The sequence below is a fragment of the Macrosteles quadrilineatus genome, unplaced genomic scaffold, assembly GCF_028750875.1.
Source record: "Macrosteles quadrilineatus isolate MER2022 unplaced genomic scaffold, UCM_ALF_1.0 Scaffold_9__3_contigs__length_116548681, whole genome shotgun sequence".
NCBI lineage: Eukaryota > Metazoa > Arthropoda > Insecta > Hemiptera > Cicadellidae > Macrosteles > Macrosteles quadrilineatus.
The window spans coordinates 63,292,741-64,446,173 of record NW_026542602.1 but is presented as its reverse complement, the minus strand read 5'-3'; the positions used below and the strand labels follow the sequence as shown (position 1 = coordinate 64,446,173).

General features: G+C 35.2%; 28 protein-coding genes and 1 long non-coding RNA gene across 54 annotated transcripts; 14 read left to right on the top strand and 15 right to left on the bottom strand.

Annotated features, from left to right (window-relative positions):
• Nucleotides 1-66,152: 66,152 nt before the first annotated feature.
• Nucleotides 66,153-80,421, bottom strand: LOC129002661 (uncharacterized). Its single transcript, XM_054430637.1, has 8 exons — nt 80,163-80,421; nt 77,828-78,960; nt 71,748-71,880; nt 71,337-71,410; nt 70,087-70,215; nt 69,355-69,516; nt 68,324-68,394; nt 66,153-66,536 (listed from the first exon to the last, which is right to left on the bottom strand). Exons 2-8 carry the CDS (start codon nt 78,943-78,945, stop codon nt 66,313-66,315), a joined length of 1,911 nt encoding a protein of 636 aa, XP_054286612.1. The 5' UTR covers nt 78,946-78,960; nt 80,163-80,421; the 3' UTR covers nt 66,153-66,312.
• Nucleotides 80,422-82,820: 2,399 nt separating this feature from the next.
• Nucleotides 82,821-188,350, top strand: LOC129002611 (partitioning defective 3 homolog B). Of its 7 annotated transcripts, XM_054430547.1 has the most exons (31): nt 131,425-131,527; nt 138,475-138,712; nt 149,762-149,965; nt 155,004-155,121; nt 155,815-155,912; nt 156,984-157,111; nt 157,721-157,849; nt 158,720-158,923; nt 159,466-159,623; nt 160,585-160,808; nt 161,750-161,932; nt 162,364-162,450; nt 162,669-162,780; nt 163,254-163,374; nt 164,249-164,481; nt 167,681-167,806; nt 169,427-169,512; nt 170,509-170,627; nt 171,100-171,192; nt 171,813-171,985; nt 172,761-172,829; nt 174,244-174,338; nt 174,834-174,975; nt 175,448-175,571; nt 176,089-176,272; nt 177,044-177,241; nt 178,103-178,153; nt 179,496-179,617; nt 183,451-183,531; nt 184,655-184,815; nt 186,039-188,350. In XM_054430547.1, exons 2-31 carry the CDS (start codon nt 138,554-138,556, stop codon nt 186,254-186,256), a joined length of 4,200 nt encoding a protein of 1,399 aa, XP_054286522.1. In that variant the 5' UTR covers nt 131,425-131,527; nt 138,475-138,553; the 3' UTR covers nt 186,257-188,350. The 7 variants fall into 7 exon arrangements, with proteins under 7 accessions (XP_054286523.1, XP_054286528.1, XP_054286522.1 ...); XM_054430548.1 differs by lacking the exons at nt 131,425-131,527; nt 138,475-138,712 and adding an exon at nt 82,821-83,371; XM_054430550.1 differs by lacking the exon at nt 172,761-172,829.
• Nucleotides 188,351-191,067: 2,717 nt separating this feature from the next.
• LOC129002108 (uncharacterized) lies at nt 191,068-195,474 on the top strand. Its single transcript, XR_008491536.1, has 3 exons — nt 191,068-191,124; nt 194,053-194,155; nt 195,301-195,474. It is a non-coding gene; the product is annotated as an uncharacterized LOC129002108 (long non-coding RNA).
• Nucleotides 195,475-204,305: 8,831 nt separating this feature from the next.
• Nucleotides 204,306-229,606, top strand: LOC129004072 (lysosomal alpha-glucosidase-like). Its single transcript, XM_054432461.1, has 18 exons — nt 204,306-205,290; nt 205,783-205,934; nt 206,120-206,294; nt 207,524-207,614; nt 209,087-209,255; nt 210,265-210,334; nt 211,177-211,281; nt 212,748-212,888; nt 220,392-220,508; nt 222,125-222,333; nt 222,937-223,070; nt 223,716-223,867; nt 224,370-224,518; nt 225,410-225,494; nt 226,041-226,225; nt 227,196-227,284; nt 227,752-227,948; nt 228,553-229,606. Exons 1-18 carry the CDS (start codon nt 204,598-204,600, stop codon nt 228,613-228,615), a joined length of 2,976 nt encoding a protein of 991 aa, XP_054288436.1. The 5' UTR covers nt 204,306-204,597; the 3' UTR covers nt 228,616-229,606.
• A 4,210-nt stretch (nt 229,607-233,816) lies between these two features.
• LOC129003770 (phosphotriesterase-related protein) lies at nt 233,817-241,100 on the top strand. Its single transcript, XM_054432065.1, has 7 exons — nt 233,817-234,003; nt 235,133-235,292; nt 236,330-236,520; nt 237,685-237,843; nt 239,197-239,361; nt 239,959-240,176; nt 240,908-241,100. Exons 1-7 carry the CDS (start codon nt 233,988-233,990, stop codon nt 241,043-241,045), a joined length of 1,047 nt encoding a protein of 348 aa, XP_054288040.1. The 5' UTR covers nt 233,817-233,987; the 3' UTR covers nt 241,046-241,100.
• Nucleotides 241,101-241,818: 718 nt separating this feature from the next.
• On the bottom strand, nt 241,819-251,140 carry LOC129003509 (uncharacterized). Its single transcript, XM_054431804.1, has 4 exons — nt 249,442-251,140; nt 246,803-248,832; nt 242,624-242,920; nt 241,819-241,953 (listed from the first exon to the last, which is right to left on the bottom strand). The coding sequence occupies exons 1-4, from the start codon at nt 251,138-251,140 to the stop codon at nt 241,819-241,821; spliced, it is 4,161 nt and encodes a 1,386-aa protein (XP_054287779.1).
• Nucleotides 251,141-256,083: 4,943 nt separating this feature from the next.
• On the bottom strand, nt 256,084-268,932 carry LOC129003508 (uncharacterized). The gene is made up of 4 exons (XM_054431803.1): nt 268,922-268,932; nt 261,013-261,209; nt 259,764-259,889; nt 256,084-258,773 (listed from the first exon to the last, which is right to left on the bottom strand). Exons 1-4 carry the CDS (start codon nt 268,930-268,932, stop codon nt 257,425-257,427), a joined length of 1,683 nt encoding a protein of 560 aa, XP_054287778.1. The 3' UTR covers nt 256,084-257,424.
• Nucleotides 268,933-275,370: 6,438 nt separating this feature from the next.
• On the top strand, nt 275,371-306,637 carry LOC129002837 (zinc finger CW-type PWWP domain protein 1-like). 2 transcript variants are annotated; one of them, XM_054430929.1, is made up of 17 exons: nt 275,371-275,491; nt 282,379-282,444; nt 286,612-286,701; nt 288,491-288,559; nt 289,436-289,501; nt 289,648-289,713; nt 290,433-290,501; nt 291,559-291,630; nt 292,543-292,606; nt 293,148-293,275; nt 294,172-294,441; nt 294,709-294,808; nt 295,626-295,822; nt 300,373-300,477; nt 302,150-302,297; nt 302,752-302,820; nt 305,190-306,637. In XM_054430929.1, exons 1-17 carry the CDS (start codon nt 275,468-275,470, stop codon nt 305,924-305,926), a joined length of 2,340 nt encoding a protein of 779 aa, XP_054286904.1. In that variant the 5' UTR covers nt 275,371-275,467; the 3' UTR covers nt 305,927-306,637. The 2 variants fall into 2 exon arrangements, with proteins under 2 accessions (XP_054286904.1, XP_054286905.1); XM_054430930.1 differs by lacking the exon at nt 275,371-275,491 and adding an exon at nt 280,267-280,409.
• A 92,093-nt stretch (nt 306,638-398,730) lies between these two features.
• On the top strand, nt 398,731-411,922 carry LOC129002432 (ejaculatory bulb-specific protein 3-like). The gene is made up of 3 exons (XM_054430227.1): nt 398,731-398,816; nt 405,454-405,619; nt 411,735-411,922. Exons 1-3 carry the CDS (start codon nt 398,799-398,801, stop codon nt 411,875-411,877), a joined length of 327 nt encoding a protein of 108 aa, XP_054286202.1. The 5' UTR covers nt 398,731-398,798; the 3' UTR covers nt 411,878-411,922.
• An 8,274-nt stretch (nt 411,923-420,196) lies between these two features.
• LOC129004154 (ras GTPase-activating protein 1) lies at nt 420,197-445,977 on the bottom strand. 2 transcript variants are annotated; one of them, XM_054432596.1, is made up of 20 exons: nt 445,711-445,977; nt 444,299-444,448; nt 438,785-438,991; nt 437,687-437,771; nt 436,532-436,649; nt 433,970-434,190; nt 433,377-433,488; nt 432,677-432,798; nt 431,933-432,094; nt 430,927-431,039; nt 430,134-430,253; nt 429,269-429,389; nt 428,893-428,963; nt 428,184-428,333; nt 427,452-427,656; nt 426,096-426,211; nt 424,933-425,087; nt 423,293-423,459; nt 422,178-422,303; nt 420,197-421,137 (listed from the first exon to the last, which is right to left on the bottom strand). In XM_054432596.1, exons 1-20 carry the CDS (start codon nt 445,896-445,898, stop codon nt 421,060-421,062), a joined length of 2,787 nt encoding a protein of 928 aa, XP_054288571.1. In that variant the 5' UTR covers nt 445,899-445,977; the 3' UTR covers nt 420,197-421,059. The 2 variants fall into 2 exon arrangements, with proteins under 2 accessions (XP_054288571.1, XP_054288572.1); XM_054432597.1 differs by lacking the exon at nt 420,197-421,137 and having other exon boundaries at nt 422,194-422,305; nt 423,295-423,459.
• A 2,789-nt stretch (nt 445,978-448,766) lies between these two features.
• LOC129003506 (uncharacterized) lies at nt 448,767-453,771 on the bottom strand. Its single transcript, XM_054431802.1, has 5 exons — nt 453,701-453,771; nt 452,813-452,915; nt 451,950-452,179; nt 449,593-449,700; nt 448,767-448,910 (listed from the first exon to the last, which is right to left on the bottom strand). The coding sequence occupies exons 1-5, from the start codon at nt 453,769-453,771 to the stop codon at nt 448,772-448,774; spliced, it is 651 nt and encodes a 216-aa protein (XP_054287777.1). The 3' UTR covers nt 448,767-448,771.
• Nucleotides 453,772-454,287: 516 nt separating this feature from the next.
• Nucleotides 454,288-473,630, top strand: LOC129003505 (uncharacterized). The gene is made up of 10 exons (XM_054431801.1): nt 454,288-454,358; nt 455,010-455,109; nt 456,034-456,227; nt 456,998-457,105; nt 466,907-467,006; nt 467,476-467,669; nt 468,838-468,945; nt 469,582-469,644; nt 472,747-473,086; nt 473,622-473,630. Exons 1-10 carry the CDS (start codon nt 454,288-454,290, stop codon nt 473,628-473,630), a joined length of 1,287 nt encoding a protein of 428 aa, XP_054287776.1.
• Nucleotides 473,631-476,380: 2,750 nt separating this feature from the next.
• LOC129002207 (mucin-2-like) lies at nt 476,381-494,124 on the bottom strand. Of its 3 annotated transcripts, none has more exons than XM_054429849.1 (4): nt 494,013-494,124; nt 485,799-485,989; nt 484,000-484,076; nt 476,381-483,157 (listed from the first exon to the last, which is right to left on the bottom strand). In XM_054429849.1, the coding sequence occupies exons 2-4, from the start codon at nt 485,969-485,971 to the stop codon at nt 477,732-477,734; spliced, it is 5,676 nt and encodes a 1,891-aa protein (XP_054285824.1). In that variant the 5' UTR covers nt 485,972-485,989; nt 494,013-494,124; the 3' UTR covers nt 476,381-477,731. The 3 variants fall into 3 exon arrangements, with proteins under 3 accessions (XP_054285824.1, XP_054285827.1, XP_054285825.1); XM_054429852.1 differs by lacking the exon at nt 494,013-494,124 and adding an exon at nt 493,886-493,904; XM_054429850.1 differs by lacking the exon at nt 494,013-494,124 and adding an exon at nt 493,753-493,772.
• Nucleotides 494,125-496,422: 2,298 nt separating this feature from the next.
• Nucleotides 496,423-504,315, top strand: LOC129002782 (protein prenyltransferase alpha subunit repeat-containing protein 1). The gene is made up of 4 exons (XM_054430833.1): nt 496,423-496,589; nt 500,408-500,568; nt 501,680-501,880; nt 503,052-504,315. Exons 1-4 carry the CDS (start codon nt 496,513-496,515, stop codon nt 503,834-503,836), a joined length of 1,224 nt encoding a protein of 407 aa, XP_054286808.1. The 5' UTR covers nt 496,423-496,512; the 3' UTR covers nt 503,837-504,315.
• Nucleotides 504,316-507,503: 3,188 nt separating this feature from the next.
• Nucleotides 507,504-545,095, bottom strand: LOC129002070 (heterogeneous nuclear ribonucleoprotein 27C). 7 transcript variants are annotated; one of them, XM_054429587.1, is made up of 14 exons: nt 544,949-545,095; nt 536,854-536,894; nt 535,612-535,778; nt 534,914-535,100; nt 532,850-532,932; nt 528,341-528,448; nt 526,082-526,211; nt 522,520-522,555; nt 521,897-522,028; nt 514,858-514,977; nt 513,679-513,797; nt 512,564-512,627; nt 510,791-510,826; nt 507,504-507,689 (listed from the first exon to the last, which is right to left on the bottom strand). In XM_054429587.1, exons 1-14 carry the CDS (start codon nt 544,984-544,986, stop codon nt 507,604-507,606), a joined length of 1,347 nt encoding a protein of 448 aa, XP_054285562.1. In that variant the 5' UTR covers nt 544,987-545,095; the 3' UTR covers nt 507,504-507,603. The 7 variants fall into 7 exon arrangements, with proteins under 7 accessions (XP_054285562.1, XP_054285560.1, XP_054285564.1 ...); XM_054429585.1 differs by lacking the exon at nt 510,791-510,826 and having other exon boundaries at nt 507,504-507,755; XM_054429589.1 differs by lacking the exon at nt 510,791-510,826.
• A 4,181-nt stretch (nt 545,096-549,276) lies between these two features.
• Nucleotides 549,277-558,589, bottom strand: LOC129003213 (polyubiquitin-C). Its single transcript, XM_054431500.1, has 4 exons — nt 558,493-558,589; nt 552,538-553,415; nt 551,519-551,746; nt 549,277-550,832 (listed from the first exon to the last, which is right to left on the bottom strand). The coding sequence occupies exons 2-4, from the start codon at nt 553,409-553,411 to the stop codon at nt 549,421-549,423; spliced, it is 2,514 nt and encodes an 837-aa protein (XP_054287475.1). The 5' UTR covers nt 553,412-553,415; nt 558,493-558,589; the 3' UTR covers nt 549,277-549,420.
• Nucleotides 558,590-562,693: 4,104 nt separating this feature from the next.
• LOC129003880 (ubiquitin carboxyl-terminal hydrolase 2) lies at nt 562,694-564,004 on the top strand. Its single transcript, XM_054432210.1, has one exon. The coding sequence runs from the start codon at nt 562,711-562,713 to the stop codon at nt 563,809-563,811; it is 1,101 nt and encodes a 366-aa protein (XP_054288185.1). The 5' UTR covers nt 562,694-562,710; the 3' UTR covers nt 563,812-564,004.
• Nucleotides 564,005-568,314: 4,310 nt separating this feature from the next.
• LOC129004069 (protein fem-1 homolog CG6966) lies at nt 568,315-629,472 on the bottom strand. 4 transcript variants are annotated; one of them, XM_054432455.1, is made up of 10 exons: nt 629,252-629,472; nt 577,582-577,741; nt 576,488-576,688; nt 575,562-575,780; nt 574,881-575,070; nt 573,102-573,265; nt 572,279-572,491; nt 570,474-570,709; nt 569,733-569,972; nt 568,315-568,815 (listed from the first exon to the last, which is right to left on the bottom strand). In XM_054432455.1, the coding sequence occupies exons 1-10, from the start codon at nt 629,309-629,311 to the stop codon at nt 568,597-568,599; spliced, it is 1,902 nt and encodes a 633-aa protein (XP_054288430.1). In that variant the 5' UTR covers nt 629,312-629,472; the 3' UTR covers nt 568,315-568,596. The 4 variants fall into 4 exon arrangements, with proteins under 4 accessions (XP_054288430.1, XP_054288431.1, XP_054288427.1 ...); XM_054432456.1 differs by having other exon boundaries at nt 572,291-572,491; XM_054432452.1 differs by lacking the exon at nt 629,252-629,472 and adding an exon at nt 613,622-613,738.
• A 7,699-nt stretch (nt 629,473-637,171) lies between these two features.
• Nucleotides 637,172-701,492, top strand: LOC129002962 (protein groucho). Of its 4 annotated transcripts, none has more exons than XM_054431109.1 (18): nt 637,172-637,416; nt 661,612-661,709; nt 665,021-665,084; nt 665,863-665,907; nt 671,811-671,873; nt 672,637-672,711; nt 673,769-673,795; nt 676,137-676,310; nt 676,946-677,038; nt 690,276-690,329; nt 693,001-693,162; nt 695,442-695,615; nt 696,079-696,155; nt 698,277-698,526; nt 698,905-699,084; nt 699,614-699,842; nt 700,286-700,500; nt 701,089-701,492. In XM_054431109.1, exons 1-18 carry the CDS (start codon nt 637,381-637,383, stop codon nt 701,194-701,196), a joined length of 2,124 nt encoding a protein of 707 aa, XP_054287084.1. In that variant the 5' UTR covers nt 637,172-637,380; the 3' UTR covers nt 701,197-701,492. The 4 variants fall into 4 exon arrangements, with proteins under 4 accessions (XP_054287084.1, XP_054287083.1, XP_054287082.1 ...); XM_054431108.1 differs by having other exon boundaries at nt 673,763-673,795; XM_054431107.1 differs by having other exon boundaries at nt 637,173-637,416; nt 676,131-676,310.
• A 1,655-nt stretch (nt 701,493-703,147) lies between these two features.
• On the bottom strand, nt 703,148-713,148 carry LOC129003198 (metaxin-1). 2 transcript variants are annotated; one of them, XM_054431480.1, is made up of 8 exons: nt 712,987-713,148; nt 711,754-711,900; nt 711,286-711,389; nt 710,106-710,271; nt 709,322-709,556; nt 708,593-708,738; nt 707,510-707,586; nt 703,148-703,320 (listed from the first exon to the last, which is right to left on the bottom strand). In XM_054431480.1, the coding sequence occupies exons 1-7, from the start codon at nt 713,065-713,067 to the stop codon at nt 707,512-707,514; spliced, it is 954 nt and encodes a 317-aa protein (XP_054287455.1). In that variant the 5' UTR covers nt 713,068-713,148; the 3' UTR covers nt 703,148-703,320; nt 707,510-707,511. The 2 variants fall into 2 exon arrangements, with proteins under 2 accessions (XP_054287455.1, XP_054287456.1); XM_054431481.1 differs by lacking the exon at nt 707,510-707,586.
• Nucleotides 713,149-725,339: 12,191 nt separating this feature from the next.
• LOC129003135 (uncharacterized) lies at nt 725,340-729,117 on the bottom strand. Its single transcript, XM_054431378.1, has 2 exons — nt 728,848-729,117; nt 725,340-726,332 (listed from the first exon to the last, which is right to left on the bottom strand). Exons 1-2 carry the CDS (start codon nt 729,050-729,052, stop codon nt 725,863-725,865), a joined length of 675 nt encoding a protein of 224 aa, XP_054287353.1. The 5' UTR covers nt 729,053-729,117; the 3' UTR covers nt 725,340-725,862.
• Nucleotides 729,118-731,865: 2,748 nt separating this feature from the next.
• On the bottom strand, nt 731,866-764,046 carry LOC129003769 (AP-3 complex subunit beta-2). Its single transcript, XM_054432063.1, has 22 exons — nt 763,986-764,046; nt 763,055-763,186; nt 761,601-761,676; nt 761,075-761,245; nt 759,971-760,131; nt 758,349-758,451; nt 757,662-757,808; nt 757,240-757,386; nt 756,327-756,479; nt 748,282-748,475; nt 747,579-747,652; nt 746,227-746,447; nt 744,006-744,249; nt 742,651-742,878; nt 741,744-741,871; nt 740,616-740,850; nt 740,050-740,153; nt 736,684-736,766; nt 735,664-735,769; nt 734,442-734,670; nt 732,956-733,085; nt 731,866-732,225 (listed from the first exon to the last, which is right to left on the bottom strand). Exons 2-22 carry the CDS (start codon nt 763,159-763,161, stop codon nt 732,063-732,065), a joined length of 3,204 nt encoding a protein of 1,067 aa, XP_054288038.1. The 5' UTR covers nt 763,162-763,186; nt 763,986-764,046; the 3' UTR covers nt 731,866-732,062.
• Nucleotides 764,047-769,044: 4,998 nt separating this feature from the next.
• Nucleotides 769,045-770,478, bottom strand: LOC129004213 (myosin-10-like). Its single transcript, XM_054432696.1, has 2 exons — nt 770,267-770,478; nt 769,045-769,869 (listed from the first exon to the last, which is right to left on the bottom strand). The coding sequence occupies exons 1-2, from the start codon at nt 770,399-770,401 to the stop codon at nt 769,240-769,242; spliced, it is 765 nt and encodes a 254-aa protein (XP_054288671.1). The 5' UTR covers nt 770,402-770,478; the 3' UTR covers nt 769,045-769,239.
• Nucleotides 770,479-775,852: 5,374 nt separating this feature from the next.
• On the top strand, nt 775,853-1,048,401 carry LOC129002451 (microtubule-associated protein futsch). Its single transcript, XM_054430265.1, has 10 exons — nt 775,853-775,888; nt 798,392-798,571; nt 1,024,586-1,024,684; nt 1,026,770-1,026,942; nt 1,028,746-1,029,033; nt 1,029,287-1,029,406; nt 1,030,246-1,030,404; nt 1,030,786-1,041,502; nt 1,042,674-1,042,934; nt 1,044,171-1,048,401. Exons 2-10 carry the CDS (start codon nt 798,418-798,420, stop codon nt 1,044,338-1,044,340), a joined length of 12,141 nt encoding a protein of 4,046 aa, XP_054286240.1. The 5' UTR covers nt 775,853-775,888; nt 798,392-798,417; the 3' UTR covers nt 1,044,341-1,048,401.
• A 5,652-nt stretch (nt 1,048,402-1,054,053) lies between these two features.
• LOC129002774 (tRNA pseudouridine synthase Pus10) lies at nt 1,054,054-1,063,000 on the top strand. Its single transcript, XM_054430820.1, has 9 exons — nt 1,054,054-1,054,542; nt 1,056,931-1,057,035; nt 1,057,581-1,057,882; nt 1,058,401-1,058,627; nt 1,059,458-1,059,583; nt 1,060,358-1,060,550; nt 1,061,076-1,061,302; nt 1,062,013-1,062,158; nt 1,062,882-1,063,000. The coding sequence occupies exons 1-9, from the start codon at nt 1,054,330-1,054,332 to the stop codon at nt 1,062,906-1,062,908; spliced, it is 1,566 nt and encodes a 521-aa protein (XP_054286795.1). The 5' UTR covers nt 1,054,054-1,054,329; the 3' UTR covers nt 1,062,909-1,063,000.
• Nucleotides 1,063,001-1,063,612: 612 nt separating this feature from the next.
• Nucleotides 1,063,613-1,074,123, bottom strand: LOC129002676 (actin-related protein 2/3 complex subunit 1A-B). Its single transcript, XM_054430664.1, has 9 exons — nt 1,073,956-1,074,123; nt 1,072,979-1,073,130; nt 1,071,030-1,071,138; nt 1,070,393-1,070,565; nt 1,068,432-1,068,549; nt 1,067,142-1,067,320; nt 1,066,649-1,066,752; nt 1,065,990-1,066,170; nt 1,063,613-1,064,274 (listed from the first exon to the last, which is right to left on the bottom strand). The coding sequence occupies exons 1-9, from the start codon at nt 1,074,020-1,074,022 to the stop codon at nt 1,064,236-1,064,238; spliced, it is 1,122 nt and encodes a 373-aa protein (XP_054286639.1). The 5' UTR covers nt 1,074,023-1,074,123; the 3' UTR covers nt 1,063,613-1,064,235.
• Nucleotides 1,074,124-1,106,338: 32,215 nt separating this feature from the next.
• LOC129002819 (uncharacterized) lies at nt 1,106,339-1,121,073 on the top strand. The gene is made up of 11 exons (XM_054430896.1): nt 1,106,339-1,106,375; nt 1,109,725-1,109,845; nt 1,110,826-1,110,929; nt 1,111,179-1,111,250; nt 1,115,368-1,115,484; nt 1,116,381-1,116,477; nt 1,116,661-1,116,869; nt 1,116,981-1,117,189; nt 1,118,983-1,119,142; nt 1,119,885-1,120,054; nt 1,120,686-1,121,073. The coding sequence occupies exons 1-11, from the start codon at nt 1,106,340-1,106,342 to the stop codon at nt 1,121,071-1,121,073; spliced, it is 1,683 nt and encodes a 560-aa protein (XP_054286871.1). The 5' UTR covers nt 1,106,339.
• Nucleotides 1,121,074-1,122,175: 1,102 nt separating this feature from the next.
• On the bottom strand, nt 1,122,176-1,125,701 carry LOC129004082 (uncharacterized). The gene is made up of 3 exons (XM_054432473.1): nt 1,125,551-1,125,701; nt 1,124,092-1,124,247; nt 1,122,176-1,122,310 (listed from the first exon to the last, which is right to left on the bottom strand). Exons 1-3 carry the CDS (start codon nt 1,125,576-1,125,578, stop codon nt 1,122,234-1,122,236), a joined length of 261 nt encoding a protein of 86 aa, XP_054288448.1. The 5' UTR covers nt 1,125,579-1,125,701; the 3' UTR covers nt 1,122,176-1,122,233.
• Nucleotides 1,125,702-1,128,481: 2,780 nt separating this feature from the next.
• On the top strand, nt 1,128,482-1,152,745 carry LOC129002504 (E3 ubiquitin-protein ligase MARCHF6). Of its 3 annotated transcripts, none has more exons than XM_054430361.1 (12): nt 1,128,482-1,128,724; nt 1,133,126-1,133,245; nt 1,134,642-1,134,905; nt 1,136,028-1,136,294; nt 1,138,650-1,138,823; nt 1,142,443-1,142,584; nt 1,142,995-1,143,122; nt 1,144,190-1,144,354; nt 1,145,310-1,145,420; nt 1,146,237-1,146,401; nt 1,149,470-1,149,646; nt 1,149,985-1,152,745. In XM_054430361.1, exons 1-12 carry the CDS (start codon nt 1,128,722-1,128,724, stop codon nt 1,150,930-1,150,932), a joined length of 2,664 nt encoding a protein of 887 aa, XP_054286336.1. In that variant the 5' UTR covers nt 1,128,482-1,128,721; the 3' UTR covers nt 1,150,933-1,152,745. The 3 variants fall into 3 exon arrangements, with proteins under 3 accessions (XP_054286336.1, XP_054286338.1, XP_054286337.1); XM_054430363.1 differs by lacking the exon at nt 1,128,482-1,128,724 and adding an exon at nt 1,129,026-1,129,044; XM_054430362.1 differs by lacking the exon at nt 1,128,482-1,128,724 and adding an exon at nt 1,131,167-1,131,276.
• Nucleotides 1,152,746-1,153,433: the final 688 nt, after the last annotated feature.

The following is a 1,153,433-nucleotide window of genomic DNA, read 5'->3' as shown; positions in this document are numbered from 1 at the left end:
GCAATTAGCTACTTGGCGTGCAAATCAGTGCGAGAAAGCCCACTTTGTCATTTAACTGTAGGAAAAATAATTTTAATACTGTTAGCTCATAGATATCGACCTTTTCCTAAACATTCAATACATAGATATTTTTCAACATATCTCTCCAATTCCTATTCCATTGAAATATTCTTTCTGCAATATTAGTCGACAGCCCAAGGGTTCTTCTGCAAGCTCAACAACTTTCCACTTGACCAGAGCAAGAGACCCTTCACTGTTTACATTGGGGTGACAATAGACAATAGACCACGGACAATAGCACTACACCCCGCGGCAAAACTGACGTATATGTGTTGTTCGAACACGCTATAGGTATGTAAACACGTATCGTATCCAGCTTGTATATTTAATAAGATAGCTTTTACTAGGAACTCTGTGTTATGTTTTAAAATTTTAACGTGTTATGAAGACAATGGTCGAAAACTCCAAAAGTATGTATTGTGCAAACTTGTCTATTTTCACTCCAAGCTGTACATAAAACATGTGATTGTAATTTCTTCCATTTGTTTGGATTTTCTGTTTATTTTTTGTTGTTATTTCGTCACCAACATGGCAACCCATAAGGACCATGTTAACTTTTAATTATTTTTTTATTATTATTAGTGCTTATTTTTTAGCCTATTTTAATTTATAAAGGGATAGCATAAAAGGCATATAAAAGGCATATCGACAGGTAACTATCTTTCATTTGGTACCAACCGCGTGTAATTTGGTCCAGTGTTATGGTCAGACTAGCTGTCATAAGTTTTGCTAGTGTTGTAGTATATAAGATTGGACATTTTCTCACTGGTAAATGTGGTTAATTGTACACAAAACTAAAATTAGCACAGTTGACTTCGTCTGTTCAAATCACGTCAATCACTAGGCATTTGGTTGATAATGTTATTATAATGCGGGGACCTGCTGGCTTGATTGGAAAGAAACCCAACAAACAAATAAAAGGAATGAGTATCTAAGTGGAGGAAGACTCTCTATAAGCGGAGAAATTTCTCTATATTGGAGAGCTCATTCAACCAAAAGTCATATAACAGTCAGATAATTATACAATAGTTGAAAATGCTACAATTTGGATAAAAATATATTACATTTGGAAATTAAAATAACAATGAATAAATATTCAACTTCAAAACTCACTCTACTTGTACCACACACACAATTTGTATCACGAAAAATCGTTCATTTAATATTATGAATAAATATTGAACTACTTTGAAGTGTGTTAAATATTTGACATTGCTCATTTTAACACCGTACTTGTGTCTCGCTTTAATATACAGTATAGCTACAGTATTAGATTTAATGTATTTTTGTTAACTGAAACTGAAAATTAATGTATCACTTCGACATTTCCTTTAAAAATTATCTTTCCTGCAAAATCAAAATCAAATCAAATAGTTCTAAATATATGGATCTGTATGGATTCAATTATTGTTTAAATGTTTTCTAACTATTTATAAACCACAGGAGCGAATAATAACAGGTTTTGTTGGAATAAAACACTCCCATCAGAGGTCATATTGCTATTTGACGCACTGATGATCCCAGTTCACTCACTGATGAGTCTCTCTGTGTGAAACCTGCCAGATTACTGACAGGTTAATCAAAGATTAAACTGTATTCTAAATGTGGCATTGAGTTGTTGAAACCTTTTGGTTGAAGAATTATTTTAAGCACAAATTTGAATTAATTACTTCCTTCGGAGAAATTGTCTCTGGATCGTTATTAAACATTTTTATACCTGATCCATTTGATTTATTGTGGAGACCTAGGTTTCTACGCCGGAGCGTTATCGTTAGTCATAGGCTAAGCTAAACTTTTTGTTTTTCATCTCTTGCCGGTTGTATAGCTTTTTTACAAATACAAACACTGAATAAGTATTTACAAATACATAGTGGAGATCTTAGATGCATGGACATGATATTTTTCAATCCTAACCTCCAAAGTTAGGACATGGATAAGCCGATAAGGATAAGGACTTTGGATAAAGTAAGCCTTAGATTATAAAAATAATTAATTCAACATTGAACAAAATATACTAAGTATAATTTGTCATTTAGACAAAACCATGTGAATGTTTTACCATTAGATAAAAACAAAATATTTGATCGTGTATTTCTTGAAAACAATGAAGGGGTTTCATGACCATTGTATTTTTACGGACGTATGTAGCTTACCACTTTATTAGGCCTATATAAGTTTTCCAGGTTTTGTTTGTTTATTCCAGTTTCTTGCTTAGGTTAATTTTAAATCATCTATTGCAATTAATAATTGTAAGAAAAATAATAACAAGAGATACATTAACGCTACATACTTTCTTCGTTCTACGGAATCATAATGCTTAAAATATGCTGAGTATACTAATGAGTTCCTCTATTTTCTCAAAATGCATTTATATCAATCAAATATAATTAATTTACGAAATAAATAATTGTCTTAATATAAACCAGAAAACTACCGACAAGTAGTATAAACTTCCGTGCCGTTTTCACTATCACCTGCATAATCGTTTGTGAAATCTTTGTTCATAAATGTAAAGCAATACAAAGATTTTTTATTCCACCGCATACAACAATACATATATTATCTTTCATTTCGCCCCGAGGTAATTCACAATGTTTCGCTTGGATTCACCCATCTTCATTTCGTCGGGTGTACATGTCAGTTGTCTCGTTTCCGATTTCGCTGTCTTTTCCTGAGGTTCACTAAAACATTACTTTCAATGTTTGTTTTTTTAGCTTTTAGAACAGTAAAAAATTTCTTTTATAAAATTTTAAATAGGTTTAATTGCTGCGTTGATTCTATCGAAGTTGTAAGTATTCTGTAACAATACCAACGGATTTCGAGGAACTTTCTAAAAGTGACATTAAGGTAATAATGTACTTGTTTTTCTTTCATCCCAGTTTTCTCAATGAGTAGCAGTAGTAGCCTATTCTGTATCCTCCCTTACCTATAAATATTGGTTTTTGCCATTTTGCAACAAATGTTTGACATTGTTGATCTTTCAGATGGGTTGCCGAACTGCAGACTGATAGTCAAAATAGTAGACAAAATAGTTTTACAAAACCATTAGTTTACAATACATATTACGAAATTTTATTGGTAACGTTGTGTTAGAAATTTTAGAAAAATACAATTTTTTATAGAAATAATTATTTTTTTCATAACTATTACAGTTTTGAAATTCGATAAGTTTTTACCATTCAAACGCGTATAAACAAGATGGAACAATTTGTTTATGTTCTTCCATATATTTCATAATGAGCTTCTATGCTTCGTCCCTAATATAATAATCGTAAGGTAAAAATTAATAGGTAATATTACTACTTTAAAACAACCAAACTGGTGGCAAGTATATGTTAAAAATGTAATTCATTAGTTCATTAAAAACCCTTATATTAGTAATGAAAATACATTCATGCCAATGCTCGGGATACAGGAATAAGGTATTTCTGACCTATACATTGGACAACAGAACTCTTTAATGCTTTAAGCCCAAATATTTTAATTCATCATAAAATTTGGCAGATACAGTATTTCCAAGTATATTTTTGCTTGTTGAACTTTTTACCATTACCTCGTAGAATTAATGACAGTAATTTTTTTTACATTTTAACTATACAAATCTGGTCTTAAATATTGTGATAAGTTCGGACTCTGTTTAACGAAGATATTGAGAACGATTGTTGAAGCGTTATACATAAAAAATTATAAAATTGTAAATATATTCACAAGTTTGCACCCTCTATGTAACACGTAGTCAGGAAAAAAAACTCAATAGGTAATGTAATAAGTAATGTAATGTAAAACTCAAAATAGCTTATGTAGTGAGTGAGTGATAAAAGACCAATGTTCAAGTGAAGTTTTATTTCTAAACCAAGTAACCAATTCTGTCGAAGTTAAGCCCCTCTGAGTGCTTTCTAACAAAACCAATTAAACTACTGGCCAAGAGGTCAAGTAGAGTACGTTAAATGAAAGAATCAATCAATATTTAAACAAATGGAAATATGGGAATGAATCATCATTTCAATAACACACACCGCCTACGTTTTATAATTTCTGCTCTTTTGTTCGTTAGCTAAGCTATCACAGCAGCAATCATTGTTAGGAAACTGATATTAAATTATTTTACCTTACTTTTCATGCCAATGTTTACTCAAAACGTAAAATGTAAAATAGTTTTACTGTATTTTCCAAACCCATACTTTTAATATTGTTTGTAACCATTTTCTTACCTTGCCTCTAATTACATTATTCTAAAATATAGCTTAGATAAATCATGAAGACTACACTACATACATAACACATACACGTCAACACGTAGATCTCAATTCTCGATTTCAAGCCCTTTGTGAAAAGAAGGAGAACTTGCGGAGAAATCCTAAATTGCCAATTGCAATAAATAAATTCTTCAAATTTCAAAACCCCTTAGCAAAATCTGAATTACTAGCAGATTCAATTAGTATTTCATTTGCTAGACTGATATTTCAGAAGTGAGCAATTCAAAACCACATATAATAAAGAATGTATTACATTACAAAATACGTTTAAATAATAAAGTGTGTCCCACGAAGGGGTTTAAACGTTTGATTTAATATTACTTGCCCATTTATGCTCCAAACATTTTGAAACAACACAATTTATAAAGTAGTTTTACAAAATGTCCTGGGAAAATTTCATCTCCCTAACCCTCGTAAAAACAAAATGGTGGTATATTGAAAAATGATACTTTAAACACATTAAAAATAGTGTTTTTGGTATTCTTAAATATTTCTATCATCACATCCTAGGGAAATAATGTTTTTTAATCATGACATTAGAACATAGCCTAAAGAAAAACCTTTAAGTAGAGTGCAAAATTATTCAAACTGTGAGTCATCACTAGTTAAAAAATAATAATACATTAATTAATTTAATATGATTAGTTAATAAAAACATTCAATACGCCACCATTTTGTTTCTAAGATGGTTAGGGAGCTGAAATTTTCCCAGAATATTTTTAAAACATGCTTAATAAATTATGTAAAGTTTCAAAAACATCGGTCTATAAATGGGCAAGAAATATAAAGTCAAACGTTTAAACCTCTTCGTGGGACACTCTGTACATTGACATGGAAAGTACGAACTATTGTATAAAGATTACAGCCTAGGTTACGACGAAGGGTTTGCCAACACAAGTACGATGCCACCATACAAAGGAAGTAATCCGACTAAATCAAAGGTCGAAGTGGTAGCTTTGGGATGTAATGGTAATGGTAGTGTACCTTGGATGGACTCTGTTACTCAAGGAAAGCAATCCATTTACCTTTACGGTAATTGAGGTAATGTTTATTTTTTAACGAACGTAATTAAATGTTTACAGTCTAAGATGTTAAATAAACTTGATACCAGATTGTTTTTACTTTTATGTTACTTTTTCACATTCAAAATATAAAACGGAGAATCAATTGATGAGAAACTTCAACTGCTTTGATTGGGAATTATTTGGAAAGCAGTAGCTTTCATTTGGTGCCAAATATGTGTGAGTTGTTTGTTAGTATAAAAAAGGTCTAACCACAAGAATCGGTTGATTCCAAAAGTGATATGAACAGAATTTTGCACACAGCATAAACTATGCTACAAAATTCTCAAAAAAGTGTTCAGTGAAATATCCAGTTTTATAATTGGAAATATGTCTACGGATTGTTACACAAATCTTACTAATATTATAAATGTGAAAGTTTGTGAGTTTGTGTGTATGTTTGTGTGTATGTGTGTTGCTCAATCACGCATAAACTACTGGACGCATTGGGCTGAAATTTGGCATGATGATAGCTCACATTCCCTATTAACATTTAGGCATATTCTTATCTCAAAAATCCGTTCGGGCTCTGCCCCAGTGGGTCTTTAGTTCCCCATGTTAACCTTATGAGTATTCATATTTAAAGGGAATTAAAGAATTTAGTCAGCTGTTTCAACTTTACAAGTTGGTTCTATAATATGCAACAGCATTAAAAAGTTATAAGGTTTCCCTACAGGGTGCAGCACTATTATTATTTTGTTTTGTGCATATATGACAACAGCTAATTTCAACTAAGCAGCAACAAAAAGCTGTGATACACAATGAGAATTGTCAATGTAGGATTGTTTACGGTTAGGTTTGAGTTTTTAATTTAATGAATAATTTGTGATATTGTGCGAATTTTTGATAATTTATTTCTTTTCTATTGTTTAGGTGCAATAGTAGAACATTATGGCAATGGTAGATGTGTTATACTATATCATACCGTAAATTTATGAACCAAATTTTATCAAACTGTGTCCTCCCCCCATTGCAAACGCAAAGCTTGAGTATAACTGCAATAAGCATTTTATTCTTATATGCCAACCCCGTACGAAGGACGGGTGCTCTGCTAGTGGTTTATAAAATCATAAATGCACCAAAAAAATATGTATTACAAAAATACCGACATATATTCAGCCTCTTTCACATCACACACAATATGCCTCAATACAGTAGGTGTCACGATCTATACATTATACGCTAAGCTATCCCAACAGTAATTAGGAAACTTTAAGTGTTTGAAGCTAGTCCTTGATTGCAAGTGTGTGACTTACACTACAGTATATCATAGACTTGGATGACTTATATGTGATAATATTATCTAAAGTTCTATCTATTATTATCTAAAGTTTAATTGACTTTAGATTTAATTATTGTGTGATTGCAAAAACTAATTATGTTTAAGTTTGCTTTGTGCAGGCATATAAAATGTCAATTACACTTTACTCCGTATATTTTAATGCTTCGTTTTTGGGATCTGAGCATGTCATGTAATTTTTCCAAACAACTTTAAAAAAAATATTAGTTTACTATTGATCAAAATTTATACACATTCTCAAATTAATCCCAGTGTATTGATTTAGTTTATTTTTCAATCCTTATGTGTATTGTAAATTTATTTTGTAATGCAACAAGTAGTTTTTGTTTGCTACCTAAACTAAAGATAGGTTAGTTTATTGTTTAAAATTGTATCATCCATAGTATACATTACATTACCTGTGGTTTTACCAGTTTATTCTTGTTTGGAATTAACCATAGACAAAAATAATTAAAAATAAAAAGTCAGCCGTGCAGTGGTTACCATGGTTACCATAAGTTCTGGCGCACACCGCTTGGAGCACCGTGTAGTTCCGTAGCGCGTAAACCGTAACTACATGGCACTCCCAGCGGCGTGCGCCAGAACCTATGGTAACCGCAGCACAGCCGACATTCTATATTTAATTATCAGCGATTATAATTATTATTGCATTAATAATTATTATATTATTATATTAAAGTGATACCAGCGCATTCTGTCGCTAATTATTATAATTAGCGACAGAATGCGCTGGTATCACTTTATGATTTTGGTAGAATCAGATTTCAAACCAATCCAAGCTGGAAGGAAAGTTTGCGTCATATTATTTGAAGTATGCATTCTTGTTTCGCGCAGATTATCACAAAACCAAAACCTGAAAAGAAATCCATTTTGAGAGAAAGTTACAATAGTATACGAGACTCTTTTAAATAATTTCTATTACAATAAATAGGATTTGCTACAGATGGTTTACAAAAATGGAATGTATTTAAAAGTTAATCATTTACTTAGCAAGATGAATCTTTTATTTCTATTTGACGAAAGTTGAACATTTAAGCATATAACTTTTTTATACGATTTACAATGAAAGCCAAACTCCAAATTGAGACGGCCAACGGGAAGCCTATATCATTAACAGAATTGATTGGTCCAATCCGTGTGTATTGTGACAGTTGTCTAGCCTACACAATCATTTCACCCATTGGGAAATTATAATTTTATTATTTATTATATTTTTGAGTGAATTTTTTTAAATAAAGTTAAGATACAAGAAAGTCAAAAACAATGTTTGTTTGATTCTTAATAGTTTGGAATAAGATCTCCCTATATCTCAGACTTTGTAAAAATTTGGCAAAATTAGTTGTATTAGAACACAGTATATTGTCTGATGATACTGTTATTAACGTTATAAGGGTGACAACCAGATACAACTCGCAGTGTTTAATTTGTGTTCAAATCTTTAAATCTCCAATATTATAATCGAAAACTAAACTGAAAAATCCTCATACCAGAAAGTAATTTCCCAATAACAATTTTGAACTATTACGAAAAATATTGTTTTAAAATCACAGCTTGGAAATATAAATAATATATATTGATGATATAATATGGTTGCTTCAAGTTGTGGCAATTATAAATATAGTTTTTGAATGTTATTGCACAAGAGAATATTTACTAAAATCTCAAGTTTAACATTTTTCATACAATCGCCCAATTATATCCCTGGAATATCATTATAGTATTTACACAATTAGACATAAAATAGATCCAATGCAATATTATGGTAAATTCTAAAGATTTCTGTAGAACTGTAATTTAATTATATTTAAGTAAAATTACGCCTTTGGAGATTTTACACTCTTTCACCTGTTTTAAATTGTGTCTGTTTTTAATCCACCACCTGAAAACGAGCCGCAACGTGTGAAACAAGGCGTATGAATTAGATCTAACGTCGCCCTTGACGACAAAAAATCTCTGAATTTTGGCCATGAAAGCATACGAAAGAATAGTATGTTTATGTTTCTGCTTGGATAAAATTTGTCCTTTTAAAAGTCTAAATGTAAATACCCATTAAAACTGAATATTGAAAAAGTAATTGGCTTGAACAAACAGCTTGTTTTCAAGTTTATAGGTTTTAATAAAAGGTTACCATGACAATACAGTAATGAATGCATATACTTTAGAAGAAGTATATTACTCAAATATTTCTCAAACATTCGTTGATCTTTTGCTTAACTAACGCAATGTCATAAGGATATGTTATTATATTCATGACACTTGGCTATTAGGCTTACCAAGTTTCCTAATTACTATGATCCTGTATGGTTAATAGCAGGTGTGTGACGCATCAGAAGCTATAATGTTACAGTGTAAGTTCTCAAAAAATAGGCTACGGCAACTTGTTTAAGATAACTGTGATTTCTGAAATAAAAAAGATTTTTGACTTTTTCATGAATGATATCTGGATAATTTAAGTTGTTATTGTAGGAATGATCATTTTCACAGATCAAAATAAAATACACTTAATTAAACTGTTTTCTGTGATAGTAGGCTATTGTTTATTTCTATTCCTTCCTATTTCTATTCCCAGTTTTCTGGGACATGTTTCTACCTTCCCTTAGAAACATGTCCCACCTCATAAACACTTAAACTGCAATCAAATACTATTGAATCAATCAATTTTTTGTCGATAGGAATATCTATTTAATACAGCAGTTATTCCTGCTCTAAGAGAACTTTAATTTTCTAATTTCCATGAATTAGTTTGAAATTGTCATCAATGGTTCACGAACCATCATTCGAAAAATCAATCGGCGACCCTCAGGGTTTAAACTTAGGGTTTAGGGTTTAAACTCGCGCCTCAAAACTATTTGCCCTCACTCCAACCAATAAACCACCAGTGTTAATCATTCTTAGAGCGAAAACAAATTAATAGGATACACAGCAAGAACGTACAATCGAATAACATTACAAACATGTATTGTTTACATGAACCAATAGATCAATCACTGTATCGTTTACAGAACATTTACTTGATAATCTCTATCCAATAAAACATTACTCCATCCTACCTTCAGAGGATGAACATGAAGGTAAATTAATTCTCATTTCTTCTCACATTAAAAATTGTATTAAAAGAATTATCAAACAAAAATAATTATTTAGCGATATATTGTTTCGCAAATAAGGAAAATTATAATTAATTTTATTTGTATAAACTGTTTACTTTCATGTCTACAAAAAAAAAATTACAATTCACATTTAAAACATTATAAAGAAATTTGGTCAGCATAACTGGATCCTGGTAGTGGACTCTAGAAATATACTAAGCGTAAAAGGAGCAAAGCCCTTAAGGAAATTATTTGTAAATTACCATTCATAGATGCGCTAGATCATAAGCTCCAAAATGACACCTCAATCGTAAAAATCGGTTAAGCAGCACAGCTGTAAACGGGAGGTTACAGGAAAACCCCTTATTGTATGAGTATACAGTGTTTGTAAAAAGTGTGGAGACCCCCTGTTATTTTTTTAACGGCCCATACTAGAAAAACTAAACTCGGCACACCTTTATGACATGTTATGAAGTACTTTTTGGGCATAACCGTCACTTGGTGTACATCCCCAAAATGGGGGATTTCGGAGGAAACTCAAAAATTTCAAATACAAAGACCCATTGAGTGAAAACCAACAACGCAAACTAGAGGTCTTTATCTTAATCCAGTAAAAAATGGCAGCCAATTGAAATTCTCAGAAGTTCAATTTAACTTACAACTTTCAAAGTCTGGAGACCTGCTGTAAATTTTGTAGCGGCTCACACTAGGAAAACTTAACTCTTCACACCTTTTTGGCATGTTATGAAGTACTTTTTAAGCCTAATAGCCACTTGCTTACCAAACCCAAAATGGGGGATTTTGGGGGAAACTCAAAAGTTTTAAATGATAAACCCCATCAAGTGACCCCTCATTTTGAAGGTCCTGTTAAACTAAAACTAACAACGCAAACTAGAGGTTTCTATCTCAATCCAGTAAAAAATGGAAGCTGATTGAAATGTTTAGAAATCTCAAATAACTTGCAATTTTATATTCAATTAGCTGCAATATTAACTGCAATAATTACTGTGTTAAGATAAAGACCTATAGTTTGCGTTGTTACTTTTCTTTTATTATGACCTTCAAAATGAGGGGTCACTCGATGGGGCTTATCATTTAATATTTTTAAGTTTCTCCCAAAATCCCCCATTTTGGGTCTGGGAACTTATGAGAATTTCAATTGTCTGCCATTTTTTAATGAACTGAGATAGAGACCTCTAGTTTAAGTTGTTGGTTTTTTTTTTACCAGGACCTTCAAAATGAGGGGTCACTCGATGGGTCTTTGTATTTGAAATTTTTTAGTTTCCCCAAAATCCTCCATTTTGGGGATGAACGCCAAGTGGCGGTTATGCCCAAAAAGTACTTCATAACATGCCATAATGGTGTGCCGAGTTTAGTATTTCTAGTATGTGCCATTAAAAAAATAACAGGGGGTCTCCACACTTTTTACTAACCCTGTATAGATATTGTTTTTATTTGAATTCAAACAACTGATTAAGTAAAGTAATCTGTCACATATATGACACAACATTGTGATACATCTGTAACAGAAACAATCAGCTGATCTCAGTCACAGCTGATTGTTACTATCCGTTACTCTTGCATCAATGTGTTGTTGACATACTTGTTGGGAAAGTGATTAAATTACTGTATCACTGGTCACGGCATGAAGTCCTACAGTTGTGCATTAAGTCAAGTGACGTAACATTAAGGAGATTTGATCTTTCCTCTCGGGGTTGAATTGTAATGATGTAATACTTTATACTTATACTTTAATACTTTTCGATGAAATGGCGACAAAGTAGGTATTTTAAGCCAAGTATGAATGGAGATGAGTGAAGGATGAGTGGTGCGATCTTGTAGTCTTGTTAGTGACTAAGGTCGATTCCTTAGACACAGCTGTTAATTAATAGCCCATACATGGCAACTAAGGGACCTACAGTTTATAGTGGAATCCGAACCACATTTTTGCCTTTGTATATACGAATTGGTCTAACTATCAGGATAGTACTGCGGACAGTCGTAGTACTCACTCGTGCGGACGTTAATCCACACCAGAGTGTATCGCATCCACAGTGCATGTCTATAAATATCCACAATTCGTAACCTCCTAGTAGCTGGATTACAGGACGACGCCACCCGTACTGAATAGGTTAGAAACTAAGAATGTTTTCTTACAAACAAGTATTATAAGTGTAAATGTTAAGTTTTATTAGAAATTGGTATCTAAGAATTATTTAATAGTTAAACCCTACTAATACTTAAATCAAATGTTTTCAATTCCTCCCAACACATCGGAACGTCATCCTTCGTTTCGGTTAACAAGTTAATCCTAGATAATCTCTTCTCGAATGGGTTTAAACTTAAGTGGATCACAGCCTCTGAAAACAAACGTTGCTTCTGTTCTTCGTAATACACTTTACACTCGTATAATGATATTTCAACAATGTTACTCAAAAAGTAAAGTAATTTCAAAATACACTGCAAACTGTTCGTCCTAAAAATATTGTTTGTCGGATTGTTATTATTATTTTTTATCTAGAAAACCAAACCACAAGTATTATCAGACATTTGTATGAAGCTGCGAATTTTCAATTCTAGTCAAGTAACGAAAGAGATTGATCTATACAGTTCTGCCATTGACTCTTGGATACTGAAGTAGACGTCCCATCTATATGGACTAGCTGTAGCCAATTTAAAAAAAAAATTTAGTTGTGTGTGCCAGTCACAGAATGCGCTAATGACTAAAACTCTGTTTCCTACCTTATTTTTCGTTGGCCAAGTTGAAGGGTTATAACAGTTGCTGTTCAATATAAGTCATTCTATTACTTTGAATTGGTAAAAAATATTGTATATTCGACAGAAATCAGTAATTTAGACCAGCACAATCTGTCGGTGGCTCACATCAACTACGACGATTTCGGTTAAAAAACTGGCTACAAAATTTGTAGCCAAATTTCATGTTACATTTGTATGTTACAAATTGTATGTTACAAAATTTGAATGTAACATTTAATGTAACATGGAGATGGAATGTCTAGTTGCAGTTCTGCTAAATCTGACGTCACCACCCTCAATATTCAAACATATTCTAAAATCATTGGTAATACAAATTGAATTTGTTCTATTACCTCTTAAGTGAGAAACAATGTATGTAGAATCTATCCCACTCTCGCTTCAATATCAGCAACCCCTTTGACCACCCGATTGAGGCGAAGCATTCTCACTTCACTGACCAAAGCTTCTCGTCCTGTAACAATAGAACTTGTAAAATACATGATGTAAATAACTTCTTGCATCTTCTTCAGCATCGTGCGTGTTATAAAATTACAGAAAGCACAAAAGTACGTCAAGTAACACTTATAATAATATACAGGGTGTCCCGGAACTCTCTACCAAAATTTTAGAGCATTGTTCCTGAGTTAGAAACATATGTAAATCCATATCTAAATTGTCTGGAAGTCCTTATTTACTTACACAGCCGTCGTTTTGTTTTTTCACTTATTATTTTTTTTGTAAAGAACGGTTTAACATACGAAATTGAAACTTTGCAAAAACATTTGTGACAACTAAGCAAAGCTAGAAAAAATATGAAAATTTTCCAAATTCATTAAACAAAATGGTGGCCATTTAAAATTTTTGTAAAATCAACGGTTTTTGAGTTATTTAAGAAACTAAATTTTAAATGGCCGCCATTTTGTTTTATGAATTTGGAAAATCTTCATAATTTTTTTCTAGCTTTGTTTGGTTGTCATAAATGTTTGTGCAAAGTTTCAATTTCGTATGTTAAACCATTCTTTGGAAAACAATTAAAACAAAATGGTGGCTGTATAAGTAAATAAGGACTTCCGGACAATTTAAATATGGTATTTACATATGTTTCTAACTCAGGAACAATACTCTAAAATTTTGGTAGAGAGTTCCGGGACACCCTGTATTTACACTTATACTGTTTACTCACAAAACGGTAAATACCGTAAAATGGGACAAACCTGGCTAGCTTAGCCTTTTTCTACCCCACTTTACAACAAAAAATAGTAATATTTCAGCTATTTCTTATTCTATATTTTTGAACTTGGTATCGTTTGATAGGGAATTAAAAATGCCAAATAAAAGAGTTCTTGAACTTTTTTCATAAAATCTGCAATTTCTTTGAAATTTAAGTTTACAAAATTAAAATGGACGCCATTTTGAAATTTTATGATGAATCAAGCAAGACGAATTTGTTTTCTAACATGGGTCTCTAATACCCTAACATACATACCAAGTTTCATAATGATCAGTTAAAAAAAATGCTATTGTGAAAAAACATAATGGGGAATATCTGGTTAACAAAGCGATTTTGGGGAAAAATTTATTCTTGATTTGCTCTTTATTTCCCATTTCCCGGAGTTTCCCGGAGTTTGGCTGTTTACTTACGGGACACCCTGTATAACAAACGGAACCAGAACTTTTGTTTTAGAACTTTTTACAAAAATTGTAAAAATTGAATGTGAAGTGAATCATATAATTTCTACAATATTTTTTTTTAAATAACGCTAGAGAATACTTTTTAAGAGGTTTAAAATGTTTCATATTCAAGCTCTTATCTTAGTTTTAGCGAATTTCCCATATTAGGAATAAGTTATCAACGTATGTTTGAAGCAAGACCTGGACCCGGGACCGATTTACTTGTTCGTTTTGAGGTCCCCAGAAGCCAAAAACACCATCCGTTCAAATTCATATATATTTTTCCCATTTTTGAACATAAAATCATAAAATTCTGCAATTTGTTTTTCATAACCTATTTGTAGAGCTTAAAAGACAAATGATTTAGTATATGAAAGCGTTGTTATGCAATTTTTTTCCGTAGGAAATATTTTTAATTTTAATTCCCATATTATTTTTACGAAGGGTAAGAAAACTATAGAAATTTGATTGTTTATTGATATATGTTGATGAAATGTGGGAAATTTATTTTTCTATCCTATCCTATTAACACCGATCGAAAACACCTTTTCCTTTCCTGTAGCAGCAAACTCGTTTGAACTAATGTTATTTAGATATAGAGAATGAATATGTCTTTTTAAGGAGATATTTTAGTGAAAATTCAACCTGGCAAATGGAAATTCGCTTAGTCTGCAGGTTGGATGCATCAGGGGTATTTTATATATTGGATACATAACCTAAGTTGATGAATACTATAAATGAGAAAAAATATTTTTATTCCGACCAGACTGCTAGCAACTAGGAGACGACGCCTTTGACTTATGATTTACTATCAAAGCATGTTCCAGGGTGATAAAAGTTATAAATTCTTCTCGCAACATCATTCTTATAGAAAATGTAGATATTTTGTAATTTCATAAAATATGAGTATAATGCTACCATTTATTGAATGTGGTTAAGCGCAGATAATTTAATATTTTACCCTTCCCTAATCAGGTATAACAAGTAAATTGATTGCTCAACCAATGTGTTTTTATTCATCATACGCACCATCATTATCTGATCATAATGATGTTTGTGTAATATGATTTGTATTTTAAATAGGATAAAATATAACTCATTTGTTTAGTTTCTTAACCAGTGCATAGTATTATAGAAAAAAATAAATAAATGTAGACTGTCAGCCGTGTTGCGGTTACCATGGTTACCACAGGTTCTGGCGCACACCGCTGGGGGCGCTGTGTAGTTACGTAGCACGTACGCGGTAAACACATGGCGCTCCCAGCGGTGTACGTCAGAACATATGGTAACCGCAGCACAGCTGACAGTCTATTACCTATATAATTTAAGTTGTCATACGTTTGAAGGTATCGTGCCGCTCCATTGGCACAGAAACAACTGTGAATTGACAGAAAAAGCAGGCAACGACAGGATAGTTTTAGAATAACGTAGAAGACAGCTATTGAGGTTCTATCTGTCAAAAATAATTCCCATTTCCCATAACGGCTATTTGGTCGGACGCTCGTGGCGATTTCAGCTTCTCTGGTCTTACAGTTATGAGGCGAATCCTTAAAATCCTCTTTCATAACTGGACTGTTTCGTTTTAATAAAAGTATTCAATATATCGTATTGTTTATGGAAACTAAATTTCAGAATATACACCGCAAAAAGTTGTTCACATTAATATATATCTTATCTTTACCTGTAAAATTATTGCTTCAAATATGTTACCTGAGGTACAATGAAGTGTCTATGTAACCAACAGAGGAATTAATCTTACTAAATCAAATAATTTCAAAGCTTTAGGATGTAATGATAATGGTACGGTAATGAACTTTGACCAAACTCTGTTACTTCTGATGGAAATAATTTATGTTATTGGAAAAGTGAGATAAATATTTTCTTTTTCTTTTTATTTTAATATAATTATTATCTATAGGTAATATAAAAATAGTATATTGTTTGTATTTTATTGTATTGTTTCCTTAAAAATACACTTTACATTAAAATAGTTCATAGCTATTGTAAACATTCAAGGTAAATTGATTTGGCAAAGTTTGTATCTAAAACTACTAAATTATCACGAAAATTACAGAGTGAGAATAAAAATGAAACAACGTTATAGATGTAAATCAAATAGTGTCTCAAGGTCAATTAGAATTTATATATATATTGTTATAATACACAAAATTTACTTGTTGTAAATAAAGGACTATTAAATTAAGGACTATTTATAAAGGACTATAATATTCTTGTAATATTATAGGAATAATATTTATGTATATTTTAAACACTAACCATATTAAAATACGATTCTTAGTTCAAAGACACTTAAGACTAAATGAGTTACGTAATATTTAAGGATTGATTGTTTAGTGATCAACAACTGTAGGACTTCATGTCGTGACCTGTGATTCTGTAATCTTATCACTTTCAATACAAGTCTGTCCACAGAACAGCTGAGCGGTACACTGAGAGTTGACAATCAGCTGTTATGTTCAGCAATTTCTACTGCTACAATAATTCAAATTGGATCTTTACTATTCAAAGCTTAAATACGTTACGAACATAGTCCCAAGTAGCATCTGCTAATTTTGTAACTGTCAGCTGTGTTTTATTTTTGACAGACTGTCTCTGTAAAGTTAAATTCAAGGGATTGTGAAGGTAGATTTGTGTTAAAATTATAAAATTACAGAATTACTTGTCACAATGAGAAGTTCTTTAGTAGTTGATCTCTCAATAATCAATCCATGTTTATTACGAAACTTATTTGGTCCCATGTGTTTGCAAAATGACAATAATATCGAAAAATAAATAGGTCTATTTTTAACTAAAGTGTATTAATTATTACGCAAGGATTGACTAAATTATAGTAATAGAAAATTGTATGTAGCCTACACTGACAATAACTATTCTTTTAAAAGCAAAAAGTTTTAAGCTTGATGTTAAAGAAGACTCACCATCTACAAAGGTAAAAAACTCAACCCATTTAACATTTTAAATATCAGACTTCTTTCCAGTCAAATATTATATTTGATACATATATTAACAAGCTACAAATCAAAGAAGTATCAAATAAGAAGAACATAACAAACTGAAATACAGGTGGCACTGGAGAGATGAAGATGAAGACACCTCATGATTCAGTCAGTTTTATTTAGTCAGTGACAGTGATATAAGACAGTGCTGGCCAGCCTTTACAGTTTTAACCAGTTTTATCACTTTTTATTCCGTTTTAATAATTTGATCAACATGACTAGTTTTTATTATTGTGATTTTGACAGTGTTTTAAAGAATCTTTTGACATACCACAATGTGAATACATTGATGATGTGGTCGCATACCTGACGAATTTCTAAGGAACGAAACTAGTTTTCATACCAGCAACTGTGGTTGGATAAGGTAATCCTTTTATTTTATAAATTCTTTTTTAACTAGATATGCCATTGTAGTTTTCAGTTACACATATAGATCATCTCTTGTTGCAATAAATGGTAATTATGAACTTGTGTCCAGTTAACAGAGTTCGACCAAAGTCTACTCCATTATCACTCCTCCTAAAGCTTAGACCTGCTTTGATTTAGTTAGATTACTTCCTTTGTTTGTTGCATCGTTGTCAAACACTTCATTGTACCTCATCTTTGGTGACGCAATTGGTTCTAGTTAATAGTGTAAAATAGATTAATGTGAAAAACTACGTAGTGTTTATTCTTTTACAATCCATTAAATACACAGAATATTGTTGTATTAGTAACAAATTTTATGAAAGTGTAGTTACTGGTTTTCACACGAATTTATTGATACAAATAAATCCACTACATATCATATGAGACATAATTAGATAGTTTGAATATTAAAATGGCTATAAACTTTGACTAGTCAATGCTATAAATTAGTTATATCTCAGTTATAATTTTAGCTGTGTGCGTTTGATTGCGTTGATTCGTTCACCATACATATTTGAACCTCCTAAACAATATTTATTGGATTTTAAATAACTCTTAGTTTATGAGTTTAAATTAGTATTAATTGTTGGCTTGTTGCCTTTTTGATATTTCCCTTACTCATACCAAGTTGGTTATTTGCATTATAAAATATTACTATTAAAAGCAAGTGAATACAAAATTTAGGTTTTTAAAGTTAAAATTTTATGACATAATAATGTGTGTCCATGTATTTTTTATTTATTTATTGCTTAAGTGAAAAAAGCGTAACACCAATTAACTATTTCAAATTAAAATACTGCAATATCAAAAATATAATGAGTAGAAAAACATATACTGAATATTCTAAGATGCCAAGAAACTATTGAGGGAAAGCAATAAATCATATTAGTGATATATTGCACAGCTCAGGGGCTATAATAGATTTTGTTAGATTTTTGATTGAATTTAACGGTTTAAAATACAACAATATTCCATCATCAATGTTTTTTGGTTGAACCAATCAAGGGGATTAAATTTCATTACACAAACAAAGTCCGTTTATTTACCTTGTTTGCAGTTCAATTGTTCGTAATTTCGATGGAGAATACGGTATTTGTTTGTAATGACTTTTATACTGTGTTATTCAAGCTTTTAACTTTGCAATTACCGAGTTATTGTGGAATTTTATAGTCGAGAAAAAATATTCTAAGATCATAATTAAAGTACGACGAAAAATAGCCCTGCCAAAAACAAATTTTTATATCAGCTATTAATTTTATACTAGAGATCGACCAGAGGTCAAAATATCGACCGAAAATATGTATGTAATAATTTAAGTTTTCTTTTTTCAACCCACGCTGTAAATAAAACATGTGATTGGAATTTCTTCCATTTATTTTGCTTTTCTGTTTATATTTCGTTGTAAAGCCGTCACCGGCATGGAAATCCATAAGGCCCATATTGATTTTCTTACACTTTAAATTAATTTTCTGTGCTTATTTTTTAGTCTATTTTAATTTATAAAGGAATTATGCACATCTACAGGAAAATATCTGTTAACAGTATGCGTAGATTTTCACTGCGATGCACACCAGTTGATGAAAAAGGTTTTCAAGAAACATGCTTGCCTACTAATATATAGAATTTCGTCATATTCACCCTTTGCTTATCAGTTCAAGAGGTATAGACAGACAAAGATGCGAATACATCAAATAACATTTTAAATAACAATTTTTCGAAATATTCATAATTTACGCTCAAGAATGTTGATACATTTCTAACTTTTGTGGAACTTATAAATTACATTATGAAAATGATAATGCGTTGCAAGCGTAATTCTTTATCAATACATGTTTCACAATAACGTATAACTTTACCTAATACGTTAAATGTATTACAATGTAAGCGAGTTACTATATTGTAATGAGTTGGTTTTTAGTTACGATGTGCGAATAGGTTGGAAGTGTTGGATTCAACAGCTATCCCGAAAGATTTTTAATTGCTATATACTAACAAATTTCAAATATAGAGAAATACTACATCAATGACAAAATTTTGATTTAATACGAATTATACTCCTATGCACCTCTTTAGGTAATTTTATATTGTTAAAGAATTTCAAACATGTACAAAATTTGTATGACTCATGGTTTAAATAAAATGTAATGATTATACAATTTCATAATTTAAACACAGAATATTTTGTTACTTATTTAGTTATATTAATGTGATATAACTTCCAAAGACAACTTGTATCCATAATATTTCATTAACGATAAACCAGGAAAAAATTCAAACTAATTGTTCTACAAAAGGGAAAATGATTGTGTAGGATTTTGTAGGACGTTGGGCCCAAATAACGAGCTCAGTAAACTCAGTTTGTGACCAACTCTGATAATGATTTCGACTAACAATCTTCCGGTTGACTTCTGCTACCCGTATATTGCGTTGTATCATTGTGACCAACGTTCAACTCTCATTCATACTTTATCTATGCCTAGTAATTGGTAGTAATCGTTCAAAATAAATCTAACAATATCTTCATAATTATAAAAACAATCGTAGGTTCTTTGTAATGATTTTTAAACTAAGGTTGGGTTTTCAAGTTAAAAGCATTCAAGTTAATAGTTCGGCCGTACTACTGAATGGTATATGAACCCAGATTTTTTAAAGACTTCAAATACCACTGCGGAAATATGTAACCTCTTTTAAGTACGACGAATTTAATGCATCAACATGGATATTAATGTATTTTTTTCTGAAATCAAAGGATTCCATTAGATTTTTGCAATAGGCTGCGTTACAATTTGAAAAAAAAATTATGTTTGGAAACCTAAAGATATTTTTTTTTTTATATTTGAGTTGCCACGGAAACTAATCAATATTTACTTGAAAACGCAAACAACATAGGGTAACCTATGACAACCAGGAGAAAAGTCATAATCTACCCAAAACGGAAATTCAATTATGAATTTGTACATTAGATTTATTTCTGATTAAATGGCACGTTGGTGATTTCGTGATACTAAACCACATACGAAAAGGTGTGTGGGACAAAATACAGTCATCCCATCCCCATAGTACTGTAGTAGGCTATAGTGTTTTGTATAGATATAAATTAACTAAGTCAACATACATCATTGTGTGCATAGTTTACAATTCAAGCTGGATGTGTTTCAAATAATGGGGTACATTCATTTCAAAAGTTCCCAGCGTCCATTTCAAAGAGCGTCGAACACTTGCAATCAGTAACCAGATAGATTCTAACACTGAAAGTTTTTTTAATTACTCCTGAGATAGGTTAGCCTTTAGAATGTGTAACCTGCTGAGCCTTGTGAACAGTATGAATACACATAGATTTTGGACTAAGCATACTACATCTTACGAAATATTATTTCCGAAATGAAAAATGAAAACTTTTTATTTTATTTTTTATACTTTTTTTTGTTAATAATTGTTTGTGCTTATATTCCAGCAAAAAGCTTTAATGTGTTGAATTTCCCAATTATAAATTCATCAACATTTATTAATATTACTATTCATTAATAGTTACATTACACGCAGTACATTATCATATTTTCATACCTGTATTGCTTTAGACGGGTTAATGCCTAATTATCATTTAATACATTACAATATTTTACTTTAATACTCGTTTACCAAATGTTTAAAAATGTTGTTTTGAGCTCAAAGACATCCTGTTTACTCTAATTTTAAATTTTAAATTGTATAATAGTAGGCCTATTCAATTTTAGGGGTATACAATACATTTATCCAACAGTCCGTCCTCAGTTTATTTATAACACAATTAATTAACCAGCCTACATAATATAATTTTCATAACCTTAACCATAACGGCCTTCTAGAGCCAACTCTAGAATCAGATGGCTCTACTATCAGAATCGGCTCATTGCAATGATGTGCAAGTTTAGAGAAACTATAATTAACAAACAAGCATGTAATATACAATTATTAACATATTATGGCATGATAAACTTGGTAAATTTGACATTGTTTTGGTTTAATAATAACCAACCATACACAAATAACCTACAATGGTGCTTATATTATCCAGATTAATTAATTATTTATCATTCAATTAATTAAACACAAAAGTGTACTTAATTGAGCATTACATTTTGCCTCCCTTCAATTGTAGTATTATATTTTAATCCTCCCCTTGTGTACTTTGAAACGTCATCCCCTGTTTCGGCTAACAATGTAAGCCAAGGTAATCCCTTCGTGTATGGGTTTGAATGCAAGAGGAGTATAATGGGTACAATAACTGTGTTGCGCAATAGATAAAACATAATCTGTTGTATACTCATCATCCTTATGCATGAAATAGAACATTCAGAACAAGTTGTATACAGCTTTTATACTTCGATATTTAAATTACCTATTAAAAATATTATGATAAAAATAACGATATGACTAATCAGATAATTTTAATTTTGGAATTAAAATGTGATGCAACAGTTCATAAATGAAAACACACTTAATTTAATCCACAATGTCGTCTTAAAAACCAATGTTTAAATAAAATCATTGATATTTATCTAAAAATAAGATTACAGAGCGTTTCATTTCAAGAACAACAACTTCAATACCGAGACTCATCAATAATGTAATGTAAAAATTATGTAAGTTCAAATTAAATCAAATAAATTGAAATCTTCCTTAAACGTAAACCGGTCGAAATCTATGCAAAGCGATATTCTTTAAATAATTTAAGTTTAATCATCCCCTAAAAACAGTTTAGTATACAAACCTTCGACAGGCCCTAGTAATGTTTTACATTGAATGATTAGATTAAATAAAGTGCTTAGGTTCTTTACTATATTTGATCCTGATAATGATAAAGCGGTGGTCTAGTTGAACGAACACTTTGATTTCCATTCTTCCACCCGATGAGTTTCTCCCACAAAAAATCTTCTGGTATGAGCTATCTTGTGTTATTACTTGTGTAAAGTATCAGAACAGCTAACAATTTGTTCAAAAAAACATGATTAGTTGAAAAGACAAAAATATATTTTGAAATTTTAGGGTTGGAGAAAATGGTGTTCAAATGTTGAAGCACGAATCGTAAGTCCCTTTTTTACGCTGTTTAAATACATACTATGAGAAATAAATTCAATTAATCCAACTAAACAGTTAACTAAATATCCCAAAATAGCCTAAATAATAGTTGTTTACCAAAGAACCAATTATTGTTTGTGTCTAATTACATATTTGTATAACCAAATTGTTTCCATTCAGTACAAACCATAGTCTACGAAATTAAAAATTAACGTTCATTAATTGATACACTTGAGCCTAAAAGCAATTTTGTATAGATAATCACAGATTCACTATATATAATGCAAACAGTGTAGCTGATATTTATCACAAACTAAGGTTGTTTTGTGGGTGAGCGGGAGTTGTGATTGTTTATTCATGCAATTACGTTTTAGGAATTGTAATTATCTCCCTAATTTATCTATTTCTCAGGTCTTGTACAAAGAAATATTCAGACAAAACTTTGTAGGGGCATTTTCTAAGTGTAGGAGGAAATAAAAACACATTAAAACTCTCAAAAAATATTTATAGCGCGGCACTTCTCGACTGGAGGCACGGGTTCAAATCATGCCAAACACCAATCACTTTTAGTTACTTGATATTTCATGATTCGGTGGTTCAAAACTTTGACTAAAGTTCTGCCTGTCTAGTAAAATACCAGTGTTCAAGGCTATGGCAACATTTTTGTATTGGAGATGTTTCTTTTCCAAAATACAGGGATCCAAGTTATTTTTAACTTGCTACTATACGCTACAAAATTTAAAATTTGGTCCATGGAGTTTCTATAAACGTTAATAGAACTCACAGCACATTCCTATGTCTGCTAATTTTTCAACGTTCCAAATAGTTATTGATACTAGTTGTAGATTAGCAGAGAGTCAAATTGATATTTAACAGTGTAAAAAAGGTTTGAACTAATTGAGTAACTTTGGGCGTATGTAGTTTATATATAAAATAAATTTACAACCAAAATATATTTCAATGGTTTATTATTTGCTAGAACGGTATATTATTGGCCCAAAAATATTTAATAGTGATCAGAAATTTAATTTATACCTCGTAATATTTATAAAGTAAGTCCTGCAAATAAAGTTGCGAGTTGTAAGCTAACAAAATTAATATTTTAGAACTGTTTTAGACCAAACAATCTATATCTAATGCAAGCATGTTCTTAAAAACTTCTCAGCTCTTGTGCGTTGCAGAGAAAATCTACGCAAATTGTTAAAAAGATATTTTCCTAAAGATTTGATGAATTCCTTTATAAATTAAAAAAGGCCCTAAAATAAGCACAAAAATAATTTTTAAATTTTAAAAATAATAACATGGGCCTTATGATTTGTCATGTGACGTTATAACAACAAAAGTAGTGGAGAACTGCCGGTTTTACCTCACTTTAGACACGTTTTTCCCATGTTATTCTTATGGGGATCATTTTTTGGCCACCAATTCCAAAAATCCTGATCTTTGCCTAAATATCCCTATAAAATTGTCAAACCTTATTTCTTAGTTATTCCCTATAAATATATTCGATATTAAGCAAAAAATAAAAAAAAACTACCTAATTATTTTATTTATTGACCCATGCATGTGTATATGTATAGTAGTATAGTTTGTCGCCGCCGTTTTTTGGGGTGCGGGGTTTTTGGGCCAACTCCCCCCCCCTCACCCCCTCACCACTCCCCTCTGCCCCATGCACAATTGCTAGTACATCTACCATTCCCCTTTCCAGTTGATATATTATATTTCTATTTCAAAATCATGTATGTGCGAACTCGGCTCATGGCGTGGGCGCGCTCCTGACTCATGGTTGTTTCTTGCCTCTAGTGGTGACGTGGTGAAAACGTCACTCACTTGGGCTTGCTCCTTGCTAGTCTTGGATCTGTTGAAGTAATTTTTACAAATTTTTAATTTCTAGCTGAAAATTTTTAAAATTTCCAAAATTTTGAAATTTCCGAAAAGTCTATAAATAGAAGTGACACAAATTTTTTTTGTTATATATAAAAATGAGGCCCACCTGTCAACACTGCTCCGTGTCGCTCTCCACCAAAAGTAATATGATTCGTCACTACAAGGTAATTCATCAAATGAAGGTGAAACTGTGCAAAGTTTGTAATTTAATCTGTGATAGTAACATTGCTCTAAAATCGCATATATTACAAAGTCACAAGAGTTGTAATTTCTGTAAAACGAATATTGTTGGACATTTTAAAAGACATGTTAATTCTTGCATGAAATGTCCATACACAATGATTAAATTTGTTGGTGAATCGATTAGAACTGACCTTGAAAATACTCTGAAGTCTTGTCCTCTACCGATAAAATGGACTTTAGTTAGGAGAATCAAATTTATAAAATATTCAATGGATCAAAATGGTAAATTAGTTAATGAAAAAGAATGTATAGCAGATTTTCGAAGTCTTACTACCTTAACTATTGAGAAGAGAGATTTAAAGCCTCAAATTGAAAATGCACTTTCAAAGATTGATGCTTCCATACACAAATATCAAGCCCAAGGCAGTGGATGGATATATGACCATACTAAATATTGGCAGTTGCATGTTTACAAGTATAAACCCCTAACTCCAAAGTCATATATCCCCACACCAAAAAGTATTCAATCAAAACATGCTGTTTTAAATATAAAGAATTCTGACAATAGATGCTTTCTTTGGTCGATTTTAGCAGCTTTACATCCAAGGTATGCAAACAATGCTGAAAGGGTTTCTAATTATGTACCCTATGAAAGTCAGTTGAATATGACAAACATAAAGTACCCTGTGAAAATATCTGATATAGATAAATTTGAAACACAGAATGATATAAGTATTAATGTATTTGGGGTTGAATATGATAAATTTATATATCCATTAAGAACGACTAAACTAAATAGTAATATTTACATAGATTTATTATTATTACAAGAAGGTCGTAAATCACATTATTGTTTAATTCGTGATTTTGATAGGTTAATGTTCCACTCTACAAAACATGGCCATAAGCAGCATTTTTGCAAGTTGTGTTTACAACATTTTTACACTAATGATATATTAGAACGTCATGTAACATATTGTAAAAACTTTGATGCTCAACGAGTGGAAATGTCTAAACAAGATACATTACAATTTAAAAACTATAAATATCAACTTAAAGCCCCATATGTAATTTATGCAGATTTTGAATGCTCTATAAACTCTAATATACATATTCCATCGGGATTTGCATTTGTCGTAGTAAAAGATTCAAAAATTATTTCTGAAGAGTTGTACAGTGGCACAAATGTTATGGATGTGTTTTTTGAAAGATTATTTCAGGCTTATGATTATATTAAAAATCAAATGGCAATATATATTCCTCTTCAAATGACCCCTGAGCAAGAGGTATCTTTCCAAAACTCAACACATTGTCACATTTGTGAAAAGCCCCTATATTTTGATAGGGTGAGAGATCATTGCCATTCCTCTGGACAATACCGTGGAGCTGCCCACAATGATTGTAATTTAAACTATAAAGTAACAAAGAAAATACCAGTATTCTTCCATAACTTGAAAAATTATGATGGTCACATAATAATGCAACATTTGGGAAAGTTTAATAAACGTAAATTAAATTGTATAGCTAAAGATATGGAAAAATATATATCATTCTCTGTTGATGATTTAGTATTTTTAGATTCATACAACTTTCTGTCCCTTCCATTATATAAATTGGCTTCCAATTTGAACACATTTAGATTCATACAAAATCCACTACTACAACGTAAAGGTGTATATCCCTATGAATATATGACGGGACCAGATAAGTTCGCAGAGTCTCTACCCCCAATTGAAACATTTTACAGTTCTATAACTAAAGAACATATCTCTCCCAATGAATATGAACATGCTAAAAATGTATGGACCCATTTTAATATACATAATTAACAAGAATATCATGATTTATATCTTAAAACAGATGCATTGCTACTGGCTGATGTGTTTGAGACATTTAGAGACCTGTGTTTAAAAGATTACAAACTTGACCCTGTACATATGTATTCACTTCCTGGACTTACATGGGAGGCCTGTCTTAGAATGACAGGAATAAAATTACAAATATTCAAAGATGTTGACATGCATTTGTTCATAGAAAGTGCGATCAGAGGAGGAGTCAGTATGATTTCTACACGTTACGCTAAAGCAAATAATAGATATATGGGTGAACACTATGATCCCAATCAAGAGAGTGTCTATTTAATATATTTAGATTGTAACTAACTATACTCTACAGCAATGTGCGAGCCACTGCCTGTGGATGGATTCAGTTGGACTAATGAGATAGACTACAAATATAATCAAAATGATGAGTTTGGATACATTTTAGAAGTTGATTTAAAATATGATAAAAGCTTACATGATTTACATAATGACTATCCATTAGCACCAGAGAAAATGAATGGCAAATTAATACCTAATTTAAATGACAAAACTAAATATATTTTACATTATAAAGCATTACAAAAATATGAGGAATTGGGTTTGATTGTAACAAAATACCATAGAATTTTAAAATTTAGACAGTCTAAATGGCTTGCGCCCTATATTAATTTTAATATTGAAAAACGCAAATGTGCTAAAACTGATTTCGAAAAAGACTTTTATAAATTGTTAAATAATAGTCTCTTTGGTCGAACAATCATGAATCAACGCAAGTTTCGTGATATATATCTCAAGGATGAGTCACTATTAACAAAATATGTCACTAATCCAAGGTTTGACTGTAGCAAAAAGTTTGATAACAATTTACATGCTATACATTTAAATAAATTAGTTGTAAAGTTTAATAAACCAATATATTTAGGAATGACCATTTTGGATATCAGTAAAGTAATAATGTATGATTTCCACTATAATTATATGTCAAAATTTAAGAACAAAAGATTTCTAATGACAGACACTGATTCTTTAATGTATTCTATAGTTACAGAGGACTTTTACAAGGAAATAGAATGTGACTTGCACTATTTTGATACCTCTGGATATAGTAAAGACCATTTCTTATACTCTGATAAAAATAAAAAAGTCACAGGCAAGTTTAAAGACGAATTAGATGGTCATATTATGTATGAATATTGTGGTTTAAGACCAAAGTTATATTCTTACATTCCTCTAAAATGGTTATATGAAGAAGACAAGCAAGCTTTAGAGGTGAAGAAAGCTAAAGGAGCTGATGGTGCCACAGTTAAACATCTCCTAAGACATCATCATTATTTGAACTGTCTTGCAACTGGGCAAGATTACTATGAGAATGTGACAAGAATTAAATCTACAAATCATCATCTTCAAACCTTGACCATGAATAAGAAAGTACTATCGTTTGACGATGACAAGAGGTTTATTCTTGAAGATGGCATCAATACTCTTGCGTTTGGTCATTATAAAATTGATGTTTAAAATGTGTAGATATATAATAAATGCAAATGTTAAAAAAAATCTTTCATTTATTTACCCTTACCATCCTCTTGATAGAATTGGTCAAACATAAATCTATATTTGCCATTATTCTTTGGCCTTTCTTTGTCTATTACGAAAAAGCCATATTTAGTTTTATCCCAACATTGATGACAGAGATTTTTAAATTGGTCAAATGAAAAGTCATTACCAACATGATTGTGATATACATGTTTTAAATTTAAATCATCTTGTTTGAATAATATTAGGAAATTTACATTATCACGTAAATGTTTGTGTACTTTGCTGTAAGATTGACACAAGTAAAAACAGTTAATATTTTTATGTCGACCCATTGAGAAAAATTGTGTAATATTTGGACTATTTATGTCATCAAATACAACAACTGACTGTGATTTTACATCATTTGGTGTGATTTCACAGTCAGTAAACGTGTGTAATTTCACTTCATCACACAAACTAAATATTTCAATTATTTTTTTATATTTTTCTTGTTCTAACGATTTGGATATTAAATATAAGTTTGTAAATTTTAATCCTTCCTTTCTTACAATTAAGTTATAAATTACAACCGTCTTCCCACTTCCACTTGGACCGCAAATAACACATCGAATATTGGTAGGAAATAGACCCAACTTCTTTGGTATATTTTCCTTAGTATTTACTATTTTAAATTTGTGTTTTTGTTGAATAAAAGACATTTTTTATATAATAAAAATGGTAAAAAATGTTAATAAGAAAACATGTAAAAAGGGCAAAGGTTTATTCCTAAAGCCTTACAGGGGTCGAGGGTTATTGAATACTCTTATAAATAACCTTCCATTCCCACTTCACATACCATCATATCGGTACTGTGGACCTGGAACGAATATACGTGAGAATCTAGCTAAAAATGTACCTCCAAAAAATAAACTAGACTCTTATTGTAAAGAGCATGACATATTCTACATGAATAATCCCGATACCGCTGCTCGGAACAAAGCAGACATGAGATTAGCAGACTTAGCTTGGACTAGAGTTACAGCCAATGATGCAAGTCTTGCTGAAAAAGCTGCTGCTTATGCAGTGACAAATTTGATGAGGGCAAAAGCAAAAATGGGAATGGGATTAAAATTTAATAAAAAAGATGGACAACTACCAGCTGTTAGAGGCCGCAAAAGACGTGCCTCACTTCAGAGGGGTGTACCTAAAAAGCGAGCTAAAAAATCTAACACCAAGAGTAAAAGAGTGCGGAATAGTTAATTTAGACAGTTCATCTGGCACACATTGGACAGCATATCGTAAAAATAAAGATATTGTAATTTATTTTGACCCAATTGGAATCCAACCTCCAAAAGAAGTAATTAAATATTTTGAGGGATATAAAATATTCTATACAACTGATCAAATACAAGATTTAAATAGTTCTATTTGTGGAATTTTATGTTTATCATTCATAAAAAATATTTCTTTATAAAAATGGATTCATTTACTATAACATTTTCGGGTACAGAGCCAGAGCTAAAGTCAGTGTTCTTTCCTCCCATAGAATTAAATGATGATTATGTAATTGGATTAGTAGATTTTCAAAGTTATAATTCTATATTTAATGTGAAAAAACCTCTAAATACTTTAACATATTACAAAGTAGAGAAAATAACATTACCAAAAGGAGATATCTCAGTTGATGATTTAAATCAGTTATTAAATGGCAAACTTAAAGTTATAGTAGATAAAAATGGAGAAGCATTAATTAATACTAAATCCAAACTTTTATTCAAAGGGCTTATTCCAAAATTAAATCAACTTCAAGGCAAAAAATTAACCATTAGTGAAGGTGATGATGTTTTCTATTATGACCACAATGCTCCAGTTACAATAGAAATTTCTGAAGGAACATATGAGGTGGTTGAGCTTGCAAAGGAAATTCAAAAGCAAGTCCCAGACTTTTTCCTTACAGCTAATAATAAAACTATGAAAGCTACACTACTTTCTAGCCACGTGTTTGATTTTACAAAACCATGTTTAGGGTCTGTTTTATTGGGAATTAAAGGTGTTTCTACTCCTGGTGTTCAGTTTGAATCTACAAATAAAATAAACATTAATAATGTAAATGTGATTAGAGTAAAATGTAATATTGCAAACGGGTCCTATTTAAATGGCAACAAATCACACACCATACATAGCTTTTATCCAGAAGCTCCTCCTGGCTACAAAATTATTGAAGTTCCAAGAAATATTATATATTTTCCTGTAAATAAGAGAAGTTTAGATGTTGTCAGTATTACATTTGCCGATCAGCATGACAAGGCAATTGACTTTAACGGAGAAGAAACTACAATTACTTGTCATATAAAAAAGATATGAGAATTTATAAGAATTTATCTATAAGTGTACAAAATGCTAGGTTCCTAAAGTCAATAGGACTAAAGTTAAAATTTTCTATTAATAAAAATGGAAGATTTTCTAGACGTTACAGGGAAATCCCAATTCGACGATAGTGTGGTTAAAATTACAAATCACTCCTATGTTCCCCACAATACTTTAGCAATAAATAATTCTGATGAAATTCGAATATGTATTAATAATCAAGATTTGCTAACTCTCCCGTGTAGGAGTTATCTGTATATTAAGGGAGAAATTGAGAATCATGATAAAGGTCATTTTATAAATAATGCATTTGCGTTCTTATTTGATGAAATTAGATACGAAGTCGCAGGTAAAGAAATAGATATTGTAAGAAACCCAGGAATTTCTAGTCTTATGAAAATATTGAGCTCTTACAATAAAACAACTAAATTGTCAAATGTAGCATTTGATTCTGACACGAATTTAAAGAGTTCCATAAAGGTGGCAAGTTTAGTACATGTTTGCCATTAGAGCTGTTAATGGGTGTATTCGAGGATTTTAATAAGGTATTAGTAAATGTCAAACAAGAATTGGTGTTGAAACGATCCAAAAATGATTTGAATTGTATATTAACAACCGCTAGTGCTCCAGCCAGTGGCACTGCTGATTTGATTCCTAAAATTACACTTAACTCAATTCAATGGGTGATGCCACATGTGATACCATCAGACGGAGAGAAGTTACAATTACAAAAGATGTTATTGCAAAATAAAAATTTGCAAATTGCATTTAGAAGCTTAGAGCTGCATGAACTTCCATCATATCCCAATACCACAAGACATACATGGTCAGTAAAGACGTCTTCAAGTTTAGAGAAGCCTAGGTATATTATATTTGGTTTCCAAACAGCTAGGGATAATAGTGCACGAAAAAGAACTGATGAATTTGATCACTGTAAATTAAAAAATCTCAAAGTATTTTTAAACTCTGAATATTATCCTTATAGCGATTTAAATCTCGACTTTGAAAATGGAGATGTCTCTAAAGCTTATGAGATGTTTATGAGGTTTAGAGAGACTTACTATAATACTATCCCAGATCCAATGATTAGTAGGGCTGAGTTTATGAAGAAATATCCACTAATTGTAATAGACTGTTCTAGACAGAACGAAACTGTGAAGGAAGGAATTGTTGATATTAAATTAGAGATTGAAACTGCAGAAAATGTACCAGCAAATACATCTGCATATTGTTTGATAATACATGATAAAGTGTTTGAGTACAATCCTTTGTCAAATGAGATAAATAAAATGTAAATAAAAGATGAAAAACATTCAACAAGAATTGGTTGACTCTGCAAATCAAATACGAGAGAAATATAGAGCTTTAAAACGTGGCAAGTTTCTAGAGGCTGAAGAGAGGTTCCAAACATTCCAACCTTTAATAGAGCCATTACAAGAATTAAAGAAAATCACATCAGAGAGGCCTCGAATGGAGATACTCCCAATGACTCCATCTAGAATATCAATGATACCAAGATTACAACCATTACAACCATTACAACCATCCACCCCACAGAAATTAGATTTTGGTCTTTTAGCATCAGATTATTTAGGAAATTACCTCAGTAAAAGTAGTATGACAGACACTACATATGGTATTAGACGAGAAGCAAATAAATTTTTTATTGGAAATAAGGAAGTTGATATTGGCAATGATGATGTTACAGTTGCAAATAAAACCTACAAGGGGACAAAAGGTTTATGGGAATTGTTAACGTTAAAAGAACCTGAGAACTATACTCAGGCTGATTTGCAAAATTATAAAGAGATTTTGGAAGCTACAAATGGACATTTAAAGAGTTACAAAGATGGTGCACCAATTTCAAGTAATAGACATACTAAATATCTTAATATAATTAAACCTCTATTTAAATCTGTTGGTGAAGGTTTGAGACAAGTGACTGGTAATAAAATAGACTATATTTATTGGGATGATCCTAATGAGCTTGTAGATAGGTTAAGACTTCTTTGGCTAAGTCGCCAAGCCGGTAACTCAGGAGTGGATAATGAAATAGATTCCATTATTGAGGAATTGAGAGAAAGTGGAATTATTTATTAAATAAAAATATGTTTATAGATAAATTTTATCGTTTATATAATCCATATAATAAGCCTGCAGAACCCAGGACGGCAACCATGAGTAGTGAACCTACTTTAAATTTACAGGATGATAGTTGGAATTGTTTAAACCGTAAAATTGGTAATGTTAAAGATGGGGAGTTTGTAGATGATGTATCAACTTTAGGACAGACATTAACTAGAAAAGGTGATGTCTTTTTACAAGGTAAAACTAAATATGAGTTTTTAGAATCTAAGAATAAAAAGTGGAATGCTAAAAAACAGAAAATTACTAATGTGGAAAAGGGTGAAAGTTTAGATGATGTGCCCACTTTACAACAGACTTTAATACGAACAGATGGTGGTACATTTGTACAAGACAATAAAAATTATGAATTTTTAGAATCAGAGAATGGTGTTTGGAATGCTAAGAAACGGAAAATTACTAATGTAGAAAAGGGTGAAAGTTTAGATGATGTGCCCACTTTACAACAGACTTTAATACGAAAAGAAGATGGTAAATTTATACAAGATGATAATAATTATGAATTTTTAGAATCAGAGAATGGTGTTTGGAATGCTAAGAAACAGAAACTTAGCAATTTGATAGAAGGTACAGATAGTAAAGATGCTGTGAATGTTTCACAAGTTCCAAAAATGGAAGCAGGCTATTGGAGTTTTTATAATAAAAGGTTAGTACGTGTTAAACCTGCCATTGATGAAACTGACTGTGTTATAAAAGAACAGACTATAACTTTTGATAAAAAAGAAAAATGTTGGGATGCCAAAAAACAATTTATAAGGAATCTACCAGAGGGGGAACATTTGGATGATATTTGTCTAATGTCACAAGCTATGCATTACGATGGATCAAAATTTGTATATGGAGAAAAAAATTTTAATTTGATGGAATACAATCCTGATTTATTAGTTGCTGACCCCACATCTTTGAGTGGATTTAAGTATATAGATAATAGACCATATATACCAGAAAACTATGTATTTAAAAGAATGGAAGATAATCTATTGATTGGGGCTAATGGTGATGTATTTAGAGTTACAGGAAAGGATGATGTTATAAAAAATGAATGAAATTGCATACGAACTTCATAAGCCTGCAAGAAAGAATTTCATTAGAAGGTCTTTTAAAGTATTGGGTATAAACGAAACTGTACAAATAGATTTAATTGATATGCAAAACTATGCTAGAGAGAATTCTGGCAATAAATATATTTTAACTTTAATAGATACATTTTCTAAAAAAGCTTATGCTGCTCCACTAAAGAATAAGACAGGGTTGGTGGTTACAGAAGCCATTAAAACCATTCTACCAAAGGGGGTTAAAAACATTCAATCCGACAATGGAAAAGAATTTTTTAATCAATATTTTAGCAAACTAATGAAAAAATTAAATATTAATCACTATCACACATTTTCTACAACTAAGGCTGCAATTGTGGAGAGGTTTCAGAGAACTTTAAAGAATTGGTTATATAGAGAATTTAGTGCTCAGGGGAGTTATAAATGGTTGGATTTACTTCCAAAGTTAATTCGAAAATATAATAATAAAGTGCATAGATCTATAGGAATGAAGCCTAACCAAGTGAATATTAAGAACAGTAAATATGTGCATGAGAGGTTGCATGAAAGGACTTCTAAAGTAGTGCAAGTTAAAAAGCCAAGATATAAGGTAGGTGATAGCGTGAGAATTTCCAAGTATAAACATGTTTTTAGTAAAGGATATACCCCAAATTGGACAGGGGAACTATTTACAATATCAGAAGTTAAGAATACAAAGCCTGTGACTTATATCTTGAAAGATGAAAATGGTAATATAATCAGAGGAGGCTTCTATACAGAGGAGTTGTTAAAGACCAAATATAAAGACATGTATTTAGTAGAAAAGGTAATTAGGAGAAAAGGTGATTTATTGTATGTCAAATGGCTTGGGTTCCCAAGTAGCCAGAATTCATGGATTTCCACTAAGGATGTCCAAGGGAGCATGCCCGCGACCAGGAGCGCGCCCACGCCATGAGCCGAGTTCGCACATACATGATTTTGAAATAGAAATATAATATATCAACTGGAAAGGGGAATGGTAGATGTACTAGCAATTGTGCATGGGGCAGAGGGGAGTGGTGAGGGGGTGAGGGGGGGGGAGTTGGCCCAAAAACCCCGCACCCCAAAAAACGGCGGCGACAAACTATACTACTATACATATACACATGCATGGGTCAATAAATAAAATAATTAGGTAGTTTTTTTTATTTTTTGCTTAATATCGAATATATTTATAGGGAATAACTAAGAAATAAGGTTTGACAATTTTATAGGGATATTTAGGCAAAGATCAGGATTTTTGGAATTGGTGGCCAAAAAATGATCCCCATAAGAATAACATGGGAAAAACGTGTCTAAAGTGAGGTAAAACCGGCAGTTCTCCACTACTAACAAAATATAAACAGAAAATCCAAACAACTGGAAGAAACTCCAATCACATGTTTTATTTACAGTGTGGGGTCAAATAGAGAAGCATAACATATTTTGGTCGAGTTTCCGACCACTGGACGACCACTAGTATTTATAAATAACAAGTGGGTGTCCGAGTAAGGTCAACGATAACATTTTACGCAGGATTCGCTTGCTCGAGTCACCTTTCAGAAGGATGATCAAAGGGCAACTATAGACTGTAAACCAAAATACAATTTTGTTCATTGAGTTAGTAGTTGCATTGTTTTTTATATGTTTAATGCAATTGTGTTACGAAAAAATAAATCAGTTTGACACAAAACCTTAAACTGCATCTAATTAAGTAGAATTTGGGACCTATTTGTATGTTTTTACTGTACATCAATGAATAAATAGGATAGAGATTTCTCATTTCTCAGAACCTTAAGGAGTTTCTGTTGACAGCTGGACACACGTGTCAAAATGAGTTGTGCAACTATGTTTGCTGTGGAAATTTGATTGTCTTAAGCAATCATGAAAATTAAAATACGATTTCTCCAAAAGTATTGAATCTCTGACAAATTTAAAATATTTAAGTCATGTCATTTTTTACCAGGCCTATTTTTAAATCTTACAACGTTGATACGTAGAACAGGGAACGTAAGAATAGCGACATTATAAAAATATGTGTTATGTGCTATATGTGCTATATATGTGCTAAATATGTGCTATATGTGTAGCAAATTAAAATTAATTTTATAATTTGGTTAGAACAGAACATAAAAAATTTAGTTAACACGTTTTGATTGTCGTATCGATTCCAAAATCTTTTATTTAAACCAGGTTTTTCAAATGTGACTAGTGATAAATGGGTCTACAAGAATGGAAAGTCTTGAGAAGAGATCTTTCTTTATTCCATCCAGAAAATTAACTATAATTTGTTTGTTAAAACACTCACTGAACTGCTAACACATAGCCTGTTTAATAGTGCCCCAGCCTCAGAACAATGGAATTAGACAACCTCTTACGATATTTTTTAGTTACGAGAAAATTGAGATGAGTAATAATTCCCCTTTGTTACATAGAAAGTTCTGTTAAGGCTGAATAAATTTATTTCTTAAAACCATTCACTTAGTTTTCACATAACCTTATCCAGCAAGTCCCGATAGAATAGTGGTAAACAACGTAACCACATTCAATAGGTTTCAACCACACATCATCAATAACCACATTACTTGCATCGTTGTAGTTGCTTGGCCACGTAACTACCGCTGACCTCAACACATTGTAATGTTGATGAATTGATGATTACGTATCAGAGTGGTTGAAAGCTACTACGGAGGTTGTTGGCTCGGTCCTGAAGCATATTGGCATTTTTTTTTATTTGCTTATGTTTTGCTTTAAAATAAAATGCTCGTAATTAAATTTAATGGAAATAAAATTATTTATAGTAGATGGAACGACCGTGATTCACTTAGAAACACAAAAGATTTTGATTTCAAATATTAATCAAAAATATAACTGCCCTATAGTAATTAAAAATCATACAACAGCCAACCAGTAAATATTACATTCACCACCAATTAGGCTGGGGTCTTATTATTTTTCCCTCATAATTTGAGTTAGTCCTCTCTCATCAATAGTAAGTTACGTTCATGATTATTGATGACACATCTGAATAAAATATAATTATTTTCTTTGCAAATATTGACGACCATATAGAAATTTTAGGCCATAATATTCACATTAGCCTTTCAGAAAACCCTCCATTTAACAAAAGTACACTCTGTTGGAGTGGTTTGATGAAACTATAACAACTAAATTTTTGCCTCTCTAAAATTTTCTAAGACATGGGGACCTACTGTCTGCTTTAATACAAAACAATATGGTGTATAGGTAATGGTGTTAACTAGTGTCAATTTGTTATTTTTAATAACGTTAAATTAGGATACCAAAACCGTATCGTAACTGACATTCGATTACCTAAATAAACCGTCTTAAGTTTTAAGTTACTCGTCAAGTCTGGATGTACCTACTCTATGCATTCACAGCTAGTATGTTTTGTATGCTATGTTGCTGCTACACAAACTAAAACGCCGAACAAAATCTTAGTGTTTTCGCTGTAAAGGATAACGGTGGCCGTGTTTTCTAATATGATTGTAACTTCCATGCTTTATTACTAATTTTCTTTTACGAGCTATAAACTTCACCACAATAACAGTACTCGCTCGCCTTGACATGAGTCAAAAGCTAGATTGTTAAATTTGTAGCATATATTGAAGAGGGGAATGAGCTATTCACTTTGAAGAATTTAAGTGGTTGAGTAAAATTCAACGATAAAAAAATTTCAGAACATTTGTCTGAGACAAACATTTTTCACGATGTAAAACTAAAGGAAATCGTCATTAGGTTTGACTCGAAGACTTATTTAAGAAACTGGACAATAGAATATCAAAAACTTTTTTTTTTAATTTGGCAGGAAAATATAGTCTAAACTTAGCAGCAATTGAGATTATGGTCCTAAAATTTAGTTTTTACTACAAGAAAAGTCTGGTCTGTCTTAACTGTAATTTTAATAAAATTGTAAAACATAAATTAATTAACTGGATGTGTAATATTTTAGATAGTTTTCAACGAGACTTTAATCAGCTACTTGATAAAATTATGATTAATTCTTTATTATGTTAAACCTTAAGATCTTACACGGCTCGATTTCACAAATGTTTTTAAAGCAACTTAAATTTGTTTACGGTCATCTAGCAATGATTATAGTTCAACAGATCAATAAGGACACTAACAGTATAATCATTCCACACGGAAAGCTATTTATAGTAAGGTCAAGTAAACATTTTGCGAAGGAATCTCTTGACCAGCGGATTGGGTCCTAATCAACTAACAGACGAATGGTCAAAGTGACTGTTATAACTCACACAATCATCTGTGTAAATTCTACAACACGACATTGCTGGTTTAATTACATCGCTACCGTTGGTTGTTTACTTACAGTGCAATGAAATTCATCTTGCTTGTAGTTAGAAAGGGGTTTTGAACACTTAGGTTCTAAGGAAGATATCTTTTGGATTTAGCTTTGAACCTCTGGATCTTTAGACAGCACTGAATAGCCGGAGTGATAAGATAAACTGTAATAAAGTAAGTAAAATTTATTGAATTGTAACTTAAATATTAATAACAATTAAACTATCCAGCTAACCATTATGTAAACATGAGAACTTTAAAAGCCACTGGGACAGAGCCCAAGGGTTTTTTTTATTTAAGGCCAGTTTGCATATCTACGAGACACGCTCTTTCCAATGGTTAAAATCGTTAATGGTTGAAATCGGTTAAGAAATAGTGGAGGAGTTCAAAGGAAAGATTTTGTGTTGGCGTATTAATTATACGTAATTCGTAAATAAACACGTTCGTACTTAGTTTAATATTTACGTAATTCACGTAATTTCTACTTTATTTAATATTTAATATTATTGTACTTGTAAAATTATGGGAGCAAGCTGGCGTAGTGGTTAGAGCACCTTAGAACCTCAGGGACTGAAGTCCCGGGTCCGATCCCCGCCAAGTTCAATGGATTTTATCTAAGTGATAATGCCGCAACCCCTAGGTCTAGCCTGAAGTAATGTGAAAAACAATCCCAGGCTCGTGCCTAGCGTCCTAGGACAAAAAAAACTTGTAATTATTATTATCTGCACTAACACCAGGAAGGGAACTAACACCAGACAAACTATGACCATAATGTATTAACAGCTATTATTGCTCATACTAAAAAATTATATGAATTGCTGCATACTAGTTTATGTTCAAACGATATCCATCAACATGGTAATTGAGTAATAATGAAGATAATGACAAAATATCGAAGAGTGAAATGTATTTTTTATTTACCAAGGCACAACTGAATGTGGGAATAAATAATCTACCTCCAGCATAAACTATTAACACAACAATCTAGTGATTACATGAAAAAGGGTGTTATCAACAATGTATTCGTTCTTTCCAACAGCACCGTGTGGTTTAATACTTCAATACAGTTCACCACAAAACTGTAGTTTCACCCTGTCTATCTGAATCTCCTGAACATTTATTTATTTAGTCAATTACATCGTCTAATATTGGGTTTCAGATGGCATAAAATGATAAACTGTAGTTTAAAGTATTACGGTATACAACACACAAAATAATAACAGGGTGAACTAACTGTGCAATCATTGGTATATCCAAAAATGTTAGTTTTAGATAAAACTTAAAATGGAGTATTTCAAACATTTTTTTATGTCATAAATATGAATTCCGCATTTTCCAATGACTTTAATGGTTTTAATCTAATAAATTATCTTACTAAAATAGTTTAAAGGTTAAACCACTCCATAGTTCAATATGTCTTTACTGAAGTGATCAACCAATAATTAACTTTCACGAAGTTTTATTAAATAAACTGTTTTATTTACCAACAAGATTTTTACAGATACAAGGAGCAGTAAAGTCTGAATTCCCCTACTTTTCCTATTTTAATACTTAGTCTTATTAATTATAAAGAGATTTCCAAAACAAGATTCCACCGAAGGAACTTTAATGACTGTAAAATATCCGCTTTAAAGTTAACTAAGTTTCTCAATAAATTAATCAAATTGTTTCAGAAATTAGCTTAACTCTTAACTTTCTGTTTATTACAGTCGTCAGTTTATTACATTATTAAAACAAAATTCACTTAATACACTAGTTTAAGAGGGTCCCACCCGCCGGCTGTTAAAACGTAAACATGGTCCTACAAAAAAGAACCTGGCATTATTTAGTGTTTTTTGAGTTGATATTTTTGTTGGCAATCTATCTATACTATTATAAAGAAGAGGTGGTGTCTGTGTGTGTGTGTGTGTGTGTGTGTTTGTATGAGGTAATCTCAAAAACTACTGAACCGACTGGGCTCAAATTGCACACAAATGAAGCTACAGCTCCGAGGATACATATAGAACTATTCCCGCTTCGATATTGTCCTAGGGCTCTGCCCCGTGGGCTTTCAAAAATTTGAGGTGAGAGATTTAAAAGTAAATATTGATTGATGGTATCCATGGTAACAAAGAACAAACCTACAAAGTTTAAAAATTTAAACAAGCAGAACTAACTGTCAAATGAATGTTGATTTCATATTTCCACACAGCTGGTTCAAACATATTAAATACTGCACGAATATTAGAACAGAGAGGGTAAGGATTATAAATTTAAAATAATGATGTCACTAGCCCGAATGTAAACATTATTTGACATTACTTAAATGGAGCTGTCAAACCATATGTTAATATAATTTGAATTTCATTAGTATATGAATCTTTCAGTTACTTCATTTGTTTATGTTTATGATCTATTATACTGAGTCTGTTCTAATATTTGTGAAATGCTGTAATAATATTTTAGAGGGAATAATTCGTTGTAAAAAAATTGTTCATGGATATAGGAAATAATTAAGATTCTATAATCATTGCCCTATCAATCTAGGCTCTTATTCTGAGTTTTATGAGGTTTATTGTGATAGTTTTTCGTTTACAGTGCAAACCATGAAATACATTCTTTTATTATACCTTAAAATCTATCTTTGGTTTTGTATGGTAGGTAGCATAAATAAGTAATCACAGTAAGATTTAACAAAAACGTACTATTATCAAGTTAAGTAGTACAGTTAAATTTTGTTTCTAAATTTGGCATTTGGAAAACCATTTGGCATGTTTCTAAGAACCAACATTGTCTCTTTTGCATACTGACCCCGATGCAAGGCCCGGGTATAGCTGCTAGCAAATAGAATAGTAGCGCTGATTTGCAGTAGCTGTTCAAATGGCGCTACTAATTGCACCAACGATAACATTAGGTTTAACGAGTACCTAGGTTTTTGCTGCCTACAGGGAGGGCAACGAAGTGTGATTTTAAGGAACATATCATTAGCTTACTATGAAATAAATACATTTGCCAAGTTTGATAAAAATTGATCCATAAACAAGCAATATTACAACAGTTTACTTATCCTACTAATATTATAAGTAAGAAAGTTTGGATGTATGGATGGATGGATGGATGTTTGTGACAAGTAAACGCGAAAAATACTAACGCTAATTTTAACCAACTAGCAACAAAAAGTTGTGGTACACAATGAGAACTTAACTTTTTTTCATGGTTTAGGTGCAGTGGTAGAAAATTAGGGCTATGGTAGATACTGTAGGACACTATAGGATACCGTATAAATTAAAAGACGAAATTTTCTTAAACCGTGTCCTCTCCCATAACTACAATAAGCATTTATACTTATATGCCAACCCCGTACGAAGGACGGGTACTCTGCTAGTATAGTAGAATAAACTATGTAGGTAGGGATGGTAGGGTACATAAACTAAATTCAAACCTTCTTGGCACATGTATATATACTGGAGTATTTAACGGAATTCCAAAATATGTTTTAATTAATTATATTCACTTGAAATATGTGTAGGCTATAATTCCTTCTGTAAAAATATTTCTTATTTATTATATTTTGAATCCATATCTTTTAAGCCATAAAATAATTTTTTTACATGATACATTATGAGAAGTTTTAAATTTTAAAATGGCGGAACTATAAAGAAAGCCCGAGTATTAACCGAATCTAAATTATAAAATCCTGAGAAGCTCGTTTTTAATCTATCATCCAGCAATTGTTAGGGTTCTGGGACGCTGGCTCGATTGGGCTTTTTGAGAAACCTTTCAACTGTTGTCATTTGATCGGAAACTGTATCAACGGATATCATTTTGATTTTCGTAATAGTAACTGTTTGAAAAAGTATTAAAATCATGAAATTAAACCTCAGTTATGGAAATAATGGATGTAGAGCCTTGAATAATAGAATGTTTAACAATAGGTACTGCGAAAGTTTCCGTATTGGGCATTGTCCTATTGTCAACAGTCGTCTGTATCGCACACTGTATGCGTAATAAAATAGTTCTCATTTTTAATTAACTCCCAATTTAATTAACTTTAATTTAACTCATTGTGTCTTTAAGGTGGTACGAATACAAGCATTTGTTTGTATAGGCTTCAGTTTTATTTATATTCAACTTGCAAATATATGTACTTATAAAAAATGTATGTTTGCTCTAATGAAATTACAAAACCACCTATATCCGTGAAACCAAAGACAAATGGTTTGTATTTATTAAAGATGGTGAAACTTTGAGAAACTGCTTCATATGCCCGGGATGGGGATTTTAATCCAACCCCAGTCTTGGAAACCCCTTAGGATATTTCAATATTACCATGAGGCATAAGAGAATATCTTTTTTTTAATTACTTCCCAGGAAATATGATACATTTACACCATTTAATCATTTTTCAATTTAAATAGTGGCATGAAATTTGTATACTGACACCTCACAGTAGTTTACCCACAGTACAGTCATAGTTCATCATAGTCATATAGCTGAAATAGTTTTTCAAAAGTATTCTGCACGTTTGAGTACCTATCCTATACTATTGTGAAAACTAGACTAAAGGAACTGTGTTGTGTTTTGTACCCAGAAATCTCAATTCTTTGCGTATGAAAGGTAATCTTAATAATAAAGTATGATAAACAAAACAGTAAAAATTCCAACTCACAAATATTGCTTGAGCTCCAATATCTGTTTGTGTGAGATAAGTTGACAATGTTGATCCATAAAACCCAATTAGTGTGATACTAAGCTCGCTTTAATTAAGTACATCATCTCAACATTCGTTCATTTGTTTACTGGTATCGTTATGACAATTTTTCTTCTTGATAAATAGGCTATTATGACTTAATAATGTCATTTAAATAGACTGAAGATAATTGAATGATGCTTTAGTTTGGATACCATATAACAAACATTCTATACATCTCCAACATTCTCAATGACTACAATGATACATAGGTATGTGGTTACCGATAATTTGTTAATTTTGAACTAAGAATTTTATATTTTGATAAAATGTAATTTTGGTTTTGTTAGTGTTTTTAAGGTTATGTTATTTGCTTACCGGTTGTTGACTAACGTGCCAGATCCGCAGCTGTGATTGGTGTAGAAACGACAACTGTGAAATCAGGTGATTATTAGCATTACTTCATCTATGTTATTAGTTTAATTACTTCAAATATTTGTGTGGTAATTAATAAAGAATTTTAATATATCTATATACAGGGTGTCCCGGAACTCTCTACCAATATTTTAGGGCATTGCTCCTGGGTAAGAAACATACCTAAATATCATATTTAAATTGTCCGGAAGTCCTTAGTTACTCACACAGCCGCCATTTTGTTTTTTTCAGTTATTAATTTTTTTTCGAAAAAATGGTTAAACGTACGAAATGGAAACTTTGCACAAACATTTATGACAACTAGACAAAGCTACCAAAAAATTATGAAGATTTTTCAAACTCATAAAACAAAATGGCGGCCGTTTTAAATTTTTGAAAAATCAATGGTTTTCGAGTTATTTAAGAAACAAAATTTTAAACGGCCGCCATTTTGTTTTATGAATTTGAAAAATCTTCAAAATTTTTCGGTAGCTTTGTCTAGTTGTCATAAATGTTTGTGCAAATTTTCAATTTCGTATGTTTAACCATTCTTTCGAAAAAAATAAATAACTGAAAAAAAAAAACAAAATGGCGGCTGTGTGAGTAACTAAGGACTTCCGGACAATTTAAATATGATATTTAGGTATGTTTCCTACCCGGGAGCAATGCCCTAAAATATTGGTAGAGAGTTCCGGGACACCCTGTATATATATTTATTTATAAAATTGAAACTGTATTTTAAGCTCAACTGAAAAAAAATATTTAAAACCATGAAATATATGAATATTTCTGTTAGTCTTATTCCCGATTTCATATTAACCTTAAGAATCTGCCATAGGAATTCCTAAGTGGCCGTGTTAATTTTAGATCTGTGTAAACATTGTAATCTTCTACAGTAAGTGTTTCCATGGAAACGAATTAGTAAAGTAATTTTCATGAGTTTCACACGCCCACTTAGGAATTCCAAAGGCAGATTCTAAGGTTGATATAACATCAGCAATAAGCATGCTGTAAAGGGACATAAATTGTGTATAATAATAATAAAGAGAAAAATGCATTGAGTACAAGCATAGATTAAACATGTTTAATCTATGGTACAAGTTTTACTTATTACAATAATTTATTTTTGAAAAAAATACAACCGACTTCAAAACGCTCTAAAAATAATGAAATAATTTTAATAAAGTAAACTTTTGTATTAGGCAAGCTCGCGTATTTTAAGTCGGCGCGGCTCTATGATGATTTTTGATACAAAATTGAAAGAGGGTGTCCATATTGCAGGTGACTATCTATAACTAAAGGTGTTAATCTGCATGTCTTTTTCATAGTTATGCGTTAAGTGTTATTTTATTACCGCAATTAGAGATCGGCATTACAGTGGTATTAACGAGTATCTTTAAAAAGATTATAACGCATTTAAATGTTTCTAACTTGGAAAAGTAACGTTTTAATACTAAACTAGTTTCTTTTCCCTATCATAATATCAAACTAAATTATTTTCCTATTCATATAGAACATTCGTGTGTGTTATTTTCATAATGCATTTATTCTGAAGTAAACATAAATACAAGAAAATATTTCCTTTAATATATAAACAAAACAGTTCAGTATGTTTTTTATATATTTATGTTATCCAGCTACAATTTATTGATTTTCAAAATACACACACAATATTTAATTTCAATCATATTTGCAGTTTGAGCCGCGCCGACTTGAAATACGTGAGCTTGCCTAATACAAAAGATTACTTTATTAAAATTATTTCATTATTTTTAGAGCGTTTTGAAGTCGGTTGTATTTTTTACAAAAATAAATTATTTCATGATTTTTAGTGACTGTATAATTTTTTATATATTAATTACTTAAGGTTTTTTGATAAGCAAAACTGTTTGAAACAATCAAAAGTTCCACAGAACAATCATTATTTTAAAACTGCTTGAGTCACCTGTTCAGGTTACATAATCAATGGGTATGAAAATAAAATTTTTTAGATATTCCTTAAGAAAGAAAGAGTTGTCCATTACATTAGGCCTGATGAAAAACTAATTGTCTTTTCTAGATACATTGAAATGTCAGACATCATCGTTTCCTGCAATCGGTGTACTTCTACATTATAAAAAGAAATACAGTAACGTCTCAAGCCTTTTGGAACAATATATGAAAGTTATTCCTCAGCCACCAGCACTAAAAAATCTCTCAAAAGTGGAAAATTGGTCGTTAACACGTATACTTAGTACCTTTGGAAAATATTATATGAAAGATTGGTTCAGCTAAAAGTGGTGTAAGTCATGTAGGGGGTTTTGTTTGCTCAAGATATAGCCTAGTCGAAATTGCAAATCATCTTCCTCTAGGACTTTCCGAAGCAGGCATAATAGTATGGATATGTTATAGTAACTGGGTAGAGAATATTAATAAACATTCCACATCTGCAAATGAAATATGTATATGAAAGATTGGTTCAGCTAAAAGTGGTGCAAGCCATGTAGGTGGTTTTGTTTGGTCAAGATATAGCCTAGTCGAAATTGCAAATCATCTTCCTCTAGGACTTTCCGAAGCAGGCATAATAGTATTGATATGATATAGTAACTGGGTAGAGAATATCAATAAACATTCCACATCTGCAAATGCATTTTTAGTAATTAAAATATTTAATACTTTTAAGACAATTGACGATTATGCACTGTCACACTTCTTAGGTCGTGTAAGGAATAATTGCATTTAATTTATATTTAGACCTGTTTTACGAATGCTTTGGTTTTCACAATACACCTTTATTTGTCAATATCATACAGCTATTCACTGAAACATATATGTTTTTGTAAGTCAGAATATTCAATACTAAAAACAGAATTACTGTATACACAAATCAGGTCAAACGTTAAAATACATTTTTTATAGTAACCAAAACAAAATGAATTTTTCTCAATGTAATTCATTTAGGCTTCATGGCAAGAAATAGTTTATTGATCAATATGAAGCAACTGTTTCATGAATAATTGTCTGTAGCTTCATTTAAATGGTTTCAACTAACAGCTGTAGGAATATTATTATTTATTTCCTTCTCTGCACAAATGTAAACAAAATAAATGTTGAATATTTAAGGTTTTCAGAATTTTTCACCGAAACAAATATTATACTTAAACATAACATATAAGGTACCAAATAGAAACTCTCCTGGTTATTTTGGTGGTGGAACCACACTGATCGGTAAAAGAATCACAGAGAAATTGATGAACATACATAGAAAAAAAAACATCGCCAATAACAAATTGAGAACCTCCTCCTTTTGTTGGTAGCGGGGAAGTCGGTTAAAAACAAAACATAACTTTCAACAAAAAGCATCTGGTATCAAAGACAACTAACTTATTCAGAACACATGTGATACCAAAATTAGGTATTCTCACAAATCATATTTCAACAAAGACAGAAATATTCATAGGCATATAAAACTAGGTATTAATTTGTTAACTACTTTATGTTTTTAGCCCCAAAATTGCCTTATATGTACTGGAGATTCCCATTATATGTATAATACAACATCTAACTTGTTAAGTTTACAGGATAGACGGTTTGGAAAGGAATAAAGAACCAACACCCGTTAGAATGATATATATCTATTTTTGAAATTTCCCAAAATTCAATTCAATTCTATATAATTAATTAACGAAATTGTTTTGTGGATGTCACCTCAACAATTCAAATATTTGGCAGTTACTCTACAGGTATGAATGCACGGCGAAATACAATTTTAATATTACTTTAACAGTTTGACAGTTTAATTTTCGAGTTTACGTAATCAGAGATACATCCTCTTGTTTTTCAATTAGAATATTTAATTTTGTTGATGGGTATAAAAGTTCCGTTGAGATTTTGTTGTTTTGGCGACAGGTTTTCCTGTTATGTGTTACAGTTATTAGGTTTTGTTATTGACTTTATCTAATCAATAAATAGTCAGTGGCTATATAGTGTGGAGAGTTCAAAAGCATTTCATATTATTTGAATATATACTGTATTTTTATTAATAACGTATCACTTGTGTATAATATAATCTAGAGCAGATATTTATTTCGTATTCCGTTTCCATAGCCCAATCATGCTGGTTCGCGAACTCGTTCGAATAAATGTAGGTTTACACGTTTATGCCAAATTTCATCAAAATCGGATCATTTTTGCTCGAGCTATCGTGATAACAGATATACACATGTGCTAACGGACCTCGAAACGAACAAGTAAATGGGTCCCGGGTCCAGGTATTACCATGAGTATACTACGGTAATAGCTTATTCCCTATATGGGAAGTTCGCTAAAACTGTAAACTGCTGATTTCTCTTTGGCAATACTGTTTATAGCAAAAAAGTAAAGCACACAATATAAAATTAGAAAAACAAGAAAAAAATTCATCAGCACAATAAACAGTTATTGAATGTGCAGATGAACAAAAAAATTAATGTCAATTAAATTATTACGTTTCCCAATAGTATCATATAAACTATGAAGTAATTTGCATCAAATATTAGTAGCATTGAAAGGTAATTTTACTCTCGATTTTGCCGAATACTGAGATTAGGTGACAGCAGTTTATGTTAAACGGGTCGCTGACTTCTCATCAAACTTTGAGGAGTTGAATCCCCACAATCCCACATGCTTCCTTTGAACTGTTTCATGTTTTAAATAAAAACACAATTGACGTTTCAATACTATTTATTATAAATTGTAATTAACATCGACAGAAATACATTTAGGCTGCAGTTAATGAGCCGACATATTTTATTCTGAATCGGAAATCAAATACACTTAAAAGAGAATACACAAAGACCAAAGAGTGATACCTCTAAACATGGACTTAACTATATACATATATCAACATCCCCTCTCTTTTACAAAATTGAAAATTTTAACTTTCCAAAATACAACTTTAACATTTTCCTTTCAAGTCTAACAAAATATACACCAAAACCTAATCATAAGACAACCGCTTTGGATTTCTTATCAATCTACCCTTTCGGCTTACACAACCATCGAAACTTTTAACAATTTGTTCTTCTGATGAAATTCTAGGAGTTAGGCCTACTGGTCTTTGAAACAACACTGGACTACTTTGCGGAGAAATAAGGCTATTACCATTAGTACCTGACAAACTGATTTGTGAATCTGACTTAGGACTTGTTTCAGGCATTATGGTTTCATTACCTGTATCATTAGACAAATCTGGCCTAATCATCTTCCTATTTCTTACAAACATTTTATCTTTCTCATCAGACAAAACATAGGATCTGGGGATTCTATTTTTTTCTACAACTTTTCCTGCTGTCCAAGGTGAATCAACAGTTTTCTTAAAATACACTTTGTCTCCTACATTTAAAGAGGGTAACTCTTTGCTATTTCTATCATAGTACTTTTTAATACAATCTTTTCTCTTGTCTGACAAAATTTTGTTAGGTTTTGTTACTTTAGGCTGCAAACTACTTTTAGACAGTGGCAATAGGCCATTGAGTTTTCTACTAAACATTAACTCTGCTGGTGAAGGTTGATATTGTTTACTAGTGTTACGATAACTTAACAATGCAAGATACACATCAGACTTAGATTCTTTTGTTTTCTTCAGTAAATTTTTCACTATTTTAACACCTGACTCAGCTTGACCATTAGATTGAGAGTGTTTTGGACTTACTATCACTAGCTTAAAATCGTACAACACAGAAAACTCGTGAAAAGCGTTAGAAGTGAATTGACTTCCTGAATCAACTACTAAAGTAACAGGAATTCCATGGCGAGCAAATATTGATTTGCATTTCTCGATTACAGTTTTTGAAGTTATGTCTGACAAAGATACTAACTCAATATATTTAGAATAATAGTCCATTAGTACAAGAAAATATTGGTTATCAAACTCAAAAATGTCACCTGACACTTTATGCCAAGGCAAATCTGGTACATCATGAAACAACAACGGTTCTTTTGCATTCATAGGCTTAAACTTAGCACAAACACTACATTTATTTACAAAACTTTCAATGTCTTTATGTAAGGTGGGCCAATACAATAAATTGCGTGCCCTAATCTCACATGTTTGTTTTCCTACATGGCCACAATGCAAACTTTCAAGCATCATTTTATGAAGTGAACTAGGTACAACAATAGATTGATTTTTGAAAACAAGATCATCTACAACATGAAGATCATGTTTAATACTCCAAAATGGTAAAACCATATTACTGACTTCAGGCTTTTGAGGCCAACCTTTAGATATATACATCTTTAAAATACCTAGACATTCATCTGAACTGGTTTTTTCTCTTAGCAGGTTTAGTTTACTTTCAGACACGGGAAGATAAGATTTTAACATATTTACCTCACAAATGATGTCCTCATCTAAAACATCAATATCTTCTTTACCTTCTACTGGAAGTGCTGCACGTGACAGTGTATCAGCTATATACATCAATTTACCTGGCTTGTATACAACAAATAAGTCATAGCGTTGAACTTTTAGCATCATTCGCTGTAATCTTAAAGGAGCAGCAGTAATGGGCTTCCTAAACAAACATTCTAAGGGTTTGTGATCAGTTTCAACAGTTACTTTCCTAGAGAAAATAAATTGGTGAAATCTAGTACAACCAAAAACTATGGCTAGCATTTCTCGTTCTATCTGACAATAATTTGACTGAGTCTTAGTGAGCGCTCTAGACGCATACGCAATTGGATTATCACCACATAACAATACAGCACCTAAACCAGTTGAGGAACAATCTACAGACAATGTTATTGGCTTACTTGGGTCATAATATGATAAAACAGGAGGAGATACTAACAAAGACTTTAAAGTCAAAAATGCATTTTGTTGTTCGGCATTCCATTGAAATAAAACATCTTTATGTGAAAGAACTCGCAAAGGAGATGTTACAGTCGAATAATTTGGAATAAACTTTGATAAGTAATTGGTAACTCCTAAAAATCTTTCCAAGTCTTTACGATCTTTAGGTATTGGCATCTCCTGTACAGCTTTAAGCTTAGAAGGATCCGGAGTTAAACCATACTCAGTAAACCGATGACCCAAAAACAAAACTTCACTCTCAGCAAATTTACATTTCCTAGAGTTAAACTTAATATTAAAATCCTTAGCTCTTTTTAATACTTCCTTTAATCTTAAATCATGTGTTTGTTTATCAGGAGCACCTATGCAAATGTCATCTATGTAGGTGACTACACCATCAATACCTTCAAATATTTGAGATACAGTAGAATGAAATATATCCGGTGCACTTGAGATACCATATGGCAAACGAAGGTATCTATATCTACCAAAAGGTGTATTAAACGTACACAACTTGCTACTAATATTATCCAACTTAAGCATCCAAAATGCACTGCTTGCATCAAGAGTTGAAAATATCTTACAATTATTAAACTTTGATGACACTTCATCTATAGTTGGCATTTGACAGTGTGTTCTTTGTATATACTTATTCAGGTTTCTTGGATCTAATACTACCTTTAGTCCAGAATTTTTTTTGTTTATTAAAACTAAACTGTGAACCCATTCTGTAGGTTCATTTTCTTTTACAATAATTCCATTAGCTTCCATTAATTCAAGTTCATTTTTCAAAGGATTTAACAAAGCGAATGGTACTCTACGACATGGTTCAATAATAGGCTTAGCATCTTCACTTAATGACAAATGAACTGTTGTAGGAATGTTACCAATACTACCATCAAAAAGTGAGCTATATTCATTCAAAATGCTACTAACAGAATGTACACTTTCATTAGGCCTGTGCATATTTTGACCTAGAGCAATATTATTTACACTTTGGTTCTTAACATCAGACAATACCTGACCGTTGTAGGCTGCTATAAGACCTAACACGCGACAAGAATTTAAGCCTAAAATTGGCGAACATTTCACATCAACTATTACAAAAGTAATACAGAACATTTTCCTGTTGAAAGAGCAATCTAAATCTACAATACCTAGTACCGGTATTTTTTCACCAGTTAGTGTACTAAGATTTATATTTGAGGTGCGTATTAATGCCTTTGATAGGCCTAGCCTATTAAACAAATCAATTGGGATGATATTTGTCTGAGCACCTGTATCTATTTTAAAAGATATTGTGTGTTCCCTAATGTTCAAATTCTCTAGCCATTCATTAGCCCTGGATTTACACATGTAATTTTTAGGAACAGAATCATTAACTGAACATATATTACTGAATAAAAAGTTTTTGTCAATCACGTAATTAGATATAGATTCAGACGTGAGCGATACCGTATCAATTGAAAAATATTCTTGTGCACAAGTACTTTTAGAAGAACTGTCTTGCCTACCTTGCCTTATAGCTACATCTCTCGAATTAGAATCTAAACTTAGGCCTACTTCACAAACCTTTTTGGCTGATTTGCATACACTGGCAAAGTGGTTGTTTTTACCGCACTTATAGCACACTAAGCCATACGCAGAGCACTTGTTAATACCGTGATTTTTCCCACAATTACGGCAGTTTGAAATAAACTTCTTAGCACTTGTACTCTTGTTAGGCCTACCTGTCCCAGTTGATTTCTGCTGTGATGGTGGATGAAATTTGTTCCGTTGGTCCTGATGAACCTGTTTCTGTCTGAACGTTTGTGGTTGTTGGTAACCCCTCTCTCGTTGCTTATGGACGTTTACTGTATGGACATTATGTTCTGCTTCAAGTTCTCTGATGTGTTGTTTAGACAGTTCAGCAGCTTTACAGATTGCTAAAGTCTTCTCCAAGTTAATCTCCGGCTCTCTCAATAATCGTTCCCTGACATTCTGGTTTTGAGAGTTAAGCCCTGATATTAAGACATCGCAAACAAGACTTTCGCGGACAGAGTCAAATTCACAAGCGAGGCTCAAGTTAACTAAGTCTGTATAGAAACTATCGATGGATTCAGATGGCAGCTGTTTCCTATTTAGAAATTTATGTCTCTGAACCGTGAGGTTTTTCTTAGGCGAGAAATGGTTTTCAAATTTACTTACCACCACGTCGTACTTTTTTGCATCTTCGGATGAGAGGTTGAACGAATTGAAAATGTCTATGCATTTGTCACCCAAATTATGTAGTAGTAGAGCAACCTTCCTAGCGTCATTTTCAGAATTTAGGTTAGAAGCCAAGAGATAAATCTCAAATTTCTGATACCAGTGCTTCCAATTTTCGGCTAAATTGCCCTCGAAATTAAAATTCTGAAGATTGCATGGAACCATTGTGAAATTTTCAGTTTTTCTAGACACAGTCCTTTGTTCAGTTTGTTGAAGCACGTTTTCATCTTCCGACTCACTCATTGTTATAACACATTTTTATGTTAATTTATTACTCACGCACTTGAATTTATTTGTATCCCACTTATAAGACACCATGTTTCATGTTTTAAATAAAAACACAATTGAAGTTTCAATACTATTTATTATAAATTGTAATTAACATCGACAGAATTACATTTAGGCTGCAGTTAATGAGCCGACATATTTTATTCTGAATCGGAAATCAAATACACTTAAAAGAGAATACACAAAGACCAAAGAGTGATACCTCTAAACATGGACTTAACTATATACATATATCAACAGAACTGAGCTATTACACTTTCTCTAAATCATGATACACTTGTAAGATAATACTTGATATTATATTTACAATTGCGTCCATACATTTTCTATAGGCCTATAATAGCTTTTCATTGATTCTTAAGCCTTATTGCAAGTACATCTCTAAGTTTTAAAATCGTTGTTGTAACACTTATACTTTAAACAATGAATAGAAATAGATATCTCAGACTTATGTTAAGCTTAAGAATTTAATTTAACGAATTTTTATTCAGACACATAATTTAGCCCCTGGTTTAATTTACCGAATTCCGTTGGATGAGGCAACTTCTTAACCAAGCCAAACTGTAAAGGACATGTTTTGCTATCCATAGCACCTTTTATTTCTCCTATCTCTATAATTATCACCGTTAGAACGACTTCTTAGTCTACAGGTTTAGAAAATAGAATTTTAGACTCTAGCTCGCTCCAAGAGTAGGTAGGCCTACGGTTCAGTATTAAACTAAACTAGTGAACCTGTGCGGTTCAATGCCCCGCAAAATGACATATGAATTTAGAAAACAAATTCATCGTATTATATATTCACTCGACGTCGAAAATTAAATGCAGTAATAATGAAGCCTTGGAAGGGAAGCAGTTCAGCCATTTTCTAGCTGTATGTGTATTATACCTATTTAGTAAATTAATAAGTGTTCAGGTTCAAGTATGTTATAGGGTAGTTATTTTTTAAAGATGGAAAAAAACATTTAACAAAACATTTTATCATATCAAACCAATAGGCCTATGTAGCAGTTTTGAGGGACATAAAAATGCTGCTTGAAGAAAACACACTTTTCAAAATAAACACTAAAAAAACAATATTTTTACCACAAAATCACTTCCATGAATACTACGATTTTAGCCTTGATACCTTCAGGAAGATTACCCTGGTCAGAGTTTTCCGTAACGAATATGCGTATCCTATTAAAAGATGTAGGTAGCCTTACTTAAAACAACATATAATATAGTTGCTCATGACTCAATTGGTCTGGGTAAGAACTGGGTAAGAAACTGCCAAAAGTAACAGAAATTAGCATCTTTTCATTTTTAAAGGTAAGTTTGTTTCAGACGGGTAAATTTTTATCCTCGAAATCAAAATATGTCCCCACTCACTTGTTCCAGATAAGACTTTACATTCTATTAAGTTGTTAACCATTGATTCTGATCACATGAAGCCTTGTGCCATTAATAAGGCCCTTTTTGATATATTAATATTCCTCATCAATAAAACTACTGCCCCATTTTATTAGTCTAATCTGTTTCTTGGCAATCCACTGACCTCTATATTTAAAAACTCAGTTGGATTTTCTAGATGGGTGTCTCCACCTTCGTCTGTTTTTAAGGACCCACTCTTCTTCCCCTTGGTATACTGACAATTAATTACCTGACTTGTCAAGTTCATGTAGTAATTCAATAATACTGTTAGTTTATAAAGAAAATTAGATAAAAGTTACTTGGCTTGGTGCTTTCATAACTGCAAACTCAAAATACACCCACAAGTAAAAAAGAATGGTTAAAAAAACTATATGTAATAACATTATTCACATGAAGTAGATGATTTGTTTGATTTGTCGATCAGCTGTTTAGTTTCAAATTAATTAATAATGTCAAAGATTTGTGATTTAAATACATTAATTATTATAGTAAAGTTTTCTAAATCATGGTAACTTGTTCTCCACTAAATTTTACTATTCCCAGCATTAAAATAAAGTATTAAGATCCATTATGGGTAAACTTTAAGGTACACAATCCTTGATTGAAATGTAGTAGGTATACATTAAGAGTCATAATACACAGCAATTATTATGTAGTAGACTTTGACTATTTTCAAGTAGCAAACATATGTTTCTGTAAATAAAAATTATCTCCCATGTTATCCTTATGGAGAAATACGAAACTTTAAAGGGCTCCAGGGCCTCAATATCTCATTATTTCCCTAAAAAGAAAGTTTCCTGCACAACTTCACGTTACCCTCTTTCCAATGACACCAAAAACATGTCAATCGGTTCAGTAGTTTCGGAGGAGTAATTGTCACAAAAAACCTGCTTGCGTATTAAATAAGTACTAGAGGTCGTCCAGTGGTCGAAAATTCGACCAAAAACATGTAACATACACGTATTGACTATTGGATACTGAAGTAGACTTTCCATCTATATGGACCAACTGTCGCTATTTTTTTACACATGTAGTTGTGTGAGCCATTCACCGAAAGCGTTTCTTTAATTCTATTTTCTACCTTTTTTTGTTGCTGACAAAGTTGATGGGTCATAACAGTTGCTATAGCTAATTCAAACAGTTTGACTTGGTAAAAAACATCATGTATTCGATAGAAATTTAAGTCACTTAGATTAGCGCAATCTGTTGGTGGCTCACATGAACTATGGGAATGTAATGTAAGCTTCTCTTCTTCAGGCTTCTCTATTTTCACCCCCCCCCCTGTAAATAAAACATGTGATTGAAATTTCTCCCATTTGTTTTGATTTTCTGTTTATATTTCGTTGTTATTTCGTCACCATCATGGCAACCCATAAAGCCCGTGTTAAATAATAAAAAAAATTCAAATTCATTTTTTGTGCTTATATTTGAGCCTATTTTAATTTTTAAAGGTATTCTGCACTTCTACAGGAAGATATCTTTCTAACGGTATGCGTAGATTTTCCCTGCGATGCACACGAGCTGAGAAAAAAGGTTTTAAAGAAGCATGCTTGCCTATTAATATATAGACGAGAGGTCGTCCAGTGGTCGAAACTCGACCAAAAATATGTAATGTACTCACTTATCTATTTTCACCCCACACTGTAAATAAAACATGTGATTGGAGTTTCCTCCATTTGTTTTGATTTTCTGTTTATATTTCGTTGTTATTTCGTAACCAGCATAGCAACGCATAAGATCCATGTTAATTTTTTCAAATTTTTAAACTCATTTTTTGTGCTTATCTTTGAGCCTATTTAAATTTATAAAGGGATTCTGCACACCTACAGGAAAATAGCTTTCCAACGGTATGCGTAGATTTTCCCTACGATTCACACGAGCTGAGAAAAAAGGTTTTAAAGAAACATGCTTGCCTTTTAATATATAGATAGATAGATCCTACTATAATATTATAAATGAGAAAGTTTGGATGTATAGATGTATGGATGTATGTTTGTGACAAGTGAACGCGAAAAATACTGGTCGGATTGGGCTGAAATTTGGCATGATGATAGCTCACATTCCCGATTAACATATAGGCATATTCTTATTTCAAAAATCCTTTCGGGCTCCGCCCCAGTGGCTCTGGAGTTTCCCATGTTAACCTTATGAGAAATGGAATTATTGAATCTTAACAGCTGTTTCAACTAAACAAGTTGGTTCTGTTCTATGATGTTCAATAGCATTAAAGTTACAAGGATTACCAACAGGGTGCAGCACTATTATTTCTTTTACATTTATGACAACAGCTAATTTGCAACCAAAAGGTGAGTGAGCGTAGCGAACGAACTTCAACCTGGAGGCGAGTTAGCGTAGCGAACGAGCTCCAACCTAAAGGTGAGTGAGCGTAGCGAACGAGCTCCAAACTAAAGGTGAGTGAGCGTAGCGAACGAGGTCCAACCTAAAGGTGAGTGAGCGTAGCGAACAAACTTCAACCAGGACGTAATTGAGCCATGCGAACGAGATAATCTTGAAAATTAAGAAGTTAAACGGGGCAAAGCCCGCGGGTTACAGCTAGTAGATAGATATTTTTAAACAGCTACAGCTGGTCCATAGGCTACAGATGTCTACTTCAGTACCCAAACATAATATTGTTTCTACTTCTTGACTCATTCCAAATCAGAAATTTAGTTATTGTGTTCAGTCAGGCAAATTTGGAGCAAATATAATATTTGTAGTCAACATTTTTTTAGTCTAAAAGTCCTTAAACGAAAAATTAAATACAATGTTTTGTTTTATTTTTAGGGTGAGGGGACAATTTGTGAACTAAATATTGCATCAAATGAATGGCTTCTAATGAAGTTTAGTGGTTTGAGTTGGGGCGGAAGGACTTGTAACAATTTATCATTCGTCCAAAACACTGCTAGCCTTGACTTTGGCCAAAGGTTCATTGACCTACGTATAAAAATGCTCATTTTCACTGAAATGTAAAATGCCAAAAATCAAAAATATTTGAAGGTTAAATTTTAAAATATATATTGTTCTAGCGGGTTTTAGTTGAACTATTTTCTTCTTTGTAAATCTTGATCTGTCTTAAAGTTAGATATTTAGATTTAGGGAGGAAAACTTTGTTCAATACTTTGATAGAAAAATCACTAAAAAATCAAGAACAAAAATAATTGAGTACACCAGTTTTATATGTCTTCAACGTCAACACAGAACATTAAAATCACAAAAGCACATGTTAATATTCTAAAATCCCAAAACATATGTTGGAGCCAGACTAATGGCACAAATATTTAAATGTCAAGACTTTTATGTCATGGAGACAGACTATTATAAATCAATAGAATACTTAACTATAAGTTTTTACCATTAAAATGTTATAAATGATTATTTATAAATTCATTCAATATTGAAGGAAGTTTGGACTGATTCCAGCTGTTATTAAAAATTGGAAGCTACTTTTAATATACATGGCATTTTCAGAAATCTTACTTAATATTATAAATGTGAAAGTTTGTGTGTTTGTTTGTTTGTTTGTTTGTTTGTTTGTTTGTTTGTTTGTTTGTTTGTTTGAAGTTCAATCACGCATAAACCACTGGACGGATTGGGCTGAAATTTGGCATGATGATAGCTTACATTCCCGATTAACATATAGGCATATTCTTATCTCAAAAATCCTTTCGGGCTCCGCCTCAGTGGCTCTGTAATTCCCCATGTTAACCTTATGAGTATTCATATTTAAAGTGAATTAAAGAATTAAGTCAGCTGTTTCAAATAAAAAAGTTGGTTCTATGATATGGAAAAGCATTAAAAAGTTATAAAATTTACCAACAGGGTGCAGCACTATATATTTTTTTGCATTTATGAAAACAGCTAATTTGAACTAAGCAGCAAAAAAAACTGATTCAGAAAAGGGAACTGTCAAAGTAGGATTGTTTACAGTTATTTTTATGTTTTTCATTTCATGAATAATTTGTGATATTTTGCGAATTGTTGATAATTTATTTTTCTCTATTGTTTAGGTGAAGTGGTAGAACATTATGGCTATGGTAGATGTGTAAATACCATAGAATACTGTAAATTTAAAAAAGCAAATTTTATCAAACTGTGTCCTCCCTTATTGCAAACGCAAAGCTTGAGTATAACTGCAATAAGCATTTTATACTTATATTCCAACCCCGTACGAAGGACGGGTACTCTGCTAGTATTATTTAATTTGGAGTAGGAACTGAACTGTTATTACTTTTGCAATAAGCTCTACCTACTTGAATAAATGCATGATTAAATTTTATTCTATACTAATTGCTACAATGATTTAATGATTGTAAAAGTAAGATGGGGACACGATTATTAATTTAAAAGAAAGATATAACGGCTTAAAATTACTTTACAATGAAATCTCTTTCTAATTAATTAGCAAACTCAAGGATAATAACAAAGTAGTGACTTCGTGGCGTCCTTCACTTTAGTATTAGGTTCGGTTTTGTTGGCGGCGAAACTGTTCTTAAAAGTGTTTTCAAAAAATATTGATATTTTGTATTGGATTTCTCTTCATAAGGTTGGATATTTAATTATTAAATGTATAATGGTTATTATCAAATACAATTATTTTAAAATATTCTTAAACACTTTGATGTGCATAATAATAAAAAAGGGGTTCATTCAAATACACTGCGTTTAGTTGTTACACTTACAACTTTTCATTTCAACTCAAATAAGTAAATGTCTACTACAACTTCTCTGTCTAGTCAATAAATGTAAAGGGTTTTCAGTAAGAACATGGTCAAGGAATTATGATTAAGAAACGTGGGAATCTTGGGTGGTGTATTAACCGAACTTTGGCTAAAAAACAAATCACAACAAGCAATTCACATAAAAATTGTTTAAATATTTTTTTTATAATTGTTTTGGAACAAATCAATGTATGAAACGCTATCAAAACCGTTTATATTGTAGATCTGTTGAAGCTTTGTCAGTTTAATGGTGTTTAAACTGTTATGATTGATAGATGATTCTGGGATAATCCTTGGCAATCATCTACGGTCACACTACCCACTCTGTCAAAGGTAATTATGTGACAATGTTGGATATATGCCTTCCTGTAAAGCCATGAGATTATTTCGTATCATGACTCTAGAGGGGTTTTGTCCCCTCAACTAATACTGGCGAGATGTGGTATAGCGGTAAATTAAAAATACTATGATAATAAGAACTTACCACAGAATGTCTTCTGATATTAAGGTTATGCAGCAGAATTGTAACTTTCTATATTAGCTTGATTCCCATTCATATTTTCTATGCTGTGGTTCTTAAAAAAAAAAAAATTAGAAACCCACATAGTCCTGAAAACAGGGAATTTTAAGTTGCGCTCCATGTTAAATTCAGGCCCACGGGTGGCGTCGTCCTGTAATCCAGCTACTAGGAGGTCACGAATTGTGGATATTTATAGGGATGCACTGTGGATGCGATGCTCCCTGGTGTGGATTAACGTCCGCACTAGTGAGTACTACGACTATCCGCAGTACTATCCTGATAATTAGACCAATTCGTAAATTACAAGGAAAAATGTGGTTCGGATTCCACTATAAACTGTAGGTCCCTTAGTTACCATTAGCTGTATGGGCTATTAATTAACAGCTGTGTCTAAGGAACATGTCGGCCTTAGTCACTGACAAGGCTACAAGATCGCGCCACTCATCCTACACTCATCCTTCACTCATATTTGGGTTAAAATACGCACATAGTGGCGTCCCCATCTTAACTAATTGATAAATTGATATAGGAGGCCCAAGCTTGATCCTGGGAATCACCATTGTAAAAATTACTACGCCATGTTACAAATTGAGATCGGGAAGCTACTTGGTGCATTTAAAGAACTATTAAGAATCAAGAATGGAACACACACCAAAAAATGAACAAAATACCCCTGCCGCAGCAAACCTGCCGTCTATGTGAATTTCCATTTGCCTCAATTGATTTTCAATCAAATCTATTTAAATGACATTAGGTTTAACAAGTAAATAGGTTTGCTGCTACAAGGAAACTAACAAAGTGTGTTTTTTTAGTAAAATATTGATAGCTTAGTATAAAATAAATAAATTTGACAAGTTTGATCAAAATATATACCAATTAACAAGTAAACTACAACATTTTACAATATTCTCCATAAGAATAAGATAGGAATTTCAAATTTACGATTTTTGGAATTTTCTCCGTTACCAAAATCCGTACAAAAACACTTTGGTATACAAAATTATTTGTTTTTTAAGCTCTTTAAAAAGGTCTAGAGAGAATCTTGTAATTTCTAATTCAAAATTAAGATTTCAAACAAGATCTTTATTTTTTTATAAAGCCGGTAAAAATTTACTTGTAAAATGTACATAAAATACAAGATGAAATTAAAAGATAAAAGTAGTGTTAAAAATTAAAGCAATTAGACTGATACAGTACCTATATGAAAAAATAAACGTCTAAGTGCTAAGTTTTTTTTTAAATCAAAAGTTGTGTAATTATTTTAACTAAGGACTGTTGACATAAATATAAAGATTACAATTTCCTTTGTAAAAGCTTGTATAGAAACGGATGTCCAAAATCTATGGATATATGTCCATGTCCAGGCATTACAACAGTTTAACAGTTATAAGCTCTTGCTTGGTTTAATCCTACATTGACTCACAAATAATTGAGCTGTTGTTGTTATTGTTGTTTAAAAACATTCTTGCTGGATTGTAAATGTACAATCATGTACGCATCACCAGTATCATAAACATAGACAATTACGTTACAGTTCAGTTAAAAAAATAATACAAACCTGTTTAACTTTGGGCCAGTAAATATTCACCTCATTTATTAAAAAAAATAAATTGAAACCATGCTTGATGACAAATAAATTGTAATCACTACACACAGAACCATTCTTTTATGGAGCTATTTTTGATAGCAGGTCAGCTGGAGCTAATAACAAGGAAAGTATTGTTCCCTAGGCTCCAATTTAGGGAAAGGGGAAACCGATCACCTGATTTTACCTTGCAGTTCTCAATTTGCCCACTATCATAATGTTTGATTACAATTTATTTACATTATTGAAATCAGCTGTTTCATTGTTGGACCATTCAAATGTGAACAGAAATGCATAAGCTAGAGTTACTGTGTTTTAGCTTGTAGTGCATATTTATTGCACAATGAACATAGCCTTGAACTTGAAATTTTAATTTACACTGGTCATATAGTTTTGCTATAATTTTTTATAGTTAAAATTTTACATCTGGATAATGTTAATTAAGCAAAATAGCAGTTTTGAATTCATTGAGCTCTGTCATTCTAAAATATGAACATTTTTGTATCACAATGAAAATTATTGTTCATAGCTTGTACCAAAAGTGATTTTCTGGATCAAAATATTCCTGCTTAGCCTCGTACGTGAAATGTGATACAAACTTGATTAAACTTGTGTGGGCACCGGAAAATGCCATTTTCAATACGAATAATGAAAGATACTAAATAATCTATTACCATTTTCTTGACTTACATATTGGATTTAAATTAATCATACTAATAAAACTGTTTCCATATTTTTATCTCAACGGTGTCGGATACAAAATGTACTCAGACCTACATAAAGACTTGTTCAGATCAGCTTATCGGATATTCAGATATTGTTTTGCTGTTCAGTGTTCAACTCTCACATCAAAACTGGCTTAAATGATTGAACTGTTACAAAAACTTTGTAAATTGACAACGTCATTGACTACTGACAATGCATTACATACCTGCATTTATGTAATATGCATTGTTTCTTGAGACCAGCTAGTTTGACTGGCAGAGTAGACATCTTCAGGCTCGAAGTAACTTACTAAGTGTTATATGGCTTAATTTGAAAGGTAGTCAAATGATAAATTATCAACAAGTTTTGCACAAAACAAAAGAAGTTGCACTATAATACCAAAAATATTCAAATACAATCCTTATGCTGAAACACTAGAAAATTGAGTTAAATATCCAAGTGGCAATTAATTATAAAACATTATCTTTAGAAAATAGTAATAATAATGATTTTTAACTGACACGGAATAAAACAACATTTAGGTTAAGGTGAACGCCAGTATTCAAACAGCAGTTAGCAATATAATTAAGCCAGCAATGTCATGCTGTTGAGTTTACACAGCCACTCTTTAGTCGAGTTATAACTGCTTTGATCGCTCGGCTGTGATTATTGTGACCTAAGCGAAATCCTCCACAAAATGTTAACGTTAACTTTATTATTAATAAAATTATTTCCATTCCTTTACGACAAAAAGGTGCACTAATGTGTATTAAAAGCTGGTATGAGTGCAGTGTGAGTATAGATTGACATCTGTGTGGAGTGAGTGTAGCTTATTGAGGGGTAAAGGTTTGTTGTTGAAGTTAAACAAATATTCCACAAATAGAAATTTTTTATGTGATTGCTCAAAAGACAAAAAAAAATCAAGGGAACTGTACATTATTTAGACTTTCAGAAAACTATTCTTGAAACATAGAGGTGTAAACATATTTTCCTACAGTTACCTAACAATGTACATGTTCCCTCACTGATTTGAGAAAGCAAAGTGGCCAATTCGCTTATCAGTGAGACAATGTTAACATTGTCTCACTCTAATTACTTTGTCTCACTCCAGATTTGCAACGTGAAGGCACGAAATAGTGAGCGCGTATCATGCAGGCAACGTATAGAAATCACTACTAAAAAACTGATAAATTTGACCATTTTTCGAAATCAACGATAAAATCGCAGTCGTATGCGCGCGAAATACGTTGGCACCACTGGCTGTAAATCAGCTGGTCAGCTGTTGTACTGTTGTATTTGTCACTTCACATTAAATGTTATATTAAAAGTTCACTTCTGTGTAAAAATAGGTTATGTTTCTTCACCAATTTATTTGTTTTATGGTAACTGTAGGAAAAGTATAATGTGCAACTCGAGTTCAAAGAACAATTGCCTCACTCGAGAAAACATTCCTCACTCGCCTACGGCTCGTGAGTAAGGATTTCTCTCGAGTGAGTCAATTGCTCACTTTTCTCACTAGTTGCACAAATAACTATTTACTAATATAATTCCTAGTATTAAAATATAAGTTAAAAGTAAACAGCTAAACCTATGGGAGACATAGGAATAAACCCCTTGAAGGTAGAGATGTCTGAAATACATAAATGCATGCACTGTGAAAGCGACACTCCCTGGTGTGGATTAACGTCCGCACTAGCACTAGTGAGTACCACCATAGACTAAGCAACTAAAGGAGTATGTTTTATCTATGGTACTACTACTATCCGCAGTAATATTCTGATAATTAGACCAATTCGTTAATTACAAGGCAAAAATTTTGTTCGGATTCCACAATAAACTGTAAGGTTCCTTAGTTGCCATTGGCTTTATGGGCTATTAATTAACAGCTGTGTAGTGTGTCTAAGGAATATGTCGGCATTTTATTCACAAACAAGACTACAAGATCGCACCACTCATCTCCATTCACTTGGCATAAATACCTAAATTTGTATTGTCGCCATTTCAAAGTAAATTATTAAAGTGATACTAGTCCAGTACCCACCCTTATCCTTGATTCCTTTTGCTCAATTTTAACCACATCAGATAATTCTATCTTATGATCCTCAATTGCATTACAACTACAGCCATTATCAAAGTCGGGAATTAGTTTAAACCTAGTTCAATGAAACTTTTACGGCAATACCTCAAAAGCTTGGACTTGTAAACCACTTATCTTTATAATCTGCCACCAAACTAATTTAGCTTCAAATATCCTGACCACGGACTACCTTTTGAAAACCTTTTAACTTTGACTCTCTGACTTGAATAGGATTGGCATCAAAAGTAATTCCCAATCTCCGAATGTTTGGACAAGTTTGCAAATGTATTATTTAAATTAACTTGGGTAATTTAATTTTTCTCAATTTGCTTAGAGCAGTTTAAGTAATCAGACACTTTTAAGAAAGATATATTGTCCGTTTATATAATATGGATTACTAACTAACAGTTGCTAATGTAAAAAAAACATGTCAGAAATTGCCTTTTGTAATGTATACTTATTCTTCGTACTTAGTCTTAAAACAATCCCTTACTTTAAGCAACAAATTGTTACTTTCCCACATTTAACGGTAATTTAAATGTAGATTTCTTTTAAAAACAAAAACACTAAGTAAAATCAAAACTAAATGCACTCAACAAACTAAGAAAGATTATACATTACTATACTTCGTTCACAATATTTAGGCGGTTTGAGGAGAAATTCCCCGACCATTTTTTTTGTATTTAATGTATATTGCTTAATCAGCTGTTAAGCTATTATTTTAAAGGTAAGGGTCAAGCGGAAGGGATAGATTTCTTCCCCTAAAACCGCCTAAATATTGTGAACAAAGTATAATGAAATAACACAATAAAGAAACTAAACATTTGAGTGCATGATTTTTACAGGATAGGTATATGTTGCAGTTGAGTACGCATTGTCGATCGAGCACTCGTGAAATTACAGCTGCCATGTATAGTTGGGATTGAATGGGAGATTTTCCAGTAATCTAAAGAATACAGCAGGTGGGTTTTACTTTGACCTTTGACTCTATACTTACTTTTAATATTTTTCAAATCAAAATATACTTTATTTCCAAAAATATTCAACAGAATAAAATCTAAATATATAAAAGGCAAAGCCCTCACTGACTGACTCACTCACTCACTCACTCACTCATCACTAATTCTCCCACTTCCCATTTACCTAAGAGGCTGAAATTCGGTACACCGATTCTTTGGGCATTAAATAGGAAAACTAAGTAGTTTTTATTCTGATCGGGCTTTCGGGCTCCGCCCCAGTGGCTCTGGAGTTTCCCATGTTAACCTTATGATTTTTCATATTTAAAAGGAATCTTAACAGCTGTTTCAATTAAACAAGTTGGTTCTGTTCTATGATGTTCAATAGCATTAAAATTACAAGGATTACCAACAGGGCGCAGCACTATTTTTTTTTAAATTTACGACTACAGCCAATTTGCAACCAAAAGGTGAGTGAGCGTAGCGAACGAACTTCAACCTGGAAGTGAGTTAGCGTAGCGAACGAGCTAACCTGAAGGCAAGTGAGCGGAGCGAACGAGCTCCAACCTAAAGGTGAGTGAGCGTAGCGAACGAACTTCAACCAGGACGTGATTGAGCCATGCGAACGAGCTCACTTGTGAAGTTAAACGGGGCAAAGCCCGCGGGTACAGCTAGTATAAACATAAACTTCCAGTGAAACAGACACCTTACTTACTATTGCATGGATAAAATAAATAATTATAAAAATACATGTAAACTTAATAATAATAATAATAATAACAAAAGATGGAGGTCTCAGAGAAAGCTATGTTAATATAGTCATTTAGGAAATAAGCCTACATGGGCTGGAAGCCTGTGCGTAGGCTCAGTCGCTATCAGTGAATTACGTATTTGTTGGAAAACAATAATACTTATAAATATTTAGAAAATCTCAACGAAATGGCGACCATACAAAGTAGGTATTTTGAGCCAATTATGAATGGAGATGAGTGTAGGATGAGTGGCGCGATCTTGTAGTCTTGTTAGTGACTAAGGCACACATTCCTTAGACGACATTCCTAAGGCATGTCTGTGTGTCTAAGGCGACATTCCTTAGACACACAGCTGTTAATTAATAGCCCATGACTTGTGACAGGAAAGTTTCACTAACTCCTTCACATTTCAGTTTATAAATTATAAAGCCTGGAGAGTACATGTTTAACTCTAAATCAATAGAAGTGTCCAACTACTCATATCATTCGACAATACCTTCATCAGTTTGGATGAAATGCAATCAAGTGGAAAACAAACATGTTGCAAAGTGTAATGTTGTCTCATTAGATAGAAACTGTCATGTTGCGGTCAGTAACGAACCGATCGCTGTCAACTTGGATTTCACAAAGTTAAAATATTATCTACATTACACTCATTTTCTTTAGAACTAAAATAGATTCATATAACATGCACATTTCTAAATTTGGTATTTACCATGCTTAATTACTACATGCTTACTACCACACTTACTATACAGGTGATCAACTCAAAGAGTACACCATTGAGATAACAGAAACGGAAAGAATTAGAGAAAACTTTAAACGAGGGACATTCCTTAATTTTTTGTAGCAGTTAAAAATATGAGTTTAGTTTTTGAAATTCCGTATACTTACTATCTAGAACTACTATACAGTTAAGAGGCGAAAACCCAGCACAGAGCCCTTCAAGTCGAGGAAGGTTTATGGTATCTCCTAGAGTATAAATTCTAAAAATAAGGAATAAAGGAAATCAAATAAACAGCTGAACAAACTCATAATATATTACGATTAATAATACTAGTAAGAAATCATTGACCAAACAATTAGAATAGTACTTTCTATCTTGATGGTGAGTATTTACTTCAAATACATCAAATAAGAATCACACTTGGATAACAAAAGTAAGTTAAAATCTTGACTGTTTCAGTTACCAAACCTCTTCTTCAATTTCTGTTTCTGTTTTTTACTCAAGAATTTGAATCCTTTCGTGTTACTGATAGCGACTCCTGTTCTCAACTGCTTAGCTATTAGCTTCTCCTTCTTTCGGAAGTTTTTTCCAGGACCAAATCTTCTTTCCCACGGGGCAACCGCCTTGCTAATGTTTGGGCCAAATCCATCAGGCCCATACCTGTTTTGTAGAGCACCTCCTGAAAGAATTTATATAAGAACAATACTTGCATATTCAGCTACAGTATAATGATGTTATTTGGTCTAAGATCACTTCTTGAAAATTAAAATGGTATAAGATTACCTGTTTCCGTCTGTGATCCTAAATTGTAGTAATGAGCTACCGGTTTCGAGGTTATAACCTCATCATCAGGCTCTTGTCACTCTTGCGAGGTCGTTGAGTTTTACAAACTAACAAAACACTGACATTTAGATAAATAAAATACAGCCTACTCCCAGTCATGACAAAACGTTTGCCCGTGCTACGTCGTGTGTGGAACTAGTTCCCGAATTTTATGTTAAATCATATTCGTCCGTCAATGTCTTGTATTTTATTTATTTAAATGTCAGTGTTTTGTGTGTTTGTAAAACTCGACGACCTCGCAAGAGTGACAAGAGCCTGAAGATGAGGTTATAACCTCGAAATCGGTAGCTCATTACTACAAATTAGGATCACAGACGGAAACAGGTAATCTTACCATTTAAATTTTCGGCTACAGTACCTGATGTTACAGGTGGGATGCAGTTCAATTATTGCCTAACCTCTCTATGTTGGTCTAATCTCTTGTTTATAGTATGGAGAAGACTGGCAACCATGAACTAAGCTAGTGCTTGTTTTGTAAACAAGATAGGAGCCAGAACTGCAACCTAATTAATGTGACTGATTAGTACCTATTACCTATTAATGAGAATATTTTTATCTTTCCAAAAAAAAGGTACCAGAACTCCGTTCCGCTGTGATCCCCCGCAAATCGAGAACTGATCTTACCAAAATAAATATTTTTGTCTGCCAAGTTATAAAATCTCAAAAATCCTACTCACCTTAAAATATTGAGGGTATTTAATGATCTTTACACAAGTTTTACTGTCAAACACGTATTTAACCAAGGTTATACATATAGTAAAACCCCAATTATCCAGATCAATTTGGACTGGACCCCACAGATTCGGATAATCAGAAATTTGGATAAGTGGATTTTTACCTAAATCTCTACAAGACCGTGTTAAATGTTCAATATTGCCACGATGGCGGAAAACGATACCGATGTTTACGTGACCGCGGCATCTATGATGATGTCAACACGAACGTAGGTTATATTAATCACTTTCCCGCGATCGCGAACATAAACTATGAGGATGATTCAGTGACCGCGGGAGACGATGAAGATGTTAAAACGATCAGGAGAGAGGTTTTGGAATATGCCGCAATCACAACTACTACCTTCTTAATAACAATACTTATTATTGCGGTTCAAAGTTTTTTTTAATATTATTTCTGAGCGATTCAGATAGTTAAGAGTGTGGATAATTGGAGTTCTACTCTAACTTAAAAATATTGTTTTCATATTATGTAAAGAACAGAAAATATCCTACTCCAAGATGAGGGGTTTTTATGTGTGCGGGCGCAACAACAACACAACAATAATTGATTTTCATTAAAAATATATATGTCACTTTAGAAAGAAGAAACATGTTGGCTACATATAATTACACTTTAAACTTAAACATGTATTTACACTTATTCTGTTGACTCACAAGACAGTAAATACAGTACATTAAAATAGTAAGTGGCGATTTATTTTGATTGGAGTGTCCAACACCAACAGTATTCCAGAACATATGGCTTTGTTTTTCATTTAAATACAGAAACCTTTATATCCTAACATTGGATTAGCGGAATGCTTCAGTAGGTAAGGTTTGTAAGACTCTGGAATAATTCGAATTGATCATTGTGACACTAATGACAATTTTCTAGTATACTACTTACTTGAAGGATTAGGTAGAGTTCTAAGATTATGAATATAATCTGTGATGTTCAAGTTCTCTATCAGTAGGTTCCTAAAACACATAATTAAGGTTGTAGTGTTATGAAGGCATCTTATGCAATAACTGCTTGGATTTCAATAACTAACTATTTGGTCTTAGCTTTAACACAAGTTAGGTTAAAAAATCAAAAACTTTAAGTTGTAATTTGATATGGAAAAAAATATTTATTCAATTAAAAAAATCATTGATGTTTTAGAAAAGGGATGACCTCTATGCAATGTAAAAGGTAAATGCACTGTCCCATTTTAAACAAATTTTGGATCTGAGCATAATCATATCAAAACTGTTTTTCCATTGTTGCTTACAACTCACATAAACATAATAATCGAAACAAGTTTTTTTTTATTACATTATTACTGTCAACCTGAGTTATAAATTTGAATCATTAAAACCTGGTTTACACGGGTCAAGTATGACAGACGAGTTATTCGGCCCAGTTACTAGGCCCAGTTGTTGATTTGTTCAACTCGCCCAGTACTTGACTAGACTGTCCACACACATCCCTATTTCGAACAGGGACATTGTAGGCACAGAGAAGTAATTTTTTATTGTTTCTCTGTGGTGTAGGGTGTTCCGCATACCCTAGCTTTAGTGATAAATGTTGTTGTGAGTTTAAAATGGCACTTCAAGAGTTTAATCATAGACTAACCAACACAAGTAGACTTCTCATCCCATTGTAAATTTTAAAGGACGTTTTACGTGTTTAGTTCATGTACGGTGGCACTGGGGGCTAGTGTCGACAAAATTTTGTTTCTATTGTTATAGGGTTAATTTCTTGATTTGTGCCTTACTGTTTGGTTATATAACTAGGGAACAAGTTATTGATTATGATTAGATCGTATTATTTTGTTAAACGGGGTTTCAAATGACTGTAATTACAGGAAACAAATTTTATAAACTTGCTGCTAGTAATAAATTAATAAGTAATTTTAAAAAGAAAATAGTTTGCAATAGAAAATCATTTAAATTTACCCAATTCCTTGGGGAGGTTTCAAAATAAACCTTTCATTCTCCATGGTACCGCTGGCCAACATCTTGTCTCTCCAATATTGTGGGGTTCGGTGACGACAGACGCCCACCCATTGGTCACCCTTGATCATACGAGCGTCAAACTTTCCAGTTCTAGTTGCCAAACTGCAAATAAATTTACAGTTACAATACACACATTAACATTATGTTAATAATGCAGAACAACATGCAAAAAATGCTATAGAAAATCATAGCAATGGCATCTGATCGTCTTGCACTTTTAATAATCCGAAAACTGTGTTTTCAGGTATGCAAACATTTTTTTGAATGCTGTTTTAAGCCATATTAGTGCATTCCACGAGGTCAATCAGCAAATGATGACGGGAGGGATGGGCGTACATTGGGAGCGATAAGCAGACTTTGGGATCTATCGGGAGAGTTGCTAGCAGTCAGGAGCAATCGACAAACATTAGGACTGATGGCCATAAATCAGGAGCAATCGGAAGAGTCAGCAGACGTAATTTGAAACGTTGTTCGTTTACGCTAGGAAAATTTCTAGAATTGGCCCTGAAATACACCTTAAATGATTACATCGTGGGGAAGTTTTTACCAGAGGGGTGGGGGTTGCTTGGGTTGATAATAATTATTTTATCAACCAAGTAGATGTTGTTAAATCTTATTTCCTGAGACTCTAGTGACTGAAACCATAAAGAAATACTTAGTGATTACTCCTACCTTTTTAACCGTTGGGCGTCCTTCATTTGAAATAAGTACTCAACGTCTGACTCCTCCCAGGAGGATTGAATATCTTCAAAATACTTGCAAGCTGCTTCAAAATTATGAATTTGCCTCGTTGGAACTATGCTGAAATCAAGGTTAAAAATTAATTGAGAATGTGTTCACTGACAAAATAATTATAACAGTAAACATTAAAAGTATAGTTTCTAAGTGGCTACTGTCAGAATTAGTCATCTAAGTAGTTGAGTTTTGAAGGATCCAACAGTTAGCTCATTCTAACTCTTGCCTCATCCACTACGGCAGATTTGTATCAAGAAAAAATTTTGCTGATATTTTCCCAAGTGTGATCTTATTTACAGTAGACTCCCTCTTATCCGGACACCTTTTAACCGGACATCGCTTTTAACTGGACTACACTCGGCGGAAATGACATCTCTTTAACAGGACAATTTTTATCAGCACATCGGTTTTTACCGGACTAGATTTGCGGGAAGTGGGCAGTACCGAAACAAATGTTCTCGCGAGAAAAATTTGAGACCAGTGATCACGTGTCTAAATACAATGCTCTCCTAAATTTAAGTCAAATATTGTATACATTATGCATTTAAATGGTCCGTTTAACGAGTTTTTAGGGATGTCGGTTTAACCGAAAAAACCGTTATCCGGAGTGGCCTCGATCCCAAGGATAATAGGAAGTCTACTGTATTGTGGAATGTTTGCACTTTGAAAACAAATCTTGTGTTTCTGGAGACGAGTACAATGTTTGTAATAATGTCCATGGGCTGAACTCTTTGGATGGTTCGGACAGCCATTGTTGGCTCAAATACTTCCACACACACACACACACACCACACTACTTTATCATAGTCGTGTAAAGGAACAAGTTTCAACTTTTTTTATCACTCTATAGTAGCAGTAAATTTAATTTATTCCTTTATCATTTGGCTTTAGTAAACCTTAAAAATTTAACCTTCTGGTAAACAGTAGAGAGTCTACTTCAGTACAAAAATAGGTTTTAAAAAATTAAAACATAAAATAACAACAAACATTCATACTTTTTAGCCACATAGACAAATTTATACAACCTGTTTGTTTACAGTAGGGCAAGTACAAATAAATTTTACTGTATTCCTTACTAACTTAGTTGGTATAATAAACAGGACTTTTTGGAAAATGGAACAGCCCTGAGTGTCAGAGATGGATTTATACTGTAGTAAAAAAGTCTAAAAGAAAAAAAATAAACTCACGTGTATAGTCCAATAACACTTCCAACTTTAATCATTCTCTCAAGAGCTTGATCACTGAAGTATGAAGGTTTGGACTGAAATGGGAACAAACCAAAAATATTAAAAAGTTGATTTAGGCCTAGGCCTATGCCTAATACTACAGAAGGAGAGGGGAAAAACTGTTAGTATTAAATAATATTTTACCATTTAGGCTGAATTCTGCATCCTTGAACTGAATTTTCTACTTTAATTTTTCTTAACCAATTGTAATGGAAGTTTTTTAGACTTAACTTATTTAGTTTGAAAATTTCTAAGGTCTAAATGTAGTTTATATGCATTTACTAATGATAATAAAATATGGTAAGAAAATGTTCAAAGATCTCAGCAAACTCGATCACTGACTCACAATAGCAGAAGATCAAATAACCTTACCTCGAGAGTATAGCAGGACATGGCAAGTTGGTTGATCAGTTCTACAGCCCCTGCTATTCGAGGCTCTTTGAGATTATTGTTCTCGCCAACACCCCGCACCAGCATCATCCTATGATACCTCATTGTGCAGAACCTACAAACAACAAGACCTCTTGAGGGGTGACTATATAGAATTTGAGAAAAAAACCTGACAGAGTAGAATTACTATTCTGCATAAGTCAACTAGTTTTTGCAATAACTGTTTTCATCATGTGAGTGAATGGACTAGATTAACGATATTGAAACTGGTGTGAATATCTACTTATGGTAGTACAAAGATTGTACTAAGCAACTAGTTACAGCGACAAAATTGTGGTATGATGCTCATAACGTGATATGAACATATCTCACAGGGTTGTTCAAACAGAATTGTGCAGAACGGTCGTTGAGCCTGTTTCTTTTCATTTCAAACAGCTGATTGTTACAGCAATGGAAAGGGTGTGTTATAAGTTTGTTTAGAAAAGGTTATGTTTTTGTCTCAGTTGCTTAGTTAAGTACTGGTTTATTTTTTCCATCCAACGTTTTTTTTTTTTAAGTATGTAGGACTATTATTTATATGAATTGCCAAACCCAGACTTGTGCATTGAACATACTTTTTTATCAAAGTTTGAAGGTAGGCTGGTTTTTTTTTAACAACTAGGCCTACTTCTAACCAACTGAAATTGGGCTCTAAGTTCATTGCAGTTATAGGTGATTTTAATCTTTTCAACTAACTTAATAAAAAATACTGTGAATCCATACTACTTTGAATAGTTGGAAACAGTGCCGGATTTAGGGTACTTGCGGCCCTAGGCCAAATTAATTAAGCGGCCCTCCCCCTGTGGAGGAAATTTCTTGCGATCAAAGATGTAATCGTGAATATCTCCTATGCATCAAGGGGACATCATCATCGACACCCATGATTGTGGATTAAATCGTGAGCACCCCTCCTAAATCATGTCAAAGCCATCATAGGTAACTGTGACCGCGGCCAAATCATGAACGTTCCCCGCGGGCTGCAACAAAGGTGCGTCATCCTTGACACTCGTGGCCGCGGTGAAATCGTCATCATATCCCGTGAGCTGTAACCTTCAGGACATCATCACCGTCACCCACGACAGCAGTAAAACCGTGAACACCTCCCGCGGGCCGCATTCACGAGGACATCATCATTGACACTAACGGCCGTGGCGAAATCGTGTTAAATAATCTCCATTGGACTGCGATGATGAATAGAATAGAATAGAATAGAATAGAATAGACTTTATTTCCAAAAATGCTACAGATAATTACAGTTTTGATTTACAACAGTTAAAAATGTACAACTAATACAAAGAGTATAATTAACATTATATTATAATACTAGCATCCTGGAAATATAGGACCTCTGAAGGAAAGCCTGTATAGAGGTTCCATCATTTAAAATTAACATCGTAATAGTGAGTCAGAGCGAAAGTACTAACATAATAATAAACATGAAACACAGTACCAATAATATTTCTAAATAGAACGCCACAACACAATAACACTTTTTAAATTTTTAATTAAATAACAACATTTCTGTCCATATTATAATTATATAAAAAATAAAATGTTATGCTTGGATTTTTAGAAGAAAATCAATATTTTCATTGAATAAAAGCCATATTTTCAATCGTTTAGAAAACAAACTTAAACTTTTACATTGTGTTAATACTTCAGGAATAACATTAAACATTTTTGGACCTAAGAATTTGTAACAATTTGTAAAAAATACTGAATTAGGTTTGGGTACTACTACTTTTTGCTTACCTCTTAATTTGTTCTTGAACAAGTTATGTATTATAGGTTCAGTACCACTTATAACATAGAACATTCTTAACACCTTAAAAACAAACATATATTTAAGAGGAAGGATTTTTTAATTAACAAATAATGGACAAGATGGTTCCATCTTGCCCTTACTTTTAATCATTCTGACAAAATGTTTTTGCAGTTTGAACACAGATTTCAAGTTGGTTTCATACGCCCCTCCCCAGCAGAATAAACCATAGTCAATTCTGCTATGTACCAGAGAGAAATATAGCATTCTTAAAACATTTTCTGGACATAAATTTCTTAGGAAATAAAAATATCTTAAATAGCTATTTAATTTATTCTTTGACTGCTCTATGTGACATTTCCAATTTAATTCTTGATCCAAGATTAAACCCAAATATTTGATCTTTTTTGTTTGTTCTACCGTGGCACACACAGAACACTGTGAATTATTACAAAGACAATCAACACATTTGTAATAAATAGAACTTAAAAATCTCTTTTCAAATTTTAAACTAAAATTTATAAATTTTGTTTTTCAGGGCTTAACAGCATTTGGTTTTTAGTAAACCACCATTTTAGGGCATTCAAATCCGAATGTATTGCTTCTTCTACATCGCTCCAATTGTCTTTTAAGTAGCACAATGCAGTGTCGTCAGCGAAGGATGTTAGTTTACCTTTTAAATTAGCATTACAAAGATCATTGATATAAATTAAAAATAATATTGGACCCAATACAGAGCCCTGGGGTACACCATATTCAATATAACCTTTTTCACTTAAAGTATTATTAATTTTAACAAACTGTGTTCGCTGTGTTAAATAACTTTCGAACCACGAATAGGCTACCCCTCTTATACCACAATTAAACAGTTTTTCCAAAAGAATTTTATGATTAACTGTGTCAAAAGCCTTTTTGATGTCAAGAAACATCCCAGTGACCTTTTGACCTGCATTTATCCCATTGTAAACACAATCCATAAAGCTCTTTAACGCTGATTCTGTATTCAAACCTTCCCTGAAACCAAATTGATTCTTGCTAAAAAATTTTGTCATATCAAAAAATTTTATGATTTTTTTCTTCATTACCTTTTCAAAAATCTTGGAGAAGGTCAAAAGAAGAGATATTGGCCGATAATTATTGCAATCAAACGTTGAGCCGGTTTTATGCAAGGGAATCACCACAGCCGTTTTCAAACATTCTGGGAAGATTCCTTCTTCAAAGCTCAAATTAACTAAGTGTAACAAAACGTGTAATATCTTAGGAAATATTGATTTAATTAAAGAAGAACTAATACCATCTAATCCTGGAGAAGTTCCGTTTTTTAAAGACATTATTACACTAATTAAATCTTCTGAATTTACATAATCTAAAAATATTGACTTAGGTGATATTTCTGTCTTAAAACATCTACTTTCATTACATAGATCAAAAGTAGTTGGTCTCGATTCATTTATATTTAATTTATGAACAATTGATAAGAAATAGTTATTAAACTCATTACAGATTATTTTCTCGTCATCTACTAGATTACCATTAATATTTAAACTCTTAATTGCTGTCTTATTGCGAGATTGTCCAGTAACACTATTTACAGTTCTCCAAATTTTTTTAGAATCACCATTACAATTTTTAAAAACACTATCATAATATGAGTACATCATCATTGTCATTCGCAGCCGTGGCGAAATCGTAAACATCCCCCTCGGGAAGCCATCACGGGAATATTATCATTGACACTCCCAGCCCTACGAAATCGCGAAAATCTCCCGCGGGCCGCAATCATGGACATCATAATCGACACTCGCGACCGCAGCAAAATCATGAACATCTTCCATGGGCTGCAATCACAGGGACATCATCATCGACACCCACGGCCGCGGCAAAGACAGGAACATCATCTTCAACACTCGTGACCGTGGCGAAATTCATGAACATCTATGGCCGGGGCCACACTCATCCTATCTCGCTGAATTTTTTCCACGGGCGTTACCCGTGGGTTTGAGAGATACATTACGGTATATGGGGCAGGCCACACTAGAGTAAAAACGTCCGTGAACGCGTTTGACAAACGGAATTGCACGTGTATTCTCTACTTACACTCCACGGGCGTTGCACGTAAAACTAGTCGCGGGGCATTGCGGCTTATGGGAGTGAACACACTCATCCTATCTCGCTGAACTTTTTCCACGGACGTTTTAGTTTTAACCTATGGTGTAGAGTGGTTGTTAATATTATTGCGCTAAACTATATACAGAAAGTGCTATTATTGTTTTATCAATGTGATATTGTTTGATTTGACAGCATTTTAAAGAAGTCAAACTTATATTATTTTGTTTATAATGTATTAAATTGTTTGTGAGATAACACATTTTTAGTGTTTTGCTACATGGAAAGTAATTATCAGTCTGTTCATTTTATCACACATTTGTTATTGTGAGTATAAAACCTAATATAATTATATTACATTATTTTTAATCAATTATTATTACTATTGTCTTCAAAACGTAGTTAAAAACCATTTTTATTAGACGTAGGAACTAAAAATGATGAGTTTTGTCAGGGATTTAGAATTCCCCATTGAGGAAATTAAAGTTGGTAGTGTTGGTAACATTTTTTCTAATTGGCATCACAACCCTAGTGTCCGTCCCCCATTCATCAGTTTCGTTATGAGTTTACGACCGATCGTCGAGATATGTTGTACTCGTCTCCAGTTATTTAGTTTTCAAGTTTGTTTAAGTGTTTTTGTTTTCTTATTGAAGGTGTATAATTTGTATAATTAATTACTATGTCTACTCCTGCCGATGTGGACACAGATTTATTAATATCCTTTACAGAATAGCAATACAATTTGCTCTATAAAGTAAATGTCTAAAACAACGTTTACATCAATGTAGTTTTAAGTATCGCTGATGTTATGAGAACGGAAACCGGAAGTACATGGCCGACATTCTGGGCGATAACGTTCGTAGGAATTTTGTTATTTCTGCAAATTACTGTATTCACATTGAAATACATAAACCTTAGAAAATATCAAATCAGGCACTCTTCATAATTCATACCCTAAAATTAAAATAAAGTCTTAGGGGCTAATATCAAGGGTTTGGTTGGTCAAATTTTAAAAGATAAATGCGTAATAATAAGCTATGCTATCATAGCTTCTTGTCACTCATCTTATCGTCACTGCCAACATTTCTTGTGGACTGATGCAGTTTCTTAGTCTTGTATCATTGCCTTGGATGTTGCTCTTGATCTTCGCTAGCAATTCATCAAACGACGCTATTGACATGCGAAAATAACTAAAAAAACTTGTCATTGTCCTGAAATCAATAAACAACGTATATAACGCACCATGAATTGGTCTCTTTTCAACTATGGGGTGTAACCAATGTCTTCGTTTAACCTTCTCGTCTTGGTTTTTTTTATACAAATAATATAACACCGCCAACTTTTTCCTTCGTCTAACATCCATCTCCGCACACCAACAAAAATGATTCACTGTGCAGTGAGCGTGGAGGGGGGGAGTGCGTATCACGGACACGGACGATTTTTATTGCCACATTGCCAGTGTGGCATGCTCTATCAGTCTCGCTGGTTTGCCCGAAAAACCTATCTCGTAAGACGAGTGTGGCCACGGGCAAACTGTTTCACGTGCGTCGCACGTGAAAACGGAAAAAACAGTCTCGCTGGTTGAAAATTACAAGTGTGGCCCCGGCCTATCATGGGCCGCAATCACGGTAACATTATCATCGACACCCACAGCCGTGGTGAAATCTTGAACATCTTCCACGGGACTCAAACACGGTAACATTATCATCGACATATGCAACCGTGGTGAAATATTGAACATCTTCCGCAGGCCGCAATCACGGGGATATCATCAACGACACTCACGACAGCGGTTAAATCTTAAACGTCTCTCGCAGGCTGCGATCATGAGGACACATCACCGTCACCAGCGGCCGCGGCGAAATCGTTAGCATCTCCCTCAGTCCACAATCACAGAGACATCATTATCGTCACCTGAAATTGCGTCAAACTGATGGCTAAAAAAAAATGATTTCTTATCTAAAAAATGTTGTTTTTTTTTCAATCCTCTGCGGCCCCCTTTTGCTTGCGGCCTTATCGGCCTGGTGGTAAATCCAGCACTGGTTGGAAAGCTCGGTAACCCAAAAAAAATTTTGTTGTAAGCTTTATATAGCCTAGCCTAAATTAACATTAAAATTTAGTTGTGTTACTATTAAATTAAGCAAATTGTACTTACTTTCTATTCTTATATTGCATATCATATCCATCTTCAATATCTATGTTAGCATAGCTTGTTGATCTTCTAAATGCTTCACAAATTACAACAAACGGATTTTCTTTCTTGTTCTTGTTCTTAGAAGCTTTGAAAAAAAAGTGTATAACCAGGTCTTTGAACATCTCACCCATTTCTTCAGGACTGGGGGGATAGTACTCAAATTTTGAGACCAGAGATGGATCGGGGAGAAACAAATTGACTTTATTAGGAAGTTTTAAATCTCCAAAACTGCCATGAGTGTTATCATTTCCTTCATTGTCACTCCCTTGGAATGGGTTGTTATAGTTTACATATTCGCTGTTATCATTGTCGCTGTCTTCATGCCTTGAAGATGATGTTAATTGATTTGTTTTTTCGAAATGGCTTTCACCACACTCATCCATTTGCCAAGCTGTTGGTTTTCCTTCCCAGTTGTTGAAATCACCCTGATTTTGCTTTGATCTTTCTCTTTGAAACGAATTTTCATGTCTACTGGACTCACCACTTTCTTGTTTCCAATTTGGATTTGATTGGTTGAAACCTCTTTGATTTCTTGTTGAAGAATTGTAGGTTGATCCTCCTCTCTCACCAGAAGAAAATGCCAGTGAGGGTTGCTGAGAGAAGTCAGTGCTCGGGTTCATTCTCTCTTGATGACCTTGCTGATAGCTGTTTGAGAAGTTAGTGTCACCTCTCGGCCATTCTGGAGGTCGTCCAAACTCCTTTGCCTGATCAGGGATATCAAACAAACTTGTAATTCTATTCGAACTTGACTGTGCAGCCAAATTCATTTCATAAGGATTGCTGGCATTTGATCTTCTAAGTAACTTATCTCTTTGCGACTCTTCATAAGAAGGTGGTGGCTTTTCATCATTATATTGTTTTGGGTAGTCAAAAGTTTGGGCTTGTTGCCTGCTTGAATAATTTGTTGGATTGGAAGGAGCCTGATTGTATGAAGGCCTGAAAGTATTAGCAGAAAATCCTCCACCTTGTGGCTGTCTCGTGTTGGGTTTGGAAGGCATTTGATATTGATGATTTTGACGGTACCTGTAGTTTTGGGCCATGGAGGAATTGTTTTGATTAGAATTATAGTAACCCTCCATATTGTTTTTGCTGTTCTGAAACAGAGACATAACATATTGTAAAATAGGTACCTGTAGTTTTGGGCCATGGAGGAATTGTTTTGATTAGAATTATAGTAACCCTCCATATTGTTTTTTGCTGTTCTGAAACAGAGACGTAACATATTGTAAAATATGGAAAGGAACAAAACCTAGGTATTCAGTATGTTTCCAACATTCCTTAAGATCTTGGTACTTTTCTCATTTGGCCAAATACAAATTGTAATTCAAAGCTCAAATTGATCCGTTGTTACAAAACAAACATCATACAAATTGTGTAATAGATTGTGTTAAGTAGGCCTACGATGAATAAAGCCAAAGTTATAGGTTGTCCCTGTATTAAATAGGCTAGTAAATTGTCATAGGCCTAGATTATATATTTACGATTTTCCAGTAAAATATTCATTTAACAATATAACATTGTTAAATACCGTACCAATAATTTTTTTTAACTTTTTCTCTAGCTCAGCGCCCCTGGCCACGGCATCTAATTATTATGTACCGTATTTTAAGAAAAATTGTTCACTAGGTATTCACCTTGAACAGGCTGGGTAGCCGAGTGGTTATAGTGTTTGCCTAACAAAGCTTTTGAAGAAAGAAGCTTTGATCTTGTAGCTAAAACACTCAATTTTACTAGGAAAATTAAATTTTCATGGCATAGGTACAGGTTTAAAGTTTTTTTAATCTTACTTGTCTGGAAGATCACAAAGAGACTTGAATCTTGGGGTACACTCCCATTATTATCTGTTGGCACAAACAACGGAATGAAAATATTGATTGATATATCGATTAAGTTTTTTCAATTTATTGTTTGGTAAGTTAGTTAGGTAAGGTTAAACTAACCTAACTAACCAAACGATATAGGAACCAAATTAAACAATCGAATAATCAATACTAGGCCTACTCATTTGGTTGTTTGTGCCAACAGATTTGGAAGTGTACCCGAATCTTGTAATAATGGGCAAATTAGTTGAAATGTTGTTAAACATACAGTAGGTTATCAGCTTAAACATGGTTTAATGTTACCTTTACTTGGTAGGTAGCCTTCCATTACAAAATTAAAGTACCGTAGGCTAGTGGCTAGGCCTATATCAAACTGAGAAATACAACTAGGCCTAGGCCTAAGTTAACTACTGTGAGAACTTACGCATTGGGGATCCATATAGCCTATAATATTTATAACAGGAACAAATATTTACCTCTATAAACAATTCTGAAATAGTCTCTTTAATCTTCTATGAGCACTAGACCACTTCTACTAAAGTAAAATGTTGCAAATAAATAGATAGCACTAGTTACAGGCTAGCACTGATACAGTTAGTTACTAGCCTACATTGATATATTTACTTATTTACACAAAATAACACTTTTAAAAATTGTGTTCTTTGTTGTTGTGCACTACTAAAAATTCAACTCTTCTTACTTAATTCTTTAAATCTTTCTTTACTTAGCTTAAAATTAAACTCAAAGTATTTTTTTTGTTACTATTCATTATTAGGAGGTTAAGTCACTTCACTTGTTGTTGGGTTAGTTGGTTGTTATTTTTGTTTAGTTTTAGCGAATTTCCCTATAGGGAAGTAGCTATTACCGTAGGTGGCACGGTAAGACCTAGACCCGGGACCGATTTACTTTTTCATTTTGATGTCCCCAGGGGCCAAAAACACCATTCGTTCAAATTTTTATATATGTATATATATATATATATATATACTTATATATATATACGTCCGTGAACGCGATAACTTGAGTAATTTTTGTCCGATTTTGATGAAATTTGGTGTAAAGGTGTAAAGCGGGATAAACTTGAATGAGTTCGCGAACCAGCACGATCGGACCATGGGAACGGGGCTTTACGGGGGGTTTTATGGGGTAAAAATTGGTTTTTCTCACTTTTGACCCTCAAAACACAAAATTTCCCGATTTCTCTTTAAACCTTTTTAAAGAGCTTAAAAAAACAAATAATTTAGTATATAAAAGTATTTTTGTTCGATTATTAGTAACGGAGAAAATTAAAAAAATTGTAAATTTAAAATTCCCATGTTATTCTTATGGAGAATATTGTCAAATGTTGTAGTTTGCTTGTTTATGGATATATTTTGATCAAACTTGGCAAATTTATTTATTTTATACTAAGCTATCAATATTTTACTCAAAAACACACTTTATTAGTTTCCTTGTAGCAGCAAACCTAGGTACTCGTTAAATCTAATGTTATTAAAATATATTTAACTGAAAATCAATTCAGACAAATGGAAATTCGCTTGGTCGGCAGGTTTGCTGCGGCGGGGGTATTTTAGCTTTACTTTTACTTACTAGTTAATCTTCTTTTACTTTTCTCCGTATTGATCTGCAGTGTTTGCAGCGTAGCTAATGGATTGTGCGATTAAGCTTCACAATTCTTTTGTCATACTTGATACTTACTTATTTGATACTTGTGTCCTTAATCCTTGACCGTCAATGTCGGATGGACTGCGTCAGAGGCATATTAACATACGATGAGTGCTGTTTTCAGCTAACTTTCAGTGGCACTTCCTTTTATTCCTCTAATGAGCTTAATCCTTAATTTCCTCATAACTTTGGACGATTCAGATTCTTTTTTATCAACATTCAATGCGATTGATCGTATCATGCAAATGCAATACAATAATATGCAATAGATACAAAATACGAACAAAATGTGAATGGTGCGTAGATAAACGCAAATAGATTAATATAATTAGCGAATAGAAGAAAAGAGAGTCACTAGTAATTAGTAAAAGACTTGGAAGTGGTTTTCTCATCAGACTTCTCCTTCGACGAGGTAGTTTTTTTTTAACCCAGCTACTAGGCTTCATATTTCATGCCATCCGTGGACTAACCAATGTCATTGCTCTCAACACTCTGTATTACCATAGAAGGTATTACTCCCTACCCTTCCTCTTCCACGTAATATTTAGATTTCTTGTTGTCCGGCGTCAAGGCATACAGTACTGTTGTACTGTGAAGACACAGTGGCCGTCCTGCAAAATGATATACACATGCAATATCTTCACTACTTGAAGCACTGTGATGCCGACATTGTTTTCCTCAGCAAAATACTCAATGGTCAAATTGATTGTCCTGCTTTAGTTTTCCAAGTGGACCTCCGTGTGCCTTCTAGAACCCGATCACGTGATCTGTTCGGCAGGTTACTCTTTATAGTAGCCACTGTGATTATCATGCTTTTCTGGCAAGATATCTTGACCTTGGCCTTGGAAACACACTGGGGGCAGTATCCACATTTTCGGAGATACACAGTACCACAAAGTCATTTCGTAGTATGGCTACGGTCCGTCTGAGTTACTCTCGTTACCTCTGCATCAACCGCATATCAAACCAAAAGATTGTTATTTTCTATGTAGCCTCATTAGTTTATTAAATACAGTATTGTATTACACTATATATTATATCAATCAATGTACATGTTCTTTGATTTCAACAGTAAGATAATGAACGTATCAAAACGAAAACAGGCTCCAATTAATTTTACAACAGGATGAAAAGTCAAAATGTAGTATCATTGACTATATAACACTACTCATGTGTAGTGTTATATGGTGTTATATAGTCAATGGTATGTTTAATGTTTAATCTGTTTAATCTATGATGGTAGTATCCATCCAAAGTCAATGGCATATTCGAAACTAAACAAATTCCCCACGTGTAGCGCCACTGCAGCTAACTGTGCAAGCTCTTGTACAGTGCTGCCGAGACACAGTTGCGGATATTTTCTTAACTACATCAAACAGGTGTGTTTTCGCGTCCGTTGACTTGAGGGCAAGTTTCCTATTGGCCAGTTTGTTCAAAAAATTTGACAAGGTGAGGACGGTGAGGTTCAGTCTGTGGAGTCTCCTGGCAACTAACTAAACAAACAATGTTGCGAAGTTGTGACAGCTGCTAGATTAGATTGTGTATGTTTTGTGTGAAATGTTTTAACCATAACTTATGTGTAATAATTGTGATGTGATGAATTATTTTATGTTTCAAACAGTGCAAAATCTAGTACGTTTTAAAGGAACATTCACATGGGTATTGCATTATTAAAGTCAATAGTAATACCTTGCAGGGAAATGATTTTAAATTAGTAATGGCGGCAATATGCTGCTAACCTATAATGTTATAGTGAAGTGAAGTATCTCGTTTTTTAACTTAAAATATATATTTTAACTAAATGCCAGGATAATGACCTACTTTTTAATAGTACTGCATTTTAAAAGTGTCAAGTTTTTTGTGTTTAATAAGTGAATAATCGTGGAAGGCTTCGCATAACATGAAAGTCACTGTGTGTTTTGGTTCTGTGCGTGTCGTGGTGCCCTGTGGTGATGGAGAAATATTAGTGAAGGATCTCATACGCCAGGCGATTACACGATATAAAAAGGCAACTGGAAAGGTAAGATATTCAAATAAATCCGTCGATACATTTAATAGCCTAAATTATTAGTTTCCTTAGGCCTAAGTTGATTGAAAAACACAACTTGTGAAGAAATTGGGACGAACCTACTTTGGTTAATTTGGGTGTCAGTTACTAAGTTAGCCTAAATAGACCTGTATCTAACTTCAGGATAACATATAATCCACACTAGGCCTAGCCTATTCAGTAGAGAGAGCCTTGTATGTTGGTCTATTTAGGTAGACCAATTTACAACCTAACTCACCCTAAACGCACTTCCTAAATCTAGGGCCAAGGTGGATTCAGGGTCGTAAATTACTTTATCTTATTTGGTAACTTCATGGTTTAAAAATAGAATCACTATTATTGACTGAACGATATTGACAAACACAGAGGATATGCGTCCGGTAACCAGACGTGGATTAGGCGTCCGGTAGTGACGTCACTGGGTTGTGGGGTCCCGGAACGCCATTACCACAACGATACAATATTCGGCCAGCGGATATCAGCCGAGCACTCTATCCACTACACCACGAACAACGCTGGCCGAACATCGTATCGTTGTGGTAATGGCGTTACGGGACCCCACAACCCGGTGACGTCACTGCCGGACGCGTATCCTCTATGTTTTATTTAATTAAACCATACAAAATTTAACTTAGGCGTAACCAAAAACAATTTATCTTAATTAAAAGTAACAAGTAAACTTAGGCAGGTACCGTACCTACCTACCAAAAAAAGAAACTCTCTAAAATCAGAGGCCTCCGTATAATACAAAAGTACCCAAATGACTTTTAATAAAAACTGAGGAAAAAAAAGGCAAAAGCTTTTCTGATGTTTTTGTTAAGGCTATCGTTTTTACATGTATCATGTGGTAACTTAATGATTCTAAGGCCTTAATTCAACAGACCTCTTGCAATATTAATATTGAACCGATATTTATTGTTACTCATGTCTAAAAGCCTAATTTTTAGCAAATTTCCCTATAGGCGTAGGTACGTCTCAGCTAACCATTACCGTAGGCCTTTTCCTAGTATACGAGACCTTTTTTTAGCCAATTTCCCTATTGGGAAGTAGCTATAAGGTACCGTAGGTGGCACGGTAAGACCTAGGCTCGGAACCGATTTACTTTCTAATTTTGATGTCCTCAGGGACTAAAAACGCTAGACCTAAAGCCCTGTACACACCGGAGCGATACTTTATCGCTAGAGTGGCGCGATACTATTCTTAGAATTTTATCTGCGATATTTGGGCGATAATATCGCAGCGAAAACAGGTGCTTCCACACCAGAGCGGGAAATGGACGCGCGGGAAAGCCAGTAGGTACACCTCAGAGGGTGCGGTGGTTGTGAGACTCTCTAGTTGCAAAAGTGTTGTGTTATACTTAGTGTTTGTATACTGTACTGTGTGTAAACTTAAAACTATGACATGGTCTGATGAAGAAGAAGCTTTTCTGTTAACTAGCCGTGCTATTATAGAAGATGAGAGAGCAAGGAAAATGTGGGTATACGACATAAATAAAGAACGGCTGCGATTTGGCGAGTACCATATATGCTCATGACCCAGTTAAGAAAAGATTAAACAAGATTCTACATATTCTGGAATTAATCAGGAATGTTTTGACGAGTTGCTGAGTTTGATTTCTGGCATTATCGAAAAGGAAAGTACCCACTACCGTGAAGCGAGTGCCGAAGAACGGCTAGCAATCACTTTAAGGTTTTTTTCCTCGCACGCTGGGATTGTTTTTCACATTACTTCAGGCTAGACCTAGGGGTTGCGGCATTACCAGTTAGATAAAATCCATTGGTGACTTGGCGGGGATCGAACCCGGGACCTCAGGGACTGAAGTCCCGTGCTCTAACCACTACGCCAGCTCGCTCCCAAATCACTTTAAGGTAAGACTGGTATGTAGATATATTTTTCAATGAGTTGACGGATCAATTAGCATTCCACCCACCTCCATTACCATTACCATTACCTACCATCTCTCTAGTTCGTCTAGTCTGACTAGCAAAACCTCTACAATATGCTGTGCTATAGCTAATACAATATTGTATGAACTATTAAATAGTAATTTGAATCATCATCAAACCAGTATTAAATACGTTATTCTGTCAGCAATCACCCAACATTGGATTGACAGCGGCACTGGAAAAACTATTGATAATTCAAATCAAATGTTTAAGTGTTAAAATAATTAATAAATTTAAGATGTCTGAATGTTTGGGAATTCTATTGTAAATTCTTCAGAAAAACGTAGTTTAATAACAAATAATGAAGACGAACCCTATTTTAAATTTCTAGTTGTTAAAACGTGATATAAATCATAGTGCATCGGGTATGTATAAACAACTTCAAGTAAATGTTCGGTGATACACGACATGTTGTTGTCGTTTTTACACGTACAGAAAAAAGTCAAAACTGAGTAGTTCATCGTTTGGCCACATTGGTATCGCCGTGATACAGCGCTGCAAACAGTGCATGCAGCGTTACCGTGATACTATCACTACGGTATCGCATTCGCCTCGGTATCGCATATCGCGGTTCGCTCTGGTGTGTGCGGCTCCATAAGGCTCCATGGTATTGCACGGACCACTGGTATCGCAAGAGAATTTCCAAGAAAAAGTATCGCGCCCGCTCCAGTATCGCACGGAGTATCGCTCTGGTGTGTGCAGGGCTTAACTGTACATCGTGCTTGTACAGCACACTCGTCTGTCGAACTGCTCTGTACTTCAATAAACTAGCAGTACCGTACAGGCTTTGGGCTTTCTCATAATTTATTAATGACCTTATTAATCCAGCACCAAAATCGTAGTTTGAGGATCCAGTTTGCTGTAAGTTATGCTTGATGTTCAGGGCCACTTGTGAGAGTCAGTATACATGTCGCAATGTTCAACATTCTTCTGCATTTTTAGCTTTGGAGACTGTGTTAAAACAACATTTTATGGGGGTCTTGTTGTCAAATTCGCCTAGTATGCTGTGGAGTTGTGGAAACTGCTTTAATATTATTAAAGTGAGTAGGCCTACCGCTTGAACATCGTTAAAGTTTAAAGTTTATTCGAGCAGTTTAAATTGACAAACCAGTTCTAATAATAATCAAAGCCCTGACCTTTTTTTTAATGGAAGCCGAGGTATATTTAAATTTTGTTTCAAGTTTTTAATATATACTTTAGGCTACAATTACAAAAATAAAAACCATACAATAACATTGAGTTATATATTAACAGAAAATCGACAGTCATAAATAGGCTAACACTGTTTCCTACTACTTTACAGTACTACGTAACAAGAGGTGACACCACACTGGGTGAAACTTCAACACAACTAAACGACGAACGGTTGTACTGGCTATCCCTAACTTGGACTTTGAACATTGTAAAGAAGTTCTAATTCCAAATGACTGTGTAGATATTTGCACTGTCCCCTTTGCCACCCTCCTGCTGGTAATTAGGGTAGGGAAAGGGATATTCGGACTTACTACTGTAATCTGTAAGACATCAACAATTCCAAATTGCCGCAGGTCACCCGAGTAACTAGGGGTTGCATTTAGACGGGTGAGTGCTAGGTCCTTCCTGGAATTAGGGACCCCTAGAGAGCTGTGCACAAGCACTGCACTGTATGAGCACACCCTGGTAAAGCACGACACCTCATCGAACCACATTCTCCCTTCAACTCCCACACCCAGCTCTAGACGAGATCCATCGGTGATTAGTGTTAAATAAAATTTTGAATGTCAACTCATAATGATAACCTTGGAAGCTATGTTCTTGTTTTTATTGTCCAGCACGGAAATAGAAATTGGTTCAGGTCTTCCGATGATAATGTAGATTTAACAGAAATATAACGGCATACAATAAACCAGAGTAGTCCAAAAGACGAGGTCCTAGAAGTCTACCAGCGGTGAGCCAAAAACTCCTCCACCGAATGAAATGCTTGTGAAGTTAACATGCGCTTTAGTTTAGTTTTAATTTTTCATACATCTTGTTCTGCTCTGAACCAGTTGGGCAAACTTGATGAGAGGAATGCCAGCTGAGCTCAGAAGGTTTTAAGCCTTCAAATACTGCCATTCTAAGCTGGGCTGGCCCAGGCAGAAGTTCTCTCTTCCTCTCGTATTGTGTCGGTGTATGTCTAAACCCTATGTTAAGCTACTTTTCAAATGACAACGAACCACTGTCTCAAAAACTTAGGCACTGGGCAGACTAAACCCAGGCCCAAGGATGCAAATGCCACCCTGCAGGATTTTCTTCTTTTTAGATTAGCAATTCTTCTTACTGCCCTTATTTGGAGTTTGAAAAGCCTGGAAAAAAGGTAATCCATACCCCAACACAATCCCGTAAGTGAGGTGAGGATAAATAAGGCCAAATAGGCCATGAGAAGGGTTTTGCAACAACAGTATTTTGCGAGTCTCTTTAAGGCAAATGTGCCCTTGAGACCTTTGAGCATACACTGTCAACATGATTGTTCCAAGTCAATCCATCGTCAAGGAGTATTCTGAGGAACTTAGTGCAGCTCATGTGCCAATAGTTTTTCGATCATGACCGTAGGAGAAACGTCAGAGCTTCTTGAGCCGAGACGGAAATTGATAAAGTGGGATTTTGTTGGATTTGTTTTCAAATTCATTTCCTCAAAATTTTTAATGCACAAATTTAAATCAACAAATGTTTTAATTTCCAAAGTAGAATTTGAATTTCCACGAAAGAAAAGATTTTTGTTGTTGGCGTACTGAACCATCTGTCCATGGTGTAGAGAGATGTTCCGATGTTATTGACATAAATAAGGAACAGGCCAGAACTGAGTATAGATCCCTGAGGGACGGCATAGCTAAATTTGATGGGTTTTGAAATTTGAACGGATTGACTCCTGTCACTATGGAGGGTTCTAGCCTCAAAAGAGGCACGATGCGAACACCACAGAACTCAATTTTCAGTAACAAAGTTTGGTGATCCACACAATCAAACGTCTTTGACAGGTCAAGGAACACACCCTGTAGTGTTTTTACTCTCAAAGTAGACGCTGGCCGCGGCGTCCGAAGTGGCAACACTGTCAGTAGTGCTGTTTAACAATAACACGCGATTAAGTGAGAGGGCGCCACCTGTCTGTTATGTTAGCTTATGGGACGTCTGGCGCTAAACAGCACTACTTGCGACGTTGCTAATTCTACCAGGCCGCGGCGTGGAGTTAAAAGTTGATCGTGAGTCAATGCTATCAAGTTGAAGTGATGTAGAACATTTGACATTACGTCGGCTCTGTAGTGAGTGTGTGTGTGTCAGGTCACAGAAAACGTACTACTATAACCCAGAATGCCAACCGCATGGTAAAAAGCATTAAGCGGTTTGAGAGAGCTTTGCCTGTCAATCGGTAGGCAATTGCAAATGTCAATACAATGCTATTGCATGGCAACGCTGGTGGCGCTGCCTACCGATTGACAGGCAAAGCTCTCTCAAACCGCTTAATGCTTTTTACCATGCGGTTGGCATTCTGGGTTATAGTAGTACGTTTTCTGTGGTCAGGTGGACACGACAGATGCCGCCGTGCTGCTCCAGTGACGCTGACGCCGCCACACGTTCTCACGCTACACATAACACACACACTCCCACGATGATACCGATAATGATAAGCGTTTCGCGTTTCCCCACCTTTAATTAACTCTTTGTCTACCAACTGCGCTACAAGCTTAGCTCGAACCTTCCAAGCAGGCAAGGTTGTAGATCAGAACTCCTCAAGCATGAAAGGATTCATAACGTGCGACCGTGTAGACAAACTCGAGCAGTTTCCTATTTTACAACTGATTTTAAATCCTCTAAAACCAAGAAACGAACCAAATAAAAAGATAAAGATATCGCAAGGTAAACTGGTTAACTTTTTTGGCAATGGACCTTTTCCTAGTCCACGAGACAGTTTTATAACTTGCGTGCATGCTTACCACGGATATTAGAATAATATGGATCATGGATCATATGCATGGATAATATACATAGATCATAAACATACACAAATGTCTTCACGGGCCCAAAAACCCAAGATGTTACTGTAGTATATTTAGGCCTAAAATATAATTTAACCGTCGACATATTATAACCCCGTTCCAGAAATGACTATTAGCCACGGTCAAGGGCCAGGGACGTAATTTGTAAATGTTGTTGATCCACATACCATTATTTGTTTTGATTGAATCTGAATTCTGCAAGAAGATATATCTATTGTAAAATCGTTCATGTTTCATGTCCGATTTCGTTTTATGTGGGGTCTCTCATTAGCCATTGTGGGGTCATTAGGAGCCAAGCCTATAGGTTAAACCTACTCCAAATTAGGTGATCCTTTTTTATCAACTGAAGACAAATTCAAGGTAGGCTTAAACAAATTTATTCTCCAATTGTATGAGAAACTTTGTCGTGTGCTTAAGGTTCACTCAAGTTATAAAATACTACAGGGCGAACATTAATTCATTAACAGACCGTTAGTTAATGTTATAACGATTAAAAATTTGTTCAAGCCTACCTTGAATTTGTCTTCAGTTGATAAAAAAGGATCACCTAATTTGGAGTAGGTTTAACCTATAGGCTTGGCTCCTGATGAAATACTGTCTTGCTATTTTGTAGTCAAATTGCGTATTTTGTACCGAATCCCACAGTGTCATGGTTTTAGTGCCATAGCTCCGAACGTTTTTCACCCGCCACATTGGTTGTATCGCCAAGTAGACGAGCTCGCCTAGCAATGTTTTACGGGAGAAAAGAGAAAACGAGGTCTGTGGGATACGGAGCGGCTTTGTGAAGTGATGAACCATTGTGCGGCTTCCGGCGATGTACACTGTACATTGATAGCGGCGTGACATTGTCAAACTGACACAACATCGTCATTGTCAACCGAGCGACTTCTTTAGGTCTACGTGCCAAGCGATGGGCCTCAACTCATCGAGAAGGCCGTGGACCTCAAATATCCATCGGAGGATGTGGCGTGCCTCGAAAATCCACCGATGAAGGGGATGGAGCACAGATTATTGGAGACAACGGAGAGCCTCATATATCCATTGGAGGAGACGGTAGGATTAGGATTCAATACTCTTGATAAGGAGGTAGTACTCGACTCTTCATAGGAGGCTAGGCTTCAACCGTCCACCGAAGAAGAATGCTTACGTGAAATAGCCTTTGAATAGCTTATTAATTGTAAGACTTTTAGGCTCCTTTAAAAACCTTGAGGCCTAGGCATTAGGAAAGATTATGTTAGTGACGGAGGGAAGTAGGATATTCTTTTGAGAAGAACTATATTTTGTACTATTTTTCCTGTCAGCCTCAATACCCAGCTGAAGAATTATTGTCCAGTACGTGATCTGTTATTGGTTTTCGGCCCATCCTAAAATGCGTGAATTTTCAGACCATTTCAGTCCTTCAACTGTAAAGGTGTCCTTCAACCCAAATTACCAGGCAATAAACTCACGTAAGATAAGCTGTATTAAGATAAGACAGTCTGTTTGGATTATGGAGGATTAATATCAGAGAAGAGAAACTGTAATGATTCCAGTAAAGCTTTCAACGCGAAGTTACATGTGTTGCGATTCTATAATCGTTTTCTGGTTGTTGATCGCTTTTCCATCAAGGAATGCTAAGCTCACAGTCTGTTTAGATTATGGAGGATTAACATCAGAGAAGAAAACAGTATATTGTAGTCCAGTGAAGTGTCCGGCGCAAAGCTGTATCTGTTGTGATTTTATAAGCGTTTTCCTGTTGATCGCCTTCCATCACGGAATGTAGTGAGAATGCAGTTTACTCACATGTTTGTACATCGTAACAAAAATTACTACTAAGTTATGTTACGTAGTAAAGTAATGGTGTATGTATTGCAATACACATATAATACAAAGACTTAGCCCCAGGTAGCGTTCTGCAGCCACCGTCTACAGTTCGTCGCCTTATAAGGCAAATGCAATCTGTGGAACTGCTTGTTGGTCGTAATACAACCTCAACCTGAGCTGAGGTAAATGGCAGTGCAGTTAGCAGCAGCGACCACCCTTGTGGGTGATTGGTTCTCTATAAACTCGATGAAGAAATATTTTGAAGCAACCGTGCACATTGTTTGCGTACACAGCGTCGGATCAGGTTTCTTTTTATTCTTGGACTTAACTTTCTATGGATTTAAATATCCCTTTTCACGATTGGATTGGTATCATTCTGATTACCGAGTGAACATCCAGAAAGATGCCTACTTGTTATATCTCTCCTTTATATGCTCCATATCCTTTTATGAGTGGTTGATGGTGAATTTATATACATGGACATGCGTTTAACCGTTTAAATGGTTGTTAAAGTTGACTTGTAAAAGGATTTTCCTAGTCCCGATCGATGTCTACGTGGGTAGAACATGTTTAGTCACACATTTTCCTTGATTCACACAGTTTTTGTCTACAAATGTGTCAACTTTTTGCTGTTGATCACAATTGATAGTGACCAACAACAACATCGTACCCACAACAATAGGTTGATCTGTTGATTTGGCCATACCCTCAACTTAAAAGTTCGTTTATATGGCATTGTATACAAATAAATATGATTGATTGCATCCCCAATGGTCTTTTACAACCCTCCTATGATGTCTAATGAAAATAATGAAAATACCTTGAAGTTTTAACAGCTTTTTGCATGTTTTGATGATGTGTCAATTATGAACTTTGGTAACCTCCGATACGCGTTAATCGACGACGTGGTTTTAAAATACCACATAGCAGTTAATGCATTTTTACTTCCTCATACATGTGGAATGTCCAGTCTTAATCTTTCTGTGTCAGTTAAATGAATTAGTACAGCCCTTCTGTCTACCCATTTTGTAACAAGTTCCAACTCCTCCTGTCTCTTGTTATCGGTTGCTGAATCGTGTAGACTTTAAATGTACGGTGGACGGGCAGTCGGACTGTGAGGTATCCACGGAAGGCACCAAGGACGAGTCGAAACCTTGGCAGTCGACGTCGAGGTCCCTAGGCCTTTCACACGCAGGCTCGACCACAACCGCGGTTGTTAGCTTCCCGTCCCCGTCTGATCATCTTCACCTCTGGGAACCAACTGGCATGATGGATACCACCCGCCTAGGCATGACAATAGCCTAGTTTCACTACTCCAGGAGAGAAATTGGATAGCTCAAAGTGTGTTGAGGTGTCGTCATGTCTTGATCGAAAAATAGGTAGGGTTGTGTAAATACGTTATGTGGAATTCGAGAAAATCAAACCATGAATCGAATTGATTAGTATACGGACGCAGTTATGTTTATACGAATACTAGCTGGCCCGACAGACGTCGTCCTGTCCTAATGTGGTTTTATGTCAAATGCTCGTTCATTTTCAAGATGAGCTCGTTCGCATGGCTCAATCACGTCCTGGTTGAAGTTCTTTCGCTACGCTAACTCGCCTCCTGGTTGAAGTTCGTTCGCTACGCTCACTCACCTCCAGGTTGAAGTTACATTTGTTTATAAGGTGATCTTCCCCATTAAAACTGCCAGAATATGTGTCTATGCGTGTAAACTAGATGTTCTGAATTATTCCGTTTTAGTTGACAACTCGATTCCCGTACGTAGGACGAGCTCGTTTAATTTAATCAAGAAATGACAAACATGGCATGGTAAACAAAATAAAACATTCTTCCATAAGATTAACATGTAAACTGCAAAGGGCCACAGGACGATCCCCTCAAGGGTTTTTCAAACGGAACCAGGCTATTATGTTATTCTAGTACCTAAGGAATATCCCTGTAAATTTTCATGCCAATTGGTTTAGTAGTTTTCTAGTTATTAACGCTGTAACTAACACAACTTTCTTTTATATATTAAAGCCGGGTTTTCCTAGCCGCGGAGTCGGCGAGCGGATAGAGGAACGCGGAGAGCGGACTCCACTTGTCTTAGGTAATTTAATGTTACTGTTTTCCTAGAAGCGGAGCGGAATGCCATGTTAATTTCAGTTCCGCGCCCCGCGTTCCTCTCTCCGCTCTCCGCTTCCGCGCCTAGGAAAACCCAGCTTAAGATGGAGACCTCTAAAAGCTTCTGCCTGAAACGTAAGTACAGTTTTAACAAGGTAGAGTAGGACTACTAGCCTTTGGTCAAGGTCTGGGGGACGGACAATCCTAGCAATAGACCCCTGGACAGTATGTTATGCGGTTTATTGTCATACAACCAATACATAGAGTGCTAGAAATAAAGTAAAAATAACGAGAAAGATATATAAGACTTAAGACTTTATAAGATATAAAGATATATAAAGAGTAGACTATGGTAGTTTTGAGGCTGAATTCGATCCTTAGATAACAAAATCATTCTACAAACCATTGCAGAATAAACTGTTTTGTCTTTAATGCAACTATTTAATACTGGGCACAATTAGGATTAGAGTAAAATTCATCGCATTTGACAGAAAATCTTTTGAGTATTTTTTCAGCGCCAAGAAGTTTTGCCTACCTAGGTAAACCTATAGATTGTACAACTTGTGTTCAGTCAGTGTCAGTGTGTACCGTAGCGAGTAAACTGTAGGAGTGTAGGTTCCGGCCGGGTAGGTGACAGTTGATACAGTATATGACAAGGGACAGTTTGCTGGGCGAGATTAGCATAACGGCTACCGTCAAGGTTATATTGTACCCACGTGCCACACGTTGTCCCAGCCTCCTCAAGGTTTGCGAATCGTTACGGCAGTGTTGAGGTGTCTTAGTTTAGATTTGTCAGATAATTAACTGTAATTAATAGTGTAGATCATGAGCGTTTTCCATGTTGCCAAAGTGTCTTCATCTGAACTTTAAACTATCTCAACAGTGTTCAGTCGACCTATTATACAGATGAATCTATAGTAAAAGTTATTAATCCATAGTGCTGTTTTGCATATTACCATCATTGATTGCAAGTACAATCGGTTATAAACTACTTCTGCTTTCTATACGGAAGTGGGTCCTAAAGCCAATTGTAGTGCGAAAGTAATTTATGTATGAACTCTCTAACTGTCTCGTAGAATGCGCTACCAGTACTTCCGCAGCTCTATTTTTGATTGAGTAATAATTTGTAGATGAACCCGTAACATAACTGTGTGGTTTACACCTCAGTGTGGAGGGTAGAGGCGCGGCCTGTGGAGGCTCAGACACCCACACATGACGTCACACAAGGCCAGTCGGGGGCATTGTCTGAATCTGCATACACACTCTGAATACTGATCACTGATCAGCAACACACAGGACTCCGGCGACTCAGCTGCAATGTGCAGGGTTGGAACTTTCAGTCCGCACCACAGTTGTGTGGAGGCTCAGACACCCACACATGACGTCACACAAGTCCAGTCGGGGGCATTGTCTGAATCTGCATACACACTGAATACTGATCACTGATCAGCAACACACAGGACTCCGGCGACTCAGCTGCAATGTGCAGGGTTGGAACTTTCAGTCCGCACCACAGTTGTGTGGAGGCTCAGACACCCACACATGACGTCACACAAGTCCAGTCGGGGGCATTGTCTGCATCTGCATACACACTCTGAATACTGATCACTGATCAGCAACACACAGACTTCTGCGTCTCAGCTGCAGTGTGCAGGGATGGGACTGTCAGTCCGCACCACAGTTGTGTGGAGGCTCAGACACCCACACATGATGTCACACAAGGCCAGTCGGGGGCATTGTCTGCATCTGCATACACACTCTGAATACTGATCACTGATCAGCAACACACAGACTTCTGCGTCTCAGCTGCAGTGTGCAGGGATGGGACTGTCAGTCCGCACCACAGTTGTGTGGAGGCTCAGACACCCACACATGATGTCACACAAGTCCAGTCGGGGGCATTGTCTGAATCTGCATACACACTGAATACTGATCACTGATCAGCAACACACAGGACTCCGGCGACTCAGCTGCAATGTGCAGGGTTGGAACTTTCAGTCCGCACCACAGTTGTGTGGAGGCTCAGACACCCACACATGATGTCACACAAGGCCAGTCGGGGGCATTGTCTGCATCTGCATACACACTCTGAATACTGATCACTGATCAGCAACACACAGACTTCTGCGTCTCAGCTGCAGTGTGCAGGGATGGGACTGTCAGTCCGCACCACAGCTGTGTGGAGGTTAGGGGCGCCAAGTTTAACTAAATTAAAGCCAAGTGTAACTTTTAACTACTGTACGTAACTTACATCATATATCGCTAAATTGAGCAGTGGTGTTTGAAATGGACTAAAAACGTTGCTCAGTTACTTACTTTCCGTGTCCGGAAATCAGACTTCGCTTTTCCAAAAATTAGCTAACGTAGCTAAAGAGCAATGTGCAAGACTGGTCTAGGCGTGGACAGATCAGCAGATGGCCAGGATCCTGAACAGCACCAGACGCACACAAGATGTTTTCTTCATCTGGTAAGAGAACCCATTTCTGCATGTTTGTCTTGCATTTTGGTACCTCGACCCTGATTCGATTTAGGGTCTTCCAAACCTGTAATGCAGGCCTCCACCAGGAGCCAGTTCCTCTCTGGCTGGTATGGGAGGGTTAGTCAACGTGGCCGGCCACCTTGCTACCCGATTGCTTGAGATTGATCCATCCAGGACTCGTGTCCGTGATAAAAAGCTCTTTCCGGACCGAAGCCGTCGCTCTGCAGGTTGGTGGCTGTGTAATGAGTGACGAGGGTCTGTCTCTTGCTCCACCACCAGGGAATTGATACATAGATTGTCAATTTGACACCTGAAACCGAAAAGAATTTCTCGGGAAGAAACCGAAAAGAGTTTCTCAGTTAGTGCTCGGATATTAGCAAGGGTGGGTTAATATTGTTGAGTTCGTGTCTGCCAACATCGTAGATGAAGATGAAATTAGCATGTGCGATGGAACTTTCAGTTTGCTAGGGAAAGTCTTGAATGAATACTTAAAAGCTAAAAAAGTACAAATTGTAACTACGTAAATTACCTTACATATCGTTAAATTGAGCATTGATGTTTTCACAGGACCGAAACCTTTCTCAGTTTGTGCTTGGAGATTAGCAAGCCCCCATCTTTGCTTAATATTTTATGTATAAACCTAGAACGTAGAGAGGTTCCTCGGTTAACAGTTAAGGCGTTGAGTTTGTTTTATGTCACGCTAATAGCTTCAGCGTACGGAGAAGTGGCATTTCATTTCATTTCCGTATTTAGCTGATCTTTTTGTCTTTGGGGCGCAGCTGCTAGTGGTTAGGAACTTCCCGGAGGCCCTAGTTTACATGCCAGCATCCAAGGTAACAAAAAATTACAACTTTTTATTTTGATTTATTGGGTTTCAAGTTTCCACCATAGACAGTTATGTGGTACTCAATATCGAGTCGTTTGATTGAATATCTGCGAGAGGAAACGTTAGTTGATTGTCTGAAGTTGGTACAAGCCTGTGAATAACACCAAACTGCTGGAATAATTTATTAGTAAGACGTTATCACGCTCAAAGTTTGTTGTGCGTTGGTGTAAAGCAATTTGCCCAACCAATCAAGCTCGTAAGCCAATTTTAGTTTTTAACATTTTCATGACGATCGTTTAGAGAAACTCATTTGACATTCCCATTTCATCCAAGGTGAAGTTTCATTAGAATATTTCGATAACCCAGGTGTAATGTTTAGTTTAATGCTCCAATACTCGTGTATTTCATCCGTGGTGTCAATCTTCTGCTGTGTACTCTGATGTCAACATGTCGGATGCTATCTAGAGTATTTTCCTAGGACAGCTGCACAATCAAGGAAACATCCTGTATGCTTGCAAAGTCTCCTTGCTGATGCCAAGTCTGGCAAAAGTCAACGAGACTAGTGCTGCTTTTGACCTCGTTACAACCATATATCTGGAGTATAGTCGGTGTTACAATCATCATTCAAGGTAATTGCCTTATTCTCAAGAGGATTGCAGTTTGGAAGCGAACGTTTTGTCAAGTTGATTCTCTTTCGGTTTCTGGTGTAACTGTGACAATATTCTGTATATACATTTTTCTGATGTCGGAGCTCAACTATTTGATAATAAACTTGTACTAAATGTTGTCAAATGTAACTATTTGTAAGTTTGTCACACATTTTATTCTTCTCGCAGTTGTAAAATGTTTCGTCTCGTGTTAAATTTGTGCAATATTAACGCAAAATGTGTAGCCTACTGGGAACATAATTTACTATAATGTGCGTGTTATTAAACATTTGTTATATACAATGTTATGATATACTGCACTATCTAGTTTAACTTACTATGTGTAGACACATGTTTTTTTTTTACCTTACCTTACCCTCTGGTGCTACAGCCACGGTGAGCCTTGGCCTCCATCACAAATTGTCTCCAATCTTCTCTATTTCTTGCTCTCTGTCTCAAATTCTCAGAATTCTCTAATTCTCTTGAACGTCCTGCAACCATCTTCTCATTAGACGACCTCTATTTCTTGTTTTGAACATTTGACAAACTAGTAATTTTAGAGGTATTCTTTCATTCCCCATTCTCAATACGTGACCGAATCACTCAAACTATATCCTCTCCATGGATTAGATCATCCAGCTCTTTATTATTCTTAGTCTATATTGCTCCCTTTTTTACCGCAGCAAAGATTTGTCTTAATATTCTTTCGAAAACTCTTACGGCATTAGCGTCGGAGCATAGCAGTGGCTATAAACATGTTTTTAGAATTATTGAAAGAAAATGGAGCCAAGAAAGAGGAGTTGCAATTGGAGTGGGGTAGGTAGGATAGGCGGACGTCCATATGGACGACTCAGGGGTTGTCAAACAATTTATTGATTACTATCTAAACCCACAAGATAGATACACACATTTTTGTCAGCCCCTCCCCCCCCCCCCCAAAGTGACCACAACTCTAGTGTATCCTATGTGTCCACTGTCCAGTATCAAGGCGCACCGCGCTGCAAGTGAAAGCTAGTTACATCACCATCACCAGTCGTATAATCGCCTCTAATCGAGCGACTGATACAACTCGCTCCAGTCGCTTGCCGTCGCTTCCTACCGCTCGCTTACAGGCCATAGTAGCGTGTGAACACCGCTGTATGATCCATTCACAAGAAAGACGAAGTATCTAGGTAGAATAGACGCTGAAACATGTCTTTTCATTTTTTACGGTGTCATTGAGTACGAGGAATGAACGAAGGACTCATAGTAGTGACTAAGATATAGTAGATAAATGTTCTTGGAAATTTGTTCATCTGTGCGGGAATTTCGTAAGACTATACAGTGGGGCATACAGTGCTTAAAATTCTTGGTTGTTATGTTTAGTGTGTTTTTTTATTCAAATTTTGATCGAACCTTATAATTTGTTGATAAATTGGTACTTGTGACTGAATATGAATGACATTCTGTTGTTATTTATGTGGGAGACACAGTTCTCACATTGATTTTATTTGTCTTAACTTTTTAGAACAATTTAGTATATTTACACTAGGGTATATTTATAACACTAGGGTGTTAAGTGACTTTTTTTGACAGTTTTTTTGTCTATTTTATGTTTTGTAAAGACACTTTTTGCCCTTGTGATGAACTGCATTTTTCGTCATACGTATTGCATTATCATTTAGCCTAAGCAAACTAACAAAACGAGAACACATTTCATGTAAAGATTTAACCCTTTAAAACGACTGTTTTCAGTTCTACTAATATTAATTAAGCAGCTGTTTTGTTAGTGATTCAATCATTTCGTCTTACATCACATAATTGTTACTGTACATTATACCATCGATTTTTCGAACCATTGACGAGAATGAAACAATAAAGCTAAACCCTAAATAGATCAAACGATAATTAATTTCGATCCATGCGATTGCTTACAATCAAAAACTACAACTGTTAACAACAGCTGACTTTTCTTTTACTCCCTAGGAACCGAAAAGGGCTTTCTACTACTTTAGACCCGCAACGCATGTATTAAAAATGGTTGTTTATGCTGCAGTATGACGAAAAACTTAATTACTAGAGGAAGGGTATTTATACAGTGATAGCTCTGTCTTAAATTTAAATAGTGGTTTTGAACTACGCCCGGCTGTCATTAATCATCGTGGTTCAATACGTGTGTTGGGCCAAATAAACAGCTGATCGTCCACAACAAAGCTACATTTAATGGTTCGCCACCACTTTTTGTGGTTCTGTAACACTCTGTGTTCATACCTTGGTGGTTCGTATGGTGCGTCGTTGTATCAATTCAGTTACTTTATTACAACGATAATTTTTTTAAACACTGTCATGACTTTTAATTTGTCCTCCATACTAGGTGAGGATTAATAACAGATGAAAGTGTAACTTGCAAGAAGAGTTTAAAGTGAATCCAGTGCAAACTTCCTAGAATGGTATATTTCATCACTAGATAGAAACGCTTTTTACTCCATAGAGAGTAAAAACACTAATACACCTGACAACGCTCGCATTAAAACGGCTCTTGTAGTATAACGAAGAAGTTAAAAATATTACACTTCATTGTCTACTTTGGTTTACACCGTTATGTTCCTCAAACATGGATGCTTATCACGCGGTTCGTAGTGCAGCCTCACTCTGTTGGTTGTGATAGTTTCTCCCACCTCAGATCATTAAGGACCGTTTACTCCCTCCGCGTTGACATTAGCCGCCAGATTTGAAGCTAATTTCATCTCAGCTGTAATCTCGCGCCATTACTGGTTGCGTTACCTCATTATAGCGAGGCCGGTCAAACAATGTTGCTGTGGTCAGTAATGTATTAATGTATTCACAAGCCCGATCATTGACTCGGTAGTGCAAGTAAACTTCTCATCCTTTGTAAAATGGCATGTTTTTGTGTTTGTTCCCTATGGTTACGTTTACGAGTGCGTAGATTTCAGTGAAATATGTTTTAGGGTGGAATTAAAATTTATCTTACGCCTCGGTGGTAATATTGTAAATGGCAAGACACTCCTACTCACTATTCTGTGGAAACAACTAAATCAATTATATTTAGTTATACAATTTCAAAGGTAGAAAATGACAAGAGACCCACAGTTAAGATAAAAAACACTTTACGTAGACCAGAGAGACATTTATGTTAGAACTGAATTCTGCCTATCAGTGAAAATGATCATAAAACTACAAGGAGGGGTAATGGTCCTACCCAACAGGTTTTTACATCTAACGTCAATTTCTTAGTTTGCATTATAGAGGTGGTTTCTATTAGTGTTTTCTGTATTTATTTGTTTCGGGTGAACACTTAAATTGCAAAACTGATTTGAATTAAATTTAGCACCATGGTAGATAGTGAATCCGGTCAACCAACACCAACACATAGGCTATGCTGATTCATAAAAAAAGTACCTTAAAATACCTTACGACTACTTTCTGTTGACGTAGGAAGTCTCGTTGTGACGTTTTTGAACGTAAATCTGGTAGGTCTTTATGTCAACAAACGTCAACTTTATGTTCAAGTTTTCTCTTTTTAATTTCTACAAAACATTATTATTAGACTATATTCTAGCCACAAAAGTAGTTGGGTACACAGAAAGGGATTTCATATGCATCAGCTGTACAGTCGAGCTTTTTTTTCTTTCAGTTAAATAGTGAATGTATAATATTGTTTACTTTTGAAACTGAAGCCCACTCTTATTTTCGTCATCACCCCCTTGCAAAGTGGCGTAACATGGGATGATGAGGAGGATAGAACCTGAAATCCTGCAAAGCAATGGTATAGCAACTATTTTTAAATACTACTGAAAATAACGTGAAACACTTTACAAGTTGTACGCGATTCGTGTTTAAATAACGTTTCGTTATTGCGTTTGCTCGTGTATCCTACACAAACATTGGTATCTTTGTGATCCTCTGTCAGACAACACGTGGTGATAATAGGAGGCGGGGCTGATAACACCAACACTGCACTTGTCGGAGTTTTGACCTCCTATCATTGATAAATTATATAATCCCGCGACCATAGGTGGTGTTGCAATGTTCCCAATTTGAAATGTGTACATATGATATTAGGGGTAAGGTTGTTTGATTTGTTGCTAGTATAGGGTTCAAGTGATTTTATGGAATCGATTGGCGGCAGTTTATCAGTACACTTAAAGGTTTGACCATATTTCCTTGTTTTTTCCCTAGATGAGTGAACCAAAAACTTAAATTGAGCGCTGAACCACCACATTAATGCATCATCAAATAGCCAAAGCCATTAATGATAGGGGGAGATTTTTACCCTAGTTTCCAGGTACAAGTGAGGAATGTTTTGTCCCACATCAATCAATCTGAACGAGATAATTCCTGTCCAAGGATTCAAGTAAAAAATGGAAAAAAAATTGTAAAAATGGAAGTGACACAATTTAAACTTGTTGTGTCAATATACTAACGCATTTTTAACAGTCGTGATACAGTAAAGAACAAATTAACGGAAGAAATATTTTTAAAAGTAATTTCAAGCTATTATCGACACCTCAAAAAATGCTGTACAAAATATCCCCTTTGATTCCTTTAACGGACGGAACATTTTATTCCCCTAGCAAGTCAATATGTGTGGTTATGTTATGTTGTGCTGTACTGAAAATTATGTGAAATTACACATGCAAAAAACATGTTGAGTTAATTTATTTAAGAGTTCCTAGTCTAAACATATAAATCGCTGATCCAAAATAACCAGTCGAAGAAGTTTCACAGCAATTATTGTAGTCAACTTTTTTTCCTACGACGCTAGGCAAGACCCCTGGATTTTTTCACATTACTTCAGGGGTTGTGACATTATCACTTGGATAAAATTCATTGGTGATTTTGCGGGATTAGAACCCGGGATCTCAGGGTCCGAAGTCCCGCTCTCCTAGACCAGCTCGCTTCTAAATCCCCATTGTAGTTAACATAAGTTGTAAGCTTTTTTGAGTTGATGTTTCAGTATAGGCTATTTCGACTTTTTGGCGTATGAATTATTTTTACCAGGGCAAGATGTTATCTCTTTCCTGATTGGGGTTTCGAAAAATAACCACCACCTCTCTAAGCCTTTGTCTTCGCCTCATGTTCGGAGAACCCCAATGAGTCACGTTTCGGTTTTACAACTCACATTTGCTCTACTCCAGCTCCCTCATTCAGCCTCGTTTCTTTAAGTGCTTTGTTTTCTTCTAAGACACGTTTTTGTGCTCGAGTAAGCTTCGGATATTTTGACTACAGCCTGAAAAGCCTCAAGTCGCTACGACGACGATATTATTTCTAGTTCCAGTATGTTATGTTTGACACTTCGTCTCGCCTGTGTCTGTCATATCTCCAATAGTGTTTCAATAGTTTTTACAGCTTGTAGATAATCCCCCGCCGCAGCAAACCTGCAGACTAAGTGAATTACCGTTTGCCTGATTTGATCTCACTTCAATCAGGTTTAACGAGTACCTACCTAGATTTGCTGCTACTCTGGTCGAGGGGGGAAAATCAAGTGTGTGTGTGTGTGTTTTTTTTAGTAAAGTAATCATGGATTAGTAAAAAATAAAGAAATTGGCCAGGTTTGATCAATATATATCCATAAATAAGAAAACTACAACAGTTTGCTTATTCTCCGTAAGAATAATATAATATAGGAATTTTAAATTAGATTTTTTAAATTTTATACGTAACTAATAACCGCTCAAAAACTCTTCGATATATGAATTTTTTAGCTCTTTAAAATAGTTTGAAGTAAATATGGAAAATTTTGTGTTTTGAGGGCCGAAAAATGATAAAACCCAATGTTTACCCATTAAGTCCCCCCCCCCCCCTATCTTGCAAAATTGCATAAAAATCGGACAAAAATTACTCGTCATCAGCGTCTTATATTTAACTTTATGTCAATGGCTCAATTCATGCTGTGATCGTAATTTTTATTCTAAACACTGTGAAAACTTAAACAACGTAATGGAATATAAAGTTCTATTCGTTGTCAAAGATAAAAAAATGCTACATTTAAGTCCCACATACATTTAAGTCCTACATTAAGATGCTTACTTAAGTATAAAAAAAAAAAACAAAACAGTAGAGGGTACGGCAACACTTAGTTCATGATTGTGCGACTTCCAAGCCTTGAATCCCTACGCAGAGAAGCTTAATGCAATCGGAAGAGCTTTTTCACCCTTCTCAGATGCCTTGAGAGTCACAATATAAAGGCATTTCTACCAGCAGTTATAAAGTGAGGTCTCTAGTTAATTCCTCAACGTACATTTTGATCAGCCCGCCACACAATAGGGCAGCTGTGAGGGCGGCACGCGTCCTCCCCATAGTCGCGTGGACCCTCCGTTCTTTATCTGGAGTAGGCCCAGGGTCTATTTACCATGTAAATACCCTTGGTCCTATACAACACCAGCCGCCTAGACGGGATCAGTGCTTGACAACCTGGGGAATGGTTCGTTCATGGCTTAAAGCGTTGTATTAGAAGTGTTTTATTGTTCAAGTAGATAGTGAGTATTAACATACTAACCAACACAAGTAGACTTATCGTACTATTGTAAATTTTGAAGCTCGGGTTTCGTTTATAGTTCATGTACGTCGACACTGATCGCTAGTGACGACGAAATTTTGTTTCTATTGTTTTAAACGAGGTTTTAAATGGCTGAAATAACTGGGACGGGTGGCGTCGTCCTACAATCCAGCTACTAGGAGGTTAGGAATTGTGGATATTTATAGGCATGCACTGTGGATGCGACACTCCCTGGTGTGGATTAACGTCCGCACGAGCGTGTACTATGTCTATCCGCAGTACTATCCTGAAAATTTGACCAATTCGTATATACCATGGCAAAAATGTGGTTCGGATTCCATTAACTGTAGGTCTCTTACTTGCCATTAGCTGTATGGGCTATTAATTAACAGCTGTGTCTAAGGAATAAGTCGGCCTTAGTTACTAACAAGACTACAAGATCGCGCCACTCATCCTGCACTCATCTCCATTCATACTTGGCTTAACAGACCTACTTTGTATGGTCGCCATTTCATTGAAAAAGTAAAGTATAAAGACAAAAATTGTAAACAAAACACGACTTTTACAGTGCTCCGTACAGAACTAACAATACAATTGATTTCAGCCTTTCCATTGTTCTAGTATTGGCACAGTATCGCCCTTGTTCGTAAAACAGCTGCGTAATAAGCTAATTAATTAATTACCTGAGTTAATGGAGCAATGATTAAGATGAGTGCTGCGTTCTTTGTCATAATAATGAACTGATATGCTGTTATCTTACAATTTAAATTGGTTTGTATTGTATGGATAGATGCAAGCGGAAAAAGTCGTGTTGAGAAGCAGTGTACACATATTGTATTTTATAATCATTGACGAATATTGTTCCAGTTGTAATATCAACACTACTTAAAAACACTGAATAAAACTGTTGGTAACTATAATGACGATTCGTGTATTATATTATAAAACTTTGTTTTATAATCGACAGTAAAAGCCAGTGCTACATTTAATATTATGCCTACAAATATAGTCAAACTTTTAATATTTGTAAAAAAAACACGACGCCACTAGTTAAGTTCTGAGTCCCTGTTTAACTAGTGTTGAGTTTTTCCAGCGGTCATATAGTCGTCGACTGATTATATTTACATTAGATTGGGGATTTTGTTGATGGTTAAATTTTTCTTTATTTTGAAGTTATTTCAGACATTCAGGGAGTTTGTTAAGGATTCTCATAGGCCTATTAATTTGCGACGGAAAATAAACAAACGCCAGACTTCTCTGTTGTTCTCGGTCATTCTTCCTGCCTCTAATTTCATGTCATAAATTTGAGTTTCTTGTACATATTTTAAAGTACATTGTGTTTCCATTTTACAGGGCAATGTAAGTAGTCCCAAGTCCCTTTAAAGGGCCCTACAGACTACAAAGATTCTTTGCCGCAATTTGCAGATTATTCTCACAGATTTTTTTTTGTGTCTGATCCTGGTAATTAGACCAATTCGTAAATTAGAAGATACTATAAACTGTAGGTCCCTTAGTTGCCATTAGCTGTATGGGCTATTAATTAACAGCTGTGTCTAAGGAATATGCCGGCCTTAGTCACTGTAGTTCAACAAGATCGGGCCACTCATCATGCACTCATCTCCATTCTTACTTGGCTTTAAATACCTACCTTCGTATGATCGCAATTTCAATTAAAAGTATTTAACTGTATTGCCTTGATATCGACACATTAACTCTACCACATTCCACATTCGTTGCGTAACTGAGGGACAGCCCCAGTACCAGCAGCTCTCACCCTCACAAGAATAATCCTCTTACACGAAGCCCTGCAATGCTTACTACTACAAGCGTCCACTAATCATCTCAATATTCATATCGATCAGTACAGCCACTGGCCTAATGGGTGGTAGATGCAATAAGCATTGTTGAGCAAATTAGAAAACATCTATAAAGAGGAGATCACGAATGCGGACATTGAGAACTGGAAGAGAACATGATATTGAAGAACACAATTAAGTACATAGGCTACATTGAATAGGATAAGCAGGGGATCAGTGAAGTGAATTTCACTGCACATTTTGTTTCACATGTTTACACGATGTACATGGAAGAGAAGAAGAAAACACGAAAAAGAACGTTGAGGATAACATGAAGGAGGGCATTGAAGAACAGAGGAAACGCAAATAAGTGCATTGAATAGGAAGAGCAGGGGAGCAGTGAAGAAAGTTGCATTGCACACTTGTTTCGCATGTATCCACGATGTAGTCTTTGTAGTCGGAGGAGAACTTGAAGATGAGAATAAAACACGAAAAAGAACGTTGAGGATAACATGAAGGAGGACATTGAAGAACAGAGGAAACGCGAAGAAGTACATTGAATATGACAAGCAGGGGAGCGGTGAATAGAGTTTCACTGCTGTTTCACATGTATACACGATTTACATGGAAGAGAACTTGAAGAGAAGAAGAAAAAACGAAAAAGAACGTTGAGGATAACATGAAGGAGGGCATTGAAGAACAGAGGAAACTTGAAGAAGTACATTGAATATGACATTGAAGCAGGGGAGCAGTGAAGATAATTTCACTGTACATTTTGTTTCACATGTATACACGATGTAAATGGAAGAGAAGAAGAAAACACGAAAAAGAACGTTGAGGAGAACATGAAGGAGGGCATTAAAGAACAGAGGAAACGCGAAGAAGTCATTGAATAGGACAATCAAGGGAGCAGTAAATAGAATTTCACTGAACATTTTGTTTCACATGTATACACGATGTATACGGAGGAAAACTCGAAGAGAAGAAGAAAATGGAGGAGGACATCGAAGAGAACATGAAGGAGAACACGAATAAGGAATTTGCAGTGAAAATTGTGAGAACATACAAGTGGGTATTTGAGAGAACGCTGAAGAGAGTGCTGAAAAGAACACCGAGGAGAATACTTCATCCATCCTCGCCCTTGCAATGAGATTGATGCGTGCAGGGCTGAAGAATGCAGCATGCTTTTATGTCGTAAAAACAGGATAGTCAATTTGCCAGAGTAATTATAGTGTGCGAGTTACCTAATGCATCCACTATTGTACAGAGGTTTACGATCCATTACGATCAAATCAGGATTTATTGCGTTATTTATGTTCTTCACAACACAGTCAAACTTTTGAAGCAAGGCTCGTTTGATCATTTGGTATTTTCTTTGGCAAAATTTCAAAGGTTTTTTTCATGACTACGTCACAATTTACAGTTTAAACGTGCTACATCGAACTTCAAGCGCTTGACACAAATGTTTTTGTAGTTTTTGCCACCAAGTTAGCTGTGTGGACTTAGTACATTTTTTTTATGAGATTGTACCCCGTACATCAATCACACTTTTAACTTGAGTTACTGTTTTGCCCTTCGCTTACACACAAACTGATTAGGTTTCGTTCTTCCTTCGCGGTTTAGAAATTACATCCCATAAAAAATGTTGTCATTGATGGCGGTGTTTCAAATCAATGCGAATATGAATGAGTGTTCGACGGATGGGGAATGCATACTAGAGTGGAATAGTGGAATGAAGTGATTGTGAGGAACGTTGAGAGAGAGACTAGAGTGGCAGACAGCCGGGCGGCCTTGGTAGCTGGAGGGAGGTGGGAGTGAGTCAGGCTCCAGAGAAAACGTAATCAGAGAATAGTTCAGACGTCTCTGCACTACAGGTAAAAGATTCCATCTTGGAGCTCCAGTCCTTGATATTCCTTTCTGGTCTTCCCTGATCTTTCTTACAGTTTTTGTCCTCTCCTCATCTCCCGAGCACTAGCCTGGGACAGTTTTTTGATCCACTTTGGGATTGGATAAGCCTACCAGATCAGGTACGGCTCTATCAGGTAGTTGAAATTCCTCAATGGATGGATTCTACAAGGGACTTCCGAGATAGGGCAATAGGCCTGTTTGGAACCTATTCGAAAATGAGGTCTCATTTTGCTTTTCCGACGTTTAATGAGACTCCTTGCAATAAAGCATAGTATTTCATGTTATACGTTACATGGAAAATAAATTGACAGTGGGGAGGGATGTTTTACTTGTAGTATAATGAGATGCAGGAAACTATTTCATCGCTGAACAAACTTAAAATTTGAAGAAACTCTTCCGTAATAGTCATAGTCATGGACACGGATTGGACGGATGTATCACAATTCTCACATCAGTATAAATTATATTCTCAGCCATTACTATACTCGTTAGTTTGTTGAGTAGATGTAGTTAATATTAGTTGTCTCACGCTTGACCTAGAGTCTATTATTGCACGTTTGGTCAAGTCAGTGAGCAGTACTTTGACCCGGAAGACCTAGGTCTAAATCCCTCCAAAAACCAATTTATTTTGGATTTGAATTAATGTCGTCCATGGCACGGAGCTCGCATAAAGCTGTTGTTTTTCTTATGAGAAACGATAAAGAATAGAGCTCTCTGGCAAGGACAGAATCAAACACTATTGACTTATTAGGATAATTATATCAAAAGACTCCCCGTATTTTCCCCAGTAAACTACTAAATGCGTATAATCAACCCTATAAGCGTATACAGATTGAGGGACGCATTTAAGAGATCCTTTTTGAGTTATTTTTATAGATGGTAGACATCACTCCACAAGACGATATGTGATCAATAATGAATGTAGTCAATTTTGATAGCAAGCCTTGATATACATAGCAAAACAAGATTTGTAACATCATTGGTAACCCTGTACAGATTTACAGTAGTTAACATTTTCCAGAGGCTTTCGCAGCATATAAACTTAACATATGAACCTAACTTAATCCTATACCCACCTAACCTAACCTAACTCAGTTCAACCAACGCCGAAATCATCTCCGCATTAAAATCACTGCATCTCCCTGGTCCCTGGTGTGTCGACGTCTTTACTAAACTGAAGTTTGGACCACCCCATCTTACTTTTTTTCGTCCTAGGACGCTAGGCACGAGCCTGGGATTTTTTCACATTACTTCAGGCTAGACCTAGGGGTTGCGGCATTATCACTTAGATAAAATCCATTAGTGATTTGGCGGGATTTGAACCCGAGACCTCTTGGACGGAAGTCCCGCGCTCTAACCACTTGACCAGCTCGCTACCCACCCCATCTTACTGTTCCACAAGAAAATTTCTATTCAGGTATATCAGGCCCGTGGCGTCGTCTTGTAATCCAGCTCCTTTTAGATCACGAATTGTGGATATTAATAAGCAAGATCTGTGGATGCTATGCTCCCAGGTGTGGATATATGTCCGCACTAGTGAGTATTAATTAATTCTATCCACAGTACTATCCTGAAAATTAGACCAATTCGTTAATTACAAGGCAAAATGTGGTTCGGATTCCACTTTAAACTGTAGGTCCCTTAGTTGCCATTAGCTGTATGGGATATTAAGAGCTGTGTCTAAGGAACATGTTACGAACAAGACTACAAGATCGCACCACTCCTACACTCATCTCCATTCATACTTAGCTTAAAATACATTTGTATGGTCGCTATTTCAAAGTAAAGTATTGTATTCAACCAAACTTTTAGACCACCCTGTGTGGAACATTCATGGTACCGAGCACTGACTGAGCATTGAGCATCGGCGTGACGTAACAGGTGACTCATCGTGTCTTGGAAGCAGCCTACGTAGCATCTCATGACGGTATGTCTCATGAACCAGCAATCAATGTAATAACAGCAATCATTGGAGAATTTGGACCTCTCAGACAATTACACCGGCTATTTGACCTTAATTAGTTCACGACCTGCAGAGATTACGTATTGGACCTTTGTTCGACAGTATCTTCATTTAGTCGTCTAACTGTCTGGGTCTTTTAAAAATGGAGTTTTTCATGTTTTGCCTTATACAGACCGTGTGTAGTACCGTTCTTGTTTAAGGATAATGATTTTGTTTGATTGTATAAATGTCGAAGGAATGTTAAACATTTTTTGTGAGTCAAAGTAAATGATTTGTCCATGTTTAGAAATGTTTAAAAGACAGATTCAAAACATTTTAGTCTGATAGTGAGTGATTACCGCAGTATACGACCTTTACCATGTTTTAAATCCACTGAGTTTCCTAAAACAGTTTAATCTACAATCTAGTTTTTTTATTTTACACATTCAGGATGGTAGTAACATGATCTTCGTTTATAGTTGTCCTTATAGATGTTGTTCATGGATGTTTAGTTGATGTCATTAAAAGTATTTTAATGACCGTCCTATTGTAATCGGTTCTAACCGATTACAATAAATTTAATATTTAAATTAGTCAACTATGAATTATGCGATCTAAAAGAAAATGTGAAAAAAGATCAATCAATACTACCTGAGGAGTACGCGAGCATATTAGTGATGATAAACCGATGCAGTACTGTTTTGGTTTATTGTATAATTAACACAGTAAAAGAGGTAAAACAGAAAAAAATAACGTATAACCCTATCTTTTCAATAAAAGATCACTCTTTCACTCCGATGACTCGATCTGTTTCGACTCAGCTCGAGATGAGCGTTGTAACAACAAATAGAATAATTAATCAACGAAATTTTAAAATTGGTGGTATAGGCTATTTTTTGTAAAAAAAAAGTACAAACAACAAACTGCAGTTCAAAATCCGTCTGCATCCTCATACTAGTGAGTTGCCATTAATTCAAGACGTGGCTCTACCTACAGTATAAAATTATCTTTTTTTGGAGAAAAATCTCCCCACACTAGAGTTCTGAGAGCCGGCTACTCAGAGGCGCCTAGTTGCCGCTTTTGATGAAGCTATTCCGCAACTACTACGCGCTAGGTGACTCATAGACGGTGTTTGTGACGCACCTACTCACACATATTACTACTCGTGTATCGCTTACTCACGTTTCATTCAGCTGATATTACACCGCGTTTCATCTTTAGTTGGCAAGTACTTGTAGCATTCCTCTATGAGACGTGTCGACAGCATAGTAATGAAGTAGTGTTATAATTTTCTACATAACGAAGTACACTGTGTGTGTGATCAGTGTTATTAGCGTGCAATTATGGTTGTGTCACCTGTAACAGTTGTTTTAACTTCCACATCAACATTTCATAAATGTTACCGAATTAAGTTGTTTAGTAGGTTAAGTTCCGAAATAGTGAGGCTTAAAGTATATGAGAAGGAGACTGTTTATTAAATGACGAGATAAGACAAAATCCATTTCATAATTCGAAACTGGACCAGATGTCCTATAAGTGGACTTTAAATAAATGGTCATGGCTTACGGACAGCTGGTGGTAGTCAGTAACCAAATAAAATTAATCGGAATATTCGTCCTACGCCAAAAATACTAAATACCCCCGCCGCAGCAAACCTGCAGACTAAGCGAATTTCCATATGTTTGATTGGATTTACACTAAAATGTCTACTTAAAAATTTAACATTTATTTCCTATTTAAATAGAATTATTTTAACAGGTACTTAGGTTTGCTGCATCAGGGAGGGTAAAACTTTTTTTTGTAAAATGTTAATAGTTAGTAAGAAATAAAAACATTTTCCAAATTTGATCAAAATATGTTCATAAACAAGCAAACTACAACAGTTTACTCATTCTCCATAAGAATAACATGGGAATTTAAAATTTACATTTTTTTGGAATTTTCTCCGTAACCATTAGGCGCATAGTAACACTTCAATATACTAAATTATTTGTTTTTTTAAGCTCTACAAAATGGTTTGAAAAGATTTGGCAAAATTTTATTTTTTTTTGGGTCAAAAATGGGAAAAACCTATTTTTACCCCATAAAACCCCCCGTAAACCCCCGTTCCCATAGTCCGATCATGCTGGTTCGCGAACTCGTTCGAGTTTATCCCGCCTTACACCTTCAAACCAAAATTTATCAAAATCGGACAAAAATTACTCAAGTTATCGTGCGGATGGACACATATATATATATATATATATATACTAGGAGTACGCTCCGAAGTCGCGTATGAGAATGAACGAAGACAATTCCATGTACATATTTAATCTGTCTTTGGCCCCTCACCCTGCCCCGGCAGCGCGGCGCGCCGCAAGTTTGTGCGGCGGCAGTGGCCAGACAAACTGCGATTTTTTTGTACTACGGGCGTAATGCGCTTTTATTTTAGAAATAATTCTAATGCCGCATATATCTATCCAAAAATAAAATATAAATAGCATAATCTCTACTTTTGTATATCATAAATTATAACGTCAGTGGTATTTGTTATGTTTTTGACTGGGGATGTTAATCTAAACCTTGGACCTGTTAATTCACAAGGTAATAATTTTTATAGCCCCAAGGCAAAAAGTAACTGGGGTCAGTTTGACACTAAAAATTGTCCAACCTAGGGCCCGTGCCCCTGGGCATTTGCCCCCTTAGCCCCCCTCACGGTGGTCCTGTAATCATGTGACAGAGTGATTAAAAATCATGGGCTGAGTATCACTTCTTTAAATTAATAATGAATTATGAACATATTTTTTTAAACTAACGTATTCTATGATGCACTACTAAATTGTGTGTGACACATGGCCAAATAAGTTGAATGTATTTCAATGTATTACTGTACAGTACCAAAAACAGTAATTGCCCTACTCTGCTTAGTAACGGAGTTGTTACTAAGCTACAACTACTTACTATAGCTAGCGAAATGAAGGGTTCTTGAGGTTTTGTATACAAATTACAACGACACACTCAGACAATAACACATAAGTTACTGACCCGTCCATACCACGCCATATTATCATCCGAACCGCTAAATGAACCTCAGATTCGTAATTTTAACCTTCTTTTTACAGCCACTTAGGAATCTCACCGACAAAAACCAATTGCATTTTTGGATTCAGCGTGAAAGAAACTGTAATTAAACATCTAAAAAGTACATCATATCCCAATGATGATATACTAAATAATTGCCGTGAAGTATTTTTTTCGGATAAATACTTAACATTACATATCGGTATTTGTCCTATTTAACTTTTGTATTTAAAATATTCTTTATTTTTCCCCGATGTAGCCTAAACATAAAATTGAATAATGGTTTGTTCGGTTTTTGTTTGTATTTCATAAATTAAACTACTGTCTAGGACTATAATTTACCAAAGGAAACAAAACAAATAGGCCTAGGTCACCTAATAACAAAACAACTAAGGATAATAAAATCAAATGCTTCGTTAATATTTTTGTTATTTTTTTTATTTATATCATGTGGTATCTTAAGATTTACTCAAATTTGATACGATAGTTAAGTTATTATTGAACCGATTTATAGTTATATTAGGTACCTTTTTATAAACTCGTGAAAAAGATCAAAGTTAACTTACCGTAGCCAATGTCTTTTTTAATCTATCTCTTAAACAAATTATACACCAAAGATTGATGTTGTTTTTTAGAAATGCTACCTTTTCTTACCTTTGTTGTTAGGCCTATTATAAACGAAAAAGTAAGCTACACAGTGTAAAGAGTATCCTTAAAAAACATGTTAGGCATAAATTGTTCAATATTGAAAGAGACCTAGACCTACATGATAAATGGATTAAGGTAAGTTGCATCACCTAGAAATGAACTGATCACGATATTTTATAGCCTAAAATTATAGGCTAGGTATTTTATCATAGGCTAGGTGATCCCTGCGAAACTGTCCCCCTGAAAATGGGTAACTTAACCTAAGTAGGCCTACTAAGGACACAGGTCAGGTCTAGTAGCTAGAAGAAAGTTATACATTACCTTTTTAGGTCTAGGTAGGCTTATTAAGGCCTATTTGCTTGATTGGATTTACACTAAAATGTCTCCTTAAAAATATCAAATTTAGGCTAATACCTATTTAAATTCAATTAGTTAAACGAGAACTAAGGTTTGCTGCAACAAGGAGAGTAAAAAAGTGTTTTTTGTTGTAGGTTACCTAAAATGTTAGTAGTTTAGTAAGAAATGAATGTATTTTCAGATATTCAACCATATACAAAGCACTTTGATCAAAATATGTTCAAAAACAAGCAAACTACCGCGGTACAACAGTTGAATTATTCTCCATAAGAATAATATAGCTATTTAAAATTTACAATTTTTTGGAATTTCCTCCATACAGTAACTATTAGATGCATGATAACGCTTCATTATAGGCCTACTAAATTATTTGTTTTTTAAGCTCTACAAAATGGTTTGGAAAGAAATTGTAAAATTTTGTGTTTGGTCAAAAATGAGAAAACCCTATTTTTACCTCATAAAACCCCGTTACTATAGTTAGATCATGCTGGTTTGCGAAAACAAATGTAGGCCCAGCCTAGGTTTACACGTTTATACCAAATTTCATTAAATTTGGTTTTTTTTTGCTTGTTATTGCTTACCGGTAGGGCCTATAGGTTAGACCTAAGTTATTAAAATTCATCCAACCGAATCATAATTGATCTTAGCCTATTATAATTTGATAAAATATCGCAGGTTTTAGCGGAACTCCACCCATGCCTAGGCCTACTAACTTAAATGAGAAATTCTGAGGTTAATTGACTTTTAGAACACTCGTTACATAAGTTTAAACTATTTATAGATTCAGATGAGCTACGAATGCTTTAAACCTAACTTAGGCCTGCATGTAGTAGGCTTTTTACAGAAACTTGACTGCAGACAGATAAGTTAGGTCTACCTAACTTAACTCACCCTAGGCCTACTTAACCTGGAGTTTCCTAAGTTAAGTTAGGCACAGAAACGGATTGCAAAACACAGACTCTTCTTGGCTGCACTTAAGTTTAAACATCCTACACTAATTCAAATGAAAAATATTGATAGGCCTAAGATACAAATTATTTGATTATATCGATTGCTGTATTTCATTCTGTTAACATAGTTAACTTACCAAACTTGATATAAGTTATCGAATGGAATAATCAATAACTCATATCGATCGATATTCATTCGAATGAGTGTAGGACGTAAACGAAAGTGTAGCCCTCCTCATATCTTAGGTAGGCATCTTACAGGCATTTAAATTAATGTTAAGTTAACTGTTTTCCTAGAAGCGCGTCGGAAGACGTTGTTAAATCGCCTTTTTGCACTCCGCGCCTAGGAAAACCCGGCTTAAGGCCACAGATAGGCTAACTTATCCAAGTTAAAGGTTGGAATAAATTTTTCTATTAACTTAGGCCTAGGTCCTTTAACTTATATTAATTAAGTTAGGCTGTAGAAAAGGCTAAGGTAGGCTAGGCCTATTACCTTTGATTGCAGGCTACCCTAACTTCATAGGGAACACTCTGTCAGTTACACTTGATAAGTTAGTGTATGGTGTAACTAAGTTAAGTTAAATAGCTAACTTACCGGGGGTGCTAATATTGATTGAAACTATCGAATTGAAAATATTGATAAATAATCGATATTTAAAAAAAATTTTTATCATAAAATAAAACTATTATAACCTAACCTAACAAACCAAACTTGCTGATGGTGAAAAAATCGCATTAAGGTTTACTAATCGAATCGATAGTTTCAATCAGTATTAGCATAGCCCAGTTAAGAAACTGTACCAAGGGAGTATGTTTTATCTATGACTGTACCCCTTACCGGATAACATTAAGTTATAGGCCTAATATTAAATTCAAAATAACACTTGTAAGATTATATCTCAATAATTACAGTAATTTAAGTTCCTTCTTCCTTGCTTAGTCTCTAACCAATGACCATGGCTCCCTCAGTTCCTAACCTAGATCTTGTGTTTGCCAATGACAACTTTACTAACAGTCACAAAGATAGGAATAAAGTGAATTAACTCTTACACCCTAACTACGAGGAGTAAGTGAAATGATTGTATAAAAATGTTTACTATTTTATTTTACAGCCCAACATTAACAACAATAACAAATACGCACCCAACACCCAATAGAAAACACAAACAACAGACGACATGTAACTTAACCATGACTTAACCTATGTTTGAAAAAAAACTCTTAAAAAAATCTGATTGGCATAGGCAGAGTATGCTATAACAATAATGTTGAAAATTAATAATATAAAAGGCTCAAGACAATGTTAAAACCACTTAAGTTAAGTATTTTTAGAAACCCATCATGACCAAGTGATATTATTTTAACAAGCAGCCCAAGGACTGTGGTCTTAATTAATTCAAGCCTATGCCTACTAAACTAACAACCATAAAAACATGTAAAAAGTTCAAACATGTGACTACCTAAACATTTTTATCGATTGTAATAACTTACATTTCGGTGGATATTTTACATCCCATATTTATTTCCTCCGATAAATAATTTTTTAGAATAATTATAATTAAAAGATTTATTATGCATAAAACCATCGACTAATATAATATACCTACAGATGTTAAAACTGTTTACTCCATGGATGAAAGAAATAATAGAATTCACTCCGGTCTCTAGAATTCACAACAAAATTGTTGCTCGTAAAATGTAAACAAAAAAAAAGAAGAAGAAGGTAGCTCCTAATGTTATTCTTATGGGGGAAAATTAAAATGGTTTTTTTAGGATTTTATAATTATTACTGAACAAATAATCTCCAATAACGAACTTAACCGAGATAATATGATAAAGAACCTTTGTGCAAAACATCAACTTCATATACGAAGTTATATTCGAGTTATTGGAGATTGATGAGATGCATTTTACACCAGTATGAGAATTCACTTCGTTCATTCAATTAATATATCTCTATATATAGATATATAAAAATTTGAACGAATGGTGTTTTTGGCCTCTGGGGACATCAAAATGAAAAAGTAAATCGGTCCCGGGCCTAGGTCTTACCATGAGACCTACGGTAATAGCTACTTCCCTATAGGGAAATTCGCTAAAAACATCACTCAAACGCCTTATATGCATCCCCATCTTACTATAATCAGTTGGGTATTCAGTTTTATTGGCCTGTTTTTACTGAAGAGACTATCCAGGGTTTTTCATCGGGGATGAAAAGTAAGGGTGTTTTACAACTCTTATTCTGAATGTCTATTTACTATGAGCATCCTGTAGTTAGTTGAGCAGGATGTTCCCACAGCTGCCGTTACCACTATGGGTAATTAGTTATATGTCGGCGTACCTTGACTTGCTTGGTGGACCGTGGTCTTGTATACAACCACCGGCTACTTGACTGACCACAACGTTGTTACCATTGTAACACAGCTGACGTTATTACACTTTTGGTACCTATTATAACTGGGGGGCGAGCTGGTCTAGTGGTAGAGGTCGGGGCTTCGGAGCCCGAGGTCCAGGGTTCAAATCCTGCCAATCACCAGTGGATTTTTATCTAAGTGATAATGCCGTGACCCTCTAGGACTAGCATGAAGTAGTGTGTACGGTTCTGGACTGTGAAGATGGGATATAAAAAACCCTACAGTGTATTATTACCTTCCCAATTTCTGTTTCTATGAGTAAGGACACCCAAAGTTACACATTTGTTGGCCTTGTTGTTATCCTAAATCTTTGTTTTTGTAGAGTAGCAAAAAAGTAATAACGCGCCAATTATTGTACTATATACTAATCAAAGCACCTTAATAATCAACAGTAACAGAATATCAGTTATGTCTAGTTATTACCTTTGACTATTGATACAATACTTCTGTATCCAATAGTCAATGTTACATAACCAAACATGTTAGGATGGTGTTTTTTGTTTTCAATGATATTTTTCTTACTAAATTAAGTCAAACATTTAATTGATGGTGATTTTATGACGAGGTGTATTACAAATGGCAGTGCTGAAAACGACGACCGATGAAGAAAGCATTGCCTTGTCCTCGATTAGAACCAACTGTGACGTTCGGCCGGATGCAGATAAACGTGTTTTGCGACACAGAACTGCAGTATCAATGTATAGTCATCAAAATTGATTATCTAGACAGTTTACTATGTTAAAAATAAAATTCAGGTTCTACGATATATTTTTTTCACGTATACAGTAGTATTTAATTGGAAATAATAGTATAATACAGGTAGGCTACTATCTGCAGAGTTTAAGTTTATGGGTATCTGTATCTATGGTTACAGAGACTATCTAGCCAAGGCTGGTAGGTGTGCCGTGGAATAGTGTCACGAACTTGTCCGTTCACCTGTTGAATATCAAAGATCTGGCATAGCGCCGCCAGCCCGCCACCGAATGGTTACATTGTATTAAACATTACATGGAAAATAATTAGAGACTTTTTATACGAAAAGACTGCTCGTTAAGCTCTAATTGCTTGTTGTAAGTTTGGAATTTTATCCAGGGGTTTTTTGATTGAGGCTATCTATAATGATTGTGGCTAAAGAGCCAAATAGGTGATCTAAGAGTAAGATTATTTAAATCTCATTCATTCAACGAACTCCTAAATATCCGACATTTTGTCACCGTTGTTTGAATAAATTTGTATCTGTAATCGTGTAGTTAGAAGAATTTAGGCCTACAGGCGATTTACTAAAAGTAATCGTCTTATGAGATTCCGCTATGTACAGTATTACTGTACAACGAAAAGAAATCAAGAATTTTCAAACACGAATAGGGTGAAGTTTTATCATCGTTTTTCGTAGATATTTACTTGACCAGTTAAAGAGTGTTTTTTGTCCGGTTTTTGGCGAATTTCCAATGTAGGGTATAACCTATCCTATTTGTTACTTTACTATTAATTAATTGCAATATAACCCTCTATAACGCTATATCAACGTTATATAATCTTTTGATAAACCATTAATTTTTTATCGTAAACAAAAATGTAAAATCAATCTTCGACAGTCGACGTTAGAACTTTGATGTCTATTTTAACGTACCGTACTGTAATCAACATCAAATGTAGGCTTCCGATCTTAAAATCGTCTTCTTACGATAAGTCAATGTTACCACCTATTGTCAATCTTTCCCTATCAGTTTTTTTTTACCTTTGTAAGCCCTGTTCATTTTTTCATCGAGTAATACTTGACAGACCACGACGGTGGATGACTTTTACCTCGTCACGGTCGACAGAACAAAGGGGATGTAATACTTGGGACCGTAGAACCTGTTCCGCTACTAATGTGAGGGTGGCAGCGACAAATTGGTCCCGGGGTGCGTGAAACATGCATCTGGAGTCCACGTGAGGTGGCATAGGGATGCCATCCGGTGTTGTCAAGGGAACAAGTGGGATATGGGTCGACGGTCGACGGGAGCTGATGTTAAGATAACAGTGCGGAAACGCTTCTTTGAACTAGGGCAGTTGGGAAAATAGTTGAATGGAGAAAAAATTGTGAGGGTTTTAATTGTTGGCTGGTCTAGGTTAAGATAACAACCCTTAGGTTTTGTGATGCAGAAGGAATTCAATCCAGTACCCGGGGATGGTGCCAGGATAACATACGTTTTTGTGCTAGTTTGATTGGGCGGGCATCAATTGCGCCAACTGACCTGAGTCAGGTAATCGGGTATTCCTGAGTTGCGCCAACTACTCCAAGGAGCCACCCGATACGTTCCTTGACTAAGCCAAGTGGCGGCCATCTTTCACTGTATAATTGAGTAGGTTGGATAGGATAGGATATGTTAGGTTAGGTTAGGTTAGGATAGGATAGGTTAGGTTAGGTTAGGTTAGGTTAGGTTCTTGCACGACCGTTTGTTTTGGGTAGACTCCATTTTCTGGTAAGATAATACTATATTGTTGTCAGGGTTGCAACATTTAGTTAAGGAAAATTTTAGACCCCCCCCCTTCTCCTACCACCAGATTAACATAGGCATAAAACGGGTACAAGGGACCGAAATCGGTTGCAACCCAAGGGTTGTCTGTAGGTGAAAGTTGTAGCCAAAGGGGATGATGGCCTAGCTCTAAAGGCAGGATCCCTCGAGAGCAACCCTGATTGTTGTGTGGAATCGATTATTTAGGATAGTTCAAAAATATGTCAAATGGGGAAAAATGGTGGTGATGTTTAGTTTGGATGGTATGTTCCTTTTTTTGTGGTAAGATTACCGCCCCAAATAGGATCCTGTGTTTGAGTAGGCGGGTTGGTGTAAAAGATCGTTTTGTTTCCCTTTGTTATGTGATTGAAAATTATCATTGTATTCGTCTCTACAATGGTATTTATAAGGAGTCCATGTTATTTTATGGGTTTTATTTTTGCCTCGTGTACTTATACGTGTAAGATACATTATACGTCTACCACCAATGAATGCTGTGTGTTTCGGCTCCATAAAACTCTAATTTGTTGAAAACCTCAGTCTAAACAAACTCCCCCCTTTCTCATAAAGCCTCTTCGAGAAGTACTCGACACGGCAAAATACTACATTTTCAAGGTTGTTCATGAGTTTAGAGAAGGACTCATACATTTGGGACTTAATAGAATAATCCATTTACGATCCTATAACTATTTCAATAAATTGTTAATGTTTTTTATGTGGGCACGTTAACAGTGTTTGTAAGTAAAAAAATATTAAGCCCATCCTCAATGTGTATAAAATATCTTTATAACATGCGCAGTATTTTGATCGATAAGGCAGAGGCGATGAACCCTCGCATGTCCATAAATGTCAAGTTTGACAGCAGCTTCATGTCAAAATTTCACAAACTTATACCAGAAGTTAATCAGTTGACCCAAAAGTGCATGATGGTGGCCGACGTGGTAAGGGAAAGAATCGAAATTGCACAGCGTGAGAGTGGACCTCCTTAGTAGGAATGTTACTGTTTTCTGTACAAACAGACATTGTTGTCATATACAAGAAAAGATTTAATCTGCCTCCCGCTGATAAATTGTATGTACCACTAAACCACTAAAGATAGTGATTCACTTACGATCCAAATACGATCTGAAAGTTTTTTCCAAAAAGATATGGAACTAGTTAGTAATTTTAATCTCCTCGATCAAATGACTGGCATGATCTAAGCTCTTGAAAAGGAAACAAACTTAAATTTACGCAAACACTTTTGATCGACCTGTTGACGATGAAACAACTCTACATTGTTTCGACAAATTCATCAACCACATTTGTTTCTCACTACGTCTAATTTATGTTAAAACTTCCTTTATTTTAATTAAGTCAAATGTTCAAGAGTTTAACAACTTCACTCTATTGTAAAATTTGTGTGAAACCTCAAGATAACGCGTTGACTTCGATAGGTCAACGCCCTAGTTTATTACTAAATTTGAACGTTTGATATAAAACAGGGTGTCCACACTCTAGAAAGTCAGGGATAGTCATGGAAAAAATGCTGGTCATTGAAACTCATTGAAATAGGCAAAAAGTCATGGAAAGTCATAGAAATCCCCAATAATGGATGGATTTTAGGGGACCTTTCAATGCTAGCTCTGGTCGGCCGTAACCCCGACTATTGTAGCATTTTCAGGATTTTTCACAAATGTACAGTTTATTATATTACAGTTGTATTAATTTATGAATTTTCAGTTTGTATTAGTTCATTGTTGTTCCTATTGTATTCAATTGTCGTCTGTTAATACATATTTCAGTATTTTCTGTTGAATAACTTGTCTAGGCAGGATTATTCGTGTGCGTATGTTATATTATAATGTTTGAGTAAAGTTCGTGAGTCATGCAAATCAATGGTAAATGGTTTTGGATAGTCATGGAAATTAATCACAAATTTTCTGTGGACACCCTGTAAAATTTTAGTCCTCATTCAAGTTCTTAACTTGTAAATTAGTGTCCAAAAATAAAATTATTTATTACTTATTGCTCCTTTATTTACAAAAAATTGCTACAGTAATATAATTCAAAAACTGACACAGAAAATCCCGAACGCTTTCTCATACGGAAATCACATTTGCAAAACCAATACTTTTAACGTTTTATCGTAGGATTACTTTTGCTGTTCATTAAAACTCTGTACATTTAATTTTAAGGGAATTACTCGATTGATAATGACGACAGTGCAAACATGGCTACTGCATTTGCTATTAACTCACGTATGCACTAGTCTAATGTAGATTTTTCATATAAATGAAAATAACTTAAACATTTATGTTGCAGGTACGTTGTTCAATTCTAAACAGAGGAAAACTGTGAGTATTAATACATTTACTTAGTAATCAGTAACAATTCTGACAGCTAGGAAATATATTTGTGATTTATGAAACGCCTGCACAACGCAGAAAGCAAACGCTAAACAAATCTGTGGTGAGATTGCAGACTTCAGTTGCAGGCGGCTGTGAAAAGTCTACAAACGTTTGCTGAATGTTTTCTAATACAATCTCCAATATATGTAATGTCTAATGTTTTATCATAATATTCCATGTATATGGCATGGAAATTAATTATCGATTCTTGTGGTGAATTTTCGTTCCTTTTAATTTTAGTTATACACATTTACTGTAAAATTAAATATCTTATCGTAAGTGCCTTTTCTTGGTCAAAATTTGTTGGGGTAAGGGGTTAAAAGTGGAATTGAATTAGACTAATTTATAGACGAATATAGACAAAATTGTCTGAGACAAATTAAAAAATTGAAGTTTAGAGCAATTCTCCAGAACATAATTCTGTATGTTTAATTGTGAAGCCACAAACATTTGTATTCCCTGTTAAAGGCTTTCTACTCGTATTTTCTATAACTCGACCTCAAAACTACTAGACTTGATATTGTGCCCAAAATGTTAACTATTAACATCTTCTGAACTTGTTTTCGAGATCATAGAACACATTTATACATTCACTTTAATTCACGTAAGCTAATGTTCTTCACAGAGATACAGCGCTGTGTTCTTCAATGTTCTTCAACGCGTTCTTGTCAAATTACGATTTAATTTTTTTTAGAAAGAATCGTGAAAATGCGATTATTTATGTACTAAGGAGTGTGATTTATGTCTTGGTGAGGCTGTCACCAATCTCGTTTTTAGGTTTAAAAGTTCCTAATTCCAAAATGTAGTCCAAAATCCCTCCGCTGGATTTCGAGATATTTTACAGACAGACACACATACATCTCGTATTGGCCTATAAAAATATACAGTATATTGATGTTGTGTTCGAAATTTAGGTTAGTTGTATGGTTTCATTACATAGCCGACTTCTATGTTAACATAAAACATGTAGTTATGTCTTGAAGAAACCCTTAAAAGCGGTGCAGTTTCAGACGGAAAACCATAATTACAAATGTTAATGGGAGGAAAACGCCATCTCGTGTGACCGGACGTCTACAAGGCCGTTCTGGCATGCAGAGTCTGGCGTCTAGTGTATTCGACAGAGTGATGTCATTCCTTGGTTTCACCTTATTTCGGTAAAACAATGACTGAGCTCTAATTACTGTATTGTCATCGAGCTTGAGTTGGTGAATAGGCCCCCGTCAATTCGGGTCCGGGGCGTGAATTTTAAATTTTGTTGTCTTGCTTATCAACTATGTAATGTACTGGACAACATTACAACTGTTGATGATAATTGAAGAATTAATTGTGAGGAAATGAGCTATGAACGAAGTCTGAAACGCGTGTAAGTTAGCTGTTCTTGTTTAATGGGAGTTTTACGTGGGATTGGGAGTGTTGCACGACGTCCAAATGTTCAAATTCTTCTGGACAACACGAACATGTTTTATAAATATCAGATTGGTTAGTTTTATTATTGAACACAATATGTATTCTTGAAGGAACCAATCCTTGGAAATGTCTTACATTTTTGTTAACTTTGCATTTTTCATTTCACTCGTATTTGAGATATAATCCTTGTAGTTCAGCACTAATACAGTATAGTGTTGTCAGATTGTGACGTAATTGTACATAAATTGTCTCTCCTTTCATAAACTGACTGACGACACTTTCTGTTTTGTTATCGACAACCCAATATTTTTGTTCTTTTACAGCATTAATATTTTTTTTCTACTGAAGTAGTGTGTTGAGGAATGAAAAATGCATTCGGAAGAACCTGGTGTAGTTAGCTAGTTGGACTAATTAAGTTTTGTTTCGACTTATGTTCGATTTTTCGTAGCTAATGATGCAAGTATCTCATTACTTAATAAGAATACTTGATTTCCGTTACACTGGTTTACATGCATGGCACAGTCAAGGAAATGTCTTAGAACAAAGGTTTTATTTAACATAATTTTCTTAATAATAATAATAATAATTTACTTCGAAATAGATACGATTCATTAGTCATTATCAAACTCTTTAATACTTTACTAATAACAGGAATCATACTGATGGGTCTATAATTACTTAAATCTAATCCATCACCGGTTTTATATACAGGAATTACTTTAACTGAGTAGACCAAGTAAGTAAAAAAAGTATATTCTAATCATATAGTAATAGTTTAATTTTGTTCTCATTGATGTCACAGGGAGTGTAATTTTGATAGATTCGTCGGAAAGTCTTTTCACGCTAATTCAACAGAAATAATTCCTATAATCCCCGTTAATTTCCTAGGCTGAGTAGTCAAACCTGTGTATAACTTGATTTAATATACTACCACGTCAAGCCAATGGTTGCTTTAACTGATGTTAAGCAGTAAAGATGCACTATATAAAACATATTTGTGATGGATAACGTGTTTTTTGTCACTTTGTGTGTGTGATTTTGTTTGTCCAATTGTGAGATGTGTGCACAAAACAACGGATAAGGTCGTACTCGTATTGAATGAGAAGGTGGTTGAAAAGAGGAAATTCCAGAACTCTTCGAGGGTCCGTGGGAAATAAGACGCTGGTGTGCATGATGGCTGCACAGTGCACAGGTGTTCACAGCGCACAGGTGTTGAGACGTGCACAAGAAAAGAATATGCAAACGATGGGCGTTTTAGCGGGAGTTTGTAATTGTAAGTTACTTAATATCGCCATTGGTTACAAAGAAGTGTAGTTTATAGTGAATAGTCAAAGATTATACCAACATTAACATTTGTTAGCAAACGTGTAAACAATCATGCTCTCCAGTCTCGCCACCTCGATTGAATGGCTGTTGGGCTTTACTACACACAATGAAAATTGCGACTACCAAACTTTTCAAATCAAAAACTGTCTTCTCCTAGCCCAGGATCCCCGCTGGTACTTTCACCCATCGACGGCGAAAGCTATGTTTTCGATAACGCGCTATCTGACTGTGTGTAGCAAATTAATTACAGTACTATGGAGATAGAGAATAAGCACGCATTTTGTTAAATAATTGCGTTCACTTACTACTTTACTTCCATTTACTACAATCACTTTGGTATTCCTGTAAAACGACCACACCTAATAATTATAACATAAACTAACCTAACCTAAGGGGGGTTAGGTTAGGTTAGGAAGATTTTGTTATTTCAACTAATTAAAATCTTATTTGGAAGTTGATTTATGGGTGTGGTTGGTATAATACCCAAGTACCAATAACTTAAGTAATCTATGGTTTATTATGTTTCGTTTTTTCATAGACCTATCGATGAATACTTTACCAAAAACAAACTGCTTAAATCATCAGGGAATGTCCATACTGTTGGATCAAATAACTGTAATCTAAATGACGTATCAGTCTTCAGAAAAATCGGATTAAACATTTTAAACTCATTACGGTATCTTTTGAGAACAGATATTCACAACACCTAGGGTAATTGAAAGTTTATTTCCAAGTTTTTATTTTTAATTATTTAAAGAAAACAGTATATAATTTTGTTAATGATAAGACTGTATCATTAAAATTCTGCAGCAATTGTCTCCATCTTTCATAAATACTTAGACGATGGAAAAAATCCTCTACTTCATTATTTGTATTAATTATTGTTTACTCTATGACTGGCCCAAGTAAATTCATGGGATTGCCGTGTATTATGCTGTTTGGCAGAGACAGGTTGGGAGGAGCGAGTATGTCGGCAACAGGTGATACCGGAAGTGGACAGGTGGCGCTTCAACGGTCGGAACCACTTCCGGTCTCTCCTCACCGCCCCCACAACATCCCCTTCCACCCCCTGAAAGTGTCCCGTACCATACGGGGAAAACCACAGGGTTCGTTCCACTCCTCACACTTCTCATGTTGCAGCGTAGTGTTTGTCTTGAGATTTTAAATTTCCAACGGCTGTTGCGAGACGTAAATCTTTCTCAATGACACGACACGAGGTAAAGCTTAACGGGATGAAAACTATTGTAAAACCTACCTCATAAAAAAGATAACCTGCTAATGAATTGAATTACAAATATCAATACTGTGTAACGTGTAGTCTATGTCAGATAGCCAATTAAAATATTGTGATTTTGAAAACACTAGAAAAGTAACTTGTTAAAATCCTTACCGCCGTCTACACGGTTGGGTTAACCTAAGATAAGTAATGTAATATAGATAAGTAATATATACTTACTTAAGTAATATTACTTATTTGCTGCACATGATTCACAATCAAAACAACTGAAAACAATTTTATACGTTATTTTACTCCTACGTTTATTCAATAACTATTTTGATTTAGCCTATTTTCTATAATATTTTGTGGCGTAATTTATTGTCTTCAGATTTTACGATATAGAAAAAAATATATTCTGTGTTAGAACAAAAGCAAAACATGTGTACCAATAGATGCAATGATGCAGCAACAGGTGACTTTCAAGTACATCGCTATCAGTGGCATTCCTGACAGAGATAACGTTCCCAGAATTGCTCAACAATTCGCTCACTGTCTGAACAGACAATTGTTAGGTGATAATGATTTGCCGTGTGTTAACAACTCGTAGGCTGTAGTAGGCACTAAACGACTTGAAGAAAAGGGAGTTATTTAACTTAAATTTTAAATAATGCAACTTAGACACATCTGTATTTTTTAATTTTAACGACCAAATTGCATAACAATGTTACAAGTTACAATGCAGATTCACATGGTTTGTTTCCTTTTTCTTATATGTTTAGTACTAAGGCTTGGCTCGCCAATTATTTTCTTGGTTACTTATTGACCTTACAAATATTTTGATTCAACAAGAATTTTTAATTTAGCTCTGGAAGATTACTATAATTATATGGAACAACCTAATTTATATTTTGAATATTTGCCGCACTGGCCATAGTCCATTTACACCCTCTAAATTACTGCAATTAATTTTAATTTTCTTGGAACAATCATACTAAACCAAATGAATTGTTGAATTTGTCGAATCATAAATGACGCTGTTGGCAATAGCCTTTTATTTTGGATTGTATTTGAAAAAAATAACGTGTTAACCTGTTAAATTTCGATGCGAGTACCGGTATTATCCGTGGCCGTTTTTTTTACTTGGTCATACATTTTATTTGACATAACCAGACGATTTCTCTTGCTGTATAATTTGTTTGATCTGTCAAACTCTGGAGTTATTGCTGTTTATTGCTTTAACAGCTGTCAGCTGTATCGGTGATGTGATGGAACCTACAATAACGGTTATTCAACGTCATTTTAAATGAGTTTTGTTTTTTTTCTCTCCCTATTCATACTTTATGAAAAAATAATTGTTTTGTAGACATTTTCGAGTTTTGAGTGGATATATCCGTTTTGTACAAAAAGCGATTTTCAAAGTGATGTCTGTCCGTGTGTGTGTCGGTGTGGATGCTACAGACCACACCTGTCAGATTTTGATGAATTTGGTATATACGTACTAATCTATGGTATCACCAGGAGTTATTTTATATATATTTTTTAAATGTAAACTATTAATTATGATTTCCCCATAAAATAACGTAAAACTATAATTTTCTGAAAAAAGGCCCGACAGATTTTTACATAAATTTAGTATGTTGTAACCCTTTAAATTCTGAACAATATTGTAGAACTCCAATTCCTGTTAAAACTACGGTTTAAAAATTATTGTAACTTATGTTATTTTCCCATAAAAACACAGAAAATGGATTTTTCTGAAAAAAAACCTGGTTCTGATTAAAATTTGTCTCTTATGTGTGTGTTAGGATCATACTATGATCCTTATAATTGTAAATAAAATCGTGCAACCCCCCATTCTTGTAAAAATTACGGTTAAAATGTTAATGCAACTTTTGTGATTTTACCTTAAATATCATAGTTACTCTCATCGCTTACCCATGATAAAGGTTGCTGACTTGCTAATGGGAAAAAGTATGTGTCAGAATGCCGATACAGTTTATTTTTATTTTCAAGTCAGTTTAACTTGATTAATAAAAATTACGTGTTACTCTTTCAAATTCTACTCATACATACATTCTTGTACTTCAATAACTTTTTGGTTTCACTTTGAGGCTTGCTAACCAATTTATTTTTGCTCAAATTTCTAATTTTCCACCAGCTGTGCCTGTGATGTACCCACAGTACGGTAGTTGAGGTACACTGTACCCTGTAGCCAAGAACTGGTTTATTACTCCACTCCGCTACAACGGGACAGAGATGCATCCAGACTGCACCCAACATGTATGGAGTGTAGCAATGACTGTACACTGCAAGTGTATGGTCATATGTGTTGTTGGACTATACACAATCGCAGGCATAAGGTGCTGGAACTTTCCATGGTACTGAAAAGACTCATTACTGTGAACGACTACTTAGATAATCAAGTCAATGGAGGGTCCATAAAATTTTAGATGGCATTGCATCAGGATTCCATAAAATACTAAATGAAAATAAAAGGTGGAAAATGTAGTAATCACGTAGTTCTATAAAATAACCCAGGCGCAGAAAACCTGCAGATTTTGCGAATGGATTTTCAGTCCTACGTAAGGGAATTGAGTAGTCAACTAAAACTGAAGCTATGTAAATATTTCCATTTCTAATCCAAGGAAAATTTAAGCGGTTAAACATTTATTTTAAACTAAAACCTTTATTGTAAAGAATCTTACTTATTTCTATATCAATGGCAAAATCACAGAATAATAACTAACCTGATAGTTCTATAGAATATTTTTTATATTCAATCAGCTGTTAGTTAAAACAAATTATATTGTTCTAAAACATACTAAAAAATTTAAAGGCTGAGTAAAAAAATAAATCAGAACACCTAGCATTTTACTGTGTATATTTAAATAGTCTGTCATCCTCTTACGAAATAAATGAACGTATCAATGAGTGTAGCATTATACATAGTATAAATAAGTCAACACTATGCATGTCATTATTATCCAAATACTGAATTTGTGTCACACACGCTTAATGTTTACAGCTGTTACGTTGAGCAAATGGTATTATACCAAAAGCTAGTGTAGAATGTTATCGTCGGCTGCTAGACTTTTTAAAATTTTAAACTTTATTCTAAAAACTTAAACCCTAAACTAAAATTATGGCTTCGACATTGCCTAGTTCTCAAAATTATCTTTCTTTCAACACAAAAATCATGAAAATCCGTCAAGTGGTTGATTCAGAATCGTGAAATAAAAAAAAAACTGTCACGTTTTAATTTATAAGATGTTTAACAAGTACCTATAGGTTTGCTGGTACAGGGGGGTATATTTGCATCAAAATAAGACAAAAACTACTCAAGTTATCGCGTTCACGGACGTAATATAATCATGAAGATTGAACGGAAAGTGTTTTTGGCCTCTGGGGACATCAAAATGAAAAGTATAAAGGTCCCTGCTCCAGGTCTTACCGTACCACCTGCGGTAATAACTACTTTCCCGTAGGGAATTTCGCTGAAAAGAATACTACAGTATTAGCCTAAAAATGCAAAATTGAATCCGTGTTAGTTGCATGTTGTATATAGAAATGCTTCCTTAAAATCAACTTGTATATTACCTCCAGTACCATTCTATCACTTACGTGGTTTAACCATTTAAAACGGTGAACCGTTAATGGATTATTAATTTAATTAATTCTATCGTGTAGCAGCTCAAATCTGTGGGGTTGCTCAAGAATGTTGATTAGCCATTAACAATACTTTCCCACCAGCAACCTTGGCGCGTTTCAATGGCAGAGCACTACTGTAACTGGAGGCCTGCGGTGGCTACTTATATGTAATGTGCTCATTAAATGTACTGGAAACTACTTATGATGATTAAACTCCCATTATCATTATATTTGAGACGGGTAATTATTTAACATGTCTAGTTAAATGTTTTCTGAGAAGTTGCTTTCTACTAGTTACATTTTAAGTGTATGTGATAAAATTGTCTTTTAAATTCTTTCAAATGTTGTACATACTGTTTTTAAAAAACCGTTGGTCCTTTATAAACGCCAATCAGTGGTTTTATCTGTATTATTGATTGCACCTTTCGTTAATATGAACGGATGGTGTTTTGTCTGGGGACATCAACCCGTAAAAATTAAATCGTTCCTGTCTTACCATGAGACTTACGTTAATACTGTAGCGCATCCTTATAGGAAATTCACTTAACAGTTGGCTACACAGCTGGCCCATAACATAGACAAAAATAATTAAATATAGAGCGACAGCAGTGCTGAGTTTAGTATAAGTTCTGGTGTCCACCGCTGTGAGCGCCGTGTAGTTTCTGCGCATGAGATACGTAACTACACGGCACTCCCAGCGGTGGACACCAGAACTTATGCTAACTGCAGCATTGTTGCTGTTCTATATTTAATTCTATTTGTCTATGCCCATAGAGATGAAATGTCTAATTCTGGATTCAAAGCTACGTCTACGTCGTGTTTACATACAGTGTTGTGCATTTTTGTCGTCAAGTAAACCATACACAGAGCTTCCTAAATACACTTTTTAATACTTTTCATTGAAATGGCGACTATACAAAGTCTGTATTTTAAGCCAAGTATGAATGGAGATGAGTGCTGAATCGATGCAATCATGCCATTTATTAAAGTACATGAACGCGGGTGAATTGGAAGTGGAAGGAAAAGAAAACATTCTAGTTTACTTACTTTTGGGTAAATGGAAGGACTTGATATTCTATCATGAAAATCCTACTGCTCACGGCTCGTACTGAAAATTCAAAACTCGTTGAAAAAATGCAATGTATCATAATCATAATGCTTATGATACATTGCATTTTTTCAGCTAAAAAACTACTGTATTTTGCTGATCTAATGATGGCGCACATAAATGTATCTGTTTTTGATATTAAAAGCTATATAAAATCGGTTGAAAATTTTTAAACGAGAAAATGCATAAAATATGACAAAATCTCAATATTTTCAATACAAATCTACAGGGTCTGTGTTTTGAGTGTCTAAAGTTACAATATCGTCGAGTATCTAAAGCAACATTACATCCGTAATGCAAAAAAACAACAACATAAACAATATTGGTTCAATTAATTATGTGGTACCTAACGCCCAAGAGGTACGAAAAAACATTAATATTTAGTCAGATGTGTGTTACACGAATTAGGCTATTGGACTAAAGTTAAAATACTGCAGCTTAATTGTTGTTGTTGTTTTAGATACATGTTCTACAATTTGGCTTATGAATTTCTCTATGCGTAGTTGTAAAGGTATACTATAACAAATCAACTTAGTTTTTGTTCGGCTGTTTAATTTACACTTGGTTGCTAGATTTATCCTGGCCGCTGGACGGTAGAGAGAGGGAATTTCACGCCGAGGTGTTGGTACCTCTGTAGTCATGTGTTCAGTACACTGAGCTATAATTCTAACTGGAGGTAGCACTGAATGTCAAAGATGCGTGTCGCCAGCCGCCATGTTTGCGTGAGGTGCGAGTTATAAGAAGCCATATTATTGCTATGGCTATTATTATACTTGGCTTAAAATACCTACTTTGTATGGTCGCCATTTCAAAGAAAATTATTAAAGTATTAAAAGTATTCAAGTATGACAAAAATACTCACTGCTATACCAACCTAGTTATAAGAAGCCATGTTTTTGCTATGGTAAGAAAACTTACTGCTATACCAACCTAACAAAATCAGCGACTCGCTTTTGACAGACTTCTGCCATGGCAGTGCTACCTCCAGTTATAATTTTAGCTCAGTGGTTCAGTAGTGTACGGACAGCCGCGCAGCGCGTAGATCAGATGTTTTGTGTTGTGCGGATTTTAATACTTGTGTTCATCTCAGTGTATTTGATCTGTTACGAATTTCGGGTGTGTGCTTCTGTATAACTTGGTATTTTATTATTTAATGTTTTATTTACAATTAAATTAAACAGAACAATTAAATGGACAACTGGCCGTGTGTAGAGTTGTCAGTTTATAATCAATTTAGATAATTATTAACATCCATTATTACATACCATTATTACATACATACATTACATTACATTATTACATAGTGTTGTAAATTTGCTTTAAAAATCATTTATTAGAATGATTAAAATTATTGATTAAGTTGACATTTGATGTGAAAAGATTAACTATTTCGCGAAGCCAAAAAAACTACAGAGAAAATCCCTGACAAAGTCTACTAAAAAGCAAAAACCTAAGCCAACCATTACATTTGAGAATTATGTTTATCATTCCGTGTTAAGTTAACAGAAATAAGAAAATGTTTAGGCGTACTCTTCTTTGTGTACTGTATTTTTTATGTTTATTTGTAAAACAAAACGGTACTTACGTGTTATACGGAGGCCACCTAACCTACAGATTCGATTCGATTAGTAAACCTTCACCATCAGCAAGTTTGGTTGGTTAGGTTAGGTTAAGATAGTTTAATTTGATAGTTTGGGTTATATGATAACCCAACCTAACATAACCGCTGCAGCGCGCTGTAAAATATGTGGCCTCCGTATAATACGTAAGTACCAAAAAAACTTATGTTAAAACTTAAAATGTGTAGAGAAAATCCAACTTGTCCAAAGTAACCAAACATTCTAGCAACATTCTATACTTTCTTTATGTCACGTATTAAACGAATTCCCAAAAAATTTTTCCTAGTTATGGATATGAAAATGAATGCATGTTTTTGTTCGGTAGGCAACTTGATCGCTAACGAAATAAACTCTTATCAAACCGGATTTCGATTTTAAAAAGGACTAGAATATTATTTGCTGAGTGAAATGGTTTTGATCTCCAAATAGTTTGCCATTCATCTGTAGGCTTGTTGAAGTGTAAGATTCCCATGTATCCTTCCTCAATAGTTAGAGAAATTGATTTAAATGTTTCAGCGAGTGATTGCTTAATTCACGATTGCATGACGTTGTAACTGATATTCATATTATGCTAATGATAGTTCATCTCCTCCATGATTGAATGTTGATGCTGCGGGTCGTCAATTGAGTAATGAAAATGATAATGTTGAGAAATGAAACGTGACGGCTTTTTGTTTTGAAGCGTCTTCATTAAAATCTAGTATATAGTTATTTTCTGCAGTATTTAGAGCAATAAACATATAATTCATATGAATATTTTATTTGCCTTAATTGATATTTTTTATTGCCTAAATTTGAACGTGTTTTAAGCCCACGTATTAAGTCAGTTTTTACCGTGTGATTCTGTTGTACGATGCAGTACACACATTGTAAGCTATTTAAACCCAGTGGTCGTCTTGAGTAACAGTGATGACCAATTGTGGAACTATTCAGGATATGAATTTCCGGTCGACCTGTACGTTGGTAACTGTAAATAGTTTGTGTTCATCATTTTGGACACTAGAAACTATGTTCTCGTAAAAAATAGCTTAAGCAATCTAGAAATAACTGAACTTTTATGTTGGCATTTTATACCACAGATACTTATTGCCTCGCTGCCATTCCGTAGATCAGTTATAGGGAGATTTGGCAAATTTGGGGCTCTACCTTTCTAACTAACATGGACAGTAATAGAATAGATTCAAGGAGTAAGCCTAGGCGTTAAGTTAATGGAACGAATCTACTCCTTTAATCTACGGACATTCCATCCCCATGTTACATTTATAGCAAGATTTTAAAAAAATCATCGTAGTTGATGTGAGCCACCGACGGATTGGACTAGTCTAAATTATTGATTTCTGTCGAATACACAATCTTTTCTATCAATTCAAACTAATGGAATGACTAAAGAGCTATAGCAACTGTTATGACCCATAAAATTGGCCAGCAACAAAAAATAAGATAGAAAATACAGTTTGTCACTAGCGCATTCTGTGACTGGCTCACACAACTACGATCTTACAAAAAATTGGCTACTGCTGGCCCATATAGATGGGATGTCTACTAGTCAATCCTGTCCAAACTATTACTAAACAGATAACAAAAATGCAGTACTTTGTAGTGGGTAATATTGTCGTACTCAATCTCATATAAGTGAAAACAGGCTTCAGGTGTTACAATATGATAAGTACTGTGTAGTGTGGACGTGAGAAGCAACTCTAGACAATTGTATGCAATAGAGCCCAAGTCAATTACATAGCCACATTACGTCGATTTTCACTTATCCGCGCGTCTCCGGATGGGTTGCCGCTTGATTGGCGGTTCAGCCGGTGATTAGCGATTACTGATTGCTGATTACCGACATAACCGAATGCCTTGTGTCCAACGTCCAGCCCCAGAGTGGCGAAAGCCGCATCCATGATCCAGTAATTAATCGCCGTCTCACTTTCTGAGCGCCTATGCGCGATTGCCCGGCCATTGCGGTCCTGCGCCGTCCCTAATCGATGCGCTCTCTCGGAATTGAAATCGCATCGGGAACTGCGGATTGAACGACGTAGTTCGACTACGATCACTCGGTCTTGTCGAGTACTCAAAATACTGTACGATAGTTTCGAAGAAATTGGTTCTTCATACCACAATCTTACAGAAATATACAGAATATTGACAGAGTCAGAGATAGGTTGTTTCAAATACTGTACATGTTTGAAGTTGGTTAGTTTCCTCGCATCCAATTTCCCTCATTGAAGTCTTTTATTTTACTATTCGAATGGAATATGGACAGTTGGTGTTTGCTATTGATATTACAAAATAGTCAGATACATTCGTCTCCAAGATTGAATAGAGTTCGCTAAATGTTGGGTGATATTCGTTCCTAAAAAAGTTTTTTCTTTGGGAAACACTATACAACATAGCCCTAACCATTAATGGTTGTAACCCAACATAATCGCTACACTGCAAGTTTTCGTCAGATACAGCTGCTCTTGTGAAAATTTTGTGGTATTGTGTTTTCACTAAAAAAAACTGTTTAACTTATTTTCTGTATATACTTTATCAGTGCATCAGTACGGGTGCAATACTATGTTTAATTGATTCACAAGTACTTTGGAAAACGTACCCCGTATTAAATTTTCATAACAGGTAACACATCTATTACTTTGCTTTTGAAATCCGCATTGTTTATTGTTTTGTTGTATACAATTTTGACAATTATAGACGGCGATTGTTTCGTGAACATTGTACTTCAGTTTAGAAAATCAAAACATCAATAAATTATCTTGAAGGAAAGATATTAACAGAAAAGTATCGTGAGTAACTCAGTGATTGAGAGCACATTACCTACACCTGTAGATGACCCCAGACGAGGTTACCGACCTTAGAACAATATCAGGCCCCAGACAGTGTATCACCCTGGGCTCACCATAGTCCGCATTCTTGGCTAGCTTCTAGGGAAATGCCCCCCTCTAATAACGGACATATGTTCTGGCTATGAGGAAATTCCAACTTGCCTTGATAAAGGGTGGACAGTGGAATAAAAGTGTTTGTGGGGTTTTAAGATAATATTGTTGTTAGTTTTAAAGTTCCTTTAAATTGTAGGTTTCTTAACGACACAGTGAGAGATTTGCCACTTGTGTTATGTTATTTTTGTCCATCGCTTACAAAGTGTTATCTTATTCATAAATCTAACACATTTCTTGTCTACAAACAATTAAGTTAATTTTGTCGCGTGCCATGTGTTTTTATCGGTGAGTCATGATCCAAATCGTATGGTCATAAAGATAAGCCTTTATTGGGCTTATTGTTACACAATGAGGTGTAATTGCTGGGTGGAAATGTCTTTAATTTAGCCTATAATGTAGCAAAGAATTTGTAGATGCAGAAAGATAATTTTCCATAAATTATGCATAGAAAATGTTGTGCATAGGAAATCCAATATTGATATAGAGTTTTGTAACAGAAATCAAACGTTTTGCTACTTTTTATGTAATTTATTCAAATGAAAACAGTCAAAGGATGGTTCTTAGCAAGGGAAGGCATTTTAAAATTGTCCTGTATGGTTTTAGCTAGGTGTTGCTGTCAATGAGCTTTCTTGTGGCAAAAGTATGAAATTGTATATGAAATCGGTAGTAGGGGCGAACAGTTTAAGAAACTGTTGTCATGCGCAAAGCTAACGCTAGACATGCGCACTGCATTGAGACGTGCGTATTGCTCAGAGTGTGCGATGCGCCTGTGCACTACGGAACTAGCAAGGCCCTGCTTCATCTCCATCGCTGTAGTGGGGAGATTGGAGATGAGTGTTTGTCCTGTAGACAGACGTGTAATCGGTTTTCACGGTTGTCCGATCGCGCATCGGTTTCAATTTGCGATGCCAACCTTGCTCACTTCCTGTTCGTCTGATTTGGCTATCGTAAGCCTCTAACACAGTTTAACATTGAAATGTAGTTATCCTTAGCTTCGTATTCAAACGTGTAACTTGGACCTCTGGAGGTGAACTAAGGATGATTTTTTTTCTTACTTTACACTAATTTCAAGGTAATATTTACGTAGTGACTTGTCCATATTTCCTGCTGTCCAAGTCAAGATACCAGCTTAGGTAATTGAGAAATAGAAACAGAAAGACTATTAAATGTACTGTTAAAATAAAATGACAATTGTTATTTCGTCCTAAGCCGATCAGGCGATGAAAAACTGCTAAAATGTTAGTTAAACAACTTTTACAAATCCAGCTTATTAATCTGACTCATTATTGCTTTTTATGTTTCATTCAGAACGTAATTAAATCATTTATAGGCTACACACTTTCAAGAGGTACCTTTCATCAGAGCATTCTGGTAATTAAGAAAGTACTAATACTACTTTAACTGCTGTAACCCTTAAATCTAAAATGTAGATATTTTAATTCCGCTCCGCTCTACTTCCACGATGGCTGTGGTATTAAATTAAAGAGTAATAGCTGAATCCACTTCTCACTGCGGTTTAATATCTGTTACAATGAGGTCCAGTGTGATGTCAAACTACGGTTTAACGGTTTCGAGTAACTGTTTGCTTACGAGTGTAAACTGGTCTGGGGATCACTGTGTACAGTCACTAGTCGGTGTCAATTGTTTGTACATCTGAAAGAATCAGGTAATCTCAAGCCTAACCAGAATTAAAATATATTTTCTATGTAATGTAAGCAGTTTTGTCAATTTTTTACTGTTTCGAATTATTTTGTAGACGCCAGTTGCCTTGACTACACAAACACAATGGGTATTTACTTGACCGTATTTTCTATTTCACTTTTCATAACTATTTCAAATTACTGACACTTTTGCGTTAAATATTTAAATTTACATTGTACAAGTTACAACCACTAAGTTAAGAATTTTACCATTGAATTAAATATTGCCATAACTACGGGCTTCAACCCGTTTGACTTCATAAGTATTAATACAATTATTGATTGGATAAGTTAAGCTGAAATAAACTAAGGCAATTTATGAAATAATGGATAGTTTAACGCTAGGTTTCTCGTCATGACGAACATTTTAAGTATATGGTTTATGGGGGTGTGACTTGTAGATTGTCTCAAAAGTTCATGGGTACTTTAGGATTTATGTATGGATTCGTAGCCTGAGCATTATGTTAATGTAGCTTACTGAGACAAAGTAGACAATTTGATCAATTGACCACCCTTATCCCTGATCTGTTATGCACTGTATACTCACCGTATAAATCATTTTCAATCTAATTTTTAAATTTCTAAATAACTAGCAATGGCTATCTGACCAATAGATATCTTAATTCAGAAAACAATTTTGCCTGTATATACCATGCAATTTTAATATAACGACCAACTTATAGGGAGTTTTACCTATTACAACAGAAACACCAATACTCTTGTATTCTTACATAAAAAAGTAAATATACCGGTTTGAATAGTAAAAACCTTTAGTCATTGGTAACTTAACTAACAGCATAAGAGAATTTCCTATCATAAATTGAGTTATAATTTGGTTGTACTAAAGACTGAGAGTAGACAGTGTGTCTACTATTTAATCTATGGTTGTACGCAGACATCTTATCTCCATGTATCATGGAGATGAGTTAATTAACCTCAATGTTATAAGTATTGCACTACAATACCTCCACACTACGTAGTCAGTTGTCTAGGTCACGTCTGTTATCATTGAGTCACCTTCAGCCATTAGTTATCAGACGACTTCGTCCTGTCTACAACATTAACTCCTTTGTCCAACGAAGGAAGGCAACCTGACAAAGAAACTTTGTGACTAAAACCCAGTTGTGTTTTTATTTCGCCTTGTACGACCAAGGTGCGTTTACCTATCGAAATTCATCGGCGATCGTATTACAGAAAGGAGATACGGTGTGCAAAATTTACACGACGCATTAGTCATTCTGTTCTATATTGTTTCATGGGTTTTTGCAAATAATCTTATACAGGAATTTCAATTTTGTATTAGCCTGGTAATGTGTAGTCTGATCCCGATCCCGCCGTTGGGGAAGGAACCTAAAGGAGATTAGTATACAATATATACCTTAGGAAATCGAAATAGAATCAAATAAACTACGAGAAAATTGAACTAATAAATTATTTATAACACACTTAAAACCATGCAGTCCAAGAACTTGAGTCTTACTTTCGTAATCAAAGATGGGAAATGTTTACAAAAAAATAATTTAAACATAGGCTTATTGTTACTTTGTAGTTTAATTGTCATGTTCTCGTAATACGCGATTCGAGCGTATTCTAATGACGATCTCAAACCACGGCCACGTTGTCCATGAGTTTATCATTGCAATAGTTTAGAATAAAGATAAATTACACCGCCTGAATTGCATTTTTAGGCATTAGAGTATGCAACTCTTTATTCTATGGTAATTCGTAATCAGTATGAAATATTAATAGCTCAATATGCCTTACTTTGAAGGTGTATGTCCATAAATGGAAACTGGAGGCTAAACTTGCATTCGTAACAGGTAATCTTAGTGCAGCTACCCAGTGGTTCAGTGATAGTAGTGGTGGGATGTTGTGTAGCGCTATGTGAGTGTGAGTGACAGTGTGCGCAATGCTCGACCACTGCCAGGAGCAGTGCGCAGACGTGGCGGGCAAGCTTGCGCAGATCTTCGGCTGGAGACACAAGTACGACGTGCAGCGGCTGCAGCGGGCCAATGATGTGCCCAACTCCAAGTGTGTGGTCATCACTCAGGTCGTCTCTAGGAAACAAGTGAGTAGTCTTCACCATCCCTGAAAAACCGCTAGAAACATGTCTTGGAAATCCCTTGTTTCGGAAGCTATTTTCAAAGACATAACAAAAATAAAATTATTTTGAATCAATTAAATGCTAGTTCTACAGCCCTGGTGCCTTATATATTGGTGAAACGTAATTTTAGTATTATAAAAATTTTAAAAGTATAAGAAATTCAATTACTTTGCAACGTCGGCGAGAATTTTCTGTGGACAATTTTAAAATTTTGAGGTATGTTGTCTCTGATGTACTTATCAAACTAAAAGAAAAGGTTCCCAAGTTCCAAGACAATCGGTTGAAAAATAGCGACAGAAACAGATGAATACAAAACCATGTTTTGCCCGAAAACACCCCATCCCAGAAATCAAAGTTTTAAATTGATAGAGTACTTAATGTTAAACATAATACGATCGTGTATTGTTATACTTTTTCCCAAGTGATTCTTACTAGTTTGAAGGTAGGTTTCCAAGTCAAAGTAGAATTCAGAATCTTTGTATTCGGTAAATTACAGTCGTTAAACGCGAAAATACTAACTGAGTTGCAGCAAGTCGTCTGGAGAGCAAAATATTTTACAATTCGAAGTGTAGCTTGCACTGAAGAAGGGTTGCTGCAACGCATCCATTTTTGACGTGGTTACAACATGAAGACCAAGATTAGGTACTATAAGTTGTTACTTCCTGGTACTTCACTCGACAATGTGGGTGGAACCATGGAACGAATATTCCACACACGCAATGATAACCTGTTCAATCTCTTTTCGCATTTAGGTATTGGAGTAATGAGAGATCATGTACTTGTAGACTCACGTAGCAGTGTTATAGCACTAGCATAGTCGTAGCACTAGTTATAGTCCTTTGATAGCTCTTTCTGGCGGACCATCCAGTACGACATTTGAGTCAGCTCAGTGTAGAAGATATATTTTTTGTCAAGTTTGGGTTTTATTTTAAGAACATATATCACAATAACATCATAGGTCTATTTTTCTCACAAATTATCTTTGGTGGCCAACTAAAGAAATCATGTGAAAAATAGATAATGAATTGTATAATTGAACTTGTGGACGATCTTTTATTTTTTCAATTGCCAAAAGGTAGTCAGTTAGGCTAAACATTATAATTACTTACTTCAACTAATTAAGTCTTATTCTGTAAAACATAATTTATTTTATTTTAATGAGACGGTTAACTATTCCCATTTCAGTTGGTCGAAACACCTGAATCTTATTTTACAATCTATCATCAGATCCAGCCTCCTCATCGTTGTGTATAACTTACCGAGGTTTCTCCAATTGTGCTTCCTGGTAATGGTTATAACGATTGTAGAGATACAGCTCTGAATGGCCGCATGACTGTGATTTCTTACACTACACTTTCATGCTTATAGTTGGTTTATGTTCTAGATTGTATTGTGATAAGTTTTAACACAACTAAACACACTCATTGGTGTTTTATCTTTATTTGTAGGTTATTTTGCTATTTAAAATTATTACGACCAAAAAGAACTATATACAGTATTTGTAAACCTACTGCTGGCAAGAGCTTTGAAATTTACACTGTAAAAGTTTCTCCTAAAATGAAATAGTAACGATTTTTAGTGAACATCATGTTCTTTAAATTGTTTGGTCACTTGCTACCATTCATATAGTGAAAGTTCAATCTATGGTGCTACATAAAGTCGTGAAACAAATGTTTCCTTCTAAATTATTGACCTAACTATTATTTCGCACAAAATATACTAACTTTATTCTAACATATGCTAGCAACATGCCTCTTACTATTAAATATTATTCATACTATTACATAGGTAGTTTTGTTTTGACCATGAAAAGATTATTATTTCTACTAGGCTAGGCTTTGATGATTCATGTGTTGAAGTAGACCTCGTAGGTCGAGGTCGAGACTTGCATGTTAAGTTTTATGTTGTCTGTGAAAGGAAGCTGCGGCTCTGAGCGACATTCGCCCAAAATGGAAAGTGATCAGAAAGTGCGAGAGCGCCCTATATACAAACTCGATCGCTTTCGGCTAACTAGCTAAGAAACTTGGCTCGATGATTCGGTTTCGATAAATCAATCAATGAAGTATTTTAAAAGCCTAAGCATCCGTGTCTCGTAACTGTATGCAATTGTTCAATACAATTTCCTTGTGTTTTCTAATAATATTTTCCTGTTCGTCATTTCACTTTCTTTTACTTAGTTACTAAAATTTTCGTCTTCTACCCAACCTTAAGGATTTATGGTTTTGTATTTTACCAAAATAGACGTAACAATTTAGCACTTCCTAAGCATGTGTTCGTAGTTAAAAAAAGCAAAGCTATTTTGATTTCGTTGTATTGTAGTTAATTTAGGGATTTTGATTTGGTAGTGTTGAGTGCAAGGGCTGAAGAGTAATATTCTTAATACTGTACATTATGAAAAATGGAAATTTGATTGTCTTATACACTTACTACTAGATTGAATTTATTTGTAGCTCATTACAGCATATTCTAATCAAATATATTATTTTACCGTCGTAATTACCTCCATTTGTAGTCGTGCTGGGTAATGTTTTTTTTTAGTTTACGCGAGTTGTCTTGTAAAATAGTATATTGTGAAGAATCCTTAAATGAAGACATCGAATGCATTATCTATTACATACTTATTTAAAATCAGTACTGCATTAATAATTTTGCTGTTACAACACGAATTTGTGAATTTTAATTTTAAATTAATGCTTACTCTAGTATTGGGTAAATAGGCAACGCCCAACGTGATTATAGACAGAATAAACGGTTTAATCAATTTAAACTTTACATAAACACCCCGAGGATGCAGTTTAAGTGCAGTTTCTAATTATGCGCCGCGGATGACGGGCGTTAACGTTAACGAGAGGCGGGATGTGATGTGAAAGCCGGATGAGATATGGTTAACGCACTCTCTACTCCACAATGTGCTGCAGATGTGACGTAGGAAGTCATAATGTTCTTGAGCTTGATAATGATCTGTGCGATGCTGCTGTGCAGGGACGAATGTCGTTTGCCTAAACACTTTGACGAGGGCCATTTTACATGAGGTTTGGAGGTGCGAGGGCCGTGCCTGACAGTGAACGGTTCCACGGTGCGGCTGGTATCATATTTTTAATAATTGGTTGATTTTAAAGGTGTTGTAGTATGCATGTCTTTTGGATACACATTGCTTTGTTCGGGAGCAACTTAAGATGATAAAATATTTTATTTAAAAAAATACAAAATTATGTTAGTTTTATAAAACGCCTTCACTGTAAAAATAATGTTCGACATAGTGAAGAATTATTTATAGACATCTGCTTCATTTGCTGTTTACAAAGACCATGCGTTGCAGACTCCGCATTTATATTAAGCTTTGTACTAACATAAAGGTGCGTCACTATCTCTTAAAGCGCTGAATTGAATACTGTAGTAAGTTATGCTGCCGAATGACGAATGTAAAATCAGCTGGTTCAGTGACATGACGTCATCCGACCAAGCGTCCATAGAGACGCAGACGTTCAGTTTGTGCAGTTGGTACATTAGGTTATTTGATCAGCTGTTACTGCGCAAACCCCAAACAATATTGGTAAAATAATTGAATGTGTTCACGTAATTCCATTTCACGCAAACAAAGTTAGGTGCACTTCTGTTTACCTGTGGGTGTTGATTGTTGACATAATTCACAAAAATATAATAACATGGAATACGTAAAAGCATGTAATAATATGTTTCTAGACTTTTTGAGTTTTATATTTCAGAGTATAGGTTGGTGTTGTTTTTAGTCTCAGTTTTAGTATTTTTCACAGTGTCTAATAGTTCTTGAGCTGATTGCTGATTTACTTTTCTTCTTCTTATCTTCTATCAACCACTTGTTCACTACCTGAGGTGGCTAGGGGTTTTCCTTGTGTGTGCATGTGGTCGTGTAGTTGTGGTAGTGCAGTGAATGGCTAGACGTGCACTAGTGACTGCGACATAGTTACCTAACTACTGTACCTACAGGCACATACCTCGTCACGCGCTAACTACCACGACGTCTAACTACTGTCATTACCCCAGTACCAGCCTGAGGTGACTAGGGTTGTGTGTACATGTGGTAGTGTAGTGGTGGTAGTGCAGTGGATGGCTAGACGTGCACTAGTGACTGCGACATAGTTACCTAACTACTGTACCTACAGGCACATACCTCGTCACGCGCTAACTACCACGACGTCTACTGTCATTACCCCAGTGCCAGCCTGAGGTGACTAGGGTTGTTCCTTGTGTGTACATGTGGTCGTATATTGGTTATAGTGCAGTATCCAGCTATACGCATGTTATACATAGTGACTTAGTACTGTTACCATTTTACCTCAAGACTCTGCTACACAAAGGGAAACTGATAAATAAAAAATAATTAGCCTTGTATTTTTAATTCAATGAAGTCGGAGCGTTTAACCTTGGCAAGTGCAGGATTCGATGCTATGATCGACCGCGTAGTCCGCCGCTAATGGTTCGTTAGCCGAGGTAAAAACAGCGTGAATAGAAGCGGCGTAAACAATGAAGACGCAAAACCACAGCGAGGCTAATTTGGTATGACGCGCTAGACCTCTGTAAACACTTCAGTGAAGTGCAGTAGTTTATTATTCTTACTTTTCTGTATAAAATCTGTTAGGCTGTCTTGTGGTGATCAATAGCCAACGTAATGTGTCACACTTTCCACTGGAGTACCATATTCAATGTGGCTTCCAATTTATCTAACCCATTTCATAACCGTTGCCCTTTCCTTATTACTTATTTTTGGCATGGATTGTACTCTTGTTCGAACCAAATCAATTTCTTGAACCCCTTCCACCGTGGAGTTTGATATTCAAATACAGTGATTTACTAGGCCACGGCCCCTGGCTGTACAATTGCACATTACCTGGGACTGTCGCCACCTCGCCACTGTTCAGGGTCGTCATGGCCACTGTGACTGGCTGCGTCTCGAAAGCCACGAATGTTTATGGCTATAAGCTGGGGAACGAAAGCCACGACAATTAGTGAAGGGTCAAAAAAGTTTTAATCCTGGGGCCGTAAGCCACGACTGCTGTCAGGCCAGGGTGGCAGCTCACAGGGAGAACGGGAAATTTAAGCTCCCTCATATTTGTGCGTCGCAAGCAAATTCGTGGGTTCGATCTGAATCCACCGTGCTATAAAGGTTAGAAATAGACCTTTGAACTCTACTGCTGTTTTTTTATTCTACTGTCTGGTTATCGTTAGTGTACTGTAGTTGTTTACTCATACAAATGCAATAATTAATTTCAATCAAATAATAACTCGGGATAAGCTATTATCGTAGGTAGCACGGTCAAACCTTAAACAGTTTAACTTTTTCGATTTTAGGTTCTCAGAGGCCAAATTCATATTACATCTACTCATTTATTCAAGAAAATTGGTTATTAATGTGTGACGGACGATTACTGAAGGGAACTAAGGAAGAATTAACCACCACGATCATCGGACTGATCACTTTGAAAATATCTAAAAATCATGTTTGTTGCTAGAAAACTATTCCAGATGCATAACTTAGGAAACGTGTAAAACGTTTAAACATAATTTTTAAATAGTATGCTACAGTTAGTTCCACCAAAACTGTATTGAAAAGCTATATACAAATATAAGTTACAAAAACACCGTGCATGATGTTTTATTATGGTACTTATAACCCCCAGAGCCCTAAACAGTTGCAGGCTCTCCTCTAATTCCAGTAAAAGGTGTTATTAAAACTTGATGTCATGCATATAAATTTCTCTACAAAAAGATAAACAATTTTATAATTCACTTTAACAGCGTATACTTGACGTAATACGCCAAAAACATGAATTCCCATTATACAGCAATTGCATGATTTTTACATTTTTAGTAGGCTATAAGTAGGAATGAATGGGATTGCACTTATCAACAACTTCTAATCTTTTTTCTTGAGCACCCAGTCTAAACAATCTTAAAGTAATTGGAGAAGGCAGGTGCCTCATCATATAATATAACAGTTATGTCAAATAAAAGTAGTTTACCACCAGGGCACTAAATCATAACCACGCATTAAAACAGTTCTCTTTCAGAATATTACCTTACACTTTGATCGGTTTCCGCACCAATTAAAAGTTTTCTTCAAAAAGGTTAAGCAACCTTCGAATTTATAGTGGTGACACTGACAAAATACTTAGTTAAAGATATTTTTTAAACGTTGTAAAACTAAACCAATACTACTTTCTACTCAACCGAGTTTTAATTAATGGGTCATTGAAAAGCCTAATTCGTTTAGATTTGCAAATAATTATAAAAGTGTGATTTTATCACATAATTGTGGTGAAAAAGTAAAAATAACAAAAATACATTAAAACTGTTTTGAAGGTTTCTATTATAATATCAAATATTGATCAGAATTTATTTATCTCAGGATTTATAATTTAATAAACTTAAAATATCGTGTGATTAGTAGCCTTTTCATAATGTACTAATACAATTTATTATGCACCATACACATTTTGATGTTAGCAAACTGGAAAGTTTATCATAGTTTTTTTCTGTTCCCTATTTTTGAAGTTATCCGAAAACGATGGTTTCGCGGACGATTTAGAACACTAAAAATGGCAATTTTCTGGACAGTATGATGAAAATCAGTTTTAAACAGTATTAATTTGTCCGAGCCGTTGACTAGCCGATTTTTACTATCTTACTAGGATGAATAATGTATTATTTATCACACAACAAACAACATTTTACTTTTCAGATGGTATTGTCTCTTATTAAGGATTACGGTTTTTTGCTCATATGACAAATGTCAGTTCTAAAACATACTGATACAGTTGAAAACAAAATAATAATTTAAATTAAGTCTTCAATGAATATAAATTAATTTGCTAACTAACGTTTCACACATATCTTGATCAATTAGGTTAATAGATAAAGATAAATAATTATAAGATTTTACTCTGGGTGAAGAATTTCGCTTTACAGCCGCCTCGCCTTTTTCTCTCGCAAAACCACTTCTTTCTTCCACACTCTAATACCGATTGCAAATTGAATTTAAAGTTATTAAACATCAAGGACTCTTTGCCCTTATTCCTAAAAACCAACTCCGCACAATCTTCCATGTCCTTCACGCTTTGAATGTTTAGGCAAAACTGATGCGAAATCCTAAATATGCTGAAATGTAAGGGTGACGCAGCATTCTGATGACTAATTCCAAGATACTTCCCTCCATGCCGGAAATCGGGTGTCAACAACCCTACGCTATTATATTACCTACCCTCGTAAAAATATTACACGCACTGGTATATAGTAACTTACTGGTTCTTTAACGTAAAAGTAATGCATACATTTATAGTTCAACCTAAACTATGTTAACCACATTCACCACATCGTGTATGCAGATGCATAAGAACGGCTGCTACTGAATTTGCCTTCTTCACTAACAATGTAATTTTCCAAAACTTTACTTTATTTCTGATCAGAATTTTAACAAATATGCTTTTATATTTAGAAATGATTAGTGTGGTGCACATTTGTATAATACTCTGCTATAGAGATACATAGTAAGCAATATAGCAACATAATTGTTGTGTAGGATGTGACAATCAACCACGCAAAAATATTGACGAAGTTTTTTAGTTACCTAATACTTATGAATAAATGTAATTGTTTTGATTTTTAAAATTAAATATCAATAATATTCACAGCTATTGTTTAACAAAAAAAAGTGATAGAAAATATACCACATCACTTATTGCATTCAACATTACAACATTACAACATGCAAAACTAAACATGTATTGGACTTCCGTGCCGACGTAAAACCTTGTATAGCCATAATAATACAGTAAGGGGTTTTCGTCATAATAAAGCAAAACATTCATATTTATACCTCATGCGTTGCGGGTCAAAAGTATCATTTTTATTCTATTGGGAGTAAAAATAAGTTGTTGCAAACAGTTGTAAATTAATCAGGCAAAGGTTTAGCCTAATGTTGCATTGTTGACAGTAGCTGGACATATCGATGGTATAATGTATTGTAAACACAATCTTAATAGAAGAAATTATTTACTCACTTTCTAAATAGCAACTTATTTACATTAGGTTATTAGAATGTATATGGAATATATTATTAGGGTTTAATTTGTCTGCTCCTTCAATATTTTTAGCTCTTACAACTGTAATTGAAAATTCATTGAGACATCATCAAACAGCTTTAGCAAAATATTTGCGTCCATCACTGCATTATTATAATTGCCATGTTCATGTGAGAGATTCCCGTTTCTCCCTCGCCCATCCCAACTACCTGGCCCGCCGTCGTGGCTTTCGTCCCCAGGATTAAAACTTATCAACCCCTCGCTAATTGCCGTGGCTTACGTCCCCCCAGCTTATAGAGATAAACATTCGTGGCTTTCGGCCTGCGCCCCTGTGACTAGCCTAGCGGCAAACTGAGGCCAGGGAAACTATCGACAGCTCTCCAGATATGGTAGTTGGTCTACAGTATGTAAATGTTCTTGATTTGCAACACTTAAGAAATTGCTGGTTAAGCACTGCGTTCAAAAATTATTTTTGGAAAGAACTTGATATACATATGAAATTAAAGACGTGCCCCAACACTGCTGGATTTTACACTTGTACTATAATAAATTTTTAAAATCGCACTAAATTATAATTTTAGTTTAATCTTTGCAGAATAATGTCTTTGATTGGGTCTGATTATGACTTGTTTTACTGTTGGGGACTCTTTTTCACGAAAAACTCTCGTATCCCATAGTTTAAGGGTGGACATTAATTGCGCCAAATGACCTGAGTCAGGTAGTCGGGTATTCCTGAATTGCGCCAACTCCAGGGAGACACCCGATACGTTTATTGATTTTACCAAGTGGCAGCCGTCTTTGACTGTATGATTGAGTTGGTTAGGTTAGGTTATGTTAGACTAAGTTAGGTTAGGCTAGGTTAGGATGACACGTAAAAAAGGCCATTCCTTCTCTAGCAACTCACCCTACCTGGCTTGGGCTTGGCGCAACTAAGAAACATTTTTAGGACTCTCTGAGGACTTGTCGTAATTAAGAAACTCTTTTGCGCAATTAATGCACGACCTAAATATACGCTGAGTAAAACAATTGTTTATCTTCCATTCTTAGTAAGAGTTTTTCTTGTCTTAAATCAGTGTCATCCTCGACTTAGTAGACTCTTCAACAGTTTGCGAACATCATTCATTGTCAGGCTTTTCTCTAAACACCTTGTTTTTCCCCTGAGCGTATTTTCCACATGTCTCCATAACTAGTCTACTAATCTCCTACTTACTACTCTACTCTGCAATTATACCGTCACATCTGGCAGATACACAGTATTTACCCTGAGAAATTTCATCCTTCCCGTCCCATTATGTGCGAGTGTTGTGTTATTTATGAAATGTGCGCTATTAAATCATCCACGCGTTTCTATAGGAAATCGCAGTGGAAGTTCTCGCAGTACAAGTGACTTGACTGTTTCAAGGTCAGACTGTGTAGACTTTCTGTTACCATTCAGGAACTAGAAGTAGTATGCCTGTGTGGTTTCTAATCATAGTTAACAACAATGCTGAGCATTGATTTTTGACAACTGACTTTATATTGCGTTCTGTCTAGAAATTAAATGTTTCCACAGTGGAAGTTCTCGCAGAACAAGTGGCTTGACTGTTTCAAGGTCAGACTGTGCAGACTTTCTGTTACCATGCCAGGAACAAGAAGTAGTATGCCTGTGTGGTTTCTAATAATAGTTGACAACAATGCTGAGCATACATTTTTTGACAACTGATTTTATATTGCCTTCTGTCTTAGAAACTAAAATTTTCCACAGATTTTGTTTTTTTCTATAATATGACCTACTCAGAGAGGAGGTTAAGGAAAAGCAGCACTTATTGTTGTGTGAATAGTCAGATCGACAATTTTTTTTTGGGAATATTTGGGAAGCGGGGGTCACAGAAAATCCTACGTTGCTAAAATTGAACAAACTCGGAGACATGTTAAGTGCTGTATACTACTGAAAGTTTTTTTTTTTAACATTAGCTTGCGTTATCTAACTAAAAACCTTATGATGCAGTATTATGATGCTACTTACCATAATGGTAAATACTTACCATAAAGTACGTTTTTCAATTGTAGATAAAAAAGTGTAGTCAATTAAATGGAAGAAACATTTTAAAATGGGATAACTTACCTGACTAACATCCCAAAAATGTCTTGCGTAATATAATACAGTATCCTCAAAATCAATCTTCACACACCGAAAGTCATGGGGTAGCCTGATAAATTTAGTAAATTTCCAACTGTTCCTGGATTCTTCCAGCTTGTCTATTTTTAGTCGGTTTACTATTGATTCAGATTTACTGAATGGAATTTATGTTTATCAACATGTTTGTCATCGGCTAATGGGAATGTTTGTTATTTCCTTTGTCATTGTAATGATCTCTGAGGGTACCTAGTCAAGATGGCTCTAAAATAATACAATGTACTTATGACATAAATAATTAAAAATACAGTAAATAACAATACGGTTATTCCAGGTTCATTCTTCAGTATTCAAGAGTTACAATATTAAAAAGATATGTATCTTTTTTTGTTTGAACGCTGGTTGATTAAAAACAACATTCTAAACTATCAACTGTAATGTCGTCAATCTTGAGTAACTACCTATTGTTGAGTACACATACTCCATGACTTTGACACAGCACACCCCTGAAGTTGTACAACACCACCAACACTACCACAAAATAAACTAGCATAGGAAAACCGCAAAAATTGCCAAAAATGCAAATATGTTAGCTGCTCACGCCCATTAAACCTATTAAATTGGAATGGATAATAACCACCCTGAGTGACTTCACTGGAAATCACTCCACGTCGTTCCCACAGAGCAGAATTTTCACGATTTGAGACTCACTCTGATGCCTCACGGCCTGTGGGAACGGTGCTTAAGAGCTAACAGCTCCAACTTTAAACAATCTCCTCTTTAATAACCTAACCTAACCCAAAAAGAACCGAGTCTCTATTTTTCCCTGTGTTGTTGCAGAGTGCCGACTCGTGGGTGGCTGTACACAGTCTTCAGTCCCAGAGCGATGGAGGAATCCTGGACCCTGACGACAGACTCAACGACGTGGCTGATGACAGGGAACAGATCATCGCTACATTCGAGGACGGTGAGCCTCCGCTGCACCATGGAGGAGACGGCGCCTCGGGCAGCAGTGTCGGCTCTCCGAGTCCTGACATGTTCCAGGTGTGTTTTTGTTGTAACAATTAAATTTCTGTCTAATATTGTTGAACTTTGTATCGCCATTAAAATCAATGCTTCTCTACAAGCCGCATGCTCATATAACTCGACAAGTTGTATCATGGCTCGTAACATGACCAAAGTAGGTGTGAGTGTTATGGGCAATATTCTCTTCACACAATGTTACTTAGAAAGCATCACAGTCCTAAATGTCCTTACCACTGAGGAACTGACAAACTGTTCCTTAAAGTGAATCTTGACGTTACGAGATATATTTATTGTATTTAATGACCTAAACAATATTGATATTTTTTTTTGTAGGTTGTTAGAGAATGGCCCAAATCCTGGGTGTGTTACTAACTAATAACCGCCTTTTGTTAAACAGCATCATTAATTGAATGCCCAATGACAAATTCCATCTAGGTCTAGAAATTATCTTGTAACCAAGAAACCTTTAGGTTTAAATGGTAGCACTATAACCGCCCATTAAAAAAATTGTGATAATAACTTTAAATCAAGTTATATTTTGTATTTGTTTATAGGGAGAGTATTGTTGATATGTTTCCTATTTCAACTTTGTAGCGTACAAAATGTTCGTTTTGGCACCATTAAGAGTAAAAAAAGTATTTAAAAAAATATTTCTTTTTGTAAACATATAATGAGCTAAGACTTCACCATTGGTCTGATTTTCATGACAGGGACAAATTAAGCTCCTTAGTAAAAATTACAATTTAAAATGTAAAGTTTATTAAGAAAGGAATGTAGTGTTTCATTTGTACTTCATAAGTAAAACAGATGCAATCTAGGATTGTGTAATACAAGGCCTCCAAGGGAATTTCCCACATGTATTATGCAATATGCAGTATTCCACTGTGTTCTCTTGATTTTTTTTCTCTCTGACTTCCTGATACATGGTTATTCTGCGCCACAATATCTCATGGCTTTAATATCATTCTCTCGATTACCTACCTTATCTTTCTACAAGGCCAAATGTATTATTTTCCCAGCATAATGTAATGATAACACATTTTTTAGCCAAAATAACTCAATATTTGTTTTTTTTTTTATGTTGCCCAAAATTGTCTGATAAATCAAAGCCATCACTCTTCTTGAAAATTAATAAGAATGACAAATTTCAAAACTTAACCCTTGCCAAAATTGTTAACTGAACTAGTAGTTATTCTAAATCAACCATCAATGAATAGAATAGTCAATGAATAGTCATTTATTCCATCTTTAAACAATACAATATTGTAATTGATTTCGTCAAAAAAATCCTTAAACTAATACACAAAATTATCACAGTAGCTATAAATTATATCACAGATTGAGATTGGCTGCATTTAATTAATTGTAAACATGAAAACGACCAATATTCGACATGGCTACACAGTGTAAATTATTGATTCTAAGATAGAGTTTTTAACAACTAAAAGATGACAATAAAAATAATTCTAAATGGAATTCTAATAATAATCAACAAAGATCAATCTCCTGATTAATACAATGGGATTCATTCAGCAGAATATTCCCTTCTGATGGCTGTTGAAGGTCATTTATTATATTCATTTCTTATGTGAGGACCTCAGAGATTACTCTTTTAATTTGTGAATGTCAAACTTTTACCTAAAATAATTACCAAAAACTGTACAAACAATACCCTTTGTTCGCTTTTAGTTTGTAAAAGCAATTATTTGGACTAACAGCAAATTGGTTGATTTAATTCATGTGTCTAGCTGCATTTAGGTAATTGTGTTGTAGTAAATTGTTCAACCTTAAGGGGTCTTTTTCAGAAGAGGGCTGCCACTATTTCAACTGTGGAAAACCTATAGTTTAGGGTAGGTTAATTTATAGCTTTACTCACACGTTTTTTTTATTTACTGAATAGAAATAATCACAAAAAAAATTCATAAATCACAAAACCATCAAGCCGACCCACCTTAGTGCTGGAGTAACCAACCCAGCTGTCTGGAGTAGGATAATCAAGGAAATCTACTAAATGTGACCTAAGAACACTATCGTTACTGGCTTGATTCTAATCAAGAAATGGTTTGCTATAGCGGAACCGAATCTAAGATACAATTCTACACAACAACGAAAGGTTGTATGAAAGGATTGCACGAGTGTCACAGTGGATGGCACTCGACAATCACCTGTCGCAACTCTATCAGTCGAGTGTAATCACAAGACAATAGACTGTCCACCATCTGTGTGCCAATCTCTTATATAACTCTTGTACAATAAATGTCTACCTTTCAATAGAGGGTATTGTTTATACAGTTTTGGGCAATCGTTCATTTTAAGTATAAATGTGACATTCACAAATTTAAAAGATCTCTAAGGTTCTCATGTAAGAAATGAAAATTGTATAATAAGTAATCTCCTTCAACTTCTATTAGACATGACATCTGAACCACAGTAATTCTTCTCTAATTGGTATAGATATACATAGAAGAATTTCCCTTCAATTTTACTTTGGTGATACTTAAATAACCAACATACATTAAAATGATCTAAAAATATTTTTTTTCACAAAGGCATTAAATTTATGACGTTCAAGATTCGATAGTAATTTACAACATTATTTTTGATTGGTTATTTGCCAACACAGCCAGTACAGTCCTGTGGTGCCAAGGAGTGCCACATTCCATGTAAGGTTACTAACCAAACAGCTGTTAGCTCCCCCCCCCCCTCTACTGTCTATGGTAATCACCTGTGTAGTAAACACCTGATAACTCTCATGCATTCAGTGTCACCAACTTGAGTGTAATTAACTACACTTCATGAGCGCTATCATGCTTATGGATCATGTTTAGTTGCTTAGTCGGTTGGGAGAAACTTGGCTTATTTAGAGTGTGTAATGAAAAATATAGTTTTTTGTACACTTATTATCTACTTACTTGTACAAAATAAATTATTGGACTGAAATATATAATTGTATGGAAAAAAGGTGTTTTTTTCTGTCTGCGTTCTTGTTTCTGTTTGTTCACGGTGGTCAATGAAACTACGTAATATCAACTAAGCCGTAATTTTTACAAAAATCATTAATTATCCCAACATGTATGAAAGTACGTAAATTTGTTCTCTTCTACAAAGACCATTGATTATAGAAACTACCTCATGTTGTACAATCGGTGGCTATATAGTACTACATATTTTTCTCTTTATTAGTTCCAAATAAAATAAATTGATATTCTATGGACATACTACATTGCTAAACACAGCCATACCTACTCAATAAATACATAAAAGCTAGTGCCCTTGAAGATTACACTCAGGTATTCAATGTTTACCGCATGACGTGGTCAGTTGTGTTCCTGACCAGCAAAACAATGCGGCAGCTCTGTGTAGCATTGTAGTGTTGCTCACAGTTGTGGCTCGTGCTGGTGCTGGTGTTGTCTGGTGAAAGTACAGCTGGTATCTGTAGTGTCCAGTCGTGAACCAACGAGAGTGAAAGTCGTGGGATTGTTGACCATTGTGGCCGATGACCTTTCCTCCCCAGACTCCAGTAATGTTTACTTTGAGTCAAGTACCAGAAACTTGTTCTTTGTGATGACGCTCCTCGCGGTTTACTCTTGTAAGACTAGTTAATTTATTTTTAAATTATGGGTGAATTTATTATACTGTTTTACTCTGGAGTTTTGAATTAATCAGCATTAAAACTGTATGAATTAAAATAATTATTCATGCTTGTCATTGTATGTGTTTAGTTTACTGTTTGTATGAAAAAAAACAATAAATAATTTGTATGTAAATAGACAACAAATCGTTAACATTGTAAGAAAAAGCTGTTAACCATTCGTAAACTATCTTCCGTGGCAAAAGATTACAAAAATATTAAAAAACTTAAAGAAGTTAAAAACTAAAAATCTCTTACAATCAAACTAATATAATTTGTTTGGCCTTCCAAGTCATAGTTGTTGGCAAGAGCTTGCAAAGGATCAATCTTGAACCTAGTTGCAATTTGTCACTGGACTATAATTAATTATGCTTTCTAATAACAGTTTGATATTTAATATTAGATAGCCTGTTTATTTATAATATATAGATTGGTTGAGCTATCCCATAACAAAACGTTTACCTTTAATACAAAAAAATTTTGCAACAGAATATACAAAAATGGGCTCAATTATGTTAAAGTAATTTGTCTGAAAAAAGACCTTGAACTACTTCCTAAGTTGGCATCAATAAAGTAACATTTTCATCTCTGTATTCAATTTAAATTCATTTTCAGTAATTAGTATGTTATATTTCTTCTTAAGGTGGTGGTTCCTAAATTATTATACAAAAGACAAACAGCTGTTGTTACGCTTAGAATTTTCATTGTTGTAATAAACAAGAACAAATGTCATGCCATTTGAGTAATCATGGATCGTTGGACAGTACAACACCGTGCCTTTGGCATTGAAGCCTATTTAAAAAATAACAAGTCTGTAATTGTAATTGAGCGGTTATTTCAAAATCATTTCAACGTCTGTCACCATGGTAAGATTCCTTCTAGGAATACTGTTAAGAACTAAGTAATCTGTTCTCAATAATAAACCTCGGGGGAAGTCAAAGGCTGCACGTTCAGATGAGAACATCGTAAGAGTTCGGGAATCTGTTCTCTGAAGTCCAAGAAGATCAGCAAGAAAACATTCTGTTGCCTTAGGTGTTCCTAGGTCTAGTTTATATGATATCTTACATGACCATAAATCCTTACAAACTGGTTGTTGTACAGAAGCTCAATCAAGGTGACCCGAGATTACGTCTGATGTTTTGTCAAATATTCTTTCATCTGATTGAAGGCGAAAACATTCTGGGCGCCTCAATGTCACTTATAATTCAAATAGGCTTCAATATGAAAAGTACGGTGTTGTACTGTCCAACGAACCATGATTACTCAAATGGCATCACATATTTTGTTGTTTATTACAACAATGAAAATTCTACGAGTAACAGCTGTTTGAAATTTGTGTAAAAATTATCCGTTATTTATGGACCACTCTTTACTTGTAATTATATAACGAAGTACTGGTACATGACACATGTATGTTGGTTGCAGGGCTCCGACAAGTATAGGACAGACATTGAGGTGACTGATGAACAGATAGCCTCAGGAACATCACTACAGGTGCGGCGAGGCAGTGAGCCTGCTCTGAACCAGCTGCTGCCCTCTACAGGTAGAGATACTAACATACTACGCTATACATGCATTAGTCTGTGGACAGTGTTAACTATTTTTGTCTAGACGCTACATCCATCCAGTTGTTACACATCATCTCTAAGTTACCATTTTATTTGTCTTCCACTTGTTGTAAATGTACCTTTTTCTCTTAACTTTGTGTTAGTGTGTAATGTACAATATGTACGTATCAAAGACCTTCTGATGAAGTGATTTTGACATACCCTGGACACCTGATGATGACTTTATGAAGTCGAAACTAGTTTTGTGCATTTGCAACAATGTGGATTACTTAGAAGCAGGTATTTACACCACAATTTTTGGTTGAAAACTCCCCTTCGTTAGTATTGAGAGGACTTCAACATTTGAAGTTTAAAAAAATGTTGACCTTAGATTCAATTCATGCATAAACGTTTTTGATTTCCAAAATATGTTTATTTGAAGAGTAGAAGGTAGCCACATCCTTGAGGACTAGTGCTGTAATCTAACCAAAGGATGTGGCCCTAACTTTGCCTGAATAAATAAAGGATTTTTCATTTTGTTAAGTACATTTTCATCATTTGTTTTTCTGTTGCTTGCATTTATTGTATTGGCTTCATTTTGGACTACTGATGGATGTAAGCCTATAAAGTCATGTATACATAGTCCAGGGCCTATCAGAATGAATACTATTCATTTTCTATCCGTACAGGGACCACCAACGGACATCTGCCTGTGGTGGCTGAGAAGACATCCAAGAGGTGGTCAGCAGCCCCCATCATAGTGGAGCCTAGAGCTCCGGTCAGAAAGGTGTGTAACAGCTATAAAAATGTGATTTTAAACATTTATATTGACATTTTAAGAAACATTTATTTGTGTCATTGTTATGCTATGCAGATATGTTTTTTGAGAGGGAGGAGTTTTTGATCTCTTTAGAATCTTGTAGGATATTACTGACTACATTGCATTTACATTCAAAGTGACATTATGTAATCTATAGCCTCATGAACCATCTTGAAGTGTTACAAAGCTACACAGATCATCTCACTCTATTCTGCACTCATCCTTCTCACGTGGGTTAAAATACGCAGGTGGGTGGCGTCCCCATCTCAATAATTAATTGATTGATTGATAAAACTCAATGTTGATAACCCTAATGAGTTTTTGAGGTATTCATTCAATTGTTACTTTTCTCCTAACACATTTAGGTAGATGTAGATGTTTTATTGAAAACTAGAAATAAATTAAATACATTTATATTATTTACTGTAATCTTACATGTTAACTTAAATTTTATTCCCATGTTAATTCTCTTTTGACAATTCTTGCTCCTTTAGAACCAAAGTACAGTTTTTTTTAGATTAAGTCCATGACAGCTTCTTTTGACCTTGAATTTACCTGTCCACCTCAGGCATTTGCTTGGGTCAATTTTAAGCAAATCATTCAACAAATTATTGAGTGAACCTGCACAGTACAAGAATGAACAGTGATAGGCCTAATAAATGTTTTAAATTACGGTACTGGGACGCAAACCTACATCGCTGCCTTGTTTAAATATAGTCTATCATGTTATCAACTAACTGAGCCACTGGCACTCACTTTATAGTTAATTAATATTGAGTGCCTGTACAAATTAAATATATATATTTATAACCTAAGTAGAACTCTAACACGGTGCTTCAATGAAACTTCAACACACATTACGGCACCTCTCTGTAGACAAATCTTGTAGCTAATAAAACTCAAATACAGTGTTTAGTATCTTTTTACTTAGTCTTCAATACACCCAAAATCGTTGTACGCTCTTCTTGGGTGGTGGATTGAGTCACTTCTATGGTAAATGTATGTTGTATGTTGTAAGTGAGTGAATGTATGTTGTAGGAGGAGAGAGGAATGAATGGTCACACAACGGAGAGGTGGAGTCACAATGAGAGGGAGGTGTCGCCTCAGAGGAACTTCACCAGGGACGGCTGTAGACTGTCCATGCAGTACCTGGGGGACGGGCCTGGGTAAGTCTACCAACATGTTCACATTGATGTAAGGGTTGGTGAATAATACACAGTGCTTGTGTAGTTATGTCAATAACGACAAAAACATCCTCATAAGTCGAGGCACATTTTGGCCACAGCTTGAACATTAAAATATGCCAGAAAGGCACAAGAAGTAGTAACACAACAAAGAATCTAAAAACCAAGTTAGGAAAGCACATTTGTTAATCTTGTCTTAACTTTTTGTCCATTGAAACTTGTGGTCCATTTTCTTCATGGTTTTTAAAATAAGTTGTACATTTTATCTACTAGACCAGCGTTTGGGCGAGTGATAGTTGAAATGTTATTTTTCTTTAGGGCTTTTCCCCCCTTAGCCTTTCATTTATTTCTTGAGTGAAGGGCGCTTTCAAATGTCCAGTGAAGGACTGATACACTCAGGCAAGTCAGTGGTGATCTAGAGCAGACAGCCAATCCCCAAAAGGACCCTGGTTTGGTGGTTGATTACGGTTGTGTTGTGTACACTTCTACCAAAGCAAAACAGAATTTTCAACATTGTAGATCTACTTTTAGTTAGGGTGGTTTGTGATAGTTTTAGTTTGCTTATTATGGATGTGTTTATTTTTGTCACAGAGGGATGAAATGGATGGACGCAGCAGACAGAGCTCTCAACACCAGGGTTCAGTCGTTGTCTCTTCCCCGTGAGACTAGACGCAAGGAGCCACTCGGCCAGGCTACCACCAGTCCTGCTGAACATGACAGGTGAATGTCAAACAACTCTACCATAATCTTGCTTAGAATATGTTTAATTTACATTTATAACAATCTTGTCCAAGTTTCATATTGAAGTTATTGTGCAGTTTTAGTTCTCTGATTCCTCTCAACTGATTGCAATAAGAATCAAGTATGGGAAATTTAGAAATTAGATTAATGTATTCGAAAAATATAAAAGGAGCTCATTTTTGTGGAAGTATCCACAGGCAATGAATATAAATAAAGAGGCCTACTGGATTACTCCTTATTTCCAAGATTAAAAACTTTTTTTCCTACACGAGATGATACCCATGAACTGAGTTTGTAATTAATAATTTTCTAGAACTTCATTGCAATGGATAGGATACACTGTGAATCAAATTTGTTATTTTTCCCTACTTTAAGAGTAAATATGGGTGAAATGATCATGTTAGATACCATTTTTGATAGGCTTTTCCAATTTAAATGTGAGACTAATTTTCATTCCTAAATAAAAATTTGTAAATACCAAGTCAAAAATATGGTTTGGATTCCACTATAAACTGTAGTTCCCTTAAAGCCAGTAGCTGTATGGGCTTTTAATTAACAGCTGTGTCTAAGGAATATGTCGGCCTTAGTCACTAACAAGACTACAAGATCAGGCCACTCATCCTTCACTCATATTTGAGTTAAAATACGCACATAGTGGCGTCCCCATCTTAAATAATTGATATAAATAACAGAATTTAATAAATTGAAAACAGATTAAATTGAAGGTGATTGGTAACCTACAAGTGTCTATTTTAGTTTTAAATGTACTTTAATGTTTACTAAAACACTTTTGCACAGTTTTGCTTTTTCCTAATGTGTACTTTATTGACAACTGTCTGTATGTGGCAGCACACAATATATCGTGCTGGACACGGAGAGTGGAGCACTGGGTATCCACGTGGTGCCAGACTACGACAGCCAAGGCAAGGACCAGGGGCTGCTGGTGCAAGGGATAGAGCCAGGGGGTCGGGTAGACAGGGACGGCAGACTGGCTGTGTACGACCGCATCGTGGAGATCAACGGACACAACCTGCTGGACCAGCCGTTCAATGTGTGAGTAGCTGAGTGGATGTAGTAATTTTGTGGTTACCAGAAAGTTACTTGTTGAAAGATTGTTTCTAGAGATTATATCTTTTGATACTGAACCCACCTGTTGTAGACCACAAGGAACAATAAATGGCCCTGGCTGATTCTAGATCTATGTCAATCATACCGTATTTTGCATCCAGCTGGTCTTAGTCAGTAACAATGCTATTACCTCATTTGGTAAACACTCATCCTTTATTTAACTTAGCCTTAAAAGAAACTTAGCCTTAAAAGACACAACATAGTTAGCGTGTTGCTTTGTAAAAATGCAATCTAATCTTACATAAATATGACTGAAGGGTAAGTATAATGGAGTAATATACCTATTGTCGGTTTGTTGTCTATTTTTCTTTTGATAAATATTTCTTGTTATTTTGAAATGTATTAGCATTTTATAAAACGCTGCAATCCAATTGACCTATGCCGTTTTGTAGCAATCATAAATGAAGATTTTGATTTTTGTTTACTTAATACGTAATTTTGTTGCTAACACTGAGTTGTTGTTACAGAGTTCAAGACATTTTCCGAGATTCGCTGCGTTCGCCAGAGCTGAGGTTGAGAGTGGTGAAACACAAGCCTGGTGTCAAGAAGCCCCCTCCCCCCGTGTATCCCAAACCACCCCCTCCTCTACAAGACCGGGACGCCATGGTGGAGGGGGAGGAGAGAAGTGAGTTTGACGTACAGTTTTATCTTTAGAAGTAAGGCTTCTAGAGTTACTATCACTGCAAACCAAGTGTTTTGGATACAATCATAGAACTGCAATGGCGGGCTTCCGTGACATACCACATGGGGATTGTAAATATGTATACTTTTTCGTTCGTTGATCATTTTAACATCTTAGCATTTAAAAACATACATAAAACAGCGAACAGCAACAGTACACAGGCCAGCACTAGCCACGGTCTACTGCAATTGTAACCCCGGAAATGATGTTATGAATTCCATCTTTATTATGCCTTGTCATCTAAAATTATGATTTTGGACACCTAGCATAATTTTCTGTTAATTAGTTTTAAAAAAATTCTATTAAAAACCTAATCGCAAACCTATTTTTACATGCTTGGTTAAGGTTACAAAATAGAAGTAATAGTAAAATGTTTATTATGCAATCAAAACCAAAAGAGGACTCCTGAGATAATGACATGATAACATGGCTAGTATACTTTTTTTTGTCCTAGGACGCTAGGCACGAGCCTGGAATTATTTTTCACATTACTTTAGGCTAGACCTAGGGGTTATGGCATTATCACTTCGATAAAATCCATTGGTGATATGGCGGAATTTAAACCCGAGACCCCAGGAACGGAGTCTCGCGCTCTAACCACTAGACCAGCTCTCTCACCTATAGTATGATTAAGACCTAAAGAAAATGACGAAGCTATGTAACTCGTTGGCTCAGTCGGTAGCGTCACAGACTTCGCGCCCAAGGCAGCGATGTCGTGGGTTCGGATCCTGGTCACTGCCAAAAACATTTTATCAGTACAGACCCACCTTTGTACTGTACCGGCTCACTCCTTACTTTGCTGTATACGATCCACGCACGGGCAGTTAGTCTATGAGGACGGGCAAATGCAAGGTTCTTGCTATGGATTACGACTCCCCATGTATAATCAACTAAATGTTTGTAGGTGTGAGTACAACGACCAAAGTAGCGACAGTGTCGCCAACCAAGAAGCTGCCAGCCACACAACACGGGACTAACACTCTACAGTTGGCCAATACCAGGAAGATCGGACGCAAGATGGAGTTGGAGCTGGTGAAGGGGCCTCACGGTCTCGGCTTTAGCATCACTACCAGGGATAACCCTGCCGGGGGCAACTGTCCTATCTATATCAAGAACATTCTGCCCAAGGTGAGTCAACTATAGTTCGGCCGCTTAGAAAACGACCTGCGCGCTAATGCTAAACTAATGCTGGAGGAGGTTGCTTTCTAAGCAGCCGAACTATAATACCTAAGACACTGCACTATGTACTGTTGAACTTCTGCAAATTGTACCATAATCGTTAGAAAACCTATTCATCATTGTTTCCTGGATTAATTTATGATATGCAATATGTTATATCCTTTAACATCGTAATACATTTAGACCTATAATTTGATACCAAACTCGACCTATGTTGCTATTTAAGAATGTCTGACTCCTCGTGGGCCGTCCCGCTTAAGGGATAAAAAAGCAATAATAGCTTTAAAAAGTAGACATTTATGAATGTTATTGATCTATATTGTATGACTGGATTGTTAAAAATCCCTTTTACAAAATTGATGATTTTTTAAGTTGTGAAATAAATATTAGATTTTGAAGAGTAAGTTGAAATAAAAAAGCTTTTATTTTCATGTAAGTGTCTATTTAAATTTAGATATTTTGTACTGTAAACACTGAATCACCTTGTAACTATGTATAACAATGACGTGTCCTATTTCTTTTATAAAGATCAATGGAAATAAACATTTCTTATTCTTATTCTTATTCTTATTCTTATTCTTATTCTTACCAAATCTCACTACTTTATCTATAGTGGTAAAAAATATAGTACACCGTTCCGGGACTTTTCAATCACACTAGTATTTTGATGTGGTTTATGTTTTCCTACTAATACGTATGTCATTATTTAAATATTACTTCGTACAGGATATACATAGTTTATTAAAAACACATACCTGCACAGTCGGTCTTAGAAGGCATCTTCAATAACCTTTCCATTATGTTGAGTCGTTGTACTGTAGTCAGATTGTTCACTGTCCCTTTTCTATTCAAGTTGAGCCGTTTCAGTGAAGTTCCACTGTTGTGTACAGGGAGCTGCGGTAGAGGACGGCCGATTGAGGCCGGGGGATCGTCTGCTAGCCGTGGATGGTGTGGAGTTGACGGGCAAGAGCCAATCAGAGGCCGTAGCATTGCTGCGTAATGTTCCACCCGGGGGCAGAGTCAAGATCGTGGTCTCCCGCCAAGAAGAAACTTCCCACTCACCTAAATCTGTGGTGAGATTTCATTTTTTTAAATCTCAGAGCTTAGTCTAATAAGGGGCTTTGACAAACTCATTTTTGTCAAGTATTTGAGCAAATTTCCCCATAGGGAAGTGGCTATTACTGTAGGTGGCACAGTAAGACCGTGACCGAAGACCAATTTACTTTATCCTTTCAATGTTCCTAGAGACCAAAAACATGATTCGTTACAAATTTGTATTTATGAATATTAGTTATGCTTGTCCATAAATGTGAAGATTATTATGATTTTTTTTACTGAATTGAAAAAAAAAAAATAGTAAATTGATGAATTAGTGGTCTTAGGTAACACCATATCCAACCACCAAGGATAAATCTTGTGGAATATTAAAATTAAAATACTTTTTGTTCCGACCAGGACGTATTGCTTGAGACTATATTTAATATTTTTGTCTTTTTATCTTTAGGATTCCGGCCCAGAGTCCTTAAACTCCTCTGTGTCTTCTGGCATCAAACCTCTTGAAAAGGAGATCAAGATGTCTCCACAGAATAAGGTAGTAAAAGAAATCATAAAACCATGTTTAGTTAATTTTTTTCTGACTGTTCATAACATTCCCTAACACCAGTGTGGTAAACTTTCCATTACACATAAACTGAGGCTAGAATAAAGTTTTTACATGATACTCATAGTTATTACTCATGCATGTTAAATTATATTGTAAATCTGTATAAGTTAACTTAGATTTAATCACAGATTGTTGTTGTTTGACAGTCCCGAAGTTCAGAGCCCAGTCAGCTGGATGAGAGCGGACTGTACCCTTGGAGACAGCGAGAGATTCTCACTTTCGACATCCCCGTTCACGACTCTGAGAAGGCAGGTCTTGGTAAGTTGTGGGGAAACAAAACTTGAATGGTTAATGTTCAAAACTTTTCTTGAATTAGAGTTAACCGGTCTTTATTTGTAAATGTATATAATGCTTTACACTCTTTTGTGTTTTGTGTTGTACATGACTGTATATTTGCGATCTCATATCAGTTTGCTCACTAACCACACGTTTTAATTTTTTTCACAATTTTTATGTTTTTCAACAAAGAACATATTCTACCATTTATGTAATGTTGTCCGTTCAGAGTTATTGTTTTGTTTGGAATAAAGTGTTTTTGATTCAATTTGATTTTGACGTATCAATGATGAATACACTTGAAATGTGAATTACATCATAATTCAACTTGTTCTTCATGTCCAAAGTTTTTTGTAGTTAACCTCAAAGTAATGGACCGAGTGGTCAGTTATTTATTCATTTAAGAAGAATATTTTTGCAAATGATCTTGGTTCATCCATCCCTTCTCATTTTAGGTGTCAGTGTCAAAGGCAAGACGTCAGCCAATCAAAATGCCAACCCTAACTCAAGCAATGGGTCTGCAATAGACCTTGGCATCTTTGTGAAAAACGTCATCCATGGAGGTGCAGCTTCTAGGTAAGATAATATTCACATGTGCAAATACATTTAAATATCCCTTTCATGGATACAAATATACAAAAAATTAGCATTTTTTAAGGAAGTGATAAGTGTGTATTTCTTATCGCAACCCAAATTACAATTACCCAGTGCCCCCAAGAGCACAGAAAACTTTAAATGTTATGCAACAATCATGGAAAAAAATATGATGTTTCTGTGACTGTGTGGGATAAACGTTTTCCATGATTGCTAGAGATGTGGATGATGGCCTTACGACCATGGGAAATGGTCACATTATTACCGCGGTAATATTGTTACTGATAAGATATGCGATGGCAAGGTCAAATCAAGCAAGGACTAGCCTTAGCAGGGTTCTATTGTATACTTCAGTGATACTAAAAGAAGATGTTGCTAGGGTCTTTGTACAAAGGATCTGGTTTTTTAATTACCCAAACTAAAAAAAATAATGACTAGTTCAGTTAAGGAATACAAACAATTTGTATGATTTAAATATTTCAAACTTCGTCTATTGGTTTCTGGGTTGTTAAAAATGTTAAAGTCATTGTTATAACATTGTGTTAAGTCATTTTACAATGACTAGTATAGAGTAATTGTATTAGAGTTGTTAAAAAAAAATACAATTTTTGTATTAATCATGATATTTTTTGTTTTTGCCCTCCACTTGTGAAAATGTTTTTGGGTAAGTTAGTTTTATATTATTTACTTTAACATAGTGTAAGTGTTTTGCATCATTCCCATCCTGTTTCATAAAATAATTTATTGTTTTGCCCAGTTTGTGTATGGTTTTAATCTTAGAGATTTGCTAGTTGAATAGTTAAATCACAAATACCTGAATTATATATTTTATCTGTATATTGAAATATGTTATCAGGGACGGCAGGCTGCGTACAAACGATCAGTTGTTGAACGTCAACGGTGTCTCATTGTTGGGGTTGAGCAACGCAGCCGCCATGGAGACCTTGCGCAAGGCCATGATGCGCATCGATGGCCCTGCGCCAGGCTGTATCACTCTGACAGTGGCGCGCCGGGTGCCAGAACTGCGCCATAGTAACGGAGACAGTACCCGGCGTGACTCTTTGTCCAGCCTGCTCACCGACTCTTCGGGTAACGCAAGCTTGATCACGCTTTTGAACCTTCTGCAATGTATGTAAATATACTAACTCAACTAACTTTAACTTCCCTCTGCTTTTGAAAGAGATTCGCATGCCAAGTTTGCAAGGGCAGCAGTTTATTATATAGCACCTTGACGCCGCTTGTTGTCCTAAGTTTTGTTAACAAAGTGATGCTTGACAAAGTTGTGGTGGTTATTTTGGGTAATTTTTTGTCGAATGGAAATCTTTTTAATTTTTTGTTACATTTTACATTAGCGTCTCTTTCCCTGAACACCGATTGTAGTTTTAAAAATGTGTATCTTTCTTAACCATTTAATACAAACCTCAGTCACTAACTACTAACACGTTTTGTGTGTATATATATATGTGAAATTAACTCTATCAATTACATGTTAGCGTAATTATATTGGTTCTTTAAATATGTTATTATTTCAACTAGGGATGGACGAGATTGGATTTTTAGTTCGAGACGAGACGAGACGAGATTTTTTATTTCTCATAAAATTTTGAGACGAGATCGAGACGGGATTTCCCTTCTCATACACAACGGGAAATGCACGTTCACTGATTTTGTAACATTGTTAGATGACTGTTTAAATAAAAAAATAATGATAATAGGCAAGAATATTTACAATATTTTATTAAAAAACATCAGCATAACATTTTTTTATTAATCACACCTAACTTATTAAAAATGCCTACGATTAGGAAACAGTGATATCAGTTAGGATGGAGTTAAACTTATCCTAAAATAAAATAAATCATAAAATAAAAGCAATATTAATTTTTATAAAATAGTTACTTGTTTTGACTTTTTATAGTAATAAAACATTCCTCACACTGCTTACACTTAACAAAACTTCTCAAATGTCATTAAAGTAATATTATTAAAATAATTAAAGTAATATTTACATTTAAAGAATTAATTAAATAAGAACGCCTTCGCAAAGGAAACGCAACTACAACACGCTCCTGTATTGCGGGTATTGCATTGACTTTCTGCAGGCGTCGAGACTTGACCATCCCTAATTTCAACTTAAAATGTTAGTACATATTAAATCTATTGCTAAGTTGTTTAACTCACTGTTGTCCATTTTTACTCTTAATGATACCCTAAGTAGTCAACCTCTTATTCTAATTAGTTGTAGCTATTTTTGGGTCTTTTGTTAGAGCATAAAGAGTCGACAAAAGTAAAAATCATGGATACCCGTTTTCTAAAGACCTAAGTTCTCAATGTTCACCATGGCTTTTCAAGATAAGTGGGGTATTTTACATTTTTGAATTGGTAACATACAGTTTTTGAATTTTCAAATAAGCTTGTCAAATAACTTTTTGTTTGTAAATAAGCTTCCATTCCAGGTGAATGTAAAAATACTGAGCTTTATTTTTACAAAGATTATGAATACCACCATTGCATAGGTACATTCACGTCCTTAAAATCTCTTAGTAGGTCTACTATGCACCATCTTTGCACTATTGGACACTGTAGATATCAACAGTTCTGGTGCAGCTTTCATTATACCTTTGACTATTGTTAGAAAAAATTAGCATCCTATTCCCTCTTTTTTTTTCTAATGACATTAGGCACGAGCCCGAGATGGTTTTTCACATTTACTTCAAGCTAGACCTAGTGGTTGTAGCATATTATGAGATTAAATCCACCACTTAGATTAAACTCATTGTTGATTTGGCGGGATTTGAACCCGGAACCTCAGGGACGGAAGTCCCGCGCTCTAACCACTAGACCAGCTCGCTCTCCCCCCATTTTTGTGTTAAAGCTTTATCAAGTTTTACAATCAAAATGGACGTAGCTGAATTTAATCACTAACTGTAAGGGACGGTTTGGGAGCTCGGTATTAGCGCTAGTCCGCGACTAAATCCGGATATTTCCGGTATTTTAGGCTGCCGCCTCGAAAACGGGTTTGTGAGCTCAGGATCAGTAAGGCGCGCGCCTAACTTGTGCAGGGATAATCTCGCGCCTAAATATTGTTGGTTTGGGAGTCAAGTAGACTTAGACGCCAGCCTAAGAGATAGTCTCGGTGGGTTTGGGAGACCAATTTCGGGACTAAGAGATATGTTTTCGTCATAAAAATCAGTGAGTTTAGTCCCCAACTTTAGTCCTGCCAGGGGGCAGGTCTAAGTCGACATCATGCCGGTATTAGCTCATTAGCAAGTTAATTGTTTACATATTAAGTAAAAGAATGTTATATTGGAATTCGTTATTAAATTCCGAACAATTTCATTACCCTCAAAGTATATTTGATAAAAGTTTTTTTTAGGTTTCTGTTGTTCAAAATAAAGAAAAAAAATCATGCGGGAAGTAATTTAACTTTAAGTAATTTATCCCGGAACTAAGTGCTATAGCTATAGCTAAGTGATATAGCTACTTCACTATAGGAAAGTTAGATAAAAGAGTGTCATGTTTAAAATTTTTTTAATTTACAACAATTTTTTTGTAAGTATTAACGGATATACATTTGCTTTACACTATCATAACCTCCGCAATTACTTAAAATACTTTTTATGTTATTTCCGTCAATATCCATATATTATACAGGGCAATTACTGTTTAGTTTTTAAGCTTTTTATTGCATGAAACCGAGTTTCAGATGTTACCGTTCCACACACAGGGTAATCATTGTTGAATGATTGGGCTACCTAATGTTTTTGATCTCTGAAAGAAATAATATTAATTTTCAGAAGCCTATGCTGCTCTGTACGTATTTATAAGGTGTAGTACCAGAGATAAAACATAGCCGTCATTGAGATGTAAATCAACGATCTTACAAAACTAACTTTTTGCAATGGTACAATGCAGAAACTTAAACCATAGTCTACTAATTAGCCACCGTTGATATACCAAGATAAAATTGTATCCATCTTAATTGTTCATCGTTTGTTGTTGTCAACGGTAACGTGCTCTGCAGTGGCCGTTGCCAACGTCAAAACCTGAATTCCCCGCGATTCCCTGTACATCTAGCTGCGCTGCAACTTAGGCGCGACTATACTTGATCTACGACCATTTCAACTTAGGCGCGAGCTCCCAAGCCTGGTTTCTTGTCCGGGGACTAAAGTTAGGCGCGTCTAACACTAGGCGCGTACTAGCTGGGCTCGAGCTCCCAAACCGTCCCTTAGTCATCACCATAGTACCAACAACTAGGGAGAAAGTCAAACGTTGTGTTCTGTATCAGGTCAGACAGAGACATTCGGAGGTCTCAGTCTAGACTCTAACCTCACTCCTGACAACTCGGGAGCTTCTGAAAACTCCGATAACACTGTGATATTCCAACCACCCTACAAGCAGCACAACCACCTCGGTAAGTCAATGGCAAATATTGTTTTACATCACCAATGGTATTTTTCAAGTTTTCTGAAAGGAAAAATTTCAAAACCCTTGTGTTGAGGCCCAAATATAGTTTCATTTAAAAACTGGTAACTTCACATAAATGACAAATCAACACCCTACTTGACTTAATGCACCACTTGAGTCAGGGAGCAAGTGTAAATTTTAGTAAGAAAAAAAAACTTCTTTAGCCAACGAGTAGCAAGCTTCCTTCTTTTACAATTTCAAATAAATTTAAGAGCAAGTGCTCTTCAGCGCCTAACTTTTAACAATTTACATATTTTATTCAAAAACACTCTTTTTTGGTTACAATTTATCATCAACCCTCTGTTGGATAGCATCATCTATATATATAATACGCTAAGCCGATTTTTGTAAACAGAACTCCTCCCTCATTTTTGGACCGATTTTGATGATTAAAATGTCAAAACAATGGCCCTGATCTGTAGTTTTGCAAAGTGTTTTTAGTTTTTGGATATCTTTATTAGTTTGGGCAGGATCTTCCATCAAAGATGGGTTTCATCCCATAAGATTAACATGGGAGAATCTAAATATTTAATTGGAAACTTTGTCTCCACTAATTTGAGAGAACGGCTTGGCGTAGAAACTTGATAGAGGTGTCCAAGGAAAGGTCTTGGTCTGTAGATGAGTTGTCAAAAGAAAAACGAAGTAAATTCGCTTAGGGCTCCACCCCAGAAGCCTTTAAAGATCCCTCCACAGATTTGTTTACATTTTTGCCATGTGGACAATACTTTTTAATGAAACAGCTGTTAATTTTAAAATTGTGTTTTAAACAACACACATTTATTGGGAGTTACTGAATTGTCCAAAAGAAGTATTTGCAATGTTATTTTCTGATTTTAAAAGTGATTTTCTTCTGTATTATGTTGTGTTTTGCAATATAACATTCCATTACGAAATCAGTGGAAAATCCTTTTGTCACAGTAACTCTTACAATTATTTCTTATAGAACTATCTTATATCTATTATACGGATTGGTGTCTGCCTTTTTCACACCTTTCCCTATATTTTATCATATTATTCTAGACAGATCATCATAGGTTCATGAGATTATTGTCATACATGTTTTCAATCAATGGAAAAATCTTTGATTGTGTAATACAATACAAAATAATACAAGTGCAGAAGGGCACGGTGCCCATTTGAGCCGTGTCCATATTTTGTTAAATTAATAGTAGTTTACAGCAAACTGGATAAAACATTTTACAATATTTATGTAATATGCGTAGGATTTAGAAATTCATTAAGCTGGAATACTGCAATATACTGCACACTTAACAGAGAGGTTACTTCGATGTATTCATTCAGCTTAGTGAAAACATAATATAGATATGTATAGAAATAAGAACTTGAACTCTTAGATAGCTTTTGAATGTTATTAGACTAACCGTCGATTTCGACGGGTTTCACCTAGTTATCATTAAATGACAAATCTTGTATGGATCCTAAATAAATCCCTCCCAAAACCACCTCCAGATTTGAAGGGAAGGACTTTAAGAACTGAGTTCTGGCTTTATTCCTATTACTATTATTATTATGGGGAACCATGAACAATAATTGTTATATATTTTAGACGGAGTTGCCATGAGGAACCCTGTTCTGGAGAGGTTGACGGGTCAAACACATCCTCAGGGGCTACGGAATGAGAGCTACTATCGGGTATGTGCATAGTAGAAATTATGTTTTTATATACAATATTAATTTGATCACAGTGTGTCTTGCCACAGATTCTTGCAGGATTAAAATAAGGTTAAAACCTGTTAACTTTTAATTGTCATACAACGTAATATCATTCATCAGTGAAAAAGTGATTTATTTTATAGTGATTTTTATTTTATAGATTCTGATAATCTACCTTGTAATTATGTTGTTTCTAAGATGCAACGAATTTCACCAAACTAGGTTACAGAGATTTATTTACAGGAAATTTTCACTGGAAATACTTAAAATGTTATCCAAGGGAACTGGTAAAATACCTGTACATTTTGAATAAAATTTGTTGTAATATTTTTAGTGAAAATTTAGTTAACTTTAAGCCACACTAGATTCAATTATATTGTAAATCGTAAAGCAGATAATCCGTTGCTACAGTAGACTCCCTCTTATCCGGACTCCTAGTCCGTATAAAGGGGTTTCCGGTAAAACCAACATCCCCAAAAACTCGTTAAAACAACTTTGATATTCAACTTAAATTTAGGAGAGCATTGTATTTATACACGTGATCACTGGTCTCAAATCTTTCCCACGAGAACAGTCGTTTCAGTGCCACCCACTTCCTGCCGATCTAGTCCGGTTGTGCTGATAAAAATTGTCTGGTTAAAGAGATATCATCTCCGCCGAGTGTAGTCCGGTTAAAAGGTGTCCGGTTAAGAGTGAGTCTATTGTACATTTGTAGTTTTTGGAAATAATGAAATTAGTGGCCTAAATTGATTAATTAGACTACTATTTATAAAACCCATCAATTAATTTTTAAATCATCTAATAAAATATTTTAAGACATTTACAAACTGTTCAGCTTTATAATTATTTTAAATACGCAAACCAAAACGCCTTGATTTCCACGTACCTATTGCTGGATGTGGTCGAATAATCTTGTGTAAGAATCAGAAGTCGTTGTAGTCTTGTGTGTATTTTGATAGCACATATGTTTTGTAGGCGACACATCACACGACCATGCTGCTGAACAACACCAGCCAGCTGGGCAGTCCCACAGTCAACCAAACACCGCCTGAGACTGTTATCATAGAGGACGACTCTCCTTACATCCCAGCCACGTGAGTACCAAACATCAACCAGACTTCTAATCTTGTGCTTGAATGTGACACATAATCGTTTGCTTATGTGTTTGATTTATAATTCTTGTCCGGTTTGGTGACTGTGACTGATGTATAGACAACCAAGTGTTTTAGGTATATTTCTAGTGAAGACAAACCTTTTGCCCCATGAAAGGAAATCCAATTATATTTCCATCACAGTTTTTCTTCTCTTAGAAAAACGTGCTATTTCGTTACGACTGATTTTTTTCAATACAAACCCCCATTCAATGACATTACATTTTAAATGGCTTTAGGAAAACAAACAGTGACAACTGGAGATCTCCATTCTAACCCAATCAGTAGCTCGGGTGGTTTTACTTTTATTTGTCAACTCTCTTGAAACTTTTACACAGCTGTAGTTCAGTACTTGATTAACCCTAGGGTCCAATCCTTTATACTAGTAACATTTAGCACATTGTATGTGTTTCAGTGTGCGGAGGGTAGAAGTGGACAGTTCAGTGACATCTCCACAGAGAGGCAGCACCAGCAGTACTCAGACGGTGGACGCTACCTACGCCAGCCAGTCAGTATACACCTTACCAGTCGATAATATAAGAATGAGCAGTTTTCAATTGTCAGAAAAAAAGTCAAATTTGTTTGTTGCCGAGATAGATACATATGAATGGTAGAAGGAAGTTTTTCTTAGTCAATATTGACATCTTAGGAGTTAAACCATGTTTTAGGTCACCCTTGAGCTGACGTTTCGGTCTTGTACTCTTTTACTACCCCAAAGATAGCCATTTGCAATAATTCTGTTACGTCAGCTCAAGTAACCTGTAATATGACACTGTTTTACCCTGAATATCACAATATTGTACATTTCAATAGGAAATTCGTAGGAATGTAGTCTAGGTAAGAGTCCTGTGCAAGAATGTGAATTAAGATATATATAAATTATTTTTTAAACTATTTTCTGTGTTTATAAGAATAAACGTTAATTGTTTGACAAAACCAGTTACTAATTCAGCCACCACTAAAAACTATTGTTTTTTTTTTTTATTATTTTTTATCATCAATGTTACTGAGTTATGATTGGAATAAAATAATTCCTTACTGGAGTAAAGCATTAGCCTGGTTATTACTGTAGTCAACTGTTAAGTGTTTAGTAACAAACTTGTTTCTGAGTTTGGTGACTTCCTGTAGGCTTTCACTGGAAGAGGCCGCTGGGTTCTCTCGAGATGCGTTTGGTCGTCAAAGCATGTCAGAGAAGCGACACGCAACCCTCGATGCCAAGAACACGGACACGTACCAGCGCAACAAGAAACTGAGAGAAGAGCGAGAGAAGCAGCGGCGAGACGAACTGATGAAACATGGCAGTGAGTATCTTGTGTGAAGGTTCAAGCTTGCCTAACCTGAGCTCACTTGTTTGAATGTCACTTGCGGAATGGATGCTAAGCTTTGTAAATACTGGAAAGAAATCAGTCGGTTGACTCATCATTGTATATATTTGTATTCACTTTCAGAGTCGTGGAAAAAATTGAGGTATGTGAAATATTTGATTTAAAAAAAACTTAGACAAAATGTCTCTATATCAAAATTGTTTTGAGAAATTTGCACCTCAATGAGTTTTTTTACAGCTAAGTAAAGCATAATTCACATTAAAATCAAAAGTTCTGATATTCAAAGAAGGGTTGAAGTTAAAATGTTGATGTTGATTAATTATGTTGTTTTTTTAGAGCATTTACTCTGGAATCTGTTCTACATGACATACTAATTTATGGAGGCTGGTGGGAAATTAACATAAAATTTGCTACACTAAACAGCCTTCAAGAAACTTCAAGAAATAAATGCTTACTTGATTACCTATCCAACTCGCTGCTCATGTTTGCAGTGTTAATTCGTCCATTGTCAGCTTTGCTTTTCAAATTGATTCTGATATTTGTTTGACATTGCATTATGTATCTTGTGGTGCTTACAATGTGCAAGACTAACAGCATCTTGTCAATAACCTTGTACAGGTAGTCCTCGCTGTACGCTGTGCGTTCCATATCAACGCAGTTTGCTTTGCATTGTGTATTGCGTACAGCGAGGACTACCTTGTATGTGTTTGTGTCTGTGTCGTGTGCTAACGTGTTGTGGTGTCGGGAACAGAGATGTCCAGAGATGGAGCTACAGGAATGATACGAGTCAACTCTGCAGAGTCCATAGCCCGATCTGACCGTACGTATCCCTTAATTAAGTAGTGTAGTAACACAAAATTATAGGTATACCGTTTGAGGTTAAGAGTGTTAACACAAGGCTTTTAAGGAGTGAGGAGCTGGCTTACCTGAATGGGAAAGGAATCACTCTTGCACAAAGAAACCTAAACTTTTCATTTTACAAAAATTAGAATATTTCACTTTCACTTAATGCATAGTTAACTGATTTTTTAATGCATTAGTATTGCATATAACCCTAGCACATGTATAAATGTTATGTGTTAAACCGTCGCGAAGGGAATTAATTATTATATTATTGTTGCATAACTGCTCAATAAAAGAATTTTGAGTTGTAACTACTTGACTCGTACTTAAATATTTAAAAAAGTTATGCTATTTGATTCTGAGTACTTGCATACTCCCATTAAATGTGTGTGTTTATAATCAATAACAAAGGAATTTGATACAAAATTTTAATCCTTGAACCAACTAGGAATCACATGACATATTGTAGAGTGCACCAAATTTTGCCGATCTTCAACATGTTTGAAATAAATCGCCTCACAAATTGATTGAATGTTTGTTTGATGTTATTGCAATGCTTCTAACAAGATTGAAATTATAATTCACAGCTTGTTGAACACTTGGATTGTGTATATTTCAATAATATACTAACATAAACTCTTACTGTACCATTAATTAAACAAAATGTTTTATTAGTGAAAAAAATGTATTAAGTTAACCTATTTAAAAAATTGAAAAGAATGTATATACCATTTTGATGTCTAATGTAGTTTGTATTGTATCAAGTTTTTATTAAGAATCATCCAAACCATAGTTTTTCCCATTTAAGAAAACTTTGGTAAGGACCTGTATTTTCAAATCAATTACAAAAGTAGTCTGCCATTCTGTATATAGTTGTTTGTTATGCTATTAGATGTGGAACTAATACGTAGAATCCATTAATTTGACCTATTAATAATTATTGGTTATTTTGTAAGAGTAAAAAATAACAATTTTTAGGATTATTATGTTCCAGGATAGGGATCAGCTAGCTTACCTGGTAGATAGAGTCCAGATTAGCTGTGGCAACACAAATAACACAACACAAAACAGTATGATTTTGTGTGTGTTACCAAAGCGAATCTGGGCTACTAGGTAAGCTAGCTGATCCATATCCTTGTACATAATAATCCTATAGTCCTCGCCACCCTAACTTGAGGCAGCTCAAGGCCGCATGCCGTATATCTAGTGCGGCCTTGAGCTGCCTCAAGTTAGGGTGGCGAGGACTATAATCAGCCAATTGAATTTTCTTTAACTTCTAACCTATTAAATAACATTTTGTGTGACCTGAAGCTGCATAGGACCCAATAATCTGTATAAACCGTACTATTAATTTTGTTTTTACTAGTGTCTAATATTGTGGAATGTTCCAGACAACAATGAGGCAGTGTCCAAAGCTCAACTCGGACCTTCTCTTGGTATGAAGAAGTCTTCTAGTCTGGAGTCCCTGCAGACCATGGTGCAAGAAGTGAGTAGTCTAATTAGCTGGAGATGTTAGGCCGGCCGAACACTGATCCAGCATTTCACCTGAAGCAAGTGTTGCGAGGCAAAATGTTTTGCTGGGTACGAGCGCCCCATGGATTTCAATGGGACGCTGCACACTGATCAAGCAAACGTTGCAAGGTGCCTCGCAGCGACTTGAAACATTTGAGCAGTTGTTCGACAAATGAATCCAATACAGCATGATGTTTGATGTATGAAGGAGCAAAAGGTTATGTGCATGCACCAAATCCTTTCTGACTAGTAAAGGCTTAGTGGCTCAGGAAATTCACTTGACCTTTGGTTGTTTAAAAAAGAACTCTTCTTTGAATAATCATATTTTGAATTTCCATTAAACAATATTTTTGTTTAATTTTTCTGCTACCATACAGAACTAACAATCAAAATGGCTTCAGCTGTTCCATAAGGATGAGAAATCTACTGAGGGAGTATGTTTTATCTATGATAATATCCAATGTTTCAGATACAGATGCAGGAAGATGTAGGGACGTATCGTAACGCTCAAGGTGCCATCAGAGTAGTGCGTGGTCGAGGGTGCAATGAAAGTTTCAGAGCCGCAGTCGACCGCAGCTACGACGCACCACTCAGTCTGCGGATGGAGCCTTGTGAGTCCAGCATTTTAAATGGTTAATTAGTATATAGGCTAGTTCCGATCTACTATGTCTAGCGTAACACAGTTTTTTAAAAGTTTCTATGAGTATGATCCAATGTTAATGGTACAGACTAATTTTTGTTCTAACTTCTTATCCATAATATAGTCAGTTTCGATATTTCAAGTGTCAAGAATATTGTCCTAATGTTTTGTTTGTACATGTTGTGGACATTCTCTAATTGTATTCTGATGATAGTGAACCGTCCTCAAAAAGTTTGGACTAGAGCTACAATCCTAGCCTAACTATGTCGTTTTAATCGCTGCGCTATACATTGTTCTGTTTTTCTACCGTCACTTTAAGCTGGCGGTCTAGTAAATGTATTGTAATTTACTTTATGCTCTGTCATTATTTCATCATATTTATGATAGCGGATGAAATAAATCAAGGTTTTGGTCCTGGAATTGATGTAAATTTATGTTACCAGTGGCGGAGGACGAGACGGAAGGTGTGTTGGGTCCTCGACAGTCTTCCCTCAACACGGCCATGGACTGCAAGATGATCAAGGCAAACAAGAAAAAGACTGGACTCAGCCTCAAAAACTTGTTCAAGTCAGTAGTGGATGTTGTGATATTGTTGGAAATGTGATAGTGAAAACCTAAAATTAATAGTAATAAATAAACTGTATCAGCAATCTGACACATACTTTTCTCATTAGCTTGTCAAGAACCCTTATCATGGGTTAGCGGAGGTCGTAACTATGGTATTTTACGGGGGAAAACATAGAAAACGTAATAGTTTTAAAGATACTATTTTTAGCTATAAGGGTTGTACTATTTAATGTTTGGTTTAAAAAATTGAAACACTTTACGTAATGTATTAATTGCAATTAAATAAATTTTTAAATTTCAATCACAAACTGTCCAATTTTTTTTACATCACATCTGGTGTAGAACTAAAAATTTGTCTAAGAAATAGATAATGTCGTAAGGTATATGCCTAATTTGAAAACTAGTTTTAAAACCAAGCCTTCTCGTTATGTGTTAAAAATAATATAAATTGTTTCTATATCTTGCCTGTTTCAACATGTGGCACCTACAGTGTTACAACTATTATTTTTGTTTGTAGGTTCGGCAAACACCGGAAGGAAGGAGGGAGTGGGTCGGACATTGGAATAACAGGGGAGGAGGAAAGGGAGGCTGCACGGAGGATTGAACAGCAGAGGATGAGAGAGGAACAGGAGAGGATACAAGAGCAATACAGGAGACTGATGCAGAGACAGCAGGAGATGAAGCAGGAGCAGGCCATGCATGTGAGTCAATGACTAGCCTTTGGTATTTCATCCCAGTCTTTGTAGTATGTATGATTCTTTCTGAATGTCATTAAACTTTCTAGATTGGGCAATTTATCAATAGTTTTGCTGTTGGACTTATATACATTTATCCTGGTTTTTGTATAGTTTGAATTGATAAACATCTAAATTGATGCACCAAACAATATCAACGATCATTAGTCACTTGTGAAGTAGTAATTCTTTTTAAGGAGAAGGGAAGGATACACAACTAACTCACCTGAATAAAGAGTCCCAGGAGGTTAATAGAACACATTAAAGTAACACGTGTTCTTTTAACCTCCTGGGACTCTTAATTCAGGCGAGTTAGTTGGGTATCCTTCCCTTCTCCTATACAATAATTCTAAAGCCAGGTTGTTTTTTTTTTCTTTAAAAACTACCCTTGTGAAGTAGTAATAACTTATAATAATTTTTAGCAGCATCAATTCTAGCTACTGTATATAATAAGAAAAACAGGATACAAAATGTATGGGTTTGATGAAAGCCAAATATTTATAATATGGGGAATATGGATTTCAATGTACTAGTCTTAGATTTTATTTTGTGGAAAGTGTTTTTTTTTATACCTTTGGATGAATAAACGCAAGCATATTTCACTAAAGTTTTTCTGCAACTCTGCCTGAACAGCTTATACAAAATATGTTGCTCATGAAAGACAAGTGTTTCTCAAGGTTAGGTACAGTATACAGAGTTCATTCATTGGCTGGTATTGACTTGCTCTTGTACTTGCAGCAGAGAGAGCTATCTGGCGGCAGTGATGGTCCCCAGTCTATGGGAGGTGGTAGCACGGGCAGTGGTGGTGGGGGAGAGGTGACGCGGACAGAGAGGATACAACAGCTGCGCGCGCAGCACCAGCGGCGACACGCAGAGCGACACAGACAATACCCTCTGGACGAGAAGGAGGAGAGATACGAGGCTGCACTTCGACAGGTAAATACTATGGTTAAAATAGGGCACAAGGGCTTACACAAGGGCTTAGCTTGGGATAACAAGCTTAGAATAGGAAGGGGTTCTGCAAGAGACATACTAAAACTTTGCACTATTAAGTTTTGGGCTGGGGAATCCCTATAAAGTTAGCAATATATTTAACATTAAGGAACTCTAATTAAAACCAGCTATTTTGTGTATCTTTAATTTGGGATTGTTCTAGGATACCTGGTTACCAAAAAATCAAGATTCATTTAATTTTATTTTATTCATTGTTATGTGCATGCGATTTTAAGTTCTGGTTAGTCCATTTATTTAATTTATTTCTTTAGGAGATTGTACTTATAATTGTGTCTAAACACTCAAACAGTTAATAAAAATTTTTTAAACATGCATTATGATTCAATTTAATTAAAATTTAAAATGTATTGAGATTGTATTTCAGACAAGGGATTATTTTAGAAAATGAAAAGATGAAACGACAAAACGGTCCGTACCTTTTATGGATTAAACGTCCTGAGCTATGAATTGGTTTGGGGTGATTTGCTATACTCTTGTGACTCTGTTGTTAAGTTTTCACATTTTTCCTCAGTAATTTCTGCGTTCGTACAAGACTAGCTCTAATGCTTTGATTTAAACTTCATGAAAAGTACAGAAAAACAGACATTAGGTAATTTAGTTTTATTTTCTAACCAATTACATTAAAATTCACTTTTCCCCCATGGAGGATCCCGTTTTTACCGTCATGAATTATGTAAAAAAGGAATCATTTCCCATGTCTTGAATAAATATTTCTGTTAGTGAGTAGAAGTACAGCATCTGAAACTGAATTTTAAAGGCCTACATAAATAATTTTGTTTGCAGAGTATCACACCACCCACGTACTACAGAACTGTTCAGGAACATTACCTAAAGGTACACATGACTGTAGAAGCATGTATTGATGGAAAGAAACCTACTCAAGTGTCAAGTGGAGGGCTATTAAGTTTAAATAGCGGTATTTAAAGTGTTGTCTAATATTTATAGTGGTCATCTGATGTAACATTTAAAGAAAAACTTTAAAAAGGTTTTGTGAAATTTTGTTTGGCATAGTGACACAAAAAGTTCCAATTGGAAAAAACAAAAACTACATAAAATATGATCATAATAAATACATCAACGATCAATATTTTGTAAACAACTTAAAATGTGAAGATTTCAGTGACAGAAAAACCAGCCCTTTGTCAGAATAACTTATATTGCTAGAAACAAACTCAAAATGTTAGTGTCAACTGCTAGACTATTTCAAAACTTTAAATTCAATTCCTTAAAAAAAGAAACCCAAACTTAAAATTTCGGCTTTAACCTTCAACATTCCCTTCTTCTCAAAATTATCTTTCTTTTGACCGAAGGTCGAAGAATCATGAAAATCTGTCAAGTGGTTGTATAAGAATCTTTGGATTAAAAACCGCACCAATAAGTTATATTGTCAACCAAAATTCCCAACTGTAGTTTTTTTTATTTAAATTTAATCTTTTAATGTGATTGAATTACTTAAAATTTTGGACTGTCAATTGGGCTACTGTCAACTTGAGTAAGTTTCTTTCCCAGCCCTAGAAGCATGATGTATCAGTGCATGCTTGTGTTTGAATCAGTCTTAGCTACCCCAAAATTGTGGGGATGCTTATGTGTGCCAAATGTAGATTGTAACTATACAAAAGTATTGTGAAAATAATGTGTACATTATGTAAATAGAGTAGGAGATAGTAGTATTTTATTTTAGTTTTGCAATAATTATCATATTCTTCGAATGGTAGAGTTGTTGATCATAGTTCTAGCTTTATTTATGTTTTGGTATTTAATTTTAGTAGATAAATGCTCCTTTCCTTTAACGAAGTAATTTGAACATTAACATTTTTGAGACAATTCCAAGTAGAACATGTTGGAGGATGCAATTCGGCTGTGTGAAAAGATGTCGTTACATGTACTTAAAGTAAATTAAAGTATACAGTACGTAAAAGTAACTGTAACTCTTCAATATTTTATCTTCAATTTTCTTTATATTTTTAAACAGCCTCTTCCGCCTGTCACCAAAACAGCTGATCTGTTTATGATCTACCATGTCAGTGGTGTCTGTAGTTATGATATAGTGCTGCTGGTATCAAAACAATTATGATTGGTAAACCAACATCAGACGCCATGACTGAGCGACCGTGTTCGGTAAGGTATCTAGTTTGTGTTCGCTTGTTTAGTTTCTCAGTTGCAATATTTGTTGCAGAGGCTGGAAGGACCAGAGTTCGATCCCAGTGCCATGACCAGACCCGGCAGTCGAGTTGGTATCACTGATCCTGCTCGGTTCAGCCACTATGTCAACTACCAGGAGATCCAACAGCATCTCAAGTGAGTACGAGGTTCTTTAAATGTTTGCTTTCTTGACCAATTTCAGAATCCATAGATTTTTTGGGCCAACTGTGTTGTCTGTCAGATACTCACAGACTTAGTTTCAGCTTAGCCACTGAGGGTGCGAGTTCAAAGCAAGGTTGGAATGTTGCAGTGGATCTAGACTGATTACGAGGGTGGCTGAAAATCTATGGATTCTGAATACAATTTGTCTGAAAGTTACCTCTGTTCGCAACAAACTGTCAAAAACTTTAATAGATGAGCTTTGTCACCGTGATACCAGTCTCGTGAAACCTGATGAACCTGAAATGATTTCCTTACATCTCTTAAATTACTTCATCTTAGCTTGTTAAAATTAAAAGAATCCAAATCAGTCATACAGTTCAGGAAATACTTCCAGAAAACTCCATTATCAATTGTGTGCAATAAGCGGTTGTTACAGTCAATATTTACAAGTTACCGGTATCTGTTTTATGTAAATGGATCTGTTTTGTTTTTGCCTGCCAGGGAGTACATCTTAAGAATAAATAGGTGAGTGGATCATAAATTCAGGATACAATGAATTCTCAGTAGGGTGTCTGATTCAATGAAAATGTCCACAATGGGAGAAAATGTTAGGCTATTAGTTTAGTTATGTTTTAAGGTTACGAAGCTGATAAAGGGTTTTTTTCTAAAGGGGTAGAGTTTTGCTAACGTACTGGAGAAAATTAAATTACAGTGGCTAAACAAAACAAGGTCACTAAACTAAACATTGTGCTCATTGTACATTGCACTTCATCCTGATGAAGCCCCCTTGTGGGGGTGCAATGTCAAATTAATTGGATTGTGATAATTGGGATGAGTTGGTTATGTAACTCCATTAAGGGTGCGCTCTACCTCAACTCGGAAATCTCAGCTTGGGCTTCAGTAACTATGTTGCGCCATTGAACAGCGCCGCGAGAAGCGCTTGCACACGTTCACGGCAACTGCCTTTGTAAACTAAAACTACCCATACATGCTAGTAAAAAATAATGAGTGGGGTTTTATAGAACAAAGAACAATCTATGCGACCCTGGTTTTAGAACTTTAAAGTAATAATTCTATAATGAGTTGAAGCAGTTTGAAATTGCCGTTTTCCGTCTACATTCAAAGAAGATTTTTAGGCTTTATGGTACGATATAAAACATATTGAAACCACAACAATCTAGATAATTTAATCCTCTTTAAAATGCCACCCTAACTTTGATTCTACGTTAAGTGTAGCCTTTGGAAACACTGTTGCCCCAGACCCTTGCGTTTACACAAAACGGCAGGGGTAGAGCGCACCCTTAAGTCAAACAAAACACTGGTATTTTGTCAGTGTATTCAAATGTATGAGATACCTCATTAAAATTCTAAAATGTATTCCACTGTGTTGCAAACCCCCCCCCCCCCCCTATGGTGACCACAGTTTCTGATGGTTGCATGAATATATGTTAATATATAAATATCATTATTATGGATGATGATATATCAGTGTTTAGTTTTGTACCTTGTAAATCCCTGGACACTCGATCTTATGTATGTTAACTGTCCGATTCCTAAAAAGCCCCTAGCAATACAAGAAACAATTATAAATATTTCAACAGTGGAAATGATTGTATCTGTTTATAATGGTGTGTGCTCTTTATGTTTATTAATTATTTGTCTTAGTATAAGGATTTTGCACCTACTTTTTTCTACTTGCACTGGAATGGTGTCTATGTGGGTGTTTTGTAACCAGGCTCAAACACTTCTTTCATCTCTCGTTTGTTCTGCACTCTGTTAATGTTTCTATCTCACTCACCACAGCATGTAAATGTCAAGGTCGCCGTGTCTACTCTTGTTAGCATGTTTCTTTTCTGTTTCTTCATGAAAACTGACATTTTCCATTTTCTTGTAATGATTTCACATGTCAAAATAGTTTTATAAAGTTATTTTGAGTTAATTGAAGAAAAAAATCAAGAACTTTGGAGAATATAAAATACTTCTTTAGTTGTCTTAATTACTTTTAATTTCATTCAACATCCTATTTTTTTTTTTTTTTTTTTTTTTTTTTGCGGCAGAAGTTTAGTATAAATGGGTACGGTGTTTTTTTTTTATGCAATATTGTATGTCATGGTATGGTTGTTAGCTGGTATACAACTAGGATGTGGGATGGTTGAGGTATAGGTTTGGGACTAATTTTTTATATATATTTTTTTCTTTTAAGTTAACTGATAGTAAACGGTCTAAATTCTAGTCTAGGAATTGTTTGATGAAATTGTGATTCAAAGTGTAATAATAATTATCCCAGTGATAAATGTAACTGTTTTTTTTTGTTTTTTTTAAGTATGATCCTAAACTTTACATTTAGACCATAACTTTTTTATTAGTAATATTGTTTTTAGAATACTTCATCGTGGAAACCCTTTCAGATGTAATAAGATTGAATTTATAATTCATGAGCAGTTGCAAATCCATAATTTGTTCCTGGGGGTAGAAGCACTGGGTCAGGGGGTGTTTTTTTTTTTTTTAATTCAGTTTGTTCTGTGTTGCTTTGCTTCATATTTGTCAATCATGTAACGTCAAATAAACACTAAATTTTCAATGAACATTTACTGTCGGTTCTAGAAAAATGTGTAGGTAAGAAGAACCAAAGATAATATGCTGGCACCAGTTGGTACCTTGGTACAAAAAAAGACCCTGAGTCTACTGTTGGCATGATCTGACAATGATAGTTAAGCGACGCAGCATTGGGGGGATCAACAAGGTACCAGTCACAGAAGTCAAGGAAAGTCACTGGTTTTTTTAGGTCTCAAAAGTCACCGAAAATATCGGGCCTCTTTAAAATAAAGTTTCCCAGACCTGGCTTTTGTTTCACAGTTTGCTGCAGACAATGATTCATAATGCAGAATCGGTGAGAGTGAATATATTTTGGAAGTAGGCAACCAGCTTAAATTGTTTCGGCACAAAATATTGTATGTATCTCGAGTTCAAGTCACTGAAATTAAGTGTGATCAACTGGATTCTTGATCAGGGTGTTGATCAAAAATGGTGATCAAAACTAGTGTATAGAGGAGGATGTGTACTTATCTTCTACGTAGTACTAGAGGTAGCATACCTGGGTGCCAAGTTACTTGAATTGGATGCATCCCAACCGCCAAAAAATTGGATGACTGATTGCGGCAACATCTGCGAGCACTCGTTGTGAACACAGCAAAATCATCTCTTGCAATCTCGTCAAAATCAGTGATAATCCCTCGCAATCATTTTCTTAGTGATTGTGATTATACTTTATTACATTAGGTAGCAACGTGAAAATACAAATACCGGAACACTGTCAATGAGTGGACGCTCGGTCATAGGCTATTGGAGATGCTAAGATCAGTTTCATAGGACAGTAACAATACCAGCTTTCAACGTAGTATATAGTTAACGTTTGGTTCCGTTGCCTCATGTTAGTATTTTCCTTCCTCCGTACAGTAGTCTCATGTGCCATGTGTTATTGCTAGTTGAACACGTCATATCTCACTGTGATTTTGTTTATATTGTAGTGTGTGTCAATGTTTCCATGTAATTGTACAAAACATAAATAACATAAATATACGGTCTGGTGTTTCTTTTTGAAAATGGCATCATATACATAAATTTAACTGCTAAAAGATCTATCCGGTTATTTGGTTTCAATTTGTCAGTTTTTACATTTTTCTTCAATCAGCATTCTAAAGCAGTCATAAATACTTCCAATCCCAATACTTCGACAGCTTTGACGAGCTTGGTGATGCAAAGTGGTGGTTTGAGCCTGGTGGGTGTGAGGTGTGACGGTGTATTGCATGTTTCTTTGTTGGTGGTAGTTCGGAGAGAGAGCAAGTGAGACTGAGAAGGCCTGCACCCCCTCCCCCCTCCCCTGGTGACCTTGTGGGGGCGGACGACAGGTAAACCTCAACTGGTAGTGGAATAGTTACGTACTTGTTTGTATACAATATTGTTTTAAAATTTTGAATTGTTGGAGTAAATTGTTAGGCTAAAGTTAGTTTCAAGTATTAATATAATCTTCGGTTTGACAATTTTTCAGGTGTATGTGTAGTTTTTTATATTTTTTATAATTTAGTCTAAAAGTTAAAGTTTTTGCTAAAATTGCGTTTAAAGTTGCAATAGTGAAATTACTGTACTCTCAGATCTTACCCTCTTGTAAAGTATTTTTTAATTAAATCTTTTACATGTTTAATTTTTTGTTTATGTGGGAATTAAATTTTGTATCATTCGTAGCAAAAATTGTCAATGTAAAGCATATTTTGTTTCTTTATTTATCTGTTAGTAATTGTTCATAGTAAATAGTGATTGGAATTGTTTGTGATACCATTAATTGTTCAAATTCTAAATAAGTAGAATTTTTGATCTCATAACAGTGAATCAGTATTCAGTAGGCATGTAGTTTAAATTTAATGTTTTCGATTATTTTGTGTACCTATTCATGCATGTTGTATTTATTGCATGTCAGTTCCAAGGCGTTCTTTTAACAGTCTCGTTATGCTTTGCTCTTCTATCTCTTCTACATTTACTTGTATTTTTTATGACTCTTGTGACAGTAATCTTCAAGGCTATAATTTTGTATTTATTTGTTACTTGTAGGGTAGGTTGTTTCTATCTATTTATTTTTGGTCAGGGTCATAGCTTATAATGCTTGTGTATTTAGTTGGACCATTGAAATAGACCAATTAAAGAAACATACATTTAAAGTGAAGAGTTTAATAAAAGAAGTTATGTTAACTAAAAATGCATTGTCAAATATGCAATTGTTATCAAAATATGTGCCTGAATCTTAACAATAATTCCTAAACCACAATCATTCTTTCTTTAAAAGTTGTAGAACTTTTATTTGTCGATAAATTTATGTGCCATATATTTTTGAAAATTTTTAACTGACATAGGTAATTAAACCCTTGTCTTTAGAAAATTTTGGGGAAAAAACAAATGAAAGATCAGTGACTCATTGATGACCAATTTATTACTCGTTTAAGTAAGTAAGTTGTAGTAACAAAGCATTGTTGTTAACAGTCGAAGGCAGCAACATTACCACTCTCAGCGAAGAGATCCTCGAGAAGTGTCTCATCGACCTGTCAGCAACTTTTACGAGTACGAGAGTGTGCAGGCCGTGCTGCGAGGCGACGGACATAGTAACTCACTGCCTCGTCGTCAAGACATCGCCCCCACCCATGGTAAGATAGAACCAAAGTGCTTGAATTTGTCTTTTTAACACGTTCGCTGCTGACAGCTAGATGCCGGGATGGTGCCAGGAGCTGAACTAACGCTCGCCGCTGTGTAACATTGCCGCCGATACACTGAATTACAGTAAAAACAACAGTAGTTATACTGGATGGCAATGTTCTGCAATAAAACTGGCTTTGGACATAGTACTAAGTGATTCTGATAGATAGCAGCACTACCCAGGTTGCAGTTGGTAAAGTAGTGTCGCTATCTAGCAGGAAAGAGGTGGGACAAAGCCCTGTTCTAAACGACCCGGGGGGTGATTTTGGGAAACTATATTTTTTATTGTCAGAAAAGTACGTCCCCACAAGCTGCAAAGAAATATAGGACGTTCGTGACGAGCTGGCTGATCCATGGAAACGTTAAACAACAATGAACGGTGACGTTCCGGAACGTCCGTAGCAGCGAATGTGTTAAGCTATTACAGAGTACTTCCTCTTGTTTGGACTGGAAACCTTGTCCAAAATAAAAAATTCCAAATCAAGTAAATACCAAAAAGCTGGATATAATCAATCCACACATTTTGTAAAAAAGTCAGTAAATAACAGGATCATGTAAAACATGAGGGAATACAGCAATAACACCTGTTCCAACAATCCCTATAGCACATGACATCAATTTTACATTTTACGTAAGAATTAAGTAAGAAACGTCAAATTTACGTCCTGATCAATTTGTAGACGTCATATTTACGTCCTGATCAATTTGTAGACGTCATATTGGCGTTAAATGACGTCAATTTTTTCATCATATTTACGTAAAATTGAGAGAACTTTTTACTTCATATTGACGTCATTTTGAGATAATTGATTTTTATTGATGTCAAAATTACATAAAAAATATCATTGGTGTTGACGTTTTTGACATCAATTTCACGTCAAATTGATGTACTTGTGCTATGTGGGATGCTAGACAAACAAGTTTCTGACTATTTACATGGATAGGACAAGTTTGTACACATATTTGTGCGAGTTATACATATTTTGACTAATTATAGACCTAATCCAAATTTATCCTAACTAATTGGTTACTAAACAACACATTTTTACTCATCTTGATTCTTTTACAACACCCAATATTAGTTACTATTTTTGAACTTATAAAAGTCTGGTAGCAACCTAGCATCACATTGTTTTCAAAAACAAAACCTAATTTATAAATTTTTTATTACTAGGAATTAACAACAACCATAGAGGTAGCGGGAACTATGGGCAGCCGCCAAGATTGTACCAGCCCTTCCTCAACCAGCCGCAGGTCTACCACACAAACAACAACATTCAGCAGGGCTACCACCACAACAACAATAACAACAACAAGCAGCGGAAGCCTCACGGGCCGTTCGTAACTCATGTTACAATAAGAGAATCACAGTCTACGAGTCCAAATGTCTGATGATTGCTCAATGTTTAGAATCGCCATAAGTTGTCACAAACTGTGCAAGCAGCTTAGTGATCTATGTAAATTCTTTCATCTTCCTTTCAGTATTTAAAATTTGAGCTTAACACGTGATTAATAATTTGATTCTAGCTACACGTCAGTTGAGTATCATTTAGACATTGCTCATGGACTGGGCGCAAATACACAAAATATTGGCTTTTTACAAGTAAGATAATAATGGCTTTTTCTAAGATTATGTTTGTTCACCTGGTTTTAATTAAAGGAGCACCAAACGCTACACGCCAATAATCACTTAGATTTAAATTTGATCTGAGAATAGATAAAAAATGTGTGAGTTCCTTCTCTTTCAAAATAATGGTTTTTTTATTGCATGTATTGTGTGACACAACAACAAAACACCATTACCATTCATTGTACTTTTATATTTAAGTTAACATTCCATTTTACATTTTATTTTTTATACTTATTTTAATATTCCAAGCATTGTGATGAAATGAGTATTTTGTGTATTATTTGAGACCTTATTAATCTGTGATTGAAAGAAAAAATTATATTTTTGATTTAGCTGATTTTAATAAGTTCATTGTGCCGGTTTTATTCTAAGAATATATGTTAAGTGTCAATCATATGTGGTGCATGCATTGATCATTTCAATTGTATTATTTTTTAGAGTTATAGAATTTTTAGAAAGTTAAAACTTACATTAGAAATTTTTATAAGCAGTTCTCTTAACATTCATACAGCCTATATTTTTTTCTTGGCTAGAAATTGTATTTAGGATTAAATCCGTTTGTTTCCAGTAATATTATAAGTTTTTTAAGTAAATGTTTAACAGATCATAATTTCATTGTTTCCAGCAGAGCAATGTGATTTGAATATTATTTTAAAATATTTCCATACAATGGTTAAAGACAAAAAACTAACTTGATCCTAGGTTTTCCAGTAGTTATAATTTTAATTTTTGACTACCCTTTTGTTAGTTTTATTGAATAAGTGAGATAAAAAGCAATACAAATGTGATATTTTACTAACAGTAATGTTTTGATTAAAAATATTTGAAAATGAAAGACAATCAAAGGCATTGTTACATTTTAAGAAGCCTCTTAAAGATTTTTAATATGTTATACTAGTCTTGTTGTATTTAGGCATTGTAAAATGTAATGTTCCGTCCAATTTTAAAGAATTGTACTTAATAATATTTTTTATATAATATTTGCGCTGACATATCATTTATTTTATACAATATGTGAAAACTTGTTCAGGTAATAGGGGTACAATTTTTAACTGTAAACCTTGCATGTAAATATGTTTGGACAAAAAATCCCTCGAAAAAGTATTATTATTAATATAAGTATATCTATACACAGTTTATTTTATATGGCTTTTATACTTAAAACTAAAACGTCCTTATGGCTTATAGTTTGTGTTCAATATTTTTTTTTTATGCCTTGGGCAACATTAGATATGTCACCAACTTAATTTAGAAGTTGGCCTAAGCTCTGTCTAAACTTAAAAAAAAGAACGACAATATGTCTTGACTAAACCAGTGTAGGATTGTTATCACACGTATTACAAAAAAATACTTCGGATTAAATTTTAGGAAAAGTGTAATCACGCTGAAAATTGTCTATGTAATTTTGGCTGTGTTTTAAAAAGTTTGACAACCATAGGTATTAAGAAAGTAATTACTTTAATTTTTTTTCTCTTTCATTTGTCATTTAAAATCTGTTACAGTTAACGTTATCAATTTACACTACAATTTTGAACTAAAATGTCTGAAATTTTTCAACATGTAAATATAATGTAGGCCTACTGTACTTACAAAGCACTGAAAGTAATTTTAACGCTATGTCTTACTTAACAGGTTTTGCCTGAATTTTAGTTTAACTACGATTAGTTTGTTGTAAATTATTGTATTTGTATCATTGTTTAATTAATTGTATAAATTGTGTAAATTATTTAATGTAATATTCTTCAATAACTATTGTTAATTATTTTAATTTTAAATAGACATAAGTTGTACATTGTATGAAAAGCTCATGTAAATACTAAATATCTAAGACAATACAAGATCATTATTTCTATAAATGCTGCAAAATTATTTTCCTATCTATATTACTCCCTTACCGTTTCTATGAAATATTAATCAAGTCTAGAAATAGTTCAATAGTTTGCATCCTTCATATTTTTAAATAGTGTTTTAAGACACATAACTTGCAAACAACTAAGGAAATTATGTAAATTAGAGGAAATAATCTCATCCATAAAACAGTTTTTTTAAGTAGTACTCTAGTAGAACATTGCTTAGAAATTTGGATACAAAAATACTCTTCATTACCATCATAGAAACTAATAAATAGGTTAAACACCTTTTCACCACATCATCAATCCTAGTCGTTTTGTAGTATAGTTTGTGTAGTACACCGTGCTGCTGAATTGAATCGGTTCCAACTCTGTGGTCGCTCCTTATCTATGGTGGCCTATGCGGACGATCTGGATCTGATTGTGTCAGGCAAGGAGAAGATGCGGAAACTCGACAACTGAGGATGTCGCTGCCTGGGTGGGCCTCAGGTTCAACCCCAGGAAGTGTACAAGCCTTGACATGGATTGCCGCAACCATGGTGTCCTGGCTAACTGTTCGATATTGCTGGAACCCCTGTGGTGTGCCTGAAAGAGGACGAGGAGTACTGTCCTCTCGGGGTGCCACCGGGGCTTAAAGCACAAAGTCAATTAAACTACTGAACAGGACATTGCCAAAATGGCTGCGTACATTGGCATGATTGACGAGAGTCTTCCCCAGGCTCAACTCCACTATGAGAAGTGCTAAAAGGGTGATCAAGACAACGTAAAAGAAACTCAAAAATAATTTATTTGATTGTATTCTTTTAGCTCTCATTTTAGTGATGAATTTTAAAATGAATATCACGTTAATATAAATCACGCGGTAATTGGACGGGTAGGACATGTTTTGAGGTAAACAAAGTTGTCGGTTTTGATAGTAATCAAACATAGAATTCCTTAGATAACGTTATCTTAGTTTTTTTTTTTTTTATGCGAATTAGAGATGAGTTTAGTTTGAATGTCCCTTGTTGGAGCCACGTTCGATTGATATAAGATGGGCTCAGCACAGGATTTCTAAAGGACTGGCATATTAAAAAAAGCTGGTCTGGACACCACTAGTAAAGTTAATCAAGATAAGATTTTACTCATTAAAAAGATAAAGTGCAATTATTGATAGTTTATTTTAACATGACTAAGAAAGAAATAACAAAAAGAAGGTAAACAAAGAAATGTAAACCGATTATAGCAATTAATTAATGAAACGTGTGATGTATGTACAGACACAATACTTCAAGTTCAAGTTCAAACATACTCCCCCCCCCACAAAAAAAATGCAACAGATAACTGGGCAATTTTATGCTGTAATTGCTGTGACAGGAAGAATAATTTCGATACTGGTCTCTGATTGTTAACGGAAAATATAATATTTTTAAACCGGCCCGAACGACTTTGATTAAAATTTAGAATCGTGTTATAGCATAGATAAAACATACTTGTTCCTCAAGGACTAGAGGAGTATGTTTTATCCATGGTTATAGTCCTTTTAATGGGAGAAAGTATGTGTCAGATTGCTTGTCAGATATTTATATTTTACTCCAACCGACGCTTGCAGCATCCTTCAATTTTGTCAATGCAATTTCCACTAGTATTCTTTGTATTCTGCAATATGCAGGCTTTGTTATTTGAATGAATATGCTTGAATCTTCCGCTCTCTAGTCTATTTGGCTATCTTTTTGCCAGTCAGATGGGAATATTTCAGCTTTGGCTATGTGATTCTGAAAATATTACCATACATACTTGTTCGGCCGCTTCTGTTAAGCTTTTAGGTATATATATTGACAATAGGCTGTCTTGGCAGCATCATATTGATTTTATCTGTACAAGGTTATCCAGAGTCAAATGTTTATTAAGCAGTTTAAGGAATCATGTCACTAATAGCTATTTGAAATTAGCCTATTTTGCATTTTTTGAGAGCATCATAAGATTTGGTATTGTGATTTGGGGTAATGGAGTTGGTATTGGTAAGGTGTTATTGATACAGAAAAAAGTCATTAGAATTGTTACTGATGCCAAAAGATTAGACCATTGTAAATCTCTGTTCATAGAATCTAGTATATTTAACTGTTGTAAATCTGTATATTTATGAAGTCTCCATTTTTGTGAAAAAGAACTCAAACAAACATGTTTTAAGAGGAAATGTCCACCCAGATAGCACGTTAGCTTGATTCAAGCCTTGAATTACGCTTGCTTTTACTTGAAATGACAGCTTTGAATTGTCACTTTAGATTCAAACTCGAGTCAAGTGTCAACTTCGTGTAACACACTTGAATTACGCTTACAGTGGATTGAATTAACAGCTTTGAAATGTCACATTAGATTCAAACTGGATTCGAGCATACACAACACACTACCAATACGCTTGCACTTGCTTGTATTAACAGCTTTGAAATATCACATTAGATTCGAACCCGAGTCGAGTGTAATATTACCCACAATGCACTTCCATTACGCTTACATTGGCTTGAAATTACAGCTTTTAAGTATCACGTTGGATTCGAATTGGAGTCGAGTGTAAGTTACCCACAATTCCGAGCGGGAACGACGCTAACGGTGGGACCAACACTTGAAGACGACATCGGCCATATTGCTGCTTTGTCTTTGTGTATTTTTGTGAGTGATTCATTCTCAATCTCTCTCATTGAGAATATCGATATTGTGGTGCTGAGTTGTTCAAGTTATTTATTGTTGAAGCTGATTTTTTATTAAGTGTCATCTAGGCATATTTCTTCTTATCCATCAAGGTAAGTTCTTATTAGGCCTAGCGGCCTAGCACAAACTAAGTAAACTCAAGGATTGTGACTAACAAAATCAAATCGTCTTAATTACGAGAATAGCCTAGGAAGAAATTAAGTAAACTCAAAATCAGTGAAAATTTTGAAAGAACTAAGTATATAGCCTAAAGCCCAAAGCAAGCCACTTTTGAGTTGGTCAACCTAGCCTAGCCTAAAAAATAAAAAGGTTAGAGGTGAAGTGTATTTAAATATGACCGATAATTTGTTGTCAATTAACTTATCGGCCTAACTTAGTTTGTTTGAGTTGTTTGTATGTCTAAAAACATTTTTTTAACCAGCTTGGATATCAAGTTCTCCATGTAAGATAGGTATAATGGGCCTAAGTTACGTTGTAGACTAAGTTATTCTATAAAGCTTGGTTTTTCTAGGCGGGGAGAGAGTAGCGTGGAGAGTGAACTCCTCTTGTCTTAAATAAGTTAGTTTAATGTTACTTTTTTCCTAGAAGCGGAGCGGAATGCCATGTTAATCGATTTTCCGCTCTCCGCACTCCTCTTCCGCGTCCAGGAAAACCCGGCTTTAGACTTAACTTAATGCCATATTTTATACCATGATATTTTAATGTGTAGGTAACTTATAACTTAGGGCTAGGAACTTAAAGCTAAGTTACTTCAGTAGCCTACTCGATATTTAAGCCTACTTTGTTAGTGACACTGTCGGATAAAATGCAGTAACCTACGTTTAATCGCAGTAAGAGTCTGGTCAGCTATCAGACGATGAGTATCTGATATAGGCTACGTTTCTTCTCCATTAAACTAAAATTGGCATTAAGTTAACTTAACTTTGATTTAGCCTACTTAACTTAAGGCCTATTTTGCTTGGAGCGACTGTAGCGATAGTCGCACAGCGATTATCGCTCAGTTACTATCGCTGTTACAGCGGCCGTTTTGCTTAGAACGATTGATTTTCGGTCTTTGCACGATTTTTCATAGTTATTTGAATACCGGCACTCACAATGGTGAGGTCATGAGTGCGTGTTGTAACTTTTTAAAGTATCTACTCAGGGAGGAGTTAAAAAACAAGGCTCTACTTGACCCTAGTTGAAGTATCAATAGACGATCGATAGGAAATACATAGTGATACATAGGATTTTGGAAGGATACGTATCACTAGATGTCACTAGGTAGGATATAAATAGAAAACTGTAGTGATATCAATAAAAAAAATATATTTATATCAATAAAAACAAATTAGTGATACCGGTATCAATAAGAGTAGCCTATATAAATGTCGGAAAATAAAACTTGGAGTCTAAATAAAAAATATTTATTCATACAAAAAACTGATAGGTACACTAGGTACAGTATTAAAACCTACAACTAAATAACACACAGTCAAGCATTTTATATTTAAATTCGAATAGACGAGGATTACCTAAAAAAAAGTAAACACAACCATTTGAGCAAAAACAATGCAAAGTTTGCTGGTAATGAAGAGTCACCTGTTTCTTCTTCAATTAAATATAGAAAATGAAATTAATGTGTAAGGAAAAATAACCAAAATAGTACAACCTTAACAGCACATGAATGGAAAAAGTAATGTGAACAAAAAAGTAAATTATCGCTATTTTAACCCGTAGGCTATTATTAATGTGCCTACTGAGTGAACTGGACTGTTTTGAGGTTCAGTCGCGGCACGATTATCGCTCAGACTGGTACCCAGGGCAGTGGTCCGCGTCTGTAGCTAGCGGCTCTTGCAATAGTCGCTCCAAGCAAAATAGGACAACGCAAACTCTGTCAGAGCAGTGCCCAGCTAGTATTGCGGAGCGATTATCGCCACATGACTATCGCTGCAATCGCTCCAAGCAAAATAGGCCTTTAAGCAACTTATTAAAATCAAAATTAAGAAAAATGCAAACGAACTTAAACCTAAATAAATAAGTAAGTTACTTATTTAGGTTTAAGTTTGTTTGCATTTTTCTTAATTTTAATCCTTTAGCATATAGCAAAATAGGCTAGTACAATATAATTTACAATACATATAAAAATAAATTTGGTTTAAATGTTTTTCGTGGACCCAACAAAAAAATGCTTGCGGACCTCACTTTAAGAGAAACTCTGGCCTAAGTTAAACCATAGATAAAACAAACTTAATATTTTACATCGAATGAAATATTGTGATCTGAGTCAAACATTTAAAGTTATAACTTTACTTAAGTATTTTATGGAAAAATAACGTACTCCTAACTTAACTTAATATTTTATTAAGTTACCTAATCGAATAAAAGTTGCATTTGATGATATAAAATAGGCCTTTTGTAGGTTTATTGCAGAACTGTACCTGGGTGTTTGAACATAAATATTTTATTACTACAATAACTTAGGTCTAGGCTTAAGTTTAGACACAGGTTATGTAATAAAGATCTTCTAAATAAAGTTATACACATCGGCCTACAGCTGGATTATTTTTAACCAGAAGCGGTTAAGATATGCACTGTAGGGAGGGCACAATTTTTATTTCACCTACAGAATTTTAATATGGGCAAAATGAGAGTAAAAAAATTATAATTTGTATAATATAAAAATTAAACTGTCGTAACTTAACCTATCTAACCAAACTTGCTGATAATGGAAAAATCAAATGAAGGTTTACTAATCGCTACTGACTAATTTACTACCTTTAGTCCATCAGTGACGTTGAATATTAGGATCGGTCTATTTTGATCGCCCTACCGGCAAAAGTACAACCGATCAGTAGCGAACTTGTCAAACAGTTGATTTATTAAAATATTAAGGATGATATGAAAGTAAAATCTTGAAACTTCAGAAATTAAACCTAACCCCAGGTTTGAAATGGGAAGACAAACTTTAGGTCTTAGGGGTTAAATGTAGGCTACTATTCTGTAGGCCTATTAAGTTCATTTTAAGTATTTTTTTTTAGCTGCTGCACAGAAAATGTTCGGCACAAGTGAAGCCACGGAAGCCAAAGTTACAAGCGTTGTTGCTAAGTGGCTTCAACAAGCCAAAACCAGATGTGAAAGAAGGTAAGGATAAAAAAACTAACTATTCAACTCATCATTAGAATTCCATTGGTAGCCTAATAATACTGTACCGGTACAGTGGACTCTATTATACAGGGGAGGAGATAGTTGAAACTGACATGCCTCATACTTGTTACATGATAAAAGTGTAATGCAAAACATATAAGCCAATAATGATAATTCTGTAAAAATAGCCAAACTATAGACACTTTGGGATAATTACTGTAAACAAAACACAAGATGCCAAGACTTAATACCTTTTAAAACTTTTGATCTTTAGACATGTGATGAATGGTCTTAAATCAATCCTACAACCCATTTTTACCCCATAAAACCCCCCGTAAAACCCCGTTCCCATGGTCCAATCATGCTGGTTTGCGAACTTATTCAAGTTTATCCCGCCTTACACCTTCAAACCAAATTTCATCAAAATCTGACAAAAATTAACTTACTCAAGTTATCGTGTTCACGGTCATATAAATATATAAATCTATATACACATTATATAAAAATGTGAACGAATGGTGTTTTTGGGCTCTGGGGACATCAAAATGAAAAAGTAAATTTGTCCCGGGCCTAGGTCTTACCATGCCACCTACGGTAATAGCTACTTTCCCATAGGGAAATTCGCCAAAAGAAAAATGCTAGTATTTTTATTCTTGTAGAGGGGTTTTCATGTTTCATAGTAATGCTGGGCTTACCTGGGTTAATTTATATAGTAAATGAAAGCTTATATATATTTGTAAAGTATGAGCAAGATTTGTAACAAATGTCTTGACTATATTTAGGATAACCAACCAAGAACTATCACTAGTTTTATACTTAAACGATAAAATATAAAATCCCCCTGAAGTAATGTGAAAACAATCCTGGGCTTGTGTCTAGCATTTTTTGACAATAAAAATGTAATTGTGTTTTATACATATTAATAATTAATATTAATATTATTGGGAAGATCACATATTGTATTTGTATATCATTGTAGGAATAAATTAATTTTCATTAAACAGGCCTACACTGGTTGTGAGTTAAACTGTGTTAGTTTAAAATGTTGCTTACTTGCCAATTTTTTATACCAGATACAAAATTAATCATTTTGGTTAATTATCCTTAAATTTAATGATTCTATTTGTTTTGACTTTTTTCAGAGGGAAAAAACCTGCCTTTGTGGACAGTGGGGAGGAAGTTCCACTCAATGGGGATGAAGATCTTGTTGAATAGATAACTTACTCTGTATTATTAAAGTAATCGTAAAATGAGGAATTTTTGAGGGAATTGTTTGTTGAAAGTTAAAGATACGAGGCATTTTCAAATGTAAATGAGTTATGTAAATCTTCAATATAAATCTATTTAGACAAATTACCTCTTGTGTTTTATTTTTAATTTCAAAGAATTCTGAATTCTACGTACTGAATAGTAATAATATGTAAAATTGTAGGGTTGAAAACTAAAATAACTCATGTTTTCCTGCTCTTTTATAAAAATAAGTTTTTAGATGGTATCTCGCTTTTTTATTTGGAGAAGTGTCTTGGCATTTAACAACTAGAGGCATTGAAGTTATTAGATTATGTTGTGATTGTGAAAAATTATCTGAAATATTGGAAGATTATATTGTGCTATGCATCTCAACCTAAAAAATATGAAATTTGTATTACATGTGTCAAGACTGTGTGAATCCTGGTAAAAGCATATGAATTAAATTTTCAGAAATAAAAAGAGCTTGTGAGTGGCTAAAAAAGAATTATTTCTTGTACTCTTCAATTTATATTCAAATTAGATGTTTCAATTTTTCAATCGACATGGTTTAGCCCCTGAGCTGAATTGGTGACTAATATAATATAAATACCTCGTCACAGCTCTGTAGTTTCTGTAGATTACGTAGCTATTTTGGCATCAAAATGCCATCCTTAGATATACATACATCCACCTGAATTGGTGTCGTTAAACTGTACACATACACGAACACGATAAAAACACGTAAAACAAGAGACATGCCTGTCGCGTACATGATTGCTACAAGTACGGTCAGCTTCCGTACTCGTAGCAATCATGTATGCGACAGTCCTGTCTCTTGTTTTACGTGTTTTTATCGTGTTCGTGTATGTGTACAGTTTAACGACACCAATTCAGGTGGATGTATGTATATCTGAGGATGGCATTTTGATGCCGAAACAGCTGTAATCTACAGAAACATCAGAGCTGTGACGAGGTATTTATATTATATTAGTTTCAATTTTTATTCAAATTAGAAATTTCAAGTTTTATTAAAATTGGATATTTCAAGTTTTATTCAAACTGGAAGAGCGGGAACTTCGACGCATGATTTTAACATGAATCAAGTTTACAAACCCGATCCTTCAAGTTTGCAGATTTGACAAACCAAACTTATTTCAAGCTTGAATCAAGTATTTTTTCAATTTATATTTAGATTAGATAGTTCAAGTGTTATTCAAATAAGATGTTTCAATTTTTATTCAAATTAGAAATTTCAAGTTTTATTCAAATTAGATGTTTCAAGTTTTATTCAAACTGGAAGAGCGGGAACTTCGACGCATGATATTAACTTGAATCAAGTTTACGGACCCATCCGAGCAAACTTGATTCAAGTTTGCAGATTTGACAAATCAAACTTGTTTCAAGCTTTAATCAAGTATTTTTTGCTATCTGGGCATAGCCACTTAACTAGAAATAGAAATTTTATTGATGTAAGTAGAGTAAGACTGTCTAGATCTCAAAACTATCATACCCACTTGGGGATCAAAATATTTAACATGTTTCCAGTTGATTTTCGTGCATTGCCCTTAAATGAATTTTCAAAAAAACTGCTCTCTTGGTGTAAAGCTAATCCTATGTACAAGTTAAGTGATTTCTTCAATTTACAATTTGTAAACAAAGACTTAAATTTTATAGTTGTTTATAGGCTAAATAATGTTTCTATTGTTTAAATTGACGATGTCTATTGTAATTCTTGTGAATTAATTAATGACTAATAAACTTGTCTATTGTCTATTGTCTATTAGAAAGCGACCTCCTCCAGCATTGGTTTAGCATTAGCGCGCAGGTCGTTTTCTAAGCGGCCGAACTTATAGTTAGTCTTTGGTTAGGCCTCTATGCAATATCAGTCAAATGCAAATGAAAATATTTCAGTTTCGGCCATTTGTGATGCCGGTCATGTGGGAGCCCCCGCATCTGACTCGTCTGCAGGTCTGCTGGTCATCTGTTTTCTGAGTTGAGTTTTTTTTTTCATTTATAGCAGCTGATGCTGAAAGAAAACAAGAAAACTAACCTAACCTAGACCAAAGAAAGTCTCGTCTGCTGGTCTAATCTGTCAAAAAAAGACAATGGGCAGAACATTGTATTTTTGACTTGCCTGAAGATAGCTGACGATCCTATCTGACGAGTTTAGATCGTAAAACTGTCTATTGCAAACAATAGGTACACTCTCTCCAAACGACAACAGACCTGTATTGTGTCACGGACTTTCCAGTTCGAAAATGTCTAATAGAACGATAATATTTAAGTGTAGGGGTATTTTATAACTTCCTAATAAACCTAAAATAAGACAGATTTTCACGGCCATCTTATTAAATTTCCGATGTATTAATCTGTGGTATAGCTGAAGATATTACGAACAAGAACCTTAAAAAATCAGTTCCAAACACCGGGTGTAACGGATTAGTTTAGAGTGACTAATAGAATAAATGGTGATATTCAACGACTTGCACCGCAAAAACTTAGGTGGTACTGATAATTAGCATACACCCAGGTGATAAATAATAGCAAATTCTTGGATAGTAATGCACTATAACATAAATATCACCAACGCGAACCCTAAAAAATCAGCTCTGAACATTGCATATTAGGGGATGGCTCGCATATAGTTTTGGAATAAATTGCGTTTTTCAAAGACTTACATTAAACACGCTTAATGGGTATTGATAGTCGGCTTTTACAAATGCTATGAACAATAATACGTTCTAGTATAGCTAACTATTAGAGTATAGATAACACGAACAAGTACTTTAAAAAAAATATAGCTCCAAATATCGGATACTACGGAATATTTCAGGGTTAGCTAAAGAATAAAGTGTGATATTCAACGACTTGCACCGCAAAAACTTAGGTGGTACTGATAATTAGCATATTTACATGATGTAAACAATAGTAAATTCTAGGATATTAAATCACTAGAGCATGAATATCACCAACGCGGACCTTAAAAAATCAGCCGTGAACATTGCGTATTAGGGGATGGCTCCGGAATATTTCAGGGTTAGCTATAGAATAAAGTGTGATATTCAACGACTTGCACCGCAAAAACTTAGGTGGTACTGATAATTAGCATATTTACATGATGTAAACAATAGTAAATTCTAGGATATTAAATCACTAGAGCATGAATATCACCAACGCGGACCTTAAAAAATCAGCCGTGAACATTGCGTATTAGGGGATGGCTCCGGAATATTTCAGGGTTAGCTATAGAATAAAGTGTGATATTCAACGACTTGCACCGCAAAAACTTAGGTGGTACTGATAATTAGCATATTTACATGATGTAAACAATAGTAAATTCTAGGATATTAAATCACTAGAGCATGAATATCACCAACGCGGACCTTAAAAAATCAGCCGTGAACATTGCGTATTAGGGGATGGCTCCGGAATATTTCAGGGTTAGCTATAGAATAAAGTGTGATATTCAACGACTTGCACCGCAAAAACTTAGGTGGTACTGATAATTAGCATACGCACAGGTGATAAACAATAGCAAATTCTAGGATAGTAATGCACTAGAACATGAATATCACCAACGCGAACCTTAAAAAATCAGCTCTGAACATTGCATATTAGGGGATGGCTCGCATATAGTTTTGGAATAAATTGCGTTTTGTTTACTAAAAAGATGGCGATTATTCGTCACGATTAGAATATTAACCAAATGGGTTTTCAAAAGGAGATGGAGCCTGTTATTTAAGCAATATTAATTCGTACCAAGCACAGAAAATATTGTATGCAGTAAGGTAATCTACCATATTTTGTAAAGTACGCAATAGTCATATTAATATTTTATCTTCATTTTTTACCCATTTAATAGTTAAAATTCTAGTATTTTGATGGCACCACCACACTAACGAACAGGCCAACAGATCGTATATATGAAAACGTGACAGGGTTTTTTATTTCACGGTTCTGAATCAACCGCTTGACGGATTTTCATGATTTTTGTGTTGAAAGAAAAATAATTTTTAGTTTAAGCCATACTCTTAGTTTAGGGTTTCAGTTTAGCAGCCGACGCTAACATTTTACACTAGCTTTTGGTACAATAACATTTGCTTAATGTAACAGCTGTAAACATTAAGCGTGTGTTACACAAATCCATCATTATTGGATAATAATGGCATGCATTGGGTTGACTTATTTATACTACTAGATAACCCGTTGCTCGAAATCGAGCAAAACTGAAACTTGTATTTAAAAAATAAACAAAAAAAATATAAACAGCAAGACCTTAATCAAAGAGTCACTCTAAAATAATTTATATGACTGATTATAGAAATACAAAAATATTATGATGCAAAAAATATGAAAGTAATCTACAATATCTATAATACAATATCTATAATCGTATAGGCCTATGATGGAATAAAAACATATTTGGTCACACAACATTTGTTTACAAGATGATTCTTCACATTAAAACTGCCAGAAACTTTGTCTTTATGTGTAAACTAGCTGATCTGAATTGTACACGGTTTTAACTGACCACTGAATTCCCGTACGTAGGACGGGCTAACACTCGTTTGAATTTACATTCACTCTCATACTGTTTTGGTTATCTCTTATGTATAGTATCTCTTATGTACATTTAATTTGACACCTCAAACTTTAAAATCCATCAAGCCGTTATTGAGTTATGACTGTGAAAAGAAAACTGCTTGCGTATTAATGTATTAATGCGTATTAATTAATTAAGATGAGTAATGCTATACTCATTGATACGTTCATTTATTTGGTAAGAGGAGGACAGACTGAGGCAGGTATACAGCGGTAGCAAATATCATTGGAGGAAAAATACATATTCCTAATCCTGACCCACCAAAAGGATTAGTAAGGGTCACTTCTTAGAATACCTGTTAATCTCCACCACATACCATTGATCCCAACTCAAATATTGTGACAATCGCTCCCAGTTTCTACCTGCGGTGAGTCTCTACCCTCACCACTACGTGACGTCACGTTAGCTTACAAGCAAATTCATATTCTACAAAGATTGAACTTTTAAACAGACTGTTGTTGAACTATAGGATATGGATGTTTGGAATAGGCCATAGCGACTTCGATATAGGGACATTCCGTAAAATACCTCTTGTAAATAGCTTCATAATCATGGCATACGTAACCAGCATAGCAAACCAAAATGCAAATACAAAAATGACACTCATTTCAATTACTAACGTTCGTGATACATAGCTAACAGTACAAGCATGGCGTGATAGGTGAAAAACGCTGCCAAGCATTCCTGGTAATTAGATGGCAGGTAATGACTAATGTTTGCTAATGACTAATGTAGGGAGGGGAATGCGGACTTTGAACGTTCTGAAATCCAATGTGTGTTTTCTTGCTATCTTTCACGGTTGGTGACAATAATTCATTTCAAGAATATAAATAAAACTGTTTGTTGCAACTAGTACCGGGGGACTGAGCCATGGCTTGGTATAGGTTTACGGTTTGAAATGCATTCTAAAGGAATTCATTTTACCCCATAAAACCCCCGTAAAACCCCGTTTCCATGGTCCGATTATGCTGGTTCGCGAACTCATTCAAGTTAAAGTTTAAGCCTTACCCCTTTAAACCAAGTATCATCAGAATCGGACAAAAATAACTCAACTTATCGCGTTCACGGAAGTATTTATATATTCATATAAATATATACATATATAACAATTTGAACGAATTGTGTTTTTGGACCCTGGGAACATCAAAATGACAAAGCAAATCGGTCTCGAGCCTAGTCCTACCGAGTCCTACCGTGCCACCTACGGTAATTGCTACTTCACCCAAAAGGGAAATTCGCTAAACAGCAAATGTTGAGTTTTATTAACTAGTGTAACTGTTGCTTGAATTCGAGCAATTGCTAAGTATTACCGGCGTTATTTTAAAATGAATAACACTCATAATTTCTGATGACTTTAAAAGGTTCAACTCAAAGATTATGGAAATACTCAAGATGTACATAAGAGATCGATATAATCAACATTTCTTGTAAATATCTTATAATATTTCAAAATCTGGTCTTGTTTTTTAGTGTTTCTACAAATAGCCTAACTCATAGCCGCATTAGGTTGTCCATAATAACGATTATACAAAAAAAAACATTTTTTCTATTTCCTTTCGTTGGTGGGTTTCTATGACTTTCCTATGTTTCCATAGTTTGCAAATCGGCCCTTTCAATGATTACTAAGAAATGTAGCACAGTCAGTGTTAATTCAGTTTTCTTTTTAGTATACCAATTTATCCTGGCTTCCCAGAAAATCCCGTTTTATCCCGCATCCCGTTTTAATCCCGCTCAAGGTCTAAAAATCCCGTTTTCGGGATAATAATCCCGCGAATGGAAACACTGCTCTGATAAAAATTCAGAGTCTAAAATCTCCAGACTAGAGAACTACCCCCTCCTTACGCGCACGAGTTTGCTATTGGACAATATGTGAAGATGCTCCGCCCCCTCCCCAGCGGTGCTTGAATTGGAGGAATTACGTTATCAGGTGGGTTTCTTAATTTTGGATCATCAAAAGATTATTTTTTACTCAATTTAGATATTTAACAAACATTATTTATTTAAATAAAATGTTGGTGTACTAACAAAAAATTTTTTAAACTTACGTGTACTTACGAACAATATCTTTAAACAAAATCTTCATTACCTTAAAACCGCACACGTTAATCTTGGATTTTCATGATTAACATAAGCAATATCACAATTAATTCGTGCAAGACCTAGATGGATACCAAGATTTTACAGTGATAGTCGTTGAAAATCGCAATTATTTATTTTCATTCTCTACTACGAGTGTCATCCCTTAATTATTAGCCATGTTAAAAGTTATTTCTTTAAGGTCCGCGTTCGTGATAATCATGTTTTAGTAGTTTACAATCCTAGAATTTACTATTATTTATAACATGTTTATAAGCTAATTATCAGTACCACCTACGATTTTGAAGTGAAAGTCGTCGAAAACCACGTTTTATTCTCAAACCCTAACCCAGCCATGCCCTAATACACAATGTTCATAGCAATTTTTTTAAGGGTCGCGTTCGTGATATTCATGTTCTAGTAGTTTACTATCGTAGGATGTATTATTAATTATAACATGTGCATACGCGAATCATCAGTACCACCTACGATTTTGCAGTGATGATCGTCGAAAATCACAATTTATTCTCACATTCTACTACGCGAGCCATCGCTTTGGCTAATTATTAGCAATTTTTAAAGCTATTTCTTTAAGGTTCGCGTTCGTGATAATCATGATCTAGTTGTTTACAATTCTAGAATTTACTATTTTTTATAACATGTGCATAAGCTTATTATCAGTACCACCTACGATTTTGAAGTGAAAGTCGTCGAAAACCACGTTTTATTCTCAGACCCTAACCCAGCCATGCCCTAATACACAATGTTCAGAGCAATTTTTTAAGGTTCGCGTTCGTGATATTCATATTCTAGTAGTTTACTCTCGTAGAATGTATTATTAATTATAACATGTGCATACGCGAATCATCAGTACCACCTACGATTTTGCAGTGATGATCGTCGAAAATCAAAATTTATTCTCACACTCTACACGCGAGCCATCTTTGGCTAATTATTAGCAATTTTTAAAGCTATTTCTTTAAGGTTCGCGTTCGTGTTATTGATGTTCTAGTAGGTTATTATCCTAGAATTTACTAATACTTATAACATGTACATATGCTGATTAGCAGTACCACCTAAGTTTTAGTTGTTATAGTAGTCGAAAATCACAATTTATTCTCACACTCTACTACGCGAGCCATCCCTTAATTATTTGACATGTTGAAAGCTATGTCTTCAAGGTCCGCGTTCATGATAATCATGATCTAGTAGTTTACAATTCTAGAATTTACTATTATTTATCACATGTGCATACGCGAATCATCAGTACCACCTACGATTTTGCAGTGATGATCGTCGAAAATCACAATTTATTCTCACACTCTACTACACGAGCCATCGCTTAGGCTAATTATTAGCAATTTTTAAAGCTATTTCATTAAGGTTTGCGCTCATGATATTCATGTTCTAGTAGATTATCCTAGAATTTACTATTACTTATAACATGTGCATATGCTAATTAGCAGTACCACCTAAGTTTTAATTGTTATAGTAGTCGAAAATCACAATTTATTCTCAAATTCTACGTGAATTATCCGCTACTTAGTCATGTTCAGTGCTATTTCTTTAGGGTTCGCGTTCGTGATATTCATGTTCTAGTAGTTTATTCTAGATTTAACTATTATTTATAACATGTACATATGTTGGTACCACCTAAGTTTTAGTTGTTATTGTCGTCGAAAATCATAATTTATTCTCAAACTCTACGTTTACAACTATGTTGTTAACACCCGCGTTATCCTACGTGCTAAATAGGTTGAGTAATACAGTTGGCTTGTAATTTGTTGAAATATGTTTGGTTTGGAAAGATTTGACTTCCATTCGTGGAATTATAAGCTCTCGATGCAAGCGTTGCATTTTTAGAACGTTACAAAATTCCAAAACTCCCCAAACACTCACGAAGGGACCAGGCGCATTCTTTAGGATATTTCAGTAGGAAATATTTTCTAATGAGTTGTTCTCCGTATGGCTGTGAGTCAACGCCAATACTGTATTAAACTACAACAACATTGATTAAAAATCACCGAAATAAAAGAAAACACATCGTTAAGTTTCACAATATTAATTATACTCCCAGCTCCCATACCACTAATAGCACTTTCAAAGATTAACTTTGAGGTCTACTTTTATTTGCACCCTGCTTACTTTCCACTGGCAAGTCGTAAATCAAAAGGGCAAAAAATCTAGGTCGTCAGATAGGATCGTCAGCTATCTTCAGGCTAGTGTAATTTTGTTAATTGTATTAAGCTCAAGTGTCCATATTTTTGTTGAAAAGTGCTGATATAACTTATTATTGTAGTTCTGGTGACTCCTTTTTAGCATTTATTTAGGGTTAATAATTTCCTAATATTTAGGCAAGTGGAATATGACAACCTAATTAAACTCTAACCTCTTTTCCTGTATGGATAAACCAAGCTTGTACTGTACTTAAGTTTGGTTTGAGCAAGATAATGTTTGCTTGTGAAAGTTCGGAGAAGGTTTCTACTGTAGCCTAAATAAGCTTAGTAACTTACATTTTGTGGATTTAAAAATGGTTAAGATTGATACAATTTTGATAGCCCCAGCACACAAAAACAAGTTGGGAAACCGATCTTTCGAGCAAGACAAGTCTACAGCTAAATTGACTCATAAGAAGGAAACTGATAAAAGATATAAGATAGTAGATTCTCCTAATTTGACAAGATGTGACAGGTGCTTGTTATCCATCATCAAGGTTGCAGTAAAGTATCCTGTAATCAGCACTATAACACTAATTATCGTTACCTTTATCTTCATTCTCGCTTTATTCCAAAATGCCAAATGTGTACTTTCATCGAATGATGATACTAACTGTTTCATTGGCAACAACATGGATATCTTTAATTTAAATATCAAGGCAACACAATATCAAAAGAACAAAATGTTTATTTCACACAATCAATGTAAAAATATCTCTGATTCTGATAAGTTTGATTGCTTGCCCATAAGTAAACATTCTTGGACTGATGAATTTCAGTGTTACAAAAAGGGTTGCTGCTGGTCTGTTCCTAAGAATCGATCATCCATCATACCTCATTGTTATTACCCATCAGCCTTTCAAAGTTACAAGTTTATCAATGATTCAACCTCAGACATGGGAGCAAGTGCCTATTTTGGACTTGTTTTTAATTCATCATACCCCAACAATGTTCCTGTGATAAGGATCGACTTTAACTACAGAACAGAAGATATTTTGGAGGTCAAGGTATGTTTTAGGCCTAGCAGAGTTTTTTGCATGCCAATCATATAGGCTACAGTAGACGGAGACTTCCTTTTAAGTTATCCAGAGACTTTTTAACCGGACTACACTCGGAAGAAGTGACATCTTTTTAACTGGAAATTTATTATCAGTACGGTGTATAAACATAGGCCTAAACATAAGTACCGGTAGGCCTACTGTAACTTATTGTTTATGCAGAGGATAAGTTACGCGTCCGGTAACCGGACGTGGATTAGGCGTCCGGCAGTTACTGTCATAACCTAATTAGTTTTTCAGATCTAACATTAACTTATATCATGGGGTTAGCAAGTTCTCTGTAAGCTAATAACGTTGTCTTCATTTGACATTTAGGCCTAACCAATTTCCCCCCTATATTAAGTTGCTAGATAGTTTATGATAATGATTGAGATAAGTTATTTTCAATTTAAATATGTTTTTCTCAGTTGATTTCAAAAACACTTCTTTGCATTTTTACAGATCTACGATCCAACATTTTCTCGTTACGAAACTCCATTCCCTGAATTGCCACCGATGAGGAAAAAACCTCCTAAAAATACAAAATACAGTGTGGAAATAGACAACAATAAATTTGGATTTAGAGTCGTGAGAAAAAGTAACAACGTAACAATGTAAGTATGATGAAACAGTTAGGCTGTTTTTTTGCTTAATTTGAATCTCGTATGACTATTCTTCTCAGTAGTTCTATTTAATCTCGCATATTAACCTTCAGAAAATAAATTTAATTTCTTCTAAAAATTTGTTTTTGTGTGTCAGTAGGCCTACAGTAAGTATTTACAATGTAACTGTATTACAGATTCAATACTCAAGATGTTGGTGGATTCATTTTTGCCGATCAGCTGTTGCAAATATCAGCAAAATTGCCATCAAAATATTTATATGGACTGGGACAGCAACGAAACAACTTTTTACTGGATATGAATTGGACTAAAATTACGCTTTTCAACCATGATCAACCACCTGTAGATGGAGTAAGTACTTTTTGATAACCTATATTTTAAATCTAGAACAGCGGTTCTCAACCTCTTTTGCTCTATGCCCCCTTTTGTTTTGAAATTTTCTCACACCCTTCCATCCCCCCATATTAAGCTTATAAAACATATTTAGTTGCGGTATTCTAATCCCCCTGTTTTTAACTTTCAATAAGGCTTCTCTTTTTTTCAATAAGGTATTGTAAGCAGCCTACTAGTGACCGTGTGTGTGTTTAAATATAGACTTTTTAGTGTTAGTGATTTAAAAAGATGAATTAAGAAGACACCTGAAGATGCCACACAAGATGGAAAATTGTATAGGGCAAGGCAAACATTTGCTTACTCAAGAACTAGGCTGCAACAACAAAGGCAATCTAATTTAAGTTAAAACAAGGTTCGTTATATGGAGGTTAGATTTGCAAGAATTACGCCAAGTCAAGGTTCAGAAACAAGATCTCGGTCATCAGTCCTCGGTGAATGAAATCAGTTGTAACGCGCACAGCAGAAAGATGTGGAGATGTAAAAAACTGTGCAGATGAATGTTGCTGCATCTTAGCATTTTATATTCATCAAGAAACTGTGGTTTTTCAAAAACAATAATGGGCAGGAAGTTAAATCGAGGGAAAGACGCAGACAATTCATTACGTAGATGTTAAATTCGCTATGTAGAGGTTCTGACAATAATAAATTCGTTACATTGAGTCTTATTTTAGCCGTAATTGTCAAAAATTTGTTAAATCATGGTTGTTGATATGCTTTGTTTGTTATGTAGTAGAGGTAAAATATACATTGAGTCTTATGGAGAGTTCTAGCGGATTTAAAAAGAATTGTTATATCAAGGTTAGCCTGTATATAATACTATTTTTGTCTAAAAACCTTCAGTGAAATACCGGCTTTAAGCTAATAGTTATTCAAATCGGATGAGTTTCAAGCAAACGCAAGGTGGACAACCAACATAAAAATTATTTATGTACGGTTTTTCTATGATTAAAAATCAATAGCTCCAGTATTATGTTTTTTATATGTTTTAGACTCAAATAAAAGAATCAGTAAATTGTAGGCTTTAATTTGAGCTGTTGATCGTTTGAATCAGTTAAGTTCAAGATACTGTACAGTATTACTCAATAAAAAATCATAAATTTAATTATTTCTCCAATATGATATTTATTTCAACGCTGCGGAGCAGCTTGGGTCCTCTGGTCTAATTTAAATTAAATTATTCTTTTCAGAGCAACCTTTATGGAAGTCACCCATTTTACCTCACCATGGAAGGAGAGGGAATGAGCAGTGGTGTTTTACTTTTGAACAGCAATGCTATGGGTCTGTATTATTTTATCTGTTTTAATCTATTAGTTGTTAGTTGTATCAGTCTATTACTTGTAGTAAGAAAAGTCTCAAACATGAAACTATTCAATCATGATTTGTTGTAAACGTAAACACTAATAAACTAAACTCTCCTTTTATGAATCTCATTTATATTTCCATTGATGCTAAGAATATTTTAAGATTTCTTACCAAATCTCTACATAACTAGGCTACATGATAATTTATTAGCCTTTCTTGAAGTTTTAATAATGTTTTTTGTTTCCAAATAAAAACTTGACTTCTGCTGACACACCGTAAAAGTAAATAAAAAAACTAATTGATTCATACAGTGAACATTGATGTAGTACATGTATAAACGACAATGCAGTTAGTTAATTAGTAGAAGAAATGCAAAAATATATTGACCTAAGTTTGCCTTTAATCTTCTTATTTGACCTTTCCAATCAATATGGTGATCTAAAAACAGTCTTAAAAATGCTTGAGAGATGACTTAATCTATAGCTATAACTATAACTATTGTATAACTATTCATATAATTAAATCACCAACTAAACCTAATTTATAAAAATCTTTGGAAATAAATAAAATAAATAATAAATAAATGTTGAAAAAAAATATTAGGCCTTCTTTTGTTCCCTGTAATAATGTTAGGGTCCAATATTGACTCTTTGGGAACACAATAATTTGTTTTACTCCTTGTTTAAAGTCCATTGTTGTTGGTACCGTGATGAGGTTTTGTTGTTTGTGGAAATTTTCCAGACATTCTCTATGAAATGAAAATGGCAATTTTTATAACAATATTCTTATTACCTAAAATATGAGTTCTTCTTCCTTCCAGTCTTTTAGGTTTTAGGTCAAATAAAGTCTTAAATAAAATAAAATCTTATTTCAGATCCGGTGTTATACAAATTGAGAAAAAAGAGTTCAAAAGAATTATTTTACAAAAGTGGTAGATATTGTTTTACAAATTAAAACGTTCAATAGCTTGAACAAAAATCATACAGAACCAGTCTATTTATTTATTTTTGTAAGGTTGCCATTTTTTGCTGAGCGAAACAAAGGCTCACACCATCTTGAGGGAATTGGTGGGAGAAGTCAATGGAGGGCCTAAAGAAAGATAACTAATAATTTAATCAACACCATGAATTGAATATAAAATCAAATATTATGAGGTGAATGTAGTCTGACAATTAACTGTCCCGTGAGTCAACCACATTATGTAGCTATATAGTTTTGATGCTGTGTATTGATGGATGGCAGGATAAAAAACATATTTTGAGAATTACTCATAGTAGCATATGACTCGTAGTAAACATTATATGTTTTTGTCTGCTTTGTTTAGAAACTATGCAACTATTTCTCCAATTGTTAACATATTTATTCGTTAGGCTATATTACTTGCAACAATTATAGAACATACACTAGGCTTAAAAGCAAAATATTTCTGAAGATTGCTTTGATTCCAGACATTGTGCTATCGCCAGCTCCAGCTATCACTTATAGGACTATTGGTGGTGTGCTGGATTTCTTCTTCTTCCTCGGTTCATCCCCAGCGGAGGTCATACAGCAGTATACCGAGCTGGTTGGCCGTCCTGCCCTCCCGCCATATTGGAGTTTGGGCTTCCATCTTTGCCGGTTTGTCAGTCATTTATTTGTTACAGTTGAACCTCGTTTGTACCTACCTCGATAAAACAAATTCCTCGATAAGACGATTTTTTTTAATCCCCTTGACACTTTTATATAGGTCAAACCTAAAAACACCTCTATACAACGTAGTAATTAAGTTAAAAACCTCCATAAGACGAATTTGTTTGAGACATGGGCTAGGACTGATTAACCTCTATACAACAAATATTCTTAGCACAAAACCTCTACAAGACGAAAGTGACCTCTATAAGACGAATTTATCATAATCTTAACCTCCAAAGTACGCAGTTTTCAAAACAAACAGAAGCTTGTCTCAACATGAAACCCCCACACATCCCTCCTCCTTCCTCAGTCATTGTTTGAAGAAACCTTGGAGCGAGGAGAAACCTCTATAAGAAGAATAACAGCAGCATTAAACCTCAATAAAACGACCCTTTTTATTAAGAATACCTCTATAGTACAAATTTTTCCCATACCCCTTGAAATTCGTCTTATAGAGGTTCAACTGTATATGTTTGCTTAACCAATATACATAATGGTTAGTTCCTGATTTGGAAAATAAAGTCACAATATGGGGAACTTATTTGAAAATAAAATTTGGAAACAATAATAATAGTAAACAACAACAAAAAAGGGATAAGGGAGTAGATAGTTTTTATATTATGCATTTCAATGTAGGCCTATGATTTTGATAACATATACAGGGACCCACCCGTGGTAAATTGCACATTTTAAAAGAGCTCAAAACTTTTTGGTAGCAAAACGAATAATGTAATACCTGTTTACCTTTCAGATACCCTCCCTGGCATAATTTTGCTGCCCTTGTGCAAAGTAAACACCTTTGAAATAAACATTATGACCAACTGTATTTAGTTAGAGGACAGAATTTGGATAATAATTACAAATATGGTTAGACTTTTCAAATTACCTCTGTTTTATTTCGTGAATATTTCCTAGGCCTTTACTTTTGATAAATCAACATGATTATGCTTTTTAGGTTTGGTTATAAAACATTGGATGAAACCATCGAAGTGTGGAACCGTACTCGTAAAGCTAGGATCCCTTTTGTAAGTATAACCTTTGCTTTTTTTCTAATGTTTTTCTTTTGTTAATTAATTGACTTTTCAAAAAGTAAACCTTTTTTGCAGAGTTTAAAGAACTAGGATGTTTTGGGGTCGCACAATTGTGCGAGTAAAGAACAGTTTCCAAATGTAGTTATTTCAACATAATGAAGGACGGCATTGCCTATGACCAATATGTCTAATCACTTAATTAGTCTCCATTTCTCCTCAATTTCCTCCAATTCTCAGTGAACATCAAAGCTTTTTATTTTACAACGAACCTGGAATTAACTTATGCGCTCACTAGTGTAATAAATACACATTTTATATTCTTTAAAAGTAAATTTTTTATTTTAAATCAGTTGACGAGACACAATGTTTTTAGTTTAAACACGATGATCAGTTGCAACCCTGCTTGTCTTCTACGAAGAACCGTAGTCTAGCGAAAGACCTTGCTCTTCTGGCGGCAACGTAGAGCTTACACTCCAACTTTGCCAATTGACTGTCCTTTCGCCTTGTTGATGGCCATGGCAAATGCCGGGATATTAGGGAACTGTGTCCGTTCCAACGTGAAATGTTCAAAGTGTCATAAGGTCGCAAGTTAATTCCTGGAATCAGTACAGAGTCCAGAGGAATCTCCAGCTAAGTACCGCTAAGATTACTGGTAGTTGTCTGGCGACACTGTGGCATGTGTGCTAACTGAACAGTAAAAGAAGGTTTGAAGTAATAATATGATTACATCCGTAAATCTAAAAACAAATTAAGATTTGTCTGTGAATACACAACCTTAAAAAGTCTATGTCATGAATTAATTTATTTTATTTACTTATCCCACCTCATTCTTACAGGACACCCAGTGGAATGATTTGGATTATATGGAAAATGGGAATGACTTTACATACGATAAAACTACTTTCAAAGGTCTGCCTGAGTTTGTAGACACTTTACATAAGGTAAGTATTTTAATTGAGTTTTGCTATGCATTCAATTAGTGTTAGTTATTTTTCTTTTGGAAGGAAAAAACACGGAAACGTTAGTATGATCACTCAATTAACTGATATACTAGGAATTAAAAACTTAATTTTCAGACTCATCTAACATTTGGGAATTCCCAGCATCATACTTTTTTTGTCCTAGGACACTAGGCATGAGCTTGGAATTGTTTTTCACATTACTTCAGGCTAGACCTAGGGGTTACGGCATTATCACTTAGATAAAATCCATTGGTTATTTGGCAGGATTTGAACCCGGGACCCCAGAACCGGAGTCTCACGTTCTAACCACTAGACCAGCTTGCGCCCCCCATACTAGAGACACCAGTTATAAATTATTATAAACAACCAGCTAATCTTAGCCAGATACAAAGCTGACATCTGGATATTTCATTCATTCAAGACTTGTCTTCGCTTTAAAATACTTACCATGGTGTTTGGTAAAATGTTATTACAGTACAGTCCCGATTTACCGAGGTTGTTGGGACCGAGTCTACCTTGGTTACCGAGAATCTCCGATAACTGGAGGTCGCTGGGTTGTAGGTCGGGGTTAACAGTAAACTACATTAGGAAGTAAAATATTCTATGTACTGTAATTTCATGCAACCTTTTTAAATAAAATAAGGTAGTGTTATTAATGAAAAATATTACGCATAATTGTTCAACAATTCAGTTGTCTCAAAAAATGTAAACACAGCATTATTATAAACTAGCTGTTACCCACGGGCTCCACCCCGTTTTACTATAGAAGTATTAATAAAACTATTGATTGGTTAAGTTTTAAGCTGAAATAAACATAACAGAATACAGTAATGTTAATACAAACAAATAATAACAGCTGAGGTATTTTTAACATTAGGTAAATGGAAAGTTCCCTTTGGAAAGCAATTACGACCTTATAGGGCAATTTATGAAATAATGGATAATTTTGCGCAAGGTTTCTCGTCATGACGAACATTTTAAGTATATGGTTTATGGGGGTGTGACTTGTAGTTTTCTCAAAAGTTCATGGGTACTTTTGGCTTTATATATAGATATAGGGCAATTTATGAAATAATGGATAATTTTGCGCAAGGTTTCTCGTCATGACGAACATTTTAAGTATATGGTTTATGGGGGTGTGACTTGTAGTTTTCTCAAAAGTTCATGGGTACTTTTGGCTTTATATATAGATTTATCAAACAAATCAATCAATCAATTATTCAATCAATTACTGACTAAGATCTTCTTCTTTTAGGCATTTCTTTTTTAGTTTATTAAAGCATATAATTACATTTTGTTTAGGTTTGACTTGAGCTACAACTTGACACAATCATGTCTACAATATATAACATTGTACATTGTAACATTGTAAAGACGGTTCGTCTGGGGGCAAACATAGTAGCATAGATGAACTAATTAGTACTGAACACTTGTGTTGATCGCAGGAAGGCATGCACTACGTAGTACTGGTAGACCCAGGAGTCAGCGCAGGAGAACTGCCCGGAGAGTATCCTCCCTATGATGATGGGATCGCTCAAGCGGCCTTTGTCACTGATTCTTCTGGTTACAGACCTTTAGTGGGGAAGGTAAGTTTTATAAATGTCAATTTTATAGCGTGTTTGATTATATCTTTTAATAAAATGTAATAGACGTCATGAAGTTTAGTAGGAGTTATTTTATAAAGTATAGTTTAGACAAGAAGATTTTAAAATAGAACATTGAAGTTGTAAAACTAGTCGCCTTTAATAAAATGTGATGACAAAGTAGTTATTTACCAATTTTATCGTGATCCTGCAGTGCAAAATTTAATTCCATTTCTTTTATAAAAAAACGGGTATTATACTCTGGTGTAGCTAGAAAATCACAGTGAATAAAGTGCAAGTTACTATAATTGGAGAGATAATTCCACAGTATTCAATAGACCTACCTATTATCAGTAGGAATTGTCTGGGAGTGCCAATTGTTGTAATGCTCATCTTAAAGTTTTGAAAATTGCTGGGTCAATCATGTGGTTGATTCTGGATCCAAATGTCATTTGTCTTTGGACCGTCTATTAACGATATCATCTAACAGTTGGTTGACATAAAAATTTTAAAGAGCATTGTTTGGATCATTATTCATTTCCCTATAAAAATCACAAAAAATGCAGAGATGGAAAAACTACAAATAAAGCTACTATAAACTAAGGCTATAAGCACACACAACATTTATATGTAGTAAATGCTTGCCAACCTGGTATGATCAGGAATTAGGCAGTGCCGGATTACTTAAACAGCTGTTATTGCAAGACTGATGAAAATACCATTAATTTTAAAGTGTCAAAAGAAAACATCGGCCGGATGGGTCATTTTTCTGTGTTGTATTGTGCTTTCTTTGGACGCGTTGCAGAAAGTCAACAGTCCCGGAAGGTCAAATAATTTATACCTGTGCCGCTAGGTCAAAAACAACAATGTTTGCAGTGTCTGTAGATCAAAAATCCCAGAAAGTCAAATAGTACAGTCCGGGCTAAAAGCTTAGTCTATGTTAAAGCAATTGACTTATTGGGAATTTGACCTAATGCAACAGCAGTTTTAATATAACGAAATAAGATAAAATATAAGTTCAGTTTCGCTGAGTCAACAGTGCCGGAAGGTCAAAAGTATAATCTGTTAAAAACAACGATAGTCCTCTCGACGCATGACTTCAATAATTTCATGTTTTGGTGTACTTAAAGTTGTGCTAAAATTTTGAAATTTGGCACAGAGCTTCTTGGTTAGTCCTACTCGATGACTATTTTGTTGGAACTTTAAACTATTTACCGATCTAATTAATAAAAAATGATTTGTATGGTGAAATAGTTTTAAATCGTGATTTCTAACATGAAAAAGTTAGCATGCGAGATTTTTTTTGTTTTTGGGTTAGAGAGGTTTTGTCTGTGGCAAAGTTGTAGCCAAAAGTGTGATGCGTAAAATATATTTTTTTGAATTTTTTACAATCAGTGGTTCAGTAGATAACTTGGGTTGAAGAAGACGGCAAATTTAGCATTTCGCAACGCATGGAAAGAACTACATCGGACGATGCGACTGCTGAGTGGACTTTTAATTTACAGATCTAAGGACAAGAAAAAGATGAATATACAGATTACCAGTACATTCATATTATTTATAAAACATCTTTCTGTATTACCAGCTTACATTTTTCACTTATATTAATAAGAATACATCATAAACAGGGTGTTAAAAATAAGCGGAGAGATACTTACCTAACCTAGTAATTCCTTGGGTCAAAATAAACAGAAAATGAAGGATATCATTTTCCAAAATCGTTTCGTTAACCAGATATCCGCCATTTTGTATTTTTTACATACAAATATTTAGCCTATCTTTACACTTTTCCAACCGATGTTTATGAAACTTGGTATGTATTTTAAGGTGAGAGACCCATGTTATAAAAAAAGATTCATCTCAAACGATTCACCCTAAAATTTCAAAATTTAACACTTAACTACAATATAATATAGTTTACTACACCACAATATTTACGTATCACCATAAATCTTTAATAAAATAAGACGTTCACATTTTTAAAATCCAAAGTAAATCAATATAATCTTTCTTTTTAGAAAAATATAGTACAAAAAATAAGGCGATGTTAAAATAACGACAGGCGAGTTTCGATCTAGGTGTTTCAAGTTTGAACCTAGGAGGATTTAACACTAATTAACATTAATGTTTAATCCTCCTAAGTTTGAACTGATTGAGTGGAATATATGAAACCGAAGGGGGGAGATAGCAACAAGTGCACTAGTAATTACTAGTGTCAAATTAAAATTTGATGGATTTAACCAAAACCTTTTCTATTTCACTTATTTTCAGCTGTTAAATTTCAAACGATACGTTTTAGCTAGATCATTAACATTATTATCATCATCATCGTTTGAGTTTGGGTTTGCGGCAATCCTTATATATTAAAACGAAACAGGGTTTTTTTATTTCACGATTCTGAATCAACCACTTGACGGATTTTTATGATTTTTGTGTTGAAAGAAAGATCATTTTGAGAACTAGGGAATGTCGAAGCCATAATTTTAGTTTAGGGTTTCAGTTTTTTAGAAATTAAGTTTTAATTTTCAAAAAGTCTAGCAGCCGACGGACGAGTTAAAGTCGTTTAATTTAGTGGTGGTTTAACTAACAGCTGGTTTCTAACTGTCATTGAAATGCTTATGTTACAAGTTGTTTGTATACAAAAATATTGATCGTCAGAGTTTGCCTACACACTATTTTACTTTAAAATGCAGTTTATTTTCTACCGTAAAAGATCTATGTTATCAGGAGATTGTGTAATTTTGAACTAAACATTTTAAACGTATAATCAAGTTTTGTCATAAATAATGCAATCCGTCTAAGTATAAGTGCTTAATCCTTTAGGATATAAGTGGTTTACGTGTTGATACATTTTTTTCTAGATGTTTGTATATAAGTATGACTGCATACAGTACACATTTTATTCGTAATGAAAATATCAACCGTTGTAGTAGGTCTCCAGAAAACCGACCAGTAAGCTGCAGGGTGTCAGTAGAAACCAAAATCGATTCATACCATATCATAACTAACTATCCCAGTAGTACTGTATGATTCTGAAACTTGATAAAGGGGTACATTCCAAAAGTAGACCAAAAGGCTCGGTCTCGGATGGGCTGGGCAGGCTTTGCGTGGCGGAGAGAAGATACTTCAACTTTTAAAAGTGCATTCCAAGGAGTACTACAAGGTAGACGACCACTTGGAAGACCAAGTAATGAAAGATATCTTCAGACTGGTATCTTCCTGTCATCCAGAAATGGCAGGGGATTAAAGAGAACTGGAGGCCAGGATCATTTTAGAGGTTTCAGTGGCCAAGGTGGTAAAATAAGGTACGGTAAGTGATAGTAGGCCTATGCAGTGGAAGGTGGTATGTAGCTACTATACTCAAAGCCAGTGTGTGTGAATCGGCCACCAAGTTGTAAACTAGCTGTTCTGAATCATATTCAGTTTTAATTTACTACTCGTTTTCCGTACGTAGGACGGGCCAACAGCTCGTGTATTTTTATAAATAAAACCTTTAATTTGATACCTACCAAACTTGACCTCTGCTGCTATTAATTGACTGTATGGACTATTAATTAAAAGCTGTGTCTAAGGATTACGTCGGCCTTAGTCACTAACAGGACAACAAGATCGCTCCATTCATCACACACTCAACTCCATTCATACTTGGCTTAAAATGCATACATTTGTATGGTCGCCATTTCAAAAACAGGTAAAATAGTATTAAAATTATATAAGAATTTTGTCTTAGCCTTTGTGGTCCATCCCCCTTAAGGGATAAAAAAGTGATAATAGCTCAAGACAGTAGATGTTTATGGCTATTATTGATATACCAAGTCTCACTACTTTATCTATATTGTTAAAAAAATATAGCAAATCCAGGACTTTTCAACTATACTGTATAACGCCAACACGAAATGTTTCCGTTGAACTCCTCCGCATTTCTTAGGCGATTTTGACCATTCATGTCTCAAAGAAAGAGCGTGTCACGTACATTAGCAAACCAACCTTACATTTTTAAATCCCTTGGGCTCAGCCCCAGCGGCTCATGTTATGAACCCATGTTATGCCTATGAAGAACATATTGATTTTTTTATATTATGATCAGCCCAATTAATTGCTGTTATGCAGTTCAAGGAAATAATGTAGGTTACATTATTAACATGTTACTGATTTGTTTGAAATACTATATTTACTATTTCAATTTGGGTTTGCTGGATAATTTAATCCATTTTACCAAACAATGAGACGAACATGTAATGCACGAAATCAGGTGGTTCTTAAGTATGTGAAAAAATGTATCGCTATTCAAAAACAGACGAAAAACTTGTAAACATATTCTTGACAACGGGTGTAACCATGTAACATGGCTACATTATCAATGACAAACGTGGACAACCTTATACGAGTGTGAGTAAGTCCGAAAACAACTCTAAAAAACAATAAGCAATAAATTGCAAGAACCGTTGCTTATATCATTGGGTATACACGTATCCACTGACGTGTATACTCAATGCTTATATCGAACTGTTATATGTACATCGTGAGTTGTTCCATTAGTTGTTCCATTTAGTTGTGTCCATTAGTATAATATTTTAGTTGACTCTTTAAGTCGGCGGAAATTGTGACTGTTATTACCCTTGAAATAATGTTTGTGTAGTACTTTGCAATCCTACCAATGCTTATATAATCATACAATTACAATTTTCTGGTTAGAATATGTCGCATAGAGTGGTGACTACTGTATCTTTTTGGTTTGCTTGTAAAACAGAATCAACAGAGATTTTCCATCGACTTAAACAATACGATACTCCCAAATTGTTCATTGCAATAACAAAATATCACACAGTTTGATGAATATTTGTGTGTAAACCACATACAGTACACCTTTATTCTATGTATTTTACCTTTTATTTTTCCAAGACTTTATAGAAAATCACGCATTACGTGATCAGTGAAGAAAGGCTGTTTTATAGGTAAAGAAGACAAGGGCGGTCCTAGACATATATTTTGGGGGGGTCACCGGGGGCCTGGGGGGTATGGAATACCCCCCAAAAAGGAGCGGGGTCCTGGGGTTCCCCCCGGGAAAAATATATAAATAAATAAATATAGGCTATACAGGGTGATCAACTCAAGGAGGCCACCATTGGGATATCGGAAACGGTAAGAATTAGAGAAAACTTAAAATGGAAGACATACCTTTACTTTTTGTGGCAGTTAAAAAAAGGCTTTTAGTTTTTTGAAATTCAGCCGCCATTTTCCAAAATGGTGGCCAAATTTGAAATTTCTTATCGAACACCCTATATTTTATCATATTTTCGGACATAATAGGCAATTTTAAAACTTTTTAATCCTTGACACTTTTTCGATAAACCCACTCGTTTAGGAGTTACAGCCTATGGAAAAATGACTTCCGGTGTACATATTACATCATGTAGCTCCTAAACAAGTAAGTTTATAGCAAAATGTGAAGAGTAAAAAAGTCTTACAATTGCATCCACATTCCAAAAAGACCATAAAATTCATTAAAAATATGAATTATATTATTAAAAAAATGGCGGCAAACTTGAAAAGTGGAAAACTGTTTATTTTATAGTCTTTATGGAATGTAGATGCAATTCTATGACTAATTTACTTTTTGCAATTTTGCTCTAAACTTACTCGTTTAGGAGCTACATGATGTAAAATGTACACCGGAAGTAATTTTTCCATAGGCTGTACTCCTAAACGAGTGGGTTTATCGAAAAAGTGTCAAGGCTAAAAAAGTTGTTAAATTGCATATTCTATCCGATAACATGATAAAAAAAACTAAAATCATATTTTTAACTGCCATAAAAAATAAAGGAATGTCCCCCATTTAATGGTTTCTCTAATTCTTACCGTTTCCAATTTCCCAATGGTGGGCCTCCTTGAGTTGATCACCTTGTATATATGAATTAGAACGGATGGTGTTTTTGGCCTCTTGGGACCTCAAAACGAAAAATTAAATCTGTCCCGGGTCCAGGTGTTACCATAAGTACTACGGTAATAGCTTATTCCCTATATGGGAAATTCGCCAAAAACCTAATAGTTATATGGAACAATATTACATTCAACCAGCTGTTAGTTAAAACAAATTATATGGGACTAAAACAAATCGATGATTACAAAGATTACTTTAAAAAATAATTTGAACATCCTACTATTTTACTATGCAAATTTAATTAATCTGCCATCCTCATACCTAAGAATTGAATGCATCAATGGTCAGCATTACACATAGTATAAATAAGTCAACTCTAAATATGTCTTTAAATTTGTTTCCAAATGCTGAATTTGTGTCACAAATGCTGAATGTTTACAGCTGTTATTTTAAGCAAATTATATTGTACTAAAAGCTGGCTTAGAAGGTTAGCGTCGGCTGCTAGACTTTTTAAAAATTAAAACTTAATTCCTAAAAAACTGGGACCCTTAATTATAATTATGGCTTTGACATTCCCTAGTTCTCAAAATTATCTTTCTTTCAACACAAAAATAATGAAAGTCCGTCGACTGGTTTGATTCAGAATGTGAAAAAACCCCATTTAGTTTTAATAATATATATGATAGTTTGGACAGGTTTCAAACCTTCCGAGGCGTAATACATTTACACAGTTTATGTTTAGACTACATAATAACTCATAAAATATTTCTAAAATTAAATGGATCTTCTTTTACAAACGTATATAATAACCAGAAATTTTCAGATCGTCCTTGCGTGTATTTCATGCCACAAATTTTGACGAAAGGCTTTTTACATAAACTATCCCTATTTACAGTGTTGACCAAACAGTTGGAAAGAAGCATTAATAGATAAGCTATGTACCAAATATGATAATTTTAGCTCTATTCTAATTATGACAAAACACGAAGTAACTAAAAGCGAGTTTTGTTGGTGTAGTAAGCGTTGCAGGAGGTCTACTTTACACTGAATCGACGTTCACTTTTATTGCTTTTGATCTTCCGGCACTGTTGACTCAGCGAAACTGAACTTGTATTTTACCGTATTTCGTTATATTAAAACTGCTGTTGCATTAGGTCAAATTCCCAATAAGTCAATTGCTTTAACATAGACCACGTTTTTAGCTCGGACTGTACTATTTGACTTACTGGGACTTTTGATCTACAGACACTGCAAACACTGTAGTTTTTGACCTAGCGGCACAGGTATAAATTATTTGATCTTCCGGGACTGTTGACTTTCAGCAACATTCCCCTTTCTTTTATCTTGGTACTGATATGAAATCCCAGAAATTAAAATGAAATTAAAACACCCCAGAATCAATTGAGTGCAACTGACGTCTTCTATTCGCTCCTGACTCTGTCAAACACGCTAGGCTTGAAACATAATTCAAAAAAATGTTGTGGACCTTAAGACTGATGTCGAATTATTGAATGTCCTCGGCCGAGGGATATCGGCTTTTCAGGCTTTTACTGAATCGCTTTTTAGGCAAATATCTTAACTATCTTTTTTTGTTTTTTTTTTTATTCATCACGTTTGTTTTCTAGGTGTGGAACAAGAAATCAACTGTATTTGTAGATTTCTTTAAGCCTGAGGTCGTCAACTACTGGATGCAACAGTTACGAAGCCTTCATGATCTGGTCCCTTTTGATGGAGCATGGATTGTAAGTACATTAAAAATCTTTCCAACCACACCCGGTTTTTTACTGAAACCATCTAGTAAAAATGATACAACATCCATCATAACATCCATCGTTATTTTTTGGGGTTGTGATGATGATGTGGTTTTTTTTGGTGAGTCGGTGGCTCAGTCGGTAGCGTCACGGACTTCGGGCCCAAGGCAGTAGTGTCGTGGGTTCGGATCCTGGTCACTGCCACTAACTTTTATCAGTACAGTTCACCTTTGTACTGTACCGGCTCACCCCTTGCTTTGCTGTATACGTTCCACGCACAGATCTGTAGTCTATGTGGACGGGCAAATGCAAGGTTAAAAGAGGCCGCCAACCTCTTTTTTATATAAAAAAAGTAAAAAATTAAATGAATTTGAGAATTAGCTTTACAGTAGGTATTGTCCATAGCTTGTTTAGTTGGCTTGTCCTATTTTTTTGCACAGAAACTCATATAGGATTAGGAATCAATTCGGAGGAATTGGGGGTGTTCAGATAACTGATTTTTCAGATAGTCAGTCATTGAAAGCGAAAATAAGATAGGCCTACATTATTTTAACTTTAGTTGATAACATTTAAACCTAAATGTTTATATGCACTTTTTACTGGTTTTGATTACTTTCTGAAATTGTAGCAACATCTACGAGTACATCTTGTGGTCTTGGAAGACAACGGTGATTGTCTTCCACCATGGTGGCAACACTTGTGATTATATGTTCCTGTGCGGTTATAAGTATCGGTGTCATCGCTAACTCCATGTAACATCTCCTTCACATCTTTCTTTCTTTCTTTTTTTTTGTAATATATTTCATGATCACAGGAACACCGGTGCTTGGCCTTTTGGTTAACTAACAAAGCGTAAACGTAACAAAGTTTACAAAGCGTATTCTGATGACCAGGCTTGGGATAGTGCTTTAGTACATTTTCTGATGATGTTTCTAACTTCACTAACTTGCACAGACAAGAAATATTCTTAGTTATTTCTGACAACTCTTCTGGTGTTATTGTAATCATTTTTAGTATTCTCATAATTTTCACAAATAAAAAAAAAAAATAGCCAATGTGTGTTCTGAGCTCACTTGTTTGTATTTTCTAAACAAAAATCTGGATGGAAATAGTACTGGGATGAGCTGTTTTGCATGTTAAGTCATAATCGGTGTAAAAACAGCTGTTTTGTTCAGTTACTGAAGGGAAAAATACTACAGTAGACTCCCTCTTATCCGAACAACTTTTAACCAGACTACACTCGACGGAAATGACATCTCTTTAACTGGACAATTTTTATCAGCGCATTGGTTGAACTGGACTAGATCGGCAGGAAGTGGGCAGTACTGAAACGACTGTTCTCGTGGGAAAGATTTGAGACCAGTGATCACGTGTCTAAATTCAATGGTCTTCTAAATTTAAGTCGTATATCACATTAAACAGTCCGTTTTAACGAGTTTTTGGGGACGTCGGTTTAACCGGAAAACCCGTTATCCGGACTGGCCTCGGTCCCGAGGAGTCCAGATAAGAGGAAGTCTACTGTATTACTTTTTACCTCAATCAACTAAGTAGTCACTGTTTGTAAAAAAAGTTTTATAATTCCTTTCATTTTGTACATGATTTCGCAGGATATGAATGACCCGTCCAACTTTGTGAACGGAGCATTCACGGGTTGTGGCAACTCTACGCTGGACACTCCCCCCTACGTGCCAGGAGTCGTGGGAGGTCAGCTTTGTTACAGAACCCTGTGTATGTCTGCGACACACAGAGGCGGCTCCTTGTCTCACTACGACGTACACAACGTCTACGGACTGGCAGAGGCTATTGTGACCAGCTTGTGAGTCTTGAGTTTGGGATAAGTTCTATCCGTTAGTGACGCAGTTGACTCAAGTAGTTGATTAGTTGACTACTAATCACTAAACTAACTTAATCACTAAACTAGGGGTGTGCTAGTTCTTGAGAGGGGGGAGTATTTTCAAACAAGTATTTTAGCAATCGGCTCCAGTCGAGCTTTTGAAGAAAAGTCGAGGAGTCAAGGTTTTTAATGAGTTTGGAAGCATGAATATTTATACAGCACGGCGAAATAAATGCACAGCTAACTTATAACTACTGTCAACAGACCTTAAAAATATCGGATTTTGTTTTGTTGAGGAGAGAAGTATAAATTGCTTGGTTGACACAATGACAAGATTTAAATATGTCAATTTCCAAAAATAACAAACGAAAAATGGTAAAAATATGAACAGTTCTTATGTCTAGAGGCAATCCTCGGTGAGTTTGGAAACAGTACACTAGTTGTCAACTCTTCCAGTCAGGATTTAGCATTATATTCTACTACCAATTTTGACACTACATTGTAAATCATTCTTTGTCGTTATAGAAATTTGGATAGAACGATACTAGCTTTTATAAAAGTAGCTACCGGTACTTTGTTGTTTAGTTCGATGCAGCAGATCAGGGGCAAGAGACCATTTGTGATTTCCCGATCGTCATTCCCTGGCCAGGGGAGGTATTCTGGGGTCTGGACCGGAGACGTTCACTCTACTTGGGACGACATGGCTCATTCTGTCAGTGGTAAGCAGTTAGTTTTAATGTTCATGGAACTAAGTTATTAAATTAAAATTGACCAAAATGTAACACTAAATAAATAGATTGATTCAAATAAATTGAGTGTTTTGGAATTTTAAATGCGTTTAGTGATGCGGTGTGATTACGACATTAGGGCTTGTGATCTTTTCTTCATCTCACACTTTTGTGATTCCAAAAAGAACGCTATCATAAGTCTATGAGCCCCTTGTGTCCTCAGCTACTAACCCTCACTCAACAGACTGAATACCCAGTCATCCACTTTGCTCATCTTTATACTTTGCTATTTGCCCCCCACTTCCCATTGTGGATCGCAAATCATTATTCCTTCTTGTTTATTAGCTAGTCTCTTAGCCTCCTATGTCCATTCGCCGATCAGATTGTCAACAGCTAAATCTCGAGTTGAAGGCTGAAGCAACACATGCACTTATAAACCCCTAAGCTTCATCATAGATTAAACTTAACTTAGTCTATAGCTCCATCCACCGAAGAATCACAATATAGGGACCTCTGGTGTGAGCCACCAAGGGCCTCATAGATTCTAAATATGGCCTTAATCATATCATGACCTATATGCCAGCTCACTTGAACTTTTCCTCTGAACTGTTACTAACACTTTCGTTCATGATGCAGATGTGTTGAGCTTCAGCCTGTTTGGTGTGCCGATGTCCGGAGCAGATATTTGTGGGTTCAACGGCAACGCAACAGTTGCTTTGTGTCAGCGGTGGAGTCAGCTCGGAGCCTTCTACACATTCTCTCGAAATCACAACTCAGATCTTAGCTCTGTGAGTGCTGTAATCAACTTATGAAGCTTGCATTTAAACAGTAGTTTGTTTTGTAATAAAATAATACAAAAGTTTTGTTGGCTACTTAATGGTAGGCCTGTTGTATCTTTTGGGTTCAAAATTCTTGACATTTATATGCATAATACAAGAAAATGTTCAGTAAATGTTATTTAAAAAAATAATGCAGACTTTTTCCTTTGAAATTTGTAAAAACTAATGTTTCTATGATGCTTTGGGAACTGGAATCTGATCCTGTCCTAAGGTGAAAAGTGCCTAAAAAAAACAATAAATTTTACCGTTATTCTGCACCACATAACATTGTTATGGTTAAGCTTTTATCTCACCTGAGATTCCTGATCTTGAAACGTTGTAAAAACGTAGGTTTTTGCTAAATCTGATAGAAAATGTCACAATGATTCCTGAAATAGCATAAAACTTACCATCAACAAAATGAACTTGAAAAGGATTCAGTTAAAGTGTTGATGAGTGTTAATGTCCACAGGACCAAGACCCAGTAGCTTTGGGTCCCGTAGTGGTAGAGTCAGCTCGTAAGTCTCTCCTAGTCCGCTACACTCTGCTGCCTTATCTCTACACTCTGTTCTGGCACGCCCACACCTGCGGTCACACTGTTGCTAGACCTATGTTTGTTGAGTGAGTGCTAATACTTAGTATATAAATTATGAATTCAAATTATTTTTACAATACCGTAAAGAATTTTACCTAACCCGCCATGTTAAACTTCCCTATCCCGAGCGTGATGTATACAACTTCTTTACTTCTCGAGTGAAGTAAAGTATCAAAAAACTCACTCGGTGATGTAATGAAACCCATTTAAATAACATTGAGTGCTCAACTAAAAAAATATACCTCCATGGAGCCTACGACGTTCAACGCTAGAAATCAGCTGTGCGCTTGAATTTATTGTTATGCTTTAATGAATTTTCCTAACCTAGCTCTTGTTTGTAAAAGAACGTTACTGTTGGAAGATGAGTGAAATGGATAATGAAAAATATTGTACGTAACCTCCTGTATATTGTCAGGTCAGGTAAAATCTTGTACGTTACACGTTACGCAAGAGCGTGTTTACATCACTTAGGTAAATTATGCAACTCGCTTCCGCTTGTTGCACAACATTCACCTGCGTGATGTAAAAACGCTCTTACTACACTTGTAAGGTAAATAGCTATAAATGTCAAGTTCCTAATTAAGTGTAGAATCCTGTGTATGAACTCTGTCTGTTCCTCTTTATGGTTCCAAAGTCGCTTTTCCTTACCTTAGCTATGAGCAGTTGAACGGCAATGGTTACAATACTGCCTTACAAACAATACTACAATAACCATTCCCATGGTTCAGTTTTTAATTTTTAGTATTTCCAATGCAGTAATGAAATCAGTTGTAATTCATTTTCCAAGTGATGAGATATGATTGCATATGGAACCCTTGAGAAGTTGACTGAAGAACGTGAAAACATAATATTTTAGGTAATTGAATTTGTACAATTATTTCCAACAACTATATTTTAAGGATTGATTCTATTTCCAGATTTCCAGAAGACAATAAAACCTATGCCCTGAATGCACAGTTCCTGTGGGGTCCAGCTCTCCTGATTGTCCCAGTACTGAAAGAGGTAAGGCTGTTATTAATACTTGTGCAAGCTATTCTATCATTACTTTGCTTGTAATCTCAAATTCTTCCTTCCTGACAACCACCATAAAAATGCTGTAATAATTTTACAATCTTTTAGCTTTCCTTTGGCCCTTAGCCCACGTATCATGTATGCATATCCCCTATTTCCTTTTAGAGTATCCAAATTTCAACGAAATTAAGTCTGACTATACATAATCTATCTTTAGAGATGGAATAATATCTGAACTCAATTATTGACAAATTTTGAAAAGGGTTTGACCAAGATAAAGGCTCTGTTATATTTTTAGAAATTAAAACCTTGTTGTAAAATCCTGACAATTTTGGTGATTGACCAGTTTTTATTGTAAAAGGTTTGTGAGGTAGGTTTTGAGAAGTTATTTCAGTGGATATGAATATATTTAATCAATTTAACAGTTTTCCCTGTAAAAACTCAGTTGGAAATTGTTAATTTATACAAATGTGTATACTTGTTGGTTGATGTCTCTAAAGACTGTTGAAATGATGTTAACATACTCCATGTTTTCAGAACGCCACAGAAGTGGAAGCTTACTTACCAGCTGGGCGGTGGTATGATGCCTACACCTGCAAGAGTATGAGCGTTGGGTCAGGGATGACTGTCACATTGCCAGCTCCTCTGGACACTATACCACTCCTGTTGAGAGGTGGATATGTGATCCCCACCCAACTACCTGATCTCACCACCACTACCAGGTAGGGAACATTCTTGTGACTATTCACCATTCGTTGAAACCTTTTAGTATGGCTCAGAGAAATGATTTGGCTGGAGCCCTAATCCACAACTAGAATTATTTAGCAGTAGAGAGCCAAGCCTAACCTACAGCTCGAGTGATTGGGCACAGTCAGAAAATTGAGCTTGAGCTGAGCTTTTACGATCACAATGTTACCGCGACGGAGAACTTGTCTGTGAAGATTGGGATTCCGTGATCACAGGACACAATTATGTTGTGACAACTGAGCTGATTTATATCTTGTAGCCATAGTTTGAGGTAAAAAGGGGTGTTGTAATTTAAAATTTATATTTAAATAAAATTATTTCTCCTAAAATAAATATAAAGTTGTAACTCTCCAGTTTTTGGAATGTTTTATTGATTATAAAGTATTTATCCTTCGATACATGCAATTAATTACTAAAACCAAAGTTTACAAGTGAGGAAAATCTACAGTACTTTTACTCCTTAGGTGAAAAAAAAACTACTTAAGAAGACCCACAACACATGTATAGAAAATTGTTGTTTTTGCTGTAGTATTATCTGCACTCCATTTTAAAACTGGCTCAGGTTTTAAAGCCATATTTTCATCGCACTCGCAATATTTTTCAGTTCAATGTTCGGTAACTATACTGGCCACTATAGCCTTGTGGTAACTGACTACTTATATGACTATACAACTATACTGGGGATGCACTCCCCACGCAGCCAGTTTTGGTCGCCAGTTTTGGTCGCCACTATGTCACATGACCAGCTTAGTGGACGCAAAGAGGCTGCAATTGGCTGCTGCAATTTTCTTAAATTTAGTGGCCCTCTCAGTGGGTAAATGCCCATCAGACAAAGCCTCTCTTGTAGCTCCTATACTAGTGGCAGGGGTCTTTAGTTACCTTCACAACTAAAAAGGTTCTCTACGCCTCACAACTCGACCTTCTAATATATTGTGGTTGTTTCAGCCGCTCCAATCCTGTAGACCTGTTGATAGCCTTGAATGAAAAGGACGAGGCGCAAGGGGATTTGTACTGGGACGATGGAGATTCATTGGGTAAATATAAGTAGGATGTGTTAAACTGAATTTAAGTGTTTTTTCAATTGTGGTCAGTTAGTTGTGTAGTATGAAAAGGTAGAGAAATACGTCACCTAATGAGTATTACCGTTATTGTGATTTTATCTCTATACAATATTATAAGAAATAAAATTATATGAAAAATTAGAATAATATAAAAAATATATACAAAATGGAAATTAAAAGAAATATTTCTAAAAAATCTGTAAAATAAAATATTTATAAAAATAATATAAAATTTAATACTTATAAAATAAAATATTTATTAGCTGTGTTCCAAGCATTTTTAAAGTCAAAACATTATCTTTAGCTTTATTTTTTGTAGGTTATTGTACATTTTCCTACTCATATACCATGGCAAACTTCTGCAAAAAACTGTTCTATCCAACAAACATTGAAGACCACTTCAAATTAATAATTAGGATTGATTTTGTTTGCCATTGCAGACTACAACGATGGAATGTACAACTATCTCAAGTTCAGAACAGGGGTTGGCAGGTTGCATGTGGAGGTGGTCCAGTGGCGTTACACCAACACTACCCTGATACTGGGCAAGGTGCAGGTGTTGGGGGTGAGGGGACCGGTAACTCAGGTCTACGCCGATAACATCACTGTTCCCTTCGTCTATCATGACGATGTCAAGGTACAGACTTTTTAAATGTTTATTCCATTGATTCTTTCTTTCTAATACAAGATTTTTGCTGAATACAAGAAAACAGCTGTTTTCAATCATTCTGGTTCTGGGCTAAATTAGTTTTTTTTAAGCCTAGGGTCCCAGGGTAAAAAAGGGTCAGCTGGAGTCAAGAGCGTCAGCTGTTAAACAGACCAAATTGTTTGATGCACAACTGTGATAATAATAAGACAAGATGGAAAATATGTTGATATTTAACTTATAGAGGTACCACAATTTTGTGAATTAGTTTGCCTAGAGAATGGTGCAGTAAATCTGAAAATGTTTTTCAATATATGGGCCATCAGCAACTTATTGATCTTTACCACGGGGGAGTGAGCTGGTCTAGTGGTTAGAGCGTGGGATTCAGTCCCTGAGGTCCCAGGTTCAAATCCCGCCAAATCATTAATGGATTTTATTTAAGTGATAATGCCACAACCCCTAGGTCTAGGCTGAAGTCAAGTAATGTGAAAAACAATCCCAGACTCGTGCCTAGCGTCTAGGACAAAAAATTACAAAAAACATTATTTGTTATGTAGAGTAAATGATTCCTGCTTGTTGCTTCTTTATGTTTCAGCTACTTCAAATCTCACATTTATATTTGGACTTGAGCAAAAACATCGAGATGGCTTGGAAATAAAAGGACTGATGATGATTAAGTTAAACTAATTAAAACTTAATTAAATTAACTAATGAACTTAATTAAATTAAGTTCATAAACTAGTCAAATACGCAGGTGCTTTAGTGCTACTCTATTACACAATCTGATCGGTTTGTTTTTAAATGAAGTGTGACAAAGGTAGGAATCGCCTCATTGTGTATATTGTATTTAGTTTCTATCCTCTTGTATGAGGTCAGGCATTAATAATTGAAAAGTTTGTGTGCTTTATGGCTTAGGTCTTTACTGACCTTTGTAAAGCACTCTTAATACTGATGTGATGTATAGTAGAGATATTAGAGTAGGTTTAGGTAATTAGTTTGTGCAAAACATTTTTATTTTATGTATAAGTTTTAACTGACTGATAGTATCAAGACTGAACTAAGGGTGAGGTTGATTGAGACTGATGATAAACTTAGGTATCATTTTACAGGTTAGGCTCAATGGGCTTGAGTTTGGTTTACTCTTGTACCACGAGTAAGAGGTTATATCTAAATTCCCGAATTTGAATTGTGCTTCCTAATAGGTCACATGTCCCTTAAGTGGCTTTGTCTCAGCTTCCAGCCCTGGCTTTACCTAGCCTGATAAATTTTAACTTGTGTCGAAAGTCGAAAGAGACACTTTTGGTCCTGGTGATAAAATGTACAAACTGCTTGTACAGACTAAGCAAATTTATATTTTCCAGAACTGATTTTCACAGAAATATTCCCTTAAGTTGTTAGATATACTTCCCATTTAAACGATGTTAGGTTTGGTGAGTCCAGATTACTGCTATAAGGAATGTCATAAAGTTTTTTTTATAGTTTTAAAAGTTAAACTCAATATAATCTATTTACCAAATTTGATCAAAATATATCCATAAACAAGCAAAGTACAACAGCTTACTTATTCTACATAAGATTAACATGGGCATTGAAATTTGTTTGTCTTTTGGAATTTTTTCTGTAACCATTAGATGTACAAAAACGCGTAAATGTACCAAATCAATAGTAAAATTAAAATTATTTAAAAAAATCATAATTTATTGGAAAAATCATAATTTTTTAAATTTATATACCTAAATATTTATAACTTGATTCATGACATCTGTTTTACTTTTGCAAAACTGATATAAAACATCTTTATGTTTGAAATGTAACTTGGCTAAATTATTGTTTACTTAACTTTGTAGTTTTGTTTGCTTTGAATTTAAAAGGCACTAACATTGATTTCAAAGGGTGTCTAAATAATAGTGTGTAATATTTTGTTATTATTATTGGGTGCCCAAATTATAATCTTTTTTTGGTTATAGACATTTAATGTATATATTCAAAGTACGTATAAAGTGATATTCATAGTAAATAGTAATTATTTTAGATATTTTTGTTGCTAAATACAGGGTGTTTATAAAAGAATGCCGGAATTTTAAACAGTCGTTGCTCGGGGACGATTCAAGATAATTAAATGATTTGAACGTCAAATTGAAGGGAAAAGAACAAAAGTTTTTTCTCATATTTTGATACAATTTGGAATAATCTAATCAAATTCAGATTTTCATCAATCTTAAATGTGTGTAAAACTGGCTAAGTCAGTACGCTTTAGGCAATCGGCGGGTTTATCTGATGTCTTAACTGAATTGTTTTAGGCACAAAAACTCTATCTTTTACAGATAACATCATGAAGTGTTGATTAAGGTATATTCAACCACAGAACTGAGTGCATAGCAACGCTGGTGGCGTTGCCTACGAATTGACAGGCAAAGCTCTCTCAAAGTACTTAACGTTTTTTACCATGCGGTTGGCATTCTGGGTTATAGTAGTGTTTTCTATGATTCAACTGAAAACTTCGTAGGGCAATCAATATTTTGGGGCTTCTGATGCAAAATTCTCATATTTTTCTTTGACTATGTTATCGCATGTTTTTAGTCGGCCAGGACCAGAATGTTTTTTCAAAACACAACGATGGCACAAAACTCATAAAATCAGCGTCAAATTTCTTTATCATCAGGTAGATTTAAATTTAGTTTAATTTAGCAATCGATTTAAACTCTGTGAACCACAGATTACACTCTGTGCCTTCTGTTGCGCCGTAAACATTGCACTGGCGATCGGCGTCAGGCGTGTGAGACGCAATAGTGGCCTACCACCCCGCACCTGTTTTGCACATTCCAAAGTCAAAGATTCCTCCCTTGCTACACGGGAAACCTTAGTTGTCTTAGCTTCAATTTTACGCATAAAATGTTTAGTTACCTTGAATAGTATCCAAGCAAATACAAAATTTTGGCATTCTTTTATAAACACCCTGTATGTTAGGTCATAAGGGAGATGAATAATTTATCTAGTTACCATTGTTATGTCTGTTAAATTCTTTGCATCCTCTTTCAGAAAATTTGTAAATATTTTTGTAATTATGATCATGGAAGTATCACCTACAAAAGTACTATGAAAAGATATTTTGTAGAAGTTTATTTGTTGGAGTTGGAATGTAACTTTGTATTTTATTTGTTGTATGTAAAATCACCTGTAGACTTTTAATAATCTGACAAACTCAAATCACGAGCTAAGATCTTGTGTTCACTATTGCTTGGAATTGTTGTAATGAGATCTGAATTGCACTAAGCCTTTGTGTTCATGTAGTTTTTTTATTGACTTAACCATGCCTATTTTCTTTGAATTTTCCTCATTTTATGAGCACGAAAATACTATTTCTTATCAAACTTTTGACTCAAACTGAAAAAAGTTTTCTAAAACGACTCCTCAGAGCCTTAAGCAAAAAAATCCACACATCCTGTAAACTTCTACCCAAGCCATCCACCGTTTATTTTAAGTAGATCTTTCCCACTAAGTTTTACTATTTAAGTGATCCTCAAACTTGGCAGAGACAGGATTCCAACCCTCTCTCCCCCATTGAACAGATCTAATGGTTTACCACAATGGCAATACTGGAAAATCCACTTCCCTAGTTTAGTTTGTCTTCCAGGTTGCATCATATGTTTAGCTCTGCTGGCTTGATAGCTGTAGGGGAGAGTGGGGATCCTTGAGACAAGGGGCACGTTGAGACAAAGATAAATTTAGGGTAATTTAATGTTGCCGGTTGGAAACACTAAGCTCAAACTGTTGTTTTCTTTCTCCTATAACCCCAGTCTGAATATTGTATCCCTCTGAATGGTTGTGTCTGAGTTAGTGAGTTAAACGTATTTGTGAACATCAAAAGTAAATACTTGAGTCGTTGGGTAAGTTAATACTGTTAGTTTACTTATAGTTCAAATTTTTTAAGATTTGTATTGTTGAACAGGCCATGTAACAGTGTATAATTGGCTGTGTTTTTATTCACCAATTTCTATTCGTTTTAGTAGTAATGGCGGCTTTGTTTACAAATGCAGAGTGGGGAAGGTTGAGACAAAAGTAGGTGGGGAAGGTTGAGACAAACAAACTTCGATGTAGAGCAGGTTGACCTAGAAGATTTTGTGCTTGTTAAGTTTGTTCTGGACAGAAAAGATGTTTTCTATGCAGGAACAGTTCTTACAAAAACTGAAAATGGAGACTTCGTTGTTAAATTTTTAAGAAAATCTTCTAAAATGAAAAACTCATTCTTTTTCCTAAATGTTGACGACATTGGCAGTGTAGCAATCAAAAGATATAGTTATGATCTTACTGTCTCCTTCAAATGACAAAGGAAAAACAAAACGAACCATCCCCACCATCCCCAACCATCCCCACCACCTGTCTCAACGTACCCCATAGGTGGGACACATTGAGACATTTACAAAAATTACAAATTATTATTTTTTTTGTTATGACTTAGTATAGATCTTTGAAATTCAATGGAAGAGAAAGGTATATACTTAAGCTTAATAATAATACATAATCTAGCCCTTCAAGTCATATAGGAAAAAAAATAAAATTTATATAAAAAGCTTGTCTCAAGGATCCCCACTCTCCCCTAAGTGAAGTTTTTGTCACTTTTCTCATAACGGGCCTTCATGGCTCAGAGAGTTAAATCTTTTGTTGTGTACAACAATTTTGTCATCACATAAGGTAATTGCAGTGCCACTGAGATGGAAAGACAGACTCGTAAATTGTGAGGGGTAAGGGTTTGTGCATTTGAAGAATCTTAAAGTTATCACTTAAGTTTCTATAAAAATGATGCTTTCTGTTCTTTGTGTCTTACTCATTCTTTCATGCCCTTTTGCCCTTTCCATGGCCAAGAAGCCAACCTGCATCCACCTCCCCCAATCTGTATATTCTTTATTGGTTCTTAACAATATTTTTTTACTCACTTAAAATTATTAAATTGCTTTTCTGTGGTAATACTCAATCTTCCATAACTTGATAGGTTTTTTTTGTCCCATGTGTGTTGGATTATTATGAGTCTTTGATATGTTTATGATATTGTTATGTTTTATGTGTATTTTATACCTTGGGGAAAATATATATTTTAAATGTATATATCCTTTTTTTGATATTTTATGCTATATTAGATTTATTTTTCTGAAATAAATTATATGCTGAACATAAAAATTGATAATTTCCTAAAATTCTATGTTTAATATTTTTATTTTACACAGGATAATTTGGTAACTTACCTTTTCTGTCACCAATATGATATAAATATTCTCAAAAGGCCATATAGCCTATCATCTAAGCAAAGTTTTTTTTGTCTGGAAATGGCAGGCCGAGGACCCAAAGCGCTTATATTAATGTGCCTAATATTAAATTAGCAAACAAAATTCTGTTAAAATGGACAAAACATAAGTAAATATTGTTATTAAAAGTGCAGGGGTCATCAGTACAATTAATGATAATATTCGATGAAAATTCTTTAAGGTTGGTTTTCAACCAACATTATAACTGTGGTAAAAAAAATTTTGCTAAAAATGTTATTTTTAACATAGGCCTTCTTAATTTGTTTCCAAAATAAGTTTGGAATTAAAACATTAACAAACACAGCCAATTTACAGTATAAACAGTAATTAATTGGCCTTGAAACAGACAACTATATTCATAAGTAAAAGAAAACAGATTTACCAGATAATACAAAGTAAATCAATGTGACCTTGTTTTAATTCCCAAACAAATGATATCTGGTAACTTGTTGCCAGCCTGAAAAGCAAAAATTAGTGTTGAAAATCATGGTATCATTTTGTACTGACTCTGTGGTATGGATTGATAATTACATATTGACCAAGAAAAAATCATGTATTATCTCTTCAAATCTTGGGTTTAAAATTAATTTTTTGCTGTTGGTAAACATGGTCGGCAAACAACTGTTCAAGTTTTACCTCAGTTGATAATTGAGTTTAGATCCCTTGCTTACTCCTTCCTGGATTTTGTTTGAGTCTTCATTTTATTTTATATGAAATAAAACTGGTTGCAATGACTGCACAAACAGGTAAGTTGAAAATTTTATTTAAATAATTAATTATATCACAAAATGTTATGTGAAAGTAAAGTTTTTTTACTAAAAATAAAAATTGTCCTATGATAGTATGATGCTAGATTAGTCCATTAAAATGTCTAGCAATTAATTTTAAGTTCTACTTCAAAAGTTTAACTTGCATAAAAGTCAAGTAATACGGCCAAAATCCAAAATATTAAACATTAGTTTAGAAAAAATATGTAATGCTAACCTCAGCAGTGTAAACATTATTTTTGACACTATAAAGAGTATTCTTTTGTAGTTTTTTTACAAAAAATATTTTTAATTTGTGTTTGACATTAATATTAAGGCTTGAATTTCAGTATGTCCATATACAGTATTCAGTAAAAAATAAAAATATAACCTTAAATCTTTGAGTGTAGAAAAATAGCAGCAGCCGGTCACGTAGTTACATGTATAAGTAAATATTGATCTAAAATAGAACTTATAATGATAGTTATAGAAAACAAATTTAGCTCATGTGTTTTACTCTTGAATGGAATGTCAGGCTGCATCAAGAGCAACAAGTTGACCTTGAATGTAACTGAGGTTAATGACACTTGATTTGAAAACTGAGATGTAGAGAGCAAAATTAAAATAAAATCTGAAAATCCCCCACAATGATGTTAGTATGTTATCCAACCATTACCATTGAACTGTTAAAATCATAGACATTTTTTGGTAAGAACCAGTCATAATTCAGGTAATTTCAAATATACATGGGGTAGAAGAAGCATGAATAAAATTAAAAATAAAACTGGTACATACATATCGAAGAATAAAAAAATTCTGATATAAATCCAGACACACCTCAGGAAAAAATATATACATATAAATAATAATTGAGCCTTGGACTTTAATAAATGGAAACTTATCCAAACAGAACCTTACTCTTAGCCATTACCCGCCTATTATATTAATACATTTTTGTCCTCTAAAGAATGCGATTTGGGTGACTGGTGACCAAAACAAATAAGAACATTATTTAACAGTCCTGAACTACCATTAAGAGTTTAGTTGTTTCTTTTATTTTCGGACTTCTAGTAAGAGTCTTTGTTAACATTTCTCTATCAACTGCTATTTTATTTGTTATTTTGTTTAGTAACTGGACCTGTCCCTGTGTCTCAGCTTGGAAGGACATTGACTCATGAACATTTCAACATAGACTTCCATCAGTTCTATTCAAGCCCTCCAGCTCAGCTCAGTGGCTTCTTTGAGGGAGGAATTACCTTGGAAAATGTTGGCTATGTCAAGCAATGGCCGTAAGTAAAATAATCAATATCGAATATCAGTTGGAATGTTCCCAACAAATTACAAAGACTGCTGACTGCTAAATTACTTTTTTTTTAGTTGGAAATAGTTAAGAAAAGTTTGGACAAGTATGGCGGCAGAGAAGCTGTTTCATAATTCATCTAAATAAATAATAAATTATTAAAAAAAATAAATAAATAAATAATTCATCTAAAATATGATTTTCTAAGTAATATAACTTAATCCCCTTTTACAGACTTTCTAAAAAAATGATCCCACATGTAGCCTAACCACGTAAAATATTCGGAAATACCTAAATATTTATCAATCCTAATACTGTACACCTTTACTTTTATAAAACTTTAAGAAACATTAATTGCATAAATTTTCCCCGATTCAGCTTGAGACTAAAACACATGTTTTTAGTTCTCTGAACATTTTCAGGATTATACTCCGTTCACTAAATTTAGGATGTTGTAGGGGAACAAATCTATCCCCTCCACGTCTTGATCCTACCATTAAAACATAGCTCAACAGCTGAGATTTGTCAAAACATCAATCAGCTGCTACATTAAGCAAAAAAACATCCAAAATGTTTTGAACCATAGTACTAAAAGTATATCAGCTGTTTTACTTATCAACAATACTTGCTGATATGAACAAGTTTGAGATCACAAGCTGTAGTTCTCATTTCACTTTTTGTGATGGGAAAAAATGGGTTTAATTAGCTGTGGCATAACTAAACTAAAATGTATTACAGATTTGGTCTATAGTGTGTTGTTTTCTGTGTTTCTTGTGCCAGAGACTCTTTCTCATTCTGTATCTTTGCTATCTTAACGCATAATAAAAATCTAGGTCCGTACTCTATTTTATACCCCAAAATGTTCAATAAGTACCTTTACTATGGCTCAACTACAGTTTTAATCAGCCTTACTGTGCTTGTGAAAGAAAACTCACCTCAAAATAGGCCAAATTTGAGTCTAGTTTTAGTATACTATTTGACCCACAACTTTCCAAGACTCTACCAACAGTATACATTACTGACCAGGTACAGTAGTAAGTACAACCTGGACTTCAGTGGTAAAGAGGTGGAGAATGCAGTAGTTGAGGAGATGAAGTTGTACCACAAGTTTGGAGGAGGAACCGTTGTCGAGAACTCCAACATTGGGCTGAATCGAAACACATCTTTGTTGGTCCGAGCCAGCAAGGAGTCTGGAGTGAATGTCATTGCTGGAACTGGTGAGTTTCTTGAGGTTCATATAAACCACTTTTTACAACATTTGACATTTATTGTACATTTGGTAACTTATTTCCATCTTCTGATGATGGTCCCTAAGATTTACAGCCATATCACAGGTAATGAATTTATTTTACAGCTTAAAAGTTCGCCTGAGCGAAGAGCGGGCAAACAGCTAGTCCAAGTACAGTAGAACTCCAATTATCCGAACTCCAATTAACCGAATCTCCAATTATCCGAATCGCTTATTTCAACAATTTTAAAAACATAAAGCTACAGTAATAAGTTTTGCAAAATATCAAAGAATTGTTATTAAACACATTTAGCCAATTTTGGACTTTGATGGAACACTATTGACTTAATAACATGTATAGAATAGTATTATGAACATTGTAAACTGTAAAAATGTTCTGATTTAAATTATTATTAATTAAAAGTTCACTTAGTACCGAAAATGAGGATTTTTCTTTACAATTCCTGGAATTCCGGTTAAACTCTGATTATCCGAATTTTTGATTATCCGAATGGGGTCTGGTCCCTATTGATTCGGATAATCGGAGTTCTACTGTATATTTATGAGTGAGTAAAATTCTGGAAAGGAATATATTTTGAAAATGCCTTTAACTGATCCACCTGGATGATTCTGCAATGCAAAAATATTCAATATGTTAAACTCTGACTTTTTGATACTCAATTAGACAATAGCCATCCCATCGTTTTGGACAAGCTGTACCTAGCATAATTACTCATTTCAAAATAACATAGTTCAATGAACAACTTACAGATTGTGCTACAGTGTAAAACTCTATTTCCTCCCTTACTGTGTGTTATTATGATAGTTGATGTGGCATAAAATATGCTATGGGTTATGGGAAATAATAAGTTTTCCTTTTTTATTGGGTTTAAAAGTTAGTGTATTTGGCAGAAATCATGAAATTACATCAGCCCTCACTGCATGTGGTTCAATTTAACTACACTCATTAATTCTAAAACTGACTACAGTTTTATTATGGCAAAGGAATATCTCCTTAAAGACAAACACTACATATTTCCTGGACAGCATATCTCAAAATTGTCTTCAATCGATCCACATTCCTCATGGACGACGAGTCCGCAACAGAGAATATTCAATTTGTAATACTTTCGGTGTGTCTTTTAATTTCCAGGCTACTATGTAGAAGTTTGCCAGCCAGCTGGTAACCTGAAGCTGTCAGTGGAGGCCATGAGTGAGGTCATGCTACAAGAGTTGACAGAGGGGTGTGTGGAGGATACGACTGTCAAGTGTGGATTCATAGGGGAAGTGGGCAGTTCTTGGCCCATCACTGGTAATTATTTTATTTAATCTCTTCAAAATTGATCATATGTTTTATTTTAATGAAAATTTATTACTTAATTACTAGCCGATCTTGAAAATTAAATGCTGTATGCTGGGTTGTAACATAGACAAAAAGAATTACATATAGACCATCAGCTGTGCTGCGGTTACCATAGGTTCTGGCGCACACCACCGGGAGTGCCATGTAGTCACGGCTACACGGCGCTCCAAGCGGTGTGCGCCAGAACCTATGGTAACCATGGTAACCGCAGCACGGCTGACAGTCTATGTTTTTGTCTATGGTTGTAATGAGATTTTAATCAATAAATAATAATTTAAATACTTTATACTGTCAAAGTGATCCCTAGCTATAGGCTACTGCAGTTTAATTCCCAAGGGGAACTTCTTCAGGCTGTGAAGGACATCAAATATTCCAAAAGAAGTCGTCAAAGGTAAAATCCATCGAAGTCACATTTACTCAAATCACAGACCAACTCACTAACAAAATAAATAAACATTACAGAAACCCCGTACCAGGAAACACAATACGCAGGGATGGCAGGTCTAGACTGATGCGTTATCTCAGTGTGTATTGATGGATTTTATGTTTGACGACTTCCTCTGGAATGAAATTTTATGCCCTTCACAGCCTGAAGGAGTTCCCATTGAAACTGCAGTAGCCTGTATACTATTAGGGATTACTTTGACAGTAGAAGGTATTTAAACCATTAATTATTACTATACCAGTGATCCGGAGGCTAACAACATGAATATTGTAATTCCTATAATTACTTTCTTAACAAAAGAAGAACCAATATTTCTTAAGTCATGTGAAATACCACACTCAACTAATATCACTAAGACTGTGACAATGAGTCGTTTAGTGAACCATTGTACTTTACGTAGATTACCTTGTGAATTAGATTGACTTACGAACTATACTGGATGAAACAGGGCTAACTAAACATACGTCTGGAATCCCCAGGACTCCTCATGTACGCTAGCTAAACTCATCTGTTTCCAAAGAAACTCACGAAACAACCATATTACATATTGCTTTCCCATTCCATTTTACAATGTCCTGGACATCTTTCATGTCTTAATGACTTTTTTAACCTTGAATTTCATGTCCTTTGAAAAGAGATGCAAGTTAACGGTTTTCTAAGATAAAAGGTTGGAAACTACAGATCTTCTTGGACAACATAAATTGATAATTCTTGTAAATTAAAATTACTGTACAGTAATTGGTAATTATTGTGCCATGTATCAGTAGACAAGTGCTAGACAAACTAGTACAGTATTATTGTTAAAACACGAATCAATAAGTTTGACTTTTAATTCTATTTTCCTTCTTATTTTGTAGAATTTGAAAAGAGAGCTATTGTTGCTACTGCAGAAGTTCAGCAGATGCAGAACTGTGCTGTCAGTTTCCATCCTGGACGAGACTCTCGCGCTCCGTTTGAGATTATGAGGATCTACTTGGAGGCGGGGGGAGACAAGAACAGAGCGATTATGTCACATCTTGATCGTAAGGAAAATTTGAGTTGTTAACAAACGGCATATAGATAGTAGTGCTTTTGCTAACTGTTGACTTGTGTTACCAAATATTATTTTTCCTACAGTCGTGACAAAGTGGGCTTCCTTGCACAATTTATAGTACAGAAAGCCTTACTTTGGCGCACACCAGTATTCCAAACAAACAACTTAAAACAGAGTGCTTTAATTATGCATGGAATCCATGTACGCTTGAAAATAAGTTGGCAATACTTAAAGATATTAAGACTACAATCAGCTGGTGCAGCGTTTCCCGTTTCGTTCAATGTTTGGATTTACTGTCCTTGGGTAGAAACCAGCCATCGCATATGTGCGTCGTTGGTTCGTATGAATGAAAAATATTGTACTATTGAGGTAGCGATCGTGTTAAAGATGCATATTTATTTCAGCAAGTGTTGAAGCAGATTTTTTTGGCTGCTCATAGTGTTTCTACCTATTTCTACTGTCTAATGAAGTAAATAAATAAATTTTTAACCATCATGTATTACCAGTGTAAGGGTGATTAAAATTAATTGTAATGGAGATAACTATATTTTCACTGAATATGGCTTGATCTTTTATTTCATTTCAGGGACTCTCACAGAAGACAAAGACTTGCTGGAGTTTGCCAAGCTCGGATGCTTCTGTCAGTTTGATCTGTTTGGAACTGAATGCTCATTTTACCAGCTGAACCCTTCTCTGGATATGCTCAGTGATGCTCAGAGAGTAGATAAAATTGTTCGGTTGATTACTGAAGGAAGAACAGCCCAAATACTCATGTCCCACGATATTCACACCAAACATCGCCTGGTTTGTACAATTTCACAGTTTTGATAAATTAAGTTTCAACTTGTACCTTGTTAATCTATAAGTATAAAAGAGGATGTTTGTATATATATATTTGTTTGGCAGTGATAAACTCAGACACCGCTGAACCGATTGCCACAAAACTTGGTACATACGTGTAGAATTTCATGGAATAGGTTTATACACCATCAATTTCGTGATCCGTCCAATCGGCTCTGCCCCAGTGGCTCTGGAGTTTCCCATGTTAACCTTATGAGAAATGGAATTAATGAATCTTAACAGCTGTTTCAATTATTCTTTTACATTTATGACAACAGCTAATTTGCAACCAAAAGGTGAGTGAGCGTAGCAAACGAACTTCAACCTGGAGGCGAGTTAGCGTAGCGAACGAGCTAACCTGTAGGCAAGTGAGCGTAGCGAACGAGCTAACCTGAAGGCAAGTCAGCGCAGCGAACGAGCTCCAACCTAAAGGTGAGTGAGCGTAGCGAACGAATTTCAACCAGGACGTGATTGAGCCATGCGAACGAGATCATCTTGAAAATTAAGAAGTTAAACGGGGCAAAGCCCGCGGGTTACAGCTAGTTGAATATAAAATGTTTGTACCTAATGGTGTGCGTCAAAACCACATCTCAAAACCAAAGTAGTTTCTTATATTGTAAAGGGTTAAAATACAGTGATTGGTACTGTATGAACTGTGTATAAAAATATATCCAAGCTTACTTAATTTGTTACAGGTTCATTTTGGTGGACATGGTTTCTCACATATTCTTAACAACATCACTCCGAAAATGTTGATAAAGAAGATCAGTCAGAAGACGATCGATGACATATTTATTAAAAACCCAGCTGCCTGGTTATGTGGCCCCAGCTAGACAAGTACTGTAAAAGCTATTAGCTGCTCTATTGAGCAAACTGAACAAAAGTATTACAATCTACAAATCTACTGTGACAAAACAAAGTACAGTGTTGTAAATTACCAATGTTTTATTTCAATAATTAAATTACCTTAAAAGTTATAATTAATCAATTAGTGTATCTTCTGTAATTAATTAATTCCTAAATTATGACAATAGACAATGGCGGACGTCAATCTAAGTGATTAAAACTAGCGAAATATTTTCATTGTTGCAACGAGTAAATATACGAGTAAATTTTTGATGTAGCATTGTTGTGGCTAGGAAGGTAGCTTTGTTTGGAGCCTATTGCAAAACAGACAAATTTACCATACTGCAGCTGACTTAGGTCTTTTTCTGTAAGTAACGATTTTCTGGTCTAAAAGAGTTCAGACTGCTTACCGTGTGGTATGTGAACAACAACAAAAACTGTTCCCGGATTTTTTATTTTGGACCCTATATTTTGCTGCAGAAAATTTTTTAAAAATCTGAAGAATTCATCTACCACTACAAATTATTAGTTTGGAATCCACAATTAGGTTGAAAACTTAAGGGTTTGTTTTTAATTGAAGTACTTAATTAAGATGACATACTCTTGAGTAGATGCTAAAGCTGTCTATGGATGCACAATGAGTGTGAAATGAAGGAGGATACTTTGTAGCTTTGTTACTGATACATAATAGCTATTTTAGGCCAGAAAATTTTATTAAAAACAATGATAAAAGACAGCTGGAACCATTCAGGTCAAGGTATTATTTGGCCACAATTCTTATGGCCCCACTGCACTCTCGCTGAGACGAGGTGAGCAGTGCGAGTGCGAAGGTGTACTCCGTGCGCTCGGCTTCTCTCGCCCTGACTCGGGTCGCCTCGCCTAGTCTCAGGCTCGCCTGCGCTCCGTTTTTCGACACGAGTCAAAGATCTCAAGACTGCACGAGTGCCAGCTCATAAAGCACTTCGATTTTGTCTGCGAGACAAAGTAAGAGTGTTCATAGTTACCTCTATGCTGGTTCTCTTCTGAATTACTCGGCGAGCACTTAGGCGAGAGTGTACTGGTAGTACACAGAAATCTAGGTATTTTTTATATTGCCGAAGAAAAAAGCAATTCCTTTCCTCAATGTGTTAGTAATAAGTTGTCAGAATAATAAAACATTAAACATTAGGAGCTAATTTTTTGGTTGGTGAACATATTAATAAAAAAGAGATCAGCTTACTTGATTACTTTATTGCTATTTGAGTTGAGTAGATACAAGCCATTTTCTCTTTTAAACTCCTTTTCATAACTAACGAAAGCAGTCATCAATTAATTGGTCATCAATTTTTCGCAGTTAATCAAATCAAGGTTACGACTTTTAAAACTTTTTAAACTTAAATGTGCTACTCAGGAAAGTAATTCTTAATGGAAATCATGAAAAACTTCAGATCTGCTGTTGGATGTTGTAGTAGTATAAAGGTATGCATGTGTATAAAAGCCATAACCATTTGGTTCATAAATTGTTGGAAAGACATGTACTCTTCCGTTTGGAAGTGTGACACATTACGTAATTAAGTTACACTCACAAACAACCAAAGGTATTCCTCGATTTCTGATATCACCTCTCCAAGAAAATCAGTGGTCTCGTTCATATACACTGTTAAAGTGTTATTTCCGATCTTCACACTAAACCCATCAATAAAGTTTTCCTGTACCGTTTTGAAGAATATACCAATAATATGCTCCCAATATCTATTGTCTTTAGCACTTTCCTCATACAAGTCTGTTATTCTAAGGAATGCTAAGAATTGGTACCAATCAAACTTGTTTGAGTCCCAAGCGTACATCGTGTAGATTTTATTTTGTAGTCTATGCTCCACTATCTGTTTACCAAAATTATTAAAAGATTGACTCTGGCTGTCACCAATCAGTGTTATTTTGATTTCCGAAACTGACGTGTCAAGTTTACTATTTGCAAGCTCAATTTGTTTGTATAGTTCATGTGCACTTATAATTCTATCTTCGCATGCTATTGTAAAATTTCTGTACACAACAAATTCTGGATATTCCACAAGTGCTCCGGTTATAAATTTGTAGAGAAACATAATTTCGTAGTCTATTTTTTCTGAATTAAAAATTACTTCGTGGAGTAGCCACTCCCAATGGTACTGTCTTGCCTTACTCCAAGTAATTTCTCCGATTAGTCTCATTTTTGACCGGTCAAAAATAGTTAGCATTACACATATTATAACATCCGTAGGCAGTATGTCCCATTTTGCATAGTGATATTTGAATTTAGTTATGAACAAGTAAATGTAGTCTGCTGTAAGTTTTTGAGATATAAACAAAATGTGCTGTGCGATAATTTCCAAAGGCATTGTTATTCCAGGAAAGATCAAGTCGTTAGATCCACTGGAAATCTTAGTGTTGATCAGCTCTTGAATCAAACTTGTATTTAGATGAGGATCATCAGTAAAACTTTGATTCATGTGATGAATTATATCTGTCATGTCCAAATCTTGTTTTTTGTTTACATTCCAACCGTAGAAGTTCCAGACGTTGGTGCCATCTGTCAAATACCATGTAGAATTAATGAAAAATTGAACAAAACCAGAACCTATAGATATTGGATAATTCACTTCCGATGATTCTCTTAGGTACAATTGTGCCCAATTGTAGTAATGCTGTCGCTCAATTTCACCCTTTTGAGTATTTTCTTTAGGGATATCTTTAATGTTAGCTAAGCTTTCCCAATCTTCTTTAAAAACAGGCCCTACAATATTTCTCGATTGTTCAAGTAATTTAATTGTCTCTGACAGGCCTAGTTGTAACCCATAATACCTAGTGGTTCCGTCATTAAAAACAGTTAGTAGCTCATTTTTGGAACCTTCGGTGATATTGAACACAACTTTATTCATTGTGTAATTTTTTCTAGATTTTAACAAAGGTACAGTTATACCTGTAAATGACAACTTAGATTCCTTTTTGTAAGTCTTGGAAGCAGTTAAGAAATACTGCTGCATTATCATCCTGTGAATGGCTAACATTTCATACCTTGTAAAAGTAAGATTATTCCAAATATATTTGCTGTGAATTTTCTTTTTTTCCTCCAACTTAGCTGCGTCAGAGATGAACATTTCGAACGATTTATCACCAGTATTTTGTAAAAATCCAAATTCGTTGTTTAAATACTCAACTTCAGACACTACTTTGTTAATATCAAAGGATCTGTTCTTCCATAATGAAGTTCCATTGTGAAATACTGTAAGTTTGTGTTTTGATCCATCCAAATCATTTACAACATATTCTTGTTTATCCCGTGATTCTGACTTAGCCGCGGTTTTTAATCTTTGATATATGTACTGCCAGTTTGGTTGGTAACCCATATGATGTGTGTGACTTGTACTAGTTTCACATAATCGTATCATGGCTACTATATCTTCATAACTGAGGACATTGTTCTTCCACCTATACACAACATTTTGGCCTCTACTTACTGAAAGCAAACTTTTGGCAAATATTTCAAATGGCATGTCTTGTAGAATCTGAGGGCTTTGAACTATTTTTGTATTCATGAGATTATCTAAGGATATTTTATTAACAGATTTATTTTCTTTTATGTCAAAAAAGGTTTTGTTCATTGATTTGCTAGTGTCGTCGTCAAATGGCCAGACGTGTTTTTCATCTGTAATGAACCATTTCCCCTTCCAATAGAATTGATACTTGCCAGCCTCAAGAAGAATTGTGTGTTTGACTTCAGTTGAATCATTTACTGCTAGATCGGAGCTCGGGTGCTCCTTCAAAATTCTCTTAAATCCCTCAACCGTGACTTTGTGACCATTGTACTCTGTTGTACCATTTGTAAAAACTGTTATCATTTTGAGCTTTGCACCATCTGTTATATTAAAAACAGTTCGATCAGAAAAATATTGTCTTTTTGAATTACGAAGTAGAGAAAAAAAATTATCTAGGTCTTGTAATGATGTTTCCAATGAATTAAATTTATCATTTAGTAATGCTAACAGAGCAAGCAGTTCATTATACTTCATTGGTTTGTTTTTAAACTTGTAATCAGTGTATCTTGTTTTTGAGTCATCGTGATTTTTAAACACATTATTTACAAACGATGAAAAAGAATCATCTTGTGAAACATACGTTGAGTCCGAAAAAGTGGTTTTACTGTTAACATTTATAAGACTGTTTAAAGATTGTTGAGCATCAAATATTTTATTTTTCCATATGGAAGTACCATTAGAGTAAACTACCATAGGTAAAGTTTTATTTCCTTCATCAGCAATGTTATATTCATATCGATCAGAAAACGTTTTTATCTGGCTTTGTCTCAATCGTTCATACAAATTTTCCCATCCCACTTCATAACCAAGCTTAGAGTTGTTAAATGTGTCAATTTCTGCCAACCGTAACATTCCTATAATATCACTGTATGTTAGGACAATATTTTCCCAAGTCAGAGACTTATTCAAATTATTGGAAATATTCGCATTTAAAATACTTTGTGCGAAGAGTTCAAATGGAACTTGATCTGAAACACCATAAGAGCTGTTTGTTAAAAGCGTATCAAATTCTTCCGTAATTTGTTTATTATTTTCTACGACACTATTTTGTGAGCCTTTCTTAAATAATTCGTTCAAAGCTGGATCTGTAGAATTGTCAAGTAACCAAATATGTTTCTTATCAGTTAAATACCATCTGTTTCTGTAATAAAACCGATACTTTTTCCCTCCTATGTGTGTTATGTATTTCACGTTGAACGTTTTACGATCTTCTTCTTTATTGTGTGAAATATTGTCTCTTTGTGTATTACCATTTAGAAATTGTAATATTTTCAAAGACTCGCCCAATGTTAGTTTTTTGCCATCCATTATAGATTTACCGTCTGAAAATGAAATTATCTTCGTTCCAGTTCTATTTCCTGAAGGTATAATGTACTCATGTCCTTTCTCAAACTCAGTTTTGCGTGATTGTTTGATCATATTGTAGATATCGCTCCAATTAACTTCATTCCATTCGGAAAAGCGTTGGGATGAAGCTAGCCTATCAAAGTCTGAGTATCGTAACATTCCGAGTATATCATCATAAGTTATATTCCTACCTTGCCACTGTAGAGTGATGTTTATCGGGCTGTACTCACTAGTTAGTAAGATGCTTTGGGCAAAAATATTAAAAGGCATTTGTGTAGAATCACGTATAGAACCATTTTCCAGCAAAAGATTTTCTAAAAGTTTTTCAGTTTCTGCTAAATTTGAAAAGTGCTCTTTCGATGTTCTATAAAAAGACTCATTCAAAACTGTACTAACAAAATCGTCATACAACCAAATATTGACTTTATCCGTAATGTGCCATCTATTTTTGTAATAAAACTGGTATTTATTAGCTCCTAAATTTGTTAGTCCAGTTATATTCAAGGATTCTTTATAATTTTCTTTCCGATTTTCGGAGGGAACTTTAGTGACAATTTCGGTTGATGTCGTTTCAAAACTCTGTGATCTGAATTGAGATGTAGATCTAATTTCTACATTTGAATGTGACTTTTTAACCGTGTTCACTTGCGTTTCAGAAGTCAAGTGCATGGACTGTACTGATATGGATTTCCCTTCTTTATACTGTGTATGAGTACTATGTACTCTTTCATTATATGTTGGCTTAGTTGCGCTGCCCCAAAGATTTGTTTTGTCTATTAAAATTGACATTGGTGGCGAAACTGAGTAAGGCAATGTTACTTCCATAGTTTCAGTTCTCTTTACGCCAGCTCCTTTCTCCGTTGTTGGTTCATGAGTCTCCATGAAATTTCTTCCCAAGTTTGGTTTTGTTATAGCTGTCGTCGTACTTGTACTACCCTCCACTACGTTATCTCTGATGCTTGTGTCTGTATGTTTTTTGTACGTAGCAGATTCAGTCTTGTATGTAATCCTTGAAGGTCTGGTATACTCAGATATAAGTTTTGATGTTAATAACAAATCTGTCATGGAATTAGCTTCTTTTGAAGTTGTTTCCAAAGATATATCAGTTGTCTCTTTTGTTAAATTTAATGATAAGCTGGGGTTGGTAACAGAATCTGCCTTTGTAGTACTAGCAGGTCTGGTATAGTCAGATATAAATGTTGATGTTAATAACAATTCTGTCATGGAATTAGCTTCTTTTGAAGTTGTTTCCAAAGACATATCAGGTGTCTCTTTTGTTAAATTTAATGATAAGCTGGGGTTGGTAACAGAATCTGTCTGTGATATAGTACTAGCAGGTCTGGTATAGTCAGATATAGATTTTGATGTTAATAACAAATCTGTCATGGAATTAGCTTCTTTTGAAGTTGTTTCCAAAGATATATCAGGTGTCTCTTTTGTTAGAGTTAATGATAAGCTGGGGTTGGTAACAGAATCTGCCTTTGTAGTACTAGCAGGTCTGGTATAGTCAGATATAAGTTTTGATGTTAATAACAAATCTGTCATGGAGTTAGCTACTTTTGAAGTTGTTTTCAAAGACATATCAGGTGTCTCTTTTGTTAAATTTAATGATAAGCTGGGGTTGGTAACAAAATCTGCCTTTGTAGTACTAGCAGGTCTGGTATAGTCAGATATAAGTTTTGATGTTAATAACAAATCTGTCATTGAATAAGCTTCTTTTGAAGTTGTTTCCAAAGATATATCAGGTGTCTCTTTTGTTAGAGTTAATGATAAGCTGGGGTTGGTAACAGAATCTGCCTTTGTAGTACTAGCAGGTCTGGTATAGTCAGATATAAGTTTTGATGTTAATAAAAATTCTGTCATGGAATTAGCTTCTTTTGAAGTTGTTTCCAAAGACATATCAGGTGTCTCTTTTGTTAAATTTAATGATAAGCTGGGGTTGGTAACAGAATCTGTCTGTGATATAGTACTAGCAGGTCTGGTATAGTCAGATATAGATTTTGATGTTAATAACAAATCTGTCATGGAATTAGCTTCTTTTGAAGTTGTTTCCAAAGATATATCAGGTGTCTCTTTTGTTAGAGTTAATGATAAGCTGGGGTTGGTAACAGAATCTGCCTTTGTAGTACTAGCAGGTCTGGTATAGTCAGATATAAGTTTTGATGTTAATAACAAATCTGTCATGGAATTAGCTTCTTTTGAAGTTGTTTCCAAAGACATATCAGGTGTCTCTTTTGTTAAATTTAATGATAAGCTGGGGTTGGTAACAGAATCTGTCTGTGATATAGTACTAGCAGGTCTGGTATAGTCAGATATAGATTTTGATGTTAATAACAAATCTGTCATGGAATTAGCTTCTTTTGAAGTTGTTTCCAAAGATATATCAGGTGTCTCTTTTGTTAGAGTTAATGATAAGCTGGGGTTGGTAACAGAATCTGCCTTTGTAGTACTAGCAGGTCTGGTATAGTCAGATATAAGTTTTGATGTTAATAACAATTCTGTCATGGAATTAGCTTCTTTTGAAGTTGTTTCCAAAGATATATCAGGTGTCTCTTTTGTTAAATTTAATGATAAGCTGGGGTTGGTAACAGAATCTGGCATTGATGTAGTACTAGCAGGTCTGGTATAGTCAGATATAAATGTTGATGTTAATAACAAATCTGTCATGGAATTAGCTTCTTTTGAAGTTGTTTCCAAAGACATATCATGTGTCTCTTTTGTTAAATTTAATGATAAGCTGGGGTTGGTAACAGAATCTGCCTTTGTAGTACTAGCAGGTCTGGTATTGTCAGATATAAATGTTGATGTTAATAACAAATCTGTCATGGAATTAGCCTCTTTTGAAGTTGTTTCCAAAGACATATCAGGTGTCTCTTTTGTTAGAGTTAATGATAAACTAGGTGTATCTAAATAATTTTTCTCAGATGGCTCTTTTTGGTATGTAACAGTAGGAATTGATGTTTCAGTTGTTGTTAGTGTTTCAGGTTGTTTCAAATTTTCTGTAGTTGCAGCTGAGCTTTTAATTTCTAATGATTCGCTTATGAATAAACTTGTGGTTACTATTTCTTGTGCACTCTCATTTGGATGTCTTGCAACTTCCGTGACAGTTACTGATCCAGTTTTCTCTGAGAAAGATAAAGTTCTACTTTCGTTCAAAACAGGAACAGGAGACAGCCTACTAATTTCTACAGAAAAAGGAAATGTTGGTATCCTACTACTTCCTTCTAAAAGATTATAAGTTGGCTTACTAGAAAAACTTACATCAGTTGTCTTTGGAATATTTCCTCCTAAAGAGCTATTAGTACTACTTTCTCTTAAAAAAGTTGTGGGAGTATGGCTTTCCAAAAAAGGAGAACTTTTTCCACCATCTAAAATTTCTGTGGTGGCTGATAGTGAAACATTATTTTTAGTTTCATAAGATTTCGTCAAAGATACCTCACCTAAAAAAACTGTTTCAGTCAAGGGTTCACTTTCTTGTTTACTTCCTTCTATACTTGGAGAGGGCACATGAGAAACTTCTGTTAGAGTATTAGTTTCAGTTAAACTAGAAGACAAAGTGTCTAGTTTAATTCCTTCAATACTTGAAGTGGACATGTCAGACCCTTTAGTTGGAGTGGTAGTTTCAGGGGAAGATAAAGTTTCTTTTGCATTTCCTCCTGTGGATGTGGACAAATCAAAAACTTTACCTTGAGTAGTAGTATTATTTAGAGTAGAAGAGAATGTTTCTTGTTTCATTTCTTCTATACTTGTAGAGGACACATGAGAAACTTCTGTTAGAGTATTAGTTTCAGTTAAACTAGACAAAGTGTCTAGTTTAATTCCTTCAATACTTGGAGTGAACGTGTCAGACCCTTTAGTTGGAGTAGTAGTTACAGGGTAAGATGAAGTTTCTTGTGCATTTCCTGTATTTGAAGTGGACAAATCAAAAGTTTTACTTCCAGTAGTAGATGTGGATAAATCAAAAACTTTACCTTGAGTAGTAGTATTATTTAGAGTAGAAGAGAGTGTTTCTTGTTTCATTTCTTCTATACTTGGAGAGGACACATGAGAAATTCCTGTTAGAGTATTAGTTTCAGTTAAACTAGAAGACAAAGTGTCTAGTTTATTTCCTTCAATACTTGAAGTGAACATGTCAGCCCCTTTAGTTTGAGTAGTAGTTTCAGGGGAAGATAAAGTTTCTCGTGTATTTTCCCCTGTGGATGTGGACCAATCAAAAATTTTACTTCCAGTATTATTTAGAGTAGAAGAGAGTGTTTCTTGTTTAATTTCTCCTGTGATTGAAGTGAGCATGTCAGAAACTTCAGACGGATTAGTAGTTTCTGGGAAAGAAGAAGACACGGTATATTCTTTTTTTCCTTCTGTGCTCGAGGTAAGCATGTCCATAACTTCAGTCTGAGTGTCCTGTTTATTTTCTCTTGTACTCAAAGATAACTTATCAGTTGTCATTGTACCCATACCTTCTTTGGGAGATTTTTTAATGCTGATTGCAAAAGTCGCAACATTTCCTTTTGTTTTATCCCAAGGTTCATTTTCTTTCACTATTGTTCTGCTTTCACTAGTTAGTGTATTTTCTGTTAATTCACTGGTACATGGAATTGTGACAGCTTCACAATCTTTTCCTTCCACTTCCTCGAATTCCTTTTCGTCATCATCGTTGTCGTCTGTACTTTCTGAATTTTCTCTATTTTCTTCTGTGTAATTTGGAGTTTTTGTTTCTGTGAATTCTGTTTCTATTGAATGCAACCCAACTTTTGTTACAGGAATTGTACTCCCAATAGCTTCTTGAGCAGATTCGATATTTTCTTCATTATTGCATATTTTTTGTAATGGTGATTCGGTTTTTGCTTTGCCCTGGTCTAATGGTATTTTTTCACCGCTAGGTATTTTTGTGGTTTTTCTTAACTTGAGACGAGGAAGTGTTAGGTTTTTCCATAAATGATGTTTTTTGGGCGTAGTTTCTTTGTACTTCTTAGTAGTTCTTTGTACTTTTACAGCCTGAGATTGTTGAGTTTTGTTCAGCCTTTGGGTGACTTGACACAGAAACAGAGGGAAATCTCGTACATTTTTTGTAGATTGTGTGTGATTACGTTTTACAAATGATGGAGGTATTTTAGTTTTCAATTTAATATCCAGTGGTAACAGAGGTTGTGGGACTTTATGTTTACCTGTGTGTTTTTCCATTTCTGAAAGTGGTAGGTTTTCATCACACGGGACAGACCCAAGTTTAATTTTAGATATCAGTCCATCGTCAAATTCAGTACTCTGTTGGTCCAAAACTGCTTTATTTTTTTGAATTACCCATGAATTTGGGTCCTTTGATTGAAATGCTACTTGGGTTTGTGGTATAAAGTATTTATTTGTGCTAAAACTTGGATAGAAAACTTGATTATCAACCGTTTTTGTATAACTTCGATAAGTAATGTAAGGCGACTGAGTTATAACATTTGGAGTTAAATATACATTTTGGTAGGCCATTGGAATCGTATGCAACGGTATCTGCGGAATAATATGAGTTGCTTCTTTATGGTCACAATGGACGTGAACTACCAAGTTTACCATTGATTCTTTGGTTACCTGCTGGATCATGCTGTTGATGATGGTTGGTGTAGTTAATTCGTCATTCTTTTTGCTTTTTCTAAACTTTTTGTTTTTACTTGTATTGCAAGAAGTGAACTTGTAAAACAATGGGGTCACAATTGGTTTAATTGTTGAACAAGTTGTAGGAAGTGAAGTTGTAGTTGTATCTTTTGTTGATGTTTCCTCCAAAGTCTGCTTCTCTAATAGCGTAGCTCTTTCACCTGCCTCTAGTATAAAACTCTTAGAAGTAAAAGTACTAACAAATGTTTCTTTAGATTGGGTTTCTGTATACTCAGTTTCCAACGAAATGTTTGCCACACCTTTATCAAACAAGGCTGCAATGTCGCTCTTCAACTGTGGGCATGCCTCGTCCTTTTGTTTGGCGCCTAATGAAAATCGTTTACTTTTGATTGTGTCATAGATTTGGACTTTGTCTTCAAAATTTGACTGTATAGGAACTTCGAGTCCTTTACGTTCACATTGACTAAGTACATAGTCTTCATTTATTTTTTCATCAATTGGATTTTGATAGTCTAAAATGTCAGATTTTCCATCACCACTGATCTTTGCTTCTTTTATTGAAGTGTATAATTTGTTTAAAAACTCATTTTGATCTTGATTTGCAAACGAATAACTTCCTCCAGTCTAAAAAAAAATATTACTGTACTGTGAGTTAGTCAGAGTTTTAAGCTAATAATAAATGTTAATAATGATTTAAATAGAATTAACAAATTCCAAATACAATAATTGAACTACAAGGGCAGGCTGAAAAGTAAGACTGATTTTTGCAAGCCATACAATACAAGCTTCAAAGTCAAATGCATCATGGCCGAGTAGCCTGCCATTTTGCCTCACCCCTCCTCATTCTCACTGCAGTAACAACTTTGATCCTCCAGTTAACAGTTTGATCCTCGCAGATCTAACCTTCAACACCATTCGGTTGTATGTCGCTACACTAATTATAGTAATATCCAATACATCCAAAGCTACAAAAAGATAGCTTTTGTTAAACAAGAATTATTATTACCCTACGTTAATTATTACTTACTTGATCTGATAAACAAAGACAATATCCGAAAATGCAAGTTAGTAAGTAAAATAATAATTTGTAGGTTAGTAAAGCCATAATATACAAATGTTTTTTATTTTCAGATACTGAAATCATATGATTGAATGTGTACCACTTTTCTAAGTATAGATAATTCTGACTAGGTAACAGAACTAATATATAGTTTTCTGTACTAACTAAAATAAATTCTTAGCATATATTTTTAGTTTACATAGTTGGTCATATGAATAGGTACATGTAAACTATATAATTCAGTAAATAAAATAACTTATTTTCTAGCTAATAAAAGCTATTGAAAAATATACTGGAAATTAAAAAATTGTTGAAGGTAACCATGGGTTGTTACTGTACCCTTTTGGAAAAACAAAACAACATTTCTGATTTTAATAGTGAACTTTTAAATTTCTATTTTCTTCTCAGATGCAAATTTAGCTTTGTTGCTGGTTAGATCTTGAGAAAATGTTGTAACTTTTTGATGTTTTGAAACTGGACCCAACTGTCCCTCAATCATTGGGCTTTAAGGGTGCACTCTACCTCAGCTCGGGCTTCAGTAGCTATGTTGCGCCATTGAACAGCGCCGCGAGAAGCGCTTGCAGACGTTTACGTCCTCTAAATTTACTTTTTAAGTTTTTTTTTTCATCTGAAGGGTGTTTCTTACTCCTTAGATTAAAACTTATGACTCTATAGTTTTAATTTTCTTCTAAAAATTCATTTATATGTGTAAAATGCTATAAAAAAGCTTATATATGTATATGTATTTACTATTCATTTCCCACTTAAAATTTTACTAATACAAAAAAATAAACGATGCAAGCCTACAAAAATAATAATTGAATAAACTATTAACATATTTTCAATCGGTTAAGAACTGAGCCGCCAATGACGGAGATCCTAAACCCTTGCATGAGCGTGTGGCGGACAGGTAGAGCGCACCATTAAATTAATAATCCTGACTAATGAAACAGCTGATCTTAGTCTGTAACAAAACTACACAGATCTCACATTCTACACTCATCCTTCTCGCATATGTGGGTTTAAATACACACCTAGGTGGCGTCACCATCTCACAATGATGATAATAAACCAACCCGCTGAATGTGTTTCAATATATTTTATTGGCACAACAGTAAAATGTACATATACAAAACATATAAACATCAACAGTTATATCACAGTTAAACACTTATTGGTTGTGTAACAGTGTGAGCGTGATTGTGAGGCGAGGCCACGTGGTTCAAGTCAATCTACGTTTTGTTGGCAATTATGAATTCAAAAATAAACACAGGATTTTGGAACTATAAACGCCAGAGTGTTTAACATCATTGTAAAACTTTGAAATATGTTTACAATCGTTTAGAAAAACTGTTAACATATTTTAAGGATTTAACGTTGAGAACAAGGGCAATTCACCAAGAGTATATTTAACCAAGTAAGGTTTGAGTTCGGATAGTAGCCTCTTCATAACTCAAACATTCCTTCGTTTAAAATGCTCTTATGTGGTCTTTGTTAGTATGGTGTTAAGTTGTTAGTTTTTATTGTTTCAGTGTGAACTGTTTTTAATTCAGGTAAGCCTTATTTCCAAAAACATTCTATTTAAACTTTTTAATTGCCAACAAAACTGGACTTGGACCAAATGCAACCTTGAAGAAGGCCTTGCCTAGTGGAACTATGCTGTACACTCTACAACTCTACAGTAAAAGATTACTTCAGTATACTATTCAATTCTGGATGTTATGTATGAGTTTATTTTAAATTATTAATAAATTAATCACTCCTGAAGTTAATAGAAAATGTTTAATGATTATTTATTACTAAATGAATTAGTCCCCGTTTTAGTTATGAAGTTAATCATTATTAGTAGGCCTACTGTAAAACTAAGTTCGCGGATCTAAAATTCTGGAAGACTGTATTTATTTTTCTGTGGTAGAAATATCCATTATCCATTTTTAATAAAAAGACAACTATGCATGAAAGAAAAAATATTTTTTTATACGTTTATTGTTTTAAAATATAACTTAATTCATAGGATTGAGATTTGTTTTTTACAAATTGTTTACATTTATGCAGGTCCAAACAGGTATAGTCAATATGTACAGACGACTTTATAACTTAAAAACAAAAAGAGATATCACAACCAAATTTGGCATATAATTACTGGTAATATTAAGCTACTTTTTTTGTGTATATGGTGATCGGATGTCACCTATGGGGGACGGCCCTTAGGGAGTAGGTTTAAAATTTTAATGGTAAGCACAGGTTTATATGTACATCAAATTAAAGTTCTTGTTAAACTAAAAGCAATGCTGCAAACCTAAAATGGAACTGTGTCAAAAATGGCAGCCGTTCAAAGATTTCTTGAATCTGCCAATTTAATCTTCAAAGGGCTGTCATTTTTTGACTCAGTAGTTGAGCTCAAATGTGCGGCATTGTATTCTACTGATAAAGACCTTTAGTTTGATGTGCATATCGACCTATGCTAAAGTTTATAATTTTCTTCCGTCTGCGGACCCCCCCCCCCCCGAGTAGGTAGCGTATAATAGCATTGCAAATTTAACGAATTTTTAAACAACTGTCATTTTTGAATCAATTGTCATTTGAGGTCCAGTTTGTGGGATTGTTTTTAGTTAAACAAGATCTTTAATTTGATGTACAAATCAACCTATGCTTACCTGTTAAGATTTTAAACTTAATCCCTAAGGGCCGTCTCCCATAAACATAGTGTGATGACATCCGATCACCATGTACACAAAAAAGTAGCTTACTATTACCAGTAATGATATGCCAAATTTGGTAGTGATATCTCTTTTTATTTAAAAGCTATAAAGTCGCCTTAAGACTTAATTGTCACCCTGTATAATGCTGACCTAGATGAAATTGTTTATCAATTGGTAGCTCAATGAAAAATTGAAAAAATCTGAAAATTTTTTACTATAATACAGCTTATAGATATTATACATTTTTATATCGGGTTTCAGTCTATTAAATTTCTTATGGTAAGACAAGCTTCTTGAAAACCTACTTGTCAAGTCAAAGTTAACAAAATAAGTAACTTATTTGAACAATTATGAAGATAATTTAAAATAGCTATTTGTGTATTAAGAGCGCAAATATAGTCTTGGCCGTTCTCGAAATGTAAGGCAGCTGGCATCGGCTAAAGCTTCTAGCGGCCATTTACAATTTTGGAGCGGCAATGACGTACTTTGCGCTCTTAAAACACAAATAGATATTTCATGTGTTGGTTATTATTGTTTGAGTTATTTATTGTTTGTGATTTGTATTATTTAAATGTTTTTTTTTAATACACTAAGGAAATACACATGTTAATATTTTTAGTTACTTTACTTTTGTTTTATTAGATTTTTAAAGGAATATATTTCACCTATCTACTGTTCCGCTTTGAGTGATACATTATTTTTATTTCACAAGATAATTATCCAATAGTCAATGCTTTTACTCATTTAAAATGTGTTGTGTATTTTAGTTATAGTCTTAGTAAAAAATTAATATCATAGATAAATAGAGAATTCACTTTACAGTTAGGTACATATTTAATCATGGACATATAGTATCTATGTAATATTTAGAACTTTTAAAATAATACCCTGATCAGTAGTGGGTACCGGTAACTTGTTGTGCGACGACATATAACTTATGCGATTATGAGTTCTAACAGTTACTGAAGTGACAAAATATGTAACAATGATCGTAAATCGACAATTACAGTCGATCGGTAAGCTGATGGTCTAACCTCCTAGTACGAAGACAAACCTACTTCTACTCTACTCCTATCTCGAGCTAGTACAGTTTGGTGCAGTTAATCTTTCCTGATTTGTACGCGGATAACACTCTACAACTCCTAATACGTTTTGTGATGTTGTAAAATAAAAAATGTCTTAAATTCAGCAAGTTTTATAATGTTAAACGAAGATCTTAAGATACTGTTTTTACTTGTCAAGGTCAACAAGAATTATTATTTGAATTATTTATTGTCTGACTTTAAATGGTCACAAAAAAATTATAACTGTGACTTGGACGTCATTCACAGTTTCTTCCAGTTTAACTATAGCTATACCAGTAAAACTAGTTTCACATTGACTTTGGCTACAGTTAATAGTTAACTAATCAATTCAGACAACATCTTTAGTTTTTCCTCGTCAATTAATCTAAACGTAGATTTTAAAAAGCTACTGCACTGTCAAATTAAAACTTTGAGCACTTGAATGTTTTTATTGTTTAACACATTAACTACCAACTATAATCATCCCTCTGTTAAAGAGGAGTGTGACAGTTGGTAGGGAACGTGTTAAAAACATGTGAACAGTATACTTTCCTTCTGTAAAAATAGTTTTAATAAATGCAGATACAGTATAACTCATTTAGTCCTTACAAACCAGAAACTAAATGTGTATAATAATTTGTAGATCAATAACACTGTTTTGAAAATTCTAAATCTTTTATACAATGTTTCAATAATTGTAAGTTTAACTTGGAATTAGTATTTAATATTCAAGCCGTTACCTATATTTTTTTCAAAATTGAACTATATATTCAGCAGAATCATTATCAAAAAGTTAATAATTGTGATATAAGAGATTTAGGACGGAATTCTAAATTTAAAGACATTTGAAAATGTAAAATAAAACCTACCAGATACTAGATACTCACTCATACTCCATATTCTAAATTCTATTTGACCATTTTCCAACTCTTGACAGTACTACCAACTTCTTCAAGAACATGTCATCCTCATGGAGGCAAAGCCCTAATATTTCTCCCTTGTCAAAGGAGTTTGAAAAACCAACAAATCTCTCTACTCGTGTCAAGTTGTTTCATCTGACTTCTCAATTCCGCCAGGTTTGTTTTCTATCTCATCTTCCCCTGAACATGACACTATGGGGAGTTGAACATCAACTTCTTCTATAACTATGTATGTGTCAGACTTTCTATCAAACTCCTCAGCGTTTGTCTCACTTCCAGACTCATAAGGAGCATCCGATTTCACAGAGCAAAACGAAGATTGGCCTTCCAAGGGTCTCTGTTTCTCATAAGAGCTGGAGCGAGAGACGTTGAGAGATCTTTTGTCAGATGTGGTGGAGCCTCTTCTTCTTCTCTCCTCTGTGTTTGCTCTAGAGTATCGTTTCTTTGAGATAGAGCTTCTGCGAGACTCGTTTTTAGATATAGAGCTTCTCCGTGAGTCTCCTGTGTTGGATCTCGATCGAGGATAGTCTTCTACATTTGGTCGCATACCAGGAGGTTTTGTTAGGGATTCTCTTCTACTGTGAGGTGTTGATCTGGAGTAAGGAGTTATTTCATCGTAAGCTCTCGAATGATGACCAGGAAGTCTTGGACTACACGAGTGAGTTTCTCTTCTTTCCAAATCATCGTCATCTATGATTATTTGTGATTGTCTGACAAATGCGTGTCTAGTAGCTGTATCAGATCTTTTTGTTCTGTCCCTAACTCTCAGTGTGACAGGGCAATCATTCGGGAGATGAAGGTCCATAGCCATTGAGGCCTGTGACCCGTGCGCTTGACACATTGCAGTCATCTCCACCTCTATGGACTCTTTACTGCCTCTACCACTGTGCTGCCTACTGAGCTGTTGTGAGCGAGGGGGTGAGAAATAAGGGTTGTAGTCAGGGTTATCCATGGACAGAGCTTGTCGTTGCAGCAGAGCATGGGGGTTCAAAAGTGTGCATCCGCTGCCTGAGGGGCGTAATGAATTTCTACTTCTTTTCTGTCTTTGACGAGGAGAAACATGAGACTTCATGAAGGGCGAGATGCTGGGTGTAGGGAGTTTTGTGTCAGCAAGATTCGGCGCTGAGGGACTTTTGCTGATTGTGGCTTGTAAAGGTCCGCTCTGCTGAGCCTGCAGGTTCTTGGAGAACTGGATGAAGGCGGCCGTGAGTGCTCGTCTGTTGAGAGCCTCGTTGGCGCCTGGGGAGGTGGCTGCTGCTCTGAACACTTGCGACTGCTCCCACTTGGTGGTGCTGCGCCGGCTGTCAGTGCGCACCGAGGAGTGGAACTTGCTGGACATGGCGGGACTCAGCTTGCTGTGCCTATGAGGATGTCCTGCTGTCGTTGAGTACTTCAGTCTTGTAGGAACAACCTTGGCTGCACTGTCTCTTGCCTCGAATGTCATCACACAAGCTGCCACCACTATGAACCCTGTGAACAAGTTTGTTATTTAATCATTTTAATATTTAATTTGTAGCCATTTAAACGTAAATGTAGTTAGTTGGCTCCACTGACAGTGTGAATCAAAATTTGGCTATAGCTTGTTTATACAGATGGCATTTCTACCCTTGTTTCCTAAAGTCAACTGTAATACACAATATCGTTCATGTACATAGTTAAAAAATTATATTTCTTATTAAATGGGCCCATATTCTATATTAGCCCTAGATAAAACCAATCCTGAACGTACGGTTTGAATCTCGGTTTGTTGAATATAGCCCCAACATTAATGGCCTATACTCTCCACTGTAACTTAATACTTAATACTGTTTAATACTTTAATCTGAAATGGCAACCATACAACCTTTCCCCGATACAAAAAATATACTGTAACTCCTGTTATAGATGACCAAGGGGGAATGTTCCCACAAATATTTTTATGTTGTAATAGTATATTACGTTACTAGTCCTGAAAATAAGTGTTTACCGGACGAGAGTGGTTGTGCCCGAGCGAGACGAAGTCGAGTACGGGATTACCATACGAGTCCGGTAAACACATTTTGGACGAGTTACGTACGATAGTTTACGCCATACTACTAAATCTGTACAAATCATTACATATCACCACCAACTAAAGGACTAACAATCACTAGTCGATAACCACTAAGAGAGGTTATGTTTTTGTTTATAACCACTCATTGCCACCCAAATACAGTATAATCAGCTGATTGGTGTCCGGTAAAACTCATTACAGTACCAGTACGCAATGAAACCCCATTTGATTAAGCTGGCGGCAAACAGCTGTTTTCTGGACTAAATCCTTGCGTGGGAAGTTCGTCAAAATAGTGTAGTGTGGTGTAATAACCTTTTACGTAATAGTACTCATTTGAAGCAAAGTCCTCTGATAGACCTATAGCCACATTCTGTGTGGTTTACTGTACATGTGTGTCGTCTGCGGTCTGCACGTGACACGTCACTCACCTCCGACACCCATGACAATGGGTCCAGCGTATGACAGGTTGTGTAGATGAAACCCTCGGCTCTTGAGAGCGACAGTGGTGTTGGACCGAACATCCGGCACTGCTGACAGCTGATCTGCGTAGTAACCTGCGCAACCACAGAACAGTTGTATCACACTCTTAAACAAGCTCTTTAAAAATATAATTTTTAAAGTGTGGTAGTGTTTATAGGAGTAAAATTAAAATGATTCTGTTTACCGCTACAAAAATACTACTCGTAGAAAACCTTGTATATTGAAAGACTTGGCCTGAAATTCACTGTGGATTGTAAAGGCTGTAAAAAAAATGTTCAAATTTCAATTGTTTAATTTTTTAGTTTTTAGCAACCATTTTAATAGAAACAAGAATGCAGTAGGGTTTATATAAATCATACTAGTACACCAGTGTGATTTTGCAAAGAAATAAGATTGAACTGTCTTATATAATGTAAGCAAAAAAAAATGTATATAATAAAACTGAAATTCATTGCCATCGACTTCTGTACATACCAAATGTCATCAAAATCGGACTACAGGTGTAGTCTGTTACTCTGTACACATCCACACACACACAGATATGACTTCAAAAACCACTTTTTTTGTTCAGGGGGCCCCCAATATGGATATTTCCACCTAAACCTCAAACTCTAATATTTTGGAAAAAAAATTCTCTCCATATAGAAACATATTGATATAGAGTGAGAAATTACAAAATTTCCGATTAAACTTGTCATTTAGGGTCATATTGGGCGATCTAGTTATATAATTGACTATTGGATATAGTCAAAGGTTATTTATAATTTAAATATTTGGGTATAACATTTAACTAGTTTTAATATTATTAATGAACCAACTACATTACATTATTAGCTTTCCTAAAGAGTGTATCATAATCAAACCACAATATTTTTAAATCACAAAGATACAGCTAGTTTCAAATGCTTAAAGTTCCACCCTTGCGTTGCAGATATATCGTTACTAATCCATGGCTTAAAAGATTTAGAGCCACACTAATATCCCTACGTTCTCTCATTGCATTATGATTTACTTTGATTTCACAATAAAAGCAAATTATATTTCATTCTTTTAAATTTAGTATCCGTATTTCTTTCTCATAGCTTCATATTAAAAGCTGTTTGCGAGCAATTGTGGTAATCAGGTGATGTGATAAAGCACAAGATATGTATTGGCTGAAAGATGTAAGTTTACATCTTGATCATTTTTGTGACTGACCTATGGTTGCCATGGCTGCTCCAATCATCATGAGCAGGAGACCGAAGGATAGAGCTTTGCAGGCGTTCCAGAAACAGCGGGTGGAAACCTTGTTGCGAGCTATCGGGTCATCTAGAGGGACTGGCGGGGGGAGGGGGGGCCGGCGAGGTGCTACACTGCTCTGGCGCCAGGTGGGGGGGCCTGCCTGCATCCCGCACCTGTAATGTTCATAATAAAGTTAATTACAGTAGTAAATCATCTGCTTGTAAGATCATCTAGAGGTGCGGGGGGACGGGGAGTGCCAGCAGGATGCTATTCTGTTTTAAAAAAATATACGTTATTTGTGTCCATTGTCTCATAAAAATAATTATTGAAGTGAATTCATGAGGAGTCTTCGGCATAGGTGATGGAAGATTTGGGCAGAGGTGGACTATTGTAGGTGGGTAGCTGGTTACTGCTTGCCTTCTAATCACAATGTATATAGGAGGTTCAAGGTTCAATCCTGAGAAGATTGATGGTTTCTGATGGTTCTAAATTTGACCCAGCTGTTATTTATCAGTGTGCTTTCAATAAATAGTTCTGGTGAAACAAACAGCTGATCTAAGCCAAGCCAGTAACAAAGCTTCACAATGCATCTCACTACATTTTACCATTGACTATTGGATACTAAAGTATACATCCCATTTATATAGAACAGCTGTCACCTACTTTTTATTAAAAAAGAACATATAGTTGTGTGAGGCAGTCACAAAATTAGCTAGTGTCTATTCTATTTTCTATTTAATTTTTTGTTGCTAACCAAGTTGATGATGACAGTTGCTATAGCTCACAATAAGTCATCCCATTACTTTGACTTGGTAAACAAGTTTGTGTATTCGACAGGAATAAGTAATATCATAGAGTATACACGTATACTCAATGGTAATATATAGATCATCACATCTGTTTTTAATTTAGTTTTTAACCTGTTTTTAACCTACTCAATGTTTTTTAAAAAACGACGTGTTCGCAAGAACGAAAAGACGATGACGACGTCCGCCTGAAGATGATCCCGTGAGGATCGAAACCGGTCGCCTTTCAAGGTCAAAAGGATCACTTGACAGCAGGTAATTTCACCATACACGTTTTAATTTAGATCAGCACGATGATTTTGAAAAAAAAACTGGCAACAACTTTTATATCGGAGATAGAATGTATCAATAGTAAAAAATAATCACTCTAGTTGCACCTCCGATCAGATATGTTGCTTAACTTTAAACCTACCCTTAAAATATATTTACCCGAACGTCGTTTGGTTAAAATCTAATTTGTGTTGTTGAGGTTAAAAAATACAAGAGTAAGTTATGCATAGTTAAATTAATCTAAAAATTACGTTACTTAATAAAGAATCGAAATAAGAGGGTTAATCATATAAACCTATGGGTATCATTTAAGCTATGGATGTACATCCTATATAATTTAATAATATAATAGGAAATGGACTGGCAGCAGATAGTAGTGGTACCACAGTTTGAATAAAACAGTTGAAGACAATTTTTTAACTTGAAAAAAATCCTCCTCTTTCCTCTAATTCAATTTAAAAACACATTAAATATCAAAACATTTAAATGAATTGTTGTATAACTATTCCTCCAGTAAAATTCTCCGTCAAACAGTTTCACTGTATCACAAAAGAATGTGTAATGAGAAATGCTATTCTCTTGGAAACCGGGATTTTAATAAGGAAACTTTTTAATGATCTAATCAATAGAACTTCAGTTCAACAAGTGGCAAGCCTTAATTGACTCCAGGTCAAACACTGAACTTGGATTCAGTATAACGAGAATTAAATAGGATTAAGTAGATAGAAATGTTCAAGTGTTGAATTAATTACCACCACTACAATTACTGTTCTGTTTCCCATTTCTACGACATTATACTTTGCCTGGTAGTTTTGAACAAAGATATACCTACATTTGTATGGTCGCCATTTCATAAGAAAGAAAATTTAGTGCTTTTGAAGCCGCTTTTGGTACTAATTTGTTTTGTCAATATCTTTTAGAGCTTGGTGATAGGTACTCCAGGTTCAAGAACTTATCTATCTTCTATCTATATATTTAATCCTGTAAGCGAATTAGTCCCCAAAAAATATCTCAAGCGAAGAAAAAGGTATATGGCTGTTGAGGATTCATATTAAAGCTTAAGGTCCAAGGACGGTGGGAAAAATATCAGAAGTGTCAAAAATTAACCCTGCTCTATTACGCCTTGGCTATGCCCCACGGGCCATCAGAAATCCAGGAATTTTTCTAATGGAAGTACTGCTACAGTGTTTCTATAAGCTGTTTTAAATATACCAGCTGATGTAAACATTTCTCATTTGTTTGTTTATTGATTTTAGAGTTTTGATTTAGGTTAGAATGGTAATGTAGTGTTGAAATGTGCATAATTAATTGTGTTAGGAGAAGACCAAGACTAAATTTGTAAAAAAGTGTGTATTTCATTTCAATTTGTAAACATAACCAGCAATAATTGCTGTTATGGTCCCCTAGTTATAATTAATTTACCTTTTTTATAATTTTTGAGTTGCCAAATATGAGGCAACTAAATTTGAACCTCGATAACAAGACTCTCATGGGGATTACTAAACAAGACTTGTTATCAAGGTTGACTTAGGTACTATTGAGGTTTGAAATAACATGGGATTAGGGGTGAAATCAATTCAAGAGGGTTTGAAAATTACGCTTGTTATGTTATTGAGGTTCCTCTACTGTACCTTTATTTTTTGTTGGATTGTTACTCTAAAGTTGCACCATTTTCTTAGATAAAATTAATATTACATATAGTGAGCTTATATTTTTATAAATCTATTGTGATAACCAAATTAAAAAATAAATAAATTCAAAAATAATACACACTCTACTTTCTCTTTTACAGAAAAAAAAACAGCTTACATAAAACTGTGAATAAACATTTTATTTAGTTTTGTACTGTTTCCTTGATAAATATGAAAGAATATTTTAGTAAATAAACTAACATTTAGGTTGAACGCAAGTCAACAATCAATATAAAGTTGAATCACATTACGAGGTTCATTGCAATTATTCAGCTGAGCAGATGGTGAACTTTGACCCATCCCTTTCCTCTCTTGTGGATATTTTACCCCTTACCCATCATCTAGCCTCCTAACAAAACATTTAGATGAAAAAGCCAACATATCCTTATCCAAATCCTGTTGTTTTTGATTATTTTAAGAGTATTATTAATAAATTGTTTTTGTAACCCTGACGATGCCGTATTTACGGCGAAACATGTAGGTTGCTAACCTCAATCAACATTTGGACTACTTGACGAGGTATTGTACCATTATTATAGTTATTTTAAGAGTATTAATTTTTTTTTTCATGAGAAGTAAACGACTTTTAAAAGTCATAGATTCTTATGGAGTTCAATTTAAAGTATACTAGGCTATTCCATTTTTTTTTAAGTCTCATCATACATAAGGGATACTTTTAAACACTTCCAGAATAACACTGCACTCCTTCACAATATTAAGATTTTTTATTAGATTTTTAGTGTTTTAACAAAATAGTTTACGCTATTTGTAAGAGGACAGTCCAAACACTTGTGTTGTTCCTATATTATTTATAGAATTAACATATTATCGAATCCAGACATTGGTTAAACTGTTTTAAAATTCTGAATGAAGTTTTATAGTGTCACCCACTCACCCATTACTGGTACAATAAAATGTTCTTTAACTATTAAAAAACCTAACAATTATTCTAAAAAAAAGGAATTGGGTTGTGTGAATTTATCTTGAAAATCTACACTGGAATGAGACAGAGAATGTAATATTGCTTCACACATTGAAGGGTTTTGTGTTGGTGGTGGGGGGGGGGGTAGTTAAAAGGGGGGGGGGGGGGGGTAAAGGGAGAGAGTCTATTGACTGACATGTACACTGTAAAGCCTATCTAGTTCTGTTACTTTAATTGTTTCGTCATTGGCATTTGATTTGATTTTTAACGAATAGCTCTTATTAGTACATAAGAAACTATTGTATTTCGTCAAGCTAACAACAATGTGATAACTACAAAAGATAATGTTTTTTTTTTACTTTATAGGATAAAAAATTTGATGTTTAGTCTTTTAGTGAATATTTTGATGCCCCAGAGAAAAAAAATACTTGGTCAATGATATACCCTAATGTGATACCACAGACAATTTATTACATACTATTAAATATTTCAATGACATATTCACCCAATATTAGTAAGACAACGTCAACCTTTTTCCGTTCTTTCTATCAAAACAACAACACTACATAATTACTACTGTAAAAAAAGAACATTTGAAACATGTATTATTTAAATGCATAAGAATTAAAGTGGTCTTTTAGCAAAGTAAAAGTCAAAGCCATGTTAAGGAGTTAATAAACTGTTATTCACAGTTTTTCAGACTGAAAATTGGTACAAATGTGTTAACCTTTCTTTATTTGAAAGACTTATTGCACAGTAGCAAAATAAACGTATGATAACCGGGAGTTATAGGGGGTTTATGGGGTGACATTTTGTTCTCAATTTTGGCCATCAAAAAATAAATTTTCTCAATTTCTTACTAAACCATTCAGTAGAGATTCCAAAAAACTCTCAATTTGCAATATCTACGTTATTCTTATGTAGAATTTAAGTAAACTGTTGTAGTTTGCTTGTTTATGGATATATTTTGATCAGATCTAACAAATTCATTTATTTTCTAATAAAATCTCAATATTTCAATAAAAAACTCATACCTTCCCTGTAGCAGTAAACTAAAGTACTTGTTAAACCTAAATGTCATTCAAATAGTGAATACATCTGACATTTCTATGGTCTGTTAGCAAAATGTAGGCAGTTCGAGGGGAATCCCCCACAACATTTTTGCTTTAATGTAAATTGCAGCTGATTGACATTTAGGAGATCCTCCAGCTGTTTAGTTATTGTTTTAAAGGTAGGTAAGTGGAGGAGATCGATTTTCTTCCCCTAAAACTGCCTAAATTTTGTGAACGGAGTGTAATAAAATATGTCAGTAAAAACTAATGAAGTAAATAGAAATTCGCTTAGCCTGCAGGTTGGCCGCAGCGGGGGATATTTATTGATTTCCATATGATTTAAACTTGTTATTTACTTGTCCATATGGACTTTGTTTGTACCATACCACAGACATAAAAGTACCGGTACTCTTTTGTCTTTGGCTAGTTCAGATGCAGTACATAAAATGAACATCGAGAACTACTGCACTAATGACATGTACCGACTGTACCTAAGTACGAACCCATGAATGAGTGCTGATCTTGTAGTTTGTCATAGTAACAACTGAACCACAAACTTTGCTGAATATAATGATTAGTATGTGTAGAGATATTTATTGAAAATTTCACTTTCAATAGGTTGGAGACGCTACATCCAAGAGGTATTTCTCTAATAAATTATTGCTTTTGTATTTGATGAAACAAAATTTGATAAATCAATATCTTAAATCCAAACAGTAGCTAACAACTGGTCAGATTCCATGATTCAAACTTCAGCAGCAGTTGGTCTGTGGTTTGGCATATTGGATGAACCAATAATGTGCTGGTACTTTGTGGTTACTCCCGCAAAACTCTGCAATTTCCTTTAAAATTATGATTGATACAATAAACTATTAATAGATATCTATTTTTCATAGATAATTCTTGTATTTTATTAACTGAATAATTTTATTGAATAAAAAAAGTTTCAAGTTTAGTTGCTTCAAACACTACTTTAGTGAGATTTTGTTTTTAAAGCACAAGTTAAATATTTACGAGATGTCTAAATATTATGGTATATCAATATACTTAATACAATAAGCATTTTCTCTGTTACATCCTTTCTTCAGTAGTCTTACTTAACCGATTTTTAGGATTGAGGTTTCATTGTAAAGCTTATGATCTGGCGGAGTGACAAATGTTCGTTATTCACAATCATTTGTCAAATTATTAGTTTTATTCACCTAATAACTCATAACTATCTCAAACAAACATAATCTGTGAAAATTAAAAGGGTATTCTATTATTCCTTTTGCCTCAGAATTGAACCATATTAAAATGTACAATTTGTGCACTGGTGACTTTATAAATTATATCTACTCTGGCAAAGTAAATGAATTAATTTCTTCTGATTATACTTTTAGTTTATTGGAATATAATCCTAATAAAACTAGTAGTACGCTTATTCTGCGCGTAACGGGATGAGTGAACATGAGCGCAATAATGAAAGAGTCCACCCAACCTGTTTTTTTGGTGTCTCCTTACTGAGTTCTTCTTGCTAAATCAAAAAATGTAATTGTTTTTGGTCGGAAAGAGTCCTGAAAAATAAAATTGTAATTTATTACATTTTAAAAATGAAGTGTAAATTAAAGGTTCTGGTTGTAGTTTCGGAGCAAGCCCAAGTTCTTGCAGTGACTAATACTTAAAAAGGAAGGAAGGTGAGAAGATTTGTTTACTGCTGATAGCATTTTTGAACTCAGCGTGAAAAATACTGGTTATTTTCTGTAGTTTGGGCCGTTTAGGGGAACCAAACAAATAACCTCTTCTTTCTAATAATTTCAGTAAACTATATTATTAAGTATTTCAATAGAAGTTAAATAGATGTCAAGAAAAGATCGCAAAATGATATGTTTGGAACCAATTTACATTGACCAAAGAATACTCTCAGAGTATAGGGATAAAGTTCCCCGAGCAAAGCTCGGTCCCCAGGAACAACCAATTTTTTGCATTCCTGTTTCAACTACAATAAACCCAAAGAAAAAGATAAGACAAATCAATAGGTATACAATCATTAAAAAGGCATAATTTAAAAGTATTTATAGTTAATTATTCCTTTAAAACAGTTTATTCCTTTAAAGGTACTTTTATTACACAGTCCTATCCATCAGACACTTACAATGTTAGCATTTAGCAGTTGGATCAAAGTACATCTTAACACTTCCACTGTCTAACTAAACTTTGAAATTACAAGCTGGAAGAGAACCTCGAATGGAGTTTACTTGAATTATAAAACAACATTTTCAGTTGATTCCCATTTCCGTTCAGCTTTATTTATAATTCCCACAGACCTTCCTTAGCGTATTGGTGCAAACTCAGTTTAATTCTGGCTTACAAAAACAACCATAGTACAGTATGCGTTAACATGTATTAACATGTGTTCCCACATTTGCTTTATGTATTTTAAAACTTTTATGTGTTATTTACACTGTTCAAATGTTTAAAGGTTTTTTTTTTAAAGGGGAACAGTCTAAATCTTGGTCTTATTACTATTTATTACTTTACATTTTTAGAGGGGTTTTTTTTGTGAGTAGTCTGGTAGTCTCACACTACAGTCTGGCTACCTGTGCAAAAGCATTTTTTACCTCCTCTCCCAAAAAAAAAAAAAAAAAAAAAAAAACTTACGTTACCAATTTTTAGCAAATACAATATTTGTTACAAATACAACCATTTTTATTTCTCTAGCTACAAATATTTCCTTAATCATTTTTATAAAGTAAAAATATAAGACTTATTTTAAAAAGTCTGATAGTTTCCTATAAAAGTTTAACAAAATAAATCTTCTACCTATGCAGTGGTTTAATCTTCCTTTTTTTATTCGCTTAAAAAAATTGTTCCTACATAAAATAGTATTTGAATAAGGAGTATTAATAATCATAAATATACACTTATTCTAACAATTTATCCATCCAGTGAATCTAAAACCAGTATATTAATAATTAATTCTGATGACAGTTGTTTTATTTCACTGATGAATAATTTCATTACTTTACTCACTGCATTAAAGAGAACTTAGAGAGTTTAAGTTGCTAAAGTTGCATTCAAAATGCTTGGAAGGCTGCAAGGAAGCAGTTTTGTCACAATTGAGTTAGTGGCACAACAATTATTTCATATCTGTGGGCAACTCACCCAGTGTTCATTATAGAGGAGGTAGCTTTCTTTAATACAACTTTTATTACTGCCAATAAAACACATTTGAAATTTACAAGATACTATAATAAATGTCATGTCTAAATGTCTAAAAATATCATGTAACTGTAGTGTCAAGAGTGATGAGATTTATTGGTAAAAGGACACTAAATGTGTAATACAGTATTGCATAAGACCTTGTCAAGATGTATTGAAATAAAAAATACAAATATTACAAGCTATCAAAATATCAATTATAATGACAAAACTATAATACCCCTGACACAGCTATCTTACAGACTAAACAAATTTCCTCATAGCTATTTAGAGTTTTACTAAAATACTTCCTTGAAAACATTTCATTAGATTTATTCTATATTTGAAGAACACAAATTTTTATTTTAGAACTACTAAAGTTGGCTGCAGAAGAGAAAGAAATGTAGGTATATACAAAATGTTCATAATACTTTAACAAAACAGACTTTTTTGACGAAATAAAATTTTTTATATTGAATTTCTAGAACGGACATAGAGACAGATACAAGTTTATTACACCAATACTTTCATGTCAATGGCAATTTTTATTCCAAGGGGAAAAACTGATGAAAAATTTAAATTGCCTCATAGTTTGAACTGTCTTTGGAATGTGCTGAACTACAGAATAATATTCACTGTTGTTAAAGGCAACGAGACGAGTTTGAGTTTCTATGATGAGAATTCAGTCATTACATTCAGTGCTACACACTGGACTACCATAGGATATGAGTTAGAGTGAGAGAAAGAGAGAGAGGGGGGTGAAGGGAGGGGGGGGTAATATTGGCTTGTCACACTTTGAAGGAGAGGGTTAAGGGATGATGTGGGAGGGGTGAAAAGGGCTATTGACTGACGTAACAGCCAACTCTCTCAGAACTGTTACTTTGGTACTTCGGGCTTAAACTTGTTGATCACCATACACAGTAGTAAGTACAGTAGGTTTACTTCGGAACTGTTACTTTGGTACGTTTAGGCTTACAGAGTGACGGACAGGTATTAAAATTAACCATCCATATGTAACCCACTTATAACGTAAGAAATTTTGAGATAGTTATTGGAAAAAAATATTATTCTCACAGCTGATTTATATTTACAACAAAGCTTGATTACAAAACTAATTTTTGGGAGTTTCAAATTATTTCCTGAAAACGCAAATCCTTTATGGTAGGAAAAACTACACTTAATGTGATTGTAAAATAAGTAAAACCAACAATCAATAATTTGAAAACAGTTTGTCACAAAAAACATTGCAGAGACAGTTTGCAGAAATATTTTTTCTCTAAACATCTGATTCATCAAATCATCAAAAACACAAGAGAAAAGATCATTTATACAGTAGGACATTCTATGAGTGACCCAATCAATCATGTTATTTTTTAATAATGTAAAAAAATAATGCTTCTAGTAATACAAAATTGAATGAACAGAAATAAACTTTGAATTTAGGGTCGGCTACTAGACTTTAAAAAATCTAAATTAAATTTCTAAAAGCTGAATTCCCAAAGCAAAATAAGGCGACATTCCCTTCCTCTCAAAACTATGTTTCCTTCAACAGAAGAATCGTGAATATCCGTTATGCGACTGATTCAGAATCTTTGGGCAAAAAACCCTTTGCCTTTTAAGATCCAGGATAAGTGAGGGGAGATTATTGAATGAATGGAATACAGGATTACCCAGCTGAGCTTAATCAATTACACAGCTGTATAATACAGCTGTGTAATTGATTAAGATCAGCAGGGTAATCCAGGACCATGTATTGATCAAGTACACCTGGGTCTGGTTTGAACTTACAGAAAGCTTCAGACTCTCAGGACTAAACCAGGAAACTTCTGATTACCAGGCGAGTACTTTTTCCATTCAGCTGTCATGGGTCTACTTCAGATCTGTTACTTTTGGTGCTTTAGGCTTAATTAACCATCTTGCTATACACCTAGGTTGCTCATACCTATATTCTGCAATGTCTAAATGGCTTTCTTTCTAACAGTTGTATGTGGAAAAATGTTACATGTATTTTCAGGTATGCAGACACAGCAAACCTTTTGCAAATTTATATTTAAATAAATCTCTAAATAGATCCCAACATAGTTCATTGTTTCAATCGAATCAACAATAACCTAAACGAGCAAACTAGGTTGCAAAGTAATCAACAGCAAGTTTTCCCACAAACCCTAATAACCATAATAGTGCTAATTTACACTATCGAATCTCATAACTAAAAAGGGAGTATTTATATATGTATAACCTAGATATGTGTAAGGATGTAACAGGGAACACAATATTTTACTAGACCACATCCAATATCTCAACGTCTACAAGAAAGGGTCTGTCTCAATCTGCTCTATCTCAAGCTTTGTCCCACATTTGTCAACTCGGAAAATAAATTGGTTCTGGGATTGAGAGGTCTTGTGCCCTTCACATTTCTTTACCCTATCCGTATTGAACATAGTTTACCCTATTGAAACCCTTGCTTTTGGTTTATTCCTCAAAAGACATTTTTATTTATAGTGTATAAGACAGAAACTGTAATATTTATTGATGTTCAAAGCCATCGTAAAGTTTTGGTTTATCTCTTTTATTCCTACTTATGAGGGGACCCTTGCAAATATCCCATTTAGGGTTTGATTCTGAGGGGGGAAAGAATAGTGCAGTATCATTTTCCTTTTCAAAGATCACATGGGTTTAAGACAGTTATTAGGTAAATAAAACTAATATTTGATAATAAATTCAATTTGTTGCTTTTAGATCTAAAACCTGAAGAGTGATTTACCTACCTTAAACAGGTAACAGGTCAACTGCTTTGTTTCTTGTTTACAATCTGACTATGGTTAAACATTTAACTGAAAAATCAGCTGTTCATATTGACCGTTGTAAAGTAGGTTAGCATGCCTTGGGTTAGCATCACTTGAATCTTTGAAAGCAACCAAAAAATTCAAACACTATTGGGGGGGGGGGGGGCAGGCACTTAAGGGAATGACCTTTTTAGTAACCATTCTTCACTCTACTAGATTATGAGCTTTACAATGACACCTCAATTGTAAAAACCGATTGAATAGGACAGTTGAAAAATTGATTTAACAGGGAAAACATAAATTTTGTTGAAAAAAATACTTTCTCCATAAACTTTGTATAGGGGGAGAAAGTAAAAACAATACTTTCTCCATATACTATAGAGGGAGAAAGTTAAAACAACAACCATACTCTAAAATCCTGGCTCTTTTTGGTTTGTAATCTTGGTTCGCGAATTAGTAAATGTTTGTTTTGCAATTCGAGGCTTTCACAGCGGAAACGTTTGACGAGAGATGCTCGATGCGAGAGTAAATAAATACGATTCGCTCTGGAGCTCTTTCCGACCTCGCTGAAACTCTATTTCCGGTCGGTTGGAGGTGAAGATTCTGTAAACCCGGTAATGTAGAGTGACGAGATTTTGGCAGTACGGCAATATGAAAAAAGAACCAAAGCCACCCAAGCTGGCTGGATTAATAAACGATATGTTTACTTCATCTTTTAAATGATATTTGATACAAAAATAGCATCAATTACCAGAGTAGAGTAGAGAATAATATTGATAATGATAATTGAGCACAATAAACTTCAATCAAATAATATTTATTATGACATCAAATAGAAAATTGTGTTAGCCCAAAACCTTTGTTTTACTACCATTTCTGGGTTTGTACATTAATTTGCACAAAAAATTTTTGCTTTCCAAATTGGCAAAATAACATGTTTTATTGTATAACTATAAATTTTTTTAGAACAGAATAATTTTATCTTACTGTGTAAATACTGCAGAGCTACAAAATGGATGGTAAAAAAGATATTGTTTACAAATAAAAGGCCATTCAAACCGAAAATAATAATACCCCTGACTAGCAAACTTACAGGCTAAGCAAATTTATATTTACTTGGTAGGATTTTCAATCATTTTTTTTACTTATCAGATTTGTATCCTATTTGAATAACACTAATTTTAATGCCTTTGGTTTGCTGCTACAGGGAAGGTAATAAAGTGTGTTTTCATTGAAAAGTAATAGCTTAAATTGAACAAATAAATCTAATCAAAATATATTCCTAAATAAGCCTACTGCAACGGACGATTAATTTATTCTCATACTAATGCTAAATAATATACTAAATTATTGGTTTTTTAAGCTCAACAAAATATTAAGGCATGGAATTGCAAAACTTGATGTTTTAAGGGGTCAACAATTAGAAAACTAAATTTTTACTATAAAACTCTGTTCATTCTAGTTTACAAACAAATGTAGGCTTGCACATTTGCACTGTAACTTATTTAATCAAATTTAGATGATTTTTACCCGAGTTATCATCTAACGGACACATAAAATGTACGTTTTTGTCCTCTGAATAGGTATAGGTTGGTGAGGTAATAGCTTATTCCCTTTGTGGCATATTTGTTGAAACTACAGTATTTTATTTTATCATGATTTAACTCAAATTTTATATTCCTATTTGTAAATAAACATTTTCCCTAATTAAAATGGATTTATATACAGCAAGATTATGTAGCTTTTTGATTGTGAATATGAAAGTTTTGTTTTAAAATCTTTCAAAATTAAACTTTTCTTTATAGTGGACACGTTTTGCCCACTTATATATTTAATACTAAGCTTGTTGGTAATATACACTGTATTATGGAACCTGTCTTCTGTCCAGGTAGACGGAGACTACTCTTTATTTTGTCCTGAAATAACTTCAGAAGAACTTCTATTGAAGTTTTATTTATTTTGAAATACGTATAATATTTCTACAAATGTTGATTATTTTCAAAAGAAGCAGGCCTACTATTTGACAAGAGAAATAAATATTCCTAAAGTTTGAACTTTTGTTATCCCTCATAATTGATATTAATCCCAGCTGCAGAACAAAACCATCTGATTGATTGGTACGGATTAATCTTCTGCCTGAGCTCGATTCTGATACCTAATTAATAAGTTTTCATCCAAACCGGTCTCAGTAGGATTGTAATTGAGATATTTTATTCATCTCATATTTATCGAGCATCAATATCTTATGCATGGTAAAACTTTTTCATACAATAAAATAGAAATTGGTTTCAAAGAATATTCTGTAGTAGCGATATAGGAGTTTTAGAAGGGGAATAGCAGTCATAGGCTATAGGGATTGTTAAATTTATAACTAGGTATTTGTGTTTGTGATACAAAATTTAAAATCAATCTTTTAGCAATACCCATTTTGTAAGTAATACTGTTACAGTTAAAATAATAAAACGTCTTACAGAGTATAAAATATACTTATAAAACTAATTTATAAAAAAATGAATTTTTGGAACTAAAAGTTATCAGAGACTATGCTTCAAATAAGAAAGAAAATCGATTGAACTTAAACTTGTACATTTTGTCATCAAAAAACAGTAAAAAATGCAATTTTTTTTTTTTTAATGGATCAATGTTTGTTTGAGATATTACAGTTTTAGAATAAAAGTGTTCTATTTTGAATTAAAGTTTCCCATCACTGTTTAACCTGAGATTTGAGTCCTGCTTGTAACAATTAAAGTGGGTTACTTCTCTTTATGTATTAACAATAATTTAAATAGTGAGCACAGTTTAGGTATTTGATATTCCTTTACAAAAAGTGCTTTCTGGACTAAGGATTTGTGTGTACTACCTTCCGTATCCAATAGTTAGGTACTCTACGTAGTAATCAGAGTTGACCAGTAGACAAATCAAATAAAAGTGATATTAAGGCATATCTGTTCCCTGTTGTTGATCAGCTGACCTTAAGGTAACCTATAAACCATGTAGATACTGTACACACAGCTAGTCAGCTGACCAACATAAGCAATTTATAGCCTTTGTTGATGCCAAACCTCCTATCTGCCTACAGCTATTGCCACCCATTGAAGCGTCTCAGATTGCATATCCATAATGTTCATAGTTTGATGGTTACCTTCTAAAATAAATATTAATAAATCATACCAAAAAAGTATCTATTGAGTTGTATGTGGTTTTTCTGTTTTTTGTATACCCCCCAAATTTGTTAAAAAAGAGGAAGAGAGTATTAAAGTGAATTACAGCCAGAATAAACCACTATTTTATCGTTTATTATTATTTACATGACACGATCAATGAGTTAGTTATAGTCCGCTCACAAAATTTAGGCTCGAGGTTCCCCGGCTACTTTTTTTGGTTTTTACGGTTGTTACAACTGTCTGATATTTTGGCAAACCTCAGCTGTTGAGCTATTTTGTTAAACGGGTCAAATGAAGAGATAATATATTTATTCCTCTAAAACCACCAACATTTTTTGAACAGATTATAATAAGGGTTTTACTGTCCAAACAGAAAAAAACTTAATTGGTAAATGTTTACTTAGAATTTCCACAGTGTAGCTTTTAAAAACATATGACGGTTTTAGGAGCGGAACAGAAAAATGATATATGAAGTGAAGAAGATGGAGAAGTAGCGCCAAATAACTCGGAGAAGTTGATAAACGTCTTCTCAGTTGAAATGAGTTGGACTTCCGCCGCACATGGGGCTTACATTTCCAGGCTCGGTAATAAATGTCTCACTCTCACTTAAATACTATGGGTTAAATTTAAAGAATTATATATACATTTATATATCTATTAATTCATCACACAACTATATACACACTGTAGATTTAATCATACTTCCTGATTGATCATAATTATTTAAATATACTCCTTAATTCCTTAATAGATAGATGTTTATCTTTTGATAACAGCTAGAAAAACTTTAAGGTATCTTTCTGAGCGGTTTAAAGTGTTTTGTTGTTTACCATTTATTTAGTTCATTTCAAACCAACTTTAAAGAATTTTAATTAAATAAAATAATCTTTTTTTAAAATTTCCCGAATAGGGAATAGGCTATTGGATGTTCTTTTAGACCTGTCCTTTCAAACGTTATAAAACAGTTTTAATTCAAACTGTAACAACAAAAGTTATAAATGGCATAGACTTTTAGAATGGTTATCAGTAATAACTTGCAGAGGATTGTTTGAGACATAGACTTATTGCTCCAAGGCAAGTCATTAATCAAACTAATAATCTGTTTCAGAGAGAGGAACAGTTAGTTAAACAGGGGACCAATTTGACTTATAACTATTTAACATGATAATAATGATTTTAATATTGAGATAAACCGTCATAAAAAACCTGTTTATACTGTAGTAATAGAGTTAATGATATTTTTAGAGTTGGAATGAAGTAGAGGTCGTGCGGAACGAGGTGAAGCCTGAGATTTTCGGCGGGAACGGTCTAAAGCGGGGAAATCCATGGTGGGGGTAGGAGACGAGCCGATCCTCGCCTCGCATAGCGACACTTCCCCCGCCATACCACTATTCCCCTCCAAGCTTCACCTCGTTCCGTACGACCTCTACTAATATCACTCCTGGTTACTGAAATTCTTAAGAATGGTTCATTTTAGTAGGCCTACAGTCATTGACTACACAGAATAGATTTCCGGTGTAATGTAAAAATTTGAAGCTAAGAAAATATATAATATAAATACACCAGAGAGTGAAGTATTGGGTTGAATCTATATATTAATAATATTCTAGGCAAGCATGTTTCTTTAAAACCTTTTTTTCCTCAGCTCCTGTGCATTGTTGGGAAAATCTATGAATACTGTTGAAAAGATATTTTTCTGTGGATGTGCAGAATCCTTTTATAAATTAAAATAGGCAAAAAAATTAATTTGGGGAAAAAATAACATGGTCCTTTCTGGTGACGAAATAACAACAAAATATAAACAGAAAATCAAAGCAAATGGAAGAAATTACAATCACATGTTTTATTTACAGCGTTCAGTGAAAATAGAGAAGTCTGTACATTACAGATTTGTTGTTTTTGAAGTTTTTGACCACTGGACAACCTCTAGTATTAATTAATTCTAGAGGTCGACTAGGGCTAGAGGTTGACCAGTGGTCAAAAACTTCAAAAACAACAAATCTGTAATGTACAGACTTCTCTATTTTCACTGAACGCTGTAAATAAAACATGTGATTGTAATTTCTTCCATTTGCTTTGATTTTCTCTTTATATTTTGTTGTTATTTCCTCACCAGCATGGCAACCCATAAGGACCATGTTATTTTTTTTATTTCAAATTAATTTGTGTGTTTATTTTTGAGCTTATTTTAATTTATAAAGGAATTCTGCACATCTACAGGAAATTATCTTTCTAACAGTATGCTACATGCGTATAGTTTTTCTTTGCAATGCACACAAGCTGAGAAAAAAGGTTTTAAAGGAAACATGCTTGCCTACTAATAGGATCAATGCAGAACCATCAATGCTTCATATGAAAATTAAAACAGACATCCATATTTGTAAGTAAAATACACTGTGTGCTGCTTTACATTTACTTCCCATTTAAATGCAAGTCCTTTCTGAATAATCTCGCAGGCTTGAGATCTTTTCAACTCTTAAATATTGATTTCGGCTCGTATAATGGAACTCTAAGATCAAAGACATGCTTTTTGCAAGAATGGGGTCAACAAAGATTTATATATAAAAAAAAACAATTAACACATGTATTTTATAACTGTAAAAAAATTTATAACTGGTCCCAAACTACTTGTATGTAATAAATTATCAATGCTATTATAGATTGTTTGAATTGACCATCTTGGAACATTAACAGACAAGGTGTTTGGACTATTGACTTTGGACTTTGTATATTATTGTAAAACAATCATTAATGCATTTATTTATTTGTATTCCTAAGGATATGTACCGTGAATATTCTCTATGGTCTGTAAAAAATCTATGTATTGAATTTCATTTATATTAAGTAGTTCCTTAGAAATTTTCATAATGTAACAAACTTCACAACAACCCACATTTTGCAAAGTACAAAGTACCTGCTGGACAATAGTCAGTGTGTAAATGGATTAAAACATGTTGTTCTTGTGTTGGACCTGAAGAACAGATTTGTTTAAATATTTAATTTAATAAAATTTTAGCAAGACTTGTTGATGGACAGTTGGTTGCCCCGAAATTTTTGTATGCCTATTTTACTTATTGTTCTAAAAAATACAAACAGATAGTAAAGTAAGTTCTGATAAAAAAATATTTTCAACTGTAAATATTATAACAAATTAGTGTATGATTACATTCTAAATTATTGCATTGTAGTGACAGTGACAACTTGATTGGTGTGAATAATTGTTATTTAGTAATTGCCTTGGATTTAGATGCTGAAAGAACAATCAAGGTAATAATTAATTCACCATAATCACTTTTTATGTAGCTATCATAAATCACAACATACTACAAATTTAATTTATATAAACTTAAATTAGCCTAAAGCAAAGTAATTTGTAAACATTCTTTGTCATATTTCTTTCTATGTATGTTTTGTAATTAAAATGGTTAACACCAAGAAAAAAAATCAATTGCCAAACTGACTAAGAGAAGTACCTATTATTTCATAATTAATTTGGGTTTGTGTCCCATTTTATCTTTATGAGGCAGGTTATTTTATTTTTTATGCAATCACCATAAAAAATAATGCCACAGTAAAGCATATAACACAAAGCTTTGCCCCCTTGTCTGGGAAGATAAGTGGAAGATAAGTGTTTGGAAATCACAACTTGTTGGCTTCCAAGGGCGAAGCAACAGTTTGTTGCTTACAACTCAGTTATGGCTTTATATGGTTCATTGACTCTGGTAGTCACAGTCAATACCTCAAAAATTGTATAACAAACACAATTTTGGGCATACATTAATCTTATGGATGGTTTAGTTTACATTTAGCTTATTTCAATTTTCCCATTAGTGTTACATTAACATTCTGTGCACTTAATTGTAAGCTACCATTGAAAAAAAATAATCATTTCATATGATTACTGTTTACAATTATACACACTTGAGTGCAAGTAAAGATATGTAGAATATATTGTTGATTTCGTTTTGCTACATTATTAGGATCAGTCTAGAAATGTAGGCACTGTAATTGATTATATTTTTTTGTTAGGAAAGTAAGTAGTATGTTATGTGTGAGACATAGTTCCTGAAAATTACTGAAGTATGTCGCTTTACATAATTTCCAATAGTAACATTTCGTCTCTATACGCAATTATCTCATTACTGACACATTGGATTGTAAAACTACACTAACCTGTTGTGTTATTATAAGTGACGAGAGACTACATGATGAAGTTCCACGACAGATCACTTTGCTATGCCTCCCGTTACTACACAGCTAGAGATGGTGGGTGGGGGTGTGATGTGGGGTGGTGAGGGTGACAGAGAGAGGGTTGCCATGGTAACCGGAGAGAAAGGAAGAGAGGAGACTGCGCGTCGCGCCGTCGCCGCAACAGGTGGCAACTGGCAACTATCAATACCATTGCCACACGTGCGTGGGTGAAGGGGCGAACGGTCTGGGCTTAGAGGTAAAAAAAACTACAAATTAATTTGTTTCTTACACGATCTGTTACTTCATTTTGCAATTGAGTAAAGATTAAAGAACCACTACCACAGTATGTGTGCAGCGCGGTACTCAAGAGCTTAGTCATCAACATTATAAATTTAGGTAAAGACACAAATAAAATGTATCTATGTATACAAAATCAACATATAAGCTCTTAAAGGCTAGCTAATTTCTTAAAGACACGTGGAGTGGAAGAGCGTTGAAGCACAGACAGTGTATAGAGTAACTCATATTGTCTTAACCCGGGGCTCAAGAAACAGGGAAATACCGCTAGGCCTACTTAAGGTACAAAGTGGTACAAGACCACGTTCAACGTTGACTTACATTTACATGTACAATACCGGATACCTGATTTTAGCGAATAAATTCAATTCCGGTAATTTTCAATTTTAGTAAATACATCAATATGTTTATAGTTAGTAGAGGTCTATTGTGCTGCTATATTTATTATTGGCTTCCGGTGTATATTGTACATGTATTTTAAGTTTGAAAACGTTGGTCATGAATTCATAAAGGTTATTTTTCAGAATGCATATATAATATAATCAATGGTTATATTACATGTATATGTCGTATGTTCTTAGCCAATATTTTACTTTGTGAAATGAGTAGTTGAAACACTTTGTATTTCCGGATTTGTTTGGGAGATTTACGATTTACACTACAGCTGGCGCAAAACCCCATAGCCACAATCATCATCCAAAAACATAGCTTGTAACTACTAACAATCGAAATAGTGAAAATATTTCGAAAAAAAGTAAAATAAGCCTAGTCCAATAAGATTACTACTTATTGTAGGATCGACATTTTGATTCATGGGTAATTTACCGACAGATCGGCCAATTAAGTGACATTATATCAAACAAGAAGACGACAACCGCACAAAAATAGTTTGTTTATTGTTAGCTTCGTTCGTATTTCGTGTATGTCCTGTTGAAGAAAGAAGATAAAAGTATTATCAATTCCAACTGACAGTTTTGAGAATATCTAGGCCACTTTTCATTTGACAAAGCAAAGGTAAGTTGGTTAGAATTTCTTGCAGCGCAACAACTCGGTTTTTAGAATCAAATTTTTATCCTCTGGTTGAAAACCAGACAACTTTTTGGACACACTAAGTAGCTTTAGCGTATACCCCTACAATCTGATCTTACTTTATGCAATGTAGGCCCAAGTCATTTTTTCTCTTATCAGTCAAATAATTAGGTAGGCCTAGGCCTAGGTCCTCTGCTATCGTAAACTAGGCCTAGCGTTAGCGTACCTAGGCCTAGCCTAGGCCTATGTTAACTTTGTTAATGTTAAGTTACAGGTTCAGTTCCACGTCAGAAAGTGACTGTCATGATAATTCCCATCAACTTGCCTTTTAGCCTACATGTGTTCGAACTGTTTATGTTAAGGCTTCATTCAGAGTCAGTTGCCCATTAAAAGTAGGCTATGCTTGGCCTATAAAACCACTTTATAGCCTTATCAACTTCGGCTACTATAGCCTATTTTAAGCTTTAGCCTAAAAATGCTAAGTTAAGTTAATGCCTAACTTATTTTCCTACGCATCCTATAACTTAAGGCTAGGCATGTAAGTTACAGTTTCAACCTAACCAACCAAACTTGCTGATTATGAAAATATCGAAGGTTAAGGTTTTAAGTTACTAATCGAATCGATAGTTTCAATCAATATTAGCATAGCCCAGTTAAGAAACTGTAGCCTATGCCTACCCGGCTAGGTACCAAAAAGGGTTCTATCAACCTAACTTTACTATTGTTTAGTAGGCTATGTTGAGCCTTTGTCAAAGGGGACCTAAGTCAGTAGGCCTACTGTCCCGATAGAATCAGAGTTCACTTTTAAGTTTTTATGAATTGATTAAGTTAAGTTAGGCTACCTGCGTTTAGCGCCTTGGCCTAACAGCTATGTTAACTTAGCCTAAGTTTACTTTAAGTTAGCTACGTATGTCGGTTGAGATGGCAGCATACGTTTAGGTATCCTATGACCCTTTAACTTACTTACCGTTGGTAGAGAGACCTTCTCTTCTCCCCACAAAAAATTGTAGCCAAGACTAACTTAGGCTAACTGTATTTAAATTATAGATGCGCTCTACCTCAGTTCGGGCTTCAGTTTTTAGCTATGTTGCGCCATTGAAAAGAGTGCCGCGAAAAGTGCTTCCAGACGTTTGTCCTCTCAATTTACTCAGTTAACTTTTAAAATTTGTTTCATCTGAAGGACGTTCCTTACTCCTTAGATTCAAATTTATGACTATTGTTTTAATTTTCTTCTAAAAATGCATTTATAAGTGTAAAATGCTATAGAAACGAGCTTTATTTAGAATACCAGTATTTACTAGTCATTTCCCACCTAAAATTCTACTATTACCAAAAAATTTAAACGATACTCTAAGCCTACAAAAATAAGATGAACAAATTAACATTAACATTTTTCCAATCGGTTAAGAACTAAGCTGACAATTAACGGAGATCCTAAACACTTGCATAAGTGCGCGGCGAAAAGTAGAGCGCACCCTTAATTAGGTGTCCTCTGTGACTAGGCCTACGTCTATTTTCATACAATCTAGGCTAATTGTTGAACTTGGCCAGTAGTTTACAGTTAGTTGTAAATTATTTGGCTAAGTTTTTAAGTTATTGTGTCATTGTTTATAATTTTCTATTTCACATGTTGATTTCCTAAAGCCAAAGTTAGGCTATGTTTACAATTCCAAGTCTGGTCTTTTAGGCTTCTGTTTGTAAAAACACTGTCTTCATTTTTACTACCTATACCGTATTGGCTTAGTTAGCAATGCCTAACTTATTTAGTTTCTTAATTAACTGACAAAATTTTTTGTTACTCACCCTAACTTAAATGTTCTTAAAAATTGTTGCTTTTGGGGTCAATGAATTTTACTTAAGTTAATTCAACAATGACTAAGTTAACTCAACTCAGGCTAGTTTTGAGATTTGTTATCCCATAGTAAAATACTTTAATAATATGTAAACTTTACAGATGTCTGAAACTTCAGCCAAGACTTCAACGAAAAAAGGATTCAAAGCTCCAGTTTTGAATGCATCGGTAAGTTCATAAGTTACCGTACAATTTATTTTAAGAACAAACTTCAAAAAGATATTTTTTTAACATTTGAAATTTATATTTCATTCTAAGTAGGAGAAAGGTAAACATAACTGTTGTAAGTTAGTTCGCTTGATTACATGGATAATATATTTTTTGGCAAATTTATTGATTTTATGTAAGTTTTATAGGCCTCTAAGGTCTATTATTGACCACAAGTCTTAATTAAAAAAAAAACCCTTTCCTTCCAGTACCGTAGCAGCATACCTGTCAGGGCCGGATTTAGCATTTTGGCGCCCCTAGGCCCAAATAATGTTTCCGCCCCCTGTTCTGGTCACAGTTTCTTTCCTACAAACCTTTATTAAAAACTATATCATGCCTAAAGGCCTATGTTAATTGCTTACACCACTCCTCGTCGGAATTTTATCATTGCAAGGTTTTTAAAGAATTATCTTGTTTAGCCTCAACAAAATGCCGTCTTAAACACTTTTGGCAATTTTCCGGAAAATCTTTGTAAAATTATACTTGTAAAGTCGTCATTTTAAGCACTTTGACGAAAAAAAAAAGAATATTTTACACTCTGAAAATAGGCGTGAATATTATTGCTAATTACACATATTATTGTTCCAATTCCAAAGTGGATATCATAAATATTGCACACGAAATTCTTTACAATCATTAATAAAAAAAAATTAACACTTCTCCTTTACTGTGGATTGTGAATTGAATTAACACTTTGTAAATTAAACAAAGTGGGGGGACGACAATTAATAGTAAAAGCTTATAGGCTATCTTGTTTATTTATTTTTTGTCAAGTTAGGTTTATTGTGTTTTCGGCAGTTGGTCTGTGGAGGGTGTTTTAAAGGTAAAATACCCCCGCCGCAGCAAACCTGCCGTCTAAGCGAATTTCCATTTGGCCGAATTGATTTTCAATTGATCTATTTAAATAACATTAGGTTTAACGAGTACCTACCTAGGTTTGCTGCTACAAGGAAACTAATTAAGTAGTGTTTTTAGTAATATATTGATAGCTTACTATAAAATAAATAAATTTTCCAAGTTTGATCAAAATATATCCATAAACAAGCAAACTACAACATTTTACAATATTCTCCATAAGAATAACATGGGAATTTAAAATTTACCATTTTTTTAGTTTTCTCCGTAACCAATAGCAGTACAAAAACACTTTGATATACTGAATTGTTTGTTTTTTTAAGCTCTTTAAGAGGGTTTAGAGAAAAATTGGGAAATTTTGTGTTTTGAGGGTAAGAAGTGAGAAAAACCAATTTTAACCCCATAAAACCCCCCATAAAACCCTGTTCCCATGGTCCGATCATGCTGGATCGCGAACTCATTCAAGTTTATCCCGCCTTACACCTTCAAACCAAATTTCATCAAAATCGGATAAAAATTACTCAAGTTATCATGTTCACGGACACATATATATATATATATAAATCTATATATATATATATATATATGGTATACATATATAAAAATTTGAACGAATGGTGTTTTTGGCCTCTGGGGACATTAAAATGAAAAAGTAAATCGGTCCCGGGCCTAAGTCTTACCATGAGACCTACGGTAATAGCTACTTCCCTATAGGGAAATTCGCTAAAATATTACATAAATAATTGTCGATGAGATACTTGCAAATTCGTCATTTTAAGCATTTTGATGAAACAAATGAATCTTTTACACTCTGTAAATGGCCGTTAATATTATAGCTAATTGCATACGGTATATTATTGTTCCAATTCCAAAGTGGATATCATAAATATTGTCCACGAAGTTCTTTACAATAATTAATAAAAAAATTAACACTTCTCTTCACTGTGGATTGTCGTCCCGTCACTTTGTAAATAGTAAATGCTCATAGGCTAACTTGTTTATGTACTTTTTGTCAAGATAGGTTTATTGTGTTTTCGGCAGTTGGTCTGTAATTGTGGTTTTAAAGGTAAAAAAATATTACCTATAATTGTCAATGAGTTTTTAATAATAAATTAAAAGAGGTAGTATCATTACAGTGTAATTGATTCACAGTATTACTTTTTACTTTAATGAAAAATATTGTCATAGGTTTATGTTTATTGCAAAATGCGAGTAGTTTACAGTCAGTCTTATCCACGCTGATTATCCATTAAATCCAGTAAACATTTACATCTGTAAATAAATTGAACTTAATTAATAATACAATAGAAGTTTAATGGCACCAGTACCAGTAAGAGTAAGCGTATGACTCACTCACATTCACCGGGGTAGCTCGGTGGCTGCCGCGAGGCTCGGTTCCCTCATCGCCGCCGAGCTGTCAAACGTTGTTTGATATCCTTTTGTGTTTTAAATGTCGTTCGTAGGTTTTTAATCGATACAACAATTGATATAGGCGAATTCATAATAAATAAGACATATTTTAGGCACATGTCAACTATCATAGGACATGTCTGTCCTTTATTTTTTTATTTTCATTCCATGAAAACATTAACTTATTTCTAGCGATAGTAAGGCATCGGCGGGCAGGCCTCGCCGGGCAGGCCTCGCTGTGCGAGGCCTCGAGCGGCCGCTCCACTCGCTCCACCCTAAGGACGGCGCTGGTGATACCATAGATTAAACATAGGCCTTTTGTAGATTTGTCATCCTTAGGGATTAGCTGAAAACAATTCTTTTTATTTAAGTTATATGTTATTTAAACCTAGTTTGTCCAAAATAAGACGATCTAATCATAAACAATAGGTCGTCCCATGGTTATATTACAAGAAACTAAAACACTCACAACGACAACATAGAATAATAGACAATAATAGAAACAAAATTACGTCAAAACTAACCTCCAGTGTGACCAACATATATGAACTAGACATGAAAAACTATATTTAGGATTACAATATGATAACAAGTCGACTTGAGTTTATGGTTAATCTATGGTGGTCCTGCATTCAGATTATATTTGCAAAGCAATAGTCCGGCCAACCATAATTATCCTCAGGTCTGAGCTGAGGAGGAAATGACATCAAATGGTGCTTTGGAGGGGGATTTAATTTTTCTAAAACCTGTTGCAAACTAAGATATTTTTTTCGTTATTGAATTTTAAAGATAAACTTATCGTATTTTTAATATTCAAAACGTATTATATATTTTAACTTGACCCTGCAGTGCAGGTTGCTGTAAACTGATAAAAAGATTAGTTAATACATTTTCTTTTTGTGAAGTAAGGGTGGTAACGGTGTCTAACACGCAAACGCCCCTAATCACTCCGATCAGTGGCGCCGAGCCAGCATAGTGGCAGTGCAATGAGTAAACTGGCAACTGGCAATACGATGCGGGATGCGTACCGCTCGGGCGCTCGACAACATCCCTACAGCCTACTCCCGTATAACCAATATTCGTTATCAATGTTGTAACGAAATTGATGCGTAATGTTGAAAAACTGTTTAACTTATATTTTCTAACGGTTATTTATTTTAATGAATTTAAAAATTATAATGCTTTATTGGCAAGAGTTTTTATTTATAAAATATGTTAAGCTATAGCTATTTATTTTATTTTTAGATAGTAAAAAAATATTTTTCCTCTCGACCGTGCGCCCTCTGGGAGCTTGCCCGGGCCTATTTGGAAATCCGGCCCTGATACCTGTAGGTACAAATATTTGAGTGTGTTGCTGGCTTAGTAGTTTGCGTCTGGGACGTTGGTGCAGGAGAGACGGGTTCGATCCCCGGCACACCCACAATACCGGTAGCCTACATACGGGTTAGGACCAGGGTTGCCACCCTAATGTAGGGAAAATCGGGACATGGCCCCCGTCCCCCCGGATTAACATAGGCTTAAATACGGGCATATAGGAACCAGAATTGGGACTGTCCCGACAGAATCAGGGCGGGGGGCAACCCTGGTGAGGACCGCTTTCCCTAAAAGCGTTTGAATACTTCCTCCTTTGAATTCTCTTGTAAAAATGCCACTCTCACTGACCCAAGCTTAGATTATAAGAAATAATAACCTAGAGGCTACTTATTAAATCTAATGTTATTTAAATATGGAATAAATTCTACAAGTTTAAGGAAATAATTTATATTAATTAAAATCCTTTCAGACAAATAGTAATTCTTTAGTCTGCAGGTTTGCTGTAGCAAAGATCCTATTTTATACCATAGTAACATATGACTTTTACAGGGTGATGTGTCAACAATGCCTCCAGATAAAACTAATTCAGTAGAGGCCAAAGTGGCAAAGACACAGAATAAGAAGGATAAAGTTATAAAGGTAAATATTTCTGGGCTGCTAGTGCTAAACTAAGTTAAGACCATTTATATGAACTATTTATCTATTTATGTTTCCATAGAACCATTCCTTGGTTGATTCTAAAATAGTCTTATCTACAAAAAGATTAAGCTAAATAAACCTACTTTATAAATCTCCCTTTTAGTGATGTGGGCCGGGTAAATACCCAGTGGGTAGGTAAATATAAATTGGGTATTTACCTGGGTATTTACCCCAGGTCAGGGTAAATACCCAAAAACTGGGTATTTATAATTTGTATTAAAGTTAGAGAAGATTGAGATGTTTTTTTGCAATTATTACCTTGTAAAGATAGCAAAATGATAATAAAATGTGTTAAACAAAATTTCATATGGTCACTACTAGCATTTTACTTCTCGGTATGATCACCATAAATACCCAGGTCTGAGCATAAAGCATAATCGGCATAAATACCCTGGTCGCATGGTTGCACTGGTCCTGACTACTTATGATTTTTTAATTTCTATGATAGATAGATGAATTTATTTTATTAAAAGTGAAAAAAAATAATTTGTAAAATAATAATAATTATTTAGAAAGACAGGAAAATTTAACCTAGTAGTGGTATATGTGTAAACAACTTAAGAAAATAATTAAAATTCAAACTGTAGGATGGCAGGATTTAATAATATTTTTGTTCTAGATCTTTTGTTGGTATCAAAATAAAAATAAAACTAATTTCATAAACTTGTGATACAAAAAATTTGAATCTATAGCACAATAAATCTTTCAAAAATATATCAAAGTTAGACCAAAAAACAGGAGATACATTTTTTAGTAGGTTTATCCAAATATATTATTGTTCCCAACTAAGCGGTAACACAGAAAAGTTTAATGTAGACTCCCTCTTATCCGAACACCTTTTAAGCGGACAATTTTTTTCAGCCCATTGGTTTAACCTGACTAGATTGGCAAGAAGTGAGCGGTACTGAAACGACTGTTGTCGTGGGAAAGATTTGAGACCAGCGATCACGTATCTAAATACAATGCTCTCCTAAATTAAAGTTGAATATGACAGTACCGGTACACGGTTTCCGTTTTAACAAGTTTTTAGGGACGTCGGTTTAACCAGAAAAAACGTTATCTGGACTAGCCTCGGTCCCCAGGAGTCTGGATAAGAGGGAGTCTACTGTACTTTCAGTATTCTGCCATTCTGCCTATATCAATCAGGCCTTGGGTCCGTCTAGCCTTCCAAGCCATTTTACAAAATACAAATTTTTTTAACTATCAATTTTAATAACAGAAGAAGTAGGTTTAGGTTCACTATTTCTCTGATGAGGTGTTGTCTTGATTTCATAAAAAAAGTGCTAAATCTTTAAATAAAAGGTACTAGCAAAGCTTCAAGTTACTGTAAAAGGTGTTATAGACTATCCTAATTTATCATGTAATGATAACAATAACATATTTAGGGGTGGATAAAAATGAATTTCAATCGATTTCATAAATACCCAAAATACCCGGGTATTTATGGATTTTGGGTATTTACCCGGGTAAATACCCAGGGTATTTACCCTGAGTTTTAAATACCTGGGTATTTTACATCACTACTCCCTTTAGCTTATTAGATACCATTGTTGACAATGTCATTATGGTCTTCAATCGGTACATGATCTGACCATTGATAGTTTGATGTTGGTCATTCAACAACACTGCTCTTAATTAGCCATGCGGGATGGATGGTATTTTTTATCGCTGTTTTGTAAAATTACTACTTCTCTTGCAATGCACTTCCTTTAATATTGTGACTTTTTAGGGACAGGACAAGAAAATGGAATCAACTGAGGAAAGAGAACTTTCTAAAAAAGGAACTAAACCTAAGAAGGTAGGCCTGATAAAAATAATGTAAAAGAAGATACTTAGGTAGATTTAATTAAATATAAGAATAATAATTAATTGTTTATGTGTAACAGTTTAGAAAAATATTTCATGTAAATGGAAAATTATAAGTTTTAGGTAGGTACTTTAATGTAGTGATACGCTTGAATGAGTTTGGGACCAGCAAGATTAAGTCATAGGAACAAGGTTCGTTATGGGGTATTGATATTGTTAAAAAATTGATTTTGCACGTTTTTAATAAATATAAATATATCCTAATCGCATTACTGCAAATGTGTAGAGCTTAAAAAACAAATGATTTTGTATATTGTTGTGGTAAATTTTCCAATGCAGGAACGCTTACAATTGTCACGGAAAAATACAGGTCGCTTTACAAATATGTAGGTTCTTTCTTTAAAAGAATCAGTGTGTGCCACACTACACCACTAATATTGAAGTTTTGTCGTAGGGTTAAAGGCTGTGAGGAAGTTCCTGAAAAATTGTACCTATACATACAAACTTCTTTCAAATTCCTGTGTAATTGTAATTAGAGAAAAAGAGACCTGTTTTTGGATGTATTTTGATCAAATTAATTAATTTCATGCTAAACTACTAACTTAAAAAATAAAAACACTTCCTTTACCTGAATCAGCAAACCTAGGTACTTGTTAAACCTAATATTATTTAAATAAGAAATAAATCTGACATATTTCAGGAAATTTTAGAGATGCCCATCCCTCTTGACTCGGTCAATCCATAACTTAGCCATGGTTCCCATTTCCACACCGAAACCAAAATTTAAAGAATCTACAGATCTGAAGACGAGAATAAAGATTGCATATAGTTGTATGTGTCTTTGTCTAACAATATGATTTTATTCTAGGATGTCATCAAGGCTAAAGATGTCACCGAAGGCGAAAAACCTCAAAATAAAAAGAAGATTAAAAAGGTAAAAATTACTTTAAATTTAGTTAAACTTATTTGCACTCATTTAACTAATGTTTTTTTTTTTTCAAATCATGGGTTGTATAAAATACAAAAATATATTTGTATTATTTTTTATTTATAATTTATATTTTATGGTTTTATTTAAAGGTCAAAGGAACTACTGGTACTGGAGAAAATAATACGATTCCAATAAAAGAAAAAAAGATCAAAAAGGTAAGTCCTGTTTGTTTTCCTTTGTAACTATACAATAATGGGTTTCTGGTTTCTTTTTTTACTTTTTGTAATATTTAAAATTTATTTCCTAATTTTCGTTTTGTGAGGTGGATATTTTATTTGGAATTTTCCTTAAATGCAAACATTTTCATGTTTTTTTATTCTTAGTGTTACAAACAAATTAAAGTTCCGATAAGACATTTCAAATGGTTGCTTGTATTGAAATTGCCTCTTTACCTCACATAAGGTTACCTCTGCTTGGAAGCTATATCCTAAATGTATTTTGTTACCTACCGAAATGAACTATGTTTTCCCTGCAAACAGCACAGTTTTGTCCTATTTGTCTCTAGAGACATAACACGAGTGAAGACCAAGAATGCCCACAAGCTAAAATACAACTATAATATGTGTGTCTATAAGAGTTGTGATCAAGAAACAAATTTTTTCTCCCAACCCAGCTTCATTTTGAGGCATGCAAAAGCTCTCCTTGATCCTGGCCAATTAAAACTTGGGATTGTGTTGAAAACGTTACAGGGCATAGTAATCAAAATGGGATATGGGATCTGAAACGGGGGTACCATTAATAGCCTAGTTCTTCATGATCAAAGTGCATATATTTCCCTGTATAAAATCAGTATAATTACTGTAGGTGATAGAATGTGAACTAACTGTATTGAAAGTTGCCACTGATTAATTTTTTATTGTAACAATATTTTTAGAAGCCAGCAGAAACTCAAGGTGGAGATGTAACTGAGACATCTCATCAAAAGGAAAAGAAGTTTAAAAAGGTATTGATTATATTTACTTATTTCTTATAATTTTCTTATAGTTGCTCATTTGCGCTTGCGCAACTATTGCGCATATATTGAGGTGAGCTTGTGGTGTGCTTTGCCATCTTGTTTCTGGATCAAACTAAAAAATCCAGGTTTCTTCATCATTATAACTTGATTTAGAAAGTCAGGGCCGTCATCGCACATTTGAAGGATTTCTTAACATCTGAGCACTCGCATTTCTTTCCGCCTGTCAGTCAAGAGCGTGGGGACAAGTTTGGCGCACATCTTCCACGTTTAGATCCTCCTTAACAATGTGTTGCACTGTTGTTTCTGACAAATTAAAGCTTCTGCCACTTAACCGACTGTCTGCGTTAAATTAGTCGCACACACGCTGCACATTTTCATTTGTTTGGGCTGTTGACAGGCGTCCAGACCGAGGCTCATGGCCGACATTTAGAACATGCTAAGAATGAGAAATACAGTTGAAAGATTTGGTCGGGACTCATACAAGTAGCCTAACTTGAGTGTTAGTACTTTAACAAAATGTCTTGTGTGTTTTGTACCTTAAAAGAACAACGTTGCATCTACTGATAGACAAGTCCAAAGCTGTTATGGTGTCTTCATTTGGCATGCTACCAACAAATTGAATCCTTTAGTCGCATAGGCCTATCGACTGCTGAATGAGGGATATAGATCTGTACTGCAGAGCGGCAAGTGTGGACCTAACGGTCGTTCTACAAACAATAACAACCAACAAGTACTGTATGAAATGTATATTACACTGATACAGATGATTACCGCCTCAGTGACATGATGCTGAAGTTTGCAAGCCAGTAACAATAATGTCATTTGGCATAGACAACCGACATACCGCCGCCATCGGCATGGTTTGGCTTTAGTTTCAAACCTTTTACAGTCTTGCTCTAAATAATTAAGGCTGATATCATTTCTAGTACAGCATCTGCTGTCAATTTTTATTATTTGACTGATTAAAATAAGTACTCAAGATACTCATGTGTATTCCTAAAGATGTTTTATTATTTGAATATAAATGTTTTGGGTTCTTTTTCAGCCTGAAGTGTCACTCTCAGATTCACAGTATGAAGATATATTTCAAACGGTTTTACGGAATGCCAACGAACCTGTAAGTAACATCAGCTATAAGCTTGTAACATCAGTAAAATCTCAGCTTGGTTAAACATCAGCTTGTTTACTATCTTGTAGTGTTTTAAAACAGTTGTGTAGGAATGTGATAAAAATGCAGATTCTTCATTAAAAAAAATTGTTATCGTCCGGAAAAAAAAAATGGATTCATGTGAAACCACACATAGCCTACATACATGTATAATTAATTGTTGAATATATTAACACTATCTGTACGAATCATACAGCACTAGACTAGACAAAGTTGTGACTTGTTTCTTTACGTCACTGTGTAGTATACGTAGTGAGTGACTCAAGGTTCGAATATTATTCATATTCAAATTGCCGTCTTAACCAAAGGCATCTCAATCAACTTGTGTCTGATGCAAAACGAATAATACAATACCTACTCTTTTACGTTTGAATGACTATGTTTGTTTGAGACGGTTATTTGGTGAATAGAACTACTGATTTACAATAAATTAAATTTGTGAATTATAAATTGAAACTAGAAAGAGTGGAGGGAGTTGAATACCTTGTCCTGTAATCAGGTAAAAATTACCACTAAAATTAGTTTAGGCTTTTTAAAATCCATTTTCATGGACAACTCTTTAGTCTCCTGTTTACTACCTGACTATAGTTAAATATTCAACTGATTGATTGATTGATTGATAATTGATCAGCTAATATAAAATTACAATAGCCCTACACATTTTAAACCGTTAAAACATAGGCCTATTTTACCAGGAGGTTTTTACTTGTTATCATTGAATTTGAAATCATCTGTTCATGTACAAAGCCTTATATACTTACATACATTTCATACTCATATTAAATTATGTAATTATGTTTTGTATTGCAACAATGAATTTTTGGTACCATTCCATTTCTAAAACTAAGAAAGTTCTTTCAGAATACACCAATTGAAGAACTTATAGAAGCTGTGGCGAGTTTGTCAGAAAAGACATCAGTCAAGAGTAAGTACCTACTTCTTAAATTTTGTATAATATTACTTAGTTCCTAGCGGCTACACTTTTTATGCTTGTGTAATCTTCATACAGGGCGTTTCGAAACTCTTTCACTAAACTCTGTGGGCATGTTCTTTAGGTCAAAACAAACAAAAAATATCATATACATAAAATAAACATATGCCCTATCTTGCTTCAATTTCCGTCTGTCGGTGTGTATGTATTTTTTACATATAACTTCCCAAAACGTTGGAACCAGTTGAGGTACCAACTTCAAACTTGGTACGTGTATGATGACTAATAGGAACTATTTTTTCCCAAAGCATCAAGTTTCTTCTTTGTATGATTTCAAAATGGTGGCTGTTTTAATTTTTCAAAGCTTAATAACTCAAAAACCATAGGATTTGTAAATAAGAAGATTACCCCTCACCTACCAAGGATGCCTTACATGAAGGCAAAATATGCTTAGGGTGGGTTATAAAGTACAATATCAAGAACTGTAGTTTATATTAAGAAGTTGTAAAATCTAAGAAAATAAACTGTGTTGCAGGCTTCCAACAATTATCAGATGGGTCAGTGAAGGCTGCTGGACCTTTGAGTGAACGCAACCTGTCCATACCTAGTCCTTGGGGCTCTCACATCAGCAAGCAAAACAGCCAGGCATCCAGCATTCTCAAGGTAGGTTTTGTAACCCATCTCTTGACTATTTCTTCATATTTTAAGGCTATGGCTGGTTATGGTGCTCATCATTTTATAAGTACCTTAGTCATTTGGTCTAATCCTGGAAAAAATTGAATAGCTTTTTGATTGTTTTGACCAGGGTGGCCGGGTGGTCACATTTCAGTGCCATTTTTGTTTTACGTATATAAGATGAATAAAAAAGGGTCCTAACGACGTATTGTATTTGCTTGTGTAAACACCCATGAGACTTTTACCATATGAAAAACCTGACAGTTAAAAAATTGTGAACATACACTGCAGTCTCGGCAAAATCATAAACATTATCTGTTGTCAGGGCAAAATCTTAAACGTCTACTTTGGTCATGGCAATATTGAGAACGTCTTTTGTGAAGACAGCAAAATCGAGGGTATCCTCTATGCCGTGTTTACATTGAAACTGTGAATATTGTACGAGATTTTGGCAAAATATTTAACATCTTTCTCAGTCACGACATCTTCATTGTCTCCAACGATCGCAGCAATACCGGGAACATTACTTGTAATTGTGACTAAATCAATTTTCAATCGCACATATTCACAAACGCTTTTCTAATAACCGCTTGGCTCTACTCGACCCGATCGTCATTTTCGGACCAAACTGATTCCTCAGACCAACTGTTGCCTCCACCCAACTACAAAACATCAGGAATCTGACAATCTGTAGACCCCTTTTAAAAAGGTACACATGGCAATCAGGAATCATAACCGGGAAAACTAGGTTTTGATGCCGGGGAGTCCAGCGGTAACACTGTTACTTTCAAAGACTATTTGAGACACTTTGATGTGGTTTTTACTATCATAGAAAGTAATTGCCTGGTTTCATAGTTTGTGCCAACACTCCTGTTGTGTTTCAGGAGCTGCAAGCGTCCCAGGCCAGCAGTCTACTGAGCCCTGAGCCGACCAGCAGCAGCAGTGACGAGGCAGACAATGCTGAGGTGGTGTTGTCTCAGAGGTCTGTGCACAATGCTGAGGTGGTGTTGTCTCAGAGGTCTGTGCACAATGCTGAGGTGGTTTTGTCTCAGAGGTCTGTGCAGACACCGAGCAGACATCAGCCTCGTAGACGCAGAGTAGACAAGCGCCCTGTGCTGGAGGATCTGCAGGAGAAACGCATCACAGGGCTGTGGGTAAGACAAGCATGCCATTCATTCCCTCGATATCAGTGCTTTGCAACAGGGAGGACACCTTTCAACCTGATTGTTCATCATACAGTCCTTCTGTTATACAATTCTAATGGATTATGTAACTGAAATACCTACTGCACCAGAAGGAAGAGTATGATTTTATTCTCAAATATACTCTGCTTGAGATTTAAAGTAAAAGAAAAAAATTGATTTACTTAAATCAACTTAGTCCCTATCATTAGATACCAATTGATAGTTTGTATTGCTCAGGTGTTCTGTGATCGCCTCACTTGTCAGAAGCAGCGCTACCTCCCAGACGTGACCGACCCTCAGGATCTGCCTGACGTCTGGTATTGTCACATGAATCCAGGTACAGGCTCGTCTAAACTTTGTTTAAACATCTGTAGTAGAAATAACTTCGTCACACTAGGGGCCACAAGAGTCTGCAGTTGGCGGCAGCCAATAGCAAAACTGGACTAGCATGACATTCTTTAATTTGACTGGTCTCTAATTATGATGTACATATCAACCTATGCTTACCTTTAACATTTTCTTCTGGCTCATAGTGGGTCGCCCCCTCAAGAAGGTAGAATTTAATGAAAAAATTATTTTTGTATCCAGTGACTTTGTTCCAAGTTTTGTAGCTATATCTTTATTATTTTTTAAAATATTTAGCTACCTCCAGGTCTTTTAAAGCGTTAAAGATGCTCGATAACTGGTAACTCTGTAAACCATTCACTTTACAAAAATGAAGAGGACCATTTAGTGTAGATTATTTTTGTAATTGACATATTTTATGTAACAATGCATAATTTCTGAGATATTCAATAAAACTAAAAAAATGCCATTTTTCCAAATTTACCCGCCCTTCCCCCCAACACGACACTCAAATAAGTGTAACATTATTACCAAGCATTATGTGCACTGTACTGAACAACTTGGTGTCAAATGTGCGCTTTCATTTTGGATATCTGGCTTTAGGTCTGATTGCACCGTACTAATATTAACAATAAAATTAACTATACATACTCTTTCAACTCCAACGTCCAATATGTCAGACAACAAACTTTTACTTTACGATATAACTGTGTGATTATAAATCAACATAAACAGCTGAAAGCTACACTGGCATGGTTTAAAGGGTTATTATTGTATTGGAGGTTCAGTGATTGCTGTTGATTGTGTAGATCCGAGATACAACAGCTGTTCATGTGAAGAGGAACAGCCCAGTCCAGAGGAAGAGGAGGACATGATAGACAATGAGTTCACGTGTGGCTCCGTGGTGTGGGCTCAGGTCACTGGCTACCCCTGGTGGCCTGCCATGGTGGACGATGACCCGGACCTCGAGTGTTACTACTGGCTCTTAGAGGACATGCGCACTGTTGTGAGTATTATCAAGTATATTCTTGTGATTTCAGCAAACGCTATCTAGTTAGTCTTTAGAATTTTTGTTTGAGTTAAAGTTTGAATTTGAAAGTCTAACTCTTGTCTAACTTTGACTAGAATTGCCACAGCCAGTTCCAGGAGTGATAACTCCACCAACAAGATCGCAGGCGTGTCGTAAACAAATGAGCATAACCAATGTTTTCCTATCTATATTTAATGTGTTTTACATTGATGGTAAGTGACCGATTGTTATTGCTTCATTAATGTTTGAGACAGTTACCGATTTCTTTTGCCGAAACTTAATTTTTTTCCCACGCAAAGCCGCTAGGAAGCAGTTCCGCATTGTCGCTAGCAGGGTAGTTTTAAGTGGGGTTCCCAGATTGATGAAAACTAAAAACTGCTACCATTCTGTAATGGGTTAAGATGGACACCTCTAGTTTTTGTCAATATTCTTTTTAACTGAAAGCTGTTAAAATGAGGTGTCACTTAATAGGGTTTTATGAGCCGCATTTGATTTTTTTTTATTTAAACATTTAGGACTGCTCCTAAAATATGCTACCCTATTTTCAGTCCCGCTCTAAAGTGTCATACCAACCAAAAAGTACTTTTTAGTTTCTTGTTACGGTAATACTGAGGTTAGTTTTCCCGCTACAATAAATTAAAATTTAATAAGGTATATTGATTTATGTTTTTAAGTGGGGTCTCTCAGGCTGATGAGAAATAAAAATTACCACCATTCTGTTTTGGGTTGAGGTAGAAACCTCTAGTTTTCTAGTTTTTCGATATCTTTGACTATTAATACAACAACTTCTGTATCCAATAGTCAATGCCGATATTCTTTCATGCTGATGGGGATGGCCTTAAAAATTAGGTGTCACTTGATGGGGCTTTATATTTAAAATTTTTGAGCTGCCCCCAAAATACCCCATTTTGGAGTCCCGGACAAAATCATGTCACCAAGAAAAAAGTGTATTATTCCATATACATGTGTGCAGAGTATGGAAACTGTTGTTGTTTGCTTGATTATGGACATATTTGCATCAAATTTGGCAGATTTATTTATTTCATACTGAGCCATTAACATTTTACTAAAACATATTTAATTACCTCCCCTGTAGCCACAAGCTTAAGAACTTGTTCAATCTTATGTTATTTGAATAGGCAATAAAGGTATCTGACAAAAGGTAATATTTTAGTGAAAATCCAATCAGCCAAATGGAAATCCGCTTAGTCTGCGGGTTTGCTGATGCGGACATATTTGTATTCCCTAATTTTTATCAAGTAGTACTTGAACCTGTTTAAACTGACAGAACTGTCATAGTTTGTTTACTGGGGACATGTATTGACAATCAATATCCCATCACATCAAGTTAAGTCTTCTTCTGTTATTATTTCTAGAGCACCATTATCTGCTGGGGAAGACATGGCATTTCGGTTTCTAAATGTGTATTTTAAAATTCTTGGTATCGCACCTTCAAAAGTCAGATCATACAGCAAAATCTTTTCAATTGTAAGTTTGGTGATAATTTGTTGGGATCTAGGGATCACTTTGATGAACACGACACTCGATGATAAAACTACATTGGTTCTGTTTTACCTGAGCACAGTTCCCAATCAAATCGGCATGATCGTTTTTCTACTTATAAATATCTTTGGAAAAGAAAACTACAAACTGATTTTAAAAGACCTGCATCATACGAAGAAGGAACTGCGGAAAATCGGGATGGAAGTGGATGTTTCCAAAGTGATGAGAGTGGTATACTGCTCCATGGTGGTGCAGTGGGTGAACGTCGTCTGCTGTGTGTTGTATGACACTTGGTGGCTACAGCTGGTAGTGAGTGGGTACAACAACGTGTTGAGTAACACAGTGCTGACTCAGCACACGCTGCTGGCTATGCTGCTCCACACCTGCTTCACACAACTCAATCACCATCTGCGAGACATCGCTGCCTCCCTGGATACTACACTTGTAGAGTCCAGCAGTAGCAAGCTGGATACAGTGTTCCGCCTACACTCCACTCTCCATGTCATAGTCACTGATGTCAACACTCACTACTGGTTCTACAACCTCACCTCGGTCGTGTACAGGCTGTTTGCTGTCGTCTGCCACATGTACCACTACCTCAAGTCGATCGGCACGGCAAGCGCAACGTTCGACCCTGTGTACTTCCAGTGGTCGGTGTTTGACTTGTGTTTCCTCATCTGGCAGTTGACGACTTGCCACGCATGTACCAAGGAGGCTCGCCGTACTCCGCAGATTGCCCATCGCATGTTGCAACCTCACACTCCACCTAGGCTGTGGTTGGAGGTCGGCCAGTTTTCTCAGTTCAACTTGGATTACAAGGTTGAGTTCACTGTCGGAGGAATCTTCGCCCTCAATCGACACTTGATCACTGACATATGTGTGATGGCTTTTTCCTACTTGGTTATTGTTGTTCAGCTGAAAGATGTGAGAATGTTAGGCTTCAGCGCATCCGACAACCAAACAGACATTGTTAATGCCACTTTCCCACTTGTTAGTACCAGTAACAACACTTGGGTTTCAGAGTAGCTCTTTCAAGTACTGGGATAGTTTTGTAGGTTCTGATTTAAAAATAAATCTTACACATGACTTCACTAAGTACAATTTCTCACCAATATTAGCAACATGACAAAACCACAAGCGTCTCCTATGTCAAACTATTGAACATCTTGATCTCTACTAATTTGTTCCGTATAATTTGACTGTTTGTTATTATAGTTATTAAATTTTCTGCACATGTGCTATGTGTTCTGTTTCTTTATTTTCTCCTCTTTAACTCATCAAATAATATAGTAATGGTTTAGAAAAAATAATACGTAGTTTAGAAATAAATTGGAAAACATTTTTTCAGGGTCAAAATGGGAACCCATAAAACCCTGTTCCCTGATCATGCTGATTTGCGAACTCGTTCGAATACATTTATTTTACTTATTTGTACCAAATATCATCAAAATCCATTCATTTTTATTTTTACTTTGATCAAGACATGCTGAAATGCATTCAGAATGACCCAAACATTCTCAAAACAGTTATAACTTGTAAGTCATGGGTGAACGGGTATGATCCCGAAACCAAGGCGCTGTCTTCTCAGTGGAAACATTCAACATTGCCGCGGCCAAAAAAGCATGCCAAGTTCGAAGCAAAAGTAAAGTCATGCTGACTGGTTTTTTTTCAACTGCTATGGAGTAGTTTATCATGAGTACGCACCTGAGGGACAAAACATTACTGAAAAGAGTGAAAAATACTAGCTACTAAACGTTCTTTGCCGCTTGTGTGATGCAGTGCATCGCAAGCGTACCAATTTGTGGGACACGAACTTTGGTGGCTTCATCAGGACAATATTCCTCCATGTTCTTCCAATCATTCTTGTTCAAGGCTTCTTGGCACAATATGGCATTCCTGTGCTGTGCCAGGCGCCCTACTCACCAGATATGACACTGCGTTACTTCTGGCTGTTCCCTACCTTGAAGAGCCATATGAGATAATGATAATGCAAAATGGCAGCACGTCCGAAGTCCATTAGGAAGGAAGAGTTCCAGGCCTGTTTCCCAAAGTAGTAAAGAGTTAAGAAAGTCGCAAGGGGACTATTTTGAAGGAGATCACATGTTGAAACAAATTGATCAATAAATTATGCTTTTCCTGTACAAGGTCAGATACTTTTTGAACAGATCTTTCATTTTTGTATACGTATATGTTTCAACGAATGGTGGTACATGTATATGTTTCAACAAATGGTGATTTTAGTTCCTGGGGACCTCAAAGCATAAAAGTGGTTTGTTCTCTCCCCGGTCTAGATCTTACTATGTGTCCCATGGTAGTAGCTTATTCCCTATGGAAAATTCGCTAAACACAAATCTTTGGCTAGTAGGCCATTGCTGTGTTTTATCGAGCTTTCTTTTATTTTGGTACTGATTTTATATAATAATGTTAGACATAAAATAAAGAATGTCTCCAAATTTTATGGATTGCAGCCGTCTGCCTTTGCTCCCAAAATCGCCGATCGCTCCTGACTAAAATGGCTTGAGACAGAGTTCAAAGAAATTTGCTTAGACCTTTAGACTGATGCCGGATTAAAGTGCTGGACCCTTGGATGTCAGATTAGCGGGCTTTTACTGTACGCAGTTCTTTCAATAGAGAAGCAAGTCTAATATAAGTTACTTCAATGTACAAAAAATAAATTTGCTTGTTTCTACCTGGCATATTTGGCTCGGGATTTCCCAATTTATTAGTGAACTTTCTGGAAAGTATGAAATTTAGCATTTCAGGCTTAAAACATTATTGAATTTCAGTACTGATCCAGCCATAACATAGACCAATTATCTGTTTATTATTTTGTACAACGCAGACATCTTCATACTAAAGATTCATTTTATTAGAATGTGAATCATTTATACTGTGCACCCCTACATAGAAATGCTCAGTTGTTATAGTTATCTTAAACACAAAAATAATGGAATAATTGTCCTTAAATCTACTGTAAATTGTGTTTATGAAACTTGTACCCAAGTGTGTATGTACTGTTCTAGACATGGTACCATGTGGTGTTTTTCGACCCAAAAGAAGTGACTAGGGCTTGGATTCCTATCAGCAAAATTGTTCCATTCAAGAAGAATTTGCATTTATTCAAAAAGGTAATAATACAAAATAAATGTAATTTTTAGTTAAAATTAAAATTTGATTAGGTATTAAATAATTTTGTTAATAAATTCAATTAAGTTAATTTTATTCTTTGTTAGCCATTTGTTTTTATTTAACTTAAAGTTGAGTTTATGCAATCCAGAATGTTTAGTGCAACTAGTTTGGATTACTAAGCTCTCATCCTCAGGCTCCTCAGGTACTGGATGTCTTGTCACTCATTTGGAGGTTGTCAAAAGAAAATACTAAAGTAATTACATTATCTCTAGAATTAGAACTTCCACCTGATCATATTGTGTTTCTTGCATACCTTAAGATACGTCCAGAGTGCACGCCGATTCAGATTCAGAATCATATTCAGATTTTCGGCGCTTGGTTAATCTGAGATCTGGTGGCCACAGTGGAAGCAGGAAATATGCTGCCGGTACTGACTCGGTTAGCAAAGAAACAAGTCATTCGTTGTTATGGAATTGTCGGATGAGGAATTAACGTGTAAAATTATAGCGTCTGAAAATGTTGTGAAGTTACAGCCAGTGAAAAATGGTGTTCATGAATAAAGTGGTAATCCTAAAAGTAAGAACGAAAAAAAAATATTTTACTATAAAAACATAATTTGTTTAACTAAATAGTAGTAAATAGTAACGAGCAAAACCTGAATCGGAATCTGAAACCAGAATGAAGAATTCATTCCGGTAAGCAGGTGTCTGCACGCGGGCTCGGAAACCGGCAGCCACTACGGCCACTTCCATTTGAATGCAAGTGCCATTCCTGCCGCCGAAAATCTGAATCGGCGTGCACTCAGGACGTACCGTTAGGTATTAGATTTTGTCAAATGTTTGTGTTTTTAGTTAATTTATGAAGAAAACAATTATTACAATGTTATTGTTGTTAAGTCAAACCAGGATTCAAATTTTGGTAAAAAAAAAGCCTTGAGCTTATTAATTTTTATCTATGACCGTTTTTTTTTAACTGGCCAGTTCAGTTCAGTTTTTAGAATTGAAAAGATTTACTTAACAGCATTGTTTACTTACTTAACAGCATTGTTTACTTACTTAATAGCATTGTTTTATTTACTTAGCAACATGGGTAACGGACCAATGAGGTTCAAGGATTGAGAAAAAATAAGTAAAACTGTAATGTTTCGAACTTCAACTAATCAGCTGTTCAGGCCAATTTAATTGTTAATGAGTGGAGCAATTAGTGTTTGGTACAATGATTCGTTGCATCACTGTCAGTGGCAATGAAAGGTTAAAAATGAAAACATAACATCTCTTAGAAGTCATGAGTTTTGACTGTTGGTAATTAAATGACTGTCGAAGGTAAAGTAGTGTACGCAACTTGTCTTGACAATACTCGCATATGTTTTTAAGGCACTCGCCTAGGCTCGTACCTTAAATTTCTATTCGTGATGACTATGTTTACGCTATCATAAACTATTAATTACCTTTTTCTCTAAAATGTCATAATGTAATTATTGATGTATCACTTGCAGTATTCATTAAAAATTAACTAAACTGTACAATTGAGTAATCCTGTTACTTTTCTCCGTTAGACGCACCGTTTCAAACCTAACTGTTCATTATATAGCTGAATGCCTAGTTTATTTGAAACAATCCTCTTCATAACTTGAATCGGTGAGTATTCATTTTACTTGTGTTGTGTTTTCAGCGTGTGTTGAGAGGTGTAGACTTCACATCTCGTATACAGGTTGCCAAAGACCAGGCTCTGGAAGCTTCGGCTATGACAGTGATACAGAGGCTCAGGAAGTTCAGCTTCATTGCTCGCTACAAGGGACCCATCTATGACGATCAACAACGTAAGTTGTAAATCAATCAGTTACGAAATACTTGCAAATTTCCTTAAACTGTTGCGATCAAGAGGTGATTTTTAATTTTTGTGGCAAATAGCTGAAATATATTTGTCAGTATTAATTAATACTGACCTATTAATTAAAATATTGACCTACCAACAAGGTAGGTTGTTTAGTACCAACCATCTGAGGGAATAGGTGAATTAAAGGACTCAGTTTTTTTTTTAATATACTGACTAAAAGACTTAGCTGATCATACTTTAACACCTTTCACTATCATATTCAACATACGTTTTGCCTTCAACTACTTTTACTACCTATGCAAATCAATCTACTTAACAAGTTCATAGATCCTTACAATTTTATTATTATACTCTTTAACTCTATTACTCAGATTTTAAAAGAAATTTCTTATCAGATGTATAAACACAACCCTTTAATAGTCTTCATATTATTCCAGAAGTTGAAATTACTAAGAAGAAGTACAAGTTGAAGTGCTCCATTGGAAAGTCGGAGACAGAAAAAAGAGGTAAAATGTTTCACAAACCTAATAGCCTAGTTATAAAATCTGTTAACGTTTATTGTGTTCTTATGATATGAGAGTCACTTTTGAAGTAAGCCTTTTGTATTACCAACAAGAGGTACAGTAAAACCTCACTAACTCAACACTCGGTAACTCGATAGTCAGCAGCTGATAGGGTGCATGCAAAAAAAGTAATTTTTCTAAATATTTAGTTTTAATTGTTGAACATTCGACATATTTTTTTTAAGATTGTTTACTCAATATGTAAAAATACTGATTTAAGTAATAAGTTTCTATGTAAAAATTAGTCTGTTAATTTATTAAAACCCGTTAAAATTTCAATTTTCTGGATAACTCAACAACCCCCAAAATCGACAACCTCTGGGTCCACGAATTGTCGAGTTTGTAAGTTTTTACTGTAAAGACTTTCATTTTTTGTATAAACAACCATAATTAAAAAACTATCAATGCATGATAATTTTCTATTAGCAGAGCTAATGACAGGCAATGGTACAAAATTTCAAAACCCCATTCTATAAAGATGATTTCAGCTAGTAGGCTAAACTACAGGATTTGTTTTTTTTTTTTTTTTTTTTTTTTACCAAGGACAAGAAACCTAATTTAATTAATAGGTCATCTTCAAAGAAAATTATTGGGAATAATTTTTACCTCTATCTTTATTTAACCTCAGTCCATCTTATTTGCATGTGAATTACTTAAACGCTTTTTCCAAAAACCCAAATCTTCCACTGGTTTTACAAGCGTGTAGAGCCAGCCTATTTTAAAATCCCAAAAAAAGACTTCAACACTATTCCTGGCAAAATTGATTGATAACACATTATTATTAGGTACAAACGGTCATATTTACAGAAGGTTGGATTACCTGGCTAAATGATTATCTGTCTTGAGGTCGGATATAAGGGGTTCTACAACTGTAAATCATTTCAGCTGTGGTATATTTGTAACATTCCTTTTCTGTTGCCATTTAGATGAACTACAGTTTAAGATGGACAATTTTTTGTGGACACAAAGACAGTTATTTTGCATTTCATATTTCTACAAATACTTTATTTATTTTTATATTGTACTAATAAATAATAAATTGGTATAGTCCTGAGTCACAAACTGACTTGTGCATATAATATATAGCTGGGTCCTCTACTTTTTAAGGCCTAAACCATTTGAAAAACGCTTAACCAAGAATATTAATTTAGTTTAAAACTATAGACCATAGGTAACTCTGCCAGGGGAATCTCCTACTGAAATGTGTTATCTCGAAGGTTCATTAGATTGATTGCAACCATTTTCTCATTGAATGCCTGATGGTACTAAACACTGGCTGTAGCCCAGTAAAAGTCTCTTGGGCTGATAAGCGAGACATTGCTCATTCAAGATTCCGCCTTCATTATCTTATCACTTAAGTTACCAATGGTTTGATGTGACTTAAACCTTTGACTATTGATACAACTAGACATTCCATCTCCATGCGTTGTTGCCAGTTTTTAAGTCAAAATGGGCAAAGTGAGCCATCAACAGATTGCGCTGATGTAAATTACTGGTTTCTGTTTAATTTTCAGACGTAACCTAGTCAAACTAAAAAAATGAGCTATATAACTATCTCAGTACCAAAAAAAAGGTTGAAACATAGACAAAAGAATTTAATTTAGACCAACAGCAATGCTGCAGTTAGCATATATTATGGTGTCTACCACTAGGAGTGCCGTGTAGAGTCGGCGCACACCGCTGTAGCGTTAAGCACTAGCGAGCGTTGCCATAACAAGTTGCTAGTTGGAGCCAGGGTTGCCAACATCTGGAAAATTCCCCAGAATCCAAGGAGTAGGAGTTTGTTCCATTATTTTTCCAAGAATTCTAGAAAAATGGGCTTTTCTGTTAAAATTACCGGATTTCAGAATCCTGTACTTTACCTTTATTGAAAAGTGGGTCTGAGAATTTTGTTTGCAAGGGTGGTAGTGCTAGTAGCAGATGGTGAGTCGACGACGGCAGCGAATTGACGGAACACTGAGCATGCTCTAGCGGCACATCGCAGAACCTTTCTTTGACAGTCTATATTCTATTTTTCTATGATAAAAAAAGAATTTTAGACATGAGCTCAAGTAACTAGCTTGTACAAAACTATTTTCTTTTTTAACAAAAATTTGGCAACAGCTGGTCCATACAAGTGGGATGTGTGCTTCAGTATCCAAAAGTCAATACTTAATGGTTATTTTAGAGTCTTAGGAGGTCACCATACAGACGAGAATACTGTTAGTCTATGGCTAAGGCAGTTGGATAAAAAAATTAAATCCATAAGATAAATTAAGATGAATGTTCTTTTTCTCTTTAAGTTTTTGTTTAAATTTTTCGTTATTTTCCAGGGCGCAAGAGGCGGGCAAACACTGAAAGATCACTTACACTTTTTGAAAAAGCTGCAAGTACCAGCCAAGGCAAAACACATCTTGGCCAGAAAAATCTATCTGAGAAAAGCAACAAGAAGAAATCAATGTTTGACTCAGACACAGATGACTCGGACACATACAGCGGAGTTGCTAAAGTAGCGAAAATGTTACTCGATGACAAATCCGAAACTAGATCAGTGGCCTCTGGCTGTTCTTCAAAAAATGACCCGGCAAAAACAAATAAGATAAGGCAAGAGGGAAGTGTGAAACCTTTGAGCAAAGAGGAGGGACTGAGCAAACAGGAGGGACTGAGCAAAGATGAGGGGCTGAGCAAAGACAAAGAGGAGGGACTGAGCAAAGGCGGCAAGTCTGATGCCTCAGAAACACCATCTGGAATTGTCTACAATTCCAAAATAAACACCACAAAGGAAACTGGCAACTCCGGTGAGCAAGGTAGCAAGCCTCCATCAATGGCGGGAAGTAATATGTCTCGTAAATCAAAACTTCACAACTCTGAACCTGCAATGTTGCCTGAAGATTCGTTTGGCAATGAGGTAGAGGCTAGCCAAGCTGTAGATAGGCGCATGGCAGATGATGAACTCTCACATCATAAACTGTCACAGAGTACAATCACAGACTTCCTAGCAGCTGAGTCTGAGGACGCTGTGGTTCCTGACGCAAGCTTGACTCAACTGTCCGAACCTTTTGAAGAATGAAGACAATATGTTTTGAGGATATAACTTTAACAATGTTTTCATACAAAGTTTTACTAGACAATGATAATCCAGTGACTAAAGTTTTAAATAAGTATAGTTTACTTACTAGCGTTAAGTGCGTGTTAACACAACAGGATATGATGAAAGGTTTTTTCATGAAACACATCGTTCATTGTTAGGTATAACAAGTGTGTGTTTTAAAACATCATATTGACTTACATTGTTAGTAAGTTACATACTTAGGTTACATTGTTCAATAATATAATTCAAGGGATACTTTCAGTATCATATAAGTTTTGTATAACATTAGGTAACATCAAATGTTAGGTTTAAGCATACGAGAAGTTAAGTTCTAAAAATATCATAGTAATTTACATTAGGTAAATTCAATAGGTAATGTAACTTCTAGGAATATTTTTCAATCACATTTCGTTTAGGGTTAAAATGTTACCTTATTTAATAAGGATGCGTTTCTTTATCATCTTAGTTTAGTAAAACGTTAGGTAGGTGATCCTAAGTGTTTTTTGGACTGTAGTTCATGGAATGAAAGCTTTCTTTGTTGTTAAGAAAACAACTGAATAAAATAAGCATGAAGTTTTAATTTAATGTACGGGTACAGATATTTATTTTTAAGAGTTCAACGCATTTCCATTTTTAAGTTTTGTTTTTTGTTTGGTTGTTCAATAAATTTTAAGAGTTGTTTGAGTATAATTCATTAATTATATCCTTTCCTGGTTAAAATTTTCATATTAAATAGGCCTATGCAATATTAAAATGTTATATAAATAATAAATATTTAAATTTTAAATTTTAATAGGTTATTGTATTTTTTAAACAGATAATAACATAAAAGAGGACTACATTTAATTCCAAACCTAATTTGGGTAGTGTTTCCCAACCTGTGGTAGCCGTGCGGACTAATGCTAATGCCTGGATTGAGTTGGTATTATAGTTTCGGTTTATTTGGGATGGTGCATTGGTTCACAGTAACTGAGTAATATCAGCAAGATAATATTGACAACGAGATTCTTTTTGTTGAGCGGAGCGAGCGAAGCTCTTGTACATCGACTCTTGTGCATTTCGTAATACCCAAACTCCTCCTAGACGGCTGAAGCAATTGTTTTCAAATTTTTCATAGTGATAAAGGCCATATCAGTGAGTGCTAACATCTATAGAGCGTTAAAAAATTCTCTCAGGAATCCGCCCCACGGGATCTCAAAGTTTCAATATAATCCTTATGGAAGCAGTATTTGACACATAAACAAATGCATAAGATCAGCTGGTAACTTTTGAATTCAGTAGATCAAGAAACAGCTCATAGCATTATTCCATGGATATTAGAACAGAAACGGTATAGATCATAAATATAACCAAATGACGACACTAGCCTTGACAAAAAAAAACTTAAATTGTTTTACTGATACTGAGTTTATTTAGTTAGCTAGTTAGTAATGTTTAAGTAGTTGGTCTCAGATTTAAGAGAAGCCATATTTTGTGTTTTCCCTTATATACTCACCATCACATAAAGTCCTCTTACGGAGTTATCAGTAGCCAAAATGGTAGAGTCCAAAACTGGAAGGGCTGATTTCTAGCCTATCACTAGCTGGAACTGTACCGACCTGTTTGAGAAAATGTTGATGACCAACCCAGTGGGCTTAAACTTAAAATGTAAAAGTAGGTCTTCGAAAAAGCCTAAAATTACATCTCTGTGTTTTTTACTCCCCTCTACCACGAAACAACGTGTAGCCAATCTAATTACCCCAATATTTTTCTCTACACAAATGTTGTCTCACTTAAAATTATTGTAGGTAAAATAACTATGAAGCTCGGTGGTTAAGGTATAATAACACATAAGGTAAAATAACAATATCATATGAACCCTGATGACCCTGCTCAATTTTGTGGATGCCTCTGCGAACGCCACCTAGTATAGCACCGAAAGTCTTAATTAATTAGAGTGAAACTTAACTTTTGCGCTCGGTCCTCAGGAAGCTTAAGTAAGGCTCATAAATTTAAAATAAAATTATATTCAAATAGTTCTTAGAGAAAAGCCCTTTGGTCCGATTTGTACCATTTCAGATCCATACCTTCCCATCGTTGGTTACTTACAATGTCTGTGCTAAATTTCACGTGGATTGCTTTAGCCGCTCATGAGGAGTATGTGGAAAAAAAAGCAGAAGGGTGGTGTAAGAGCTTCACTTGCTCCGCTTAATCAGTAAATTTATTGATAAATGGCGGATTTTCTTGACGATTATTCAAAACCTTTTGCGGTCCCATACATAATTTGTTGGAGTTTTGCCCCAATTGCAGGGCCCTGTGCGGCTGCACTTTTCGCAAATGCGGTAGGCCGACTTTACTTTGTATACCAAAGTTGGCTTAAAATACCTACATTCGTATGATCACCATTACAGATTAAAGTATGGAATTGCAGATTTTCTTTAAATATGTCGTCAGTCATAAGGTTGAGAAATTGTTAAGGAAATGTATTCAATCTTTGGCCCCTTTTTAGCAGACAGAAAATACAGTTTCAAACCTGATTTACATTATAATATTAGGAATAGTGAGATTGAAACTGAAATATAGAGAAACCATAAATACAACTTACAAATGTGAAATGTTAGCCATAAATTAAAGGGGGATTTATAAAGCATCTTGAAACAAACTTATAAACAAAATTGCCTCTACACCTCTATTATTTATACAGTTTGTAGTTGAGAAATGCCCCAGTAATTTTCCTAGTCTGCCTCTTGTCCAATATCAGTAATATTGTTTTACATCCAGTCTCAGTTTTCAAAACTGTACACGTGTATCCCAGATAACCTCACTAGCACTAGGAGTCGCAGGTTATCCCGGCCCAGCTCGTTAGTGGCGGATACGGTTGTTTTTGTTTTCAAACTACGATAAACTTTCTGATAAACCGAGAAGAATAAAAGGAAAATAATGAGCTCAGCTCGGCTTGCAATGAGTTTACAATAGTGACAGAGATTTGGAATTAATAAAATTATTTTCACCACACTATGATGTTATTAGCTGTTTTACATACGTTTATTGGTGGCTGAAAGTTACGTTTTGCTGGCCATGCCAGGTGCCATCGTCATTTGGGGACCGAGCAGGGTTTTACATCCCTAGGGCCGCAAAATCAGCTGCCCACTTACTTTCTTAAAACATGAATGCATATTAAATACACAATCAGTATCCATAGCATTCCGATATAATTGTTTTATTGTCACTGCTGCCTAGCAACCATTTATTATTATTTTTTATGATTCTTCAAATTATTTCGTCACATAACCTTAAAGTTGTAGTTGTGTTGACTATCAGTGTGCATTATTATTGTGGTGAATAGTGGTAATAGGGTATAGTGTAAGTGTGGTGAAAAATAGAGTTCGTACTACGGACCGAAATGGTTTTGCAGCTCTCGATCTGTTTAAAAACTATCTCGAGCCGGCAAAACCTCATTTTCGGCCCTAGGTACGAAATATACTATTAAGGAATCGTTAAAACACTTCTTGATGGAATATAAAATGATTAGATGGATATCTGACAAAAACAGCCTAATCTTTTATCTATTTAAAGTGATACAATCAAATTGTATGTAAGCTGTTAAGGCCATTTATCAAATAAAATATAGGCATCATATCAAATTGCAGAAAATGATTGGGATGGACAAATTTCTTAAGGGCTCTGCCCCACAGACAGATTTCCAAAGGGCAAACGTACCACATGCTTCCAAAGTTAATATTTTTTTTAACAAGTATTTATTTACAATCTATTCTATACTAGAACAATAAGTATATTTCATGACCATTTTAACATGGGTTAGATACACTCCACTCCATCAAGTGATTTAAGTTTAGATGATTTAATTTTATTTAATTAAACAGCTGATCAATTTAACTGGGTTTTGTTTATTTACTCGATAAACATGTTTGTGAAGACTGTGATTATTTAGATTGAAAAATTATGTGCATTATTTAGTAAGAGGGTTATGTTTGGTTAAGGTTGTATCCGTTTTGTAGTGTATTGCTCGCAGTATTATTTGTAATTTATATATTTAGCTACATGTAAAGAGGCTTGACTAAAATTGAAGAACATCAACATCTCATTCATGAAGCATCAATATCAAGTAATTTGTGTGATTGCTAAGGTATTTGGTTTTCTTTTGGACTCATTGACATCAAAAGTAGGATTTTGAACGTAAGTAGGTTTACACTTATAAATAAGTTTATCTTTTCAAACTAAATCATTAGAGTTGCTGTATTTTTAAACACACAGTTCCAATTATACTCTCTAGTGGCTTCGTAGGTCACATTTTCTTCCAGTACTAACTATTCACGTGCATTTATGGTCTGTACTGTAGAATTGACTGTGGGAGTTATTTAATTAATTATAGGGGGTTTTGAATGTTTTATTTGACAAATGCATATAGACGGAGATAAGACCAAACACTCACAGGCGTTTGCAGAACAATATCCAAAGGTCTTACCGATCGAATGGACGGTTTAAAATGAATACCAGGGACATGAAAAACATGTGACAGACAAGCATGTGACAGTCTATGTGAAGCATAGACTGTAAACATAAAACTGTACACTATGGCATAGGTAGGAATATATACTTTAAGATCCAATTCGATACATTTAGTCAATGATAAACCTAAATACATACAACCTAAATATACATATATAAACCTATATGCATAATCCGATAGCAAAACAAATAATCGATTTTATATACATCGACAACTATATCAGCTTACAAAGAAATAACCTAATTAACCCACTTTGTAATGTTTTGTCAGACTCTGTGACATTTTTACCTTGGTTGGTTGCAGATTAATAATTTTAATCAACTGGCTAATCTGGCTTAACAATCACATAAAGCGTTGTAACGAACGATAGCGTGTCACAAAGACGGCAAAACATTGATTCAACGTCCTCGTCGCAGCAACCCTGCATATCAATTAGTGTGCTTTAATCAATGGTGGAAATGTTGGTTTTAACGGAGTATGTTTTATCTATTGCTTATCGTAAAGAATCTTTAATTTCTAGTAACATACGGAAAATACAAAACACAACAACAAATTTGTGTTGACGTATTAGGATGTTCTGTTTTAGATTGTTTCATTCGATTATTTGAAAGCGAATATTTTTTCCGTAGTTGAGCTAAAAGAAAAATTGGAGTTTGTAATTCTGTGACATAATTTTTTTATGATTATTGCTTTTTAACTGCACAGCCCCAGCTGTCCCTGAACATTGGGGCTTTAAATAAATTTCATGTTGTTAGCCTTCGGATCACTGGCATTAGTAATAAATCCATATATATATATAAAATAAATAAGGAATCCCAAAGTACCCATGAACTTTTGAGAAAACTAAAACACCCCTATATAAACCATATACTTAAAATGTTCGTCATGACGAGAAACCTTGCGCAAAACTATCCATTACTAGATGGGTACCCGTCCTTCGTACGGGGTTGGAAAATAAGTATAATTCAGTTATACTCGACCTTTGCGTTTGCAATGTAAGAAGACACGGTTTGAGAAAATTGGCTTCCTCAAATTTACGGTATGCTAAAGTATTACACATCTACCATAGCCATAATGTTCTACCACTTCACCTACACAATAGAGAAAGATAGATTATTAAAAATTCGCAATATATCACAAATTATTTATGAAAAAAATAAACATAACTGTAATAAAAATCCTACTTTGACAGTTCTCATTGCGTATCACAGTTTTTTGTTGCTGAAAAAAATAATAGTGCTGCACCCTGTTGGTAAATCTTATAAATGTTTAATGCTTTTGCATGTATTAGAACCAACTCTTTTAGTTGACACAGCTGGCTAAATTTGTTAATTATGAATACTCATAAGGTTAACATGGGGAACTACAGAGCCACTGGGGCGGAGCCCGAAAGGATTTTTGAGATAAGAATATGCCTATATGTTAATCGGGAATGTGAGCTATCATCGTGCCAAATTTCAGCCCAATCCGACCAGTATTTTCCGTGTTTACTTTTCACAAACATACATCCAAACTTTCTTATTTATAATATTAGTAAACATACATCCAAACTTTCTCATTTATAATATTAGTAGGATTTCATAAACTGTCCTTTAAGGTCGTAATTCTTTCTAAAGGGAACTATCCATATACATAATGTTAAAAATACCTCAGCTGTACTTATTTATTTTTTATTTACTACCTTCTTAAAATCAGGTGTGGTTATTTGTTTGTATTTACTGTATTCTGTTTGGTTTATTTCAGCTCAACTTAATCAAGCAACAGTTTTATTAATACTTATGAAGTCTAACGGGATGAAGCCCGTGGGTTGTTTTGTTCGTACGTTCGTCTTTGTGTAAATGTGAATGCAATGGATTAACTTTGACGACTTTCTCTGGAACGAAATTTGATGTCATTTACAGCCTGAAGAAGTACTCTTGGGAACGAAACTGCAGTAGCTTTGACGGTATAAGGTATTTAAACCATTTTTTATATTATTATAAATTATCCGGACCAGTAGTGGTTCCAAACGCTACAGGGACTAAATCCCCTCCTTTTGCCAGGACAAAATCATACAAACATACATTTTGTCCTAAAAATGTATACAGAGGGTTTTGGACACATAGAGTTAAAAATGGCTTTAGAAAGTCAACAAACAGCTTTTAAAATACCAATTTCCTCCTTTCTTACACCCACCCCTGTGCCCCATTCCATACATCTTGCCCCAACTCCACACATCTTGCCCCATGACCACCTGGTAACCCCCCCTCCCCCCCAACGCACAATAAATATATATTTGCTGCAGTTCTACCTATTACCTAATTAACTTAATATTTAATTATTTCTGTGGTGTAGGCATATCAAGAATGTATTATAGATAGACATAATCAAGAATCAATGATTCATTGACTGCAGCATAATTCATGCATTAATAAAATGTATTTCAGTTGTTAAAATGCTTTAACAGTGATACCTATAGTGTAGTGTGGATAGATAACGGTAACGGTATACATAAAATAATGTTATGGAATACTCCTCCAGAAATGCAGTTAGGTAACTTAATTGTGCGCACTCCGAAGTATTGTTTATTATTTTTAACATTATACATAATTTTTAACCCCCTGTAACCAATTAGTCTAGTAGTTAGTGGTGGTTGTGGGGGCGACAGCAGCTAACAGGTGCCTTCTAGATGGGCGTGGTGGGGCGGGGCACAGCCTGCTCGATCGCTCTCTTTTAGTCTGTGTGGTGACGTCGTGGCGTCTGCTTGGCGGTAAGTCACAAACCTAACCTCAAACTTGCATTACAGCAATGCAGGTTATTATGTAACTAATGTGGCTTGAACTTCGGCCACTCAAAAATCCTGCCGCTCAGTTGTTGTTCATTTCTTCTTTACAAGTTGGGGGTGAGGGGTGGAAACGTGTCACTATGGTCTGCGGCGGAGTTTCACGAATAGTAAACCCGATTGTGCTGTGGAAAAAATTCAAAATTATTGCAATTTTGTATTTTTTTATTTTTAAATGGGCAATATTACAAGATTTGTATAATACTTTTAGAAATTTGCATGGTACCTGGGTTTCTTTTTGATAGCGGTTTCATAAATTTGTCAAACACGTGTTAGTTCTATTATATTATTCTTTCACGTTGGCTATTGAAGTAGCAAAGTATTTCTTTTAATACCCTAAAATAAACTATAGTTTGATAACACCGGAGAATTATTTTAAAAAGAGTTACAATATTGTAGGTTACATGAATCGTGAATATTTTCAGTAAAACATCAAACTCGTTACGCTTTTCTTCTTTGCCCAGGAAAATAAGTGTAACGTGTCTAAAATAAAATTTTAAATTGATAATTTATTGCATTATAAATTTATAATATTGTTTCAAATAATTATTTAAATTTTTTTTAGAGATGTGTGTGCATTTCTTTTATTGTTGGATCTTGGTTTCATAAGCGATGGTGGTGGTTCCATATAATCTGGTCGACCATATTCTACATCTCTTGTATCAGGGAGGCCTAACATATACCTAATGAAATAGTAAATATATACAGTACAGAGTCGGTACTACAGTACTAAAAAGAATATACTTTAGTTAAGTTATAACATAGGTACACCGATGAATTCTTTGCATTTGCAAAAGGAATACTTATTATTTTCAATATTACCGGTATTCAAGAATCAAGAACTCTCAGTAACACCTCAAATACACCCATTCTTCCTTAAGCGCTTCAAATTTTAAATTATTGATCAATCCCATTAAATAGTTATAATAGTTTTTAAGGGACACGGCATTGACTTAAATGACGTAAGAAGGGCCTACAATACGTAACTCCTCTTCATACCGTGAGGACAACAATGGTAAAATGTATACCAGCTGATCGATAATAAACTTAAGAAAACTGCCAACTTATAAACTTATGAGAGTGAATGTCGCGCACCTTGCACTTCAATAGCAAACACAGGTAGAGATAGGCCTATCCTTTCTTAATTTCCTGCCCCCCCCCCCTCCAGAAAGGGAATCAGTTTAAGTTACATATATTGCGTTTGTGCGGATAAAGATCGAAAGTGTCAAAATTGTGATGTGATTGAATTCATAACCAAGCCCAAACCAACTGTGAGATGGGATTTCGTCATAATTAATATCAATATCACTTAAGCATGTTTCTTCATCGTGGGATTCTCAAATTTTATTATAATAATGATTGTTGAGGGATAGACGTCTTTAAATAAAACTCTTCTCAGAGTTTGTACAACAGGTAAAGTAATAATGTTAAGTTCAGCTGTTCGGTGGCATATCCATGCAGGAGGGGAGGAGGAAGACCCGTGCAGTGCACGATTTTACCAGAAGAATTCTTCCAGAATGATTCTGACATGTAGGCTACATTCCAAATTTAAATTTATTGACGAATACACTCCACTTGATCTTTTTTAGAGTGTGACGACACCAAAGGCATTATTTGCATTTTTTAAATGAACGGTTCAACCCTAATTTTGTTACATAGTCAGCTTGTTTTCATGCTTAATTAGCTCAACAACAAAAATATTGTTGTAACGCTCACGAGATAAGTTGGATATCTGAAGCACTCAAGAAAGATGGTTGTACTCGTCTAGATGGAGACACTCACGATAATAGTAGGGTTACGCAAGACGGTCACGTATGCCCTCATTGAATGTGTATGGCTCTCAATTATTCGGAAATTTAAATATCATCCTCTCCAAATACAGATACGGCATCTCTTCTTAAATATAAATGTTATATGTAGCATAATCCACGGAACAACTTGGAGTATTTTTTCCTAGGCCTTGCTGCTTGCAGAGTTATAAATTCTGCACACCTGATTTGATTTTAGAAATCGAATACTAACTAGCGTACTATGACAGAAATGTTTCCAATTTTGATAATTTCAAGCATAGATTAATGGAGTAGACCTCCTATCTACGCCCTTAATTTATGTTTCAAGTGAGTGACTTGAGGCTTTCTGCACATGTTAAGGACAGTTTGTATTTTAAGATACATTTGTATTTTAGATACAAATGGGTTTTATTTTTCAATAAAATTTGTTACATTAAAAAATTACAAATCTGGGAAAAGTTTATGGCCATTTTTCTTTACTCATGTACACAATTCGTGAACGAGTGTTTTTATTTCCTCATGTATTTATTGTATGGCTTTATGATGTAATATACTAGAATTATTTCCAACCGTTAAAAAAGGCTTGAAGTTATTTCTTACAATACACTACATTTATTACTCATTTCACGGTTAAATTATTAAATTTAATGTTTTCGCCACACACGAAATAGCCTACAACGAGATAATAGAGCAATGTATAAACCCCTCATGTAATAGTTTTGTTTTACTCCACCGCTAACCTATAAATATTTAATACAACTTCATATATATTTCTCAGACTGGTGGATTGGTAAGCCTGTTCAATGCAACAATGTAGCCAGGTGTAGTGGCACCACTGTGACTGTTGGCATGTTTTGAGGTTATGTTACACCGAACCTGCGTGTCTGTCAAACTAGTCTACTGCTATCACATATTCTGCCTCACCTAATCTAAATATTTATGTCACTTATCGATTCTCGTCCGGCCACGATCCTTTTCTGACATTCAATTTTATTTTCTGAGTTTTCGGGGCTGTAACCTAACAGTTTATTTATTTTAGGGAAAAGGTAGTCAATTTTTAAACTTTGAATTAGGCCTTCGCGATAGGTATTAAAACTATTTTTCTATTCAATATTAAAAGTAAATAATCTGAAATATCTTGTTCGATAAAATATACCTTATCGTATCCAATGAACACAAAAATGCAACTATCATTGATAAATTCTATTTAATTGTGATTCTTATGAAGATCGTCAAAATAATTCACATTTTTGATAAGGCATATTTTTGTCAAGATTATGATAAAAACCCTTAACAAATCATTTCTGGTTTTAATTAGTTTTCCATTATCGGTTTTCGTTGTTAAAACATTCGATTTAATCGATGGTTAATACGAACGGTATTAAATATCGTTTTGGCGATGTAGGTAGTTGAATTAATTAAAAGGGTTGACTGCATTAAGTTTTATCACTAAAGCGTAAATTAAAAACCGTACATACTTACAGTTAGGTGTAATTGGGAGCTCATTGGTTTGAATGCTCGCCTAATAAGCAGAAGAAAGTCATCGGTTCGATTCTGAGAAATGTCATAGCTATTAATGGATCGAAGCTGTCCATTAGTTGACTTCTCATGATTCCTAAGCTACCAGTCAGTATTTTTCAGCAAAATCCGCTAGCTGCCCACATACGGGAAATATAATGTTTAAAGAAAATTATAAAAATGAAAGAATTATCATAACGAGATTCAAGTTTGTTAAAAAGGAATTTAGGACAGCCAACGGATTTTTAACCATAACTAACTTTCTTCCACCAAGGGAATAATTTATCGTTACCATTATTATTTTGAGATGGGGACACCACCTAGGTGCGTATTTCAACCCAAATATGAGTGAAGGAAAAAGGATGTGTGTAGAATGTTGTAAGATGGATTCTGTCCATCGAGCCCTCATGTCAACCTCAGTTGGGAGTGAAGATATGTATAGCTTTGTTACTGAGACCAGCTGTTATATCAGTCAGAATAATTTATTCAAAGTCCAATGATAAGGGGTAGCTGGGTCCACTTTCGAACTATCAAAAAGCTAAGAACTTTTTCTTGGGATCGAACCAGCGACTTTTTGATTGATGCGAGTACTCCCCACTCATCTGCCCAGCCTTACTCAGTAAATAGCAAATTGAGCACAAATACACCATGCATCTCGGCGTTGTGATGACTATCACATTGGAGCGGTTGGTGGATTGCGGAATGCCACAGGGTAGACTATTTGTCCCAATGCTGTTTGCCTGGCATCAGTCAAGGGATCAGTGGACAAGCTGCGGTCGCGTTTGGGCGTATCTGGTTTTGCCTATACCTTAAAAATCGGCTCTGAGGTCAGAGACGCGGACTTGACAAACCGGTAACCGGTGAGTCGCGGGAGCTGCGCCTGCGCCCAGCCTACCTGGGTATGCGAATGCGATCATCTGATAAGTGAATAACAAGAGTGTTATGACATTTAATTGTACTTTTAATTATGGATCTGAAAGATTTCCCAAGCGTGCCATTTTCTGCTATAAGTTAACTACACTCCCAATCGTTTGTTGCATGACACGAAAAACCCCTAATATTCTAAATTAAACTCTTCTTATGCTAAATAAGTGAAGCATTGTTTTAACCATACCAATATGGTGTATCCTGCCAAGGACAAGTTCTCCTCTTTCGGAGGAATATTGTTTTCTGTTTCAAGGTATGCGTGTATCAAGTAGTAACGGTGTGTCAGAACCCCTTAATTTTACTAACTGTTACTTTACCACGGATTTTTTTTTATGATGTCCTTTTTCCTTTTCTCAACACAACATTTCGACCGCAGAAAACAGTAAAGCAGTTGGGCATTGTAGTTAGTTGACTACATAGTGTGTAGCTAGTGTTCAGCACGTGACAGGTATGCTATGCTGTGTAGTGTCTGTCTGTGTGTATTCATGTGTGCTGTGGTAGTGTGTAGGTGTCGGACAGTTACAGCTGGGTATTTTGAGCGTGTCGCATGCCCTGAGGTGATTAGACCAGCGATGGTCGACACAGTTGACTACACAGTGTGTAGCTAGTGTTCAGCACGTGACAGGTATGCTATGCTGTGTGGTGTGTAGGTGTCGGACAGTTACAGCTGGGTATTTTGAGCGTGTCGCATGCCCTGAGGTGATTAGACCAGCGTTGGTCGACACAGTTGACTACACAGTGTGTAGCTAGTGTTCATCACGTGACAGGTATGCTATGCTGTGTAGTGTGTAGGTGTCGGGCAGTTACAGCTGGGTATTTTGAGCGTGTCGCATGCCCTGAGGCGATTAGACCAGCGTTGGTCGACACAGTTGACTACACAGTATGTAGCTAGTGTTCAGCACGTGACAGGTATGCTATGCTGTGTAGTGTGTAGGTGTCGGACAGTTACAGCTGGGTATTTTGAGCGTGTCGCATGCCCTGAGGCGATTAGACCAGCGTTGGTCGACACAGTTGACTACACAGTGTGTAGCTAGTGTTCATCACGTGACAGGTATGCTATGCTGTGTAGTGTGTAGGTGTCGGGCAGTTACAGCTGGGTATTTTGAGCGTGTCGCATGCCCTGAGGCGATTAGACCAGCGTTGGTCGACACAGTTGACTACACAGTGTGTAGCTAATGTTCAGCACGTGACAGGTATGCTATGCTGTGTAGTGTGTAGGTGTCGGACAGTTACAGCTGGGTATTTTGAGCGTGTCGCATGCCCTGAGGTGATTAGACCAGCGTTGGTCGACACAGTTGACTACACAGTGTGTAGCTAGTGTTCAGCACGTGACAGGTATGCTATGCCGTGTAGTGTGTAGGTGTCGGACAGTTACAGCTGGGTATTTTGAGCGTGTCGCATGCCCTGAGGTGATTAGACCAGCGTTGGTCGACACAGTTGACTACACAGTGTGTAGCTAGTGTTCAGCACGTAGGTATGCTATGCTGTGTAGTGTGTAGGTGTCGGACAGTTACAGCTGGGTATTTTGAGCGTGTCGCATGCCCTGAGGCGATTAGACCAGCGTTGGTCGACACAGTTGACTACACAGTGTGTAGCTAGTGTTCATCACGTGACAGGTATGCTATGCTGTGTAGTGTGTAGGTGTCGGACAGTTACAGCTGGGTATTTTGAGCGTGTCGCATGCCCTGAGGCGATTAGACCAGCGTTGGTCGACACAGTTGACTACACAGTGTGTAGCTAGTGTTCAGCACGTGACAGGTATGCTATGCAGTGTAGTGTGTAGGTGTCGGACAGTTACAGCTGGGTATTTTGAGCGTGTCGCATGCCCTGAGGCGATTAGACCAGCGTTGGTCGACACAGTTGACTACACAGTGTGTAGCTAGTGTTCAGCACGTGACAGGTATGCTATGCTGTGTAGTGTGTAGGTGTCGGACAGTTACAGCTGGGTATTTTGAGCGTGTCGCATGCCCTGAGGTGATTAGACCAGCGTTGGTCGACACAGTTGACTACACAGTGTGTAGCTAGTGTTCAGCACGTGACAGGTATGCTAGACTGTGTAGTGTGTAGGTGTCGGACAGTTACAGCTGGGTATTTTGAGCGTGTCGCATGACCTGAGGTGGTTAGACCAGCGTTGGTCAACACAGTTGACTACACAGTATGTAGCTAGTGTTCAGCACGTGACAGGTATGCCATTCTGTGTAGTGTGTAGGTGTCGGACAGTTACAGCTGGGTATTTTGAGCGTGTCGCATGCCCTGAGGCGATTAGACCAGCGTTGGTCAACACAGTTGACTACACAGTGTGTAGCTAGTGTTCAGCACGTGACAGGTATGCTATTCTGTGTAGTGTGTAGGTGTCGGACAGTTACAGCTGGGTATTTTGAGCGTGTCGCATGACCTGAGGTGATTAGACCAGCGTTGGTCGACACAGTTGACTACACAGTGTGTAGCTAGTGTTCAGCACGTGACAGGTATGCTATGCTGTAGTGTGTAGGTGTCGGACAGTTACAGCTGGGTATTTTGAGCGTGTCGCATGACCTGAGGCGATTAGACCAGCGATGGTCGACACAGTGACTACACAGTGTGCAGCTAGTGTTCAGCACGTGACAGGTATGCTATGCTGTGTAGTGTGTAGGTGTCGGACAGTTACAGCTGGGTATTTTGAGCGTGTCGCATGACCTGAGGCGATTAGACCAGCGATGGTCGACACAGTGACTACACAGTGTGTAGCTAGTGTTCAGCACGTGACAGGTATGCTATGCTGTGTAGTGTGTAGGTGTCGGACAGTTACAGCTGGGTATTTTGAGCGTGTCGCATGACCTGAGGCGATTAGACCAGCGTTGGTCGACACAGTTGACTACACAGTGTGTAGCTAGTGTTCAGCACGTGACAGGTATGCTATGCTGTGTAGTGTGTAGGTGTCGGACAGTTACAGCTGGGTATTTTGAGCGTGTCGCATGCCCTGAGGCGATTAGACCAGCGTTGGTCGACACAGTTGACTACACAGTGTGTAGCTAGTGTTCATCACGTGACAGGTATGCTATGCTGTGTAGTGTGTAGGTGTCGGGCAGTTACAGCTGGGTATTTTGAGCGTGTCGCATGCCCTGAGGCGATTAGACCAGCGTTGGTCGACACAGTTGACTACACAGTGTGTAGCTAGTGTTCAGCACGTGACAGGTATGCTATGCTGTGTAGTGTGTAGGTGTCGGACAGTTACAGCTGGGTATTTTGAGCGTGTCGCATGCCCTGAGGTGATTAGACCAGCGTTGGTCGACACAGTTGACTACACAGTGTGTAGCTAGTGTTCATCACGTGACAGGTATGCTATGCTGTGTAGTGTGTAGGTGTCGGGCAGTTACAGCTGGGTATTTTGAGCGTGTCGCATGCCCTGAGGCGATTAGACCAGCGTTGGTCGACACAGTTGACTACACAGTATGTAGCTAGTGTTCATCACGTGACAGGTATGCTATGCTGTGTAGTGTGTAGGTGTCGGGCAGTTACAGCTGGGTATTTTGAGCGTGTCGCATGCCCTGAGGCGATTAGACCAGCGTTGGTCGACACAGTTGACTACACAGTGTGTAGCTAGTGTTCATCACGTGACAGGTATGCTATGCTGTGTAGTGTGTAGGTGTCGGGCAGTTACAGCTGGGTATTTTGAGCGTGTCGCATGCCCTGAGGCGATTAGACCAGCGTTGGTCGACACAGTTGACTACACAGTGTGTAGCTAGTGTTCATCACGTGACAGGTATGCTATGCTGTGTAGTGTGTAGGTGTCGGGCAGTTACAGCTGGGTATTTTGAGCGTGTCGCATGCCCTGAGGTGATTAGACCAGCGTTGGTCGACACAGTTGACTACACAGTGTGTAGCTAGTGTTCAGCACGTGACAGGTATGCTATGCTGTGTAGTGTGTAGGTGTCGGACAGTTACAGCTGGGTATTTTGAGCGTGTCGCATGCCCTGAGGCGATTAGACCAGCGTTGGTCGACACAGTTGACTACACAGTATGTAGCTAGTGTTCATCACGTGACAGGTATGCTATGCTGTGTAGTGTGTAGGTGTCGGGCAGTTACAGCTGGGTATTTTGAGCGTGTCGCATGCCCTGAGGCGATTAGACCAGCGTTGGTCGACACAGTTGACTACACAGTGTGTAGCTAGTGTTCATCACGTGACAGGTATGCTATGCTGTGTAGTGTGTAGGTGTCGGGCAGTTACAGCTGGGTATTTTGAGCGTGTCGCATGCCCTGAGGCGATTAGACCAGCGTTGGTCGACACAGTTGACTACACAGTGTGTAGCTAGTGTTCATCACGTGACAGGTATGCTATGCTGTGTAGTGTGTAGGTGTCGGGCAGTTACAGCTGGGTATTTTGAGCGTGTCGCATGCCCTGAGGTGATTAGACCAGCGTTGGTCGACACAGTTGACTACACAGTGTGTAGCTAGTGTTCAGCACGTGACAGGTATGCTATGCTGTGTAGTGTGTAGGTGTCGGACAGTTACAGCTGGGTATTTTGAGCGTGTCGCATGCCCTGAGGCGATTAGACCAGCGTTGGTCGACACAGTTGACTACACAGTGTGTAGCTAGTGTTCAGCACGTGACAGGTATGCTATGCTGTGTAGTGTGTAGGTGTCGGGCAGTTACAGCTGGGTATTTTGAGCGTGTCGCATGCCCTGAGGCGATTAGACCAGCGTTGGTCGACACAGTTGACTACACAGTGTGTAGCTAGTGTTCATCACGTGACAGGTATGCTATGCTGTGTAGTGTGTAGGTGTCGGACAGTTACAGCTGGGTATTTTGAGCGTGTCGCATTCCCTGTGGCGATTAGACCAGCTTTGGTCGACACAGTTGACTACACAGTGTGTAGCTAGTGTTCAGCACGTGACAGGTATGCTATGCTGTGTAGTGTGTAGGTGTCGGACAGTTACAGCTGGGTATTTTGAGCGTGTCGCATGACCTGAGGCGATTAGACCAGCGTTGGTCGACACAGTTGACTACACAGTGTGTAGCTAGTGTTCAGCACGTGACAGGTATGCTATGCTGTGTAGTGTGTAGGTGTCGGACAGTTACAGCTGGGTATTTTGAGCGTGTCGCATGCCCTGAGGCGATTAGACCAGCGTTGGTCGACACAGTTGACTACACAGTGTGTAGCTAGTGTTCATCACGTGACAGGTATGCTATGCTGTGTAGTGTGTAGGTGTCGGGCAGTTACAGCTGGGTATTTTGAGCGTGTCGCATGCCCTGAGGCGATTAGACCAGCGTTGGTCGACACAGTTGACTACACAGTGTGTAGCTAGTGTTCAGCACGTGACAGGTATGCTATGCTGTGTAGTGTGTAGGTGTCGGACAGTTACAGCTGGGTATTTTGAGCGTGTCGCATGCCCTGAGGTGATTAGACCAGCGTTGGTCGACACAGTTGACTACACAGTGTGTAGCTAGTGTTCATCACGTGACAGGTATGCTATGCTGTGTAGTGTGTAGGTGTCGGGCAGTTACAGCTGGGTATTTTGAGCGTGTCGCATGCCCTGAGGCGATTAGACCAGCGTTGGTCGACACAGTTGACTACACAGTATGTAGCTAGTGTTCATCACGTGACAGGTATGCTATGCTGTGTAGTGTGTAGGTGTCGGGCAGTTACAGCTGGGTATTTTGAGCGTGTCGCATGCCCTGAGGCGATTAGACCAGCGTTGGTCGACACAGTTGACTACACAGTGTGTAGCTAGTGTTCATCACGTGACAGGTATGCTATGCTGTGTAGTGTGTAGGTGTCGGGCAGTTACAGCTGGGTATTTTGAGCGTGTCGCATGCCCTGAGGCGATTAGACCAGCGTTGGTCGACACAGTTGACTACACAGTGTGTAGCTAGTGTTCATCACGTGACAGGTATGCTATGCTGTGTAGTGTGTAGGTGTCGGGCAGTTACAGCTGGGTATTTTGAGCGTGTCGCATGCCCTGAGGTGATTAGACCAGCGTTGGTCGACACAGTTGACTACACAGTGTGTAGCTAGTGTTCAGCACGTGACAGGTATGCTATGCTGTGTAGTGTGTAGGTGTCGGACAGTTACAGCTGGGTATTTTGAGCGTGTCGCATGCCCTGAGGCGATTAGACCAGCGTTGGTCGACACAGTTGACTACACAGTGTGTAGCTAGTGTTCAGCACGTGACAGGTATGCTATGCTGTGTAGTGTGTAGGTGTCGGGCAGTTACAGCTGGGTATTTTGAGCGTGTCGCATGCCCTGAGGCGATTAGACCAGCGTTGGTCGACACAGTTGACTACACAGTGTGTAGCTAGTGTTCATCACGTGACAGGCATGCTATGCTGTGTAGTGTGTAGGTGTCGGACAGTTACAGCTGGGTATTTTGAGCGTGTCGCATTCCCTGTGGCGATTAGACCAGCTTTGGTCGACACAGTTGACTACACAGTGTGTAGCTAGTGTTCAGTACGTGACAGGTATGCTATGCTGTGTAGTGTGTAGGTGTTGGACAGTTACAGCTGGGTATTTTGAGCGTGTCGCATGCCCTGAGGCGATTAGACCAGCGTTGGTCGACACAGTTGACTACACAGTGTGTAGCTAGTGTTCATCACGTGACAGGTATGCTATGCTGTGTAGTGTGTAGGTGTCGGACAGTTACAGCTGGGTATTTTGAGCGTGTCGCATTCCCTGTGGCGATTAGACCAGCTTTGGTCGACACAGTTGACTACACAGTGTGTAGCTAGTGTTCATCACGTGACAGGTATGCTATGCTGTGTAGTGTGTAGGTGTCGGACAGTTACAGCTGGGTATTTTGAGCGTGTCGCATTCCCTGTGGCGATTAGACCAGCTTTGGTCGACACAGTTGACTACACAGTGTGTAGCTAGTGTTCATCACGTGACAGGTATGCTATGCTGTGTAGTGTGTAGGTGTCGGACAGTTACAGCTGGGTATTTTGAGCGTGTCGCATTCCCTGTGGCGATTAGACCAGCGTTGGTCGACACAGTTGACTACACAGTGTGTAGCTAGTGTTCATCACGTGACAGGTATGCTATGCTGTGTAGTGTGTAGGTGTCGGACAGTTACAGCTGGGTATTTTGAGCGTGTCGCATGCCCTGAGACGATTAGACCAGCGTTGGTCGACACATTTGACTACACAGTGTGTAGCTAGTGTTCAGCACGTGACAGGTATGCTATGCTGTGTAGTGTGTAGGTGTCGGACAGTTACATCTGGGTATTTTGAGCGTGTCGCATGCCCTGAGACGATTAGACCAGCGTTGGTCGACACAGTTGACTACACAGTGTGTAGCTAGTGTTCAGCACGTGACAGGTATGCTATGCTGTGTAGTGTGTAGGTGTCGGACAGTTACAGCTGGGTATTTTGAGCGTGTCGCATGCCCTGAGACGATTAGACCAGCGTTGGTCGACACAGTTGACTACACAGTGTGTAGCTAGTGTTCAGCACATGACAGGTATGCTATGCTGTGTAGTGTGTAGGTGTCGGACAGTTACAGCTGGGTATTTTGAGCGTGTCGCATGCCCTGAGACGATTAGACCAGCGTTGGTCGACACAGTTGACTACACAGTGTGTAGCTAGTGTTCAGCACGTGACAGGTATGCTATGCTGTGTAGTGTGTAGGTGTCGGACAGTTACAGCTGGGTATTTTGAGCGTGTCGCATGCCCTGTGGCGATTAGACCAGCGTTGGTCGACACAGTTGACTACACAGTGTGTAGCTAGTGTTCAGCACGTGACAGGTATGCTATGCTGTGTAGTGTGTAGGTGTCGGACAGTTACAGCTGGGTATTTTGAGCGTGTCGCATGCCCTGAGGCGATTAGACCAGCGTTGGTCGACACAGTTGACTACACAGTGTGTAGCTAGTGTTCAGCACGTGACAGGTATGCTATGCTGTGTAGTGTGTAGGTGTCGGACAGTTACAGCTGGGTATTTTGAGCGTGTCGCATGCCCTGAGGTGATTAGACCAGCGTTGGTCGACACAGTTGACTACACAGTGTGTAGCTAGTGTTCAGTACGTGACAGGTATGCTATGCTGTGTAGTGTGTAGGTGTCGGACAGTTACAGCTGGGTATTTTGAGCGTGTCGCATGCCCTGAGGCGATTAGACCAGCGTTGGTCGACACAGTTGACTACACAGTGTGTAGCTAGTGTTCAGCACGTGACAGGTATGCTATGCTGTGTAGTGTGTAGGTGTCGGACAGTTACAGCTGGGTATTTTGAGCGTGTCGCATGCCCTGAGGCGATTAGACCAGCGTTGGTCGACACAGTTGACTACACAGTGTGTAGCTAGTGTTCAGTACGTGACAGGTATGCTATGCTGTGTAGTGTGTAGGTGTCGGACAGTTACAGCTGGGTATTTTGAGCGTGTCGCATGCCCTGAGGTGATTAGACCAGCGTTGGTCGACACAGTTGACTACACAGTGTGTAGCTAGTGTTCAGCACGTGACAGGTATGCTATGCTGTGTAGTGTGTAGGTGTCGGACAGTTACAGCTGGGTATTTTGAGCGTGTCGCATGCCCTGAGGTGATTAGACCAGCGTTGGTCGACACAGTTGACTACACAGTGTGAAGCTAGTGTTCAGCACGTGACAGGTATGCTATGCTGTGTAGTGTGTAGGTGTCGGACAGTTACAGCTGGGTATTTTGAGCGTGTCGCATGCCCTGAGGTGATTAGACCAGCGTTGGTCGACACAGTTGACTACACAGTGTGTAGCTAGTGTTCAGCACGTGACAGGTATGCTATGCTGTGTAGTGTGTAGGTGTCGGACAGTTACAGCTGGGTATTTTGAGCGTTTCGCATGCCCTGAGACGATTAGACCAGCGTTGGTCGACACAGTTGACTACACAGTGTGTAGCTAGTGTTCAGCACGTGACAGGTATGCTATGCTGTGTAGTGTGTAGGTGTCGGACAGTTACAGCTGGGTATTTTGAGCGTGTCGCATGCCCTGAGGCGATTAGACCAGCGTTGGTCGACACAGTTGAAATGAAATGAAATGAAATGAAATGAAATGAAAAATCCTTTATTTTTTCAGGCAAAGTTAGGGCCACATGGCCCTTTCTTACACTTAACCTGACATTAAAAATATAACATAAATAATGTAACATAGGGATAACTTAATCTAATTAAACATAAAATATTTAACAATTCAAGTACCTACATATCTAAAAAAAAACATAAAAATTTAACAAATAGAAAAACACATTCACACACTCTCGCATACACACATCAGCAAACGCACAAGGTAACAGTAGCCCTAGGACACGCCAGCCGAGACCATCTTCTCAAAATAGAGCTTTTTCAGTGCCGCCACAAACTGGGTACGTTTTTCAAGGGTCTTAATGTGTAGGGGTAGGCCGTTCCACAGACGACAAGCGGTAACAACAAAAGCCCTGCCATAAGCTGTGGTCACATGATGAGGTATACGCAATGTAATCGAAGAATAACGAGACATTCGTGAACTACCCTGAGACACAAATTTAAAATCGGATTTGAAATATTTTGGGGAGCCTGTTTTCAAAATTGAAAAAACCAATGACAAAATTTTAATGAATCTTTGATCATTTAATTTCAGGATGTGTGCCTCAAGGTAGTATGGCGTGATATGCTCCATACGTCGCAGACCATAGACAAATCTCAAACAATAATTCTGTGACCGCTGGAGCATACCCGCCTGAGTCGCAGTCAAGTCATTGATCAATGAGTTGCAGTAACTGAAGTGGGGTAGTACAAGTGATTTGATCAAATGTAGTTTAGTGTGTTGTGGTAAAAAATTCTGTAATCTTTTCAATGAATGTATGGAGGCAAAAACCTTTTTTCGTGTGTCCGTAACTGCTATGTCCCAAGTAAGTGAAGAGTTGAAAGATATACCAAGATTCTTGACATTGTCGTAGTATGGAAGTGCTTTGCCATTAACTGTGATTGGGTTTATGGAGTCTAAGTCAATTGAAGGTCGAAGTCGAGAATGGCTAATGACAATCGGTTTCGTCTTTTCGTGATTTAGTCTCAGTCCATGATTCTCAGTCCAAGTAACAATTCGGTTGACATCTTCATTGATCCTTCTGACACAGTCGTTTTCGTTGTTTGCAGTAAAATGGTCATAGATTTGTAAGTCGTCAGCGTACATGTGGTGTTTACAGTTGACCAAGGTCAAGTTTATGTCATTGACGTACAGTACGAAGAGCAGAGGCCCAAGGATTGACCCTTGAGGCACACCGCATGTAACAGTCACCCAGTCTGATCTCGTGTCACCAATCTCCACACATTGCTGCCTATCTGACAGATAAGATCTCAGCCATTTAAGAGAATTCTGGGAAAACCCTATGGCCCGTAATTTCTGAACCAGCAGGTCATGATTAACACAGTCAAATGCTTTAGAAAAATCAAATAGAGTTAGAATCGTTCCTTGTCGACGCTCCATAGCAAGTTTTATGTCTTCAGTCACTCGAAGGAGTGCTGTCTCTGTACTGTGTGCTGTCCTAAAACCAGATTGATAGTCAGATAAAATGTTGTTTTCTGTGATGAATTCAGTGATTTGACAGTGAACGATTCTTTCTAGGCCTTTAGATAGAGCGGGCAAAATACTTATCGGCCTGAAATCCCCAACCAAGGTTGGGGCTGAGATCTTTTTTAGGGGACGGATAATGGCAGACTTCCAAGAAGAAGGGAAAGAATGGTGCCTTAAAGATGCATTAAAAATGAACGTGATAGTTGGAAGGATGGCATAGAGGATGTCTTTGATGAAACGAATAGGGATACCATCAGAACCGACAGCATTGCTTCGGATTCTGCGGATAGCCATCAAAACATCGGACTGAATAACTGGTTTAAAATTAAACTCAGGATATCCCAGGTGTGGGGTTGGAGAGTTGACTAGATCATTTAAGTAACTGTCAACTTGATGCTGGTTGGTATTTTGACTGCAAGAAGAAAAGTAAACGTTTAATTCATTTAGAGGAATGTGTACCGGTTGAGAATCAAATTGTTTCCCTAGCCCAAGACTTTTAACCTTGCGCCATAAAACATTTGATGGTTGCTTTTGATTTTCAAAAAGTTTCTGAATGTATCTGAGTTTTGAATTTCGTAGAAGCTGTTTAACTCGATTACGATGATTCCGATATTGTTGTTTTAGTTCTAAATTGCTGGAGCGTCTAGCCTTTCTAAATAAGCTATCACGTTGAGCCATCAGACTTTTAATTTCAGGGGTCATCCACGGAACAGGTCTTCGTTTTGTCACACGTTTTGAAACGATGGGAGCATGCTTGTCAAAGAGATTCAATATGGATGAATTTAGCTCATGAACCATTTCATCGACAGAATTTAAATTTTCAATGAAGTGCCACGGAGTTTGTTGAACATCTAACATGAACTGAGCGACATTCATATTTTTAAAATCCCGATATTTAATAAACTTTGCTTTGGGCTTGGGAGATTTGATTGAGTACACACAGAAAATGAGGTCATGTTTAGATATTGCAGGGATTGGAAGCTGCCCATGATGAATGATATCGTGGTCATTGGACACAACTATTAAATCTAAGAGGGTGTCAGAATTGGCAACATGATGTGTGGGATCGAGTGGTAGTACAGTTAAGTTGCACGATTCAAACATGGTAGTCAGCTGTCTGTGTTCAAAGTTATGAGTCAACGATAGTAAGTCAGTGTTAAAATCACCCATGATCAAAACATGACTGTATTTGAACATCTCGTTAAGCAAAGCATTTTCAAAATCAAGCAGATGCCCTGATCTTGGTGGGCGGTAGCACACTCCTAGTAACAGCGCATCTGCTCCAGGCAAACTGATCTCAATAAATAGGAATTCTGGCCCAGCCGAGTACTCCGATGGTGAAGAAAAGACTGTTTTAAACTTTAAATCCTCCCTGATGTACACCGCAACGCCACCGCCCTGTTTACCAATCCTATCATTTCGCTGCAGCACATATCCAGGGAGAGACACCTCATTTGAATGAATACTCGGCTTAAGCCAGGATTCAGAAATGCTAATCAAATCAAAGTTTCCAGGATAAAAGATTTCTCTAACCTCATCAATGTGAGCACGCAAAGACTGGGCATTGATGTGCGCCGCTTTCAGGTGTTTAGGATATGGAGACAAGGAGCGAGAGAGACAATCAGTTGACTACACAGTGTGTAGCTAGTGTTCAGCACGTGACAGGTATGCTATGCTGTGTAGTGTGTAGGTTTCGGACAGTTACAGCTGGGTATTTTGAGCGTGTCGCATGCCCTGAGACGATTAGACCAGCGTTGGTCGACACAGTTGACTACACAGTGTGTAGCTAGTGTTCAGCACGTGACAGGTATGCTATGCTGTGTAGTGTGTAGGTGTCGGACAGTTACAGCTGGGTATTTTGAGCGTGTCGCATGCCCTGAGGCGATTAGACCAGCGTTGGTCGACACAGTTGACTACACAGTGTGTAGCTAGTGTTCAGCACGTGACAGGTATGCTATGCTGTGTAGTGTGTAGGTGTCGGACAGTTACAGCTGGGTATTTTGAGCGTGTCGCATGCCCTGTGGCGATTAGACCAGCGTTGGTCGACACAGTTGACTACACAGTGTGTAGCTAGTGTTCAGCACGTGACAGGTATGCTATGCTGTGTAGTGTGTAGGTGTCGGACAGTTACAGCTGGGTATTTTGAGCGTGTCGCATGCCCTGAGGTGACTAGACCAGCGTTGGTCGACACAGTTGACTACACAGTGTGTAGCTAGTGTTCAGCACGTGACAGGTATGCTATGCTGTGTAGTGTGTAGGTGTCGGACAGTTACAGCTGGGTATTTTGAGCGTGTCGCATGCCCTGAGACGATTAGACCAGCGTTGGTCGACACAGTTGACTACACAGTGTGTAGCTAGTGTTCAGCACGTGACAGGTATGCTATGCTGTGTAGTGTGTAGGTGTCGGACAGTTACAGCTGGGTATTTTGAGCGTGTCGCATGCCCTGTGGCGATTAGACCAGCGTTGGTCGACACAGTTGACTACACAGTGTGTAGCTAGTGTTCAGCACGTGACAGGTATGCTATGCTGTGTAGTGTGTAGGTGTCGGACAGTTACAGCTGGGTATTTTGAGCGTGTCGCATGCCCTGAGACGATTAGACCAGCGTTGGTCGACACAGTTGACTACACAGTGTGTAGCTAGTGTTCAGCACGTGACAGGTATGCTATGCTGTGTAGTGTGTAGGTGTCGGGCAGTTACAGCTGGGTATTTTGAGCGTGTCGCATGCCCTGAGGTGATTAGACCAGCGTTGGTCGACACAGTTGACTACACAGTGTGTAGCTAGTGTTCAGCACGTGACAGGTATGCTATGCTGTGTAGTGTGTAGGTGTCGGACAGTTACAGCTGGGTATTTTGAGCGTGTCGCATGCCCTGAGACGATTAGACCAGCGTTGGTCGACACAGTTGACTACACAGTGTGTAGCTAGTGTTCAGCACGTGACAGGTATGCTATGCTGTGTAGTGTGTAGGTGTCGGACAGTTACAGCTGGGTATTTTGAGCGTGTCGCATGCCCTGAGGCGATTAGACCAGCGTTGGTCGCCGCCGCGTGTTTCGGTATTGACCGCTACACCCGCAGCTATGCCACCTTTTATGCCAAGACCTGGTAGCTGCACAGTTATGCTACGTAAACACTACACATAACTGAACTGCAAAACAGTCAAGGTTGAAGTAAACTGCTACGCTGACATATGACATATTTGTAGCCTTGCAGGTTATTCCTCGGTATGTCATTGTTACAAGTTATAGTACTACTGGTAGTACGTATGTTTAAACATATATAAAGTAGGACACACCACACCATGAAAGTTTGCCGTCTTAAAATATTTTCTTGAAATTCAATAATTTAGTAACTAATATAGTAAAATGTACAAAATTGTGGTAGGAAAAACGAATTTTATGGATTGCGGCAGGATTCAACGATCAAACGAATAACACTTCGGATAATCATTCAAGATCCAGGTTAGCTCCCTATAAAACTTAGGACGCGCTGCTTATGCTAATGAATTAAATTATGGCTTCATTAATTTTTTCATGATTTATCATAGTAAGTGAGGGTCGACCGATACTGCAAATCTGCGTACTAATTAAATTTGTATACATACAGGTCCATAGTAAAGGAAATTACATTTTCAGACCTATATTTTCCTCAATTAGTACTTAGGGTTTCTGCTGATGTGTAGTATGGGGTGATGCATTATGTATGCAGTAATGTATGTAGGAATGTATGCAGTAATGTATATAGCATGTAGGCTGTCTTGCATGCTATCTAGGCCGTCACTTGAGAGACTTCAGCCGAAGCCGTACTGTTCCCTAACCCGCTCTCCACTCTCAGTTCTATGACTAACTAAATCATAACCCGTTGACAACCTTCATACACTTACAGTATAGTGATTGTGAGGACACGGGAAAATATCGTAGCATACTTTGACAGTATCTCACATTTCGCAATCATAAAAGTTATACAGAAACTCATCATTCAGCAATTTATGTTGATTGTTTGCAAAATGCCCTCTCCGTTGAGGATTTGTCATACCATTAATAAAACATCCCAAAATATTGCTATACCAAAGATAGGTTATCAAGCAAGATCCTACGACGGTACATGCGGTACATGTGATGGCACTTGTGGCATAAGATTATGGTAATTACAATCGTGGGGAAGGGACTATTTTGGCATTATTATTCTCCACTCTCTTTATTAAACATGAATTTTATTATCAGCACCATGTGGAAATCTATTTATGGACATAGCATTTTATAGCATTTATAGCATTTTATGGAAATCTATTTAAAATTTTGGCAACGGTTTAATATGTTATGTGATCGAGTTTTTTAACGTCATATTTTTGTGTATATCCACTCGCTATTTTTTTGCGTATGGCTTTCTAATTAACAGTTTTTTGTATACTTTGACAATTTTTTGTATTGTATGACATACCACACGATATACATTGGCTGTGTCTTGGGGGGAGTTTTGTGTATACTGTATGACATTTACTGTAAGATATCTCAGTTCAGGACCCACTACCACACGATATACATTGGCTGTGTCTTGGTGGGAGTTTTGTGTATACTGTATGACATTTACTGTAAAATATCTCAGTTCAGGACCCACTACCATACGATATACATTGGCTGTGTCTTGGGGGAGTTTTGTGTATACTGTATGACATTTACTGTCAGATATCTCAGTTCAGGACTCACTACCACACGATATACATTGGCTGTGTCTTGGGGGAGTTTTGTGTATACTGTATGACATTTACTGTAAGATATCTCAGTTCAGGACTTACTACCACACGATATACATTGGCTGTGTCTTGGGGGGAGTTTTGTGTATACTGTATGACATTTACTGTCAGATATCTCAGTTCAGGACTCACTACCACACGATATACATTGGCTGTGTCTTGGGGGAGTTTTGTGTATACTGTATGACATTTGCTGTAAGATATCTCAGTTCAGGACTTACTACCACACGATATACATTGGCTGTGTTTTGGGGGAGTTTTGTGTATACTGTATGACATTTACTGTAAGATATCTCAGTTCAGGATTTACTACCACACGATATACATTGGCTGTGTCTTGGGGGGAGTTTTGTGTATACTGTATGACATTTACTGTAAAATATCTCAGTTCAGGACCCACTACCACACGAACACGATATACATTGGCTGTGTCTTGGGGGGAGTTTCGTGTATACTGTATGACATTTACTGTAAGATATCTCAGTTCAGGACTCACTACCACACGATATACATTGGCTGTGTCTTGGTGGGAGTTTTGTGTATACTGTATGACATTTACTGTTAGATATCTCAGTTCAGGACTCACTACCATACGATATACATTGGCTGTGTCTTGGGGGAGTTTTGTGTATACTGTATGACATTTACTGTCAGATATCTCAGTTCAGGACTCACTACCACACGATATACATTGGCTGTGTCTTGGGGGAGTTTTGTGTATACTGTATGACATTTACTGTAAGATATCTCAGTTCAGGACTTACTACCACACGATATACATTGGCTGTGTCTTGGGGGGAGTTTTGTGTATACTGTATGACATTTACTGTCAGATATCTCAGTTCAGGACTCACTACCACACGATATACATTGGCTGTGTCTTGGGGGAGTTTTGTGTATACTGTATGACATTTGCTGTAAGATATCTCAGTTCAGGACTTACTACCACACGATATACATTGGCTGTGTTTTGGGGGAGTTTTGTGTATACTGTATGACATTTACTGTAAGATATCTCAGTTCAGGATTTACTACCACACGATATACATTGGCTGTGTCTTGGGGGGAGTTTCGTGTATACTGTATGACATTTACTGTTAGATATCTCAGTTCAGGACTCACTACCACACGATATACATTGGCTGTGTCTTGGGGGAGTTTTGTGTATACTGTATGACATTTACTGTCAGATATCTCAGTTCAGGACTCACTACCACACGATATACATTGGCTGTGTCTTGGGGGAGTTTTGTGTATACTGTATGACATTTACTGTAAGATATCTCAGTTCAGGACTTACTACCACACGATATACATTGGCTGTGTCTTGGGGGAGTTTTGTGTATACTGTATGACATTTACTGTAAGATATCTCAGTTCAGGATTTACTACCACACGATATACATTGGCTGTGTCTTGGGGGGAGTTTTGTGTATACTGTATGACATTTACTGTAAGATATCTCAGTTCAGGACACACTACCACACGATATACATTGGCTGTGTCTTGGGGGAGTTTTGTGTATACTGTATTACATTTACTGTTAGATATCTCAGTTCAGGACTCACTACCACACGATATACATTGGCTGTGTCTTGGGGGGAGTTTTGTGTATACTGAATGACATTTACTGTTAGATATCTCAGTTCAGGACTCACTACCACACGATATACATTGGCTGTGTCTTGGTGGAGTTTTGTGCATACTGTATGACATTTACTGTTAGATATCTCAGTTCAGGACTCACTACCACACGATATACATTGGCTGTGTCTTGGGGGAGTTGTGTGTATACTGTATGACATTTACTGTTAGACATCTCAGTTCAGGACTCACTACCACACGATATACATTGGCTGTGTCTTGGTGGATTTTTGTGCATACTGTATGACATTTACTGTTAGATATCTCAGTTCAGGACTCACTACCACACGATATACATTGGCTGTGTCTTGGTGGAGTTTTGTGCATACTGTATGACATTTACTGTTAGATATCTCAGTTCAGGACTCACTACCACACGATATACATTGGCTGTGTCTTGGGGGAGTTGTGTGTATACTGTATGACATTTACTGTTAGACATCTCAGTTCAGGACTCACTACCACACGATATACATTGGCTGTGTCTTGGGGGGAGTTTTGTGTATACTGAATGACATTTACTGTTAGATATCTCAGTTCAGGACTCACTACCACACAATATACATTGGCTGTGTCTTGGTGGAGTTTTGTGCATACTGTATGACATTTACTGTTAGATATCTCAGTTCAGGACTCACTACCACACGATATACATTGGCTGTGTCTTGGTGGAGTTTTGTGCATACTGTATGACATTTACTGTTAGACATCTCAGTTCAGGACTCACTACCACACGATATACATTGGCTGTGTCTTGGGGGAGTTGTGTGTATACTGTATGACATTTACTGTAAGATATCTCAGTTCAGGACTCACTACCACACGATATACATTGGCTGTGTCTTGGGGGAGTTTTGTGTATACTGTATAACATTTACTGTAAGATATCTCAGTTCAGGACTCACTACCACACGATATACATTGGCTGTGTCTTGGGGGAGTTGTGTGTATACTGTATGACATTTACTGTAAGATATCTCAGTTCAGGACTCACTACCACACGATATACATTGGCTGTGTCTTGGGGGAGTTGTGTGTATACTGTATGACATTTACTGTAAGATATCTCAGTTCAGGACTCACTACCACACGATATACATTGGCTGTGTCTTGGGGGGAGTTTTGTGTATACTGAATGACATTTACTGTTAGATATCTCAGTTCAGGACTCACTACCACACGATATACATTGGCTGTGTCTTGGTGGAGTTTTGTGCATACTGTATGACATTTACTGTTAGATATCTCAGTTCAGGACTCACTACCACACGATATACATTGGCTGTGTCTTGGTGGAGTTTTGTGCATACTGTATGACATTTACTGTTAGACATCTCAGTTCAGGACTCACTACCACACGATATACATTGGCTGTGTCTTGGGGGAGTTGTGTGTATACTGTATGACATTTACTGTAAGATATCTCAGTTCAGGACTCACTACCACACGATATACATTGGCTGTGTCTTGGGGGAGTTTTGTGTATACTGTATAACATTTACTGTAAGATATCTCAGTTCAGGACTCACTACCACACGATATACATTGGCTGTGTCTTGGGGGGAGTTTTGTGTGTACTGTATGACATTTACTGTCAGATATCTCAGTTCAGGACACACTACCACACGATATACATTGGCTGTGTCTTGGGGGGAGTTTTGTGTGTACTGTATGACATTTACTGTTAGATATCTCAGTTCAGGACTCGCTACCACACGATATACATTGGCCGTGTCTTGGGGGGGAGTTTTGTGTGTACTGTATGACATTTACTGTAAGATATCTCAGTTCAGGACTCACTACCACACGATATACATTGGTTGTGTCTTGGGAGGAGTTTTGTGTACACTGTGTGACATTTACTGTTAGATATCTCAGTTCAGGACTCGCTACCACACGATATACATTGGCTGTGTCTTGGGGGGAGTTTTGTGTATACTGTAGACATTTACTGTAAGACATCTCAGTTCAGGATTTACTACCACACGATATACATTGGCTGTGTCTTGGGGGGAGTTTCGTGTATACTGTATGACATTTACTGTTAGATATCTCAGTTCAGGACTCACTACCACACGATATACATTGGCTGTGTCTTGGGGGAGTTTTGTGTATACTGTATGACATTTACTGTCAGATATCTCAGTTCAGGACTCACTACCACACGATATACATTGGCTGTGTCTTGGGGGAGTTTTGTGTATACTGTATGACATTTACTGTTAGATATCTCAGTTCAGGACTCACTACCACACGATATACATTGGCTGTGTCTTGGGGGAGTTTTGTGTATACTGTATGACATTTACTGTCAGATATCTCAGTTCAGGACTCACTACCACACGATATACATTGGCTGTGTCTTGGGGGAGTTTTGTGTATACTGTATGACATTTACTGTAAGATATCTCAGTTCAGGACTTACTACCACACGATATACATTGGCTGTGTCTTGGGGGAGTTTTGTGTATACTGTATGACATTTACTGTAAGATATCTCAGTTCAGGATTTACTACCACACGATATACATTGGCTGTGTCTTGGGGGGAGTTTTGTGTATACTGTATGACATTTACTGTAAGATATCTCAGTTCAGGACACACTACCACACGATATACATTGGCTGTGTCTTGGGGGAGTTTTGTGTATACTGTATTACATTTACTGTTAGATATCTCAGTTCAGGACTCACTACCACACGATATACATTGGCTGTGTCTTGGGGGGAGTTTTGTGTATACTGAATGACATTTACTGTTAGATATCTCAGTTCAGGACTCACTACCACACGATATACATTGGCTGTGTCTTGGTGGAGTTTTGTGCATACTGTATGACATTTACTGTTAGATATCTCAGTTCAGGACTCACTACCACACGATATACATTGGCTGTGTCTTGGGGGAGTTGTGTGTATACTGTATGACATTTACTGTTAGACATCTCAGTTCAGGACTCACTACCACACGATATACATTGGCTGTGTCTTGGTGGATTTTTGTGCATACTGTATGACATTTACTGTTAGATATCTCAGTTCAGGACTCACTACCACACGATATACATTGGCTGTGTCTTGGTGGAGTTTTGTGCATACTGTATGACATTTACTGTTAGATATCTCAGTTCAGGACTCACTACCACACGATATACATTGGCTGTGTCTTGGGGGAGTTGTGTGTATACTGTATGACATTTACTGTTAGACATCTCAGTTCAGGACTCACTACCACACGATATACATTGGCTGTGTCTTGGGGGGAGTTTTGTGTATACTGAATGACATTTACTGTTAGATATCTCAGTTCAGGACTCACTACCACACGATATACATTGGCTGTGTCTTGGTGGAGTTTTGTGCATACTGTATGACATTTACTGTTAGATATCTCAGTTCAGGACTCACTACCACACGATATACATTGGCTGTGTCTTGGTGGAGTTTTGTGCATACTGTATGACATTTACTGTTAGACATCTCAGTTCAGGACTCACTACCACACGATATACATTGGCTGTGTCTTGGGGGAGTTGTGTGTATACTGTATGACATTTACTGTAAGATATCTCAGTTCAGGACTCACTACCACACGATATACATTGGCTGTGTCTTGGGGGAGTTTTGTGTATACTGTATAACATTTACTGTAAGATATCTCAGTTCAGGACTCACTACCACACGATATACATTGGCTGTGTCTTGGGGGAGTTGTGTGTATACTGTATGACATTTACTGTAAGATATCTCAGTTCAGGACTCACTACCACACGATATACATTGGCTGTGTCTTGGGGGAGTTGTGTGTATACTGTATGACATTTACTGTAAGATATCTCAGTTCAGGACTCACTACCACACGATATACATTGGCTGTGTCTTGGGGGGAGTTTTGTGTATACTGAATGACATTTACTGTTAGATATCTCAGTTCAGGACTCACTACCACACGATATACATTGGCTGTGTCTTGGTGGAGTTTTGTGCATACTGTATGACATTTACTGTTAGATATCTCAGTTCAGGACTCACTACCACACGATATACATTGGCTGTGTCTTGGTGGAGTTTTGTGCATACTGTATGACATTTACTGTTAGACATCTCAGTTCAGGACTCACTACCACACGATATACATTGGCTGTGTCTTGGGGGGAGTTTTGTGTATACTGTAGACATTTACTGTAAGACATCTCAGTTCAGGACTCGCTACCACACGATATACATTGGCTGTGTCTTGGGGGAGTTTGGTGTATACTGTAGACATTTACTGTTAGATATCTCAGTTCAGGACACACTACCACACGATATACATTGGCTGTGTCTTGGGGGAGTTTTGTGTACACTTTATGACATTTACTGTTAGATATCTCAGTTCAGGACACACCACCACACGATATACATTGGCTGTGTCTTGGGGGGAGTTTTGTGTATGTATGACATTTACTGTTAGATATCTCAGTTCAGGACTCCCTACCACACGATATACATTGGCTGTGTCTTGGGGGAGTTTTGTGTATGTATGACATTTACTGTTAGACATCTCAGTTCAGGACTCACTACCACACGATATACATTGGCTGTGTCTTGGGGGGAGTTTTTGTCGTTGACACATGTGCGATAGACACATGGTAGACTTGTATTCACACATGTTGCAGCTATGTTGCTGGTTGCTGCCCTTCTCACTTTTTATGCCATCCACTTGTCCACTCAATCAGCCAAAGGCTGCCTGTCTACATGTGAAATTGTTTCTCATGCTAATTATTTTCAGTGGAAATGAACTTGTGCAGCCCACAATGCAGTTTTTAAAACACATCGTTTGGTAAACGTTTGAGTAGATGTAATAGGTTGTTCGAATAAACAGTGATCAAGATTTTAGTCTCAATGATATAACTGTAGTTATTTTGTACGTTTTGTTATTTATAACCGATTCAACGAATATTTGGTTTACATGTTACTTCAAAATATTATTTTATTAATCTCTGTTAGAATTACATATTTCAAAAATCATAACGGTAATGTCGATTCGATTATAACGCAACAAAACAGATAAGTAGGTACCGTTCGATCTATCAATGATTTTAAAATTTTCGGTTACTTTATGCTTGTTGGTACAGGATTTTTCTAAGTTTTCTAAAAGCTTGCTCACAAACTTAACATTTTTCTAGGTTCACCACTGCATTCTCAAGACAGTTTTAAGTCAGGCGTTGGACGGAAGGCCGTGAGTAGCCGGGATCTCTTGGTTACACGTGTCCGAACAAACAGTTTAATTTATTCGTATCAAGCGGGATTTCTACCTTGTAAGATGATTGGGAGACAAACACCGCTCCAAGGAGAGTTGTTTGCTCGCTTGTTGTTGCTTTCACCAACTTATGTTTGCCGGTGAAGACCTCGCCTTGGGACATTCTCAGCCAAAATATCTTACGTTGGTAATCCTGCGTGTCTCTTTCCTGTGGTAGTATCAGTGGATACCCCCGCCGCAGCAAACCTGCAGACTAAGCGAATTTCCATTTCCCTGAATGGATTTACACTAAAATGTCTCCTTAAAAATATCACATTTATTCCCTATTTAAAAAGAATCAGTTATAAAACATACTTAGGTTTGCTGCAACAGGGAGGGTAAAAGTGTTTTTTATGTAAAATGTTAATAGTTGGTAAGAAATAAAAACATTTTCCAAATTTGGGCAAAATATGTTAATAAACAAGCAAACTACAACAGTTTACTTATTCTCCATAAGAATAACATGGAAATTTTAAATTTACAATTTTTTGGAATTTTCTCCGTAGCTATTAGGCGCATTATAACGCTTCAGTATACTAAGTTATTTGTTTTTTTAAGCTCTACAAAATAGTTTAGAAAGAAATTGCAAAATTTTATGCTTTTTGGGTCAAAAATGGGAAAAACCCATTTTTACCCCATAAAAGCCCCCATAAACCCCCGTTCCCATAGTCCGATCATGCTGGTTCGCGAACTCGTTCGAATAAACGTAGGTTTACACGTTTGTACCAAATTTCATCAAAATCGGATCATTTTTGCTCGAGTTATTGTGCTAACGGACACATATATATATATGTATATATATAAATATATAAACATATAAATATATAAATATATATATATATATGAATTTGAACGGATGGTGTTTTTGGCCTCTAGGGACCTCAAAACGAAAAAAAAATCGGTCCCGCGTCCAGGTCTTACCATGAGTACTACGGTAATAGCTTATTCCCTATATGGGAAATTCGCTAATAGTACTATAGGGTGTTGTTTTAGGCAATTCTCTGTACGACATTATTATTTGTGTGTAGGTCTATAGGTACTTTAGGAATACTTAATCACTAAAACTTCGCTGAGACATCGACGTACTGTGTCAACGTAATGCGAAAAATATGAATTAGGGAATGAGAGTAGTTGCAGGAAGATGAGAATCTGTGTAGCCTTGTTACTGTGAGCAGCTGTTTCTTGCCCTAAAGTTAGGACCATTTATTTAAAGTCCATAATCAAGGATCACTGGGATCCGTGGTGGTTCTAGGACCTTACTAGGGGGTTTGGAAGGTGTGGAATTTCCGTAAGGAAGGAGTGGGGTCCGGGGTTCTTCCCCCGGAAAATTTGATATTTTTATAACCTTTTGGCGACTTTCAAATGGATCCAGATAACCTCCGTTACGTTTTAGGACAAAATGTATGTTGAAATTTGATTCTCCAGTAACCAATGGGGGAGGTTTTATCCCCTGTAGCCTCTGGCTGGGATCAATTTAACACCTAGAAGATACTGACTTTTCTCATGATCTGTTGAGCTTTTGGTTATATCACAGCCTAAACCTGTAACATTGTAGGGCCCTAATATTTCTGTTAGGTTATACGTCCCCACATGGTACGTAAAATGCTATTAATGTATCGAATGTGTGTAGCATATTCTAAAAGAATACCTAACTAAACATGCTAGAATAAACCCAAAACTTTAAACTTCCTTTTAACGTTACACTTTACAAAATGCTGTGTGATTCTTTTAATATCTTCCTCGGAAAAATCTTGATTAGTGTTTCACTGACTTCGAAAAATATTCAGCGAAATGTGTTTTCACTCTGTGTATTCCAACCTGATGTATACATTTTAGCCAGCAATGTATAAGCATTGGCTATGCATAAGCAATCAAACGATATACAAGCCAAAGTATACATGTGTTGGTATGATGCAGCATGTTTGATTCGTCAAGTTTGACAATGACACCTGTGGCTCATTGATTGATCCCAATATTACGTGTATTGTACATGAATCATTTTACTCATCTCATGCTCATGATTCTGTTCTACTTAGACTAAAATGCAACTATCGTGGAAAACTATGAGTGGTTTTTTAGTGACTATTTGTAATACACTTCCATCTATGGCACTAAAAAAATACCCCCGCCTCAGCAAACCTAGAGACTAAGCGAATTTCCACTTGTCTGATTACATTTTTACTGTAATATTTCATTAAGACATATTTATTCTCAATTTTAATAACATTAGATTTAACAGTGCTTAAATTTGCTGCTACGGGGAAGGTAAAAAGTGGCTTTTGACCATACGTCAATAGTATAGGATGAAATAAATAAATTTGCCAAATTTTATCAACAAAATATCCATAAACAAGTAAACTACAACAGTTTTGATTTCCTCCATTAGAATAATATGGGAGTTTTACATTTAATTTTTTTTTAACTATCTCCGTAACCGTTAGGCATACAACAGCGCTTCATTGTACTAAATTACGGTATTTATTTGTTTTAACTCTACAAAATGGTTTAGAAAGAAATTGCACATTTTTTGTTTTTAGGGTCAATCAAAAACCTATTTTTACCCCATAAACTTCTGTTCCAATGGTCCGATTATGCTGGTTCGCGAACTCGTTCGAATAAACGTAGGTTTACACGTTTGTACCAAATTTCGTCAAAATCGGATAATTTTTGCTAAAGTTATCGCGCTAACGGATACATATGAATTTGAACGGATGGTGTTTTTGGCCTCTAGGGACCTCAAAACGAAAAAGTAAATCGGTCTTGAGTCTAGGTCCTACCATGAGACCTACGGTAATAGCTACTTCCCTATGGGAAATTCGCTAAAAATATATACTTTTCTGAGTTGACGTTCCGTGGTATAGACGGGTTGACGGGTTGGGCAGATGTTGGATTTATATGTTAGTGAGGACATCAACACGCACAAGTCGTCCCCATTATGCGTTTCCAGATTTTCAAAATCGGGAATGTGGGGATGGACCGGTTGTCGTGGACTGGTCCTGTGTGTCCTGGCCCGCCGCCAACAACGGTCCTCGGTCCATCGTTCCCTCGTCCAGCCGTTCCTCAGGTCCGCTGCAATCCTTCCATGCGATGGATATACTGAAACACTATGAGTAGTTTCTTTAGCTAAAGAAACGGAAAGGAAAGGGTTTTGAAGATTTTCTAGAGCCACTTCGACGTTGTAAGACCGGAATAATTCGGAGTCCCGGAACTCTGTAGAACTCTTTTGGGTATTTGTTTGTTCCTTAGGTAAAAAAATTCAAAAACCCATATAAACATGGGTCTAAGATGCCTAGTTTTCTGTATGTGTGTCTGTATGTTATTTTCACAAATGAATGCATAGCTTTCAAATTCTTTAAGCGATTGACTTGAAACTTAGTACGTAAGTAGTAGTAGGTCTAATCTTTGCAAAAATTATCAGATTTATAAGCTGTACCGATGCAAAATTGAGGCCATTTTACATTTTCTATCTTAAATATCTTTAAAACAAGTGATGATACAACAAATATTAGAACCAAGCGTTTTTAGGAAATTTAATGACTAATCCAACGGTTCTTAAGTTGTTAAGTTCGGTTAAAATCAACCAAGTTGTAACAAATTTTGTTGGACTGTGTGGGAATTTTAGATGTTTTAATTTTTCCCAATCTTGTACCGCGCCACGTCGAGTTGGTGAGGTATGTCGTGGCGGACTGTGCCATGCGCGGTCTCACAAAAACTGTTATATTTTGGTTGGATATTAACCGATCTTTACATCTTAAGTGCATTTGGGTTAGTCATTAAATTTCCTAAAAATGCTTCCCCTTGATATTTTTTGTATCATCACTAATTTTGAAGATATTAAAGTTAGAAAATGTTTAATGGCCGCCATTTTGGATTGGTATAGTTTATAATTCTGATACTTCGTGAAAAGATTGGACTTACTTTTTACTACTTACGTACCAATATTCAAGTCAAGTAAGAAGCTCAAAAGTTATGGATTAATTTGTGAAATTCACATACAGACACACACAGACATAAAACCAGGAATCTGTTGTTTATATAGTGTTCGTGCATTGTTTTTACCTAAGGAACCAACAGGTTTCGAGAGAGTTGCGTGACACCCTGTATATTTGGACAGTCTACATCGAGGTAAATTGGTAGATGGTGAGTGGTAGGCAAGCAAATGTCGCTGCGGTATCTTATCTGAGGCTGTGCTTGTCTTTCTTATCACCGCTGTGACAGCCACTGTTGCCCTATCTGCTATCTGTACTTTGCCTCCGCTGCCTATACAGACCAATCGATGCTCAGACCAACTCGCTCTTGTCGAAAATATAGCAATAGCTTTGTTATAAACCTTTAACCATACACCTTGTCCCACTGGTATTCTGTGCTTCTTGCTCTCGTGGCTAATTACTGATTCAAACTGAAATGTCCTTTCTCGATGATCTATGTTTTAGGTTTCATAAACGATTGACAGATCTACATGTAATTGGTTCCTTACCGTTTCTAGCGAACGCACCTATTTATTCCCAACTTTAGCTCAGTATCAAGTCAAAGCCTAGCTGGAACAATAGAGATATATTTTAGGTGTATGCAGTGGTGTCAACGAAGTATATGACTCAAATTGTTGTTGGTAGTCAGAAATATGTCTGTCATCAGAAAATACTCAACCATTACCCAAATCTTTACCTCAAACCTCGACAACACCACGAAATCACCACCACAAAAGCTTAGTATTGACGTGGTGTCGTGGTGTCTAGCTAGATGGCGTGTGACCAAAGCTGTTGGTGGCACGTCAAAATACTATCAATAACCTCAACTGCCTTCGCCCACACCCCAGACGCACTTTCACTGCATTTCACCTTATTTCGCTTTGTTTTTCACACACAGTACGGTGCATTTAGATCAATAACATCCACAGTGAATGGTTACCCTCCGATTCGTAAAGTTCAACACAGTCCACGTTCTTGTTAAAAAGTTAACAAATTTGCGTGTCAAATTTGAGGGAGAGGGGAAGCTACAATTTAGTATTTTGGTGATTTTTTTTATTTGGAAAATCACACGGTTTAGCAAAATATGTCATTCACAATGATATAATCTACATGCAATTTAAAACGGCTCTCTTCATAACGCCAGGGTTCCATTTTGAAACAGGTGTTTCCATGTTTTTTGTCAGCTGATTTCAATTTTTTGTGCCGATTTGGCAATCTAATCACATTGCGACTCTGAGATATGAGTCAACCCCATGCTGGTAGTCACCGGAAACACATTGTGGTCTCAACTGGTCGCTTCCGGTGACCAATTGGGTGACGATCCTCGCGTCGTCTTGACACTCGGTCCATCGGATCATCTCGCATCGCAGGTCGTGTCAGTTCGGGGCAACACCACATGTCTTTACAACACAGGCAGCTATCGTAAAAAAAAACTGTTCCGGAAAGTCTCAAAGAACTTAAAGTTACACTGTGAGTGTATGATGAACACTTGAAACATTTAATTTTTGTATCCATAACATGCGGAGGAAACATTTAAGAAAATTAACAAAATTAAATCATCGAATCTTAGGAAAAGGTGTTAAATTCCTCGGTGAGATTATTTGCGCTAGACTATCCGCCATCACGCCCAATCCATGGTTCAGGGAAACGGGATGCTGCTGCGCTGACCGCAGAATATCTCGTATCCATGGATACCGTGGACCAATCAGAGCGTTTCCCTGGCGCAGACTCTCGTCTGGACCGCAGCGGTGACGTCATCAAGGAGGTAATCGCGAATATCAAATACTGTATTGAAGAATCGTTGTCTAGACACAAAGAAGTGATATACATTATTAGTGCGTTACAATATGCGACGTTTAGGGTATTGGGAATACACGACGACAATGAGATGAATAATTTAATTGCGGTTAGTGTTATTTTATTGGGATTGTATTCAGTAATTCGGTGAGCTATCAAATTAATAATTGTACAGGTACTGTGCTGATGCCATATGTATCTTGAGATGATGGGAAATCTTCCACAGTGATCATTTGTATTTAAAAATAGACTAGAGGTCGTCCACTGGTCGAAAACTCGATCAAAAATATGTAATGTACTCTATTTTCACCCAACGCTGTAAATAAAACATGTGATTGGATTTTTTTCATTTGTTTTGATTTTCTGTTTATATTGCGTTGTTATTTCGTCACCAGCATCGACAACTCATAAAGTCCATGTAATTTTTGTTTAATTTTTAATCAATTTTTTGTGCTTATTTTTGAGCCTATTTTGATTCATGATGGGATTCTGCACACCTTCAGGAAAAGACCTTTCCAACAGTATGCGTAGACTTTCACTGTGATGCACACGAGCTGAGAAAAAAGGTTTTAAAGAAACATGCTTGTCTATTAATATACAGAAGAAGATACAATGGATTTATAATATGCATAAGCAACGCGAGAATACTATATAGTCATAATCACCTGGAGGGATGGGAACCACAAACAATATAACGCTGTGGAGTTTTATTTGTAGTATTTACAAACCTACGTAGGACTACTAACCAACCATGTTTCGGTTTCGAATTTTCAGGATCGAACCGCGAACCTTTGTATAGCAGGCGATCACTGTTAATAGTCCGTAGTCATAGTAATTAATATATAACCAGATTCAATATAAGAGATTCAATATAACCAGGGTGCTCAGCAGGTTCGTCGCGGCAGCTAAATTTACAGGGACAATTCGAGGTGTTTAAACAAGTGAGTCGTGGTATGAGGTAAGTACAGGGAGAAGTTTACCCGCGCTTACCACGCCCTGGTCGATACCCAGGGTGTGTCAGTCCGGGAGGGTGCGATATTGGCGGGAAAAACTACACGGAGATAGTGAAGATATCGAATCAAAATTTGAAAATCAGTTTGGGTTTTATCTGAATGTAAGCAATTATTTAAAACAGAGTAACATGTGTGTTAGTAAATTTAATTTTTCCTTGTGGACTTCCTTGCACTGTACGCAAAGTAATTTTTTCCGCACTAATTTTTTTCCGCACTACTTTATTTTACCGCACTCCAGTATGGCAACGTCAAAACCACAAAATAGTGTGCTTTTATTAGGCACGTATACGTGTACGCTTGAAATGTGAATATGTCACATGTTTGGCAGTTCAGACTTTTTGATATTGAAGTGGACCCATCTAAATGGACCAGAGCTGTCGCTAGTTCCTTATTTAAATATGAAGAACACAAATAAACGTGCCATTCATAGAGTATTTTACTGTCAATCTATTTTATCCCTTTTTAGTTTTTGACACTCTGATAGTACACGTGTAAAAATACTTTACACAAATGTGTTTTCCGTTTGGCTTGTTTTAAAAGTTTGTGTTTTTGTCTGAGATAAATTATTTACTCAAGCGCTTTCTGTCGTGGTCCAATTCATCTACATTATTTTTACAAAAATTTAATCTAGCTTTAACAGAGAATTATGATGTATACTCCTGTCAAAAGTAATAATATGAAACTTATCTTTAGCATTTTTTTTATAAAAACAGCTAGTCAATCCCAATCGTAGTCTATAATGTACAATGAATGTTGTATAAACTATCAAAGTATGCAAATAAAATACATATGAAAAGGGATAAGATGTTATAAATAGATAAATAGACGATAAATAGATAATCGCACGTAACAAAGGTAAAAAATTTGTCATTCCTACGTTCTAAAAGATATAGAATTTCGTAATCAAGGAAAAATTCTTGTGTAAATGAAATCACACCAAGATAACAAAGCTTGAACTAAACCCATTATATTTTTTATTCCATTGCGTTTCATTATTAATTTGGACTTTAGCTGGAGAGGCCTTTCGACTTTATCCTAATTTGCAGAAGTTATCTGACAACGTGATAGCTCTTGACTTCGACCTTTGCTTTTGTTCTTAATATAGTATAATTTACATAACCCAAATGACGTTCGAATTTGATTTAATCACCAATTACACTCACAGTTAGCAAAAGCTAGTTTCACGAAAACCCTAGTTACGTGAGTTAACAGAAGTTAGCTAAACAAATGGAACACTAGTAATACACTATACAGGAGGCATTGCAACTTCATGGCATGTTTGTTGACGTGCACGATGCTCAATACGGAGAACCAACTCTAGCCAGACTACTCTTCTGTGTTTAAGCATAGATTAAAAGAAGTAGGTTTAAGATTTTAACTCGTGTTTTGCGTGTTTTTTTTTGTCCTGCCACCATGAACGATGTAGAGACATTATAGTGTTATAAAGAACCTCCAATATTTTTCATCCTGCCTTATTAGTTATACGAGGTTATACCATTATTTTTTTGCAACTATTTAACAGTAAATACGGCCGAACTACGATTTTACTTGCTAAGCTTGGGGGGTTGAATGGGGGGGGGGTAGTTTTAAAATATATGTTTCGAAAAGAATATTTAAAAAGTCTTTACTGTGTGTAAACCATAACAGTTTTCTAAATAGTTCCTGCGTTGTCTAAAGCAATTCGTCAATTTTATTTACTGTTCGCCACACTACACTGTTTTGACGAACTTCCCACACAAGGATTTAGTCCAGAAAACAGCTGTTTGCCGTCAGCTTAATCAAATGGTTTTTCATTACGTACTACTGTACTGTAATGAGTTTTACCGGACACCAACCAGCTGATTGTATACTGTATTTGGCAATGAGTGAGATTGGTTAGTTTATAAACAAAAACATAACCTTCTCTTAGAGGTTATGACTAGTGGTTGTTAGTCCTTTAGTCGGTGGTAATATACTGTATAGGGATTTGTACGGACTTAGTAATATGGCGTAAAATATCGCATGTCACTCGTCCATATTTTAAGGACTAGAAACGTAATACTGTATACTAATTTGTGAACATTTCCTAAATTGGGTCTTACAGAAAATTGCATGTTAAGGATTGCATACAGGAAAGTTTAACAAAATTTAGAACTCGCCAATAAGTTACACAAAAATACATAAAGACTAAATCTCTGGTTTAGACCAAGACAAAATACATATGGTTACAATACATTATGACATTCATACATAACCACATACGTAACAAGTAGATAGACTTGTTTGGCTACAGAAGCTTGTCAGACAAAGCTACACAAAAAAGATAATTCGTCCCCACCAATACTGGAATGAACTGTTTAGTACTGTATAACCATTGACTAAAGACAATGACACGACAGGACAGTAAAGCACATGTTATGACGTCACTTTGTGAGACTGTCTCAGCTCTGGACCTACTACATATTCCACATCTACTCTCTCTCATAGTCAAATAAAATTTCAGGGCAGGATTATCAAGAATCAAGAATTTTCCATTACATGTAATGTAATGCAGAATATTGACTGGGCTATTTTTACCACCTCATGTTCACTGCATTGGGCTGAACAACAAATAGCTGTTTAAAATATTGCTGATAAATTACGCTGTTGTTGGACTTTTTCTAATTTGTTTCTTGTTTGGGTTTATTTGACCTTTTATAAGTATAAACTAACCCAACAATATACAAAATATTATATTATCTTAAAGGGCCCTTTTTAGAGGTTTGATTTTTTTTTCATTTGCCAATAAAATCTAAAATAAACTAACTAACAAAACCTAACCATAGGCTACACAAAATATTTCAATATTGTAAATTGAATATTTTTTTACAAATTTATGCTTTGTAAATGAAACCTTTGGGCGTTTCTCTGGGCATTATACATAATAGGCAAAGTTTATAAAATCCTATTGTTATCGTTTTACAGTACTTTTTATTTCATACTATGCCTAAAGCTTCAGGTGATGTATAGAATATCTAGTCATTCCATCGAATGCCTGCATATATACTTTGCTGGTAAATATATAACTTGTCAACAACGCCGTTCCATCCACTTAACATACATTTTATCTAATACTTCTTTATCTCAAAAAACATATGCAAATTCAAATTCAACAATTTTTTCAATAATCAAACTAATTGTTCGTCATACTGCAGCAAAAACAGCTGTTTAATGCATTCGTTGCGGGACTAAAGTTGAATTTTTACTCTAGGGAGTAAAAAGCGTTTTTAGCACTGAGCTATAATTCTAACTGGAGGTAGCACTGAATGTCAAAGATGCGTGTCGCCAGCCGCCATGTTTGCGTGAGGTGTGAGTTATAAGAAGCCATATTATTGCTATGGCTATTATTATACTTGGCTTAAAATACCTACTTTGTATGGTCGCCATTTCAAAGAATATTATTAAAGTATTAAAAGTATTCAAGTATGACAAAAATACTCACTGCTATACCAACCTAGTTATAAGAAGCCATGTTATTGCTATGGTAAGAAAACTTACTGCTATACCAACCTAACAAAATCAGCGACTCGCTTTTGACAGACTTCTGCCATGGCAGTGCTACCTCCAGTTATAATTTTAGCTCAGTGGTTTTTAGGGAGTAAAAATCAGCTGTTGTCAACTCAGTTGTAAGTTTCGTTTTTAAACAAAACTGCATGTATCGAAATTATGTATCGATTGTTTAATCGATTTTAGTCATTTGTTGACTTATTGTAAATAGTTCAACATATCGATAGTAGGATGTACACTAACGCAATCGTAATAGACGAAACGATTGAATCACTTTCGAAACAGCTGCTTGTTTCCATTAGCAAATTAAATAAGTTAGAAGTATTTTTGAAAGGTTATCTTTAAATTAACACTATTTTAGTTTTGTAATATAGTTTTTTGTTCAAATATGGTGCAATATGACGAAAAATACTGTATCACACGGGCCAAAAGTGTCTTTTCAGGCCCTAGTGAAATATACTAATTTTGTACAAGTCAATTTTGTTGATTTAGTGTTTATGTTTCAGGTTTAAGCTGCACAAGGTCGTATACATCTTTTAGAGACACTATGTAAGTACATATTATTTTTATTATTTTGAATTAATTTTTTGTGCTTATTTGTTTGCCTATTTTATGAAGGGATTCTGCACATCTACTGGAAAATATGTTTCTAACAGTATGCATAGATTTTCCGTGCGATGAAAAATCAAATCCAATCTCAGGTCAGTTGGCGCAATTAATGCCCGCTCCTACTGAAGCTACTAAAAAGGGTTTGAAGATTCGTAAACCACTTTAATTAATTTAGTGTATTTGATCATGATTCTAGTTTGTTGTACAGTTAAGCATTTATAAAGAATGTTAAATTATTGAGAACGCACTAATAAATAATTGTCAAAACTATGTCGTGATAGTTATCGTGACCTAAGAATTGATTTTTTTTCATTTGCACGGTACTAACTAACTATTTTTCAGTTGTGTCGACCAAAATAAAATAATTTTGTAAGAAAAATTTTTGCTTCACTGTAAGACTTTCCAGAATTTCCCTTGCAGATTCGGAAATAAACAATTAAACTGTAAAATAAATACTTTCTTAGTACATTACTGTTCTTCTAAATTAAACGATGCTCTCTATTACATTCTTAATCTAGGCACTATGCTAAACGCTTAAAGTTACCTTAATCAGCAATATTTCAAATGATAAATACTCAATCCGAATAACTAAATTTTTGCTTGATTTCAACGCTTCTAATCTTTATAACACATAGTCAGTTTCACAATATAGCCCTGACCTTTGCCAGAGCGAAGTACAAGTTTTATAACAATGTCACTCATGAGCAATCAGAGTAATTGTGTTGTAATGCAACTGATTGACTGATTTCCAGAGGCAAGGGTTATCGCGGAAAACACTTCGGTAATCGAAGATGAACTTACGAAATATTGTATAATACAAATGCAAGTATTTTAACAAGTTTTTGATTGTTTTGCCTTTGAATTTCATCTTAACGAAAATTAGATTATGAATACCCCCGCCGCAGCAAACCTGCAGACTAAGCGAATTTCCATTTGTCTGATACGATTTTCGATTAAATCTATTTAACATTAGGTTTAACAAGTACCTAGGTTTGCTGCAACAGGGAGGGTAATAAAGCAATTTTTTTATATTAATAGCTTAGTATAAAATAAATACATTTGCCAAGTTTGATCAAAATATATCCACAAACAAGCAAATTACAACATTTTACTATATTCTCCATAAGAATAACATGGAAATTTTAAATTTTAAATGGTTTTAATTTTCTTCGTAACTATTGTAACCGTACAAAAACACTTTGATATACTAGATTATTTTTTTTTTTAGTCTCTTATAGTACGTACTAGAAGAACACAAAAGACCAGACCTATTCGGTGCTTTAAGTCATACTAGAGGTCGTCCAGTGGTCGAAAGCTCGACCAAAAATGTAATGTACCGACTTTTCTATTTTCACCCCACGCTGTAAATAAAACATGTGATAATAATATTTCCATCTTCCATTTGTTTAGATTTTCTGTTTATATTTCGTTGTTATTTCGTCACCAGCATGACAACCCTAGTAGAACAAAAGTTCTAGAGAGAAATTGGGAAATGTTGTAATTTGAGGGTCAAAAATGAGAAAACCCTATTTTTACCCCCCTAACCCCCCCCCCCCCGTAAAACACCGTTCCCATGGTCCACTCAATGCTGTTTTGTATCCTTTGTATACTTAAACCGTCGTATCAGAAAACAATATGATGTAGGGACACAACACGATTTCATAAAAATAATGTACCAACCATTTCGATATTTTTGGTAAATTTTAAGAAGACTGTACGAACTACAGGACCTTTACTCCATTGACTTCAATCAATAAATTCGTCAGCTTTTCTTAACGAGACAGACGAGGTTAACATAGACACGGAAGCACTTCTTAACTCTTCCATCTTTCGTGGGTTTTAATAGATAAATCGAGAATATTAAATGCTGCAAACTACATACTCAACTAATTTCCAAAATATACCGTAAATTTACATTGCATTTTTAGTGTAAAATTGTATTTGTTGTAGGTGACCTAAAAAAAGATTAAGTGAATGTAATTTACTAAAGTTCATGTTACAATTCCGAGGAGAGCGAGCTGGTCTAGTCTAGTGAATAAAGCGTGGGACCATTGACTTTATATAAAGTCAATGGTGGGACTTCGGTACCTAAGGTCCCGGGTTCAAATCCTGCATAATCACTAATAGATTTTATCTAAGTGATAATGCAAAACCCCTAGGTCTAGCCTGAAGCAATGTGAAATATAATCCCAGGCTCGTGCCTAGCGTCCTAGGACCAAAAATGTTATAATTCCGAGTTGGTTCGATAGGTACAAGAAAATCTAGTTCGTTCTAGTAGAAAACGTGTGTGGTTATTTTCAGTTTAATTTATTTTTAAAATTGCAATGTGTTTTGTGGGGAAATATAATACTTTTCTTAAAGACTTGACTCCTCCCAAACGCCTCCTTTTTCATATCTTGGAAAGTGAACTTAGCCTAAGAATATCGAAGTTTGCTTTGTTGCTATAAATAAATTAATGTAAACCTACAAACCATCGAGTCAAATCCTCTAAGTTAACATACATTAGTCATCGCCCTTAAATTCGGCTTTCAAGAAGTACAGTACTAAATCCACTAGACCAGCCGCATCCGAAAAAATAATTCTTTGGACTTACGCAAGTTATTAAAAATTTTCAGTTTTTCGACATAAACGCCACACGTTCCACGTTGCATTTTGCCGCGGTGATCCTACATTTGTCCGTTACCACATGTATTTTCCTGTTATCAGTTGCCTTCGACCCACGTCCCTTATCAGCTTCCGCCTCTTCCGATAACCCACCATCCTCCATTTTAATTGTCGAACATGTCTTGATATTGTATTTTGTAGGTGACTTGCTGAGACATGTCGAGGATAAGTATGCAAAACGAGTGGGTGGCACTTTTTTCAGTGGTAAATTTTATCAACATCAAACAATTTTAGTTGACAATCTACATAGTTTGAACATTGAGGCACGCTAAACCTACTTTCCAATTAGTCATTCCATCTACTTTACAATATTTGAATCAATATTCTAATCAGTATTGATAGAACTGAGAGCTAAAGGGACATTTCAAATACCATTATTTTGGGGTAGTTTTAGTTTGCTGTTAGGTGCTGGAACTTAGTATGGCAGAACAAGGTTTTGAACTTTTCCAATTGTTGAAATAGCCCTTTGGTTGATATGTAGTCAGAAATTTACAAGTTTTGTAGTGATGTAGTATACGGGCAACTCAGCATATTTCTACCGATAAGTCAATGATAACGCATATAGGCTATTAGATAAGCTAATGATTACATCAAATAAAAAATATCTGTCTAATTTACGGGAAGTTTGTGATAGTGAGATGGGATTATGATTTAGTTGATCGTCAGCCGTGCCACGGGTTTTTGATCATATCAGAAGTGAGCTCAAATTATTGTACAGTAATGAAAACGTCCTGTAAGTATTTATAGTATTTAAAAATTTAGAAGGCTTTTGTATCATAAAAGTTAATACCGCCACCGCAGCAAACCTGCAGTATTGCAGTCTGTCTGGAAAAATGCTGTGCGACCCCCAAAAAATGTCAGCGCTTAAGAGAATTAGCATTAGCACTGGGGGGTTGAATAACATTAGATTTTCAGTACCTAGTTTTGCTGCTATGGGGAACGTAAACAACATTTTCACCAAATTGTAATAATACCGGTATAGCATTAAATAAATACATGTTCCAAATTTGATCAACATACATCCAAAAATAAGCAAAATACAACTTTCGTTTTCTCCTTAAAAATAATATGAGAATCTTAATTGTACAGTTCTTTGTGAATCGTACTCTGTGCGTTAAATTGTGTAACATTGCTTGAATTTCCACTAAACACAATGTTTTACTCTCTGTAGACGTTACCATTGTCTAAATATTTCCGTTAGAACATTGAACTTGTTTTTTTATTGAGTCATACATCAGTTTTATCTTGAGATTAATATGTTGTAGAGTGTAGGTAAATTTTGAAGCACATAGTGGCATATTGTTTTCACTGACGATTTGGTAATGCATTGAAAATTTAACCGTGTTTTTTTTTTACTCAATCATTTTTTTAAGCTGGTAAACTAGTAATAAAGCTAGTATAAAGCCGTGTGAGTACATTTTTTAGAGAAAAAGAAAATAGTTGCAATAGATCAGCTGATGCTTTGTAGTGACTTTATGCCTAAAAATCATGCAATAATTATCAAAATACCCCCGCCGCAGCAAACCTGCAGACTAAGCGAATTTCCATTTCCCTGAATGGATTTACACTAAAATGTCTCCTTAAAAATATCACATTTATTCCCTACTAGCTGTGTGCCCGTTCTACGCACGGGGATCTTATAGTAGGTAGTCAGTTAAAACCTTCTTATATTAAGATTAAGAACAGCAGTTAGTTTGCATATTTGCAGATATGCTGGCAAAACTATTATATATAAACCTTCGCAAATACAGTATCTGACAGTTCAAGCCAAAATAAATTCTTCGCAATTAAATGTCACCCGGATCGTTATGGTCCATATGTCCAATGATTAAACTAAAAAATGTTTTATAGATCCATGAAGCGTAGCCCTAAAGTAGGCCTATAATTGAAAATTACTTTCCACATCGGTTAACTTAAACGTATTTAAAGTACTACCTCAACCTCACCATTTAACACTTTATTCCGGTTGACATTTTCAGTATCAAAGGTGCTCTTGTCCATTCCGTGAAACACTGAGAAATAAGGACATTAATGCGTTACCAACAGACATACACACAACAATCCAAAAAAGGCCACGAACTATTGATACATAAACAATATAAAGGCGTAAACAATTCATGATGGTTTGCCCAACAAATGTTTTACTTAAATAGGTTATCATTTTCATAGCATACCTGGTAAGCTAAGATTTGGAATCCAGACAGAAAAAGCAAAACTTATACAGAGTTAAGACATCACTTAAATTGAATACGGACGGCTCTAATAAATAAGGTGCAACACCAACGATAACTAATTTGTAAACTACAGTGATGTGTTGGTACCTACGTAAAAATGATTCTAGCAGCTACCAACGGTTCTAAGGAAAAGAACCAGTACCTACGTAAGAACCTACCTAAGAACTATAGTACATCCGACCAATTAAATACATTAATATCTAGTCCCGAGGTTATTGATCTCTTGCTTTTGGATTTTCTCGTAAAAAGTTATAGCGTAAACTTATCGGTGTCAGTTTGAAAAAAAAAAAACAACCTTACCCAAACAACTTTTTGTTATTTGATAGATTACGCATTCTCTAAACAATGATTAGTAGGTATATCTATTAACATTAGAAGGAAATGTGACGAAAATCACACAATGTTGGGGTTTTGGTCATTTGTAATTATATTTCTTAAGTAGGTAGGCCATGTATGCTATGGAAAAGTACCGGTATCAAGGATCGTCGTCAAAAAGGTTGTTATGAATAAATATGTAGGCTTACGTACCCAAGATATGAGCTATGGGCCTATTGGCTGTATGGTCCAGCGATTGCATCACACGGTGAGTAGAAACAGAAAGTGACACATTGGAAAAGCGAGTTTAGCACTTCCTCTGTTAAACCTCTGTTACAATCACCCACTGCAGTTGTGATTTTTTACTTTACACTTTACACAACCGCCATTGAAGCGCCGACAATGAGTGGAAACCTTTTTTGTAAGCTATTGGCGACGATCATTTCAGTGTCCAGCCCTATACAACACTGATTCAAGGTCTTCTTTACACTTTACACAACCGCCATTGAAGCGCCGACAATGAGTGGAAACCTTTTTTGTAAGCTATTGGCGACGATCATTTCAGTGTCCAGCCCTATACAACACTGATTCAAGGTCTTCTTTCTGGTTGTCAAAACTCAAGAAACATTTTATACTCAAAGAATTTCTGGTTCCGATTTGGACGATGTCTAGTTATTTAATTTCATTTACGGTTACACTATTAGACTATATTATTGCACTTGCGATTAATTAAATCCGTTATGTAAGAAAAACGTTTTTAATCTCACTTGGTTGGGATTTGCTTTCAAAACGTGATTCGAAATGGTTGCGGTATTTGTAAACAACATTTGTAAACATATCATTGACAGTTAGAAAAAATAATCTTGATCCGAACAGCTGTTCGTTATTTCATAGACGATTATGTGATAAAAATTGAACGAAAATTTGACAAAAATCGCACAAAACTGAATTTTTGAACGTCCTTAATTTTATTTACAAAGTAGTGAGGCTATATTTAAATCACTAAAGACACTCTCGCCAATCCAGTGAATACATTAAAATGACTTGGATCTTGATATGTACTATGGTTTTCACGGAGAAGATTGCGTAAAATGCCATCTTGAGTGTTACAGACAAAGGGAAAGACAGACAGACAGACAGACAGACAGAAATAGAGATAAGACTCGTTTCTGCTTCTTTAATGTATAAAACGTAAAAATAACCTAAAAGTATATAATTCTGAGCAAAGTACAGACAAAACTCTAATTTTATTTATATAGATTTAAATAGAATCAGTTTAAAACATACTTAGGTTTGCTGCGACAGGGAGGGTTAAAGTGTTTTTTTATGTATTTTATGTAAAATGGTAATAGTAAGAAATAAAAACATTTTCCAAATTTGAGCAAAATATGTTTATAAACAAGCAAACTACAACAGTTTACTTATTCTCCATAAGAATAACATGGGAATTTTAAATTGAAAACTTTTTTGGAATTTTCTCCGTAACCATTAGGCCCATTATAACGCTTCAATATACTAAATTATTTGTTTTTTTAAGCTCTACAAAATAGTTTCGAAAGAAATTGCAAAATTTTATGATTTTTGGGTCAAAAATGGGAAAAACCCATTTTTACCCCCTAAAAGCCCCCATAAACCCCCGTTCCCATGGTCCGATCATGCTGGTTCGCGAACTCGTTCGAATAAACGTAGGTTTACACGTTTGTACCAAATTTCATCAAAATCGGATCATTTTTGCTCGAGTTATCGCGCTAACGGACACACATATATATATATATATATATATATATATATATATATATATATATATATATATGAATTTGAACGGATGGTGTTTTTGACCTCTAGGGACCTCAAAACTAAAAAAAAAATCGCTCCCGGGTCCAGGTCTTACCGTGAGTACTACGGTAATAGCTTATTCCCTATATGGGAAATTCGCTAAAACTATACATCGCCCAGTTTTATAAATCAAATTTCATATCACTTTTTGAAAAAATATTCTGAATAATTACCTACATAGTTTTCTCATCCTAGGCAAGTGTTTAACAAACATTTAGTTTCACTTAGAAACCTAAAAAAAAAATTAAATTTAGACAGATTTTTTTGTTACAGAAATGGTAACATTATTTATTATATCTTTAAAGACTGATTGACACATTCAAGTAGAGAACACCTTATTGCAGTTTTGAAAACGGAAATCTATAAAACAATAAGACAAGAAGTGAAAAGTAAAAATTTCTGGAGAAGGCACAGTCACAAAATATCCCCAGTTGTTAAATAAGAACTGCTCTCCCCATTGTTAAAAATCGAGCAATTCAAATTTGTAATAAGTGTGGATCACTTTTTTCTTCAAATTTAATTTATTAACTTTTTTGTAAATCATTCTACAAATATAATTATGGACAAATAGTTTTTTACAATAACCGAGGTTATTTTACAATAACCCTGTCCAACAGCAAAAACAAAATGCTTATTAATGTATTCGAAATTCTAATAAAAATAAACTCCCCAGCTTTTCCTACATATGTAACAAATTAAGATAAAATAAATATATTGCACTTATGCACATATACATACATATTACATAATGCATCGAGTCAGTAGGTACTTATATGACAACTTGAGCCAAAGTATTTTAAAATTTCTATCATTAACAATTTGTAGACTACTTTTTTGCTGTGACTTTCCTGTCGTTACGGACAATCTTCGATAGTATTATCAGTTAAGCTTGTTCAAACATCTAGCCCGCAGGGTAGTTAGAAATTCAGGCTGATTCCAGTCCAACAGTGTCCATGTCCAAACATAAAGGTCCAGTGTCCAGTCGGCGTGGACTTCAGCCTCTGAGTCAACATTCTTTGGACTCGGCTCATCTTGACAATCAGATATAGAACTGGCGCGCTCTCCGTCCTGGCACTGCCACTTTCGAATGACCGATTACTTTCGACAATCGAAGTTCGAAAATTCTCCAATAGGATATTGAGGATTGGCAATCTAAAATTTGCTGTAGATTGTGAATTGCTATGTCATAAGACGTAAATTTTTATGCGGAATTTCTTTTAAAATGTGTGCTCAAAGGAGGCACTTGTTTAAAAATTTAATACAGGGTGATCCTTAATTATTGTTACACCTTTTGAAACATTATAAATGACAAATTATACAATTAATCACAGGGTGAGAATCAATTGAATGAGGAGATTCTAATGTTTTGTTTGACACCACTTTTGTGTACATAGTTGCAAAATTAGCCTCTACATACATTTTATATTTTACTAGTTGTTGTAACGGTGCTTTGTAACGGGAAGAAGATGTGGAATAGGAGCATTTGATCTTTATGTTGTATAAATATTTAGACATCAGCCAACACTTCATTTGATAAACGTTTATCGCTTTTAAATCAAATAAGTAGTAGTAACCGCCATTTTGGTTTGGATTTATTTTAAATGTTGTATATGACCAGCATTTGATATAGTGTGTTGCATTTAAAATATATGCTTAAGTCTAATTCATTAACCACGTGGCACCAATAAACAAATTTGTATACTGTACAAACAAATACAATTAAATAGCAGAACGAAACATACCATTGATTTACATCACCTGTCTTAAATTTTACTTTAATTTGTTTTAGTAAACAAATCTAACTAAAATGCTTTCAAAATCTCCGACATAGGTACAACCTTAAAGACGATCCCAGGGCGAAGCCCTGAAAGATATTACGAAATTGATCCTACTCCATGAAATACTACATGTATTTACAAAGTTTCGTGACCATCGGTCCAGCGGTGTCTGAGTTTATCATTGTCAAATATATGTACAAATATACAAACCAACATTTACATACAAAAATTATTAGATGGTTGGCTCGAAACAGATTGTTGGCAGAATGTTTGGTTTGTTGGGCGTCGAACTATTGTACAGTATTATGATTATATACAGAAAACCCGTCTCCAATCGAATATTTTTTAAAATCATATGTAAAAAATGAGAGTGAAAACATAAGATGTTGGCTCGATACAGCTTGTTGGCAGCAGTAGCCATCGCAAGTAGGACGTCGACCTATCTCCTGTATGTGCAAACTGTATACACCAACTATAGGGCAATATACAGTAGTGTTGTGTATTGTATTGCATACAGTATACAACATTGTTGTGTATTTATTGTATGTTGCCATCTGGGTAGCTAAGTAGTTACTGTATTTTGCTCTAGTAATCCGAAAGTCGCCGGTTTTTCATGAGAAACGTCAGTAGCTTTTTGATGGTTCGACACTGAACCCAGCTGATTGGGGTAAGTGCTAAAAGATTTATAAAGTTTTTTACAGCTTTTAGCTCACCTAATTTGGTTGCGCGATTTTAGTGAGCTTGTAGTAGGATAGTGGGGTGTTTTTGAAATCATCCACCCAACCCAACATTATCAAAAATGTTATTACTGACTTCAGATCCCTTTGAGTTTCTAAGTAAATATAATTATCACTGCAGAGGCCGAGATATGTTCTGTAATTTTAATATGTCTGGTGGTTTAAGTATTAGGCCTATGGAAATACATATCCTAACATATAACACTATTTCGTTGTCGTTTCATAAAGAGTGGTTAATGTCAACAATAGAAATAGGTTATGAAATGGCTGTCTTAAATTTTCATTATTAGCTAGCCCATATGATGAATATCTATGAATCATGTAGGCAGTGAACGCTTTCTTCTGTTCACGTTGGCATCAGCCAACGATTTTATATTGATGAGGTTACTGAAAATTATTCTTTCGATCAGCTCAGCCAAATTTTTACAAACATCAAAAACTTTAATTAACGGTAAACATTAAGAGTACCGGTACGGTATAGGATGACTTTGAAACGTATTTTATTACTGAAGAGGTTGTTATAAAATTGTGATGTTTTCGGAACCATCCCCAAGACTATATCGGTTCAGTTATTTCTGAGATACTTTCGAACCTTTCAATTAAGAACTCGTAGCTTTCACAACTCGACCTCAGTCTAAAAATAGCCAGAGTACTGTAACATTTTACTAATTAGTGTTGTAATAAACGAGAAAAAGCGCATGCGTCAAAGTCGGAGGGGGCGCGGGGCTATCGGCTGATAAGGGGGTCACGGCCGGGACTTTGACCCCCATAAACCGACCGAATGCTCCGTTTTAATTGGGTAAGGGATCAAGGCGCCCTTTGAACCGTTCGCTACCCCCTCCTAGTGCTCGAGGCCGGGACAAAACTAATGGAGTCCCTCAGTCACCCTTAGTTGGGAATGTTACTCTGCTATGTTGGCACGCCTGTTGCGCCGGCTCGCCGGACGTGTCGTTCAGTTTTACGTCGGTGCTCCTGTTGTAATGAAATGGTTGTGTTAAAGATTCTGTTCTCCGTGCAGTTTTTGTTTCATGTGATCTGCAGTGTGTATACGTAAGTTTGTAGTTGTAAAGTTACTATTTTGTACTGTGTTGTGCTAGATTTGTCGCCGACAGGTTTTTAGGTTATGCGTGACATGTGGGACGTGCAATATGTTTGGAATAGGGCTAAATTACTGTACTTTTTTACCGTTGCCTTTGATAATTTGTGGCTTAGTATGTGTTAAACAGTTTATTTCAATTTAATTATTCCATTAGTACCTTAACCTAATTTATAGTATGTGGGCTATATTTTGCGATGTTCTACAATGTTATAATTGCTGAACTTCAACTAAGTAACTTAATGAACACATTACTTTAAGTAATCAGTAATCAACCCATGAATTTATAGCTTAACACTTTATTATGGTAGTTCAGTCGGTGGCAGCTGAAATGCCGGATTCCTAAATTAGATAGGCAGGAATGCATGTGGTGTGATGTGGCAGTTGTTCACATTTATGCTAATTTAACCGCTCAAGCTTCCTACACGAATTAATCTTTGGCCACTTAATTTTGTATTGTTACACCTAGCTAGGCTCAAGCAAGATAGGACTTTAGTTCCCTAAATAATTTTCGTATTTTCGATGGGTTTCTCCAGTATCAGTGAACAAGAAAAAATTGGCAACATAATATACTGTATTTATAGTAAAATAGTTTTAGCAGTGGTTAATCAATTAATTCGAATCTTGGGAGTGGTTTATGCATTATTTATCAACTATACATAACAATTTATGGAGACATGATGGCATATAATTATGTATAAAACATAGAGACTATTTTATTGTCAATGATTAACATGAAATTACTTTTGATTAGGAAGTGAAGCTAATTTTTATCTGATTCTATCTAGTTATACCAATTTGGATAGGGGATTGTTTTGTAAATAATTGTAATCGGAATCGTTTAGTTTATTGTAACAGTCCGTTATGAGCTAAGATGTTTTACAATGGTTTTACTTTATTTTTTACTGAGTCCATACAAAATGCAACCTAAATTGTTTCAGACAATTTAAAATTAAAATTGTAACTCAAGGAAAACTTCTCGCTCAGCTGTTTTATAATGAAACTTAGTTATTGAAATACGGTAGTTGTGCAAGTTAATTTATCCCAGTCTAGATTGTGAAGAATTCCACGTTGCGTCGTATCAATTTACATTTTATTTATCGGTTGTTATCATTCTTGATCTTGTTGGTTGGGAATCAGTCACCGTCTCATTTATGGCATTGGCATTCCGCGCACACTTGACACTGTACTCAGTAATGCCAACTTGCTAGAGGGTAAATTCCCCGTGTTCCATTAAAATTCCCATTCCGTAAACAAAATTTGTATAATGAGATTATTCCGTGTGTCTAGTGTTAACATAAAACAATAGCCTATTTAGAGCCATGTTAAATTTTCTACTGTAAAAATTCATGTTTACTCCAAATATTCCGATCAAGAATTTTTAGATATTGATGCCATTGGGGACTAAAATTATACAAGACACATACTAATTGTGTGTTTTAATTGTCCATTTCTATACTTATGGTGTACGTATTTTACTTTCTTTCTTAACGCAAAGCCCAAATGCTGTTTGTATACTATGTTAGAGTGATTATAAAAGCACGTGTTTGAAACACATTAATTAACTTGTAATCACTCTGAACAATCAACATATCTTTCCATATACTGTACATTTCGCATCTGAGCATTGTACTGGATCTGTTATGCATTTGCGTTTTCGTGAAATAAAATTTTGCTCGATTCCTTTTTTGTTGGGTTTCTTTTTATCGTTGTATAGAGTTATTGGTGATAGACAGGCCGACAGGCCCATAAATAAATTAAACATTTCCATAAAATGCGTGTCCACACGTACTGATCTATTTAAAAATAGTGTTTTTTTTTAAGTTAGGTAAGTTACAAATTTTTTTTTTTATTCAAGACATTTCCCTGGCCACTTACAATTTAATTTATCTCATCGCAAACAACTCATCAAGCATGAGTAGTATGACACAGCAAGTACCCCCCCCCCCCTAGGTGTGTATCATGTGCGGTACAGTCGGGTGCGGCGCGCGCTAGACCCGCCACCAGACTGTACCTCTATTATACGCCCATTATGCCTCTGTTACCACTTTATTACCAGGATTATCTCCAGCTCCTGACCGCCACGCCCCTCCCCCCTCCCCCCACTTAATACATTGTTGGTTCTGGTGTTTTGTGAGTGGTTATTTTTAGTGCCGTTTGCTGTAGTCATTTGCTAGATTTCAAATTTTCTTAGGGCACATAAAATGTTATGATTTATTGTGTAAACGAGTATGTAATATTTTTCAAAGTCGAAGCTTTATGAGGCCCTTTCCAGTTTGTAATTTGGTATAGGTAACCTAAGTTTCTGTTGTGATAATGATATTTGGCATTTCTTCTGCGCATCTAGGTTACCTATACAAATCAATCATAAATAAAGTCGTAGTGTCAATAATTTAATCACTAATTATTAAAAATATAGTTTGCTGATTTTCCCCTTATTGTCTTTATACTTTTTTGTTCCCAATATTTTATTCAAGTTTTACTCCCAGTACAAAGTATTTTATTCTCTGGCAATTCGCAAATCAATTTTTTGTACTATAATTGGCTAGCTCATCAGTGTAGTGAATTTATTTAGTTTTGGGAGCTTCTTTAAGTACACACCCAAAGCCTCTGTTTTGTATTTTTGAGCTTTAGCGTTTCAGCTCATGGTCGTGATACCCCTACCCCTGGCACTTAGTTAAGAGTTTTCGGACGCTATTCATTCAGCGCCAGTCCATGACAATGCGTCTAGTGTCATCAAACGGTTATTAAAATGATGCACAACCACAATTCATCACTGTAATACGTTTGCAGTTCATTTGCATCGTACAATCTTCTTGATGGGCGATGAATATAAATCATTTTGCATTAACGCTTGGAGTAACTAGCTTGTTGTATCAGTGGTTGCGACACAAAGACTTCGTACCACTGTTTGTGTACGCTATAATATGTGATTAAATAATGGGTTTAAATGCAAATCTTTACACAAACATTATGTCAAAATTACCCTAGAGCAATTGGTTCTTATGGATGAACTGTGTTTATTTGAATTTTTACATGTTCCTTGTGTATTGGTGCTTTGATTTGACCGAGCTTATATATGTACACAGTATTGCATTTTTGAACACAATTAAATACAATACGTTACGAGTACACAATCAATTGCCCTCTTAATGAGGAAAATATTCAATTTTGCTTTTTAAAATTGGAGTTTTTGCAGGTTAAAATAGTTAAAAAGAATTAGCCAAATTAACCTATTATTTTGTAACGGTAATTAAATTAATGGGGGACTTGTTAATGATTAGTTGTAAGTTGTAAATGAACGTATTTCGAAATTTACTACAGCAATAAACATTAATAGTTGTACGTACAATTTGAACTTAATTGGTTTAATTTACTGGAAATACACTCTTACAAAATGTATTTAACTAAACTTGACTGGGCTAAAAGTTATTTTGTGATTTAGGCGACATTTTTACCCTTGCATTTATTACGTTTGTATTTGTCAAAATGTACTTAATAATTTCCGTAATACTCTTAAACTAAAAAACCTATAACAACATTTTCAGGATTGCAAATTTTTCATATTCCAACAAAACATTATCGCAGATTTCAAAGTTTTAATAATTTATCTCTGAGTCTTTTCTTTGTCTCGAAGAAGGTCGCTTGACTTATCAATAACTTGCATTGATAGCTTATCTGTACTCAGTAGTCGCATGATTATATGACTATTGACTGCACATTTATTGTTGACAGTTATAATGTCCGCCTGATTTCAACCGACCTGCTCACTTGATTAAATTAGTTGGCTTACTATTCCAATCTTTTACAGAGTTTTTTAAGGAGATTTTTTTAAGTGGCTTTGAAGTCGAACTCGAAATTAACTTACCAACCTCCTCTAATATATTCGTGAAAATATTGTTATATAACTTAATATTTACGGTTTCACCTCCTGCTTTTTTAAAACTAAACTAAATAATGACGTAACAGCTAGGAGCCTGGGGTTGGAGTTATAGTCATCCTATACGACATAGGCAAAATACACCCTCTTTACTTAAGCCTAAACGCATGTGCAAGCACAATTTCTATAATTTCGGGGGCTAATGTTGCAACTTTTTTCATACAAACTTGAACATATAGGTATTAATGAACACCTGTAGTAGAATTTATGTAATATCATTGGTAATATTATGGTATTTACTTGACTGATAATTGATTATTGTTATTGAATGTTTTCTATTTTTATTTTTTTGTTTAGTCCAGTTTTTATAATAATAGGTATTTTAAAAGTACCATAATTATTACCAAAGGTACTACTTTTTAGTATAGATCTATGGAGCTATTTTAGAGTACTAATTACAAACATTAAGTTACATTTTACTGTAGTTTTTATTGGGGTGAAACTGCCAAAGATTTATTTCAATGGCTGTATTATTACTCTGGCTCTAAAGTCATAATGTCATTTTAATAGTCTTATTAAAATGTAATCAGCGTTATTATAACCCGCAATAACCAATTGAATATTACATTAATACTAGCTGCTATAATATTTTGTGCTCACAAGTCGCAACGGGAACAGAACGAAAAACAGTTGTTTCTGTATGAAATAGGTACATAGTGTACATATTATTCATTTTAGAATAACAACTTTTTTACCACCTAGTGAAAACAGAAAAAATCCTCATTCTGAACTATAATTTTCTAGGTATTAATTACTGCACATAAGGGACGCTAATGTGTGTTTACAAATTCTGTAACTATGTGAATTAATTTGAAATGATAAACTTATTTAAACGTGTAGACCTACTTACTTTTAAAATCCAACTTATATTTTGTGTCAATAGGTCCCAATGTATCTATCAGCACACAATACCATTTTGTAGCAATAAAACGATTTAAATACTTGATATTGATGTATCTTAAACATTTTTTTACTCTAATTCTTTAACTTAAATTTAGCCTCTTTACTTGTAGATTATTACGAAATGAAAATGAAAACTACGAAAAAATCTATAGGAACTAATGCCTTCATTAAATTAATCGTAACTCGTAACCCTCTCACTATGTAGCCTATTTAATGTCGACCTGACCAATGTATCAACAAAACCTTTTCAATAAACGGAACAGCTGTTAACTTTGAAAGCGTGTCACACTAAAAAAATCGTCCTCTGGGACAGAGCCCTTGGTAAATTTGTTCTTACCAATATTCGGCAAATCTACACCATAGCTTCGTTTAGATGTATCATATGCATGTATTTTTATTTGGTTAGGTCTTAAACGATGACCAAAATTTTTTTTTAATTACTATACATGATGGATTTCGCATTTTGTCATACAGGAAAGTATGCTGTTTTCATAAGAACTTCTAGAAAAGCATTTGCATAAGTATTGTCATGATACTTAGTGTGGTGTTAATATTTCGTGAAATTACTCATTTTTTGTTAAATCAGAAGGTTTTTAGTGGATGTTTTATGTCCGGCAAGTCTTGGAGTCTACTAAGATTTTTAGTTATTTTTTATTGTGTAAACGTTGAGGTTTTCAGAGGAAATTAGCTTTTTCCAAACCATATGTTGATTTGGCCGTAAATAATCTTTAGGTTAAACAAATGATTAAAAACAAACATGGGTAATGGGCGTAATTTTTGAATATTCTCAACCTATAATATACTTTGCTCTATATTTTTTTTCCTAAGATATTGTTGTTTCTGTTTTCAAGAAAACAAGCGCTTTAAAGACTCATAGCAATGTTTTAAACTATGGTGGATTATTAATCTATAGCATTACGGAAATCTTTGAATAATTTCTTACACAGCACTTTTTGACTTGGTATTTTTCTTACGACTCCTGGGCCTGTCTGAGCAATGCCGCACACATAGTCCGTGTACATTGTACAACTGTACGCGTGGCTAGCTGTAGCTGGTAGGCTAATTCATTATACATGCAGCCAAGCTTCATTTCAGAGCTCAAGGGCTGCCCGCGGTCGTCTCTTTCAAAACAAGGACACATCCATCTCCTGATCCTCAACGGTTACGTTTACGTGCCTATTTATATGGGTTTCCGATTTGCTTGATTTCTTCTGGCGCTTGTATTCAGTAAGCACAGTAATAGGGCCTTTTTCACAAGAGGGTCGCCACTATTTAAACTAGAAAACCCACTGTTTTAGGTTAGGAGATCTTTACGTTTTTGGGATTAATTCTGTTCAGTAAATAAAACTAAAACGTGTTAAACTATACAATGTAAAGTTAGTAGATTCTAGTTAGGTGTAACATAGGATCACATCGAGGTTTTGTATATTTTAAAGTATTTAAGTGTGCTAGAAAGCATGTTAAGAATTGTTTGCTATTGTTTACCTTAACTAGTTAAGCATTCAATTATATTGTCCTTCAAAGTATTGCAATTAGAACTATAATTTATTTATATTGTGTTACTACTAGAGATAATATTATAACATGAGTCAATCATCTTTCGTCTACAAACTTAACGAATTGATTTTTCTTTAAACGCTAGATACATTAGACATAAGAGTTTAGTTATAAGACCCTTCTATGAAATTTTTAATTGTATATCCCAGTATTAAGGTTCCTATGTGCATTGTTACGTATTTTATAACACTAGTGCGGCCGGTATATATTTGCGTTTTTAGCATTTGTAAAACTAAAACTGTTAAAAACTACTGGAATTTTCCAATCAGTATTTTTATTTATGAAATTTGTTACAATACTAAATTATATAACCTTATACAACCTTGTGTTACAATTATATTACATTTTCTTACTAATGCCAAAATGGATAGCATACGATACATGTACTTAACTGTTCCCATGTAGAGTTGTTCTGTATGTGTATTCATTGTGTCAAGGTAGTAAAAATATGGGTAATTTTTAATAACTCTATGACATGATTCAGGCCTAACATGTTCAAATTATAATGATGTAAATTTTTAACCAGACTTAAACGTTAGGCCTATATATAAATAGTAAATAGCTTTCATTAATAGCTTGTAACATAGGCTATTTACTTTTAACTTTTATTTTGTTTTAATATTACATTTTATACTTAGATCGTATTATCTTGGTGAATTTGCACACTTATCCTCAACGTTATAAAACCCAAGATACATTATCATACCTTATAAATAGGTTACTATTTAGTAAAATGTTGTACCTAGTGTGTATTTAATTTAGAATAGTGACATCGATATAAAGAAGATACAGATCTGCAGTGAGAGAGCCTGTTTGCATCTTACCGGGCAGCATTAGACTATCTTGGGCTCTAATACTGTCAGGTAAAGATGTCATCAGTCTCAAAACAACATTTGTCTTGAAGTTCTTCAAAATGTCTCGTCACAAAATCTTCAAGTTCGGCAAAGCAACTCGCCAATTTGTCTTCAAATTCTTCATGGTACGTCGCCACTTTATCTTCAAGTTCTTTAAAAGATCTCATCACAAAATCTTCAAGTTCCTAAAAACAACACGCCACCACTTAGTCTTCAATAATCAGGAAGAAATAGTCGTTGTCATCGTCATCATAATGAACACCTAATGGCCAGTTTACAACATTCGTAAGGTTACCAAGGTTATAATTTTGTATGGTACGATGACATACAAGTTTTCTTACAATAGATTTTAAAGCCATTTGTAAAACTTTTTTAAAACATCTAAATAAATTGTCGTTGAAAAATTTGTTTTATTGAAACATTGTTTGCTTTAAATTTTTAATGTTTATTACTAATATAGATGCCAAACTTCTTGTGTATTTAAGTGTATATTATGTAGCTGTTTAAATGTAGCAGTGCAGTGCTAATAGTTTAAACACTGGCCACAAGTACTGGAAGTGGCCAGATAATTTCCAAGCTAATTTTGTATCCATTGTGTGTTTTTATTGGAGGAAATAAATTCATTATTTCATTAGTGCTAAGTGCTTGGCGTATGTTTTTTATTCATGTGAATTGCATCTGTAATTAGTAATTTTTCTCATAATAGTGAATCTGCTAGAAAAGGTATGCTCGAATGCTTAAGCAATGTGTTTTATATGCACAGCTCTTACAATTTCGATGAAATGGAAAAATATCTTGAAACCAATTTTGGAAAAATTGTATGGGTAAAAACACATGAATAATGCTTGAAAATTGAAAACCACGAAATGTTGTGTTAAAACCAATTATTTTGATTGAGTTATGCGTTGTTTCTAAGGAAATGTAAATTTTCGTTACACTCGATACATGTTTGAATCATACTTGATGTGTCCAAACTAAACCACCATATTTCCCTTTGACAAGCATTTTCAACGTAGCCTACTTTAAATAGTATTAGTCAATTCGTGTAGCTGAAATGCTATTAAATTTATTCTATTTTATTTTTAGGTAAATAAAGACTCGGATAAATTCGTTAGTGTCGACAAATGTTCATTATTCTAGTGTCTTAGATACAGACTAGATCGAGTGTAAATCCTAACTCTCTAAAGTTTTATAATAATTTTTTTCAAATGAATGTTTTATCATTTTCAATGGGGTTTGTTGGTAATATTCCGAGAAGTCTTTGACTATCCTGAACTTAGCTCCTTAAGGATAACAATATTTTTAAATATGAAATGACTTAGGAGTAAAGACTATGTCGTTATTTCATATTGGATCATGTAATTATGATGGGTGTATTTATTAGTATTTTTAAGTTAACAAATAAAAATAAATAACCAAACCCTAAGTATCGTAACAAACAGAGCATAGTTCTAGTGAGGTAAAGTTTAGGTTGTGTTCTGAAATCTTCAGAGGCACAATCACTGTTGTAAGTAACCATTAGTTTATAAACAACAAGACAATAAGTTTAGAACAACCATCAACAAACAACAAACACTGAGATATTTAACATTGTGCTGGCTACAACCATCCCATCATATTATTGACTCGAATGTGGTTTAATTGGGTTCAAATAAATTAAACCGATTAAAAATTCCCCTAACAGATTTATATGTTTAGGGGCCATCTGGAGATAATTTTCAAAGCTTGTTGGACAGATTTTTGTTTTACTATTTGTTTCTTGTTGTTTGTCCAGATTCAAAACTATTTTAACCGTATCAAACCTTTGCTTGAACTTTCGTATTATAAACAGTTAAAATTTACCTTAAAAGAAAATAAAAACAATTAGTAAACACTAGTGCGCAAACGTCAAAAACCTGAAGTACACATACATCAAACTTCGGATAATAGAAGAAAAGTGTATTGGTCCTATTCAAAAGTCAATAATTAGTGTATGGCCTTTTAAGGGAAAGGGGTTCAGAAATACAATCAAAATTCCCTTCCATGTTTGGTATTTTCTGTTTAGGGTGTCCCGTTAGTAGTATAAACAGACAAACTCCGGGAAATGGTTATATGTCGAAATAAAGAGAAAATTAAGAATGGAGTTAAAAAAAATCTTTTTTTAATCAGATATCAGCTATTTTGTACACTTTTCATAATCTTGTCTTAATAATTGTTCCAACAGCTCCTTATAAAATTTGTTATGTATATTTAAGTAGAAGAGACCTATTGGAGGAAATAAAACAGCTTGGCGCAATAAGAAATTTCAAAATGGCTGCCATGTATTTTTTTTTAATTATTACAAAAAAATGCTGATTTGATGGAAATATGTCAAGGGGACTTTTATTTCAAAGTCCCTATCAAATGGCACCAGATGGACACCAAGGTGAAAAGATCGTCTACAACTCAAATATTATGATTTTTTGTTTTAAAATGAGGTAGAATAAGGCTAAGCTAGTCAGGTTGTACCTCATTTTGCCTTATTTTACAATTACGGATCGTAATACCAATTCCAGTTATTTGTAATTCGATCTTTTTAGTCTTCGTGTCGTTAAACGTTTACTTGAACACCAAAATTTCCAAAAGTTCCAAAAACAACTGGTTATATTTCTTTTATGGTGAGAAATTTGTATACCTTTAACTTATTTCATGGTAACGAAGTGTAAAAGTTTTGATAATTTTTTTAACGCAATCTGAAATTCTTCATTTACTATAGACTACTTATTTGACAGAAATTATAATATAATGCCATAGATAAAACAAAGGGACTATGTTTTATCTATGATAGGCCTAATACTTATTTCAGTGCACAATGTAAAAATTTAGATTATTCTACAATACAATCGCAGAATACAATATTTCAATTAAATTTAATTAATCAATTAAAATAACATGAGTGGAAAAGAATAATTTTGTAGCTGATATGGATGTTTTTAACCTTTTTATTATACACCTGAATCCTGCGAACAGTTTTGACTTAGCTAAAGTCTTGTGAGACTTGCATCTCATACAAAATTATAATAAGGGTAAATAATAAAACCAATGAAATATACGTTCCTTTATGCAGTATAATATTTCTGCATACTGTACAGTTAATTTTACCTACATTGTACGTCAAGCAAACTTCCCATATTCCTATAGTTTATAGCTTATTTCATAATAAGCTATTACCGCAGGCCTCACGATTGGACCTGGATCCGGGACCGATTAATTTTTCCGTTTTGTAGTCCAAGTCTGCAGAGGACAAACAGACCATCCGTTCAAATATGTATTTTGTTTTTCCCATTTTCGACCCTAAAACCAAAACATTTTGCAATTTACTACCAAACCATTTTTTAGAACTTAAAAAACCCCAAATAATTTAGTATATTGAAACGTTGTTAAACCTTTAATGGAGAAGATTAAAAAAAGATTATTCGAAATTCCTGTGTAATTCTTATGGAGAATAAGTAAACTGTTGTAGTTTGCTTGTTTATGGATATATTTTGATCAAACTTGGCAAATTTATTTATTGTATACTAAGATTATAATATTTTCAAAAAAAAACAAACATTTTATTACCTAGTTTTTCTTGTTTTATATGGTTCTTTTTTTGTGTAAGTTATCCTTTATGTGGTTGATATTTTTGAGGTACATTTTCCCCTACATTTTAGGTTAAACAAGTTAGAAGTCCTAGTTTTTTTATGTTTTAGGCCTGGTTCTGTTTTGTGCATTTTACGTTAGACGTGTTAGACGTCCTAGTTTTTCTTGTTTCATATGGTTCTGTTGTAGTGCAAGTTATCCTTTATGTGGTTAATATTTCTGAATACTTTTTTCCTACATTTTAGGTTATGTGTTAGAAGTCAGACAAGTTTTCAGCTGCAAGTGTGTAGTGCTAGTGGACGGTGGACAGTGGACACCTGAAGGGCTATCAGGTCACTCTGATATTTACACACAGTCATGACAAACTATTCATCGTATACATCTACATATGGATCAGCTACTTCCGTCCATACAAAACAAGACCTGAATAAAACTGTGAAATCTTTTGACCTTTCGAATACTCCTCATTCCTCTATTTATAACCCCACCTCCTCTACTCCTCCGGAGTAGTTTTAGACTTACAGATATATTTAGTCAAAGTCAACTGTTCGACTGCTTTGACATGTTTTTCTTAGGAGTAGAATACTGGAACAGTTTTTATTTTAACTACCTAGAGAGAAAAATACTTGATTTGGATTTGATCCCGCAACGCATGTGCAACGCCGTTTCTATCTTAGTTTACTTAAATCATGGTACAATAAGACGAAAAATATCTCATCACAAAGACAAGTAATACTTGAGTTCTGGTCGAAAATAGTTACTTTGCGCCCTAGTAATAAAATATACACAGTAGCTGATTCAATTTGGGACGGTTGTAAACAGACTGTTTGAAACAATCTTGACCCGTATTATTAATTCACTCAACAACTACAGTAATACGAAATTAACACTTACGAGAGATCCATAATGCAGTTTAATTTGTGTAATCAGTAGAAGTTAGTCCATAGTTTGGACTACCTATTGAAATTACGCAATTCTAATTTGTTTTAAGTAACATTATGTAGTAGTTCGTTCCAAAACATATTGGTAAATAACTAATACTAGCAGCCAGCGTCATTTCGTGATTCCAAAATCCGTGATTTCAAAAGATGTATTTGAATTAGTTTTAACAAATTTTCAATGAGTTATGTTGAAAGTATTTTTACGTAATAACCATTAACTTATGACTGACTTTTAATTTTTTAAGCAACACTTCATGTCTTTCAATGTCTTTCATATGAGCTATTGATAATTAGAATCGGACGAGTTGGAGACGAGTTACGAACACCAACACAATATAAATTTAACTTTTTATAAATCAGTTATTATTAACAGATTTATATCTCGGTCACCAAGCTCCTTCTGATCTCAAATTCGCTGGTCTCAAATCACTCACTAAATTAAATCCGACAAAATAAACATGAGCCATGGACCATCATTTAACCATAGACAAATAGAATAAATAATTATTATATTTGTTTAAAATTTAACATATTAGTAATTAATCAAATTAAAGCTAATCACAAACATTTATTTTGAGTAATTTGAGACCAGAAAAAACTCAACCCCGACCCCAACTCAGTGACAACTTATTGTAAACTAGGCCTGCTGTGTAGACTTTCTTAACAACAGATATCATACTAAAGTAAATATAATTCGCTAGTAGAACACTTTAAGAGTTACTATTAACAATAACCAAAGCTTAAAGTCAATAGTTTACGTATAAACGAATTTTAATGAATTTTTCTTAAGTTTTTCCCAACGATCACATAGGACCAATGGTCTTATGTTTTTCCCAACGATCACATAGGACCAATGGTCTTATGTTTTTCCAAACGATCACATAGGACCAATGGTCTTATGTTTTTCCCAACGATCACATAGGACCAATGGTCTTATGTGATCGTTGGTTTTTTCCATAGAGCAAACACAAACTTTGGACAACGCTATGCGTTACACATTCGATTACCATTTACCATTATTTACCACCATTTTACCATCGGTTTCTTCTTAGCCATCTTGTAGACAGGTGAATCGTCAATTCTTGTGTGTATGAGTATGTGTGTGGGAGTGTAGAATTGATCATTGCTTAAATACTATTTAATGTTTATGCTATATTTATGTTCTTCAATAAACTCTAGTTTATATTATGGCCGTTTAATCAGGTATTGTTTAAGGTATTTTTTTTTACTTTGGTTTCATTTATTTCTATGAGTTTGTTAGCCAGAAGATTGCACATTTTGATCCCCATGTTGTATGGGGGTTTTACTAGTTTTATTTAGCCGTGGGAGCCTAAATCAAGTTTTATTGCTGATATTATTTTGGTTACAACATCGAATTTCTACGAGGGGTCTTAGACTTAATTGAAGTTATTTTTGAAAAAGATAAAGAGGAATTACTGTTGGGATTTTGTTTCCGGTTAAGTTACAGCATTGCCTTTTCCCGTTTTGACACTTGCCCTGTGCTACAATAGTTCTTAGCTGGAAAGAAAAACCTTGGCAACATCGGTTATTTTCCACGGCTAGATACGACTCAAACATGTTGCAACATTTACCTAAATAACAACCAGAGTCTAGAACAGAAGCTGTGGCAGCGCTGGTATCTGGGCAGAGTCCGCTGATATGTTATCAGTAAAGATAACCAGCGGTCAAGGCAAAGGAAGCTGGTTTCAACAAGCTACAAGCCAACGCCATATACATTCGATCATGTTATAACTATATACTTAAAGAATTGAATTAACATTTAACCTGGAGAAACGAAAAAATGTAATAAATGTAATTTATTCGGAAAAATCGTCATGTTAAAATACTATCTTATATATTGAAAAAATTGGGTTTTCTGTACCGAGCTCGTTTGGCTCTTCTACCCGGCCGATTTTCATGATTAAGGTCTCAAATTGAAGGTATGCACGCACAGATTACCATCAAGCATCTGAATGTGTATCATCTACTGTATTACTCGACCAAAAAACACATATTTGATTAACTTTTAGAATTCATAGGACAATGAAATTAGTACAATCGAGATAATAGGCTGATTATCTGGTTTTATAATACTTGTCACACATTTTAACTGGTTAAATAGTTCAAAAATCCAAATAAAATATCCAAAAATAACATCGAGGGGACACAATTAACACATTGCTAGCTAGCAACCCCCAGCAGAATTAGTCAGCTCATGAAAACGTTGGAATGAATGTAAGTTTTCAAGCTCTGTAGTCTGTAGTCGAAATTGAATATTTTTGTTCAAGTTATCGTTCTTGGTTAAGATATAACACAGGAAATGTGATAAGGAAGGAATTCGCTGTACTCGTGGTGGCTTTTCGTATGACTAATAACGTTTGAATTTGTCGTTATACTTATCTCATTAAAATTTCTTGTAATTATTTTAGATTAAAATCCATATTAATATGCTTAATTGGGTCTCTTATATAAACCGCTAATTAGTTAAAACGATGGACAATTGAAAACAAGTTTTTGAATTATATAGAATTTTTTCAGGTAGATGGAATATAATTTTGGGATACATCCATCCTTAGTTACATTTAACTAACGATTGCCTTTTTATGCATTGTAAAAACAAACAAATTGAATTTGAAACTACAAAAAGAATTAGGACAGAACTTGTGGAGGAATGAGTAAATGTTTTTGAGATACAATTTACTTTAAGACTTGAGCTTGAACATTTTTTGACGTTTTACTAAAAACTAAGTATAAAATAAGTGACCCCGTGATTCGTTTTACTTTAATTTTTAATTGCCTACAATTTATACTTCAACTGACAAAACTGAGAAGTTGGTGCTGATAAAAAGTTGTCAATTTATAATTTCTTTTGTTGTAAATAAAACAAGTATGTGTCGGCCAAACGTTTTTTCTATTATTGTCCCAAAAATGTATTCAGCTAAAACCGTTCCAGTTTTTGGGAAATAACTATTACCTTTCTCAACAATCAGTTTTTTTTTTACTTGGTAAGTCATTACAATATTTATAGACCTAAAACCCCAATAATCTGACCGCATGACAAATTTAATGATAAGAATTTAATTTTTAACTGTTTGCTAGCGAAATTTCTGAAAAAATCACCAAAGCCTACACGTATACAAACAAGAATTTTAATTTTTACAATATCATTAATAGGTCAGTAATTCATCTTCAATATCAATCGCATCTTTCTCCATCAATGATATTTGGAACTTTTCGTGATAAAAATTGTATGTCAAATCAAAAGAGTCTGAAATCGGTTAGGTGAGAACAAATGAAATCTCGGTAGCGAAGTGTGACACAAGGAATATTGAAACGTTTCGTAAGTGTAACGTCGATACAAAGCGAAACGAAACGACAGAAATAACACGCGATCGGCTACCTGGAGCTCCGTCCAACACGCCTACACTGGTTGATCACAGTAGGGCCTACACGAGGATGTATACATGTATCTATAGCCCTGGCGCTCCGTCCAACACGCCTACACTGGTTGATCACAGTAGGGCCTACACGAGGATGTATACATGTATCTATAGCCCTGGAGCTCCGTCCAACACGCCTACACTGGTTGATCACAGTAGGGCCTACACGAGGATGTATACATGTATCTATAGCCCTGGCGCTCCGTCCAACACGCCTACACTGGTTGATCACAATAGGGCCTACACGAGGATGTATACATGTATCTATAGCCCTGGAGCTCCGTCCAACACGCCTACACTGGTTGATCACAGTAGGGCCTACACGAGGATGTATACATGTATCTATAGCCCTGGAGCTCCGTCCAACACGCCTACACTGGTTGATCACAGTAGGGCCTACACGAGGATGTATACATGTATCTATAGCCCTGGCGCTCCGTCCAACACGCCTACACTGGTTGATCACAGTAGGGCCTACACGAGGATGTATACATGTATCTATAGCCCTGGAGCTCCGTCCAACACGCCTACACTGGTTGATCACAGTAGGGCCTACACGAGGATGTATACATGTATCTATAGCCCTGGAGCTCCGTCCAACACGCCTACACTGGTTGATCACAGTAGGGCCTACACGAGGATGTATACATGTATCTATAGCCCTGGAGCTCCGTCCAACACGCCTACACTGGTTGATCACAGTAGGGCCTACACGAGGATGTATACATGTATCTATAGCCCTGGCGCTCCGTCCAACACGCCTACACTGGTTGATCACAGTAGGGCCTACACGAGGATGTATACATGTATCTATAGCCCTGGAGCTCCGTCCAACACGCCTACACTGGTTGATCACAGTAGGGCCTACACGAGGATGTATACATGTATCTATAGCCCTGGAGCTCCGTCCAACACGCCTACACTGGTTGATCACAATAGGGCCTACACGAGGATGTATACATGTATCTATAGCCCTGGAGCTCCGTCCAACACGCCTACACTGGTTGATCACAGTAGGGCCTACACGAGGATGTATACATGTATCTATAGCCCTGGAGCTCCGTCCAACACGCCTACACTGGTTGATCACAGTAGGGCCTACACGAGGATGTATACATGTATCTATAGCCCTGGAGCTCCGTCCAACACGCCTACACTGGTTGATCACAGTAGGGCCTACACGAGGATGTATACATGTATCTATAGCCCTGGAGCTCCGTCCAACACGCCTACACTGGTTGATCACAGTAGGGCCTACACGAGGATGTATACATGTATCTATAGCCCTGGAGCTCCGTCCAACACGCCTACACTGGTTGATCACAGTAGGGCCTACACGAGGATGTATACATGTATCTATAGCCCTGGAGCTCCGTCCAACACGCCTACACTGGTTGATCACAATAGGGCCTACACGAGGATGTATACATGTATCTATAGCCCTGGCGCTCCGTCCAACACGCCTACACTGGTTGATCACAATAGGGCCTACACGAGGATGTATACATGTATCTATAGCCCTGGCGCTCCGTCCAACACGCCTACACTGGTTGATCACAGTAGGGCCTACACGAGGATGTATACATGTATCTATAGCCCTGGAGCTCCGTCCAACACGCCTACACTGGTTGATCACAGTAGGGCCTACACGAGGATGTATACATGTATCTATAGCCCTGGAGCTCCGTCCAACACGCCTACACTGGTTGATCACAGTAGGGCCTACACGAGGATGTATACATGTATCTATAGCCCTGGAGCTCCGTCCAACACGCCTACACTGGTTGATCACAGTAGGGCCTACACGAGGATGTATACATGTATCTATAGCCCTGGAGCTCCGTCCAACACGCCTACACTGGTTGATCACAATAGGGCCTACACGAGGATGTATACATGTATCTATAGCCCTGGCGCTCCGTCCAACACGCCTACACTGGTTGATCACAGTAGGGCCTACACGAGGATGTATACATGTATCTATAGCCCTGGAGCTCCGTCCAACACGCCTACACTGGTTGATCACAGTAGGGCCTACACGAGGATGTATACATGTATCTATAGCCCTGGAGCTCCGTCCAACACGCCTACACTGGTTGATCACAGTAGGGCCTACACGAGGATGTATACATGTATCTATAGCCCTGGAGCTCCGTCCAACACGCCTACACTGGTTGATCACAGTAGGGCCTACACGAGGATGTATACATGTATCTATAGCCCTGGAGCTCCGTCCAACACGCCTACACTGGTTGATCACAGTAGGGCCTACACGAGGATGTATACATGTATCTATAGCCCTGGAGCTCCGTCCAACACGCCTACACTGGTTGATCACAGTAGGGCCTACACGAGGATGTATACATGTATCTATAGCCCTGGAGCTCCGTCCAACACGCCTACACTGGTTGATCACAGTAGGGCCTACACGAGGATGTATACATGTATCTATAGCCCTGGAGCTCCGTCCAACACGCCTACACTGGTTGATCACAGTAGGGCCTACACGAGGATGTATACATGTATCTATAGCCCTGGCGCTCCGTCCAACACGCCTACACTGGTTGATCACAGTAGGGCCTACACGAGGATGTATACATGTATCTATAGCCCTGGAGCTCCGTCCAACACGCCTACACTGGTTGATCACAGTAGGGCCTACACGAGGATGTATACATGTATCTATAGCCCTGGAGCTCCGTCCAACACGCCTACACTGGTTGATCACAATAGGGCCTACACGAGGATGTATACATGTATCTATAGCCCTGGAGCTCCATCCAACGTACTCACTTTTCAATATATATAGTAACTAGCTGTACCCGCGGGCTTCGCCCCGTTTAACTTCATAAGTTAGTGAGCTTGTTCGCATGGCTCAATCACGTCCTGGTTGAAGTTCGTTCGCTACGCTCACTCACCTTTAGGTTGGAGCTCGTTCGCTGCGCTCACTTGCCTTCAGGTGAGCTCGTTCACTACGCTAACTCGCCTCCAGGTTGAAGTTCGTTCGCTACGCTCACTCACCTTTTGGTTGCAAATTAGCTGTTCAAAAAATTATAGTGCTGCATCCTGTTGGTAAACCTATTAAATTTTTAACATTGAACATCACAGCATCAAATTCTTTAGTTGAACCAGCTGTTAAGATTCTTTAATTCCATTTAAATATGAGTACTCATAAGGTTAACATGGGAAATTCCAGATCCACTGGGTGGGGCGGAGCCCTTTTGACGGATCTGCACCAAACCATCCTGCACAAACCATCCTTGAATAATGCTTAATAATGCCTGAAAGTTTCATTACAATCTGTCGAGCGGTTTTGTAGTCCATAAAGGACAAACAAACAAACAAACATACATTGGATTTTATATATATAGATTTAGAGGAGGGGATTCTCCTTGATCTAGACAAACCTACTGCTTAAGGACTTTTCCAAACCACTAACTTTTCTAAACCACTAAGCATTTTATCTAAAAACTAAAACCCATAGTTCATTTTCCAGGCTGTAGGATTTTTCTTTATCCACTTACCACTTAAGCTTCTCCCAGGCCTCTTAAATCATTCAAACATACTCTTCATACGTATTGCAATATAAAGACGGTACAGAGAATCGTGTAGAGGTAGTGAATACAGCATGCGGTTATAATATTCTACCTGCTCATGCACTTGCAACACGAGTTCTGAGAAGATGAGTGCAACACTACACTGACACTGCATATACAGGATGCTGACTACAGTCACTACTAGCGTTTTTGATACTGATACCGAAAGAACTTGAATGTCGACATGTAATTCTTATTCCCACAGTCTTATAGTTTTAAAGAGGATTTTTTAAATTTTTTAAACGTAACCTATGGTTTACTTGCAGTACAAAGTTCTATGCGTAAGCATTGGTCCTCAAATTGTTACTTTGTTAACACTATCGTTAAAATACATAAAATGTATCATTGCTTTTACACATATCTAGATCATCTAATCCAGAAATACTGTAGAATAATTTCATTGGTTAAATGTATCATTGTTACCTTTTCACCAAAGAATTACGGAAAATTGTTTTGCATAGATGGCATTGTCATCGGATATATTTTTAAAATTATTATTATCTCCCATTACTGAATGATAAAAGTTTTTAAGACGTTTCAGATTTTAAAACTGGCCTCATCTTCAGGTTGAAGGGAACCAAGCAGCTAAATAAGAACTCAAACCGAGCTCTACTGAAGTCTACTGAACTACTGGGTTTCCACTACTGGGGTTTTAGCGAATTTCCCATATAGGGAACATGCTAGTACCCATAGTAACACTTGGACCCGGGACCGATTTAATTTTTCGTTTTGAGGTCCCAGGCCAAAAAACCAGCATAATCGGACCACGGGAACGGGGGTTTATGGGGGGTTTTATGGGGTAAAAATGGGGTTTTCCCATTTTTGACTCTGAAAACAAAACATTTTGCAATTTCTTTTTTTTTTTAGAGCTTAAAAAAGAAACAATTTAGTATATTGAAGCTCTGTTGTATGCTTAATGGTCACGGAGAAATTTCAAAAATAGTGTAATTTAAAATTCTTATGGAGAAAATGAAAACTGTTGTAGTTTACTTGTTTATGGATATACATTGATAAAATTTGGCAAATTTATTTATTTCATCCTCTACTATTGACGTATGGTAAAAAATTCTTTTTACCTTCCCTGTAGCAAACCTAAGCACTCGAATATTATTTAAATTGGGAATAAATATGTCTTATTTATGGAAATATGTAAAAATGTATCAGCCAAGTTGAAATTCGCTCTGCAGGTTTGCTGCAGCGGGGATGTATTTTAATAAGGGATATTAACCAGCAATCGTTTATCTGAACGAAAATTAATCGACATTTTACGTTTATTCCAAATGATACACAAAACGTGGAGTCACAAGTTGTGCTTCAACAGGTCCCCAAACACCGTGGAATGCGCCGCGCCAGGAATAACCAATACAGTGATAACGCTTTCTTCGGCGCTTCACCATTGGGCGAACTGACTCGAAATAGATGCGACGACTTGGACTGTTGTACAGATAAATATAGAGTTACAAAGAGACACTAGCACGACTGGGGCTATTCCCCTCTCCGACCGGAACATCAGGTGTCAGGTGTAGGCTTCGCACACCTCGGTAGACTTATACTGCAAGTAGGATTACCACTCATGTACACTACATGCTTCAATCGATGGTTATAATGTTAGAGGACAAGCAAAACTTCGTGATTAGACCATCTTAACTGATAAAAATATACAGGGTGTCCCAAAAATAATGGATCGAAATCAAACTGGCATAAACACTTTTGAAGATAAAATGTTAACTTTATATACAATGTTTTCCTTGACTTTTTAAGTTTTTTCTACCATATTTTCAACACCTAACCTCAACCTAACTCCGTTATTTTTCGAAAGACAAGTCTGTGCTCCAGCCCTGACCACACATTTTGGCACATTTCATTGAATATTTTTCCAAAGGCACTTTGCTGATTTCATTTATGTTTGAGATTGGCGAGCGATACACTTGATCTTTCACAACCAGGAGGTAAAATTCCAGGGGGATAAAATTCTGGCGACCCTCACAACCCCCTAGACAAAAAATCACATCACAGATTTAGTCTATGAACCATTCGATACACTGTGTTTTCTTTACACATCCACATTGCAACTGTATTTTTAAAAATTAAACATGCTAACAACAACGAAACAGCTGATTATTGTTAAACAGATCTAAAAGACGTTAAGATGCTAGCTTTAAAATTAGCCATATAGTTAACCTTTCTACCTTTGGTAACAAGTATTAAAGCTGTTGATTTGATCAATTCTTTTTGGAACATCGTGTATTTACGTTGGTGAAATAGCGAGAAATATTAAATACACTCTACAAAACTGACTCGGCATAAACCTACCTATTGTATTCAGCTGATTCATAAATGAGTCGATGACAGCTTGCTCTACAACCAGTAAAGTTTAATATGTGATACAAATTATTTCGCCCGGAGTTGCAACATGCCAACGTTAACTGTACGATTTTTAAAGAGAGGTTGATTACAGTACGAATAGAACCTTTGTCTCAAAACTGATGAAAGGCGATTTTACCAATGACTGAACCCACTAGGAGTTTTGATAAGTGGTTTTGGACATGGTTTATACAGGGTGTCCCGTAACTCTATGGACACATGTATATAGCGTTATTGCTTAGGTCAAGACAAACACATTTCCCCATAGGAGCACGGGTCTGTGGTGTCTAGTTTACCGACTGTCGGCACAATTAATACTAATACTCCTTTTACGTTGTTTAGCATTGTTTAAATGGAGAAAAGTGGTCATGCAATTGGAAAAGAAGACATTTCTCTGTTATTATTTATCCATTCTTAACAAATAAGGTATCATTGAAAACTACATAAAATTTACTAACTTTTATGTCTCTTGCAACTTTTTTGTTAAGTTAACGGTTTTCGTGAAATTTGGCATCAAATATTTTTATCGGCTGCCATTTTGAAACGGTTAATGATTATTTAGTATAATTTTAAACAAAGATAAGCCTTAATAAGATTAACATGTCTGCAAAATCTTGACGCTGTATTTCTAACCGTTTAGGAGTTATTAATGTTTTTGTAAAAAACAAATAAATGCCTACAGTCGGTAAACTAGACACCACAGACCCATGTTCCTATGGTGAAATGTGTTTGTCTTGACCTAAGCAATAACGCTATATACATGTGTCCAGAGAGTTACGGGACACCCTGTATAGCTACTATCTCCTTACAGGGGTTTCGTGAATCGTATGGGGTAATGTTGCTTATTAATTTATTTTTGTTCAAGCTTTCCTCGGTATTGGTCAGACAATGATTATTCTCAATGACAATTAATTTTTACAAATTAGAAAATATACGGAAGTTTATACAGTTATACCTCAATATTATCCTTTTAGTACTACCTATGTTAGCCCAACATGAAAGTCTAGTTGGCTTTTTTTCCAGATCCGGTTTTCCAACGATAAAAACTTGGCAGCGCTATCTTTAAGTTGCAGTAATAGAACTAGTTCAATTATCATCAGAACCCGCAATCTATCCTTGTGTTATATAATGAAACTGGGCAAGGGGCAACATGGCAGAATGAGGATGTTAGGAAATGTTGACAAACTAAACGAGTTAATGTAATAAATACAGTATTATGTTTGGTATGTGCCTATGTACTATCAACTATCACAGAGAAGTAAGAAAGTACCTTACTTTTTTAGTGTTACTATGTAGAACAACAGTATTTTTTAAAAGAACAACTTGAAAGCTTTACCAAGTGAAATCATGGATTTAAAATGATTATATTCAGCATGTTCAAACATATATAGCATGTTAAACATATATATAATGGCAGAAACAACATATATTGCATCTATAAAAACTTTTTATCAAAAAATTATTGATTAAAAGAAGAGTTAGCTTTATGCCTACAGAAAACTAATCATATTTTGCTATGTTTATTACGAGTATAGCATCAACTACTAATCATAATTGATTAAATACTTATATCTCTAGCCAAATTTCTTATAAAAAAATAGAAAGATTATAGTTAGAGAAACTCACAACCATTAACTTATGGTGATGATACAAAGCCAAATGTAACTTTCTAATTGATTAAAGTTATCGCTACTTCAAGGTTGTACATTATGATGTAGGCCTATATACCTAAAACTTGTTTAAAAAATTCGCCAAAGAGGCATAGTTTCCTTTTCGTTAATGCTTTTCCAAAATCTATCAGCACACAATATTGTTTTTTTTTCTTTACGCTAGGCACGAGACCGGTATTGTTGTTCACATTACTTCAGGCTAGACCTAGGGTTTGCGGCATCACATGGATAAAATCCATTGGTAGTTTGGCGGGATTTGAACCCGGAACTTCAGGGACCGAAGTCCCGCGCTTACCACTAAACCAGCTCGCACCCCACACAATTTTGGTAGCATGGTTGTAGCGTTGTGGTCCCCTGGTTGTAGTATTTGACTATATTTCAGGCAAGAGAGTTCTCAAAAGCAAAGCACTTCCTGGTCTGAGATACCTCTCTTGGTAGACCGCTCAGGGTCTGTAGGACCTCGCTATAGCATGGCTAAAATCATTGTGGTTTGAGGTCTGGGGAGGGGTTAAAACAAACCGAATATTTTCCCACAATTAAGATCTTAATTCACCTTATGCTGAGTAAAAGGTAGATAAGTAAGGTTATTTTTTTAACTAATTCGAATACAGTAGTTCAGTTTGGTTCAGTTTACGGATCCTAATGTTCCAGACGTCTTAATGAGCCCGTCACGTCAAGTTTGTTTGTTTGTAGCGGTGAAAGCCTTGCAAAGTCGGCTGTATCGAGTCATCGTAAACATCACAGACACACAGACACATAGACACACAGGCACACAGACACACAGACACATAGACACATAGACACACAGACTTACTGACAGTTTGTTCTCCCCAACTCTAGTGACTTTCCACCCTTTAACTATCAAACAGTCACAATGTTACAGCATTGTTGTCAAACATTGTTCAAACAGAACAATCATAATTTATTGTAGTCAGTTAATTATTACTTCGATGATATAATAAAGGGTGCGCCAAAAATACCTGACGGTTTTTGTTTTGTGATAAGTCAGTTGTTATACAAGCTAGAGACCTCGTTGTTGTAGTGAACGATTGCTTACGTTATGCCATTTTTAGGTTATGTTTGGTGAAACATCACTTCGTCGAAAGAAAGTTACTGTCTAGTGTGGTGTGGCACGGTTTGGAGTCATCGGACCATATGTTTTTGAGGATGAAAGTGAGAACACCCCTTATCACTGTAAACTCGGAACGTTATGTGGAAATACTGAGGAGTTTTTTGGTTCCGCAACTATGAATGTTAGGAGAGATACACATGACCAACACATGGTTTCAATAGGACGGCACAACTTGTCATACAACCAATTATTCAATGACAGTTTCGCGTGAACTCTTTCCCGGTAAAGTGATCTCTTGGTTTGGTCATGTGCTGTGGTCAGCTCGATCCCCAGACTTAATTTCGCGTGACAGTTGGCTATGGGAACACTTAAAAAGCAAAGTGGTTGTTTCGAAATTTCGAACTATCCCTGAACAAGCAGTGTATCCGGGAAGAGATTGTTTCTATTCATCAGGCGAAGGTAACTGCAAATTTGCAAAAAAAAATTGAAAGCCTGCGTTTAGGAGAAGGACATCACCTAGGTGATATAATTTTGCATAAGTGAAAATGGCATATAATTAGTGTGTACAATATAACATTATTTAATATATAAAATTGTATTTTGTTCTTGAGTTATTTAGTATTAAAACTGTCAGGTTATTTTGGCGCACCCTGTATATCATCCAATATATATTATATATATATATATATATATATATATATATATATATATATATATATACCAATATATTATATTGGTAGTGCCAACGATAATAGTGAGATTACTAGTTTGTATAAAACGGTTTGCGAATGTTTGATGTCTTCTGTATTTTATTTTGTCCAAATGGTTGGTTATGTATAAAACAGTAAATTGAAATTCTTTGATAGTTTCATAAATACAGTTTAACAGTGTTATCGTAAGGTAAGAATAAAATAAAAATTACATACAACCTCTTGCAAAACAAATGAATGTAGTATACCGTAAGTAATTATACAGTAGTATGGTGTGCTATAGAGTGGATACTGTATCCACGAGGTGCACGCTAGCAACATAAAATCAAATGCAGAACATTTTAAGTGACGAAATAATAAAAAGCCATTAACACCTAGTTTGAGTTTGTAACAAAATACTGTCTAAATTCACGCATTCATTAAATTAATTAATATAGAACTTAAATTGAATTAACTGTAAACTGTAACATATTTCATCCATACCAACTGAATTCATCTGTTAAACTGTAAAGTACATTAACATATTTTTCTGAATAAATACGTAATTGAAAGTGGTAAAGTACAAATATATAACATTTTAAAATGTTGGGATTGAAATCGAATATTAAATAATTGATTGGTAAAATAATTTAATTAGCTTTCTTAATGCATAATGCTTTCTCAATGTATTACTATGTTAGAGGGCAGAGGATAAAATATCCTCTGAACAGTTTACCTGCATAGATAATTAATTTATATTTCTTAGGATTTTTATTTAATCAGATTCAAACGGAAAAGTTACTCTTTACACCAACACAATATAAACAACATTAAGCTTGTGAGTAGGGTCTCTGCCATTAAAAAAATCAAATACCCCCGCCACAGACAACCTGCAGACTAAGCGAATTTTAATTTGCCTGATTGGATTCTCACTAAAATATCCTATACTCTAATACGAGCAATGTTTGCTTGTATGCTTGCTTGCTTGCTTGCTTGCTTGCTTGCAGAAAGATCTCGAAAACGGCTCCGACGATTTTCTTCAAATCTTGTAAATAGTTTATTTTTGGCCTAAAAACGAGTTTCATGCAGTTAGAACTGCCAACAAAAATCTAATTACGTAGAAAAATGAAACTGAAAATCACATTTTTTTAACATTAGTCTTATGGGTTGCTAGGTAACCATGTTGGATGAATTAAATAACAAGGATAAAGTAAACAAAAGACTTGAAGTTGTAGCATGTGTTCATAGTAAGCCAACTACCCACAGTATACTAGCAAATTACAAATACAGTACAAAAGGAAAACGTCACTTAATAATTAGCATAATATTTAGCAAAGATTATACTGAAGATTACTCGATACATTGTAGGGAGTATGTTTTATAGTCTATGGTTTTAGCGAATTTCCCATATAGGGAATAAGCTATTACCGTAGTACTCATGGTAAGACCTGGACCCGGGACCGATTTTTTTTTTCGTTTTGAGGTCCCTAGAGGCCAAAAACACCATCCGTTCAAATTCATATATATATATATATATATTTATATATATATTTATATATATATTTATATATATATTTATATATATATTTATATATATATATATATATGTGTCCGTTAGCGCGATAACTCGAGCAAAAATGATCCGATTTTAATGAAATTTGGTACAAACCTGTAAACCTACGTTTATTCGAACGAGTTCGCGAACCAGCATGATTGGACCATGGGAACGGGGGTTTATGGGGGCTTTTATGGGGTAAAAATGGGTTTTTCCCATTTTTGACCCAAAAAACATAAAATTTTGCAATTTCTTTCCAAACAATTTAGTAGAGCTTAAAAAAACAAATAATTTAGTATATTGAAGCGTTATAATGCGCCTAATGGTTACGGAGAAAATTCCAAAAAATTGTAAATTTAAAATTCTCATGTTATTCTTATGGAGAATAAGTAAACTGTTGTAGTTTGCTTGTTTATTAACATGTTCTGCCCAAATTTGGAAAATGTTTTTATTTCTTACTAACTATTAACATTTTACATAAAAAAAACACTTTCACCCTCCCTGTTGCAGCAAACCTAACTATGTGTTAAACTGATTCTATTTAAATAGGGAATAAATGTGATATTTTTAAGGAGATATTTTAGTGTAAATCCAATCAGGCAAATGGAAATTCGCTTAGTCTGCAGGTTTGCTGCGGCGGGGGTATTATCTATGATTGTAGTCAAGGGCAGCAGTGCGAAGTCTGGGATCTGTTTATGACGATTAGATTAGATTAAGGTATCTGCAATCCTAAAATGCTATGGGAAGGGAAGGAAACAGGTCCGCGACATAGGAAGTGGTGAAGGAAGTAATAAAGGCAATCATAAAATGCTATGGGAATAGAGGGAAACAGGTCCGTGACGTAGGGAGTGATGAAGGAAGTAGTGAAGGCGAGCAGTCCGGAGTGTGGGGAATGTTTATGACGATAAGATTAGGGTATCTGCAATCCTAAAATGCTATGCGAAGGAAGGAAAACAGGTCCGCGACGTAGGAAGTGGTGAAGGAAGTAGTCAAGGCGAGTAGTCCGGATTGTGGGAACTGTTTATGACGATTAGATTAAGGTGTCCGCGATCTTAAAATGCTATGGAAAGGAAGGAAAACAGGTCCGCGACATAGGAAGTGGTGAAGGAAGTAGTCAAGGCGAGCTGTCCGGAGTGTGGGAACTGTTTATGACGATTAGATAAGGGTATGGGCAATCCTAAAATGCTACGGGAAGGGAGGGAAACAGGTCCGCGACGTAGGAAGTGGTGAAGGAAGTAGTCAAGGCGAGCTGTCCGGAATGTGGGAACTGTTTATGACGATTATATAAGGATATGGGCAATCCTAAAATGCTATGGGAAGGGAGGGAAACAGGTCCGCGACGTAGGAAGTGGTGAAGGAAGTAGTCAAGGCGAGCTGTCCGGAGTGTGGGAACTGTTTATGACGATTAGATAAGGGTATGGGCAATCCTAAAATGCTATGGGAAGGGAGGGAAACAGATCCGCGACGTAGGAAGTGGTGAAGGAAGTAACAAAGGCAATCATAAAATGCTATGGGAATAGAGGGAAACAGGTCCGTGACGTAGGAAGTGATGAAGGAAGTAGTGAAGGCGATCAGTCCGGAGTGTGGGGAATGTTTATGACGATAAGATTAGGGTATCTGCAATCCTAAAATGCTATGGGAAGGAAGGAAAACAGGTCCGCGACGTAGGAAGTGGTGAAGGAAGTAGTCAAGGCGAGTAGTCCGTAGTGTGGGAACTTTTTATGACGATTAGATTAAGGTGTCCGCAATCTTAAAATGCTATGGAAAGGAAGGAAAACAGGTCCGCGACATAGGAAGTGGTGAAGGAAGTAGTCAAGGCGAGCTGTCCTGGGTGTGGGAACTGTTTATGACGATTAGATAAGGGTATGGGCAATCCTAAAATGTTATGGGAAGGGAGGGAAACAGGTCCGCGACGTAGGAAGTGGTGAAGGAAGTAGTCAAGGCGAGCTGTCCGGAGTGTGATAACTGTTTATGGCGATTAGATTAAGGTATTTGCAATCCTAAAATGCAATGGGAAGGGAGGGAAACAGGTCCGCGAAGTAGGAAGTGGTGAAGGAAGTAGTCAAGGCGAGTAGTCCGGAGTGTGGGAATTGTTTATGATGATTAGATTAAAGTATTTGCAATCCTAAAATGCTATGGAAAGGGAGGGAAACAGGTCCGCGACGTAGGAAGTGGTGAAGGAAGTAGTCAAGGCGAGTAGTCCGGAGTGTGGGAACTGTTTATGACGATTAGATTAAGGCATTTGCAATCTTTAAATGCAATGGGAATGGAGGGAAACAGGTCCATGACGTAGGAAATGGTGGTGAAGGCGAGCCGTGTGGAGTTTGGGAATGGATTTATGCATCTCCAATACTAAGGTGCTTTCAGAGTGAACTAATGATTTTCCCCGAGCAAAGCTCGGTCCCCAGGTACTCTCCTTAAAAAGTCACATGTATTCCCTATTTAACAAGTAATAACATTTTAGTTTAACAAGTACTTAGTTTTACAGGGAAGGTAATAAGGTGTTTTTATAGTTATACGTTTATAGTATAGTATTTTAAACTAGTGGTCGTCCAGTGGTCGAAAACTCGATCAAAAATATGTAATGCACACGCATTGACTATTGAATACTGAAGTAGACATCCCATATACTGGTATGACCTGCTGTCGCCATTCTAATTAAATAACAAGTAGTTGTATGAGCCAGTCACAGAATGCGTGACTAAAATTCTATTTTCTACCTTATTTTTTGTAACTGACAAAGTTGATGGGTCAAAATAGTTGCTATAGCTCATAATAAGTCATTCCATCACTTTGACTTGGTAAAAAACATCCTGTATTCGACAAAATTTTTTGATTTAGATCAGTGCAATCTGTTGGTGGCTAACATCAACTACTACGAATTTAATTAAAAACTGGCGACAACTTTAACATGGGGATGGAATGTCTAGTTGTAAGTAAAACAGGGCTCTCTATTTTCATCCCACGCTGTAAATAAAACATTGTGATTGTAATTTCTTCCATTTGTTTTGATTTTCTATTAAAATTTCGTTGGTATTTCGTCACCAGCATATTTTTTTTTTATTTCAAATTCACTTTTTGTGCTTATTTTTGAGCCTTTTTAATTTTTAAAGAGATTCTGCACATTTACAGGAAAATATAACTATATGCGTAGATTTTACCTGTGAAGCACACGAGCTGAGAAAAAAAGGTTTTAAAGAAACATGCTTGCCTATTAATATATAGATACATGTTACAAATTTGATCAAAAACTGTTTATAAACAAGCAAACTACAACAGTTTACTTATTCTCAATGAGAATAACATAGGAATTTTAAATTTACAGTTTTTTCGAATTTTCTCCGTTGCATGCAACTTAACGATTCAATATACAAAAAATATATATAAAATATCAATATTTGATATTGACCTGATATATAAAATATCGGGTATTTGAAAATATATATGAATTTGAACGGAAGGTGTTTTTGGCCTCTGGGCACCTCAAAACGAAAAAGTAAATCGGTCACGGGTCTAGGTCTTACCAGGAGACCTACGGTAATAGCTTATTCCCTATAAGGGAAAGTCGCTAAAACTTACTTGTTTGAAATTGTCTAACATTCATGAAGATATCTATTAACAAGAATCTTTGTCAGATAGTTTATCTTATCTTTACAATGATAACATTGTACTTCATAATCATTTAAAATATATGTTTCCAAAAAATATGGCAAACTAATCTTAAAAACTAATTGCAGATACGTTTAAATGTGTATAAAGTCATCGGCTTTTGATTCTCGAATGTGACCCGGACTTAGTCCTAAAATCCTTACAGTAGGGTTATATATATATAGTCATTGACTATACACCTCTATTAGAGGTACAATATACACCTCATAGTCAATGGTTTCAGCTCTCTGGGCTGGAACTTCACGACGACGACGAACCCCGGCTAGCGACAGGGCAGCTATCTGTGCAGCTATAGCTATGTCTACAATTATTTAACTCTGAAATATGTCCGAGTTAATTGAAGACGTGGCCCTGTCCTGAACTTGCGTTATATGTTGTAAGTGTATCTCGTAGGCATGGTAACTCACGTATGATCATAAACAGGATAAACAATGTAAATTAGAATCATTAATGTTCTAGAATAAACCCAATCCTATTACTGTATATGATTTTTTGTAGTGGCTGTATACCAGACTCCTAGTGTAGTATAATAGGCAATATAGACTCATATATAATCATACATATATATATATATATACCACAAAACATATATATATACATAAAATATATATGTATATGTATGTGTTCATATATATATATATATATATATATATATATATATATATATATATATATATATATGATTTGTTAAAAGTTCACAAAATGTTTCCCTACAACTGTTTGTTTCCATGTCATTCTCGTTTGAAAATTAGTAAAATAAATTGCTCATTTACAAATATTTTCTGCAACAGTTGGCAAAACTTTATTTAGGTAAAATATTTTATGTTAGTAGAGTTACTCGTATTATTTAGACTCAAATACTGACCGAGCTAATATTATCTACACCATATACTTGCTGGTTTGCGTTTCCATATACTTTAACCTCCTTAATGCGACCCTTGAATATATAGTATAGTCATTGACGTAAGTTAGTAGTTTGCAAGGGTGGGCAAATTGCGCCAACTGACCTGATTCAGGTAGTCGGGTATTCCTGAATTGCGCCAACTACTCCAGGGAGCCACCCGATACGTTCATTACCTGCTTTGCGCCAAGTGACGGCCCTATTTTACAATAATTGTGTATGTTAGGTTTGGTTAGGTCAAGGTTAATACTAACCTTGGAGTTAGGTTAGGTTAGGATAGGTTAGGATGACACGTAATCAATGAAATGACATTCCTTCTACCGGCAACTAACCCCTACCTGGCTTTGGCTTGGCGCAACTAAGGAACATTTTTGGGAACCTTTGAGTGCTTGGCGAAATCAAGGAACTCTTTGGCACAATTAATTTACGACCGTTTGCATTTTGCTAGGTCGGGAGTGTTGCCAGGAAAGTTAATCCCCCAGATTTCGTTTAAAAAAAAAAAAAATTATATTACTGGTTTACTTTGTGTTCTGAACATAAGGCAGACATTTATCTTATAAAATGTAAATTTTGTAGCCCTATTTTCTTTGAAACTCTATTAACTATTATACAGTAAAGAATCCTCTTGTTTTTTATTGAAGTTCTTGAAGAGCAACGTTATAAGAAGCACAGAGGCAACTGGGATGATGATTTAATAATATGTCTGTGACGAGTCCTGTTGTTTCATGTGCTCCTTCAAAAAGAAGATGGCCACGCAGTACACCCATGCACGCTGTGTCACGTGTATTATTCTGAGGCGTAACGAAATTAATGAATACACTACTTGAGTGTGCAACATTTACAATTTTTATCATTTTACTAATACATACCAAATATTTTGAACGTTCAGATTATTTTTGGAATAGTTTAACGGGATATATCTGACCAACAGATCTTTGACTAAACAACACCTCAACCACATATTTAGAAACAATTGTAAATTGACACTACTACTATTCTTAATGAATGTGTAAATAATGATTGATTGTCTATTGTCTATTGTCTATCTAGAGTAAATAATTCTGTGATCTGGGAACTTTTAATACGAGTAGCCTACATAATACACCAAGAACCATGAGCTGCTATATTGCATTCACGCTAACATTCAGTTTCTTAACACACAATAAACTTCTTCTTCTTTTGGTTGGTTTAATTAGTTCTTATAAATATTTGATTTTTTAACCAAAACTGCAGTTAAAATTCCAATTGTGTTAATCTTGCTTCACTTATATTTGAGGTCATGGGGTGCTTTCCGCAACATTGGATGGCATTTTCATTTACAGTATTAAAATAATAGGCCGAAGGCGGTTTCCAAAATCGCTTTATGTAAAACTTTAAAGAAGGAAAAAGTGCAGTTTTTATTATTTATTTAATATGCTGATGTCTAAATTAGCTCTTTATATGTAAACCTGTGCTTCAAAACGGAAAGAAAAATCAGTTTCATATTCATTGTCATAGATTTAGAATAAATAATCCATGATAAAGTTTTATATTAAATAATCCTACCACATAGTTGTGTAAAATATATTTAATTTCTTTAGACCAACTGTCTGAAAATTGTGAAAAAGCATTTGGCAGTTCTGATTGTTTACATTGGAATTTCAACGCAAAGGTAAATATTGTGAATTATCTCATGCTTCCATGGTGTCCAATGATTAACATTTACTTTTGAAAACCTCAAAACTTTGGACATCCTCGGGGCGAAGCCCGAGGGGAGCTTAAGGAAGTGAATAGGCCTATGATGTTCCTAGATATGTGGACCATATTTGTGCTTAATTTTGGCTGTATCGGTTTAGTATTTTAGTCGTAACAACTGCACAGACAGACAGACACCACCTCAACTTTAGTATAGATGTAAATAAAGCGTCAATCCATTACATTAGGGTAAAATATGTAATTTCAATTTCCAAGGGCTGGGATAGAGTATTTAGTGGATTTTGGGCTATTGAAGGCGCAGCTATAACATGCAGCTACACCTATACCATGCAGCTACACCATACAACCGTACAGTGATTGGTTGAAAATACAATAAGTTACGCAGATTAAGTGATAACCTCAAGAAATTCAATTAAATTACCCAATTTTTGACCCCTTCCGTATTGTTGTCAAAAACAACCGAATGAAAATATCGATCGATATATATCGATTATTCAATACATCTATTATTTCATTCGATATATCGTTTGGTTATTTAGCTTAACTAATCAACTGATATAATCGAATGAAACCATTAAATAGTTAATATATCGATCGATATTTTCATTCGGTTGTTTTGACAACAGATACGGAAGTCTACCCTTTTTGACGATTTTTTGAGAGTAAATCGCTGTATTGCGAATGTTACCCCCAAATAGGGAGACAAACCATATTATTATAAAAGTCTTAGATTGAAGCTTGTTTCTAAGATGAATTGCTGCTACCCATCCCAAACGTTGGTCAAAGTTTTTTCTAGTCCGAAGTTAGTTATTCAAACTCATGTTATATTGTAGCTTATGAATAGTAGTAAAGCGGCACCAATTTTATCAGTAACGATTTTGTACAATTATATTTCCATTTGTGTAATTGATTTCTCTCACTTAGCTAAAAAACCGTATTCGTTGCAGTTGGTTATAGCAAGCGACTCACCTAAAGGCCCCGTTTATGCACCAAGAGCGGGAGCGGTAGCGACAGCGGGAGCGATTTCTAACACCATTGAGTTAAATGGGGCTGTTTATGCACCAAGAGCGATAGCGATAGCGGTTGACCTCCCGCTGCGGTTTCTAATTCGCCCGCTGTGTAGTTAGAAATCGCAGCGGTTGCTTGGGATAGAGCGGTTTTCAACTACATTGAGTCAAATGGGAGTGTTTATGCACGGCGGGAGCGGGAGCGGCTGAAGCCAGGGTTGCCAACTTGACCCACGTGCACTTAGGACAAATAGTTGTGTTCATTATTTGGCAGAGTTTGAGTTGGCAAGACTGTGTCCCCCTTCCATTCTCCTTTAACCAACCGCTACCGCTATCGCTCTTCGTGCATAAACAGCTCCATTCATAGCGGGAGCGGGCCCGCTATCGCCCCGCTCCCGCTCTTGGTGCATAAACGGGGTCTAAGAAAATGTGTAAAGCAATGGGTCGAGGCAATAAAAATCCTCTCAATACAGTTGATAATTTTGTATGTACATACTCCTGACTTTGGCTATAGACTTAATATTATTACGACGAAAGCCCATCATATTTGTATAACTTGTGGTATGACTCTATTGCAGGGCATTATCAACGACATCCGTCAGTAATTCTTGACTGTTTGCAGGATGGGGATAAGACAATTAATTCAACTGGTCCCAGTGGAGCGGTTGATAAATTACCATGTGGAACTCCCATGGATGCCTCGAGAAATTCCAAAACTATTGTCTGAGAAGTGTTAGTCAGTGCATCAACTGTACATCAACTTCCCGTTTTCCAAAACCTGCAGCAGTGAAGCTGTAATACGAGTACATGTAGCAGCTACCTTAAGGACGTGTGCAGCTATCAGCATAGAAATGATCTGAAAAGAAAAATTATGTTAGTTGAACCACCATTGACTGACAGAATCCGATTTACACCAATGACGCTACCTTGGATGTGAGAGGAGCGAGCAGGTCTATTGGTAGTGAGCGGGACTTTGGTCCCTAAGGTCTGTGTTCAAATCCCACCAAATCACCAATGTATTTTATCTATGTGATGATGCCACAGCCCCTAGGTCTAGCCTGAAATAATGTGAATAAAACAGTTCCGGGCTCGTGTCTAGCAGGACAAAAAACCTTGGTTGTGAAGATTTGGACGTAATATGTCAACTATTTCTTAAATGAATTTTTAAAGGATGTTTGATTGAAATCCAGTAACGATAAAGTCTGTTTTGCTTCTCCTGAGAAGTAGCTTACAGTACTTCAAGTTGTGCCAGTATTCTATTTGATGAGCTATATGTTGATTAAGGCTCGAAAATCCACGTAATCCTACTGAGAGACTCATAACTCATAACCATCCCTGAAAACCATAAGAAAGGGGCTGATGAAACTCAATTCAATATACTCCCTCCCTGACCTCAATTAAACTGCCGACCCACCAAGAGCATAGTGGATCAAGACAATTGTCTGTGACTGTATAGTCACTATACGACTTGAGAGGAGGAAACTAAAAACCAGTACCTAGTGAAAAGTCAACTTGGAGAAGAGATACCAGGAGGCTGAGGCTGAAGGGAAAGAGGTCGACCTCCAACCACCAGATGGGTCTTCGGCCGCTGGAGATCCGGGAGAGATCACTCCACAAGGAAGTAGTTAAGTTACCCATATCATTCACTGAGAGTTGAGAGCGCTACTTCCGTAGCGGATGGGCTTCTAACCGATTCTTAAATCGGTTAAGTCGGTGTTAGTTCCAATTTCGGGGCCAATAACCATTCCATACTTTTGACTAAAAAAATCATAAACCAACCATCAGCAAGGCTGTGGTGAGGTGTCTCTCGAGCTATATACAATATCAAAAGATTCCAGGTTTGTAGACTACAAAACGAGGAATGAACTTTGGACTCTTCCGGCTCTTTTCAATATCTTATTTGTTATAGGTCATGGTTTTCCCCCACGGTAATCCTTAGTTTTTTTATCAACAAAAAGTGTGTGGAGTATACAGTAGTGTGTGGCAATGGCAGTATTGCTGAGTGGTTTGACCGGAGGTGGACAGTGGCGTGCCGCTGTATGCTAAACACGCTAATCTGGTGTTATCTAGGTGCCATCGCACCTCGTCAATACTGTGTGGTGGTATTGTAGTGTGTGGAGTATACAGTAGTGTGTGGCAGTGGCAGTATTGCTGAGTGGTTTGACCGGAGGTGGACAGTGGCGTGCCGCTGTATGCTAAACACGCTAATCTGGTGTTATCTAGGCGCCATCGCACCTCGTCAATACTGTACACACGCCACTTGCCACTAGCCACTGGACACACTCCACTCACCATAGTCACAACACTCTCACAGTTCACACTCTACAGTTCACCATTATTGTATATCTGAAGAAACACCTGTGGAGAAAAAGTGTTATTCGACATTAATAAGTTCACATTTCTTGTCGGGGAGATTTTAATGATGGGTTAAGAGAATCACGCTTTTAAGTGGGAAATCCTGCAAGATGGACCAGAAGTTTGTGGTCACAGATTGGTAATCTTCTTACTAAGATAGTAAAGTCTTCTTACCAATATGGTAAAGTTTCTTACCAAGATGGGTATTCTTACCAATATGGCGAAAATTATTGACAAGATAACAATTTTTGGTAGTCTTCTTACGAAGATCGTAAAGTCTTCTTACCAATGCTTCTTCACTGAAGTTTCTAGGGAGAAATGACTCGACTCTGGAAGTCTGATAAGGAGCACACTATAATGTGCCCTAGAGAACTGTTTAATCTGCAGAAACCTTACATTAGTAAAAGCTATTATAAATTGTATATTTATAAAACCCTTCCCTTCCGAGGGTGCCAAAAATGGCCGTAGGATCAAGGGAGGTAGATCGATCACTTTTAAAAGCTCTTGATTTTTCATTTCTCTATCTTTAATTTCCCAAAAGCTTCTGTAGCTTATTCTCCGTTATTTTAAGTTGGGAACCATTAGCCCTCACTCGCAAAACCTCTAGAGTCCAGACGGTATGGTAACCGTTTAAGTCTTCTCCATGAAAAGGCTCTCATTTTTTCAACCTAAAATAAGTACTTTTAAAGTATTAGGGTTGAAGTTTACGCCCTTTAGAAAATTCGTGAACAGGGAAAAATGCTACAAGCATTTCATATTACTAAAATAATAAACATAATATTGTTTGGAACATTAGAAACGATTGTGTAACTTTCTCAAATATTGGGAAATAACTCGAATGTTCTAGCATGCAGACTAGTCGAAGCGTTTTTCTTATTGGTTATTTCGTGAATATAAATCGAGATTAAAATTTGAAAGTTTATGAATCTTATATACTAAACAAGTTTTGCAAAACTTACGCCAGCTAGCCTGGCCATACTACTGGACCGAATTACACGCGGTTGGTACCAAATGAATGATATTTTCCTGTAGATGTGCAGAATCTTTCTATAAATTTAAATAGGCTCAAAAATAAGCGCGAAAAATGAATTTGAAATTAAAAAAAAATAATAATACGGGCCTTATAGGTTGCTATGCTGGTGAGAAAATAACAAAATATAAACAGAAAATCCAAACAAATTCTATTCACATGTTTTATTTACCGTGTGTGGTGAAAATAGAGAAGTCTGTACATTGCATATTATTAGTATAGACAGTATAGACATTCGGGACAGTGACGTCATTTGTTTATATTTTTGATCCGCACCGTTTCTGTTCTAATATTCGTGGAATATCTGAAGCAATGGTTGACACCACTAAATTTCAGTGTTTACACCAGACTTGAATGATTGAGAGTTGGTCGAACCCATGAGTCACCCATTGACAGTCTCATCTATCACAGTATTTATAGTATTCTTGTGACTTCACACCTAAAACTTTGAAATTGAAGACCGTCCATCACCATTTCCCAAGGAGGACTAAACATCATTTCCCCGTCCAAAATAAGCTCAGTGACGTATCGCACCAGTTCATCACATGATGTTGCACTTAGACATATTCATCTTGTATATGTTAAGAATAAGTGGTCTGCCCCAGAGGCACAGCTGATGTATGACGCACAATATTGTATAACAGCTGGAGTGGGAGTCTCCTGAGCTTTCGCTCTTCACTTTCACTCCAGTCTGCTCTGAAGTGACCGAGATACAACATGGCTGCAACAGTTAAGGTAATCACCTGTTTTCATAAATAAAAAAAATATTGTTGGTTAGGTTCTAGTAATTTGTAAATACATTCGGCTAAGTTTCATTAAAGAAATTAACATTGTTGATTTTTGTCTTGACAGTGTCGTATTTTTTTAAAGTGCATTCATTAATATTTTATTCAATTTCTATTGCTGCACCGTTTTTGTATTTTTTTAAAGTTTTTATCACAAGGTTAATATTTGGTCTAATCACTTTATTCAACGATGTGCTCATACAAATACATGTTATCTTAAAACACTGTAAGCACAAAATTTGTGCATTACTTTATTGAAGTATGATCTTATAAAGTGAACAGAGTTATATTATAAAGTTAAGCAAGTATTAAAACAATATTTTTGATTTTTTTCAACAACTCTTCAATTTTTTAATTATAGCTCTTGTAATTTTTATCCATACAGAAATATAAACAAATAATTTACAACTTTACTTTATTAAATTGATGATATTTATACATACAAAATACAATTAATAAAGTAACGTAGTAATATATTTGTTTACATTTTCAGTCGGGATTGATATATTTAAAAATTTAAGTTTTTAAACGCCAATGCTACTGGTGAAGCACATAATGGTTTGTACCTGCAACCGTTGACTATACATAGAATAGACTTCCCATAAAATTTAAAAATTTGAAGCCAAGAAAATATATTAAGTTCAGAACCATCTCACCAGAGGGTACTAGTGTATTGGGTTAAATATTAGCATTGACTATTGGATACAGATTTATCACTTAACACAGAATATTGGCATTAATTGGTAGAGCATCTCAACAGTTTGCACCTAGTTTTTTTTCGTCAAATTTGTATATTACATGTTGAGAATATTGTAAAGTAATGTAATATATTATATATGTGTGAGACGGAATCGTGTTTATTTATATCAAGGGAATGCTCCAAAGGTTATTCTAAAACTTTCAAATAACAATAATTTTTCGTCCTACATCTGCAAACACATTTGATGCTGTATCACAATTTTTATTTTGCAAATTGAAAAGTGCAACATAAATTTAATAAGTCTCATACAATATTCACTTCTCAAAACATTACAGATCGTGGACATCAAACTGGTATTAAATTACATTACATTTCGATACTATCATAATTTCATACTAAATAATGTCAAGCTGATTTTCTCTTGATATTTAGTATGAAATTATGATAATATCGAAATGGTATTATATTTTTGATCTTTACTCCCTCATACGTTTTGAGTCTAGATATGAAATTGTCAATAGGTAAAATATAGTGGTTTTCAAACACAACGTATTAATTTATATACATGCGTTCAGTTCACTCTGTACAGGAATCGCCAATACTTTTGCTTATATCCATATATGCTTATATCCTAGCTTGATTTTATTGTTATTTTAAGGAGCTGAATTACAGGGTGTTCAGGTAAAAGTTAAGTATATGCAGTTAATTAACCGAAAATATGTTCATACCTTTTGACCGAGACTTACGAACACATAAAGTTTAAGTAAAAATCGTGGTAACTACTGGGTGCTTAGATACGTTATTCCTTTCAATAAGTTTGGTAGTAAACAAACAATGTAATAATACATTGGACTACGTATATGTAGCCAATGTCCTAATCTGATTGGATTTTTTATCAAGTCCTTTTTATATAAATAAAGTTGCGAAAGCGCCCGGTCTATAGAAGTCGAGGCGCGGGACTTAAACGCTGGGAACACAAATCCTGCAAACAAAAAAATGTTTTAGGTTTACGAAAAAAATACATGATACAGTAAAAATTGTTTTATACAATAATTGAAAACTTGAATGAAGCCTAATTTGAAGAGGTAAACTAACTAAACTTCAGTTTTAGCTATTCAAGAAACGCATTTACTAAAACCAAGTAAATTTAATTAAACCAAAGAATTTAAGCGATTTGATGATTCCGTAACACGATTGATTGGCGCTTTGCTGTGAGGTTAAAACAATCTCTTTTTATATTAGCAATGAGTGTTGTGTGTGAGAGATTTTGAGGCTTCTCGAAAAATCATAATCATAAAACAAAAATATTGTATCCATTCTGACATGTAAAAGCTGAAGAGATGACAGCTAGTCAACAAGAATAAGAGCGCGGAAGTGACAGTTGATTGTTAAAGAAAGGACACATTCAATGGTGAATGGAGAATGGACCGCTTGCATCATTGTAGCTACGTCGTGGGCTTATCAAAAATGGTTCTAGGGAGTATATTATCATTGTCTAGTTGTATTTAATGTTAATAGTATAATTTGTTTTTAACAGGCTGACATTTATGTTGTAGCCTACGATACTTTACATCATACTACACAGAAAGTTTAGTACATTTTAAACTCATAACACAATTTATTTAGGGCATAACATAAATTATAATATTGTTTGAGCGGAGCGAAGCTCTTATACTGTACTAGACTCCTGCTTTTGTTTTGCAAATCTCCTCCTGAACGTATGAATTATATTTCAGAAAATAAAAAAGGCCGTTGGTATTAGCTGTTTATTTCATCAGCTGACTAATTGCACGGTAAAAATACATGACGTTAATTTTCCGTGTGTAGGAACGGCAAAGTACAACTTTCCAGCCTATCAATACGGATGGAAAAGTGCCTGTTTCTGTGTAGTATGATGTAAACAAATAAACATTTAGACGATCAGGGCACTCTAAAAATCACCAACATGAAACACACATAAAACAGGCAAAAACTGTATATAATATGACGATTAGTTTACTTGCAACATTCAAAGTCAATACTGGAACACACTTAATTAAATATATTATCTTCCACTAAAATAAATATTACCTAGTTTTTTTTATTTTGCAAATGTATCAATAATTCTCCACCTACAGTACTTTAGACTACATAATCAACAACCGTCAATGGTTAATACATACAGTATTAAATAAAGCTAACAGTGACTTTGTTATATAGTCAGAGTAGTGTTACAAAAACATCAAAGTGGGTGTAGTAGGAGTAGTATGGCTGTATAATATATTTTTGTCGTCACACCCACAATATTGTTCCAAGTAAGAAAATATGTCAGGTACAGTCGCATAATGTCATTGCATCATTTGAACAATGTCCAAACCACGTAGTTCGTACTGTTAGGTTCACTGTGAAAGAATAGCTAATGCAAACTCGACTCGGATTCTACTGACTTTGTACACATAAAAACTAAATAACCCTAAAGTGTTTCTTCAATTGTTGATGGGGGGGGGGGGTTTAAAACTGTAAAAAAGCAATAGATTCTTCGTAATTTAATTAACCAGATACTATTATCTTCTGCTGTTCCATCGACGTATATGTCAGCATCGACTAACTTGTATTAAAAAGTTTGTATAAACAAACATTTGTTCAACCTGTCATTCAGATGCAACATTAATATTGTATTCAAATACCCCCGCCGCAGCAAACCTGCAGACTTAGCGAATTTCCATCTGCCTGATTGGATTTTAACTAAAATGTCTCCTTAAAAATATCACATTTATTCCCAATTTAAACAGAATTAATTTAATGAGTACTTAGGTTTGCTGCAACAGGGAGGGTAAAAAGTTTTTTTTAATGTAAAATATTAAAAGGTACTGTGGTTTAGTAAGAAATTAATGTATTTTCCAAATTTGATCAAAATATGTTCATAAACAAGCAAACTACAACAGTTGACTTATTCTCCATAAGAATAACATGGGAATTTTAAAATTACAATTTTTTTGCATTTTTTCCGTAACAATTAGGCGCATAATAACGCTTCAATATACTAAATTATTTGTTTTTTTAAGCTCTACAAAATGGTTTGAAAAGAAATTGTGAAATTTTGTGTTTTTAGGGTCAAAAATGGGAAAAACCTATTTTTACCCCATAAAACCCCCCATAAACCCCCGTTCCCATAGTCCGATCATGCTGGTTCGCGAACTCATTCAAGTTTATCCCGCCTTACACCTTCAAACCAAATTTTATCAAAATCGGACAAAAATTACTCAAGTTATCGTGCGGATGGACACACACATATATATATATAGCTGTACCCGCGGGCTTTGCCCCGTTTAACTTTATAAGTGAGCTCGTTCGCATGGCTCAATCACGTCCTCAATGGCATTTAGGTTGGAGCTCGTTCGCTGCGCTCACTTGCCTTCAGGTTAGCTCGTTCGCTACGCTAACTCGCCTCCAGGTTGAAGTTCGTTCGCTACGCTCACTCACCTTTTGGTTGCAAATTAGCTGTTGTCCATAAAATGTAAAAGAAATAATAGTGCTGCACCCTGTTGGTAATCCTTGTAACTTTAATGCTATTGAACATCATAGAACAGAACTAACTTGTTTAATTTAAACAGCTGTTAAGATTCATTAATTCCTTTTAAATATGAAAAACCATAAGGTTAAAATGGGAAACTCCAGAGCCACTGGGGCGGAGCCCGAGAGTCCGATCAGAATGAAAACCACTTAGTTTTCCTATTTAATGCCTAAAGAATCAGTGTACCAAATTTCAGCCTCCTAGGTAAGTGGGAAGTGGGAGAATTAGTGATGAGTGAGTGAGTGAGTGAGTCAGTCAGTCAGTCAGTCAGTCAGTGAGGGCTTTGCCTTTTATATATATAGATATATATATATATATATATATATTTATATATATATATATATATATATAAATTTGAACGAATGGTGTTTTTGGCCTCTGGGGACATCAAAATGAAAAAGTAAATCGGTCCCGGGCTTAGGTCTTACCATGAGACCTACGGTAATAGCTACTTCCCTATAGGGAAATTCGCTAAAATATGGACACCATGTAGTATTAAATTACTTAGTAGTTGGAAACCTAATTAATTGCAATACAGAAATTATTAGTACTTTTGTGTTTTTTGCTATGTTGGTACCGGTACTGTAATAGTTGTAGTTTGGCACCTAACAGCGTATAGTAGGGTATCTGATTCTGACATCCATATATAAATCCCAAAGTATCCATGAATTTTTGAGAAAACTGCAAGTCACACCCCCATAAACCATATCCGTTAAATTTTCGTCGTGACGAGAAACCTTGCGCCAAACTACCGATTATTTCATAAATTGCCCTTTAAGGTCGTAATTCCTTTCTAAATGGGACTTTCCATATACCTAATGTAAAAAATACCTCAGCCGTACTTATTTATTTGTCATCCTTTCAATTTGTTACCTTATTAAAATCAGGTGTGATTATTAATTTGTATAACTGTTTTGTTTTTGTTTTTGTTTTGTTTATTTCAGCTTAACTTGGCCAATCAATAGTTTTATGAAGTCAAACGGGGTGAAGCCCATGGGTAACAGCTAGTTTGATAAGTATGCAAAAATTAGTCATCCTAGAATGTAGTCATGCTAAAAATCTTAACAAATACCATTATCAGTCACTAGAAAATCGTTGGTGTAACCAGAAAAGTAAATTAACTCCATAGAATCACCAAGGCGATAAGGAACATTACAGCAGAATGACTCTATGTAAGAGTTTATAGCTTTTACAATCGCAAGCCTTGTTTTTACGATTGTCGAACTCTTTGTGTTGAAATCGCTTGCAAATCGTCTTACTGAACCTGCAAGGTGAATTTCAATAAATTTAAGCCAAAGCAGCCTTGAAGTGTAAAATACGTGAATAGACTGTTCATCAAGGTCCTGTATGGATCATCGCAATACTTGCATCATCTTGGAGTTATTCCCATGTGTGCTTGCAGCAATCAACCGAATGCATGACTGGAGACCGTTCTTTTCACATTGTGTTGTTGTATGACAAAATAACACATTTACACGTTATTTTTGGCACATTTGCACGGTCAGTTAAGGTATGAGATCTCCAATCATGGTTGTATGAAATAGATATTGTATATATAGGCAAAAAGGTGGAGCAGTTATGGGTAAAGCGATGGTTTTATCATTGGAAATGGTTCTGGAAAATGCAGAACATTTGTACAACTACGACTTTAAAGCTGGAGAGAAAAACGTTGCTTCAACAGTGAGTTTTGGATATTGACCTTTGGTTCCATCCCTGGCGTAACACTTCGGCCCAAGAAACATTTCGGCCCGAAATCTTCAGATGTGGCCTGCGGTCCAACTCTTTACCACAGACAATATAATACTTTAATGTTAAAGTTAAGGTTAAGTTAAGGTTAATGTTAAGGTTAAGGTTAAAGTATTATATTGTCTGTGTCTTTACCCTCTCATTAGTAAAACCATAGATTAAGTACTATGGTAAAACTTCATCTCAAAAAATAGTTTACAGGTCTTTACCGAATATTTGGGTGGATATTAAAAAACTAACGACACTTAGAAATTTAACAAAAGGCATTAGATTTCAAATTGGTTCTGTTTGGTTATGTCAGGTCAGGTTAGGTTGGGTTAGGTTGTCAGGTCAGGTTAGGTTAGGTTACGCTAGGTTAGGTTAGATTAGGTTACTAGAAGGTTGCAGCTTCCTCAACCCTTGGCAATTTTTCTTTGAGCCCAAATGTTCCTCCATTAGCTAATCATCTGTCACGCGAAGGAGACGAAGTGTAACTGTTTTTCTAAGAAATTTGAGTTTGGCCGAAATGTTACTGGTCCGAAGTGTTACTACACCGTTTCATCTTATTACCCAGCTACAGTGTACTACTGAAGATTCTACCGTTCACAGGTGATTCTACTACTGGTAGCGTGCGTCGCTGTAGTGTTGGCCGCCAAGATGGAGGTCTCTGACGAAGCCATCGACATGGCACTGAAGGACAAGAGGTACTTCGACCGTCAACTCAAGTGTGCGCTGGGCGAGGGCGTGTGCGACCCTGTCGGCCGCCGTCTCAAGAGTGAGTGTTCTCAAAGACAAAAGAAATATACACCGACAGCAGGGCTGCGATTAGCATAAGTTCTGGCGTCCACCGCTATGAGTGCCGTGGCACTCATAGCGGGGACGCCAGAACTTATGCTAATCGCAGCACTGTCGGTCTAATTTGTCATAGGTGTTATCAAGTTAAGACATTCATATATTTTCAGGACCATGAAAAACAACTGTTATTGCATCTGTGATTTGTCTGTCAAATTTACATGTCTGCGCATGTAAATTAAATCAGCTAGGAATATATTTCGTTACAGTAACCACCGAAATTGTGTTTTTGTTTGAAGGATTGTGATTTGAAATTATTTGTATTAACGATATAATACTATTGTACATTTTTGAACCATATAAGCAATAAAAATCTACTTTTTCATGGTTCAAAACTATCAAAAGTTAGTAGTGGTGAACCCAGAAAGATACCCCACTTTAGACACGTTTTTCCCATGTTATTCTTATGGGGATTATTTTTGGCCACCAAATCCAAAATCCTGATCTTTGTCTGCAAATCCCTATATAATTGTTAAACCTTATTTTTTACTTATACTCTATATAATTCTATATTAAGCACAAAAAAAAAATCCGTTTATTGACCCATGCATATGTACATGATATAGTAGTGTAAAAACGCTATTCACTGGAGGCGCAGGATCAGGAGCAACCCCCAATTGTACCATAGCACCCCACCATATGTACATGATATAGTAGTGTAAAAACGCTATTCACTGGAGGCGCAGCAGGACGAGCAACCCCCAATTGTACCATAGCACCCCACCATGTGTACACGATATTTTACGTTTTATCTGTTTTGGTTTGAGTATACTGTTGTTGAATTTTAAAAATCTTTTTACTTGATTATGTAGTAGTATAGTTTGTCGCTGCCGTTTTTTTTGGGGTGCGGGGTTTTTGTGCCAGCACTCTCGCCCCATGCCTAATTGCGAGTAAATCTACTATTCCCCTTTCCAGTTGTTTGATATGTTGTCTATATTTCTATTTCAAATACACATCCATTCTCAAAATCGAGCGTGGTTTGTACGCGCTCTCGGCTCACGGCGCGCTTCCTTGGACATCCTTTGCGGAAATCCATGAATTCTGGCTACTTGGGAACCCAAGCCATTTGACATACAACAAATCACCCTTTCTCCTAATTACCTTCTCTACCAAATACATGTCTTTATACTTGGTCTTTAACAACTCCTCTGTATAGAATCCTCCCCTGATTATATTGCCATTTTCATCTTTCAAGATATAAGTCACAGGCTTTGTATTCTTAACTTCTGCTATTGTAAATAGCTCCCCTGTCCAATTTGGGGTATATCCTTTACTAAAAACATGTTTATACTTGGAAATTCTCACACTATCACCTACCTTATATCTTGGCTTTTTAACTTGCACTACTTTATATGAAATCATGATAGTTGTGTGAAATGTGTCAAAATTTGTGAAATTTGTGTCATATTGTGTGAAAATTGTGTGAAATTTATAAAAATTGTGTGAAATAAGTGTCAAATTGTGTGAAATTTGTGTCAAATTGTGTGAAATGTGTGTGACGAAATACACGTAAATTCACATCACAGTCACAATCACAGTGAAATTCACAATTCCTGTAACATTTGTGAAAATATTGTGAAATTTGTGTGATGAAGTACACAAGTGCACAAAAATTCACATCACAGTCACAGTCAGTTGTTGTATTTGATGACATGAATAGTCCAAATATTACACCATTTTTGTCAAAAGGTCGACATAAAAATATTGACTGTTTTTACTTGTGTAAATCTTGCAGCAAAGTACACAAACATTTAAGTGATAATGTAAATTTCCTAATATTATCCAGACAAGACGATTTAAGTTTTAAAACATGTGTATAACAATCATGTTAGTAATGACGTTTCATTTAACCAATTTAGTGATCTCTTCCTCTAAAGTTGGAATAAAACTAAATAATATGGCTTTTTCATAATAGACGTGGAAAGGCTAAATAATAATGCCAAAAAATATAGATTTATGTTTGATCAATTTTATAATGACTAAGAGCAAGAGTATTGATGTCATCTTCCAGAATAAGCCTCTTGTCATCATCAAAAGATAGTACAGTGTTTTTGCACACCTAAAACTGTTTAAGTCCATAATATCGTTTTAAAATGCTTATATCTTGAAAACGACTTGAAATACGACAAAACCGTTGAAATTCTGGCACACATAGTGGGTGTCAACTTTTGATTATAAACAATAATACAACATAAAGAAATCAAAAATTCCCCAAAAAAAATTTAACATTATTTTATATGGGTACAAATAAAAGTTACTATGAAAATCTTCAAGTCTAGACTTTTTGACATTTTTGTACACCTCATATTCTTCTAAGTCCATAAAACTGTTAAAAAACGCTTATATCTCGAAAACGGCTTGAGATATAGCAAAACGGTTGAAATTCTGGCACACATAGTGGGTGTAAATTTTTGATAATAAACAATATTACAACATAAAAATAAAAAAAAAAAAATTAACATTATTTTTAATGGACACAGATAACAGTTATCATGAAAATTTTCAGAAAGTCCAGACTTTTTGACATGTTTGCACACCTTGAAATTTTCTAAGTACATAATATTATTTTAAAATACTTATATCTTGAAAACTATTTGAGATATGGCAAAATGGTTAAAAGTCCAGCATTAAATATATCTTAACTTAAATAGATACATTTTCTAAAAAAGCTTATGCTGCTCCACTAAAGAATAAGACAGGGTTGGTAGTTACAGAAGCCATTAAAACCATTCTACCAAAGGGGGTTAAAAACATTCAATCTGACAATGGAAAAGAATTTTTTAATCAATATTTTAGCAAACTAATGAAAGAATTAAATATTAATCACTATCACACTTTTTCTACAACTAAGGCTGCAATTGTGGAGAGGTTTCAGAGAACTTTAAAGAATTGGTTATATAGAGAATTTAGTGCTCAGGGGAGTTATAAATGGTTGGATTTACTTCCAAAGTTAATTCGAAAATATAATAATAAAGTGCATAGATCTATAGGAATGAAGCCTAACCAAGTGAGTATTAAGAATAGTAAATATGTGCATGAGAGGTTGACTTATAAAGTAGTGCAAGTTAAAAAGCCAAGATATAAGGTAGGTGATAGTGTGAGAATTTCCAAGTATAAACATGTTTTTAGTAAAGGATATACCCCAAATTGGACAGGGGAGCTATTTACAATAGCAGAAGTTAAGAATACAAAGCCTGTGACTTATATCTTGAAAGATGAAAATGGCAATATAATCAGGGGAGGATTCTATACAGAGGAGTTGTTAAAGACCAAGTATAAAGACATGTATTTGGTAGAGAAGGTAATTAGGAGAAAGGGTGATTTGTTGTATGTCAAATGGCTTGGGTTCCCAAGTAGCCAGAATTCATGGATTTCCGCAAAGGATGTCCAAGGAAGCGCGCCGTGAGCCGAGAGCGCGTACAAACCACGCTCGATTTTGAGAATGGATGTGTATTTGAAATAGAAATATAGACAACATATCAAACAACTGGAAAGGGGAATAGTAGATTTACTCGCAATTAGGCATGGGGCGAGAGTGCTGGCACAAAAACCCCGCACCCCAAAAAAAACGGCAGCGACAAACTATACTACTACATAATCAAGTAAAAAGATTTTTAAAATTCAACAACAGTATACTCAAACCAAAACAGATAAAACGTAAAATATCGTGTACACATGGTGGGGTGCTATGGTACAATTGGGGGTTGCTCGTCCTGCTGCGCCTCCAGTGAATAGCGTTTTTACACTACTATATCATGTACATATGGTGGGGTGCTATGGTACAATTGGGGGTTGCTCCTGATCCTGCGCCTCCAGTGAATAGCGTTTTTACACTACTATATCATGTACATATGCATGGGTCAATAAACGGATTTTTTTTTGTGCTTAATATAGAATATATATATATAGAGTATAAGTAAAAAATAAGGTTTAACAATTATATAGGGATTTGCAGACAAAGATCAGGATTTTGGATTTGGTGGCCAAAAATAATCCCCATAAGAATAACATGGGAAAAACGTGTCTAAAGTGGGGTATCTTTCTGGGTTCACCACTACTAAAGTTCATCTCTGCAGCAAGTCATAGAGTCAATATTCATCTTTTTCTGCTTCCTTGAAAAGTCCAAAAAATAGCAGAGGGTTTTCGCGTTTTCATCGCGCACTAACCTAAATCATTGTTATGATTTGTTATAGACTTTTTTGTTGATGGAAAAATTATTTTCATCTTCTTATTGCCTTCCTGATTACTTCACAATTAATTATTTTATTAGATTACTAGAACATGGATTTTGGTTAGATTAATTATCTACAAGAGAGTAAGTTGGTTATCTACATCTACAAGGTAACTCAACCCCTTTCAAGAAGTAATATAAACATGTACTTTTTAAAACAACGTTTTATTTTTAGTCTACTAATTACTCATTAAAGGTTACTCATTAAAATTGTATGTAAATAAGTTAACGTAATTTGAAAGGAGAAAATATGTGTTTCTTGAGTTCGTTGCTCAACACAATGACGGTATTCACACTTTACAATCATAATAATTGTTGAGAAATGTTATTATAGCTGAATTACAGTAATTAGCATGTTTATTACTTGGACCCCGGGAAAAAGTTGAAAAAATTAAATCCAGAGTGTTGTTGTTTCTTTTTTTGAAATGTTAGCATAGTATTGTAAAGTGCTCGTATTAATTTCAAATGCATATTTTGGTGTTCTCACCAAGTACTGGGTAAACGTTTTCTTATTACATTTTATTGTATTCAGAAAATAATTAATTACTAATTACAAATTTTATTCAGTAGCCTAATTGGTTTGGTTAAAAATGTAATACTATCATAAGGTCTGGACATTCACACAGTCTTCAGTATTGTTTTGTACAAATTCAATTATTATCAAGTTTGCAACATAATTTTAAACAGCGACGTGGAAAGCCAGTCTAAGTTGGCAGGCATGATGCAGATAGTTTTCGTATGCCAACGTATTACATTGAAGGTTCAACTGCTACAGTGTTAGGAACGTCCGTCCCACGGTGACGAGAGAGTGAATTACAGAAGTAACCGTTATGTGTTCGTGTGAGTGACGTCACTTTATGTGGGTCAAGGTGGACCACATGACTCTGGGCCAGACATGACGTCATGTGACTGACGCATCTACCAAGGGTTGTTCCTAACATATGATTATACGTTTGACTAAAGAATTACACATCTCATTGTTGTCGGTTTTAGACTAAAAACTGACTTAGCGCCAGTACTGAGAGTTTTTGACTGTTGTTGTTGTTGATGTGATCTTTGTTGTTCACAGCGTTAGCCCCGCTGGTGCTGAGAGTTGTTGACTGTTGTTGTTGTTGATGTTGATGTGATCTTTGTTGTTCACAGCGTTCGCCCCGCTAGTACTGAGAGTTGTTGTTGTTGTTGTTGTTGTTGTTGTTGATGTGATCTATGTTGTTCACAGCGTTCACCCCGCTAGTAGTGAGAGTTGTAGACTGTTGTTGTTGTTGTTGTTGATGTGATCTATGTTGTTCACAGCGTTCGCCCCGCTAGTACTGAGAGTTGTAGACTGTTGTTGTTGTTGTTGTTGATGTGATCTATGTTGTTCACAGCGTTCACCCCGCTAGTAGTGAGAGTTGTAGACTGTTGTTGTTGTTGTTGTTGATGTGGTCTATGTTGTTCACAGCGTTCGCCCCGCTAGTACTGAGAGTTGTAGACTGTTGTTGTTGTTGTTGTTGTTGATGTGATCTATGTTGTTCACAGCGTTCACCCCGCTAGTAGTGAGAGTTGTAGACTGTTGTTGTTGTTGATGTGATCTATGTTGTTCACAGCGTTCGCCCCGCTAGTAGTGAGAGTTGTAGACTGTTGTTGTTGTTGTTGTTGATGTGATCTATGTTGTTCACAGCGTTCGCCCCGCTAGTAGTGAGAGTTGTAGACTGTTGTTGTTGTTGTTGTTGATGTGATCTATGTTGTTCACGGCGTTCGCCCCACTAGTAGTGAGAGTTGTTGTTGCTGTTGTTGTTGATGTTGATGTGATCTATGTTGTTCACAGCGTTCGCCCCGCTGGTGCTGCGAGGAGCCTGTCCCCAATGTTCGCCCAAGGAGACCGAGCAGATCAAGCGGGTTTTGAGCCACATACAACGACATTACCCCAAAGAGTGGGCCAAGATAATAAAGCAGTACTCCAGCTCATAATTAATTGTTAACTGTTACTAAATTAAATATTTTGTTGTTTTCGTATATTCTTCTGTTTTTACCAGCCTTAACAGGTTCAAGTAAAAGGTTTTAATTCTTAGACTTACACTAATTTTTAAATTTAATGTGGGTCTATATTATTTAAAAACTCATAATACATTTTACATGTTTTATTTGCACAAAAATCAACAAAGAAGTTGCTTTCCCCCAATATTTATCCTTGACAAGCATGGACAAATTGTAGTCCTTCCTACTTCCTTTCTGACACAGTCTTATAGAATGGACCATGAAATTATCTGAACAAAAACTAGGAAGCATTATGTCAACTTTCTATTACATCTACCGGAAGTAACAATGTCTACGACGATCGAGGAGGCAGTGACGCAAGTGGTAGCGATTTAGGCATCATGATCATATCCGTCGTGTGTCCTGTGTAGGTCACTGACACAAGAAGCAAAAGCAAACACCCTGACTGATCATTATAAGAAGAGGTAGAGGACACAAAAAGTTGATACACATACGTAATTTAGTCGAGGAAAAATGTAAAGAAACTTACTACTCTTTAGGTCACCAAGAGTTTAGTATTCACATAAATAAAAACACCATTGGTCGATACAGAATTTGAACAAAATTAACATGTTCATTCCAGGGCTATGAAGTAAAAACCATGTCAATGGTTATACTATCCAATAAAATATGCCCAAATAAGTAAACTATGTTTTTGTAGAGACAGCATTCCACAGATCTTCAATTGGGACATGAGCGTTTTTCAAACTAGTTTTTCTAAAGATTTGAAGAGTCTAGATGAAATGGAACTGTTTATTTCCTTCCAATGGTATAACAAACCAATTAAAACTCTATATAAATAAAATGAGTCCCTTTTTATGGTATTCCATAACTCGAGAACGAGTGCACCGAATCGGATGATTATTTTGTTGTTGCGTTCCTTAGTGCCAGAGGAAGGTTTTTATGTAAGGGAATCTATAATACAACCAACCGTTATTTAGAAATTTTAATAAACATTTCCTTTACATTAGCTCACTTTAACCTGAAGGCGAGTGAGCACAGCGAACGAGCTCCAACCAAAAGGTGAGTGAGCTTAGCAAACGAACTTCAACCAGGACGTGATTAAGCGATGCGAACGATCTCATCTTGAAAATGAACGAGCATTTGACATTAAACCAAATTAGGACAGGGCGACGCCTGTCGGGCCAGCTAGTAATTTTATTAAAAACATATTCATAACTAGCAGAGTACCCGTCCATCGTACGGGGTTGGAATATAAGTATAAAATGCTTATTGCAGTTATACTCAAGCTTTGCGTTTGCAATAAGGGAGGACTCAGTTTGATAAAATTTGCTTTTTTAAATTTACAGTATTCTATAGTATTACACATATACCATAGCCATAATGTTCTACCACTTCACCAAACAATAGAGAAAAATAAATTATCAAAAATTCGCAAAATATCACAAATTATTCATGAAATGAAAAACAAACATAACTGTAAACAATCCTACTTTGACAGTTCTCATTGCGAATCACAGTTTTTTTGTTGCTGCTTAGTTCAAATTAGCTGTTTTCATAAATGCAAAAAAAATATAGTGCTGCACCCTACTATAACCCTTTCGTAAATCTTATAACTTATTAATGCTTTTCCATATCATAGAACCAACTTTTTAGTTGAAACAGCTGACTAAATTCTTTAATTCCCTTTAAATATGAATACTCATAAGGTTAACATGGGGAATTACAGAGCCACTGGGGCGGAGCCCGAAAGGATTTTTTAGATAAGAATATGCCTTTATATGTTAATCGGGAATGTAAGCTATCATCATGCCAAATTTCAGCTCAATCCGTCCAGTGGTTTATGCGTGATTGAACTTCAAACAAACAAACAAACAAACACACCAATTTTCACATTTATAATATTAGTAAGATATTCAAGATGACTATGTAATGCTATGTACTACCACTGACTATTGGTATAGTTTGACATAAAGATAGTACCAATAGTATAAATATAAATGAATAAATTTAAGAAATATTTAACTTATATACATGTATACTAAACGATACCATTGTGATCAAATTGATTGAGAATGTGGTTGTGTTGAAGATGTTGCAGAATTATATTGAATTATTTATGGTGAAGTTTTCAATCACAATTTTCCATATCTAACGCTTTGTCTTGCTGAATATTAAAATTTTTATTTAAAATCCTGATCTAGCAATGATATCTTAACGGATGAATAATTAGAGGACGAAGATAACAAAACATAAGACCATAGACTAAGGAGAATAAAAGTTTTTCTTACTACTATTTTTTTTTGTGAAAAGCTCAGTGTATGAAATAAAAAAACCGACAAATGTTATCAAAGTATATCCATAAACAAGCAAAATAGAACAGTTCCTCTAATCACCGGTAGATGTAGCTACCATCGACGTTTGCAACATTTCACCTCGTCAACGCTAGATGTCAATACAAGCAATGTTCCATGCAGTTCGTCTAGTCACCGCTAGGTGTCACTGAAATCGACATACTACTGTCCATCGTCGTTTAGCTATTTTACTATTAATTTAAACGGTTTAAAAATTCTAAAAACAAAATTGGCCCTAGCTGAAACAGATAATAAGCTATATCTACATTTTAAAAAATGCACTTTTTTTTAGTTGAAGCCGTGGTTTTTAAGTAATAAACCAGAGTATTCGTTGACTCTCGGAGTGATTTTTGGGTAGCTCGTTTAAGACCAGCCTGGTAGTGGTAACGTGTACATACATTTCAACAACCTCAATTACAGTTTTCTTTGAAAAGCCGAGAGTCGTGTAACCCGAGACCGATGATTGGCTTATAGTATAATAGATGAGGGTTAATACCGGATTTACAATATTCTCCAGCCGTCAATCGGTGTATAAAGTGTCCACGGACTCGCGACCAAATCACATTCACAAACCCTCCTTTCGGTTTGAGAAAATCCTGTTTTATCCCGCATGAATTTCGTAGAAAATCTCGATTCATCCCAAGTGATCTTATAGATAGACGTATCAGTTCAAATTGTTTTAACATTACTATCTACAGTAAGTGTTATACCGTACTGCAATTATTATACCAATTAATTGGTGATAGTTTGTTTGTTTTTATAAAAAAAATTCATCTACCGTATATACACGGTGTAAGTATAGAAATCAGTATTTTTAAACCGAAATAGATGGAAATATTCTGTTTATGGCATTGATTGGTTAACAATTGTTCCGATGATCTTTAACATTAAAAATATTTTTTACCCACTTAACAGGATAGGGATTATAGGGGGTGACTTATTTTAGTGAATTTTAATGGGAAGACCTATTTACTTAGCCAGGGGACCAATTTACTTTTTCATCTTGATGTTTCGTCCCCAGTGGCCAAAAACACCATCAGTTTGAAATGTTATATATGTATGTATGTATTTATACAGGGTGTTGAAAAGTCTTAACACACTAAAAAAAATAAACGGCGTGGATTAAATTTTGCAACTTCAACATATCATAAAATAATCATACGTTGAAGTTGCAAAATTTTATCTTATACCGTTAATTTATTTTTGGGTGTGTTAAGACTTTTTCAACACCCTGTATAGATAGATAATTATAGAGATATATATGTGTCCATGAACATGATAACTCTAGTAATTTTTGTCTGATTTTGATGAAATTTGGCTTGATGGTGTAGAGTAGGGTAAACTTGAATGATTTCACAAACCAGCATGATCGGACCATGGGAACGTTTTATGTGGTAAAATTTATTTTTCTCATTTTTGATCCTCAAAAAACAAAATTTCCCAATTTTTCTCAAGATCATTTTGAAGAACTTAAAAAACAAATAATTTAGTATGTAAAATTTGTTTGTACAGAGAAAATTTAAAAAAAATGTAAATTTAAAATTCTTTTGTTATTCTCATGGAGAATATTGTAAACTGTTGTGCTTGTTTATGGATATATTTTGATCAAACTTGGTCAATTTATTGTTTTATACTAAACTATTGATATTCTACTAAAAAAACACACCTTATTACCCTCCCTGTAGCAGCTAACCTAGGTACTCGTTAAACCTAATGTTATTTAAATAGAATTAATTGAAAATAAAATCGGGCAAATTGAAACTCACTTAGTCTGCAGGTTTGCTGCTGCGGAGGTATTTTTATTTTAAAATAGCAACCTTGAGTGACCCCTCTTTTTGAAGGTCTTGTCATGAAAAATACAATGACAAAAACCAAGGTAGATCTCACCCCTAACAAAAATAGCAGATATTCCAAAATTTGATTAATTGTAAACAAAGGTTACAATTGTTTACAATTAATGCCACAAAGAGAATAGTTCTATGTATTTCGGTGAAAATACAGACTCTTGTTTGCATCATTGTATTTCTCTTGATAAACCCATCAAAAAGGGGTCACTCAATAGGGGTTGCTATTTGAAAAAATAAGTCACCCCCTATTCCCTATGTTTAGGGGGGTTAAAAAATATGTTTAATGTTAATGATTGCACAGCCTTTGTTAACAATCAATGTCACAAACAGAATATTTCTATATATTACGGTAAAATACAGATTTGTTTCCATACTGTACTTAATTTACACACTGTATAAAGCTAAGAAGGATCTGAACTTTTGTGAAAACCATTAGCCACAGACCAATCAACCGTATACTTGAATGAAAGGCCTTGATGTGAAACTTCATCAGTTTTTCAAAAAGTATAGTATTAAACCCTCTCCTATAGTTCGGCCGCTTAGAAAGCGACCTCCTCTAGCATTGGTTTAGCATTAGCGCGCAGGTCGCTTTCTAAGCGGCCGAACTATAGGAACCTCAATCAAAAGCTTGCTTTTGATCACATTTAAAATATTGAATACAAGTCAGCTGTTCTATTTGTTTTTGTTTTAGTTTGTTTGTTTACTTTTCCTAGAGTTAACCTTTTGATTCTACCATAGATTTCTATGTCGCATCAGGAAAAGTGACAGAATGTTTTTATGTCGAGAGTGTTTAATCTTTTAAATTATATTAGTGAACCTGTTACCCAAATTCAAGCAATTACGAAGTATTACAGGCGTTAGTTACACAAGACATATTGCTTGGTAGGTTACTGTTTATGCAAAAAGTACCCAAACTGTTCCAGAATACTTTTGAGTTTCTATTCACACTAAGTCACTTCCATAAACATAACCGACACGTGGACCACCAATTAGATTGGCGAGGGTTTACTCTTTCTGTAATTTTATAAGTGAAACACAGTGTCTCATAGTACAAATAATTCGGGTACAGATAGTTCTTTCTATGTACAGCAAAATTTAAAATTTAAATGTTCCAGGTTATGGTCTTGAAAGTCAAAAAGACCTTACTACAAGATTAAGAGATAAATCTGTAAAATTACAAGGAAAAGGGAATAAACGTAATCTATTAAAACTCAAATAAGAAATAAGGAGTATATTTCGGAACTTCTACCATTTTACAAACATTCTACCAGAGACAGGGCGAGGGCATATATCTAGATCATCAAAGGTAGAAATATTAAGTAAAAAAACAGTTTTGTTATTTACATTTACATACATGTAATATATTGGTAATCTAAAACTATACACAAACACTTTCTAATTGTTTATTCCTCACATATTTGGTGTTTACATTATTTTACACCTTACTGTTGTAAGTTTTACGAGCTTTCAAGAGCCCATTGCAATTTTGACACATTTTCAATACAAACTACACATCGAGCTTTTCTACCCTCACAAAGAAATAGCAGATAAGACACTAGACAAACATTTTCTAGAATGACCCAATCAATAAAATTGTAGGTAATAAAATATTTTTTTACGAAGAGATCAAAGAGATTTATAAGAAGGCAATGAAATCAAATTTAAAATGATTATTACATAGATAAGAGTTTGAAATGATGAATCTGTCTTCCACAATTGAAACCAATGAATGGTGCAGTTGAAAATTTCCTTAGTAGGCATGATTTAGGGGAGATATTTTTTTCTTTAAGCAACAGATTGACTTTGCCTTCCACAGGCAATTCTGTCATTTTAAACCACTCACTAAACCGATCAGTTCCGGCACGTCACAGTTCAATCACACCAGTCACGTCACAGTCAAAATTTTATTTCTTTAATGGATTTTCTTTTGCACTATCTACACTCTTCCGGCGCAATTCCTAGACAAGTCAGTCAGTTGCTCTGCCGGTGTTCATCAGTTAATTTTAGAATTCTTCCCACCGATATTTTGGGATTGTTAGGATGCCTGACACTTGTGTAATGTATGTGTTTGACAAAAGAAAAATAGTGTTTTTGTTATTTAAATAGTTGTGTTTATCTGCTTGTAACAATCATCAAGATGGCCGATGAAAAAACTGATAAAATATTGTTTTGGTAATCACAGTCAATAAAGTGGAAGACTGACTGAAACCAACTAACGGACAGTTGACCGAGGAATTCCGGATGCAACTGAGACTGTGTGTGAATCGACTTTAACTGAGGTTATACAACAAGAACCACAAGTAAATAATCCTGATCTTAAATTAACAGTGTAGCAGTATTGCATCTATTTCCAGAATACTGCAGTTCTGTGATAGAGTTTAGAATCACTATGTTTCAGAACTTTACCATCTGAAGAAATAGAAGTCTATTTGATTAATAAAAATAGGCAGTTTATAGTAGTTTATGCAACGATTGCGTAAAGATAGTGTTAACGAAACAAGTAGAAAATTTAAGATACGAGCCTTGGCGAGTGCCTTAAAAACTTTTACGAGTGTCGTTAACGCCTTTTACACGAGTTGCGTACACTACTATACTTACGACAGTGTTTTAATTTCTAAAAAAATCACTACTCATAACTTCTAAGAGAGGTTATGTTTGCGTTTATTTATAACCTCTCATTGCCACTGACAGTGATTCAACAAAACATTGTACCAAACACTAATTGCATCACTCAACAATTAAATTGGCTTGAACAGCTGATTAGTTGGAGATCGAATCATTACAATTTTACTTTGTCTCTCTCAATCCTTGAACCTCATTGGTCCGTTACCCGTGTTTTTATGAGTAAAACTATGCTGTTAGCTGTTATGAAAGTAAACAGTGCTGTTATGTGAAACATTTCAATTCTAAGAACTGAACTGAAACAGCTGCTTTAAAAAACGGTCGTAGAAAAAAATGTGTTTAATATAATCAATTGATAACAATATTAAAAGTAGGTTTATACAAATCAATGAGTACTCACTACTCACACAACTAAGAGAATTCTATAAACCTAATTGGCAAGTTCATATGGAATTGTTTTCCAAATAGAAAAACAATTAAAAGGGAAAAATTATCACACTAAAAATATAATGTGTCAACATTTTCTTAATCAAGCTCTTTGGACTATCTTAAAACCCACATATATTATTTGCCAAACAATCAAATATAAAGTTTAACTCTTAAAAAATCCCCTTTAAAAGTTACTTCAATATTAATGTCTTCCTGAAACGCATTCAAATATGTATATTGTTTTAAATTCAAAATATGGAGGAATTAATACTTCATATAAGTATACTTAATTACAAAAAACAACATCCAAAAAATACTTAAAATATTGAGCACAGGATCTAAAGCCATTGTGTTAACAAAGTAGTAATTATCACATTAAACATGGTTAAAATAATAAATACCAAGCAAATATACGTTTCTGTACAAATTCTACAATGCAAATAGCATAATATACAACATAGTTACAATAAATCATTTTAAATGCACCAGTAAATTACAATACAACTAAATTTGTAGTCCAACTAAATAAGTGAAAGTTTCCATGATGTCACCAGAATGGCCTAGATATCACAAATTAATTCATTGTTTTAAATGAATAGCATCCACATCTGTACAATAATACACGAGTTTAGTAAATCATTATAAAACTCTACAAAGCATAAAATCTATTATCACAATATTTTATTATTTGATTCACTGAAAAATACTTATTCAAGTACAATGATCAACACACAGTTAAGGTTTGTTAGTACTTTTATAACTAAAAATAGTAAAATGTTTAAAAAGGTAGAGTAAGAAACTTTGAAATAAATAAATAAATAAATATAGGATGGAGAGGACACAGCTAACTCACCTGATGAAAGGTTGCAGATGAGTCAAAGAACACATAAAATCACACACATAATTTACTTAATATTTCGCCTCTTTCAGAGGCTTCTTCAGAAGTAGAAGAACTAGAAGAAGTAGAAGAACTTCTACTTCTGAAGAAGCCTCTGAAAGAGGCGAAATATTAAGTAAATTATGTGTGTGATTTTATGTGTTCTTTGACTCATCTGCAACCTTTCATCAGGTGAGTTAGCTGTGTCCTCTCCATCCTATATTTATTTATTTAATCCAAGCTAAATGCTTTTTCCTAAAAACATAACTTTGAAATAAATAAGTAATCCTTGGTTAAAGTTTGCTTAAATCTTAGAGTTGCAAGACCTAATATCTAGCATAGTACAAATAAAATGGAACAAACAGAATAATTGGGATTATCTTAGGATGAAGATAACATACAAATTTCGGTTTTAAAAATCTTAAGTGAATAATGTATTCTGAATAAAAGTTATTTATAAAGATTAATCCAAACTAAAGCTAAGAAAAGTTGTAAGGTATATTTTAATTTTACAGGAAATACCATCAATGAAGAATTTAAAGATGCTCCCTGATTTGTAAGTTTTTAAATCCACTGAGGGCAATATTGAAACTAGTTATCCATGATATTGTTTGCAGCCTAAATTTCATGTTACTTTTTTTCCTAAAACAATCTTTTCCAGATAACTGAGACAAATACGATTCAAGTCTGGACAAGTCATTTATGGTCCCATTTATCCAATGAGCACAGACAAATTTGACCAGTCAATTATTGAAACTACTCCAATAAAACTCACACTCAAAAACTGCACCTTAAGAATTTCTGAAGCTTACGATTGAAAATACTGAGGTTAAGGGGAAATGGCATATAGTGGATGAAAAGATAAAAGTATGTCTCCGAATTGGAATCCCTTGACAAGTGCAAAATTGTACACACATTTCCTTACTGAATTAGCAAACATATAGATTGGAGCAGAGCGGCGTCCAACACATGGCACTGTAGAGACTATGTCATATCTGGCGGGGAAGGCGGGGGGTGGAGCTCTCACTATCTGATCATCTCTAAGTACTTCTGTTTGTGCTTACTGAGCATCTCCGTCACTGTAACCAGCTTCTTCAACGACGTCTGTAACAAATACATTGTACTTTATAATTGTTGTAACAACAAGATATGATTGAAGGAAGAGCAACAAATATTGTTCATGTGGTAAATTAAATTAACTGTTTAACTAGAATATTAGAAGGTACATACCTCCACGCCATCAGTTCGACAGTGGTTAGACTGACAACATGTTTTGCACATTCAGGGATTGTCAAGTAATATCATTTCCAAGAATGTTTCATCAATTCACCATTGTCTAACAAATAAACACACAAGACATACATGCATGAAAAATCATACAAGCACTTAAAATAGGCCTATTATTATCACCGGTCACAGCACGGACAGAGGCAGAACCAGTCTTACATAATAAGCCTACTTAGTAAGCTACTAGAAGTAATCAATAAATTTCTTGATTGATTGATTGAAGTGTTTAAAAGTTTTCCATGAATTTGTGTATTTGTTTGAACGTCATTAAAGAATCTATTATTGGATGAAAAACATTCTTGGAAAAGATATCTCTTGCAATGCCTGAATAGGCAAAACAGATCTTAAATTTTTTTAGGTCATGAGGAATACCGCTTCAAAAAGTCAAATTTTGTCTATAGTATTCTTATGAGAATTAGTTTGTTTACTAATGTCGTTGGTTTACGAATGATTAACTAATGGTTTACTAATGGCGACCATACAAAAGTAGGTATTTAAAGCCAAGTATGAGTGTAGGATTAGTGGCGCGATCTTGTAGTTTTGTTACTAAGGCCGACATGTGTCGACAGGTTGGACACAGCTGTTAATTAATAGCCCATAGAGCCTGTGGCAACTAAGGGATCTACAGTTTATAGTGGAATCGAATCCAAACCACATTTTTGCCTTGTAATTTACAAATTGGTCTAATTATCAGGATAGCACTGCGGATAGCCGTAGTGTTCACTAGTGTGGACATTAATCCACACCAGGGAGTATCACATCCACAGTGCATGCCTATGAATATCTACATTTCGTGACCTCCAAGTAGCTGAATTACAGGACGATGCCACTGTCCCAGTCAAACTGTAATGACTTGCCTGAGTCTTGCTGAGAGCCTGCAGTTCCTTGAGGTGAGACACGCAGATGTGGTGCAGAGTGCCGAGGTCTCTGGCAGGATCTCCCTTAACTCTCTCGCCCTCAGACTCCGGCCTCTCCACTTGGTTCTGTAAACATCAGGTCATCAGACGATAGAAATAACACAAACTCATCGTGTGCTAAAATTTCATATTCTCCCTTAGTTTTTGTTGCTCTTATTATGATAGCTTACAATAAGTAGTAATTTTAGTTAGGCATCATTAAAAAATGAGTGTATTTGAGAGAAATCAGTAACTCACATCCGCACTTTGTAAGTAGCTCAGTTAAAGCTAGGTTATAGTATTCTACAACTGGCAACAGTTAAACTAAATTATAGGGAATATAATTTCTAGTTATATTCATAGTTACTGACACTGTTGAAATACAAGTTGTAATATTTCAGGGTTTGATTTGTTTTGAGGGATACATCTCTTATTTCACGACCAACAAAACTGAGATATTTAACTATGTACAAGGATAGGGGATCAGCTAGCTTACCTGGTAGACATAGTCCAAACTAGCCTTGGTAGCACACATAAAACACATGACACAACACAGAAAAACTTAATATTTTGTCCCAGTTAGGGACTTCATCAGAAGGGAGAAGAAAGAAAACTGGCTTAACAAGTTCCAAAACTGCCAGTTTTCTTTCTTGGAAAACTTAAAGTTGGAACTTTACCTGCCTTTCTTTCTTCTCCCTTCTGATGAAGTCCCTAACTGGGACGAAATATTAAGTTTTTCTGTGTTGTGTTATGTGTTTTATGTGTGCAACTAGGCTAATCTGGACTCTGTCTACCAGGTAAGCTAGCTGATCCCTATCCTTGTACATAATAATCCTAGTCAGCCAATTGGCCTTTAATCCTTAACTCCTAACTTATTCAACTATGAAGTATTGAGTGAATTAAATTATTCACATATCCTATCCTCTGCGAGGTCTGCAGAATCGGACTGAACATAGGGACTGGGATACTCTTGTCCGAGCAAAAATAAAATCCACTATCGGACAGATCAGCCAATAACTCATACATTGTAGCAAATCACTAAGTGTGAGATCAACAGCTATAGTCTATGTACTCACAGAGAGTTGGTCGAGGAAGACGACCATCCGCTCCTTGTTCTTGAGGATGAAGGGGTTGACAACCTCCATGTAAGGCTCCTTACCTCCAAACTCTACCAGGTTGGCCAGGTTCTGCAGACACTTGGCTACCATGATGAGCGACCGCGCGGCCATGGGCGGGGGTGGTTCTACACACAAAACCATGTTTCACTTCCTACTGTACGTTTAATATAATTATTTATTATTTTCAGGCATTGACGCACATCTAGCACATTTTATGCTATGAATGCATAAGTGGAGGTAGGAGTGAGATGATTTGTGTAGCTTTTTTGTAAGCACTATAACCACCCAGCTGTTGTAGCCACCGTACTGGAATGTGAAATGTCAAGATAAAAACGAACAAAATTCAATTAGCTTTGAATACAAAGAATTGTTTAATTTTTAAACTGAAAACGTCCTTGAATGGGTTAACTCAGGTAGAAAAAACATAAAGGGATTGATACAAGTTTCAGTACCGTAGTTTGTTATCTATTAAAAATAAACACAGATTTTGAATGAAGAAACTTAACACATTCATTACCGATTTACATTGGACCACCATCACATGGTACCAGTCAACATATGTAATAAAAAATATCCGTATCTAAGGGCCTGGTGTTAATTGTTTAAAATCTTGGGGGAATGGAAAGGCATTTCTAAAGATTGCTATTACTCCTTACTCAGTAAAACATAAAAAATGGTACCAGGAATCAGGTGTACCCAGCTCAATGGTACCCTAGTGCTGACGGCAAACCAACATTAATTTTCTATATATAACCAAGCTGAGACAGAGTTTCTTCAGTCCATAGAACATCTTAACACCCACACACTTCATAATTTGGCCAGTTTAATCGAGTTTGAGTGGTTAAAAGATGGGTTGAGATTAAATTAGATTTGACAAAATAGACACAACAAAACACCTGAGTGCATCTTTGAAGGCAAGTAAGACTAAGGGATGAATATTGAACGGATGAGAAGATAGTTTTTGTTACTTAAAAAGTTAAGATAGTTCTTTATTCATGACTAACTGGGTCCAGTTTTTAACTATTCTCAGGATTGAACTGGCGTCCTTCTCTTGCTTTTTCAATCTTACATTTACAACTTTGCAATTTTAGCGTGTTAACATTTTTACCTGACCGTTTTTTGAAGTAGCCGTTTAAGTTCAGTTCTTAGAATTGAAAAAGATTCACTTAACAGCATTGTTTACTTACTTAACAGCATTTTTTTTTTTACTTAACAACTTGGATAACAGACCAATGAGGTTCAAGGATTGAGAGAAAAGAAGTAAAATTGTAATGCTCCGAACTTCAACTAATCAGCTGTTCAGGCTAATTTAATTGCCGAGTGGTGCAATTAGTGTTTGGTACAATGTTTTTTTACATCACTGTCAGTGGTAATGAGAGGTTATAAACGAAAACATAACCTCTCTTAGAAGTTATGAGTAGTGATTTTTAGTAATTAAAACACTGACGTAGGTAAAGTAGTGTACGCAACTCACGTAAATAATGTTAACGACACTCATAGAAGTTTTTAAGGCACTCGCCAAGGCTCGTAACTTATTTTTCTACTCGTGTCGTTAACACTAGCTTTATGCAATCGTTGTGTAAACATTGTCTACTGACCTGATATGAGGTTGAACTGTCTAGGGTTGAGTATGGCAGGACACAGCAGTCTGAGGAAGATGAACCCTGACACAACTCTAGTCCTGACCAATCTCTCATGAGGCCACTTACTGACCACACAGCGCTGTAGACAGCAGCAGATGTACCTCACTGTCCTATACAAACAAACATTTCCATACACACTCATCAAGACCATTATAATTAATTAATAATAACTGATAAAACTATACTGGGACCAGTTCATCAAAGTATGAAAAACTGGAAAGTAAACGCTTAAACAAATAGATTGTTCTGGTTTCCGATGGTCATTTTCATAACAAGAAGATGAAGGTGAAGAATGAAGATAATCCATTACATAGCCACAATTATTTATTCATTAATCATAATATGAAAGGTTTACATTTCTTACAGGACCGTTTAAAACAAAACACAACTTTGAAATAAATACAGAGCGGTTAAAAACTGACCGATAAAATGTTTTGAACGATTAACTTTCCTTCCAATCCAACTATATTTATAATACAGATATCAGGATACTGGAGGGGAATAATTGATAAATTAACTCGCACAGGTGATAAGAAAACTACCACTGTTTTCTAATCACCGGTGTGAGTTCATTCATTTATTCACTAATGAGTTGCATCCGTTATAGTTACTAACCACACCTAATTAAAATTAACTGTGGTTAAATTGCTCGTGTCAATACTGTTAATAAAGTAATATGCTCTACTTTAAGTGTAGTGATTAAAATTACTCGTGTATGACCATTAAAATACCTAGATAACCCATATTAATCACTAAAACATAATCAAATTGTATATACAAATGTGAAATGAAGATCTTAACATGGCTAGCATAGCCAGTTTTCCTCCAAAGGTAATGCGTATTTAATAAGTAACACCTGTCTGTATAAAATTACCCAAACCAAAACCTCAGAACAAATTAAATCAGCTTTATTGTTTTTAGTTTTTACTAATTTACGCTGCTTTCTGATATGTGCCATCTTTGGATGGGTGCAAGTGTTCCTTTTTCTGTGCTTTCTCACCTGAACAATCAGATTTCCTAAAACATCATGAAAAACTGGGTTTTTTATTAGCCGTGATTAAAAATGTCTACAATCCCTCAAATTACATAAGTACACCTATATTTGCATTGCTCCTTACTTGGGGCAAGCTTCAGCAGACAGAAAGATAGAGTGGGTAACTTCGTCTAACACTTGCAGCAGGAACTCTGCGTTGTTACAGGCATCCTCCGGACTGTCCATCTTGTTGGGATTCAGCTGTAACATTAGGTCAAGTGTCATTTAGTGTTGAAGTTTTAACATTGCTTATTATTTCTTAGGGTACAAACACACAGGACGCGGCGCGGCACGACGTGTTAAAAACAAATACATACTTTAGATGTGATGTAATGCGAAGGAACACAAAGAGAGCGTCAAGAGGCGACATAGTAGTCACTTGTTAATTCAGGACTGAAGACGAGGGCAGTAGTGGGTTATTATGCCCCATCTATTATAAATAACTGTTATTGCTAGGGTAGGAGACCAAGAGTCAAGAGGTTATGGGTTATTAAAAAAGTAACCCATTAAAAAAATATAGAATAGATTTTTTTGGAATATCCATTTTTTAGCTTCGGCTGGCCTACAACTTTGCAACAACCTGTGTATGATTCGTGCACTCAAGTTTTTTTGACCACTTAAAAAAACAATCATTACCACGTTTGCATTGTTCAAACACAGAGCAGTAAGGTACAGAGGATACATTCAATGGTACACCTAAGTGGTGTCTAGCACCAGTTGCTGGTGTCTGGAACAAATTATATTTGTCGTCCCTTTCCGATCTCCTTCCCCCTCACAATCATGTACAGCAGCGTTCACGCAGTAGGAAGATCCTGTGCGCTACAACTGATGAACAAAAATGTTATGTGGGCATCGCCGTTTGGGCTCTTCCTTGCTCGGTACAAGTACACTTCCACTCCAACATACCAGAGCTAAAAGCGCACAGTTGACCCATAAGCTTGTATTTTCTGTATCTTACTTCTCTGTGATTCAAAACAAACATGCTATTGCAACATCCCTATATTGTTTTGTATACTACAGTGGTATTTTATTTTACATATAAAATAATACAATTCCGACATCATAAGATGTGAGATTGCCCCTGAACTGGTTTAGTAACTAATATAATGGTTTTAAATACCTTCAGTCACCAGTTCATATGTGTTCGTGTACGTGTTTGTGCTGTATGTCGTGAACTGTTATTTGTTTTAACCCAATGACGTCCATTGGACTGAAGACTCAAAACTGGCCCGCCTGATGATGGTACAACTTCGTGCCGAAACCTAGGTCGCAATAGCCGACTAATTTGAACTGGTGACTGGAGGTATTTAAAACCATTTTATTAGGTAATACAATTCAATAATCCCACAATCCTTTCATTTTCGTATTTACGTCTGATGGTTCAACTTTTTTCAGTTTGGACAAGAATATAGTATTGACAAATAAGCAATAGTTTATTTACCTCACAGGATTGTTTGGCCTCCAGCAGCTTGAGTATGGTTGATCTCAGAGCAGAATGTAAGAAGTCCGTACAGACAGACTTCATGTAGAGGTCCATCAAGGTGGTGGTTAGTGACGCAGCTCTGAACAACGTTGAAGTCTCTTCTTCTTTTTCTATTTCTGCATCATTCAACGTCTTCAGCAGATCTGCCTCTTTTCTCTCATGCCTGGTGGAAAGTGAGGAAAAACAAAGGTAAATTATGTTATTATTCTTATTTATTACTAAAATACCATTGTTGTTAAACCTTCATGGGTGTTTTCATTTTAAAACACAAGGAGTTTTTTTGGGTTTTTATCAATCACTGAGGTTGAGACGCAACCAATGTGTGTATTTTAACCCAAATATGAGTGAAGGATGAGTGTAGAATGGAGTGAGATGATCTTTGTAGCTTTGTTTAAGTAAAGCCCAATGACCAGCCACAGCTGGATCCAGTTTCAAACCATCAAACTAGGCTACCCATATTCGATCAGTTCCTAGTAAGAGACATGCAAGGTACGGATAAAAATGTTGCTCGCCAATAAAGCCTATTTTTCTATAAAAAATTAGAAAAACTGTTGTGACGCCTATGAAGGTAAAACAACTACAAAACTGTCTTTAAAACCTCTTGAATAAATGCATTGAAAGTAAGTGGTTTTTGCTATGGTATGAGAACAAATATTTTAACTTCAGTAAACCTTATCTATCCGCAAATACCTGAATATCCTGAGTAGAGAGGCAGCTAGAGGCATGCGGTCCAGATGACAGAGGTCGGCCAGTGCTCTGACAGCCTCCAGTGTGGGGTCGAGTATAAGCTGCTGCATGGGCGAGTACTCTTCCTGGGGCATGATCAGGTCATGCAAGTACCTGGAACATCACCGCCATTCACTAAACAATACCGTGGTGACATGCTTCAACATAGCCCATCATCAGCTTCTCTCTGGGTAATGTCTTGACTATTATTTTCTCACTACTTGACCTAGTAACAATTAGATCTTGTGATTTGGAGAATCGATGATGGCTTAAAAGGTTAAAATGCCATGTGACTATAGACTAGCTCGACAGCCAACAAGAGACCATTTGAGAATTAAACAATATGAACAATGATGAAGACCACAGTGTCCTACTAGATTGTAGCACCAGTCCTCGAAACATTAAGGGCAGAACACTTTTCATTGGAAGAATATTTTAAATAGAAAATATTCACGTTCAAATATGTTAACACACCTCAAAAAGTAAAAGATTAACTCAATAATTCAACTTTACAAATGCAAGAGATGACTTCTTGCCGTAACCGATACTAATGTTCACAGTCTAATGCATTAGGTGTAACATCTAAAGTGAATAATACAATCAATAGTGACAAGTAGACTGGGAGCCAGACTGACTATCAACTTCTAATATTTATTAGCAACACTTAACTCACCGAGTTCTTAACCTTAGAGATCCCCACTCTCCGATTGGCGTCATTCCAGACAGGGGGTACCAGTCTTCATTCTGAAAAACAAAAATATTGCTTGGCTAACTTACAAATGGTTAAACAAAAACTGTAGTCTATTTACAACAACTTCCATTTAAGTTATAAATAATAGTATGTCAGTCGTCAGCAGATCAAATTCAATTTTACTTCAGAGTGTGTAGTTGGAGAAAACCTAATTATTGCATAATAAACACACACAAATTTTTAGTTTAGAGTAAATCAATAACTAAATCAACTAATAAGTTGAGTTTCTCCTAAAAAATAAACAATATATGCCACATATCTGAACTTTGTTTGAGTTTTAAATTGTTGACTTTTTTACCTCGTCACCGTTGGTAAGACTGGAAAGTTCAACTCTGACTTCAGCGACTTCAGTGTCCTTGGACCTCTTGCCTTTGTTGTAAACAGTGATTGTAAATGATTCCACATCAGGTGGGACGTCACTGCACAAACAATTTCCACTGTTATATGCTGAGATGATACAGAGCGTTTTTTTTAACGCAACCCAAATAACAAATATAATAAGACACTTTTTAATGACATAACAGGCTCATATGTTGGTATCCATGTTTTCTTTACTTCATTGGCAATCATGTATGCATTGTTGCACTTGAGTTTTAGTGTATGTATTGTACGCCTACATTAAAAGTAAATTGGTTTTATGCCAATATAGCTTTAAAATTAAGTTTCCATGTATAATAAGTACCTAAAAAATCTACTCTTCCGAGAATTGTCAAAAATTCAAGGAAATCAGATCTGTAGAAAACAAAGAAAAATAAAGCTACAATTCATACTTTATTTCAGTTTATAAAAATACAACCTTGAGCCTTATTTACAATAAATGCTCAATGACACTGAAGCTCATAGATCTATGCAACAATGCATAAACTAATTGGCAAAGAAGTAAAGAAAATAGGGATACCAACATAGAAGTTGGCTTTGTTCATTAAACAGTTTCTCAAGGTAGTCGTAATTATTTGGGTTGCGTTTATAAAAAACACACCCTGTATAAACAGAAAAAGTCAATATTTATGAGTACCTAATATATTAATCACGGATATCTAGTTTTTATAGAGATTGGAAATTGTTTTCTTTTACTTCCATAGATGAAATATACGTTCAAAAATAAATTTTGCAATTAGAATTATTGTAAAATTATAACAACTAAACACACTCAATATACTTACTCTAAAATGAACTCTTCGTCCCAAACAGGATCAGGTCCAGTTTTGACTTTGGTTCTTGCAACTTTCACTTGGTTTAGGGAGACTATACAGAATGGGTTTGGCACTAGTTTGTACGGTAACCTGCAACAAGTTTATGGTATAATTTGATTGAGCAGAATAGAATCACAATGACTAAACATTAGATCAAATTGTTACTTATACTGTGTATTACTACTACAGGGTGGCCGAAAGGAGCCGTACTGCTGTATCATTTTATTAGCAATGGCATATTGGACAGGAAACATCATAAGTGAGTATTATGCCAAGTCATGTCTATGATGAGTATTATGCGAAATGGCAAGCCTATCACAGTAACACAGCAACTTTTTTTAGTCCCCTTTCATCTAAGATGCCATGATATAGTTTCCAGCCAAAATACAATTCTAAGGTAGATTGAAAATTGGAGGAAAACGGGATCTACCTGAAAAGAAGCCAGTTAGCAAAAAATAACTGTTAGGACGCTGTAGATGTTGAAAAGGCTTGGCAAATTTTGATTCGTGTTGATATGCTCAAGCAATCTCAAGCAATTCTGTGGTCCAAAAATCACCATATTTGAGCATGTGCAAATTTTTCTTTGGAGCGTTCTCAAATTTTGTATCTAAACTCACAAACCCTGATAGGCCTTAAGGATAATGTACAATTAACTAAGTGCAGCTAATTAACTGCAGTCATGTTCGTTGTGTAATTCCTTAACCAAGTCACCAAACACTTAATTAGCACCTATGTCACTGTAAATAGACTTAGCAATGTGTACCTGTGGGCGTCAATTATATTGAGCTGAAGGCAACGCAGTTCTCGTAACCTCTGTACCTTGGGCGACCTTGTCATTTGAGTGACACATAGAGGTTTCAAGGCATTAATCCAGTCCTAAAACAAAAACATGAATTAGTTATTACATTTAAAACTTTTCCCAAACGTTTCAAACCAATCTACAGTGACAATGTTTATTCCGTTGGGAGCAGGACCATTCACCCCTAACAAATTCACCAAAAGTAAAAGAAAAGGATTTAAAATAGTTACCTTGTACAGCATTCTTTCCGGTTATGTGATAAAATTTCAGTTTCGAACCTATAGGCTCATTTTCAAGCAGAATACAAATTCATTTAAAAAGATCCTCTCCATTTTGGAATTTTTGGTGTATGTTGAGTTGTCATACGACAGTCATGACCATCTCTAAACCTAGTGTGTTCCCTTTAATATCATAATTTGGTCAATTTTTTTAACATGCATTTGTGACTTAGTGTGAGTTTGTATGCAAAAAAACCTAATTGTTGGGAGTTTGTGGTGTATTGACTGGTCATAACCCAGGGGATAGGGAGGGAGCTGGTGTAGTGGTTAGAGTGCGCAGGACTTCGGTCCGTGAGGTCCCGGGTTCAAATCCTGCCAAATCACCAATGGATTTTATCTAAGTGATAATGCCGCAACCCCTATTTCTAGCCTGAAGTAATGTGAAAAACAATCCCGGGCTTGTGCCTAGCGTCCTAAGACAAAAAAAAACCAAGGATAAAATTTTTTTACTTGGCGCTCTGCTTGAAACTGAACCTCTAGGTTCGGATCCAAAGTATTTTTATGGAAAAACATTATTATTTGTCAGAACAAAAGGTATTTTAAAATATCCTATTTATATAAATGAGATTTAGAGACTAAACATAGTTTCCAAACTAAAAAAACATAAAATATTCTTAGTTATGATTTTTAAGTGAGCCTAATAAAAGAGTAGATTGAGAAAATAAATACCGTACGTGAAGTGTGTAAAGTACCTGGGCAGTGTCAGAAGTGTTGGCGGAGAGGTAGGTTATAGTGGCCAGACAGGGCAACGCTCTCTCTACCAGCTGGAAGCAGTTAGGCCGGTCAAACACACTGTCATGCACCTGGTACAAGTTGGCACACGACAGGTCTATCAGTCCCTTCGGCTTCGTCCTCTGTGGAAACAGTAAAAACACGTTACAAATTACTCACAGTCTTAACTACCAACCTTAATCCTATAGGTCGGCCGCTTAGAAAACGACCTCCTCGTAGCATTGGGGAGAGAGGGAGATGCCGAGCTGTGGGAGTGAGACAGACTATGGCTCTTTCCCCACTCCGCTGCCGCCCCACCCTTCCCGAACACACACCCCCTTAAATTGCAACTAAAATATTAACAGCAATTAAATTATACAGCTGATCAAAATCTAAACAAATACACGGAAAGGGGGAACTTACCCTCCCTCCCTGTTACCTCCCTTACATGCGCTAAAAATTTCGCGCAGGTCGCTTTCTAACCGGCCGACCTATAGTTGGTAATCAACTGCAAATGAATGTTCTTCATAACTTTAAGCTTCTTGCTTTAAAATTAAAATAAGTGAAATGAAAATTTTGCTTTATTGAGGAACTTGGTACTTTTCGGGAATTTCCCACACAGGGAATGAGCTACTCAGTTGATACGTGTACTAAGTTGAACTGAATAAAATAATTGAAAAAGTAATACATCTATAAACAATTAAATTACTTGTAATAATCAATACCTTTGGATTGTCATAGAAGCATAAATGTGTATCAGTCTCATCAACTATCAATACAAAGTAGAGGCTCTTCCACTTCTTGTTCTTCTCACTTTTCTTGAACAAGTAGCCTTGCATTTTGATTCCTAAAATCACAAATTAATGTAACTACAATTACTAAGACAACTCTATATTTTAGAAGATTTTTGAATTAAAGCCTACCAAATATATTAGAAAAAAATTGACAACTTGAACATTTTTTTGAGAAATATAGAGAGTACATTTTATGTGTGGTTTTGAGAGTTTGTCCTTTTAAAATATCCAGGTGTACTAGTAAGAGTTAAGTTCATCCTAGTCAACAATAATGGTCAGTATTCTACCAACATACATTAATCACATATAATGATCAAATTGTACCTGTTAGTATCACGATTGCAAAAACATTGCTTGTAAACCAAAATTTCAAAATTGTTGGTTTTACAATTGAAAGGAATTTCTTTTGAATCCTAGTTAGTCTTAAAGTCTGTGCATCAATGGTTGATTGATTCCTAGTCTTTGTAGCATTTGTAAAATTTGTGTTAACCAACTTTATTTGGAATTTTATCCAAAACATTAACATATGTATTACGTTACGAAACGTAGGAGTAGTTTTGGTCCTAAAAATACTATTAGCGTATTCCTTGAATCAAGATTTTTCAATATTTAAGTGTCCATTAATTATTACCTTTAGTCTTCTTAATGCCAGACTGTTCACGGCACTCTCGCAATGTTGCGTATATTTTCTCTGCGTGTTGAACTTCCTTAGACTTGACTGGTGCCTCAGAGTCATTCAGCGACTGTGAAGCATATACAATCATGTGACAATATTGATAACACACATTCATACATCGTACTTACTATCTGCATCATTTTCTTCCTTGACAGTGCAATCTTTCCTTAAAATAGCTCCAAAGTTTATGCCTTGAATGAATTTTCTATTGTTTTAACGCTTCTATTTCACTTTTCACACAAAGTAGGCCATTTATTTTTTTTAAGCCCTGACCAATCTTAGTTCTACATTAAGGAAGAAGAGAAATACGCATTAAACACACAAAATGTTTCAGATTGATAACTCACTAGTATTAATAGTAACAAAACGACCCACCAAAATGTTGAGACTTAACATCTCTAAAAAGGCACCTTCAAAGTAGGGAAACAGAACCTGACCAGAATCCATTTTGACCACAGATTCATTTGACATGACATTTAAATTGAACATATACACAAAACGAAAATTGTGAAAGAAAACCTACACACTTTTTAACTACGAGTACATACCCTACAGACAGGTAGCACCAGTGTATGTCCCTCCACTATTTGCTCCTTTCTGTAGCGGTTTATGACAGCATCGAGACATTCAAACGTGCGACCACCCATCAGATACCTCACACCTTTCTTCTCAATGCGAAACCTCTGGATCTGGTTGTTGATGTGAAAGAACAAGGAGTAATCACCCGGCGAGTTGTCGCTGGGTCGCACCAAGAATGACCCGGGACCCGCTGCAACAATCAAGTTAGCGATAGTTTGTTTTGATTGGGTCCGGAAACTGATACTGTATCTGTGTTTTAGCAATCATTTCCTTACAGTGTCTTATATGTTGTTTATCTTATCTTTTTGATGTGGGGTTTTTTCCTTCAGTCAAAGTATGAAAGAAGTGTGCATTTGTGGATACAGATTGCTTTAAATATTGAATTTAACAGAAAAATAGCTTTAATGAAATAGTAAACATACGGTAGAATATTGGGAGAATGGCACAAGAGGGAACGGCTAGACTGGGGAAAAGTGTGCGATTTATCAAAGTACTAGCAGAGCACCCGTCCTTCGTACGGGGTTTGCGTGTAAGTATAAAATGGTTATTGCAGTTAAGTTATACTCGAGCTTTGCGTTTGCAATGAGGGAGGACACAGTTTTATAAAATTTGCTTCTTTAAATTTACAGTATTCTATAGTATTACACATCTACCATAGCTATAATGTTCTACCACTTCACCTAAACAATAGAGAAAAATGAATTATAAAATATCACAAATTATTCATGAAATTAATAACATACGTAAGTACACAGTCCTACCATTGACTATTGGATACAGAATATTTTGTACCTTATTTTTCGTTACTGACGTAGTTGCTGGGTCACAATAGTTGTTATAGCACATAATAATTCATTCCATCAGTTTGACTTGGTAAAAACCATCATGTAATCGGCAGAAGTCAGTAATTTAGATCAGCGCAATCTGTAGGTGGCTCACATCAACTAAGACAAATTTTATTAAAAACCTGGCTACAACTTTAACATGGGGATGGAATGTCTAGTTGTTGTATTAATAGTCAAAGGTCCTACTTTGACAGTTCAGTTCAGTTGTGTATCACTGTTTTTTGTTGCTGCTTAGTTCAAATTAGCTGTTTTCATAAATGCAAAAAAATATGGTGCTGCACCCTATTGGTAAATCTTGTAACTTTTTAATGCTTTTCCATATCATAGAACTAAAGTTTTTAGTTGAAACAGCTGACTAAATTCTTTAATTCTCTTTAAATATGAATACTCATAAGGTTAACATGGGGAACTACAGAGCCACTGGGGCGGAGCCCGAAAGGTTTTTGAGATAAGCCTATATGTTAATGGGGAATGTAAGCTATCATCATTCCAAATTTCAGCCCAATCCGTCCAGTAGTTAATGCGTGATTGAACTTCAAACAAACAAACAAACAAACACACAAACTTTCACATTTATAATATTAGTAAGATTAGACATCTAGTCTGGGATAAATGCCTAAGACTGCAAAAGTTACCAAGTATAAAACTTTAAGGTTATCTTATAAAAAGATAGGGCATTTGCCAGTATAAAACAAGTATAAAACTTATTATAAACCGATAGTTCTATGGTGCAGAAGTTTGGAATGCAACAAAGAGGGGATGGAGAAGAGTTCAGGCGGAGAAATCAAGTTTGTAAGAGAATCCTTGTAAAGGAAAAACAAAATTGGATATAATTAGGAATGAAGAGTTGAGAAGAAGAATAGTTTAAGAAAGTTTGATAGAACAAGTAGAGAGATCAAGATTGAGGTGGTTCGGCAACTTAAGAAGAATGGAAAATTATAAGAGTCCCACAAAAATGAGTGAGCTTCACATGAACAGAAGAAGACCAAGAGGAAGACCCAGAAGAAGGTGGATCAACGAGGTGAGACGAGATGTGGGAGCAAGAGGAGTACAGTGGCAGTATGTGGAGGAAGAGGAATTGTGGAGGGACAGAAGATGGAGCCTAGTGAACACCCAGACCCGGAGATAACCGGAACGGGATAGAATAGGTACTAATCTTGCTTTAACTATTCATTGGATTACCACCTTGGTAAGAATAAATCTCAGGTAAGCAATAAACAAAGAATTGTGTGCAACATCACACTCTTTGTTAAAAATTATCTTAAATTTTGTTCAAGTTTATAGTTTAGTGATGAATTAATTTTTAACCCTAAATCTAGACCAGTGGCCACAGCAGTAAGCAAGTAAATCAAAACATTAATCCATAGCTAGCTCTTTGGGGAAAATAGCATCATACATCCATAAATTTAGTTTTTCACGTCTACATTGAGTGCATCTACAGCAATTAGGATCACTGTAGAAGGAATAAAATAGAATACTCAAGGTATAGACCCACATAAAAAGCAGATTATTCACATGTTTAATCAATGACAGTTTTGGCACAGCAGCGACGAGTAAATACTACTACAATATAAGGACTAGAGATTAAGGGGGCTCCCAAAGTGTTTTTCATGAAAATAGAATTAGGCCTATTTATTTTTTATCAGTTGGCAATCCTAGGTAGCATACAACAATGTCAGTACTCACACTTGACTAGCATATCCACAGCTTCACTCTTGGTAACATTCGGGTGAAACCAGTTAAACACTGTGTTGGGGTCAATGTTCTCATCCAGGTCATCTACCAGATCTCTGAAGATCATGCCCTAGAACATACAAGCATGTAAACGTACCAATAGTTTAAGTGAAAAATGTGATTTTTTGGGGAATAAGGATCTTGATTTCCGTATGTGGGGGGGGGGGGGGCATGTCCTTAATGGAGACATGCCATTAAGTACATTAAATAACTACACTAGGGATTATTTAATCAAGTTTGCTATTTGTTGAATATGTGGGAAGCCTAAAATATATCTTAAGTAACCGATGAGCCTTTAGCAAACATTAAGTTACATACTTAATTGTAAATTAATTTTAATCCTATTCTACTAGACACAGAAATAAAAATAACAACACTATAACATCCAAAAATGAAGGTAACAACCCCTCTTATTCACCCCCCCCCCCCCCTAACGCAATGTGCATAGGTAAACACAACAGAAAATGTGCAAAAATACAACAGATTGTCAGAGTCATTCTCAGTGCTGTTACCTAGGTTGGAGTTGAATCAATTGTTAAGTGTTCAAGAAAATCTTTTTATAAAATGAATATTTGTAAGGTTAAAACCTGAGATTAAATTTAGTAAATATTTTGTTTTGTGAGCTCAGATAATGTTAAAATTTCTGGTCAACATCCAACATCAAGTTTTTAAGACAATAGACTCAATGAATTACAGACTAATATTACTTAGTCCTACATAAAATTCACAATTCGGAACATAGGACATAATCATTTTTATTTTGTGTCTCAAGCCAGTGTATAAACCTTAATTTTTCTCTTAATGTAAATTTCAGAACAATAGACCAATGACTAATTCATATTTTGATTTCAATATTGCTTAATTAATGTGTTCAAACAGAGAAAAGTTTATTACAAAAAATATTGAAGTTTAAGCCCTAACAAATCAGAGAAATTATATCAAATGACAATAAAAGGAAACAATAATATGTGGAGGGTGTTTTAAAAAGTACCCTATAAGTTGACACATTAAATCTTTATAATTCAGAAACACCAAGTTTTAGTTTGAGACGGAAAGATTTATAATGTTGCACGGGGCTTGAATAGCACTATATTACGCAAAACTTACCTGTTCCCCCGTCCGATGAGCAGTTACCCACAGCCAACCATCCCCCATGTCATTGTGTACGAAGAATATGTCCCCTTTTTGGAAACTGTAAATGGAAAAGTATGAAAGTGTACTGGGAAATACATATCGAGCATAACACACATCTTATATTCTGTTTTATCAACCACTCCTACAGTTCATCTTCCATGATTAGGGTTATAATTGAATTGCTGTTTTGTTATATATTATTTTTTAAATTGCAACACAATTCATTCAGGTAGGAATTTAAGTAATAAAGTAACTTAAGTATTTTTTAATGGCTAAAATTCGACTCATCAAGGTTAAATATTTAAAACCTCTAACTTATAAAGGTACTTTTAGCACTGTAGTTTGCCAAGATTACAAGGGGACCATGAAAAATTCAAGATATCAAGGAATTTTAGATACTAAGGTTCCAGTTATAGAGGTACTGTTATAAAAAGGCACAATGGGAAGCATATATACAACAACTCAATTCCATACAAATACTCAGACGGGTTAACAATTTTAAATGAATGAAGAAAATTTAAAAAAATTACACCCAGAAGAAATTATTTGTCATTAAAATATAAATATGTACCCAAAAATTAAGAAATTAGGTACTTAAGAGAAAAAGAATTTGAAAACTGGAAAAGCCTAACAGAGAAGGGTATAAGTTAGGTGTTGAACTGTTCAAGGATTATAGGGGTGGGCGATTACTCGACTTTTTCCAAATACTTGACCTCAAGTCGAGTAGTAACTACCACTCAAAATTTTGAGTTGAGTAGTTATAAAAAGTGCCACTTCACGATTTTCTACACCCGTATTTAATAAATGATAGGCTATTTGTTTTGTGTTAATGTCTCATTTAATCCCCATTCCTACAAAAAACAACTATCTAATTTAATATATAGGCTAGTCCAGCCTAAACTAAATGTTCAAGTGTTTTATAGAAAGGCCTACCTATGTGTTATCTGAGTATGTTTACAATAGCCATCCACAATTAAGCAATTTTGCTTCCTCTACACTTTCACTTAGTCCCCGTCTCCGTGTAATGAACAGTATTATACCCATTCTACATAATTCAAGCTTTAAACATACCTCAGCTCGTCAGTGTCGGGCATCTTGGTGTAGGGAAGGATAGCGACTATACGCTTCTTGTCATTGACAGGCTCAGGCGGAGCGACAGGATGCATCAGTCGCTCTCTCTTGAGCAGATCCGAGCAGCTCGTGTAGTATCCGATCAGGTCTGGCAGCGAGTCAAACTGTCTACCTCCGATGTAAAAGTCTCCGCACACCGCAGTTATCCTGCGCATCACAAACAAATGTTGTCACTTCATGTGAAATTTCGTAATAAACATTAAACGTCCTAAAATAAAATGTACATCAAAGTAATGTTTCATTTCAGTTCTTGGAATTGAAAGTTTCACGTAACAGCATTCTTCTTCCTTTCATTCTTTCACCGTCAAACAACTCTAAAAAGGCTTCGCAGATGTGGTGAAAACGATGTACTATCCTCAAAGAAAACTTATACTTGACCACTGTACAATAAACCAGGCCTGGTGCTATTCAACTTAGTGGAGCCATGCACACAGAAAGTACTGTCAGGGGAGTAAGGAGGGCAAGTTAGCTGGTCAGCTCTTTGGCAAAACCAATGTTTTTGGAAAGACTTTTTTCACCATATTCAAACCCCCCTCTAGAGCCCCTCCCCAGGCACAAGTGCCATTTTAGGGTTGTTTGACTGAATCTTTCTCTAAGTTGGCATGTTTAGGTTGGAATGGGAGTATTATATAAAGTATGGAAGTAGCGACGAATAATTAAAAAAAGCGTAAAATAAACCCTCATTGATTTTTACCCAGTAATTGACTTTGCATAAACCAGACAACCATTTGGCATTTAGAGAAAAATTATCTGAGTTTTATAATTTCTACCATCTAAATATTGGGTAGAATGAGTAGCTATATTGTGTTTTGTTGAGCGGAGCGAGCGAAGCGAGCGAAGCTCTTATACTACACTCCTGCTTTTTTATTACAAATACTCCTCCTGAACGGCTGAAGCGATCTGCATGAAATTTAACACAGTCATAGTAACCAACCATGGGAAGGTATAAATCTGAAACGGTACAAATCGGACCATAGGACTTTTCCCTACATGAATGCAAACTTTTGGAAATTTAACATGGGCCTTATGGGTTAATTGGTCGCCATGTCATTATTTGCGAGTAAACACTAAAAAGTAAACAAGAGCCTCAACATTAGTCAACAAATCTACCACATGATAAAAACAGTACAAAAGAAAAAATTGGATAATACTAAAGAGCATATTATAGTATATTGTATGTAATACGAAATGATTAACAATCAGTTCTATATTGAGTGATTAAACGGGGTAGCGGATTTTTATCCCCCTGGAATTTTACCCCCTGGGCAAACGTGACGTCACAAACCAGGGGGTAAAATTCCGGCCGCGAACTTTTGAGGTTCGCGACATCAGCTCGATGGATAAACGCGGAATTAAACATATATTTTCACGGTTGTGAATTTAATCAGAACACATCAAATTATAAAAACCTAGAGTGTACGTCCCGGATTTTTACCCCCCGGAATTTTACCCCCGGAATTTTACCCCCCGGAATTTTACCCCCCGGAATTTTACCCCCTGGCCAGATATAAATTAGTGAGAATGATTAATTATCGTCATTCAGTTTTAATTTAATGGTAAACATTTTATTAATAAGTAGCCTATCTTAATTTATATGTAACATTAACTAATCGAACAGGGTTTTAATATTAATTTTGAGATTCGAGTGTCAGGATTCGATCTTTGAAGCCAACTGTTGGTTAATATGATAAAAATAAAACAGCGAATTCTGTTTACTTAGTTGAGATTACAAAATAAATAAATAAAGATGGGCTACTAAATAATGAAATGTTTACAATTAATTAAAAACTGAAATAAGATAATCAATCATTCAATTTCTAAAATCAGCCAGGGGGTAAAATTCCGGGGGGTAAAATTCCGGGGTTAAAATTCCGGGGGGTAAAATTCAGGGGGTAAAAATCCGGCCCGTACATCTTCAGTTGCCTAAACGCTAGTTAAATGGATAGGGGGTAAAATTCCGGTTTTTATCGCTAATCTAATTAATCACGCTCTGACTATTTTCATTAGACTTCCAAATCCGCGGGGGTAAAATTCCGGCCACGAACAAACTTTTGGCCACTCAGGTTACTACGTCATAGTGACGTCAGCTTTGCCCAGGGGGTAAAATTCCAGGGGGATAAAATTCCGGCGACCCGATTAAACTCCATGCCGTTTATATTTAATTGTAAAATGGTTCTGTTCTTTTTAACAACAATGAATAGTTAACTAATTAGGCCTAAGTTTATGTTGCTTGGAGAAGGAGAAGATAAAACGAGGTCATTAAAAAAACACTACAACATAATTATACCAACAAAAATCACACCGCCCTTGATTTGCAAGAAACTTTGTAAAAAATGTTCTTGTAGCTAAAAATACAAAATCGTTTTACGAAATGAAATCACAACCACGTGGTTTACAGGTAAGGTTTAAGACTAAATGGTGTAACTTAGACAATAAAATAGTTGTATTGATAAATTTTATTGCACAATAGGGAAATTTTGAAAGTGGTTGACGACAATTTCTTACTTTTAACTGCTAAAATAAAACTAGACCTAAGTTATAGGCCTATACTAAGTGAGGCTAACCCCAATCCCTCACAACAATAATACTGGTAAACAGTTATTGAGGTAATTGAATTGGTGAGTTTTATGAATGTTCAATGCAAATAAGTCTTCTGTACAAATAAATGATTCTTTTTTTAATAATGAAGAAAGAAGACATTGAAAAAAAATAAAGAAAAGCAAATTCTACATACAATGGGTAATAATAATATAATAATAATCGTTATTGCCTTTTAATAATACAGGTATTGCTTAGGCCTACCATGATTCATTTGCAGTACCGAAATTATTGAGCGGAGTGAAGCGAAGCTCTTATACTACACTCACTGCCTTTGTTTTACAAATACAGGTCAGGCTCCACCTGACAGGCTTAAGCGATCTGCAGGAAATTTGGCACAGTCATGTAACCAACCATATGGGAAGGTATAAATCTGAAATGGTAATATTCGGACCACAGGACTTAAACCAATAATAAGGGTTGCCGGAATTAGGCTGATGCACCATATTGCGTTTGGAATCTGTAAATAACTTACAGCATTTTATGTGAGCAAGACGTGCAATTAATGTAGACTTTGAATATCTATCTGATTGGAACATGTTCAATTCCTATTTGCAGTCTACAAATAGGAATTCCACTAATGTGAACCAAATATAACACAATTCGTTGACTTGAACCCGACGTATCATTTACTTTGAATACTGCACATAGACATCCCATATAAGTGAAGCAGAAGTAGGCCTAAGCCTACCATTGACTTCGGATACTGCAATTAGGCATTTTATTTATGTGAACAAAATAAATGGACCATTGATTTATTGAGGATACTGCAAGTAGACTATTCATTTACATGTACCATTGGGTTTGGATACTACAAGTAAACAATCCGTCTACGTGAACCATATGTACTATTGACTTTAGAATCTGTAAATAGGCATTCCATTTATGCGAACCAAATATATCATTGGCATTGGATACTGCAAGTAGACATTTAATTTATGAGAACCAGATGAAACATAGAATACGGTTCCTGCAAGTAGACGATTCATTCACTTAATCCTGACTTATGATTGACTTTGGATACCTCTGCAAATAGGCATTCTATTTAAAATGCAAAAAAATCATTGATATTGAATATGCTGGCTCCGCTCAATATTGCAAGCAGACAACTGCATTGTACACCTAGTTTATTTTATTTTCTGGACAACTGCCCAATTCTTAAGCACTAAGTAATAAGCCTTCATGAGTTGATTTTTAAAAGTGTAGGCCTATAGGTTAAATTATAAGAATTAATTAATTATTTTTGGGTAAACAGACGGTATCTGCAATTCAACACCCTGTGTTTGAATTTAAAACAAAATTTTAAGGGGGATTTTTTAAAACCATCATTATTTTTACTATAGGCCTATCTAACTTACTGCACATTAACTTAACCAACCTATGGTGTTAAGTATCCTTATCTCAGGGATGTAATACACAAATATAAAAGAAACACTTAATATTTCCTATATTATAACTATTGCTGTGCTTCATGAACGTTTAGGCATGGATTATACTAAAATAAATAAATTATTTTAGTAAAACATTGCCAAAATAAATCAGGCAAACTTATAAAAACAGTATATATTTACTAAAACTTTTTCAAACTAATGATTTAAACTATTTGTCATACTTTATTAAATAACTGAGGGGATTTTTAAAGTAAAAAAATGTATAAGAAACACATTCCTGTCCAACAAAGAGAATTCAATGTCATCTTATCAGAACAGGAAATACTAAGATAAAGCCAGTGAATAGTTCTTCTAGTATCAACGTTTCTAAACAATTGACACAATCATTATTAATAAAGTAGGCCTATGTTAAGTTAAAATAAAAATGTGCATTGTTATGTAAATACCCAAATAGTTTAGAATTTATATCATATATGAAAGATACATTTTCTATGTGTTTAAAAAAGTGTGCTAATGGTTCATAGATATAAGAACATATTATTAATTAAATTTATGGAGATTTAAACATAAGTAGAAAATATCTAGTAGGTACAGAAAACCTTATACGTAGTAGGACCTCATTTAAATCACACCTCAATATATCGAATTTCTTGGTATCTTTACTTTAGTTTTGTGTAATCCCTTTGAAATCACCATAAATCACAATGTTAACACGTTGATTGCTGATTATGAAAATTCCCTCTATTGCTTAACATTGAAATAAATGCAACTTCCATGTTTATACATGTTTACCGCACTATTAATGTTAAAAGTAACTCTAATTGAATCAAAAGTTTTAAATATTTAACATCAATAAGTCAAATTTTTACGGTTTTTGATTAGTAATACTCAACCCATAACTAGAATTTTCCTGTTATCAAGCCTCAATAAGTCAAAGTTTACCCTATAAGTCGAAGTTTAAGTACAACAGGCCTCATAAACATTTTCGTACTTATTATTTATTTTTCTTTATCTCAGTTTGACAAAACTTGTTGTGAAACCATTACATCATGAAGTACGTAGCCTACTTGATGATTTTTTCTCACGCCTTGCTGACATTTCTGATCATTATGCCACAAAAAGTAATGTTCTGTGTTCATAATTATATTAAGGAAGTTATGATATGTTCTTACAATGGTGTCCCCGATGCCGATAGCCTCGGGTTAACACATATAAACCAAAATTTAAACAATTTTAAACATTCATGACTAAAAAAGCATTGAAGATAATGACACCTATTATCCAATTTGGTATGGTCATTAGGTTGATGAAATTAACAAATAAAAAATAATCAGCCATATCCAAGACCACGGGTAATGGGTGATATTTGATTTTTTGTTGAACTATTTAAAATTACACCACCAAGTAATGTAAGTTTGGACTAGTGTAGGCGTAGTGGCTGCTTCTTAGTCTGAAGTTGTCGTACCTGAAGTGGTTAATGCCAGTTCGGCCGAGGTAGGAGAGCACGTAGGAGCCGGGCTTGCGGTCACTCTCTCTCACTAGGTAACTGCCCATCTTGGACGCCTCCCACAATCTCTCCTCGGCTGTGTAGCGGTCCAGACGACCGTGGTACCACCTGCAACAACCACAAATCATCAGTAGGCATTTTGAATGTTAGTCCATTTTTCCCATTACATTATTAAGTGTTGTTTTCATAAATCAACAACTATGGTATGGTGGACAAGACAACAATTTATTAAAGTAAAACATATGTGATGGGAAAATGCTTTATCAGCTTTCCTCTTCAGGGATCCTCTTGATCCTTCAAGAAGTTATATTACACTGGATCTTGGAAACATCACTCATAGATCGATACAGGCACATGCCTAGGCTGGCGACATAGGACTGGTTGCTAGACATCCTGGTTTTGTGATCAATCTTAAGATGTCTGAAACGGAAGTAAGACAAATAATCCAAAACATCAGGGAAGTAAGCAACTATTTTTTCAAAGGAGTGATCAGGTCGGGCCAGATCTCAACAGTGAGTACAAGGTAGTTCAATAAATTACCAAGAGAATCATAAGAATCTTAAAGCTAATCTTGGAATCCTTAAATTAAGTCTAAACTGCTGACTTGCAGGAAAGAGATGAAGCTATAGGCCTACAAACCCCTGATTAGGTTAAACTCTGTTCATAAAATAAAATTATAACTTCAATGTCAAAAATTCTAACAAAAGATGTAAAGTTACCGGTACAGTTAAGTTAACTTAACTTAAGAAGGAATGGCATTCAAAGCAAAATCTGACAAAAAGTTTAAGTTTCCGTTGGGATTTGAACCATGGACCTCTTGCACATTAGCCGAGCACTCTAACCACTAAGTTAAGCCACGCACACCGATGGCTGTACATCGTAGGCCTATCGTTGTGGTAATGGCGTTCCGGGCCCCCACAACCTGGTGACCTCACTGTCGGACGCCTAATCCACGTCCGGTTACCAGACGCGTATCCTCTGTGTAAAGGAAACCCCTGTTTTTTTTTTTTTTTTTTTTATTATTTCCTTAAGAAGCAGCTAAACGTAACAGTAGATAAGTTACTAGGTAGGTTTTTAAAACAAACAGTATTTTACCTTGTTAAATGAGGGGCCAGTCCAAGTCAAAACTAAAAAGTTAATTCAAAAACCTTAGATTCTGAAGGCTAAGACCCAAAAAAGTGGAGGTAAAACTGGGACTAGTCCTACCTAGGCCTAGCCTATATAACAAACATCAAGGCTAGCAAATAACATAAAAGCATCAATGAACGCTACATAATCAATAGTCCTAGTAAGCAAAACTACGAACATTTAAAAATAATAATAAGCATCATAGGTAGGTGTATAGGTGGAGCAGTAAATTCATAACTTACTGAGTTTCTGGGGGAGCAACAAGCATCGAGTTATTAGACCCATCCCCTTCATCTTGATCTCCCAAAAATGGGTCGAAATCTTCACCCGTAGCACCGTCGTGGCCTTCATCACTCCCAGTGCTCGGGGATCCATGTAATTTTTCTTTTTGAATGATAACACCCGAACCACCGCGAATAAATTCAGCCATCTTAGTATTTATCACACGAAACCCGAGACCGAGAACCTCATTCAACAACGCATACAGACATCAACACCAACATCCCAGTCCCCACCCACTTCGACATCGACATTCATTGCAGAAGGAAACTTTGATTAAGAATGAAACCAGGCATACCAATACCAGTAATAAAATATTTGTAGTTTTATTAATGTTGATTTATAAACATATAATCTGCCATTTATATTGTTTTATTATTGCAAAGGCAATTTGTGGTATCATTAATAAACAGCAAATATGGTAAGTCGAGTCGTATGGTCACCATTTCAATCAAAAGTATTAAAGTATTATAATACCTGAAATCAGAGATTACTATACTTTAATAATTTTCATTAAAATGGTGACCATACAAAGTAGGTATTAAGTCAAGTATGAACGGAGATGAGTGTAGGATGAGTGGCGCGATCTTGTAGTCTTGTTACTCTTGTTTAGTGACTAAGGCCGACATATTCCTTAGACACAGCTGTTAATTAAAAGCCCGTACAGCTAATGGCAACTAAGGGACCTACAGTTTATAGTGGAATCCGATCCGAACCAATTTTTTTGGGTAATTAAATTTATCAACGAATTGGTCTAACTATCAGGATAGTACTGCGGATAGTTGCAGTACTCACTAATGCGGACGTTAATCCACAACCGGGAGTATAGCATCCACATTGCATTCTTATAAATATCCACAACCTCCTAGTAGGTAGCTGGATTACAGGACGACGCCAACGTCCCAGACTACCATTGACTATGTCTCTTTACTTTAATCGACATAATCTTCGTTCAGTTCAACAACGGCCACGGGCCACCTATAACTACAGTCCAGCATTCGAAAAGCAAAACTATTAGTAGTGTCATAGATAAAACTAGAGACGAACCATCAACAGATTTCCCATCCTTAAATATGGAAACGCTGAAGCCAATTTTATCGTTAGTTCTGTCCGGTGCACTGTAGGTGTCATGTTTTGTTTACAGGTTGTTTAGTTATTATGATGTCAGTCATTTAAAACCCCGTTTGACAAAATAAAACGATAAAATCATAAACAATAACTAACTCATCCTCTAGTTATAAACCAAACAGTAAAGCACAAATCGTGAAATTTAACTGTAAGATAACAGAAACGAAGTCGTCAAGACTAGGCACCATAGTGTCACCGGACATGCACTAGAACGAGCTTCAAATTTTACAATGGAATGAAAAGTCCACTTATGATGGTTAGTCTGGTAGTGCTGTTTTGTTTGGAGGCAGCTAATGCGCATTCGTGTATTGAATACGTGTGCTGTGCTTATGCTTACTGGGCTATGAAACTATTGACTCCATCAATATTGTTTTGGTTTACTATGTCATATATTTTATTTTCAAACTTTTAAATTTATATTCATAAATTTAAATGAATAATACACGATTAAACGAGTGGATGTCACCTGTTTGCAATGTTATAGCTTAAGCTTATGGGCGGTAAACAGCACTTTGCGACGTTGCCAATCCTACCAGACCGCAGCTAGCCTGGAGTTAAAGGTGGCCGTGATCATATAGTATAATATGCTTCTTCTATCTAACTTACATCATTTGAAACATTATGGTTTCTATAAAACCTAAACATTACCGGACAGAACCAAACCTCGATGCAGCTCTAGAAGCTGCATCGCCAAATATTCAGGGGGTAAGATCCAGAATAAGACCCATATCTTGAAGAAACCCCAAACACCATAGGAATAACAGGCCCAACTGCGTGTCCAGATGTCGGGACGAGAGTGCCCAAGCGCCCTATTGGTGCAATGGTCACACTCTACCCTTGGCATAAGGACCTTTAAAGAAGACCAGAGGTTTAACCCGTTGGTCTGATGAGAGTTAAGACACAGGCATTTCAGTAAACACATTCAAACTCTGGGAATCAACAATTACAACCAGGAGTGTCAATTTTGCAACCAGTCTGATGAGACTACAAAACACATCGTTCTGGATTGTTACAAACTTGGTGCTAAGAGAACGGATGTGTTTGGTTAAAAGCATCTAGGTGATGAACCAGACGCTATTGGGCATCTGGACCTAGTCAAGGCCACAGGCATTAGCTTGCCTAGTTTAGCGGTAAGTGGAGCAAGCACAATAAGCTTCCGCTGACGTGTTGGGACCCTGAGTCCGCCTCTCAACAATACAATACCTAATTATCACGCACACTGGAAGAGCGTTGCACAGTGCACAGGCATGGCCACCATGGAATTACCCAGCCATTCAAACTCGGGAGGAGGCAAGGGGAATATTTCCACTACCCCAGTGGAAATATTTGGCGCGACAGGCACTTTCAGTGCCCTGGATAGGAGTGGAATATTTCTTAACAAAACTCTCGCTGACCCCCCTAGAAAAATTATTGAGCTTTGCTTGAGCTTACATAGCTCACAGCTCCATACATCTGTGTAATGTGAATAACTTACATAGGTAATTATATATAAATTATACATAATCATTGAATAGAAATTCTTTTTTCCTGAACTCAGAAAAATCCTTTACATATTACTTCCCTAAAAAAATACTGAGGGTTATTAAGGTACCTTTCAATACTGTGGCCATGATTTTGTTTGTAATAATTTTAGTAATTTATAAAACAAATTATTAAGGGAAGACAGAGTAAGACACTCAATCGTTAAGAGACATACTGTAAACATCTCTCTCTTTATTTGTCCTTCAAGGGTGATGAATTTATATGATACTAAATGACAGTCCATGAAAACATGTCTAACAATAATAATTTGTAAAAATATGGCTGGTAAAATTTGTGTATTGTGGAGTTTGTCCGTTGGTATGTAAAATAAAAATAAAAATAAAAATAATACAAAGTATTTTCATTTGGTTTTTGTCAGTTTTCAGAGGTAAATTGCTCCACAAAGCTGGCTGGACATGAGGGGTAGAGTTGCTGGCAGTCTTCACCCTTCGCTCCCCTATCTTCGGCTTCCATGTAGGACGAACAGAGTGCTTCCCTCTTGCTAAGTGATGGGCTTGAACAAAATTAGAGAAGTATTTACAGTTGTTCTCACAATAAGACCAGGGTAAGGCCTAATAGATCTAGAACATTATTACATTTGACAACTGAGTTGTGGGCCCAACCAAATTCTCAGATATTGATCTTTTGGGTGTACTTTTTTATAAAACACTTGAGTATTTTTTTTTTCAAACTAAATATTAATTGCCCTACTACTTGGAAATTCGATATAGCCTAATATTAAATTAAAATTATTTGCGTTTCACAACAATTTAAAGTACGATCGATTTTGGAAATGACGATACTACTTTAAGTTTGATGCTTGTGGTCTTAACATGGGTATATGTTGTGAGCACAGTGTAAACACTGTGGGGACATAATAATGTGTTCTGTTCCACTTCATAGCATATATGGTTTGATTTGATTTTTGATTTGAGATGATCAGGCATTTGTTCTTGATATAAATCAATGTTATTAATATTCATGTCATTAGGAAAATTACTCTACAAATGAATATATTTTTTTAGTCAACTGCTTTCTTTTTTATTCTACAATAATTGAAAAGGATTCTTTTAAAAGTGTTTCTCAGAAACGTTAATCTTTGATACTCATAATCTTAGCTGGTCTAAGATTGTTTAATTTTACACACTTGGTGAGTTTTTAGTGCTTTTTTGTTATATTTAAAATTAGGTACTGACCTGAAAATTATATGAAGAAGTTGTCCCATTAAACCATTGTGGTGCAAGGAAGTCTGACTGACTTCACAGATTGCCCTTAACAGACAAGCTTCCCCATCTAAGCCAAACCTATGCAAAGTTCAAACACATGAGAAAACATCAAGAGGTAATTGTGAATAAATACTGATTACCAAAGACTGCATCAAGTTACAAGTAAATCTCTATCTATTATTATATATTTAGAAGATTATACTATCTCTAATAAAATAAAGGTTATAAATAAACAAATGAATTACATAATAAATACTACCCTACAAATAGCTTAAACAAAAATAAATACTAATAAAAAAGGCTATCCAGATAATGAAGTAACCCAATGGGTACCATCCCATTCTCCACTTTTGGAAACTTTGCATGCATTGTAAAAGGTCTAAAGTTCTTGAACAACAGCATATTGACAGTAAATAATTATGTTTCCATAGAAACAATTTATTTAATTCTATCACTGACACAATGAAATTGTAAGATGAAATTTTTCCTCCTGCCAAAATTATTTTGAGGAAGAATAAAAGGATTCAGAAAGTCAAGTGTATTTGCTTTGTTGAAGAAAGTAGAGCAGTTCTGCTGGAAGATGAAACACCGTGAAAATTTGGCAGAATTCTTCTGTTCTTGTCACTATTGCTACTAGCAGAGGATCGCCAATAGTAAGCAACCAAGTAGCAACTCTGGGGGAATTGGAAGAACTACAGAAAGATGTTGTATTGCTTTATTAAAACAAAAAGAATCCACATACCGTAGTTGAAAGGATTGTTTAGAGCAATGTGCCTAAGGATTTGCCATAGAAAAACGTTTGAGAAACATGATGACATGGAGGAGATAATTGCAACTAACTATGGATGAGGAGATTGAACTGTGGGAAACTGAAGAGTTCTGTAACAACACTGAGAGGCGATTGAAGACGAGTGGGGACAGGAAAAGGAAGAGGCCTGAAGAAGATGAAATGAAGATGAGAGTATGAGTGAACCAACTTGTTAGTATTAAGTATGACATATATTTAGTATTAAGTATCTTTTGTACTTAGTGTTAGTATTTTATGTATCAAGTAATAAAGTATCCGTGCGCTTTCCTACTTCAGCGTATACGGAGCGTCCCCTGGGTGGCGGATAGGGGGAAGGTCAGTGGATCTGCTTGTCAGTCCTCCCGGCTAGATCCGTTGGACCCGCTGACCAGAAGTAGGTGAGGTCCTCCATTCATATTGGGGGTTGAGGCGAAGGGCTAACCACCCTCCCTTGTAAAAAAAACCCTGGTTACGTACGGATGACTTGGACTAGATGGATCACATTGGACAACGACCTAAGCTGTGTCATAAGGACTTGAGATTTGGAAGCTGGGACATTCGCCAAGTGCTGTGGGGTCGTTAGCAGAAAACTGGAAAAGTGCAAAAGATAAGGTAGCCCTGTACGAAATTAGGCGGCCATTTAATGGAATCATCAATGCTGGAAATTTCATGTTATACTAGTGGTAGAGACGGAGTGAGGTTTTTGTCATCAATAAAAAAGATTGTAGATAGTCTAGTTGAATTTGAGGCTGTGAATGAAAGATAGTGTAAGATTAAATGTATGTATTAAATCTATGTAAGATTAAAAGAAAAATAAAAAAAACGTACCGGTATCTGTGATAACAATTTTATGTTCCAACGAAGAATTAGAAGATTCTGGGGGCATAAAAATAAAAATAAAATTGGTCCCGTGTCCCAGGTGAGACCTGGGCTACATGAGACCTAATAGCTTACTCTTTATATAATTTGATAAAATAAGGATTTTGTACAGAATTTCCAATTTATTTAAACTAAGGAAATAGATTTGAGTCATTACCGGTACTAGAAGAATAACCCATATCCCAAGATGTAGATGAATGTTGGGATAAACTGAACATATTTTAGTGGATGACTAAAAGAAGAACTTATAACTTTAGTTGTGAAAAATTAGTCAAGGAAATGAATGACATTAAGAAAAAAGCTCTGTTAAATAATCAGTGAGAAGAGGACATAAACTGCCATAAGAAAGTCAACTATAGTTCGGCCGCTTAGAAAACGACCTGCGCGCTAATGCTAAACCAATGCTAGAGGAGGTCGTTTTCTAAGCGGCCGAACTATAACAGTTGTTTTTTTAATAGAATTTTTTATGACACATAATTAATATAAACTTCAGTAACAAAAACTATAAGCAAAAATAGACTACACTCAATAAACAGTTCATTCAACTGCTATAACTGGTCCATATACACTGGCTATGTATATACTGGTTCATTACATAACCTGCTTATATAAAAAGAGGCAACATCAGATGTGCAAGACCAATGTGTAAACTCTATCTCACCCAGCTATTCGCCTAGTGAGTAGCTGATAGGCTGAGTGGCGTGAGACGTCCCGGAGACTACGGCGTACAGGGTCTGGTAGGTCAGGGTCCTGGTTGAGGTCTGGGAGAGGCGGAGGTGTGCCAAAGTAGTACAGCTGGTCTGGCAGATTGTAGTTTCCCTCCATGTTCCACGACATCAGCACGTCTTGACTGGCTGGTAGATCCAGAGGAACAGCAAAGGCCAAAATCATCTGTCAATATTATTTGTTGATAATTCAGTTTTTGAACACCTTCACCCAATATTGACATAACTTACAGATATTTTATTTACATGTATTGTCTCCAGCAATTTATTATGTGCTCCATGCTTCAGCTTCATCATGTCTTTTTTTTAACTGGTCCTTCCTGGTTTTCAGTGGCGGTCCCAAGGTGGGGTGGGTGGGAGGTATATATAACCCCACCCCCCCGAAATATTTTATATTTTATTAACTAACATATAGGCCTATATACTATTAACTTGAGCATATTTAAGAGCTAAATTAAACATTGTAGTTATCTCTTCCAATAACATGACCACCCCATCTCAGTTTAGGATTCCAGCCACACTGGATTTTTGTAAAATTGAACATTTTTCCAACTATGATTTATCTGCCCATGTCTCTTTCATTGGTTGGCCTGAATTGTTTCCCAGTACTTTTTTAATACTAATAATTTACTCTCGGAATCTTTGTCTACATTTTAGTTTCTAGCAGACCATTTATTTAAAATTGTGTGTGAAAATTTACAACATATAAATAGCACTTGCCTTCAATAAAAGTTTATAATATTATATTAAACCGTAGTTCCACCAATCTATCGCTAATTTGTCCATAGAATTTACTTACTCCAATAGCACTTCCATAAGGTATTGTCAGATACCTCTTCTGGCGAGACAGTTTTGTAAATTGGTCTTCCAGTGATATTGCAACGGCAGCAGAGCAACAAAACCTGTGACAATTAACTTACAGCTCAAATGAACTAACTAATATCGTTCATTTATCAAATAAGGAATCAGCAGATATAGGCTTATATAAATGGCTAGAAAATAGTTTTGCAATTTTTTTCTTGTAGCAAGTAAAATTTTGATAAACAAAACAGTAAAGTGTAAAGTTGCTGAGTGTGATATAAATGCTTTGGAGAATTAGCTAATACCGGTAGGTATCATGGTATATACATGTGTCCATTATTATTTGATAACTTGAGCAAAAATCATCTCGATTTTGATTAAATTCCTTAAAAACGTGTGAACTTGGATTTTTTTCTAACACGTTCATGAACCAGCATGAGGACTATGGGAAGGGTTTTATGGGGGGTTTTACGTGGTTAAAATTTTCCCATTTTTGGGAAAAAGTTTTGCAATTCTTCCTAAACTATTATGTAGAGGTTAAAAAAACAAATCGGTGATTATGTGTATTAAAGTATTGTTTTTTTTGTACACCTTAATGGTCACAGTCAAAATTCTGAAAAACATTAAATTTAAATTCCTATGTTATTCTTATGGATTACATAGGATAATTATAACTGGGAATACCGTATTTTAGTGGAAATCCAACCAAGTAAATATAAATTTGCTTAGTCTGCAGGTGTGCTGCGTTTAGGGTATTTCCATATATTTTTCTAGTACTATATTGCACAAAAATGTTGCATTCATTCATTTATAAGAATTTCTTAGTACAAAATCTAAAATACAAAAATGCAGTGTCTAAAATATAATAAACCTAACCAATACTCACAGTAACTGTAGCCAGGTGAATTGCATGGTGTCTGCCAGGTCAATGATCCAGTTTATGAAGGTGCTAAACATCTTACACTCATGGTCTAATTAGTACCTCTAACTTATTGTTATTCTAGCCCTTTATAAACAAAATACATCAAAGATAACAGGTTTTCAAACTGAAATTACACCGATGATGCAATCGAATGATTACCAACAAAAGATTATACGCCTAAAATATTGATATGTGTAAATTGTGCACAAAGTTGTAGGTTTGTTGTCAGTTAGGACAATGCAAATCTTTGAAAGGAATACTATCAATATTATATTCTCTCTTTTAGTTTTTGATAGTACTATGATAGTTGGAGGGAAACCAGCTTGAAACTAGTTACTCTTCAGTTTAACAACATAAAGAAATTAATCTACAAGACTAAAGAAGAGTATTATTTGTCTGTCTGAAAGCAGATACTGCATCAAAGATTATGATAATAATTATTTTACAATTATAATAATTAAGTGATAATCCGAAACACCATTAGCTACCTTGTAGAGGCATGATTAAAAAAGAACTAATTGTTAAAAGTTTAACACCACTTAGTACATTCAATGGTTGGAGCTAAGTGGTTGGGCATACATCAGCGGGACTTGCTGCAAACGAACACCAATGAACAGGTACTGTATTGTAACCTTTTTTATATTTACATTGGAGATTTTGTTATGTAGGCTACTCTTAAATCTTTATATTTTTCTCACTTTTAAATCTTCTAAACATTCCCTACATTTATGTTAAATGGAATGGAATTTGGTTAGGTTAAATCCAAACATTGAACGAAATATGAAACGCTGCTCCAGCTGATCGTAGTCGTAATATCTTTAAGTGTTGCAAACTTATTTTCAAGCATTCACGGATTACGTGCACAATAAAAGCACGCTGTCGTTTTGTGTTGTTTGGTTGGAATACTGGTGTGCGCCAAAGTAAGGCTTTCTGTACCATAATCTGAGCAAGAAAGCCCACTTTGTCGGGTGATTGTAGCAAAAATTAATTTACCAAAATTACTTAATTATCTCATTAGTATTCACTTAAGTTAAATTAATTAATATTTCCTAAGAAAGTTACGACTATTTTCAAAAATAAAAATAAATAAACTGTATACAATATTGGATACAATTAAAGATTTCGATCCATTTGTACACTTGACAAAAAAAAAACATGGACTGCAATTATTTTTCTGCATTGAAATCATGTACAGTACAATTAAAGATCTTTACACTAATTGTCTGATTATTTATTTAAGGACTAAAACTAAAATAGCTCCTTTGTCTTGCAGGTTGACATTTATTGTTTCATCTTTGGTCCTGTTGGGGTCATGCAATGGGTCCGATAGAAACAAAAGACAGTTGATGTATCCACCTGAGAGTATAATGCAGGTGAGTAACAACATGTTTAATTCTTGACTTTTCATACAAAAACATCACGTGCAATTATTTATCTCAAAGAAATATGGCCACTGAGCCATTATTTCAACAACAAATACATTAAACTAGTGCATATGTTGCTCGAATTCGAGCAATTGTAAAGTATTACAGGCGACAGGCGTTCAAAACTAATAACAGTCGTGATTTCCGACTACTTAAAAGAGCCAACTCAAAGATGATGTAATCAATCAATCCACTCCAGTTATCAAAACTGAAAACAAACTCACTCTGAATACGAAAGCTATTGTGTGTATCATGTGTTTACTATGAACAGCTGTAATTAACACAAATAATTCGTCTGTTTACGTAAACAGAATCTTTACTTCATAAGAAATACATTGGGATTTTGATGGCCTGTGGGGCAAAGCCCGAGGACTTTTATTACAGGAATTTGTGAAAGGGGGTGTCTACACAAAAAATACTTAATTTTGACACATCGTTTGTAAAAATCCATCCATTATTAACGGAGGAGTAGTGTTTCGTAGAAATCGCCTTCACGTATTATATATAAGGATACTTTGCAGTTGTCTTTAAAGGCACTAAAGACAATCGACCAGCAGTTAATGCAAACTGTAAAAAAAGATGCAAAACTGTTTTTGGACCCAGATGACTTTTTCCATTGGGCTATCAGTTAATAATGCTATCTAAACAAGACTGACTTATAGCAACATGACCAAGGTTAGGACCATTTTCTCACAAAAAAACATTTAAAATGATGGTGGTGGGGAAAAAAATATTCCTATTCAGTAGTTCATGGATAAGCTGGCCACTTACCCACTGTTTAAACCTGTGTTCCAGAGTACCATAACATACTTAATAAATTAAATTGCTAGTCTCATTTTGATTTCTCAAGATGAACAATTTCTGTTTAAGTAGCTCGCCTTCGCGGTGATCACTCCAGGAGAAGTTAAAGGAAGGATGTTGACTACTAACCTAGGTATCATGTTCAACATAAACCTACCAACCAACATCAGCACCTGGTACCCTTGGCGCACTGACTACCGGAGAAGACGCTCCACTGATGACATCCATCTCACCTTCTACTCTCTGATCGAGAGCATGCTTAACTTGTAAGTTAACGCTAGTTGATAATAAACATTTTTAAAATGTACAATTCTTGTATGCAACAATTTGGATCACAAAGATAGCAATGTATAGGTCGGCCGCTTAGAAAGCGTCCTCCTCGTAGCATTGGTGCGAGAGAGAGATACCGAGCTGTGGGAGTGAGACAGATTATGGCTCTTCCCCCACTCCGCTGCCAACCCACCCCCAACCTTTTATAAATATTAACAGCAATTAAATTATACAGCTGATCAAAATGTAAACAATTACGTTCTTCATAACTTGAGAAAAATAGGTCCTGCACTCTGAAGAGGTCGTCATAAAGTCTATAAATACATCACAAGAAACAACACTTAAATACTTATTTACAAAAAAACGTGTGGCCACAAATTGACTGCGCGGCAGACGGTACGCGTACATTAAGTTGCAGTCTGGAGTAGCAACTTAATGTACGTGTACCGTCCGAATATAGATAACTGTATGGATTTCTTCATACAGTAAAACTCTAGTCATCCGGCTTGACAATCAGCTGATCACCTTGAGAAGAATAAAATGGATAAAATCAGTCATAAAAATAAGTTTATTTTGCAGTATGCAGTAAACCGTACATTTTAGAGTATGCCTACTGTGTCCATTATATGGTGAGTCTAATGAAGTGTTGTACTGATCAGTGATCAGTGGGCGCTATGAGTTGTCTCGCTAGTGCAAATTTCTATGCTTAAAGTCAGCATAAGTGTGGTTAACAATTACTATATTACATTGATAAATTTTTTCATAGAAATGGTTTGGACGGAAGAGCATGTCTCCAAAAAAGTTTTTGCCAGATGAAAGAATCTCCTATTGGTCACCATGATCTTCCTCACCAACTGCTCAATATTATTTTTGGGTATTTCTCCAATTATTATTCATTAGTGGCTTATATAATAAGTTTATAATACAGATAATAATTAAGTTCATAGGAAACAGTTCACTTTTTTTGTTGTGCCATTTGTTTACTGAATTTTACATGCAACGATGAACAAACTTTTTTGTGTTGAAGTATTTTTTTGTGATATTTCGAGTACGGTAAATAACTTAAACAGTTCAATTTTAACTGGTGTATGTATAAAAATGTTCATCAACTAAAGGGGTTTGAATTGTACTGGAAGTCGTTGTAGGATTGAAACCCTTTGATAGTTATAATTTTATTGTAACAAATCAACAATAGATACATTCTTTGAACATGAACTATATTAGAATACTTTACTTTAATGCTTGGAAGTTGAAACGATGAATGTATATGTTGAATTAAATAACTATTCGGCTAACTCAAGGCAATACAGTGCTTTTGCTGTAAGGTTGGAATGTTGTTTCGAATAGAATAGCGATTCTTTATTTTAATAAATATGAATCTTAAAATATTTGAATTTTTCTGTAAAGAAGCCCTTCACTAATTCAAGTCCAGGATTTTGTAATATTGGACCAAACAGCAAACTTACCGAGTCCATTTTTTTTATTTCAGTCATTCATTACCACACTGCCAATTGGTTCATAGATGCTGTAGAGAAAGTAACACAATATTTTCAAATTTCAATATCCATTATAATCAGTTAATTCTTGTTATTTTTAATTCTTTCATTGTAAAACTAAAAAATGTTTCTTTGAATTCACAGTCACAATCAAAATCAAAAGGATATAATTCTGGAAGCCAACCAAACAAACACCTGTGATGCTATGTACTCCAGTTGCAGTTATACTCCAGTTGACTTGTTTTTTGATTTGTATTCTTCAAGTTGGAGTAGAAACCATTAATAAAGATTTTATTGGATTGTTAAAGATTGTTTTGTCAATTATTCTCCCACAAACTATATAATTAATACGCTACATGAAACTTTGTCGGTTGAACTTGCCATTTCTTAACCGATTTTATCCATTGACGTCTCATTGGAAAGAGCGTGTCACGTAGATTTGCAAACTGACCTTACGTTTTTGAAAAAGTCCCTTGGGCTCTGCCCCAGTGGCTGTTAAAGTTCCCATGTTATCCTTATGAAGAACATGATTGTTTACATTTTGATCAGCTGTATAATTTAATTGCTGTTATTTATTTTTCAATTAAACGTCTTTTAAACTCATCGGAAATTATGATTACTTTTATTTGTTTTTAAATAACTACTTTACTTCTTTGCAATTGCTCGATTTCGAGTAACGTGTTTACTAGTCATAATTATTACTACTAATTGAGGTGGGAGCTCTCCTGGGCATATTTTAACCCAAAAATGAATTACGACGAGTAGGAACTATAAATCCCTCCATTATTGTCAGAGGCTACAGCAGTGCTCGCCTTTAAATCTGAAGATTGCCGGTTTGATCCCAACTTTGATTGATATTGGATCCGGATGCCATTCGTCATTTGTGTTATCAATTAATAATTCTATTTTATAAAAAGGCTGATGTTAAAAAAAGTAATAAGACCAGGAATTAAACTGTTCCCATACAAAAAAATAAAAAAATGCTAGTGCTTTCTTGCTTAAGAACACTAGGCACGATCCTGGGATTATTTTTGGCATTACTTCATGCTAGACCTAGGGGTTGCGGCATTTCACTTGGATAAAACCCATTGGTGATTTGAACCCGGGACCTCAGGGAACGTAGTTCCACGCTGAATCACTAAGTTGTCAATATAATCTGTGTTCAGCATTTTATGATTGGAGTGGACTATACTTGTAGTGATCTATGGCATCCATGAATTTTTTTAAAATAAAAGTTGATATTGAATTTTGATGTGTATCCACATGATCCATATTCTCTAGACATGTCATATGTTAATTAACTAAGTATTTTCTAAAATCTATAACTTATTTAATAAGCAAGCAGGTTTTTTGTAACAATTACTCCTCCGAAACTACTGAACCGATTTACATGTTCTTGGTGTCATTGGAAAGAGCGTAACGTGAAGTCGTGCAGGAAACTTTCTTTTTAGGGAAATAATTAGAGTGTGAGGCCCTGGGGCCCTTTAAAGTTTTGTATTTCTCCATAAGATTAACATGGGAAACAAATATTGTTATGAAACTCCAGCTGTTGTCAGAAATTAAAAGTGAGAAGAAGAACACATGTTAATTGTAAACACAGTCAATAAGTTTGCTAAGTTAACAGTTACTGTAGTTTGCTACAAACATTTACTTACTTGGTTGAAATGAAATAGTTACCATTTGAATTTGGGGTGGCGTAAATGTTGCAATGGAAAAAAACGGGAGAGCCTGGATAAATTGATATACTAAAAAGAAACCTGAATTAACACTGTGCTGCATTTCTTAGTAATCATTGAAAGAGCCGATTTGCAAACTATGGAAACATAAAAAAAGTCATAGCCTAGAACACCACCAAGGAGAAGAAATAGAAACAATGTGTTTTTTATTAATATTTATAATCGTTATTATGGACAACTTAATGCGGCTATGAGTAAGGCTATTTGTAGAAATCACTAAAAAAATCAGCTTTTGAAAAATGATAAGATATTTAAAAGAAATGTTTATTATATCGATCTGGTATGTACATCTTGAGTATTCCATAATCTTTGAGTCAAATCTTTTAAAGTCATAAAAAATTATTACTGTTATTCGTTTTAAAAGAACGCCAGTAATGCTTAGCAATTGCTAGATTTCAAGCAACAGGGACACTAGTTTGTATTTTATTTGTTAATTTGGAATGTTTTGTATGTGTTTTGACTAGGCTATGTCTATGCCTTTGTACAAAGAAAGGTCAATGGCAATAATAAATCTCTTGATTCTTGTACAACACTTTATGGTACTACATTTTTGTTTAGCTCTAGCCTACAAGACATTATTTGGTTTACCCCATAAAATCCTGCTTTCATAGTCTGAGCTGGTTTTTGTACTTGTTTGAGTGTTGTAGGTTATACCAAATTTTAATGAAATTCAATTATTTTCACTTTATCAACGGCCTCATATATGAATATGAATGGCTTCTAGGGACCTATAAACAAAAAAGTAAATCGGTTTCAGGCTTAAGTCTTACCATGAGACCTACGATAATAGCTCATTTCCTGTATGGGAAATTCACTAAAAAAGGTATTGGATAAAAACTCATTTTCCTTAATTATACAATTTACTTCAACAGACTGCCATCAAGCAAAATAAACAAAAACTCTGGAATACAGTTAGAAAATCCTTACAGTAGCCTAATCTATGATATACAGTATAACACTTTTAAAATATTCACAATCAACAAAAAAAATATAATTCCAAATCTGATCTGACAATATACATTAAACATGGTATCAAAAATATCGTGCACAAAAAAATTTCATCAAATTTTGACGCATAACTTTTAAAGCTTTTAAAATAATTAAATTTGTTTAAATATTCTTATTTTACTCAAAAGCATTTTTAAACTGACAAAAAAACTCAACACAGATATGCTAAAAAAAAATAATTAATCAAATTGCAAAACATGTTGGGGGTGAGGGTTTTTTTTTTAATAGTTCAGATAATTACCATTGCACAAATAAAATGTCTTTTAGTTCACATTACAAAAAAGAGGTCATTATTAATCTTAATTTAACAAAAAAACTTTCTTTTGGGTTCTCGCTTTTTTTAACTAGCTCCAAAAAGAAGTCTGAAAACATTTGTTCAGACATGATTAAATAAATTACAGATGAACATTGTTGCTTAAAAAATATGTATATATACATACACACCCTACACAATATTTTCATAAGAAACTAATAGTTGGCCATTACTATCAATCAAAACCAACACAATATTTATGATCATAGATATCCCAATTATTTACCTAAAAGGAATTTTTTACAAAACATGATTCAATAATTTGAAAGTGTATGAATTTACTAAAACAAAACTACACAAAATTATTCTATTGTTTGGTTGGTGCAAGGTATGTAAAGTTCAGAAAAAAATTATAAGTTATATACATAATTAACCTTATAACGAAATGCACCCTCCATGAATTAATACATTAGTACACATAGTTTTCTGTTACAATAAACAGTAAAAAAATAAAGTTACAAACTCTCATTAGTTTTGAATAGTAATTTTTGTAAATCTGGATCCTGCAATTTGGTATTTTCTATGACTCATTCAATAATAACACAAAACTAAAATAGGATAGGTCTTGGTACTCACATATTTTATCAATAAATTAAAGGACATACCCAAAAGGCCAAAAGTAATAACTTAAAAACTATAAATAATTATATCACTTGTGATTGTGATTATAAATAGCCAAGAATATAATTATTTGATTCATGGTATATACATTTCAGATGTGAATAAAGATGTATGATCAGTCCAAAATATAAAAATTAAATCTTTCAGAATAGATTGATATTCTTAAGTTTACTATACAATGATCTAATTATATATTTATAAATATATATTACACGACTATGCAGCTGTACACACTAATGAACTAAAACACATTATCTTTCCTCTAGCCTGATTCTCTTTGCATCATCTTGGTGATCGGAGGAACTCGTCACTGTCTCTTCTTCACCCAAACTCCTTTTTAAGGAATGTTGAGCTTCTTCAGCTACAGTTTCCTCACCCGCAAGATGCTGCTCATTACCGATGTGTTCAGGCAGAGGATCAGCTGGGTGAAAATCAACTAACCTACAACTCTCTATATCTGTGCTTTCAATTTGGACAGAGTTTGTCCAAATGTTTGCTTGTATGTATGTATGTATGCTTGCTTGCTTGCTTGCTTGCAAAAAAGATCTCGAAAACGGCTCCGACGATTTTCTTCAAATGTTGTAAATAGGTTATTTCTGGCCTAAAAACGAGTTTACTGCAGTTAGAACTGCCAACAAAAATCTAATTACGTAGAAAAATGAAACTGAAAATCACATTTTTTTAACATTAGTCTTATGGGTTGCTAGGTGACCATGTTGGCTGAATTAAATAACAAGGAAAAAGTAAACAAAAGACTTGAAGTTGTAGCATGTGTTCATAATAAGCCAACTACCCACAGTATACTAGCAAATTACAAATACAGTACAAAAGGAAAAACATCACTTGTTAATATTTAGCAAAGATTATACTGAAGATTACTCTATACTTTGTAGTCAAGGGTAGCAGTGCGAAGTCTGGGATCTGTTTATGACGATTAGATTAAGGTATCTGCAATCCTAAAATGCTATGGGAAGGAAGGAAAACAGGTCCGCGACGTAGGAAGTGGTGAAGGAAGTAGTCAAGGCGAGCTGTCCGGAGTGTGGGAACTGTTTATGACGATTAGATAAGGGTATGGGCAATCCTAAAATGCTATGGGAAGGGAGGGAAACAGGTCCGTGACGTAGGAAGTGGTGAAGGAAATAGTCAAGGCGAGCTGTCCGGAGTGTGGGAACTGTTTATGACGATTAGATAAGGGTATGGGCAATCCTAAAATGCTATGGGAAGGGAGGGAAACAGGTCCGTGACGTAGGAAGTGGTGAAGGAAATAGTCAAGGCGAGCTGTCCGGAGTGTGGGAACTGTTTATGACGATTAGATAAGGGTATGGGCAATCCTAAAATGCTATGGGAAGGGAGGGAAACAGGTCCGTGACGTAGGAAGTGGTGAAGGAAATAGTCAAGGCGAGCTGTCCGGAGTGTGGGAACTGTTTATGACGATTAGATTAAGGTATCTGCAATCCTAAAATGCTATGGGAAGGGAGGAAAACAGGTCCACGACGTAGGAAGTGGTGAAGGAAGTAGTCAAGGCGAGTAGTCCGGAGTGTGGGAACTGTTTATGACGATTAGATAAGGGTATGGGCAATCCTAAAATGCTATGGGAAGGGAGGGAAACAGGTCCGTGACGTAGGAAGTGGTGAAGGAAATAGTCAAGGCGAGCTGTCCGGAGTGTGGGAACTGTTTATGACGATTAGATAAGGGTATGGGCAATCCTAAAATGCTATGGGAAGGGAGGGAAACAGGTCCGTGACGTAGGAAGTGGTGAAGGAAATAGTCAAGGCGAGCTGTCCGGAGTGTGGGAACTGTTTATGACGATTAGATTAAGGTATCTGCAATCCTAAAATGCTATGGGAAGGGAGGAAAACAGGTCCACGACGTAGGAAGTGGTGAAGGAAGTAGTCAAGGCGAGTAGTCCGGAGTGTGGGAACTGTTTATGACGATTAGATTAAGGTATCTGCAATCCTAAAATGCTATGGGAAGGGAGGAAAACAGGTCCGCGACGTTGGAAGTGGTGAAGGAAGTAGTCAAGGCGAGCTGTCCGGAGTGTGGGAACTGTTTATGACGATTAGATAAGGTTATGGGCAATCCTAAAATGCTATGGGAAGGGAGGGAAACAGGTCCGTGACGTAGGAAGTGGTGAAGGAAATAGTCAAGGCGAGCTGTCCGGAGTGTGGGAACTGTTTATGACGATTAGATAAGGGTATGGGCAATCCTAAAATGCTATGGGAAGGGAGGGAAACAGGTCCGTGACGTAGGTAGTGGTGAAGGAAATAGTCAATGCGAGCTGTCCGGAGTGTGGGAACTGTTTATGACGATTAGATAAGGGTATGGGCAATCCTAAAATGCTATGGGAAGGGAGGGAAACAGGTCCGTGACGTAGGTAGTGGTGAAGGAAATAGTCAATGCGAGCTGTCCGGAGTGTGGGAACTGTTTATGACGATTAGATAAGGGTATGGGCAATCCTAAAATGCTATGGGAAGGGAGGGAAACAGGTCCGTGACGTAGGAAGTGGTGAAGGAAGTAGACAAGGTGAGCTGTCTGGAGCGTGGGAACTGTTTATGATGATTAGATTAAGGTATTTGTAATCCTAAAATGCTATGGAAAGGGAGGAAACAGGTCCGCGAGGTAGGAAGTGGTGAAGGAAGTAGTCAAGGCGAGTAGTCCGGAGTGTGGGAACTGTTTATGACGATTAGATTAAGGTATCTGCAATCCTAAAATGCTATGGGAAGGGAGGAAAACAGGTCCGCGACGTAGGAAGTGGTGAAGGAAGTAGTCAAGGCGAGCTGTCCGGAGTGTGGGAACTGTTTATGACGATTAGATAAGGGTATAGGCAATCCTAAAATGCTATGGGAAGGGAGGGAAACAGGTCCGTAACGTAGGAAGTGGTGATGGAAATAGTCAAGGCGAGCTGTCCGGAGTGTGGGAACTGTTTATGACGATTAGATTAAGGTGTCTGCAATTCTGAAATGCTATGGGAAGGGAGGAAACAGGTTCGCGATGTTGGAAGTGGTGAAGGAAGTAGGCAAGGCGAGCTGTCCGGAGTGTGGGAACTGTTAATAACGATTAGATTAAGGTATCTACAATCCTAAAGTGCTATGGAAATGGAGGGAAACAGGTCCATGACGTAGGAAATGGTGTAGGACGTAGTAAAGGCGAGCCGTGTGGAGTTTGGGAATGGATTTATGTATCTCCAATACTAAGACTGCTTTCAGAAAGAGCTAATGATTTTCCCCGAGCAAAGCTCGGTCTCCAGGTACTTTTTATAAACAAAACAGTAAAGGGTAAAGTTGCTGAGTGGGGTATAAATGCTTTGGAGAATTAGCTAATACCGGTAGGTATCATGGTATATACATTTTCCTACAGTTACCTAACAATGTACATGTCCTCTCACTGATTTGAGAAAGCAAAGTGGCCAATTCGCTCATCAGTGAGACAATGTTAACATTGTCTCACTCTAATTACTTTGTCTCACTCCAGATTTGCAACGTGAATGCACGAAATAGTGAGCGCGTAACATGCAGGCAACGTCGTATGCGCGCAAAATACGTTGGCAGCACTGGCTGTAAATCAGCTGGTCAGCTGTTGTACTGTTGTATTTGTCACTTCACGTTCATGTTATATTAAAAGTTCAGTTCTGTTTAAAAATAGGTTATGTTTCTTCACCAATTTATTTGTTTTATGGTAACTGTAGGAAAAGTATAATGTGCAACTCAAAGTACAATCAAAGTACTCGAGTTCAAAGTACAATTGCCTCACTCGAGAAACCATTCCTCACTCGCCTACGGCTCGTGAGTAAGGATTTCTCTTGAGTGAGTCAATTGCTCACTTTTCTCAATAGTTGCACAAATAACTAGTGTCCATTATTATTTGATAACTTGAGCAAAAATCATCTCGATTTTGATTAAATTCCTTAAAAACGTGTGAACTTGGATTTTTTTCTAACATGTTCATGAACCAGCATGAGGACTATGGGAACAGGGTTTTATGGGGGGTTTTACGTGGTTAAAATTTACCTTTCCCATTTTTGGGAAAAAGTTTTGCAAATCTTCCTAAACTATTATGTAGAGGTTAAAAAAACAAATCGGTGATTATGTGTTAAAGTATTGTTTTTGTTGTACACCTTAATGGTCACAGTCAAAATTCTGAAAAACGTTAAATTTAATTTCCTATGTTATTCTTTTGGATTACATAGAATAATTTTGTAATTGGGAATACCGTATTTTAGTGGAAATCCAACCAAGTAAATAGAAATTTGCTTAGTCTGCAGGTGTGTGCGTTTAGGGTATTTCCATATATATGTTTCTAGTACTATATTGCACAAAAATGTTGCATTCATTCATTTATAAGAATTTCTTAGTACAAAATCTAAAATACAAAAATGCAGTGTCTAAATTATAATAAAAAATAACCAATACTCACAGTAACTGTAGCCAGGTGAATTGCATGGTGTCTGCCAGGTCAATGATCTGGTTTAAGAAGGTGCTAAACATCTTACACTCATGGTCTAATTGTTATTCTTCTTTGCAGCCCTTTATAAACAAAAGATCAAAGAGAACAGGGGTTCAAACTGAAATTACACTGTTTATGCAATTAAATGATAAAAAAAGTTATATGCATAAAAAATATTGATATTTGTAAATTTTGCACAAAAGTTGTTGGTTTGTTGTTAGTTAGGACAATGCAAATCTTTGAAAGGATTACTATCAAAATTATATTCCCTCTTTTAGTTGTTGATAGTACTATGATAGTTGGAGGGAAACCAGCTTGCAACTCGTCACTCTTCAGTTTTACAACATAAAGAAATTAATCTACAAGACTAAGAAGAGTATTATTCGTCTGTTTGAAAGCAGATACTGCAACAAAGATTATGATAATAATTATTTTACTACTATAATAATTAAGTGACAATCCTAAACACCATTAGCTGCCTTGTCGAGGCATGATTAAAAAACACTAATTGTTCAAAGTTTAACACCACTTAGTACATTCAATGGTTGGAGCTAAGTGGTTGGGCATACATCAGCGGGACTTGCTGCAAACGAGCACCAATGAACAGGTATGGTAATTGTAGCCTTCTTTATATTTTCAATGATGTGTGCAAAGTATAGAGAATGTGTTGTTTTCATCAGCATTTTCGAGTTTGAGTTTTGGGTGGAAATATCCATTTTTCTTTGAATATATTTATTCTTTTGAATAATTTGGAAAATTAATTTAGCAAAATCACTAAATTATCTCATTAGTATTCAACTAGGTTAAATTAACTGGTATGTACTAAGAAACTTACAACTCCTTTCAATACGGTATATATATATCAACAAATAAACTGTATACAATTAAAGATTTCGATCCATTTGTACACTGCGTTGACAAAAAAAAAAAAACAAAAAACATGGACTGCAATTATTTTTCTGCATTGAAATCATGTACAGTACAATTAAAGATTTTTACAGTAATTGTCTGATTATTTATTTAAGGACTATAACTACAATAGCTCCTTTGTCTTGCAGGTTGACATTTATTGTTTCATCTTTGGCCCTGTTGGGGTCATGCAATGGGTCTGATAGAAACAAAAGACAGTTGATGTATCCACCTGAGAGTATAATGCAGGTGAGTTTAACAAGATGTTTAATCCTCATACAAAACCATCAAGTGCAATTAATTATCTCAAAGAACTATGGCCACTGAGCCATTATTTCAACAACAAATACATTAAATACTTCGCAGTTGTCTTTAAAGGCACTAAAGACAATCGACCAGCAGTTAATGTGAACTGTAAAAAAGATGCAACACTTTTTTTGGACCCAGATGCCTTTTTTCATTGGGCTTTCAGTTAATAATGCTATCTAAACAAGACTGACTTAGATAGCAACACGAACAAGGTTAGGACCATTTTCTCACAAAAAACATTTAAAATTAAGGTGGTGGGGAAAAAAATATTCCTATTCAGTAGTTCATGGATAAGCTGACCACTTACCCACTGTTTAAACCTGTGGTCCAGAGTACCATAACATACTTAATAAATTAAATTGCTAGTCTTATTTTGATTTCTCAAGATGAACAATTTCTGTTTAAGTAGCTCGCCTTTGCAGTAATCACTCCAGGAGAAGTTAAAGGAAGGATGTTGACTACTAACCTAGGTATCATGTTCAACATAAACCTACCAACCAACATCAGCACCTGGTACCCTTGGCGCACTGACTACCGGAGAAGACGCTCCACTGATGACATCCATCTCACCTTCTACTCTCTGATCGAGAGCATGCTTACCTTGTAAGTCGCTAGTTGATAATAGACATTTTAAAAAATGTACAATTCTTGTATGCGACAATTTGGATCACAAAGATAGGAATGTATATTGGTCGGCCGCTTAGAAAGCGTCCTCCTCATAGCATTGGTGCGAGAGAGAGATACCGAGCTGTGGGAGTGGGTCAGACTATGGCTCTTTCCCCACTCCGCTGCCACCCCACCCCCAACCTTTTATAAATATTAACAGCAATTAAATTATACAGCTGATCAAAATGTAAACAATTACGTTCTTCATAACTTGAGAAAAATAGGTCCTGCAAAAAATATTGTACATAGCCTAAATCGCATCAATATTTGAGAATTATGAAATGTTATTATATCATTGCCTAAGCAGTTCCATTTGGTATCACAGGACTCCAACTCCCACGACACCAGGGCGGCGCCGTGTCGGTGTCATGTCGTGCAGTGTGAAAACACTGAAAACGGCCATTTGGCGGAGAGGGGGAACATACTCTCCTCGCCATTACCTCCCCTACATGCGCTAAAAATTTTGCGCAGATTGTATTCTAAGCGGCCGAACTATAGTTCTTTACCTACTGAAGGAAAAAATAGTAATCTAAAGGTTAAAATACCTTTAATCCGTCAATGTGATCATGTCACCAATGAGCGGCAACCGGTTTCAGCCCAGCTGTGGGGCCATCTTCAGGCGATGAAAGAACATAAATATCACTTTGAAGAGGTTGTCATAAAGTCTATAAATACATCACGAGATGAAACAACACTTAAATACTTTATTTACAAAAACATGTGTGGCCACAAATTGACTGCGCGGCGGACGGTATGTGTATATTAAGTTGCAGTCTGGAATAGCAGCTTAATGTACGTCTACCGTCCGAATATAGATAACTGTATGGATTTCTTCATACAGTAAAACTCTAGTCATCCAGCTTGACAATCAGCTGATCACCTTGAGAAGAATAAAATAGATAAAATCAGTCATAAAAATAAGTTTATTTTGCAGTATGCAGTTAACCGTACATTTTAGAGTATGCCTACTGTGTCCATTATATGGTGAGTCTAATGAAGTGTTGTACTGATCAGTGGGTGCTATGAGATGTCTCTCAGTGCAAATTTGTATGCTTAAAGTCGTGGTTAACCAGTTACCATATTACATTGATAATTTTTTTCATAGAAATGGTTTGGATGGAAGAGCATGTCTCCAAAAAAGTTTTTGCCAGATGAAAGAATCTCCTATTGGTCACCACGATCTTCCTCACCAACTGCTCAATATTATATTTGGGTATTTATCCAATTATTTTTTATTAGTGGCTTACATAATAGGTTTATAATACAGATAATAATTAAGTTCACAGAAAACACTCTTTCTTTGCCCTTTACTGAATGAAACAAGTGAATAATCAGTTCAATTTTTTGTTGTATGTATTTAAATGTTCATCAACTAATGGGGTTTGTATTGTACTGAAAGTCGTTGTAGCATTAAAACCCTTTGATAGTCATAATTTTATTGTAAAAAATCAACAATAGTTACATACATTGAACATGAACTATATTAGAATACTTTTTTAATACTTGGAAGTTGAAACGATGAATATATGTTGAATTAAATAAATATTCGGCTAACTCAAGGCAATACAGTGCTTTTGCTTTAAGGTTGGAAAGTTGTTTTGAATAGAATAGCGATTCTTTATTTTAATAAATATGAATCTTAAATATTTGAATTTTTCTGTAAAGAAGTCCGAAATTTACTGAGTCCATTTTTTTTCAGTCATTCATTACGCCACTGCCAATTGGTTTATTTATGCTGTAGAGAAACTAACACATTATTTTCAAATTTCAATATTCAGTATAATCAGTTAATACTTGTTTTTTTTATTCTTTCATTGTAAAACTAAAAAATGTTTCTTTGAATTCACAGCCACAATCAAAATCAAAAGGATATAATTCTGGAAGCCAACCAAACAAACACCTGTGATGCTATGTACTCCAGTTGCAGTTATACTCCAGTTGACTTGTTTTTTGATTTGTATTCTTCAAGTTGGAGTAGAAACCATTAATAAAGATTTTATTGGATTGTTAAAGAGTATGTTTTGTCAATTATTCTCCCACAATCATATGTATTACTATTTGAGGTGGGAACTCTCCTGGGTATATTTTAACCAAAAAATGAATTACGATGAGTGGGATGGAGTAGGAACTATAAACCCCTCCATTATTATTAGAGGCTACAGCAGTGCTCGCCTTCAAATCTGAAGATTGCTGGCTTGATCCCAACTTTGATTGATACTGGATCTGGATGCCATTCGTCATTTGGGTTATGAATTAATAATTCTATTTTATAAAAGGCCGATGTTAAAAAAAGTAATAAGACCAGGAATTAAACTGTTCCCATACAAAAAAATAAAAAATGCTAGTGCTTTTTTGCTTAAGAACGCTAGGCACGATCCTGGGATTATTTTTGGCATTACTTCATGCTAGACCTAGGGGTTGCGGCATTATCACTTGGATAAAATCCATTGGTGATTTGGTGGGATTTGAACCCGGGACCTCAGGAAACGTAGTTCCACGCTCAATCACTAAGTTGTCAATATAATCTGTGTTCAGCATTTTATGATTGGAGTGGACTATACTTGTAGTGATCTATGGCATCCATGAATTTTTTTAAATAAAAGTTGATATTGAATTTTGATGTGTATCTACATGATCCATATTCTCTAGACATGTCATATGTTAATTAACTAAGTATTTTCTAAAATCTATATATATATATACTTATTTAATACGCAAGCAGGTTTTTTGTGACAGTTACTCCTCCGAAACTACTGAACCGATTTACATTTTCTTTGGTGTCATTGGAAAGAGCGTAACGTGAAGTTGTGCAGGAAACTTTCTTTTTAGGGAAATAATTAGAGTGTGAGGCCCTGGGGCCCTTTAAAGTTTTGTATTTCTCCATAAGATTAACATGGGAAACAAATATTGTTATGAAACTCCAGCTGTTGTCAGAAATTAAAAGTGAGAAGAAGAACACATGTTAATTAATTGTAAACACAGTCAATAAGTTTGCTAAGTTAACAGTTACTGTAGTTTGCTACAAACATTTACTTACTTGGTTGAAATGAAATAGTTACTATTTGAATTTGGGGTGGCGTAAATATTGCAATGGAAAAAAACGGGAGAGCCTGGATAAATTGATATACTAAAAAGAAACCTGAATTAACACTGTGCTGCATTTCTTAGTAATCATTGAAAGAGCCGATTTGCAAACTATGGAAACATAAAAAAAGTCAGCCTAGAACACCACCAAGGAGAAGAAATAGAAACAATGTGTTTTTTTTATATTTATAATCGTTATTATGGACAACTTAATGCGGCTATAAGTAAGGCTATTTGTAGAAATCATTGAAAAAATCAGCTTTTGAAAAATTATAAGATATTTAAAAGAAATGTTCATTATATCAATCTGGTATGTACATCTTGAGTATTCCATAATCTTTGAGTCGAATCTTTTAAAGTCATCAAAAATTATTCCTGTTATTCGTTTTAAAATAACGCCAGTAATACTTAGCAATTGCTCGATTTCGAGCAACAGGGACACTAGTTTGTATTTTATTTGTTAATTTGGAATGTTTTGTATGTGTTTTGACTATGCTATGTCTATGCCTTTGTACAAAGAAAGGTCAATGGGAATAATAAATCTCTTGATTCTTGTACAACACTTTATGGTAGTAAATTTTTGTTTAGCTCTAGCCTACAAGACATTATTTGGTTTACCCCATAAAATCCTAGCTTTCATAGTCTGAGCTGGTTTTTGTACTTGTTTGAGTGTTGTAGGTTATACCAAATTTTAATGAAATTCAATTAAAAGCACTGAAGAATTTACCATCAGTACATCAAACAAATATGGACTGCTGTATACGGAAAATGAAGTATCCAGGGATTTTGGTAATGAAACTCAGGGTATTACACCAACAAAAACAAAGCCTAACAAAAATAGTACTAAAGCTCACTTAACTAAAGAAATAAAATCCTCAAGAATGGAAGTAAAGGCAGAACTATATGCTGACAGTCAAGGAAGGGGACTCCCGGAAATTGTTGGCGCATGTAGCAAAGGGAAAGTGATGATTAGCGGAATAGTTAAGCCTGGTGGGACCATGCATCAAATTTACAATCTAGCATCCAAATCTCCAAATTCACCTCTCATACTCTTAGCTGGGACTAACAATTTATCAAAAAAGAAACCTCAGGAAATATACCAAAATATGGAAAGTGAACTTAAAGCACTAAGCAAGGCAAGGCCAGTTTGTATCACTACTGTCCCTCCTCGTTTTGATGTGAGTCCAAATGATCCGGTACACTGTGAGATTGCCTTGGTTAATAATTATATTAGGGAATTGGTTGTTGGAATTAACCAAGTACACTTGATTGATTTTGATAATTTCGAACGGAAACATTTTTCTAGGCATGGTATGCATCTGAACACTAAAGGGAAAATAAAGCTGGCCTTTTCAATAATTGAATTTTTAGACAGTCTGCAACCAAATTCCAATGAACTTCAAATAAAAGTTATTGAATCCCACATGAATCAGGTAATAAGACAAGCTGGAGGTGACAAGCAAACCGCTTTTGCTCACTGTATTTCACGTGACCTCTCGAGTGAGAGGTGTATGAGTGCTGGTGTCGCAAGAAGCTTCAAACATAACTTTGGGAAACCTCTGCTTTCGGACCGCATCAACTCACATTTAACATGTCAAAAATCATATAAGGGTGTTTTTGTTTATGGACTAGCTACTAAAAACAAGTTTTACGAGAAGCCATCAATATTTGACTACCAGCTTGCTTTTCAACAGTTGATACAGGATTTTAGAAAAAAAGGATTAAAAACATTATATTGTTCGCCAATGGGATGTGTCAGGGACTTGATTCCACCCTCCATTTTTATTGACAACATAAAAAAATTTCAAAGGTCTACCGGTGCTAGCGTAAATGTCATAGTTTATGAGGAAATGTCAACTAGAAAACTAAGAAATGGCCTTTCATATGTTGAATTTGTCAAGATGCTAAAACAATCCTTCGGTGTCCCAAGACAGTCTCATATTTCCAACATTCAAGAAACCTTCTCAAATGGTACCGAAGCTGTTTGTGTTGATGATTCTGGCAACAGGGGAGACCATTCCTCAAGAGATCTTTCCCAACATGACACCATGTCTTCTGAATCTCTTGTAAATTCTACTGATCTAACCAACATAGACACTGCAAACTTTACATCACCAACTACTGAGCTGCACCCTACTGTCTCCGGTCCTGCACTGCTGGAGTCTGCACTCAGTGATAAAGTGAGAGTGTCTCCGGGTGTTCTCACTTACAGTGAGACACTAAAGCAGAGTAATGGTGTGTGTGCGGGGGTTGCTGTGATCAGCCCAAGTGTAAATATTAAGGAAATCTGTAAATCTAAATGTCAAATTAATGTAGAAAATACCACTGTAAATAGTACTATGTTAGGTAAACAAATCGATGAAGTTTTTTTAGAAATAACAAAATAAATAACATATTACCGGTAGCTGCAATTATGGATGATTTTGATTTTACTGTAAATAATAATGCTAAAACAAATAACAATGAAAATCAAGAATACTTAAAAATTTTACAGGTTAATATCCAGTCTATTAGGAACAAAATGTTAGAATTAGAACACTTTTGTGCCATAGAGCAAGTGCATGTAATTTGTCTGTCTGAACATTGGTTAGAGGAGCGGGAAGTTGAATTCTTTGTTCCTAAAGATTTTATTGCTGCAGATATCATGTGTAGGAAAAGTATAAAAAATGGTGGGGTAGGAATATTTTTAAGAGAAGGGTTAACCTTCACCAAAATAGATGTTAGCTTATTTTGCATTGAGCTTCATTGTGAATTTAGCTGTATTAAAATAATTGATTATGATCTTATAGTTTTAAGTGTTTACAGATCCCCTAGTGGTGATATTGGTTTGTTTCTGGAAAATTTTGAGCTTGCTGTGAAAAAGCTGTTAAAGTCATTTAAATTTGTAGCCATTGCAGGTGATTTTAACATAGAAATGATAAAAATGGAAAAGAAGACATCTATTGAATTTGCCAATCTGTTACGAAGTCTAAATTTAGTTTGTACAAATAAAAAACCTACAAGAGGAAAATCATGCATAGATAATATAATTGTAAACTTTTCATCAGATTTATATAACATAAATACAGTAGGAGGTTGTTTTGCAGACCATGAACCTTTAATATTAGATTTTTTACAGAAAACTATAAAACAATGTAACAACTCAAAAGAAGGAACAAAACAAATAATACGAAGGCAAAATGAAAGTAATATTAAACACTTTGTTGATCAATTGGTACAAGAGAAATGGGAAATGATAATGGACTATAAAATGGGCAAAATAAATGAGCAATTACTATTTGATGAATTTTTTAAGAGATTAGTATCTTTGTGGCATTTTAGTTCCCCATTAGTTAAGTGCAAACAAAACAATAGACATAAGAAAGGAAAACTTAATTGGTATAATGAAAAGTTAAGGAAACTTAGGGAAAAAATGCTTCTTTGTTTTTCTGTTTATAAGAGCTTACTCAAACATAAATCAAATAATTTGGAAAATGCCTATAGAACCTATATTGATTGTAAAAAGGCCTACAATCGTGAAATAAAATTAGCCAAAAAGCAAGCTTTTGAAAGATATATTGATAAGGCCCCCAACAGGTGCAAGGCTGCTTGGGAAGTTATATCGCATGAATATTCTCCTACATCAACTAAGTCGGAGGTTTTGGATGCTGACAATCTCAATAACTATTTTATTGAATGTGTTAATGAGCTAGAAAATGAAATCCCTCTCACCAACACACCTGCGCATGAGTTGCTGGGGACTCCCCCTATAGGACAATTACATTTCCAATGGAGGGAGGTATCATGGCAAGAGGTTAACAATGTTGTAGCTAATTTCTCAAATTCAAAAGCTATGGATCATTACTGGTTTTCAAATTATAGCATCAAACAAATAATTCATTTTATAAGTGAGCCTCTGGCTTTTTGTATTAGTAAATGTTTGAAAATTGGTTATTTCTCTGACCTTCTCAAAATTTCTAAAATTATTCCAGTATATAAAAAAGGTGATAAAAATCTTCCTAGTAATTATCGCCCTATTTCAATAGTGCCAATCTTTTCCAAAATTTTTGAATGTCTCATGCATAAACAAATGAATGAATATTTTGAAAATAATAATTTATTGACAAATTCACAGTTTGGATTTCGAGAGGGTAAATCAACAACTGCAGCTGTCTTAGAAGTAATTAATAAATCTTTAAATGCATTTGAAAATAAAGAAACTGTTTCATTAACTTTATTTGATCTTACAAAAGCTTTTGACTCTGTACCTTTTGATATTTTATTCAAAAAACTTGAATTTTATGGTATTACAGGTGAAACTTTAAAAATTTTAAAATCCTATTTAACTAATAGAAAGCAGTATGTATCTGTTGGAGGCAGTCAGTCTAACTTAAGATTGGTTGAAGTAGGTGTTCCACAGGGCTCGGTTTTGGGACCCTTCTTGTTTTTAATCTCGATAAATGACCTGCCGAGGAATGTTGATGTAGACACTGTTGTATATGCTGATGACACAACTTTGATTGCAACAAATAGAGATATCCATGAGCTTGATTTAATTACTAATGAATCAATAACATCAGCACTAAATTGGTTTTCTTCAAATAAATTGACATGTAATCAAGAAAAAACACAGAAAATTCTTTTGAGTCTATCCCCACTTGACAATGAATTAAAATCTGTAAAATTATTAGGCTTCCAAATTGATTCAAAATTAAATTGGCAAGAGCACATAGAAATCACTTGTAAAAAAATTTCCAGAGTAAATTATCTAATTTGGAAACTCAGAGATTTTGTTAGTAATGAATACCTTTGGATTACTTATTTTGGTTTTTTTCAATCTCATATTTCTTACGGGATTATACTATGGGGACACTCCCCCCACACCCATGAAATTCTTTTATTACAAAAAAAAGTCATACGAACAATCTGTGGGGCTGGCCCTGTGGATAGCTGTCGACTTCTTTTTATAGACCTTAAAATTATGACCGTTGTAAATTTGTATATTTTTCACATACTCCTCTACACTAAAGCCAATCTTCATCAATTCACTTGTAGAGAGAGTATACACTCTTACAATACAAGAGGCAAATCCAATCTAGATATCCCTGCTCATAGATTGGCCAAAACAGATAACTGCCATAAAATAAATTGCATACGGTTTTTTAACAAATTAGGTCTGGCAGCAAAACAGGTTCCTTTTAATAGGTTTAAGTCTAAAATGTTTGAGTGGCTCATCCAAAATCCATATTACTGTATAACAGAGTACTTAGTTTCTGATGTTAATATTAATTTTTAATTTAGAACCCACTGTATTTTATAGCTTTAGTTTTTATTTCTATTGTTGACTATGTCTATTCCTTGTAAAAGGTCAATGACAATAAAGATCTTGATTCTTGATTCTTGATTCTTGATTCTTGATTATTTTTACTTTATCAACGGCCTCATATATGAATATGAATGGCTTCTAGGGACCTATAAACAAAAAAGTAAATCGGTTTCAGGCTTAAGTCTTACCACGAGACCTACGATAATAGCTCATTTCCTGTATGGGAAATTCACTAAAAAAGGTATTGGATAAAAACTCATTTTCCTTAATTATACAATTTACTTCAACAGACTGCCATCAAGCAAAATAAACAAAAACTCTGGAATACAGTTAGAAAATCCTTACAGTAGCCTAATCTATGATATACAGTATAACACTTTTAAAATATTCACAATCAACAAAAAAAATATAATTCCAAATCTGATCTGACAATATACATTAAACATGGTATCAAAAATATCGTGCACTAAGAAAATTTCATCAAATTTTGACGCAACTTTTAAAGCTTTTAAAATAATTAAATTTGTTTAAATATTCTTATTTTACTCAAAAACATTTTTAAACTGACAACAAAACTCAACACAGATATGCTAAAAAAAGTAATTAATCAAATTGCAAAACATTTTGGGGGTGAGGTTTTTTTTTTAAATAGTTCAGATAATTACCATTGCACAAATAAAATGTCTTTTAGTTCACATTACAAAAAAGAGGTCATTATTAATCTTAATTTAACAAAATAACTTTCTTTTGGGTTCTCGCTTTTTTAACTAGCTCCAAAAAAGAAGTCTGAAAACATTTGTTCAGACATGATTAAATAAATTACAGAAGAACATTGTTGCTTAAAAAATATGTATATATACATACACACCCTACACAATATTTTCATAAGAAACTAATAGTTGGCCATTACTATCACTTAAAACCAACACAATATTTATGATCATAGATATCCCAATTATTTACCTAAAAAGAATTTTTTACAAAACATGATTCAATAATTTGAAAGTGTTTGAATTTACTAAAACAAAACTACACAAAATTATTCTATTGTTTGGTTGGTGCAAGGTATGTAAAGTTCAGAACAAAATTATAAGTTATATACATAATTAACCTCATAACAAAATGCACCCTCCATGAATTAATACATTAGTACACATAGTTTTCTGTTACAATAAACAGTAAAAAAATAAAGTTACAAACTCTCATTAGTTTTGAATCAGTTATAGTAATTTTTGTGAATCTGGATCCTGCAATTTTGTATTTTCTATGACTCATTCCATAACACAAAACTAAAATAGGATAGGTCTTGGTACTCACATATTTTATCAATAAATTAAAGGACATACCCAAAAGGCCAAAAGTAATAACTTAAAAACTATAAATAATTATAACACTCGTGATTGTGATTATAAATAGCCAAGAATATAATTTGATTCATGGTATATACATTTCAGATGTGAATAAAGATGTATGATCAGTCCAAAATATAAAAATTAAATCTTTAAGAATAAATTGATATTCTTAAGTTTACTATACAATGATCTAATTATATATTTATAAATATATATTACACGACTATGCAACTGTACACACTAATGAACTAAAACACATTATCTTTCCTCTAGCCTGATTCTCTTTGCATCATCTTGGTGATCGGAGGAACTCGTCACTGTCTCTTCTTCACCCAAACTCCTTTTCAAGGAATGTTGAGCTTCTTCAGCTACAGTTTCCTCACCCGCGAGATGCTGCTCATTACTGATGTGTTCAGGCAAAGGATCAGCTGGGTGAAAATCAACTAACCTACAACTCTCTATATCTGTGCTTTCAATTTGGACAGAGTTTGCCAGATTTTCACTTTGAGTGGTTTCAACACTGTTTGTGAATGACTCACTTTTAAAAGTCTGAGGAGCTTCAAGAGCTTCCCTCAAAATGCCACTGCCTTGGGCTGTCTGTGCATCTTCTGAAGACATCTGGTTTGCTTCCTGAAGTACAGTAAAATGCATGCTCTGTGAAGCGTCTTCTTGCTGTTTCTCCCCCTGTGTGATCAGTTGGGATGTTAACAGATCACTAGTGACAACTTGGTATGTTTGTGGGAGGACGGACCCACTAGCCCCCGAAGTCATTGTCACCATACTGTCATCTAGTGTCAGTTGAAACGATGTCTGAGATCCAGAAGTCAAGGGAATTATATTATTTGACGAGTCTAACAAGAAAATCGGTTCACCTCGTGTCTGACTCGTCAGTGATTCTTCAGTCAACAAAGGCATTGAGGGATGAATACCTTTCTGTTTAGTGTTCAGTAGGTTTGATGAAATATAATTAGACGGCAACGCTGAGATCTGACCGAGACTCGGGGACACATTCGAAGGTACCTCGAGGGGAGTCATGATGGGTTGTGTGAGAGTAAGTGACGTCTCTTGCACAGAGTGTGATAAGGAGGGTGCAGGGTAGTGTGGCTGCTCCACAAATGAAGCAGAGGCGAGTGAACTTGAATCTACAGTAGAAACTAGAGCAGAGCTGACATCCACATCTGGCATTATGGTTTCCTGTTGAAACACTTGAGTATTTGCTAATGCTTTGGCCAGGATATCTTGAGCAGGTGCAGGAGTCTCTTGATTGAAAGATGTACTGGATGTAGGTGGTGCTATGTTGACAAGCTGAGTCATTCCTGCATCATCGATGGTTAGAAAAACATTACCGACATCCTGAGGCTGACTACTCGCAGGGATGTAAATAGTCTGTGGAGTGTCAGTAGAACCTCCTTCTAGGGTCAGAAGTGATTTACTATCTATCTGTCTGTAGTTTCCAGATTCATCGATTGTTAAATAAAGCATTCCATCTGAATTCTGTGGGATCTGTGCTTGGACAAGGGAAGGCTGAGTTATTACTGGCAAACTAGTTGAAGTGGAAAGAATCAAGGGTTCTGATTTTTTTGTGGCAGACTGAGCTTTAGAGCGACCACCTCCTTTAGGACCACCAGCTTTAGGACCACCAGCTTTGGGACCACCGCCTTTAGGAGCACGGGGAGTAGATTTTCGTGGAGGTTTTTGTAAAATGTTTGGACTTTGTCGGGATTTTGGCGCAGTTACTTTCTTGACAGTAGGAGCTGGTTGTACAGACATGGGTTGAATCTTTACTGGTTGCACAGGTAAAGAATGTTGTACTTTGACCATTGATGATGGTTGAACAGAAACAGGTTGTTGTACAATTTGTTGAATGGACACGTTTGACTGAGGCTGCTGAATAACAATAGGTGTCTTAACTGGTGATGCTGACATGCGAATCTTAGTTGGGGATGTAATAGATCCAGCTATTGATTTTGGAAGTGTCGCTGTAATAGTTTTTGTTGTAGTAGCTGCTGCAACGGTGTTTGAAGATATTGTTTTTGCCACTAAACCTTGACTTGTTTGAATGAAAATAGTATTTCCTGATGATTGCCCCCTCAACCCACTAATCAACTTAATTTGTTGACCTTTTGACTGTGTATCAACAGTAGTTGGTTTTTTTGGAGAACCTTGAACAACAAACCGAGTTCCACTTAAAGGAGCTTTAGAGGATACTATTCTCAACTTTGAGTTTCCTGAAATAATCTGCCCACCTTTACTAGCTATCGGTGTTAATATCATACCCTTACTTGAGGGTAAACTTTGAGAAGTTATTAGAGTAGTGGTCTTATTGCTTGAAGATACATTCTGAGATGAACTTGGAATAATAAGACCTCCTTTGGTGTTTAAAATGTTATGGGCAACAATAGTTTGTCCTTTACTTGTTGCTAAGTTTTTAAGTCCTGAAACTGTTGAAATTATTTTACCAGCGGAACTATTGTTAATAATTACACTTTTTGACACATTTGTTAAAACTCCACCTTTACTAATTACAAGTTTCTGAGTAGTTTTTGATGGAGGCCTTGATGTACTGGTTTTGTTGCTGTCATTGGAAGGTGGGGTTGTTGTAGCGACTACTTTACTAGTGAAAACTCTTGTACCCGGAGCCAGTTTACCTCCAGTTAACAATTGCTGTTGTTGTGGATTTAGTTTTATTTTGTTTTGTCCTGTCATTTGTGGATTATTTACAATCAATATTTTATTGCCATGCTGAATCAGATTTAAAGGTCCTTGAGTTTTTTGGATCGTTCCTTTATCTTGACTGTCTTTGCTACTTGCAGTCTTCAAGATCAACACTTGTTGATTGCCACCTTTTGGAAGAGATCCGAGATTTTTCAGTGCAGAAGCAGACAATTTAATTGTTTTAGAAGTAACTTTTGGGGATCTTCCACCTCGTCCTCCTCCTTTTCCACCTTTACCAGGAAGTGATACTACTGACTTAATATTTTGAGTGGATGAAGATGGTTCGCTGAAATGTACAACACTCTCAGGTTTAGATGAAGTAGCAACATTGACTTTGGGGCTAATTACAATACTTTCAGAATATTTAGGTTGAATAGGAATCAAATGTGGCTTTGGTTGTTCTGACTGGATAAAATCTTCTCCCCCAATAATAACAGGCATTGAATTAATATCAAGTTCCATGTCCTGAAGACTTTGGGACATAGTTTGGTTAACAGTACTTCCTTGATCTGGCATAAGGATAGTTTCTACTTGTTGCTGGTGATAATTGCTAGACCCAGTGTTAGAATCCTGATTAGAGGGCACTATTATCTGTACATTGGCACCTGAATGCGAAACAACATCTTGGGTTACAAGTTGTTCATTTGAACTAAATCCAGATATACAGTGTTCTTCTTTAATAAGAACTTTGGTTTCTTTGCTAGTTGGAATCTCCTTTTTAACGTCAGTATCCATCGTACTGATGTCAACCTTATTTTCATCATCTTGCACAACAGGATCAGAAATCACATTTTGTTCACTTTCAACACTAGCTGTTGGAGTTGATTCACTTTTCTGATTAACAGACATTTCATCAGGCCTTAGCTCTGAATCATATTTTTGGCAACCACTTACAGATTCATTGTCTGATATTTTAGATTCTGTCAAGATTTTTGAATTCAATTCAAACGAAGATGAGTCATCATTGACCAAGCTAGCATCATCATGAGACTTATTAGGTGTGTCAACATTTTCAGTTCTCGTGTGTGTATCATCATGAGAAGAATTTGCAGTGTTATCAGTCTTATTTTGGGTCGATTCGTCTAAGGAACAATTATTTACGTGTGGTTGATCTTTTCTATCAAGAAATCCCTTTGAACCTTCACAAGTCGATGTTATCTCTGTTGAAGTTGAATCTTCACCACTAGCTTTACCATCTGTTGGAGGAATGGGTTCTTCTGTTTGAGAATTTAAATTAAGACGAGTGGTTGAGGCGTCCCCAGAAGATAAAACTTCAGAATCCGTCTCGGCACTGGGGACTGCCGAGACTTCCATCATGTTTTTTTGGTTCTTACTGGTTTCCAGATCTTCAACAGAACTTATATCAACTTTATCTGATGTGTTTACTTCTTCGTTATCAGAACTAGTGCATTCCATCAGTGATTCACTATTGACCGAAACTGATTCTTTAGGTAAATAATCCAAAATCATTTTTGAGCCTGAATCTCCAGAAGTGTCTGTTATACGAACTAGATCGGTTGATGAACTAATGTCGCTTGTCTGGTCACTAAATGAAGAGTTCACACTAGCACTTGCATTGGGTATCTCTGGGAGAACAGGAACAGATGTTTCTTCAAGAAGAGCATTAAACGCTTCTGTCAAATCAGCTGTGTCTTTTTCCTCATCTTTCTTTTCACTAAAAAGAGGAGGTGGTGGAGTTGGGGGTGTCAATGATTTAGACTTTGGTTTGCTTAAAGGCTTTGGAGGCCTAGGCTTTTTAAATTTATCATCCGTAAACTTTTCTTGCTTATTCTTAAGTCTGAAATTTATGTTCACAGGCAAACAATCCTCTGAATCATCAAACTCAAACACTTTAGTTTTAACATCATCACTTATAGTTTTACTACTAGAACTATCATTTCTAGTTGAGGTTTTACTTTTACCAGATGTTTTTTCTTGGTCAACTGTCTTTTTTATCTTAGCAGGACTATCAATCTCGTCATCTTCAAGACTTGAAGTTGTTGTTGATTCCAGAGCTTGTTTCAGCCTTTCCAGTTCTACTTCTTCTTCATTCACATCATCATCATCCCAATCTTTTAATAGTGTTTCTTTCATGGCCTCATTTTCTTGTTTTATTTTTGCTGCAATTTCGGCCTTCTCCTTAGCTGATTTGCGCTTTCCAAACAATGGTCTTTTAACAGCAGTTTTTTCAGAAACGACCTTTTGCTTTTTAGGAGATTTTTCAACTAGGATTTCAGTTGGAGACTCTGTCGTCTCTTCTTTGACTGGTTTACCGTATGTCCTTTCTTTTAACATTTTTGGAGGTGGTTCGTCAGTGTAGTCCATTAACTTCTTAGGCAGACTTTTTACCCTGCCCCGGCTTGTAACACTTGTTGGAGTTTGTTCACCAAGAGATATAGGACCCACAGAAACTCTCTCTCTTTCTTTCCCTTTTAACTTGGCTTTAATGGAATTTTGAGCTTCAATAAAGCCGGCACTGTGGGACTTATTGTGTAAAACTATGACATTCAATCGGGCTGATTGAAAATCGCATAAATGACACTTGTATTTCTTTTTATCAGCATTCATGTCAACATCCTCTTCATCGTCTCTTGGTAAAGAGATTTGACATCTTATCCGGACTTCATGATCTGACTTCCCTTCCAAAGCTTTAGTGATAAACCGCGGATGAGTGATTGGTCTAGGTATAGTGGCTGGTAAGTTAGAAAAACTTTTACGATTGTTCCTGACAGGGGATTCACTATGACGCCTGAACTCTTTTTTAAGGGCTTCAGCTTTACCTTTTTTCCCCGATGACTTTTTAGCAGAACCAAATAAGTCGCTGTAGTTAGTCTTTTCTTCGGGAGCAAAAGCTTCACTCTCTAGGATGTTTGGATCTCCTCCAGTGATGTGTTCGGCCATCACTATGTCGTTGGGAAACATGCTCATGTTCGATGGCACTTCTCGGGTGTTTGATGATCTCACCATGTCTGAAACAGAACAGATGTTCAGGAAAGTGCAACTGTACAACTGGTTTACGTAGATTTTTCCTGACGTTTAAATATGTAAAACGTATGTAACAATTTTGTGGATGGTTTTGAAAACACTATGATTTTATTTTGAGACCAAAGAGGTTGTCTACATTTTGCATTCTCTGTTCTGTTTTAACTGACAAATAAGAGCATAGTTATTTCACATATTCCTCCTGTGGGTAACTATGAACAAATTATGTTAATTATTTGCACAGTTATACATGGCGTAGAATAGCCTATAACTTACTACTTATATTTTCTACTTAATATCATCTAGAAAATTTACCAAAACATAATTAAAGATTAACTGATTTTAAAATGGTTTAAATGAATTAATAGTTACTAGAGGTCGAAAACTCGAACAAAATATGTAATGTACAGATGCCCTATCTTCTTCCCACACTTGTAAATAAACCATGCAATTTGAAGTTCTTCCATTTGTTTTGATTTTCTGTTTATATTTTGTTGTTATTTTGTCACCAGCACTGATAACCCATTATATCCATCTGAATTTTTTTTTTAATTTCAAATTATTATATTAGCTTATTTTTAGTCTACCGTATTTTAATTTATAAAGGGAATGCACATCCACAGGAAAATATCTTTCTAACAGTATGTGTAGATTTTCCCTGTGATGAACATGAGCTGAGTAAAAAGGTTTTAAAGAAACATGCTTGGCTATATAGAGGTATATAAATAGTTCTTTGAAGCATAATCTTAACAAAACCAGACTAAGTTAATCTGAAAAGAAGCTACAATAATACGTTAACTACTAAGCCTGTTTATAATAATATAGTTACCTAGACCCTTCTTAATAAATTCTTCTTTCCTCCGACAATTGTAGTGGTAGATCTGGTTTAAATTCTTCACATACTCGCTGCAAAACAAAATATTATTTAATTTTTACAATCTATACTTCTATACTATTATATAAAAATCAAAAAACTACAGAACTGTCTGGGCTTAAAATTAAAAAAATATATAGCTTCTAAGGACTATTGCCTAGTTTATGACTATAACAGCTTTGGTACTGACCGATGGCTTGACAAATAAAATAATATTTGCATGAACATTGATATAGGAATGAATAAGATTCTATTCAATTTTATCTTTTTAGTGAGCAAGTTGTGACCAGTGCATGAACCGTCAATGAGAAAAATTAACTTATTAATGTTTAGTTGAGCAATGTATACGCAAACCTGTTTCCCAATGGTGTGTTCCCAATATATATATTTTTTTTTTTTAAGAGGTTGGCGGCCTCTTTCAACCTTGCATTTGCCCGTCCACATAGACTAAGCGCCCGTGCGTGGATCGTACAGCAAAGCAAGGAGTGAGCCGGTACAGTACAAAGGTGAACTGTGCTGATAAATTTTAGTGGCAGTGACCAGGATCCAAACCCACGACATCGCTGCCTTGGGCCCGAAGCCCGTGACGCTACCGACTGAGCCACCGACTCACATTCAATGAGTAGAAAAATGACGGTGCCTTATTATTCAAGAAAGAAGGAAATTTGTTCAAGATGCAAAAGTGCTAATAAGAAGAATGACATACCGTAAGTTAAGAACAAAGTGGGACTGCTTCATCAGAAAATACTTGAGAATTAGAAATATTTAACAAAGAGATTAAGAATTCTGGATGCACAAGTTTTAATCACTTCAATCATGATTGTTGTAGGCTACTGGTACTCAGAAATTAAAATTCTAGGACTATATCTCATCCATTATTTCAAACCTGAAATTGTGGTGTTATTGGAATGTAGAAACATAAAAGTCTCTGTAATACAAACCATCTGTATATGAAAAAGGGTAACTAATAGAGTAGGCTAGTGGCAACCCCCAAAGCAACTACTACCAAGGGTGACAGTGCGACATTGTCGCAAAAAGACGAGGAGGCCTGCAAAAGCTTAACCTGCCCATGTGGTTGTTTTTTATACATTTTTATGTTTTTATTTGAACGATTATTAATATTTACAAGCAAAGATAGGGCTACATGGCCCTTTCTTACATTTAACCTGTATAAGTTTCTGCAGAAAATGCTACACAACAAGTTGGAAAATTATTTTTTTTTTTTTGTAGAAAATATTTCTTAAGGAAGTTGACAACTTTATTTTCTGCTGAAAAATTTCCCTTTCTACAAACAGTTACGCTACAGAACGCCATGCATTACATAAACAAAAGCTGCGATGTCAATATTTGGTGTATCAATAGTGAGGAAGAACAGATACTGTCTAGGTAGAATAACCGAATGACCAAAGTGATTCAATGTAATAACAGTAGGCGTTTTTGAACCGATACGAGCTTTTGAAAACTTATAGTAGCCTAGTTACAAATTTTTATCATAACTATCACACACACGGTTTATTTACACGCAACTTGGATCGTGTAAGGCCGCAGAAAATTTTAGGATTGTTCCAAGTCCATTACAGAAAGTTTAAAAACATTCTGCTTTGGGGGTGGCAACCCTTCCAAATATCTCGGTCCCACACAAAATTCACTAACAATTCACAGACCAGGTCATACATAACCACCAGTTGGAGGGTTTTGCTGGACATCCTCAGATGTAGTCTACTAATTTACAAGAGAAAAGAGACGTTACTCACTAAGAGTCTTCTTGAAAGAACTTGACGACAGCTATCGGCCGCTTGCGCAGGTCGTGTGTAATCTCCTCTGGTAGCTTGTCGTAGTCCTGGACCTGACTGGGCCACCATAAGGATCCCAGCTTGACCCACACCACATCTCCGGGTGAATACGTCACTTCAGTCTGGTCACACATCCTAGAGGCTCAGCATGCCTGCAACAAATATAACAACTCAATGCGAGATGGTACCAGAAAATAAAAAGTAGAAACAAAGGAAACATAGCTTACTTGTAATGCCTGATTACTCCTAAATTTCTATATTCAATTAAAATCTAGGCTATATATTTTAGCCCCTGAGGAGCTGATCCAGTGTTAGTCATCAATAAAGTTGCCTTTTTCAATCAGCTCCTGCAGCATAATCAGGCATTCCACTGTAAGACGTTGTTTACACACCAAGACATAAATGTCAAACGCACTATACACATAGCCTACTTAAAAATACTACTCCGCTGTCTATAATGTCACTGCTCTATTTTTTATATGGTTCACGTTTTGTCATGGCTATGGCTCTGCTGGAAACCTGCAACACTTTGTCGGCATTGGTCATGGGAATTAACTTTCTCAGTTTTCCCAATTTTAACTAGGGTACTGGTTTTCCAACTTAAATTCAGTGTAATTTTGAAGACTTTACCTAGTTAGAAAAGCAAGTTACTGGGGTAAGGAATACACTGGCAGCACTACAGCCAATTCATCATTATTAGTCTAATTATTAGGTGTATTTGTTTTTGTCTATCGTTGAAAACTCCTAACCCGAGGCCAAATTTCTGTGAAAATTTTAGTTAGGACTTAAGCTCTTGTAATTTGTTTGTTTGTACCTTAATTTTGTGTTACTGGGGCTTTCTGGCCTTGGAAAATACTTTTGTGAAGAGGGTAACAAAATCCCCCAGAGCTCCCTTTAGAAAGACTTGGGGTTTGCTTTTAGGATAGGGCTGTTTTTCACCTAGGCCATTTTCTCGTAAGTGTACTATTAGGCTTATTAGCCTAATTATTTGTCTTAAGTTTGAGGTGGCTTCATTTTAGTCACCCAATTAGGCTAAGACAGTTTGGTGCTGTCAAGATTATTTTACACGATGAGTATTTTGTGTTTGATTTTCTGGAAACAGGATGTCTAGCCCAAACTCATACACCCAAAAGGTTCCCTTAATGCTTAGGATAGCTGTTTGATGTTTAAATCCTGTATTTGGGTATTCATAAAGTTTTCCAGGTCCAATAAGATTATTTCAATTTTTGTAGAAATTGAATTGAATTGAAAAATTCTTTATTGTTCTTTTCAAAATACAATAGGTACAATACAATATCTCTTTATAAACTAAGGTTGTACATAAGTTATTGTAGCCTATTTATTCTAATATAAACGACAACAAAAAACAAATACTCTTCACAACATTGAGCAATAAAGCCCTGAGGTTACAGAACCTGTGCGGGAAATAACAATTTTTAGTAGGTAATTGAAGCAACTTGTGGCTGGGAAGTCCAGCCCGTCTCCATTACCACTGTATTTTTATTACAAAATTAAAAACAATTTGCAAAACTAGGCACAAACAATAGCTTTAACACAGCAACCTATCACAACAAAACCTTATCTACCTATCCATTTGAAAACTAACCCTATAGGCCTACTGTACAACTGAACAATAAAGCCCTGAGGTTACAGAACCTGTGCAGGAAATAAAAATTGTTAGTAATTGAAGCAACTTGTGGTTGGGAAGTCCAGCCCGTCTCCATTACCACTGTATTTTTATTACAAAATTAAAAACAATTTACAAAACTAGGCACAAACAATAGCTTTAACACAGCAACCTATCACAACAAAACCTTATCTACCTATCCATTTGATCCATTTGAAAACTAACCCTATAGGCCTACTGTAATTCGTCGCAATTAGCCTACAGTACTATTTTGGAGTGTCCTGAACTTACAGCTTATTTGAACTAAACGAGCATCCCTGACTTAATAAGTGCAAGATTAATAAAAATAACTATGCTATGTTGTTAGACAAATGAGGTAAAAAATGTGTTTATACTATCTATTTCAAGCAAGTAGTTTCATGTTAATTTACTAAATACATTTACATTTTCACTTGGTTTGATGAGCTCGGGAAGGAGGTTGTAAAATGTGGGAGCCAAATGTAATTTGAAGAATTTGTTAAACATTGTTAGTCTAGGTTTAGGTAGGTACATTTAAACGTTGTTTTTACTTCTTAGTCTAGTATGTCTTGGATTTGTTCTATCAGTAACCACATCTATTGAAATATATTTTCAGAACTTTGTAAACATTTAGATATTCCTGATAGGTAAGATTTCAATAGCCTAATTTTGAAAAGTGGAGATGAAGGTTCAGTTTTGGTTTTATTTAACATTACTCTAATGAAAGATTTTGTAAAGTAATGATTGGTTTTATGCTAGTAAAATATGTCCCACCCCATATTTCTATTCCATATAGTAATCTATTTTAGAGTTAATAAATGCAAGATAAATATGTTCTCATCAGTTGAGTAGCAAACGGACCTAAGGACAAGGCAGGACAAAAGTGGCAATGCTACGGACCTAGCAGACTGAAACGGTTGCACTTATAACTTATAATGCAGCGTATGTGCATTGTTTATGTTTACAAGTTTTATATTCCTGTATATATATAAGTTATAGCTGTTTATATAAGTTATAGGCATGCCGTTGTGACATTGCCACAGCAATTAGAGGACGGAATTAGAGTTGGAATTAGATCGTAGCCTTGTATTAGAAGAGGCTTTGGTGTCATGCATCATGACCCGCAACATAACACAATAAACTAAAAACTTGCACGTAGCTGAAAACCCTGAAAATCATATGAAAACAAAACAACAGAGACAAGACGGTTCTTTAAAGGTTTCAGAAGGCGAACTGGCTGTTAAGCATCTGCCAACAGAATTCCAGTTAGCAAACCGTTTCACCAAACCACAGCACAGACCACAACTTAAGACAAAAAGTGTGTGAAGTAATGGCATTGAAATAAATGAAAAGAAAAATTATAGGCTAAATTATTTAAACATGAGGAAAAGTGTTGAGATTAATAGCCTAGTAGGCAAGTTATCTCTGGTCATGATTCTATCATTCATGTTTCTAACAGTCTGTTTTAAATATTAGGTCTAATTATTGTTTATCAACAGATGATGGCTGCAGTTCCGTGAGGGCTTACGATATATTATCAGATGATTCCGTAGGTTAATCCGAAAAGGCTCTGGTCCCAAACATTTTGGACTATTGGGACTGTAAACTTAACCCTCCAAGTGTCTCTAGTTTTGGTCTTAATGTTCACCCATTTATTGCGCAATCGCAGGGATTTATTAAAATAAAATGTATCTTAGAAACTTAAAAACAATGTAAAGTATACTGTTTAATATAGGTATCATTTTGTTTGGAAAATTATGGGCTTCAATGTAACATATAAAACATTACAAAAAAAAATTCAAAAATTTTTGTGGGGTTAACATTTCTCAAAAATTATAAAATAAATTAAAAAAAAAAATGTATGTTTGCGCTCAATATAATTTATAGGTCTACAAATTTTTTTAAATAGCCACTTTGTTCAGAATATTATGAGGATTCCAAAAATATAATAATATAAGGAAGTAGGTAAGCAAATAAATAAGTTATGGGCAAAAAACTTATTTTGGTACATAGCGTTTAGCTAAGATTGCATATCCTAACCATAGCTAGGAATCTAGCTGATAATTTACATCAATATCACTAGGCCTACCTACTTCTTCAGGATCATCAACCAGCCCTTCAAAATCACTTAAATCTTCTTATAATGCACCACGTATATCACTACTTTTGATTTTTAACACTAAAACAATGATGAACGTAATAAAACACATCAGTCATCGGTGCGAGGTTAACCAAGCTGTTAACAAATACGCACGTCCGCTGTCTGCTACAATATTTTCGTAACTAAAATGTAAAGCGTATAGAAACAGACATCAGGAGAAAGCTCTGAATCTCCTGAAAAAAAAAAACGATTACCTAACTCGATCCAGTTCAACCCGATTCAGTCAGTCCCAGAGCCGTCGCCGTAAACAGTGTTTGTGAGTCGCAAAAGCGACACATGACACTCGGAGGGTTAAGTAAGTTATCGTTAACTTATTCATCCGATGTTTAAACTTAAGTTCAGTAGGACCTATAAATTAAGTTCAGAATCTGTATCTTAGCCACAGATGATTTGAAAACAATAACTTAGCCTAGGCTATGTTAAGTTAGTTTTGAAGTTTAATTTGGATAAACAGCATCGCTCAGGTCTTTGTTTATACTTAGACTACCTAATTAAATGTGCTTACTTAGGCAGATATTTAGTTTTCTATTTAAGTTAGCCTACTGTAAGTTAGTAGCCTAACATTTCCCTCCGAGTGTTATTTGTCGATGCATCGACACATAACACACTTTGTGTAGTGTTTTGTGTCGATGCATCGACTCACAAACACTGTTTACGGCGAAGGCTCTATGACTGACAAAATCGGATTGAACTGGATCGAGTTAGGTATCGTTTTATTTGACAGATTCAGAGCTTTCTCCGGAGGTCTGTCTCTAAGCGCTTTTCATTTTAGTTCCGAAAATATTGTAGCAGACAGCTGACATGCGTATTTGTTAACAGCTTGGTTAACCTCGGACCGATGACTGATGTGTTTTATTACGTTTATCATTGTTTTAGTGTTAAAAATCAAAAGTAGTGTTATACGTGGTTCATTATAAGAAGATTTAAGTGATTTTGAGGGGCTGGTTGATGATCCTGAAGAAGTAGGTAGGCTAGTGATATTGATGTAAATTATCAGCCAGGTTCCTAGCTATGGTTAGGCTATGCATTCTTAGCTAAACGCTATGTACTGAAATCTGTTTTTTGCCCATAACTTATTTATTTGCAAATCTACTTCCTTATATTAGTATATATTTGTAATCCTCATACAATTTAGAACAAAGTGGCTATTTTCAAATATTTATAGGCCTATAATTTATACAATTTCATTAACCCTAGCAGTGGCCAATGTTAGAAGTGGGGAATGGCCAACCCATTTTGGCGATTTTGCAGACCATTTTTTGAAAATTCGTAAAAATTCAACCGTACAAGTAAACCTAGCCAACCTCATATTCATTTTGTTCGGAAAGAACAGGAGAATCTAGAAATAGTAATATCATAATGATTTAGACAGTGTATTTTATCGGTTAAGTGAAAAAAATAAAAAAATTTGAATTTTTTTTTTTGAAATTTCAAAAGCGGCCTCTGCATTTTTTTTCTACAGATTTTTTTATGGGAAATTCATTATATACATTTTGTAGACAATCTAATTCCCTACATAGAAATATATAACATGTAAGGAAAATATTTTTTTTTATAAGTTTTTGGGGCGAAATATAATGACAAACGGAGAACCGAAAAAATTGAAAACCGTACAGTGTTAGTTTATGTTGTAAAAAGTTCTATAATATATGTGTATACTAATAATGATATATACATGTTTGTAAAGCTAATGAAGTAAGGAATCAAAAAAAGTCATAAAGTTTATGGTAAAAATAATTTTTTACCTATAAACATACGTATATAAAATAATGTTTTTATATTTTAGCGATTTCTCGAGAAAAAAAATTCACAGTAGGCCTACTTAGTATACAACTTTTGTACCAAATTTTTTTACTTCAAACCAACATAATAATCTTGTAGTGTATTCAATTACCTACATAAAAATGTATAACATGTTAGAAATATTTTTTTTGTAGGTACGTAATAGGGACATAATAATACAATAACCGCAAAACCGCAAATAAGTGTAAACTATAGCCTACAGTGTTTGCTTGTGTTGTGAAACATTATGTAGGCTGATGATATGTAGCCTACATATTTGTAAAGCCAATGAAGTAAGGAATCCAAAAAAGTCATAGGCCTAAGTATGATGGTAAAAAGTTATTTTCACCTATGATTATGTATCAATTTGAGAACGTTTTGAATTTTTTGCGCATTTCGAGAAAATGGAGTATACAGTATTTAGTAGCCTATATAATTTTTTACCAAATTTTTTACACTCAAACCAATATAAACATGTTGTAGTGTATTCATTTACCTTTATAAAAATGTATAACACCTTGGGTAAATCATTATAAGCACCTCTGAATGTCAGAATTTTCATTTTTGGACATGATGCTAACAAAATACAGTAGTAGGCCTATTTAGTATAGGCTATAACTTTTTTACAAAATTTTTTACCCCCAAACCATTATAAACATGTTGTAGTGTAGGCCTATTCATTTACCTTTATAAAAATGTATAACACCTTGGGTATATCATTATATAGGTACAACAATCTCTGAATGTCAGAATCGTCATTTTAGGACATGATGCTAACAAAATACAACCTTTTATGAACACTATTCCACACAATTCAGTAATATTTATGCATGAAGATAACTATACACACACACAACACTTCACTTACACTAACACTACGAAATAATAACATATTTCGTAATAAATCGCGGATAAAACTATTGCAAAAACACAAACAAACAATGGCAATACAAGACAGCTGATAGACTGTAGCAGTAATGACTCACTTCCGTCGTCTACATGCGAGCATACAGAAATGAAATAACCCTGAGTGCAGGGCTGCCACTCTCTGAATCTAAATTTCTTCCTCTTCAAAATGATATACTATATGACTAGTAATAATAACTTTCACTGTATATAATTCGTATTTTCCATACTGTCACCAGACGACTGTTTGCCATTTGTTAGAAATTTCGAAAACAGCTGTTTTCATAAAATTGTACCGATTGTGCAATCAATATTTAGTTATAAATATCACTGCCACAATGAAGATAAAATCAATGGCTATCCAGTGGTATCACCCGCAACATCCCAAGACGAAAATTACGCGAGCAGGGTAATGCCAAACAAGACGTGTTTCGCCAGTTCCCAAGTGTCGGCTGCAAAAGTCGTACCGCGCCAAAATTTCATTTGATTTCTAATCGTCGTGACATTGTTATATACCTGCTACAGGGTTTGTTTATGTAATCAAATGAAAGTTCAGGATGTGATCTTTCGAATGGTATATATATTATTCTAATCTGAGTTGATTGTAAGTGTTTTTTTTACCGTTAAAAAAATTTCGGCCCATACCGTAACCAGACGACTTTGGCCATTCTAAGCATCAACGTCATACCGTAACCAGACGACGGTTGGCCACTGCTAGGGTTAAGCGCAAACTTATTGTTTTTTTTTGAAAATTTTTCAAAATATTTTTTTTTACCTAAAAAATTTTTTTGAAACTAATGTTCCTTGTGTTTTATGTACTGTATAATATTGAAGCCCATGATTTTCCAAACAAAATGGTATATAAAACAGTATAATTAACATTGTTTTCAAGCTTCTCAGATCCGTTTTAATAAAACCTTGCAAATGCTGAGCAAAAAATAGGCAGACATTAAGGCCAAAACAAGGGACACTCGGAGGGTTAAATAATTTATTCTCCGGACATTCAACACAAACTAGGCCTAGGCTATCGCTATCCTAAATTTTAGAACTAAGTTACCTAAGTCTAGACATAGGCCTAGCTGCCTAAACTTTCGGTCTAGCCTATTCCTGACAGGAAGAAGCTACCTATGATGTTTTCTGGGGGGGGGGGGTTTAATTAACCTATACCTACAGTTATTTTGAAATTCGTCCCTTGGCCTAGGCCTAGCTCACGATAACATAGCTGCTAGCTGGTTTTTTTTTTAAGTAAAATTGCTATGGTCGAGTAAAAATGTCGCCTATTAACTTAGCCTAGGCCTATTGTTATTGTTAGTTTCGACAAGACCTAAAAGTTAATTTTAGGTCGACTTATTAACTTTTAACCTGACAAGAAAAGAAAGTAGGTAGGCTAAATTAAGTTTAAGTAGCCTAGGCCTACCTACCTAATTAAAATATCCTCTTAGGGCTATTTTTCTCCATTAGTGGATAGGCCAAAAACAACAGACTATTGCAAACTGAAATCGGGGTTAAGAAAATAAACAAGTTATACATGAAAGACAAAAATACAATCATCACCTCATAAATTAACAGAATGACAAAGGCAAACGCACAAGCAAAATCCATTTTGTAGCCTGTCCCCAAATAGTTCTCTACGACATTGATTTCACTATCCACTGTAAAGATTAATTTACGATTTACGCACCTTACAAATCTGAGGAATAATAATAGTCACACTAATAAATGATCCACAAAATAAATAAATAGCTAAAAGTCACAACTAATTTCCGACATTTTGATAAAACATGGATCTTATCCCTTCCATTCTTCTCCAAACTCCATTCTCCATTCCACATCTAACATTCTGCAAAGTTGCCACATTGAACGATTGAACTACCTGTAACCACTGAGCACAGTACTGTAATAAAATATCACAATAAACATATTCAAAGATAAAACTTTTAAAAAATTCTTAGGTTATTTCTTAGGTTTTTTGGTAAAACATGCTTCCGTAGTCTATGGTTTGTTCTTGGGCCTCAAATAGCTCTTCAATTGTTAGCTTACTATCTATTAAGTACTAGACGCCAGAGCGCTGTTAACTGCCAGGGCAGTTAGGATTGTGTCCAATTCTGGCCATTTGGACCACTTTAGGCCGTTATTTATTGACTTGAAGATCCTCACCGTCTTCAGTCAGTACATCTACAGCATATTAACTATGCTAAGAGTAAACCTCGAAGACTTTAGAAAAAGAGGGAGTAACCATGACCACGGTACCCGCAGAGCTGGTGATTTGGACATACCCCGATGTCGTCTTGGTATGACACAGCGAGCGTATCCTCAGTCAGCCCTGAAGATTTTTAATGCTCTACCGGATGAGGTGAAGAACCTGAACCCGAAGGCTTTTAAGAAACGACAGAAGGATTGCTTAGTGAAAAGGCCGCTCTACTCTCTTCAAGAGTTACAAGATGGGTCTCTATTTGAGCAGTAAAAAGCCTCAACACACTTCTGACGCAGTCTATCCAATTTTCATTGGTCAACGACGAAGACGACAAGTATTACAAGTAAGTAAGCTGATGCTTATACGGTTCTCTATACTCAGCAGATCCCGTGATTGAGTACTAACTAACTAACAGTGTAGTTTGGTCGCCTCATCAATTAAGGCACGTCCAATGAATCGAAAAGGTTAAAGATAGATTATTAAGAAAGAATCGTTTTGGAAATCTTGAGGGGCTATGCAGTGCGGCCTTATGGCTATGCCTTCCAGCCAGGCATCTACCTCGTGCCTCTCATGGAGGGATGTCTTAGGCTGGTTCCTCTTATCAAGAGATGACAATTGCGTCATTTAATCTTCTTCCAGAAAATTCTACTACGTCATGGAATAGTATGTCACAGTCCTACACCATAGACTAATTAAAACAATTAGACTTCTCTTTCAATTGTAAATTATGAAGGTCGTTTTTCGTATCTAGCTCATGCCCGGTACTCCGGTGACACTGATCAGTGATCACTAGTGTCGAAACAAACTTTGTTTCTATTATTTTAGGGTTAATTTCATTGTTTGTGCTTTACCATTTGGTTAAATAACCAGGGGACGAGTTAATATTGTTTATGATTAGATAGTTTTATTTGTTTTAACGAGGTTTTAAATTTCCGAAATAACAAGAAACATTGTACAGTAAACAAAATACAACCTCTACAGTGCACCGGACGGAGCTAACAATAAAATTTGCTTCAGCTGTTCCATAAGGATGAGAAATCTACCAAGGGGTATGTTATATCGTGGTTATATAGTTTTATCTAGGTTATATATATAGGTTATATCTGCCTCTACCAACACGTCTTACAATCTCATCGAGCTCCATGTCCCCTGGCCCCATGCGTTCGTTCACTGAATACCTTCAATCGCAGGTCCTTTTAATTTTGTAGGATATCTATGTTGTTCTTTGTTGTTGATAATTCCAATTAATTTGTTGGAATGTATTTGTTATTCTATCGGATCAACAATCTATTTCACAGGAAGCAATAACAAAACCTATGTTGTTTATTCCGATCAGTAAAACATTTTCCAAAATAGTTTTTTTGTTGTTGATGCGAATATATCTTTATCTGGTGCTTGCTTAGAACAAAATGTCTTGGGGTGTTAACGATGTATCTTTTTTCACATTTTTGGTATACTTGAAACGCTCGATTTTAAATATCGTAGGGAATTCTCTAGTTTATGGCTATGTGGCTTGGTAACATTTGAGGAAGTTTCCCTTTATTTTTTAATTGTGGCATAACAATTTCCTCTCTCCTATTACTAACCTGTAAAGTATGTGAAAATTAAATCCACCAAACCAATAGTAATTAATAGTTTTGATGTAAAAATAAATTATTAATATACCAAGGATATAGACTAAGTTATAGCATTAGCATAGATAAAACATACTCGTTATAGCCTATAATCAATAATTATAGAGATTCTATGACAGTTAATTTACTATTATCTTCTATGGCTATGTAATTTTCTGGCTTGTTCTTCGCCCTCTCTTTTCGTCTGTAGTGTAGGTAGGTTACTGACGTAAGTGACGTACTACATCCCAAAAAAAACATCCCAATCCAATGGTTGGTTGTAGCGAGCGAGTTGTATTATTTGTATTGTAAAACAATGAAGGTGTTGTCAATTTGATGGTTGATTACTTTATTACGTCCAAGTGTTTAAAATCATGGACGAACACGCATTTCCAGCCGCAGAAAGAATCATAAACGATATTGGATTGATTTTTAAAAAGGATCCGAAACTGTAAGCATCAACTAGGTTTATAAATGTGTCATATCTGTTTGTTTTAAGGTTATGAATGTAATTAATTTTTAACGACCAGTCTAATCCACCTAACGTTTGTATACTTACTTGGATTGGGTGATATTATATTAAGCTTACAATTTGGTGAGAATTTTGTGACAAAGACATAGCAAACCTCATGATTTTTTCATGGCTAAGGTCTAGACTTCTCAGAAGTTAAGTAGGCCTAGGCTACAAACATTATTGGGCGAAACTTTGCATTATCGAACTTAACATTATCAATTCGATCTGTAACTTAACTTAGCTAAACTCAAAATTAAACTTCCATATCGATTGTGACAATACAACATACATTTAACAAAAAAAAAAGTAGCGGGGAACCCAGAAAATCTCCCCAAACCAGTCAAACCACCTGAATTTTGTGAACAGACTATACATGTATGCAAAGAGTAAAACCCCCTTTTCTTCTAACCTAATCAACCCACATGATTAAATAGCAATAACAATTAATTGGCTATAACAAGTGTGGGTACTTCAGTATTAAACGGAGGCCACCTAACCTACAGAAATATTTCGTACCGGATACCAAAAATAACTACATACTTGGAATGAACACACTTTAATAGATTAACAGGTGAAGTTTAGAATTAATCCGACGCCTGGTTCTGACGTTGTGCAACCCAGAACGCAGCAATGTCGGTAGGCCACATTTTGTCAGCGCGCTGCGGCGGTTATGTTAGGTTGGGTTATCATATGAATCGAACGAAACCAGACGAGTTATACTTTCTATTATGATAACCCAACCTAACATAACCGCCGCAGCGCGCTGACAAAATGTGGCCTCCGTTTCAGACACAGTGACAGGCGATGACAGGTAATGGCGTGCGCTCCGGTCAACGACCCTGACCTTGGCCTACTTGGAGGGGATTCTGCGAGTAGACACATGACTCATCTGATAACGCTCGACTCACAACAATACTAGAATAGTTCTACTACAACATCTATAACAATTTAACCCTCTATAAGTGCCGCGGCGCGTTTCGTAATGGTGGCCTCCGTTTAATACTGAAGTACCCAAGTGTGTTATAATTTGTTACCTATTGCTAAAGCGGTGTTTACACTGTCGTGGGGCCACGGCTAAAATCAGGCGTGTAGGTGAGAAATTTTCTCACTTTCTTGAGAAGCGTGGCCACGTCTCGTGTAAACAGTGGAGACGTGAGAGCAACAGGCGTGGCAACCCAATACACCTGTTCCCCACGCCCTTTAGGACTAACCAAACCATGTTTGGTTACTACGCCTGTTGCAGGCGTGGCTAGACGTGGTAAGGAGTTATCGTCTTCCATCTCGTTGTTTTGTGTTACTACGAGTTTAATGTTCTTTAAATTCATTGGTTGTTGTCTTAGTTTTTAAGTATGGTACCATGGCAAAAAAAAAATCTATAACATTGACACAAGGCGAATAAATTGAAATGGCGAAAAAAAGCAATCTTTAAAATAAACGGAAGGTCAAACAATTTAGAATGCTTGAACTGTATCAAAGTGAACCTTGTTTATTTTATATGAATAAATATTGAAAGCTACAGCTTAGTTTCATTCTTTTAATAACACTTAAATGTTGTGCTATTTCTTCAGATAAAATAACACTCAATGCAGCACAACCTTCAATACTGTAATTATTAATCTGTTGGCGCAATCCGTAACGCACCCGTATACAAAAATGAACTCGCCTTAAATAAATACGCTTCTACCAGAAAACTGTTTACACTAAACGGCTGCTTGTGGCCGTGGGACGGTACCGTGGCGCCACAGTATTTGCGTACGGCTGTCATTTGGCGTGGCGACCACGCCTGTTATGGACGTGGTAAAACGGCAGTGTAAACACCGAACACCGCTTAAGATTCATTAACTTAATTGGATTGAATCAATTAATAGCTGCGGGCCCGTCCTACGCATCGGAATAAAGTGTTTGGTTAAAACTGCTGTTTCAGAAACGGTAGGTTTTAGAAGTTTTTTCTTGTCCACACTTTTGGCTTCCTAAACTTTTTTTTGACTGTAGAGAAACTGTCAAACACTGGTCTTGTTAATTGATTGGTACATAGGTTAACGATCTTGCTTGGAAACGAACCAGCAACCTTCAGATTTTAAAGAATTAAGTTATAACACCCCAGCTACCTAGACAATCAAGTCCGGAATTTTTGAGAGTTGCAGACAAAACATTATCACACAAATATTCACAAAGCCTACATTAAGGCAAATTCTGACATTTGTCACGCAAAAATCGTCCAGTAAAATGTCACATGTCTACAAATTATTTTACCATTTTTAACCAATTTTAATCATTTTAAATCCAATGAGTTTAGAATAAAACCCCAGCCTCATAAAATTTTAGGTAATAATTTGAAGTGAAATTGGGGGATAATTTCCACACTGGTCAGTTAGGCCTACACACCATCTTCCATTGGATATGATTATTACCTTCCCTTACCTCCGTAGCCACAATGAGTTTTTTTTTTTTTTTTTTGCTTTTTGAAAATTTGTCTACATTATCTTCTATTACCTGCCTCTTTTAAGACCCTAGTCTGTAGGTGCATTTCCTTACTTGGGCTTTCTCCTTCACTCTTGGCCTTCCAAGTGTTTGTTTACTTTGTGGTACATTGGAAACAATCAAAGTATCTTCTCTCCCTCACATTTGACCTATTCTTATTAGCCTTTACTTTTTGCCAGCGTCACGGTACCTAGGTGTTCAATTTTTTTATTATGTTGTTTTGTATCCTCCAACCTTCATCATCTTAAACAGGTCCACATATTTTTCTTAGCACACTATTCTCAAACAAAAGCTTTTTCAGATTCACTGGTCCCCACCTACGTTATTGAACAATACGGTTAGTTGGTACTGGGACTGGGATAGTTGGTATAGTAGCCTATAAATCGATTTTTGTCTCTATCGTTAACCATTTAGACTAGGCTACAACAGTTTTAACCGAGACCAATATTGAACATTTTCAGGTTTAAATTTCCATTTTCAAACAACACTATCATTTTCAAAACAAAAAAGTAAATCAGTCCAGGGTCCAGGTATACGTTAATAGCTTATTATTTGGTATAGCTTAAATAGGAAATTTGTCAATAAAAACAAACTATCAACAAGCAAACCACGTATAACCTTTACAATCCAATAATCCATTGGTGGTTTGCAAAAAAAAAAAAAAAAAAAAAAAACATTTTACTAACATGAGTTCAAATTTTCAAAGCATAGCATAACACAAATTAGATTTCCTATGACAAAACTTGATTAGCCTATATAAAAAATGTTTGGATAAATAGTTAAAAATTATACAGTTTCTAAAAAAAAATCAAAACCTATATGGTAGAAACAAACTAAATTCAGTATGATCTTTAAAAAAATGCTAAGAATCAATATTTTGTGAACAACTTTAAACGTTACCACTTCTGTGACAGTTTGCAGAAAGTAAACCAGGACTCTTCCGTTAAATTAAATTATACATTAATTTACACTGAAACAAACTTAGAATTTTAGCGTCAACTGCTAAACTAATTCAAAATTAAAATTAAATTTCTGAAAAACCAAAACCCAATATTAATAAATTATGGCTAGCTATAATTCCCTACTCTCAAAATTATCTTCCAACAAAAGAATCATCAAAATCCGTCAAGTGGTTGGATCAGAATCTGTGAAAAAAATAAAAACCCTTCCATGTTTTAGTTATAAGATATAAGAATCGTTTAACCAGTGGAGTATTTGAATTGAAATTCTGTTGTTCAATTAATCATTTTAGTCAGTCTATTGTTTCATTTCAGGAAGGAATTCCAAATTCTACCCGTGTCTTTGAATGAAAATCGGTCACCAGTTCACCACGTTAACAATTGCCTCGGGCTAGAGTCATGGTGTGTGCCGCATGTCTACTGTTACGCTTATAATTTATTAATGGATATAAGACAACAGAAACGTAGAAGAGAAGGTAAGTAAATTGAATTAGGTGTTTCTTAAACTATGAGTTACGGTATGAAATCAAAGTCTGAACATTTTCTGGGTCAGCAGGAACCAAAATTTCCATCGAGCTAGTATCATACAATAGTGATAAAAGTGATTTTTAACACTTTGAACGAGAAATGTTTAAGATGCATATATGTTGGAAACCTGTATTCCAGGTGAGATTTAACATTATTCCAGGGCGGGATGCACTTATCTCATATTAACATCAACCTACAAAGTACTAGCATCTCCTAATAACGTAAATTTGTTTGTACTGATCAACAAAACCTAGATACAAGGGCTATCCAGAATGTAACAGACAATTTGGCTTGGAGCGGCAGTAGGTGGGGCTAGCACCGCTATCTTGGCATCAGGCGGTTCCTAGACTCAGTATACAACCAGCCGTGGTAACTAGAGCATTGTATCTGTGCTTTTTATGCATTGGAGTTTTGAAAGGGTCGCAGTTAAAAATCCCACCAGCTGTAAAATGCGTGGTGTGATAAGGTTTTTGTTAGCAAAAAACTATGAAACGATTGAAATTTATTGCCAGATTTGTGGTGTGCACAGCCAAGGAATGATAAGTGAAAGCCGAGTGAGGCAGTGGTGCATTGATTTTAGAAATGGACGTACCAATGTTTATAACGAGAATCGCAGTGGTAGGCCTAGTCTTGCGACTGATGAATGGGCGGTAAAAATTTATAAAAAATCTGTGAATATCGTTGTTTTATGATTACGGAACTCTCAGAACATGTTCCCCAAATTTAAAGAAGTTTAGTTTATCAAATTGTAATTTGTAAACTTGAATAGGCTACTACAAATTTTGTGTAAGGTGGGTTCCGAAATTCCTAACTAAAACCATCCACTTTGTTGATAAGCCACAACAATGACCTTATTGATAGAACAGACAAAACTAGAATTTACAAGTTTTGAATGACTGTCCAGTTGATTGATGGTGGTGGCTCTGGAAGACAAACCAACTTCATTGTTGCTTTTATTTTGTAACCTCTCACTACTGAATATAGCCACACTCAAACATCAAGATATTATTAGTGATTGTTTCATTTAAATACTGAGGTGAGAATATTTTAATTTTCCAGACACAGAATATACAAACCATTTGCTGATGGGGGCCCTGCTGCTCAATCCAGAGGTTTCTGTTATGTGGAATATGCGTCGGGAAATGTCAGGACTCGAACCTCAATCTGAACTGCACTTTACTTCTGTCGTTCTGACCAGAAAACCCAAGAGTGCAGAAGTGTTCGACTACAGAAAATGGCTCATCAAGAAGCTGATGAAAGGTAATTTACTTAATAATTTTTTTATTATCATTAATGAAGCTTATACTTCAGATGGGCCATTACTAAGCACATTTCAGATAGACTGTCAAGAGCACATATTAACACATTGAGTGCCTAAGATATTTAACGTAGTGCGGGACTGGCGTGTGTGGCGGACTACGTAGCATTCCTAACTCCAAACTATTGATCCAGTGTGAGCTCAGCCTCGCACGGGGAACGTTGTTTCGCTTGCCGCTTTTGCCAGTTTTATACTTCAATCTGGTATAGTTCGTTTTCAGATCAGACAATGAGACAATGTCATCGGTGGTGGGGACTGTTCCAAATTTAGAGTAGTGTGGGGTTATGTCTTGGATTTAGTAAAAATTGAATAGAATAACGATAATTACTGTAGTGTAGCAATGTGGAATTAACCTAATCTCAAATTCTGCTTGACACCTTTTTTTGGTATTTTTTGATGGCGTATCCAGGTTTTTCGCCCCTGCCTTTTTCCTCTATTTGGCAATATTGAGGGCCTACTAGCAGTTTTTTTAGTGCTGCTATCTGTCGTGTTCTTTTAAAACTACGTCCACATCTACTAGAACACAATGCATGCTGCAATAAGCTATTATTTGGAAAGAACAAAATTTAAACGTTTCCCGCACTCAACCACGCAGTGCATTAGCCACCGGCAGCGGCCGGCCATCGCGCAGCCGCACTTAACGTGTTAAGGAAGATTTTCGTGAATAGCTATTGTTTAAATTATCTTTGGACAGATTACGTTCCTAGTTGCTTCCCAGTTCCCCATCGTAGTTGGTAATAATTAGTAGATACATGGTAAATCAATTCAACTTAAGTTTCAGTTCTTTTCACTGCTTTAGGTAGTCTACCATCACAAAGTTTGTAAAACTTGCCAATGATTTTTTCAACGAATCCTGGATTTTTATACAAACCTGTGCTCTTTATATATTCAACTGTTTAACGTCTCAAACCCCCCTTTTTTTGTGATAGCTGGTATTTCGTCCACTTTATCCTATCATTGAAAACTTCGCTATTTTTATTACATTTTCGTTTTACTGTGATCACCAATTTCAAAACTTGCTCTTCAGAAGGGGACGAAATCCATAAAATAGTGAAATAGTTGCTTCTATCCTTAAACTTCTTGTGCAGTAATATTCTCTGTTTGATCTTGCAGTGTATCCATGTGACCCAGCGCTGGTCGCCTCTGAAGTACACGCATGTCAGTTAGCAGCTGAGTTGTATCCCAACAACTACTACGCCTGGAACCACCGTATCTGGTGTCTCAACCTGCTTCCATACGACTCTGGCTCGTACGTTTCCTTCCTCGTCTCCGAGTGGATGCTCACTCACAAGTGGGTGTCCAGTCACATCTCGGACCACAGTGGCTTCCAGTACCGACAACATTTGCTGCAAAAGTTTGTAAACTTACCACCCGATGGCTACAACACCGTAGGAAAATGTACAACGGACATCGAACAATCTGCCACCTGCTCTTTGCAGATGTTTCTCACATCGACAGAAAACAAAAAGAGTAATTTTTTGACAGAAATGACAAGAACTATCCTAACAGAGTCTTCTGGAAGCAAGTGTGAGAATATGCAGTCTATTCCACTAGGCTTAATACTGTCAGAATTACTCCTAAATACAGATCTGATCGTTGTGTATCCCGGGCACGAAGCCATCTGGTATCATCGGAGGTTTTTGATTCATCTGTTGCGAGAGTGTATTAGCAATTTAAGGCTTGAGGCAGAACACAAGGACAGGAACGGGGTTTCACCTGAGAAGACCAAGCGGGTAGAGAGCATCGGGGAAGGTCTCTTAGAGAGAGTTGTGAGATTTGAAACAGCTCTGTATAGCAAGTGTCGGACAGATAAAGACAGACAAGCTAGTTATGCTGAAAAGCATCGAGCGTGGTTAGCGTCCATCATGAAGATCAACCTACATCTTCCACTGAGATAGCTAGTGTAACATTTACAACTAAAAGAAAAATTTTCTGATTTTGTTAATAGTATACATATTATGACCTGTATTAAAGTGTGAACTTGTATTTTTATAAATTAATATAATACTGTATTTAATAGTATTTATTTCTACTTTGTAAAGTAACTAGCTTTTTACTTTAAAAAGGAGGTTGTTTTTCTTCCTACCTCACCTCACCTTATAGCAATATGAATAACTTTCAATTTTTGTCTGGTGTTTACTAGTTTTTGCTGTACACAGCCCTAGTTTATGTACCTCTAGAAAAAAGTCTGTGTGATTTGTTGGATCTTGTTCTTTAATTTTGTTTAGGTAAATTAAGTTTGCAAAAACTTGGACACATGAGCATAAATGATACAGCCCTGTTCATTACAGTAGACTCCCACTAGTTCGGCTTCGGTTGGATCGGCCGTCGGATGGTCCGGCCCCATCTCAGGGGGACAAGTCACGGGTGAATGGCCTTCAACTTGAATGTTAAATTTCCGTCCATAGTAGTCAGAATTCATGTCAGTTTAGTTGACAGGTGCTTCTACGGATAAACCGTTGCATTTTGCCTATGTTAATCTGTTGTGAACAGTGCATTTTGATTTGTGATTTCATACGTGTATGGTTTTTCATTAAACAGTGTGAAAGTTGTGAGAAAACGTGAGTTCTGTATGGTTTATTGTTTGAAAAATTTCTTCTAAAATGAGTGAAAAACGTAAACATATGTACAGTATGAGACAACAAATTATCAAAGATATAAGTAGAAACAAGACGATACTAGAAAGGGATGTCAGGAGCTTACTTACTTACTGCCATGGTCACTTGTGCCCAAGCTGGTACTTGGCCTTGGCAGTAAGTAATCTTCTGACATCTCTTTCTTAGATGTCAGAAGCTTAATTTTGCTAAATAATGTTTTGAATGAATGATATGATAAAATAATGCTATTTGTAGATTATTAGTGATTGTAACTAATTTGATAGGAGTACTGTATTTTAACCTTTCATAATACATCCAGTTAGTCCGGCAAGTGGTGTGGTCCCGAGGTGGCCGAACTAGAGGGAGTCTACTGTAAGTTGGGTTTGTACACTTGGAAAATGTACCTCAAAGCAAAAAATAATAATGTACAAATTGTATTTAACTGACTCAAACTTTAAGTACATCATGAGAATGAGAAATGTTTGGGCAAAGATGCCAAAAATGTGTGACTTAATCAATCAATTAAAAATAGATTTTGTAGACTACATGTATGGCAATAATTTAAGCATTAATTTTATCACATGCTATCTCGAAGTGCTTTATTGATGTGTTGAGTAGAGTCCTAGACTCTGAAACTTGTGTTTTAAAATATACCGTGCTTTCATGGTCATTTCCAGTTTTAGCTAGTTTTTAACTTTAGTAGTAATAATTGCACCATAATGGATGCTTGTATATTGGCATTGATGTTTATTAGTCAATTACTAATAAAGTACCTGAATTTATTTAATAGCTTTATTACCTCTGAAACCGTAACTTTGCTACAGGCTAAAATTACCTTTTCCATTAATTTGTTGTCTAATAACTGCTGTTAAGGAGTCATTAAATCCATTCATACAGGGTTAGTAAAAAGTCTGGAGACCCCCTATTAATTTTTTAACGAACGGCCCATACTAGACAAACTAAACCCGGCACACCTTTATGGCATGTTATGAAAGACTTTTTGGGCATAACCGCCACTTGGTGTACATCCCCAAAATGGGGGATTTTGGGGGAAACTCAAAAATTTCAAATGGCAAGACCCATCGAGTGACCCCTCATTTTGAAGGTTCTGGTAAAAGAAAACTAACAACGCAAACTAGAGGTCTCTATCTCAATCCAGTAAAAAGTGACAGCCAATTGAAATTCTCACTGTAACTTTGTAACGGCTCACACTAGGAAATCTAAACCCAACACATCTTTATGGCATGCTATGAAGTACTTTTTGAGCCTAATTGCTACTTGGTTCCCAAACCCGAAATGGGGGATTTTGGGGAAAACTCAAAAGTTTTAAATGTTAAGCCCCTATGAAGTGACCCCTCATTTTGAAGGTCGTGATAAAAGAAAACCAACAACGCAATTTAGAGGTCTCTCCTACTGATGTGAGTAATGTGTTTAATGACCTTGTCACAACTGCTGTTGAAGAGCTCATATTGCCGAAAACTGGTTTAACGTATGATCAAGGAATTCTCACTCAAACAAATGTGACAGCCACACCAACTTGTTTTAAATTTTAAACAATAACTGAAGAGCAGCTTAGAAAAACCCAATTATTAAAAAAAATCACTACCTGTCACGGAAAAATATTTGACATACTTAAAATTCCTCTCTCATTTCAGACATATTCCCATCCAAATTAAAATTGGCTAAGTCATTCCCATTTATAAAAAAAGGTAATCTCAAAGACCGTCAATGCTATCGCCCTATCTCAATTTTGCCCACTTTTTCCAAAATATATATGAGCGTATATTTCATACCCGGCTTGTTAGATATCTATAAATTAATTAATTACTAGACAAAAAGCGACAAGGCTTTCAGAAAGGAAAATCCACAGTAACAAATGATAAGAGTAAATATTATGTCTTAAAATTGCATCTACATTCCAAAAAGACCATAAAATACAGTTTTCCACTTTTCAAGTTTGCTGCCATTTTGGAAATAATAGAATTAATATTTTCCACATATTTTATGGTCTTTTTGGAATGTGGATGCAATTTTAAGACTTAATACAGTATTTACTCTTCAAATTTTTGCTCTAAACTTACTCTTTTAGGAGCTACATGATGCAAAATGTATACCAGAAGTAATTTTTTTTCATAGGCTGTAACTCCTAACAAGGGAGTTTATAGAAAAAATGTCAAGAATAAAAAGTTTTTAAATTGCATGTTCTATTCGAAAACACTATAAAATATAGGGTGTTTCATAAGAAATTTCTAAATTTGCCGCCATATTGGAAAATGGCGGATGAATAAAAAACTAAATTCGAAATTCATATTTTTAACTGCTACAAAAAATAAAGGAATGAGCTGCCACTAATATGATTTTGGAAGTAGAGAAATAAAACAAGGGCTTATTTTTGGCCCACAAAACGTATCATTCAGCAGGCATTAACATCAAAGTTACATACCCAAAACAGATAAAAACATTATTAAGAATTAATTTTTTTAGCTTTCCGATTTAATTGCTGAGCTGGTAGTTGGATGGTACAGATCATTTAAAAAGAAATGTTCCTAAGACCGAATATATACTATGGGTCAAATATGAAGTTTAACAAAGAAAGTTTTAATTGTTTTATTAGACAAATACAAGCTGGGAATAATTCACATAAGAGAATTAAGATCAAGTTATCAAAACACAAAAGGTCTTATATGAGAACAGGTACAGTTTCTCAACTAAAATTGAATAGTACTTGGTCCTTAACAAAAACAAGAAACCGTCCTATAGTTAAAAAACACTCAAATAAAAATCTGAGCCTTGTCGTGTATAAATCGGTGGAAGGACAATTTTCCAGACCTCAGATACAATTTTGGTCAAATACGATACTATATTTTAATCCTGAGCGTATATCACTGCTCTTCTTCCTGTCATGGTAAGATTTATTTTAACAATATATTAAACCAAAATTTGACAGTAAAAACATTAAAAACTCGACTATGGAATGGTATTTAAATGTACAAAATAACTCACAACAAAATATGTGTAGTACAACTACAAATACATGAAAATGAATTGTCGTGGTGGTGGTGTAGTGCCTAGCGCCTGTAGGGGTGGAAGCTAGGAGTTCCCGGTGTGTAGCTGTTGCCTCTCTGTGGTCCTGGAGCTCCGGAGTAAGCTGAGTCTGGAACCGTAGACAGAGCAGTGAGGTAGGCTGCCTTGGCAGTGGCACTGGGGATGGGACTGGCATCTGGAAGGGACAAGGATAGGTGAGGGACATGGGGAGGCAACAAATATTTCTGCGACTATCCCATGAGATCTAATAACATAACTATGTTCTTTATTGTTCTGGTTTAAGCGGCCACTGAACAAAGATTTTAACTGCTTCACTTTGTGAACTTTATGGGATTATGGTAGTAATTTCAAACTTTATTTCACAATTTTAGTGAGATATTTTGCATTATAGAGCCTACTTCGATTTACACAACTGCCAAGCACAGTCTTAACACATTTGCTCCGACGTGGTGCACAAATTCAATTTTTATTCTAAAATAATATGTGTAAAAGACTTATATGAGCCACAGACCAAATGTGTTACCACAGACTTCAAAAAAAAGTGTGTTTGTAAGAATAACTAAATATAACGAAAACAAAAACTAATCTATTGTGGTTGTAGTAACAAAATAAGACATGAATTATGCTGATAAAACAGTGTACCAATCGCGGCTTGGTTTGTTGGCTACTCATCACTAAATTAAAATTATACACAATTTACTAAAAAAGTGTGGAGGTATATTTCGAGTTTTCATCAAAACCCATCTTCAGCCTCACAAACCAAGAATAACATTAATAATGCCATCAAGAAAAAAACATCCCGGAATGAATTACTACGTAAAATGCAAGTTTTAATGACACCTGCTTTTGTACAGTAGTCTGGGCGCGCAGAGCCTTGTGTACTAGCCGTCCTGAGAATTACGGCTCTCACCCCCACAGCCGCTGCACTGACGGCTTGCCGTGTGGGCCAGATGTTTTTGGAAATGAGCAATAAACACTCCCCTCTACAGTCTACCACATGTTAGACATGTGTCTTAGCTAGTTGATGATTGGGCTGCTAGAGCCTAAAGAGACACAACATAAGGCACCTACACATGAAACGGACATGTTTGGTTTTCTTTAGTGTTTAATAAACCTAATTTTAATTTGATTTGAAAAATAAATTATTTTTTTATGATTTAATCAGTTGTATGTTGTAATGAATAAAAGCACATTATTGTGTAGCTCAACTCTACATTCCTACACCTATACTCATACACACAAGAATTAGACGATTCCCTGTCTACGAGGACAGCGAAGAAGACAACGATGGTAAATGCTGTAGTATTTAAACCCAAATATAATCCTGTACAACCTATCGATATGGTTCATGGCTCTTTACCAAATATGAATACATACATAGTAAAACTAATGACAGAAACAGTTTTGAAAACTTAACTTTTGAAAAAAGTAGCTTAACGAGTGCCTCACACCGTGTTTTTAAAACCTATAAAAATTTGTCGGAGCAAATGTGTTATGTCACAAAATACAACACAAAACCCAAAACACATTTACAACTTACTTGTTGCTTTGCTTTTTTACACTTCATGTCATTAGTTAACAACCCCCTCCCCTCCCCAGGATACTCAGCAATCAAAGTGGATTTCCATTGGCTTTTTACTAAAATATTTCACCGGATTTATCCCCTAATTTATTGACATTAGGTTAATCGTTAGTTTGCAACCACAAGGAATGTAATAAAGTGTAGTGTTTGGTGAAAAATAAAAAGCTCTTTATAAGTTTACATATTCTCCATAAGAATAACCTGGGAATTTTAAATTTGTATTTTTTTAATCCCCTCCAAACCCTTAGGCAAGTTTATTGTTTTTGTTTTAATTTCTACCTAATGGATCAGATATAAATTATTCTGAAATGTTATCTTTTGATGGTCAAAAATGAGAAAACCCAATTCCCATAAAACGCCCATATCCCAATCATATTTGTTCGAAAACTCATTCCAATGTACTGAAGTCTACAAATTCATACTAAACTCTTTAAAGCCATAATGTAATTTAGTAATTAAATTTAAAATATACAAGCTAATACATGTAATAGGGACCAAATATCCTGATATTACTTTTAAAACTAAATTCTACAAATGGCTTTTCAACAACCCCTTTTATTCTCTAAAAGAATGTTTTGATAAGGCTTGTATTATTTCTTAAGTAGATTTGAAAAATTTACTGAAAATAATGTTAAATTTAGTTAGTTATACAAATTATTCACTTCCATTATTCTGTGTAAATGAAATATTTCAACAATTTTAATGCCAATATATCTCTGTCTTTGACTGTTCTAACTCTTGACTGTCTCTGACTTTTTCAATACAGTATTTCAGTACAATATTCTGTAATTTCAGTTAAGAATGTTAAAAAAATTTAAATAGCAACAGATACCATTTTAATTTATCATAAACATTGCTAGAATATTTTTGAGTGTTGAAAATTTCTAATGGGCTAGTAACACAAATTTGTTAATTAATTGATATTTAAAAAAAAATAAAAGACTAAACAACCCAGACCTTGAAAACTCCTGGAACGCACCTAGTATTTAGAGTTGTAAAAACTTTCACATTTTGAGTCCGATCTCATGAACAATTTTTAACAAATTTAAAACTCCCACTTTCTTCCCATAACTTGTGACATGTTTTGGGTAACATTTTTAAACTTAAAATGTAGAAAATTTGTACAAAAATTCATGTCACAAAAAAGATTTGGGATGTGGATGTACTAAATTCATTATTCTTAATGCATGCAAGAAACTTGTATTGATATCCAACAAAAAGGTACATTTTTAATTGAATTGCAAACGACAGGGGTTTTAATGCTTTCTGAAAATTTAAGAACATGCATAACAATGAATATGTTGATGAAATTTGGGTACAACAGTTGTTGCCAGCTAACCAATAGCTTTTCTCGGTCTATTTTTCATTGGTAGTTGGTTGTATTCTTTAGCTTCACGTAAGATGGAAAGTCTTCAGTAAAAAAAAAGCAATGTGCCAGTGTGAAACTTAATGTCCTTTCTAGGTTTGTTATTAAGTTAAGATCAAATCTTTTTCAGTAATCTTTGCTATCAACTATGCAGACTGGAGTGGCTCAATACTTCATTCTTCCTCGTGATCTTTGTGTAGAATGTTAGTTGTTTAGGTAATCTCACACTGAGGGCTGCACTCTTACAGCTTAGTAAGCTTACCTTTGCCGGGTGCAGCAGGTTCTGAGGGATAATATCCTGGAATACATACAATATCACTTTCACAACATCATCACCCAACGTGCTTGTTCCTTTAACTCTCAGAAACCTCCTCCAATTATTAGCAATGAAGATTCTTATCTTGATTCTTTTCATACAGAATATTGTTTTTTATTCAAGTCAAATAGTCAATTTCATAATCTATTTTTTCTCTGTAGTCTAGGTTAAAGTTCATTTAACTTGATTGTTCTGTAACACAATCCTTCGGTTAATTTTTCTTTTAATAATAATCTTTGAACTAGGTTTTACACTTTATTAATGCAGATACCCATTACTTCTGCTTTGAAATTATTTAAATATAAATGTAGGCATTTATGGGATGAATTGTGTTAAGTAATTTGTTCTGGATCAGTTAACTAGTCCAATATGCTTGAAGGAACTTGCAATGCCTTCTAAGATTAAGTTTCTGAAGTAGCTAAAAAAGAAAGTAGCAATCATCAGGTCTATCAAAAACACTTTCAGCTACAACGATAAATTTAACTATCATATACAAAAAGAGGTACTAAAACACAAGATACAAACACACAAATGGCGAGTCCCGCTAAGTGAATACATCCGTCGAAGCCCCAGAAATAGACAAAAGTGTACAATATTACCTGATAATAGCTAAGAGGAGAAGGAATACGAGCAATGTGACAAGGATATGGCAACACTGCAAGTACAACATAAAGCGTCCCCTTGACTGAAAACAACGCAAAACTAACGATTTGGAAATAACAACTGACTGATTTGAGAAAAGAATAAAAATACGGAAATAAAAGTAAAAGAGTTACTTCAACTTGTCCTTAGATGAGTGCTTGCAATGTTGCAGACAGGATGGGCGGGGCGAGGGCGCCAATCAGACAACTGAGTGTGTTCTCATCGCCATATAATATTGGTTGATAATATTGCGTCACAGTTAAGATAATACATAATACAACGTCTAATAGGAATTTTCTTATTTTAAAAAGCGTCAAAACGTGGATCTTTAAAACCACAAGTACTACTATAGAAAAGTTACAAAATAAACTCTGAGAAAGTAAAATAAAAACAAACAATCGTATAATTATATAATAATTAATAATAATAATATTAATATAAGATCGAACGGATAATTACAAAGGTCGCTTCCAAAAACTTGGAAATTCTCTAAAATTGTACTTTCTTGTCCAGTCAGAATTAATAGTTAGATCTAAACCTAAAGTTAAACCTTACGCCTGAATTAACCTATTTATCTTTAAATATGTTTCAATAATCGTAATCTATTTTATCGTTTTAATTTAATGTATCCTAAGTCGAGATTTGTACATTCCTGCAGTAAATATATATTAACAAAGATATCCACTAAACTCTAGGTAAAATTACTTATTGCTTCGTAAAAAAACAACTCTCTTCTTAAAATTAATGACTGTTTTTCGTTACATATTATTATAAAATAGTAAGGGCTATCGAGGGGGAAGTTTTTTTAACATCACATCGAAGGGACAAGTTCAAGTAACGTTTATGTTTAACTAGACACTTAAATTTAACTTTGTTTTACTTAAGAAATTTCCTATTACCTGTATTTACAATCAGTCGATGGTTTAATAAAAACTAAGCGATTAAAAAGACACTTTTGCACAGTCCTCTAATTACTCCCTAATCTCACTGATCATTAACCGATAAAACGTTGGCGTTCAGTCACCAATCAAGAGGACGGCCATTCCTTTAGACAATCGTACTGCTTGGAGTACCCACCTCCTGAGCCCTGGGCCGAGTCTGGGCCTGCGTAGCTGCGACCTCCGCCGTACGAGGACGAGTCCTGCAACAAACAACCATTCTTCGCAATCAGAACAATAAACAAGACCCATACTACAATACAAAAGTCATCAAGGATAATAGAATTAATTTCCTACTGGAACATCAAATATTAATGTTTATTGACATTCAAAGCAAAATATTATTTGATAACAACAAGTTGTAACAATTGATTAAATAATGTGAAAAAGGTGATATTCTTGTAGAAGAGTACTATTTCCCATATTATAATGTAAAAGATGTTTCTTCTAATTATTAATATTATTTTAACAGTAGGATTAAAGGTGGTTCTAATGAATTGTCCACAAGGATGCAAGGTTATCACTACTGAAACCATACCAACTTAGCAATGGGAAGTGTTAAATTAAAAACATTCAGACGAATGTAGAGTATCTCTGTGAAAATACATATGCAATAACAAGTATTTTCATGGAAAAATACACATTGCTGTATGTTTTCTTTACACCTTTAATGTCAACAAGGCAAAAAGGGAACAAGAAAACAATAAACAATCTTAATCTTTAAAATCTTTTAGGTGTTTTACTATACCAAACCTCAAGTAACAAGATAAACCGGGATAAAATAAAAACACTAAAATACATCTTTGACAAAAGAAGAGAATGTGAAGGGACCAAATGAAGAAGTAGCACAGAGTTTGGAGTTAAGGTTGTTTGCTGCTAGTGCTACACAATCCAAACTACTTGCCTTTTGGGGAGCTTTTACATACTGAGAAAAGGAAATAATCTTTTTAGTTTCTCTTTCAACATTAAAAACTCAAGTTCTTAAATGTTGTTATAAAAACAGTAAAGCCAAAATCTAATAAACGTACTGGTATATATTGGGCCCATGCCTGTTAAAATAACTTGCAACATATACTTTAGTTAAAAATACCTTTATGATATAAATTTTGGTGGCGAGGAACCCCTCCCCCAATTTATTTTGGGTAAGACAAGTTCTACTGTTTTACATCACTCTTAAAAACAGCAAAACAGTGACAGTAAGGAAAGAAACAGTACCCAAAACAAAAACATCAAAATAAACAATTGGCACAGTACCTGTTGGTAGCCAGTGTAGCCGCCGTAGCCAGCGTAGTCGTTGGCAGCCTTCTGAGGAGCAGCGGGGGGAGTGGGACCGGCTGGTGCTGCTCCGGCGGCTCCTCCTGAGTACATGTCTCCTGAAACAAAACAACACTCACTCACACACTCAAACACAGCTATAGATTGGACAAAAATCTCCAATCTAACCCTTTGGCATACAAATGTTGTGTTAATTTCCTTTGGTGATATCTATTTACATTCTCCCCTGAAACAATAGTGCAATTCTTTCCTAAACAATATTTCAAGTCGACCTAAAGGTAGGCAAATAGGCCTTAATGGCCTCGGCCTTCTTTCTAAAACATGAATATACCTGACCTGTCCTCTGAAGGGAATGGTGAAGATGGTAGAATATGCCAATAGAAAGGGAATTTCCCCCATCGGATGCGTCGCTGACACTCACCATACCATCTGGGGAAGTTTGGATACAAATAAGAGAGTTAAGGACCTTAATAAATCCACTTGGAAATTGGTAACGGTATCGTGAATAGTTCGTCACAAGTCGATGTTAATAAAAATACAGTACCTACGTCAATATCTTGTAGCCATTTCGGGAAACTATAATGATGTTTCTGTAATTGCTGGGCGATAAACAGAATTTTGTCATGACCGCAGAAGACAGTGATGATGTTTATGTGACCGAGAAAGATGTTCAGGATTTCACAGCGATCGCGAAATATGTTGAAGATGTCTTCATGACCGTGGAAGATGATTGTAATATTACTTTGAGCACAGCTTGATTGGAAATCTCAGGCTGGCACGCTTCTAGTTACTCATACTCAATTTGCTCATACTTAAGAAACGCAACATTACGCCTATTCAAATATGTCAAATTTAACACCCTTACAATACAAATAGATTTTTAATTTTTAAAAATCATACTAGTTATGGTTGTTGTAAGAAAAATGATAAATAATAAATCATGGTCCATTTAAATAGTAATAAATCGCCAACGTTTGAAAATTCATCTAAAAAATAGTAGTTTTTACATAATAGTAGTGCAGTTAGTAAGATACTATCATGGTCCTAACTAATTCCACTGTGTTACCGTCAACGTTCTTAGCTTATTCCCTGGGGGACATTAGCCAAAGGAGGTGCACAAATTGGTTTATTAAGAAAGACAAGAAAGCACGGCTATACCTGCGTAGCTGCTGCTCTGAGGACCCGGGGCCCCAGCAGCGGGAGGCCCGCCCTGGGCCGTGGGGCCATTCTGGGGCATGTTCCAGTTCCAGTTGTTACCGTACCCGGTCTGGTTAGGCCCTGTCAACAATACAGAACATTGACGGCAACTGGACGGAAACTTTCAAGGACCATGAGAATTGTGGCCAAAATTTAACTTTAGTCAAAAGCAATTTAATTTAGTGTAGGACGTATTCATCAGATCAGTTAGGGAATTTAAAATTAGTATTCATCAGATCAGTTAAAGGGAATTTTAAATTAGATCTTGTGAAGTTAAGGTTTAAAAACGACCGATTGAACGACTCCGTGCTTGGCAGGTACATCAACGCGGTTCTATCTTAAATCTATTTGTTAGATTCAAACGCATTCAATGAATAGTTATCTAAGCATTACACCACATTACCTGCCATGGTTAACCCTCCATAAGTCGCATGTGAGAACTAACAACAGAAACAAGCTTTGGACACTTAATGATATACGGCGATGTCACCTGGCAGGGAAACGACACCTTAACAACTTATTGTTTGATACCAATACAGTACCCACAAACAAATAAGTCACTGTGCTTGTCAGGTTCAGTCTTCAGCATTTTTCTTGATTATTGCTTGCATATTCAGTTTATAGTAGATCAAATTTGATACTACAGTGACCCCCTCTTATTCGGACACCTTTAAAAAATACTGTATACAGTATGCATTTTAACGATACGTCTTAACAAGTTTTTGGGGACGTCGGTTTAACCGGAAAACCCGTTATCCGGACTGGACTCGGTCCCGAGTCCAAATAAGAGGTAGTCTACTGTAATAACAATACAGATCGTCACTGCAAGGGTTAGTTAACTTGATCAACTTTCTTGGAGATATTTTTGAGAGTAAGAGAATGTCAAAGCCATAATTTTCATTTTGGGTTCTTGTTTCGTTGGGAATTAAGTTTTAAATCGTTGAGATTGCTTCAGTACAAACAGCTGAGGAGGTTTTAAACACCGCTGGGAGCGCCATGTAGTTACGGAGGGTCTATATTTAATTCTTTATGTCTATTATATAGGTCAGCTGTTTGATCGTCAGTGTTACTTTTTAACATCTTACTAAACAGTGCCCACAAAACTGACTTATATAAATTCCACTTTAACTCACTGTACTTCCCGCCAGTACTTCAAGAATCCTCGATATTTCCACAATGATTCATTTAATGCTTAAAATATGTATAAAGAATTACTAATAGTTTCTATATGCAGGGAATGGTGTAAAACACAATAACGTATTGATATTCAGGATGATATTCACAATGAGATTAGCAAAAACCCTCTGATGTACTGTATGTCTCCGTTGTTCATGGAAACATTATTATTGACGGCATAATAATGAACATCCCCGTGGTCACTGGACCGCAACATTGTCTGCCGCAGTCACTGCCCATTATCATCATTTGCCGCGTTTACAGAAACTTTATTATTGCAATATGCGATCACAGTAAAATCATGAATATCTCCCACCTCCATATGGGCATCATGGTTGTCTTTTGTGGTCACGGAAACATTATCAGTGTCAATCACGATCGGGGCAAAATCTCAAATACCTATCAAGGCATTTGAACACCATTAACGTCTTCAGTGATCACAGCAAAATCCTAAAAATCTTTTGTGTTCAGATTTAATCACCGCCCGCAGTCAGGATTGCTAGTCGGTATAGTATTAAAACCCTAAATATTTTTTTTAATTGGAATTTTAAAATATATATGGCAAGCCCCCCTCTCCCCCACCCACAAAAAATTGAAAACCCCCATTCCATTCTTAAACCACTTCCACTGAGCTAAAGACTTAACATTTTTCATAGTTACCAGTCTTTGGTTCAAAACTAAGCAATAATTTAGAAATAGTACAAGAGGTTCTACCTGCGAATTCACGGGTTTACAGAAGCCACTGTTAAATTAATTTAATTAACTTTGACTTTATATTTCATTTAAGGGCCCAAGTTTGAGAAATTGTCATCCGAAAGGATGTTAAAAACAGTGGAAGGTGGCCGAGGTGGGCACTAGTAATGGACAAGACCCGAAACAATGAGATTTTTTCAAAATTTATTTCATCTCGAAGCTTCGGGCGGGATTGAAATACTAACAGGATATTCTCGAGACAAGATAAAAAAAAGAATTTTAAACTGCTAAGTTTTTTTGCAAAACGTAAATTGCAAACTTTTAATTAAAAATAATTTTTTTTTTATTTAAAATGTTTAAAAATTAAATTAAAAAAAAAAATTAAAAAACAAACTTTTAGTTTTAAATGTACAAAAAATTAAATTTTAGTAGAAATTTTAAATAAAAAAAAATTAACACAATTTAAAGTTTAAAAAGATTTAATTGCAACCTTTTAATTAAAAAAAAAACGTTATATTAAAATATACAGCAAATACTTTGCTAAGTTTATTTGCGAAACGTAAATTGCAAACTTTTAATTCAAAATTTTAAAATATTTTCATTTTTTAGAAATTTAAATAAAAAAAAATAGAATTTAAAAAAGATTTAATTGCAAACTTTTAATTTAAAATTACATTTAAAATTTTAAAAAATCAAATTTAAATTGAACAAATTTAAAATAAAAAAAAAATTAAATTAAAATATAAAACTTTTAATTTGAAATTTTTAAATTTTTAGACATTTAAAATAAAAAAAAAACAACAAAAATTTAAATTAAAAAAAAAAATAAAAAAATTTAAAATAAAAAAAAAAATTAAAATATTAAAAAAAAACTAAGGTTTCTTTGCAAAACGTAAATTGCAAACTTGTAATTTAAAATTTTAAATTTTTTAGACATTTCAATTTAAAAAAATTAAAATTTAAAAATTTAAATTTAAAAAAAAGTTTTTAATAAAAAAAATTAAACTTAATCTTAAGTAACTTAGATTTTAGAAAAATTGAAAAAAACATAAATTTTAAACCTTTAATTAAATTTTTTTTAATTTTTAGACATTTAAAATTTAAAAATCAAATTAATACTGTTGTTTTTCATATTTTTTTATGTTGAACTATATACTAACTGACATCTCCACGTTTCAAATGCCAAAGAGTTATTTTTAATAAGTTATGCCTTATTCATATTTTTTATATACTGATGTTTTTATTAATGTTTTTTAATAAAATATTTTAAATATTTTTGTCTTTTTTTGCCAAGTTTTTTAAACTTGTAAATATTTCTGAACTTAAAAAGTACATATTAATTTTTTTATAACTTTTCATTAAATCCCGTCTAGCGGGAATTTAAAAAAATCTCGTCTTGCCTCGTCTTGAAATGAAAAATCTTGTCTTGTCCATCACTAGCGGGTACGGTTGTACCTGAACTTGCGGCTCTCTTTCACAATGTCTTAAATACTTTTCAATGAAATGGCAACCTGTTTAAGATTGGTGACAACCTCTTGGAACGAACAACATACATGGTTTGTTAATCTCATATTCATCGTGTTCCGAACACCTTTTATCACTCACTTGTATCAAACAGCTACAAATCATTTTATTAAGTTACATTTTACTAAGTTACATTTAGCTTCACTGTCCATTCACCACACCTCTTTTAAGAACATAAAAGTAAATAATAAAATAGGTAAACAAAAATGTAAACAAACTATATTGTCAATTGTATTGGCCAGCTGTTGTTCACTAAATTAATCGAATATAGTTCAAAACATGCAATGCGCAGCCTGTGGAGCAGAGCCCTTAGGGAGTTCGTCAATAACAACACTTTTCAGGAAATCTACACACTCTAAGCTTCATTTTGATATGCCATATGCCTATATTTCTATTTGGTAAATGGCCTTAACCGTTTACATAAAATTTGATTATATCACTTTTAGGGATGGACGGGATTGAATTTTTAGTTCGGGACGGGACGGGATTTTTATTTCCTTCCCGATTTTCGGGACAGGATGGGACGGGATTTTTTTCTGTGCATAAAAAGAAAGTACTGTATTGCAGTTACCAAAAAAGACATACAAAATCAATTTTTACTATTTGTGGCACTGATCTATAAAAACCAAAAAATGGGTAACAATTTACAGGTACCTATAGAAACTTGTGACTCGCGGGTCACGGGGCGATCGTCTGTATGACTCACGTTCAACGGTCATGGCGCGATCGTCGTCATGACTCGCGGTCACGGCGCGATCGTCGTTATGACTCCGCGGTCACGGGGTTATCGTCGGTATGACTCCACGGTCACGGCGCGATCGTCGTCATGACTCGCGGTCACGGCGCGATCGTCGTCATGACTTCGCGGTCACGGCACGATCGTCAATATGACTCGCGGTCACGGCACGATCGTCGGTATGACTCGCGGTCACGGCACGATCGTCGGTATGACTCGCGGTCACGGCACGATCGTCGGTATGACTCGCGGTCACGGCACGATCGTCGGTATGACTCGCGGTCACGGCACGATCGTCGGTATGACTCGCGGTCACGGCACGATCGTCGGTATGACTCGCGGTCACGGCACGATCGTCGGTATGACTCGCGGTCACGGCGCGATCGTCGGTATGACTCCGCGGTCACGGGGTTATCGTCGGTATGACTCCGCGGTCACGGGGTTATCGTCGGTATGACTCCACGGTCACGGCGCGATCGTCGTCATGACTCGCGGTCACGGCGCGATCGTCGTCATGACTTCGCGGTCACGGCACGATCGTCAATATGACTCGCGGTCACGGCACGATCGTCGGTATGACTCGCGGTCACGGCACGATCGTCGGTATGACTCGCGGTCACGGCACGATCGTCGGTATGACTCGCGGTCACGGCACGATCGTCGGTATGACTCGCGGTCACGGCACGATCGTCGGTATGACTCGCGGTCACGGCACGATCGTCGGTATGACTCGCGGTCACGGCACGATCGTCGGTATGACTCGCGGTCACGGCGCGATCGTCGGTATGACTCCGCGGTCACGGGGTTATCGTCGGTATGACTCCGCGGTCACGGGGTTATCGTCGGTATGACTCCACGGTCACGGCGCGATCGTCGTCATGACTCGCGGTCACGGCGCGATCGTCGGTAGGACTCCGCGGTTACGGCGCGATCGTCGGTAGGACTCCGCGGTCACGGCGCGATCGTCGGTAGGACTCCGCGGTCACGGCGCGATCGTCGGTAGGACTCCGCGGTCACGGCGCGATCGTAGGTAGGACTCCGCGGTCACGGCGCGATCGTCGGTAGGACTCCGCGGTCATGGCGTAATCGTCGAAATGACTTCGTCTCCTGCGTTCGCGGACCTATCTCTCGCAATAACGGCGTTATCGGCACTCGCGAAGCGGAAAAATCGCCGACGATCGGACCAAATCCCGTCCCGAAAAATTCTCGAGTCAAATGTAATCCCGTCCCGATAATCGGGAATATTTTTTTCCCGAAAAATTCCCGAAATTTCGGGACCCATCCATCCCTAATCACTTTAATAATATAATAGATACACAAAAAAAATATATATACTAATTAAAATGGGTTGTTATTATTTTAAAACATTTTATATCTTTTCAAGTGGCTTTAACTAAATGGAGTTGATTTTACTTGGTGTAGCTAAACAATATCTAAAACTTTCTTTGCTGATTTTGTTTAGTTTCATTAATCAATAAATTGCAAAGACAAAGACAAATTTAAATGTCATTGGTTGAATTGTTGTTTTATTTTATTGGTAAAATTTATAGACCTATGATGCTCAGAATAATTAACGAACGATTTTTGATTATCAATCACTTGTGTCTGTACTCTAGCCATTTATTCATCATAGCATCATTGATTCTACATACAGAGAAACTGCATGCTAATTTGTAGTGAATATAGAATATGTTAGCAACAAGGACATTTACTTGAATGGAGTGTGTCTTTGATTTTGTGAGGGGTTTTTTAAGGCATTGTCAAGCAACTTTCAATAAATGTCTATAGTGGCAGTTAGTTTTGGCGTGCGGACTCTTGTGTACTAACCGTCCCGCACGCCAACACCATGAGGACAGCGCTGAGGCGCTGAACAACCCCCAGAGAGCCGTGTGGGCCAGATGTTTTTGGAAATGAGCAATAAATACTCCCCTCTACACCCCCCGCCATAGTGCAGCCGCGCGCCTAGACTAGCTGCGACTACTGTACTTAACTTTTAAACTTTAAAAAAACATTTTTGGTCATTAAGGCTATGAATAGCCTTTGAAGGCCTATAAATAGCGCTTATCGAAATCTAATTTTTTGTCTGCCGGTATTAACACAATATAATAAGTAATAGGTTACACTGTCATACCGGACATTATGTTGAAATAGAAGTAAAAGTAATAATTTCACTTTCACACTAAGTAAAAATATGAATGGATACATTGTTGATGCTCAGAAAGCTATTAACGAACGATATTGAGTTATCTATCATTTGGGGTCTGTACTCTAGCCTTTAATTCATCACAGCATCATCACATTCAGGTTAAGAAACATCCAAACCAAGCTATTTTACTCTGGGTCAGGTCTAAAATACTTTGTTATGATTTGGAAAGTATTAATTTTGAAACATATTAATTGTAACACTAGTCACTTTAATAATATTGTACATTATCTTTTGCAATGGCGGAGATAGTGAATATTTTCTGCTGACACAGCAAATTTTAGCAAAATTGTTAATATCTTCTACGGTCACAATGAAATTAAGAATATCTTCCAAGGTAATGGTAGGTATAATTTTTATACCTTAACATTTAGTAGTAATGATGAAATTGTTCCAACACAGAAAAAGAGGGAACATCTTTCTCTTCCACAATCACACCAATTCAATAAATATAACATGATCATGACAACATTTTTATCTGTTGAAAAAATATGATCTCTGCCCGACTCGAAAACCTAACCACCCTTACACCTATGACCCGCCCTAAAAATTTTTACTGGAGCTTGATGAACCAAACCCTTGAGCCATCGGTGGTCCACCCAATTCGAAAATATCGGGAGACTCGCAGACTACTAGTTTGAGATTAAAGATTTTGTCAAAACACTCACCATAAGATCCATAGCCTGTCTGCTGAGAAGGGTAGTTAGGCCCCCACTGCGGGGGTGCCATCTGCTGACCCTGGGGTCCTGGTGGGGCTCCCCAGTTCTGGTAGCCTCCTGGTCCTGATGGTGTTCCGTAGCCTACAAACATATCTTCATCAGCAACACTAACCTATACCCTCATCTGTGACCCTAATATTTAATGATTTGATTTAGTTTTAACTTTGGGGTGACTGTGAGAACCTCATCAAAAAGCAGGATTTAGGAGTATTGCAAAGCACAAATCCTTTTTAAACCAAAGGCCTTAACAGTTTTTGACAACTGCCTCAAAATGGGATCCATGTTAAACTCGTCTGAAAAAAATGAAACTTTGAAATTAAATGAATCATAATAATGAGGTGCAACAAACAACATTTTGATCCAGGATGACTGAACTACAAGGGTTTTGTTAGAGCTCTGGTCTGTAAAACCTTATTAAAATCGAGTAGTAAATTTTTTATTTATTTTAAAGCCAATTAATGTACTTATGTTGTTCCAAATATTTGTCAGTGACTGGAGACCAGGGCCCCAACAGTTCTAAGGGTTCACTACTTCACACGAGACTACTCTAAGACACCACAGGCTGGACCTACCATTCATTGGAGGTTGGTTTGATGGGCCCCATTGCCCTGTAATAATAAACCAATCCGTCAGTTCCTGTACCCTAAAATTATCAACTACTTTTAAATCAGCTCTATTAATGTTAAAATTTAGCCGATTTATGTTAATATATACTCAACAATACTGGTAAATAGAACTGACATTTGTTGTTAAACCAAAACCAGAATAATGCTATTAACCATTTTAAAATTGTAGGCCTATAGAATGTGACAAAATGGCTACTACATTTTGTACAGCCAGTCGGTCTGAATGTCTCAAATATGGGGTGTATACAACTTAAAAATCATTTTTGCAGATGACCATCTAAAGGTACAATGTGACTTAGAATCAAATCAGAAGAACAATTTTTCATCAACAACCTTTGACATCCAAAATCAGGGCCAATTATAGAAACAGATTACCCATGGTTGTCTCATTTAGTATAATAACATCTCTCCAGGCAATTTAGTAATATTGTACCACACACACATTAGATAATGTCATTATCTTTAGATAAGTTGCAGCCCAGATTAATATTTATAATTTTAAATAGAGGTGTGTGGGTGCCCAGAAAATTGGCTGAGATATCTAAATCCGACCCGAGTCCAAATTTGATAGCCAACACAATCCGTCAAATATCCGACTTTATATAGACTATACACATTTGTAAGTTGTGGGCTGAAAACTACATTTTCACTTCATTACCATAATTAGTTTCCCAGGACGTAATTTCAATATTACCTACGTTATAGCGATCAACCAGTAATCGTTTATTAGCGTATTTGTCGTGAAAAATAAATCAAATCAACAAACAAATACTGTAATAACACTAAGTAACATGCGGTGCTACTTTACAATGAATCAGGAACAAGGCAGTTATTTTAATACGTACATTAGACATGTTTATTAACACATTAGACAGGTTAAAAAAGTGCAGTTGAGCTCAAGATTAACAAAGTAACGCCAAAAGCTAACTATTAACTTTCTATTAGATTTTTTCTAGAGTTTTACTACAGCCTAGGCTAAATATTTATGAACTCGAAGAAGCCATATGATGTACAGTAGAGTCCCGTTAGTCCGAAATGGTTGGGACCGGGCCCATTTCGGATTACCGAATATTTCGGATTAAACGTTTTTTTTGTTTTTTTTTTATTTTTTTAAAATTTTAGAAGAAAAAAATTTTTACTTTTTTGAAATTTTTGAAAATTTTTTTTATTATTTGAAATTTTTTGGGATTGTTTTTTAGACTACTTAGACCTAGTGGCTGCAGCATTATCACTTCATAAAATCCATTTGTGATTTGGGGGGATTGGAACCCTGGACGAATATAAAAAATGTTAATAACAAAAATTGTGAAATATTTAATAAAATACTCAACAAAAAAGTCTATCTTGCCCGGCCGCTACAGAATACTTTGACGAGATACAGCTAACTGTGTTAAAAGTTTAATAAACAAAAATTTAAAAAAAATTCCTAAATAATTTCAAAAAAATTTCAAGTTTTCAAAAAAATTTCAAAAGTTTTAAAACAAATTTCAAAAGTTTTCAAAAAAATTTCAAAAGTTTAAAAAAAATAAAAAAATTTTCAAAAAATGTTTAAAAAAATCAAAAAATTTTAAAAAAAATTTTAAAAAATCCAAAAAAAATTTTTAAAAATTTATTTTTTGGTTTCGGATTAAGCGGACTTTCGGATTACCGAAGTTCGGATTATCGGGACTCCACTGTAATACCGAAATTGCATTTGGTCGTTTATCGGCAGTTTGCTTATGCTGGACCAGGGTGTCTAGAGCGTCCCATCAAAATTAAACTCAAGAACAATTCCAGGTTTACCAAGTTCAAACTTAAAAATTACCAACACAACACTTGCTGCTTAAAATAAGCACAACTTCTTATTTATACCAGCTAGGGCATTAAAACCTCCCTTAAATGACCAACAATAACTCTACATAACAAATAAAAGTAACAATCAAAACTAGAAAACATGTATCCTTTAGATACTGACGTCAAATAAATACCAAAAAAACTTTTAAAAAATATATAAATGGTGACATTTAAACTGACCAATAACTACCCAATGACAAAAAATATACATATTTCACCTTGTACAAAGCTATTGTTCTTTAATTATTTGCAAGCTTATTCATTTAATAATTCAATTTTTATTTTGGTTTTTGGTTTTGGTTATGGTAACTACAGATAATATTAGAAGTCAGAAATTTAAAATCTGATATCCTAGGCCTAATCCTAAGAATTTAGTCACAAACCAAGAGCGCCATAAGTTTAGATGTGATAAAATACAACAAAGAACTTTCTGAAATAATCGGTTGTTGCTGATCATTTATTTGACTTGAACTTTGGTAATGAATAAGCGGGAAAAACAACTAAAACTAGGAAATTCGGAAAATGAAAATTTGTTTAAGGTTACATTTAAAAACATATCTTAATGTAGGAAATATTGCAAATAGTGGGAGTTCAAAATTGGTTTTAGTTTTAGTTTTTGGCATTAGCATTATTAAGGTAGTTTTAATAGTTTTGGGACTGTAAAAAAGCGTGTAAAAAGATTTTCATTAATAGTGATGTTCTATTTTACTAAATGGGGATGTATACTATTATTATTTCTTGTTTGCCAACTTTATGAGTGATGCCACAAAATATGATCTATTTTTAACAAACTCTTGCTTGTATTGTTTATATGCTGGTATTATAATAACCAAAAGGAAAGTACAAGAGAAACAGATTTATTCCACAACACCACACTAAAGCATAGCTGAACATGAAACACACATCAAAACAACAAGAGTTTACAGCCTTCTTGCAGTATCCTACAATGGTCCTATGGTTCAACTTTGGTTAGGAATAAAAAAATCTATCAGAATGGCGTGAATGGAAGAAATTTTGAAGAGACAAACTATTTATGCCACCAAATTACTCTTAAAAAGATGCACACAATTCTAATTCAGTTTCTTGCCTTATCAACCAACTGTTGACAACATCATAATACGGCATTTACATTCATTTACTGACATTTTAGGCAATGAGAAACATAAGAATGAGCATGAAAGATAAAGAAAAAAAATCCCAACCAAACCTGATTTTTGCTAAAGAATGAAAACACTTAAAAATGACAAAATGTACTTAACTTAGCATTTGCAATAAAAAAAGTATTTAAAAATAGCTACCGGTAGTTAAAATTGTTTATTAATAACATATTTTTGTTTTACCAAATAACATCAGGATTAGGGATGAAGGGGTCAGAACTGAATAACGCTCTGCAAGAACGCAGTATGAGATTTGGTAACAAATGTTTAGGTCTTAATGATGCAAGGTTTTTTCCCCAGCAAGGCTGTTCAGTTTGCCAAATCACCAAACTTGAACAAATGACAGTTTGGGTCCAAAATGGCTCAAAAAACTTGAAACCAAGATGTTACCAAGTGTCGTCTGCTCGTCTGCTCGTCTGTCTCGTCATCGCCTCATCATAACAGCTCATATTTATTAATTTTGAAATCCAATTTGGCACAATAAGACAATACAAGCAAGCCATGAAGAAGGTTATTACCTGGGTATCCTCCGGTCTGTGGGGTGGATCCCCAGCTTTGGTAGCTCTGCATCATGTTGCCTGGACCCATTGGTCCCATACCTCCCATGGGGCCTCCCATCTGGCCACTAGGGGTACCCATGCCCATGCCCTGCAAAACATACTACTTGTTAAAACAGCTACTTCGCGAAGAGTTCAACCAACTTTCCTGTAAAAATAACAAGTCCAGGGGGTTGTGAGTACACCCTTAAAGGTTATACACACATCACTTATACGACATCATAGTAAAAGTTCTTCATAGACCATTCGATTATATGAACCCCAGTTATCCGATTTGATCTATAGTGAACTAATAGAAATAACAATAAATAAAATAACAGCAGGAGTGCTTGAATTGATGATGGGTTGATTCATGACTATGAGAACATGAGCTCTTAAGTAAAAGTCAGCTGTATTCCTCCTACGCGATATTTCCAGTGCAAAATCTCAACATTAAAATGAGTTTAGTATGTTTTTAAAAGAGGAACTGTATTTACTGTACTCAATTTCAATTATGTAATTTCAATATACTTTTCAAAGTTCTCTACTGGTATGCGATGTGACCTTTTTGGTGAACCTGTGAACACCTCGACTTTTTATAACGTTCCCAAGTTAGCTTACTGAAATCAATCCCTCCCCCCCCCCATAAAAAACCCTTGAATAATAAAGAATTCAGTTAATACATCAATAATTATTCAAAATTATCATGTTAACTCCTTTAAAATAATTCTTGTGGCAGTGCATTACGCCTAATGCTGTTCAGTCGCCAAAATCATCAAACTACAGTAGTAGTTTTATCAGTCCCAAAGTGGCACAAAAAACTTGTCACCAAGTTGAAACCAACAAACATTTACCTGTCAGTCTCGTCATCGACTCATCATAACAGCAAAGGTTAATTGCCTGCTAACTACCTTACAAATAATATCAGTAAATGATAAAGAAAATTACAATTTGTTGTTGTTGTTTAACAAATTATTTTTTTTTTACACATACCAAAATCTTTTTTTTATAATTCCCTAATAGAAATCAATTAATATTGGTAAGCCAAATTATATGTATAAAATATAAATAATAAAATAAAGGCTCAATAGAGCAATAAGATACAATCAATTGACAAATAATTGACTATTCATTCACTGACATGGAAAAAGCACAACTATCGACAGCTCTAGATTAGTACATTTATAGCTCGAAAAATAAAATTCCTTGGTTAAATAAATTGTACTAAAGAAGTGCTTTGTCTGTGAATAAAGTCACTTTCAACAACTCCACGTCAGTCTCTATCCAGGAACTGTAATTTCTCGAATAGTAAAACAATCTTCCTAACATAATCATTCGATCGCCAATTAGTTCCCAGGCCGTTGTCCAATCAGTATGTGAGTACAATGAATACATTTTAATTTATTTGATGGGTTTTATAACTAATCTTTTGTTGCATTTCTATAAAAATACTTGTTGACCCAGTATCAAATGTAAAAAATTCAGATCCTGAACGAGTAAAGATGTTCCTAAATAAATATTTATAGATAGTACTGATGTTCTCCATACCATTTATGCAATTCAGTTTTCAACAACATTACTATCTAATTTTAATATTTTTTTAGTAAAATCGTGTATTTTGACCATGAATGAAAAAAAGACAATTGTAAATTGTATGGATGCCATATTGAGGTGGGGTATGCACAAGTTACAATTGTTTTAAACATGTACTATCTTTGCATAAGTAGACATAAAACTCTATTTAAATCAGTTATTTATGGGGGGGACTGGAAAACCGATTAGAACAACTGAACTGAAACCGACCCATCACTACTAACTCAAGTTTGATTTCTAGTTCTTCATGTATAAAACAAACTAAATCTTTTAGAACAAACAAACCAAGACCTAACCGATGAAATCAGCAAGTGACCCAAAACTACTTTGAACTCAAGTATGATTTCTATTTCTTTATGTACAAAAAAAACTGCAAATGCAAAAGATTTCTTACAATCCTAGCGATTAGCATGGCTTCAAGTTAAAATACCAATTAATCCTTCGCATACTTAATAGGAATGATACAACAGTTGAGAAGCGGGAGGGTCAATGTGGTTTAGCACGGGGCTTTGGCTTTGAGGCCCTGAAACCAAATCCCACCAATCACCAAAATGGCTTAAAGAATGTGATAATGTCGTGACACTATGGGCCTAGTCCGCCTAGTGTATTGTAGGCTAAAGCTTAGTGTCCTAGAACAATGTTACTTACTCCGCCCATAGCCATGTGTCCAGCATTCTGTGGGGGGCCCCACTGATTGGCCCCAGAGTTGTCATTCATCTTGCTGGAGTCTCGTGGCTCTGCCTTCTTGATCTCAACCTGAACAAAGTTGAATATTGTGAACCTACAATGGTCCATCACTGTGCATAAAGATCTTGCGTAACAAATGATCAACTCTGAATTTATCTTTATCGTTTAAGTCTAGAATATGTAATGGAAAATCTTTGTTGTTAATTTGTTTGAAATATAGCAACTTTATAAACTGTGTCATAAAATGTACATAAGATGTATTGTCAATGATTAATTTATAATTTCGCTTATTTTATCATCAGGAGGTTTAACTTATAAATTATCTTTACTTTAGCCACAACTTGTACTTAATACACAATTTAAGGCTCAGAGTTAATCATTGTTGATGGACTTGTAATGAATGATATATTTTACAACTACAAATATGTGACAGAGATGATAGGTTTTCTGATAGGTATTGAGCAGCTATCTAGAGATGTACTAATTCTTATATTTTATTTTATTTTACATGTATTTAAATATCATTTTTACTTCTTTTTACAATTATGTCTACCAGTTGCATAATTGGGACAAAGATATATTTGTTGAATTGTGTTCTCTTTACAGTACAACCCCACTAATCCGTCTCCTACGTTACCTCCTATTCTACCATCATGGTCAGAACAGTGAAAAGGTCAAATTAACCCAGGTGCATATTAATTGCCCAAATTAATTGCTTACCTGACATCTATTGAAATTAATTAAATTTACACATCTAAACTCTTAAGTTTCAATTTATTGCATTTAAATTTGCATTTTACTACATTAAATCTTAAATACTGTAAAAGTTAAATGGTAATACTCACGTTCAATCATTCAACCTAAATAAACAATTTGATGAGCAGTATTGAAGTGATTTGAAAAACAATAGAGAGATAGAGCTTTTACGACTGTAATGTAATCACGGAAGACAATGACGATGCCTCTGTGGGTGCGTGAGACGTTCAACATTTTACCGCAACCGCAGGGACGATGAACATGTCTACCGACTGCGATATACGTCCTGGATTTTGCCACTATAGAGGCTAACAATAGTTATGTTCAAACACTTCTGGGATTTGAGTAGGACTTTGGCACAATCATGGAAGACGATGGTGTGTTTTCTAATACCGCAGGAAATATTCAAGAGTTTGCCGAGATCACAGATAACGATAAAATTTTTATCAACGATGATGATGTGCCCACGAGTTCAGATTTGTAGACAATAATGTTTCTGTCACCGCAGATGTCATACATATGGCCAAAATTGTTGAGAATTTCTGTGATCGTGGCTAAGAAGATAACATTACTGTGACTATGGAAGATAAACAAAGCTTTTTGCGGCAACTGTGGGATATGCGATACCCAATATAGCGATGGCATGGTCAAATTAAACGAGGAGATTGACTAGCCTAGGTTGGATTAGCGAGGTTCTGCTGTTTTATTTTCTGTTCTAAAAATTAAAAGTAATTACTTACACAGTCTGCAAGTAATAAATTTAAACTGTTTCAGTTATAGTTTTGGTATGTAGTGAAACAAAGAGGGTTATTTGGTAAAATAGTTAGGGTTAAAATTATGCTATTTTAAAAGTTTGGTCTGGGATAGGCCTAATAGCTTTTAAAATTTTAATAATTTCTAGAATAACATGTTATAATTTGTAGGACACAATATAAACTTAAGTAAGATCCATCACCAAGATAGCTTATTACTAATGAAATCAAAAACGATTAAAATTAAAAATAAGGGCATAAAACCAAGTAAATATATCCCAATTATAAACACTTTCCTTGAATTAGAAAAAGTATCGACTGACACTAGGCTCAAACTTAATTTACAGATGGAATCTAGACTAAGAATAAATAGTTTACTAAAAACACAAGGAAGACAAAACTTTTATATATTTTATGATTTAAAACTAACTAGGCCTACAATTTTTAAATTTGCATTAGGACTATTTTTCTCAATAATGAAATTCTGTATATAAAAATTAATGCACATCAGAATAAATTAACCTTGTAAGTTATTCTAAACATAACCCATTAAAATTACAACAATAAAATACTATTGAATCATTAAACAAGGATCCAATCTTGTTTTATGTTATTCTACTAACCAACTGATGTTTTTTTCTTATTTAGGCTACCGGTACTTCTAATGCTTACATATTTAGTAGGACAATATTTTATTTTACGAGTAATTTAAGTTATTCTAACTGGACATATATTTTATTAATTCTAACAGACTTAATCGTAAAAAAATACACTATGATTCAAATTGTACCTACAAGTTAACATTGTTAATCTACATAAAATAAAAATTCGGGAACAATTTATAGGCGTATTTCATCAAATAAATCGTTAAAATTATTTTTATCATTTAATCGTTTGAAAGGCAAATATAATTAACACTTGATTTCTGTTTTAAGTAGGTTATTTTTTTATGTGAGTGGATTAATTAAATGAACAATACGATTTCCTTAGAGAATTAAATATTTATTTAAGCAAATTTTATCCTGGCAAACTCAAATAGGATCATTAGTTTTCAGTTGACCCCATTAAAAAAGAGTTATTAGCAATTTTAAAGAACATCTATAGTAAACGAACGGTCTTAATAATAAGCTTCATCATAATGTATTATTTAGATAGCACAGTAAAACTCCAACTTTCTGAACGCCAACTAACTTATGCAAATCGCTGATTATCCGGATAATCAGAGATAATTTTAAAAAAACTGAAAACAACAGTATTAAGAGTTGTTATAAAAAAAAGGCAGAAGCCGTGATCGAGCAAAATCCAAAACCTCTCTTGCGGTTGTGTAGACATCATCATCGTCTCCTGCAGTCAAAGAAACATTGTCATTGTTTTTGGCGATCATGGTAAAATCTTGAACATTTTCTGCAGTCTTGTAGACATCATCGTCGTCTCCAGCAGTCATGAAAACATTATCATTGAGTTCTGTGATCGCTACAAAATGTTTAATATAGCCCATGATCATGTGGACACAGCATCATCTCCCGCGATCATGGAAACTCATCTTTGTTTTTCACGATCGCGACAAAATCTTCAACTTCTTCAGCAATCTTGTAGGCATCATCATCATTTCACACGGTCATGGAAAGTTCATATTTTTCCGCGATTAAGACAAAATCGTGAACATCTGCATTCTTGTAGACATCATTATTGTTCCTGCTGTCCCAGAAACGCCGTCATAGTTTTTCGCCCTTGCGGAAAAATCTTAAAACATCTTTTGAGGTCTCCACCCTTCTCGGATGCGATCGCAGCCAAAGCGTAAACCTTCTGATCGCAATAATAAAAGCTTGGCATGACTCTGCCTATTAACTTTAAAATACCCTAAATTTCGGTAAAAATCCAATCATCCAAATTTTTGATCATCCAAATGGAGTCCCGTCCGAATTGATTCGGATAATTGGAGTTCTACTGTACATCCAAACATCACAGTTTTGTACTTTGTAAAATTGTGCTGTTTTTTTATAGAAAATATGCTTAATTAGGGTTTTTGTAAAAAGATAGTTTTACAGTTTAGTGTGCTTACCAGATGGTGTATGCCGGCACAATGCAAGGACCAAATGCGTAATCAATAATATGTACCCCATGCCAGTCAATTTAAAAGCACCCAGGTAATTGATTTTTCTTGAGTAGAAATTATAAATAAAAAGGTTTAGACGGATAAGAGGGTTGATTTTTCCTAAACAATAGTATCAATGAACAAATTAGACAGAAACCAAAAAACAGTACAAATTGTGCATAAGCCCTGAAAATGAAGACACCACAAGTAGTGTAAAAGCTCGAAACAAAGCGTGTTAAATGTACTGTGGGATTTTCTTGTTAAAGTGTATTAAATTTAGTAGGTACTAAAGAAGTAACTTAAACAAAACATGAATTAATTTTCATCATTAACGGAAAAAAAACTAATTTTCAAGTGATAAATAAAAATGAACTGGGTGATTTACTGATATATTATGTTTAACCCACTCACATTTTTTGCACTCCTGACATAGCTTTTCTCAAAACTCACTTTAAATGAACATACTTCAGTAAAACCTCAATAAAAATGAAAAAACAACCATGTTGGCCAAATAAACTAAAAAAATTCCAATGAAGCAAATGAACATGAATAATATGAGCACACAACCCACAACCTGAAACCCACCTGAAAGATAGGACCAAACTTAGCATGCTTCTGTGTACATGGAACTACGTTAACACTATAAATCAACAGCTGCATCAACAAATCTCTGTTACCAAATTCATATCATACGAAAATTAAAGAATTCGAGAATTATAAGAACTTTATTACTGATACTTATTTTACTAAAATTGTTTAGTATAAAAAATGAAAAGCTTTTATTCTCAGCTTATGCTATAAATATGGTTTCATGAATTTGGTAACAGACAGGAAGTGAAACCGCAATAGAGTGGCAGTGTTAAGTACCTGCTTGCCACTAAGGTTGACGAAATGTTCACTAACGCATCTCTCCACTGATTCTTCATCTTCGAACGACAAAAAGCCGAAACCTAAACACCAAAAATGACGTCCGTTGCTGGCGAGCCTCACTGCTGCCTGCCTAACCTACGCTATGCTACCTTAACTAGATACTTGTAGGCCTACCTATGTAAACTTATACGGATTTACTTCTAACCATTATAACAATCAACCCGACATACCTTATGAGTAATTCTAGTAGTAAGTAACCGCTAGTTTAGAATATTCTGCTAAAAATTTTATATTCTTAAGTTTACCTTAAGTAAAATACTAATTCCAACATAAATGTTAACTGGTAGGCCTACATAAAATTTTGCTATAAAAAATTCAGGTAACGATACCATTTCACATATACATTACTTTTAAATTTTAAATGTAAGAATAATGCTACACCATATTAAGTATGTATATGTAACTTAACATAATGCTAGTGTGGTTTATTAGGATATTTAAGGCAAAACTAATTCAGTCAACCGCCAATAAGGGCCATGCGAAGTAACATTTCAAGGTTTGGATGGCAGCAGTGGATTTGGCCACAAGAATACAAATACTAGTTATTTGTTTAGACCTAAAGACAGACAAACACATATTATTAAATGATTATTATCTGAAACAAATACATTTTTATTACAGCAATCAAGGGCTATGTATAAGACCAAAACATTTAACACCTTAATGACCAAGCAATCTAAGCAGAATACAACCTATTAAAAATACACTCTAAAATTACAGAGTCAAACTATTCTAGAGCTTGTAAACAATTAGTAGATTGAAATAACAGGAGTAGGTTGATATGATAAACATTCATAACTGAACGTATTATATTAGAACCGATGAATTATATTAAATTAATATTAACTTAAAATCTGTAAAAATTAAGAGCTCCAGTAAGCGCTAAAATTAATTTAGAATACGCCTAAGTACATTCTAACAATATTTTACCTAGCCTTTATAACAAATTAATCAAAACTTAGGAATAGATACTTAAGAATTAAGAGTTTTGTTATGTATTATTACAGGATCTTAAAATAAATTTTGATTTTATAATAGCCCATGAATCAACAAACTTAAAAATGCATTATCTAAAATAGAGAATTTCTTATGCTCAGGCGTAGAGTACCATTCTGAAGCGATGCCTAATATGAAATCAAACTCTCCTAATGAAACAATGTTTCATCATTGCTGACCAATCTGTCAGTCAAAAAGAACATTAGCAACCAACACTCTTTAAAAATGACAAATTAGTCAGTAAGAATGAAACGTTCTAATCTGTCCCTTCTCTTAGGAGTGGATTTGATCTCAAAAAAGACATGAAGGACTAACCAACAGATGGTTAGCCAGGGGAAGTGGATTATCTCATTATGATCAACTAACCTAAATTGTGTGCATTAAGCCTACTATAGGACTGAAACTTCAATATCACAAACTTTGATACCTAACATTATTTATTTAATTTCATTTTCACCAAGCATTCCTAGATATTTGACACATTTAAGCATTTCAATCTTGGACAAACACTTTGGTCATTGCACATCTTACCGTTCAGGCATGATGATGGCTCATACACACAGCTTTAGATGCCAGACAAAAGTACTATATTAAAACAGCCTAGCTGAAATTACAATAATTTTTGGTCAACCGCCATCTTTCATTAGAGTTATAATCTAGCTAAATGTCACATTTTAAAATATCATGACCTAATCCAGTGCTTTTCACTCTTTTCGGGAAATTCATGGAAATCAAATCGATTGTTTGTTGTCCAAATGAATACTATGATAAAAATGTTTTATGCCAACTTCAACTACCATAATTGTTGACATAGGCCTATATTTAATATTTTCCAGTTTTCATGCAAGTCAGAATTTGTCAAGACAGGGAAATTCAAATGTCCCACTGTCTATGTTTATTCACCCTATAAATGTCCATGAACAGACTGTTTTCATATCTATAATCCCCTAATGTTTCAGAATGGCAGTCCTGGCCTGAACATTTCATAACAGCTGATCCACTTACCCCTTGATTTCTTCTTCTCTTGGTCATACATGATAACGACTTCCATAACCTTGCCAAAGCGCATGAAGTATGTCCTCAGGTCTGTCTCCGTGACATTGGAAGGCAATCCCCCGAGGAAGACCTTCGGATAACTACTGCTACGCTTTGGTTTTTGCAACGTTCGAGGGTTGCAAGGTTTAGGATCAATCTGGAAAAAAATTTGAATTAGATGTACGGTAAATTAACAATTTCAAAAGTATTTCATTTTAACTTCACTAAAGAAGTTTGCTAGCATACTTGACCTTGATTAAATAAAATATTAACCCTCATAACAACACAAAAAAATTTTTTTTTTGTTTTTGTGCCAGCTAGTATGCTATACAAGAGTAGGCTTATAACATTTAGCAAATTTGAATTTCAAGTCTAATAGAGTATATATAAGGTTTTATTTTCAGTTTTAAAATATCAAACACACATTATTGTATCCATCTGATTAATTGATCATTTATCAAGTGCTGATGCCTCAGAATAAGAGGTGGAATTGCATTAACAACCAAACAACACTCAATTACTAACCAGTTTCTTTCAATCTCGTAACAATAATAAGATGATGAGTTTTTGCAAATGATTTGGATCTTAGCCTATACGTAAACCTCTTTAACACTTTTTTTAATTGATCAAGAACATTTTTGACGAGTTAGTTACATTCATTAACTCACCGTTCTACCATCAAGCTGGTGAGGCCCATTTTGTAGCACAAGTGTGACATTGGCGGGGTCGGCAAAGGTGACAAAACCGAATCCTCTTGACCTTCCACTTTCACTGTTCTTCATGACAACACAGTCAATGACCTCCCCATACCTGCTGAAGTACCTCTGCAGGTTTTCTGTTGATAAATGTACAGCATTAGGTCTCAAATTTAACAATAATAAAATGCCTATAATACCCATTATGCCTACTTTTTAAATGTCTAGGTATTCATTAGATTGTTAGTTTCATTTTTCATGCTGCAGAGAAATTTGAAAGGTAATAAGGCTATTGATTAAGTTGTGCTAGAGGCAATAGCAGTAGGTACACTAACTCAGAAAAAACGTGTAGGACTATTTTTCAAAACCTATTCCTACCGGTACCTTAGAAGTCAAGTCCCACAAATAACTGTGTCAGGTTTGGAGAAGATGAAATTGTTTTAAGTACAGTATGCATATTTTATAAATTTCTTTAATATAAAAAACCAAAACATAATGATCAAACTTTAATACTTTATACTTTACAATGAAATGGCGACCATACAAAGTAGGTATTTTAAGCCAACCGATGTAATGGATAGAATTAATAATCATTAACATTTATACAACTAACACCATACACTTACACCATACCTCTATAGTGGAATTCCTTTAAGGCATGTTAGGGAATTTCTCTTAAGAGTCTTAAGAGGCTAGAGCCATTGGATAATTTTAAACAGCTGCTAAGGAGTTAGTTATTTATTGAATGGAAATATTTTTTCAAACAGCAAATTGATATAATTTAAATATCTAGTAAACTGTGAGATTAAAATCTTCGTACTTTTGAATTGTTCTCAAAGGGAGCCCATAGAAGCTAACGGCCATCTTGGATTTACCCGCCATAAGAGCAATGTTAATAATTTTGTTAATTTCAAACAGCTGCTGAAAAGTTATTTACGATCTCAAAATATTTGTTCAAACACTAGAGTGATTGTAATATAAATATCAAGTAAATTGTGAGAAGATATTTTCTTTGTAGTTAAAAAAAATTGATTTCCGAGTTAGAACGTCTAGCCTCCAAGGCCTTTTAAGGGAAGTGCATTACAATTGCATGCAATTTATAGTTCATAGCATTATACTATATTCCCAAAATATTATTTTGAAATTGGCCTTTTATGCTATTTTACATAAAAGCTGAAAATAGTATTCAGTAATGATAAATTTAAAGAAGATTACCTTGAGTTGTTTCCCAGCTGAGTCCTCCAACAAATAGTTTCCTGCAAGATAGGTTACAATTAAAAATGTTGTTTTTTAATATCTAGGCCTAGTCGTAGGTAGTGCAATAACAATAAATGATATTTTACAGGGATGCTTTGCACGACGTATAAGTGCCACGGCGTCCAAAATATAATTTTTCAGCAGTTTCACGACGTCCCAATTTCACAATGTCCAAGAGTATAGTAACTGCATTTAACATAGTCTTTCTACAAGCTCTGAACGTCATGAGATTGGTCGTCGTGAAACAGCGCACTTTTCTGTCTTAAAAAAGTAGCACCTCCAAAGCCACTGCTAGTTGCACGACATCTAATAGCTCAGTGCTGCCCCATGATGTCCAGAGCGCCTGCACACTGTGAGTGCTGTTTTGCCGTCTGTAGTGCATACAGTACTAACCTAACCTATCTTAACCCTTCCCAGACGGACAAATTTTATGGCCTCGGATGGACGACTTTGATGGCCTAGGACAGGCAATTTAAATTATACGAATAAAAGTGAATTTTCATTATTTGTGTTTTTTATACCTGTAACTTATACATCAAATAAACACAACGGAACCTCTCATACTATCTAAATAAATTTTTACTATATCCGCCACCCATCTTAGGATGAGCAGATAATATGGCCATTTGACAAGGATAGGCAATAAATAAAGAACAATATGTTATTATTATTTCATGCTGCTAGACAGACAACAACTGTAGCTTTTAGCACCAACATAGTCAACGTGGTGTTGCGTGAGCAACATCGTGGGGGTGGAAGAGTGCGGGAGAGGGCGGCCGGTGTGTTGCTTTATTTTTGATATCGTTATTTCATTGTATTTCACTCACTATTTAATTGTGCAAAAACAGTCTGGAAGTTGCGAGTCGGTTCATTATAACCTAACCTTTAACTTACCTAATCTAACCTCACATCAAAGGACTTAATACAGTCACGAATCCGCATAAAGTCCGACCTATCTTCCTCACATGCCTTTTCTGACATAAAATGTGATTTAAACATTAATATTAAGGTTGGGTTGGTTGGGTTGGGTTATGTTAGATTAGATTATGTATGTAACATCATTTATTAGTTGCTAATACATGAAATTATGCACTGTGGCACGTTTTCACTTTTAGGCACAATGGGATTATGTACTATGGGATTATGCACTATGGCACATTGATAAACAGACGTTGAGGAATGAGGACGATCATGTAGGCAGTGGCCTAACTTCTATTACTGCTATTTTACGTGAATTAATTCTATTTTTTTATAATTTATGTTGATGTGATTAATAGTTTATGTATCGTAGTTGATTTATTGTTATTTTCTAAACAGCACCAAAAAGTCAATTTTCTTTTGAAAATCTAGTTATTGCATATTGTAACTCTGATTTTGCTCTCATGGCGTTGTGTGTGGTTTTGTCTGTTTAGTATCGAATGTAAACAACTGACAGCTGTTTCCACTCCACAAACCTTCCACCCCTTTTAGTGTTAGTCGCCACTAGAACTTGGACTCGTCCATACCACAAATATGTTAATAAATCAACAAAACTGAAGTTTAATATTCATTATTTAACTGTACGGCCACTTAGGAATCCCTCCGACAAAAACTTATTGCATTTATTATTGCAAGCATCTAAAAATTACACGATAACACATTGTAGAAATATCAAATAATTACCTACAACTAAGGCGCCTTACAATATCCTCTTTGACAGATTTCATTGTGGTATAATGATACAATAATTCAACCAGTCATAAAAATAAGACAAAGCATGTCTATATCCTAGCACGAGTCACCGCCTTTTTCTGTTTTTTTTTTTTTTTTTACTTGCTGGCGACTGCGGGTGACTTCTTCTCGACAATCGTTAAGTTGGTGAAGAGGCTGTCTGTTCATTCTCGTATCAGCTATTCCTTTCGAAGTTACTTGTTTTAAGTTCGTACTATGTCATGACAAATTCGCGCTATGAAAGCTTGAGTTTGAAGCGTTACATTTACAGTTTTGTAGTAAAATGTGTACATCGTTTTATATATTTCATCGTTTGGCGAGTTGGTTGTGTGCACATTTTAGTTGCATTTAAATATTTTTCTACCTGTTTTAGCGAGCCAAACTTTGTCGTAATTCAAAGGCTAGGCCTGACTTCAGTCCTAACTCTATCATACGCTATCGCAATTTAACCAACTAATACTAAATAGGGAAATTGTAGTTGGTACCGCCCTTTAACGTTTTAAAATCTGTATTGGGACTTTACTTTTGATTTTTAATCATTTTAAATTTAGTATGACAACCCCATGTCCCAGCAGACAGGTTTCTGCTTGCCTAGTTTGGCAAAAGTTTGCTTCAAGTTGTCCATGTGAGGAGGTGCAAGTTTTAGTTTGTTTTTACATTCAAACAGCAGTTTAATTTTCGTTTCAAATTTTCATTTTTTTCCTTTATTCACTGGCAACTTAATCCGACTCTGTGGGAGCTAGGCTAGGCCTATCTTAATCCTTGATTGTTTCAGGTTCTCACGTGAAACCCTGTAGGTAAGCAGGGTGAAACTACATAGTTTATTTCTCATTTAAGTGGTTAGTAGTATTTTAAGTAGGTAGAGATTACCCACAGAGTCACGTTGAAATTATCGGCCCCCCACCAACTCCTCTGACTAGGGTGGTGTCTAGGGACACTTTAGTGGGGGGCTGGGTAGCTGAGTGGTTTTAGTGCTCGCCTAGTAATCAAAAGGTCGCCGGTTCGATCCTGAGAAAAGTTAGTAGCTTTTTGATGGTTCGAAACTGGACCCAGCTGTTCCTGATCATTGGGCTTTAAATAAATGATCCTGACTAATGAAACCGCGGATCTTAGTCAGTAACAAAGCTACACAGGTCATCACACACCATTCTACACTCATCCTTCACTCATATTTGGGTTAAAATACGCACCTAGGTGGCGTCCCCATCTCAATAATTGATTAATTGATTGATTGATTGATTGAGCTCTGATTAACCGACACTCGGTATCAATACTAAGGCTATCATAATCACTATCGTCTCCTGGAAAATCCCAACAACCCGATTAATGCGATTCCTGGGACATTGACAAAATTTTTAAGGTGGCGGAATTTCCCTAGGAACCTCAGAACAGAAATCAGGTCTTACCATGAGTACTACAGTAATAGCTTATTCCCACTTATTGATTGAAATTGCGATTTAATTCAAAAAACCGATGATTCAAATTGGTTGTTTCTTATTTTTCTAACTTACTTTAGATTATTAAAAAATATTTAAAAAAAAACAGTAGATAGCCTAAGTAGGCCTACTATACCTAAGTTTCTTTGCCTAAAAAATATAGAATTTCCCATTTTTACCCATTTGACCAGTGATAGCGTGTTGGTAAGTTGATAGTTTCCAAATAAGTTAAGTTACTTTACGGTATTCTTAGCTAAATTATCGCTAAATGTGCGAAATGCGTTTTTCACCCATAGGCTAGGCCTAACTTATTTATTTCCAAATTTAACTTACCTCATTAAGTAGAAATTAGCGATTAAGGCCTAACTTATATCTTTGGAGTCCCCATAAAATTTTGACCAAAGTGGCTAGCCTATTTTAAAATATTTAAGAGCCTATAAATTATGAAATTTTATTGAGCGCAAAACTAACTTTAATTTTTTTATTTTGTGAAAAACGTTAACCCGACAAAAGTTGTTGACGTTTATTTTTTTTTTTCTATAGGATATTAACCCATTTGCACCGTTTAATTTATAAACCAAAAATCCCAATATCAAGGAAACATTAAAAATAAAAATATATGCTTTTGACTATTTTTTATGATGATTTATAGTATTTTATAGCTGAAAATAATAATAAAATAAATATTTTTATATTATTTTGAATTTTTTATGTATATGTATTTAGGATTAGGATATTTTTATACTAGGCCCTATTTTATATATCTCTAAAAAAAAAAAATAGGTACATATGTACCTGCCAGAAAAAATATTAGGCCTAGACTATTTTTTATTTTGTTTTATAGCATTTTATAGCTGAAAATAATATAAAACTATTAAATTGTATATGTATTTGTATGTATTTAGGACACGTTTTCACTATTTTTCATCCTATTGATAAAAATAGTTAAATAGCTAACTGTATTACTAAATATGGAATCATTCAAGGAAATAATATTTTGTAAGAATAAATGGTTCATTTTTTGAAAAAACCAAATTTTCAAATTTCATGAATGACGTACTAGTACGTCAGCCGTGATACTGTACATCACTGACTTGACGTACTAGTACGTCATCCGATGCAAATGGGTTAAGGCCTACTATTTTCCTAACAAAATGATAGCCTACAAGTCATAAAATGGTAAGTATACTTTAGATCCAATAACGACAACCCAGATGATACGTGGAGGCAAAGTGAGTTGTGCGGTTGTGTTTGGCGATGCCCTTAAAGGGTCGCATACGGAATTTGTGGGTGCAGCGTGTGTTTGTTAGAGTGGCGCCTTTAAAGGGCCACGCCTGAGCAGGCAGATAGTGTGTGAGTGTTCTGCTTATTATTTTTATTGCTTCAATATCCTTGTTGGTTAAATCTGATTAATTACAAAATTTTGTTTTTCTCGTCTCTTTAAAATAATTTTTATTACACCGCATGTTTCTCTATTAATATTTTACACTGCATGTTTCCCTATTAATATTAAACAAAGTCTTTCATAATTGCTCCAACTTAGTCAGAATCTGTTACTTATTTAAGCAATATTTATTTTGTTGAACATGACTGTTTTCCTTGTTATTTATGGTTAATATATAGGGCGATCGTCATTGTTATTGTTTTTGTTATAGGTTATTGTTGTTAGTTACTATATTATTGTTATTTGTTTTTGTTGCCTATGTCTAAGGGTCAAATGTATATGTAGTTGTTATTTAATATTAGCCATCTTGAATCGTACATTGCACTACTATTATATTGATATAGATAAGTTTGGAAACAAATAGCACCACATCAAACAAAATGGAATGTCCGTTGAAATAAAATAAAATAGTGTTTTTAAGTTTCTCAGATACTTAGAATACTTTGATAAAACCATGCGTTAACTTGGTGTTTTGGCATCGATAATGAATATCTAAATATCGATATTTTAGGGCCGATATTCGATATTTTTGCCCAATATTGGCAGAAACTTACCAGTATTGATATTTTTACTTTTTAGCACAATAATTTTTTCATTAGTTATTTATTTTTCAATTTTTAACCCTAGAGCTGACAGTCATTTTACTCTGTAGTGGCAAGGGTTTTATAAGCGCAGCGCAAGAATTTTTTAAAGTACATTTTTAATATTTGTAAATAACTTCTAGCAAACATATAAGGTAAGTTTTATATTATTTTTCAGAAAAAAGCAAGGAATAGGCTAAAATAAAATGTATTTTAATCGTGTAATTATTCTTTCAAATTTTCATTTCTATGTAATTACTACAAAGAGGAAAAAAATTTCTAAATTTATAAAATGTACGGTAACTTTTGTATTTATAAATTCTGATTTAACTTTTAGCAAAGACCAGTTTTTTCTGGATAACGGGTTTTCCGGTTAAACCGACGTCCCAAATCATTAAAACTGACCGTTTAAATGCGTACTGTATTTGTACATTTGACTTAAATTTAGAAGAGCATTGTATTTAGACACGTGATCACTGGTCTCAAATCTTTCCCACGAGAACAGTCGTTTCAGTACCGCCCAATTCCTGCCGATCTAGTCCGGTTAAACCAATGTGCTGAAAAGAATTGTCCAGTTGAAGAGATGCCATTTCCACCTAGTGTAGTCCGGTTAAACCAAAGTCCGGATAAGAGGGAGTCTACAGTACATGGATAAATACTTCTACTAACTTGTACACCACCTGAAAATACACTTCTTTAAGCTGGGTTTTGCTAGGTGCGGAAGCGGAGAAGAGATTAACACGGTGTTCCGCTCCGCTTCAAGGAAAACAGTAATAGCCTATTAAATTACCTAAGACAAGTGGAGTCCGCTCTCCGCGTCTAGTAAAACATGGCTTTACACTAAAACACTAACCTCTGATGAAAATTAGTAGGCCTACCGTACAGATAGCCTAATAAGTTAATGCAGCCGTGCACTGAAAACCTTATACTTAAATTCCGGCGAGCAGAACGCAAACAATTTGTTTTTTCCAGTTAGTCCAAAATGGCCAACTAAAAAATCAGCTGATTTAATAGCAGTTATATTGATCTGTTAGTGCTAAGTTACGAGGTTCGTTTAGGTATATAAAAAGTTCAGAATCTCCACTTTCCAACAATATCAAAATTTTTATGCTTCTGGATAATTTTTATTGCGTAATAACTTGTTTGAATAAAAAATGGCTGAACCGCCAGCAAACGGCGGTTGGGCACTGAGCGCACACATGAAACCGCCGTCTAACTTAAACGGCGACAGGCAGTCCTAGGGTTAAAGTTAGAGACCGATAAGTTAGTATCGATACCAAAGGATCCAAACGCTAACTTAACGATGGTGCAATAAATGGGCCAACATCAAAGACCTTCACCAACTTATTTTAAGTACCTAACAACTTAACCCTCCCGAGTGTCCATAGTTTAGGCCTTAATGTCCGCCTATTTTTGGCGCATTTGCAAGGTTTTATGAAAACGGATCTGAGAAGCTTAAAACAATGTTAATTCTACTGTTCTATATACCATTTTGTTTGGAAAATCATGGGCTTCAATGTTATAGGCTACATAAAACATACATAAGGAACATTTGTTTCAAAAAAAATTTTTAGGTAAAAGAACAAATATTTTGGAAGATTTTCAACAGCAAAAAATAAGTTCGCGCTCAATGAAATTGTATAAATTATAGGCCTATAAATATTTGAAAATAGCCACTTTGTTCTAAATTTTATGAGGATTACAAATATATAATAATATAAGGAAGTAGATTTGCAAATAAATAAGTTATGGGCAAAAAACAGATTTCAGTACATAGCGTTTAGCTAAGAATGCATAGCCTAACCATAGCTAGGAATCTGTCTGATAATTTACATCAATAAGTTATCACTACCTACTTCTTCAGGATCATCATACAGCCCTTCAAAATCACTTAAATCTACTTATAATGCACCACGTATATCACTACTTTTGATTTTTAACACTAAAACAATGATAAACGTAAAAAAAACATCAGTCATCGGTCCGAGGGTAACCTAGCTGTTTACAAATAAGCACGTCAGCTGTCTGCTACAATTACGATCGGCTCGGAGAACATAAAGCGCTTAGAGACAGACCTCTGGAGAAAGCTTAGAATCTAACGAAAAGAACGATACCTAACTCGATCCAGTTCAATCCGATTCAGTCAGTCATAGAGCCTTCGCCGTAAACGATGTTCGTGCGTCGAAAAATCGACGCGTGACACTACACAAAGTGTGTCGTGAGTCGATTTTTCGACGAGTGACGCTCGGAGGGTTAAAGACACTTGGAGGGTTAAGTAACTTAGGCTAACTTAGGCCAAGTTCTGGACTAATAAGTACAAATCAAGTGTTTGTTCGGAACTAGCCTATGAAAGTTGTCAAAAAGGCTTATGACTGATGTTAAAGGCCTATCCCCTAACTTATCATAAAGCTAAATAGGGCCTAAAGCATGAGGACTTCAACTTGAGCCTAAGTTACTTATTGGAACTGGACTGATCAAACATTGCTTCTACATAAACCAGTATTGATTTTCATCATTCACCAGTGAATTAGGCATTATTTAGAGTTCATGTTTGACCCAATTAACTTACAATATCATTGCCACATATGGGGAAAGGAAAACAGAATATTCATGGAGAGTCTAAGTTAATCGATTAAGTTAAATAATCTATTGGAGGAAGGAACTATTAAAGATAGAACTCCTAATTAACTATAATTAGCTAGTGCAAAACATTCTAAACCTAGAAATTGGTCCGTAATTAAAACGCGGTCTCCCTCCATGTTCACCACGTAAGACGAGACTTTCGTCGGCAAACGCCCTGAAAACGCTAAGCTCTGAGAAAACAATTCTGCTAAACTAATGAGAAATTAAGCCATCAAATCATATATACAGTTAATCCTTACCCTTGTTCATCTTCATCCAGCTCGTTCTTCACTCGCATAATGAGAAATTATCAAAAATAACGATTGCCGGTACAAGGGCGTCAGGCAACGTTCCGAAGAGGAGTTGAAGGAGGAGAAAATGGCCGTCACGTATTATTTTCGTCAAGAACCCACGACAGCGCATGTGCGCGGAAGGATATTTACACATTACGTGCGTCATCAATTGAAACACTGCCTTACGAACATTCTTCCTTAATTTAGAAAAACATCCACTTCCTGTGTCGTTTTATACTAAGAAAAATATATAAAAAAATTCTATTATCATTAATATTTTTATGTTTAGGTAATATCTTTGGATGCTGCAAGAAATTACTCATCCTATTGTGAAATCTGAAGATTATATTAGGCAAATGTATTTTTTAAGCTGAGTAACGCTTGAATACATTGCATCAACATAATTTAATTGTATACCTTATTTTCTTATATTAATTGCTCATAATTAAAAAAAAATTGGAATTACATCTAAATTACATTTCATCATTATCACAATAATGTTTTTTCAAATAACATTCCCAGCTGTTTGTCGAAATAACCTTGGTAGGGTTGGCTATAATATATTTAGCCGTTATTGCGTAATGCAATTAAACGATTGTATAGGGCCCGATCTCAATAAAACCTACAAATGTGAGTGGGGTAGTAGATTTTTATCCCCCTGGAATTTTACCCCCTGGGCAAAACTGACCTTTCAAACCAGGGGGTAAAATTCCGGCCACGAACTTTTGAGTTGCACATCAGTTCGATGGATTTAAACGTATATTTTTACGGTTGTGAATTTAATCAGATAAGGCATCAAATTATAAAAACCTAGAGTGTACGGGCCGGAATTTTACTTCCGGACTTTCACCCGAATTCACCCCCTTCATGAGGACAGCTCAAAATATACGGCCCCGATTTTTTTATCCCCGGAATTCCCCACCCCCTGAATTTTTACCCCCTGGACAGATATTTTATGTTACCGTATGAAATAAGTGAGAATGATTAATGATTTAATATAATAGTAAACATTTATTATTAAGTAGCCTATCTTAATCTATTTGTAACCTTAACTAATCAAGCACTAAGCAGGGTTTAAATTTTAATTTTGATATTCGAGTTTCGGGATTCGGGATTTTTGGGGCCAACTGTTGGTTTGTATACAAACATTTAGGTGTCTTTACAGTCTGTAGTCAACACAACAATTAATTGGTGGAATACATTGTACCGGATGCCTACAACTACAACTTCAACAGGTATTTCAATGACCTTCCTCAGCATGATCGGACTATGGGAACAGGGGTTTATGGAGGGTTTTATGGGGCAAAAATTGGTTTCTCCCATTTTTGACCCTAAAAACCTCAAAATTTAACATTTTCTTTCCAAACCATTTTGTAGAGCTTAAAAAACAAATAATTCAGTATATTGAAGCGTTATAATGCGCCTAATGGTTACGGAGAAAATTCCAAAAAATTTTAAATTTAAAATTCCCATGTTATTCTTATGGAGAATAAGTAAACTGTTGTAGTTTGCTTTTTTATGATCATATTTTGATCAAATTTGGAAAATGCATTCATTTCATACTAAACTATTAACATTTTACAAAAAAAAAACACCTTTTTACCCTCCCTGTTGCAGCAAACCTAAGTACTCGTTAAACTAATGTTATTTAAATAGGCGCATTATGCCTAATGGTTACGGAGAAAATTCAAAAAAATTTTAAATTTAAAATTCCCATGTTATTCTTATGGAGAATAAGTAAACTGTTGTAGTTTGCTTTTTTATGATCATATTTTGATCATTGGAAAATGCATTCATTTCATACTAAACTATTAACATTTTACAAAAAAAAAAAACACCTTTTTACCCTCCCTGTTGCAGCAAACCTAAGTACTCGTTAAACTAATGTTATTTAAATAGGGAATAAATGTTATATTTTTAAGGAGACATTTTAGTGTAAATACAATCAGGCAAATGGAAATTCGCTTAGTCTGCAGGTTTGCTGCGGCGGGGGTTTTATTTTTTACTTTAAATAGTGCAAGTAGGTTCCTCACCCAATTGCAGAGTCTGAACCTTGTGTTGATGCAATAGAAACGAGTGCACCAACCAAATGTCTACTAAAACTAACTACTTAACTGAAATTCGGCACATATCAGACAAGGATGCACTCAGGTTTAGGGCATAGCATAGGGTTATAGCTTGCTTAGGATCAGGGCACTTAGGATTAAGCACATGCAGTGGTGGACCTTGGATGATAAAAATTTCCCTCAGCTTACCTTTTCCTTATTTTTAGTTTTGTCAAGTTGAAGCTAAAAAAGTCAAGGGCTTGCTCATTGTGAGTACTGGGAGAGTGGGAGTAATGGGAGGCTAATGAAGTGTTTTTTAGTCAAATATTAGCAGCTTAGTATGAAATCAATTTTCCAAATTTGATCAAAATATTTCCATTAACAAGCAAAGCTACACAGGTCATCACACACCATTCTACACTCATATTAGGGTCAAAATATGCACATAGGTGGTGTCCCCATCTCACTGATTTATAATAGAACAACAACATACAATATCTATCTATCTATCTATACTATTATAAAAAAGAGGTGGTGTCTGTGTGTGTGTATGGGAAAAGTAAACGCGAAAACTACTGGTCAGATCGGGCTGAAATTTGGCATGATGATAGCTCACATTCCCGATTAACATATAGGCATATTTTTATCCCAAAAATCCTTTCGGGCTCCGCCCCAGTGGCTCTGGAGTTTCCCATGTTAACCTTATGAGAAATTAAATTATTGAATCTTAACAGCTGTTTCAATTAAACAAGTTGGTTCTGTTCTGTGATGTTCAATAGCATTAAAGTTACAAGGATTACCAACAGGGTGCAGCACTAGCACTATTATTTCTTTTACATTTATGACAACAGCAAAAGGTGAGTGAGCGTAGCGAACAAACTTCAACCTGGAGGCGAGTGAGCGTAGCGAACGAGCTAACCTGAAGGAAAGTGAGCGCAGCGAACGAGCTCCAACCTAAAGGTGAGTGAGCGTAGCGAACGAACTTCAAAAAGAACCGAAATTTCTTAAACCATGTCCTCACTCATAACTGCTATAAGCATTTGATACTTATATGCCAACCCCGTACGAAGGACGGGTACTCTGCTAGTTCTCCATAAAAATAACATGGAAATTTTAAATTTGATATTTTTCAATTTTCTCCTTAACCAATAACTGTATAAAAACGCTTTGGTATACTAAATTATTTGCTTTTTTTAAGCTCATGAAAGTGGTCTGGAGAGATATCGGGAAATTTTGTGTTTAGAGGGTCAAAAATGAGGAAAACCAATTTTTACCCGATAAAACCCCGCGTAAAACCCTGTTCCCATAGTTCGATTATGCTGGTTCACAAACTCATTCAAGTTTATCTGGCCTTACACCTTCAAACCAAATTTCATAAAAATCGGACAAAAATTACTCAAGACAAACCATGGTTTCGCGTTCATGTTTGTGTATATATATACATATACAAATGTTAACGAATTGTGTTTTTGGCCTCTAGGGACATCAAAATGAAAAAGTATATCGGTCCCGCCTCCAGGTTTTACTGTGCCACCTATGGTAATAGCTACTTCCCTACAGGGAAATTTGCAAAAAAAGTAAAACATTGTATTTAGAAAGATTTGACTTCTTTGTTTGCTCCTCTCAATCAGTGTGGACCTAGACCACATAACCATAGAATATATGAACATGAAAAGAAATCAGGAATACCATAATACCATTGTCAATACGTAGGCTATACATAACCTATAGCAATATCCTCCAAGTGTGTTCAATGCTCAAAGGTATTCATCTGCATGTCCTTTTCTTTTGTACTGTAATTTGCTAGAATATTGTGGATGGCTTGTCATAAACAAATGTTCCTTTGTTAACATTCTTGTAAAACCAGCTTGGCTACTTGGCAACCCATAAGGCTTAAGTGTGAGATTTTAAACGAAACTCAAATTTTTCTAGAATACAGCCTAGTATAGCTCTAATCTCAAGCTCTGAGATATGTAAATATATATAAAATTAAGGAAATCATTAAAGCTGTTTTAGAAATAAATTTTGAGAGCTCCAACTTTACTTGTTTTATAGTATATAGGATACATACAAAGTTTCATTAAATTGGTTGAAAAATATACTTGTAAAAAAACCTGATTTAATAAGCATTTTTGAAAAAAGTCTTACTTAATCTTTTAGTTATTTTGACACATAGAATCATATCCTGGGGCATAGCTATACATAGCCCTGTATAAATTTATGTTTACTGGAAACAAAGAATGAACTTCATACAATTGCAAAAACTTTAATCAGCATACTACAATACCGGTACATGTATGTAAAATTAACAAATTTCAAAGAAACTAACATTTAACACCAAATCACAAAAAACATACAGGAATTATGAGTAGGAATCATGGAATCATAAAATTCTTAGTTACCACCACGGAGGCGCAATACTAAATGGAGTGTTGACTCTTTTTGGATGTTGTAGTCCGATAGAGTGCGTCCATCCTCAAGCTGCTTGCCTGCAAAGATCAGTCTTTGCTGATCGGGAGGAATGCCCTCCTTATCCTGGATCTTGGCCTTGACGTTCTCAATAGTGTCGGAAGGCTCCACTTCCAGCGTGATGGTCTTGCCGGTCAGTGTCTTCACAAAGATCTGCATTCCTCCTCTTAGACGGAGCACAAGATGGAGTGTTGATTCTTTTTGGATGTTGTAGTCGGATAGAGTGCGTCCATCCTCAAGCTGCTTGCCTGCGAAGATCAGTCTCTGTTGATCAGGGGGAATACCCTCCTTATCCTGGATCTTGGCCTTGACGTTCTCAATAGTGTCGGAAGGCTCCACTTCCAGCGTGATGGTTTTGCCGGTCAGTGTCTTGACAAAGATCTGCATTCCTCCTCTTAGACGGAGCACAAGATGGAGTGTTGATTCTTTTTGGATGTTGTAGTCGGATAGAGTGCGTCCATCCTCAAGCTGCTTGCCTGCAAAGATCAGTCTTTGCTGATCGGGAGGAATGCCCTCCTTATCCTGGATCTTGGCCTTGACGTTCTCAATAGTGTCGGAAGGCTCCACTTCCAGCGTGATGGTCTTGCCGGTCAGTGTCTTGACAAAGATCTGCATTCCTCCTCTAAGACGAAGCACAAGATGGAGTGTTGATTCTTTTTGGATGTTGTAGTCGGATAGAGTGCGCCCATCCTCAAGCTGCTTGCCTGCGAAGATCAGTCTCTGTTGATCAGGGGGAATACCCTCCTTATCCTGGATCTTGGCCTTGACGTTCTCAATAGTGTCGGAAGGCTCCACCTCCAGCGTGATGGTTTTGCCGGTCAGTGTCTTGACAAAGATCTGCATTCCTCCTCTTAGACGGAGCACAAGATGGAGTGTTGATTCTTTTTGGATGTTGTAGTCGGATAGAGTGCGTCCATCCTCAAGCTGCTTGCCTGCGAAGATCAGTCTCTGTTGATCAGGGGGAATACCCTCCTTATCCTGGATCTTGGCCTTGACGTTCTCAATAGTGTCGGAAGGCTCCACTTCCAGCGTGATGGTCTTGCCGGTCAGTGTCTTGACAAAGATCTGCATTCCTCCTCTTAGACGGAGCACAAGATGGAGTGTTGATTCTTTTTGGATGTTGTAGTCGGATAGAGTGCGTCCATCCTCAAGCTGCTTGCCTGCAAAGATCAATCTCTGTTGATCAGGGGGAATACCCTCCTTATCCTGGATCTTGGCCTTGACGTTCTCAATAGTGTCGGAAGGCTCCACTTCCAGCGTGATGGTCTTGCCGGTCAGTGTCTTGACAAAGATCTGCATTCCTCCTCTAAGACGAAGCACAAGGTGGAGTGTGGATTCTGTAAATGGATCAAACCAATATTAGTCAGAAATCTTCTCATTAGAATTATAATTAGCCTATGTAAAAAGCTGATAATGGTGTTATGGTTATGTTTAGATTTTTACTGGACAGGCAATGCTCCTAAACTCCTCAAGTTTGGATTGTTAATCCAAGAACAAATAGTGTATGTTAGCTAGCATTAGTTAATTTTAACAAAAAAATTAAAATTTAGGAGAATAGTAGAATATTTTATTTGGTTTTGAAATTTGATTACACAAATAGTCTTATTAGGTTTATTTTTTTTACTTAAGGCAAAGAAATTATGACAATTAAAAATTAATATCTGTGTAGTTTTTTTTTTTTTTTTTTTTTTTTTGTCCTAGGACGCTAGGCACGAGTCTGGAATTGTTTTTCACATTACTTCAGGCTAGACCTAGGGGTTACGGCATTATCACTTGGATAAAATCCATTGATGATTTGGCGGGATTTGAACCCGGGACCCCAGGAACCGGAGTCCCGTGCTCTAACCACTAGAACAGCTCGCTCCCCAATATCTGTGTAGTAGGCCTAACATCAATTAGCATTTTCAGTCATTGCCTTTGCCATTCATCTACAATTTGCTATAGCTGACAGAATACATAGAGGATAATAATGTTAAAAACTATTTTCATATGTCCTAACATGGTATGTGGCATTTTAACATACCCTTCTGAATATTGTAGTCGGAAAGGGTTCGTCCGTCTTCCAACTGTTTTCCAGCAAAAATGAGTCGCTGCTGATCTGGGGGGATACCCTCTTTGTCTTGGATCTTGGCCTTGACGTTCTCGATGGTATCTGAAGGCTCAACTTCGAGTGTGATGGTTTTCCCAGTCAAGGTCTTAACAAAAATCTGCATCCCTCCTCGCAGTCTGAGGACCAAGTGAAGTGTTGATTCTGTAAAACATAAGAAAACCTATAAATAACAAAATAGGTAACACTCTGAACAAATCATGAAGTCAATTGTGTGATAAATTATTTTCTATTGATGATTTGGTAACAAGTTAAACTCCTCCTCTTGTCCCTCGGGTCGGGAGTAATATATATGATAAATTCCACGTTCAGGGCTATGCTCCATGGCCTTTTTACACTTTCCTCAGCTCAGCTAGTACAAACACCAAGGTCGAGATGATCAAAAGATTTGCCATAAAAGTTAACTTTCGTTCTGTAGGCTATTTAGAGAGTTTTGACATGTATCAAAAAATGTATTGATTGTAGCTTATTGTTGCATTCTAGTTGACTGTTCTCTAATTTGTTAATCCTATTTTGATTCATATCACAAAAGGTAGATAACACGTGGAACACGTCTAAATAGGAAATTACATGTTCACATTTAAACCAAACCTATCTGATTATTTCACAACTAATAAAGCACAGCTCAACTAAAATGACTTTTAAACCAAGTCTTATATGGTTGCCTGTAAACAGCAGTATTAAATTGAGTACCTAATCCTACATTTGGAGCAGGCTAATTTGCTATGGTCGTAGAGTAAACTATCACAATGTTATCAAGATTTGCCCCTTTAGTTTATAGGATAGTTATTAATTATTTTGGAACTAAAAAAGTGTGTACACAAACATGTTGTTTGGTTTACATTTTAGTATAAGAGCATGAATTTTAGGTGGACAAGTAGGCTAATAACATATTGTAATAAATATACCCCAGGATAACAAATAAAAATTATTACCTTTTTGAATGTTGTAGTCGGATAGAGTGCGTCCATCCTCAAGCTGCTTGCCTGCGAAAATCAGTCTCTGTTGATCAGGGGGAATGCCCTCCTTATCCTGGATCTTGGCCTTGACGTTCTCAATAGTGTCGGAAGGCTCCACTTCCAGCGTGATGGTCTTGCCGGTCAGTGTCTTGACAAAGATCTGCATTCCTCCTCTAAGACGAAGCACAAGATGGAGTGTTGATTCTTTTTGGATGTTGTAGTCGGATAGAGTGCGTCCATCCTCAAGCTGCTTGCCTGCAAAGATGAGTCTTTGCTGATCGGGAGGAATGCCCTCCTTATCCTGGATCTTGGCCTTGACGTTCTCAATAGTGTCGGAAGGCTCCACTTCCAGTGTGATGGTCTTGCCGGTCAGTGTCTTGACAAAGATCTGCATTCCTCCTCTTAGACGGAGCACAAGATGGAGTGTTGATTCTTTTTGGATGTTGTAGTCGGATAGAGTGCGTCCATCCTCAAGCTGCTTGCCTGCAAAGATCAATCTCTGTTGATCAGGGGGAATGCCCTCCTTATCCTGGATCTTGGCCTTGACGTTCTCAATAGTGTCGGAAGGCTCCACTTCGAGCGTGATGGTTTTGCCGGTCAGTGTCTTGACAAAGATCTGCATTCCTCCTCTAAGACGGAGCACAAGATGGAGTGTTGATTCTTTTTGGATGTTGTAGTCGGATAGAGTGCGTCCATCCTCAAGCTGCTTGCCTGCGAAGATCAGTCTCTGTTGATCAGGGGGAATACCCTCCTTATCCTGGATCTTGGCCTTGACGTTCTCAATAGTGTCGGAAGGCTCCACTTCCAGCGTGATGGTCTTGCCGGTCAGTGTCTTGACAAAGATCTGCATATTTCTGTTGAAAAAATGAGTAAGCTATTGTTATATGTCTACTTTTTGGCGACTGATTAACTTAATTAAAACTAAGCTTAGGCCTAAGTATAAGTTATGTCTCTGGGGAGTAGGTATGTTAAGAGGATAGGCAAGCCCGTTTTTGACCCTGTCAATCGTCCTAGGCACAAGTAATTGTAGCGCCCCTTTGCAATATATTCTAGGCCTACATGGTGTCCACCGACCAGGAAATGCGTGAGATGCGTGAGATATTTTAACCGGGAACTAAGCGTACATTTTTTATTTCTACCTAGATATTTCATATTACCGCGATTGTGCATGACAGCAGCCCACGGGAGACGAGAATACGTTAACAGCCACGGGGGATGATCAAAATCGTGCCGTGATCTCAAAAGACGATGATAATGTTTACTCGACCGCAGGGTAAGATCAAGATTTTGCCGAGATATCGCAAGACGATGATGATATTATCTAAAGAGCCGCGAGGGTTGATCAGAATATTGCTGTGATCACAGAAGACGATCATGTCCACACAGCAGCGGGAAACAGTCAGAATTTTTCTTTTTGATTTTCTTTCTTCTTTTTCTTGTTACTTAGTAAGAGTTCAGTAGGCTATGTATTGCCGTGGTATTACCCTCAAAATATGTGTAGGCTACCGTAAGTTACCCCCAATTTATAAGCTAGAATTTAAATAGAGCGATCGCTGTTCTGCTAACTTAACTGCCTCCCAGATTAAGATAAACGTAAGAACTGTTTAATTACAGTACGGGCAAATGACCTTTGACAGGATTCAACTTAAATATAAAAGTTTCCGGCAATAGAAGTAAACAATTCATGTCAGTTTAGTTGACGGGTGCTTCTATGGGTGAATTGTTACATATTACCTACCTATGTTACATATGAATGACCTATGTCACCTATGTTACTATGTTACATGATGACCTCAAAAATACCAAAAACATTTAGCCTAATAAATAGGGCTAGTTTTTCTTCAGTCTTATATGTTGAAAAGCAGTGTATAACTAAATATTTCGGACCATTATTTTAAGCGGTAGGTTCCCTCATTATTGTTTTTGAAACACCACGGTTTATTTGACAAAAATAAATTAAAGCAAAACAAAGAAATAGCCATCGTTAGCTTCAAGGTCAAGCTATCTGCTTGCACTGACAATCATCTGCTCTTTACACAACTGATGTTCGCTGTGCGCTTTCTATCTCACAAAAGTTTGTGATTGGGTGATTAAGTTAGCCCATGGCAACTTGTTGAGTGTGTGGATGAAGACAAACCAAAAAAAGAATAGAAGAACAAAGAATAAGCGGGGTGTTTTACTTCATCCGGTTATCTTTAGTCTATTTTACGACTGTCATTATTATTATCTTTAAGACTAAGTAGGCCTACTATGATTTTATACTGTTTTACGAGTTATTTAATGTTTTTATCAACATTCTTATGTTCTGAAACAACATTTAGTAGTAGCCTACTGACTACGGTAGCAGTAGCTTGTATGTTAGTAGGTACTAGACTTTCTATTGTTCTGTTCTTTAACCCTCCGAGTGTTATGTGTCGTAAAAGCAACTCATAACACATCCGCTGTAGTGTTATATGTCGCTTTTGCGACTCACAAACACTGTTTACGGCGACGGCTCTGGGACTGACTGAATCGGATTGAACTGGATCGAGTTAGGTAGGCTATCGTTTTTTTCAGCAGATTCAGAGCTTTCTCCTGATATTTGTTCTATACACTTTTCATTTTAGTTCCAAAAATATTGTAGCAGACAGCTGACGTGCGTATTTGTAAACAGCTTGGTTAACCTCGCACTGATGACTGATGTTTTTTATTACGTTTATCATTGTTTTAGTGTTAAAAATCAAAAGTAGTGATATACGTGGTGCATTATAAGAAGATTTAAGTGATTTTGAAGGGCTGGTTGATGATCCTGAAGAAGTAGGTAGTGATAGCCTATTGATGTAAATTATCAGCCAGATTCCTAGCTATGGTTAGGCTATGCATTCTTAGCCAAACGCTATGTACCGAAATATGTTTTTTGCCCATAACTTATTTATTTGCAAACCGAAACCTATAAAACAGTATACTTTACATCATTTTTAAGTTTCTAAGATACATTTTAATAAAACCCTGCGATGCGCAGTAAATGGGCGAACATTAAGACCAAAACTAGAGACACTTGGAGGGTTATCTTACATGATTTATTGCTGTAAGTTACACACAGTGTTGTGTAATTTTTGTTTTGCTTGAGTAAGTTAAGCATGATTTTAAACGTTACAGTTTTTATTAGGGCTACCGGTACTGAACCAAGGTTAATTCCAAGGTAAAGACTTTAACATATCACGATTGCGCAATTACCCTGATTTCACACTTGAGAAAGTACCGTTTGGGTGACGTGTGGGTCGTAAATTTTTACCGTCGGCCGTTTTGTAGTCCGGCCAGTGGTCCGGTCCCGATGTGGCCGAACTAGAGGGAGTCTACTGAACCATTGACTATACTCTAGTAGAGGTGTGGGTAATTATGTCGACCTCCAGTCAACGCTCTAAAAATTATTTTTTTTTTAATCTGTTCGTTTTTTAGTGCTGATTCCAAAAATGATATTCATTCTTTACGGAAACGTCCCGTTTTCCCGGAAAATGGGAAAAACGGGAAAAATCTTTTTTTGCCCAAAACCCATGTTGTGGGAACTCAAATTGTGCAAAATTTCCTCCTGAACAAGAATATGTAATTTTTATTACGATCGGACCACCATTAAGTAAAATATCACCGGAAAAGCGGCCGCTGGCTACTTATGTACTGCCGCATGGCGCTAGCATTGCGGGTGACTCTAAGTCATTGTAGAATGCGGGCTTTATTTTGGGTTAGGATTGGTTTGGTTAGGTTAGGTTAGGTTAAGTTAGTTTAAGTTTGGTTAGGTTAAGTTTGGTTTGGTTAGGTTTGATTAGGTTAGTTTATCAATAACATGAGTATTGTAAACGAACCTTAAATTGTGGAGTGCAGGCTTTATTTTCGGTTAGGATTGGTTAGGTTAGGCCTAGGTTAGTTAAGTTATGTTAGGTTAGGTTAGTTTAGGTTAATTTAGGTTAGGTTAGGTTAAGTTTGGTTATGTTAGTCTAGTTTAGGTTAGGATAATATTGGTTAGGTTAGTTTATCAATAACATGATTATTGTAAGTAAACGAACCTAACCCAACCTAAGCAAACACTCAACCTAAACTAACCTAACCTTACCAAACCTAACCTTAACCCTCCAAGTGTCCATAGTTTAGGCCTTAATGTCCACCTATTTTTGGCGCATTTGCAAGGTTTTATTAAAACGGATCTGAGAAGCTTAAAACGATGTTAATTCTAATGTTCTATATACCATTTTGTTTGGAAAATCATGGGCTTCAATATTATATATAAAACATAAGGAACATTTTTTCAAAAAAAAAAAATTTTAGGTAAAAAAAATATAATTTCGAAAATTTTCAAAAAAAAAATAAGTTCGCGCTCAATGAAATTGTATAAATTATAGGCCTATAAATATTTGAAAATAGCCACTTTGTTCTAAATTTTATGAGGATTACAAATATATAATAATATAAGGAAGTATATTTGCAAATAAATAAGTTATGGGCAAAAAACTGATTTCAGTACATAGCGTTTAGCTAAGAATGCATAGCCTAACCATAGCTAGGAATCTGGCTGATAATTTACATCAATATCACTACCTACTTCTTCAGGATCATCAACCAGCACTTCAAAACCACTTAAATCTTCTTATAATGCACCACGTATATCACTACTTTTGATTTTTAACACTAAAACAATGATAAACGTAATAAAACACATCAGTCATCGGTCCGGGGGAACCTAGCTGTTTACAAATACACGCACGTCAGCTGTCTGCTACAATATTTTCGGAACTAAAATGAATAGCGCTTAGAGACAGACCTCTGCAGAAACCTTAGAATATTACGGAAAGAACGATACCTAACTCGATCCAGTTCAATCCGATTCAGTCAGTTATAGAGCCTTCGCCGTAAACGATGTCTGCTTGTCGAAAAATCGGCAAGTAACACTATACAAAGTGTGGTGCTTGCCGAATTTTCGTCAAGTAACACTGGGAGGGTTAAATAAAGCCCGCATTCCACAATTTTAGGTTCATTTACTTACAAAACTCATGTTATTGATAACCTAACCAAACTTAACCTAAAATAACCTAAACTAACTTAACCCAAACTAACTTAACCTAACCTAACCTAACCAAACTTAACCTAACCTAACTTAAACTAACTTAACCTAACCTAACCAAACTTAACCTAACTTAAACTAACCTAACCAATCCTAACCCAAAATAAAGCCTGCATTCTACAATGGCTTAGAGTCACCCGCAATGCTAGCGACATGCGGCAGTACATAAATAGCCAGCGGCCGCTTTTCCGGTGATATTTTACTTAATGGTAAAAAAATTACATATTCTTGTTCAGGAGGAAATTTTGCACAATTTGAGTACCCACAACATGGGTTTTAGGCAAAAAAAGATTTTTCCCATTTTCCGGGAAAACGGGACGTTTCCGCAAAAAATGAATATCATTTTTGGAATCAGCACTAAAAAACGAACAGATTATAAAAAAATAATAATTTTTAGAGCGTTGACTGGAGGTCGACATAATTACCGAGGTGTGTATAGGTAGTCAATGACTGAACTTAGCTTTTTCATGTCAAGGATTGTCTAAGGAGGTAGTTTAGCCACTTATTTGTCATACAGTAAGTACTAAAACTCCTGGCTTTAGAATGGTCAATTGCACAAATTTGTCAACTAGGCCTAGGTTGAAGAAAATCTTATTAGGGTAGGCCTAAACTTAGTTGTTCCCACGATAAAAAGGATTTATGTTATTTAACTACTCATGATTAGGTTTACGTTGACGCCATTATGAACTGACACTAATCCAGCAAGTACTACCATAGCCAGAATGCCCCGTTAAGTTAGGATAATCGTAAGCGTAAGCATTTCCATACAACTACAACACAATATGGAGCGTAACTAACGTTATTCATATCAGTTGCCAAATTAAAATTAACTTTCTTACCTATATTTTGTGAAGCCAACTCCTAAGAAAAGATATTGTCACAAATCAATCAACACCACCACTTCGACAACACTCTCTCTCAAGCTCAAGTCTCTGTTCAGAGTGAGTAGCAGTGTTGCCAATCCACTATGGCCCAATTACCCCCTCCAAAGCAAAGAATTACCCGCTTTTTCTAAAAATTACCCTCAAGAAACCAAAAATTCCCTTTTAACACTCTTGCCTGTCTAAAAGTAACGAATAAAAACCCTGATAAATTAGTTTTGAGTAATCCCACAAATTAAGATATAGTAAAGAACTAAATATAGGACTTGAGACTTGTAATTAACCTTCATAATGAAATTTGCAATCTTACTGACCTTAAAAAAATAATTACATTAGTCCTACAATGATTTGGTTTTTTTATGATAGCCTATGTCATATACTTGTTTAATAATGAGTAAGTACTGTTAAAAATTTTATTTTTTATTAGTTTTAGGGAGAAAATAGTTATTATAACCGATCAACATTATTATTCCCCTGTTTTATGTTTTTCATCTTCTTTAGAAATAGACTAGTACGGTATTTCCTTTACCATGGTATCAGCGTTGACAGTAGCATTGAGTATAAACCTAACCTTAGGGGTTAGGTTTATACTCAATGACAGTAGTATAGTGACTAGTGAGAAGTGAGATCAGGATCACGGATCAGGCATTTAAGGCCAGGCAACCAAAAGTTTTTCCATTCCAATCCAAAAGAAAAGACTACAAACAACCGTACTGACTGAAACTGAACCGAACCGAACCGACTGAACGCTGTAGCCTACTCGCATTGACTTTATATCTACACTAGTGACTGAGTGAGAACTGAACCAAACTAATGAAGATTAAGAGAAGTAGTGTAAAACAATAAAAAGTCTGTGAAATAACTTTAATGGAAAAAAAACACAAGGAAATATTTTTCTTCTAGTGAAATAATATAAGTAATAATACGAAAAACAAATAATATTTGATCAGTTGTCATTTACCCGCTTTTTACCCGCATATTTGCCATTACCCGCAGCATTACCCCCAGGTAACTAAATTACCCGCTTTTCGGGTAATTACCCGCTTTTTGGCAACACTGGTGAGTAGTGAGTAGTGAGTAGTCTCAGTCACTCAGTCTAAAGCTCAAGTCTCCACTCCACTCCAGTCTCAGCCACAGCTCAGTTAACTGGGTCACTCCACTCCCACTCCATTCCACTACTCCACCACGGCCGCCTTTAACTACAGGCCGCGGCCTGGTAGAATTGGCAACGTCGCAAGTGGTGTTCAGTGACAGACGTCCCATAAGATAACATGGCAGACAGGTGACATCAGCTCATTAACTCACACTTTATTGATTTAAATTTATATTAATGAACACAAATTTATTAAAATATTGCAAATAAAACATACAGAATTGGAAACCGAAACAATATCAATTAAAATCTATATCTGTACATTTTTAAGCGGAGTCAATATTGTCATAGTCCAGTAACCAAACTTTCATAAATACACAAATACCATTAGCTTCTTCCAAACAAAAACAGCTGTTACAACACCACTTGCGACGTTGCCAGTTCGAAGGCCGCGGAGTTAAAGGCGGCCGTGACTCCACTCGTTAGGGACGTTGACTTGACATGCTTTGACGTTAGGGTCGTTCTCGTTCTCGTTCTCAGTTACTGGACCTGAACTGGACTGGACTCAGGTAGGGACGCTTACATTTTATTTCAGCACCGGTTCTTTAATACGTACAAAATGAGAGCATTCTTTGGCTGAGGGAACCATTACTGATTAACTGCAACGATAGACAACGGTGTTCTAGGTTTAATGGATAGAGCACTGGCAGGGATACTGTATATCCCCTGGAGCCAAACATCTTCATAAAGTCACTAAAAGAGTACTTAACAGTCAGACCCTACTACTCACTATCAGAATACACTGAAGAACATACATACCAACACCTCAAATAGGGCCCATCAATGCTACTTCAATCAAATATTGACGATTCCCCAATCACCAGATTGTGGAGAAGACATCGAAGGTAAAAAAAAAAAAAAAAAGGAGCCCTGGACTGATGTGCAGAAGGTGAATTCCTCCGCTGTGACATTAACTTTTTGTCAAAGATTTTGCTTATGCGATTACTTCTTAACTGTACATAATTAGTTAGAATTTTAGACATTTATAATAATTTTATTTTATGATCAGAACTATTTTTCGATTAGTAAACCTTCATTTCAATTTTTCATTATCAGCAAGTTTAGTTAGGTAATGACAGTTTAATTTTAAAATTAAAATTAATTTTATAATTTTTCATTTTTTAAATCTCATTTTGTCCGTATTAAAAATTCCCAGCTGAAATAAAAATTGTGCGGATGGGACTGGACCTGGCTGGTCACTCACTTGTTACACTAATACATTAATTTTCTTATTTTTAAGTTCCCTAGCACTTCACTAAGTGAAAACGATTGACTATATAAGACCATAGATAAAACATAAGACTAAGTGTGTTATATAGAGAATAGTTCCTGTCTCCTGTGGGCGTGGGTGGTCCTTCCTTTCCCCTTCTTCCCTCTTTGTGTCATCTTCTTTCTTTCTTCCACAATCCAATAATCCAACCCACATCCACTGACTAGTGACTCCACTTCACTACAGCAGTTTGTCTTCGTGCGCTTTCTCCTTTTCTTTGTCCTGATGGTTCAAGAGTTTAGCCATAGGCCCAAAGATGAAGTATCCACGATGGGTTTAGCCATATAGATGAAGATGAAGTAATATAATTATATTACTTCATCTATGGTTTAACTATGCTTATGCTATGACATATTGTTTTTTGTACGGATACTGTTTTTGTTCAGTATTTCAGATTCAGGAGTACAGAGTTTCAATATAAAGTCAATGGTTTCAGTTAGCTCAGCTCAGTTCACATTCCGCCACTCCGAGATACTATTCCCCCAAAAAAATGTGCGTTGTACGATAACATGTCAAAACATGGAGATCTATGGTACGATCTACCGAAAACATATCGCCCCTGTCAACCGAAACGATTGTTCGCTACTATTGACATTCAGTTGCAATAGTTTTTTGTTGGAGTTGGGCGATATTTGTTACTGTCCTTCCCTTCAACTTTCTTAACTTTCTTTTGAATATGTAATCAAGCTTTTTGGAGGATAGGTTAAATAATGCTACTAGCTGCAGACCTATTCAAAAGCTACCAGTACGAGTATTTCATTGATTCATTCGCCCGAATGTTTAGGTCAGATTCTGACAGCGACCGCGAATGTTGACAAAAATGTGCAATTGCAAGTGCAACCCGAACCACCCCGAACGTACAGTAATAAATGGTAATAAGTACACTATCGGTGAAATAGGTGTTAACTGTATGGCATACTATTGGAGCTTGGCAATGTAAATCATCCAACAAATGAGAAGTAGAAATTCATTCCAAATTAATTATTGATAAGGAATTGATTGTACTCTTGGCAAGTAAATTATGTAATAATGAACATAGAGATAAGTAGGCTAATATAAGTGTACTCCAAAAAGGAAGTAACATCTAATTTTGAAAAAAAAGTCAATTGTAAAATATAGAAATTCAAAAATCTTTTGGCGAATTCCCCAAGGGAATAAGCCATTACTTTAGATGGTAAGACCTGGATCCAGGACCAATTTACTTTTCTAAATATTAAGAATAAAAAAGCAACTACACTCGAAAATCCTTTCTTGCAGAAATATTCGGTATGTTATAGTGAAGCGATTGAAAACTAAAAAGGGTAAAAAGAGTAAATAGCAGCTTAGTTAATAGATCATTCCAACCAGGGTTCTAAGAATGACAATGGGACAAACCCCCTTTCTTATCTTTTTTTTAATTTAAAGTAAATCCACTCTCTGGTTTTACAAAAAAAATTAATTTGTAACTTTCATAAATATTGTTTGGTTAGGTTTGAATGCTTCTGTTCACTTTTACAATCAGTATATGCCACCATTGACTATTAATACAAAAATACCACCCAAGTGGGTATAACCATTGACTATTGGATACAGAAGTTGTGGTATTATAACAGTCAAATATATAACATCTATAGTAATTAATAATAATAAGCTAAACATGCACTATTTTATATTTACTTTTTTACATCAAATCCTGTACTTAAATGATTGCATGAAGTTACTTCAGAGTAAAATGTAACACCTGTGTTTGTTTATTTATGTCCAAATTAATACTATGGAAGTAAATCAAATTTATTGTATACCAGAGTTTCCCATGAGCACCACTAATTCCAAATTTCAGGCCAGAAACACTCCCATCACGGACAGAGGCTTGACAGGGTTACCAAACATCGGCAACACCTGTTTCCTGAACTCAGTGATTCAATGTCTCAGTAATACTAGACCTCTACTAGAGTATATTTTAAGCAATGAGTATTTGGGTGAAATAAGAAATCCAACCAAAAGTCTTGTGATAGAATGTTTTGCGGAGCTGATTCAGAATATTTGGAATGATCGCAAAAGTTCAGTGAACCCTGTACATTTGAAGCATGCGGTTGAACTGTACGCTCCTCGTTTTAGTGGGTACAGCCAGCATGACGCTCAGGAGTTCCTTAAATATCTGTTAGAAGGTCTTCATCAAGAGTTGAACAGAGCAAAATCTGTTCATGATTCAGATAAGGATAGCAACCACAGCACCACATCCTTCAGTGCTACCGAATCTTGGCAAACATATCTGAAGACAGACAACAGCAAGGTGGTCAATATATTCGGAGGGCTTCTAAAGTCAGTTTTAAAGTGTACTCAGTGTGGATTCTCCTCAACTGTTTATGAACCATTCTGGGATCTCTCATTATCCATTCCGATCGATAGCAGCCACCGCATTCAAAATCTCCACCTCAATCACTGCTTGAACCTTTTTACCAAAGAAGAAACGCTTGATGGTCTGGAAAAACCTCTATGTGAAAAATGCAAAATGAAGCAAATATGTGTCAAAAGAATCTCGATTCAGAAGTTCCCCAGTATTCTTGTTATCCACCTGAAACGGTTTTCTGGGAACGGAATCACTCGCAAAATAGACCAACACATAGATTATCCCCTGGTTGGACTCGATCTGGGTGAATACTCTGCTGACACCCAGTTTCGGAGCATAAGCTACAACTTGTATGGGTTGATCAACCACTACGGGACATGTCAGTTTGGACACTACACAGCCTGTTGCAAACATCCCTACTCTGGACGCTGGCATCGCTTCAATGATCGTTCCGTCTCACCTATCAACACCAACCAAGCAGACAAGGCGGAGGCATATATTCTCTTCTACGAGGCTGTAGTGTAACATCGCTTGCTTGAAAATTTGATTTAAAATTTACAGATAGTGTAATATCAGATGGACAATATTTGATATTTATCTTAGTAAGTGTCCTACAAAATATTTAAGCAAAGTAGACAAAAGTATTTACTTTTCACCAAACTATAAAATTATATTGACAAAATGTCTGGCATACAGTAGCCTACCAATATATTGTTTCTCATCCATAAAATATTTCCAATCTTATTTTTTAATTTATTTACTTCTTAATACATTTACCAAGCTTTGCAACGTAATATTATTAGTTGGGCTGGTATTCTTATTTTAAAATAGAGTACAATACTCAATACTGTAACTTATACCGTACTATTGGAGTCTTGATTTCTACTTCATTACCCAAAAGTCCTTGGTGGTATTTAATGAAAAAGTGAATAAAGCGTTCTTCACCTTAGTTGGTGAAAAATTACTCAAAATTGCTCATCACAAAACACACCAGATTCAACCAAAATTAATGATTCATTTTGCTCAAAGCAGAGGTCTGACTAATTTACCAACTTCATCCTAGCTTTAAAAACATTGCGGCATTGTTAAATCTAGGATGAGTCATTAGAACGCTCACCCTGAAGGTAGCGATTTTAATTTTATGAAAAGTCAAAACCATTCTTAAATGGTTCCTAACTGGATCTGGCTGTACTTGATCATTGTGGTTTAAATAAAAAATTGAAGTTGATCTATGAAAACGTCCTTGATGCTATAGATTTAACACATTCATAGATTTGTCTTCAGTAGTCCTTATGCATCATCTAAAGACAATTTTAATGTCAATTCCGTCCGGTGCCAGTAGAGGCATGTTTTTCTTTACAATTTGTTTTTTGCTATTTCGAATATTCCACAACTAGTTTACCCAAATAAAACAATCTAATCTATCTATATAATTAATACGCTACACGAAAGTTTGTCGGTTGAACTCCTCCGCCATTTCCTAACCGATTTTATCCATTGACGTCTCATTGGAAAGAGCACGTCGCGTAGATTTGCAAACTGACCTTACATTTTTGAAAAAGTCCCTTGGGCTCTGCCCCAGTGGCTTTGAAAGTTCCCATGTTATCCTTATGAAGAACATAATTGTTTACATTTTGATCAGCTGTATAATTTTATTGCTGTTATTTACTTTTCAATTCAATGAAACACATTGAGTACATTTATTTACTATTTGAGTTTGTGTAAACATAACCCCCAAGACGGATCGTGTTAGTATGGTTGTATCTTAAATTTGTGTATTTATCGTTGTTTTGTGTCGCTATGATGGATTGTGTTAGGATGATTGTAACGTTTGTGCATTTATCGTTGTTTTGTGTAGCTATCATTTGTTTATTATTTGTTGTTTATTTCTTTTAAATGTCTCCGACGCAACGACAACGAAACATAGACAGGAGGCGCAATCGTGATAACGACCGCAGCTACAGAACAGTGGCGCGTAATAGGCTTAACTCATTACAGTCTGAACCTGAACCTGGACAACTTCAACTATTTGGTTACAAATGCGCCCTAACACTACCCCAAAACGACTTTTCGTTCTCAATTGGCCCTCTATTAATGACCTGTGTTGCCTGTACAGCGAGGCATTTTGAGAAGGAGAGAACCGTCCGGAATGCTTTAGGTTTATCAACAATAACGAAGATAAACATGGTCTGAGTTACACAACGGTAATATTTGAGTTGACTCTTTTAAACTAATTGTAAATATGACTGTTATTCAATCTGAAATAACTCCTGTAATACTTTGTAATTTTGCTCGAATTCGAGCAACATGTACACTAGTACCGTAAAATGGGGTGAATAGAAACACTTTTTGACTTTTAAGCTTCTGTAAAAACAATATTTTTAATTTTTAAATTTTCAAAACTAGCTCATATTTTTGGTCTTGGACTCCTCTACTCAAACCAGTTATCAATTTTTTTTTTCTTTTTAATCATTAAGCAGAAAAAAAATAAAATATAGCTGTTTCTATTCACCCCGCACTTTGGGGTGAATAGAAACACTGTGTTAAATTGATGATTGTTGCTTTTCCCCACTTACCAGGGGCAATAGGAACATGAAATTAATGCTTGTTAGCTTAGGTTGTTGTAAATTAAAATATTTTAAGTTAATTAACACATTTATTTATAAGTACAAAGTATAAAAACATCGTTTTCATAAACCCTTATCCAAACAAATCGGAGAACATAAATGACAATGGGTGAAATCAGAGTAACAAAATCTTACATAGAAACAAACTAAATGAAGAGTAAAATCAGACAAATCTTCCTCAAAATACAACACTCCCTTAAATCTACAAGTTGTACACGGCTTGGGAGTTGGAAGCCGACGTACTACGTCATCGACTTTGAAGAGGGCCTCTTAATCTGTCTCTCAGAACTTTTTGGTTTGCGCAATTTTCTTGATGAATCTTCCTATTTATCCTTCCTCGTCAAATTCAATAACTTTTGCAACATATAAACGATAGCAAGTTTTGTTTTTCCCCATTACTTTGACAATTACATGATCATGAAGGGACAACTTTGAAGGCTCACTGATGTCTTGAGCTAGGTATGCTGGTTCTTCTTCATCAAATTGTTCGTCTTTGTCACTTTCTTCCAGTGAGAAGTGTGACTGATGTGGAATCATCTTCATATCTGGTATTTTTTTTTTTTGGGGGGTTTTCAGGTCAACCTTTGTTAATTATTTGCACCACTGGTTCCAAAAAAAAGTGTTTCTATTCACCCTGGTTTTGCAAAATCATGACATAACCTAAATTAAAAATAAAGTAAAAAAATATAGTTTATTTTAAGGCTAATCTATTAACCCACTTGGTTTTAAGATCCCTAAGACAATATAAAAAATGGTTATTAACGTAAATACATGTAATAGGTTCATACTTAGAGAGAAAGTTTTGAAGAGAATGTTTTTCGCCAAAATTTTCAAATTTTGTTTCGCATCATCCAACATCCGAAGCAGTGATACCAATATGCTGAAATAATTTTTCCCAGGTAGATAGGATATGGTTATAATGGGGGAAAATAATTCCCTTCTATAAAGTCAATGTATAACAAAGTTATAAAAATGTGAATCATTCATTGAAGTTTTGTTTCTATTCACCCTGTTGTTTCTATTCACCCCATTCTACGGTACTTATTTAATACGCAAGCAGGATTTTTGTGACTATTACTCCTCCGAAACTACTGAACCGATTGTCATGTTTTTGGTGTCATTGGAAAGAGCGTAGCGTGAAGTTGTGCAGGAAACTTTCTTTTTAGGGAAATAATGAGAGAGTGAGGCCCTGGAGTCCTTTAAAGTTTCGTATTTCTCCATAAGTTTAACATTGGAAACAAAAATTGTTATGAAACTCCAGCTGTTGTCAGAAATCAAAAGTGAGAAGAAGAGCATAGGTTAATCCTAAACAGTCAATAAGTTTGCTAATATAGTATTACAACAGTTTGCTACAAATATTTACTTAGCAATTGCTCGAATTCGAGCAACAGGGACACTAGTTAAAATTAATAAACAATAGCTTATACTCTGGTTTTATAACTAAACAGTAAAGCATGAATCATCAAACTAACCCTAGATTAGGAGAAAATAAATTTTGTTGACACTAGCGCTCAATGTCACTAACACAAACCACACATAGAGGTCACACTTCAAATTTAATGGGATGAGAAGTCTACTTGTGTGATAGTCCGTCCGTTTGGCTATGATACCCAGCTGATTAGAAACCTTCTCAAAACTCTACACCCTTCAGTCCCGCTCGCCAGCTGGCCGTTGATAAAAGGTTTAACTACAGTACCTACTGTCACAGTCCCACAGACTGTCCTACAGTCTACAGACAGTCCTACAGATGTGTAACTTTTTTTTAAGTTAAAATAAATTCTTATTTTGAGTTGTACATTAAATTCCAAAAATAATGAGTCCAAACACGATGTGGATACTTAATTAATATCTACAATCAGAAAGTTTGACAAAGCTGGTGACGATACAGAGTAATTGCAATTCTGTCAGATTGTAGATATTAAGTATCCACATCGTGTTTAGGCTCATATTTTTGGAATTTCATGTAGAGCTCAAATTTATAAAGAATAATTTATTTTAACTTAAACAAAAAAAGTTACAGATCCTGTGGGACTGTGCCAGTGGGTGAATCATTGTTTGTCTCCGGCCAGCCTGACGAGCGGGTCGAGAGGGTGAGTTGAGTTCCGAGAAGGTCCCTACCGCTGGGTATCATAGCCAAACGGACTATCTATAGTTAGTCTAGCATGTTACTGAACAGTGGACATAACTTTAAAATGTTTTCAGCTGATCTATAAAAATGATCAATCTATAGAGTAGCATTAATCATTGGGTAAACCCGTAGGTAGATATCACAAGTGACTTAAGACTGCTTGTCAAACTGTAAATGTTATTTAATCATCTATCACAAGCCAATTTTAAATACAGCTCTTTCTGAAAATAATATAGCAATAGCAATAAGAAAATGGATTTAGTAAAATTCACATATAATTTAAATCATTTTATTGCAAATTACATTACATCTGTACAAGTTGATTTATCACAATAAACAATAAATTTACCTAAAATTAACATTCTCAATGAACGATGATCGAGCTCTCGCACAACCCTGACAACAAGTTCTGCAGCCTTTCCTTCAATAAATAAGGACTAGATTTCCCTCTAAATAAAAATATAATACTGCACAAAACCGCAATACTATACGAAGGATCCGTAAAGCGTATCGTGAGCTGAGTCTTTAATTCGGGTGGTAGAGGTTGAGTGGAGATTAATGCTGCATGACGAAGGCGTGCAGAGTCATTGGAACATGTGATTGGAAATGGATGTCGTTGTCTCTGACGACTCTGGCGGCCAGACAGCTGAGCTTGGTGTAGTGGAGGGGGTTGACCAGGAGATGCAGGGGTTTGCCGCTGAGATGGAGTATATCTGCTAACGTACGACCTTGGCCATCACGAGCGTCTAGGTGTGCTCCATGGCTCAATAACGCCTGCACAGAACAGAGCAAGTGACAGTTGGTACGTTATGTCCCTAACCTTATTTGTATGTAACTTTGAGTTGAGATTGTAATGTAAAGTATCTTAACAGTGAGAGAGGGGGGTTTAGAACAAGGAAGAAAAGAATGAGGTAATGATTATACAGATAAATCGCCCGTTAAAGCTATGTAAACTAAAAATCATACTTTGAAGTACACGTGACAGAATTGCATCTCACGTTGCAGTATTTTTTTTAGCATTTTGTCCTAGTACAGCCATGGAAGTTGTGTGTATGTGTTTGTGTTTTGTACTGTAGATATGCAGAACAAACACAAAAAATCCTTGGTATATTCAATATCATGTAACGGATATTTTGTATAACTCAAACCAAACCTAAGTAAATATGAACACAAGTTTCTTCAATTACCTATGAATCCCAGTTGCTTTATTCAATACTGTATTCCTATTCTAATATGTGGTACTCTCCATGCCCTAAATGTCCCTACGGTCTTGAATTCTTCAGTAAAAAATTCAGTGTTTAAACTTTTTTCTTTGACGATGATATGCTCGAAATCACCTAATCAAAAGCACATGCTTGAATAGTGTACAGTCCTAAAAATCAAGGTGTGCTGTTATCATATGTTCCACAAGGAACTTTTTCAATGCTCGCTCTAATGGGTCTTCACCAAAAAAGCTTGTGTTGAGCCAAACAATGCTACGCTTTCAAGTGTACAGAGCGTAAATGAGAGAAGAGAAGCAGTCAAAGCTGGGTAGAGTTGTTAAGGGATACGAGGAGGCAGGACATGGCTCCACACAATTGGAAAGAATTTTAAATCTATATTTAAGTTTTTGCTTGCAAACTGTTATAAAAATGGTGATAACGGTAAGCAGTCATAAAAATATAAAATAAATGTTGAATGAGCAGTCTTACTTTGGCCACAGAGGGGACGAGGGGGTCGTTGGCGGCTGCCAGGTGTAGTGGGGTGTTACCGAGATCGTCTCTAGCGTTGACGTCCGCCCCTACCTCCACCAACATCTCCACCAGCTCGGGCGAGGGGAAGCGACACGCCTGGTAGCGGCCGACCAGTGTAGATATGGAGGAACACGCCAGGTGTAGCACAGTCTGTCCTAGTCTACCTCTCACGCCCAGGGATACCAGCGAGTACAGCGTCTGTACAAACAACAGCCCATGTATAAACTGCAGTAATATATATAATTCAATATATATGATTTTTGGATAACACAGAATGGGAATGCCGTTCCCACTTCCCTACTAAACTGGTCTCAAGAGCCAAGATTTCCGTAAAGCTGGGTTTTCCTAGACACGGAAACGGAGAGCGGAAATGAGATTAACATGGTGTTCCGCTCTGTTTCTAGGAAAACAGTAACTAAAGAAACTAACTAAACTACCTAAGAAAAGTGGAGTCCTCTCTCCAGTCTATTTCCTCTCTCCGCGTTCCTCTCTCTGCTCTCCACTTCTGCGCCTAGGAAAACCCGGCTTAAGAGGAAGCGAGACTATTATGAGTGAGATAAGGGAGTTTCCTTTCCTTTTCTCCAGTATGATATGAAGTAAGTTACAAGATATTTGTGTGATGTAAACCTCTAAAGAACAACAAGCACAAGCTATGTGAGCAAATTTTGATGTGATGCAGCAAACGTGTGAGTGACTCACCTGATGTGCCAGGTGTCTCTGCTTGTCGGTGAGCGTGTGCAGTATACGTGCCAGCAGACAGCCCAGGTGTAGAGCTATGACCAACACTCTGTGTAGATGTGCCGGGTCTCTGTCTTGACACACCTGCAGCACCTCAGCACCTGCCCGCACCTCCGCCACCGCACGCTCCAACACACTCACAATGTCTGCGAACGCTACTGACGGCACGCGGCGCCCTCGCGAGTTAGCTCTGCTACCTGCAACCCAGCCAACAAATCAATGTCTCTGCATTCATTCATATTTATTTTATCGCTACAGTGTTAGTTTTTATTCATAGAGGGTCTCAAAATAGACTAGGAATGGTATTTTAATTTGTAAGTAGCAGTAATGAGATGGAGGTTTGCACACAAATAGGCTACACCTAAAAATCCACTTTTGAAGCAAATACCAATTTTTCCATCATGCTGGAGGGGAGCAGTCAAAAGGAAATCTTTATTATAGTACACTAAAGAACACAGAGCTGAAATTCTGGCCTCAAAAGGTCCAAGCATAGCTAGGTTGTCAAGCACTCCAAAAACTACTTTAATATACTTTTGTAATGCAGATAAACACACAAATATATCAAATTTTTATATTAATTTAATTTGATATATTTTTATACTTTTGAAGTAGTTTAATTTCAAAACTTACACAAGGAAAAAATTATCTTTGATCATACATAGTAATAGGTCAAGAATTCCAACAGATGTAAATGTAATCTAGACAAGTGACAATGTAATTCCTTGAAGGTTACATGCAACTGTAATGTGCCAGAGGTTCCAGATATGGTCTCAGACCTTCAAACATCCTGGTAATGACTAATTGAAATCAGAATAGTCAAGACTGCAGCTATATTTAATTCAAGGTTGAAACATTTACAATTCTAACTTGCTCCTCAGCTTCTTTATTACAAAGAATTAGCACAATGTAAATATTAGATTAAAATATTTAGACTATAAAACACACACAGGATGTTGAACAGAAAAAAACCACATAATATTTTAAACATGCAGGATATTTCAATTGGATTTTAGTTTGCTCAATCCTATGTATGTTAATTGTTAAAACTAGCAAACAATAATTGAATCACAAAGTTTTCAAATTTTTAAAGTTGGATGAAAAATTACTTTAACCACTTATTGAGATTGGGCTACGTCAGTTAAACAAGTTAATATTTTATTGTTTCCGTCAAAGGGGATTTTCAACTTTTAAGTACTCTGAAACTTGAAATATATTCTGAAAACGGTTTGCTTGGATCAGAATGTTTTAACATTTCATTACAGAAAAATTTATCTGGTACTTCAGTATTAAACGGAGGCCACATTTTGTCAGCGCGCTGCGGCGGTTATGTTAGGTTGGGTTATCATAATAGAAAGTATCGTTCGATTCATAACGAAGCGAGGAAAGTCCTACACACATAATATTTACGATAACCCAACCTAACATAACCGCCGCAGCGCGCTGACAAAATGTGGCCTCCGTTTAATACTGAAGTACCATTTATCTTTTATCAATACTATTCGGAATTGTACTGTAAACATTTAAGTGTCGTAAATTGCAACGACCAAAAACCACAAACCTCTAATATCTGCGATTTCAGAATCTGAATGAGAATCAGAATACTTTATTCTTGAACATATTCATATTCTCAACACATCATAATACTTTTTTTCAGCCACACATTACAAAGAGACTGAAGAAATCCTACCTATCCCGGTTATTTACTTAACAAAAACCCACCACCGAAATTAAGCCTATAGAAAAAGGCAAACAAAAATGATCCTTACAATTGATGTTACCTTCCTTATCCATCATGAAGGAGAAGAGTTCGGTGAAGGAGAAGAGGGAGGATTGTGTCATGGGGTTGAGGGGCTCGAGCATGGTCTGCTGCATCTCTAGAGCGTACGACCACAGCGCGACACAACGTACAAACTTGCCAGCATCAGCGTACACGGCTCCTCTGTAACGGATGTAGTAGCTGGTGTCAGGGTGTGCGGGGCCTGTGACACACCATGTACATTGTTGATGTATCGAGTATATAAATTATTATAGTTTTGCTGGTTGGAGGAGCAAGCTGATTTCAAGATAGAGCACATGGCTTCTGTCCCGATATCTTGGGTTTAAATCCAACCAATCGTAAGTGTTGTGACCTTTGTATGACTGTCTAGGTCCAGCCTGAAGTGACTTGTGAAACAGTTAGCCTACAATGTAAAGGGGAATATAAAAGTCCTGCTAACAAAAAATGCCACCTAATTACTGTTTATAGTACTCGCCACCCTCAGTTGAGGCAGCCCAAGGCCGCACTAGGTATACGCTGTGCGGCCTTGGGCTGCCTCAACTTAGGGTGGCGAGGACTATAACTGCCAATTACATCTCCTCTGATCATAGAGATACTACAGTGACATAACGGAAGCGTACTAAAATACACAATTTCTTATCTAAGAAAGTCATAGCAATTCTGGAGGGGAAAGTAAATAATATCATAACTAAATGTTGAATTAACTTACAATTTGTCTTGTAATTATAAAACAAAACAGATGAGATACAAAGTACTATCATTAACTATTTGTATGTGTTTTCACTAATCCAAAATCAGTGATGGTCCCTTACCCAATATCCTCTCCCGGATAAGCAGCGCCTGCATCCTCATCTCATCCGGGTCTGCCAGTAGGTCTTCCAGGTCTTCCGGGGTCCGGACCTCCCTCGTGTGCTCGTATGCTTCTATGGTGATGGGTTGTACAGGCTTCACTATGGGGATCTGACCCTCTTCGAACCTGCATAACGAACAATAGTTGACGAAACAATCATAAGTTGTAGCAAATAAAATACTGTACTTCGATATGCTTAGTATTTGCCATCATTATTAGGAATTGAATAAAAATATTCTAAAAAGTCATCAGCAAATGTTTGTTAATTTGTTGGAAATTTCATATAAAAAATGTTTTGCTTATTTGATAGTTCAAACTTAATGTGGCTATCTTACTTGTTAAGCCCTCCTTCGAGCTCCCATCTCAACCAAGCAAGCTAGTGACCATGAACATTATACGACTACCACTCCGTATTTCAGATTGAAATAATGTTCTAATTATCTACAAATGTTAAGCTTATTGAATACCTTAAGGGGAGCATGCCGTGAGATGGGTAAAAAAAATTGATTTTTTGAAAATGCTTTAAACTTATTGCCCGTTTTATGCTCTTTAAGAAAATATATAACACTATATACATAACTTGTATATTTTCAGCTAAATAAAATAATTAAATAATGTTTACACATGTTTGGCGCTAGGCCTACTAGCGTGCTCTCCTGAGATGCTCATTGTTTTCACACAAATAGTAACCATCTAACTATCTAAGTAAATTTAGTATATAGGATAACTAGTAAACACTAAGGAGTATTTCATTTGTGCTGTTGGTAGCACTGAATATTTACAGATTATCTGCTGGCCTTCTACTTTGTTTGTTTACCTAATGTTTACATCAAATTACATCTGTCGTCTATCCCAGTGATTGTTGATTGTTGTTGTTGTTGGGATTTTATTCATTTGGTGTTTAGTTTAGAGTTTTGTCGTTACTTTCACGTAAATTAGGCCTAGTTTTTCATCAAAATGCCTATGATTAGAAAGTTTGGGAAACACAAGTTTAGAGGAAATAAATTGCTAAGGCAAATGTTTTGGAACGGGTAGGAATCAAACCAGGAAAGTTTACTATTATATATAGTTTAGGCTTACAAAAATCGACCAAATCAGAATAAAAAAAGCTGACAGAGAAGTGCAGGAAGAAAATAAAAAGCAAAGAATAAGAAGAAGGTTAACAAAAAGGAAACTAGAAGACAGTCTCTGTGTTGAATTCTTGCCAGGAGGTTTTCTAGTGCACTAGTGACAGTGTAGGCCTATTCGTGTTCGTGTTTAAGTTCAATTTCCCGAAACTTCTGTTTTTTAGTGTTTAGGTACCGTTTCTATGGAAACCGTCATGAGTAGAGACTTGAAATTTTCACTAGTTGTTTCTGCTAGATTGTTGAGTAGAATGATGCAACTATGTAATATTATCTTCATTATAAATGGTATAAATATTTTTATTTTCATAAAAAAATAATAAAAAAATGTATATAAAATTTTTTTTATAATATATCTTTCTAACTATTTGCCATAAATTAATTATTTTGCATGGTTATACTGTTTTATATGTATAGGAGCATCAAAAAAAATTTCAGATCAATATCTCATATATTTTTTGAGATATTGGTACCGATATAGAAGCTTGTTACCCCATATAATTAGCATTGTGGCCTAACTCACAGCGTGCTCCCCTTAACGGACGTTCATATCTGCTCTAGAAAACTATTAAAATGCAACATAGCAACGTTTGACTAAGCTAACGTTGTGGACTGACCTCAAGGCCATGGCTCGCTTCCAAAGTTCCAGAGCTCCTATCATATCCCTCTTCTTGTCCACATAGGTGGCCCCTAGTAGCTCCAGGGCCTCTATGCGCTCCGCCCTAGACACCAGGCACTCCTGTTGTATCAGATACTCCACTATGTGGTTGTGTCCAGTCACACTGGCGGCTAGGAGAGGGGTCATGCCTGCCACATATAAAAATAGTCAACTACACCACTACAGAAATCCTTGTAACTTCAATCTAAGATAACAACCCCAACCATCCCTCCTAGCAAGACTTCATGAAGATTTTAGTGAAGTTGTAGTGTATGTGCAGAAAAATCTTTTGTGTGAGTGTGTGTGTATATTTGTTACAATATCAGTGTCAATATTTTTTTTATGTGGTGGCTATATTTGTCAACACTAATGTGTTCTACTCTCTGAACAAGCCCTATATTAGCACAAAGTATCAGTGTTATGTTTTAAGCTCCTAAACTCTTAATTTTATTAGATAAGCTAGCTGGATTCTATACCAATCTAAGAAAACTTTTTACATAATGAAAATTTAAAAACAATAGCAAATAATTGGTTCATATATTTGATGTTTTGGATAAAAACTGTTAAAAACCGATTCCTCAAATGTATGCAACTTACCCTAAATTTGTACCTAGGATATTCCGTAATTGACAAAACCTACCATAGGAGTCAACGTCCATCTTGGCGCCTTGTTTTATAACCAGCTTGAGGATGTCGAGGGAACCACTCTCTGCACAATCGTGTAGAGCTGTGTTGCCTTTGACACTCTTGCGGTTCACATTGGCTCCCAGAGTTAACAGGTACTGTGCGATCCGGTAGTGGCCTTTGTAGCAGGCGATCATCAGACACGTGTGGCCGTGTCTGTTGGACACCTCGATATCTACAACATTTGACTTCGTCAGTCGGGTAACACACAGATGCGGAATACTACCCCTCCCCCTAAGGTGAAATAGTAAGTCACGAAATCTGCCAACTAACCAATACCAATATGGGAGCTGTGTCAGCGACTGGAATACTATCCCCCTAGCAAAATGTGATGCTATGCATTACAGAATAGTTTGACAACGAAACTTGAGTGTCCCTGACTGGAAAATTTCCCCCCCCCTCCCAATCTCTGACATCAACATGACGTAGGAACCTGCTAGGAGGGGGTATTTTGTCTGGGGGGCAGTCTTCCGGCAACTCGGGTAACACCATTGACTTTCGGATACTGAAGTAGTAATCAGATTAAAGAAAATATTTACATGAGCTACTCACAGAGAGTGTGATATCGTCTAAAATTGTATTTTCCTTTTAGTTTCTAATGCAATGATAACTGATGAGACATAACAGGGTTTAATTAAGAACAAGTTGACTTTTCAGTCATGCTTGGTTAAAATATTGGTAAATTCAATGGAAAATTGGAAACCACTCAAGTTGGAAGATAAAAATTATTGCCAAAAGCGCTTTTTAAAACAAGGGAAAAGACAATGTGCATTACTACATGAAAAGACAACAATGGCTTTAAGTTCATGATAGATTTGCTTTCATTGATTTATACAACAAAATCAAGTCTTGGGTTAACTATTAAACTGTTAATTCTCTCACCTGCCCCTTCCTCAATGAGAAACTTGACAATGTCGAAGTGGCCGTCGAAGCAGGCGGCACGGAGTGGTGTGGAGTTGGTTCTAGTGGTGGAGTTAACACAAGCGCCACGCTTCACCAGGAACTTGACAATAGGCAAGTGTCCGGCGGCCGCGGCACACCACAGTGGTGGTGCTCCTTCTATCGTCTCCCCGTCAAAAACCACTGCAAGCATGTGCATTAGATTAGTACAACACTGACTGTTATATGAGAAGTCTGAAGGATGAGATGATAGCTTTGTTCCAGACTAGGATCAAATTGTTCTATGATAGTCGCAACCATTAATTTTAAGCCTGATGATCGGTCGTCCAGTAATTGCGCCAAAGAGTTCCTTAATTGCGCCAAGCCCTCTAAGAGTCCCAAAAGAATGGTCCTAGGTTGCACCAAGCCAAGGTGGAGGGAAACAAATAAAGAAGATGGATTATGGTTTACATATGGGGAACCGGATTGGAATAGATAATGTATGTATGTACCAAAAATTGACAGAAAATATGAAAAAAGAAAGACAAGAACAAAAGAAGGGTTAGAGGGTTTAAGCATTGACTATAAATCCTTAGTCAATGGTTTAAGTAAAAGACAGAAGTGCTGTTAATATAATGTCATGATTGCCCTATATTTAACAAAATTAAAACTGATATAAGGCAGTAGATTACATCTAGAAATACCCTGCCGCAGCAAACCTGCAGACTAAGCGAATTTCCATCTACCTGGCTGGAATTCTACTAAATTATTCCCTTAAAATTATCAGATTTATTTCCTATTTAAATGTAATTTATTTATTGAGTACTTAAATTTGCTGCTACAGGGAATGATACGGTTTTTTTTAATTGAAATATTTATAGCTTAGTAAAAAGTAAACAAAATTTAAAAATTTCATTAAAATATGTCCATAGACAAGCAAGCTACAACAGTTTATTTATTCTCCATAAGAATAACACGGTAATTTTACATTTACACTTTTTTGGGATTTTTTCCTTAACCGTTTAGGCATACAACAATGCTTCAGTATACTAAATTGTTTGTTTTTTGAGTTCTACAAAATGGTTTACAGTACACACCTGATCCGACTTGCTCGATGTCTGCGTTGCAGTGTTCCACCAGGTACTCGACCACCTCGTAGTGTCCGTTGCGGCAGGCCATGACCAGCGGAGTGGCACCGTTGGTCTTCTCACCTACCAGCATCAGAATCTCTTCTCTGTTGCGGTGGTCCAGGAATACCTATCAAAACATCACACTATTAGAATACATAAACTATACATGGTCATTAAACCATACTTCTAGTATACATCAAGTTAAACTGGGTGCAGAGGGCTGTCCATATCAGGAAGATATAAGAAATGCCAAACACGTGTTGAAAAAACATACATTGTAACTTTTCAACCTCACTATCCGCTTTAGCTAGGTATGTGGTAGAGTCTAAAAATTAAACTTCCTATTTTACAATAGTATTGACTGTATTCCTAATATTCTGTTGTACAAAGCTTGTTTGCTCTTATTTCACAAAACAATTGGCTCTACAGTATTGTCATGAATGTACACAATAACTCGATATGAAGCCTGATAAACCATGTCGCTGACATTGTTTGTTAGCAGGATTAATTAACAGTACAGTTATATTTGTTTATAAAATTACTCATTTTTCATCTATGATGGCAACATTTTATTTTGGATGAATTTGAAAAATAGACTAAAAGAAGACCTGATTGCAACTAATTTACACAAAGCCTATATTACGATTTTCATAATATTGGCAATTGTTCAGTGTAGAACGACACTCTAACTTAAGATTAAGTGTGAGAATGTGAAAAGTCTCCTTTATTGGGGGGGGGGGGGGGGAATGAAAGTACTTTACTTTTAAACATGCATGTAAATATAAGAATAAACGTGTTTTTCATAAAGTGTCTATTGATTTGGATTCACTAAAAGGTAGTCCCATTCCTTCTGTAAGTATTAAAGTACAAAATAATTAGGAGTAGATTTAATGGTTGGTTCAAAATAAAACGAAAATGAAATGTAAAATTTTTCCCGAAAATGATTTGTTAGCCATGCAATTTTTTTGTGTTTTACATTTATATCTGGAAAGACTACTAAAGATATCTTTATGAAATTTGATATATAGTTTTAAAAGCCTGTATGACAAAAAAAAATTGTATTTTTAATCTTTTTGAACACGATGTCGTTTGATAAGAAAATTGGAATAAGAAATAGAAGTGTTCTTTACAGTTTTCCATAAAATTAGAAAAACTTTTGTAATTTAAGTTAAAAAAAAAAAATTAAAATGGCCACAAAATTTGAATTATCTGTTCTCAAATAGATTTTGATTCTATAAAACTGTAAATGTCATATTTAAATCCAAAATTGTGGATATCTAGCTTACAAAGAGTTTTAATGTTAATGTTTTTTCTTGGTTTTTGTTTCATTTTACCCACCTATATATACCTTAACTGTTTTGAATTACGGGACGCCCAGTATAAGAGTAGAAAAAGACCAAGCTAACAAAACTAAAATTAATACCATTTCTCATTTCTCTTGGAGCCTCGACAACAACAAAGCGCGGGAAAAACAATGTTGGCTCATAAACATAAGGTGCGTAACCTTGAGGCTGACGGTTAACAACCTTGAAATTGGCGCGAAAATGAACAGCTGTTGTCCTTTTACCTGTTCTATTACAACGATAGCGATAGTGAGACTGACATACTACTAAAATCATAACACCACGCACTTGCACAAATTGATGATTAAATTATGAATGATTAAATTGGTTTTACAGAACGGGTTTAGATTTATTTGTTTACGGACATCCCAACCAGTAGGCGAGGCTGACCTTGAACTATTGACTTTGACCTAACAATTGGTACTAGGGACCAACGATTAGGGACGCGAGGCCCCAACTATTTTATGATTGAACTTTTGAACTTGAATAGTCAGATGACTTAGATAGAGATTGGTGAGCACGAATTCAAGTACTGTTCCAACGGCGGGCACGAATTCGACAACTTTTGTTATTTTGTTTAGGCCTACTAATCATCGAGCACGCATTGGGCAACTTCTATGTTCATTTGAAAATCTCAGAGCCTAATTTCAGGTTAGGTTAGGAATTAGAGACTACTGCATGATACATGACTATTCTGCATGATATGATACCATCTCTATTTTAAATTTTTCAGGGATTACTAAACTCTTCTATTACGCTTCCTTACAATATCCAGATCGTGCCATACAGCACAGCATATTATCAACAAATTATTACAGTGAAATATTTTTTCACTAGTTACCACAACGAGATGTTATAACCATTGACTATATAACCACATCTGGTTGTGGTTATATAGTCAATGTTATAACCTACCAATAATATACGAGATATAATTAAGGATTACTCAATACCTATTCCATGACCTTTTTTTCTAAGCGCAGAAACATTAAATTATTTTCCCCACATTTAAAAATTCCACTAAGATGCGTCTCAATTGTTCGGTTAGAGTGTAGTGGTATATAATTCTTTGCGTTCGACAGTTTAAAAGCTTTTAACGTTGTACTACTTAGTCTGAGTGTAATGGATTCTAGCTAAGCGCACTTGAGCAGCATTAAGACTCAATCCACAACAAATTGAGCATATCACAAGCCGCAGCGTCTGAAACTCTGACAAACAACATTCTGACTCAGAGGTTAACGGGTTAACGACTCCTTAACTAGCATGCCTCGTTGAAGTTTACATTGACATTGGGCTCAGCAATTGCGAAATGGGGGAGACCCGTATCAGTTTTACGGGAAACAGGCGATATACAGGGACAACAATTAGTTTTTGTTTTTACTATGGAGGATACGTATTACAATTGAATTCTCTCAAGGTCGGTAGGCTCACAAAGGGGAGAAGACAATTTCGTAGGGGAGCTCCAAGCTCATATTCACAGTTAGGTAAATATAGGTTAGGCTAGGAATAGTAAGATTAGGTTAGGGTCTAGGTTGGGTTCGTTTCCCAAAATCATCTTCCGCTAAAGTCACAACCTCTGTACTCCTGTAACAACCCCATGTTAGGATAAGTTAAGTAAATATAGATGAAATGACGAAAAATTAGGTTAGTTAGGCAAGGCTTCTCAAAATCAGCTTCCCTTGGAGTCACTAGCAACCAAACAACCTTACCCACATATCTATCACGTTAATGACCTCTTGTTTTCCCCTTGCTGCTAGAAACAGTTTACCAATGAACCGGACTTCCGTTCTAAATCCAAATTTTACAGTGTTGATACTGGACTCATATGGAATAACTCTCTGACTAGAATTAATGATTACGTCACATTACACGATCAGGATATATTTTCCCACCAAATCGGCAACTAATTAGGTAATAATTTTGCATCAGCACATTGACGGGGTTGTACAGGTCCTACTGACTGAGACAGTAGTGGCAGTAATAGGTCAACGTCAGTACCGTGATGGTGGATGTCATATTGATCAGTGCCTGGCCGAGCCCTCGCTACCCCACGACCTTGCCCTGTCACTGTCACTGTCTTGTACACTGACGGGGTTGTACAGGACCTACTGAGACAGTAGTGGCAGTAATAGGTCAACGTCAGTATCGTGATGGTGGATGTCATATTGATCAGTGCCTGGCCGAGCCCTCGCTACCCCACGACCTTGCCCTGTCACCGTCACTGTCCTGTACACTGACGGGGTTGTACAGGACCTACTGAGACAGTAGTGGCAGTAATAGGTCAACGTCAGTATCGTGATGGTGGATGTCATATTGATCAGTGCCTGGCCGAGCCCTCGCTACCCCACGACCTTGCCCTGTCACCGTCACTGTCCTGTACACTGACGGGGGTTGTACAGGGCCTACTGAGACAGTAGTGGCAGTAATAGGTCAACGTCAGTATCGTGATGGTGGATGTCATATTGATCAGTGCCTGGCCGAGCCCTCGCTACCCCACGACCTTGCCCTGTCACTGTCACTGTCCTGTACACTGACTGGGTTGTACAGGACCTACTGAGACAGTAGTGGCAGTAATAGGTCAACGTCAGTACCGTGATGGTGGATGTCATATTGATCAGTGCCTGGCCGAGCCCTCGCTACCCCACGACCTTGCCCTGTCACTGTCACTGTCTTGTACACTGACGGGGTTGTACAGGACCTACTGAGACAGTAGTGGCAGTAATAGGTCAACGTCAGTACCGTGATGGTGGATGTCATATTGATCAGTGCCTGGCCGAGCCCTCGCTACCCCACGACCTTGCCCTGTCACTGTCACTGTCTTGTACACTGACGGGGTTGTACAGGACCTACTGAGACAGTAGTGGCAGTAATAGGTCAACGTCAGTACCGTGATGGTGGATGTCATATTGATCAGTGCCTGGCCGAGCCCTCGCTACCCCACGACCTTGCCCTGTCACTGTCACTGTCCTGTACACTGACGGGGTTGTACAGGACCTACTGAGACAGTAGTGGCAGTAATAGGTCAACGTCAGTATCGTGATGGTGGATGTCATATTGATCAGTGCCTGGCCGAGCCCTCGCTACCCCACGACCTTGCCCTGTCACTGTCACTGTCCTGTACACTGACTGGGTTGTACAGGACCTACTGAGACAGTAGTGGCAGTAATAGGTCAACGTCAGTACCGTGATGGTGGATGTCATATTGATCAGTGCCTGGCCGAGCCCTCGCTACCCCACGACCTTGCCCTGTCACTGTCACTGTCCTGTACACTGACTGGGTTGTACAGGACCTACTGAGACAGTAGTGGCAGTAATAGGTCAACGTCAGTACCGTGATGGTGGATGTCATATTGATCAGTGCCTGGCCGAGCCCTCGCTACCCCACGACCTTGCCCTGTCACTGTCACTGTCCTGTACACTGACTGGGTTGTACAGGACCTACTGAGACAGTAGTGGCAGTAATAGGTCAACGTCAGTATCGTGATGGTGGATGTCATATTGATCAGTGCCTGGCCGAGCCCTCGCTACCCCACGACCTTGCCCTGTCACTGTCACTGTCCTGTACACTGACTGGGTTGTACAGGACCTACTGAGACAGTAGTGGCAGTAATAGGTCAACGTCAGTACCGTGATGGTGGATGTCATATTGATCAGTGCCTGGCCGAGCCCTCGCTACCCCACGACCTTGCCCTGTCACTGTCACTGTCTTGTACACTGACGGGGTTGTACAGGACCTACTGAGACAGTAGTGGCAGTAATAGGTCAACGTCAGTACCGTGATGGTGGATGTCATATTGATCAGTGCCTGGCCGAGCCCTCGCTACCCCACGACCTTGCCCTGTCACTGTCACTGTCTTGTACACTGACGGGGTTGTACAGGACCTACTGAGACAGTAGTGGCAGTAATAGGTCAACGTCAGTATCGTGATGGTGGATGTCATATTGATCAGTGCCTGGCCGAGCCCTCGCTACCCCACGACCTTGCCCTGTCACTGTCACTGTCTTGTACACTGACGGGGTTGTACAGGACCTACTGAGACAGTAGTGGCAGTAATAGGTCAACGTCAGTATCGTGATGGTGGATGTCATATTGATCAGTGCCTGGCCGAGCCCTCGCTACCCCACGACCTTGCCCTGTCACTGTCACTGTCCTGTACACTGACGGGGTTGTACAGGGCCTACTGAGACAGTAGTGGCAGTAATAGGTCAACGTCAGTATCGTGATGGTGGATGTCATATTGATCAGTGCCTGGCCGAGCCCTCGCTACCCCACGACCTTGCCCTGTCACCGTCACTGTCCTGTACATTGACGGGGTTGTACAGGGCCTACTGAGACAGTAGTGGCAGTAATAGGTCAACGTCAGTACCGTGATGGTGGATGTCATATTGATCAGTGCCTGGCCGAGCCCTCGCTACCCCACGACCTTGCCCTGTCACCGTCACTGTCCTGTACATTGACGGGGTTGTACAGGGCCTACTGAGACAGTACAGTGGCAGTAATAGGTCAACGTCAGTACCGTGATGGTGGATGTCATATTGATCAGTGCCTGGCCGAGCCCTCGCTACCCCACGACCTTGCCCTGTCACTGTCACTGTCTTGTACACTGACGGGGTTGTACAGGACCTACTGAGACAGTAGTGGCAGTAATAGGTCAACGTCAGTATCGTGATGGTGGATGTCATATTGATCAGTGCCTGGCCGAGCCCTCACTACCCCACGACCTTGCCCTGTCACCGTCACTGTCATGTACACTGACGGGGGTTGTACAGGGCCTACTGAGACAGTATAGTGGCAGTAATAGGTCAACGTCAGTATCGTGATGGTGGATGTCATATTGATCAGTGCCTGGCCGAGCCCTCACTACCCCACGACCTTGCCCTGTCACCGTCACTGTCATGTACACTGACGGGGGTTGTACAGGGCCTACTGAGACAGTATAGTGGCAGTAATAGGTCAACGTCAGTATCGTGATGGTGGATGTCATATTGATCAGTGCCTGGCCGAGCCCTCACTACCCCACGACCTTGCCCTGTCACCGTCACTGTCATGTACACTGACGGGGGTTGTACAGGGCCTACTGAGACAGTATAGTGGCAGTAATAGGTCAACGTCAGTATCGTGATGGTGGATGTCATATTGATCAGTGCCTGGCCGAGCCCTCACTACCCCACGACCTTGCCCTGTCACCGTCACTGTCCTGTACATTGACGGGGTTGTCCAGGGCCTACTGAGACAGTATAGTGGCAGTAATAGGTCAACGTCAGTATCGTGATGGTGGATGTCATATTGATCAGTGCCTGGCCGAGCCCTCGCTACCCCACGACCTTGCCCTGTCACCGTCACTGTCCTGTACACTGACGGGGGTTGTACAGGGCCTACTGAGACAGTAGTGGCAGTAATAGGTCAACGTCAGTATCGTGATGGTGGATGTCATATTGATCAGTGCCTGGCCGAGCCCTCGCTACCCCACGACCTTGCCCTGTCACCGTCACTGTCCTGTACACTGACGGGGGTTGTACAGGGCCTACTGAGACAGTAGTGGCAGTAATAGGTCAACGCCAGTATCGTGATGGTGGATGTCATATTGATCAGTGCCTGGCCGAGCCCTCGCTACCCCACGACCTTGCCCTGTCACCGTCACTGTCCTGTACACTGACGGGGGTTGTACAGGGCCTACTGAGACAGTAGTGGCAGTAATAGGTCAACGCCAGTATCGTGATGGTGGATGTCATATTGATCAGTGCCTGGCCGAGCCCTCGCTACCCCACGACCTTGCCCTGTCACCGTCACTGTCCTGTACACTGACGGGGGTTGTACAGGGCCTACTGAGACAGTAGTGGCAGTAATAGGTCAACGCCAGTATCGTGATGGTGGATGTCATATTGATCAGTGCCTGGCCGAGCCCTCGCTACCCCACGACCTTGCCCTGTCACCGTCACTGTCCTGTACACTGACGGGGGTTGTACAGGGCCTACTGAGACAGTATAGTGGCAGTAATAGGTCAACGTCAGTATCGTGATGGTGGATGTCATATTGATCAGTGCCTGGCCGAGCCCTCGCTACCCTACGACCTTGCCCTGTCACCGTCACTGTCCTGTACACTGACGGGGGTTGTACAGGGCCTACTGAGACAGTAGTGGCAGTAATAGGTCAACGCCAGTATCGTGATGGTGGATGTCATATTGATCAGTGCCTGGCCGAGCCCTCGCTACCCCACGACCTTGCCCTGTCACCGTCACTGTCCTGTACACTGACGGGGGTTGTACAGGACCTACTGAGACAGTATAGTGGCAGTAATAGGTCAACGTCAGTATCGTGATGGTGGATGTCATATTGATCAGTGCCTGGCCGAGCCCTCGCTACCCCACGACCTTGCCCTGTCACCGTCACTGTCCTGTACACTGACGGGGGTTGTACAGGGCCTACTGAGACAGTAGTGGCAGTAATAGGTCAACGCCAGTATCGTGATGGTGGATGTCATATTGATCAGTGCCTGGCCGAGCCCTCGCTACCCCACGACCTTGCCCTGTCACCGTCACTGTCCTGTACATTGACGGGGTTGTACAGGGCCTACTGAGACAGTATAGTGGCAGTAATAGGTCAACGTCAGTATCGTGATGGTGGATGTCATATTGATCAGTGCCTGGCCGAGCCCTCGCTACCCTACGACCTTGCCCTGTCACCGTCACTGTCCTGTACATTGACGGGGGTTGTACAGGGCCTACTGAGACAGTAGTGGCAGTAATAGGTCAACGCCAGTATCGTGATGGTGGATGTCATATTGATCAGTGCCTGGCCGAGCCCTCGCTACCCCACGACCTTGCCCTGTCACCGTCACTGTCCTGTACACTGACGGGGGTTGTACAGGGCCTACTGAGACAGTATAGTGGCAGTAATAGGTCAACGTCAGTATCGTGATGGTGGATGTCATATTGATCAGTGCCTGGCCGAGCCCTCGCTACCCTACGACCTTGCCCTGTCACTGTCCTCGAGATTTGTGGTGCCGTACTGCTGTTATTGTAGTTCCTTCTTCCTCAATATGATTTGTCTTTCATTCCACACTAAAATCTAGTAGTGTTCTCTGAATCCGTTGGTTCCAATTTAATCTCACGAGGTTTACAATAAATAATTCAAGTAACGAACAAATAACTGCATTTCGACTTTCTCTCCGAAAGTGGCAAACAAGATTTCACGTGATGAATCGAAAACATACTATTGGGTCATTACATTAAGGGGACTAATACTTTAATACATTAATGGGACTACGTTCCAATTAAATGTGTTCATACACTATACACATTTATTTGTACTTACTTTGCGTATGGAGTGAATATAGTCAGAATAAATTAAATAAAACAATCAAAATGTAGCCACTTTCACACAATGTTTTCGATCTGTTTTTGTTTACAATTGTGATAAACAAGTCGTGAACAACGTAGCCTTGAACCCATTGCGTGCCAAGGACAGCTGTTAGCGGTCGATGATGTCTAAATCCAAAATTTTAGGAGCATTGTTTTACAACCCGTTCAATTTTTTCAAGTATTATATAATGTTTGGTAAACTGTATATAAACTCGATATGGTTTTAAACTTAGCTGCTTTACACTTACTAAGCTTTGTTGAAGTCATATTATGCCCAGACTGTAATCATAAAAATTAAGTTGTGCTAAAAATTAACCTGTACCCAAAGACTTGGTCATATTCTATACACAAGATATTACAACGATCTTGGGCTCGTGCCTAGCGTCCTAGGACAGAAAAAAAATTGGCTTGATCAGCGCAGCCAAGTTCAATAGTATAAAGCGCTCAAATATGGAGAGGAACAATGACACATTTTTGTATCGCACAATGAACTCACTATCGATCGTTATTTAAAGTTATCGAATCGTATCTTCGTGGTCTTCAGATCGCAGTCTCCAGCTGTAAATGGCTTGTTAATTGGGTTTTAATTGCTTCCGTGAGCGATAAAATAAATCACTGAGAGTTGTGACTAATCAATCAGCTAGGAAATACGCGAATCAATCGTAACTGTCAGGACACTTTGGAATACACATAAATAAAACTAGACATTATATTGGCATGTTAAATTTGCCGCCAGTTTTAGAATATATGTACAGGGTGTACACAGAAAATTTGCCAATAATTCCCATGACTTTCCATGACCATCCATGACCATTTACCATTGATTTCCATGACTCACGAACTATACTCTAAAATTATAATATAACATACACACACGAATAATACTGCATGGACAAGTTATTTCACAGAAAATACTGTAATATGTATTAACATATAACAATGGAGTAATAATTTTGCAAAAATATGGTATTCAAAATAAGGAAGGGAAAAACTCCAGCCTCCTCCGTCCCCAAAGCTGGCCAAGTTCTCTTTCCACTTTCTTTTTCCTTCCTATACCTACTAAACTGTACATTTCTGAATGCTACAATAGTCGGGGTTACGGCCGACTAGAACATTGAAAAGTCCCCTCAAATCCATCCATCCTTGGGGATTTCCATGACTTTTTGCCTATTTACATTACCAATGACCAGAATTTTCATCTATAACTTTCTATTACTATCCCTGACTTTCCAGAATGTGGACAACCTGATATAGATTACAGGCTTGGGTACTTGATACTATACCGACCACACCTAATAATACAAGGGTTAGGCTAAGTTATGTATATTTTTATATTTAACCTAATTACAATTATATTTGGAAGTAGATTTATCGGTGTGGACAGTAAAATATCCAGGCTTTAATTGAGTTATTGTGATGATGAAAATTACCCATATCTGTCCGGTCTAAATCGTTTAAGCTTTTCAAACAAGAAAAATATATGTCGTGTTTTTGTATGAAACCGACTGATTCCTTAGGTAGAAAATTAATGACCAACCGATAAAACAACCAACAACTGATGTAATAAAACATAACGCTTTTCGGTTTGTACACAACAGGGTCACGGACAAGCGGTTAGTCAACAAACATAAACATTGCATAAGTCTTAAACAGCAAGTACTAGTTCGTTAACAACTCATAAAAAATAATACACATTAAAAATATTCGGGGTTTTTTCAGAAGAGGGCCGTCACCTTTAAACTGTGGAATAACCACAGTTTAGGTTAGGTTAGGTTCTTTACCAGCACGAATTTTTTTACTGAACAAAAATAATCACAAAAACTAAAAAAATCACCTAACCTAAAATGGTGGTTTTCCAAATTTTAAATAGTGACGGGGCCCTCTTCTGAAAAAGACTCAAATCTTATAATATAGATTTTTACTTGGTGGTAAAAGCATAAGGGACATTTCACTATAGATAGATGTGATAATAAGCTCGCTAGTACTAGGATCCGCTCCGACTTACTTTGGTAGTGTAACACCCAACTTATATACGAAAGTTTCAACACAAATATAAATTCCGGCGAGCAAGATACTAAAGAAAAAAGAAATTATCAAGTATAAACATGCTTTGTTACATCCCTAAAGTCTACCTTTAGTAATTACTTATTTTATAACCATTATCAGCTGGATGTAATGTTTACTTGTTTGCTTTTTTTAGTGTTGAATAAAGTTGGTTAATTGTACTTTGGTACTATATTTCATTTGTTCTAATCTACAGAACAATTTGGCGATGATGGAGGTGAGTACAATTCAAATACCTCTCAAAACATTCAAATGATTTACTCAGCGTTGATCCTTTAATGAAGGATGTGGAACTTGTGTACAGTATGTGGAAAGTCTAGTGATATAAAGTATAACATTTCTGAAGATAAAAAGAAAATTACATTACTTCATTGTATTGGAACATACACATAGTAAACAGGAATACATTGCATCCTGTATCACCTATAACTAAATCCTATCCTGAAATAGTTCAAACTCTTTATTCACATTTTACACTAAGTAAACAAGTATACATTAACCAGCTATATAACAATGGTTAAACAGGTAATAACTAAAGGTGGACTTTAGGGATGCAACAAGCTTTTAAAAGACACAAGTACACAAAACTCTCCTTCAAATGTTAATTAAAATGAGTACCTTAAATAATTTTTTGATAGGTGTACATCGCAAAAGACAGTACCTAACACAACACGCGTTTATATTCACAGGTAACGTGTTGAGAGCAGCGGATAGACTTCCGTATCTGTTGACACAAACAACCGAATGAAAATATCGATCGATATATCGATTACCTACTCGAAATATCGTTTGGTTAGTTGGGTAAGGTTAACCTAACCTAACTAACCAAACGATATATCGAATGAAAAATCGATTAAACGATATTTTCATTCGGTTGTTTGAGCCAACCGATACGGAGATCTAATTGTAATATCCGTGCCATATCCTGCAGTCAAGACACCAGACGTGAAGCACCCTTCTGCGCGTCCGATTGAATTACAATTTCACTGACATTTCCGGAGACCAAGATACGTGCCGCGTTTTACACTTTGACTCGTGTATTTGGGTAGACTTCCGTATCTGTTGACACAAACAACCGAATGAAAATATCGATTATTTGATTGTTTCATTCGATATATCGTTTGGTTAGTTAGGTTAGGTTAACCATACCTAACTAACCGAACGATATGTCGAATAATCGACTCGTGTATTTTTTACTCTAAAACCATGCTCAGAGGACTTTATGAGTGAGAGTATGCATCGATTTCAAATAATTATAGATCAGGTTTAGGTCAAACTCATGTTTTCGATCTGTTGAAGTGTAGAGTACGTTTTATTGCCCTCTATTCCTATATTCATCCTTTATTAGGCTATCAAATCCAATATTGTTTTAACAAAAAATAAAAATCTTTTTAAAAACTAAAGCATGTCCTCTGGTATTTAATTGGCATAGCTTAATGTAAAATTGGCTCAAAAATAAGGTAATACATTTCGCCCAAAACAACGCACTCTAGGCACATGATATTAAACACGAAACCGATTTCGATTTGACGAAAGAAGGCTACTTGAAGTATTCAATATTCAAAATCAATACAAGTTTGTTGATCACAAAGAAAAGAATGCCGAGATTTCAATTTTCTGCCCTATAAAATTTGAGTGGTTGCTACCTTTTTCCGTATTTCATGTTTATGAGTACGGACGGGTATACTATATTCAATGGTACGTGGTACTAAACTTTACTAAAAATCACCTTAGGCTCTTTTAATGTATCCAACTAATGGTGTGGATATTTCGGACCGTGGGGTGGGTGATATCATAGAATAAACCAATATATACTTCAACTATGATATTACTCTGTATATACCTGTATCATACTCTATGTATATTACATATTACTCAGTGTGTTACTCTATGGATACCCGATAACCACGACCTTGTGTCTAGAAGTTACACAACAAGTCGATCATCTGTCTCTGTCAGTGTATACACTTTCAACCGCATATTGCGTAACAACACCTAACCCTGTTAAAAGTCAAGGTGAGCTGGGCGATGAGGAAGTTTATTAGGCAGTCCTGGACTAACTACCGGTCCTAGGTAAAAAAGAATTACAGGGAAGTGTTTATAAACTCTTGGTTCATCTACTCACTACACCTGCACCTATATCAATACAGTAACTTCTGGCTGGGTAACTGAGTGGTTAAAGTGCCTAACAATCAAAAGGTCACCAGTTCGATCATAAGTTAGGAGAGTCAGAAGCTTTGACAGTTCAAAACTGTACCCAGCTGTGCCCTTGAAAAATATGTTTTTGCAGACATATTTTGCTTTAGCCTATTTAATTGTAGGAACTAGGTGGCGTTCGCAGAGGCATCCACAAAATTGAGCGGAGTCATCAAGGGTTTATATTATATTGTTTTGGTCATACTGCAGTAATACCAGTCGTTTTTAATGCATGCGTTGCGGGTCTAAAGTAACACTTTTACTCTTTAGGAAGTAAAAATGGTTTTTATCCTCTATGGAGTAAAAATCACCTGTTGTCAGCTCAGTTGTAAATTTCTATTGTAAACAATTGCATGTATCGAGATATGTATCGATTCGTGCTTCGTAATTATTTAAACCTACAGTCTACAGTTTCTTCCCATAGCGTTTTAGCATTGCAGATACATCCATTCCCACACTCAACACGCTCACCTTTACTACTTCCTTCACCACCCCCTACGTCGTGGACCTATTTCCCTCTCTTCCCATAGCATTTTAGGATTGCAGATACATTAATATAATTGCCAAATACAGTTCCCACACTCTGCATTGCAAGCCTTACTACTTCCTTCACCATTTCCTACGTCATAGACTTGTTTCCTTCCCTTCTCATAGCATTTTTGGATTAAAGATTCATCAATCTAACTGCCACAGAAGGTTTTCACACTATGCTCATACTTTACTACTTTCTAAGCCATTTCCTACATCGTGGACCTGTTTTCATCACTTTCCATAGCAAGTTAGTATTTTAGATACGTTAATCTAATTGCCACAAACATTCCCCACACTCCGCACTGCTAGCCTTTACTACTTCTTTTACCATTTTCTATGTCGTGGGGATGCTTCCATCCCTTCTCATAGCATTTCAGCATTGCAGATACATTAATCTAACTGCTACAAACGGTTTCCAGTTCCCACACTCCACACTGCTCACCTTACTACTTCCTTCACCTCTTCTTACGTCGATGACCTGATTCCCTCTCTTCCCATAGAATTTTAAGATTGTAGATACCTTAATCTAATCGTCATAAACAGACCCCACACTCCGGACAACTCACATTGACTACTGACTTCACCACTTCATACGTCTCGGACCTTATCTCTCCCTTCCCATAGCATTTTAGGATTGCAGATACCTTAATATAATCGTCATAAACAGTTCCCACACTCCGGAACGCTCGCCTTTACTACTTCCTTCACCACTTCCTACGTCACGGACCCATTTCCCTCCCTTCCCATAGCATTTTATGATTGCGGATACCTTAATCTAATCGACATAAACAGTATCCACACTCCAGACTGCTTGCCTTTACTACTTCCTTCACCACTTCCTACGTCGCGGACCTGTTTTCCTCCCTTCCCATGGAATTTTAGGAATGTAGATACCTTAATCTAATCGTCATAAACTGTTCCCACACTCCGGAACGCTCGCCTTTACTACTTCCTTCACCACTTCCTACGTCACGGACCCATTTTCCTCCCTTTCCATAGAATTTTAGGAAAGCAGATACCTTAATCTAATCATCATAAACAGTTTCCACACTCCAGACTGCTTGCCTTTACCACTTCCTTCACCACTTCATACGTCGCGGACCTGTTTCCCTCCCTTCCCATAGCATCATAGGATTGCAAATACCTTAATCTAATCGTTATAAACAGTTCCCACACTCCGGACTGCTCGCCTTTACTAATTCCTTCATAACTCCCTACGTCAAGGACCCGTGTTCCACCCTTCCCATAGCATTTTATGATTGCAGATACCTTAATCTAATCGTCATAAACAGTTCCCACACTCCGGACTGCTCGCCTCTACAACTTCCTTCACCGCTTCCTACGTCGCGGACCTGTTTCCCTCCCTTCCAATAGCATCATAGGATTGCAAATATCTTAATCTAATGGTCATAAACAGTTCTCACACTCCGGACTGCTCGCATTTACTAATTCCTTCGCCACTTTCTACGTCACGGACCTGTTTACCTCCCTTCCCATAGCATTTTATGATTGCAGATACCTTAATCTAATCGTCATAAACAGTTCTCACCCTCCGGACAGCTCGCCTTGACTACTTCCTTCATCACTTCCTACGTTGCGGACCCGTTTTCCTCTCTTCCCATAGCATTATATGATTGCAGATACCTTAATCTAATCGTCATAAACAGTTCCCACACTCCGGACAGCTTGCCTTGACTACTTCCTTCATCACTTCCTACGTTGCGGACCCGTTTTCCTCTCTTCCAATAGCATTTTATGATTGCAGATACCTTAATCTAATCGTCATAAACAGTTCCCACACTCCGGACTGCTCGCCTTTACTACTTCCTTCACCACTTCCTACCTCACGGACCTGTTTCCCTCCCTTCCCATAGCATCATAGGATTGCAAATACCTTAATATAATGGTCGTAAGCAGTTCCCACACTCCAGACGGCTCGCCTATACTAGCCTACTTCCTTCATCACTTCCAACGTCACGGACCTGTTTCCCTCCCTTCCCATGGCATCATAGGATTGCAAATACCTTAATATAATGGTCATAAGCAGTTCCCACACTCTGGACAGCTTGCCTTGACTACTTCCTTCATCACTTCCTACGTCGCGGACCCGTTTTCCTCCCTTCCCTTATCATTTTTGGAATGTAGATACCTCAATCTAATCGTCATAAACAGTTTCCACATTCCAGACTGCTCACCTTTAGTACTTACTTCACCACTTCCTACGTCGCGGACCCATTGTCCTCCCTTCCCATAGAATTTTAGGAATGCAGATACCTAAAGCTAATCGTCATAAACAGTTTCCACACTCCAGACTGCTCACCTTTAGTAAATCCTTTAGCACTTCCTACGTCACGGACCTCAAGCTAGTGTCGTCATTTGATTATATTTATGATTCCTACCGTTTCTGTTCTAATATCTGTGGAATAATGCTGTCAGCTATTTCTTTATCTACTGCATTCAAAAGTCAACAGCTGATCTTTGTTTATGTGTCAAATACTGCTTCCATAAGGATTACATTGAAACTTTGAGACCCAGTGGGGCGGATTCCTGAGAGTTATTTTTAACGCCTTATAGATGTTGGCACTCACCGATATGGTCTTTATCACCATCCAAAATTTGAAAACGATTGATTCAGCCGTCTAGGAGGAGTTTGCGTATTACGAAATGCATAAAAGTCGACGTATAAGAGCTTCGCTCGCTTCGCTCGCTCCGCTCAATTAGTAAACTTTAAACATTTTAGTATTTTTAGGTCATTATAACCTGCAATGTTCAGGTACAGTAGGCCTACATAGACCCCGAGTTGGCGAGTTCACTCTCCTGGAATAAATAAAACGCTCCGTGCACAACAGCGAGTTATAGAGGTCATTCCCCAACCGTCGATGTGGTCGGCCGACTACAACAACCAGCCAACCAGGTGAGCATTAGTAAATGGTAGGCCTAACAGGCACAACAAACCATACAACACTCAGTGGCATTTATTAAATCCAGAATGGATCACAAGTTTTGTGATTTACATGTTTATCAAGCGATTTACCAGTTTTAAAGTAACAACTTAACGAACTTATAATCGTTACACACTAGGGACTATAAATTATGCATAGAAAGCTCGAACTCATAAACCACTTCTAGAACAAAATACCCCCACCGCAGCAAACCTGCAGACTAAACGAATTTCCATTTGCCTAAATTGATCACTTAAATCTATTGAAATGACACTAGGTTCAACAAGTACTTAGGTTTGCTGCTACAAGGAGGGTCATAAATGGTGTTTTATTAGTGTATTAATAGCTTAGTATTAAATACTGTATTACATTTGCCAAGTTTGATAAAAATATATCAATAAACAAGCAAACTACAACAGTTTACTTCTCCAAACGAAAATCATAGAAATTTAATATTTTTGTCAAATTAACCAGAAATTGTATAAAAACACTTCAATATGCAACATTATTCGTTTTGAATTTCTTCAAAATGGTTTAGAGAGAAATTGGAAATTTTTATGTTTTGAGGGTGAAAATAGAACATTTGCTATTTTTACCCCCATATAACTCCGTTCCCATGGTCCGATCATGATGGTTCGCGAACTCAATAAACGTAGGTTTACACGTTTGTAACGTATTTAATCAAAATCAAGTTATCGTGCTAACGGACAAATATATGTATACAAATACATAATGAATTTAAACGGATGGTGTTTTTGGCCATTGGAGACATCAAAACGAAAAAGCAAATCGGTCCCGGGTTCAGGTCTTACCATGAGACCTACGGTATAGCTAATTCCCTAATCCCTATATGGGAAATTCGCTAAAAACAAATCCCAAATTCCAAATTCCATTAACACCTTGTCTAAAACAATGCTACAAAAAAGGGAAGATCCATCGAAACAAACTTTAAAAGCTGAATCATCCCCTGTGCTCTTGTAAACCTACGATCCTGTTATATAGATGCTGACCTAATTCCTCAGCCACTTAGCTTATCTGACAAATCAGAGACCTGAGGGCAGGGGGAGGCAAGCCTGCCCACATCGATCCCAACACAACTACCCCTACACTAACACAGTTACTGTAAAAGGTCGCGTCGTGGAATGCGTTACGAAATAACCAGTATAACCTCTGTCAAAGAACTAGTCATTCTATTCCTATGTTGACAGTTTAAAAATAATCCTTTTGCCGCAGCAAACCATTCAGACTGAGCGAATTTCCATTTGCCTGATTCTATGTTCACTTAAATCTAGAGATTTAAGTTTACTTTGAATTCGGAATCCGTTTCCTTAAAATTGAATATGTCAATAGTTGATTTATTAGGCACTGGAATCACACCTGGAAACTTAATTCCAAACCTCTCTTGGCATAAAACCAACCATTTACTTTCGACGTACTATTTTAACCCTTCCAGATTGGGGAAACGCCATCACAGTACTTTTAATTTGGGGTTCGCGTTAAAAAACACCCTGTATAAAAGGAACTAAGTATGGGAGAAAATAAAATACACTATAGCTAACTCAGTGGATCTTACAGTACGGAATGTCCTTTTAAATAAATTGGATATTGATGAAATGTCGATCCCACCACTGTCAATCGATCCTGCCACTACAAACACTACTAAAGTCCCTGTATATGTTGCACCGTTGAATATATAACGAAGTCATCAGATATAGTGGAAAATTGTCTTAATCGTCCGGTCGGAGAATCGATCCCTACTACAAACACATTTTACACACTTCGATCTAAGTATGGATTCTTTACTTTTCTCGATATCTTTGCATAGCCATAACCATGCAAATAACATAGAAACATTGGCTCAAAAGATCCTTTTTACCATAGTCACTTACATTGCTGAGTCTGACATTCATTATTTTCTTTTACTTTTTACAAGTCCATAGATTGTCTACCCAGTCACTATAAAGGGCGACCGTGACGTCATCAGATGTCCGCGTTATACAACCGAGTGTCTGTTTCGTCATGTTATTGTTACACGACCAAGTAACTAGGTCGTAGCTGCATAACCGTCGGAAAACTAACAAGAGGGATCGTTTGTTTTATAGTACTTGTAAGTGCACTTTGGCCTAAGAAATAGGGTTACAGTAAGAGAAAATGTTACAAAAATTATTATAAGTATTGATTTTTACTTTCTCCCCTACATCACATGGAGAAAGTAGGTATTGTTTCGTCAAAATTTTCGAGATTGAGTTTTAAGTGGTTATATCCCTTTTGGCCCCCCCTGGGCCCCAAAAAAGTGGTTTTCGAAGTGATGCCTGTATGTCTGCATGTGTACAGAACTACAGACTATACCTACGGGCCGATTTTGATGACATTTTGTATGTAGGTAATCCATGGTAAATCCAGGTATTTTTCTATTTTTTTTTTTAAATTTAGATTTTTAATGGCAATTTCCCCATAAAAACCCAAATAATAGAGGAATATCTTATTTTCTCAAAAATGGCCCGAAGGATTTTTAGTATGTTAAATTTAGTATGTTATAGTACTTTAAATTCTGAACAAAATGATACAACTCCCATTTGTGTAAATATTACTGTTCAAAAGTTATTATAACTTACATTATTTTACCATAAAACTCATAAATTAGGACAAACCCTGTTTAGAATCAAATTAGTATGTTATGACCCTTTAATTTCTGAACAAAACTGTACAAATCCCATTTACGTAAATATTACGGTTCAACATTTATTGCAACTTTTGTGATGTTACTAATGAAATATCATAGTTACTCTCACCGCTTACCCATGATAAAGGTTGTTGACAAGCTAATGGGACAAAGTATGTGTCATATTGCTGATACCGTTTACTTTAACACATGTTAAATGACAAAGCGGATGTAGTATACTACATGGTGATATCTGGTATATGAGTGTGCAGACTAGATAACAGGCTAACGGTTAATCTTCAATGATTAATTAATCTTGTCAACGACGAGTACAAGAACTATGGAGGAACTTGAAACATAACTTCCCTCATCAAACTGCATAATCTTCGACCCATCTATGATGGAAAACGTGTCATGAAAGTTGCAAATTCATGCAATTTAGATCAACAAAGTGTAATATCAGTTGCGTCGTGTACCTGCACGAACTATTTTTGCTCTAGAAAAGTAGGGTTATTGGTTATATACTGAGTCTAGATGGGAAATGTGAAATCATCGTTCTTTCAGAAGAAACGATTCCGTCTCAAATATGTGAAACACACTTAATGAGTTTAATTTGAACGAAACGCAAGATACAGCCTTATGTATAGACTAGCCTATATCAAGGTAATTGATTCAGCAATCCAGCATACCAGTCCAGTGTGGCAGGATGATTCATAAGGAAACCCTGTAAACATGATTTAAACAGGCCAGGTTTTTCATACGGACGTATTGACGTATTGGATAGCTGCCGTCAACAACTTCACTGTGACGACGGCTAACTATAATTAATAATTGCAAAATATGCCTTTACAAAACACAAAAGTAAAGAAATCATTGTTTCCATATACATATAGGCCTAGTTACATAAATAAACTGAAGAATAAAAATATGTATTTTAAAACCTCATTGTAAAGACTTTGGATTATTCAAGACTGTTTGTTTAGTCTTCAACTACAATAAGATAGTTTTCAAAATATTTTTTTTATAGCAAAAGATTACAAAATTTCCCCTTCTTCATAAAAAAAGGTGCAGAGTACAAATTATATTATCCTTCAATTTTAAAATCTATTTTACTCAATTAAAAAACCAATAACCCTTTCCAGAAGTGACAATATTTCCTTTCTTTTGGGTGATCCACCAAGAACATTTGTTTTCAGTTGAAAACATTACGTTGTATATTATGACAATGGAGCTAAAAAAATATATAAACCGGATACAAGATGTGAAAGCAAGGGTCGCAGTGTTACCAGGTGTTACCATACAATAGTGTTGCACACGAGGGTTGTGCAATGTTGCCGTTACGTTGGTAGCCTTGTCTGAGGTGCAACGTCCTTCTTCCTCTTCCTATCCTCTCCTTTCCTCCAACGTCACTGCTGTCAGAGCATCAAGAGCAATACCGACATGCTGCAATGGGACTGAGTATACAATCTACAGTACTACAAATGTTTGTCCTGACGTTATATACCGGCATTACAATGATCCGGCTCGAAGGACCATTATGTTCGCGCTGTCGAAGCTGGTTTTGGTGATAATCTACACCCTGTACCCACCGCCCTGTAGGAATGACAGTTTGCATGGTTATGCGTTTTATGTGTTTGTGTATGTTTATGTGACTACGTGCTTTTTATGACTTCTGACAACCTTTTAGGATTAGATACTACGTCTAGCTTGACAATGATGCCATAGGCATTGAAACCGGTTGCCTAACATAAAGATTACTTTGACGGAAATATGGTAATTCTCTTGTAATATTATTTGAGAAGTACTCCGGAAAGAAACACACAAAATGAAGGTGATAATTACTGTCCCACATTGCAGTTCATTCTTAACTAGGGTTTGAACCACAATATGCTACGCAGTATCTGTTTCATATTAGCAAGTCATAAAATTGGCACGAGCAAGTAATATTGACATAAAGGCCAAGCAAACATGAACGTAATAACTAACTGTACATTCGTTTCGCGAACTGACGGAAAAAATCACAGACTGGTATTAGATTGGAGAAAATATTTTTAAATTTTGTTATAATTTACCTTGATGCTGTTACAACAGGATGGGTGGTTTGAGGCTAAAAATTATTAGAGGTTGAAAACCAATTGCACAGTAAACACAAACAAATGGGGAATGGTGCAGTTATAATGAATCTGTTATCCCAAAGATTCTGTAGAACCTGGCACAGACGCCCTTTTGAATAACTACTTTAGGAATCACAGAAGCTAATTTGTTATCCAACTTGAGATAATCATCACAGAGCTTCCAAAAAGCGTGTCAAGCAAAATTGGGATTCGTTCACGAAATGGAGCGAAGGCAATCAGCACAAACAAAAACACAAGGAAGACTCGGCGTGACAGTCACAGGTCCTGAACTAACGATATGACACGACCCTGAGGCACATCCTTGAGACGGTCACTGGTGGAACAGCATTGTCTTCAGATTGGTGATACATGCTCAATGAGATGATGATATACAAAGGTGCTGAGACAATGTGTTCATTGTTGAGAATGTTCATTGCACGTGTTACAGACAAAAGATTTATTGTTGCGATGTGCTATCTAGTTTCCGAAGTTTATTTTAGAACAAAAGACATTTATATTTCATTTTTTTAATTTTAATTTTGTGCAAAGACATTTGTTTCTGGGCAGAAATCAAGTTGATTTAATTCATTGAAGAATATTTCAAACAAGGCAAGCTCTGAATATTCCACGGAAAGCTTTAGAATTTCATTCAAATTTAAATACGTATTCGACAACGTCTAAATCACCTTTACTTAATTACGTACACGAGAACCCTTCATCATGGACACAGTAATATTGTTACCATGAACACCAAGGGTGATTTTAGTCTGAAATGCATTGGGTATACTGACGGTTGATCCATAGCAGCTAGTGTGAGTGTGTAATGGATGTATTATCTCTTGGGTGTATTCTGGATCACTGAATAGGCCTACTAAACCCTACGGCATAAAGAGTAGAATATGCATCAATAAAAATCGTTTCGGAGGAAACTAAATATTTGTCAATGTCTAATTACACTTGATACTGCATTACAAACTTGCCTTTACGTTATTATGGTTTACTGCTAGTTCATCTTTGGGTCCACAGTGACTTGCTAAATGCAGGCTAGTCATGACTCACCTAGATAGTCATCTTTATCTCGTGCTCTAGGCTACGTGGCCTTAGGCCCCTCGCCCACTATACGATTTCGGTCGTACGACACTGTGTCGGAACGACAACATTTCCACAGTGAACCATTGGATCTTATGAGAGCTCGCCCACTGTACGATAATCTCACGACTACGACAAACTGTCGTGAAGCAGTCGTCCACTGCCACTGTGATCCACGACTGTCGTACGACTGTTTCACTCGCAGTGGCGTACACAATCAAATGGGCGCTCGCCCACTATACGATTTTTATCGTATGTCGTGCGTTCTCCCCAGTAGTCTTTTATATACTTTTTGCAATTAACTCATACTTAGTCATTATTACTTAGTCATTACTTAGTCATTGTTATATCACTTTGCGTATTTCTTATCGTGAATAAATATTTTTTACAATTCATTCATACTTTTTTATTATAATGTTTGATATATCACATGGTCTTATTTTTCAACCATTATTTTGCGTAATTTTGATCTTCCTATTTTTTTTTTACAATTTGTTTATATTTTTCCTTATATTATGTTTAGATACTGCATCACTTATGAGTAAATATACCAAAATAATTATTGAAAAATGCGAGTTTGGCTATTATTATTGTATAATCTTAATTATTAATTAAATTGTGTAAAAAAGTTTCACTAAAACATATAAATATATTTTTTTGTAGATTATATTGATAAAATTAAATCTATTTAAAAACTAATCCAAAAACAATTAACATACATACTTTTTACCAGACTATCCCAAAACCCTATGATACTTATGGTAAATTTAAAAACTTGTAAAATGCATGGACTAATATAATTTGAAAATTTCTTTCAATACATTAACTTAAAAAATAATTTTCACATAAAAATAAATGTTTCTTTAATGCTGTAGGCCTACATTGGCCACTATCGCTTAATTTACGCCACAGCAGCCACATTGCAACAACACGTAACGGAATCATTGTTTAACTATTTGATACAGAACCACTGTTTTAAGATATTGCGCAACACACCCACACCTCACTCTTCCAGGGCTACCGAGCAACTGGCCATTTATCCGACAAAGTGTCGTAAAGTGGGCGAGGACCACACATATGATAAGAATATCGTACGACACAGTGTCGTACGACCGAAATCGTATAGTGGGCGAGAGGCCTTACTGTGGCTCGAGCTATGTTTCATCAGGCAACCGCTATTCTTTGTTCCCATTCCGCCCGACTCCCAAATCGCTTTGTAGTGCTAATTATACAATTCACAAGTGTCTTTCGAGTACTTCCTATAATTTTCAGTGACATCCGAAGTCCGTAGAACTGCAGTGGTATGAAGCTATACTCCATATGTTCTGCATATTAAATGGTGTTTTCAGATGAACGCCAATGACCTGTTCTGTGCATACAAAGATCGTCGATCTTTGTTCCATCCCACAGGGATTCCAAATTCCTTTGTTCGGGATATTGAAAGCGATCCAAATTAATTCGTCCGAGTATTTTTAGTTTTGTTGTACTTGCCCTTGGAGTCTGTGTAACTAACAATTGGCAGTGTGAGACTCGATTCTGATGTGAAAGTCAATGTCCTGGGCGAGGAAGTGACGAAGCACGCAGGACACCGGTTTAGCAACATAACGACCTTCACAGCTTCACAGTTGTAAATCATTAGGGTCATTGTGGCGGACGTGCGTTCGTAAACAAGTACAAGATAGTGTTAAATGCGAAAGTCAAAACTTAAAATTTAATTTTTTACATAAACCTGCTGCATTTCTTCATATGTTTTACACGTGACAAAACTATTAGTAATTGGTTTTCGTGAGGGTGGTATTACTGAAATTTACGGATTTTAAGAGTTCAAATATCACCTTTTAAGTCGATTCAACAGTGAAATTCATTATTTAATTACAAATATAGTACAAAACTGCACTTTTCCTACAACATAAATCCGCGAATCCGACAAATCAAATCCACTTAATGCAACATTAAAAATATATACTAGAGATACATATCAGACTTGAGAAAAATTATTCCGCCGAATGGACTGCAAACCCGTGCTCGGGGGGATATCCGATCAAATTAAAGTGGAAACGTGTTCTTTTACAACACAAACCACGAAAGCTCAATACAAACAACGAAGGTACACTAGGATAAATAAACAATGAGTATTGTAGAAGTCTGATAGAAATGAAAATCGTACGTGCTCAGACTCCAAATCCGACGAACAGGTGTTTCATGTTATGAAAACTACGATAGAATGTACTCAAAGCAATTGCTTCAACCCATTGATTTCAGCGTATGAGCATATGATTACCTCCAAATCCAAGGTGAATCAAAGATTCTATCGACTTATCCATATTCAACTACGGTAGTCAATGGTAACGTACTCAAGGCCGAACTATCTTGTTGTGGTCTTTCGACCTCGAACCTTCCTAAAATAAGTTCGAAACTAGTTTTGTAATTAATTCCCAGACCCAACTGCGGTTCAGTTTCACGAACTATATTATATTGTATCCGCGAATGATTTCTAATAAATCGCTGACTAAGTCAAGTCGAAAACCCTTTCACCAGAGGAGTTTCCTGATAACTTTATGATGGCGGATGGATATCAAACTATCCGCTTGAGGGTCAGGAGTGACCAGGGTGTGTAAAGTAGTGCGTGTCGTGACGTCACATTGGGCTAACCCAGTGCTGCATACACAAACGATCCAACCAAATGACGTCAAATCCGCTAAAATTGAATGACGTGTAGCTTTCAAGCACAAGAAGCAATCCACAATATTTTGTATTTCTTAGTACATAGACACTATGAAAGATAAAACTTGGTTTGATTTTGTATGGGAGTGGTAAATTACATAGCTAAAATTCTTTTATTTACACAACTATCTCATCCTTTCAAACTGTTTTCTGTTGTGGCTGTTATATGTACGGGATAAGCCATCCTGATTTGTACTGATTTGATTTGTATGGTTGTAAAATGGAGATGTACGTTGAAATAAATAAATACCGAAGCTAAATAAACAGCTGAGGTGTCACAAGTGTGTAAAATGCGACAAATAGCATATATAGTTTAGCAGTTAGCACCTAGGGAACACACGAGTACACTGGATTGAATGTAGCTAAATTTCAGCTACGGACACAAGCAAAATCACTTCCCAAACCCTAATAATTTCTATAAATTTAATTGTCGTTGGCAATGATAGCATAACCTGTTTTATACTAGCTGAAAAACGATCCTGAAGCGACGGTAGTACAACCAACGACAGGGTGTCCCGGAACTCTCTACCAATATTTTAGGGCATTGTTCCTGGGTAAGAAACATATCTAAATATCATATTTAAATTGTCCGGAAGTCCTTAGTTACTCAGATAGCCGCCATTTTGTTTTTTTTTCACTTATTAATTTTTTTCTGAAGATTGGTTAAACATACGAAGTTGAAACTTTGCACAAACATTTATGACAACTAGACAAAGCTACAAAAAAATTATGACGATTTTTTAAATTCATAAAACAAAATGGCGGCTATCTGAGTAACTAAGGACTTCCGGACAATTTAAATATGATATTTAAATATGTTTCTTACCCAGGAACAATGCCCTAAAATATTGGTAGAGAGTTCCGGGACCCCCTGTATAAGTTTACATCGTTGAGTACAACCCATGGATGTTTAATAGTGTTGCAAGAGACATTAATAAAACAGAATACTGATAGTGGTAACCATTCAACTAGGCCTACTAGTCTACATATCTACTGGAGACTACAGTGACGTCACTACACGTGGCTGATCGTAGTAGTGTCATGCGCGATGCTCGCTAGTTGACAAACACACGGCCACAGCTGCCAAATGACGAGGTATTTAGAAACCAGTGAATCACGGCCATTGAAATTCTTGGCTTGCGACTGCCCGCTTCTCTTCCGCACTTGTAAACATCGATGCCACTGCTTGTACTGTACAAAATACAAAATAGAAAACTCACCAAAACGTACACAAATAATATAAAAGACACAAGTTCATCGACGGGCAAATAGTTAGATTTAACCTACTCTTTGATAATGCCCAGGCTGTAGTAGGTAGTATTATCGTAGTGTGGGGTGTTGTAGAATTATCTCTACATGGGTAGATCAGCGTTTCCTGCACTTATTCAAACCAGAAATTTTCCAAAAAGATACATTTTATTTCTTGGTTCTGTCTTTCTCTAAAAAATATAAATGAAGTTACCTTTTTAAACTGAATCAAATAAGTAACACACTCATGAATCGAGAATTTAGATTAATAGGATTACAAAAATATTCGAAATGAAGGTTGCATGTTCAATAAACTCCACGAGAAAAGAGTTGAACCAAAACAAGACTATTTTCGACATTGAACAGGTTTTGTATTTTCTGCCATTTACTGCAAACACCCAGATAATTCCATACTAACCGCAGTTAATGAAAATATTCAACAAATTCATCGGGGAAAAGGATATCCATTCGATGAAGATAAACATGTTTCAAGTTATGTATTGAACCCTAGGAGGATTTGAACCCAAGACATGCTCAACAGACCGAGGTGCACGTGTTCTATTCCCGGCTCGACCCACGCAGATTGCGCCGATGTTCACAAGAGCATAAACTATCCAGCAACACGATAGTTTATAAACTGCCACCATAAACAAGCTAGGAACCTCTACAGTTGGTCAAACAATACACATTAACTGAACAAATTTAATTAAACCATGGACCACTCAATTGTCTAAGTGTTAATTAGTTTATGACAACGCCTACATATCCGATCATAAATTTCCTTATTGGTACCTTTTTGAAATAACATTTTATCAGGTATATTAGTTACCATTTAACTAGCTCTGAAACGAGGAAAATTGAACGTGTCACAAAGGCAATTACCATTGTCTTCTGACGTTGTAGCCAACCTTGTATGAAATGTTTTTAACACATGTCAATCATTAGCTTTATTCAGTTCCTGACGATGTGTCAACAGCTGATTTATTTTTACTGTACACTCACTCAACACACTTTAAGTAAATGGCATTGCCGTGGAAAATAAAAATAAAAATGAAAAATGAAGTAACTACCAATTTTAACAAAATAAATTAGTTGAGCATATGGCCTCGTGACGTTCAATAACACAACGATCGCGCACGAGTGTGTATGTTTCGTTTGCTATACAAATTTCCAAAAAGCCCCAAGTTAGAATAAATCGACAGAAGATCCATTGAGACGCCTGGTATCCTAGCAACCGAGCGCCGCGCCGGGACGCCTACAATCAAGGTCGTTGCAGTTGCATTCAAACTGGAAACTTATTCGATACCTCTGTGTATTGATCAGCTGTTCATTCGCAGGCAGAGCGTGTGGTTCATTCTTTTTGTCTATGGTATCAATTAAAACTTTATTTAGCGCTTTCAGAGGCTGCTCAACATTTTTCTTGTACCAAAATGAAGTCTATGTGCTTGAAGTAATATCCAACTAACTTGTAAATCAAAACAAATGAAAGATATTTCAATTATGTTTGTTTTAGAGCGTGAGGTGATTTTGATCGAGTTTTCGACCACTGGACGACCTCTTTAATAATTGACCATAAATGACAACTTGATCGTAATCCCAAAACATTCATGGTAGTGTATCAGGTCGATACACTACCATGTATCGACCTGCACTCAAAACTCGACCTGCACATGTGGAGATGAACAATCTCACTCTGTCTACGGCAATGGACACGGAATAGCTGCGGACTGCGGTCTACGGCCTTCCTCAGAGAGCGGGCGTCCCTGGGACACCGTATACGGCGGCGGAAGTGACCGGTGACCGCTCGGAAGGTCAAGGCGCCAGTCATCTGTCGTCTGCACTCTGCAGTTATCTACCTCAATAGGCAGACAAAAGGGTTTATACTGACCGCACCACGACCCTACTAATAATGTTTCCGAAGTGTACAGCTTACTGACATTCGTAGTGTAAATAAACAAATAAATTGGTGAGGAAATGCGGTTGACATAGACCTACCTGGTCAAATTTGAGCTGTATGACGGGCAACTACGGTACCGGAATGTCAGCCTAACAATTATATTAAGCCTGAAATAATATAAACAAAATTGTTTCTACACTAGCGATCAGTGTCGCCGGACATAAACAACAAACGAAAAACGATCTCCAAAATGTACAATGGTATGATGGTCTACTTGTTTTGAGTCTATGGTAAACCCTATTTCTCATCGGTTAACAGGTGGAGCTAGAATAGATAAATATTTTAAATAAATTGATTGTAACAGTAAATTCTTAATTCGATGGGTTTAAGAACTTAAACCTTTTTTATTAGCAATTGATCAGTGCTGAAAGGTATTTAAAAATCAACCTCATCGGTCCTGGAAGTTTTTTATATACGACTCTGAAGTAAATAACCTGATCAAAGAACAAGTTCGCATAGCACATAAATTGTTAATACACCAAATGGGATGTTATGAAATTTTAAAGATTCACTTTAAAGGCTCACTACCAACGTATTCACCGACAATCCTAAAAAGTAAACAAACACCAGGTCAACAATGGTAATGCAATCTCTGAATCTACATAAGGCCTTGATGTAGCAGTTAAGATACAGAAGTAACACAACAGACAGCACCTGATGTAGGTGTGAAACTTATTAACAAGTTCGAAAAATATTCGCGTAAACATGTAGACAACTACACTGGCTGATCCTACAGCTGTAAACATAATTGTTGAAGTGAGTCATGTGTAAAACAGCTGTGATCTCATATTACAAAACATTGCCACGTGATTATGACACGATTAGTAAAAGAAATGATTGGTGGAAAAAATGAACATCTAGAAAATTGTTGCGTTTATACGAGAATGCACCAAAATAATCCAAAAGTACCATAATTTAACCAAAGGGCTTAAAGAAAATGCACTGCATAATTTTGTTTGTTGAACTCATGTTCAAGGTTAAACTCATAAAGACTGAAATACCGGTAAACACAAGGGGTGATTTTTTTTTATTTACGCCCTGAAGAAAAAACAAATTTAGTGGACGTAGATTTGGGGATGGCCCACAATGATTGTTTCAGGCTTGTGCTGAAATCAGATAATTTTGCTAAGACTTGTACTGCGTAATACCATTATATGGTACATATTTGAAAAATATATATATTGACGTGTTTCGCTAAATTACGATACCAAAAAATTATCTAACTTCTACCAGATAAAACATACTCCTTTGGTAGATACCTCATCCTTGTGGAACAGCTGAAGCCAATTTTATTGTTGGTTCTGTACGGTGCACTGTAGAGGTCGTGTTTTATTTACAATGTGTTTTTTAAAGCCTCGTTTAACCAAATAAAACGATCTAATCATATACAACTGGTCTCCTAGTTATATAACCAACCAGTAAAGCACAAATCAGGAAAATACCCATTAATCTAAACAAAATTTCGTCTACACTAGCGATCAGTGTCAACCTACATGAACTCACGAAAAACGAGCTTCAAAATGTACAATGGGATGAGAAGTCTACTTTGGTCATGTAAAGCGATCTTCGCACACTTTGTACACGTAGACACGATGAGCGGAGATTACCCAAGTCAACACGGAAGGAACCGCCGTGGCATTGACCTGCTAGCGCTGTCGAGCGTTGCGGATATAAAGATAAGCCTGGAGAGGCTGATAAAGGTTCGGCCCATCTACGGCGCAGCATTGAAACTTGGACAGGCTCACCTTGCCTTGGGACTGGTAACCGTAGCCTTTCTCCACTCCAGTCCAGTATCGTTCAAGAAATTACACCGGAAATCCAGTTTAGACTTCTGAGTTCTAAACTGTTTCCCGGCGGGATTAAAGGAATAATTACCTATTATTTTATATCCCCTGGTCTCTTTTTACGTGTAGCAAGAACTAACAAAACGAGTCAGTACAATTTTTCTGACGAATATTCGGACTACAACGGAACCCTTTAGGTAACGGGTTACCAGCATTGACTTTTGTGTACCGAAGAAAACTTATTTCAATAATCTTCACCTTGTCAAATTTCAACGTTAAGGTTTCAACACTTTCATATACTTCGATCGTTTATGACATCTCGTGATAGGCCGTCGACTTTTTAGTTTGGCTTGGTACATTAATTGCGTATTCGAAAATTCGAAAAATCAGTAAATTACATCAGCACACACTATTGTCTCAATTCATTAGTTCGTTTTCATACCAAACTCAGTCAACGATAGTCATAGTGGATAAGGAATCCGATTTTATGCACCTCGATCCTCCTATGATATTAAGCATACTTGTTACAGCCGTGTATATTTTCTGTACCTACCAAACTGCAAATATAGACCTCGAATTGATTTCCATCGTCGATATTCAAGAGGATCGATATTACGCGGGTTGATAACTGAGAGCGATAAACCGCAAGTCTGCTGACTGTGTCTACAAACTACTCGATAAACCCTTGCACATGCAGAATCACTGCATATATCATCTGCTCCTGACCCACTACGTCGGGGTTAAAATCAGCTGACATTTCAGCAGGCGATCTAGGATAGACCAACGGCGAACTGAACAATAAGAAGCTGTACTCTTTAGTTGTCAACAATTGATTTTGTAGTATGTTAAAACAAATTTCGTAAATATATATGAATTTGAACAGATGATGTTTTAGGCCTCTAGGGACCTCAAAACGAAAAATTAAATCGGTCCCGGGTCCAGGTCTTACCATGAGTGCTATGGTAACAGCTTATTCCCTATATGGGAAATTCGCTAAAAATACCTAAACTTAATTATTGTAAAAAAAAAACAAAATCTAAATTAAAACCAAGACTGGAACGTAAACACTATTGATCCAAGTTTAAATTCACCGTTGGTAAACAACAAAGAAAGCGAAAGTGATTACGAATGACTTTCCCCGCCCCAGCCCGGTGATTGTGTGCATATCAGTCAATACACAACTGTCCCACATACGAGTATAGCCAATGTCACCAGTACAAACCGTTACACTGGTCTAGCGAAAGTGATACCATTGATTATACACTTAATTAAATTTTTTATCATTGTTATTTAATTTATAAGTGGCTTGCTGCACCTTTCCTAGATATTTATTTGTACTAGTTTTAGTTAGGGAAATTTAATTTCCAATATTGTAAACATTTTTTGAATATATCTATTAGTTAATTGTGGAGTGGCGTTCCAAAGAACAGCAAGCCTGGGCCATGTGTTCAAATTTTTATTGTTAGGTTGCCATTAGTTAGGTAGTTTTAAGTTTTTTGAATAGTTAAGAAGTGAAAGTGATTAGCTTGTCAACCAAGGATTTAAGGTGGACTGCATCATCGAACCACATTTGTATTTTGCATGTAAAGTTTAAAAAATGAAGCTCATAGTGAGCATGTGGACTTATATTGCATGAAGATACCACCTTTGAATTGCATGGAATGTAAAGGGTTGAATTGTATATTATTTAAATATGTTAATAAAAAGTTGTCAATCTAATCAATGGTGCAACTCTGCATCTAATAAACATTGTGCGTGATGTAAACTACTGTTTTAGCAATCTAAGGTCTAGGGAACACCCTATACCCTTTTCCGTTTTATTTTTCATTTGCTGTGCTGTATTCACTACTCAGTGGCTCGTGCGTATAGTCGTTGGAGTGGCAAGTGTACCTTTGTCAAAAACTGTGTATTAAGAAACTGTGAAAGCTAACCTACTATAACCTGTTCATTATACTGATTACTATTTTGAACGATATTATTTCTGAAAAATATCCATAGGCCTACTGCAAAGCCTACCCTTGCCCTAAATAAAAGAGTACAATTATTACACGACGACGCATTTTAGAGTCACCATTCATCAATGACAAATCACGACATAACAATAGCGAAAAATGTAATCTCTGTAGTCAATTGGGAATAATCGCATCTCTTATAAAACTGTATATGACTGCGAAAGCAATTTAAGGTTCACGTTTAAAGCATTATATAATTGTTTTAAAATGAGCCAATCCTTTAAAAAGCACATTAACAAAACACAGGCTATCGGTAGAGCGATCGAAACTCTTATTTAAACTATATAAATATACAAAGTCGGACAAAATTACTCCGGAAGTAAAATTGCTCTATATTTTCCCCATTTCGTCGCTTCTTTTACACCACTGGGCTATAAATAGTTTATAAAAGGAAAACTCTTACTTAAACGTTGTAGAAATCCCCATAATGGGGAATTTCAATAAAACAATTCACAACGACAAATAACAAAATTACTTCACATTTTCACAATGCATAGTTCATCGTGTCCCGTTTGACGTAACCCCAGTTTCCACCTTCCCAACCAGGTTTTATGTAGAAACACAGACACTACTTACTCTTTATACACTATACTACATTGCCTACTATGTGTGGCTAAAAATTTAAAAAATCTTATATAACGTTAAGAAGATACCAGCCTGAGTAGAGTCAGTAAAACAATTAATTCACAACGAAAAACAATCCTTATTGAGATACCATTTCATCGCGTCCCAGTTGACTACGCCCAGTTTCCACGTCCATTGTGAAAAATTATAACAAAATATTAACTCTTGCACAAATATTCCCAGAGGTAGTCAACAAAACAATCAACAAAACTCCATTTTCACCATTTCATCGCGTCCCGGTTGTCGTCAACCTAGTTTCCACTGGGCCGTGCAGATGTCATCGTAGTCATCACGTTCTAGAAAGTGACATATCAGAAGATGTCCGCTTTTCCCAGTCGCAGTGCGGATATTTGTGGCCGCCCTTGGGCGTCTGACCAACCTGGGGAATGTTGCTGACCCCCGCCCACCTTCCTCTACCTCTACCTCTACCTGGCAGCTGGCAACTAAACTACTGGTCTGTCATATCAACATGAAGAATAACATTGCTATATCAAAACATACCAGAGATAAATAAGCATTTCAATCAACGCGTACAAGAGATCTTGGACGATTGAGTATTTTAGGTTATGAATTATTGAAGAGTTGTCAAAACGCGTGAAATCTAGGTCGTCAATGTTTTCTAAATCCCATGGAACCGTCGAAGAAGCTACAAACAGAAGAACTAAGGGTGTTTTGGAAGACTACGAACAATCTGAACATTCCTCAAGTTTATCTATTCAGACGTTACAGATCCATCAATAACTGGGGTAAAGATTCTCAAAGTAATAGAATACTGCTCGGCCCATCAAATTGGGGTAACATAAGCCTTCTCTTCCAGACCACAGGGAAGTAAGTAAGGTGTCTAGCTGGAGCTTGAGATGTGGACCATCAAGAATATTGTACTGTAGAAAATTTAAATGTGGCCATTCCTTTAATCTATGATGTTACAAAACACCTCTTGGAAGCCCCATAAAAGATGATGAATTAGCTCAATGATCAGGGCATGAGTGTTTTGAATGGCTGCACACGATTTGGACAACGTTTCTAAAAGAAAGGCTTATAGAGCACGTACTGATGAACTTGTTTCAAGTATAGGGTACCATTCACAACGGATTAATCGGGCAAGTTTTACGTCTCCTAAAATGCTAAATGCTAAAAATACTAAAAAAGGGGCACCTACGATTTCAAGAAGCGAAAAGGTTTCTCAATGAGCGCTTGGAAATTTGCGATGGTAGGTAAACATCTTCAACCCCAAAACCAATTATAGAACTATGGGTAAATATTTATTACAATAAGTCCAAAGGGTGCAATAAATACGAATTAGAGCCTTTCTGTCTGTATATCATCACAGCTAATAGACCATTTTTTCCTTAGCCTATGATATCATGAAGTACAGTACCAGTAGCATCAAGATGGCACGTCCTCGACAAAATAACTTTACTATCGGATATTCTTGGTTATTTTCTCAAGTGTTGCCATGAAGGTTGTGCATTGTAAGTGGGTTAGTCCTTGACCAACGTGTGATGATCAGTGTTGCGGTGCGCGCATACAATGCTTCCCAGACTTCCGGCATACAAACACATACATAGCGGAATGCCGGAGTGGCTAGCGGTCGCCTTGGGAACCGAGCCATGGGACTGACATGACATGTGGTGCAATGATACAGACGTGCTTTGTCATGATAGTCCATGTATAAGTTATTCATAACTAATGAGAATAAACAGTAAAAGGTGAACTTTTCTAGAATGTGAATAATTATGTAGGTATTTTTATCACTGTAGTATTCGACCGGTATCCACTCTTCAAGTTATTTTAGTGCATACATTTGACAAAATCTAGTGAGAAGGATCATTTAATATTTCTGTCGCAGCTAGCGGGATATATAGATAACTTATCGTCGACTTAGCTAAACATGTAAACATTTACAGGTACATAGACAATGATACAGGCCTACAAGGAAAACAAATAAGCAGTCACTAATGTAACAGATAGTACAAATTTCGGTCCACCGGCAAAGCGCCATAGCACAGATAATAAACCCCTACTAATTATCTGTGGCCATAGCCAAATCTACCCCCCCCCCCCCAAACGCACCATCATTGCGCCAATGTGGCATTCAAGTTCACAAAATATTTCTAGTTCAACTTTAGTTTCTTCCTTCATTATTGGGTTTGGTTAGGGTTACATTCTATCTTCCACCCGATTACCCGGCTACCAAAAACCCTTAACGTACCTATTGTGACCTTGGATAGCGTTGGCGCAGTCCCAGTAACCCTCACATAACTGGCGCAATCTCTATCTAACCGTTCCTTTATCTGTGCTACTGTTCAATGATTAAGGTTTTAGTGAAGGAGTTTTTCATTACGAAAAAGTTTGCCCCGCTAGGGACCTAAATTTTTGTTGTTTTCTCTATACTGGTGTGTCTACAGCTAAAGATAATTTTAACCCACCACCTGGTTACGGAGTTATCCATAGACAAAATTCCACGACAAAAGATCCACTCAAACCACGATGTAGAGACCATTCGCATGATAGTTTTGAAATAAAAAATCAAAATGTTTGGGTAAAAGTTGACAAGGAACTTAGATTTTGCTTATATTTCAAGAGAGCGCTGAACGACATAGTTTTGAAAATCAGAGCGCAGTTACAGTAATACGCAGTGGATGTGTTTTGTGGTTTCAAAATAGACCACACTTGGGAATTCACCGACACGAGATCATATTATTTATGGATCAGCTGACCAACTCGAGGATTCTGTCTTGCGCGATGGACTCTGTATGAAAACAAAGCAATAACTCTTGAGTTTGGAAGTAGAAGCTGAGTACAGCAACTAACTCATTGTTCGCTTTAGAAACAATAATTTCTGCCACTTGGCAATCGGCTTGTACTGTGCTTTAACCCAGAACTTGACAAAATTCTGTTCAAACTTCGTTTGCATCAATAATTTGTCATGGTATTAATCTATTGCTTCTCTACGAAATGACTCTGAAAATGTACAGTCTATTTTTGTTACTGCTGTAAATGAGGTGCTAACCATTTAGAATTGTGTAGTATCCGTGTTCACCTTAATAATTTCAACAAACCTTTAAATAAAGAAATTGTATTACATGCCCCTGTGCTTGAATTAAATACTACCAACGCTGTGATAATGTTTGCATGCACGACTGTATGATCATAACGGGGTGCTAATATTAATACATAGGTACACTTTTAAGCTTTAAAATAGCCTAACGCAATTTCTCACACAAAACATAAAACCCAAATAATATGCCTAAGTTTACGTGTTTAAACTACAGAGCCAAACAAAGATATAATCTTGAACAGTTCTAACAATAGGTGTTGTTTTAACAAATCAAAAACCAAAAAAACCTCTTACCTTCCCCTTTTTGGTCTTTGGCTTGACCAAGCAATGCACTGATTGCAGCAAACTGGACAACATACCTGTAAACAAAGGCATATTGTGAGCAAACAAACTACACTAGACTGCACTGATACAATGAAACATTGCTACTGTGTGGTTCTGTATCTCGGGGCGAGAGGCAAGTCTGTGCCGTGACCTCTGCTGATAACGCGATAACAGTGAACTTTGATATCACAGCTGTATGACTGTATCCACTGATTACTTGCATCATGTACGATGACACGGCTGACACTGAATGAATCAATTGATTACCAGTATCATCAGTCGCACCATCAGCTGATCCGCTATCTATCAACCTGCTGCAATGTTCTGTGCGATTTGAGAAGTATACCAGAGCCATAATGCAATCCAGCAACGGCCAACCAAACTTGGAACAGATCATCCGAGACGCGGAGTGAGGACAAAGAGAAGAGTGCGAAGTCGTCCGACTGTGACGTTTGGCTTTCACATTCCCTGTGGCATTTACTGTCACTGCTACTTTACCTGGTATACGATATGTACCTATCACAGGCGTCCTAGAGACTGCTAACGCCAACCAAACTAGGAACGGATCATCCGAGACGAGGAGCGAGGACAAAGAGAAGAGTGCGAAGTCGTCCGACTGTGACGTTTGGCTTTCACATTCCCTGTGGCATTTACTGTCACTGCTACTACACAAAGACTGCAACTATACCTGGTATACGCTATGTACCTAGCACAGGCATCCTATACGACCGCCAACCAAACTTGGAACGGATCATCCGAGACGAGGAGCGAGGACAAAGAGAAGAGTGCGAAGTCGTCCGACTGTGACGTTTGGCTTTCACATTCCCTGTGGCATTTACTGTCACTGCTACTACACAAAGACTGCAACTATACCTGGTAGACGTTATGTACCTAGCACAGGCGTCCTAGAGACTACGACCGCCAACCAAACTTGGAACAGATCATCCGAGACGAAGAGCGAGTACAAAGATAAGAGTGCGAAGTCGTCCGACTGTGACGTTAGGCTTTCACATTCCCTGTGGCATTTACTGTCACTGCTACTACACAAAGACTGCAACTATACCTGGTAGACACTATGTACAGGCGTCCTAGAGACTACGACCGCCAACCAAACTTGGAACGGATCATCCGAGACGAGGAGCTAGGACAAAGAGAAGAGTGCCAAGTCGTCCGACTGTGACGTTTGGCTTTCACATTCCCTGTGGCATTTACTGACACTGCTACTTTACCTGGCATACGATATGTACCTATCACAGGCGTCCTATACGACCGCCAACCAAACTTGGAACAGATCATCCGAGACGAGGAGCGAGGACAAAGAGAAGAGTGCGAAGTCGTCCGACTGTGACGTTTGGCTTTCACATTCCCTGTGGTATTTACTGTCACTGCTACTACACAAAGAGTGCAACTATACCTGGCAGACACTATGTACCTAGCACAGGCGTCCTAGAGACTACGAACGCCAACCAAACTTGGAACAGATCATCCGAGACGAGGAGCAAGTACAAAGAGAAGAGTGCGAAGTCGTCCGACTGTGACGTTTCTACGGCTTTCACATTCTCTTTGGCATTTACTGTCACTGCTACTACACAAAGACTGCAATAAACCTGGCTCCAACCTTCAAAAAGAGTCAATGACCGTGTACGAAGCAGCATTTTCTGTTAGCTTTTAGATGTCTTAGGTCAATTGATACTATTCGAGTCAGATCTAAGTGGTAACGTGTGGTACAAACTTTGATGTTGTTTCATTTTCTCTTACCTTAAGAATGTCCAATAGTACAACATGCAAAATCCAATGTGGTCGTTGAATTCGCATGTGTGTTAAATGAATTCAACATTCCAGTTGCAGAAATTTAAGCACTATCACATTTATATTATGTTAACATGCTAGCGATTAACTTATTAACTACACTTCTACCAATTACTATCTCCAAATAACCAACACATTAGTACGTGTACTAAAAAACCTGGCAACATAGTCAACACACCTGGTAAATAGCTTATCAACGTTTCACCAAAGTCTTCCTACACAGCAAAACGAGTCAACACTTGGAACAAACCGAACGTAACCGTGGAAGAGGACAAACTGAGATACAAGTTGAGGTAAGCGCCTAAATAAGCATGTGCCAGTGGGTAAACAGCTCAACATTAACATCAGAAAGCGCTAATTCTGCTGTCGGCGAGAAAAATAGCTCACATGGAACAAACTGTACCAGCCTCAACACAGTGAACCCGAAAAGTTGCGTCTGCGTCACGGATTTGCATGCATTTAAATCGGGAAGCGTCCACACACAAAGAACGTTCGAACAGAAAGAACAGTGAGCTCGTGGAAAATGGCTTTAGTTACTATGCTGAAACTAACAGTGCAGAAAATTAGATGACTTGTCTAATCGTAAAACTCCATGAACTCGGCCTCGTTGGAAAACTTGACCAGAACCGTTGCAAAAACAGAATTTTATTGCATAAATTGTAAAAAATGTTTCCTTGCATGGGTTTTTCATTCGGAAAACCCAGTACAGGTACTTTATACCAATTACTCCTATGATACTCATATTTGATGACACAACGTTTAAATCGTGAAAATATTCCTCGATTGACGAAACTAACAATAAACTGCAGTCTTAATGCCGATTGCACTGTATAAATTATGCTCCATTATTTTACTTTGTTTCGGATTAAGATTGTAACGTGTTGTCAATCAACATGAGGATAACATTCAAGGCCACTGCATGTCCGGATTACGAATGTAATATCAACATTTAGTCATCATGAGCAATGAATTTCCTTGAAAAGATGGTCAGACTCAGAGAATACCCAGATAGAATACGCAGATACAGTGGTTGAAATTCGTCGTTATTTACTTAATCTTATATACTAAAAATCTTTTACAAAACTTGTGACAGCTAGCCGTCCATACTACTAGACCGAATTACACGCAGTTGGTTCCAAATGAAAAAAATCCTGTAAATATGCAGAGTCCCTTTTATAAATTAAAACAGGCTCAAAAATATGAACAAAAAAATTAATTAGAAATTTAAAAAAATAACATGAGTCTTATGGGTTGACATGCTGCTGACGAAATAACAACAAAATATAAACAAATGGAAGAAATTCCAATCACATGTTTTAACTACAGCTGGGGTGAAAATAGAGAAGTTTGCACAATTCATACTTTTGGTCGAGTTTTCGAACACCGGGAGAGTTCTCGTCTAACAACTAAAACACTTTGGCAAAGTTAATTGATTAACGATTCAAAAAGTGATAGAATACAATCGTTGATTTTGAACAGTGAATTATACATCGCATTTATATGAAATGACTGTGTGTTTATTAAATCTAATTGGATGAGTCTTTTACAGTGTTTTCACGATTAAAGATGTATTTTTAATTTTTTTCCGTACTAGTTGTAAACAAACGATAGTTTATAATTATTTGCCCTTTCGGTTCATGGTGTCAAATTCTTTTACAACAGAACAAAAAAATCTTTAAGAGGTTGTATTATCCACAAAGATGAAAAATCAATGAAAGAGTTTGTTCAAATTATGGTTTAGCTGGGATTAGCAAGGGTGAAAATACTAACACAACTTAAAGTAATCTGGGAATAAATAGCAATTCCCGGTGTATCACAATCTACCGCAGTCACAAAACAATCTGTATTTGCTTGCAACGAAATGAACCAGGGCGATTTTAAGAGGCAATTCCTTAATACTAGACTAACAATGAACAAGCATGCATTGAACTCAATGAAATCACCAACGACGCAATAACGTAATGATGACACTTACTGTGACTAAATTTAGTGCACACGACAACAGCGAGAATCAAACTGGACTGAAGTTCAATAAAACACTCAAGTTATTTAACTGGTGAATCTTATCGCAATCTGACAAATCTACAATCTGACTGATTATCTACCACGCGTCATATGAGGCGACGTGACAGCGTTATCAATGAAGATAATCTCTAATCAGCTGATAAAATCTGATAGGACCGAGGGGAAATACGAAAACAGTTTATTTGCGTCTGGATTCGTAGCGTTCGCGAACTGTGTCGGAATCCGGCAATTTTTCAGCGTCAACCGCGTCGTTAGAACCAACTGTCAAGACGGATAAATATAGAAAACTGTTTTCGCTACGAGTGTGTAAAATCCAAAAGTATAAGTATAACTTCTTTGTATAATCTACCGCTACAATAAATTGCATAAACAAGAATTTGTTCATTAACAGCACTAATCAGAACTAAGTGAAATAAATGTGTCGAAAACTCTAAAGTAGATTAATCAAAGAAATGTCAACCTCAGTAGTAATATTGGATCACTTTCGATCTACTGTCAGTAGATCGAAAGTGATCCAATATTACTGTGAGATGAGATAGTCAAGTGTTATTATCGAGTCACGTGGACGAGACTTCAAGTGATCATTTCTCTTTTCGCACTGAAAGTGGGCCAACTATTGGAAGTTGTGATTGAAAACTATTCAATTGTTCGAGTATCTGTGTGTGGCGCGTCCTGAACCACATATTCAATGATTGGATGATTACAATCTAGATACTAGGGTGAAAGACCCTGTATACTTAAATGAGCGAAGTAAACCTCTACCGAATTGGCACGTTTGTAGTTATATAGCTTTGTACTTTGTGAAAAGGAGATTTTAATGTTGTTTACTTCAGATTTTGCTTACTTTGGACAACAATAAAACAAGTAGAAATTTAAATCAATGGCCGTTTATAATTAAGGAATATTAACACTCGTTGCACTAAGGATATTTCATAGCAATTATTTGTATCAGGCTAAATAAACTAAAAGCCTACAGATTTCACAATTTAACATGTTAAAAAGTAGTTTTATCGAATTAACATTGTTTAAATGGAGAAAACTGATGGTATAGCAAAAACAAAATATTTCCTTAGTTATTATTTTCCAAACAATGGTTATATAAGATATCGTTGATATCTGGATAAAGTTTACTAAATCTCACACATCTTGCAGTTCTTTTGTAAAATTAACGGTATTCGTGAAATTTGGAATCAAATATTTAAAATAATCTCCATTTTCAACGGCTGTATCCATACTTTGCACAATGTATGTGTTTTTAAACAAACACGACATTCTGAACGCGACAGTCTGTTCATAGGGTTGCGAGACACCCTGTATACGTGTGTATGGTTTTATCGCCTGGTTACCACTAATCATCTCTTTACAGTTTACAAGGGTGACACAGTAGCCCGATCCACTTACAATTCACACCGCAATAACACGTCTGAAGGTCTATTCCCGGACTGGACCAAGACCAGGGGATGTGTGCCTAGGTCAGGGGCAACAAAACCAGCTCTCGCTAAGAGGGTACAGTCATAGACAATTATTGACCTAAAGCTGTAATATACTCAAAAATCCATCGCCTTAAGCTGTAATATACTCTAAAATCCATCGCCTTAAGCTGTAATATACTCTAAAATCCATCGCCCAAAGCTGTAATATACAGTACTCTAAAATCGGATGCAAATCAAAAGTCGTTAGAACCTAAATCTTGAAAAAAAACCATAAACAACCTAATAGAGTTAAATTCTGTGACAATTGCTTTCCAGCACTACCAAAGATTACTGCGAAAACTGACAAAGGTTTCCTACAAAAAGGACCGATTAAACGATCCTAGATAACTATGTTTAACATATCATACTGATTGTTTACTAGGATTTATTTAGTACTAATATTGTAATTTTTAAACAGACACTGGTACGTTGTAGAAGTGACATTTTTATACCAAAGTACAAATGGATGAGCTGTAGTTAACTTAAAACAACAATGTTGATTAACACACCCAAACAGTGTGTTCAATGTCAAAACGTAATCTTCTCCTTTACTTTTTAGTAAGTTGATTTTCCATCAAATGTGTCATGGATGTCATTAAATTGACCGTTCGGTTTGCCAAGGTTTAAAAGTTGGCGTATTTGTAAGACCATTGGACAGAAATCCGTAATTTATATTAGCGCACTCTATCACTGGCTAAATTAAAATACGGAGTAAAATTTTTATTCAACTCAACAAAGGAATTAAATTTTTATTCAATTCCACAACGTTTATATTCATTCTAGCTAAACCCCATGTCTGGTTACAACATGGTAATTGGGTATCAACTTCTATCAATAGTTAAAGGTAATTTGTTTTAACTGATTACTGTATTAATGGAATAATAATTGGAAACCAATGTGAAACCAATGTAACTATAATTAACCGCAGTGACATCATAATTTTGATCTCACACAAAAAATATGCGACGTAAACCGCAATTAGTAACTAAATATTACAATTACATGAAAGTATATTTTCAATCGATTCGTCTGTTAAACGTATACCTCTTCTAGACCACAGATTGATAGTGTAGGTAGTCCAGTAAGTTGCTCCGGTTCTGCATACTGCTGTCCAGTACATAGTTAGACCATTATGCAGAAGTACCATGTAACACAGTGGTGAGTTATTTGTAGTGCCAGTGACGTCCACCAGAGCGCCGCGACGCCGACGCGCTCTAGGTGGCCGTGTCCCTAACCTTGCCGTGGCCTACGTCATCACAAGTCACCCGCACGGTTTATGCCTCTTCGTCTTTATTTGACACTAATTTGCAATACAATGTTGAAGCTATTTTTGTGACGCTTCTTTGAATTGGGTTATTTGCGGCCAATATTTGTTATAACAGTATTAAGAAATACTCAAAAGTACACACATGAATTTCGTTAAGGATGTCACAGCAATTTTGAAAAAAATAATCCTGTACGGTCACATTTGAAACACTATAGGCCTACAACGGTAAAATTTAATTCTATAACTACATTTAGGTTTTATTGAATTAAATGTTCCCAACAGACTCCATGTAACGTAAGAATGCAACACGAAAGATAGGCTAAACTGTTCTCTATGACTACATTATTTAGTTTCAATGAAATACTAAAATGCTATAAAGACTCAAGTTTTTTGACTAACTATAAACATAGGCCTACTCATGATAAGTCAATATACAATATTGTACACAACTGCTTTCCTAGATAAATGTAAATACAGTATGAAAAGATTATTGTAATATTACAATAAAATAAAGCAATAAAGATTGTAACTGACCAAATGGCTATCCAACAATAAAAATCCACAACCGTTTATAGTGACTCTGGACGGAAAATCGTTATATTGTTTATGTACTGTACGATGTACGGTACTCTATATTTATAGTATATGTTGTTCATTTGATTAATAAGATAAAGACACTCGTGAATAGCCTATATTTTCCAAACTATATACCTAAGGTAAAAAAATAGTTAAGGTAAAAAACTACCATATAATCGTATCTAGAATCTCAATATCTTATCTGTGAATGTTTCTGAACAACTATAAACATAGTATAACTGATCAAGCTTTTTATATACAAAACGACCTTTATGTTTTTTTATTGTACTACGCAAACAAATCAAACAATTGGAATTAAACCCTGGACAAGGAAAATTAAGATTGTATTGATTGAAACTAGTCTTACATCAAAGAAATTTGAAAACCGGTGTGGTTTTAAAAAAACGTGTCCTTGCGGAAAATGACACTACCTAAAGCAATGTTTTCCGCAAATCTCCATCTTACTTGAATTACAGAATCCAAAAATACAACAAGCCCAAAAAGCAAACACGTTGGCGAACCGGTTGTGGCTATTTTAGATCTCAGCTGTACAGAGTGTTATTTGGAGCATCTCTGGACTAAAGACGGTGACACACTATCGATCTTTTCCCCGAACAAGACCCCGAACCGAGCAGGGAGAAGGGAGAAGGGAGGTCGAAGGGAGGATGTTCGATAGTGTGTCACGGGTCCGTACACCGATCAAGACGCCGAACAAGACATCAGGCCGAGCAGGGAGACGAGCGCTCTGGAGGCGGTTTTTTGGCGAAAGATCAAAGAAAAGATCGGTCCGATGTACGGTCCGATGTACGATAGTGTGTCACGGTACATTTTTGCCCCGTACATCGTCGCGAGCGCCGCACCGAGCGGCCGCCTGCGCTAGCATTGATAGTTCTGATTTAATATGGCAATTAAACTCTTTAATTGGTAAAATAAATAAATGTTGGGTAATATGTTGCCGTTATATATTATAATCATTTAAGATGTAATGTTTGTGGTTTGTTTGGTCAAGGTTGAAAGTGTAGAAACCGTTAAATCAATTATATCAATAATATTAAGGTTGAATTAAGTAATTGATGTTGACTTAAATTCTTTCAAAAATAATATAAACATTAAATATTATTAAAGGCAATTAAAATTATCATTCTGTAACGTTATTTCAATGAATAAAACCAATAGAAATCAATAGGATATAACCTCTTCCACGGCACTGCCTCCGCGCTCTCACTCGCACACACTCTCTATCTCTCTCCAAACTTCCTTTTGCCGCGCTCGGTAGAATTCGTCTGGTCTTGGTCATGTTCGGGGAAATGTTCGGAGTAAAATTTTGCTGATATTTATCTCCCTTCTCCCTTCTCCCTGCTCGGTTCGGGGTCTTGATCGGGGAAAATATCGATAGTGTGTCACCGCCTTAAACCAATGTAACATCTAGAACCCGCGGGTATTTACAGATTAAAAGCTATTTGTGTCGCAAGTCGAGGCGGGTTTGCCAGCTTTCAACCGGTTTGGTCTATGAGAATATCTAGGAGGATTATCCGCTGGAAAAATAGATTGTGTAGCACAAAAATCTATTATTTGAGTAGTGCATTGTAACATTCGTAACAATGCCGATTCCGGTCATAATTATTTAAATTCCTTAGTGAAGACATTTCAATTTCAAGAACTTATGTTTGCCAAATCATGGAATTTCGTGGCATAGCTACTCCTAAATTTCAAGAACCATTGCAAAACTGTCTATTATTTTTTAAAGAAATTAACTGATGTGTATGAGTAAAATTAAATTATATAAAGAATCTTTTATTTTACTGTTTAACAAACTGTTGCAGTTAAACCTGTTGACTGAAATTGGACTAGGAATTTTATTCAATCTTTTACATTTAGGTCCATAATAAAGGGGAATTCACCCGATCTTTCCATGGTAAAAATAAAACTGACTTTTTTAATTGACATGATTTGAAGGTCAATTATATTTACGAATTGCAAGATATTGTAATCCTGATTCAAAATAAACCATTTTCTCATAAAGAAAGTCTGATTGAAAATTATATACAGTATACTGAAATATTCTGATTTTAAATGCACTTTAAAATATTACTATGCTTGTGTTGGTAAAACTAATCTATAGCCCTACAAACGTAAATCCTAACTACATTTAACAACCTTTCTAATCAAAGTATTAAAAAAATTGAGCTTAGAAACATTTTTACGATAAAAAAAAGTTGAGGTGAAATTTTCAGCCACAAAAACTTAATACATAACATGAGATGTGACATTAACAGATTAACATGAGTACTGAACTCATTTCTTCTCAGCATTAATATTAGGTCAAAATGATAAAAATAAAGCCAACACATCGTACAATTTTAAGTAACAAAACAACCATACAATTCCATAAACCCGCCAATACTTGCACAAATGTACTAGTAATATTAAAATAAAAAATATAAAATTACGATTGCCAATGAGGGAAATATCCGACAATTTCATTGAGTCCAAACTCAGATGAGTGCACAAAGTGAGCAAAACACAAATAATTGAACAAATTAATGAGGGAACAGAAGTAAAACTATAAGACCTAACATGGGTAAAGTTCAAATCAGCTTGAAAAGCTTTCAAGGGAACCTGATTAGATTACACCTCAGACAGCAGCACTTGCCAGGAAAACACATTATGGTACTACATGTATGCACAGTTAGCACACTTCTCCCTGCTGAAGAGAAATAGAATATTTCCTCCATTCAAAAAATATTAACATTGCTAACCATAACAAAGTATGCTACAGAAAAGTATCTACAGTGAGTTCTAAAATGAATACCATCATCAACCACCAGCCCGATACAAATAATACGGTACTACATAATCAAATTGATTAGTTTAACACTAAACTCCTTGTGTCACTCAAATTGAATGTTTTCTCACTTCAATAAAAAGTTGCCAATATTTTACTCAAGCAGAAAAAGTCCAAAGACAAAGAATAGTAGTTTTCATCACTAGGAGTGAAAGTGGCTCTATTTGGTACGCAATCGTGTTTATACTGTGAAAATAACCTTCTAATTGCTAGAAAATTAGACCACATAATTTTAGGTTAAAGTCGTCATCAATTTTTACATTTCTGTTGTTCACAAACATAACTTTAAATATCGCGTGATTAGTAGCGTTTTCATAATGCAATAATACAATTTTGAGGTTAGTGAACCAAAAAATTTACCCTTAGTTATTTCTGTTCCCTATTTGAAGTTGGGTGAAAACGGTGAGTTTGCTGATGATTTAGAGAACTAAAAACCGCTGCTTTCCGGACAGTATGATAAAAAATAATTTTCTGCATTGAATTTTAAAACAAATACCATAATCCCCCCGCTAAATTTTATAATAAAGCCACCCGTGTGTCCATTTACAGTATATTTTCTGTTGCTGTCTGAAAAAAGAATACCCCTTTGATGAAAGAAGTATCAATGTGTTCTTCAGCTAAAGATAAACTTCAAAAAAATAGGTGCTAAATATTATAATACAGTACAGTATTGGATGATAAATCACAAATGCCATCACTTTCCAGTCAAGTACTACAGTTACATCATTGTATTTATGCAAGTGATTTACCTATTTCACTTCCTACCCTATAAAGTGCCAATTTAATATTTAAGATAAACATAAAACTTTGAGGAAACAATTTATATTTTCCCGAAACAGAAGTGAGGGTGGATGTGGAATAATATGTTGTATCAGGGAGGCATATACTATGGCAATTACTATATATGGTACAAGAAACATTGTTTTCACTGTATGATACAGAGCAGAAAGAATTAATTAAAAATTGACCTGTATCATCAGATAATTTTGTATTGTCAGCTATCTTTAAATGATTACATAATCCTGATGTAAGTTATTTTTTTACAAGATGATTCACTGTTTGATTTGGTAGATAAGTAAACAAAACACTCAACCTTTGTGATCATATCTGGAATTAAAGTTTCAAGTCGGAGTATACAGAAGTCAACAAGATGATTGAGATTTATCTACAGTTAATTACTTCACACTGAATGCTTGATTATAACATAAATGGCACGGTAATATCAATAACTTGACAACATGAGTATACAGTAGATAGGTACTTGTTTTAGGTATAATTTTGTGTGAACAATAATGACTTTTGAAACTTTGTTTGTTTTGTAAGAATGGATCTTAATTACATTGATTTTGTTTAACTACCTACCACAGTAAACTGTGTTCTGTTGCAATACATGATTGCAAATTATTTTACTCTTCATTTTCTTTTTGGGGCATATTTAAATGTATTTTTCAACAAAAAGAAAACTAAAAAAACTCTTACTAAGTTTGCCATTTCTGGTTTTGGTCTATCAAAAAGTTGTAGAGAAGCTTTTAAATTCTTTAGAATTTAACAGTTCCTGCACTCAACATTTTTAAACTAATAATGTAAACAAGTCAAGTAAATCTTCCTAGGAATCATGATTTCCGTAACCACCATACAAGATGAGCACAGCCTTCCAACCTACATCACCAGAAAATTCAGTAAGAAACCATTGTATTTGGCTGAAAAATTCTAAATTCCATCTCACTTTACAAAAAAATTTTCAGTAGAAAAACTGAAAAAGGAACTTTGGCACCGACTCTTAAATCAATCAGTGTACTCAAACAAAGTTTTTTACCTAAGATAATTGAAAAATTATTGTGATCAGTCTCTTTAGTTCAAAAATATATCCCCACAGCAAGGAGGTGCAAAACTAGGGTCATGCCAAAACACAATATGTACCTATATAAAGTTTGCTGGAATATTTAGTTTAGTTTATTTTAGTTTATATAAATGGATAATATAGTATGTTTATAAAAATATAAGAAAAGATAATTAGTTATAAAGGGTCAATGCCAATGTTACACTCACTAACCTATTATCAGACTGGGGCCTATTTTACATAACAAATTAGGTTGCATAATTGAGCAACTCCTCATAACCCAACAAGAAAGTGAATGTGCCAATTAAGCCTAATGACAATGGGAACAAACTCATGGTGTGATAACAACTACATGAAACCACTAACCAAATCACTGTGTGGAAATGGTTGGGTAAATTTATTTTAATTAAAAATTTTATAGACAATTCTTTTGAATTAACTTGTACTTTTTTGTATCTTGTATGATTGATTAAATTTGTGGAGTGAAAGACAAAATTATTGCTTCGCAAGAAATTTGAGAGGAAAACAATAAAAGTAAAAACCAGTGGTTTTTAATTAATTGCCAAACTACTACCGATTTAAGTTCAATAAAGGCAATAAAATAGCACACATAACAAATTTTAACCACTGACTGAAAATATTTAATGTTACTTCAATTATTATTTATACATTAGAAAATATTGACACTGCTTTCACAGGTACCAAAAAAATTTACATTTCTCAGTTATTGTGTGATTGAATTTCAAAATATACAGTCAGTTTAATCATGTATTCCTGTCACAGATCCTTTTACACAACTGATCCACATCAAGAAACAAGGCCACCTGAAATACACCTACTTGAGCAGTACCTGTAACCCAATTCTGAGTACGAGTAGGGTAATTTAAGTAAATATATACAACTGCTAACACCAACCGACTCGCCTAACTTATGCATCTTACACACAGTAAAGCCTATTGTGAGTGAAATAACCTCTTGCAATTCTGACTTGCAACCTCAAAGATCAACAAGGTTTATTTTGCATTGAGTTACAGTTACGGTACCGTTGCAAAACAGTTGGCACACCTGGCAGGACTTCGGCCAGCCCCTTGCGACAGGCTTAAATGTCGAGTTATCAAACCTAACTTTTCATTATAAACCCTTTTTCTTATGGGCATAGAATAACCCATAACGAATTAGTTAGATCATTTTTGGAGTGATAAAAGGCAAATCAAATGCCTCTAGAAGTAACTCTGCCCTAAGAAATTTTTATAAATAGCAGATAGAGGCATATACTGTATTTAGATTTTGCAAAATTTAGTGTAGCTGAATCAGGCCTCAATACAATATGCCACAGTTTTTACAACGCCAAAAAAGATTTGATTTTGTGTCAGGTATTATGTGAAAAAGTAAAAGTGTTCCTTTTAGCGAATTTCCCATATAGGGAACAAAGCTATTACCATAGGTCTCATGGTAATACCTAGACCCGGGACTGATTTACTTTTTTGTTTTGAGGTCACCAGAGGCCAAAAACACCAACATATATGTATGTCCGATAGCGCGATAACTCAAGCAAAAATGATTCGATTTTGATCAAATTTGGTACAAACGTGTAACTTAAACCTACCTTTTGTCGAAAGATTTTGCAATTTCATCCCTTTCTTAACTATTTTGTAGAGCTTAATATAATAAATAATTTAGTATATTGAAGCACTGTTATATCTATTTTAACGGTCACAGAGAAAAATCAAAAAAGTGTAATTTAAAATACTGATGTTATTCTTATGGAGAAAATGAAATTTGTTGTAGTTTACTTGCTTATGGATATATGTTGATAAAATTTGGCAAATTTATTTATTTTATCCTATAGGCCTACTATAGAACTATGTTCAAAAAACATGTTTTACCTTCCCCGTAGCAGCAAACCTAATCACTTGTTAAATCTAATTTTATTTAAATTACGAATGTCTTTTTCTTATGGAAATATTTTAGTAAAAATGTTAAATTAGACAAGTTGAAATTTGCATAGTCTGCAGGTTTGTTGCGGCAAGGGTATTTTTTATTTATTTATCAACTGAAATGCCAATTTACACTATGTGTTGTATACAACGTTGTGAAAACTTTTAGATCTACAACATGAAGAGTGAACAGTTATAAAAAAACAACCTATTTAAAGTCTATTTTTATACACAGTTTGTATCTTAAAACAGTCTGACAGTAGTCCGTAGACAGCAACACTCCGAAACTTCATTGTAAATAAACATTCAAATAAATAATTTTAGATTTAAGCCTACTCACCAGTGTTGTACAACTTAACCTGCCTTGAGTAAAGTGAGGGATAGAGAGCAAGTTATCGCCTTTTTAATAACAATCAAAATAAAAAACGTAATAGACTATTTTGTTTGAACCAAAGACAAGACAATCAATATATTTCCATGACCACAACTGTTTTAATAATGAACAAGGACCCACCTTTGAATTACAAGATAACAAACCTCTTCACGGTGGATCAAAATTAAAAACAAGATAGGCCTGATAGTTGTTTACCCACCCATCCTAACTCCCAAGCCCAAGGCCAGAGCCGATATTGATTGTCGTCAATCATACTAGATTTTAAGTCATATTCATTGTACCAACATGAAACAGGGAAAGTTTTACACCAAAAAACCTCTTCTGGTCAGAGAGGTTGTTTGGAGCCACTTTTATCTTTCAGTAAAGTTGGTAAACAAACATGAAACCCGATAAGTACATCAAGGGATTTTGATACATGACACATCAACATTCAAGGCTTCTAAGTTATTATCCATCCAGTAAAAATCCTCGAATGCTTAAATACAGTCTAGGCTAAAGTAACCTGTAGTATGACAGGGTGTTACTGTTGCTGCAGGGTTAACTTAGTTACAAAAATACTATGAACCCCCAAAGCAAATGTGATCGGCTTCAATTAATATTACAGAACTCTCGGGGAATATCGTCAGGAACACTGTATCTTAAGGCTAATCAAAGACTATCAAAATTGGTTCATTTTTTGCTACTTTGACTATGATAGTTGATGATAGAATGTTATCCGTCAACTTAATATTTTATTTTGTTGTTATTTTGTTACCAATCTTATCATGGTAGGTACTCAGCATAGCCCAGTTAAGAAACCGTACCCTAATTTGATAATCATCGTTATTAGTTAATTTAGGCGTTAAATTTATGATATACCTGTCATCACATAGGTCTATTTATGTTAACTTAAGCTTAATTTAATACTTTGTGAAATTTTGTAAAAAGGTGTTGAAAATAATCACCTTCAACCAACTATAGGAAATAGGCCTAGCTGAAACCCTTTTCGAAGGGTAGCTTAACTTATATTGAAAGTTTTATATATTAACTTTCTAGACTAGTAAAAACTTAAGAAGGCCAACATAACAATAACAATAGGCTTATTGTTATGTCCAACTATAGGAAATAGGCCTAGCTGAAACCCTTTTCGAAGGGTAGCTTAACTTATATTGAAAGTTTTATATATTAACTTTCTAGACTAGTAAAAACTTAAGAAGGCCAACATAACAATAACAATAGGCTTAGAGACCTCTTGTCCCACATAACCTAAGTTTGAACGAGCATTTAAATAAAACAATTTTTTGGTATAAGCTGTGAAGTTACAACAGAGGCTATAAATGAAAAGAATTGGGGGGAATCGTTAAACAATCAAATTAGGAAATAGCCTAAGCATCGAAAGTTGGCTATCTTATGTATGTAATAACTAACAAAGGAAATTGCAGATTTGTTTACAAACCTTTAGACGACGAATCTTCCCATCACGTGCGGCGTTGAATACTACGTTTTTGAAATCCATCTTCGCATTATACAAATGCACCACACTTGAGCAGAAATACAAATCAATGGCTGTTATAATAAGATTATAACATTCCACGACTATACAAACTCAGGTCTACCGACAAGCAGTTCTTCACTGCAGCGGAATAACCAACGAACTGCTTCTGCTTTTCTGCTAGGCCAAGCTAGCTCAGCTGAGAAGACAGTGCTGCCACTACAACACACAACAACACTAAAAACATCTGAGAGGTTCCAAGGTTCTCCGCTAGGTTTCAGCTGCTGCTGCAAATTGAACCTTAGCGTAACCATAGATTAAAGATACGAGTATGTTTAATCATTGACTATAAATACCTACAGGTATATATAGTGAATGGTTTAATGTATGACGTAACCTATCGAAATACCCCGCCGCAACAAACCTGCAGACTAGCAAATTTTTTATTGTCCCGTTGGATTTTCAGTTAAAAATTTGTCCTTAGAATTGTCAGGGTTTTTCCCAATTTAGAAAGAAATATTTTTATGCGTATTCTTAAGTTTTTGTTACAATAATGAAGTGTCTTATTGAAATGTCAATTATTATTATTATTATTTAACTTATTATTATTTTACAAGCTTAGTTGGAAAATAATAATAGATATTATCAAAATACTGTAACGAAGCAACCTACAGGACAACAGTTTACTTATAATGATTGTTAAATATTTAAAATATCCTAACCACCCATAGTGGATGCTAACCACCTATATATTTTCATTTTATATTCCCTGCTCGGACCATTAGACAAATCAGTTGTTTTAAGTACTGTATATAATAATAATAAATGGTCTTTATTCAGCAAGCGTTTTTCATATATTGTACAATTCTGATTTACAAAAAACTCGTCAATAACCTACTTAAACTATAAATAAAAACAATCTATCTAACAATTTAAAACAATAAATATAATCTATCTTTGAAAACAACCTCTGTGGCGATACAATGTGAAAAACAATCAATATAAACTATATATAAATAATAGTTAAATATAAGTCTTATAGTTAAATATAAGATTCAAAATATTTATAATCAATTTGCCTTAACCATTGAGTAAAGGAGTCCTCGACAAAACTCGGTGAGTTGAAAAGAGTGTAAATCAAGCTCCTCTAGGAGAATTTCTTCAAATAATATCCACTGTAAAGAAATATATTTTTAAAAGTATCTTTAAAACTGTTTGGTGGATTTCCTAAGGATAGAAGATGAATACCTGAGTAATTTGAGGGAAAACTGAACAAGTGCCATAGGAAATCGCACAATAGGCCCTATATCAATCAATTTTCGTCAAAGATTCGTGTGAAATCGTTTGGTCAAAATTCGATTATGATTGTTCTAGTTTAACTGCAAACCCATTAGAATTATCACCATACTTGAGCTTAAGTCCGGTGGGCGGTGCTCCGTACGTATGCAGAGAACATTTTTATTACTATTTATTATTTTATTTGTGTTAGAAACAACAATTATTTCGTCTTTGTATAATAGATCTGTAAGAATGTTTACTGACAAAGATTCTGATTCTGATACCAAATTTGAAACTATTAGCCTATGACCAAACAGAACGATTGATTTTTAAACTGTTGTTTGTCCGCCGGTAATATATTATTACAAAATAATAATCAATATCAATTGATATTGATATTGATTATTATTTTGTAATAATGTAATGCTAACAATGCAAGATTTATCCTTAGTGCCTGGAATCAAAGAAAACAATAACAAATGTACCAATACACTCAAACGTACCCAGACACGAAAACTTAAAACAGTCTTTAAATTTTACAATATGATGGAGATTAAATCTATTTGCAGTATCCAAATTCAACGATTTTTATCATTCTATGAAAAAAATAGCGATCTACATTACCGACAATCAGCTTGCCGCCCTGCAGCGCACTTGTTAACAATCTACTTTACCTCAGGTTATGTTATCGTGGTCGTGGATCAATGGATTGGATTAATTGTCACTGACAATAAACATAAACCATTATATATTATATATTTAGAATGAATGTTCTTGACATAGTTTTAAGAACTAAGGAAAAATTTATAATTTTCGTCATACTGCAGTAAAAACAGCTTTTTTACCCTCTAGTCTAGGGAAGGGAATATAAAGCGTTTTTATCCCTTAGGGAGTAAAAATCTATTGTTATTGTCAACTCAGTTGTAACTTTCGATTGCAATCAATCGCATTTATCGATTGATTAATCGATTGTAGCTTATGGTTGTCTTATATTGTGAAACGTTCGACATTTCGATTGTATAATGTACTTGTACACTAACACAATCGAAACGACAGAATCATTTGTACAATCATGATTTACATGTAACAGATGATTGCTTTCATTAGCAAATTAAAATGAAAACAAGTTATAAGTGGTTTTTAGAGGTTATCTTTAAATGAATTTTAGTTTTGTGTAATAGTTTGTTTAAAAGGGGTGCATTATGACTATGATGAAAAATATAGTTCATCACACCGGTAAAAAGCAGCGTAAAAAGCGTGTTTTCAACCCTCGCTCGTTTTCCGACCTCGGCTTCGCCTCGATCGTAAAACTTCGACCTCTGGGCGAAAAGAATGACTTAAGTCCCTTGTGATGAAACATAATATTGAACTGTGTCTCATTTTTTTGAGTGGCTAATTCAGTTATGTTGTTTTGCTATAAAATTACACATACAGTACTTCAGTCTCTAAAAGTCAACGTGTAGGTGTTCCAAACCATACTGTATGTCATGTGATATGGTTGGTGCCAACTGTTGCTGATATGCTGACTCTCGCACATGAGATGATAACATTCCTGACGCCATGTCGTCAGCGTGGGATGCTGCGTCTCAGCATCTGCAGACTATCAGCAAACATCTGCATGGCAGACTTCAGCATGAGTAGAGAGTCACTTGCAGTGTAGTGTCGTTGTCGTAAGATGAGTGACTGTGGTAAGAAAATGTGTTACTGCTTCGCCCACAAGAAGACAAACAAGGTAATTTCCAACTTTTACCTAACTTAGTTGTTATGAAAATATTTATAAAACTGTGTTTTAATTCTAACGGTCAAAGTGATCCTTAAGACGAGTGTGATTTTTATGAAGGCTACCTTATGGGATGTGTTTTTTTAGAATACTAAGTCAATATAATATAGTTTAAATTATACACTTATGTGCTAGCTAGAGACTAAGATTATATTTTTTCCTTTGTTTTGTTTCGGAAGTAGATCGTATTGACTGACTATGGGGCAGTGGCGTCATTTCACCAAATCCTTGGGGGGGGGGGCAAACACCGGGGGGTATGGGGGTCCTCATTTTGAAGTTTTGAAACAAAAAAGTTTTAACCTTATTTTAATTGTCAAAGGCGCTTCAAATAAAAATACAATTATGAGTAAATTTTATTTAAATTTAGGCAGAAAATTAATGAAACTAAGAATTATTAACAACAGACAGAAACACAATAATTTTATGTTGGTAAGTTAGTCATCTAAGAAACGTGATCAATAGTTCCATGATGTATTAATATTATGTTTTTTATTAGATTCATGACCAATTTCTCTTGTACAACATTTAGCAATGAATACGGTTGTTCATAGCCTATAGTTTATAACATTTTATTTTGGTTTTTAAATAAAATACAAAAGAAAATCAAATTTTATCACCAACTAGCTGGCCCGACAGACGTCGTCCTGTCCTAATGTGGTTTTATGTTAAATGCCCCCGTTCATTTTCAAGATGAGCTCGTTCGCATGGCTCAATCACGTCCTGGTTGAAGTTCGTTCGCTACGCTCACTCATCTTTAGGTTGGAGCTCTTTTGCTACGCTAACAGAAAAAGTAAATGAATACCCACAAAACTACTAATTTATGTAAACTCAAAATGTGCTATCTAAGACAATAAAATAATAATAATTTTTGTTTCAAATTACTGTACAAGAATATACAGATTTTTGCCTGCTGTGCTTTTTAGGATTTGACAGGAGAAAATATTTGTATATTGGCTAGTAGTACACCATATTTTTTTCTCTAGCCCAGGATCCAGGGGGGGGGCAAATGTCCCCCCTGCCACCCCCAAATGACGCCCCTGCTATGGGGTATAACCAAGTTTACTATTATTGCAGTAAGATCCTTTCAATTGTTCATGGTTAAAGTTAACATATTCGTCAAAATCAACAATTTGTATCAGGATACTCTGTTGGTGATAAATTCAAATAGATAGGTAACTAGTACCTACGATGTTTTTGTTTATCATTATACAGTAATACTGTATTGATAACAGCTTTAACATGGGAGGACCATCTTCAAATGATCCAAAATCGTTTGATCAACCAGTTATAAAGCCGTTCGTTTGATCCAAAAGTACAGTCATAACGAAAAGTACAATTTTGCATTGTAGAGTAAACTTATGGTACAGCCTGTACGTTTCACTTTGGATAATTCGATTGGGTTGATCCAACACTGTAATGTGAGTTCGTTTCGTTTCTCAGATTGAAGGCGTTTAAATATTCGCCGTCGTCAACCGCGTGCCTTAGCCTTCCTATTTGTTGTTTTATGTTATGTTGTTTTAAAATTAAGTAAGAAAATTGAGGTTATCTTTGCAATACGCAACTGGCTTAGTTTTGACAGAGGCACACGCAGAATATGCCCCCGTTTTGGGGGTGTATGCAGGTTTATGGCATAAGGGGGGATTATGGGGTGAAAATTGGATTCTCTAATTTTTGATCCTCGAAACATAAAATATCCCAATTTCTCGCTGAACCATTAAAGAGCTTAAAAACAAATAATTTAGTATATTGAAGTGTTTTTACGGGTTATTGGTCACAGAGAAAATTCAAAAGATTGTAAATTTAATTCTTATGGAGAATAAGTAAAATGTTGTAGTTTGCTCGTATATACATACATTTTGATCGAACTTTGCAAATTTATTTATTTCATACTACCGGTAATAATATTTTGATAAACCCCACTTAATTAACCTCCCTGGTAACAGAAACCTAGGTATTATTTAAATCTAATGTTATTAAATAGATAAAATAATATCTGTCAAATGGAAATTCGTTTCCAACGCCCTGTCCTTTTAGTCTGCAGGTTTGCTGCGGTGGGGGTATTTTTTAACTGGCTAAACTAATGTTGGTTGCTGTAAAGGCTCCCCAGGGGAGTTCAGAGGAGTTATGTTGTGTGAGTGTGGGTATCATACTTCCTGAGTGGTTCGAAATCGGGTCTATATAGGGACAGTTCGTTGTCTCTCTTACCGGAAAAATTCATAAACATTTAATTTCATTTCATTGTTAAATTTAAAATAAGAACGAAAATATCATAGTGTTTAATTTTTAGGAGAATGCAATAGTAAGCATGAATGAATATGATTTTGTTGGGTAATCACACAATTCAAATTGTCCATCATAATGAAAAGATAAAATCAGAGGAATTTCAGCGAATAATGAATATAGGTCATAACTCCAAATTTCAGTTCCAGTTCCGGTACCTACCTTAAAATAAAACACTGATAAGAAAAAGCCCAAATAAAGGTCGATTCACACATAATATCATAGCATAGATAAAAGGAGTATCTTTTAATCTATGATAATATCACTCCAGTCACAGTTCAGTCTTAGTTGCATCCTTTGTCTCAGTCAACCTGTCAGTCACTTGGTACAGTCAGTTTTCCGTCCCTTTATTTACAGTGACGTTACATTAATTTTTTTTAAAAATTAAAACACAATTTTCTATCAAATTTTCATTGCCTATTTTGTTGATTGTTATAAACAGTACTTAAAATACAAACAGAACCGTTTAGATAGAAAAACACTATTTTCTAACCTCAAACACGTCCGTCAGTCGTCAGAACAATCAAAAAATGTCGTTGAGAAGAAATCTGAAATTGTCTGACGGATGCCGGCAGAGCGACTGACGGAACTGCAACGGGTGAGTACGATAACGCAATAGAAAATCCATTACAGAATATTTTTGTTGACTGTGACGTGACTGATGTGTGATTAAGTAAAGAAATATAAATTGTTTACGTATTTTTTTTTTATTTAATTTTAGTTCACTTTAAAACATTCCTCATCCCACCCAAAGTTAAACGAAAATGCGAGCCCCATTTTTCATAGTGAAAGGTGGCAGCCCTATGAGTGAGTTTAAGGTCTATTTCATTGGTTTTAGCGAAGCAAGGTTCAAAAGAAAACTACAGTAGCCTACATCACTAAATCCATCTCTTCCCTCACATCGACGCCGCCAAGCGCCACCCTCAGTTGTTAAATAAACATTTATAAACATGTACCACTATAATAAAGTATTGAATAGCCGTTAAGGTGAAATAGCCAAGAGAAAAGCATGTTGATATGTCAATGACAACATACAGGATTAGGCAAAAGTCTGGAACCCCCCAGTTAACTTTTTAACGCATTGCTGTAGGTAAACCAAACTCGGCATTATTTACAACATAAATTGCACTTCTTCATCAAACAAGAACACAAATTCACAACTTTGCCCCAGGTATGTGTTTGCATTTGAAAATTTGGGACTGCCCCCAAAATACCCCATTTTTGGGGCTGGGACAAAGTTGTAACTTTGATGAAAAAGCGCAATTTCTTATTTTGTAAATACGTGCCGAGTTTGGTTTTCCTACTGCAACGCGTTAAAAAGTTAACTGGGGGGTTTCAGACTTTTGCCTAACCCTGAATAACAATTAATGATTATAAAACACAAATTAAGCAGTGATTTGCGAGAGAAAAAGAATCACGTTGAATGATAAAGCTTGTAGTTTTACCTTGTTCCAATTTTCGTTCAGTTTATCTATTTTTTTAGCTCTATTGCTTATAAATTAATTGCTTAATACATGAAATATATTTACAAGTAAGTAGGTAGTTGAAATATAGGCCTATTTATTTGATTAATGTTCAATAGGTCTAAATTATTGGTTAGACTGGTCTAAAAGCCCTAAGCTGTATCTTTGACTACACTTACAGTAGTTACTTTTGTAAATTGTAGGCTACAATGGTCATTTGCTGGGTAGATGTTGGTATAGTGCTCGACTACTAATACTTTAATACTTTACTTTAATACTTTTCGATGAAATGGCGACCATACAAAGTAGGTATTTTAAGCCAAGTATGAATGGAGATGAGTGTGAGATGAGGATGAGTGGAGCGATCGAAAAGGTCTCAGGTTGATCTTGACTCCTGAGTGAGTAGTTGTACATTACTAATGATCCAGAACATAGTCAGTACTGTAACAAAGCTACACAGATCAGCTACACACTGATTTTTTTTCTACACTCACCTTGCATTCTAGAATTAAAGAAGCTTAAAATACATCCCCAAGTGTACTTGATGTGCCAAAGAATGTGCAGTATTTACAATAAAAAAATTCTGTTAATTCAACCTAAAAGTTTATATAGGAACAACTTTACTTCTGTAAATATTCACAAAACTAAGCGGCAATCGTATGTAAAACATTCTCTGAAATCGGAAACACATAATAGTGAACGATTAAAATTTAAAATAAATTAGGCGATCCGGTGAACAGCGTTCCTGTAAACGCGGATGGTTTTCTGGGTTGTTTTATTGTAGCTATTAACATAATGAGATGTGAGGCGGGGGGAACGTTTTACACGGACCAAAAGGAAGGCCTAGGCTTTGTCAGTGTTGTTTAGAGAGAGAGCGAGACAGTGTGCGAGAGAGAGCGCAAATTGTCGATAGTCCACGTGGACTTGACGGCCGGCTGTCAGTCTGTGATTGGGCGGGGCTTAGAGGCAATCTGGCGCGCTCATTGGCTGAGAACGATATGACGTTTCTTTCGGGTATACCACGTGGCCATTACGGCATTACAGCGAAAGTCTCGCGCTAGCTGTGGCTGTGGCTTAGTGGAGTTGTCTCCGCCGCTCGCTAGAACGCGCGTCGGTCGCGAACGCTATGGAACTCGGTGCATTCGCATTCCGCTGCGAGTCGTGTTTTGTGACTGAGTGAACGTTCGCGTCTGTTGCTTCGTTGCTTTGACACTTTTAGATTACGAAGGTGTGTTCTCGAGTGTCATGTGTGGTGTTTGACGTGTTTTGGATTGGATGTGTCTGGATTCGCCATGTATTCTGCTCCGACTCGCCACCCGGCTGCGGGGGTAAGTTCACATAACCTAACTTTGCTGTTTCTTTGTTCCCTTTCCTGCTGGACGCGTCCTTCCACTCATTCCTCAACAAATTTGATGGATCGCCTTCGCCTACTTCTATAAAAAATGTGTGAAGCAACCCATGTGATTTCCACAAGCTGTCATAGTCAAATCACAGTCTTTAAACTTGTACACATTTTTCTTGGGTTTAATTTTCTGTTTACATGACCTTATGTGTATATAAGACCGTCCTGTAAGCTTTGCCTGTTGATTTGCATCGTTATTTTATCCAGCAGCGGATCCGCAACCAACTAATATTTACATCGTTTAAGAATATAAAATCTATGATAATTAATTACTGTTTATCGGATACCTTTTGACGATCGAATTGATGCGCTCAATCATTTTAATGCTTTGCGTTTTCTGGTGTACCGTGTGTGCCATATCTTGTAAATCAATAATCAAATGGATCCTAGATTTAGAATAATTTTCAAGGATGTAGAGTTGTTTTAAAGTTGCTGTCATCAACCCAGTTCTTCCCCGAAGCAATAATGAGAAAGAGAACGGTATCGAAGTTGTTCCGAAGTTGTGTTTGTGTTGTGTTGTTGCCGAAGTTGTCCCCAATTATAAACTAGGCCCACTCCATCCATGTGTTACTTGTTATTTGTTTTATTTTCAACAGCATTTAAAATGTACACTGATTTAATTAACATCAAATTGTAGCACGAGCGTCCAGCAACATAACTATGAAATTATTCTCGGAGAGATTAATCTAGAGTCATGAAAGCTATTGAAGCCGATTATTGTTTACACGTCGTCTTCGATTGTTTGATTTAATGCGCTGTAAACGAATTATATACTCGTCAGCAGCAAAGTAAGCTAAATACAAAACAATAAGGAGTGTATCACGAATTACTACCAGATGTCGAGATACTTTATTCTTCAGTGATGTTATAAATCCCCCAGAGTTTGACTCCCACACATTTCCTACGCCTTTCCTTTTTTGCCACAGACCAACGTGCAAAGTCATGTCAGTCATAGAGACTTTCTTTGGATTCACCATTAAGTGTTGTTTCAAAGTTTCATTCTTGTATTAAATGTTGTTAACAATCGGCGCTGGCTGCGGGATATTCGTATCGTGTTTGAAAACTTTAATCGTGACCCTTAAATCTTTTGCTGGAGCCTTTGGACTATTACGGGGTTTCAATAGGCTTGTTTCCAAACTGAATTGCAGAGCTTTAAAAAAATAGTAGGAAATATTAATAAAATTGGAGCCTTATTGTTCGTCAAAAGTTAATTTAATGTCTATGTTATTCTTAAAACCATCACCATCCGTTTCAGGGCAGGGTGGTACCTGTAAACATAGACAAAAAGAAATCAATTACTCTATTGTCTATGCTATAAAATATGTGACGTAATCAGAATATTATTTACTCCCTTGCTCTCCGCATTGTTGATTCGGCTCGATCTGCAATCAAAATCCGAACCTCAAGAGACAGGTGCCTCCCCTACAGGTCACCCTGACAAAGACCCCGCGGTAGGTCTACAAGACTCCCTCGTCCCTTGTGGCATGTGCCTGGCTATTCTTCGAACTGGAATCCACCCTTACTACACTGTTCCCGCTACTACAGGCGTTCCTTTCACGTGTGGGGATTACCCGTCGCTATGGTGATTTACCGGCTTTGGATTTCCCGGCGTTTGAGTGGGAGGCTGTTTTACTGGGTTCAGTTTAGACTATGTTTGGATTTGGATTTATTGGTTAATAAACATCGGTAACCGTGTCAACTTCGATTTCTTGGTGGGTTAGGATATTCAAGCACTTAACTGGTTAACTAGACCTATTTGTGCATAAGATCTCCTAAAAGTTGTATACGAGTTTTCAAGCCCGGCAGTTGTTAGGGAAGCAATTTGTAATTCTGAACCAAGTATGTTGTAGTGATAGTTAAGACTTGTCTAGGAACCTGTATGGTTTTAGATCATTTTGATTGTAGTTACGAGGTGACCGGGTTCAAAAACCTTCCCGCAATATTAACTTGAAATGCCTAACGACACGTGTAGGCCTACTTCCTTTAACATTAAGGAAACTTTTGATTTTTCCCTATTCTGGAGCCGTCACTCCTGATTTAAATTCGTGGTAAATTAAAAAAGATTATTAGCCTAACTAAATATTGGAAACTGGTTTTCCGATCCGCGTTTAACATCCACAAACGCAGTGTGCGTCAATGTGAGGTAAACACAAATAGTTCTCGACATGATGTATTTACGCGCCAAAACTATCGACCCGCGGCCAGAGCGCGGGAACCGCGGTCTGTTGATATGATTACAAACAGTGTTTGCTCTGGGTTTAATTATTTGCTGTCGACTGTCGCAACAGTCGATGATTGGTTGATCGTCCTCTGTCCAGTCAACAATCCCGTGGTGCTGTTTGAGTTGGGAACGTTCGTTATTGCGTGTTTGACAAGTTGAAACTATTTCAATTTGTAACGCGGTTGCTGAAGCGGAATACCAACATAGTTCGTGGAAACTAAAAAAGTATCGAAACTGATTTGAGTATAGGAATCGGTATTCTCTGTATAATGGTCATGTTATTTTTTCCACAGTGACCCGACAAAGTGGGCTTCCTTGCACAGATTATAGTACAGAAAGCCCTACTTTGGCGCACGCTATTCAGTATTCCAGACTGATGAAAAATACAGTTCTTTTTCTGTAGGTTCATCAACATCTTTTGTTTAAAAACTTGCGACAGTCATTCTTTAAAAGGTAATAGATATCAAGAAAGAGTTTTTACGATATTTATTAGTATTGTTGTAAAAATATAGGTACAATTTTAACGACAAGGTCGTCAATTTCGACCTTACAAATAAATAACTAGGACAGTATCGGTAACAATGAGTATAATGAGTATACCGAATAGCATTTGTGATTTGTCAAAGATCCTCCTTGGTACCACAGAAAGAACGAAGTATACCTTGTCTTTACTCTGATTACAGAATCATTTATCACGTCAATTAATCAAGGAAGTGACTAAGTAATTGCTAATCAGCAATGTAAGTAAACCAGTCAAACAGGAAACAACTTGTAGTTTTATCTCTGTAGGTAAACACCGCTCTACATTTCCTTTTATCACAATATTGAGTGTAAACAATCAGTTTTCTCTAGTTATCAAGTGTACAAGCACAGAGCAGAGATTAGTACCATATCTATGTCTTTAATTACTTAGTAGGCTAGGTTTTGTTTGTCTGTAAGTACAAGTAACTAATAATTTTTTTGTTGTGTGACAGTTAAAAACTTAAAAGCTATTAACTATTTAAAATAAACAATAACTAGAAGACATGAGGCTATATCATAGACAAAAAGAGAATATAGACCGACAGCCATGCTGCGATTAGCCTAGGTTCTGGCGTCCACCACTGGGAGCGCCGTGTAGTAACGCACACACTACGAAACTACACGGCGCTCAAAGTTGTGGACGCCAGAACCTGTGCTAATCGTCTTTTTGTTTAGGGATATATGATTAAATTTGTCCAGGATCCGGCAACATTTTGATTACCTACTTGGCGAGCACTATAACCACCCATGTACCCAAAATACATGTAAAATCCACGTTAGAGCTAAGTAAAATAAAAATACAAGTGTCAAGAGAAGTACTATGGATTAAACATAATTATGTAGGCCTACTGCAGTATACTCCCTTACAGCTTCCATGTGGATCAGCTGATAATCCAAGGATCTTTACTCCTGTTTATTAGCGCTGTTCTTCTTCAATGCTCTCTCTAGTTCTAAACATATTCATTTCATTATTATTTTAACTAAATCTACAGATTTATTTTGTTAACTCATTCCTCTATTGTTATAGTACATTTCCCATCCTTATGGAACAGCTGAAGCTGATTTTATCGTTAGTTCTGTCCGGTGCACTGTAGCCTAGATGTCGTGTTTTGTTTACAATTTGTTTGTTGTTTTTTCAGTCATTTAAAACCTCGCAAAATTATACGATCAAATCATAATCAATAACTCTTACTCTAGTTATATAACAGTAAAGCACAAATCATGAAATTAATTCTAAAATAATAGAAACCAAAATTTCGTCGACTCTAGCCACTAGTGTCACCAGACACGAAAACGAGCTTCAAAATTTACAATGGTACGGGCAGTGTACTTGTGTTAGTCTAATGTTATAACGAAAGAGAAATTCCACTGTTATTATTAGAAATGCAATAGAGAAACACATTCGGTCGACAGTATTGCACACGTGCGTTGCCGGGTATAAAACACACACATAAAACACACTAATAAAACTCACTAATACAACGCACTAATAAAATGTGAAATGCATTTTTTATTGTGTTTATAAATGTACCCTATTACTGGCGATAATCTTACAAGCACTTACCATGATTGATTCGCTAAATGTTCTCGAAGTCCCCAATTTTGTCAACAAGCTGTAGAAAGATCGCAAAGTTATATAACTTGGTTATCATTAGAACTCAAGTGGTACTTGCATTAAATGTTATCATTAAGTGTACTATATGCACTTGAGGTGTAAGACCACATTCGTAATCAACCTCTTTTGTTTATAAATATTGACTTTGCAATCTGAACAAACAATGAATAAGAACAGATAAATCTGGTAAGTTTGATAGTTTGAAATTTAACCCATTACATGTTCACGTTATCTTCTGTAGTATTGTTGGTAGCGGGCTTGTACATCTTTTTCTTCTTGATTTCACCTATAGTCATATTAATAGACTAAATTCTTTAGTGCTACATAATACGAAACGTGGACTGTTCATAAACAAAATGTTGAAATATCACATAATTTTTACATGTTCTTCTGTGGCTGCTTCTGTGCTTCTACCTGTACAACTTTTGAAGCGTGTGACTTTAAATCCCGCCGATTACCATAGTTATTCTTTTAATTATCTGCCGAAGTTATAACTCGGTGGTTCGTAATCCACCTTTCTCTCCTAAAACATTACAATACACAATAATAACACTACAATAATAACATTATTCTTCAGTGCGATATGTTCTGTAGCTGTTAATGTTACTGTACTGTTATATATTAGATACTGTTCAATGAGATGGCGACCATACATTAGGTATTTTAAGCCAAGTATGAATGGAGATGAGTGTTGGATGAGTGACTCGATCTTGTAGTCTTGTTAGTGACTAGGTCGACATTACTTAGACACAGCTGTTAATTAATAGCCCATACAGCTAATGGCAACTAAGGGACCTACAGTTTTTATGTAGTGGAATCCGAACCACATTTTTCCTTGGTATATATGAATTGGTATAATTATCAGGATAGTACTGCGGATAGTCTTCCACGTCGAGTACTGAATTTCGCCTCCAAGCAAAACTATTTTCCCTCACGTATTGCACTTCCTTGAGGTGCAGTCTGTGTGTTAAACGATTCAAATAATGTCATCAACATTCTTGCACTTTTGTCCTTTCGCACACCATGTTATCTGAACCGCAAACCACATCGCAGCATCCTTGGAGTTGTGGAGTGGACGCCATCTCGTAGTGCGGTTGGGCCGAGGAGGCCGCGACGGATAGCTCACAGAAATTACAGACTGCCGAGGTATCTAATTGATATTAATCCCATGCATTATCCCAGTAGACGTCAGGTCATAGACGTGGCATTCCTGGAGAGGCACACTTTGTATCAAATACTTTATTGTGTTGGTTTCTTATGTTGGTGTGTAGTTGATTTTATCGTGACATTGAGCGCTCTCAAGACTATGAATCGGTGTCTTTTGCGCTCTTTGGCCCTATGCAAACGATACTGCATGGTTACGCTCTCTAAGGTTTTTGTGTAGTTGTAGGGGGTAGCACTCATTTATGTATTGTGGAAACTACATAAATAAACTACATAAACTTCTCTAGGAGGATTAAACATTTGTGTTAACATTAATAATCAATTTTTCATCCCCCTAGAAACTTCTTAGAGTTTTTTGTCCTAGGACGCTAGGCACGAGCCCGGAATTGTTTTCACATTACTTCAGGCTAGACCTATAAGTTGCGGCATTATCACTTGGATAAAATCCATCGGTGATTTGGCGGGGTTGAACCCGAGACGTCAGTTACCGAAGTCACGCGCTCTGCCACTACACCAGCTCGCTCTTAAACTTATTGGGGTAAAATGACAACTTTTTACCTATGTGATAATACCACTGATGGTTTGTAGCTCATGCTATATGTTCACGTGTAGAAACTGGTAGAAACGTGTACAGAATAGGCCTGCCAAGCGAAAATAACTACAGCATGTTTTATTTGAGAACTCCCTTCAGCCTATGATTTGGTCTAATGAAAATGCGCCTGTCCAACACCTATAGAAAAAATATACTCCTCTCTATGAGAACTTATGCCGCGGATACCTTCCTTTACTTACAATCCACCCGACAATTCGATCAAATAGAAATAGAAGGATTACATTTGTGGAATAGGATTTGATAATTAAAAATGTCCTAATCGAAGCTCACCCGAAGTACGAAGTACCTACATCATTATATCCGGAGTTAAAATTAAACATACAGTACTACTATACGGCAAAGTCGGGCGAGTGTACTAGCGTGCTAGTGAGTTATCGTAGTGAGTTTGTTTACTAGCGGATGACTAGTGAACTAACCCGCATGTTTTTAAAGTGATAAATACTCTGTGTAATGTAGGGCTTCCGTCACTTGTGACACGACACCTGGCTTATATATTGACACTCACACTCTCACAACGGTAACACAATCCACCGTGTTGAATCGATTTTGTCTTCCCTAGCCTCGAGGCGCTTTGGAGAGGATAGTTTAAGATAAAATACAGTTGTGCTTGCTGATACTGCGGATAACATTGGTGTTGGTGTAGATACTTTGTTGTATCTTCTAGAAGGTGTTTCACTGCAAATACAGTAACATACAGTGGTGGTCCCACGGTGGGGGGAGGGGGGAGGAATATACCCCCCTAAATGTTTTATATTTTATTAGCTAACATAAATACTATTAGCTTGAGCATATTTAAGAGCTCAAATACGTATGAAAATATGTTTTTACGCTTTAAATTCAAAAAATTTTCCGTGGGGGGGGGGTGGATCCCCATTTTTTCTGGGGGACCCCCGGTGGTCACACACCCCCTCCCGAAATGAAATCCTGGACACTGGTAACAGAATTTCTTTATTTTTGGTGGTCTGTTGTACATAACTGGGAGTAGTCGATTGGCTAGATATGAACCAAAAGTTACCGGTTTGATCCTGAGAAAAATCAGTATTCGGCGTTTCGAACCTGTAGCCAACTGTCTTTCTTCGTCAGGTTCCCCAAGGTAGCCGGTTTATGGCTAGACAAACATGAGTCTTAATTAAACCGTCTACTAGTGTACGACTAGTGAGTAGGTACTTCGACTAAACGCAGTACTACCTGATATTAGATCAATTCGTTAATTACAAGGCGAAAATGTGGTTCGGATTCCACCATAAACTGTACGTCCCTTAGAGAAGCTGTATGGGCTATTAATTGACAGTTGTGTCTAAGGAATATGTTGGCCTTAGTCAAAAGACTACAAGATCGCGCAACTCCTACACTCATCTCCATTCCTGTTTGGCTTAAAATAACTACATTCGTATTGTAGCCATTTCAGAATAATGTATTTAAGTATAAATTAGTGAGCTGCTATAAAGTAGGCCAAATTATCAGATTTGTCGTCACCTACTGCATCGTAGGATTTGAATGTTCACCTCGGAATGATTTGTACGTCAGCAAACATGTGCTAGGGTTCTCATAGTGTTCTTGGCTTCACGTGTTTCCCTTCCTGGATCACAAATCAGCTTAATTCTAATTTGGAAATTCCTGATTTCTGACTAACATCTGTTGGTGCGATCTTGCAGCCTGTGAGCTGGGGGTTTCCTTGACAAAAATGGAATTTGAACGATTGAACTTTTGAACAAGGGATTTCCATATTGAACTCCCAAATCCTAACATTTATTTAATCTATTGTCGTTTCACGCTTCAAACTACAGCAGGTTCTTTATCAGTGCCAAATACAAAGAGGTTTACAGGGACACATTTCCTAAATTAAATACTTAAAAATGTTGAACATTCGTTGTAAACATTGTATTAACTATGAAAATCCATTTATAGCCTCTGGACGTCTTTGATGATACAATAAGATGTCTTACTTCCGTCTGCAGTCAAAATAATGTCCATCAACAAAATCCTGTTTTCGCTGTCACAGTTTACTTCAAAATGTCAAAATAAGTACATTTACGACACAAAATACAAGTGCTATCTTCGTTCGTATTTTGTAGTACTGTACTTGTTTTGTGTCGTGTTACTTTTAATTGAGCGAAGCGAGCGAAGCTCTTATACGTCGACTCTTATGCATTTCGTAATACGCAAACTCCTCCTAGACGGATGAATCAATCGTTTTCAAATTTTGCATGGTGATAGAGACCATATCGGTGAGTGCCAACATCTATATGGCGTTAAAAAGGTCTCTCAGGAATCCGCCCCACTGGGTCTCAAAGTTTCAATGTAATCCTTATGGAAGCAGTATTTGACACATAAACAAAAACATATGATCAGCTGTTGACTTTTGAATGCAGTAGAAAAGAAATAGCTGATAGCATTAACCCACAGATATTAGAACAGAAACGGTATGGATCATAAATATAATCAAATGACGACACTAGCTTGAGGTCCGTGACGTAGGAAGTGGTGAAGGAAGTAGTAAAGGAGAGCAGTCTGGAGTGTGGAAACTGTTTATGATGATTAGATTTAGGTACCGGTATCTGCATTCCTAAAATTTTATAGGAATTGAGGAAAATTTTATAGGAATTGAGGAAAACTGGTCCGCGACGTAGGAAGTGGTAAAGGAAGTAGTCAAGGCGAGCTGTCCAGAGTGTGGGGACTGTTTATAACGATTAGATAAAGGTAATATTAAAGGCATTCCTAAAATTCTATTGGAAGGGAGGAAAAGGGGTCCGCGACGTAGGAATTGGTGAAGGAAATAGTCAAGGCGAGCTGTAGGGAGTGTGGACTGTTTATGACGATTATATTAAGGTATCTGCAATCCTAAAATGCTATTAGAAGGTAAGGAAACAGGTTCGCGACGTAGGAAGTGGTGAAGGAAGTAGTAAAGGCGAGCTGTTCGGTATATGGAATCTGTTTATGACCCTTAGATAAAGGTATTTGCAATCCTAAAATGCTATGGGAAGGGTGGAAAACAGGTCCGCGACGTAGGAAGTGATGAATGAAGTAGTCAAGGCGAGCTGTCCGGAGTGTGAAAACTGTTTATGACGATTAGATTAAGGTACCTGCAATCCTAAAATGCTATGGGAAGGGTGGAAACAGGTCCGCGACGTAGGAAGTGATGAATGAAGTAGTCAAGGCGAGCTGTCCGGAGTGTGTAAACTGTTTAAGGCGATTAGATTAAGGTATTTGCAATCCTAAAGTGCTATGGGAAGGGTGGAAAACAGGTCCGCGACGTAGGAAGAGATGAATGAAGTAGTCAAGGCGAGCTGCCTGGAGTGTGGAAACTGTTTATGACGATTAGATTAAGGTATCTACAAACTTAAAATGCTATGAGAAGGGAGAAAACAGGTCCGTGACGTAGGAAGTGGTGAAGGAAGTAGTAAAGGCGAGTTGTCTGGAGTGTTGGATCTGTTTATGACCAATAGCTTAAGGTATCTACAAACCTAAAATGCTATGGGAAGGGAGGAAAACAGGTCCGCGACGTATGAAGTGGTGAAGGAAGTAGTCAACGCGAGCTGTCCGGAGTGTGGAAACTGTTTATGACGATTAGATAAAGGTAATATTAAAGGCATTCCTAAAATTCTATGGAAATGGAGGAAAAGGGGTCCGAGACGTAGGAATTGGTGAAGGAAGTAGTAAAGGCGAGCTGTTCGGGGTATGGAATCTGTTTATGACCATTAGATTAAGGTATTTGCAAACCTAAAATGCTATGGGAAGGGAGGAAAAGGGGTCTGCGACGTAGGAAGTGGTGAAGGTAGTAGTCAAGGCAAGCTGTCCGGAGTGTGGAAACTGTTTATGACGATTAGATTAAGGTATCTACAAACCTAAAATGCTATGGGAAGGGAGGAAAACAGGTCCGCGATGTATGAAGTGGTGGAAGAAGTAGTCAAGGGGAGTTTTTCGGAGTGTGGCAACTGTTTATGACGATTAGTTTAAGGTATCTGCAATCCTAAAATGCTATGGAAAGGGAGGGAAACAGGTCCGTGACGTAGGAGGTGGTGAAGGAAGCAGTAAATGTGAGCTGTCCGGAGTGAGGGAACTGTTTATGCCGATTAGATTAAGGTATATGCAATCCTAAAATGCTATGGAAAGGGAGGGAATCGGGTCGGTGACGTAGGAAGTTGCGAAGGAAGTAGTAAAGGAAACGTTGTTCAGAGTGTGGGATATGTTTATAACCAATAGATTAAGGTATTTGCAATCCAATAATGCTAAGGGTAGGGAGGGAAACAGGTCCGAGACGTAGGAAGTGGTGAAGGAAGTAGTCAAGGCGAGCTTTTCGGAGTGTGGGAACTGTTTATGACGATTAGATTAAGGTATCTACAATCTTAAAATTCTATGGGAATAGAGAGAAACAGGCCCGCGACGTAAGAAGAGGTGAAGGAAGTAGTAAGGTGAGCAGTGTGGAGTGTGGGAACTGGGAACCCTTAGTAGCAGTTAGATTAACTTATCTGCAATGCTGAAATGCTATGAGAAGGGATGGAAGCATGCCTACGACATAGAAAATGGTGAAAGAAGTAGTAAAGGCTAGCGGTGTGAAGTGTGGGCAATGTTTGTGGCAATTATATTAACGTATCTAAAATACTAAAATGCTATGGGAAGTGATGAAAACAGGTCCACGATGTAGGAAGTAGCTTAGGAAGTAGTAAAGTATGAGCATAATGTGAGAACCGTCTGTGGCAGTTAGATTAATGTATCTTCAATCCTAAACTGCTAAGAGAAGAGAAGGAAACAGGCCCTACGACGTAGGAAGTGGTGAAGGAAGTTTTAAAGGCTGGCAGTGGAGAGTGGGGGAACCGTTTGGGCAGTTAGATAAATGTATCTAATACCATTATATAGTCAATATACCAATATATAGTCAATTCTAATACTTAAATGCTACGAGAAGGGAAGGAAACAGGTCTATATGGCGTAGGAAATGGTGAAGGAAGTAGTAAGGCTTCCAGTGCAGAGTGTGGGAACTGCCTTTGGCAATTACATTAATGTATCTGCATTCCTAAAATGCTATGGGAAGAGAGGGAAACAGGTCCACGACGTAGGGGGTGATGAAGGAAGTAGTAAAGGTGAGCAGTGTTGAGTGTGGGAATGGATTAATGTATCTGCAATGCTAAAATGCTATGGGAAGAGACTGTAGACTGTAGGTTAAAATGATTACAAAGCACAAATCGATACATATTTCGATACATGCAATCGTTTACAATAGAAATTTACAACTGAGTTGTCAACAACTGATTTTTACTCCATAGAGGCTAAAAACGATCTTTACTCCCTAAAGAGTAAAAATGCTACTTTATACCCGCAACGCATGCATTAAAAACGACTGTTTTTACTGCAGTATGACAAAAACAATATAGTAGGCTATGAACCCCTGATGACTCCGCTCAATTTTGTGGATGCCTCTGCAAACGCCACCTAGTTATTATTATTGGTATTTTGACAATGTTGGATACTGTTCAATGAAATGGCGACCATACGTAGTAGGTATTTTAAGCCAGGTATGAATGGAGATGAGTGTAGGATGAGTGACGCGATCTTGTAGTCTTGTTAGTGACCAAGGCCGACATTCCTTAGACACAGCTGTTAATTAATAGCCCATACAGCTAATGGCAACTAAGGGACCTACAGTTTAAAGTGGAATCCGGACCACATTTTCCTTGGTATATACGAATTGGTCTAATAATCAGGATAGTACTGCGGATAGTCGTAGTACTCACTCGTGCGGACGTTAATCCACACCAGGGAGTATCGCATCCACAGTGCATGCCTATAAATATCCACAATTCGTGACCTCCTAGTAGCTGGATTACAGGCAACGCCACCCGTCCCAGTTCGTTTCAATGAAGCAACGACAATGATTTTGAGAAAGCATGTTTTGTCATACTTTTTGTAACAACCATTCGATACATTCACGTAATCAACCGCCCCTGGTGAAGGTATATTGGTAACTCCAGTCATGTAGGGTCGCAAATCCTATAATCAGATGAAGCCCGGGCTGTTATCATCGCCAAAGGTCTCCGGGTGGAGATAAGGGAAAGGTCAGCATGGGCCGGCCGCAGCCAGGTACGGTGAAATGCCAGCGCTCGGCCGCTCACCACAAAACACAACTCACCTCAGCCTCGGCACGACAATGCCACCATCGTGGAACTTTTCTTTTTAGCAGAGTGATTTGGTGTTCTGGTTGCAATTCATACGCCCAAGTCATAACGTGACCTTTTTCTATGGTTCTCCATTACTTTATCATATTTTTTAGCCAAAGTATAATATTTATAATGTGACAGTTATTGATGTGTCTTAGTTCCAACTTCGAACCTTACTTAACCGAACTTATGAAAATCTAATCCTAAACAGGATTTGTAGATGATATACAATCTCAATAAACAAACACATTGTGGGAATGGAGTAATGGATAAAGTCCGAATGGTTGTCTACAAGGTCTCTTCTTGTCATAGTAGTTGTAAAGTAATAATTACACTATGTTGGATACATCCTGTATTTAGCAACATCACAACTTCGTCATTATTAAAATAGAATTATAGTTGGTACGTTTACACAGCTTACTTGCGTGGTCGTAACAATTGTAACATATTTTCTGAATTTACCGTCTTGTAAAAACATAAAAAAGTTAAATACTTTGGAGAAGTGTTGGAAGTTGTCTTTTTACGATCCATATACAAGATAACTGTATAACAACAAGTAGTAATCGAATCAAACTACAAAAACGATCAAGCTTTTTCGTAGGTAACGTTCGTAGACAAAATAATATGTTCACCCTATAATGTTATGGAATAAAACCTAAATTCCTGACTAAGCACCAACCCAACCAATAAAATCTTGAAAAGTAGAACAAGTATTGTTCATGAACATTGAATATTGAAGGTGCACGTTTCTTGAAATCCTTTTTTTCTCAGCTCGTGTGCATCGTAGGGAAAATCTACGCATACTGCAGGAAATATATTTTCATGTAGATGTGCAGAATCCCTTTATAAACTAAAAAAGGCAAAAAATAGGCACAACAAATTAATTTAACATGAAAAACATTTACGTGGGCCTTAAGGGTTGCCATGTTGGTGACGAAATATAAACAGAAAATCAAAACAAGTGGACTAAACTCCAATATGTTTTATTTACAGCTTGGGGTGAGAATAGATAAGTCTACATTAAATTTGGTCGAGTTTACGACCACTGGACGACCTCTATATATAAATAAGTACAATAATTGAACTGTAAAACTATTACTTTCATCGAAACATTATTAAACCAAACAACTTCACCCCGTCAGGGATTTACACCAACCCCACAGACACCCCTGTATTCCACCCCAAGGTCTACCCTCACCACTCTAACGACTGTTCAATTACGAAATAATTAAATCGGGAGACGTCCGCGTAGGCGAGCGTCTAAAGATTATTGCTAGGGTAGGTTACAACAGGGGTGGGGGAGTTTAAACACTTCGACCTAGTGCCGCGCGGAGTTGGGGAGTTGGGGTTAACGCTCCTTTGTAACGGGGCGGTTTCTTTTGATAAACATTTCTAAAGCCTTCGCGCCTTCCACAATGGTTTGGGTATTTCAACGTGTATTTTACTGCTTTCTGTGGGTTTAATATAGAAGGTGAGGTATTTTGTAGGGTTATCATGTGAAAAGACACATTTTCAATGTTTTTAATGTTTTAGCCTACATCAGTCTACCAATTTTTAAGTATGCACAGCTGTATCAGTGTTTTAGCTTTAAACTATCAAGAATTTACATTATGGGAGTTTTCTGTGTTCTTCCCTTTTCCCTAAACACCTCCCGAAAGCAACAACAATACATTAGGGTACGGAAAAATATCTACAAAAATGAGTTAGTTTATGCATATTGGATTATAATATTTCCTCGTCTGGTCTAAGTACAAGAATACAACTTGTTAATTTTTGGACTATCACTCTCTCTATATATTCTTTGTTTACTCATCAAAGATTTTAAGTGATACCATAGATTAAAGTAGTAGACTCCCTATTTTCAACTTTTATCAATGGTGATACTCCTTCTAAATTTTAGAGATTGGTGGTTAGCTATCATAAACACGTTAAAACTAATTTGAGGACAAATCTATGTACGGTATGTTATTAGTGATAACACTTATCAAGTTTTTACCATTTCCATAACAACTAGCAGTTTGATAACACCTGTGAAGTTACATAGGCAGTCACCGGATCTTCGCGTTTATCGTAGACAATGCAATTTTAATCCCTGATAATTGCTGACACTGTTTCCGGTTCCGGTATCTGGTGTTTAGTGGCGCTGGCGCGCACTTTTTTCACTTCCTGTGCTTTGATTTCTCAACGAAGTGGTCAACAGGTTTCTCATCCCAACGAATGAATAAGGGAAAATCTACTATTGAGTGATCGTTTGTTATACTGTAGTTGGATACTTAAGTTTTTATTAGGCCTACGTACGTACACTATTGTCAGCATATGATGGGGAACATGCTTCACAAAAGCTTTTATGGTTTTTACCTATGATCATGGATATGACGCGAAATGTGACTCAGTACATAAGAATCGCAATGTAAAAATTGTTTACTTTTATACCAACATCAATAAAGAGCTGCATTTGAGAAAATTAAATCAAATTTACACTCCTCAGTAAAAATATAGGCTAATATTTTTGTTGACAATTTGAATAAATGTTTTTACCTAGGTGCCACTACCAAAAACGCATCGTTAATAACAATTTCAAAGTGTACAATTCATTTTTAACTTCTTCAAGGAATAGTAGTTATAAGAAGAATACTCATGATGTTGTTTAAGCTTTTCTTCTATTAATTTACAATAATGGGAGTGTTCTATGTTCTTCTCTTTCCCCTAAACATCTCGACAAACATTATTTAGGGTACGGAAAAAGATCTACAAATTTGTCAGTGCAAAAGTCCTAATTTCTTACAATTCGTTCTATATTAATTTTCCCGTATTATAATATCCCTATCTATATAATATTCCTATATTAATTCTCTCTATTAATAAACCCTCGGTTTATATTCAACGCGATTTAAACAGCAGCAGAAAAGCTTGCAAACATAAACAGCTGAACAATCAACAACGTATGCACAACAGGTGTTAGACCAATCTAGTGAATCTAGTAGACCTGAGGAAATTCAATTGGAATATCAACAAAAAATCTATAATAGTCTGTGAAAAACGCAAAACTGCACCTGGGGCCTTTTTCATAATAAAGTACAAACTGATATTATTAGTAAATCAGCTGATCGCCCAATGCAAATCTAATGGAAATTACAAGTTACAAGTTGTAACTTGTAACCTGTAGTTTATTATGAAATGGGCTCCTGGTGTTTTTATGCAAAGGATTTATTGACTGACACCAGCAAAAAAGGTTTTGACTTACAATTCGGAATACATAGTTTACCAGTCGTATCAGTTATTTTAGGGTAGGTAAACTTAACGTAGCGGACATACCGTCTTCGTGGACCGACTTAATTAATTTGTTATATCAAAATTATAGATAAGCCTCCCTCAAAAGTGTTCTTCAGTCTTGATGTCTATTTCCTCTCTGTTTTTGTGTTACTGTAATAGCTGATGTGGTTCAAAAGGTGAAAAAACAATAAGTTGTCATTTCAGTTGGGCTTTGAAGACGATGCTATACGCTCTACAGAAATTGTTAAATTATATCAGCGCAGTTGGTGGATGAACTTAACTATGTTAATTTTACTTTTAACTGTCAACAACTGTGGGGAATTGTAAATTTTTGTCTGAAGGACGTACTATTTTCTAAACTCAGTAGCATTTCTAAAATTTCACAATATGGCTGGACACACAGATAAGTTGAATATCATCAAGTTCGTGAGGAAATGAGCAATTTTGCCACCCTGGGAACGGGAATGAGAATAACGCGATTATTGCTGAGTTCCCATGGCGCGACTGAGTGACTTTATAAAACTGAAACCACTGTGATTCCGACTGCTTCCTGCTAACGGGGTTTGCGACATCGTGTGAAAAGAGGAGAAAACTCGCACATGCGTTTTGTCCAGGGTAGCAACAGAGCAGAACGCTACAAAATGATAGGACTTCCTGAACAAACGTAGGGGCGTTACAGCGGTACGTAAAGACGATACATCAGTAATCTTAAGTAATCTTAAGTATTGTGAAGCTAGTAATTCTTAAAAGTCAAATGAGGATATATTTTGGAGTTAGCAAGCTATGTTTTATCTGGTAAATTGTCTATGAATCAAATCATCCTTATTGCAACCGTGCTAATTTGAAACCAAAATTATATTAAACGTTTATTGTTTTTTTTTTTTTTAATTATACAGCGACGGTTTCATCTACGTTTAGAAAAATGCACTTACCTCGCAACATTTGAAATGAGTGTTATCAGTGGCGGCCATGTCAGGTGGGGGTACCGTGGGGGTGTTTCTCACCAGGAAGGGATCATCCCCGTGAACATTTGCTACTTTTAAAACTATAAGGTCTAGGACTATGTTAAAAAATCTACGTTATGTTTTTTATTATGAAATGAAATGTATGTTTGAGTTTACACTACCAGGGTCAAATAGGGGGGGTTATCTCCTAAAGTCCCCCCCCCCCCGCATTGGAATCGCCACTGACTATCATCATAAATTGGAGAGCAGGAAAACAGAGGAATCTTTAGTTCGTCCATTGCCAGTTGGAGGGTTAATTTTTCTACACTTCCTCCAGAGAGGGAACACTAGACATGAACTGAAATCAACTCTAAACTACGAAAATAATCGTACATCTACTATTAGGTTATTGGAAATGAAAACCAATAAAATTGCATTACTTGTATTAACTTAGTTAGTATCCAATAGTCAATGCTATAGCCTATGTTTATTATTTCTTAATCACTACACCTACACCACGTCAGGTAGGTACACTGGTATGTAATATTACGTGTAGCTGCTGGGAGTGCTACTCACATACATCACATCCGACCATTCAAAACTATAGAATTTGCAAAATTAAACCAAGCTGTAAAGGATCTTTTAAATTATTGCTCACTGGTATTTAGTAAATGAATGGATTGCAATAACTAAATGTACTGTCAATGTTGGTACTACTGAATCGAAACCATGTCATATATTAATAGCTTAGCTCTGTTAAAGCACTTGTAGGATAATTTATTGATATGGTCATGCTGCCAAATGCATTACAAGTGTATACTTCAAGCGGACATTACGGTGCATTAGTCTAATGTATTTAACGATTTCACCATCAATTGATCCATAAGCGTTTGATTTTCCCCAAGTTTTGCTGTTGTACCACTAGTACAGTACACGATTAACAAATTCCACTAGGCAGTAAATAATGACTGTAAACAATACAACCTAAATAACCAATCTGTAATGAATTTTTCATTAAAGACTAGATCACACAGACAACCGTTGCAATTAAACTCTAATAAAACTGTAAATGAAGAGCGAGCGTCCAGGTAGATACAAGGCTGTGTGTCGAATTCGGACGAAATAAAAGAGTTGAGGGAGCCGACATCAAAGTAGTGATGATAATTGCGAGAATAGCCGCTCTCTCCCCCCCCCTCTCTCTCTCACCTCCCCCACGTCTCTCGCTCCAATTCATCACCACCGGCACCAATAAATACTTTGTTTGTTTTTTTTCGAATCAATATGGATTGTCGCGGCGTTGTCATATCTCCTGGATCGATGGATGGCAACATCGGATAGGTTACTTTTGAGGTTAAATTGATTCACCTGCGATCCGGTAGAGTTCGCGTCTTCGCGGAAACGGATGCTGTGAAATTGTAGTTCCTGGGCTATCCGAGACGGCGCTCAAGTCGCTGGATTTTCTTTGGAATCTCATTTACAATACGAATTACGAAAATGTCTTACTTTTTGTTTTTGCGATCAATTCCAATTCGTTGAAAATATACTTTGAATTGGAAGTAGGGATTAAACATTTAGTAAACGAAAAATCATTGCAGCAAATAGTTACTCAGTGCTGATAATATGCCATTGTAATGTATTAGAAGGAATGATAGCTTCAAATAGTAACTTACCGGACCGTATCATATATTTACAAGAACAGTACTGTACAACACTTGTAATTTTTTTTGTTAATGTCAGTTTTTTGTCTAAAATCGAGATCGATCCTTGGTGGTCAGTAGATACATTAACTTCACGTATTCTTATCCCACCCTTGCGAAATACTAACAAAAATGCTTTCCTGGAACGTAATTTTATTATTTTAATCTTTCAACAACAAATCATATTTGTCACCAGGAGAAAACTTACTTTTAATATTTCACTGTAGACATATTTCATGCGCATTTCCGTTCACATACACAAATCTGTTTCATTGCAGCTGTTCTGTTGTCCTCAGCTTCATATCTGCACAATTTTTTTTACGACAGGAAGTTGTAAGAATAGTTTTGTACTATTTTTATATTTTTATGGCTTCCTGTTTCCGTGGGACAGGATTTTCGACGGAAGCATTTCTGAGAATTTTTCAACTTTATCAAACACGATTTTATTGGATCTACGATTTACAGTTTAGTTTCGATTCGTCGCTCGAAGGGTACGGTTCGTTTGCGTATCACGGTGTTTTGTTGTTGTTGTTGTTGTTGTTGTTGTGTCGGTCACGTTGTTTCTGACATGGACATGTCCAGTAGTTCTACTGAGAGCGCCTACGATACCCAAGACACCACAATCGAAGACGTACCCGCCTGCCTGGTTTCAACCCTAATAACACTATGGAGGCAAGAAGAATGTTTGTGGCATGAAGATTTTACCAAGGTATTGTATTGGAAATTCAGGGGTCAGCTGTTTTAACCTTGAAATATTAACACGGGTGATCGAGATGAGTAAAGTACCTAGCTTTTGCGTTGTTTAAGTAAATGCTAAATGTATGTTTCCAATTGATCGTGTTAATGTTTGCATTATTTTTATCCAAGTATCGATAAAAGTTTCCAAATTACACATTTTTGTACAGACTCGATTATTGTTGGACATTTATGAGATCACTAGTTAATACAAAACGAAATAGAACACGTATTGTACATTTGAGTCATGTATACTTGCACTGTTCTCACAAAACTGATTGTCTTGTGAGCTGTGCGTGTACGTGCTGTCGACGTTAGTGAAGTCATTAACTTCATTTAAAATTATTGTTAGATTTTTGAAACTTATAAATGAAAATACAACATATCATCACGGGATGAGATTCAATTGAAAGAGGAGATTTTAAAGTTTTGTTGACAACACTTTGGCAAACATAGTTGCAAAGTTAGCCTCTACAGACATTTTTAGACTTTTTTGACTATTTTGAATTAATTATACACTTTAACCTCTTTGAAAATTGAATTGTCAAAAGTTTTAAGTAGGCCTAATACCGCTAGGGGTCAATTTGTTCTATAATTTGCTATTCAGTTACTGTATTACTGTCCGCTATTAAAGGAACCTTGAAGAGAAAAAGAAATTCTGTACTTTGGAGTTCAAGACAACTTTTAATCATCCAATGGATGTATACTGTGCAGCCAGAAGGGGAACATAAAGCATTAGGTCTAATAGTATTTACCAATAATCTTGTTCAATATGTCTTATCACATTCTCATGTGTACATACTTTTTATCCGCCGCGAGTTTCATATATTTTAATCCGTGTAACTATTTTAAAACCGTAGTTAAATCTAAAAATGTCTGTAGAGATTTTGCAACTATATTTCCCAAAGTGGTGTCAAACAAAACTTTACTCCTCTATCAATATATTCTCACCCCGTGATGATCGGTTGTATTTTTTTTTTCATTTATAGAGTTTCAAAAGTGTAACAATAATTTAAAATCCTGTACTGAAACACTAAACGTCTTCGAAACGTTGGCACCAAAACGTAGCTCGGCGTTATGGGTCAGACCCAAAAGAGAACGTCTAAATTCATTACCACGTTTATGTAAAAAATCGGCATTTTTCTAGTCTAGCTTTTCCTATGTGTAATTATTTAACCTCATAAAAGTATACGTGGTTTGCTACTGCTGACCCCTAACTTCCTCCTACCCAAGATGGTGGAGCCAGGACGGGCCCGGGCGCTGGGGCGGATCGCCAACGCGCTCCGTCGTAGGGACCCCAGGATCACGACAGATATGGTGCGCAAGAAGATGGCTTTACTGCGAGTTCAGTTAAACCTGTGGCGTTTGATCAAGTGGAACAGTCCTAAAAACCAGATACCTGAACATCTCCAAAGGCTGACCTTCTTATACCAACGAATAGTAAGTGAATGTGTTTCTTTTTATCGCTGACAGCGTTGGAAATAATTTATTTTTACGTTATCTACGACGAAGATATTTGATGAAAAATACAATTTTGAAATAATATGCTTACGTTTAAAATAAACGTAATAAACATTCTAGAATAGTTGCAAGTGATTTCTTCAAACAAAAATTTAAACTTAACTTTTTTTATGTCGTTTGCTTAGTGTTTAAAATTTAAAAAAATTGAAGTTGTTTATCTCTTCTTCATTGTGTGCTGTTAAGTCTCGAATTTTGTTTTTCTTTCTTCAGAAAAAATTTTGATAAGCTTACATCTTTAGCTCAGATGTTGGGTGTCTTTTGTGAAAGAGTTAATTTTTATATGATTCTGTCTAGTTTAAAAAAAATGCCCCTTAATCGTTCGGGTCGCCGGAATTTTACCCCCTGGTTTGTGACGTCAGTTTTGCTCAGGGGGTGAAATTCCAGGGGGATAAAATTCAGCTACCCCAATAGTTCAAATTTTGTGTATTTTATAGGCCCAACCTGAAAAACTGGTGTTGTACGGACTTGCAATGACTATTTTTTATCCTAGTACTGTATTTTTGTAGTAGGCTAGTAGAAGTAAAATATCTTTATGTATATAATAATATGTATATTTAGAACTTTGGATAAGCTCAAATCAATTTACTTTCATATTTTCCTATTTTAGACACCTCTACCGACACATCAGTTTTGTTGTACATTTTACACTTGCGCGGTACAATATTCGTATAGAAATAGACAATATACATTATCTAAAGTATCAATGGCAGCAGAGTTTAATGAACAGGTAATCAACAGGGTGAGGACTATTATTGGGCGGGGGGGGGGGGGGGGGGGTTCGGCGAAGGGGAGCTCGGTTCAGTCTTTGAAACAAATATTAGCGGCAACCAAGCTCCTAGGGGGGAGGTGTTTAGTGTGACGGGTAGGTCGATCATATACCCCCCTCAGTAACCCCCCGCACCCCCACATAATCCCGCAAGTTCGGGGGTTAGTCTTGCTGGTTCATGAGAGTGAGAGGGGGGATGTGTCATCTGTCTGTCTTTGTTGGTTGTTGTATGTCTCTGCATGTTGGTTTCATGGAATTATTCTGATGAAAATATTTCCATTACCTATTTCGTGTGGAATTATCAACATCGTGTTGGTTATGTTCGGTTATTTTACACATTAATATGAGGAAAACCACTTTAATTTCCCATTTTTAGAAGCGTATTGTATTTTATGACGTGGGAATCTGGCAAAATCTTTATTTTTACAACTCATGTTTTAGTAAATCCTATGAGTGTTGAGTGGAAAGATGAGGAATACTTATATTTGATGAATGATTGAATAATGTCTTGTAATAGCATTTGGTTTGCATTTACCCTCTTGAGGGAATGTTTGGGAAAGCATTGTTTTGATTTGATTAAGCAAAATTAATCTGTAAATGGTTTTATACTTGTATTGTTTTATAGTGGATACGGAATGTTTGGAATGAACCCCTAATTTTTGCCTCCAGAATATATCGAAAAACTAATTCTAATTTAAATTTGTTAAACTACCAGTTCTTAAGAATTTGTCTTAATTAAATCAAAACTGTGTTAATAGTCTTATTTATTCTTTCAACGCCAATTTGTATATGTAGACAACACAATCGGTGAATGATTAACTAATGTGGTTATAAGAATAAGTGGACGGGTTTTTAATTTTAAACATCTTAACGTTTCCATCCCTTTACATTTACAAAACCTTGTCATTCCTAAAACAAAACATCGACAAGTTAAATATTTCCCATAAACATGATTATAATTTAAAACCTCTTATAATCTCCCGGTCCCTGTCCACTATACAACCTTAAAAATCTCCGTTACAATGCAGTAAATATCTTCATTCCAACGCATCTAAAGGCAGAGTCAGACCATCTGAAATTCAAAGGAAGTTAAAATTTCTATTAAATAAATGCTACTACAGCGTCCGTGACTTCCTGACTGACAACTAGATTCTGAATTATCCTTGGAAACAAAATGATTTGTAAAGATTATGTTTTAAGTTATTTTAATAGTCCAAGTTAAATGGCATTGTTTATTATACTATTTTGACGTAACCAATTCATGTAAATAGGTCTATAATTGGTTCAATAAACGTGTTATTGAGTTAATTGTTTAAGAAGCAAATATCAGTGATAAAACTAGGTACTATAAAATCACAATTTATTTAGTTTATGTGCTTAAAATAAAAAAGTGCAGTGACTCGAACAATTTTACAATACCCATAGACTGATGATATTGTTAACTCTTCCCCCGATCACGGATCAATAGTCTATTCGGGGGAATAATTCCTTTTACTTACAATGTATTGTAATATTGTTTTTTTATTTTATGGAATAAATAATTTTGACTTTGACTTGACTTTGACAAATCGAAACACGAAATTGGAACAACCACCAATTAGTAAATAAATTATGGCACCAACAAATACAGACACACTTCTCACAACATCACTAATTTCAGGTGCAAGAAAACATTTAGCTTATATATTTAAAAATACTAGGTCGTACAGTGGTCGAAAACTCGACCAAAAATATACAATGTACAGACTTCTCTGTTTTCACCCCAGCTGTAAATAAAACATTTGATTGAAATTTCTTCCATTTGTTTTGATTTTCTGTTTACATTTCGTTGTATGTCGTCACCAGCATGGCAACCCATAAGGGCCATGTGAATTGTTTTTAAATTCTGTTTTGTGCTTATTTTAATTTAAAAAGAGATTCTGTACATTTACAGGGAAAATATCTTTCGAACAGTATGCCTGGATTTTACCTGCGATGCATACGAGCTGAGGAAGAAGGTTTTAAAGAAACATGCTTGCCTATGGATGTAGTTATGTGTGTAACAGTGTGTTTTAAAGGAATAAATAAGTGATTCCGCCATTTCCCCATTTCACACCAACTAGTAGATTCCACGGCCCACTTAATTTCATCGCCGCTAGTCTGTGTGTGTGTGTGTGTGTGTGTCTGCGCGTATGTCTGACACCCCACTACCCCACACTGTTCACACCCCACGGTCGCTGCATATCACAATAAGACCCTCATCTAATTGGCTATTCAAACCCTCAGCCGCGCCCTAGTCCTGTTTTTGTCATCTTTTTCAAATCCGTGTCACAGATTATAAGAGGCCCCATTTAATTTGTGAGAGTTGTTAATCTCTTGAAACGTCTTTGACCTATTGAAGGTTGGTTTGAAATATAATCATTTGGTGTGTCTGTGTCAGAGGCTGGATTTGTCTGTAAATGCATCCAAAATCTTTAAAATACGGATGTCTGTAGGGGAGAACATAACATCTAATTTCAATGATTAAAAAATAGTCAATTTAGAATAAAACTTTAGTTGAAACTTTGAACCAACGACAGAGTGTAATACTGTAAAATACCGTTTCATTATTTTACACACCAAATTTTAAATCATGCCAAACGGAACTATACCTTTTGTTTCCCATCAACTATCCTAAAATGACATACTAAAAGATGAAGTAGATCTTGAACAATTACCTAAGAAAGGCTTATTGCACTGTTCTCCCTGACAATAATACTGGCTTCCGCAAATCCATAGCTTCACAGATAATAGATGTAGTGTATACAGTACTATGTTACAAATAGCGCGCTTGACGCTGCAGCGGTGTGTGCCGAAACTACACGGCACTCCTAGCGGTGGACGCCAGAATATTCTAACCGAAACTCTTTGTTCCAGGGCGCTCCACCTAACCCGGGCCAACTCAAGTTCACTATAGCAGAGACTTGCGAGCGAATCAAAGAGGAATTCAACTTCCTACAAGCCCAGAACCATACGTAAGTTTGATCCTGTATTTAATCTTTAAACGTTTATCAAATCTATTGGAGTGCCTCTATGTTTGATCATAGAGAAAAAGAATTAAATATAGACCGTTAGCCATGCTGCAGTTACCATAGGTTCTGGCGCACACCGCTGGGAGTGCTATGTAGTTACGGCTTACGCGGTACGTAACTACGCAGCGCTCTCAGCGGTGTGTGCCAGAACCTATGGTAACCATGGTGACCGCAGCACGGCTGACAGTCTATATTCAATTTGTTGTCTATTCTTTTGATTTACTTTTGAATTGATAATTAATTAGTTTAGTTTAAAAATGGCCTTACAGTATTTCAATAAAGATTTTCTGTTTTTTTACAAGAAAATGTCAGTTTCAGATAAAAAATAATGGTTTTAAAAGCAAAATTTCACAAAAAAACTGTCTGAACTGATTCAGTACATGGATTAACCGTTCTTTTGTCGGTTTCGCTTGTCATAATGTACGTTAATACATACACTATTGAAAAACATGCTAACATGTTATAAATCGAATGTTGACCTTGATAAGTCGAAATATTGTAATAGTCTTTACGATAAAATATACAGATATATTTACGAGCTGCATTGATTTACAGCGGATAACTTTGTCTTACAAATTAGAGCAACGAAATTGAACAAATAAAATGCAACTTTTATTTGTAATTTCGTACTCTATTGGTTAGTCAGTAAAAACAGTGAACTTCGGTACTATATATATTCTGTATATAGTCTCACTCTGGAAGTTCCCCAAGGCTGAGGGTGCTAAAAGACTGATGGTTCAGTTCAAGCATTCCGCAGTTCAGTTCCAATAATCCCATTCGTGACGTCAGGCAAGGCCGCCTTGCGTCAGGTCCCGGGGGGAGGGGAGGGGGTAAAAGATTACCTCGTACGGGGATGTCCAGCCCCGAAACCACACACGCGAGAAAAAGTAGAAAATTGCGCCCCCCCCCCAAACTCGGTATTGAGCGAGCTGGCCTAATTGGCTTTTTGTCTTTATCTGACCCTTTTTAACAATTATTGTGACTTTGTGCGCCCTCCCAACTTGGGTTTTAAAGGTTCGAGTGGTTAAAACGCCATTAGGATTTGACTGCGAATATTCTTATGTTGGCTAGCACATTCGTGCTGAATGTTGTAAGTAATGACTGTGGAAGGATTTTAATAAATATTTAAATAAAAACGTTAGGTTGAATATGAGGAAATACAACTTACTGAAACTTACTGCATGTCATTTTGTCAAAAATACTTTTGTATGTATATGTTTAAGTTAGAATAAGTCATCTTATACAACATATTATTGTAAATTGGTTCTTGACCGTTGGAAGGTAAAATAAAATAAAATAAATAAAATAAAATAAAATACAGTATTAAGTGAATAAATGCATTTGGCAACTGTGCATGAAAACATGACTCCAACCAACTGTGCAAGAAACCAATTCAATTCTCTACATAAATCCTAAACAAAGTTAAACAGATCAAGTGAGTTGAAATATTTTCAATTTCATAAGATAAGAATTTTTAAGTATGACTTCGTTAAAATGGTGTTATAGTTTTAAGTACCACTTCCACCTCACCGTTGTTATAGTGTAGATACCTTGGTAGTTGTCATAGAATAAATAAACACCATCATTACTTAAATAACTTCATCTATGGTTGTATAGCGTTTAGTTGGACATTTTTGTACGATTTTTTACTGGCTAGAAATGATGTGAATTAACTTATCGTCAGGTAATCACTAGTTTTCACTAGAAAGCTAGTCACCAATGAAAAATTGCTATATGAAATTTTTAAACTCTAATGACAGAAATGACATAAGAAACTGTAATGCTCGACTTATAAATCCATGATTTAAAATGGTTTCAATACGATTATATTAATGTATTGGGATACTAGTAGGTAATATTTAAAGTAAACTACGAAATTGATGCTATGATAAAAAAAGGCGTTACAGTAGTTGAATGTGGATATCATAATAATATTACTGTAAAAAACATGACATAACATAGCCTACTGTTTGAAGAGGTAAACTAAAATCGAGAGTTCAAGTACAGTAACAATGCACGGTATAAGTGATTTAAATCAAATCATCCCTTCCAGAATAGAAGATACTGCATCGACATGCTCTAGGGTTCTTAGAGAAACAATCTAAAATTGGTACAAAATAAAATAACCGATCAAGAACCTTTTTGGCGATATTCTATCGTTTTAAGTTCGTATCTCTAACAGCTAGACAGACTGTTGTATAAAATATTATTCATTACAAAATTTAAGTCAGTCACTTATTCAGGCACATTACTTGAAAAAAAATTAATAAAAAACCCTGGACCGTTAGAAGTAGGCTAATATTTTTCTAAGTGGCCTACATTTTTTATCCTGCAAACTGGAATTTTAATTTATTAGGATTTAGGTTCCAGCCTGTAACATTTACCACTCATTTTCCAATCAGAAAGTAGGCTTTAATAGTTCCATTAAAACATAAAACATTATAGTTGATTATAAAATTCTAGTAAAATAAATTGCAAAGATCAGTGATAGTACTTTACAGAAATCCAACACAGTGCTACCTCAGATAAAACTTGTGCCAATATAAATCTTCCACCCCCTTCTCTCACACCCTCCCCCACTTCCTCCCATCCCCCCTCCACAACACTCTGCCCACATACCAATCAAACCACCCAACTCACTAGTTCTTTTCCTTTTCTCTCTCAGATAAACTTCTCTTCCTAAAATATGTATTTTATCTTTACAATTTAAACACTCTTAACCCTTCTGCCACTTGGATTATTTAATCTTTTGAACTAATTTTTTAGGACAAAGTAAAGTGTTTTATGTGAACTATTTTTGCTATGATTTGATTTTATCTATTTAAAAATTACTGGCAATGTTGGTTAAAATATAATTAACTTATTGAATTAAATCTATTTAAAAGTAATTTTAAATAATTTTTTTTTTTATTTACTTTAGTATTCACAGGGCTTATTATTTGCCTGTAGATTATATTCTAAGCTTTTATCCACAGCTTTGTATTCAGCAAACCCAAGTACTCTTTAAAGTACTTTTTAAATAGGGAATAAATGAGATATTTTAATGGAGACATTTTAATGTAAATCCAATTAGTCTGCAGGTTTGCTGCGGTTGGGGTATTTTTTTTTTAAATCATCTTATAACTTTGTATCCCTTCCAGTCAACTTCAATAGCATTCCCCTATAGAACCTTAAATATCAGGACTACCTGAAGCAAGTAGAATTATTACTTCCATTGTATGTTATGCTTCAGAATTTTTTTCTTGTTTTTACAGGCTTAAATTGGAGTGTGAAAAACTTGTTAGTGAGAAGACTGAAATGCAGAGGCATTATGTTATGGTAAGTTGTAATTGATTTGCCAATTTACTTCAAAAGTTTGATTTTTTTACTAGCAAAAAGGTTTGATTATTTTTATGAGGTGGAGAGGAGAATATCCTATTTGTTATAATTTGTTTATTTACTGTCCCTACTCTATTTTGCGTTGATATTTTCTTATCGTTTTATGAATACATCTTTAAATTATTTTCATGCAATATCATAACTGTACATTATTTCTTGATACATTTTATAAAAAAATAATGTAATTACATAATTTTGTATGCATTTCTATGGGATATATTAAAAAAAAGTTAATTTATGTTATTGATGAATAATGTTATAAAATATTTTTGCAATATTGCTCAGAATATGTAATAATTTTATCACGTAGTACTATATCATTGATTAATTAATAGGCATACTAATATTGATTGATAGTTGATGCAATACAAATTTATAAAATGTACAATTCGGAAGTGTTTGATTGATTTGGTAATAAGATTATTTTGTGGGAAATTCTAATATGATTTCTAAAAAAAATATATTTTTAGCTGTATTTGAGGAGATTAATAGTAGGATTAGTAACATTGTATAGATTTTAGCAATTGATTAATTTTTTAAAATTTCAAACTTATTATTTTTTATTCTAAACTTTCTTGCTGCAATATAATATCCAGACTAGATGATTCAATCATATAGCATATATTTGTTATAAGCTCTTGAATCCTATAGTAATTTATAATTTCCACAACTAACCGCCAACTCTGCTATTATAATAGTTTATGTATCTTTGTTGCAGTACTATGAAATGTCATACGGGTTAAATGTGGAAATGCACAAGCAGGTGAGTTTATATAATATTTATTAACAATATCAGTAAGCTCATCTAATAATGAGAGAATTTTATAAACATTTAACTCACAAACTATCAAGGAAACTTAACTACAGTAGTAGTTTTAGTTACTCCAATTGATACTCCACTATTTCAGCTAAAAGCAGTGGCAGCAATAATATTGAAATGCACTTCCAATATTGATTTCCTTTACAAAACCACTAAGACCTGATAAATGAAGGTGTTCTAAACAGCTGTTGCTACTACTTTGCAAATTAACATCTGTTGTTTGTTGTATTTACTGTAAAGAAGCTACTGGCAAGGTTTATTAACACTGTTCTGGTTAGTAAAATAAAAGGATTGATTGATTAGTATAACGCTAATCAACCAGATTAGTTAGTGCAAAATGTCCCCAAATTCTCAATGGAATTGACATGTTCCAAATTGGCCATACTATGTATATTTAATAATAAGTTAACGTAGAATCTTCAGTTCAAATCCTTATATATAATACGTGAAGGCGATTTCTTGAAAACACTACTCCTCCGTTAATAATGGACGGATTTTTACAAACGACGTGTCAAAATAAAGTATTTTTTGTGTAGACGCCCCCTTTCACCAATTCATGTAATAAAAATCCTCGGGCTTTGCCCCACAGCGCCACAGGCCATCAAAGTTGGATTTTCTCCCATAAGATTAACATGGGGGAATTTAAATATTTCATTGGAAACTTTGTCCCCACTAATTTGAGAGAACGGCTGGGCGTAGAAACTTGGTAGAGGTGTCCAAAGAAAGGTCTTGGTCTGTAGATGAGATATCAAAAGAAAAACTAAGCAAAATCCCTTAGGGCTCTGCCCCAGAAGCCTTTAAAGATCCCTCCACAGAGTTGTTTACATTTTGGCCATGTGAATAATACTTTTTATTAAAACAGCTGTTCATTTTTAAATTGTATTTCAAACCACACATATTTATTGGGTTACTGAATTGTACCAAATAAGTATTTGCAATGTTATTTTCTGATTTTAAAATATATTTTCCTCTTTATCATGTCATGTTTTGCAATATAACGTTCTATTACGAAATCAGTGGAAAATCCTTTGGTCACGGAAATTCTTAAATTATTTCTTATTGAACTATCTTATATCTATTGTACGGGTTGGTGTCTGCCTTTTTCACCACTTTTGCCTAAATTTTATCATATTATTCTACACATCTTCTATATAAATAAAATTATTGTTTTGTCTGTACATTGCTCAGAATCATACATTTTTAGGTTATTTTTACGTTTTATACATTAAAGAAGCCGAAACAAGTCTCATCTAAATTTCTGTCTGTCTGTCTGTCTGTCTGTCTGTCTGACACACTCAAGATGGCATTTTACGCAATCTTCTCTAGGAAAACGAGAGTACCTATCAAGACCCAAGTCATTTTAATGTATTCACTGGATTGGCGAGAGTGTCTTTAGCCATTAAAATATGGTCTCACTACTTTGTAATTAAAATTACGGCCGTTCAAAAATGCAGTTTTGTGCGATTTTTGTCAAGTTTTCTTCCATTTTGTATCACATAATCATCTATGAAACAACGAACAGCTGTTCGGATCAAGATTATTTTTTCTAGCTGTCACTGAAATGTTTACAAATGTTGTTTACAAACACCACAACCATTTCCGATCACGTTTTGAAGGCAAATCCCATCCAAGTGAGATTAAAAACGTTTTTATTACATAAAGGATTTAATTAATCGCAAGTGGAATAATATAGTGTAACCGTAAATTAAATAACTAGGCATCATCCAGGTCAGGAACCAGAAATATGTGTATAAAATTGTTTTGGAGTTTTGATAACCAGAAAGAAGACATTGAATCAAGATTGAATCAGTGTTGTATACGCCTGGGAAACTTAAATTTACTAATGACCGTCGCCAATAGCTTAGAAACAATGTTCCACTCATTAACTGCTCTTCAATGGCGGTTGTGTAAAGTGTAAAGCAAAAATTTAAAACTGCAGTGGGTGATTGTAACAGAGGTTTACGGATGATGCTGAACTCGATTTTCCAATGTGTCACTTTCTGTTCCTACCATTGACTATATAAAGTCAATAGTTCCTACTCACCGTGTGATGCAATCGCTGGACCATACAGCCAATAGGCCCATAGCCCTTCTCTTGGGTACGTGTGGTACGTATGCTTACCCAATTATTTATAACAACCCTTTCGACAACGATCCTTGATACCGGTACTTTTCCATAGAATACACGGCCTACCTAGGTACTTAAGAAATAAAATTATAAACGTCCAAAAACCCAACGTTGTGTGATTTTTGTCACATTTCCTTATAATGTTAATATATATACCAGCAACCATTGTTTAGAGAATACGTAATCTATTAAATAACAGAAAGTTATGTTGTATAAGGTTTTTTTTTCAAACTGACACCGATAAGTTTACATTAAGAGTTGTGTACAAATAAAGCAATTAATGGGAAATAACTTTGATTGCCGATAACTTTTTATGAGAAAATCCAAAACCAAGAGATCAATAACCTTGATTAACCCATATAATTGGTCGGCTGTACTACAGTTCTTAACTGTAAACGTTGGGTTTTGGTACGGTACTGGTTCTTTTCCTTCTAACCTTTAGTAGCAGCAAGAATCATTTTTACGTACCAACACATCACAGTAATTTACAAATTAGTTATCGTTGGTGTTGCACCTTATTTATTACAGGCGTAGCGGCGTAGGCCTATTCAATTTAATTGATGTCTTAACTGTATAATTTTTGCTTTTTCTGTCTTGATTCCAAAATGTTATGCTAAGATAACTATAACGCATTTTAGTAAAACATTTATTCAGCAAACCATCATGAATTGTTCAAACACTTTGAACGTTGTTTATGTATCAATAGTTCGTGGCCTATTTTGGTAATTTTTATTACAAATTACCAATCTAAATCGTCTATAGTAGGCCTACTGTACTTAATTTCATATAGCAAACCGATTCAGATAGCATTTCGACAGAATTTCGAGTCATCTCCGGTCCAAGCAAATATAAATTGTTGTGATCAAATTTTATGGCATTAACAAAGATTTCAAGTACTAATTTTATATGTACCTTTTTATGCTTAAAGCGTAGCAGATTCTCTAATTAAGTTCGGTATTTTTGTGTGTATGTATGATGGTAACGCATTAATGTCCTTGTTTCTCAATGTTTCACGGAAAGGACAAGAGCGCCTTGATAATGAAAATGTCAACCCGAATAAAGTGTTAAATTAAGAGGTTGAGGTAGTACCTTAAATACTTTTAACCATTATGTTATAGTCCTTTAAATTCTGAACAAAATTGTACAAATCCCATTTCCATATATTTACTCTCACCGCTTACACATGATAAAGGTTGTTGACAAACTTATGGGAGAAAGTATGTGTCAGAATGCTGATACCGTTTATTTAGTTTAATCATTGGATATAACATATGGACCAACAAGATCCGGGTGACATTTAATTGCGAAGCATTAGTTTTGGCTTGAAACTGTCAGATACTGTATTTGCGAAGGAATAGTTTTGTCAGCATATCTGAAGGTATGCAAACCAACTGCTGTGCTTTATATAAGAAGGTTTTAACTGACTATGATAAGATCCCCCGTGCGTAGAACGGGCACACAGCTAGTATCAAATATTCATGTAGAAATATCTGCTCTTATCGTGTCTAATAAAATCCAAACATAGAAACATTGCCTAAAATGGTACCCATCTTGACAAATTATTTGCACCTGCTTATATTACGGACTTTGGCGCACTGGGTTGGTAACATTATTGAAAATAACACGACATTTTGGCTGTAAAATATGGTACAAAGAGAAAATACTATTTTAGCAGCTACTGTCATGACAGAAAGGTCATATTCCTTTTAAACTAGACCTCATATTCCTTTATAAGATACGTTGATTTACAATATGTAAACGTCAATATATACGCAACAGCCAATTTACAGTATTTTTTCTTTTTGGAAATGTCCCATTGCTATGTCATTTGCATTATTTGTTGCCAATGAAGCCGCAAGACCATATAAACTAGGAGGTCCCTAACAGTTTAAGAATAAAAGCCAACTTCACTTCAAGTATTCCACTACACCTATCATTCCGTAGATAGATTATATTGACAACTTTATGTTATTGATAAGGCTGAGACAACTAACTGACATCCCCCATGTCAAGGAATTCCAGCTTTAACAGTAACCCCACAATAAATTTCTCATAACTATGCTAGAGGGTTCATTCATTGGCACAGAAGTACGATATGAACTGACGCGACGTGACGAAGGAAAAATCAAACTTACACTGTAACGGACATACCTCCCTTTGAAGTTAGAACATTTCTTCCCAAAAAATATTTTCATTTCAAATCAAATCATATTACACTGATGAAATCACAGAAGTGTTTAACTACAAAAGACCCACCAATACGATTTTAATACTATTTAAAGGTTCTTCCAAAGGAAGAGATATCATATAACATACTAATAATAACTCCGATGAGTCAAATGACGTACGGTATGGGAAATATTTTAATCATTGAATGATCAACCAAATTTGGAAACTAACGCAATTAAAATCATTATTGTTTTCACACTTACTACCCTTTAAACAATGCTAAATGCTCAAAATATGTATATTTCACCCAATTGATCGCAGTTAGATGAATTAACGTAAGCCTTGAAAGTAACCGTCGATTTCGACGGGTTTCCCCTAGTTCATATATATTACTAGCAGAGTACCCGTCCTTCGTACGGGGTTGGAATATAAGTATAAAATGTTTATTGCAGTTATACTCAAGCTTTGCGTTTGCAATAAGGGAGGACACAGTTTGATAAAATTTGCTTTTTTAAATTTACAGTATTCTATTGTATTACACATCTACCATAGCCATAATGTTCTACCACTTCACCTAAACAATAGAGACAAATAAATTATCAACAACTCGCAAAATATCACAAATTATTCATGAAATGAAAAACATAAACATAACTGTAAACAATCCTACTTTGACAGTTCTCATTGCGAATCACAGTTTTTTGTTGCTACTTAGTTCAAATTAGCTGTTTTCATAAATGCAAAAAAATATAGTGCTGCACCCTGTTGGTAAATCTTATAACTTTTTAATGCTTTTCCATATCATAGAACCAACTTTTTTTAGTTGAAACAGCTGATTAAATTCTTTAATTCCCTTTAAATATGAATACTCATAAGGTTAACATGGGGAATTACAGAGCCACTGGGGCGGAGCCCGAAAGGATTTTTGAGATAAGAATATGCCTATATGTTAATCGGGAATGTAAGCTATCATCATGCCAAATTTTAGCCCAATCCGTCCAGTGGTTTATGCGTGATTGAACTTCAAACAAACAAACAAACAAACAAACATACAAACTTTCACATTTATAATATTAGTACTATGGAAATTTCAACAGCTTGGCCTTGCCAAGTTTAAAAAAAAAAACTTGTCGATGAGGTTCAATTGATGCATAAGCTAACAAACAAAATGTTTAAAATTAATTTTTTTTTCTAGAATAAAGATTCCACCATATAATTCTATGGCGGTTTGTGGCAAGGCACCAGTAGGAAAAAATGGACAGACTGAATGCTATGTCAAAATTATTATTTCAGCCAAAATTTGCCATATTTCTTTAGCTTCTCTGTAAATCACTAATTTCACAAATATTTGTAAAATTTCCACTAAAATAAATTTCAATTTATCAGTCATAGACATCCTTTTAGTGACTCCATCAATTGTGTGGGTGTTAAATTTATCAAAAGTCACAGTTAACTTAAATGTTAATTATAATTGCTACAGAAGAGAAGTATTGTCAGAGCTAAAAGAAAAACTTCCTGTTTGTTTCATCTTCAATAATCTTTGTTCCAGACTGAAATTGCGAAACGCCTCAACGCCATCATAGCTCAAGTATTACCCTTCCTAGCCCAAGAGGTATGTAGTTTGACTACTTAAATGTATGTAATTTGTTTGTAGGATGGACATACGTCCCACCTCATTGTCAAGTTAATCTCAATCTCAATCCTAAAGTAAAAGTCATACCTGTATTATTACTTACAGTCCAAATTTTAATGGTTATTGTGTGTTATTGAATAAAAAGGCATTGTCGACAATCACCGGTAATATGTCAGCGATATATTCCTACCTATTAACTATAGACAAAAACAATTAAATATAGACTGTCAGCCGTGCAGCGGTTACAATGGTTACCATAGGTTCTGGCGCACACCCCTGGAAGCGCCGTGTAGTTACGTAGTGGGTAGGCCGTAACTACATGGCACTCCCAGCGGTGTGTGCCAGAACCTATGGTAACCGCAGCACAGCTGACGGTCTATATTTAGTTCTTTTCGTCTATGCTTTAACATAGGCTCTGAAGGGTGAATATGTTTTATCATATTTGAACATCAAATTGATATTGTATATGTATATTCTATCTTTTTAAACCTATTGAAAACACTATAAAAATAGTAATGTTTAGCATAAATCTTGTTAACATTATTAGTATGGTCGAAATGTTTAAACATAAAAGTTGTATTTATTTCAATGTTAAGCAATGGCGTGAATTCCTGTCATCAGCACTCAACGTGTTAAATGGTTTTTAAGTTGAGTTTGCTTTAAGCTTGGTACTATTTTAAAGGGCTACATAGTAAACAAGTCTAATTTTAAGATGTTGAGAATTGGTTTGTGTTTGTTGCAGCACCAACAGCAGGTGGCAACAGCCGTGGAGCGAGCCAAGCAAGTCACCATGACAGAACTGAACGCCATCATAGGGGTACGTACTATACTGTACTACTAGCAAGTAAATACACACACTACGAGATATACAGGATGTCTTGAATGTGCTTAGAGACAAGACTGTTCCAAAACTGAATAGCCAATTTACAAATTTTCAATTTTTTACCGGATTTGCGACATTTTCTGCATATGTCCTGTACAGGATGTTCAACATAACCAACTTTCCTAATTAGAAAAGACACTTACATATAGCACCCCCCCCCCTTTATATTAGGGTAGGTGAGTGTTTAGCTCAACAAAACCATAAGTGTGCAATTCTATCGAAAGGAAGTAGTAGTTTTTTGATGGTTTGAAATTGGACCCAGCTGTTCTTGATCATTGGGTTTTAATAAACAGTCCTGGCTAAATCAGCTGTTTATCACTGTATGTTTATGTTTGTGTATCAGCTGTTTATCTGATCTTAGTCATTAAAAGTACACAATTCTGCACATCTCACATCATTCTGTTTTGAAATCTACATACTATGGAGGTTAAGATCATGAGAAATTTGTCTTATAGGTTTAATTTTTGTATACAGTATACATAGATGTATACAGTAGTTAAATATTTAACATTCAAGTAGACAAGGCTGTAAACATTGGTAGCTAAGTGTAAGATCAAACACTTTTTAGAAAAGTGGATTTAACAAGTGGATTTAAGTTTTCAGTTTTCTAAATTTTTATTACCTTTTGTTACTTTAAAATATTGTGCGAGGAATTGATCATTGGGTACTTTATTTGTTAAACAAGGTGCACAAAAACAAGGCTATCGTTAATTTTAAATGTATTCAGTTAATTCTCAACAGTATCAACTTCATAACCACAGCCAAATGAGTTTTTAGTAAACATCTGTACGATTTTGGAATGTACAACTCACACCACTCTAGAACTCTGAGGTCCTGTATAGCTTTGCATTATGGGCATATCAAAATGTAATTGGGGGAACCTTAATGTTACTACAATAAACAATGTAGGAGATGATTGTATGCGTAAAATATTATCAGCGAGTCGTAGAAATGTTCAGTTTTAAGCAGTTGTGTGTTGTTCCAGCAACAGCAGCAACAGGGTCTACAGCAACTTTTGGTGAGTTTTCATTTTTTCATCATTTTATCTGTTCAATTTACCAATGCATTAGACATACTCTTGTTTGGGTAGGTCAATACTGCCCTATTCCTTAAAAAACCTTAAACCATTTGCAGTTAACTCAAGAAAGAATTAACTTGTGATTTCTGGATGTTTGAAACACACATTTTGTGTTCAAAATAAGTATACACTCATCGTTGAGAAATGAGAGATGAAAAAGCTTTTCATTTGTATTTTCAGTGTAGTATATTTGAATGATTTGAATAAAAAAAAAACAATTAATTAATAGTATCTTTTTATTGACTATTCGAGTAGAAGTAATTAAAATTTGAACCAGGGTTAATGTGGTTTGATTCACTATTAGCAACCCCTTAATTTTTTTATTTCATTGAACTAAATAATTATTAGTGCACAGACAATAATTCCAAGTAGATAATATTTTCAGTTGTATTGACTTTAGTATTTTTCAAAAAACCTTGATTTTACCAATAGCCGATGCATGCTTGCATGAAAGATAGCTTTTAAGTGTACCTGAGCATTTAAAAATAAAAATATAATATTACAGTAGGACCTCGATATCTCGACTCTGAAAGCGGTATGATTCGAGGTTTTGAGTTTTTTTAACCCTTTGAGTGCCAACGTCCGGGGAACCGGACGTTTTTAAAACGAGCCAAAAGTGCCGACGTCCGGCCGACCGGACGTTTTTAGAACGAGCCAAAAGTGCCAACGTCCGGCTGACCGGACGTTTCGTAATGATCGAACAGTTGTCATAACAACCGAATGGATACTCGGATTCTTTTAACCCATATATTAACATTGAGTCGAAAGTTACTAGATGCGATACATCGATTTTCGTTGGTCAAAATATCGAAAATTCAATTTTTACGAAATTTTAACCTAAAAATCGCCAGATCGCGCTCGGCATTTTTAGCGCGACCTTCGGGAAAAATCATCGGCATTTTTTGAGCGTTACTTTTATTTCTCGCCTGGCACTCTAAGGGTTAAGTAAGCGAGGTTCAAGTTATGAATGTGCTGAAATGAAAATTTTGAGATACCGAGGTGTTGGATTCTGCCAGTGATGTTACGTCACGGCCTTTTTAACTCGACTTATACACGCAAAGCCTTTATAAATGAAGCTCAAGCTTTTCATTCGTTCTGAAGGATAACAAAATAAAATACAATTTATCATGCATACAAACGGCATAGCAACATCTTCTCTTGCAAAATCGATCCTGAAGGAATGTTTTTATCCCGACGCTGTTTTAACCACGTTAAAACACATTCATCCATGTGCTTAAACTCACAATTCCTACCATCTTTTCTTTTTGATTATTGCACCTTCAGCCTCATATTTTCCTCGGTTTTTCAAATTTGTCAAATGTTAGTTGGAATTCTAAATTCTAAATTCCCTGGTGATTTCACATTTTTTTCCACACATCGTCAACTGCCTTAATTTCTCTTCTATTTTTGTTGTGTTTATACGTTATACTCTTACGCTTAACTGACAACATATTGTCTGATGCTTACAAAATAATCTCAATAACTGGCAGCCATAACCAAATAAATAATGAGAGATTTATTTTCATTTCTCAAAAGGAATCAAATCACAGCTGACTTGCACTATGGTAAATCTTCTAGCTGTTGATGCATATCGTATAAACATCGACTTATAAAGGTATGAAAAATTATAAAGAATAAAAAAAATTGAGAAATCAAGGTTCAAGTTATTGAGGTTCTACTGTATAGAGTTCTTTTGAACAATTACTAGTTTCTATCTAGCCACTTTTCTAAAATATAGTTACAATGCAATAGTTTAGGCTATTGTTGAGATAATTGGTTAATTTCCTAGTTAAACTCTTCATAGTGCCAATACGAGGGCGGTTTTTTAAGTAAGCGCTTATTTTGTTTATAAATCCGTAGTTTGCTTGTTTGCTGTGGTAAAAAAATGTATCTCTGACCTTTTCTCGTAGGCCTACATGGTGGAAGATTCGATATTTTACAAAAATTGAAGAAGACTCAGTGAAGCGAACATGCCATCTTCAGAGTTGCAAATGGTGCCGTTTTGATCATCAATGATGTCAGTAAGGGGCGAAGAGCTTTGTTGCGGCGACGTATTTATACCCAAAAACGGCCCCCAATAAACCGCCCTCGTATTGTACAATGCAATATCTCACATTCAATCAAGTCTCTTCTTACCAAACACAATAACCACCGCATGTGTCCGTTGGTGTTTCAAATTCTGTCAAAAGACACATTGTAAGAAATGAGTAGTGTAGAGTTGGTGTCGGTGGTGGTGTACACTTGGTAGTCTGTTGAGTAGTACCTTGTTTCTCAGCAACAGATCCATGCACAGCAGATGCCGGCTGGTCTACCCATGGGTCCTCATCCCCCCGCGTCACTACTGGGCTTCCCCACCAACCCCCCGCCTCACCCACTCCTCAAGGCAGCGGACCTGCATGCTCCCAGAGAGCCTGTCGACCTCAAAGGACCTTCTACATTGTCTGATGACAGACTGGTATGTTTGATATTTTGAATTTTCTACTGTTAATTTTGGTGTGTAATCGTTAAGTTATGTAGCTATAGTAATTTGCATCAATACATTAGTTCACGACTATGCCAGTGCAGGATTACCGTACTGAAAATGAACAAAATACAGAGCATTGTCTACAAGTAGTCTTTATATTGTAAGGATACAGGAAATTACAATAAAATATACAGCCTGGCTTATAATACACATCAGTCAACTTTTGTGTGCTTTATTAAGATTTTTATGTCTGCTATGTTCGACCCACCTCAGCTAATCTCCTAACTCTCCCTGGAACTCTTATATGTTTAAAGCACCCCTTAGCAAGATGTTAATTAGGCCTATATAATGTGCCAAATGTCATCACTAAAAAAATCTCCCTTTTAGCCTTTTTACAGCTAAATAAGATAATGAGCTTATCTTGGGTAGTTTAAGCCTTATCTCTTTTAGGAAATGGTTCAAATTATTTAATACAATAAAATTTTTGTTTTTAGACTTGACCTCGAATCAACCTTTTTTTTCTGAAACTGGCTAGTAAGATAGATCAAGTAACAAAACACTGTCGATTTCTTCAAATAGAGCTCTGAGTCATCTATCTTACAGTTTTTCCTGTTTGTGTTTGACAGAGGAGTTCCGTATCTCCCGGGGAGAAGTATCGCCCAAGGTCACCGGTCGATCCTGAAGTGAAGAGGCGGAAACATGAGAAAATCCAACCACACGTAAGTAAAGATCTCTTAGATCAATAGTATTAGCTGTTGTACAATTCAAATTACGAAATCTTCACAAATAGTTTTATTATTTAATTCTTTATTTTAACAATCGAATAAAATGCAATATGGCGTGTCAAAATTGTGCTTTTTCCAAAATGATCACATTATAGAGAATTTCAAAGAATCAAATATTTTTAGAATTTCATGTAACAGCTTGGAATTGAATAAATTGATTTTAAAGTAAGGAGTCCCGGCGACAAAACCCCACTACAAAATATTAAAAATTATAGATATTAAATAAAACCTTCCCATAGTTGTGTTTTGCAAAATAATTTAATCGTAGAAAATTATTAAGATTCAAAACTATTTTGAAATAAAATAAAGCTACCCCTTACAACTAGTAAAATTGAGTAGGTTATTGTTGTGTTATTGTCAAGTCTATTTTTTCTCAAAATTTAACGTTTTTCCCCATAATAGATGGTTTGATCAATGTACTAAAGAATGAAAAAAATGTCCCGAGATGTAATAATATTTTGAAGCGCTGCTCACTCTTCCTGTTGACAGTTTTAAATCACCGAAAGCCTGTCAGTCGCGGAAGCTTGTCACTCATAAACAACCAGAAACAAAGAGATCACGACCGAACATTACGAATGTTCCAACGTTCGTGCAGGCAAGTTCCAACAAGGGGGCACATTTCCTCTTGCTGAACGAAATAAACAAAGATCATCAATATCGTATTCACAATTTCCATTCTGTCGAAATGGAATCAGTCTATTTCCTGGTGAGAATGGGTCGTAATGTCTGACGTGAGGAGGAAACGTGAATGTGCTTCGTAGCTGAAATGAAACATACTGTTACCATTTCTTGGATTCAATTATTTGTTTTTCAGAAACATAAAAATGACGTTTGTCTCTCAAAAGTAAAAAAAAGCTTCGGTTCAAAAAGTAATGATTTGTTCTAGCAGTTTTTAGGTTCAAATACAATTGTTAGTAGAATTTATTTAGAAATAATTAAAAAAAATAAAATAACTAACTTACATAACTCTAAACTACTAAAGAAATAGAATTATATAAATACTACTAAAGAAAACAAATAAATAATGAATTGATAAATAATGCTTCATAGAATTAAATACCAAACCATTGAGGAAAAAAATAGTAAAGCAAAGTAGACTGGGCATTATTGCTAATAATCGGAAGGTATCTGATTTGAACCTGAGATAAGTAGGTTGCTTTTTGATTGTCTAAAACTCAACCCAGCTGTTGTCTTTTGATCATTGGGATTTTAATTATTGGTCCAGACCAAAGAAACTGCTGGTAGGTACTCTGTAACAAAGATATACACAAAGCATCTATACACAAAGATACTTCACTGAACATTCCATCGTTGACTGACTAAACTTAAAATTTACAAAAACCTTTGTGTTAACTGTTCTATAAATATTTTTTTAAGTAGGCTACACCAAACTAAAAGTTCAAATGATTGTAAACTATCATTGTATCAAAAACTGTTTACTCGTAGTATTTCACTCTATGACCGACCTTCATTCATTGTTATGATCTTTACAAATTAAAAATTGGCTACTGGCTGCAGCTTGTCCATTCATTGATAATTACTCTGATATTTGAAAATAAATTGTACTAGGTACTCTTCTCTCATATCCAGATTAAAATATGCAACAACGTGTCATTGACCTCAAAGGATGAATAATTCTTTCATGTTATGAACATTTTTAAGTCGAAAATACCTCTTGTGTAAAAACAAATTTTATGATTAATTTCTGAAACAACCAAAAAGATAATTTTTGCCACCAACAAAATATTGTTGGATACCAAAATTGGTATCCTTTGTTCCCATGATTAGTTTATGTGGTCCATTAAAGTGCCATCAAAAGTGTCGATTGTGATCCATCAATATTTCAGTTGTCATTAATAATTCCGATTCAATTACGATATGGATAGTTCCGCACAACGAATGTCATCAGTACTTGCGATGATTAGTCTGGCAAAATCAACTGGCCACTGTAAATAATTTCTACTTTTACTATTTAAAAAGTTATTAAAAATAATTTCGGTAGAATTTTTCGGGTGAAAATTTTGTTTATAATTTCCTGTGTTTCTAAACTGTTTCTAAACTGTAACAACTCGATTCTTGGTGGATGAATAGTATAATGAAAGATGAATGGTTATTATTGAAATTAAATATTAATTAAATAATAATTAATAATAAATAAATGAACAATTAATATATTTTAATTTTACTTTGCATATTCATAGTTTCACCTTCGTTTTGGCAAGGTGTTTGTAGCAAGTTTCTTCATTACTTCTGTTAGAGTTTAGTAAAGTTAAAGACTTTATTGTAATGAAACAAATCAAACTAAAGAGGAAATCTCCTTGGAACTTGTTTGTATAAGCTGGCCTATAAACCATCAGTAATAATATGTTTTTAAATGTCCAACTTATGTGAGAATCTCTGATGATGTAGTGGGTTACTGAGTGGTTAGGGACCTAGTAAACTAAAATTAAACATCCAATCGTAAGATACATTATAAGTAAGTTAACATAATTTCTAGACCCTGATAAAATCAACGGAATAAACTCGGAAGAGATCTTTATAAATCCGTGGGTGGAAAGTTCACTTTAAGATTTATCGAAGCATTACCGTTGCTTATTAATAAGAGCCGGAGTGGTGGTGATTTCAGCGAGCAATGAATATAACAACTCAATTAGCGTTTTATCGGGAAGGGGAGACATGGGGTAGGGGTGAAATCTCCCCTCGAGTGGTGGTAAACTGCCCAATGTCACATCGGGCTTTTACATCCATTTCCTCCTCCCCACTAAACGTCTACTTGAGGGCTGATGTAAAATATTTTTTGTTTGGTTTAAATTTGAGAGACTAGTAAAAATATTAATTTCTGTAAAAAATGTTACGGGTAGGTTTACAGTTTTTAAATAGATTCTTACTTAACATTATCCGTGTTGGTGCTATTGTATGGTAAAATTTAAAGACCTGTGTTCATGTTTTGTAGAAGATATCCTGTTCATTTAGAATCCTTTTCATCGTGAGAACCTTTAAAAGATAAAGCCGTTAATTTTGTCTTGTAAAAAATGCTAGATTGAGCAGAAAATCTTGTGGTTAAACCTTACATATAGGAACAAACCTGACGGATTCTGTTTCATAAATCCTCTAATTTTTTGATACTGGTTAGTAGTAGCCAGGATAAAAGGAAAAAAAACATTGACTTTAGTTTAAATAGTTGTACCTTTGGTTTTACTTAAACACGTAAAACTCAGTGTTTAAAAAAAAAATCCGAATTGTATATGCATATTAAATTAAATGAATGATTTATTTTCCATAAAAACTACAAAGTTCATGACAATTGTCAAAGGAAAAACAATCAAGATGGCTCTGGCATTAAAACTAAAATAACTAAAATTCTAAACCAAAGTACTATTCTTGTTTGTAAAGACAGGCCTGGGTGTGTTATAGGGTTTGTTTTGTTACAAAATGTTCAAATGATTCAAAACATGTTGTTTGGTGTTGTTAGTTTGAAAAAAGGTAAATTGTACACATTTAAGTGTATTGAAAATACTCAGATAGAAAAAGTTGTTTTTTACAACCATTTTAAATACTTTGTGTTTAAACAGTAGAAACTTTAATTTGATGGAGAATATTCTGTCTTACTATAAACCCACGTATTTCATTTTTCGTCATTTTGATTTTAAATGTTTTATTACTTTTTATGTTCTTATTTAAACCTTAAACCTTAGGATAGAAAATTCTAATTTCAAGACTCTCTGCCTCAATTTCCATGAACACTTGATTTTATTTGTATTACTTTTTACACTCAGCTCGTTAAGATTGCAGAAATTTAGTCCAAAATGGTTCTAATTTGAAGTACAGTATTAATGATTCCATTAATCATGAGCAATGATGATGATTAATGATGAGCATTAATGATTGAAGCAACCCAGAATGTAAGTGACATTGCAAGAAAGAGAAGAAGTTTATAAATTTTAATTTGATCAGTTGTCACAATTTTGTTCTACAATAGAAACGATTTTCCGACTTATTCATTCACCATAAGACGGAATTAATCTAAAAGTAAACATCAAAACAAGTGTTTTGCCTCAATGTCATTAAATCCTATCCAAAGATGACTGCAACTCATTACGACAGTTGTAAGTTCGTAAGTTCTCCGAGGGCTGTGAATGTTTCCCAAGTTTGGCGTAGAGTGGGAGAAGGTGTCAGATCAATAATCCTGTTATTGCATGGCTCGGTTGCAATTGCGTGTCTCTGTCTCTGTCTGTCAAGATGGCATTGGGGAAAGAGTTTCTAAATAAAACCTTTTGTGTTGCCAACACTAACTTTCTAGTGCTTGGAAGTTTGGTTCCTTTTGGCCTTGTTTGTACAAAAAGACTATAAATGATTTTTAGTATAAACTATTGGACAAAATATTTTGTTGTTAAATTATATAGTTTTATGGCATTAAATCATTAAAAGTGTGTGAATAATTTTTATTTTTTTGCTTTGTCAGTTTGTTATTTGTCACACGTTACCGATGTTTTTAAACTGCAAGTAGACTTCTCATCGTTTCATGTTTTGATGTCTGTTTCATGTTCGTTTACCCCTGAATGTACTAATAAATGTCGACTTAAGGATTTTCTCTTACTTTATGGAAATAATCGGTGTACAGAAAACAGTGTAGACTCTACTCTCAGGATACTAAATGATCGGTAAATGAAGCAATGGGATATTTTTAAAATTAGGTTTAAACAGTTTTTAAACTGATGACATCAAAGGTAAAACGAAAATATAAAATTTCTTTGCTAAAACCAAACAGAAACATAATGAAATGTGACAAATTGAAAACAAATCTTGTAATCAGATATTTTAAATTGAAATACACTTCACAATAAGGCATATTATAGCCAGCAAGAGATTTAACAATCATGATGCTATTGTTTATCTGGAAGAAAATAAAAATAAATTTGTCTATTATCTATAGCCATTATAAAACCATTACTTTGGATCAGTAATAATCCATCTTTATTATTAGGCGAGACTAAACTAAAAAATGTTTATATTATTTCAAATTAATTTGAGGGTGTCTTGTACAGTTCCCCCCTCTTTATTAAAGTCCCCCCTCTTTATATTTGGTAGGGCTAACTTAAAAGTTTACATAAATTTAGATTTTTTATATGAATAACACTTCTTTAAACAAACCGAATCGCTTATCAACGGAATATTACCATTTTAATATTAGGTATATGTATAAAGATGTTTTTAATCATTCAGTGCTTTATAAAGTTTTTATTTGAATCCATAGATTCACTTAAATTATGACAAATCACCACTTATCATCACAAAATAAAACAAATCATCCATCAACTAGTAAAACATAACCACCAACATTAACGAACACTGATACAGTTTACAGAAATGAATTTCATTCAAGGATTCCTAATTTGGAATATTAGATGATTAAAACGATGCAGAATGTGCAAAGCAGCGTGGAGGAGTGGAGGGGGGACATGAGGTTTGTATAATTTAGGCGAAGGACAAAGCAGAGAGGTGATTAGAGTCGGATAACTCGGCCTTTGTACTTGTGCTTGTATGAGTCGAGTTGCTGTCATTGTGTCCTCCCTTGTTTGTCCATTGTGAAAATATTCGGTCCATGTACTCTGGACATTGATAGAACATTTGAGTATACTCAATCCTGAACCAGAAGACTGCTTGCTGTATAGGTCCAGTGTGCATCTCATGTGGAGGCCAATCTGTAACATATCTAGGTTGGAGGACCACCTAATTTTAACTGGTAAAAGCTATAGTGGAAGTTGGCATAATGGGTTGAACTCTTTGTTAGTTGCACTTAAAATCGTTATTTGTTACTTTTTGCTTTTCTATATTGATAGTGTCCATCAGTAGGAAAAAAGAATTTGGTGTGGAATGAAAATGTTACAAAATATAAATAAGTTATTTCTATTTGTCTTCTTACATTACCGGTAGTTCAATTAGTTGTAAGATTGCCAAAGTTGAAAAGTGTCAAATGAAATAATAAACTGAATTTTTGAACTCCGAAACTCCTTCCGTGGTTGAATCGGACTGATTTGAAAGCACTAACACTGATAACCAGTTTTATTTGAATTTAATCAACAAAATACTTTTTGGTTAGATGTTTTTCTTTTTTTTGTCCTAGGACGCTAGGCACGAGCCCGGAATTGTTTTTCAAATTACTTCAGGCAAGACCTAGGGGTTGCGGAATCATCACATGGATAAAATCCATTGGTGATTTGGCGGGATTTGAACCCAGGACCTCTGGAACCTAAGTCCAGGGCTCTAACCACTAGACCAGCTCGCTGTCCCCTGATGTGGTTAGATGTTAGGTCTACTGAAGATACACAAATCTAACATTTTTGAGCAAGTGGTACTTTTTGCCTTCCAAATAAACGAAAATTGCTAAAATGTCCATATAACTTAACCATAAATTTTTACTTTAATAAAATTAATGTCTATACAAGTTTAAATATTTATAACTAAAAAAAAATGCCAAACACGCCTGCTAACCATCCTTCCAGTTTTTATCTCCAATTTTAATAACCACTAATATAAATTCACAGTAGAGGAAGTTTTTTTCATTTCTGCTTTGGCAGTGTTGCCGTCTTTTGTTAGCTGGCAGGATTTGATTGAAGCGCACGGAGCAGCAATGTGAGATGGTAATACATTCACCTCTCCGAGAGAGATGAGAGAGACAGTCAGACGTTGTGACAACTCCCCCCCACTCTCCCCCCAAGTGGACATATTGATCATCCCTCGTTTTTTATCCTAAATACCTAATAATTGATTCAGCTGAAAAATTTATGTTTAAGTAGTTGAATTGGGTATTGGGAATACATTTGATATTTGATTTGACAGGTGTATTTTGTTGGAAATTGGGCGGAAAATATCTAAAATCTTAAAAGTAAATGCGTAATAAGTTAGAATCGTTTTAGTTAAGATTGGATTTGTACCACAAAAAACACACCTGGGCAATGGTGTTAAATGCTCAGCAAAAACTTACCAAATCCTGGTTTTATTGTAAAAAAATTCAGATTTTTAAAAATAACAATAAAATATCAAGTAGTGTTCAAACAAATATCTTAATGTATGTTGAATAAATCTAACAAACAAGTTTAGCGAAGATTTAGGAAGGTTTACCTAGTTTATTCCGAAGTAATACTCAGCAGCTTAGATTTTGCTCCTCTTAATGGAAACAACTATAAGTTTTAAGGTAGATAAAATATAGTGAAGGTACTTTTAATTCGGAAAAAAAGTATATGTACTTTGCAATTTTGAACCTGCCGGAAGGTAGATTTTTACGCAATAATATTAATGTTAACAGGGTTCGGCCCCTTCCCTTACATTAAGTGTATTAAATGTGATTGCAAATAAACCTTACAATATAGCACTCAAAGTAAGATCCAATTAATTAGAAAAATTAATTTTTGATATGATAACGTTTGAATTGAACACAATAATAACAATTATCTCTTACTCAAGTTTCAATTGCCGACTCTCTAATAACTTATTCGGGACCAGGGACTCAACAGAGCGTATTTTTATTTAAGTATGAACTAAAGATGTGTTTTCAAGATGCCTTGTATGCTTTGTTACCAAGACCAGCTGTTTTTGTAACAAAACAGCTGAGAACAGTTTCGAACCACAAATGGAATTAGGGCCTTATTGACTATTGGATACTGAAGTTGTATCAATAGTCGCTATTGCATTAAAACCACTTCACCCAGCTTTTCTGTTTGATAGAAAGTTTCTTTGACACCATATTCCCAGATAGATAGTTACTATTTCTATATATTATTTAAATTACTTATACCGCACTGTAACATTTTACAATGATTGATTATACACAGTATGTAAGTTAGTGTATAGTCAATGACAGTATCCATCTTTTTGCTTTAGCCCCCATAATTCCTATAATAAACCTATCTACTAACTATTTAATTCAATTATCATGTATATACAAAAAGGCTTTTATGAGAAAACTTTGCATATTCTCTTGACACTGAAACCATATTGATTATCCTTGCAGTTAGTAGTAATTACGACAACCATCCTATCTGTAGCTGAAGCAAAGATACAGCCTTAGCCAAGTGATTCCCACTTAAAGAGCCTATTGATCTCCCCCTCCCCCTCCACCGTTATCTCCCCCCCTGTACTGCCACAACTGATGAGTTGTACCTGTAATATATGACACAGTCCCATTGTATATACGCGACAGCCTGTCTATCTGTTGTAATATATCGTCCTCCGCTGATATTTATTTTATCTTTCCGTTTGAAATGTATGGGTCATCGGACAAATTTTATCGCTTATCATACTTTGACACTTTTCTCATTTATCTTTTAGGCAAATTTATGGTGGCTGATCTGATTTTGTACAGTTTGTTTTACGTTTAATATTGTTGGGTTAGTAATGGTTATTATAAAAAAATTAAGGTTTAAAGAATTACTCAGTGTTTGATAAAGTAGAGGAGATATTATAGTGTATAAGCATTGACTATTGGATACTGAAGTAGACATCCCATCTATAAGGAAACAGCTGTAGCAATTTTTTTTTTTTATTAAAAAAGAACATAGTTATGTGAGCCAGTCACAGAATGCGCTAGGGTCTAAAATTCTGTTTTCTACCCTATTTATTATTGCTGAACAAGTTGATGGGTCATAACAGTTCCTATACACCATAATTCATTCCATTAGTTCGACTTTGTTAAAAAGTCTGTGTATTCAACATAAATTAGTGATTTAGATCAGTGCAATCTTGTCTGTGGCTCACATAAACTTCGACAATTTTGATTAAAAAACTGCCAACAACTTTTACATGGGAATAGAATGTCTTTCTATAGTGTAAAGTAATAAATAAGCTTAAAAGCACCCTACACTACAACTACTGACAGGACCTAAGGTTATGTAATATTGTTAATAGCTGACGTAAGAGGATGATGGGTCTTAAAGGGGTCTCTTAAATTTGTTACAATTTTACACTTATTTTACACCCATTTAATGACAAATGACAATTCTTCATTGCACATAACATCTGTTAAAATTATTACAAACGTAATACACAGACAGGTACATTGTCAAGGTTTCTAATAAATAAGGAATTCTAAATATATAAAAAACCTAAGATTTAGCCAGTAAGTTACCCCTACAAAAGCTACAGCATGGTGGAACTGTTTATGTTAGGAGAGGTTGATGAGAGATTGGGTGTCTGTTACCAGGAGTCGTTGAAAAATTCCTCAAGAGTTTAACATGCTTTTTCTACTAAAACTGTTTTGATTTTGTCTGTAAATTTTGCTAAGTTTAATTGCTTTAAGGAGATTGGAATTTTATTGTAAATTTTTAACCCCATATAGAGAGGACTTGTTTCAATAACTTGTCTTTAAAATTGTTATTTAACATTTAACTTTATTTTTCCTAAAATGATTTTGTTTGTGCTCGACTCATCCTGTTTGCGTTCATGTCGTCTGCGTAGTGTGAGAAGCACTAACGGATGATCATTCCCATTCCGTCTGTAAGTGGACATATTGATCCCTCCCTCCCTCTCTCAGTATTCAGCCAGGTGATGAGTTTTCTACTGTTTTATGTGGCCGGTTTTTCTGCTGCGCCACACCTTTTTATTGTTGCCTAAAGCAGGTCGTTTCATTGTCCCATGTTATTTATTGTTCCTCTCTCCAAACCAGGGCTCTATTATACTTTTTGTCATGGATTTGTCAGACAAGTTTGCAACTCATTTAAAAAATGTTTATGACAAAAAAAGAATTTGTTTCACATTTGAGTTTTTTTCAATAAAATATTTTGGATGTTAATCAATCAATTGGACACTGTATTTTATGACAACAACCTTACAGTTATGACAACAAGGCAATACAGTAGAAAGTAAATCAAAACTGAAAAATCCCTTGTTTAAAAGATTATAGAGTAAGACACAATGATAGCAATTTCCAAGCGCTCTGTCATATATCTTTTATTATCTTTTTAATTAATAACTAACTAAGCTTTTTTATTTTCTTTTTAGTTGTTCGCTGCAGAATGTTGATCAAAGAAAGGATATTTGTTAAATTTTGAAACTCTGATAGTTACATTAATTACACTAACTTTTAATTACATGGATTTTTGTTTCATTTTCTAAACTTAATTAATTAGTTTAGATCCAACCGGTAAACTATTTAAAACTAGAACAGATTAATGGTTAAACACATTAGTCCAGATGTAATGGTTATTGGATTAATGGTTTAATATTAAATCAAGTAACGCAATGTTCATTGATGGAATAGTCTAAATATTTTGTATTTCAGACACCAACACCCTACTTTATTAGTACCGATGCAGTCATATTATATTCGGTCCTTTTCTCTAAAACCTCAATCTTCCTTTTTGAAGGGAGGTCAAGACTCTTTAATTTTGTATTTGGCGACGAGCTTATTTTTAACAACTCAAATTTAAACAGCATTTGTAATATTTATACAGTATCAGAAATCGTTTTTGTTAAATCTTTTAATTTTTATTCTCTACTTGTTTGTGCTTAGAAGTTATTTAAGACACTATTGAATTTGTATTGTATTACTGTATGTATGTTATAAGACTATTCTTTAAAATTCAATTGAGTCAAAATGAAGCAATTAATAAAAAAAAAAACTTGGAGTACCTATTTCAAAATAAAAAGCAATGAAGTTTGAAATTAACACATTCAACAATAACGTGTTAATGGAGATTTGATCAATTGATGGTCATTTGTACACATACATCACACTTTATTATATCAAACAGTTATTTCAATATTGTAAGAAACTGCGCTGTTCACTTAACTGAACAGTTAAGAAGAGTATTCAGTAAAACTCATATTTATGTACATAAAAACGTTCAACTTATAACATCAATATTGGATAGTATAATTTAATTCCAAAAATAAATAATTGCAGCCAGTAACTAACTACCTGTGTGGCGTTATGGTTGGACGGGCGAAATTAACGATGGTTTGTTGTAATGATGACAATAATTGTGACAAAGCCACAGGCTCACATATGATCTGGTCAAACTGTTGAATAAATCGACTCCGTTCAGTCAAGTTATCGTCTACAGCTGGCCACTGTCCCTCACTAGCACCTGCCGGGCTCAAACTGTACGGTGTAAAATATTGTCACCAGTCAAACTTGATAGTTGTGTTGGCCAACCTGTTAGTGTTAAATGTTTGGTCTGTGGTTCTATAATATGTTATGTTGTCAATATAATTGATAACTGTTACTTTGAAGGTGTGAATTGTGTTTTTAATTTGGCATACTATTCCATTTAACCTCAGATAACCAAAACCATACAAATATGTATATTTTTCATACCAGAGCAAAAGTCGACAGACAGTTGCACATGCTAATAAACCATAAAAACTGAATAGTTTAGACTGATAATGATTTCATAAGCATAGAATTGATGGAAAAAGTATTAATCATAATAAAGACAGACAGAAGTAAAATAGACTCATATTTGAGCCAAACTTATTATTTTTAAATATAAAATAACTATTTGAAAAATCAAATATTTTAATTTTGAAAGTATGCACACATTAATTAAAGTCATCTAGAGTAGAGCAAACTAATATTTAAAGCAGTTCAAATTACCAAATGGAAAAAAAATATAGCTGAAGAACATCATTTGAACATTTAGTTTTACACAAAACGTCATTAGAGCAGCGTAGTGGTGACGAGTGTCCTTGTGGTAGATGATGAGTAACCGAGCAAACGAAACCGAGGGAAGAGAGCAGAGTGCTCGCGAGCAAGCGCTGATAATGAGAGCTCTGGAACAATGAGAACCCATTAAATGAGCAATGGTGTTGTGATCATACAAGCCTTGCTGATGTCTTCCTCTCTGCGAATCTTTTCCGATCTGCAATCCCACGTAATGTAGAGGATAAAGTGTGCTGTTGAAAATGAGCACTGTAAAATGTATTTAATGATGAGTATTTTTGTGTAAAACTCTTGTCTACACTTTTCTCTTTTTTTTTTTGAGGGATTAATGAGTGTATTATTTTTAATTGATGGTTGGATTAGATGTATGATTGAAAATAAAAAAGAAACAAGTCCAATAAGTAAAGCAAGTGGTTTTTATTTAATTTTTAATTGGTTTGATTTATTCATTTATTTTTTTAATTATACTAAAATATATGGATGGTGTTTAATTTTAGTACAAATGCATTTTTTCCAATATTTAATTTTTTTGTGATTTTCCGACCAAAAAAGCTTTTTAATAAATTGCTAGATCACCGATTGATTATATTTATGAATTATTCCTTATTAAAAGCGCTTATAAAATCAAAGTCAATACTCATTATATAATGTAAATCAATTTTTAGAGTGTTTTTCCGACCTATCAATGTTGGCATGTCCGACTTGCATGTACAGGTGTACAGGTTTGATTCCTCACATATTCGTTTGTATCCAAGCAGTTTGAGTTAGAACCTCTGAAAAGAATTTGAGTTGATTCAACCCAACTATATAGTGAGCTCATAGTAGTTGGTGGGTGTTTACCACTGGTGTAGAGACTAAAATAAAACAAACAAAAAACTACAATGCAGAATCTATAAATAGCATCAATATTTCAGTACATTGTCCACCCCTCTATGGTGGGGAGGGAGGATAAGCATACTTAACTATGTCCCTGTTGGACTATTACCACTTGGATAGGGAAGTCGCGTCGCCACCGATTCATTAATTACTACAGCCGTGATGGTTTTGTCCCACCCTTCGTTAGGTCTTGCAGTAGCCTTGCCTGCAGGACCCTCCGTTCCTCTTAACCGCTCTTCAGCTCGAGTAGTTTTTCATCTGGTGTCACCTCGTCGAGCGCTGCTCACATAATGAACTGCACACTCATCAACTGTTGAAATGTGATATTACTTCTCTATGGTTATTGTTTTAAAAAAATTAATTGATATGATACATGTTTAAAGAGAGTATTGCATTATTTTGTTAGTAATATAATGATATTGTGACAATAGGGACAAAATTTCAAGAATTAATACTATACTCTCCTTAAATTTTGTGTGCTTTCCCCACCCCACACTCATCTCCAAACATCAAATTCCATTATTTTTTATAAATATATATACAATTACTGAATAAATAAACCATTTAGTTTGTTATCTGGTAGGAAATGTTTCAATGTGTTATGAATGAAGAACTAATGATGAGTTAATGTTCCAGGATAGCGATGGGGACAAGAGTGACCAGGAGTTGGTAGTCGATGTGGCTAACGAGGTAAAAAATCAAATCCTTGGTAAATACTAGTTAGTCGATTAACTGTGGTTGTTGCAGCTAGCATTTTTGCAATTATTAATGCAGAAATACACACATAAGGGAACCTATGTGCGAATTGTGCATTTAAGACGATTCAAAACTTGTTCCTGAGGCAAAACTATAAGTATATTTTACCTTTCAAAGATTACGCCTGTTTTAAACTAAGGATTAGCCCAGTGCCGGATTTAGGGTACTTGCGGCCCTAGGCCAAATTACTTGAGCGGCCCTCCCCCTGTGGTGAAAATTCCTTGCGATCGCGGAAGTAATAGTGACTATCTCCTATACATCAAGGGGACATCATCATCGACACCCGTGATCCTGGATGAAATCGTGGACATCTCTCCTAAACCAAGTCAAAGCCATCATAACTATGATGGCTTAGTGATCATAACTATCCGGGACCGCAGTAAAATCGTGAACATCTCCCGCGGGCCGCAATCACGGGGACATCATCATCGAAACTTGTGATCGCGGCAAAGTCGTGTTAAAAACCTCTCCCGTGTACTGCGATCATGAGGACTTCATCATTGTCACCCGCGGCCGTGCCGAAATCGTAAACATCCTCCTCGGTAAGCCACCACGGGGACATCCACATTGACACCCCCAGCCGCGGCGAAATCGTTAACAACTCCCGTGGGCCGCAATCACGGGGACATCATCATCAACACTCGCAGCCGCGGTGAAATCATGAACATCTGCCGCGAGCCGCAATCACGTGAACATCATCATCAACACTTGCGATCGCGGCAAATTCGTGTTAAAAAAATCTCCCGTGGACTGCGATCTTGAGGACTTCATCATTGTCACCCGCGGCCGTGCCGAAATCGTAAACATCCTCCTCGGTAAGCCACCACGGGGACATCCACATTGACACCCCCAGCCGCGGCGAAATCGTTAACAACTCCCGTGGGCCGCAATCACGGGGACATCATCATCAACACTCGCAGCCGCGGTGAAATCATGAACATCTGCCGCGAGCCGCAATCACGTGAACATCATCATCAACACTTGCGATCGCGGCAAATTCGTGTTAAAAAAATCTCCCGTGGACTGCGATCTTGAGGACTTCATCATTGTCACCCGCGGCCGTGCCGAAATCATAAACATCCTCCTCGGTAAGCCACCACGGGGACATCCACATTGACACCCCCAGCCGCGGCGAAATCGTTAACATCTCCCGTGGGCCGCAATCACGGGGATGCATTGTCAACAATGGCGGCCGTGGTGAAATCATGAACATCTACCGCGGACCGCAATGACGGGGACATCATCATCGACACTTGTGACCGCGGCGATATCGTGAAAATCTCCCGCAAACGGGCCGCAATCACGGGGACATCATCATTGACAACTCGATACAGCATCTAATTCGTGAACGTCACCCGCGGCCGCGGCTAAATCATGAACGTCTCCCGCGGGCCACAATCACGGGACAATCACAGGCACCCGAGGCCGCGGCAAAATCGTGAACATCTCCCTCGGTCCACGGAGACATCATTATGGTCACCTGTGATCGCGGTAAACTGGTGGTTTAAAATAAATTATTTTTTAAAAATTGTATCTAAAAAAATGTTTTTCCCAATCCTCTGCGGCCCCCTCTTGCTTGCGGCCCTAGGCCGCGGCCTAATCGGCCTAGTGGTAAATCCGGCACTGGATTAGCCGTTCAAATACAATTCACATTTAAAACCGTTACGGATAGAATGTTGGTCAGAAGCACTCTAACTTAGAAAGCATCTTAAGAAAACAAACACAAAGAGGTTAAGCCATGAGGAAATTACATTTTAATTGCCATTCTTACCTCTACTAGATCATAAGCTTAAAAATGACACCTTAATCGTAAAAATAGCTTAGTAGGGCGGGTGAAAAAGGGATGTTAAAAAACCCCTTATTAACATATCGATTGTAATAAAAAATCCTATTTTCCTATCCATCCTCGAACGATGTTTGCCTTAAACCATAATGTTGAACCGTTAGTCAACTAAGAACATTTGTTATTGGTAAATACGTAGGTGGAAAAAAGGGTATTAATTGGGTTTGGCACACCTACCCCCTACTTTGTTGGGCATCAAAAAATATTTTAAAATGTACATTTAATTAAAGTCAAAATTATGATCGGATTATGTTAATTCATTAAAATTATTATTTCAGAAAAATATTTGTAAATGGTTTAGTATAACAACGTTGTTAAAAAGGTACTGTTTAGCTATGTGTTACGGTATAATTTCTCCCTTTATATTTGGAGTTTCTTTGTACAATCGTATGCAAAACTGCACCACATTTTATTTTAAGGGGTTATGTTTTTTTAGGGTGCGGAGGTAGTTTCTATGGTGCGTTCAATGTATCCGACTTTTAATCATGTTAAACGAAGATTTTTTATTATTATTGAACTTGTTTATTTTAGTATTTTATCAGATTACAAAGTAGGCCTAGTCACTATTTCTTTGAATTACCTACTACATGTATTTGTTGTATGCCGTTTACTTCTTTGGAAACTATAATTTTTGCTTATGCCTACAGACTATAAATCAGATTTCTCAACTTTTTTTGGCGTACCACTTCACGATTTTGAAGCTATTTATGACATAGCATTTGTCACTATATCACCTCAATGTATGGACGTCTGTGTCCGCAGGAGGCAGGGTCGCCGCAGCACAACGGAGACAGTTTGTCTAGTGATGTGAGAGAGAACGGCTCGAGTGGAGGAGCGGCCGCGGGTGTCAAGATAGAGAGGCCGACCAGCCGCAGCGGTTCCTGCTCGTCCAACCGATCCACTCCGTCCCTCAAAAGTAAAGATGTAAGATGGCTCTAATTTGTGTTCTAGCCTAGTAATTAACTGTGTCACCCACATTTTGGCGAAATTTTAACGAGTTTCAAATCAAGGGAAGTTTTCCTTTTGTACAATAAACAAGTTTATGCTCTACCCTACTCTAAACCTAACACATTAACTACAACAGCAAATCAACAGTTGAATAGTATACAAAACAAAATTTCTGTAACTTAATATAATCAATATTTAATCTACACTCAGTAGATTCTGTGTATAAACTAAAACTACTTCTGTGAAGCAAGATTTTAATCGCTCTTTATATAGGGTGCGGCAAAAAAACCGATCTTTTTTCTGCAGAGCACTGTTTAGCGACAGGTCGTCCGAGAGTGGTGGGAGTATGCTCGTTGGAAAGCCTACACAATGCCATCTTTTGTAGTCATAGAGCAGTGGTTGCCTGAGCTAGTGCATATGTTATGGAGTCGTTTTTCTAAAATAGTGAATTCATTCTTGCTACTCAGCGGCAGTTTCATGCATTTTTTCAGTTAAGGCGACATGGAGAAGTTCCACTCCGTATCACAATAATGCGGTGGGTTACTTACATTAGAACAACGGCGTCTGCGTTGAGAAGGAAGCTGACAGGCCTTCCAAAGTCAGATCGGACGCCAGACAACAAACATTCGATAGAGTTTGTGCTGCTGTGGAAAACAGTCCTCGTAGGCCAGCCCGAAAACAAGCGCCTGCCTTGAACATGTCTGACCGCTCAGTTAAACAAATTTTGAGGTTAATTTTCATCCCTATGGATTAGAATAATAATCTGTATAATTTGGTAATCATCCATTCAGATAATCACGACGGAACCTCTCTTTGTCGACCTAATTGAATAAAAGCACGGAACTGCCGCTGACTTGCAATGACTAAATCATAACTTTTTAAAAACAACTCGATAACAACCGAACGTAGCTCATCCGACTACTGCTCTACAAAAAATTGCATTGTATAAGCTTTCCAACTAGCCTACTCCCACCACCCTCAGACGACCTGTTGCTCAACAGTGCGCTGCAGAAAATGGATCAGTTTTTTTTGCCCCACCCTGTATTTTGTATTCCAACGGGTTTATTATTTAAGTAAATGTGCAACTAGATTGAAGCCCAGAAGAATTAAACATTCAGTACAGTACTTTTCTGAGCTGCCAAAGGAACTTACTTTATGCTTTATTTAAATAGCATAGTGCATAAAATTTGGCTAATAGTCGTTTGCTCTCCAATAGGCAGTGCTCTCCTCTCTTTTGGAAAAAAATATTGGCATAAATAGGTACTAAGTGCATTAAGCAATTAAGTGCATTAAGCAGTGCTAATAAGCAGTTACGGCACCTCATTATTTACAATTCGAGCACTGCCAAAAGGTATAGGAGATAAGGAATTTAGGACTTCGGTGAATTTACAACCAATGGGCATGGATTGTTAATGTTATTTAGCAAATAACTTAATTTATCTAAAAAAATCAAATGGTGTAAAATTTTTCAACAATTTCTGAAACTTGGGTAAGTAAGCCAAAAATTGAAATCATTTGAGTTTTTAATGATGGTAATAATTTTAACATTGCTGTTCTGTTCAGTGTTCCAATTTCTTTGATAGCTTAGTGGGATTTTTGTTTTAAAAAATGTTTTCATATTTTTGGTATTAGTATGTTTGAAATGCTGTCTTTATTTTCCTTGCTGGACTGAAGAATGTTAACATTTTTGTTTGATTTAAGTGTTGGGCCTTTGTTTGTCCACCAATTTACAAAACCAATTTAAAAATGCAGTTTTTTTTACTTATGGCTGTCTTGGCAAGAAAAGAAAATTTTCTAAAATTGAAATCAAAGCAAACGCCAAAAAGGTAATAACTTTTATCCTTAATAGGCAAAAATGGTTTGCACGATTGAAGATTACCTTTGTTTCATCATACAAAAAAAGTTTGTAACATATTAAGTGCAATAAGTTTGAGCGATATTTTGGAATAGATTATTTTTGTATGGAAGAATACCAATAAAAGATTATATATCAGTACTGTGGTTACTTGATGGTATTACCTTATTGAAATAGTATTTACGGTTAAAATCTTGATAATGCTTTATATTAGTAAAATCTATGATCTTAAAAAACTGAAAATCTAAAAGTTACTAAAATATACACTTAACTAATTTGGTAATCAGTCTTTCTATGGTATACTTGTACCAGAAAAATGTATAACTCCTTTTTATACTACTTGAATTTAAAATTGTTTTGTAACCTTATTTTTTTAAATTATTCTATTTTTGATCTCTAGATGGAAAAGCCCCCCACGCCAGTATCCAAGTCGAGTACCCCCACCCTGGGGGGAGCCCCTGGGGGCTCCAAGCCCCCCGTCCCACCCCCCATGCACCCATCTTTCGGTCTCGGCCGTAGCGCCGGTGACGTCTTCAACGCCGCAGCCTCCCCTTACTCCCGACCCCCCAATATGGTAAGACTAAGAAGTTTCAATTTTTTAGAAAATCATTTACAATATTTACCGCAGATCGTAAAAAAAATATTAACTCAATGAAAGTATTATTGAAAAATCTAAAGGGATATGATATGAGTTCTACTAACCTAATACAGGGAGTTCAGTCCTAATATAGGGCTTCTCCTGAGAGAAAATTGGGAAAAAAAATTCCGTTTTTAAATTATTATAATTCAGTTTTGTGGTCAGATGCTTGTGTATTTACCAGAAAATCAGATGTTTTAACAAGAACCATAGGTTTCCATAATCCTTATCTCATTCCTTTGTCCTTATGTCATTTTTCATAGCCTTAGTTATCTCAAGATCAATCTTTTGAAAGACTGTAAGTTATAACAATTAAGTAAAAAAAAATAATTCTCCTATGATTTTCAGATGTTTTGACTGTATATTTGATCTATAATTAATTTGTTTTTGTTTTGTTCAGATGGCTTTCGATGGGCATCCGCACTCCCGAGCTCCCGTCTCCGGATCAAATGGCCTCAACATTCCAGGCGGAAAACCGTAAGTAATGAATTTTAAATTTTGATGAAAATTTTCAATGTATATCATTGAATCTACTGAATATAATAAAAATCCATCCAAAATTCTTCGTGCCGAAATTCTTTTTTTTTTAATCCGTCTAAAATCATGAAAACCTCCACTTTCCTGGAAACCGTTAAATATGTGAGTGGAAGGGACGGTGACCACGCTAGGGAAAGGTTATGACAAAGTCACCAGTCGGTAGCCGAGATTGATTAGATGAGCACGTACAAGTAAAATCAGCAAATTAAAAGTGCATTGCGTTTTGGTTGCGGTAAAAAAGTTAGAATCTTAGGTCTTGTAGGCCTGTATTTCTTATACAGTGGAGTCCCGATAATCCGAACTTCGGTAATCCGAAAGTCCGCTTAATCCGAAACCAAAAAATATATTTTTTAATAAAAAAAAAAAAATTTGAAAATTTTTTGATTTTTTTTGAAATTTTTTTCGAAATTTTTTGAATTTTTTTCGAAATTTTTCGAAGTTTTTTGGAAAGTTTTTGAATTTTTTTATTAAACTTTTGACACAGTTAGCTGTACCTCGTCAAAGTATTCTGTAGCGGCTAGGCGAGATAGACTTTTTTGTAGAGTATTTTAGTTAATTAATATTTCTCCATTTTTGTTATTACCGTAACATTTTAAATTTTCGTCCGCCAAATCACAATTGGATTTTACTAAGTGATAATGCTGCAGCCAATAGGTCTAGCCTTAAGTAATGTGAAAAACAATCCCAAGTAGTAAGAATAAGACAAAAAAATTTCAAAAAATAAAAAAAATTTAAAAAAAAATTAAAATTTTTTTTTAAATAAAAAAAATAAAAAAAACAAAAAAAACGTTTAATCCGAAATATTCGGTAATCCGAAATGGGCCCAGTCCCAACCATTTCGGACTAACGGGACTCTACTGTAGAAAATACAATTGTCGCGAAACAAGTTCCAAACAATTTGTTGCATTACTTGAATTTCTCTCACAAAATTAAACTAACAACCCTGTGTGCTTAGCTCAGAGCTAGCCTGTCTTCACTGGATTTGACAACACTGTTGTGATTAATTCCACCTAAAATTCCCATGTGCCGAATCGAACAACTGGTCAGTTGCCAATCACACTCTTTCATAAATTATTTAATTAAATTTGTTCAATACTATTTTTACTATCTGTGTAGACACTGTTGCCGCTGTATTTCAATTTTTTTGGAGGATGATGGTCTACTCGTGTTAAAGTAGAATGTTATCAGTCTTGATAACCTTGTCTTGTATTATTGTGCATGTTACATACATCTGGTGCATTACGTTTGGTTAAACTCTTGCAATTGTTATTAATCCTGTGTTTTCAGTCAAGGTAAAATGTTAAGGTAGGTACCCGATATTTGGTTCAGTGACACAATAAATTCCAATATTATATCTTTTCAATTCAAAATACAACATTCATATACTGTAATTTAATTTATTGATCTAATTCTTATACATTCATTTTATTTTTTTTTATTTTTAGTTAGGTAATAAATTATTTAAATTATTGTACTCAGCCTGAACAATCAGAGATATTATTAATTATTATGTTTAGTATTTCATTAGTGTATCTGTTTTTCCCAAGTTTGATAACATAGTTCATATGCACCATGGGTTTTGCATTATTCATAAAAGAAAAAAAAGATATTGCTAGCATTACAGCAAACAATTTAGAGTTAACAACAAAAGTAGATTCAGTGTCAGTGTTTAAAATAGTGTACTAAACATTCTCCACAGATCCCCAAGGATCTCTAAGCAATCTTAATAAACGTCGTCAATCCAACTATTTTTACTGGCTTCCGCTGAGCACTGCTGAAAAGAATTATATCAGTTGGTATTTAAGTTTTTTTCACTATAGTATAAACCTATGTTTAGTTTTTAAAGCATACTACAATTTCAAAAAAAAAAATTATGAGAACCACATTTTATTATAGGGCCCAAGAATAAACATCTTAATTTTTAACAAGATTTTATATCAATGTTTAAGTTTCTACTTATTTTCTTTTCTACATTTTCTGCTCTTTGTTGAGATTTTTTCAAAGAGGTAGACAATTAAACACTAAAATATACATTGCCTACACCATATTCCATGTTTGCAGAGCGTATTCATTCCACATGAACGGAGACGGGCAGCTGCAGCCAGTGCCTTTCCCGTCGGACGCGCTGCTAGGCCCCGGCATCCCCCGTGCCGCACGACAGATCAACACACTCAGCCATGGCGAGGTTGTTTGCGCCGTCACCATCTCCAACCCTACCAAGTACGTCTACACGGGAGGCAAGGGGTGTGTCAAGGTCTGGGACATCAGTCAACCACACGCCAAGGCACCGGTCTCACAGCTAGACTGTCTAGTACGTACATTCTACTTTGTAGGGTTAAAAATACTATTTTCATTCTAGTTACTTTTTACTTGTTCTTCCCAAAAACGTTAGGACGCAGAAGAGATAGTTACTGTAGAAAATAGTTACACACCTACCATTGGTTATGGAGTCACAGCTCAATTGATTGCACCACTTCTTGTTCCTAAGAAGAGTGGATGAGATCAAAACAACTGTGTGCAAACAAAATGAACAAGAGAGAGGCCTATCACAACAACTTGACGTTTGGAGAGAAGAAATGTAATAATATTGATCATGCTTATTCAAAGCATCTTATCAAATGCTATGGGGCTTTTTTTAAGCATAGCATTGATCATTAATTTCATTTTATTGAATATTTTTTTGTTACAGCAAAGGGATAATTACATTCGTTCGGTGAAGCTGCTGCCAGACGCTCGTACACTGATAGTCGGTGGCGAGGCAAGCAACCTCAGTATCTGGGACCTGGCGTCTCCCACGCCCCGGATAAAGGCGGAACTGACGTCCTCAGCTCCGGCCTGCTACGCGCTTGCAATCAGTCCAGACTCCAAGGTGAAACGCAACACATGTTAATCTTTGTAGATATTTCGTAGTACTTGTTATCATATATCTCTTTCCATCTATTATTTAACCTTTTTGGTAGACTTGAATTGCAGCGTAGCCACTTTTGTCTCCCCACAGCCTCTTATGAGTCGGATAAGCTCAAAGATGTTATCATTGTAGACTTTGTATTTAAAGGCCAAACTTGAATTTAAGATTGCAATCTTATATCAGTTGAACAGATTTGTTTTGTACTAGATCTGTTTGAGGAATGGCCCTAGGATAAGATTGTGATCTTTAGAATGATGCAGAAACAGCTAGCTTTATCTTAGACAATAGTTAGGTAGATTATTTATTATAGTGCACACTATATTTCATCTCCTTTGGACTTTGTCAAGTGTAGATAAAGATAGTTGTATTACAAGTCTATGAAGGAGTTTACCAACCTTTTGTAAGCTCTTTTTTCCAAGTAAATTATTTCATAACTTAACCCATCTTTAACCAATGTGAGTTACTGACTGATGATTTGTCGTGTTGGCAGGTGTGCTTCAGTTGCTGCAGTGATGGCAACATCGCAGTGTGGGACCTTCACAACCAGACACTGGTGAGGCAGTTCCAGGGCCACACTGACGGAGCCTCGTGTATTGACATCTCCGCAGACGGCACCAAGCTGTGGACGGGAGGTCTGGACAACACTGTCCGCTCATGGGACCTGCGTGAAGGACGCCAGCTTCACCAACATGATTTCTCTTCGCAGATATTCTCTCTGGGTATGTCTAAGTGGGTGGGGCTCAAAATTTCAAGAGCAGTAAAATATAAAAATTGATAAAATTTTGAGTATAAAAATTTTTAAGTGCTCATATTTTTTTGTAAACATTCCTTGTGATCAATATTTTTAATGTTAAATACTTAACATTTTTCCAAGTCCACAAAATTTCCCAGCAGTACAGTCACAGCTAGAAGCATACTTTTCATCTGTGCTAGAAGTCAGACTTCGACATCCATGATTCTATTCTAAGTGGTCGTTGACAGACCCTTTACAAACCTACATTAACACATGCCGCTTATGAGAAAGGAGATGACTTGGGAAAGTTTAGCTATGTATTGTTGAATTTTTTGTTGTTATTTATTAGGCCTACTAAGAAACAAAATAACCAGTTTAAGTGATATATCATCTGGTTTTCCAAACACATCTAACCCGGTGTTGTCTCAGGTTACTGCCCCACGGGTGAGTGGCTGGCTGTGGGGATGGAGAACAGTAATGTAGAAGTGTTACACGCACACAAGCCAGACAAATACCAGCTGCACCTCCACGAGAGCTGTGTGTTGTCGCTGCGCTTCGCCGCGTGTGGCAAGTGGTTTGTGTCTACCGGCAAGGACAACCTCCTCAATGCCTGGCGGACACCTTACGGAGCTTCTATCTTTCAGGTACTCATCATTTTGTCTAAATCTGTGTTTTAGTAAAAATCGGCAGAGTGTCAACGATAGCCCCTTTTCTACAATAATATATTTTTTTAGGGACTTTCTGGGACCTTTCCAAGCAGTGTTGAATTTAGGGTACTTTCAGCCCTAAGTATAATGAAATATATATTTTACAACATGACAGATAATTAATTGTTTCCAACTGATAATAAAGACATTTGTTGCAAATCACAGTTCATAGTAAAATGATATTAGTAGCTAACTGCATTTTTAAATATTTTTGAGTAATCCGGTAATATATCTATTGTTGAGGATATTTAAGACAGCAATATTTTTCCTAATATAATGGTTTAATTACCTTCAGTCTCCAGTTCAAAGTAAGTTGATTAATGCGACCTAGGTTTCAGCACGACGGCAAACCTAGGTCGCATTAATCGACTTACTTTGAACTGGAGATTGAAGGTAATTAAACCATTATATTAGTTATAAACCAGTTCAGGGGCAATTCCACATCTTATTATGTCAAAACTAATATTTTTCCACCTGCATGAAATCTACACTTGTGCTGTACTTGACAATTTTGTTGTGTTTCAGTCCAAAGAGTCGTCCTCAGTGTTGAGTTGCGACATCTCGGCTGACGACAAGTACATTGTGACGGGCTCGGGAGACAAAAAGGCGACCGTCTACGAAGTTATCTACTGATGGTGTTCTATGCTGACTATGTACAAAGTATTTGTGTGGCTGTGTATAGAATAGTGGCGTTGTGCCTCGGACTCTAAACAAACAAGTGTAGTTCCATTTTCAGTTGTAACTTTTCCGTTTAAGATCTGTTAATTTATTTGTGTATACGGCATTTTCTCAGGACTCTGAAGTTCGTATTTTGTTATTGTTTCCTATAAAGTGGCAGAGCTTTGATGTTTTCAATATTTTATCAATTTCTTTTGTAAAGTGACTAAGACATCTCATTTGTCTTGTTAAATAAATGTTTCATTTTTAAATGTTTGATTTTTATTAGTTGTTCATTCATACTCGTTTTTAGGCCTCATAGAAGTCCTATAGATTCTTCAACATCAATACCAGCACCACTTTTTTCTATTTTTGGTTTAGTTATTTTTGCTTGGTTATCAATGAGGTTAAGCGTTTTTTTGGTAATTTATTGTAAATAAGACAAAACATGACGATTCCTCTAGCTCAAAAATTAAAAGAGTACTTTAAAAATAGGGATGGACGGGTCTCCAAATTTCGGGAAATTTTAAATGTTGTTCTACAAGACGAGATTTTTTGGTCAAGATTTTTCCGACACGAGATTAAAAAAAACCTCCTGCAGAAAGTCAATGCAATACCCGCAACACAGGAGCGTGTTGATGTTGCGTTTCCTTTGCGGAGGCATTTTCATTTAATTATTAATTCAATAATGTAAATATAGCTTAATTGTATTATAATGTTTTGTTTTGTTATCACAAATTATGAGAAGTTTTGTTAGTGTAAGCAGTGTGATAGTAGCCAAAATAAGTCACTCCAAAATCATTCTAAAAAAATAACAAAAATTTTTACTTGATACTTAACTAGTAAGAGTGAGTTTTAGACTTATAAATTTGAACTATACTAACTGATATCTCCAATCTCCATGTTTCTTATGCCGAAGAGTTATTTTCAATAAGTTAGGCCTTATTAATATTTTTTTCTATTATTATTATTTTTGTATTTAACCGGTCTGTCATAAATCAGCAGGTATTTAAAAATGTTAAAAACTCAGGTTAAAATGTGCAACGTGCATTTCCCGTTAAGTATGAGAAGGGAAATCCCATCTCAATCTCGTCTTGAAATTTTATGAGAAATAAAAATCCCCTCTCGTCTTGTCTTGAACTAAAAATCAAATCTCATCCATCCCTAGTTAAAAATAAATCATCGGTTTATACAAAGAACATTTAAGATTAAGTGTTCAGGTTTGATTCCAGTAGCTAATAAATCAACTATGATATTTACAAATTTAAGGAAACTGGATCCTTAGTAAACAAAAAAACTTAAACCTAATGATACATTACATATTCTAGTTGGGCTTGTGAAAACACTATGTTTGTTTAGTCTTAGTACCAGGAGACCGAGCTTTGCTTGGATTGAATTAAACATTTATTAGATTAGTTAAATTTGTTCCCTGACGATCGATTGTAGCTTCTCTCCCTAGCAGATTCATTATATTTTCACTTCTAAGGTCTTCTGCGTTTCATTCTTAATCTTAAAAATTATCTTTGAAAACATTCAACACTAATGTTCAGTATTCATACAGAGTAGGCCAGCTGATCATGGTGAGAGAGAGAGGAGAGAGAGAGAGAGAGAGAGAGAGAGAGAGAGAGAGAGAGAGAAAGTATATTGCAAAATCCCCACACGGCCGCAACAATACAAAAATACAAACTAATAAATGTAAACATTCCCTTCTTTAAAACTGTGCTTTTACCTTCTTCATATCGTTTTGTGTAGCAATTTAATTCTTTTATCCTCTTATTTTGTTTAATTCAATTAACTCTTTCTTTTGTGCATGTCTGTCTAACCAAATGCATTAATAAGCTACTTTGAGTGCTATAATCAGTGCATTGTCAGGTAACTAGGAAAATTTTTTTTCATTTTTATCACCAAGAAACAACAAAGTTCCAGGTTGGTTTGATAGCGCTTTATTGAAAATGTAACATAAACAGATCACTAATAACAATAATTAAGTAAGAGGCAGTCTTGTGGCTAGTAGTTTGCGGCTAAGTGTGAGATTGGTCAGTAGTCATCGTCTTCAGTATCCGCTAGGTTACCTCCAGCCTGCGATGTAGCTCCTTCAACCTGTCACATCACGTCAGTAGAAACGTTAACCATTTATGTTAACAACGCTTTATTTCTGTAACTTCGTTACTGTCCTAGCCAGGACCTTTTGTAATGTCCATTGTCCAATACAGGTTGGGTCCAGTTTCAAACCATCAAAAGACTACTGACTGCTCAGAATTGAATCGGAATCCATCTGATAAAACCTCTTAGCTACAAAGCAATATTTGTATCAGACAAAGATAGGCCATAATGATGGTGTATTAATTTTAGTATGTAGTCTTATCCAATCTAACCTTAAATCATAAATAACCAAGAATAATTAAAAGGGAAGAACAGACTGGAGAATAGTTTTCAGTAGATGTAAATCAGGGTAAAATTATTATGCAAAACCAAAAACTGAACATTTAGTTTTAGAAGATGAGTTTAGTAAGCAGACATATTAAATTCATATAGGCCCTACACATTTTGTTCAAACATATTTTATGGTGAAGTTTTCAAGTTAATTTATCAACATTGACGTATGAAGTTAACAATATGCACAACTACTGATGTCAACAAAGTGAAAATGAAATGTGAAATTTGGCTGTTTTACTGTAGTTTGTGTTATATAAAAAATAAAAACCAGTTGTAAATACAACTACTAGTTACTAGTGTACTGTGCATATATCATAACCATCATCATAATAATAATGTGTTTGCAGGAAATCTCTTGTTAAGAGGTAAATAAGAAGCTGATCAAACAAACAACTCGCTAATGAAAAGAGTGGAAGAATTGAAAGTAGCAAAATCAGTACACATAATTAACTCAATATTAACCCAATGGGGAAGAAGTAGAAAGTAGTAGAATTTACTATATTAATCATCCAGGCCTTTTACCATTCATCTACAGTAGAATTTCAATTATGTGTACCAGATTCAAATCAAAATATAGATAGTTAAATATCTACAGAAAATCGGGGCGTTTTATAGAAAATAGGATGAGTTAAGCTCAGCTTTTTTTACTACCGCAACCTATAAAGCGTCTGCAAATATCTCACAGTCAAAAAAATTACCGTTTACAATCATGGATGATGATGATTTTCTTTTGTAATTGTGTAAGAATATATTTATACTAGGGTTGGCGGTCTCTTTTAACCTTGCATTAGCCGGTCCACGTAAACTCTAGATCTGTGTGTGGAACGTATCTAGCAAAGCAAAGGGTGAGCCGGTACAGTACGAAGGTGAACTGTACTGATAAAATGTTTTCGGCAGTGACCAGTATCCGAACCCACGACATCGCTGCCTTGGGCCCAAAGTCTGCGACGCTACCAACTGAGCAACCGACTCACAAATGATGTAAACAAAACAACGGGAGGTATTCAAGATTTTGTTATTACGAAAGACAATGATGATGTTTCCATGGCTACGGGAGATGATGATTATGTCTAATTAACCATTAACCAACAGGATATGTTTAGAATTTTGCCACGATCAAGGAGGTTTCCATGACCACGGGAGACTATGATCATGTCTACAACCGCAGAAGATGTTCAAGGTTTAGTCATAATCACGGCTTCGGCCTTCTGTATTATCGATTCTTATTACTGTAGTTTAAGGTTTCTAATATTATATCTGTAAGCGATAAACATAAAAAGCAAATAGTTTGGATGGTTGAGTTCTACAGTACAGTACAGCACAGTTTCCCTACCTCTACAGTCTCAATTCACTAAACATCTGACGCCATTAGGTACAGTTATATTAGCTTGTTGAATAAAATCATCAATTTGGTAGGATTCCACGGGTATAATTGACATTAAAATCTTAATCTTCAGGCCATGTATTTGTAGCAAGACTTGACAAAGTTACGGATGCATTACAGCAAACCATCCTGATGAGCTAGTTCACAGCCAGGCACGGCCCTAGGGACTTTGCCGCCCTGGGCGAGATCGGCGACCACCGCCCTCCGGGGGGTCTGGGGGGTATGGAATCCCCCCATCAAGCAAGGGGGTCCGGGGGTCCTCCCCCGGAAACTTTGAGAAAAATAACTTCTCTAAACACAATTTTTAAGCGTTTAGGAAGTGAAATCTGGTGTTAATACTTAATACAATTTTATGCAATTTTGTACTTATGAAATTAAACTTTTTGCTTTAATTGAATGTGGACTAGTTTTTATTACATTTATTTTTTAAGTTCTTAGGCTAGGCTTTTATATGATAACATTTGACGATGTTTCTCTATCCTTTAACACTGAATATTTTGATTAATATGTTAACGGTACTTGGCCTATTTAAAAAATTTTATTTGAAAGGCAAGTAATTAAATCACTTAAATTCGTTGTTCCATTGCCACACCAGCTAACGCCATCAAATTCTTCTTTTCGGGGCGAAAACCCAATCAGTTTAATTTGTTTCGACATAAAATAACACTCATGAGACAACCCGGAATACGAAAATCATAAAAACACACTGGCACAATAATTAACACCAGACGACAGATCAAGCGTAGTGTGGGTGACGGGGTAGAGGAGGAGGGTGTCGATGGGCGGTTGAACGTGGAACGTCCGGTGACTCACGTCTGTTTGGCGCGCAAATATCCCACCCCACTACTGCTACCGGCATGTAGTTTACCTGTTACCATTTATTCATCGATAATGAAAGTATACGTACAAACAAACAAGCTTAGTACAATAGGCATGACATTTGATTAACTATTTTATTGCTCACGTTAAAATGGTTAATTTCAGGTAGGTGTAAAAGGTGAAGTGGTGGTGGTAGGGGGAGGGGCGGATAGGGTGTTGACCTTCCGTGACTTGTATTTGTACTCTGTTTCGCGCCCAAAAACCATACTACTTTCACTGACATTGCAGTTTATTTACAATTTATTGATATTGAAAATATACTTTTGAAAAACAAGCTTAATACAATAGAAGTAAAATTAAAAAGGTTCACTATTTCATTGCATACGTCAAAACATTATTTTTTAAATGTTATTACAATTTTTTACCCATTATAGGTTGAAGGGGGGATATATCCCCCTGATCCCCCCCGTATCTACGCCACTGTCCCGCCTAATTGTTTACTCCTGGGCTCCACCCCTTCCTTGAGCGATCGCCGAATTATGGTGTCTCCCTGAACTCTGACTTAATTATGTACTAAGGGTTCTAAGTGTAAATTGCACATTTTAAAATTATTTTAATTTCATAAGCTGGTTTATGTTTACAGTTGCAGATATCAATTATTTTTTGGTTTTTGTTTAAAATCTGACCTAAGAGTCGGCAGGACTTTCAGCCATCTTGGATTTCCCCCAAAATAGGGCAATGTTATTAATTGTTGAAGCAAATTATGACATTGTTTATTAAGATAAAAAGTAGCAAAATATCTCATTTTTGCAACTCCTCTTTCTCGGAGGTAAGGGTAGCCCATGCTACCAAAATAATCAATAATAAAGTAACCACAACGTCGTGGGAGGGGGCAGAGAGAGAGAGAGAGGAATACGTCGAGGTCAATCCCAACCGCTGCAATGTTGCTTGACGCTGTCACTCGTCCTGGGTAATGTCGTAACGTGGTGGCGACGATTGTTCGACACACAAGCCGAGTGGTTTGTTTTTATATTTGGGCTTAAATTATAATTTTAAATCGATGTTTGAATTGCCGTTTATCTTCTTAGGCTTGTTCTTTGCGTAAAATGTAATATAGATAATTGTACTCTTCACATTCACTTAATGAATTTATTATTTTATTCGTATTAATAATTTACTGTTCCCTAAAATTTGTTTGTTGCCCTGGCTCCGCCGCACCGCCTGGTCCGCCCACCCCCTAGTTCATCTTGAAGTAAAGTGTTCCAATGCATCCAAAACGTCGACGAGTCTCGCTACAAGTTCAACAATCATCTCCAGAGGACAATATTTTTAAATTTGTTAATATGCAACAGAAATGTAAAAGAAACTAACTAGTTGGACTTGAAAGTATTGCCATGCAAACACCAAGGTAATTTAACTCACACACACATTAGGCTATTGAAGAGAGAAAACATAATATAATCAGCAGATTATTATTTATTTCATTTACCAATTCATCTACAGAAAAATATATTTGTAATTTTTTAATATCATTTGAAAATATGAATTAAAAAAAACAAAAATCAAAACATATCAATTTATTCACAAACAATTTTAATAACTTAAGCAAAAGTAAGAGAAATTAACGCAAACCCAACACCAATTCAATACCTTCAGACAGCATAACGAACTGGAATTCGGATGGTTTTGGGGGGTTTTTTAACACCCCATAACCAATTGCTTGGAATCTGAAAATGGAAATTTGAATATTGAATTGAAGTTTTAATAGAATTTTACATATTGTACAAGTATGAACGATTTAATGTTAAGCTTTGAATTGATGTGACTTATTATACAAGGTAACTTAAAGAGTATACGCTATATTGTAAAGAGAAATACAAATTACATCAATTTAGAGGTAATGTCAAGCCTAATTAAAATCACAAGAAAATCCAAGCTTTGGACAGACTGGTGTACTCCTCGTGTGTTGTATACCTAACCTGACTGAGACAGACAAGACTGAACCCCTTATTCTACGGTAATGTCTCCTGGCCGAGGAACCTTTTAACTGCTTTTTCATTGACCAGACCTTACCGTCTACCACTAACAACATTGTCAACCAAACGCCCAAATGCAGTAGTTCCTAGTTTGCCAAAAAGGTCTAGTATAGCTTTCAGCCGTCTTTGTAGAGTAAAACTGGCATAGATAGTAAGTTTGGTTATGTTTCTCCTGCATCTGAATACCAGCTTTTGGAGCTCATAGTGTTAATACAGTAACCAACTTCAACTTAATTGAGGTTATACATTTAAAGGAAAACCAAATGGCTGATGTGAAATTGATAATTAATAAAGTTCTGATAGTTTCAGTTGTGTGGTAGTAAATTTCCCAGAATGGGAACGCTTCCTATAATCTGAGAACCACTGTGACCACAAGAATTTTGTAAATAAGAATTTTACCAATTAACTTGGTACCGAAGGTATCGGTACCGACATTTCACCATCGATTCCCGGTCCCAGTAATTTTCCAAAAACCGGTGGAACCGACATTTGACATTAAGTACCGACCCATCACTACTTTTCAAACAATTCTTGTCCCAAAGTACAAAATTTTCCAAAAGCGTTTGATTTACCATGGGCTATAGTTATTCAAGGACAACCTTCCTATTGTCCTATCCTGCCTCCATTATCCTGGATAATTTAGATTCTACTGCACAATCACTAAATCTTTTAAAACATCTACAACAGTTGAACATACCTGTACCAGGCCTGTGGTGATGGCGTATGTACCCATGGCTAACACCGCGAACACACCAGCTAGGACCTGGTTGCGCACTTTGTGAGGATTGTCGTCTGCTTGGCCTGGCTGGCAGCAACTCTTCTTCTGCTTCTCAGCCTCGAATTCTGTTGGAAATAGCGTCTTTGTGAATGCAGTTGAGGTTATGAATATTTCATAAATTTAAGAACATTCTCCGAAGATGGAAAAAAATTAAGGTACCAACAAAACATAGAATTTTCAATAACATGGCCCCAAAGAATAACAATATGTCTATTAAAACCCTTAATACTCTTTGGGGAATAATAAAAATAAATTACAGTAACTTCTGAATTGTTTTGAAAAGGTATAGAGTTTAGCTAGAGCTTACCTCAGAACAGTTGAGGTAAGCTCTAGCTAAACTTATAAAAAATACACAATGAACTTATAAAGGGACTAAAAAATACACAATGAAAGAACACAAAATGTAACACTGATATCTTGTCTTAAATAATAAAGGACTTTTTCGAAGAGAATATCACAGAGTAGGATGCAATTTTTTTTCAACCTACTCTAGGTGTTTTTTTATGTTCCGTGAGCTTTTATTTGTGTATCTATTAGCCCCTGACCTCTATTTCCTTAGGCAAGCCAAACTCTATCCCTTTTCAAAACAAATCCTGACCAGCCACTAAACATTGCATTAAAAACATTACAGTATTTTGTTAATTTCACCTTGATTTTCGGATGCAAAGTATCTCTGCGATATCCTGGTGACGTACTTGAGGAGGTTGTTGTGGCCGATCACCTGGTTCTTGAGGTAGCTGGAGGGGAACGGGGTCTTGACTAGAGGGGCGAGGTAGGCGAACAACGTGGCGTCAATGGAAGTAGGATGAGCACCGAACATGAACTCTTGTGAACCCAACCTCTGGGAGATGGTGGTTAAACACCTACAGGCCCGGTCGTAGATCTGCCAGACATACAAGGATAGAACACATCTGATGGTAGAGAATAATGTAGTTCAAGGCTAGTATTTTATACATTTGAGCACAATGTGAGTGCCGAGATAAATAAAAGGAGAATTGTGTAAAAAAGAGCAAATGCACATTGTGATTTCTCTATTATAAGCATTGCCATGAGCAATAAAAATATTAATTTCTAAAAGCTTCACTCGCAAATTTCGTATTTTTCTGACACAGACCATGCTTAGCTTGAGGTACTTTTTAGGATAAAAATACACTTAAATCTGTTTGGCTTTGTTTATGATATAGTTTTTTAATCTAATTTTAATTTTTGCAAACACACTAATAGAAACCCCCTCACAGTTTTACAATAACATCTCAATTGTATATTAAATACAACCACATCCTTCACTGAAAAATAAGTTTAGTGCTTGTTTCCCCTTGCACAGTTAACATATTTTGTATGAAGACATGTTTAAATTGACTTACAGTTATCTAGCCTTTGTTCCATCAACATTTTTAATCCTACAAAACAGTTGAAGTAATTGTGTTATAACCTCTTTCTCCAGCACTTGTTCAGATTCTATGTCCGGGTAGAGAGCCTCGACGGCTTTGACTGCTGCACTGTAGTACCAGTTGGGCAGGATCATACCCAGAGGGAACGGCAGAGTGTTTGCCCACCACTTGCGGGTTAGGTTGTCTCTGTTACGCTGATCTACCCACCTGCAAAACACATGGTCTCACACTTGGAACTGAAAAATAATGTAAATAACTATGAGGATTCATTTATTGCCTCCAAGATTTCTCTGTTTAACCATAATTGAACGTCGCAACAGACCTAGGGATCTATGTTATGATCAAAAGACAGTGGAGTAACATTACAGTACAACTTACATAAGCAAACCAGCATGACCACGCAGTTTCCATCACTTTTCTTACATTTAGTAACGTAACGGTCTAAACCCTGGTCTTGTTACCCCTAATATCGCCATTTTGTTGGATAACATCATAAATTAATAGCCATATAACAAAAAATTACATCTAGGTCCAGATTCGTTCCCGCCTGGGACCAAACTAGCAACCTTTGAATGCAAGCACTATAACCACTTAAGACTGTCAAGACGGTTGTGATGTGTTAAAGTTTTGAATTTGAAAATTGAGCATTGAAGGTCAGGAACTACATAAGAGTGTCAAAAATCCGAACCAATTGTGACTGGAGGTTAGTTCAAATTACCGATCATTTCAATTTTTCAAACATAGGCCTAACCTAGAAATGCCTAATAGACACAATTACTTCAAGACTGTCTACTGTAGACAGTTGTGATGTAAGTTTTGAATTTGAAAATTGAGCATTGAATGAAGGTCAGGAACTACAGTAGAGCGTTAAAAATCCAAACCAATTGGGACTGTAGGTTAGATCAGATTACCGATTTTTTTTAAATTTTCAAACAACCTAGAAATGCTTAATAGACACAATTAGGCCTACAGTATTAAAAATACAGTTCTAGGATAGAGTGAATGAAATAAAAACAATGGTTTTTATACTTAGGTATCTTTGGTGAGCTGATTCAATATTTCAAATCCTCAGGAGCGGTTCGGATTTTTGGCGTTTCAGATTTTTGACGTTAGGATTTTTGACGATCTGCTGTATGTTGTGAATAGAGGATTGACAACGTCATAGGCCTACTCAATTAGACCTTGTTTTATTATAGAAATAAAGGAGGGTCATTAACTTACCAAACATAATGAAGAGCTGGATCGAGGTGGTCTTGTAGGAACATTGTAAAAGCCACTATATCAGCTTTCTGTTTTTCTGTAAGCCCGTGGTCCGGACTGAGATTCTGAAGAAAAAACCACCAAGAGATTTCAAGTAATTACTCCATCATAGATACTAAAAGATTTGCATTGTTTATTTCTTTAACAGATCATTTTATGGGTTACCACAAGCGTGGATAAAAATGTACTTGGCAGTATTACTTGTTAAGGTTATTAGCAATGAAAACACAATATACTGTGTCTTACTTCTTCCAATAATGTTTAAACGCCTCAGGTTTTAATCCCTTTCACCCCAGTTTTCAGGTTTAATGATGTACGTAAGTCTACGTAATTGAATGTGGAGATGTTTATGTGTTACTTGTAGTGTTTGGAATGTTGTAATTGGTTAAAGTCCACCTTTAACCTATCTTAACACAAAAATTAACTTACCTTTGTTAGTAAATAGTTTGAAACCTCCTCATATGTTGTGAACGTGTGCTTATAGTGCCGAAAAACTGGTAAACGACCTTTAGGGGTGGTTAGTGCATGCCTTTTGGCATTAACATTCACAGTTGCGCCAGCAAATTTGCACAGGGTCTGGAATGAAGCAACGTACAAACAAAATTACCCAAAATTATTAGTAAAAGTTTAAAAAATGATTAAGTTAGGCCTAAAATACATTGTGAAGGTGGATTTGAAAGTCAGTTGCAAAACTGATTTTCATTATTTTTACACAAATCCATAATATTTACTTAGCCTACACCATTGTACTGCCGTTCACCAATACAATAATATTCTAAAACTGAGGGGCTATTGTGACTAGCAGAGTCTGCAACTCTTTATCAGAGGGTACTATGATAGCGGATCACATGCAAACCACAGGTCTAAACAAATCAAGTGCCACGCCAACTCTCAAAACAAAACTCACTCACGCAAACACTTTAAATTCAGAGCTTAAAAATTTAATTATTATAATCAAAAAATTATCTAGTGGAGTCAAGCTTCCATTATTACATAGACAGTTAGTTACCTTAGCGGGGACAAAAACTAACTTAGTAAGTTAGGTTATTCTTTGTAATAACCCTGACCTCTCCAATTCCCTAAGTTACGGCAAAGGACTAAGGACGGAGACATCACGTATCATGTAACCTAGGCCTATCTTGAAATACACTGACGCAGGTAAACGTGGCATATGAAGCTTAACAGTGACATACAATGAAATGTTGATACTCAAAGGGTAGAAATTTAAATAAGAAAGTTTTAGTAACTTTTGATGACAAAGAATAGTAGTTTTTTTGAATGTAAGTAGGTAATGTGTAGGTCGGAAATAACAACCCTCAAAAATATTAACTTATGTTAACCCACGTTCAGAATTTTTTTAGAAATAAGGTAGGTATCTTAAGTTATAGTTGGAATTTAAAGCATTAAGTTGTAGCTGTTGCAAGTTAATATTTGATTAGGTATTTGATTCCAAACATTCTAAGCTAGGCCCCTACCAATATTTCATGAATGAAAAGGAATAAAAAATCTTAAGCGTTTGCTCAAATAAGTAATTTTGTTATCAAGAAAAGTTTATTTTGTGATGAAAAAAATTACAGTAATTTCAACAGTGAGACATAGGACAGCTTGAGCTTAACCTCAAAAACCTTCCACAGAAAGCCTTAAAAAGCTTCATTAACTTACTATTAGGCGCAGGCATTCCATATCAATTGAGGTAAGTCCCCAATCTCCTTTCCAAACATCTAACTCCATAGGTTGATTCATTTTTCAAACAAAATTTAAATTATTTTATTTTATAGACGACGAGTTGGATTTGTTTACAAAATTACAAAATCGTCATTTCCAGTTCCACTCTTGTTCCAGTTCAGTTTCCAGACCCATTCCTCATTCTGTGGTTCAATTTCACTGTTTCGTTCCCAATTCAGAAGGAGAACACTGAACAGTCAGTATCCTCACAGCAGCTTACCTGCAGATTAAGCTAATTTTAATTTGTCTGATTGGAATTTTTCTTACCATAGCAATAACATGGCTTCTTATAACTAGGTTGTATACTTACTTACTTACTCCTGTGGCCATTGGAAACCATAGGTTGTATAGCAGTGAGTTTTTTTGTCATAGCAATAACCAATAACATGGCTTCTTATGGACACCCACCTCACGCAAACATGGCGGCTGGCGACACTCATCTTTGACATTCAGTGCTACCTCCAGTTAGAATTATTATAGCTCAGTGTATTAAACCCCTTCAAATAACATAAGATATAAGTCTACATTCAAGCGTAATTTTACACTTAATTTTTATGGAGAGAATTTAATGAAAACTGTCCAACTTCCCATATTTTTATTAAGGCGCAGTCAAATATAGCATTGGTCGTAGTTTGGACATATTTTGATTATATTTCGAAAATTTATTGCACAATAAGCTATCACTCTATTAATATATTACTGGATTAGCATATATCAATCAAACCAGTATTCTTTCAACTTTAAAATCTAATCTTAGTGTCAGAGTGTCGTGCGGTGCTGCTACGTAGCGGTGCGACCAGAAACTATTGACTGCCACTGCGTCATCATCTTCCCTCCAATCGAGAGAGAAAGTGAGATCAACAAAGAACTGTTGGGAGAGCGGCAATAGTCAGGGTATCAGGAGTGAGTAGGAACCACACACTACACGTTGTCCCGCGCCGCGCGCCGCCAGAACTGTTCATATTGATATTATCAGCTGTTACCGACGCACGTCCTTGGACCTTGGCTTGACTTGAGGAAACAGATGGCAATCTTTTGATTACTGGTTTCAACAGGCGACGAGAATGCAATTTAGTTTAGTCTGATGATGACACCTGAGACAGATTAAAGTCGTTAGCCAATATTTGTTTGGCAGTCAAAAAGTCTAATAAATATGGTACAGTTTAAAGTTTGTTGCATCGTAGCATTGTAATATGTATACATTTTAGCCTCATAATATCACCAGCACGAATACTTTATGTAAAAGAGTTACAGTATTATATAGTCTATATTTCTATATTTCATCACTAGGGCCTAAAGTGACTCTTTTTGACCCGAGGTCAAGTTTTACGATCGAGGCGAAGCCGATGTCGGAAAATGAGCGAGTGTTTTAAAAGACTCTTTTTGCCCGCGTGGTGAACTATATTTTTCGTCATGTTGCATCATTAATTTACCCAGCTAAGCTAGAAAACAAAATAATTTTTATGGAAAGTAAAGATAACCTCTCAAAACGACTTCGCTTGGTTTTAATTCTGCTAATGCAAATAAACAGAAGCAGCTGTTTAGTAAGTGATTCAATCATTTCGTCTATTACGATTGTGTTACAGTACATTATATACCATCGAAATGTCGAGCGATCTACAACAATAGGCTAACCCCTTACCTAAATAAATCAATGGATAAATAATTTCGATCGCTACGATTGTCACAATCAAAATTTACAACTGTTATAACAGCAGATTTTTACTCCCTAGAGAGTAAAAATGCTACTTACATGCACGGCTGTTTTTGCTGCATTATGACGAAAATTATATTTTTCCCGTCAAGAAAATCTAAAAAAAACATTTCAAGCAACACGTTTACATATCCATTATACATACTACATCGTCCATTAAAATACTGATCGGAACCGAACCGGGTACTATGTAGATTGAATGAAAATGATAACGGAAGCATGAGTGAAGGAGGGGGCGGGAACAACAATCAGCTGATCGTATTGTTGGCGCGACGCGGCGCTGCTGACTAGATCGCCTAGTTGCCTCTGCTCCCCTGATTATCAAGGCGGCCGGATGACATTCCCGACCCGTGGTATGATGGAAGACTGACAGGTCCCTACCTCCCTCCCTATGGCTGGGGATCCCTACCCGGCTCGACGCCGTCCCCACCCTCCACCGACCTCTGATATCAGACGAAGGGGCAATGTTGATGTTGATGTCCTCGCGACCCCTTAGTGTGTGTTCTGTCCAGAAAGTTTAACATCAACATTCTGTATAGTTAGGCTAAATGAGCATTTAATAAAATAACCTACTCGTAACAAATTTGTTGTGTAAATTTCTCGTGGTAAAATACCGAAATACCCCCAATAAACAAAAATATTAAAAATCCTTTGATGAAAATAAAACTTTGTGACCGTGCTTGTTTTAGACTATAGAGGCCTACTTTTTATACTTTTTAGGCTAATAATTTGCATTGAAATGGCGACCATTTAAACCAAGTAGGTCTATGAATGGAGATGAGAATAGGATTAAATTGATTAAAATTATGAAAGAGCATTTTATTGTTATCAGTTCTTCCGTTGGGATGTTTGTAATTTATGCTTTGCAAGTATGGCCAGTGGTGGGGGTAATTAAATATGCTATAGAGAAAAATTTAACTTTACTGTTTGTAGTCTAATAAATTTTATGTTCACAACTCACAACATTCAACATTGTTGGTTTTATACATACACAATGTAACAAGAACACGTATTAAAAGATTCTTGAAAATCAAGAGACTTAAATCATTGTAATACGATAAATTTTGATTTTGGGATTACAAAAAAATAAATACAGTACATACAGAGTGACATAACATTCTAGAATAGGTCTTTTCATCACTCACGATATTCTCTTAAGCTTACATTAATATGCCACAACCACAACTGAATAGTAGTGGTGCAAGCTGGTAGCTCTCCCCAAGACAAGACAAGACAGCTGGGAAGTGTGAAGGAGAGTGGCTGAGTGGCGGTTGGTGGGCGTGTTCAGGAGGGGAGGGCGGTCACACATGGCTGAAGAAACGCGTCCGCCAGTACCAGGAGAGCAGAACACCGCAGCGACCATACCTCACCAGACTTGTATTGCACATATGACAAATGAATGGGCGTGCGAGGGCGGTAGGGGGCCCGACATATTATTATTATATTTTATTAAAATACTTCAACCGATTTCCAGTTTTACAAGAATTCTGGAAACGGTTTTCTGGCGTTTTCAACAAATTTTTTAAATAAGGTACCAGGGTGGCAGGATGTGGTAGGCGAACTTGGTGGACACCTGAGCAACTCCCACCCACCTCCTGTGGGATGGATCCGGCGGGTCACCTAGGTCGGGACACGGGACACCTAGGTTGGGACAAGGGATGCGTACAGCGTACAACAGGTGGCGAGTCATTGGACGAAAGATTACATTACAACTGCAATAATGTGTATAATGCGATATATGATTTCTCCGATCACTTTTGTTTCAATAGGTACTTATTGGATTATTGGATAAACAAAACTTAAATAGTTCAAATTTTGGGGTAGCATGCATGAACTTTATGTTTTTATGATCATTATAAAAAGTTTTAGTATGCAACATACCGAATCAAAATGTGGCAAGTCAAAATTTCGAAGCTGGAAGAGAAACAAGGCCGCGTTTTCCTTGACGCGAAAGAGTCGAGACTCGAGTTTGAGTTGTAAGGTATCTATGGCGTATTACGTTATATAATGTGTGTTACGTTACCGTGATGGGGAGTTTATTTAGAGATGTTAATGATATGTTCTTCCTCTGTAGGCTAGGTATACTTACCGGGTAAAAAATCCAAATCGTTCGGGCCGTTTTTGAGAAAATTTGATTTTTTTGTTGTTTTATGGGGGTAAGGAAAAATAGACATAAGAATTCTAATTAAAAAAAAAATACCGGAAGCTACTGGGGAGTGCTGTGGAGTTAAACCCATACCAAATGTCATCAAAATCAGACCACACTACGTAGATACTGTTGTACGTAGACTGTACACATTCACGCATGTACAGACACAAACACTCACACAGAGACATCAAATTCAAAACACACTTATTTGGGCTCATGGGAACCCAAAACTATTATATCCACCCAAAATTAAAACTCGAAAATTTTGACGAAAAAATACTTTCTCCATGTAGGATGAGAAAGTAAAAATCGCCACCAACGTGAAGGCTTTACTGTATGTAAACTACTATATTAATAAATTTATTTGTATCATGGACTGAAAGTATATTCGTAATAAATATGTTTTAAATAAACGGCATCTTAACAGTACAACATTTGTTTGAGAAACCAGAACTACTCCAACGATTGTCGGCGGTAGGTAAGGCCAAGGCCTGTTTATATTGATGGAAAACATAACCACAACAATATCAACAACTGTAGTCTAGTCAGTAGGTACACAAGTATTAGAATTAGATCATCATAAAATCCACTGACTCATTAAACAATTTAGCTGGTAAAAACAATTTTCATTGGGATTTCTGTTTTCCGTATGAGCGGTTATTTAGTTCCATGTTTCAGATTCTAAGTCCATGGTCGAGAAGTTAGTGATATTTTCGTGAGAAGCGTCGCGGTAGACACAGGCTCCACCCTGCGGAGATCACGCCCACCTGTAGCCACCTGACTGCCGAGACCTTCGGGGGCGTGGATCAGACAAACACCGAACAACATGATCAAATCGTGTTCTACACAAACAGCTGTAGTTCTAATATGGGCGTAACTTATTTTGCAGTGGACCCCGCACTTTCTTAAAACTATATCAGTTATAATTGTAACGTATAATAGTGGTGTGACTAGGAAGTTGGTAGTAAATTAATTAGTTTATACTTATCCAAACAAGATAAAGTGTCTCATTGTCAGCATGCTTATCGATCATAGAGAGAGATACTGTTGTATCTCTATGGTGTATCTGTATGGCTAACCGTCCATCGATGTATTATAACTCCCTGGATTTATTAGACATACATTGATGGTTATAACGGATCTCTTATAATATAGTTTTGTTGTAACGTCACTATTGCAAAGTCGTTAATTGATTTTGATTTCATTGTTTATTTAGGTTAGGTTAGTGAATGAAACGCTTATAGTTCAATTCATTGAACAAGTTCGTGATTCAAAAATGTATCCTAAGCCTGTGAGATAGTTTGCATAATTGCTATAATATCCTGCAAAATACCGGTTTTGGAGGTATGGAAACACCACTATACGTTGTTTTTTGCTACTGTCACTGTAACTCAAGTATTTGTACTGTCAACATATGCGTGCCATTACGAATAGAAAATGACAAAGTGGGTAAAACCATTGACTAGCTTACATAATTTAACCAATATAGAGTTAAACACGAGCCGTAGGCGAGTGTGGAAAGTTTCTCGAGTGCAGCAAAGGCAGTTTGCACTCGTGTTACACATTATAGTTTTCCTACAGTTACTACAAACCATATACAAATTAGTCTTTCAAACACTGTACAACACGATTTTAGGTTAGGTTAAATCCAAACATTGAACGAAATGGGAAACGCTGCACCAGCTGATTGTAGTCGTAAATGTCTTCAAGTGTCAACTATTTTTAAGCGTACACGGATTACGTGCTTAATAAAAGCAAATTGTTTTGTGTTGTTTGGTTGGAATACCTACTGGTGTTCGCCAATATAAAAACCGTGTGCCAAAGTAAGGCTTAATGTACTATAATCTGTGCAAGGAAGCACACTTTGTCGGGTGACTGTTGGAAACAGATTTAGATTTGTCAGATAGGATGATAAGTCTGTTTGCAATATCCTCAGTCAATGTTGGAAAGATAGGTCGGCAGGGTCGGCATGCGACGCTGTGCAGTTGCCCCTGGTAGTTTCTGTGCTCCTGATAGCTCAGCGGCCCCCGAGGCGGACCTAGCGCTGCCGTCCCGCCCCGCCACGCCTCCGCCCTCGCCATACCCCGCCCGCGCCCACCCCACAGTCGCGCCCCTGCCAACGGCACAGCACACTTCGCCAATAGCCTGTCCAAGAAGTATTGTGCAGCAGACTCAATCTTTAACCTCTAGGTCGCTAAGAAGCAAGCAAGGGGAATATTTGACATAATTATAGCATGCATGTTGTTTATCAAACCACAGACAAGTGAAACAAACATTTATTTCAACTTTTATTTCCTTAGTCAATGATCAAACATAGCTATTACTGAATGATTCATGCAACATTAGTTCATAATTTTTTCCCCCAGCAGTCATTTTTGACTCGGTTGTCCATTTGAGTTCGGGATTGCAGCATCGTATTTGACTAATGACTTTTAATTTTGATGTGTATATTAAGCTATGCTTAGGCCTACTTGAGAGATTTTCTTCTTATACCTTTAACGGGCTGTCCCCACAGGAAGTTAGCGTATCACTGAATAATGTCTACTAAAAATGATTTTCATGTCCAGTGACTTTGATCAAAGTTTTTTAGCTCTTCATTTATCTTTTAGCGAATTTCCCATATAGGGAATAAGCTATTACCGTAGTACTCACGGTAAGACCTGGACCCGGGACCGATTTTTTTTCGTTTTGAGGTCCCTAGAGGTCAAAAACACCATCCATTCAAATTCATATATATATATATATTTATGTATATACTGTATATATTTATATATATATATATATATATATATGTGTCCGTTAGCGCGATAACTCGAGCAAAAATGATCCGATTTTGATAAAATTTGGTACAAACGTGTAAACCTACGTTTATTCGAACGAGTTCGCGAACCAGCATGATCGGACCATGGGAACGGGGGTTTATGGGGGCTTTTATGGGGTAAAAATTGATTTTTCCCATTTTTGACCCAAAAAACATAAAGTTTTGCAATTTCTTTCGAAACTATTTTGTAGAGCTTAAAAAAACAAATAATTTAGTATATTGAAGCGTTATAATGCGCCTAATGGTTACGGAGAAAATTCCAAAAAATTGTAAATTTAAAATTCCCATGTTATTCTTATGGAGAATAAGTAAACTGTTGTAGTTTGCTTGTTTATAAACATATTTTGCCCAAATTTGGAAAATGTTTTTATTTCTTACTAACTATTAACATTTTACATAAAAAACACTTTTACCCTCCCTGTTGCAGCAAACCTAAGTATGTTTTAAACTGATTCTATTTAAATAGGGAAATAAATGTGATATTTTTAAGGAGACATTTTAGTGTAAATCCATTCAGGGAAATGGAAATTCGCTTAGTCTGCAGGTTTGCTGCGGCGGGGGTATTTTTTATATTTGGCTGTTCCGGTACGGTACTTTTAAAGCGTCAAAAATGTTTTATTTGAAAAAAACGAAATTTTTTCAGACCATTAAATAATTTTTAAACTTTAACCCCCCTCCCACAAAACCAGACGCTCATAATGGTGTAGTCTAACTTTTGACCATTATGAAGATTATGAACAGTTTGGAGTTCATATTTAGCTTACACTTTGGATGGATGTTGAAGTTTAGGTCCAATTAATTGCACCTTGCATCGTCCTAATATGCCTTTTACCATTAACGAAATGATAATGATTTTCATGTCCAGTGACTTTGTTCAAAGTTATTTAGCCCTTCATTTATCTTTTTTTATATTTGGCTGTCCCGGTACGGTACTTCAAAAATGTTTTATTGCAAAAAAAACCGAAATTTTTTCTGACCATTAAATAATTTTTTAACTTTAACCCCCCTCCCACAAGATCAGACGCTCATAATGGTGTAGTCTAACTTTTGACCATTATGAAGATTATGAACAGTTTGGAGTTCATATTTAGCTTACACTTTGGATGGATGTTGAAGTTTAGGTCCAATTAATTGCACCTTGCATCGTCCTAATATTCCTTTTACCATTAACGAAATGGTACAACCATTGTGCAACCCATATTGCTGTAAAAATTAGACTACAGTAGTTTAAATGTCGCTACACATTTTGTGATTTCCCCATAAAATATCATAGTTACTCCTAGATAACTTACCCATGGTAAGGATTGCTGCTAGCTAATGGGATAAAGGCAGAGTCAGATTAGGCCTAATGATACCGCTATTTTCTTTTGCTTTTTAAAGAGGTAGGAAAAAAGTAAAAACCAGATTTGAAATAAATTTACCAATTTTTGAAAGTAGGGCGGGTGAAACTTTCGGAAAACGCCTAAGAGTGTTTTGTAGAAAATAATTCCTGACCATGAAAAACTTTCAAATATTTGATAGCTCTTACCGTTTTCGAGTTGTAGCTGTTTAAAAACGTAATTTTTCGTTTTCAGATGTCCATTTTGGATTTTTAGGGGCGTGAAAATTTGAAAATAAGAATTTTGATCATGTTACCGTTAATTTAAGATCATGTACAACAATGCTATAATATTTCAGGTCTCTAGCACGTTTCTAAATGGTTCATATGCATATGGCCATACCAATGTCGGCAGCTTTCAATAACATGGGGGGAATTTCTAAATTTAGAGGAGGTTAAACTAAAAAAATCGACTTTTTAGAATTTTCCTAAGGGTTTGGAGCCAAGACCTACAATCGTGCCAAATTTCAGATCTCTAGCTATTTTCGAAGTGGGTAAACATTTGTATCACCAGTGAGTGAGTGAGTGAGTTACATATGCGAGTGTATTGTATTGTTATTAAAAGCGGAGCAGTAAACCAAGCAAGATAACAAAGTGACTAAAATGGAAAGAATTTATAAAATAGTAAATCAACATACCAACAAGAACCAATTCAATACCAACAAACTTAAACAAGAACTTAACCGACAAGAAATTAACTGGTCAATATATATCGTAGGACCAGTTTACCCTAAATTTGTATTTCAGACATCTTGAAAAATAAAATAAGTCCCCCTGTGCAGTAACGTACCATACTCCTTTTATCTATGGTACCAGTACAAAGATTTCACCAATACAGTAACTAGCTGGATCTGTCGTCATCCAATAGAACGCCTTTGTTCTCTTCTGTTGTTTTTGTTTGGTAAAATATGCGACAGAGGAATGAGAAAAGGAGTTTTTGCAAGGAGAGATTTGCTCAGAACTTTAAAAAGACCGATGGTGGTAATTCAGGTTGATCTCGAATCAAAAGCAATCGCTAGCATCACATTCATGCCACCAATTGGAGCTCCGAGTGTAATTTTGTAACTAATTGGTGTTTATAATTTCAACTCAAGTTGTTACGTATCACCCTGGTTAAATATTAAATTCCTCTAAATTTCCCCTAGTCATAATCTACGTAACCATCTGAACGAATCTATAGATCTTGTCAAAGTAGTTGAGTTCTGGTCGCGCATGGTGTAGTTGTACTGGTACGCCACTCTCTCTCCACTACCAGTTCACCAGCTCCACTTCCACATGGTCCGGTGCGTGCGCGGGACCGCTGCGCCGCCGACCAACGCGACGGTATGCGCAGGATGTCCAAACGACGCGCTCGCCACCAGGAGTGCAGCAACACCTAGGGGAAGGTGAGAGAAAAGAGTTGCGCGGCCTTGCGCGCGATGCTTGTAGACCTGCGGAGGTATGCATTGCTAACTACAAATTACAGTAATTCAAACGACAATCTACACAAGTACGTAGAAGAGGTGATATTGTTTGTAGTGCAAGGAATAAACCAACTGAGTTAAAATTGCACGTGAAAAAGATTAGGTTTCGGATTTTCAAAATTATTTTGTAAATAATTAAAGAAACAATTACGAAGTTTCAGTTCAGCCAGTGCATAGTTTGGATTTTTTTGAATATTTCCAGTTTGTTTGAACTCGATAAACACTTAACCATATGCCAAGGCTGATTTTACCACCTACTGTATAAAGAAAGTGATACTCCCAAACTGCTTCAATCTAAATTTCGTCTACACTCATATCTCACACGAAGCTTGACGGTGACTAATCCAGGCCTGGTGCATGAAAACTGGAGAAAAATCGGATCCGACGTCAGACAACAATGCCCCAGAGAGCAACGTCGTCAGATCGGAGCGGAGAGCGTCGGACTATAAAACGGGGTTCCAGTCCACTTAAAGCCTTGCAAAGTAATTTTGTCAGAGGGTGTCGGAGACTTGTCGGATCGGAGAGCGTCAGACTAGTGGTTTTCCTGCTTTAATGTAGTAAACAGAAGCAGCCGGCGGAACCCTCAAATGGATTTGTCAAAAAAGTCCAAACCAGCTGTTACAGCTTTTTAGCGAATTTCCCTATATTGAAGTAGCTATTATCGTAGGTAGAACGGTAAGACCTGGACCCGGGACCAATATACATTTTCATATTGATATCACTAGAGGCCAAAAACACCATTCGTTCCAATTTATATATACAGGGAGCGGCAAAATGATCTGACGGTTTTCTTTGCCCTTTGCCGCCCTGTCGTGCGGGTGATTGGCGGAGGGTGGTTGAGATAGGGGCGTTCAAAAGCCTACGTACGTGCGGTCATTTATATATAGTAGAGTAGCCATGGAAATGGGGCTGTGGACAGCTGGCACCATGCATTTGTAGAGGAAGTGTTTTTTGTTAGTGGCAATTCATGTGTACCCTTTCAATAGACGTTACAATGTGGGTCAAAGAAGAAAACTCATAAACTCGAAACACCATTAATCTGTGAGTGGGTAACTTGTAACTTCAGAGCTACTATGTTCAGCATTGAAAAAAGTCAACAGGCCATCCAAGGTCTGCCCGGACGCTTGTACCTGTCGCGGCGTTTTTGCTGCTCGTTTAACACGTATAACAACAGCTCAATTTGTATAATATATATATATATCTATGTATATCTATATATATTAGTGATCAACGCGAGCGTATTATCTTTTGCCTTAAAAGCAGCTCGTATGGCCCTAAAGCGAATATAAATATTGTAGCCTAACTTTCTCACTTTTTATAAGAAACAATCAATTATATTAATTATTGCAAAAGCTTAAAATATGGTGGACGGTAAACCATAAGTTCATACACACACACTGGATTGTATCGGCATTTTAAACTTTAGAACAATGGAACAGAACTTCATGAATTCCTAATACATTACTAGAGCGCGTGTGAGTGCTACAATGGAATCTCTTTAAACACAATCACAACAATAACAACCTGTTAGTGTCTTGTTGCCTACCGCGCTCTGCTACCCTGATCCAAGACGGTGACCTACGAAGCGGAAGAGTTGAGCCGTCTAGCAGACGGAAGCAGAACAGCTGTTAGGTTAGTTGACGTCACAACATAGCATAGATGTCGTTAGTGTCGTCAGCTGCCTTCTTATCCATCCGCTCAACCATTGGCGATTGCGATTGACGCAAGGTCAAGAGGTGGAAAGAAATGCAACATGAGGAAGAAGAGGAAGAAACAAAATTGAGAATTTCTCAGTACGAACTTTGGAAGTAGTTTTCACGTCCAAGGATGTACGTAACTGTAATCAGTAATTCACATTTTACAATGTAGTTACTCTATAGTTCGGCCGCCTAGAAAACGACCTGCGCGCTAATGCTAAACCAATGCTGGAGGAGGTCGTTTTCTAAGCGGCCGACCTATAACAAGAACATAGATTGCATTGATGCACTTCTATCCTAGGTTTAAAATCCTAGTTCTTTGTCAGTTTAATTTGCAATCGTTATCATTTTATCACAAGAGCAACCGTTTTAAAATTGTTTTATTTATTTTACATAGCTAAAGGCTTGATTATCGTTACATATTTTCTTGTGTATCTAAGTCATGTAAATATTCATTACATATTAAACTCAATATAATGTGTAATGTACGTTTTATCTATGGTAATATATTTTGTAACAATGTCAATCTTGGCAAATTAATTCCAATTAGAATTCAAAATTAAATTTCACCCTCAAAGAACAAACAGTGGGCATCTTGAGCAAAACTAAGGTCAACTAAATAAAATACTGTATCAACAAACATAAAAACTTCCATCGAAGCTTATACAGCTGTGTTAAAAAAGTGGAGAAATAGGCCTAATTACTGTTACAAGTTTTTTGTTTGTTTTTATCACCCTGAACCAAATATTATAATTGGAAATCCATATAAATCCATATTGGAAGATGCATATAACTCGAGTCTTGGAATCGAAGTTATTTATCCTAACTGAAATTCTAGAATGTACAGTACTATTTTGTAAAAATATTTCGACAATGTATTAGGACCTAAAGATTCTCACATACGTGTTCGATTCCCATTCCCGGCACACCCATAAAACCTATTATGTTTCCTCACCCATGTTTGTGCCAATATACAAATGTAAAATACCTCATTTGAGAATGCACACGTGTAGAGAATGGAAAAAAGGACAAAGTAATTGAATTTTATAGTTTAATGAACAACTAGTGTTTAGTTAAAACAACAGGAAACATAGTAAAATATGGTTATTGTTAACAGTCTTATAAACATTGAAAGAAAAACCCTCTTATAATGTAGAGTGATAAAATGGTTTTTTGTGTCATGTGTCCAAACAGTAGGCCTTACAGTAATAATTAATCAACATTTGTTAAGACAACGGCAACATGGCACACTTAGGTAAAAACATTAAAATCTCTAATTTTACACCAACACGAGGTAAATTTTAGTTTTATATATTTTTTTTTAAGATGTTTCTTGGTGAGTATTGAAGGATATTTTCGTAATTTTCTAGCATTTAAGACATTTAGAAGATCTATGTTGTGATGAAAGTGGTTGTAAAATTTGCAGCTATTTTCACAAAGAGGGTTTTTTGCACAAGTTAGATCGGAGTAAAAAGGGGAATGCGAATTACCAGGACATTCTCTCCAGGTTCCAGTTGGCTCCAGTATAGCATATAGCTGGAGGGTTGGCAGCATTGCTTGAACACAGATTTGAGTTAGGTTTGGTTTATCGTCATGACGTAGACTGCACAGGGAATGTGTTTTTTATTTCACAAATCACTTGGAGAATATTCATTTGACATTGAAGCCACTGGTCGTCATCGAACTTTTCCACATGAGGCAGCAAACTTTCGAAGAAAGACATTCTTCTGTTTTCCTTTTTTGTGGATTGTATACATTTACTGTTATCAATTTCTCCCTTTTTGAAGTGTATTCTCTTAACACGTTTTGTATTAGGAGGCGTGCTTCCTTTAGTCTTTGGAAGTGCATGTGGGTAGCCCTCAAGTTCAAGTTCACCTTCCACAACGTTGTTGCAGCTTTCGTCAGTTTCCTTATCTTCGTAAATTTTCGATAAGAATTTTAGTCGTTCATAAAATATGTACTTTCGTTTCTTTTTGGCTAGAGGTCCAGGTTTTTTGGAATCCTTCACCTCTTTTGCAAAAGCATCCCGAAGGTTTTTCCATCTTTTCATTATTTCTTTACCTGAAACAATATGGATACGATTAGTTATGGGTGTGTGGGTGGGGGGGGGGGGGGGTGGTCAACGTTTTCCATAGCTAACATTTAAGTTCATGTTTTGAGGGAAATCTTTTCATGAGGAACTAGTTTGTAATCTACACTTTGAAATTAATTGATTTTTTATCCCTGCTTGTGAAAGTGAAAGTGATATCTAAACTGTATAGGATGGAATTTGAAATAACCTCCATCCATTACCAAACAAATTTCATTTGACTTGACTAGTATTTACGAAATATGGACCTTTGAGTGTTAGTATCTGTAAAATATAAAAAAAAATGCTAATGATTAAATATCAATTTTACTACTGCTAAATAAATTTTACTACTGCTAAATAGCAGTTTTACTACTGCTAAGTTTGTACAAAATATCAAAATACTGTATTTTGCCGCTGGAAACCTGCAGACTAAACGAATTTCAATATGTCAGATTGGATTTTAACTAAAATATCTCCACACACTAGTCATATAAATTCCCCGTAATAATATTAGCCTAAATTTAAATCATGTTAAATTATATTTAGTAATATTCAAAAAAATATTACAGTATTAACATTTATAATACCGGTATTAGATTTAATTAGTACTTATGTTTTACTGCTAGCGGAAGGGGAACACGGTTTTAGTCATCGTAGCCCTACGTTAGGCCTAAATAAATAAATTGTATGATGGATGTAATGAAAATGGGGCATTTCCATGTCCACAGATGGTAGATATCCACCTGGGAAGGTGATATCTTCTTCCCTTAAGGATAAATAGCCTACACACAATGGGCTACAAAGTTATATGCTTTCTTTATGAAATTTTAAGTTGACTTCCCATCTTGGGAAAATAGCAAAATCCATCCTAAAATAAAGCTGATAAAAACAGAGGGGATATTTTCCACGTGTGCTCCCACTATCTCCGCGTTCCGCCATCTCCGAACCCAAATCTGTCCCGCCACCTCCGAATTCTTGAGTGACCCTTGTAATCCCGTCACTGCCTGCGTTGTTAGCTGTCATTGCATCCACGGCTGCGAAGCCCCGTGGATGGAAGATTTAATGAAAATTTAACCCGTGGGTTACGTTAGATTAGGTCAGGTCAGGTTAGGTTAGGTTTGGACGGAAAGTCTTAACGCAGGAAGTAACCGAGGATTATAGGTGTCACTCTGAAATTCGGAGGTAGCGGTACACGGAGGTGGCGGGACGCGGAGATAGCGGGAGGTAAGCATTTTCTAAACATAAAAAAAACATCAATAAACTCATATTATTTGAGAAAATTTCACAACCTATTGCAAAACTTTAAGCTGGAAAATTTGTAGAGTGAATTTTATGCAAAACAATAAAATTATATCTGTTGCTTAAAATCGAGTAACCATACACAGAAATCAGAAATACAATCCTAGAAAGTGATTAAATTACATTTCAAAATGTGAATAGCCACTAATTGATTAATTGCAAATATAAATATAGCCTAGTCATCTTTTACAGTATTTCATTTTTAAAATATGTCCAGGGTGTACAACTTTTTTTGCCAACTAATTTTGTGTCTCTCAAATTACTCTTCTATGGGACACTCTGTGCAAGAAAAGCAAGATAAGAGTTTATCAATAGCCTATGTTTACTGCCCCAGTGCACAGAAATGGACGAACATAATTATGACAATATTATTCAACAATCTGCAGACAACAATTTGTTATTGACAAAACATTGAAAAAAATACACCCAATAATAAGTCAACTGTCAAGTTATGTTTATAAATTGTCTAAATAAATCCATTAGGCTGTCAATCGATTATAGTACTGGTAATGAGTTATTTTTGGTAGAGAACACCATACATGACGTCAACCATGTTTTTTTAAACAATCTAATCCTATAGTTTTTGACACTTAAAAACGCACACAGACATTATTCGTAAATTAAAGACCATGTAATAACAAAAAAATATTTAGACGGCGCGTATAATGATCATTTTCATGATTTTGAAATTTTTTGTTGACTCCCAATCCCAAAAATTGTAACTAACATTTGGCTCAATTCAATTCCGATTCAGCTGACGTTGAACAGGTGTCACTGTCAGTGTCCTACAAAACAAAGTGCTACTGCTAGCATCGAGTACAATCGGCAATCATCGGATAGCTTCGTATCAATCTTATCATCAGGGAAAGCACGAACGAAGTAGTCAAAATTATGCGACGCAGCAAAAGCCTATCTCACTCACACAAAGCCTATCACACTCACACACCCATAAAACAAACATTCACTTTTCAGTGTGATTAGGCCTACACAGTCTCAATTTGGCTTCATTTGATTGTTATGATTCGCAAAACGAATTGTTTGATAACTACTCATTACTGTATGACAACATTGCACACAAAACAAATGAAATTTTCCATTCATGCTACAACAGTATTTTCGCATCGCGAAGTATTAGAAATTTTGTCATTGTCTTATATAACTTAACAGTAATACGACATGAAAATATTTTTGGATATAATTACTTACAAAACTCATCCCTCACGTTTTCTTCCAACTCTTCAAAGTCGTTGCACAATTGAATGCACACTTCTTGCCAAGCTTCCCGCGTAGCGCTCCTGTCCCTAAAACCGTCCACTGTTTTGTCCCAGAGCACAGGCCTCTCTTCGATAAAACGGATTAATTGTTCACTGTCTATTTCGAACACTGCTGTCACTGCTTCACCTTCCGCCATGATTGTAGTTCAAAATTAACGCATAAACAATAATCGGTAACACCAATACTGTGTAAGATACAACTCAAAACACGATAACAGACTTGTGTAAACGCTGACAACGAATGGCGGAATGGAATGGCGACGAGCGACAGCGGAGTCTGAGAATAAACCGTCGGTTTGCGTGGCAGTGGCGGGTTGACGTCGACGGCGCGGCAGCCATTGCCACTGCCTGCTATAGTGACGAAGCTATGGAAAACCCGATCGTTAGAAACGCTATCTGATGTTTTCTCTCCGCTCCGCGCTGCAAATAGGTCTGATTTGTTGATCGCCAAAACGGCATTCTGACCGCATTGTTGAATTTTAACCTCAACATGATAAGATTCTCTTGATGTAACAGAGGCAATACTGAACACTGTAAAATGTTCTATTTACCACATAATTTTGACTTATGTTGCTGCAAAAGATTAGACATTAAACAATATATGAAATTATTAAACATTTTAAGAAAATAATTTATATATAAAAAAAACTTTTTTAAAATATCACGTTTCTAAACGTTTTGCGCCCAACGTTTTTCGTTTTAAATCTTCAAGTATTTATTCTTTCCACATATTTGTAAATTATTTTCTACTTTTTAATGCATTTAAAACCGTGGTATTAAAAAAAGTGTTTATATATAAATTATTTTCAACTTTTTAGTCTTTAATGTGTATGTATGTAGATCTGTTTTATATGACCTGTTACTGCAATACATAGCCAAAAACTTTTGATCTGCAACCAGATAAAAAGGATTTGGTTCTTTACTCATCTTTACCTTCAAATGTTAGTTTATATTTTTAAAATCTCTTGGGAGCAGAACCTGTAACCTCTGCTCTTTGAACAAACTTTCAAATTAAAGTATTTTCACCACACTATGATGTTTTTGGCTGTATTACATACATATACGTTAATTGGTGGCTGAAAGTTACGTTTTGCTGGCCATGCCAGCTGTCATCGTAATTTGGGGACCGAGCAGGTTTTTACAGGCCGGGTCCGCAAAATCAGCTGTCCGCTTACTTACTTAAAACATGAATGCATTTTAAATAAACAATCAAAATCCATAGCATTGCAATAGAATTGTGTTTTTGTCACCGTTGCCTAGCAACTATTTATTTTTATTTTTGCTGATTCCTCAAATTATTTCTTCACATAGGCTAACCATAAAGCTGTAACTTAGTTGTGTTGACTATCAGTGTGCATTATTATAGTGGTGAATAATGGTAATAGGGTACAGTGTGGTGAAAGTACGGACCGAAATGGTTTTGCAGCTCTCGATCGATTTAAAAACTTTTGACGAAGTTTTAAACGTTTTAAAAACTATCTCGAGCCGGCAAAACCTCATTTTCGGCCCTTGGTACAAAATATACTATTACAGCTGACTTCAATTGGTATATCTGACTATTTACATTCTTCCAAAATGTAAACATTGGAAATTTTGGAATTGTTTGATTACTTTGTTTTTTTTTAAGATAAAATTAATTGAGACAAGCTGAAACAAATACCTAAACTTTAGGTATTTGTTTCAGCTTGTCTCAATTAATTTTATCTTTAAAAAAACAAAGTAATCAAACAATTCCAAAATTTCCAATGTTTACATTTTGGAAGAATGTAAATACAACCTTGAGATGTATACATAAAGGTCCTAGGTTAGGTTGTAGGTTGTAGGTCCTAAAGCATAAAATTATGCTAAGATTCAGAGATGAGGTTGAATGGTGTAAAAAATATAGGATTTTGGTTCAACCAATCATTTATTTATCATCAGTTGATTAATAAAATATATCAGAGTGCAAACAAAAGGAATGATAAATGAAAGTTATACTGAATCAATAAATATTTTACCTCTATGCTGGAAGCATATCTTTTTCCTACTGTTACCTAACAATGTACATGTTCTCTCACTGATTTGAGAAAGCAAAGTGGTCGATTCGCCATTGTAGTGTGATATAGTGTTATATAGTCAATGGATTCGCTCATCAGTGAGACAATGTTAACATTGTCTCATTCTAATTACTTTGTCTCACTCACTCCAGATTTGCAACATAAAGGCACGAAATAGTCAGCGCGTAACATGCAGACAAGGTTGTATGCACACAAAATACGTTGGCAGCACTGGCTGTAAATCAGCTGGTCAGCTGTTGTACTGTTGTATCATTAAACGTCATATTAAAAGTTCACTTCTGTGTAAAAATATGTCACGTTTCTTTACCAATTTATTTGTTTTATGGTAACTGTAGGAAAAATATAATGTTCAACTCGAGTGCAAAGTGCAATTGCCTCACTCGAGAAACCATTCCTCACTCGCCTACGGCTTGTGAGTAAGTATTTCTCTCAAGTGAGTCAATTGCTCCCTTTGCTCACTAGTTGCACAAATAACTATTCTTATGTAGGCCCACACTAAACATGTTTTATTGGTTGCCAAAACAAATTAATAGCCCACCGTGAATCTACAAAAAAAAGTAAAAATTATCAAATAAACGTGGACGTTATATTGGATTTTGACATTATTGAATTAAAATTCATGGATTACATAATATTTTAAGAACTACACAAACACCATCAAACAAAATGAATCGTTTAATGAATTTGGATGACAACCAATTAGAACAGTTAAATTCAGACTGTGGGAATTTGGATGATTATTGTCCTGCAGCAACTGACCAATTTATTAACAAAACCAAATATCAAATTAATTAAAAATAATACTAGTAGAAGATTCCTTTTCTAATTTGGTCTAATAATTAGTGATGTGACTGCGAGGTAAGTAAAAAGACCACAGTTTGCATAAATACACTCAATAACTCCAAAGATGTAAACTGTACAAAACATAACAAACTAAACATTTAGTATTCAATCTTTTAACATATTATAAAGCTTGCCCCCTAATATATCCTATTACATAGTATAAATCTTATATAATGAACAATTAAGGATAAATTTAAGAACATATAAGCTAAAATATGATTTGACAAATTGATTACACAAGTTAATGTTACGAGTCAGGATTCAAGATGTACTTCTTGATCTCATTGAGTAGCATAGAGCCAACCACCATCTTCTCGCAGTTGACTGTCAGCTGTACAGAGTTAGTGTCGGGGAGACATTGGCACGTCACCAGGACTAGGGACTTGGACGCTAGAGTCTGTCCTGCAAACCTACCAACAAACAAATCGACTTTAAACTTACTGGATTGCTTACAGTACACTCTCTTACCCACACCTCAGCAACAGGGAAACTGTGTTAACATGAAAAACTGTAGAAATACACCAATGCCTGGTTACGTAATGTTTTCTTACGGAGTAGTACTCCCGTAACAATGAATTATTGGAAACAACCAGTGGCGTTCCCAGGATTTTATTTCGGGGGGGGGGGGGGGGGACCACCAGGGAGTCTGGGGGGTATAGAATATCCCTCAGAAAAAAGGAGGTCCAGAGGCCCGTAGGAATGTGGAATTTTAAGCCTAAAAACAAATTTTCATACGTATTTGAGTTCTAAAATGTGCTCAAGCAAATAGTAATTATGTTAGCTAATAAAATATGAAATATATCGGGGGGGGGGGGGGGGATATATCCCTCCCATCCCCCCCCTGGGACCGCCATTGGAAACAGCACTCATTGGGTTGAATTTTGCCCAGAATGATTATTATTACTGTATATATTATTTAATACACACACAGAAACATATCCTAAAAAAAATTAAATTATTAATTATTTAAAACTATTAAGCTTAAAACTTTAAACAATTAGATTTTATCACTGTGATAAGGAATTAAAAGACAGTCTCTACATTCATATAAAAGGTCAGTTGACCCCTGAATGATTACTTCACTAGATAAACCACTAGACTACCAACCACCACATAACTAAAGAGGTGTCAAATGATTACCTGAGGATGTTGGGTTCGACAGTCAGGATGGGAGCAACATTAGCAGCTGCCAGAACCCTCTCAGAGAGCGCAGCACTGTCCCTGGACCAGGAGACGCTGGCGGAGTGTTCATTCATCCCTCGTAACTTGCCTGCAACAGGTAAACATTATAGCTGGCAACTTCCTACTCAGAAGGTAACAAGTTCAATCCATGGAAACCCGATAAATTTTTATAGGTTCAGAATTTGACCATAGACAAAAAGAATTAAATTAGACTATCAGCCTTGCTGCGGTTACCATAGGTTTTGGCGCAGAGCGGTTACGTAGTGCTAAAGCCGTAACTACATGGCGCTCCCAGCGGTGTGCGCCAGAACCTATGGTAATCGCAGCACAGCTGACAGTCTATATTTAATTATTTTTGTCTATGATTTGACCCAGCTATCTACTAATGGTCCTGGAAAAAAAATCTGATTTTACTGAATGAAGCTATCATCTTATCCATTCAATAGTCATCATATATAATCCATTCACACACAAACAAACTTAAAAGAATTGAACAGCTTCCCCTTAAAATAATTTGTAACTCTTTCTTTTAAAATGCCACTGGCGTAGACAAAACAGTGGTGTAGTGGAGCGGTACGTTCCCACTCTGCCTGTTCCAAAGACCCTGTATATTGATAGGCGACCCATATTTTTCCAATAGCATTTTTGAGTGTTCACACACTAAAAAAATTACTACTAAAACACTGGATAAAAAGAAAAATAAACAGAATCAATTGGATTCTTGGGTGTGATTTCCTTTTTCTAATGCTTTGTTAACAATTCCATACTTGCTTAAGGTACTATTTGTTGTCCGGTGGCGGAAGTGTGTTAATAAAATACACAAATTAGGTTAGCAATGTTAAAAATAATTTTATACTCAAATTAACACATCCATCATACGCAAAAGCCTGACAATTTTTAATGTGGGATCATCTTATACTCTATACCACATTGACTATGCAGTACTAAGAACTGATAAGTTGTAAATCTCAAATAACAGTTTTTGTGATATTTGCTGTCCTAAAAGCGTCAAAACCCTCAAAACTGAACATTTTCCTTATTGCTAATTTTGACTATAAAAATTAACATGTACAATTCACTATTGTATTGACACTATTGTAATTCTTGACGAATTAACAATAAAGAATATTGTATTGTATTGTATTGTATTGTATACCAAAATCAAAATCCTTAACTCGAAACACCAATCTATAAAAAGCGTAAAGGTAAAAAAATAAGATAACGTACTTTAGCACCTTACAAGGATCCGTAGGGAAGTTGACATAATATGCACAAAAAAAGGAGATGTTTCCTGAAATGTTTAAAGCACGACTATCTCCCATAAGACCTGAACTGCATGGTGGACGTAGAGTTGAGTATTGGTGTCTTTGGAATTTATCCAAAAAAGTTTTACTGAAAAAAATCCAATAGTAACAGATGCACTAAGCAATATCCCCCAGCTAACCTTGCTCGGAGGTGAACAGTGTGACAGGCATGGTGACTGGTCGCAGCAGTTCCCCCACGTGCGGTTTGAGAGTCAGTCTTGCACTCCCTCCCTGCTCCCAGGCCAGCTCCAGTGTCACAGGCTGCGTAGAGTCGTTCCACGCGACACCTAGAGTGCCTTGCGCCGCGCAGTTGGGGCTTAACGATGCTACTGGGGCAAAGTCATGAACCTCCATGCCAGCCGATACCGTCTGGTGGACAATTGTACAAGTCATATAGGAAAGTATTAAGAAACGTTTTCTTCATAAAGAACTTTTTTTAACACTTGAAAACTGGTTCAACTGCTGGATAGGGTATTAATTAACAAGGTGTAAGATATTTTACCTTTGCACTATGGAAGGTGCTAACATTTTTGGTTCTCAGGTTGCCATTGGGTTGCCATCTTAGGTTAAGGAAAAAAACGGGACATGGCCCCCCTTGCCCTGGATTTACTTAAATACAGGCATATGGAACCAAATTTGGGACCGTCCCAACAAAATCGGATCAGGTGGCAACCCCAGTTTGCAATAACAGAGCATATTCCCATTAATTTACCCACCCTAAAAGCTGAACAAATACCTCCCCTCCTCTCCACGTCATAAGTGTGCATTTGTAAGGTGTCTAAAATTTTAGGGACTAAGCAATTTTCAGCAATTTTACGGGATACCTCATGTATAAAATATAGGTTATGCAACATTATAATATGCATTTGCAGTAAATTGAGCGAAGCTTACTTATACTACAGAAATGTGAAATATTTACAAATTACTAGGGCACATTGTTGAGCGCTGAAAAAAGTAGATAGTTTTTTTTAATAAACACATAACATTTCACAGTAAAATTAAACTCCTAGCTACCTCTAATCCTGCTTAAAAACTTTACACAGATCAGTATAAATATGTATTGAGTAGTTTATTACTTCCTCTAACAAATGTAAACTATTTAAATAAATTATAGATATTGGGGGTACAAAATTATTTTGAGAACAATCAGGACCCAGGATATAGGCATATCTAAGAGCTAAACTGTTCTGTTGTACGATCAGATTTTACCACAACACAAATTTAAGTTACAAAACACGACTAAGGCAAAAATTCCCGTCACAAGACTGTTCTATCTGAATCTCTTTTTAATGTACTTAGTATGTCACCTTCAGAATACTCTTTATAATTACAGTGTAGTGTGAATGGTTGTCTCTCAGTTACCTTGTTGGCGACTCTGATGTCTGTTAGAGGTGCCGTCGTGTGATTGGTGAACGTCAACTGAACTGAGGTCATGGTGGGACTAAACAGATGTGGAGCTCGCGTGAACCTGTACAAATATCTTTATTATAACACTGTGGCTCACTAATAAATATTGTATATCTAAGAGGTAAAACCTATAATAAAGATCTTTTTTATCAAACTAGAGTTTTATTAACTAAAACAAGTAGGATAGGTGGAGATATAAGTTAGGGATGGGCGGGTCTCAAAATTGTTTGTACAGTACTTTTACAAGATTATATAAAACAAACAGTTAAAAACGCCTGCAGAAATTCAGTGCTATACCCGCAATACAGGAGCGTGTTGTTGTTGTGTTTCCTTTACGAAGGTGTTCTTATTTAATTAATTCTTTAAGGCTACGCTACATGTAAATTTTGCTTTAATTATTTTATCATTTTTAGGAATAAGCTATTACAGTAATCGTGGTAAGACCTGGACCCGGGACTTATTTACTTTTGAGGTCCATAGAGGCCAAAAACACCATCGGTTCAAATTCATATACTGTATATGTCCGTTGGCCCGATAACTGGAGCAAAAATTATCCGATTTTCATGAAATTTGGTACAAACGTGTAAACGTATGTTTATTTGAACGAGCTTACAAACCAGCATGATCGAACTATGGGAACAAGGGTTTATGGGGAGTTTTATGGGGTAAAAATTGTTTTTCCCATTTCTGACCATAAAAACATAAAATTTAGCAACTTCTTTCCAAACCATTTTGTTGAGCTTAAAAAAACAAATAATTTAGTACATTGAAGTGTAGTTATAACAAGATATCATTTTCAAATCCCCTTCAATTTATTTAACCCTTATCAAATGTTATTGCAAACCTCGATAAAAAGCCCATTCGTAATAACATATTTAATAATCCCCTTGTATGTTATCGAGGTTCTACTGTATGAGTGGAGGTAGTTGCTACCGTGATGGACAATACCATATGTTGACATGAGAAGCTGGTTACCTAGAACTAACACCGAGGCCTCCCCCGCTGACTTTGTTAAGAACCTCGATACTCTTGGCTGGAATGTATGCTGCACTGGCCACCTGACAACACAAACAATTTGATATTAAAACAAATAGATAACAGAAAAACTATTTATTTACTACTTAGTAGAGATGGACACTTGATTAAAAAATCTCATTGGTTCGGGCAAGATTTAATTTTCTCCAAGACTTTTTTGAGATGAGATTATAAAAAAACAATAAGAACACCTTTACAAAGGAAATGCAACAACAACACGCTCCTGTATTGCAGGTATTGCAGAGACTTTCTGAATGCGTTTTTTAACTGTGTACATCTCAAAAATCGGTAAAATTGGTTTATCCGGCAATTCGTTTATCCATTATGACGCTAGACCAGGCTATACCGGATAAGGTTTTACTGTATATGATATCAATATCACTGAGATCAGAAGTGGTGTGCACGTGTCAGTTTTGCATTAAAAAATGTCTTATTTTATTTTTATTTTTATTATTTTAAGATTTTCATAACCATTCAAGTACTTGTAAGAGACTAGTAAAAAAAAATACCATAGTATTTTGTAAACTCGTTTCGTATCATATTTACAAAGTAAATAAATAATTAGTTATTGTACTTGATTTGTTGTTTGAATAGTGCTTTATTGTTATTTACTAACCATTGTAAAACTGCGCGGATTGATTTGCGGTCCTAAAAGTAACTTGATCTCGTCTCGAATTATGATGAGAAAAAATAATCTTGTTTTGAACTTGCAATCCAGTCTCGTCCATCCCTTGTGTTTAGGAGATTGAAACAATGGACAGTAAGAATCAAGAATCAAGAATTTATTTGCCGTTAGATAACACAGTTACAATAGGCTTCGTCAACATATAATTTTTTATAAAAAGTCAAAGTATATCAACATTAAAATACATGATTTAAAAATTCCTCAGTTGAATAAAATGCCTTATCTTTAAACAGTAAACTAGAATAACAGGGTAACACAACAAAGTTGCGTTATATACTTTGATTTAGTGTGTCCTTTTACAGAATGATACGTATAGGCTGTTAATACCCAGATAAATCAACTAATATGGTACTGGAAAGATGTACAGTATTAAAAAAAACTTAAATGGAATAATACGGGGGCCACAGCAAACCTTTTTTTAGTGTGACCTTGCAACAGTTAATTTGAACTAAGCAGCAACAAAAAGCTGTGATACACAATGAGAACTGTCAAAGTAGGATTGTTCACAGTTATGTTTATGTTTTAAATTTAATGAATAATTTGTGATATTGTGTGACTGTTTGATAATTTATTTTTTTCTATTGTTTAGGTTCAGTGGTAGAACATTGGCTATGGTAGTGTGTTATACTATATCATACCGTAAATTTAATGAACCAAATTTTATCAAACTGTGTCCTCCCCCATTGCAAATGCAGCTTGAGTATAACTGCAATAAGCATTTTATACTTATATGCCAACCCAGTACGAAGGACGGGTACTCTGCTAGTTGGTTATAAATCTGATTAATTACTATCTTATCAACACCAATTAGTTGCATTAAATTTTTTTTATATATCAACCAATCTACCTTACGAAATGTGGTAAAAATTGAATAAATCTATCAACAGAATAGGTTATTTCATATTTCTGGTGCCAAAGTGAGGCACTACAATCGTGAAAAGAAGAAAGGATTATATCCAGCCACTTTTTGGAAATGCTGTTTTTCTACTGGTAAAGTCAAGTTCTATTTAAATTACTAGACTTTCTTTGGTGGGCTCTTCTATCCGTGTGAGAAAGTTCTTAAATAATAATTTAACTTGTCCTAAACTTTGCACCAAAAGATTCTTTGAATCTCTAATCAACAGAAAAAGTGACCTTCAATAAAATGATAACTTCTACAAGGTCACTGAATAGTCCCAAGTCAACGTTGAACACTCGGCAGGAGAACGGAGAGGAGCGATGGATGTTTGCTAATATCTGATGTTTGACATCTCTGCGCAGAGACTTACTCTGACGGTTGTAGAGGGAGCTGAGCAACTGTGGACCTGTCTGTTGTTTCAGTTGGTTTAGTTGATTGACTATCAAAACCACCACCAAGAAAATCACACTGAGTAGAAATGTTGTGTACAAATACGTATCCAATGAAACTTCTCTTTCCGACAGAATAAATGTGTGATACCCCACAATGATGGCTATTAACTCCACAATAGTGGTCCCAGTGTATTCTTTGAGTTTAATTTCGGCGTTTGATAACTCTCCTTGCAAAAGCTTCAAGATTTTGAAGTACCCAACTTGAAGAAGATTTAAGTTCAGCTGTCTTCCTGTAGTCCTTTTTTGAGTCAAAGATTCATTGGAAGATTCGCTGTTTGCTTCATGCGTCTTGCTCATTTCCTTTACAATCGACAGATGTGTTTTTCTAATGCTGCTCAGGAATATTACGATGGTCAAGCCTTGCACGAACCAAAAGCTATTACAATGCAAAGTTGTATAGACAAACGTGATAGGGATGGTTCTTGGCAGATACTTCCAAGCTCCATAGGCAGTACCTAAGCAGTTGAGGCCAGCAATAGCCCATGAGGAAGCTTGGTACAACTTCGGCATAACCGTGCTACTTTCAATACCATTTTGTGGCGTCAACTCACATTTAATTTTCTCAAGAGTCAAGGCTATAGATGTTAGAGTCTTGTGGTCAAGTATTACCATGAATATGGTCAATTCTATGCAAGAGGTTCCTATAAATCTAACAATCTTTACTAACCTACTATCAACACCATCATAGGATTCTCTGTACAGGTAGATGAGTATCTCACTTGCGTATATCACTGTTATCGATACACTATAAACAACCTTGCCTATGTGATACTTCAGTGTTTTCAATGACGTGACATTCGTTCCTAACACACAGTTTAACCAGAAAAGTGATTTGAAATGTCCAAAATTTACATCCATTTTCAAGCGATGGGTGATCTATGTAGTCTTTTTTAGTCTGTTGTGTCTTTTTGTTGCCAAGTGACTATTTCCTTCTATAATCGATATTCAGCTAAATGAAATACATTACATTAATATTTATTTATTCAAAGTGATATCAATAACAATTACTTAGTGAAATAGTGAAGTTGAAGATTAAGAGTAACTTTACACAATTGTTTTTTTTTTGGCACTTTCCTGTGAAAGGGAACATTCATTATTATTATTATTATTATTATCGATGATTTCTTTTCGATATATCAATATTTTTGTTTTCCTTTATGACCCATATTCCTTCTGTTTTAAGTTGTATTCAGAGCTAAAAAGTTATTGTTGAACATTTATTTGTAAATAAAAGCACATTTGGATTTGAAGAAGAAAAATACAACCCATACCTGTATCCCAGCTGTAGCTGCATTTTGTGACGTTGGGGTAGCTACAAGGGGAGTCAAAAACCCACCTAAAGACGGAGTCATCAGAGGCGTCATCGTTGGGGCTTCTGTAACAAGTTATTTAAAAAAATTTTTAAATTTGTGTATGTTATAAAAAAAATTCAAATTTGAAACACTTGAATAAAGTACTTAACTACAACTTCTGTCGGCTAATTTGGAATTCATTAATCAACACATTTCTAGGAACATTGAATATCCTCATAACATTAGTAAATAGGTTCTACAATATAGTTTGTTTGTAGTTAGCATTGCCTCTTGACAAAACAAAATGTATGTGTAAAGTTTGGTTTCCGTAGCTTGGATAATTCTTGACAAAAACATTTTTGTAAAAAAAAGGCGGCTAGCGGCTAAACAAATTTTTTTTACCTATGTTTATACAATATGAACTTTTTTGTTAAGATTGATTAGTAATATCAGCCCCTGAAGTTTGTGACACCCTTTTATGAACACCCTGTGTGTAAGGTGGATTTACAAAAAAAAATACAATCAGCCTGTTTTATTGATATTACCTTCAGTAAAGTCTAGCAGGAGATCCAAATTACTCTTGGCAGTTGCTGTTGCACTTTTGTTAACAGTTTTAGTTGCACTTGAAGGTGTGGTAGTGTGTTTTTTCTTCACTGGGGTCACAGCGACAGGAGTGTCTGAAGAACTGTCTTCTTCTTCACTATCTTCTTCTGAAGAATCCTCACTCTCACTTTCACTCTCTACTGCCTCCTTTTCTTCCTTTTTGGGTTTGGGTTTCTTCTGTAAAACATGTGATGAAAGATTATACTCGTTTATTAAAACTTGCCAGCTCATAAGTAAATATTATTCTTGACATGTTTCTGTTGTTTGTTGACTATCATAAATAAATAAATATCTTGATTGAAACCGGAAGCGTTTACAGCACTAACTGTATGTGCAGTAATTAATTGGAAAATTACAAATGAGTGGAATACTATGTACTTAAAATCCCTCCCAACCTGGATTTGATTACCAGAGAATGTTTGTATATACCTTAACAAAACCCACATTTCTGCTTTTTGTAAATAAGTTAAAACCTACATCCAAACAGTAAAACTCCAGCTATCCGATTTGATTACAAAATGAATTTTAGAAACTTATCACTACAGTAATGAGAATTGTTATAAAAGAGTCCTGAACATCTCCCGCGGTTTTGTATGCATCCTAATCATCTCTCAATCTCTCATTGTATGGAAATATCATTTTCGTCTTCTATGATCATGGCAAAATACCAAACATCTCCTGCAGTCGCGTGGACATCATCATTGTCTTGCGTCATCGATTGCGGAAAATAACTAAATGAATAATGATGAGAATCAAGCAAATTTTTAAACTGTGAAATCATTACAGACGCTTGTTGCGATTGTGATTGTAAAAGCTAGGCTTCTATATAAGACCCTAGATTTCATTGAAAATCCAACCATACAATTTGTTCACTTTAAAATTTATTTTCCAAATTCCAATTGATATGTACTATTGGAGTTAATTTCTACTTCTTGAAAATAGGAGAACTCTAACATTACCCAACTGCTCTAACAAAACCCACATTACTAATGTATTTAAATGGGATTAACATTTTGGATTTTGATCTTTACAACATATATGTGTATAGAAGATTGAACACTGTACATCACCTGAGAATTTTCTTCACTTCCTGATTCAGTCTCAGACTCGCTGTCACTGTCCGAGGAATCTTCTTCATCTCCAGACTCTTCCTCCCCATCTTCTTCACCTTCAGAACTCTCTCCTGATCCCTCGGATTCTGTAAAATACACTACACATTTACACGGTTTTTATTAACACGTTTACTACCACAATATACAAAATTTTTTATTCATATGCGACGGCCAGTCTACCCACAGACTGCCGACGCATATATGCGATGGCTGGTCACATTAAAATAAACTGATGTTGCATATTTCTGTCGGTGTCCCAATGTTATTATAAAGCTTATATCTCCGTAACGGTCTGAGGCCCTGAATTCTCTGCAGTGGTCTACAGGGATGTCCGTCGCATATGTGCGTCACTTGGTCTGTGGATATGATGATTAGTGACGTCATATGATAGTTGGCAAAACTGTTTTTCACTTTGCTGCATCACTGGCCCATGGTCTGCGTATACTTATAACCAAGTGACACTCGGTCTATGTGTAATATTAAAATGTATTCCTCGGTCTGTGGCAACGACCACAGCGTCGCATATATGTAGCAATTGTCGCATATATGTAGCAAATATATGTAGCAGGGAAAATGTTAATAATTAATGTTAATAAATTAATGTTAAGAATTTTGAAAACTATATAATCAACAGTTCCTGATGTAACTAACCAGTCATCAAAGTTTGAGCAAAACTAAACTTCAATGATTCGGCACGTTCAATTTATCTTTGCGAAGTGGGTATTTTTTCACTTCAGATTTTATTTTGAAATAAATCATAATAGTCATAAGAGTGAACTCTTTTTACACTTAGAACAATTTTTTTGGCGGTTGGACGAACATGAGGTACGACACCTTCACAGTCAACAAATAAGTCACAACTAACCATCAGGCGGTGAACTGTCACTCTCAGAGTAGAATGACTTCTTCTTCTTCTGCTGTTTCTGCGGAGGGTAGTCTGTGTCCTGGGTGGCAGGTGGTGGGGTGGAGGTGTCTGCAACGTTACGTTCACTAGAGCTCGGAGCCACGTCAGGGAACTGAGGCAGATCATGGTAGCCAGCCGCTCTCGTGTTGATATAGTGAGACAAGGAACCCAGCTGTAGCTCCTCTTGGTCTGCAATAAAATTGTCTACTCTCAGTCATATTCATTTTGATTTTACTGTCCATGAAACTATAGCAAGTTAGCAACACAGATTGAATATACTCCCTTATTAATTTTTTTTTATCAGATCAAGAGAATTTCAATTTATGTTATACTTATAATATTTTATTACAAGAAGCAAAAAAAGTGGGCTTAGAAGTAAATGGGACTAAAATAAACACAAAACAGACCACTTAGAAGTGTTAAACTACAGGTTCTACAAAGCAAACACATTTAAATATCTGGGAGTAACAGTAACAGACAATAACAGAGAAGATGTTGAAATTCAAAACAGAATCACGGCAGCAGAAAAATCATATTGGAGCTTAGTAAAATGATTCAAAAGTAAACTTCTATCAAAAACTACCAAAATAAGAAAGTATAAACCCATAGTGCAACCTGTAGTGCTATAGGTTCATAGACTTTAAAAAAAATCACAAAAAAGACTTATTTATTACTTTTGAAAATAATTAATTGAGAAGGATTTTTGGACCAATAAAAGACGGAGACTCGTGGAGAATAAGAAAAATTAGAGAGTAAAGGGAGTTATATAGGGAACCAGATATTGTCGGAGTGGCAAAGAGTAGAAGGTTAAGGTGGCTGGGCCACATTCAACGCAGAGGTGAGTGAGAGATGGTAAAGAAAGTGATGAGAGGTACCCCGTAGGGCAGGAGACCATTGGGAAGACTAAGGATGCGATGGGTTGACGAGGTAACAAAGAACCTAAAGAAGAGCATGGGAGCAAGACATGTAGCTAACAGAAGACAGAGAGCATGAGGCAGAGGTTTGCTGGAAACTGTGTTAACCATCCAATAAAATTTAGGCTTACATATAGTAGAAACATATAAGTTAGGTCTATATATTTTCACTCCTACCTTCCATTTGTACAATTCTTTTCTTTCAAGATTTTTTCTTGTTTTGACTACTACACACACAGTTTACTGGTGGTTTTTCCTTCGCAATTTTCTAAGTTAGATTTCAGTTACTTTCTTGGGATCATCAACCAAATCCCAAAACATAATAAAAACATTGAAAAAAATGTTTTTTAACAAAAATTTACAATAATCTCTTAAAGTTCATCCTATTAGAGTTATAAAAACCTTGAAACTTAGAGATGAGCTGAGGCGCTGGCTTGGTGGCCAAGAATATCTGCTTGGCGTACTGCGACAGAGGGTTCTCAGTGAGCACAAACTGTCGCAGGAACCTAGAGCGGTCGCGGATGTCGTAGTTCTGGTCGTACCTCGCCAGACTAAACACATACTGACACAACAGTCTGGTCTGGGCTGGGTTGGTCAGGTACAACTTCACTGCCAAGTTCAACACTTGAAGTTTAACTATGTCCTCCTGTAAACATAAAAAGACTCAGGTTATAGTGGCACAAATAATAGTACATGTAGCCTATTTGTGGTTTGGGCTGAGAGTATGCTTAAGTAGGTAGGAATACAAAGCAGTAAATTGAAAGCAAGGAATCAATGACAAATTTTGTGAGACAAATAATTAATATAGGCTAATAGGAGGAGCAAGCTGCTCTAGTGGTACAGCACTTTGCTCCCCATGATCCACATACAAATCCCACTAATCACCCATAACTTAAAATAACCATGGGCCGACGCCACGACCCTCTGTTAGGTCTCGCTTGAAGTAATGTATAAAACGGTTCCAACCTACCGTCCAGGTGATGATGGATGTAAGATTTACAACTTGTTTCCCTACTATGGCAGCATCAGTTGACACAAATACAAGTATAATATTTTCTCCCAAGTTTGACTCGTCAGATACCTTGAAACACCAATATAATGCAGTACACACATAAATTGCACATCACATCCAAAGTGAGGCCAGGGACACACTTACCGGCAAAACCGCCGGACGCCGGATCCGGCGGCGCCGGAGCAAGTTGAAATACACAGGAAGGCATGGGGCAGGCCACACTTCTCCGGTTCGGTGAATCTGCCGATCCGGCGGGAAAATGCTCCGGCAACACCGCCGGATATTCTCTACCTCGCCGGACCGCCGGATCGGCGGTTTCGCCGGAGCAGCGGGTAGCGGGGCATTGTGCCTTATGGAGATGAACACACTTACCGGCGAAACAGCCGGACTGCCACTGCCCCCACTCCTCAGTCGTGGTTCAACCCTCGTGGGTGGTGATTGTTTATGATATATTGCAGTGTCAAGTGGTGTATTGAGTTTTGTTTTGCTATTTAGTTAATTTATTTTTAGTCTGTTTAGTTTTCTATATCATCATGGTAGATGTTGATATGGATTTACTTATTAGTTTGGTTCGTGAGATACTTGAACTTTATGATAGGTCCTTGGAAGTTTACAAAGACAAAAACAAAACAAGGGACAGCAGCAGCTGGTGACAAATTTGTGCCGCACTGAATCCAGCCTTTCCAGCGTCTCATGTATGTGTCTTGTCCTTGTATTTGCACTGTAACCTTCAATAGTAGCTCGTCAAATGAGGGGACAGACATTCAAAAGTAATTAAAAAAACTTATTTTCTTCATTTCTCAACTGTAAAAATAGAGTGTTAAAAGCTCCATGTAGCTGTCTGTTCTCCAGATGTACCCAAACAGTTCGGTGTTGTTTTCTCTTCCTTCTGTGGTAGATCAAACACAACAAGGCCAACTTTTGAGGTCTTGACAGCACCATTTCTAAGACTAAACTGTACTAGAACTGTACTAGTCTAAGACAAAACTCATTCAGAGTTCATTGCACTCTATTTATTGTCGCCGGCTCCGGCAAAATAGCTATCGCCGGAACAAGTGTGTTCTGACCCTCAACCTCCGGCGGATCCGCGGGATCCGGCGCTCGGCGGTTTCGCCGGTAAGTGTGTCCCTGGCCTGAGGAGGAATATTAGTATTTTGTGTCACCTGATGATATTAAAGTAATAGCGAAACACGTTGTGAGCAACTACGCAACGAAACTACTCAGAAGAGGTGATAGGCAAAAGAAACATGTGTATACAGTATACAGTCCAAGTGGGAGTTGTGAGTTACATTACAAACTTATAATTTGACATAACATTATTAAAACCAGGTAGGCCTACCACAGATAACATCATGTCATGACCCAAGTGAATAGCAGGGTTAAAACAATTAAATTTAATTTTTAATATACCATTACGTGATGCTACAGTTAAAACGAAACAAGTGGTGAAAAATCCCATTATGAAACTGTTGACACCAAGTTAGCGTCATAATCGATTCTTAGTATTATGGTATTTACATTTCGTCAAAGGTGTGTTTATATATCACACCGGTTTTTAAATAATTATTAAACACCCTACAACATTGGACAGTTAAAGCATTGTGACATTACCTCCTGAATGAAGGACTTTGCCATTTTCCTGAGCACGTCAGGCGCTATGTTGGGAACCAGCTGACTATACTCCCCCAGCAGCCACAGTATGGAGGCTCGCGCCTGCGGCACAGTGATGGAGTCCAACAGGGCGGACATCTGCGAGATGATGTCTTTGTGACGCGAGGGCTGGGACTGTAGTAGCTTCTTGATCACTACAACACTCTCTGCTACCACTGCCTCTGTTACAGACACAATCAGGTTGGGATAAATTATCTTTCATTAATTAGCAATTTTAGGGAATTTGATAAAAAAGTTATGAGATAGGCCGCATAATTAATTTGGTTAACTCCTTTAAAAGTACTTATCCTTTATACTTGAGCACTGCACTTAGTCGTTGGTTTATGAATTTGTCGCAAGGTAATCACAAGTCGGGTGTAAGTGTTGAATGAATTCTCATACATCGTTTTCAGAATTGCCACTATGGGTCAACAGTGCTGACTTTTGAGTACTAAAGACTAAAATTGGAATAGTTTTTTGAGTTACCACTACGAGTCAAAAATGCTGAATACCGAATTCTTGACCTTGGGTCAGAATAGTTCTCCAATTTGTTACTACGAGTCAGCAACACTAGTGTCGGCTAGAGTACTCGAGTACTGAATAGATTTGAAGAAGAATAAAGTAAATTTAAGTGAAGGTAATAAAAATATAACTAACAAGAAAAAATACAGTAAAACCCCTTTTTATTGCACCCTATTAAACCAAACCCTGATCTTTGTCTTCATAAAAATTCATATCAAACTGGACAAAGAGCTAGACAACAGGATTGGTCCCTTAAGTATTTGGTCCGGTTTGACCACAGAATGTAGGCCTAATGGAGCTGACAACAACCTAGATAACATGGATACTGTGATATAAAGTTCAGATAACAACTATCAATTATTGTAAGAAGTAGATTTGTGTATGCATTTGTGTACTTTAAGATGAGAGTAGTTAAAACTACATAAAAACTACTTTATAGACCACTTTAAATAGCCACAATTTGAATATATACTATTAATTATCAACCAAAACAATTGCTCACTCTCTTTAAGTTGATGAGTTTACTTCAAAATTTAACCGACAGTTCCAAAAAGAGAACAATTGTTAGGTAAAGTAACTTTTTTTTGTCCTAGGACGTTAGGCACGAGCCCGGGATTGTGTTTCACATTACTTCAGGCTAGACATAGGGGTTGCGGCATTATCACTTAGATAAAATCCATTGGTGATTTGGCGGGATTTGAACCCCTGGACCTCAGGTACCGAAGTCCTGTGCTCTAACCACTAGACTAGCTCGCTCCCCCATTCACCCCGTTAGGTAAAGTAATACTAACCATCCCTGTTGGACAACATTGAGACTAGTCCACTGAGGCAGCTATCCGTCACTTCCTTGATGTTAGACGCACATCTGTAACATTAAAACCCTGTTTCAGCAAACCTGCATGTTCATCCTTATTATTTATCCAAACTTTGAACCCTTTGTGATAAGAATTTATGCACAGTGTTTGCCGTTCAGGCTCTTCCTTGCTTGTCACAAGTACATTTCTGCCCGAATAACCAGAGCTGAAAGCGCACGGTAGTCCCGTAAGCAAATACCGGGACTTTTATACTTTTTCAATGAAATGGCGACCATACAAAGTAGGTATTTTAAGCCAAGTATGAATTGAGATGAGTGTAGGATGAGTGTCGCGATCTTGTAGTCTTGTTAGTGACTAAGGCCGACTTATTCCTTAGACACAGCTGTTGATTAATAGCCCATACAGCTGGTTTCTTCTGTACCTTACTTCTCCGTGTTACCCAGCTATGTATTGTAGCTTTTTCTCTAGATTTCAACTTTAAGTGTCCTTTCTCTTCAACCTAAACTCTGAAGGTATATTAGAAAAAAAATCAGTGTATTGGTATATTTTATATGGAAATCGAGCTTACAGTATCCATTGTCGATCAGACTATAAAATAAAAACTAAGAATATTTGTTCTCTAAAGTTTGAACTGATAGCTTGGATATTTTCACCAATGTTAACATGCACGAAGCTTTACCTTCCGATTGCCTGTATTGTAGCAGCTACAAACTCCTTGTCCGGGTTTGAGATGTAGGTTTGGAACTCTCGTAGGATGAAGGAGATGCTGCTCTCAGTAGCCAAGGTGGTCAATATCTCCAGCTTGAGCAGTTTGATGTGTGTTGGGTCACTTGTGCGGACAAAGAAGCTCTTCATAAAAGGTTCAAACATGGCCTGAAACCAAACTCAACATGAAATTGTATTTTCTTTCATATTAATTATAGTACAATCTTGATTATCCAATTCAAACAGGCCGCAGCAAGATTATGAGCAGAAAGGTTGGAAAATAAAGAGAATATTTAAAAAATGAAATATTTTATGTTTGAGACTTGAGGGGTGATTGAGAGGTATACAGGACTAAGGGATAAACAAACTGGCTCAGCAAGTGTATGTAGCTGTGTGTGATGTGTATGTCAAACTGGCTCAGTCGTTATCAGGCAGCCGATGCGGAAGGAGCTCGCTATCTGATCGTCCTTTGCCCGGTCCTGAGCGTCGCATACACCGTGACTACATGCTAGAATATCGTTACAAACTGATATTCCGAGTTTTCTGATATACCTTACTTAAAAATATTGCTTAAACTATGGCCGAGAAGTGTGTGAAGTGCAATGTGGAGTGCAATGTGGACGGGTCTGACGCTGTGAAGTGCTCGGAGTGCGGCGATGTGCTACACGTGGCCTGTGCGGGACTGAACGTGCAGAGGAAGACGCGAAAAAATAATCAGTTCAAGTGCGACAAATGTAAAGAGTCGGCGGTATCCATTTCAAGTGCTAGTGACAGTGAGGAGTCGTCGCTACTTAAAGCAATAAATAGTTTGCGCGCCGATTTCACCGATACACTTGGTAAAAAACTCTCAGAAATGGAGAAGAAGATTAATGAATCGATCCATGGTAAGCTTAACGAAATAAATGATAAAATTAATTCGTGGCAAGAGACAGTAGTAATTTCAATAACAGATCTTAAATCTGAAAACGAACTGTTAAGAGAGGAGTGTGGCGTGCTCAAATCACGGTGTGATGACCTGTCCAAGCAGGTCGGCACTTTGACGGAAGACCTTCAGGATCTGCAACAATATAGCAGAATAGACAATCTAGAGATCGTCGGAGTCCCCCTGACTAAGGACGAGGATGTCTACGCAGTGCTGCAAGCAGTCGCCAACGCTATAAAGACGCCATGGAGGCGTGATGACATCTCTATCGCGCACCGAGTACCTTCGAGTCGCCAGCGCTTCCCTAACATCATCGTGCGCTTCATCAGACGGACTGCCAAGCATGCATGGATCAGCTCAGCCAAAGATCTACCAGAGAACCTGACAGCCTTCATGGTCCACCGAAGCTTCCCCAACTCACCTGTATTCATTAACGAACACCTGTCAGCTCATAGTAAGGCAACTTTAAGCCACGCCAAGACATTAGTTAAAGAAAAACGTTTAGCATATGCATGGGCGAAGGAGGGTAAAATCCTTGTGAAGAAGACACCGAACGAGAAAGCGAAGCGAGTGAAGAACGTCGAGGAGGTGGAGGCGGCAGCGGTGGCGGCAGCGGGGGCGGCAGCGGGGGCGGCAGTGGGGGCGGCGGCTCAGCAGCAGTCCAGCGACAAAGACAATGGTGAAGCAAAGGGACCAGTGTGAAGATCGCCAGGAAGTTTAAAAAACAATATCATGCTGTAAATATCTTAAGGTATATATCAGCCACATTAATATTAACTTATCCACTTTTATTTTTGCACGCACCAAGTTTTACTTATATTCTAGGTACAGTATCTGTTTATTTATTTATATAAATTATTTTCAATCTAAATTTTTTTACTAAGATCATTGCCTGTTCATATATTTCTTGTTTACTAATTTATAAGCTAGGGCAAAAGAGAAATATTTTTGGCATTTTAACCATTTAATTTTGAAAGTTTTAATAATGTAATACCTTAACTCAATCAATTTAATAATGTAAATTAAGTGTTAATGATTTCAATTCAGGAAAATATATACAATTATTTTGCAAGGGCATGAAACAATTATTTATAAAAACAATTCATTACATTTAAATTCATATTTAGTTTTATACAACAAAAGAAAAATGAATTGCACTTATTTATTATGTTAATTGCTTTATTATATTTATATTAATTTTTATATATATTTTTTATTATATTTATTATATTAAATTTGCAAGTGATGAAGAATGCAGCTGATAGGTAACTTTTATTTGTGATTGATAGTTAAAAACAGACATTATGGGACGGAGGGACTGGGTGGGGTTTTTCAGGGGCGTATAGGGTTTTGTTTTGTTTTAATCTTAAATAGCACACAAGTAATTTGTTTATATTTTTCCCATAAGGAGACATGGATGATTCCAATTTGTTATTTGATCAATATAGGCAGATAGACTGTACAATAGTAGATAGGTTTAAGGACATAAGTTCTGTTTTTAAAAGTAGTTCATTCAACTTTTTATACATGAATGCTCGTAGTTATAATAAAAATTTTGATACACTTTTATTAATGTTACAGTCAATCGATGTAAGGTTTGATTTCATGGCGCTTGGGGAGACATGGCTTGGTGGGGATGGGGGGTCGGGGTTGGACATAGAGGGGTATAAATTGAATTGTACAACTCGGGGGAAAAATAAAAATGATGGGGTCTTGATGTATGTGAGTGAGAGAGTGAATGTGTGTGAATGCAAGGAACTGGAGCTGGGTGACGTGCATGGACTGACTTTGGACTTTGTCCATCAAGGAACTAGATCTAACGTTCTGACTGTGTACCGTACACATGACAGTGACTTAGACAACTTTACTAACGCTCTTAGACATTACTATGAGAACAAAAATGACTGTAACACATACGTCTTCATGGGTGACACTAACGCCAACTTACTAGAAACTGACTACAAAACTGAACGCTACTTGGACGTTTTTTACGAACATGGTTTTATATGTGGCATAAATACACCTACTAGAGTAGTAGGAAAAAGTCAAACAAATATTGACCACATATTTGTAAACCACAATGGTTATACTGCCTTACAAACTGCTGTGGTGAGGACGGACATAACTGATCACTACAGTATCTGCCTACAAATAAGTCACAACCCCTACACTAAGGACACGTCACACAACACAAACACTTACATTGACAAAACATCTTTGAGCTTAAACATTAAAGAGTGTGATTGGTCAGATGTCACACACGCGTGTGACGTTAACACATCTACAGACATTCTTTTTGGCAAAATTAAAGATTGTGTAAACAAATCCACAAAACAAAGACCTGTTCTCAAACCGAGGCTGAGGCCTCTCAAACCATGGATCACCCATGACTTAGTACGAAAAATAAGGGATAGGGACAAATTGAGCAAGTTAGTTAGAAGACAACCTTTTAATATGGAATTGATTTCAAAATTAAAGAGTTAAAAATGAGTTAAATCAAGATACAAAACTAGCTAAATACAATTACTTCAGAGAAAAACTTTCACATTCAAAAAATAATCCAAAAACATTCTGGAGTACTTTAAACGAATTAGCGGGTAGAGGTAATAAAAAGGACATTTTCCCACTTACACAATTTACAGGAAACAGACTGAACGTTGACAATGACTATAGATTACAGGTAGCCGACGAATTTAATGAGTACTTCACCAACGTTGGTCCCAACTTGGCAGAAAATATAGATTCGGGCGGTTTACCTGTGGTCGATGACACTGACCACTCTGTTGACTCCATCCTCACGCTTCACACTGTCACTGAACAGGAACTGTACACTTACGTCACTAGACTGCGAGGTGGCTCAGCTCCAGGGTATGATTGTGTATCAGCTGAACTACTCAAAGACAACTGGGAGACACTTAAACAACCACTGCTACATATAACTAACACAAGTATTCAAAATGGTATATTCCCTAATGCCTACAAAATTGCCAAGGTAATTCCCCTCTTCAAGTCTGGTGACGTCACCAATATCTCAAATTTTAGGCCAATTTCTTTGCTAAGTGTGTTCACTAAGATTTTAGAAAAAATTATCAAAGATCAAGTTTGTCAATAGAATAGTCATTTATTCAGTCTTTAAACAATACATTATTGTAATTGACATCGTCATTATTATTGTAAAAGATATAAGATGCAATACTTATAATTATTAAAATTTGACATGAAAATTCCAAAATATAGGCTGCCCTTATTGAACATTTAACAGGTTTAAAATAATTTTTTTTAAATAGGCAAACTTAACAAACTTAAATTATGAATAATAGTGGGTCTTTCTTAAAAAGGCTAATGGTTATCACAGGTGTACAATGAACATAGAGGGACAAAATTACTAACATTATCACAGATGGAATATGGTAAAAAAAACATATCAAAATAGTGAACATGAAATATATGAAAATTAATTACAGTAATAAAAATCCTAGCCTAACTTAAAACAAAATTTCTAACATTATCACAGATGGAATATGGTAAAAAACATACAAAATAGTGAACATGAAAAATATGAAAATTAATTACAGTAATAAAAATCCTAGCCTAACTTAAAAGCATTTAACATTAGCAAAAAATGAGATCACCTTCAAAAAATTCCTCAATTTTGTAAAATGGGTGAGATGAAAGCCACATAGTTAATTTTCTTTTAAAGACACTTAACGGCAAGGACTTGACTTGGGGATGAAGCTTATTAAATAATTTAATACCTAAAACAAAATGACTGTTTGCAGTTTTCTGTAGCCTACAGTGAGTGTTATAACCATGAATGTCTTGGCGCAAATCATACTCTTTTTCCTTTTTCTTAACATTAATCAGACAATGCAGGATAAAAACATTAATGACAGTTAATATGCCAGTGCCCACAAATAACGGTTTACATTACCTTAATCAGCACGATATTTTGACACCCCGCCAGTTTGGTTTCAGAAAATCAAAAAACATCACAGATGCATTGTTCGAGGTTAATAAAGATATAAATTTGGCCATCAGTAGAGGCAGACGTGTTATTCTGGTATTTTTTGACTTGGCCAAGGCTTTTGATTCAGTTGAGAGATCATTTCTTAAAAAAAAATTAGAACTGATAGGTGTTAAAGGCGTGGCTCTAAAATGGTTCCGATCTTATTTTGATGATAGAAAACAGTTTGTAAATATAAATGGAATTGATGGGAATCTTGGTAATGTGGATTTTGGTGTGGTCCAAGGTAGTACGCTAGGGCCTTTACAATTCTTGATATACATTAATAATCTTGTGAAATTGGACATTGAAGGTGAATTTTACCTCTTCGCCGATGATACCTTAGTTTTATTCCAAGGCGATACTTGGGACTCAGCTTTTGCCAATGCCGAAAGAGGTGTATCGAAAATTAAAAAATGGTTTGATCAGAATATTTTAACGCTAAACGTCACCAAAACAAAATTAATTCCAATTTCCTTAAGAGCTCGAAGTGACACACTTCGCAACGAAATCAAAATTCATTCATGTGGTCAGGATACCGGAAATAACTGTATTTGTCCAGTAATTAATAGAGTTCAAAATTATAAATATCTTGGAGTTGTATTTGATTCGAAATTGTCATGGTCAGATCACGTGTCATATTTAAACAAAACGTTAAGAAAGTTGATATTTGCTTTTTGTCAACTACACCAATTCCTTGAAAAAGATGAAATTAAAAATGCATATTTTGCTTATGTACAGTCGCTGCTTGAGGGGGGGATAATTGCCTGGGGTGGTGCTTACAGCAATATTCTACAACCTCTCGTTGTAACACAAAAGGCAATCATAAAAGCGGCACTCGGCAGGTGTAGGCAATACCCTTCTGAAACTCTGTTCACTGAAATGAATGTGCTTGATGTAAGACAACTTTTCATCAGAACAGTTTCACTGTTTATTTACAAACACCATGAGACACTCTTTGACCGTCCACAACATGACCATAATACTCGACGTGCACTAGGCCAAGGTATATGCTTACCCAGACTTACAAAGACATTTTCTACCACTAACTGTTATTACGTTGCACACATCATTTATTCTAACCTTCCACTAGACTTACGAGAATACGACAGACACTCAATTTCAACGTACAAAAAACACACTGTTCAGTGGCTTAATCTCATTGGTAGGGATGGAGCTAATAGTTTATTAGTTTCTATATACAGACAATAGGTTGACAGCTGATACAGGTGTGCGTGAGATTGCTGTGTGCGTGAGAGTTTGTGTGCGTGTGTGTGTGTATGTGTGTGCAGTTCTCGATTCTGTGCCACAGGGACAGAGCATTGACGGCCCTAGTACCCTAGGGCTACCAGCCGCTTGTTGGTGTTGGGACGAGGACAGCTGAGTGTATCAGTGTGTGGTAGTGTGGGTGTGTGTGTGTGTGTGTGTGTGTGTGTGTGTGTGTGTGTATGTGGGGGGAGGGTGGGGGGGGGGCGATCGGGTTGGTTAGGGGTGGGGTAGGTCATTATGACACTGATAGTTGTTATCTACATGGTAGATTAAAAGTACATAGTGGGCCTAATCTACTATGTCATGACTCCGCTGGCGCTTTGGAGTCTAGCCTGCACAGTAATTATTAGAAGTACAGTACCTGTTTTTTGTTATCAAACCTTCTCAATTCTTTCTAATCAAACATCATACGACTCACTCCCACGCACGGGTTATCCCATGTGGGATTAATTTCGTTTATTTTTAGTTATACATTTTAAAACCTATTTCTATTGCATATACAGTCCACTCTTGGTAATTCAAACACTTGATAATTCAAAACTTTCGATAATTCAAAATGAAGGCTCAGTCCCTAGAGAATCTCTCAATATTTCAAATTTTTACCATGCATTTTGATACACTCGGTATTTCAAAGTCCAAATAGAGGGCAGGTCAATTTGTAACACGCAGTAATTCGAAGTTTCGTCGGAAAAACACTCTATATAATTCGAAGTAACTCAGTAATTCAAAGTTTCGTCGGTTAACACTCTATAATTCGAAGTCATGCTGTAATTCGAAGTTTCGTCGAAAAAACACTCTATAAATCAAAGTCACGCAGTAATTCGAAGTTTAGTCGGCAAAACACTCTATAATTCGAAGTGATCTCTTCCTGTTATAACAGGAAACTATACAGTACAGTACATCCTGTTCCCATGGTAGGCTAGTGTTGGACGTTTTGATGTTTGTTTAGTTAGAGCAGTAGTCTGAGTTAGTTCGCTGACTTGTTTTTCTAAGTTGGCAATGCGATCTCTAGATTGCGCGACATCTCCTTGAGCACAAACGTAGTTGTCGACAGCTGATAGTTCAGCTATTGGCGAAATATATAGCGGTAAATAACAGACTTCTTTGCAACTAAAGTAACTGAAAAATAAGCTGTTGATTGTTTAAAAGTGTACTAAAATACGGTACAGTATGATGTTTTATTGTAACGTGCTGTACCTTTGTATGTATTAAAAAATGAACTCTCTGTAATTCGAATGGTTTATTTTTCTCCCGATAAATCGAACTCTTGATAATTCAAAACTCTTGATAATTCAAATTTATATGCTTGGCCCACCAATTTCGAATTACCAAGAGTCTACTGTATTACATTTTGTAAATATTGTCTATTTTATACGAAATAAAGGATTTTGATTAGATTTGATTTGATTTGAACTGTTTGATATGCAGTATGCTAAAACAATTATGGTACAGTCAAAAGAAGGTGTCCTAAGTCCGTGGCACTTGGAAGATCTACAGAGTACAGACAGGGAAGCAGGATGTTTTGACATACTGCACACATTTTCTAGGTATAAATAGTTTGCAAAAAAAGTTGAAGTACGGGAAAAGTCAGCGAATCTGAGATTATGACTCTACTGAACATTTACTCACGTGCATATTTGAACTGTTCACAGAAATAGTCATAATGGAACATTACATAAAAAATATCTTGAAAAATAAGAGGCATATAAACCGTTGTTTAATTCTTCGACCTATGAAAGAACCTTAATTTGCTAAAAAGACAAATCTTTTACCTAACAATCTTATCTTGGTCTAGACTATCATGCTCAACTAACAATTGACATACCTTTCTGACGGTGGCGATTGAGGCGATACAGTGCAGCACAACCGACTGAACTTCCCTGTGAGACCTCAGCAGTCTGATGAGGGACTTGGCCACCACGGGAACCTCACTGCGAGGAGCCAGGTGATGGTACAACTGTGCTACTGACATCACTACCTGCGGTACAACATACACGATTACCAATAGTTTGTACCTCTTTGACAGTTTTACCCTTTACTCTTGAGTATAAATATCAAGAATTCAAGAGTGTAATCAGCTATGAGCTAATTACATCACACAACCTATTTAAACCCAGCCCAGCCCAATCAAACCTAAACTAAACTGAACCAAACTAATACAACCCAATTTAATAAATATAAGAATAGCCTTATCTCTCCTGACCTAATCCAAATATTGACCTAGTCCAAACGGAAGAAATTGAATTTAAAATGACCTAACAAAAGCTAATCAAACCCAACACTACCTAATCTAGCTTAGAATGAAGTAACCTGACACAACATAACCTAAAATATCCGAAACCTAACCTAACTTTTCAACCACTTCAATACCAACCAATACTTCAGCTACAAAGGTTTATCAAACCTGTCAAACCATTCAACTCGTAATTGAAGAGAACAAATATATCATATTTTTATGTATTTTTGCATTAAATTTTAAATTGAATAAAGGAATAAACATTAACTGTAGAATATCATACAAATACTGCCTATTATGGTGTACGCACTACGTAACTACACGGCGCTCCCAGCGGTGTCCGCCAGAAGAATCTATGGTAAATGCAGCACGGCTGACAGTCTATATTTAATTCTTTTAGTTTATGGTACTGCATTTGTTAGCAATTGTGCGTCTGAACAATTACAGAAAAAGTGTATCACTACAACCTATAAATTTAATTTTTATACAAAATGTAACTTACAGATGCATTGCGGCTCTGCAGAAGGGGTTTTGCATTGCGTAGAAGTAGCTTATGGTCAGGATCCAGACTGACTGTGTGCTTCTTGGTCTTGGGCTCCTCTTCATCATCATAGAAGGGCTTGTTGTCATCCGAGTCTATTCCTGCGTCCTGTATTAGAGGAATGTCCAGGATTAATATTAATGAGTAAACTTATACAGCCTTTAAGGTCTCAGGTGTTATCATTGCAATATTAATTTCTAAATGTTTCTTCAGAAATTTAAATTCTTGGTAACTGAAATCGACTCGCTCACTTTCATTAAGAAAAGGCAGAACATAATCCAATTGAAGGTATGCACTTGCTAAGCTCCTTGTCAGAAAACTTGTTCTCAAGTACATGGTTTAAATTTCATGACAGTTGCAATAGAAGACCTCACTGTACTCACATCAATGTTGGGGTCAATGAACTGTGTGCGAGCATAGCGGGACAGCATGTTGATAATGATGACTTGTCCCCACTCGTCCACGTCCACCAGCAGGTTACACAACTTGCGGTAGTTGCGATGGATCAGATCTATTCTCTCGGGACACACCTGTGGGAAATAAAAATGTTTTATATCACTGAGAACTCAGGATTTTTTTTTAACTGTCCGAAACATCGGTCTTATCTTCTAAGAAAATTGTGTGTCAGCTTAGGGCCTGTTTGTAATTGACGAGCCTTTGGTAAATAGGTAAAATAGGCGAGCGGAACAAAGAAAATTACCAAACAGCTAGCAGTAACGGTACCTACTTGAAAAAAATTAAGTTTAAAATTGGTTTCACAAACATCCTTATTTCTCGTACCGTTCTCAACTGAGTTAATATTTTTGAATTGAAAATAAACTTAGAAACAAATTTCAAGAAAAAGTCGTTTAAGTGTTTGGAATTTGTTTTAGAAAATCATAGTCTTGAATTTGTAGGTAAGGTACCTGAGAAAAATAGATTGAAAATACCCGTAACATGAATGCACTTATTTTGTGACATGGCAAAGACGGAACACTGATGAGAAACGTACAAGCAAATCAGAGGAGAAAATATTGAATCTCTAGTAAAAAAAATTGAAAGTAAATAAACATTAGACAGAAATATTGTACCTCCTCAAACGCCATGACAGCCGAACCCACCACCAACGTGGTTCTGTCAGACAGCAGCTTCTCTATGACAAGAATCAGCTCGTCCTTCTGGTCAGGGTCTAGGCTAAAAGTACACGAACACATTCAAAACTACAGTTTTAATAATTCTAAACTTAAAGATTACTGTAAATTTTAGTCGAGCGTTCTTATTACCACTATTGACAATTAAGGCTGAAGATTGCCCAAAAGCCAAGATCATTCTCAGTGGGTGGACTGAAAGTTCATGGTGTTGTAACAAAATAATAGCAGTTAATGTACATTACTAAAACTACACCCAAGACAACTAAATTATTTGTTGCAAGGCAGTAGGCATGACACAGATAAAATCACATTGCTAACGTTGGTACACAATTTAAGAGCGTTTGTTATAGTTAAGGGGAAGTCCCACTGAAAATTGTCAAAAATTGTCAAAAATTTCAAAAATTTCGGATTTTTATTTTTTGTACCTATTTTTTATTAAAATCTTCCTATATAAGAAAAACACAACAATTTGATGTAAATTTACATATTTCATGGAGTAAAAAATATTTAAAGTTGAATGTGCACTCGAATTTTTGGTGAAATAAACATCACTTCGGTGTTTTTCTTGTATAATCACGGATTGTACATATGCCTGAAAAAGATTTTTATGTAAGTATATTGACCAAAAATGTTCTTAAAAGTAATACTAGCAGTACTTGTAAACAATAAAAACTTAAATAGTGAACTAGGAGCTCTTATTTTGGCTAAAATTTAACAAAAACCATTGATTTTAGAAAACGCGCGATTCTTGAAAGTAGAGAAAACCATGAGTTGGTTTACTAAAAATGCTAAGGCTCAAAAGGTATTAGAGATACAGCAGTGAAACTTTGCATGCTTACTCTTTACATATACAGGGACAAAGTTATGTATGGGCTTTCAATTATCTAAAGAAACTTTAATTATTTAATTTTTTTGTAATATTGCGAAAATTTTATTGTTATTTTCTTAATTTGAAAACTTGTAGAAATAATATCTGAAGAGATAATTTCAAACTAATACATAACTTTGTTTGCAGTAATATACTCTATCAAATGACACTTCATTCATCTATCTACTACTTATAGTTAAAAAGCCTTAGCGGTTCTTGTGAAAGGCTGCAAATTCGGTTAAAATGGTGGTGGGGGGAGGGGGGTGGTTTACAAGTGGTCAAAAAATAGTTATTTTGTTTCAAGTAGAGTAATTTTACCTAATAAAAATTAAAATATCTCAAAATAATACATAGTTAAGAATTTATAATTTTCAGTGGGACCTCCCTTTAACTTACTCTTAGTTTCATGTAAATTAAATTTTAATTCAAGACATGCTTATAAATGGATATATCGTCATAACACAATGGTCTAAATTTAACTAAAATTTACTAAACAATATTCCTCAAGTAGGCTACAATGAATATTCTCCTTTTTCTAGCAAGTATGATTAAAGAGTTTAACTAACCAAAATGTCAATGTGCAATACACTTATAGATGGAGGCTTTAAATTGAACAGAGAAATATTAATTAGCAAAACCTAAATATTTTAATGGCTTGTATAAAAAATAAAAATCATGAAATTGCATAGCCTACCAGTAAAGTTTTGGGATGGCATGAGCAGCAGTTTTCCGGACATATGGAGACATGTCTGATGCAGAGTCCTTGATGGCCAACATAACAATCGGAACAATAACTGGAACTCGGATACTTGACAGCACTCGCAGAGCACTGGCTCGGATCAGTTGGTTAGGGTCCTAAAAAAAATTGTTATCAGACATGATGATAACTGTTATAATACTGTATCTAGTATTAAGTCCCTACAACAGAACAACTTTTATTTTATGCTTATTTAACTAGCTCATTCAGCTGATTAATTAGCCAGGATCAGAATTTAATCATATCCTAATAATCAGGAACAGCTGGATCCAGTTTCGAACCATCAAAAAGCTTATTACTCAGGATCGACCCGGCAACCTTTTGGTTTTTTGGAGAGCACTATAACCACATAGATACCCAGAATATAAGTAACTTAACAGAACAATCCTTAAAATATCTACTAACTTAAGACCATTTCAATATATTTGTAATCATGTTTCAACCACTCTTCAGTCTCTGGTTCTAAATCTTAGTATGTGGAGAAAATGCACCAGTATTTCAAGAGAAACAAGAAATATTATTTGCCTCATTGCAAATGAGTTTCTTCCTTTTTGGCTACCTACTTTTTTTTTAGCTTCTACGACCATTAGTGTAGCAAGGTTACGATCAGTTCTAAGGCAGTACCGGTAGGGAAGAATAATACTGGGAAGTCATACGGTATATACAGGACCTTTCTGCAAGGACATATTTGGGATTCCACTGTTGCAAATTCCATTAACTAGTCAACCTATAAAGCTTAAGGACATAAAAAATAGTTCATAAGTCGTGTTTAAAGAATTTTCAAAGAGGCCTGGGACCCCTGGTCGCAACTCGAATTGGACCCTTTTTCGCCATTTGTTTGCCCTTCTTATCATTCTACACATTTAGTTTCGACCACAGTGTAGACCCATTCCAATATAATGGGTTCTGCAACTGTTATATTTTTAAACTTATGATTAGGCCTAGTCCCAACTTTAGAACTTTTCTAAAAAGTCTATCACACCATTTGGGCCTACTGGATCATGATAGTAGACATTCTTATATTTAAGTATTATCTGATACCTTTAGAGCTCGTTGGAAAGTAGAGATGGAGAGCAACGCCAGGTCTTGCTGTTCCTCTGCGTATCTGACTAGGTAAACGTACACCAGCTTCTTGACTTCTATGTTTTTAGACACAACGTTTTTCACTACAGCTGGAAACAAGTCGGAAGCGTCCCTGCCCTTTGCAACCATCTAAAACAGCACACAAAATAACCTTTAACTAACTTAAATGAAAGAAAATGCCATTTTCATGTTTTTTAGTTTGAAGAAACTTTGATGAATTTGACGCAATTAAAGTTTAAGAGCAATGTAAAATATGTTATTTCAACTTAATATCCTCCTGAGCAGTTTATGGTATTGTCAAATGCACATGGGGGAGGGGGAGGTGTCATTTTATTCCTCTGTTCATCAGTTGTAAGATAATTAATAATAAGCGTTACTGATCCAGGCCTAATCATAAAAACCATAAAACAATGCTCGCCATAATAAACTTGATGGTTAAATAAGTTTTACAAGGCTAAACCATTTCTAAATGCTATCAACTCACCCCTATGATTCTTTTCATAGCTTCCAACTTCATACTATCTTTGTTCATGTCCAGCATTTGCTTTAGATCTTCATGTCTAAAAAAGAAAACACTTGGCGTATAAAAATGTATTTAAAAATATAGCTTGCAAGCACTTTTGACATAGCTTCTCTGTCCCACTAGTCTAATGCCTTGTCCACACATGGCGATTTGTCTGCGGAAACATTGTCTGCCGACTGTCTCCGGAGTGTTGCCATTTGTCTCCAGCGATGTCTCCAGTAAGTCGGCCGACTGTCGGCAGACAAATTTCGGTGTTTCTGGAGACAAAATACAGTGTTTTCTGTTTCCCGTTCGAATGGGAAACACGGAGACAAGAGACAAAACTTTTGTCTCAAGTCTGCATGTGTGGACATGTCTGAAGACAGGAGACTGGATACAAGCCGAAGGTGTTCAACATTCGGCCCATTTTGCAAAGCGGTAATATTATGATTTTTGGGCGGTAATAAAATAAAAGAGATGGATTGAGTTTATTGAAAGTTTTGGAATTAGTTTTCAATAATTTATATTATTATATGACATTTTATTGAATTGTTCATCTCGTCAAGTTTAAAATTTTAGGACCAACAAAGCCCAGTAAAAGTATGAAATCTTTAGAAGTCAACCTAGTGAGGTTCCTAAATCCTTCACCTAATCTGAAGGTCTGATAGAAGATTGTGACCATAGTACGAACCTTGCTCAAGAAAATGTTCTCCAATGGGTCCATCATTGTCTATTCCTTGGTTCTTAGCACCATGGTTCTGAAGCCCGGACAGGATATAATTACGTCATCCTCGTTTGCCAAACCAACAAACACAGAAACACTGGCTGGCTAGTGTGGACGCAAAACACATCGGAAACTTGTATCCAAAACTGTGTTGACAGACTGTCTGCTGACTGTCCAAGTTGACTTAACTTTAGTTTTGGAGGAGTATGTTGCTAGAAGGATTATGGAAGTCATCGGACATTATGTAGCCTAGTTGAGGCCCAACAAAATCTATGGATTCTTACAGTAGACTCAATAGCCACTACACATTAACCTTGTAGTCATTTAAACATAGCAGGGCTTAACTGATAAGAGACAAATATTTCTTTTATGTGAATTTCCCATAGGAGAGAATAAGCTATCAGGTACTGTAGGTCTAATGGTATTAAGACCTGAATCCGGGGCCGAATTCATCTCATACTAATTTAAGTTAACATTTCATTATAAAAACTCTCCCCTATAGCAGCAAAACCTAAGTACTGTTAAATTAATGATATTAAGTAGGGAATAAACATGAAAGTTTTTAGATTAGTGAAAATAGAATAAGGAAAATGAAAAAAATCGCTTAGTCTGCAGGTTTGTGGGGCGGTGGTAGGCTATCATCTGTTTGTTGTAGGTAGGTATTTATTGAAAGAAATAATACACCTAGGTATTTCAAGCTACTGGCACTTACTTTTTGTAATCGGAGTTGAAAAAACTTCCTGAAGCAGGATCAGTGGCATAGTCGATGTCCGCACTCGCGGAGGAGCGATCATTGCTGTATGACCCGTTATTAGCCATGCTGTGAGCTGCAATTGCTCCTAGCCTGGTACAATGGAGATAAAATCTTTAAAGGCAAAATATACTGAGTAGGTGTGTAAAAAGAAATAGGCCAAGAACTTAACTTACCTAGGCTATTCCAGTAAGACAACAAATTGCTCGCTAAAAATGTTAAAGAATGCAATTATGCAGAGATCCTGCTGTATGTAATCGGATGAAATGTTAATTCAATATAAATGTTGAATATAAGCTCAAATACCAACAATAAAACTGTTGTTCCAAAGACAGAGCAAAATATCACAAAATTAAAGGAAAGTGCAGGACCTTGCAGGTCGGTAGCATAAGTTACTGTTAAAAAGAATGTATCGTACACTGTAAAATAATATGAAATTGGGTACACTTCCATATCTGTTGGCACAAACAACCGAATGAAAAATATCGATCGATATATCGTTTGGTTAGTTAGGTAAGGTTAACCTAACCAAACGATATATCGAACTAAACAATCGAATAATCAATATTACTCATTCGGTTGTTTGTGCCAACAGACATGGAAGTGTACCCATGAACTTAATTAAAAAACCCATTACATAATTGACATTAAATACAAACAGTCAATCAGAACCGTGGCATAATTAATAAATATGCCTTAGATAAGACACAAGTCTTGCCTAGGGCTTGGTTATCTGTCACTGTGAACTATCGAGCTAGGCTATTCTTAATAGTTCATTTTTACATTAGTATATACATCCCAAAAATTATTAGATTACGATATGTGTCAAAGTTTTACTGATTATAAGACTCAATGGTTCATGAGATAAGGTTATTAAAATACTGTAACTTACTATATGGACTTGTATTGATTTCCAATCCTTGGCTAGCCTATATGTCTTAAAATTAAATCTGGTCAAATCAAAGAAACGGTTTTGGTGACCATCAAAATAGGCCTACAAAAGTAAAAAAGTATATATTTAGCATAAATAATGTAATAAATACCACAAAACAGACGATACTTCTGTAAATTTAATAAATTGAAGATAACCTCACTTACATTTAAACAAAATGTAAGATATTTCGGCTGTTTCGGCCATCATTCGTGACAGTTCCAACAGTTAACAGCAGCTGACTATAGGAACGTCAGTGTATAGACACAGAGAAGGAGTAGTTCCAACCATAGATTATAATCACTAAATCTTATACTTGGTGGTCTTATACTTGGATAAGTTAGTACCATTGACTATACACCTCTACGTAGAGGTGTATAGTCAATGGTTAGTACAAACCAAGTTCAGGCGATTAAATCTTTCTATTGTCTGTTGTAAAAATTACAAATATATACCATTGAGCTAGAAAGTAAAAATACAAGTGGATGTAGCAGTGGTATGGCAACCCTGCTAAAAAAATCGACATGCTGTACAATTTTGTTATGATGGTACCAACTAGACGAATCGACCAGCTCATTTGCCCATGGCTTTTACTACAATCTCCCTAAATAGAATACTAAATTAGGAATAGCCCCTAGTTCCAGTGCTACTTCCAATGTACAGTTTGGCCAAAGTTTCTGTGCTCGCGCCTAGATCTGGTCTGGCGAGGATTTGGCTTGGCGGGGGTACTTTTGTGAAAACATTTGTGTCTTAATACTCACTTAAACCCTACCCCCAACTCTGCCAATAACCGGTACCCGTATGTTTTAGTTCGGCAAGTAGCGACCTGTCCGCGCGCACAGAAGTTTTGGCCGATCTGTACTTAATACTAACAAACAATAATGTCAGTGCATAAAATTGTGCAACTAAAACTCAATAATTTCAACCTCCAGTTGTTAGACTAGGACTAGACTATCAAGCGTTGCTAATTTTTAAAATATGGACACAAGTGCTTATGGTAAGCAATGGTGTCTCTCCACTATCTGACGAAGACCAGACGCTTGAAAGGACTGTAAAATGTTGGCAACGAAAAAGCGTTAAGTACGGTTTGTTGTTAGTATCGTGATAGTTTGCACATAGTATACTCTATTTAAAAAAAGGAATGCTTGCAATCTTATTATGTTAGACACCACCCACATACTTTTTGTCATTGCGGACTATGAATTAATAATGCTATGTTATACAACAATAATGATGGAATAAAAATATAATAAGATCGGGTCTTAAATCGTTCCCTTATAAAAACACAAACCAAGGCCAATGGTCTATCTAACCAAATAATTACAAAAATCTTTAGTAAGATGTTATAAGAAAATGCATAAGCTATAAAAATGCATAAAAAAGCTATAAAATTTAGGCCCTACTATGACATAAAACTAATAGGTTCGAACTGTCAGGCCACAAATTACGTAAGTTTAGAGTATGTGTTTGGTACACGGCCACCTTTCTTTCCAGGCCGCGACCTGGTAAAATCGGCAACGTCGCAAGTAGTGTTTTTTTAGCGCCAGACGTCCCATAAGATAACATGGCAGATAGGTGACACCAGCTCATTAATTCGCGTATTATTTATTTAAATTAATAAATAAAAATTTATTAAAAGATTGAAAATAAAACATAGAACTGAAAACCAAAACAATATAAATTGAAAATCTATTTATGTACATTTAAAATGGAGTCAATATTTTCTTAGTCCTGTAACCAAGCTTTCGTATTCTTAAAAAAAGCAAAAATACCATTAGGTGCCTCCAAACATAACAGCTGTAACAACACCACTTGCGACGTTGCCACTTCGAAGGCTGCGGTCTGGAGTAATAGGTAGCCGTGGTTTGGTGACTAAACAAACTCATAAGCTGGCAGCCCTGCTTCCTTTACTTAATTACCGACCAGCTGATATGGATTTTCAAATAAAATGATAACATTCGAAAAAAAATATCTATTGTTCGCTTTTTCATAAAATAGTGAAAAGAACATTTCTATAACCACGACCATCCTCATATTAGAGTCCTTAAACTCTTCCAAAGTATTTGATATATATATACTTTTATAATCAATATAACTTGCGATATTAAATTTCTTATGAAGTTTTGTTTGGCTTTGCGACCACTAGACCTCGCAAGTTTCTACGATTCCCGGCCAATCAAAGTTTAAATCCCAGATATTTATTTCGACATGGAATTATATCGGGTCGAAGGGCATCAATAAATAGCTCACTGATCTATAGTACATGTGGAAGCAGCTTTGTCGAGAAACTTTGTACTACCTATGTGGATGTTTTTAGAACCACTTAAGGTGACAAATAAGAAATAAAAATGGTGCATTAACGTGACTTCCTCTAAAGTAATAATAATAATAATAATAATAATAATAATAATCATGGAATAATTTGGCCATCCAATGAATTCTATGTTTGCAGAATACAATTTAATTAATTAAGAAAAAATGTTTATATCATCATTGTCGATGATAACAAGTAATTCGAAGATTTTGTTCGCATATTCGAACGAAGCATTTTACTTTCAACGTTATCAAATCGCGCATAAATAATTTTAGTGTTTACGAAAGTTATTATCCTAAATCCTACCCAAAAAAGTGTTACCAATAGAGGAACAGTAATTTAAAGCGATTGCATTTCGTTTTTCTTATATCCATACCCATAGGTTTTTTAAATAATTTTTGATGAAAACCACTAAAAATACAAGGAACATTTGGTGATTGCTAACAAACTAGACCTGTTGACTCTGTCTGCACTGCGACTTCATCGATCTTAGAGCTCTTGTCGTCACCTTCCTTTCCACAAGTAGATAGTGAATTATTGTTTGTTTCTGAAATGGAATTGAATTTGAATTTCAAAATCACCTTCATACCAAGCTTTATAGCTCTAGGACCACTCCACTATGCAATGGCCAATATAGACCTTGAAACTAACGCCGGTATATATATTCTGTTATTATGTTTTCTGTGATTTGGCCTACATATAAACTAGGATGAAAGGATGTCCAACATTCATTCGATGTTTTTAGCTTCAATATAGTGAACACAAGAACTTATACACATTAATTCTGTCGCAGTTCAAATTTCCAGAACGCAGTTTCAACTAAACATTTTCCAGCAAACGACTGCTCCTTCAGTTCGATCTTATGCTAAACGCAAAACAAAGTATACGGTATATTAGCAATTAATTACTTTGCATACTTGCTATTTTGTGCTTCCTATCCGCTAATGTTTCAGTGCATTGATGTAGACAGTACCGCATGTCTCTGGTAGAAGAAACTTACTGGAGCTGCTGTTCGTTGGCTTTAAGCCCCAAAAATGGACAAGTAAAGATCTGAAACTGATGGATGAGGACGACAAATCCACGAAGGAAAGTTTAATACACATTGAGGTGTATAGCTATTTCACCTGAAGCACACAATCACAGTACGGTGCAGTATTTGTGTTGTACATTAACATTATATTGAGAAGTCTTTCAAAACTTTTAAAAATAAAAATAGAAAAGGCAAAACTTTAAGGGTTGCAGTAAAGCTCTGCGTCTGAATGCATTCAAAGAGACCATTGACAGAATGAATGGGACCCTCCCAACACATGCATTAATAACGCACGCTCCCGGTACAGACCCTCGCAAGTTTTGTGCAAGCTCTCAGATTGCAATAACAAACATGATTGATTTTTTCATATTCAGAATGCTCGTATGTTTCAGGAGTATGACAAAGGAAGAAGGATGAATTGAGTTCGGAAGTTTTCATTCCTAAATGAAGTTTATACAAATTTGAGATAGACTTAAACAACATTAAACATTATTGTTGATTTTATCTGTGCCTTAATTAATGCATTTATCCCGAAGGAGAGCGGGGTTTAAAATAACACATTAAAATAAAGATATAATATTTTGTCAGTACTGTAGTTCCAATTTGTAACGAGCAACGTGTTATTTTTGCGGAATACCATTTTCGAATACCTCAGTCAAGGAAATACATTAAATCTGCTTGAGTAGCTTCGTAGACGATTTAATCACATAGCTCTTACATAGACAACTCAAAGGGAAGGAAATAAAATAAAATACTTTTTATCTGGTAGATATACACTTGAGTCAGACAGTAATTTCCTTGAATTAGATATGTGAAGAATAATTTTATTCCTATGTCACTAGGCACGAGCCCGGAATTGTTTTCACATTACTTCAGGCTAGAACTAGGGGTTACGGTAATATCACTTAGATAAAATCCATTGGTGATTTGGTGGGGTTTGAGCCCGGGACCCCAGGAACCGGAGTCTCGCGCTCTAACCACTAAAAATAATTTACGCCTTCCATACTGTACAATGCTAAAAAAAAAAACTTGATGCTGAACCATTAGTGTTAAACAACTCAATACCAAGTTGAAACAGGCTCTGACTGTATAAACTATAAATTAACTGAAGTACTTTCACGACAAATATCCTCCAGTGGAAATGTGCGGTTAGGTTTACCTCAGTTCCGCCGACGGTTCAGTGGTGCGGTTAGGTTAGGCTAGATTACACATCCCGCCTGATGCGATCCTATTGTGAAGTGATTATTGAATACATGTTTCTCATAATCCGTAGCTAATTGGTAACAATTCGCACTTGGAGTGGACGTCGACACACACACAAACACACACACACACAACCAGTTACGGGAGATAAAGCTGATTAACTGTCTATGGCAACCTTGATGCGAGCTGACCGCTTACAAAGTAGGCCTACGACGAGAGATCGTACAAAATAACAATGGAGAAGGGTGGAGTGAAATAACAATTTAATAACAATAAGAACATAAAATTTTTTATTAATATCATGAGTTGAAATTTTAATTCAACATTTCAACATTTTCAAGTCATATAATGTAGTAAAATATACATTATTATCAGAAAGAAACAACTATGCCACATCTATTGTGCTTTTGCAACAGTTTCGTAAGCCAGGGTGGTATTTTTTTTTTTAATTTAAAGAAAATATGCAATAACTCTTGTTAAAAAATTCGAGTTTAACAAATCTACATAAGATAACCGAGCAATAACATTTTAGTTTTGAGGTTATTTTAATAGGTATAGTAACAAGATTAGTCTTTTTTGACTTAACCACAATTCAAATTAAAATGTCTTCATTTTGGAGGGACTTTTTAAAGCCAAACATCGTCTAATCTATACAAAATACCGTTGTGTTACACGTTTAATATTTTCTTCCTTGTAAAAGCAGGCTTCAAAGGCCTAGGAGTTGCTATGTTGCTCACGACATTTTTATTCTTAAGACAAGCGATTTCTTTTTGGACGTCCTGAAGAGCGCTGCAAATACAAACCTCATTTTGGCCGTTTACAAAATTGTTCTTTATCAACCTAACGCTAGCCTCTAATTTAGAGACTCGCGCGTCTTCTTCTTCTAGTTCTTTCGCTCTGTCTAGATTTTCTCTGTCGCTTTTCATCTTTAAAATCACCCCTCTCAGAGTAGAGTTTTGCAATAAAGCGGTTTGTAACTCACACTCAGTCTTGTTCAACTTATCTTGCAACTCGGCATTGTCTTGTTCAAGGATTTTCAAAACACTTGTATCTTCATCAGGTGCATCTGTTTGTGTCTCAGAGGCCAGTTTCCAGATCTTATCAGTCTGTGTTTGTTTGAGGGTCTGTAGACTTCTAACCTCACTTATTAAATCGCTCCCGAAACTGTCCAAATGGCTTAGTACAATATTTTGGTGTTGTTTCTCACTCTTAAGGAGGGTTTCAATTTGGGTTAATTTGTTGAAAACTTTTCTTTCCAGCTCTAGTCCTCTCTGATTGGATTTTCTTTCGTCTTCTATCTAAAAGAAATAAATTACAAATAGTAGTAGTAGTAGGTATAAATTATTTAACATGTTCAACGTACTAATATAGTTGAAGTTAAAAATGAGCCAATGAATGGTATTTAAAATCAAATACCAATTATGTTTCTCATATTTGAAATCAAATCTTAGTTACGATTCAATCTACCAACATTACAAACACTAACGAATAAAGTATAGCACATAGTTTACAGGGTACTAGCATTGACTATATATACCTATATAGTCAATAGTACTAGGCATATTAGCATTACATTGGGAGAAGTTATTGCTACTACTGATCAACATTAAATTTGTGCAAACCTACATTTTACATTAGTTACATAACGTTTACACTGTATATTAATCTATTGAAACAACCATAAAGTTATATTACCTTCTCTGCGTACTTTTTCCACAGTTCCTTTTCCTCAACGACTTTCCCGTGGGCGTGCTTGGTGCTTTTCCATTTTCCCTTGACTTGATCCAACTCTTGGCACATTTTCTCCAACAAAACCTCCAAATCTTTCATTTTACTGGTTTTTAATTCAATTTCCTTTTGCGCCTCTGTGAGTTGTACAAGGGCTTCTCCTTCTGACAGTTTTGCCTTTTCAACCAACATTGAAATAATTAATTTTGTATACGAATGAACAATTTATTATATTCAAAATGCTTTGCTCTATTACAAAGACAAACAAATACACAAAACCTAAACTAGTGATTCTAAACGGAAAACCTTTCTGTAGAATCATAGTGGACAGTGGAAAGGAAATATAGAACCTAATCGCCCTCGCATAAGAAACGTATCCTACCTGAGTTATAATATCCAGAAAGTCTACATCAACTATGACCTCAATAACAAATAGCTATACTGATGCCAAAAACATGATGATCAACGGAGAGGTTCTGATTAATCTTGAGATGGTTTTAGCTACTAAAAATATTCATTAATAATTTATACAATTTTGAATAATTCTTATACTATAATTTATTTTATAACATTTTAATTTTCTATAAGTTTGAAGATAAAAAAGAGGGAAAATTTTCAATATTGCATACAGTCCAAAAGTCACCCGAAGAATTGTATTTGCCATTCCTCTTGGCCAAAGAAATGACACATGGACTATTTTCAGGTAGCCTCTTCACCACTACAACTAACATATACAATTTTCGACATACTGCAGCAAAGTCAGCCGTTTGATTACATTACATGCGTTGCGGGTCTAAAGTAGTATTTTTACGCCCTAGGGAGTAAAAGTCCGCCGTTGTAAACAGTTGCGAATTTCGATTGTAGGCAAACGCATAGATCGAAATTATTTATCGATTGGTTTATTAGGTTAGGTTATATCTTATTGTTGCATTCTTGTAAATTATTCGACAAATCGATTGTATAATGTACAGTAACACAATCGTAATGGACGAAATGATTGAGCTGATTATTTACATTAGCAGAATTGAAAACAAGTTGGAAGTCATTTTGAAGGATTAGATTATCTTGAAAATTATTTTAGTTTTTTAGCTTTGTTTGTTAGTTAATGATACAATATGACAAAGAAATATTGTTCATCACACTGCAAAACTTTATTTTCAACCCCTCGCTCATTATCCGAAATCGGCTTCGTCTCGGTCTTGAGCTCGGATTGAAAAGAGTCATTTTGCGCCCTAGTGATGAAATATACTAATCGCAGCCCAATTAGCCTGATGGTTCGTAACTATTCTTCTCGGATGTCTAAATGCTAGTTTCTTGCGTCAACTTCAACATCGTTTATACTCTACTAACAGTTTCAAGTTGTGTTTCCAGTTCTTCCAGTGTCTCCCGCGCTCCCCTCACCAACTCCTGGATGGTCATATTCTGTCTGGAACGAAGAGCATCTATCTCTTCCTCCTTGGCTGCCAGCTGCTTTGCATGCTGTAACTTCTGATCTTCTAGCTCTCTGGAAGCAATCATTTTCTATGGGCACAAAAATCCCGTACAACAAAATACATAACACAGGAATGACAGATAGCAAACTACTTGTCAATTATGTTTTGCGGCGTTGAACCAGAAATCAAGAACCATAATTTTTATGCAACATCATTGCCAATAATTCTAAACGAGAATTTCATCAAAAGTTGTATTAATCGTAAAGTTGATTTTATTTCTAAAGCGGAACTTTCGAATACAGTCTACCTTTAGAGGAGGCATACCCTTCCTACTGTTAAAGGGTGTATACAATAAAGTGGTTGAATATTTCGTTCATTTGAAATAATATCTAACTTCTAACCCTTTAAACATTTAAACTCACTTTGTCAACGACTCTAATAAATTAGCCAATTCTTCACGGGTGGAGTCCAGGGCCGTCTGTGTTTCTAAAAAAATATATAAAAATTAGGAATATCTGCTTGTATAATTAACACAAACTATCGTTAGACATAATGAAGAAGCTTTTTACTTGTATTGCTCAATTTTGATTTTTTCTTAGATCACTTTGTTCAGTGTCCAATCCCGTGATAAAAGGTACTCTTCCGTAGTCATAAGGTAACAAAATCTTTGTTACTTGTAACAAAAACATTGTAAACTAGCATAGAAATGCCCCATTTCCTCTTCACTACTACACAGCTCAAGTTTTATTTATCATCTAGATTTTTCTATGGGGATAATTTCTTAGCATTCAAAGCCTCATTGATTACATTACTTATACGGTCCATTCTGTATAATTGTGGACGTAGCTTATCATACCAAGAAGGAAGACCTGTTCGTCAATTGGGGATATTGCAACATTTTGTTTACATGAAAGTACAAAAATACGTCATAAAACACTTGTGTTTACTCACAAAACTGTTAATAGATATACAAGATGGTAAGTGTAATTCGCCTATTGGGCCAGATGATGATTGGAGTGTACAATCGAAATCGATCATTTTTTACCATCTTTTATTTGTATTTACCGTCTTGTGAGTAAACAATGTAATTATTACAAGTGTTATTTGACGAACTTTTGTACTATCAGGTAATTTAATAACACGTACGATTCTGATCAAGTTATTTACTTTGTTAACTTCTGCTTTCTACACACATAACAGCTGACAGCTGATGTTACCTTTAAGGCACAACCTGAGACTCCCCACCTCCTGGTCCCTCTCTGCCTTCTGTATCTCCGATCCTGTAACATGTGACTTGATGTTGGGGGTCACCTCCCCTCGCCACAAAGTCTTCTCCTCCACGTACTGTCTACGGCCCATCCACGTCTCCAGTAGTCGTGAGTCCATCTTCGGAAGCGTCCTCTGACAATAAAATAAATACAAATGTCTTTATTATAGTCTGTTCACAAAATTTAGGTGAGGGGAAGTTCTCCCACTACTTTTTTGTTTGTATATGTTGAAGCTGATTGAGGTTTTGGGTTAGGCCTACCTCAGCTGGTTGAGTTATTGTTTCGAAGGATCAAGTGGATGGGAGAGATTTCTTCCTCTAAAACCGCCTACAAAATGTAAATGCTGTATACGAAGTTAATCAATCTCAATAGATAACTGCCTTTAATCGTTTTTGTGTCTTTCCTGCCATGTTTAAAATGTGTATAGCTTATTCTGACGAAACCTCGTGTGGACCTCTTTTTTTAGCCTGGCAATGGCGGAGTTTAAACAAAACCGCATAAACATATGTAGCAAGTTTAAACGACACTATAGTACAGTTTTTTAAGGATTGTCTGAAGAGGTATGTTTAGCCATTGTTATATTATTCACTTCCCAAAGATGAGTAAAATGTACTATGTGAGTGAAAATTATTATATTTTTAAATCCTTACATGCTATATTGGTTTGGCAGTAACTATTTAAAGTGCGCATATGTAGCACTTTAAAATTACTAGGTTAGCTTTGAAATATAATGTATTTTATCATGGAGTACGTTTATAACTGAATTTTGATGGGATTTCGAGCCAAAACCAAACTACAACCTTTCTTGAACAGGTAACACTATTTTATAGGTCCAAACGCTAAAGCTAAGATAAAAAATTTAATTTTGGTTATTCTATGCTTTGACAAAGTTAAGTTAAATGTCTTGTAAGATTAAAGATAATCCAATGTGACGTTGAAGTTACGCTTTGCGTCTGTCGCCGCGGGGAGAAACATCGTAAAATGGAACAGCCGACGTTTGTGTAAGTTACGCACATTCTGGATCCCTCGAACTGCATACCTAATTATAATCAAATAGTATCCAAATTCCAACGAAAAAACTTAATGATTGGGTTCAGCTCATAATTATTGAGATCGTTAATCAATACTAGAACATCAGAACATTTTAAGATATGTTTCTAACATCAGTGTTGTTAAATGCATCCACTCACACTGTAAGTTGAAGTTAAAATTAGTCCATTACTCATGCGGATATCATCCACACACACAAACGCGAGCTATCAGTGTTTTCAATGTGATGAGAACACTACTACTTGCACTATTCATCATTCAATGTTTGTGGACTCTAAATTACGGTAATAGTTTTTTGTGAAAAACAGGCACAAAATAGATAAGCAAATTAATTATAAATTCATATTATAGCAAAAGTAGGCTATACCACTTGTCTAGTAGCTATTTTTTTTAAGTATATCCGGTAATATCCAGTACGCTACGTATAAAGGTAATCCTTGGCACTGATTCTGAGTCAAAATTATAAGTGTACAAACTAGTTTACGACATAAAGGATTTAACAAAAAACCCTTGACTAAGTAACAGCATAGCCGGAATATGTCCACCATGATATTTTATTAGCCCAAACTCAGAGTAATAAAACAAAATTTGTTTTGTTTTATTACTTATTACTCTGAGGCCCAACCTATTCTGTATTCCTTCCTTTACCTACCATGCAAAGGGTCTGTATTTGCTCGTTGTGGTTGGCTTCAGATCAAGCAATAAAAAAAACTTTAGTCTAAGAAAAACCAAAATGTGTCACTTGAAATATATTCAAACTTACCAAATATTACTTCACGTGGTATTCTTTCACTGAGTAAACATAAAATACTACAGATTGCATTTCATTTTTCAACTACACTAATTATTTATTTTAGAAAAATGACAACACGGTAAATATAAACAATGATAATCAAAACAGCTGTTTTACTATTTATTTATCTTGTATTCCAATGCCAGTATAATTTCGTCAAATATTAATAAATATACACGTAGATATAACCATAGGTAAAACGAGTATGTTTTATCTATGATATAACGATATATAACGATGGATTAAATGAAGTTTTCAAGGTTTATAGTCAAGATAGTTTTTTATCTTATATATTCCTTTACAAACGATTACGATTAAGCCTTCATGACATGGAGCCAAATTTGGATCTTGGTTTGTTCACATGATGATTTGGAAAATGAAGATGATACTGTTTCAATGAGTGAAGGAAAAAGAAAAAAATATAACGATAAAACGTTTTGCCACCAGTAAATCAAAATAATGATTAACTATATCTACATCCTTGTTCTGCTATCGCTGATACCAGTTTTCTTATTCATATTGTTAGTTTGTTTCGTATTTTACCAGTTAGGCAACAAAAATATTTATTCCTCGACGAAACCGTATACTCAACGTAAAACACTGGTTGTAGGCCTTCTATGATAATCAATACACACAAGATGACATCATTATTTGACAAGGTGGTGTTGAGTGAGTAATTTCCTAACCAAAAACATAGAATCTTTTTTCATCTAGATAATGACCATTGATAACAATTTTGTTATAAACGTGAGCTCATCTTTCCTGATGTCCAACAAAATGTTTTCGGCAAAAACAAGCTCAACGAAAGTGATCGATGTGGCAGTGGCGGCGAAGCCCCGTTTTCCCAACCCTAACCCTAACCTAGACAGCGCTGCGTGCAGTTACGGTGCAGCGAGCACAGACCAGCTGATCGGGTAGTTCGGGGGACGGCCGCTGCCGCAGATAGCGCTGCTGTCGCGCCGGCGTTTTGCTCCTCGCCCGAAAATCCATACCGTATTGTTCGGTGTGCTGCCTGTGGAAACGGCTATCGTCCGCAACTGCTCAGGTAGGTGTATCCTGAAATATAACAGTGTAATTATGTGATAAGTGATAAGACATGTAGGAAAATAAAGAGAGGAAAATGGGAATTTTGAGACTTAAAAAATCGATAAGGGTTGTTGATGCGACTGTAGTGACATATTGCCCTAATGTAGCCTACTCGTATATGTAAAAGGATTAATTTTAAAATTACCGTAGTATTTTTGTGAGGGATTTTTTTTAAATTATTCCTGAACATATTGAGGTTTGGTGTTAATCAATAATTGTACAATACGTGATGCAAGAGTTATTTTAACTAACATTGAGAGCAAAACAATACTTAAATGTGAATGAGTGTTCAAAATGAGGATTTAAATGTGTGTAGGTTTGTTTAAAAATCCGTCAATAATCGAATACTAGTATATTGAATTGTATCCTTATTATTCTCCGAGTTTAAAACAGTCAATTTTAGTACCGAAATCATGGTGTAAATTATAGCATACATTACCTAAACATGGTATAAAGCACTAATCATAAGAGTTTTCCAAAGCATTGATATGTATTGATTTTAAATATAGTTATAATCAATGTAGGTTCTACATGGACTGTGCGTCTGACTCAATTGATTTTAATAACTTTTTAACTAGCCAAATCTGCACTTTTGCATAAAGGAAGCAAGCAATATAACTAGTGCAGCAAACCCTCATTAATTGGCCTAATTGGATATCCAAGTCGTCTGGATTAAATTGAATAAACTTAACTTGCAGAAACGTAGCTTTGCGTTACAGTTTGAATATGCCTTTTATGTAATAAAAAAAACTCTCTACAGCTTGAATAGTGTGTTCTGAATTTCAGCTCTAAAACTTGCACAATAAAATTAATCGAGTAGTTTAAAATTACCCGAATGGATTTTTCTCAAACCGTTGTCAAATAGTTGTCCGGATTACGTGGAGGTCGTATTAACGAGGTTCACTGCATTCAGGAATATTTTTATCACTTCCTATGCAGACTATATTATAGACCTTTAACATGCAAGCGCAGGAACTGTACTGTATAGGGGAGCGGCGCGCCTATCTTAACGTGGGAATTAATTGTTGTTTCCTCTTTCAATTAAATATTCTTAAAATATCCTAGCATAGTTTGATGAGCGCTAATCTTTAATGAGTATATAATAAAGGGATTTTAAATTAATATAATTATATCATGTGGTTGCTATAAAAACTCTCAAAATTGTTATATTAAATTAAAAATATATACGCGTTTATTTTTTTATTATTAGTTGTGTTGATTATGAAATGATGCATACAATTAAGGATTCAAACTGTTGATGTCTGCTATGTCTATTATTTGACTGGTTAATCTGGTCGCCGCTGGTTGGCTCCGTTAGTTTTAAAATTTAAAGTTTTCCTAAATTACATATTCAATTGTAGTTTTGGTTTTAAAGAATAAATTATTTGATTGATTATACACACTTTATTAACATACTGTACTTAAAAAATCACATCACATCAGTATATATAAGTAAAAATATTGAAAATGTAACTCTAATTCATCTTTGCCTCATTTTCACATGAGTATTTAGTTTGTGTAACCTGTATAATGTGATATGTTGTTATTAAAAAAATATATACTTGATGTACGCAAAAAGGTATGATTGACGTCCCTGGAGTAGTCTGTATCTTCTCATCAATCAATACTACGCTAATACAATGTACCACCCATAGTTAAAACATTCAAATTCCCATAAAGCGTGCTTATAGTAAATATAGTAGGCTATGTTCAAAAGCATTTATTCTAAATGTACAGATTAAGAAAAATAAACTATATAGGCCTAAACTGTTTCAAATTGTTAATGGGATGTATTAAAGGCTAATGATAAAGAATATAACAATTTATTTAAAAGACAGCTAAACTGGTTGACGTCATCTTTAGCCAATTTAAAATTTCAAACTAATTAAATTCAAAACGTTAATAGAATAAATTTGTTTAGAGGAAAATTGTAAACAAATATGTAATCAACTTTTTTATACGTCTTAAAATAATTGGGCTACTAATGTGATTTAAATTTTGATAAAATAATTCATCTACACAAATGATATTTAGCAAAAGTATAGTAGTTTTTTTTTATTTGGATGGATGGACATTTAAAGAATAACCATAGATTAACTATTATATTAGTCCTTCAATGGAATATTATTGTTTTTGATTGTGACCTCTTTTAGAATAATAAAGGATTTTGTAATAATAGATTTTTGGACAAAATTTTAATGTAAAAGTTATACTAGATGATTTAAGGGCTGGTCTGGTAAAACATTGCATTTGATTACTTCTAATATTAGCTGTTGTCCTTGTGGTTAATTGAGTTCGTTGAATAGATTTTGTTTTGCGTGATGTTGTCGGAGATTGAAATTTATCAAACAATAACTCTTTATTTCACAATATGTAAATATATCGTCAACGCCACATAATACTACAATACACGAAAGCATGTCTATAACTGTAATACCGCCAAGAACAGGACGCGCAATAAAGTAGTGCTCACCAGCTGATTTCATACATTAGTGTTACCAAGTAAACCGAAGTAAGAACACAACACCCAATCAAAGCGTCTATGACGTCATACAAGATGCGCAGCAAAGTAGTGCTAACCAGATGATAATGCTTGACAATGTTTAACACGTAACCAATGAGAGCGTTTTGTCAACAATATACTTGACTACAGCACCTATGACGTCACAAAAGATGAGCGTGTCACTTACCTTAAAGCTGTAAGAGATCATGATTAGGTGCAAATTGGAGAATATTCCTATGTTCAGGAATTGGCAGATAAGGGTATACTATTCCTTTAGCGCGTACTATAGCCTATATGATGGTACCTGTCTCCTTAACCACTCCACAGATAGATGGAGGGCTAGGAGACAGGTTCCGCCATACATACTTTAGTAACATTTTCAACCAGGTAAAAGAGTGTGGTATCCAGAAAGGATTGCTAACTTGGACTCTAAAGTAAATCATCTTCCATATAACGCTTCCTAACGCTATATTAAACACTAATATTTTCAAAGGAGCCTAAGAGTTGTGCTCAGGAAATTGTGAGGGGGATATAATTTGTAAAAGTCGTGCCGTGATTTTACATACATATTATGCTATCTCTCAAGGAAGATTCGTTTTGTACCGATGGGGCGAGGCTAGTCTAGTGGTCAGAGCACGTGACTTATGTCGTGAAGTGTTGGGTTCAAATCCTACCAATTACCCTACCTTTAGCGATGTCAAATTGCTGTAACCCAATGGCTCAAGCTTTAGATTTATAAATTTAGACAAAAATAAAAGTTTAGCTACGTGAGAATACCTTTTCTGTATTTATCTTGGGTATTTTAATTATGTTTGAATACTGAAACAAACTCACGGCTTCAGACATTTAACACTATTAAAAATAATGAATGAGTTTCTTAAACTCTCAATAAAACTTTTGTGGTAATGCAGCAACTAGAGGCCCCCGAAGCCCAGATAAGACCGTTCCTCACCCATCAAGTACATAAAGATTCACATAAAGATCTCACAGGCAAGAACTGTCTCCGTCATGTTGATCTCTCTCCACCAAGAACCATACGATTATCCTAATTATCGTGATGGCGATACCTAAATCTTTAGTTACATTCGATAAAAAACTTTAGGAAAATTTCTAAGATAGTATGGCATTTAATTTCCATGAATCTTCCCAGAGGTGTTCTTCGCCGCGTTGTGAGTCGGTCTAGACTCTAGACTTAGACCTGCCAGTGTTCAATTAGCCTTAACGTCCCAATTAAGTAATGAGTCACTTTCCTGTCTGCTCTGCTACCTTCTGTACTGTGGCAGACAAACGTTTATTTCACAGGTAATGAAAACAACTGCGCCGTCGATGGATTATGAGTTACCCCAACATTTCTAGAGCATTTAGATGTCAACTTACGTCCAGTTAAGTGCGCTAATGTGCACTAAATTTTTATCTAATGTTTTAGGCATAATTTTTCTATGATTCATACATTACCATAGATAAAACATACTCCCTGAGTATATTTCTCATCCTTATGGAACAGCTGAAGCCAATTTTATTCCAAGCTCTGTCCGCTGTACTGTAAAGGTACTGGTTTGTTTACAATTTGTTTCTTGCTATTTCAGTCATTTAATACCTCGTTTAACCAAATAAAACGAATTAATCATAAACAACTCGTCCACTAGTTATATAACAAACTAGCTGTAACCCGCGGGCTTTGCCCCGTTTAACTTCTTAATTTTCAAGATTATATCGATCGCATGGCTCAATCACGTCCTGGTTGAAGTTTGTTCGCTACGCTCACTCACCTTTAGGTTGGAACTCGTTCGCTACGCTAACTCGCCTCCAGGTTGAAGCTCGTTCGCTACGCTCACTCACCTTTTGGTTGCAAATTAGCTGTTGTCATAAATGTAAAAGAAATAATAGTGCTGCACCCTGTTGGTAATCCTTGTAACTTTAATGCTATTGAACATCATAGAACAGAACCAACTTGTTTAATTGAAACAGCTGTTAAGATTCAATAATTCCATTTCTCATAAGGTTAACATGGGAAACTCCAGAGCCACTGGGGCGGAGCCCAAAAGGATTTTTGAAATAAGAATATGCCTATATGTTAATCGGGAATGTGAGCTATCATCATGCCAAATTTCAGCCCAATCCGACCAGTATTTTTCGCGTTCACTTGTCACAAACATACATCCATACATCCATACATCCAAACTTTCTCATTTATAATATTAGTAGGATAGTAGAAATTAGCCCTAAAATAACATAAACAAAATTTCGCCACACTAGCGATCAGTGTCAACGGACATGTACTAGACACGAAAACTAGCATCAAAATGTATAAAAGATGAGAAGTCTACTTGTGTTTAGTCTACCTATCACATTACTTAGAACACGGTAGGATTAGCAAATGAATGGTTTGAATTTGTTTGAACGCTTTAAAATCAGTAAAATTACAAAAGTAAAAAGGAAACATAAAAATTACTCTTTATACGAGTAAAATATAGGAAACCCCCCCTTCTTTATTGTCTTTAGTTTAAAAAGAGGAAAATTTATAAAGGAGTATAAATAATCAACAATTTCGTTGTTTGATTCAATATAGCGTCTTATTTTTTTTTAAGTGTACGCTCAAAAAGAATTTTGAGTCAAAATACTTGTTTACTTAAGTATATCTGTTTACTTTGTGTCAAAATAGTACAGGTACTGCAAAACTTTTTTATTATTTTTTATTTCAAATTGTAACCTCCTACAAGAGTATAAAATTGTTAAAAGTTGTATATACATAATGAGTTTTAAGTTCATTGGACTGTTTTTTTCATAATCTAAATACATTTTGATTCTGAAATACTAGTTTTACTATTGCTGATTATTTTCAAAACATTTCATTCGTTCATACTATTACCTATGGGAGCGAGCTGGTCTAGTGGTTGGAGCGTGGGACTTCGGTTCCAGAGGCCCCGGGTTCAATCCCGCCAAATCACGAATGGATTTTATCAATGTGCTAATGCCGCAACCCCTAGGTCTAGCCTGAAGTAATGTGAAAAACAATTCCAGGCTCATGTCTAGCGTCCTAGGACAAAAACTACTAATACCTATATAGTCAACGGTTATTATTTTATACGTTTTGAATGGAAATAGCTTCAATCCTATTCTCTCCAATTTATCGACAACATAATGGTAGGTGAACGAGCATACGACACGATAACGCTGGCAAGATCGACCGGTTAAACTGGATAAAGCCGATTTAACGTGCCTTATTGATATCCATCGTTATTGGTGTTAGCAATTAATACTCATTGATCCTATATTTTTACATTACATCACGTTCCACTTGCTGAGCTAAGCATTCAGGATAATAGTAAAAATCGTGAATTGGAAAACTTATAATCTATTTTTGGATTAGTAAAAGTACATACTATGAATACCTGATTAGAGATTACTCTAAACAATATTTTGTGATTTAAACACATTAGTGTACTGTCTTTCAAGACCAAAATAAATCTTGCCCATCAACTAGGTTAAACTCCTCTTAAAATTTTGTGAAAGTATTTTAAAATTAAATTTGGTTATACGATAATGAGTTTGACCACTAAATAAACATACCGTAATGCTCCTCTGGCATGACGTAATCATAGGTGACAGCAATGACATAATGTTGTATTTTAGTTATATTTTAAACAATTAAAACAAACAGCTGATCACAAACGGCCAAAATTACGCCATTGCGTCGCCTATGATGACGTCATTCCAGAGGAGCATTACGGCATGTACTGTATATAGTACTTGACTACAGTTACTCTGTGCTATATCTTGTACTGAGAAGACGCACATGCATTTAATTTACTTATTGAAAATACTTGATATCAAAATAATCATTACATCATACATTCCAACCTTAAAAGAAAGGGATAGCACTGATAATCTATTTTAGTCGTTTCACTCTAAAGTTAATTCTAAAAGCACATTTCTGCACAGGTGTCTAGTTCAGCAATGTTAGCTAGAGCATTAATTTCCTGTGAGCTTGTTGTATAACAGCCTCAAGGGTCTTCTTCCATGATACCTCGACCGACCTTCAAGCTTCGAGCTGTACCGACTCTTTGATTACGGTATATACAACGTATAAATACTACGAAAAACGGTACGGTTATATACAGACAACACCTAAAATTATAACCTAACCTAACCTAAGGGCTTACCATGTTTTGGGTTAGGTTAGGCTAGGAAGATTTTGTTATTTAAACCACTGTTATTCAAATCTCATTTGGAATTCTATTTATCGGCGTGGTCGGTATTATACCAAAGTACCGTAAAAACTTGAATGAAATTGTTGTAGCCTATGGGTTACTAAATGGATCAACTTATTTTTTAGTTGTTTTGTTCGATTGAAATTTGTAGGATTTTCAAACCTTAAGAGTTTATTTAGGACTGACTACGAACAAGATTGTTTAGTTTGGAAGAAAATCCTTATTTAATAGTTTAAAAATCAAGGGCTTTGATTTTTACATTTGTATTAGTTTAGGTAGGGGGCCTACCTAATTAGATAACTGTGACACGAAAATATGTGAGGGTTGAGTTTTTTGTCCAGTTAAAAGTTTTAGTGTGGAAGTGTGTATATAAATTTAGTTGGGTAAAGTTCAATAGTTCAGTTAGTTTTAAGTTTCTTGGTAATTAGTAGATATCATTATATTAGTTTTACGGATAAAATTTAGTTTGGATTTAATTTAAGTAAAAGAATAAAATACACTTATGTCTTCCAGTTAGTTTTCATTCAGTCATTTACAATAACAACAAATAATCTGCCTTACAAATCGGATGCATATAAAAACATTTGTAATATGCATTATCATGGCTTAACTACAAGCTGTCTACAATTTTATCTATGTTGGGTACGTTGTAATGTTTTGATGTACATGATAGATGTTTTTTTAGCTAGATTCAACTTATAAAATTAATTATCCTATTGCACATAGATATACATTGAAACAGTATCATTTGAGATTAATTATAGGATGTGGTGGGTTCGTAAAAGTCGAGAAAATTTGGTTCACTGACAAAGGGGTTCAACAAGTTAAGTTGTATCAGAGGGATTTCGTTTCCAAAGTTCGACTTTGTCAGCGGCTTTGCAAGGTTTTATACGGGAACCAATTAGGAGGGTTCTTAAGTTATTTTATACTCATACTATACACTTCTTGTTATCTAGATGCGTATCCATGGATTTTGGCCATACTCGTTTTGTATACTCGTTCATACTTCCTTATCTGTATGATTGCATAGTCGCACCTACACGAAAATACAGAATCTCAATTACCAATGCATGACACTATATTTAATGTATGTTGCTTAATCAGCTGTTGAGCTATTATTTCAAGGTAAGGGTCAAGTGGAGGGGATATATTTCTTCCCCTAAAACCGCCTAAATGTTGTGAACGATATAGCGCGTCTTGAGAAAGAACGCACAATTAATTGATGATAATTTAAAAATAACATTTAACACGTCGACTACAGCAAAAAATAAAAAATAAAAACAGTATACAAAGTAGACGGAGGCTGTGATGACGTCATATGTAAGGGGCCCCCGGGGGGGGGGGGGAGGGGGCCGGTAGACATAAAGCCCCGCAACGTCCCCGGAATATTAAGCACTGCAGGACAGGAAGTGCCTATGGGTGAATGGTGGCTACGGTTTCTGCAACTCCTGTCAGTTTTGGCAACCAAGATAATGTTTTAAACTCATTTTTGAGGGTCCTTTCTGCTATTATATTATTTAAGTGATACAATCTAATATTATGTACACTGTTAAGGCCATTAACAAATGCAGGCATATGGCCCATCAAAACGGAACTTAAGTGTGTGTAGATATCCCGAAGATGAAAATTATTGGTCTGGAGAAATTTAGAAACTCTGCCCCAGTGAACACATAACAAAATCATGTGTTCGCTACATATATAATTTTGTTATGTGCTCGCTGCTCTGCCCCACAGGCCGATTTCCAAAGTGCTACGTTTGACATGCTTCCAAAGTTATGATTTGGTTTAATTTTTTAATGAAATAGCTGGTCTATGCAATTAACTGGTGTTTGTTTATTTACTCGAAAAAAGATGTTTGTGAATCTTTATTTAGATTGAGGAAATATTGTGCATTATTTTGTAAGAGGGTGTTTTTTGGTGAAAGGTTGTTTAAGTTTTGTAAAGTATTGATCACAGTTTCATTTGTAATTTATATAGTCTACATGTAAAGAGGCTTGACTAAAAGTGACAAATTATGATAAAACATCTCATTCATGAAGCATGAATATTGCTGCACTAAGGTATGTTGTCATCTTTTGTATCCATTGTGACATCAAAAGTAGGGGTTTGAAAGTAAGTAGGTTTACACTTTTAAATTTGATTATCTTTCCAAAATAAATAATAGAGTTGCTGTAATTTTTAACTAATTTAGAACTACTTATACACAGTAATGGCTTCCTAAGTCACATTGTTGATTGTTGTTGAATTGCTGATAATGGTACTCAAAAATCTTAAGATGATCCCTTATTGGTTGACGTTTGGGAGAAACTTATGTTTTTGGATTCGGAAAAACTAGTATAGAGATTTCGCTGCATTGAGACCAATACAAATGGGAATAAAACCGACAAAACAAGAATTTAGCCGACACATAGTACAATCCAGCTCTGTAAATCAAATAAAACAAAACAAAAGCGTATAACAATATGTGAACCAATTTTGGTGTAGGTTTCGATAAATTTAAAGCTATTTAAAGCTCAATGTAAAACGGGTCTAACAAACAGTTCCCATTTCGTCCACCCGTTTTATCCCTTTATTTTCGACGTTAAATAATTTAATCGTCGTCGTGATCTAGTTCATCTCCTAAACCGTGGGAAGACGACGAAACTTTTTAGGAAATTTAGGAAATGGATATTTGATTCCCGTCTAAGCGTGTGAGCATACCAGCGTTTATCCAGAATAACATAACCAAGGCGGGCTGTGATTTTTGAACCGAAACTGATGATGTAGGAACACTGACCGTCTCAAGGTTTTTACAGTTACAAAATATAACTAAGACTCTTCCTGAAAATAACTCCAATTTTTATGTGATTAAGTTTTTTGTGGAAAAACGATTTGTCTCTTTGTCGAGGAAGTTATCAAATACGGAAAGAGTTCCTCGTTTCAATGACGTTTTAAAAAAAATGTTATTTTACTTATAAGATAATTTTTTTACAGCCTCAGGTGAATTTCGATCCATCGGGACAAAATATTATCACTTAGCTACAACTCTTTGGGGATTTGCGGGATTTGAACCCGGGTCTTTAGACCTGACCCGCGCTCTGACATTTAGAACTCTAGACGAGCCTAGACCCATATAATGGCTGTATTTGAATAAATAAACGGGGTGTTCCTCGGGTCATTGACTTACCTAGAAAATATATAACGTCAAACGTAATTTAAAAACAAATCTTTATTTTATTGTAAAATATTTGACTTATTATAAACTCATTTTATACATGAAGAGAATCTGACTAAGTAGATTGTAAATTTAGCTCAGGCTGAAATCGTCTTTAGTCAACTCCAAAGGCGTGCAAAATTCGAAAGAAAGTCAACCTCACGTACAAGGAAGCTAAACAAGTAGGATAGTCCTATTCGGATCCTTGTTTGCACAGTATCTATTTGTATGGTGTGTTTACTTCTGCCTTCTTGGGATAGGGAAAATGAAATACGATAAGTTAATAAATAACTCTCCGATTAATATAGTTACGTGTTTAAACTACGGTACTTTAGTCCAATTAATCTAACCAGGATAACCGTATTTTTTATCCAACGTAAAACGTGTGGTTTAGTTAGTGTTTGAAAGATGAACAGAATGAAAGTGAGTATAAACCTGAAACACTACAAACAAAAAATTGTATTCAGTTTTTTAATCATTAGGTTTGTCAAATTTTATTCAGATTTGTATTTACTAATTTGTAAAAAAATTCATTTAGGCTTCGATTTGTTTGTGATGCAATTTCATTTACTTGACTTTGTTACAGTAACTTGTGAAACTGCATAGGTAGTAAAAGTTAACCACACTTACAATCACCCATTATGTATACGCTTTATAGTAACTACAGGAAAAATATAATGTATAACACGAGCGCAAAGTCTCTTTACTGCACTCGAGAAACTTTCCGCATTTCTCTCTAGTGCAGAAAAGTGCCACTTTGCGCACTAGTTACACAAATAACTATTTCATCTTATTTTCTCAGCAATATTATAAACACCGCATCTCTTTGGCTGTAACGCATTCTTTAACGTTAGTAATTTAGATAGTAAGATCTGTAAACAACAATCAATGTACAAAACTACGTATATTTAAAAATGTAAGAATAAGTCACATTTCCTCTTACAGTCGGTATATTAGTTATTACTGAAAGTCAACAAGGACTTCCAACCTCAAAACTGGACCAAATAGAATGCGGTCCAAGAGGTGATGTTAAGTGTAAACGGAAGTACTTCCTCGGCACGCGTTCCCGTTTTGGAACGTTTGAGCCGTGATCGAGTAATAATAGACAGGAGGAGGGAGCTAAATCTGTGCCTGGGGGACACCAGATGTGAGGACGTGACGGCGCGACAGACATGGAAACAATCCACTGTGTTAACTGGTTCAATCCACAATAATTGAATATGTATGTGGCAAGGGGGATACAGGTAGTTAAGCAATAGAAAGAGTGATTTTCATGGAGTGCTCGGTACGGACTAAATAATGAGTTGGAGGTTAGATGTAGTTTTGCGGGACTTCCCTTCTGGAGGGTCCAATTGCAGTCAACCGGTAGAGAAGTTTGGATAAATAGTTTATCAGCTTTATGCCCAGGATGAATAGAGATGGATCACAAAGCCAGTAGGATTTCTATTCAACGGCCTAGCACAAACCAATCTATTGACATGATCTATCAGCTATTACCCATAGAACTCAATCGGAATAGTTCAAAACTACTAATGGATATAAAGGCCTTTAGATTTTTCCCTTAGAGTTAGATTTTCGTTATTTCCTTGAGCATTTTGTACATGAAATAAAAACATACGTATTTATATTATTGTATCTATCACAGTTGTTTTCATTTGGAAATTTAACTTCCGGGATTATTCTAATAAGAGATGAGTTTCCTGATGTACCGTACATCACTCGAACCTATCCCAACAAAAAGTAATATAGAACATATTTAAAAAGTATGCGCAATTGAAAGGAAAAATCAAATAAACACATAAACCCAAAGACTTAATTAACTTTTTACTTTGTATGAAAAGGTCAGCGGCCACAAAATGTGAGGTAGATATTGCAAGTAGCGCTGGCAAAGGTGTGAAATTTCATATTCCCCCCCTCTCACCCCCCCCTTACATCGCGTAAATCCTCACAATAAGCCCCTTCCTTCCAAAATATATACATTAAATTACACAAATGGGCACATTAATGTTCCAAAAGACCCTGAGGGTTTCTAACTCGTTAATGTAGACAATTTTTTGCAGTAAAATTATTTTTTCAGCTTATAAATTTCAAACATTTAATTTTGAATACTATGAGTTGACGGTGCTGTCTCCAATATTTTACGAAAAAAATGTTTCCAAAAGAAATGAAATTTCAAATTATATATTTATAGTAAAAGGTCTTAGTCTGATTTCACCTATCCAATGGTGTTATATGTAGTCCTCAGTGTAGGTTTAAATGTTATAGAGTTGGTTGGTTATTGCATTGAGTTTAATAGACATAAAAGGGTTTAATGCGTCGCTTGCTGAACCCAGCAACCTTGGGTTATGGTGGTTATGGTCAGATGGAGGTCGTTATGGCGTTTCATAACACCTTAACCGTCTACACCCAGCATTAGACCCAGAAGCGATTGGACTACTTCTGTAATATGATTTGAAGACGTGTACGATATTTTATGGTGTAGGATTTTTGAAATAGTTGATCGATGTATTATTTGCATTAAAATGATAATGTTTGCTGATTTGCGTCGTTTAATATTTAGGCAATTGATTAACGGAAATTCCAGCGAGAATTGAAAAATTCCATTTTATTTAAGTAATAGCATTGTCAGTAGAGAAGTTGCTAGTTATCTTTAACTCAAAGGGAGCACAGTGTTGGGCCTCCTTAAAGATTGTTCTGACGTTGATGTTCTATTTATTCTCAGTTTCCAATGTTAATTAGTTTACAATCAGTTGTCGTTATGGTTTGTCCTGATTGAAAAGTTAGTGCACACTGCTTAAGAATTAAATATGTATTTCACAGTCCATTTAGCTGAAGGACAATTTATTAATTGTTGTTATACAGTATAATTTATTCAAAAGTCATCCTTGGCTCATATTAACATAATAAACTTTGTTTGTCGGATTCGTAGTACATCTAATATAATATTTTCTTGATAATGATCAAATGCTTGGTATTCAGATACAAATACCAATCTTGACTTTGATACGGAGGCTGGCTTACCGTGACGAATCGATATCGTATTACGGCAAGAAGTGATTACATAATCTTGCCAGTGGTGCAAAACCTTAACGGCCTCCGAAATTGTGAATACGACGTATATATTTGATTACAATATTAATATAGTATACAGGGTGCACAACGGTTTGGCCCAACAAACGTTAAAAAAACCTTTTTTATTGAAAATCCGCCATTATTTTAGTGGGTTCGATTTTAAATTGTCACTTAGGCACTTTTCTTTCAATGTTGGGATCATTACATGTAGAAATATATGTCCGAAAAGAAAAAAAAAATAAAACTAGGTTGAAAATCCAAGACATTTTACAAATTTTAGAAGTAGAGCGTTTTTTGAAGGTGAAGGAGTGCGATTTTCGAAAAACCTCTATAAGCGTCTTGTAGAAAATTTAATTCCTGACCATGAAAATTCTTTCAAATCTTTGCTAGCTCTAACCGTTTTCGAGCTATAGCCGTTAAAAAAATATGTTCTTCTCAAAAAAGGCCCGTTTAAGGGATTTTTGGGTGGGTTGTACTGTAATTTGAAAATACTTTTGGATTTTATGGTGGTTTAAGTCCGAGATGGACTCCTAGCTATTCTAGAAGTGGGTAAACATTTGTAGAACTGATCAGTGAGTCAGTGAGTTACACAAGCGGCTATATATACCGTTAAAGTATGCGTGCGGTCTGATACACCCTGTATACTTTATACAGAAATAGAAGTTATGATACTGCAGTCTTTGGAGTAGATCCACCAATCCTTTATTTCAGTGTTAAACGGAAGAAAGTCAGGCTTAGAAAAGTTTACCAACTGATCTGAACTTCAAAGTCTATAATCTTTCTTCTCTTGGCTCGAAACCGAACTAACTGTATTATTTGATTTTTAGTTAACAATCCTGGCTGATGGTTCTGTCAGCTGATATTAGTCGATACCAACGTATCATCAGTAATTCCTCAAATCTCTCGACTGGGAGACAGATCTCAGATCGATGTGACTGTGATGCTTGGAATGAGACAGTGATTCATGTAGTGAACGATTGCCCTTTTCATCAGGTGGGATTCCTCGACTAAAAAATCAAGATAAAGACCTAGATTTGGCCTTGAAGCGTCATGACCAATGTTACAGTTTTCACAAGTTATATAATCGGTTTTATTGGATTTCAATGAACGCACGTTCAAAATACAAACGTTTAAATAGATTTGGTTGGGTACAATTCTCTTAATGTTAAATATCTCTGGATAACAACACCTAAACTACAACTCAATTTCCATTACTAAACCAAAACTGCAGGTTTTTACATTCCATTACAAACCAACATAAACCCCTATGAAAAGTGAGGCACTTCCGTTATCTATATGGATAAGCTAACAACTATCATCACTCACCATTAGGCTCTCGAACTTAAACGTTATCAATTATCAATCATTGAGATGGGGACGCCACCTAGGTGCGTATTTTAACCCAAATATGAGTGAAGGATGAGTGTAGAATGGTGTGTGATGACCTGTGTAGCTTTGTTACTGACTAAGATCTGTTTTTGGATACTAAAACACCATTTGACATAACTTATTTCTACAGACTCGTATACACAAAAGCTGTATCTATTCCTCATTGCCTAAAACTCCTAAACACAACGGGGCTACAGACTGGCTCCTCAGTTATGATTAGTACCGCCAATACGCCGTCTCTGGAACACGTCTTCCGGTACATGCAAATGCTCTAATTAGCAGAAGGCAGCGGGCATTGAGCACTCTGTACTGGGCATTACTGGGGCACTACTGGGCACTACTGGGCATTACTGGGGCACTACTGGGCATTACTGGGGACACTACTGGGGACAATACTGGGCACTACTGGGGACACTACTGGGCACTACTGGGGGCACTACTGGACATTACTGGGCATTACTGGGCATTACTGGGCATTACTGGGCACTACTGGGGGCACTACTGGGCATTACTGGTCATTACTGGAGGCGTTACTGGGCATTAACTGGCACCTTTCGAAGCTGCAGTGTAGGTCAATAGTCCCTTCATACAACTGCCTTTGGAATATTGCAGTAGTCTTATCATTCTATGTATTTAATCATCTGAAGCCCTCTTTGATGCATGACTCAATCTAAAAATTTAACAAAGCAAGTGAAGATTTTATTTCATTGAAAAATCTTAAGCCAGTTTTTGTGAGTTTTATGTCCAGTTATGTATGAGCAGGTTGACTAAATACTTAAAGTAGATCTCAGGGTAAATTATACAGTATCTTTGGTAAACATGCCAGATTTCAATTAATCGTTCTATGTGGTTATACAATTTTCAAAGTTGTGACATAAACAATGAACGGTAAACATCAAAACGCATCCCCATAAGGGACGAAAGATATCTCTTTACTGTCTGTAACCAATCAATTAAAATGATGAATTTTGTGTTTATCCAGGTAAAAATATGGGGTTAACCTTAAAGCCACATCAAAACAAGTTTACTGTTTTCAATAGGATAGTAATTATATTTGCACTGTCCAAAGCTTATGGTTGCAAAATATCACTTTCCGAGTTACCAGGTGCTGTGTAGATTTAACGTTGATACACAAAATAAGGACACTGGTACACATAACGTCAAAATCCCAGAAGTGACCTCAGTAGAATGCTAGACGACCTTGATTGATAACAGGTGTCGGAGTGATAAGAAGTAACAAGGTGGCAGTGGCATCGGCCGGCGACGATAGTGATAATGAAGGCAGTGACTCCCAACTGCGTGACGGAAATGTCGATGACTGTATGACTCTGTGAATATGAATCAGCTGATCATTGTTGCAGCCATTTAAAATAATCAAGCCAGGAAAAAGATATCAAAATGCAATTCTAAATACAGTGTGCAAATTACAATACAGGGCGAAAATACTTTGGATACTTCTAGGATTTTTTTTCGTAAAATCATACGTATGTTTGGATTTGTATTTATTGTCCAGTTTACGCTTCAGTGCATTGATGTAGACTAAATATTTCTATCCTATTTTTGAGTATTGCCGTTTTATCTCATAGTTTTTGCTACTAGGAGTGTCTTGAGGATGCTGTAGTTAGTTGATTCCCATCTGATTAAATTCAATTACGTTCGTTTTAATTTGAAACAATATCAAAGTGTTATTGTTTGGTCTACTTATTGGTAATGGCAACACAGTCAGAGCTATTCAATAAAATTTCTTAAGCAAATCACAAAAACACCACTGTCAAGTCAAATATCTTAATGTTGTGAAGTTTAAACCCCTAAATGAACAAAATGGCTAATGAACAAACCCATATAATGTTACGAAATACAAAAATCATAGTAAATTTCCTGATATAAGCGCTTTCTCATAATAGAAAATAGAAATAGACATAGAAAAATAGGATAAATACTTAAGTGAATATTTTTCATCATATTTATCGAAAAATAAAATAAATAAAATCAAAAACTTATTGCTCTTGTGGACGTATTTATGTTGTAGTTTGTGGAACCTCGATAAGAAGACCCTTGATAACAAGTGTTGTTTTCAAATCCCATTGGATTTATTCTAACCCTAATCATAGTTATTGCAAACCTCGATAAAAACTCAACCTTGATAACAAGTCGTGTTTAATAATTCCCATGAGAGTCTTGTTATCGAGGTTCTACTGTTCAATACTAATGACGGGCAGCTCCGTAGCAATAAAGCTTTTAGGGCTCACCATACCCTACCACCATATCCTGGGGCAAAAACATATTAATTTCAAACCCGACGAAAAGTAAAAAATTTTAGCAAATTCATACAAACATATCCGTTGGTGACTGCTCGTGCGTACACAGAACAGAGTGTTGCACAAATTAAACCCTATTCTTCCGTGGTATTCCTTCATCAAAGCAACATTTAGGAATCACGCGCAATATATTGTAGGTTTCGCTTCAGTTGCTCACACATGGTTAAACCCCATCCTAATTATTGACATCCTGTATTAAGCGGCGGCGAACGAGGGGGCTTCCTACGACTAGCAAAAACATCGCCGATTTGTTTCCGCAGTGATAATTTCTTCTGCAACATTGTATGGTGCAACTGAGTATTATTTGAAATTGAAGTCCAGAGACAACACTGAATGAGCTAAATTGTCAAACTTCTAATTAATGTTGTTGCCTTTGTCACATTGAGTTAATCCGCTCTACATGGACCAGCTGTAGAATTAACCAAAGAATAGTTATTAGTGACACTTTGCACATTGTATAATTAGTCAAACACTAAACACGTTTTTAGGTTATGTTAAATCCAAGTGGTGGACGAAATGGGAAACGCTGCACCAGCTGATCGTAGTCGTTGTTAAGTGTTGCTAACTTATTTTCAAGCGCACATCTTACGTGTCTAATAAAAGCACAATGTTTTGTGTTGTTTGGTTAAAACAATGGAGTGGGTCAAAAAATGAGTGCGGTAAAATTAAGTAAATGCAATTAGCTACTTTGCGTGCTATAATCAGTGCTAGGAAAACCACTTTGTCAGGTAACTGTAGGAAAAAGAATATGAACCACTCACAGTGTACTACAGTCTAATGCTTTTCCATTAATTTTGTTACTGCTTCATTTTTTTATACCATTATCTTTGAGATGGGTTCGCTACCTACCACCTATGTCCGTATTTTAACCCAATTATGAGTGAAGGATGAGGGTAGAATAGAGTGAGATGCCTTAATGAAGCATAAAATATTATAACTAACCATCAGTTTAGTTTGGCCATACAAAGAGTTAAACCATTGGTTTGATATAGGTTATCTAAGTCAGTTTCTCTAGTTATACGTGAATTTTTTTTTAGATTTAAATTAATTTAGCTATATTTAATTCATGCAAACATGGTCAATGATTCACAGTTTTTCATTTAAATAACTCATCGATGTACAATTTATATTCTGAGCATGGCTTGTGTTGTGTATAGTTACACCAAATCGTAATTATACATGAACAAATAGAGGTTTAGTTAGCATTTCGATCTCTGGACGGAAAACCCTTTGAATCCAAGTTTATAATTGCCACTTTGAAAAGCAAACATGCAGTTGCCCGGAATAAATTTACTTTTGGCAGTGACGAAAACAGTCAAGTTCCTACATAGATTATTAACTGTTTACCTTCAACAAATAAAATGAAGCTCTCAAACCCGTGAACTTTAAATAGTGAATTGTCATCTCAACAACATATTAAAGGAATTTTCATGACATGATTTTGGTAAATATTGTCATTAATATGTTCATAGATGACTTTATTTCAGTACTTTGCTCTAGCTTGATTCAAAGGCATTTAAGTTGAAACACGCTATTTGTACAAACTTTCCAATAACGAAGTGAATAATGTGGAATACTATTTTGAATTCTCAAATGAATATATCGACCGATATATCGATTATTTAATTCGGTATATCAAGTTTGGTTAATTAGGTTAACCTAACCTAACTAACCAAATGAAATAACCGATATATCGAACAGTCTATAACTCGATATTTTTCATTCGAACGAGTGTAGGGTGTTTAAAAGCTCTTATTGATTATGAAAAACTCTATTTGATGGAATTTTAACACAAACCCAAATTTTAACGGAAATATGTTTACAAGGATGCATTTCATGCGGTGCATGCACCATCCACTTTTAATCAAGGCACAGTAAATACCCCCGCCGCAGCAAACCTGCCGACTAAGCGAATTTCCATTTGTCTGAATTGATTTTCAGTTAAATATATTTTAATAACATTAGGTTTAACGAGTTCCTAGGTTTGCTGCTACAAGGAAACTAATAAAGTGTGTTTTTGAGTAAAATATTGATAGCTAAGTACAAAATAAATAAATTTGCCAAGTTTGATCAAAATATATCCATAAACAAGCAAACTACAACATTTGACAATATTCTCCATAAGAATAACATAGGAATTTTAAATTTACAATTTTTTTAATTTTCTCCGTTACTAATAATTCAGCAAAAATACTTTTATATACTAAATTATTTGTTTTTTTAAGCTCTTTAAAAAGGTCTAAAGAGAAATCGGGAAATTTTGTGTTTTGAGGGTCAAAAGTGAGAAAAACCAATTTTTACCCCATAAAACCCCCCGTAAAGCCCCGTTCCCATGGTCCGATCGTGCTGGTTCGCGAACTCATTCAAGTTTATCCCGCTTTACACCTCTAAACCAAATTTCATCAAAATCGGACAAAAATTACTCAAGTTATCGCGTTCACGGACGTATATATATATATATCTAAGTCTATATATATATATATATATATATTATTATTTTCTTGCATTTTTAGGGCTACTAATATAATAAAATTAAAACATATATAACAAAGTACCCTTTTAGTAATTATTTTATTTTTCATGACGACATGTTTCGGAACTAAGTCCATTGTCAAGTCATTTTTACCATAACCTCATTCTTTAAACTAACAAAATTAAAAATATAATCATATGTAAAAATAATAAAATATGTTAACTAAATCTTAATACATTTTGGTATTAATTTTTTTCATTATACTATATGAATGTTTTTCTTTCTTTCCTTAGTTTTTCAATTTTATCGTAGATAGGTTGGTTTAATTTTGGAATCATTGTGTTGAGTATGTTGTTGGGGTCCTTTTTGTTGTGTATATAAATATTTAGCTCTTCTTTCACATTAAGTTTCTCACGTTCTTTTTCAAATTCTAAAATAGTTAGATTGTCTTTCATGTTTTTATAACTGTGGTCTGTGTTCATTATATGGTCGGCGAAGTTCGACTTCATTGATGTCTGATTTTTTGATTTCAATGCTTGTAGATGTTCCTTGAATCTTGTTTTAAAAGTTCGAGATGTTTGACCTATATAATACTTGCTACAGTCACTACAGTTTATCTTATAGATTCCTGATTTGTTGTACTTTTCGTCTTCATTATCTTCTGTGTGTTTGATTTTTTTATTGATTAATTGGAAAATATTGTTCTTAGTTCTGTAACTTACCCTTATATCCGAATTTTTAAACGTATTTCTTACTGCTTTAGTCATATATTTGTTATAAGGTATACCTATATATTTCTTTTTCTCTTCATTTTCCGTTGTTTTATTTTGCTTTTGTAATTTGTTTTTCAATTTATTCTTTATCATATTGTCTATCATTTTTGCCCTGTAGCCATTTTTCTCTGCTAAGTATTTAATGGTATTTTTCTCTTTTTTGAAATTTTCTTTATTCAAGGGAATATTAATAATTCTGCGGATAAGTGAATGGAAAGTAGCGATTTTATGACTCCAAGGATGATTAGAATAGTATGGAATAATGATGTCTGTGGTCGTAGGTTTTTTTAGGTTTAACAAAAAGGACCCCAACAACATACTCAACACAATGATTCCAAAATTAAACCAACCTATCTACGATAAAATTGAAAAACTAAGGAAAGAAAGAAAAACATTCATATAGTATAATGAAAAAAATTAATACCAAAATGTATTAAGATTTAGTTAACATATTTTATTATTTTTACATATGATTATATTTTTAATTTTGTTAGTTTAAAGAATGAGGTTATGGTAAAAATGACTTGACAATGGACTTAGTTCCGAAACATGTCGTCATGAAAAATAAAATAATTACTAAAAGGGTACTTTGTTATATATGTTTTAATTTTAATATATATATATATATATACATATATAACAATTTGAACGAATAGTGTTTTTGGCCTCTGGGGACATCAAAATGAAAAAGTAAATCAGTCCCGGCTCTAGGTCTTACCGTGCCACCTACGGTAATAGCTACTTCCCTATAGGGAAATTCGCTAAAAATCAGCCTAAACTCTACAATCTTTTAAAATATCAGAGGGATAACTTCTATCAATAAACTACTAATAAAATCAATAACCACAATAATTTGTAATTGAACACAAACCTATATTTTCTTTAAGGTATAGCAGCAATCAACTTAAACATAAAGGGACTTCCTGATTAAAATTTTGAAAAATATAGAGAATGCAAAACAATATATCCTTTGATTCTTAAAAACCATTTAATCCAAGAAAGCTCAAGTAGCCTCAAGATGTTGGGCTTGTGAATTGTAACAAATACTACAATATAACCGAGCATAAAGGGTGTATAGGTCCTTAAGAAAATTTACTCGAATAAAAGACGATAAGCCTTAGGGCTGAAGGGCTAGAGAATAAATTGAAGATATCGATAGCAACAATGGCTCTTGTGAAGCCCTTCGCATAGCGGTTCTCAAAAGTCAGATCAAAAGATGCCTAAACAGCGCCTCGTACTAAATAAACCTATCGAGAAAGTTATCTTAACTAGTTGGTATAGGAGTCCGAGACTTGATTAATTTGTTGTTTTTTTAAAGGATCTTGTTGTGAGAAGTTTTTAAACAAACGTGTACTTTATAGAATGAACCAACATTTCAAAACCCAATTTTTAATTTTTTGCCATTTTTAATACTTATAAAAGACTATACAACTTACCGACTCACTGATCACTACTGTACTAAAAAACTACAAGCCATAAAAACTCAGAAATTGTAAAGGAGGTTCCAAGTGTGCAATAAGAAGCGTTTTTAGAAATTCCATTGGGGTTCTGTCCAAGTGGTTTTAAAGTTCTCATGTTATCCTTATGGAGAAAATACTTGTTTACATCTGAACAGATGCAATATTTTAGAATTTTACAATAGTAACTAATAAAACAGCTGGTTGTATTTATTTGGTTGACATGAAAATATTTGCATTATTTTGTGGCTTGAAAAATTGTGTTTTATCATTACTGTATTTCACACTTTTTGTAATCGTTAAATGAGTCTAGAAATCAAGATGTGTACACTTTTTGTTGTGGTTTTTGTGGTTTGTGTTTCTCAGCAACTTAATAACAGTATGTGAAGTACATTCCCATTGGTGAGAACATCATATACCTGCCACTGTTGAGGGCCTTTGAGCGTTACAAGAACCACAATAAAACATCGTGCAAGGTTATTATTTTACTTAATGTTACTAATACTTTTCAATGAAGTTATGGGAAAACTGACAGTATCATTAGAAAATTAGGTTTAAAAGCGTGTGAAAGGAGATACAGCTGGAATAGTTTTCTGGCCAAAAACATTATGTAAAGCTCCTGGTAGAAGGGCAGTTAATGTTGTTAATGAAGAAGTCCTCTCTTAGTTTAACTTTAAGTACGGTAGCCTAGTCAAATACTGATTAAAATTAAATTTTCGCTAGCAAAGCCACGACGGGGTGGGTCTAGTGTTAGTGTTAGTTCTTGCTAGTCCTAATATAAAACAGACAATTTACAATGTAAATTTGTTTACTTAGGATGTACGATCCATAGGACGAAGGGGAGCGATATATTTTAGTTGTACGTATTTGAAATCAGATGATACGTAAAGACTTAACAAAAAATTTCAACATAAAAAAATTTCTGATAAAACATGTCACAGAACAAAATATCCAATGTAAACGACATTAGTCCATGTAAAGACTACGATTTGGACAGGCGCAGAGAGGGAGCCACCCATGGCCGCCCAGTCCACGAAGCCTACCTACTTATCTGACTGTATCTCTTGTTATAGATATCACAGAACCTCAGTCTCCTGAGATGGAGACTACGAGCGGGTCAGGCGCGGGGCCGGAGCCGCCCGTGGCCGCCCAACCGCCGCCCAGTCCACTCTCTGGAGCCTACCTACTCATCGTGGTCGGCGAACCTCATACTGACGCTCACAAACAGGACATACTCAGGAAAATCGCTAATGGTGAGTCGTCTTTCCAGCTCATTATTTAAACTTCTTTGTTTCATAATCTTGAGGGCAGTGCCAATTTGTAATGGGGTTTCCTAAGTTTCTTAGAACAAATGGACTTGCATCTCAAACGGGAAGTTCAAATGGACGAATACCAAAATCCCTATTGCGCATATGCGTTTCCATTAAAAGGAAACCAACAGTTGCGCCAGTTGTAGATGCGCAGCGGCGAGGCCTCTCTTTGTACGGCGTCATGCGTGTGTTGTCTGGGTACAATAGACGCGCGTCACACTACGAGGTGCGACATGTCAGGTATTGTACTCACATTCCTGAATAATACGGCGGAAACAGTGTCACAGAGAGAAGATGAGAGGAACGGAGGCCGCAGCAGGTTGAGAGGGCGCAGATTTGATAGACTTGTTGAAATTACATGTAAACACAGAGTACAAACTAGACACATAGTACAGTAGTTAGACAGCGATGGCTGTTTCCATCGAAACTCTGTGGTGGGAAACAGGTTAGTGACAAATAAAACTGAAGATCAGGGAGGGATAATGGTTGGGATAGACGAAGTTGGATGAAATAGTGAGGAAGAAGACCATGAAAAATCTGCATGATGCAAGAAGGAGAGACCCCGAGAAACCTGGAAGATGACAATAGAAAAGGGATTAAGCACTTTGGGACTAAGCATTAAGGGACTTTGGGAGTACTAAAAGTACTTTCTAAGATAGACGTCTCTTCTGGTTGCCCTATGACCCCCTAAAAGACATAAAGAAAATAAAAGAACTAAGCCTGGGATGGCTAAGGTCTTTCAGTTAAGCATTTAGAATCACGCACCATCGAAAAACTTATTGGTGTTTCTTTAGAGGTACTAATGACTCTTTTTTGCATTATAAATAGTCTTAAATCAGTTGAAAGAGGTGGAAATGGGGATGGTATGATTAATATAATACCCCCGCCGCAGCAAACCAGCAGACTAAGCGAATTTCCATTTGCCTAATTGGATTTACACTAAAATGTCTCCTTAAAAATATCACATTTATTCCCTATTTAAATTGAATCAGTTTAACACATACTTAGGTTTGCTGCAATAGGGAGGGTTAAAGTGTTTTTTTATGTAAAATGTTAATAGTTAGTAAGAAATAAAAACATTTTCCAAATTTGGGCAAAATATGTTAATAAATAAGCAAACTACAACAGTTTACTTATCCTCCATAAGATTAACATGGGAATTTTTTAAATTAACAATTTTTTTGAATTTTCTCCGTAACCATTAGGTGCATTATAACGCTTCAATATACAAAATTATTTGTTTTTTTAAGCTCTACAAAACAGTTTGGAAAGAAATTGCAAAAATTTAGGTTTTTTGGGTCAAAAATGGGAAAACCCCATTTTTACCCCATAAAATCCCCCATAAACCCCCGTTCCCATGGTCCGATCATGCTGGTTCGCTAACTCGTTCGAATAAACGTAGGTTTACACGTTTGTACCAAGTTTCATCAAAATCGGATCATTTTTGCTCGAGTTATCGCGCTAACGGACACACACACACACACACACACACACACATATATATATATATATATAAGTATATATATAAATATATATATATATATAAATATATATATATGAATTTTAACGGATGCTATTTTTGGCCTCTAGGGACCTCAAAACGAAAAAAAAAAATCGGTCCTGTATTGTATTCATGAGTGTATTACCAAGACCAAAATTGTTTTGTACTCTTGTGGTTGAGGCCTTCTTAAGGGTATTGACATCCCATAAACGCACCCTATGGGTGTTTTTATTGAAGGGGAATTGATCATTTTATCATTCTGAGGATTACAAACTCGGTACGTTTTAAGAATAGCTAGTTTTCCTTAACTTGATATCAAGAGATGATTATCACTTAGTGAATAAACCCTGAGTGACGAAGGTAGTTAGAGTAATTAAGGTCAACGTTGGCGATTAAGAACGTTCTTGATTAGGGAACGCGTCATCTCCTAAGAGGACTCATAATTGATACAAAGGGAAAACATTTACCAACATCAGAGAACATAATACGGTTATCCAAGTAAATACGGTTTACGTTTTTGATTGAAAAACACGACATGGAATAGAACTCATCTTTGAACCAAGAACAAACAATCAAAGATCAAACAACATCCAAACATCCAACATCAAAGAACATTACAAAATTATAGACAAAACCCGTGAAATTGTTCCAGTTCAATCAAGGCTAATGAACAAGTTGATGGGACAGAACAGAACTGAACAGGTCGAAACATGTCCGGCAATCGCATCTGTGATTGGTCAATGTGATTTGATTTAAAGCCAATCACTTCTCTTCCTGTCTCTGACGTCACTTATGACATGATCTGGACGTCAAACGTCAAACTATCGGAAATGACTCAAACTTGTGAATACTACTACCAGAGTGCGAATCGCAAATATAAAAATATATATGTGTTGGCTGCATGATTAGAATTAAATCTTTTTCTACGTATAGAATAGTTTTCTATTTGAATTAAGTGACCTTGAAAGCAGTCCTTCTAGTTGACCCTATTTCAAACCAAAAACTCCTTGGGAGATGACAATATGACATCTCATCGCCAATGATACGAATCTTTTTTTTTTAGATTTAGATTTGTTGTCATGAGAGCCGAAGCCCCCTGACTGCTTACCCGGTACCTATCCTACAGGACATACCCGGGCCCCATGATGTAGGCCGAAGCTTACGCATCAACCTTTAGCACATCATGGGCGGATGACTTAAGGTCATCAGGCTCGCCGGCTGCCGAAGCAGACCCTTCGGAAAGAGGGTTGCCCCTCAATCCTAACCAGGGATTCCGGCTGCTTGTTTAAGCGTCACTCCACCTGGGTTCCACTAGGTCGGAACCTAGAGGTCCATAGTAGAGCGCCCCGACGCATTTAGTGCAAGCAACACTCGGGACCTATCTCATCCCTGACAGGCAGAACCCGCCATCAATAGCCAGGAGGAAGGGGACCATCAGCACGCTGACGGGGGGAACCCCAACCTCCCATTGGGGAACCCAGCACCCGATCTACTTCGTTTGCCCGTCAGACCCAACATCACTGCCAGGCCATCAGGGTTTCCCAAAAGGAGGCAGGTATAGAAGTGGGACCCACCCGGATGAACCTATCCACCAGAGGTGGCGACACCCTTGACTCAATTGAGGTTCCGGGAAGAACCCCCCACACTCAAGATAACCATACCGTCCGTGCTCAGAGACAGGGATAGGTTTGCATAAGTACCTACAAACCGTTGCCCTCACACTGCGGAAAGTTACGTTGCCCTTGAGTGTCCCCGTGAGCTGCGGGTACTTGCCCGTTTTCACCTCCAGGAAAGGTTACTTCCAAAGTCGAGGATTTGCCCACTGAATGCTGGTCGCACACCACAAGCAGGCCGAAGCCCAAAGTACCACAGACACAGGTAGGTTAGAGATTATGATGTACTTCCATCTCTCCTAGAGCTAAACACCCCTCCATCCTGGATAAAGGAATGTCACTGGGACCCGATGCCCAGTCGACCATGTCTGTGGCCAACTTGAAATGCCGATACCAACACGGAGCATTTACCTCCCCTCTGGGGGCTAGGTATTTCACCTCCCAGGACGAGGCTACTTCCAAAGTCGAGGATATGCCTCACAAAATGTCAGTCGAACACAACAGGTAGGACTCAGTCACAACCACAGTTACAGGTAGTTGAGGAGAGGCGGAATTAACGGCGTCACTGAGAGCTAAACACCCCCCCCACCCTGAATGGAGGGAATGTCACTGGAGGCTCCCCCTAAGGGGCTGGCGCTTACCAGTCGTCCATAACTGTGGTCTACCTGAAGTGCCGGGTCTGACACCGGGCAGTTACCTCCCCTCTGGGAGAGCTAGGGTCCGCGTGGTTGCCCAGGCCACGAACCCACGCAAGCGTGAGCCCCCTGCGGTTGATACGAATCTATAGCATGTTAACACATTTAACAAAAAATAACAGACAATTATCAATCAGAGAAACTAGACAACAAACAATAAATAATATAAGTAGGCCAAGTAGAAACAAACATGGCAAAAGAACAAATAACAAATATACAATTGAAATCAGTACGTAGCAATCAATGTTAAAATAATTAGCAGGAATTAATAATTAAATAGAAAATAAACAATCAACAAAAAATCATATTTTTATAATGTAAAGTACAATATAAATGCACAGTAAAGGAGGAATATATAGTGGTCATTACTAATGTTTCCAATGATATTTTATAAAGCAATGTAGCTGCTTTGAATGGTGTGTACAATAATTCATTCGTTTTTCCTACATTTTCCAACGACAAGTATTTTTTCTAACAAAATACATTCTGTAGTTTGCTCCTGCAGTTGGGAACTGGCTGTGCTCTGTACACTCTCGTATATTCCATGGTATGAAGCCAATGCAGGCGATAGTATAATACCATTGTCAAGAGGAAGATAGCGATATTTTATCACACTAATACATCCAAAAGTAAATTATAATACTCAATAATCAAATAATATTTTATGTACGATTAGCTCATATTATAAAAGTGATCGGTTGTATCGGTTAAATTGTAGTAATAACGGTACTGTTAAGTGAAATTTTAAAACATTGTAAAATCTCTAGGTCCCAGGGACATGTATAATTTTTTAAACTTGTACAAACATTTAATACACACATTATTTAACTAAATGAGTTATATTTGATTACCAAAATATCACAACTAAGCTAGAAAGTAAAATTATATAAGGAATCGGTTGTCAGAAATATGGCCACGTTTCCATGATGGGATCAGGCCGTGGCATTAAATGTTGTAGCCACCTTTGAAATGGGAATTTTAATCTGTCTAGTTGACAAAAGTGCCATTTTGTGTTAACAGTAAACTTACAACTGTTGGTTACTTTTACAAACGTTTTTCAGCCAGCACTATACCTCCAGTAGGACGTTATGTGATTTAAAATGGATATCGATCACGAAATCGTTGTTAAAATATATAAAATAACTCCTTATTGAAAAGACTGAAGCTGTACCGATTTCGTTGTTTTATTTTTTGAGAAAAACATTTTATACATACCAAAGATAACTGAATTAATTCCATTTAGAATAGTAATACATGCTATCTTTTCATAAATGTATTTCCCTCGTAATATGTATTCCATTATAATTTTTCCCCTCAAGAACTTTAGAATAGTTCTGATTTTGCACTAGTTTGTACCATTAGACGAGGCAATGGTCGAAACTAAAGCCATTAGTTCAAGCTAGGAGATGCATTGATTAACCTTAACCATACTCAACAATTGGAATTCTGCAGCTTGACTAAAGTGATTAAATTAAAGCAACCTTCCTCACTATAACTGATGATACTGTAATCATAATGCAATTAATTAGGCCTATTACGTCCATGGTTTATGAAAAATTCTGTAAATCTTCCAGACCTTTTAGAAGAACGTTTAGACACATCCACAGCAGTTTTTGAAAAGGGAAAGATATTAAGATTTTAAATAATTGCCATTATGTTGAAAAATACTTACTCCTGTGGTCTTTGAAAACCTAGCTGGTCTTTGGACTTTCCAACCATGTGCCTCCAGGATCCTCTGTCTTCTGCCAGCTCCAGGTCTGCTCCCATACTTTTTAGATCCTTTGTAACTTGGTCAATCCATCTCATCCTTGGTCTTCCCATGGTCTGCCCTCCGGAGTACCTCTCATCACTTTTAGCGAATTTCCCTATAGGGAAGTAGCTATTACCGTAGGTCTCATGGTAAGACTTAGGCCCGGGACCGATTTACTTTTTCATTTTGATGTCCCCAGAGGCCAAAAACACCATTCGTTCAAATTTTTATATATGTATATATATATATATATATATATATATATACAGATTTATATATATATGTGTCCGTGAACACGATAACTTGAGTAATTTTTATCCGATTTTGATGAAATTTGGTTTGAAGGTGTAAGGCGGGATAAACTTGAATGAGTTCGCAATCCAGCATGATCGGACCACGGGAACAGGGTTTTATGGGGGGTTTTATGGGGTAAAAATTGGTTTTTTTCACTTTTGACCCTCAAAACACAAAATGTCCCATTTTTTCTCTAAACCTTCTTAAAGAGCTTAAAAAAACAAACAATTCAGTATATCAAAGTGTTTTTGTACGGTTATTGGTTACGGAGAAAACTAAAAAAATTGTAAATTTAAAATTCCCATGTTATTCTTATGGAGAATATTGTAAAATGTTGTAGTTTGCTTGTTTATGGATATATTTTGACCAAACTTGGCAAATTTATTTATTTTATAGTAAGCTATCAATATTTGACTAAGAACACACTTTATCAGTTTCCTCGTAGCAGCAAACCTAGGTACTCGTTAAACCTAATGTTATTTAAATAGATCAATTGAAAATCAATTCAGCCAAATGGAAATTCGCTTAGACGGCAGGTTTGCTGCGGCGGGGGTATCTTTACCGTCTCTCTCTCACCTCTGCGTTGAATGTGGCCCAGCCACCTCAACCTTCTACTCATAACCACTCCCACAATATCTGGTTCCGTATAATTCCTTCAACTTCCCATTCTTTCATATTCTCCACGAGCCTCCGTCTTTTATTGGTCCAAAAATCCTTCTCAATACTTTATTATCAAAAGTAATAATTATAATGGTTTAAATACCTGACTTCAGTAATCCAAAATGTTGCTTGAGGCAACTATAGTTTAGATTCACAGGGAATCATCTTCAGGCCGTACAAGAATATTCCCTGTGAATCTAAACTGTAGTTGCCACAAGCAACATTTTGGATTACTGAATGCAGGTATTTAAACCATTATAAGTATTCAAACGTAATCCGGAGGCTAAACAACTCTTGAAAATACAAGTAATAAGTCTTTTTTGGGATTATTTTTGGCGAAAGACACTACAGATTGCACTATGGTTTTACACATTCTTATTTTGGTGCTGTTTGATAGAAGTTATGTCGAAAAATGAGATTATAAACAATATAACTGATAGAATATAGAAGATGGCGTGCCACACCAAACGAGACCAGTTACATCACAAAAACGCTGAACCAAATTTACCAGAGATGACTACTAAAATACGACACTGCTAAAAATAACCCCCCTAGACGCGCCCCTATGCGTGTCAAAGGGTAGTAATAATAGGTAATCAAAATGGAGGCCAGGGTGGGGGGGGGGGCGTTACGGCAGTAAAATGTATACATAGCTTTTGGTGTGAATTATTCCTTTTACCCAGTAAATATTTCGAAATGTTTTACGTACGTCCTTTACTGTTTAGTTCCATTGATATATTCGTCGTAAAATTTTAAAACTGTTTTGAGTAAAAAGTTACGAGATATTTTAAAACGAATCATACACGTAGAATATTTTACCAAAAGAAAACCAAGTTGAACAAGCCTGAGAGGTTATATAGTGCTCGCCTAGTAATCAAAAGGTCGCCGGCTCAATCCTGAGAAAGTCAATAGCTTTTTGAAGGTTCGAAACTGGACACAGCTGTTCATGATCATTGTGATTTAAATTTCCTCTTTTGGGTTTTCACACGTCGGTTAGCCTACTTTTGATTGCTAGGCATATATACATTTTGTTGAGTATAAGAAATGAAATTTTAATTACTCTGATAGTGATTTGGCAAAAACAATTTTAAATTCCAAAAATGACACACATTCTATCATGAGAATGAAATGTCTATGTACTCACAAATGACTATGTTACAGTAGTGTAAATTTAGTCGGATATTTAATGATTAACTGGTCATTGAGGAGTTTCTTGGAATCCTTTCCTAGTGATTCATCTGGAATTACAAGTTTATATAGTCCATAGAGTCTAAGTAAATATTTATTTTTATTAGCTGCTGTATAGAAAATGTTACAATTGCACTTAAAGCTATCTTTTAACCCATTCGACAGTACCAATAACAGCAAACACAGTCTAATAATAAAATATACAAGCGTCAATTTAACAAAATTTCTCATATTCTCCCAAGAAATGTGTGGCTAAGGATTCTAAAACTAAAACAAAAATATAACGTCGAAGATAAATAAAGTATTACTGACATTTCAAAGACGAAGATATATTTCAGAAAAATATTATTCAATCAAGGGAGTTTGTTATGCATATGATTGTAATATATTAACTTTTAACTAATAATAATTGTCTGAATTGTCTGGTGGCTGTGGCGGGTTGTGCTGCAATTTTAAATGCATTTGTACTTATCAGCTCCGTATTAAATTATTCTACGTTATAAACTTTATAAATATTATATTTGATTTTTTTCTTAATATTTTACCAATTAAAGAACAATTCGAATCAACGTATTGAAATAACCATAAATGGATAAACTAATACAAATGAATTAAAAAATCAATGAATCGGTTTTCCCTCCGGATGAATTTCTTAGACAATTAATCTCGTTTTGAAAGCATTTACTTGTCAAACTGTCGGCGAAATGTGCTTTACGTGGCGCGGGCAACCGCTGGTGAAAGGCAATAAATTGTACTGGATCGTTCACGTCATTTATTTGCAATTACCTGGAAAACCAGAAAACCTTTATTTGTTTTACTTGCCCGAACGTTGATTGATTGGTCTATTTAGAGTAAAATATATATTTCATAAGCAATGAAACATTATTTTGTTTTAAAGTTAATTTGTTAGTGTTGAAAATTAAATCACATAACTTATTGGTTCAAGGTAGAAGTACCCTTAAGAATAAAAGTTTGTAACGATGCCAACATATTAAGGCTATTTTTGGGTAGTATCATTGTTTATAGTGTTAACATTCATATCTGAATGTTACTTGTTGAGTTACAAAACCAAGAGAATAAGTGAATTTCCTATCAATGGCATAATAGGTCTAACAAGTATCTAGGTTTGCAGCTACAGAGAAGAATGAAAGTGGTTTTTGGTAATAGTGTAGTGCAAAATAGATAATTTTGTCAAATGTGATCCAAAAATATCTATAAACAAGCAATCTAAATTTGACATTTTCTCTATTAGAATAACATAGACATTTTCAATGTACAGTTTGTTTTAAATTTCTCCGTAACTTTTATATGTACAACAACGCTTCAATAAAAAAAATATTTAATTTTAAAGCTCTTTTCAAACTTTTTTAAGGGTGGATAAAACCATGTCCCTTGACGGGTATATTGACGGGGAACACCAAATTAAACAAGCAAATTGAACCCGGGCCCAAGTCTAACCGTGCCACCTACCGTAACAGTTTCTACCCTTTACAGAAAATTTACAGGGGAAAACTATCAAAACATTGTAACATTCTCTTCAAACTGCTTTTAACAAATAACATGAGATTGAAAATTTCTTTAGAAAAAATCGGGTATTAAGAAAAAAAACAGTGATAAATTTGAACTAATGTCCATAGGTTCTGTCTGGTTTTGCAGGATGTATTGGGAGGAGCTGTGACCTTGTTTGTAGTGTTTACACATTTGTCATAATTCACGATGTAACTCAGTATGTTACTAACGCGCACGTACATGATAATACTCTCAACAACACAACGTCTCTTACGATTCTTTTGTGAGGTTTCCGTCTGTAAATCCCAATTCACATGTTACGCATTTCCACCACCAATCACTTGGTATATTACTTATAATCTTACGGACATGTATTTTTCACTGTTATTGTATCGACTCAATTATTTAAGATGGGGACACCACTATGTGCGTATTTTAACCCAAATATGAGTGAAGGATGAGTGTAGGATGAGTGGCGCGATCTTATAGTATTGTTAGTGACTAAGGCCGACATATTCCTTAGACACTATTTTGCTTAGATTATTTGGTTTAGATTATTTAGATTATTTTTGGGGGATTTCTGGGTATACAGGATGCTGAAAAGTAGCTTGCACCCCTCCCCCCCTAACTTTTACACTTTTAGAGATATTGGAAATCGGTCTGCAAAAAAATATGAGATACCAGGGACTATAATAATGATGACTTTAGGGTAGCTTAAAATATGTTGAATTTGAAGTATAGTCGACGTTCATATAATTTTACAGGTCTTGAAAAACCTAAGCAATTAACATAAAGAAAATAATCATTTGACCACCACTCCCTACCCCTAAGGGGTGAATTTTAAAATTAACCATAATTGTTGTGGTTCTTCATTTCGAAGACGGTTGCTTCACACAGTTTCAAATATCTCAAATAGTAAAAAAAGTTATGGGGGTACAAGTTTAGTTTTCAGCCATCTTGTATAGGACCCAAGCTTAAAATAACTAGACTTACCCTTACGTATATGTGTATGATATGAATTAACAAAAACTACAGAAATGTATATCTACACTGGCTTAAAATGTCTACCTTCAAATGGTCACCAACTCAATTAAAAGTATTAAAGTATAAAGTATAGAAACCATTCATTTTTCGTAATCTTAAATTATCCGGAACTATCCTGTTCCCTATTAGTAAGCAGGGTGAGCAGGGTTTTAGTAGGGGTTTTTCTAACCCACCGTAAAAACAACATAAAAAATAACTTTTATTTTGAAAATTGATTTCTTCGTTATAAATTTAAGAAAAAAGTACTTTTGCATATTTTAATGGTGATTAAAATTGACAGTTTTAGAGTTATGCTACAGGATAAAAAGGAGGCACTCTTTATAGACCACATAACATACTGTTTAAAAAGTGTAAATATTTCCCAATTGATTATGTTATGCAAAACAAAAAACAAACATAATTTTAATTAAGGTATTGAGTAATATTTTTGGATTAAATTTGTAATGTATTCTACGCTGTATTTTGTAATAGATTGAAAGCGAAGATTTACCAAACAATATTTCGGCGTCACTGTTTGTGTGCCTGCGATAAGATATTTCAATAGAATTATATTTAGCTTGATTAAACATGAACATGGTTTATCAGTTTTGGCTGCAAAAGGTTTTAACGATTCACCAAACTTAGTTAACTAATCATTACTGAACATACTGAACTCATTAACTAAACGTTGATTGGTAAATTTAGCTGTTCACTGCATAATTAAGTTAAAGACCAAATAGTGCGAGGTAATTTTCATACTTAATGGCTGCATTTAAATATTTTTATTAACATTGGTTGTCAAACCATAAATCTCAAGGTGGTATTCTCAACAGGTTTAACGATATAGGAAGTTGATTCAAGATCTGCGAAATCCAGACAAAGTATAGGGTGGATTTAAAGGGCTGTATTCACAATTTCGCCGTTGAATTTTATGTCTTGGATAACCATTCTGTTTTGTTCAATTCACATAGGTGTTTATATAGAACCAAACTGAATTTCTCTTCTCGAATCATTATTTCTGATTGCCTAATAGAGTTTTAAAACTCATGTTGAACATTTTTAACTCGTTAAAAACACCTATAGATACGGACTTGTGTGTTCCTTTTGATAGACTTTGATAACGAAGTTCAACAAAAGGGATTATTTTATTGACTCCTTGTAAGACCGAAGTATGGTTTTTCTCAACTAATAATTACTAATTGAGACTACTATTTACATCTTTGGAGGTGTGTAGCAAACTGTGAGTTTACTACTGTGAGTTTTTTCGCATTCCAACAAATACAATTCACAAAAGGGATGCTGTTAGAGGTCCCATGTTGAAGTGTCAATGAAGTCTTCTAACTGGGCTTGCATGGCTTCCTGGCATAGTTAAACTTTTAAACTTGTAAAAAATTTGTATAGCTTTTACAATACAGTAAAACACATTCAAACAACACAAATAGTCATAGAAGATATTTCAATTTCTATACAAATTGGTTTGCTCTTTTGTTTGTGCATACAGTAAAGTCATTTTCTTTCCCCCAATACAAATGCCCTATGCAGTATTTAAATACTTACTTGTGTTTGTGTCAACGGCAGTAGCTTATCTATGAAAGTATCGCAAACATGTTTATGGGAAAGCAGTCAAAATCCTTCAAATATTTTGTGGATATGATATGAATCGAACTCCTAACACTCGCACCGAAGCCTGATACAATGTCTCCTGGGCTAGCAACCCACCTAAACTTACTTTAATACTTTAATAAATTTAAAATTCAAGTATAGACTTATATCTTTGTGTCAATCAGTGGAACCTTGATAAGAAGACCCTCATGAACAAGTCGTCCTTGATAACAAGTGTCATTTTGAAATCCTCTTAACATTATTCTACCCCTAATCACATGTTATTACAAACCTCGATAAGAAGTCAACCTTGATAACAAGTCTTATTTTACAATCCCCATGAGAGTCTTGTTATCAAGGTTCTACTGTATATTGAATTGTTTAACCAATAGTCTATGCTTATATCGTGAACAAATGAAAACCAGACGTAAGAAAAGCTGCATTATTTTGTAAATATTGATTTTCACCTTTTGTTCTGCATAATCTATTTCGTACCATTAACTTCAGTTTTATTAAGTAAACTCTTGATCGGACCAAAAACATATTTAACTAGAGAACCCGTGCGGCTCAATGAGCCGCATAGTATAAAACATAACGCCGAGGAAAACGTTATGCTTAAATTTGAGTAATTCTAGTTACATGTTAGAGTTGTTTAAACACTTGTTAGAAACTAATTTAAAATATCTGTATTGCGTCATCAAGGTTCACGTACATTATTTCTGCTCTCAGTTTTATCTGATAACTAACTTCTAATGAATGCTAAAGGATATGCTTCAATTCGAGTTAACATAATGCTACAAAGGTTTTCCAGCATTGAGAATTGAAGAAAACTGTTGCCTTACTGATAACCTGTGTTAAGTAATTTAAGTTGTTTCATTTTATTTATTCGATTTGAGACATTCACCTAATAAAACAAATTTTCACGAATATATTTGCCTCTCCAGAATCATTAAAATAAACTTGACCGTAACTACTCGATCGTTGAATACGTAAACACTAATTCCTTCACTTATGTTTGGTCTAATATTGCCACTAAATATTATTACACATTACTGATAACCTGTGTTAAGTAATTTAAGTTGTTTCATTTTATTTATTTTATTTGAGACATTCACCTAATAAAACAAATTGGTATAATCTTACTACTTGAACTTATCATAGTCAAGGCATCATTATAGTAAGTAGCATAGCAGAGCTGACAAATATTATTCATCTCACCGAGTGAATGTGTATCGATACACCCATCCAGATCTGGATGGGTATCTGTTAGACCAGGCCTCTCTTTTCTACTCTCCTCATAGGCCTACGCATCTTATCTTATTATCTTAATAATATATTATTATTAATTGTCTCATTCTCCCGTTTTCAGTATTTCTTCTTTGAACTTGAGGCATTTTCTGTTCTTCCAACAAAACTGATTAACTGTTTAAGGGGAGATGCCCACTTTTTACATTCAATGCATTTTATATGGGTAAACATCGTGTTGCTTAGGTACCATTTAAGAAAGAACCCTTATAGCTATGCATATCAAATTTTTACTACTTATTTTTATTGATATTTAAAACAAACTGTACTAATTTAAATTTGTTCTACCAAAAAAATCATATTTTATTAAGATTTTAAAAATATATAATTTTTTCACTATTTTACAAATATTAATTAAATTTTTTGTTCATGTTTTTTTAAACATAGAAGCAAACTTTTAGTACACTTTGTGGGCCATGATGTCCTAAGTAACTGAAAAAATTTGAAGTCAGTGGTATTTATAGTAGTCTGGAAAATGGTACCTAAACATTAAAAAACACATTTTCGGAAAAACTCATTTAAAGTCAAGCCTAGGCTGGCCTAGGCCTACCCTATGCCACATTATTCCTCATCAAAAACAGCACTATTATTATATACACATTTGTTATGAAGAAAGAAAAACAAACAGAAACAGATTTTTGCTGACAATTTAACCTAGCAACAACATTAATTCAGTGCTGCCATCCAACAAAATGTAATTTCTAACTTAAATTTTATTGATGCTAAGTCAGCCTTTTGTGACTAAAACCATCTAAAACCAAGTGTGTAGTACTATTTATATTATTTTTTATGATTGTTAGACTGTAGTAAATATATTAAAATTATATATTTTCTGAATCAGGAAGAGATGAAGAATTTTTCAATGCAATAAAAAAAAAAATTAATTTTCTGACCGAAAAACTGGGCATCTCCCCTTAACTTGGTCTTAACCTACTGAATATTACAAACATTAATATTTACTTCCAAAAAGCTAATGAGTTTCTTTTTATAAACAGCTGTTTTTTGTTTTTAAATTTGTTCCGTGTATTTCTTATGGAGAAAACCCGACCTTTGAGAGGGTCTCACGCCCTTAATATTAGGAATTTTAAAATTCTAAAACCTTATTGCAAAACTACATATTGAGACGAATCTTTTGACACCTTAAACGTTGAAATTGGTCCACAAATAAGGGAGGAGTTGCGTTAGCAAAAATCGGCTTCACGTATTATATATATAGATAGATTTACCGTTTATTTTCCACAACATTTGACGGGCTACCATTTTGGATAGAGAAAAGATAGTGACCTCTAGTTTTCACCATTCTTTAAGTTTTTGTAAACACTTCAAAATGAGGTGTCACTTGAAGGGGGTTTACATTTAAAATATTTGAGTTGCCCCCCAAAGTCCCCCCTTTTGGGGGGACACTCGAAAATTTCAAAATGATAAAATGAAACTTTCTGCTAAGATTGCTCGACCACCAAAAGGATATCTCTGTATATTTACTTGGAAAAATATTAGATGGGGGGGTCTTGACTTTGTATTCACCCTGTATAATAATATGTACAGGTTGTCCTCGAACTCACTACCGACCTTTAAAAGTCTGATTCCAGGACCAAAGACAAACAGAAATACCCTACAAAAATTTGCAAAACTCAAAATTATAGGAAGCTATTAAGAAATAATAAGTGTGTATGTAAAAAATTCGGACTATCGGTATGAAGGGATTTCTCATTTTTACCCCCCCCCCCCACAAATAACATTTGTCAATTGTTTTCTAAATTGCCATAGGGGTTAAAAAAACAAATACAGTAATTTAGAATATTGAAGCAGGTTTCTACATCTAATGGTTGCGATCAAAAATTGTTAAATTCTGTAAATTTTACATTTCCATGTTATTTTAATAATACATCCACTATAAGCTTTTTATTTTAACATTTCAATAGTATACATTTACAGAAATTCCTGTTGCATCATATTTGGCTTGCGCAGTAGTAGGCCTAGTGCTCTACATGGGATTGCGCTATGTTTCCTATTTTAGGCCTAAATAGATAAATAGTTGTTGTTCTTCGTAAGGTCTCTCGGATTTATAGTTCCTCACCTTTCTTACTCATTGATACAGTAATTCATTTATAAGAACTATAACTTTATTACCTTCTCCGTGACAGCAAACTTAGGTATTCATTAAGCTTATTGTTTGTTATTTATTTAGAGAATACGTATGACAATTTTAAGGAAATATTTTAGTGAAAATCCAAACAGGTAAATAGTAATTTACTCAGTCTGTAGGTTTGCTGCGGCGGGGATATTTTTTTATCAAGTGTCAAAAATGCATTAAACCTGTTAAAAATTCATTATTAATTTCCAACAAATTTATTCTTAAGTGTATAGTTAAAATATTATGTTTTTAACAAAGTAAAATTCATAGAAGAATTTAGCTCTAATATTTACTTCCAAAAAGCTAATGAGTTTCTTTTTATAAACAGCTGTTTTTTGTTTTTAAATTTGTTCCGTGTATTTCTTATGGAGAAAACCCGACCTTTGAGAGGGTCTCACGCCCTTAATATTAGGAATTTTAAAATTCTAAAACCTTATTGCAAAACTACATATTGAGACGAATCTTTTGACACCTTAAACGTTGAAATTGGTCCACAAATAAGGGAGGAGTTGCGTTAACAAAAATCGGCTTCACGTATTATATATATAGATAGATAGATAGATTTTGCGCACATTGCAGGTAGTATGTGTAAAGACCAACAACGTAACTGAAACTGCCAATGTAGTCTAGTTCGCATGTAATATTCATCAACATAATTAATCAAGTGAGTAACGTAGGGGCTGCACGGTTAATTAATTATAACGATTGCACCCTTGTCTTACAATTAGTACAGTCTGGAAAACAAGTCGAACGAATCATGTCAAACACGAATAATCCTTAGATACGTTAGTAATGAGAGCGTGCATTTTATTACTACACAGATTGGTTAATCTTATGATTTTGCGTGTTAAGGTGGATCTCCTACATGTGGGTCATCTGTTGCCACCTTTTGATAAAAAAAGTCATAGTTGAATCAGTTTTTAAGAGGACATTCAGGGAATCTACTGTCAAAGTTTTACTTCGATCCTAAGATAAATTATGACATAGAAGATGCTGTGGTCACTAGTATGATCCAAAATAGGCCCGATTTTAGAATCAGATGTTACTTGTTCGCTTGTCCGTGGTACAGTATGTACAGGGTTTGGACATTTTCTATACAAAAACCCCAAAAATATAAATCACGTTAAAAAGAAACACAAGTTGACTAGGATTTTTACATCCATCCTTGGGTAAAGGTCACAATTAGGATTTATTCCAGTTAAATTTGTATTCCTTTATAAGAGATTTTTGGTCAAAATTACCTTATGCTTTTGTCCACAGAAGCTAAGCAGGTAACTTTTAACATTTTGCCTTTCTTAGCTGCTTAAAGTTAAAATTACTAGTTGCACATTTTTGTCAGCCAACACCATCGCACATATGTGTTATTTTTGGAATATATTCATCCTATTTCTCTCGAGTAGCTCTTAAAATACTTACGAATACGTGTTTGCATTCTTTGTTATTTTGGATGATTATGAACTGTTCGTTAGTGACATAAAATACTTAGTTAGGACAAAAGAATGTGAGGCATTAACTAAAATGGGGCGTCAAATGAAAGAGGAAAAGACGTAATTGATGACTTTTGGGGGAATGGAGGCAAGAGGGACAAGATGAATGAAGATGTTGAATAATAGGGGAGGGAAGATCCATTCAAGTTTTAGATGCTATTTTTAGAACTATTGACTGTGCTTAGTCATTAAAACCAATTTAAAAAAAATCAATCTTAAATTATACCAGAAAGTAAGGGATTAACAGTGATTTTGCATCAGAGCACTCAAACGTTATCAAAATGAAACACATCAAAACATACTTAAGATTTATAAATGAGAAAACAAGTACTTCAAAGACAATGGTTCAATCTATGGCTAAGCTAGTTGATGCACCACACTATTTTCGGTTGATTCACACAGTTTAGAATATGTGATATAAAATAACATATAATTCACACATATTTGTTACTCTATGGATTACGTCATCAACCTCAGCTGAACCATTGATCACATTCGAGACATCGAGTCCGTCCCTATTGTGTTGATTGTTTGATCAATATGTCGTTGTTAGGTTTCGCATACTGATTGCCAGGTGCTATTTTTTATGTACTACCTACTGACGTGGCTCTTGGTACCCAAGGAGGTACTTTGCCTCGCCAAAACACTGCCTCTAGATTCCACGATCCACTGCTTCATCCTCTCTTCTTCCTATTCTTCTCACTTGATCTCTCTACCTCAACTTGGGCCTTCCAGGAGGTCTTATACACTCAGGGTTGTTGATAGGGTGTTTTTATTGTTATGTACATATATGGAAAAAACAAACGTATATTATATGTCTGTATGTATGTTTTGTGAGTATTTACGCACACCAAACAGCTCATCCGCTCGCCTTAACACGTATATGTATAAGTAAACAATGGTGTTTAGAGAATATTTTCAACTCTAAGAACTAAACTGAAACGGCTACTTAAAAAAAAATCTGTCGTAGGTAAAATTTGAAAACAATGCTGTTGAGTGAATATTTTCAATTCTAAGAACTGAACTAAAACGGCTAGTTTAAAAAAAACTGTCGTAGGTAAACCATTTTTCATAGCATTTGCTGATAAACCAATACCAAAAGGCTTAACGCTTTAGTCTGTCATACTACCGATATTTACAGGTTTGCCGATATTCATTCATCGCATATTGGTGCAGTATGTGGCTTCCAATATTGAAGTTGTTGATAACTAGGGTTTGCAGTTACAAAACAAGCATCACGTGCTTTCAAAATTTGAACAAGCATCAATATCTGTTTCTTGTGAAAACGAAGGAATTACAGTAAAGTTAATATCAAGAGGCCATCGGACATTACTTATTATTTAACTGGTTTCGACAATGTGCTTCAGGCAGTATTTCAACATATTCAACATTTAATGTGATCTTTGTTTACTTCAATCTATAGAACAAACGTTTAACAAATATTTCTACCCATCATAAAAAGATGCACGCGCGATAACAAAATATTCGGCCTACCTCAATAATTGCATCAATTAATTGAAACTTGTAGCAATAATAAACAAATTGTATGGACTACCTCAATGGGTTGGGAGGGGGTACAGAGAGATGTTGGGGGGGGGGGGGTTTGACTATGAGAAGCACTAAGGGTGGAAGGGTCAACTTGTAGTAGCAGGTAGATAATAGCTAGTGCAATCATACATTGTATGGACTACCTCAATGGGTCGGGAGGGGGTACAGAGAGATGTTGGGGGGGGGGGGGTTGACTGAGAAGCACCAAGGGTGGAAGGGTCAACTTGTAGTAGCAGGTAGATAGTAGCTAGTGCAATCATACATTGTATGGACTACCTCAATGGTTTGGGAGGGGGTACAGAGAGATGTTGGGGGGGGGGGAGGGGGTTGACTGAGAAGCACCAAAGGTGGAAGGGTCAACTTGTAGTAGCAGGTAGATAGTAGCTAGTGCAATCATACATTGTATGGACTACCTCAATGGGTTGGGAGGGGGTACAGAGATGTTGGGGGAGGGGGTTGACTATGAGAAGCGCCAAGGGTGGAAGGGTCAACTTGTAGTAGCAGGTAGATAGTAGCTAGTGCAATGATACATTGTATGGACTACCTCAATGGGTTGGGATGGGGTACACAGAGATATGTTGGGGTGGAGGGGGTTGACTATGAGAAGCACCTAGGGTGGAAGGGTCAACTTGTAGTAGCAGGTATATAGTAGCTAGTGCAATCATACATTGTATGGACTACCTCAATGGGTTGGGAGGGGGTACAGAGTGATGTGGGGGGGGGTGACTATGAGAAGCACCAAGGGTGGAAGGGTCAACTTATCGCATGAAGCCTCTCATGCGCTTAGCATGGCTTCGTCATCCCCTCCACTCATCTTCACTTTGAAACGAAGTTTTAACATTTTAATCCTTACATTTGAAAGTCAATAAAGTCCATTTGATTACAAATCACTTACTTTCTAGCCAGAGCATGTTTAATGTTCATTCCCATTTTAATGTTACTGTTTATAGGTAAATCACTGTATTACTGTATCTGGTTGAAAGTACGACCATGATAGTACCATTTTCAGAGACAACCTTAAGTTCAATTCAAGTCTCTCTATAAGTGTTTGAACCAATGCAAAAAAAAATAAACTTGACATGGCTAATTCAGTGACATAAAAAATCGATATGTGGTCAATAAATTTATTTACCTAACCCGCCATGTTAAACTTCCCTGTTCCAAGCGTGATGTATACGGAAACTTCCTGCTGCAAAAATCCAGCAAACTTCCTTACTTCTCGAGTGATGTAAAGTTGAAAAAAACTCACTCGGTGATGTAATAACATTGAGTGCTTAACTTAAAAAATATACCTCTATGGAGCCAACGACGTTCAACGCTAGAAATCAGCTGTGCGCTTGAATGTTATTGTTATGCTTTTAAGTATTTTCCTAACCTAGCTTTTGTTTGTAAAAGAACGTTACTGTTAGACGATGAGTGAAATGGATAATGAAAAATATCGTACGTAACCCCATGTGTATTGTCGGGTCAGGTAAAATCTTGTACGTTACACGTTGCGCAAGAGCGTGTTTACATCTCTTAGGTGAATTATGCAACTCGCTTCCGCTCGTTGCACAACATTCACCTGCGTGATGTAAAACGCTCTTACTACACTTGTAATGTAAATAGCTATTACCCTACCTTTTAACATTTGGGTACATTTACATCATTATTTTTACTTTAATAAACTATTTTGAATTTATAGTACATATTATCTGGCCAGATTAGTATCATGATTTTACCAATTAGTTATATGTTTGAGGCTTTGGGGAAGGAAAGAGTTGGGAAGTGGCCACATAGTCTTTAGAATTGTCTGAATTAAAAAAGGAATCATTATTGTTCTCTGTTCACTTGAGAGAAAAAAACTGGAGAGATCTTACCCACTTTTACACGTTGAATTTAAGGACAATTAATAACATAAAAGGGAGAAAACTTCTCTGAAGGGAAGAATTTTGGACATGTTTCTTGCTTCTAGTCTTCATTTGAAAAGAGAAGGGGAAAGTGGATATACCTCCCCAGATAAAGTAGTTTTAAAAGTTTTCCACTTGATGGCAGCACTATCCAACACACTGAACCACACAAAATAGTTTCCTGGTTTTCCACTAGTGTTCACGAAGGATATGTTTTGAGGATAGTCCAAACAATAAGTTACAACTGAAGAAACGATCTGATTTGTGATCCGCCAGTTTTAAATGTACAATATTAGGTTGCAGAATAGATTATTATGCTGCATGTAACATAGCTAAGATACATTGTGGTGATCGAGATTCGCTCTAACAATTGCAAATGTAGAGTGGGGGCAACCCAATGGGGATTCGGTCTAATTTTCTTTACTAGAACACTATATCAGACCTCGGAGTTTACCATTTGGCTTTAAACCCTAGTATAATAGTATATTTTTTAACATGGTATAATGTACTAAGTTCTAATGTACTAATCCACGAAAACAATATGGGTATCCGCTTATTTTAGAACTACATTGTACAACGGACTACTCAATTTTTGCACCCCTTAATGCAGTAATATTAAGATAAACTTTAAAAAGAGGTGTATGTTTAGTTGTTAAAAGAGACTGTCTCTGACCACCTGATCTTACCATCTGATCTGACCACCTTATTGTAAACGAAACTGCATGTATCGAAAGTATGTATCGATTGTTTAATCGATTGTAGTTAATTGTTGCCTTATTGTAAATAGTTACACACATCGATCGTATAATGTTCACTAACACAATCGAAATAGACGATACGATTGAATCACTTGCTGCTTGTTTCTATTAGCATATCAAATTGAAAACAAGTTAGAAGTAGTTTTGAGAGGTTATCTTTAAATAAAATGATTTTATTTTTGCAACATAGTTGGTTCAATTAATAGTGCAAAATGACGAAAAATACAGTTTATAACACGGGCAAAAAGTGTCTTTTCAACTCTCGCCTACTTTCCCACCTCGGCTTCACCTTGATCGTAAAACTTAAGCTCGGGTCAAAAAGAGTCACTTTAGTAGTGATGAAATATACTATCATAGTTTATAAGCGTTTTATAAATAGAACCTAACATACACACTAAGCAAAAACAACACCGGTAAAAACGTGGACTCTATAATGTCACCAAGGTATGAATTACATACACAAGTGATACATTATACAGAAGGAACACTAACTACTCAGCAGTGGCACGCCATGGAATGTCCATTGCAGAAGTGGAACTCCACTCGTAGGTGGCGTAAAGAATCGCTCGAAAAGAATGCAATTTTGACCGAGCCTACGCTCAATCTAACATACAACCTGCTAACTGTAGTAGACAGGGTCTTAATATTGCTCAGTATTGTAAAATATTGAACCTTGAAGAGTTTTTTACAGTTGGCAAATTATTTGAATCGTAACTCTCGTCGTTGAACCAATAATTGGAGTATGTCTGGTCTTTTGGTTACAGTGCGGGACTTCTGTTCACAGAGGTTCAGGGTTCAAGTATTGCCAAACACCTGTATCTTTTTGTCATCTTGCCGTGACCGTTTGCTCGGCAATTCAAAAGACCATCCTATCAAAAATCTTAAAACTTATGGAGAAGAGAATTGTCTCTGCAATGGTGATCTCTCTTCACGAAATGCTTTAACATTCAACTCAATCCGATAAAATCCTCTGTACGTATCTCAGCTTTGGTCAGGGAAGTAGAACTCCTGCAGAATTTTTTAATTTTGAAAATACACCACAGTTTTATCCATTGTAGAAAGCTGTACACTTGCGTATTGTTTACAAACACAATTGTATTTTGCATTATTGTAAAGAAACAAAGCCATGGTTAGCGCTTTTGTACATTTGACCTTGACCGAGTGACCCAGTGTGAACTATTTCGTGATAACAACGTCTGAATGGTTATCAGCCAGATCAGTAGATTGCATTGGCAATTTACGTGTCTGAAGAGAGAATATTTTTCACTAAGTCCTGAAGCCATACCGCAGCGTGGCATCGTAGAATAATTCAAAGATAAATACCCCCGCCGCAGCAAACCTGCAGGCTAAGCGAATTTCCATTTACCTGGCTGGATTTCTACTAAAATATTCCCAAAAATTGTCAGATTTATTTCCTATTTAAATAAAATTAATTTTAGTAAGTACGCAGGTTTGCTGCTACAGGGACGATATTGAGGTGTGTTTTCTTATTGCAATGTTGATAGCTTAGTATGAAATAAACCAAATTTCCAAATTTGATTAAAATATATTCATAAAAAAGCCTACAACAGTTTGTTTATTCTCCATGAAAATTACATGGGAATTTTAAATTTAAGGTTTTTTTTATTATCTACGTAACCGTTAGGCATACAACAACGCTCCAATATACAAAATTATTTCTTTTTTAAGCTCTACAAAATGGGTTTGAGAGAAATTATTAAGTTTTGTGTTTTTAGGGTCAAAAATGGGGAAAATCAATTTCTCCCCGTGAAAACCCCCATAAACCCCCTTCCCCATAGTCCGATCATGTTCGTTCGTGAAATTGTTCGATTAAACGTAGGTTTACATGTTTGTACCAAATTTCATCAAAATCGGAACATTTTTGCTCGAGTTACCGCGCTATCAGACACGCACATATAATATATACTCGCCTTTGGCTCCAGGCCCCCTTTTTTGGTTGGGGGTAAATACAAATGGGCCATGGCGCATGACCTACAATTGAGCCAAATTTCAGATTTTTAGCTAATCTAGAAGTGGGTAAAATTGATTTAGACCGATGCACCTGTAGGGAATAACATCGGAGGGGGGGGGGATTCTATATTTCGTGGGGGGAGTTATATTTGTAATATGTCACTTTTCGAAAAGGGCGCAAGAAATACAATCATGCCAAATTTCAGATATCCAGTTAATCTAGAAATGGGTAAACGTGATTTAGACTTATGTACCTGTAAGAATAACATTGGGGGGGATTTAATATTGGGGGGGGGGGGGGTACGATATGGGGATAAAATTTGGAACTGTTCTTTTAAGGAAGGTTCAAACCCCGCAGATGACAAATAGCGTTGTCCTAAAGCCAACGTTAAGCTGAAAGTTTACTTACCTATAAAACAAAACAAAAGTCATTCAGGCATGGCAAACACAACCACCAAGTGGTTGGTGGTACACCAAGTGGTTTTTGATGTACTTAAAAAAACCCCTCTATGATACTTCCATGTAAAAGCCATCCGATACTTTTGAACATCGGAATACCCAAAATGTATTTTTGAATTCTTGAGTATACCCCACGTTCTAAGTGATAAGTCATTAATTCACTTATTTTACTAGTACTCAACATATTTAGTTTAGTTTTTGAATTCGAACAAGGTCCCTCCCTACACATACTACTACGTTTACCATATAATCACGTTTAAAAACGTCACTAAACCTTATTAATTTGAACGTTATATTAACTTTGTAAAGCTTTTTACACACAATTTTCGTTTAATTTGATACAAACGTATGATTTACAAAGGGTTTTAGACCGTTGTGCATTCAACCATTCAAACTTGGCAAATAATCTAGAACTAGAGGCGTTCTTCAATTTTTTAATCATCGTTAAATTCAACCACGGTAAAACGTGGACTATTCACACTGAAATTATTCTTATTTAAGTTTAACAGCCAAAAGAAAATTAGCAGTTTTCTAGCACTGCAGTATGGCGCGGGCTGTAAAGTTTTCACAGTAAAGGTCAACACAGAATCCATTACTAGGGCCAGGGGAGGAGCCTTTCCTTATCGATTCTGGCTAGTTCGTCCGTTTCTTATTTCAGTCTGGCCTAGCCTACTTCGTTCTGGTAATATACTGGGACTGGGAAATTTGTATTTGTCCCAACTGGTCCCCGTAACAATGCTTTTACATTTGTCGCATACGTTTTATACCTTTGCTTCCGTAAGTTTCAACGATTGAGGATTGGAAGGTATTCTCATGATTTGGAGGGTTTTTTTTAGGGTGACGCGGATTTGTGAATTTGATTGGGTTGGAATTTTTAGGGTCTTGAAAATTGTCACCACGATTTTGCTTCATCAATGACATAATTTTAAAACTGTCTTCAAATAATTTCTAATTTTCAAGGTTGGAATAGTAATCAGCAGCTACAATAAAGTTAGATCAAACTTTTAACATACTCTTGAGGTATAAGAATAATAAATAGTGGGTTGGTGCAGATTGCTGTTAATTTTTTTTTGAATATATCGATTGAAAATTTGATTGTTTAAAATATTGTTAACAAGTCTGTAATATGTAATAACAAGTATGTATGGAATTGTATACACAATACTAGCATTGGTTTCTAGTAGACTTGATGTTGATACTCTTTGATATACAAACATTCATTTTAATGGTCATATAGTGTGAACGTAAAAGTAGTTTAAAACATTTTTTTCATCATCCATCCAAGAAAGGATAAAATTATTGACTCATTGCCTTATTTTTAGTCTACGTTAAATATAAAATTCCACATAGTGTATACCTCTACCTCATGGGTGCATAACGTTCCTAGAGGTTGATAAGGGGGGGAGGGGGTAACAGGTAATGGAACCGAAGTGGATGTGGTCTCTCTGAGGCCTTGTTGATCCTACAGTATGTAGTTGAGAGATAATTAAACTGTATCCTAAACTTAATGTGTTAAGATTTGAAGGTAAATACAATAAAATTTTTTGCTTCAGTAAAAAGACAATAGATTTTTACGAAACTAGTGTGCAAAGTGCCACTTTGCGCTCGCGTTACACATTATATTTTTTGGTACAGTTGCTATAAAGTATTTAAAAAATTAGTCTTTCAAACACAATACAACACGTTTTAGGTACAAGTGTTGCCAACTTATTTTCAAGCGTAAACGTATTACGTTCCTAATAAAAGCACACTGTTTGGTGTTGTTTAACTAAATCATAACATGTAGTCTAGTAAAAAAAATAAAAGAAAACTACAGTTGTAAAAATTTTAAATACGACAAACACGGGTTAAAAGTGAATATCTTCATTAAAAATAAGTTATTCCTTAAGCAGAGAGGGTGTTAACAAAAGCATCAATTTCGGAGCGGAAGAGACGTGGAAGACAAATGGGCGCGAAGATCACCCGCCAAAAAAGTTAACATCAGTCTCGTTCGTCCAACGTGTAATTTGTCAGCAATGCTAGTTATTGTTATTAGTTATTTATTTACTAGTTAGTTATTGTCGCAATTCTGTAAGTTAGTAAAGGTTATCTGTAAACTATAGGTACAAATTATGAGCATGAACTAATTATTGTTTATAAAATATCAGGAGATTGTAAACAAAATCAAACACATATCGGGACTTGTCCAATGACATTGAAACTTTGGGAAATAGTCGAATACTCAAAAAGGTTTCCCAACTATTTCCGATCAGAAAATTTCCTAACGGTTTACCAGGTTTCAAAGTAACCATGTTAAGGTGGTAAGATTACTTTTTAAATAGATACAAAATGAAACGTAATTTTTATACTTACGTCATGCGGATTTCAAATGCTTACTACTTATTTTTGTATGTTCTGTGTACGTATGACAGTTTAATGAATGCATTACTTAATGACAAAAGATCAATCTGCCATCATGGTGCTTGACACAAAACAGACAGTACTTATTTAAAACGATGGGACAATTGATTTGCGATATTTTAACCGATAATTATAGAAGTATTATTTTTATCAGTGGCAATTCTAGCTGTTTGTTGGGACATTTGAAATTCCTCCTATTATTGAAGGGGGTGGATGAAGTTATTACTCGTACGGTACTTTGAGATATAAATAGTTGAATGCAAATTATTGACGATTTACAAAAGGTCGCACTTAAATTCACATCACGTAAGCTTCACCCTTATTTCTCCCTAAGTGTTTGGGTTTCCTGGTGTAGGGGGGGGGGGGTTAAGGGGTCTCGAGGGCCCTCTTAGCCCCAACCGTGTTATTAACACCCCTAATGGGGGCTCCGACTAGTCCTAACACATGAATACAAAGGGGTAAACTTCGGTTAGCTGCTGGTTTGATTCAAACTACGTTTTTAATGATGCTAGCATATAGAGAGTTAATCGGTGTTAATACTGCACATAATGCACAAGATATCTACGCTAGTTTGATAGGATTAGATCGGTTTTACTTTTGTTGTATATAAAAATATAGAGGACTGAACATTGTTGACAGTTTGTATCACATCAACGCTCTACACGTACCTGATTCAGACGCACAAACGTGGAAGAGAAAGTAAAATCCAGCACAATAAAACCTCGTCCATTGAAAAACATTATTTTATTCATTTGAACAATTAGAAACACGTTTCTCACAAAACCAAACTTGTAAAAGAAAGGTTATTTATAAAAGCTACTCAGGCGATTTTTGCAAAATTTTTGGTTATTTTGCTAAATAAGGCAATTCTAAGCACTTTTTACCCCTGGCACTTTTTGGAAAAACGCCGTTTTCACCCCGAAATTCACGTTTAAGTTCCCTTATTCAGGCATGTTTTGGTAGATCGGTCTTATGTGCGAATTTGGGGCTGTATTAAGTGTTTTGCAGTTAGGTTGGATTAGGGAGGTTAAGATACTTTTTAATGAAACGGCGACAATACAAAGTAGGTATTTTAAGCCAAGTATAAATAGAGATTAGTGTAGGATGAGTGGCACGATTTGTTAGTGACCAAGGCCGACTTATTCCTTAGACACAGCTGTTAATTAATAATAGCCCATACAGCTAATGGCAACTAAGGGACCTACAGTTTATAGTGGAATCCGAACCACATATTTGCCTTGGTATATACGGATTGGTCTAATTTTTAGGATAGTCTACTGCGGGTAGTCGTAGTGTTTACTAGTGCGGACGTTAATTCACACCAGGGATTATCGCATCCACAGTGCATGCCTATAAATATCCACAATTCGTAACTCTTAGTTATAAGGAAATATCCCAGATAAGGAATGGACAAGGAAGGAAGATAAGGAGGTTATAAGGAACCGAATTGTTAGTTTATATTACCTCCAGACTGTTTTTGTACAATTAAAACACTGGAAAAGACACTGCAAAATACTGTTTAAAAATGCTGTTTATAAAATTCTGTTAATACAGTTTTATTATTTTAAAACTAAATTATTTTCAAATATTCTACCTATTCTAGTCATTTCACTTATACAAAAATAAACATCTGATAACATCTGTAAGGACATGTATTCGAAATACAAAATGCAGACTAAAACAAGGGCACTCAGCCACCCTCAAGAAAGCTTACCGTAATGCCTCGGTCGTTATATTGAGCGTACACTCAGACGGGAATGTTAGCGTAACGTTCGCATGACTACCTGACGCTATTAGCATAGATAACTGTGAATTCCGACCTGCAGAGGTGCATATACAATACACTACTGAGGGGATTGTTGGTGAATTACAATCTATAAATGGAGGAACTAGCGCTTCTTGCTTTGCTAGTTCATTAGTGGAACTGTATAGTAATTTATCAAACTATTAATGTCACATTCCCTAGTCAAACTCTGAATTTGGTCTCATGCTACCAAGAATGTAATTAATATCCGAACATGTACACAATAATGGAGACAAAATCTGTACCATTAATTGGGCATCTAATTTAACAAAATGTGTGGATTGTTTCCTAAAAATCTGTAGCGATTTTAATTGAGTAATGAAACAAAAAAATAAAATTAATTTAGTAAAAATTGACTTACTATTCAATTTATAATAGTATCCTAACGGCTCAATTGGCCGAAATGGTACACAAATATAGTAGTTATACTCCGTTCAGTTACCGTCCCCTTCCCCATTATCTATTTATTTAAAAGCACCTTTGTTATTCTTCTTCTGTATACAGTTAATAGTAGTTTTCATCACTAGGAGCGAAAGTGGCTCTTTTCCATCTCGATTGGAAATACGATTAAGTACCAAAAATGCACTTTCGCTCCGTGTGATGAACAACTATTTTCATCATCCTGTTTTTAACCTTACAAAATTGGACCACATAATTTTAGGTTATACAAAGTCGTCATCAATGTTTACATTTCAGTTATTTACATATATATATCTTTAAATATCGTGTGGTTAGTAGCGTTAAAAGAATTGTAACCTGATGTAGGTAAACTACTCTCTATGGTGTAGGTCAAAAATAGACCAATAAAACATATTGTAAATTAGTAGTTTTATTTATTTACAGACTGCCTGTTAACCACAGAATCTTGGAATATTAATAGAATATTGCATTATTTCCTTTTGCCTCGTTAAACAGTTTTGAACACAAGAAGCGCAATTTGTGCTCCCCCCTTCGTATGTTTAAAGCTTATGAGACATCTAAACAGCTGACTGGGCTGGAACACCAGTAACATAAAACACTATGTTTAGTGACCTTCGCCAACTATTCCCACGTATGCCTACCCTCATTTTCCTACCCCAGTTAAATATCTAGCAGGAATATTTCTCACTCATTGTACTTAATGCATTTTAAACACCTAAATAACTGACTTGGCAGGGTTGCAGCTAGTAACATAAAACACTAACTCATTCTTATATACAAAGTAGTTCAATGTCATAATAAAATAGGCTGATTATGCTTCATCGTCAGACGAGACAACTAAATAACAACTAGATTTTGTACTTGGCAGGGTTGACTAGCAAATAAAACAAAATATACTGTATGAATTATACATGGTGCAACGATTTGGCAGAAATTGGAATAAATGACGTAAAGATACAACAAAACTACGAAATAATTACATTATAGTGAACTACAGAACACTCGTTGCTAATTTTAAGTCCACATTGTAAAAATATTGTTTTGAGAAATAGTATTATGTGATATTCTTGTGACTTTTCTAGTGACATCATTTTGTCACTACATTATGAATTGATATCGACACATGTTGCCAATAATTTTGGCTGCTATGAAATAATATAAAGCCTTGAAAAGTACCAGCAAACTAATATTAACTTATATTATATCCATATTTCTCACGTTGTGGAATAACCATGTTGGTAAATCCCTCTATTTATAGATTTTATCAGATGAGACAAGTTATCGCTAGAAGGGTCCCAACGGTTTTAGAGTCTGAATCTCGTCCCAGCTATGTTTGGTTATTGAGGATTCCATTTATTTAGCTTCAGTAATAACATGTTACATTATTAAACATTGCACCACGTTCATTCTACATTCGGTACGAGTGTGTGCCTGATGACTCAAAGGAAGTCACTAAACCACTTACAAATTGATTCGCATAGGATAGACATTTTGACATATAGACATATATATATATATATATATAGATATATAAGAAATTTGAGCAAGTCTTTACAAGGGTATACATTTATTTTCGTGATTGGTGTCCTGGGTGATCAAATATAACAGATTGTACTTAAACAGTTTTCAAGTCCTTAATCCATCTCAGGACTAGTTATGGAAATATTTAAGGATTAGAGAAATAGTCTAGACACTCTAGAGTAGACAATTCTAGAGGGTAACAGGACAATAAATACATTATATCAAGTAAATGTCTATATATTTTTGTCCTACATTCCTTATCAAACCGTCCATCCGACTGCCCTTTGGGGATATTGTTCAATACATGCCTGAGTAGGTTTCAATGTTATTCCCGATCATGAAATTCCCCTAGGTTTAAACTACGGCCTTCAAAGTTACTGTACTAATGTTATTAGAAATATTTCACTGTTTGATATTTCAAAAAAGTAAAAAAATAATACTTTTTGTATTTACGGCCAAAAGCAGTATTCACGTATAGGCTACATGTACTTTTCTTACGCTTACTTGCTTAACTTTCAAATGGTATTATTTTATAGTACCACATAGCTCAAGTTGAAATATTAAGTAACACTTAAGTACTTATTGCGCTACGGTGATAGTTTTGTATGCATTGTATAAAATTAAAATACTATACAGATTATACGTTTATTGAACCGTTATAGTTTTTAATAACTTACTTTTCAAAGTCTTGTCTCGTTCATGTCCTATTAGGAAACACCTGTTGTCCTGTTGTGAAGTTTTAGCATGATAAAACAGCTGATTTAAAATGATCCATGTAAGTTTTGCCAAAGTGTTACGGAAAGTTGCAAGGGTTCGGCATGTTACAAGTCAGGTGTCACAGAACACTTTTGTTGATGTCGAGACACATGTAACCCACCGCTATTGTGAGATATACGAGTAACACCTGAGGGGGGGTAAGTGTCTGCGTGTGAGGGGGGGGGTTGAGGGGGGAGAAAAGGTAAATTGACGCAAAAGCTCATCCCCAGGCGTGTGGGGAAATTGCGGTGCGACAAAAGACACTAAAAACTGGAGCCGGGGGCAAACTGCGCTATCTGTAAGGTACCTGGGTGCGTCACCTCTTATGTGACTTGATGTATACGTCACTTCATTTCATGTAGACTTCATTTTTACGTTGCTTTTTCATAGGAGAGAATTCTATTAAAAATTACTATCTAGATACTAAATTTTCATTCACGTAGTTTGGGTTTGATTCTACCACTCTTAAGGGATACAGATAGTATTTCGAAGTATTTTAAAACCTTAAAAATATAAATTATTAGTGTTCATAACTAATTTCAATATTCTTTAAGAAGACCGAGTTTAGTTAATTGATTTAGCACACCAGACTAGTAACCGCTTTCACAACGCTGTGGAAGAATAAACTCCAGTTGAGAATCGTGTTTTTTTTAGCCAAATATGAGAAGACCTAGTTAAGTAATGGCCATATTTCCATGAAAATTAAGTAACCATCTCAATCGCAATTTCCTACGGTAGCTTTAGCCTTCGGGTTCCGATGGGCGTGGTTCGGTTTGCATGATATTGTAAACTAAGTTATTGATCCGGTCTAAAATAGCCACTTTTCCTCATTCTTTCCTATTAGTACCTGGTAATTTAAACGTTTGAGTTGTTACTTTAAATCATTGTACTGTAACTAGAAGCATTTTGAGAACAAAATTGACCATTGGCATTCAATAATCTTGTCTATGTCTAGTCCTACCTAATAATAGTTTGGTAATTTGGTATTATACCGACCTCACGTAATAATTATAACCTAACCTAAGGGTGGGCTATTTTTAGGTTAGGTTAGGAAGGTTTTGTTATTTAAACTAATCAAAATTTTGGAAGTCGATTTATTGGTGTGGCCAGTATAATATACCAAAGTACCGATATTTTTTAACTTTGTAAATTTGTGATAATAATTCCATTAGATGGAATATTTTTATCCCTACATGTACACGTTTCTAGAAATGTATTACAATATCCTATAGAAGTAAAAGGAAAAATTAAGATTGTCTTACAAAGTTATACCTATAAGAACAGGGATTCCAAGGTCCAAGGTAGATTCAAAATCGTTAAAGGTATTGCTAGATGATTTTATGATGAAACGTATAGGTGCTAAAGGTATGTAGGTAGTCCTTCTCAGATACCCCTTGAGTTTTTTTTCTTTACTCTGTATATTTCAAACTCACCCCAATTTATTTGCGTTTTAGCGAATTTCCCATATAGGGAATAAGCTATTTATAATTTCTTGGTGTTTTCTCTGAACTGCGTCATTGTACCTCAATGTTTAAATATGAGTCATATAACACATTTTTTCATTTTTATTTAAGACGGGAATACAATACTCCCCCTTTACCTTACTTGCTTGTCATTGTTAAAGTGTGTGACTTTTCCTTGGCATGTTTATAAGTTAACCAATTCGCTCACAATTATTTATTTCATCCACAGGAAATTTACTGATTATCAACATTGGAATGAAATAATCTCCGAATCATACCGAAATTAAACGCTAGCGCTTTAATCTAAATGTAAATGCAACAGTTATGGCACTATCAGCGAGCATCCCCTGTACTGTATAACGACTACAGTTAGCCTTAACTTTTGTATTTAACTTTCGGAAGTATGATTGGGTATTATTGAACTTAAGTAGTCTTAAGTTGGCTGCTTGAAAATATTTCCAGATAGTAATTGGCAACACTTTGTTTGTTGAAAGGCTATAAAGTGTTGGTTAAGTACGTAGAATTAGTAATCTTTTTCGAAAAGTCGTTAAAATTAAGCTCAAAGCTTTATAAAAACAACGAATGGTTTTTTCAATATCTGTGAGTAGACAATATTATTCTTCAAGATTTAAATTTCATTATTTGCAATTAAAGTTCAAGCAGTGAAATAAATATAAAAACTAGTTAACAGATAACTAGTTCTGATTTACATTAAACTATGAGCACGGCAATTTTAAATAAATGTACTTGATTAGCAAGTACCATTAAAACTTAATATTGAACATATATACAATGATGTTTAGTATCAGTTTTAGTGTGATTTAATTTAGCCATAATTTATTATTTTTTTACTGATTAAAACTGTATAGTCTATGAAATATCTGAGATATTTAGAATTTAACTTAGAAAACTTTCCTAAAGGTACAACTTTTTACAATTAAACATACAAATCGCACATCTAACATTTTACAATCTAAATATAAAGATTTGGAAGTTTTTAAAATACAAATAAAATGACTCTAAACGATAAAATCGTTCTAAAATAAATGAACCTCGTTTAAAAGGGTGTCCAAAGAAGCTCAATTGAGAAAAAACTCGCATTGTTGAACATTTACAATCGCAACGATTGAACACTGAACAGTTGTTTGCTGTTTTTATAAACTTTTCGTATTAGCTCTGTAGTTGAAAACATACCTTTTTTAATTTAGTGCTACCCTTAAAGCTATCTATAGTGTAAGGTAATATGAATAAAATATAAATAAGGTCTTATGATTTGTGATTTAAATGTCTGAAATTAGGTTTTGAGTTTTATGAAAAAATCTATAAAGACATTTGAGGAGGCTTATTTATGTTGGAATAACAATATTAATGAATTAATTTACTCATATTCGAACATAGAATTAAGTGTTGTAAAGGTTTTGTGTAAAACATTCATAATATAAAACCATTGTCGTTATTTTGCAGTAGCATTCAGGGGGAGCAAGTTATTCTTAAATATCTTTAAAAAATAAACTGCTAAAACAAAATTTGCAAAAACAAAAGCATTATCTTCTTATATGAACCCATAAGAATTATTGTGAAATTCATATTTATTTTGATTCGCCTGTATCAGAAAACACACCAGAGGTTTTTTGACAACACAAAAAACATTAATCGATGTAGTTTTTCCACCGCCAGATTATTGATCCCAGCAAACTCCTTTCGTATTGTAGAATAGACCACATATCATATTTAAAATAGTGTATTTTGTAATTGTTTGAATGGAGCTTTTCATCAATATTAATATTTTTAAACATTTTGTTCACAGGTATGTTATATCAACGCTGTCGTAAGTACAATATATTATTTACTAGTTGTAGCAATTGTTTAGCTATTGATGAATATATTTTTTACACCTTAACCTATACCTTAAATTTATTTAAACTTTGCTTTAAAATCACATACTTAAACATGGGACAACACTCAATTTCTGTTCTTATAAATAAATGCACCATAGTACACAAAAAAACAGTACCAAAAAACTATATGCCTTTTTCCACCACTATACTAGCATATTCACCCCAGCCTCTGAAAATAATAACACCTTGACATTGAACAAATCTTTTTAATATTTACGAGGGTTCACTTGTGATTTTTTCACTAATACCATGAACTAATATTTCAACTAATTAGCAAAACAGTGAAAACTCAGATTAAACAGAATTAAAAAAAAAACGCAATTCCTGTTATTTATTTGTTCACAATACAGCTGCAGAACTAAGTAATAACAATAAAATAGGCCCTTTCACTTTAAAGTAGACACTAGGTGAATCCCGTCGAAATCGACGGTTACTCTTGAGTTTTAGGTAAATTCAGCTAACTGCGATGAATAGAGTGAAGTTATTAAAAGCTTAGTAAAATGAAGAGAGGACAAACGTAATTATGAGTAAGACGATTGTGTACCTTAAAAAACGTGGTTAATGAATTAGTTGAATTTAATATTTTCTGTCCTTTCATCGGCTTTAGGTTACCCAAAAGGCTTTTCAGGAGTCTTACAATTGTTTCTTGTTCATGACTTTTGTTCATGTTAAAGCCTCTTTCACTATTGAGGAAAGGAGTTCATATAATTGGTCTGTCATCTGACGGAAAGAGTCAATCTTACCATATTACTAAAATAACTGGTTCTATCTGCTATAGGAAAATCATTCAGATTGTATTTGGATTGTATAAGTGAATCACTATCTTTGGTTATAAAAATATTAAATTTTTATTTATTTTTTTATTTTCTTTATTGATAAACATTTCTGATTCTTCAGAAAGCAGTAAAATTCTTACTTCGATGGGGGTCTAAACAATTTTAAATCCTTCTCTTGCCACATCGACCAATGTATTTAATCAAAATGTACTTATTCGCTAATTGTTTAACTTCTGCTGTAGTTTTGTAAAATCATTCCATGAGGTTGCTGTCAAACTTGAACTTTTGATATGCGAAGATCAATAATTACCTTGGCCGTATGGATCACATAAAGTTGTGCATGTATTTTGTGGATGAGATGGACCATAATTGTAGTGAATTTGGCCACAAATCTTAAACATTAGCGAAACCACATCCATAACCTAGTCTGGCTTTGTTGGCAAAAAATTGTGCAAAAGAGATGAGATGTGAAGGCACTGTTTTATTTAGTAAATACCTGAATTGCCTTTAATTCACCTACTTCACCAAAACCATAGATTAAACATACTCCATGCTAAAAACTTGAACACAGCTCACATCCTCGACGTACCCCTCAACACTTGCATGGCTTTTATTCTATGACACAGTTTTCTACTCGATTATCAAAAACTTTTATGCTAATAATCTCACAAACCTCTGACGTTCTTTCTTGAACGTAATGATAAATGAAAAAGGCAAGCGCCAACCCCAACAATAAATATAAGCTAACCCGTTAAGGAATAATTATCTGTTCCTTTGAAATTGATATGTCCCAGTGATTTCATAATACAACATCTTATAAGTGCATTAAAGCATAGATTTTTGAACAAAAAAATTTAAACGTACCTATCATAAATTCATCATTTTCTTCAAACTATAAAAACCTTGCCATGCAGTGGAAAATCAATTTTAAAATCGTTAAATAATAATGTAAACATTTCATTTTGACAGATTCAATTAATGCTCATAACAGCTGGTTCATTAAAAGTAGTGTAAAATTATCCACATGGCCGTAATGTAAACAAATCTGCTAAGGGAACTTTAAAGGCCTCTAGGGTGGAGCCCCAAGGGAATTTACCTTGTTTCTCTTTTAATGGCTCATCTACAGACCAAGACCTTTCTTTAGAGACCCCTACCAAGTTTCTACGCCCAGCCGTTCTCTGAAATTAGCTGTGACAAAAACCCGCTTTTCCTCCATAAGAATAACATGGGATGGGAATTTAAAAGCCACTGGGGCAGAGCCCAAAGGGAATTTACCACGTTTCTCTTTTGATGGCTCATCTACAGACCAAGCCCTTTCTTTAGACACCTCTACCGAGTTTCTACGCCCAGCCGTTCTCTCAAAATAGCTGTCACAAAGAAAAACAGTTTCAAATTAATATATAGATTATATTCCTATGTAATGTTTTCAGTTTGTAAGTTTTATCATTGACCTCCTAATATCAGAGTATTATCTATAGCTAAGGGTCTTAGAAAACAATATTTTGATTAGAATCTTATTAGAATATAATCTATCTATCTATGATTCTATCTATCTATCTATCTATTATATAATCATCTTGATTAGAACAAGTCTATCCACAGTGTTTTGCTTTTTAAACTAGCTCTATTTCCAATGTGCTAGATTTTTAATCATACCAAACCCTTAAGATATGTACTGTAGACCAAAACATATTTTGTCACCAACAACTATTATAGTGAAAAACTAAAAGAGATAGCCTTCACAACTCACTTCATAAGGGGCTATATACAAATTATATTGCTGTTTCATTTATATAAAACATTCAGTATACAAAGTTAGTGATAAAAAAAAATTACAGTGAAACACAATAAATTTGAAAGAAATAAATGCAAAAAGTCAAACAATTGGGGCAGTCCCGGTGGGCTCAAGTGCCCCTGCTCTGAACAAGTTCTCTTTTCACGTCAAGGATCGTTTCCTTCGGTTCTATTGTGTTTTAAACAAAGTTTTGTTGTCATTTCTTTCCAACAAAAACCAGCCAATTAGTTGAAAACAAAGACAATTTAAATTTGTAGTACTACAAGCTTTTTCAATCATACATTTGTTTTTGAAACTATTGTCTGTTAAAGAATTCATGTTTATTTTTACATTAGGGACCAATTGATGTTGCAAATTCAGTTTCGATCCCTTTACCGGATTTAAAAATCTAGTAAACTGAATATCCTAATATCCTAATACTGTATCTTATAATTAACATGGTGATAATGTAAATGACAACTATATTCTTCATAAAATTTCTTACAATAAATTTCAGTTTCTAATTACAGTTCTAAATAATAATAGAATACGTAATAAATGTATCCTATTTTTACAAATACTATTGGATTACGTTTATGAAATATTTCTTGACGTTTCAAAGTATTTAGTAAGGCAAAAATGTATTACGGAATAATATATGCTGACAATGTGAGATGTACGAGGATTTGAAGGGGTTTTGTAGTTTATTATTTGTAATAAAACATGTTTAAATTATTTTAGCTGGAAAAATAGGCTTGCTTTAAACTACGAATTTGTGAACTTTTGCGTCCCCTGTAATAATCTAACCGAATAGTCAAGCAGGAATAGTAAAGTTCATTCGTAAAAAGAGATTTAGTTTACATGAGTGCACTCTAAACGTTACGAACATGCATTGCACATTTTTAAAAGACCTCGGGATAGGATCCAAAAGCCATCTTGCATCATTAAAAAATTCGGCGTTGCTATTAATCACAACCAAAAATATATCAGCAAATATTAAAATGTTGATTTAGTTGTATAGTTGTAAACCAAATCACATTCATCAACATAGATTAAATGTTGATTTAATCTATGGTTCTGAATCTCAGAATACATGTTTGGAAGGGAAATGTTTTATATGTTAAGCCTGATTTGCAGAATTACGAAAACATCGCCTCGTGGACAATGTTTCAAATGGCCAAAACGTGTGTTGCGCATTCAAATAACAGTGCTTTTATCCTTTAATGGCTGTTTTGTAGTAATATTGCACAAGCTATATACTACTCATTAAACTGCTTGATGCTCCATTTATATCTCACCCAGTTTGCAATTATTGCAGTTATGAGTTAAAAATAAGTTATCGATTAGTGTTTATGTGCGGACGTCATTATATACAGAAAATTTAATCTTCCTAAAATATCTGATATATCCAAAAAAATGTACAACTTTTTAAATGAAGATACATAAAAAATGTATTAGAAGACATATTTTAATTATTCGTAAAATAAATATTGGAAACGAACGTAAAAGTTAAATCTTATTTAAATTAGCAGAGCTTAACTGTACATTAAGTTGTTGTATTATATTTTGTTTGAATTGGATTGTTTTAATTTTAGTAATTTTGGATTGATTATTGATTTAGTAAAATAAAGAAAAGCATTAGGCCTACAGACAAAAATGTCTTAATCGGATACTTTCGGTTTGTCAATATATTAAACATTCTCCCTTATGGGCGTTCATTCTTTAGAAAGAAATTTGCAATAAACATTTCAACCAATAAATTTAGAGTGTGTAGGTTTTCCACCTATTTTGCAAATGAAACACTATCTTTACCAAATTTTAACAGTTAGTGTAGAACAGTACAATGTCTCGTGCTATAATCGAAAGGTAAACATAAACTGTAAAACCTGCAATAAAAATATGAGAAATTATTTGACTATTAGAAGGTACATACCTTTAAAAGACGAAAATATTGGTTCTTTGATTTTATACTGACCATACCTAAAATAGTCACTCTTAGCTTAGGTTAGGTTATCTTCCAGTTATCGTAACCTAACCTAATCTAATCTAGGTTTGGTGACCTTACCCAATTTAGGTCGGTATAATACCAAAGTACCAAAACAGTCAACATTGGTGCACTCATTCATAGCTGGAAAGGAAACGCACACCAAAAGAAACTTAATTTTACATTACAGTCGCATAAGAAACCTACATAAGTACCTAAAGTCTATAGTTGTACCATAATGGACTAATTACAAAAGCCTTTGTGCATATATTATACATAATATACATAGTACATATCATACATAATATACATGATACATATCATACATAATATACATGATACATATCATAGATAATATACATAATACATGTCATATACAGTATACATGATACATACACATACATAATATATTAATGTTCTAAATGTGCAAGAAGTGTTTCCTTGATAATTAATTATACATTGTCGCTGCAAAGTTGTAAAAGAAAAGTTTCTGGTCGAGATCAGAGACGCCTTTTATTATAAATTACAACTGCATGGTTCGCTGATCTTTGGAGTTCGAAATGTTTAAGACGATTCAGCAATCGTATGTAGTTAGATAGGATGAGAATACAAAGATATATTATAGTTAAACTATTTTAATGGAATTTTCTAGTTTGACAAGTTAAAGTACTATATAATAATGTATGGGAAGAATACTTCTAACTCCTATAAACATTTATTATTTTAGTTTTAAAACAATTATTAAAAACTAATCAGTTATGTGGAGGATTAAAGCAGTTGAACCATAAGTAAACAATATAAATATAACATTATTTTGTTATGTTGTTGAAATCTTACCGAATCAATACTTATGCCTTCCAAAAGATCAACCTCGATACAGTACTTGTACTCTACGTGGTGTAGTACAAAGGGTTTTTAGATAATGAATGTTTATTATTGATATGCGATAATACTCTAAGTTTGAGTAAATATGTTCACCTCCTTGTCAACGCTATGTAATTGTTATTAATAGTTGAAATAAGCTGTTTAGTAATTGTGTTCAATATAACTTAGACAAATTATCAGGGTTTAGTTTTTTCACCACACTATGATGTTTTTAGCTGTTTGAAATACGTTATACGTTTATTGATGCCTAAAAGCTACGTTTTACTGGCCATGACAGCTGTCATCGTTATTTGGGGACCGAGCAGGTGTTCACATCCCTAAGCCGCAAAATCAACTGCCCACTTACTTTCTTAAAACATGAATGCATATTAAATTCACAATTAGTATCCATAGCATTGCAATAGAGTTGTTTTATTGTCACCGCTGCTTAGCAACTATTTATTATTATTTTTCTGATTCCTCAAATTATTTCCTCACATAACCTTAAAGTTGTGTTGTTAGTGTGCATTATTTAGGTACGAAATAAACTATTAAATAAATTCTATTTTAATCCACTGTCGATAGGATGATAATTAGTAAACACACTTGCAGAAAACTATGCAAACATATTACCATATCCAATAATAGAATTATGAAACAAAGAAAACGGAGAAGTAATTCACTTCAGTTGAAATCAAGAACGCCTTTCTTGCAGAAACATTCAATTAAAATGAAAATAAATGCAAATGAGTGTGTAAATGAAGTCATTGTACTGAACATTGGTTAAGAGAAAAGTTCTAAATGAAGTCCGAACAAAAGTGCTTCCATTACGCGTTATAAAGAATATTGTGTTTGTGACTGTCAACTGAGAGTTTCTCTATACATTTTTTTTTACCACGGGAATGTAATTTAAAAACATACCACTTCTAACGGGAAATAAATATGGTACTACATTTTAGCGAATTTCCCATATAGGGAATAAGCTAGCCGTAGGTCTCATGGTAAGACCTAGACCCGGGACCGATTTACTTTTTTGTTTTGAGGTCCCCAGAGGCCAAAAACACCATCCGTTCAAATTCATATATATATATATATATATATATTTATATATGTGTCCGTTAGAGCGATAACTCGAGCAAAATTGATCCGATTTTGATGAAATTTGGTACAAACGTGTAAACCTACATTTATTCGAACGAGTTCGCGAACCAGCATAATCGGACCATGGGATCAGGGGTTTATGGGGGGTTTTATGGGGTAAAAATGGGTTTTTCTCATTTTTGACCCTAAAAACTTTAAATTTCTAAATTTCTCTCTAGACCATTTTGAAGAGCTTAAAAAACAAATAATTTAGTATATTGAAGTTTTTTTTAATGTTCATTGACTACGGAGAAAATTAAAAAAATTGTAAATTTAAAATTCCCATGTTATTCTTATGGAGAATAAATAAACTGTTCTAGTTTGCTTGTTTATGGATATATTTTAATCAAATTTGGCAATTTGGCTTTTTACATACTAAGCTATCAATATTTCAATTAAAAAAAAAACACAACTCAACATCTTCCCCGTAGCAGCAAACCTAACTATTCACTAAAATTAATGTTATTTAAATAGGAAATAAATCTGAAAATTTATAGGAAATATTTTAGTAGAAATCAAGCCGGGTAAATGGAAATTCGCTTAATATGCAGGTTTTGCTGCGACGGGGGTATTTACCATTTCCACCAATATCCGTCGGTACATAGTTATCATAAATGATTTCCCCGTAGAAAAAAGTTCTTTACTCTATTTGACTAATAATCACCGTGAATCAATGATTTTCTCATTGTCTTCGTCTTAATAGATAAATAAACAACAACATTTGTAAAACTTTGTATAAAGTAAATAACATAGTTTTCTTTCTAATATTACCTAGAGATTTCCCAATGAAATTTAACATTATGTAGCTACGGAGTGTTACATTTTGAAAAATAAATTTTTTGGTATGAACTTGCTTTTTTAAAATTTTTAAACAGTTTTATTTCCAAATAACACTTTATTTCGTATGTTGCTTCAACAATATTCATTTTATGTCAGTTATTTTTGTTTTATATATTTTTTTTGATAATTTTTTCAATAATGAATATTGAAATAAACACAAGCACCTATTGTTATCTTTTTTTTATTCAGTAAAATTACAACATTTCTCCTCCATAAAGTCATTTTCTGGTGTTTACCTAATTCCAAGCTTAAATATTATTTATATTGTATGAACTGTATGGACAGCATCCATAATTTTAATTACCAAAGTACCCAAGACACTCAACCCACAATTAATATAGGCATCCAAAATCTATAGGAAAATCAGTAATACAACATGAATGTCCTATAGTTGAAGACAGTCTTGTATATCACTTCATAAAACGTGTTGGCCTTGTAAGCTAAATAAAAAGAAGCACAACAGCTACTTGACTCAAACGCAGCTAGTTTTTGCTAGTTTCAAGTTTCACTGATACAACTATGCCTGTACCAGTTCAACACAATCTTGGATGGTTTACTTGAGTTTATCTGACATAAGATAATCCCGTATTGGAAATCTAATATACATGGTGGAATTAAATTACGTTTTAACTATTCGAAGATTATGTGGAAGTTTTAAATTGGATTTTAAAGTATTTAAAAGACTCTGCATATCATCTAGAATGAGTAAAAAGGCGATCCAGTCCAAATACTGTCACAATTTGTTAGGTTCATAGCGAGTACGTGTAAATTACTTTTAAAATATAATTTACTCCGTTTGAAATGCACAATTATATCACACGCTGTTACGACATGTTTATAATTTTTTAGCAAATTGTAAAAGAATTTTAACAGTTTCATGTTATTGCCATAATGTATCTAGTGTAAATGACTGCCTTCCTAACAGTGAGCCTAGTCAAATGAATCTATACCTTTTTTATTTCCTTGTAACTTATTATCATAATGAACACCCAGACAAGTAAATGCCGTTGCAGAGTTCAAATCCAAGTTTCCCTTATATTACACTAAAATCCTAAATCCAACTAAAGTAAATGCATATCCTAATTTAAGTTATTTAGTATGATGTTGATAATTTTTCACCGTAAACATGTATTTTATAACCGGTGGCCATAGAAAACACTATTAATTCCATATCGTTGTTAAAGTTGTAGAAATTATACTTTATAATAAAACGGAACCCATTAATATACTCCTGCTGCTGATGCTTGTACACCAACATTTTTGCCGAATCAAACTGGGTTGGAATATTATTGTTAACTACAACATCTCATATCATTTAAGCTATCTCTCCATCGAAAGGTAGAGAAAATAGAAATTTCATAGATCTGCAACTCTCTCAGCCAAATATTTTGAACACAAATCTGCCATACCTGGTCCATGTTACTGGACGTGCTAGAACTTATGAAGTTAAATTCATTTTCGTATGAACGCAGAATGTTCCTACGGTTAAATAATTCTTCAACAGGGGTGCAAGTAAATTAGCGGTCCATATATTAACCATATCGCCAACTAGTTGTGCAACAGTGATTACAACTTCCTCAACAACAGACTTTGGCTTGTTAGGCGCCAGCAACTTGTAATTACCAGCTTCAAACGTCCACATTAACAGTCTATACAACATCTGTGTTACAGTTCGTACAAAACTCAAAATAGTATCCTATATATTAATAGGCAAGCATGTTTCTTGAAAAAGTTTTTTCTCAGCTCGTGAGCATCGCAGGGAAAATCTAAGCATACTGTTAGAGAGATATTTTCCTGTAGATGTGCAGAATCACATTATAAATTAAAACAGACTAAAAAGTAAGCAAAAAAATGAATTTTAATAAAAAAGAATTTACATGGGCCTTACGGGTTGCAATGCTGGTGACGAAATAGTAGCGAAATATAAATATAAAATCATAACAAATGGAAGAAATACCAATCACATGTTTTATTTACAGCGTGGGGTGGGGGGAATATAGACGTTTGCACATAACATATTTTTGGTCGAGTTTTTGACCTCTGGACGACCTCTAGTTACAATAATAACACATTTGGATTTTAAATTTACTAGAACAGCGAGTGTTTAAATCTCTACCCCTACTTCAACTTTATCGGTTTGTTTGTATTCTTAAATTGGATACGCCACAATCTCCGACTTTATTAAAACCATTGCTTTTATTATACTTTTTAATTATTGCTTCTTTGACGTCACGCAAACAATTATTAGTATCAACTATGGAAAATGGTATTTTACCAAGTAGGACCTTATTTGAGAAGCAATTCAAATTTGATTGAGTTGGCAAAAAAATATTAGACTTGTGGGGGTTAATAATGGATGCAACCTTATTTTTCTAAGTCAACATTAATAAAGTATATGTTGTCCAAAAGCTTAAAAAATATTAGAATATTTCTCTATAAAATTTGAAATAAATTACATTACTCATTTCATATTAGTTTTCAAAATACCTTCGTGAAAATCCACCCAACAATACTTGTAAATCGTTTTTGGAGATTGATATAACGAAACAAGTTTTATACTAAAAATATATGTATTTAGTATAAATATTGTGTTAACACGAAGCATACAATGTTTAAAACCCAACAGAGTATGATCAGAGTTGTTGTATGCTGATGCGGACGTCATTACCATGCAAATGATTGTTCCAGGAAAATCAAATTCCAAGTGATAATGATGTTGATGAGACATTGTCGCACATACGAGAGAATACATCACAATCCCTATAGAAACTGTACTGCTGATGCTAGTGCTTGGTATATTTTCTTTTATTTTATTATGCCAAAACTAATAGTGATGTAAAAGAAAATTAATTCAAAAATTAACTAAGGTATTCTTGGGTTTTGACTTAACTGTATTTTATTTTCTCATTACCTACGCAATTGTCATTTTCGTTCTTTGTAAGGAAAGGTCTAACTCCTGTCTTGTTTGATCAGCTCTTTTTTAGATAGCTTCATTAATTCATATTTAAATGTCAAATGTCAATTGGGTCCAAATTCTATTTCGCTTTTAATCGTACCAACGACCTTTGGATTTAAGGCGAGCACAGCCCAGCTGGTCTATATACATTTTCCGAAATATCCAATACAATTTTTAACATAGCATGTAATATATTTAGCACATTTACACGTTTAAAACGAGCATTGCACTTAAATATTGATACCCTACATATATTTGAAATAATTCGAGTATTTTAGTGATTTCCTACAACCAAAACCAATTCAAGTTAAATTTATACAATTTGCAACAGTTTAAAAATCCTTTTTTAACATCCTGTAGTCTAAGATATGTCCCTTCACGTAAATAATAAGTACATTTTCCTTTTTCAAATATGGAATTTAAAATCAAATTGAAATATATAGCCTGTTTGTAATATAACATGTATTTTATTGAAATACACAGGTGAAAAATACAATGTAAATATAAGTTTGCTTCACTGCTAGGCAGTATATTCAACTAATCTCTATTTGTTGATACCAAATCATCTTAATCAATGTGTATTGAATAGGGTCCGTAGACTATTACAGGGGTAACCAATAATCATTGATTAAGTTGTACTGTCCCCGGTTCCACATGTAGACATATGTATAACTGAGGTATGTTACTTTGACACATGTTGCTATTAACTCCAACGTGCAGTGTTCAAATGTCGATGTAGATCAATGTTGAGTTTACCATTTTAAAACTGTCATTAACAATTTTCAACTGTAAAACAGCTGTCTAAACACGAATGAAAAATTCAAACACTTCTCTATAAATATCCGTCCTATGGAGGATTGTGGAAAACAACACTATTTACTAAAATATTGATACACATAAATATTTTTCTTAACCTTATGCTAGGAAACTTTTGGATGAGTGATTACAACCTTCCAGTTGATACCTTGACACAATTAATATTTCTCTGCATTTTTGTCAGGCTCAAACATTAAACTGATAATAAATAGGTAAAACTTCGGGTTAGACCGTCAACCATGCTGCGATTACCATTGGTTCTGTCACACACCGCTGGGAGCGCCATGTAGTTATGGCGTACGCGCTACATAACTACACGGCGCTCCCAGCGGTGTGCGCCAGAACCTATTGTAACCATGGAAACCGCAGCACGGCTAACAGTCTCTTTATTTTTGTCTATGGTTTAACACAACGTAACAAAGAATTCACATTTTGAACTCGAACGTCTGCTGGCTTCAGTAGAAAAGCTATAAAGGATTATAAAGTTTGAAATTACTCTCCAAAGATTTCTTTCATAAGTAACATATTGTGTTGGGAATCTTAAAAGTTGCCACTTCTTGTTCTCTTCCTTTTTCTGTTGATGGTTACATTAACACTACAATAACCATACAACCAACTAACTAAACTAACAGTAAACTTTTGCTGTATTATGATAAGTTATGTGTGATACATGAATTTTACATGTCTGCAACTAACAATAAATAATATATGCTTGTATTTCTTTCCAGGACACTGTAAAATCTGTTGTTCATTTTACAATAACAATTTTTTTAGTTCGATCAAGCCAAGATCCATTAGATGGCGATAACGTTGGGTGGTTGTGAGAACAATCCTGTCAAATTTTGCACTTAACGTACGCTTAATATAGAATGGACTATTTAATCGGAATTTTTCAAAATAGTAATTCTAATTCTCACACAAAACGTGTAACCTGTAACAGCGAATTTTCAAAAATAACTTAGATATTTGTGCTATAGGATAGGTTTCGTTTAACAACATGTAGCTTACTGTAAACATTTCTAAATTATTTAGATGGCCTAATTTTTACTCTTTCTCATACTTTTTACGGTTTTATAAAGTCTGTGTATAGCCAAAGGGTTTACCACCCTACTAAAATGAGGACAAAGAACCTGTATATTTAAAGCTTTGCCTCAGGCATGGACAGATGAGGTCCGAAAGTGTCCTCAATTCATAAAACTGTGATATCTTTCCTTTTTACTAAATCATAAGCTTAATATTTCACGACGTGTCTATAAAGGCTAAAACTTATATAACACGATTTTAGAAGTCACCCTATCCCAATTTAATAATAACGATTTACTACCTTAATTCGTAAAACTCTCAACATTTATTGAGAGTTTATAACACTTCGTGGAAATACTTCTGTAATATCCAACAATTTGAGTCTATTTTCCAAGTCGTAGACGACCCGACTACAGTATATTCTACAGTACTTACATTATATTGTACCGTATTACGGCTTGTCATTACAGAGTTTAGTGATTGATGGCGATTGGTCATGTAATCGTCTTACTGTAAGCTGTAACATTGGCTAGTCTACCTGTAATCTCAACAGGGTATACTGAAGTCTCCTTTGACTAAGTGTATCACCAAACGCCGTCCACTCTTAAAGATTGGACAGAAATAAAGAAAAACTAAATATAAAACAATTTTTGTAACGGAGTTTTTACTTTCTCCCCCCTATACATAGTGTATGGAGAAAGTATTGGTTTCGTCAACATTTTCGAGTTTAAATTTTGAGTGGATTGATTTTGGGCCCCCTGAGCCCAAAAAAGTGGTTTTCGAAGTTATGTATATGTGTGTGGATGTGTACAGAGCTACAGACCACACCTATGTCCGATTTTGATGAAATTTGGTATGTAGGTATACTAATCCATAGATCTACACTAACAACAACACTTTACTTCCATAAAAAACATGTGCTATTAACTAAAAATAATATCCATCATCAAAAAGGAAAACACAAAATGGTCCAAAAGTTTTGAATTTTCAATACCCGATGAAGTTTCAAAAAACAATTTAATTTGTAGCCACAAAAGTTGATTTAACCACTACAAATCTTAAAACTAAAAATATTTTTATACACTGTATTACTCTTTAAATCATGTTTGACGCAGACTTAACTAGACTGCAGTGGAATGAATAATACATCGCCATGTTTTGCTATGTTGAAGGCTGTGCAACCAAATGAGCTTCGAGGGAAGTTTTTTTTTTAAAGATCGACTTGATTTGGAACCTAAATAACATTTATCAAATTAAATTTGTCTATATTTATTGTTACTAATGACATTACCACTTTAAGCTGTGATATATTTTAGGCTATGACAAGAAAATCCATCGACAAATTTCAAACCACTACAAACCACAGGTTATACTACTTCTTTATTTATAGCTGCTTTGATTTGAATTTTTGAGTACACAAAATATAACTTCATATTAGTATTGGCAGAAGCAAGTAGTAAAACCTTTGACTATTGGATACATAAGAAACAAATTCATAAAATCGAAAAAACTTACCTGTGTCCACCGGTCGATCCTGATATATCCTTTACAGGAGATGCTTTTCGGCATCATCATCAGTCCTAATATAAGTTCTTGAACTTCCCCTTAAAAGTGCGTATTGAAATTTGAAAACACATACACAAACGTTACACATAAAAACATTAACGAATAAAAACGGGTAAATACACGTGGTAGGCCTACTTTTAATTAGAAACATATTGACGCGCGTCGGTGTTGTACTTTTACTTTTACTTTACTTTACAATGAAATGGCGACCATTCAAAGTAGGTATTTGAAGCCAAGTGTGAATGGATATGGTGTAGTTGTGTGAACATTTTAACAATTGAAATACAATTTTAGCTTGTTAAATTAAAAGAAAACACATTTTTTTATTTACTCATTCCGTAATTTACTTTTAATACTAGTGGGATGGAATTATTATGAAAAATATTTCAATTTAGAAAACGATTTGACTATTTAGTTATCCGTAAATTTACTTGGAAAATAGGACAAAATGAAATGCTACCTATAAAGTTTGGAGCTGGTGCCTGCCGATAAGGGGCTTTGCTCGTCTACTCTTCTTATTGTTTCGGATTGTGTGATTTGGTCCTTGTTATCACTTTAAATTGCATTCTGGGAACAAAACGTGTCTGTTGTTTCAATAGCAGTATTTGTCATACCTCAAAACCACTTTTCTTCCATCACTTCTGGTTCTAATAACACGCTTGTTGTGTATCTCTATTATTTTCAGTTCTAATTCAACACACTACCACAATTTAAGTATCTTATAATTCTTTTTACCGTCGCATTATCATGTTATATTGAACCGTCATATAATGTAGTTAGGTATCACTTCTCACTAATACACATATACTTTATATTAAATTATATTAAATCATCACTCATTTGAGGACACTAATGATTAAACCTTATTAATAGTTATTATTTTACTAGGACCCTTTTTGAAAATACTCTTAATCATTGAAAAAAGTAGTTAAATACTTTAATGTACCTAAATGCTTTTTTTCGTGTACAATGAAAACTTCTACTGTATTTAAATTGAGCACTTAATGCACTGGAATGACTGTTTAGTAATTCGTCAATATATAATGTAAATAGACATGTAGATAAACGATATATTGTGGGGTAAAGTGTTTTAAAAGGAAAGGTAAAAATTTTCATCGTTGTAGTTTTTTAAAACGATCACTGCTTCTAAAGAAAACAAAAATAATAATGTGTCCTTAAAGTGTAGCAACAAATCACATCTTTAGGATCACAACTATAAACCTTCTTGTTACAAACTAAGATGGAATTTTGAAAAGTTAAGTGTATCTGCAAGCAGTCTTGGAGAGGTATGTGATGTACTCTTACTTTTAATTAAAATATATGATTAATAAAACACCAAGTCAGACTAAGACTCTTTAATACATCTTCAATTCAGCATGTTCTACATTTTTAGATGTTATACGTTGGAGTACAAAATTAAGAAGAAGGACGATGATCTCTACGCAGAGAGACATCCCCGCTACTCAAGACTACCAACTATAAAAACAAAATAGTTGAAGTAATATAACTCATAACACTTCCCCTTTTTATAAAAGAAATAAACAGTACTTTTAGAACAACAGTAAAAGAAACAAACAGTACATCTTACATGTGAAATTGGACAAGTACATTTTAAATAATCAACATTAGCCTAACATTTTAATAAAAATTCAAATTCATCTTACATGTGAAATTGGACAAGTACATTTTTAAAAAATCAACATTAGCCTAACATTTTAATACAAATTCATCTTAAACATGTGAAATTAAAAGTACATTTTTAAAAATCAACATTAGCCTAACATTTTAATACAAATTCATCTTAAACATGTGAAATTAAAAGTACATTTTTAAAAATCAACATAACCTAACATTTTACTAAAAATTCATCTTACACATGTGAAATTGATACAAGTACATTTTTAAAAATCAACATAGCCTAACATTTTACTACAATTCAAATTCATCTTAAACATGTGAAATTGAACAAGTACATTTTTAAAAATCAATATAGCCTAACATTTTATTAAAATTCATCTTCATCTTACATGTGAAATTAAAAACAAGTACATTTTTAAAAAGTCAACATAGTCTAACATTTTACTAAAAATTAAAATTCATCTTACAAGTGAAATTAAAAACATTTGATACCGTACTCAAATTAATTTATCTTTAAAATTCTAACCTGCAGAACCAAATCAGCAAGATATTTTCATTAATACAAAATAAAAAATCTGTGACCATTTACCACAAATACTTAACTAAACATTTGGATTCTAAAATAAAAATATTCTTCCATAAACAACAAGAGCTTACATCTCATAATCTTTAAATCTTTCAGATTGTCTGATAACTCTACCAAACCTAGAATTAGGCCTACTCGGGCCAGACCTAACAGGCGTCTCATGAACAGTGGTTGTAGGATTAGGTTCAAGACTCTTACTAGGACTAACAGAACTCGTGCGAGTAGATGGCACTGAGTTTCTGTTGTTTGATAGCAAGGGAGTAGGCATAGGAATTCTGTTTTTAGGCGAACCAGCTTTGGGTAACAGTGGCGACATAGGATAGGTAACACTAGGATTTACTATTTGACCAGAATATTTACCAAGTGGTCTCTTAATTTTCCTTAATCTTAAGTGACTTGCATTCCTCTGTAAAGCTGAGCCGCTATGACTCAGCCTAACATAATATGAGCTAGGGGTTTTGGCTAAGCCTATTATTCTACCTGGTTCCCACACACGGGAGCGAACGTTGTACACATTTACCTCATCCGAGACCTTGAACTCTCGCCTAGGGCGACTATTTCTATCATGATACCATACTGCTTTTGTTTGCTTCTCATATAATAATTTATTAACAACATTTCTATCACAAACTTCAGGTCTCAACAATCTAGCCGATATTGGGATTTTTGTTCGCAACCTCCTAGACATTAGGATTTGAGCTGGTGACATATTGCCTACAACAGGTGTGTTACGTAGCTCCAAGAGAGCAATCTCGACATCTTTGCCATCCTCACTACATTTTTTAACCAGTTTTTTGATAGTTTGAACGGTTTTTTCGACCTGACCATTAGAACGGGGGTACAACGGGCTACTATTTACAACTTTGAAATTCCAGTCCAAGGCAAATTGTTTAAACTGATATGAACCGAAGGGATTATTATCACCAATGACCTTGGCTGGTATACCATGAACTGAAAATACTTTCTTGAGCTCACGTATCACATCTGTTGTGGTCTTAGATTTTAACTCAAGGCACTCTGGCCATTTACTGTAGTAGTCAATTACAACGAGGAATATTTTACCTCCATATTCTGCAATATCCACACCTACTTTGTTGAAGGGTAGATCAGGTATCTCATGACACATTAGGTTATCTTTAGCATTTGCATTCATAAATTTCTGACAAAGAGTACAACTAGACACAAGATTATCAATATCTACAGACATACCAGGCCAGTACAACAGTTGCCTAGCTCGAGACTTTGTTTTTTCACACCCTAGATGACTTTCATGTAACAGATCCAACATGGCTTTTCTTAAACTACATGGGACAACAATCTTATCATTTAAAAATACCAGGCCATCAAATACATACAAATCACCACGTTTACCAAAGTAAACCTTTACACACTCTGATAGAGACCTTTTGTCTGAAGGCCAGCCACTTTTGAAATATTGTTTTACAAGGCTGAGAGCTGTGTCATTGTCTGTTGCTTCTCGAAATTCTACCATTTTATTTTCTGATATTGGTAAAACATAAGGTACCACATTTTCTATTACATTTACACTAACACAATTCTCATTGGGCTTACAAGTGCGAGACAACACGTCAGGAACAACCATTTGTTTACCAGGACAGTATTTCAAAACTAGGTCATACTTAATTAATTTTAATTTTAACCTCTGTAACCTAGGTGATAAAATTTTGTGAATTGGCTTTTTCATCATGGACTCCAAGGGTTTTGAGTCATTATACACAACAAATTTGTTACCATACAGCAAGTTGTGGTACCTAGTAACAGCAAATACGATACTAAGTAATTCCTTTTCCACTTGAGCATACTGCTGCTCGGTATATGTCATACTGCGAGAAGCGAACGAGATTGGCCTACCACATTGCATTATACAGCATCCAAGACCATTTTTACTAGCATCAGAATGGACCTCAACCGGCTTAGAACTATCATAAGTCGCCAAAACAGGCGCTGACGTTATTGCTTCTTTTAACTTATTTACACACTCTGAGTGAACAGGCAACCAAGACCATTCAATATCTTTTTTTAACAATTCACGCAAGGGACTGGTCAAGGTAGACATGTGAGGGGTGAATTCACGAAAATAATTAAATAGGCCAAGCATGGATTGAAGTTCCTTCTTGCTAGTAGGTTCCGGCAATTCTAACACAACTTTAATATTACTTTCATCTATTTGTACACCCTCTGAGCCAAAGCATAGGCCTAAAAAATTCACCTTATTCATCTTATATTGAATTTTCTTTGGGTTGAACTTAACATTATTAGCTCTAGCCCTACCTAGTACTTCTTTTACAATAGTATCGTGTTCCTCAAGGGATTCAGCTGCTACAAGCAAGTCATCAAAGTACACAGTTACTCCATTGATGTCAGAAAAAATCTGGGAATTTAGTTTCTGAAACATTTGTGGTGCTACCTTTAACCCAAAAGGAAGTCTTAAGAACCTATAGCACCCATACGGGGAACTAAAAGTACACAAGTGACTGGATACTTCATCAAGTGCGATATGCCAAAACCCATTTTTCAAATCAAATACTGAAAAATACTTTTTACCAGACAGTTTGGCTTTGATTTCATCAATAGTGGGAATCATAAATGGCTCTGGAACTAATGCTACATTTAGACATTGTGGATCTAGACAAATTCTTAAAGTTTTATCACTTTTCTCAACTATGACAATGTTACTCACCCAATTACATGGTTCATTGACTTTTTTAATAACTTCACATCTTTCCAGTTCGTTAAGAGTGTCTTTCAGTTTCGGCATAACAGAATACGGAATTCTACGAGGAGGCTTAACAACTGGCTGTACATCAGGATTCACTTTAAGACTATGCTTACCTTTAAAACAACCTAATCCTGAAAAAACATCTGCATTTTGGTGAACAAAACTCTCCTTCGTCAACTCTTCGACAGCATTTACCCTTTTTATGAGACCTAGTTTAACACAAGTCCCAAGTCCAACAATCGGGATACTTTTGAGATTGTTTACGATTATGAAGTCTTCCTTAGTTGTAATGTTTTTATATGTACAATTTAGACTGAGCACACCACAAGTGTTTAGTTGAAAGCCACCAAAAGATTCCAATTTTACATTAGATTTGACTACAAAGTCCAATAACTCATAGTCAATTTGTTCAATAACATGTTTAGGTAAAATGTTGATTTCAGCTCCGCTATCCAGCTTAAAGTTAATGTTTTGTCCATTAATACACAAGTTTTCAAACCAAGCAAGTTTACATTGATTGTTAGATATGGAATCAATCCTAAACTCTTCATCGTCATACACCAGTACATCATTAACTTGTTTAGGCCTATTATTCTTATTTTTAAAACAGCCTACAGAGAAGTGATTCATTTTACGACATAAGTTACAAGTTTTACCATAGGCTGGACACTGAGCTGCTTGATGTTTGGTGTTACATTTCTTACACAAATATTCAGTCCTAGTCTGTGAATCAAAATTTTGCTTACCGTTACCACTTGAAGGCCTATTGAAATTCGAACTTTTACTACCCGTGAGAGAGTACTTTTTAAATTTATTATTGTTCGGACATCTTGAGTTACCACGACCCACACTATGGACTACATTCTCCGTCTTTATACCTTGGGAATATGTACTAGATGATTGTACAGGACTACACTCTAGGCCAACTAAGGCCTTGTCTTTCGAAATGCTCGAAACATGCTCTCGGCTAGCTTCAACTAACCTACAAAACTTGATTGTGTCTTCTAATTTTAAATCGGTTTCACGAAGGAACCTTTCTTGTGTTGACTGGTCATTAATGCCCATTACAATCCGGTCACGAATCATATTATCCTCTTCACTCCCAAACTCACAGTAGATAGCCAACTTTCTAAGGTCAGTAAGGAAACTATTAAAGGGCTCCCCCAGACCCTGAGATCGCTTGTGAAACAAATATCTTTGATAGACAACATTAGATTTTGGAGAGAAATGTTTATCAAAAGCACTCAAAACATCTTTTAATTTTAATGTGGAAACTTCCCCCAGTTTAAACGTGAAAAATATTGATAATGCATCAGGTCCAATCGCATTCAGCAGTTGAGCTACCTTTACATGGTCACTTTTAGCATCGGCCTCAGTGGCCGTTAGAAACAATTGGAATTGATTTTTAAAGAGAGTCCATCCCACCGAAACATTGTCATCAATATTTAGAGGCTTGGGAGGCTTAAAAGACATCTTAATTGAATTTTTAAAACGGAACTTGCAATCCTGAACATGTGAGGTCGACTAGGCCTACACACCATTTTTAAGTCCTATAAAACACACTCGACTTATTACCTTGGGAGCGTCGCTTCTTCAGACTGCGCCATGATGTACTCTTACTTTTAACTTAAAATATATGATTAATAAAACACCAAGTCAGACTAAGACTCTTTAATACATCTTCAATTCAGCATGTTCTACATTTTTAGATGTTATACGTTGGAGTACAAAATTAAGAAGAAGGACGATGATCTCTACGCAGAGAGACATCCCCGCTACTCAAGACTACCAACTATAAAAACAAAATAGTTGAAGTAATATAACTCATAACAGTATGAACTGTGATTTTGGAAACCATTAAACCCCTTTTATTGAAAACTATAACTGTGGAGCTTAAATCTACCTTTGGATATTCTTAAAGCTGATAATTCTCACAAAGTTGGGCTGGACACTGGACAGTGGGCACTGCAGTGTTCATTATGATTTGTCTCTTAATCTTCTTAGGATAGCTCTCGCTTCCAACAAGATCCCTCAAAGAGATTAAATCGTATGAAACCGAAGGAAAACACTTAACTTATCATAACGATAACGCTATAAATTAAATATTGTTAAAGATATACTTTATGTACACTTTGCATATTTTAATGCTTTTGTGTTGCTTTATATTTTTATTTATGAACATATAATAACCCAAATACAGTAGAGCCAACCTGATAATAACGATGTAATGTAATAGCATATGGTAAGGATATTTCTGTTCAATTTGATTCATAAAAAAAAATAAAAATCGGAACATATAGGAAACTTTACTTGGTTATATAAATAGCATTGAAGTTGCCAACACCTGTAAATTTGTCAGTTGATACAGATAAAACCCGATTTTCTTTGGGAACAGTTTTTCTCTCTAAACTTTTCACAATGACAGCCAGCGGCTGTGCCGGGAGCATCCATTTAAGTTTCGCTGAAAGTTTTTTTCACACATTCTGGTTTAACTTTACCATTACTATGTTTCGTAAATGTTCATAGAATAAAAAATAAATAGTTTCAGACTTTTTCCTACATGTACAGTCAATATATTTTTAGGGTACAATTTTGAGACTCCTGCACATCTAATCGTATTACAATACTGTAATAGTTACGTTTTGTCTAAACTGTACTAAGAAGTTTGAACAAAATTAACAGATAACAATAGTACGCTTTATGTTTTGAAATATGTAGCCATATTAAAGTTAAGATTTTCCTCAAAATACCAGTTAGTAGATACTTTTAAGATAATAACTAACTGTTGATGATGGCAAGCAAATTCTTAAAATATTTTTCACAGGTCCTTTGAATGTAAATTTATAAATGCACTTTGTCATTACATGAATATAAACAAATCTAATTTTTAAATAACCATGTATATTATGATAAGTTTCGACTAATCCACGCTTTAACAGAGATAACCACAGCACAGACTGACTTTAAAGTAACGTTATTCGATAATCTTTGACCAAAGCTTTGAGACAAAATGTGTGAATAGTTTGAACATTTAAGTAAGGAGATATTATACTCTAGTTAAAAAACTTAAAGTTTTAGCAATACATTTTACCTATAAGATAAAGGCGATATTTTATGACCCCAATTTGTAATGATCAGTAACTTTTTATCTCAAACAATTAAAGAACTCTGCAAAAATGTCCTATAATATTTAAACGTTAATATTCTATTTTTATTCTGAATGTAATGTAAACAAACACATCAGGTTTATTTAAGTTTACATTTACATTAATTAATATAAATTACATTACATAAATCACATAAATTACATTACATTTCATTCGGTTCCGGCTTAACACATATAATAAATATTGGACATAATGTAATGGTTCTCTCATTTCAAACATGATCACTTTTGGACCATGCTCAGATGAAGAATAACCGTAGTTTTCAAAAATTGTCTTTTTTCCTTATATTAATGTGAAATTTTTAATTCTTTGAAATCCACAAGAAACTTTAGGAGACAAAATACATTTTGTTTCCCAAAATATAACTCTTTTATTTTAGTATTTCCTACAAATTATTAACATATTACTCTTTTAATAGCAAACAGTTCTAAATACATTTGCAAAAATGTTATTATGATCAATATACACACATGTTACTGTCAGTTTAGAACATTATTTTACCATAAATTTGTACATGACCTACAAAATATTACGAAGAATCACTATAAAAATGGACAGTGTAACCCATACCCACAAATTAGTATATTTTTCTACAGTAGGCCCTTTGTTGAGAATACTCATTTTAATAACTATTTTATCAATTATTTTAACAAAAATAAAACAAAACACTGCTACATGTGTTGGTCGTGGTGTAGAGAGATAAGACTATCTCTATTCTACCTTCATTGTTTTCACTTTGAAATGTTGTAGTAATTTAAACTTTTAACTGTGTTCACTGGATAAAAAAGATTTTTAACTGTAGTGAGCCTTATCTTGAAAACAAAAAGGAGAGAGCGTGAATATATTTTATATATGTTTCTTGAAATGGTTAAAATTTTTCTTCTTTTGAATGTTACTTTTAGGTTAAAACATCGTTTACATACTTCAGGTGTAGTAAAAGTATATTTCGTACCTAGGGCCAAAAATGAGGTTTTGCCGGCTCGAGATAGTTTTAAGTTCGAGACGAAGTCGATAACTTAAATCGATCGATAGCTGCAAAACGATTTCGGTCCGTGGTACGAACGCTATTTTTCACCACACTTACCCTATTACCACTATTCACCACTATAATATTGCACACTGATAGTCAACACAGCTACAACTTTGAGGTTATGTGAAGAAATAATTTGAGTAATCAGCAAAAATAAAAATGAATAGTTGCTAGGCAACGGTGACATAACACAATTCTATTGCAATGCTATGGATTTAGATTGTGTATGTAAAATGCATTCATGTTTTAAGTAAGTAAGCGGACAGCTGATTTTGCGACCCCGGGATGTAAAAACATGCTCGGTCCCCAAATTACGATGACAGCTGGCATGGCCAGCAAAACGTAACTTTCAGCCACCAATTAGCGTATGTAATACAGCCAAAAACATCATAGTGTAGTGAAAAAAGTACTTATTCTTAATCCTCTGGTGTTGTGTATCTGTTTTTACTGTTACGGAATAATCAAAGAAATACTACTAACTGTCCCTATATATATTTAAAACAGTTGAATTTAATCAACTATTAATGATATAAAAAAAGCAAAACACATGTTTATCATGGTACTGCATAGTGAAAATTTAGTAAAATACACAATAATAAAGAAATATTAAACCACGTTGGATGTTATTCACCAAGCAAAAAAAAAAAAATAAATTTAAATAAGTACCAAACTAACCTTTGATTGTGAAGGCAATTCATGAGTCTCAAACCAAAATTGTTGAATTACCTAATAACATGTTTTAAGAAAACGCAACTACTACCTCGTATTCAGTGTTTAAAACCTCAATTCCGTTATGTTTAATTTATTTCTACATCTTTACAAGCTAATCATAGCATTCGATTGAAAATAATATATTCCATACAACACTCAAATGTATATGGTACACTAATTAATCAAACAAACCCTTCAATAGAATTAGTAAAATTTAAGCAAATCTAATCACATTCTAAAGTAACCTAAGTTCTTTTCTAAAATTACCACAGTTAACCTTTCTAGTTTATTAATTTCCACAGGGACTGAAGCGTCACAGTGTTCTGACACTAATAAAACTTTTTACTTCTCTAAACGACGCCAACGTTCAGTTCTTGACGTCATGACGTTATTTACAAAATTAACGAGACGATTCTACAACTTTTGAAAGGTAATGTTCCGAGAAACTTGGATGTTTATGACAGGTTTGTTCAAAACGTCAATTTTAATTTTCATTGTAAAATATTTTGACTGATTACAAAGATGACTACGGCGATATAAATTATAATGATTTCAAAATTATTATTTTAATATAATAGGAACGATTGGAAGTTGATCAATTTGTTGTAAAATATTGTAGCAGTTTGTATTCTTAACGAACTCTTTGTAAAGCGAACGTAAATATTAATATTTCATGAAGACTCGCTTCTGTTCATTTATGAGGAATACGCTTCTGTTCTGAATATTGATATTACATAATTTATAAACTACTAGCTGGCCCGACAAATGTCGTCCTGTCCCAATGCGGTTTTATGTCAAATGCTCGTTCATTTCCAAGATGAGCTCGTTCGCATGGCTCAATCACGTCCTGGTTGAAGTTCGTTTGCTACGCTCACTCACCTTTAGGTTGGAGCTCGTTCGCTGCGCTCACTTGCCTTCAGGTTAGCTCGTTCGCTACGCTAACTCGCCTCCATGTTTAAGTTCGTTCGCTACGCTCACTCACCTTTTGGTTGCAAATTAGCTGTTGCCATAAATAAAAAAATATATAGTCCTGCACTCTATTCGTAAACCTATTAACTTTTTAATGCTATTGAACATCACAAAATCAAATTGTTTATTTGAACCAGCTGTTAAGATTCTTTAATTCCATTTAAATATGAGTACTCTTAAGGTTAGCATGGGAAACTCCAGAGCCATTGGGGCGGAGCCCGAAAGGATTTTTGAGATAAGTATACATTTATATGTTAATCGGGGATGTGAGCTATCATCATACCAAATTTCAACCCTGTCGGTTTAGTATTTTCGCGTTTACTTGTCATATCCATCCCATCCATCCATCCAAACGTTCTCACTTAGCCTATAATATTAGTAGGATAGAGTAGTTACATATGTTTCGACCATAGGGATCCTACTTAAATATCTTAAGTCAAATGCACTATTGAGATAGTACACGCATACACACATCTTTTTAGGTTAGGTTAGGCTTTTTAGGTTCATTCCTACTCATAATTTCATCATACTAACTGCTAATCAATCTATCATATTGTTTTAAGTATAGTTCAGCACATTGAACTCCTAAGGCGTTTACCCAAGGTTCAATGCCGTGTCACTAGACAAATTCACAGAGACACAGAAGTTTTCCGATTGGATGCTCCCACTATGAAGCACAATGAGCAGACGACGATATTGTGATATTGTGATATTGTGATATTGTGGCGGCACAATAATGTCTCCGGGAAAACGCTCAATATCTTCCATTGTGAATTGTGCCGGGTCATATCTTACATCAGATATTTCTGTACATTGAGTTCTTGATGGTTTCAAAATCCATAATTTAATAATAATTGTTGAATTGTTGAATTGTTTGTTCCAGCCTGCTTAAGACCATAACGCACTCATAGAACATTTCAATTTCTTGGGTAAACATAAATTTTTTTAAATCTTCTTTTGCTCTGCGATTACGATTAAATTATTCTAGATTGTAAGTATCTAAATTCTTCCACTAATATAAATATTTACAACCTCAACAACTATTGAGTGATATTTAGATTATGGGAATAAATTAACCCTCGGAAAATTAAAGACTTTCAAATAATGTCATGATGTAATCATACACTGTAATGCCATTGGCCTCATGGAATAATTTACACTAATTTTTATGAAAGTAAGTAATTCATTTTCCAATTGTTTGAATATTGTAGTCATACCGTATTTTAATGAAAACTGGTTAAATTGACAAAATAGGATTCCTTACTTACCTCAGCTAGTAGTCTATATTTTCATCTGCTGCTGGCTGCAATTTTGTCGGTAGAGCAAAATTGTTGCAACATCTGGAGATATAATGGATTTTTGGTTCTAATGATTCATATAGTTAAGAATACAACTTTAGAACAACATTTACATTCATATTTTACGAATCATGACGTGATTACAAATCAACCTTTGTTTCACCTACTTGGCCTATGTTAGAGTAAGTAATGCAGTAAATTTGAGTGAGCTTTTGTTAATATTTAAATATTTAACTTTAAACATTTCGTTATGATAAAGTCATTATTGATGATTAGTCCTCATAAAAGTATTCCCAGCTTAGAGCTTCAAAAAGGGGTAGTTAACATTGTAAAGCCAACTTTTCTTATATTTGTAGCTTCATTAGTATTCTACGCAAGGAAGCCAACAAAGGAGTTGAAACTTTGACATCGAATATTGTCAGACTTGTGAAAATCATATCAGCAAGTCATGTCAATACATTCTTTTCAAAACTTGTTCACTACACATAGCTTTTTTATTGCAAAAACACCCCAATTCTATGGTCACATCTTGGTTATTACTGGCATTGAATTTCAAAGTAATAGTATTTTTACATACACCTAAGGCTTGTAGGTTTAGTTTAATGTAGAATTGAGAGCATAAAAAGATATCATATTATTATACAGCTTAATTCATCGATCGTACTCCTACGTTATACTGTATACATAACATGTCGTACAATATATTTCTATCAGCGGATTAGAACTAAGATGAAACATTGATCCATATTTTCTTGGAGTTTATTTAGCATAATGAAATTGCAAACATCGCGCTCGATGCGGCACCGGAAGCATCCATTAAAGTTTCCTTACAAAAGTTATTCTCAAACAGTCTGCGCCAACTTCTGCATTACTGTTACTCTGAATGCCTACGTTCAACACCTGCACCACTTACAGGGTGCTCTATAAGTTGGTAAAACTTAGAAGTGTCTAAGCAGTAGCTAACAAATACATTAAGCTAGCCAAAGAACATTGCATCTAATACATTTGGTAGAAGCAATTTTAGTCTGGTTTAGGACTTGTAAGGTACAACGGACCTTATTACACAAACACACACTACATACCTAGGAAATATTATTGTAATTGTACCTACCCTGATAAGGCAAGTATTGCTAGAAAAATCAACGTGAAGCAAATTATAAATCAATTTCATGGTAGTACAGATCTTTCACACAATAAAACTAAAACTTAACAAGACAAAGCGTTTTAGTACACTGTAATGTGTTGAGTGCTGGCAGCTATTTCTCCGGTTACCTCCCGCTATCTCCGCGTCCCGCCACCTCCGTGTACCGCTACCTCCGAATTTCAGAGTGACCCCTATAATACTCGGTTACTTCCTGCGTTAGACTTTCCGTCCAAACCTAACCTAACCTAACTTAACCTAACCTAGCCTAACCCAACCTAACCTAACCTAACCTAACCTAACCTGACCTGACCTATCCTAACCTAACCCACGGGTTAAATTTTCATTAAATCTTCCATCCACGGGGCTTCGCAGCCGTGGATGCAATGACAGCTAACAACGCAGGCAGTGGCGGGATTATAAGGGCCACTCAAGAATTCGGAGGTGGCGGGACAGATTTGGGTTCGGAGGTGGCGGAACGTGGAGATAGTGGGATCACACGATTTCTCCATGGTAAGCATTTTAATAATGTTGAGATTGTAGCACAACGGATTGAGTTATCAAATAATTAAATAACTTACGTCATCAATCCATAAATTGCTGTGGAGTACGCGTTTCAACCATCAGGTCATCCTCAGCTCCACTGTCACTAGGTTGAATTTGCTTCTATGTTGCATTATAGCAACAGCGTCGATATATTAAATAAATAGTCCAAACATATTTTACATTTATCACACAAACATGACACGTTCGAAACATTTAGGTAACAAATACTGTGATAACACCGTGCGCACGGCTGGACGGGCTCAGGTTTGCGGTTACACTCTAACACTCTAATGAGTGTACACTCTCTAATGAGTGTAGCCGCAAACCTGAGCCCGCGTAAGTTATTTAATTAAGCATTTTAAGTGTAAATTTAGTTTCCTCCCTTTCTACAACGAATGCCACTTATTTCCCCCTGATATTTACTCATGTATGCTATCAGAATTTGTTGCTATTGACGTTGTTGAACTCCTATCAGTTTGCGCAATATAATGTACTAAATTCAACTATACTTAAACTTTTTCAGCTTTTTACCTCAGCACATAACATGAATAAAATGTAAAAATACGTGTAATCCATGTGCTATTAAGTATAAGGCTTGGACATATCTGAAACATTCACCTAATAAGTAGTTCTTGCTATTAAGATACAACAATAAAGTTGACGAGAATAGTAATCGATCTTGCGTAACTATAAGTGGTAAGCTAACTCACACAACATTGTTTCAACATTGTTTGAAACCCTTTACAAATTCTACAGGTAATTAAATTGTTGTAATTATTTCACTTTTTATACTTGGCGTTTTAAATATTTACACACAATACCATGCTATTATTTGGATATAAAGATACAAATAACCATAAATGAAGAACGAAATAAAACGAAACACAGAACAAAAGATATGGATGCTTTGCTGAGATAAATACCGAAAGTTCAAAAGAGCAAATCTATACAAAGAACAGACAAATGGCCAAGCCTTCGCTGTGGAAAATCCTTTTCGTCCTTTATCATTTGTTCTCACCTAACGGCGTTGAGCTTAATGTACAGCAAGTGTCGTTATATTCTTTTATTTAGGGAGGAAAAAGAGCTTACTTACGGTTTGGCAAGATGAAGAATCGGTGTTAAATTTTTAAAAGGATTGTTTTCGAATAGTTTTTATGATTTCATTTTATAATTTGCTTTATGGTTAAAACCATTTTGTAACCTTTTTGGTTATAGTTTTTAAGGAAGGATAATTTGAAATATATTAAATGAAGAAAACACTAATATATTTTAAACTTTTAAAGATGAACCCATGAATAACCTTCGTAGCTAATCTTACTAATATCATAAATGTGAAAGTATGTGTTTGTATGTTCGTTGTTTGTTTGAAGTTTAACTACTGGCCGGATTGGGCTGAAATTTGGCATGATGATAGCTTTCATTCCAGATTAACATATAGGCATATTCTTATCTCAAAAATCCTTTCGAGCTCCGCCCCAGTGGCTCTGTAGTTCCCGTTGTTAAACCTTATGAGTATTCATATTTAAAAGGAATTAAAGAATTGTGTCAGCTGTTTGGGGTGCAGCATTATTTTCTTTGCATTTGTACCCCATAATGTAACAGAGTAACAGAGTAAGTTTATCACGTTAGTTTAGTAAGTTGAATAACGTAGGGGTCTGCGTTTGGTTTGCGATTAATATCAATAATGAATTACGGTTAGTTGTACCCTATTCTTGTAAACATCTAAATTACAAAAACAAAAAAAATTACACAGTAAATACCTATCAATAATTCAACATTGCTCTGGCCAGACTAAGTTCATAATATTTTTGCAAAAGAAACAAACAGAACTAAATAATCATGTTATTAAACGTATGCAAGAGTCTCCCCGTGTTCTGTTAGGTGTAGGGGGGGGGGGGAGGGTGAAATGTTCTTTGACGTCACAACAATGTCCAAGAGTCTCATACAAGTGTGTCTGGGAGTCTGAGTGTTTGTCTGAGTGTCCAACTTGTGTCTGAGTTACAAACGTGATAAACAAACACCGCTGTCTTACCTTAGGCTAATTACCTACAAACACACCCCTTACTTAAGTGCACGCACGTGGTCGGCCTGGGTGTACTCTATGTGATTATTTGTTCAACTGTTTGTTTCCACGTTGCACCGAATAAAAAAAGTCTTCACGTATTTATTTGAGCAATTTTTTAACCGTGCGATTTTTTACATCAACTAACTATCACTATAGATGGTAATACACTACTTTAGTGTGATATGCTGTACATCTGATACGATGTACTGTATGTTGTAGGGCAAGTGATAAGATATTTTATACCCTACATCAGATTTTAAACCATTAAACTATAGACTCTCAGCCTAAGACGCACAGTGATCAGTTGTTCTAGGCATTCACCTAGGACTACATGATCGCCTTAATTATGGCATGGCTTTTTTAAATATTTAGGAAGATGTTCTACCCGAGAGCCCTATCTTTTTTCCTACACAAGTGAACTTGCACCCTAATAGGGGGGATTTTTTAGAAAATACCTTATTGAAGCAATGTTCTAATTAATCTTGTCTAGTAGTTAATGAGGCTGATGGAGTGTGTTAACGAGACGATGAAGTTTAAAACTCATCGTGTTGTAGAGAAAACACTAATTAATCGTTAAACATGCTCAACAAAATTGTCGTGTGGTTATTAGTGAAGAAAGCTCCAAAACTATAAACTATAACTCGAAAATATTTCCCACATAAATGGAACTTAATGGTTCATACATTTTGGGCATGAACCGCCGAGATCAGGAATTGAATTTAAACTAAATTGGCGATTTACTTAATTTGAACCCCTTATGAAGGACAAACGAACCCGCCCTCTAACCACAATAGACTTACTCTGCCAATAAACTATAAGATAATTCAAAATGTTAAATTGTCAAGGAAGCTATTATCATATTATACATCATCAGTTGAACCACATGTGATGTGAATAAAACACTATCTTTTGGCACAGTATAAATAATCAAATTAGTTAAAAAAGATTATGATAGATAGAAGCCAACACATAGAATTACATACTTTTATTGTACATAATTGTTAAATTACAAATTTCCTTTGAAAACATGGAAACAATAACTTCTGAAACAAGATTATTTTATTCGATTTAACACTGTAGTGTTGAAACCGTTTCATCTTACTAATATTATATTTTTAATAAATGATAATGAAGAGTTTCTTATTCATTAGATAGTGCTTTAATCAGTTATCAGTTTACCATTGTGCAGAACGCACAATAGTGTGCAGATACTTGCTGAATACAATCGCTATTGTGCGCTGCAATTCTGGGTCCACCTTCTGGCGATTTCAGACCGATATTGCAATTATTGCCAAATGTGCTTTGGAATGCTTCAAAATATTGATAAATTATAATTATTCTAAGTTATTCGCAATTAACCTAATAAGCGAGCGTTTTTGGACAACAGTTCTTAAACGAATAAACAAATTTTAAACATCGTTTCAGTCATACTTTTACACTTTTTCAGCCATAATCAATTCTTCCAAACCATGTAGGCCTAGTTAAAAAGTGAAAATGAAATGCTACATCATTATTTACTACGGGGTGTAAAAACTATGTACTGTACATTAAAATTCAAAACTATAAAACTTGTAATATTATGTCACTAAATATAGTATTTCAAAACAATTTTTTATCTATTGTAAACTAAAAGATGTTTATTTTTCCAGGTATGTACATGTTGGTGATACAACACACGTAAGTTATAATTATTGTAAGATTACGTCATACGTATATATCTGCATAAAATGTTTGTCGTGTGGTCTTACGCGTATATTCGTCGCAGTGAGAATTTAAGTAGTCGACATAAATTAAAAAATGCACCATTGCAAATTGCCCACCAGCTAATGGCAATCAATTATCATGTAGTATACTATGGAAAGAACCATACATCGCCAGAAACAAGTCCTTAAATTCAAACCCAGCAGCAGTCCTTGGGCATGCAGCTCCTTTGTGAGAAGTTGGTCCTATTAAATAAGGGTTGTCCAAATTTTAGTAGGGAAACCCTTGAAAATTTAACTGGAGATAGGTCTCTGAAACTATGAAAATGAGTCGGTGAATGATTGCCCTTTACGAACGTTGCCAGAAGTGTTAGCCAGAATCTTCTAATGAAGCAGCGCAAACATATTTGATAGGGTTTGCCAAGACAAGACCAGTTTTTTCTGAAAATGTTTTCCTTATTTGGCTATGGATACCTTTAAATCACAAATAAAGATAACGGAAGGGGGAGTCTACCATATGCCAAAAACATAGTTTAAAAAATATGCGTACCTAAATAACTACTCTTTATAGTGGTTTGTAAATTAAATTTTGTATGTCATCTTGTAACTTACTTATCAGATGGGAATATGATGAAAGAGGTGCAAGTCATTATTCTTAGTGGCTTCAGCTAGAGGGTAGACTTTTAAGCTAATTTGATCCCAAAATATAATTTTTATATTTATCAGTAACATAAAATAATTAAACATAGCACAATATTTAATTTATATCTTAAACGTTTTGATCTTATGTTATAGTTATTACCCTTACAGTAGGACATTGTTAAAACGTTTTAATATGTTAAGGACCATTTGGAATGAAATCTACGGTATATGTGAACTTTTTGATTTTTGGTTAATTATTAAACACATAAAAAATTTCAATTTCCCATGGTACCAATCAGATTAATTCCAATCAGTGTTAACATTGCCCAGTTTGCCAATGGAGATATTGAGCTTCACAATGGGGTCTAGACGCTCAATGTATTGCTATTGTGTATTGTGTATTGTGTATTGTGTCACTAAGCTCACCTCACTGCCCTACTGGCCACTCTAATCTCTTAATCCACATTATATCCACTCGAATGCACGCTCCACCCTTTAAAGCACCCTACAACGTATCATTGATCAACTATTGATCATGCTAGTGGTACAATTTAGCAAGTCGAATATAAGATATTTAATTTGTTAACCTACTTAGAATATAATTTCAAAGTTCTCACAATATTTCGATGGGATTATGTAATACTCTCATAACCAATTACAAATTTGTCGACGAATAGCCAAAATGAGTATACCATAAAAATGAATCTTGTTGATAAAAAGGCTACTTAATGAGAAAAAATAGAACGATGCACATTTATACTTGTGCTTGTCCTCTTGTAATATAGCCAATGCGTTAAGTGCGCACTAATATTATAACCAAAATAATTATTTATTCGATTTTAGCACATCATACACTTAACACAAATATTTTTTTAATTGTTTGGGAAATCCTCTCGAAATATAAAATTTCAATAATTATTACCACCCAAAGTTAGAAAGGGATGTGCATTGATTGCGCCAAAGAGTTCCTTAATTGCGCCAAACCCTCAATGGGTTCCAAAAAATATTACTTAGTTGCGCCAAGCCCAAGCCAGGTGAGGCCAGGGGTGAGTTGCCCGCAGAAGGAACCTTGTTTAGTGTCATCCTAACCTAACCTAACCCAACCTAACTTAGCCTAACCTAACCTAACCTAACCTAACCTACTCAATTATACAGTCATAGAGGGCCGCCACTTGGCGCAGTTAAGGAACTTATCGGGTGACTCCCTGGAGTAGTTGGCGCAATTCTGGAATACCCGTCTACCTATCTCAGGTCCCTCAAAAATTCAGGTCAGTTGGCGCAATTAATGCCCATCCATTGAACGTACTTTGAGTAGCATTAGAAAACTATACAACATATTTAACTTGATTTAGACCACTGTATAATCGTGATAAGTAGCTAGACATTAAAAGATAACGTAACAACTGTTATGCGTTGGTAGAAAAACACCTACCTTATAACTTAAAATGTTTTTGGTTTACCTAATGTTCATAAAGTGGCAGTTTTGGTTTCGCAAGCACAAATAATAAGTTAAAACATTGCAGGTACAAAATATGATTCATGTATTGCCTGGCAATCATCCAGTTATGTTTTGACCCAATCTTGATCATGGTTATATTATAATCTCTGAGCTCACCTTATCTTAATAAATAAATAAAATAAAATAGTTTCATCTCTCGTACAAGTAATAGTGACGTTTTAGACAGGAAGTCTGTTTATAACCAAAATCTTCCACTTTACTTCTGGAATTTAAATTCAGCCATTTTGCATAACCAAGTTCCATTAGGCACCGTAAGAATCCATTAATGTTTCCGACAGTTGTTTTCAAAAGCGATTCAAATTAAATATTACTTCTTTTCTTAAGGAAACACTGTAATAGGACAAATAATCGTCGACATTACATTTTTTTCAAATGACTTGTAGCTTATCTAGCTACTTTTCGAATTTTATATTTTTTTAAGTTATAAAGAAAATAATATTTTGCAGGAATATATACTAAATAATATGTATAGTATCATGGAATACATTAAATTGGTTATCGAATGAAACAAATTTATTTTTGCGTTAAGGGGGTAATACTTTATTAATATGATTTTGTTTTGAGTGTTCCAAGGTGGTTCATGATTTATGTGATTAAAAGCATTAATAATCAATTATACGTTAAAGGACATTATTTAATAACTTATGTTCAATAACATATATTTAGGATGTGAAAAATATTTGTGTGCTCTTTGCAAATAATTAAGGTATAGACCGAATAATTTATGAATTCAGTAAACCAATAGTAATTTCTTTAGTAAGTTCCACTGGTTGGTTGGAATATGGAGTGTTTTCAAGTACCACTATTACAATAACGAACCGTTCAGTTTATAAGAGAACTCATATATTCCCTCGCAGAGGTAGATCAATACAGATTGTTGTTTTGCATTCAATTTACATATCAAAGCCTCAACTTTTCCTTTCAAATACAAAATAAATGTAGAAGTATGTAAATTTCAATGTACTCCAAGCTTTCTCTCAGATTATGCAACCAATTAAGGAAGTTAATAATTGAACTTTTAAATATATAATAAGACTAGTTCCGACTAAAAACTTATGGATTTAGAATTTTAAAAGTCCAGCTCCTCACAATCCCTATGTTTAATGAGTTATTGGATAACTTAGAAATGTTTAAGTTTGAATATCATTAAACTGTAAACTGCTTGAAAAGTTTAGTAACTTATAATTGACTCGGATAACTTTGAAAGATTGTTAAAGGAACACCCATCAAGTCTAAGTCGATTAAACATTAGTTTAATCTTATGGGGAATATACTGATTATAAAAATTCTGCTATTGATGGCATAACATCGTAAAATGTTGTAAATCTTGTAAAAGTGGTTTAATTTCAGGATAATGATTTTAAGTTGTTGTGTAAAATCAATGATTACATATAAAATATTAAAATCACTTCTCTCAAACTAAGGGATCTACGTTTATAGAATCTCCCTTATATTGTATAAGCTATTTCCGTAGGTCTCGTAGTAAGACCTAAACCCAGGATTTACTATTTTTTGATCCCCACAAAGGCCAAAAAACACCATCCGTTCAAATTCGTATACTGTTTATGTGTTTGTTAGGACGATTGCTTAAGAAGAATCTTCAGATTTGTATTAAAATCTGAGCAAACGTATAAAAACCTACATTGGTTCAAACGAGTGAGGTTTTATGGTGTACAAATTAGGCGTTACCATTTTCGATTCTTAAAGCATAGCTACAGGATTCCTGCGTCGAAAGCGTTTTATTATACATCATGACTATTTCAACTATAATTTAAGTGTAGATCCCTTCTTCATAAAATTTGTGCAACGTATACCCAAAAACGTTGATAAAAGTTTAAATCGACATAAGTAATTTTTTGACTATTCAAATACACTTAGCAAACATAAATCGTATTGATGCACATCAAGTTAGTGTATATTTATAATAACGCATTTGAAAAATAAACACTTGAAAATGTTGTATTGGTTATTTCAACAGCTATATTGATATATTGTGGCTTGACATGCAAATGATCATTTGAGTTAATTAACCCCACTAACAGTAATGATGAATACTAATGGTGATGTACATAATCTATACACTACTGCAGGCTTTTTATTGGATTATTTTAACCTAATACAACAATATTTGTACATGAAAATTCCAATTACTACCTTATGTTGCCAGATATTAATTGTAGTTCATAATGCAATGTATTTGATGAAATTCCTGTTGATTATTAAATATTCATTGAGCTGTGTTTATTATAATAATAATTATTATTATATGGATATGAGTTATCCTCTCATATAGCTTGCAGCAAGAGAGGTATAACAGGTGCTGCAGTGTACAGCAAATTTTGGCATGCGAGATAATAAACAAATTGAAATTGAAATATAGGCTATAAATTATACGCAAAATTGTAAAAAAGTTATGATGTATTGCTCAATAATTTTGAAAAGAAAAAGTCCCGCTGATTAAAGTCAAAAATATCTAACTATCTTAATACTAGAGTCATAAAGGTTTATACTTACTGCACAATATTATGCTTAAATAATATAAATATAAATAACACAAATTAAATATAATATAATATATATAATAAAATTGAGATGGGCCTGTCTAGGCAGCTGTCATGTCTAAAATACTAAACCGATACAGTAAAAATTAGGCACAAAAACTATTTTGCCACTAAGATTAATTTAATTCTAGGAATGTCATAGGTATTCTCTTCTCAACATTGTGAAGTATGAGAAAATTCACAATGTTCGATATTTAAATGTAAGCCATAAGAACCGCATAATGCTCATTTCAAAATTTTAGGACAGCTGATTCAAAGAAATCAAATATATTTTTCACAAATATGTGGTAGGATTATTTAATCTAAAACTTTATGATAGATTTTATTCTAAATCTATTTCAATGATTATGAAACCGATTTTCTTCCCGTTGCGAAGCACGGGTACAGCAGCTAGTTTAATATAAAATTAATAATTGTAGGATATTTAATCATAACCTGCTTTATAGCTGGCACAAAACTGGACACAGGCCATGTAATCAAATCTCTTGGAGGGTCAAAGAAATACATTTTTCCTTTACATAACAACTAAATTAATACAATTCTTGTCCAGTATATTTAAGTCATAACTTAAGATATTCTGAATTTAACCTACTAAACAAGTCGGCCATTTCATAAACAGAATAGTTTTTCATATTCCTAGGAATAGATTTTTATAGAATTTTTTCATTTTTATTTTTCCTATATAGTATATTATAACATGTGTTGTTAACAAAAAGCTAGATACAAGTTTTTTTGTGAAAATAATATTTTATTGGATATTTAGGAGTACTGCCAAAATGTTTGAAGTTTCTTCTGAAGCAAACTTCTGTTTGATACATCTCGAAGTCTCGTCACAACTGTCTCGTTTTAGAATCTGTTATCCCATCTGCTGTACCAAACATATGTCAACAGAGCTGTGTGATTGACATTCACCACCATGTCGTGTTCAGCTAGAAATAAATAAATACCTTTTATCCGTTGCAACTTAGTTGTCACTGAACAATGAAATGAAAATAGTAATTTCGCTGCACAATAGGCAAAAACGTAAAGATAAAAAAAACTTCAAGAATGCTATGACATTTTTATTTTGCTATTTTTTCAAAGACGCAATCCATTACACTCTTCATGGTACACAACCAAAAAACGGCAATCTGGCACATAAAAGCTTATCAACAACCTTTATCATGGGTAAGCGGTGGGAGTAACTATGTTTTTATTATAGTATAGGGAAAATGACAAAAGCAATAAATTTTTAGCCTTATTCGTTTCAAAAAGGGGGGGGGGTTGCACTATTTTGTTTGGAATTATAAAGGACCATAGCACATTCATTTAAATCAATTGTATTTTTTCCTAAAATCAGATTTTTTTTATTTAGTGGGGTTTTATGGGAAAATAACATAAGTTACAAAAACTTTTGAACACGCAATGGGATTTGTACCATTTTATTTAGATTTTGAATAACTATAACATACCAAAGTGTGTGTATACATAGTATCTTTTAGTGTTGTCAACTTATTTTCAAGAGTACATGTAGTACGTGCCTAATAAAAATACACGGTTTGTGTTGTTTAGTTGGAATACTGGAGTGCGACAAGAAGTAAATGCAGCAATTAGCTACTTTGCGTGCTATAATCGGTGCGAGGAAACCCACTTTTCAAGTAACTCTAGGAAAACAAGTTTTTCAACTCAGCAATACATTGTTCGATGGGCATTCATGTTCCATTTCCTGCTAATAAAGAGAAAAGAAATGAAGGTAAATGAATAACGAATGGAGAGATTGGATGTTTTCAACTTCATTAATTGAACTCGCGCCTTGATTGGCCAATTTAAAATTTGATTGACTCCTTGACAGTTCAACCCTCTGATTGAACCAGAGGGTTAGGCTCAATAGTGGTTTTAAGTGCCTTAGTGCATTATTGTTTGTGTTTCAAGTGCCATACACTATCTACCATATGTGAAATCTTTTGGTAGAATGTTGCAGCATGCAATACTGGTCAAAGTAAATATCCAATAACTGCAACGCAACAATAGAATAATTTTGCGAATACTACACTACCCCCCCTGCATCAAACCTGCAGACTAAGCGAATTCCCATTTCCCTGATATGATTTTATATTAAATCTATTTCAATAACATTAGGTTTATCGAATACCTAGGTTTGCTGCTACAGGGAGGGTAATAAAGTGTGTTTTTAGTAAAACATTAATAGCTCAGTATAAAAGAAATATATTTGCCAAGTTTGAACAAAATAAATACATAAACAAGAAAACTACAAGAGTTTAACCATACAAAAATACTTCAATATACTACATTATTTGTTTTTTAAGCTCTTCAAAATGGTCTATAGAGAAATTGGAAAATGTTTTTTGTTTTGTGGGTGAAAAACTAGAATAACCTATATTTACCCCATAAAACCCCCCATAAAATCCCGTTCCCATGGTCGGATTATGCTGGTTCGCAAACTCGTTCAAATAAACGGAAGTTCTCAAGTTTGCACAAACTTTTATCAAAATATGATAATTTTTGCTCGAATTATCGTGCTAACGGACACACACATATATGAAATTGAACGGATGGTGTTTTTGGCCTCTGGGGACATCAAATCGAAAAAGTAAATCAGTCCCGGGTCCAGGTCTTACCATGATACCTACGGTAATAGCTTAATCCCTAACCTTTTTAGTGGAAATTCGCTAACAAAGAAAAACACCTAAATTGTAAAATATTTTGATAAAAAAATATTAAAATCAAACATTTTGACGCAAAAACCTATTCTAGTTGTATAACTGAATCAATATTCACCCTTATTCACATGATTAAATTTGTTCATGTAAAATATAACATAACGAAATGGGTTAAATAAAGATTTTCCTTAACACATAATTTTAAAACTTATCCGTAATACTACTAAATCATTTACATATCAAAAGAAGTAATAATATTTAAGTTAAATCAGCGACTTTGAAAACAACTTGAAGAAACATAATGGATTCTTACAGTGGCTAATGGAACTTGGTTATTCAAACCCAATGAATCGTGATTTCCAAAGCGAAATCGTGGAATTTCGTCAATTACAATCTACCTGCGTTTCCATTTTGCTTCGTTAGGCTAAGTCAAATACTTAGTTTAGAATAGGCAAGAGCATAGTTTGGCTTAAACAAGTATTGGATTGGAGCAATTTGACTGGGTGGGTGCCAGAAAATGCTACAGAATTTGCACATTTCGCCACCTTTTAACTTAACTTGTGCCTCTACGAGACGAGAAAACTTTAATAATTTAAATAACACCAATAAAAATTGCACAAAACGAATGTTTAGCTATAACATTCAGTAGTAAATAGTTCCATATCTGAATTAGCCACCTTTTCAGTTGTAGAATAACCTAAAAAGTCAGTAGTGCTAGGGTTAGTTATAAAAAAAAACACCATATTCAGGACACAATAGTACAACTTTTCTGTGGCTGTACATATTGATGTTCCTCGGTGGAATGGACAATTCAGTAAGCATAACAATTGTCTTTGGATACTGAGAGTGAATATCTCAGCTTGGTATATATTGCGATGTTTTCGAATATGTAAAATTGTTCAGAGTGTTTCTGAAGTTCCTAAACCCCTGCTGTGAAGTGTTTCTTTACATCCAGACAAACATTTACAACAAATGCATGGCCCAATAGTGCGATGACCTTTTCTTTCACGTCCATCTAGTGCAGTTTCAAAATCGTGAATCTGTGAACATAAACTAGTTTTTAAATCTTTTAGTTTGTTTTATATTTTCGTTGAATTGCAATTATAAAAAGGTAAAATATATAAAAATTAATATTAATGAGTACATGCTCTTAAAATACTCAGAAACTATGAAAAAATTTTAGTTTGTTGCTAAAATTGGTCTTATGCTATTAAGGATACAGTAAAACACATTTACTGACAGACAAATGCCTATGCATTACTGTTGACCATTTTTATAGTGTAAAATTTAATTTAGTAGGTTCAACGAAAAATCCACAATAGTAGTCTAGAACAACTTGTATAAATTATGGTTTCTTGGATTTCTTGCTAGGTGCCAAAAACCCAACAAAATGATAGCTGCATGGTTGCCAACCCCCAATATGCACTGTGACCCGTCAACACAGTTAGTTCAGACCACATGTCTGTCTGTCTGTCTGTCTATTTGCTCGCCACAGACAGATATTCCTATCTCATCGTCTTGTCTGGGACAAATTTAAACTCTTTGTTGATCCCTAATGTTTTGACGCACGCCCAAACTCAGTTTCTGTTGAGCTCAACTAAATATTTTTGTCGAAGCGCATGAATGAATAGTCTGTTTCATTGTGTAGAAGTGTAAGGAACTCCTACAAAATTGAAATCTTGAACTACGTATATAAAATGATAACCCCCAATACTATAAACAGTCATGTACATTTTTTATACCATTTATTGGTTAAATTTGAACGACGGAATGAGTATTTATCATTAAAATAAGTTTTTTTTTTATATTGTAACACGTTAAAGTGTGTAATGGCATCAAATAATCATTTTGAATTTGTTAATGAAACATTTATTCATAAGACATCAGGCCTAACATGCCATAGAGACGTTTTAAAATTTATTGCATTCATGAGTATGTATTTTTGAACACTAACAAAACATTTATAAGTTAGTCCGTGGATTGATTTTCCAACCCCTAAATTTCACGACCACAGTGAGAAAGCTTTTAAAGGATTAAACTTTGGGTTGCTTTTTGAGATGGTGCTAAAGCGTAGAGAGACACGAGTTGATTGTGGAGATTAATGTTGAATCAAACAAAGGTGAACCATTTTCCGGATGAAACTTCTTGTGTCTTCAGATTTTTACAAAGTTTCACAAAACTCCGCCAACTGACTACAAGGGGTTCCGGGGCGTCCGAGGGTCAGCTTATCTGTTCTGTTGCTTCAAAGAGAAATAATCATTCCAGTAAATGTGATGAATGAGAGTATGACACGATTTTGAGTTCTTTTACCTCTTTAGATTACCTGAAAAGTATTTAAATTTTGTTCAAGTGGCTTGGAACAACGTAATAACAATACTATTACATCTCTTTGTGATAAAAAGTTATGCATACAAAATAAACTTTTTTTTAACTTGGTGTGTATGATGTCGGTGATCACAAACATTCAATTAATCTCAACAGGACATTAGGAGAACGTTGGAATGATATTGCAAAAACTAATACCAGCTTAAACCTCATCAATTTACTTAACAGCATTTTGTCAAGAAAAAAATGTTTTTATAAGGAAAAAGAAAGTTAACAAGGTTTGGAGCCAGGTGTCCGGGGCAATACGTGATGCTAGGGGGGGGAGGGGGGGGGTTAATTGTGTTAGAGAGTTTTTGAAGGAGTAACAGTCAACACCCACTCACAGACATTACATATGGAACTGAGCGAACAACAAACGGCATTAAGTTACATTTACGTTACATTACAATGTAGTACCTGGGGACCGAGCTTTGCTCGGGGAAAATCATTAGTCCACTCTGAAAGCAGTCTTAGTACTGTATTGTATTAAAAATACATAAATCCATTCCCAAACTCCACACGGCTCGCCTACACCATTTCCTACGTCATGGACCTGTTTCCCTCCATTTCCATAGGACTTTAGGATTGTAGATACCTTAATCTAATCGTTATTAACAGTTCCCACACTCCGGACAGCTCGCCTTGACTACTTCCTTCACCACTTCCTACGTCGCGGACCTGTTTCCCTTCCTTCCGATAGCATTTCAGAATTGCAGACACCTTAATCTCATCGTCATAAACAGTTCCCAAACTCCGCACAGCTCGCCTTGACTACTTCCTTCACCACTTCCTACACTTATACGAAAATTCAACGCATTATTAAGTACACTTTATCACTAGTAAAATTATGATATTTTCAAGACGAATTACTACTCTTAACTACATTGAAAAACAACAAACTGACTTACTAAATGTACCATATTTAAGATTTTTTCTATACTTCTTTTTCAACTCAATACTGAAGTGGGAGATATATTTCAAGGAAATTGAGGTTAGTCCATTTGTCTGGTGATAGATCATGAAGTTGGACAATGGTGCGGGGGTGATCATCAGGGGAGGGGGGTGAAGGTCATCAGGACGACGCGACGTAGCAACAAATTGCAACGCTGATGATATAAACGGCTTTGCTTCCAGTTGGTTCTTTCTTTAGTTTTTTTATTCAGCCCATTTAACCACAAATTTTCACCAGACATGTAGGATATTGAGAATGTTTGTCCCTTTCTTGAATTATGATTATGAAGTGCACATTATCTTTATTGCACCACAGGGTACGTTTGTCTTCTTCTTTTTGTTTTATTTTCTTGAGCTATAAACTAGTTCGTGCTGCCAATAGGATGATTTGGCATGGAGTATGTTGAATAAACTAACAACGTCAAAATAGTCAGTTGATATTAACTACTGTTTATGCTCTTTATTTGACAAATTTTAGAAAATACCCTTATATGTTTATTATTTTCAAGGTGACATATAAATTCGTTCTTCATCGAATGCCATGAGCAAATTACTATTATCAGCAAAATTATGAACTGATTTAAGCTTAAATAAAAGTGAGAAACTACCGAAAAAGATAACAATTATTATGAATAAGCAACAGGTTAAAAATAAGAATTATTTTCTTGCGCATAGTGCACAGGTCCCAAATACTCGTTAAGCGGTGGAAGTAACTATGATATTTTATATGGAAAATCACAAACGTTGCAATATGAAAGGACCATCACATAAAATTCTTAATCAAAACCGGTTCTTTTCTAAAATCGGATTTTTTTTTGTTTTTGAATGGGGTTTTATGGGAAAATAACACAAAATGCAATAACTTTTGAACCGTGTAGTTATTACAGAAATGAAATTCGTACCATTTTATTCAGAATTTAAAGGACTATATCATACTTAATGATTTTAAAAATAAGTCGGGCCATTTTTGAGAAAATCCACACTCATTCACACACACACGGACATCACTTTGAAAACCACTTTTTTAAGGTTCAGGGCTATCCAAAATGCACATATCCACTCAAAACTCAAACTCGAAAATTGGACGAAAACAATACTTTCTCCATATGTTATAGGGGGAAAAAGCAAAAGTATTATCAAATTGATACAGAATAGTTAGTCTTTACCTTATTTTCGCAATCCTTTTACAAGATTCCGAAAGAATGTCCTACCAGCGGAATAGTGGTTCCTTTCTTTATACATTGTACGAGCAAGATTAACAAGATTAACATTGTTATTCGAAATTGCATTAATCTTATTGACTTGGAACCCTGATTAGTTCGGGTTGATGACGAAACTGCTAGAAAAACTTTATATTTCAGATTGGATAATATTACATACATCTCTTACACACAAAAAAACCTCAGTTCCAACAAATTAAAGTAGAATGGAATAACGCAATTAACCAAAAATTACACTGAACTGGTTGCTTGAACTGTAATACTGTAGTACTTAAAAGGAAAGTAAGCAGCTTTACTACAACTCCAATGAACAATAGTGCACATTGGTGCTCAAAGAAAGAGCGTTGAACTACGTGTTTCTTTATGAAATAATTCAAGTAAAATTCCTGTTCCCAGTTTCCTCTCTTCCCTAATGTCAGACTACCTCGTTAGGGAAGCGTCCCTTTACACCCTCCCACCCCTTGGGCTTCTCTTTCACTTTAACAATTGCATTTTAATGAAGCTGAGAACAATTTAAGGTCAAAATAGAACACCTGACCACCTTTATGCAAACCTGGTTCGTTGGTATCATTAAGATATAGCTTATAGTTTGTTTTTGGATATTAAAAATCCATGTTGAGAAGGAATTAAATGTTACTATTAAGTACTCTGGCGTGACTTTCCTAGTGGTAAGATGGTGCAACTGATCTCTGAGGCACGGGATCGAATCCTGTTAATGACTATGGTTTGAAGTTATAAATTAATACCAGGACCATATGGTTTTGAGCCCTAATGGAATGAATTATCCAGGTCATTTCGTCTATACAACGAACCGTAGGGTTACCTCGATAGATAGGTTAACCTATCTATAAGCAAAAACATAAGGTCATAATGGTCATAAGGTCATAATGTCTATGAACAAAAAATGAAAGGTCTCTCAAAGGAGATTATCAGTATTGGAGAACCATATCTACTAAAAACCTCGCAATAATTTATTTTACTATGGTTTTAGTGTATAACCATATAATACTAATACAGTATATGGTACCTGGATTAATTCGTGAGACTATGTTTCAAAAACACGATAAGCTTCTACAACGTCTCGTTAACACTTAACACCTTCATTACCTCCTGGACAAGAGTCATTAATTACGTATCTTTTCTCACTAGTTATATCCTCAAAAGTTGTCTCTTTACGTTAATGTTATTAAGTATGTTATTAGTTAGCATTATTCAATTACTTATAAAAATTTTTCTTACGCACAGGAAAGTAGAATCATTTAATCCTGTGCATGTTTCAATCTTATTACAGTATATCTTAAAACATCTACATAATGAAATGACTCTTTCATGATACCTTTTTTGGGAAATACCCAATTAGTTTTTAATCTTAAATTAAATATTAAGAGCGTCAAGGGTGTTCAAATTGAAATGTCAGGATTATATTAGGTCTATTTCAGAACCAATAATTTACAAATCACCTAAAAATAATTGTTTCTCATACCAAAAATTAACTACGAATTAACTTTAGGCTTAGTTTATTTGAGAATTCTTTGCAGAGGCAGTATTTAGAATTATCACAGCAGATCCCCTTCGTTCTTTTAGACAAGTATACTACTACCATAGATAAAAATAATTAAATATAGACCATCGCCGAGCTGCGGTTACCATAGGTTCTGGCACACACCGCTGGGAGCGCCATGTAGTTATGGCGTACGCGCTACGTAACTACGGCGCTCTCAGCGGTGTGCGCCAGAACCTATGGTAACCATTTTAAACTGAGAAGATTCTGAATAACGTTTGAACAGTAGAACCATCTGGAGAATATCGTCTTCGAATGTGCCAAATATAAACGAAATAAATGATAATCAACCTTTGTATGCGTAATATACGACTTGTGCGTTAGAAAAAACAATTGACTATTGGTTAATGTCATCAAAGATGATACCTTAAAACCATAAGTGATTCGTTAATTCCAGGCAATGTTGGTATTTCTATTAATTTCTCTATTCTATGGTATTATACAGCAATTATTTTATATTTCTATACTATGTATTATCTCATACATGGCATCGATTCATTCTTAGCTCAAACCTGAAGGTGTTAAACGTCTTAAAATAAATCGACTAACCAATTAACTTTCAAAGTAAAACCTTCAGAGGTAATCCTAGCCAGTAAGTTTAACAGACGTTTTACCTGCTAATTAGCTAGAGCCAACAGCCCTTAGTGTTTTGTCGCAGATTAACGGTGAGAATTCATCCCCCTGTCATGCAGCCCCTTGAGAATGGTAGGGAAAAGGGTAGAGGGAAGGTGTTGAAATTTGGTTTGTTCACATTTACATAATGGAAAAAACCTGACAGCTAATATGTAAAGTATATAAATCTCTATATTATTTTTCATATTTATATTCTTCACTTCTTTTTATTAAACATTGGTAACTAATATGAAAACACAATTTTTGTACAAAATTTTACAAATTTTGAAATTAAATTATAATTTGTTCATTGTTTCGGTTGGTAACAATGAAAATTCATTACAAGTTTTTGTTCCAACAAGAACAATGCTAAATAAAATGGTATAGTAAATTATATAATTGTAGTTCCCTCCCAATGGTTAGAATGTTTAGTAGAACTTCAATAAAAAAATGCGGTCTTATTTTACAAAAATATCATTTTGACCATTCATCGCTACTCGTGGCTAGTGTATTTATCAATGGTACAATTATTATTAATTCGACGGGGATGAAACAAAGGTAGATTTTTTCACCTAAGCATGAACCAGAGATGAATGAGTGAGATTCAAAATGTTTACCTATGTATACAGGCTGTTTCTAAGCCAAGATCATAAAAAAAAAAAAAAAAAAAAAACAGCTGGGTCTAGTTTTCAAAAAAAATTTCTGGATCGAAACAATAGCCTTTAGATCGTTTGGAAAGCATTAAATCACTCAGCTATCTATATCACACAAATAAATAATGATATGCCTGCTTTTCTTTCACTGGCTAGTTAATAAAATATATTTCATATTTTCAATCAACTCTCACGATTGAACAGTAAAGAAAGTGTGTGAGCGTTAGAGCCTGGGAGGGACGGGTTCAATTCCCAGCACATCCAGAAAACTTAAATATGGGGTTTGACCGCTTTCCCGTTTGAACTCACGTTGACTTGTTGTAAAAAATGCCACTGACCTAGGAAAAAAACACTCCATGGACGATTCACGTAAGTGGGCTTGGTTTAGTACGTCAATGATGCGGAAAATTTCGATATGTAAAGCCTGTCGGGTTTTCTACCCCTTTGGTTCGCCCTGAGGAAACAGTATAACCACTCAGCTATTTAATTAGAGGAAAGTTAAAATTCTGACAATGAAAAGTCGTTAGTTCCGTAATTTAGGAGTTACTAGTTAATTGGGGTAGACTTCCGTATCTTTTGGCACAAACAACCGAATGAAAATATTGATTATTTGATATATCGTTTGGGTAGTTAGGTAAGGTTAAGCTAACCTAACTAACCAAACGATATATCGATTTATACAATCGAACAATCAATATTTTCATTCGGTCGTTTGTGCCAACAGATACGGAAGTCTACTCGTTAATTTCCTAAAACATGACGTCATACAGCTATCTGTATCGTGTCAGCCTTAAACCCAAGTTATTTCACTTCATTTTAAAATGGTTTCGCTAGCATTTGATTAAGGCTAAACTCCTCGACAAAAGGCAGGCACAACTTGATGCAAAAACAGCAGTGTTGGCGCTGCAGAGTAAATCCCGTTTCCCTGTTTTCTAAAGCTGCGTTGAATAGCAGCTTATTCAGCAAAGGAAACAAAACAGTATTCATGTTTTATCTTTTTGTTTGGACGTTGATCACGCTGTCGTTAAGCCTGAAATGCTTTTTCACTAAACTAGCAGAGATTACTTAATTAAATGACAGTAGTAAGTGATATCTTTTTGTACAGTTATGTATTACGTGTATAATTTAGTTTAGAAAAAACAAGGAAACTCAAAATTTTCTTAAAATTTAATATAAAATTTTGTTACATTGCAATTGACGTCTATAATACCAACTGTTATTTACAAGAAGGCTCCAAGTGTAATGTTTTGTTTCCCGTCGTCGGGAGAAATGGAAATATGACGTCATTAGCCTTCCCTAAACTGCACCTTTTACACTGATGAGTTTAGCCTTTGTTAGAGAATAAACAATAACCATGCACATTTATCTTACAAAACATGCTGAAGACTTTGTGTTCACATGCAACCTTTAAATATTTTACACATGTTATTTGCAAGTAACTGAAGTTAATTTTTAAAGTATTTTCACCATTTTTCAGTTGCCTTTAGTGAAAAGTTTTTAATGCCAGTATATCTTATACGAACATTTGTAGATATTAGCATATATTAGCAACTAGAAGAAAGTAAATTGTATGGAGACACTTAAACTACTCCATTTGGGTTGAATATATTAAGTTAAACAAATTACCCAAGTTTCAAAAATCAAGAACATAAAAATATAAGAATTCCAAGTGTACTGGTGTTAGTGTAGGTTTGTGTGAAAATTTAATTATAAATAGTCAAAAGCGATCAATATTTTTCGAAATGATAACCCCTAACAAAATCTTACGTGATAATTATTATAGTATATATTTTTTTATTCATAAATGGAGGAGGAACCTAAAACTGTTTTTACTGACACTAATACTAAAGTGATGCTAGTAATAATGCATTTTTTTATACACAATCATAAGATTTGATTCGCAGCTTATTAATTAAATCCCATATACATCATATACATTATATGCACACATTGCTTGTCTACTGGCTTCATGGTAAAATATAGCAATAACGAATACTGTAACCTATTCAACAGTAAAAGACAACAAGAACATTTTCTTTGAGTTAGTCATCCATATAGGCCATCCATATGCTTGAAACTCAACCAGAAAAGTAAAGATGAGGCAGTATAAGAGTGAATTGTTTTGATAGGGCCATAGATAAAACATACTACCTTGTGTTGATTAGTCTTTGAGAGAGTTTAGCAGGAACTGGATCGCGAACCTACGACACAACAGCTGTGGATTCGCATTTCGTCTGACCGATTGAATCACTGACCCCTAAATAGTCAAAACTATTCATGCTTTAAAACTGATGTGCCACGATATTTTTGGAAAACAAGAGTGAAAAGTATTATCAACTCACTTGCAACAGATAGCGGACAGTTTTTTACATCAGAGCTACAATTTGCAGCCCCCTTTAGGTCCGTCTGACGACATTCCCCCCCCCACTACCTCCCCCTCATCTTGTCACCTCCCCACAACTGTCCTCTGTCACAATGTATCACCCAGACAGATATCCAGACCTCAATTTCCTGAGTGAAACCACACAAGTGTTGGTGTCTGCGTTTACAGGAGTTATCATTTACAATACATATGTTGGGGGCAGGGAATAATTAGTTTGTTGTAGTATTGATACTTTTCGAATTTATCTTACGTGCTGGCTGATATTGATATGAAGTAAGAAATCAAAACTTAATACCAAAGACTACATAGTGTTTTTGGTCTCTAGGGATATCAAAATGAAAAAGAATATCGGTTCCGGTTCTAGGTCTTACCGTGCCATTTACAGTAACAGCTACTATAGGGAAATTTGCTAAAATGCATTAAGAGATACTATTTTATAAACATCTTTACAAAACTAGAGTGTCTTTACAAATAAATATAACTAATCGAAAACCCTTACCCACTAATTAAAAAGGTAATTGACAGATTTTTGGTTGAGTCCTTTTTGGTTTAGCAGATTTAGCTAGGAAAATTAGGTCGATGCGAATTTTGATTATGTTCAGCCTTTCCTATTGAACGGAATCTGTTCAAATTATCATATTCATAAATAAACCTAAATTAGGTTTTGCATCAGTAATGAATATGCACCCGAAGATACTTTTTCTGTACAAGGAAATCTCTTTACATTTAAAATTATACATCTACCACATTCAGACAATACCTTTATCACTTTCAGTAACGAAATTCAAATGTTCTCTATTGGTATGAGTATACTATGCTATTAAACAAGTATTTAAAACTATTATTAGTTGTCATGGTATACAACAAAATTTCGAAATAAACCACTCGGAAATAACTAGAATACACTCCCAAGGACTTACCACTCTCGGTACTTCATTAAATAACACACACCTTGTTAACCAACTAGACGTAGTGGTGGTAGGTTGTATTGCGGAGGTGAGCTACATGAGTAATTATAGTCGAGATGAGTATTACTTTGAGTTGAGAGATTACTTAAGTAATGTTTCTCAGTCAAGTCACACAACGATGTTGTATCTTTGTCTATACCGATATTTAATGCTCTTTAAACACTTTAAATGAGTATACTTTTTGAGTGTGTTCTTCGGTTGTAGTTTTTTAGAAGACAGCCTACTTATTTGTGTGATTATTTAATAAGTGATATACCATTGTATATTTACAAGTCAACGGAAGTAGAACAGTAGTCAGATAGCCTAAACCTGCAAAATGTGGTCGGAAATAGCATTACTTTACAATAATGGTTAGGTACATTACTAGGGTTTTCGGTAATAATGGACATAATACTTTTAATTTTGTCACATATAACTTCCTCATCCAATAGAACTACGTTATAGCCAAAAAGGCAGTGTTAAATTACTCGCTTGTTCCAACAGTTAAGACTGTTACGAAAGTTATATCGTATTATCAGTAATTTATTACCTATGTACTATGTTGTTAAATGTGTTATACGTGTTGTTATTGATAAGAAGATGCAATTAGCAATATATTTAACTCACTCGTTCAAACAGTCAAGAGGAGTTCCAAAATAATAGGGTATTCTAGTAAACTATTACCAAGAAATTAGGTGACACTTCAGAAATATTATTTTTTATCCTATTACGACCATACCTCTGCCTGCAATGTCGAACTTATCGGCCTTAAGACGCCAGTAGTAACCATGTTTGGTTAAACCATGTTAAACTCAGTTGAGATTTGAATGCTTCATGATTTTCTTTATAATCTGACGAATGTTAACTTCTATGGCCAGTTATAAATAAGGATGACCTTTTAGTTCTCTCAGTCTTGAGTTAGGCTTGACAATGACTGCTCGAAATCGATAGCTAATGTACATGTCTTGTACACACATATTTATAATTTATAGGAATGAAATTACATCATAACTGTAAACATAACGAGTAGGGTTGGAAAACGTGTAGCAAATGAAACAATCATCACAAATCTTATAAATATAAATCAATATAAGACGTATTTCATTTGATCCATATAATACCACCAACGTGCCTTATTTTTAAATAGTAGTTTTTAAACCTTTTTTGTTACCTAAATAAAGCAAACAAGTGTTAAAAGCTACATATTCCAAGTTACCACGTCAGAGAAGGTTATTGCATTTGGCGAGCAATCCACTGAAATTGCCATATCGTCCATCTCAATTTCCTCTCCACAATCTACGAGTCTCAAATTCCTAGTGATCATCACTATTTCAACACCCGGATTTTGGTGGACAGCTTGTATGTATAAATGTTATTAATTTATTTGCATTGCAATGAGCATTTTAACGTATTTAGTATATTTGTGTTTATCTATGTCACTAATTTGTAAAGTTTCTCTAGTCGTGTTATTGTCTAATATACCTTTCGTTACATAACGTCATTAATTATTAGCTCAACGAAAAGTTGCAATTATGTTCAGAATCAATGTTATGTGTAATTAAACCATCGACCTTCGAACACTATAACAAGTCAGCTTCTTAGACAATTCATATCTTGGACCATACTGTCTATATCCCATATGGACCATATTTTGCATGGATATACATTTTAAAATACGTCCATTGATTTTTGATAAAACACTATTTCCTTATGAGGAATATTTAAAAAGTTTTGTCCAAGTGTTTTGCTTATTCCCATGTATGAAAATGTATTACTCTAATTGAGAATTTTTCATTAACATAGTTTATAAAAAGACGTATAAATATCTAAAATATCTTTGCACACGTTTCTTAGGCTTATAGACTGTGGAAATAAAAAACCTTTAATGAATCGGGTCTAAAGTGTGAACAGCTTTCAATAAAAAATGTATAAAAAATATATTGGTCTTAGTATGTATTTGTGATTTTTATAATATTAATCAAAACTCGTGTATACATCATTATGTACACATTATACAGGGTGTTGAAAATGTCTGGAACCAACATTATATCTCGTGAGTGGTTAAAGAAAAACAACAACTGATATTTTGTGTACGGATATACTATGGTTTTACCTATCTTTTAGTGCCTTATGAAAATTTTTACCACTTATAGGGAACGTCCTGTGGAGGATGCAGTAAAAAGTTTTAATGGAAGCCTATGGTAAATGATACATCATTTTAAAGGCCATTTTTTTTCTGAGTAAGGAGCTACAAGTTTCATCTCAAAAGGACCACCCTAGAAAAAATTACGACTGTTTGAAATTTAAATAACCACTTATAGGGAACGTTCTGTGGAGGATGCAGTAAAAAGTTTTCATTGAAGCCTATGGTAAATGATACATCATTTTAAAGGCCATTTTTTTCTGAGTAAGGAGCCACAAGTTTCATCTCAAAAGGACCACCCTAGCGAAAATGGCGACTGTTTGAAATTTAAAAATTCCGTTCCCTATAAGTGGTTTTTTAAATTTCAAACAGTCGCCATTTTTGCTAGGGTGGTTCTTTTGAGATGAAACTTGTGGCTCCTTACTCAGAAAAAAATGGCCTTTAAAATGATGTATCATTTACCATAGGCTTCCATTAAAACTTTTTACTGCATCCTCCACAGGACGTTCCCTATAAGTGGTAAAAATTTTCATAAGGCACTAAAAGATAGGTAAAACCATAGTATATCCGTACACAAAATATCAGTTGTTTTTCTTTAACCACTCACAAGATATAATGTTGGTTCCAGACATTTTCAACACCCTGTATTTGTTAAACAATTCATTGCAGCATCAAACAGGAGGTAATAAAAAAAAAGCAGTATTTTTTTGTTGTTGCCATGTATAGTCAAATAATGACATAGGCCTAAATAAAATGGCGTTACAGTTTTTATTAGCCTAAGTGATTTACTTCACAAGGGAAAAATAGATTAAGTGAATACGATTGTGATTAAAGCTAAAATACTAACCTGCCATTTTAAACATGTGGTTCGGAAACATTCGTATAACGTATCTCGACTGAATTAAATTTAGAAATTATATTACGGAGGTGAATATAATAAATGTAAATATATTCTGCACGAGTCACCACTGAATACATATTGTTTTAATGATCCTAATGTATTCGAAGAACAAATTAAATGAATCATAAGACAAATGGTAAATATTTATTCTATTCTTGTTTGGATTGAACACACAATTTATTCGGCTCTCACTGAATTAATTTATAATTACCAATATACCCAAAATAAATAAACACATAGCCCCTTCGTATGGTCACTACTTCAATCCAAAGTACAGTACTAATGTATTAACCAATGTATTAATGTACTAAAATATTAGTCAAGGGTTTCTCAGATGGAATGGAATTGATATTTTTATGAATAGCATTTAGCACAAAAAAATATAAGAATACATTACAAAACTAAATATACAAAGGAAATATATAAAATAATATAAACCTAAACGAAATATTTATGGTTAGAATAAATAGCAAAATATTATCATATTGGTAAAATATGGGTCAATACTAACCCTACAAACCCATGAAGAGCGAGCTGGTGTAGTGGTTAGAGCGCGGGACTTCGGTCCCTGAGGTCCCGGGTTCAAATCCCGCCAAATCACCAATTTATTAAGTGGTAATGCAGAAACCCCTAGGTCTAGCCTGAAGTAATGCGAAAAACAATCCCAGGCTCGTGCCTAGCGTCCCAGGACAAAAAACCTATAAACCTGTTAAACATTTTTTTTACTGAATACATAAAACATCAAAACTTAAAAACTCAAAACATGATGTTTGTCAAGCGAGTCAACAAAGTACTTCTAAATCCTTAAAATAAATTGTGCAGAAAAAATAAAGTGTGAAATATAAGAGCAGAATTTCTAGAGTATTATCAGATAAATATTTCCTGTTCTCAGTTTCCTAATGTTCGGTCTGCCTCGTTAGCCAGGCCTTCCCTTTGCCCTCCCCACCTAGCTTCCCTTTCACTCTTACAGCTTAATTTATAGAAACCTACAGCTTTTCAGAGGAAATATTTTACAACAAAGAGTTTATATAGTTTTATTCACTTGGGAAAAGATAAATACAATTTGACAAAAAGTAAAAAAAATGTAATTGTAATGAAACAGAATTTAAATACCGGTACAAGTTCTTAGAATTTTTGTAAAAACTAATTGTCTTGAAATGATTATTAGTTCACGTTTTTCACTAGGTTCGAAATTTTAAATACATAAATGTTAAATAACAGATACTTTTTTTATCCCAAAAGAATTTTTTATGTTTAAAACAATTAATAACCACGAAAGGGGTTTTCTGTGTAAGCAATTGTTTAAATTGCCTTTGGCCCAAAGATACACACGGACAAGATGATTGGCCAGATCAACAGAATCAACACTAGCAATGTTAGGATGACGAGTCGAAAATCAACAACCTTAAATAAAGCAAACTTACTACCCTAACGCACAACCTTTTTGACAAGGCCAAAACCTAAAGGGGATCTGCATGCCCCCATAGACAAAAAGAATTAAATATAGACTGTCAGCCGTGCTACGGTTACCATAGGTTCTGGCGCACACCGCTGGGAGCGTTACGTAGCGTGTACGTCGTAACTACACGGCGCTCCCAGCGGTGTGTGACGGTACCTATGGTAACCATGGTAACCACATTACGGCTGAAAGTCTATATTTAATTAGTTTTAATCCACTGATGTTTTGAAATCGGATAATGAAGACTAGTTACTATTATTGCAAATATTTAGTTGAATAGACAATGAAACCGGAATATTGTAGCTAAATACCTGAACTCAAAAGCACACTATTTTGACGGAAGGTACCTTACAGAGATTGGAAGGTGTTTAAGATTACACCTCACGTTCCTAACCCGTCTAACACGACAAGCAATCGCGCCCTATTTGTGAATGTTCTTGATTATTCAGTACTGCTTCTTCGAGTTTCTTGTTAATACACTTTACTCGAGAGCGGAAATTAGTGTAAACAATCATAAATCAGTTAGGTAATTCAGCGATAATCTACTTTTAATATACACACTGACCTTGTTTGGTTTTTATTTTCCACCAATTACACAAAAACACGAGCATGGTAACATTTTCATTGGTTATGATAACAAATTAAGTTGTATAAAGGATCTGTTATTTCATTTTATTTCAAAGCAGTATTGCCTAAATCTTTTTTGAGTTAGCTTATTCCGACGTACTCTATTCGTCTACATCAAATACGCCAATGGCGTTTATGGTATTAAAACACGTTGTCATTGTAAAAAAATCTAAGTATAATTTAAATACTGTATATTACTTCTATGATTATGGTTACCATTTTAATGTTCAAACGCATTTAACTTAGTCTTTTTTGTACACAATGATTTGTTTATATTATACTCCAAATAATTTAAGCATACTTTATACGATCAATAACCGTAAAAGGCATATCCAACAATAGATTTCGTATTCATACAAAGTAGCTTGGTTAGGGTCGCCTTGATGAATATCAAAAGTGTATTACACTCTCGACAACAAATACCCAAATTTATTTTAAAACGTTTCAAACAGTCACATAGTTTTACTACTAGTTTATTTACTATCTATCCTACCAATAGTATTGAGTGTTATGCTGTGACTAACACAAAAGTAAATTCCACCCACGTAGATTTTCAGCCGGCGACAAACTTTGCAGCGAGACGGATAAATTGCAATCAAGGGCTATAAACAGTCGGAATGCCGGCGCCAATTGCAACAGCTTGTTTTCGGGCGGGAGAAATGGAGATTTGACGTCATCATTTGCTTCTCCGAATTGTACCTTTTTGGCTCCAGACCAACGCTCAGGTCCAGAAGTATTTTAAGGTGGTTCCTTAAAGCTAGGAACTTATTTGATGTGAACAAGAGCTATAAAAGCTTTGCTTGAATTGAGTAACTTTCAATACTTAAGAGTTTGTATAAAAATGATTTATTGATGTTTGGATAAAAAAAATGGTACTTCAAAAATTAAGCAGGATTCCCAACTTTAATTATGTTCAGTTATGTTAATGTGCTATTTATTAGGATTTCAAAAATTTTATTTGAATATTTTTTATCACCCAATGTATTACCATAGTTGTACTGTGTGTTATGATAAAACCCTGTATTTGTGTGGTGTATCAGTTGTATTTCCTTATAACCTAGACTAGTTGTATACACAATATAATATAAAATACATTAGTTGTCTCAAATAACATCCAAAATGGATTTTATGTAAAAACTATTATTAGTATACTTTATTTGCACTAAACTAGGCTTTTATCTGTTTCAGGTAATTTATCTTCATCCACCACAAATTGTACTGTGAGTTTGTAGATTATTGTTTTATACTGTCTATTGTATATCCTATGCTAAGCACTAGCTAATAATTACCGGCTAAAATGCAATATTTTTAAGTTAACTTAAAATCTTGTTGGGGGTTTTAATCAAGCATAAAAATATTATGATTAATATATATGTTCAACAGTGACCTATAAAAAGCAAGATATTATATGACAAACGGAATCCGTCGATGGATGTTATGTTGGCCCATAGCGCCTACATACCACGCGACACAGTCCTAACACAGTACCCGTATTGCATCATCTGCTCCGCAGGCGCCTCATGCAAGATGGCAGAGGCACCGAAATTTCAGATATTTAAACATGTTGACAGACTTTTAAACTTGTAAAACATTTTATTGTTTGGTTAAAATTTATTGTTAAGCTACACATTTTTACAAATAACACCTTTGGTTGGTCGAATTTTGTACGCATCTGTATCTTACAACCTGTTTTACATCGATTATTAAAAAAAAAACCAACTATAATCTTTGTATAAATAAAAGTAAAATTTTTAAAGAATTATGTTGTTATAAACCAAAATATAGCACTAATAACGTCGAAATTAGGTATTCACACTTTTATTTTCTGAGTAAAAATTTAGATCAAGTTACTGATATCCCTACTGATCTTGACTATATTTCGAGAAATTGCAACAAATATTGAGCAGCTGCTTAAATATGCCACTAAAAATATATTAGAGATAATATAGTATTCAGTACGATTTTCTGTAGCTGAAATAGTTATTTTTACAACCAGTGGGCAAAATGGCACTTTGCTGAAATCGAGAGCAATGTTTAGCCGTAGGCGAGTTTGGAAAGTTTTTCGAGTGCAGGAAAGCCAGCTTTCACTCGTATTACACATTTTTTTCCTACAGTTACTATAAATCATATAAATAATTAGTCTTTCAAACACTGTACAGCACGTTTTTAGGTTAGATTAAATCAAAACATTGAACGAAATGGGAAACGCTGCATCAGCTGATCGAAGTCTTAATATGTTTAAGTGTTGCCAACTTATTTTCAAGCGTTTACGGATTACGTGCATAATAAAAACACGTTGTTTTGTGTTGTTTGGTTGGAATACTGGTGTGCGCTAAAGTAAAAACTATACGCCAAAGTAAGTATTTATGTACTATAATCTGTGCAATGAAGCCCACTTTGTCGGGTGACTGTAGGAAAATTTAATTGATTTTATGGTCCACATGAACTAAAACATTACGGAATTAAAGCCGTACAATAAAAGCTAGTTGAGCACATTTTCTACTAAAATGTTTAATCCGCAGGAATAGACGAGATGAAATGTATAATAAATTGGATTTGAGGGACAATTGTAGCTTTTCCACCAGCCGAGGAACGTCAGCAGATTTTGATTACAAATTAGTTAGAAATTCAATCCGCTGACTGGAGGATTTTCATCACAAAGCCTGAAGAAGCTTTCTCTAATATAAATATTTAATCCGGCTCCTTTATAGTTAGGGCTATTATTATCTGAAGACTCATTAATGTACTAACTCAGAAATTCATGTAATGTACTAACAAACGAAATGACACAATTATTTTTTCCTACTCTAACCCGACAAAATGGGCTTCCTTGCACCGATTATAGTACATAAAGCCTTACTTTGGCTCAGTATTCCAACCACACAACACAAAACAGCGTATTTTTATTAGGCACGTAATACGTGTACGCTTGAAAATAAGTTGGCAACACTTAAAGATATTACGACTACTATCAGCTGGAGAAGCGTTTCCCACTTCGTTCAATTTAACCTAACCTAAAAACGTGTTGTACAGTGTTTGAAAGGCAAAATGAAAATATGAATATGCTAAAATAAAAATATAAAAAAAAACATCCATTGTTGGTATTTATACCAATTAACGTAATTGAAGTGATAATTTGCAAATAAATTGATGATTTTTAGCGAATTTCCCTATAGGGAAGTAGCTATTACCGTAGGTCTCATGGTAAGACTTAAGCCCGGGACCGATTTACTTTTTCATTTTGATGTTCCCAGAGGCCAAAAACACCATTCGTTCAAATTTATATCTAATATATAAAATTCTCGTGTCACAGTGTTTGTCTGCAAACTCCTCCGGAACGACTTCACCGATCGTTATGAAATTTGGTGTGTAAATTCTGTAGGTATGCGAATCGGACGTAAACTATTTCCCGTTTCGAAATTCTTAAAAGGGCTCCGCCCCAGTGGCTCTGGAGTTTCCCATGTTAACCTTATGAGAAATGGAATTAATGAATCTTAACAGCTGTTTCAGTTAAACAAGTTGGTTCTGTTCTATGATGTTCAATAGCATTAAAGTTACAAGGATTACCAACAGGGTGCAGCACTATTATTTCTTTTACATTTATGACAACAGCTAATTTGCAACCAAAAGGTGAGTGAGCGTAGCGAACGAACTTCAACCTGGAGGCGAGTTAGCGTAGCGAACGAGCTAATCTGAAGGCAAGTGAGCGCAGCGAACGAGCTCCAACCTAAAGGTGAGTGAGCGTAGCGAACGAGCTCCAACCCAAAGGTGAGTGAGCGTAGCGAACGAACTTCAACCTGGAGGCGAGTTAGCGTAGCGAACGAGCTAACCTGAAGGCAAGTGAGCGCAGCGAACGAGCTCCAACCTAAAGGTGAGTGAGCGTAGCGAACGAGCTCCAACCCAAAGGTGAGTGAGCGTAGCGAATGAACTTCAACCAGGACGAGATTGAGCGATGCGAACGAGATCATCTTGAAAATTAAACGTAACGGTACTTAAATTATAAATAGTCAAAGGCAAGACAACGTCTGCCGGGTCGGTCTGTCTTAGGGGAAACCTATAACTTAGGCGATACGAAGTTCGCCGGGTCAGCTAGTATATATATATATAAATAATTGAAAACATTATAAAAACATTAGTACCCTTTTTAAATTCATTTTTAATTAATAAACGACATGTTTCAACACTTAGTTCATAGTCATGTTTACATTTACAAATACAATAACAAAAATAATGAAAGGAATAAATAGTCATATGTTAAGTTAACTTAGAATTTAGAGGATCTTTATGTATATGTGTGTGTTTGTGTGTGTCCATCCGCACGATAACTTGAGTAATTTTTGTCCGATTTTGATAAAATTTGGTTTGAAGGTGTAAGGAGGCTTTAAACTTGAATGAGTTCGCGAACCAGCATGATCGGACTATGGGAATGGGGGTTTATGGGGGGTTTTATGGGGTAAAAATAGGTTTTTCCCATTTTTGACCCTAAAAACACAAAATTTCACAATTTCTTTTTAAACCATATGTAGAGCTTAAAAAACAAATAATTAAGTATACTGAAGCGTTATTATGCACCTAATTGTTACGGAGAAAATTCAAAAAAATTGTAATTTTAAAATTCCCATGTTATTCTTATGGAGAATAAGTCCACTGTTGTAGTTTGCTTGTTTATGAACATATTTTGATCAAATTTGGAAAATACATTAATTTCTTACTAAACCACAGTACCTTTTAAGATTTTACATAAAAAAAACTTTTTTACCCTCCCTGTTGTAGCAAACCTAAGTACTCATTAAACGAATTCTGTTTAAATAGGGAATAAATGTGATATTTTTAAGGAGACATTTAAGTTTAAATCCAATCAGACAAATGGAAATTCGCTAAGTCTGCAGGTTTGCTGCGGCGGGGGTATTATACATTCATATAAATGTACAGTATAACGCAACTAAATGTCAACATTAAGGATTACTGTTGATAGGGTTGTTGTATAACTAAAGCATTGTTACCAACACCACCACTCCAGAACACATTATCCCGCTGAGTGGCAACCCTGAGGCTACTTGCCCTGAGTGTTTCCATATTTAACAACTCTGAATTTCCCTTGCGAGATGCCATTGTACAGTATCTCTTGTTCGGATGGGATCTCACAGTTTTCCCGATTTATTGTTAATCTTGGGTTTAACAATTTTGAATTTGATTTCGGACAACTATTAAACACGCCTGTAATTTAGATAGCCTTTTACTTGACGTGGTTGATAATGGTGATGTGGTTGTAGTAAATAATGAGTGTAGAATGGTGTGTTATGCCTTGCGTAGCTTTGGTATAGACTAAAAAGGCTAGCTATTTCTTTAGCTACAATCATTTATCCCGAATGATTAAGGACATGTAGTTCCTGTTTCCAACTGTTGAAAGACTCCTTACTTTTCTCATTGCCTAAAAAAGGTTTGGAGACATTCACCGTTTTGACTGTTAGGCGAACATCTACTCACTTATTGAAGTTGAAGGACAAGTGTATTTTGATATCGAACATAGAGGAATTAAATTATAACAATAATTGTACTATTGAGTGGAGCTAGCATATTAATCCAATACTTTTCAAAAATCAGTGCTACATCTGCTTAACGTAAATGGGATGTATATTTGCAGTATCTAAAATCAATGCCAAATCTAGTTTACGTGAATGAGATGTCTCCTTACAGTATCCAAAGTCAATGGTACATCTGTTTCACATAAATTAGATGTCTATTTACAGTATCTAAAGTCAATGATTCATCTGTTTCTCGTAATGAGATCCAAGCCTGCAGTCTCCAAACACAATGGTGCATTTGGTTCACGTAAATGAATTGCCTACTTGCGGTATACCCAGTCAATGATCCATTTGGTTCTAATAAATGCCTACTCAATAATTGTACCATGATAATGTCTGTGTATACGACATTTTCATAAACTTAAGTTTGTAAACGGTCAAGGATAAATTAAAATTTAACCCCTTTACAAACCTTATAAACTTTCGCTAGAGATGTAGATCCAACGAGCCGTGACAGTTTATGGCCGACTAGATCACCAAAAAGGCGGTTGGTAAGTCCCAGAACTCAATAAACATGTACGTGGACCTCTGCCACTCCCATGTTGTCTTGGCAACATGTTGGGGGGGTGGGGGGATGTTGTGGGGGGTTTTATAGCTGTCTCTACTCCCTCCCCCTTACTGACCGACAGACTGTTATGACAAAGTCGGTTATGTCTATGGAAATTGTTACATATGTTTGGATTATTTATTCTAACGTGGTGATTTAAGTTTTGCATGTTGTTGCAAAAGTTTATTGGAAATCCATTTTAACTTTAACTGTGCCAGTTTTAATTTATAGTAGCTGAGTACTATGATTCTTACTTATTTATTATAAATTCGACATTTCAATCCTGTGGAAAGTTAGTAGCTTTTTTTAAGCCGTCCGGATTTTCTTGACTGCGACGGTGGCGTCGTCCTCTAATCCAGCTACTAGGTCTCGAATTGTGGATGTTTATAGGCATGCACTGTGGATACGATACTCCCTGGTGTGGATTAAAGTCCACACTAGTGTGTACTACGACTATCCGCAGTACTATCCTGATAATTAGACTAATTTGTTAGTACCAAGACAAAAATGTGGTTCGGATTCCACTATAAACTATAGGTCCCTTAGTTGTCATTAGCTGTATGGGCTATTAATTAACAGCTGTTTTAAGGAATATGCCGGCCTTAGTCACTAACAAGACTACAAGATCGCGCCACTCATCCTACACTCATTTTTCACTCATAGGTTAAAATACGCACATAGTGGCGTCCCCGTCTTAAATAATTGATAATTGATCATTGTTCTTTTAATTATACAACTTTATTGTGATTTTTTTGGGTCTATGTCGACAAAGTTTTGACATCTAGAAGCATTGACCTATTTGATAGTCTTGACGAAATAATCAGCTGATCTAAGGCAGTAACAAAACAATTATGAAAGGCTTGCTCCTTACACTTGATTTTCTTTCACACTGAGTTTAAAATACGTGCATGAATCATTGTTGCCTCAGTAAAAATTAGAATATTTGAATTTTTAGTTGAATTTCTTCCGTAAATGTAGCTTCTATAACCTTATTAAGTCCTTAGACTAAAAGATGATCCACACTTATGAAAATGAAAAGTTTCATCATCTTCAATAGTTAATATAAACGCTGATTTGCCTCTTTAGCGTTTTAAGAAGGATGCTTTAAAATATTAATAAAACAAAACAACGATAAAATAGTATTGTGTGGTTTCATATGGATGTATTTCTAACTCAACTAACTATCGAAGTCGACGTCACAGACACTGTTGCTTTTGCGAACAAAGTCGCTGCGACAGAACTTTCCTTTCAGTGTGTTAGCACTTCCCAAGAGCAAACTCTTGATTAGAACAGTTGGTACTCGAGCTAGCAAACTTTTAAAATAATTCTTGGTCCATTACCAAATTAATATCAATATGTTTCTTTAAATCATATATCAATTATGAGACAAATATTACATTCAATCAAAATTCCTTTGTATCCTTCACGAAAATAAGATTGATTCAGCAAAATTAACTTTAGTAATCGTTTAACTTGTGTTCGATATTAGTGGGATTTGGTTGGTTATAAATTGGATTCCTCAATTAAATGTACAGTATCCAACCATTCATCCATCCGACCATCATCCATCTATCCATCCATCCATCCTTCTGACCATCCATCCATTCGTTCATCCATCCATCCGACCATCCATCTATTAATCAAACCATCCATCAGTCAATCCATCCATCCATCCATACATACATATACATACAATCATCCATTCAACCATCCATCCATCCATCAATACATCCATCCATCCATCCATCTATAAAGCAATCTTGTATCTTACTGGTCATACAGTTACAGGTGGAAAGAACGTTATTAATATTTTGAGACCGATTCGACCATGGAAAATGTTCCTAAAACATTATTAACGTTAATTTCAGAAAACATGTATACCTGCGAATTGAAAGAAATGTACTTTAATAGCTGATTTCACGTATTACCTCTTATCATCGATTGAGAACTGTGGCATAATTGTGTATTTAATTAGTTAATTAAACGATTCAGGCTTTCAAATAAAGTTTTATATAAAGTAATAACAAGTGGAAGGAATTTAATGAATCTCTTCAAGTATCTTCAGAGTAGCTCAATATTGAAGCCCTACAATCTTGGTTTAATAACTTTAATTTGCTCAATGAGTGCTCAGAAAAACAGCCGCTGCTGGTCTAGAGTGCTTAGTGGACAAATAATTTAATATTAATTATTTTTAGTAGTACTAGGCCTGAGTTTTAATTGATTGAGAAAATAAGTGGCAACTTTAATTGTTTTCAAAATTAAGTACTAAGTAATTATGTACCGGGCAAATAAATGGCCCTTTAAATATGTTAAAGAGGTAAAAGGAAGTAAATAGTTCTTTTATTCTATGCAGTTATGAGTTACATACAATAACAGTAAAGAGTCTAGTTTTGCTTTTATGGAAACGGCTTATAATTTTCTTAATTTGTATCAATTTTCGTTTGCTTCTAAAACAACTGTTTTAATTATAAACGCATTCCTCATAATTAGATTAATCAAATCGTAGATTCTTTTAATGTGCTCCAATCTTCCCATTTGTGTTGGTAGAATGTTCGAGTGATGTACAAAAACTAGAAAAGCTATTTCCAAAACTTGTTATCCTCAGGCTAGAGGTCTAATAGAAGTTTTATCTGATATCCCAAAACGAGCCCGTGATATTAGGGTAGGGCAATGAACCCCCCTGGGTCCAACCATGTTTTGGAACCTCACGATAAAACGATTAAATTAACCTCAATTCGTCTGTTTAGTATGCGTTTTAATTAGGTGAAAGCAATAGGTCGGCGTTTTTAAATTATAGTTAGTTTAATTTCATTCATAGTGATTAGGGAATATATTGCTTGCATTTTACCTACTAACCCAAGATTAATCTAGACAAAATGTACCTCGAACAGTATATTTTGCAAAAAAAACCTCTTGGAATTGCTAATAATGTCAAATTCTCTTGAATAATCACAATATAACATGGGGATATGATAGTTTAAGAGTATTTTAAACAAAACTATAAAAGAGAAATGAGAAAAAGTAGGAGTATCTTATGTAGCTCCCTTCTTGACTTAGACTAACTGATCCTTTCTCAGGATTTTCGAAAAAGACTTTCAAATTGTTAAGCGAGTAATTTGACCACTCACCCATCTCGTTATATAATTAAAAATAGGCACATACATGTTTACTTTCATTGGCTCACAAACAAAGAGAATTTCAGATATGTAAAATCCCTTCTCTAATTTATCTTTTTGCTTTCAACTTAGATTATGTAAGAATAAGTGAGGACACAAACTCGTCACCCTTTCACTGGCACATAAAGAGGAATTTGATACATTTTCAATCTCTTCTCATGTTTTAGCGAATTTCCCATATAGGGAATAAGCTATTACCGTAGTACTTATGGTAAGACCGGGACCAGGGACCGATTTATTTTTTCGTTTTGAGGTCCCTAGAGGCTAAAAACACTATCCGTTCAAATGCATATATGTAAAATATTTATATATTTATATGTGTACGTTAGCAAAAAAAAAAAAAAAAAAAAAAAAAAAAAAACTCAAGCAAAAATGATTGGATTTTGATTAGTAAATTTCGATTTTGTAAATCCAATCAGGCAAATGGAAATTCGCTTAGTCCGCAGGTTTGCTGTGGCGGGGGTATATAACATTCCATCTGTTCGATCATGTAATATCACCAAGTCTCTCGATTTCGACGCATGATGTCCCACGTTAGAAGCCTGTCAAGTGTCAATCTTGTTTGGGCTCGCGCTGTTGCTACTGGGCTGTTAAATAAGTGGGTTTAAACAGCTAATTGGATATCTTTGGTGGTGAACTTTCATGTGTTCCGCGACCTTCATATACAGAGATGTTTCTCGTATGTGATAGGTTAGATATGTACCAGCTAGTTATAGTTCGGCCGCTTAGAAAGCGACCTGCGCGCTAATGCAACACCAATACTAGAGGAGGTCACTTTCTAAGCGGCCGAACTATAGTGGTTTTAGTCCACTGTCAAATGTACACCCGTGTGCTCCTTGATGAGGCAGGTGTGGGAGTAGTCTTAATCTCTTCATTTGACCTTGGAGAAATACAATTTCGATGGTGGCACTCTTGAAAATGGTGCGTTTGTACGCTGTGGGTAAAAAACAAAATGGCCGCCATTCAAATGTTTAAAGTCAAATTCCATGAAAACCAGCCATTAAAACAAAATTGTTGCAACACAATATTAAAAGTCCTTTTTATTACAAATAGAATGACACTTTATTTGCAAAAATCGGATAATAAATAAAAAAGTGATGTTAATTTTATTAATAATAGTAATTATCAAAATGGCAGTCATTTTGAAATCACAAAGTTAAATTCAAAAAAAACTAGGGACAAAAAAAATAAAAGTTACATAACTTTTTTATTTATTATCCGATTTTCGCAAATAAAGTGTCGTTCGATTTGTAATAAATAGGACTTTACATACTGTGTTTCAAAGTTTTGTTTTAACTGCTGGTTTTCATGGAATTCGACTTAAAAAAATTGTAATGGCCGCCATTTTGAAATTCGATGAGCCTGATCAAAGATTTTTTCGGAGAATGTTTATAGTTGTAGACTTAAAGTTTATACCAAGTTTCATAAAAATATCTTCAAGATATTTTGAGTTATGAATTATTTTCAAAAAATACAAAATGGCGGATTACGGCTAAACTAAGCCGAAATTGAAAAAATGTTATAGGCTACTACATTTTCGACTTATTTTTGCACATAGAATATGAATCTGCATAGCCCGTTACACTTTACTGAAACACCCTTTATTACTTTTTGAAATATTCAACTGTCCTGGGACATAACATCCACCCTGATTAATTTATTTATGAAAAATATAAAATTATGTTTTATGAAAGAATGGTGTATCCTACATAAAAACTTTAACAATCTTTTTGTGCAGATTTAAAATCGCTACATTTTGGTATCAACAATTCTTTCATAACTCTAACGGTTACTGATATAAGTAAGAAAAGAAGTTTGCGACGGCGGCCATTTTGTTTTTTACCCACAGCGTTCAAACGCACCATTTTCAAGAGTGCCACCATCGAAATTGTACTTCTCCAAGGTCAAACGAAGAGATTAAGACCACTCCCACACCTGCCTCATTAAGGAGCACACGGGAGCCTGTATATGTACATTTGACAGGGGTCTATTTAGCCTGAAGTAATGTGAAAAACAATTCCGCGCTCGTACCTAGCGTCCTAGGACAACAAAATACCTAGTAGTGATGACTTTGCAAGTAGCATATCTTACTGGATAAATTGAAGCCTGTTTTCAATTTACTTTTGTCTGGTTGAATTTGATTGCGTATATTAATTACTAGATAGGTACTTTCGTATTATACTGACCACACATTGATAAATCGACTTCAAAATAAGATTTTTAATTAGTTTGAAAAACAAAAACTTCCTAACCTTACCTAATCACTCTTAGAGGTTAGGTTATAATTATTAGGTGTGGTCGGTATAATACGTAAGTACCACATAACGTATACTAAATGCGTATATCCAATTTTAGGTAATATTTGACAGTGTGCATACTTTGGAAATACCACTAGAGGACAAGCAATAATTTTTAAACAAATAATTGCAATAAGTAGTTTCATAGATGTTAATATAACAGGAAATAAATAATAAACACCTTCTTTAAAAAAAAATAGGACGGAAATGTACGATAAACTTACATTGTTCTCACCTTAAGCTGATTAAATATTGAACGTGATATCAGCTTCGAAACCAACTCCTAAAATTACGTCTGTAGGCATTTGTATTCAATTACTTGTAATATTTAAAATATTTTGTAAAACAAAAACGTGTCTTTTATGCGAATAGTTTTGCTCTTAAATTGATGAATTTATTTATTATTTGGACTTAAAAATATGCTACTACCACTTAATATTCCTGATATTGAAACTTAAAACAATGTTACTACCTTGATGAGTATTGTTTTTATTGGTTACACGAAAACAGAATATGAACAATATCATTCACCCAAACCTAAAGAGAATACTACAGCTTCAGTAGATTCAATAGTGTATGAAAAGCTACAACTGCAACGGTTTTATTGAAATGTATGTGAAAATACTGTACCTGGTAGTGGTCTGGAACTCTCCTCAAGTTGATGGATTCCATTTAGAAAACAAAAAGTCTCTTAAAAAGAACTTTCTTCGTAATCTATAACATCCTCCACTAAAGGACATACAATGGGGAGTGAGCTGGTCTAGTGGTAGAGCGCGGGGCTTCGGTGCCAGAGGTATTGGGTTCAAATCCCACCAATCACGAATGGATTTTATCCATGTGATAATGCCGCAACCCTATAGAACTACCCTAATAATTTGTAAAACAGTTCCGGGCTAGAACTAGCGTCCTAGGATGTGAAGGTGGGATAAAAAAGGATATACAAAGTTATATACCTAAAGGAACATTGAATCACTCGACTCTACAAAGAACATTTGTTACGCAATCGTTGATTGTTTCTTGCCATGTTTCCTAGGTAACGGCCCTACAGTTGAAGATAACAAGGACTTGAGGTGGCTCCTGGGGCTAAGTTGGTTCTCGCTGCACGTTTCCCTATCTTTGTTTAACACGTACACTTTTTATCGTTCTTTCGCTTTTGAAAGTGCAGCGAAACACCGCAGAGAATACCGTATCAGGGATTAAGTGGTAATGGTTCCGTGTTGTGAAGCAATAACATACTTTTTGTATAATTTTTGAAGCGAATCAGACATTTAGTTTTATGAGTTGTCACTGTTTCAGTGTTTGCTAGTTTTTCGCTTGGATGGATGGAATTTGATAAAAAGCCATGGCACTAAGCTAACAATAGTTTAAATGTATATATTTAAACAACCTTTTGGGAAGATTTAACACGTTGCCTACCAGCTGTCACACTCCTCCATATGGGCTCTTGTAGGACCTGGTCTTGAATGTGCTAAACTATAAGGGTCAATACAATCTACTCTTAAATGAAAGTAAGTAAATTCTTTGAGGAAAAAACTTTAAACAATTATTTTATTTCAATAAAACATTCGGCAAAAGATTTGACATGAAATATATTAAAATGTGGAACTCCTCGCCATATATTATTATTATTCAAGGCTGTATATTCTACCAAAAACGTATCCAAGATGTAAACCTTTATCCACTATAATTGTTTGGTAAAATGATTGTTAAACACGTAATCATATAAAATTTTAGCTTTAACTAAATTATAGTATTAATACAATATTTAGTAAAGTGCTCCAAATGCATTAAAAGCACATTCAATTATAATAAAAAATGAAACTTATATGACATTGTAACATTTAAAAATATGTTTCATTAGAAAGTCAACTCGACTAAATCTACAAGAAATTGCAATGCTTTTGTCTTGTTGGGGTACATCGAGACGTCTGTATCTTGTTTCAATGGGTTGCTTTCCTCGTCCTCTTACTGATCAATTTCAAGAACTTTATGTTATGCGAGAGGACTGCTAAAGTTTTCAGTGGTAATGTAATCAATCTTTTACAATCCTTTGTTATTTAAGCGATTTAATTTTCTTTGAACTAAAGTCAATACCCCTTATTTTATTGTAAATTCAAGTTGTCTTTACTTAATATTTTTTATTGAAACATAATCTTTGAATGGCAAAAGGATATTGCATAATATGGTTTGCCTATTAAACAAGTTTTGGACTCAATGAAAATGCCTAATTTGCGCACGGGGTATCGATATGGTTAAGTTAGGTTCGAGGATTGAGAGAGAAGAAGTAAAACTGTAATATTCGAACTTTAACTAATCAGCTGTTCAGACCAATTTAATTGTTGAGTGTTGCAATTAGTGTTTGGTACAATGTTTCGTTGCATCACTGTCAGTGGCAATGAGATGTTATAAACGAAAACACAAACTCTCTTAGAAATTATGAGTAGTGACTTTTAGTAATTAAAACACTGTCGTAGGTAAAGTAGTGTACGAAACTCGCGTAAATAGTGTTAACGACGTAGACGTTTTTAGGGCACTCACCAAGGCTCGTACCTTAAATTTTCTACTCGTGTCGTTAACACTGTCTTTCCACAATCGTTGCGTAAAATACTATAAAAGCTCTTGCTTTTAACTGTATCAATTGTAAAACACACATCAAATAAACAAACGTTTTTTGTGAAAACTACTATTAATTTTGTCGAATACTTCAGCGAGCCCCTCATTGCTTAACAACGTAGAAACACTAAACTCTGTCTCAAAAGACCTTTTTAGTTTCAGCAGGCGGCTAAAGTATTCTAGATAGAAGTTGTTAATGTTTCGTGCGGTAAATAAAATCTCTCGTCATTTATGTGAAGCACCTTAACAATACGAGCCATTACTTATAAAGGCTTTATAAAGTGTTTGAGTTCTCAGACAACATTACCTGGATTGGCTAGCGAGTCTCTTTTCTACAGTGTTTATTTTCAATGCAACTATCAGCATAATTTAAGGGTTTTTAGAGAGGGTATTGTAAGCACATGTGGTTTTAAAATATCCATGATAGCAAATTAGGGTTTATTTTAGATAGAGATTTTATCAAAAGACTGAGAATCAAATGAAATAACAATTTTGTAATCATCCATCGATAAGTCACTTTCCAGGCTCTTTCTTAAAATTTAGCCATGAAATCGCTAATGACCTTAGTCTACAAAAACACGCTTTATTCAGCTGGAGTGAAAAAATCTGTAAAATCTTGTACATTTAGGATTATGTTAGTTTAGGGATTGCACACAATACGTTTTACTTCCTTTATTTGGTTGCCCTCTCGATAGGAATTTTATTTAAGGGGGAATATTCTAATTTTGTTACTACCAAACGTTGCCAATTTGTTAATTGGTAGCCCGATAACACATTGAATCTGGGTCCATAAATGATATCTCCTGGAATAAAACCAGCGACTTTTAGATTTGAAGGCGAGCACTATTCTACTGGGTTACCAAACAGTTTTAACCCCACCATAGAGAAAAAGCTACAATCTGGTCTTTTTTGCTATAATTTTGGTTTAATATGAATATATCGTGTTAAAAATCTAATTAAATCTACATAACCGACAAACAAAACTACTGCTTACTTACGTGTGGTAACTGAAAAGTTAGGTCTTTGACCTCTCCAACCATGTGCCTCCAGGATCCTCTGCCAGCTCCAGGTCTGCTCCCATACTCCTTTCGATACTTTGTAACTTCGTCAATCCATCACATCCTTGGTCTTCCCAATGGTCTCCTGCCCTCCGGCGTACCTCTTATCACTTTCTTTACCACCTCTCTCACCACTGTGTTGAATGTACAGCCAGCTCAACTTTCTAATCTTTACCATTCCCACTATTTTTTGGTTCCTTATAAAATTCCCTCAACCTTTTTAGCGAATTTCCCTATATATATATACGTCCGTGAACGAGATAACTTGAGTAATTTTTGTCCGATTTTGATGAAATTTGGTTTAAAGGTGTAAAGCGGGATGAACTTGAATGAGTTCGCGAACCAGCATGATCGGACCATGGGAACGGGGCTTTACGGGGGGTTTTACGGGGTAAAAATAGGGTTTTCTCACTTTTGACCCTCAAAACACAACATTTCCCAATTTCTCTTTAGACCTTTTTAAAGAGCTTAAAAAAACAAATAATTTAGTATATAAAAGTATTTTTGTTCGGTTATTAGTAACGGAGAAAACTAAAAAAAATTGTAAATTTAAAATTCCCATGTTATTCTTATGGAGAATATTGTCAAATGTTGCAGTTTGCTTGTTTATGGATATATTTTGATCAAACTTGGCAAATTTATGTATTTTGTACTAAGCTATCAATATTTTACTAAAAAACACACTTTATTAGTTTCCTTGAACAGCAAACCTAGGTACTCCTTAAACCTAATGTTATTAAAATATATTTAATTGAAAATCAATTAAGACAAATGGAAATTCGCTTAGTCGGCAGGTTTGCTGCGGCGGGGGTATTTTTCTTATTCTCCACCAGTCTCCGTATTTAATTGGCCTAAAATCCTTCTCAATTTATATTCAAAAATAATGTCTTTTTGTCATTTGTTTGGTGAAATACTAAGTCTCTGAAACGTATACCAACAAAACAAACATCGATAGAAAACATAAAATTTATAATTGACAGGTTTAATAAAAAGCGCACGTTTAAACAGTACTCCAGAGACGCATATACTAAACAAGGTATTAAGTAAAACCAGGTTAAACAGTTGGCCTAGGCCATTATCGCAGCACGGGCACGAGTCGGTCATGTAATTGTTGCAGCAAGTTTACACTCGGTTAAGCACAACTCATTACGTGGCAAATTGAAACCCGCGTTCTACCTCATCCGGAACTTGGCGCTGCTTTAGCGATTCCTCCAACTAAACAAGGGTAATAGAAAAAGAATTAGTAACTGTGTTGGTGGAATTATGCTATATTTTATAATAGGATTGCAAATTTGTTACTTGGTCAACGTAATTATTTTCACTCTTTAGTAGCTTTGGTGAAGGGTTCCCTGATTATTTTGTAATATATTCAATTCTTTCAGAATTTTAATTTCATGTATTTTTTTCAATTTTGGCTGGACAGCATCTCAAATCTTGGCAGGTCTCAAAAGAGTCTGCTAATACCTAAGCTCGCATACGTAAAGATTTTATTTACTTATGAGTATTTTAAAAGTGTTGAATACTTTACAAAAGTTTTTAATCATTGATTTTTTGCATTCATGATTTTAACACTCTCCACATGCTCGTTTAGCAGGATGGGTCGTGATAGCTCCCATGGTCTCCTGAACAAGGGACTGTCCTGAAAGATTGTGTTTGAGCAGAGAAGAAAATACTCTGCCTTCGTACACTATTTCTGACCTACCCTATATTTGTATTTGCCAAGCTTCGATTATTCGTTTAACCCTGAAAGTTGAGCCCTAACATAAATTTGCTACATGTTTTTTCTTGTCAATGCCAATGCTGGTTTTCATAATAGATGTTTTTTGGGAAAGCGGTGTCAAAACTCATTCGATTTTTGGATGTGTTCCTCCTGCATCGAAGTCCGAAATCCTAATCTCTAGGCTAACAACACCCCCTTTAAAAGATAGTTTTTTTTTTTTTTTTTTTTATAAGGGAGAGGAGGTAAAAATGCTTTTACGCACACAGGTAGCCAGCCTGTAGTGTGAGACTCCTGAGCTTGTCAGACTACTCACTAAAAAACCCCCTCTACTCTGTTGGACACAGACCTGGGATTGTTTGTCACATTACTTCAGGTCAGGTCAACGTGTGACCTAAGCCCTCAGGGCTCGCGCCGTTTCTGGCATTCAATTTCTTTATGACCTAGACTGCATCTCGGTCAAGCTCGAGCTTCTTTGTGCGGAGAATATCCTGGACGAAATGTGACATACAGGTCCAATTGTCCTCACCCTCCGTCATCATCGGAATGACCGTGTCCACCAACAACTGCCCTACATGTTGTTCAGCCTCCAGGCGGGAACCTTCCCAACGCTGGCAGCGGAAGAAGGTGTGCTCCGCGTCGTCGGGAGTGCCTGGGCAGTAGATGCAATCGGGTGACACGGCTTTGCCCATCCTGAACAGGTACGACCGAAAAAACCCGTGACCTGTCAGAAACTGGGTAAGGTAATAGTCCACCTCACCATACCGTCGGTCAACCCATGGTTGGACTTGCTGAATCAGTCTCCTGGTCCAGCGTTTCCGCGACTCCTGTTCCCAGCTCTCCTGCCAGAGCTGGTAGGTGCGGTTGCGCTCCTCCATTTTTGCATGGTCCTCTCCACGCCGCTGATAAATCGCTTTCCTCTCCGCCGCCAAAAGTTTGACGGGAATTACTCCAGTAACCACCAAGATGGCAGGTTCAGACACTGTTCGGTAGGCGGATGCTACCCTGAGTGCTGCCTGACGCTGCACTCTGGCAAGCCGCATCCTATACACCTCCTTATTGAGCGCGTCTGCCCACACCTCCGCACCATACAGGAGCACAGACTGAACTGTAGACATCAACAGCCTTCTGCGACTGGAACGAGGACCTCCGACATTGGCCATTAACCGGCTAAGAGAAGAGATCACCTTAGCGGCCTTGTCCGCTGTTCGGAATATCTGGTCCCGCCAGCTAAGCTTAGAGTCCACCATGACACCAAGATACTTGGCGGCACGAACAGACTGGACTTCGACGTCCCCCACCCTCAACGGCACAATGGTGTCAATCCGCTTTTTGGTCAGAATCACGATCTCAGTTTTGTTCAGCGCGAGTGAGAGACCGTGATCTGTCATCCATGCGTTTATAGTTCGCATGACTCGGTTTAATTTTAGCTGGGCCAGCTCAACACTACGAGCAGCTATTAAAGCTGCAATGTCATCTGCGTACCCAACTAAAACGGTTTCTTCAGGCATTTCAGACCTAAGGAGGCTGTCGTAGGCAACGTTCCAGAGGTCCGGGCCGAGTATGGAACCTTGGGCAGCACCAGAAGTGACACTCATCGTCCGCGGGCCTTTTGTAGTATCATACATGAGGAGGCGGAACCGGAGGTAATCCTCTATAATGCGCATGAGGTATGCCGGGACGTGGAAGTTGTTCTCCAGAGCGTCCAGCATATCGCACCATCTTGCAGAATTAAATGCGTTTCGCACATCGAGTGTAACGAGCAGCACAACCCTACGAGAGTAGTGATTAAAATCCTCAGCTCTCATCACGGCTTGCTTCACCTCCTCAATAGCGTCGACCGTTGATCGCCCCTTCCTGAAGCCGTATTGGCGAGGGCTCAGGTCCCCCGCAGCAACCACGGCTGAATTCAGTCGGGAACGGATCAACTTCTCTAGGACTTTCCCAGCCGTATCCAACATGCAAAGGGGTCTGTAAGAGGACGGCAATTCTGGGTCTCCTTTCCCCTTCCCTACGAGCACGAGCCTAGCTTTTTTCCAGCACAACGGAAATACCCCCTCTGCTAGGCAGGCGTTGTACATGCTCAGAAGAATCAGGGGATTGATTGAAAAAACCTTCTTAAGAGCCTCGCCAGGTACCCCATCAGGTCCAGGAGCCTTGTTGTTTTTTAGGGATAAAACGGCAGTCTCCAGCTCCTCATGAGTGAAGAGTGGGACATCGTCCATCATCTCAAACTCACGCAGTGGGCGCAGAATATGATCCGGAAAAAGGGATTTGACGACCCTCTCCATAGCGGCCCCCTCCATGACGGAAGGTGGAGAGCGAGTGGTAAGTTTTTGGGATACTAGTTTGTAACCCAGGCCCCACGGGTCGGAATCGACATCATCCCTTAGTGTTTTCCAGCAATTGTGTTTGCTCCGGTTGATGGCCCGGCGGAGAGACTTCCTCGCCACCTTGTAGCTCTCCAGCTTACGGCGTCTATCCAAGGGTGCCCTGGCCCTGGTAGCGAGTCGTCTAGCTCTCAAAGCAGCTCGGCGCAAATCCGCGATCTCTGCAGTCCACCAGTATACGGGTCTCCTATCGCAACGGAGTCTCTTGCGGGGCATTGACTCATCACAAGCCGAGGCAATCAGCCCCATCATCGATGTAACTATAGCCTCTGCATGAGCCATGCCAGGTGCGGCAGGCACCGCTGGCACTCCCCGCAGGATGGCCTCGGTGAATTTAGCCACGTCCAGTTTTTTGGTGTTCCACCGAACGGGCACTTCCCGAGATGCAGCAACTTGTCTCGGGATGCGATCTGAGACATTGAAAATAATGTATTGATGGTCGCTGGCCGTATAATCCTCCAAGACTCTCCAGGCTGTGATCCTTGGCAGAAGAGACTCAGATGCGAGGGTTATGTCTGGGATCGTTCCCCTCATCCCGGGTCGGAACGTTGGCGTGTTGCCCTCGTTGATTACAACGAGTCCGGCCCTGGCAGCAAAGTCCAGGATGTACTTCCCCCGGGAATTAGTGAGGGTCAGTCCCCACTCGACGGCCCTAGCATTGAAATCACCAGCCACGACTACATGCCCTGTGGTGTCCTGCACGCTCTCTTCCAAGCGGTCTATCTTCTCGCGGAAGTCATGGATAGCCTCGTTAGGGGTGAGGTAGACACTGTAATAGGTGACGTCCTTGCACCGAACCCAAACAAATCCACGGCCCTTTCCATGACCCCGCACTTGCACTTGAGCTGTATTACGCACCCAGAAAGCAGCAGTACCAAGACTATCGGGGAACCAAAAGGGTGGGACCCTATTCCGGTACTGGTACTGCTCGCTGACCAAGAGCGCGTCGACACCGTGTTCGAGGGCAAGCTGACTGAGAAGCGCGTCAGCTGTCCTGGATCGCCCAAGATTACATTGGAGTATTCTTATTTTCGTGGGTGGGCTTTTGCTTGCTGAAGCGCAGTTTTAAAAGTGCTGCACTGCCCAGACCCAGCTATATGTTTGGTGTTTTTGTCCGCGAGCCCATTTTCCTTACAAAGAAAGCAAGATTCGACTTGGCAGTCCCTACGAGCGTGACCCACCCCTCCGCACCGGAGGCAGTGCTTGCCTCGGTCGGGCCCCTTGCAATTTCGGGAGGAATGACCGAAACCGAGGCACCTAAAACACCTGGTTACTTCCACCCTCCGTCTGAGCCTGCAGTTGACCCAACCGACCCTCAAATGCTGGAGTGCCAACACCTTACTAGCGTGTGCGTCTGCCATTTCGGCGACCGCCATCCGCTGCTGGTTTCTATTTGGTTTTGTGAGCCACACCCTAAGAACAGCCGATGTTCCGGCAAGCTCGTGGACTGCTTCCTTTAGGGCCTCAACCACCTCACTCTCTGTCGACACACCATCTATGTCCCGAACCTCAACTGACGTTTTAGGCTCGAGTGCACGGACGGTGCCCTGGCCTTCCACGGCTGCCTTCAGTTCAGCAGCAAAAGCGGATTTGTCCTTTGACTTACCCAGTTCAAGGAGGACGTCCCCGCCCCGGGTTTGCCTAATCGACCGCACAACCGTATCGGTCTGCTCCGGCTTAGCTTTAGCCTTTATTATACCCAAGACTTCAGCGAATGATCTCCCCCCTGAGGGCTTAACCAAGATTGCCTCCGTCCTGGGCTTTTTTGGCCGCGACCTTTTAAGAGCGGGGGCCAAACCGGGCCCAATTTGGGCAACGTTTGTCGTTTGTGCCTTTACCGCCACATTTTTCTTGGAGGTGACCTCCGCCCGCCTCTGCTGCCTCTTCTCCTTTCGGGTAAGACGCTTATCCCATGCAGCCCCAGATGGTGTCTCAACAACTGATCCCTTACGGGGGCTTCCCCTAAGAGGGGTCACGGGTTGCTGAGGTTGTAGACGCTTTGTTGGGAAAGCAGCTACATCTGGGGAAGACCTGGGCCCGGCAGACAAAAGGTCTGTCTGGGTCGCCTTAGCCTTAACCTTAGCCCTTGTGGTCTGAACAGCCTCTTCCTTTTTTGGAGGGCTTGCCGTAGTGGATGGCCTTCTGCGTTTCTTGGAAGGCAGCGCCCTGTCGTCGGGCATAGACACTACCTTCTCCGCAATCTTCTCCATGGCCGCCTTGCTTACCAACCGGCAGGCAAAAACGAATCCAAGGTCATCTTCTAGCTTGGCCATGCCATTTTGGACCACTTGGTTAACAGCTTTCTGGGTCCGAAAGGTGTCCAGCATAGCTTTAATGGTCTCCTCCATGTCTCGAAGCCGGGTTTCGATGCTACTCTCTGCGTCAAGGTATTTCTGACGCAAAAGCACCATCCCTGAGCTCTCCGACTGCAACGTTGTTGTAAGGTGTTCCTCCAACAGCCCTTCACCAGACTTGAAAGCTGGCACCGGTGGAGGGGAGACAGTCGCTCCCTTTACCAGCGAAGGTGCCAACGATATATTTTCTGCCGTCAGAGGGGGTGACCTTGAAACACACCCTCCCCTCTTAAACGCATTCTCCTCTGACTGCTTGCCAAGCAAGCCCTCCATGCTACCTGGGGTTGAAAAAGCCATAAAAATGTTTGCCAGCGCATCGTGCGGCAAGGGACGGCCCGGAATAACCAGGAACGGGTATACCCTCGGGGACGTAGCCCCTACCCCAGTTCCCTGGGGCCCGGTCTCCGTTTGCCTAGTACCGAGAATCCTGACGTACCGGGGGTCGCCCGTGGCAGTGCAGAGCCCGACCTCTGCACCCATGCCGCACTCCCTGACTAGGGACCGAAGGGGCTGGTTCCTGACGACACACCAGAGAGGTCCCATCGGCAGTGCGAGGCACAAAACAGCCCTTTTGCACAGAAAGAGCACTCCCAAGGCTCAATAGTGCACGCCGGTCGAAAAAGAAGACAGGAAAACACCCAAACCGGGGTTGAAAAAAAGAAGTGTAAAAAGGAAAGATGAAAGATTTCGAGGTACAAGCCAAAGGTAAGAAGCAAACTTGGCCTCAGAGAAAGTTGGGAGCATAAAGAGAAGGATCTCCCACCCCCTGTTAGTCGCCTTTTACGACAAGCCGAGGGAGGCTGCGGTCCTATTCTAACCCGGTACCGCACGGGGTCCTTTAAAAGATAGTAGTGTCAATAAGAGAGTTAAGTTTTTGTTTTAAATACCGTTCTTCTCCTGAATCCTCGTGTATTTTATGGAGGAGTGGGTTCGGGTTGTATACAATACATAAATATACAAGTGTACACTACCTAAATTGCAAGCAAATGAATGTGCATAGTTATTGATTTGTTTATTTGTAACAGTATATTGCAATTATTCCTCAATGCACATTTTTATGTTTTTAAAACATTTAAAAACGATTTTTAATGAAAATCTGAGGGAAACCTATTTCTTATCATTAGCAAGTAGTAGTGTTGGAACAAAGAATAACACGTCCTATCCTTTTGGACTCAAAGCGGGTGCAAATTTTGCGAAATCTAGTCTTGTAAAAAAAAAAACTTAAATTAAATATATCAAGTCAATTATATTCTAAGCCTGACTCTGTGTATGTTTCTCATAATCACCATCAGCTGAGCTTTTGAAACAGCTGTTGAATGTTTCAAGCCCAGCTTTGCAAGGCTTAGCAGCGGGCTGGCATTTAATCACAGAAATGCTGGAACTGTTATTGGCGTTTTGGAGGGAAGCATTGCTATTTTATGATTCCCGCCAATACTGCTTGTCGGCACTTTTCATACATTACGGTGTTGAGAATATGATTTGTGTTTTTATTTGTTTTAATACATTTTTGTCCCAAATGAATTAAGGATGAGATTAGAATTGTAATAACTTTAAAGCTTTTTTAAGTGGAGGGAAATTTCTGCACTGAATATTGGTTCAAAAGGTTGAGTACTTGAGTAATTACTACTTATCATGCTTATAATTTTGATGCGCATGAATAGGAACTCTTGTTTATATTTATACAAACATATTATGAAAGGTAAAGGAAATTAATTAATTGTACCTTGTGTTAATGATTTTTAATCATAGAAAGCCTTCTAAAAATCATTTTATGTATGTTGTTCACCTTGCGTTTCCTTGAAACTCGTCCGATTTGAATGACTAATAGCTTCAATGAAAGCAGGTAGGCCTATTTCACTGAAGGTTCTTAGACCAAAATATATGTGATTATATAATTATAACTGGTGAAATACATCTTAAATTGAAGTAAGAATTCGAAAAAAATCTAATTAACGTTTTTTAGTAGAGTAATACAGTAAATAAATATATACCGATTCATGATGTGAAATCTGTACTTGCATACCTTCAATTTGAGACATCAATCATCTAAATCGGTCAGGTAGGAGAGCCAAACGAACTCGGAAAAGAAAAACCAAACTTTTAAAATATATAAGATGACATTTAGAACCAACGAAATGAATTTACCATTCATTCTAGGCCCTTTTTAAATGGGTTATTTCACACAGCATCTATTACAAAACTTCTACCCATATTTAGCATCATGGAAGATTCACAAATATTGTCCTGGGCCCTACAACCCGGGACTCGCAGGGTTGACAGTTCTGCCAACTGTGGGTTTACATGTCAGCTGATATGTCGGCGACAGTCGCTATTTCCCACCGGTTGACGAGGTGCATTCATCTGTTCGATACTATAGACGCTGATTGTATTAGTGTCAGTTAGCCGCAATAGGCTCACCGTCAGATGTCCGTGGGGATTTAACTAAAAGGACATTTACGTCAGTGCTAAATTGAGAAACTGTCGACCAGGTGGTGAAATTTAACACGATTTTGTGTTTTGAAAATTTGTCTCCATTGAGGATGTTTGGGTGGAATTTGTAAAAGACATTTTACTTAACAAACAACTATAAATTAAAACAAATATAATAAATGTTCGTGCTTTAAGAAGGTTTATCGATATACTTGAAATATTGACATGAAGACATTTTATTCAAGTATGGTTCTATTGAGAGGGTGTGGGCTTACGTTTCTCACTCAAAAGTACCTCGTCCTAAGTTTTATATTCAATATATTGCAAGGAATGAAATATTGTTATTTTTTTATTTTATAAAAAGACTTTAATTTATTAATTCGAAAATCATTGCTTGGGGAAATAATCAATTTTACTTAGACACGTCTTATCTGCAGTTCTTAATTGGTCTGCAACCAATTCCGCTAAGTGAAGTAGTCATTATAGACATTTGAAAAAATTACCCTTATTTAACCGTTCATTTTCTAAAGGAAAAATTGGTTTTTAATGATTCTAATAAAACTATGTTAGATAAACTTTAGTTATACCTATTATGTTATGTATACGGTATAAAATATAGTTTACAAACAGCTCAACGTTTAAAATAGTAATCAGTATGCTGGTTATGCGATATAATTTTAACCTCAAAAATTATTCCTATACCACCATTTACCATTACACGATTTGTTCTCAGTTGTTATTTCCATTACGGATAAGTTTTATAACGTTACCGATGAGTATTAAACCAGAGTATTATAATGGTCAAAAAACATAGTAACTAACATTTTTTATTGATTGACTAAATAATGCACTAGCTGTACTTATAAATGAAGTTTTTATACAAATATCCTCTATTTAATTGACTACTATTATAATTTCTTAATTATACATTTATTTTTAAATCCATGAAAAAATGTATTTTAATCTAGCTTAATGTGTTGTAAAACAATTATTTTCAGCTCGACAGTAAATGACATGTACCAACATAACAGCCCAAGTAGTTATTATGCCATCAAGTTGGCAACTCTGCTTCCACACGGCTCTCTCGTTGTTTTCATATTTTAACAGCCCTAGAATTTCCCTTGTGAGATTCTATTGTATTTTCTCACTTGTTTAGGAGATTTTGAGTTGGAATTTCTTCTGTATCTGTTGGGAAATATTTTTTCGGACATTGAACAATATGTTTTAAGGTACGTGTTAACATCAGTAATGGTAAAAACTAGTGACACAATAAATTGTAATTAATAAAATATCAAGGATGCATACTCAATTAAATTCCAAACTCTAAACTATAGAGTATTTGTTATATTTTCTAATTTTTAGAACAATGAACTGTTTACTCCTAAAATTTGCAAGAAACCTTTACAAAACAACAAAGCTCAAATAAGAGTAAGAAAATTGAACATAAGCCGAGGTTTAATTAAAGCCTAAGCCTATATTTGAAATATCAACCCCCCTTTAAAAACGCATTAACTTATACCTTCTACTATAGATTTAAAATTAAGGTTTCCAAACTAAAGTTAAATCGAAGAAATATAAGCACACAAAAGTGATATTAGTAATTTAAAGCGAGTGTAATTCATTGAGATGCGAAAGTAACGTAGAAAAAAGTTGTAAAAACAAGCATCTTCTCTTTAATTTCTCATAAGAATTTACTTTGTAGATTTTGAGTGAACAGAACTGTATCGAGTCTCTCATGTAACCTATATTACGTTTGATAGAAACCTTTTTGTTTTGACGTTGTTTCAAGATAGCTTAATAACATTTGCCCTTCTATTGAACCGAGTTTTCTGAAACCCACTAAATAAGCTTTCCCGTCTCTATATCACTTTTCGTTGTCTCAGAAACTATATACTTTTCCATTTGCCCGTCAATGTTTACTTGATACAGTTACAAGTGATATAATAAAAATGTATATTGTTCGTAATATTTTTAGAATATTATTTCCACTAACTCAAACAGTATCTGACGTTTTTTTTACCTGACGTCGTCCAGTGGTCGAAAACTCGACGAAATATGTAATGTGCAGACTTCCCTATTTTCACTGCACGCTGTAAATGAAACATGTGGTTGGACATTCTTCCATTTGTTTTGATTTTCTGTTTCTATTTCGTTGTTATTTCGTCAACAGCATGGCAACCCATAAGGCCCGTGTTATTTTTCCAAATTTTTTGTACTTATTTTGAGCCTATTTTAATTTATAAAGGGATTCTGCACAATTACAGGACAATTAATATCTTTCTAACAGTATGCGTAGATTTTCCCTGCGATACACTCGAGCTAGAAACCAGTTTTAAAGAAACATGCTTGCCTATTAATGTATAGGATTATATTTGTATTTTTTCCTTCGGCTGAATAAACGAACAGTAGTTCAATCAGTTAGAAAAGGTCCATTTTATACAAATTCACATCTAAATCATCAGGTTGAATGCTAATAATATGGTTCTTGAAGGTGGGAGTTGTCATTGAAACAGAACGTACTCATTACCCATATGGCATCCTTGTTTGAATTATTTGTTGACTTAAGCATTATTATTTGTGGCTTGCGAACTACCGGGGCAAGGTATTACCACATAGCTGAAACTATTGGCGATCTGACAGGTATGAACCAGGAACTTCAAGATAGAAATACACCACTTTAACAACTATATCTATCACGTCAGGTCTACAATCATTTCGGTTCCAATGCCATATAGTTTTCCTAAATATATGAAGTGACTTTTGTCAATTTAGACTCATTAAAGTTTGAATTTGAACATAGCTTTCTGTAGCAAAATCATTAGTCAGCCCCCCAACTAATACTGTTTGCTTTGTAATTCATTTGTGTAGGCTTAATAGCACTCCTAACCTAGGTATTCTCAAAAGAATATTTGAAATTTTCTCAGTTATTATTTGGATAAAGCTTAACGCATGTTGAAACGGGATTTCATACTACAATTATTATACCTTGGCTTATTTGGGTAATTAATGTTCTTATTAGTTTGTATGGTAACAATTACTTTAATCTTGAACATGTTATTAATATTTAATACTAATATATAATTATATTATATAAATATGATACCGGTATATTAAAGGATATTTTTCAAGTAACCCTGTTGTATAAGGTTATGGGTTAGGCGCCTGATGTTGCCTGGTTTTAGATAGGATAACTCACATTTGGAAACCTTCCAAAACTACTCTACTTGACTCTGAAGCAATCAATGACATTGCAAGACAAATAATCTGAAGATTATAATCTTATATTATGGAAAATGGGCAACGTTTGATCCCAATGGTTTCTGTTTAAATCTTAAGTTGTGTGTTGTTCTTTTTTTTCATGGAAGGTCCTCGCTAAACCTTCCATGAAAAAAAAACAATGTTGGAGATATAATTGTTAGACAGTGCGTATAAAATTATAAAACAAACAACCAGTTATAATTATAGTCCCTTTTATAAGATTTCAACTTTGCTCAAGTAAGCTGTTGTCAACTCATTTTTGAAAATTAGAATCATTAACATTGACAACAATTTGCTTAAGCTCGAAACCATCAGTAATTGTTTTTTTTTTTTATGTCTACATCCCCCATATAACACGTTATCAAATTTGATAAAGTACATTGTTTAATATAATTTCACATTTTCGGGGTATTTTCAAGAAAAACTCTTAACATAATATGAGGAATTTTAGGTATAGGAATCCCCCTAAAAAGTGTAGAAGAAAATCATTAACTTGAACAAATATGATCACCATTATCGTATTATTGACAATTCTTTTAAAAAATGGCGGGTTTTGAGCACACATTTTGAACGTTTCCAACAGTGACTTTTACTAGATGTATTGTAGTATTTCGTATTCTGCGTTTAATTATTTTATCCCAACTCCCAATTTGTACACATTTTGATCGTTTCCTACTGTAACTTTTACTAGATAATAGGTATAATGTAGTATTTTGGATTCGGTGTTAAATTATTTTCCTCCAATTCCCTCAATTTTCTTTTAAGACTCTCGGATGATGCTATATCACCCTAACTGTGTTATCTGTGTTGAGTTAGTTCACTTTTATCTGTGCAGTAAATATCCAAGTTTTATCAACATAGGCAAGGCTTTACTGTAGTAAATAGGGATATTTCCCAAGGATGATTTAAAATATATATACATATTAACTGCATGACGTGATTGTAAAAAGTACATTAACATAAATGACCGTCAAAAATAGCGCTAAGAACTTAAAAGTGCATTTAGTTTGAAAACAGTCATAAAATAATGATAAATTATAAATACATTTTGAAATTATGAAGCCAAATGGCAAACATTATAAAATAAACACTCTTATTGTTTTGCTGTGCTGTCCATATTAATATGACTCAAGTTGGTATTGTTACCAAATATTGTAGAATGTATTGTCTAACTGAGCATGTTAAGATACAACACACAATATAGAAGCACGGAGAGGTAGGGTTGCTAAGATACGGAGTGTCTGTGTACACTAGTGTGACAAATACAGCTGGCTGTACACAGAGTTATAGCATAGACCTTTCAACTACAGTATGTACATGATAACGTTATCTCTTGTTTTAATAAACTATGGAAGAACTACGGTAATATCTTATACCCTATGGGGGAGATTCTCTAGTTAGTCCAACTACAGACTGCATCAAAGTAGGTAAACTTGATTTTAGAACTAACCTTGTTTGGTTTTTAGGTTTGTGGAAAACGGGAGTTGCGTACACCAATTTACCTACGACAGTGTTTTAATTACCAAGAATCACTACTTATAACTTCTAAAAGTGGTCCTGTTTTCGTTTATAACCTCTCATTTCCACTGAACGAATGCAACGAATAATTCTACCAAACACTAATTGAACCACACAACAATTAAATTAGCCTGAACAGCTGATTAGTTGGAAGTTCAAATCATTACAATTTTACCTTGTTAAGTAAAAGGTAAATTACTCTTCTCACTTGTTAAGTAAAACAACAATGCTGTAAAGTAAGTACATAATGCTGTTACGTGAATCTTCTCAATTCTAAGAAATGAACCGAAACGGCTACTTAAAAAACGGTCGTAGGTAAAATACCTTTCAGGAAGCCCTTGGCATATGCTGAGCCCGGGTCTGTTTAGCCCCATGTTAGGTAGTAGTGTATGTGTTATTCTCTTGTCTAAAGCCATCCTCAATAAACATTGGTGTATGCTACAAAAACAACCTTTGGAACTGATCCAAACCCACCCCCCGTGTCGCGACGCGATGACTGTACGCTTTTATCTCAATGTAAACTGTTATACATTTATTTACAAATAATCTATATAATTATTTGGGTGATATAATTTCTGTAACATGTTTTTTTATGTATACTTTATACTATAGAGTATTTTCTCTACAAGTGGATCTTTGCTCTTGTTGCTCAAACGGTTTTTATTAAGCTCAAAATATGGATGTTTATTAATTAAAAATTTGGTCGAAAGGCATTATTTGTTTTAAAAGTTCAGATAAGCTATCCAGTCCTTTTCCCATTTAATTTGGTGTCTATCTTTGCCATTAGAATCTTTAAAATCTTTTTGCATGACAGCGGTCAAAATCCAACGTCTTGTTACTTAACGGCCTTTAATTAGATAGCGTCATTAATTTTTAGTCAATGACAAATGGCATCTGGGTCTAATAAAAATCTTGTTTGTCCAGTCATTATTTGATGTCCACGTATATGTTGCTTACAAAGCAGATTTTTTATCATTTGCCGTAGGAACTCGTAATAGCTTTGTTTATTGATTCCCATTTTGTATGCATTCAAACAATGTCAGTATTTAACAATGAAAATGTGTTGTGGTACTAGGTAAAATCGCCAAAATCGAAGGGGTGATGCATATGGTAATAGTTAAGTGTACTGAAAACCACTCACATCTGGATTAACTGTGTTAACTTAAAGCCACAGAAATATGTAATTTATGTACACTCTGAATATTAAGTTACCTCTATTGACGCTAAATAATTGGGTTCTTTTTCTCCGAGTTTCTCTGTAGCAACAGATGGACTCTAGTTCGCGACGCAGGTGGCTCTGGGCTTATCTTGAATATTAAAACTCTTTTTCACAATTTATTGCTTGTGTCTTCCTTCAATGCAACTTCTTTGCTCTGAGATATCTGTCGATATGTCTTTCTAGTCTTATATATTAATAGGCAAGCATTTTGAAGTTCTTTTTTCTCAGCTCGTGTGCATCGCATGGAAAATATACACGTACTGTTAGAAATATATTTTCCTGTAGATGTGCAAAATCCCTTTTATAAATTAAATTAGGCAGAAAAAATAAGCACTAAAAATTTATTTAAAATTAAAAGGAAATTAACATGGGCCTTGTGGATTGCCATTCTGGTTACATAAAATCAATACCAATTGAAGAAATTCCAATCACATATTTTATTACAAGCGTGTGGTGAAAATAGAGAAATCTGCTCATTCAATATTTATATTCGAGTTTTCGACCACCTCTAGTTAGTAAAAATTGCTGGTAAGGCTGGTGCATAGTTAGAAACACACTTGTATTCTCAAAACGGAACTATTCGTCCAATATGTTCGTTCTTGGTCAGGGCTTGCGAATTGTAGGAAAGAAGAAACATGTTTTAGTACTCTGTGCAAACCCCGTTTCGAATCACAGATGACTTGGTGACTTCGGCCTTGTTCAAGATGTTAGCATTACTATGGCATACTAATTTATTTAGACAACTTCGTTATTGTAGTTTAGTGTTGCTTTAATGTTTGAGATTCATACAAAACTTTTTATAGCTACATGTAAAGCTTTATCAATATGTTAACTTCATTATACGAAATTTTTCATAGATTCATCCCTACTGATGGTTTATAAATGGAACTTTTTCCCTAGCTTAAAACTTGTAATAGAAGTCTTGGTGTCAATGACACTTAAATAATATTTTACGGCAAGAAATTGTGTCTAAGCCCACAGGCAGTAAAGAAAAGCCGCTTTACTTTAAGACATTAAAGTTAAAGAAAGAAGTGTACTCGTATTTTGTAAGTGGTAAATAAAGTCTTGCGACGCGTCTTTCATGTGAGTTATTGCCCATTATATTGCATTATTTATGGAGCTCCCGTGTTCTGCCACGCTTTTTCCAAATTTAACGACTTCTAAACCTCTTAATCGTCACTTAAATGTCCTGCTTGAGTTTTTCCAGTTATAGCCAGCTTGACGTTTCTCAATTGCAAACTTTATAGCGAATAAGATAAAATTTATAACGGGAAAATGGATAAAATCCATAAGCTCGATTTTAAATTAAAATTAAATTCTAATCGTTTTTTTTTTCAATGTGAGATGAACTATAAAATTGCCAATATTCAACTTATGTTGTATAGCTAGATAGATAGATAGCAGTGCTTTATTTTCCTGAAAAGTTTACAAATTTACAAATTGTATTTTTATGCACAAAAGACAATAGTCATTTGACCGTCTGTCTGGTTTGCAAAGTCCACTTCCACTATCTAAATAAAATAAACACTGCACTGATATATAAAATAACAAACATAAAGCACTCACTTAAAAGCTAAAACAACATTTCACTTTTTTTCTAATTTACATTCATTCCTATTTTTGAACTGCACCAAGGAATCTAATCTATTGCCTGCACATACCTTGACACATACTTATACACATCCTACACATCATACTAGGCTTATGTTGTATAAAGCATATAAATAAAAATATTATATTGATCAATTCCAATTTTTTCAAACTAAATCCAATCTTATTTAATGTACCTTAAAACCGTAACCTTAAACCGTAAAGGAAGACAAAATATCTCTTTAGTAATATGAGAACATAACAAAATATGCTTTTGAAATACTGTTTTAAACCTGATCACCGTTTAAACTACAAATTTGAAATTTCAACTGGTTCATGGGTACTTTCCTGTTAAAGGGAACATTCATTATTATCGATGATTTTTTTCGATATATCGATTTTCCCTCCTTTACGATACATTACAAATTGACAGCTGATATTTGGGCTATTAATAGTCTATTATATGGAAAGAAATTAATCTGTTCCAAACTAACCTAACATAACCAACCAAACTTGCTGTACCATTTAAAAATTCCGTTTGATAACAGAAAAGGCGAGTGGAGAATATTAAATGGAGTTTTTAAATGTAACAGCAAGTTTGGTTAGTTTTGTTAGGTTAGTTTAGAACAGTTTTATTTCAATATTTTTTTTGTCGATTCTGAACAATATTTATTTATCGTAGTTGTCAGCTGATATGTTTCAATTTGTTAATATCGATATATCGAAAAAAAATCATCGATGAATGTTCCCTTTAACAGGAAAGTACCAGTTCGGGTATACAGGGTGATTGATATAAGTGTGCCAGCCGTTTTATTCGAAAACTATAAGAGATATCAAAAAAAGTTAAATGGTAAGTCCCTTGGATTTTTTATTATAAAAATTATAGACAAGCCAAAAAAATTATTTTAGCCGCCATTTTTCCAATATGGCCGCAAAATTTGATTTTTCTTATGGAACACCCTGTATTTTATGATGTATTCTGGTAGAAAAAGTAATTTTAAGACGATTTTATTCTTGTGATTTTTTTCATGAACCTAACCGTTTCAAAGATAATAATGGTTAAAGTTTTGAAATTTCTGCATGAGAAAGAGTTTTGATAAAGGCCTAAGCAAGCATGCCAGCTGTTTTGTTCGAAAACCATTAAAAATTTCACAACTTAAACCATTATTATCTTTAAAACGGTTAGGTTTATGAAAAAAATCACCAGAATAAAATCGTCTTAAAATTACTTTTTCTACCAGAATACATCATAAAATACAGAGTGTTCCGTAAGAAAAATCAAAGTTGGCGGCCATATTGGAAAAATGGCGGCTAAAATAATTTTTTTGACTTGTCTATAATTTTTATAATAAAAAATCCAAGGGACTTACCATTTAACTTTTTTTGATATCTCTTATAGTTTTCGAATAAAACGGCTGGCACACTTATATCAATCACCCTGTATAATCTGGAAAAACACTGCCTCCCTCTTATACACACTCACAGCTCACACATACACACATACTGAAACATACTTATATTCTCTTCTAGTATATACAGTATTCCCCTTCTTCAGAGCAACCTCACCGATAAGATGTTTTGTTTTATAGTCGTGTTATTCTACAAATTACATTACTTTGGAAGGCCTGTTAGACTGTGGAATACTGAAGTACTGTTGTAAAATGTAAAATTAAATGTACATTCTAATCTTATTACTTTCATTTTATGTCAAAAATCTAAACTACACACCATGCTCTAGATAAAACGTAAGCTTTTCAAAGATCCATAATACTATTTTAAACTTTTACTCACTCAGTTCAGGCGTAAAATTAAATAAATTAAATAGTCATTTTAACATTGTATAGTAATATTTATTTCCACGTTTACAAATGAATGGTTCACCCTGGATAAGAGGCGCAGTGTTTCACACAAAGTAAACTCTTTGAACCTGTTTTAGCTTTGAAGCCTACAACTGACGGGATTTCCAATTACGACACTAAAGCCCGTCCTATACAATCCTCTCAGCGGTTTACACTAAATTGTAGTAGTTAATTCGAAAATACGTCGATTTAAAGAGTGAAGAATTCCTTTATCAGGTAGAGCTCAACATAAATGGGCATATTTAGAAATTGCCATTTTCTTTTCGTTGTAAAATTTGAAATGGAAATGGAACAGTTGATTATCTATTTTTTCCGATACTAAGTTACTAAGTCTGAAATCGTTTTAATTTAACTAAATTGTTATATTTCATTTAGTAAGATTAAATTACTAGCCTATATTTCGCGTTATAATAACGTTACATTTATTCGTAACAATTGCCTTTTTTATTACTATTTTAATTCAAATATACGTGGACAGTCTTTTAAAACCATTCAAGTAATTTATATTTTTAGAATCCTTTATATTTTATATTTTTATATTTTTAATAGCAATATTATTAAATTTTGTATGTTGATAGTTGTTATTTTGATCTAGAGTTATAGCGACCTAGCATTATTATTACCGTAATACTAAAGTTAATATGTCAAAAGCTTATTTATCATACTTCCCTAATCTAATTTTGTTATTAAAATCCCTTACTTATTAGATAAGATAAAACTTATTTTAAAGGCTTGAGATTATAAAACGTCCTTTTATCTCCTACTGTTTTAGTCACCCCTACATTGTTTTCTGTGAAAGAAATATCTCTATATTCCTTTTTGTCAGAGCAACTGAATGACGATAACTCACATGCTTCTTATAAAAGTACAGCAATTCCACTTAACATCCACATAGTTTTTTAAAGTGTTCCAAAATCCTATTGGCATGAAATGTTTTTAAATTTGTTTTTCATAATCATTATGTTATGAATAATCTTCATAAACTGGACATTTGATTGCCAACAAAAATCTCTTTACGTTTTAACATTTACTATAAAAACACAATTTCTTACTTCACTACAAAATGATAGCCATTCTTTCTAATGGACTTTCTATAATATATTTTGTTGCTAATTTTAACGTCTAATTTTTCACTAACTTATTATTTACGAAAGTATGATACGTACTGCTGGTTAATCATGGTATTTTCCGGCCAAGCCTAAATATGATTTTGTTCACGTATACCATCATAATAGTGAAGGTGTATAAATAAAGAGTTATTTTCTATAGAACGTCCTGGTAATTTTTTCCCCCTTAAAATGTTGTGCTTAGCTGGCATTTCATCGTTCAAATTCGTCGTTTAATAATCGTGAAAAATCACCGACCCCCAGAACGTAGGGAATTATCTGCCAATGTTCAGACTCGAAGTCATCCAAGTGGAACGCGTCACTCTCGCAAATGGAACATCAACTCGTCACCTTTGACACTTCTACCACTACTTGATCAAAATTCACCATTATATCATGTAATATCTAAACTTATATAACTACTCATAGCTTATAATGAAAAAATCATTGGTTTTCTAGCAAAAACAATCCATGGTTTTTACTTGATTCATGAGAAATTGCACTACATACATGCATTTAATATGTTGTTTTAAATACTACACAATTTATTGTTAAGTAGCACATTGCTTTTAAGTAATGTAAATAGGATAATAATTAGTAGAAGATCCAAACAATGATATACTAGAGGAGTTCTGGTAAACATCTCCTTACCTACGAGACACTCTGACGCAAAAAAAATGGGATGGATATAAAGTATATGGATATAAAATATATGGATAAAAGATATATGGATATAAAATATATGGATAACAAATATATGGATATAAAATATATGGATATAATGTGGATGGGTCCAAAATCACGGTTCATGGAATCATCACATAATACTTAAGCCATATTTGATCCGGGTCACTGATTTAAGTTCCACGTGTTGTACCAATCGTGCGCAATTTCATATGATATACAATATACAGGGTGATTGATATAAGTGTACCAGCCGTTTTATTTGAAAACCATAAGGGATATCAAAAAAATTTAAATGGTAAGTGCCTTGGATAATTTATTTAAAAAATTGTAGTCACATAAAAAAAAATATTTTAGCCGCCATTTTTCCAATATGGCCACCAACTTTAATTTTTTTTATGGAACACCTTGTATTTTATGATGTATTCTGGTAGAAAATGTAATTTTAAGACAATTTTATGATTGTGATTTTTTTCATAAACCTAACCGTTTCAAAGATAATAATGGTTAAAGTTTTGAAATTTCTGCATGAGAAAGAGTTTCGATAAAGGCCTAAGCAAGCATGCCAGCTGTTTTATTCGAAAACCATTCAAAACTTAAACCATTATTATCTTTGAAACGGTCAGGTTTATGAAAGATATCATAAGAATAAAATACATCATAAAATACAGGGTGTACCATAAGAAAAATCAAAGTTGGCGGCCATATTGGAATAATGGCGGATAAAATAATTTTTTTGACTTGACTACAATTTTTTAAATAAAAGATCAAAGGCACATACCATTTAACTTTTTTTGATATCTCTTATAGTTTTCGAATAAAACGGCTGGCACACTTATATCAATCACCCTGTAGATTGAGATAATATGTAAAAATAATACACTTTTGAGTAATGCAAATAGTTTAGGCCTATATTTATTAGTTTCTAAAATTTCTTTCTGCTATAATTGACATTGTTAAGTAGTTTTACTACATCGTTGTGTCTCATTGGATTATTTTAGGTTATGTTTTTAAGTACGATGTAAGTATGGTAGTTGAAAGTGTGACAACATGGTTTCTCTGATTTTGATTTAGAGTAATGTTTTGGAGTTGAAATTAAGGAAATAATTAAGAATCTTGGAAGGATTTATCAGTCGATGAACAGTGGAGTGTAAAGCGTTGTCGCGGTTTTGGGTTTCGAAGCTTATCGCTTCGGGCGCCGTCGTCTTGTAGCGAGTGGAATGTGGCTAAAGTTTAATTAAACCGAAAACTTGTGGAACTCATTAAACTATCGCATACCATATTTCCCTAAGTTATCACGTAGTTTTAATATGCTAATTTCAGTCTATACCATTTGGCTGAAGTAAAGATGATTCGCAATAGGATTGCCTTGACTAGCAGCCAGCGTCACTTCGTGACGTCAAACTCCGTAATATATTTGATATATAGTTGATAAGGGCGAAAACGATAATTTCTCATCATATCCCTATTATTTGCATTGTGTGCGCGATCTCTTCGAGGCATCTTAGAAAAATTACAAATACTAATGTAACACTATATGAAAACACAAAATCTAACGTGCATGTTATTTTTTACATTTTAAACACATAATATTACAATACTTAACTCGAATTCCATAAAACATACCATGAAAACACAAAATCCTATCACAAAAAAAATCTAACGCAAGTCATTTTCTTCTATACATTTTATACAATAACGTTACAACATTTGACTTGAATTCACTGAAACACCATCAACTAAAGATAAGCACATATTCACATGGATGTAAACAAAATTGTATCATGGCCATTTGTGTTTATGTAAACAAATGTAAACTTAAAAAGTTCAGATGATTGGCAATAGAATTCATCATAAACTATGAAATTTTAAAAGACTATAGTATAAAGGCCTTTCACGGAATATCATCCAAACCAGCAAATGACACATCTATAGAATAAGAGCTTTAAATTGATACCCATTATGCCTATAAAAATAAATATTTAGAGGTAGTTTTGCTGCATATGAAAATCCGACAAATTCTTTCAATAATAAAGATACTCGTTTATTATCCACCTCAAACGATTATTGTCAACGTCTTTCAGTACTTACTTTAAATCACACAAGAACTTAAAACTAATCAATAGTGTTGTTTTTCTTTATTTAGTCAATTTTATGGGGAAAGGGAAAAGGGTCTAAAATACATATCATGAACCTTGTTTCCTCTTTGTAATGCTGGACGCCTTCATGACCCTTGAATCGCCAGCAGAAACATCGCTCTTCTCAAGAACGCTCGTTACCACAATCTGAGGTGATTGAAATTCAGATCTATCTTTTAACTAGTGAAGTATTCCGGGAAGAAATTACTGCAGTTCCCTTTGAAATAATTTAAATACTCATTTGAAAACATTCTAAAAACAATAAAAGAAATATATTTGAATTTAACACAGTAAAATACATAGCTTAAAATCTCATCATTTTCACATTGCAAAATATTTAAACCATTTTACAGTTGTATAAATTCTTCATAGATTATTTAATAAAAAAAAAAACTAATATTTTTAATCGTGACAAACATTGATAGGACTGCATTAAACCGCCATTCGTTAATATTGACCTTTTACAGCTGTCTGAAATTTGATGATAATAACAGTTTTAAGAATTTTAAACCAATGAGAATTGTAAATCGTCGATCACCGATCACATTTCGAGTCTGTGATCAGTTACCAAATTTAGGTATATGTGCTGCATGAAAGCACACGACACACAGCGTGCAGGGAACAGCGGTTTGAGACTTTGCTCTTTGGGCTGGAAACGTTGCGGCAAGCTTGGAAATATTGCTCGAACGAAAACATTCTGCACCTTATTTTAGAGGAATTATAATTCCTTGGGACTACATTTCTCTAAGGACATTATGTTGTAAGAGTTACATTCGTATTATATCCGACCACACCAATACATAGACTTTCAAATAATATTGAATTAGTTTAAAATAACAAAATCTTCCTAACCTAACCTTAACTAACCTAACCTAAACTAAGGCTTTTATTTTACCAACTTAGGTGTGGTTGGTATAATTCGAAGAGAACTTGGGAAAGCAATTGGTGTTATTCAATCTAATCACAACTAATCGGATTGATAAATAAATAATAAAATTGATAAAAATCTATATAAATTAAATTAGAGTTTTGTCTGTACATTGCTCAGAATTATATATTTTTAGGTTATTTTTACGTTTTGTACATTAAAGAAGCAGAAACATGTCTTATCTCAATTTCTGTCTGTCTGTCACGGACCAGAAAGAATTTTACGCGGACTTCTCCTGAAAAACGAAAGGATCGACCGGGATTAAAATATTCTTTTTGTATTTACTGGATTTGCGAAGTGTCTTTAGCTATTAGTTTAGTGTATCAAAGTTTTTTGTACGGTCATTGGTAACGGTGAAATAAAAAAAAAATTAAATTTAAAATTCTCATGTTATTCTTATGGAGAATATTGTAAAATGTTGTTATTAAACCTAATGTTATTTAAATAGATTAAATTGAAAATCAATTCAGACAAATGGAAATTCGCTTAGTCAGCAGGTTTGCTACGGTGGGGGTATTTAATTTATAAATAATCTTTTGATATTGTGCAAATATTCGATAAAATAGATTTTTTGTTCAGGTGTAGTGGTAGAATATTATGGCCAGGGTAAATGTGTTATACTATAGCGTACCGTAAATTAAATTATCCAAAAATTCTCAAACCGTGTAGGTGGTTGCATATTTATTACTCCTTCCAAATGAGTTTTTAAACATCTTGAAGTGTTAAAACAGCAAGTTCACAACTTTTACAATTTATCCACAGAATTAGACACACATTACCATCACAAGTATTTTTATTTCAACCATGTTATGAGAACGTGTGCAGCTACAGCACATAACAGTGTTGTTCTATAGCTACATGCAGAGTGTCAGCAAAGCTGTAGGATCTCGGTAAGCTCGGTGTATTCACAGTTATTGGATTTATTCAACAAAGCCCCGCCATTTTATTTGCCCCGCCAATTCTCGCTGGCACATTTTTCATAGTGTTAAGCTTTCACATAGTTTTAGCGGGATTATATGAAAAACACTAGTCAGTAACACTAACAGTTTGAAGCCAGATACCTAGGTTTTATAAAAGATACCTACGCTAAATTCCTATGTTTTTTCATGAAAGTTGTGTTGTAAATACAGATTGTTACATATAAACGCCTTCCAAAACAATATTTCGTTAAAAAAGTCTGTATTTTTTTAACCCTAAATGCACCAACTTTTCATACAATGAAACAATTTAAGACATTAAATTTATTCAATGGATCTATTTAAGTATTTATTTAAGCACTTCCGTTATATAAAAAAATAAACTATCTACCCGAAGCTAGAAATATGTATCAATTTTATCAACGCTAATTAGTCTATTATACTAATTAACAACTATTTAGCTCATATTTCATTTTCAAAAGTTAAAACCGGTACGAGATTGGTGGAGTAGTTTTTTTTGTCCATCAAATCTGTTATCAACAAAATTGAAATGTCATCTGTCCATGTATCTGTTCTGCTGACCACAGATACGTTGTAGATTTATTTATGTTGACGTTTGTTGTATTCCCTTTGTCATAGCGATGTATTCCAATGGTTTTAGAGTTGTCGCAACAGTTTGATTAATTTTACGTTTGTTTTATTTTGTAATATTCTGGGAAAATGTTAACATAAGGTATAACTTAAGTACACTTTGCTATCATTTACCAAAAGGTGTTTAACTACTATAGTAAAATTGTATTTTCTAAACGAGAATTATTTTTATATTATATTCAAATGTTATTCAGGCTGTTAAACAATAAACATTTGTTTTCTTAGCAATGAGACATGCTCAAAGAAATCAGTTGTAGAAACCTATCATTCTCATAACAACGTACTAAAGCTAGTTGCAAATAAGAAAAAATTACTGTCCATTCACAATATACCAGTTTAAATTCTGCACCAATTAGGATAGTCTGGATATACAGTATTGAGTTTACTAATGAATTATTGATCTGAAAGAGTAAAGACAGAGATACCGACGCCAGCTCTATCTTTGTGTTTGATATTAAGTACGCACTGAACTGTTTTGTTTGTGTTTTCATGTTGATATCAAGCAAAAAATTGGCTGTAATGTTTGAGCTTATTGTGACAGAAATCAAGTTAGCAGAAGATTTCAATGGCAATCAACTATGCAAGGTTTACGTTATAGGATTTCTTCTTGATTTAAAAAATAAACAGTGAGCTGTATTGCAAGTTATGCCTATTACTGATAATGAAAACTTGTTACAAAGGAAGCAATGAATTTAATTAATTCCATAATGACTATGTAATGTCGTAATGAAGAAGGCAGTAAAATAAATTAGATATTTTAGTTGATATCAAGTAAGCAGTGAACTGTATTGTTTGAAATTACTGTTATTAAAGTTTGTATTATTACACAAGGTTGATATCAAGCAGCAATTGTGTTGTTTGTATTAGCTATTTCATGTTGATATCAAGCAAACTGTGTTGTTTGAGATTACTGTGACAGGTCCATATCATGTTACTAGAGGTCTACTCACTGAGCTATAATAATAACTGAAGTCAACACTCTGTGTTTAAAAAACGTACCACTGTTTTTGCTGGTTTTAATTTAGAGTTTCGTGTTGTTAGGTTAGCCAGGTGATCGGTTGGTGGGACTTGTCAAATTACTAAAGGGAAGATGGCGTCATCCTGTTGTTTTGTCGATAGATAACAAAAATATGTCAACATTATGATTCCATTATAAGTTTATTTTTTACGTTACTATTATTATGTATTTATTAGTTCTTCAATCAAATTCCATAGGGCTAAACCATTATGTCTATGGGCTAAACTCAGGCCTAAACCAATATCTCCAAACCAGGAAACTTGACTATTTTCACCTTTAATCACAGCTTGAAAATAGGAAAATAAGTTAAAACAATTAATAATGTTTTGAAATACTTTAATAGGTACACAGGTTTTAACGTTCAATAACTTAAATAAGTTGAAGTCCATCAAATAACGGATAACCCCAAATAAATAGCATGGTTAGGGTTAGGTCAGAATTAATTGAATTTGACAGCATCCCACCAGCCGTTTACATGGCCAAAACACCGAAAACAAACAAGCAAAAACAGTGGCAAGTTTTTATCTAATGTTAAACCAGAGAGTAGACTCCAGTTATAATCTATTTATCACAATGGTATTACTACACAGGATTGATATCAAGCAGGCAGTGAGCTGTATTGTTTGTACTAGCCATTTCATGTTGATATCAAGCAGGCAGTGAGCTGTATTGTTTGTACTAGCTATTTCATGTTGATATCAAGCAGGCAGTGAGCTGTATTGTTTGCACTAGCTATTTCATGTTGATATCAAGCAAGCAGTGAGCTGTATTGTTTGCACTAGCTATTTCATGTTGATATCAAGCAGGCAGTGAGCTGTATTGTTTGCACTGGCTATTTCATGATGATATCAAGCAGGCAGTGAGCTGTATTGTTTGCACTAGCTATTTCATGTTGATATCAAGCAGGCAGTGAGCTGTATTGTTTGCACTAGCTATTTCATGTTGATATCAAGCAAGCAGTGAGCTGTATTGTTTGCACTAGCTATTTCATGATGATATCAAGCAGGCAGTGAGCTGTATTGTTTGCACTAGCTATTTCATGTTGATATCAAGCAGGCAGTGAGCTGTATTGTTTGTGATGTCTGTTGGATTGATGAAGACACATCGCTCTATGTTGATAACAGACCCTGCGTCATACGGCCATTGTCAATCATTATCTAATAAACTTCGGTGACAATGCTGGTATACTCCTATTGAACAACGTAATGAGGTTAAAACAAACACAAAGTATGATTATAATAAAAAAATTAGTAGTAAACCATTTTATTTTATTTACAAAATATGTTTATGTATGTTTCAGGTATGTGGTTTTTGATCTTTTGAGAATTGAAACTTGAGTTTTGACGTGAGTATTTCTCCTGATGTAAAATCTAACATAAAAGTTTTATTTCGTTTATACATACATGAAATACAATACAATACAATACAATACATACAATAAGAATTCAGAACCACATCTTATATACTAAAAAACTTTTGCAAAACTTATGACAGCTAGCCTGACCTACTACTAGACTACTACCATTGACTATATATACCTACAGGTACATATATACCTAAAGGTATATATATACCTATAGGTATATATAGTCAATGCTACTACTGAACCGAATTACTCGTGATTGGTACCAAATGAAAGACATTTTCCTGAACATCTGCAGAATCCCTTTATAAATTAAGATAGGCTAAAAAAATAAGCACACAAATTTATTTAAAATAAAAAAAATTAATGGGCTTCAACAACATATGGGTATATTAATATGGGGTTAACATGTTGGTAACGAATTAACAACAAAATGTAAACAGAAAATCAAAACAAGTAAAAGAAATTCCAATCACATTATTAGTATTTATTTACAGCGTAGGGTGATAATAGAAAAGTTTGCACAATACCTACTTTTGGTCGAGTTTTCGACCATGGGGCGAGCTCTCGTACATTTATAAACAAATTTTTTATCGCAAAGTCTCTATAACTTATGAAGACAACCCAGTAAAAACAGAGCATTCATTTGCCATGTGAACTTTATTCACGAACTCATTCCAATTGACGAATAAGCTTTCCATCGTCACTGTGCATTGGTTCTAAATTTCTTTTATAGAATGTTCCCATAACTGTACTTATAGGATTTTATTTGTGCAAATTCTTGGAGCAAAGGTTACGAAATAGTGTGTATACAATGATTTTCGTGAAAAACTAAACCTGTATTAAATATTCAACTAAATATTCCAACTATATGGAAGGGGTTGGCGTTGAACGATAGTATTGCATGAAGTGTATGTTGGGGGGGTGTGGGGGGGAGGGGGGCTGATAGGGCTGTACGAGATAATCCTATTTGTGTGCCAATGACTCAACTCAGACTGTTGCTTCGTAGACTGCACAGCTTCATGGATACAGACACAGCCTGCTACGCGGTTATTCAACTTGCTTCGAAACTGTATTGGAAAATAGAGGACTGTGTGTGGATGAATAAACGTTGATAACGAAATAGGTCGTTAGAATCAAGTTATTCTGAAAATAATTTAGATGCATTCTTTGAACGAAGAATATTTTTATAAAGTTTTTCTAAAGTAACAAACTAAAGGAAATCAAACGTAGGCGTATTTAATTTTGTGCTTCCTCCAACTTAAAAACATTACTAGGCTATATAAATGCTATCATATTGTTAAACTTGAAATTATGATACTACTTCGTTCACCTTAGAATTAATTGATAACACTAGAGTAGTACAGTTTTGGTTGGGTAGAAAATATTTAGTTACATTTTGAGGTATTGTTTGGGTTAGTAAACTTATTCCACCCAAAGGTATTGGTCTGATAATCTATTGGAAACCGACAAAAATAATATTTTACGAGGAAACGGAGTAAGAATACCGAAAGTATCTTTACTGCCAACAATGAAACTAATATTGAAACTTCCTATTTTACTGTTTTGGCAGTTAGCAAATAATTTGTTACGGTTTAATATAATTTTTTTTAGATCGATCTTTAAAAAATCTGGTGTTTTAACGACAAAATAGACTTTGTTTAACTGAATTTAACAATAAAACAAATTATGCAAAATAAGTTCGATTACTGTTACAAGTAGACGAGAGTCGCGTTAAAAAGGGAAAGCTATATTCAATACTAAATATACTTCAATACTCTTCAATACTATTTTATGTGCATGACATTTCGTTACAGCAAGGAAACTTAGTAGAATAAAGTGTCGGAATGATTTGATTGCATGTATTCGAACACCTGTGTTAGTAATATACCTGGAAAAACTTGGTACAGATATTCTTATGTAGTAAGCCTGGCCTTTTGTCTTTTTTGCACACTTGTGTTTCCATGTATTGGGGAAGCATAGCATAGACTGTTTGTTACAAAAGGACGTTTGTTTGGTTTGTCACATGAATATTGAGGAACACCTTTTACTGTTTATTTAGTGATGAACACATATTATGTGGGTACTTTGCGCACATCATTATGTGCCAAAAATATATTAGATTCGAGTCTCTAAAACGTCAAATCTTTTTGTTGAATAGTGTCTCATTTAAAAATCTTTTTCTTAACTTCCCTTAAAGCAAGTTATGTTTTTAGTTTATGCTTTTAGGTTTGGACATCAGTAAACACAAATATATAAAAAAAAACTTATAAATAAAAATAACTTTCATTGCAGAGATTATAATGAATATTCTGACTACGTGTATAGCATGATTCTAGCAGCATAGTAATAAACCTTAAATAATAAATAATGCTTAGCCTTAATAAAATACAAGTTGATGTAATATGTTGTCCAACGACGTAAGAAACGTGGAGAAAAATGAATTGTACACGCTTCTAAGAAATGCCTCTCCGGGCTGTAGTAACAAGAATATTTCTTTGTTACATGTTGTACATGTATAGTTTCATATTAGGACTATCATTTTTCATTTCTATTTACTCAACCCTTGAACTAAATTTAATGTTTCTGAATAGCATATCAATTTCGAGAATTTTCTCAGACGTTCACTTTTAACGTGTTTTTGACCGTGTTTTAGCTATACCAGTTACATATAGGCCCTTATAATAACGATATTAAATAACACAATTCCATTTTAAACTGTTTTATTTAACGCTATTAAACTCCAAGGGGAATAATTTAACATTGTGAACGCTAAAACATGCTGTGACAATTACCGAAGAACTTAAGACCCAATTAAGTCATCAGGTTCCAAATTAATTGATGTCATTGGACTGATTGTATTTTTTAATTTCGAAACGGAGTTCAATGGTCAAAGGCTTGAAGTTAACGTGCTAATTGCATGTGTGTTTGTTAACTTGCCGAACTTTGTGGTGGTTAGTATTTGATCAAACATTTCTCTGCGACTACCAATCAAATGCTGCGAAACGAGCTCTCTACCATAAGGAAGCATTATGTTATGTGTACTATGGTGAATTCAGTAGTTTTCCACGAAAGCTAATTTTTTTGGAATTATGTTTTTTTACAAGGTCATATGAATGGATTACAAACTGTATACTTTTAAAAGCAACTAAAAGCTGCAAAGGAACAGTAAAAATGCTGTTATATTTGCTGATAATAACTACTCTAAAATATAAAAAAAAACTAATTGTCTGCCGTCCATCTATCACACAAAAACCTAACAAAATTAATCGTAACTTATCACAAACGGAGACCGTGGATAGGCAAAACGATGTTCATTTCACATTTTAACCCCAGGTCTTCAAAGTTGAAATTGAAGGCTTTGCTCAAGGCCCTCCAAGCTTAAATGCGGGGGAGTAAAAATGGTTGGTCTCAAAGGCATGAAAAATACTAGCCACAGTGTTTGAACTGTATTTATTTACATAATTTAGTTCACGAAATTCGGCTAGTTGAAATAAAGGACGATGGTAAATTACATACCAATCTAACAAGCCTATTATTATGGGGGTTTTAATAGTTCGTTTTCATTATGAATTTAAATGACTGCATTCTTTTCTACTTACCATTGAATTGGAAAGCACGGGAAAAAGTACTAGAAAATATAAATACTCTTTAAACCAGGATACTAGTATATATTGAAAATGAACTTACACTATGTTAATGTTCCTGTAAGGATGTATAGAAAATACAAAAGACTAGTACAATTTAACCTAAGCCATATTGTTATTTTTTTAACGTACGATGAGTTTAGTTTTACACCCAATTTTTGGCCAGTTCTCTCTCATCTGAATGGATATTGTGACCTTAAATTTAAATTGTTGAGTAGTAGATAAAATAGACGAGGTTGGCGAACACGCTGACTTCTTTTCCTGACATCACCCCTTATGATAGGGTTTGCCCTTATTATATGGTAAATAAGAGACATGGTCTACCAGACAAAACATCTCAGTTGATGAAATAAGGAAGAAGATTAACTGCAAACAACCGATTTCTATCGTGAATTTAAATAAAAATGGTGTTATTTCGAATCCTGGAGAAATGCATTCACAATTTAATCTCTTGGTTCATTATTTGAGATGTTTTTGACAAGTAGACAATGCCTTTTATTCACCCAATAAGGACACATGATGATGTCGAAACTAGGAAGCCAGAATGCCAACCTTGTCCATTAAATCTGCTTGTCGACATTTTCTATTTTAGGTTACACCTATGCAAAAAATATGAGTAGTATTAAACTTTAGCATGTAGCCGAGAAACATCGTGTGTCGAAATGTAACGTATGGCTTATGTATGAAATTGTACGATTTTTTGTGGACCTAGTACATTGTTCTACACTATTGTTAAAAGAAACAGGTCTCCCACTTCGATGACAAGTAGGAGTAGAACGTAGTTAGGCAGGGGAGGGAGGGAGGGAGAGGGGGTTAGGACGAGGATAACTGTATTTGTATGTCGATGGAACAGTTCGCACAGTGTCGCATCCCAACTAGGTCTGTCCCTCTCTTGGTCCGTAGGGATAGCTTAACACCAACGCACCAACACTTAAACAGTCTACGAAATAGACAGTGTTTGAAAAACATATGTAAAAATTGGAAAACACTGACTTGATTGATAATTTGACACACTAATCGTTCGATCTAAAGTAATATCGCTATTTATTTCCATACTTGCGGATGCAAAAAGTAACGTCGCTTTACTTGCAGATGCAAAACGATTACATTTACATCTTCATAATCAGAGTGTTACATTCAGGTAAAAGTTGGCTCACCACAATTTGTTATATGGGCGTAGCTCGTAAGAACATTTCGTGCTGCTTTTGGTTTCACATCTAGGCTAATCAGATTGCCCCACACAATTAATTAATACTTTAATACATTTCAATGAAATGGTGACCATACAAAGTAGGTATTTTAAAGCAAGTGTGAATGGAGAAGAGTGTAGCGATCTTGTAGTCTTGTTAGTGACCAAGGCCGACATATTCTAGACACAGCTGTTAATTAATAGCCCATACAGCTAATGGCAACTAAGGAACCTACAGTTTATAGTGGAATCCGAACCTAGGTATTAACGAATCTGTATAATTATCAGGATGGTACTGCGGATAGTCATAGTACTCACTCGTGCGGACGTTAATCCACACCAGGGAGTATCGCAGCCACAGTGCATGCCTATAAATATCCACAATTCGTGAGCTCCAAGTAGTTGGATTACAGGACGACGCCGCCGTCTCAGTCTAATACCAAAGCTGTTTATAGTTCATTCCATAATTGCTACATTAACCCTTTCTGATCCCAAAGGCCGATAGAGTTTGTGCTTGTAATGTGCTGCAACACAATAAATAGCAAGACAGTCTACTACTGCAACTTGGGGACAAGCTAAGAACTACTATACGCTAGGACGTTGGGTTTAATGTTCACTATCAGTATTGTATTGAGGTAGATTGTTAGGTGTGTAATAGATAACTAATGTATTCTTCTGGGCCATGATATAACACGGACAATCATGAATTTTAATCGTGTCTCATTAAGGTGGTGTAAAATTCATGAGATTGTGCAAAAAATATGTTTTAATTTTTTAGATAATTTTGTTTTCACTCTTTTAACCTATAAGGTTGACAAATTACATCTCAGATGTATATTTCGTTTTAAAGTTAGTTAAATGTTAAATTCCTGATTGTTCTCTAGAAAAACACTAAAATATTATTATCTCGTCCTGAAATGTTACCGTATCTTATAACCTCCTTTTTATCATAAACTAATCAAGCATTGTGCTACATGTGTTTTAAAAACAGTAGTTTTTTCTGCAAATAGCGATAAACTATGTGCTAAGCTACAATCATTTTTGTGAAACTGGCCAAATATCTACGTTTTGTTGATAAAGTGCTTGTTTATAAGGGGATTTGTATTTGTTCGAACTATACAATGCTTTTGTTAATATTGAGCTAATAAATTAATAAATAAGTCAGTACAGTTAAACCATAAAAATGAATTTTAACACATTCAATGAATATCACTAACGTTTGCAAATTTTCTATCACTTAGTTTGGTTGTGTTTGAAAATATAAATTCAAGAGATTTTCAAGGTTATTTATAAATATAAAATAGGAAACGCAGTAAGTACTTGAGATAAATCGACCAGAACTGTCGTTATATGGTATTGCAACCAATATCAGGAGGTATAGGACCTTAAATATCCGGATCACTGATCACTTGGAATTGTGCGAACTCATGAATTGGTTGACGTTGTAGGTAAACGTTTTATATTTCACATCATAGAAATTTGGCAAGTTGAAATATTTAGGTCTATAAAAAATCATATTTTATATGAATCTGAATATGATTTATTAATGTTGGCAGTGGAGTTGTTACAAAATAGGATATTTGTTGATGAGGGGGGTTTAAATCTTTCAAGTACCTTGATATTCTAACTAAGCGGTTTAAAGTACAGCTTAGGCTGCATACGGTAAATAATTAACTATATTTGTTGGATATGCTCATGTAGTTATATGAAGTGAGACCTTTTTGTATCAGAAAACCTAATTCAATAGCCTTACGAATATAAGATGTTTGTTTAGCATTCAAACAGAATAAAAAGGTGATATCACACGTAAAATTGTTATATTAATTCTTACAATAATTTATAAATACTGTTGTGTAGTTTAATTCCTTTTTGCCTTCTTCGTCGGATGTAGTTTGTAGCTTTTTGATGGTTCGAAACTAGACCCAGCTGTCCTTGATCATTGGGCTTTTAATAATGTTTCTGGCTAACGAAACAGCTGATCTTAGTCAGTAATAAATCTACACAAGGAATCCCACTAGATTCTACACTCATATTTCACTCATATTTGTGTTAAAATACGCACCTATACTAGGGGCCACGAGAGTCTGCAGTTGTCGGCAGCCAATAGCATGACTGGACTAGCGCGACGTTGCAACATCGCCCGGTCACTAATTTCCGACGCTATTAAAAATATACTAAACAGTATTGTCATATCAGCTGGTATTATATTTGGCAACACCGCACTGTCCTTATTGGCTCCTTCAAGGTCACGTGGTAAATAGGCGCCTCCCTCAACTGCAGAGTCTCGTGGACCGTACTGTAGGTGGCGTCCCCATCTCAAAAAATTATAATGATAATAATTATTATAGGAATTCATACGATAGCTAATTATACGTTATTATGAATATTTGTGTAGCATATTTGAGATGTAGTAAAGAACATTTGTTTTGTCGGTAAAGTTTATTAGGTAATAGCACATTAGGTTAAACTTGACCCGGCTATATTTAGCTCACCTCTATGACATGTGTCTATTAGGTTTGACCTCGACATGTCCCTCAAACTGGTCAAATGCTTATCAAATCATACCTCTTAATCGATTTGTTTGATTCCCCATAGCACAATTTTTTTAAACTTTTATTGACATATAAACCACATGTATAACGTAATAGTTTTTCTCTTAGCTACACTAATGGATTTCTATTGTCATAAAGGACATTCTAAACATTTAATCTAACTATATTACCGCATTTAACACTGAATAGAAAACATCTATCCTCCAATGAATTTGTTGTATATTGTTGCATAGATTGTAATGAACAAAATAAATGTGATAGTATATCCTTAGTGCTATCAACTAGTGATATTACATTTAATGGTTGAACATCACAATAATTTATGTCACAGAAAGTAAAGAACACCTAATACGTATGTAAACTTTGCAAATTGCGATATAAAATTGGATTGGCTGAAATTCTTGCACTTGCTTGAAAAGTTCTAATAATGCTTTCACATTTTATTAAATGTTGATTTCCATAAAAGTTCTTTGAAAACTACCAATGAAGACTACCATTATTGAAATAAAATATTGAAATTGGCACAAATATTTCTCTGTGTTCATAAATATTAAAAGTTACAACTCCTTTGAGTTTATAAATGTAAATATTGATACTAAAAACAGCACTTGATTCAAGTCCATGTATTTGAATATTTAAATTATATACAAAACAGGTATAAAAGCTGGTGTATACAAATAAATCGAATTAATATAATTTACTTAAGTCTTTTGGTATAAATACAACAATTAAATATTTTACACTTCTACAAGTTAAAAAACATAAACACTGCAATGAATTTAACTTAATTCTCCCAGTACATACATATAAATGCTAAAATCGAATATAGTACACTGTGAGTTCGTGAACATAGAGTATTCATATCGAATGCAGCACATTTCTCCTAGTGCATAATCTAACAACATGTAGATATGTCAACTACGTAGCGAATGTCAAGATTGCTGTAGGCATGAATTGAGTGCCTCGTACTTGTACAATTTCCTATTGCATTCAATATCTCCCTGAATTCCCCTTCACCCCTTATAACTCTTGTACCTTATTAAAAGCCTGATTTGTTTGTCTGATAGCTATTTGTTGAACTCCTAGGGATTTTAAAATAATTATGTCTTTTTACTCTACTTTAACCTGACACAGTCTCATATGAAAATTATTTGGTGAAAAAAAATTAAATTACATTTTTCTAGTGCATGTACGTTTATTAGAAATTCTACAAAATAGTAGGTTGAATACATTTTGAAAAACTACGTAATAGAAGAAATTTTCATATTTAGAATATCAGGTTTAAGTCACTAATAAATGTTAATAGAACTGCTATTTATTTTTTAATTAAATGTATTATTTAATAGATTTTAATGACTAACCAGTTCTGAAATTTTATTTAAAAAAACCTACTTGCTCATTGAGTATAGATTTTCCTAGTTAAGATATGATGAATAAAAAAGAACGTTTATTTACATAAACGGACGTGTAAAACAGTCTCTGTTAATGAGCAAAGTCCTTTAAATTCGGCAACATAAAAATAACTCTTGTCTTAGGCTCAAAATTTTAATAGAGTCGATATGTTGTTATTGTTCTTGTTAGTTCTTCTCCTGAATGAAAACAAAAACTGAAGTTCTTGATTACAGTGTTAATCTACAGTCTTTGAAATATACTTCATTTGAAAAGGTTCAAGTAATATGTTATGAAATAAGCTTAAACACTATAGCAAAATGAAATTGAGTGCGTCCTGTAAGGAAAGTTTGCTACTAGAGAGTCCAACCACTACATAACTAATAACCTAAAATTCATTAAATCAACCCTTAGCTACAATTCAAGAATAACTAAATATTAGTTCCTAAAATGATGATTACCTATTTAATTTTACCAGCGAATCTCTTTCGATACAAAAAACCAACAAAATAAATCAGTTTAAAATACCGCTGAACTGATGTAGAATGTGAAATATTGAAAGTCAGCCATTAATAAAATACCCAATCAATGTTTCCGGGCCATAAGTTATGTGAAACCTTTGGCTTCATTAATTAAAATCCAATTAATTTCCTTTGACAATTACGACTTTTGCAATTCTGATTTATGGTGTGTTTGCAGTCTGCACTATTAAAAAACCCAATCCACCCTTAGCATGACAGTGATGTTTATTAATCATTTTCTCATCAACAATATTGATGTATGTCATGAACAGCCATTTCTTCATTAATCAACAAACTGGGAAAAATTATGATATGAATTGATTATACATTGATTATACATGAGTTGATTAATTTTCACAATGAACCATCATATCCATAATGTATCCTGTGTATTTGAGTAGGGGTTTCTCAATTTTAATGCTCTTCCCTAAAATTCTGTGCTTACGATTCCTTTTATACGTTCAACTTAGTTTGGACTAAAGAATATATCCAGACAGGCCCTATTTAGGAAACCCTCTTATGATGCTAGAATAAAATTATAAATATCAACGTTGGCTTTGTGACGTAAAAAAATGTCAATCAATCAGCTGTAAAAACAGTATTCATGATTTGGCAGTAAAATAGAAAATTCCCTTGTTCAGTCGTAGAAATAAATATATTGAAATATTGCAAAAAGTAATACACATACCACTATTACTTGTACAAATGTGCTTAGGTAATACTTTTTACACAACTCTCAGAAATAATCGAAATCATAGGGAAATCATGGGGAAATCAGAAAAAAACACCTTTTATGTGGATTGAATTCGATGGTTTGCAACACATGTTTTGCTGCTCACAGCTGAGCTTAGCTATCAAATAAAATTTTATTTTGATATTAGAAAAGTGGATTGATATTATTTTGTACTTTAAGAATTTTATACTCGTATGAGCTAAAATGTACTACTACGACTACTGCCTTTGACTAATCTTCTGTTAGTGTTCCTTTCGGTTTCCGTTTTCTTGAATAGAAGAATACATTTTTTTAACCAATAAAGTTTAGGATACAAACTAAACAAACACAGTCTGATTTTCTAAATCTATTAGTTAACGGGTAAAACAATAGTATTATGTTGTAGAAAAGACACTATATTCTCATTTTAAAATTAATGTCGTTAAAGATAATAATAATAAAAGTAAAAAAAAGATTATATCCTATTAGTAGTAATATTGTGCAATTATATGTCTGAAAGTACAACCGCTAGTTAGTAAGAATTATGCGATAGTTAAGTTTAAAATTATTAGTCCTCGCCAGTAGTGGATACATAGGGCTGCTGAGGAGTGACGTCACAAGAGCCATGTGGTGCTTAATTGACGGTTAAGCATCTGGTGGTAATGGTGCGTGACCTAGCACGTGGTGTGGTGGGTTACGGTATGGTGACGTCATGATGACGACATGCTGAGGTGTGAAAGTTAGGTGGATCGATATTTTCAAGGTTATTGTTGTGGTTTAAAAAAAACAGCATATCGGTAAAGGGATAAGTACCGATATGCTGATTTTTAAATTCTTTATTGAAAAATCAAAATTGACATACGAGGAATATAATTGTTTTCAAACTTAAACCTAATACAGATCTAAGCTAAACTAAACATTTGGATCATAGAGTTAGGTCTACTACAGTAACAACAGTTGTCAAATTGTCATCCACACATGTCGCAAGCGAAACAGTGTTTGCATTGGTAAGAAGAGTAAATTACGATTTTTTTTGTCCATGCATATTATACACTCAAAGTTTGCTTCTTTTATTGGAAACATAGTAGGAATTTTGTTAAATTTGAGAAATTAGCTATATATACGACATAAAACTGTTGGAGATAACTATTTGTACATGTTACCTTTGCAATGTTTGCGATATAATTTGTTGTTAATGAGATGTTGTCTTTAGCTAGTTCCACTACAGACTAATGAGAGACCCATCATACACATTCTTTTATGCTGTTTATGATTGCTATCTGGTATACAGCAAACATTCGCAATTGAAATATTTCCACTTTTGTCTTTGCATTTTATAAGATCGTCAAGTGAAAAGTTTGTTATTATGTACATATTACGAAAAGTGTTTGGATTTTGGTTTGCAATGTTTCTGTGAGAAAACTTATTAAAAACCACTATTTTATTATGTCACCATTATAAACATAAATTCAGAACTAAACTAAAATATCACTTTAATCCTGCAAGGTGTATCAGCTATTTAACTGGTATGGAAAAGTAATGTACACAGTGTTTCTACTTCTTCGTGAACAGTTGGCGGTACATGCGGGCAGAGCATTGTTCCACTAATTACAACCATGTGCCACATTTGCAACATAGTACCTTATATTTCTAAGACTTGTTTATTCATCCAAATCGTTATGTTTTTGAATGATTTTTAAAATAACAAACATTTGGTATATTGTACATTGCTTAATGTTAGACGTACAAACGATCAAGCTATATAAAAACAAATTTCCCACTCTTTACCCTATAATTTACTATTTATTTAAAGCAAATGTTAACTCTCATTACTCTTGGTTGTATTGTAATCCAACGTATTTCTGTTTATCGTTTGTCCTTTTGTGAAACTGTTTGAATGTTTTTTTATTGCTAGTTGTAGTACAGAAAACTATTCAATTTAACTAATTTCACTGTTAAATATGTTCAAATGTTAGGTAAGGCTTCTTTCACCGTCTTCTAGTCTTTCTAATATATCTATCACTTCATTGCTGAACATGAATCTTTTTACACTGTATGATATTATATAAGCATCGGTTTATGACCTAGCACGTGACCTAGGACATGGTGTAGTGGGTTATGTCATGGTGGCGTGTCAGAGCTAGGGTGGATCGATATTTTCAAGGTCGTTGTTTGGGTTTAAAAAAAATCAGCATATCGGTAGTGGGATGAATACCGATATGCTGATTTTTGTTAATTCTTTATTGAAAATTTAAAATACACACAATATAAGGAATATAGCTGTTTTAAAAACTTAAACCTAATACAGATCTAAACTAAAAACACTTGGATCATAGAAATTATAGGAGCTCTACAGTAACAACAGTTATCGAATCTCCATCCGCATATGTCACAAGCGAAACAGTGTTTGCATGGCAAGAAGAGTAGATTACGATTTTTGTTCATGCATATTATACACTCGATGTTTGATTCTTCTATCGGTGGGGGTACAGCAATGTTGTTTGTTGGAATCCTTTTCTTTTGTAGGGCGTTTCTTTCGGTTCTGGATCTCATTTCGTTGACGAAATCTTGTCCTTTGTGTACCAATACGAACGGACACTTGGGAAACCATTTCGCGTGTTCTTCCCAAGGATCATCGATATCTTGCCAATGGTGTAGTCCACCACCGCAGTAAAAACAAATCGTTTGGTCCTTTTTTCCTGCGTAGAAGAATCCTGCTTCAGCGAGTTCGATTCTACATTCGCTAACAAAACTTCTCGTTCGGGCGTGTATGTACGAGTTGATCCTATCATTTTCTTTTGAATATTCAGGATGTTTTATACACCACGACATGTTACTTCGAGCTCCGATGAGAGTAAAGTGGATAGTAGTAGGTCTCGCATCGTCCTTTTATGCGGTAGGTACCTTATTTTCGTGGAATGAAAACCAGCTTCTGATTGGTTGATTACAGCAGACGTTGCAATGTTCAAGGTCATCCAAAGTAAATTTTAAAAAACAACATATCGGTATTGAAACAAAATACCGATACGATCTAGCTTTTATTTTTCCCATATTTATTTCAAACATTTAGATAAACATATTTACAATAAACATTATTTTGACTACGCTAAATTATTACATTTGCAAAAACTAAACCTAAGATACAAATCAAATGAAGGTGAGGTGTAATGAAGAGGGTTCCCGATGATGGTGGTGTAGAATGCTCCTGTTTTGACTTGTGGTCAGGTCGTAAATTTATGGAGTTATTTCGTACTGAAGGAGTAGATTGATTGTGTTTAGTCTCGTTGCAAAGATTAGGTGTAATGGTGTAGACTTCTGATTGTAGCGGTGGGGTAGAGCACTCCTCGTCGTAGTCAGACCCGTTGTAATCACTAAAGTTCATAAATGGTAAATATTGTCCATGCTCCTTTAAGAATATCCCCCTCGTTTGTTGATGTTCAAATATTAAATTCCAATCTAAATGATCTTTGTAGTTTTCGATAAAACTTTCAGAAAGGTTTTGATATTTACAAATTTCCTTCCAACAGCAGTTGTTGAAAGTAGGAATCATCTCTACGAGTATTTCTTCTGAGAACCGTTGTCTTTTTAAAACGTGAAACCAATTCACCCTGTGAAAGTACATCCTCAACATTTCTATAGTGAAAATGTAGTGCAAAGAAAGAAGTTCCCAGTCCATAAACGTGTCGAAACGTTGCACAAAACTATCGGATAACACTCCGTGAGGAAATCGAGGTTCTTGCGAGATTAAACTCCAAGCACTCACGTTGGTACCCATCGTGTTATCGTGAACCTTAGAGTGTGCAAACTGAACGCTGGAATACTGTGGCAACCCTTTTATGTGATTGTAACAAACTTAGGTGTAGTGATGTTTGCAGATTTAAATTTGAAAATTTAAACCTAGAGATATTTTTTTGTTATTCAGATGATCTGGTTTCATATGGTTTGAGAACCAAAGCTAGCTCATTAAGTAAACGTGTGATGTTACTTCTGTTTAAGCCAATGCTACAACAAACACAAGTATCGGGACCACAAGTTGCATCATCGTTTGACCATGGACATTCCTTATAATGCTCACCATATTTGGACTTTGTTTTTGCTGACAAACCATGCCTATCTATTTTTCTCTGGATTTCAATAATGTTTTTGATTATTCTTTCGAACTTCAGTACAGCTTCTAAATTCCAACTCACCAACCCTAGTGCAGGATGTGTTAAAACTCGATACAATTCGTTGTTCATGATGGGTTTCCTTTAGCTGGTTCTACTTCAGACTGATGAGCGACCGATGTTACACCCCCCTTTTATGTTGTAAAGTTCAAGGTCATCCAAATTTGTTAAAAAAAAACAGCATATCGGTATCAAAACAAATACCGATATGCTGTTTTTTTACTCTTTATTTATTTATTAAATCTTTTACAAAAGTACATTCTACAAACAGAACTTAAATCTAAGGACGTTGTGACATGTGAAGAGATAATTCTGTAGAGTTGTTTCCGCTTGACCCACGAGACACCAGGTACAGGGATCCGGGTTCGATGCTTCTCAGATCTTCATTTTGTAGTAGATGTACAAATCGTTTAGGTAGAAATACTTGAAACTTCGGTTCATCCCCCGAAGTAAATGGTGCATCACTTAAAGAAACCACGATGGCATCCCCGATGGAAGTGTCAATCTTCTTGATATTGTGAATTGTATAATGTTTGTTTTCTTTTAGTTCTGAACACTTTTTAGTAAGTAAACAGTTTGATTTGGACTGTGCGTTGAATTGATCAACAAACGTTTGTAGGAAATGTGAACTCATGATTTATTTAGTTCGTCGTTGTTGCTAGCTTGGAGTCTAGAGTAATACTCATGCATTGTCAAGGTTTGCTCTTCGTATTTATACCCATCGCTACCCCCACCACTCCTCATTGGCTCCAAAAAAGCTGCTAATCGGTATACATTTTTCAATGCGCACTGTGATTGTGTATGTTGTTTGTTTTTTACTAGTCGACATATATTTTCCAACTTGGGAGATTCGAAATTCTTATCCAATATCACGTCGTAAACTTGCCGAGTCGTATATGCTTGTATCCAATTACGTTTTTCTAATCCTCTTGTGTATACAGTTGTAAACTCATTACAAAAATGATACATAATATTTTCGAGACTCTTGTAGTTTGTAAACCCTTCACACCAATCGATACTATGGAAGTATCTCGTAGTCCATTTATTGGTTCTTTTCGTTTTACTGTTGAGATTATTAAATGCGAATGGAGGTTCAAATAGAAATGGAAAGACAATTCCTGTATTTAAATCTAGGAATACTAGTTCCTTTATGATATATTCATTTTTGTTTCCTCGAAAAGCTTGAAATTCCACTACACAAGGTTTTTCTTGAATCTCTTCAACTCTGTCAGCGAAGGAAATCTTCCTCTCCATATCGTTTTAAGATAACAACTGGTTTCCACACCACGGTAGATCCCTTTTTTATAGATCAGGCCGTACAGTTGTCAGCGCGTTGGTGTATATTTAACGTGGGCACCTTCCCCCCAGTAGGCCTACCCCACGTGATGTTAACATATTTGCTGTCCTGTTTACATCGGCTACAGCTTATCTGTTGTTTCCTTTTTTATTTCTTCTATTTTTCTCCGTCTTGCAAATTCATTACACCTTTAACATCACTCGTCTGTTCTGCTACTGTTGAAATTGTTTCGTGGTTTTCCTCCGTCACTTGTTCCTCCGTTACACTCACAGAACTAGATCCTTCTATCTTTTCTTCGTCGATGTTTTCCCTCTGTTCCAACGCGTTAACTTGTCTCCACATTTCCACCTCTTCTGGTATCCGGTTGAATATCGATGTATCCACAGGTCCATGCAATATCTGAACGTCGGGTTGTTTTTCCATCGTTTCCACTAAGTAATCTTTCACGACAGGGGAAGAAAAAACTAGCTGCCTCATGTATCTTGTTATCGATGATGTAGAACAACTCAATAAATAAAATTCAGAATTGGTAAGTAAAATTCTTTCATCGTGTTTGGTTAGCTCCCTAAATCTAACTTGCTGCTCCCCTCGCTGTTTAACAACATCTATCTCGATGTCGCAGTCTGAGAGCCTGATTGCAGTTTTTCTTCCAAACAGATTGTTCTCCAAATAACATTCTATCAAATGCAAATGTTTAATAAACGATTCCCAAGCATTTTCCGAAAACAACAAAGTTTTAGCACCATGGTTCAATAGCACTGTTGGAGAATAATCCAACGGTTTGTACATACCGATAGATATAATTTTTGTCATACATCTTGAAACTGGATATGATATACGAAGAAATACTTCTATCAACTTGTGTAGTGGCATTTCCTCTTCTTGTTTCCTCTTCCTTTTTCCGATTACCTTCGTTACGATGTTGGTGTTTACATCATTTTCTGTACGTGATTCTTCTTCGTTAAAAGATAAAAATTCAGATACTGCTTCTTTACATTGGTTTTTGTTTTTTTCATCTTTTAATAACATTGTTGTTGTTGTATCCGTTGCACACTGCGATGATCCCATCTTTGAAAGCGATGTTTTCCGTACTGAGAGTATGGATAAACTGAAGCTTTCCGATTACTCTGAGTTTTATTTATACCCTCCCGCAACGAGTGTTTCCATCTACAACACTACTTTTACAATTCCTTTTAGAGGTGTGTATGTTACAGTCTTATCATGCAGAATCAAACAATAAGCGGATATTCCTTCGTTTGTATTTTCATTCAACTCCAATTACAACTTTATATCCACGCTTGAAGATTTTACAGATTAATTTTGTTTGGAACAATCTATAACCACGACTGGAGCTTTTGAGACACCTAATTTGTTAGAGATCTTCTTCACTATCCACCACTACGGTCTTAAATTTTGATAGATTTTTTCTTTGTTCACCATCATACAAAGGTGTGATATAGCGTTTTTCCTCATTCCAAACAAACTTTGACCCCCTGTGTGTTATAAGCTTTCCACCAACTCGATATACGTGTGTGCGAAACTTGTAATCTCCACCACGATATGTTGCAAATCCACTCATACTTGTAGCTTTTGCTATTACTACAGGTTTTGAAGGACTATTTACAACCAAATCAAATTCAACATCACCACATTTAAATATATCTTTTTCGAAATCATATGTCAACGTTTGACTGACAGTGCTTACATCATCTTTGTTAATACCTTTGGCTACATGAGTAATTCTTTTATTTTTACCATCGTAGCAACATCCTTCTGGAGGAAAAACAGCTTCCTTGACTTCTTTTACTGTTAACTTAAGGTCATTATTGGAGGATTTCAAATTTTCAGTTAATGTTGAAAAACCATTACTCATTTCCTGCAGTTTTTCCAACTTTTTATTTAGGTCACTAAGTCTTTCTTCCAATCCTTTCAATTCCAGTTTATTAATATAGTAACGGGTTAAATAACCTCTTGTTACTGCTTGACGTGCGGTTTCAGGATCCGACGAAACCCTAAACCGTTTAGTATCTTCATCGTCATAATCTTCGTATTCATCTTCCAAATCTTTTCTTTCTCGTTTTTGGGTGTACAGAGAGTGGCCAAACTTATCAATAATGTGATGTTTTATCATTGGAGATGTTTACTGTAGAGTATATGTAAACCAAATAAGTATAATCCGAGAACCTAGCAATACTTATACTCCAATAAAAATATTGGACAGATAAGAATGATTTTTCTACTTAAGCTATTTTTAATAAGTGTTTACTTGATCTTGTTCAAATGAAGACAAACTGTTATTCTCTCGTTTCTAAAATCAACTAGTCTGTTATCTTGATCCATAATTTTGAGCGTAATATTACTAATTGTCTGGGTTGTTAATGGCAAGTAAATGACAGGATTAGGTATTTCAACTAGTTTATAGCCGGGTGGTACAGCAGGAAAGAATTGATAAATCACATGAGATTGTTCGTTGTTTAGATATGAGCCTGTCGTTACATTACAAATAACTCTTATTGTGTTTACCTTAAAAATGTCTACAATGTTTTCAGAATAATAACTGATTCCGGGTTTAGCTACAATATTTCCAAATCCTAAAAGTTTTCCAATTGAATTAGGCATAGAAAAATCTACTTCCACAGTACATTTGATCATTGATTGTAAAGTATTGTTGTTAGTTCCTAGTTGAATGTAGTATTTCTTTTCCTTTGTTGTTATTTTGTGAAACTTCTCTTGTATGTAATCTCTTATATCCTGCACCTCATATGCACCTTTTGGAATAGTAATCACTTTATCACCATCAAAATGAAATTGGTTGTTTGTTTCATCAACGTTTGGTATTGAGTTGTACGATTCAAAACTAAGAAGACCTATTTCATATTCATCAATATTTCCTATTTCAATAGGTGGGAAATAATTTACGGAGAGCACTGAGCTCCTACCTGAAAGTGTCAGTGTCTTGGACATAACTGATGACTAATAAGCATAACAATATTTATTTATAGATGGCTAGTGCTTTTACTAAAAAAAATGAAACATAAATTACCACAGATCAACATATCATCTAGTGGTTGTTGTCTATTATAATTATAAAATACGTTCTTGACTGGTTTAAAGTATTTAGAAATATTTTCGAAGTTCCTTTGAAGTTACTGATAATTCTGCTGCTTTTTCTCAAATACTACCATTACTAGAGTAATTTACAAGTTTCCAAGCTTTCTTAGCGAGTAGTTTGTCTGCAATTGATCTGTCTAAAGATTTTAAAAACTCTGAATACGTGATATCGTGTTGTTTGCACGCTTAATTTACGTTATTTTCCCTATATAGATGTTTTGAAAGCTTTGTTCCAGAACCATACTATTTGGTATTCTCTGGTGAAATTCAATTCCACAGGTAGCAAAATCAATAGCTTTAATAACTATGATCCAAACGGTTTGGTCTAAACAGAAAAGTGATGTTGCTTCCCCCTTCCTCTCTTGAAGGTATCACGATTACTAATGGGGAGGGGGGGGGGGGTTTACATTCAACATTGTTATTTATAGCAAACAATGAGTGCACTCTACAATAGTTTTAATATTGTTTATTAACTTGGACTATATACATGCTGTTATTTTTACAACATTTCTCAATTTTAAACAATTATCCTCCGATTACGTAGTTTATCAACTAAAGCTACTCATTCGTTTTCCAAAAAAGTATGATCGGCTTCCATAGCTTCATGTATTAATCGCATTAAGTTAATTAATTTGTTTGCATTGTTGTATTATATATTATGTTAGTGTTAGAAGACTCTTTTTAAATAATCCTTCTCCAGAACGAGTTAAAGTCCGGTATCCTCTTTTCTTTTTTCTTCTATAAATTGGATCAATATCGACTTATTACATTGTTCTTCGTTTAACTCTTCTGACTTCTGATGTAAACATTCCAGATATGATATTTGTGTATTTTACAGATCTATTCCTAAGTATTGATAAATTTGAGTTATATGCTTTTTCTGTGAAGGTTTGTTCTACTACAGATATTCTTAAACAAAACTAAAAGACGAAAACAGATTTTATCGGAAATAGCCGAAACAATTATAATAAAGATTTAGTATGTTGTAGCTACCCTTTAAATTCTGAACAAAATAGTAGAACCTTTGATTATATGGGGTGTTTTTTTTAAGTGTGCCACCATTTGGATCTCAGTAACTAATGATTCTACAGCAAACTTTAAATGCGGAAGATTCCCTTGTTTTTAAAGACATTCAAAAATTATTTAATAATATTTTTTGTAAATGGTCACCATTTTCCAATATGGCGGTCAACTTTGAAATTTCTTATAGGACACCCCCCTATATTTTATCATGTCTTCGGATAGAACATGCAATTTAAAAACTTTATCATCATTGACATTTTTTCGATAAACCCACTTGTTTAGGAGTTAAAGCCTTTGGAACAATAACTTCCGATGTACATTTTACATCATGTAGCTCCTAAACAAGTAGGTTTGTAGCGAAAATGCGAAGTGTAAGTAAGTCAAATAAGTCCTAAAACTGCACCCACATTCCATAAAGACCATAAAAAACGTTAAAAATATTCATTCTATTATTTCAAAAATGGCGACCATTTTTTGCAAAATGGTGATAAACTTGAAAAGTGGAAAACTGTGTATATTTTATGGTCTTATGTATTTTATGTATAGCATTAACTAATGTTATATGGTCAATGGTAGAACATCCATTCCTGTAACAATTACGGTCCATAAACTATTGTAACTTAAATTATTATTTTCCTATAAAACTACATGAAATAAAAACAAAAAATGGATTTGATAAAAACCGTTTATGTTTGAATTACTACATTTGTGATCCTTATGGTATTTAAACAACATGGTGCAACTCCAACATAGTCGCTAGATGTCGATGTAATCGGTAGCAAAACGTATGTATATTTAAAAGAATAACTTATACAAACTGTTGACATTTTGTTTTTAAGACGCAAGAACTACAAAATGATCTATTCTCCACTCTGTATTTTTTTTTAGTCTAGTGTTTTCATAAAATTTATTCAGACGGTTTCGAAAGCAATAAAACGAAAACTATAATATTAGTCAATGTAAATAGTTCAATTTATTGGTAAAAACTGTTTCGGCCTAATTAGGCCTCATCAGGTGGAGATAGACAAACAGCTTAAATATATAAATTGTAAACTGTGTAAATATTGGAAGTTTACAATTTAACATTTAACAGCTGTAAAATGTCACTCACACGACAGTTTTTTTTTTGTTTTTTTTTTGTGTTTTTTGTGTTTTTTTTAATGTAATTGCGAACATAAACCAACAAATTATCTATTACCCGCTCTGCGTTCTTTTCGCTTTAACTTTAGTATCAGTTTTAATCATCATCTACAGTTAAGGATAACACTCCTATGAGTCCAGCATTGACAGTATCGATCATAAAAGTTTGGTATTCCATTAAATCCTCTCGGAGAGACGCATTATATATTCGATCTTCGAATATCGGGGATAATGTTTCTTCACTAAAAATGCCAAATCGAAATATGCATCCAAAAAAAGGAGAACCATGGACTGCCAGGTCAAAGAAACTCTCACATACACCATCCATATTGTAAATCATCTTGTTGATCTGCATTGTAGGTGTAGGTGCCAAAGGGAGAATGATATCATACAGTTTAAGCTGTGCTTTTATACGTAACAGTGGAAGAGAAGGGGGTTGAGAGGAAAATGGGGGGGGGGGGGATTAATAGGTATATATGCTATGCAATTGGACGCAACAAGTTTTGCAACGTTTGATGATTTTTAATGCGTTTTACCACAGCTTTAAACTGTTTTAAAATATTTTTTCATTCCCGTATACGTACATTTTATTTGTAATTCAAAAATGGTGTGGTTTAAATAAATATTGTATAAGAAATGAACAACTAAATTTTTTAGGTTCTAATTCCATTTCTATCATCACTCAAAGAATACAAAACCAATACTTGCTAAGCATTTTTACTGCCATGTCAAAAGTAAAAACCCAAATCTTTAATTAAAATACCATCCTATAAAAAAATATCGGTTAAACGTTAATCCAGTATAATGATTCAATGCTTCACTAGAATTGTGATGTCAGTTAACAAAACCTGTATGACAATTATTAGTTATAACATCTTTTAATTAGATGACATACATCTGTCATTAGACCTTAAATGGTGAATGTAGTTTGGATTACTTAAATGTTATTTGTTCCTTTACTACATAAATAGATTCTAGGTCAAGAGTAGATTACTGGTCAAAATAGATTCAAACCAGACTAAAAAAATGTTGACCGAATGAGGTGAATCCATAACACGAACCACGGTGTTCCATCATTCGGTTAAATTTGCACTTACTTTTGCTGCATTAGCCTTACTTTTAACATGGGTATACAAATTATAAATGCTGCAGCAGCAAATGATTATTACTGTTAAAACAGCAAAAGAAAGTTCGACCAATGTCTCTTAATAATTAATTAAAAAATTGGTTAGTTTTTAAGTTACCTCTCTTAATACAAAATTTAAATAAGAATAGCAAACTCTTTCTGCAATATTGAAACACTCCTGATGTTAGTAAAAATTAATAAAAACAAATTTAAATGTTTCTTAAAAAATAGAAAAAATAAGATAAAATATATATGATTAGTCAACTTTTATAGATTAATTTATTGGTAAAAACTGTTTCGGCCTTTTTGGGCCTCTTCAGGCGGAGATAGACAAACAGCTTAAATATATAAATTGTAAACTGCGTAAAATATTGGAAGTTTACAATTTAACATTTAACAGCTGTAAAATGTCACTCACACGACAGTTTTTTTTTTGTTTTTTTTGTTTTTTCTACTTTTTTTACATTTTTATACATTTTAAATATTTCATTCTAGTTTCTTGAATTGATTGGCAATCACTATTCAAATTTGAACTTATTATCATTTTTGTCATATTTAAATAATTTGTTTAATAGTTCGTTTGGTTCAGATGTTCTTAATGACTTCGGAAGCTTAATCCATACAGTTTTTTCTGCCGATTGAAATTTTGCATTACCATTTGCGTCGTAATTGACCAATTTATAGATAAAATTTTTATTTAGCTTGTGCAGCTTCTTTACTTTTTTCTGACTGTTATTTACAGCATTGTTTTGTGGAGTACTTGAAAGACTTGTTTGTATCATTGTTAATTTTTTTTCAATTTCATTAATCTTCTTTTTCAAATCTTCATTATTGTTTTTAGTTCGAAGCAAATGCTCAACTTTTGACTCCAATTCTTGAGAATGAGTCTGAATGTTTCTTAAGTTTTCATCAATTTTGCTATAATTTGTTTTAGGTTTTTTCTCTTCTTCTTTTTTTGTGTGTATGGTACAGAATTCTCCTCTCGTCCAAGTTTGGCATCTTTCACCTTTCTTAGGTTTTTTCACATAGATGTATTTACAAAGATTTTTTGTTGGTTGAGGGGAAATTACAATAATTTTTCTTTTTTCTTCTACCGGTTTGTCTTTTTTTGAAATTTCATTTGCTTTTTCTTTAGCCCTTTCATTTGTGGATTTAACGTCATCTTCATCTTCAGAAGATGATGATAAAACGAACTCGTTACTTGTAAATTTAGATTTTTTTTTGTCTGATGGTTTTTCTTCTTCTATAGTTACTGCTTCCTCAACAATAATATCAAGTAAATTTTGCACTGATGTGCTAGTTTCTACATCACTAACTTCTAAATCTTCTTCTAATTGAGTTTTCTTCTTTTTAGGAATTGATTCTTCAGCTTGTTCTTGTAGCCTCTTCATTGGTGCTAATACTGGCCTGGGCAATGTTCTTTTTCTAAGGCATGGGTCTTCATCCATTTTTATCGAAACGGAACGCTCTGAAACACAGCACACAATGACAAGAGAGCTACCTATGCTGTGTTATATATGATTCCCTCACTTCCCCCACCCTCAACACAAAGGGTTTTTATAAAATGTAAGGATTAAAACTCACATATTTCAGAAATCATTGTTTATCAAAACATTAGAATTAACTTAACTTATTAACTTATGTAATAGTTTAGTTTATCATTATTTGTTTCTTTTGTCTATAAAATGAATCTAGGTCAAGGTCACTCCAGACTTAAAAAAATAAAACCCGAATGAGGTGGATCCGTAACACAAACCACCGTGTTCCTCATTCGGGTTAAAAGTATTCTTACTTTTGCTGATTTTAACTTTATTTTAAATGATAGTATAATAAACAAATGGTGCACCAGAAAATGTTAATTAACAGCAAAAGAAAGATTACTCAGTGCCCCTAAAAGACTAATATAATTTACTGTAACAGTCGTTTAGTTTTTATTAAATTAGGTAATTTAACTTTATTATATTCGATTTGGATATATAATGTTTTGATAATAGTAATTAAGTTATATCCAAAAGCATAAATGACTAGTATAAATTATATCAAAGAACGCGCATTTGTAAAATAATCCTGATGTTTTTTTATTTGAGAAATTTAAAATCTGTATTTTGTATTTCTAATTTTAGGGTTTTAGACAAGGATTAACACTGTTTCATTCAAAAATAATTTTACTTTTGATGTGAGTTGGAACTATTCATGTTTCAAAGATCACAGTTAACGTACAAACTGCTAGAGCTATGTTTCCACAGAAAATTTGCCCACATGAATTATTGTTTTACTTTTTAATTTTGTTAAACAATTTCAAAGATATGTTAGTATTTCTCTATGTTGATAAACCACTGGTCACTAAAAATCGCTAAGGATTTTTTTAGATCCGCTGGGTTTTAGACAAGGATTAACACTGTTTTACTTTTTAATTTTGTTAAACAATTTCAAAGATATGTTAGTATTTCTCCATGTTGATAAACCACTGGTCACTTAAAATCGCTAAGGATTTTTTTTTTAGATCCGCTGGGTTTTAGACAAGGATTAACACTGTTTCATTCAAAAATAATTCTACTTTTGATGTGAGTTGGAACTATTCATGTTTCAAAGATCACAGTTAACGTACAAACTGCTAGAGCTACGTTTCCACAGAATATTTCTCACATGAATTATTGTTTTACTTTTTAATTTTGTTAAACAATTTCAAAGATATGTTAGTATTTCTCCATGTTGATAAACCACTGGTCACTTAAAATCGCTAAGGATTTTTTTAGATCCGCTGGGTTTTAGACAAGGATTAACACTGTTTTACTTTTTAATTTTGTTAAACAATTTCAAAGATATGTTAGTGTTTCACCATGTTGATAAACCACTGGTCACTTAAAATCGCTAAGGATTTTTTTAGATCCGCTGGGTTTTAGACAAGGATTAACACTGTTTCATTCAAAAATAATTCTACTTTTGATGTGAGTTGGAACTATTCATGTTTCAAAGATCACAGTTAACGTACAAACTGCTAGAGCTACGTTTCCACAGAATATTTCTCACATGAATTATTGTTTTACTTTTTAATTTTGTTAAACAATTTCAAAGATATGTTAGTATTTCTCCATGTTGATAAACCACTGGTCACTTAAAATCGCTAAGGATTTTTTTAGATCCGCTGGGTTTTAGACAAGGATTAACACTGTTTTACTTTTTAATTTTGTTAAACAATTTCAAAGATATGTTAGTGTTTCACCATGTTGATAAACCACTGGTCACTTAAAATCGCTAAGGATTTTTTTAGATCCGCTGGGTTTTAGACAAGGATTAACACTGTTTTACTTTTTAATTTTGTTAAACAATTTCAAAGATATGTTAGTGTTTCACCATGTTGATAAACCACTGGTCACTAAAAATCGCTAAGGATTTTTTTAGATCCGCTGGGTTTTAGACAAGGATTAACACTGTTTTACTTTTTAATTTTGTTAAACAATTTCAAAGATATGTTAGTGTTTCACCATGTTGATAAACCACTGGTCACTTAAAATCGCTAAGGATTTTTTAGATCCGCTGGGTTTTAGACAAGGATTAACACTGTTTTACTTTTTAATTTTGTTAAACAATTTCATAGATATGTTAGTGTTTCACCATGTTGATAAACCACTGGTCACTTAAAATCGCTAAGGATTTTTTTAGATCCGCTGGGTTTTAGACAAGGATTAACACTGTTTTACTTTTTAATTTAGTTAAACAATTTCAAAGATATGTTAGTATTTCTCCATGTTGATAAACCACTGGTCACTTAAAATCGCTAAGGATTTTTTTAGATCCGCTGGGTTTTAGACAAGGATTAACACTGTTTCATTCAAAAATAATTTAACTTTTGATATGAGTTGAAACTATTCATGTTTCAAAGATCATAGGTCATGTACAAGCTGCTAGAGCTACGTTTCCGCAAAATATTTTCCACATGAATTATAACATCCCTATGCTTTGAATTCTAAAGTTTAAATATTACTTAAACAATTGACATAACAAAAGTACTAATACTAAATAAACTATTAGAAAACCTCATATGCTAAATTAATGTTTGTAAAACATCTTAATAACATTTATAAACTAAACATAGCTTACTTAACTTAATATTACCCATACGATTATTTGTTAGTACTAGCTACCCAAGCACATGCTATCTACAATGCAACATGCAGCTAAGTGTACATTTAGATTTTGCGATCCTCCTTTAATGCTCCTGGTAGGGGGAGGGACTTCACCTCAACCAATCAGGATCCAGTGTTTGATAATTATATATTTGTTTCACTATGAACGGTTATATTTTCGCAAATTTCAATTGTAAGACTTGATGAAACTAAACAAATTTTTGTTTGATAGCAATTTAGTTATAAATTCATTTAAAGCATTCTAATTTTTCCATGGGTTGAAGTCCAATCTATCACTATTATTTGTTAATATACGTAAACTTTTAAGATAGAATGGCTTCGTGTACAATTCCATTATTTAAATTTAGAACCTAGCCATAAATATTTTACGATTAAACTTAACAGGTAAATAGTAAGTAAGTATTACAATGTTGGTCAGACATTGCAATAATTCTTACATTTTACACAGTTCACCTTTTGATGTTCGACCTCAACTATCAAACGATGAACTGTGTAACAATGATGGCTTGCGCAGTCTCTTTATAGACAGTAGGCGTGGTTTTACTAATTAATGCGAGGGGCACTTCAGTGCGCAGGGTCACCCTATTGGTGTGGGCGTGGTCTACTCAACCAATGAAATGCGGGCATGGCGTGCATAACAATCCTAAAGATTGCATAGAATAAATTATACCGGTACAAAGATAGCGCACCTTAATCTTACAGTGAAATTTAACTTTACTTGTGAGTTACCATGATAGCAACGATAAAATATATGATATGTTTGCATTTGAACCAGGAGGTTTAAATAATGACGGTCAAATGTTAAGTATATTATATAATACTAGTGTACCTACCTATTGCTAGAATTCGAGAAATTGCAATGTATTCCAAGCCTTAATTTAAAACGAATAACAGTCGTAATTTCCAACTCAAAAATGATGTAATCAATCACTCGGATACAGTTGTTATCAAAAACTGAAAACACACGTTTTTGTGTGTATCATGTGTTTACTACAAACAGCTGTAATTATTATATAATTAATACGAAATACGCTACATGAAACTTTTGTCGGTTGAACTCCTCAACCATTTATAAACCGATTTTATCCATTGACGTCTCATTGGAAAGAGCGTGTCGCGTAGATTTACAAACTGGCCTTACATTTTTTGGTAAATATTCCCCCTTGGGCTCAGCCCCAGTAGCTTTTTTTAAAGTTCCCCGTGTTATCCTTATGAAGAACATAATTGTTTACATTTTTTGATCAGCTGTATAATTTAATTGAAGTTATTTATTTTTCAATTCCACAAAACGCATTGGGTACATTAAAGAAAGGATTGAATTAAAATATTTTACTACTTTGTAAAAAATGTTATCGCTATAAAAATTGACTGAAATTTGTAAACGTACTGACGACAACGGGTAGTACCACGGTAGGACTATGTAGACTACATTATTATTGACAAAGATCAACATGGACAACCTAATGTGGCTATAAGTGGGAAAGATTTGTAGAATACACTAAAAACCCAGATCAGCTTTTGAAAATTGATTAAATATTTACAAGAAATGATGATTGTGTGGAACTGTTAGGTACGTAATCTATGAGTTGAGTCTTTTTAAACTCATCGGAAATTATAACTTTTATTCGTTTTTAAATAAGTTATTTGTTTTAAAATACTGTAACTACTTTACTTCTTTGCAATTGCTCGATTTCGAGCAACATTTGCGCTAGTTATTACAAATTATTCGTCTGTTTAAGTAAACATAATATTTTCTTCATAAGAAATACATTGAGATTTTGATAACCTGTGGGGGTTAAGCCTGAGCACTTTTATTACAGGAATTGGTAAAATAGGGCGTCTACACAAAAAATTCTTAATTTTGATACTTCGTTTGTAAAAAAATCGTTCATTATTAATGGAGGAGTAGTGTTTCGTAGAAATCACCTTCACTCAGTAGGAGGGAATAGAGGTACAAAAAATAAACATGTGAAAAGCTCGTTACTCAAATATAAATTTGCATTGCAATAATAATAATAACATTTAGATTGTGTAGAATAAATAATAACCAACCTTAATATTAAAGCTTCTAGCAAAAAAAAGAAAATCTAACTATTAAACTTATGTCTATTTATATACAACAAATATTTACCTGTGTTAATGAAATGTCTGGAGAACTGCAGAAATTATAAACTGAAGTATACAATTGAATCTATCTCCAAACAAGTTAACTATATAACTTTGCTTTACACTGTTTATTATAAACTGACTATAAATAATTAAAAACAATTATTAAAAGAACATAGTAAAATGATAATTACAAAACAATATAAATAATAAAATATAGTTTTATCATACACTCATAAACAACGGTTACTGGAATACGCTGGACAAACTAACGACAAACAATGACCACTGCAAAAGCTGGACAAATGAACAACCAAACAATGACCATTGCGAAAAATGGCCGTTGCACATGTGCCAACGGTTTTAGACAAAGATAGAACTATAATGCGGGTTGAAGTTTATCAATCAAACTTGGAGGAACTGGCGGACCCTTAACTGTTTAGTCATTTCTGTTCATACTCACCGTATGATGCAATCGCTGCACCATACAACCATTAGGCCCATAACCAATATCTCTCGGGTACTTACGCGTACCAAATTATTCATAATAACCTTTTCGACGACAATCCTTGATACCGGTACTTTTCCCTAGTATACACGGCCTCCCTACTTAAGAAATTAAATTACAAACGTCCAAAAACCCAGCATTTTGTGATTTTTGTCATATTTCATTCTGATGTTTAAAGACATACCAATCATTGTTTAGAGAATATGCATACATACATAGTCTATTAAATAACAAACAGTTGTTTGTATAAGGTTTTTTCAAACTGACATCAATAAGTTTACATTAAAAGTTGTTTACGAATAAAGCAATTAATAGGAAATAACTTTGTTTGCTGATAACCTTTTACGAGAAAATCCGAAACCAAGAATTTACTAACCTTGAGACTTGATTAACGCATTTCATTTGTCGGTCGTAATTCTTAACTATAAACGTTGGTTTTTGGTACTTGTTCTTTTCCTTATAATCGTTGGTAGCAGCAAGAATAATTTTTACGTACCAACACATCACTGTAATTTAAAAATTAGTTATCATCGGTGTTGCACCTTATTTTATACAGTCGTATTACAACCGTATTCAATTTTAATTGATGTCTTAACTGTATAAGTTTTGCTTTTTATATCTAGATTCCAAATTGTTAGTTAATGCTAAGAAAATGATAACTCATTTAAGTAACACATTTGTTCAGAAAACCATCATGAATCGTTTACGATTTACGTTATTTATGTATCAATAGTTCGTGGCCTATTTTGCCTAAATTTTATATATACTTTGTTATGCTTTAAACGTAGCAAATTCTCTCACTAAGTTCTGTATTTTTGTGTGTATGTCTGTTGGTAACGCAATAATTTCCTTATTTTTCAATGTCACGAAAAGGACAAGAGCACCTTGATAATGAAAATGTCAACCCTAATAAAGTGAATTGTGAGGTTGAGGTAGTACTTTAAATACTTTTAACCATTGTGGGAAGTAACTTTCAACTGTAGGCTTACCTTAGGACAATGCCTCATAGATCTAGATCTATAAAGCTTTTTAAGTTTAATCATTGGATTTAACATATAGACCACGTATTTCTATCCTTTCACTATTTAACAATTAACTAATGAATGTTTGCAATGGTCAAATAGTTTTACCTTATAATGTTCCAGATAGAAACGTTCTGAATACAAAACTTTAAAGATCTAGCTTGCTGCGATGTGTTTTACTTCAACGTAAAAGAACCAAGTAAAGAGTATTTTCTCAATGACAGTGGGGTGATTGAACGTTTCAGCTCTCTGGATTGGAACATCACGAAGAACGAACCGTTGAAACACATGCGGGCGTTACAGGGATCTTCACTAACTGGAGAAGCTACCGTTGAAACAATGAAATTACCAGTAACCGTATTAGTTTTGGTCTACACGCTTTGTCAATTCATTTTGTTTTCATTTGAATTAAAAGGATATTTTTCCGAATTGGTTTTAAAATAACAAACAATTTGCAAGTCAACAATTTTGTTAGGGATTGTACACAACCTCTTGATGACACGATGTAGCTTACGTGATAGTGTTAATATAAATATCTCGCAGTAAGTTTATATAATGTAAAAGATTGTTTGCTAAAAAACGCTAATTTGCTTTAAAATTAATTGTAGATAACAGTATTGAAGGAAGGGATTTTATTTTGTACACCTTGGTTGTTTATACAATACATGTAACAATACATCTATATTGTTTGATTGGTAAACTCGCATAAAGTGGTTTCACTAGAGACAGACAAATGGAATCCAACAATTCAAAGTTAAATAATAACAACATACAAGATAACACTATTTCATCCACTACAGATAATATTCCTTATCTGAGCTACAATAGAGCATTACATCAAGACATTCCAGAACAAATAAATATAATATCATCTAGTGTAAAAAGATCCATATTTAGCAAGGAAGTGATGGATATATTAGAAAGACTGGTTGACGGTGAAAGAAGCCTTACCTAACATTTGAACATATTTAACAGTGAAATTAGTTAAATTGAATAGTTTTCTGTACTACAACTAGCAATAAAAAAACATTCAAACAGTTTCACAAAAGGACAAACGATAAACAGAAATACGTTGGATTACAATACAACCAAGAGTAATGAGAGTTAACATTTGCTTTAAATAAATAGTAAATTATAGGGTAAAGAGTGGGAAATTTGTTTTTATATAGCTTGATCGTTTGTACGTCTAACATTAAGCAATGTACAATATACCAAATGTTTGTTATTTTAAAAATCATTCAAAAACATAACGATTTGGATGAATAAACAAGTCTTAGAAATATAAGGTACTATGTTGCAAATGTGGCACATGGTTGTAATTAGTGGAACAATGCTCTGCCCGCATGTACCGCCAACTGTTCACGAAGAAGTAGAAACACTGTGTACATTACTTTTCCATACCAGTTAAATAGCTGATACACCTTGCAGGATTAAAGTGATATTTTAGTTTAGTTCTGGATTTATGTTTATAATGGTGACATAATAAAATAGTGGTTTTTAATAAGTTTTCTCACAGAAACATTGCAAACCAAAATCCAAACACTTTTTGTAATATGTACATAATAACAAACTTTTCACTTGACGATCTTATAAAATGCAAAGACAAAAGTGGAAATATTTCAATTGCGAATGTTTGCTGTATACCAGATAGCAATCATAAACAGCATAAAAGAATGTGTATGATGGGTCTCTCATTAGTCTGTAGTGGAACTAGCTAAAGACAACATCTCATTAACAACAAATTATATCGCAAACATTGCAAAGGTAACATGTACAAATAGTTATCTCCAACAGTTTTATGTCGTATATATAGCTAATTTCTCAAATTTAACAAAATTCCTACTATGTTTCCAATAAAAGAAGCAAACTTTGAGTGTATAATATGCATGGACAAAAAAATCGTAATTTACTCTTCTTACCAATGCAAACACTGTTTCGCTTGCGACATGTGTGGATGACAATTTGACAACTGTTGTTACTGTAGTAGATCTCCTATAACTTCTATGATCCAAATGTTTAGTTTAGCTTAGATCTGTATTAGGTTTAAGTTTTCAAAACAATTATATTCCTTTTATGTAAATTTTGATTTTTCAATAAAGAATTAAAAATCAGCATATCGGTACTTATCCCTTTACCGATATGCTGATTTTTTTTTAAACCACAACAATAACCTTGAAAATATCGATCCACCCTAGGTCTGACACGTCAGCATGACGTCACCATACCGTAACCCACCACACCACGTGCTAGGTCACGCACCATTACCACCAGATGCTTAACCGTCAATTAAGCACCACATGGCTCTTGTGACGTCACTCCTCAGCAGCCCTATGTATCCACTACTCTCGCCCACATTATTTTATGATTAGGGTAGTTTCACATTTCGTGTTTAAGATAAACCGTGCCAAAATATACTTAAGTGACGAAACATGAATCTCCCTTTATTTTTTACCTATTTTTTTTAAGAACCTTCATGTTATATTTTGATGGCATTGCATTTTTCTTATAGTTTATAGTTTATTATGCAAGTTCTTTTTTGAATGTATATAATTTCTTATATTGTAAAGCATAACCTTACTGTTTCTCTAGAACTTATATTTTAATTAACAGTTTTATTTACTCAAGGAACATGCAATGAAATAGGTTTTTTTTACCAAACCATGCAATCCTCTAGATTGTAAAACACCTAAAATGAAAATCCAATTAATTTAACGTTCCCTATCTCAAAAATAAAATAAATATGGTTTACAAGAACAGAAAAACCCAAAAGAGGCCTTTAAATACATAGAAATTTAACGAAATGCAACTATTTTATAACATTATAATATCCATTATATCGTATTGAAATAAAACGTCCACATCATTATGGGCTGGACCATTTAATGGATGTCCGGATTGCGTGGAAAGACCGGATATTTATTGAACATTGAACAGTGACATCGCCTGCGGTTGAACCTGACTTTTGAACCTTGATTGATGTTGAACATGAACATTAATATCCAGCCCGCTCATTAATTACGGTTAAGCTCTGCTTGCAGTCAAGCCGCCTTGGATTAGGAATGTTGTTAAGTTCATTACGGCATTGTGCTACAGAATATTATAATGTAAATTAATGGAAAATTACTACATCTCATCTAAGCGACAATAAGTTTAACCCATGTTTATTTGTTAAGTTTTAATTCCTCGTGATTTTTAGATGGGGATCAGTCAAAATTGCTGTTTAAACCAGTCTGATGATTAGTTTCTTATCGTGTACTAACATGTGTATGTATATAGATAAAATATTTCTTAGTTGTTTTAATAATTCGTGTGTTAGCTATTATTTAAAATGTCGGATACCTGACTGGATCAAAAGTTGGAGTATAATTTACTTCTAGACCACCTTAATATGTGTAAAAACAAGATCTCGTAAAAAAAACTGCATGTGGCTATTAACTTTACACAATTTTGTTTTAGCTTTACGAGTGTAATATTTGTTTTAATTCGAGATAGTTCTCAACACAACATATGACTTTAAATATTTTAATATTTTTGTATACTTTAGAACCAATAACTTACAACATAGAGTAACATTACGCTATATTTAGTCTTAATTATTTGGTACAGGCATAAACAAAGTTAAAGTAAATTTATCTTCCCATTGTAATAAAAAAACAAAAAACAAAAAAACTGTCCAGTAACGCTATGTAAACTGCAATTGAGTATTCTTGCGTTATAAAAACATTCCCTCTTTAGGAATCAAGGAAAAACGTAGCAACGTAGGCAGTAAACAAATAGGTACCACCTTTTACATTTCCTTTTACCTAAACCATAGCTATAAAGTGCAGGTCTAGTGTTTGCGATGCAGGTACTTTACAGTGATCTTAGGCCATAAACCTCTACAATTGTGCTAAGGTTGTCATCTTTAACGACCTGATTCCGCATTGCACATCTGCCAACCTTTACTATGACTATTCGATTCTTCATGTCAATATTGATCAATTCACTCCCTTTCCACCTCATCCCGTCTCGACTGGAGCTATAAGCTGGCTATAAGCTCTTGTTTTATCTATCCAAAGCCACAAACATTTTACGTGCAGAGATAAATGACTCACATGTTGACTTACAATGTGTATCCATCATGTGATCGGTTTGTCTGTAAGTATAAAAGAGGATATTGGTTTGTATATATATTTGGCAGTGATAAACTGAGATACCGCTGGAGAGATGACCACGAAACTTGGTACATTCATGTGGAATTTCATGGAATAGGTTTATACTGCATCAATTTCGTGATAACTTTCATGGCTTAGCCCTAGGACCGTCTTAAAGGTACATATTAGGGATTTTTAAAGAATTTTATTGAGACTGGTTTCCTAACAAAACCTAGGTGTGAAAGTAAAATTTAAAACAGTAAATTAATGTTGTGCTTCGTTCTGCTAATTTATTGTATTTGTTTATATGAAGATTTGTCCCTTGATGCCATGTGGTTAATGAGTTATACTTTTGTATATATTTTAAATGCAATACACTATATGTCATGCTGGTATGTAGTACAATTTTACATTATGTTTTAATATTTTGGCAGATGAAATAGTTCAACTAAGATATGAATAATTTTATTTGATAATGGCATGCACGCTTTTTTTTAATTCCTATAAATAATTGGATTTTTATCTCAATTAAAATGAGTAAGATTGAGCTTTGTTTCTAGGATTACTAGTAAGTGTGTTGTTACTGTTTCTCATAGTAGATTCTTTTAAGCCGAATTATTCTCTCCTATATTCTCACCCTATAGTGATCTACTAGTTGTCCTTTAATATATTGGAAAGATGGAAAAATAACAACTTTGTATAGTAGATTGTATTGTGTATGTTTGTAAGTAGGGTTAACGTTTAGTCCTAAACACTATAAGCAGGTGGAGACTGCATTATGCTAATGTTAAGTGCTCCTTGGGCTCTGAATCTTGCATGAGTCGTAGTGCCTATTTACCGATATCAGAAACCGTGATAGGTCAGTACTTAGACGTTATCAGTACTTATACCTCAGCAACATTTATAAAAAACAGTTTAACCTACTATAGCTATTTTAATTTGTTATTTTAGTAATATTTTTTTGCAATGATTTTTTTTAGATAATAATAACTTCTTTAAAATTGAGGATAAATAAACTAAATTTAATGTAGATTAATACAGAGGATCTTACCTCGGTGAAGGAATGATTACAATATAGTGAAAATCTAAAATTTGTTTACAAAATTAATTCAGAAAGAAAATATTACTATCGATGTAGTGTTTTATACAATACTGTGGTTTCCCTGTAATATTAATTTTCACATTGATAAATGCCAATAGCGTAGATGAGCACGATAAAAAACATTAAACAAGAGATGATGAAGTCACCAAAACCTCAGTCCAGTACACACTTCACCACAATTTTTAATATAAAGATAATCCAAATCTAATCAATTCGACTCATTTGTCCACTTATATGCAGTATTCTTGATTAGCCGGAAGTATTTTCCATATACTTAGAATATATTTATCATGAAAGTATTCAGTATTATCATGAAAAGATTTTTAATTAACTATGTTTACTTTCATATCTACCTGAAATAGCATACAAATAGGAATTCCAATTTAATCTAACAAAACAAGATTTAATTTTTGTGAGAACCAAACGGAATTGGACACGTTTGTGATGACATTCAACCGATCAGGTTTTTTGTTACTGTTCTTCTTTAATTGAAATTTTGGACAAGGTCAATGCAGAAAATGTTTCACGTCATAATATAATTATTTTTCAACTAAAATATATGCTTAAATATTTAATTCTTTCTTAAACATTTTAGGTTTTTTCGTAAATTCCTGTTAATATAAATCATAATCAACCTCCTATGGAATTAGTATATGAATTCTCATGATGTTAGAAACTCATCCTAATCTTGTTGATAGTTCCTAGATTGCTTGAATAGAAATTTAAAAACCAACCCAACACATATCCAAGTTTTATCAAATATGTCTAAAGATTTTTATAACTATCGTTGATAGTGACAGGAAATACATACAAGGTGTTTGTATTTTATATAATTGTCAACATGATGATACTTTGAGGCACTCTTCTAGTAAACGTTGTGTAAAAGTCTTTGCAAAACTACATTCTTTAATTACACTCGTACAAAAAGTTGTACTTTTAACCGATAAAGTTAAAATTTTACATTTAACCAACCCCTAGTTAGTACTAAGATGTCACGTAAAAACAAGATTTTATTCATCTCGAATTCTGCCCTGAGGTTAACAAACAATCCCCCTCCCTCCCCCCTCGCCTAACAGAGCTTACCTGTTGTCGACAGACACTCCAGTAAAATTATTCAAACTTTAGACAAACAACTTAACCCCTCAAGCTGTTTTTGTTGTTTCAAACTGTCTAGTTAACAAGACATGGTTCTACATAGTTCACCGAAGTATTACGCCCTCAAACTATAGTTAAGCAAGCTCGTTAAAGAAATACAGGGGTTTTACTGTTTACTGTTTAATGAAAATGTTGCTTTCATACTTATTTTATATCTTGATGTTTGAATATAGGCAACTCCAATTAATTTAAAACTATATTTACTTAATTTTCTGTGATACATTTTGGACAGTAGGAAAAGTTACTGTGTGGCATACTTTTATTTTGTAGTCACCCTTTTTAGGCTCTAGATCTAGTTGAAACATTGACAAAATTTAAAATAATTTTCCCATGTGCTGTGAATTCACGATGATATTTAATTTAATTTTTAAATAATTCACTCTAATTGTATAGGCCCATCTGTTATAGTTATAGATAGTTTTTTGGAAAATCTATTGAAAATAAATATATAAATCCCTATAAAATTTGTCAAATTTGTAAAACCACATACTTTTACTTTTTATATATACTATAATTGAACTTTGCATTAATTACATTCATTAACCAGAGTTCAGTTTGGTTCAAAACTTTGGTGACCATAAATTTTCCGTAACGCAGGCAGTCTAATGTGCTATTGCAGCCAATAACTTGAATTACGATCTATGAAATATCCCTTTTCAGACTTAAATTACCTTATTAGAAAAATGATCTTAAGTTTTTGAACGGCTGATTTCTTAAAAAAAAAAAACTAAATGAAATTGTTAGGGTAAAATATTTTTGATTTTATTATTAGCTGAAAAATTAATTCCGCTTATTTAACTTCATCGACTTTGGGTCGTGAATTTTTTTTATAAACCATTGTCAAATCTGAAGCGTATTTATTTGTGTTTTAAGTCTTGTAATGTTTAAGTGTGTTATGTTGTTTTATTGGTATTTTATTTTCTTGTAAATTTTACTATAAAATTTCTATTACAATACCTGAGTAAACGTACACGTTTTGGTTTGGTTGAGATGGTTATAAGCAAAATCTTTAGGAAACAGCAAGGAATGAATGGTTAACATTAAAACACACTCTGCAAAAAAAACTATAATTAGGTTCTTTTCACCTGACTCATAAGGATAAAAAAATGTTAATCCACAAAACCTTGTTTTCCAAGAAGTAAGACGTGTTTCACTTGGATCCTATAAAAAAATTTAACACAATTAGCCCTATTTTATGTGTGGTCGACCTAAAGTTACCTCCTAAGCTCCTAAAATGCGTAATAGCTAGTAAAATGTTGCTTACAAACAAATTTAATTGAATTTTTCTTAATTCCTATTTATAACAAATTGATGTGCTGTGTGTAACGAAATTTAGGTTTTTTGCAAAGATCATTATCATTAAGGATTTATTTATAGAATAAAACTTTCAAGTAATAACCCTTATAATAACTGTAATAACTGTTGAAAAATAAACTATAATTTTCAAAATTTTAATAAAACTAAACAGATAAAACCAAATAGTACCACACTCATATTATAATTGCATTCATGAGAGTGTAACATGTATTGGCCAAAACTTATCCTGGCCATAAATTATGAGAAGAGAGGACGGCTAATAGCCATTGCAGCCAATACTTAAGTTATGGTCCTAAATATTTCATGTTCCCCGTTCCACTTTGGAACTGCCTAGCCCGTATAAAACTGTCGAGGGAAGTTTTAATATCATCGATGAATATTTTGGGTACTATTTATGTTTGTATTGGAATCTTGATTTTTCCTCAATGTCTGTACAAATTTGCACTAGAAATATATCTAATAGATCTATTAAAGTTCTAGTAAGGTTCTAATGGATCTAATAAAGTAGTGTATGTGTAACTATAGAACGTTAAACAATGAGTATTATTGAAAATATTTTTTGTTAAATGATAAAAGATACTCGCATGACATGAATCTATGTTTTGTTTATGTTATATATTTTACCTTGACTAATTTCTATAACATAATTAATGTATTATTTATTTAAAAAGTATGAGTTATACTGACTCGGAAGTATTGACTTCTTTAATGTTAATTTAAGTCATATTAAACAAATTAAGTATAACCAAAACATTACAAAATAAATAGGAAACTCTTGCAAGAGAATCAAAATACTAGAAAAATAATATATTTAGTATTTCTTTCAAATCAACTTTAAATTAAGAACTAATAATTCTCTAAGTTTACAAGCATAAAGATTTTTTTCACAATGTTGGTAGCGTTTCAGCACCAAGCGAGAAAAACTGGAGAATTTTTTTGAGCATCATAAATGTGTAAATGAAAATACTATTTCTCTATACGGGGTTTAAAAATGAAACATATAGTATCTAAAACTAATCAGAAAATATATGCATATAGTGTTGGTATCACGACCTGCATGGTAAATAAAAAAGCAATGGTTCTGTCGTATGCATAAAATGTGGAAAACTTTAATTATTATAACTATACTTTTTAAATGTATGGGTAAAAATTCCTCCATTGACACAACCGTAGTAAAACTCTAAAAAAAAGTCCAGTTAAAAAATACCTAATAACTTCATGGACAATAGTTAGTGCTTAAAAGTTTGGTATCAACGTTTTAAGCAACGCTGTGAATAACAGGAAACAAGTCAAACCTCGAATGGAAACAGTTTTTAAATTAAAGACATAAAACATACAACAGTGCAGAGCGCTTGAAAACTGTAATTTTCGTGTATTTAAATTTATCTCATTCTGCACGAGTTCCAAATAGTTATCACTATAGTTCAACGATTTATAGGATCACTAAATCATAGATACAGAGTGTAACTACACTATATTGTCACAGTGATGCTTCCGACGCTATTTAAACATGAAACTCATTTTATCTCATGTTTCATCGTCCGGAAAATATCCTTGACAAGTTTGCATCGACGATGAGTGACTTTGAAAAATGTTTGACATTATATTACTTATTTCCCAATCTCAATAAAACATATTTTATGCTATGGAGCCCAAAATGAGCCAGTATTTTACGTTAATATAATATTGATCATATTCATCTAATATTCTTTTGTATTGACCAAATTCACTATTAATACAGCTTTATCTATATACTAATAGGCTAGCATGTGTCTTTAAACCCTTTTTTCTCAGATCGTGTGCATCGCAGAGAAAATCTACGCATACCGTTAGAAAGATATTTTCCTGTAGATATGCAGAATCCCATTATAAACTAAAATAGGCTAAAAAATAAGCACAAAAAATGAATTAAAAAAAAATACATATGCCTTATGGGTTGGTGACAAAATAACAACAAAATATAAACAGAACATCAAAACAAATGGATGAAATTCCAATCACATGTTGTATTTACAGCGTGAGGTGAAAGTTGAGAAGTACATTACACAATTACATATTTTTGGTCGAGTTTTCGATCACTGGACGACCTCTCTAGTAAAAGTTATAATATAAGATAAATATTTTTATAATACAATTTACTAAAACATATAGGCCTATGTTTGAGTATTTACTGTAAATTACCAACAAACTTATGATTTCTATACTTCAACTATAGCTATTTGGGGAAATAACAACATAGTAATTTTTTCGTGACACTTTTTTTAAGCCATTCAAATGCGTTTTTTCGCTACGCTAAATGATTTATTTTATTTCATCGCTAAGTTTGTTTATATTTAAAATTAACTACTTACGTTTCTGTATGGTATCTTTCTAGAATCTAAAATAGCTAATTAAAAAAGAAAGGTATGCAAAATATAAAAATAAAATACAAATAAAACCGAATATTGAAACATTTTCCCTAAAATGGTTGAGATATATTTATTCAACATAAGTGCACTCAACCGTAGAACTAGACCTACACGAAACTCACATTTACGAGGGCTTCAGATTTTAGGATGAAATCTCGTTTCAGCATGAAATATCCAACTTACAGTAGTTAGCGTTTCGAACGTCAAAAAAATACAAGAGGGACTCAGGTGGATTCAGACCCTGGAAAATTCATAATATTTTTTAATGTTTTGGTCCCTTTATTAGCTCTCGAGAGATTTATATAAATTAGACACGAAAGGTTACTTTGTATTTTATGTAGAAACTCACAACGTATCCCAAACGTCTGCTGAGAAAGAACGAACTGCGATGCCTCATCAAATGTATTCAAAATGGGGCGACGACGAGTAGGTTTGAGGAACTGGAGGCGGATGTAAACCAATAACATAGGAATACATTTGCCGATATTGCTGAGTTACGCATTGCACCAAATATCAGGAGTTACAGACAATATAACTAACTTTCTCGTGTACATTTGTGAACTTTAGTCGAATATTTCAGATGAAAATTTCGATATCACAACCGTTATATTAAGCTTTGGCGTGTTTTTAATTGTGACCATTTTAACTAAAATACTGGTAGTAATATTTACTACCAATATTTACTACCCGTTTTACTTTACTTAAATTATGTTTTGGTCTGTTTTAAATATTATAATCTTTAAATTCCATAATGCGCCTTAATACTCGTGGGCGCGTCGCTTTGAATGCAACTCTCTGAAATAACATTTGTATTGTGAGCTAGAGTTTCTAAATAAAATCAGTAATCCAACATTTTATTTTTTAATGCTACGTGATTAAATACATACAAATGTTTTTTTTTTTAATTTGCATTACTTAAACAAGTTTATTTTAATTGACAAAATATGTTTTTCGTATTATGATTTACCTATGGTTTATGCATTTATTACTATCTTGTTAATCTTGTCGATTTATAATTTGGTTCAAGCCTGATGATTGATTTTTAATATCATTGACTGTATTATAGTCAATGTTAATATGGGAGCGAGCTGGTCTAGTGGTTAGAGCGCGGGACTTCGGTGCCTGAGATCCCGGGTTCAAATCCCGCCAAGTCACCAATGGATTTTATCCAAGTGATATTGCCGCAACCCTTAAGTCTAGCCTGAAGTATCGTGAAAAGCAATTCCGGGCTCGTGCCTAGCGTCCTAGGACAAAAAATGTGCCAAAGTAAAGGCCTACTTCTGTTTTCCTTCGAACATGTTGAATTTTCCTACTACAGTGATGTTCGGATTTTCCTGTGGTGTATATTTTAGTAGAACTACTTTTCTAATTTTGGTTCGTGCTTGGTTATAAACTAAGTTAGAAACAGACATGGAATTTATGACAGTGTTTTAATGTTCTTTGTATGATGTTACTACAATATAATATCTACATGATACTGCATTTAACTATAAATTGTTCATGTTCACCAATCGTAGAATCGTGTCCACCTTCTGTGCAAAATCAAACTTCACTGTATAAAATAAAAAAATAAAAAAGTTACTCCAATAACATTTGTTTTTATTTGGTTGAAGTACGGCAAACATTACGTCATTGCCGTCTTCTATCGTGACGTCATGCTAGACGAGCATTACGGCCTGTTTTTAGCGAATTTCCCATATAGGGAATAAGCTATTACCGTAGTACTCATGGTAAGACCTGGACCCGGGACCGATTATTTTTTTCGTTTTGAGGTCCCTAGAGACCAAAAACACCATCCGTTCAAATTCATATATATATATATTTATATATATATATTTATATTTATATATATATATATTTATTTATATATGTGTCCGTTAGCGCGATAACTCGAGCAAAAACGATCCGATTTTGATGAAATTTGGTACAAACTTGTAAACCTACGTTTATTCGAACGAGTTCGCGAACCAGCATGATCGGACCATGGGAACGGGGGTTTATGGGGGGTTTTATGGGGTAAAAATGGGTTTTTCCCACTTTTGACTCAAAAAACATAAAATTTTGCAATTTCTTTCCAAACTATTTTGTAGATCTTAAAAAAACAAATAATTTAGTATATTGAAGCGTTATAATGCACCTAATGGTTACGGAGAAAATTTCAAAAAATTGTAAATTTAAAATTCCCATGTTATTCTTATGGAGAGTAAGTAAACTGTTGTAGTTTGCTTGTTTATTAACATTTTTTTGTCCAAATTTGGAAAATGTTTTTATTTCTTACTAACTATTAAAATTTTACATAAAAAACACTTTTACCCTCCCTGTTGCAGCAAACCTAAGTATGTGTTAAACTGATTCTATTTAAATAGGGAATAAATGTGATATTTTTAAGGAGACATTTTTTAGTGTAAATCCAATCAGGAAAATGGAAATTCACTTAGTCTGCAGGTTTGCTGCGGCGGGGGTATTTTAGTGTGGCCTTAGTTGAAGTAATCAACAGTTAAAATATTTTCAATCAGCTGATTAGATACAACAATTTGATCCAATTACAACAAATAGTCCTGAATAGAACACGTTCACCAACATAACATAGGCGTCATAACATAACGTAGGCAACATAACAAATGTCCAACGAGATGAACAAAGTTTTTTAACTAAGAATTATATCGGAAGAAAATATTTTCCTTCAGAGGTCTGCAATGTGTTCCCTTTAATACACTATTCTATTACAGTAACCTTTGTAATTAATAGTTGTTAGGTTAAGATATTAACGCTTGCATAGTTCGAAGACTATGAGTAATCGCGCGTCAATTCCTCAGTTCCATTTATCCCTGTCGAAATAAAACAACGCTGACACGTCTCTGCAAATTGCCCAAATTACCCTTTTGTTTAAAATTATTTCCCCGAGTAATTGATGACCTGACGGAGATTACAGAGCTAATAAGCTAAATTCCCTGTTACCCTCATCTTGTGTTTCGATCATTGCATCAACCTCCTAGAAATAAAATTAGGATATATGTTGTACAGAGGTATTTAGATTGTTCATCTCCATTCATACTTGGCTTAAAATACCTACTTTGTATGGTTGCCATTTCATTGATAAGTATTAAGTATTAACGTATTGAATTCCAAAAGTAAAACATTTTTAAATTTTTGCTAATGCATGAATAATTAACGAATTATATTATAGTACACAATAAAATGTATAATGGAATTTACTTTCTCCGTATAAATGCATAGTTTTATTAATCGACGAATTTAGGTGAATTTATATAACATTTTAACACCATAACTAATTCTGTATAGTGTCAAAATTACTTATAGGAAAGTAAGGATTTTTGTTGTAAACTCTATATGTCTTGCAATATTGAATCTTTTTAATAAGAAAAATATGAAATGTGTCTTCATATTTATACTAAACTGCATGGGATATCAAGTACTAAGTAATCTCTTAATTGAATGCATAAGTAAACTCATATTAATTATTGTTAAACATAAATCGAGCAAAGATTTTCTCTCTAATTGAAAAAAAACACAATCAAACAAGTTAGAACGTATTATTTATATTACATTATTTGATTGAATATGTCAAATAAATGACGGTTCAATTGAATAAAAGTTATCTTAGTCAATTCAAAAGGGTCTCACGGTAGGCAGTTTAGAAAACTGGTGATGAGTTGATGTGTTTGTTAGCTGAAAACCCCCATTTATAGAGCATAAGAACTTAAATGTAAAAAAATTGCGTTTCGACGTGTTGAGTTGACAAATTGAAAACCAAAGAAAAAAGTATGTAAAAATCTACCAATTTTGCTTATTACCCATAGTTCAATATTCCCAGGTCAACAACCTCACAGCTGATTCCTAGAACCATTCCCAAGTGCGTGTTGGTGTAACGTTTGTATTCCCATTACTATATTACTTTCCTCTTACCACTGGCTACCACTCGTCCTATTCTGGATTTTCTAGTACCATAAATACCTCAGAGATAAAACTCCGCAATCATTGTTGAATTTGAACCAAAATCTCATTTATCCCTTGAGTTATAATCTTTTTCTTGCTCGATATATTTGCATATTTTAAATACTGCGTTGTTCCTGACTAGGAATATGCTTTACTTTTTAAACCAAATAGTAAAGTCTAAAGGGTGACTCTTTTTGACCCGAGGTCAAATTTTACGATCAAGGTGAAGCCGAGGTCGGAAAATGAGAGAGGGTTAAAATGTCACTTTTTGCCCGTGTGATGAACTATATTTTTCGTCATATTGCATCATTAATTAGCAAACAAAGCCAGAAAACGAAATAATTTTTATGTAACCTCTCAAAACTTCCAGCTTGTTTTCAATTCTGCTAATGCAAATAAGCAGCTGTGCAGGAAGTGATTCAATCATTTCGTCTATTACGATTGTGTTACAGGACCATCGATATGTCGAACAATCGACAATAATAGGCTATAACCTTACCTAAATCAATCGATAAATAATTTCGATCGATACGATTGTCACAATCGAAATTTACAACTGTTTACAACAGCTGATTTTTACTCCCTAGAGACTAAAAATGATTTTTACTCCCTAGAGAGTAAAAAAGCTACTTTGGACCTGCAGATCATCTCGAAAAGAACTTTTTTTTTGTGACAAGTATCATACACGTAGATAAAGTTCCTTTGAAAACGCTTTCTTCAAATAAATAAATACATATCGCTGGATCAGGTAGCTATTTATTCTCTTCAAACTCTCTTTATAGTTTCTTCACGTACCTTGATCGTTCCATTGCTTTGACATATCCGCGAGAAATAAAATATTGGGAATTGCTACTACAAGATATATGTTTATCTTTGGAACATTTTCATCCAACTAAATTGCATACATTATAGAGCACAACGCATGTAAATATTGTTTTTCCATTTTCTTTCTACATGTTTCTGTTTTTGGATTGGATTGTGAATTTTACTTGCGATAAAGTAATTGATAAAGTAAGTAAATGGATGTTACTGTATGGAATTACAATATGTACACACATGGAGTTACAATTATGTATGGTCTACAATATTTGTACTCATATACTGGAAAGGTAGTCATCATGGCAAACTGACATTTGTACAACATAAAGTACAACGCTATTAAATCATGGTCTTTAAGGTTATATATATATATATTTTTAGGAAAGTCCCTATTTTACATGACATGTTTAGGTGAGTCGGTGGCTCAGTTGGTAGCGTCACGGACTTCGGGCCCAAGGCAGCGATCCTGGTCACTGCCACTAAAATTTATCAGTACAGTTCACCTTCGTACTGTACCGGCTCACCCCTTGCTTTGCTGGATACGTTCCACGCACTGATCTGTAGTCTATGTGGATGGGCAAATGCAAGGTTAAAAGAGGTCACCAACCAAGTCAAGTAAATGTATTGCATATACTGGAGATACTGGAACAATGAAACGTTGACAAAACCTCACTAACTCGACAATTTGTGGACCCAGAGGTTGTCGAGCTATCCAGAACATTGAAACTTTCAATGGGTTTTAATAAATGAATAACTGGCTAATTTTTCCACATAAATCTATTACTTGAGTGTTTTTACATATTGAGTAATATAAACAATCTTCAATGAAATGTCAAAAGCTAACAAATTAACCCTAAAGTGCACCCTGTCAGCTGTTGACTGTCAGCTGTGTTGTCGATCAGGTGTCGGCCTAGTGAGTTTTTACTGTACACAATGTATTTACGGCAAGTTGTAATTAAATACAAACTGGTACGTATAGTATGTTCCGAGGTTATTGGTGACGGTACTTTCTTACTCTCAGAATATGGGAAATAACATGCCACCTTCGGTCAATAAGAAGTAATAATTTGAGACAAAATTTTATCTTAGAGAAACTTTTTCTACAAAAGCTATAAATCTGTTCAGCCAGGTAAGGCAAAGCTACTTTCAACATCTAGCGTCGTATCGGTCATAAGATTATCCCCTCTCTAACCCCTACAACTTGGGTTTATGTCTTTGTTATAGTCGATCCCCAAGCTTACCCTCCCTCCATACAGGCAGCTGCGGTGCTTTTATAGTTTTTACTCCAATACTTATGTTTATGGCTACATAAATACTTTTGTATCGTAGAATTGTTTGGCTTTTTCAACGGTATTAAAATGAGCCATTTTCGTTGCATTGTATTATCTATTTTCAGTTCGTTATATCTTAAGGATTTTTGGTTGAAATTTTTGTAATTGAAAATCATGTTTGCAAGCCAAAACACAAAACCCTTCCACAGTTAAGTTGTCACATTGAAATTAAATACATCTGTGGTTGTCTCTGCTGTGAAGACGGGTCAATTGGGTAGAGTTAAATTAAGTAAATTACTGTTACAAAAACACGTTAATTAAAGTAAGGTTTTTTCACAATAATGTTCAAGTAATAGGCCTAATTATCCATATTTTTACATATTTTATTATACATATTTTTGTTTAAATTATGTATTAATTTCCCTATGGAATAAAGGATAATTTTATTTACATTTTAGAGTAAGCCATGTAAGTTTAGCTGAGGATCTCCAAATAATTTTCCATTATTTAATAGATTTTTTTCTATCGTTAAATTCTTTGTTCCAGGTGAGTAGAGGACTTTTCTCATCAGCTGTTGGATCAGCTGTTACATCAGCTGGTTAACAATGTGAGTAGATTATTGCATCATCAAAGTAATGAAACAACCAAAGGTACAAACTAATCAATCTGATGAACAAAATCTATGACACAGCTATTAATTTTATGTTATCCAAAGGTCCCATGATTGAAATTGTTGAACTATGTTGAACTATTGTTGAAACTATTGATTCAACATGTTGTCCGATCGACCCTTATACAGTGCGATTATAGATCTACGTTTGTATCCGATGGTTAAAATCTCTTCCCTCTAAAAGAGAATTTCTCATTTTTTAGTAAAAAATATTACGTTGAAATTTAAGTTTTGCCAACTGTTAAAATTATTATAAATTGGCATAATGACATAAATATTATGTGGAAAAATTATGTCAAATTATTAATTCATTTCAAATGAACGATTTCATCACGGCCAAAACTTAGTATCGTCTTACCTAACGTCAAAACTACGGGGTTTCGATTTATTTCCATTAATACATTTACTGTAAAACATCGAAAAGTAGAACCCACAGCCTTTCAATAATATGTTAATAAACAATCTCGCAATCAAGTTTATAATCAAAATGTATGAAAATAAACAATAAAATTCCAATCGAATTATTTACCGTCATGTATGTTTGTTCCGTTTGTTGACTGAATTCTTAAGCTTAAATATTCATACTTGGAACAAACATCAACTAACAAGACCTAATACTCGAGGGCGCGTCGCTTTGAATGCAACTCTCTGAAATAACATTTTCATTTAAGTTCATTTAAGTTTATAAATAAAATCAGTGATTCAACATTTTATTTTGTAATGTTACAGGATTAAATACATAAAAATATATTTTTAATTATTATTACTTACAAAATTTCATTTTACTTGACAAAATATGTTTTTCATCTTAATTACCTATGGTTTGTTGTCAAATCTATACCTTTATATGGTTTCATATTCTACGATACATACATAGTCCACAATATGCTACATAAATTTTACAAACTATTATCTTTCAATTTAATCTACCACTTGGTTGTGTTTTTTTCTGTTAACTGAAGTCAATTTATTGTTATTGCCAAAACCATCTTCATAATGTACTTAGTATTTAGTACAATTCACACTTCTTAAAATGCATTTATATTGACATCAATATGAGATATTTCAATATTTGATTATAAATTTTGGTCTTCTAAAATTCGAATCAGTTAAACCAGGCAGTTATTTCATTAATTACAGTACATTGAAATTCCGAACTGCTTATAAAGCATCATATTAATAATTATTCTGCAAATTCAGTTTTTTCATTAATTAATTAAATGCAGTGTTAATGGCATTCCAATTGAACAAACATTTCACAATCATTAGCAGGTAATTTAATTGTCGATTTGAAACTTCATTAAAATAAACCACTTCACCATTTTAATTCTCGCATGGATTTGCACACCATTAAAAATTTTATGTTTATATTGCACTTACCAAAATTCTAATCATAAATTTTTTTACAGTAAGTTCATCATTTATGTATAGCTATAGAATTCATCTCATATTTAATCAATCCTATAAAATGTTAAGGTATGTACGTATTACCATAGATGAAGTATTACTAACCTAAAGCTTACCAGTTTGGATATTGTTTGGAACTGAAACTACATATAAATGCAAAAACATAACAATTTTCATCTAGTTAGTGAACTACTGATTTGGTTTTCCTCCAAATGATTTGTATTCTTTTAATGTCCTTTTGATGTTGAACATGAGTCGCTGACTCTCTTTTGAAAAAAATAACAAGTCAGTTACTGTATTTATAATTAATACGTTATTACAATAACCTGTTATTGTACGGTTGTATTACTTTTAATACTAAAACAACTTCTAACGCCAAAATCCATAATTTCATAAATGCAGTTAATTTTTAATGATATATACAATTCGTAAAAAATTCCACTACACCCTGAAGTTGCAAAGAACCCTATAAATCCTAAATTTAGGACCTAATCATGACTTAAAAGATTCCATTATGGATTTATTACAAGAAAATATATTTAATAATCAATAAGAGTGTTTACAGCAAGCAGAAGGTCATGTGAATTGCGAAACATGTAATAATATTACTGTCGGTTTAGATATCGAAGAACATTCATTAGAAACCTTGAGTCACCTTCCAACAAGGACAACAGTTTTTAGTAAAATTTTCCTCAATGAAGATGTACACGTCTAGACAGCCCCACCGTCGGACCAGCTGATCGCACGATGTTTGCAGAACGCCTATTACAATAGCAGGATCGATGGACCAATGTCCGCAGGTCTACTAGTAGTTGGCGGTCGATGCAGGTTGTGACGCAGTGATCACGTGATAGCCGCAGTGGTGGGAGTGTCCCCCACCACTCCCTCGATCAGCTGACCCCCCATCCACTGCCGCGCCGGCCTAACATAACCTCAATAACCGGCATTCGCTTACAAAACCGATAAATTTTTATGCTAGATGACATACGACATGTGTTTTCCAAACTGCTTTATGATATAGGTTCCAATTTTCGCCATCTGTATGATTTTATAAGCTATTCTACAATTTGATGGGTTGGTATATTCTTCTTTGAATGTGTTCAACAGAACTACAGTAGAGGGGTTTAACAATTTCAATAGAGGCCTATCAGATATATGGGACAAAGCCTGTGGGGCAAAGTAGCCCTGACGTAGGCTACCTGGTGTAGTCCCGGGATACTCATTGGATGGTGAAAGGTAGTGTTGAATATTGTAACACAACGTCTTGCACAATAAATGGCTGTTTATTAAAGTTTGAATCAAACAACTTTGGTATCAAGTTTGGTATCAAACTTTGATACCAAAAGCACAAGCAGTGAGAAATTCGACTATTTTTGTGTTAAAAAAATTAACAAATATTTTTGTAATACGTTTAAAGTATATTTTTGAAGGTTAATATTGTATAGCAGTCAAATTTTAAGAGTAGGTAGTACAACTTTAAAATTGTGTCCTGGATTTCTACTAAATAATATAGAACCTAATGATAAATATGTTTTGAGTCCTATCTAATAAAACATTTATCTTACATCATTTCGCAATATACCTAACTAACGGAATATTGGATAAGGCCAGAGGTAGAAGCAGCCAAGATTGCTATTGGTGTGATCCGCCATCTTGTTTCCAATCAGCTGGTGTAATTATGGGTCTGTTTCCCGCCATACCGCTATCATTTACCTAGCAGCTGGTGAGTTTCGTCTATGTCATTCCCTCTTGAATTATAGCTGTTTTAAAGCGTTAATGTTCAGTTACTGCCTTCGGTTCCCTAAATCAACGACTTTGAATACAATGGCTGCTAAGTTCTGTTGGTTCTGAAAGTTGTCTGAGTCCATTGTTGTAATCACCTCTTCAGGCATTAAAAATTTATTTGGAGGTATTTTTATGTAGCCTATTTCAATTCTCATACGACGCTAATGTGATGTTTCTTTTTTAACTATATTTACTTTTAAGTTATGTAATCGAATAATGTTTTATAATATTCAAATATCTATCGGCTTGATGGTTTTGACAAATTGAAACAGTTTGCACTAAAGCTTCTAGATTTTGGCCATTATTTTGACAAATTGGTATAATAATGTTTTAAATTTGTATTTGCAATGCACGATTTGTTAGAACGACTGCAAGAATTTACACGTTCTGTTTCCTATGTTTCATTTTTTATATGAACAGGCCCATAAATTAAAAGGTTATTTTTTCAGAAGAGGACCGCCACTTTTAAACTGTGGAATAGCTACAGTTTGGGTTAAGTTAGGTTAGTTTAGTTTATAGCTTAACTCACGTGTTTTCTTATTTACTGAATAAAAATAATCACAAAATTTAAAAAATTGCAGAACCTAAACACAGTTTTAATAGTGGCTGCCCTCTTCTGAAAAACACCCAATACAAATTATGAATCTAAATTATAGGATCAGAAAAAGGAGTATATAATTTATGTTCTTTGCAACTTCACAAAATTTCTTATTCCCAACGAAGTATAATTATTTTTCATTAAAACTTACTATCATGTTCTACTGGATTTCAAGATTTGTATAGTCTTTTTTGCTGTAAAGTGTTCAAGGGCGACAGCTCGATGCGAGATACAAACTTTGGATAGCGTGTTTGGAATTGTGTCATACTGCAGTATAATTACATTCAACAGAAGACACTCATATACAAACCTACTGCTTGATTCAGTTCGGTCGCATTTAAACACAAATAATGCAACTCACAGCCGTCATGTGTTGTAACGAATCAAAGAACACTCACACACGCACACACACACACGCACGACCCTACTCTGTTTAACTCAAACACACTAACTGATGTTTGCATTTATGTATTGTTAGCCTACATTATTTGAAACGGGATTTGTTTTCAGTCAAGTAACTACGATTCGATCGTGATTTTTTTGTTGTTGTATGTACAGTATTGGGGAAAATGTTTTGACTAGTGTTAAGGATTTCTGAACAAATCAACATTTTTTCATAGCTTTATTATATTGATTTTATGCAGTGTTTTACATTGTCGTATGATCTAAACTAAGCTGGGAACTTATATTTTTAATACATCAACTCTAGAATAAAATTGTCGTTTAGTGACCCTTGCAGGTTTCTAGCTTTTGTGTACACCCCAAACTACTTATTAGCTTCTGTATCCAATAGTCAATTATATTAGCTAGCTGAATTTATTTCGACTCTTTTTCATGTTTAAAAAATATATAAACTTAAAAAACTAAGTGGCAATGATTGTTAAGACAATGATCTTCAAAGGAATGCGCAAATTGTACTTAGTATGTCAATCGTATTGTTAGTTATTAAGTATACATGCATTACGATAAATCTAAATTCTATCACCGGTAAATAATTCAGATTATACTTGACTTCTTTCACTGACCTTTCATTAAGATTTCTATCGATAAATCAATGATTAACATGTTTTAATTGATAATATAAATTGGATGTCTACTAATTACTCACTTAGTTTCAGTTTAAAATTTAAAACATGACTAAACTCTTGCAGTTGTGCATTAATTTCGCCAAATATTTCCTTAATTGCGCCAAGCCCTCGGAGGGTTCTAAAACATGTTCCTTAGTTGCGCCAAACCCAAGCCAGGTAGGGGTGAGTTGCCGGGAGAAGGAATGTCCTTGTTTACGTGTCATCCTAACCTAACCTAACATATCCTAACCTAACCTAACCTAACCAAACCTAATCTATTTTAAACAGTCAAACAGGGCAGCCACTTGGAACGTATCGGGTACATCTCTGGAGTAGTTGGCGCAATTCAGGAATACCCGACTACCTGACTCAGGTTGGCGCAATTAATGCCCGTCCACTCCTGAACAGTTGTCATCAAGATTAGTGTACACCTAAACACGCACATTTAAATTACTAATTTTTTCACCACTGAATAATTGTAATGGAGAAACACCTACACACGTAGTTTGAACGTGTTAAACCCATTTCGAGCTGAAATATACGTTAATTAAAACAGTAAAAACCTGAATGTTGGCCTCTACCAAAACGTTTGGTTTTATTCTCTTTTTCCTGATATTTTGATACTTATTTGAATCTCCAAAGAGTTGCTAAAATCACTAATATTTTAGTAATTTCACAGTTGGCTTCTTTATTTTAAGGATTTTTTCCAAAAAGCATTTAACTACCCATAGGATATCTGTTATCTTTTATCACCTCGCAAACGTTAACATCACTTGTTTAACGTTTATCAAAATCATAATGTATGTTTAATATTATATTTTGATTGAGTGTAATGGATTTTTTCTAACAATAATAAATCATATTTAACTTCTCATTTTTTAAAGGATTAATAAAAAAAAAATAAAGATACATATGCATTTACTTCAAATACAAAGTGACACTACTATTTTGGATCGTCTCATAATACATATTACTTTACTTTGCTTGTGTAAATAAATTATTTTTCATTTTCATTACTTTAGATCCTTCATGTTCATATTCAGCATTTATTGTGTGGCAAAATATTTTGTTTAAGTTCCTGTTAAGTTAAATATGAAAATATTTTGAGCAAAAGATCCTGACCATGCATCATCGCGCACCTTTACAGAAATGCAACGCTCGTTTATCACTGTCAAGGAAATGAAGGTAACTCGTAAAAACTTTCTGACACCTTCAACATTTTGCCCTTTTATTTTTAAGCAGTGTTTTCCATTTCATTGTACACATACTGCGTTACACATAGTTCCTTGATTTTCGAAGTGAATCGCACAAACTCATTGTCGAACTTCGCAGTGCAAATACCGATTTAGAAGTATGATTTAATGATCTCTTTTATCGTAAACGTTAACATCCAATTTCTCTTGTCAAGAATGTTTTTTTACCGCCGCCACAGCAAACCTGCAGACTAAGCGAATTTCCATTTACCTGGCTGGATTTATACCAAGACATTCCCTGAAAATTGTCAGATTTATTTCCTATTTAAATAACATTCATTTTAATGAGTACCTAGGTTTGTTGCTACAGGGAAGGTATTGAGGTGTGATTTTGATTGAAATGTTGATAGCTTAATATGAAATAAACAAAATTGCTAAATTTGATTCAAATATGTCCATAAACAAGCAAACTACAACAGTTTATTAATTCCCCATAAGAATAACAGATGAATTTAATTGTTTTACCTCCGTAACCGTTAGGAATACAACAACGCTTCAATATACAAAATTATTTCTTTTTTTAAGCTATAGAAAATGGCCTGGAAAGAAATTGTAAAATTTCATGATTTTAGAGTCAAAAATGGGAAAACCAATTTTTACCCCATAAACCCCCGTTTCCCATATTCCAATCATGCTGGTACTCGTTCGAATAAACGTAGATTTACTCGTTTGTAAAAATCGAATCATTTTTGCTCGAGTTATGGCGCTAACGGACACACTCACACATATATACGAATTTGAACGGAGGGTGTTTTTGGCCTTTGGGGACCTCAAAATGAAAAAAATTAAATCGGTCCTGAGCCTAGGTTTTACCATGAAACCTACGTTAATAGCTTATCCCTTGTATAGAAAATTCTCTAAAGTGGAATTTTAAGCCACTTTTGTTATGTGATGATCCTTTTTTCGCATTTCTACTTTTTCCTTCCGAATTCTGGTTTTCTTGGGATTAATAATATCCATTGGCTTTTTTCTAACCATCGTACGTTACACCTAAATTAAACATAGATATCCAATGCACAATAGTATAGTGAAAATAGGATTTGACACGATAAAACTTTTGCATTTAATATGACGTGAAGTGTGAAAAGTAATGTTGAACAATTCATGATCTGTTCATTGTTTCCCTAGAGTTTAACCTAGTTTATGACTTTGATACGGGTGGGTGACACGACTAAAGTGGTCGTTAGATTTTCATTGGACCCTTTCTGCCGCCATTATAAACTATGTAGCGATAACTCAGAAATAGCACTGTCTTCTTAAGTCAATTACCTAACAGGATCTTCAAATCAATACATCTACGATCGTTATTATTCTATTTAATTGGAAACGCATTCTTTGATCAAGTAGTTTTATTCATTTTGAAATTAAGTTTTTTTTTATAAATTTTGAGTTAAGATTCCTTGGAGGTGACTAAAATCCATATATAAATCCCAAAATACCCATGACCTTTTGAAAAACTACAAGTCACACCCCCATAAACCAAATACTTAAAATGTTTGTCATGGCGTTTGACCTTGCCCAAAACTATCCATTATTTCATAAATTGCCCTTTAAGGTCGTCATTCCTTTCTAAAAGGAACTTTCCCTATATCTAATGCTAAAAATACCTCAGCTTAACTTATTTGTTTCTTATTCTTTCAATGTATTACCTTCTGGTGTGATTGTTTGTATTACTGTATTCTGTTTTGTTTATTTCAGCTTAACTTAGCCAATCAATAGTTTTATTCATACCTATTCAAACGGGGCGAAGCCCGTGGGTAACAGCTAGTAAGTAGTTCTTAAAGTTTGTTTGAGCCAATTTTTATTTAGAATATTATTTTTAAGACGGAACTAATGAGTTACTCGTTGGGGTCAAAGGGCGAAAGATAACTAAAATACATATAACAGTTTGCCTGAATATATTTAGTACTTATATGCTACTTAAGATACAGCGCAGAGTTTTGATAAATGTCGAGGTGCTCGAAATAGGTACTTTAGTATTATAACGACCACACCTAATAATTATAACCTTACCTAACCTAAAGGTGGTTAGATTAGGAAGATTTTTTTATTTAAACTAATTAAAATGTTATTTGGAAGTCGATTTATCGTTTCGGTCAGTATACAGTAATTCCTAAGTATCACAAAATAAGTGAAATATCAATAGCTTACACATTTCGGTTCTATACATCAGAAATGTTTAGCAGAATCAATCATGATCCGAGGGACATGTCGCCGAGACAGTTTACAGTTTGCAGCACGGAATCGTTTATACAACTGTTATCCTTGAACTTAGTGGAAAGTTTAGATACATTAGCATCACATGTTGCCAACTATTCACGTGTAATTCGTGTTGAAGCAAACTACGTCAGTACAGATATACGTGCTAGATCCTACCAGAGCTTAACTGATAAGTACTTTGTAGCTGTTGCCGATGGAGAGGAAATATGGTAGGAACAAGTTTCGTGAGGACTAGTTGCTGTTTGTGTTTTTGGGCGGTTTACGCTTATGGAGTTAAAAGATAATGAAACTAGTATGTTTTATGAACTTATAACAGCACTTATAACTAGTAAAAAAATTAGATAAAAATAAATAATACTTCAATATAATAATCATTCAGATACACATTAATTTGAGCATGCCCACTTGAAATATTATACTGCACAGGAACCCTGCAGCCATTTGAATCAGTAACCTTTGGAGGAAACTTGTTAAGGAAACGATTTCAATAAACCCTTCATACCGTCATGACGGAAGGTGACTATATAAAGAAACAGTCTGTGAATTAAATTTTACTATGGTTCATATTATTATTCCGATATTTATACATTAACAACTCGAACATATAAAGATTATCACGTAATGATCACGTAATGATTAAAACGTATACATGAAAGGACAACTTTGAGTTAGGACTTTAAGTTAGGATTAAGTTAGGACTGTAACCTTTCTTTGACTTGGTTAAAACTTACGGTACTCTGACACACAGTGAATATAAGAAAGATCAACATCACTTGAGCTGAGATCAATGATCAATCAAGATCTAGTTTTCCGATAACAAGAGGTGATCAATCACTGAGCTTGAGTCTCAGACAGTGATGCCAACTTTGAGGTAAATCAAAGTAAAATTTTTAAATTACAATTCAAATTAATTAAGTTTTTTTCAATTATGAATTTAAATAGATTTGAATTGTGAAAAAGACTGGTTTGAAATAACTTTAAAATAACATCTTTGCCTCATTTATGCTATATTTTATAATTACTTTTATAGTAACACATTTTTTAACAAACATGTAACACAAATCAACTGAAAGAGATTTTAATTGTTACATGTAACTGTTACAGAAGACATGTAGACAGATATCCTTTACATCCGTTGAAATGTCAACTAAATGCAATGTTGACAGTGACAGCCATGCCAGCATATTATTTTACTCATGTAATCTTGCTTCATTACAGCAAGGTTTTCACTCACGTTAAGCTTCATGTTAGATAAAGAATCTCAACCACTACATACAGTCTCTCGAACTCTTTCATTTCGAATATCACTCTAGGTCAGTAAAAATACTTGTAAACTTCGAATTTATCGAGATTTTACGCTTTATTTCATCCACCATTTATCGACATCTGTTTACAGCTCTTACTGTAATGATGACGTTATTTCAATATAAGTTATATTTTTACCTAACCCGCCATGTTAAACTTCCCTATCCCAAGCGTGATGTATACAACTTCTTTACATCACGAGTGAAGTAAAGTTTCAAAAACTCACTCGGTGAAGTAATGAAACCCATTTAAATAACATTGAGTGCTCAACTTAAAAAAATATACCTCTATGGAGCCAACGACGTTCAACGATAGAAATCAGCTGTGCGCTTGAATGTTATTGTTACGCTTTAAAGTATTTTGTACCTACCTACTTTTTACCTAGCTTTTGTTTGTAAAAGAATGTTCTAACAGATGATTGAAATGGATAATGACAAATACTGTACGTATCCTCCTGTATATTGTCGGGTCAGGTAAAATCTTGTATCACGTTACGCAAGAGCGTGTTTAAATCACTTGAATTCACTTGAATCAGGTGAATTCTGCGTGATGTAAAAACGTTCTTACTACTCTTGTAAAGTAAATAGCTATTACAAAAGTGTTCTTACACATGATACACAAATACACCACCCTAATATCTGATAAATCAAATTGAGTATGTCTTGAGTAAATATCGTTTTAATTTGTGATTTGGTTTAAAAAATTAGTACACATTCGGTTGTTATTTTAAAACTTGAGGTGAACGCCCTACCAGTTTCGTGTGTTCTTGCCTGATAGATCGGTTGGTCGGGTTATCCGCCTCTGGTTGGACCAAGATTGATGAAGAGAGCGTGCTCTCATCCTGGAGTCTACATCCATTGATCTTGGCAGCTGATACATAATACAACGGAGCAGACACTTCACAGCGTAAACAAGGACTTTAGAATCGACAATGCCAAACATGTACACTGTACAGTGTAGGAAGAATAGGGGAGTTAATGGCACGGTGTAGTCATATGGTTAACGCAATGATTTTATATTATGATTTGAAAACGCCATTGCGAGCTCGTGGTTAAAAATTGTGTGTAACTAAAAATTTAAACAAACAAGGCTACGAAATAACTTAGAAGACAATCTTACAAAACATAATCTAACAAATATGACTAATATATATGATTACATATGATTACATTACCTTGATTGCCAAGTGATCCATGTAGTCCAAAAATAGGATTACGCGCGTTTCCGTCAAAGCGTCATTGTCAAATCATGCGAGTCGAGTCTCGGCATGTGAGCAGATCTGTCGCGTTTACCACGAATTAGTAAACTACTAATACTTTATATTGTTAGCGAATTTCCCTATAGGGAAGTAGCTATTACCGTAGGTCTCATGGTAAGACCTAAGCCCGGGACCGATTTACTTTTTCATTTTGATGTCCCCAGAGGCCAAAAACACCATTCGTTCAAATTTTTATATATCTATATATAGATATATATATATATATATATATATATATATATATATATGTCCATCCGCACGATAACTTGAGTAATTTTTGTCCGATTTTGATAAAATTTGGTTTGAAGGTGTAAGGCAGGATAAACTTGAATGAGTTCACGAACCAGCATGATCGGACTATGGGAACGGGGGTTTATGGGGGGTTTTATGGGGTAAAAATAGGTTTTTCCCATTTTTGACCCTAAAAACACAAAATTTCACAATTTATTTTTAAACCATTTTGTAGAGCTTAAAAAAACAAATAATTTAGTATATTGAAGCGTTATTATGCGCCTAATTGTTACGGAGAAAATTCAAAAAAATTGTAATTTTAAAATTCCCATGTTATTCTTACGGAGAATAAGTCAACTGTTGTAGTTTGCTTGTTTATGAACATATTTTGATCAAATTTTGAAAATACATTAATTTCTTACTAAACCATAGTACCTTTTAATATTTTACATTAAAAAAAACTTTTTTGAGACAATTTAGTTTAAATCTAATCAGGCAGATGGAAATTCGCTAAGTCTGCAGGTTTGCTGCGGCGGGGGTATTTTATATTGCGTTAGGCCTTCTTTTAAATGCATTATTGTACCGGTAATGTGTTTTTGTGTGTGTCGGAAAGACTGTGACGTGACCATATGGTTTAGAAAGTTTTTGCACGATTTGACAATGACGCTTTGACGTCGAAACGCGCGTAATCCTATTTTTGGACTTACATGGATCACTTGGCGATCAAGGTAATGTAACCTTATATATATTTTATCATCAGTGATTCAGAAAAACAACATACAACATGAAAATATGTGTAAGCCGAACCTCTATAAGAAGAATTTCAAGGGGTAGGGGAAACATTCGTACTATCGAGGTATAGTAAAGAGGTTCGTTTTTCGAGGTTTAATACTGCCGTTATTCGTCTTATAGAGGTTTCTTCTCTGCACAGAGACGTGCCAAACAATGACTGAGGAAGGAAAGGAGATTGGTGGAAGCTTAATGTTGAGACAAGCTTCTGTTTGTTTTGAAAACAACTGTACTATGGAGGTTAAAATGATGAGAAATTCGTCTTATAGAGGTCTCATAAGTCTTGTAGGGGTTTTGTGCTTGGAATATTCGTTGTATTCGTTAATCAGTTACAAACAAATTCGTCTTATAGAGGTTTCGACCTAATTACTACGTTGTATAGAGGTTTTTAGCATTGATTTTTAGCATCAAGGGGATTAAAAAATCGTCTTATCGATGTTCATACTGTACTTATGAGGTTAGACTGTAGCAATATAATCCAAAAGGTTGTTTGTTTTTAAATACCAAATATTATTGTTTGTTTTCAAAGAAAAATTACAAACAATATTGTTCAACAACCGATAAAACTCACGAATTGTTTTCAACACCATTACAAAATGTTAAACAATCATCTTTGTTTGTGAATTGTATTATCATCGCCTGTAAACAAGATACATGACACAAACATAACATGAGTAATTTCCATTAGGGAATATTCCTATTTTTAGAATGACGTAAGCCCAACATGACATGTTAATTACGGGAGTGTACGTGGCTGTCTAATACCAGGTTTATACCAGATTGTCAAAGGCCAGCCCTCTGTATGAGAGTGTGATTTACTAATTGTTTTACAAACAGAGTTTATGACCTTATTTCTTATTAATATTGGTGTAATTGTAAGATTTAGTTACATCTGTAATTACTCTAAACCCGTCCGATTAACTTAAAATTTGACCAAAATATAGCCATGTAGTCATGGTGCCATTGGAATTGATGTTTTTGATATTTAACTGAGGGCTTTAATATTTTATGCTGAGATTTTTAAAACATTTATTGGTTTAAGTGGAATAAACCTAGGATTTTTGTGTTTTGAGTTTTTACTGCTAGACTGATATTTTAGTCTATCAGAACTAGTTATTGAAACTATTCAAAGAGGAAATTTAGTGACACTTTTATTTATTATTTCGTGACATTAATGATGTTATCAATTATGTAGGAACGTGTGTCCGTAATTAATATCTACAATAACAGTTTTGACTGCAAATTAGCTTGAAAAGACTTGAATTCCAGGTTTATAATGCATTGCATCGTACAGGTATAACTACTATAGTTTAGTAGTTAATATACGAATTTGAAATTTAACTCCTAACGCCTCCGAAACGGGAGTAAAACGAGATTTTCTAGCTTTTAGTAAATTTAATTCTTCTGCTTTTCGATGGAAATGTGTTATTGAAAATATCAATAAAAATAATGTCTAATGAACGTATCACTATTTAAATCAAAAGCAGTCCCTTACTTTTCCTGAATGGAATTATAAGCAATTTTTGGATTGTAATTGGGGGTTTTGAAAATTTGTTCTAAATAATTTATCGTCAAATTATGTTTTTGTTACTCATAAAATTACATCCCCATGCGTATGGCTTCTGGTGTTTTTATCGTGTACAATTTTCAGGATCACCACTGTTACTAATTTACTATAAACCACACTCTGCCAATCTATAACAATATACTTTCCGTATACAATTTAACATTACAGGCTGCTATCAAGAATTTTTAAATGTTTGACTTATGTTTCAAATATTATAAAACTGATAACACTATTCTGAACATTAAAAAACAAGTGATTTGCTTTTATCATTATGGTGATCACGATTTTGCTCATAAAATCCAAGGATAAAAGGAAGTCATCGTAGAGGTATTGATAAGCTCCCAGATATACCAAACAGCCATTTATGGTAGTTATGGACCAGCGGAGTCCGTTTATGTACCAGATCTGCTTGCAAAGAGTTTTAGCACCGATTGAATTCAAAGAGAGCAGTGGCAGTTGTAATTTCATGTAATGCTTACCTAACTACACTTAAAATAAGAACATTTCCTGAATTGTGCGATTTTGGATTTTAATCGACAAATTTTTACCCCTTAAAGTAAAGCTGACATTAAAAATATCTCATGTAGGAATTGTTCATCGTTTTCGTATAGGTAACTAAAACAAAATGTATAACAATTTACAAATAATATTTCGTTAACTTTTCTTTTTAAAACCATCTCAACTATTTTTCCACTGAGAGAAAATTTGTTGTATGTAAACTCATTAAACACTCCGTGACTTTTGTTTTGAAACACAACTGTAAAAAATGTTGTTTTAGGGAAAGTGATAACAATGTTTAGTCCAAAAACGCTGACTTCAACTTTAACAATAGAAGTAATTTATGACTACACAGGAGCCAAATTTCATTCTTTCGTTGTATGAACTTTTTATCAGATAAATTCAAAATAATGAGTAGTGTTTTTATGACCATATCAATCAATAATTGAATTTTCAAGTCCTGTAAATCTTATATAATATACTTTATGAACTATTTTACTTTATTTCCGAGGTAAAAATTAAGATCATAAGAGAACTGTAAAGGTTTAGTATAAAAACACAGTGTTATTTAGGTAGAAACATTTTCAGTTTAAAAATGGAATTAGGTAGAATGAGTTGATTGATCTTTCAGCGTTTGGCTGTCAAAGATAATAAAATTCGAAACATGGGCTGTGACAGTCCTTTTTCGTGTTTCATTTTAGATTTCATCCTTTTCAATTGAGTCTAAATGTGATTTTTGTACAACCTTTTAAATATATCATGTTTCGAATCAGGTCCTTTAATTCAAACAACAAAACTTAAAGAGAATGTGCTCGCTGGTAAGATTGTTTTATTAACCATATAAATTAAAAAGTATGTATTACCAATGTATAATACACACAGTAACCACTCAAGTTTGGCTGACTGATTTGCAAGTTGATAACTTATATTTAGTATCATTTTCATTAACTAACATAGGATGTTTTGAGAAACAGTTATTTTCTTAATATTTGTATTTTTAACTTTATTTGTTATTATTGGTTTCATAACATCAGATGTTCAACGGAGGTCCAGGACATGTCGTACACTTTCCTACTTAAGCCTCCTGATTACAGACTGTTACATGAAACATGTTAGCCAAAATGTTTGAAAATACATTGTTAGTAAACATTATGTAACCCTTAATAGTATAGGTATCAATAGAAACACAAATTTGTAGTGTCAAGTCATCCACCAAACAGACGATTTAAAGTTTCAAGAATCAAGAAATACATTACGTTTCTAGACATTACTTCAAAGTCCAGACTTTACTAAGGGGTTATAACTATTAATTAATATTGAAACAGTTTGTTGTTTATCCCAGCACAACTTTCCGATCTGCTGAAGACTTAAACAAAGATCGCGCATAATCTAACTTGTAAAATTGTCCACTTAGTTTCATTCGGTATAATGGGCACATAATCAAAATATTTCATGTCATGTATTTTTTTTTTATTGCCTTTGATGAAGAAGGATGTCTTTATATTGTACTTAGGCTAACATTCAACTTAAAATATGTCACACTATTTATTTCTGATAGAATTTAAACACTCTAAAACAATCTATATAAATAACACTTAATATTCAACTTAATTGTATTGATGAAATTTTAATTTTGGAACCGTTTAAACTATTTCTGTTCCTAGTAACGGAAGCCAACTTTGTTTCATAAACTTGTGGCAATTCACTAATCCATTCAACAGCTGTGTTAATGAGTATATGCAAACACTCTTACCAACATTCCGCTGAAACATGTGACGTGTTTAAAACAAATCCAGAACAGGTAAACTCTAACTGTCTAGTTTGCTTTAAGTGGTCCTAATTGAAACATTGTTTTGCTTTTAACTGTCCTGCTTGTATTTTTTACACTGAGTTTTTTTTCAGTATTTTTGAATTGAAAATTATATTGGTAAATGAGATTATCTATCAATATTGTTCCTTTATAAACTTCTGCTCTAGTGTATTCAGTATTGTCATACAATTAAACATCATTTTGTAAATTTCTTTTCGAACCAATTAAGATTCCCATTTGGCTATCCCTTTGAATCTTTGTGCTCCACTTAAGCAAAGCTTGGCAATGTTAAAGGGGGTTATTTCACCCCCTGTGGTTGGCCCCCCTGGTGTGAAGATGACGTTGGCTATGTTTCGTGTAATGCTGTATTCTGGAACTGTATTTGCCTGAAATGTGTTCTGCACTATTAGAAATATTATCTATGAGATATGAACTAGTATTTTTTACGTCGTATGAGGAGATCCACCTTCATAAATTAGATCTCTTTGGATTCTCAGAAATAATTTATGCTTGTCTAGTTAAAAAATGAAGTACAGTATTTAGTTCGTGAAGCTGTGTATTCAAGGGAAATTACGATACAAACTGCTAGCCATGTGGATGTTTATTTTAATGTTCACATAATTTTAAAAAAATAGAAGAGACATAGATCTACCCACAAAGTTGTAAATATTTCATTTTAATGAGAAACTTGAACGTTTGTACACTTGTGTCAACTTTTGCGATCCCTTATGTTACGTTTCCTTTCCAAATCTTAACTTTATACTAAACCAAACTGTGTTTTAAACCTTCCCCCTTCCACAGATTATCTATTTTATGTTTTTGTTAAATAGACTATTCTAAACCCACCTCATCATAATTTGGCATCCTCATATTTAATTGAATATTTAATCGGGTCGTGAATACTAATGATTTCATTAAATATTTGCAGCATTAAATATTTATTGAGACATTTACCTTATTGCACGGAACCATGATGTTGTGGTTTTGAAACTGGTTTAGTAATCTACCACAATGTGGTTGAGGCTACAATACAAATCAATAGCCTTGTTATTTCCTGTAATATATCAAGTTGTACCATAAAGTCTGTAAGAGCTGTAACAATATTGAATATTTGTATGCTGATTTTTCAAGGTATATACTTTACCATAAATTTAGATATAACAAACATTAGTCCCAAGTTATAGAGATCAATCAATGACTTATGAACTTTGACCTTACCTCGGCAGACATCTAGATGACGCAGCATCTAACCCGTTCAATACTGTAGAAAAATAACATAAAAACTAAAAACCATTCATAAAAACTATTTAAACTTAGTATGAATGTTCTGATTAAAAGGACATATACAATGTCATTTAATGTAGTACTAAAGAACCCCCTTTTATTTACCTTTATGATAATGTTTCAATGCTAATATACCAGAAATTAATTTGAATTAATCTATTTAAGTCTCTATCGTTTAAGTTTCAACTTATAAAGTTTATGTATGAAGCTACAAAATATTTACAGTGAATTGGAGCAATTGGTAGATTTTTGGGGTTTGTTTAAATCTTTAGACTTTTCTAAAATCTTGCAGTTGAGTTTGGAAAACTGCCAAGAATAAATATATATATTTTTTTAATTATGATATTTTACCGAAAAATTACATACCGGTATTATTCAAGACGTAAAATATTTTAACTAAGTCCTTCCACTGTAGGAGCTGAATTAAGTAGTATAAATTTACATACTAGGATTTAAGTAGTTTACTTTTACTCCAACTGTCAGTAAATGCAAATTATAGATCAAAATATTTTGCATTTGACCTTAAAGCACGAAACTGTAGGTGCTACAAATCTACAACAATCATAACAATGAATCAGCTGATTTTACTGTCTATAATCGTTCGTGTTACTTACCCAATAGATAGTTACTTGACGTCATCATTGACGCAGGGAGAGTTGCGTGTTACTTGATTTAAACAAATGTTCATTGAAACATCTGTTAATCACTTTTACACCACACTACATTATTTTGACGAACTTCCCACGCAAGTATTTAGTCCAGAAAACAGCTGTTTGCCGCCAGCTTATTCAAATGGGGTTTCATTGCGTACTACTGTGCTGCAATGAGTTTTACCGGACACCAATCAGCTGATTGTACTGTATTTAGTATTTAGGTGGCAATGAGTGGTTATAAACAAAAACATAACCTCTCAATGACTAGTGATTTTTAGTCCTTTAGTTGGTGGAAATATATAAGGATTTGTACAGATTTAGTAGTATGGCGTAAAATATCGTACGTAACTCGTCCAAAATGTGTGTACCGGACTCGTATGGTAATCCCCGTCCGGTAAACACTTATTTTCAGGACTAGTAACGTAATATACTACTGTTTACAAATGCAACATTTTAACCTATGTTGCAACGTGTATATTTCAGACTATTAAGAGAAAACTTTCGCTACATTGTTTTTTCGCTATATTTTTTAGGGTTTAGTTTTGTATTTTTCTGTTTTATAAAACCTTGTGACGCTATATACAGATTTTCTGTGCACAATTAGGATAATTTTGTTTTATTTGATTTAGCAGTTTTGTGAAGATTAAATTTTCGCTTTTTCATAAAGTTTTTATATTGATTTGCAACAACATTCGTAATAAAATATGATAAGAAACTCAATACTTTTTTCTAAAGCTTATGCCGATCCAGATATGATTATATAATCTGAATTCTATAAACTCTGTTTGTAAAACGTAAAGGAGAGCCTCAAAGAAATAGAGCAATGCCGTTGGATGGAATTGGAGTTCGATTGGATTTACCAGCAAATCACTCCGCAGTCCTGATCTATTTATTTGGCGGCGCATTGTCGAACGTAAAATACGTTAAGAGGATTATTTATAATAACCTTCATATTATATTTTTAGAAAATATTTATCCATATTTTAACTTGAAAGTTGATGTGCAGTCAACAAAAATTTACCTCTAAAGTATTTATTTTGACTTGAGTACTATAAATAAAATGGAAGTACTTTCCATGGAAAGGGGCCGACTTTTGACTTAAATTGCCATTTTAAACTCCTAGTAGGGAAATTATATACGCGCCTTAAAAAAAATTACATTATTTTAACCATGCCTTTTGCGAAAAATCACCTATAATAGTCTGCATATTGGTTTCTAAAGTATAACATTTTGGATACCTTTATAGATCAAGATAATTCTTACTCATTAAACAATATTTTGCGAGAAGTATCTTGGATGACTAACAACTTTATAACAAAATTATGGTGTTTTTTTTTGCGAATTTCCTTTAGGATATGAGCTATTTATCCCTATAACTGATATTCTCCTACTAAAAATACCACTAGTTTTAAAAATAGAGTCAAAGCGTTCTCGCTGGTCTTGAATTTCCGATTGATTACTTAATAGGTTAAGGAAAGCAGTCAGCCATCCAAAATCGATTGAATCACTTGAATCACACACAAGTTGCTCTGTGGTTTCTGCAACTCTGGTTAGTTCTGTTGGAGACCAAGTTTCGGTGGCTTTCGACCACTGAGAATGAGAGAACAATGAACAACTCAGTTTCACATGTAACCCTTAGCTGTTGATATATGTGAAACTATAAGGATGAAAATTACTTAAATACTCATAGATTAGTCTTAAGCATTCATTTCCAGATTTTTTTGCTGACTTCAAATGTATAGCCTCGAATGCATAGCTTTCTTGTTCCTTAAAGATAGTTTTGAAGAATTTGACTGTAGGTATCTAATTGGTTTCATTAAATTTTTTGCTGACTTCAAATTTTAAATGTATAGCATCGAATGCTTCCCTTTCTTTTTTCTTAAAGACAGTTTTGAAAAATGTGACTCTAGGTACCTAATTGGTTTTCATTGTATGGCTTTGTATGGCTTGAAAGCAAACCGTTAGTGAAACAGCGACTGACAAATTGACAAAGTAGTATTTTATTCGAAAACTTATTTTTTTCTATAAAAAAATAAGAAAGGATTAGTAAGTTAGAGATAAAAAAACTGACCAGATATTTTACTAACCACATTCATCCTTTATAAACTCACACGTATTTTACCAATTTTAATAATCTTTGCATAGGTTTTTTAGATGTGAAAAAGGAAATATTTCAAAGACTTGTCGAATCCTGCAAAATAAAAATTGATACATTCAATCTCAAGCTGCTCCTAATTTAAATTGATAATATTAATTTACTATGATAACAGTTAGGTTAATTTAAGAATTTCCTTTTGAATACGATGTCCAGTTGGTATACATAAACAACGTAAAAATGATAATATAAAAGTGTTACTTTAGATTGTTTGAATTTTTATCCGTTTTTAGACGTAAAGCTTTCAGTGGATGTTAAGTTTCGAGATATTCAAAGTTGTTCACAACACAACAACACACTAGAACTTGTTGTAGAGATAGCTGTGGTCTGGCAAATTACTTGTCCTTTGTTTCAACAGCTGACTCATCATGTGAGCAGCTGATTATGAAAATTACTGACACCTTTGCTATCTCAGATATATTAAAACCTATCGTAGTAGAAGTTTTTGTGCGAGTCAGAAAAGATGGTTTATGAAACATGTGTAACTCAACTCTTAAGCATATGTTAAAATTAAATCAGATGTAGAAAGAACAATTGCAGAAGCTACTGTTATGTAACTGTTATGTTATGTTATATTAGATCTTATTGTGTGAAATGGTAAAGAGCTGCCTGGTAATACAATGATCCAAACTAAAGAAACAGCAAGTCGTAGTCATTAAAAACGCTACAAAGGTCATCTCACTTCTACATTGTGTATATATTTCTCTTAAACTATGTAAAAAATGTGCATTACTTTTTTCATAAAATGGTTTAAATAAGGAGCATTTATAACCTAAAATTAGTAGTAAAGATTTTGGAAACATGTATCCTTAAATACTTTTTAATTCAATATCTGCTGTAGTTTGTTAGCTTTCGTTTAAAATTCAATCTACTGCAGGAATTCAAACTGCTTAGACTTTACCATAGAACAAACAACCGTATTATTTAAATTAAATAAATATATAATCATAGAGCTATGTAAGTAAGAAAGTGCTGAGGCAGGCCGTTCTGAAGCAGCGATGATAACTCGAGAGTCCTCAGCAATTATTGTAGACCTCCGCGCTACCTTGTCTCGTCCACTACCTTTGACGCTTATTTTATATCAATTCTTCATGCACATACAATTTTTAATATGTTAGTTGTTTTTAAGTTTTTTAATTAAAAACTAAAACATTGACTGGGACGGGTGGTGTCGTCCTGTAATCCAGCTACTAGGAGGTCACGAATTGTGGATATTTATAGGCATGCACTGTGGATGCGATACTCCCTGGTGTGGATTAACGTCCGAACGAGTGAGTACTACGACTATCCGCAGTACTATCCCGAAAATTAGATCAAGTCGTATATACAAAGGTAAAAACGTGGATCGGATTCCGCTATAAACTGTATGTCCCTAGTTGCCATTAGCTGTATGGGCTATTAATTAACAGCTGTGTCTACGGATATGTCGGCCTTAGTCACTAACAAGACTACAAGATCGCGCCACTCATCCTACACTCATCTCCATTCATACTTGGTACGAATGTATTTTTCTAGTGTTCTTGATACTTGGCTTAAATACCTACTTCGTATGGTCGCCATTTCATTGTAAAGTATTAAAGTATAAACTGTAGGTCCCTAGTTGCCATTAGCTGTATGGACTATTAATTAACAGCTGTGTCTAAGGATTATATCGGCCTTAGTCACTAACAAGACTACAAGAACAAATAACGTTGTAAATAACATAGCTCCTTCTGTTCCTTTACATGAATAAAGTAAACAATTGAAAAGCCTCTGTAGAAGTCCCCTGAGACTGTATACTGTATGGATCAGAAGATCTCAATAGATCAAGTGAACGATCAATCAAGATCAACACAACAAGCTATACAATGAGATGCATTACCTGCTCGCAGCATTGATCGGGGTGGGGCTTATTTGATTAAAGTGTTTGCAGCTGCATTTAGATCAATGTAAGAAGTTTAATGAAGTCTGACATCAAGTGGCTGTAAATAGCTGCGCTTTTTGACATGAATGAATTGACTTTTGAAGATTATCGGCAACTAGACTGTTGTGAATATATGATGGGGTACGTACCTTTGTCCGTCTTGAGACATGTTATATGTAGCCTCTAGGGACATCAAAATGAAAAAGTAAATCGGTCCCGGGTCTAGGTTCTACCTTGCAACGTACCGTGATAGCTTTTGTTGGGACATTTTGCTAACAAAGTGCGCATTTGTTTATCAAATTGCTTTATAATCTATTATTTAGTACCGAAAGAAAGAAAATATCTCAGCAGTATTTCAAATGTTTAACATGTTTCCAAACATTGTATTTCAATTTATCTCTTATGTTATTCAGTGCTTCTTTGTCATTTCGTTACTATCGTGCCAACCCATCCACACGAATTTTGACAATTTCAACTTAAAACCGTTTTTATCCAAATTTTGATTCTGCAACATACCTCTTCATATGTGAACTTTAAAAGCAATTAACCATCTCAAAACTAAAACTTCAATCAAATATTCAAATTTCTTGATACACATAAATTTTTATAAAAATTGCTCACAGGTCAAATATTTGCGGCCATGCATTTGGTTCATTTTCTGCTATCAGGCAACTATGTAATATGTCATATGGGTGAACTTATTCACATCCTTATTTAGTTTTAAATCAGTTTACCAGTTGAAGGTCTCGGGGGGCGGTCCACCCCAAAATGAGCTCGTTTCGCCTGCCACCAGCAGCCCGACAAACGATGCTATTCGTTAACCCGGTAGTTAGTCACAAACAGCTGTATCTATCAGGAGCTTCGTTTTTTCAATGTCCCTGAAATTTTCTGTTTCGAAAAAGATTAAGGTACTAGATTCGTTAAATGATTTCTTTAAAAGTTAGTAGATTTGAACACACACAAAAATATTTTTATTTGCTTGTGTCACAAATGTAACTACGAGACTAAAAAGAATATTTCCACATATCCATTGTGTGGGTGTTGATTTTTGATAAGGAACGGTGTTTGTGGTATCAAATCATTTATTCCCACTGCTCCTGAAATACTACTCCAAAGACTTGTTTACTTAAATTACCAAAGATAGTTGGTAAAAGAGAATGGATGTGTTTTTAGCTGGTAATTCTTTAAGTGGATGAATTTTTTATATAAAAAAAAACAGACAGTGACAGCGTATGGTGCCAATCCGGTTATTTATAATACAACAATTAATAAATACAACTACATATGCATGAATAACTACATTTGTAAATAAATGTATTTGTATCATGGTATCAAAATTATCAAAGTTATCAAAATTAAATAAACTTTTTGAACTCAAAAGAAAACTATGTTTTTTTCGTAAGGCCTTTAAGGTGTCGAAATAGACTCCAGCATTTTGTAATACGAGTTTCACAGATTTTAAGTGCTGTAAGAAAAAGCATTATAGAATTGTTTGATAATAATAACAAGTTTAACTCAGTAATTAATTTGGTAAAACTTTGCTATTGGGGGTTTCAAGCTAACAAATATATTTGTACAATTTCATCTGTTAGACTCGTTTTAATTTTAATCACATAACCTAAATTTTAACTTATGAAATCTTGTGAGTGGAAACCTCAATCTTTCCCATTAAACATTTATTTGAGTCATATAAGGATCATTAAGTTTAACAAAACTTGCAATTTAAGTCTCGAAGTGCAAACTTACACAAACACAATTATCGTGACATTTATCTCGCACGTAATGTGAAATGTAATGCATTATTCAAACTCAAACAGTTACTTTCCTTTCACATTAACACGCGTGACTTTTCAAAGCAGATAAATCTTACCAGAGGAAGTAAGTAATATTGTTTACCTACGACCGTTTTTTTAAGTTGCCGTTTCAGTACAGTTCTTAGAATTGAAAAGTATCTCATAACAGCATTGTTTACTTCATAACAGCATAGTTTTACTCATAACAACACGGGTAACGGACCAATGAGGTTCAAGGATTCAGAGAGAAGAAGTAAAATTGTAATGATTCGAACTTCAACTAATCAGCTGTTTACCAATTTAATTGTTATTGATTGGTGAAATTAGTGTTTGGTTCAATGTTTTTGTTGCATCACTGTCAGTGGCAATGGGAGGTTATAAACGAAAACATAATCTCTCTTAAGAAGTTATAAGTATTGATTTTTAGTAATTAAAACACTGTCGAAGGTAAAGTAGTGTACGCAACTCGCGTAAAGAGTGTTAACGACACTCGTAAAAGTGTTTAAGCACTCTCCAAGACTCGTACCTTATATTTTCTACTCGTGTCGTTAACACCATCTTTACGCAATCGTTGCGTAAACTACTATTGCCTGACTGTTTTTAAAGTAAAAGTCTCAGTGGTATATTGTTGAAGTTTTCGTTAAGGATATGTAACAAATACATATTTCCAATGCAGTTTCGTTGAATTGTGTTCTTTTTCATATTGCATTACATGTTATTTCTCCATTACATTTATTTTGATAAATTCATGCCATTATTATGGGAAATTGTAGAATCTAAAGCCTTTAAACCACTTCAAGTGAGCTTTTCTTTCCTACCCAACTGAGGTGGAAAACGTTAAATGAAGCGGACAAATCAAAAAACGTATCTCGAATCGTAAACCAATAGATAAGTTCGAGCTTGAGATAGTCACAGCTTACATTATAAAACTTAACATCATACCTTGTCGAAGGTAGTATGTACATTGAAAGTACAGCAACATGATATTGATATTTATAGAAAGCATTATTTTAGTTTTTAAGTATAGCGATATTATCATTGTTTAGATGTGTGTCGCCTTGTTTCTATATTCACTTTAATTGTTGTTTGTAATATATTTGAAGTATTGTATTTTTTTCAGGTAAGAGCTTCCATTCTCAATTATCGTTGTAAGTAAACCAAAATACACACCATTTTGTAAAATGCTCATGTTATGTTATTTAGTTTTTGGTGTAGATTTTTATTTGATATACGTACTTCCAACAAAGCGTAGATCTATTTTTTATCAAAGGATTTCATTTACTTTATTACTTAAAGAAAAAAGTTATCAAGCGATGGATGGTTACTGAGTTGCTCAAAGCTGTTTTGGTATATTAAGAGACCTTTAAATGCCTTAAGAAGCCAACATTTATTGGCATGATAGGTCAAGTGGTTATAGCACAGAGCCTCTGTCCGAAAGTCCCGGGTTCAAACCCACCTGTTTTCAAATCACCAATCGTCTCCAGCTGTAACGACGTGGTGAATTAAACGCATTACATGTTTCGGATCCAATTTAATAGTAGATTGACTTTTTTAAGTAGATCTAAAACAAAAGATAATCTACTTCAAAGGAGGAGAGAACCATCTGTTTGTGAAAGTATACCACACAACAACCTATAATGATAAATGATAGGTACAAGTTCATACTTTTTAATGCTGCGTACTTTTTGTGTTTTCTTTTTATACGACGCGGGCATTTTTTACGTTGTAAACAAAACTGACCAAACCCACCCTAGATTCATGTCCAATGACAAAGTTACATCGTGGAAACGATCTCGCGACAATCTGGAATCGAACCAGTGGCGTTCAGACTTGAAGGTGAGCACTATAACACCTCGGCTAACCAGAAAATTAAACTCATGTACTAATGGTATTGCTAGTAAGTAATTATTTAGTTTACAATTTGGATTTGAACCAACAAAAAAAATTATTAGCAACGAAGTTTACTGAGGAATTGCCTTCATCATTCGCATGACACAGGCAATGTATTTCAGCGTGTCTGCTTGTATCTGGAAACTCTTGTTTGAAAACTTTGGAATTTGCATCATCCGAATCTCATTACCCTGCAAACTTGGTTAACCTTTGCTGTAGCAACTCAGCAATATTTAGTAATTAAACTACTCCACAATGTTTTATAAAAATCCTTAGACTGTATTTATTATTAATTTTTAAACTTTTTAATAGAAATCCTAATTTCTCGCCAACATTAGATTGATGCTTAAAAGTCTAGCAATAAGGCATTGATTACTGTTGTTGATAGTTTGCATTGATTGTACATTGATTTGTTTGCTGATATTATGATACGATAAGAAATATCCTTGACAACAATGTCATGAAATCTTCTGATTTTATTTAAGTTTTTATCCCCAAAAAATCTATTTTATTTTCAGATACTTTGTCTTTGGTTGTTTAGGATTATAAATTATGTAGAACCAAAGTACTAGAATACAATTTTTTGTAAGCTGCCATACTACATCAGCCTGATGTGTTCAGAATGATGAACTGAAAAAAAATAAAAACACTTCCGATGGTAAAAATCTCTTGATTTCGCTTTTTAATTACAATTTCTTTTAAACAATTTAAACAACATAAGGCCATTGAACTTTCCTCAATTTAATAACACGTTACTGATATTATTAAACTATACCGTAGCTTCTTGCTTCCGGAAATTTATAATCTTACAATTACATACAACTATCTAAAGTAGTAATGTGATATCAAATTCCCCAGACTAAATTAAGTTCTAAAAGTTCCAATGTCAAATAACCAAAACACAACTGCTACTATATAAACTAAGGTAATTATTTACAAAAACGTTTTCCTACTTCATTATCCACTTGTGATATTTTGATACAGTTTCATTGTTAATCGCCAATGGCTGGACTAGAGTGCTGAGGTAGGCCGTGCTGAAGCAGCTATTGTCACTCAAGAGTCCTCAGCAATTATTATAGAGCGACGCTAGGCCCACTCTTCTTCTGCTGCTCTAGGAAACGCTATAAAAGGCTTTAAAATTCAAACTTAACGAATTCTAGCCTTTTGTCTGTTGGGTGTAAAGAGGCTATAATTATCCGAGGACTTTTTAATACACTCACTACCAGGCGATACCATACATGCAGAGGATTGTAATGACTGGAAGGGGATGTGTTTATGTGTAACATTTTGCAAGTGAAGAAATAGTAGATCAGTTCATCTATCAAGGACTGGAAATCGTATTTTATTATTTAGGATTAAAGCATCCATAAAACGTTAGTTATTGATTGGAGATATGCACCATTATTATGTTAAACTATCATAATTTGAAAAGAAGAGTGAATGCAAATTATTCGACTCTATTACATACACACGATGTTTTGCTATCGATATGATCAACCATTGCACAAACAAATTCTGATATAACCAAACATTGAATAACTTACTTATTTTAATGATTGTTTGATACTCGTAATTAAATTTGATGTGTTATTTTTTGTGTATGTATGTTATATTGGGTTGAATCTGAACGAAAACGACACAAAAAGGTCATGTTTTGACGAACTGAAGTAGTGCAAATGACTGAAGAATGAGTTTTGAATTGATTAGATTTTATATTTGTTACTGACTTAGTTTAGGTGGTTGTTCAGCAGAACTATGAAATTAATAAACCTATGATCAAGGACAGCTTGGTCTATATTTTAATTATTTTTGCTATTATTTATTTATCTTTTTTACGATCAATATGATCATAAAATTGTTTTTCACGAATATTTTTAAATTATAAACAAACACTAGTTTTACAAGATTTTTTTCACACAAAACGTACTTGCTTGTGACTTGGTTGGGAATTAAGTCTTATTCATGAGGAAGGATAAGATAGAACTTAAACCCCCGTCGGACCCTGTAAAGTTGGTCGTTCCTAGAATAATAGATGTATGTGATGGCTTCGTCTAGATATATCTCGTCTAGTGCATATGTTACTGTGTTTTATCTAAATACCACCTTGCACTTACGAATGAGATATCATATACTTAATAAATTATGATTGGTAAATTATTGCATAAAACAGTAAAACAATATTTAATTAATCAAAGTAATGGGAATCTATTCATGGATTTTTGCATACAATTATTTGTGAAATCCTGTAGATAAACAAAGTGACTATTTTAAAAATAAAAACACTTTGTTGGTTCAAGGACGAACACCAGACTTTCCCGGAGGAGTTGTAGATAATCGCTCTCAGATGAATAATACAGAACAATGCTTGTCACTGGCGGCAAACGAATGGGTCGCGTGAAATACTTTGTATTCTTTTTGGTTCTTATAATATGAACAACAATTTTTCCAAATGTATTGTAACTCCATACAAATAGAACTTGGGGATTCAAGGTAGTTTTAGATTCAGTGTCGGAGTTTGTTCCCTAAATGTAAAGTTAGCAAAAATTTTTTTGCCCATCTAAACTAGGTTTTATTATTTTCTTGATATATTTCTTATTGAGTATTAATTAAAATACGTGGATATAACTTTGTGTTAATACATAAATAGCCACTATTACATAAGCACTGAGCACTTTCTTGAAAACAACAAATATTTCAAATTTACGTTCATTATTACAGATTATGACGAAATACGATGCTTAGATGCAGTGTATCACATAGAGAAATTGGTCAAGTAATTTTGGAACTTTCCTTTGTTATTGGTATATCTACAATGATAAGTATATTTACTTGAAGCAGATTTATTCTTACTTTATGATTTAAATTAATTTATATTGGAGGGCAGGTGTTAGTGAGCGAAACATTTTTCCTAGACCGGTTCAAATCTAGCTAACCACCAAAACTTCAGCTATATTATTCCATAACTGGATGGCTGTAAACCAAACATTTAGATTTTTAGAAACCATAAAGGATAAGTAGCCAAAGAAGCTCCCTAAAAGGCCAAGGCAAAGATATATTACTCTATAATGGTAAACTTTCTCCACTATCACCCACGATAGTTTATTGTATTATAATTACTTTAAATAATTTTTAAAGCTATATTTTATAACAAATAAAACGTTCAAAACTCTTTCCGTACACAAAGGACCTTTTGTAAAAGTCAAAAAGCTAAATTCACTGTCAAAGCTTATAAACATTTAATAAAGTTTCATATTCTAACCGAATATTTTCTTCACTTTGAAATACATCGTGACGTCTACTTATGATTTTCTTCCTTATTTTCCTCATTGCAACGTTATGTAACGTGGTAAATGAGTTTCCTTAACGGGTTCCTGTGTGGGTGAGAAACTTAGTGTAAGGTGAATCTGAGGTTCTCGTTTGTCAGTTGACCACTGTGTCTGGCAGACTATAATCAACTCTGACTACATTGTTGGTCTAGCTTCTTCTTCTTACGTTACAGTTGTATCATCACGATATCAACTACAACTTAAATAAATACAAATAAATAAGACGTAGATTAAATCATAGATTTAGTATATTCTTATTTTGCCTACGGCCGTTTTTTTTTTACGTTTCAGTTCAGTTCTTAAAATTGAAAAGATTCACTTAACAGCATTGTTGGTTTACTTTAAAACGCGAGTAACGAACCAATGAGGTTCAAGCGTTGATGGAAAAGAAGTAAAACTGTAATACTTGGAACGTCAACTTATCAGCTGTTAATACACATTTAATTGATTAAACAATGAGTGAGTGGCTGGGACAATAAGTCGTTGCATCACAATCAATTGCTATGAAAGGTTATACGCGAAAATATAACCTCTCTTGTAACTTATGAGTAGTGGTTTTCAGTAATTAAGACATGGTCGTAGTGCTTAAATTATAAAATTATTCTTCAGATTTAACAATAGTATGAAAATCTATTTATGTACCTTAAGTCAATTAATTATACATTTACTTATATCTGGAAGTCTATGTTTTGACTTTATATGCTAACGTCAATCAGAAGTTCAAAACTGTGTCTAACTTAATTATTTATTCAAAGCTGACATGTTTCGTTGCAATGCAATATCGTCGGAGCTTCACTTCAAAAACATCAAAATGTACACATTGACGTGAAGCTCCGACGATGTTGCATTGCAACGAAACATGTCAGCTTTGGATAATAATTGAAGTTAGACACAATTTTTGACTTCTGATGGAGGTTAGCCTATAAAGTCATATGTACGTGTTCCAGGGGCTATCAGAATGAATACTATGTCTATATTTTATTAAAATAAACTTATTTAAAAAAAAGTTGTCTTTATTAGTTACGATTTACTATGATATAATATAAATATAACTCTTAATAAAGCTATCAGTTAAAAACAAAATTTTTATTTCATTTCAAACTCTTACTAAGCTCTTGGAAAACTGCGAACCTAATTTTTCTTTGTATTGGCTACAACTTTTTAATTTAATGTGTACTTTTTAAGGTGGCGGATTTGTACTTGACATTATTTTATCATATTGACAAGTCGAGGTATATTAATCTCTTCACAGTGTCATGTGTAATCATAACAGTTTCAGACAGGTCTTAACTTGAGTTCTCTGGACAGTATCATCAGCTGATGGAGAACCTTTGACCTTTTGTTTGTCTCTTGCCACACCTTTAGTATTGTGAACGCGAACATTTTTTCTCTAGTAAACGGAAATTAGTTTACTAAGATGCTTTGGCTTTTTTCTTTTAGATAAATAAAACATAACGACATTGATGAACTGTGCTGACACCCTCTGCTATGGCCAGGAATAATAGCGGGCTTTGTTGCGAGAAACTGAGAACTTAGTGAGTGGATCGAATTTGGGTTTCTCCACGAATACTAGAACAGACGGTATGAATCATAAACATAAACAAAAAACTGGCCCGAAAGTAAACATGGACATGGTCCATACAGCGTAAATATGGAAATGTCTAAACCATGTGTTAGTGATATTAGTATGATTCAGGACAATTACGTCATTTGTTTGTGTTTATGATCCAAACAGCGTACATATGGAACTGTATAAACCTTGTGTTAGTGATATTATATGATACAGGACAGTTACGTTATTTGTTTGTGTTTATGATCCATACAGCGTACATATGGAACTGTCTAAACCATGTGTTAGTGATATTAGTATGATTCAGGACAGTTACGTCATTTGTATGTGTTTTATGATCCATACAGCGTACATATGGAACTGTCTAAACCATGTGTTAGTGATATTAGTATGATTCAGGACAGTTACGTCATTTGTTTGTGTTTATGATCCATACAGCATACATATGGAACTGTCTAAAACATGGGTTAGTGACATTAGTATATGATTCAGGACAGTTACGTCATTTGTTTGTGTTTATGATCCAAACAGCGTACATATGGAAATGTCTAAAACATGTGTTAGTGATATTAGTATGATTCAGGACAGTTACGTCATTTGTGTGTGTTTATGATCCATACAGTTTTCTGTACTTATTAGGACATAAAATATATATATATATACTAAATATATCAATTCAGTAAACAAAAAACTGTCATATGGCTACTTTTGTCCCATAAGCCTAATGTTAAAATTTGGAAATTTTAAGTTCGTTTTAAATTGCATTAGCATTATCTAATTGAAATTTGTATGTTTAAAAACCATCTCACTATTAGTCTAAGTAATTTTGTTAAGTTTGGCTGAAATGCGTTCAGCCGTTATTGAGTGATGTTTCTCTATTTGTTGCATTGAAGTTGATCCTTAAAGAATATTTTCGTGTGCTTCTCTCTTAGTTTGTTTTTGCGTATTTTTTGTTACTCATGTAAATATATGCTGTGGATATTATGACTGTAGTGGTAGATCCCAAATGTGAGTGTAAATGATTAAAAATGTAAAAATTGGAACAGTAATCATTTGTCGGTCTGAGTTTATCAAAAACACGCTTTTGACTTCCTTGTTACTTATACATAATAAATAATTGAAAATGTATTTACACCAGGCATGAGTCTAAGTCTAAAGCCCTCTATTCATGAACCTGGTTGTAAAACATTTAAAAAGTACTGGTAAGTGCACTAGCATGCAGGTTGATTTTAAGCGTTTCCCTCTGGCATATTCAGTTAGAAAAATGAATCTTGCGAAAGATTTATAAAGGAGCAGATGGTGTCAGGTATAAATAGGGTAAAATATCCAGGGATTGAAGAGCTGTCAATAAGCTATCATCCCGTCAAACTTTGAAAAATACGCTTCAAGCGGTGCCCACGCTCTAAGTGGTTTCACAGGTGATTTGCATCATAACAGGTTGACTGAGCTTAAGTATTTTTTTAGATGGGATACTACTAGTATAATTAGTTCCGTGGTGGTAAGTTTCAAAATTATTTTAATTACCGAAAATATAATTATTCAAAAACTTATTCTTGCAACAATGTAGGTGATTGCTAAATTTATTATTTTGCGTTGGGTTTTGTGAGGGCTATTTTTGTGGATTTTAAAGTATGCATACGTGTGCCTATCCTTTATTTAAGTTGACAGTCGTGCAATTTTAAGGTCAAAATTCAAGGTTGGCTTCTGAATGTAAAATGTTGTAATTTTGATCACAAATTAATGATTTCCGAGCAATCCCTTTCTGTTATTTATGAATAATATGATAATTTAGCCACTAGAACACGTTTCGGTTTGGTTGGCGTCGGTGCCAAGAATAACTGTAATTAGTACAACTGGGGTGTTCATAATATTTAATCGCAGTAGCCCAATCGTGCAATATGAGTCGATTATTTAGGTTACGGACAGTTGGGATCCACCATTGTATACATTACAATGACGAATATGTTCTTTGTCATCGTTTACGATAAGGATTTATAACTCTCCAGATTTAGCTATAGATTAAAAGGCAAGCATGCTCCTTTAAAACCTTTTTTCTCAGCTCGTGTGCATCGCAGGGAAAATCTACGCATACTGTTAGAAAGATATTTTCCTTTAGATGTGCAGAATTCCTTTATAAACTAAAATAGGCTCAAAAATAAGCACAAAAAACAATTTAAAATGTAAAAAAAAGTATGGAGCTTAAGGGCTGCCATGTTGGTGACGAAATAACAACAAAATATAAACAGAAAATCAAAACAAATGGAATAAAAAAATTCAATCACATGTTTTATTTACAGCGTAGGGTGAAAATAAAGAAATTCGCATAATACATATTTTTGGTCGAGTTTTCGACCACGGGGTGAGCTCTAGTTTAAAAATAAAAATAATATTAACATGGGCCTTATGGGTTCCCGTGCTGGTGACGGAATAAGAATGAAATATAAACAGAAAATCATAACATATGTAAGAAATTCTAATCGCATGTTTTATTTATACAGGGTGGGGCAGCATAACTTCCATTTTTTAAATGTGCGCCATTTTGTTTGTTCATGTCATAGCGACGCGTTAGCAGTCTCGTTGGAGAGGTGAGGCTATAAAGTTTTGTCCTTGCACAGTTTAGTCGCCATTATGGGTTGGAACAGTGAGGAGCGTGCGTTTTCTGTTGACGCCTACTTTTTTCGAGTGGATGTTCAGTGATTGCAGCCCAGCGCGCCTTTTTGAAATCGGTTTAATTTAGCCCCGCTGGGCCCTGTTCCGGACCGGAAATCAATTGTTATGTGGTTCAATACGTTTAGACAAACTGCAAGTGCAACAAAAAAACTGGAGTCCCATGGCCCATTAGATCACCTGAGAACATTGAGGCAATGAGAGCACGACATTGAGGCAATGTTGCGATCACCAAGGCGCCCAGCACTCAAACATGCGTCTGCTCTTGGACATTCCAATCGTTCTGTAAGGAGAATTTTCCGTGATGACCTACATTTCCATCCATACAAGATGGCGATTGTGCAGGATCTGTCAAAATTTCAATCAGGGGCGATTTGCAATGGCCGGATCAATCTCCTGATTTGTCCTCTTGCGGTTTTTTCTATGGGGTTTTTTGAAGTCCCCCGTTTATGTGAACCCTCGAAGGACCCTTCAAGATAAAAAAAACAAGATCCAGGAAGAAATTGGCAACTTAACACCTGCTATGCTTGAAAAGGTAATGAAAAACACCAGAAATCGGTATACTCAATATATCTAGTATGGGGGACGTCACCTGCATGATTTATTCTTCAAAACTACGTAAAACAAAACTTTAGGAATGTACTTACATTGTAAAAACCAAATAAAGTTTGTCTGACTCATAGAGTGCGTTTTATTAAGCTTTAAAAAAAGGAAGTTATGCTGCCCCACCCTGTAGCATGGGGTGAAAATATATTAGTCTGTACAATACATATTTTCAGTCGAGTTTTCGACCACTGGACGACCTCTAGATTTAATTTATCAACGAGGTTTAAACACGTTCCACGATGGAACAGCTGATTATAAATAAACAAATTGAAGGTATATGTTTACCCTACAATAGATATAGAATAGAGATAGATGAATATCACAATAGATAACGGTATGGATCATAAACATAAAATTACGCCATTTTTCCGAATATAGACTTTTCCACAGCACAGCTCCATACAATATTTACTTTTGGACCAGTGGCATAATTTGTTTATGATCCATACGGGTTTCTGTTCTACTATCTGTGATCCACCTTTTGCTTCATCAGACGTGAAGGATACAGTTCCTGTTTCGTACTAACAAGTACATCATCGTGCATAAAAGCATCACGGTGTGTGACAGGGCAGCCCAGACACAAAAATCCTTTAAGGATTAAACACAAAAATTATCTTGGCGAAGTACAAACTATTGTTGACTCGAAACTTATTCAAAAATTAATTTCAAACTAAATTACTTCCTTTCAAAGATCCTAAACACATTAATAGGACGTACTGTATAACCGTTGACTGTAAATCCTTAGGATTTACAGTCAACGGTATAACTAAAACTTGAAGTTAATTATATATCCACAACACAAATTTTTACACAAAAATTTAAAAGTAAAAGTACGCGTTACGTTATAACATTAACACACCCTGTTGTGTGTAATAATCTCCATGTTTTAACATCATGTAACAATAATAATGACCATGCTATTATTCAGTGTGAATTACCATAGAAACCAATCTCTTCAGACAATGATTGTGTTTTAGCGATTTTCTGTCATTATCATTTAAAGGAATGGTGGTGATTATGTTTAGTGATTTTATTTCGTTATTTAACACGACATGCATATCTCTAAAAATCAATTATAGTGATTTTAAACTAGTGATATAACCTAGAGTATACCTACAAAACAATATTCTTTTTTAAATATACTCCTCGGATTTCCAGGGTAAAGTATTGTTGTAGATCCTTTCATTTTTGATGTACAAATTCTCAAGAGACGCGAATGTTTCTTATTCTTGAGTAAGAGATAAAATACAACTCTGCAAAGATCTCCGTATGTAGAATAATATAGGGAAGATGTATGTTTGGTTTGCATGTTACGTAAATAAAAGTGGGCTCTTAATTTTTTCCTACGTTGTTTGTTTTGAATCCGTTTTATAAGTAATTCAAAACTAAAGTCAATCAAGTATTTTTTATAGCTTCTCTGAACATGAGTGGAGCTGAAGTATCTTACTTTTAGTTTACTCATTTTGACATCATTTCGTTTCAGTTCGAGTTTATTTGTCTGAAAAAGTTCTCAGAATTAATTACAATTGTTTTTTGTTTTAAATTGAAGTGATTACAATTAGGATACTCAGTGGGTTCTATTATTCATGTTAATATTTCTAAAAATGCGTTTCAACTGCAATTTAGAATACAGAGGTTTAAATAGTGGTTTATTGACTGGATAACTAAAGGGTTATGGCTTTAGGTTTTCGCCTGAAAATCAAAAGGTTACCGGATCGAAGGGAAAAGTCAGTAGCTTTTTGATTAATTGAAACTATTTAGCTGTTCCTGATCATTGGACTTTTAATAAATTATCCTGACTAATGAAACAGCTGATTTTAGTCACAGCTACACAGATAACAATTCTACACTCATCCTTCGCTCATTTGGATTAAAATACACAAGAAGGTGACGTCCCCATCGCAATTAATAATTGATAATTGAATAATATCAACACAAAACTCAGACAAATTTATTTGCATAACAATCGATAATAAAATATCACTAGGTTATAAAACCTAATGTAGTTAGACAAATCACATGTTTCCATTACATTAGGGAAAACCCTCAGACACTAACACTTTTCTAAATATTTCCTTATCTAAAACAACTTTGAACCCCGGGGTTGAATTTATATGGAATCACTCTACATTTTGAGAAATTGTTGTTCATATTATAAGAACCAAAAAGAATACAAAGTATTTCACGCGACCCATTCGTTTGCCGTCAGTGACTGTTCTGTATTAATTCATCTGAGAGCGATTATCTTCAACCCCTCTGGGAAAGTCTGGTGTTCGTCCTTGAACCCAACAAAGTGTTTTTATTTTTAAAATCACTTCGTTTTACAAAGGTCCAATGGTACACACAAGTAGTTTACAAATGTTTAATTGACCATTGTTTTACTTAGATGATTAAGTATACGCAATTTACATTTAAGTGCAAGGTGGTGTTTAGATAACACACAGTAACATGCACTAGACGAGATATACATAGGCGAAGCCATCACATACATCTGGCATGTATTATTCTACAGGGCTAACTTTACAGGATCCGAAGGGAGTTAAGTTCTATCTTATCCTTACTCATGAATAAGACTAAATTTTCAACCAACCAAGTTCGAAATAGGTTTTTTTATGGGAAAAATCTAACAATAGTGTATTTAAAAATTATTGTCGATTTTACTGCTAATATTTTTTGTATAATAAACGTGTGTCTATGTGCATATTGGACGTGAATACAATAAAGACTTTATAGAAAAATAATTCCAACTAGAGCCAGCTGTCCAGTCAGTAACAAATCTGAAATATAATTAATCAGTCATCTTATCAATTGGATCAAATCAATTCAGATATCTTCACTACATTAGTTCGTCAAAACATGTACTTTTAGGTCGGTTAAACGGCTTATAATTTCAATATAAAATATCTTGTGAAGTAGGGTCTATATGTATGGTTGTCCCCAAGCAATAACTTAAGTTGTATGGATTCGTTAATCGTAAATAAAATACAAATAAGATTCCTTATCCTCGATGGGAGAACCGATTACTATTTCTGCAGTTGCAAATGCTACACATAAACACATCCCCTTTCAGTCATTACAATCCTCTGTACATATGGTATAGCACATGGTAGTGAGTGTATTAACAGGTCCACGGATCATTATAGCCCCTTTACACCTAACAGCTAGACAAAAGGCTAGGGCTCGTTAAGTTTGAATTTTAACGCCTTTTAAAACTCTTCCTAGAGCAGCAGTAGAAGAGTGGGCCTAGCGCTCTATAATAATTGCTGAGGACTCTTGAGTGACAATAGCTGCTTCAGCAAGTTAAGTTTTATCTCTTTCCTCATGAATGAGACTAAAGTTTCCCACCAACCAAGTTCAAACATACATTTTTGTGTGAAAAAATCTAACATAGTGAATAGAAATATAGTTTTAGATTAGACTGCTAATATTATTTGTAAAATAAACGTGTGTCTATGTGCATATTGAACGTGAATAAAAGAATGATTTTATAGAAAAATAATTCCAAACCAGAGCCAGTTGTCCTTGATCTTAAGTGTATTGATATCATACTTCAAGCTGAACAACCTCCTAAAATAAGTCAGCAACAAATCTGAAATATAATTAATCAGCTATCTTATTAATTAGATAAGATCACATTTTCACTACATTAGTCCGTCAAACCATGCCTTTTTATGTCTATAAAATGGCTTATGAGTTCGAAAAAAATATCTTGTGAAGTAGGGTCTAATAGGTATGGATGACCCTAAGCAATAACTTAAGTTGTAAGGATTCCTTAATGGTTGTATGGATTTCTAGACCTCGATGGGAGAACCGATTACTATTTCTACAGTTGCAAATGCAACACATTAACACATCCTCTCCCAGTAATTATTACAATGTTCTGTACATATGGTATAGCACCTGGTAGTGAGTGTATTAAAAGGTTCACGGATAATTATAGACCCTTTACACCTAACAGACAAAAGGCTAGGACTCGTTAAGTATGAATTTTAAAGCCTTTTAAAACTCTTCCTAGAGCAGCAGTACAAGAGTGAGCCTAGCGCTCTATAATAATTGCTGAGGACTCTTGAGTGACAATAGCTGCTTCAGCACGGCCTACCTCAGCACTCTAGTCCAGCCATTGGCGATTAACAATAAAACTGTATAAAAATATCACAAGTGGATAATGAAGTAGGAAAACGTTTTTGTAAATCATTACCTTAGTTCATATAGCAGCAGTTGTGTTTTGGTTATTTGTCATTAAAACTTTTAGAATACTTTAGATTGGTGTATGTTATTCTAAGATAATTTCAGGAAGTTAAAAGGTACTGTACAATTTAATAACACCAGCAAAATGTAATTCAAATTTAATTGACTCTTTTTCACGTTACATATTGAGAAAAAACCAATGACCTGTAGTTTAACTTTATTGAAAACAATGTTTAACGAAAAAGTGAAATCACCAGGATGCATTATGCATCCTATTATTATTATGCATCGGAAATATTTTGAAAATGGTAGTTCATCATTCTTTAGTCATGAGTCTGATGTGGTTTAAGTTGCAGCTAAGAGCAAAATGTTGTTCTGTTTCTATTTGACATCGATTAATTATACAAACTATTTTCTATGGATTGATTGAAGCTTAAAATAAGATCAAAACGATGCCATGAAATTAGTGTTGGAAGTGATCTTTAGGGTATTATTACTGTATCATAAAATCAGCAGCCAAATCACTAATATGACGATGCCTGATTGATAATTAATTTACTGATGTGAAGAAAACGGAATATTTACACATCTTAAGCCTAATACGCTGTAAAATAAATCTGAAACACTTATAAAAAAATCCGACATTCTTTTTAAATACTTTGTTAGAGTAGTTTAATTACTAAAGATTTTTGGCACAGTAAGGGTTAACTGCAAATTTGCAGAGTAACGAGATTCGGATGATGCAAATTTCAAAGTTGTGAAACAAGAGTTTCCAGATACAAGCGGACACGCTGAAATACATTGCCTGTGTCATGCGAATGATGAAGAGAATGCCTCACTAAACTTTGTTACTAATTTAATTTGTTGTTGGTAGAATTTTTGCACTTGGGGTAAAGAATTTTTAACAAGTTAGCACAAACCTTGAAAGTATAGCAGTCAATAATATACATTTGGGGATCCCTTTATTGTGAAAGCATTGAAGTAGAAATCTGTTTGTTCGAAGGGTTGGACGTTTCTTATGACGAACAAGAAATTGGAATTCCTTTGATAGCGGGGAAAACAGCTTTTGAACAACTCTTCAGATTATTACGCAATGTAAAGGAACTCAATAACGACTCCGGCTTAACTGTTTGTTTCTGTAATGGCATGATAAAAACCTATTGGAAAGTAAACCTTTACGTATTTAATTGGACTTCTATTTAGATTAATGTATTCTTAACAATTAAACGTATTGTGGTTCTGTTTTAACATATTTCCCTAATACGAATAAGGCCAAGCTATTACCGCAGTCTTTATGGTTGGATATAGGTCAGGGACCACTATTTTTACTCAAGAGTTAAAAGTAAAAATGAGTCATATCCCCTTGAGTTGTTGTAGGTACATGATGCATGTTTAGACGACACAATCATATTCTAAACGAAATTTAGAATATTTTTTAGCTGTTGGTACTTTAGGATACCAATCAAGGGGTCTAGTTGAGCATACCAAACTATTAACCCCCCCCCCCCGGCTACTACACCTCTTCCCATTGTCAAATTTGGCTTTGATGCGAACACATTCAAATAGTTTTTGGCAACAGAACACGTTTGTTCAAAATATTATTAAGATTTTTTAGTTTTACGAGATTTATTTGTTGTGCCTATCGAAAAATAAAAACAAAACATCATGCGAAGCATATGAGGCTGAAATAACGTTTAATTATGGGGCCCAACAGCCAACTATCACAAAAGTCCCGAGATCTCATCACATTGTATAGTCCCCAATAGCTCAACTAACAAACATTGAAACTATACCGTCAAAATAACTAGTAAAGAAACACAGAAACATTAAAACATACAACATTGAAACAACTAATTAACAGCACATACCACCAACGTTCAATGTATGATCACAGACAATAGACCATTAGTACCACACACATAGACCATTAATTGCTCTATAGTCTGTGGTACCACCCATTTGAATAATTGCAAACAAAACCCTTAACCTAGGAATGAACCATAGAATGCTACAAAATGTGCATAACCTAATTTGAACCATGTAATAAATCATCATATTGGTTACAAGCAGATACGGCCTATAATATTCTAGAAATCATTATATTCTCGATAACCACGATTCTACGTCACTACCGAGGTAACTCCATGAAGCCTAGCCAAGCATGATATTACACCCAGACTCGTTGTGTGACAAGATATAACGCAACAGGTGTGAGGTTCACTGGTTCTCTCCCCCCTCTTACCATAATTTATTGCTCCTGCAAGATATCTCCTATCAGGATAAACGGTTTGGTCCTTGGAGGATGAATCACTTAGTGTATCAGGTCCAGGTCCTTGAGGTACCATTCATCAGGTAGTCATCAGTTAGGGTTTATTATATAGGAATTATGATATATAATATTGTAAAGGAGGGTAATATGAGAATCTTTATTGACTGTCAGAGAACAATACGAACAGTTTTGCTACTCTAAATGGTTTATATGGAATATCACTATGGTTTACAGTGTTCGAAACATGTTTTTATGATCAGATTTCCGTAGGGTTATTCTTAATTGGTAAATTTACTCATACTTATAAAACTCTTGACTTTTACCTACTAAAATCTTACTAACACAAACAATATGAATAGTGAAAAATTATCCTATTATTTCCTTGAAATAAACCAAAACTATTGTAAAACTGATTTATAAGTTAAGAAATAATATTTAAGTAAGGGATACGATTGGATACATTTATTTTTTAAACATGCTTGTACATTTTGTTCCTTAAATATTATCATTGAATTTGTTAAGATATAAGAAAATATTATTTAAGACTAGCTGTACCCGCGGGCTTCGCCCCGTTTAACTTCATAATATTCGCATGGCTCATTCACGTTCTGGTTGAAGTTCGTTCGCTACGCTCACTCACCTTTAGGTTGAAGCTCGTTCGCTGCGCTCACTTGCCTTCAGGTTAGCTCGTTCGCTACGCTAACTCGCCTCCAGGTTGAAGTTCGTTCGCTACGCTCACTCATCTTTTGGTTGGAAATTAGCTGTTGTCATATATTAAAAAAAAAATAATAGTGCTGCACCCTGTTGGTAATCCTTTTAACTTTTATGCTATTGAACATCATAGAACAGAACCAACTTGTTTAATTGAAACAGCTGTTAAGATTCATTAATTCCTTTTAAATATGAAAAATCATAAGATTAACATGGGGAACTACAGAGCCACTGGGGCGGAGCCCGAAAGAGTTTTTGAGATAAGAATATGCTTTAATGTTAATCGGGAATGTGAGCTATCATCATGCCAAATTTCAGCCCAATCCGTCCAGTAGTTTATGTGTGATTGAGCAACACACACACAAACACACACACAAACACACACACAAACATACACACAAACTCACAAACTTTCAGATTTATAATATTAGTAAGATAAGATTAACCTTTCTAACATAGTGATATCATAACGCAGAGACACTTAAGTAGCCTTTAGTCATCAGATAATATATTTTCAGATAGAGTTTTTGGGTATTTTTTTCTACAGATGATCACATACATACGTTAAAAATAGTTTAATCAATAGAACAAACTGATTACATTCTTTTAAGGCAACGATTTGTTACACCGTTAACAAATTTCAATTTTGAAAAAATTCCCATTGTACGAATAAAATCAAGCTCTAACACCGTCAATACATACATTTTAGACAGAAAGGACCAATTGAAATGCTCTGCCAAAGGCAATTCTGCTCCTCCCCGGACCTGCGGACGAGATCGTTCTCACTTAAACCTTTTTTGGCAATAAACTTTCATTTGCGCCGCTCCATTGGAGCCGGAGCTGGTATCGTCCACACTTGGCATTTGGCCGAATTAAGTGGAAATTGTGACAAATGTTTATTTTAAAGAACACCTTTTTGTATGGAATGTAAACTGCGTACCTTTTCATAGTTAACGAAGAGTCAGGAACTTACAGTATTTCCCATTAATTTTAAGGCGCATCATAAACCCAAATATGAGTGTCGTATGAGTGATATGTATCATCATAGACTTCTTACCCCATTGTACATTTTGAAGCTCGTTTTTCGTGTCTAGTTTATGTCCGGCGACACTGATCGCTAGTGTCGATGAAATTTTGTTTCTATTATTTTAGGGTTGATTTCATGATTTGTGCTTTACTTTTTGATTATATAACTAGGGGACAAGTTATTGTTTATGATTAGATATCGTTTTATTTGTTCAAACGAGGTTTTAAATTAAATTACTGAAATAACACGAAACAAAGTAAACACTACCTCTACAGTACACCGGACAGAACTAACGATAAAATTGGCTTCAGCTGTTCCATAAGAATGAGAAATCTACTAAGGGAGTATGTTTTATCATGTTTTATCTATGTCTATATACAGGGTTGACCAAAAGCATACATGGTAAGAAAATAAACATAAAGAAATACATAACATATTCATAGTGTTTAATATATAAAAAACAATAAAACCATTATCTTGTCGATGTTGTTCAGCCACTTAAGAGGGAATGAGTTTCAGCTTGTAAGATCAGGAAACTCCTTCACTTCAACTTGAGAGGTTTGGTTTTAGGGGCAATCCATCCCTTAACGTTTTAAAGCACACTCAAACAAATCTTCAACTCAAGTTTGATTCTTATCTTTGTTAAAATTTGCGCAAACACTTTTGTCAGATGTAGATAAATGGATATTGTTTTCTTGAACTTAGGAAAATGCAAAGTTGAGTTAAAGGAGTTAAAAGTTAATTAATGGGTTCAATACTATGGTAAAACTACTTATTGTAATTAAATTATTAAATCCTTCACCATATATTTTTGAGATAAATGTACCTGATTAATACGTTCAATGATTGTCGTTGATAAAATATCTTTGCTCATAACTATAATTATGTGACATTGTCTCTCTCTTTCTGTTTTAGCACAAGTCAAAACCTCATGGGGACTATTTTCATTGGTTTACAAATTTGGATCCATTAATTTAATTTAATGACTTAAATTTTTTACCAACACCACCATTGATTGCTGTTTTGTAGCTATATCTTGTTAATAAAACGTTAGTTACATTTCACCATTTGTTTAGAATGTATGTTATTTTCATGTTGTACAGGACTCTGTTAAAAATACAAAAAAACAATTTCAAAATCAAAGAGCGTGTGGTAAAATGTATTCTTACTTCAATTTTGTTATTTTACAATATTTTCTTAACAATGTCAATGTTATTCAATAGTGTATACTTGGAATTTATGTAGTTAATGATTTATTTCTGAAATATTTTAGTCTTCACTTTAGCAAGAAAATCCACATTAACTACTTCTGAAAAACAATACAATCCCTTAACATGCATTACTAATAAATTACTCGATAAAAAATCGTTAGACGTATATATTGTATGCTGTATGTATGCACTTTAATTTATCAACTTATAAAGTTATCTATTGTGGATTAAATCTAGTTACACTATCCTAAACAACAATATTGTAAAGTTGAAGAACACTCTGGGTAAAATCTTAGACGTAAATCTATCACTGATATTTGTATGTAACAGGTATAACTAGTAGTTTGATTATAATACTCACACAAACCGTAAATTGTATTAAGTTAAGATGTGTGTACAACTAGTTAACCTGGCAACATTGTTTTGTATTCAACCCTTGTAAGCAGCTTGTCTAGGTGGGTTCTATATGAGAGTTTAATTTACTTTGTGGTCCGGTCTCCAACTTAAACCTCCAGTTAACTAGTTCCAACTTAAGTTGAGAGAGAACTTTCTTAAAGCTACTGTACAATCTGTATGGCTTTCGTTTACTTCTCTGTGCACTGTTGAACAGTTGTGTAATACCTTTATATTTCGTACATAGGGCCGAAAATGAGGTTTTGCCGAACTTAAAACGATTGAGAGCTGCTAAACCATTTTGGTCCTTGGTACGAACGCTATTTTTCGCCACATACCCTGGTACCACTATTCACCACAATAATAACACACACTGATAGTCAACACGACTACAACTTTAAAAGTTTAAAGTCGTGAAGAAATAATTTAAGCAATCAGCAAAAATACATCTTCTACAATAGCATCTTAATAACTTCGCTTCAATTGCACTATTATTATATAACAAGTGTAATAACACTGTGTGAAAAAGATGTATAAAAAGACTCTATATTGATTAAAATATTAGTGATGCTTGATATTATCTAAAGGTCAACGTTAATGCACAACTATTTAGTAAAAAGTTTAAAAAATAAACAGACATACAATAAAAGAAAGTATAATGAACCGATATAAAAATGTATCAAGTTCCATTGTTATAATAAGTTTCACAGGTTCTTGGAAGTTTCATGTTTGCTTCGGTTTGATTCTTCTAAAGTAATATTCTGTTACACTTTCTAACAAGCTTGAGGCAAACAATGCCAACTTTTACGTCACAAATAACATTTTCCTTCTCACAATCTTAGCATTCCTCCAAAGAAAATGTGGTTTGATATTTTTAGCGTAGTTCCAATGACAGCCGAGTAAATTAGATATTACATATGGTTCATCCTGCAGAAGCATGGTACAAGTTATAACATGAAACTATTCACATTTTGAGGATATTAAGCTACAGTATTTAGGACTAGTTAACCGCCCGTGCTCCGCCACGGGAATATTGTCAGCAATAAAAGAAATAATAATTAACAAATACTGTTTATCTTTGTATTTTATTTAGGGGTTGTTTAATTTTTCACATGAAATAGAACTGATAGTTTGCCTGTATAAACTATTTTATGTTAATCAACCCGATATATTATTTTAACCAAATGAATCTTTTATATTAATTTGAGTTTCATTTGAAAAATAAATAGTACACGAATTGGGCAATGCTGATAGATAACCTAATAAGCAGCTATTTAAATGCTATTTAGATCATTTGCTCAAGTATATTCCTATATTCGTAGATTTTTTTCATTACATTTGTTGTATGGAATAAAGATAGTCACTTAGCCTACATGTAAATCACGCATCAGCAGTTGGTCGCATTTCACGAATCTTTGACCCATACTGTGAGTAAAAGCTGTGTTTACGTCGTATATATAAAGTTGGGAATACTTTGTTCAATGTTAGAGGGTATTAACGGTCCAATTTGATAGAAAAGGAGTCGTAGATTTTAAAACTATGTAGACTACCATTACCAGAAAGATGTTGATTCAAGTGAGACTTAGAACTGGCCATTTCAAATGCAGATTTGTATTATATTTTACTCAAAATAGTTTTTTGTCTCTTTTGACCCTTAATACTTTTTTTATAGTCGCTGTTGATAAGATTTTCCATAAACTCAAAATGTTGATAAGGAGTTCATTTGACCTTCCCCTTGTGACAACATAAGGAAAAAATATTTGTGTCCCAGTTAGTCTGTTCTGACTCAAAATTCATAGATTTGCAGTACTGACAAATCCAATCTAACGACCCCAATTCAAAAAAATTGGTATTTTTTAGAAGGGACTTCCAGAGCACATTTAACACCATCACTGCTCTTTACCTTTTTAGTTTGATGGTTCTCTACATGTTTTTTTCGTTCTGTATGTCTTTACGCCCGGTTAATGATTACCTTTTCTTTTTCTTTTTGTACTTTTCACATCCTGGGGTTAATGATAAAGTTTTATAACGCTATAATGACCCGAGTCAACATTGCCATTAAACATCAAGTCAGATACTTCTTCGCCAGAACCGAAATCGTAAGTCACAGTTTCTCAAGCAACTTCCCCGTGTACTTGAAAAAAAATTCACTGATATACTGTAGTTCCACGTATCCCAGCGTACTCGCCATCTTGAGAAGGTAAAGTTTGGTACCACTGAACGTCTAACACTGATCTTGAGTAAGATTCGTCACCTACTATAAAATGTTTGTATGTTTCCCACTCATTAGCAATTATATGTACAACTTGCAAGCGGATTTCCCCATGATTATTCTGGTGGCCGTAGAGAATAAATTATATTGATCAAAACAATAAGTTTCCGTTCCCTACTATTGGTATTATTTCACATTCCATACTCAAACTTAAAACTCAATTACCACTTTCCTTCAGATCACTTTGAAGGAAAACTATAACATTTCAAAAATAAGTTAACGAATACACTTTCCTTTATCAAAATCGTGTGTTTATAAACATAAACTCCAAGTTTAATAATTGCATACTGAAAGTGAGGTTATAAAAATAATAACAAATGTCTGACAAACATTAAACAGCTGACGAATAATTTATAAAACTATGTATTCTATATATTCTATATATTCTTCAATAAGAATTGTATTGACTCGTCCTTTAACGGGCTGTAGCTCGTAGCCCTTAGAAAAAACGTAAATTCTAAGGATGTTCGGCAAATCTACACACTATCCCCTTTAATTTGAGACATAAATCTTGTAGATCGGTCCAGTAATTACTGAGAAAACAGTGTTACAACTGTGTATTAAATATATAGATGTTACAAATATGGATTAATTCTATGGGGTAACTGCAATAGAGTGGATGAAATCTTAATTCTCCAAAAAAGAGCCGTTAGGGTTATCGCTGAATCTGAACTTGATGAACATTGTAAACCTCTTTTTGTTTCAATGAAAATTCCTACTATTATTAATCTGTATATCTTTGATTTAACTGTATATGTAATAGATAACACACAAATACTAAAATTCCATGAACACAGATATAATACTAGAAATAAAAATCATACTTCCATTGACTACCACAGGCTCTCAAAATCTATAAACAGCCATGTTGTTGTAGCTCCAAAGGTTTACAATAAACTCATTGGCCTTATCTCAAAATATGATGTCAAACAATTTAAGAGAAAGTTTTGTAACTGGTTATTAATAAACCCACTTTATTCACTTAATGAGTTTTTTTCTTGCCAAATTGCTTTCTAGATCGTTCTAAACACTTAAATACAAATCCCACACTCTATTAATTAATAGTCTCTATAACTATTCTTCACATTAAAACTATTATTGAAAACTAATCCTCTCTTTTTTTTATTAAGATATGATGTTATCAGAAATTATTTTATATTTTATCTGTTATTGATGTTCCAGGCCAGCTTGAAGGAGAAATTGTTTGTTTAGTTGTTTTGTTCTCTATATTTTATAATTTAAGTTTAATTTTATATTCACATCTACATTAATTTGCTTCATGACAATTTGTAAAATGCAATCTGACCTATCCTATTGTACTTTATTGTACCGAATGGAAATAAATATATTTGATTTGATTTGATGTCATCAGAAACTCCATACATTAATATTGTGGAACCTGTGTAAATTAAAATGCCCTTCATCCTCATAATGGATACTAAAATTCCATCAACTAAGTAGTATACTCCTCCTGGATTTAGCGTTTAGATTAATGGTGTAATGCAAGTACCCTTCAAGGATATATAAATAAACAAGAAACTCCTAGGCATTCAGTTACTACTCTCAACTCCTTGAAACTATTGTATTGTAAATATGATTATCAAATTTATTTATAGCAGAATAGCTGATAACATTTACAAAAAGACTTCCAATTACAAAATTCCAATATTATAATCTTGTGAACTACAAACTAAAAAAAGTGTTGCTGCCACAGTGCTAACAAACAATTCCAAAAATATTTGTATTTAATGTAGGTATATCAGGTATATTGTTTGTAGATATCCTAATTAAGTTCAGTATAAAATGTAAGAACGAAAATATGTTTGAACTACAATTAATTTACCCTTTACATTATTACAATAAATGGAAGATTTAGTTTAAGTGTTAAATTTTACATTTTAGAATTGAACATTGATATAGAAACCAATAAGTTAACAAAAAGATGCGATCAGAAGGAAAAGAACTCTTTTTGTAAAATATGTAAGGTCTATAGAAAGCAAACGAAAATAAGAATTCTTTACTGTTTTCTTTGATGGTGCAGTACTTTGAACTAACCCTCCCAATACTAAAATTGTCTTTTAAGCTTATATATATTCTTAATACACACTTTTCTAAGGTAGTTCAAAAACTTAATGAATTTTTTTTTAGTTTTTCATATTAAAGTTTTTGCCAGTATAGTTAGTTGATGTGATCCACAGACTGATTGCGCTGATCTTAATTACTGATTTCTGTTTAATACAAGAATTTTTCTACCAAGTCAAACCTGTGAAATGACTTATTGTGAGCTATAGTAACTGTTATGACCCATCAACCATGTCAGCAACCAAATATAATGTACGAAATGGAATTTTGGTCACTAGCGCATTCTACAACTATGTTTTATTTGTTTCAATTGGTGACTGCTGGTTTATACAGGGTGTCCCGGAACTCTCTACCAATATTTTAGGGCATTGCTCCTGGGTAAGAAACATAACTAAATATTATATTTAAACTGTCCGGAAGTCCTTAGTTACTCACACAGCCACCATTTTGTTTTTTTCAGTTATTATTTTTTTTTTCTAAAGAATGGTTAAAGATACGAAATGGAAACTTTGCACAAACATTTATGACAGCTAGACAAAGCTACAAAAAAATTTTAACGATTTTTCAAATTCATAAAACAAAATGGCGGCCATTTAACATTTTTGTAAAATCAATGGTTTTTGAGTTATTTAAGAAATAAAATTTTAAATGGCCGCCATTTTGTTTTATGAATTTGAAAAATCGTCATAATTTTTTTGTAGTTTTGTCTACTTGTCATAAATGTTTGTGCAAAGTTTCCATTTCGTATCTTTAACCATTCTTTAGAAAAAAAATAATAACTGAAAAAAACAAAATGGCGGCTGTGTGAGTAACCAAGGACTTCCGGACAATGTAAATATGATGTTTAGGTACGTTTCTTACCCAGAATGAATGCCCTAAAATATTGGTAGAGAGTTCCGGGACACCCTGTAGATACATGGGATGACCCCTCAGATAGACAGCTTGAAATACACACCCAAGTAAGCATCGCAGTCTCAAAGAATTGAAAATTGATAATATACAATTCTTACACTTCTTTTGTAAGAATTTTTTTACAATTTACAATTCTTATTGATAACTAATGCGTGGTGTATTGTGTTGCAGGATTCCTCTCCTGGGACGTAGACTCCTGCCATGTTGACCTGGACAAGGAACTTCAGGCTATCATCTCGGCAGCCCCTGAGGGCGAAGAGGCCAGGAATGGTAAGGGATGATATTCACCACTATTTGCCAAAAGATTTTGTATTTAGATTGTCTGTGAGTAGCACAGAAGTCGGATTCTGTGTGGGTACGAGCAATAAAACCGATGATCACACTAGATGGAAAGTTTTGATATCGGTATGAATCAGCATTTTTTATTTTTTATTTTACTTTTTTATCATAAAGCCTTTAAATTACAATTTTGATCTAATTGAAGAAAATTTTGGTTTCCTAGTATGTCTGGTTTCTCTATGTTTTAGTGTTTTGTGTGGCATTACTTGCGCTATACTTAATGCTTGAAATATTAAAAATTTTCTTAAAATGTAATTTAAATAATTTTTAATAAATACAAAATACTTCAAATCCTATCTACAAACATATTCCCAAACCAATGTTTGACTGTTAACCTTTTTAAGATTTTTCAATTCCATTACTTTTATCAGAGACAGAAATGGAAAAGGCTTATAACGAATTTAAGGTTAGCTTTGACAGTCTGTTAATTGAGTAAAACTCGCTGAATAGTTAATCCTCTTCCATGTAAATTTATTACTTTACATACTGTATATCCTAATATTAAATTCCAACATGAGTTTGTTATATCCTTGAAATTTTTATGAAATAGTAGACCATTACCATTAATGGCATGGCCACCTCTGATGATGTTATGCATCTAGAGACTTTATCTTTAGGTTGTTTTTTTCAATAACTTTAAATAAAGTTTTAGTGACAAAATAAAACATTCATAATTTTGATTACCAAACTTACAAGTGTTCTTAACCGATTCTATAGCAGTCCGGGTGACAATTAATGAGTTCAATGACTATGTAAGTCGACTTATCTGTAGATTATTTAACTGAAGACTTATCCAAGAGTGGCAGTAGTTGACAAATTATTTTCAATATATAACTAATAAACTAAAGCTTTAATAATAAATTCCTGCGTGAAATTTAATCTTGGTTCTTGTGTCGTAACTTAACTAAATATTATAGGCTAATACATATTCATAGTGTAAAAGTATAATGATTAGATAGAAGTGGAAGTCCAAAATTGTTCTTTATGGATGTTTGTAATTGCAAGAATTGAGAGCAATTTGTTAAGTACTTTTTAATGTGCACATCACCGTAATAGCCAATACTGTACTTCTCCTTAAACGTTTTTGGTAATCTCTAGGTTTATATTTGTACAAGCTGCTATACCCATGCTTTGCAACGGGAAGAAAATGTGTCCTAGAGAGCTATTAAAGTGGTGCTGATGAGTGTTTTAAAATACAGCAACTCTATGATTTAGTTTGAAAATATAAACTGGTTTAAAAACGTAAACCTGCTTACTTTCAAACCCCTACTTTTGATGTTAATAGATCCCTAAGAATATTATAACATACCTTAGTGTAGCAATAGCATAAATTATTGCTTTATATTGATGTTTTACCATTTTCTTCAATTTTATTCAAGCCTCTTCACATGTAGATTACTATATAAATAAAAAAAATCAGCTTTGAGCAATACTTTACAAAATGTATTCAACCTCACTTTAAAACCAAACATAACCCTATTTAATCAACATAAAGCTTCACAAACATCTTATTGAGTAAATAAACAAACACCAGTTCATTGTATTGACCAGCTGTTTCATTATGGTAACTAAATTAAATTAAATCATGTAAACATTGGAAGCATGCCAGGCGTAGCCCTTTGGAAATCAGCCTGTGGGGCAGAGCCCTTAGGAAATTTGTCCATATCAATACTTTTCGGCAAATCTACGCACTCTAAGCTTCATTTTGATGTGCCATATGCCTATATTTTTATTTAGGAAATGACCTTAACCGTTTACATAAAATTTGATTGTATCACTTTAATAATATAATAGATTGCCCCTTCACTGATCCTGAAGGATGGGTGTTTCTTTAAGGGAACAGCTTACCTACTTTAATAGTGAGAACCAACCAATAATAGCACCAGTTTAATTTAACATCTTATCATTTTACAAATACAATAAATGCCACTCCATCGCTTGTTTGTAAAAACTCCAATTTTGGCCGGTTGGTTTGCTTGACCCCTCAACGGTTCTGATGAATGAATGTGTCTTTAGGAGAACGGCTGATCCAGTTTGCCAGTGAGAACCTAGTGACCGAAGTGCTGATCCAACCTCAACTGAACACCCTGATACAGTGCATCAGGAACTTGCTGAGTAGCTTCACTAAACACCGACACATCATCCACGCTGGCTATACCTTCGCAGGCAATGGCTCCTGGATCGTCCAGGTTTGAAGTATAGTACTTAAGGGCTTTGGGCCTTCAAACTTGTGCCTGAATCCATACAATAATTGTTTAAGTATTGTATAGTTTTTGGTAAACAGAAATCTACAGCGGAGATATTTCTATGCGTAAGATACCCATCTTTCCGTCTACAGATGGACTTCCAAGGACTCTGAAACTCATGGCACTAATGCATAATAAATTACCATTTTAAACTCTCAGGTTTTGCCTCTTAGACCTCCTTCTGTCTTAAACTAGAATTTAAGAAAAACCGCTATCAAATAGTTTTCTGTTTTAAGCTAAGACTGTGTTAATTGAATTCAGATTAACGAGAGTTTACTATGTCATGGCCATGTGACAATGCAGGACCATATACAGTATGAGAAGGACTGACTATAATTCAAGACAGAAAAGGTCTTGACCTTTACACCCCATCACATAAAATCTTGCTCACAGTAATGCACCCTAGCCATTAACATTTTATCAAGGGCATAGAAGTAAATTGTGTATTCTATACAACTTTGGATGAATACTATGTTGACTTTTGTATTGGATTACCTGTATGATTTTATCATTTTAATTTTTTGTTTGGACTGATATCATTCAATACGGTATTTTAGCAAATTTCTCTAATGTGTGTGTGTCTGTGAACATGATAACTTGAGTAATTTTTGTCCGATTTTGATTAAATTTGGCTTTGAGGTGTAAGGAAAGATAAACTTGAATGAGTTTGCGAACCAGCATGATCGGGCTATGGAACGGGATTTTATGGGGTGTTTTATAGGGTAAAAGTTTGTTTTTCTCTTTATTTACCCTAAAAACAAAGAAATTCCTGGTTTCTCACTAGACCAATTTAAAGAGCTTAAAAAACAAATAATTTAGTACATTAAAGTTTTTTTGTTCGGTTATTAGTTACGGAGAATATTCAAAAGATCGTAATTTTAAAATTCCCATTTTATTCTTATGGAGAATATTGTAAATTAGTTGTAGTTTGCTTGTTTGTGGATATATTTTTGCCACGCAATGATGAATAAAATAGATATATTTTAACTTGGCAAATTTTGCTATTTTATACTAGGCTATTAATATTTTACTAAAAATATACTTTGTTAGTTAGCATCCCTGTTGCAGCCAAACCTAGGTATTCGTTAACCTTGTTATTTAAATAGACTAATCTGAAAATCAATTCAGGCAAATGGAAATTCTATTAGTCTGCAGGTTTGCTGCGGCTGGGATATTTTTTATGTTTATCTCTTGTAATGTCTAGAATATTATAGTACAGTTTTTACTGCTGTTTTACTACTTTTTTACTTACTACATTCAACAAGTTTACCTATTTGTACAATATTGCTGGTCCTCTGTGAGACAAAAAAATGAATAAATTAGTCTTAAAAACTTACTCTAATTTAGAGTACACTTTGTGAACCAAGGAACTCAGCCTACTACAGATACTCATGTGGTAGTTACCACGATAAAACTGTGTAAAATATACAAATTAATTGTTAATTGTTTTAAATTTTTAAATATGATGGAAAGTAATTGCAGTATCAAAATGTAAACAACATAATGGACCACTACACGAACTGGACAGAATATATGTTTGGTTTGCGTATGGTTTGTTGAAGTTTCTTTTTTCAGGCGATTAGCTTCAGTTGATCACAACAGTAGGCAGGGCATCTTCCTCAGTGTATTTCAAGTTACCTGAGGCAACTTGCCTGAGGTCAAACTTCGCTGAGCAAAAGAACTCGGCCTGCCTACTGGCTTCCTGTAAACACAACTTATGTATGTTTAATCTATGCTTTTACGCAGGATGGCACCTTTTCTCTTGCCGACTTGATCGACGCGCTACAAGAGACAGAAGTGCAACGAGTGCTGCGCGCCTACGAACACTCTGTCACAGTGGACATCCACTGCGCGCCCGAAGGGGACTGGAGCACCGCGCGGCTGCGGCGTGAGGCGTGCACCCGACTGTGTCGCGTCCGAGTCAACCCTGACGACGGACCTAGCCCAGCCGCCAACATACAACAGTTCGTAGACTACCTTGCACCCTTCGTGCAGCCTCAATCTATCGACAAGCTACTACATCCATCCGATGTGGTTAGTTCTTGGAACATTGAGAATAGATTAAATTAAAATGTATTGTTTGACTGACCATGCATATTTTACCGCAAATATGAGTGAAGTATGAATTTTCAAAAAACAATCAAGCTTAATGTATTTAACATAATTTTTTTTATTTTTTATGTGCATTCCTATTTTAATGGCAGCTGATTCTCTGTGTTATCTGATAACCACACAATATGAAGATAAAACTTATTAATTTTTTACAATGAAAGTTTTTTCCTTGTAGGTTGGCAACATCAGATTCAGCCACCCAACTCTCTATGTATTCCCAGGAGGTCAAGGTGACGCTGCACTGTTTGGAATCAATGGATTCAACATGCTTGTCGATGGAGGCTTTGCCAGGAAGGTGAGTATTATAGAGAACTATATTATTTTTGTACGTTATTGTTGTTATTTTTCTACCAATGAAAATCATCCATTATAGAACAATATTAGTTTTGTTGACAGTCAGAAACGACTATTCGTCAAATGAATTTTTGGTGTCAACAGCTGAGTTAGAAGTAAAAATCACAAACTAAGGCAGAATTCAAGGCACTGAGACCCATGTTTAAGTTTATACAGTATATCGAACATGATAGCTCAGTGAGCATCTTGGGCTGATAAGCTTAACATTGGCAGTAGAAGAACAGAGTAAAGAATTTATATGTAAAAAAAAAAAAATAAACACATCTGCCTTAAAAAAAGGTTGCCAATGACACAGAAAATTGTATACTTAATTAAATTATAAGACTTATTAATTTTGATGTTTGCTCTGTATAAAAGATTCCTCATTGTCAATAAACCTCTTAATGTTTAATGTATAATAATTTTCAAAAAGGATCTGTCGTCCAAATCATATGTTACCAAAAGTTCACAAAAAATGTTGATAATGTTCCTCGTTCTTCTAGAACCAAATAACAATCAAAACACCTCTATTTTTGAAATTTTGAAATTTTGCTTGAAATATTCAAAGGTTGATTCTGAATTTGTTTATTTTCTTCAATACTGTATTATCACTGCCTCTGCTGTCACCACTCGCTTGCCAGTGAAACATACAACCAAAAATTATTTCACTGTCTTTTAGATGGTGCTATACAGATCATTAAATAGTAAAAAGTTAATAGTACGATGAGTGAGGTCTTTTAGTTTATTGTTCAGAGCTTTTTCTTCTGAGGACAAAGCCTTACTGTTCTTCTCATGTTGTAGGCATGTTTCTGGGACTTTGTGCGCCACCTGGACCGCTTGGACGCTGTCTTGATGACAAGGATCAACAACAGCAACTGCCATGGATTGTCTTCCATCCTCCGTCGCAAGAGGCTCTCTCACGTCTACCCACAGATTGGACACTTCTTCTGTAATTTGCAGGTCTCGTATATAGAGAAGTCCTAAAGGTTTTATTAGTAACTACTTGATTAAACTTACTTCAAAATAATAGTAAAACCTTGCTAAGTGGTGAAAATTGATGACTTTCTTCTTAATGCTCCTAACAAAAGTCACTTAGATTTAACATTAGAGTGATAACATATTGACATTATTTATGAATAATTTTTCTCTTTACATGTTCAGAATATAGTGAAAGGTCTTACTTACTATAGCTAATGTTTTTTTCAATTTCTTTATACATTAAATCCGATGAATGTTGACAAATTGTACTATAGTTTTCTCAAGCTTGGTAGGTATGTATTTTAGCTATGTAGCCCAGTATTCACAAAATAATGTTATTAAAAGAAGTTATTGTATTGCCAGGAAAGAAAGCAGCCTTCAACACCGGATGAGGAGAAAGTCAGAGACCCACTACTGGTCAGCCTGCTTGACGAGGGACAGGAAATGGTCCAGAACCTTAAACACCTTCAGCTGAAACCCCACAACTGTGTGCGAGATTCAGTATTGGAACCTATCAATCTGTACCACAAGGTTGGACATGGCAAACTGGACATGTATGTCATTAGTCCATCTAGAGACAGTAAAGAACTGAAAGAATTTTTATCAAAGTGGAATTCAAACGACGTTTCGATGTTTAATAGTGTATCAAGAAAGCCTGGTGACAAAGACATTAGTTTTCCTTTCCAAAATCTTGTCTCAATATGTGCACTCTTAGTGTGGCAACCTGCAAACCCTGAAGATACAATTACAAGGATTCTTTTTCCGGGCAGCACCCCTCAGCATAAAATCTTTGAGGGATTAGAGAAGCTACGTAGTCTTGACTTCATGAAGCAGCCAGTATGTACAGCTAAAACACTTTCACCATCATCTTCAACAACGGGTATAAGTACAAAGGTAACCAAAACTAAATCCACTCCTGCTGTAATAGATAAATTGGTCCCTGGTGAAGGCCTCAGTAAACCTATATCTAAAGGGATAACACAAGCAGATTCTGTGGGTAAACAAGCTGTAGCCAAAACCTCTACAATACCTGTGTCTGGCTCCGGTGAGACAAAAATCAAAACAACACAGCCAGCTCCTCCTAAGACTGTAAAGCAGAAGCAGGAAAAACTGAAAGTTGAAAAAGATAATAAAACCGAAGTAGATAAGAACATTGAAGCTGATGCTACAGATAATGTAAAGCAAGACAAACCACTACTAATTACAGATCAGTTAAAAGAAAAAGAATCAATAAAAATGAAGAATGAAAAAACAAAGGCTGAAAATAAACCTAAGAAAACCGAAAGCAAAATTACTTCTCGAATATCAGAAAAGAAACCGGCAAAAGTACCTTCAGTGGAAAAGAAAGATTCAGTTAAATCATCTCCGACTACACCGAAAAAAAGTGTTGAATCAAAAATGAATGGAGTCGCTTCAAAAACAGAAATAGTGAAGAGTACACCAAAACCAAGACTGAAAACATCACCATCGTCCACTCCTGCAAAAAGTACCAAAGAAGAGAACAATAGAAAGGTCGTTGAATCAAAAGCAAAGGCAGCAATCACCTCTAAACCCACTGCACCTAGACAGTCAAAAAAAGATGATAATGTGGTAAAACAAAAGCTAGACAAAAAACCTATTAAGAAGACTTTATCCTCATCGCCGGTAAAATTGCCGTCTAAATCATTTTCACCTGTTAAAAGCGCATCGAAAACACTTTCAAAAACTAAAAGAGATAGTAAAAAGCTGAAAGGTGAAATTGAAAAGGGTATTGTAACAGACTCATCCGCAGTTTCAACTCCCTCAACAGTTGATGCTGAAACTGCAATAACAAAGGAAGAAAAAGTTGAACTCAAAGAAAAAACAAATGGCCTTGTTGAGAAGGATGTTGACTCGGGGAAATTTGAAGAAAATGAAAAAGTAGAAGATGACACTAGCAAAGATATTGACACATCTGTTGAAGTAAAGAATAAAGCTGAAGAAGCCAGTGTGAGTGAAGATGTAGCTAGTGTTGAAAAACCGGAAGAACATCGCATAGAAACTAGTGAAAAGGATTATAGCGAAAAAGAAGAAGAGGATGAAATTTTAATAATAGAAAAGGTTGAAATTGAACAATACGGCGATGATTCTGTTCAAGATCAAGAGAGCTTAGAATCCCATGTTCCTGATGATGGAGAAGACGAAATCCAAAAACATTTACGCGACGAAGCGGAATCTGAAAAAAAGAAGGACGACCAACCTAAAACTGAAGAATGTCAAGACATTGAAGAAAATGATGTTGTATTACATGACGATCAAATTGAAAAAGGTACCTTACTTGAAGAGAAAGATATAAGTGAACCAGCTAAACCAAGTGATTTACCTCTGTCATTAGTAAAAGAGATTTCAACAGAAAAGGTCATGACTCCAGAAAACCGAGAACAGATTGAAGAAGAAGTACAAGATATTATAACATCTGCCACAGATTTTGTTGCAAAAGCCAAATTAGAGCAATCCAAAGAAAGTTCTGAACTTTCTGCTGATGGGATTGGTTCTGATGAACAAAAGACATCAGGGGAAACAAAAGATCTTCTCTCCAGTCCGGAAAAGTTCCCCGGGTTATCTGATAAAAACTTGACTGATGATGACAACAAACAAGATGATTTGAAAGACAGGTCTAAGGAAATCGGAGATGTAAGATATGCAGCAGAGGAAAGTCAGCCTGATGAGAAAATGTCTACAACGGTTGAATCAGGTGCAACAACAGCTCCAACTCTTCCTGAGGACGAGAGGATACCGTTAGATGAAATAAAGGAAGGTATAGAAGAGAAGTATGATAAGGAAGACACAAAAGAAAAAGAAATCGGAGCTTTGTCTGGAAGAATAGAGCAGCCGACAACATTACCTCAGGTTTCCATTGTACCAGGGGGGCCCTACGAGGTTCAGGCATCACAAATTCTTAGAGATATTGTGAAAACTCCTGATGAAGTGGCAGACTTACCAGTTCATGAAGAAGTTGATGGATTATATGAGGAGGAAGATTTTAGTCGAGACCAATCAAAAAGTAAAGAAGACTTGCTTAACATTAGTGGCAAAAAAGATATGGATACAAAGGAAGATACAAAAGAAGGTTTGACTGAAAACAAGAATGTGTTAGAAGCACATGAACAAATAAAAAAACCAGACACAGTATTGGCTGAAGATGACGCCAAAGAAAAAGAGATACAAACCAAAGATGCTAAAACAGACAATGAAGAACTAAATGAATTGACAAATATTCGACAAAAGCTTGAGGCAGAAGATCTTAAACAAGAACAAATCGAGGCTGACCAAAAACTGCTATCTAAGGGTTTAGACCTTGAATCAAAGCATGAAATGGTTCTTGAAACGGAACCTGTGCACTCTATGCTAAAAGCACCCGAAGTAGCTGAACTAGTCATGGTGACTCCTGATTCAGCTCCAGAATCACCCCTGCATTTGTTAACAGAGAAGAAGGATAAACTTGATGACAAGCCTACAATTGATGCAGCCTCTAAAACAGATGAGAGCCCGCCTACAATTAAACATGGGGAAATTGAAGAATCTTTAGACATAGTAATGGACCTTAAAAAGCCAATAAGTTCACCCAAAACTCCTCCAGCTAGTCCAATTCTTGAAGATTTTACCAAAGAAAAAGACCAAATTAATGTTATACCAGAGGTTACAGAGTTATCTGAGATCTCAAAGGATGTGATTGGTAGTCATGAAGCACAAGAAACTTTAGATGCAACTAAGTTAAAAACTGATCAAAAACCTATCCTAGAAAGTGCTAGTCTTATCAAACCTGAGGAATTAGATAACATCATAACACAAGCCACAAAGGATCGAGTGGAATTTGATAATCAACTTGTGAGTGAAATGAATAAAGTGGTTCTAGAAGATGAAACAAAATCTGTGGATATTATTTCACATGAAACAGAACTTCCCTCTATACCGGAAAAAGAAATTGATTCTTTTGAAAAAAGTACTGATGTCCAGGAAAGTGATGTGAAGTATCAAGATGCTGGTAATTCTAAATCAAATGTTTCAGAACTACCTGATAAACTTACAACATGTTCCGATATAAAGAGTGATCCCCAGAAGTCACAAGAGGAGGAATTATTAGTAGACAAGTCCAAATCTCTGGACAGAGTAGGCCCGCTTGTTGCTGAAGGTTTAGGAGAATCTCCAAAGCTAGACCAAGAACAGACTGTCAATGAAAAACTGGAGACCGAAAAATGTATTAGTCCAGAGGAAATAATCATTGCAGAAGGAGATGATCAGTCATCGAAAAAAGGAGCTGAAGAGGCAACTAAAGCACAACCTTCAGATCTGGGCAGTCTTTTAACTAATACTGACAAAATATTTCCAGAAGATACAGGTAAAACAGATAAACAAGAAGCACCTGAGGATAGGCCAGTAGAACAATCTAAATTATTAGATAAAGGAGCAACTGTTCTAGATAAGGATGACTCTCCTAAAGCAATCGGTTTTGTTTCTCAAGAGAGGTCTGAGGAGAAAGCAGAGGAGGGGAATTTACCTGTAACAGAAATTCATGGAATAACACAAGCTACCAATGTGCCTAGTAAACAAGAAAATGAAACATCTCATTTAGAAGAGGGTGACACTCTGCCTTTATCAATTGACAACAAACAAGACTCTAAGCAGACACAAAATGTTAAAATTGAGGCTGAGAAATTACCATCAAGCATAGAGAAAGTCGAAACATATAAAAGCACCAGTCCTTTGTCTATTGACACAGGTGCTTCAAAAACTGAAGAATTAGAACAAAGTGAAGAAACAAAAACGGGCTCTCCTAAGAGCCCTCTTCCATCTTCTGAGAAGGGGGATAGCAAACATAGTACTCCAAAGAGTGTTAGTCCAACACTCTATGAAAAAGAAGATATCGTTAGGGATGCAAAAAAGAGTCATGCTGGAGAAGACGAAAATTCAATTCTAGAGAAGCATATATCTCCGAAAAGTATTAGCCCAGTACCTTCTGAAGAAAGGCACGGTATTACTATTGATGGGGATCAAACTATTCAAGAGAAATCTGTAACTCCAAAAAGTATTAGCCCAGTACCTTCTGAAAAAAGAGACAGTGTTATAAATGATAAAGATATAACTATGCAAGAGAAATCAGTCACTCCAAAAAGTATTAGCCCAGTACCTTCTGAAAAAAGAGACAGTGTTATAAATGATAAGGATCTAACTCTGCAAGAGAAATCTGTCACTCCAACAAGTATTAGCCCAGTACCTTCTGAAAAAAGAGAGAGTGTTATAAATGATAAGGATCTAACTATGCAAGACAAATCAGTCACTCCAAAAAGTATTAGCCCAGTACCTTCTGAAAAAAGAGACAGTGCTATAAATGATAAGGATCTAACTATGCAAGAGAAATCAGTCACTCCAAAAAGTATTAGCCCAGTACCTTCTGAAAAAAGGGACAGTGTTTTAAATGATAAGGATCTAACTATGTTAGAGAAATCAGTCACTCCAAAAAGTATTAGCCCTGCACCATCAGAAAAAAGAGACAGTGTTGTAAATGATAAGGATCTAACTATGCTAGAGAAATCAGTCACTCCAAAAAGTATTAGCCCAGTACCTTCTGAAAAAAGAGACAGTGTTGTAAATGATAAGGATCTAACTATGCAAGATAAACCAATCACTCCAAAAAGTACTAGCCCAGTACCTTCTGAAAAAAGAGACAGTGTTATAAATGATAAGGATCTACCTATGCAAGAGAAATCAGTCACTCCAAAAAGTATTAGCCCAGTCCCTTCTGAAAAAAGAGACAGTGTTATAAATGACAAGGATCTAACTATGCAAGATAAGTCAGTCACTCCGAAAAGTATCAGCCCTGCACCATCAGAAAAAGAAGCTGATGAAAAGGAAAAAACCAAATTAGATACACAGGTATCACCAAAAAGTGTGAGCCCTGTACATTCCGAGAAAAGGGACAGCATATCTCATGATCTCTGCCAACAAATGGATAGTATTCCTCAGGATAAGGAACAACCCATTGAGAATCTTGCAACTCCCAAAAGCATTAGCCCTGTAATATCGGAGAAAGGGGATACTGTTACTGATGGAAAGAAACAATACTCTTTAGAAAAGCACGACTCTCCTAAAAGTGTAAGTCCTGTGCCTTCTGATAAGAGTGACAGCATCCCTGAAAATAAGAAACAAACTGATTTGGAGAAGCCTGTCTCTGAAAAAAGCGTAAGTCCTGAACCATCGACAAAAGGAGACATTGTAACCGATGATAAAGCACAAGCTGTATTAGAGAAGCAGTCCTCTTCTAAAAGTGCAAGTCCTTCGCCAACAGAAAAAGAAGACAGTAATGTTCATGATAAAGAACAATCTTTACAAGAGAAACCAATCTCTCCAAATATCATTAATCAAGAGTCACTAGAGAAAGAGGCAGTGAAATGTGATGAAAAGGAACAACCTACCTCAGTAAAAAATACTTTTCTCGAAAGTGAGATACCTCTGTCTGCTAAAGAAATCAGCAGTGTTACAACCAGTGAGGAACAGAGTGTTACAGAGAAATCAGTTTCTACAAAAAGCATAAGTCCTGTACCAGCTGAAAAGGGAGACTCCTCATCTGACACAAAAGAACAAAACATTATAGAGAAGCAGACCCCTCCTAAAAGTGTTAGTCCTGTATCTTCTGAAAGAATTGATACTATTCCTCAGGACAAAGAAGAAACTATTCCTGAGAAAGGTGGCAGCTCTGATGTACCAGATAAAATGGAGATTGTAGCTGATGGTAAAGAACAAGTTAATTTAGAGAAGCAGGTTTCTCAAAAAAGTATCACTTCTGTATATTCTGAGAAAACAGACAGCATTTCTGATGACAAGGAAAAGACAGATTTAGAGAAGAAGACTTCACCGCTTCAAAGTCTAAGTCCAGTACCATCTGAAAAAGAAGTGTCTGCACAAACTGTATTGGAGAAACAGTCCTCTCCAAAAGGTGTTAGTCCTGAACCTACAGAGAAAAAAGAAAGCTTTCCTCGTGACAAAGAACCAGGAGAGAAACAAATTTCTCCAAAAAGCATCAGTCCTACACAATCAGAGACAGGAGTAACTCTTTCTGACAGAATAGAAAAAACAATTTTAGAAGAGCAAACTTCTCCAAAAAGTGTTACTCCTGTACCTGTAGAGAAAGAAGATAACATCACTCACACCAAGGAACAGAATACTGTACAAGAGTCAGTTTCCCCACAAAGCATTAGCCCTGTGCCATTAGAGAAAGAAGATAGCAAGTCTGATGGGAAAGAATCAACTCTGATGGAGAAGCACCTTTCCCCAAAAAGTGTTAGTCCTGTCCCATCAGAAAAAGTAGAAGTCGTATCAGAAAAAGTAGAAGTTGTATCAGATGGAAAAGAATCCACTTGCTTGGAGAAAGAGGGGTCGCCAAAAGGTGTAAGCCCTGTTCCGTCTGAAGAAAAAGATACCATTTTATTAGGTAATGATCAAACTATTCTACAGAAGGGATCAATAGAAGTCTCCCCAAAAAGCATAAGTCCTGTACCCTCCGAGAAAGCAGAAACTTTATCTGATGGTAAAGTACTCACTATGCTAGAAAATATAGCTACTCCTAAAAGCATTAGTCCTGTACCATCTGAAAAGGAAGATTTCGTCTGTCAAAGCAAACAACCTGATTCTTCACAGAAGCTTGATACTCCAAAGAGGCTTAGTCCTGTGCAGTCAGAGAAAGAGGTTATTGATGATCATAAGGAACAAGTGGTTGTAGAGGATAGTTTGATTCAAAAAAGTATCAGTCCATTGCTCTCTGAAAAAGAAGATAACATTGCTTCTTCAAAGAGCATGAGTCCAGAACTTTCTGTTAGGGTACTTGATGAAAAAACAGAGTTGCAAACAACAATTTTAGAAAAACATGATACTCCAAAAGCCAGTAGTCCGGTGCACTCTGGTGAGGGTGGTGACCAGAAACCTCGTAAAGAAGAAACCTCTTTTGACAATCAGGATTCCCCTAAGAGTGTAAGCCCCCTCCCAGTAGATTCGGTAGACAAAGGAAAAGAGAAAGGTGAAACAATACTTGAAAAACATGGTAGCCCTGATATCAAGGAAAATGGTAAAGAACATGAGCAAACCCTCTTAGAAACACAAGGCGGTGCTAAAAGTGTTAGCCCGATATATACCAAGGAGCAGACATTCTGTGGAACTATTGAAACTCCAAAAAGCCTCAGTCCTGTACCTTCAGAAGGGCAATCTGGTGGCAAGGAGCAAGCACCTACAGACAAAGTGGATTCTCCCAAAAGTATTAGTCCTGTGCCTTCTGATAAGGGAGAAAATAAAGTTGACGAAAAAGCACGAGAGTCTTCAGAAAAACTTGAGATATCTAAAAGCATCAGTCCCACACATTCGGATCATGGAGAATTGAATTTAGGAGACAAAGCAACTTTAGATTCAGTAAAACAGGAGTCACCTAAAAGCATTAGCCCTGTGCCTTCAGATAAGGAAGTTAAAATTGCTGAAAAAGAACTGTCGGGTTCAGAAAAACATGACTCTCCTAAAAGCATAAGTCCACTGCCTAGTGATAAAGAGGATACCAAAGGATTAGTAAAAGAAACTGGGTGTGAAAAACAAGACACTCCAAAAAGCATTAGTCCCTTACCCAGTGATAAGGATAGTTCTGAACCGTCAGAAAAGGAGTTGTCTTTAAAAGATGTGCCTGTCCCATCCAAAGATGTCATTAGCGTTAAAAGTGATGTAACCGACATTAAACAATCGGAAAGTCCCTCATCACACAGTGATATGGTTAGTTCAAAAACTAGTAGTGTGTCTGTTACTGAAACCGAAAAAGCTGACACTGAACTCTCGGAAAAAGAAAAGGATAAAATCATACTAGCCACAGTTTTGAAAGAAGCTTCATCTACAGTTGAACTGCAAAGTGGTCAAGGAACTGGTGTCACTCATAGCCAAGAACAAGAAGAAAATATAATTTCAAGTAAGCTTACAGAACCTGAAGAGAAGAATTTAAAATCAAACTTAGAATCTTTTTCAGCGATTGATAAAATTGCAATTGAATCATCTCTGGATCAGATAAGTAGTGATATTAAAATTGTTGAAAATGAAAGAGACACTTCAATAAAAGATAACCAATTAGAAAGTAGCAAATTAAGTTGTATAGAGGTTTCTACTTCAAGTGAAACACATTCACCAGTTAATGGTCAAGAGGACACTAATAATATAAGTGCTTCGTCTACAGGGGAGGATACTGTGATTGAAAAGCCATTAGCTAGTAAGAGTATAAAGACTGAAAAGGATATTAAATCTGATTCTGAAAGTTTAGTGCCTTCTAATTTAATAAGCCCTGGCCTACATTCAACATTAAATGAAAGTTCATCTGGTTCAAGTGTTAAAGACAGTTCAGCAAATTCAACTGCTGAACAGAGATCTACTGGTATTACTGAAACAAAGAGCGGCCTTCATTCAGCTGATGTTAGTTCTCTAAGTAGTAGTAAAGTTGATGATACGGAATCTGCAAGTTCGATGAAGGAAGAAATCTCATCCGTTCATAGAATGCTTGTTACTGGTAGTAGTGAAGATGGCGGTACTGAGACAGAGCTTTGTTCGAGTTCTGTAAGGAAGTTGTCAAGTAGTTCTCTTGATAAAAACTTAGGAAACGTAGCACATGTCTCTCAAGAAGATGAATCTGAGCCCGATCATGTGGCAACATTTTCCGCTGAAAAACAAGAAACTGCAGGATTTTCGACAAAGGAAGCCGAATTGCCACCTGAAAAAACAATTATTACTACAACAGTATACTCAACAGATGGCAAGGAACCTCAAATCAATGAAAGCACAAAACCAAGTGATGTTGTAAAAACTATAACGACAACAGTCATAAAGACATTTGGTGAACATCCAAGCACCGACATCAAAACAACCGAAGAAATTGTGCCCTCTACAGGAGAAATATCACATACAGACATTGAAAAAACAGTGAAGAAAAGTGAAATAGTTTCATCTGGGGTTCAATCATTGAAGAGAGAAGTGTCTGATGCTGGGAGAAGTGGTACGCCAGCATCAGACTTGGCGAGTGAACGAGAGCTCGAGATGGGAGGTATTTCAACTCCACACAGTGACATCAGTAGTGGGCAAGTCTCTAGGGCAGCGACTCATGTGTGGGGAGAGAGTAGCGAGGGCAGACCTGACTCTCGCCATTGTGACAGTGATGATGATGTCCCCTGCTCTCCAATGAGTGCGACATCACATCTGGCCCAGTCTCCTCCTCAGTTTGACTTTGATATTCATCAGCATGCTTCTAAAGACTCTTCTCTACCTGCAGCTATGACTGGTTCGTTGTACGGTAGCCTCCCTGATGATCCTCTGGAGGAATACATGAAGAGTAAGAATTTGCCTGTTGAGAGTCAGATGTATTCTTCAATGTACGTGAGCAAGTACGGTGATGACGATGAGAGTGAAGATGAGCATAAACCTGTGCTTAGTGGCTCTAAAATTCTGTCTGGAGTTCAACAAACTAAAACCGAAGATATTGATTTTGAAACTGCAATAAAAGAACACAGATCAGTAAGAGGCGAGGATCTGACAGTAAAATACACAAACGGTAAATCTGAGACTACTGTCAATGGGAAGTCGAGTCATGGTGGTACAAGCACTAACGGGTTAAGCAACGGTAAAAGCTCACAACCAGATAGTCTTGAATACCAAGTAAGTCAATCTTCTTCGGCCGTTAGCTCAACCATACTGTCCAAAGCTGTACCGTCTCTCCCTGTCACTGAAACTAGCTCAAGTAGTTCCTCCAAACCATCAGTTGAAGAAAAGAAAGATCCCATCGAGGGATGGGGCAAACCTCTCGGACTTCCTCCACCACCGAAGAATCTAATTGATTCACCTCTCAGCCAAAGTACTCTAACTCTGGTGTGGAACCCAGCAGATGAGTGGGGTATTCCCCTAGGACTGCCCTCCCCTGCCCCCCCAGCTGTCAAGAAAGACTCTATGAATGGTGAAATTGACGCTGAAATAACATCTACCAGTAACAAAACAACACCAAAGAAGGTTGCCAGAAGGAATGCTGAAAATAACAAGTCTGCTTCTAACACATTAATAGGTAAGTTTAATAAGTTGATTCAATATATTTTGTAATTGAATTGATGTATTTTAATTTAAAATTGTATTTAATTACAAATATTTACATAATTAAGTTCCATGAGGAGACCCCTCTTAAAAATACAAAAAAAAAAGAAGAAAAGGATTCACAACTAACTTAACTATGAAAAGTTAAAAGGGGGAGCGAGCTGGCGTAGTGGCTAGAGCGCGAGACTTCGGTCCGTGAGGTCCCGGGTTCGATCCCCGCCAAGTCACCAATGGATTTTATCTAAGTGATAATGCCGCAACCCCTAGGTCTAGCCTGAAGTAATGTGAAAAACAATCCCAGGCTCGTGCCTAGCGTCCTAGGACAAAAAAAAAAAAAAAAAAAAAAAAACTATGAAAAGTGTTCCAAGCAGTGATATTGTAACAGCATATAACAAGTTCACATCAATACTCATTTGATATTTGACAGTAATGTCTTCCTCCTAAAGAAGCCACAATGTAAATGGTTACAAATACCAAATTAATTTGTTGTGAATTTTTTATATTCTGTGTTTTATATGCTGCCTGGAACTCTTTTCTTGGGTAATGTAGTTGTGTACTGATTCATTTTTCCTTTAAATATTTACCTACATAAATATTAGTATTAAAGTTTGAAATTTTATTACTTAAAAAAATAAATCAAACTATGTTTTCTTTACCAGAAGTTCTGATTTTTATTAATTAGGTAATTAACTATTACAAATCTCTAAATCGATTTTATCTTTACTGAACATGTTTAGAGTTTCATAATAATTTGGGTTAGCTTGTCCCCATAACCCATGTGACCTTTGAAGGTTTCATAACCTACAGGAATCTAGAGGTTTGGAATGAAGGGTTCGATGCTTGTCATACAGAGATTTTTTTATTCAAATTATTGGTTGGAAGTTCATTCCAAAACTCCCTCAGTATATTTAAGTTTTTAGTTTATGAGTTAATTGATTTAAAGATTAGTTAATATTTGTTTGAAAGGATAAGGTGATGTTGTTTTTATTTTAATACAAATCACACCACTGAGTTTAAATACGTAATTCATGGACTTAATAAATGCACTTAATTAATGTCCAATTATCAAAAAATAATAAATTTAAATTATCTTACGACTTTTAGCATGGTTTTTGCTTTCATTGAAAACTTTTATTTTCTTATAGGTAAAGAAGCAAGTAACAAATCGAAGCATCCTGAGTCACCTGTTAAACGGGCTTCCAATAAGGATGCCAAATCAAAGTCCATCTCACCTGTGTACATGGACTTGACGTATGTTCCTCACCACGGAAATTCAAACTATACCAACGTTGAGTTTTTCAAGCGAATTCGAGCTCGTTATTATGTCTTCAGCGGGACTGAGCCCAGCAGAGAGGTGTTCAACGCACTACTTGAGGCCAAGCAAACATGGGAAGACCAAGATTTAGGTACATATTTTTAGTAAATATATAGGGCGATTTTTTTTATTGGTGCAGTTTTTAAAACTAAATAAAAAAATGAAAAACAACCTGCATTGACATAAAAATGCATTTATTTGAACTACAGTTCGAGTTCGAGTCAACATTAACTTTTAATGGATTATTTTTGTAGGGATGTACTTTATTTTGTAGTACAGGTATATGTGTCTAAATATAATCTATAGCTAATCATAAAACAAAGAAACGGAGGATTTTGTGGATTTAATCTAAATAACAACTACACTGACTTTTGATAGTCAGATAAAACTGCAGGGAAAGATAGAACTAGCATCAAAATAGTCCATCTAACTGGTTCATCTTGGGAGGCCAACACAAAAGTTCTTCATACATGAGATGTCTCTATGGTGTTCCGGGCAGTAGAACGCTGTGCTTCTGTCTTGCTGAGCAATCAATGTACGGTACTAAAAGTGTGGATTTAAATCTTAACACGTTCGCTACCCATATAGTACTGAATTTTTCATTCATGTGGAACAGCGACGCAAATATTTGACAGTCGGTTTCTACCCATAGACTTTCGTCACGTATATGCGACGGCTGATCACATTAAAACAAACTGACGTTGCATATTTGTGTCGGTGTACCAATGTTATTATAAAGCTTATATTGTTGTAATGGTCTATTTGAAGGCCCTGAATTCTCTGCAGTGGTCTACAGATATGTTTATCACAAATGTACGTCACTTGGTCTGTGGGTTTGATGATTGGTGAAGTCATATGACAGTTGGCAAAACTGTTTTTTACTTTGCTGCATCACTGGCCTGTGGTCTGCGTGTAGAACCGAGTGACACCTGGTCTAAATGTATACCTCGGTCCGTGACAATGACCGCAGCGTCACATATATGTGGGGATCGGTAGCGAACGTGTTAAGAGAGTGTTGAGAATACAAAATCTACTTCTCTTGTGATATGGGTAAATATCACCTTGTGAGATGCAGCAGGAAAAGGCATTTGTGATCAAATGCATACAATATTTGTCTGCCCTGTTTTACTCCTTTGCTATACACTATGTTTAAGAAATTAAAACCCAATACTGTAATTAGCAATTTAAGACAAGATCAGTCATGGGAATGCTGGGCTGACACTTATACAATTTGAAATATGTTGAAAGACTGCCCTCTCTACAGATGCTGCAGAGGTCCTATTTTAAGTTTGGATGTTACTCTACATGTATTTCTCTCCTGTTTCAGAAGTAACGATTATTCCGACCTACGACACCGACACTCTGGGCTACTGGGTGGCAGAGAATGAGGATCTGCTAGCCAAGTACAAGATAGATCTGTCCCCCTCAGCTAGCCGCTGCACTATCAACCTCCAGGATCACGAGACCAGCTGCTCCGCGTACCGACTGGAGTTCTAGGGCCACGTGCCTTCCGATAGGCTCAAGGTCTACGGATGTGCTGCGTCTTAACACTGTTGTCACTAGACAATGTGCGCTCACTCAATGGAATCTGTTTTATCCGTGCAGCAGAAGTTCTGCTTAATTTTCACAGCGACTTTGCCATCTTCCTGAGTTGCTGTTGCAGTAAAGAAGCTAGATCGGAGAGTATCGATTCCACAGTGTGTATATTGTGTAGATTTTGTTTCAGTTATGAGACTGGCTCTCTTTAAAGTGATATTATAATAGCTTTTTAAAGAAAACGCCTGTATTTTAACCTGTATGTATTTCAATTGCTTTTTACAATTCAGTTCGGTTTCAATTTTCAGTTTTTTTTTTTTATTTGCTGCACAAAAATTAGTCCTTGCATTTCCTGTACATCCGTCCACATAATTTTACTATGGCATTTGTAAGACTTTTACACTACTTTTAAAAGGAGTATATAAGTGGCTTTTTCACTTTTCTTGAGGTCCTTCGTTTTAAATCCAGAACGGCACAAACAGATTCCAAAATGACGTTACACTTTGAGTGATGGTACACAAAAGGTCTCTAATACAATTAATATTAGATTTTCCTTAATCAAAAATGTAATTTTAAGCGGCCCCGATACTAATATCTATGTCAGGGATTTAATAGTCGGATCTATTTTAGTATTTTAGCTTTGAACTTCATAGAAGAGGTGTGATCAACTGTAGCATATATGAAAGCGACTGCGACAGTCTAGCTCAAGTGAAGGGGGCTCCCTAGCGTAGTTGGAGTTTGGGAGTTCTGAAACTCGGTGCCATGGATTCGGGAGCTCCACGCCGGGTACAATGATGGAATTACCAGAACCGTCTAAAACAACAATCAGAGAAATTGTTGCTATGCAGTCCATGTCCATTTTGCTTTATATTACGTATTTAAAGCTTATTATATTACTACTATATATCAGTACTTAATATATTCAAACAGTAGATGAAAGGTAATTCCTTACATTGATGTTTATACCATTTGTCATATTTAGAAAGTTGACGATCAATCGTTACATTTGTTGCTAGTTACTTTGTTAGTTTATGTTGCAAGTGTAACAAGCATCTTAAGTGTTTTAAATTAGAAATGATTGAATTTTTTAAATTGTAAGGCTTTTGGAAAAAAGGGTTTAAAAAATTTTAAATTGTTAAACTTTAGCAATGTTTTAAGAAGTGCAATCAATATGTTATCCTCCTGTTTAATAAGTTTCATATGTTCAAGAAATGTTGTGTTTTTGTTTGTTAAGACTTGGAGCTTTAGGAACAATTTTTAGTGATCCAATTTTCAATACCTATGTTTTATTTATTATAACTCTACCATTGAGCCAATCTTGAAGTTTTTTATGTGTGACAATATGATTTCTGTACCTATTTGTACAATTATTAAAAATATTGCAGTATACAGAAGTAACAAATTAATTATTTTCAATCAGAACACAATAGTGTGATATACATACATGTGATGATAGATATTTCTTTTAAAAAGATTTTCTGATCATACCTATAAACAAATTCAAGCATTTTATTCTAATGATGGTACAGATGTTAGCTCAATGGTACAGTTACATTTCTAGAAAGACCCTAGATCAGAATTGATATTTGATTGTTTGAAAAGTGATAAATTCCCAAAACATGTGAACGGTTTGCAAAACTAATAGCAACCATTTTTGTCATTAGGGAATGCCAAATATTTCCAGCAGTGAATTGCATTGTATATTGTTATAGTTGTTGTTTGAATGCCGTTAGATTTATTTTCAAACACTGCTATTTTACATTGGTTTAGTATGTGCTAAATATTTTATTTTCTGCACAAGACATTTAATTTCCATTTGTTACTTAATAACTGTATCATTCCAAATTGCATTTATTTTTGGCAAACCAGATTTTATGTGGGTCTTGTAAAGGTAATAAAATATTAGTTCATGTTTGATGGAATTGCCTGAATTTCTTTGGTGTTCAGTTAAATAAATTTGGATAATTTGTTTGGATTTGGCATCTAGACTGAATGGTAATTTCTACGATAACAGCTCTGTTACCAGTGCCGTAATATTCCATCCTACTAATAAATCCCAGAAACAGTTAAATGACATGGGAAAAACTACTAAACCTGTTTCTTGATTTATTTAGTACCTGTATAATTTATGTTGAGCACTAATTCCCTTTTGTTTTACAACTTCAATGTGTGGCTCAATAAAAAGGCATTCAATTAATGGTTTTAAAACAATCTTTTGTCAATTACCCATATGATAAGGGTGTGATTTTATTATAATGTTTCATTACGGTACCAAAATCATACAAAGTTCACCACGATAAATTTTAGCTTCCCTGAGAGTTTGATAAGTTGTCACCTAATTTTCTTTTCATAATTTTAACATTGTTCTTTACATTTTCTTCTTAGCAATACCAACAAAAACAAATATAAATTTTTTCCCTGACCAATTATTTTAAAGACGCCATTGTATAGCTCCAATATTATTAACATTTGGTTTTTTTACACCTCGATATCAAACAAGTCCTTATGAAGATTCCTTAACGTTTTAACGCTATTTATGTGATACTTGTTTTCTATTCACGTAACTATATGACTACCAAACGTTGCGTCAGGCAATCCCACCAACGTGGATCTGCGTCTTGTGACATTCTTCGCCTGTGAGTTAGATCCATCCTCCAGGTGTTGGAAACTTACTTCTGTAGTGGAACGGTAAAGTAGTCAGTTCCATTTCCAGCCATGCGGCCATGTGTTACTTTTGATATCAAACTTAGGTGTTGTCTAGCTTTGTAAATTCCATTAAAAGACTGACTCGAGTAAGTGAGGAGTAATGTCAGTGGTGTGAAGGCTCAAGAATAACCGAAGCTCTTTCTCAATCCCATTAAGGGTTGGGTTGCACTAAATACGGAAACATGGTCTATTTCTTAAACCATTCTAAATCCTAGCCAAACAACCTGAATAAGTAAAACAATTGCAGTTATTTTGTTGTGTCTGCAACCTTACAGTATACACTATTTTGTTCATTTTGAAAAATTATAGTTTTTAACCTTTTGTTGTTTAACATAGTTTATTTCTGTTAAAATTGCAAAATTTGAAACTAAGGTAAACCTGTGTATGGTAATTTTCTGTTTTACGTTTTACTTTGGATGAAGATTTAAAAATAAACATGCTACAGCCTGTTTTTAAATAGTATTTGATATCTTGAGGTTGTTCATGGTACTTATTTTTTGTATTATATTAGGCCCTGAAAATGTATTTTACATGTTATTTATATTCAGAAAATTATTGTATTGTTTAGTTTGTATAAGTTGTGCAATCGTATGATTATTTATTAATTTTTCTAGGTGGTGATTAAACTAACTAGCCTAATTTTACCAAAGACCAAATATATGTATTTTAGATATTCTAAGGTCCTATTGTTCTAATATCTGTTTTATGTGATTAGTTGGTGTGTTGGTGCCCCATTGTACAATCCCTGCTATTACTTGGAAAAAAATTAAACTCAACAAATCCTAAACAAATATATTTTTTGTATTATTTTTTAACTATAATACGTTAATTTTGTAATGTTACATTAAAATATATTTGTTAAAATTAATAATGTTATATTTTAGTAACATATTTTAAAACTCAAAATGTGATTACTGTACTTCAATTATTGCAAATTTCAATTGTTATCAATTAATGGAAAAACTATTATGAATATATAACACAATATTTAAATTTAACCTTGGGGATTATGAGCATACAAGAGCACATTTATACGAGGCAAAAAGAGCTTTTGATTGTAATGTTAACATTATTGTAAAGTATGGATTATTAATGATGTTATTCGTAGTTTTATATGAATATAATTATTTAGTTTGCTATCATGGTGCTATAAGAATGTCACCGTAGGTTTGCCTTGGAATGAGTGAAGACGACGGCTTAGCCACTTTCGTTTTCCCGCCCGCTTTCATCCTGCATGCGTTTTGTAAAGATCATTCAGAGGTATTTATAAGGAAATGTAATGAATAATTACTGGTAATAAAAGTGTTACAAAACCCTGACTGTTTTATTTCTTAAACCTTAATAGATAGGAACATCTAAAGATTTGATATGATATTAACTATTTAAGACTGCCGTAATCTATCTATCTATATACTTTAATGCTTACTTTTAATACTTTTTTTTAAATGGTGACTGTACAAAGTAGGTATTTTAAGCCAAGTATGAATGGATTATATATTAATAGGCAAGCATGTTTCTTTAAAAGCTTTTTTCTCATCTCGTGTGCATCGGAAGGGAAAATCTACGCATACTCTTAGAAAGATATTTTCCTGTAGGTGTGCAGAATCCCTTCATAAATTAAAAAAGGCTCAAAATAAGCAAACAAAAAATGAATTTAAAGTTTAAAAAAATTAACATGGACCTTACGGGTTGCCATGCTGATGACGAAATAACAATGAAATATAAACAGAAAATCAAAACTAATGGAATTAATTCCAATCACATGTTTTATTTACAGCTTGGGGTGAAAATAGAGAAGTCTGTACATTACATAATTTTGGCCAAGTTTTCGGTCACTGGACGACCTCTAGTTTATACAGGGTGTCCCGGAACTCTCTACCAATATTTTAGGGCATTGTTCCTGGGTAAGAAACATATCTAAATATCATATTTAAATTGTCCGGAAGTCCTTATTTACTCAGATAGCCGCCATTTTGTTTTTTTCACTTATTAATTTTTTTCTGAAGATTGGTTAAACATACGAAGTTGAAACTTTGCACAAACATTTATGACAACTAGACAAAGCTACAAAAAAATTATGACGATTTTTCAAATTCATAAAACAAAATGGCGGCTGATTAAAATTTTGTTTCTTAAATTTCTCGAAAACCGTTGATTTTACAAAAATTTTACAAGAATAACTTTTTTAAGGCAATTTTATTAAAAATCGATCGACACCTTAATCTTTAAGATCGGACGAGTATTAACTGAGATATGGCAGTTTTAGTGATACGTGACCGCTTTCAGCATGCGCTGCAACTAATATCCGGCGGTCACGTATCACTAAAAATGCCATATCTCAGTTAATACTCATCCGATCTTAAAGATTAAGGTGTCAATCGATTTGTAATAAAATTGCCAAAATTTTTGTAAAATCAACGGTTTTCGAGAAATTTAAGAAACAAAATTTTAATCAGCCGCCATTTTGTTTTATGAATTTGAAAAATCGTCATAATTTTTTTGTAGCTTTGTCTAGTTGTCATAAATGTTTGTGCAAAGTTTCAACTTCGTATGTTTAACCAATCTTCAGAAAAAAATTAATAAGTGAAAAAAACAAAATGGCGGCTATCTGAGTAACTAAGGACTTCCGGACAATTTAAATATGATATTTAGATACGTTTCTTACCCAGGAACAATGCCCTAAAATATTGGTAGAGAGTTCCGGGACACCCTGTATACTGTATTAATAGGCAAGCATGTTTATTTAAAACCTTTTTTCTCAGCTTGTGTGCATCGCAGAAAATCTACGCATAGTAGTGTTAGAAAGATATTTTCCTTGCTCAAAAATAAGCACATAAATGAATTTTAAATTTTAAAAAAATTAACATGGGCCTTATATGGGTTGCCATGCTGGTGACAAAAAAACAACAAAATATAAACAGAATTCAAAACGAATGGAATAAATTCCAATCACATGTTTTATTTTCAGTGTGGGTTAAAAAATAAAGAATTTCGCACAATACATATTTTTGGTTGAGGTTTCGGGGAGTATGTTTTATCTATGGTTTCGGCCATGGGACGAGCTCTAGTTAGTTTTAATAGAAAAGCAGAATTTTGACATCCTATTATAAATTTTCAGGGAAAGGTAGGTGATATCATAGACTAACCAACACAAGTAGACTTCTCATCCCATTGTACATTTTGAAGCACGTTTTTCGTGTCTAGTTCATGTACGTGACACAAAGGCGCTAGTGTCGATGAAACTTTGTTTCCATTATTTTACGGTTAATTTTTTGATTTGTGCTTTACTGTTTGGTTATATAACTAGGGGACAAGTTATTGTTTATGGTTAGATCGTATTATTTGGTTAAACGAGGTTTTAAATGGCTGTAATAACGGGAAACAAATTGTAAACAAAACACGACCTCTACATAAACCGTACATGAACTAACAATAAAATTGTCTTCAGCTGTTCCATAAGGATGAGAAATCTACTAAGGGAGTATGTTTTATCTATGGTGATATCCCACATAACTTTTAATTGGTCACACCAGAAAAACGAGTTAATCGAGCACACATAATTTAAAAGTCTGTATTAAATAAGAAACAGTGAAAATCAGAGGTTATAGTTTTTAACCTAGTGCAACTGCAAACTGGCTTTTACAAATTTTAACTGCCCCCAAAATAATCCAATTTGGGGTCTCAGGCAAAATGGTCACATCAATCAAGAAGTGTACATTCATCAGGTAAAAAGGGTTTCTATTCTATATAAGTTAATAGGATGAAATAAATAAATTAGCAAAATTTTATCAAAATCCATCCATAAATAAGCAAACTAGAACTTAGTTTAACTTTAACTTTAGTTTTGTTTTTCTCTTTAACACTTAATTTTACATTAACTTTTCAATATACAATAAAATTATAGTTGTTTTTTTTTACCTCTATGCGTTGGTTGTATTGAAAATAAGGTATTTCCATGCCTTAAAGGTAAGATTTGGAAAAAAAATATTTTGAACATTCCAAAATAGCACATTCATATGACCCGATCTGATCATTACTAATATTATAAATGAGAAAGTTTGGATGTATGGATGTATGTTTGTGACAAGTAAACACGAAAAATACTGGTCGGATAGGGCTGAAATTTGGCATGATGATAGCTCACATTCCCGATTAACATATAGGCATATTCTTATCTCAAAAATCCTTTTGGGCTCCGCCCCAGTGGCTCTGCAGTTCCCCATGTTAACCTTATGAGTATTCTTAAAGGAAATTAAAGAATTTAGCCAGCTGTTTCAACCAAAAGAGTTGGTTCTATGATATGCAAAAGCATTAAAAATTAATAAGATGTACCAACAGGGTGCAGCACTATTATTTTTTTCAATATTTATGAAAACAGCTAATTTGAACTAAGCAGCAACAAAAAACTGTGATACACAATGAGAACTGTCAAAGTAGGATTGTTTACAGTTATGTTTATGTTTTTAATGTCATGAATAATTTATGATATTTTGCGAATTTTTAATAATCTATCTTTCTCTAGGTGGAAGTAGTAGAACATTATGGCTATGGTAGATGTGTAATACTATCGCATACCGTAAATTTTAGGAAGCAAATGTTCTCAAACCGTGTTTTCTCACATTGCAAACGCAAAGATCAGGTATAACTGCAATAAGCATTTTATACTTATTTGCCAACCCCGTACAAAGGACGGGTACTCTACTCTGCTAGTAACTCATATTGAAGTTTATCCCGCTCTACACCTTCAAGCCGAATTTTACCAAAATCGGAGCTAGTTATTGCGTTTAAACAATACATATATATATGTGTGTGTGTCTGTGAACGTGATAACTTGAGTAATTTTCAATAGCCTATCTAATATTCAAATTTGAACTAATAAAGTGTTTTGCCTCTGGGGAAATCAACCTGAAAAAGTTAATTGGTCCCAGGCCAGGTCCTACACCGTGCCAACTACGGTACTTTTCCCTTTGGAAAAATTTAAGCCCCTCAGAAAACCTACTTTGAGGGATGAAACTTGAACTTTAAATAAATTTTCAAACAAGTCATTTAAACTGGAAATCATCCAACTTCACAAACTTAAAGTAAAGTTATTAACCTCAGTAAACTCAGTTTATTAGAACAACAAAAATCATTTCCTAACAACCTTTTCAAAAAAGCCCGGGAAAATGTATAGATCCACGGCGACCACAGCCACCTTTTTAGTCATGTTTCAAGATAAAATAGTGTTGCTTCATGGCACTTTACCCAAGCCAGCTTTTTTTAACCAAGTTATAATAGAAGAAGAAGAAGAAACCTAAACCCTCAAAAACTGTCTGTCAGTCTGCTCCAGTGCTCCGGTCTGCGGATAGCGCTGGGTTCACAACGATATGGTAGGCATTCGGATAAGTATCGATCGTCGTAGTATGAAATGAACTACTATCGAACATCGTAAATCGATTGCCTCCTAGAGCGCTAGAGCACGGCCGCCTTTAACTCCAGGCCGCGGCCTTCGAACTGGCAACGTCGCAAGTGGTGTTGTAACAGCTGATTTTTTTGGAAGCAACTAATGGTATTTTTGTATTTACGAAAGATTGATTACTAACTATGACAATATTGACTCCGCTTAAAAATGTACAGATATAGATTTTAATTCATATTGTTTCAATTTTCAATTCTGTATGTTGATATTTTAATAAATTTATGTTCATAAATTAAAAATGAAATCAATAAAGTGCGAATTAATGAACTGATGTCACCTGTCTGCCATGTTATCTTATGGGACATCTGTCACTGAACAACACCACTTGCGATGTTGCCAATTCTACCAGGCCGCGGCCTGTAGTTAAAGGCGGCCGTGGCTAGAGCCGAGCAGCCGAGCCGACTCGACTCGACACACAAAGAGAAAGAGAAGACAGACAGAGAGACAACAAAAACTAAGAACTAGCACTAGCCTTCGAATAGGATAATATTTCTTTTATTATTTTTAATTTAGTATTTAGTTATTTAATTTATTTCAACTTTGTTCCGTTTTATTTATTATTATTATTTTTTGGGTTAAAAGGTAGCTTGATGATTAACTTTGTAACTTATTTAATTTAATAGAATCTTCAATTTACAGTAGGCTAAGTGGTAAATTAACTCGCTACTTATCTTGAGGTCACATTTTCAATCCTGAACAGTTTGTCAAAATTTGGGCCGAACATTGCCTAGGCCTATACTGATGGCTGTTTTATAACTTATATGTATGAGGATTAAACTTAAGCTTGCTTGTTTTAATAGCCAGCAGGGCCTACCTTTGACTAAATACAACAACCCAGTACTGTACTCAACTCATGAAATATGCCCTCTTCTCAGTTCAGTTTGAGAATTCAAATATTTCTTTCCTTGCAATATCTGAGCCCTAGAAACGGGCTTTTTGAGAAATGTGTATTCCCAAGACAGCTCAATTTGTTATTGAATTAGACAAGTTAGGACGCCGAAATTGCGTAAGTTTACTGGAATATTTTTTAAATTCCTCCGTGATGTTCTTCTATTCAAGTTCTTATATTCATCATGCTGGTTATCAGCCGTGGTAGGCTACTTAATTACTGTAACTTAATGTTAGGATTAAACATTTTCATTGGCAAATGTTATAAGTTACCAGGTTCAGATATTATGATGTACTTATTTATTTATTTGCATTCACTGTAATATTATGAATTAAATTATGGTCTTCCCGTAAAGGGCACATTATGACGTTTGTGACGACAGGCATAGGAGAGGAGTTAGAAGCAGCAGCAGAAGGCACCAGCGCATTGGCAATAATTTACTTGTACTTCGATCTTCCACCATGAGATAGCCGGATCCGATACTAAAGAGTCGATGTCTGTCATCCGGTAGAAAACAAGGTCGATTCTTATCCGAATGCCTACCATATCGTTGTGAACCCAGCGCTATCCCCGGTCTGCTCTGTTTATGTTCTAACTTCCACTTCATGGTTTAAGGTTATGTTATGCTGTTTTGCCGTAGCCGGAGCTGTATGGACATGGTTAAGTTAAGATTATTTAATAGATAGATCAAGCATACTCCAACTTATTTCCCATGAGGGCGTGCCTTTAAATTTTGAATTAAAACTAATTTAATTGCATTCAAGAGATGCTGGAATATTAGACTCTAAAAAATTGTTTTGTGATAGGCCTATGTTTAAACTGAGTGGGTTGCCCCTTAGTCAATAATTTTGACAGTAGTGGTGTGGTTTAGTTTAGACTACGTTAACTAAATTAAATATGACACAACTCCCAGAAACTAATGTAAAGATGACAGAACTCTTAGAAACTAATGTGCAGAGTAATGTACAAAATTTAGAAATGTATGAGCTGTTATCCTCAATAGGATGCTGTAAAATGTGCTCCCTTAGGTTTTTTGGTGAAACCAAAGTTGAAGCCTACAAATTCTTGTACAGTTTAGGTTTTGGACCAGGCAGACACATCAAGACAGAGGTAGGTTTATCTATTTCTCTTTAGGGATACCTAGGCCTATATAACTTATATTTTAGTTAGTTGGCTAATCCTACTGAAGTTAATACGGACAACACTGCTTCATAAGTTTACGGTATTCTGTATAGCCACAATGATTCATTTAAGTTATGTCTACCTAGAATCTTTTTACACCCTGAATCGGAAAATGTAATCATTTTTGTGTCTAATAGATTCCAGAAGTTACTGCACTTAATTAAATAACTAGGACTAATAACAAACTGCAGTTTCATGAAGTAGGCCTAATTCAGATGGTGGAGGTTCGGACGTGTCCATGTTCTATAGGCTAACTCTGAAGGGGAGGAAGGTTTGTGGAGTGGAAACAGCTGTTAGTTTTTTACATTCAATACTAAATAAACAAAACCACACACAATGGGAAAGCGATTCAATTTGTTAAAGCAAACGGTCCTTAACACTACGATGCATAAACCTAATTTGCATCAACATTAGTTATTAACAAATGTTTAAGCTTAAATTACTCTTGTAAAACAGGAGAAATAGAAACGAAAGTCCTCACCCATAGCCTTCACCTGAACCCTCAACGTCCGCTGACTAACTGAATGTGCCATAGACTAAGTGCATTAAAAGCAAAAATGTGTCATAGTGCATAATCTCATGCATAATTTCATGTGTCGGCAACTAATTAATCATATGATATGTGTAATAAGGAAACCCAAACAGTAAGAGATTCCATTATTAATTTAGTAAAAATCTTTATGGCATACTGCAGTAAGGAAGTTAGCCTATTGATTTCAGAATCTTTTTTATATTAAATTAACCTCAGCTAAGCTAATCCAACCTAACTTTACCTAATCTATCTCACTCTCAATTTTCAAAATCCCATTTTAATGACAGAAAATAGATGTAGGGAAGATAGGTCGATATTTATGCAGATTCGCTACTGTATTAGGCTAAGTGTTTTTTAGTTAGGTTAGGATAGGAAGCAGTATAGTAATAATTGTGCAAAAGCAGTTTGGAAGTTTACATCAATGAACAAGTTGGTTCTTTATAACCTAAACTTTACCTTCCCAATCTAACCTAACTTCAAAACACTTAGGGCCAAATACAGTCATGGTGAGGAGAACTTGGAAGATGGATAGAACTTGTTATCTTTTCCACGTCTTCTGTAAAGATTTTTTGGCTCGTAGTTAAGTGAATTTCTTCAGCTGTTGTATTTTATGGTATGTTTGTGGATTAATAAATTAAATGTAGGCCTAATTTTGTTTACCGGTTATTTATTTTTAACTTAATGTTAGTTAGGCTTGCCGTTTATAATTTCCAACCAAGGTATTTTCATTGATTGATTTATAACACCGTACTGTCACTACAGAGACGTAATCTTTAACCCTCCCAGTGTTACTTGACGAAAATTCGACAAGCAGCACACTTTGTGTAGTGTTAGGCCTACTTGTCGATTTTTCGACACGCAGACATCGTTTACGGCGAAGGCTCTATGACTGACTGAATCGGATTGAACTGGATCGAGTTAGGTATCGTTCTTTCCGTAATATTCTAAGCTTTCTCCAGAGGTCTGTCTCAGCGCTGTACGTTCTCTGAGCCGATCGTAATTGTAGCAGACAGCTGACGTGCGTGTATTTGTAAACAGCTAGGTTACTCGGACCGATGACTGATGTGTTTTATTACGTTTATCATTGTTTTAGTGTTAAAAATCAAAAGTAGTGATATACGTGTTGCATTATAAGAAGATTTAAGTGGTTTTGAAGTGCTGGTTGATGATCCTGAAGAAGTAGGTAGTGATATTGATGTAAATTATCAGCCAGATTCCTAGCTATGGTTAGGCTATGCATTCTTAGCTAAACGCTATGTACTGAAATCTGTTTTTTGCCCATAACTTATTTATTTGCAAATCTACTTCCTTATATCATTATATATTTGTAATCCTCATAAAATTTAGAACAAAGTGGCTGTTTTCAAATATTTATAGGCCTATAATTTATACAATTTCATTGAGCGCAAACTTATTTTTTTTTTGAAAATTTTCGAAATTATATTTTTTTTACCTAAAATTTTTTTTTTTTTTAATGTTCCTTATGTTTTATATATAATATTGAAGCCCATGATTTTCCAAACAAAATGGTATATAGAACATTAGAATGAACATTGTTTTAAGCTTCTCAGATCCGTTTTAATAAAACCTTGCAAATGCGCCAAAAATAGGTGGACATTAAGGCCTAAACTATGGACACTTGGAGGGTTAATGGATTAGAGATAGGAGTTAAAGAGGGATGAAGAAGAAAAGAGAGTTTAGGGTAGATAATTCTTGGTAATCTTGTAGTTTGATAAGTTACATATGGTGATATGGCTTTTCTTTACCAATGATGATATTTTAAGGTTAATGAAGATGCTCCAAATGGTGTAAAAAAGTTGGCCAGTAATCCTTGCATCGCTTGCCTCGGTGTGCTTCAGCCTCCGATTTGCGACAAAATCATTGATGAGGTAAGCATCCAGCATCCGTATTCAGTTCTATTACCTAGTTAGATAAATTTTCTCCTAAAATGTGATTCTTTTTTCAAAGATCTTAGTTCTCAACTTCCACAAACACGATACTGAATGATTTAAATTTACCTATGCAGTAAGTTGGAGTACTACGACTATCCTCAGTACTATCCTGATAATTAGACCAATTCGTAATGTACCAAGGCAAAAATGGGGTTCGGATTCCACTATAAACTGTAGGTCCCTTAGTTACCATTAACTGTATGGTCTATTAATTAACAGCTGTGTCTAAGGAATGTCGGCCTTAGTCTTGTTGTAGTTAACAAGACTACAAGATTGCACCACTCATCCTACACTCATCTCCATTCATACTTGGCTTAAAATACCTACTTTGTATGGCACCATTTAATAAAAAAGTATTAAAGTTGTTACTTTTATTACAGTTTAGGGGCAATCCAAAAAGTTGAATGTGACTTCTGTATATAGTCAATGCTACTGGTATACAATCTTAAAAATTGGTTAACTACGTTCTCCATGTATTTCAGATTGTCGCAGCTGTTGAAAAGGAGGAATACGACAATCCCACATTTAACATAGCTTTCTCTATCCCCGTCAGTTTCTATCTCAGAGCCCATGCTGTGCTGGTGTTTCTGCTGGACAGTCATCCTGACCATGTTAAGGAACATTTGCCCATGCGTCTAGTCACTATCGGGGTGAAAGACGCGTGGAAGTACGCCTTTGCTGACAAGGTTGCACAGAGAATAAATAAGAAGTTTGATGTGGACTCGGATTTGAGAATTCAGGTTGATATTCAATATGAGGACGATCATTCAGAGATTGATTGCTTGTGAGTATTTATGTTTGCTAATCTATGTTCTAATAGGGAATTTCAATATATCTTTCAAACCATCTGAGATGTAAGTAAATCTGACTTTGTAGATTGGTAACTCGGATTTTAAAATAGGCAATTTAGTCTTGTATAACATAAAGAATCTGTTTTATTGATATATGTTTTAGCTGCAAATTTATTTAATGTAAGAATCGTTAAATAAAGTGGTATCACTATTAATTATCAATGTTGAGGGCCGAGACCACAAAAAATAACAGTTTGGAATTTTCCAATAGAAGAAATCCATTAGTAAAAGTGTTGAAAATGAAAATTGTTTACATAACCTACATGTACTAAAGGAAGAAGATTGATTTTAGTGTATATAAATAAATCAATAACGATAGCTTGTGAAAAGGGATGGAAGGGAAATTTCATTACATTGTAGTGTCAGAAGAATAAGAATGCATAGTAATGGATATAGATTGGCAGCTTCTCAAGAATTATGGTAATCACGATTATTTGATTTATAATTCTAGATTGAAAATGCGGCCAGATATTTTTAAAGACCAGCGTATCAAAGCCAAGCGTCTCCGCCACTGTGCAGGGCCCATGCTGTTGTATTCTCGCAAGGCCGTGGAAGTGACACTGGGGACGACGGACAGGCAGTGTTTCTCTAAGCATTTCCCCGTCCCCCCCACCATCCCAACACATTCTGCGGTCTGCAACACCGTCATGTTCGAACAGGCACCTTTGTATCTTGGAGGTAAAAAATTCCACATACCCTTGGTTGTTTTTAAGGCCTTGCTTAATTGTACCGGTATTGTTATTGACTTCTGAGAATTGAGTATTAAGTTAAATTAGGACTAGTCAAGTTTTTCAATTCAAAAACTGCTATCATGCTCTTAATAAAATAATGATAAGGTAAATGTTTTAGAGTTGATTCTAATGTAAGTACAGAATCAAGCTAATAAAGAATACATTTACAAATTGGTTTCATATTACCTGTCATCAGTTCCAATAATTATAATAATGAAACTAATTAGTCAATATTGCAGTTCTGGGGCTACTACAATGAATTTTAATACATTTCCTACCTACTACACCTTATCATTTTTCTATGTCATCAAAAGTTTACATCCCAAGGTTGGAATGATGGAATATGGAAATTCTTTTTCATTTTGAAGTAAAAAAACACCGTTCGTTCAAAATTGTATATGTATGTTGTAACACACATAATATACATGTATCCGTGAACGTAACCCAAGTAGGCTAACTTAGTCTGGTTTCGATACATTTGTCATGAATGTGAAGGGCTGAATAAACTTGAATGAGTTCGTAAACCAGCACGTTCGGGTAATGAAAATGGGATGTTATGGGGTATTGAAACTTGCAAAATTTAGCTTTTTCCGATTTTTACTTTTAAAACATGAAAATGTCATATTTTTGGGACAGCCATCTATCCTAATACTGTTGTTAGTTGCCGCTCAGTTATTGAGTATTTTCCAAACTCTGGAACTACCCTAGTCCAGACTGTGCCATATCAAGGAGTTTACAGTGTTGAAAGGTTTGCGCTTAGAAAATATTGTGTTGAAGGTAGATACAACAAGTATACCCGGAGTCTGCCTCAGACTGCCTGGATGGTCAAGGACGAGAGGAGAATGGAGACGTCGGTTCATGAACTGATTGCTGGCAAAGTACAGGCACTCACCAAGGCTCAAGGTATTTGGAAAAGTCCTTTATCAGCTAAGATAAATCTTGATTGTTTACTTTACAACAGCCTCTTGGTCCCTTTCTGTTAATTCACTACCACTATTTTTTTTATTGAAATTCTGTTTATTTAATACCAGATTTTTTTCATTATCAGCTCGTTTTGTTGGTTAGGTTAGTTTGGACTAGTGATATATTCATAGACTAGGTTAACTGTTAAAAATATCGGAATTGCAATAAAAAAAGTAGTGGTAGTGAATTAACGGAAAAGAACCACCTCTCTATTTAGCTCACAGTTTTCTGGTTCTCGTTTTCTCTCCCCAAAACACGGGGTTTCTGTTTTCTAAAAGGTCCACAAGACTGTCTCAACTTGTTCAGACCAAAAACTGCACAACTCTCAACACTACATTCTACCATAGATGCTTTCTGAGGTAAAAATTAAATCCAAAAAATAAGCGTGGTTCGTGTGAACAGTCCTTAAAACAGATAGTAGTCCCATCCTACTACAGGTGCGGCTCACGTAAGCGTGTTGACAAAAGTGTACACATTGGTATTTACTTAAAGTGGGGAACGCGGATTAATGAGTAATAAAATACATGGATAATGGGCTATTTCTAATGTGGTGATATAAAATTGGTCCTAAGGTGTACGGATGTAGGGATTCTACTGTAACTTATTCACAATCTTATTTTTTCAATGAAAGCATAATAAGATCACTATGTGTATTAAATATACAGTATAGTTAGTTTGACAATTTACTATTTTATGACCTCATGTTTGTGGAAGGCAGTAAGCTGATTTCCTCGGGGAGAGAGGACGTGGATGTCCGCATGTTGGGTGACGGACGACCCTTCGCCTTAGAGCTGGCTGCTCCCCGCCACGTGCTGCTGTCTAGTGAGCAGTTGGGGCAACTAGAGGCTGACATCAACCAAGAAGGCGGGGGCAGGATCAGCGTGCATAACCTCAAACTAGTGTCAAAGTAAGGCAGTTTTATGTTTTCAATGTATTCTGATTCTGATTCAATGTTTTCTTTTTCCGTTTTTGTAACTAAATTTAAAATGTGACATGAAAGATTATGTTTTACATTAATTTATTATTTTGATTTGGCTTGTTTAAAAAGTGTCTGTATTGGTGAGAAATTAGTAATTGACATTAATTGGCATTCTGTCGGCGGCTCAAATCAACTATGTTCATTTTGATTCTAAAACTAACAACAGCTTCAACATATAAATGGTATGTCTAATGAATGGCTATGGAAAGAATCTAGCACGGGGCAGTATATTTCCATTTGAAACAATAGGAATGGAGTGACATGTTTTCTTATTTGGCTGCTTATTTGATCAATTTACTCTACCTGTGAAGTAGGACATGGTCAAGATATGGTACTTTTTTTCTTTAAGCATTTTGGGGGATTACAGAAGTACTACTAATCAGAAGTTGAAGTTACTAGTTAATTTAAATGTTGACAAACATGGTTGTGAGTGAAGTATAAAACTTTCGTCAGGTCTGCCATGGAGTTACTGAAGCAGGGCGAGGAGACCAAGACCAAGACGTACACAGCGTACTGTATAGCGTGGGACACGGATGCAGCGACAGTGGCAGCATTGACTACCGAGACACCACTGGTGTTGCAGCAGAAGACACCAGTGAGGGTGTTACACCGCAGACCCATCGCTACCCGACCTCGCACTGTACACTGGATGAAAGTCAGCAACGTCACCTGCGTGGACAGTGAGTATTTGTGCTGTGTGTGCGTTTCAATAGTGGAATTGATTATGTATTTTAGGTGCAATCCAAAATTTGATTTTGGTAAATAAAATTGACATCAAAAGCAATATCTCAATTACAAATGTAATCTACAATCACAAACATGTTTCGCCTCTGGATCTTGTTTTTACAAATACATGGTGCCTACTCTCCAGGAAAACCAGGAAACCTTCAAGAATTTTATCTATTTAAATTATAATTAGAATTTTATTTTATCTGGAAAACTCCAGGAATTAACCCGAACCTCTGGGAATCTGGAGCCCGGTCATCGGAAATGTCGGTAAACCAAAAGACACCCCTCCCCCCCCCTCACGAACACTGGTCCCCGAAGGCTGGTGTTGTCTTGATCGTGGGAAAAGATTATCAGTGTCGCCGAAACCGCAAAATATGCTCACGGGTATTGCCGCGATTGCGGGAGATGATAACTGGTATTGCTTTACTGATAATACTGTTTTAATATGTTGTATAAACTATTATTCCTTGGAAAAGTTTAGGCCCCTGAAAGAAAAAAGTTGCCTTGTTGTACTGTCAATGATCCGTATTTTAGTCTAGCGAGTTCATTTTCAAGCTGTTTACCAAGTAGATGAACAGCTACACTTTGTTTCGATCTTTTTTAGAATCAAAGCAGAAACTAAGAGTTATTCCTGATTTTATTTCAAAGCATTTTATTACAGATAAAACCTACTTCAGACTACAGCTGAACACCCAGGCGGGGACGTATATCAAGGAGTTTGTCCACGGAGACTTTGGCAGGACCAAACCAAGCGTGGGGGAGTTGCTGGGCGGAGTCACGGCTGACTGTTTGGCACTGGATGTTGAGGTGACTATTAGTTGACCCTTGATAGGCAGAGACACTCAGTTATCCGATACTTTGACAAATTAGTCACTAGTTCATGGAATTTGATTCTTGTGTCTTTACAGTTGCATTTTTCACTCTGGTGTCACAGTACGTTCAGTGTATACTATTGATTAATGCGCAGAATAAGTAGGCTACATTACTGTGCTTAAAAAAAAGAAAATAAGATTAGATTACATTTATTTCAAACTCTGTTCTTTGTTTCATCCTTTGATGTATATAGCTGTTTTGTAATATATAAACACAACTCTACATCATTGCATTAAATTGCATTTTGAAATAAATATTTATGATAAATTAACTTATTGTGTGGTATTGTGTCAAATTCATTAATAAAAGACTTGACTCGACAGAAAATCAGCTATAATTCTACCACCATACAAGTTTCTATTACAAGAACCTAGAATGACAAATTAAACATCTACAAAAATTAATGTAAATAAAAAATTACTTACTGATAGTAACAAGGAGCAAGTTCATTACAAATTTGGCTTTAGATGTTGGTCACAAGATACCATAAAGATAAAATTGTAATTTGAATTTGGTTACTTTTATATACACTATACTATCATCAACGTATATTTTTAAATTGTCTAAGAAATACTGCATGTTTTTTTTGTATGTTCTCTTATGTATAGATGTGACTATATTATACATCAGTGAGTATTTTATGTTGTTTTGTTGCAGAGTATTGAGCTACAGTGGCCCCTCTAGCAACGGCTATTTTTATATAATAAACTGTTTATGTTAAAAGCAATGTGTTTTCTTGATTCCGGTATTGTTGTTTCACAAAAATTGAAGATAACCATCAGAGTTCCGCATTATAACCCTTAGTGGTACAGCGATGTTATCAGCCTCAGTACGAGCGCCGCTAAGTGACTATTCATATTTCATTTAGTACACAAAAATGCTGTGGACTTATGGGCTGGTTAATGCACCAGTTCAGTCTGAATGCATTAAATTAATTATCAATCGTCGATTTACTTTGATCTAGTTGGTTCACTGTCACTAGTGGTCAACTGATGTTTTTGATTTTTTTTTTCAGTGACTAAACAAAAAAGTTACATTTTTGATTCAAACACTATTGTTTGTTTTGAATTGAAAGTAGGTAACTTTTAAGTGTTATTGTTTATTTTAGTTGTAAATTGTCACTTGGTATTTTGTTTGAATTATCAACTAAGTGTTTCTTGGATTTAAGTTTTTAAAAACCCCACGAAGACTGGCTAAGTGACTATTTCTTACTATGCAACACAATCTTTTATATTGAACCTAAATTTGTGACCAGTTTATATCAGAGTATCGGCGTATCAGACATTACGCTTTTTAGATTTTGTAAAGGAATAAGAAACAATCTAATTCAAGATGTAGTCTTACTGTATAATCACTTGGGCAAATTGTGGGAAAATGAGAAAAACATGCACAATAAAATCAATTATTTATTGTGTAAATAATACAATACTAAATTATAACTATAACAATGATTAAAATACAATATTTTCAAACAAAAATAATATTTAGTATAAAAATGCTCTTTGTAAAAATGCAAATTTCAATTCTGAATCCTAAATTTCTTTTCCAGTCTTATTGAATAAAAAATCAAAGAAAGATTATTGACTTCCTTTTTACTAAACAAATAATTAAGTTGGATTTTCTCTATGCCTAGGCAACATACTTTTTGTAGTATAGAGTGATGGGTGATTTTTCTTAACAACTAAGATAAAACACTCAAATTTAATAAAATTTTTCGTATACTTTTATTTAATCTATGTTAATAATTTATTTGCTAACTAAAACAGAATTTTTAATTTTTGAGTTGAAAAATTGCAATTAGTTTTGCCAGAATGAGATTTATTTAACTGATGTGGTGAGTGAAAATTAAAAATTCCATCATGAAACATGTGAAGTAAAACTTAACTTTTAGCTTTAATTATTTTATCATACCGGTACTCAGGTTTTAAACCAATGTTCAGAAAAATATAATAATATGCCTACAGACTTCAGAATTGAAAAATTAATTGTAAAGCTTAACTTATAATTATACTTATGCGATTTTCAGTCCTTGCATCCCTCCTTCCATAGACTGAAACAAAATATCAATATTGAGTTAAATAATGTAGGCATGTTATATTAATATCTGTAAATATGCCATCTTTTGGTTTTAGATTTTTTTTATTTAATCGACCACCAAATATAAATACCCCCGCCGCAGCAAACCTGCAGACTAAGCGAATTTCCATTTGACTGATTGGATTTACACTGAAATGTCTACTTAAAAATATAACATCTATTCCCGATTTAAATAGAATTAGTTTAACAAGTACTTAGGTTTGCTGCATCAGGGAGGGTAAAACTGTTTTTTTTTTTGTAAAATGTTAATAGTTAGTAAGAAATAAAAACATTTTCCAAATTTGATCAAAATATGTTCATAAACAAGCAAACTACAACAGTTTACTCATTCTCCATAAGAATAACATGGGAATTTTAAATTTACAATTTTTTGGAATTTTCTCCGTAACCATTAGGCGCATAATAACGCTTCAATATACTAAATTATTTGTTTTTTGAAGCTCTACAAAATGGTTTGGAAATAAATTGCTAAATTTTATGTTTTTTGGGTCAAAAATGGGAAAAACCTATTTTTACCCCATAAAACCCCCCGTAAACATCCGTTCCCATGGTCCGATCATGCTGGATCGCGAATTCGTTCGAATAAACGTAGGTTTACACGTTTGTACAAAATTTCATCAAAATCGGATCATTTTTGCTCGAGTTATCGTGCTGACGGACACATATATATAAAAACATTATTAAAAACTAAGTACCCTTTTTTTTAATTCATTTTATTTAACAACGACGATTATGCCATAGTCATGTTGTTTTTATATCTAACAAAATCATTTTTTATTAAAATCAGATTTTGTTAGATATAAAAACAACATGACTATGGCATAATCGTCGTTGTTAAATAAAATGAATTAAAAAAAGGGTACTTAGTTTTTAATAATGCTTTTATATATCAAAATAGTAGCCCTAATCACTACAGTTTTCTTAACAAATATATATATAAATATATAAATATATATATATATATATATATGAATTTGAACGGATGGTGTTTTTGGCCTCTAGGGACCTCAAAACGAAAAAAAAAATCGGTCCCGCGTCCAGGTCTTACCATGAGTACTACGGTAATAGCTTATTCCCTATATGGGAAATTCGCTAAAAGGAACATTTTGGAAGCACTTGTGAGGTCTGGGTAGACCTCTAACATAGACCACAAAGGAAAAAGGTACTTATATATTATACCGACAACACCAATTAACCTAATCCAACTAACCTTAGTGTGGTTAAGTTAGGTTAGGAAGATTTTGTTATTTAAAATTGTTATTTGGAAGTCGATTTATTGGTGTGGTCGGTATGATAAGTAAATACCAGGAAAAAGGTTTTTACGGCTTTTTTATTCTCTGTAATTGCAAAACTGAAAGGAAAATTAAATAGTATTTTTTTAACAAGTATTACAATCTGTAAGTGGTTTGTTCTATTTAACATTTTGGACAGCTAGTCTATAATTGGAATATATGAGATGTCTACTTCAGAATCAAAGTAAAAGTTCCTTGAAAAGCTCCTAAACCTAAACATCACTAGGACTTTACAGCATCTCTGAGATAAAACGTAAAGCGTATGGCAAATTATTTAATATACAACAGAGATTTTGAATCCTTGTTTATCATGATGTATTCTACGACAGCAAAGATTCGATTTAGGTATAAGTTACGAACTGGTGGCGATTATTACCTGAAGATCCCAAATAACCAGTTGTCCGTCATTGCCACTGGTGGACACTTTGGTTGCGTTCCCCTTCACGCCTTGGTAAATGCACACACATGTGATGGCGTTCTGGTGTATCGTGTCTAGAACTGTGTCCACATTCTCCGACCTCGCATTCCTGTCGAAGCTTTGAAACTTTTTCATCGCACTGAAAACATAACCAAACATTATTGAAATGTAGGGAAAATGTGCCCAAAACTGAGGCCAGTGGCTACATTTCTTAGCTGACCCAAACCTAGCCGAATAAGTTAACTCAAGAAAAGAGTTCCAGGTAGTTTAAGTTGGAAGTATAAAGAAAGTTCACAACACAATAAAGTTAATATTTCGCCCTAACAAGGGTTTCTTCAGAAGGAAGAAGTAGAACGGCAGTTACAAAACTGGCACTATTTAAACAAAAAAAATCAGTCAGGAAACAAGTCAGTAACATGTGACTTGAATGCATTAATGTTACTGACATTTGGTCAACTGTACGCATATTGTTATAATTTCTTGGGTACATTTGGATTTTTAAAGGTTGCAATCAGTCTTGAACGCCAAGACAAGTAGGATTTCAAATTCAGTATTGATTTCATTACAGTACTTGGACTATTCATTAAGTTCTTTAGTGATTATGAGAGACAATGTACCTGAGACCAGTTGATTCTTTCTTTGTCGACATATCCAGCTTCCCTCCATGTTGTACATGTCCTGATTCGTCAACTAAATAAATCATAGGACAGCATCCATGACCCTGGAAACAATAAAAAGAGTCTTGAAGAAAACAAAATTCGGAAGTAAGCCTATTTCTTTTACAAAAAATATGAGTCACCAGAAAGTCAATATCAGAAGGGTTATCACAATATTTAGTGCAAGTAAAAGTTAAAAATGTATTTAGTTCAATGAAAAATGAAATTAAGGTTTTGGGCAGTCGGTAAAATTATTATCGAGAGATTATACAAACGATTGCATGATTAGTGTTAACAGACTAGAATCAAAGTAATCATTATTAAAATGAAACATTTGATTTGACGCAAACAAGATGCCTCAAGAAAGAGGTAAGTCTATAGGCTACCTTGAAAAGCAACCTATGAGTTCCAACTTGGACAGAAGACCCTTAATTTGTACACTCAAGGTTCTTACCGCAGCCACAATGGTGTTGGACCCGACCCAGACGCAGGAGAGGAACGGCAGATGATCTGTCCGCAGTTTGGACACGGCATTGTTGCGGTTAGCATCGGCCACACACACTGAAGCATCGTGCGAGACCCAGCACACTCTGGTGCCACAACCAGAGAAACTTACACTATGGATCCATCCTCCTAGACAACAATAAAGGAAATTGTATAGCCTTCGCTACTTGAATAAACGGTATCAGCAATATGACACATTCTGTAGTAGAAAATCACTATTACAAATCCAAATTTCAACACATGAAAATAAAAGGTGTGGTCTGTAGCCTTTGTACACATCCACACACACACATACAGACATAGCTTTGAAAACTACTACTTCAAATAAATTTTTTTTATGAAAACAATACTTTCTTTATACAATATGTTTAGGGGGAGAAAGTAAAAGTTTTTTAACATCTTAAATTAAATTTATTGTTTTATTTTCATGTCTATTGATTAGTTTGGTTAAAAGATTGAAGACACAAGTACTAACTTTGCCTGAAAAAGGAATCAATATCAATAGTGTAATAGGAATAAAACTCTTTTTGAACCAAGCTGATGGTTTAGCTATTGCTATAGAGTGAGGATATAATTTTAAACCCACTCCATTTAATTAGGTGGGCTATCTCATTTAAGGTGTGGCTTTATAGTATAATTCTATGGGGAAGAAAAGTCAGGTCTATACGACGGCGTAGAAGGGCCATGGAGTAACATTTTTTTTGTAGAAAATTTTGACTTTTAATCTCAAAATTTTGACTCTTAATCTCAAAATTTTGACTTTTATTCTCAAAGTTTTGACCTAAAATATCAAAATGTTGACTTGTATTTATTGCAAGCGCTTTTACAACTGGAGCTCAATTCCTGTTTAAATCATCTGGTTTTGAGTGTTAAATTAGGTACCACCAAACTCTGTAAGTAGGCTACTATAACCATAGAGATGAATAGATAGACTGGAGTCACTACTCTCTGGTTGAACATAAGAGAAAAGCGTCCCATCCAAGATCGCCGCTTGTGCCGTTATGTTGGTCATACTGTCTCGGTTGGTTGTACTTAAGTCTACTTACTGGTTGAGATTAAAGTCAGAATTTTACACACAAAAAATGTTACTCCATGGCCCTTCTACGCCGTCGTAGGTCTACAACATAAACTAATTATTTTTTATTTATTTTACAAACACAAGAATGTAGAAGCATAGTGCTTGAAATGTTAATAAAATATCTATAAGCACAGACCAATAATTAAAAAAAAAAAAACTCACCACCAAAACTAGAGTTCTGGAACTCGGCTAGCATCTGACCAATGGCCGCAGTTTTACCCCAAGGGGTGGCGGGGGGAGACTCGTCGATATCCTTCACATACGCAGAGTACACTCTAACCTGTCGACAAGCGAATTATAGGCTAAGATAAATGTGGAGGATGGACAATTTGTGATTTTTTCAATCAGGGCAAATCGTACAGAGTTGGCTACTGCATTGAGTCGATATGATAGTGTACTTCACAATTCACACCCTTAGCATGACAATGTGATAACAGTACCTAGGGTACTCCACATGAACATTGAGGGCCCAAAAGTGGCTGTAGAACTTGACCTAAGAAAAATATCTTATAGTTTTTACAACAATTACACAAACACATTATTTGAAGTTGAGAGTTTATAACTTGGTAAAAACAACAACGCAACAAATAAAGTAGTCACAAACATAATTCTTGTAATAGTACAGTAAATATTTACTGAACTATTACAAGAATTATGTTCATACCTATGAACCCAGGTATGCAGTACAGTCTACTTAAAAACACTCAATAAATCAAAACTTACAATAACTAAAAATAAAAGCTCAGTGCGTAGAGAATCTCTTGCCATTTCAAAGTTTTACCATGTAATTTTTATACACTTAGTATTTCGGAGTCAAGCAGAGGGCAGGCCGATTTGGAACATGCAGTAATTCAAAGTTTCGTCGGCTAAACACTCAAAACTCAAAGGGAGATTCCTTCATGACATAACTACATAACAGGAAACTGTACATCCTTGTTAGCACAGTAGTTGTTATAATGTCATCAATGACGCAAGAATCAGCAAAAAGCAAACAATTTTTTTGTAAATAGACTACTATAAGTGTTATAATATACTTATGTATAATATACTTATAATATAATTATGTTATGTATACTTACTATAAGTATACAACTACTATACAAATTGTGTATAGTAGTTGTATTTTGGTGGTAATAATTATGGAAGAGGCAGGTATGCTATTGAAGGTGGTATCGTTGACTAGGTCTATACACTTCTCAACTGACTTATACTCTCTCACTACTAATCAGCTACTTATTACTTATTACGTGTGCGTCTGTGCGAATCGGCTGCAAATATCACTTCAACGCTTTTCACATCGTAAAAATTGCAGAATTGCTGTTTTGTTGTAAAATTATCGGATTTAAAATGCATATCGTATAGGCGTAAGATGGAATAAAAACATATTTGGTCACACAACATTTGTTTACAAGATGATTTTTCACATTAAAACTGCAAGAAACTTTGCCTTTATTTGTGTAAACTAGCTGATCTGAATTGTACATGGTTTTAACTGACTACTGAATTCCCGTACGTAGGACGGGCTAACACCTCGTACAGTTATTAAGAAAAAAAAACTCTTTGTGATTTGAATAGGCCTAGTTTATTTTTCTCCCAATAAATTGAATTTCTTGATAGTTCAAATTTCTTTATTGGCCCACCAATGACCAGGAGTCTACTGTAATGTATATCTAGGAGCGAGCTGGTCCAGTAATAGAGTGCAGGACTTTGATCCTGAGGTCTCGGGTGATCCTGCCAATCACTGTGTATTTTAAGTAAGAGATAATACCGCGACCCTGTAGGCTTAGCCTGGTAAATGTAATGTGGTAGAGCCTAGGGTCCGACAATGTAGAGTTGAGACAAAAATAATAAAAATTAGCAGCTGTGGTGTTATTTATAATTAGGTTAACAGCCTAATTTCAACATTTTTGTCAAACTTTTGTTACAACCTCATAACTCTCCATTTAAGAACAATGGGTACATCAACATTCTTCTTGGTTTAAGCACCAAGACAATTTTTACAATAGATTTTAGTTTGATGACAAATCACCTGTCAATCATTGATGTAACGTGATGATAATAAATAAATAAAATGAAAAAAATAAAAGAAGAATGTTTCTTCTTTGGTTTTATAAGTGGTTCACCTTAAAATCAGTGGAGCCAACCACAAGTAGATAATTGTTGGGATGCCAGTCGAGAGCCGTTACAGTAGATTTGATTGGTTTCTTGATGTGTTTTGACACCCACCAATCATTCTCCCCCTCAAAGTAACAAACAGAGATAAGTTTTGCTCCTGAGCCGACAGCAAACTTGTTTTCTGTTTGGACAAAAACTATATGATTATGATATTAACACATGTATGATTAGTTTGAGGATAAATGTTTACACATTTGGGAAATTACCTACCCACTCCAAAGTTTGGCCATGAACTCATAAAAGATAAACTGTATGTGAGAGAAACTCTCCTAAAATAACCGGTTTATGACTCAGGAGAAAAATGACAGTAGTAAATTCTATGTGAGATAGGCCTTTAATCAGGGGTTTTGTAACATTTTAACTTGTGTATACTTACCATCTTGCTATGTGTAGGCTTATAAGCTACCAAAAACCTTATACAAACAATATTTTGGATGAACTTGTTTGTGTTCGTAAGATAATGGAAAAACAAGTGCAAATAGGCATACCTAATGAATAGTCTCTAATTTCTTGAGTTCAAAGGACAAAAAAGAAATATTAATTTGAGTCAGCCTAAGCGGAATGGTAAAATAATTGTTTACTCACCTTTGGGCGACCACTTGACGCAGGTGGCAGCCCTGATGATTCTCAGTAACACTAGAGTTGGTTTCCATTTACCATCGTCACTAAGGGTCCAAACATAGGCATTGCGGTCCTGTAAAATATTGTGTTTTAGCGAATTTCCCTATAGGGAAGTAGCTATTACCGTAGGTCTCATGGTAAGACCTAAGCCCGGGACTGATTTACTTTTTCATTTTGATGTCCCCAGAGGCCAAAAACACCATTCGTTCAAATTTGTATTATGCTTCAACCTGGAGGCGAGTTAGCGTAGCGAATGAGCTAACCTGAAGGCAAGTGAGCGCAGCGAACGAGCTCCAACCTAAAGGTGAGTGAGCGTAGCGAACGAGCTCCAACCCAAAGGTGAGTGAGCGTAGCGAACGAGCCCCAACCTAAAGGTGAGTGAGCGTAGCGAACAAACTTCAACCAGGACGTGATTGAGCCATGCGAACGAGATAATCTTGAAAATTAAGAAGTTAAACGGGGCAAAGCCCGCGGGTTACAGATAGTATATATATATATGTGTGTCCATCCGCACGATAACTTGAGTAATTTTTGTCCGATTTTGATAAAATTTGGTTTGAAGGTGTAAGGCGGATAAACTTGAATGAGTTCGCGAACCAGCATGATAGGACTATGGGAACAGGGGTTTATGGGGGGTTTTATGGGGAAAAAATAGGTTTTTCTCATTTTGATCCTAAAAACACAAAATTTCACAATTTCTTTTCAAACCATTTTGTAGAGCTTAAAAAAACAAATAATTTAGTATATTGAAGCGTTATTATGCGCCTAATTGTTACGGAGAAAATTAAAAAAATTGTAATTTTAAAATTCCCATGTTATTCTTTTGTTATATGATCAAATTTGGAAAATACATTAATTTCTTACCAAACCACAGTACCTTTTAATATTTTACATTTAAAAAAACTTGTTTACCCTCCCTGTTGCAGCAAACCTAAGTACTCATTAAACTAGGCCTAATTCTGTTTAAATAGGGAATAAATATGATATTTTTAAGGAGACATTTTAGTTTAAATCCAATCAGGCAGATGGAAATTCGCTAAGTCTGCAGGTTTGCTGCGGCGGGGGTATTTACAGATAGAAAAATTAATTGGATAGATAAAAACATTTGTACACTAGCCTTACCATGACTAAGACCATGGATTAGTGATGTGACGAGTCGAGTACTTGCGACTCGATACCAAATCGGCGATACTCAAGTACTATTACTCGTGAACTAAAGCTTACTAGATTTGCCGCTACGAGTCCATAGCGCTTGGGTTGGGTGCATTTAATAATCGTCTACTTGAGTCGAGACTTAATGTTGTTCCAGATTTTGCCACTACGAGTCGACAGCGCTTGTGTGCTTGACAGTTTATAATACTACACTGTTGTTGACTGTTCAAGATAGCCTATATTATATAGTTTCAAAACCATCCGCTACGAGTACATAGCGCTCGAGTCAATGGCTTTAAGTCAGGATACTGTTTATTATTAATATTAAATCTCTTTTGTTAATCCAACAAAGTTTTATAATAACCAATAAAATCCATAATTAATTATTAACTCAATGTGAGATGAATAACCGATCTCGCTCTCATCTTAAATCTACACAGACAGACAGAGTACAAAACGAGTCCGAACCAAGTCTGTCTGACTTCTGACTCGAGTAAAGGGACTTGAATCAATAAAAATATTTCCAAAATTCTCAGCTACGAGTCAACAGAGCTTCGGTACTATATAGGTAAGAATCGAGTCCAGTACTCGGGTACCGACTTGAGTAGTTGCGGTATCGAGTCGGGAAAGTATTCGACTCGTTTCATCACTACCATGGCCTGTAACACACGGTTAGTTTTAAAATAGACTTAGGTGGAACAGCATGCACTAGACGAAATCCAACTTATTGGTCAGAATTTCATGGTAGGCCTACAGCTTACCGCTGAACAGGTGACGATTCTGTTGGAGTTAGGAGCCCAATCGATGCCAGTCACTCTAAGATCGTGTTGATTGAGCACATCAAGGAGTATCCAGTCGTTTCCATTACGCTGATAAATATGGACCTCATGGTTGTTTGGAGAAAGGGCAATTTCTGCATCAAACAAGGTAGGCTATATTTAAAATACAATCATACCCTTATACCCCAATCCAAACAGGTTTAATAGCTAACAAATAAATAAACTACCAGTACCTATCATATACGGTAACTGGAGGCTTTTGATAACAAAAAGTATAAGCTACAGTAGGTCTCAGGATAAAGAAAAGTTAATTCTGCAATTCTCTATTTTATGGGTGTTTCTTGCAGTATTTGCTTGCAATACTTGTCCCCGGGTTGTGGGGGCTCGGAACGCCATTGCCACAATGATACGATGTACAGCCATCGGTGTTCGTGGTGGTAGTGGATAGAGTGCTCGGCTGAATTTAACCTTCATTCGATTTTTTCATTAGCCTATCAGCAAATTTGGTTGGTTAGGTTAGGTTATGTCAGTAACTGCCGGACGCCTAATCTACGTCCGGTTTCCGGATGCGTACCCTCTGCGAACAAAATAACTAAGTAGGTAGCTATTCTAACCTAACATAACCTCAAACGAAAACTTGAAAAGTTATTTAGTGTGGAATTTAGAAAATTATAGCTTAATAATATTCAAGCCTTTACACATCTATCAAGTTTAAAACACTGTAAATCTAAATGAAATTTAGGAAAGGCTTATTTAAGGGGAAAAATATCAATTTTCCTAAGACCAAGTCAAAATTTAGCAAATATGACTAATAGACTAATACATTGTTAAAAATGATGTGCAAAAATATTTCAGCAGGCTGATACGACAGGAACATGAATATGCCTAGTGAATGACTAGCCTAGGAGTGTCTCACACCGTCTACGCTACTTTTGATAATGAAATACTTCAAAACTTACGAGTTCTATCTTTGTTCCACGCGTGGCAAGTAATGGGATACAAGAAAAAACTATGCTTTTCAGACATTGGTGTTCTGATAAAATTATTTCACTTCAAAAGATGACTAACCACACCTTTAATCGGCTTGACAAGGGGTCTTGTATTTACCACAGTAGTCGAGTACTCTGTTGTTTTTTAGCAAAGTGACAGTTTTATGAAGTTTATATGTTGGTACTACTGTCTTTGCAGCCGTCAGTCAAGCATAGAGTAACAAAACGCAACTGATTACTCTAAGTAGCTTGTATAAAAAAATAACAAATGGAAACATTCTGGACATTCACATGTTTTATACAATTTCCTTTACTATAATAATAATAAATTCATTTCAGTTTTTTGTTATAACAAAACAAAAACCCCCATGAAACCATTAGTTTGCTTGGCTAAAAAACGAGTTTCTGCTTTCCTGGATGTAAGACATATTCCCCCCTCCCACCAAAACTCAACAAATCAACATCTAAATCCAGATTCCATCCTCCAGCTCCAAGCCTAGACCACTCAGCAGACCAGAACAAAATACCAACCTGCTAACCTGCCTGCAGTCCAGGACTGCAGTTGAGTTGTCAAATTAATCTAACATTAGCCTGACTTTCGGATTAAATTTTAAAGACTACAATAATTATTATTAAAAAAGTGATCGTTTTCTGTTAGCATTGATAATGAGTAGAAACGACCAGGGAATGGATAGGTAAGTCATAAATTTTATCTCCAGTTGACAATTAAGTTATGGCTTTGTTGTTCTTTGGGATGTAATATCTTAGGCCTAGCCTATGAACTCCACAATAGTGGTCCTCTAAACTTTTTTTGAATTATAATGTTAAATTTGCTTGAAATAACTACACTTAAATGTATGATAGGCCAGCTGTTTCTGTATATTAAGTTAAGCTAACATTTAAAATTTGCCCTTGTAATCTATCAAATATAAATAAGTAGGCCTAAGTTACAAGGGTTTAAGTCAGTTAGGCATAGTTCTTTTAGGGCCCACTGCTAGTTATAAGGGGCATTAAGATACCACAAAGTATAATCCATATCTAACTTAAGTTATTTAGCCTATGGTCAGTATTTTGTTTTTGTTTCACCCTCCGTTGTGTTGCATTAAAATAAGTTAAATATGTAAACTCCGTAACCAAAACACAGCTTAGGCTTAGATGAATGGTTTGAACTTGGCATTACTCAGCAATAAATAGTGTGTGTGCTTGTAAAAATCTATTGCTGATAAGTTTGCAGAAAAATATGGCCGTGCAGCGGAATTACCCAGATAAGTTAACTTAGTCATGTAATAAGTTAATAGACATGTTCACACACACGACAGTATCTAGGTCATATAGACCTATACTGTACCAGGAATGAATTTTGGCCATACAAAAGGAGTGTAAAATGGAAAAAAAACCACGTTAAAAGATCGATTGCTGGCCCTTTTTTGTGGGAAAATACGGCCGCGTAACATAGTAAGATAAATCACGAGATAAAGGACTCTTTCACACTCACGACAGTTTTAAGGTCATATACCGGAAACGAACGTGGTCATAAAAAAGGGACGAGAAAAGTTAACTTTAATGTAACTCAAGCTTAAGTCATAAGTTATTCCATTTCTTGAAATCAATGTCCTTGTTCTTCTTGTCATTCCTTTTTGGTCCCATGAAAATTCCATCCAATAACTTAGTCGTTCCAGCATTTCTTCAGGAGTAAGTAATTAACATTAATTTCCTGGACAATACTTAGGCTACTTAGCTTCAGTTCAAGAAAATGTCTAAGGGGGACTTTGAAAAACCTTGACCTTTAATTAGTTAGAGTGAGTCCCAAAAGAAAGAAAATAACCAAGGTTTAAAAATTTGAAAGTTTCCTGACAAACCTCTTTGGACTTTTATGTTAGTTACCGGTACTTACTGTGACTCACACTCTTTTAACATTTGCTGGTGTACGAAGGGTTTTTCGGCTTCCACCGATTAATTTTTTCAAGGTTTAAGCTGTTAAATCCTAAATAGTTTTACCCTGTTTCCTATAGTTTTCCAATCTGGAACAGCGCCGTGTCGACCAAGGATGGAATGTCCATCACCATCATCTCCTTGGAATGTCCTTGGTCCATCACCTCTGGGTGTTAGCATAAGAATCACTATTTTTTAAATAGGTTTCCACAGCAAAATCACAGTGTTAATAACCCCATAATGTAGCACAATGTTTACTATAATGACATTAGTTTAATTGATGTTATAAACACAGCTGTTCATTCGTTCTCATGTGAACTTATCATGTGACGGAAAAGAATATTGGGGTGCTCTCATTGCCCCACTCAGTAGGCTACTCAGTAGTTTTAAATCCAATTTATTAGGCATAAATTGTACCTAACTGTGAATATCTCCAAGATCGTTAACTGTAGAAAAAAACCTTATCAATTCAACCAGTGGAGTCGTTTATCGAAGTTCTGTCTGAACAATGTTTATCAAAGTGCTTGGTTCACTCAAGTTCAATTAGGTAGGCCCTAAAGTTTATTCTCTTTGCCTATGATTTGATGGGCATGCCAATGCCATAAGGGGTAGGCTATTTAGATACTAACAAACTACAAGTAGCCTATAATCTATAGGCCTACTCATTTATGGTCAGTAATTGTTTGGTTTTCATCCTACTAACTTATACTACCTCTCTTAGTAACCATTTTTAGATAACCTAATATGGCATTTACAAAAGTTAGGCCAATGCAGAGTTTTTTATTTTAATTGGTTGAACTTTTACCGAATTAGCTCTAAAATATCCTTTGCTAATTCAACCTAGACGTAAGTTAATCATCAAATGTACTGCTGAAGCACATTAAAAGAACTGTGCTAAACTAAGCCACATGTTGTGTCTTTTACAGGATGCACGCCATGAATGGTAAGCGTGGTCCTCCGCCTCAGAGGTCCAGAGACATACCTCATTCCCAGCACGAAGACCTCATCAAATACATCTGTGACTGTAAGTGTTTTAAGTTAAACAATGGATTACAGGTGGCGGGGAGTTGTTCCTAGTTGTCTTTTGTTTAACTCCATTTTGCAGAAGATTGCATGTGATACTAGTTGTCGTACCTTGACCGGGGAAAATAAAGGGAGGATAAGGTATTCTTGTTTTTCAACTTTGAAAACCCATTAACGACGACTTACTTTAGTATGAATTTTGCCATAAGATAGTTGTAATGCTAACCACTTGTCCTCAAGTAGTACGTCGAATCTAACCTATGTGTGCTTATAGTGACAATCTACCTATTGGCCCATGATGGTATGGTAGCTCAGTTGGCTAAGGCGTTGCACTGAGAAGTGTAGCATTGAGGTCTTTCTGCATACGCGGGTTTGAATCCAGCAAATGCTGCGAATGTGCAGCCCATATTGAGCTTGCTAATGTGTGGCTTAGCTGGAGTGCAAGGCCCATGATAGTCCGAGTATCAAAAGTGAGACCGCAGCCGAAGGCAAGAACAGTCCGCGCAAGAAGTAATTAGACTGACACCGCGTTCGCTGTCGAACGGACAGTTATGTTAGGTTCGGTCCACCGGGATTGCGCCACTAGGGCCAGGTAGACATTGGCAAAGCGCCACTACCAAATCTAACCCCCCCCCCAAACGCACCGTCATTGCGCCAATGCGGCATTTCTTCAAGTTCAACTTTAGTTTCTCACTTAATTATCGGGTTAGGTTAGGTTAGGTTACCTAGCTATTCTGGGGTAATGTATTTGACGGCGAGCACGGTGTAGGTCATAAGAAGTAATAATACTTCTTGTGCAGACTGTACTAGCGCTTCGGCGGCAGTGTCACTTTTGGCACTGATGATACTAGGACAGTTGAAAACTTGGACAAATGATATTTCAACTTTTTTTTTAATAATTTAAAACCTTAGACAACTTATGTTCCTAATATTTTGTAATTTATAACAAACTCGGACAACTGAAAACTCTGGCAACTTAAAACTCGGACAAATGAACCTCACCCTTCTTGTATATTGTAATTACAAAATGTAAATTCGATGTTATAAAATAATTGTGGAAATTGATTCTCCTTTAATAAGAGATTGTATAGAAGTCTTTAATGGTAGAAGGTAAATAATATTAAGCTTTTATTTTTTTCAGCTTGGAATAAAGTATACAGAGAAGTCCAGCAGCAGAGTAAGTATCAATACCAATCAGAATATCTTCAGTTTTTACATTAAAATTTGTAATAATCAAGTATAGCCTATGTACAGGAAGTTGTTCAGACAACTTTATATTATAGATTTGTAATAACAAGGTTTCTCAAACTTCATAATTAATTTAAGTATGTATTAACATAATCGTACGTTACCTTGCTCCAAACTTAGTGAAATTTACAAATACAATTTTTGTTGTGTCTAAAAGACTTATTATTATAAAGACTATTATTTAGATCAAATAATAAAGTAAATATAGGTAGTAAATCTAATGCTTATAATGTGGGGAGCGAGCTGGCGTAGTGGTTAGTGCGCGGGACTTGAGTCCCTGAGGTCCCGGGGTAGATCCCCGCCAAGTCACCAATTTATTTTATCTAAGTCATAATGCCGCAAACTCTAGGTCTAGCCTGAAGTAATGTGTAAAACAATCCCAGGCTTGTGCCTAGCGTCCTAGGAAAAAAAATGCTTGTAATGGGGATAGTTTGGCCTTGAAGAACTGCATATAGTCATAGTCCGTCCGTTTGGCTATGATACCCAGCGGATTAGGAACCTTCTCGGAACTCGCCTTACCCTTCAGACCCACTCTACTAACTGTCACAATTCCCATAGATCTGTAACTTTTTTTATTTTAAGAAAAAATAAATTGTTCTTTGTATATTTGAGTTCTACGTGAAATTCCAAAAATAATGAGTCCAAACACGAGGTCGATACTTAATATCTACGATCTGAAAGTCGGACAAAGCTGGTGACGATACAGAGTAATTGTAATACTTTCAGATCGTAGATATTAAGTATCCACTTTGTGTTTGGGCTCATTATTTTTGGAATTTCATGTAGAACTCAAATTCATAAAGAAATATTTATTTTAACTTAAAACAATAAAAAATGACAGATCTGTGGGACTGCGACAGTGGGTGAGTCACTGTTTGTCTCCGGCCAGCCCGACAAACGGGTGAATAGGGTGAGTTGAGTTCCGAGAAGGTCCCTAATCCGCTGGGCATCATAGCCAAACGGACGGACTATAGTTTTGGGGTTGATATTGTGATGCATAAAATATTGGTAGTTGAAAAAAATATATTTTGAATTGTGTTAAGTAATCACTTTAGTGTTAATCGCTTTTGATGATTATCATAATTGCTATTTTGTCCAGGTTGTTCCATGGCAGCTTATTGTAAGAAATCAGACCAAGCAGATAAAAAAGTCAACATTTCAAGTGTATTTTGTCACTAAAAAATAGTTTGAGCTCTGTTTGGGTCGTAATGTTTACTGTATTTTCCAGCAAGCACAAACATTGGATACTACCAAGAACCCAACATGCCTCTCAAAGGTATGTATATTTTTGTTTTACCTGATGCACATTTTTACAGATTATTAGGCTACTGTATGGTTAATATCTTTTGATTATTTTATTAAAGATGTCTAGTATCAAAATAAATTTATACTAGTGGCTTGTAGGGACATAAGTCCCTAAAAAGCTCAAATGTAAAACAACGTTTTGCAATACCGGTATTTAAACAAACTCAGAATAACATTATCTATGTGTCAAAATAGGCATCCCTACGCCATATCTTTTGTGTAAAAACCAGTTTGTTGTTCTTCTTTGTTTGCTTTTGTTGATGTCATTTTCAATAAATAATTTGAATCACTCCAGTGGTTTAACATGAAAAGGCAGCAAACATATAATTGTTTGTGATACTGGTTTACTAAGGTAGCTTTGGTCTTGGTGTTAATGAGGATAAATAAAAGCTTCCCTGTTTGGAATTTTAAAAATTCATTGGAGGTTCGCCTTCAGATGAATTGAAGACGCCTGCAATTTCATCTGCAGTAGGCTTATTATACCTACGACGATCCATATTTATCCTGTCTACAAACCTAAGTTCTAATTCACTGTCACCTTGTACAACTATTTCTTCCGAAGCTCTTTTGTAAATTTGTGCAAATGGATTTTCTAATAGAATTTCAGCTAACGAAGGAATGCAAATACACCATTTTAGAACCAATAACATTTATAGGTTATTTTAGTTGTATATATTTACACAACCTTAACCTTAAAATGTGTAGAAATATAAAGAAAACAACATCATTTAAAATAAACTTAAACATATGATTTAAAAATAAAAACAAAACAGAAGTTAGATTTAATTTCGACTCTTTGATTATTTATACAGAATATTTATTCTATGTCGTTTATTCCTTTAACACGACAATAACGTAAAAGCATGAAAAAATGAAACTTGAGTATATGATTTAAATATAAACAAAGAATGCAGACGTTTTTCCGACTAATCTTCAATATTTCAGTTTTATTATAGTATACATTTCATAGTTGACTGGCTAAAAGTAAACCAAATGCGTGTATTGATCACTGTTTTCAAATCTGTGGCACAGCTGTTTTAATTTCAAAAGATGTAAACAAATTAAACCCCATGTTGTTTTAAAGGGAAAAGTTTTATTCTGTTGCGAATTTATGGTAAAAAAATAAGAAAAATGAATAGTTTTCCCTCAAAATTCACGTCAAGACCTTTAAAATAAGACCCCTCCCATCCTTCTACGGCCATCCAGGCACTCACAATTTCTTTACAAAAATTTGACTTACGGAATTATATATATAGATTTCCCCTAAAGTTGAAATGCAAGTCTTTATTAGAAGGTCAAGACTCACTTCTGTCAACCAATAGTAACACTTTCTCTTTGACCTTTTCACATAATTCACAATACTTACATTTCACAATTTTCCATTCCATTGATAAAAATTAAGTGTTTACAATTTTGCAAGGTCTGGAATCTATGTTGCAAGCCATCATGTTGTATGTATGTATGTAGTCGTGTCCATTTTCATTGCATTCCTCTTTCTGTACTAAATGCTGTCTTTCTGTCAGGCTTTTTTGTTTGATTCTGTCGGCACATTTTATCACCATACAGTTCTATGTGTGGTATTTCTTTTGTGATTTCGCAACTTTGGCAGGCTTTGTGTACTGGTACGAATCTTGTAAGTTTTATGAGCTAGGCCTATCTAATCTTCTAGATCCCAAAACATTGTTAAAACTTGTTTTGACCCAGAGAAGTAAGGCACAAAGGTAAGTTGCGTATGGGACGACCGAGCGCTTTCAGCTCTAGTATGTTGTCCAGGAAATATTCTTGTGACAAGCAAGGAAGAGCTCGAGTGGGGCGGTGAGCACTGCGGAAATTTCTATTGTATAGGGTCTTCCTCCACGGTGAGTGTAGTTCATTAGGACGAAGGGGGCAATGTTAGACTTTGTCCTAGATACCAGGGACAAGTGCCAGATACCATTCAAGTGTACCGTTGAGTGTTACCTCTGTACCTTACTTATCTGTGATGGAAAATTCTCGCAATCTTTCAGAGGGAAACGGAGCGAGTGCTGTTCTTTTCTTTGCCATGGGGATTATAAACTGTCAAAACCATCAGGTAGGCCCGAGTGGCGTTTGACTCCCCAGAGCGTAAGATTGATTCAAGGGAGGTGTAGTGGGCAGGATAAATGGAGAGTGGGTACAGTTTCTTAACTGGGCTACCCCAATATCGATTGAAAATTAATATTGATTCGATTAGTAAACCTTCATTCGATTTGTTCATAATCAACAAGTTAGGTTATGTTATAACAGTTTGATTTCATCCCTAAAACAAATTTTGCTTATCCCCCTGATCGATTTTTCACCCCCATAGCCGCCACACCATGGAACCGGGCACTGATACCTGGCCGGCACTTGCCCCGATAAGCCTCAGGCTGTTAAATGCCCCTTCTCAAAGTATTTAGGCAAACAGCACTCGGCCCTGCACTCCTTTCAGATGAGATGGACTTACCACCTATAAAAATAAGCTATTGAAGTTCTAACGACATGTTGTGCTGCAGATTTTGAGCCGTTTGACCTGGAAGCGCTGTGGGGCCGACGTCTCCACCAGAACATCACCCAACACTCCTAGCTGCCCAACCTGCTACTCGAGGGTCATGTTTCAACGTGTTCAATAGCTTTTCTACCAGTATTGTTACCCGGGTCTACATTCCATGTTTTTATGTCTAGCATCTTCATGCTAAATCATTCACCAGTCACCCATGTCATTATTTAAACTATTCGTTTTGTATTTTATCTTTTGAATACTGTGTTTGTAGTTTTATCTTATAAGGTTTTGAAATATATTCTTTGTTCTATTTTAACGATTGACTGATTTCCCTAGTGTTGGTGTAAACATTTTGTTTGGTTAATTTGTTGAGAAATATGTATTGAAATTGCGTAGGCTTGAAAAAGTACTTAGATAGTAAATAAAAATAGTGTGTTGTACTTGGAGGATGAAATACATAGATTCAAACCATTTTTCACCTGGAAAATGTTTGCAAAAGTTAAATAAATATTTTTGGTGTATAGTTATCATTTACTAACATTTATAAAATCTATAGCTAACTGGCTAAGTTGAAAATACCTAACAAAATGTCTGTCACCAAGTAAGCTTCACATGGCCTGAGATTTTTAAATAATGTTTTTTTTTTAATTATTTATTCCAACATTGTATTAGGAAACTACCTTGTTTGATTAAAAATAGGTCATCTGTCTGCCAGATAACAATTTGCAATATGTTGCATGTTTTGTAAAACAATAAGAATTGTCAAAACATGGCAAAACAAGCGTCAGTCACAACCATGTTACCAGTGATAAGTTAAACATGCAACCTCGTTGTCCTGGCTGTGTTTGCCATATTTTTTATCATTGGTATACATTTTTCTCCTTAAGCCATAAACAGACATTTTGTTAATATCCAAGGTCCCTTTGGTTCAATTGTATATAAACTCTTCCTTTTTGCGTTGAAATAGATGCTAAAATCCAAAAGGTAAGGCAAACTATGATTTTTATTTTTTATTTACAAAAATTTGTTAAACTATAACTGGTAAACTAATTACAAAATTAAAATCAGCATAAAACCTGTCTTAAAATGAAGTTCTACCATTGACAATTGGATCAATAGTCAAAGGTTTCGCAATTGGAGTAAAATGAAAACTCTAGAAAGGAAAGATAGATATCCTTGGTTTGGTTTTTTACTTCAAAGTCAAAGAAAAATCTCAAGAATTAAGTGAGGAATAAACAACACTAAAAGAAACCACTAACACAAAATTTGCTGCATAGCTCACAGAGAAAGGATCAAGAGGCACTGAATATAGGTGACGAACAGCCTTAATTTTGACAGGAGCGTAAGATTATATTTTTTCTCTGGACTTTGCCTATATAGACAATGAAGAACTAAAGTGTTTTAATTTCTCCTGACATCCAAGCATTCAACTTCCTAAAGCACTAATAACTTAGTGGCGATATTTCGTGGAGTTTAAAAGCTACATAGCCAGGCATTTAAGTTGTAGGTGAAGGAATTATAGTAAGCCAAACTGAATACAGTAATAAAGGAATACTCCAAGGATCTCACCTTGGCCAGACTTTTTCATTTTACTGAAAAGTGACTTTTCTGAACAAATCCTAGATTGAAAACTTAGCTGTCATGTACATTATTATACAACATCACTACCATACCTTTATTTACCAAGTATCAAGAACTGGTGGAAGAACAGAAACCCCAGACACATTTAACTGAGCTTAGTGTCAGCATTCCACAATACAATAAAATATTCTTGATAAAGGTCTCATTGTGAACCCTTTCGGATACTGTACACCAATTTCAGAGTGGATAAAAACAGCTCATCTAGTTGAAAATACAGTGATAACAGAGACTAGGACAAAGACAGGAGCCTTGTAATCCTAGAGAAATACAGACACCTTTTAATCCTATCCTAGACCAAACAGGAGCCTTGTAATCCTGGACAAAGACAGGCGCCTTGTAATCCTAGACAAAGACATGCGCCTTGTAATCCTAGACAAAGACAGGAGCCTTGTAATCCTTGACAAAGACAGGAGCCTTGTAATCCTTGACAAATACAGGCGCCTTAATCCTAGACAAAGACAGGAGTCTTGTAATCCTAGACAAAGACAGGCGCCTTGTAATCCTTAACAAAGGCAGGAGCCTTGTAATCCTTGACAAAGACAGGAGCCTTGTAATCCTATACAGACAGGAGCCTTGTAATCCTAGACAGAGACAGGAGCCTTGTAATCCTAGACAAAGACAGAGATATGGAAGGATCCATAGTCTAATATGACCACACCCACTAGATTTATTGAAAGTGATTTTTTTTTAGAATGATTATGAAATACGAATTAATTTGTATATTGCATACTAGCTGTAAAATATCACACCCAGAGACGGAAATTATTTTTCATCACTCCTCACCGAAAGTAACTATTTTCGATAACAGCTGACATCAATGAAAGTAGCCGTTTCCCAAGCTCTAATTTAGGGCGAGGGAAAATCGATCAGCTGATTTTCCCTCGCTCTAAATTTACTTTCCCTCGCTCTCAATTAGTTTTCCATTTATTCACTACGAGCGCTAGTGTTTTGTTACGGTTTAATTTAATGATTCAAATCAGCTGTATGTATTGTTCAAAGTCATTTTCATCTTTTATTATTATGTTTGAAGTATTGAGAAATATACGAAGGTTTCCTTTAGAATATTTTATTTTATTTTATGTTTTAAAAATCAAACAAAAATGAACATAGGTTTACTTTTAGAAGATTTTATTTTATTTTTATGTTTAAACTAATTGTTTGATAGATAATTATTGTAATATTACTGATGAGGTCTGCTATTCTGTGTTTGTGTATTTTTGCGTTGTGATGAAAAGTATCGTTCATAACTCGTACCGAAAGTTATTATCCGGCACTTGCTCCATTATTCCCGTCCTCGGCTTCGCCTCGTACGTAAAATAGCTCTCACGTACCATTGACTATATGCACGTACTCGGCTTCGCCTCGCACGTGAAATTTGCGTTCCCTGTGTTCGGCTTCGCCTCACACAAAAACTTGAGCGCGCGCCGGAAAATGCCACTTTCGGTCCTAGTAATGAAATATACTATACAGCTTTGAAACAAACATTTATGTATTTTATGAAGGAAAAAGTATGATAATCGAGGTACCAGTGGAAATCCTTTTGGAATCTCTCAGCACAAATAAGCGATCAGCTGACCTAGCTCTTCTGTTGCCATGGAAATATCAACATTCTCCTAACCTCAAATCCTTGGGGCTGATCGATTTTTGTAATCCTTTTGTAAAAGGTAAGTGATTTTGTCCTATATAAACTCTAAATTTAAATTTGTAAATTTTGTAGAAATTGTTAAACATAAATGGCGTTTTTACATAGGATAATATTATCAGTAGATCGTATAGCTTTGTATATTAATTTATAGACTACTTTGGTTTTAGTTTCTCTTTTTCCTTATGTGAAAAAATAAACGTGGTGGGTACAGTATTATCAATTAATTATTTTACAAACCATTTCATCTTCATTATTATTCACCACTTAAATAATTTATTATGTTAAAGATAAAACAATGCTCAAAACGTGGGACTCGTACACAATTGTCTTGACTGAAAATGAGTGAAATGTTCTAATGTACAATGTACCTACTCGAATCTCTGAATCGTAAAATATTAGGTTTACGTCTGCAGAAGATTTAGTTTTAAAAATGAGCATTGATATAACAAATCACTAAAGTGTCATATTGATTTAAAATTAACGTTTAAATGTAATTCATTCATGAGCCATTGCGAGTACAACGATCTGCTATTATCAGCCCGCTATGTTCGGAAATGTTCAAGCTTAAAACTCAAATTCATGAGATTTAAGGTATTTGTATTCAATATTTTTGAACTTAGACTCATTTATTAAGTTAATTTTAAATGTGAAACAAAAGCATTCCTGTAATTTTTCATAAAATCGGCCATTTTCATTTTAGTTATAAAAAAATGGTCGCCATTTTACGATTTTTAATTAGACTAGTTAATTTTTAGGTTGATTATTTTGCATAAAAATGTTGATGGAAGACACCACCAGAGAATATAGTAAAAGGTAATAGAATACATTTTTTGTATGTCTTTTGGATATACTTATGTAATATTGTTGTATATATTTCTACATATTTTCACGCAGTAAAAGCGTGTTTTATTTCAACTTTTCCCGCGGTTATTTTAATTTTTCTACCCTTGACTTTGCTGGGATGAGGAACGAATAAATTATCGAACGAAGAATCAGAGTATGGGCATCCACTCGGACATTTTTTTTTTTTTAACAACTGGCTTTTAAAATCACCATTGGTATGTCATTGGTCAGCATCATCACTGACTTCGGAAAATTGGGCCTACAAAATGAACAACATTAACGAGAAAATAAATTCCCTTTATTAAAAAAAGTAGCTTACCGCATATTACACCTACTGTAGGTACTTAAATATGTAACATATTTAAGATAGGAAAATGTATAATAGGTACCGTATGGTTGTAACCTTAGCGAGTACTGTCTATATACTCCTATTATCTATGGTACAATTTAACCACGGAGACGATGCACGCGCAGTTAGACTTTTGATTGCATCATTGCATGTGAAGATGCACGTTGTTCACAATCCTGTTTCGAATCTTGTAAAGTACATTCACACAATCATACACCTAGTGGAATAATTTGCAAGGCAAAGCTAAATAAGAAAGGTTTGCATAACATGTTAACCTTTTCGTAAAACGTTTAAACACAAATTGTCCAAAAAACTGCTCTGCCATTGTCACTGTTACAAAAATTGGATGGATCGGTTTCATCTTCATTTCTGGTATGAAACGTAGAAATAAGATAACGCTAGATTAGGCACTGTATCGACGAATATATAGATGTATTTATTCACTAAGAATAGCAAGTCACCGAACATACAAAAGTAATTTGAGATGAAATCATCATGTGCAAACAATGTTTGCTTTGATAATGTAATAAATGGATTTGTGTATCCATCTACTTGAATGCAGTTTATTTATTTTAATGTTTAGCGAATTTCCCTAAAGGGAAGTAGCTATTACCGTAGGTGGCACGGTAAGACCTAGGCACGGGACAGATTTACTGTTTCATTTTGATGTCCCCAGACATTCATTTCATTTAATTTTGATGGTGTTTTTGCCATTCGTTCAAATTTGTATATACCGGTATGTATACCATATAATCGGACCATGGTAACGGGGTTTTACGGGGGGTTTTATGGTATAACAATTGGTTATCTAATTTTTACCCTCAAAAAACAAAATCGCCCAATATTTCTCTCTAGACTTTTTTAAAGAGCTTAAAAATCAAATAATTCAGTATATCAACATGTTTTTGGACGGTTATTGGTTGAGGAGAAAATTAAAAAAAAATTTAATTTTTAAATTCCCATGTTACTCTTATGGAGACTATTGTAAAATGGGATTTAATTAGTTATCCACGTAGCACAATGTTCAATGTATCTTAAACACGATTCTTATATTACCATAATTCAGCATTGAATCTCGCAGTTTACAGCCACAGAAATTAATTTTCCGATTTATCATGTATTAAATTAATCCTGCATACCATTTTGTAGGCCTACTCCTTAATTTCGTACTGAAGTCATAGACGACACAAATGCGTGACAATAGGTAAAACAATCGTACAGACTATAAGGAACACCGCACACTGACACTGATATCGTTTTCATATCCATCTCCCGGAATAGCGTGAAGACATTCCGTGCCGTAGTAACGGGCGGGATTGACAGTCGATTTGGCATTCTTAACTTGCACTTCATCCAGAACAGTGCGAGAGTTCGCAGCCGTTTTTTCGCAACCAATCATAAGTTATTTTTCGTTTAAACCAATAAAAAATACTTTCGTGATAAGCAGTCACTAAAAAGTACTGAACCCCTGTAAACGTGAAAAGTAACGTATTTCAGTAACAGTTTTCCGTATTTTCAATCACACCGTAAAACTACAGGATCGCAACTGCCCGGTGGACGGTAACTAATACAAGATTCTACGTAAAATATATTACAAGAATTTGAAGGGGAAAATGTCGTTTTCGGGGGCGTCAGGCGGCGCGGCGCCCGAGGGGCAGCTCAAGTGCGCCAAGTGCAGCAGACCTGTGGTGGACGATCCCAGGGAGTACGTGCAATGCATCATCTGCACCGCAATCTTGCACAACATCTGTGCAGCTCTCAAGGGCTCCGGACCGTCAATGAGTGCGAAGAAGAAGAACTACAACTGCGAGACCTGTAAACAGGTGATCAAGTGTAAACAAGTGCAACATATGTTTAGCCATTTCTACAAAGATGGAGCATGTCTAGATTCGTGTCCTGCAACAAGGATTTCCTTTTTATGTGACGACTCAAAAAACATGTTTCGACATACATAGGAATGAGGAATAGGAATTTACTTAGGAATGAGTTAAACACTATATTGTACTCTAGTTTCTTTAGTTAAAATGATGGCAAACAAATTCTAAACAGTAAATGTATAAGTAGCTATTGTTTGTTCAAATAACGATAGCAGCAGATATTTCTAATCTCCAACAGTCTTCGTTATCTGGACAAACTATAAAATTGTCTAGCTTTAGTTAAAGTCGAAAATCATTACTGTAAGTCAGGTCCCCAACCATTACCTTTCGAATGTCTATACGGCAACTTTTTTCTGAGTTCCGACTGTATATTATGCTGCTTGGAATGTGTCTTTTGGAATCACGTAGTGGCAGCACTCCCCAAAAGACAGAATCCATCCGACTCCATAAAACGGAGATTGCTATGTGTTGGTGTTAGTGTTCTCCAGTTTCAAAGTTTTTACCATAGATAAGATTATAGTGGGGTTCTCGTGACACAGACTTAGCCAGCGACGAAGTACCAAGGCTATTGACAGTGCATACGGAAATATAAAGTCCTAGTGCGGAAAAGGAATTCCTGGATGTTAGCAGATTGAAAGGAAACGGCGAATGTTCAGAGGCCTAATCTCTTGTATGTGCTTTTTCTTAAGTGAGAGCTCTCAGAACCAAGGTACCAACTCACTTTTCTCAAGCTAACCTGCCTTTTCAACACTGAGAGCAAATATTATACCCCTAAACTATTGCACTTGCTTTTGTGATTTGCTGTTGGCCTCATGGACCAGGAACTCGAGGTGATATTCCTTCTCTGCCCAGAGTTGTGTCAGAAGTAGACTGCTTCTTGTCTCCAAGACACATTGCAGAAGAACTATTCAGTCAAACACTGGACAGTCAGCATGGGTTCAGCGGAAAGGTACTTGTAATTCTATTCTGAGCTCGTACTTCAGGAGCTGCTTACACGGAGTGGAAAAAGCTCTGGTTGCCAACCCTTCTGAATTGTATGCCCGTAATTTACTTTACGAACGCAAGATTAGTTGCTCATTAATCGATACGCAAATTCTCGGACAAGTGATTGAAACGTTAACTGCAACAAAATATACTCGGTTTACACCAATAAGCCGGTGATTCTGTAAATTTAAAAAAATGTCAATAAGGTAGTTCGTCAAAAACAACATGAAAATCCCACCGATACAGTTATTAACATAATTAGTGCTAGTAATATTCTCATTGAAGAACAATACCTGATACACTACTTCACTTTTGAGTCAAGAAAGTCCTCTCAGTAACGTGTCCAGGGAATCAGCTTGGGTAGCAGAAGGTGTATTCTTTAGGGACTGAAGCGACAAAATATGCTTTCACTTCTTCACCCATAATTGTGTACATAAGAAATAAACAAAACCACAATTTTTTAGGGACATGAGCATCAGGTAGGAAAGGTTTCGAACAGTACGACGAGATTCAAATACAGTATTTAAAATCTAATTCATTCATGTCTTGTGATATTGGATATTGTTCACCTTCCGACAAATGCTTCATGGCTGTTCTTCTTTGTTAAGAAGAATCCCAATATTTTTGTAACAAACAGCATGGTCCACAATTACAATACAAGAAGAGCAACAAATCCACGTGTACCTCAAGCAAATTCCACCCTTGCAAGCAAGAGCCCTTACTTCAATAGTATAAAAATTTACAATAAATTGCCTCAGTACATCACGCAAGAGCCCTCTATCAACAAATTCAAGAACCTGCTAAAAACATTCTTAAGTCAAGCGGCGTACTAAAGTGTTGATGAAATATATGTCTAGGCCATGTACATCCCTGAAGAGGAAATAAATCCATCTATCCTATACTCTAATACGAGCAATGTTTGCTTGTATGTATGTATGCTTGCTTGCTTGCAGAAAGATCTCGAAAACGGCTCCGACGATTTTCTCCAAATCTTGTAAATAGCTTATTTTTGGCCTAAAAACGAGTTTACTGCACTTAGAACTGCCAACAAAAATCTAATTACGTAGAAAAATGAAACTGAAAGTCACTTTTTTTTAACATTAGTCTTATGGGTTGCTAAGTAACCATGTTGGTTGAATTGAATAACAAGGAAAAAGTAAACAAAAGACTTGTACGTAGTCTATCCACAGTATTTTAGCAATTACAAAATACAGTACAAAAGGAAAAACATCAGTTGTTACTATTGAGCAAAGATTATACTGAAGATTACTCGATACATTGTAGCAGGACTTTTTTCCCTATGATTGTAGTAAAGGCTAGCAGTGTGGAGTGTGGGAACTGTTTATGACGATTAGATTAAGGTATCTGCAATCCTAAAATGCGATGGGAAGGTAGGGAAACAGGTCCGCGACGTAGGAAGTGGTGAAGAAAGTAGTAAAAGCAAGCAGTCCGGAGTGTGGGAACTGTATATGACGATTAGATTAAGGTATCTGCATTCTTAAAATGCAATGGGAAGGGAGGAAAACAGGTCCACGACGTAGGAAGTGGTAAAGGAAGTAGTAAAGGCGAGCTGTCCGGAGTGTGGGAACTGTTAGGCCCCGGCCACACGAGGCGGTTTAACCGCGCGAAGTTAAGCCGCGCGAAGTTAAGGGGTTCGACAACACATTGAATCAAATGAGAGTGGCCACACGAGGCGAAGTTTAGCCGCATGCGCGGTTGAGCCGCAACATGTCGTCCCCCGACCGCGCGAAGTTAAGCCGCGTTGGAGGGGATGACACACGTAGTCTTATGAGAGTGGCCACACGATACGGTTCGACCGCGCGGCAGCCGCGCTTATTGGAGATATTCTTCGGACATTTCCAGTGGTTTTTGAGTTTGTTTTGTGTATTTTTTACCGGTTGTGTGGTGTTCAAACAATGTTTGATACATATGAACTCCGAACTATGGTTTGGAACACAAAAAACTGGTTTTCCGTTATGAAGGGATGGACCCAATGAATGATTTATGTTAACGTTCCAGATCACCACACGCTTTTAATGCACAAACTAACATAAGTGTTTCGCCCATGACTAAAAAGAGTGAACTGAACTATGTTTTAATAGAGTACTGATACTGGGAAAACCCAACAGGAAGCGGTTCATCCGCCCCGTGTGGCCAGGCACTTCGCGCGGCTTAACTTCGCGCGAAGATAAGCCGCGCGGCTTAAATTCGCCTCGTGTGGCCGGGGCCTTAATAAGGACTAGATTAAGGTATCTACAATCCTAAAATGCTATGGGAAGGGAGGGAAACAGGTCCACGACGTAGGAAGTGGTGAAGGAAGTAGTCAAGGCAAGCTGGCCGGAGTATGGGATCTATTAATGAAGATTACATTAAGGTATCTACAATCCTAAAATGCTATGGGAAGGGAGGAAAACAGGTCCGCGACGTAGGAAGTGGTGAAGGAAGTAGTAAAGGCAAGCAGTCCGGAATGTGGGAACTGTTTATGACGATTAGATTAAGGTATCTGCAAACCTAAAATGCCGTGGGAAGGGAGGGAAACAGGTCGGTGACGTAGGGAGTGGTGAGGGAAGTAGTCAAGGCGTGCTGTCCGGAGTGGGGGAACTATCGATGATGATTACATTAAGGTATCTACAATCCTAAAATGCTATGGGAAGGGAGGGAAACAGGTCCACGACGTAGGAAGTGGTGAAGGAAGTAGTAAAGGTGAGCAGTCTGGAGAGTGGGAAATATTAATGACTATTAGATTAACGTATCTACAATCCCAAAATGCCATGGGATGGGAGGGAAACAGGTCCACGACGTAGGAAGTGGTGAAGGAAGTAGTAAAGGTGAGCAGTCTGGAGAGTGGGAAATATTAATGACTATTAGATTAACGTATCTACAATCCCAAAATGCCATGGGATGGGAGGGAAACAGGTCCACGACGTAGGAAGTGGGGAAGGGAGTACGGTAGTAAATTAAAGTACGGTAGTCCGGAGTGTGGGAACTGTTTATGACGATTAGATTAAGGTATCTACAATCCTTAAATGCTATGGGATGGGAGGGAAATGGATGCCATGACGTAGGAAATGGTGAAGTAAGTAGTAAAGGCTGGCATTGCAGAGTGGGGGAATGATTTTCCCCGAGCAAAGCTCGGTCCCCAGGTACTATAAATTAATATGAAGAAATGTATAAAAACCCGACGACCACGTCGCTGATGCGATACCAGTGGGAATTCTCCAAGTATCCAAGTAAGTCTCCAAGTTTACTATACGGCTTACAGGAGTGTAAGTTAATTTTCAGCCACCCTGTATTTATGGCAGTGCAAACATTTTTTATCAGTTCCAAAAGGAAATGAAACAAATCGTAATAGCACTCGGTAATCGGTAGTGGACATGAATGATTGCGAATGCAGGATCCCGTTGTAATCAGATGCTTAGAAACACCACATAACCTGTTACGTGGAGTGTCACTGTGAAAAATAACTGTTATCTGTGTAACATAACAGTTGGATATCGTGAAGAACTACATTCTGAGATGGAGCAGATTAGTGATTGTGTGCTGCCTAACGTCATGCGATGTCCTAGAAACGTAACACGAGCTATGATCTGAAATATCGTGTTTGTAAATAGAGCCACAGAAAACATACTTAGTGTGTTTTCTGTGATGCAGCTCAAATTGTGTAACCTAAAGAGGTCTTAAAGAATCGGTTACTCTATTATCTTTCCAAAAGTGGTTTATAGACAACATTGAACTATTTTCATGGGTCACAATTTTTTTAATTACTTTTTACTCAATTATTGTTTCATTAAAGCTCTTTTATTAGACCCAACCCGAATTCCTTTGGACTTCCTGTAAACCTATATTATAATTTTACCTTCTTTGACAGTTGATTTGGTGAGGTATTAGAGGAATAACTTTTATAAACGTACGTATAGCTTTATTGAATTTACGAAATCCCAGCAAGTTCTCATGTGTAAAATGGTCGTTGTACGACATCTTTGTGTACCTATACATTTATTGACGTCAACATTTATCAGGTTTCCATGAAAGCTGAATTAATTTTACAACATTTCAGGAGGTTTCCGAATATAATCCAAATGCTGCTACGGCATTCTAGCCAATTTCTATGCATACCCGACTAGTTATGACTTTCCTCCAGCAATTTTCCGTGTCATGTAAAAATTAAGTTAAAAGCTAAAGTTAACAGATGCTACAACGTTTTAGCCAGATTTCGTGTATTTGATATACTACTTTCCAGTCAGTCTCCGAGCATTAAATACTTATTAAGCCAATTCCATGTATTAATTAACTGATTAAAGCTACATTACAATTAGTTTCCGTGTAAAAGTGTTGAGATTACGAATGAATCAGAACAGCGACAACTAAGGAGATTAGTTATCAAAATATGTTTATCACGTCCAGAAACATACAACAATGCTTGTTGTTTTGCTATCGTTATCACAAACCTTGAGTCATGAATGTGTCAAAGCCTACAAACCACAAACTACAGTTATTATTGACCAATTTAATAACTAGCTACGTGACTAAAATATACATGCAACAATGTCACAATTTAGTTAAACATTTAAAATATTATTCATTGAATTATATAAAAAACATAGAAAGGTTTCGCCGGCTTGTGGCATCTTCAGGGGGCAATTAGACATCAAAATTAGACTACATTAGGTGAATACAAAAATGTCTAATAGTTAAAAAAAAACAAAGGCAACAAAAATTATTAATATAATCAAATTTTTCTTAGAACTGGGATAACACAAAAAAGTATATATGAACAGAGAAATGGGACCAATTTGTGTTTCAGGACTCTTTCCAGCTGAGGTACTAAAACGTAGATAATATATACATTTATTTCCTAGGCGCAAATATTTTCCAATAAAATAAATAATTAATTATTAAAAATAAGATTAAGAGTATACGATGGCTAAAATGTTTTTTAGCCTGTTTTTTTTTTTTAAATGTGTTACGATGTTAAAATGTTGTGTCGTGTAATGTGTTGTAACGAAGCTATTCAAGCGGATCTACATCTTCCTGTATTGAAGTGTTTGACAATGGCAGCTCGCCGAAACATGTAACACACGTTGACGAAAGTTACTTTTGGAACTGATAAAGGTATTGTAAAACCAGATATTTTTAAAATGTTTTTACTGTTTGTGCAATATTTAAATGTAATAATAATAATGATTTATTTCGATAAATTTCCAGTAAAATGTCGTGTTATTTTCAATAATGTTACTAATTCAGTGCGCCAAAGTCCGTAATATAGGCAGGTGCAAATTATTTGTCAAGATAGGTACCATTTTAGGCAATGTTTCTAAGTTTGGATTTTATTAGACACAATAAGAGCAGATATTTCTACATAAATATTTGATATTTTGTAGAATAATATGATAAAATGTAGGCAAAAGTGGCGAAAAAGGCACATACCAACCCGTACAATAGATATAAGATAGTTCAATAAGATATAATTTAAGAATTGCTGTGATAAAAGGATTTTCCACTGATTTCGTAATGGAACGTTATATTGCAAAACATGGCATGATAAAGAAGGAAAATCAATTTTAAAATCAGAAAATAACATTGCAAATACTTATTTGGTAGAATTCAACTCCCAATAAATATGTGTTGTTTGAAATACAATTTAAAAATGAACAGCTGTTTCATTAAAAAGTATTATTCTCATGGCCAAAATGTAAACAACTCTGTGGAGGGATCTTTAAAGGCTTCTGGGGCAGAGTCCTAAGGGATTTTGCTTAGTTTTTCTTTTCATAACTCATCTACAGACCAAGACCTTTCTTTGGACACCTCTACCAAGTTTCTACGCCCAACCGTTCTCTCAAATTAGTGGGGACAAAGTTTCCAATCAAATATTTAGATTCCCCCAAGTTAATCTTATGGGAGAAACTCCAACTTTGATGGCCTGTGGGGCAAAGCCTGAGGATTTTTACTACATGAATTGGTGAAAGGGGGCGTCTACACAAAAAATATTTTATTTTGACACGTCGTTTGTAAAAATCCGTCCATTATTAACGGAGGAGTAGTGTTTTCAAGAAATCGCCTTCACGTATTATATATAAGGATGTTTTATTTCGATAAATTTCCAGTGATTCCTAATAATTTCGGGAAGAAAATTGATATTTCAAGTTCATTAAAACTACAACAATATGTTGTATAGCCAGTACAAAAAGTAAAGGCTAATGGTGGTTCTAATCATCTTACTAAACCAACGTAAGTACATTATTATAAAGAACAAATATTCTATGGTTATATTTCCAATTAATTAATAACTATTTACCATTTTGTTAACCCAGGAGAATAAATATTACTGCCCTTACTTATTTTCTGTGTTAAAACTAATAAAGCTCGTGTAGAACTTTAAAACAAAATTAACTCAATGATGTACTTCACAGCTTAAGTCACTGACTTACTTCCAGCGTTCTCCGCTAGCCAGCGTGGCGATCTACTTGTTCTATAGTAATCTACGTTATCTACACCAAATTTGTTGTACCCGGTCTGAGCAACCCTTTACATCCAACCAAGGCCCACTAGAAAAACAACCCGTCAAGTCATACTACAATAATATTATATGAGCGTCATAAGGTTATCGGTGAGAAATAAAAATTCCAAATATATATTTAAATAGAGAAACTATTATTATTAATTAAAAGCACATTAATCTAGAGCACATAAAACTGAAACCTAATCTTTTTATTGATGAATTAGGTACTAAAAATTAATATCATAATTTACAAAATTATAGCGCTACTTTTCTTGTGGTTATATATTTATAATATGTAAAAAAACACATCACTCGTATTAGTTAAATCATAACATTTACAAGCAAAACTTGTTTGAAAATTACTCGAAAATAAATTAAAATCGCATAACACATAGGCCTACCCTTTTCGTAAACATCCTATAATTTTGACAGTGAAAACATTTTTCTGCTAAAAACGTAACATTGTATGCAAATTTTGAAATCTTATGATTCTGACTAAGACTGAAATTATTTAGCAGAGTACCCATCCTTCGTACAGGGTTGACATAATATAAGTATAAAATGGTTATTGAAATTATGGGAGAGGACTTGGTTTAAGAAAATTTGGTTCTTTTAGCGAATTTCCCTATAGGGAAGTAGCTACAGTATTACCGTAGGTCTCATGGTAAGACCTAGGCCCGGGACCGATTTACTTTTTCATTTTGATGTCCCCAGAGGCCAAAAACACCATTCGTTCAAATTTTTATATATCTATATATAGATATATATATATATATATATATATATATATATATATATATAGATATATATATATACATGTCCATCCGCACGATAACTTGAGTAATTTTTGTCCGATTTTGATAAAATTTGGTTTGAAGGTGTAAGGCGGGATAAACTTGAACGAGTTCGCGAACCAGCGTGATCGGACTATGGAAACGGGGGTTTACGGGGGGTTTTATGGGGTAAAAATAGGTTTTTCCCATTTTTGACCCAAAAAACATAAAATTTTGCAAAATCTTTTCAAACCATTTTGTAGTGCTTAAAAAAACAAATAATTTAGTATATTGAAGTGTTACTATGCGCCTAATGGTTACGGAGAAAATTCAAAAAAAATATAAATTTTAAATTCCCATGTTATTCTTATGGAGAATAAGTAAACTGATGGAGTTTGCTTGTTTATGAACATACTTAGATCAAATTTGGAAAATGTTTTTATTTCTTACTAACTATTAACATTTTACAAAAAAAGCAGTTTTACCCTCCCTGATGCAGCAAACCTAAGTACCTGTTAAACTAATTTTATTTAAATAGGAAATAAATGTTAAATTTTTAAGTAGACATTTTAGTGTAAATCCAATCAGACATATGGAAATTCGCTTAGTCTGCAGGTTTGCTGCGGCGAGGGTATTAATTTATACGGTATGCTATACCATAATCATAAAACAAGTAAAGTTCTCATTGTGTACCACCATTGACTATATAACACTACATGTAGTGTTATATAGTCAATGGTACCACAGATTTTTGTTGCTAGTTGGTTCAAATTAGCTGTTGTCATAAATGAAAAAAATAATAGTGCTACACCCTTTTGGTAAAGCTTATAAATTTTTAATGCTATTTAATATCATAGAACCAACCTGTGCAGTGGAAACAGCCGACAATATTCATAAATTCATTTAAAAAATGAATACCGTACTCGTAAAGTTAGCATGGGAATTTTAGAGCCACTAGGGCGGAGCCCGAAAGGATTTATGAGATAAGAATATGTCTATATGTTAATCGGGAATGTGCGCTATCATCATACCAAATTTAAACCCTGTCGGTTTAGTATATTTCGCGTTTACTTGTCACAAACATCCATACATCCATCCATACATCCAAACTTTCTCACTTATAAAATTAGTAGGATGAGTTCTTTAGCCAAGGGCATGTCCCACTACCACTTATGGGTATAATCAAGCATTTACCTAAATCGAATTAACACAAAAATAGCTCTACTTTGTCCAAACCAACACACAAAATATTTACACTCATCTCCATTCATACTTGGCTTAAAATACATTAATCAGTATGGTCACCATTTAAGAAGAAAGTATTAAATACACCTTATATTTATCCTGGCTCTTAAACTAATGCTGAGGAAAACACCTATAGATACATTATTTACACAATTACCAACCTCAACTAAATCCATATCTAACGCAGACCAAAACTAAAACATCATACTCGGATTAAAATAATTCGGAAAAATAGTCCACCCCTTATTCAGACATAAACTCAACATATTTACAGCGGTGAATCAATAAGAGCTGAGCTGTATATCTAGTTTGTGCGACAGTTTCGTCCATCCCCCCGCCAGTCGCTGATTTATAAACAAAGGGGTAGATTTCTTCTGAAGTTGCTTCTTCATTCCTTGTCAACATAACATGTTTGGCTTCCGAGCGGTGTAGTCTTACTCGTCGATCTTCAGTTGATTGTTGTAACAGCTGATTGTTGTAACAGCTGATTTTGTCACAGCTGATTCTTGACTTTCCTCAGACATGCCGGTATGTGTGTAGAATGTTGGAAAATGTAATTTCAAACAATACCGATTGTAATAAATTTAATGTGATTTCAGATTCCAATGAATGTTGTAAAAGCTGGTGTTAGTTTCGATTTACATGGTTTTTATCCTTTATTATGTTTAGAGATCTTGGTTGTCAACTTAAATTTGCTCTTTGGTTTACATTGTAATGCATTAAAATAATGTGTAAATCCCCGTTTGAAATCCTAGTTTCACAATTTTCACATATTAAAACAAAATAATAATTTTATCAAAATCTACCGGTATTTTAGGCTAAATTTAAAAGAAGTTTAGAGTGTTGTGTAAATTTATCATCCTTATAGAACAGCGGTTAAGACTATTTTATTTTTAGTTATGTTTCTGTACGGTGTACTATAGAGTTCGTGTTTTGTTTACAATTAATTTATTGTTATTTCAGTCATTTAAAATCTCGTTTAACTCAATAAAACGATATAATCATAAACACACGTCCCCTAGTTATATATCCAAACAGTAAATCACAAATCAAGAAAGTAAACCTGAAATAAAATAAACAGAATTTAGTCGACACTAGCTCCCATTGTCGTATATGAACTATGCATGAAAAACGAGCTTCCAATAAAATTTAATATGTGCTCCCCTAATTTTATCGCTACTGTATGTCCAATAAACTCAGAGTACATTTTAAAATTTTTACAAGATATTTATAAGAATCATTGACAAATTAAGTCAACAATATTTACTAAACTGTTTTTTGAGGCCGGTAACTGATTGTTATGTAATAATCTGTCACTGAGTAAAAAATGTCACTTTTGCGTTTTCTATTCGTTATAGCAAATCTACATCTATCACTGAAGCAGAATGTACATTACAGTAGGCCTACAGTTCTGAAAGTAGCTATTATCTTAGGTGATACGATAATACATATAGATCCAGGACCGATTTACTTGAACAAATATTTGTTCAAATATTTATGTATGTTTGTAGACTGTAACGTCCGTGAACGCGATTATTATTTTTTTCGTTCGATTTTGATGCAATTTAGCTTGAAGGTGTAGGGCGGGATAAACATTTAAAATGCTATGGTATTCGTATAGAAAAAAAACTGCTGTAGTTTGCTTGTTTATGTTGTTCGTATTGAGCAAATTTATAATTAATTAATCCTACATTAACAATTTGGAAAACTTATTACCTTGTAGCAGCAAACCTAGTAGGTAGTCGATCTAATGTAATTTAAATGCATAAATACATTTTGTTTGTGGAAATACTTGTTTAAAAATCCAAATTAGACAAATTTAACTTGCAGGTCTGCTGTGGTGGGGGTATTTACGATAACTTCACTCTGCAACCTCTTCCGTCATCATGGCGATGTTGTATGCGTGTCGAGTTAACATGTCGAGTGATTTCACATTACTTCACACAAACACCACTACACTAGCCACTACCCTAAAAAGGGGGTAGCGATACCGGGTTCGATCCATTGATTTGTCCCAACACACCGACATTGCGTGCCGGGGTCAAAGACTATTATTTAGCCTCTCCCCCTTTCAACCTTTTGCGACATCGTTAAGTTTCGACTTCCGTAATCGCCGTTGCTTTTGATTTACAATGTTAAGTTTTATTGCTTATCGCGTGTCAGACTCGAGTTTAGCTGAGTTTTTTTTATGTTCTTTTGATTTTTCTGTCTACTGGTATGTTAAATAAATTATAAAAACTTTATTTCTAATCAAATATTGCTCAAGGTATTATACAATATTGTCAAGAACTACACATAACATGAAAGTTAAAGCATCAAGCTTCTTTTGACGATAATTATCATAAAATTGGTAATCAAATTCGATTCAACTTGTCCATGTGTGATTTTTTTTGTCTTTTGGGGATACAAAGCTAAAAAGTAAATCGGTCCCAAGCCCATGTCCTACTATGAGACATACGGTAATAATTCCCGACATGGGAAATATTCGCTATAGTCCTCGCCACCCTAAGTTGAGGCAGCCCAAGGCCGCACTACATATTTACGCCGTGCGGCCTTGGGCTGCCTCAACTCAAACTTAAGGCCTTTTCACACCGGCGTACTGGACGTACTGTACGTTTGGTACGGCCAGTTCGTACAGTACGCGGTCCTTTCACACCGCACAGAAACTTCCAAAACGTACACTTGTTCGTTTGCAGTCAGACAAGTAACACTGGCTGAGCACGTGGTTTTGGTGTGACCACTGCGCATGCGCGAGCTCGCGTACGCCTCGTACGATTTAGAAAAATCGCTCTCCGTACGTACTGTACGTACAGTACGTTCTGTACGCGCGGTGTGAACGAGCCCATATGATAACATGGACAGCGATTTGTTGAAAAAAAAACGTACCAAACGTACAGTACGTCCAGTACGCCGGTGTGAAAAGGCCTTTAGGGTGGCGAGGACTATAAAAGAGGAAAACAAAACTTAACAAATTGTTGACCAACATTTAGTAATTTAACTAGGCACCCAAACAATTCACAATCTACTTAACATGATTTGCAATAAACATCTGCATAGAAACGCTACCTGCCAAGAATCGACTTTATGACCTAGCAGAAATAAAAACAAAGTGCAGTCAACATGCAGCTATGACGGGTTAAAATGCAGAGAAATGTACATTATGTGGGCCATTACACAAGAATGCTCTAGATCACGGAACCTTGTGCAGTTTGTATGTTGGTCTCGTCATGACCTTCCTTTCATAGCGTGATTGTTGATAGTTGACAGATAACTGGGAGAAATTAAATTATAAAGCGTACAAAGTTATGTTGAGTTTGTATTTTGTAAGACAATTAAGATTCGTGTTATGAACTTGTTTACGTTCGTGTTGATTAGTTGTTTTCTTAAACCTTACTTAGTCAGCTGATTCACGAAAGGCAGTTATTGATAAGGCCAAACGGTGTAGTTAAAGTCTCTTAACACGTTGAGGATTCGTTCAAAAAACTGTCTACGTTGGCGTATCACTGAACTCCTACTCTGCTTCTTCAACTTTAATTTTCTCACGTTATACAGAACTGGGATCCGATTCCATTATTTTCAGTAACGCCCACCGTACCATGAACGGTTTTGCACTCTTCAAAGTCAAGATAAACTTCAATTTCTCCTTTTCCTCCTCGGAGGAGACTTAAAGAAACGAGTCATCACTCGTTTTCGTGTCCTTTTTTCAACGATCGTCATCCCTGTTCTACTTCATCCTTTTCCAAACTGTATCCCCTGCTATCCATCTCCAAGTAACATACACCAATAATTGACATCACCAATCCACACATATGAAGCGACCATGAGGCGTCCCTTAGGGTCAGCATTCCACCTCCATCCCAGGACCAGAAACTGAGATGCCATCGTCTGCGTCCTGTCACTCAAAGACCAACTTTTTAAGAGATTGGTGGGCTCTTTTAACCTTGCACCGTCCACATAAGCTAAGGAACAGTGCGTGGAACGTATCTAGCAAAGCAAGGGTGAGCCGGTTCAGTACAAAGATGAACTGTACTGAATTAAAGTAGTGGTAGGTACGAGGATCGAACCCACGACATCGTTGTTCGTTGCATTGGGCCCAAAGTCCATGATGACACTTGAGCTACCGACTCGCCAGACAACTAACTTATTCATCAACCTGAAGTACCACGACCGTGTATACTTTAGAGTTGCTTCAACAGTTTTCCATCTCTATTCTACCATCTAATCCTCACAATCACGCTCAAATCTACTAAATCGACAACAACCCAACCAATACCAATCTTTCAATGGACACAAGTCAAAAAACCAAAAACTGAAGAAGCTTGTCCTCACCAACGGTTGCAACAGGTCACGAACTCTTACACATCATGCCTGTCAAATGGCCTCACCTAGGCTGAAGAGAAAGTCCTAAAACAGTTCCAGAGAGCTTATTCGCCCACAAAAACATCACGAAATAAGAAGACACTTAAAGAATGAACACCATTCGTGAATTTTCCGTATTAAGATGAGGCCCAAACGTGCTAACAGAATCCCACTCTAGAAGATATGCCCCTCGAGACTCGAACTAGGAGACTTGACTCCCTCAAAGAATATTGGTTTTGCCTATATAAAGTTCAGCGTTTTTAAAAGGGTTTATCTTAGTGAAGTCAGATATTTTACAAGCATACACTCCTATTTTATCCTGATGAAACAATGGTCAATATTTGTATGAAATACACTCAACAACCTGTACCGTGCAGCAAAGTCTCTCGATGTTGTCAACGTTCGTAGTGATAAAGGATTTCTTTTTAATTCCGAGTTTAATGACGAAATGCCAATGCCCATTGAGGCCTTGATGCTTTGATATTTTTAAATTATGGATTGAAAAAATTGTATAGTTAAACGTATACATTAATTAAAAATAGGTATTTACTTTCGTCTACAGTTCAAACTGTTGTAACTTGAGTTACGGCCGTTTCGGCATTATAATGCCATAGTCAGACATGTTCATATATGTGTCGTGTTCAATATATGTATACATTAAATCATTGACCACTAAACTTGACGACGGTAAAAAAAGGAAGTACATATTAAAGGAAAGCACATATTAAATTTTTATTTAACTTTAAAATCTTTTCTTCAATTGCAAATTGGCTCAAAAAATATAATTTTTAACAACTCGAGTCTACGAACTGAGGTCTATGTAGACTCTTTTCCATTACCTATTAACATTAGTATTATTCTAGCCGGAGCAAGCATATTTCAACTAGTATTTAAGTTGATTTTATACTATTAATAAATTTATAAATTTAATTTTACTTGAGTTATTTTACGTTAACAATGTACTGTATAATGCTTCAAGACTAAATACATTCCTACTTGATTTTTTGAAAAATTGTAAATGTTGTATATATTGTGGAAATAAAACTGATTTGATTAGATTTGATTTGATTTGAACAGATTTGCCCAATTTCAAAATTAATTGATAGCTTGCCAAGCTGTACGTAATCAGCATATATATATGTTTAATATATATATATATGTTATATGTTTTTTTATATGTTATATGTTATTTTAAATACGTCATAAATTTCCTACCTAAATAACGTTCAACGGCCAATGAGACTTAGTTTGGGAATCATTGATCAATGAATTTTAAATAAATCCTACAATTTGTATGCTCTACGAATTACAAATTATTCCTTTAGTGCAAAAATCCGCATTCAGTGAGTCGGTGGCTCAGTCGGTAGCGTCGCGGACTTCGGGCCCAAGGCAGCGATGTCGTGGGTTCGGATCCTGGTCACTGCCGATAATATTTTATCAGTACAGTTCACCTTTGTACTGTACCGGCTCACTCCTTGCTTTGCTGTAAACGATCCACGCACGGGCGCTTAGTCTATGTGGATGGGCAATGCAAGGTTAAAAGAGGCTGCCAACCTCTTAAAAAAAAAAAAAAAAAATACTTTAGTTTTATTTAACATTACCAAAATACGCAACCCTTTATTGTTTAAATTGTAAAATTAAAATACCAAACTAGAATAAGAGCAAAGAGCAATAATATTTCATTAATAAAAACCGTTATCACTACGACTACATTTATAATAATTACAAAAATCACAGTGAACTCACCGTTAGCCGTGTGCAAATAACTAAGAATCACTAACAATATTAATGGAGGGGTGAAAGAGGGGATGAAAAAGCTGCGTGAAAATAGTGGAGGGGGTAATCTGATGACAGCGAAGCGGAAAGCTCACAAAATAACGAGTTAAGGTTCTTAATACCCGTTGACATCGACTAAACATTATACAGGGGGAGGGGTGGGGGGGGGGTAATTGAAAGGTATGCGTGCACGTCAGGAGACAAAGAATAACCAGGAGAAGGTTATTTATGCGATGCCGCAGCGGTAAAGTCGTCCGCGCTGAAAATGAGGGGGGAAACTCCGAAATCGGTGAGTCGTTCAGGTACATTATCGTAATTTATGGTGGTTGCCGCCAAAACTTGTAATTGTACTTTTGTCGATTACGATGGGAATAGATAGAGGGGTTTCTATTTGTTTTGTAACCTAGATTGGTACTTTCCTGTTATCTGATACCTGCGAAAAAATTCTTTCACAAGTACAACTTCGTCGATCCAGAGTCCGGAGCACATACTACCGTTTAGGTTAGGTTAGGTTAGGTTAGGTTCGTTTACTTACAATACTCATGTTATTGATAACCTAACCTAACCAAAGTACAAACAGGTGCCAGATAACAGGAAAGAATTTTTTCGCAGGTACCAGATAACAGGAAAGTACCCCTAAATTGCTCCGATCAATTAATTATTTATTTATAGTATTTACCTAGGTGTTAACATCCTACCACTTTTAAAGTCTTGTTGTATAACTATGAGGTTTTACAGCAAATTCACATGAGCAAAGTGGCTGAGTTAGATTTTTAAAAGCAAACTTAAAGCTATGAAATCTATTTGAGAGTTTTTAAATCATGATTTTATATGCTCCATGGAAATATGGGACAACGTTTTAATGGGATTTAAAAAAAATCTGTTGCATGTATAAAACAAGAATATGTAATCAATTGTTATTTAGAATGTTGTTTATAGTAAATTACTTGAAATACTCCCGGCAATGTTCATACTTATCGTAATTTGAAATAGTGTTGTATTCATTGATCTCGTATTATTTCCTAACGGTGGGACTTAATACGTTTTATTTACAATTCTTGCAATCGAACAAAAATTACTCACTTACTTAATGACTCCCGTGGCAATCATGTACCCTAGAAAGTTTTTATGGCCTCGCCAACAATTGTTCCCCATCTTTCCCGGTCGTATGCGAAGAAAAAATTAGTAAAGAAAATAAAAACACTATTTCTTAAAATGTGTATACTGTATGTGGCTCTATGATATGATAACTATATTTTTACCTTTGAAACCTAAAAATGTCCAATGTCATTACAGCCATCATGTATAGATAAAAACAAATTATTTGTATATCGAAGTTATGTTTATTAATTTGATTTCCAACAGAATTATTTACTCCAATTACAATAACGTATACGTTGGTAACAGTGTTGTACAATTAATGGCTATGTAGAAAATTCCCAAAAAACTTTAAAACCACCATGTTATTCTTATGGAAAACGACACATAAGCTGTTGTAGTTCTTCCCTGAAGCAACAAACTTAAGTACTCATTAATCTGTTATTTGAATAGAGAATAGAATTTCTAAGTTGTTATAAAATTTAGTAAAAACGTATCAAACAAGTGTAATTTCTTATTCTGCGGGTTTGCTGCGGCGCCGTTCGTTTTATTGGATTACACAGAATAAGCCTATATCAATTAGCACAATTACTTATTTTGATATTTTCTAAATATGAGATTAGTAAGTGGTACAGTATTGACTTTAAATCTATTGTAAACTCTTATGCTTGTTTTGTTGCTTTTGCTGGTGACGTTTGGGTGCGCTGATGACAAAACTTTGTAGATTTCCCTAGTCTTTACTCATTGGTTTATACCAGAAACAATCGAGTTTCAAAATTTGATATGGTCCAAATCCTTTAAAAGTGTTTTAGCTACAAGAAACAAAGTAAACAACAAAACGACTTTCAAATCAACCGGACCTAACCAAAAAAGTCCTCAACTAATTCAAGATTATACTTAAGATAGTAGACCTATGTTTAAGCTACACCAAGTAAATATTATAACAGTTTCAACTGTTACGCTGTTAGCTAATTCTAACAGTAGGTTTATTACCCAAATTTAACCCAACTTAACATTAATAATATACGACAAATCGTGAATGTCGAACTAGAAATAGAACTTGTACCAATTGTGAGACGTTGAATCGCCTAAGTTATTGCCCGTTGAATCAGCGGTAGGGGCGGTTACGGGGGAGGAAACAAGGGCTGTAGGACACAAGTAGGCGCAACAATTATGTTAAGTGACTTGCGCATCGCAACAGACGTTTAGAGGGGTTACACAACATTAGTATTTTGTTCACCACCCTTACCGTGCAACATGGGGAAGCCCAAGCCTAATGAAAAGTCGCGGATGGTATGTTGTGATTTTGTACTTAACAGTTGTTTATGTTGATTCTTTACGTAAAAGTTTTGATTTAATCGGATATTTTATTGCATTTTTATGACAATTGTTTGACAGGGGTTTAGCGAATTTCCCATATAGGGAATAATCAAAAGTGTATATTTTATTATTGTGGTTAGGGACCGATTTGATTTTTCGTTTTGACGTCCCCACTCCCCCAGAGCCAAAAAAAAAAAAAACACCATCCGTTCAAAATCATGTGTGTGTACGTTAGCACTGGAGTAAAAATCATCCGATATTTATTTGTTCACTAAACCTGCATTTATTATTACGAGTTGGCGAACCTGCATGATCAGAATATGTGAACTGGTTTTTTGTAGAGTTTTATCATTGATGACCCCAAAATTAATATAAATACCTCGCCGCAGCAAACCTGCTGACTAAGCGAACTTCCATTTGTCTGAATTAAATTTTTATTAAATCTATTTAAAAAACATTAGGTTTAATGAGTACCTAAGTTTGCTGCTACAAGAAAACTAATACAGTGTATATTTTGGTAAAATATTAATAGCTTAGTATAAAATAAATAAATTTGCCAAGTTTGATAAAAGTACATCCATAAACAAGCAAACTAAAACATTTTACAATTCTCCTTAAAAATTACATGGGAATTTTCAATTTAAAATTTTTTGAACTTTATCCGATACCAATAACCATACAAAAACACTTTGATATACTAAATTATTTGTTTTTAAGCTCTTTAAAAAGGTCTAGAGAGATGTTGGGAAATTTGGTCTTTTGAGGGCCAAAAATGAGAAAAACCATTTTTTACCTCATAAACCCCCCCCCCCCCGTAAAACCCCGTTCCCATGGTCTGATCATGCTGGTTCGCGAACTCATTCAAGTTTACCCCGCCTTACACCTTTGAACCAATTTTCCAAGAGGGAGAACAAAAATTGAATGAGGAAGAGAGGGAATACCAAAATATTTACTTCCTCTTTGCTACTGACCAAAATTTTAAATTTTAACATACATTCCTCGAGTTTATAGTCAATAGGTATGGTTATATTATTCTTTGGTGTAGATACATGATTGTTTGATTTTACTGTATTTATAAGCGTATGGTGTGTGTATAAGTTACATGTTAACATGTTTATATTTGTATCATTAGTCTTAATTTATTCATCAATCCATACAGAAAGTAGCTCTTTACCATAACAGCTGATCTTAAAGAAAGTAATGGTTTCCAAAGCTCTTTAGAGCAAGGGAAAAAGATCAGTTGATTTTCCCCTTGCTCTAAATTTACTTTCCCTTGCTCTCCATTACTTACACCTTATTCAATCACCTTTCAATTTGGCGTCTTTGTTTACAATTAATTATAATTGAAATCAGCTGTTTTTACTGTTAAACAATACAATAATGTGAAAAAAATTATGCATATTAAGCTAATTTTTCTGTGTTTACTGCACAATGAACATAACCTTGAACTTGAACTTCTAATTTTTGAACTAATTTAGGTTGCTATAAGAGAATAATGTGGGTCTCTAACTGTAAAAACAGTTACACACACTTATTATGCAAATTATACAAGAACATCCTAAGTATACTTGTTGCTTGAAAATATATTTTGTATTTTGCATTAAATTGTGTGACAGAATAAAAACTAACAACTTTTAACATATGACGAGACAACCAAAGAATTCCCAAAGAAAAGTAAACAAACTATAAACAAAATCGTCAAAGATAAAATACAATTACAACACCTGATGCATCTTCAATATTTTTAATGTGCAAAATACAGTCCTTTACTTGAGGTTGGTGCCCTTTAGGCACAGAAAACGTACTACTTTAGGAGAGGGTTTATTGAAAAAAAATCATATTTTCCGTGGAAGTTTCACATCAAGAGCTTGCATTCAAGTACCGGTATGCGGTTAATGGGTATGAAATTTCATACATTGCTATGTAAATTAACTATGTCTTTCATTTTAATTAGACTAAACAGTTTGTGGGCCAAGAAGGATAATAAATACATTTAATAATACATTAAAAAAATACATACCGGTACCAACTTGGCGATTCAAAATTTGCGTTTATAATTTGCCTAAGATTTTATGAAACAAGTTCAAGTCTACTGAAAAATGCCATTTATATTAAAAATACAGTAACTTTTGAAACTACTTTTGCAAGTCACTCACTGTTGGATTCATAACATTCTGCTATAATAGAACCTCTGTTAGTCTGTTATTCATAAATCATTATTGATTGAGGATTGATCCTAAACATGAATGGTATGTGCATTAGTTCACTGTCAATGTACAAACTACTAACACCTACTCACTTCTCTCTAGTGATTTTTGATGTATGAGTATACTAGAGTTAGTGTATCTATATTGGACTCATGAAGTGGTCCCAGTTGACAATGGCAAATAACTTTACCACCCAGGTATTTATATGTTATGATCTAACATTAGAAATAACGTGATTTATGTAAGCTAGGAAAGAACAGTTGGGGAATTGTCCTTTTTTTAAATATAATTAATTTATGTTTATTTTCTTAATAGTAAAAAACAATGGGGAAATGCCACTTCTATTAGGTCTATATAATTACAACACTATAGTGAAAAAAATATTGGTATTACTATAATATGGAGACTAAAATTTGGAATACGGCTTAAGATGTGTGCCAATAAAATATTAAATACACCCGCCGGTGGGCCGCAGCAAACCTGCTGTCTAAGCTAATTTCCTATTGCCTGATTTAATTGATTTTCATTTAAATATTTATTAAATATTTATCCAATATTGACCATGGCAGACAATTTTTTTTTTTTTTTTTTTTTAAGAAATGATTTATTTGCGCGCTTGCTGAGCTGTAGCCTTTCACAGGTGTCTGAATGGATAAATAAAATTTAAAAAAATGAACACGTTGTTTAACAATATTTTACTGTAGAACGATGGAACGACTCTGAAACTGTTTATTTTCATAACCAGTCTTGTCCAAAATCAGACATACTGGATTACTTTATAAGCTTTATAGAATCATACTACTAGTGTAGGCTCTAGCTCAAATGACACTAAAAGCATAAGAACTTATTTTCGGTGCTACAAGAGCTACCAAAAGTTTAAGCTTGAAAGTTGCTCTAGATAAATTGTGTGTCTCGGACTTGGAACCATTCAAACAATCATGTACATTCACATATAAATGCCCCCCTCCTCCCACACTCTGCATTATCCGCACGAAACCAATGGCACAAAACCGATCTAATTTAACATAATCTCAATTCATCTTCAAAAGTTTATCATGGTTTTTTTAAGACTGCAAGGATACAAACCACTCAGCTTTGGTGTAACCCTGTTGCAGGCGTCGTCGCTAGCCGCTGCTCGTAGAATGGCGGGCAAAAAAGGCGTCGCAGTCGCTCTTCAGCTGGAAGTCAACACCGAAGACGAGTGGCAGAAACTTTTGGAGAAAGAAGGGCTTGTGGGTGAGTACTAACTAGTAGAAATCCAATTGAGCACAGAATATTAACCAACTACAGTTAAAGAATTTTAAAGCATTTTAAGCATTTTAAAGGATTTTAAAGCTTTTTACATTTTTGTAACGATTAGTCCAACTTGTACTTGTTTTAATTTCCATTTTTTGTTGGATAACAAATAACATCACTGTATTGATAGCTTAAATGGTAAATTTAAAAATCCACTTAAAAAAAATTTAATTTGGACATGTAGGTCCGGAAAAGATCCCGATTTAAGATCGAACGAGTTAACGAGATTTAATGGTGAAAATTATACAGCCACTATTGTTATTATACCCCCAGCCCCCCACCCCCAAAATTAAAAAATCACTAAACTATACCTCAGGTCAAAGTGAAGATAAATGAAGGATGAGTGTAGAATGAAATTATGAAATACATAAGCTTAAGAGGGTTCCACCCTCCAACTGTTACCACGAAAACATGTCCTACAAAAAAGAACCTCGCGGCATTATTAAAGTGTTTATCGAGATTCACAAAGATCCAAATTATGCCCCTAACTGAACTGAAACTTCGTAATTTTTTTGTGATGTATTTGCAAATTCATTTTGAATATCCGTAATGTAGTCATTTTCAAGTGTGATTTAAATAGTTAAACATTTATTTATCCCCATCCATTGCAAGCTCTAATATGTTAAGAGCACTAAAAGCACACAATCATTGGAAACAAATTTGTTTTTGAGTGTTGAGAGCTGTTATTGTAGAGGCATGTTTAGAATTAGCATATGTTTAGCCGCCATCTTCAATTTAGCGGTAAAACCCTCTTAAGTTACTGACTAAGATCAGCTGATCGTTTAGCCAGGGTCACTTGAAAGACTATAAAGACCAAGAACAGCTGTGCCTGTCAAAATGTGCTTCAATCCTTCTAAGGATTAAACTGGGAAATTGGGGAATCGCAAATAAAAACTTATATCGATTTCTGTTTTTATTAGTGGTGGACGTCTATTCGGAATGGTGTGGTCCATGTGTAGGGATGGTGGGAAACTTGAAGAAGTTGAAACTGGAAATCGGCAGCGATTATCTCCATCTTGCTGTGGTAAGTTGAGAGAAACTGAAATTTTTATTTCCTCAATAGCTGGAACTAAAGGATAAACCAATCTTTAAACTTATGTCCGAGTACCTAAAAATAGGTAAAAGGTGAACTAATTTTTATTGTTATTGATTGTGTTATATTTATAAATTTAGTTACACCAACTATATAAGTGTGGGTTGAACTGTTGAAGAGACTACATAAATAGGATATGATTAGTTTGACTTAAAGATTACATTATCTTCATATTTACAGGCGAAATCAGATGCCATAGAGGCATTGGAGAGATTCAGGAACAAAAGCGAGCCAACCTGGATGTTTATTGCTGTAAGTAAAGCTTAACTATACATAAGACGCTAATTGAACTTTTGGTTTGTGAACATATTGTAGCAGCATAGTATCATTTTGTCACATCTGCTATACTTGGTAAGTTAACTCATTTTATGGGTCACACCATTTAATAAAACTAAAAGAATTTAAAGGAACTTTGAATTACATCTTGAAAAATGAGAGGTTTGATTTGTTAATGTAATTAAATGCAAATAGTCCAGTCAATGAATGCTCAAAAGGGGGGTGTAGAGGACATGGAGAGGGGGAAATTTTTTTTCTGCGGGAATGTGTTCGGGGTAGTTAGAAGATAAAAATACCAAAAGTCCCTGCCCCTGGCCCTGCTGCTTCAACGGGGGGAGGGGGGAAAGACCCCATTTTTTAGTTTTTTACTTCTACACTGAAAACCGTGCATCGTAGGGAAAAAAATGTAAATTATAAAAAGAAAGATGATGAAATTCTCTATAAGATTGGTTATTCACTTCTTCCGTGTATGCATTGGTTTAAAAAATATTCTCAAAATAATATAATAATTCTTAAATAAATTGATTTTTCAAGCGTTTTTTGTCAAATAAGTTTATATAATCCATTAGCCTGTTGTTGTTTCACATCAATCAGGATAGAAAACAGGTTTTTGAACACTAAAATATATAATATAATATATCAATCGTATATATTGTGTTAAAAATAGTTTATATAAATTTAAATAAATTATGTATATTCGTCATGGAAACAAGTAATTTTGGCATAATTATTACATTAAAAATTAAATACCCCCGCCGCAGCAAACCTGCAGACTAAGCGAATTTCCATTTGACTGATTGGATTTACACTGAAATGTCTACTTAAAAATATAACATTTATTCTTGATTTAAATAGAATAAGTTTAACAAGTACTTAGGTTTGCTGCATCAGGGAGGGTAAAACTGATTTTTTTTGTAAAATGTGAATAGTTAGTAAGAAATAAAAACATTTTCCAAATTTGATCAAAATATGTTCACAAACAAGCAAACTACAACAGTTTACTTATTCTCCATAAGAATAACATGGGAATTTTAAATTTACAATTTTTTGGAATTTTCTCCGTAACCATTAGGCGCATAATAACGCTTCAATATACTAAATTATTTGTTTTTTTAAGCTCTACAAAATAGTTTGGAAAGAAATTGCTAAATTTTATGTTTTTTGGGTCAAAAATTAGAAAAACCTATTTTTACCCCATAAAACCCCCCGTAAACCCCCGTTCCCATGGTCCGATCATGCTGGATTGCGAACTCGTTCGAATAAACGTACTTTTACACGTTTGTACCAATTTTCATCAAAATCGGATCATTTTTGCTCGAGTTATCGTGCTGACGGACACACATATATATATATATATAAATATATTAATACATAAATATATATATATATATATGAATTTGAACGGATGGTGTTTTTGGCCTCTAGGGACCTCAAAACGAAAAAAAAAATCGGTCCCGCGTCCAGGTCTTACCATGAGTACTACGGTAATAGCTTATTCCCTATATGGGAAATTCGCTAAAAGATTATGTTTGTAGCTATTTTTTTCCAGGTTTATTTATAACAATTACCGAAACCAAGACTTAAATATTATTGTTCATGGTCTGGCTCACTTGGGACGAGAGGGTCCGACTTCTGTCCCAAAAACTGGTGCCATCTGGAACTGAAAACCACCATCTAGGACATCTCCATCATTCAATTCTTGTTGGTTAGACTCAATATTGGCTATCAAAGTGAGAATTCGGTGTAGGCCTGTATATTCTTCATCTTCCTCATTCATCAGAATGGGCATTTCATTCATGTAAAAAGATCCCTTAGCAGTTCTGGCATAACGGAGAACTCTTATTGGACATTTTCTTGCATGCACAAATTGCACATCTGGCACTGTTATAATCTTGAGTACATTTGCAAAAAACTTGGTTAAGGGATTAACTGTTCCTGGTTACTATAATTTTGGTGTCTCTGTTCAAATGAATATCTACTGACTAGTGGCGGTCCCTTGGGGGGGGGTTAGAGTTCTGATTAGAAACTATCTTTGTATATGATATTGTATAGTTTAAATTTATTAGTCCAGTGCAATTAGGGACCCGGACAAAATTGATAACAGGCTGAAAATTGGTGGAAATGTTCAAAACAATGTCCTGAGTGGCCCACACAAAGTCCCAAGAAATCCCAGTTGGGGAACGGCCGCCATTTTGAAAAAAAAAACTGCCGCCATCTTGGAAATTTAGATTTCTTGCTGTATCTTTTGAAGTAATTGTCCGAAAGACCTTATTTATGACTCAAATTAAACGTTTTGGGCTCATGTATGAGGGTAATATATAATTAAAGAGTTTATTAGGTTCTAAGCATAAATATTATTTATATTAACCTCAAAAATATCTATAATAATGATATAGATACGGTTATGTCACCCCTCTTATACGAATTGTGGATATTTATATGCATGCAAGGTGGATGCGATACTCCCTGGTGTGGATTAACGTCCGCACGGGTGAGTACTACGACTATCCGCAGTACTATCCTGATAATTAGACCAATTCGTAATTACCAAGGCAAAAATGTGGTTCGGATTCCACTATAAACTGTAGGTCCCTTAGTTGCCATTAGCTGTATGGGCTATTAATTAACCTGTGTCTAAGGAATAAGTCGGTCTTAGTCACTAACAAGACTACAAGATCGCGCCACTCATCCTACACTCATCTCCATTCACACTTGGCTTAAATTGTATGGTTGCCATTTCATAGAACAGCATTAACAGTATAGATATTGAGTCTAATAAACGAGAATTGGATAATGAGAGACCATGAACAATAGTATTAAGTCTTGGTTTCGGTAATTGTTATAGATAAACCTGGACAAGTATAGCTACAAACATAATCTTTTTAATTTTTTATGTAATAATTATGCCAAAATTACTTGTTTCCATGACGAATATACATAATTTATTTAAATTTATATAAACTATTTTTAACACAATATATACGATTGATATATTATATTATATATTTTAGTGTTCAAAAACCTGTTTTCTATCCTAATTAATGTGAAACAACAACAGGCTAATGGATTATATAAACTTATTTGACAAAAAACGCTTGAAAAATCAATTTATTTAAGAATTTTTATATTATTTTGAGAATATTCTTTTAAACCAATGCATATACAGAAGAAATGAATATGACCATTCTTGTAGAGAATTTCATCATCTTTCTTTTTATAATTTACATTTTTTCCGTACGATGCACGGTTTTCAGTGTAGAAGTAAAAAACTAAAAATTGGGTTCTCCCCCCCCCTCCCCCCGTTGAAGCAGCAGGGCCAGGGGCGGGGACTTTTGGTATTTTTATCTTCTAACTACCCCGAACACATTCCCGCAGAAAAAGATTTCCCCCTCACCATACCCTCTACAACCCTTTATTGACTGGACTAAAATTAATAATCCAAGAATTAGTCTTCCAGCCTTGGGTAAATCAAGTATCAAGCCCACCATAGTAAAATTATACATGACATGGACAATTATTGAAAGAAAACTGGTTTTAGGTTTCTAGAAGGTGCTAGGAAAAGAAAAACTCTCCCAAGGTAGGAGGAGAGGGGCACAATTATCTCTTGGTCCAATAGCGTTTTACATACAAACCACGGGCCAGGCTGCCAGTCCCTTTGTTCAAATATGTAGTGGCTTCTACGCACTACCCAAGTCACTAATGCACATTTTATACGTCAAACCACTTTTATACAAACACATATGTCAACTGGAAACAGTAATCACCATAGGGATTGACCTCCTTCCTACAGAAACCTAACCACATAAAGCAATTCAAACGTGACGGGAGCGTCAATTTTCTCTCACAATGTTCTTTTTTAAATTCTGTGACCAGACTAATCGTCCCATATAAGTCGGGACTAGCTAGTGAATCAAGTAAGTAGCTTGACCTTGGTGTCATATTTGAACTAGCTCACCTGGCTGTCATATATATTGTATATTGATTTGGATATAATCTTTCCTTTTGATAGGGAGAGGAAGGGAGTTAAAGCGTTGTAATATGTATACTTGTGAAACTACAGTATAATAATTCAACACCCCATTGTTGTTGACAGAGCGGCCACATGGTGAATCTCATGTTTGGAGCCAACGCACCTCGTCTCATGAGACTCATTACCCAGGAGCTAGAGAAGGAAACCAAGGTTCTCAAGGGAGAGCGAGAACGACAGTCGGTGAGTTGGTGGAACTGCTAGCTTGTTGCGGAATACTTCTCTAGTTAGTAAACAAAACAAACAGGACACAAAAAGGAGAAGAAATTACAGACTAATTTTCATACTAGGGCTATGCTAGACAAGGAAACTAACAGTATTTCAGGTGTATGTGCACACGGGCAGTCAAATTGTTCGCGACAGAGCAATTATTTCATCCAACTGGAAAGTTCCTGTTCCATTTCTTTTCCTACATAGCATAGCCCAAGTCCTCCAGGCTTAACGGAATGACATGACAAAACAAAATGCTATAACAAGAACATTTCGATTCACCAGATTTTGTGAATTTCTTGTGAGACATATAATTTTGACAATGATTGGTCATGTCTAGATTAGTAGCTTCCATTTGATAATACAATAAAACCTTTCCTAGAAACCTTCTTGTCAGTTTCATTGTTTAGTAGAGTATAGTCAAAGCTAAAAATAAACATTATCAGAAACAAAACCTAAATTTACAATCATTTATGCTATTATAACTTAACAGAAATGACTGATAACCGTACTAGACACTTTCTGCAACCTGTGGGATGATCTTAGAATAAAGTAAGCTTGGGTGTTCAGTTTTTATTGTTTTTAGACATTCATATCTGATCAGCTGCTGATAAATCTAAGGTGTCTTCCTGGACAGGAGACAGCACCGTAAATCAAAATTTAAATTCCAATCATTGTGAATTTTTTGTGAACGAGACAAAGAAATCATGAAAACTTACAACTCATAAACATGATCATATTTATAGTAGTTATATTATTGCAAATGAGACAAGTAAAATTACTTGGTTATCAATAACATTGTCATGTAAATACAATGCTGATACAAGACATTTTTCCTTTCTAATATATATTAAACCCTATTTTACCAGATACCATTCAATGAGCTTACAGAAGAAGAGAAGACCAGAAAGGAAGAGACACGACGAAAAGAGGAGGCAGAGAAAGAGAAAGAAGCAAGAGAGTTGGGTAAGAACAATCATTTAAAAACAATCTATTAGTTTTTGCAACTTATTTGAATACAATAAAAGTGGATTTAGGATTTTTTTCTAGGAAAGTTAAAATCAGACATCCCAGGACACGTATTTGCTTTTTGAAACAAAGGATTTTTCTAGTTCATTTCAGTTATCACACTTGGTTGTATGTTTATAGCGGACGCCGTCGAGGAGCTGAAGATCCGTAACCTGACTCGCTTTGCTAAGCTGCTGGTTGACAAGACTGTGATGCTCTACTTCCCGCACATGATAGATGACCAGGGCACGTGCAGTGCTGCGTTCAAGATGTTGGCCCAGTATGACCAAGTTCTTATGTCTGTTCATGATCAGATGGACGTACAACTCACCAAGGAGAACATTCCAGAGGTATATCTATCTATTGCATTAAGAGGTATAGTTGTGGTAATCATAAGTATCAAGTATTGCAAAAATTTTCTATCAAGATAAGTAAACAAGTTTTCTCTGGTTTGTTAACAGATGCTTTACAACTGTGATATTCATCTGCCTGAGAAGTTGTTGGAACTGATGGAAGAGAAGCCGTGTTTAGTGAGTTTACTGATGCACCATGGGACTAACAGCAGCGAGTCGGGAACGTCTCTACCAATCCCGCTCGGACTGGTCGAGGAGAAGTTTGCCACCTTCGTCTACGGCCACCTCACGCACACAGAACCACCCGTACAACACACGTAGGTGACGTAGAGACAAGGGCGGTCCCAGGGGGGGGGGGGGGTCAGGGGGGTCATGACCCCCCCCAAATATTTTTTATATACATAAACTATTATACCAGGGGAACTTTAATAATTTTTATTGCAAATCGTTCTGCCAAATTGAAATTTATTGTAGTCTTTACACTTGTGGCGAATGAAAGGACTAATTACAATCTCTAACCTAAAACTCATCGTTCGAGTCTGACTGTTTTTTTGTACGTTATGAAAAGTAGGGAAGATCGGCAGACGACGGATGCTTTCAGACATATACAGCAACGGCAGTGTCCGATGCTGACATTCGACGTTCGGCCGCATTCTTCTTCTTATTTATTTTTTTCGGCATCTAATGTTATCATTAATTTTAACATAGATGATTGAAAACTTGAATTGGGCTTGGGTATTGGATAAAGAAAAGAAGTTGTATCAATAGTCAAAGATTGAAAGGTAGTTGAATATTAATTTATCTGAGTTGAGCGTTAGGAATTTGTAATTACAGTAATGTAATTCAATGATTACAGTAGCAAATTTCAAAACTTTCAATATTAAATAGTATTTATATTTAGAGCACCTGATATCATATATAAGAATACCACAACCCAATTGGCATGTTGCTAGCCATAAAACAACAACAAAATGGTAGTGTCTCAGACTTAGATGTGGAAGGGACAGATTTAATTCCCAGCACAACACAACCACAAATACAAAATAGTTGCACAAACACTTTATTCTCACGTTGACCCCTTGTAAAATGCCACTGGCACTGGCGTAGAAAAAATGAGAACACTGAGAACCAATTCTCCAGGCGGTAGCAGTGACGGGACGCCGACGGCAACGTTAGTTGCCTGTTGTTGATTTTAAACATTTTCCGTTTAGCATGCACATTGGCACCAGTTGAAAGCATGGTGGAAGGAAAATACATCCACCATGAGTTGAAAGGGTGTTTTCGTAAATCAATGATGCTTGAATGTGTTGTAATGTTGCGGTATTCCTTTGATATTAAAACCCCAAGTCTCAATAATAAAAAAACATGACATTATACAAGTTTATTTTTAGACATTTCTTTGACGTTTAAATAAACTGGGAAGCTTGAACACATTAAACTAGGCCCTCAAAATAGCTTCAAAACTACTCGTTTTAGCACGTTATTTCCAAGTTGTTTCCATACCCCTCAGGCCCCCCGGTGACCCCCCCCCCCCAAAATATATGTCTAGGACCGCCCTTGCGTAGAGACGAACAAACGTATCTCTGAGTGGAAATTGGTATAGTTGTTTTTCTTTAACAAAAACGCCATACATTTGATAGAAACTAGGTGTGGGCCCGTCTTCCACATGGGTATATGTAAGCTAACCCTATAAACAACATCAATTTGACATTACCAACAATTAACCTTAGACAGCGAACTATCACTTCTGTTAAGAGTCCTTGTAGGCTAGCGGCCATCTTGGATGATTTTAAACTTCTGCTGAAGAGTTAAGTATCATTCAAAAGTTAAGTCATCCAAAAATAGTTTTTCAAACACCTAAGTGATTATACTGTAAATATCTAGTATACAGTGAGATTAGAAATGTTGTTTGTTGTTTTGAATGTATTTCCAAGGGAATCCATTAAAGCCAACGGCCACCTTGGATTTGCCATTACAAATGGCTGATACAAGCCGAAACATGTTAACAATCTTCTGTAAATTTTAGCTGTTTGTCAAATTTATAAGTTATGTAAACCTTTTTATCATATTGTTTGTATTTGCTGAAGCTGATGATGTCAACTCCGCACAGGGTAGCGGACCAGTTCCAGACCAAGAAGGAGGGAGGGGAAGTATGGCCGGGAGTGTGGACACCCCTGACCTACTTGTCCAAGGCAGCAGCCGTCCATGTGCTGTTCCCTCACATCTCCATCACCATGGAATTTAAAGAGGAAACCCTGCCTCCTCCAAGGGTGAGAATTTTAACCATTTATACTAGGTTGGCTAGTCATAGTGCCACGTCAACTATATAAACAGCTCAAAACCATTCAATATCAGACATTTCTGCCGCTCATATATACCACTATGCATCTCCTCGGAAGCCATCACAGCAATTTTTCCGACAGCTCAAAATGATTTTAGTTTCAAAGTTGCTCATTCTGGATCACCGTAGTGCAAACACTATAAACATTAATCTTGAGTAAAATTCGGTTATTAGGTTAACGATGCTGGTCTTCCTGTTTGTGAGAGAACATGTTGGCCAGTACCACTAGCCGTTTTATGATCTTATAGTTTTCTTCTCAGTGGCCATTTTCTGATACGTGTTTCGACTTTTCTGGCTTGCTATTTTCAAGAAGGAGACATGATTCTTGTATCTTATGTTGTCCGCAAAACTTCCACCAACCAATAGTATCTATGAAGGGACGCCATTTTGATTCTCAATCTTGATGATTACCAATGTGGTGGGTCAAAATCACCATTGTGAAACAGTTTATTTTCTTTAACACTAACAAAAACGTCATACATTTTAGTAGAAACTAGCTGGGCGTCCTCTTCACGGGTACATGCATTAATGTGTAACTGACACTATAAAAATATTTTGTAGTATTTACCTTCTTGTAAATTTTTGCATTTGAAGTGTAGCCATTTAAAAAGTGTTTAAAGACATATTTTAAATTCATATTATTCCTCACTAATGTCTGACACAATTTCTAGTACTGCTGTATATTCGATGCAAGCAGAGCACAAGAGGTGTACGAAATTGCAGAGAAGTTCCCAGAAGACGTTCTTAATTGCGAGTTCTTTGACGGAGCGGATCCTTCAACAGCAAAAAGGGTTGCGAAAAATATGAAACAGCTGGAAAAGCTTGGCGCGGATAAAATAAAGTAAGTGGTCATTATTTTTCTTTTAAAAGACATCACTAATTGTAAAATGTTGCCAATTTCAGTGTTATCAATAGGTTTCATGTCAATTAATTGAATTATTGGATTTGGGCATTTAGCTTTTTTTGTTTGTTTTGGTTATGGATAGTTTTTAATTTTATAAATGAGAAATACCTAAGTTAATATTCAGAATCCAAAAATCAATGGTCAGAACTATCCTTTGTAGTTTTAAGTAACAATATTTACAGTGTAATAATCATTCAGAATGCGTACAGTAGATTTTCTCTCGGTTGAACCAACTTAGTTTGGAGTCTGAACTTCTATGTGTGAATGATTTACACACTTCCATTTCGAGCAATTTTGTCCATAGCCGTATAAACATAAGGAACACAAATTTTTTCTACAGCACTGTTCAAATATTGCTGAATACCTTTGATGTTTACTTAAACGTATGCTTTCATTTTCATTGTAACTTATGATGGTTAAGACTTTTTTTAGTGTCGACAATGTCACAAGTTTTAGAGGGAAAAAAATCACCGAACATTTTTAAATTAATCACGTTGCTTTATAATCATTTTTGAAAGAGATTAAAATTATTTTTAACTACCAAAACATACTTTAACTTGTTTTTCAGACAAACCAAAATGGTACTTGCCGTGGCAAAGAAGACAGGAGACCCGTTGCTGGAATTCTCACAGCTATCACCACTTTATATCTCTCCCGACACCAAAATCGGGAGCAAGGAGTGTAACGCTTTCTTCCCTCCGCCTGATGTCTTTGAAGACGAGAAAGAAGAAGAGGAGGTAGAGGACTTTGATGAAGAAGAGGAAGGGGAAGAAGGAGAGGGTGAAGAGGCTGAGGGAGAGGAAGGGGAAGGAGAAGGGGAAGGGGTGCAAGCGGAAGCTTCTGATGTAAAACTGTCAACTACCAGTGAGACGAGCACAGCGGCAACATCAGCGGGGGCCGAGCAAGAAGAGCAGTCAACAGCTGGGGAAGAAGCGACAGCTCAGCCAGAGGAGTAGGGGGGAAAGGAAAGGTGGGGGGAGGGTTGTTGTGTTTTGTAAAGTTTATACTTGTTGATCAATAAATGCAATTGCTAAATGTAAGATGTTTTTAAAAACCAAGCTTTTTGTTTTGACTAAACTAAATTTTTACTCTAGTGAATTTCCACCATAGGAAAGAAGGTATAACCTTTGACTATGGGCAAGGCCACACTAAAAAAACAGGCCGTAATGCTCGTCAAGCATAACGTCACTATAGAAGACGGCAATGACGTAATGTTTGCCATTTGTGATCAGCTGCTTGTTTTAATCTTTCCTTGGAAAATAAATGAATAAATACCTACGTCATTGCAGTCTTCTATCGTGACGTCATGCTTGACGATCATTACAGCCTGTTTTTTTAGTGTGGCCTTGCTATGAACTGAACTATAGAACCCATAGTGATATTGAATGTAGGATAAAAACTTAAACTTGAACCACTAACAGAATGTGCTGATAATAACAGTTTCTATTGAATACCCACAATTTTATCCTAACTGAAACTAAAAGAGCAACTTATAGTTAACTATTGCACATTTATTTGTCACATCAACAATCAGACAGTAAGAAAAACTAAGGATGAAATTAGAATTTTAGACACATGCTCTGTGAAAGGTTCATTTAAATATGTTCTTTTTAAACAAACATTTGAATGTCTTTCTGCTTTGTTAGGACTTGGTCCTTAAATTGATTTCCTTACGGAATATTTTATTTCAAAATAGGGCTTAAATATATTTTATAAGCGAAAATACCCATTTTTGTTGCAGTAATCAGTAATGTTTACAGAGATTAGATAGAAGCAGAGGTGTGTCAAGCCTAATATTTTTTTACGGAGCCGAGCTTTTGAAGCAACACAGCAAACACAGCAAAATCCTGAGTATCCCGCTTGGTCACGGAAACATCATCTTATTCCATCATCGCGGCAAAATAATGAACATTTCCCACTGTTGTGTGAACATAATCATTGTTTACCTTTAACATTTTAAAGGAATTTTAATTTAACCTTTTTAGATAACCAAACAATAGATACAATACAAAAGTCTTGGCAAACTGTCAATTTTTGGGATATAAATGAATAACAATGTTTAGCAACAACTTATATTTTCAACTAATTAAATTATAAATAACACAAAACAATAAAATTACTTTTTACCAAACGCAGCATCATAGTCAAATCGTTGAGGTGATTGAGCGGCAAGAGGATCATCTGGACGAACCACTGAAACAATACATATACTAGTAACAAATTAACCAGGTTTATTTCAATATACAAGTTAACAACATAAAATCATTAAAAACATTAAGTAAACGGTAGGCCAGCCACGATTTAAAAACAGGTAAACCGACCTAGACTGCACAAGGAACGCCTGGGAACTGACTCAATTGTGGCCGGCCTACCATTTATTAAGTGTTTTTTTTTTTGTCAACATGTATTTATTTACTGAAGAAGACTTCTGTCGGATTTAACGGACTGTATATGGCGTTGGATATGAGCATGGGTCTTACAACACAAAACTACTAGTAATCCCTATTGTTTGCAAAGCTGATGACGGACAAAAGTACGTAACCTATTATATAATCATACAATGAGTCTGAGAGAAAGTTTAAATTAGGTCAGTAATACTTTGAAGACAATATCTTACATAATGTAGAATAAAGTAGGAGTCATTTAAAACTCAATATCTTAATCACAACACAGCGTTATATTTTTGTGTACATATTTTAAGCTGAATATGGATTTAAGATAAGCCACACTGTATTTAAAAGGCTACTATGCATTTTAAATGAAAATTTAAACTAAGAATAAAAACAGATAGACTATGGTTTTTTTTTTTTTTAAAGCTTTATTCAAGATTTATACATTATATACCTACATGAAATATATGCATAAATACAGAATGGCGTCAAAACAGCTTATTACTAATTAAAAATACTTGGTTAAACTAAATAAAACAGGAAAATTTAATTAATGTAATTACATGTTGTAAAACTCTTCAAATGAGTAAAATGCTCTATCAATTAGTAACAATTTAAGTTTTTTTTTTAAAGACCTAATGTTTTTTATATCAAATATTTATTCTGGTAGATGGTACAAAAACTTAATACCTGCAGCTGTTGGTTTCTTGTTATAAAACTCCAGTTTGTGTTGTGTTACGGATGGATAATTTTTATGCCTAGTATCATCTATCTATATATTAATAGGCAAGCATGTTTCTTTAAAACCTTTTTTCTCAGGTCGTGTGCATCGCAGAGAAAATCTACGCATACTGTTGGAAAGATATTTTCCTGTAGATGTGCAGAATGCCTCTAAAAATTAAAATAGGCTAACAAATAAGCACAAAAAATTAATTTGAAAACTTCAAAAAATTAACATGGAGCATATGGGTTGCCATGATGGTGACGAAATAACAACAAAATGTAAACAGAAAATCAAAACAAATGGAAGAAATTCAAATCACATGTGTTATTTACAGTGTGGGGAGAAAATAGAGAAGTCTGTACATTAATTATTTTTGGTCGAGTTTCGACCACAGGACGACCACTAGTTTATATATTAATAGGCAAGCATGTTTCTTTAAAACCTTTTTTCTCAGCTCGTGTGCATTGCAGGGAAAATCTACGCATACTGTTGGAAATATATTTTCCTGTAGATGTGCAGAATGCGTTTAAAAATTAAAATAGGCTAACAAATAAGAACAAAAAATGATTTTGAAAACTTCAAAATATTAACATGGACCATATGGGTTGCCATGATGGTGACGAAATAACAACAAAATGTAAACAGAAAATCAAAACAAATGGAAGAAATTCCAATCACATGTTTTTTTTTTTTTTACAGTGTGGGGAGAAAATAGAGAAGTCTGTACATTAATTATTAGAGTTTCGACCACAGGACGACCACTAGTATCTATGATTATCCCCCAGCAGTGGCACCTTGTCTTCAGAAGCCCTCACCTCAGGGTTCTTGATTCAATTAAATAAATATGTGTCTTATCTTACCTGTGTATTCCAATCTGTATCTTTTGTGATCAAATCTGCCTTTTGCATCTTTGTATTGATAGATTGCGAATGTCCCGATCACACTGCCAATTGCCAACGCTGTTCCGGCAACAATGTCTGGGATCTCATTCCAACCTTGCCTCAACAATTGCATGGCTGCAACAAGCAAGGGAATTAATTTCCTACAAGGATATGGAGGTGTTCTAGAGCAGCAATTTCCAAACCTCTTTCCTTGTGTCAAAATGTGTTTGAGACATTTCAGGAATCCTTTCTCTTTACATTGGTAGGTACCCACCTGTAGGATATGAAGGCTTTTCATCTTGTGTGAAAATGTTAACAGATTTGGACTACCTGAACAATAAGGCTTGGCAATGCAACCGATGTTCAGCGGCAAGGAGCAAAAGCATGCAGGTGACTTCGTAGCTCCGATCTGAGTCGTCGTCTGCTTTATTACATTCGGTCGGCCAAAATGGACCAAAAATTTGTACCACTCCCATTGTTGTCCAATTTTCTATTGCCAAGCTAAAGTTTTAATTGATTTGATTTGTTTTAATAATGGTTTCAGTTTAGCGATGTGTGGTTACCAATTAACAAATGGTTAAGATTAGGTTAGGGAAGTTGTATGATTTCTTTTATTCTGACTTGTAAAAATTCACTTTTTGGGCACAAAGATTTTTACTGATGTTTTCAGCGATTTAGCTAAAAAAGGTGTAGGTAAATGTGAAGTAAAAGTTATTTTCCCAACCTAGGCTATTCCAAAAATTACAAATCTTCTTAGGCTAATACCAAACAGCAACTTCCCAATACCAAACACAATATGGTAAGGATTGCAAATTAAGTTATATTTTGTTTATTTTTGCTTAGGCTAAGTAAGTTAGCCATATGAAGGATGAGGAAACATATTTTTCCTTTTTGGCTTTTGTTTTAGCTAAATACAGACATAACTTAGGCCCCGATCACATTGAAGATATAACTTAGGGCCCAAATTATGCCATAAATTACATAACCTAAAAAGGACATTGATGAAGGACATTAAAAAAGTTCCTACGCTGATGGGTTGGTTAATGATTGTGGTTTATGATTGTACTCTCATCTTGCATTTACCTTAAGCTTATAATAAACACCAAGGTGGTTTTGCTGTCTTAGGATTGGTAATGATTGACTTTGCTATAGAGGTCATGAGTAAAAACACTTGATCCCCTTAAGTTGTAAATATTATGCATGGTTATTAAGATTAGCTTTAACCTTTTACAATAACCTAATTATATGCTCCTTGTTGATAGATACTAATGTGACCTATCTAAAAAATGTCAAAATAGTCTAGGCCTAGGCCTAATGGATATTGTACCTTGGTGGCAATCAAGGTAACCTATGAGAATCGTGGACAATTAACTTTAGAAATATATTGAAATAAAAACTCTTCAGTTATAATTTAATTGCATACACACGTTCTACTTACGTTTAAAGTATTTAAGAGGGGAAGCCATTTGTATAAATTCGATTAATAAGTTTGTGTAGAGGCTTGAAACAGTTTACGAAGGTTGCCTTTTATTTGCTTTTTTTCCTTTTTTTGCTTTGACGGTTTGTTGTGTTGACTGTTGAGCGTTGATTGGATTTGGATTGGACGATTGGACCTGTATTGGACCGACGACGCACCGTAGCTTTGCGCTTTCTGCTAGCCCTATTTGCATGCCCATAGAGAAATAAGGTACAGAGAATAGAAAGAAGTGAGATACAAAGGGTGATGCGTGGTGATGCTCTCCTAGCATTCATGTTAAGTTTATAATACCAATATACCATGGTCTTCTTAAATGATTGATAATGATTGAAATTGGTATAGTGGCCATGAATAGAAACACTTTCGATAAAATATTATTCAATAATAATAATAATAATAAGTCAATAAGTCATTTATTGGGCCAAATTAACAATACTTGCATTAGCCAAGTCATTACAAGAAAAATAAATTCATTACATAACATAAAATTCCTTACTGTAAAAAATTCTATAACTAAATAACTAAACATGCGCACATGACTTTGTGAATGACCACTAAAGTAGAAATTCACGGACGCTGTAAAATGATCTATCTAACAACATGGACTTTAGACCTGTTCTAAACTTTTTTGGATCTTGTTCGGCCTTCAATTGAGGTGGAAGTCTATTAAATAGTTTTACAGAATTGTAATGGAAGTTTCTTTGAAAGAAAGAAGTGGAATGCCGGGGAATTGGTAGATTTAAAGTATTGCGCAATGGATACCTGGAATTTTTTGCAGATGAGAAAAAGGAAGTATTTTTAATTGCTATGGAAAGATAGCGTTTCGAGGATGTAAATAGATGGGAAAGTTAAAATTTTAAATTCTCTGAAATAATCTCTGCATGATTGTTGTTTGGAAATAGAAAACACAATTCGAATTGCCCTTCTCTGAAGCCTAAACAAGAACCTAGTCCTCTCACTTTCGCACCCCCAAACAGGAACCGCATAAGTCAGATGAGGGTAGACAAGCCCATAATAGGCTGATAATAGGACATCAGTGGTGGCTGATTGGCTGAGAAGTCTCAGCATAAATATACCCACCGATACTTTCTTGCTGACGTGCTCGATGTGGCTGTGGAATTTGAGGTTTTCATCAAGGACAAGACCGAGGAATTTTACTTCTGAAGAAGGGGAGATAGTGTTATCGTCGAGGAGAATGTTCAAGCCATAGTGGGACCGTTTTGATCGGTTAGAAATGGAAAATTGGACTATTTGGGTTTTTTGAGCGTTCAAGATTAGGTCATTTTCTTCACACCACTGAAGAAGGGAGTTATTTGATTCCAGAAAGGTGACAAGTTCCAGTTCCTCCATACTCGGTCTGGACACAGTTAGGGAAGTGTCGTCCGCGAATAGGCATACATTTGCCTCCTTTACGCTAGATGGCAGGTCAATGAACAGAAGGAAAAGGATCGGCCCCAGGACGGACCCCTGTGGCACACCCCTCTTTACTACAGCCTCAGAAGATACTAGTATTCAAAACTATAGATGTCAACTGTCCTGTAGCTAAAATAAAAAAGAAAGGTAATGTACGTAATAAAGCTGTAAGTAAAGTGGTCATGATGAGTCATGAGTAGAAACACTCGACTCCCTTAAGTTTAAAAATTACTGATATGTAACTATTACTTTTACTGGGACATCCGAGCGCTTTCAGCTCTGATATAACGTATGTTGGCTGTTGGGGTCGGAAAAGCTCTCGATCGTTTAAAGTCATCAACTTCGTCTTGAAGACCGTCAGCTGTGCTGCAGTTACCATAGGTTCTGGCGCACACCGCTGGGAGTGCCATGTGTAGTTATGGCATACTCGCTACGTAACTACACAGCGCTTCCAGCGGTCTGCCCCAGAACCTATGGTAACCGCAGCACGGCTGAAAACTAACTATGTAATACATGTGCTCTATGTGTTATAGCATAGATTAAAACCTGTTTAAATGAGGCTTATTTTTATGGAGGTTTAGTGACGACGGGGTCTTTAACTTCAGGCCGCAGCCTGGTAGAATTGGCAACGTCGCAAGTGGTGTTGTTTAGTGACAGACGTCCCATAAGATAACATGGCAGACAGACAGTGAGCTAAACCATAAACAAAAAGAATGAAATATAGACCGTCAGCTGTGCTGCAGTTACCATAGGTTCTGGCGCACACCGCTGGAAGTGCCATGTGTACATGTGCCATTGTAGTTATGGCATACTCGCTACGTAACTACACAGCGCTTCCAGCGGTCTGCGCCAGAACCTATGGTAACTATGGATTTCAATTTAAATTTATGAACATAGTTCACGCCGCGTGCGTGGTTGACGCGAAAAAAATAAATTAAAATAAATTAACAGGCAAATAAAATTTATAAATACGACCATAATTTAGTTTTGGAAACATTGAAGATTCACAGTTTACCTAAAACGATTGTTACTACTGTTGGAGTAGTTTATTTTTATTCTATTATTTTTAATTAGTAAGACTTTATATAGTATCGACAAAACAAAGGCAACTAAATCTGATAGAGCAGTAAAAACACTGAGCTATAATTCTAACTGGAGGTAGCACTGAATGTCAAAGATGCGTGTCGCCAGCCGCCATGTTTGCGTGAGGTGGGTGTCCATAAGAAGCCATATTATTGCTATAACTATTATTATACTTGGCTTAAAATACCTACTTTGTATGTTCGCCATTTCAAAGAAAATTATTAAAGTATTAAAAGTATTCAAGTATGACAAAAATACTCACTGCTATACCAACCTAGTTATAAGAAGCCATGTTATTGCTATGGTAAGAAAACTTACTGCTATACCAACCTAACAAAATCAGCGACTCGCTTTTGACAGACTTCTGCCATGGCAGTGCTACCTCCAGTTATAATTTTAGCTCAGTGGTTAGATAGACCAGAAATGCAAGCACGTATTTTTAAGCTTAAAGCAAATTTTTGTGTTGTTGCATTTGCATATTGTGAAATTGCTTAGAAAATTGGTGATATAAACTTACTAGTTTTCTCTTAGTTCTGCAATGGATTGTTGAAGCTCCTTACACATCATGTAGTATCGACATTTTCACATTAAATTACCACATCCTTTTCTCATCTGCAGTTTGGGACAAATCCTTCAATGGTAAGTAGTGCAACACTTGTTAACACACAAGAATACCTTTCATGTAAGATAGGCATATCATGTATGTCGAACCTCTGATAGGCCTATTTAACTTAAACATTAATTCAATAGCCCAGGAGGCCCTATTCGTTTTGCATGAACAACGCATTTCATCTGTCAGTCAGTATCACGTAGACAACATTCCTACTCCTTCCAAAATTATCCCCTTAGCCTTGTAGGCCTAGATCATGTTACTATTGTTTAAACATTTTATTAGTCTGGGGTTATCATTAGTTCTGCATTGCCTACCTAAATTATTGATTTTGTAATAAAATAGCAAGGTGAGCTTGACCTAGGCTACTAAAACTTAAGTTAACTTGATAATTTCTTGATCAGGAGCATAGCCTATGTATTGTTAACTTAAAATGTACAAAAAGTTTCTAGGCTGTTTCTAATAACTCCTTTATTCAACCAAAGTAGGCTAACAAAAACAGATTTGCATTGGTCATGTCAAACAAAATAACACTTCAAACATATATTTAAGTTACCGTCAACCGGGGCTACTTTGACTCGCGGGGCTACAATTATAAAACTTTTGTTTTTACGTAAATAAGTTATTTGTTTAAATTTTAGTTTTAGTAGTAACCATGGTAACTTATATATTAAAATCTTTCTTATAACATAGGTAATCTTATTGTCACACTCACTCAAAAATATATATTCTTTGTTATCATAAAAAATATTTAAAATCATGAACCGATTTTTTCGCAAAAACAAAACGTCCCGGAACTTTCGTATGCACAACCTACCCACTTTTTTCACATTTTTTTGGCACATTTTAATGAATAGTCCATCTATCTGGGATGATAAAATTACATATCAATATAAATACCCTAGTTAGGGTAAGTAGGCTACCCTAAAGGTAAACAATTTTTTTTTGTAACTATTTACCCTATTTACACTGGGATTTGATGTAATTTTTATATATGTCTACTTACAGTATTTTTAACGCTGAATCCAAAAATGCAACCAGTTTTGGTCGGAGAGATTCCTAAGTGTCCGTACTGTTAAATAATTCATATTAAGCTTAAGTTTTGTTGATTTATTAACATATTTGTGGTATGGACGAGTCCAAGTTCTAGTGGCGACTAACACTAAAAGGGGTGGAAGGTTTGTGCAGTGGAAACAGCTGTCAGTTGTTTACATTCGATACTAAACAGACAAAACCACACACGACATGTGAAAATCGGAATAACATTTTTAAATGATTCAATTTCTAAAAGCAGACGGACTTCTAAGACGTTCCGAAAATACAGTAACACAAAAACAATAGCCTAAATTAGGCCTAAATGAACTATTAATAAAATCAACATTTATCATTAATCAATAAATGTAATTTTATTCTCGTAAAATGCAAGGATTTTTAGCCTATACAATAACACGACCGCATCACCAATGCCAAATTGATACTGTCAACTGTCATTGTCACTGAATTGCTGTAATGTAGTTTGTTAACCAACCAATGGATTATTACGCTAAAATGCGCCCAGAAAATAGATCCAGATTAATAACATCCGCAATAGCAACTTATTAATTATCAAGTAAGTTTAATTATTATTGCCGATTTAGAAATTAGTAATGGCTGATATTTGCAATGCGTGTGACCAAAATTTTTATGAAACGGTTGTGTTTGATGATAATGAAATTAAAAGTTTTTTAATTAGGCCCAAGCACGGGGTTGTAAGTAAATAACAAAACGAATTGTCCGAGGTGTCATTCAAACATAAAATTGAACGATAAGTAAGTGGTTTTTCAGATGCAGGAATAGAGTTTCAATTAACAAGAAGAAAGCCAAAAGGTGTGAGTGGGTGCGATCTTGCAGAGTAGACACTTTTTTCGGCAAATCCAAACTACAAATTCGTACGCTTTGGCGATTAGTCAATCACTATCTTTTTTTGACCCACCCCGGCAAAGATTCCTGGAAACAAATCTCAATCTGTCAAGTAAAACTGTTGTCGATTGGTATTCGTTTATTAGAGAAGTGTGCATTGACGATTGTGTAACAAATTCTGAAAGACTAGGCGGGCCAGGTGAGATTGTTGAAATAGATGAGGCGAAATTTGGTAAACGTAAATACAACCGAGGTAGGCGAGTGAAGGGAAACTGGGTGTTGGGGGGAGTGCAGAGAGGCTCGACAAAAAAATTTTTAATCCCCGTTCCTGACCGCTCAAGGCGCACGCTAATTCGACTAATCCGCCGCCGGGTTTTGCCCGGCAGTACGATTATTACTGACTGTTGGAAGTCATACAGCAGATTGCGGGAGTACGGCTACCAACATTTAACTGTGAACCATAGTACTGACTTTATTGATCCCGTCACAGGTGCACACACAAACCAAATTGAGCGGTGTTGGAGAGACTTTAGAGACCACATCCCCAAATACGGGGTGAGGTCCAAAAATTTCATCGGGTACCTGGGGGAGTTCCAATTCAAGAAAAGGTACCCTAACAACAAACGAGTCCACGCGTTTTATAAGGCCGCAGCAAAGCTGTATAGGCCAAAGTATTAACAAGGTAGGTTAATTTAAAATATTTTCTGCATAAGTTGCTGTAGTAGGAAAGTTATAAGTTATGTATTATATTTTAAACTAAGGTAACCTAATCTAACCTAACCTAACCTAACCCAACCCAACCTTAGCCTAATATTGATATTTAAATCACATTTTATGTCAGAAAAGACATGTGAGGAACCTAACCTTTACCTTCCTAATTTAACCTCACTTCAAAACACTTAATACAGTCACAAATCCGCATAAAACCCGACCTACCTTCCTCACATGCCTAAATAAGAACTGATCATTTGGTTTCAAAACAAATTGATTTGATTTCATTCCACATTAGATCAAGTATAAACAGTTGTTTGCTCTTCACACTCAGTCCTCACTCCTCACTCTTCACTCAGTACGGACCCGTCCAGACCACGCCATATTACCATTACCTTCAGTACCGCTCAATTATCATTGTTAGATTCGTAATCCTAACCTTCGTTTTACGGCCGCTACCGCCACTTAGGAATCTCTCCGACCAAAACTGATTGCATTTTTGGATTCAGTGTTAAAAATACTGTAAGTAGACATATAAAAATTACATCATATCCCAGTGTAAATACGGTAAATATTTGCCTTTTTTTTAATTGTCCAAGGTTTTTACTTCCAGGGGCTACTTTGACACTCTTTATTTGATTGGTTTATGTTCACTAACATGGGTAATGGTGAAGTACGTTATATAAAAAAGGTACATCAACTTCACTTTGTTGGCCAGATAATAAGTAGGCCTATTGATTATCATAATAAGGTTTGTGAGGTCCGATTTATTAGAAAAGTAACCGACACAGAACAAGTCTTTAAGTGGCCGGATTACGTTGATGAAGACCATGTTTCATATGATGACATCATAATGTTTACATTTTAAGTGAGCCTTCCCTGGACAGAAGAGGACATGTTGTGTTCAAACACAAGTTCCAGGGACTAAACATCCAATAAAATCACAAGCATCGTTCAGCTACAGCAGACCAGACGTCTGAAAGGGAGTTGCGACCCTTGCTTCTGTAGCACTATTTCACGGCTATGACAAAATACAATACAAGACATACTTACATACTATTAACTAATTTTGTCCTTAAATTCTAGTCTTTTTTACTCTAAAAACTGGCTTTGTTGGCACATTAATCCTTTGTTTTACGTTAGATATGATTTTTTTTAAACCTCTGTAAAGTTCGGAAATCTTGGAACGGCATTTAAAAAAACTTGTTGTAGATCACAAACTATAAAAGGTAGAACAATCAGAGTCATACCAAAATAATCATAATAAACCCAGCTTTCAATAGAAGTATCAAAGTAACCCCTTAAACCAGTGGTTAGGCCTACATTGTAACAAGGCATTAAAGTTCATTTAGCCGCATAGCGGGGCTACTTTTATAGCCGCCATTTTTTTAAATTTTTTTCCAAAGTAGGCCTACCTATTTAAATTGGATTTTTTCAAATGTAGCACTCAAAAGAACTAACTGAAATGTACAATTTGGTATTTTTCTCATGGTCCTATCTCTTAAAATAAAAAAGTTACAGCCAAAAACAAAAAAAAAGTTTTACAAAGTAGCCCGTTTGACGGTACACTTATAAACTTAGGCTTAAACTGTTAACTCACAAGACGGGAAGATATAAGCCTAACTTAGCCTAAAAGATGGTAGGCCTAATTTATTTATTTATTTATTTATTCCAACGGTTTCTCCATTAATACAATTTTGTCAAACTATGAACTATACATAAGTAGCAAATGATGGTTAAGTGGTGATAGATTTCTTGCACAGCCATTTAACCGAAAGTGGCTGAATTTTCAATTACCGTAGTTTTATTGACGATTGCAGGCTGACATGGAGGATCTGCAAGGACAAGACATCTGCAGGGTCTGTCGCTGCGAGGGGTCTCCTGATAGGCCGCTGTTCCATCCTTGCATTTGCACCGGAAGTATTAAGTTCATTCATCAGGTCAGTGAGAACATTTGTATTGGAGAAATTATATTACCCAGATTATAGGACTTCTTAGAGCCATTGCTGTTCTTGGTATCTTTTTGTGAACTCTTAATTCTTACCTTGCCAAGATGAATCGTTTTACTTTAATTACAAGGTATGTAAGTTAATCATCCTCTGAACCAAACTGTCGGCTAAAAAACCAATTGCTTCAATCTTGACTTGTATTAAATGTAGCCTAATCTTTTTAGCGAATTTCCCACATACGGGAAAAAGCTATTACTGTAGTACTCATGGTAAGACCTAGTCCCAGGACCGACTTACTTTTTTTGTTTTGAGGTCCCTAGAGGGCCAAAAACACCAACCGTTCAAATTCATATACCAGTAACCTATACATATGTGTCCGTTAGCACGATAACTCAAGCAAAAATTATCCGATTTTGATGAAACTTGCTATGAACGTTAAGAAACCTACATTTATTTGAACGAATTTGCGAACCAGCATGATCGGACAATGGGAACGGAGGTTTACGGAGGGTTTGATGGGGCAAAAATTGGTTTTTCGCCTTTTGACCCTAAAAACATTAAATTTAGCAATTTCTTTCCAAAACCATTTTGTAGAGCTTAAAAAAAGAAATAATTTTGTACATTGGAGCATTGTTGTATGGCTAACTGTTACGGAGATAGCCTAATTAAAAAAAATTAAATTTAAAATTCCAATGTTATTCTTATGGGGAATAAGTAAACTGTTGTTGTTTGCTTTTCTATGAGCATGTTTTGATCACATTTGGAAAATGCATTTATTTCATAGGCAGAGCTACTAAGAAATAAACTAGGCCTATAACATTTTATAAAAAAAATTACCCTCTCTGTTGCAGCAAACCTACAGGACTCGTTAAACTAATGCTTTTTAAATACAAGGACTACATGTGATATTTTAAAGGAGACATTTTAGCGTGAATCCAATTAGGCAAATGAAAATCCGCTTAGTCTGCAGGTTTGCTGCGGCTGGGGTATTTTCATTTTAAGTTAATAATCTGACATTTTTTTGAGCTTCAACAATACCCCAAGGAGTGGTGCCATAGATGATGGAAGGAGTTCTATGTTACTTTTTACAAGTAAGGTACTTAGGCCTACTCATATTTTGTTTTTTGTAAAATTACAAAATCCCCATATTAAAACATCTAGCTAGCCACTGTCAGATGTTTAACTTGTAGAGGCGTATTGGTTGAATTAACAAACAAAGCGAGATCATTCACATATCACATGCTGGTATAAAAAATAAATCTAGGCCTACTCAAAGATTTGGCACCAAATTTTTGTCGAGTGTTTTCATGGTTATCTTAAATATTGTAGGCCTATAAATGTCATTCATTAAGTTTTAAATGGTCTGCTAATCCTTTTATGTTTTCAGGAATGTCTGGTGCAGTGGATGCGCTACAGTCGCAAGGAGTACTGCGAGCTGTGTGGCTACAGATTCTCATTCACCCCAATCTATTCGCCAGACATGCCGCGCAGGTTGCCTATCCGAGACGTGGCGGGGGGACTACTGTCAAGCATCGCTACGGCAGTCAAGTACTGGGTGCACTACACCATCGTCGCACTCGCGTGGCTTGGAGTAGTTCCCTTGACTGCTTGTAGAATATATCGCTGTCTCTTCACTGGCTCTGTAGATTCTGTAAGTAATAATCACATTGTCGGTAGTGTACATAGCAGTTATTGTCCAGATGTATGATGTATACTTCTTAATACTGTCACTGTGTTACGAGATCCCGAGGTATCGTATCGTGCACCTAGCCTGTAGTGAGGGACCCATAATTTGGTTTTCTCCCTTGAATTACACCATCAATATCCCGGCATACAGTTATCGTTTAAATAAATGAAACTTGTACATACCAGAATGCATTTTTGTTGATGAAAACAACTAGTAAACATGAAATGAACGAGATAAATAGATCTCATAGCCCACTGAAGTAATAAACTTTTCCTTTTTACGATACGAGACCTCTGAAGTATCAAAAATAGTTGCTCCAAGCGCCACAGGAGGCTAAAGGGTTGATTAGTAACCATGGCAACTTGTTGAATGCAAGGATGAAAGGAAACCCAATAAAGAATGGAAAAATAAAGGGAAACAATAATGACGTTTTTATGTTGTAATCTAAATAATTTCTTTTCAACTTTGGGAATATCAATTTATAATTGTGGACGTGCTTCTCTTCTTAAACATCACTAAACTGGATGTGTAATAAAGGACAATGACCTAAAATATCATGATTGCGCAATGTTGTATTTTAATGTAAAAATGAAAATCAAGGCCCACGCTCATTTAGAGGTCATTGCCCACCCAACGTTGTAACATACCAATAAATAATTTGCATATTTCTCTCTATAAACATATTTCATTTTTATTTTATTTTGCCTGAAATCAGCCATAAGGAAACGCATTATTATGAAAAGTGATAATATAAAGATATAATATCTTTTTCATTACGTATAAGATTATTATGAACCAAAAATAAATGGATAACACATAGCCTACTATTATTTTACGTACCGGTACCGGTAATGATTCCTTGGGTCAAGATAAGTAAGGTTTTTATGAACATAGCCTAATATGTTCTCTCACTTTGTTATAGAAAGAGAGGCTATCTAAATATTAAAAATAGTTGCCATTTTGAAACGGTTTAAGAGTTAATGTTCTCTTTTTACACAAGATAGCGGCCAAAATGAACACTTTTGCAGAATTGCAATTATACACATGGTTATCTTGTGACTATACTTTGACTAAATCTTTCAACAGGTGCTCACCCTTCCCCTGGATATGCTGTCGACAGAGAACATAGCTTCAGATATTTTCCACGGCTGCTTCGTTGTCACATGCACACTCTTCTCGTTCATCGGGCTGGTGTGGCTGAGAGAGCAGATACTACACGGTGGAGGTCCTGATTGGTTGGAGAGAGATGACCCACCAGCCCCCCCTGCCCCTCCTGTACCTCCCCCGCCTCTCCCAGCCGAACCCCCTCAACTACCGCAGGACAACTTGGTGTTCATCAACGGACGGGATGAGGTGAGGAAATTCAGAAATCAGAAAATCTTTGAATTGAATCGCTTCAACAAGAAAAAGGGTTTATTTAGAAAATGGTTTAGTGATTTTATAGAATAATAATATATACAATAAATTAATAGACTATTTATGGAATAATAATTTTAAAATTTTGTTTTCATACAATTTATTTTGAGTAGTCTAATAAACTAAATGACTATAAAAATAAGTGAATCAACCTAGTCTCCAACAGAAAGCTCTGAGCACCAGGTAAAAAAAAAAAATAATTAATATAGGCCCAGGTCAAATAAATAAATGAAATATTTTAATCGTACCATTTGGAACAATTGCCCATTTCATAAAAATGCTTGATAATTGTGTCCACTTGGTAGTGAAATCCTTAAACTTGTACTTGAAGCTGTGACACAAAATTCTAGGGGGGGAATAAACTAGTATTCACCAAAGTCAGGCTAGGCCTACCCCTAGAACCAGCCACACTCAAATTTCTTCCCCGGAGTGCTCAGAAGGAGCCGAGAAAAATCCAGTTGTCGATACGAAGTTGTCGCGGCTTTGACTGATCAATTTATTTAAATTTAATCGAAGGCTCAGAGCTCTCAGAAATCCTGCAGACGCCCAGTTGGAGCTATATCATCCCAGCCTTCGTAAAAGTGTTTCGGTGAATTTTGCCTAACTTTTTGAATGACTCTGTAGGGCCGACGAGTATTCAATCTTAAGCCAAAGTGATTCAATTACTCGTAATGAACTTTAAAATAATTAACTAAGGGCCTAGGTAAATAATGTAGAATGTAATATGACGTAAAACCCAATCCCTACAGAGTCGTCGGGGCCTAATTAATATAACTGGACGGATAATTTAACGTGAGATGATTTAAAATAAATTTAGTATTAATTACCGTAGCTGATTGTTCAAATCAGCCTGCTCCCAAGACTTGATTCTTTCACCCGCCAAAGACGGCGTTTAGAACTTAGACGACAAGTCTCGGGGTGTTAAAACGTCGAATCGATTAAAATAATTTAAGTAATAATTCGTTAAGCGGATGAAACAAATGTAATTTCGTGGACAATTAATTTAAAACCAACCGTAAGATAATCCTCCGCTAGTCACTGACCGGCAGGAACTGGCGGGTCAAGACTCCAATCGGCGAAAACTAAGTTAATAAAATGTAGACAAATATAATCAAACTTAAAACGGGTGAAAATAAGTGGCAGGCGAGTATACGTATGGCGTGATCGTAATTCGTAAGAGCTTCTCGTGAACAAGTCGACGGTTGAACAGCGAATAATTCTTGTCCGGCTCAAATCCCGATTGCCGCTGCTCAAGCGCTGCGGTGGCGATTTTGGAAACTAGCCAACAGCTGATCCGGGATTCGGTCTAGTTATCGTCTGTCATCGTCAATCAACAAACACCAGCTTGAGGTTATGTCGTCGTTGTCGGTGATAAATACTTGTAAAATCGGTCGGTTTAACTTTGTTTTGTGAAAAGGAGTGCTATTATGAATAAATATGTAGTTGCGGGTGTGTTTGTGTACTTCACTGTTATTAAAAGTAGGCCTACGTTCTTTGGCCCATAGCCCAAGCTATGGCCAACACATAGGCCTAGGAGTAGGATGTTGTGGATAAAAATCGGGTAAGTTATGGTGTTTGTTGATAAGCAGTACGTTTTTTACCCCCCTTAAAATTTGGTACCTCACAAATCCTTGACCAGTACATTGTTTTTGTGTTTGCGTGGTTTGCTGACTCAAGTGTGTCCGTGTCAATTTGTTTAGTCGTTGATTTTTAATTAAAGTATAATTTATGATTCAGATATATTTTATGTTACAGACTTCAGATTTTACTATAGGATAAGACCTAAACTTGGCTGTTATAATAAAGAATTAAAAATTCATTCCACGTGTGTTTTCATTGATTAAACATAACTTTGCTCTTCAGGTGGTTAAATGCAAAGTCATGTAGGCCTAATGCTATTCAACTTAGGAGCGAGCTGGTGTAGTGGTTAGAGCGCGGGACTTCAGTCCCTGAGGTCCCCGGTTCAATCCCCGCCAAGTCACCAATGGATTTTATCTAAGTGATAATGCCGCAACCCCTAGGTCTAGCCTGAAGTAATGTGAAAAACAATCTCAGGCTCGTGCCTAGCGTCCTAGGAAAAAAAAAAAAGAAAATGCTATTCAACTTTGGCAAAGGATTGTTCCTGTCCACTGTTGCCCACCCATATTGCCTCAGCGGGCTAGAGTTTGTAAAATATATTTAAAACATATTGTAGGCCTACGTATTCTTAATGTACAGACAGAAATGTTTACCTTGCCGTTTTATGTATGTATATATCAACAGTAACAATACTAATCAGTTCTGTGGTGTCAGGTGCAGTTGGGTGAAGCGGAAGTAGGTGCTAACTGGGAGGAGATCCCACCCCTACGCATTGCAGAGGGTGACGGAGGGGTGGGGGGAGACGAAGGCAACTGGAACCCAATAGAGTGGGACCGTGCAGCCGAGGAGCTCACGTGGGAGAGATTACTGGGTTTCGACGGCTCACTGGTGAGTTAGTTTTTAAAAGGACGATAAGAAAAAACTTAACAAACTGATTTGGATTGGCTGAAAGGTTTTTATTTTCTGTTTGGTTTTGTTTTTTCTTGTTTTCCTTTGAAAAAAGTGCGGAATCCCCTTTTTGACCTTGCCTATCCACGTGGGTCTAAGAGCACGTGCTGAGATATCAATCCAAGAAATGATTGGTTCAGTTTAAGATGGAAATGAGCTGATAAATTTTAAGTAGCGGCACCAAGACTTGAACCCACTTCTTGGCTACATTTGTTACACAGTCTGTTGCATAAATCTGAACAAACAATTAGGCCTAACTTATTATTTGTACAGTAGAGTCCCGCAAAATCGGCGTAATGTGGACTGGAAGGGTGCCGATTATGTGAAATGCCAGGTTATCGGGAACTAGGGTTAAAAATAAGGACAATAAAATTTTTAAGCTTTTTAACCTTCCTTATTTATATATTACTGCCGGGTTATCGAGTGCCGAGTTTGCGGGACTCTACTGTACAAAACAAAATATGTATTTTCATTTTAAATGTTTGGTTACCTTACCTAATCTGGTGTGGTCTGTAACATAAAAGTACTTCTGGCAACTCACTGTTTTTTTTTTTTAAATACATATTTGTGTTCATACACTCTCAATCCCTTTCAGGAACAGCCAGCTCTGTGTGAACTGATTCCTGGAATTGAAATATGGTTTCATTTGAGTATACTTGTACTTGTGTAATATCCTTAATGCACTTTATTTTATTCATTTAGCAGTGTTTAGGTGGATTGACTTAGTCGTTTTTACCTGTCTAATAAATATAGACTGTAAAAGGAAGGTTCCAGTGCCCACCGCTAGGAGTGCCGTGTAATAACGGCGCACACCGCTGCAGGCGAGGAGGGCAGGAGCCGTATGCTACTAGCAGATGCAGTGTTGGGGAAGCTACTTTTAAAATGTAGCTAGCTACAACTACTGCTACATTTCCAAAAAAGTAGCTTAGCTACAGCTACAGCTACAGTTCCGCAAAAGTAGCTAGCTACAACTACAGCTACATTGAAATGTAGCTACAGCTACAATTTTAGCTACTTTTCCAAAGACGTTACTTTTTATTCCACGCACATTAGGTAAATGTAAAATTAATTGCAACTACATTTTTACTGAACAAACATTTAAAAAATGTCAGTATTGTATCTAACATTAATTGGAAAAAAAATTATTCCTAGATTGTATTTAATTTTTTGGCATTATAAACCTAACATTACAACAGAACCAAATAGTTCGGTGTCCCATCATATTTAGTACTTATTTTTAAATATTGCATTATTTTTAAGCATCTTAAATGTAAATTTCATTAAGTTCAAAGGACATACAACCAAACTATATTTTAAAAGCTCATTTTATTTCTCTAATATAGATTCATTTATAGATGTCTTATATCAACAATTAAGACCAATAAAACTATAAAACGATTATTTAAAAATACTTTTTTGTGTTACAGAGCCTAGCCTACTGAAATTGGAGTTTATTGCCTTTCTTTTAATGTTAAAAACGACATTGCTATAAACTTTTAAGTGATAAGTTACTTGTACTATGAATAACACTTTTCAATGTCAAGAAATCGTCCTTTATTGTCATTATGCATAGGGCAAATTGTGCTTCAACCTAGTTGGTACAGAAAACAGTATTCAGCAACCCATCCTGAAATCGGCTTTTAATTTAAACATGTTGAAATTTGTAAAGTAAAAATAACATGTAGGCCTACTTGGCTATGTAACAAGTTGGCTATAGTAGGCTTGTTCTTGCTAGGAATAAACAGATAGGATTCCTAATAATTGAACTTGGAACTTGGTATTCGTCTTAAACCATAGCATAGCCTAGGAATTAATAGTCCTATACAAGAGCTGTTACCAGGAGCAAACTATGCAATTTTTTCAATGTAAGTTTCATGTTATATGGAGATTTTTTTGTTACAATTATCATTTAGTCTATACATATCTTAAATCACATCAGGTAATTTCCTCTTTGTTAATTTAGTAAACCTTTGAAAAATCTTCGTAATCTAACCAAAGAAGGGCTTGTGATGATGAACCACAATCAACAGCTGAAGCAAAGGTTGATAGCCCAGCTTCCGCATTATTTTAAGGTTTAGTGTTGGTTTCCATTAAAATCCAAGTTGAAACACTATCGGTATACAGGGCCGCCCCGAGGGCAGGGCGAGCGGGGCGACCGCCCTGGGCGCCGCGGCTAGGGGGGCGCCGCGGCTTTGGAAGGTAATAAATTTAACAACTTTATCAGCAAACCGCAAACAAATTATTTTACGGGAAACTCGTAAACATGTTATCAATGACTATTCTAAAAAAGGCAATACATAGCTTTTGTTTTATTCATAAAATAAATACTGTTATTTCATATACAACTCGTACTGTTACTACTTTTACGTCTGGCATGTGACTTGTTGGCAAAACTGTGAGTCAAGACACACACTGCGTAGTGTGTATTCGCCCACACGCCACACACCCCACCTACACTTGCTTGTTTCTGACCTCAAAGTTCAAACTCTTAAGTCAACTCATCGTTTCGTGATGTCCGAGTTGTAAATTCAATGATTTTAGTAATTTAGTTCAGTGTAGTTGTTACGTTTATAAAAAAACTTGCAAAACGTTCGGATACATCGGACGTTGGGTCTATTGACGCAAATCCCCCAAATCCCTTATTTGGGGAGGGGGCGAAAATTTAAATACCGCCCCGGGCGTCTATTACCCTCGGGGCGGCCCTGTTGGTATAATAAACAAACTAAATTGATTACTAATTTCCCTGTCAATCACTTGCAAGAGCATTCAATAGCTTCTCTTGTCACCGGTAACGTTTAAACGTCGTCTGCATCTAGCGATTTTATTTTATCTGACAGTAATCATAGAGTAGTAAATTAAGGAAATGAGAGCCAAAAATGTGGATAACACTCATTTAATGGCCTCCATGTCCACACAACGTTGTTGTAATAGGGAATGAAACGGCTGCAACCAGCTGTGTGAAGCCAAGAAAGTAAGGCCTAATTTTTTTTAAATCTCAGTTTGAAAGAGGTTGTTTCACGTAAGGTCGTAAGGTTGAGGTTATGATAAAAAGCACTATCTCAAACAATGTTAATGTAGCGAGAAAAGTAGCTAAAATTCCGCTACAACTACTTTAAAAATGTAGCTAGCTACAGCTAAAGCTACAAAATCTTAAAAGTAGCGTAGCTACAGCTAACGCTACAAAAAAAGTAGCGCGCTACTTCCCAACACTGCAGATGCTGCAGCGGTGTGCACCGTAACATATGCTAACCGCAGCACTGCTGCCGGTCTATATATTCTATTTGTCTATGGCCCTATACATGTACTTTTATCCATACATGTACAACCCCTCATGATAATAAATGCATCCTTTTTATTGATCGGACAGAGTGGATAAGACAAATTGCATGATTTAGTAAATTTTCAACTAATTATGTAGCTATTTCATCTAAAACTGTGCTATCTAGGACAGTTTAGTGGACATTGTGTGTAGTTACTGTTCAACTACACAAATTTAACTTGAGTTGATCAAGTATCTAGTGCAGCAAAGCAGGTCGCTCATTGCTCCTGTTGTCCGTAGGTGTTCTTGGAACATGTGTTCTGGGTGGTGTCTCTCAACACACTGTTCATCTTGGTGTTTGCATTCTGTCCTTACCATATGGGCCACTTTGCCGTTGCGGCTCTGGGCCTGAAGGACCATGCAGCCGCCTCCCATTTCGAAGGCAAGTCATGTCACCACTAAAAGAAGTTTTGAGTCGAAATGTTTTCACACATAGATTATAGGGTAGAAAGTGAATGGGGTCTTTGGTCAGTGAGTCTGAAATTAAGGAACTGAAAATTACACTTGATGAGGAGGAGATAACTTTTTCATGTAGATTGTAGACCCTAAAGCAATTTAGTTTAGGTCAATTATGATTTGTCTTAGACGTAGAGTCACAAATTGAGAACCAAAGTACCTTTCCATTGTTAAAAGTTTCTTGAATCTTGCTGCTCTTCCTTGACTAATTTTCTTTACAATACATACTGGGGGGACACAAATAATGTCAACTATATTTTTTAACAGGACTGTTGGAAATTAATTGCATCCTTACAGGCTGTATTGTGTGTTCTACAACATATTCTGTTTTGGCAGGCCTGGTGACAACGTTGTGCGGCTACTGTGTGATTGGCCTCGTTTTGGTAGTACTGCACTCTCTGGCGACCATCTTGAACCTGACTAGATCCCGTAGGGTGCTCGGACTCTGCTATGTTGTCGTCAAAGTAAGACAATTCTTCTTCTCCATGACCAAAACAGTGCACAATACTTCTTCCAGTTTAAGCTCAAATTATTAATGATTAGGTTGGTTGTATGGTTTTGCTTACAGTAAGACATAAACTTGCAATTAATTGTCCAAAACTGGGTTCTGAACGTCCATCATTTGATATAAAAAGAAGTTAGACCAGGTTTAAATAGCCAGAGACATTTAGTGAAAAAATACTTTATTCTTGATCAAAGCTCTAGTATCCTTGGATTAGGCCTGTACGTACATTGCTATGCGATGTACAGCGACAGACACACAGACAGGAGAGAGGTAAACTAGTTTCAGCTTTCTTTGGCTGTGAAAAAATACTATACAATTCATCATTCTACACAATGTACAGACAAAACTGTAGTATTTCATATATACAGGGTGTCCCGGAACTCTCTACCAATATTTTAGGGCATTGCTCCTGGGTAAGAAACAACTAAATATCATATTTAAACTGTCCGGAAGTCCTTAGTTACTCACACAGCCGCCATTTTGTTTTTTTCAGTTATTAATTTTTTTTCTAAATAATGGTTAAACATACGAAATGGAAACTTTGCACAAACATTTAGGACAACTAGACAAAGCTACCAAAAAATTATCACGATTTTTCAAATTCATAAAACAAAATGGCGGCCATTTAAAATTTTTGTAAAATCAATGGTTTTTGAGTTATTTAAGAAAGAAAATTTTAAATGGCCGCCATTTTGTTTTATGAATTTGAAAAATCGTGATAATTTTTTGGTAGCTTTGTCTAGTTGTCCTAAATGTTTGTGCAAAGTTTCCATTTCGTATGTTTAACCATTATTTAGAAAAAAAATTAATAACTGAAAAAAACAAAATGGCGGCTGTGTGAGTAACTAAGGACTTCCGGACAGTTTAAATATGATATTTAGTTGTTTCTTACCCAGGAGCAATGCCCTAAAATATTGGTAGAGAGTTCCGGGACACCCTGTATTATGCATTATAAATATACAAGTATCAAAGCAAGATACAAATATGTTACAGAATATTGTCTTAAAAGTGGTGTTTTGTCTGCAGGTGTCACTGTTGTCTGTGGTGGAGATAGGGGTGTTGCCCCTGATATGTGGATGGTGGCTAGACATCTGTTCTCTCGCCATGTTTGACGCAACTCTGCGGGACAGAGAAGCCAGCTTCCGCGCAGCCCCGGGAACATCCATGTTCATCCACTGGCTTGTCGGCATGGTAAGTGTAAGACGGACTAAAGAGACAACAAAGTTATCGTCAGTGATGTTTGTATAAACAAAATTTGTTATTAAATCCAAAATCAATTTATCAAGTGATGTTGTAATCCAGGGTATCCAGGGTACTTGGTCTGGTTTGAGTGTGACTTAATTGATAAACACTGAAATTATGTCGGAGATGGGATTGAAGTAAATTAATCAGTAATTGAATAGCTCCGCAGAACAACTTTGCAAGTGACAAAAGTGAATATTTTCACAATCACAAAAATATTCCGTACCGATGCCAACACAGCTAGATTGGCCTGTAACACAGCCAACATAGCTTTTATGGCCAACCAATGTATTTTTTTAAACAAAATATCCCACGCAGTAGAGAATAATTTTCATCATCGTTCCTTTGCAACATTACAGTAATTGGCGGGGATATTAAACTCATGCAATAAGGATTTTTAGCTCAGCTAGCTTTCCTGGCAAATTAAAAGGCCAAAAGTTGAAGGATTCTCAATAAAAGGGCATACAACATAACGTCATAGTTTATCCTAAAATTTCGCAGACTTCTTCAGGGTACACTCAATTCCTGATTAATCGGGATAAAGTAGGGTTGAGGCTTCCAGGATACGTAAAGTCGCGGTTAATCCGCAAAATACTATTGAATAGGAAATGGTATTAAAATATTAAAATAAAAGGCAAATAACCTGTAGGGCTAACAGTTTTCTGTTTTTGTACAGAGAAATATATATTTTCTGTGTGTATGTTTGTAACACAATTTTATCTGCGATTAGAGCATTGTATTGCAAACGGTAGGTGTAAGAAGGGAGGGTCTATGACCTTGAGAAGGCCCAGGGCAGCTCGATACAGTGATTCATGGTTTGTTTTGCTATTTGGTGCTGCTAATTCGTAATTTGTTCACAGTAGTAAGTGAAATTGATTCAGTGTGTGCAATCTGTCTCTTGTAGGTGTATGTTTACTACTTTGCCTCGTTCATCCTACTGCTGCGTGAGGTTCTACGTCCTGGCGTGTTATGGTTCTTGCGTAACCTCAATGATCCTGACTTCAGTCCCATACAGGTCAGTTGTCAAAGCGTCTAGTCTATATACAGGTTGTCTCGCCACTGTACCGTCCCTTCGGTGTGCATTGAACACGCCACGTCACTGCCACGTCTGTGCCTCGTCCACATCTCACATCTGTTCTCACGTCTGTTCACATCTCAGGGGTGAACAGTTAGACTGTTACTGCGAGTCGTTAAAAATGCATCAATAGTATTTTGAAAATTTTGGAAACAATTTGCAAAGTTCATAGGAATAAAACAATCTTATATATTAAAAAACTGTTGCAAAGCTTATGACAGCTAGCCTGACTTTACTACTGGACCAAATTACACGCGGGTTGTACCAAAAGAAAGGTTATTGGTCCTGTATGTGCAGGTTTTATTTGTATTTTGAAAATATTTATGTTAATTGGGTTAACATAGATATGTTAACATGGGCCTTATGGGTTGCCATGTTGGTGACGAAATAACAACAAAATGAAAATATAAACAGGAAATCAAAACAAATGTAAGAAATTCCAATCACAGCGTTTTATTTACAGTGTGGGGTAAAAATAGAGAAGTTTGGACAATACACACTTTTGGTCGAGTTTTCGACCACGGGGCGAGCTCTAGTACTTAACTAGGCCTAAAAGAATTCATATGGATTCAGCATTTTTGTTTGGCGAATACTAATTAATTGTCTGGGTAGCCGAGTGGTTATAATGTTATAATGTTTTTAAGGAAAACAAGGTTACCAATATAAGCTGGTTTTGCCTATAAAAAGTGTTTTAAGGACTAAGGTAGTTGTAACTGTTTGTGTTGTAATTCAATAGTACACTGAGTGGTGTTTCAGGAGATGATCCACTTGCCTATAGTGCGCCATGTGCGTCGTCTGCTGGCCTCCGCTGTGATATTCGGCACTGCAGTGCTGCTCATGTTGTGGCTGCCTGTGAGACTGCTGCGCGCTGCCTGGCCTACCTTCCTACCTTACACCGTCGCATTGCACTCGGAAGCACAGGTATGTGCACTCTGCTTAGGTAGGGTTAGGAACCTTTTGTCAGAACATTTGCGGATCAATACCTTTGTAGCTTCGTAGGCATATTGTCATGTTAAAGATATGGTTAGTTTAAGAATGAAAATGGATGAAGTTTGATTGAGCTAGTACAGTGTGCTGATTTAAAGTAACACACTGATTTTGCTCGTTGCGTTTTTTTAATGAAGCACAACTTTTGAGAAACCGTGAGCCGTACAACTATCAAATAATTATTTGAATGAAAGGTGAATGTGAAAATTCCCCTGAAAAAAATAACAGTTTTCTATAAACTCTCTCCTAAGGACAGGAACCTCAATTAAAAGTCTTAATTTAATCACACTTTAAATTTTGAAGATTCATCAGATGTTGATGTTAGATTTGTTTATTTATAGTTCGTTTACTTTTTCCATGAGTTTATCTTTTGATTTTCACTTTAGATGTCACGATAAAGTTATTAAATTTGATTCTGTCACACAGTTTAGAGTCAGATTCTTTATTGGTCATCAATGTGATAAACATCATGCAAAAAATTACAACGACCAAAAACAACACATGCAAATGCAGATCACTGGTTACAAGCATAAGAGAACAGCCTATTATAGAAATGAAGATATTATAATTTATTGCAAACAAACAAGAAATTGTCATTGAAATTAGCAATAACGATTGAGATTTGCCTGTATAATTTATATGGTAAGTGTGTGTAACTGTTTTTTACAGTACATTTATAGACCCACATTATTGTCGTATTCTTGTCTCGTTCTGAAGATGTCTCCTACGGTATCCCAAAGTCAATGGTTTAAAAAGACTAAGCTTTGGTTAGAAAATTTGTGCATTAGTACTGTATGAATTAATAACCAGCCCTACTGATTATTTAGTAATTTTTTGACTGACTATTCTTATGTCCCAACAATATTTGTTGTTATCTCCTTGTTTTTTATTGAAAGTGGGTTTGTGGGTTAAGGAATATTCAGGATCCATTTAATTTTATTATATTTCTTGGCAGTAGCAAAATTGACTTCTCCAACTGTCAGATTAAACTTCTTTTTTTATATAAACTATGAGAGCTATCATCTGGATCTAAGTATTTTCCATTGCGATATTTGATGTAATCAATTTTTTCTTTACTGACCATCTATTTCTCTTATGATCCTCCATCGTCCAGGCAGGTTCAGGTTGTTAAATAAATATCACTATGTTAAATCACAATATTTGGAAACATCTAAAGTGACATTTGCGATAAGGTGAGATGCAATCTAAGTGTTTTCAAAACAACAACTGTTTGTTTATGATTAGAAACATTAAAATAGGAGGTTTATCAAGAAGTGTATTTAGTTAATATTTGTAAACAATGGCCCCATGACTCAGCCTTATGGCAGGACTAATCTCGGTTTTCCATGGTCTAGTTGTGTAACTTTGCCTACTACACTTGTTTTACAAGATGTTATCTTCTTTCCAAATATATTCTAAATAGATCTGTTTTGCTTTAATTGCTAGTAGTGTACCTGTTGATTGAATTCCAGCAATTGCAAAGTTTTACAGGAGTTATTTCAAAACTAACAGTAATAATTTTCTTTGAGATTAAAAGAGTCAACTAAAAAATTATGTAACTAATGGAAATTCTGAAGTTGTACATAACAGTTTGATAATCAACATTTCTAGTAAATATTTGGTAGATAATACGCATAGTAAATACGCGTTTCCTTAAATTGCTACTAAAATATTAACAGCAATCCAATTATCTAGCTGATCTTAATGTAAACAAATAACATCTAACCTTCTTCAAATAACATCTGTTATCCTTCTTCTTAAGGATAACATAGGAACTTTAAAAGCCTGTAGCAGAGCCCAAGGGACTTTTTCAAAAACTTATGATCAGTTTGCACACCTATGCGACACACTGTTTCTAATGAGACGTGAATGGTCAAAATTGGTTAAGAAATGGCGGAGGAGTTCAGTACACAAATTTCATTTTGGCATATTAATTATATAGATTTTCTTCTGAATAAATTGGGGTTTTTTTTTTAACTACACACTTATTGTTTAGACTAACTTTTCTGAATTTTTATGTCAAGGTCTTTCATTTCACCAAAAATGCTTATCAAATTTTGAGGAGCACTAAATAATAAATTAATCTTGCAAGTGGTCTAAATAAAATAAAATTGTTGTATTCGTCTTACCATAAGTACTACGGTAAAAGCTTGTTCCCTATATGGGAAATTTGCTTAAACTATTCCATTTCAGTTTAAGGACGCTAAAATGTAAGCTACAAAAATGTACAGTCAATTTATTATTCTAGTTGATAACAATTTGATATGTAAATAAATATTTTTTCATTGTAGTAAATTTATGTAACCTGGGAAGAGCAGTAATTGGATCTTCCAACTGTCTGGAATATTATGAATATTATACCTGGGAGATAATAGATCCTGATTTGGTTTGGCTCATAAAATATTTTGAAGAATGAATTTAAACTGTGAAGATGCAAGATTCCTTAAACCAGGGCCTATAACATCGGACAATCGATAGGACTAAGACGTTTCATTCCATTTTGAAGGTTTAACAGTTTAAGAAACAAAATGGAGCAACCAACAGAGTGTTGAAGTCAATTATTGTGGAATCTGTAAAGCTTTCAAAAACACCTGTAAACTATATAGCATTCTTAATGTCACATCTCATCCAAGTATCTAAAAATGAGGGATAATATAGAATTTTAACATTAGCAACCCTCTGGCACATTCAACTATTGTCAACCAGCTGTTTTGGTTTGACATCAAGTTGCACCAGTGTAGTACAATGTTATGTTTTGTTTTGAAGGTGAAGGAGCTGTCGCTAGAGCTGCTACTGCTACAGGTGATACTGCCAGCTCTGCTAGAGCAGTCTGACGCTCGCAGTGGTGTACCAGTGCAGTACAATGTTATGTTTTGTTTTGAAGGTGAACGAGCTGTCGCTAGAGCTGCTACTGCTACAGGTGATACTGCCAGCTCTGCTAGAGCAGTCTGACGCTCGCAGTGGTGTACCAGTGCAGTACAATGTTATGTTTTGTTTTGAAGGTGAACGAGCTGTCGCTAGAGCTGCTACTGCTACAGGTGATACTGCCAGCTCTGCTAGAGCAGTCTCACACTCGCACATGGCTCAAGGCAGTGATACGACAGTGGTGTCGCCTCGTCAGCTGGGTGCTTGACCTCAAGTCATACCTACTGGGTGATGAGACTGAGCGACCACCCCAGGTCAGACATCTTACTTACTCCCATGGCCATGTATATCCTAGGTGGTATTTAGTCTGGCCAACAAGTTGCCTCCATCTCCCCATGTTTTTCAAATCTTGCCTTGCTCTCAATTTTGCAAATCTTTCTCCACCTGGTCAATTCAGGGATTCTTGGGTCTTCCTCAGGGTCTTCTTCTTACTTGGTTTTACCTTCAAACTTCTTTATTTAGTTCCATCTTCCGTCATAAAAAAGTATGTTAGCATATTTTAGATAACTTTCAATTCATAATTAATGTTCTCCTTAAGCATTGATTATTTTATTTATCTGTCACATTTTCCATTGAATGTATTGTTACCTAGGTGGACAACAACAACGGAGGTGGAGATCTGGGAGCAGCACACCAGGCGTTGCTGCAGAGAGGGGGTCCTACAGGCTTCCAACCGTACGTTCGTCCCACGCTGTTCCCCGCCAGGATTGTCGGACTGTTGGTAATTGTTTGCATCTCTCTGGTGATAGCCAGTCTGGTCGCCTTGACAGTGCCGGTGTGGCTGGGACGCAAGGTGATGGCGCTGTGGCCGGTGGGCACCCCGGTGCAAGGGACCACCGTCAGAGTCACACCCATTCACGAGCTGTACACCGCAAGCTGCGGAACTTACCTGTGCTGGCTGACTGCTCGCGCCATTGCTCTACTGCTCAGTTGGCTACCACAGGGGCGACAGGCAATTACAGAGAAGCTCTGCAAATGGTGTGTGGTCGGATTGAAGTCTGCCGTCGCATTCTCCGTGTTGGTAGGAGTGATTCCGCTACTCTTCGGTCTGTTGTTGGAGTTGGTGGTGGTGGTGCCTCTGAGAGTGCCACTGGACCAGACCCCCGTACTGTGGATCTGGCAGGACTGGGCTTTGGGTGTCTTGTACACCAAGATTGCGTGCGCTGTGACTATGATGGGTCCGGAGTGGGCTTTGCGCCGCGCTATCGAACGAGCCTACAGGGATGGACTACGTGCCATGGACCTGGGTCTGGTACTGCGCGAGTTAGCTGCTCCGGTCATCGCTTGTTTGAGTCTTGCGCTTGCTGTGCCATACGCGGTCGCGCACACCTTTGTCCCTTTGTTTGTAACCAGCCCTCAAATGAGGAACGTGATCGCACGCAGAGTCTATCCACTCTTGTTGTTGATTTCCATCGTCATAGGAATCATAACCTTCCAGATAAGGCAGTTTGCTAAACTCTACGAGCATATTAAGAATGACAAATACCTTGTCGGCAGAAGACTCGTAAATTATCATCACAAATCTTCATTGCAAAATTAAAACTTGTTTTTGTAACGTACGGACTGATTCAGTATAAATGTTAATTTACTTAATTAGGAAATAGTACTAGTTAGTATAGTCCTAATTTTGTTTATTATGTTCCTTAAATAGAAAATAAAATTTCCCAACTTTCTCTGTATAGTTATTTTTAGTTTGCATATTATTAGGGAGTTCTATACGATAGTTTACTTCCATGCAAATTCTGTTATGTTGCCTTGATCCATGAATTATAACTAACTGCACATTAGGCTACATGTATTAAATGGATCAGTAATCAATTGTGATACATGCTACAAGAACCAAGGTTTATAGTTATAGGACAAGTGTTTTTTTTTTTTTTTTGTTATTTAGTAAAACTGCTAAAAAAGTTCATCTATGAGGAATTTAATTTTCCCAAATTGCCAGACATGATACCTTTAAGGAGCTATAGCCTCCTACAGTATGTTTTTCAGGATGAGTTTGGGTTAGGCTTAGTGATTTTGATTATAAAAGTTGGTGAGGTACCATGTAAAAATCAAAAGTAACTTAACTGGATTCTAATCCTTTACTAGCTTCCTTGGTTTTTGAATAATAATTTATACGTTTATGTATAGCTCAACATTAAATACACACTTTAAGCAACAACATTTTGTTATGATGATTAATTTTACTATTTTTTCCAATGTTCGCAGGCCTTTTCTAGAAAACAAATAAATTTTTTGATTCCAACGTTATTTTGGACATTTTTAAAATACATTTTATAATTCCTTGTAGGTTTTGGTATTCGGCAGTTTTACTATTAATTTATTAGTTGTGGGAGGTTTTTTTGATATGGTTGATTTCCCTGGTGATAGGAACATTTTATCTTGTTTGGCAATTTTTTATAACTTTATAAATATACTATACTTTATATATACAATACTTTTATAACAGTATCTTTGATCTTTATAACTTTATTGTTAAATATTTGAAAATTCAACATACTTAATATTTAATGTTGTATCGTTAAATTAAATTAAAAACTCTTAAAATCAAGAAATTTCAGGAAAGATCATTTATAGCAACAAGTGTTGTGATTCAGTCTGTTTTCGTGATTCCATTACTAGGTTTATTTAACTTTTTAAGCGCTGCTTTAACTTAATTATAAGATGTGTTTTATTTTATGAACCTATTTAGCTCTTATATTTTTAAGGTAAATTACTATATCCATGCTATGGCCATCAATTGAATTTTCCTTTAGGTTTTGGGTTTCTGTTCAAAGGCTGAACATTTTAAATTTGTTTTAGAAATTGTATTACATTGGAAGAAGTGATATTTTTTACTATTCGAGGAGTCAGTTCTAACCAAAATAGTGTTACCTAACGTATCCGTTATGCTGCTTCATTCCTTTTGAGTTTTGTACATTAGATATTCCTTTTGCTATTCGTAAAAACATTATGTTTCTAAACTCTCATTTGATTTGTAAATATATAATGAATTAGTTTTATATAAGTGTGCACTCGTAACCCTGTCATGTTTATACTTTTTCAAGTGTTAAGTGTTGAACAATTTGTTTTGATTTTGTGTTTTGAGAATGGGTTTCAACTCAGGATCAATAATTTAGTTTAATATATTTAAACAGAATACTTTAAAACTTAAGGTTCACTCTAATTATTGATATAACTTATATTAACAAAAAAAGTATTTAATTTTATATGTCGTGGACCTTACCAGTTTTAAGGTGATCTGATATTGTTTGTTTTTACCTGTGTATAAGCCGCTCTTGATGATTTTGTATTGTATTATGATTTTCTGTCAACGGTTAAATTTGAAATAAAATATGAGATGTTTTCAATATGTTTAATATTTTTCTCTTAGACCTCTTATATCAAATTACAACAGTTTTGACCTTTCATTTTTAAATTGCATTTTAACTTTGTTGGTTTTACTTCATTTAAGGTTAAATAATTATCTGCTGATTGGCAGCTTGAAAGACGTATCAGTTGTGCAAAAATATCAGTTCGACTTCATCCAAAGATCATCCAAGTTGTAGGGGAGTTTTAGACAGGCCTCCTTACTATGTTCTATTTACTGCCCGCAACTCCAGAGTAGAATAAAATAATATCAAATCAGGAATAATATATCCCGTTGAAATTAATAGAAACATTGCCAAAAAACACACAATATAGCAAAACTAGAAATCTGACAGATAAAAGAAACCTAAAGAGGGCCACTCGACAACTAAAAAGGTTACCGTTTAAAGTAATGGAAGATTTTCACGACTTCACATCAAACCTTTCCCCCTCTGAAGCTAGTGACTACTCCACTACTCCCTTTAGCAAGTTTCAAAAAACTAACGTCTACAAATTTGCATTCCACCTTTTTTGAAAGAAGGGTGTTCTTGGACAAAAATAGCATTGGGAAAGCAGATGTCTTTGCTTCATACTTTTAAAAAGTGTTCAAGCCATATAATATAAATTGGAATGTTGAACAGAAAATTTAGGAATTTCTTGATTCTCCAAATTAACTTAATTTAGGCTACC

Bases quoted from the DNA above. Each gene is read 5' to 3' on its own strand.
- LOC129002661 (XM_054430637.1), bottom strand. From the start codon at position 78,945: ATGGAGGGTTACTATAATTCTAATCAAAACAATTCCTCCATGGCCCAA. The intron at 68,395-69,354 runs GTAAATTTAAAT...TATGTGTTTTAG, and splicing joins AAACCTCCCCAAGGAATTGG to GAACCTACTGATAGAGAACT. The intron at 66,537-68,323 runs GTAAGTAGTATA...AAATTCTTTCAG, and splicing joins AACTCTACCTAATCCTTCAA to GAGGTGCTCTACAAAACAGG.
- LOC129002611 (XM_054430547.1), top strand. From the start codon at position 138,554: ATGCTCGACCACTGCCAGGAGCAGTGCGCAGACGTGGCGGGCAAGCTT. The intron at 159,624-160,584 runs GTGAGTTTGACG...AAATGTTTGTAG, and splicing joins GGTGGAGGGGGAGGAGAGAA to GTGTGAGTACAACGACCAAA. The intron at 169,513-170,508 runs GTATGTGCATAG...TATGTTTTGTAG, and splicing joins GGAATGAGAGCTACTATCGG to GCGACACATCACACGACCAT.
- LOC129004072 (XM_054432461.1), top strand. From the start codon at position 204,598: ATGGTTAAGATTGATACAATTTTGATAGCCCCAGCACACAAAAACAAG. The intron at 220,509-222,124 runs GTAAGTACATTA...ATGATTTCGCAG, and splicing joins CTTTTGATGGAGCATGGATT to GATATGAATGACCCGTCCAA. The intron at 227,285-227,751 runs GTAAATATAAGT...TTGCCATTGCAG, and splicing joins GGACGATGGAGATTCATTGG to ACTACAACGATGGAATGTAC.
- LOC129003770 (XM_054432065.1), top strand. The intron at 236,521-237,684 runs GTGAGTTTCTTG...TTTAATTTCCAG, and splicing joins GAATGTCATTGCTGGAACTG to GCTACTATGTAGAAGTTTGC. The intron at 240,177-240,907 runs GTTTGTACAATT...AATTTGTTACAG, and splicing joins TTCACACCAAACATCGCCTG to GTTCATTTTGGTGGACATGG.
- LOC129003509 (XM_054431804.1), bottom strand. From the start codon at position 251,140: ATGGAAAAACACACAGGTAAACATAAAGTCCCACAACCTCTGTTACCA. The intron at 248,833-249,441 runs GTAAACAAGAAA...CTCTAACAAAAG, and splicing joins CTCTCCAAGTATAGAAGGAA to AGACACCTGATATGTCTTTG. The intron at 242,921-246,802 runs GTAAAGAGAACT...TTTGGTAAACAG, and splicing joins CAACGGAGAAAGGAGCTGGC to ATAGTGGAGCATAGACTACA.
- LOC129003508 (XM_054431803.1), bottom strand. The intron at 259,890-261,012 runs GTCAGTCACAAA...GTGGTTGCGCAG, and splicing joins AGCAGCCATGGCAACCATAG to GTTACTACGCAGATCAGCTG. The intron at 258,774-259,763 runs GTGAGTGACGTG...ACTTGTTCACAG, and splicing joins CATTGTCATGGGTGTCGGAG to GGTTCATAGTGGTGGCAGCT.
- LOC129002837 (XM_054430929.1), top strand. From the start codon at position 275,468: ATGGGGCTTACATTTCCAGGCTCG. The intron at 290,502-291,558 runs GTATTGATTATA...GTTCTTTTTCAG, and splicing joins AGGAAAAGAAGTTTAAAAAG to CCTGAAGTGTCACTCTCAGA. The intron at 291,631-292,542 runs GTAAGTAACATC...AAGTTCTTTCAG, and splicing joins TACGGAATGCCAACGAACCT to AATACACCAATTGAAGAACT.
- LOC129002432 (XM_054430227.1), top strand. The intron at 405,620-411,734 runs GTGAGTGTTCTC...TGTTGTTCACAG, and splicing joins TGTCGGCCGCCGTCTCAAGA to CGTTCGCCCCGCTGGTGCTG.
- LOC129004154 (XM_054432596.1), bottom strand. From the start codon at position 445,898: ATGGCTGAATTTATTCGCGGTGGTTCGGGTGTTATCATTCAAAAAGAA. The intron at 432,799-433,376 runs GTAATAATTAAT...TTGTGATTTTAG, and splicing joins TGGCATTAAGAAGACTAAAG to GAATCAAAATGCAAGGCTAC. The intron at 422,304-423,292 runs GTGAGTACATAG...TGATGTTTACAG, and splicing joins TCTTCCTCGACCAACTCTCT to AACCAAGTGGAGAGGCCGGA.
- LOC129003506 (XM_054431802.1), bottom strand. From the start codon at position 453,771: ATGTTTAGCACCTTCATAAACTGGATCATTGACCTGGCAGACACCATG. The intron at 452,180-452,812 runs GTAAGTAAATTC...TAATATTGACAG, and splicing joins CTTATGGAAGTGCTATTGGA to ATGATTTTGGCCTTTGCTGT. The intron at 448,911-449,592 runs GTCAGTACCTAA...ATTTTGTTCAAG, and splicing joins CTTCTTCATATAATTTTCAG to CCCATCACTTAGCAAGAGGG.
- LOC129003505 (XM_054431801.1), top strand. From the start codon at position 454,288: ATGGTTGGAGCTAAGTGGTTGGGCATACATCAGCGGGACTTGCTGCAA. The intron at 454,359-455,009 runs GTATTGTAACCT...TTTGTCTTGCAG, and splicing joins AACACCAATGAACAGGTACT to GTTGACATTTATTGTTTCAT. The intron at 467,670-468,837 runs GTAAGTCGCTAG...TTTTTTTCATAG, and splicing joins ATCGAGAGCATGCTTACCTT to AAATGGTTTGGATGGAAGAG.
- LOC129002207 (XM_054429849.1), bottom strand. From the start codon at position 485,971: ATGTGTGACCAGACTGAAGTGACGTATTCACCCGGAGATGTGGTGTGG. The intron at 484,077-485,798 runs GTGAGTAACGTC...TTTGTTTTGCAG, and splicing joins TTCTTTCAAGAAGACTCTTA to CGAGTATGTGAAGAATTTAA. The intron at 483,158-483,999 runs GTAACTATATTA...GTTCTGTTTCAG, and splicing joins ATTTATTAAGAAGGGTCTAG to ACATGGTGAGATCATCAAAC.
- LOC129002782 (XM_054430833.1), top strand. From the start codon at position 496,513: ATGGACGAACACGCATTTCCAGCCGCAGAAAGAATCATAAACGATATT. The intron at 496,590-500,407 runs GTAAGCATCAAC...GTTTCATTTCAG, and splicing joins TTTAAAAAGGATCCGAAACT to GAAGGAATTCCAAATTCTAC. The intron at 501,881-503,051 runs GTAATTTACTTA...TTGATCTTGCAG, and splicing joins CATCAAGAAGCTGATGAAAG to TGTATCCATGTGACCCAGCG.
- LOC129002070 (XM_054429585.1), bottom strand. From the start codon at position 544,986: ATGCGAGTGAAGAACGAGCTGGATGAAGATGAACAAGG. The intron at 535,101-535,611 runs GTGAGTTAATGA...ATTTTTTTCCAG, and splicing joins ACCAGCTTGATGGTAGAACG to ATTGATCCTAAACCTTGCAA. The intron at 514,978-521,896 runs GTGAGTGTTTTG...TATTGTTGACAG, and splicing joins GACAGGCTATGGATCTTATG to GGCCTAACCAGACCGGGTAC.
- LOC129003213 (XM_054431500.1), bottom strand. From the start codon at position 553,411: ATGCAGATCTTTGTCAAGACACTGACCGGCAAGACCATCACGCTGGAA. The intron at 551,747-552,537 runs GTAATAATTTTT...TATGTTTTACAG, and splicing joins CGACTACAACATTCAAAAAG to AATCAACACTTCACTTGGTC. The intron at 550,833-551,518 runs GTATGTTAAAAT...ATCCATTTACAG, and splicing joins CGACTACAATATTCAGAAGG to AATCCACACTCCACCTTGTG.
- LOC129003880 (XM_054432210.1), top strand. From the start codon at position 562,711: ATGGAAGTAAATCAAATTTATTGTATACCAGAGTTTCCCATGAGCACC.
- LOC129004069 (XM_054432452.1), bottom strand. From the start codon at position 613,702: ATGCCTTTGTTTACAGGTATGTTGTCCAGTTTGCTGCAATCAGTGCAT. The intron at 572,492-573,101 runs GTAAGGGACCAT...GGTGTGTCACAG, and splicing joins TATCCGGGAGAGGATATTGG to GCCCCGCACACCCTGACACC. The intron at 569,973-570,473 runs GTGAGTCACTCA...TTGTTTGTACAG, and splicing joins AGAGACACCTGGCACATCAG to ACGCTGTACTCGCTGGTATC.
- LOC129002962 (XM_054431106.1), top strand. From the start codon at position 637,381: ATGTATTCTGCTCCGACTCGCCACCCGGCTGCGGGG. The intron at 661,710-665,020 runs GTAAGTTTGATC...TTGTTTTTACAG, and splicing joins CTACAAGCCCAGAACCATAC to GCTTAAATTGGAGTGTGAAA. The intron at 699,843-700,285 runs GTATGTCTAAGT...GTGTTGTCTCAG, and splicing joins TTCGCAGATATTCTCTCTGG to GTTACTGCCCCACGGGTGAG.
- LOC129003198 (XM_054431480.1), bottom strand. From the start codon at position 713,067: ATGAATCAACCTATGGAGTTAGATGTTTGGAAAGGAGATTGGGGACTT. The intron at 711,901-712,986 runs GTAAGTTAATGA...GCTTCATTCCAG, and splicing joins TGGAATGCCTGCGCCTAATA to ACCCTGTGCAAATTTGCTGG. The intron at 711,390-711,753 runs GTAAGTTAATTT...TTTTTTCTTCAG, and splicing joins CAAACTATTTACTAACAAAG to AATCTCAGTCCGGACCACGG.
- LOC129003135 (XM_054431378.1), bottom strand. From the start codon at position 729,052: ATGGCGGAAGGTGAAGCAGTGACAGCAGTGTTCGAAATAGACAGTGAA. The intron at 726,333-728,847 runs GTAAGTAATTAT...ATATTGTTTCAG, and splicing joins AAACGTGAGGGATGAGTTTT to GTAAAGAAATAATGAAAAGA.
- LOC129003769 (XM_054432063.1), bottom strand. From the start codon at position 763,161: ATGGCTAATAACGGGTCATACAGCAATGATCGCTCCTCCGCGAGTGCG. The intron at 740,851-741,743 runs GTGATGTACAGT...CATGTTTTACAG, and splicing joins GAAGTGAAGAAAATTCTCAG to AAGAAACCCAAACCCAAAAA. The intron at 735,770-736,683 runs GTAACCAGCTTC...ATATTTGTACAG, and splicing joins GGCCTCGGTGTTAGTTCTAG to GTTCACGCGAGCTCCACATC.
- LOC129004213 (XM_054432696.1), bottom strand. From the start codon at position 770,401: ATGAAAGATTTGGAGGTTTTGTTGGAGAAAATGTGCCAAGAGTTGGAT. The intron at 769,870-770,266 runs GTAATATAACTT...TATTTCTTTTAG, and splicing joins GGAAAAAGTACGCAGAGAAG to ATAGAAGACGAAAGAAAATC.
- LOC129002451 (XM_054430265.1), top strand. From the start codon at position 798,418: ATGGAGACTACGAGCGGGTCAGGCGCGGGGCCGGAGCCGCCCGTGGCC. The intron at 1,029,034-1,029,286 runs GTTAGTTCTTGG...TTTTCCTTGTAG, and splicing joins TACTACATCCATCCGATGTG to GTTGGCAACATCAGATTCAG. The intron at 1,030,405-1,030,785 runs GTCTCGTATATA...TTGTATTGCCAG, and splicing joins ACTTCTTCTGTAATTTGCAG to GAAAGAAAGCAGCCTTCAAC.
- LOC129002774 (XM_054430820.1), top strand. From the start codon at position 1,054,330: ATGACACAACTCCCAGAAACTAATGTAAAGATGACAGAACTCTTAGAA. The intron at 1,057,883-1,058,400 runs GTGAGTATTTAT...TTATAATTCTAG, and splicing joins CATTCAGAGATTGATTGCTT to ATTGAAAATGCGGCCAGATA. The intron at 1,060,551-1,061,075 runs GTAAGGCAGTTT...AACTTTCGTCAG, and splicing joins AACCTCAAACTAGTGTCAAA to GTCTGCCATGGAGTTACTGA.
- LOC129002676 (XM_054430664.1), bottom strand. From the start codon at position 1,074,022: ATGTCTGAAAAGCATAGTTTTTTCTTGTATCCCATTACTTGCCACGCG. The intron at 1,070,566-1,071,029 runs GTGAGTAAACAA...TTGTCCAAACAG, and splicing joins CGTCAAGTGGTCGCCCAAAG to AAAACAAGTTTGCTGTCGGC. The intron at 1,067,321-1,068,431 runs GTGAGTTTTTTT...ATTGTTGTCTAG, and splicing joins CCAGAACTCTAGTTTTGGTG to GAGGATGGATCCATAGTGTA.
- LOC129002819 (XM_054430896.1), top strand. From the start codon at position 1,106,340: ATGGGGAAGCCCAAGCCTAATGAAAAGTCGCGGATG. The intron at 1,106,376-1,109,724 runs GTATGTTGTGAT...ACCCTGTTGCAG, and splicing joins CTAATGAAAAGTCGCGGATG to GCGTCGTCGCTAGCCGCTGC. The intron at 1,120,055-1,120,685 runs GTAAGTGGTCAT...CTTGTTTTTCAG, and splicing joins CTTGGCGCGGATAAAATAAA to ACAAACCAAAATGGTACTTG.
- LOC129004082 (XM_054432473.1), bottom strand. From the start codon at position 1,125,578: ATGGCTTCCCCTCTTAAATACTTTAAAC. The intron at 1,124,248-1,125,550 runs GTAAGTAGAACG...TGCTTGTTGCAG, and splicing joins CCCTCTTAAATACTTTAAAC to CCATGCAATTGTTGAGGCAA. The intron at 1,122,311-1,124,091 runs GTAAGATAAGAC...GTATTGTTTCAG, and splicing joins ATACAGATTGGAATACACAG to TGGTTCGTCCAGATGATCCT.
- LOC129002504 (XM_054430361.1), top strand. The intron at 1,136,295-1,138,649 runs GTGAGGAAATTC...CTGTGGTGTCAG, and splicing joins TCATCAACGGACGGGATGAG to GTGCAGTTGGGTGAAGCGGA. The intron at 1,144,355-1,145,309 runs GTAAGTGTAAGA...TGTCTCTTGTAG, and splicing joins TCCACTGGCTTGTCGGCATG to GTGTATGTTTACTACTTTGC.